This window comes from Amblyomma mixtum, chromosome 3, assembly GCF_055824585.1.
Source record: "Amblyomma mixtum isolate Tamu chromosome 3, ASM5582458v1, whole genome shotgun sequence".
NCBI lineage: Eukaryota > Metazoa > Arthropoda > Arachnida > Ixodida > Ixodidae > Amblyomma > Amblyomma mixtum.
The window spans coordinates 62,717,937-63,871,369 of NC_143014.1; the positions used below are offsets into that span (position 1 = coordinate 62,717,937).

General features: G+C 46.6%; 17 protein-coding genes, 6 long non-coding RNA genes and 4 pseudogenes across 49 annotated transcripts; 17 read left to right on the forward strand and 10 right to left on the reverse strand.

Annotated features, from left to right (window-relative positions):
- The first annotated feature begins 700 nt into the window (after positions 1–700).
- Positions 701–43,175, forward strand: LOC149350401 (uncharacterized). Its single transcript, XM_089575529.1, has 11 exons — positions 701–1,552; positions 2,297–2,439; positions 4,600–4,719; positions 6,168–6,354; positions 8,216–8,410; positions 8,740–8,951; positions 10,120–10,304; positions 11,736–11,843; positions 13,734–13,903; positions 31,351–31,830; positions 42,950–43,175. Exons 1-11 carry the CDS (start codon positions 765–767, stop codon positions 43,173–43,175), a joined length of 2,814 nt encoding a protein of 937 aa, XP_089431655.1. The 5' UTR covers positions 701–764.
- An 8,842-nt stretch (positions 43,176–52,017) lies between these two features.
- LOC149350402 (uncharacterized) lies at positions 52,018–54,766 on the forward strand. The gene is made up of 3 exons (XM_089575530.1): positions 52,018–54,166; positions 54,366–54,572; positions 54,634–54,766. Exons 1-3 carry the CDS (start codon positions 54,021–54,023, stop codon positions 54,764–54,766), a joined length of 486 nt encoding a protein of 161 aa, XP_089431656.1. The 5' UTR covers positions 52,018–54,020.
- A 6,857-nt stretch (positions 54,767–61,623) lies between these two features.
- Positions 61,624–68,252, reverse strand: LOC149350403 (uncharacterized). The gene is made up of 4 exons (XR_016290360.1): positions 67,505–68,252; positions 62,886–62,945; positions 62,486–62,651; positions 61,624–62,243 (listed from the first exon to the last, which is right to left on the reverse strand). It is a non-coding gene; the product is annotated as an uncharacterized LOC149350403 (long non-coding RNA).
- An 11,365-nt stretch (positions 68,253–79,617) lies between these two features.
- Positions 79,618–93,173, forward strand: LOC149350404 (uncharacterized). Its single transcript, XM_089575531.1, has 4 exons — positions 79,618–79,856; positions 91,071–91,142; positions 91,204–93,062; positions 93,116–93,173. The coding sequence occupies exons 1-4, from the start codon at positions 79,794–79,796 to the stop codon at positions 93,171–93,173; spliced, it is 2,052 nt and encodes a 683-aa protein (XP_089431657.1). The 5' UTR covers positions 79,618–79,793.
- Positions 93,174–93,360: 187 nt separating this feature from the next.
- LOC149350405 (uncharacterized) lies at positions 93,361–135,900 on the forward strand. The gene is made up of 11 exons (XM_089575532.1): positions 93,361–94,355; positions 95,100–95,242; positions 97,396–97,515; positions 98,964–99,150; positions 101,012–101,206; positions 101,534–101,745; positions 102,914–103,098; positions 104,535–104,642; positions 106,534–106,703; positions 124,149–124,730; positions 135,675–135,900. The coding sequence occupies exons 1-11, from the start codon at positions 93,400–93,402 to the stop codon at positions 135,898–135,900; spliced, it is 3,084 nt and encodes a 1,027-aa protein (XP_089431658.1). The 5' UTR covers positions 93,361–93,399.
- A 15,454-nt stretch (positions 135,901–151,354) lies between these two features.
- Positions 151,355–192,351, forward strand: LOC149350406 (alpha-scruin-like). Of its 4 annotated transcripts, none has more exons than XM_089579412.1 (18): positions 151,355–151,593; positions 165,016–165,087; positions 165,149–168,300; positions 169,045–169,187; positions 171,353–171,472; positions 172,700–172,886; positions 174,768–174,962; positions 175,288–175,499; positions 176,663–176,847; positions 178,278–178,385; positions 178,537–178,629; positions 180,233–180,402; positions 188,663–188,805; positions 188,867–188,983; positions 189,959–190,142; positions 190,324–190,515; positions 190,606–190,823; positions 190,886–192,351. In XM_089579412.1, exons 1-18 carry the CDS (start codon positions 151,531–151,533, stop codon positions 191,101–191,103), a joined length of 5,772 nt encoding a protein of 1,923 aa, XP_089435538.1. In that variant the 5' UTR covers positions 151,355–151,530; the 3' UTR covers positions 191,104–192,351. The 4 variants fall into 4 exon arrangements, with proteins under 4 accessions (XP_089435538.1, XP_089435540.1, XP_089435541.1 ...); XM_089579413.1 differs by lacking the exon at positions 151,355–151,593 and adding an exon at positions 152,368–152,500; XM_089579414.1 differs by lacking the exon at positions 171,353–171,472.
- On the reverse strand, positions 188,328–198,572 carry LOC149350407 (trafficking protein particle complex subunit 2-like protein). Of its 5 annotated transcripts, XM_089579424.1 has the most exons (5): positions 198,202–198,572; positions 193,965–194,225; positions 193,799–193,878; positions 192,916–192,969; positions 192,342–192,647 (listed from the first exon to the last, which is right to left on the reverse strand). In XM_089579424.1, the coding sequence occupies exons 1-4, from the start codon at positions 198,232–198,234 to the stop codon at positions 192,927–192,929; spliced, it is 417 nt and encodes a 138-aa protein (XP_089435550.1). In that variant the 5' UTR covers positions 198,235–198,572; the 3' UTR covers positions 192,342–192,647; positions 192,916–192,926. The 5 variants fall into 5 exon arrangements, with proteins under 5 accessions (XP_089435545.1, XP_089435550.1, XP_089435548.1 ...); XM_089579419.1 differs by lacking the exons at positions 192,342–192,647; positions 192,916–192,969 and adding an exon at positions 188,328–188,877; XM_089579422.1 differs by having other exon boundaries at positions 192,342–192,969.
- Positions 198,214–214,228, forward strand: LOC149350408 (ankyrin repeat and SAM domain-containing protein 6-like). 2 transcript variants are annotated; one of them, XM_089579416.1, is made up of 14 exons: positions 198,214–198,814; positions 198,888–199,115; positions 200,276–200,485; positions 201,809–201,994; positions 206,613–206,657; positions 208,342–208,549; positions 208,687–208,784; positions 208,863–208,947; positions 209,055–209,091; positions 209,589–209,771; positions 210,459–210,581; positions 210,644–210,716; positions 212,306–212,373; positions 212,432–214,228. In XM_089579416.1, the coding sequence occupies exons 1-14, from the start codon at positions 198,721–198,723 to the stop codon at positions 212,558–212,560; spliced, it is 1,767 nt and encodes a 588-aa protein (XP_089435542.1). In that variant the 5' UTR covers positions 198,214–198,720; the 3' UTR covers positions 212,561–214,228. The 2 variants fall into 2 exon arrangements, with proteins under 2 accessions (XP_089435542.1, XP_089435543.1); XM_089579417.1 differs by lacking the exon at positions 198,214–198,814 and having other exon boundaries at positions 198,980–199,115; positions 199,945–200,485.
- Positions 212,651–214,241, reverse strand: LOC149350409 (periodic tryptophan protein 1 homolog). The gene has a single exon (XM_089579418.1). The coding sequence runs from the start codon at positions 214,165–214,167 to the stop codon at positions 212,752–212,754; it is 1,416 nt and encodes a 471-aa protein (XP_089435544.1). The 5' UTR covers positions 214,168–214,241; the 3' UTR covers positions 212,651–212,751.
- A 205-nt stretch (positions 214,242–214,446) lies between these two features.
- LOC149350410 (AN1-type zinc finger protein 1-like) lies at positions 214,447–219,849 on the forward strand. 2 transcript variants are annotated; one of them, XM_089579440.1, is made up of 7 exons: positions 214,447–214,758; positions 215,088–215,130; positions 215,229–215,271; positions 215,356–215,581; positions 216,985–217,178; positions 217,241–217,321; positions 217,403–219,849. In XM_089579440.1, exons 1-7 carry the CDS (start codon positions 214,689–214,691, stop codon positions 217,568–217,570), a joined length of 825 nt encoding a protein of 274 aa, XP_089435566.1. In that variant the 5' UTR covers positions 214,447–214,688; the 3' UTR covers positions 217,571–219,849. The 2 variants fall into 2 exon arrangements, with proteins under 2 accessions (XP_089435566.1, XP_089435565.1); XM_089579439.1 differs by having other exon boundaries at positions 214,448–214,758; positions 215,226–215,271.
- mRpL38 (mitochondrial ribosomal protein L38) lies at positions 219,456–244,219 on the reverse strand. Of its 2 annotated transcripts, none has more exons than XM_089579437.1 (9): positions 243,932–244,219; positions 238,819–238,977; positions 238,528–238,736; positions 237,461–237,579; positions 234,847–235,005; positions 230,167–230,303; positions 227,300–227,387; positions 226,324–226,505; positions 219,456–219,700 (listed from the first exon to the last, which is right to left on the reverse strand). In XM_089579437.1, the coding sequence occupies exons 1-9, from the start codon at positions 244,053–244,055 to the stop codon at positions 219,561–219,563; spliced, it is 1,317 nt and encodes a 438-aa protein (XP_089435563.1). In that variant the 5' UTR covers positions 244,056–244,219; the 3' UTR covers positions 219,456–219,560. The 2 variants fall into 2 exon arrangements, with proteins under 2 accessions (XP_089435563.1, XP_089435564.1); XM_089579438.1 differs by lacking the exon at positions 243,932–244,219 and adding an exon at positions 239,425–240,599.
- Positions 244,220–247,345: 3,126 nt separating this feature from the next.
- Positions 247,346–305,436, reverse strand: RanBPM (Ran-binding protein M). 5 transcript variants are annotated; one of them, XM_089579433.1, is made up of 11 exons: positions 304,968–305,374; positions 303,893–303,928; positions 303,570–303,734; positions 300,349–300,539; positions 298,143–298,244; positions 297,980–298,062; positions 293,435–293,547; positions 286,480–286,920; positions 262,343–262,488; positions 260,404–260,515; positions 247,346–254,329 (listed from the first exon to the last, which is right to left on the reverse strand). In XM_089579433.1, exons 1-11 carry the CDS (start codon positions 305,158–305,160, stop codon positions 254,196–254,198), a joined length of 1,716 nt encoding a protein of 571 aa, XP_089435559.1. In that variant the 5' UTR covers positions 305,161–305,374; the 3' UTR covers positions 247,346–254,195. The 5 variants fall into 5 exon arrangements, with proteins under 5 accessions (XP_089435559.1, XP_089435560.1, XP_089435561.1 ...); XM_089579435.1 differs by lacking the exon at positions 247,346–254,329 and adding an exon at positions 261,184–261,278 and having other exon boundaries at positions 304,968–305,390; XM_089579431.1 differs by lacking the exons at positions 247,346–254,329; positions 260,404–260,515 and adding exons at positions 284,475–284,779; positions 285,175–285,377 and having other exon boundaries at positions 262,350–262,488; positions 304,968–305,436.
- LOC149350413 (uncharacterized) lies at positions 271,260–276,326 on the forward strand (annotated as a pseudogene).
- A 3,391-nt stretch (positions 305,437–308,827) lies between the features above and the next one.
- On the reverse strand, positions 308,828–359,907 carry LOC149350414 (uncharacterized). The gene is made up of 16 exons (XM_089579441.1): positions 359,531–359,907; positions 358,745–358,930; positions 348,516–348,665; positions 348,030–348,113; positions 345,631–345,762; positions 343,894–343,964; positions 337,662–337,746; positions 334,678–334,830; positions 327,605–327,678; positions 326,460–326,469; positions 321,013–321,441; positions 316,258–316,704; positions 313,661–313,741; positions 310,855–310,917; positions 310,526–310,693; positions 308,828–309,323 (listed from the first exon to the last, which is right to left on the reverse strand). The coding sequence occupies exons 1-16, from the start codon at positions 359,651–359,653 to the stop codon at positions 309,204–309,206; spliced, it is 2,376 nt and encodes a 791-aa protein (XP_089435567.1). The 5' UTR covers positions 359,654–359,907; the 3' UTR covers positions 308,828–309,203.
- Positions 359,908–359,917: 10 nt separating this feature from the next.
- LOC149350415 (ranBP-type and C3HC4-type zinc finger-containing protein 1-like) lies at positions 359,918–415,685 on the forward strand. 6 transcript variants are annotated; one of them, XM_089579425.1, is made up of 16 exons: positions 359,923–360,871; positions 368,767–368,948; positions 372,975–373,110; positions 375,859–375,941; positions 387,242–389,191; positions 391,372–391,434; positions 391,494–391,746; positions 392,295–392,499; positions 392,777–392,870; positions 393,766–394,075; positions 397,822–398,069; positions 401,094–401,287; positions 401,947–402,058; positions 407,092–407,370; positions 411,088–411,231; positions 413,984–415,685. In XM_089579425.1, the coding sequence occupies exons 2-16, from the start codon at positions 368,787–368,789 to the stop codon at positions 414,062–414,064; spliced, it is 4,314 nt and encodes a 1,437-aa protein (XP_089435551.1). In that variant the 5' UTR covers positions 359,923–360,871; positions 368,767–368,786; the 3' UTR covers positions 414,065–415,685. The 6 variants fall into 6 exon arrangements, with proteins under 6 accessions (XP_089435555.1, XP_089435551.1, XP_089435552.1 ...); XM_089579426.1 differs by lacking the exon at positions 391,372–391,434 and having other exon boundaries at positions 359,924–360,871; XM_089579430.1 differs by lacking the exon at positions 387,242–389,191 and having other exon boundaries at positions 360,136–360,871.
- Positions 415,686–421,582: 5,897 nt separating this feature from the next.
- On the reverse strand, positions 421,583–442,269 carry LOC149350416 (uncharacterized). 4 transcript variants are annotated; one of them, XM_089579447.1, is made up of 7 exons: positions 442,173–442,269; positions 439,283–439,442; positions 438,562–438,680; positions 426,430–426,495; positions 423,523–423,682; positions 422,801–422,920; positions 421,583–421,805 (listed from the first exon to the last, which is right to left on the reverse strand). In XM_089579447.1, the coding sequence occupies exons 2-7, from the start codon at positions 439,371–439,373 to the stop codon at positions 421,777–421,779; spliced, it is 585 nt and encodes a 194-aa protein (XP_089435573.1). In that variant the 5' UTR covers positions 439,374–439,442; positions 442,173–442,269; the 3' UTR covers positions 421,583–421,776. The 4 variants fall into 4 exon arrangements, with proteins under 4 accessions (XP_089435573.1, XP_089435572.1, XP_089435570.1 ...); XM_089579446.1 differs by lacking the exon at positions 442,173–442,269 and adding an exon at positions 440,109–440,627; XM_089579444.1 differs by lacking the exon at positions 442,173–442,269 and having other exon boundaries at positions 439,283–439,707.
- On the forward strand, positions 426,647–435,380 carry LOC149350417 (uncharacterized; annotated as a pseudogene). Its single transcript, XR_016291135.1, has 3 exons — positions 426,647–426,705; positions 433,765–433,993; positions 434,580–435,380. The product of XR_016291135.1 is annotated as an uncharacterized LOC149350417 (transcript).
- A 1,301-nt stretch (positions 442,270–443,570) lies between the features above and the next one.
- Positions 443,571–451,108, forward strand: LOC149350418 (uncharacterized). Its single transcript, XR_016290365.1, has 3 exons — positions 443,571–443,797; positions 449,494–449,722; positions 450,308–451,108. It is a non-coding gene; the product is annotated as an uncharacterized LOC149350418 (long non-coding RNA).
- A 5,750-nt stretch (positions 451,109–456,858) lies between these two features.
- Positions 456,859–461,068, reverse strand: LOC149350419 (uncharacterized). The gene is made up of 3 exons (XR_016290366.1): positions 460,127–461,068; positions 457,585–457,678; positions 456,859–456,978 (listed from the first exon to the last, which is right to left on the reverse strand). It is a non-coding gene; the product is annotated as an uncharacterized LOC149350419 (long non-coding RNA).
- A 4,070-nt stretch (positions 461,069–465,138) lies between these two features.
- LOC149350420 (uncharacterized) lies at positions 465,139–633,176 on the reverse strand. Its single transcript, XR_016290367.1, has 5 exons — positions 633,085–633,176; positions 625,693–625,775; positions 535,626–535,906; positions 468,275–468,361; positions 465,139–465,542 (listed from the first exon to the last, which is right to left on the reverse strand). It is a non-coding gene; the product is annotated as an uncharacterized LOC149350420 (long non-coding RNA).
- Positions 469,779–477,239, forward strand: LOC149350421 (uncharacterized). The gene is made up of 3 exons (XM_089579442.1): positions 469,779–469,915; positions 475,625–475,853; positions 476,439–477,239. The coding sequence occupies exons 2-3, from the start codon at positions 475,683–475,685 to the stop codon at positions 476,634–476,636; spliced, it is 369 nt and encodes a 122-aa protein (XP_089435568.1). The 5' UTR covers positions 469,779–469,915; positions 475,625–475,682; the 3' UTR covers positions 476,637–477,239.
- On the forward strand, positions 483,805–489,999 carry LOC149350422 (uncharacterized). Of its 4 annotated transcripts, XR_016290362.1 has the most exons (5): positions 483,805–486,480; positions 486,641–486,714; positions 487,063–487,158; positions 487,421–487,572; positions 488,044–489,999. It is a non-coding gene; the product is annotated as an uncharacterized LOC149350422 (long non-coding RNA). The 4 variants fall into 4 exon arrangements; XR_016290361.1 differs by having other exon boundaries at positions 487,421–489,999; XR_016290364.1 differs by lacking the exon at positions 487,063–487,158 and having other exon boundaries at positions 487,421–489,999.
- LOC149350423 (uncharacterized) lies at positions 541,040–542,567 on the reverse strand (annotated as a pseudogene).
- A 245-nt stretch (positions 633,177–633,421) lies between the features above and the next one.
- LOC149350424 (uncharacterized) lies at positions 633,422–649,808 on the forward strand. Its single transcript, XR_016290368.1, has 3 exons — positions 633,422–633,492; positions 646,162–646,294; positions 648,277–649,808. It is a non-coding gene; the product is annotated as an uncharacterized LOC149350424 (long non-coding RNA).
- Positions 633,428–637,748, forward strand: LOC149350425 (uncharacterized). The gene has a single exon (XM_089579443.1). The coding sequence runs from the start codon at positions 633,865–633,867 to the stop codon at positions 634,888–634,890; it is 1,026 nt and encodes a 341-aa protein (XP_089435569.1). The 5' UTR covers positions 633,428–633,864; the 3' UTR covers positions 634,891–637,748.
- Positions 649,809–725,494: 75,686 nt separating the features above from the next.
- On the forward strand, positions 725,495–732,921 carry LOC149350426 (uncharacterized; annotated as a pseudogene).
- A 201,705-nt stretch (positions 732,922–934,626) lies between these two features.
- LOC149350427 (transcriptional repressor scratch 1-like) lies at positions 934,627–980,383 on the forward strand. Its single transcript, XM_089579449.1, has 2 exons — positions 934,627–934,997; positions 969,709–980,383. The coding sequence occupies exons 1-2, from the start codon at positions 934,793–934,795 to the stop codon at positions 970,605–970,607; spliced, it is 1,104 nt and encodes a 367-aa protein (XP_089435575.1). The 5' UTR covers positions 934,627–934,792; the 3' UTR covers positions 970,608–980,383.
- Positions 980,384–1,153,433: the final 173,050 nt, after the last annotated feature.

Sequence of the window (1,153,433 nt, forward strand, 5' to 3'; positions counted from 1 at the left end):
TTGGCCCCGCCCAGTGTAGAGCCCCTGCTTTCGACCTTACTGAAAGCATGGACCGACGCATCAGCGAGAAGAAGGAATGGTGTGCAGAAGTGGACCGTGACGAGTCCATAGATCCTGGTCCCGACTTCGTGGAGAACATGGACCGTCATTTAAGCGAGAGCAGGCGGTGGCGTACACAGCTAGGCCGTGACCAGTGTAAAGACCCTACTTACGACTTTACAGAAACAATGGACCATCGCACAAGAGAAAACAGGGGACGGCGTGCAGCAGTGGCCCGTGACGAAAGCAGAGCTCCTCTAGCGGACTATGCAGAAGGGATGGATCATCACATGAGCGACAGAAGGGGGCGGCCAACAGAAGTATTCCGGAACGAGTGCAGAGCTCCGGGACATCACTTTGAGGTCATGGACCGTCGTGTCAGTGAGAACAGGCGGCGGCGTACAGAGTTTGTCGACAACCAGTGTAAAGCCCCTGCGTTTAACTTTCCGACAACGATGGACCGTCACTTTGGCGGGAACCGAGGGCGACGAACAGAAATCGAGCACGACGAGTGCACTGCACCAGTATCTGACATCGTAGAAACAGTGGGACGTCTAATGGTCGAGAAAAGGGGGCGGCGTGCGGAAGTGCTCGGTGACGAGCGCAGCTCTCCTAGACCAGACATCATGGATACAACGGATCGCCGTGTCATCGAGAACAAACAGCGGCTTATAGAAGCAGTCAGCGACCAGTATAGATCCCCTGTATCCTACTTTGAGGAAGTTATGGATCTTCACATCAGCCAGAACACCGGACGGCGCACAGAAGAGGGGCGCGACCAGTGCAGCGCTCCCGTAGCTGACAATGTTGAAACAATGGGCCATCGTATGGGCGAGGAAAGACAGCGGCGTTCAGAAGGGTGCCTTGACGAATGCAGAGTTCCTGGACCCTATTTTGCGAGGGCGATGGACCGTTGTATCAGCAGGAACACGGGTCAGCGTAGAGAGGTAGGCAGCGACCAATGCAGAGCACCCGCATACCGCTTTGCAGGAACGATGGACCGCAATATCAGCGCGAACATGGCGCGAGGTACAGAAGTTGGACAACACACACGACAGCGCTCACATACGGTGAACGCGTTTTACCCAGGACAGAAGAAAATCGCGTGGGACGATGCTTGTCCCAGACGTCAATCTTTCCCGCGAAACGAGGCACATGAGGCGGAGAGAGTGTTCACGAAAGGCTCGTGGCCTCTCGTGGGAGAACGCGATATGGGGAATATTCGTCCACAGCGAAAGAAATGGATTGCCAGCGCTCACGAAGGCAGTGGTGACCAAGGACCTACCTCAGCTGACCCTGGACATGTGCCGTCTGCAGCATCTGGGCTGCGAAACGCTTCGCGCCTAAACGCTACCCAGTTGGAAGACGCCGCTCGCGAGCAAAAAAAGACTGAGTTTCGCGCATGCCACACTTCGCTAAACTGCCTGGCTGCGAGTGAGCAAAACGACCCGTTCTACTGGAGTCCTCTGAGCAATATTTTGCCGCCGCTGACTACAAAGACAGCCGACGAGCGGTGAGTAAAATTTATTTCCAGGCCGTCCATTTGTGCGCCGTTTTAAGTTAACACACCATCGAAGTTTTGCCCGGTTTGGTGCGAAATATATGTAAGAAAGATGCAGAATGGCGAGCTAGGCTGCAAAGAGGTAAGGCATTTCTGCTTTGCGGACGCTGAGACAACCGTCCTGGTCGACAGCTTGACCCCCCTTCCCCCTTGGTCGGCATTGTGCTTTGCCCTGTGCGCCGTCTATCCGATGAGGGAAGCTCCACTTAGCGCTGTTTGAGTCGCGTCACCCCCCATAACACGTGCATACGCTGAAAATCACGATATCGATATCGCGTTAAACGATGCGTTCTGTATATGCATGTTACGCAGTTGCTCGGCCCTCGTTTCCCGGCTTGATCCCCCATCCAGCTGCGATGTGTCCCTCTGTGGCTTTCTAAAGGCGAGCGCACCAAGAGGTGTCGAGAACTCAAATAATATAATAGGCAGCTCGATTACAGCTGTCATGGTCCCTCAGAGTTGGATGACAGCAATAAACTGTTGTAGTAACACGCGGTATCCAAACGCGACGCAAAGCAAAAATGGGGTGCTTGTCGAACATCAAGCTCTCACAACGTAGTTTAGCAGCAAAGCTTATAACAATGCCTGCAAGTGTGTGTGTGTCGAAAACGGACGCACTGAGGGAAACAGCAGGTGGTGGCAATGAATTTAGGTGACAGTTTGTTTACTTTTTCTTCCCTTTTTTCTTGTGCCCAGGAACAAAATCCTGAGTTCCTTTTTCGCCGACCCGTTTTACGGCGACCTAATGACCCCAGTTCAGCTCACCTTCAACGGGCCTTGTCACAACCTGAAGTTCATCGGTGGCATATCGCCTACCCAGCCAACCGGTTACGCTGATGGTAAGCCGCCCTTGAATCAGAACACGCGGGCATAGAGTTGGCAAAAGTTTGCGTCGATATACACACGTGAGCTATTAAAGCAGCTCCGTTCGCTTGGCAGTCATGATTATGCGATAATTACGTTCGTTCCCACTGCAGTGCTGGCACAGTGAAACGCAGTGTTACAAACAACATCGAAATTGCTTTAAGCGTCTTTGAGAGTAAGCATGCAATAGAAAGCTTAATTAATGAGCTACTACACGAGATTAACGAAACGAAGACTTTCATTATCGGTGTGCAGTCAGTGGTGTGCGTTAAATATATATAACCTTGACTCCCTAGATGTATTACTCGTTTCCATTTTTCTCTCCGTTCCTTGCTTATATATACGCCCTGCATATTCGAAGTAGTAGCAATGCAGTAGTGGTACTAGTTATTACAAATAAAAAAAAAGGAAAAGTTGTTGCCGGCCGCGGTAACTGCTATCTAATATCTTAATTAAGCACTCGAGCTACGGCCCGTGGAAATGAAGAAACGGGATTGCATCATCATCAGCCTGACTACCCCCACTGCAGGGCAAATGCCTCTCCCATGTCTCTCCAATTAACACTGTCTTTTTTTGGCACCGCCGCGGTGGTTGAGTGGCGGCTGCTGGCCCGAAGGACGCGGGTTCGATCCCAGCCGCGGCGGCTGAATTTCGATGAAGGCGAAATTCCTGAGGTTCGTGTACTGTGTGATCTCAGCGCACATTAAATAGCCCCGGGTGGCCGAAATTTTCGGAGCCCTTCACTACGGCGTCCCTCGTAGCCTGAGTCGCTTTGGGACGTTAAACCCTAATAAAACCAAACCTAACCCTGTCCTTTGCCAGTTGCTGGCACCTTATCCCCGTAAGCTTCCTAATCTCATCCGCTCACCTAACTTTCCGCCACCCCCTTCTCTTGGAATCCATTCTGTTACATTTAAGGACCAGCGGTTATCTTGCCTTCGCATTGCATGCCCTGCCCAAGCCCATTTCTTCCTCCTGATTTCGACTAGGATGTCATTTACCCGCGTTTGTTCCCTCATCCACTCCGCCCGCTTTCGATCTCTTAACGTTGCACCTGTCGTTTTTCTTTCCATAGCTCGCTGCGTTGTTCTTAACTTAAGCTGAACCCTCCTTGTTAGTCTCATGCTTCTGCCCTATGAGTGAGTACCGGTAAGATAGAGCCGTTGTATACTCTTCTCTTGAGGGATATTGGTAAACTGCCATTCATGATCTAATCGAATCTGCCATATGCGCTCCACCCCATTCTTATTCTTCTAGTTATTTCCCTCCATGGAGGAAGGAAAATGTTTCCCTCCCATGATCCGGATCAGCCCACACTACCCACCCTAAATAGACATATTCCTCTTACTACTTGCAGCACCTCGCTGCCAATTGCGAGCTGCTGTTCCTTTGCTAGACTGTCGAACGTTACTTTGGTTTTCTGCATCCCAATATGTAGCCCCACCGTTCTGCTCTGCCTGTCTAACACGTTGATCATGCTTTGCAGCTCATGTCCTGAGTGACTTAGCAAGGCAATGTCATCAGCGAATCGTAGATTACTTAGGTATTCTCCATTAATTCTTTCCCCAACTGTCCCCATTTCAGGCCCCGGAATATCTCTTGTGAACAGGCCGTGAACAGCATTGGCGGGATCGTGTCTGGGTGCCTGACGCCTTTCGTTATTGGAATTTCATTGCTGACTTTATGGAGGATTATGCTAGCTGTACAATCGTTATAAATATCTTCCAATGTTTTCACATAACACTCTTCTACACCTCGACTCGGCAATGCCTGCATGACAGCTGAGGTTTCCACTGAGTCAAATGCTTTCTTGTAATCAATGAAGGCTATATATAGGGGGCCGATAGCGAGAAAGGGCAGGGGAAAGTTCACGCCCAAATTGGGCTTCATTTTGCACTCTCTAACTCTGCTCCACATTGTTTGGACGTATTATTCTTCGCCGTAGAAAAACACGCTGCCTAAATAACTGCTTAGAATGGTCCTCGCACATGCCTCCCACAATCACGGAGCGCGTTTTATCGCCTTCTTTCGCACGCTGCAATGAGGCCTTCAGGCAGAACATTTCAGTGTTAAGTGCTCGTAGAAAAGCGGGAGAGAAAAGGAAGCTTATTCCAGCGCACATGTGGTACGTGCAGGAGCCGCCGTGATGTGCTATGACCCGGGCGACAATAGCTGGAGGTCCATCGGGTTCATGCCCGAGCCGAGGTGCTACCACACGGCCGTCATCGTGGGCAACAACGACGTCTTGGTGGCAGGCGAGTACAGCGTAAAACGCCCGTTACAAAACCAACGTTAACGTCGGCTCTACGCGGCGCGCCGCCAAGTGTTACACACGGCTAAAAACGTCGTTAAAGGAATGGTTTTCAGCCATCTATTGATCCCCAAGCACGAGTGATACGCACACCTTCTTTAAGTCCTCTCCTCTGTACAAGTGATCCATATAGTACTCACCAAGCTCTCTGGAGTAGTCAAGTTTATTCGATCCTTGAATGCGAACAGAGTTATTTTTCTTTTAGCTTTACGTTTACCTTTACGCGACCCTTTCGAGCACCCGTGCTAGACTCGAAGAGATTCTAACGTGCACTTTAAGCACGCGTAACACAGAAGCTTCATACTCGCGAAACAAGATAAACCTCCATGTTTAAGCATGCGGTGGCGAGCTCAGAGCAAACCACACCCTATTTCCATGCAAACATCAAAAACCACGGAAGACATTTCGCGTAGTTTTACGTCCCTCACATTACCTTTAACAATACATCGATTTTAATAGAAAATGCAGTTGTATATGCTTCATGGGGTTTGGTGGTTCATAGAAGGAGGATAAATGAGTTGTGTCTTTGAAAACTTTCATAAACTGACATTTCTAAGCCTGACTTTGACGCTTGATAGCCTTGGCTGCTTATAAGCCGTAAAACCTAAAACCACATACACAAGTTACAAGAGCGGCCCGAGTGCCAGCATATGTGATGTTCGTCCCATGGATAGTCGTAGTATGCAGAGTCGGTCTTGTTCTCTAACCACAGATCATTTGATTTTATTATTATTATTACCCCCTGCGCAAAGAAATGCGCTTTGTTGTACCGCGCGTATCCACTTGGTACGGAGCAGCAAGTCTCGCCAGACGAATATTTTTCTGTGGACTCTCGGTCTAATTTGAAAAGTCGATTGCAAATGTTGTAATACAAACGTACTTAATTTCCTATTTTTTGTCGCAGTTTAGTTAAGATTACTCTATGCTTTTGTTTCGATGCCTTGGAAGCCTGATCTACGTTTATCACTCTTACTTCTTTCCCTTTCGTTGTTGGTTTTAAATATGTGCATGTATACTGCAATCACATCGTTTAGCTGACGATGCCGGGCCACGACACACAAGCCACCATTGGCTTAGATGGACCCGTTTTGCTATATGGATTTTCTTGGGTGCTTAATAAATATTATTTTTTTTACTACACACGTATATCGTCACTAACCGTCGGAGCAGCACGATGGACGCACACGACGGACCGTGATGCTAGAAACGAAACAGGCTTCCGGGATCTTTCTGCTTTTTGTTTCGTTGCGTCGTCCTTCGCATACGCAACAGTTTGGCGCGCATCGCAGGCAATGCGGCGGCTGCTTGCAATTGCGCGGCCTATGCTTCCGATGCTGTGACTCGTCATATATGCTGTGCGCATAGTTGAGTGTGACTGCGTCCTCTGTGCAGGCGGCCTTGACCCCCTGTGCGTGACGAGCAGTGGCCACATGCAGCCATCGAGCAAGGCCTTTCTATTCAGGAACAGAGGGAAGAGGTGGATCGTGCTAGCCTCATTGAATCAAGAACGCGCCTTCCACGCCGCCGTCGGCTTGCACGACCGCGTGATCGTCTTCGGCGGAGCCGATCGCACCGGCCGGTGAGCTCGCCACTGCAAATTCAGAGCGTGCGACAGCCTGCATTCGGCCGCGAGAGTAGCCTGTGGCGATTGCAAAGAAGAAGAGCCATGGAGCAGTTCTTCCAGCTGGCTTGCAATTTTTGAGCCAGCACGCGCTTGTCTTAAGCCTGGTCGCCATGGAGCGTTTTTTATTTTTTTACTTTTTTTGCACGTGGAACCGCGCCGCGTGTCAAACGGACGCCGCCGTACCGCCGAACTTGCACTGTCACGGGCGTTCATCGCGCCCGCTTCCTGCACACGTGATGGTGGCGGCACGTCCACTTGGTGCCGCGCGCAAAAAATGCTCCATGCCACCCAGGTTTCAGCCGTTTCATTCGCCGCTTCATTGAACGCACCATAAACAAACAAGACTGAACGGCACTCTGCAAAAAATCGCGACCCTTCCTGTCATCTGGAATCCTCGCTGCATTGTTGGCTTGAAAACAAACGCTGAGCGGTGAATCCGACGCTAGACGAAACGTTCTTTCAGGTACATATATGCATCGCTCAGATATCCAGATTATCAGCAATATTTCCTATTGTGGGCTGTTTTGCAAATAATGAAAGAGAAATAAAAATTCCGAGACATTTAAGCTACCTCTGAAAAGGTCCGTATCGAATTATTAATGGCGACCCTCTAATATTTGCACAGCAGCCAATCGCTTTACGGAACAAAAATAAAGCATGCGTCAACTTCGAGAAAAAAATTAAAATCCTTCGAGGCTGTGCTATTAATAAAGAAGGACATTTACATTGAAGAGCCCTCAATAATTCTTCTAGGTGGCAATGCTTCTCTCTGCGCCAGTCTCGTAGACTGTTCAGCGCACAAGTCATCGCTTGCTCCTTACAAGTGCGTTTTTCACGGCTCTAGAATTGTATTCCATTTACAGTAAATTATTTTCGATTATTCTACTTAGCGAGCACTACCGAGGGCAAAACGAATTTTTTTTTTTTAATATTTGATGGCCAGAACAAGACACTCTGTTTATGGTGTGAAACTTACGACAAACCGCCGCGGTGGCTAAGTGGTTATAGCCCTCCGTTACTGACCCGAAAGACGCCGGTTCGATTCCAGCCGCGGTAGTCGAATTTCGATGGAGGCGAAATTCTAGACGCCCGTGTGCTGTGCGATGTCAGTGCACGTTAAAGAACCCCATGTGGTCGAATTTTCCGGAGCCCTTCACTACGGCGTTCCTCATAGCCTGAGTTGCTTTGGGACGTTAAACCCCAACACACCAAACCAAACCAAAACTTACGACATTTGCATTGGAGTAAATTGTAGAAATGCAGACTACGAGAAAGCATTTGACTCCATGGAAACCTCAGCAGTCATGCTGGAATTAAGGAATCAGGATGTAGAAAGGCCTTATGTAAAAATACTTCAAGATTGTTATAATTGATGTATGAAACAATAGCGCAAAAAAAGACGAAAAGGCCGAGAAAGGCGCCGGACGAGAAATATGCCAAAGCTAAGACTATGAAAGTGGCATAGCGATCTGCGCGAAAAAAAATTTGAGGGATACGACTAATGTCTAAGCATTCCGAAATAAAAAATAAGAAGGCACGGTAAACTGATCATTAACGCGATCTGATCATTGCAAAACATTACGAGCTTTGAAGCGTTGGCAGCGAATAAGCGAATCCAGAGTCGTGGAGTGTAAACGGGAAAGCTCTCTGAAAGTACGCGGACGAATGTTTTGGCCTGGGAAGAGGAGTAAGCCGGAGTCTCCCTGATGTGCTGTGGTGCTGCTTGTGTGGGAGAGAGGGAGAGCTGTCGTGCGTGAGGCACGGTAGGCTGCTTACCTATCGACGTGGTCAGTTGAACACGACGGTCTTTCTGCAGGATGCTCAGCAGCGCAGAAGTTTACTCCCGCAATACGAACCAGTGGTCACTCGTCCACCCAATGCCGATGGCGCTCATAGGGATGGCTGCCGTCACCATCGACACGCGCGTCTACATCGTGGGCGGCATCACGTCTGGCCCCGACGGGGACGCCCTCCAGGACTCGGTCTACGTTTTCGAACCGAGCAGAGATTCGTGAGTGCCCACTGCACGCCATGGAGCGCAGCCTGACGGCGAATTTTCGCTTTTATATTTATTTTTCAATGTGTGTGTTTCGGGGGGGGGGGGGGGGGGGCGCGCATTTTACGCTGAATGCGTAAAATTCAGCGTAAAAAGCTCTCACATTGGCAGCAAAGGGCGCCTCACTCGGGTCTTTGAGCCCAAATTCAAAGGAAAGTTGGGGAGTGCACGACCGTTCCTTTCTTCTTTTTTTTATTTTGCCGCTATCGGAACCGCAGTAGAGAATCGGTGGCAGACAGGCGCTCTTCTGCGCTGAGTAAAGGCAAACATGCCGTGTTTTGCAGCTGGGCCGAGCTGCCAGCGATGCCGCAGAAGAGAGCCTTCTGCACGGCCCTGGCCCTACACCGTGACCTCTGGCTGGTAGGGGGCGTCGTGCAGCTGAAGCCCGAGGTCAGGTGCACCACGCGCATCGATGTGCTCCGGCTGGAGTCGTCCACCATTGAGCGCCGCTCTGACTTGCCATCACCCAGGCACTCTGTTCGCGTGGCGAGGACAGGTGAGTGGGCCAGTGGCAGCCGCCGACAAGCACATTCCGCCACCTGAGTTCCACAGATAACCCTGTCTTGTCGCATGACCCGAGCTGAAGCGCTCGAGCGGTTGCTTCGAAGCAACCGCCAGTGATTCACTAACTTGCTCTGTGCAGTAGTAATCACAACGCCCGCTTATAGCTCACCTGTGAGCACTGTATCCCGATCACACCCATCTCGACGAAAATGTGCAGCGAACGAAACGTAGACGGAGAGGAAACAATCATGACGGGCGCTTTTAGCTCGGTTTGGTGTGCTCTGTCGGTTCTATTTTTGATGCGATAGCATTAAAAACCGCTTTTTCGACGCGCTTTTCATAAACAGGTACAAAGCTGCAACCTGATGAATTTATATTACCAGATACCGAAATCTTAACTAAAAATGTTAACTGTTAACTAACATACCTAAATGTTGAGTAAAAATTACGCAATACAAAAAAAATTATACTTGCAGGCCACTCGCCGGTTACACTTAGCCGCATCAACCTCCTTTATTAGGTGGTGCACGCTTTACAGGATACAGCCCAAGCACAGAGCGTGCTGAAATGGAACTAGACAAGCCAGGGCATAAATAATTTTCATCGAGTACCTCCGCTAATTTGTGTTATTTGGAAAGAGGCGCACCAGCACGACGCCTTATGGAGGCGGCGTCATACTTAAAGAATTAAACTAGGCTTGATATCTGATAGTAGATATGGCACTTGCACTGTGAGCTATTGCACCGTGGGAAGTTGAAGGCGTTCTCTCACTAAGTCCGCGAGAGAAGCAACATTGTACTGCTAATTGCAATGCAATACTTGCTGTTACTAAATGCTGTTTGGCAGTCTTCCCGTGCCTATCGATTACCGAGTGGAACAGCTCCAAAGCAGCTGATGAACACCGCCTTCTGTGGCGTGTTTTCTCGCCGAACAGCAAACTACGCGCAACATCGTTACGGCTGTCGAAAGTAACACTGTCCCACTGGTAACAGCAATCGAAGCCCTCACATATACGTAGATACTCGGCATCAGGGCAGCCTGGTAGGTATACGCGACTTTTTTTTTTCTTCCTGTGTGTTCTTGTCGTTCTTATTCATCGTCGTGAGCCGCTTATATCAAAGGCTGCGAGCGTGAACGGAAACGCTGGCCACCACGCGCAGGATACGAAGTGTACCTGGTTGGGGGCCAAGACGAGAATAACCACCCAATCAGCGATGTGATCGTGTTCGACCGCGCCCGTCGCAGTTTCATGGAGTGTGCACCGCTGCCGAGGGGCTTGGCGGGCGCCGCCACCGCCTTGACGCCCGCGGATCGTTTGGACTGGTTACGCCTTCGTCGTATATGGGTGAGTACGGCAACGGAGCGCCACGACGGCGGCACGACTTGTTTCACGCTGCTTCCACTGCAACGGCCCATCGAAACAAGCGTTCCTGATTATCGGCGGTCACTCGCGCCTTCATCTTCGGACCTATAGTGGAACGTTGTTATCCCGTGTTGCATGCCCCCGACGACCGAGCTTCTTGCAGTTCCCATCAGCGGTTCAACTGACAACCGCCGACAGAGGACTGCGGTAGCCACGACTCATAACGGTATATTTAAAAAAAAAAGGTCAACAAAAGACGTGACGTACACATGTATTCAGAAAGTCTCAGAAAAGGTCAGTGCAACTGGAAAAAGAGGAAAACACTGTGAAGAAAAAAGCCTCGCATGTTGTCCGAGGATAAAATTGGAGCAGAGCTCTCGCAGGCTGTTCTGCTTCACCAGTGTTTTTCCTTGTAGTTTACCGAATAAATAATATCACATAATGAATGAAATGACCTGAAATAATCCGTGAGCCTGCGGAAGAATAAGCACACAATGGAGCACCTGGTCAGGTTAGGACAACTCAGCCACGTTACCTCGGCCACATCGATCACGTATGGAACCCGTAAATCTGGCTCATTTAGTTGGTTCCCAACAGCTACACTCATGGTAGTGCTTTTCTGTCTGCAAGGTGGGGTCATCCCACCCATGGATTGGCTTAGGCGGGCATTCGCAATGCGACCTCCTAATGTTTTCAGCAATGAACAATGTGTGGCCGAAAATCGCCTCACCGTTGTTGCTCGAGTATGCCCACGCACGGACTCTTCCGCCAAGGCCAGACTTGAAGGGAGCAACGCGCTCTTCCTCACAAGCGCGCGCGCAGCCACCTCCAATCACGGCCGCCGCTTTAGGCCACTTTGTCTACGGTTGTGCTGGGATGTCACGAAATCGTCTCAGATGGGCAAGCCGAAGGAAAAGCGAGGAGCGGTGCGTGTTGAAGTAAAGAACAGAAGCTAAGCTCAATGGCGGTAAGCGTTCGGTATGAGTTGCTCGGAATGGACCCTAACGACTCCAAGACGTTTCTCGTTAACAAGGACGAGACGTTTTGGAGGCTCTTAAATTCTCAAACAATTTAGACGACACACCTGATATTGTGAACTGCAAAAAAGTATTGCTATTGTGAAAGCTTTTGCCACGCTCTGCAGAGGGTGGGGAAGACGATCGGTATGCGTGAAATAGTGGGCCCTGGCGCTGTGTATGTTCAGCCTCATTGAACGCTGCCGTTCATTCCTCATCTTAGAGCTATCCAGTCCTGCCGCAAAAGTGGCAAGCACTATTTCCTAGCCTTCATAGTTTGCTTCGTTTTTTTAACATGAGCAGCTTCCGCAGCATCAGACTCTGCTTTCTGTCGCCATGTTTGCCTGCAACAAATCGGCCTTATTTTTCCTACTTGTCATTTTCACGTGCTTCGCAGCCGGGAAAAAAGGCGACGCCAGAGGTTCGTGAGAGGGCGGCGACCGCCATCCAAAGGGCGTACCGGAATTACCGCAGAGGGGAGAGGCTTCAGCCGCGCCCGAAAAATGCAAGTAACGTTTAGAACTGACAGTCGTCTCGCCACGCTACTGGTAGGAGCAGCCTTTTGCTAGCACACAATATCCTTGTGGCTTGTAAACAAAACGATTTTCTTTCGCAAGCGCCGGCGTGCGCATAACACCCACATGTACTGACCGCAGGTACGCCCTGCCAAGTCACTTCCCTCGATGCGACCTCTCCTGCGCGAAGACCAGCGCGTGCTGCCGATGTCGCTTGCGCCGGTCCATATTGAGGTGAGCACACGCACAAGGCAGAACGCCTGTACGTTCTCAAGCACCTTTTTTTTTTTTCATTTTTCAGACTGCCAATCGTTGATTCTGTCAGCATTTTTTAGCGCGCTAGCACTACAGTCAATTACAACTAAAGAAGGTAGCGGTGAATGCTCCTCAAAGAAGGCTCTCCAGCCAATGGCAGAGAGTGAGTTCGTTGTTCGGGCTAAGGGTGCAGAGGAGTTATGGGGTAAATTGAAAAGACGGTGTGGCGTCGCCAGGTCTGAGGACAAAAAGACCCCTGTCTCTTTCCTGCCTAGCATATGCTGCAGAACCAGATGTGGACGACGCCATTGGCTGGACGGGCCTCCTTTGAGGGGCATTCGCCGCTGCATTCTTGAGTTGTAACTGACTATGGATGTTACAACTCACTGAACCCTAAGTATGGCAGGCTGCCCACAACACTGTGGATAGGTTGCCTCACTAGATGCCTCGCTAGCGAAAAAGCCTTCCTGTCTGTGGTTTAAGCCTGAGGATGGCAGGCTGCCCACAACCCGGTGGACAGGTTGCCACGTTCCCACCATGGACAATAAGTGGAAAGGAAGAAAATGAGTTTCACGACAGCTGCGGTCAAGTGTCGCCTCGGCTGCTGCCAAGTGAAGAGGACGATACCGGTTGCGCCGCAGCTGCAAGCAAGTGTTGCGCCAGCTGCATCAATGCGGAAAGAGAAATCATGTCACACTAGTTGCTCTGCATGATAGCTACAGCTCAGTGGAAAGGACGAAATCTACGTCACGCTAAAAGGAAAGGAGAGCGTTTGCGTCACGAAAGTTCTGGTCACGTGTTCAGATTGCAGTAGACAGTGGAAAACCACATTATGCGTAGGATGTAGCTGGTGTAGTGTGCCAACGGAGGTGTGATTGTGCTAGCGCACCTTACTCCCATTTAGTTCAACTTAATAAGTCGTTCATCATTTTTTTTCTTCCTGTTGCGCCTTATACGCTCTAGATACACGACGCAAGGACACACAGAACGGTTTATTGCGTTTACAGCTCTCAATATGCCTGTTTTACGCGACAACAATTTTTTGTGTACAGTTCACAACCTCGATTTTGACTGACCAACGCAAAAGGCGTCGGTGTGCTTTATGATATGTCAGTGCACGTTAACGAATCCCAGGTGATCGAAATTAACAAGGAGCCCTCCACTACGGCGTCCCTCATAGCCCATGCGTCGACTCAGAACGTTAAACCCCACAATTCTCAATTCGTAATTAAATTCCCCCCTCCCCCCTCCCCTCCCCCCCGCCCCGAAAGATTTGCAAAATGAAAACCATGAAGGATCCCAATTTTCGACGAAAAATGTAAGAAAAACAGAGCTCAAACCACAGATCCGCCCGACCTTAAAACGGCAACTCAAAAGTAAAAAGCGCTCCTTATCTCAAAGGCTGTAGCAGCCGAGAGGCGCAGCCGTTTTTTCGAAGACGCTCTTCCCAATATAAGACACTGTTAATTAAAAGCAGGCGCCGCCGGCAACCTCAGGCATACGTTTGCACAGGGTTCGCCCCCTTCTGCCCACCGCACTGTGGCCCTGCTTACACCACGCCCGCCTGCTCTGAACGGGAAAGTCTTGACGCAAACACCGACTTCCCCTTTCCCACTGACACGCAGACCTGGCCTCCCCCTGCGCGCTCCACTGCGACGCTTGAAAGCTACTGCGATGCCGCCGGCGCTGAGGTCCCCGGAGCAGCGCAGGACCAGCGGCAGCTCGCACTCCCCGACAACGTGGACCCCAACCTGGGCATGGTGGGCCGCATGGATGGCTCCTTCCTCAAGACCAAGTGAGTAACATGCGAGGCTCAACAGCACCGCTCAAAAAAATGCTGCGCTGCAGATTTTCGTCCTGCCGAAGTGGAAAATTGACTTTCGGGCTTTTCTCTCAGCTTCGCTTGTCATCCTGTCTGATAGCCTGTATGTCTACTGAACACGAGCGATTGCACACGGGCCCCTGCCTCGATCATAGCCTGCACGAAATGAAAACGAGCGACGTAGCGACTTCAGGTTCGTTTGTTCAACAAAGTGAGCACATCGCATTTTCGTCACGCTTTTCATGAACACGTTCAAAGCTGCAACCTCACAATGAACGTTGACACAAAAAAACTACCAGGTCACCGCGGCCAGAAGGGCTCCGCCGCTCCAGTCTCCGTGTCGTGCTGGTCGCAAGCATATAGAGGGGGAGAAGGATACTCGCTCTTGCTGTTCAGCGCTGCTTGACAGTGGTATCTAAAAAAAGCTTATTTCCTTACAGGTGGTTGCTTCCTCGATTTCCGCCGCATGGGGCCGCTTGGCGCAAGGAAACGCTAGGCAGCTTGGATGCTCAGATTAACCATTTCGGGGGTCAACTGCGTCATTCCGTTCCACAGGCACAATTTTGCGACGCCGCAGTGTTATTCCGAGTGGCGACACTTTCGGCTGTCAGCCACGAGATTGTCCATTACAGCTGGCGTGCATATAAGTCTTGTCTTCAGGCAAACATTTCCCATCTTCTTGTCCATGAAATCTATGCAATTCTTAAGAGACAAAATGGCTTCCCACGACCGAACGGCGGTAGGCACCACTATAAACGGACGAGTTGGCATAGAAGCACCCTGGGAAACACACTCTGTACTGAGAAGGTAGTGACATTCCCCTTTTCCTCCTGGAGCCGCCTCCCGTTATTGCTTGCGAGCACTCCCAGTACGGATCAAAGCTTGTCGACGGATATCAAAAAACGCGAAGTTTTGCCGATGTTTTGTGCCTCGATTATGCCATAGTCAGGTTACCATTCCGCTCAGTCGGTAATGACTCATGTAATCCCTCATGCAACTGGTTACGACGCGGCCGTGTGCTGCCCATGCGCTGAGGAAAGCCGTGCATTGACTTTGTAACTGCAATTACGGCAACATCCCGCGTAGCTTTTAAGTTTAACCGCCGGTGTAAAGTAGAGTCATGTTTTTGCTTCGCTAACAGGTGTCGTGCGTGTACTGTGTGTTTTAGTGTGTTTCCTGCATATGCACTTGCAGGGAGCAGAGTTGCGCGAAGGTCCGCCATTATGTTCCAAGTTCTGCGGGAAAGCGGCCCCATTGTGTGGTAGGATTCATGATTTGGGCAAAGCCGGTGGTGTTCGGTACTTCGGTTGCTTTTTCTTAAGCCGATATTAGGTCGCGATGAATCAGAAGCAACACATTTTCTTGTGCTTCTTATATTCACAGCCAGTGGTTCAACAGTACAGCGTCCTTTCGAAACACAAGACTGAAAACTCGGTCGCCCCATAACTCGTCCGGAAACCTTCGGCGATTTTCGCGGCGTTTTGCTGCATCGTGGCATGAACAGGATCGCCATGAATTTAGTTAAGCTCAACACAGTACACGCTATGCTAAACAGATACTTTTAGCACGGCGTGTGCCGCCGCCGAGTATCGCTCACCGCCAGTGACAGCACCAGTAAGAGACCGCACGAGCAGATGGCACCAGGTGACTGCACATCTGCACCTGTAAAGTTGGCTGCGCCGCAACGATGTGGAACATTTGACACCAGCGCGAGCGGCGCGAGGAAAACAGTAGCGAAACTCTGCTCCCGTTTGAGAGTGACTGGAAAAAAAATTGTTTTTGCAAAGGCATATATGTATATTTCGACTCGGCGCAATTTGGCCCCAGGGCGGAAAAAGATGTATTCCTGATGCCTGCTGGGTGAACTGAATTTACTCGTTTCTAAAACGGCCCCTAGTTATTCAATTCCAATTATACACAAATTTAATTGGGCTTCGATGACAAAACTGTTATCAAGTGGAGTTTGACTGACAGCGTTCCCCCAAGCGGCTGGCTCGCGGTGTCAGCCTCAGTAACGCAGTGTTACAAATAGATGCGGAGGTTTACGAGCACAGTACAGTATAGTAATATCCACTTTTCAGGCTGGTGCCTTTCTCAACAAGAGGTTGTATTAGGTCGCGATGGATCAGAAGCAACACATTTTCTTGTGCTTTTTTATATTCACAGCCAGTGGTGCAACAGTACAGCGTCCTTTCGAATAAAAACACTACACTGAATCGGTCGCCCCATAACTCCTCCAGAAACCTTCGGCGACCACAGCTGGGACAAAATGACGGCAAATGCTATTTACTTCGTTTCAGAGTGGGGCCCCACAGGTTAAAGTGAGGCAGTTAAAAGTAAGCCTTTTAAAGCACTGCTACTCTGAAGCACAAGGGTTCATAACAAAGAAAAAAGCCTCAGCCACAGTTCTCGGAAGGAAAGTATTAGGGATCTACATCTTCAGCAACCGCAGCACAAAGATGCTGTAGGTGTACGTGCTCGACTATGCAAAAGCGGATCCGCATGAACTTGGTGATTCGAAGTTAGAAGCCAAGTTTTATTGTGCGTCAATGCATTAAGCCGTTGCACCAGTGAATTGGTCGTAAAAGTTTTTGGAGCATTTTTCAGCTCTATAACTGGATTGGAAAACTTATTATCAGCTTGAGTTACAAGTGGCTTTGTTTATTTTGCTAGGTGGCCATCAGTAGAGAATAGTGGCGACCTCTTGGGCTCTTGTCACGACCTGTATTCAGGTTTCCAGGTCGAAGCCGAGCAGCAAGGTTTCCCCCGGGACCGGATGCGCGAGCCTCTGAAGCAATATTGATGGCGTGTCTGTCGGACAGTCCCAGAAGATGTGGTCTACGGTGGCTTTGCCGCCGCAATTGCTGCATTCCAGCCTAAATCTATCCGAGTGCACATGGTTTAGGCCAGCGGTATCAGGGAGAGTTTCAGTTTGCAGTTGTCTCCACAGTACCTCTTCTTCGGTTAGGTTTTTAAGCTCTAATGATTTTTTTATAAGTCAAAGGACAGCAGTGCAAATATGCATCAATTATGAGTTTTCGTTGTGAAGGTAGTGGCACATATTTGTACCACTCCTTCTTCAAAAACCAGTTTTGAAATGACTCGAAATTAATATCGGTCAGTTGCTAGAGTCATTCCGTATTCAAATTTACCATTTGTATGCATGGCAAACCTCATAAACTGTCAGTCATGCTTCATAAAGGGTTAATTGGGAACGATGCTAACAAGGGTGACTACATTCACCTCTTCTCTGTGATGCAAGAAGTGCCACTGTCGGTAGACAAAACACGGATGGAGACTGGAACACTCGGTTTTATCAGGAGCAATATCCTTTTTCTCAATGGGCGACCTGACAAACTGTGATGACATAGCAAGAAAACATTTCTGTTGACTGCGATTTTGTCACATGAAACTGTAAGTAATCTCAGAAACAGTGTTGTCTTACTTTTAGAGTAGTTGTATCAAATCGACCCCGGTGCTACACACATGACAACGCTATCAAGAAGTCACAAGCAAAGGTTTAAGCTTCAGCAGTGCAACAAAAAGGCTGCAAAAGGCAGCTCAACTTGCGACTTCACTCAATACGCACTGCCTCATTTATCGATGTCAAGGAGATGGCCAACAGGACCCATTAGCTGATGACTAGTAACGTTTCGATCTTGGCTGCGGCGGCTAGGATTGAAAAGGTATACGCACAGCATTTGCGAACTTTGCTTTTTCTGCGCACCTTACAGTCCTTATGCCCCACACCTTTGTTCCCGAATAAGAACGTCCATAAAGCGAGCCGTCCGTAATAAATCACTAGTGGTCTAATCTGTGGAACCTTACTGCAGGAATGCTTGCGTGCTGTTCAGTGTTTTGATCTCATCCATACACACGGAAGGTTGCCAGTAAAGGAACCTTTATATGCTCTTTTCGTTACATCCCTTGTAAGGATCCACATGTCAGCAGCAATGGCGTAGGGTGCACGACGCACCTACTTAAAATCCTCGTTGTTCTCAGTGCAACCATTTGTTTTAATTTCATTTACATTCCAGTGATGCCACGCATTCCAGGTAAGGTCAGTCAGGTGGATGCGAGGAACGAGGATGCTAGCATTGGGACAAGCATAGTTAAGACATTTTTGCATGCTACGAGTCAACCACATACATAAGGTATCACATACGAAGAGAGCAAACACGGACACAAGCACGTGCGGGCACAGAAATGAGCACATGCGTGGGAGGCTACGAATGTGTGCTCGAACACAATAGAAAACGTATCACAAAGATAATCTGCGCGTTCGAAAAAGATAAAAAGCTGCAACATTTTCAAGGAGTCTCGCTTTGGTTATCTTGTGAGGATATTGTTCATTCATAGGTTGATAAAATTTCCTTTTCATGCGGTGTATTTTGCATCCATATTTCGTTTCCTCCTTTTCGCTGCGCACAAAATTAGCGTCAGTTTTTAGAAACCCTGTTGTTGATAGCGTCGCTCTAATTGCAAGCTGTTACATGAGCAATTAAGTGCCCTTTGCATAAGCTTCTAACACCAGTAGGCCAGATGACAGAAGATGACAGACAGGGGCAACTAGGGGTATCTATTGCTGCAGCAATCTCTTCGGCGGACATGGTTGTTCTGTCTGCACGCAGCGGTGATGGTGGTCCAGTGGGAGCCAGTAGCCAGGCTCCTGCACTTTCCTCCTCTTTGTACCTTCGATTTCGGCAGCAGCAGCGCCGTCTGCTTGCGTCAGCGCAAACGACTTTAGCGTCCACTACTTATACTGGCACCTAAAAGGCGTGGGTTCGGTTAATCCCACTCAAACGAACGGATGGACGAAGATCCAGAAAGGTGAAAATATAGTTGTTAAATGTATTCCTGCAATAAAAAACACTTCACAAATAAGGTCCCCATATACGTGTGGTTTGCAATTAAGGAAGTGGAAATTATACAAAATCTCGGTAGCTTCAAGAGAAATATTCTGGTCGCCATCATCTTTAATATAACGGCGTTCATGAGACAAGTCAAGCTGTCTCATAGTGTGTGCTACTAAAATTGTTCACAATGCAAGAAACCAGGTAGCACCTAAACATTAATGTTACGAGGGCAAGTCAAATGAAAGTGAGCCAATGCGAGCATGTGACAAGCGGGGTGCCTTATTTAAAAGTAGTCTCCATGAGCATTTATACATTTCTCCCATTGACTAACGAGTCGCGTGATACCCGTCTCATAAAACTGCTTAGGTCATCACCCTCATTGTGATACCGAATCAGGTGAGTCAAGGCAGCGCCAAACCTCTCCGTTTTCCGGCGGTCATTCCAAATCTTTGGCATCCATTGGGCACACAAGAGCCGATAACTGAGACGATCTGCCAGTTCCTCGATGCTTATCCTCTGTTCTTGTCTAATCAGCTCATCAACCACTGAAATTGTTTTGGGGCTGATTGAGCAGTAGCTCTGGCCCGGTCTTGGATCATCTTTTCAACTTTCACGTCCTTCTTTGAATTAACCGTTTGGTCCAACATTCCACAGAGCGCAATGAAATGCAATGTTCACCCTACACAGCAGCCATAGGGCGACTATTTTCTTGTTGGGAAACACCTTCAGTTGTCAAAAACCTCATGACACTACGTTGTTCAACTTTTACAGTGTCCATTACGTCAAGCAACCGTGTTCAACCCAGTGTATGTATGAGAGCATTCAAGAACGATTATCCTCACACCTGTGTGCCACTTTCGCAAATTGGAGATGCCTGTGTTCTACGCGCATGCCTCGCAGATAATGGACCGAACAATTATTGCGCAGGGTGGGTTGGCTCACTTTCATTTGACTAGCCCTCTTACATTTTGTTTAGGTCAAACGTTATTTCAATGTTTGTCCTGTCATTTTTTCTAACGTTTTTGTAATGTTACAAACATGCGTTCAATAACCCTCCCCTGACATGAAACAGTTTAACAACATGCATAAATGTAACATGAACGTTATGTTTATCTGGAACAATAAGGCAATGTTTATTATACAGTGTATAACATTATTTGGGAAGTTATGGCATTATAATAACATTTCAAAGTGAGCATTAGAATAATGTTTACTTAAAATCTTAAACCAACGTTTTTGACGTAACATAGAACGCTATTTATTAAATTATAACATTAATTTAAAGTTCGGATGCAGCACACTGCTAGCGCAACTTCATAATATTATTATAACATTACTCTAATGTTCGGTGCTACCTGGGAACCTCTAGCACATATCTGTACACAGTCAGCTGAAAGCTGCTGAATAGGGCTTTCACCAACGTTCTTAGACTGTCGCCTTTCAGCGAAGCGCAAGCGGCAAAGTTTTTTTTTTTTTTAAGTCATTCATGCAATGCGGCAAATGGTACCTGCCGCGGTGGCTCAGAGGTTAGGGTACTTGGCTACTGAGCCGGAAAACCCGGGTTCGAATCAGGCCGCGGCGGCCGCGTTTCGATGGAGGCGAAACTCAAAAGGCGCCCGTGTGCTGTGCGACGTCAGTGCACGTTAAAGATCCCCAGGTGGTCGAAATTATTCCGGAGCCCTCCACTACAGCACTTCCCTCTTTCTGTCATTCCTACCTTCCTCCCTTTCCTCACGGCACAGTTGCGGAGTCCTTACGAGAAGTGAGACAATTACCGCCCCGTTTCCTTTCCTCAAAAATCACTGTAACTGGTAAGGCTCGCCGACCGGAGACCTTGACACTTCCAAAGATTAAACTACAAATAAGGCAATCACACAGGCATCCGCACTTTCAAATCACCTTCCGCTGGTGCACATGTACTCGACTCAAAATAGAGGAAAGATCTCGTTGGGGCAGTCTTGGTTTGATCGTCGTGCAATTAACGTGACAAAAAAGACAATGATCCCAATTATAACTATGGCATTTTCACCCTATGCATTGTCCAGACAGCGAGTTTCCATATTAATGAGGCGTAAATACATTGAAAAAATTCGGTTTCCAAAAACTTTGTCAAAGCCAACGCCAATGAACACAATGAAAGCCGACAGCGTATTGCTTCAGTGCCGAGTTTCTGCCACAACGTTCTGAATGCCAGCGCGTGCAGCGCACATCTGTCACTACCGCCACGTAGCTTAAAGTGCGACTGAGTTGTCCACTGTCCCAGGAGGCCAGTTATGCGCCTTTCCTTTGCTTTTGAAGCTCACGCTCTTCATCGGTTTCAACTGCCCGTTTAGCGCGTTTACGCTCTCTACCGATTGCTAAATCCTTCGCACGGTTGGCAATGTCGACCGGATGATCAGACTCGGCCCGACATCTGCGAGTACCCATTCTCGAGGACGTCGGCTCCGGCTGACTTGCTTCGTCATCCATAGCGAGACACTGGATAGGCAGCACGCGGCGGCCGCGGTGACGGCGGAGCTGCTGCTAGTCACGTGGTACGTCACGTGATTACTTACGCAGCTCCGCCCCACCTGTTCAAGGTCATTCTTGCAGATACAGAGAAATCGGCGCCGCTAGGCTAGCAAAGCTCTCGCTTTAAAAATATAATGGAAAACATCATACGAAAGAGGCCCTCACGTGACGGGGCAGCGGGAGCTGTTAGTCGAGTTTCACTTTAGCTCGTTGCGCAGCGACACGCCTGCGCTTGAAATCTGAGATGTGCATCCGGCGCAGCACATGGAACCTGATATGCGCTTGATGCGTTGATACGAATTCCGCCAGAAACGCCGGACATGCGCTGCACCGGAGCACGCAAGTTCACTAAAACGCTCCATGAATCAAGCCATGGCATGCAGAATGGTAACCATGAAAGCCCTAATTTCCAAGATTCAGTGCGCTGGGGCCCCTCGGAGAAAGAAGGCAGCGTCGTGAGAGGAGGATGGCCTGCGGAGGCTGAGAGAGTCACGTCACGCTCTCTGACATTTTTTTTTTTTGGCTGCTTGCCTCACTTCCGCTGCGTGGGGCCACCTGGCGCAAGGAATGCCAGGGGCTTCGATGCTCAGGATCACAGTTTTGGGTGACGTCATCTGCGTCATTTTCATCCACGGGCGCAATTTGTTGGCGCCGTAGTGCACTAGTAGAAGTATGGTATTTTATTCGGGCACAAAACTCAGGCGCTTAGACGTCGATCGCCTGCTGCACGAGCAGACGCTTTTAGTCTTCTTCACCTTCAACTCCTAGCAAGTTCAGCCAGGTCCGGACAGTGTGGGAGAGGTCGGGAAAGAAAACCAATTGTAGAGCGTCCGAGCAGGAGAATAAATAGAGAGAAAGGTTGGCATAATGGGCACCTAAGTCATCGCAACCCTTGAGCATCTTGACCTCCCCCTCCTCTCTGCTCCTCTACCCCACATACGCAGGGTACAGAAACAGCGATCTCGACGTCCTTTTTTCAACTCCGCGATCTTGAGGCTGCACTGCTCTCTAACGCCACTCAATCTGCTCCCGTTGAGGATGGCATTACTTTATTCACTCTCCGCAACCTTCCTGACAAAGAAAAAGAGCTCATCCTCTCCCTCTCTACCGACTTCCGACACTTTCGACAGTCTGGGCCACTAGATTGCCCAACACAGCTTCCATCCAGGCATATAAGTCTCGTTTCAAGCATAAATTATCGCATCCATACCACACAGCTACGCAATCCTTGAGACACAAAATGGCCTCCCCAAACAGAGCGTTGGTAAGCAACCATAAACGGATGAGTTGGCAAAGAAGCTCCCTGAGAAACACCCCCTGATTGAGATGGCAGTGACATTCCTTCTGTCCTTCTCGAGCCGCTCTGCCCATTATTGCTTGCGAGCAGCTCCGGGAAAGGTCAAAGCTTGCCGCCATGCCACCATGGCTCCTTATTATAGCTGGCTGCTTGCCTTGTTTCCGCTGCCTGGAACCGCCTGGCACAAGGAAACGCTAAGAAGTTTCGATTCCCTGTTTCACAATTTTAGGTGACGTCAACTGCGTCATTTTCTTCCACGGGCACAATTTTTTGGCGCCTTGGTGTAGTGGTAGAAGTATGGTACTCTATTCGGGCACAAAACTTAGGTGCCTGAGACGTCGTTGGCCTGCTACGCGAGCAGACGCTGGGCGTCTTCACCTCACGCTCCAAGCCAGTCCAGCCAGGTCCCAGCAGTGTGGGAGGGGATGGGAAAGAAACCCGTTAGCAGAGCATCCGGCCAGGAGAAAAAAAAACAGTAGGAGAGGTTGGCATAAAGGGCACATAGATCATCGCAACCCTTGAGCATCTTTATCCCCCTTCCTCTCAGCCCCTCTTACCGTTTACGCAGGTTTCAAAAACAGCGACCTCGCATTCCTCTTCATCTGCACGAACTTGAGGTTTCACTTCTCTCTAACGCCACTCAATCTGCTCCCGTTGACGGTGGCATCACTTATTACACTCTCCGCAACCTTCCTGACAACAACGAGCATCTTTTCTCCCTCTATACCAAGTTGCGACGCTTTCGATAGTTTGGGCCACTAGCATCCCCAACCAAGCTTCCACGTATGCATATCAGTCTTGTCTCAGGCATAAATTATAGGGATTCACATCCATACCCCAGAGCTACGCCATCCTTGAGGCACAAATGGCGTCTCGCAACAGGACGATGGTAGGGAATCACAAAGGGACGAGTTGGCAAAGAAGCTCCCTGACAAACAACCTCTGACTGAGATGGTAATGACATTCCCTCTAACCTCCTCGAGCCGCTCTACTGCTTGCGAGCACCTCCGATAAGGGTCGAAACTTCTCTACGGATGTCAGTAACGCGAAGCATTGCTGGTGTTTTTTGCCCCGTTTACAGAATGATCAGTTTACAATGAGCTCCATTCCAGCCAGTCGTTAATGGCTCATGCAATCCTTCATGCGACTGGTTACGACGCGGCCATGTATTACACATGCGGTGAAATTTTTGCTCGTTTCCGACGCCAAATAAAAACCACTCCTATAGTCCGAGCGATGACTTCTTGGGGGCGGACTGAGCCTCTCGTAGATGCAGAAGACAGCGAAAGAAGAAAGTGCTAAAGCGAGAAGGGCAGCACCACCAAAGAGTAGCACTACCTCATACAGGAACCATAAGAAACACGACGAGTGTCTTCATTTATCCCTTTACACGAGACTGCGAAGGATTTTGAAAACGACGTCGTTTCGGCGTGCCGGCAGTGGACGAGGGTAAACGTCGACAATCCCCCCCCCCCCCCTTTTTTTTTTCACCCCCAAGTTTTCCATTTAGAGGTGGGAAGGAGACTCATTTGGAATTCAGGCTTAACGCAGTAGAAATTCGGATGGCTGAAAACCTTCAGCCTCGCAGCCAAACACGTAAGATTGCCCGACGAGTCCGACCATCCGGCGCCAGGTCTATGGGTATCACTTTCCGTTTAATCTACACGCCGCTGCTTCATTTGCTTCAAACCGGTCGGAAGGTGAAAAAACGAGACGCGCCCGAAAAGAAACCCGAACGTGATGCGAAGACTGGTGCGGCGCAGTGCTTGGTGCGCTGTTCAGAGAGTAGCATACCAATGCAACCTTTCAGCTGCTAGACCTGCTCCCTCCCACAAGTTATTACGTTCGACTCCTTTTCTTGAACTTTTCAGATTAATACTTCAGGCACTACTACGGCCGCTCGATAAGCAACGCACGCTTTGCATCAAGTGGCCATCGCATTACCAAGAACTCTGAAAAGATGGTTTGGTTTATGGGGTTTAACGTCCCAAAGCGACTCAGGCTATGAGAGACGCCGTAGTGAAGGGCTCCGGGAATTTCGACCACCTGGGGTTCTTTAGCGTGCCCAACCAGTGCGTGGTATTTGGAGACAGTTGTGCTGGTAGCTTTCCAACAGGTACGCTGAATTGATTTTTTCATTTTTGAAACAGCGCAACAAAGACGGGACGTGGAAACTGAGGGGTAAAGACAAATAGGCGCTGACTAACAACTGGGTTTATTGAAAAAAAACACACAAATATATAAACAGAGTTAGGAAAGATTAACCGCCACCATAGTCAACTCATGCCACATGTGACGCCAGATACCCAATCTCCCCTTCGGAAAGGGCGACCGATGGGCAACTAATGCGCGTTGCGCCTTTCTCACGTACAAGAAAAGCTTCAATAACTTCTCGCGTCATCTTATCACTATGGCGGAACACGATATTGGTGTTGTTATAGTCGGGGGTACATTTGCATTTCTTGCAACGGAATGCACATTTAGCGAGAGGGTCTCCTTCTGATTTTCTTTTTTCGTAATCTTTTTCATGTTTACATTTGCACTTTCTGCAGTGGACCGCCACGTGTGACAGGGGGTCTTTTTTTCTGGTGTTGTCATGTTCCATGAGTCGCTTGTTGATGCATCTTCCTGTTTGGCCAATATATGTGGCGCCACACGAGAAGGGAATTTGGTATACTACCCCTACCTCGCAAGGTACATAAGGGGAAACATGGCGCACCTGACAAGCCCTTTTGTTTCCCTCCTGCCTCTGCCTTACCTGTTTGCACATCCTGCCTAATTTCTTCGGGGCAGAAAACACGACGTCAACGCCATATCTGCCTGCCACTTTTTTGAGCCCATGGGACATGCTGTGCGCATATGGAACCACTGCCGGTCTTTTATTTTTATTTTCATTTCTTGCACTCGGCCGAGCCCCATACTTCACCTGCCTAAGCAATTTCTCCGCTGCCCTTGAAATGAGGTGAGCCGGATAGCCATTCGCGCGTAACCTGTTTGATTGGGCTGCAATGCTCTCCCCAATCATTTCATGGCAGGACTTCTTGAGTGAAGATTGCAGGCAAGACAAGATAATGCCTTCTTTTATAAGCTTGGAATGACCTGACCTGAAGTTTAACAAGGGCTTAGCCGATCTTGGCCGATAACACCAGCACACGTGATTGTCTCGGGAAAACAAAACCAAATCTAGAAACTGCAGTTCCTTGTTCGTGGCTACCTCTGTTGTAAACTTTACCCCACGTCCGTACTCATTAAACACCTTAAGAACATCGACTATCATTCTAGGCAGGCTGCTTGGCGGGGTAAACACCAAATAGTCGTCAACATAACGAAAAATACGCACCCCTAACTCCTTCGAAGCTTGCTCAATCGCCCTGTCCACAAAACTAAAAAAAATGTTAGCCAATACAGGTGGAATACGTACCAACTTGCCCAAATTTCTGCTTTACTCAACGCTGAATTGAGCATGCCCTCATGCTCGAGCACTGTCTGTTGATCCCTTTCTTTCGAAAGGCTGGAGGAGATGTGCCGCGAAACAAAACTGCGGCAAATATACTGCAGTGAAGGCGAAATTTTTGTTACAATTTTAAGCATTCATTTCAGTGTTTTGTGCACAAAAAAGGTCATTTTCTCAGTATTTCAGTCGTTTAAGTTCTTTCAAAATTACATAAAAAGTCGGCTTAAAGCTGCTAAATGCGGATTTTGACCCAGCACAAGCGGCAGAGGCAGTTTCTTCAATGTCATTCATGCAATACGGTACGTGGTAAGTCGCGTCGACCGGAAATTTCGGGGCACTGCCAAACATCGAACCACTAAAAGAGAAAGGCCATCACACATGCACTTTCGCACTACCTTCCTCTTATGTACTCTACTCAAAATACAGGAAACGAACGGTCTGGTGGGGACAGTCTAGGTTGCTTTCATTGCTGTGCAGTTAACGCGACAAAAAGACACTGGCCACAACAGGCGATGTGCATTTCAGCCTCTCCATTGTCTGGAGAGCGAGTTTACATATTTCCCAGGACTTAATATAGTGTAAAAATTAAAATTTGGTCTCCAACAAAACTCTCAAGTATTCGAGCAGCCCATATTAACGGCGGTTGTATTTAAAAAAAAAACTACTTTCGCTCAAAACTTGAGAGGCAACACCCACTATCCAGATATACCTCCGCCCGTAGACTAACCACCGCCGCTTGAGCGAGTGGCTGGGATTAATTATAGGCGCTGAGCGTTGGCCGGAAGGTCCACCATTTTAAAGTGGCAGCAGGCCACCGGCTTTCATCGGCCGCCGCAAACATCCGGCGGCCAGCGCTCAGCGACGCCAATGTCAGTCCAAGCCCCGCATTCGAGGGTTCGTGTCAAGACTGCGGTACAGGTGATGTCATCTACCAGCTCGCGTTTCAAACGGTACAGCCGTGCTTTGGTTATGGCCGTACTCTAATATGTCATCTCCTACACTCACAACCCTATATTGCAGTAAAATGGCAGTAAGCTCTCCTCTAGCGCACTCCGTGTTAGGGGCGGGGTATGCTGCCCAAAATATACGGAATGCTTACTATTGCCAACGCAGGTATATTCCCACCGGAAAGCAGAATAACTTGATGCACATAGCAATGGAAGAAAGCTTTTAAACACAGCACCGGAGGCCTTCAGATTAGCAAATCGAGGAATTGACGGTTAAAATCTTCTTAACTCCTGTAACTTCTCCTGTTTTGACATGGAAATAGGTTTCCGCTTCCAACCGTGTGTTTTCCGTAGTTTTAGTGATGGAAGTCTACCCCAGGAGTTGGGAATGTAAGAGGGGGTTGTGGCTCAGCAGAATCTAGGTCGCTTTTCAAAGGTTGCAAAGGTTCAGGCGGTCAAGCGTTCGGACTGCGAGCGAGCAGCTTCACACCTTTGGATCGTCGTCGTCTTTTTCATACACACAATTCACCGTAGTGAGCGAGCGTGGCTGTTACGCTACAATTACCTCCCGGAGAAAAAGGAGGCATCCTGCCGACTTGGGAGCACGCACGAGAGGCGGATCGTAGCACGGCTTGAGGGGGTCGACGTGCACGGTTTCATGGCCACGATGGCGTGCATCCGGGGGCGGCGAAAGTGGTTCAGTAATGTAGTTCACTGTAGGTTCCGGCAGATAACACGGTAAGAGTCTTGGTGCCTTGAAAGGAGTTCTGTGTAGAGACCGGTACGGGTTGACGGAACGCGAAGCAACACGAGCGAGTCTGGGGTATAGAACGGAAGAGGACTGGTAGGGGCGCGAAGGTGCTTCTGGCGATTTTGGTCCTGCATTGTAAGAGACGGGCCAGCTGGAGGCATTCCTCAGCATATGTCGCTGCTTGAGAAAGGACCAGAGATTCGGACACGTCAGGGCGGCTAATGCGGAAGCATGGTATCCACAGTAAAAGTAGGCTCACGGCCGTGAAGAAGAATAGAGGGTGAAAAGCCAGTTGTGCTCTGTGCGGCAGTATTGTAAGCATATGTTCCGATTTGAGTTAGCAGAGGCAACATATATGGTCATCATGTAGCTCGATGTGCGATTGAAAAGTTCAATCATGCCATTGGTTTGAGGGTGGTAGGCCGTTGTAGAGCGGTGAACGATGCGGCACTGGCGAAGTAGGACTTCGAAGCTCCGAGTGGCTTAAAACAATTACTATGTCAAATTATTCAGTTCAACTGAAGGGCGGTCGGATTCTGTTCGAAAAAAATTGAAATTTGTGTTAGACTGTGCCCCTCAACCAATTGCAAGCCTCCTAAGAGATGGCATCGAACTAAATAGAAAAGGTTTAGCTAATGCCTTTAATAATTTCTTTCCATCAGCTCCACACCGATAATCAACAATGGTCTAAGCTGTGATGTGGATGCCGTAAATCACAGTTTACTTTAATACAGTCTCCCATAATGAAGTGGTAGCTGCATTTATGCCCTCAAAAAATAGCCAATCTTGCGACGCATCTGGAATTCAGATCAAGCACGTCAACTATGTTCTAGATCTAATCGCCCCTTGCTTAGCTTATGTTTTCAGCATCTGCATCCCAGAGGTAACTTTTCCTCGGTGCATGAAATCCGCCAAAGTGACAGTATTACATAGGAAAGGTGACCGACACGACTTACCAAATTATCGTCCCATTTCAATTTTGCCAGTCTTTTCAACGGGTTTTGAGAAACTGATTCTCGAGTGTCTCACATCCTTCACCGACCGTTACAGTATCATAAGCCCGTCGCAATGTGGCTTTCGAAAAAGCAGATCAGCAGAAATGGCCATTCTTTCTCAAAAAGAATCCATATTGGATAACTTTGAAAGCAGACGTATAGTATTAGGTATTTTTCTTGACTTGAGAAGCTTTTGACCTCGTTAACCATCAAATATCACTCCAGAAACTTAACTACTATGGGATTCATGACTTTGCTTTATCATTATTAACATCGTATCTACAGCATCGCACACAGTTTGTTGATATAAATGGAAATTTATCAGACGTTAAAATGGTGACTACAGGCGTTCCCCAAGGTAGTATTCTTGGTCTGTTTCTTTTTATGTTGTATATTAACGAAATTGTACGCGTAGGTGAACGTGACAAATACATATTATATGCAGACGATATAGCAATGTTCTTTTCGGGAAGCAAAGGCTCAGACTTCAGTACTCGTGCGAATGGCACCCTTTCGCAAATTAAGAACTGGTCATATAACAACTATTTCAAGAAACACCAGTAACTCTAAAGTAGTTTTATTTGATACACGAAACACGAATATTAAAGAGCCTCCCCTCCAGATCAACAAAAATGTACTGGAAGTTGTACCCTGTTATAAAACTTTAGGAGTTTACTTCACTGTAAACATATCCTGGGATAGACACATTGAACATTTGTCCGGTAAATTATCTAGCACCATCGGTCTTATACGTCGCTACTCCCCGACTTACCCCACATCCGTTAACGCCTTCGTTTTTAAATCGCTCTTCATGTCTTTGATTAACCATGGCATCCTAGTGTGGGCAACTACAACTACTGAAAACATGCACAAGTTGGTCGTCTAGCAAAAACATGCCATAATAATTATAAGTAAAGTGCCTTACCAATATCGTACAGCTGACTTATTCAAAAAACTAAACGTTACTCGCGTGGACTCCTTGCCAGGCTTTAGGTTATGCGAATGTTACAGGTCGAACGTCATAAACCACATCCGAACCCTGCCTGAATTAGCCGAATTAAATAGAAACATTGTTTCATACACCACACGTCATCCTGGATTCTGGAAAGTTGCCAAATGTCGTACCAATTATGGAAAACAGATGCTAAAGTTCACTTTGCTAACTACCGTAAATCAGCTACTACAAAATGACATAGATGCTACGAGAATATCCATGGAAAAGTTGCGTGATATGTTTACTTAGATAACGCACGTGTTTTCCACTTGTACTGCTTCTTCTGTATATTTTTCCTTTTTTTCTCCAAATACAGAAGTAAGCGTTTTATATTTTGTTTCTTTTTGTTCATCTATGCATTGTGTATACGAATGGCTTATATATGCTGAGTAATCTTCCACTACCCTATTCGTTTGTATTTTATCGATATCTGTATTCATGTTGTGTAACGAAATATTGCCACCCCTGCTGTAAAAGGGGTGCACTGGCCTAGTCAAGCCTTTCTGGCTTTTTGCCTGTGCACCTAACATCACCTAATTTTGAATAGAGATCAAATCAAAAGCGGATGGATCCGTCCTTCCTCCTCACGAAAACAACGAGGGAAGCTCAGGGGCTGTGGAAAGGCTGGATGACTCCACGCTGAAGCATGTCATCCATTTCTTTGGTAATTACGTTGCGTTCAGGGGCCGACACGCGATACGGACTCTAGCGACACGGGACATGCGGGGCGGTGGGGATGCAGTGAGTGACGACGGATGTGCGGCCAAGCGAGGAGTGCAGGAAGTCGAAGGACGGACGGAAACGCTGGAGTAATGCGAGCTGCTGAGAGCGTTGGGCTGACTAAAGACAGCCATCGATCAATCGGAAATACGAAACATAAATGAAGTCTTTGTTTGGCGCAGCAGTACGCGAATCAATGGCATCTATCTGGAGTGTGGATGGATCTTCATAGATGGAGTATGTGAGAACGTGATCGACTGATTCGACTTGTCGCGGGCATTCGCCATGTAGAAGCGCTGATGGGCACGAAAAAGGTTCGTAGCATGAACTTCGCTGTGACCATCGCATGTAGTCAGAAGAGCGAACGGAAGGAGGAAACAGTGGCGACGGGCAGCAGCATCAGTAGAAATGAAGAGAACAGTCGAATCAGAACCGCAGGTGCACGAGAGGAGGACAAGGGCTGTAGAGAATGCAGGGATATCTGTACCTTCAGCGACCAACATTTTACCGGCTCGGGGAGAGGTGTAGAACGGCCGGGCAGCAGAGAACAGAGACAATTCAATGCTAGCATGGGCGAAGTCGATGTTCGCATGGTGAAGTGTGAGAAAGTAGCAGCCCAGAATGACATAGTGAGAGCAGTGGAACAGAACCTCAGCAAGTTTAATCCTGGATGCCGCACACAAGGCTGAGCGTTCTTTTTTAGACTGAGCTTAGCTCATGCTATAAAATGCAGCTTGAGTTCGAAGTACGGGATACAAGACTAAGGCAGAGATGACACTGCAGTACGACATCTCACGTCTCAGACTGTCAATGCATCTAGTCAAGCTATAAAGGAGGAAAAGTTTCTACATACATGCAGCACTGCTGTTTACATGTGTGCCATCCCTTTCCCTAGGAGTTCCTCTGCCCCGGCCGATGCAGAGCCCCCGGCCTTTCTGGCGCCTCGGGAGACCCCGGCGGACCCTGCTGCCCCAGAGGCCCCCCCTGCCGCCGCCCCGGAGGTCGCTGCGCCGGAGACCGCCGCGCCGGAGATCGCCGCCCCGGAGGCCATCTCCACCCGGGAGGCCATCTCCACCCGGGAGGCCATCGCCACCCGGGAGGCCATCGCCACTAGGGAGGCCATCGCCACCCCGGAGGCCATCGCCGCCCCGGAGGCAATCGCTGCCACGGAGGCAATCGCCGCCCCGGAGAACACCACCGCCATTGCTCCAGAGACCACCGCCACTGCTCCGGAGACCACCGCCGGCGCCGCCCCGCAGGCCACCGTCCCGGTGTCCTTCGCCGCCGCCGCCGCCCCGGAGGTCGTCACCCCTGCAGCACCGGCGCCCCCGCCGCGCAGAAGCCAGCGGACCAGAAGGCCGCCGGAGAGGCTCACGTATTATTAAAAAAGGCACTGTCGAGCGGCCCGAATGGATGTCGTGAAGTTGGCAGCTCATGGCGCTACCGCAGTCAGCAGTGCCAGTCGGATGGCTGGATGTTGCTTTAAACGTGTTGGTATCGCAGCTCCGTACGCTGTCTTTTCTTTGCGCTCTCGTCACAAACATCTAAAGAAGTCAAGCACATCGCACGCTTCAACGGGTGCGTTTCTGTTGTAGCCAGTTAGCGTAAACAGTTTTGTTCCACAAAATTGGGGAGTAGCCAGCCGAGTTCGTTATAAAGTGCTGAAAATTCACACCTTTACGAGAACGCTACCGGTCGCTATTGGGAACAAGGCCCCTTGTGATCATCCTGTGTCGTGGCGGCGCCACAGCAGAAGCGCCCTGGGCCTCGAAGCAACTTTAGTGGACAAAAGAAAGGCCCCAGGGGTAGACTCCTACTGGTTCAGGGTTTCTGTCCGGTGAGCTGAGCGGTCCACACACCAGCCAATCAGGTGGAATAAGTGGGATGGGGAGGGGGACAAAGGGGGATGCGTCAAATAAAAGAGCGTAGAATATAAAATCGTTCTCCTAAAAGCGCATTCTGTTTACGAAGTTCACTGCATCAGACCACCTGAACGTCACTGAATATTTTTTTATTTTCTAAACGTGTTTCGCTCGTTGGAAGGACAGATGTGATATTGCAACAAAATAAACAAGTTTAGTAGGCAAGCAAAGCCAATTTGATAAACTGGGTATTACAGCACAGCACTAAAGCGGGTACTGGCACACGAATATCTACGAAGTAAAGACCACAAACCCACGAAATACGACATATACATTTCCTCATCGTGTCTGCTCAGGTCACTCCGGTAACCTTTTCTTGGAGTGAGCTTTTCTTGGAGTCTTTATACTAAGTACTAGCACTGCAGCATATTATGTTGTCCCTAGCCCAATGCACTGTGAGTTCTGCGCGAGTCAAAGGTTGAAAATTTTCGCTGGGTTTCTCTGCGTGTGTTTATTCATAGCCACAGACTGATGCATTTCAATGCATGTCACTTGTTTTACTTCCCTGCTATTTACCTGAATCTCTTATAAAGTCGTGTACAAGCCTATATTCAGTCATGTAGCATTTGATTATGTATACTGTACCTACCTTGATGCCTTTTTTATCCTCTATATATTCTTTGCGCGCTCTTGTTTTCTAGGTTTACATAATGCCGTTTTTAATTTTGATTTTTAGGATGCCTGTTACTGACACTGCAATGCCACTGATGCTTAAAATCACTTTTTGAACATAGTTTGTCACTGCTGATGTTCTTTTAATAAACTGTTCTTTGTACAAAATCATTTGCGCTTTTCGTTCTCGAGCGAGCGCCCTAAGCAGCTGCTAAGCAGTCGCGCCGCTCGCAACCATGCACCATGCTACATCAACAGACACACCGAAATACAAAAGCGAGGGAGCAGTTTCCGTAAGTACTTAGGAAATCAAGCGTGAATGCAGCGCGGGAGAAGTTAACCACCAGTATTTACAAAGCTTGGATCGAGCTAGCGGCCGCCAGCACCAGGAACGCGCGCATGCGTATTGGACTTTGGATTGACTGCGTTTACCGCCTTTCCCAGGTGCCGCCACCATCGCCTTCGAAAAAAAACGTCCCCATTGGCTCTATGAGACTGTCACTTCCTTGCTTATACATTCCTTTTTTCTTTTTGGTGGGTTATCCTCCACGAACATTACATCCAATGCGAGGGCGCATTTACTCACCACGTAGTCAAAATTAAACCCCAGACGTCCGTTGTGTGCGCCTAGAACCTGAACAGCGCTCTAGAATCATCATCAGCAGCTTCATTGTAGCGCTACCTTTGATCACTTTTTACACATCGTATCATTCACGGCTCTTTTTTAGTGTAATATCAGTTTCCCCTCGCCCTAATTATATTCTACAGAGCGATATAGAATCGCTGCAGTTTCAGTAGCAGAAAAGAAATGGCTGTAGAAATACTCAGGCTGAATTTCATCACCTGCTGTGGGTTTTGTTGGTGCTGAAGCAAACAAGAATTCGGCACTTGGCGGCAGCGGGTCTCTCGCCGAACAATCCTGATTCGAATACCGCTTGGATGCAGGGACCACATTATCGTTGATTCCTCGACTTCATTACATCAGCGAACATATTTTCATTTATTTAAGCATCTTCGCCATCCATCATTACATAGCCTTTTCTGCCCTGAGGCAAGAAGCATCGCCTTAAAAAAAATATCGCTGCACGCGGCAGTATCCATGGGCAGCGAAGAGGAGGACGGTCACGCGATTCCGGAGGTCGCGCGCAGTCAGCGGGCAACGGCTCGGCCCCGCAGGTTTGAGGCTTGGGTCGTCCTGAACCTGAGCCATCCTGAACCTTGCCCCAGCTGCCTTCCTGCCTGCCAGCCAGAGGACATTGCCGCCTGCCTGCTCCCGCCCTGGTGACGCTAGGCATTTCTTTCCGGTAAGGCCATTTCAGGTTTCGGGGTTTTTGGCCAGATTTCGAGGTAGCTTTGCTGACTTGGGTGATGTAAGCTTGCCGTCGCGCTGTTTGTAGGCACGCCTTTCACCTCCCCGGGAGAGGGCTGGGCAGCTTGGTTCGCCAGCCTACCAGTCGAAAGCTTGCCTCCGATTTCATTTCGAAAGAATGGTGTCCATGCAATTCCGGTGGCGCTTGTGCCGATAGGCGATGGAATGCTGAAAATGAAGAATCCTAAAACGATCCAGCAACAACCCAAGAGCCTAACGAATCACTATGTAGACACCTCTGAAGTGCAACCTTTCGGTAGTGGTGGTATTGTTCGCAAATCAGCAAACATTGGGTGTGTGTCGGATCTGCTCCAGTGTAATACATTCATTTCTATTCCAGTTAAACCCTTCCTTCCAGAACAGCTTGCGTGCGCTAAAGGCGTTGTCCCCGGAGCGGCCCAACAATGCCGGAGCGGTTGTTACTTCTGTATACCGCTGCTCTCTCGAGGTGGCTGGCGTGCGTGTTGCTACGGGGTCAGTTCAAACAACTGTTACTGGTCGCACATGCCCCTTGGAGTTGAAAATCTGAAAAATTATCCATCACGTGGACTCACTGCATCTTCGTCCTCTGCAATTTGCCAACTGTAGGCGATTCTGACCCAGTAAAAAAGCCTCTAAGTCGGCGAATAGAAGCCGGATGTGTAGTGAAGGCTACTCTTCCGAAAGCTGCACCGCTGGGCAACCAAGCTGTTGCTCATGCAGTAACGTCGAAAGCGCCGATGATGCCATTTGCGGAAAACGGTCACAGGGGCCAGGTTTATTGGAATTAATTTAACAGAATCGCTGCTGCCGAGCAGACGCTCAAGCACTCCTTAACTGCAAAAAAAAAAAAAAACGCGCTTACGCAAGCCTGTGCGCTCCTCTGCTCCTGACCTCCAGGCCGCATTCTCTGCCTTAATCGTGTCAACCGTCGAAAAAGCGCTCTGCCCATTATTGCTTCCGAGCAGCTCCGGTAAAGGTCAAAGCTTGCCGATGGATATCAAAAACGCGAAGCATTGCTGGTGTTTTGTGCCTCGTTTATACCATAATCAGTCAACGATGAGCTCCATTCCGCCCAGTCATACATGACTGAAGGACTGCATGACTCATGCAAGGACTACAAGCACCATAAAGACGAAGCACCAAAAAGACGAACGCGAGGATGGGACCAATTGACACGACACAACCACTTCCTCTCGCTGCTGAAGTTTTGACCTCTTCGCTACCGAATATGAGCTGGGTTCACTCCCGCATGTTTGTACCGCGCTCTCCGAAGACCAGCTAGGCACGTCGTCGCTCGCGAAGGTCCGCACCTTGTATCGAAGAGAAATCTATCCTCGCTTCGGCGAGCGCGGCTTCGGCCGCTTATCTGTTTTTTGAGCAGCGTCCGCTCCGGCGGACGCAGTTGTTGCTGCGACGCGCGTCTTTTCCTTCCCTTTTCTCTTTCCTCTGCTCTTTTATCTCTCCTCTATCTGCACGTGGCAGCGGTGGTGGCTTGGCTCGAGCCAGTAGCAGGCCCGTGCAATTTCCTTTTCATCCTTCTCTCAGCCACAACAACAACAACAACAGCAGTTTTCCCAATGCCTCTAGTACACGCAGCCACTAACACAGGACGCAAAAAAATAAAAACTTGATGGTCCGGCAAATCCTGACGAAAATAATTTGGATGCTGGGTATGGTGGCCTGCAAAATGGAATGATTCTCGCGCGGACGAAACTGCACAGAATTAAGGCTCGAAAACGAAAATGTGTCGATTTGAGGTATGAAGGAGACCCATTTGGACTTCAGTCGCCGCGATGGCTCAGTGTTTATGGCGCTCGGCTCCTGACCCGAAAGACGCGGGTTCGGTCCCGGCCGCGGCGGTCGAATTTCAATGCAAGCGAAATTTCAGAAGGCCCGTGTACTGTGCGATGTCAGTGCACGTTAAAAAACTCCAGGTGGTCGAAATTTCCGGATCCCTTCACTACGGCATCCCTAACAGCCTGAGTCGCTTTGGGACGTTAAAATCCTGTAAACTATAAACTATTTGGACTTCAGGCTGAACGCAGTAGAGATTCGGATGGCTGAAAATCTTCAGCCACGCAAACAAAGAAGGAAGTGTGCGCGACCATCAGGCGCCAGGTCTATGGGTATCGCTCTCCGCGGTATCTACACGCCGCTGCTTCATTTGCTTCAAACCGGTCGGAGGGTGAAAAAACGAGAAGCGTGCGAAAAGAAACCCGAACGTGATGCGAAGACTGTGGTGTGCAGCAGTGCTTGGTGCGCTGTTTAGAGAGTAGCATACCAATGCAACCTTTCCGGTTCTAGACCTGCTCCCTCGCACCAGCTATTACTTTCAACTTTTGTAAACAACGGGTGAAAGTGAACTTTTCAGATGAACGCTTCAGGCCCTACCGCGGCCGGTTGATAAGCAACGCACGCTTTGCATCAAGCGGCCGTCGCATTACCAGGAACTCTAAAGAGAGATGTGCCGCGACACGAAACTGCGGCAAATATACTGCAGCGAAGGCGAAATTTTTTTGCATTTTTTAATCATTTTTTTAGTGTTTCGTGAACAAAAAAAGTTCAGTTTCTCACTGTTTCAGTCATTTATGCTCTTCCTAAACTCAGATCAAAAAACCAAACTGTAAAGCTCGGTATTTTGTATCTTTCTTGTTGCAGAACAGTTTGAGACGTAATGGGTTAAGTAGAAATTTCGCGAAAATATTGTTTGGCAAAGTTTGTGAAAAACACAGACACGCAGGTCACGTTTTATTCACGAAAGCAACTTATTTGCATCGCAGCTGCACGGACGGGAAGCTCACATGAGTCTCATCAGCCTCATTGATAAGGTAGGCTGCAGCTGTTCTCACGATACCTGAACGGTGCAGTGGCCTTTTAAAAAAACTTCACCAAAAGCTTCTCAGATGAGGTGGTGGTTTTCGGGGGTACCTGTTGCTGCAGCAGTCGCTTTGGTGGCCATGGCTGCTCTATCTGCAAGCGGCAGTGATAACGGTCCAGTGGAAGCCTGTGGTCAGGCCCGTACACTTTCCTCCTCCTCCTCGTTCCATATCAGTAGCAGCAGTCAGGTGCCAGCAGTGGCAGTACTGTCGGCTCGCGTCATGACAAAAGGCCTGTGCGTGCACTTACCATACTGGAACTTCACGGGCGTTGAGTCGAATCCCACCTAAACCTGCACCTTTCCGCGAGGATTTTATCTGCTCGAGTACTCTCGTTGTCTGGGCGGACAGACGGACAGGCGGACAAAAATATCCGGACAGAGACGTGAAAATGTAGCAGTTAATTGCATTCCTGCATTAAAAATACAGTCCACGAGTAAGGTCTTCATCTACGTGTGGTCTGGAAGCTAGTGAAAAATTTTCAAAATCTTTTGAGCATTAAGAGCGTTATTCTGGTCGCCATCATAACAATAACACGTTTCGTGAGACACGTGATGGCGCTTGTCCTCGGAGTGTTCGCAACGCAGTGACCGCTCGTACGTGCCTGTACACGGACTGCTGAAAGCGGCCTTCAACGTAGCACAAACGGCAGAGATTTTTTTCAAAGCCATTCATGCAATGCGGCAAATGGTAAGGCGAGTCCACCGGGAATATTAGGGCACTGCCAAAGATGAAACCACTGAAATAGAAAGGCCATCACACAGGCACTTTCACACTACATTCTGTTACATATCTGGTATGCGCATTGCTCGTGCCGTGTTTCCGTGGAACACAGATGGATGTCCAGGATTGGAATTCTTTATTCGTACACATCAGCCGGTTTGTACAGCATGATCGGTAAAGGTTCAGGAGCAGATCGAGAAAATGCGTGAGAGGCACCCAGATTGAGCGTTTGCCAAGTGATAAGGTGGGACGCCTGCAACATTTCTGTTCCCTTAATAATAAAGTCGCAGTATGCGCTCCTTTAGGCGCTTGGAACGTTGCAATTTCCGCGGCGTGCATGGTGGCTGCATAGATGAGTTTTCTGGCTCCTCCTGCTGCGGACAGTTCCTTTCTCCTTGCGCCGTTGACGAATTAGTCGGTGATGCAACCGCTGGCCGTGAGGTATCTGCTCGAGGGACCGCGCGCTTCACTCCTTTGTCGTGTGGTACCCGCGTTGGCATGTCTGCTTGCGCAGCTATCCCAGGAGAGGCTGATGGTCGGTAAGTGTGCACGCCCGAACTACGAGAAAATACCCGAACTTTGTTACGCCTAATACAAGGGCAAGGGCTTCGCGTTCAAGTTGCCAGTAATTCCGTTCAGCATTTGTTAAGATACGCGAAAGGAAGGCTGTGGACTTTTTCACCTTACCATACAATAGTACGGTGCCAATCCCGCGTTGGGACGTGTCCCCGTCCAACTTAAGGGCTACAGCCGGACTGGAATGGGTAAGTACCCCTCCGCGACGAAGGCCTTGTTTAGCTTGCAAAAAATTCTGCCTCCTGCTCGTGTTCACACACCAATCGTGTGTTCTTTTATAGCTTGTACAAAGGTGCAAGGACGGATGATAAGTTTGGATAAACTTTGCGTAAAATGTAATCATGCGCAGAAATGCGTGCAGCTCCTGCACATCAAAACTGGGAGCTTGCACGATTCCTTCGATATGCCACTCCGTCGGATGTAAACCCTCACGGTCGAATCGGTGACCTAAGTAGGAAACTTATGCCTGGCGAAATTTACATCTCTCCAATCTGAGCTTAACCCCGTGCTCTCGGAAACGCTGGCGCACAAGCCTTAATGTCCCTCCACGTTTTTGCGATACCACAATATCGTCGAGGTAGTCTGGACACCTGCTGAGCCCTGCAAGACAGTGTCGATTTTCCGCGGGAGAATAGCTGGTGCGGAAGCAATATAGAAAGGCAAACGATTGCAGCGGAACAATCCGCGGTGCGTATTGATTACGCACAGTTTCTTGGACTTGTCATCCAGAGGGATTTCATTACAGGTGTCACGCAGGTCAAGCGTGCTGAACTGCTCGCCACCATTCAAAGACGCAAAAATGTCATCAATAACAGGTATCAGGCATTGCTCCAACTCGCATGCAGAATTTAGGGTTACTCTGCAATCTGCGCAGATTCTAACAGTGACATCACGTTTCAGTATCAGCACAATCGGTGTCGCCTACTCTGCTTGTGTTAGGGGACAGCACTCCGATGGTTTCAAGCCTTTCAACCTCTTTGGATACCTTGTCGCATCAAGCAAATGTATGAAAACAAGCCTTACGGAATTTTGGTGCGGCTTCTTTAAGTTGAAGATGCACTGGCGGTCCGTCTATCAGGCACAATTTTTGCGCTGAAGACGCCTTCGAAGTCCGAGATCACATCATCCACGGCTGATGTGCAGTTCTTTCCTGGGCTCTCCTCCAGCTTCGCCACGACGTTGAGGACTGGCGACCTTCCGTTGCTGAGTTTTGATATAAAGTCGCATCCAAAGAAGCTTGGCCCTGAGCACTCGAGAACAATTACTGAGCCCTCGACGACAGTCCCGTTATAAGAAACGGGCATAATCCAATTGCCCCAATACTGGCAAAGTCCCTAGGTAACAGGAAAGTTTAATGTGCCATGGCGACAATGGTGGCCATTGTTTCTTCTTGTACAGTCGCGAGCAAAAAATCACTGGCGATTAGAATTCGTATATCTCACCACGCGGCGCTGCGGTACGCAGACCTGCCTAACGGGCCGCTTCCATGTTTGCAGCCTAGGGGGGGACGGCAGGAAGTAAGCTTTATCAAGCGTGCACCGCCCGAGCGTTGAAGTGCCGACCCTACGTGACTGTGCTTGCGGCATTTATTTTGGCTCGGTTATCATGAGCAATGATTGCTCCTTTTTATTACTGTTTTTTTATGTCCGCGATGGTTTGTCAAAAGGAACTCGCGGGAACAATAGATGATAGCGCTGCTTTTAGCCAGTAATTTTGCTGTCCGTGACAGTCCACTGAACCCCCCTAATACTGTAGAATGGGAACGGCCCGGCACTCTCGTTATCAGCCTCTTCGCCACCCGCAGCGCCACGCGTTGTCATCCCGGCACTCTGGTGTTCCGTCGTGTGTGCTAATCTTTTTTACCCGCGACTGTACTACTCAAAAAGTTGCCTAGGCACAACACACAGAGCCGAACCAGTATCGACGATCATCTGTATATCGCTGTCGCACCACGTGAAAGATCAGCGAAGCGGAGGTTCCAATTGAGATTTCCGAGATGCAACTAAAGTACAAACGCGCATCCTGTCGGCCGCGTCATCCAAGGTTTTCTTTCACATTCAAGGGTTGATCTGCTTCGAGCATGGGTTTTCTGGCGTTCCTTGCTTACGTCACTCTGACACTTTTTTTGTGCAAGGTAACCGTACAGATCTTTTATCAACGTAAAGACGTTTCCATTGTGTTTTGTGCTTCCGCACCGTCCACACTAATACCGGCTTCTCGAAAGTCGGTCGCCGCGTGCTTATCTTCATTACGGCATTCAACTCCGAAGAAATCGCGTTGGCACCCTTCTCTGCTGCCTCTCAGCTGAGCCCTATTCCTTCGGCCTCCTATAGGGTGAGGTCTGTCTTCGCCAACAGCTGCTTCTGCAAGACACTTGACCTGCCGCCGCAAACTATCTTGGCGCGAAGCGTCCTATGGAGCATGTTTACGAAGTGTCAGCTAACCACTATTTGGGCAATTTCAACAATACATTTATTTATTTATTTAATACTGCAGAGTCTCTCGACTCCAAGCAGGCATGAGCACGGGCATGAGCACAGATACAAATAAAAAAACAAGATCTGCACGAACTTACCTTCAAATTGGCGCCGTTTGAAAAAGCGGAAACTTTTCGTTAGTTGGAGGCGTTTCGGGTCAATACGCACTTAGGACTTCGATTACTTCTTCGTACTGCAGTGGATTTAACTACTTCGGTGCAACTTTTCCTGTACGTGTGCTCAATTCAGAACACCCTATTCTTCTCTGAATCGCCTGTTCCGGTTGCTTCGAAATAGGCTTCAACTTTCGTAAGATACGCCCTCCAGTTGTGACCGCGGTCGTCATACTCTGGAAGCTGGCGATGTGTCATGGCCGAAGCGGTTGTGTCCAGCGGCTCATTGTTGACCACCGTTCGACGTTGGCTCACGTCGGGGGTTCGCTCTGCGCTCATCGGCACAGTTACATAGCTGGTGCGCGCATTCCGCGTATCGTGCTTCCGTGCAAAACAGACGGGCGCTCGGGATAGGAATCGTTTATTCGTACCGATCAGCCGGCTTATCTAGCATGACCAGTAGAGGGTGAGGGGAAGAAGGATAGTAGGAATGCATGAAAGACATGCTTTGAGCGCTTGCCAAAGTGATAAAGTGGCAAGTTTAAAACACCTTCCTCATGTATGCTCCACGAAATTACAGGAAAGGAAAGGTCTGGTGGGGACAGCCGAGGTTGTTTTCATCGCTGTGCAGTTAACGCGACAAAAAGACATTGGCCACAACGGGCGGCGTGCATTTTCAGCCAGTCCAATGTCCGGAGAACGAGTTTCCAGATTAAAGAGTAAATACATTGCAATTCTGGCCTCCAGCAAAACTGTCCATTCTTCAAGTCGTCCGTATCAACGGTAGTTGTATGATTTAATAAAATAAACTTTCGCGCAAAACATTACGGGCACCGCCAACTATCCAGGTGTACCGCCGCCCGCTGACTAACCACCGCCGCTCGAGCGTGTGACTTGGATTAATTATAAGCGCTGAGCGTTTGCCGGTAATTCCACCATTATAAAGTGGCAGCAGGCCATCGGCATTCATCAGCCGCCGCAAACATCCAGCGCTCAGCGACGCATATGTCAGTCCAAGCCCCGCATTCGAGCGTTCGTGTCAAGTCTGCGGACGGTGGTACAGGCGATATTGTCACGTTGTAGTGACGGCAGTCCAGCAGTCAGGAAAACACCATGCTGCGATCCATGCTTTCATGGCTGCGATCAATCGAGATTAGACTGGTCGCTTCTCGCGTAACGAACAAAAATGATAACAGCCCTTTCCTGCAGCCTTGAGCGTGAACGAACAAACACTACAATGATAAGTGGCAATATCATCTATCAGCTTGCGTTTCAAACCGCCCAACGGTGCTTGGGTCACGGCAATGGGAGGAGGCCTTTAAACGCACCACCGGAGGTCTTCAGATTACCAAATAGAGGAGACTGACACGTCGGTTAAAATATTGTTAACTCCTGGAAGTTGACATGTTTTCAAGAGAGAATTCGTTTCCGTTTCCAACCATGTGTTTTCCGTAGTTTTATTCATGTAAATATTCGCCAGGAGCTGGGCATAACACCCTGCCCCTAAAAAGAAGCGCGCTAGAAGATAGCTTACTCTATTTTACACCCACAAAGGTTAGTTCGTTTTTCTAGTGTTCTGCCCCTGAAACACCAGCTCAGCAAGTTCAATCCTGGATGCCCACACGCAGGGCTATGCGCTCCTATGCAGACTCAGCTAAGTCTGAATAAAATCGGAATAAAATGCAGCTTGATCCGGAAGTACGCGATACAAAGTTCAAGCACCGATGACATTGCAGTGTACGACCTGTCAGACTGTAAATGCATCGGGTCATGGTTTAAGGGCGGCAGCAGTTTCTTCACACACGTAGAACTGCTATTAACATGTATCCCATCCCTTTCCATAGCCACATGACAACAGGTGGCGGCCTGCTATCCGAAGGCGCACCACCCCCAGCTGCTGTGGTCACTCCCTCTTCTCCTGGCCACACGGCGTCCCCAGGCCACCTGCCGCCCCCGGACCACCCAGCGGCTAAGCCGAGGCCCCCGGCGCGCACAAAGTCATCGCCAAAGCCGCCGCCGCGCCGAAGCACGCGGGTCCGTAAGCCGCCGGAGAGGCTGGTTTACAAATAAAGGGACACTCTACCGGCCAGAATGGATGTCTGGATGTCGTGACGATGGCATCGCACGGCGCAACTGCAGTTAGCACCTGCCAGTCGGATGGCCGGATGTTGTCGCCTGAAACGCATTGGTATGGTATGTGAGGTAGCGCCAAACGGGACAAGGGACGCAGAAAGACGCACACAACGCATAGCGCCTGTGTTGCGTGCGTCTTTCTGTGTCCCTTAATCCCTCGCCAAAGATTCTACCCTCGCATTGGTATCGCAGCTCCGTACGCTGTCTTTTCTTTGCGCGGCCGTCACAAGTACCTGAAGGCGTAAACCGCACTGCGCGCTTCCACTGGCGCGTTTGTGTGGCAGCCACTTAGCGTAAAGCAGCTTTGATTAGCGCAAAATTGGGAATCAGCCGACCAAGTGCGTTATAAAGTGCTGAAAACTGGCACTTTTACGAGAGCGCTAGCGGTCGCTGCTCGGAACAAGTCCTCTTGTGATCGTCCTGTGTCATGGTGGCGCCAGAGCAGAAGAGCCCTGGGCCTCGAAACAACTTTACTGGACAAAAGGAAGGCCCCGTGGGTGGTCTCCTTCTAGTCGAGGGTTTCTGTCCGTCGGGCTGAGTGGTCCGCAACCAACCTTTCAGGAGAAAAGTGGGAGGGGGGAGGGGGGTGGGGGGGTGGCGGGGTCGTGCCTGCGCTTGGTGCCCGAGTGTCAGTCGGCGGATCTGCGCAAGCTCGAGCAAACTCGGCAGCCTCATGACTTGCACTTTCCAGAAATCTGTCTTTGGGCGGACTGGACCCCAAAAGCCTGCTGAGTTAGGGCAACGGCCGTTCTGGTAAAGGGCGTCAACAGCGATGACGACAGTGTTCTCCGTCATCGCTGTTGACGCCCTTTACCAGAACGGCCTTTACCCTAACGATTGGTGTTATTTGGTGCTTGGCTGCTGACCCGAAAGTTGCGAGTTCGATCCCGGCCGCGGCACCCGCATTTCGATGTCGGTGAAAAAGTTTTTTTTTCCTCCATGCTTCGAAGCCAGACCCCTGGCTTCGGAGTAAATTCTCGTTGTTGCTGCCTTTTTCAGTGCGTTCACTGGCCATAAATGGGGCACCGGTCTTTCGTTACGTCTCACCTCACCTATAAGAAAACGTATAAGTGATAAAATTGCTTTTTTTTTTCATTAGAGTGACGATACTGCCGCTTCTAGGCTTAAGAGGAGAGTCGGTTCGTTTGCAGTAATGGTTCCCGTACTAACAACCAGATGGCGGCACTATAGGCCGAATTTATTTTTAAGGCGAAAGCCTTTAATGGCTCATATTCGCGGCCAAGGTCACGTCCGGTGTAACGCTGTCTTCCACGAATAACGCGGCAACTGATCAGGATAGGAGAAAACTAATGGTAGCATCAGATAGAGGGGACAAAATGTAACCCAAATGCCAATTTTGACGACTGTAGAGTGATTAGTTAATTACAGCCAATTATAGCCCAAAAAAAAAAGAAAACAACCAAATGCGTCGATATAGCGCAGACGTCGATATAGGGACGGGAGAGGGTAACCTCACACTCGAGGTCGGCCTGCGCGTGCGCCCCTCCCTTGTGTGAGACGCCTCGCAGCTGTCGACGCGTCGGTTGCGTGCAACCTCCCTCCTAGTGTGTCGCCGTACAAATGAAGTCTCGCGGTGCGGGTAAACGTAAGCATGCTGTTTCTCCTGCTACGCAGCGACGACGACTACCTGCGAAGCTAGAATCGCAGCCGGCAAGGCCAAAGGCTTTCGCCTTGCCGCACTTAAGATTGGCAAAGTGCTCCCATAATTTTTTGCGTCTCTGCTAGCATACGCTGAACTAAAAGTGTGAATGCGCCTGCGTTTAGCGTACCTAAGCATGCATACGCTTATGGAACGTAGACAGCGCAAATCTATGCCCTTTTCTCACTGTATCTGCGTAGGATTGAGCGACGAGGTGGTCTGCAAAAGCGAGAAACAGCACCGGCGCGGCTGTTCCGCCTCACCCGGGCGTCAACAGATGAAAACAGGTCCTAGTTTTTGAGGCCAGCGAATCCATTTCACTCACCGGGTTTTTGGGCAAGTGTGAACGCGCCCTTATAGCAGACATACAGACGCAAGCGCCAATGCACGCGTAGCGGCGGCGTCGGTGAGGCCCTTCTTTTTTTCAAAAAACACTTTTAAAAATATGATTAAGCAAAGTTAGACTACAAATATTCATGTGATTCACAGAAAAAGCGAGCGGTACGCCTTCTACAGTTTACTAGAACAAAACGTACGTTTCTGTGACATTGGGGCATACTAAGGGTACGTAGTATATTCACTTAAGCTTCTACAAAAAAACTCTGCCACCTGCTGCAACAAAAAGAACGGTTGGGGTCGCCGCCATGCATCTTTACGCGACTTTTAACGCCAAATTAAAATATAAATTCCTGTCTAAACCGGGAGCAGTTCCTTAATTATTGACGTTATAGGTTGCCAACTACCAGAATAGGCCATTATTTATGCACTCACCTCCGTGAGTTGACTGACCCCTTAACACAGGAGTTGCTTGAAGAACGCATTATAAGATTTCTAGATATCAAGCTGCAATTGCAAGTCCACCACACATGTTGGATCTATGAACCAAGTAATAAGAAACCGGTCGTTCCTTATCATTCAACTCGTTCCAAATCGGTGATGCGAGCCATTGCTAGTCTGTGTATTTCTAATGCGCTCAAAAAATCATGTCATGCTTTCAAGCTTTGAAAAACAGTGTAATAGACTATCAGAGGCATGCTACCCTGCCAACTTCTTTAATTTCCGTCTCCCAGAAGCTTCAAAAGCAGGTAAAAAAAAAGACAGTCACTGTGAAGAAGCTCGAGAGAATAAAGAAAGAAGCAAAGAGACGCACTCATTCCATACTGCCACACTCTGTCACATAACCCCAAAAAGACTTGGCCCGAATTCTAAAACGCTCCTTACCTTACTAAGGGCGCCTCAAACACCGTAAGGCGACCTTATGTCAATTCTGAAACGTCCCTTATTAAGGAGCCCTAAGTTAGGGGCTCCTTGGTGCTTCCCTACGCTAAGGTAGCCGGCATGCTACCTTCATGCTTCCTAACCCCGCTCCTCTAACTGAAGGCAAGCTTCTCTGCAAAACTCTGCACGCGGTACGCTCTTTTGCGCACGCCGTGCTGCTCGCCCGTGCGCAGCGCGGGCCGTATGAGCGAGCGCCGTCGGTTTTTTGTTTCTGATCGTTAATCTATCTGATAGTAATCTATCAGTGCGGCGTCTTTCGGGTCCACCCCTTCAGGGAGCAACATGAAGTATGCTACAACTGCAGGAGGGTAGGACACCGGGCCGACGTCTGCTACAAACCTACAACGAACCTTTGCCGCCGCTGCGGAGAAAATCACTCGCCTCCACCTGAGGGAGAACAGCCAACCTGCCAACCCGTCTGCATCGTCTGCAACGGGGGCCACAACACAGGCAGCCGGAACTGCAAATTCCGGCTGATCAACAGGAACAAACAAGGAACGCCCCATGGCAACCAGGCACCCAAGCAAGGGGACAACGACTCATCACTACACGGACACCAATCTAGGCCCAGAAAGAAGGAACAGGGTGCTACCGGAAAAGGAGGCAGCCACAGCCGGAACAACTCCAGCTCCTTCCCGCCCCTGGGGAACCCTGCAGGGAACGACAAGCGAAGCTCGAGCCGCGGACGCAGCGATAGCCGCTCCAACAAAAAGGTGAGCTGGCCAGCAGAGGCCTCCCAATCTATTGACGCTCGAGAGAAGGAGTTTCAGATAAAACTACAATCCCGAGACAGAGAAATTGCCAGCCTTAAAAAAGAGTTGGCTGACATTAAACGCCTGTTACAAGCGCATCAGGTACAGAATGCCACTGCGGCTAGAACGCCACCCACCGCGTCCCAGGCTTCGACCAATAGTGCGATGGAAACAGACGCCATTTGCCACACTCCCTCCACCGCGTCCCAGTCTTCGGCCCATAACGCGACGGACACAGACGCCAGAATAGCAACTAAAAGACCGCTTCCTACAAAAGAAGGCGAGGAATCCAAACGAAAGGCCGAGGCTTCGAAAGCCGACACCCCGCAGCCGTCGAAAGCGCCTACCAAACTCAGGGCAGACATCAATACTCTGTCAGAGAGAACTAGCGCTATATCAACAGAACAAGCAACCTTCCAAGGCCTCGTTACTACCAAATTTGCAGAGATAGATATTCGCTTTGCAACACGATCTGTCAAAGAGGTACAGACCATGAGGATACTGGGGTTGTATTTACAAACAAATGGAAAGAATACTGACACACTCACTAAGCTAAAACGCACGGTAGAAGCGACGGCGCGATTAATCCGCCGCATAGCTAACCGCAGACAAGGGGTGAGGGAAAGAGATTTATGCCGACTAGTGCAGGCCTTTGCGCTAAGCAGGATACTCTATGCCACCCCTTATCTCAAATTTTCGAAAGCAGAAAAGGACAAATTGGATAGTATGATACGGCAGGCCTATAAGGCTACGTTAGGACTCCCACTAAATGCCTCAACTGAAAGGCTTATGAGGTTAGGAATACATAACACCTACAATGAACTGAAAGAAGCCCATTTAATGGCTCAAACAGCGCGATTAGCCAATTCCAGAACTGGCAGGAGTATTCTTACCAGGCTCGGAATTAACTTTCAACCTACGAATAACGATGCTAAAGTAGATTTACCCCGCGACTATAGGACGGCCCTACTAATCAAACCACTCCCCAAAAACATGCACCCCCTACACCATGAGGGTAGAAAACAAGCAAGAGCCAAAGCCTTACATAACAAATACAGACAGTGCGCTGGAACACTTTATGTAGATGCGGCAGAATACAAAAATACCAATGCCTTTGCAATTGTGGTTGTGAACGAGAATGGTGACCACATCGTCTCGGCGACAATCAAAACGAAATCCTCTGAAACGGCAGAAGAGGCGGCTATAGCCCTCGCCCTAGCGCATACCCAAGGGAGCATCATCTTCAGCGATTCCAAAATGGGTATCAATAATTTCGCTAAAGGGCGAATTACAAACACCTCCCTTAGAATCCTTAACGCAACCAAATTCTCACCAAATTATTCCGAATTGATATGGGTCCCAGCCCATTCGGGGAATCCGGGGAACGAGGCAGCCCACAATAAAGCCCGAGGTTTCGTCGACCGGGCAGTGGATGAGTCTGGCTCCCTGAATTTCACGAAGGACTCCATGATCACATATCATGATCTCACCAATCATTTTAAACTAGAGAGGAGAATTTTCCCCCCTCCAGACAAAAGACTTACTAAAGAACAAGAGGTTACGTGGCGTCGTCTACAGACGAGATCGATACGCACCCCATCACTCCTCGCGCAAATTTATCCAGATCTTTACAACCCAAACTGCAAACACTGGGCCTCTTCGATTAACCGCGCTCGGGCAGCCCGCTGGCGGCCCGCAAGTTCGCCTCTGACAGGAAAACGCATCATGATCACGTGGGCTGGCGGCCACCGGAACCAGCCTTTCGGCAATCACGGCGGCAAGCAAGTCGCGGATCACGGAGGGCAGATGCTCTCTCTCTAGCTTCGCGTTCTGCGTCTCACGCGCGAAAGGTAGGAATCGGCTGCTTGGTATCGAAAACAACGACTCGCAGTTATTGAGGGCTGCGTGCCGCAGACTGTAGAACATGCAGCTGATCAAGCTCGCACTCGTATACATCGGCAACGACAACGCGAGCGTGTGCCTTCGGTGCACTGTGTAAGCTTCAAGCATAGGACGGAAAAACTGCCCGTGCGTTGTTTATCAAACGACAAGCCGTACTCTCGGATTATTGCGTGTTTGCTTACTACGCAGTAAGTATATATGACTGGTATGACCGCCGACGATCCACCCTGGTGGACTCTGCTGTGGTCGTTCTACGCTGGTAACTTGCTTCCTGTAAGCTGTAAGCAGAAAAGAATCGGGATACGTTCGTTCAACTGTAGTCTGTCGGCCGCCGGCTTTTGCTGCGGGCAAGGAACGCATAATCTCGGCAAAAGCGCATGCAGCTTGTTGAACGCCCCCCAGAACAAGCGGGTGCACTGTATAAATTTAGCTGCGTCGTTTCTATAATAATACAGCTTTATAGCAGAGAACTGGCACTGGAATGAAAGGCGCTACAATAAAGCCCTGCGTGTCGGCGCCTCACGTTCCGCGTGTGTTTGCATGACGATCAGCGCTAGAGCTCATATTTATTTCTTTTTTAAATGAGCCAAACGCGAGGAGGTGCATGCCTAGGGTAATTCTCAGATATTTTGAGCATATGTGGCAGAAGGCCCGAGCATGAAGCTGTACAACAGTTGGCGACGACAGAATCAGCACTTGGTCGACGCGACAATTATTGCCCGCAGAGATGTCTCGAGCAATGTGCTCGTGAGGGCTTTTAATATAGGACATGCTTCAGTCAAGCGTTTTTCAAAGCATATCCACTTTAGCACTGCGCCAAACGCAACGAAGACCATACGCTCCCGTATCGCGCTCAACCAACACTTCGTAAAACACGTTCAGCACATGCATATATGCGCGCGTCTGAACGCGTACTCGGAACTGGAATCCGGTTGCTCTCATGAAAGGCCTCGAACACCATCGCAATATCCGCCGGGCGCACGAAATTAACAGCCGAAATATTTTGTGAATCAGCTGGTATGCGATCGTAATATGAAGCGAGCAATTGTGCTTGCGAGGTGGTGAGACGATCGAAATATGATCGCGCATACGCACGCAAAACATATCAATAAACACCGAGAACTACCGCAAAAGGTGCCATTGCAGGCGACACAGTCGATATGCACCGTGGCCTAGTCGAAACAAGCGCCTGCATCGCGCAAAACATCGCATGAAGAACCGCGGTCCTTCTAGTCCTTATAAAAATGGCCGCGCGAGCTTCCCGCTACCGTACACCTCTCTGTCGTCTGCTAGCTGCCCGAGCGCTGCCAGCACAAAATCGTCCTGGCGAGTCTGGCCGCCGGCTGGCAGCCCGAAACCGCCCAGCCAGAGAAAAACGAACGCGTTCCGGGCAGCCACCGGAAGTGGGCGGAGCAACCCGAGAAAATCGAGCGCGCTCGGGCAGCCCGCAAGCAACCCGCGGGCTGCCAGAGGCGGATAATCGAAGAAGCCCGATGTGGCCACCGTGCTACCTACGATCACATCCTGTGGGACTGCAAAATAGAGCCACCTCCGGGTGATCTAGTTACAGCTCCTTCTCTCGAGCGGTGGGAGACCGTGCTGGCTAGCTCTGACCCCAGAACGCAAGTTTTGGCGGTGGAGTGGGCTGACAAAGTCGTCGAGGGCTATGTACTCTCGACCACTTAACGCGACCTCTTGCCAAGCTCTTCCCGGCGAATAAAATGTTTTACAATCAATCAATTCTGATCGTTGCCTGTGTGTGCGCGTTGGGACGCTGCTCTTCAGCTTTCCCGAACACGGTGTACCTGAGTTCGTCCAGGTGCTACATTCCTGTGCCGCTGGAAACAGGAAGTAATGCAGGCAATTCTGTTCATCACCCAGAACGGCAACTTTAAAGCTACGTCAGGTTTTTGCGCCGCGCACGTGAACTTTTGCGCTGCCGTGTGTACGAGCTGCCGCGGTTGCGCGACAACGGCGTCCGGCCGATGGGCTGTACCTACTCGAGCGCTACAACGACCAGGAATTCTTGGCCCGATATCGCTTTTCCGAACAAGCTGTGTGCTGGCTATTCTGCAAGAGCTGCAGATACATGCGAGTGCAGACAACAGAGGATCTCCGCTACCGGCCGCACTTGAAGCTCCTCATCCCGCACCGGTTCTACGGAAGTGGCGTGATGCAGACTGTGGTGGGAGATTTGGCGAATATTTCTCAGCCTGCTGTCAGCAGTAGCATTTGGGTAGGGACGTAAATGATCTGTGTGCGTCTCTTTCTGAAGTGCGTCCGCCTGCCGAGTGTTTCTGAAGCAAAGCCGACGATGACAAGATTTTACGGCATCGGAGGTTTCCCCGGCGTTACTGTGTGCATTGGCTGTATGCATATGCCCACAAAAAGCCCCAACAGAGACAACGCTAAAGTGTGCAAGAGCAGGAAAGGTTTCTTCTCGACAAATGTGCAGGTATGTAACATTTCCATCAATTAATCAATCAATCATTTTTATTTCTTCCAAAAAGTGACAGAGGAGCTGCAGAAAAAGCTGTCATAGACAGCTTGACTGAGCCGCAGCCCCCTTATACCGGGCAGCAGTGACAGTCGACGAAAAAAAAACAATTCACAGTAAAACGCTTTGTTAACACCAAGAACAATCTTATGTCTGGTTTGTACATATGTGCAATTTACATGGTCATCCAAACACCATTACATAATTATCTTGTAGCAGTACAACAAGCACTATGAAGAAACAATACAAATTAGAGAAAGCAAAAATGCCATTTAGAGCAGTTTAAAGGAAAAAAAAACATTTTGTAACACAGTCTACGTATAAGCAACACAATTCACGATAAGTGCACGTAAACAAGTTGAAATTGGCAAATTTGTATGCATTTAGAAGAGAAGGAAGTGTATATTGCAGGCGCTGTTTACCAGTATTTATGCGCAGTGTACGCACCAACCAGGTTTCAGGCTCTCTAAAAGGGTAAATCGCTTTTTCTTTCAGATTTGCCAGATGTTGAATATGACATGTTATTTTTGGTTTTTAGTTTAAAGCGAACACTTAGTCGATAAATCTTAGTATAAATCTTTGATTTATACCAAGATTGTTCTTCGACATTTCACATCTAGTATAATTTTTGTCGTTGGCAAGAAATGCGTTGGCAAAGTGCCTCTTGGTGTATGACGAGTTGCAGCAGTGTTCAACGGTACACATCCCTCAAGGATATGCATGTCGTGTTATCCGCGGTAGCGTGTCTTGCCATTCCGCAGCAGGCAGAAGTGCCAAACAGTATTCATATGGGAAGCGATGGAAAGGCGTTTAGCTGTCTGGCTTTGACAGCCTATTCCTTTTCACGCGAGAGATCACACACAGCATACAGATGCACGCAGAGAACATCATACACAAAAATGTTGTGAGCCTGGTGTAGGTGCACCTTTGCAGAGTAGTTTACAAGGCAAAAGGGCACACTACAGTTTCATGTATACCTGGCATTATCCACACATGCCCCAAGCCTTGCAATGCCCCCACTTCCCACAGCCCTTTACCGTCAACCTAGCGTGCATGGGGCTCGGGTTGGCAGAGCTGGCTGCCCATTTAGCCTTGGTACGACTGGCCGAGGAGCTGCTGAGTGCTTAATTTGTCACTAAGTAAAGTGTTTCTCTCTCACACATGCCACAGTGGTCTGAACTTCCTTTCCTTGTTTCCTTTACAGGTTGTCGCAGGCCCTGAACTTCAGTTCTACGATGTTGTGTCAAGTTGGCCCGGTAGTGTTCACGATAACCGCATCTTCTGTAACAGCCGAGTGATGGTGAGCTACCAACAAAAGGCAATACGTGGTGTCCTTCTTGGAGATCGAGAATACGCATGTTTGCCCTTTCTGATGGCGCCACTCAGGAACCCGCAAACTTGCGCACAGAAAAGGCCAGAGAAACAATTTTGCAGCACCAGTGTGTGATATGCTTGTGTTAATTATTTTTCATGCTCCCGGCAGGTACAACAGGAGCCATACCAAGACGTGGAACTCAGTAGAGCGAGCATTTGGAGTGTGGAAGAGGAGGTTCTTGTGCCTGGGAAAGAAGCTCGAAACAAAGACGGAGCGGTCAGCTGCCGTCATCACGGCATGTGCAGCACTGATAACATTGCGTGTTCCCTGAGGGACCCAGTTCCAAATGGCGATGAGCCCGAAGAGGTTGACGCAGGACCATGCCCCCCTGATACCCTTCTGGGCACCCAGCTGTGACCACAACTTATTCAGCGATGCTTCACAAACAACCAGAGTGGAGCTGGCAGTGAGACGGACTCTGATTAGAGGTAAAGTTGTGTGTTAAATGCTTTGCAATTGCAAGTGAATATCAACATGAACTGAGAATACTGCACGAATGCTAAATTGACCTAAAGAGTTGATAAAGGGTTGAAAGGCAGTGGCACAATACTCCTCCTCTCCTTCCATTCCCTCCTCGAAATTCTTCTCTCCCGCTCCTCGTCGAGTAGGCTCGGCAAGGCAAAATCACCCCTTCCTTCTCCGACGTAAGCCGGAGGCGTGGTGTCTGTGGAGTGCGTCACGGGGCTACGTCATTGCCCCGCCTTCAATAGAATTCTTTTGGTTTTTGCTGCTGGGGCTGTTCGAGGGGAGAGGGGGCGCTGCGGGTTTCCTAACACCCTCTCTGTTTTGCTCTTTGGGTCTCCTCGCGGTGTTTCGCCGCGTTTTTTTTATTTGTCCTTCCTCTCCCCAGTTGTTGTTTTTTTCCTGTTTGAAGCTTTTTTTGTCACTATCGCCACTCCATTCCCTGCCCTTCCTGGTTGGGGGTGCAACAAAACTACTCGACCCCTGTTACCGGCCTGTATTCGTCCCTCGCTTTTCCATGGTCACTGAGCCATGCTTGGCGCGCGTGCCTTTGCTTCCGTGTTGTCTGAGGCCGCTTGTCCTTGGCGAGGTTTTTTTTTTTTTCGCGGCAGGCCTTTGAGAAGTCAACACGTGCGTGGTTTCTCCCGCCGCTTTTGATGTTTTTTTAGCTATATTTTGCTGCTTCTAGCACCCTGTGCAGTCTTGCCCTTCGACGGGCTCTCTTTCTCCGCTCCTCGATCTGCGAAATAAATGTCCAACGGAAGACCAGCGCCGGCCATGTCTGTCACTGTGTCCTGTCTTTCCCGCGCTGTGGTTGTCGTTGGGTTCGAAAGTTCGCGATCGTCCTCGCACTGAAATGGACCCTGCCGTGCGTGCCCGGTTGGAAAGACTGGCCCAACAAATGGACCCGTACGGAGACACACCTTTGCGCAGAGAGGCAACAATGAGAGACGACGTCCCGGATCCTCCGCCTTCGCCTCATCGCGGCGCCAATATGGACTGGTGAGTAACGACGCTGTGACTAACTTCCTCTTTGTGCCTGTGTTTCCGCTGATAGTACTATGAATTTTGTGTTTTAGCATGCTCGATGCACTAATTTGCTGTTTCTGTACTTCCTTCATGCGTGGTAAAGTTTCTTCTTGCGTTGTCTCTTCTCTGTAATGCCTGCTGAGAGTGTTACGCACGATCTCTGGGACCGCAGGTGCTCGTGCGGATTGTGCGTGGCCAGCGCTAACGCTGAGGAGAATGTGTGCTGCAGAGAGGTACCGGAAGTTGTTACCAAGGGTAACGAGGACTGTATCACTCTGCACGCATATTTTCCCAGCATCTGCCTAAATCCCGGCGTCCTCGAGGCGGCGTACTATGTGTTGCAGGAGTACGGCGTCCGAATGGAAAGAGAACTGCACAGGTGACGCGCCTCCAGCACTGCTATTCATGTATCCCACTAATGGTGGTTTTGATGTTTACAGAAAGTACCGGTATGTGGCTTACCACCTCTTCACAAAGTGGATCTGCATGCCTGCATGCGTTGTTGAACGCATTTGGAAGCAGTTTCCGTCGGCGACCTACGTCGGCTTTCAGCATGCTTTGTTGAACGACTGAGGAGCCAGAAATGGTAAACGGCATTCCTTTTTTCTTCCTTTTTTTGTGACGTATATTCAAAGCATTCATGCACGATCTGCTATACTGTTGCGTCACTGAAACCAAACTACTAGGGGTGTGCAAATACGAATCGATAATATTTGTCATTTGGTCCATTTTGGTTGTTAAATACAAAAACGGAAGTAAAAAGATGTTGCTAGCCAGGGCATGTGCCATCCGTACCTGAAGCACCTGAGCTCCGGCTAGCGGAAAAAAGGGCTAGGGAGAGAGAATAAGGCTGAAAGAAAGGAAGGAGCTATAGTAAGAAAGAATAGGGATGGAGGGATATGTATGAAACTGTATACAAAAAATAGTGCCACGCCCACCGCGATAGTAGTGTGCTTAGTTACTCTAGTTTTATTTATTTCGGTTGCAAAGCCCATAAGCCGCCTTGAGAAAAATAGGGCAAAAATGCTTGCCTGTTTTCGTTTTCCTGAAATTTTTGTCACACTGGACAGATATTTGATTCGATACTCCAAGGCATTTTTTTCTTAATATCCATATTCGATTTGTGTTCGAAAATTTCGGTATTCATACACCCCTACAAAATGCTTCTGCTGTCTAGTGAACTCCAGCACTACATGATGGGTGCAAAAGTTCAGGAAACGTGTTTTTCTTCATTGACTGCCACACATAAACTTCTTTCATTTATTTATTCAGCATGACGAACCCTCTTCTCACCTAAGTGCATCTTGTTTGTGCACAGCATGACTAAGTGGCAGGGTGTAACCCGAGCAAGTGTGGAACTGGAGCCTAAAGCCTTTTCAAGTGCTCCCATCGCAAATAAGATATTTCAGTTGTATTTTGGGAGTATGTATTCATCTCGACTGTTTTGTCACTACACTTTTTGTTTATTCTAACGGGCCCTGCATCGTAGTCAGGAGTGCGGCTCCCTGCTTTCATCACAGTATAGAGTGCAGTTCATGAGTCTCATGGTTCATGAGGTTCATGAAGAACTCCTGATGATCGGAATCATTCGAAAGCTTCATACTATAGCAAGCCGCATAGTAGTAGTAGTAGTAGCAGCAGTTGTTTATTTACAAATAATAAAAGGAAGGAAAAGATTTGTGCTAGCCCCGGCATCTGCCATCGGTACGGTAAGCACCTGAGCTGGGGAAGCGGAAATAAAGGATAGCAGGCAGACTGCAGAAATGAAATGAAAGAGATGAGGGGACAGGCTGAAAGGATAGGGGGGAGAGAGGTACAATATACAAGTGGTCTATTTACACTATAACACATGTACAGGTAGGTACGCCTCACAGCCCACATTTTTTCTTTGGCATGCACCTTCGGTGCAGAGCGCAAAAACCCATGCACAAGAGCAGCGACCAAGCCAGTTCACGAACTTGTATCCCAGCCATTAGGTCATTGCTTAGGCCCATGCTCAGTCTTGTTTGTAGATTGATTGTTACATGCCAAAGAAAATTGTGGGGTGCACCTCATAGGCCACAATTTTCCTTTCGCAGCAATCTATGAAAGAAAACTGAGCATGGGCCTGAGCATTGACCTTATGCCTGGGATACAAGTTCGTTAACTGGCTTGGCCGCCGCTCTTCCTCAAAGTTTTTTTTCGCTCTTCACCGAAGCTGCACCACAGTTCAAGAAGAGTGAAGTCAGTTCTGTGAAAAATCCGCTGAAAATCTTGATCGATGTTCATGGATGAGGATTTCCATTGACGGTTGCTGGAAATCGTCGGTCATGTTCCGCTGTGGTTCTCGGGTGATGAGTCGAAGACTCTCCTTGTGTGAGGATTCCCTGCATCTTTCAATTACATCTCCCAGAAGCTGGCGAACGTAACCTGTGAAGGAGTAAAAGCAATTATCAAAATTTTTATTCAGTTTCAGTGCCGTAAGGAACAGTGGTGTTGATTTTGTCGCTCATGAATGGTTTTGGCAAGAGCAATGAGCGTTGACTTGCAATTTTAAAGAGCAAAACATCTGCTAACAAACCGTCAGCTGGAGCTATCCTTCTGTACAACTACCATTACACTTCACTGGAATATTGCACTGGCTGCAACAGCAAATTTTAGCAGTAATAGGACGTATAAGCAGAAGGTTAGTCTGGCTATCTCAACAACAGCAGTTGTAGAGGAAAGATCAGTCTTGACAAGCAGAAGAAACGTGTACATCGCCAAGGTTTTTTGGCATGATATGTGAAGGCAGCTATGGATAGTCTGTCGAACTGCAGTTTCTAAGCATCAAACAAGCACTGTGAAGGTATGGAGGAGTACTCTGCTATAAAGTTCATCTGTGACTGCTAATTTATTCAAGTCATTTCATTCCTCCGTAGCATGCAAGCAAAACAAAGTTTTTGCGTACCAAATGTTGGCTCTGTCGAGATTTTGCGAGCTGTAAAGTGGCCTGTCCGTATCCTACTCAGCCGGCTTTTCCAACGTTCTCTTCCACTTTTCGTTTGTGCTTGCTTCCGTGAGGCGTTTTCGTTAAAATGAAGCACGGCAAGCCGAGTCCTGAAAGAATTTCAAGAATCAGTGCATAGTCTTGTATATAAAATTACGAAAAAATTTATACCTCGTTTTCATGCCACGCGGTGAATATGCTGTGGACTTAGGTGCGAACCGAGTTAGCAAACTGTTGAATGCTTCCAACGAGAAAGTCTGCACTTTAGGGGAGATCTGACGCAGGTCACTTAGCAAGCGCGGGCATTCCAGAATGACTCGCATCTTGCTGAAGGCAGGGGAGTCTGTAGTGAATAAAAACATATCTCAGTAAAACTTGTGAGTTTACCTTCTCTAAAGGACTATCTTGCAATCTACTTTCAAGCCTCGCTGCTTCTGGAAAAAATATTCATCTTGCTGTACGCCATCCAAGGAAAGAGTTATTCTCTATAATACAAGCTCAAGGCAGCCACTGTGTATGCATAAAATTGAATTTCAAATTTGTCCTAGCCCAGCAAGTTTTCTTCAGTTATGAAGCTTGTGAGAAGCTGTATAAATTTCCTTTGCTGCTCTGTGGTTGTGCTGAGATGGATGCTAATGAGCAATTACTCCTTCATTGAAAGCAATGCACTATGATGTGCAGGTCACGCGGTCACATTTGCACTGGACATTTTCAAAATCAAAATATTTACCTCTCTGTAACCATGCTCTGTTCTCAAGTGGTCCATGAAAACAATTGCTGAAGGGTCCCTCGTGTCCATTGTGCTTATTGCAGATATGATTAAGTAAGCTGCGCCATATGCTAACAGTGAGGTCCGCATCACCATTTCCTGCTGCAGCAACATAATAAAGGTGTTTTATCACACTCTGAATCCAGCCGCTTATGGAGCCACAGTGCTGACTTCTCCCGGCAGTTTTGAGCTTTTTCCTGAGACCTGGGCAAAATACAGCCAGGTGAACTCAGTGGTAGTTATCTCACGGATTTTGTTGACACATACCTTTAGCAATGTGCCACACATCAAAAAAGTGCCTCAGCTTTGGCCACTTTTTACGCATATAGGCTCTTACACCAGGATGCCGATCTAAGGAACGAGAAACAAGAGAGTAAGGTAAAAGTAAGAAATCGAAAGGCCATATGTATGGTTGAATTTTGGTTTAGACGTGCCATCTACAAAATAATAACACTACAGGGAATGAATAAGTGCCCTACCCTACCTCATTTTAAATGTCATACGAAACAGTGACTTGCCAGTTCTCAATTGTGGCAGCTGACCACTGTCACTGGACCAGGCGAAAGCCTAATCAGCCATGTGCTGATTAGAATACATTTCTGTGCCGGTTGTATTTTTTGGTATGATGCTTAGTGAGTGTAGTTTTAAAAAAAACGCGTTTTAAAAACTACTGCACACAACACTTTCATGTTTACCTGTTTCGGAAATTTCTAGTCACACTGAACAGACATTGAACGTTCGATTAGATATTTTGATATGTTTTCTTTGTATATATATTATATTCGTAATGAAGTTTCAGTATTCTCACACGCCTCGTATTATGTACTAGACTGCGTCCCTTTCAAACTTGTATAACTTGTTTTCCTGTTTTTCTCCAGGGCAATCACTTTTTTGCAGTATGAAAATAAAAGACCAGATATGTGCAAAGAATAAAGCAGCACATTAAGCATCTAAAAGAAGTTCAGTAACTTTGTTTGTTACCTGAGGTGAAGGATCGGACTTTGGCACCACAGTTTTCGAGCTTAGTGAGGGTTCTTTTGAGACCTTCTTTTTCCATTGCGTTGCTGTTAGGCACAGCAGCTGACTGCATAGGAACACTCATGTTAAATTTGTGAAACTGACGTAATTCATTTTATCTATTTTTCATTTCCATACCTCTCGGACCTGCACTTGTTCACAGTGCAGGATGCGGTTGGTCATGGTGTCAAGCACAGAATATGTCATGTACTTGGCGCTATGGCCTGGAGAGTCGCAACGGCCATCTCCTGCCAGGTCCAGTTCCTCAGCAGCTGTTTGTGCCAAAAGGTGATCCTGCTGCTCGTGGTAAAGCTGGACACAGAGAAGCAAAACCATTACCTGTCAGCCTTGGTATCCTCAGCTAGCAGCCACTGATGATCACACTGCACTTCAGTGCACTCACCGCTGCATTGCCAATGTTGGTTTTGGATAATATTACTAGTTACAAATTTATTTGTTCAAGTGTTGGTTGACTGTCCATAAGTTTGTCTATTGCAGCAGAGGTTTGAGAATCTGGTTGGTATACCTTTGTCATGCCTGTCTGCAACTGTCAAGAGTAAATGGAAGGCGATTAGGAAAAAATAATTAATTTCTTTCAATCTAAAGCATAGCGGTCGGGGTTTATTGATGCACTGTGTAATTTACGCAATCACAATTTGGCTGAATATTTTTGTTCAATGATGTATAAAATGAGAGCAATGAAATTAAATTTTTCGCCTAAGATTGCTTTCCATTTACTTTTCACGGCACCTGTACAGCCGCATATAGAGCTTGTAACTCGCCACAGTAGATTTGCTGTTATAACCAGCCCACTGCATCTAATACCAGTCAAATCTGCACTTAGTTCACTTTCTTCTAGATTTTGAAAACTGCGCAAAAAATTTGCATGCAGAAGCTCACTTCAAAAGTAAGCTTGTGCAGTTTGGTGCGTTGTTCTCAGGGAGCGGGCGTTTTGGATTGAGCATGTTTCCACAATAATAAATGGATGGGCCAGTATGTTGACATGCTTCAAGCAGCAGAGAATAATGTGGCTGCTTGATATTTCCAGTTGTCTTTTTATTTCTGTATTAAACTATGTGGCGATTCTTATATGCCAAAAAAATTGTGGGGTACTTTCCCTCATGAAAACGTGTTCGCAATAGAAAAATATAATTACTGTCACGCTCAGTATCAGCTACAACCGCGCTAGTGCCTGCCCAGTCGCTCGCACAGTGTGCCTCATACTAAGCGTATTAATACATACAGGATTGCACATGCAACTCTTACCTTGTTTACTGCTGGCACCATGTAAAGATCCTGGTACAGGAAAAATCGCCTGTAGCTTATTGCCTGTACATTTATAGACTGTAGCCATCGAAGTGCTGCGACAACAGGGCACCCAGAGAACAGCAGGCCCGCTGCCAGCAGCACGTTCCCAGCTGGTTTCGCACCAATCAATGGCTGGCTTTGCCATGTTGCCACATTCTGACATCGGTGGCAGGCGCTCTTGGCTGTCACCAGTGAGCCCATCAGTGAAAGGCTTGTAGTCCACGGTGTATGACAGCTGGGGCAGAAAGATGGCAGCAGTTGCTGCAAGCAGCTTTCGAACACGATGAATTTTCTTTCATCTCGTGCTGCTGCTGGATTCGCACTAAAACTGCACGTGGATGGCATCGGTGGAGCAACTGCCTGCAGATGTGCGTTGCTAGTGGAACGCTCCAGGCAGTCGCTGTACACGGAAGGCATCAGGTGTGGTGTAAGAAAACCATAAACTTGCCTTAGCTATAGCATTTAAAATTTAAGCCTGACGTTATCGTGAAGGTGAAGTTGTTAGGTTAAAATGTTCAGCAGCTTGCTGGATGTCTGAAGTGCTGTTAAAAGTTCTATTAAAGTTCAATATTACAGCCTTGTATTATGCTGCTTGAACTGCTCCTGACATTATTGTGCTGTGTTTATATTGTTGTGACATTACATTTTTTCACATTTCATTTTGTGTCGTGGAGTTGTATGCATAATTTGTGCTTTCATTGTTTGATCTGGCCAATTTATTACTGCGGCTAAAAACTGCAGTAATGTCTAATTTGCATAGCTAGAGGGAGCAGCGCGAAAAGATGAGAATGAACACGGAAGCTAATAGGATTGTTGGTAGTTTGGCGCCTGTCCTCTCCTGTCTCCGTCATTTTGCGCTGCGCCCTCTAGCTAACTAATAAGACAAACAAGACCATTTTATTATTTACTTACTACTGAACCTTTGCATCGTTTAATTTGAAATCTGTTTTTCAATCACTTTGACTTCATATTTGTGCTGATCTGCTTGTTCTGATGGTCAGAGTATCTTTCTCATAATCACAAAAGACATATTTCACTGTGCCTGACATGGTGATGTGTTCTGTTTTGTCTGAAAGGTTTTACATGCTTCTACATTACGTTAGAGACTTTCATTCTTTGAACATAATTTGTATTGTTATTTGCACTTACACGAGAGGGCCTGTATGGCATTCTTAAATAACAAAAAAGGAACTGGACACTTCCCTGCCGCTCAAGGTATGGTTCGACACTCCTTACTTGCATGATTATAAAGTGGTATTCATTTTTTACTATATTTCTCTAACTGCTGAGTACCATAGCATGAGAAGTGAGCTCAGGAATGAGGTGATGCACATACAAACTGTCATGTGTAGTAGTAATGAAGCACTGATGCCACACGTTTGTATAGCCATCAAAATGTTAATGTAGAGCACAAGTGCATCTTTTTGGATCCAGGCCTACATTATGTTAGCAGAATGGAGCCCTGGGAAAAATTTTTACAGAGAGTTAAAAACAATACGTTTTTAATAGTAGTTACTGGTGGTTGTGTACTGTAAAGAAACTGTCGTGCACTGAAATATATACATTGCACTTATGTCCTAACCTTTCTGGCATCAACCTGAGGTCATGGTTATTTCTGTGCCACTGCAAGGCGAAAGAAGCTGTACTTATAACTTAGAACCGAGCATTTTGCATGTACACACAAAGTACACAGTTCAGCAAGACATACCCTACAAAAGTGCTGTTCAGTGATGTTTCTGAAGCTCTGTAGGTCCAGTCATGCTCAGCAGGAGCACTCTGATCAATATCCATTTCCTGTTCCGGCGCCTCATCGTTTGAAAATGGTGCCCATTGTACAGGCGTTGAAGAGCGTGCTTGGTGACCCCACTCCACCACTGAGGAATTGATGATGGACTCCGGTGCTGTTGTTGATGGCAGTTCTCCATGAAAACTGTCAGTTTGAGCAGCTGCTGACACCTGCACCTTAACGGCAAAGTGTGCCTGTGTGCCTGCATGAATTTTGTGTGTTAATGGGGTGTAATTATCCCTTTCAGTCAAATATACTCTTCCTCAAAAATATGAATGCACAGCAATAAACTTCTAGTTTTTGCCATTTTTAGCACTATCTTGCAGTATTACACCTGTTTTTCTTCTGAGCATAGAGGGGTAAGCAATGCAGCATTTATATGATACAAAATCTGAACCCACACAACTGGCACAGTATTGACTGCAGTAAAAAAAACATGCTTACCAGTGTCCACTCGTTGGGACAGATTCCAAGATGTCTGTGTTGCAACTTCATGTACCACTATAGGTGAGGTTTGTGTGCTTGCCTCTCTTGTCGCATGAAGGCGGCTGTCACTTGGTGTCCCAGTGATAACTCCATGCTTTGAACAAGCACATCTGCACACCGCAGCCTGTAAAGTGATGCCATTGGTTTGAACTTTACAGAGTTTCTGTTCTTTTCTGATATCACTTTATGTTCCGCAAATAATGGTGCATGGAATGCGATACATGCATACAGAGAAATGGCTAGGTGGGTCATTGAAAAAAAAAAAACTCTGGGAGCTCTCGTTTATGTCTGGGACTAGGAATGGATGGCCTATATTTTTTGCATCAACAAAGTTTAGGATTTAGCATCTGACACTTACGGAGGAAGATGCAACTGCCAGGGTTGCCTGGCTCTCAACTCCAGGTTGTCCATGTTGCTGCTGTAAAAATAAGGTCACATAGAACATGCACCCATTACAACGACAATTTAATAACTGGCAAAATTTTGTGCGCGTAGATTTTGTTTTTCTTTTACATATATACCGGGTGTTTCAGCAAACATCTTCAAAAATTCTTAGAAATATGATTTTGAAATAGAAACATAATCTTTTCAGAAACAGCCACAACAGATGTCAGTTACTATAACCTCCACACTAACCACTAGCTAATTGATTGAAATCCACTAATTAACGTTTTCATTAACGTCATCCTGTGTGATTAGGAGTCTAAAGCCATGTACAAAACGATGTCATGCCAGTTTCTGAAATGAAGAAATAATCATTATATAAAGCTCTGCTGGCGCTATTTTCTGCAAAAAAAAATAACAACAAAGTGAGCGCCGAGGCTCGTACGAAGTTACGTGCCAAATGCAGACTCCTCTGATGACGTGCTGCAGTGCCTACAGCATTCAATTCGAACTGCATGCGCTCTGATACCACGCCATAATCATGCTTCTGCGGCTCTGGGTGAAAGGAAATTGATAGCTGGGTGGTTTCACGTGAGATCGAACAAAGGGTAGCTGGTAGACTTCTTGAACTTATTTGAAACTTTTGTATATTAACGCCCCATGACTGGACAGAAGGCATCCGCAATTGGTTTTGTCCCAAATAATTTTTACGCACCACGCGAAATTATTAATGACGGAGAAGTGGAGTTCCGCGCTTGAGTGCTCTGCTGTTTTGGCCAACTTTGGTTATGAATTACGCAAAATATATTAAAGTTAGGTACCTGAAAATGCTGTGAGCAGATATAGGGATGTTTTTATTTGTGTTCCGTTATTTTTGTCTGTCTGCAAGCTATACATGTTATTATAAAAGTTGTCAAAATCAGCTCAAAGAGCGTTTTTGCATTTAGTTCGCAGGTCGTTCTATCAAAAACGGCTTGTAGCATATTGGCAGTAATTGTGCATTGTAATGAATGCAAACAGACCTATCAAACTGCTGAAGGTCATATTTATATGTCTTTTCTATAAAGAGAGATGATGGCGCTAACTTCAAGAGAACACAGAACAAAGAAAACCTCGGACGGCAATTAAAAAAACCCATTTTTTATATTTTTAAACTTTGTCCACATGTTCCCCTTTATATCAACATTTGGAATCACAAAAAACATGTCGCATAATTTTGTTTACGTAGTAGCTACGACCCTTCCAATGAGACCCTCGCGCAAGGTTGAGCAGACCATGAAGGTCTGAAGAGCCTATCTTCGTGAACGGGTTGTTAATTTTGGTAAGATGTCGTATATAGTAATTTTTGCCTCGATTCGTCAGATTAACTACGAGAGCCACTGTAGAGAAGGACGCGGGATTATTTTTCACCACCTGGTGTTCATTGATGCGCTGCGGCATCCCACAGCACACGGATGTTTTTGGCATTTCGCCTCCTCCAAAACACATTCAGGACTCGATGCGCAGCTTAGAATTCACACAAAGAGGTTAAAGTCAAATAAGAAAGTAGCATATTTCAAAGAATTTTTAGCGACATTAATAATTAGAAAACGTCATGGGAACCTGCTTTATTAAAAACAATTTGTTTCTGGGCTGCAGTCGTTTATTCGACTGATTCGACAACGCACAATGTCTTCACTCCTTTACACTTGGTTTCTTCCGTGCCAACTCGGCTGTGCGTGCCACAAATAATTCAGAGGATGCTTCTGTTGGTGACTTGGATAGCTGCCACGCATGCCATGATTAAATGCCATGGAAGGCGCGCACTGTCATTCACTCTTCCTTTTTAACTCGCGGAAGGCAAGGGCTTCTTTTACTTCTAAACGTATCAGATGCACACCTTTCAGTTTTTTCGATAACACACTTCCAATTAAGTCTCCGGGTGCCAGAATTGCGCTTTCAGGGTTTAATCTTAGGTTGGTGAGCATAGCTCAGGTTTTGACGAGTCCTCCACCACCGTCGCACGTGCTCTTCCCGTGTCTGGTTGGTGAGAATATCCATTGGGTACTGGGACGATCGCTCTTTACAAATTTTCATTTCCATATTTCATTGAACAGGTAGCGAAAGCACGGGCAGCACAAGTAGAACGTCTCATTGACATACACAGGTATTTCGGATAACAGCAGTTGCTTCAGAACGTTGATGTTTAGGTCGTTGACGCGGCGAAAATTTCGCTTCTTCGGAGTGAGCTTCTTGTGCTTGGAAAGGTTATCTACGCAAAACACTCGGTCAGAGCCATACTTTGTGACCATGAGACGCACGTGAGCAGGGCACGCAGTAAGAGGAAAGCGCAACCATGGCCTCTCGCTCATCTGCGATGGAAGTGAACATCCGAAAACCGACAGGGAGTGCTGTGCCCAAGGTCCTCTCTACCCTAAGTGGATTAGAACGCGTCCGGCTGCAGCAAATCTCCTCTGGAATCAGCCAGGACAGCTTAGCTGGTGCGCGCTCGTTTACTTTCTGAACATTGCTCCCAAGGTCTGCGGTAATGGACTGCCCGGAGAGGACCCGAGTGTCTATCGCTCCAATCATCCTGCCGGGTCGTGCAACAGTGCGGCCATCGTCAGACGAAAAGAACGTCGCGCGTACCTTTGAGCGCAAAACGCCTGTCTTCCGGTGTTACCTCGGCGTGCCAAGCAGCGCGGTGGCGGATGAGCGTGTATTATCCCCATCCGCCACGCCCATGTGTGGGGACAAAGGACCAGTTTCTGCCGGTTTCCTCTACCACAACTGCCTGCCTAAGGGCGCGAAAACGAATTCGCAAAGCGTCGTTTCGTAAAACCAGCGTAAAGGGTGCGCGGATGTATGCATAATAGCCCCGCAGTTACGGCCGCTACGGAGCCGAAATCGTCGCGATATTGACGCCCTCGGTGCCGCAGACACCCTTTCCTACTCCAGATCTTTTCTAAGAAATTGAGATCCAATCCTTCCTGCATGCTATACACATAGCAGGCAAGAAGTAAAATATACATGATTTGCAAATTATTGCTCAAGGGTCTCATTGGAAGGGTCGTAGCTACTACATAAACAAAATTATGCGACATCTTTTTAATGATTTTAAAATTTGATATAAAGGAGAACATATGGACAAAGTTTAAAAATATAAAAATTGAGATTTTTAATTGCCGCCCGAGGTTTTTATTGTTCTGTGTTTTCTTGAAGTTAGCCCCATCATATCTCTTTATAGAAAAGACATATAAATATGACCTTCAGCGGTTTGATAGGTTTGTTTGCATTCATAACAATGCACAATTACTGCCAATCTCCTAAAAGCCGTTTTTGGATATAATGACCTGCGCATTAGATGCAAAACCGTTCTTTGCGCAGGTTTTGACAACTTTTATAATTACATGTGTAGCTTGCAGATAGACAAAAATAGCGAAGCGCAAATAAAAACATCCCTATATTTGCTCACAGAATTTTCAGGCACCTAAGTTTAATATATTTTATGTAATTCATAACCAAAGTTGGCCAAAACAGCAGAGCACTCAAGCGCGGAACTCCACTTATCAGTCATGAATAATTTCGCGTGATTCGAAAAAATTTTGGGGTGGCAGAACCAATAGCGGATCGCTTCTTTCCAGTGATTAGGAAACAGCATGTAAAAAAATTGAAATAAATTTAAGAGGTCCACCAGTCACCCTTTGTTCGATCTTACGTGGAACCACCCAGCTATTGCTTTTTGCGTGGCCGTTATATCCTATGTCGAACTGCCCGCTCATTGTATGGCATGCACTTTCTTTTGCTTCGTCACTTTAAAAAATAACGAGCACGGCATGGGCTGTTACGGTCATTTTCATTTCGCCCAGTGCCGAAGCAATACGACTAATACGTGAAAACAATCACACTTGGTAGCTTAATAACGTGAATTCAGTAATTAACTGACATTACCGTATTCTTGCGGTTAGTGCCAACGAGGTGTTCGAGCCACGAACCGCACGATGCAGTGTCACCTTTTATAAAGAACGGAAAGGCGTTCTCTACAGGTGTGCAGCGCGAGAAAATCCAATACTTTTTCTCGCACAAAACTGCAACAGAGTGCATCAGGTGCGCGGGAAACCGGATGCAAGTGCAACGTCCACTGATGACGTGAATACGCACCACAGATGATCAGAGCTGTACTCATTGCGAACTACAGAATACAGATGACTACGGAACTGTACAGTCGTTGCAACTCTTCATCAATGGACACTGCGCTTGCATCCAACTTCCTGCACACCTTTTCGTTAGATTCGGTGTTGTGCTAGAAAACGCGCCGGATTTCCTCGCGCTGCAGAGCTGTATAGCAAACGCATTTTCCTTTGTTTTAAAGACTGATATGGAACAGCCCGACCCATGGCTTTGAACTCCTCGAAGGCACTGTGGACAATGCTGCGTTATTACAATGTTAATCAGTGAATTTAAATTAAGTAGCTGCCGGATAAGATTATTCTTACAGTATCTAACTGCTACCCGACAGCGGTGGTATCTTGTCGCGCTCATCAACAACAAAAAAGCTTGGTATAAGGCCACTGTATAAAATCACGAAGCAAAACTTGCGGAACGTCCACTTACCGGCCCATTCGGAACGAAAAGCGTCGGTAGCGTGCCTGACTTCAGCCGCGGCTGAAGGAGGCTGTTCATTGCCTGAAGTAGCCTTGGATCGTAGACGTAGTCGTCCGGAGCGAAGTGTCTTCCGCAAACCACCACATTCTTTACCGTTGTGTCCGGAAGGCCGATGCGTTGGAGCCAGACACGACTCAACTCATAATCTCTTGGCAATTTGTGCCAGATCGTGCTTCGACTCCAGTCGCTGCGTGCGCATCCAACGACGAAACAGCGTCGTCGCATTTTCTCCGCACACTGAACGATCGAGAGGCGCGATCGGCTCGACCACCTAGACTTGTTAGCGAGCGCACCCTTTCATACATCTGTTTGTCATTCCCAGTTAGCGAGCCACCTTTTCATTTTTTTTTTTAGGCCTCCCCACCGTTTCACGAGCGGATGGGCGGAAGTCGTTTCTGTTCGAAACACACGGCGAAGTGCGGACCCGGCAACCGCCCGTTTGCTTTTCTTCATGTGTGTTTGTGTTCTGTGTGTTTGTGTCTTTTCTCCGCTCCGAAGCCCATGTCGTTCATTGGAGTCAAGGCGTACGCAAGATGCATGGAGGATAAGCGGTGTCTGTGCGGAGCGCTCAAGTGGACGAGCGAGGGAAAGGCTCTGCTGCACTACTAATTAAAACCTTGTTTTGGGGGGCTCGCATAGAAGAAAAGAAACTGAGAAGGGAGCGCGCACGCAGAGCGTCTCGTGACGTGATCACGGCGGGGGGGAGGGGGGGGCGAACCAACTCCCTCAGTTTTACTATTTTTTACTTTTTATGGCAAGGGTTCAAGGCTGTCGCCGCACGCTCCCTCCGCAGTTTTTTTTTTTTTTTTGTTCCTTCATGCGGGTTTGGAGGCATGAGCCAGAACAGAAGGCGCTGCGGAAAGCCTTGTGCAGACGACGCGACGCCAAGGCTACGCCCAACCTTCTCCCGTCAGTCAGAACGATGCACCAATGGAGTGCCTTTAGCGAAAGTAGCCCCCCTTGACGTCAGCGGGGTGCAGAGTAGTGGGCGGGGCCCGTTTTTGAAGGAAGGAAAGAACGAACGGGCTTTGATTTGAATTTTCGCAGCTTTTCGGGGCGCGCATGGCTCTAGTATTTTGCAGAGGTTATCTTCGATGCCTCATCTATGCAGTGGGCTTGTTTTTCAAAAATGTCCAGACCCTGGTCCGTGGCCCTTTAAGCTTCAGCATTTTTTCTTTTTCTTGCAACACACGCATCTTCATCTAATGAATAGCATTTCTTTTGTGCCTTTCATCAGTGTTTTGCTGCTCTTTTAGCACATGCTCGTCTGCAATCATTTTCAGCCTTGATTGATGTTCAATGCGCCTTTGTGTCCGCTCATCCTCTGTAGCTTGAAGCTGTGCTTTCAGGTTCTGTCGACAGAGCTTCCTCCACTGCAGCAACCCGGCCACTTTGCCGACGGTGAACCACTGGCTCGGTTCCTGTGTCATCGCTGTGTGTAGGCCGGGGAGTTGCCTCTTCTTCTTCGGCTGCCAGCCTGGCATTGCGGACAGCAGGTGGTGGCGAGCTGTGGAGCACATCATCCACCGTTTGGCTGCCATTAGCTTGGCTGTCTTGTGTGTATTCTGCGAGAAATTGTGATAAAGCATTTCAATACGTTCTAGCTCAAATCAAGCAAATAAATGTCACTGAACAAAAGTAGCCCTCCTTCCTTGGTGTCTTAAGCACAAAGACTGACAACACATCACTGTGCACAGCAAATGTTTGCTGCTGTGATCTAATGTAAAGCTTCAGACAGAAAATAAGCCACAAAAAATATTACAACTACCTTTTCAGACACATGAGCTTTTTCAGCTGAGTGGCTGTGGGAGCTTGAATACTCTAACTTTACAAATGGGCTGAGGAATCTAGCACATGCAGATGCACATTCTAGAACAGCTGCCTGCATTCCAGGACAACAGAGCAGTAAGGCATTTGGAGTATCCGCAAATTACAGAAAGCGGCAAAACGATTTTTATTTAGCATCAATACGATGTACTGTCGCTCTCAGTATGACTCGCAACACGCTTCAGGAGGTACGAGCTCACGTCACGAATAGATGCTAGTCGGGTGCTGCTGTGAAGTTCTGTATATAGCTGTCGAGCAGCGTGCCCGCATGCTTGGTTCTGTATTTTCTATCGAACGCACACCCGAAGGTGGCCAACAGAGCGTTGCAGGTAATTATGATCGCGACTGTAGTACAGTGGTAAGCTTGTTCTTAATCATTTCAGCTTTTGCGTTCATTACACAGGTTCTACTACAAGCAAAATACGCGGTACGGTGATAGCAGCACTGAAAAATTGCACCAAACGCTCCCTGCTTTCAAAGTAGCTTCCAAAATATTCAAAGTATTTTGGTCTCGACTTCAAGCAGCGAGGTCGGCGCCGGCCACCGCAACATTGCAGAACGGAATGTTAAAGAAGAAACGGAAACTTACCTGTCGTGTCACTTCTTTTTTTCTGCCTCGCCTTCTCCTTTTTAAGCTTTCGTTTCAAACAGTCCCGCAACTTCTTCAGCTCTCCGACTTCTCGTGGGCGAACGTTGAGCCGCGCGCCGCCGCCGGAGCAGATCGCGGCGCCCACGGTTGAGCATACTGTTGTGGTCCGAGCGCAAGCGCTCCCGCGCTCTTGATTTCGCGTTGAGCGAGACGGCATCAGTCTTCTTGCATTCCACTGCATTTCTATATTTGCTTACAAGCTCGATAGAGGTCTTTCTCGTCTTCAGTGAAGTACGCTCGGCCGAGCACGGCACGACGACCTGCGACCGCACTCGGCGCACACAAGTACGTGTTGCCCTTGTTGCCAGAGGAGCCTGTTTCTCCGCCCCGTGCAACATTTTTCAAAACTTTCAGCGAGAACGTGAGCAATAGAATTCGCATTGTGCCCGGATATATCAATATAAATGTAGGTTCTTAAACGCAATTAGTTATTTTTGTCAAATGTTAGCATATTCTCCATATTTATAGCATATACCCTCGACAGCAGAAGGGTCCTGGGTGGCCCTTAGGGCTCCTTACGTGAGGGAGGGTGAAGTGGTGTGAAGGGAGCTTTCAGTATTCGGGGTGGCCCTCGAAGGGCGCCTTACGTTTAGGGGGCATGAAGGCCTCCTTTGGTAAGGTAAGGAAATGGTCTTAGGTAAGGAGCGTTTTAGAATTATGAATCGCGCAAAAGCAAAGTTGGTGTTTTCCGCGCCAGAAATGTTGGCAGACATCTGCGATCGTGTCAACCCTTTTCCCAAGACAGCAAGAACATGCAGGACCAATCACAAAAAAACCATTCGTCCCATTCGAGAAAGAAGTGATCTATTGGTTTCCTTTTCGCATGCGCTGACAAATACATCGGGCAGACAGGCAGGAGCATTAATGGCCGTTTGCGTGAACATAATAAAGATGTGCAAAGGGGTGAAAAAGGGGATATAGAGGCCCATGCGGAAAACTGTCACGCATGTCAACCAGAATTCGAACAATGCAAAGTCATAGGAGGCCGCGGAATTCAACTATCCAGAGAATAAACTCTTAAAGGAATAAAATTTCCCAAAGGGTTTGAAGAAGAAAAACGCAAGAGGCGTGAGGACAGGTCAGAGCGCGAACTTCCAAATGGAATCAATACCAAATGGAATCAATTATCAGAGGCATGACAGGCAAACCCATGCGCACTCAACCAGCAAAAAAACCAACTGCCAAGCAAGGAGAAACATGCCCAGGGAAGTGGTTGAAGCCTTTAACATAAAATCAAATATAGCTTTCCTTTGTAGCTTTCCTTTGCAGCCGTAAGGCTGCGCTCGGGTGGATGTCAATGAGTAATTACTCCCTTATTACAAATCTACTCCACCTTGGGGGATTCCCCTAAACATTTGACCAACACTGTTCCCACTTCGAGTTATTGATCAATTCGCTCTCACCCTACCATAAGCTTGCCGTCCCTGTTAGCTCAATTGGTAGAGCGACTGCTCCGGTGAAGCGGTGGTCCCTGGTTAGATCCCCGGAGCAGGACGAATTTTTCTTTAACTACGTAGTTTCTGAGAAAGCTGTATAGCTTTCCTTTGTAGCCGTAAGGCTGCGCTCGGGTGGATGTCAATGAGTAATTACTCCCTTATTAAAAATCAAATAAATACACCTGTGTCAGCACACCTTCTGTGCTTTTATCAGACAAAGAAATGACGTTCCTTTCTGCAAAAAGATCAAAAAGATGATACCTCGGTGACGAAAAGTGTTCGATTACCTCCTTCCCTTTTTTGTTTTACATGATATATATGTTTTCTTATTTTTTCGCTTATTGTACTGCGCACCTTATAAGAGGGCACATTTGTAAGTCAGAGCTCGTGTTGTAAGTTTCCTTCTTAGTCCGTGTCCTGTTCGCGCTATTTTAGAGTGAATGCAAGCGTAGCAGGAGGGAACAAGTTAGACGAGCGGATGAGATTAAGTTTGCAGGGATGCGGTGGCCGCAGCTGGCACAGGACAAGGTTAATTGGAGGGACATAAAAAAAAGGCCCTTGTCCTGCAGGGGGTGTAGTCAGGTTGGTGATGATGACGAAAGTTGCGGTTGCAAAAGGGGTGGGCGGAAGGTGGATCACTTCAGTCTCTCGAGTCCGAAACTGAAGTCGTTCTATTAATGCGGTAACTTTAACACCCGCTCGGAAGGTCTGCGTTTAAAGATGAGCCGGTCATTCTGTTTTTCTCATACGAAGACCGTATTGTGATATCCCGTTTTCATTGCTCTTAAATGTACCATGTATATGTCGCGCAAAAGTCACGCAAAATAGGATATCGTGTCCTGCTTTACCGTTTCCGACTATTGTGCAGCGGAAAAGACGGGATGACGGCTTCGTTGAGGTGCGAGCGGCATTACAGTCCAGCGCGCTTATAATGACCGCAGCTATAACAAACGCTCGCTTATTACGAACGAGGGTGGAACTACAGTCAAAATATGTATTAGGGCATTGGAACTGCGTGTCAGATAAAACGAACAAGCATGAGCGCACCACTAAGTTAGAGCGAACAAAGAGTCGCCGTAAACTCGACCCCGCTGTCAAAACAACGCGCGCTTCCCATCAGCATGGAGACCGAAGAGCGTCTTCCAGCTGCCGTGATCACTCCACCCAGTAAAGCGTCGACCCCCCAAAAAAGGCGTCACTGAAACTAAGCGCGCCCAGACAGGCTAAAAGGCACAATCGGTGCGTGCGCGTGCGCCGGCGTCTAAACTGAAAGCAGAAGCATCGAAAGCGAAGCAACTGCGCACAGCCGGTCATCAACCAATGGCAGCGATCTGAGACGTTTTTACACCAATCGAGACCGCCCTCCTGGCCCACCCGGGCACGAGGTGTGCGTCGCCTGCGCAACTGAAACTCTGCCTTCCGCGATGCCGCCGCGTGCAGGAAGCGCCCACAAGGCAGACGCACACGCGAAGCTGCAGCTTCGTGTCTACCTCCTTACAACTGTGTAGAGGAACGAAGACGAGCATGCCGACCTACCGTAACCAGCTGCTGCGAACGCTTCAGTCGCTTTCGTGCTCTGCTGGAGAGCTTAGAGAAGCGGCTTGATAGAGCCTGTCTTGGAGAAACAAACATGGTTCAACGGGACTTCATAAAGAAATAAACGCCATTTTTGTCCAAATGTGTGTTTTGTTTTTTTTTTGTTTTTGTTTTTTTTACAACGAATGCAGTCCGCGTGACCGTAAGATTCGTTATAAGTGCGTTCTACTGCAGTTCATTGCAAGAGAACCGCCTCGGTACCGATCTCAACCTCTGGCTCCAATGCGACAGGTAGCGTTGATAAGCACCCCTTCTAGGGAAAAGAGAGTCAGTAATAAATTATGATTCCATAAACGACTAGAAACAGACGACAGTAACTACAACAATCTTCATGAGACCTTCGTGTGACCGCGCATCTATAAGGCTCCAATTTCCTTGGTTTTCCAGTCCGTTTCGCATAAGTGAGCCAATTGGTCGAAGGAGCCGGCAAGAGCATTGTAAGGTTGGCGCCATTCGATCGCCTCTTTCCATTTTAACCGGCACCGTAATAACGACTGAAAATGCCGCTCTACGAGCGGCGCGGCGAAAGCATCGCGGTCGTTAGTCTGGACGGCGTTCGCTGTTTCACTGGAAGCTCGTTTCCGTGTTTTTTTTACCAAAGTAAACGAATGGTCTCCCCTATCAGTCGAAGGTCGCGTTTCCGCCGGGTCTTCCGTGGCCGAGTGCGGATCGCCCACAGGTCTGTTGTGGGGAGAGGGAAGGGCAGCACGCGCGCCTCGCGGCTTTCTTCAAAGGGTTAGGCTCGCGGAGGGCGCGCTTGCGGTTATCGGAGGCATCGGTGCCACACGGCGTGGCGCGGTATGGACAATGCCCGGTGGCTGCGCGCCCATTTGCTAGCCTCATCTGGGAACGGTTAGCGGCATCTTACCTGCCCCGAGGGGGGTGTCGCGGTCCCTGTTGCGGGAGGGCGTTCGTCGCCGCGTTTGCAAGCTGTGTATGGCGCCAAGGCCGGGGCTTTTAGGGAGAGAGCAAAAATACATGTAGTGACGAGGCTCCTCCTGCTCGCGGCTTAAGAATAATTCAACTTCTTGCTTTTTTTTTCTTTTCGCGTGGGGAGAGAGCGCGGGGGCGCGCGATGCTCTGCCGCCATCGCGACACAGAGATTTTGGTCTCGACCGGAGCCAGGCACGCAGACCGTGCTCTCGAGTAGCCGTGGAGTGGGTCCACGGGGCGGCTGGTCAGACATCATGCTGTCATGTACATACTCCTTGTAAATAGTCGTCTGTGTACATAAAACTTATACCAGTACTCGACGAGAGTCCCTGTCTTCCTACTGGCTCAGCACTTCGTTGGAAAAAAGAAGAACGGAGGAACAACCTCTCCGTACAAAGAAGAAGAGAAAAAGAACCACCCTTTACTAGCATACCGACCCATCCGCAGCAGCAGCAGAAAACTTTTATTTAGATCTTTTAAGAGATTCGCGGATTCGAACAATCCGAAGTGCTTTTAATAGCGAAGCACAGGATTTTATACATACGAACACTAGCGCCACGCAAGTAGTAGCCAAAACCGAGAGGGAGCAACACTTCGCGATATTCACAAAGCGTGAGACTGCATTCATTCATTACTAGCATTAAGACCAAGGTTATTGTGCATAGAAAACCTTCTAGGCACTATAGGCTCCCAAAGCATCGCCGGGTGGCGCTGCTGCGTTTGCTGTGCAGCGCCATTTATTGGAGAAAAGTAAAAACTGGGACGTTGATCGCTGCTTTCACCACGCTTCTTTGCACGCGCGCTTTGTTGCACATGCACGCGCTGTCACGATGTATCGCGTGCATGGCGGCTTCAAGAAGATCGTTCAGACTGACGTGCAGTTCCGCAGTGCAAACTTAAAAGGGGGGAAACTGATTATTTGCGTCTACTGAGTGGAGCAGAGAATCGGCGACGAGGAGGCCCATTTGACTGTAAAATGCGTTTTTCAAGTCAGTAATAACGTCGTAGTGTACGACGTGTAACTAGAGGTAAGTCCACTGTATAATTATATGCTCGAAGTATGCGAAGTACTATCAGCTCTGTGAAATAAACCGAGGCACTCATTGATCGTTGTTGTTGGTTGTTGCATGCGATGCACAGGGTGATCCACTTACTTGCGAGTCGAAAGGACATGCGATCAGGGAACAGCTCGACAACACCATTGTTCACACTTGCAAACGCGACCTGCGGATGGCCTATTCGTTCGAAGCGAAAACCCTCCGGAATAACGTCCCAAGCAACCACCGATATCCTTCGGACGGCCGACAGAGGTCTGTTTCGGATGTTCTGTACGTCCGCTGAACATCCGCAAACAGCCGGTAGACGTCCGTCGGCCGTCCGAAAGGTGGCCAAAGGTATACGGTTCGACCGACGACGGACGTCCAGTTGAGTACGTCCATTGGCGGATCTTTCTCGAATATTCGCATATATGGTGCATGCGTGCTTTATTCACTCCGCGCGATGCAATAAAACCAAAAACAATTTGATGCATAGCACGCATATTTTATTGTGGTTGATGATACATCAGCAGAGCAATAGGTTATATTCGGAACATTTCTTAAATGTGACTCTTCAAATGTGGCAAGCTTGGGACACACATCCGTAATCTTCCCAACCACAGGATTCCTGAAATAAAAAAGAACGCGGCAAACATCAGTCATGTGAAACAAATGGCACAATGCAGCAGCCCAAGTTAAAAACATTGGAACCAATAGAAGTGCTGCAAGTATAACAGACAATGCACTTTAACAAACACCTCAATAAGTATAAGGCAAACAGCTCTCACTTTTCCACACCACATTTGACAATGTATCTGCTCTTTATTTATTGTCATGGGCCTTAGCGCACTAACCTGCGCAGCAGTGTACGCGACTGCGCACAGAAAGCCGCAAAGCTTCCGTTGCGAACCACTGCGAACTACACGTGCTTCCTATGGTCTGCCTTTCGCGCGTTGTCACTCTTTATACAGGCACAGTGAAACTAGCGATGCCTTAAAAATTAACAAGATGCGATAATACTCCGTCCCGCAACTTTGAAGAGGAGTGGGAATTAGCCGCGCGAGTTGAAGGCTCCCGCAGCTGTGTGATGTAGGCTCCCGAAAGTGTGAGAACAGCACACACTTGTGGAAGCCATCTCCTCGCGCTTACTGCTCCCACTGTTCTGTGAACGAATGTTATATGAGCATGCTGCATTGTCCTAGAAGCAAGTTCCAAGAAGTGTACTGGATACATACCTTCGTAGGCAATCACATGTGCACTAAGCCTTCTTTAAACCAAGGTCGACGCAGTACGGGATTCCGGTGTTCCAGAAGACCTTCAGGCGCTCCTCGTATCTTTCGAATTGCTTAAGTTACATACTACTTTCGTCCACAGACCGAAAAAAGCCACACATTATAATAACAGAGCTATAAAGCTCTGCGCGACAACACTACGCGACAAATAAACAACAGAGCTACGGAGCCGTACTGATGGATTGGATTGGACTGACCGCAAACTGACATCCATGATAATGGTGATAGCAGAATGCACGGAATTTTGATTCTTACGAATGGTTTCAATGGCAAGTTTAGCTGTCTCACAACTCCACTAATTTGGAGAAGTTTTACAAATATAAAACTATTCATTGAGTTCTTGCAAAATTCTGCAACACCTCCTTCTCCTCTTAGATAAATTTAGCTCGTTGGCGGCTCTTGCACTGCAGATAGGAGTGGAATCGCACCAATTTACGAACATCTTCGCGTCAAACTCTCCAACTGATGCAAATAAAACTGTATACATACACGAAAGACGCGAATTTTCTGTGAAATAAAAAACGTCCATACTCGTGGCCTGGGAAAATACTCGGCCTTACATCCTTCGGACGTACACCTCGTCTGTCATGCGGATATACAAAAGTGGACACTGTCCGTACGTCCGGCGGATGTACGAATACGGATATCCGAAATCGCATTGTGTTCGTACGTCCGATGGACGTCCGATCTCGGCAAAGGACGTTCGGATCTAGCTCGTACGTCCGACGGATATCTGTGGTTGCTTGGGGTTGTTCGTGCGCTTTCGAGAATTTTGCCTGCTTTGACCGCGTCTCCTGCACTCGCGCTCGGTGCTATTCGCAATGCACTACGATGACTAAGAGGATGTCGTGACGGTTTTGATGTGCACCGTAGCCGTACAAGCGTCATGATGACAGCGGCGTCAGAAAAATGCGCTAATATTGTTTGTTCGCGTTCATACCAAGCCCTGGAGTAGAGGAATGACAAAAATGAATCATTTTTGAGGATCGTTGGCCAATACCGAGTTGCTGGTAGAAGTGATAACTGCGATACAAGCAAATTTCTTCCTGATGTCCAGTGCGGCTGTCCTGTCGTCTGCTAGCTCCGCTGTTGAAGGCGTCGCGGAAATCGATCATGTCTTTATTTTATTATGAAACGAGGAACACAGTAAAACGGTGACGCGAGTAGCACCTTTACTACAGCGCTGGCCAGTTCCGAAGCGCCTCAGCTGCGGCATCGATGTGAAACGGTTAGGCTTAGCGACGACTACGGCAGCCAGGGAGCAGCGCAGTTCGTCGCTCGGCGTGTCCGCGGGCGGCGTCGTTGCCGAAAGCTCGACAGCCTCGCTGATTGCTTCAGAGGCTTGCGACTCGCAGTCGCAAGGCTGAAAAATCTAGCAGCGAGCGACTTGCCTGCGCGCTGTCTGCCACTTCTTTCGTGCACGGTAGGGACAGACCAACGTTACTAGTCTAGTAACGTTGGGACAGACTGACTGGCGCTCCGAAGAGCGCTGCCGCATACTCGCGTGTTCACGGTAAGAGTGGATCACCCTGTACATACGCTTTAGTTTTGCTTTGAAGCGAAAAGCTTCACTAGGCTCGTCAACACCGCGCTTCGCGTGGGCCACCCCTGGGCGCCGCCGCGGCGCGCCCTTACTCCTCCTCGCCACCCCCTCCCTTCTGCTCCTCGCCAACAGTTTACCCCTTGCCGCTGCTGCGCGGTCTCCGCCGCCGTCTCAAGAGAAGGTTCTTTCACAAGGCGTTGCGAGAACGCGTGAGCGGCGGCGGCGGCCACAGAACAGGCGCAGACTTTCGCCACGGAATGAAGAAAAGAAGACCCAGAAGTGGTAGCGAGGGAGTTGGCTCAAAATCTACACCGCTATCGTGGTGCTCCCAGTGCATTGTGCGCGAACTGCGACAGCCATGACGTCAAACAAAGCATAACTGCAGCTTTTCTCTTGTATATCCAGGCTTAATCAGAGCTAAGCCACAGCCAATTTTGTTGCATTACGGTCCTCGTACTACCTCCTTTTTGCTTCGCCGAGACCGCGTCTATCAACGCGAAGATTGCGCCTCGCACAACTCCTGTCGCATGTGCACACAAAGCTAGCAGGGCGTCTGCTCCGGCGGCGCCCCTACTTTCCGCGGCTCGCCGCTGCGGCGCTGGCGTCGCGCTCCCAAACTTGGGCTTGGGTTCCCTACACCACGGTCTTCGTTTCTAGCATCACTTACGCTGCAGAGAACAGTTTTCACTTATGTCTGACATACTGTTCTTGCCAGACAATGCTCAGACTGCAGTCGTGTTCTCTCTCGCGTTCAGCTTCACCCCGCCGCAGTGGCCTTAAGATCCCTACTTTACAGTGGGTTTCCTGTGATCGTCGAGTGGCCTCTGGCCGACTCCACTCTAGGTAGGGTGCCTCGATGCGGCGCTGGCGTCGAGGCCATAGAGATGTATTTTAACTTTAGCTAGCAGGCAATGATACCTGGTGTACTTTCAGCGCACTAATTTAGCCGGTACATTGCCTCCGAGATTATCTGCGGCGCGTGCGGATAATCCCGCGGATAATCTCGGAGGCCATGGGCGCTAGCGTCCCGGCACCGCTTTCTTACGAAGCCTCTGTAAGGCCTTTCACCACGGCCGATCAAGCTTGATTGCTGTAGGTAATCGAAGCGCTTTACGTTTCGTGTGTGGGATTCCACCTTAGTCGCCACAAGTTGCCGAAAATGCGCCTCTGCTGGTTAAAAGGTGCGAGGGCGAGGCAAGGCACGACGGCACGAAGAGCCTAAATGCCCTTCACCTTTTTTTCTCGTCCTGAAGCCCCAGCGTAAATTTCAACACAAATTGAAACAGTTAGCAAAGTTGGTCTGCTGTCGTGCCGAATCGCGTGCTGTCCCTGTCTTTAATGCAGCGTGTTTTCTCGATACGGATTCCAGGAAGTCTTACAAGACGCGACCCCGTCAGCAGCGAGAGAAGAACTTCCGTTCCATTTTTTTTCTGGTACAGCCCGGCTTTTACAGATCACGCATCCTGCACGGAACCATACATTCAATGCTAGTGCGCATTTGCTCGCCATGTCGTGAGAATAAAACCCCAGGCATCCGTTGGGTGCGCCTGGAATCTTGTCAGGCAACTAAAATAATTATCATCATCAAGATTAAGCATCACCTATAATTAATTTTTTACACTTCGAATTGTTCACTGCTCTTTTTTTAATGTAATTTCAATTGTTTTCTTCCACTAATCATAGACTACAGAGCGATCGGGAACACTTGCAGTTTCAATAGCAGGGAAAAAAAAATCGCTGCACGTGGCAGCATCCACCGACACCGAGGAGGACGACGGCCACGCGATTCCGCAGGTCACGCGCATTCGCGAGCAGGTCGGAATCTCGCCGGCGCTGTGCAGGCTTCGCCTACGTGTCAGCTCACTTGCTGTGGCACGTTTCCAGCAGAATGCCATGGGTGCCGCGCCATCCGTGACGTGTCCTTTATGAGAAGGCGGCGGGTGAAAGAGTCTCGCTACAAGACCGTCACCTACCAGTACCCGGACCAGGTAAGCGACAAGACGCAGGAGAAATCCTGGTCGCGGCGGCCGCATTTCGATGGAGGCGAAATTCAAAAACGCCTGGTAGCTGTGCGACGTCGCTGCACATTCAAGAACCACAGGTGGTCGGAATTAAACCGGTGTCCGCCATCTCATAGCCCGTGTGCAGCTTCGGGATGTTAAACCCCACATAGCATATGCCGTACCAGCCATTCTGCGAGATTCGATACATGCTGTTGACAGACACGCGCAGGGACTGGTATTCAAAGTCTGATACGTGCGCTGACTTTGAAGAGGCACGTCGAGATATCAGCCCCTGCGAGTGACCTGTGTGAATGTTCGTCTACGTGAGTCAGTTGACGGTTGCAAGGCATTGGTTATTTTGCCGATATGTACAGGTATTCGGAGCAATACTCCTGGAATAAGTCGGGGCCGGCGGCCCAGCACTAGTGCGTCTGAAATAATAGAGAGATTTAGAATAGGGTGACCCTATTCGCATGCGCTTAGGGTTAGGGGAACGGATTCACGTCTTCTGTCTAAAGAATATGGTCGCGGATGGCCGCTTCGCGTTGCCTGAAGGCAGCGCCATTACGGCGGAAAAGAGAAGCTTTCAGAACAAATCAGTTAATATATGTGCTGCAGTTTTTAATTTTGTAAATAAAACGACACTTAAACTGTTATAGTTACTACTAAGGAAATGCGAAAAATTATGCAAATATTTTTTTTTATAATGCCGGCATGTTCAATCCGAACCAAGACTATCCGCACAGGAAGTTGCCGCCGCTAACAGCTGATTGCCTCGGTGGGGGTGTCTTGCTTTTTGTGCATAAGTTCTGCGCTCGCTTTGCCGCAAGCTGTACAAGAAATGTTTTTCATTTTTTTTTATTGTTTGCCACGTGCAGCGCTATCTCGGGCGGAACCGCCAATGGTAACTCTCGCAAATGTTATTATTTTCAGCTTTCTTTACGTCCGCGGAGGCGGGAGTAAAACATACTGCGTAAATAAGGAAAGCGTGTTTCCGGTATGGCAATTCTTTGTGACCCCTTTTTAATACCAAAATCTGAAAGCCTCTTTGTGATCAGTAGTTCGAACCCCCCGCGCTTTCTGACGTCAATCGACGCGTACCCGCTAAGCCTAGCACCTCTGTAAACACGGAAGCTATCTGAAAATTTGGCGTCTTCTATCGTTAAAATTTTGTGGTTCAGGCAACTTCAGCCAAAGCGAAAGCTTCGTGCGCCTTTAGTTGGCCGTGAGCCACAGAGTAGCGGCAACGACGAATCTGTGACGAAGCGAGAGGTCCCGCTGCGACGGGCACCACGATGTTGACCGAATGTAAAGCGGCGTTGGGGCGCACGCTATATCGCCGATTTACCGTTAGCGTCGCCCGCTCACCTAAACACTCAAGGGCCGTTCGCGTTCTGAGCATGCGCAGTAGCGTCCCGCTATTCCCCTATGCCCCAAAGCGATAGAGTGACCCTATACTAAAACTCTCTAATCTGTAGTAAACAGACGTCACACCATAGTTACCGTGGCGGGAAAACTGCCCCCGATCCTTTATTGATGCTTTATTGATTGGGCGCAGCATGTCATACAGTGCCACCCACACTACATCCCCCTTTCTCTAAGGAATCACTCCACAAGTCCAGTTTTCTAGGGAGAACTATTCTACGCCCGTACCGAATGCACGGAGGATCAGGACAGCGCAGGGTCTGAACAGTCATACAGGGCGATGCTGGTTCTGGTGCCTCTTGAATGTGCTTGGGTGTTTCCTGCTTCAGAATATCCATGGCAGTCTCTTCCCCTCCATGAGTCAATGACGCAGACGACCCATAAGGCACCAGATGATGCCTGTTTCGGACCAGGACCCCTCCTGTCGTCTCCACGACGTAGCTGCAATGCCACTGACCAGGGCTCAGCACCCTCGCAGCACACTGGACGTCTGTCACCTATACGTCCTGACCCGGTCGCAGATCCGGAAGGCTTCTGACTCCGTGATGGCGATTGAAGTCTGTTGTCTGTATCTGCCATGCAGCTGTATCACGTTCACGGACCACAGCTGTGTCAGGCCACTGTGGTTCCAACTTTGAGGCTTTGGCAGCGTGGTCGGGAGGCATCTCCCCATCACCAGCTGAGCCAGGCTAAAGCCAGTTGTTCCTGGTGTGTCTCGATAAACGAGCAAGGCCATGTAGTGGTCATCATTCTTACACCACAGCACAGTGCATTCGACTTCTCTACTTGACTGAGGAAATGCTGGTCTGCTGGTGTGTAGAGCAAATCGATATTCTCCTGCGAAGTCGGCAAACTCGCGACATGAAAACTGCAATCCGTTATCGCTACACAACACCTCCGGGATCCCAAAGCAAGCTAAGACTTCGTAACACAACAATGACTGCCTTACTTGAAAACCCTCGAAGTGTCAGCACTTCGGGAAAGCGAGAGTAATAGTCTACCAAAACCAAGAAGTCTTGACCCTCGTAATGGAAGAGGTCTGTGACGACCTGCTGCCATGGGAGTCCCGGTGTTGTTGGTGGCAACATAGGCTCAGCACGTTGCTGCCTCACCATAGCGCACTGCTTACAAGCTTCAACTTCCTTGATCCTGTGGGCGAGCCCGAGCCACGAAACAGATTCCTGGGCCCTTGTTTTCGAGCTGACCACACCTAGGTGTCCTTCACGAATCAACTGCAGGACATCATCTTGAAGTGCTGTCGGAACAGCAACTCTTCCTCCCTTTAACAGGAGAGCATCAGCAAGGGTGAACTCGCCCCGGTACTTTCAATATGGTGCGAGGTGCTCTGGTAGTTTTGACTTCGCTGGCCAACCATGGTCACAGAACCTGGCCAAAGCAGAACATATCCTGTCCATTGCTTGGTGCTTTCGGATGGTTTCCAGGTTCAGAGGCACAGATTCTTGTACTGCATCTACAAAGAAAGCAGTGTACTGCTCAACAGAGTTAGTCTGCAAATTCTCTTAATATAGAAGCCGAGCTCTTGACAGCGTGTGTTGGCTGTGACCAGTAGCCTGCCAGGAACATAGCTGATGCTATACTAATATCGCGTAAGTTTAAGCCGCAGACGCTGTACTCTGGGCGGCAAGAGGTGAACGTCCATTGTGCCCAAAAGAGCTGCAAGTTTCTTAGTTTTTTCAGCACTACAAAAACGAGGACACAGAAAGAAAGAAGTACACACGACGGGCGCTGACTCCAACTAACTTTTTAGACCTCAACATCAAGCTCAGACACAATTGTGTTTGCGGGTGTTCCTGCCCTAGAGCTGATTTCTTACCTTTTGATTCGGCAGTCAAAAAGGTCACGAGAGCTACTGCGACCCTTTCCCTGGAATCCACCCTCCTCACTCACATGATGCAGGCAAGCTTTCAGGGCGTGGTAACTGGACTGCGCAAAGCAGGGTTCCCTGACCACATATTGACAGCGGTGACCGAGACACTTGCAGAAAGTTAAAGGGAGACCAAAGAAAGCAAGGAGACAACATCATAGCAGCACCAAGCCAGTGGTTATCCCCTACATTCATAGGGTGTCCCAAAGCCTGAAAAGGGTTGGCAACAAGTACGGTGTGCCGCTGGTCTTTTCTAGGCTAATTTGGCCAAGATGTGCCCCAAGGCCAGCAGTTGCAGCCCTGACAGTTCCGGCTGCGGGACGAAGCGCACAAAGCCGTACATGCGCTGTGCCACGGGTGTGGTATATGAAATCCCCCTTAAATGTGGCAAAATATATGTCGGGCAGACTGGCCGCTGTGTGAACGAACGTGCCAGGGAACATGAACATTCACTTGGCGACGTTTCCGTCTCATTTGAAAATCTACCCGCCCACTGCCACTCCTGCAAAGATGAGAACGATCAAAACTGTGACGCACGACTTGAGCGTATCAAAATTCTAAGCAGAAGTAAAGACAGATTAGGAAGCGAATTGTCCAAAGCATTTTTTATCAAAGGCGGCGACACGTGTGTCAGCGCCACATCAGTCTCCCTGCAAGAGAGCCAATATCGATAATTGAATAGATGACAGCATGTAGTCTGTACTCTCTAACCTACCGGAAATTTCCCAACTGCATGCGCTCTGGTCCTTCATTGTGTATAAATGTTGAATGTGTCAGCTTCATTAAAGTTAGCTGGAGTCAGCGCCCGTCCTGTTTACTTCTTTCTTTCTATGTCCTCGTTTTTGTAGTGCTGAAAAAACTTCCAAGAAACCATGCTTCACCAACTAGCCCCACGTGTTTTGTTAAGTAGAGCTGTAAGTGGGTGATCAGTCTCTACTATAAACTGCAGGCTTCTTACGAACTCATCGAAACGTTGCATAGCCCATGTCACTACAAGGGCTTCCTTCTCTGTCTGGCTATACCTTTGTTCAGCTGCAGTCAGCGAACGAGATGCAAAGGCGACGGCGCGCCTTTCACCTGAGGGTTGGTCTTGCACGAGGCCTGCACCGAGTCCGTAGGCGCTTGAGTCGGCAGAAATCACTGTGTGGCACTCTGGATGATAGCAGGCCAATGCAGATGTCTGAGGAAAGCATGTTCTTCACCTTTTCAAAGGTGACTTGCTGAGGTACATCCAAAGACCAAGTGCACTTCTTGCACAACAGCTCCCGAATTGGGGTCACGATGTCAAACAGGTGAGGCAGGAACCTTGCAACGTAGTTTACCATGCCTAGAAACCTGCGGACACCCCCAACATCAATGGGTGGCTCCATTTTCTTAACAGCTTCAACTTTTGTCGGATCTGGCAAAATACCATTTGCTGACACTACTCCGAGAAAGTCAACGCTTGATACTCCGAACTTGCACTTTTCCTTTTTGAAAGTGAGTCCAGCTTCCCTAAGGCGGTCGAGCACTTCGGCCAGTGTTTTGTCATGCTCCTTGCGATCGCTGCAGAACACTAACAAGTCATAGATCATGTTGACAACTTCCTCTTGCCCTTCGAGAATATATGACATCTGTCTCTGAAAGCACTCAGGTGCAGAAGTTATTTCAAATGGGAGTCAACAAAAACAATAGTGCCCAAAAGGTGTTATAAAGGTTGTCAGTTCTTGGCTTTCTCCTTAGCATTTCCCAGCAAACCCAGAACCTCTTCAACAGTTCGGAGCACGTGCCGCTCTCAGAGAATGACTTTGTTGAGTTTCGTCAGGTCAACGCAAAGACGATAGCTACCAGAAGGTTTAGGCACCACCACTAGACCAGCACACCATAGCATAGGAGTTGTGACCTTGTGTATAACGCCCTGTGCTTCCATTCTGTCGTGTTCAGACTTAACTACCTGGTGGGGAGGGATCGGGATCCTCCTTGCAACGTTAAGTGAATATGGCACCGCATCTGGCTGTAGACGAATAGTATAAGGTTCACGAAGTTCACCCAGACCTCCGAACAATTGCTGTGCGTTGCTCGTAGAGACAGGACAGTCTCCGTTCCTCTTCTCTCTGTCGCTGACGCCATCCAACTGCTTGAATAGCGAGGAATCCTAGTAACGGTACAAGCTGAGAACGCACCACATACACTTTCTGCATGGATGACTTGCATTTCCACTTTAGAGTAGCTGTGAACGTCCCCAGGACAACAAGTGGTCGACCACCTGGGCCTGGCCCATGAGCTCACCTTCTTGCACTTCAAGACGCGACGGCAATCCGGCGAACGTACCGGGTACTATGGAGACTTCAGCACCACTGTCCATCTTTAGGCGCGCCATTCACCTGCACCTCGATGTACTTCGCGTTGGGGCGCTGTGCTGTCACAGCATGCAGTTCTACGGAGCTCGCGGAAGGTTTCTGTCGTTTTTCCCCGAAGAACGCTTCTTCTTAAGACAGACGCTTTCGAAGTGACCGTTTTTGGAGCAGAAATTGCAAACTGACCGACGAGCAGGGCAGTCGGTGCGCGGATGTGGACCACGGCCGCAGAAGGGGCACTTGCTTCTTCCGGGCTGCCTCCGATTTGTTTTTGCGAAAGCGAGCCGCGTCAACTGCAAGTGGCGACAACGAATCCCCACCGTCGCGAGCTTGTCGCTCGTTTTCAGCGTCTTCATACGTTCTGGCGTGTGTGAGAGCTTGCAGTGTCATCTGCGGGTTTCAACAGATTTGGTCGGAGCGCTTCCGAGCTTCCGATCGGTCAGCCCAACCACAAACCAGTCGCGTGCAAGTCTCGCTTCGACTTCCGCTGATGGATAGTTGGTTGCTACGTTTCACCAACGTTTTGAGAAAGTGAAAAACGGTCAATTTCCTCCCCCGCCTGCTGTGTGCGGCGATGAAAGCGAGCCGACTCGTACAATCCGTTGAGCGGGAGTGCGAAATGATCAGTGAAAGCTTTTTTTACGGCTGCGACGTTCTTGCAGTCGGCTTCCCCGAGCGTGGTCGACGCGAGAATCTCGCGCGCACTCGGTCCCATGCAGTAAAGCATCGAGCGTACCTGGACTTCGGGAAGTGCTGCGTAGAGTCCTGTAGCGAACGCGTAGTCCTCGAATTGCCAAAGCCACGCAGGCCAGGCACTTGGGTTGTGTGGGTTTTCAAAGTCACACGGCGACGGTGCATGACGCTGAACTAAGCCTTGGACTATCGGCGGAGCTGTCGTTGCGGCAGCCGCTGGTGCTGGGAGGTCGATTTTTGTGTCTTCGTTCATGACTGGCACTGAGCGGCAGTAGCCTAGACGTGCGGGGAACCACTTAATGGAATTGGAGTCTTCACAGAAACTTACGTTTCTGCCACTTCTGACACCAAGCAGCACACGACACACCATTTTTACCGTGGCTAGAGTAGCAGCACTGTACCGTGGCGGGAAAAGTGCCATCAGTGTTGCCACCTCTGTTTTCTTGCATTTCGTCAAAATGAGTTTCAAAATCTGCTAAATATTTTCGAAAGACACCAAAATAGATATGCACTTCGATGCCAAATGTAAAAATACTTGCACTGCGTCGTTTTTTGGTTTATAAATGCAAACAAATGTAGCGAAACAGTGTCAGAGCTACGATCACAACAAGTGGTTAAGCAAAAACGAAACCAGAATGCGCAGCCAGGCGCAGCGTCGTTTGAAGCGGCGTCTGCTTGTGTGCGTATCGTTACCAGTCATGAGCATGAGGTCAAGGAATAGGTGTCATATTTTATCCCGCATCGTTTTGCACTTGCTGCCTCATCAGCGAGCGTTCCTGGCAGTAATTATGTTTAAAGGCGTGAGTGAAGAAAAACAAACATAAGTTGGCTGTAAGGTAATTCGATTTTCCTCAAATGCACAGTCCGCAATAAACTGTATAAAAAGTCCTCCACAAGCTGCCATTCTTCATGGGTTTATTGTATATAAACATTAGGAGATAGCAACAAGGGTTACCGAGTACATCAATCACATTGCTTGAGTAATTACAAGGAAAAAACACGACTAGCCCAAAGCAATTCTGTGCGAGCATTGAAGCAAAGCCACGGAAAAACTGTGACGCGAAACATAAATGCATCAGCATCTTCAGCTTCGTTACCATCTGCAGGTGAAGTGGCTGATACGTAGCACTTCTGGAAGTTGATGGTTCACTCTGTCCACTGTAACTGGTATCATTTCCAATGAGTCGGGTGACTTTTTCTGGAAGTTGGTAGTGAAAACATCCTTTACCGTGCCTCTTCAGCCCCGCTCTGATCACCATAATGGCGTCGAATGTAGCTGGCGCGAGCCTGTTTCGCAATTTTGTCTTGAGCAAGTTCATCTGGCTGAACGATCTTTCAACTTCCGCGTTCGAGTAATGTAGGACCAGCATTGAGACACCAAACTCCGCTACTTCGCTGAAGAGGTTCACGCCAGAAGGGTCTATAATTTTTACTTCGCAGTTGAGGTATTCGTCCATGCGACAGTCGCACTGCTCTTCGATTGGCTGGAGGTACACCTACCGCTTCCATCAGTGGGACTGACAGGCTTCAGTACACACAAGGCTCTTTCTACTGGCAACGTTTTTTAACGTTTCAACGTTGTTAGGAAGCCTCTGCCGTATTTGCACGATGAGGGAAACCAGGAACTTTATGCATCTCTTTGTTAACATGTCTTCGTCGTCTGTACTAAAGCCCGCTTCATTCATTTCTTGTATGTGCTTTTCGAACAAGTAGCCCAAGTACGGTTTTGGGTCTACGCAGTCTTCTACTTTTGTCTTCACTGCGTCGACGTGTACAGTTGGAAGCAACATTTATTTTATTAGGTTAGACAAAAGTAACACGAGGTCTTCCAGCAGCTTTGTCTGGTCCACAGTATTCGCTTCAAAAGACTTGCGCACTCTTTGTATTTCCACGAGTATTGGCTTTAGAAATAGCAAATAAGCTCTGTTCGCGTCGGCACACTACATGGAGTGGAGCACATCCGCGCCATAGCATTTTTCCGTCAACCTAACTACTTGGAAGTGCGTCTTCAGCTCCTCCCACTGGTCCAGCACTCGTTCCACAGCTGTCGCGATAGTAAGCCATCTAGTCGAGCAAGCACCTTCAAAGGCGCTTCTCCGCTGTTCAGCTAGAGACCAAAAAGTTTCTTGTACGCTTGCTGCCGCTATGAGGACCTAGTGAACCAAATGTAAGTTTCGTTCACAAGGTAATCTAAGCTTCTTGGGAGTCTCGCACACCGGCTGATGTCGCCCGCTGGAACGAATGGCAGACGCAGCGAATCAAAACCAAATGGGGAGCATATGAACCTTGAACTGTTGACAGACGCCGGTATTTACGCCTGTCATAACGCTCGCGTTGTCAGTCCCGATACCAACAAGATTTTCCAATATCAGCCTGTGATCGTCCAGTGCACATTGTGCATGCTCTCAACAATGCTGCACACATCTCATGTTTTTAGCTCACACAGGGACAGGAATGTTTTTACAATTGACGAGACTGCTTCACAGTGGTAAATGACACATATTGACAAATACTTTGTTACTGAGAGGTCATTTTATTCGTCAACAATGATGCTGCATTTGCTGTTGATGGAAGCTCCTCTTTAACGTGCGGCTACAAAACGTTTTTAAGCACTGCAGCGCATTTTGTCCTCTTCATTAGGTAGCCTTTGGCAGCCGCACTGTCTGGGAATGATTTCTTGATAATGCTGCAGTGTTCAGATATGAACAACGCCGCCCTAACCTCTGCTGTACTCGCTGCATCGATCGCTTTCAGTTCTTTTCGGGAAGGTAATCTTCTTTTACGACGGGTCTAATATGCTAGCAGCATTCTGGTGCTTTTTTGTATCGTTGTGCGCCTTCAGGTCGTTGCATTTGGATCCAAGTTGGCACCGGCAGAATTTACGTTCGGCAACCTTACATCCATTGGGGGCTGTCTTGCAGAGAAGCCAGCTGCTCAGACCCGGGTCTTTAAGCGTCTCGAAACTTTTGAGCGTACTTCACTTTTGGCGTTCTTGGCATGACAATCTCCCATGCACGTACAGTCTTTGTCAAAAGTACCCAGGCTGCATGGTTTGCTTCTCGCTCGTACAGTAGAGCCCTACAGCTTCCCTGCAGCTGAAATCGTTAAAGGTAAGGACTGGGGGTCTTCTTACCTTCCAACGCCTTTTGGTCTCTAGGAAAGCCACAAGGGCTCCACTATACAAGCTAGAAGCAAACCATGCAGCCTGGTTACTTTTGACAAAGACGGTACGTACCGTCTGGGATATGTTATATTTTCTGGCGTAGCGCCGCAGACAATGCTGATATACCAAGCGGACTGATTTATTCTGCACGGAAGCAAGGGGAGGGAGGAAGCACTGCGAGAGGGCGTTCAAAGCGTAGAGAGACACTTTGAATGCTGGCGCCGAGCTAACCTGCGAGATAGGGTAGCAACAGTGATCGAGGCGCCCATGCGCCGGCGGCGTGTCTCGCCTCGCCTCGCCTCGCAGGGTCGATGCACGGGATCATGCGTGGCATCAGTTTACACCCTACAGCAGCCAGGTGCGATGAGGCGCAGGCTACGAATCTCTCCGTGGGCTTCTTCGAGGCACATGCCAACTGGCCAGCCAACGAGCAGGCTGCCGGCGCCGCTGCTAAATTCCCTGCCGCGCACATAACCCGCGGGCCACTTTTTTTTACTAAAGCCCAATGATAATTTCTCCACTTTTTTTTACTAAAGCCCAATGATAATTTCTCATTTTGTTCAGATCCACTACAAATGCGCTTAAATAGCCTGAAATCCGCTAAAACAATGAGACCCACCTATTAAAGATTCAAAATCCGCTAAAAATCTGCTAGCCGCTAGACATTTTCCCCCCAAGGGGTAACAAAAGTCGCTAAGTTTAGCGAAAAAACCGCTAAAATGGAAACACTGGCTGCTTTCGAGCTTTGAATCCAAAGAGTTAATATCTGATTCACGCTTGCTATATTGCTCCCCCTTAAGGAGGCATAATAAATAAACATGTAGGATGCGGTATGTCATACAGCGTCACCTACATTACATAATCCAAGCTACGAAATTATCAGGCCTGCGCTACGAATAGTGAGTTTTTCAGATTTTATTCGCAATGGTGTGATTATTATTTTTTCCCAATTTCTACCTGTTTATTGCATGCGCCTCATACCCGTCGCGAAGGCTCATTTTGTTTGCTACTGGCTTTCCGCTAAATGGGCTCTAGGTTTCGCGTATTCGAGCCGGACCACAACGGCCGCGTTTCGATGAAGACGAAATTTTTTTGTAGCGAGATTTCTCTGCACCACGGATGCGGACGGTATGCCAAAGATGACTGTGAAGCCGAGGCAGTCGAAATCCGGAGCTGCCCATCACAGCGTTGCTTGCATCCGCTCCGTCGGCTTTGGCATGGAAGGAGCCACTGTACTAAATTTTGCATGCATTTAAAGATAACACATGTTCAGCGTCACCTAGTTAACGCTATTCCGTGTTTCACGACACCTCATTGGAAAATGTTGAAGATACGCATACCTGGCATAATGAAGCGTATTACACCACCTAGGTCTAGCGCCAACTTTGATTTCCGTGGAGGAAACTACGGGACCCTGCCGACTTTTGAAGTGTCTACGCGCTACCAGCTGTCTCTAAAAAACAAAAGACGAGTGTTGAACTCGTCGATTCCGCGAGAACTGAGAACATGGAACATGCAAACTTTCTCTCACCCCATGTTTTTCTGAAAGGCTGATTTTCATTCCTTTCAACTTATAAAACAGTGACCGCTTTCTTTGGTGGCCAATGTCATTGATATCTGTATCCCCAATATAGTTCTAGCCTTGAAAGCAACCTCGTTGAAAGCAAGTGAAAATGCTGAAATCTCCTAAATCGCAGGATGCAGCGGCGACGCTGATACAGGCGGCCTACCGTGCCCACCTCGCGCGAAGGAAGGCAGATATGCTAAGGGTAAGGTTAACACAAAGTGTCTGCCGCCAAGCGCACGCCAATGGAGTCCCTTCTCTTCCAGCGGCTACAGCATCACCGCGGAACGCGCACCAGCCGCGTGGAGGCGCCCGGCAGGAGCGCTTCAGTCGCCGCTGGTGCCTTCAGACTGCTCGACTACGACGGCAGCCATCGCCACGCGGCGGTCTCAAGACCGCGAGGGCACAGGCGCTACGGGCGATTTGTAAACCACGATCGACGATGGAACCCTCCGAGCTCTAGCGGCAGCAGCAGCAGCTGCAGTCGGGATCAGTGGGCGGAAGAGACTTTCCGCCGCGGTCGTGCGAGAGGCACAAGTTACGATCCGCGACCGACGAATGAGAACAATTCTCCACATGCACGAGATGTGGTGAACTCTGAAGAGCATGCTCGCTCAGCAGGGAGCGACATTGGTGGTAACGTGAGAACTAGGGGCCGCAAAGCCGGGCAACCAAATCGGAGCAGCTCTTCAGAACCTTCCGGCAGTGAAGGCTATTTCCCTGGAGGTCGGGGGGCATTCAGGGTGCCACGCCCCCGTGGTTTTGAGCGTCCCTTAACTGATGAATCGCGAGCTCGTTACCTACGGACAGAAAGGTATGAAGGTGACCACTCGAACACGAACGCCTTTATTTCTCCGTTACAACTTCGTGGAGGCATACGCATGCGCAGAAGGGAGTTCACGAGGAGCGAAGAAGCATGCTGCCGCGCACACGGTGCACGGAATGTGCGCACGGCGTACGAAAGAAGCCAGAGTCACGAGTCTGCATACACAGAAGATCAAAGTTCAAACGAGTCCCTCCTTTCGGACAACACCCGGTCTAACACCCGGTCGTTCAACGAGAGAAATCGTCATTACCAGGAGAAACGAACAGAAAGGCACGTGCATGGAAAAGAGACACCCGACGAAGAGCCACGCGCATCTCACGCCAAAACTGACATGCGGGGATCCCTTGCAGAAGCTGTGTACCTGCCAGAAGACCCTTCGCTGACAGAAAGGTGGGTCCTGAGTCAAAACTTCCGTGCACCAGAAAATCAGCCTCTGCAGGCTGAAAGCGCGGCTGATCCCGTGTTCTTATTTGGGTACCCTGCTTCGCCACCCATGACATCAACCCCGAAAGCTGATACGAAAAAAACACCAAACAGAACTGTGGAGAATGTACAAGGAGCTTCCGTCGACGGCTCTTCCGAAGACACTTCACCACCGCTGGAGAGGAAGCACCTCCGGTTTGTGTCACATACTCATTCAGCCGAACACGGAGCCAGACGAAGTTACAAGGACATAGTCAGGGAAGAGGAAATGAAAAAATCTGCGACCGCCTTTAGATATGTATTTCGCAGATGCCGAGGAAGGTGTCCTCCTACGCCTAGAATTTTCTACGTTCCCTCCTCCGATGACGAAGACGACGAATGCGGACTTCCCGCAGCCTGCTTCGAGAAAACGATGTACCACCCTAACAGGGAGAGGAATACTCGGCGTCCAGAAGTCGTTCGTGGCGAGTGTGGAGCTCCGGGAGATTACATTAGGGAAAAGGTGAAGCATGGTGCCAGTGAGAACAGGGGCCTGCTTGAACAAGTGGGCCGCGACGAGTGTAGCGAGGAAACTAATGACCGCCGAATCAGAGAGAAAAGGGTGGTGATTACAGAAATTGGCCCCGCCCACTGTAGAGCCCCTGCTTTCGACCTTACTGAAAGCATGGACCGACGCATCAGCGAGAAGAAGGAATGGTGTGCAGAAGCGGACCGTCACGAGTCCATAGATCCTGGTCCCGACATCGTGGAGAACATGGACCGTCATTTAAGCGAGAGCAGGCGGTGGCGTGCACAGCTAGGCCGTGACCAGTGCAAAGACCCTACTTACGACTTTACAGAAACACTGGACCATCGCACAAGAGAAAACAGGGGACGGTGTGCAGCAGTGGCCCGTGACGAGCGCAGAGCTCCTCTTGCGGATTATGCAGAAGGGATGGATCATCACATGAGCGACAGAAGGGGGCGGCGTACAGAAATATTCCGTAACGAGTGTAGAGCTCCGGGACATGACTTTGAGGTCATGGACCGTCGTGTTAATGAGAACAGGTGGCGGCGTACAGAGTTTGTCGAGAACCAGTGTAAAGTCCCTGCGTTTAACTTTCCGACAACGATGGACCGTCACTTTGGCGGGAACCGAGGGCGACGAACAGAAATCGACCACGACGAGTGCACTGCTGCAGTATCTGACAACGTAGAAACAGTGGGACATCTAATGGTCGAGAAAAGGGGGCGGCGTGCGGAAGTGCTCGGTGACGAGTGCAGCTCTCCTAGACCAGACTTCATGGATACAACGGATCGCCGTGTCATCGAGAACAAACAGCGGCTTATAGAAGCAGTCAGCGACCAGTATAGATCCCCTGTATCCTACTTTGAGGAAGTTATGGATCTTCACATCAGCCAGAACACCGGACGGCGCACAGAAGAGGGGCGCGACCAGTGCAGCGCTCCCGTAGCTGACAATGTTGAAACAATGGGCCATCGTATGGGCGAGGAAAGACAGCGGCGTTCAGAAGGGGGCCTTGACGAATGCAGAGTTCCTGGACCCTATTTTGCGAGGGCGATGGACCGTTGTATCAGCAGGAACACGGGTCAGCGTAGAGAGGTAGGCCGCGACCAATGCAGAGCACCCGCATACCGCTTTGCAGGAACGATGGACCGCAATATCAGCGCGAACATGGCGCGAGGTACAGAAGTTGGACAACACACACGACAGCGCTCACATACGGTGAACGCGTTTTACCCAGGACAGAAGAAAATCGCGTGGGACGATGCTTGTCCCAGACGTGAATCTTTCCCGCGAAACGAGGCAGATGAGGCGGAGAGAGTGTTCACGAAAGGCTCGTGGCCTCTCGTGGGAGAACGCGATATGGGGAATATTCGTCCACAGCGAAAAAAATGGATTGCCAGCGCTCACGAAGGCAGTGGTGACCAAGGACCTACCTCAGCTGACCCTGGACATGTGCCGTCTGCAGCATCTGGGCTGCGAAACGCTTCGCGCCTAAACGCTACCCAGTTGGAAGACGCCGCTCGCGAGCAAAAAAAGACTGAGTTTCGCGCATGCCACACATCGCTAAACTGCCTGGCTGCGAGTGAGCAAAACGACCCGTTCTACTGGAGTCCTCTGAGCAATATTTTGCCGCCGCTGACTACAAAGACAGCCGACGAGCGGTGAGTAAAATTTATTTCCAGGCCGTCCATTTGTGCGCCGTTTTAAGTTAACACACCATCGAAGTTTTGCCCGGTTTGGTGCGAAATATATGTAAGAAAGATGCAGAATGGCGAGCTAGGCGTCTAAGAGGTAAGGCATTTCTGCTTTGCAGACGCTGAGACAACCGTCCTGGTCAACAGCTTGACCCCCCTTCCCCCTTGGTCGGCATTGTGCTTTGCCCTGTGCGCCGTCTATCCGATGAGGGAAGCTCCACTTAGCGCTGTTTGAGTCGCGTCACCCCCCATAACACGTGCATACGCTGAAAATCACGATATCGATATCGCGTTAAACGATGCGTTCTGTATATGCATGTTACGCAGTTGCTCGGCCCTCGTTTCCCGGCTTGATCCCCCATCCAGCTGCGATGTGTCCCTCTGTGGCTTTCCAACGGCGAGCGCACCAAGAGGTGTCGAGAACTCAACTAATATAATAGGCAGCTTGATTTCAGCTGTCATGGTCCCTCAGAGTTGGATGACAGCAATAAACTGTTGTAGTAACACGCGGCATCCAAACGCGACGCAAAGAAAAAATGGGCTGCTTGTCGAACATCAAGCTCTCACAACATAGTTTAGCGGCAAAGCTTATAACAACGCCTGCGAGTGTGTGGATGTCGAAAACGGACGCACTAAGGGAAACAGCAGGTGGTGGAAATTAATTTAGGTGACAGTTTGTTTACTTTTTCTTCCCTTTTTTCTTGTGCCCAGGAACGAAATCCTGAGTTCCTTTTTCGACGACCAGTTTTACGGCGACCTAATGACCCCAGTTCAGCTGACCTTCAACGGGCCTTGTCACAACCTGATGTTCATCGGTGGCACATCGCCTACCCAGCCAACCGGTTACGCTGATGGTAAGCCGCCCTTGAATGAGAACACGCGGGCTTAGAGTTGGCAAAAGTTTGCGTCGATATACACACGTGAGCTATTAAAGCAGCTCCGTTCGCTTGGCAGTCATGATTATGCGATAATTACGTTCGTTTTCAGTGCAGTGCTGGCACAGTGAAACGCAGTGTTACAAACAACATCGAAATTGCTTTAAACGTCTTTGAGAGTAAGCATGCAATGGAAAGCTTAATTAAAAAGATACTAAGCGAGATGAACGAAACGAAGACTTTCACTATCGGTGTGCAGTCAGTGGTGTGCGTTAAATATATATAACCTTGACTCCCTAGAGGTATTACTCGTTTCCATTTTTCTCTCCGTTCCTTGCTTATATATACGCCCTGCATATTCGAAGTAGTAGCAATGCAGTAGCGGTACTAGTTATTACAAAAGAAAAAAAAAGGAAAAGTTGTTGCCGCCCGCGGTAACTGCTATCTAATATCTTAAGCACTCGAGCTAGGGCCCGTGGAAATGAAGAAACGGGATTGCATCATCATCAGCCTGACTACCCCCACTGCAGGGCAAATGCCTCTCCCATGTCTCTCCAATTAACACTGTCCTTTTTTGGCACCGCCGCGGTGGCTGAGTGGCGGCTGCTGGCCCGAAGGACGCGGGTTCGATCCCAGCCGCGGCGGCTGAATTTCGATGAAGCCGAAATTCCTGAGGTCCGTGTACTGTGTGATCTCAGCGCAGATTAAATAGCCCCGGGTGGTCGAAATTTTCGGAGCCCTTCACTACGGCGTCCCTCGTAGACTGAGTCGCTTTGGGACGTTAAACCCTAATAAAACCAAACCTAACCCTGTCCTTTGCCAGTTGCTGGCACCTTATCCCCGTAAGCTTCCTAATCTCATCCGCTCACCTAACTTTCCGCCACCCCCTTCTCTTGGAATCCATTCTGTTACATTTAAGGACCAGCGGTTATCTTGCCTTCGCATTGCATGCCCTGCCGAAGCCCATTTCTTCCTCCTGATTTCGACTAGGATGTCATTTACCCGCGTTTGTTCCCTCATCCACTCCGCCCGCTTTCGATCTCTTAACGTTGCACCTATCGTTTTTCTTTCCATAGCTCGCTGCGTTGTTCTTAACTTAAGCTGAACCCTCCTTGTTAGTCTCATGCTTCTGCCCTATGAGTGAGTACCGGTAAGATAGAGCTGTTGTATACTCTTCTCTTGAGGGATATTGGTAAACTGCAATTCATGACCTGACAGAACCTGCCATATGCGCTCCACCCCATTCTTATTCTTCTAGTTATTTCCCTCCATGGAGGAAGGAAAATGTTTCCCTCCCATGATCCGGATCAGCGCACACTACCCACCCTAAATAGACATATTCCTCTTACTACTTGCAGCACCTCGCTGCCAATTGCGAGCTGCTGTTCCTTTGCTAGACTGTCGAACGTTACTTTGGTTTTCTGAATGTTAATATGTAGCCCCACCGTTCTGCTCTGCCTGTCTAACTCATTGATCGTGCTTTGCAGCTCATGTCCAGAGTGACTTAGCAAGGCAATGTCATCAGCGAATCGTAGATTACTTAGGTATCCTCCATTAACTCTTTCCCCAACTGTTCCCATTTCAGGCCCCGGAATATCTCCTGTAAACAGGCGGTGAATAGAATTGGCGGGATCGTGTCTCAGTGCCTGACACCCTTCGTTATTGGAATTTTATTGCTCACTTTATGGAGGACTATGGTAGCTGTGCAATCGTTATATCTTCCAATGTTTTCACATAACACTCTTCTACACCTCGACTCGGCAATGCCTGCATGACAGCTGAGGTTTCCACTGAGTCACATGCTTTCTTGTAATCAATGAAGGCTATATATAGGGGACCGATAGCGAGAAAGGGCAGGGGAAAGTTCACGCCCAAATTGGGCTTCATTTTGCACTCTCTAACTCTGCTCCACATTGTTTGGACGTATTATTCTTCGCCGTAGAAAAACACGCTGCCTAAATAACTGCTTAGAATGGTCCTCGCACATGCCTCCCACAATCACGGAGCGCGTTTTATCGCCTTCTTTCGCACGCTGCAATGAGGCCTTCAGGCAGAACATTTCAGTGTTAAGTGCTCGTAGAAAAGCGGGAGAGAAAAGGAAGCTTATTCCAGCGCACATGTGGTACGTGCAGGAGCCGCCGTGATGTGCTATGACCCGGGCGACAATAGCTGGAGGTCCATCGGGTTCATGCCCGAGCCGAGGTGCTACCACACGGCCGTCATCGTGGGCAACAACGACGTCTTGGTGGCAGGCGAGTACAGCGTAAAACGCCCGTTACAAAACCAACGTTAACGTCGGCTCTACGCGGCGCGCCGCCAAGTGTTACACACGGCTAAAAACGTCGTTAAAGGAATGGTTTTCAGCCATCTATTGATCCCCAAGCACGAGTGATACGCACACCTTCTTTAAGTCCTCTCCTCTGTACAAGTGATCCATATAGTACTCACCAAGCTCTCTGGAGTAGTCAAGTTTATTCGATCCTTGAATGCGAACAGAGTTATTTTTCTTTTAGCTTTACGTTTACCTTTACGCGACCCTTTCGAGCACCCGTGCTAGACTCGAAGAGATTCTAACGTGCACTTTAAGCACGCGTAACACAGAAGCTTCATACTCGCGAAACAAGATAAACCTCCATGTTTAAGCATGCGGTGGCGAGCTCAGAGCAAACCACACCCTATTTCCATGCAAACATCAAAAACCACGGAAGACATTTCGCGTAGTTTTACGTCCCTCACATTACCTTTAACAATACATCGATTTTAATAGAAAATGCAGTTGTATATGCTTCATGGGGTTTGGTGGTTCATAGAAGGAGGATAAATGAGTTGTGTCTTTGAAAACTTTCATAAACTGACATTTCTAAGCCTGACTTTGACGCTTGATAGCCTTGGCTGCTTATAAGCCGTAAAACCTAAAACCACATACACAAGTTACAAGAGCGGCCCGAGTGCCAGCATATGTGATGTTCGTCCCATGGATAGTCGTAGTATGCAGAGTCGGTCTTGTTCTCTAACCACAGATCATTTGATTTTATTATTATTATTACCCCCTGCGCAAAGAAATGCGCTTTGTTGTACCGCGCGTATCCATTTGGTACGGAGCAGCAAGTCTCGCCAGACGAATATTTTTCTGTGGACTCTCGGTCTAATTTGAAAAGTCGATTGCAAATGTTGTAATACAAACGTACTTAATTTCCTATTTTTTGTCGCAGTTTAGTTAAGATTACTCTATGCTTTTGTTTCGATGCCTTGGAAGCCTGATCTACGTTTATCACTCTTACTTCTTTCCCTTTCGTTGTTGGTTTTAAATATGTGCATGTATACTGCAATCACATCGTTTAGCTGACGATGCCGGGCCACGACACACAAGCCACCATTGGCTTAGATGGACCCGTTTTGCTATATGGATTTTCTTGGGTGCTTAATAAATATTATTTTTTTTACTACACACGTATATCGTCACTAACCGTCGGAGCAGCACGATGGACGCACACGACGGACCGTGATGCTAGAAACGAAACAGGCTTCCGGGATCTTTCTGCTTTTTGTTTCGTTGCGTCGTCCTTCGCATACGCAACAGTTTGGCGCGCATCGCAGGCAATGCGGCGGCTGCTTGCAATTGCGTGGCCTATGCTTCCGATGCTGTGACTCGTCATATATGCTGTGCGCATAGTTGAGTGTGACTGCGTCCTCTGTGCAGGCGGCCTTGACCCCCTGTGCGTGACGAGCAGTGGCCACATGCAGCCATCGAGCAAGGCCTTTCTATTCAGGAACAGAGGGAAGAGGTGGATCGTGCTAGCCTCATTGAATCAAGAACGCGCCTTCCACGCCGCCGTCGGCTTGCACGACCGCGTGATCGTCTTCGGCGGAGCCGATCGCACCGGCCGGTGAGCTCGCCACTGCAAATTCAGAGCGTGCGACAGCCTGCATTCGGCCGCGAGAGTAGCCTGTGGCGATTGCAAAGAAGAAGAGCCATGGAGCAGTTCTTCCAGCTGGCTTGCACTTTTTGAGCCAGCACGCGCTTGTCTTAAGCCTGGTCGCCATGGAGCGTTTTTTATTTTTTTACTTTTTTTGCACGTGGAACCGCGCCGCGTGTCAAACGGACGCCGCCGTACCGCCGAACTTGCACTGTCACGGGCGTTCATCGCGCCCGCTTCCTGCACACGTGATGGTGGCGGCACGTCCACTTGGTGCCGCGCGCAAAAAATGCTCCATGCCACCCAGGTTTCAGCCGTTTCATTCGCCGCTTCATTGAACGCACCATAAACAAACAAGACTGAACGGCACTCTGCAAAAAACCGCGACCCTTCCTGTCATCTGGAATCCTCGCTGCATTGTTGGCTTGAAAACAAACGCTGAGCGGTGAATCCGACGCTAGACGAAACGTTCTTTCAGGTACATATATGCATCGCTCAGATATCCAGATTATCAGCAATATTTCCTATTGTGTGCATTTTTGCAAATAATGAAAGAGAAATAAAAATTCCGAGACATTTAAGCTACCTCTGAAAAGGTCCGTATCGAATTATTAATGGCGACCCTCTAATATTTGCACAGCAGCCAATCGCTTTACGGAACAAAAATAAAGCATGCGTCAACTTCGAGAAAAAAATTAAAATCCTTCGAGGCTGTGCTATTAATAAAGAAGGACATTTACATTGAAGAGCCCTCAATAATTCTTCTAGGTGGCAATGCTTCTCTCTGCGCCAGTCTCGTAGACTGTTCAGCGCACAAGTCATCGCTTGCTCCTTACAAGTGCGTTTTTCACGGCTCTAGAATTGTATTCCATTTACAGTAAATTATTTTCGATTATTCTACTTAGCGAGCACTACCGAGGGCAAAACGAATTTTTTTTTTTTAATATTTGATGGCCAGAACAAGACACTCTGTTTATGGTGTGAAACTTACGACAAACCGCCGCGGTGGCTAAGTGGTTATAGCCCTCCGTTACTGACCCGAAAGACGCCGGTTCGATTCCAGCCGCGGTAGTCGAATTTCGATGGAGGCGAAATTCTAGACGCCCGTGTGCTGTGCGATGTCAGTGCACGTTAAAGAACCCCATGTGGTCGAATTTTCCGGAGCCCTTCACTACGGCGTTCCTCATAGCCTGAGTTGCTTTGGGACGTTAAACCCCAACACACCAAACCAAACCAAAACTTACGACATTTGCATTGGAGTAAATTGTAGAAATGCAGACTACGAGAAAGCATTTGACTCCATGGAAACCTCAGCAGTCATGCTGGAATTAAGGAATCAGGATGTAGAAAGGCCTTATGTAAAAATACTTCAAGATTGTTATAATTGATATATGAAACAATAGCGCAAAAAAAGACGAAAAGGCCGAGAAAGGCGCCGGACGAGAAATATGCCAAAGCTAAGACTATGAAAGTGGCATAGCGATCTGCGCGAAAAAAAATTTGAGGGATACGACTAATGTCTAAGCATTCCGAAATAAAAAATAAGAAGGCACGGTAAACTGATCATTAACGCGATCTGATCATTGCAAAACATTACGAGCTTTGAAGCGTTGGCAGCGAATAAGCGAATCCAGAGTCGTGGAGTGTAAACGGGAAAGCTCTCTGAAAGTACGCGGACGAATGTTTTGGCCTGGGAAGAGGAGTAAGCCGGAGTCTCCCTGCTGTGAAGTGGTGCTGCTTGTGTGGGAGAGAGGGAGAGCTGTCGTGCGTGAGGCACGGTAGGCTGCTTACCTATCGACGTGGTCAGTTGAACACGACGGTCTCTCTGCAGGATGCTCAGCAGCGCAGAAGTTTACTCCCGCAATACGAACCAGTGGTCACTCGTCCACCCAATGCCGATGGCGCTCATAGGGATGGCTGCCGTCACCATCGACACGCGCGTCTACATCGTGGGCGGCATCACGTCTGGCCCCGACGGGGACGCCCTCCAGGACTCGGTCTACGTTTTCGAACCGAGCAGAGATTCGTGAGTGCCCACTGCACGCCATGGAGCGCAGCCTGACGGCGAATTTTCGCTTTTATATTTATTTTTCAATGTGTGTGTTTCGGGGGGGGGGGGGGGGGGGCGCATTTTACGCTGAATGCGTAAAATTCAGCGTAAAAAGCTCTCACATTGGCAGCAAAGGGCGCCTCACTCGGGTCTTTGAGCCCAAATTCAAAGGAAAGTTGGGGAGTGCACGACCGTTCCTTTCTTCTTTTTTTTCTTTTGCCGCTATCGGAACCGCAGTAGAGAATCGGTGGCAGACAGGCGATCCTGTGCGCTGAGTAAAGGCAAACATGCCGTGTTTTGCAGCTGGGCCGAGCTGCCAGCGATGCCGCAGAAGAGAGCCTTCTGCACGGCCCTGGCCCTACACCGTGACCTCTGGCTGGTAGGGGGCGTCGTGCAGCTGAAGCCCGAGGTCAGGTGCACCACGCGCATCGATGTGCTCCGGCTGGAGTCGTCCACCATTGAGCGCCGCTCTGACTTGCCATCACCCAGGCACTCTGTTCGCGTGGCGAGGACAGGTGAGTGGGCCAGTGGCAGCCGCCGACAAGCACATTCCGCCACCTGAGTTCCACAGATAACCCTGTCTTGTCGCATGACCCGAGCTGAAGCGCTCGAGCGGTTGCTTCGAAGCAACCGCCAGTGATTCACTAACTTGCTCTGTGCAGTAGTAATCACAACGCCCGCTTATAGCTCACCTGTGAGCACTGTATCCCGATCACACCCATCTCGACGAAAATGTGCAGCGAACGAAACGTAGACGGAGAGGAAACAATCATGACGGGCGCTTTTAGCTCGGTTTGGTGTGCTCTGTCGGTTCTATTTTTGATGCGATAGCATTAAAAACCGCTTTTTCGACGCGCTTTTCATAAACAGGTACAAAGCTGCAACCTGATGAATTTATATTACCAGATACCGAAATCTTAACTAAAAATGTTAACTGTTAACTAACATACCTAAATGTTGAGTAAAAATTACGCAATACAAAAAAAATTATACTTGCAGGCCACTCGCCGGTTATACTTAGCCGCATCAACCTCCTTTATTAGGTGGTGCACGCTTTACAGGATACAGCCCAAGCACAGAGCGTGCTGAAATGGAACTAGAAAAGCCAGGGCATAAATAATTTTCATCGAGTACCTCCGCTAATTTGTGTTATTTGGAAAGAGGCGCACCAGCACGACGCCTTATGGAGGCGGCGTCATACTTAAAGAATTAAACTAGGCTTGATATCTGATAGTAGATATGGCGCTTGCACTGTGAGCTATTGCACCGTGGGAAGTTGAAGGCGTTCTCTCACTAAGTCCGCGAGAGAAGCAACATTGTACTGCTAATTGCAATGCAATACTTGCTGTTACTAAATGCTGTTTGGCAGTCTTCCCGTGCCTATCGATTACCGAGTGGAACAGCTCCAAAGCAGCTGATGAACACCGCCTTCTGTGGCGTGTTTTCTCGCCGAACAGCAAACTACGCGCAACATCGTTACGGCTGTCGAAAGTAACACTGTCCCACTGGTAACAGCAATCGAAGCCCTCACATATACGTAGATACTCGGCATCAGGGCAGCCTGGTAGGTATACGCGACTTTTTTTTTTCTTCCTGTGTGTTCTTGTCGTTCTTATTCATCGTCGTGAGCCGCTTACATCAAAGGCTGCGAGCGTGAACGGAAACGCTGGCCACCACGCGCAGGATACGAAGTGTACCTGGTTGGGGGCCAAGACGAGAATAACCACCCAATCAGCGATGTGATCGTGTTCGACCGCGCCCGTCGCAGTTTCATGGAGTGTGCACCGCTGCCGAGGGGCTTGGCGGGCGCCGCCACCGCCTTGACGCCCGCGGATCGTTTGGACTGGTTACGCCTTCGTCGTATATGGGTGAGTACGGCAACGGAGCGCCACGACGGCGGCACGACTTGTTTCACGCTGCTTCCACTGCAACGGCCCATCGAAACAAGCGTTCCTGATTATCGGCGGTCACTCGCGCCTTCATCTTCGGACCTATAGTGGAACGTTGTTATCCCGTGTTGCATGCCCCCGACGACCGAGCTTCTTGCAGTTCCCATCAGCGGTTCAACTGACAACCGCCGACAGAGGACTGCGGTAGCCACGACTCATAACGGTATATTTAAAAAAAAAACAGGTCAACAAAAGACGTGACGTACACATGTATTCAGGAAGTCTCAGAAAAGGTCAGTGCAACTGGAAAAAAAGAGGAAAACACTGTGAAGAAAAAAAGCCTCGCATGTTGTCCGAGGATAAAATTGGAGCAGAGCTCTCGCAGGCTGTTCTGCTTCACCAGTGTTTTTCCTTGTAGTTTACCGAATAATTAATATCACATAATGAATGAAATGACCTGAAATACTCCGTGAGCCTGCGGAAGAATAAGCACACAATGGAGCACCTGGTCAGGTTAGGACAACTCAGCCACGTTACATCGGCCACATCGATCACGTATGGAACGCGTAAATCTGGCTCATTTAGTTGGTTCCCAACAGCTACACTCATGGTAGTGCTTTTCTGTCTGCAAGGTGGGGTCATCCCACCCATGGATTGGCTTAGGCGGGCATTCGCAATGCGACCTCCTAATGTTTTCAGCAATGAACAATGTGTGGCCGAAAATCGCCTCACCGTTGTTGCTCGAGTATGCCCACGCACGGACTCTTCCGCCAAGGCCGGACTTGAAGGGAGCAACGCGCTCTTCCTCACAAGCGCGCGCGCAGCCACCTCCAATCACGGCCGCCGCTTTAGGCCACTTTGTCTACGGTTGTGCTGGGATGTCACGTAATCGTCTCAGATGGGCAAGCCGAAGGAAAAGAGAGGAGCGGTGCGTGTTGAAGTAAAGAACAGAAGCTAAGCTCAATGGCGGTAAGCGTTCGGTATGAGTTGCTCGGAATGGACCCTACCGACTCCAAGACGTTTCTCGTTAACAAGGACGAGACGTTTTGGAGGCTCTTAAATTCTCAAACAATTTAGACGACACACCTGATATTGTGAACTGCAAAAAAGTATTGCTATTGTGAAAGCTTTTGCCACGCTCTCCAGAGGGTGGGGAAGACGATCGGTTTGCGTGAAATAGTGGGCCCTGGCGCTGTGTATGTTCAGCCTCATTGAACGCTGCCGTTCATTCCTCATCTTAGAGCTATCCAGTCCTGCCGCAAAAGTGGCAAGCACAATTTCCTAGCCTTCATAGTTTGCTTCGTTTTTTTAACATGAGCAGCGTCCGCAGCATCAGACTCTGCTTTCTGTCGCCATGTTTGCCTGCAACAAATCGGCCTTATTTTTCCTACTTGTCATTTTCACGTGCTTCGCAGCCGGGAAAAAAGGCGACGCCAGAGGTTCGTGAGAGGGCGGCGACCGCCATCCAAAGGGCGTACCGGAATTACCGCAGAGGGGAGAGGCTTCAGCCGCGCCCGAAAAATGCAAGTAACGTTTAGAACTGACAGTCGTCTCGCCACGCTACTGGTAGGAGCAGCCTTTTGCTAGCACACAATATCCTTGTGGCTTGTAAACAAAACGATTTTCTTTCGCAAGCGCCGGCGTACGCATAACACCCACATGTACTGACCGCAGGTACGCCCTGCCAAGTCACTTCCCTCGATGCGACCTATTCTGCGCGAAGACCAGCGCGTGCTGCCGATGTCGCTTGCGCCGGTCCATATTGAGGTGAGCACACGCACAAGGCAGAACGCCTGTACGTTCTCAAGCACCTTTTTTTTTTTTCATTTTTCAGACTGCCAATCGTTGATTCTGTCAGCATTTTTTAGCGCGCTAGCACTACTAGTCAATTACAACTAAAGAAGGTAGCGGTGGATGCACCTCAAAGAAGGCTCTCCAGCCAATGGCAGAGAGTGAGTTCGTTGTTCGAGCTAGGGGTACAGAGGAGTTATGGGGTAAATTGAAAAGACGGTGTGGCGTCGCCAGGTCTGAGGACAAAAAGACCCCTGTCTCTTTCCTGCCTAGCATATCCTGCAGAACCAGATGTGGACGACGCCATTGGCTGGACGGGCCTCCTTTGAGGGGCATTCGCCGCTGCATTCTTGAGTTGTAACTGACTATGGATGTTACAACTCACTGAACTCTAAGTATGGCAGGCTGCCCACAACACTGTGGATAGGTTGCCTCGCTAGATGCCTCGCTAGCGAAAAAGCCTTCCTGTCTGTGGTTTAAGCCTGAGGATGGCAGGCTGCCCACAACCCGGTGGACAGGTTGCCACGTTCCCACCATGGACAATAAGTGGAAAGGAAGAAAATGAGTTTCACGACAGCTGCGGTCAAGTGTCGCCTCGGCTGCTGCCAAGTGAAGAGGACGATACCGGTTGCGCCGCAGCTGCAAGCAAGTGTTGCGCCAGCTGCATCAATGCGGAAAGAGAAATCATGTCACACTAGTTGCTCTGCATGATAGCTACAGCTCAGTGGAAAGGACGAAATCTACGTCACGCTAAAAGGAAGGGAGAGCGTTTGCGTCACGAAAGTTCTGGTCACGTGTTCAGATTGCAGTAGACAGTGGAAAACCACATTATGCGTAGGATGTAGCTGGTGTAGTGTGCCAACGGAGGTGTGATTGTGCTAGCGCACCTTACTCCCAATTAGTTCAACTTAATAAGTCGTTCATCATTTTTTTTCTTCCTGTTGCGCCTTATACGCTCTAGATACACGACGCAAGGACACACAGAACGGTTTATTGCGTTTACAGCTCTCAATATGCCTGTTTTACGCGACAACAATTTTTTGTGTACAGTTCACAACCTCGATTTTGACTGACCAACGCAAAAGGCGTCGGTGTGCTTTATGATATGTCAGTGCACGTTAACGAATCCCAGGTGATCGAAATTAACAAGGAGCCCTCCACTACGGCGTCCCTCATAGCCCATGCGTCGACTCAGAACGTTAAACCCCACAATTCTCAATTCGTAATTAAATTCCCCCCTCCCCCCTCCCCTCCCCCCCGCCCCGAAAGATTTGCAAAATGAAAACCATGAAGGATCCCAATTTTCGACGAAAAATGTAAGAAAAACAGAGCTCAAACCACAGATCCGCCCGACCTTAAAACGGCAACTCAAAAGTAAAAAGCGCTCCTTATCTCAAAGGCTGTAGCAGCCGAGAGGCGCAGCCGTTTTTTCGAAGACGCTCTTCCCAATATAAGACACTGTTAATTAAAAGCAGGCGCCGCCGGCAACCTCAGGCATACGTTTGCACAGGGTTCGCCCCCTTCTGCCCACCGCACTGTGGCCCTGCTTACACCACGCCCGCCTGCTCTGAACGGGAAAGTCTTGACGCAAACACCGACTTCCCCTTTCCCACTGACACGCAGACCTGGCCTCCCCCTGCGCGCTCCACTGCGACGCTTGAAAGCTACTGCGATGCCGCCGGCGCTGAGGTCCCCGGAGCAGCGCAGGACCAGCGGCAGCTCGCACTCCCCGACAACGTGGACCCCAACCTGGGCATGGTGGGCCGCATGGATGGCTCCTTCCTCAAGACCAAGTGAGTAACATGCGAGGCTCAACAGCACCGCTCAAAAAAATGCTGCGCTGCAGATTTTCGTCCTGCCGAAGTGGAAAATTGACTTTCGGGCTTTTCTCTCAGCTTCGCTTGTCATCCTGTCTGATAGCCTGTATGTCTACTGAACACGAGCGATTGCACACGGTCCCCTGCCTCGATCATAGCCTGCACGAAATGAAAACGAGCGACGTAGCGACTTCAGGTTCGTTTGTTCAACAAAGTGAGCACATCGCATTTTCGTCACGCTTTTCATGAACACGTTCAAAGCTGCAACCTCACAATGAACGTTGACACAAAAAAACTACCAGGTCACCGCGGCCAGAAGGGCTCCGCCGCTCCAGTCTCCGTGTCGTGCTGGTCGCAAGCATATAGAGGGGGAGAAGGAAACTCGCTCTTGCTGTTCAGCGCTGCTTGACAGTGGTATCTAAAAAAAGCTTAGTTCCTTACAGGTGGTTGCTTCCTCGATTTCCGCCGCATGGGGCCGCTTGGCGCAAGGAAACGCTAGGCAGCTTGGATGCTCAGATTAACCATTTCGGGGGTCAACTGCGTCATTCCGTTCCACAGGCACAATTTTGCGACGCCGCAGTGTTATTCCGAGTGGCGACACTTTCGGCTGTCAGCCACGAGATTGTCCATTACAGCTGGCGTGCATATAAGTCTTGTCTTCAGGCAAACATTTCCCATCTTCTTGTCCATGAAATCTATGCAATTCTTAAGAGACAAAATGGCTTCCCACGACCGAACGGCGGTAGGCACCACTATAAACGGACGAGTTGGCATAGAAGCACCCTGGGAAACACACTCTGTACTGAGAAGGTAGTGACATTCCCCTTTTCCTCCTGGAGCCGCCTCCCGTTATTGCTTGCGAGCACTCCCAGTACGGATCAAAGCTTGTCGACGGATATCAAAAAACGCGAAGTTTTGCCGATGTTTTGTGCCTCGATTATGCCATAGTCAGGTTACCATTCCGCTCAGTCGGTAATGACTCACGTAATCCCTCATGCAACTGGTTACGACGCGGCCGTGTGCTGCCCATGCGCTGAGGAAAGCCGTGCATTGACTTTGTAACTGCAATTACGGCAACATCCCGCGTAGCTTTTAAGTTTAACCGCCGGTGTAAAGTAGAGTCATGTTTTTGCTTCGCTAACAGGTGTCGTGCGTGTACTGTGTGTTTTAGTGTGTTTCCTGCATATGCACTTGCAGGGAGCAGAGTTGCGCGAAGGTCCGCCATTATGTTCCAAGTTCTGCGGGAAAGCGGCCCCATTGTGTGGTAGGATTCATGATTTGGGCAAAGCCGGTGGTGTTCGGTACTTCGGTTGCTTTTTCTTAAGCCGATATTAGGTCGCGATGAATCAGAAGCAACACATTTTCTTGTGCTTCTTATATTCACAGCCAGTGGTTCAACAGTACAGCGTCCTTTCGAAACACAAGACTGAAATCTCGGTCGCCCCATAACTCGTCCGGAAACCTTCGGCGATTTTCGCGGCGTTTTGCTGCATCGTGGCATGAACAGGATCGCCATGAATTTAGTTAAGCTCAACACAGTACACGCTATGCTAAACAGATACTTTTAGCACGGCGTGTGCCGCCGCCGAGTATCGCTCACCGCCAGTGACAGCACCAGTAAGAGACCGCACGAGCAGATGGCACCAGGTGACTGCACATCTGCACCTGTAAAGTTGGCTGCGCCGCAACGATGTGGAACATTTGACACCAGCGCGAGCGGCGCGAGGAAAACAGTAGCGAAACTCTGCTCCCGTTTGAGAGTGACTGGAAAAAAAATTGTTTTTGCAAAGGCATATATGTATATTTCGACTCGGCGCAATTTGGCCCCAGGGCGGAAAAAGATGTATTCCTGATGCCTGCTGGGTGAACTGAATTTACTCGTTTCTAAAACGGCCCCTAGTTATTCAATTCCAATTATACACAAATTTAATTGGGCTTCGATGACAAAACTGTTATCAAGTGGAGTTTGACTGACAGCGTTCCCCCAAGCGGCTGGCTCGCGGTGTCAGCCTCAGTAACGCAGTGTTACAAATAGATGCGGAGGTTTACGAGCACAGTACAGTATAGTAATATCCACTTTTCAGGCTGGTGCCTTTCTCAACAAGAGGTTGTATTAGGTCGCGATGGATCAGAAGCAACACATTTTCTTGTGCTTTTTATATTCACAGCCAGTGGTGCAACAGTACAGCGTCCTTTCGAATAAAAACACTACACTGAATCGGTCGCCCCATAACTCCTCCAGAAACCTTCGGCGACCACAGCTGGGACAAAATGACGGCAAATGCTATTTACTTCGTTTCAGAGTGGGGCCCCACAGGTTAAAGTGAGGCAGTTAAAAGTAAGCCTTTTAAAGCACTGCTACTCTGAAGCACAAGGGTTCATAACAAAGAAAAAAGCCTCAGCCACAGTTCTCGGAAGGAAAGTATTAGGGATCTACATCTTCAGCAACCGCAGCACAAAGATGCTGTAGGTGTACGTGCTCGACTATGCAAAAGCGGATCCGCATGAACTTGGTGATTCGAAGTTAGAAGCCAAGTTTTATTGTGCGTCAATGCATTAAGCCGTTGCACCAGTGAATTGGTCGTAAAAGTTTTTGGAGCATTTTTCAGCTCTATAACTGGATTGGAAAACTTATTATCAGCTTGAGTTACAAGTGGCTTTGTTTATTTTGCTAGGTGGCCATCAGTAGAGAATAGTGGCGACCTCTTGGGCTCTTGTCACGACCTGTATTCAGGTTTCCAGGTCGAAGCCGAGCAGCAAGGTTTCCCCCGGGACCGGATGCGCGAGCCTCTGAAGCAATATTGATGGCGTGTCTGTCGGACAGTCCCAGAAGATGTGGTCTACGGTGGCTTTGCCGCCGCAATTGCTGCATTCCAGCCTAAATCTATCCGAGTGCACATGGTTTAGGCCAGCGGTATCAGGGAGAGTTTCAGTTTGCAGTTGTCTCCACAGTACCTCTTCTTCGGTTAGGTTTTTAAGCTCTAATGATTTTTTTATAAGTCAAAGGACAGCAGTACAAATATGCATCAATTATGAGTTTTCGTTGTGAAGGTAGTGGCACATATTTGTACCACTCCTTCTTCAAAAACCAGTTTTGAAATGACTCGAAATTAATATCGGTCAGTTGCTAGAGTCATTCCGTATTCAAATTTACCATTTGTATGCATGGCAAACCTCATAAACTGTCAGTCATGCTTCATAAAGGGTTAATTGGGAACGATGCTAACAAGGGTGACTACATTCACCTCTTCTCTGTGATGCAAGAAGTGCCACTGTCGGTAGACAAAACACGGATGGAGACTGGAACACTCGGTTTTATCAGGAGCAATATCCTTTTTCTCAATGGGCGACCTGACAAACTGTGATGACATAGCAAGAAAACATTTCTGTTGACTGCGATTTTGTCACATGAAACTGTAAGTAATCTCAGAAACAGTGTTGTCTTACTTTTAGAGTAGTTGTATCAAATCGACCCCGGTGCTGCACACATGACAACGCTATCAAGAAGTCACAAGCAAAGGTTTAAGCTGCAGCAGTGCAACAAAAAGGCTGCAAAAGGCAGCTCAACTTGCGACTTCACTCAATACGCACTGCCTCATTTATCGATGTCAAGGAGATGGCCAACCGGACCCATTAGCTGATGACTAGTAACGTTTCGATCTTGGCTGCGGCGGCTAGGATTGAAAAGGTATACGCACAGCATTTGCGAACTTTGCTTTTTCTGCGCACCTTACAGTCCTTATGCCCCACACCTTTGTTCCCGAATAAGAACGTCCATAAAGCGAGCCGTCCGTAATAAATAACTAGTGGTCTAATCTGTGGAACCTTACTGCAGGAATGCTTGCGTGCTGTTCAGTGTTTTGATCTCGTCCATACACACGGAAGGTTGCCAGTAAAGGAACCTTTATATGCTCTTTTCGTTACATCCCTTGTAAGGATCCACATGTCAGCAGCAATGTCGTAGGGTGCACGACGCACCTACTTAAAATCCTCGTTGTTCTCAGTGCAACCATTTGTTTTAATTTCATTTACATTCCAATGATGTCACGCATTCCAGGTAAGGTCAGTCAGGTGGATGCGAGGAACGAGGATGCTAGCATTGGGACAAGCATAGTTAAGACATTTTTGCATGCTACGAGTCAACCACATACATAAGGTATCACATACGAAGAGAGCAAACACGGACACAAGCACGTGCGGGCACAGAAATGAGCACATGCGTGGGAGGCTACGAATGTGTGCTCGAACACAATAGAAAACGTATCACAAAGATAATCTGCGCGTTCGAAAAAGATAAAAAGCTGCAACATTTTCAAGGAGTCTCGCTTTGGTTATCTTGTGAGGATATTGTTCATTCATAGGTTGATAAAATTTCCTTTTCATGCGGTGTATTTTGCATCCATATTTCGTTTCCTCCTTTTCGCTGCGCACAAAATTAGCGTCAGTTTTTAGAAACCCTGTTGTTGATAGCGTCGCTCTAATTGCAAGCTGTTACATGAGCAATTAAGTGCCCTTTGCATAAGCTTCTAACACCAGTAGGCCAGATGACAGAAGATGACAGACAGGGGCAACTAGGGGTATCTATTGCTGCAGCAATCTCTTCGGCGGACATGGTTGTTCTGTCTGCACGCAGCGGTGATGGTGGTCCAGTGGGAGCCAGTAGCCAGGCTCCTGCACTTTCCTCCTCTTTGTACCTTCGATTTCGGCAGCAGCAGCGCCGTCTGCTTGCGTCAGCGCAAACGACTTTAGCGTCCACTACTTATACTGGCACCTAAAAGGCGTGGGTTCGGTTAATCCCACTCAAACGAACGGATGGACGAAGATCCAGAAAGGTGAAAATATAGTTGTTAAATGTATTCCTGCAATAAAAAACACTTCACAAATAAGGTCCCCATATACGTGTGGTTTGCAATTAAGGAAGCGTAAATTATACAAAATCTTGGTAGCTTCAAGAGAAATATTCTGGTCGCCATCATCTTTAATATAACGGCGTTCATGAGACAAGTCAAGCTGTCTCATAGTGTGTGCTACTAAAATTGTTCACAATGCAAGAAACCAGGTAGCACCTAAACATTAATGTTACGAGGGCAAGTCAAATGAAAGTGAGCCAATGCGAGCATGTGACAAGCGGGGTGCCTTATTTAAAAGTAGTCTCCATGAGCATTTATACATTTCTCCCATTGACTAACGAGTCGCGTGATACCCGTCTCATAAAACTGCTTAGGTCATCACCCTCATTGTGATACCGAATCAGGTGAGTCAAGGCAGCGCCAAACCTCTCCGTTTTCCGGCGGTCATTCCAAATCTTTGGCATCCATTGGGCACACAAGAGCCGATAACTGAGACGATCTGCCAGTTCCTCGATGCTTATCCTCTGTTCTTGTCTAATCAGCTCATCAACCACTGAAATTGTTTTGGGGCTGATTGAGCAGTGGCTCTGGCCCGGTCTTGGATCATCTTTTCAACTTTCACGTCCTTCTTTGAATTAACCGTTTGGTCCAACATTCCACAGAGCGCAATGAAATGCAATGTTCACCCTACACAGCAGCCATAGGGCGACTATTTTCTTGTTGGGAAACACCTTCAGTTGTCAAAAACCTCATGACACTACGTTGTTCAACTTTTACAGTGTCCATTACGTCACGCAACCGTGTTCAACCCAGTGTATGTATGAGAGCATTCAAGAACGATTATCCTCACACCTGTGTGCCACTTTCGCAAATTGGAGATGCCTGTGTTCTACGCGCATGCCTCGCAGATAATGGACCGAACAATTATTGCGCAGGGTGGGTTGGCTCACTTTCATTTGACTAGCCCTCTTACATTTTGTTTAGGTCAAACGTTATTTCAATGTTTGTCCTGTCATTTTTTCTAACGTTTTTGTAATGTTACAAACATGCGTTCAATAACCCTCCCCTGACATGAAACAGTTTAACAACATGCATAAATGTAACATGAACGTTATGTTTATCTGGAACAATAAGGCAATGTTTATTATACAGTGTATAACATTATTTGGGAAGTTATGGCATTATAATAACATTTCAAAGTGAGCATTAGAATAATGTTTACTTAAAATCTTAAACCAACGTTTTTAACGTAACATAGAACGCTATTTATTAAATTATAACATTAATTTAAAGTTCGGATGCAGCACACTGCTAGCGCAACTTCATAATATTATTATAACATTACTCTAATGTTCGGTGCTACCTGGGAACCTCTAGCACATATCTGTACACAGTCAGCTGAAAGCTGCTGAATAGGGCTTTCACCAACGTTCTTAGACTGTCGCCTTTCAGCGAAGCGCAAGCGGCAAAGTTTTTTTTTTTTTTTAAGTCATTCATGCAATGCGGCAAATGGTACCTGCCGCGGTGGCTCAGAGGTTAGGGTACTTGGCTACTGAGCCGGAAAACCCGGGTTCGAATCAGGCCGCGGCGGCCGCGTTTCGATGGAGGCGAAACTCAAAAGGCGCCCGTGTGCTGTGCGACGTCAGTGCACGTTAAAGATCCCCAGGTGGTCGAAATTATTCCGGAGCCCTCCACTACAGCACTTCCCTCTTTCTGTCATTCCTACCTTCCTCCCTTTCCTCACGGCACAGTTGCGGAGTCCTTACGAGAAGTGAGACAATTACCGCCCCGTTTCCTTTCCTCAAAAATCACTGTAACTGGTAAGGCTCGCCGACCGGGGACCTTGACACTTCCAAAGATTAAACTACAAATAAGGCAATCACACAGGCATCCGCACTTTCAAATCACCTTCCGCTGGTGCACATGTACTCGACTCAAAATAGAGGAAAGATCTCGTTGGGGCAGTCTTGGTTTGATCGTCGTGCAATTAACGTGACAAAAAAGACAATGATCCCAATTATAACTATGGCATTTTCACCCTATGCATTGTCCAGACAGCGAGTTTCCATATTAATGAGGCGTAAATACATTGAAAAAATTCGGTTTCCAAAAACTTTGTCAAAGCCAACGCCAATGAACACAATGAAAGCCGACAGCCTATTGCTTCAGTGCCGAGTTTCTGCCACAACGTTCTGAATGCCAGCGCGTGCAGCGCACATCTGTCACTACCGCCACGTAGCTTAAAGTGCGACTGAGTTGTCCACTGTCCCAGGATGCCAGTTATGCGCCTTTCCTTTGCTTTTGAAGCTCACGCTCTTCATCGGTTTCAACTGCCCGTTTAGCGCGTTTACGCTCTCTACCGATTGCTAAATCCTTCGCACGGTTGGCAATGTCGACCGGATGATCAGACTCGGCCCGACATCTGCGAGTACCCATTCTCGAGGACGTCGGCTCCGGCTGACTTGCTTCGTCATCCATAGCGAGACACTGGATAGGCAGCACGCGGCGGCCGCGGTGACGGCGGAGCTGCTGCTAGTCACGTGGTACGTCACGTGATTACTTACGCAGCTCCGCCCCACCTGTTCAAGGTCATTCTTGCAGATACAGAGAAATCGGCGCCGCTAGGCTAGCAAAGCTCTCGCTTTAAAAATATAATGGAAAACATCATACGAAAGAGGCCCTCACGTGACGGGGCAGCGGGAGCTGTTAGTCGAGTTTCACTTTAGCTCGTTGCGCAGCGACACGCCTGCGCTTGAAATCTGAGATGTGCATCCGGCGCAGCACATGGAACCTGATATGCGCTTGATGCGCTGATACGAATTCCGCCAGAAACGCCGGACATGCGCTGCACCGGAGCACGCAAGTTCACTAAAACGCTCCATGAATCAAGCCATGGCATGCAGAATGGTAACCATGAAAGCCCTAATTTCCAAGATTCAGTGCGCTGGGGCCCCTCGGAGAAAGAAGGCAGCGTCGTGAGAGGAGGATGGCCTGCGGAGGCTGAGAGAGTCACGTTACGCTCTCTGACATTTTTTTTTTTTGGCTGCTTGCCTCACTTCCGCTGCGTGGGGCCACCTGGCGCAAGGAATGCCAGGGGCTTCGATGCTCAGGATCACAGTTTTGGGTGACGTCATCTGCGTCATTTTCATCCACGGGCGCAATTTGTTGGCGCCGTAGTGCACTAGTAGAAGTATGGTATTTTATTCGGGCACAAAACTCAGGCGCTTAGACGTCGATCGCCTGCTGCACGAGCAGACGCTTTTAGTCTTCTTCACCTTCAACTCCTAGCAAGTTCAGCCAGGTCCGGACAGTGTGGGAGAGGTCGGGAAAGAAAACCAATTGTAGAGCGTCCGAGCAGGAGAATAAATAGAGAGAAAGGTTGGCATAATGGGCACCTAAGTCATCGCAACCCTTGAGCATCTTGACCTCCCCCTCCTCTCTGCTCCTCTACCCCACATACGCAGGGTACAGAAACAGCGATCTCGACGTCCTTTTTTCAACTCCGCGATCTTGAGGCTGCACTGCTCTCTAACGCCACTCAATCTGCTCCCGTTGAGGATGGCATTACTTTATTCACTCTCCGCAACCTTCCTGACAAAGAAAAAGAGCTCATCCTCTCCCTCTCTACCGACTTCCGACACTTTCGACAGTCTGGGCCACGAGATTGCCCAACACAGCTTCCATCCAGGCATATAAGTCTCGTTTCAAGCATAAATTATCGCATCCATACCACACAGCTACGCAATCCTTGAGACACAAAATGGCCTCCCCAAACAGAGCGTTGGTAAGCAACCATAAACGGATGAGTTGGCAAAGAAGCTCCCTGAGAAATACCCCCTGATTGAGATGGCAGTGACATTCCTTCTGTCCTTCTCGAGCCGCTCTGCCCATTATTGCTTGCGAGCAGCTCCGGGAAAGGTCAAAGCTTGCCGCCATGCCACCATGGCTCCTTATTATAGCTGGCTGCTTGCCTTGTTTCCGCTGCCTGGAACCGCCTGGCACAAGGAAACGCTAAGAAGTTTCGATTCCCTGTTTCACAATTTTAGGTGACGTCAACTGCGTCATTTTCTTCCACGGGCACAATTTTTTGGCGCCTTGGTGTAGTGGTAGAAGTATGGTACTCTATTCGGGCACAAAACTTAGGTGCCTGAGACGTCGTTGGCCTGCTACGCGAGCAGACGCTGGGCGTCTTCACCTCACGCTCCAAGCCAGTCCAGCCAGGTCCCAGCAGTGTGGGAGGGGATGGGAAAGAAACCCGTTAGCAGAGCATCCGGCCAGGAGAAAAAAAAACAGTAGGAGAGGTTGGCATAAAGGGCACATAGATCATCGCAACCCTTGAGCATCTTTACCCCCCTTCCTCTCAGCCCCTCTTACCGTTTACACAGGTTTCAAAAACAGCGACCTCGCATTCCTCTTCATCTGCACGAACTTGAGGTTTCACTTCTCTCTAACGCCACTCAATCTGCTCCCGTTGACGGTGGCATCACTTATTACACTCTCCGCAACCTTCCTGACAACAACGAGCATCTTTTCTCCCTCTATACCAAGTTGCGACGCTTTCGATAGTTTGGGCCACTAGCATCCCCAACCAAGCTTCCACGTATGCATATCAGTCTTGTCTCAGGCATAAATTATAGGGATTCACATCCATACCCCAGAGCTACGCCATCCTTGAGGCACAAATGGCGTCTCGCAACAGGACGATGGTAGGGAATCACAAAGGGACGAGTTGGCAAAGAAGCTCCCTGACAAACAACCTCTGACTGAGATGGTAATGACATTCCCTCTAACCTCCTCGAGCCGCTCTACTGCTTGCGAGCACCTCCGATAAGGGTCGAAACTTCTCTACGGATGTCAGTAACGCGAAGCATTGCTGGTGTTTTTTGCCCCGTTTACAGAATGATCAGTTTACAATGAGCTCCATTCCAGCCAGTCGTTAATGGCTCATGCAATCCTTCATGCGACTGGTTACGACGCGGCCATGTATTGCACATGCGGTGAAATTTTTGCTCGTTTCCGACGCCAAATAAAAACCACTCCTATAGTCCGAGCGATGACTTCTTGGGGGCGGACTGAGCCTCTCGTAGATGCAGAAGACAGCGAAAGAAGAAAGTGCTAAAGCGAGAAGGGCAGCACCACCAAAGAGTAGCACTACCTCATACAGGAACCATAAGAAACACGACGAGTGTCTTCATTTATCCCTTTACACGAGACTGCGAAGGATTTTGAAAACGACGTCGTTTCGGCGTGCCGGCAGTGGACGAGGGTAAACGTCGACAATCCCCCCCCCCCCCTTTTTTTTTCACCTCCAAGTTTTCCATTTAGAGGTGGGAAGGAGACTCATTTGGAATTCAGGCTTAACGCAGTAGAAATTCGGATGGCTGAAAACATTCAGCCTCGCAGCCAAACACGTAAGATTGCCCGACGAGTCCGACCATCCGGCGCCAGGTCTATGGGTATCACTTTCCGTTTAATCTACACGCCGCTGCTTCATTTGCTTCAAACCGGTCGGAAGGTGAAAAAACGAGACGCGCCCGAAAAGAAACCCGAACGTGATGCGAAGACTGGTGCGGCGCAGTGCTTGGTGCGCTGTTCAGAGAGTAGCATACCAATGCAACCTTTCAGCTGCTAGACCTGCTCCCTCCCACAAGTTATTACGTTCGACTCCTTTTCTTGAACTTTTCAGATTAATACTTCAGGCACTACTACGGCCGCTCGATAAGCAACGCACGCTTTGCATCAAGTGGCCATCGCATTACCAAGAACTCTGAAAAGATGGTTTGGTTTATGGGGTTTAACGTCCCAAAGCGACTCAGGCTATGAGAGACGCCGTAGTGAAGGGCTCCGGGAATTTCGACCACCTGGGGTTCTTTAGCGTGCCCAACCAGTGCGTGGTATTTGGAGACAGTTGTGCTGGTAGCTTTCCAACAGGTACGCTGAATTGATTTTTTCATTTTTGAAACAGCGCAACAAAGACGGGACGTGGAAACTGAGGGGTAAAGACAAATAGGCGCTGACTAACAACTGGGTTTATTGAAAAAAAACACACAAATATATAAACAGAGTTAGGAAAGATTAACCGCCACCATAGTCAACTCATGCCACATGTGACGCCAGATACCCAATCTCCCCTTCGGAAAGGGCGACCGATGGGCAACTAATGCGCGTTGCGCCTTTCTCACGTACAAGAAAAGCTTCAATAACTTCTCGCGTCATCTTATCACTATGGCGGAACACGATATTGGTGTTGTTATAGTCGGGGGTACATTTGCATTTCTTGCAACGGAATACACATTTAGCGAGAGGGTCTCCTTCTGATTTTCTTTTTTCGTAATCTTTTTCATGTTTACATTTGCACTTTCTGCAGTGGACCGCCACGTGTGACAGGGGGTCTTTTTTTCTGGTGTTGTCATGTTCCATGAGTCGCTTGTTGATGCATCTTCCTGTTTGGACAATATATGTGGCGCCACACGAGAAGGGAATTTGGTATACTACCCCTACCTCGCAAGGTACATAAGGGGAAACATGGCGCACCTGACAAGCCCTTTTGTTTCCCTCCTGCCTCTGCCTTACCTGTTTGCACATCCTGCCTAATTTCTTCGGGGCAGAAAACACGACGTCAACGCCATATCTGCCTGCCACTTTTTTGAGCCCATGGGACATGCTGTGCGCATATGGAACCACTGCCGGTCTTTTATTTTTATTTTCATTTCTTGCACTCGGCCGAGCCCCATACTTCACCTGCCTAAGCAATTTCTCCGCTGCCCTTGAAATGAGGTGAGCCGGATAGCCATTCGCGCGTAACCTGTTTGATTGGGCTGCAATGCTCTCCCCAATCATTTCATGGCAGGACTTCTTGAGTGAAGATTGCAGGCAAGACAAGATAATGCCTTCTTTTATAAGCTTGGAATGACCTGACCTGAAGTTTAACAAGGGCTTAGCCGATCTTGGCCGATAACACCAGCACACGTGATTGTCTCGGGAAAACAAAACCAAATCTAGAAACTGCAGTTCCTTGTTCGTGGGTACCTCTGTTGTAAACTTTAGCCCACGTCCGTACTCATTAAACACCTTAAGAACATCGACTATCATTCTAGGCAGGCTGCTTGGCGGGGTAAACACCAAATAGTCGTCAACATAACGAAAAATACGCACCCCTAACTCCTTCGAAGCTTGCTCAATCGCCCTGTCCACAAAACTAAAAAAAATGTTAGCCAATACAGGTGGAATACGTACCAACTTGCCCAAATTTCTGCTTTACTCAACGCTGAATTGAGCATGCCCTCATGCTCGAGCACTGTCTGTTGATCCCTTTCTTTCGAAAGGCTGGAGGAGATGTGCCGCGAAACAAAACTGCGGCAAATATACTGCAGTGAAGGCGAAATTTTTGTTACAATTTTAAGCATTCATTTCAGTGTTTTGTGCACAAAAAAGGTCATTTTCTCAGTATTTCAGTCGTTTAAGTTCTTTCAAAATTACATAAAAAGTCGGCTTAAAGCTGCTAAATGCGGATTTTGACCCAGCACAAGCGGCAGAGGCAGTTTCTTCAATGTCATTCATGCAATACGGTACGTGGTAAGTCGCGTCGACCGGAAATCTCGGGGCACTGCCAAACATCGAACCACTAAAAGAGAAAGGCCATCACACATGCACTTTCGCACTACCTTCCTCTTATGTACTCTACTCAAAATACAGGAAACGAACGGTCTGGTGGGGACAGTCTAGGTTGCTTTCATTGCTGTGCAGTTAACGCGACAAAAAGACACTGGCCACAACAGGCGATGTGCATTTCAGCCTCTCCATTGTCTGGAGAGCGAGTTTACATATTTCCCAGGACTTAATATAGTGTAAAAATTAAAATTTGGTCTCCAACAAAACTCTCAAGTATTCGAGCAGCCCATATTAACGGCGGTTGTATTTAAAAAAAAAACTACTTTCGCTCAAAACTTGAGAGGCAACACCCACTATCCAGATATACCTCCGCCCGTAGACTAACCACCGCCGCTTGAGCGAGTGGCTGGGATTAATTATAGGCGCTGAGCGTTGGCCGGAAGGTCCACCATTTTAAAGTGGCAGCAGGCCACCGGCTTTCATCGGCCGCCGCAAACATCCGGCGGCCAGCGCTCAGCGACGCCAATGTCAGTCCAAGCCCCGCATTCGAGGGTTCGTGTCAAGACTGCGGTACAGGCGATGTCATCTACCAGCTCGCGTTTCAAACGGTACAGCCGTGCTTTGGTTATGGCCGTACTCTAATATGTCATCTCCTACACTCACAACCCTATATTGCAGTAAAATGGCAGTAAGCTCTCCTCTAGCGCACTCCGTGTTAGGGGCGGGGTATGCTGCCCAAAATATACGGAATGCTTACTATTGCCAACGCAGGTATATTCCCACCGGAAAGCAGAATAACTTGATGCACATAGCAATGGAAGAAAGCTTTTAAACACAGCACCGGAGGCCTTCAGATTAGCAAATCGAGGAATTGACGGTTAAAATCTTCTTAACTCCTGTAACTTCTCCTGTTTTGACATGGAAATAGGTTTCCGCTTCCAACCGTGTGTTTTCCGTAGTTTTAGTGATGGAAGTCTACCCCAGGAGTTGGGAATGTAAGAGGGGGTTGTGGCTCAGCAGAATCTAGGTCGCTTTTCAAAGGTTGCAAAGGTTCAGGCGGTCAAGCGTTCGGACTGCGAGCGAGCAGCTTCACACCTTTGGATCGTCGTCGTCTTTTTCATACACACAATTCACCGTAGTGAGCGAGCGTGGCTGTTACGCTACAATTACCTCCCGGAGAAAAAGGAGGCATCCTGCCGACTTGGGAGCACGCACGAGAGGCGGATCGTAGCACGGCTTGAGGGGGTCGACGTGCACTGTTTCATGGCCACGATGGCGTGCATCCGGGGGCGGCGAAAGTGGTTCAGTAATGTAGTTCACTGTAGGTTCCGGCAGATAACACGGTAAGAGTCTTGGTGCCTTGAAAGGAGTTCTGTGTAGAGACCGGTACGGGTTGACGGAACGCGAAGCAACACGAGCGAGTCTGGGGTATAGAACGGAAGAGGACTGGTAGGGGCGCGAAGGTGCTTCTGGCGATTTTGGTCCTGCATTGTAAGAGACTGGCCAGCTGGAGGCATTCCTCAGCATATGTCGCTGCTTGAGAAAGGACCAGAGATTCGGACACGTCAGGGCGGCTAATGCGGAAGCATGGTATCCACAGTAAAAGTAGGCTCACGGCCGTGAAGAAGAAAAGAGGGTGAAAAGCCAGTTGTGCTCTGTGCGGCAGTATTGTAAGCATATGTTCCGATTTGAGTGAGCAGAGGCAACATATATGGTCATCATGTAGCTCGATGTGCGATTGAAAAGTTCAATCATGCCATTGGTTTGAGGGTGGTAGGCCGTTGTAGAGCGGTGAACGATGCGGCACTGGCGAAGTAGGACTTCGAAGCTCCGAGTGGCTTAAAACAATTACTATGTCAAATTATTCAGTTCAACTGAAGGGCGGTCGGATTCTGTTCGAAAAAAATTGAAATTTGTGTTAGACTGTGCCCCTCAACCAATTGCAAGCCTCCTAAGAGATGGCATCGAACTAAATAGAAAAGGTTTAGCTAATGCCTTTAATAATTTCTTTCCATCAGCTCCACACCGACAATCAACAATGGTCTAAGCTGTGATGTGGATGCCGTAAATCACAGTTTACTTTAATACAGTCTCCCATAATGAAGTGGTAGCTGCATTTATGCCCTCAAAAAATAGCCAATCTTGCGACGCATCTGGAATTCAGATCAAGCACGTCAACTATGTTCTAGATCTAATCGCCCCTTGCTTAGCTTATGTTTTCAGCATCTGCATCCCAGAGGTAACTTTTCCTCGGTGCATGAAATCCGCCAAAGTGACAGTATTACATAGGAAAGGTGACCGACACGACTTACCAAATTATCGTCCCATTTCAATTTTGCCAGTCTTTTCAACGGGTTTTGAGAAACTGATTCTCGAGTGTCTCACATCCTTCACCGACCGTTACAGTATCATAAGCCCGTCGCAATGTGGCTTTCGAAAAAGCAGATCAGCAGAAATGGCCATTCTTTCTCAAAAAGAATCCATATTGGATAACTTTGAAAGCAGACGTATAGTATTAGGTATTTTTCTTGACTTGAGAAGCTTTTGACCTCGTTAACCAGCAAATATCGCTCCAGAAAATTAACTACTATGGGATTCGTGACTTTGCTTTATCATTATTAACATCGTATCTACAGCATCGCACACAGTTTGTTGATATAAATGGAAATTTATCAGACGTTAAAATGGTGACTACAGGCGTTCCCCAAGGTAGTATTCTTGGTCTGTTTCTTTTTATGTTGTATATTAACGAAATTGTACGCGTAGGTGAACGTGACAAATACATATTATATGCAGACGATATAGCAATGTTCTTTTCGGGAAGCAAAGGCTCAGACTTCAGTACTCGTGCGAATGGCACCCTTTCGCAAATTAAGAACTGGTCATATAACAACTATTTCAAGAAACACCAGTAACTCTAAAGTAGTTTTATTTGATACACGAAACACGAATATTAAAGAGCCTCCCCTCCAGATCAACAAAAATGTACTGGAAGTTGTACCCTGTTATAAAACTTTAGGAGTTTACTTCACTGTAAACATATCCTGGGATAGACACATTGAACATTTGTCTGGTAAATTATCTAGCACCATCGGTCTTATACGTCGCTACTCCCCGACTTACCCCACATCCGTTAACGCCTTCGTTTTTAAATCGCTCTTCATGTCTTTGATTAACCATGGCATCCTAGTGTGGGCAACTACAACTACTGAAAACATGCACAAGTTGGTCGTCTAGCAAAAACATGCCATAATAATTATAAGTAAAGTGCCTTACCAATATCGTACAGCTGACTTATTCAAAAAACTAAACGTTACTCGCGTGGACTCCTTGCCAGGCTTTAGGTTATGCGAATGTTACAGGTCGAACGTCATAAACCACATCCGAACCCTGCCTGAATTAGCCGAATTAAATAGAAACATAGTTTCATACACCACACGTCATCCTGGATTCTGGAAAGTTGCCAAATGTCGTACCAATTATGGAAAACAGATGCTAAAGTTCACTTTGCTAACTACCGTAAATCAGCTACTACAAAATGACATAGATGCTACGAGAATATCCATGGAAAAGTTGCGTGATATGTTTACTTAGATAACGCACGTGTTTTCCACTTGTACTGCTTCTTCTGTATCTTTTTCCTTTTTTTCTCCAAATACAGAAGTAAGCGTTTTATATTTTGTTTCTTTTTGTTCATCTATGCATTGTGTATACGAATGGCTTATATATGCTGAGTAATCTTCCACTACCCTATTCGTTTGTATTTTATCGATATCTGTATTCATGTTGTGTAACGAAATATTGCCACCCCTGCTGTAAAAGGGGTGCACTGGCCTAGTCAAGCCTTTCTGGCTTTTTGCCTGTGCACCTAACATCACCTAATTTTGAATAGAGATCAAATCAAAAGCGGATGGATCCGTCCTTCCTCCTCACGAAAACAACGAGGGAAGCTCAGGGGCTGTGGAAAGGCTGGATGACTCCACGCTGAAGCATGTCATCCATTTCTTTGGTAATTACGTTGCGTTCAGGGGCCGACACGCGATACGGACTCTAGCGACACGGGACATGCGGGGCGGTGGGGATGCAGTGAGTGACGACGGATGTGCGGCCAAGCGAGGAGTGCAGGAAGTCGAAGGACGGACGGAAACGCTGGAGTAATGCGAGCTGCTGAGAGCGTTGGGCTGACTAAAGACAGCCATCGATCAATCGGAAATACGAAACATAAATGAAGTCTTTGTTTGGCGCAGCAGTACGCGAATCAATGGCATCTATCTGGAGTGTGGATGGATCTTCATAGATGGAGTATGTGAGAACGTGATCGACTGATTCGACTTGTCGCGGGCATTCGCCATGTAGAAGCGCTGATGGGCACGAAAAAGGTTCGTAGCATGAACTTCGCTGTGACCATCGCATGTAGTCAGAAGAGCGAACGGAAGGAGGAAACAGTGGCGACGGGCAGCAGCATCAGTAGAAATGAAGAGAACAGTCGAATCAGAACCGCAGGTGCACGAGAGGAGGACAAGGGCTGTAGAGAATGCAGGGATATCTGTACCTTCAGCGACCAACATTTTACCGGCTCGGGGAGAGGTGTAGAACGGCCGGGCAGCAGAGAACAGAGACAATTCAATGCTAGCATGGGCGAAGTCGATGTTCGCATGGTGAAGTGTGAGAAAGTAGCAGCCCAGAATGACATAGTGAGAGCAGTGGAACAGAACCTCAGCAAGTTTAATCCTGGATGCCGCACACAAGGCTGAGCGTTCTTTTTTAGACTGAGCTTAGCTCATGCTATAAAATGCAGCTTGAGTTCGAAGTACGGGATACAAGACTAAGGCAGAGATGACACTGCAGTACGACATCTCACGTCTCAGACTGTCAATGCATCTAGTCAAGCTATAAAGGAGGAAAAGTTTCTACATACATGCAGCACTGCTGTTTACATGTGTGCCATCCCTTTCCCTAGGAGTTCCTCTGCCCCGGCCGATGCAGAGCCCCCGGCCTTTCTGGCGCCTCGGGAGACCCCGGCGGACCCTGCTGCCCCAGAGGCCCCCCCTGCCGCCGCCCCGGAGGTCGCTGCGCCGGAGACCGCCGCGCCGGAGATCGCCGCCCCGGAGGCCATCTCCACCCGGGAGGCCATCTCCACCCGGGAGGCCATCGCCACCCCGGAGGCCATCGCCGCCCCGGAGGCAATCGCCGCCACGGAGGCAATCGCCGCCACGGAGGCAATCGCCGCCCCGGAGAACACCACCGCCATTGCTCCAGAGACCACCGCCACTACTCCGGAGACCACCGCCGGCGCCGCCCCGCAGGCCACCGTCCCGGTGTCCTTCGCCGCCGCCGCCACCGCCACCCCCGCCACCGCCACCCCCGCCGATGCCTCCACCGCCGCCGCCGCCGCCACGCCCGCCACCCCTGCCGACGCCGCCACCGCCACCGCCACCCCCGCCGCCGCCGCCGCCGCCGCCCCGGAGGTCGTCACCCCTGCAGCACCGGCGCCCCCGCCGCGCAGAAGCCAGCGGACCAGACGGCCGCCGGAGAGGCTCACGTATTATTAAAAAAGGCACTGTCGAGCGGCCCGAATGGATGTCGTGAAGTTGGCAGCTCATGGCGCTACCGCAGTCAGCAGTGCCAGTCGGATGGCTGGATGTTGCTTTAAACGTGTTGGTATCGCAGCTCCGTACGCTGTCTTTTCTTTGCGCTCTCGTCACAAACATCTAAAGAAGTCAAGCACATCGCACGCTTCAACGGGTGCGTTTCTGTTGTAGCCAGTTAGCGTAAACAGTTTTGTTCCACAAAATTGGGGAGTAGCCAGCCGAGTTCGTTATAAAGTGCTGAAAATTCACACCTTTACGAGAACGCTACCGGTCGCTATTGGGAACAAGGCCCCTTGTGATCATCCTGTGTCGTGGCGGCGCCACAGCAGAAGCGCCCTGGGCCTCGAAGCAACTTTAGTGGACAAAAGAAAGGCCCCAGGGGTAGACTCCTACTGGTTCAGGGTTTCTGTCCGGTGAGCTGAGCGGTCCACACACCAGCCAATCAGGAGGAATAAGTGGGATGGGGAGGGGGACAAAGGGGGATGCGTCAAATAAAAGAGCGTAGAATATAAAATCGTTCTCCTAAAAGCGCATTCTGTTTACGAAGTTCACTGCATCAGACCACCTGAACGTCACTGAATATTTTTTTAAGCTGTCATGTTCATTTTCTAAACGTGTTTCGCTCGTTGGAAGGACAGATGTGATATTGCAACAAAATAAACAAGTTTAGTAGGCAAGCAAAGCCAATTTGATAAACTGGGTATTACAGCACAGCACTAAAGCGGGTACTGGCACACGAATATCTACGAAGTAAAGACCACAAACCCACGAAATACGACATATACATTTCCTCATCGTGTCTGCTCAGGTCACTCCGGCAACCTTTTCTTGGAGTGAGCTTTTCTTGGAGTCTTTATACTAAGTACTAGCACTGCAGCATATTATGTTGTCCCTAGCCCAATGCACTGTGAGTTCTGCGCGAGTCAAAGGTTGAAAATTTTCGCTGGGTTTCTCTGCGTGTGTTTATTCATAGCCACAGACTGATGCATTTCAATGCATGTCACTTGTTTTACTTCCCTGCTATTTACCTGAATCTCTTATAAAGTCGTGTACAAGCCTATATTCAGTCATGTAGCATTTGATTATGTATACTGTACCTACCTTGATGCCTTTTTTATCCTCTATATATTCTTTGCGCGCTCTTGTTTTCTAGGTTTACATAATGCCGTTTTTAATTTTGATTTTTAGGATGCCTGTTACTGACACTGCAATGCCACTGATGCTTAAAATCACTTTTTGAACATAGTTTGTCACTGCTGATGTTCTTTTAATAAACTGTTCTTTGTACAAAATCATTTGGGCTTTTCGTTCTCGAGCGAGCGCCCTAAGCAGCTGCTAAGCAGTCGCGCCGCTCGCAACCATGCACCATGCTACATCAACAGACACACCGAAATACAAAAGCGAGGGAGCAGTTTCCGTAAGTACTTAGGAAATCAAGCGTGAATGCAGCGCGGGAGAAGTTAACCACCAGTATTTACAAAGCTTGGATCGAGCTAGCGACCGCCAGCACCAGGAACGCGCGCATGCGTATTGGACTTTGGATTGACTGCGTTTACCGCCTTTCCCAGGTGCCGCCACCATCGCCTTCGAAAAAAAACGTCCCCATTGGCTCTATGAGACTGTCACTTCCTTGCTTATACATTCCTTTTTTCTTTTTGTTGGGTTATCCTCCACGAACATTACATCCAATGCGAGGGCGCATTTACTCACCACGTAGTCAAAATTAAACCCCAGACGTCCGTTGTGTGCGCCTAGAACCTGAACAGCGCTCTAGAATCATCATCAGCAGCTTCATTGTAGCGCTACCTTTGATCACTTTTTACACATCGTATCATTCACGGTTCTTTTTTAGTGTAATATCAGTTTCCCCTCGCCCTAATTATATTCTACAGAGCGATATAGAATCGCTGCAGTTTCAGTAGCAGAAAAGAAATGGCTGTAGAAATACTCAGGCTGAATTTCATCACCTGCTGCGGGTTTTGTTGGTGCCGAAGCAAACAAGAATTCGGCACTTGGCGGCAGCGGGTCTCTCGCCGAACAATCCTGATTCGAATACCGCTTGGATGCAGGGACCACATTATCGTTGATTCCTCGACTTCATTACATCAGCGAACATATTTTCATTTATTTAAGCATCTTCGCCATCCATCATTACATAGCCTTTTCTGCCCTGAGGCAAGAAGCATCGCCTTAAAAAAAATATCGCTGCACGCGGCAGCATCCATGGGCAGCGAAGAGGAGGACGGTCACGCGATTCCGGAGGTCGCGCGCAGTCAGCGGGCAACGGCTCGGCCCCGCAGGTTTGAGGTTTGGGTCGTCCTGAACCTGAGCCATCCTGAACCTTGCCCCAGCTGCCTTCCTGCCTGCCAGCCAGAGGACATTGCCGCCTGCCTGCTCCCGCCCTGGTGACGCTAGGCATTTCTTTCCGGTAAGGCCATTTCAGGTTTCGGGGTTTTTGGCCAGATTTCGAGGTAGCTTTGCTGACTTGGGTGATGTAAGCTTGCCGTCGCGCTGTTTGTAGGCACGCCTTTCACCTCCCCGGGAGAGGGCTGGGCAGCTTGGTTCGCCAGCCTACCAGTCGAAAGCTTGCCTCCGATTTCATTTCGAAAGAATGGTGTCCATGCAATTCCGGTGGCGCTTGTGCCGATAGGCGATGGAATGCTGAAAATGAAGAATCCTAAAACGATCCAGCAACAACCCAAGAGCCTAACGAATCACTATGTAGACACCTCTGAAGTGCAACCTTTCGGTAGTGGTGGTATTGTTCGCAAATCAGCAAACATTGGGTGTGTGTCGGATCTGCTCCAGTGTAATACATTCATTTCTATTCCAGTTAAACCCTTCCTTCCAGAACAGCTTGCGTGCGCTAAAGGCGTTGTCCCCGGAGCGGCCCAACAATGCCGGAGCGGTTGTTACTTCTGTATACCGCTGCTCTCTCGAGGTGGCTGGCGTGCGTGTTGCTACGGGGTCAGTTCAAACAACTGTTACTGGTCGCACATGCCCCTTGGAGTTGAAAATCTGAAAAATTATCCATCACGTGGACTCACTGCATCTTCGTCCTCTGCAATTTGCCAACTGTAGGCGATTCGGACCCAGTAAAAAAGCCTCTAAGTCGGCGAATAGAAGCCGGATGTGTAGTGAAGGCTACTCTTCCGAAAGCTGCACCGCTGGGCAACCAAGCTGTTGCTCATGCAGTAACGTCGAAAGCGCCGATGATGCCACTTGCGGAAAACGGTCACAGGGGCCAGGTTTATTGGAATTAATTTAACAGAATCGCTGCTGCCGAGCAGACGCTCAAGCACTCCTTAACTGCAAAAAAAAAACGCGCTTACGCAAGCCTGTGCGCTCCTCTGCTCCTGACCTCCAGGCCGCATTCTCTGCCTTAATCGTGTCAACCGTCGAAAAAGCGCTCTGCCCATTATTGCTTCCGAGCAGCTCCGGTAAAGGTCAAAGCTTGCCGATGGATATCAAAAACGCGAAGCATTGCTGGTGTTTTGTGCCTCGTTTATACCATAATCAGTCAACGATGAGCTCCATTCCGCCCAGTCATACATGACTGAAGGACTGCATGACTCATGCAAGGACTACAAGCACCATAAAGACGAAGCACCAAAAAGACGAACGCGAGGATGGGACCAATTGACACGACACAACCACTTCCTCTCGCTGCTGAAGTTTTGACCTCTTCGCTACCGAATATGAGCTGGGTTCACTCCCGCATGTTTGTACCGCGCTCTCCGAAGACCAGCTAGGCACGTCGTCGCTCGCGAAGGTCCGCACCTTGTATCGAAGAGAAATCTATCCTCGCTTCGGCGAGCGCGGCTTCGGCCGCTTATCTGTTTTTTGAGCAGCGTCCGCTCCGGCGGACGCAGTTGTTGCTGCGACGCGCGTCTTTTCCTTCCCTTTTCTCTTTCCTCTGCTCTTTTATCTCTCCTCTATCTGCACGTGGCAGCGGTGGTGGCTTGGCTCGAGCCAGTAGCAGGCCCGTGCAATTTCCTTTTCATCCTTCTCTCAGCCACAACAACAACAACAACAGCAGTTTTCCCAATGCCTCTAGTACACGCAGCCACTAACACAGGACGCAAAAAAATAAAAACTTGATGGTCCGGCAAATCCTGACGAAAATAATTTGGATGCTGGGTATGGTGGCCTGCAAAATGGAATGATTCTCGCACGGACGAAACTGCACAGAATTAAGGCTCGAAAACGAAAATGTGTCGATTTGAGGTATGAAGGAGACCCATTTGGACTTCAGTCGCCGCGATGGCTCAGTGTTTATGGCGCTCGGCTCCTGACCCGAAAGACGCGGGTTCGGTCCCGTCCGCGGCGGTCGAATTTCAATGCAAGCGAAATTTCAGAAGGCCCGTGTACTGTGCGATGTCAGTGCACGTTAAAAAACTCCAGGTGGTCGAAATTTCCGGATCCCTTCACTACGGCATCCCTAACAGCCTGAGTCGCTTTGGGACGTTAAAATCCTGTAAACTATAAACTATTTGGACTTCAGGCTGAACGCAGTAGAGATTCGGATGGCTGAAAATCTTCAGCCACGCAAACAAAGAAGGAAGTGTGCGCGACCATCAGGCGCCAGGTCTATGGGTATCGCTCTCCGCGGTATCTACACGCCGCTGCTTCATTTGCTTCAAACCGGTCGGAGGGTGAAAAAACGAGAAGCGTGCGAAAAGAAACCCGAACGTGATGCGAAGACTGTGGTGTGCAGCAGTGCTTGGTGCGCTGTTTAGAGAGTAGCATACCAATGCAACCTTTCCGGTTCTAGACCTGCTCCCTCGCACCAGCTATTACTTTCAACTTTTGTAAACAACGGGTGAAAGTGAACTTTTCAGATGAACGCTTCAGGCCCTACCGCGGCCGGTTGATAAGCAACGCACGCTTTGCATCAAGCGGCCGTCGCATTACCAGGAACTCTAAAGAGAGATGTGCCGCGACACGAAACTGCGGCAAATATACTGCAGCGAAGGCGAAATTTTTTTGCATTTTTTAATCATTTTTTTAGTGTTTCGTGAACAAAAAAAGTTCAGTTTCTCACTGTTTCAGTCATTTATGCTCTTCCTAAACTCAGATCAAAAAACCAAACTGTAAAACTCGGTATTTTGTATCTTTCTTGTTGCAGAACAGTTTGAGACGTAATGGGTTAAGTAGAAATTTCGCGAAAATATGCAAAGTTTGTGAAAAACACAGACACGCAGGTCACGTGTTATTCACGAAAGCAACTTATTTGCATCGCAGCTGCACGGACGGGAAGCTCACATGAGTCTCATCAGCCTCATTGATAAGGTAGGCTGCAGCTGTTCTCACGATACCTGAACGGTGCAGTGGCCTTTTAAAAAAACTTCACCAAAAGCTTCTCAGATGAGGTGGTGGTTTTCGGGGGTACCTGTTGCTGCAGCAGTCGCTTTGGTGGCCATGGCTGCTCTATCTGCAAGCGGCAGTGATAACGGTCCAGTGGAAGCCTGTGGTCAGGCCCGTACACTTTCCTCCTCCTCCTCGTTCCATATCAGTAGCAGCAGTCAGGTGCCAGCAGTGGCAGTACTGTCGGCTCGCGTCGGCACAAAAGGCCTGTGCGTGCACTTACCATACTGGAACTTCACGGGCGTTGAGTCGAATCCCACCTAAACCTGCACCTTTCCGCGAGGATTTTATCTGCTCGAGTACTCTCGTTGTCTGGGCGGACAGACGGACAGGCGGACAAAAATATCCGGACAGAGACGTGAAAATGTAGCAGTTAATTGCATTCCTGCATTAAAAATACAGTCCACGAGTAAGGTCTTCATCTACGTGTGGTCTGGAAGCTAGTGAAATATTTTCAAAATCTTTTGAGCATTAAGAGCGTTATTCTGGTCGCCATCATAACAATAACACGTTTCGTGAGACACGTGATGGCGCTTGTCCTCGGAGTGTTCGCAACGCAGTGACCGCTCGTACGTGCCTGTACACGGACTGCTGAAAGCGGCCTTCAACGTAGCACAAACGGCAGAGATTTTTTTCAAAGCCATTCATGCAATGCGGCAAATGGTAAGGCGAGTCCACCGGGAATATTAGGGCACTGCCAAAGATGAAACCACAGAAATAGAAAGGCCATCACACAGGCACTTTCACACTACATTCTGTTACATATCTGGTATGCGCATTGCTCGTGCCGTGTTTCCGTGGAACACAGATGGATGTCCGGGATAGGAATTCTTTATTCGTACACATCAGCCGGTTTGTACAGCATGATCGGTAAAGGTTCAGGAGCAGATCGAGAAAATGCGTGAGAGGCACCCAGATTGAGCGTTTGCCAAGTGATAAGGTGGGACGCCTGCAACATTTCTGTTCCCTTAATAATAAAGTCGCAGTATGCGCTCCTTTAGGCGCTTGGAACGTTGCAATTTCCGCGGCGTGCATGGTGGCTGCATAGATGAGTTTTCTGGCTCCTCCTGCTGCGGACAGTTCCTTTCTCCTTGCGCCGTTGACGAATTAGTCGGTGATGCAACCGCTGGCCGTGAGGTATCTGCTCGAGGGACCGCGCGCTTCTCCTTTGTCGTGTGGTACCCGCGTTGGCATGTCTGCTTGCGCAGCTATCCCAGGAGAGGCTGATGGTCGGTAAGTGTGCACGCCCGAACTACGAGAAAATACCCGAACTTTGTTACGCCTAATACAAGGGCAAGGGCTTCGCGTTCAAGTTGCCAGTAATTCCGTTCAGCATTTGTTAAGATACGCGAAAGGAAGGCTGTGGACTTTTTCACCTTACCATACAATAGTACGGTGCCAATCCCGCGTTGGGACGTGTCCCCGTCCAACTTAAGGGCTACAGCCGGACTGGAATGGGTAAGTACCCCTCCACGACGAAGGCCTTGTTTAGCTTGCAAAAAATTCTGCCTCCTGCTCGTGTTCACACACCAATCGTGTGTTCTTTTATAGCTTGTACAAAGGTGCAAGGACGGATGATAAGTTTGGATAAACTTTGCGTAAAATGTAATCATGCGCAGAAATGCGTGCAGCTCCTGCACATCAAAACTGGGAGCTTGCACGATTCCTTCGATATGCCACTCCGTCGGATGTAAACCCTCACGGTCGAATCGGTGACCTAAGTAGGAAACTTATGCCTGGCGAAATTTACATCTGTCCAATCTGAGCTTAACCCCGTGCTCTCGGAAACGCTGGCGCACAAGCCTTAATGTCCCTCCACGTTTTTGCGATACCACAATATCGTCGAGGTAGTCTGGACACCTGCTGAGCCCTGCAAGACAGTGTCGATTTTCCGCGGGAGAATAGCTGGTGCGGAAGCAATATAGAAAGGCAAACGATTGCAGCGGAACAATCCGCGGTGCGTATTGATTACGCACAGTTTCTTGGACTTGTCATCCAGAGGGATTTCATTACAGGTGTCACGCAGGTCAAGCGTGCTGAACTGCTCGCCACCATTCAAAGACGCAAAAATGTCATCAATAACAGGTATCAGGCATTGCTCCAGCTCGCATGCAGAATTTAGGGTTACTCTGCAATCTGCGCAGATTCTAACAGTGACATCACGTTTCAGTATCAGCACAATCGGTGTCGCCTACTCTGCTTGTGTTAGGGGACAGCACTCCGACGGTTTCAAGCCTTTCAACCTCTTTGGATACCTTGTCGCATCAAGCAAATGTATGAAAACAAGCCTTACGGAATTTTGGTGCGGCTTCTTTAAGTTGGAGGTGCACTGGCGGTCCGTCTATCAGGCACAATTTTTGCGCTGAAGACGCCTTCGAAGTCCGAGATCACATCATCCACGGCTGATGTGCAGTTCTTTCCTGGGCTCTCCTCCAGCTTCGCCACGACGTTGAGGACTGGCGACCTTCCGTTGCTGAGTTTTGATATAAAGTCGCATCCAAAGAAGCTTGGCCCTGAGCACTCGAGAACAATTACTGAGCCCTCGACGACAGTCCCGTTATAAGAAACGGGCATAATCCAATTGCCCCAATACTGGCAAAGTCCCTAGGTAACAGGAAAGTTTAATGTGCCATGGCGACAATGGTGGCCATTGTTTCTTCTTGTACAGTCGCGAGCAAAAAATATTAGCACAGATCACTGGCGATTAGAATTCGTATATCTCACCACGCGGCGCTGCGGTACGCAGACCTGCCTAACGGGCCGCTTCCATGTTTGCAGCCTAGGGGGGGGACGGCAGGAAGTAAGCTTTATCAAGCGTGCACCGCCCGAGCGTTGAAGTGCCGACCCTACGTGACTGTGCTTGCGGCATTTATTTTGGCTCGGTTATCATGAGCAATGATTGCTCCTTTTTATTACTGTTTTTTTATGTCCGCGATGGTTTGTCAAAAGGAACTCGCGGGAACAATAGATGATAGCGCTGCTTTTAGCCAGTAATTTTGCTGTCCGTGACAGTCCACTGAACCCCCCTAATACTGTAGAATGGGAACGGCCCGGCACTCTCGTTATCAGCCTCTTCGCCACCCGCAGCGCCACGCGTTGTCATCCCGGCACTCTGGTGTTCCGTCGTGTGTGCTAATCTTTTTTACCCGCGACTGTACTACTCAAAAAGTTGCCTAGGCACAACACACAGAGCCGAACCAGTATCGACGATCATCTGTATATCGCTGTCGCACCACGTGAAAGATCGGCGAAGCGGAGGTTCCAATTGAGATTTCCGAGATGCAACTAAAGTACAAACGTGCATCCTGTCGGCCGCGTCATCCAAGGTTTTCTTTCACATTTAAGGGTTGATCTGCTTCGAGCATGGGTTTTCTGGCGTTCCTTGCTTACGTCACTCTGACACTTTTTTTGTGCAAGGTAACCGTACAGATCTTTCATCAACGTAAAGACGTTTCCATTGTGTTTTGTGCTTCCGCACCGTCCACACTAATACCGGCTTCTCGAAAGTCGGTCGCCGCGTGCTTATCTTCATTACGGCATTCAACTCCGAAGAAATCGCGTTGGCACCCTTCTCTGCTGCCTCTCAGCTGAGCCCTATTCCTTCGGCCTCCTATAGGGTGAGGTCTGTCTTCGCCAACAGCTGCTTCTGCAAGACACTTGACCTGCCGCCGCAAACTATCTTGTCGCGAAGCGTCCTATGGAGCATGTTTACGAAGTGTCAGCTAACCACTATTTGGGCAATTTCAACAATACATTTATTTATTTATTTAATACTGCAGAGTCTCTCGACTCCAAGCAGGCATGAGCACGGGCATGAGCACAGATACAAATAAAAAAACAAGATCTGCACGAACTTACCTTCAAATTGGCGCCGTTTGAAAAAGCGGAAACTTTTCGTTAGTTGGAGGCGTTTCGGGTCAATACGCACTTAGGACTTCGATTACTTCTTCGTACTGCAGCGGATTTAACTACTTCGGTGCAACTTTTCCTGTACGTGTGCTCAATTCAGAACACCCTATTCTTCTCTGAATCGCCTGTTCCGGTTGCTTCGAAATAGGCTTCAACTTTCGTAAGATACGCCCTCCAGTTGTGACCGCGGTCGTCATACTCTGGAAGCTGGCGATGTGTCATGGCCGAAGCGGTTGTGTCCAGCGGCTCATTGTTGACCACCGTTCGACGTTGGCTCACGTCGGGGGTTCGCTCTGCGCTCATCGGCACAGTTACATAGCTGGTGCGCGCATTCCGCGTATCGTGCTTCCGTGCAACACAGACGGGCGCTCGGGATAGGAATCGTTTATTCGTACCGATCAGCCGGCTTATCTAGCATGACCAGTAGAGGGTGAGGGGAAGAAGGATAGTAGGAATGCATGAAAGACATGCTTTGAGCGTTTGCCAAAGTGATAAAGTGGCAAGTTTAAAACACCTTCCTCATGTATGCTCCACGAAATTAAAGGAAAGGAAAGGTCTGGTGGGGACAGCCGAGGTTGTTTTCATCGCTGTGCAGTTAACGCGACAAAAAGACATTGGCCACAACGGGCGGCGTGCATTTTCAGCCAGTCCAATGTCCGGAGAACGAGTTTCCAGATTAAAGAGTAAATACATTGCAATTCTGGCCTCCAGCAAAACTGTCCCTTCTTCAAGTCGTCCATATCAACGGTAGTTGTATGATTTAAAAAAATAAACTTCCGCGCAAAACATTACGGGCACCGCCAACTATCCAGGTGTACCGCCGCCCGCTGACTAACCACCGCCGCTCGAGCGTGTGACTTGGATTAATTATAAGCGCTGAGCGTTTGCCGGTAATTCCACCATTATAAAGTGGCAGCAGGCCATCGGCATTCATCAGCCGCCGCAAACATTCAGCGCTCAGCGACGCATATGTCAGTCCAAGCCCCGCATTCGAGCGTTCGTGTCAAGTCTGCGGACGGTGGTACAGGCGATGTCAGCTTGCGTTTCAAACCGCCCAACGGTGCTTGGGTCACAGCAATGGGAGGAGGCCTTTAAACGCACCACCGGAGGTCTTCAGATTACCAAATAGAGGAGACTGACACGTCGGTTAAAATATTGTTAACTCCTGGAAGTTGACATGTTTTCAAGAGAGAATTCGTTTCCGTTTCCAACCATGTGTTTTCCGTAGTTTTATTCATGTAAATATTCGCCAGGAGCTGGGCATAACACCCTGCCCCTAAAAAGAAGCGCGCTAGAAGATAGCTTACTCTATTTTACACCCACAAAGGTTAGTTCGTTTTTCTAGTGTTCTGCCCCTGAAACACCAGCTCAGCAAGTTCAATCCTGGATGCCCACACGCAGGGCTATGCGCTCCTATGCAGACTCAGCTAAGTCTGAATAAAATCGGAATAAAATGCAGCTTGATCCGGAAGTACGCGATACAAAGTTCAAGCACCGATGACATTGCAGTGTACGACCTGTCAGACTGTAAATGCATCGGGTCATGGTTTAAGGGCGGCAGCAGTTTCTTCACACACGTAGAACTGCTATTAACATGTATCCCATCCCTCTCCATATAGCCACATGACAACAGGTGGCGGCCTGCTATCCGAAGGCGCACCACCCCCAGCTGCTGTGGTCACTCCCTCTGCTCCTGGCCACACGGCGTCCCCAGGCCACCTGCCGCCCCCGGACCACCCAGCGGCTAAGCCGAGGCCCCCGGCGCGCACAAAGTCATCGCCAAAGCCGCCGCCGCGCCGAAGCACGCGGGTCCGTAAGCCGCCGGAGAGGCTGGTTTACAAATAAAGGGACACTCTACCGGCCAGAATGGATGTCTGGATGTCGTGACGATGGCATCGCACGGCGCAACTGCAGTTAGCACCTGCCAGTCGGATGGCCGGATGTTGTCGCCTGAAACGCATTGGTATGGTATGTGAGGTAGCGCCAAACGGGACAAGGGACGCAGAAAGACGCACACAACGCATAGCGCCTGTGTTGCGTGCGTCTTTCTGTGTCCCTTCCCTCGCCAAAGATTCTACCCTCGCATTGGTAACACAGCTCCGTACGCTGTCTTTTCTTTGCGCGGCCGTCACAAGTACCTGAAGGCGTAAACCGCACTGCGCGCTTCCACTGGCGCGTTTGTGTGGCAGCCACTTAGCGTAAAGCAGCTTTGATTAGCGCAAAATTGGGAATCAGCCGACCAAGTGCGTTATAAAGTGCTGAAAACTGGCACTTTTACGAGAGCGCTAGCGGTCGCTGCTCGGAACAAGTCCTCTTGTGATCGTCCTGTGTCATGGTGGCGCCAGAGCAGAAGAGCCCTGGGCCTCGAAACAACTTTACTGGACAAAAGGAAGGCCCCGTGGGTGGTCTCCTTCTAGTCGAGGGTTTCTGTCCGTCGGGCTGAGTGGTCCGCAGCCAACCTTTCAGGAGAAAAGTGGGAGGGGGAGGGGGGTGGGGGGGTGGCGGGGTCGTGCCTGCGCTTGGTGCCCGAGTGTCAGTCGGCGGATCTGCGCAAGCTCGAGCAAACTCGGCAGCCTCATGACTTGCACTTTCCAGAAATCTGTCTTTGGGCGGACTGGACCCCAAAAGCCTGCTGAGTTAGGGCAACGGCCGTTCTGGTAAAGGGCGTCAACAGCGATGACGACAGTGTTCTCCGTCATCGCTGTTGACGCCCTTTACCAGAACGGCCTTTACCCTAACGATTGGTGTTATTTGGTGCTTGGCTGCTGACCCGAAAGTTGCGAGTTCGATCCCGGCCGCGGCGCCCGCATTTCGATGTAGGTGAAAAAGTTTTTTTTTCCTCCATGCTTCGAAGCCAGACCCCTGGCTTCGGAGTAAATTCTCGTTGTTGCTGCCTTTTTCAGTGCGTTCACTGGCCATAAATGGGGCACCGGTCTTTCGTTACGTCTCACCTCACCTATAAGAAAACGTATAAGTGATAAAATTGCTTTTTTTTTTCATTAGAGTGACGATACTGCCGCTTCTAGGCTTAAGAGGAGGGTCGGTTCGTTTGCAGTAATGGTTCCCGTACTAACAACCAGATGGCGGCACTATAGGCCGAATTTATTTTTAAGGCGAAAGCCTTTAATGGCTCATATTCGCGGCCAAGGTCACGTCCGGTGTAACGCTGTCTTCCACGAATAACGCGGCAACTGATCAGGATAGGAGAAAACTAATGGTAGCATCAGATAGAGGGGACAAAATGTAACCCAAATGCCAATTTTGACGACTGTAGAGTGATTAGTTAATTACAGCCAATTATAGCCCAAAAAAGGAAAACAACCAAATGCGTCGATATAGCGCAGACGTCGGTATAGGGACGGGAGAGGGTAACCTCACACTCGAGGTCGGCCTGCGCGTGCGCCCCTCCCTTGTGTGAGACGCCTCGCAGCTGTCGACGCGTCGGTTGCGTGCAACCTCCCTCCTAGTGTGTCGCCGTACAAATGAAGTCTCGCGGTGCGGGTAAACGTAAGCATGCTGTTTCTCCTGCTACGCAGCGACGACGACTACCTGCGAAGCTAGAATCGCAGCCGGCAAGGCCAAAGGCTTTCGCCTTGCCGCACTTAAGATTGGCAAAGTGCTCCCATAATTTTTTGCGTCTCTGCTAGCATACGCTGAACTAAAAGTGTGAATGCGCCTGCGTTTAGCGTACCTAAGCATGCATACGCTTATGGAACGTAGACAGCGCAAATCTATGCCCTTTTCTCACTGTATCTGCGTAGGATTGAGCGACGAGGTGGTCTGCAAAAGCGAGAAACAGCACCGGCGCGGCTGTTCCGCCTCACCCGGGCGTCAACAGATGAAAACAGGTCCTAGTTTTTGAGGCCAGCGAATCCATTTCACTCACCGGGTTTTTGGACAAGTGTGAACGCGCCCTTATAGCAGACATACAGACGCAAGCGCCAATGCACGCGTAGCGGCGGCGTCGGTGAGGCCCTTCTTTTTTTCAAAAAACACTTTTAAAAATATGATTAAGCAAAGTTAGACTACAAATATTCATGTGATTCACAGAAAAAGCGAGCGGTACGCCTTCTACAGTTTACTAGAACAAAACGTACGTTTCTGTGACATTGGGGCATACTAAGGGTACGTAGTATATTCACTTAAGCTTCTACAAAAAAACTCTGCCACCTGCTGCAACAAAAAGAACGTTTGTGGTCGCCGCCATGCATCTTTACGCGACTTTTAACGCCAAATTAAAATATAAATTCCTGTCTAAACCGGGAGCAGTTCCTTAATTATTGACGTTATAGGTTGCCAACTACCAGAATAGGCCATTATTTATGCACTCACCTCCGCGAGTTGACTGACCCCTTAACACAGGAGTTGCTTGAAGAACGCATAAGATTTCTAGATATCAAGCTGCAATTGCAAGTCCACCACACATGTTGGATCTATGAACCAAGTAATAAGAAACCGGTCGTTCCTTATCATTCAACTCGTTCCAAATCGGTGAAGCGAGCCATTGCTAGTCTGTGTATTTCTAATGCGCTCAAAAAATCATGTCATGCTTTCAAGCTTTGAAAAACAGTGTAATAGACTATCAGAGGCATGCTACCCTGCCAACTTCTTTAATTTCCGTCTCCCAGAAGCTTCAAAAGCAGGTAAAAAAAAAAAGACAGTCACTGTGAAGAAGCTCTAGAGAATAAAGAAAGAAACAAAGAGACGCACTCATTCCATACTGCCACACTCTGTCACATAACCACAAAAAGACTATGAATCGCGCAAAAGCAAAGTTGGTGTTTTCCGCGCCAGAAATGTTGGCAGACATCTGCGATCGTGTCAACCCTTTTCCCAAGACAGCAAGAACATGCAGGACCAATCACAAAAAAACCATTCGTCCCATTCGAGAAAGAAGTGATCTATTGGTTTCCTTTTCGCATGCGCTGACAAATACATCGGGCAGACAGGCAGGAGCATTAATGGCCGTTTGCGTGAACATAATAAAGATGTGCAAAGGGGTGAAAAAGGGGATATAGAGGCCCATGCGGAAAACTGTCACGCATGTCAACCAGAATTCGAACAATGCAAAGTCATAGGAGGCCGCGGAATTCAACTAACCAGAGAATAAACTCTTAAAGGAATAAAATTTCCCAAAGGGTTTGAAGAAGAAAAACGCAAGAGGCGTGAGGACAGGTCAGAGCGCGAACTTCCAAATGGAATCAATACCAAATGGAATCAATTATCAGAGGCATGACAGGCAAACCCATGCGCACTCAACCAGCAAAAAAACCAACTGCCAATCAAGGAGAAACATGCCCAGGGAAGTGGTTGAAGCCTTTAACATAAAATCAAATATAGCTTTCCTTTGTAGCTTTCCTTTGCAGCCGTAAAGGCCGTTGTACGATCGCTTTTGAGCGGATCCGCCAGGCAGGCGGACTGGCGGACCGAACGACCAGACAATAGGCATTCGCCCCGTTCGGCAGGCGAAAGGAAAGTTGGTGAACTTCAACTTTGGGGCGGACGAGCGAACCGCCCGGCGACCGAATTGCAGCGATTGGCTGCTTTTTACGTGACGTAGGCATCCGCTTCTGCCGGGGCAAGATGGCCGTCCGTCGACTGAACAGGGGAGCGAGGCATAGGTCGTGGCTGTAGTGGTGGCACCTATGCCGCGAGGCATACTATATTGGCCACATGTTGATATTACGAGTGTTCAGAGCGACTGCGAACTTCTCCGCGTGCAGCAGCGGCGAGCAGCGACAGTTTCCCGAGTTGAAATCGACGCTGATGTAGTTGACAGAGCGCCTCTTCAAACCGACGCAAGACCTACGCGTTGGCGGTGTCACGAAGTGTTTATATGGAGCTGTTTGTGGTTGCTGCAAGCGTTCCTAATTCCTGCGAGGATCATCACGCACAGCGGCGAACAACAGCTGCTCACGGTGAACTTTTGTGCGTGCATGAGCTGCGTAGCACAGTGACTAGTGTCCGCGTAGTGAAAGTGATTGCGATCGAAGCGAGTGCTTTTACGTCAAGGCAGTGAAATGTGCGCCTTCGAGAGCTCACTACGCACGCCGTGCTTTCCGAATGCTGAAATGAACGTGGCGTTGTGCAGCTAGTCGCATTCGTTGCGATGGTTGCAGTGATCGCGACCGAAGCGTGCACATGACGTTGTTGCTGGCTACGCATTCGTTACCATTTTGTTCGCGATTCGTGTTGGCACTGTGCTTGAGAATTGCCGTGTGTGCGACGTGACGCGACGCGAGCTTGGCTGCACGGCCGTAGGACTGTTTTGCGGCGACAACAGCGATGTCGCCGTCCTTCTGCGCTTTGGTGCCCCATTCAGTACGTTTTGTGATGATGGGTGCTCGGTTTACGACTCGCCGGAGAAACTGTGTAACCTGTGTGAAAACATCGGTGCAGTGCAAATGTATCTTCGGGAGCGTCATTTATTTTTATTTCCTGCCGGCTGTGCGCACATTTGCCTGCAATAAACATATCGGCGTGATGAATGGGGGACTGAACACTTCCGCTAGCCATTTCAGTTTAGGTTGTAACAACATGGTATTACGCGATTACAAACAAGAATCATTGCCGCTTTTGAATCACGACTGATTGACAGTGTACAAATCTCTAATATGTGCCAACTCATAAGTCTGTTTTTCATGAGCATTTCAACTGATGTAGTGCAGAAAAAAAATAAAAAGTGTGGCAGCAGCCTATGCAATCAAAACTGACCACAGAGCAAGTTGAGCATAACGAGTCTTGATGAAAAAGAAGAAAAAATATTGAGAAAACCTTTGCCATTGCTTTTTTTCTCTTTTTGCTTAGCAGTGTTAAGTCAATATTGACAAATGCTTGGCAGCATTCAGTTTAAGTTGGATGTTGGTTTCCACTGCAATCAGAAAAATACAGTTGTCTTGAAGCACCTCATAGGCAATGACAGTGTCTGTTGTTGATTTTGCTCATGGTCCTTTTCGATCCGGGGATCAGTGGTACGTAACTGGATGTGTTCGCAATGCTATTGTTGCAGAGCTGCTCGCAAAATCGGCCTTATTGGTGTTAAGCGGTTGTTCAGCGGCGCTTCCTGGGTCAGCCGCAGCACTTTGTTTAACAAGCCATTCTCGAAGCTTTGAGAAGATCTCGTCGATGCACTTGCATATGTCTGTCTGCTACCACCTTCATTTGCCTGTGACTGCTTGCTACAGACATGACTACTTGCAGACTGCAAAATAAGCCCTGTGGAGCTGGTAAAGCTATGCTAGGAACAAAGACGATGGTAACAACATCACTGCACAGGGTAGCAATTCTTGCTCTGTTGTCGTCCCTTAGCACAGTTTCGACATGCCAACTTGCCACCGGTGCACCCCACAGTACACTATGATCAAGTTCTGTGAAATTTACAGAAAGCAACAACGGGAGAGGAAGTAGGTTGTATAGGCATATCTAGTGCATGCTGTACAGATAGCTTCCTGCCTTATTATAGCCTGGCCCCTCTGTTTTTAATCCTTCATCACCCAGCACCTATGGCCCTATTTGTGTTATTGGCATGTGCTGCAAATCACCAAACACATTTCATACTCTTGACCCTGCTAGATTGTTTTGGCCCATTAAGTTGTTTGATTCAAATCGGCAAGCTTTTAGAAGACATTTCTGCAATAGCCACCTTTTTCTTGTTCTTCACGACATGCACCTTGACTGCAACATCCCCCTATGATGCTTTCGTTCTTTGCTTTGAAAAAGCATGCGATTCCCCTATTTATGTGAGGCTGGTTTTCTTGTGCTTTAACTTGCATCCAATAGCTCTAAACTGGATCCAGCTTAAGCAGCCAGCCTTCGGCAGATTTCCCTTGCCAATTCTTATGTATCTTGCCTTTTCCTGCAATCTCGGACGTCCGCCAAGGCACTGCTTTGGGCCTCAGCTTTTCATTACTTGCATTATTACCGTCCCTTCAGTGTTTTGTCATATGCCTTCACTGACAGCCATATGGGGTGTGCCATATTGCAATCAATACCAGCATTTCAGTTGATCAAAACAACAATTAGCATGCCCTGGATTGTCCTGTTTGCTAATGTTACTAAGAATGCAGTAATATTGTTTTTTTATTGTCAGCATTACATTTTGCCAACTTATAAGGACTTCCGATAAAGGTATATTCACTGTATACTGGTTCAAATACCTAATAATCCTCATACACCCACCCACAACCTAGGATATTTACACCATGACGTGTTGTTAGTATCACCGTCTTCCAAGTTACTTGCATTCAATACCCCTGTGTGTCAGCAACTTGGGTATTCTACTGGCACATGGCACAAATCTAATTTAACTAGAATCCTTGAATTAGTTCAGTCCTGAGCCGCTTGTTTTATTTTCTCAGGCCATTTTTGAAGGTCCAGTGTGACAGCACTAAAAGTGCATATTTGAATGTCTTCATCTTATGCAGGTTTTTTTTGCTCCTTACCAACACGTCCCCAACTAATCAGTCCCAACTTGTAGTCTCTCGTGCAAACACTCTTGTGCCTCATTTAGCTCATATGCCACTGAATTTCAAGATTCGTTTTTGCTCGTGCCACAGAAGGCTGTAACGGTCTTGCATCCCACAAGGCTGTGTATCTTACTGTCCTTCGAAGTGGTTACTACAGAAATCATGCTATAAATTGCGAACTCACTGAGCTCCTACCTGGCACACCATTTTAAAGCTCGCTACTAAACTAACGTCATTTAGGACCACTGAGGTGTGATAAATATGAAAACAAATAGATCTGATATAGCGCTCAGTCACTCGGTCACCTCGGCAAACCAGTACAATGCTCTCTTATGCATAACGTATTCATTGAGAACTTTGTTCATAATTTATTTCAAACTATATCGGGGCAGATTTACACAATAGTAGCATTTGGGCTAACTTTGCACAAGCTAGCTCTAGCTACCTACATTCGCTCACTGCAAAGCTAAACATGCATTAGTGCACCCACCTGTTGTTGACCAGGCTTCTCTTTGTGCTTGTCTGTTCTGCTCAGCTGAGCAACACACTGACTTCATGATGTGGCTCAGTGAGAATTCTACATGTGTATGCTTATGCATGTAACTTGTATATAGTCACATGTACTAAGGATAGTATTAACTGGGCAATTGGTTCTGCTTAAAAGCTCTCATCATCAGATTGCAGCACAGAGATAGCAATAAAAGACAAGAGTCATCACTGCCTTTCTGTTTTTCTTCGTCATCCTTCGGCCTGACTTCAACTTGGTTTTTTTCCAACTTCCTTATCACTACTGATGGCTCAGTTAATTCGTTTCCTTGCAACCCAGACTGGCAGTGGAATAAGGATATTTTGCTAAGAAATTGGTAATTAGCAACTAGTACAACATTATTCTATATATAACAAGTGGTGCAGATATCGATTAACAAATACAGATTCTCTCTTTTGCTTGCTGCTTTGGGAATCAGAGTTGCCCTTAAAATTTCTCATATTATTTTTTACTGATCAGAAAGGACGTACCTTCAAGATTGCTGTAGAGCTTTACTGGAGAACTTAAGCATCTATGGCCCACACATACTTCAATGGCTTATTTTTCAATTCATTCTGTCCTGAGACATCATAGCTCTTATTTCTGAAAATTAACTTTTTCGCATTCTGCTTCATATGATTGTGTTTGTTTGAGGTAAATGCAAAATATGAAGCAGTTCCCGTTCCCTTGACTATACAAAGCATTCTATCCTAGTCTCCGCCAATATTTGCTATGTAAACTGTCCAAATCGGTTCTTGCATTTCCTTAACCTCTAGGCCAGTGTACTTACTCCCTTATCTAATTATGTATGGATTAATGAGGATGGCACATGTATACTTTTCTGAAATACGGAGCAACCACTTTGTTTTAAATTCATGGGACAGTTAAGAATGCTTTGTGGTCATACGCACAATACGCCACCTTGTTTCTGTGCATGTCAACATTGATTGGCTCTCAACAGAACTTTTGCACACTTGTTTACTATGCTGCATACTGGTTTGCACAATGTTCACTGCAATGTCACCTCAGGAAGCACTGGTAAAAGGAAGCGGCCTGCCCACTGTCACTGCAGAACAAAAGCGTGCACTTTAGTACAGTGATGCGCACCATATCCGCTTTGAAGCCACTGAGTGGTATTTCTATTTCGATTTTCGTAATGGTGTGAAAAACATGACGAAAAAAAATCTGAAAAGAAATCAGTATTATTGCGTCGCCATTTTTCTGTGATATTGTAAACACCTGCAGTTAACACTGATCTTCCATATTAGTAAAGGTTGGGAACATTGTAATTTCCTCATGTATAGATGCATTCATATCTGATGGTAACATGCTAAAATATGCTGATTTTTTCATGCATGCATAATACACACATACACATACACCTTTTCTTTAATGAGAGACAGTGGCGTGTTTGATGTCATTTGACCACACATACTATGATGTGGATAGAGTTGAAGTGCGGCGGGGGTGAACAGGGACTCAAGAAGAATGATATACAGGTGATGCTGGATTTCCCACAGCTGAAGAACCAAGCTGGGCAAAAATGATCTGGTTTGGTTTGGTTTGGTTTATGGGGTTTAACGTCCCAAAGCGACTAAGGCTATGAGAGACGCCGTAGTGGAGGGCTCCGGAATCGACCACCTGGGGTTCTTTAACGTGCTATGACAGAGCATTGTTAAAGGCTGTGAACAAGCAGTCCACATCAGCAGCAGCAGATGCCCTCTCTACAGATGCAACAACCAATCTTGTCAAGGTCACCCTGACGTCAGAAGCAGTAGCATGGACTAAGCCTCGGTACTATTCCCTTTTATCTAAGAGCACACAGAGGCATCTGCTCTACGTCACCTCTTGTGTAGGATAGCTTTCCTTTGTAGCCGTAAGGCTGCGCTCGGGTGGATGTCAATGAGTAATTACTCCCTTATTAAAAATCAAATAAATACCCCTGTGTCAGCACACCTTCTGTGCTTTTATCAGACAAAGAAATGACGTTCCTTTCTGCAAAAAGATGATACCTCGGTGACGAAAAGTGTTCGATTACCTCCTTCCCTTTTTTGTTTTACATGATATATGTTTTCTTATTTTTTCGCTTATTGTACTGCGCACCTTATAAGAGGGCACATTTGTAAGTCAGAGCTCGTGTTGTAAGTTTCCTTCTTAGTCCGTGTCCTGTTCGCGCTATTTTAGAGTGAATGCAAGCGTAGCAGGAGGGAACAAGTTAGACGAGCGGATGAGATTAAGTTTGCAGGGATGCGGTGGCCGCAGCTGGCACAGGACAAGGTTAATTGGAGGGACATAAAAAAAAGGCCCTTGTCCTGCAGGGGGTGTAGTCAGGCTGGTGATGATGACGAAAGTTGCGGTTGCAAAAGGGGTGGGCGGAAGGTGGATCACTTCAGTCTCTCGAGTCCGAAACTGAAGTCGTTCTATTAATGCGGTAACTTTAACACCCGCTCGGAAGGTCTGCGTTTAAAGATGAGCCGGTCATTCTGTTTTTCTCATACGAAGACCGTATTGTGATATCCCGTTTTCATTGCTCTTAAATGTACCATGTATATGTCGCGCAAAAGTCACACAAAATAGGATATCGTGTCCTGCTTTACCGTTTCCGACTATTGTGCAGCGGAAAAGACGGGATGACGGCTTCGTTGCGGTGCGAGCGGCATTACAGACCAGCGAGCTTATAATGACCGCAGCTATAACAAACGCTCGCTTATTACGAACGAGGGTGGAACTACAGTCAAAATATGTATTAGGGCATTGGAACTGCGTGTCAGATAAAACGAACAAGCATGAGCGCACCACTAAGTTAGAGCGAACAAAGAGTCGCCGTAAACTCGACCCCGCTGTCAAAACAACGCGCGCTTCCCATCAGCATGGAGACCGAAGAGCGTCTTCCAGCTGCCGTGATCACTCCACCCAGTAAAGCGTCGACCCCCCAAAAAAGGCGTCACTGAAACTAAGCGCGCCCAGACAGGCTAAAAGGCACAATCGGTGCGTGCGCGTGCGCCGGCGTCTAAACTGAAAGCAGAAGCATCGAAAGCGAAGCAACTGCGCACAGCCGGTCATCAACCAATGGCAGCGATCTGAGACGTTTTTACACCAATCGAGACCGCCCTCCTGGCCCACCCGGGCACGAGGTGTGCGTCGCCTGCGCAACTGAAACTCTGCCTTCCGCGATGCCGCCGCGTGCAGGAAGCGCCCACAAGGCAGACGCACACGCGAAGCTGCAGCTTCGTGTCTACCTCCTTACAACTGTGTAGAGGAACGAAGACGAGCATCCCGACCTACCGTAACCAGCTGCTGCGAACGCTTCAGTCGCTTTCGTGCTCTGCTGGAGAGCTTAGAGAAGCGGCTTGATAGAGCCTGTCTTGGGGAAACAAACATGGTTCAACGGGACTTCATAAAGAAATAAACGCCATTTTTGTCCAAATGTGTTTTTTTTTGTTTTTTGTTTTTGTTTTTTTGACAACGAATGCAGTCCGCGTGACCGTAAGGTTCGTTATAAGTGCGTTCTACTGCAGTTCATTGCAAGAGAACCGCCTCGGTACCGATCTCAACCTCTGGCTCCAATGGCGACAGGTAGCGTTGATAAGCACCCCTTCTAGGGAAAAGAGAGTCAGTAATAAATTATGATTCCATAAACGACTAGAAACAGACGACAGTAACTACAACAATCTTCATGAGACCTTCGTGTGACCGCGCATCTATAAGGCTCCAATTTCCTTGGTTTTCCAGTCCGTTTCGCATAAGTGAGCCAATTGGTCGAAGGAGCCGGCAAGAGCATTGTAAGGTTGGAGCCATTCGATCGCCTCTTTCCATTTTAACCGGCGCCGTAATAACGACTGAAAAAGCCGCTCTACGAGCGGCGCGGCGAAAGCATCGCGGTCGTTAGTCTGGACGGCGTTCGCTGTTTCACTGGAAGCTCGTTTCCGTGTTTTTTTTACCAAAGTAAACGAATGGTCTCCCCTATCAGTCGAAGGTCGCGTTTCCGCCGGGTCTTCCGTGGCCGAGTGCGGATCGCCCACAGGTCTGTTGTGGGGAGAGGGAAGGGCAGCACGCGCGCCTCGCGGCTATCTTCAAAGGGTTAGGCTCGCGGAGGGCGCGCTTGCGGTTATCGGAGGCATCGGTGCCACACGGCGTGGCGCGGTACGGACAATGCCCGGTGGCTGCGCGCCCATTTGCTAGCCTCATCTGGGAACGGTTAGCGGCATCTTACCTGCCCCGAGGGGGGTGTCGCTGTCCCTGTTGCGGGAGGGCGTTCGTCGCCGCGTTTGCAAGCTGTGTATATGGCGCCAAGGCCGGGGCTTTTAGGGAGAGAGCAAAAACACATGTAGTGACGAGGCTCCTCCTGCTCGCGGCTTAAGAATAATTCAACTTCTTGCTTTTTTTTTCTTTTCGCGTGGGGAGAGAGCGCGGGGGCGCGCGATGCTCTGCCGCCATCGCGACACAGAGATTTTGGTCTCGACCGGAGCCAGGCACGCAGACCCAACGTTTATAGATACTAAAGTATCTATAAACGTTGCGCAGACCGTGCTCTCGAGTAGCCGTGGAGTGGGTCCACGGGGCGGCTGGTCAGACATCATGCTGTCATGTACATACTCCTTGTAAATAGTCGTCTGTGTACATAAAACTTATACCAGTACTCGACGAGAGTCCCTGTCTTCCTACTGGCTCAGCACTTCGTTGGAAAAAAGAAGAACAGAGGAACAACCTCTCCGTACAAAGAAGAAGAGAAAAAGAACCACCCTTTACTAGCATACCGACCCATCCGAAGTGCTTTTAATGTTGTTGTTGTTGTTGTGACTGAGAGAAGGATGAAAAGGAAATTGCACGGGCCTGCTACTGGCTCTAGCCAAGCCACCACCGCTGCCAACGTGCAGATAGAGGAGAGGTAAGAGATCAGAGGAAAGAGAAAAAGGCAAGAAAAGACGCGCGTCGCAGCAACAACCGCGTCCGCCGGAGCGGACGCTGCTGAAAAAATCAGATAAGCGGCCGAAGCCGCGCTCGCCCACAGTGCTTTTAATAGCGAAGCACAGGATTTTATACATACGAACACTAGCGCCACGCAAGTAGTAGCCGAAACCGAGAGGGAGCAACACTTCGCGATATTCACAAAGCGTGTGACTGCATTCATTCATTACTAGCATTAAGACCAAGGTTATTGTGCATAGAAAACCTTCTAGGCACTATAGGCTCCCAAAGCATCGCCGGGTGGCGCTGCTGCGTTTGCTGTGCAGCGCCATTTATTGGAGAAAAGTAAAAACTGGGACGTTGATCGCTGCTTTCACCACGCTTCTTTGCACGCGCGCTTTGTTGCACGTGCACGCGCCCGCGCTGTCACGATGTATCGCGTGCATTGCGGCTTCAAGAAGATCGTTCAGACTGACGTGCAGTTCCGCAGTGCAAACTTAAAAGGGGGGAAACTGATTATTTGCGTCTACTGAGTGGAGCAGAGAATCGACGACGAGGAGGCCCATTTGACTGTAAAATGCGTTTTTCAAGTCAGTAATAACGTCGTAGTGTACGACGTGTAACTAGAGGTGAGTCCACTGTATAATTATATGCTCGAAGTATGCGAAGTACTATCAGCTCTGTGAAATAAACCGAGGCACTCATTGATCGTTGTTGTCGGTTGTTGCATGCGATGCACAGGGTGATCCACTTACTTGCGAGTCGAAAGGACATGCGATCAGGGAACAGCTCGACAACACCATTGTTCACACTTGCAAACGCGACCTGCGGATGGCCTATTCGTTCGAAGCGAAAACTCTCCGGAATAACGTTGTTCGCGCGCTTTTGAGAATTTTGTCGGCTTTGACCGCGTCTCCTGCACTCGCGCTCGGTGCTATTCGCAATGCACTACGATGACTAAGAGGATGTCGTGACGGTTTTGATGTGCACCGTAGCCGTAGAAGCGTCATGATGACAGCGGCGTCAGAAAAATGCGCTAATATTGTTTGTTCGCGTTCATACCAAGCCGTGGAGTAGAGGAATGACAAAAATGAATCATTTTTGAGGATCGTTGGCCAATACCGAGTTGCTGGTAGAAGTGATAACTGCGATACAAGCAAATTTCTTCCTGATGTCCAGTGCGGCTGTCCTGTCGTCTGCTAGCTCCGCTGTTGAAGGCGTCGCGGAAATCGATCATGTCTTTATTTTATTATGAAACGAGGAACACAGTAAAACGGTGACGCGAGTAGCACCTTTACTACAGCGCTGGCCAGTTCCGAAGCGCCCCAGCTGCGGCATCGATGTGAAACGGTTAGGCTTAGCGACGACTACGGCAGCCAGGGAGCAGCGCAGTTCGTCGTTCGGCGTGTCCGCGGGCGGCGTCGTTGCCGAAAGCTCGACAGCCTCGCTGATTGCTTCAGAGGCTTGCGACTCGCAGTCGCAAGGCTGAAAAATCTAGCAGCGAGCGACTTGCCTGCGCGCTGTCTGCCACTTCTTTCGTGCACGGTAGGGACAGACCAACGTTACTAGTCTAGTAACGTTGGGACAGACTGACTGGCGCTCCGAAGAGCGCTGCCGCATACTCGCGTGTTCACGGTAGGAGTGGATCACCCTGTACATACGCTTTAGTTTTGCTTTGAAGCGAAAAGCTTCACTAGGCTCGTCAACACCGCGCTTCGCGTGGGCCACCCCTGGGCGCCGCCGCGGCGCGCCCTTACTCCTCCTCGCCACCCCCTCCCTTCTGCTCCTCGCCAAGTTTACCCCTTGCCGCTGCTGCGCGGTCTCCGCCGCCGTCTCAAGAGAAGGTTCTTTCACAAGGCGTTGCGAGAACGCGTGAGCGGCGGCGGCGGCCACAGAACAGGCGCAGACTTTCGCCACGGAATGAAGAAAAGAAGACCCAGAAGAGGTAGCGAGGGAGTTGGCTCAAAATCTACACCGCTATCGTGGTGCTCCCAGTGCATTGTGCGCGAACTGCGACAGCCATGACGTCAAACAAAGCATAACTGCAGCTTTTCTCTTGTATATCCAGGCTTAACCAGAGCTAAGCCACAGCCAATTTTTTTGCATTACGGTCCTCGTACTACCTCCTTTTTGCTTCGCCGAGACCGCGTCTGTCAACGCGAAGATTGCGCCTCGCACAACTCCTGTCGCATGTGCACACAAAGCTAGCAGGGCGTCTGCTCCGGCGGCGCCCCTACTTTCCGCGGCTCGCCGCTGCGGCGCTGGCGTCGCGCTCCCAAACTTGGGCTTGGGTTCCCTACACCACGGTCTTCGTTTCTAGCATCACTTACGCTGCAGAGAACAGTTTTCACTTATGTCTGACATACTGTTCTTGCCAGACAATGCTCAGACTGCAGTCGTGTTCTCTCTCGCGTTCAGCTTCACCCCGCCGCAGTGGCCTTAAGATCCCTACTTTACAGTGGGTTTCCTGTGATCGTCGAGTGGCCTCTGGCCGACTCCACTCTAGGTAGGGTGCCTCGATGCGGCGCTGGCGTCGAGGCCATAGAGATGTATTTTAACTTTAGCTAGCAGGCAATGATACCTGGTGTACTTTCAGCGCACTAATTTAGCCGGTACATTGCCTCCGAGATTATCTGAAGCGCGTGCGGATAATCTCGGAGGCCATGGGCGCTAGCGTCCCGGCATCGCTTTCTTACGAAGCCTCTGTAAGGCCTTTCACCACGGCCGATCAAGCTTGATTGCTGTAGGTAATCGAAGCGCTTTACGTTTCGTGTGTGGGATTCCACCTTAGTCGCCACAAGTTGCTGAAGATGCGCCTCTGCTGGTTAAAAGGTGCGAGGGCGAGGCAAGGCACGACGGCACGAAGAGCCTAAATGCCCTTCACCTTTTTTTTCTCGTCCTGAAGCCCCAGCGTAAATTTCAACACAAATTGAAACAGTTAGCAAAGTTGGTGTGCTGTCGTGCCGAATCGCGTGCTGTCCCTGTCTTTAATGCAGCGTGTTTTCTCGATACGGATTCCAGGAAGTCTTACAAGACGCGACCCCGTCAGCAGCGAGAGAAGAACTTCCGTTCCATTTTTTTCTGGTACAGCCCGGCTTTTACAGATCACGCATCCTGCACGGAACCATACATTCAATGCTAGTGCGCATTTGCTCGCCATGTCGTGAGAATAAAACCCCAGGCATCCGTTGGGTGCGCCTGGAATCTTGTCAGGCAACTAAAATAATTATCATCATTAAGATTAAGCATCACCTATAATTAATTTTTTACACTTCGAATTGTTCACTGCTCTTTTTTTAATGTAATTTCAATTGTTTTCTTCCACTAATCATAGACTACAGAGCGATCGGGAACACTTGCAGTTTCAATAGCAGGGAAAAAAAAATCGCTGCACGTGGCAGCATCCACCGACACCGAGGAGGACGACGGCCACGCGATTCCGCAGGTCACGCGCATTCGCGAGCAGGTCGGAATCTCGCCGGCGCTGTGCAGGCTTCGCCTACGTGTCAGCTCACTTGCTGTGGCACGTTTCCAGCAGAATGCCATGGGTGCCGCGCCATCCGTGACGTGTCCTTTATGAGAAGGCGGCGGGTGAAAGAGTCTCGCTACAAGACCGTCACCTACCAGTACCCGGACCAGGTAAGCGACAAGACGCAGGAGAAATCCTGGTCGCGGCGGCCGCATTTCGATGGAGGCGAAATTCAAAAACGCCTGGTAGCTGTGCGACGTCGCTGCACATTCAAGAACCACAGGTGGTCGGAATTAAACCGGTGTCCGCCATCTCATAGCCCGTGTGCAGCTTTGGGATGTTAAACCCCACATAGCATATGCCGTACCAGCCATTCTGCGAGATTCGATAAATGCTGTTGACAGACACGCGCAGGGACTGGTATTCAAAGTCTGATACGTGCGCTCACTTTGAAGAGGTACGTCGAGATATCAGCCCCTGCGAGTGACCTGTGTGAATGTTCGTCTACGTGAGTCAGTTGACGGTTGCAAGGCATTGGTTATTTTGCCGATATGTACAGGTATTCGGAGCAATACTCCTGGAATAAGTCGGGGCCGGCGGCCCAGCACTAGTGCTGCATGCGCTATTCGCATGCACCCTATTCGCATGCGCTTAGGGTTAGGGGAACGGATTCACGTCTTCTGTCTAAAGAATATGGTCGCGGATGGCCGCTTCGCGTTGCCTGAAGGCAGCGCCATGACGGCGGAAAAGAGAAGCTTTCAGAACAAATCAGTTAATATATGTGCTGCAGTTTTTAATTTTGTAAATAAAACGACACTTAAACTGTTATAGTTACTACTAAGGAAATGCGAAAAATTAGGCAAATATTTTTTTTATAATGCCGACATGTTCAATCCGAACCAAGACTATCCGCACAGGAAGTTGCCGCCGCTAACAGCTGATTGCCTCGGTGGGGGTGTCTTGCTTTTTGTGCATAAGTTCTGCGCTCGCTTTGCCGCAAGCTGTACAAGAAATGTTTTTCACATTTTTTTTTATTGTTTGCCACGTGCAGCGCTATCTCGGGCGGAACCGCCAATGGTAACTCTCGCAAATGTTATTATTTTCAGCTTTCTTTACGTCCGCGGAGGCGGGAGTAATACCTGTGCTACACGGGTACTTACGAATGACATCTGAGTCGAATGGCATTCGAGACTTGGAATGGCATTCGAACTCGACGGACTCCCGCGGTGCTACACGGCACTTTCCAAACGCATTCGAAATTCTCGGCTCGTTTTCAGTGCACGACGACGACGACGGTCACACTAGTCCGACAACGGCACTATCACGGTGAACAGCATCATGTGATTATAGTGAACTATCCAGTTCACTTTAATATTGTAGTGGGACAAGTTTTTTGGCTAAACGACACCGACGAATCCGATCGGCGGACGGTCAGCCTTCATATGCCCTCGGGAGTTCGGCGGCTGAGCGAAAACACGCTGATGAGGGGACAGTGCGAATACATGCGCGCTTACACATTATCCGTATTGGAAATAAGCGAAACGAATGGCTATATTTCACATGTGCACACTTGGACACTCGATAGCGATAACCACTTGCCAAATTAATTTCAGTCGACGACGACTCCGTTCCCTTCAGCGACGACTAGGCCTAGCGAGTCCGCAGGGTTGGATCGGTGATTGTGAAGAACGAATTCACAAGTTTTAGCGAATGCAAATGGTCAACGAGTGTAGTTTTGACAACAGTGACATGAAATCAACTATTGCTTACATCGCAGGACGCGCATACGATGAACGGGAAGCGGCGGTGTGACACGAGCTGCCGAGCAGTGCTTTACGGCCAGCAGCAGTCGTCGCCGTCGCTAGCTTGTAACTAACAAGTTAGGCCATTTCAGTTAACGCGAACGGTCACCAAACATACTTCTGGATAAAGTAGTTCAAAATAAAGTACTGGGCATGTTGGAGGAAGCCGGGAAAATTAGCGATAAGCGCCGATCATCCGATGTCAACAACCCGGCTGTCAAGTGTTTCTCAGGCGAGCGATCGTGTCGGCGCTTCCCACAGATTGTCGCACTGCGTAAACAAGCACGCGTACAACCGGTACAGAAGAGAAGAGATTATTTAATAGAACTAAAGCGCATATTTCGTTTTGTGTCTTGCAAACGAGCACAAGCTGTTCATACGAAGCGATGTAAACCAATGTAAACAGCAGTATGACTGCAGTCGTCCTCATCGGCGCACTCCTGGGGAAATTTCATGCACACGCGGTAAATGTTCATTGGTGTACTATTATCTGCAAGCACTCACCTAGACGGAACACGAACTATTTGCTAAACAAACAGCAGAAAAAAGCGAGTAGCGGGTATCGAAATGAACAGCCACAGAGCCGAAAGCAGTCGCGCGGCGGTGGGCGGGGCGAAGCGACGGCGGCGGCGACGGCTATTGGTTGGTTCGGGCTGTGTTCGCGTTTCGAAGGCATTCCAAAATCTGGAATGTCTCCGCGGAGCTCCTTCGACTCGAATGTCATCTGAACCGAATGCCGTTGAAAAACTTCGTGTAGCAGCGCTGGTTTGGCATTCGAGTCGGATGACATTCGGTTGGAAGGCATTCGAAACGCCCATGCAGCAGGGGTATAAAACATACTGCGTAAATAAGGAAAGCGTGTTTCCAGGATGGCAATTCTTTGTGACCCCTTTTTAATACCAAAATCTGAAAGCCTCTTTGTGATCAGTAGTTCGAACCCCCCGCGCTTTCTGACGTCAATCGACGCGTACCCGCTAAGCCTAGCACCTTTGTAAACACGGAAGCGGAAGGACGGGCACCACGATGTTGACCGAATGTAAAGCGGCGTTGGGGCGCACGCTATATCGCCGATTTACCGTTAGCGTCGCCCGCTCACCTAAACACTCAAGGGCCGTTCGCGTTCTGAGCATGCGCAGTAGCGTCCCGCTATTCCCCTAAGCCCCAAAGCGATAGAGTGACCCTATACTATAACTCTCTAATCTGTAGTAAACAGACGTCACACCATAGTTACCGTGGCGGGAAAACTGCCCCCGATCCTTTATTGATGCTTTATTGATTGGGCACAGCATGTCATACAGTGCCACCCACACTACATCCCCCTTTCTCTAAGGAATCACTCCACAAGTCCAGTTTTCTAGGGAGAACTATTCTACGCCCGTACCGAATGCATGGAGGATCAGGACAGCGCAGGGTCTAAACAGTCATACAGGGCGATGCTGGTTCTGGTGCCTCTTGAATGTGCTTGGGTGTTTCCTGCTTCAGAATATCCATGGCAGTCTCTTCCCCTCCATGAGTCAATGACGCAGACGACCCATAAGGCACCAGATGATGCCTGTTTCGGACCAGGACTCCTCCTGTCGTCTCCACGACGTAGCTGCAATGCCACTGACCAGGGCTCAGCACCCTCGCAGCACACTGGACGTCTGTCACCTATACGTCCTGACCCGGTCACGGATCCAGAAGGCTTCTGACTCCGTGATGGCGATTGAAGTCTGTTGTCTGTATCTGCCATGCAGCTGTATCACGTTCATGGACCACAGCTGTGTCAGGCCACTGTGGTTCCAACTTTGAGGCTTTGGCAGCGTGGTCGGGAGGCATCTCCCCATCACCAGCTGAGCCAGGCTAAAGCCAGTTGTTCCTGGTGTGTCTCGATAAACGAGCAAGGCCATGTAGTGGTCATCATTCTTACACCACAGCACAGTGCATTCGACTTCTCTACTTGACTGAGGAAATGCTGGTCTGCTGGTGTGTAGAGCAAATCGATATTCTCCTGCGAAGTCGGCAAACTCGCGACATGAAAACTGCAATCCGTTATCGCTACACAACACCTCCGGGATCCCAAAGCAAGCTAAGACTTCGTAACACAACAATGACTGCCTTACTTGAAAACCCTCGAAGTGTCAGCACTTCGGGAAAGCGAGAGTAATAGTCTACCACAACCAAGAAGTCTTGACCCTCGTAATGGAAGAGGTCTGCGACGACCTGCTGCCATGGGAGTCCCGGTGTTGTTGGTGGCAACATAGGCTCAGCACGTTGCTGCCTCACCATCGCGCACTGCTTACAAGCTTCAACAACTTCCTTGATCCTGTGGGCGAGCCCGAGCCACGAAACAGATTCCTGGGCCCTTGTTTTCGAGCTGACCACACCTAGGTGTCCTTCACGAATCAACTGCAGGACATCATCTTGAAGTGCTGTCGGAACAGCAACTCTTCCTCCCTTTAACAGGAGAGCATCAGCAAGGGTGAACTCGCCCCGGTACTTTCAATATGGTGCGAGGTGCTCTGGTAGTTTCGACTTCGCTGGCCAACCATGGTCACAGAACCTGGCCAAAGCAGAACATATCCTGTCCATTGCTTGGTGCTTTCGGATGGTTTCCAGGTTCAGAGGCACAGATTCTTGTACTGCATCTACAAAGAAAGCAGTGTACTGCTCAACAGAGTTAGTCTGCAAATTCTCTTAATATAGAAGCCGAGCTCTTGACAGCGTGTGTCGGCTGTGACCAGTAGCCTGCCAGGAACATAGCTGATGCTATACTAATATCGCGTAAGTTTAAGCCGCAGACGCTGTACTCTGGGCAGCAAAAGGTGAACGTCCATTGTGCCCAAAAGAGCTGCAAGTTTCTTAGTTTTTTCAGCACTACAAAAACGAGGACACAGAAAGAAAGAAGTACACACGACGGGCGCTGACTCCAACTAACTTTTTAGACCTCAACATCAAGCTCAGACACAATTGTGTTTGCGGGTGTTCCTGCCCTAGAGCTGATTTTTTACCTTTTGATTCGGCACAGTCAAAAAGGTCACGAGAGCTACTGCGACCCTTTCCCTGGAATCCACCCTCCTCAAGTCGTGCCCTCACATGATGCAGGCAAGCTTTCAGGGCGTGGTAACTGGACTGCGCAAAGCAGGGTTCCCTGACCACGTATTGACAGCGGTGACCGAGACACTTGCAGAAAGTTAAAGGGAGACCAAAGAAAGCAAGGAGACAACATCATAGCAGCACCAAGCCAGTGGTTATCCCCTACATTCATAGGGTGTCCCAAAGCCTGAAAAGGGTTGGCAACAAGTACGGTGTGCCGCTGGTCTTTTCTAGGCTAATTTGGCCAAGATGTGCCCCAAGGCCAGCAGTTGCAGCCCTGACAGTTCCGGCTGTGTGACGAAGCGCACAAAGCCGTACATGCGCTGTGCCACGGGTGTGGTATATGAAATCCCCCTTAAATGTGGCAAAATATATGTCGGGCAGACTGGCCGCTGTGTCACTAACACCAGCGATCCCGAAATATTGCAAGCAGACCTGGACTACATCGAATCTTGGTGCAACAAATGGCTCATGTCTTTAAACACTAATAAAACATCATTAATTACATTTCATCGCAGGCAGTCCTTTGTTTCACCAAATTACTATATCTCTGGCTCTGTAATTTCCGCTGTTGAATCTTATAAATACCTTGGTGTCACCATTTCTAATTCCCTGAACTGGGCTTCCCACATTTCTAACATTACTAAAGACGCCAACCGCGTGCTCGGTTTTCTACGTCGTAACCTGCGTCTAGCACCTCCTTCTATAAAACAGCTTACCTACATAACACTCGTCCGTCCCAAATTGGAGTACGCATGTGCAGTTTGGGACCCTCATCAGACAAATCTTTCTCTCGCCCTCGAATCCGTTCAAAATCGTGCAGCAAGATTCATTCATTCGAACTACTCCTATCATTCAAGTGTCACTAATATGAAGTTGCAATCTAATCTTCCATCCCTCGATTCGCGACGTAAAATAGCCAGACTATGCCTTTTTCACAAGTTTTACCACTCATCACTTGGAAGCTGTGTCATCGTCCCTGCACATCGAGCCTCTCACCGCCTTAACCACGGCAAAGCAGTCTACCCGCCATCAGCACATACCACTGCGCATCTGAACGCTTTTTTCGTTCAGACAGCAAAGGACTGGAATCACCTTCCTGCCGAAGCAGTTCGCCACATCCATCCAGACCGCTTCAAGTCATTCATCGAAAGAATAACATAACGCCTGTAATAAGCCCACCCCTCATGTAATACCCCAACTGGGGCATTTGAGGTATAATAAATAAATAAATAAATAAATAAACGAACGTGCCAGGGAACATGAACGTTCACTTGGCGACGTTTCCGTCTCATTTGAAAATCTACCCGCCCACTGCCACTCCTGCAAAGATGAGAACGATCAAAACTGTGACGCACGACTTGAGCGTATCAAAATTCTAAGCAGAAGTAAAGACAGATTAGGAAGCGAATTGTCCAAAGCATTTTTTATCAAACAAAGGCGGCGACACGTGTGTCAGCGCCACATCAGTCTCCCTGCAAGAGAGCCAATATCGATAATTGAATAGATGACAGCATGTAGTCTGTACTCTCTAACCTACCGGAAATTTCCCAACTGCATGCGCTCTGGTCCTTCATTGTGTATAAATGTTGAATGTGTCAGCTTCATTAAAGTTAGCTGGAGTAAGCGCCCGTCCTGTTTACTTCTTTCTTTCTATGTCCTCGTTTTTGTAGTGCTGAAAAAACTTCCAAGAAACCATACTTCACCAACTAGCCCCACGTGTTTTGTTAAGTAGAGCTGTAAGTGGGTGATCAGTCTCTACTATAAACTGCAGGCTTCTTACGAACTCATCGAAACGTTGCATAGCCCATGTCACTACAAGGGCTTCCTTCTCTGTCTGGCTATACCTTTGTTCAGCTGCAGTCAGCGAACGAGATGCAAAGGCGACGGCGCGCCTTTCACCTGAGGGTTGGTCTTGCACGAGGCCTGCACCGAGTCCGTAGGCGCTTGAGTCGGCAGAAATCACTGTGTGGCACTCTGGATGATAGCAGGCCAATGCAGATGTCTGAGGAAAGCATGTTCTTCACCTTTTCAAAGGTGACTTGCTGAGGTACATCCAAAGACCAAGTGCACTTCTTGCACAACAGCTCCCGAATTGGGGTCACGATGTCAAACAGGTGAGGCAGGAACCTTGCAACGTAGTTTACCATGCCTAGAAACCTGCGGGCACCCCCAACATCAATGGGTGGCTCCATTTTCTTAACAGCTTCAACTTTTGTCGGATCTGGCAAAATACCATTTGCTGACACTACTCCCACAAAGTCAACGCTTGATACTCCGAACTTGCACTTTTCCTTTTTGAAAGTGAGTCCAGCTTTCCTAAGGCGGTCGAGCACTTCGGCCATTTTTTTGTCATGCTCCTTGCGATTGCTGCAGAACACTTACAAGTCAATGATCATGTTGACAACTTCCTCTTGCCCTTCGAGAATATATGACATCTGTCTCTGAAAGCACTCAGGTGCAGAAGTTATTTCAAATGGGAGTCAACAAAAACAATAGTGCCCAAAAGGTGTTATAAAGGTTGTCAGTTCTTGGCTTTCTCCTTAGCATTTCCCAGCAAACCCAGAAACTCTTCAACCGTTCGGAGCACGTGCCGCTCTCAGAGAATGACTTTGTTGAGTTTCGTCAGGTCAACGCAAAGACGATAGCTACCAGAAGGTTTAGGCACCACCACTAGACCAGCACACCATAGCATAGGAGTTGTGACCTTGTGTATAACGCCCTGTGCTTCCATTCTGTCGTGTTCAGACTTAACTACCTGGTGGGGAGGGATCGGGATCCTCCTTGCAACGTTAAGTGAATATGGCACCGCATCTGGCTGTAGACGAATAGTATAAGGTTCACGAAGTTCACCCAGACCTCCGAACAATTGCTGTGCGTTGCTCGTAGAGACAGGACAGTCTCCGTTCCTCTTCTCTCTGTCGCTGACGCCATCCGACTGCTTGAATAGCGAGGAATCCTAGTAACGGTACAAGCTGAGAACGCACCACATGCACTTTCTGCATGGATGACTTGCATTTCCACTTTAGAGTAGCTGTGAACGTCCCCAGGACAACAAGTGGTCGACCACCTGGGCCTGGCCCATGAGCTCACCTTCTTGCACTTCAAGACGCGACGGCAATCCGGCGAACGTACCGGGTACTATGGAGACTTCAGCACCACTGTCCATCTTTAGGCGCGCCATTCACCTGCACCTCGATGTACTTCGCGTTGGGGCGCTGTGCTGTCACAGCATGCAGTTCTACGGAGCTCGCGGAAGGTTTCTGTCGTTTTTCCCCGAAGAACGCTTCTTCTTAAGACAGACGCTTTCGAAGTGACCGTTTTTGGAGCAGAAATTGCAAACTGACCGACGAGCAGGGCAGTCGGTGCGCGGATGTGGACCACGGCCGCAGAAGGGGCACTTGCTTCTTCCGGGCTGCCTCCGATTTGTTTTTGCGAAAGCGAGCCGCGTCAACTGCAAGTGGCGACAACGAATCCCCACCGTCGCGAGCTTGTCGCTCGTTTTCAGCGTCTTCATACGTTCTGGCGTGTGTGAGAGCTTGCAGTGTCATCTGCGGGTTTCAACAGATTTGGTCGGAGCGCTTCCGAGCTTCCGATCGGTCAGCCCAACCACAAACCAGTGGCGTACAAGTCTCGCTTCGACTTCCGCTGATGGATAGTTAGTTGCTACGTTTCACCAACGTTTTGAGAAAGTGAAAAACGGTCAATTTCCTCCCCCGCCTGCTGTGTGCGGCGATGAAAGCGAGCCGACTCGTACAATCCGTTGAGCGGGAGTGCGAAATGATCAGTGAAAGCTTTTTTTACGGCTGCGACGTTCTTGCAGTCGGCTTCCCCGAGCGTGGTCGACGCGAGAATCTCGCGCGCACTCGGTCCCATGCAGTAAAGCATCGAGCGTACCTGGACTTCGGGAAGTGCTGCGTAGAGTCCTGTAGCGAACGCGTAGTCCTCGAATTGCCAAAGCCACGCAGGCCAGGCACCTGGGTTGTGTGGGTTTTCAAAGTCACACGGCGACGGTGCATGACGCTGAACTAAGCCTTGGACTATCGGCGGAGCTGTCGTTGCGGCAGCCGCTGGTGCTGGGAGGTCGATTTTTGTGTCTTCGTTCTTGACTGGCACTGAGCGGCAGTAGCCTAGACGTGCGGGGAACCACTTAATGGAATTGGAGTCTTCACAGAAACTTACGTTTCTGCCACTTCTGACACCAAGCAGCACACGACACACCATGTTTACCGTGGCTAGAGTAGCAGCCATCCTTCCTCCATGGTAGCAGCACTGTACCGTGGCGGGAAAAGTGCCATCAGTGTTGCCACCTCTGTTTTCTTGCATTTCGTCAAAATGAGTTTCAAAATCTGCTAAATATTTTCGAAAGACACCAAAATAGATATGCACTTCGATGCCAAATGTAAAAATACTTCACTGCGTCTTTTCTTGGTTTGTAAATGCAAACAAATGTAGCCAAACAGTCTCAGAACTACGATCACAACAAGTGGTTAAGCAAAAACGAAACCAGAATGCGCAGCCAGGCGCAGCGTCGTTTGAAGCGGCGTCTGCTTGTGTGCGTATCGTTACCAGTCATGAGCATGAGGTCAAGGAATAGGTGTCATATTTTATCCCGCATCGTTTTGCACTTGCTGCCTCATCAGCGAGCGTTCCTGGCAGTAATTATGTTTAAAGGCGTGAGTTAAGAAAAACAAACATAAGTTGGCTGTAAGGTAATTCGATTTTCCTCAAATGCACAGTCCGCAATAAACTGTATAAAAAGTCCTCCACAAGCTGCCATTCTTCATGGGTTTATTGTATATAAACATTAGGAGATAGCAACAAGGGTTACCGAGTACATCAATCACATTGCTTGAGTAATTACAAGGAAAAAACACGACTAGCCCAAAGCAATTCTGTGCGAGCATTGAAGCAAAGCCACGGAAAAAAATGTGACGCGAAACATAAATGCATCAGCATCTTCAGCTTCGTTACCACCTGGAGGTGAAGTGGCTGATACGTAGCACTTCTGGAAGTTGATGGTTCACTCTGTCCACTGTAACTGGTATCATTTCCAATGAGTCGGGTGACTTTTTCTGGAAGTTGGTAGTGAAAACATCCTTTACCGTGCCTCTTCAGCCCCGCTCTGATCACCATAATGGCGTCGAATGTAGCTGGCGCGAGCCTGTTTCGCAATTTTGTCTTGAGCAAGTTCATCTGGCTGAACGATCTTTCAACTTCCGCGTTCGAGTAATGTAGGACCAGCACTGAGACACCAAACTCCGCTACTTCGCTGAAGAGGTTCACGCCAGAAGAGTCTATAATTTCTACTTCGCAGTTGAGGTATTCGTTCATGCGACAGTCGCAATGCTCTTCCATTGGCTGGAGGTACACCTACCGCTTCCATCAGAGGGACTTGAGAGGCTTCAGTACACACAAGGCTCTTTCTACTGGCAACGTTTTTTAACGTTTCAACGTTGTTAGGAAGCCTCTGCCGTATTTGCACGATGAGGGAAACCAGGAACTTTATGCATCTCTTTGTTAACATGTCTTCGTCGTCTGTACTAAAGCCCGCTTCATTCATTTCTTGTATGTGCTTTTCGAACAAGTAGCCCAAGTACGGTTTTGGGTCTACGCAGTCTTCTACTTTTGTCTTCACTGCGTCGACGTGTACAGTTGGAAGCAACATTTTTTTTATTAGGTTAGACAAAAGTAACACGAGGTCTTCCAGCAGCTTTGTCTGGTCCACAGTATTCGCTTCAAAAGACTTGTGCACTCTTTGTATTTCCACGAGTATTGGCTTTAGAAATAGCAAATAAGCTCTGTTCGCGTCGGCACACTACATGGAGTGAAGCACATCCGCGCCATAGCATTTTTCCGTCAACCTAACTACTTGGAAGTGCGTCTTCAGCTCCTCCCACTGGTCCAGCACTCGTTCCACAGCTGTCGCGATAGTAAGCCATCTAGTCGAGCAAGCACCTTCAAAGGCGCTTCTCCGCTGTTCAGCTAGAGACCAAAAAGTTTCTTGTACGCTTGCTGCCGCTATGAGGACCTAGTGAACCAAATGTAAGTTTCGTTCACAAGGTAATCTAAGCTTCTTGGGAGTCTCGCACACCGGCTGATGTCGCCCGCTGGAACGAATGGCAGACGCAGCGAATCAAAACCAAATGGGGAGCATATGAACCTTGAACTGTTGACAGACGCCGGTATTTACGCCTGTCATAACGCTCGCGTTGTCAGTCCCGATACCAACAAGATTTTCCAATATCAGCCTGTGATCGTCCAGTGCACATTGTGCATGCTCTCAACAATGCTGCACACATCTCATGTTTTTAGCTCACACAGGGACAGGAATGTTTTTACAATTGACGAGACTGCTTCACAGTGGTAAATGACACATATTGACAAATACTTTGTTACTGAGAGGTCATTTTATTCGTCAACAATGATGCTGCATTTGCTGTTGCCAATGTCAGATGGAAGCTCCTCTTTAACGTGCGGCTGCAAAACGTTTTTAAGCACTGCAGCGCATTTTGTCCTCTTCATTAGGTAGCCTTTGGCAGCCGCACTGTCTGGGAATGATTTCTTGATAATGCTGCAGTGTTCAGATATGAACAACGCCGCCCTAACCTCTGCTGTACTCGCTGCATCGATCGCTTTCAGTTCTTTTCGGGAAGGTAATCTTCTTTTACGACGGGTCTAATATGCTAGCAGCATTCTGGTGCTTTTTTGTATCGTTGTGCGCCTTCAGGTCGTTGCATTTGGATCCAAGTTGGCACCGGCAGAATTTACGTTCGGCAACCTTACATCCATTGGGGGCTGTCTTGCAGAGAAGCCAGCTGCTCAGACCCGGGTCTTTAAGCGTCTCGAAACTTTTGAGCGTACTTCACTTTTGGCGTTCTTGGCATGATAATCTCCCATGCACGTACAGTCTTTGTCAAAAGTACCCAGGCTGCATGGTTTTCTTCTCGCTCGTACAGTAGAGCCCTTACAGCTTCCCTGCAGCTGAAATCGTTAAAGGTAAGGACTGGGGGTCTTCTTACCTTCCAACGCCTTTTGGTCTCTAGGAAAGCCACAAGGGCTCCACTATGCAAGCTAGAAGCAAACCATGCAGCCTGGTTACTTTTGACAAAGACGGTACGTACCGTCTGGGATATGTTATATTTTCTGGCGTAGCGCCGCAGACAATGCTGATATACCAAGCGGACTGATTTATTCTGCACGGAAGCAAGGGGAGGGAGGAAGCACTGCGAGAGGGCGTTCAAAGCGTAGAGAGACACTTTGAATGCTGGCGCCGAGCTAACCTGCGAGATAGGGTAGCAACAGTGATCGAGGCGCCCATGCGCCGGCGGCGTGTCTCGCCTCGCCTCGCCTCGCAGGGTCGATGCACGGGATCATGCGTGGCATCAGTTTACACCCTACAGCAGCCAGGTGCGATGAGGCGCAGGCTACGAATCTCTCCGTGGGCTTCTTCGAGGCACATGCCAACTGGCCAGCCAACGAGCAGGCTGCCGGCGCCGCTGCTAAATTCCCTTCCGCGCACATAACCCGCGGGCCACTTTTTTTTACTAAAGCCCAATGATAATTTCTCATTTTGTTCAGATCCACTACAAATGCGCTTAAATAGCCTGAAATCCGCTAAAACAATGAGACCCACCTATTAAAGATTCAAAATCCGCTAAAAATCTGCTAGCCGCTAGACATTTTCCCCCCAAGAGGTAACAAAAGTCGCTAAGTTTAGCGAAAAAACCGCTAAAATGGAAACACTGGCTGCTTTCGAGCTTTGAATCCAAAGAGTTAATATCTGATTCACGCTTGCTATATTGCTCCCCCTTAAGGAGGCACAATAAATAAACATGTAGGATGCTGTATGTCATACAGCGTCACCTACATTACATAATCCAAGCTACGAAATTATCTGGCCTGCGCTACGAATAGTGAGTTTTTCAGATTTTATTCGCAATGGTGTGATTATTATTTTTTTCCCAATTTCTACCTGTTCATTGCATGCGCCTCATACCCGTCGCGACGGCTCATTTTGTTTGCTACTGGCTTTCCGCTAAATGGGCTCTAGGTTTCGCGTATTCGAGCCGGACCACAACGGCCGCGTTTCGATGAAGACGAAATTTTTTTGTAGCGAGATTTCTCTGCACCACGGATGCGGACGGTTTGCCAAAGATGACTGTGAAGCCGAGGCAGTCGAAATCCGGAGCTGCCCATCACAGCGTTGCTTGCATCCGCTCCGTCGGCTTTGGCATGGAAGGAGCCACTGTACTAAATTTTGCATGCATTTAAAGATAACACATGTTCAGCGTCACCTAGTTAACGCTATTCCGTGTTTCACGACACCTCATTGGAAAATGTTGAAGATACGCATACCTGGCATAATGAAACGTATTACACCACCTAGGTCTAGCGCCAACTTTGATTTCCGTGGAGGAAACTACGGGACCCTGCCGACTTTTGAAGTATCTACGCGCTACCAGCTGTCTCTAAAAAACAAAAGACGAGTGTTGAACTCGTCGATTCCGCGAGAACTGAGAACATGGAACATGCAAACTTTCTCTCACCCCATGTTTTTCTGAAAGGCTGATTTTCATTCCTTTCAACTTATAAAACAGTGACCGCTTTCTTTGGTGGCCAATGTCATTGATATCTGTATCCCCAATATAGTTCTAGCCTTGAAAGCAACCTCGTTGAAAGCAAGTGAAAATGCTGAAATCTCCTAAATCGCAGGATGCAGCGGCGACGCTGATACAGGCGGCCTACCGTGCCCACCTCGCGCGAAGGAAGGCAGATATGCTAAGGGTAAGGTTAACACAAAGTGTCTGCCGCCAAGCGCACGCCAATGGAGTCCCTTCTCTTCCAGCGGCTACAGCATCACCGCGGAACGCGCACCAGCCGCGTGGAGGCGCCCGGCAGGAGCGCTTCAGTCGCCGCTGGTGCCTTCAGACTGCTCGACTACGACGGCAGCCATCGCCACGCGGCGGTCTCAAGACCGCGAGGGCACAGGCGCTACGGGCGATTTGTAAACCACGATCGACGATGGAACCCTCCGAGCTCTAGCGGCAGCAGCAGCAGCTGCAGTCGGGATCAGTGGGCGGAAGAGACTTTCCGCCGCGGTCGTGCGAGAGGCACAAGTTACGATCCGCGACCGACGAATGAGAACAATTCTCCACATGCACGAGATGTGGTGAACTCTGAAGAGCATGCTCGCTCAGCAGGGAGCGACATTGGTGGTAACGTGAGAACTAGGGGCCGCAAAGCCGGGCAACCAAATCGGAGCAGCTCTTCAGAACCTTCCGGCAGTGAAGGCTATTTCCCTGGAGGTCGGGGGGCATTCAGGGTGCCACGCCCCCGTGGTTTTGAGCGTCCCTTAACTGATGAATCGCGAGCTCGTTACCTACGGACAGAAAGGTATGAAGGTGACCACTCGAACACGAACGCCTTTATTTCTCCGTTACAACTTCGTGGAGGCATACGCATGCGCAGAAGGGAGTTCACGAGGAGCGAAGAAGCATGCTGCCGCGCACACGGTGCACGGAATGTGCGCACGGCGTACGAAAGAAGCCAGAGTCACGAGTCTGCATACACAGAAGATCAAAGTTCAAACGAGTCCCTCCTTTCGGACAACACCCGGTCTAACACCCGGTCGTTCAACGAGAGAAATCGTCATTACCAGGAGAAACGAACAGAAAGGCACGTGCATGGAAAAGAGACACCCGACGAAGAGCCACGCGCATCTCACGCCAAAACTGACATGCGGGGATCCCTTGCAGAAGCTGTGTACCTGCCAGAAGACCCTTCGCTGACAGAAAGGTGGGTCCTGAGTCAAAACTTCCGTGCACCAGAAAATCAGCCTCTGCAGGCTGAAAGCGCGGCTGATCCCGTGTTCTTATTTGGGTACCCTGCTTCGCCACCCATGACATCAACCCCGAAAGCTGATACGAAAAAAACACCAAACAGAACTGTGGAGAATGTACAAGGAGCTTCCGTCGACGGCTCTTCCGAAGACACTTCACCACCGCTGGAGAGGAAGCACCTCCGGTTTGTGTCACATACTCATTCAGCCGAACACGGAGCCAGACGAAGTTACAAGGACATAGTCAGGGAAGAGGAAATGAAAAAATCTGCGACCGCCTTTAGATATGTATTTCGCAGATGCCGAGGAAGGTGTCCTCCTACGCCTAGAATTTTCTACGTTCCCTCCTCCGACGACGAAGACGACGAATGCGGACTTCCCGCAGCCTGCTTCGAGAAAACGATGTACCACCCTAACAGGGAGAGGAATACTCGGCGTCCAGAAGTCGTTCGTGGCGAGTGTGGAGCTCCGGGAGATTACATTAGGGAAAAGGTGAAGCATGGTGCCAGTGAGAACAGGGGCCTGCTTGAACAAGTGGGCCGCGACGAGTGTAGCGAGGAAACTAATGACCGCCGAATCAGAGAGAAAAGGGGGGTGATTACTGAAATTGGCCCCGCCCACTGTAGAGCCCCTGCTTTCGACCTTACTGAAAGCATGGACCGACGCATCAGCAAGAAGAAGGAATGGTGTGCAGAAGCGGACCGTCACGATTCCATAGATCCTGGTCCCGACATCGTGGAGAACATGGACCGTCATTTAAGCGAGAGCAGGCGGTGGCGTACACAGCTAGGCCGTGACCAGTGCAAAGACCCTACTTACGACTTTACAGAAACACTGGACCATCGCACAAGAGAAAACAGGGGACGGTGTGCAGCAGTGGCCCGTGACGAGCGCAGAGCTCCTCTTGCGGATTATGCAGAAGGGATGGATCATCACATGAGCGACAGAAGGGGGCGGCGTACAGAAATATTCCGTAACGAGTGTAGAGCTCCGGGACATGACTTTGAGGTCATGGACCGTCGTGTTAATGAGAACAGGTGGCGGCGTACAGAGTTTGTCGAGAACCAGTGTAAAGTCCCTGCGTTTAACTTTCCGACAACGATGGACCGTCACTTCGGCGGGAACCGAGGGCGACGAACAGAAATCGACCACGACGAGTGCACTGCTGCAGTATCTGACAACGTAGAAACAGTGGGACATCTAATGGTCGAGAAAAGGGGGCGGCGTGCGGAAGTGCTCGGTGACGAGTGCAGCTCTCCTAGACCAGACTTCATGGATACAACGGATCGCCGTGTCATCGAGAACAAACAGCGGCTTATAGAAGCAGTCAGCGACCAGTATAGATCCCCTGTATCCTACTTTGAGGAAGTTATGGATCTTCACATCAGCCAGAACACCGGACGGCGCACAGAAGAGGGGCGCGACCAGTGCAGCGCTCCCGTAGCTGACAATGTTGAAACAATGGGCCATCGTATGGGCGAGGAAAGACAGCGGCGTTCAGAAGGGGGCCTTGACGAATGCAGAGTTCCTGGACCCTATTTTGCGAGGGCGATGGACCGTTGTATCAGCAGGAACACGGGTCAGCGTAGAGAGGTAGGCCGCGACCAATGCAGAGCACCCGCATACCGCTTTGCAGGAACGATGGACCGCAATATCAGCGCGAACATGGCGCGAGGTACAGAAGTTGGACAACACACACGACAGCGCTCACATACGGTGAACGCGTTTTACCCAGGACAGAAGAAAATCGCGTGGGACGATGCTTGTCCCAGACGTCAATCTTTCCCGCGAAACGAGGCAGATGAGGCGGAGAGAGTGTTCACGAAAGGCTCGTGGCCTCTCGTGGGAGAACGCGATATGGGGAATATTCGTCCACAGCGAAAAAAATGGATTGCCAGCGCTCACGAAGGCAGTGGTGACCAAGGACCTACCTCAGCTGACCCTGGACATGTGCCGTCTGCAGCATCTGGGCTGCGAAACGCTTCGCGCCTAAACGCTACCCAGTTGGAAGACGCCGCTCGCGAGCAAAAAAAGACTGAGTTTCGCGCATGCCACACTTCGCTAAACTGCCTGGCTGCGAGTGAGCAAAACGACCCGTTCTACTGGAGTCCTCTGAGCAATATTTTGCCGCCGCTGACTACAAAGACAGCCGACGAGCGGTGAGTAAAATTTATTTCCAGGCCGTCCATTTGTGCGCCGTTTTAAGTTAACACACCATCGAAGTTTTGCCCGGTTTGGTGCGAAATATATGTAAGAAAGATGCAGAATGGCGAGCTAGGCGTCTAAGAGGTAAGGCATTTCTGCTTTGCAGACGCTGAGACAACCGTCCTGGTCGACAGCTTGACCCCCCTTCCCCCTTGGTCGGCATTGTGCTTTGCCCTGTGCGCCGTCTATCCGATGAGGGAAGCTCCACTTAGCGCTGTTTGAGTCGCGTCACCCCCCATAACACGTGCATACGCTGAAAATCACGATATCGATATCGCGTTAAACGATGCGTTCTGTATATGCATGTTACGCAGTTGCTCGGCCCTCGTTTCCCGGCTTGATCCCCCATCCAGCTGCGATGTGTCCCTCTGTGGCTTTCCAACGGCGAGCGCACCAAGAGGTGTCGAGAACTCAACTAATATAATAGGCAGCTTGATTTCAGCTGTCATGGTCCCTCAGAGTTGGATGACAGCAATAAACTGTTGTAGTAACACGCGGCATCCAAACGCGACGCAAAGAAAAAATGGGCTGCTTGTCGAACATCAAGCTCTCACAACGTAGTTTAGCGGCAAAGCTTATAACAACGCCTGCGAGTGTGTGGATGTCGAAAACGGACGCACTAAGGGAAACAGCAGGTGGTGGAAATTAATTTAGGTGACAGTTTGTTTACTTTTTCTTCTCTTTTTTCTTGTGCCCAGGAACGAAATCCTGAGTTCCTTTTTCGACGACCAGTTTTACGGCGACCTAATGACCCCAGTTCAGCTGACCTTCAACGGGCCTTGTCACAACCTGATGTTCATCGGTGGCATATCGCCTACCCAGCCAACCGGTTACGCTGATGGTAAGCCGCCCTTGAATGAGAACACGCGGGCATAGAGTTGGCAAAAGTTTGCGTCGATATACACACGTGAGCTATTAAAGCAGCTCCGTTCGCTTGGCAGTCATGATTATGCGATAATTACGTTCGTTTTCAGTGCAGTGCTGGCACAGTGAAACGCAGTGTTACAAACAACATCGAAATTGCTTTAAACGTCTTTGAGAGTAAGCATGCAATGGAAAGATTAATTAAAAAGATACTAAGCGAGATGAACGAAACGAAGACTTTCATTATCGGTGTGCAGTCAGTGGTGTGCGTTAAATATATATAATCTTGACTCCCTAGAGGTATTACTCGTTTCCATTTTTCTCTCCGTTCCTTGCTTATATATACGCCCTGCATATTCGAAGTAGTAGCAATGCAGTAGCGGTACTAGTTATTACAAAAGAAAAAAAAAGGAAAAGTTGTTGCCGCCCGCGGTAACTGCTATCTAATATCTTAAGCACTCGAGCTAGGGCCCGTGGAAATGAAGAAACGGGATTGCATCATCATCAGCCTGACTACCCCCACTGCAGGGCAAATGCCTCTCCCATGTCTCTCCAATTAACACTGTCCTTTTTTGGCACCGCCGCGGTGGCTGAGTGGTGGCTGCTGGCCCGAAGGACGCGGGTTCGATCCCAGCCGCGGCGGCTGAATTTCGATGAAGCCGAAATTCCTGAGGTCCGTGTACTGTGTGATCTCAGCGCACATTAAATAGCCCCGGGTGGTCGAAATTTTCGGAGCCCTTCACTACGGCGTCCCTCGTAGACTGAGTCGCTTTGGGACGTTAAACCCTAATAAAACCAAACCTAACCCTGTCCTTTGCCAGTTGCTGGCACCTTATCCCCGTAAGCTTCCTAATCTCATCCGCTCACCTAACTTTCTGCCACCCCCTGCTAAGCTGCCTTCTCTTGGAATCCATTCTGTTACATTTAAGGACCAGCGGTTATCTTGCCTTCGCATTGCATGCCCTGCCCAAGCCCATTTCTTCCTCCTGATTTCGACTAGGATGTCATTTACCCGCGTTTGTTCCCTCATCCACTCCGCCCGCTTTCGATCTCTTAACGTTGCACCTATCGTTTTTCTTTCCATAGCTCGCTGCGTTGTTCTTAACTTAAGCTGAACCCTCCTTGTTAGTCTCATGCTTCTGCCCTATGAGTGAGTACCGGTAAGATAGAGCTGTTGTATACTCTTCTCTTGAGGGATATTGGTAAACTGCAATTCATGACCTGACAGAACCTGCCATATGCGCTCCACCCCATTCTTATTCTTCTAGTTATTTCCCTCCATGGAGGAAGGAAAATGTTTCCCTCCCATGATCCGGATCAGCGCACACTACCCACCCTAAATAGACATATTCCTCTTACTACTTGCAGCACCTCGCTGCCAATTGCGAGCTGCTGTTCCTTTGCTAGACTGTCGAACGTTACTTTGGTTTTCTGCATCCCAATATGTAGCCCCACCGTTCTGCTCTGCCTGTCTAACTCATTGATCGTGCTTTGCAGCTCATGTCCAGAGTGACTTAGCAAGGCAATGTCATCAGCGAATCGTAGATTACTTAGGTATCCTCCATTAACTCTTTCCCCAACTGTTCCCATTTCAGGCCCCGGAATATCTCCTGTAAACAGGCGGTGAATAGAATTGGCGGGATCGTGTCTCAGTGCCTGACACCCTTCGTTATTGGAATTTTATTGCTCACTTTATGGAGGACTATGGTAGCTGTGCAATCGTTATATCTTCCAATGTTTTCACATAACACTCTTCTACACCTCGACTCGGCAATGCCTGCATGACAGCTGAGGTTTCCACTGAGTCACATGCTTTCTTGTAATCAATGAAGGCTATATATAGGGGACCGATAGCGAGAAAGGGCAGGGGAAAGTTCACGCCCAAATTGGGCTTCATTTTGCACTCTCTAACTCTGTTCCACATTGTTTGGACGTATTATTCTTCGCCGTAGAAAAACACGCTGCCTAAATAACTGCTTAGAATGGTCCTCGCACATGCCTCCCACAATCACGGAGCGCGTTTTATAGCCTTCTTTCGCACGCTGCAATGAGGCCTTCAGGCAGAACATTTCAGTGTTAAGTGCTCGTAGAAAAGCGGGAGAAAAAAGGAAGCTTATTCCAGCGCACATGTGGTACGTGCAGGAGCCGCCGTGATGTGCTATGACCCGGGCGACAATAGCTGGAGGTCCATCGGGTTCATGCCCGAGCCGAGGTGCTACCACACGGCCGTCATCGTGGGCAACAACGACGTCTTGGTGGCAGGTGGAGTACAGCGTAAAACGCCCGTTACAAAACCAACGTTAACGTCGGCTCTACGAGGCGCGCCGCCAAGCGTTACACACGGCTAAAAACGTCGTTAAAGGAATGGTTTTCAGCCATCTATTGATCCCCAAGCATGAGTGATACGCACACCTTCTTTAAGTCCTCTCCTCTGTACAAGTGATCCATATAGTACTCACCAAGCTCTCTCGAGTAGTCAAGTTGATTCGATCCTTGAATGCGAACAGTTACTTTTCTTTTAGCTTTACCTTTACCCTTACGTGACCCTTTCGAGCACCCGTGCTAGACTCGAAGAGATTCTAACGGAGGAGGATAGGAGGAGGATAAATAAATTATATCTCTGAAAACTTTCATAAACTCACATTCCTAAAACTAAAACTATTTTTGGCGCTTGATAGCCTTGGCTGCTTATAAGCCGTAAAACCTAAAACCACATACACAAGCTAGAAGAGCGACCCGAGTGCCAGCATCTGTGATATTCGTCCCATGGATAGTCGTATGCAGAGTCGGTCTTGTTCTCTAACCACAGATCATTTGATTTTATTATTATTATTACCCCCTGCGCAAAGAAATGCGCTTTGTTGTACCGCGCGTATCCACTCGGTACGGAGCAGCAAGTCTTGCCAGACGAATATTTTTCTGTGGACTCTCGGTCTAATAGGAAAAGTCGATTGCACATGTTGTAATACAAACGTACTTATATTCCTATTGTTTGTCGCAGTTTAGTTGCGATTACTCTATGCTTTTGTTTCAATGCCTTGGAAGCCTGATCTACGTTTATCACTCTTACTTCTTTCCCTTTCTTTGTTGGTTTTAAATATGTGCATGTATACTGCAATCACATCGTTTAGCTGACGATGCCAGGCCACGACACACAAGCCACCATTGGCTTAGATGGACCCGTTTTGCTGTATGGATTTTCTGTGGTGCTTAATAAATATTATTTTTTTTTTACTACACACGTATATCGTCACTTACCGTCGGAGCAGCACGATGGACGCACACGTCGAACCGTGATGCTAGAAACGAAACAAGCTTCCGGGATCTTTCTGCTTTGTTTCGTTGCGTCGGCCTTCGCATACGCAACAGTTTGGCGCGCATCGCAGGCAATGCGGCGGCTGCTAGCAATTGCGTGGCCTATGCTTCCGGTGCTGTGACTCGTCATATATGCTGTGCGCATAGCTGAATGTGACTGCGTCCTCTGTGCAGGCGGCCTTGACCCCCTGTGCGTGACGAGCAGTGGCCACATGCAGCCATCGAGCAAGGCCTTTCTATTCAGGAACAGAGGGAAGAGGTGGATCGTGCTACCCTCAATGAATCAAGAACGCGCCTTCCACGCCGCCGTCGGCTGGCACGACCGCGTGATCGTCTTCGGCGGAGCCGATCGCACCGGCCGGTGAGTTCACCACTGCAAATTCAGAGCGTGCGACAGCCTGCATTCGGCCGCGAGAGTAGCCTGCGACAACTGCAAAGAAGAAGAGCCATGAAGCAGTTCTTCCAGCTGGCTTGCACTTTTTGAGCCAGCACGCGCTTGTCTTAAGCCTGGTCCCCATGGAGCGTTTTTTATTTTTTTTTTTTTTACTTTTTTTGCACGGGGAACCGCGCCGCGTGTCAGACGCCCGCGGCCATCACGCCGAACTTTCCCTGTCACGGGCGTTCATCGCGCCCGCTTCCTGCACACGTGGTGGTGGCGGCACGTCCGCTTGGTGCCGCACGCGGTGCGTTGCCGCGCGTAAAAAAATGCTCCATGTATGCCAGGTTTCAGCCGTTTCATTCGCCGCTTCTTCGAACGCAGCATAAACAAACCAGACTGAACGGCACTCTGCAAAAAATCGCGACCCTTCCTGTCATCTGGAATCCTCGCTGCATTGTTGGCTTGAAAACAAACGCTGAGCGGTGAATCCGATGCTAGGCGAAACGTTCTTTCAGGTACAGATATGCATCGCTCAGATATCGAACTTCTCAGCAATCTTTCCTATTGTGGTCTCTTTTGCAAATATTGAAAGAGAAAAAAGAGAAATAAATATTCCGAGACATTTAAGCTACCCCTGAAAAGGTCCATTTGGAATTATTAATGACGATATGCTAATATTTACACACCAGAGAATCGCTCTACGAAAAAAAAAAATAAAGCATGCGTCAACTTCGAGCAAAAATTGAAATCTTTCGAGGCTGTGCTATTAATAAAGAAGGACATTTACAATGACGAGCTCTCAATAATTCTTTTAGGTGGCAATGCTTCTCTATGCGCCAGTCTCGTAGACTGTTCTGAAGTTCCGCGCACAAGTCATCGCTTGCGCCTTACAAGTGCGTTTTTCAGGGCTGTAGAATTGTATTGCGTTGACAGTAAATTATTTTAGATTATTCTACTTACCGAGCACTACCGAGGGCAACACGAATTATTTTTTTTTCAATATTTGATGGCCAGAAAAGGAAATTCTGTTTATGTTGTGAAAACTTACGACAAACCGCCGCGGTGGCTAAGTGGTTATTGCGCCCGGTTAGTGACCCGAAAGACGCGGGTTCGATTCCGGCCGCGGTGGTCGAATTTCGATGGAGGCGAAATTATAGACGCCCATGTGCTGTGCGATGTCAGTGCACGTCAAAGAACCCCAGGTGGTCGAAATTTCCGGAGCCCTTCACTACGGCGTCCCTCATAGCCTGAGTTGCTTTGGGACGTTAAACTCCAATAAACCAAACCAAACCAAAACTTACGACATTTGTATTGGAGTAAATTCTAGAAGCATTTGACTCCGTGGAAACCTCAGCAGTCATGCTGGCATTATGGAATCAGGATGTAGAAAGGCCTTATGTAAAAATACTTGAAGATTGTTATAATGGTTGTAATAAATAATAGCGCAAAAAAGACACACGAAAAGGCCGGGAAAGACGCAGGACGAGATATATGCCAAAGCTGAAAGTGGCAGAGCGACCTGCGCGTAAAGAAATTTGAGGGATATGACTAATGTCTAAGCATTCTGAGATAAAAATAAGGAGGCACGGTAAACTGATCATTAACGCGATATGATCATTCCAAAACATTACGAGCTTTGAAGTGTTGGCAGCGAATAAGCGAATCCAGAGTAGGGAAGTGCAAACGGGATAGCTCTCTGAAAGTACGCGGACGAATGTTTTGACCTGGAAAGAGGAGTAAGCCGGAGTCTCCCTGCTGTGAAGTGGTGCTGCTTGTGTGGGAGATAGGGAGCTGTCGTGCGTGAGGCACGGTAGGCTGCTTACCTATCGACGTGGTCAGTTGAACACGACGGTCTTTCTGCAGGATGCTCAGCAGCGCAGAAGTTTACTCCCGCAATACGAACCAGTGGTCACTCGTCCACCCAATGCCGATGGCGCTCATAGGGATGGCTGCCGCCACCATCGACACGCGCGTCTACATCGTGGGCGGCATCACGTCTGGCCCCGACGGGGACGCCCTCCAGGACTCGGTCTACGTTTTCGAACCGACCAGAGACTCGTGAGTGCCCACTGCACGCCATGGAGCGGCCTGACGGCGAATTTTTGTTTTTATATTTATTTTCCAATGTGTGTGTGTGTGGGGGGGGGGGGGGGGGAATAACCCGTCAAATAAAACTAAAATGCGTAAAATTCAGCGCAAAAAGCTCTCATGTTGGCAGCAAAGGGCGTCTCACTCGGGTCTTTGAGCCTCAATTCAAGGAAAATTTAGTACACGACCGTTCCTTTCTTTTTTTCTTTTGCCGCTATCAGAACTGCAGTAGAGAATCGGTGGCAGACAGGCGCTCCTGTGCGCTGAGTAAAGGCAAACACGCCGTGTTTTGCAGGTGGGCCGAGCTACCAGCGATGCCGCAGAAGAGAGCCTTCTGCACGGCCCTGGCCCTACACCGTGACCTCTGGCTGGTAGGGGGCGTCGTGCAGCTGAAGCCCGAGGTCAGGTGCACCACGCGCATCGATGTGCTCCGGCTGGACTCGTCCACCATTGAGCGACGCTCTGACTTGCCATCACCCAGGCACTCTGTTCGCGTGGCGAAGACAGGTGAGTGGGCCAGTGGCAGCCGCCGACAAGCACATTCCGCAACCAGAGTTCCACAGATAACCCTGTCTTGTCGCATGACCCGAGCTGAAGCGCTCGAGCGGTTGCTTCGAAGCAACCGGTAGTGACTTACTAACTTGCTCTGTGCAGTAGTAATCACAACGCGCGCTTATAGCTCATCTGTCAGTACGGTATCCCCATCACACCCATCTCGACGAAAATGTGCAGCGAACGAAACGTAGACTGAGAGGAAACAATCATGACGGGCGCTTTTAGCTCGGTTTGGTGTGCTCTGTAGGTTCTATTTTTGATGCGATAGCATTAAAAACCGCTTTTTCGACGCGCTTTTCATAAATAGTTACAAAGCTGCAACCTGATGAATTTATATTACCAGATACCTAAATCTTAACTAAAAATGTTAAATGTTAACCAACAAACCTAAATGTTGAGTAAAAATTATGCAAGACAAAAAAAAAAATACTTGCAGGCCACTCGCCGGTTACACTTAGCCGCATCAATCTCCTTTATTAGGTGGTGCACGCTTTACAGGATACAGCCCAAGCAGAGAGCGTGCTGAAATGGAACGAGAGAAGCCAGGGCATAAATAATCTTCATCGACTACCTCGGCTAATTTGTGTTGTTTGGAAAGAGGCGCACCAGCACGACGCCTTATGGACGCGGCGTCATACTTAGAGTTAAACTAAGCTTGATATCTGATAGCAGATATGGCCCTTGCACTGTGAGCTATTGCACCGTGAGAAGTTGAAGGCGTTCTCTCACTAAGTCCGCGAAAGAAGCAACATTGTACTGCTAATTTTAATGCAATACTTGCTGTTACTAAATGCCATATGGGAGTATTCCCACGGCTCTCGATTACCGAGCGGAGCAGCTCCAAAGCAGCTGATGAACACCGCCTTCTGTGGCGTGTTTTCTCGTCAAACAGTAAACTATGCGCAACATCGTTACGGCTGTCGAAAGTAGCACTGTCCCACTGGTAACAGCAATCGAAGCCCTCACATATACCCAGATACTCGCCATCAGGGCAGCCTGGTAGGTATACGCGACTTTTTTTTTTCTTCCTCTGTGTTCTTGTTCTTATTCATCGTCGTGAGCCGCTTATATCAAAGGCTGTGAGCGTGAACGGAAACGCTGGCCACCACGCGCAGGATACGAAGTGTACCTGATTGGGGGTCAAGACGAGAATAACCACCCATTCAGCGATGTGATCGTGTTCGACCGCGCCCGTCGCAGTTTCATGGAGTGTGCACCGCTGCCGAGGGGCTTGGCGGGCGCCGCCACCGCCTTGACGCCCGCGGATCGTTTGGACTGGTTACGCCTTCGTCGTATATGGGTGAGTACGACAACGGAGCGCCTCGACGGCGGCACGACTTGTTTCACGCTGCTTCCACTGCAACGGCCCATCGAAACAAGCGTTCCTGATTATCGGCGGTCACTCGCACCTTCATCTTCGGACCTATAGTGGAACGTTTTTATCCCATGTTGCATGCCCCCGACGACCGGGCTTCGTGCAGTTCACATCAGCGCCCATAACCGCCGTCAGAGGACTGCGGTAGCCAGGACTCATAACGGTATATTTAAAAAGAAGGTCAACAAAACACGTGACGTACACATGTATTCAGGAAGTCTCAGAAAAGGTAAGTGCAACTGGAAAAAAAAAAAAAAAAACACTGTGAAGAAAGAAAGCCTCGCATGTTGTCCGCGGATGAAATTGGAGTAGAGCTCTCGCAGGCTGTTCTGCTTCAGCAGTGTTTTTCCGTGTAGTTGACCGAATAATTAATATCACATAATGAGTGAAGTGACCTGAGCTACTCCATGAGCCTGCGGAAGAATAAGCACACAATGGAGCACCTGGTCGCGTTAGGACAACTCAGCCACGTTACATCGGCCACATTGATCACGTATGGAACGCGTAAATCTGGCTCATTTAGTTAGTTCCGAACAGCTGACTCATGGTAGTGCTTTTCTGTCTGCAAGGTGCGGTCATCCCACCCATGGATTGGCTTAGGCGGGCATTCGCAAGGCGACGTTCTGATGTTTTCAGCAATGAACAATGTGTGGCCGAAAATCGCCTCACCGTTGTTGCTCGAGCAATCCCACGCACGGACTCTTCCACCAAGGCCGGACTTGAAGGGAGCAACGCGCTCTTCCTCACAAGCGCGCGCGCAGCCACCTCCAATCACGGCCGCCGCTTTAGGCCACTTTGTCTACGGTTGTGCTGGGATGTCACGAAATTGTCTCAGATGGGCAAGCCGAAGGAAAAGCGAGGAGGTTGAAGTAAAGAACAGAAGCTAAGCTCAATGGCGGTAAGCGTTCGGGATGAGTTGCTCGGAATGGACCCTAACGATTCCAAGACGTTTCTCGTTAACAAAAAGAACGAGACGTTTTGGAGGCTCTTAAATTTAAATAAGGAAATTCTCAAACAATTTAGACGACACACCTGATATTGTGAACTGCAAAAAAGTATTGCTATTGTGAAAGCTTTTGCCACGCTCTGCAGAGGGTGGGGAAGACGATCGGTATGCGTGAAATAGTGGTCCCTGGCGCTGTGTATGTTCAGCCTCATTGAACGCTGCCGTTCATTCCTCATCTTAGAGCTATCCAGTCCTGCCGCAAAAGTGGCAAGCACAGTTTCCTAGCCTTCATAGTTTGCTTCGTTTTTTTAACATGAGCAGCTTCCGCAGCATCACAGTTCTGTCGCAGTGTTTGCCTGCAACAAATCGGCCTTATTTTTCCTACTTGTCATTTTCACGTGCTTCGCAGCCGGGAAAAAAGGCGACGCCAGAGGTTCGTGAGAGGGCGGCGACCGCCATCCAAAGGGCGTACCGGAATTACCGCAGAGGGGAGAGGCTTCAGCCGCGCCCGAAAAATGCAAGTAACGTTTAGAACTGACAGTCGTCTCGCCACGCTACTGGTAGGAGCAGCCTTTTGCTAGCACACAATATCCTTGTGGCTTGTAAACAAAATGATTTTCTTTGGGAAGCGCCGGCGTTCGCATAACACCCACATGTACTGACCGCAGGTACGTCCTGCCAAGTCACTGCACACGATGCGACCTATTCTGCGCGAAGACCAGCGCGTGCTGCCGATGTCGCTTGCGCCGGTCCATATTGAGGTGAGCACACGCACAAGTCAGAACGCCTGTACACGTTCTCAAGCACCTTTTTTTTTTTCATTTTTCAGACGGCCAATTGTTGATTCTGTCAGGATTTTTTAGCGCGCTAGCACTACAGTCAATTACAACTAAAGAAGGTAGCGGTGAATGCTCCTCAAAGAAGGCTCTCCAGCCAATGGCAGAGAGTGAGTTCGTTGTTCGGGCTAGGGGTGCAGAGGAGTTATGGGGTAAATTGACGGTGTGGCGTCGCCAGGTCTGAGGACAAAGGCCCCTGTCCCTTTCCTGCCTAGCCTCTGCTGAAGAGCCAGATGTGGACGACGCCATTGGCTGGACGGGCCTCCTTTGAGGGGCATTCGCCGCTGCATTCTTGAGTTGTAACTGACTGTGGATGCCTCGCCAGGGAAAGAGCCGTCCTGTCTGCGGTTTAAGCCTGAGGATGGCAGGCTCCCACAACCCGGCGGACAGGTTGCCACGTTCCCACCGTGGACAATAAGTGGAAAGGAAGAAAATGGGTTTCACGACAGCTGCGGTCAAGTGTCGCGTCAGCTGCTGCCTAGTCGAAAGGACGAAACCGGTTTCGCCGCAGCTGCAAGCAAGTGTCGCGCCAGCTGCATCAATGCGGAAAGGGAAATCATGTCACACTAGTTGCTCTGCATGATAGCTACAGCTCAGTGGAAAGGAGGAAATCTGCGTCACGCTAAGAGGAAAGGAGAGCGTTTGCGTCACGAAAGTTCTGGTCACGTGTTCAGATTGCAGTAGACAGTGGAAAACCACATTATGCGTGGGATGTAGCTGGTGTAGTGTGCCAACGGAAGTGTGATTGTGCTAGCGCACTCCCATTTAGTTCAACTTAATAAGTCGTTCATCATTTTTTGTCTTCCTGTTGCGCCTTATACGCTCTAGCTACACGACGCCAAGGACACACAGCACGGTTTATTGCGTTTACAGGTGTCAATATGCCTGTTTCACGCGACATTAATTTTTTGTTTACAGTTCACAACCTCGATTTCGACTGACCAGCGCAAAAGGCGGCGGTGTGCTTTATGATATGTCAATGCGCGTTAACGAATCCCAGGTGATCGAAATTAACAAGGAGCTCCTCCACCACGGCATCCCTCATATAGCCCATGCGTCGCTTCAGAACGTTAAACCGCACAATTCTCAGTTCGTACTTAAATTCTTTCAGTGCTAGAATATGACCAAAGATGGATTTACGAGGAGGGCGACTGACCCCCCCCCCCCCCCCCCTATTGATTTGCAAAATGAAAACCACGAAGGATTCCAATTTTCGACGAAAAAGGAAATACAGAGCTCAAACCACAGATCCGCCCGACCCTAACACGGCAACTCAAAAGTAACAAGCGTTCCTTATCTCAAAGGCTGTAGCAGCCGAGAGGCGCAGCCGTTTTTTCGAAGACGCTCTTCCCAATATAAGACACTGTTAATTAAAAGCAGGCGCCGCCGGCAACCTCAGGCATACGTTTGCACAGGGTTCGCCCCCTTCTGCCCACCGCACTGTGGCCCTGCTTATACCACGCCCCCCTGCTCTGAACGGGAAAGTCTTGACGCAAACACCGACTTCCCCTTTCCCACCGACACGCAGTCCTGGCCTCCCCCTGCGCGCTCCACTGCGACGCTTGAAAGCTACTGCGATGCCGCCGGCGCTGAGGTGACCGGAGCAGCGCAGTACCAGCGGCAGCTCGCACTCCCCGACAACATGGACCCAAACCTGGGCATGGTGGGCCGCATGGATGGCTCCTTCCTCAAGACCAAGTGAGTAACATGCGAGGCTCAACAGCACCGCTCAAAAAAATGCAGCGCGCCGCAGTGTCGCGTCATCACTTTGCGTCAGGCGCAGTGCCCTCTCTCTTTTCCATATTTTCGTGCTGCCGAAGTGGAAAATTGACGTTCGGGCTTTTCTCTCAGCTTCGCTTGTCATCCTGTCTGATAACCTGTATGCCTACTGAACACGAGCGATTGCACACGGGCACCTGCCTCGATCATAGCATGCACGAAATGAAAACGAGCGACTTAATAGCGACTTCAGGTGCGTTTGTTCAACGAGGTGAGCACAGCGCATTTTCGTCACGCTTTTCATGAACACGTTCAAAGCTGCAACCTCACAATGAACGTTGGCACACATTACAGTACTTGACCAAAAGCTAGGTCACCGCAGCCAGAAGGGCTGCGCCGCTCCAGTCTCCGTGTCGTGCTGGTCGCAAGCATATAGAGGGAGAGAAGGAAACTCGCTCTTGCTGCTCAGCGCTACTTGGCAGTGGTATCTGACAAAAACTTAGTTCCTTACAGGTGGTTGCTTGCTCGATTTCCGCCGCATGAGGCCGCTTGGCGCAAGGGAACGGTAGGCAGCTTGGATGCTCAGCTTCACCATTTCGGGGGTCAACTGCGTCATTCCGTTCCACTGCACAATTTTGCGACGCCGCAGTGTTATTCCGAGTGGCGACACTTTCGGCTGTCAGCCACGAGATTGTCCAATACAGCTGGCATGCATATAAGTCTTCAGGCAAACATTTCCCATCTTCTTGTCCATGAGATCTATGCAATTCTTAAGAGACAAAATGGCGTCTCACGACCGAACGGCGGTAGGCACCACTATAAACGGACGAGTTGGCATAGAAGCACCCTGGGAAACACACTCTGTACTGAGAAGGTAGTGACATTCCCCTTTTCCTCCTCGAGCCGCCTCCCATTATTGCTTGCGAGCACTCCTGGTACGGATCAAAGCTTGTCGACGGATATCAAAAACGCGAAGTTTTGCCGATGTTTTGTGCCTCGGTTATACCATAGTCAGGTTACCATGAAAAGCTCCATTCCGCTCAGTCGATAATGACTCATGCAATCCCTCGTGCAACTGGTTACGACGCGGCCATGCATGTGCTGCCCATGCGCTGAGGAAAGCCGTGAATTGACTTTGTGACTGCAATTACGGCAACATCCCGAGTGGCTTTCAAGTTTAACCGCCGGTGTCAAGTAGAGTCATGTTTTTGCTTCGCTAACAGGTGTCGTGCGTGTACTGTGTGTTTTAGTGTGTTTCCTGCATATGCACTTGCAGGGAGCAGAAGGTCCGCCATTATGTTCCAAGTTCTGCGGGAAAGCGGCCCCATTGTGTGGTAGGATTCATGATTTGGGCATCGCCGGTGGTGTTCGGTACTTTGCTTGCTTTTTCTTAGGCCGGAATTAGGTCGCGATGAATCAGAAGCAACACATTTTCTTGTGCTTTTTATATTCACAGCCAGTGGTGCAACAACGTACAGCGTCTTTTCGAAACACTACACTGAAAATTCGGTCGCCCCATAACTCGTCCGGAAACCTTCGGCGATTTTCCTGGCGTTTTGCTGCATCATGGCATGAACAGGATTGCCATGAATTTAGTAAAGCGCAACACAGTACACGCTATGCTAAACAGATACTTTTAGCACGGCGTGTGCCGCCACCGAGTACCGCTCACCGCCAGAGACAGCACCAGTAAGAGAGCGCACGAGCAGATGGCACCTGCACATCTGCACCTGTCAAGTTGGGTGCGCCGCAACGAATTGGAACATTTGACACCAGCGTGATCGTGTGATCGCCGCTCTGCAATTGCTGCTCTGCGATCGCCGCTCAGCTCAAATTTTAAGAGCGGCGCGAGGAAAACAGCGCAACTCAGCTCCCTGCGGGCATATACAGGAACACGTACCAGTGTGTTTGAGGGTCACTGGAAAAAAAAAATTGTTTTTGCAAAGGCATATATATGTATATTTCGACTCGGCGCAATTTGGCCCCAGGGCGGAAAAAGATGTATTCCTGATGCCTGCTGGGTGATCTAAATTTACTCGTTTCTAAAACGGCCCTTAGTTATTCAATTCCAATTATACACAAATTTAATTGGGCTTTGATGGCGAAGTGTTTTTGACAAAACTGTTATCAAGTTAAGTTTGCCTGATAGCGTTCCCCCAAGCAGCTGGCTCGCGGCGTCACCCTCAGTAACGCAGTGTTACAAATAGATGCGGAGGTTTTCGAGCGCAGCTAGTATAGTACAGTAATATGTACTTTGCAGGCTAGTGCCTTTCTCAACAAGAGGTTGTATATACCTCTTTTTGAATCACTTCACAACCCAGAGCTGGGAAAAAATGACGGCAAATGCTATACACTTCGTTTCAGAGTGGGGCCCCACAGGTTAAAGTGAGGCAGTTAAAAGTAAGCCTTGTTGTAGCACTGCTACTCTGAAGCACAAGGGTTCATAACAAAGAAAAAGCCTCAGCCATAATTCTCGGAAGGATAGTATTAGGGATCTACATCTTCAGCAATCCGCAACACAAAGATGCTGTAAGCGTACATGCTCGACTATGCAAAAGCGGATCCGCATGAACTTCTTGATTCGAAGTTAGAAGCCAAGTTTTATTGTGCGTCTAATGCATTAAGCCATTGCACCAGTGAACTGGTCATAAAAATTTTTGGAGCATTTTACAGCTCTATAACTGGATTGGAAAACTTATCAGCTTGAGTTACAAGTGGGTTAGTTTATCTTGCTAGGTGGCCGTCAGTAGAGAATAGTGGCGACCTCTTGGGCGTTTGCCATGGCCTGTACCCAGGTTTCCAGGTCGGAACCGAGCAGCAAGGTTTCCCACGGGACCGGATGCGCGAGCCTCTGAAGCAATATTGATGGGGTGTCTGAGATGTGGTCTACGGTGGCTTTGCCGCCGCATTTGCTGCATTCCAGCCTAAATCTATCCGAGTACACATGTCTTAGGACAGCAGTATCAGGGAGAGTTTCAGTTTGCAGTTGTCTCCACAGTACCTCTTCTTCGGTTAGGTTTTTAAGCTCTAATGATTTTTTTATAAGTCAAAGGACAGCAGTGCAAATATGCATCAATTATGAGTTTTCGTTGTGAAGGTAGTGGCACATATTTGTACCACTCCTTCTTCAAAACCAGATTTGAAACGACTCGAAATTAATATCGGTCAGTTGCTAGAGTCATTCCGTGTTCAAGTTTGCCATTTGTATGCATGTCAAACCTCATAAACTGTCAGTCATGCTTCATAAAGGGTTAATTGGGAACGATGCTAACAAGGGTGACTGCATTCAGCTCTTTTCTGTGATGCAAGAAGTGCCACTGTCAGTAGATAAAACACGGATGGAGACTGGAACACTCAATTTTATCAGGAGCAATATTCTTTTTTCTCAATGGGCGACCTGACAAACTGTGATGACATAGCAAGAAAACATTTCTGTTGACTGCGATTTTGTCACATGAAACTGTAAGTAATCTCAGAAACAGTGTTGTCTTACTTTTAGAGTAGTTGTACCAAATCGACCCCGGTGCTACACACATGACAACGCTATCAAGAAGTCACAAGCAAAGGTTTAAGCTGCAGCAGTGCAACAAAAAGGCTGCAAAACGCAGCTCAACTTGCGACTACACTCAATACGCACTTTTATCGATGTCAAGGAGATGGCCAACCGGACAAATTAGCTGATGACTAGTAACGTCTCGATCTTGGCTGCGGCGGCTAGGATTGAAAAGGTACAGTCAGGGACAAAAGTCTCCGGACCACGTGTTCCTCTAACGAGGCCGATAGCTCTGCTATTAGTCGGCGGCTGGAGACCACACTTGTGGAGGTAAAAGTTAAATTTTTGTTCTTTCATCTCCACAAGTGCGGTCTCCAGCCGCTGTCTGATAGTAGAGCTATAAGCTTCGTTTGAGGAACACGTGGTCCGGAGACTTTTGTCCCCGACTGTACACGCACAGCATTTGCGACCTTTGCTTTTTCTGAGCACCTTGCAGTCCTTGTGCCCCACACCTTTGTTCCCGAATAAGAACGTCCATAAAGCGAGCCGTCCGTAATAAATCACTAGTGGTCTAATCTGTGGAACCTTACTGCAGGAATGCTTGCGTGCTGTTCAGTGTTTTGATCTCATCCATACACACGGAAGGTTGCCAGTAAAGGAACCTTTATATGCTCTTTTCGTTACATCCCTTGTAAGGATCCACATGTCAGCAGCAATGGCGTAGGGTGTACGACACATCTACTTAAAATCCTCGTTGTTCTCAGTGCAACCATTTGTTTTAATTTCATTTACTTTCCAATGATGTCACGCATTCCAGGTAAGGTCAGTCAGGTGGATGCGAGGAATGAGGATGCTAGCATTGGGACAAGCATAGTTAAGACATTTTTGCATGCTACGAGTCAACCACATACATAAGGTATCACATACGAAGAGAGCAAACACGGACACAAGCACGTGCGGGCACAGAAATGAGCACATGCATGGGAGGATACGAATGTGTGCTCGAACACAATAGAAAACGTATCACAAAGATAATCTGCGCGTTCGAAAAAGATAAAAAGCTGCAACATTTTCAAGGAGTCTCGCTTTGGTTATCTTGTGAGGATATTGTTCATTCATAGGTTGATAAAATTTCCTTTTCATGCGGTGTATTTTGCATCCATATTTCGTTTCCTCCTTTTCGCTGCGCACAAAATTAGCGTCAGTTTTTAGAAACCCTGTTGTTGATAGCGTCGCTCTAATTGCAAGCTGTTACATGAGCAATTAAGTGCCCTTTGCATAAGCTTCTAACACCAGTACGCCAGATGACAGAAGATGACAGACAGGGGCAACTAGGGGTATCATTGCTGCAGCAATCTCTTTGGCGGACATGGTTGTTTTCTCTGCACGCAGCGGTGATGGCGGTCCAGTGGGAGCCAGTAGCCAGGCTCCTGCACTTTCCTCCTCTTTGTTCTTTCGATTTTGGCAGCAGTAGCGCCGTCGGCTTGCGTCAGCGCAAACGACTTTAGCGTCCACTACTTATACTGGCACCTAAAAGGCGTGGGTTCGGTTAATCCCACTCAAATAAACGGATGGACGAAGATCCAGAGAGGTGAAAATATAGTTGTTAAATGTATTCCTGCAATAAAAAACACTTCACAAATAAGGTCCCCATATACGTGTGGTTTGCAATTAAGGAAGTGGAAATTATACAAAATCTTGGTAGCTTTAAGAGCAATATTCTGGTCGCCATCATCTTTACAATAACGCGGTTCAAAAGACAAGTGATGGTGTCCGAGTGTGTCCCACTAAAATTGTTCACAATGCAAGAACCCAGGTAGCACCTACATTACAATAATGTTACGAGGGCAAGTCAAATGAAAGTGAGCCAATGTGAGCATGTGACAAGCGGGGTGCATTATTTAAAAGTAGTCTCCATGAGCATTTAGACATTTCTCCCACTGACTAACCAGTCGCGTGATTGCCATCTCATAAAACTGCTTAGGTCATCACCCTCATTGTGATACCGAATCAGGTGAGTGAAGGCAGCGCCAAACCTCTCCGTTTTCTGGCGGTCATTCCAAATCTTTGGCATCTATTGGGCACACAAGAGCCGATAACTGAGACGGTCTGCCAGTTCCTTGATGCTTATCCTCTGTTCTTGTCTAATCAGCTCATCAACCACTGTTGTTTCAGGGCTGATTGAGCAGTGGCTCTGGCCTGGTCTTGGATCATCTTTGCAACTTTCACGTCCTTCTTTGAATTAACCGTTTGGTCCAACATTTCACAGAGCGCAATGAAATGCAATGTGCACCCTACACAGCAGCCATACAGCGACTATTTTCTTGTTGGGAAACACCTTCAGCTGTCAAAAAGCTCATGACACTACGTTGTTCAACTTTTACAGTATCCATTACATCACGCAACCTTGTTGAACCCAGTGTATGAGAGCATTAAAGAACAATTATCCTCACACCTGTGTGTCACTTTCGCAAATTAGAGATGCCTGTGTTCTGCGCGCATGCCTCACAGATAATGTACCAAACATTTATTGCGCAGGGTGGGTTGGCTTACTTTCATTTGACTAGCCCTCTTACAATTTTTTTAAGTCAAATGTTATTTCAATGTTTGTCATGTCCTTTTTTCTAACATTTTTATAATGTTGCAAACATGCTTCAATAACCCTCCCCTGACATGAAACATTTAAACAACATGCATAAATGTAACATGAACGTTATGTTTATCTGGAACATTAACGCAATGTTTATTATACACTGTATAACATTATTTGGGAAGTTATGGCATTATAATAACATTTCAAAGTGAGCATTAGAATAATGTTTACTTAAAATCTTAAACCAACGTTTTTGACGTAACATAGAACGCTATTTATTAAATTCTAACATTAATTTAAAGTTCGGATGCAGCACACTGCTAGCGCAACTTCATATTATTATTATAACATTACTCTAATGTTCGGTGCTACCTGGGAACGTCTAGTACATATCTGTACACAGTCAGCTGAAAGCTGCTGAATGGGGCTTTCACCAACGTTCTTAGACTGTCGCCTTTCAGCGTAGCGCAAGCGGCAAAGAGTTTTTTTTTTTTTAAGTCATTCATGCAATGCGGCAATTGGTACCTGCCACGGTGGCTCAGAGGTTAGGGTACTTCGCTACTGAGCCGGAATACCCGGGTTCGAATCAGGCCGCGGCGGCCGCGTTTCGATGGAGGCGAAACTCAAAAGGCGCCCGTGTGCTGTGCGACGTCAGTACACGTTAAAGATCCCCAGGTGGTCTAAATTATTCCTCCGCAGCCCTCCACTACGGCACTTCCCTATTTCTGTCATTCCTACCTTCCTCCCTTTCCTCACGGCACAGTTGCGGAGTCCTTACGAGAAGTGAGACAATTACCGCGCCATTTCCTTTCCTCAAAAATACTGTAACTGGTAAGGCGCACCGACCGGGAACCTTACACTTCCAAAGATTAAGCTACAAATAAGGCAATCACACAGGCATCCGCACTTTCAAACCACCTTCGGCTGGTGCACATGTACTCTACTCAAAATAGAGGAAAGATCTCGTTGGGGCAGTCTTGGTTTGATCGTCGTGCAATTAACGTGACAAAAAGGACAGTGACCCCGTTTATAGCTATGGCACTTTCACCCTATCCATTGTCCAGACAGCGAGTTTCCACATTAATGAGGCGTAAATACATTGAAAAAATTCGGTCTCGAAAAACTGTATGATTCGTGTCGTCAATAATAACGGCGGTCATATTAACAGGGCATGACTGCATTCAGAAAACATTAGGTCACCGCCTGCTCTCCAGAAGTACAGGAGCACTCGTGAATGTCTTATGTGTCCTTTCTTTCTGTCCCTTGTCCGTTTTTTGCTCTAACTTCTTCATAAAATCTAAAAGTACAGCCGATAACATCATCCACCAGCTCGAGTTATAAATGGTAGAGCGGTGCTTAATTAGTCACATACCGTAATATGTAATCTCCTACTACCGGTGTGAACAGCTCAGTTTGTTTAATCCTGGACGCCCGCACATGAGGCTAAGTATTCTTATCTAGACTGAGCTGAGCTCACGGGAAGCAGCTTGAGTTTAAAGTATGGGCGACAAGGTTCGGCACAAGGAAACAGACCGGGAGATCCAAGTTGGTTAGATATGAAATGCAATATGACACGTCAGACTGACGATGTATCTGGACAAGTTCCAAAGGCGTGAACAGTTTCAGGCTACATACAGATAGCACTGCTGTTCACATATGTCCCATCAGGCACTGGTCCCATATCCCTCTTCCCAGGCCTTGAGGGAACGCGAAGAGGAGCCTATCATATACACGAGGCCCCGGTGGCCCTGGACTTGACACTGCAAAGCTGCCAGTGTGCATAAGCCACAGAGTCCGAAGGCGGCGCAAAGGCTGACCTATCATTATTAAACCAACAGTTTATCGGTCAGAGCAGATGTCATGATGTAGGTAGCGGCCGGCATGCAGTTAGAATGTGCGTCAGATGGTCGCATGTTGTCGCATTAAACACGTTGGTATTACAGCTCCATCAACCGTCTTTTCTTTGCGCGCTTTCACTGGTACGTTTCGTGGCAGCTAGATAGCGTAAAACAGTTTTGTTCAGTGAAAAATTAGAAGCAGCCGGCCGAGTATGTAAAAAGTGCCGAAAATTCACATTTTCGAGAGGCCGGTAATGGTCGGTGCTCAGAACAAGGCCTCTTCTGATGGTGTGCGTCGTGGCGGCGCTAATGCAGAAGCGCCTTGGGCCTGCGAACAGCGCCTGAGTGGCAGTCGGTGGGCCTGCGCGAGCTCCAGAGGACGAGGCAGCCGTGTGACCCGCACTTCCCGGTGATCTTGCTTCTGGGTGGAGTGGACCCCAGAAACCCGTTGGGTTCAGGTAAAGCCCGTTCAGGTAAAGGGCGTCAACAGTGATGACAAGTAGCCTTCTTGCACTTCAGGTTCAGCCGTCCTGAAATACCACCCGTTTAAGGATCACTGGATGCTGGCTGGTGCCATGCCTGAGCCTCGAAACTACCATGCAGCTGTATGCGTTAACGACACACTCTTTGTCACAGGTATGCTCTCACTTCTAGAAACATCACCACATGGCTGTGTACTGTAAACAGATCGGCGACCCGCTAGACTCTGCCGTGCAGGGTCATCGTGTCACAGGAATCGTGGGTGTTTCGAGATGGATCAAGGTGGTATGTGGAGAGAGCATTGCTTTCACAAACTAGGGCCATCAAAATGTTGAAACGAGACGACACAGATCCCTGCAATGAACGGGTTGAGAAAATTTGAGTCAACTACAAATTGCTCCGCCATGCTGGCCTGGGCATGTTTTGGGGGCAGAAATAGTGTTAAGGCATATATGGAGTCAGAACAATGCCACGCGTCTTTCCTGCAAAAGACTCACTGCATTTCACAGTTTGTGAATCAGGCTATTAACTCCCTGAACACCGTTTTTTGTTTCCATTGAAATTAAGCATTTTTTTGCCTAGTGGTTGATTTTTTGCAGGGATATGCAACATTTTGTACAAAGTGCCATAATTGACGAGAATAGCTACATTGAAATGCCGTGACTTATAAAGTAAACACTGGAAGGATCATAGAAATAATTTCTATTTTTAAGGTGCGCATTGCACTTGAAATTTAAAAAAAGAATTGTTATATGTTTGCAGAAAAATGAAGGACATGCTACTCGACTCACTGTTTCAAGAAATATTATTTACAACCTTGCGCTATATGACAGAAAAAAAGAACACCTTATTTGCAAGATGAAGGTAAAAAAATCCCCCGGACCAAAGAAATCACTGCTAGGTGCAGTCCACTCTCAGAAAAAGCTGCAAGTTCACTTGGTACACAACTGTGTACAAAGCAAGTCAAAGCATTAATACTGGCGCTGCATGCGCATTGTATGAACCAGTATTTATCATAGCAGAAATAACTACATAACAATACGCCCTCCCTGGTGGCTTTGTTCAGCTTCACTTACAAAGAGCAGTTTGCCAGTTTATGCTTAAACTAAAACTAAAAATTTCCTCTGGCAGGTGGCTACTCACCACTTATCAGGAAGCATGGTGAAATGGTGGCAACAAAAACAACATTCACCATGAATGTGGAAACAGGCACGTGGGAAAGACAACCAGACATGTTGGCTCAAAGGGCCTGCCATGCGTCAGTTGCTACAGATGGCAAAGTACTTGTTTTTGGTGGAAGAGGACATCTTGGAAGGTCAGAAAATAATTTTTTTTCTCCTACACTGTTTCAGGACCTTCTTTATCCGTATTCCTGAATTTTCTGCAGTGTATTCTGGACTTTTTTGGCCCTAGAACCTTTTGACCTGCATTTAAAACTCAGAAAGAGAGCATTTATGCACCCTGCCCATTTAAGTGACCAATGTTTCTTCCTACAGGTTGCTTGACTCTACAGAGGAGTTCAACACGGACAATAACAAGTGGCGCCAGTTGAGCCCAATGCCTGAACCTAGAATGGGCATGGCCATAGTCCTTAAGGAGGGATATATATGGCTGATGGGAGGAATGTCTGAAAGACCTGGAAGCCCTATTGTTCCTGATGTGCTCCTGTATTCCGTGAAGCATGACAGGCAATTTTTTTTTTATTTTGTACAACTTAATTTAGTGAAGACTACTCAGTTTATATTCCAGCATAGTAATTACTTTTTCCTCTGTCACAGATGGACACTAGGTGAACCTCTCAGACTACCTCGAGCTTTTGCTTCTGCGGCACTTATCAATGGTTGTATCTGGCTCTGTGGAGGCTGCAAGACTGCAAAGATTGGAGACAAGCACCCAGTCAGCATGAACTCTGTTGATGTCTGCTCAGAGTATTCAGAATGGAAAAAAGCCTGCAAGCTTGCAGTGGCCAGGCACAGTACTGCTGCAGCAAACATAGGTATGAAAGTGGCAGAATAAAAATGCAGACTAAAGAGAACCTGATCTTTTTTTTTTTTACAGGATCATGCATTTATATACTAGGCGGTATCAACAGTGAAGAATGGGGCGTACTTTCTAAAAACACACTGCTCGTCACTGATCAGAACGTCATATTATCGCCAAGCAAGATGCCTGAACCAATTGCTGGACACAGTGCTGTCACCGTGTTGCCCTCGACCAGCCGATACTCAAGTTCCAGCATCAAGTGGAGTGATGTCATTTTTGAGAGGCTGACTTAACGCTTGTCTTCAGACCGGTTTCCCTGCCTCTGCAGCAATACTGAGGTGGTTTCCTTTTTTTTTGACCGCCCACAATCTGTGACATTGCTGAAGTGTTTTTTTTTTTGACAGCCCACAGTCTGTGCCAGCAATACTGAGGTGGTTTCCTTTTTTTTTTTGACTGCCCACAGTCTATGGCAGCAATACTGAGGTGGTTTCCTTTTTTTTTTGACCGCCCGCAATCTGTGACATTACTGAAGTGTTTTTTTTTTTGACAGCCCACAGTCTGTGCCAGCAGTACTGAGGTGGTTTCCTTTTTTTTTGACCGCCCACAATCTGTGACATTGCTGAAGTGTTTTTTTTTTTGACAGCCCACAATCTGTGCCAGCAGTACTGAGGTGGTTTCCTTTTTTTTTTGACCGCCCACAATCTGTGCCATTGCTGAAGTGTTTTTTTTTTTTGACAGCCCACAGTCTGTGCCAGCAGTACTGAGGTGGTTTCCTTTTTTTTTGACCGCCCACAATCTGTGACATTGCTGAAGTGTTTTTTTTTTTGACAGCCCACAGTCTGTGCCAGCAGTACTGAGGTGGTTTCCTTTTTTTTTGACCGCCCACAATCTGTGACATTGCTGAAGTGTTTTTTTTTTTGACAGCCCAGTCTGTGCCAGCAGTACTGAGGTGGTTTCCTTTTTTTTTTGACCGCCCACAATCTGTGACATTGCTGAAGTGTTTTTTTTTTGACAGGCCACAGTCTGTGCCAGCAGTAATGAGGTGGTTTCCTTTTTTTTTGACCGCCCACAATCTGTGACATTGCTGAAGTGTTTTTTGTTTTTTGACAGCCCACAGTCTGTGCCAGCAGTACTGAGGTGGTTTCCTTTTTTTTTTGACCGCCCACAATCTGTGACATTGCTGAAGTGTTTTTTTTTTTGACAGCCCACAGTCTGTGCCAGCAGTACTGAGGTGGTTTCCTTTTTTTTTTGACCACCCACAATCTGTGACATTGCTGAAGTGTTTTTTTTTTGACAGCCCAGTCTGTGCCAGCAATACTGAGGTGGTTTCCTTTTTTTTTGACCACCCACAATCTGTGACTTTTTTTTTTTTTGACAGCCCACAGTCTGTGGCAGCAATACTGAGTGGTTTCCTTTTTTTTTTGACCGCCCACAGTCTGTGACATTACTGAAGTGTTTTTTTTTTGACCGCCCACAGTCTGTGGCTTCAAGATTCAGTGCAGCTTGCAGAACAAAATAAAGCAACTGTAAATGCCACATGACATTTTTATTGTCTCTTCATTTGCTGTGGTAGTTAACCTCTTGGCCAATCATTCTCCTGTCATTATCCCATTGACAGTGACATCAAATGATCTGAAATGCATAAGACAAATCAGCTAGTACACAAATACTCTCTCAGAACGTAGGTGCTGTGGTAGTTAACCTCTTGGCCAATCATTCTCCTGTCATTATCCCATTGACAGTGACATCAAATGATCTGAAATGCATAAGACAAATCAGCTATTTGTGTACTCTTCATGACATTTTTATTGTCTCTTCATTTGCTGCGGTAGTTAACCTCTTGGCCAATCATGGTTTCCTTTTTTTTTGACCACCCACAATCTGTGACTTTTTTTTTTGACAGCCCACAGTCTGTGGCAGCAATACTGAGTGGTTTCCTTTTTTTTTTGACCGCCCACAGTCTGTGACATTACTGAAGTGTTTTTTTTTTTTGACCGCCCACAGTCTGTGGCTTCAAGATTCAGTGCAGCTTGCAGAACAAAATAAAGCAACTGTAAATGCCACATGACATTTTTATTGTCTCTTCATTTGCTGTGGTAGTTAACCTCTTGGCCAATCATTCTCCTGTCATTATCCCATTGACAGTGACATCAAATGATCTGAAATGCATAAGACAAATCAGCTAGTACACAAATACTCTCTCAGAACGTAGGTGCTGTGGTAGTTAACCTCTTGGCCAATCATTCTCCTGTCATTATCCCATTGACAGTGACATCAAATGATCTGAAATGCATAAGACAAATCAGCTAGTACACAAATACTCTCTCAGAACGTAGGTGCTGTGGTAGTTAACCTCTTGGCCAATCATTCTCCTGTCATTATCCCATTGACAGTGACATCAAATGATCTGAAATGCATAAGACAAATCAGCTAGTACACAAATACTCTCTCAGAACGTAGGTGCTGTGGTAGTTAACCTCTTGGCCAATCATTCTCCTGTCATTATCCCATTGACAGTGACATCAAATGATCTGAAATGCATAAGACAAATCAGCTAGTACACAAATACTCTCTCAGAACGTAGGTGCTGTGGTAGTTAACCTCTTGGCCAATCATTCTCCTGTCATTATCCCATTGACAGTGACATCAAATGATCTGAAATGCATAAGACAAATCAGCTAGTACACAAATACTCTCTCAGAACGTAGGTGCTGTGGTAGTTAACCTCTTGGCCAATCATTCTCCTGTCATTATCCCATTGACAGTGACATCAAATGATCTGAAATGCATAAGACAAATCAGCTATTTGTGTACTCTTCATGACATTTTTATTGTCTCTTCATTTGCTGCGGTAGTTAACCTCTTGGCCAATCATTCTCCTGTCATTATCCCATTGACAGTGACATCAAATGATCTGAAATGCCATCAAAATGACATCAAATGATCTAGTACACAAATACTCTCTCAGAACGTAGGTTAACAACTTACTTTGACACAATCTGGTCACCAGGAACATGGAATGGATTGCAAACAACATCGCAGTATGAAGCATGAAGTTTGTGGAACATCTGCAACAAATTCACTTTAATCAGAAATAGACTTCAAATATGAAGGGCTTTTTTAAAAAGGTAGTGTGAACTAGCATCGTACCTACCTGCCGAATCTCGTTGTCACGGAGAGTGGTACGTGATGTTTCCACAATTACAATAAACTTAGTTTTCGTGTTGGTCACATAACCATACACTTTGTAGTCTTCTGTTGGGTACAGCAGGCCCAAATACAGCTCCCGAACATCTCCAGAGCTCTTATTCCCAGGCGATATCTTTTCCTCAACAACATCCAGAGACGTGTGTATGGTATACAAAAATTTGAGCTCATTGCATGGTGCCACAGTCTTCACAAACAGTGGAGAGTTCTGTAATAAAAATGTCAATGCAGTCTTAACCGTTCCTCTTAATAGAAAAAACCACTGTGGCCAGACTTCTGGCCTGCCCAAAGCTAATTTACATGATAAACCAGAGCTCTTATTCCCAGGCGATATCTTTTCCTCAACAACATCCAGAGACGTGTGTATGGCACACAAAAATTTGAGCTCATTGCATGGTGCCACAGTCTTCACAAACAGCGGAGAGTTCTGTAATAAAAATGTCAATCCAGTCTTAACCGTTTCTCTTAATAGAAAAAACCACTGTGGCCAGACTTCTGGCCTGCCCAAAGCTAATTTACATGATAAACCAGAGCTCTTATTCCCAGGCGATATCTTTTCCTCAACAACATCCAGAGACGTGTGTATGGCACACAAAAATTTGAGCTCATTGCATGGTGCCAGTCTTCACAAACAGCGGAGAGTTCTGTAATAAAAATGTCAATCCAATCTTAACCATCAGCACGTTATTAGTCCAGCTCTCCACAGGGCTGGAACACAAAAATGTACCATATCCAGGGGTTGGACACACCAAGTGAAAACACTGAAAATTGGTTTATCCCTTCGGTAAGGGAAGGGATAAAGGAGGGAGTGAAAGAAGAAAGGAAGAAAAAGGTGGTGGAGGTCTCAAAAACAATTTCAACCACCTGGGGATTTTTGGTCGAAAATACTCCACTACGGCACCTCTTTCAAAGTGGCTTTTTTATTTCATGCCTCTTGCCTGAACTACTTGCTTACCTATTACCACAATACAAAAATAGCAATGGAAATTATTACAAAGTATGCTAACAGCAGAAGTTTACACAGAAGAGCACCAGGCCATTGCAGAAAACCAAAATCATGGTTATTGTGCTTCAAATTTTTTTTCACTGCAGTGACATAAGTAAGCTCTCTGCGCAAACCTTCACAGTAATGTGAACATGCACAGCAAGGCTGCAGCCTGCGAAGTTAGAGGACAATGTTAATGAAAATAGGCTCTAAAAGGCACACATTCAAGTACTTACTATATTAACATTAATCTATACACCCCCCCTTTTTTTTCCAAATGCAAGGCCCTCTAACTAGAGGAGGGAGGGAGGGAGGGCCTGGAACCAAAGCCTGTTTTATTTCAGTACTTTTTTTTTCTCCTGAAGTAAGGCCATCAGAAATTAAGGGCTGCCCAAATTTGCATTGCTACACTATGTGAATGTTGCTTACCCCTCCTCAGTTTAAAGCAGCTTTTTAAGGGGAGACGCAGGTCTTAAAAATGAAAATGTTTATTTATTGTTATTGAGGTACATATAAGTATCATATCATATAAAAATGTTAAATTTTGTCGAATCACCATAATTATAAAATATAGGTGACATTGCTTACAAAATTTGATATGTTCGACTGAGCTACAATAAATAGCATAGCTCCATAGCTCAGTTCTTTCTGAATTCAGCAGTATAAGTTTAACTGAAATTGCATCACAAAGCCATAACGAAAACTTCCGCAAGGATAGTCATGTTGGCAAAAAACATGAAGTGGAAAAAATCAAATTTGAAGTGCGCATGCCAGCCATTCAGAGGTAAATGCAGAGGCCTCAGAAAATGGCGGAGAGAACTTCATGACAGTAATACCAGGATGTATGGAAGAGCACCAGTTTTAGAACAAGAACAAAATGGTGGCCATTGGAGACACGGTTGCGAGAAGCTACGGGTGCCAAGTTCTGTCGCATTTTGCTCCGGAATTGCCATTTCAGTACTTTGGAGGCATCAACTATATAATTTTTTTGGGTAGCGAAAGGTTGAATTAGACCTTGAAACTTGGTAGGTAGGTACCGAAATATGATTTTTTTTACCATTTCAAGACCCACGTCTCTCAAAAGTACAGTATAAAATGATCTCTGGGTTTCCAAATTTTTTTTCTTAATGAATTTCTAGGGAAATAAGCAGGAACTGCCACAGCTATGGTGTGCCCTCTGAGAGGGAATTACCATGCCCTTGCATTTCTGCAGAACCTCATCCTCCTTTTAAGGAAACAGTACAAAATCTGCTTGACACCTGCAGGAAACAATTGCATGAAAAACAGATGCACACAGAAGTCAAACAAATGGGATATGCCATTTTTAACATTGTTTTCAATGAATATCAGATTGTCCAGCCACAGCTCTACTAAACAATTACTCACCTGAAATGCAACTAAGTATATTACTTTCACTACATACATAGCATGGAATAGCGTGCAGCATGAAATTATTCATGTAAGTAAAAACTGATTGTCAGCAGACTACAAGCTGTTTGGTAACAATCCAGGTAGCACCGAAGCATTACAACTGTTGGTTTTTTATTTCCCTTATAACATCCTTATTTCCTACCGTTTTTGCAATGTTAGAGATAAATGTTAGGATAACCTTCCCCTCATGTTAATGAAACATTTAAACAACATAAATTTCACATTCTCGAAAATGGTGAAGCAGCCCTGCACAAGCTAGCAGGCCCACCAGTTGTGAGAACACACAACGTATAACGCTTTGCAAGAACCAACAGTGATGGCAAAAACTATAGTTTTCTGAGAAAATAATGGGGCTGTGTATGCAGTCTATGGTGAGTATTATCTATGAGATGTGGTCGCAAAGTACTGCTTGTTGAAAAACACCTTCACTGCAAGAACAGTGGGACAAATTCTGGGAACCAAAGCTTGAAATTATTTGTAATGTGTTACAGTTTTGACTCTCATGTTATAATAACGTTTAGAAGACTATATTAAAACAATGCTTATTTAGAATGCTCACCTAATGTTTTCTATATAATGTTACATGTTAATTTTTAATATTAATGCAACTTTACAATGCAACATATAACACTGCTGCAGCTTACATCACATTTTTATATTATTATTCTAATGTTCGGTGCTAAGTGGACAGCTGGAGAGTTGACTAATCCAAGCAGCACAATGAGAACATAACACAGGGCAGGCCATACATCCTGTTAAGTGCAAAAAAAGACGATGTACAAAAATGTAAAGGTTCTTGAATGACAGATTCATTAAAATATTTGTCCTCAAATTACTCATTTCATGGCCTTTACGTTTTTCATATCAGCACAATGCACTGCTTTGCGGGTTTCGGACTGATGTAGTTCTAGACTTCGTGTGAAATTTTCTTAATACGCAAAAAACATGGAAGCATTGGTATCAGTTGTCTGCCACGATTTTTAAGATCCAATATACTGTAGCGCAGCAAAAGACGAGGACACAAGAGACGAGAGACGAACACCACGAGCGCTCGTGGTGTTCGTCTCTCGTCTCTTGTGTCCTCGTCTTTTGCTGCGCTACAGTATATTGGAACTATGTACCAACAAGCCCAAAAAGCCACGCTACTGATTTTTAAGACATAGGAATACATTCGTTTATTTAAAAAAATACATATCTCACTTGTCTAGACAGTGCGTAGCGAAGCTTAAGCGTCATTAATTAGAAGTTAATTAGTATTCAGGCATTAATCAGTAATTAACCATTAATTAATGATTTGTCATCACTTAGTAATTAGTACTCAATTATATGTGACGCCACCAGTGCCACAGAAGCAGCGAAAGTTGTGCGGAAAACGCTTTCGCCTCTACGCACTTTAGACAGTCAAAGTGCCCCCTGAATTTTTCGATTAATTCTGACCGAATCAGGCAAATACACCACCTAAACGAAATGTAAAACAAAACTGACCGACAAATGCCACTTCTGTACGAAACTGGAGCCCGAACAATCAAGCGGTTAGGCCGAAATAATTTTTTTTCGATTTTCTCTGATCGATGCAACAGTCATTGCTCAGTGCTAATTTCGAACGTTTCTGCTGAACTTTGACCACTGCAAAGCTTAAGACTGCCTAGCTTGGTGAACACAGCACGCTGTTTAATTACACGATTAACAGCGCGAACATCTGTGCTTACTTCAGAATGAAAAGTGCGAGATGCCAGACAAAATGAGAAGGATTAAAATGGGCGTTTACCTCTTTGCCGATCACAGCGACGGCAACAGCCATTACACTTTTCCAAAGAATGAGTTCTCACTTTCGCTACTCCGGACACGCACCACTTTTTGGTTCCTCAAAGCGAGCCACGCTACCGCCGCTCACGCTGATCAGCTGTCGTAGTTCATCTCGTGCACGCCTAGCGCCCGCACCGCTGCAGCCGCAGCTACTGCAGCTTCCTGGCTACTCGGTCAGGCATTCTGTCGTGATCTCCACGCTTGCTGCTGAAAAGCTAAAACAGTAAACGAACGATAATCAAAACGCTATGCAGCAGCCAGACACGTCTGAAGTGCGTCCGAACAGACTAACGTAGCGAAAGCCTCAGAAACGAAGTGTAAAATTAGTGGAAAAAAGACAAGCCTGCCATGACGTAACAGCCAACTTGGTCCAATCCAAGCGCAGCCAAGCGAGCGCGGCACATTCGCTTTCCTACGAAACGAACTTCCAACGCGTAGGCTGAGTTAAATAAAACGCCAGTTTATTACCTTAATGTAAACAATGAACAACTGTGAATCAATGGAGAAAGTCGCGTCATTTTTATCTTTGTGTTTAGAAAACGATTTGTCAGCAGTACGTAGTTCGTTGACAAATGGTTAGTATTTTTTCTCCGTTACCGAAGTTGTGTCCCTTTCTTCGTTTAATATGGAACTGCTTCGCCATTCCAGGAACTGCCGTTGATGCCCAAGATGCAGAAGGTACAACGGGCTTGCAAATTGCAGCCACGAACGGGTACAAAATTCTGGCAGAGTACCTTATTGGGCAAAGCGCCGATGTTAACCTGTCGAACAACTGCGGTTGGACGCCGCTCATGCACGCCGCACAGCATGGTCAGGTATCTGTGGTGGCTCTTCTGTTACACCATGGTGCAACTCTGAATGCGACCAGCCGCTTAGGTTTGTGCAGTTGTAGCGTTTTACCCTTCGAATGCCTTTTTCTGTCCGCTATGAACTTTTCTTGCTCTCTCTTCGTTTTTTTTTTTTTTTTCATGCACAAAACTTATCAGGTTTAACCCAATATTTAAGAACTCTGCTCGGGGTGTAAGAACTGGGAGAAATCTTGCTTTATCCTAAAACAAAGGGCCCTAATTATGTCCCACAAAAGCAAAAGCCCATTACAAAAGTCCATTAAAGTAATTACTTTAACCTCTTTAGTTCCCAAATTATTGAGGAATCAAAGAAAGAGAACCATGCCTCCACATTACTTACACGCATTCAAAAGCCATTATCAGCTCCACCACGGTGGCTCTTGCTCGGCCGCTGACCCGAAAGACATGGGTTTGATCCAGGCCGCGGCAGTTGAACTTCGATGGAGGCGAAATTCTGGAGGCCCGTGTGCTGTGCAATGTCAGTGCGCAGGTGGTTAAAATTTTCGTAGCCTTTCACTACAGTGTCTTTCATAGCCTGAGTCGCTTTTGGATGTTAAACCCCCATAAACCAATCAAAAGCCATTATCAAAATGTATCACCACTGAAGTTTATCAAAACAGTATGTCACTAATTTGAAAGAATGGGCATTTGGTCCATTTTGTGCAGCTAGTCCGAATGGTGTGGAAGGTTAATTTGAAGGTCTCAAATCAACTCTAAGGCCCAGGGACAGTAGGCAATTTTTTATCCAACAAATGTTTTCCTATTTCTCCCGTGAAAGTTGTCAGAAAATAAGAGGCAGGGAGTTTTTGAACACTGCCTGGAAGTCAAATATTTGCACCCCCTTTTTCTTCACACAGCTTCCTCACAGTGGCTCCAAACATTTTGATCAAAAATTGCTGGCTACAGAAAACATCTCAGCACCAAATGTTGTATTCAAGCTCCATGTAGTAACCAATGTTTACACATCATTGAAACGGTATGTCGCGATTTCGTGGCACTGGGTGTTAAAGGGTAAAGCTTTAATAGCGCCCATTTGCTGGTATTTTGGTACACAGTGAAGGGCTGAAAACTAATGCAGCACGTATTTCAGCATTTGCTATGTCATGTAGCCACTTTGGAACATAAAGACTGGCCTGAACAAAATGAGTTGTTTTGCTGTCTCTGTATGTGCTGTCGCTTTCTGAACAGGCGTAGGTGCACTGACGTTGGCTGCTGGAGGAGGCCACCACTCTACTGTTTGCCTCCTTCTGGAAGCAGGAGCAGGCATTGCAGACAGCACTATGCATTGTGGCTCAGTGCTTACACCTTTAGGTGCTGCAGCTGTAAATGGCCATGTATCAGTCATCGGTGCCCTTCTTCAGCGAGGCAGCTCTGTTAACCAAGTGCTCCTAGCTACTGGTAAATGGCCTGAGTGTGGTCTTGAAGCTAATTTTTGTGTCTCCTCTGATGTGCTAACTGAAACAGGTTTCAATTCATTGCATCTAAAGTTCTGGGTACATCAAGGACCATGTTGCTGCGATGGGTAATATTAATGATAGCAGGGTGCATATATACGTACAAAAACCTTAGTAGCATCTGATGAACCAGCAAGTTACTGTTTTATTTAATCCATAGCCCCACACTGCTTGTGCCTTTTTAAAATAATCATGCTCATATGGTACAGCAGCTATCGATAAGCAGTTCAGCCACATACTGCTATTTTGCACAGTGTGCCGGGCTTATAAATAGAACACAATTCTCATGAGGGGCCACTTTTCATTCAAAGCATTTTCTGACTTCAGTAAACTCACTCCTGGTGCTGTTCCTGCATTATGGCATCATGAGCAAATAGCTGAGCACAGAAGACAAAAGACTATAGGTGGCCTGCAGGAGAGAGATGAAAAAAAAGACACAGGTGTCACGAAGGTGGAAACTGAAGAGAAAGAGCAACAACTTTATTGAATATCCTATGTCTCGGTTGTAACAGTAGTTTGTTGGTAGAAACAGCAGAATATGCAGAACTCTAACATGTCAGTAACAGATTGTGCCTGCAGAGCTTTGCTGAAAATTTGAGCAATAAAGGAAATTAGGAACAAAAACAGCTTGAGTTTGACTGCTTTAGCGTTGCTACTGGTGTATGTTCTCTGAAATGATTCAGGGTTTGAATTGTCGGGACTTCTTGAATAGTGCTTTGCCTTTTCTAAGCTAGTTTAGTGTGGCCTAAAGCCTGCATAAAGTGATGAGAAAAGAGAGAACAAATGTGGTGCTTCCTTATCCTCTTCTTTTCTGCATTATCTTTGCTTGCCCAGTTTCAAATCTCATGTTATGCCTACTAGCCAAAGCTTTCACACTGGTAACCTGTTTTTTAGGGCCCTTTCAATCTACTTTTTCAATAATAGGTCTGGGTGATAATTTACTGTTAGAAATAACAGAGCCACTGTTACTTTTCTTGCGGTTTGCACACTATAGATGCCCAGCTATCTGCTTGTATATATTTAAGCCTGGGTTACTTGCTTTTAAACATGCGTGTATGTCAAATGCCCCTGTTACTACCTGCAAGCCATTGAAAAAGGTGTACCCCTAAAGCTACAAAAGGGTATGCACAGTAACTTCCTTGACTGCCACAAATAAAAGAAAAATGATTTCACTTTCTCGTAGCTTGGCTATCATTGGGCAGGTGTAAAACAAGGCGGGAACTTGTAGCCCCATTCATAATACCGGGCACTGCATACATACTCGCAGGTGCCAGTCCTCTCATGCTGGCTGCCAGTGGAGGCCATCTGCGTGCTGCACAGGTGCTTATGGGTTACCGGGCAGACCCAAACCAGAACAACTTTTATGGCCAAACTGCACTGGATGTGGCCATAGCATGTTCAAAAATGGAGGTAGCCGAATATCTCCGAAGTATTGCACAGGTGGCACAGCAAGGTAAAGACATTTGCAAGCTGTTTGCATGTCTCGGCAGAGTGATCCCCAATGTCACTTATGTGATAAATGAGGAAAAACTGCTCGATTTCCATTTAAAGGACAGAGACTTGGTGCTGTTTGTAAGAATGCAGTAAACACTGTGTGCTATGCTATAATAGGCAGTACTGAAAGAGCTGTTGCACAAAAATTACTGCTTCATTGGTAGTCAGGTCTCGCATAAAAATTATATGTGTTTTACATTACACGGCATTTTATGATGGCACATGTGTGGTTGGGTCACAAAAACAATCAGCCAGTATCGTCCACGACATGCTTGGCCATCTAGATGGCCATCTCTTAACCCTTTCACCGCCACTCCCGAGATAACTCGGGCTACCACGTATGCACACCCCCTGCCTCTCCCGAGTTAACTCGTTTTGGCTTTTTAACTCACCCCCTGCCGCTCCCGATAATACGCGTGTAAAAAAAAAAACGATGCAAACATGTAGCGCCATCTATGGAGAGACGCTATAAACTCATAGATCTTGCAGGGTGAATTTTACACAACAGATAGCACGCATGTTTCCACATCCGAGTCGCTTCGTTTTGGTTTCCGCACAGCAGCCATGTGAGGCAATGTGCCACACTCGTCCGCGCTTTGACGGACGAAGAAATTCAAAACTGCTTGTGAATTCGGAGTCCAATGATAATGAGAACGAGGAAGGAGCCCACCTAAGTGCCTTGTCGAGAGATAACAGCGATGAAGTCCCCCTTCCACCGGAAAATCCGCGTAAGAAGAGGAAATCTGACAGGCATGATTGATGCTGCCTGTCAGATTCAGTACAACTAATATCTATAAGATTATCCTGAATAAATATGTCTACATGCCCTGCAGAGCATTTTAGTGCGTTACTAGCAAAAAATATCCAGGAAACTAACATGCAAAAAAAACCCGGCAAGGGTGTGTGCAGCTGTGAGTAAACAAACCTGGCAGTGAAAGGGTTAAAGAGCAACCCTGGGGGTTTTTTGAACATTTTGAGGTGATAGTCAAATCTCATTCATTAGAGTCTCTTCTCTCTGCCACAGCAAACTGTTTTTCAAATTACCAAGTGGAACCATTTTAAAACAGTGAGAGCAACATACCGAAACCAAAATGCAATCCATGGCTAGGGACAACGCTTTGTGTGACACAGAGATAACGTCGCAAACATTTCCAAAAAAACACTTGTGGCTCAAGGGAGGACGCATCTTTCAGCAAAAGTTTTTCTATTTCTTGATGTATTTTCATTAAATTTTTTTATCATATTAGAAATAATTTTGTGACTACTCTCACAAAATTTCACTGTTATATCTCCAGAAAACTGTTTTCGAATAAATATTTTTCCTCAGAATCTTGTGAAAAGGCTGTAGAGTTAAACTGTGGCGGAAGCTGGTTCAACATTCACTGCATTCCTACTGGCGTGCTACAGAGCAAGACATTCTTAGAAGTTTTTTTTTTTTTTTTTGTGCAAAGCACAAATTTTGGTTTCAAATTTTTTTGCAGTGCAGTGTCCATTGACATATACAGTGTGAGAAGAATATTTCGCACACAAAATTTAAAATTCACAAATTTGAAAAACAAAGACTGTGTTGATCTGCACTACGGTCCTAGGAGTGCAAGAAGGCAAACTGGGTTAAAATAGATGGAACAGTCTTGAAGAAATCTGCTCCACAAGCTGAGTATCTAGGCAGAAAACTGTAACGAAGAAAAACATCCATTGTTTGAGCGTTTCTCTGCGATGCACGGCACCTGCAGTTCACGAAACAATTTTCTAGAGCACCTCCCGGTTGATTTCAACATTGAAACTTTGGGAATGCATAAAACTTTTAAAAAAATTTTTAAAAAGTCAGTTTTTGAAGCGAAAAGCTTCACTACCCGCACCACAGCTGTGCTTCGTGCGAGCCGTTGGAGCCAAGATTTGCCACAGGTGCGCATGTGCGAAACCGAGTGACGTCACACGCGGCACAAATAAAAAAATAAGTAAAAGACAAACAGTGCTCCAGGAAACTCTCATATCTCGGTGGACACCCGAACCGTGCCGTAAGGGAAGGAAAATGAAAAGAAAATTGGTTTTAAGGAAAGGAAACGACGCCTGTCTCTCTCATGTCTCGGTGGATACCCAAACCGTGCCATTTGGGCCTTAAGGAAAATGAAATGAAAATTGGTTTTAAGGAAAGGAAATGCCTGCCTCTTATTTCTTGGTGTACAACCGAAAGGAATGGACACCACAGTACATGTCTCTAAAGCAACCTTCTAAGACAGCACCGTATTCACTACACGCGCGTCTCCTCCTCCGCCTCCGCACAGGCAGCGTGTGGACGGCCGAACGTCTCCACCGTTATCGTGGTGCTCCCAGTGCATTGTGCACCAACTGCAACAGCCATGACATCAAACCAAGCACAACTGCAGCTTTTCGCTTGTATATCCAGGCTTAACCAGAGCTAAGCCACTGCCTAATTTTTTGTTATTTCTTGGTATTTCAAAGTTATGTCCCTCCTTAAGGAGCAAGTGAAAATGATGAGTTCTTTCATAAAATGCCTGAAACAATCTAATACACGCCTAAATATTTTTTTAGTGAAGCAGGGAGTGGTCATTAATGTTCGTGGAATATTAGTGGCGTCGAGTGTTGCCCATAGCAACAAGGCACAGAACTGAGGCCAAACGGCAAACTTTAAAATTGATTTGCATCAGAATGAAATGTCGCATGGCTTCCAAACTTGGTGGAGGTAATCAGGAAGGAAAAGAAAACCTGGAGCATTAGTTTCATTAGGATATGGAAATTTCAAAAAGCCCCTGGAGTCATCCCTTAAGTGCCTCTTGCACTGTTGACCTGCTGCAGTGCCTCAGTGGCCATGGCATACAAGTACTGAACCCAGAGTGACAGGATCAAATCCTGGCCATGGTGGCCACATTTCTATGGAGGCAAAATGCAAAAACACCCTTGTGCTAAGTGATATCAGTGCATGCCAAAAAATCAGATTGTTAAAATTAATCCATAGTCATCCACTATGGTGCCCCTCATAGCCCATGTGCAGTTTTGGGACTTTAAGCCACATGTGTCGTCTTGAATTATGTTATGGCATCTTGCTATAAAAAACATTGGATTGTTTCTTTTGCAGCTCAGTACTCCCAAATTTGATACATGAGGGCGTAAACTTGTTCAGGCAAGATCATTTCTCAAGGTATTCCCGATAAATGTTAATTGATTAATACGCTATATTTTCATTATAATGCACTAATTACAGTGCATTCATCACAATGCATTTCAGCATTTCCAAGGTACCTACGTCGGACAATGAAGAAAACAGATGGTTTTAAACTGGCAACTTGAATGCATATTAATTTAGATGCAATAAAAAGAAGTACAATTAAGCAGCTCCCTGCAAGCATTTCTGCCAGATGCCAGCACACCCGAGAACGCTGCATTCATCACCACTATACTTGCATTCATTCGTTTTGATACGCTCGCCAACAGATGTGAGGCAGTGGGTGTGCAATGGAGTTACGAGGTGCCTTCTGTTGCAAAAGCTCCCAAACCAAGGCACCTGTGACTGCGGCGAGTCCAAGGCTATATGTGCCAGTGCACCAATTGTTGCCACTCACTAATCTTATTATTAGAGGCGTGAAGGAGGAATTCCACTGCCATTCACCAGCTTGTACGTGTGAACAAATGAATGGAGGTGTCTACGAACGCTTACACCCACACGCTGACCACAGCCGTGTTGGCTTGGAAGCTTTTGCAGCAGGTGGCACACACAGCTCGGGCAGTCTCATTGTGCTTATCTCACCTCTTCATTCATCTCCTGTTCCTACCATTTCATCCCTCTTGATTGACTTGAATGGGATGAAATTGTGATGGTGCTTGTTGGCAGGCAGCACTCAAATGTGAGGATTTTGTGGCCTCCCCGATCCCAAATGATGAGCATCTGATAATGTGCACTTTTGAAAAGACATGGTATAATGCTACAGCATGGCATTTGCAAAGTTATGTGCTTCAAAGTGAAAAGAGAGAAAGCAAAAAATCAGCCCCTCTGCACCTCCATCTAGTTCTTCAGGATCGTACTGGCTCGCACCTTATGCTATGTCAGTGCTCTTTCAATAATGCAGTCTAAAACACGTGCACTCAGGTCAGGACCTTGATAAACTTTTAAACAAAGTGGCCTTGCTCTAATGAAGGTCCACTGTATTTGCAGTTTGTTTTCTCTTTAACAGTGCTAACAAACCAGCTTACCTGTTTGGAATGCCTCCTGAATACAGCCTTTGTTCCAGAGGCGCTCAGAATAGCAGAAAGAGAGCTGTATGTTTTCGTTTGGTTTGGTTTATTGGGGTTTAACGTCCCAAAGCGACTCAGGCTATGAAAGGCGCCGTAGTGAAGGGCTCCGGAAATTTCGACCACCTGGGGTTGCCGCGGCCGGGATCGAACCCGCGTCTTTTGGGTCAGCAGCCGAGCACCATAACCACTGAGCCACCGCGGCAGCTGTATGTTTTCATTCTACCCTTTCTGCCGAGCCAATATTTTTTTTTCAATTTGCTAGAAGCCGGGTTCTAATGTTCTCGCTGTATATGTGGGCCTTTCACTTTGTTTTGTCTTTCCTACAGAGCACAACCCAAACGCCACTGACATATTTGATGCTATTGTAGCATGTAAGTCAATATTTCGTCTATATATGTAATTAGTACATGTTCTTGGCAGCCACACCACATAGACAGCAAGTTTAGCTCTGAAAAAGATTTTCATTATGCAAGGATGAAACTAATGTGGCATCACAGAACGTGTTCTATCCCTTATACTTGACTTAAGCGAGATGGAACCGTGGTGAAACTTCCCATTAAACACCTCTATGTAGATATTCTGAAGAGGAACCACTGTCACGAGTTTCTTCCATTGCACTAAAGTGCATAAAGCACTTGATGAGCTTAATTTTGGCCACCTGCACATTTTGTACAAATTGGGAAACACCATGGTAAAAGGCAGTAGTAGGTGCAGCGAAGCCAACAACTACGTCCTCAGACTAATGTCACAGGCTACAAATTTTTTGAAAATTCTGCTTTTCCTCTTTAGACCTCACAAGGAAGTTTTCAGAGCAGGTCATTTTCAGACATGGTCCATCAAGTGTGTCAGCATTTCATACCTTTCTAAATGAACTTCATCCTTTATTTTATTGTAACATTCACTTAGGAAAAAGGCAAGTAGGAGGGGGGGGGGGGTACGAGCTGCTGTAGCTGACTTGCTACAGCTAGTGCCTAACAGCTGCTGGTAGGAAAACGGGGAATGGTAGAAAAACACAAACAGTGTTAGCGAGGAAGGGGGGTGGTCAACACTCTTCTGTACATGCAGAACTGCTTTGAGCAGATCTATATCAATTTCATTGATATTGTGCAACTTTTTACATGTAAGTCACTTTGCACAGCTACTCCTTACATTTTTACTGATACTCTATACACTCCATTTCATAAATAGTAGGCAATGCAGCGAGGCTGCAAAAGTAGTGCACCCGTAAAACCATATTACACCACCAAGTGTCATTCGTTCCTCTCAAAGCCTTGGCGAGTGTTTCAGACGAAAACAGAGGGCAGTATAAAACAAAGAGCTAGCATTCAGAATCATCATCAAAGCTGTGTGGCTCTACGTTCGGGCCCTCTGGCTATAACTTTCACTGAGTATGCACCACTTTTTAGGCACGGGTGGAGTCAGAGCGATTAGCCCTACCAGCCGCATATCATACCACCACAAGTCATTCTCACTTCTTGAAGTCTCAATGAGTCACAGGATGAAAATGCGGCAAGAGATGAAACGAAGTGTTGGAGGTTGCCAGTCACGGTAGTTGATATATTTGTCAAACCAAATATATGCCTCCGTTCACTTTTGTTGTATAGCGAACTATCCTTCGGGCGCGGATTTAGCTTGCACAACGAACAGGTGCACTAGTTCTGGCTGCGTTGACTGCTATGTATGAAACAGAGTATATACAGATGATTACATTTTCCAGTGCCCACTTAGAGCGAAATTGCATCAACATATGTCATCAACAGACTATTTTGTAGTGTGCTCAACTACTCGAAGCCAAAGCACTCGCCGTTTTTGAAACCAGTACGAGTTGTGAAACTTTTCCTTCATTTGTTATTACAGCCTTAATTTTTGAAGCCTTACTTTTTTAAGATAGGAAGAATGCGAAGCAACAAACATGGCTTTTTAAACGTAACAGTTGTATTACCCAGTATAAATACACAGCCAGAACAACAGTGTGCCAGTGACCCAATTGCCATAATGCTGTAGTCTGAATTTTGTTGAGGTGATGTGTTATACCTGCACTCCTGATTTCTTTAGGTGATTTGAATGAAGTCAGAAGAATTTTGGAGGAACATCCACCATGTTGTAACTCGTGTCACCCACAAAAAGGCACCACTCCACTGATGCAAGCAGCCATATTGGGTTATATTGATGCTGTAGCACTTCTGGTAGAGAGCAATGCAGACCTGGAATTGCAAGACTGCTCAGCTGGCTGGACAGCTCTCATGCATGCTGTATATCATGGGTATTATGCAGTATTTGTAGCTATCTTTCTTCCTTTTTTTTGACCAAATTACACGACTGAATTTTCAAAACCTTTTTTTTTTTTTAATCTGATGTTCAGTGTCTGTCTTTTTAATCCTTTTTTCCTTCTTTTCTCAGGCAACTGCACATCGCTCGCTACCTCATTAGCTCAGGTGCTGATGTTTGTGCGGAAGCATTCAACAGTGCCACTGCCCTTGACATTGCTTGCTATCTTGGTCTGTAGAGCTTGAAAGGTTTGCATGTTATATGAATCAAGCATATGCCTAAGTCCTCATGCTCATTTTGTTTTTCAGAGAAAGGCAACACCAAGATGATCCAAATGCTGGCTGATGAAACAGTTGCTGGCTTGTCTTCACAATTAGCGGCTGAAACAGAGAGGTGCACTTAGTATCTCAGGGTTTTTCATTTGGTAGAAATGGGGGGGTAACTAATAGAAGTCACAGTGCAATTTGGCCAGCTTATCTAACTCGTGAATAACTTTTTAGAAAGACGAGTGACCCACAGCACCTGAAAGTGCTGAAGGTAAGTAAATCAAGATGGGTGCTTTTTATTAGCATGAGCCTGATAGAAATGCTAGTTTTCTGATGCAGGATAAAGCATACCATTTGCTATATTACGGAAGTGCATTTCCGTACCCTTATCAGTAACTGCACTTTTGAATTTCTTGATATATCTGAACTGTACAGAAAAGGCAGGAAAGAACTAGCCTCTCTTGTGTGCTAAAACAACAAAAATTGCAATAAAAAACATATCATTTGTATTAAAACTGCTCATCAGGTATATAGTATAAATGTGGCAGAAATGAATGCAGATCATGCTGTCCTTCAAAAGGGCCCACTGATACAACATGCAACTTTTGCAATGCTTCACCACGGCACAGCACTAGATGTAAATGAAACTAAATCGGGGGTATCTTTGACTCCAAACATAGTATATGGCTTGTGCTACATCATGCTAAAGTGGCTCATATTTTGGTGAATATGTAACATCGCTTTTTGTTTTTAAATGCTGTATTCTAGGACTGGATTGGTGGTGTAACACAGAAGCTGACAACATGGAGAGGCAGACAGCCAATGCTAACAAGCATTGGTTGGGCAGCCAGCTTACCCAGCTCTCTGGCTGTGGACCTGCAGTCATTGAGCACATCAAAAACACACGAGACAGTACCTGCTTTAGATATTTCCTTTACATCACTTGAAACAGTAAGTCATGAATAAAAATTCTCATCACTCAATAATATTTAATCGTGAACTCAAATAAGGTCAAGCAGAATTAAATATGAACTGACGTGATGACATCGCAAGCAGCATTTTTAATATAAGGGGCCTCCAAGATTATTTTTGCTCTAATAATGAGGCTGCTAATCACATTTATGTTTGATCTGTTTGATGAACACATCACGAGCTAGTTGGTGTTCCATCACAACGAAAACAGTGCAAACATCACCTGCACCACGCCAGCTGCAGTTGCACAGTTTTCACTCCATAGCAATTCAGTACGCTGTGACACTCATTGCAGAAAACTATAAACTTTTGACTGGCAGCTACGACGTGAATGACTTTCGACCACCACCAGCTCTCTTGCTTTGTGAAGGAAGCTCTAATCATGTATAACTTGGAAGTCATACCGAGCGCAACTGTACTATTGGTCCCCAGGACACACGAGCAGCAACCAAAGTACACAGCTTTGCTGTAGGCCAATAATTCAAAACTGCACTTTGACCTGGCTTCTCTTGGCACACATCACTGTTGGCACACATCACAGCTATACGTCTAGATCACCATTCGTACAGCCTGGAAACTTTTTGGCCCCGATAGTACATGTCATATGACAAAAAAAAAAAAAAAATGTGAATTATTTCTCAGTAGTGGTATTTTATCTCCCCTCAGATTTTCCCCGAAGTAGACTCTGTTTTCCGGGTAGCACCACCATCACTTACAAACTACAAGAAAATGTTGGAAGGCGTTCAAGCAGCCTTGCCAGATAGCTCTATCAGGATGCACTCACCAAAGGTATGTGTTTACCAAGAAATCTGCAGTCATTTTAAAATGAATCGTGTTCCATTTCCATGCAGCTCACAAAAAGGGCCACTGAGCCAAAATTTCATCACCTGAAAGAGTCTCCTTTAACCGAACCTGACAGGACTGGTAAGCAAATGCACTCTTTATTTATCAAGGACCTGTGATTCTGCTTGCATGTACTTGTATCAAGCTCAAATAAAAATAGAAAAAGTGCAGCGCAGCCCCAAATATAACTAGACAGCAAAACTTGATGGCAGAAAACAAGCTGAAGTGGCATAAGATGCTTATTTAGAAAATTAATGATTCTGTATCAATAAATGCACTCATTTTCCTTGTTCATTGTAGTACCACTTCAGATAGCACCTACAGACTAAGCAAGTCCATCTTGCTTCTTAAAATGCCTCTAGGTATGGTGATTGTCACAACAAATTGTTAAATTAAAGGCCTGTCAACCTTACAAACTTATTAATTGATAAAAATGAATTCCACCAGTCATGAACAACCAGCAAGATTAGCACAGATTATTAGTGATTATTTCAGTACCTTTAATGGACCACCGACACCCAGTTTTAGTTGCATGTTTTTCTGCTTTCAAATGATGCGCAAGAGTCGCCATGGTGGCTCAGTGGTTATGGTGCTCAGCTGCTGACCCGAAAGGCACGGGTTCGATCCCGGCCACGGCGGTCAAGTTTCAATGAAGATGAAATGCTAGAGGCCTGTGTACTGTGTGATGTCTGTGCACGCTAAAGAACCCCAGGTGGTCAAAATTATCCGGAGCCCTCCACTACAGCATCCCTCGTAGCCCGAGTCTCATTAGGACATTAAGCCCCATAAAACCGTAAAATCTACCAAATGGTGCCCAAGACATTAGTATTGACCACAAAATATTTGCTTACAGCCGCTAAATAATTTATAACTGAATTTATTCTTGGTGCTGTTTCGGTTTTGGTTTCATCAACCGAATGATGGCTGTGACACATTGAGAGTGTCAGGCCACACAGGGCATGAAAGAAACTGCAATATAACAACTGATACACTGTTTGTTGTCAATCCAGCTCTTGAAGCAGGCTGGCCTAAGAATTGTAGTGAATTAAATCTATGTATCAGCAATTCTATTGCAGTTTTTTCGTGGGTCACATTACCTACACCCCAACAGTCATCACTGGATTTATGAAACCAAAACAGCAGCAAAAAGAAATTAAGTTACAAATTTAGCATTTGTAGGTAAATACCATGTGGTGTATCATGTATTAAATGTTTAACGCATCATTTGAAAGAAGAAAACGTGCAACTAAAATGAGGTGTCTATGGCCCTTTCTCTCTTATGATGTTACCATCAGCACACAGAAAAGATTTTAGTATTAGTGCCCACAGTGGCAGTAAAAATTGCTGATGACTACTGATTAAGTCTGGAGACCAAGGCTTGCTTGCTAATTTATTAATCAGGTAGTAGATAAAAACTTCTGTTAATTCTAAACTGATTTTATGAACAGATAAGTCCCAGTAATAAATCACATCTAGAGTGCTCCATTGCATTGCAGGAATATAAATAAATGTAGAATTCTTATTCACCTATCCAACAGATTCACCTGTGGAGTGCAGCAAGTTGTGTTTTGTCAAAGAAAAGTCACAGTGGATATAAGGGCTGCCTTTGTTGTCTTGGTAATCAAAGTGTTAACCAGAATTGAATCCAGATCTTTGCTTACTTTTTTCAGGTGGAGTAATGAGCATTCTGCAAGCACTAGGTCTCAGCAAATATGCGAAAAGGTTCGAAGAAAATGAGGTGAGGCATTTTACACTGATATAACTGGAAAGAACCTCACTATGTTTCTTGTCTGTAGGTTGACTGGGAAGCATTTGTTAATTTGGATCCTGGGAGTATAGAAGCAATTGGAGTTCAAACAGGAATAAGCAGAGAAGTTCTGCAGGAAGCCATCTGTGAACTGCAGAAGATGCAGAGAGCCTGTTGAGAAGTCATAACGGGTTTCACAGATCAAGGCGGCAGTTCTGTGTGCATTCACACAAGAGGTGGTTGCAGTCACCAAAACACTAAAGCGTGCTTTAAAATTCCAGAAGTTTGCCTGTGCCTTTATTGCTGAGCAAAGTCCAGCTACAAGGCATCTTGAGCCAATAAACTGTGTGTTAGTAAGCAAGCAGAAATTCAAGTGTCAAGTGAAAGGCCACCAAGTGCCCCAGCAGGAACATCTGTCTCCATGTTGGCATCATCTGTCTGTGCTTCTGCTTTCAGCAGCTTCCGACCTTCAAAGCAGCTCAACCCAGCCCATTCTTTCAGGTCAACCACTGCAAACCCAAGTGTCTTATTGTCGCCTCCAACAGCCACCACAAAGGGCTCATCTGGGGAACTGGCTAGTGTAAGCACAGAGCCAACAGTCAGTGCTTCCTTTTCAAAGACAAATACAGGCTTGTGATCCACTACGTCCCATACCTTAAGCGATTTGTCTTCAGAGGCTGTGATGAGACAGCCCGGGCAGTAGGCACTCAACGCCATCCCAGTGATGCCCTTGCTGTGGGCTGACAGAGTGAACACAGCTTGATCTGTACGAGCATCAAAGCCATACACAAAACCGCTGTCCGTGGCGGCGTAAAAGTAAAAGGGATCAAAGTGGTTCCACAAGACTTTTTCTACTTCGCCGTCAACAGTCCAAGACTTGAAGCTAGCATCATTGCTTCTGCAATCCCAAAGTTTCACGGTGCTGTCACATGCTCCTGTCAGTAGCGTATGACTTTCAAACGGATGCCAAACGACGGACTGAACTTTTTCCTTGTGGGCTGCGAGACACCTAGCAGGGGCACCCGTATCCAAGTCCCAAATGAGGGCTTTGTGATCGGCCGATCCACTTGCAAGCAAATGTCTGACTTGCTTGTTCCATGATAGGCTCAGAACTGCGTCTTTGTGCATCATTGTAGCCTTCACTGCAGTCTTTTTCTTTTTAGCCTTTTTTCCTAGCTTGTAAGCAGGCTCCAAACTGTCAACCAAGTCCAAGTCCCAGACGCTGATCACGGGAGTCATGTCGCCAACTGCCAAGTAGTTACCTGGATTCGGATCTGTCGGATCGAAGTTCATCCATTCTAAGCACAGTGGATAGGCTGGCAGCATGATGTCATGATGAACGTAGAGGTGCTCTTCCTGGTGGTTGTTAACATAGACCTCAACAGTAGCGCACGTATCTTCATCAACACGTGCCACCGCAATCAAGTTGTCCGTGGGTCTTATGGTGAAGTCGTCAATTTCTTCCTCGCTATCTTCACCATGCTGTGGGTCCAAGTAAGGGTCGTCGGCGTTGTTTGCGTAGACAGCAAGAGAGCCAAGATTTCCCAGCTGCGGCGCTTCGCCGTCTTCATCGTCGTACGTGTCCAGGCCGTACTTGGCCGTAATGTCGTCTTCGGACGCCTCTGCTTTGCTGTCTTCCATTTCATCCATGCCGTCCACATTTTTGCTGTCGGGAGCACCCTTTTCTATAAGCTCTTTCAGCTGTTCACTGAGCAGTTTTACTTTTTGAGGGTTTGCCTTGGCTACTCCTCGAGGGATCCATGTGAGACAAGGAACAAAATTCATGGCAAAATTTTGATACGTGCACCGCGGAATCAGAACACGCGGACGACTGACGCCTGACGAACGTGCGCCCCTTGTGATGGATTGGATTGATTGTGTGCTGCACTAACGACATTTGTTCGAGAGTTCACAGAGCTTTTAAAATAAAATATGCAGATATTTCAAATGAATGTACCGCAGATACAATTTATTTGGTCTAAGATGTTCTTAATAACAACTTTTAAACTCAAACGCGGGCTAAGTGAAGTCGAAAGTAGTCGAAACCAGTGGTCTAGCTAGCCTAGTCTGGCCAGCTGTTCGCCGCATCGCTTCATCGCTGTCCAGTCAGCTGGGGCTCGGCTGACTGGGCCTCACTGACTCTTTTTTTGCATTGGCATCAATACGTGTCGACATAAAATCGCTCGCAATTTATGTTAAATCATGTGTTTAGCTGAAATCCGATTAATCCAGATGCAGTGGTTAAAGTAAGGCATCTGGGCAGGCTGTAGAACGATATCGTGGTACTCCTCATCGATCTCGGTTTTATGAGTCAAGTCATGGCAGAGCTGCCTCAGCTGGGTAAACATTGTCACGTGGAATCATGCAATCGCTTAGGTAAGTAGCTTATTTATATCGTATTCATCGCTCCTAAAAACTGGCCCATTATTCGCGATGTTTCACGTATGTGATCGTGTGGAAGGCGTGAAACTGGTCGATGTTGTAAATTGCGATATTCATTTGGAGGACCAGACGTAAAAGGGCGACGTTGTTTATCATGTTTCGTCTTTCTGCTCAATGCACATATTTGTGAGTAAATCAGTAAGGTAAAGTAAATCAGTAAATGAGGAATACTTATGCGCAAAGACTTAATTTGGTCATACGTGCAAGTCACGGTAGCCGTGCGCGCTCGTTTTATTTAATGTTTTCTTGACTGTCTTTTTCAGATTTTTTACCTTTTGAGTGCGTGCACTGCAAGAACACATTCTGGTAAGCATAATGCAGGCCCGTTGTTTCGAAAGCTCTATTCGTGTCATGACGCATGCGACTAATGCACCTTGTGTACCATCTCGCATTCTTAACAGCAGTGACCATCGAACCTCAGATGCGCATGTGTGTGATCGAGTCCAGGTATGCAGACAATTGAGTCTCTTTGACTATAAATTGTGTAGAAGTGTTGAGTCATGCATTGCTCGCTGAATATCTCTTGTCCAGACTCATGTGCTGACAGACAAGGAGGCCAGGTGCAGTCGTACTGGAACGCTCTTCTGCTGCAGTTTCAGTGACTGCTCACAAAAAGAGCTGACCCCAATAGCCTGTGGACTCTGTGCGGCTAATTTCTGTGTGCGGCACCGGCATGCTCAAGACCATAAATGCAAATGCCTGCCATCACAGTCGGATCACATGCCCCTTACGACAAAGGTAGTGCAGAAAATACTAGGTAAGGCAACTACTATGTCACAAAAAACACTTCATGGTGGTGTCGTTTGATGCTGAGAGCACCAGCCTGTGCTGAATTGGCATGAGAGCAGAAGCAGTTATTGCATTTGCATCTTGACCATTATGGCTACGCTTTTTTTAATGCCTCGTTAGCAAGGGTAACATTCAGTACTAAAGTAAATACTTCACAACACTGTTGGCTAGGTGCAGCAGGGAAAAGTTTGCCCATTGTATCGAATTTTACCTCTCTATTAGATCTACTGCGTGTTGCTTCAAATGAAAGGTTTCTGGTGAAATTGCACCAACGCAGCACCAAAATGCAATTCCAAATACCAGTGCTAGTCACAGCAAATACCACGTTGACGCCTACTTGTGTTGGTTGAGAAGGGTGGCATGCATGCAGCATTGAACTTGATGTTGAATGGACATGTCGCTGTCACATGCAGCTTCATGTTGTCTTGGGTCTAGCCATGATTTGTCCAGTGCACTTTCCTCCCCCAGGTTTTCTTTCCTTGATAGTTATTGGTTATTTATTTATTTTTTTGAGCATGCATGTTGAAAACAGTGCATGCAAAATTGTTGCTGCATATGTAAAGGCCATCACCTGTAAAAAGGTGGTGGTCTAGGCAGGATGTATGTTCAGGATTGCATAGAGGATGTCTCACAAGAACATGTGAAGCTCAGAAACCGCAGTGACTTGAAAGTGGCTAAGCAATATTGACTGGACCTGGAAAGATGCAATGACTATTGGCATCTGGAATTTTCTTTATCATATGCTTATTTTCACGACATTTTCTCTCCGTGCTTATAATTTTTGCATATTGTGTTCTGCATATTGTGTGCTATGAAGTATTAGCATTTCTTGCTTTGGATCAGGGGGCTTTTTTTTTGTTCATTAGAAGTAAAAATGCATGTTTTCATCGCAGTTCTCTACATCACATTCACACTGCAAAGCATGGAGAAGTTACTCAATATTGACTTTTTCTGGGCCACAAAGCATGTTCAATACACTTGTGGGCATTTCTAGCACTGTATCTGCTTAACAAGCACTGGTAGCTTTTCCACAAAATTTTCTACTTAGAATTACTGCGTGTCTTGTGTTCAAATCAGATGCTCTGTAGTACTGCCTAGAATGTAGCAGCAAACATACCTGTGTGCCTGATTTCAAACATAGTACCTGCTTGAGATAGGCTTGAGACATTTTGAGCCATATACGATGCCACCAGCAGGCCAAACTCAGTAATTAGTGCACTTTACAAACATTTGTGGTTTCTTCTTCATTCCTAAAAGTGTGAATGACTTTGCTATTAAGGTTGTAACTCTACCTTTCTAGTTTCCAAGAGCTAGTAATATGCCACTTCTTTCCTCTACATCACATCTTTATCTTATTTTTCTTCCCTTCAGAATCCAAGAAGCCAGCTGAGAAACCTATATCAAGCAAAGCAAGCTTATCTCCTACGGCACAGAAAGTGAAGCTCATGAAAATGAAGATGCACGCTGCAGGCGAGAAGACTGTCCCTCTTGCTGACAGGGTGTATTTTGAAGTTTACTTCCCAAAGGGTCACAAAGTCCGCTCAAAGCCTTATCATTTTTCTAAGGTAATGCTTTTTATTTTCATTATCGCTGTTATGTAGCAATCTACAGACATATCTGCCTGCAGTTGTGGACAGTGGGAAGAGCAATTGACAGCACTGCCATAATAGAGAAACTCCCAAACCAGAACAACAGGCTCACTGAGAAAGTAGGCAAGCCCTTCTAAACACTGTGCTGAAATCACATCCTTTTTTATAGACAGTAATGCTTTTTTTTTTTTTTCTTGCAGAGACTGCTCCTGTTCCATGCAAGCACCTTAAAGGCACTTGGCATGAGCGACAGCTTTGAGACACTGTTGAACTCCAAACTCCTGAATGAAGCAGAAACACTAGTTCTTGAATATGTACCTCCAAACTGTGATGCTCTAGCGGCCGACTATCGCTATGAAGAGAGTTGAACTTTCGCATTGTGCTAGTAAGGGCCACCATTTTGAAAAACAACAAAGGCTAGCATATGAACAGCATGTCTTGCAATGCTTTACTGTGCCACTGTGTTCTGTGCTCTCATGCAATGTAACCCACCGCTTAAATATATATGTTCACAAGTAGCTAAGTGCTTGTTGACCAGTTCCTCTCCCATACCATATGTCTAGGTACCCCCTTGTACTAGACAGAAAAGAAAAAAATTCATTACCACTCCGCATCTCCTGCTCAAAGAGAGAGAAATATGATAAGATTTTGAAGGTTATTTTTTTTATTACCTCCACCACTAACGGCTTCTGAGAGAGAACGGGAGTCAAACTAGCGGCCTTGTGTTTAGGAAGTGCCCCATTTTTCATGCCAGCAATGCAAGGAAAACCTGCAGCAAACAAGTCATCTGGAGTGATATCAGTCACTACTAACTTCTTACTGAACAGCCTTGACTCAAGGCATGTTACTGCACAGAACCACTGCTTTAAAGGGCAACCCCTGGAGCTTTTCAGGATCCACCTATTCTAATGAAACTTTTACTGTACTTTTTCTTATTTGTCCCGATGGCAAAGGTGCAAAATTTAGACTGCAAAACCTATATGTTTCAAGCATACATGCTGCAGATTTTGTCCAAAGTACTAGATGTCTGCAATTTTTTCTAATATGGTCGTCTGGGTCCATGCCGCATGCATAAAAAACTGAGTAGAGCAATTTCCATCTACTTCTGCAGCCTGTACAACATAGCATATTAGCTATATGCGGTGGTGACAGACAAGGCATCTTAATGTGCTGAACACAAGAAAAACGAATAGGAAGCTGTTGTAAAAGCATCCTCATCACCATGAAATCTAGGAGCCAGGTGCAATCTCCACAGTAGGTTTTAGGCCTTTAGGTGATGCAGCAATGCAATTCAGTTGATGCTCGTGTGCCCAGCATGCTTTAGGTATTATTATTTATTATTTATTTACAGAAGACTGCTGGCTTTATTGCAAAGCCTTAAGCAGGAGTGGGTGTAAAATACACTTTGACAAAAAGAAAACGTCCTTGAGGCACACGCAACTCAGCACACAATACCGAAAAAATGAACGACGAAAAGAAAACATTATACAATGTTAGACGACATCTCACGTCAAAATGGGCACTGGGGGAAAAAAAAAAAAGGAAATATTGAATGCTGCAAAATTGTTACAAATTCCTAAGCGACGCCGTAAACGACTCCACAGTAGAAGCCTCTACAATATTCGCTTTGAGGACATTCCATTCCCGCACAGTACGGGGGAAGAAAGAATTCTTGTATGTTTCAGTGTGGCATGAGTATTCCTTCACTTTTAAAGAATGGTAGGATCGTGTCAAACGACCCGGGACGAGCTCAATGTACTTGCTGCTGTTAATTCCTAATTTGTTGTGAACAATCATGAACATATATTTAAGCCTCTCGCGGTATCTCCTGAGCTGCAAAGACTCCAAATTTGCTTTCTCAAGTAGCATGGTAGGGGACGTCTGCCAGCTGTATGAATTATAAATAAATCGCACTGACTTTCTTTGAATATTTTTGAGTGTTTTAATGTTTTCTTTAGTATAAGGGTCCCACACAACAGAGGCGTATTCTAAAACAGGTCGGATAAAAGTTTTGTAAGCTAGTAACCTAATTTCCTGCATGGAGTACCGGAGAGATCTTCTTAAAAAGCCAAGTTTTTTCATAGCTTTATTTTTAATATTGTTCCACCGTAGGTCAGAGCTAATCGTTAATCCCAAGTACTTGTAGCTGTCCACGGTAGACAGGGGATGGCTATTAATAGTATAGGCAAAACTTAATGGCTGCTACTAGTACATGTTAGGAAGACAGACATGGTGGCAAAGCAACTCTTGTAATTCCTTGTCAAGTTCTTTATTTCTCAGTGCTCACATCATAGCAATTTTCATTTAAACAGCTATGCATGAATTAAAATGAAAACAACTACACACATAAAGACGCAATCATGATGATGGTGATTTGGCAGCTTTTTGCTCGGCCCACTTGCGCTCAAACTCTTTCTGCTCCCTCCATGCTTTTACTTTGGGGTCCTCGTACTCCTCCTCTGGGTAAATGGTGAAAGGCCTCAGGTCCTGGTACTTTCCTGCACGGGGAACACACTCAATTGCATGATCTCTTTCCAAGGCAGTGTGTGTACATTCCTGCCCACCACAGAAAAGTCTACAGAGAAAAAAAAACTGAAAAAACAGTTTTACAACGAAGGAACAAATAAAGACAAATTCCAGCCCTTGGCTTCTCTTTAGGGCTTCAGTGCTTTAAAAAACAATACACATACAACGAAGCCTAACAGCTTCCAAGCTCAAAACAACTTGTTACAACCACACGCAACTGTTACCCATAAACCTCGATACAGCAAAATTGACAAAAATATGTAATTTTTCATTATATGCAGTTTTTACATGAAGACTCGAAAGGATAATACAGAAACAAAACCAAAATAAATGCAGGCTAAATCACTTAGCAAATGTTAACCTCCCATCACTTGAAGTCATAAAAATCAAGAAACCTTTCACAATCGTGCTTAGAAAGGGGACTGTGGCAGCAGCCGTCACCATTTCCGCCATGGCTTGTACAATGGCGCTACGTGTTTTGGAGGCACCTGCCTCTCCCTCGTGTGTCCCTTTCTCAGCCTGCCCGGCCTGTCCCGGGACTGTCCTCGCATTGCCATGCTATCTGCCATCCTCGCTACTGGTGCGCATCAGCTGCTGGCGCTGGAATAACTTGATACGTTTTGTTTATTAGGGCTTAATGTCCTAAAGTGACTCGGGCAATGAGGGACACCGTAGTGAAGAGCTCCAGAAATTTCGGCCACCTGGGGTTCTTTAATGTGCACTGACATCGCACAGAACGCGGGCCTCTAGAATTTCGCCTCCATCGAAAATCGACTGCCATGGCTGGGATCGAACCCGTGTCTTTCGGGTCAGCAGCTGAGCACCATAACCACTGAGCCACCGCGGCGGCTTTGGAATAATTGTGAACTGTGTGGCACCAGTGGGCACACATGGCTTATCCCATATCCTCTTTGCTACGTCCGGTTGTTCAGCGCCAATTCTGAACACGAACTGTTGCAGAGACGCTTGGTGGAATGCTACAAAAGCGCAAGCCCCCGAAGCTGCTGTGGACACTGCTGCATTTATTGCGGTGAGGGGCGGATGGTGCTGGAGAGTGGTGCATTGTGTCAACTGTGTTCTCTCACTGCGATCTGGACATACCTGTGGTCACAATTTATGTTATATCGATAGAAAACTTTACCACGGTGCCGTCAAATTTTAAGTAACTCAGCACTAAATATTAAATAGTTGGCATAGTGTGTTCTTTATATCAAGGTGAACTGATGGGACATCTTCGTTAAATGGAGTTCACAAATACACTCACTTCAATGGGAGCAGCATCATGGAATTGAGAAACTTATTAATAATGAGTAATTCACTGCATGGAAGTTGGTTACATCCACATTTAACTGTAAACGCAACAGTGACATAGGGCAGACTGCTACAAAAGCTCGCTGAAGGTTCTGGGACATTTGGGTAGTATTAGAGGATACATGGGGCAATGTCTGGGGACACTCGTGCTCAAAATGCACCGATTTTCAACAACGAAGTTTGGGGGTTGCTTACAATGCAGACGAATCGGAAGTCGCTACCTGAAAACACCTCTGCATCACATTTTATATGCTCGGCATTGCGCAGCTGATTTTTGCAACATTTCTTGGTGTTCACCTAATTCAATGAATGCTATTGCCCTTTAATTTACCCTCTAATGCCTAGTGTCACAGATCTGTGACATACTGTTTGCACACCATGTACTCATTCATGCAGCTTGCACACAAAATTCGACGTCAACGTGTGCTCAGTAGCCAGCGCTTTCCAGACAAAATATCTGGCACCGCTATGTGAAGAAACGGGGGCATGAACGAGCGACTTTCGGGCAGTGTCCAACAATTCCTCGTCTCTCATTTTCTGATATTTGTTGTGGGAACAATAAGAAGTTTGTCGGATAAAAAACTGTTTACTACATTTGACTCTTCGAGTTGGTTCGAGGCCTTTGATTCGGCGTTTCATGCAACTCAAACTAGCACAAAATGGAACAAACAATGCTAATCGTTGCTAACTGGCAACACATCGATGTCTCAAATTTTAGCTGTGCTAACAAAGTTTTGAAATTGGCTTTTGAATGTGGGTACATTAGCCAGCACAGTGTGAAGGTAATGATTTTTTTTTGTTTCCTTCATAATTTGGCCATTAAACAGTTAAGATGAGATTGAAGAAGTGGTGGTCGGCAACTTTGTAGAATGTCCATAGATATGCAAAAAAAAAAAAAATCATTGACAATTAAGGCCCCTAATTTCCTGCGGTGGAAAATTTAAAATTCCGCGAATTTATTATTAAAAATCAAGTATTATATGCGAAACAATGCATATAACAAATATTTGAAACTTGCCTTGCACACTGCAAAAATGCCTTCATTAAAACTTTATGTTATGTAGCTGTTGCAATTCAACATTTGCCCTAACAGCTTCTTTTACACAATGCCCTCAGAAAATTAATAATGTCTCATAATGCCACGGTGCACAATCCTGCACATGTGGTCATACCTGCAAGCGGGACACAGCCCTAACAGTGTTTGGCCTCTGCCTTCCACTCACTTTCATTCCTGGACAGCTTGATACCGCAACAACAGGAAGTCCCAAAAATGAATGGCAAGTGTTATTCGAAACTAGAAACATCTTCGCCACTACAATTATTATTCCTTTTGAAAACCACCAGTGTTGTGACTGTTTTCATGGCACAGAGTGAACATGTCACTAGAACTGCCACGCTTGAAGTGCTAGCTCACTCGATCAAATTGGACAGTAAGCATGTCAAAGTATTAGCAGAACTTCTCTTGTTACCAGATTCCAGTTTTCAAGAGCATTCAGATGATGAAATTAATCTCATTCCCATCTTTTGACCACTTCTACTGCTCTCCACAACAACAACATAAAAAGAAAGAATGCGGCTGCTAACACACAATTCCACTGAAAATGCTTGTTTCCGCAGAACTGCGGGGAACTAGAGGCCTTATCTATAACTAGGGGTTGGACTATTCGGTTTTTATTTTTTAAAAATTCGGCGGACTTCTTTCAGTTGTTATTTCAGAACGCTACTTTCGTTTTTTGTTTTGATGAATGAAAAAACACTTTTTCTGGTGACATGACATAGCAGCCCTGTGTGGTCAAAAGGCACTTAAATGTCTGTCTCGGTGTATGGCTACCCTTAACAATTACCAGTAATTAACGTGCAAATGGTAGTACTTGGAGCTGTGCTTTTAGAAAAAATTGCTACACTCGCTAAAAGAGTAACTTAAGTTACATGAGCTAGCCAGCAGACAAAAACGGAAGTGGAAGTTTACTTCTAAGAACTAGGTTGACATCTTATCACTGGGTTGTTATGCTGCGCAGAGCGCGAGGGCAGGGCATCATGTGGTCTGTGTGTTGATGGCACTGATGGAACTGCCACTCAATCGTCGTGATAGCTAAAACATACTTTTTCGTGTCAATGTCCTAAATGCATTTGGTTAACCTAATTAACCAACTGACTGCTCGAAGCAAGTGATAGTGAAGAAACAGTGCTTATCTAGAAGACGGCGAAGAGATGATGCTGCCCAGTCTGCAGAGGCATGAAAGCTAGCAGAGCAATACCTCAAATTGCGCAACTGCGCTTCTTATCCTACAATACCACCGTTGCATCATGTCCCTGGCTTCCCTCCTTAGTTAATTTTCAACTTTAAGCGAGTGTCACTCACAATCAGCAGCCAGCTAGATATGCTTTGCCAGCCAAGTATACTGACCTTTTTCGACTAAAACCGAAGTACAGGTGAATTCAGCATCCTTTTCTATATATATATATTTTTTGGTTTAAACCGCAAAGTCCAACCCCTATCTATAACTGTGCTACAGTGCACTTCGATACACTGAATCAAGGGTCAGCAGTGGTTAAGGGGAACACAGGTTTTGAAAGTGAAAGTTTTTATTTTTTTGGCGTAGAACAATAAAATATGGCACACTTATTGGGAAGTGTACTAATTGAATAAATACTAATTCACTTATGTCATCAGTAGTTATGACAAATTTTTAAGTGCTTCATTGCTATACCAAACTTGGAGAAAGTTTGGCTTGACAACAAAACATAATAGGAGCCTGAAGTCGCTCGTAAATTTTAGCCAAAGCAATGGGTTCAAGCAGTAACATTCTCCAAAATTTTTATCAACCTAAGTTTTTTTTTTCTACAGAGAACATAATATCGATGCTTGCGTAATGCACTCAATACCATCATGTCAAATTAGTGACAGAGTGAAAAAATGAGAAAGTAATCAGAAATATAGGAGTGTCACTGCATGAAGAATTTATCAAGGAACACAATGCAAATAACCGCATGAAAATCCATTAAGCCATTGCCATGCTATGCTTTCTCCAAACAGGGCAGCCCAGTAAAAAATAATACATTTGAGCAAACTGGCACTTTCACGGAGATCTCAGCCAGTTTTATGCTACCTACTGTCACAAAAAACATTTTTAAAGTCCAGTGGTGGTCCAGCCATTTCAAGTTCTGGAGCAATTTTCGGAGCAGAAAAATATTCATTTTGGAGTATCCGAACGATAGTACTGGAACAACCCGGGAGCAGCACAAACGAATAAAGGAGTCACAAAGAAGTGTTTGTTCCTAACGAGATAAGGTGCAGCCTTGTGTAGTTAGAAAGAAAAAAAAAAGGAAGGTGTTCCCAAAAAACAGTGAAAAAACATTTTATTAATGCTGACACTGTCTTGCATGCAAGTTCAGCCAAGCGTGCTTGATAAAAGTCCGAAGAACACATTCACTAGGACCATTCTTTTTTTTCATATTGGCTCTACAGTTAAACCTGGTCATTACGAAATTTTAAAAAGTGAGATTTTTCGTTACATCTTGTTTTTCGTTAGATGGAGTTTTCGCAAAATGAGTCGAAAGGACACTGCAGAATGGAAACCAAAATACAAAATAAATGTAAGTGCAATCACCTCGAAAAAACATTTACAGAGAACTGCCTTATTTGAAAGTCATAAATGTGGAGAGACGTTTCGCGATTGTGCTGATAGCCACCACCTCCACCGCGGCTCGCGCAAGGCGGGGGCACCGTGGCCGAGCTAGAGGGGAACGCGCATGGCCGCGCCGCCACCGTAGAGCGACTGCGGAGATATGCTACATGGCTCTTCTTGCATGTTCCCTCACTTGGTCTCCCTCTCGCTGCTGACCCAGGAAACGGACTCCTCACCATGCGTCGCCGGCGCTCTCCGCCATCCCCGCTCCCAACATGCCAGAGCTATCGGTGCCGGAATCACGCGAGCAACCACGCGACAGCGATGGCCGTGCACTGCCCTTGTTGTTTCTTTTTTTGCTATGCCCTATTGTTTTTCGCTGCTTTCGAGCATCAGCTGTTGTAACACCACGTGGTATGACGTTCCAAAAGAGAAAGCGCCAGAGATGCACCGACGGCACTGGAGCATGGCGCATTGCGTCGACTTCAGCCGCTCGTTGCAATTGGCGTTCCTCTCATGTCAGTTCGTGCTTTATCGTCACGAAATTTTCATGTGGTTCTGCCAAATTTTGAGTAACTCAGCACTAACAGATAGATGGCGTAGCCAGTTAGTCACATCAAGGTCAACCGCCGCAGCACCTTCGCTATACGAAGAAGGTCTGAAATACATGCGCTTCAATGGAGGCAGCGCTGGGGAATTCACAAACTTCGTGATATCGAGAAATTCGCTATATATGGAGGTTCGTTACATCCAGGTTGAACTGTATCTCAACGCTTTGTGGAATTTTTTGCAAATTCATCAAGCTCGCGAAGTGAATCAGCAAGGCCGAAATTCCCTTGTTCCAACAAAGTTTAACCTTGCAGGACCTGCTCCTAGCTTCAGTCCAGAACCTAGCTTCTTCAGCCCTCTTCAGGGTTGATCGACATGATGCAACCGTTTGATACGACCAACATGATACGCGAACATGGAGGAAGGAAAACACTCGCTATCCAAGCTGCACGCCAAAAAGTATGCCAGAAGTCACGTGCTTTTGCAAGAACTACAGGGAGTCTTTGGCCGACAGAGTAGCCAATAGTAATGCTAGGCGCAGCCAATAGTAACACTAGGCGCAGCGTTGTCGTCTGCTGCAATGCCTGTGCGCACGCACACGCGCGCTGAGACGGCGGACAAGAAGGGAGCAGGGGAGAGGCGACTTCAAAAAATGTGACGTAACTGCCTCTCCTGAGTTCTTTCCTTCCTCCATGCTTCCTTCATATAAACTGGCTGCTGAAGTCTACCACAAGGCAGCCCACCAGCGCGGAAATGTTTCAGTTGGTTGCCAACTGAAAGCCTGAATCGTTCTAAAAATAGTGGTTCTCTCGTGATTGTGTCGTCTTTTTGGCGCAGCTAAGGCGCAATATTGATCAATTTGCCGCTTTTGGAAGTACCTAAATGTATCAGAATGCCGTAAATGGTACAGCTGGAGCACCACTGAAAGTCACTTCCGGGCTGTTTTCGGTGGAAATTTCAAGATATAATTAGAATGACCTTACAGTTATCAAATCTGATGTTTTCTAAAATTTGATTCAAGATTTTTACGATTTTAAAGCCGCGTCCCCCTTTGAATGATGCATCTGTACATGCAGACCTCTTGCAAGGACCTGTCGGGCACTTACCAATGCGAAAGCGTTCCTTCCTCATCTCATCCACCAGCCAGCTTGGTGTGCCTTCTGGAATCTTGTAAATATTTGGGTACTTTGGCATGGGTGGCTCATCTTCCAAAGGATTGAGAGATTTGAGGCGCTTAAGGTAAACTTCTTCACGGATGTCTCTTGGGTCCCGGTACATGTCAAGGTACCTGCACATCACACACCAAACAGAAGCATAAGAACACTTCTATTTCATTACACACCGTCCATCCTGGCTGTCTAAAGTGGATGTGCAGGCTGCATAAATAACAAACACTCCTTTCTTTAATGTGATAAAACGGTCTTTGGTAAGCGCAGCTCAAGGTAGCGTGAAAAATGTTAGTCCGATTCACAAACCAACCTTCCGCCATTTAAAGAGGGTCTTACAAAAGATGCTCTCATCCCAATAAGTATGTGCCATGGGAGTGAGGCTACCAAAACAATTCTCACTGCATTCTTTGGTTTATGACCGTAGAAGTTGACCTGTGGGATGGTATGCAATATATACGATGCAGTATGCTTCAGAGGGACTGCACAGAATGAAACTCTTAAACCGGCTCAGTTTAGCACCTTATAGCTTCTGTCTGGCCACATGCAGGAACCGCCGGGAACTGTCACCACTGACATCGCCTCATAAATGGCATCATCTTCGTGTGAAGCTTCAGCGTTTGGTTTCTTTTGCTTGTATTTTTCTGGATACGGCTAGTTCGCATGGATATTTCTATTAATAGTAGCTTGAAAGCCATTGCGATTTTAATGACCGATTACATCATCATTTCAAATGCTAGCCCAAAAATACTTCGCATGCTTTACCTGCAAGTTTCACACATTCGACCCTTTTAAGCTCGTCAATTTCTGAAACCTATGCAGTTGCCCTTTAAGACACACTTTCCAATAGTTTATCAAAAAGCAAAGATTTCAGCATTACTCTCAAGGTGAAGAAGAAACTTTGTGAACAGCTTACGTGTTAAAAGGCTTCCTGTGAGGGTACAGAACTTGCTTTGGGACATATTCCGGAGGGTGGACATACTCAAAAGTGGGGACCCGCATTTCTGGAAAGTAATAATTTTACAACATGTAATTCCCATACAAGCTCAATATGCAAACAATACACGTTCACTCATTCAAGTTAGCACACACAGTAGGAGTGAAGCAGTTGCTAGACAATTCTGTCACGGGTAGGGATGACAATCGGGCAGCCTGCAGGCGTGAGGAGACCTTGCCGATACATCACCTTGTGCGAAACTGCCCACGCCTGGAGAATAGCCATCAGCAGCATTGTCTGACCTGGATACTGACGTATGAAGACTGGATTCAGCTCGGCACATTGCGGCACTTCATATGCGAGGCAGCCATAGCTGGCCTCTATTAACACCCCACCCATAACCCTCTGTGGCCTCGAGCCATCCACATAATAAAGGTTGTCAATCAACTGCCAGAAAGACAGCAGAAGGCTTTCAAAGGAAACTGATTTGGCATACTTGGGCCCACAAACAGGACACAACCTGGCAGCAGTCAAGGCAGCAGGTGCGTAAGATGAACATAGGGTTAAGATGGTTTGTTTATGGGGGTTTAAGCGTCCCAAAGCGACTCAGGCTCTGAGGGACACCGTAGTGAAGGGCTCCGGAAATTTCGACCACTTGACGTTCTTCAATGTGCATTGAAATTGCACAGTACACGGGCCTCTAGAATTTCGCCTACATCGAAATTCAACCACTGCGGCTGGGGTCAAACCCACGTCTTTCAGGTCAGCAGCCGAGCGCCGCAACCACTGAGCCACTGTGGCGGCTATGGGGTTAAAGGGACCATGAAAAGAATTAAAAGCCGCTTGCAAATGTTAGAAGTGATGCTCAGAAGCATTGACACCAAGTATGAATCTTCGGAACTGAGCCGGCAATTTATTATGAATTTTTAAAAATCGTGTTTTTTAAAATTCGCGGGCCGCTTGGTGTCTTCGTAGGGAGCAATTCTGAAACCAAAATCGGGAAAACAGACGTCACTAGTCCCATGACGTCGGCAGGCCACCACACGCTGTCATTCGCTAGAGCCGCGGCAGCTTCGACGTCACGGGCACACTTCCGGTAGCGGTGAACATCGTCTGCTCGAGCGGCCGCGCGACCCCCTCGGGCAAGCGCGAGCGAGGGCATTGCCTTCGCGCATATGGTTTTAATTTACCTCTGCCGCCTCTTTCTGTCGCGAGTTCGGGAGCCAAGAAAGCGCAGAGACCGGAGAGACGCTGCCGACACACGCTGCTCCTCGGGAGTGGGACAACCGGAAGTCGTAAACCGAACGTCAGCGAATGACGTGTTCATGGGCGGAGCCCAGTCCCGGAGCTGTTTTCTTTATTTTTTTATGGTACCCCGCGCGTACGACTTGAGGGGGGAGAGGAGGAGCGTGATTTTTAATCGCCTATAACTTCGTTGTTATTGATGCTAGCTCAAAAATTCTTGCGCTGGAGTGACGAGTGATGGATTGCCTATCTTTACGTAATCTCAATAAATTTGTTTCATAGTCCCTTTAAGAATGGACATCGCGCCCAGTTGTGTTCAGTTTGAAGGTGACAAACTTTTGAGATAAGGTACCCAAAGCTCCGAGAAAAACCTTGAATATCATAGAAACTGTTGCACGCTAGTGGCAATCATTCCAGAGAAATCTTGTTGCATCTCATATGACAAACAGTGTGATAAGACTGCATGCCAGGAGTGTTTAACAAAGCACTTGGAAAGAAAAACAAAGTGTTGGACCAATATCATTAATGCAAGTGCTCTGGAGAACCATAGGCAAATTATATGGTCACTGCACTTTTTCCTTACTGAAGGTCAAATTTTTAGGTGCTCAAAGAAAGCATATTGGCGTAACATAACAGGTAACTTATGTATGAGAAACAAACTCATCCTTTTCAAAAATAGGTATTTCCCTGCAGTGTTTTTATTTTTTACAGCAAAATGCCTCTAAACAGCAAAAGTAAGAATGTTGTCAAACAGCTCCTCACCACCTATGTTTAAAACAAAAAAGTGCATAGAAGCATTGCAACTACCTCGCAATGTCTTCAAACATGGCATTCACATTACCACTTACCTAGTAAAGTGCTGTCATTCCCTAAATGCCATTTTAATGGGGACATTCTCTAAACAAAGCCACAATTACCTATCATGAGTTGTTTGGAAACACTATACTATTTCTTAAAAGAGCAACACTGCAGCATTTTTCAGTCTCGGTGTTTAATGTTTTTGTAAGTGTGCTTGTACAGGCATGACAAACAAACAAACCTTACAGCAATTTCTATAATCGCAAGTACAGCAGAACACCATTAAGGTGTACCAACATGCTGACTATAACAGAAGCCTAGATCCAGAAAATGAAGCCCACAGGCACTAAAAAACGTGCAGAAAATCGTGCACACACGAAAAACGATGAAAATGAAAATGTTTATGTGCAAGTGAGTTCTGGTAAAGTGAACAGGGCAGCCATGACTTTTGAAGTTGCCCTTCATTATTTATCCCTTTAAGGCGCTTTTTATACAATAGTGAAACATCGAACTCGCAGCTTTTTTCTTAGTTTGTGCTGCTCCTTGCAGTGATTTTTTTTGTTTAAGGTAAATTTAGCAGCCTTCACAGCACGAATAAGACTGTTTTTAAAGCCCGAAAACATTGGACCAAGATCTATTTCACATGCAACTACATTTTCCACTTGGTACAACAGCGAGTGTTTGTTGAGAAAGCACTGTCGTGGAAGCACTGTCGTGCTCACTGTCGTGAGCACCTTATGCAACTGTGTGCACTACTTTCACAAGGTGAATCACATACTTGCGCACTACTACAACATCCTTACTCAAGGTTTTGTGAAAGAAGTCCACCAGGCTGTCCTCCCAGGTGCACTGAAAGAATGCTAGGCCAGCAGGTGTGAGTACATTTTCGAATTCCTTGTAGAAGTCATACGTTTTAAATGTCCTCTCCTTCAGGCTGGTACTAGAGGAAAGCAAAGCAGAGTAAAGAAAAAAAAAAAATCAGAGTCCAAAAGAATTACTTTCCAATGCAGCGGACGATACTAGCATTCTTTTGTGAAATGAACAAAAGCATATTCACAGTCACATAAGAATCCAAGCAGCATTACACAAGAACAGCGTTTGTGCTTCACTACAATACTGCCAGGAAAAAAAGTGGCATATAATGCAGTTGCACGGCTTATTGCTCTTGTGGCACCTCTCAGCATTTATGCCACGCTGAAGCGCCACTCATTGAAAAGAACAGAATGAGTTTCAGAAGTACTTGCTGTTCGGCTAGCTGGTTCATAATAAATCTGAATGGCACAAGGGAACGAACACAGGAAGACAGAAAGAGCTCCTGTCATTAGAACGAAATGACATGCCTCTGGATGAAAATGGTCACCACTACATCTGTCTAGACAGTATGCGCTGCTGGATGGCTGCAGGAAAGTGGCACAGCAATCAAGTCTAAGCCAAGCGCTAGTTTTATATACAGCAAAAACTCGTTAATTCAGACGTCAAGGGGGATGGTTCAAGCCTCCAAATTATCCGAATGTCAAATTATTGAATGCCCCGCCCCCCTCCAATCGTCATTAAGGCAACCATCATCTCATTTTAAAATTAAAGCCGCTTGACAACACCAATTTTTTCGGGGTTAAGTGAAATGCTTTAAATCATGCATGCTATTTGGAGTGTCAGAAGCAGCTAGAACAGCTCCATAATGATAAGGGTCTGTGGCTTCTCTCAGTGTGTGATGCGGTAGCTCAGGAGCTCCTTCACATATGGCATCACACATACGGAGGCTTCACTGCACAAAAAGTAGGCAGCTTGCAATGAGCACGGAGTTTCGGTGCGCTGCAGAACGGAAATATCACAGAAACGATGGAAGAGCGCATCGGTGCAGGAGAGGCAAGACTCCATCAAAAAACATCAGCAACAAGACAGTCATTTTTCTAGATCGCATGCGGTCTAGACAGGCTCGGCTAGCTGATAGCCGCCGTCGCCGCTGTCTGGCGAAGAAGCTGAAGAAGCTCCAAAAACAAAACTATGTAGCTGGACTCTGCCTATCAACGGTTGCCTGCTGATCATCAATGCAGCTGCCATCGCACCCATGTCAGAGGGGCGTGGGAAACAAATGTAATATGCAGGTCAGGCCTGACGATGAATGTCGATATGACGCCACTTCAGGAAGCCCGTCCGAGCCAACCGATGCCAGCACCTGGACGTCCAAATAAACGAGCTTCTGACACAATAGTCTTACATGGGTATTTGGCGGGACTCCGGCGGCAGTCCAAATTATCCAAATTTCCCAAATTTCTGCTGTCAAATAACGAGGTTTTACTGTACCACTTTTGCTCCTGACAGTACATACACACGGTGGTGTGCTTTTTAGAGATAAACAAAACTGTTGTCATCAGAATCGTTAGGAAAAAGAAAATCTTTTTCCTCATCAATGGCCCAGAGCACTGCATACATTACTGTGACCAGCCTTCAATTAGCTAAGTTTGTACTACCACCTTCTGATGAGTGAAGAGCAATCACAGTCTCTGATGAGCCTGCATAATCAAAACCGTTCAATAGGCAAACTTTTAAACCGCACAAGCTGCAATTAACAATGTTTCAAGGATGGCTGGGAATGGGCAAGTTACACTCATCTAAAATGGTAAGGTGGTTAAAGCAATTACACACTATCACTTTTTCTTCCTCAAAATAAATAGCACAATAATGCATTCAAAGTATTTCTCACAAAATCCATCTAAGATTTCAACGCCTTTCAGGCAGAACCGTTGCATTTAATACATCTGCTTAGCCACAGGCTATTATCCACTGGAATGGTCTTCCAGAACACATTGTGAACATCTGTGATCCAGCTTCATTTAGGACCGAAGTAACGGCCATTTTCTCTAATTACTGATGTGTCTTGGTTTGGTTTGGTTTATGGGGTTTAACGTCCCAAAGCGACTAAGGCTATGAGAGACGCCGTAGTGGAGGGCTCCGGAAATTTCGACCACCTGGGGTTCTTTAACGTGCACTGACATCGCACAGTACACGGGCCTCGAATTTCTCCTCCAAAGAAATTCAGCCGCCGCGACCGGATCGAACCCGCGTCTTTCGGGCCAGCAGCCGAGCACCATAGCCACTGAGCCACCGCGGCGGCTCTGATGTGTCAATAACTACCGTATAATGATGCTCTTAACGCCCAGTGATCAGAGCTAACAGTCAATAAGCGCTGTTTAATCATGTCATTCATGCTCATGTCATTACCCTTATTTATGTATTCCCCCCCCTCACTCAATGCTAAAATGCTTGGAGCCTGTGAGGAGACAAATAAATAAATAAATTCCAAACTTTGAGCTAGTCCATAGCAGCGACATTTGTGAAATTTTCCCATTTGCAGCAGATTTCAAGAGTAAAATTTGGCGAAAAGGAAATTTGTGTAGTTTGCCCCTGTGGTTCTTCGAACAGATGGTCTTGATGTCCTGTCTGTTCTTCGTCAGATAGTTATTTATTGTTCAGCGACAGAACGCTCCACATGTGCTACCTAGGATCAATACAGCTGGGCGCACCAACACCGGCTGTTCTGTGCTATGTACCATGCGCGTGTGATTTATTTTCTGTGAGAGGACATGCTGAGCGCAGAGTTTGTACATATTCTGTGCCCGCGCCACCACTGGCTGCTTCGCAGTACACGTGTGTGTCACGCGCCTCACCCCGCTCCACGCTGCTTCAGCAGCTCTGCGTCTTCACATCGAAGAGGGAAAAGTAGAGACTCTCTGCGCTAGCGCAGTTGCCACCTTGGAAAGTTTGCGCAGGCGCTATGACACAAGTGGATGCCTGCCCGCAGTGTTTTGTTCTGCTTCACCTGGCCTTTCGTATTTACTAAGCATGATGCCGGGACTGTAGCAAATATTACTGATACACTTATTAGTCATTATCGTGATAAATCAAAGGAAGGGAATCTTCAAATTTGTGTCGTGTTATACCTGACTCTCCTCTATATGCATTCAGAACAAATAGTATGAATTTTTTTCCCCAAGTTTACGTTCCACTCTAGAATGCAAGCAACAAGAACAGCACAAACTTTTTGTCCCAGTGAACATTTACATTCATTCGCAGCACTCTGCACTGCTCTTTTACTACACTTGTGTAACCAGCTGAAAGAATGCGAAGCTATGAGGTCCAAACACCTCCAAAATTTGCATGATCCCAGGTTGTGCACAGTCCTCAAAAATGGAGTGCAAAGTAAGCTCTCGCTAGTTGCACACTGTCACTTTTTGATCCACTCATGCAGCCACACAGTTCCTGTCATGTTGTCAGTGCATGCGCTCTTATGCTGGTGAAAGCAGGGTACCATGAGCAGCAGTATAGATATGCAGTACTAGAGTTACTCCCCGAAGAAGCACAAGTGGAGAGAAAATGAAGCGGAGAATTTTGAAGCGTCAAGTTGAGCTAACTGCCTCACTGTTACGTGAAATGTTAGTGTAAGTGAATGGGGCACAAGAAAGGGGGACAGAGTGCTCATGTCCTCTTTCTTGCATCCCATTCACTTTCACTAATTTGTTACGCAATAGAGATCATGTGTTGAGGGAAACATAATTTCTTCGTTCTTGTAGCACATTTTGAAAGAATTCTTTCAGTGACGTAACATGTAAGATGGCCTGTTGATTGCAAGGTATTTTTTGTTATCAACAAAAAGGTGCTGCAGAGCCCCTTTAAAAGTGTAGACTGCATAAAGTTCACAATCTACGCACGTGCTTTTTGCATGCCGCCTTCTTCCTTATTTTTCTCACAAAAGCAATATGTTGCGTTAAAAAGCCTTTTTACCAGCCCCAATAGAGATAGGAGCAACTTCGTTCAGAATTGAGGTGAGAGGGTGTTGTGTTATGCTCCTCACTCCCTGTGCGACTGATGGTTATGGTTTATGGGGATTTAACATCCCAAAGCGACTCAGGCTATGAGGGACGCCGTAGTAAAGAGCTCCAGAAATGTCGACCACCTGGGGTTCTTTAACGTGCACTCACATCGCACAGTACATGGGCCTCTAGCATTTCGCCTCCATCGAAATTCGGCCGCCATGGCCGGGATCGAACCCGCATCTTTTGGGTCAGCAGCCAAGCGCCATAACCACTTAGCAACTGCAGCGACTTGTGTGGCTCATGCATACAACATAAACAACTAACCCTTCAAATTTATGTAAGACGATTAAATATGCACATTATCCTTTAGGCAGTCTGAATCTCATATTTAAAATGAGTGCATGTCTGTGTGCACTCCAATTTTAGCACTTGTGCCAAGGGTGTCAAGCTTATTTCCACATGTAACGCTTGTTTAGTTTGATTTACATGGGAATCTGATGCCCTGAGTATGGTTTCTGGATATGCTAGGCGACCCTGAGTGAATGTGTTGCACAATTTATTTTTTAACAAACAGACACAGGTCATCAACAAAGAGATCACACTTTTTTTTTTTAAGCTAATAGATAAAAAGTCAGCAGTCACTTCAATAAATCTGAACCATCTTCTCACCTGTTTGCAGACAATTTCTGATTAGAGTAGTCAATTACTCCTTCTTGTTTGTACAAAACAAACACAAACCGATGATAGCCAGCACCACGAGGAAGAAAAGGCTGCAGGTAGTCGCATACTACTTCACCACTTGGAACCTGATTTCCTTTTATGTTGCCACTGTAGATGACAAATTGAATAATTTATGAGTTGGTTGTTAAGTGAAACAGAGGGTGACTGTGAGTGAATGAACTGATGAACAAACAAATGAATTAATTATACAACATAGGTTGTTGAAAACAGCAGGTGATACACAAGTACACCAAGCACACACATCAATACATTAATATTGATACTTCAGCAGAACCAACAGCCAGCAAAATAATATGACCAGCAATGTGTTCAGCATAGATTCATCGTGTACTTGCCATGTCTATCTATGCAAGTAATCATGGCAGCCCAACAACACGGCATGGCAGTCAAACAGGCACGCAACTTGATATTTCAAAGAGAGCCACATTACACGCTGATTCTGAAGGCAGTCAGATCCACCAAGACTTTCTGATACTGGTTTTGAGTGAAGGCTTTATGGTGTGATGAGGGCCTTCTAGAACAGGGATCACATGTACACAGCTCACCGCAAGAGCCATTTGCCATTAAGTATTTCAGTGTGCACTCTGCAAATGCTTATTACTAGTCTCAAACACTTGTCTGGCTTCTGCTGTTTGTCAATGCCGACAATGCTGTTTCCCTTCACAGCTGCAACATGAATAAAAACTTCTAGCCAAAGTACAGCTTATATTTTCCCCTTGCCTGATTCTCAGCATTAATTTGTTGCACAGCATTGATTTTACTAAAACGTCCGGAAGTTAACCTTCAAATTTTCAACTGAGATACAGCATCATTCACGTGTCCATACAGGCAGCTACAAGCACTCAGTGGACAAAATAAGGATGGTAAAATCACTTGCAGAGCATTAAATTGTTTTCGTAACTTCACCCACTATATAATAAGGTGGAACTGGTAAGGCTACAAGCCCAGAACAGGTCACATTTGAAGGCTGACATCACAAAATGACCCTTTCATTGACATTCTGTTAAAATGCAGCTGCTCCAAAAAATTCAAGGTAGGCGCAAATCGCCTTTTCTATTCTCTAAATGAAATGTCTTTGTCTTTACGGTGATTATTTCTTTTCCTGCTTCCAGGACAGATATGCCCTGGAGTATGCAGCATGGTCTCCTTTGTAGTTTGCGCAGCGTAGAATAGCGTCACATCCCTCAGATAGGTGGTCCTTCAAAGCGAATTTTGTGCAAGGTTTCCAGCTACGACAGCTCTGTGAGCCATGGCCAAACCTCTGGCAGTTGAAACATCTGCGGCGGTTGGGAATGTATGGCCTTAAATTTACTTTCAAATAGCCTACTTCGATTGTTTCAGGCAATGTGCAAGTGTCAAATGTCAGCACCTGGTGCTTTGTGTCTATTTCCTAGTTATCTTTCCAGATCTTTATCCAGTGAACATTACAACTTTTTGGTCGGTGAGTCCTTCAACCATTTATTTTTTTGTGAGGTGTACAAAATCAACTTCAGAGCCTCGGACAGTGTTTAGAGATCAACGGGAAGTGACCGAGACAGGGCTGTCCCCTATAGGCATGATGTTTGCGAGTTTTGAGTACTGGATGTTGTCATGCAGTTCGAGAAGCAAGTCACTGCTGGTCATTTTGGATACCTTGCAGCCCAGGCCCAAGGCTTCTGCCAAGCACTTTGATACCAGGAAAGGGGACAGGATTCTTGCTTGTTTTTTATCTACTTTGCTGTGGATGACATGGAATTCATGGTATGTTACCTTTCATTTGTGAAAAAAATAAAAAGCTTGGTGCTTTATTCCACCCTCTTTTCAAAGATTTGGAAGGGGGGAACTCATAAAAAAAAAAGTTCTTCGGTTATGGTGCCAGCCATCTACCATGGAGCCCAACTAGGGGATGGGACAGGAACTTGCCAGTAAGTCTTGCCCACGCCAGCTGTATACCCTAACTATAACCACATATGGGCAACTAAGGGTAGTTACTCCACACCAGGTTAATCCTAGCTGCCAGGAAAAAAAAGGAAAACCCAAGACGGGAGGAGAAGACAGGAAAGTCGTGAGATAGAAGATAGGAAAATGAAAGATGGAGAGGAAGACAGGAAAAAGCTACTGCCGATTTCTCCAGGTCAGGTCAAGCCGGAGGTGCCGTCTACAGGACGCTGAGGCAAAAGTGATGTTTGCCTCTGCCGAGGGGCCTTTAAGGTTTGGCACTGGCTCAACCACCAGAATCCCCTTTTCCCCGGACATGACGCTACCACACACAGCCCAGTGTGGGTGCTCGCGGTCCATGGTGTCGCACTGGACACACAAACATCTGCTTTAACAAATGCCCACTGCGAGCATCGGCATGAAGTGGCAAGGGAGCAGTACCATACACAGACATTTGGACAGCTGGGAAGGTTTCTGGTTTTGTTTTCTTCAGTTAAGGAGCCTTACTATTTAAAATTTCTTTCTGTGTACACTGCACACAACAATTCTTTAACAAATACAGCCGACAAACTTCTGCTACTGGCCAATATGCAGTACGAAAGAAGTATTGCTATAATTTACTTACACAAACCAATGCAAATACTCTTTGTCATTTTCAAGCAGATGAGAATCCAAGCTTGTCAAGAGAAGTGTCCAAAGCATGTTAGGCTCGGAATCAAATGCAACTGTTGGTGCTTTTGCAGCCTGCAACAAGAAGGAAGCTTTGTTTACAGTGTTTACTTACATGAATATACTTGCCACTACAAGCTGCTAGGCATGCACTGGATTTTTAACCGATGAAACACCATAAGGTAAAGAAACAATTCACAGGGCAGACTATGTCCATCAACTGACATGCTCCGAGTGTTGAAAATTCTCAATGGCCAATTCCAAAATCGGCTGAAAGTTGCACTCTGTCCAGTGAAGCTCTTTCCTTCAACCTATGGTGCATCGTTATTTAAAAATGTAGTACATGCACAGCAGCACGCATCACAGCTCCACTACAACTATGCCTGCATTTGAGCTTCTGTACACTAGGCTTCAAGTTAAGTGCGACGTCAAAGGAATCTCCCTTTAGTTCACGTGCTAAAAAAGCACATAACCAGTGAATTTTCTCCAAGGGATGCGGTGTAAATTTGTATGTAGTGGAAATTTGAGAAGGCAACACAAGAAATTTTCTCCAAGGGATGCGGTGTAAATTTGTATGTAGTGGAAATTTGAGAAGGCAACACAAGAAGGAGGAGCAACACAGCCACCCTCATGTATTGGGCACTATGATAAAAGGAGTAGAAACATTCCATGGGAACAATGCACAAAGCAAGACATAGACAAGAAAGACACAGAGGCCAATGCTTCTCATATATGTACTGTTCTTCTCGCCTACTTACTGTCCGGCTGTATTGTTCCCACACTACAGTGCTTTGTACTGCCCCCCTTCCACCCCCTTCCAATTCCCCACTTCCTCTCCAGTAACTGAGGCACATCAAAAATTTAATCAGCAACGCTTGCTCTTAATCCCGTTATGCTTGTTTACTGCATCAAGCATGAGAACTTCACCAGTTACAGTGGAGTTTGGAAAGAAAATTCCATTTCTATTGAGCACAGCTAAATTCAAGCAACTAAGTTAGAAAAATGGAAACCAAGTAGACTTACCTCAGAAGGAAGAATTATGTTGCCATAATGAACAGGTGTGAAATACTCTGCATCATACTCATACAAAACATCCATGGGAACAACAGGGTGAAAGAATCCAAACTCATAAAGGTCTCTGAAGACACCGTAGTGGTCTGCCACTTCCTTCACGTGCATTGGTGCATAGATTTTTCTCCATTCTTGCCTTGCTTCTTCATACTGTATTTTCACTAAAGAAAATTGACAAAAAATGGATCAGACGGCAAATTCAAAGCAGTCTTGAGCTTTTATTTTGGAGCAAACAGTACTTACAGGTTCCATTACGCGACTTCTCAGCAAGGTCATAATTATCCTTGTTCTCCTGGATTATCTTTTGTTGTTTTTTCCATTCTTGTCTACTGACACTGTGAGGTGTGACCTTGAAACCAATGTTGACTCGTTCTTCAAACACTGGCTCCTTTGCTTTTAGAGCTGCATGTCAAATCAAACAGTGGTCAGTATATGGTTCGGTTTGGTTTGTGGGGTTTAACGTCCCAAAGTGACTCGGGCTATAAGAGACGCCATAGTGAAGGGCTCCGGAAATTTCGACCACCTGGGGTTCTTTAACGTGCACTGACATCGCACAGTACATGGGCCTCTAGAATTTCTCCTCCAAAGAAATTCTAGCCGCTGCGGCCGGGATCGAACCCGCGTCTTTCGGGTCAGCAGCCGAGCACCATGACCACTGAGCCACCGCAGCAGCCGGGTCAGTATATGAGTATAGAAAAAGCTATAAAAGTGCAGGTGACATGCTTACACCGTGTACCATTAGTACACGGTTCTTAATGCCTGATGATGACACACCTTTCCTTCAATATATTTACTAAAAACTCCATGATTTCGACCCATTGAAAAACAATATTTAAAGACGAACAGCACCTTTTTGTGGATGAATTAGCATTCCCTCATCATTCCTTGCTTTTCTTCAGAAATTCCATGTTTATCAACGCCTAATTTTTGATGTTTTTCAGGTATTTTGGCCATTGTGTTCATTTAGAATTTTCAAATAAAATTTCACTGCAATAAAGGCAGCAAGGAAGGTTATTTACCATCCTAACTTACAAAAATACATGCACAATTGCATAATTCTCGCCTGACGGGTTCAACACTCGATCATTTGCATCTGAGAAAACTGAACTCCACTCCATGCTGATATAATGATATTAGATAATGCAGGAAGTGAAAATTCCTTGCAAATCTAAGACACTGCCAGTCAGAGCAGTGCACTTTCCAACAATACATTACCTTAAGTTTATCAAGCTGTATACATAACATGCACAGCTTTGTAATTCTTTTTTGGGAGGAAGTAGGGACCTTTCTGGATTCTCAGCACGAAGAATGTCTTCCCAGTTAACCCAAGTGGCAGGGGCAAGCTTCCTCCACAACTACTCGACACTTCGCAAAGTTACTTATCACAGCCAAAGTTGCATTTACCATGTGTTGCTTGCTAACCAGTACCAGCCATCTATTTTGATTTTGAAAGCCACTTAGCCAGCACTTCGTGATATTTCAAGGGTCCCTTTTACTTTTTTTTCATTGGGGAGCTTGCCCTTTTCCTGCTGCTGACATATGAATGGTTTCCTGTAGTAAGAAGCTCACTACTAATCACTTATCCTTCTGCAATCTGTTCTCCGGCTAATTCTTACTGCCTAGTGGTTATGAGCACAACACTGCATCTGTTGCTGATATGCTGGTGCACTCTATACATTTAGTCAACGCAAAACCAATCTGTGCAGGCATGGCAAGGAACCCTATTTTTTTGTTACCTACAGCTGAATGCATAACTTTTCAGGACCACATGGTCTGCTTTGCATTGAGACTCAAGCCTCAGCCCCACATCGTGCATTGCAAGTCATACTAAACACAACAGTATACCTCTCCCTTGGTAAGCGAAAGCTAAAACTTAAATCTGTATTTGTAAGACCCATAGAATAGATGAGTACATCTGTACACTAAGTTAGCAGCACTTAGATATAGCTCCTTTCCCAAACTTGAAAGGATGGCTAAGTGACACAAACCACAACACGAAAAGAATGAATACAAGAAGGAACATACAAGACAAGGAGGGCGTGATGACTAGTAGGTATAAAAAATTATTTTTGCTTTCTGCTCTGTTTAGCTATGTAATGTTTCAGTAATGCAGACAAGTTCCTTTTTATTCAGTAATGTCCTGAATAAAAAATTTAGTTGGTAGTTACCACTTTTCTGTTCTACATTCACTGTGCCTGTGGTGCAGTTGTTCTCATGAACTATTATGAATGTTCCCAATTTACCATCCTTTACAGACATTGTTTAAGCAAACCACCTTTTTTAGAGAAATACTAGCCTGCATTGAAACCTTAGCTCTTAGTGAATGCACCTCATAACACATCGGGGACAAGTGGCCGTCTGCTACCAAACAGTGTCCCTTGCGGGCTGCAATCTGGTTTGTTTTGGTTTTATGCGGTTTAGCATCCTAAAGCGAATAAGGTTATGAGGGAAGCCATAGTGAAGGGCTCTGGAAATTTCGACCACCTGGGGTTCTTTAACGTGCACTGACATTGCACAGTACACGGACCTCTAGCATTTTACTTCCATTAAAATGCGAACACTACGGCATCGAACCCGCCTCTTCTGGGTCAGCAGCCGAGCACAGCAACCATCGAGCCACTGTGGCGGCTTATTGTTTACCAGTAGCAAGTCAACAATTGTCTAGCTTGTACAAGCATGCTCAGACAACCCATCCCACTGTCGGATAGCAACAATATGTTCATATTTACATTCCATACGTACCCTGGCATGCCAATTTGCACTGTGATAGAATTCAGTTACCGCAATGCCATGACAAGCCAGACAGCATTCATCTTGTTAATTCCTCTAACTGTATCCTCATAAACTTGTGCTGATTCTGTTGCAGTTATATCATACCAACAAGATCAAACCGCAACACTTCCATGCCTAGCTAGCGCAATCAGGAAACAAGAAAGCAACACCACAAAGTTTACCGCAGCTACCTTTATTTGATGGCTGCTTGAATCTAATTACAGCAACAGTGACAAGCTGGGTGAAAAAATTTATGACTGAGAGCAATGGAAAACAAATGACTGCAAAGTAGTTCAACTTGCTTTTGCCATGAACCTCAAGAAGCCTAAACAAGTTAGCAAACCATGGTTTCTTACTGTTTATGAACATCCATGTTTAAAGAAGAAAAACTACACACTAGCGAAAACAGTGCAATGATAGACACACAAAAAAGAGAAAGCAATCCAGTCCATTAAACATTCTGATTTTGATATGTATGTATAACTTTCACAGCCATAATGGCTAAATTTTTCGACAGAACTGCTCAAGTAAGGACAAAACAGGGGCCAGTTGGTTAACCATCTTTCAAAAATGGGCTACTGGGTACAACACGAGAAGATGAAAGGACGATGGACGACAAGCGCTTGTGTTGTATGTACATCGTCCTTTCATCTTCTGTTGTTGTACCCAGTAGCGTGTTTTTTCAAGAAGCTGCTCAACATGAGGACTGCAGTGGGGTAAGGATGGTGTTAAAGAGGGTCTCCAGGTTTTTTTTCGAGATTCATCTAGTCTAATGAAACTTTTACTAGAACTTTTCCTCCCCGTCTGTTCACTTACACCTAGTTGGGAAGCTGTGCAGTAACTCATTCCTGCGCAAATAGATTTTGAAGTTTGCCATTTACGTGGCCTCATTTCTGCCGATTTCTGCGGGCAACAGTGCGTTTGCGACGTCACAAACGTTAATCTTACTTTACTGCCCGCTCCCCGCGTGAGGTACAAATTTTGAGGCTAGAGGAGTTCTGGGCCACACGCGCGTTGAATGGCCATGAAGCCACTCGACGCGCGTACGCGTGTCTTTCTAGTAATGTATCTAACGCATTGCTGCTCCACTGCCAGCCACAAAGTTCTGGTTTCGTTTTGATACATGTTGTTTTAAGATAACTGTACTTGGTATTTTGAAAAAGTTTCTTGTGCCGGAGACAGGGGACTTCAAGGAATACGATGCGATAATTAACTTTAACTGTTGGAGAAAACCCCCGAGTTGCTCGCCCCGCAAATCTCCCACACTGTGTACTGAGGCACGGAATAAAAGGCATCGGGAATGTTACAGGTAGAAGCTCTTATTCAATCTAGCATTACGTTATACATAGGCAAGCGATTGTCCTCTTTGATTTTCTCTAAAGCTAAGGCTGAATGCACATGTTCGCCCTTTACAGAGCACCGAATCAGCCTCCGTGCGGCGTAACACTTTGAAGCTGGTGTCTAAAATGCGTGTGTGAGGTCTGCCAATTACAGCACGGCGTAAAGCAGGCCTTTACGTCAGACCAAGCACCAGATGGCAAATTTATTCTCGTTTCGCGCTTCACCTGGCGTTGCATAAGTCAATGCTCACGCGCGCTTCAACGAAACGTCTTGATACTGCTACTCGGGGTTCAACAGACCCCTGTGATGACAAAACGCCGGCTGTAAGCCGCCCTAGGCTAATATCGCATCTCCAGCGCTGCGTGCTACCACGGCGCCATCGCGGGCTTGCTGCCGCCGGCCGCCGGCCTGGCGTTGCATAAGTCAATGCTCACGCGCGCTTCAACGAAACGTCTTGATACTGCTACTCGGGGTTCAACAGACCCCTGCGATGACAAAACGCCGGCTGTAAGCCGCCCTAGGCTAATATCGCATCTCCAGCGCTGCGTGCTACCACGGCGCTCTCGCGGGCTTGCTGCCGCCGGCCTAGCGTTGCATAAGTCAATGATCACGCGCGCTTTTGAACCCTAGGGCGGCTTACAGCCGGCGTTTTGTCATCGCAGGGGTCTGTTGAACCCCGAGTAGCAGTATCAAGACGTTTCGTTGAAGCGCGCGTGAGCATTGACTTATGCAACGCCAGGCCGGCGGCAGCAAGCCCGCGAGAGCGCCGTGGTAGCACGCAGAGCTGGAGATGCGATGAGGCTCTGGAGGAGAGAGGGTGGTGGTAAGAGAAGGAAACCCTGTTCCCCTCCCCCCCCCCCGCCGCGCGCGTGAAAGAAGGAACGGAGAAGAGAAGAGGAGGAGGAGAGGCGGCGTTGGGCGAGGAGACATATGCAACGCCAGCCCGGGATCAGCCCAAACAAACTGCGTCGGCCAAAAGAAAACTACTGCAATTAGTTCAGCCCGTCACCTCGCAAGGAACCGACTGCAACGTACCAGGAAGGCTTATCAAAGACTTCCCAATTTAACCAAAATGTGTGCAGTTTACCAGTATAAGGTGTTATATTTAGTGGAGCAAAGTGTAAGCAGGGACCACCACTGTTATTAAAGCAATTTAGCACTGCTAAAATAAATAGCTGTAAATTAAAGTTCCAGATATTTCGTTTCAAACTGTGAGCTACAAATAAAACTCAATGACACTAACCTTGCATCTTTTCTTCCAAACTTTTCACGGTACTCAACGGTGGAAGCCGAACAGAACGAGCCATTGCAGGCTCAAGGCGCCCCAAAGACCGAAAGTTTTTCAAAAATGCGGCCAGTGTAGCCATTTCTAATATTTTAAAGAGTGGCGTCCAGGTATTTTACGAGCTCTGCAGCAAAGCAACACATTTATAAGACACAATCCTCCATCAGGTAGAAGAAACAGTAGCAAGCGCTAAACCACTGGTAAAACCATGCCATCCATGCCATGCGCAGCACTGGATCGAGTTGGACTGATTTACGGCTTGTATCTACATTACGATCCAATACAATCCAGATACATACCATAAAATAAAAATACACCTTACCGCCAATTAAAAAAAAATAAATTACGCGTGTTTGCCGGGTGCTCAGAGCAGTTTAGTGTGTCCGCCAAAAAAAGAGCTTTTGCTACTTTTGCTATGCAATGGCTTTTGCAGTGTTTGCCCGAAACCACTGAAATTTTAAAGCTCACAATCTTCTGAGCAGCGTAGCACTGTTAGCACGATTAGTTCTAATTCAAATAAAAATTATGCTCCATCAGGTTATGCAAAGATGCGCCCAGAGGCGTTTTTTATTATTACTATTGAAGGAAAGGGTACCAGCCTCACTTCTCGGTGGATACCTCAACTCAGCGCATTATAAAAACAAAAGATTGGTTATCAGGAAATGAAAGGTGCAACATCTGTCTCACTTTCTTGGTGGACACCTCAACCACGCCGCGAGAGATTGGAGGAAAGTGAGAATGAAGGAAGAAAGAAACAGCCAAAGTAGAAAGACAGATATGCGTAAAAAAAAATTTGGAATCACAGCCACCATTGTCACAGTGGTCATAGCAGGTCACAGTTTGGCGCAGACATGGAACTGTGCTGTTACGCTACCGAGCAAGTCTTCATGGGCGAGTTCTCATTTCAAGCTTCATTGTCTGCCCCAAGGCAGAATACCCCAAGTATTTAGCTTTTTGCGGGCATTAGAAGGCAGTTCAGTCGGATTGCTTGGAGATCGTCACCATGCTCATATGTATGTTGCCTTTGCAGTTTTCATTCATTTCAGCTTTAAGGGCAAGTAGATAAGCTTTCCTACACTTTACTGGCCAGCTCATTCGTGCAGCACGCCTTATGTCCGCACGCGGTAGAGAAATTTCAGTTATGAGGTTTTCATGCGCATATAAATTAAGCGTTTAAAAGAATCTCCAAAAAGCCACTACCTCAGTGCACCAAGTTATAGGGAGAAGTTAAGAAAAAAACGCTCCATATGTGCACTGCAAAGTACTTTGTCTCAAGTAATAATGCATAATTTTCATTTTAATGAAGCCTGTTCATGCTAACGCTGCTCAGAAGTTTAATTCTTTTTTGCAGCTTCAAAGTTTTGGACAGCTGCTGAGCGAGTATTTCTTTTTCACGCCGTCTACAATCGAAGTACTCAAGTATTGTTAGCGTAACGTGGGGACTTGGAGACACCCAGCAGCATAGCTTCTCCAAGGCTTCTCTTCCAGTTGATACTTCTTCTGCCAGTTATTCTGTTTTGCATGCTTTGGCTCGTAACCAGCAAATGCAAAAAAAACAATATTTTTCGTTGTTGGTACCTTAGACACACAGCAAGAACTAGAGCAGTGTACATATTGCCGCGAATCTTTGTAGCGTTCGTTTGTAGTGTTTGTTTGTTCATGCTTCAATTAAGGCTGCCGACGCGCCGCTTTATCGCTTCGTTTGTAAGACGCGCCTAGATTTATCTCGATTGATCACATCCGGACGGAGCCGATTCTAGTTTGCGCCAGAAGGTTCTAGTAACTTCCTAAGCTTTATCTCGAATGTTCGCTATCAGCTTTAAAAAGAGCACGGCCGACAGCGGCGGGCATTCTGTTCGACGACCGCCGAGCACGCTTGTTGCTACGCCAAGGCTACGCCGCCGCCGAGTGATTCAGTTCTTTGCGGGCGCAAGTCAGCCCAAATAAAGAGCTTAGCTAGTTTTCACGAGCATTTTCTTTTCATATAATGTACGCTAATAAATTGCTTCGCAGATGAGGCATAATAAACTAAAAAATGACTACACAAACAAGCCTGTTTCACATGCAAGCGAAAGTGCTAGCGAATCCTGTCGCCGCGGCGGAAAAACCTGTTTTGAGTCGTCGCTGCGACGAGCGGCAAGGTTTCAACAAGTTGGAAATTTTCGCTGCGACGCGCCGCTCAATCGCTCAGTCGCTTGCATGTGAACCGGCATTTACATAACCTTTGGGCCTTAAAGGGTAAACTTAAGAAATGAATGAATATCACAAATTAATGGTCACTGCCATCATGTGTGCATGTATTCATACACACACATACAAACACTTGCATCTTAAGTCCTTTACCTATTTATTCATGGGTCTGGTCCACAAAAAGATACCATGCCTGCCAGGATTCAAAGCAGAACTATTGATAACAAACCGAACCAGACCACCCTATGATGCAGCTGTGCTGCATACATGAGGTTAGCTGTAATGTGTGTGAGCTTTTCACAATGATGTCAAAGGCTGTCATCATGTTTGACGCTTTACCGTGGGAGGCACTTGCCAGCACCTGCTCATAAATTAGAGTTGATGTACAAAGCTCCTTCATGCCTTCCCCAGTTCAAATACCACCTGCCTTGAAGGTGATGTCTGGGAGCCAAGAACAAAAATGACCCAACATTAAGTGGAGCATTCATGATGGACAACCAGGGCATGAAAGAAGTATCATGGAATTTGTGAAGGCGGGCGAGAACCAAGAGCGCATTTTTTAGCGAACCTTACAGCGATTGTTTTACCTTATGTACACAAATCATCCCATGGTTTCAAAGAGGTAGGAGGGATGCGGCATCCACCCCCAATAACCTGAGCACTATTTGTGCCGAGGTGCAGAAATATGTCACAAGATCAAGTGGCGTGAATGGTGGTTGCCTGTCCGAGCAACAATCTTCGTTTATTCTGTGCAATGTTGGCACATTGTATAGGTGTGGGGCTATGTATGCTAGGACAAACTGGATGTTGTGTGAACATATGGCTCAAAGAACAGTTCAAATCATGCAAGTTATTCTTCGAATTCATCCCAAGATCTTGCCTTGCACTGTTGTTTGTGTCACCGCATTGTTTTTTTTTAAACATTGCACTTTTTTTCAGACGTAAAGACTGGGTGGCCTGAGAAATCACGAAAGCATTTCACATTCATACAAAAAGGATGATTGCACAAGTCGCCCTCAATTAACCTGCATTATCCTGAAATGAACAAATTTTTAGCCAGTTCTTAACATGGCTAATGGTGATAGAGGGGAGTTTAGAGGTGTGTGTGCTTGTTTCTGGTATTTCTGGTATTTCCAGTCATACCTTTTCTTCCTCTTTTTGTACACGTGCAAAGCATTGATAGCTGGGCGTTCTGATCACCGGTTTTTATTCCTTTTAGTGCGAAACCACTACTTGACGGGGTCAAACCTAACCAAGAATCTTGTGGCTTGCATGACCTTGAGGGTGCAGAAATAAAGTAAATATTGCAGTGACTGGGTTCCGAACCCGCGGCGGCGTGAACAGATCAGCTTCGTTGGCCACTTCAGGAGAGCACCATGATATCACCGCAGCCGATCACACCTCGTGTTAAACTGCAACACACTCTCGCGCCATGCATTGAACACCGCAGATCAGCTTAACCCCGATCAGAGTTTAACTAGAGTCTAATATCGTCGTCGTCAGACCTGCCGACGACCCAGCAAAGCAAAACCATGAGCCAACCAGGCTAAACACATGCTTTCATGCATCTACTCAATTTAACTATGCTGAAATCCTACCACTTTTTTTGGGTTCTTGTTTTTCACATGTACAGTCTTCCATGCATAAATTCTGCTTTTCTGTCGAGTCTATTTTAGGTCAGTGCTTGCAACATCTCATACCCGTGTCACACATGGGCAATCTCAATGCCCATTGAGTCAACGACCATTGAAATTTTCACAGGCCACCTAGATGCACCGGACTAATTTCAATGATCATTGAGTTAGTAGTGAGCATGCAATTCGAAAGATGGCACTAGGGGTAACAAAATTAAAAAAAAAAGTGAAGCTAAGTGACATTGAAACTTTTTCCGGAAAAATCGATCCAAACACTTCACAATTAGGCACAATCTAGAGAAAGCGATGGCAGAGCAATGTGGGCAGCGATGCGTGCTTTGTTTCAGAAGCATTCACTTTTCGCCGGCGAAGCAGCCACAGATCAGTGACCGTCTCTGCTGTATTCCTAGCCACTATCGTTGCATCATTTGTGGGGCGCTTATTTATCTCGGTTGTTGCAAAGTGCGCCAAGAGGCGAAAAAAAGAAACAAAGCTTAGCGCCGTTATGCCTCACAGCAAGAACAGCATCGATTTCTTTACAGCTGACCACCGGCCTTTCTGCACAGCTGTTATTTTGACTACCGAATATGAACTAGGTAACGCAGTTAAAAATTTTGCCATTAAAGGGACGGAACACTGAACTTTAAGGACCTAACTTTTTTTGGCACAACGGAAAGCTTGCTGTCTAAAATGCTGTATTACGCAATGGTTTTATTGAAAACTCTGTAAGAAACTTTTACCGAGAATTTTTAAATCGGTGCATGTGCCCATTTTTATGTATTCCGTTGCTGGAAACCATGATCAGCGAGCGCAATGGCAATGGTACATTGGCAAAAGCGCCGTACTAATATAGATATCATCCCCCAGACAGTGATAAGATATATTTAGTACATAGAATAGCGTCCATTTCAGTTTTCACACTCAAAAGCTGTTACAGCACAGTGATTTACACCTCACTGACGAAAGATTACGTAGACCGTGGTTGCTGCTCGATCCAAGAAATTCAAAACACTGTAGTGCCATCTAGTTACAAAAGCTAAAAGCGCATGGTTGATGATGTGAAGGGAGCGTTGCTTTTCATCAAAGGGCGCACTAGAGAGAGTGTAAACCATAATAAAACAATGAACAGACCTGAAAGAAAAAAAAAACAGAGCACTTAAAATAAATACGTGATATTTTACAGAGATGTGGTCACGTGCAGAGGCGTAGCCATAGGGGTGGCTTAAGGTGCTTCAGCACCCCCTGGCACCGGAAATCATTCTCGATTTTGTCTACAATGTCTTCTTTCACTCTCGAAAAAGACATTTTGGCGCGAACATTGTGAACTCAGGCTGGATTTCGTGGCAACATCCATGCACCTGCAGCCACATAATGCAAGGAGCCCCATCCTAGCACCAAGTTTCAAGGGCGTTTCAATGACGAGTAGGTTTGTCGCAGCATCTCATGGCAGCCGTGGAATCCACGGAGCGCATGGATTTCAATTCTGAAACTTTATGGATATAAATTTTTCACAAATTTTTTTTTTTTTTGGATAGTGAAGCAGCAAAAATTAATGCAAGTAAAACGGTCCGTTCCTTCAGGTCCACAAATTTATAATCAGGAAAACCTATGACTGTTCATTAGCTTTTAGAACCGCAGAAATTTTTGCCGTTTAACGTAACAGTCAGTATCATGATCAAAGTTATCATATGAATATTGACCAACCTTGCTCACTGAAAGCCAGGAACATGTGGCATTTCCTAACAAGCACACTTGGATATTGGGTGGTACAATATGGCACATCGCCTGTGGCTTTCGTTCATCCTTTTCAGCTACCTGCTTTTACTTCTTTTTTAAACCAACGCAATACCCTTCTTTAAATTTGGATGCAGAATAACTGTTGTCGCTGTGCAGGCAACTAAAACACATATTTTCATATTGAATTCTGCATTCTTCCTCTATTATTCTTCCCATATGGTACTGCTGAGATAGCAGCATGGCCCAAATATCGCGATTTCTGCGATCATAGTTTTGTTCATGCCTGGATTGTCTATCTTTCTATGCGTAAAGTTTACAGTGATTGAGCAACATGTTTTTAGCCTTGTTTGACGCATTATATACAGCAACTTTTGCTTAGATATGTAGGCTTCTTAGAGACCTGTACGTATATATTAAATTTCTTGTAGCAAAGGTTTAAGTATACATGCAGGGAATGCAGTGAACTTTGTCTCCAGCGACACTTTTTTGCCCTTTATCCAGCTGTATCTTCGCATCTGTGACATTCCATTTATTTTTGCATTTCTAATGTATATTATGCAGAATTCCTGCTTTTTATATGTGCTGTCTGCTGCAACTGTAATTTCGGTGCAACTACAATACTCGACCGGTGACAGCTGCGCCTGTGCAGTACACTGGAACGAAGGACAGCACCACTTAGATTTTTCCCTGGCTGTTGCATATGTACAAAATTGTAAACAAGGTTCTTGAATGACAAAGATTTGTTAAAATATTTGTCCTCAACTCGTTTATTTCATGGCCTTTATGTTTCTCATATCAGCGGCATGCAGTGCTTTGCTGGTTTCGAACTGATATCGTTCTAAAGTTTATGTGATATTTTCTTTACTTACTAATAGACAAAAACCATGGAAGCATTTATATCAGTTATTTCTACCACAATTTCGGGGTTCTGGGACATACAAATATATTCTTTTATGAAAAAATGCATATTTTACTGGTCTTGACAGTCGTAGCGTTTAAGAATTCATTTGCAGCATCTAATATACAACAGCATTGGCAATGCAGTTATTATAAATGTATTTGATCCCTTGACAAACAACATGAGCCCCCCCCCCCACAACAAAATTTCTGGCTACACCATTGGTCACGTGGTGGGCTACAGTGATAAAGGCAGGTTTGACTGCAAGATGGCTTTTTATCCCATTTTATATGCAAAATTAAAATTATAAATCCTTGTTTCTTTGCTATTAAAGTGCTCACAATATGAGGCACAATCTATTCATTTCCGTCATAATCTCACGACACGTTTTGGTCAGTGTTCGGTCCCTTAAAATGAAAAAGATGTTTTTGTTTATTTCAAGATTTTTTTTTTTTTCAACACATGGCAAGTGCGAGTCTCTTCTCAATGGCCCTTGAGTTTCCAATGGTCATTTGTGAAGCTCCATTGAGTCGATGCACATCAAGTTCAATGGCCATTAAAAACCGTCATGTGGCACTGGCCGATCCCTAATGAATTCGATGCCTGCCGACTCAATGGGCATTTAAACTGCCCGTGTGACAGGGGTATTATTCTTCCCTTCGAGTCAGTGTTCAACCATCGTGGTGTTATCCGTCACTAATCTCTACCAACCTGCCCAGGTTTCTTCGCTATGGAAGGAGACTTCACTGGCGTGAAGTGCACCACTAAACAAAACAAGCCATATGTGTGCTCACTACACAAGCACAAACAACCCAGGACGAAACTTCCATTACCATTTGTTGCGTAAACTTGCGTAGACTTCACTGTCGTGAAGTGCACCACTAAACAAAACAAGCCGTATGTGTGCTCACTACACAAGCACAAACAACCCAGGACGAAACTTCCATTACCATTTGTTGCGTAAAAAAATAAAAAAAGGAATGAAAAACTGCACTATGACTTTGAGACTTGCCTACATGAAAGTATGATTCTACACCAACTTCGTTGCAGAGCCTGCAGTAATAAATATAGAATAACACACGCCAAAGGAGCATGCAGCCTTGCCATCTGGCTGTCTTCTTACACTTGGTGCATGGATTTTGTTAACAAATACTACGGCGATATTGAACAGTTGCGACAGGGGTTGCTATATTCAACAGCCACGGGGGTGCTGTTACAAATCATAGCCCATACAGTTTGACTGCAGTGCCACCAGTGGCAGTTTTTACAACTACCCAGACTAAAGCCGTAACAAGTGCCAGTAGCTACTTGTGGCTACAAGGTACACTGGTTGTATGCCACAGCTGCTTAGAAATTCATTTACTGGCCATGCAACACTTCACAGGGAATATGAAAATTCACTGCGCGACACGAAACCTGGAGAGACCACACCTGCAACATACTGTGAGATGATTTTTGAAGTCACTAACAATCTGCTAAATAGTCTGGATGTCCTCATTTTGCCTCCTAGACCATTTCAAAAGCATGATGCAATATGCTGCATTATGCCCAGATAGGGTTGTGTAACCTGCTGACTGTTTCCATGGCTGCCATGCCTGTTGCAACAGGCATGATGTTTTGCTTTTGCTTGCCAAGCCTGCCTGCTTCTCATGTCACACCATATCGCAAGAATGCACAATGTTGGTTTTCTGACGTCACGAAATGCTCTGATGGAACTGCAGTGAGTAACATTTTTCGGGGAAACAAGAAGGAACAAATTCTCCACTGACTCTGCAATGCACTGAAAAGGACAGTATCATGTGGCCGAGATGTTCACCGCCACATCTACTGGATGTGTTCACTTACAACACTGAAAAGGCATCTCAGGGCCCTTATATAAAGGACTGGTTAAGGACAGCATGCTGGTGAAGTAACAAATGTGCACTGCATATGATGCAACAAAAAAAAAAAAAAGAGGAACTGAAGCTTTACATTTTCACACAGTACTATTAATGTGGCAGCATTCAAGTTTCCATATCTGCAGCAATAAAATGAGCAAAGTGGAAGCAAATTCTGACTAGCAAAAAAGCCGCTGTGATGTCACCATGTTGCTATGTTGCTACAGATGATGGCATGACATTATAAGCATGCTATTGGATGTATTTTGTGCACCACCTTGTTCTACTTACAGTGCACCATTGAGAATGAAAGCACAAAATAAAATTGTGAAAAGTAAAGGCCACGTTTCTTGTTAAATTTGTAAATACAAATATTTCAAAGCATAAGGACATGCCAACATTGCAACTTAAAAACAACAAAGCACAACCCAAAACTGATTTCTGCAGGGTTATAGCGTCGCCTTGCAAGGCGACGCAAATCTCAGCAAGCACAAACTGCTAACAAACTGCATTAGTACACCCCTCAGCCAATGTTACTAGGAAGATTAAAACTTCTTACACTATGCAGAAAGCAAAAAACAAGTAAAGACATCAGCACAAATATATGTCTTGAAAAATAACATACGCATGGTACTAAGCAACAAAAGTGGCATCGTTCTGTTAAAGTCACTGCTCATCACAGAAATCACTACTAATAACAGTAATTCATTAGCACGGCACCAATTTGGTGGATCTTTGGAAACAGCTGCTTTTAGACCTACACAGATGCCATAAAAATTCCAACTGTGTAATAAAAGCAGAATTTCATTCACATAGGCATTGCAAACGAAAACCAAGCAGTCTCTCCACACAAATCTTGATGAATAAAATGATCACATGATTTGTTAAGAGCTCATCCACAAACATTCATTCACCAAGCTTGCAACTTGAAGCACTGACCACACTCACCCAATAACAATTTATGCATGTCAATTGTGATGTGAAAACAACCTCTTAACATTTTTTTCAGCTCATATGAAAGTTTACAAATAAGGCAAGAACTACAAGTCGCTAAGCAAGCAAGGCAAGAACCCCAGGACAAGACTGGCATTCCTTAACCATTCCAAGCTCCTCGAAAAAGTCCTTTCGTATCATGCATTACTAGACAAACATCGGCTTTTTGCAGCTTATCCTAAGGAAAACTGGTCTGGTACCAGCATTTGGCACACAGCAGACCCCCACTGTGCATCAACTTATTTATTCAACCACACCAAAAGTTAACTACAGCAGCACTCAGCTCACAGTGACAAAACCCACAATAGGGTATTCACTTGTATGTAATGTGTATGCAATACTGGTTGTTACACAATTATCTGGAATTTAGGGAAGAGGATACATGCCTTGAAAGTTTTTCTCACATTCAAATCCTGTACAAAGGTAGCCTTCCATGGTTTATTTTCTTCAGCAACATGTATGACAATATTTTCCCGCTTATTACACAAGAAAAAAAAAAGTTTCATGTTAAATGCTGTGACTCACACAGCCAGTACCAACTTATTTTTTCCACTTCTGAGCCAGGCAGTTGTCAAACATGGCATTAAGAAAAATGCACGAGAAAGCCATCTTTTCCCAAGAGCTGTCAAAACAACTGTTGGTTGACAATTTTTCCAAAATTCCAAATAACTATGCAACACCCATCATGTAATAGTTGAACCGTACTGTACTGTGCTTGAGAAAGTCCTCTTGTCTTGATCATGCCTAAAGCACTTTTCTGCAGGTAGATGAGGCATCACCACTTCAGCATTTCATTTGAAAACAGGAGGGGGGGCGCACAGGTAGCCAGCAGTATGGCTTGTAAAAAAAAAGAGGCTTCCAGGTATAATTACATGGCGGGGGAACTGTCACAGTCACTGCTGCAAGAGTGAGTCAATGTTGGCAAAGGCGCACGATCCCAGACCTGCTTTGGACATCAACTTGAGCAGTTCCCGAGAATGGGCCACTATGAGCTCCAGTGGCGGGCGACGAGGCAACTTCTGAGATTCTGCAACGAGGAAGAGGGGGTCCGGCATTGCAACTTTCCTTATTGCACAGTCTGCAGAGTACTACAATATTCCAGAATAGCTGCAGACAGTAGGTGAAATGGCAGACCTACGTGGAACTCAAATGCATTAATTAGCATGCATACTGCTGATCACTGTGAAAAGATGAGTTGCAACTAGTATCTTGTGCAACCTGCCTTTGTGCTACTGAACCCCACCAGCTATATGTGTAGGTACTAGTGGCTACTTTGAATTAGAACATTTTGCCAGGCTGCTTACTGCCTCAGGCTCGAATCTTGCATCAAACTAATGTCACTTAAGTCACATAACCTGCTAAAGGTAAGGCCCCATTTTGTAATGGCACTCACACAATTTTAGCACAGACATCAAAAGCAAGCAAAACATGCTGCCTAAGAGTCCCATACAACATCCCAATTAGCACACACCATGTGCCACAGCTCTTGTAGTATAATGCAGTTGACATCCCTTAAAACTTCAAAAAATGCCAACAAGTAGATTACAGGTGCTAGCATTGTGTTAAAGGCACTAGCAGAGAAATTCTGTTGTGGTTTGTGGGGGTTTAACGTCCCAAAGCAACTCAGGATATGAGGGACGCCGTAGTGAATGGTTGTGGAAATTTTGACCACCTGGGGTTCTTTAATGTGCACTGACACCGCACAGCGTACGGCTACTATGGGATCTGCACCAACAAACACGACCTGTTTTAACTGGAAACATGCATGCTGTTGTTTCTGTGGCCAGCTAGGGCCTATAGAAACTAGCTAGTAAGTAGCAACACTACTGTATGCCAACTTTGGGGATGCGTCTTTGTACTACCGCTGGTGAGGCAAGCTGCCAGCCAAATAAATGCGCCTACAGTCCAGTGCATTCCAGAGTCTAACACCTAGTGCACACACAATTAAAAAGAAAGCGACACCAGAGAATTAACAAGGACTAAGGTGGACTGTGGAGGTCAAATACCGTATAAACGCATGTAAGGGCCACACACGTGTATGGGCCGCACCCCATTTTCCCCAAGGAAATGTTTAAAAAAAAACAAATCCGTGTAAGGGCTGCACCCAAACTTTTCCATGACCCAGGAGGGAATAGCCTTCTACATGCATGCGCCATGGCCTCCGTGATCAGCTCCGGCTGCGAGCAACGGTGTGCTTGATCGCGGAGGCCACGTGTGCACACAGGAGCTTCCAAGTGCCGTATGGATGGCACCCGGGGCCGCGTTATCATCATCATTGTCAACTTTTTTTTCTCCGCTGTGACCTCCCGCTAACCACATCTGCATCAGTATCGCCAGCTCCAGCCCTTTGTGGCATGTTAGCGCGTTCACTGTAGCAGTTGTGTAGCAGTTTTAGCACGATGGGCAAGCACCTTAATAGCTACACGGCTGGAAGTCAGCGCTCGAACACGGCAAGCGTGTGGCGGGCTGGAAATTTGACGTGGCCGAGAAGTGCGTCCGATGATGGTGCAACCAAAAGGATGCATTGAGAAACACAAGCTGTAAAAAGCGCGCTTTCCGAGGCAAGCCGTGCGAGTTTCCCGAACTGGAAGAAGAGCTCCTCTGCTATGTGATGGAAGTGCGGAACAAAGGCTGCGCGTTGACAGCGGACATGCTGTGCGGATTCTTTTGGGATGAGGGTGCACCACAGCACAGTACCAGCTCAGAGTCGAATACTCCGTGAGTGACGGCTGAACGTAGAATAAATGTCGCTCATTCCCTGATTGGTGTGTTTTTAATTAAATTTTTTTTTTTTAGCAAATTGCGTGTATGGGCTGCACCCCGAAAATTGGCCCTCGAATCTGGAAAAAAAGTGCGGCCCTTACAATCATTTATATGGTAGCAATATCCATACGCTCACCAAAACTGGGCTGTGTGTGGAAAGCTAAGACTCCAGCCAGCTAATCAATGACTTAATTGGCAAAGGGACGACTACAGTGCAGCAAGAAAGGAACCAAACAAAAAAGCCTACCTCAAATCTACCAGCAATACAGTTAAACCTCCTATAGCAAAGTCCTCAATATAATGATGTTTTTACTCCCCAACGCCACTCCTATTGATGCATGTGTATCTGAGACATCCATGTAACGAACGTGTAGTGGTGGTTGACCATGATATAACAAACATGCTAAGCCGACTAGCTGTTAGTTTGTGCTGAGTTACGAAATTTGGCAGAAAAATTTCACAACGATAAAGCACAAACTGACATGAGAGGAATGTCAACGATTGCAACGAGCAACCACAGTTGAGACAACACGTCGTGCTCCAGCGTCGTCGGCGCATCTCCGTTGCTTTCGCTTTTTAAACGCCATGCCGCATGGCACTACAACAGTCCATGCTCTAACGCAGCGAGAAACGATAGGGCATAGCAAAAATGAAACGACACAAACAGTGCGCGCCCATCGCCGCAGCACTGTTGCTTGTGTGATTCCGGCGTCAATAGCTCTCGCGCATCGGGACTGCACAGCAAGGACGGCAGAGAGTGCCAGCGACGCAAAACGAAGAGTCCGAGAGACCGAGAGAGGGAACATGCAGGAAGAAGCATGCGGCCCCGTGGCCGGTCTACGGTGGCGGCGCGACCATGTACGCTCTCCTCTAGCTCGGTCACAGTGTCCCTAGGTCCCCTGGCTCTCCCACTCTCGCCATCCCACCCACAGAGGCGTTGCGCGAGCCGCGGCTGCTCCGGCAGGCGTGCTATCAGTGCAATCGTAGAACATTGCTCCGTGTTTTTGACTTCGAGTAATAGGGATTTCTGTAAACATTTTCAAGGTGATTTCACCTACATTTAGTTCTTATTTTGGTTTCCATTCTGCATTGTCCTTTTGGGTCTTTGTGTGAAAACTGTATGTAAAGAAAGATCATGGACTTTTTTCAACTGCATTATATCCAGGTTTACCGTATTTACTCGCATAATAGGCGCACTTTTTTTCCAGAAAATCCGGCTCAAAGTTCGGGGTGCGCCTATTACGCGGGGTAAAATTTCCGGAAATTTTTCGACTCGCAAAATTGAACACACCGCGTAAACGCACTCGTGTACGGGCCGCACCCCGTTTTCGCGAAGAAAATGTTAAGAAAAAAAAAAAAGATCCGTGTAAGGGTTGCACCGAAACTTTCCACGACACACGCGGGAATAGCCTTAGGAATGCACGCGCCGCGCCGAGGCCTCCGCGATCGGCTCCGGCTGCGCGCAACGGGCGCTTGATCGCGGAGGCCACACACGCGCGCAGGAGCTTCCAGACGCCGCCCAGGAGGGCGCCCAAGGCCAAGCTTATCATCATCATCATCGCGTTCCTCCGCCGCGAGCTAAAGTCCCTTTATGAGCTTTTCTAAAAAAAGCTAAGTACCGAAAACGTTTGCGGCGCCGCCGACGCACACTATTGGACAGCGCCCACTTCCGGTTGGGAACTAGTTCCGTTCCGCCATGTTCTTCCTAAGTCGTCCGGCTGCATAGTTTGACGGCGCTTGCACGCTACGTTTCTTCGTGACGCGAGAAGCGCCCGGACTAACCTCCACTGATCGCAGTCGTGCAGAGCTGCATCTACGTTTTTCCAGATTACTGTAGATGATCCTGACCTGGTTGTCTCGAAGTTTCCTTGCCGGCTTTAAATTGAGCGATGCCGCGAGCGGCCGGCATTTCGTAGTTCGGCTACTGACGAGCACGTCTGTTGCTTACGGCGCCGCCGAGTGATTCAGTTGTTTTGCGGGCGCAAGTCAGCACAAATAAAGAGCTTCGTTTGCAAGTTTTGTTGCTGTCTTCCTGACCGCTGGACTGCCGTCACTACAACGTGACAGTATAGTTGTGCTGGCCACGGACATTCAGTGGAGGTGACTTTATATTTGTCGCTGTTTGCTGGAAGTCACTGTAGTTTATCGGGCTCTTTTTTTGTGTCCGCAGCAGCAGCCGAAATTCCGGGCTGTTGCACCTTCGGGTACTCAACCCAGTCAGGAAAAGGTCTGGCGTTGTTTTCAGTGCCGCTGGCGAAGAACGATATTGTGCGACAGAAAGCGTCGCTCCACAGGATTGGGAGAAAAAATTTCAAGCTGACGAATTCTAGCAAGTTATACGATGTAAGCTCAATTCCTGTTTTCCATCGTTGAGATTCGATGCTCTAGTAGCAAACTTTGGCTGGCGAGTCAGAATTGCTAAAGCTCCCAGCTCGCACTATGCTTGACGATTGTTTGATTACGCGCTGCTGTCCGCCTTTGTCATTTCGTAAACATGCATGTCAGTGCAAGTATGCGCGCGTATTTCAGCCTACGGCCCCACTCCGGCACCTACTGCAGCTGGTCCATTGAGATCAAGTAGCCAAAACCTTTTCGCTCAGTAATGCGCCCTGAAACCGTAACCTCTTGCGAAGTGTTCTGCGGTACGCCCTGCCAATTCTTTAATAGTACCGCGCGACCGTCGACCAGCCGGCTTGTCAGCGCCTGATGACAGCGCTGAGCGGCAAAACGAGCGAGAACCAGTGCATCTGAAACAAATGCGCTTATTCTCGCTTGATTCGCGCTCCGCGCCATGATAAGGCGTTGTCCAGTCGACGCTCGCGCGGTACTATTAAAGATTGGCGGTGTGTACATAACTCGCGCTCCAATTAGATGAATTTACATGTGTTCACACTCGCGCATAGCATGTCTGATTTATTGGAGTGTCTGCTGCACAAGTGCTCTACGTGCCAAAAGTTTGTGACGCGGGCGCAAAGGAATTTTATTGCTGTGCGAAACCAACGGTCAGTCTCAGCATCCAGTGCCCATAATATTCCTTTCATTCTATTCCCACCATACAAGTAATCCGCGAGGCAGCACCGTAATTATTTCGTGCATACCGGCACCCCGCAGACATCGGCTTCCGTCTGTCCTAGAAATTCATGAAGGGACTTCAGTGTGTTCACCTGCACAGCTAGGTTTTTGTATTTTTCATCTTCATATATATTCCTAATACAACTACCCTTCTTTAAAGCTCCATTTTACTGAAGATCAATTCGAGCCCATAATTCTGAGGAAGCTTAGCATAAAGAAACAAATGCACTGCTGTCCCGTCAATATTCTCTCACCGGCCAGCAAAACTGCCCCGCAAACCGCCACAAACCGCCGTTGGTAGTCTTTGCAATAATATGCTATATATAAAGTTGCACGCGTGTCCGTGTTCTCTCGCGAACTGGCCGCCGCACCACAACTGCAGTTTTGCCGCACTCGCTGTCTCCGACAAAACTGAACGCAAATCACATTCGGAGCGCATTACTGGCACGTTTCCCTTCTTCTCATACCAAGCTCATTTACTACATTTTTCACTGCCCCTTACAGCAAAGCCGCGACTCTGCAAGGTCCGCCGTTCCAGTGCATACAACCGCGCCATCGGAGCGCGTCAGGAAGAACATGGCGGACGACGCGAGCCGCAGGGGAAAGGGCGGTAGGAGAGGAGGGACTTGTCGCTACTTAGCAAAGCTGATTTAGGGACTTTACCGCGAGCTTTCGCTATCTATATCGCCATCAGCATCTCCAGCTCGTTTTTTTTTTTTGTTGCTTTCAAGTGCCGGGATTTGCGGTAGCGCGATAGTTATCGTGGTTTATGGCTTTGCCGCGGAGAGCGTTGATGTTTTAGCTCGACGGGCAAGCACCTTAACAGCTACATGGCTGGGAGTTTGCTCTCGAACGCGGAAAGCGTGGGGCAGGTCGGAAAATACGACGTGGCCGAGAAGTGCGGCAGTTCAGCAAAAACTTTGTTAAAATAAAGATTGGGAAGCGGGGGGGGTGGCGAGGCGTCGGCTTGCAATCGTGTAAATACAGTATTGATCACAGTGCCAAGTTCGGGGTGCGCCTATTATGCGCGGAAATAAAAAAATCTGATTTTTCGCGCCCTAACTAGGGGTGCGCCTATTATGCGAGTGCGCCTATTACGCGAGTAAATACGGTAATTGTACTGGTGTAGTTTTATAAACAAAACAGTCTAGTACATTTTTAGGTTTTGATACTTATGTGAAGCGTGTGCCTGAATATGTACTGTTATTAATACAATACATTAACCAGTACTCCCAAGCAGGAAAATTTTGTTTACTGCGTGCTCACCTAAAATCGCACTGTTGAGCGCCGCGCACACCGGTTCCCTTTGAACAGGATCAAGCTGGTATCCAACAGGACTGCTCCAGGGGTCTGCATAGGCTAGCAAGCTGAAGGCATCCTACACAGAGAAAAAATACAAGATCACCTTGACAACTTGATTTGCAAACAACATAGTTTAGAAGTGCCCTGAAACAAGTGGACGGCACTGCAGATAAATATGCTCATGGGTAAACACCACCAGTAGGTAAAGCCTGCGGTCCTGCACCTCTTGGCGAAGTGCTGCCCAATGCAATACACAGACTTACATACAAGCCAGGAAGCTAGGTTAGAAGCCTAAGATAATATATGTCTCATGCATACCTGCCAGGTTCACAGAGAAGGCATTTGGGAGGCCTGACCGGGGAGGTAAACGAACAAAAAAAAGGGGGGGGGGGAGTCATGGGATGGAACCTTTTACAGGCATTTTTGATGACTGACTTTTCTTAGTTACAATGAAGGAGGAATTCAACTGGTTTTGTGCCCAAACCAGTAACATACTATACATCAGTGGCCATTGTTACGAAATACTCAACAGGGCAAACATCACCCGTATCAGGAAGTCCTGGGAACACTGCCATGCATAACAATGTTCGCCCCTGCAACACTTCGCCAAAAGATCATGACCGAGGGTCGTGTCAGACATGGATGCTTGGAACTGGGAACAATTTTTTTTTTTTTTTTTGCAGTACTGAACTGCCTCTTACATCCAGCATTGCTGTGCGGTACAGAGAGGATTACAAGCATTACCTCCTTGATACGGCTAAATTTCAAAAGCCCATCTGTGTCTTCGAGCTGGGAGATGGCGCTCCACTGCCTGTCAGCCCGTTCGTCTGGCAGCACATCTGGAGGAATGACAAAAGCCTACAGATTCACAAATTCCATTTCCAGCTTATAATTTTGTTTCTTGTGATTAGTTTTTTGTGATTAGGTAAAAAGTTTTAACAACAGACTATATATATATTTTTTTTTGTTGTGGAGGAATTCGATGTGGCGGTCATGAATGTGGGTGGAGCTTCACTGCAGACTATCAGACTACAGACCATGCGCCAGAGCCTGAAGCCAACAAAGCACAGAAGAGAACTCCCGGATGACTGTGTGGAGGCGGCCTAGTGAGGCCCAGTGCTGCCTGGAGCAAAAACTGGCACAAGCGGAGAAAAACTACAGGCAGAATCAGACTCTAGCATCACACTTGCGGCACACCAGGCAGCCACGCAGACGAAGGTGGCGGCGGCGCTGTGCTCTCATAAAATTCAAAATAAAAGGTACTGGCAGGTTCAACTTTGCGCTCGGCCGACTACACATTTTACTCCTCACTGATTACGATGTCAATCGGTGTCACACGGTAGGACTGGATTAGATTTGCAGGCAGCTCCAGCGCTATGTGGCCAGACTAGAAGGATTTGGCCAAACATGGGAGCGTTTCCGGGAGACTGCATTTCGGCCATACAATAGTACAAAACCACAGAAATATGGGAGTCTCCCGGATAACTGGGGAGACCAGGCAGGTACGACGATGTAACAGAAAAGAGAAGCACAAAAATGACAACCAGAAAAAAAGCACCACACTGGTGTAGGGCAGTATGCTGATAATATTACTAGAGGCATAAGACAAACAGCAAGAGGGCAACATTCAGGTTTCTACATGTCTACTCATAACTAGAAGCTTTCAAAATATTCCTTCCGTGAAGAAAATGCCCAGAAAACAGCAATGACTGCAGAGCATGATGTATCATGATCATGCAACACTACCAGTTAATTGGTCAAATGTTTATCCCCAAGATGGAGTAGATGTGCAATAAGGGAGTAATTGCTCATTGGCATCCACCCAAGCGCAGCCATGTGGCTACAAAGGTTACGCTTCGGTGGATATGCATGCTCAAAAAGTCCACCACTAAAGTCGTCCTACCTGAATCATCTTTCGGTTGGCTTTGTTTGTTCCATACTGGTGCTTGAGCTGAACGCTCATCAGATGAAGCTCACGGCCAAACTGCAGCATCCGTTCCATAGCTGCTTGATTGCCCCCACAGAGCTGCCGTTTTGGTGGGTCAACCTCTGCAGAGGAACACACCGGTATTTTGAATGAAATGATCCCGTTTGCACCTTTTAAGAATGCCTTAGCTTCACGCAGCACATGCAGCTACAGGTTTTATGCATGGAATACTTCAATGGAAGTCAAGAACAAGGCGACAACACAAAGATTAACATTAGCTCAAAGCTTCACAAGGCAGGTCTGGTAAAACTACGGAATTTTGTTGTGCTTAAAGCATGCAAGTAAATATCAGCTGCTTTGTGGAACGAGCAGCAGTCGAACAGACAATTACCTTCTTGTAGCAGAGCAAAAATTTGCTCTTGGAGCACACATATACAGAGGCTGTTTCACATACTTTTAAAAACAATGCAACTCATTCAGATGCCACCACACCATTGAGGGGGACACTGAGGACAAACTGAAGTTGGACTGTATCGACAGGCTATGGCCTTCTAATGACAAAGAGACCATTCTCCCCAAAAAACGAGCTTTTGTAAGCTAGAAGAGACCAAGAAATGAAATAAAGGTGTCGCCATCAACGACCAATTTTGCAAGTAACCTGCTTGCACCAACACTGAATTTTTGATGTAGATCCCAGAGGCTACACTACATTGCTATTCACTTCAAAACAGCGGCAAACAATCCTCTGTATAGATGTCATGAGTTGGTACCAACTGGTGGGAAAATTTTTAAATTTAATTTTCTGAGCCATAAATGTGTCTTTTGCTGCCAGCGACATCAACATACCCAGAAAGAGCCAGTGAAATAATTTTTACTCAGAACAATAATTGGATAGAGTTGTCTGCAGCATCCTTTTAAAACACAAAGGTCAGAGAGGCTGTATTCAGCACCTGTACATGAAATTTTTAGTACATGATAAATGCTTTTACATTGATATCTGTTCAGGAAGACAAAAGTACATTCAGGGACATAAGTTTGCGGGATGCGAATTCACAGTAAAAAAAGTTCACAATTTCTGCACAGTCAGGCAAAGCAGGTCAACAAAAAGCAGAGATGCATGAAAAGACATGCATGCTTAATCCACTGGAACAAATGCCAGCTCAATGGCTAGCAAGACTAAGCACAATACATTTTTTTTCCCTGCGAACCCGCATCTCTCAAATTTTTGTCCGCGACTGTACAGCCTTTGTTAGTAGTTGAGAACCCACTGAGTTTTGCTTCTTGGCCATACTGTGTGACTCCTTTGCATTTCCTGCCTTCCAAATCTCTTGAAGGTAAGAGGAACACTGCTCACCCTCCAAAGGTTAGGACTCCCACGGATGTTACAAGGCTTAGATGCAAACCCTCTTGGGGTCGAAATTTTGACAAAGGTCTACATGTGCTGCATATTAAAAATAACCATCAGTATGAAGAACAGAAGGCTTTGGAAGAGTATGCAGCTTGTCGAGATATCTCGCTTGTGGTCACTGCTTTCTCTCCAAAAACATAAGGCAAACATAAGGCTTATACTAAAATGACATCACAGAAGCCCTTCACTAACCACAAGCAGTGATAACAGAGCAACATCATGGTCCCTGTTACCTGTAATAAGACCCATGAACAGAATACAATTTGATATGCCACCAAGTTACTCAATTACCAAGTACTGTAACAATTGTAACAGGAAGGCACTAAAAATGACTAAATAATATTAGCGATGAAAGTGATAAAAAGGAAATCAAATTAGGCTGTTAGTGAATTGGATGAACAGAGTACAGTGAATTGGATGAACCTTCACAAAGAGGTGATGTTATTAAGCATTCTTTTCTTCCAAAAACAACAATAGACTGGAATAACCTGCTTCCACAATTATTTAAAAACACTACTTCTACACAGCGTCTTGAGAAAAAGTTGGAAATGTAAGCTGTGCAAGTTATCCGCTCCTTAGTAATTTTCTGTTAATCTTCAGTTAGTTTATTCTATTGTATACCAGCCACCCTGTGTGCTGTGTGACTTGACAACTGCCCTTGTTTTTGTATTTGATAGCCGCCCTATAACAGCCCAGAGGGAATAAGAAAATAAATAAATTCAAAATGGTGGTGCAACTGAGGTTACACCCGGATGTGACAACCAGTGAATGATGTCGCTCAGTTCCAAAGCAATCAATTTGAAGCAGACTGGAGAAACATTACTGATATTTTTCACGATGGTGCAGCAACTCTGGCGTGGCACAGCATGGCATTACCGGCACAAGGGCGCTACTAATAATGCCCAACTGTAAATCACTCTTCAGTTACTGAAGTTCAGACAGTGGGAGGCCAGTCTACCAGCTGAAATGTCAGTAACTGAAGTAAAAAGCTGTGCAGAATTCTGTTCAACATATAAGTGGACTGAAGGGGGGCCACGTCAACTGAAGTCGCCCCATAGTTTCGTTTTCTGAGCATTGCTACCAGCCCGTGATGATTGCGGCTGCCAGCCGCACTTCAGCGAGCCAAGCCCAACTGCAAGTCTGTTTGGATGCTAATCAGCGTGTTGAGGGTCTTTTCTTTTAAAAGGAGTCTCGCCGTTCCAGCGCAAATGCATGTTTCTCTCGTGTACACCTGCATGGTCCTGGGTGTGATGACGCGTGCTCATCATGAGCTGCTCGCTGTGTGGTGAAGCCTCCTTACATCGACTCGGCCGCGTGTGAGGAGGTTCCATGGCTACTGTCACATCTATGAAGGAGGCCATGGAATACCTTGCTATTCTGGGGCAGTTCTGCTTGAATATTCACAACAGTGGGTATGCAATACACCATAACGGAATTCCGAAAAATCGTCACTACCGCGCAGTTTTCACTTCAATTTCAATTCAATTGTTTTATTTCCATACAATATATGAAGGAAGCCGAGGAAAAAAAAAGCTGCATAGGAGCAGCTTGAGCCCTCGACCCCCTTTACAAGCAACAGCACAGGAGCGATGCATGCACCATCGCTGCGGTGATGACGTCAATGTTTGTTTTTTTCTTATGACTGTGTTTAATGCAAGAACTTAGTGGTACGTTCTGTACATGATAAATTTTCAATAATGCACATGGCTTTCTTTTGCAGTATCAATATCTTATTGCGGTTTAACAGGGTTGTTGTGCCCCATACCAAATGACAATAATTAAAGTGGGAAGCGAACAGTGCTTTGTAAAGTAATAATTTTACTGCAGATGGAAAACTATAGCGATTTCTATTAATGAGTTCTACTGTATGAGTAATTTTTTCAAGAACAAAGTTTACATGGTCATCCCATTGAAGCATGTCAGAAATATAAACTCCGAGGTTCTTAAAGCTACTGACAATTTCAACAGGTGTAGAGTAATACCGCTGTCAGACTAGCAGATTTAATTTCATTCGAACCGTCGAATGTCATTCGGTCTCTTTCGGTGCTACACAGTAAAAAATGATGTCATTCGAAATCGATGGCAGTGGCGATCAGCGAAAAAAAAAAAAGAGTAATTGAGAGATGTCAGCATGCATGAAGATGTTTGAAATTGTTGTGTAGTGTTTGAAGAGCGGGTGAGAACATTTCTGTGCAATATTAAAAGCTTAAAATATAATTTCTGCATTCTGCAGCACTCTAGCCATCAGAAGCCAAGGACAAAGTCAGCCACATATTTGATAAATGTAAACAAACAAAATGGCTGACACGGCGGCGCGTGCAAGAGCGCGGAGCGTGAAAATGACTTCCAAAAGGTGAACTGCTCAGCTACATCTACTTTCGAGCAAAACGAACATGGAACGCCAACTGGCAAGAAACACAAAACTGAAAATGATCAACGGTCGCGGGAAAGGCCCTGCTTCACGCTCACCGCTTGCATTGGCTGCTGAAAGCTATCCAGAAGAGCCTCAAGTGTGAACAGGTTCACATCAAAATAAAAATTTTTTTAGCAGAACTTAATAAATACAATTTCTAACTTTGTCAGTGCGCTCATTATTTTTTCACGTCGCTTGTTTCTGCTGAATATCTAGTGTCCACAGTAAGCATTCAGTTCGAGATCAAACGCGAATGAGTTCCCCAAACTCACTCGATGGCGAATGACATTCGAACCTAATGACATTAAATGTTCCCGTGTAGCGGCCGATTAATGACATTAGGAGCCAATGTCATTCGACGAGAATGACATTAAATTTACAAGTCTGACGGGTATTACAAGTCAAACATAAATTTGAAGGTATTCGTGTACCTTTAGTGTGGAAAATGAGAGCTTTTGTTTTATTAGCATTAACTGTTAGACAATTTTCTTTTGACCAATTGCTCAACCTAATTAGGAAATCAATTGCCTTAAAATTAATTTGGTTGGCAAAGCAGATGGTACAAATATACTTATGTCATCAGCATACATAATGAATTTTACCTGTTCCTAAGTTAATAAAATATCATTAACGTAGAGGCTAAAAAGAAGTGGGCCAATAATGCTTCCTTGCAGAACACCTGAGGCTATTTTCATCACATTACCTGTGAACTCAAACCATTAATACAAACAAACGGGCATCTGTCTGCTTATGATTTAACTGTTAAATATGACTTAACAATTTCGTATGACAAATCCCTTATTCCAAACGGCTCAAATTTTTCGAGTAAAAGTCTGTGGTTTATGCGGTCAAAAACCTGCGAGAAATCAACACATATGTCGATTGTTGGAAGTTTCTGTACAAAATTATTTACAAGGTATTCTTTTTGATCAAGCAATGCTAACTCAGTAGATTAATTTTTTTGAAACCCATATTGAGCCTTCTGTATCAGCTCAAGTTTAGAGCAGAATGAGGACAATTGATTTTAAAGAACTTTTTCACGCCCTTCTGAAAATACGGGGAGAACAGAGATGGGAAGATAGTTTCTTATATCTAGCTTGTCTCCTTTTCTATACAGTGCCGTAACTCTCGCAGTTTTCATTTGATCTGAAAACTTACCGGATGAAATGCAGATTATAAATGTAGACTAAGACAGGAGAAATGTCGTGTATCATGTATTTTACTGGTCGGATCTGCGAGCTATCTGCACCACAACTACTGGAGTTTTTAAATCTTAAAAAACTTGAACACAGCTCTATGGTAGTGAACAGCTGTAAGAATGCCATGTTTTGATGTGGAGGAAAACACAAGGTCTGAGGCTCAGTTAACGATGACTCATGTTCTTTATGAACAAAGTAATGGTTAAATGTATCAAGCATGTCCCGCCCTTCCAAAAATAACCATCTAAGAAAATTTTCTTTACTGGCTCCAATTTTGCTTTTTCGCCAAAAATTTTGTTCACTCTATTCCAGAGTTTAGTAGTGTTCCCTGAGCATGACGAAAAAAGCTGTAAATAGTATGTTTCTCTTGCTTTCTTTAAAGCCTTGTTCAATTTATTTCGAACAAACCTTAAATGTTCTAGATCCGAAGGCTCGCGAATGCGTGAAGGCGTTTGCATTTCTTTATTTTGCATAAAAGGTCCCTAGTGAACCAAGGTTTCCGTATGTTTTTATGTGGATTTTGTTTCTTATCTATAAGCGCTTTTTATATATAGCTACAAATTTATCAGTAAGCCTAGGGTAAGCTTCTGCTGCATCAGTTTCACAAAGGATATCCTTCCAACACATCTTTTGTATTTCTGAACGAAATGCTTTCAGTTAAGTCTCAGTTATGCTTTGGAAGGTGGGTGGCACCTTAGGGCTATCCTGAGCATGATCTGTCTTTAGAAACATGCAAATAGACATACATGGTCACTCAGTGAACAACTCAAAACCCCACTGTTGATGCAAGATAGCTTGTAGTTTTTAACAAATAAATCAAGAATTGTACCTGATGTTCCAGTAATCCATGTTTCTGATTTGATAATATATTCACACATCCATTTGAAACGAAGACACTCTCAAATTCAATTTTTTTAAAGCTATCAGAATTCATGTCAACATTGAAATCACCTCGATAACAACCCTTTTGTTATTTTCATTACCAAAAATAGAAATTTATCTAAAAAGGAAAGGAAACCATGAACACAACCAAAAGGTGGGTGATATCAAACAGCAAAAATTGCATCTTGCACTTCCAATATAAAGCATCTCATAATCATTTGCGATACAACAAAATTCAGGCAGTAGATCACATTGTATTAAAGTTTTTATTAATAACGACACACCTCCACCACATTTTTCTATTTAGATAGATTGTCCTCTTTTTTGGCAAGTTAAAGATATCAATATCGCTGTCATATATCACACTGATCATTGATATCGGCAAAAAAAAAACTTTCAAGCAGTGCTATTTTGCTATTGACAGATTGCACATTAATATGCAAAAAGTTTAATCCTTTTTTTATAACTCTCAAGGGAGTAAACCACTCCTCCTTAGTTAAGCAACCTAAATGAGCAATATTAGCCATAATCAAAGAATGAAACAAATATATTAGAGAGATCAAAGGTCATCTGCGCACTTGATTACAACAGCCTTGTGATGTGGTGCCTTGCGTACCAATATCTTTCCATTTATGTGCCGAACAAACTGAAAGCCAGACTGTGCAACCACTCTTTAGCAACACAGGACAACTTTCTAGATCGAGCAGTCATGTTTTCACAGATGTAGAGCTTGTGTTTCTTCACTAACCAGGTGTTTCTTGTCCCCTGGTGCATAAACCGTACAATGATGCCAGGAATCTTTCCAATCTTCGCTGGCAATTTGTGGAGCACTGCAAACGTCTTGTTTACTCAGAACAGTTATCTCTAGTGTCTTGGCCACATAACCTTGGAAAGCAAGTCTTGCCAACATGAGTAGTTGCCAACATGGACACCGAGCGGAAGCGTCGTTTGGCCGCTTTGGCTGTCATTCTTGATGTTACGGAAGATGACGAAGAGACTGCTTGGTTTGCACATTCTAAGAGGTCATGCTGGGTCAAGCCGCGGCTGACGAGAAAATCGCTAGGCGTTCAGAACCAGCTCTATGAGGAGCTGCTGGCTACTGACCCAGACAAATACAAACGTCTGCTTCGGCTCAGCAGCGACCAGTTTTACCAGCTCTTGGCTCGTGTACAGCCAAGGATCAAGCGCCAGGATACAGTGATGCGGGGTGCAGTGCCAGTAAAGACGCGACTTCAAGTTACCCTGCGTTTCCTGGCATCAGGTGAGCGATATCGCCGGCCGTACGTGAGCAGACGATAGCCTCAGAAAGTTTCGGAATGCATTAGCGTATAGTTCCGGATTGTGCACAGGCGCTACGAGGCGCAAGCGATGAATCAGAAGGAAAGAATAGGCAGAAAATAATTCAGCATCAGATCAACCAAGACAGGGAATGATTACAGGAGCGGCCGTAGTATTTCTTATGCATGCAACCAACTGACATGCTTCTCACTAGTGAGTCAAATCACCGAGTTTCATGAAAGGTATGTCTATAAATTTACAATAATGCAAGACGTTTATAGCTCATTATTATTGGATATGCCTTTAAAAAGAAAGGTTGACTGTAGCAAGTATACCAGGTGTCCCAGCTAAATGTAACTAAACTTTTAAAAAAGGCGAAGTGTCCTAGTCCAGTGAAACCAACTGAGGGGTGTTCATAGTCGCGTGGCCTAGTCTTGAGTATTTTTTCGCTTTTCAAGGTTGATTAATTAGTTAAGTTTAATTAGCTAACTTTTTAATTATTGACTTCAGGAAGAAAGTATCAATGAAAAAAAGTTTTAAATCGCCTCGAAAAACCGCTAGTAGTGCTGTTTCCGTCAAGTTACGATTTACGTAGCTTCATTTATTGGCCTTAAAAGAAAGTTATCACGTGACCAGCTGCTTGCTCACTTCTCGGCCCCAATGTGATGTGCACCCAAAGTCTCATCGAGGAGAGGACTTCAGAAAAAACGGATTTTATTCTTTAAGGTGCGTCTTGGGATGTAGAAGTGGCACAGTTGTCATGTGGAAGCTTTTTCTTATTGTGCGGGCTATGGTTAAAGGCCGGTAAAAAAAACTACTTTACGTAAATATTACTTTGCTGCAAATGTCTCAGTAAGCTGTTTCTCAAAGCGATCTACGACTTTTCCATTGACACTTTGTTCCTCAAGTCAATAATTAAAAAGTTAATTAAGCTTAACTAATTAGTCAACCTTGAACGAAAAAAATACTGCAGACTAGGTCACGCGACTCTAAACAACCCTCATTTGGTTTCAGACGGCTAGGACATCCCGTGTTTTTTAAAAGCTTGGTTACATTTAGCTGGGACACCTGGTATATTGTTAATTGAATTAAAAGGGGGATGGGAGAGGTGAAAGACAAGAGTTGAATTGCGACCGCTGGTAGTGTTGAGTACAGGCACACTTTTTCTTGATAGCGTAAAATTCTGTTCTTTTGCCATCTCAACAGCTGAGCTGTTTTTTTTTTGTTTTTTCACTTTAGCTTGTGATGGTATTGCACTGGTGTCGTGGGTTTTTGCTGACATTACATGTGACTTATTCAATGCTTTCTTTGCTTTTCAGGGGAGTCTCAGTTTTCCCTTAGCCACCAGTTCCGGCTAGGCCATTCCACAGCAAATGGAATTTTACTTGAAACCTGTTTCGCCATATACCAGGAGTTAAAAGATGACTACCTGAATTCACCAAAAACTGAAGAGCAGTGGAAGAGGGTCATTGATGAGTTCAGTGAAAAATGGCAGTTTCCAAATTGTCGTTGTGCCATGGACGGAAAGCACGTCTGCATCATAAAGCCCGAAAAATCTGGATCTGTTTATTTTAATTACAAAAAATCATTAAGCATCATTCTATTCACTTTTGTGGACGCAAACTATAAATTCGTTTACTTAGATGTGAGTGCTGCAGTCTCACAAAGGGATGGGGGGATGTGGCAAACAACCCCCTTGCGAAAAGCAATTGAGAAGAAAACAGCGGGACTGCCACCTTCAGTAGAAATGGGGCACTCCCCCGTACTGAACATGCCTTCAGTCTTCATTGGAGACGACGCTTTCCCGCTTTCGGAGCATGTAATGAAGCCATACGCCGGGCACACCTTGCCGTTGGAGAAGAGAATCTTCAACTACAGGTAATCAAAATCAGCCTGTTGTATATTGAATTAATCTGCATACCCCTTTGTGCCTCGGCTCTGCATTTTAGAGCTTGTTTTCACTTCTATTGAGATATATTTTGTAGAGGTCACCACTATTCATTTGTGAAGCCACTAGTTGGTGGCTCCCTCTCGGTGGTGTTTCATGTATATATACGCCTACAGAATAAAGAGGGGCATCTTGTTTTGTTCGAGTGTCAGCTGCGTGCCTGTTGCCTCTTCAACGGCTCCCGAGCTTCTCCTTGGGTCGCGGGCCGTTACTCGGCCACACAACATTGTGTCAGCAGTGCCTCCTCCCCAAAGCCTCGGTACAGTCGCCGACCGAGACCAACATCGCTGATGGCAGCGCAATGGCTAGCGAGCAGCCTAGCGAGCAGCCTAGCGTCAAATGGTTCGGCTTCAACTTGCAGCCGCCCGCACCGTTTGACTTCGCAAATCCAGGATGCTGGCAGATGTGGAGAACCCGCTACGAGGACTACGCTACAGTTTCCGGACTCGGCCAAGCGTCAGAGGACATACGGGTACGCTCCCTTCTGTACTGTATGGGCCCAGAAGCTCGCCCGCTTCTCGAGACGTTCTTACTCGATGCTCCGTCACTCGCTTCTTACGATGCAGTCATCACTCGCTTTGCCGCCCACTTTGTTCAATCCGCGAACGAGTTGTACGAATCATTGTGCTTTCACAAGCGGATTCAGTTGCCCGAGGAAAGCATTGACAGTTATTACGCCGAGCTCTGCCGGCTTGTCAAGCGTTGTAACTACCCCTCAGCCGAAGTGGAAGAGCGCCTAGTGCGTGACCGGTTCGTCGTTGGCCTGCGCGACGGTTGACTCTCGGACACGCTGTGTCGGAACGCAAAACTGATCCTCAAGGATGCATGGACGCAGGCGCGTCAATCTGAAGACGCAGATAAAGAACGAAGGTTGTCGCAACTCGGCAGCGAACAGTCCCGTGAGCTTCATCTCGATGCCGCGAAAACCAGTAAGTCATCATTCCGTCACCGCTTCGACGCGAAGTACCGTGCGCCGCAACCAAAAGCTGAGCGCTCAGGCGAGCCGCCTCCGTGTGATTTTTGCGGCCGCGCCCCCCATTCGCATCCCGACTGTCCAGCTCGAAGCTCCGTCTGCAACTTCTGCAGGAAAAAAGGGCACTTTGCCGAAGTCTGCGGCTCACGGAAGACCAAACAGGCCAAGCTCAGCTGCGTTCAACTTCTTGCTGTTGGGACACCCGCCAAGGCAAAATTCATTGATGTAACAGTTGATAACTATACTGCGCCGTTCAAGGTCGACTCGGGAGCGGAGGTGTCCGCGGTTCCAAGCGACTTTCCCTCGTTGCCAGCACAACTCGACAAAGTGGAAACTTCGCTTACAGGCCCCGGAGGCCAACCACTATATGCGCTTGGCTCATATTCAGTGCATCTTCAGTGGCAAGGAAAAACTAGCATTCAGCGCCTGTATGTAGTCCAGTCCCTCACCGTACCTCTTCTAGGCCTGCCGGCATTAGAAGCACTTGAAGTTGTTAGGTTTCCCGGTGAAATCGAAGCCCCTGCAACAACGCTGCACGCTGAACTCTTCTGTGGACTCTGCACATTAAAGGACGAGTACACCATACGCCTCAGACCAGACGCCGTGCCCTTCTCGTTAAGTGTGCCCCGTAGGATTCCCATACCACTGTGCGGAATCATACGAAGTGAACTGGACAAACTGGAGAAGGCAGGCGTCATACGCCTATTAGACAAACCAACAGCCTGGTGCTCTGGGCTCGACATTGTCCGAAAAAGTGACGGGTCCTATCGGCTTTGTGTCGACTTGACTCAGTTGAACAGAGTGGTCCTGAGAGAACGTCATATTCTTCCAACTGTCGAGCAAGTCCTTGGATTCCTGGGTGATGCTAAAGTCTTCTCGAAGCTAGATGCGACTGCAAGCTTCCATCAGGTAAAGCTCTCCCTTGAGTCCCAGGAGATGACTACCTTCATCACCCCATTTGGCCAATACTGCTTTTGCCGGCTGCCGTTTGGCATCACCTCTGCTCCAGATACTTCCAAAAGCAAATGGCAAGAATTCTGGAAGGACAAGAAGGGGTGGTGCACATGATTGACGATGTCTTAGTCTTTGGCCACACCCGCCAGGAACATGACTCCAGACTGGACCAAGTGTTGTCCAGACTAAAAAAAGCTGGCATTACACTCAACCAAGAAAAGTGCCGTTTTGGTGTCTCTGAGGTACCCTTCCTTGGGGTCATAGTCTCTGCGGAAGGCATCAGGCCCGATCCAGGCAGGGTCGAGGCGGTCAGAGCTATGGAAGCTCCCAAGGACATTGCCGGGGTCAGAAGACTGCTGGGAATGGTGAGCCACCTGGCCAGATTCTTGCCACACATCTCAGATGCCACAGCACCCATCCGGGCCCTCATGAACAAGTCCGCCTGTTGGACCTGGCAGCAAGATCGAGAGGCAGCATTCGCTGGAGTTAAGGAACTCTTGACATCGGATCGCTGTATGGCCAAGTACCACCCTGCATATGCCACAACCGTTTCAGCAGACGCAAGTTCTTTCAGACTTGGTGCAGTCTTATTGCAGACACAGCCTTCAGGAGAGCGTCGCCCAGTTGCTTTTGCTTCAAGGTCAATGACTGAGACTGAGCAGCGTTACAGCCAGACGGAAAAGGAAGCTTTGGCTGGCGGTTTGACGAGTTTGTTGGGGGAATAACATTTGATGTCGAAACCGACCATCTGCCTCTGGTTTCCCTCTTCGGCAAAATGCAGCTGGATGTGTTGCCCCCTCGAATACAGAGGCTGAGACTAAAGACAATACAATACCAGTTCAAGATGTTACATGTGCCTGGAAAGCTCCTAGCCACAGCAGATACCCTGTCTCGCATCTCTCAAGCATCTCCTGGACACTGTAGAACTATTTGCAATGCAAGCAGTGTCTTGCTCATCGGAGGTCCTACCTCTAAACCTAAAAGAAGTACGTCATGCACAAGACTTGGATGGCGAGTGCAAAGCTCTCATCACTTTCTGTCAGCAAGGGTGGCCAAAGAAGTCCAAGATGCCTTTGAATATCATGAAGCATGCCTCGGTGGAAAACAAACTTTCTGTCTGCGACGGTCTTCGGCTGAAAGGTACTTGTATAGTCATCCCGTCTGCACTTCGGCCAGCAGTACTAAGGCTGCTGCATGAAGGACACCAAGGTATCAACAGGAGCAAGGCTCTAGCTCTTGAGTCAGTTTGGTGGCCTGGCATATCGGTTGACATCACCTCTCTGGTCACCAATTGTGAAAAATGTGCTTCCACTCGAGTCAACCGGGCAGAACCTTTGATTCCCACAAGTCCGCCTCGAGGTCCCTGGGAACTGCTTGGCATGGACTTGTTCCACTTTAAGGGTCAAACATTTATCCTTGTGGTTGACTACTACTCGAGGTTCCCAGAGATAGTTGGGTTGAGGAGTACATCATCTCAATCAGTCATAGATGTCCTCAAGAGCATCTTTGCAAGGCACGGGATCCCTCAAGAGGTCAGGTCAGACAATGGCCCACCATTTTCTTCGCGGGAGTTTGCCACATTTGCAGTGGCATATGGCTTTGTCCATGTGACCAGCAGCCCACACTATGCACAGTCAAACGGCGAGGCCGAGAGAATGATTCGGACCGTGAAGGACCTGTTCCGTAAAGCAGAGGATCCTCACTTAGCCCTACTGAGCTACCGTGATACCCCAGGCATCAATGGCTTCAGCCCAGCTCAGCTCTTGATGGGACGGCAACTAAGGACCAGACTCCCCAAGACGGAAAGCAGTTACGCCCAAAGTGGCCATCAAGAGAACAGGTTTCACACAAGGAAGCAGCATACAAGCAGAAGCAGTCCAGTGACTTAAATAGGCGCCACCAAGCTGCAAACCTGCCGCCTCTACAGACAGGCCAATGTGTGTGGGTTCGACCTGACCAAGTGCAAGCTAGAGTCCCGAGTCCTGCTCAAAGACCCAGATGCTACGTGGTGGAGACAGAGCGAGGCGGCGTCCTGCAGCGTAATCGGCGTCACCTCGTACCCTTTGTCCCGGGAAAGGAAGAGCAGCAGAGTATCCTCCGCAGTGTCCAGTTGCTGTCCAGGAACCACCGCCTACTTGTGCAACAGAGTCTCGAGTCGCTCGAGGACCATCTCCAGTGGACGGTGACCAAGTTGTACGAACACGTAGTGGTAGGCGTGTTGTTCCTCCGGACCGCCTAAATTTGTGAATTGTTTTCTGGCGGCTTCTTCTCTCCTCGCTCGGTCTTTAAGGGGGGAGATGTAGAGGTCGCCGCTATTCATTTGTGAAGCCACTAGTTGGTGGCTCCCTCTCGATGGTGTTTCATGTATATATACGCATACGGAATAAAGAGGGGCGTCTTGTTTTGTTCGAGTGTCAGCTGCGTGCCTGTCGTCTCTTCAACGGCTCCCGAGTGTCTTCTCGGGTCGCGGGCCGTTACTCGGCCACACAACATATTTGAAACTGTGAGCTGTATGCACTACTTTACAACTAAGCTATGATGACTTTCTTGTGCAGGCTATCAAGAGCACGCCGGGTGGCAGAGAATGCCTTTGGGATTCTCGCAAACCGGTTCAGGTTCCTTCACACAACCATAGAAGCCAAACCTGAACGCGTCAGCACGTATGTTTGTGCCGCATGTGCCCTGCACAATTTCTTGGGCACAGACGTGCTGTGCAGTGCAGAATCCGGTGGACCACAGGAAACATTTTTCCCTGTGCAGCTTGCTCAAGGTAGCCGCCACCCAAGAGCAGCTGCTTATGCAGTGCACGATGCTGTGTGGATACTTCAGTGCGCACGGTGCAGTGCCATGGCAGGATGACATGGTGCATGCAGACGTCAGCAGGCACAGGCATCCTCCAAAGTGACTTTGCAGAGGAGCACTTTAGCTCTTGCTCTGTGCCCTCTGTCAGCACAATTGCTGTTATCACCCTCAACTCAAATTATATCAATGTTATAATTTCTGAAGAGGGTGTTTTAGATCTATTGCTAAAACTGGATGTTAAGAAATCACCTCAACCAAATGATATTCCGAATGCCTTTCATAAACAGTATGCAGAGTGGTGTTCCAAGTATTTGCGCATCCTATTCACTCGATCTTTGAAAGAAGGTGTTTTACCGCGTGATTGGAAAACCTCTATAATTAAACCTTTGTATAAAAGTGGAGAGAGGACATGTATTGAAAATTATCGCCCTATTTCATTAACTTCGACAACATGCAAATTATTAGAACATATCATTCATAAGCATCTAACTAATTTCCTCGGCGAGCATAATGTACTGGCAGATGCTGAACGTGGGTTCAGACGAGGGTATTCAACATGCACTCAGCTGGTCGAGACGATCCATGGTATTGCAACAGCAATCAACGAAGGAAAACAAACAGATGTTATCTTCATGGACTTTCGAAAAGCTTTCAATAAGGTTTTGCACAAAAAACTACTTCATAAACTCAGTTTTGTTATAAATAATAAACAGCTATTAACATGGATACGATCGTAACTATCTGATCGCGATCAGTTTGTCGAACAACATAAAACCTGCTCCAGTCACGTTCCTGTCGATACTGGCGTTCCCCAGGGATCTGTCCTCGGCCCCCTACTGTTTTTAATATTTTTTAATGATATTGTTAATGACCTGTCAGTAGGTATTAAGTTATATGCGGACGACTGTGTGCTGTATGAGAAAATAAGTTCAACTGATGATCAAATTAGGCTGAATAATGATTTTGAAAAAATAGTTTCTTGGTGTGAGATAAGGCAAATGTCAATTAATTTTGAAAAAACGTTATTCATGACAATAAAACTTAAAAAGAACCCTCTTCTATATCACTACACTGCTAATAATAATTTTCTTCATGAAGTTACAGAATAAAAGTATCGAGGCCTATGGATTTCTGATAACCTCTTTTGCTGTTGCTTTTGCTGTTTGTTTGTTTGCATGCTATGTAACTCATTAAAACACAAATTATCTCAATAATACAGAATATTTATTGATTTCAAAAAATTGCACATTGCGAGCACATCACTCATTTAAAAACTGTTAGATGAGCATTAAAACTCATACTACACTCGTGCAATAAATATGAGTACAAAGTGAATATTAAAATAATATACATTGAGCATTACAAGTACAATGTAAATAGTATCACAGTTCTTGAGTATTAAAAAATAGTTTCATACCAATGGGCACCTTGCCTTAGCATGAGCACTATCACAAACTTTCCATGCAGTAGCACTGATCACAAACAGCATCTCTAGCGCTTGTTATGTAACAAAATAAAAGTCAGACTAAAAATGAAGTTAATTTGTACGCCCTACGCTAACTTGCGACTGCAGAATTAAGGCATTGCTTATGTACACTTGACAAAGCTACCTGTTCCCAATGGCACATTAGAACCCTCGGTAATTTGAATGCAAGGGGACGAACAGTATCTCTTAAAAATGTGGAGTTAGCCACAGTTTTCTTACTACGTATTCTCTTAGTGTGTTTGGGTTATATGAAGTAAAGACTTCTCTAATTACATAGACAAATGTACAGTGAAATGTCATTTTCCATCACGGCGAGTCGCTTTGGTGTGTTAAACATCATAAAATGTAACAATGTGGAGTTAGCGCGAGCTTTTCTAAAAAAATTCGTTTGACATTTCGTGAGTTCAAACTACGTGAGTTAATTCGGTTGGTTGGTTTATGGGGTTTAACGTCCCAAAGCGACTAAGGCTATGAGAGACGCCGTAGTGGAGGGCTCCGGAAATTTCGACCACCTGGGGTTCTTTAACGTGCACTGACATCGCACAGTACACGGGCCTCTAGAATTTCTCCTCCAAAGAAATTCCAGCCGCCGCGGCCGGGATCGAACCCGCGTCTTTTGGGTCAGCAGCCGAGCACCATAGCCACTGAGCCACCGCGGCGGCATTGTGAGTTAATTCAATCAGCGTGAAAACTGGACATTGTGACAATTATTTGATCATGGCACTTTGGTTCCCTGGAGGGTCACATTAAAGCAAAGTAAAAAAAAGACCACTTAAAACTGGCCAATACACAACTGCTGTCAGCACTTCATCAGGCACGGCACTTTAGTTCCTCTGGTATCACATTAAAGCAAAATGAAAAAAGATTACTCAGAAATGAACAAAACCCTATTGCCGTCAGCACTACATCAGGTATGACACTTTGGTTCCTCTAGTATCACAGTAAAACAAAGTGAAAAAAGATTACTTAGAACTGGCTAAAACACAATTGCCACCAACACTTCATTAGGTATGGCTCTTTGGTTCCTCTAGTATCACAGTAAAGCCCAGTCAGAAAAGGGGGATTCAGCGTTCGGAGGCCGTGTGAGCGGACGCGCTTCACATGCGCTCCGCAAACTTTATCCTTTACGACCGGGTTAACTCATCTCAGCCGTCTGAAACTAGTATCATCAGCCTCCACTTCTCGTCAGGAACCTGCCGATACCAACTTTTCCCGGTTTGGACTACCACATCAAGAGACAAGTCCATATCTTTTCCTCACAGCGGTGCGCTAAGAGGTTAAGCCTCGCGACGCAGCAGCCACCGATACCGAACGCCACTAGAGACGCAGCTTCGTGCTCGGATCACCGGCGCGTCGGTGCCTCGAAGGCGGCATGGAACCCATTGTAGTAGAGACAGAAGACATATCACCCTTGGAACTGACCTCTACCAACGGCTGGCAATCAATGCACGACAAGCGATGCTCAAGTCGCAACTCTCCTCCCACCATTACTCCGAATCTGCCTCAAGCCTCGGCCGGACGCCTGCCCCGGCCGCCCCAACTGTCTTCGCTACGCCACCCCAAGCTACCCATCGACGATCATAAGATCATCCTTCGTCCCCGTGGCGGCCTCAACCTTCAGACCGTGAATGGCGATGCCATTCTGCAAGCAGCCCGCCTCGAACCTCAAGAGGCCAAGCCTGACACAGTCATCATCAATACCCTCCAACACCTCATCCTCATCAACACTCCTGACCAACAGCGCCGACTCCGCTACCTCGCCATCAAGTCCGTGCTCATCAAAGGAACATCCTACGACATATACTCCTACCAAGCAGCCCCAGAGGACTGCGCCCGCGGCGTGGTCCATGGGATCCCTCTCAATCATTCATAAGAAGATATCAAGGACAGTCTCAGCCACGAGCGGAACCCTCCAATCCTCAACTTCAGACGGATGGGCTCGACAGAGTCCATCATTATTCTCTTCGAAAAAGACTGGGTGCCCAAGCACATCTATTACTCTTCCGTCCTCTACAGATGCTACCCGTTTAAAAAGAAGATTGAGCACTGCCTCAATTGCGGCGCACTCGGCCACCGCGCGGATGTGTGCCCGGCTCCCAAACAATGCCGCTGCCCCGGCTGCGACCAAATAGAACCCTCCGAGGACCACTCCTGCAAGCCGCAATGCAAGATCTGCGGCAAAGAACACCCGACGGCAGACAGAACGTGCAAGGCGCACTTCCGCACTCCATACCTTGTCAAAAAGAGGTATTAGGATGCCAAGCGAGCCGCCAAGGCAAACGCCAGCCAGGCTTCCACCAGTAAGGCTCCATCCCAACACCGCAGCCGTTCCACGACCCGCAAGCCCCAGGCCCCGTGGCTCACCCCGGAGTCCTTCCCGGTGCTGCAGCCTGCCGCACCAAAACAGCCGCCTAGCACTAGCAAGCCCAAGGCCCGGTCCCGCTCCTGGACCGGAACCAGGCCACCACCACCTCCAGTCCTCCCGAGGCCACCTGCCCAAGCACCTGGCCGCTGCACCACCAATCAGGTGAGCTGGGCAGGCGTAGTCTCCCAGAACTCTGCCAACCCCCCTTCTATGAAGAGCTGTTGCGTGTATGCGCGCAGCTCGCCTCCCTTTAAACCACCTACCTCCACCTCCAGGCCCAGCTGCGTGCTCATTAGCAGGCCCAAACCCCTACCCCGGGCACAGCGGGCCCGGCCGCTCCTAGCCCAACTCTTCCAATGCCACCTCTCCCTACTCTTCCACCGCCACCTCTCCCTACTCTTTCACTACCACCCCTCCCTACTCGCGAACCACCAGCCAAGAAGCAGGCTGCAACTCCCCCTACCTCCTTGACCACAGCAACCCCGGCCGAGATAACCCCAGTCCTACCTCCCAAATTCGAAGAACTCATGGAAGCCAGAATTCAGGCCGCGGTGCAGACGGCCATCCAGGCCTTCGCCAATGAATTCTCCAGGCTCACTACCCGTCTAGACGAACTCGCTCGCCAAATTGACAAAAGATTTAAGGAGCAAGAGGCTCGCTACGCGACAGCTTGTGCCGCCGCGCAGCCTAAAAAGCAGGCCCAGCTCCACACCCTCTCTAACTCCTGCATGGCGAACGACACCATCAGTGATGGCGAGGCCACGCACTAGCCTCACCATCTGGCAGTGGAACTATCGCGGCTTTGGTTCCAAGCGGGGACTGGTTCACCAGTTCCTAGCTCGGGCAGACGGCCCCGACGTGATCGTGCTGAAAGAGCCCTCCAATCCCCTTACCCTACCCAGCTACCTTCCCATCGTCCCCATTTCTCCTACACCCCCTCGGGTTGCATTCCTTGTACGTCGTGCGCTCACTACCATCTCCCACACCTTAGACATCCCTGAAATAGATCATCTCCTCATCGTGGTGCCGCAGCACACTCGGGATAGCAGTCTCTTCATCCTCAACGTATACAGCCACCCGAAGTGCCTGTGGCATGACTTCGACCGACTATTCACACTTGCCAAGCGCGTCGCACACAAATGCCCCCTCCTAATTGTAGGGGACTTCAACGCCCCACATATGGCCTGGGGCTACACAACCGACACCCCAAAGGGACGCAGGGTATGGCTCGCAGCTCAACAGGCCGGCTTCTCCCTTATCACAGACCCCACCACCCCTACTCGCATCGGGAACAGCGTCTGCGCAGACACTACTCCCGACCTTACCTTCACCCACCGCCTCCCCCACGCTGCGTGGTGTAACACCCAGGAGAATCTGGGTAGTGATCACTACATTATCGAAATTCTCCTACAATCAGGCCAAACATGCAGACCCCCTCGTGGTGCTACCATCACGAAATGGGACTCATTCCGCACCTCCCGAGCAGCTCGTACTCTAAACACCCTATCAGACATAGCTACTTGGACTGACCAACTCCACTGTGACGTCCGCGCCGTGACTCGCCCCCTCCCAGAGGACTGCCCTGCAGACACAATGGATTCCCATCTCATGCACCTATGGGAGGCCAAGGCGGGTCTTGAGCGGAGGTGACGGCGTCAGCGCTGGAATCGAACACTCAGACGCCGGCTGGCCTGGCTCAACAAGGAGATTGAGACACATGCCGCGACCCTATCTCGCCAAAATTGGGAATCCCTCTGTAACAGGTTGGACGGCAACATGAGCCTGCCTCAGACCTGGAACCTATTCCGCCATCTCATAGATTCTACTCACTCCAAAACACACTAGCAACACAACCTCATAAAGCTCATACACACATTCGAGGCCTCCCCGCAGGAACTCCTCGAGGAGCTTCGTGATCTCTACTTCCCCACATATCCCTCCGCAGACCACCCTGACTACACAGGCTCACCTAACAGCCTCCTCGACCAACCGCTCACCGAGGCGGAAGTCAGGGCAGAACTTCAGCGCCTCAACACGTCCTCAACTACTGGCCCCGACGGAGTGCACAACAAGGCACTCCGCAACCTCGGTTCCCCCTTCGTCAAAGCCCTAACAGACCACTTCAATGAATGCTGGATGCACGGCGCCCTCCCACCTCTGTGGAAAGACGCCAAAGTAGTCTTTATTCCCAAATCCGACAAACCCCTTCTCCCCGTTAACCTTCGTCCCATCTCCCTTACTTCGTGTGTGGGTAAGCTCATGGAGCATGTTCTCCACACCCGGCTCAGCCGATATCTGGAGAATAACAGCCTCATGCCTTCGTGCATGTTTGATTTCCGCCCAGGCTTATCCACCCAGGACATCTTTCTACAACTCAAACACATCATCCTTGACTCCCCCACGGGCGACACCAAGGCTACCCTCAGTGTCGACCTTACAAAAGCTTTCGACGTTACCCCCGCAGCCGTCCTAGAAGGCTTTCACGCCCTAGGCGTAGGTCCGCGGATGTACAATTACATCCGTGACTTCCTCTCCAAACGCACAGCCACACTCACATTGGGCGATCACCAGCTACCCGGTGTCTCACTGGGAGCATGGGGAACACCTCAGGGTGCTGTGCTGTCTCCTATTCTCTTCAACATAGCCCTTCTCCAACTCCCTCACCAACTCGCCCAAGTTCCTGACATACATTTCAGCTTCTATGCTGACGACATCACTGTCTGGGCCAATCGAGGCAGTGATGGCGACATGGAACACAACCTACAATTGGCCCTCAACATCATCGACTCGTAAATTCGCGCGCGCGGCCTAGCCTGCTCCCCTTCCACATCGGATCTCTTCCTTTACCGCCCCAGGCCGCACGACCCCGCCAACCCTCCCATACCACTTAAACTAGGGAATCATCCCATTCCCCTCGTCTCAAAGATTCGCATCCTGGGCCTTGTCCTTCACTCCCACGGCGCGCAGGTCTGCGAGAGCGGAACACTCTACACCTCACCCAAGCCTACATCACGAGCCGCACGGCGTACTCATTTCCCTACCTCCCCCTAAAGCAGAAGGAGCAAGATCGCATCAACGCGCTCCTCAGGAGCTGCACAAAGGTCACCCTCCACCTACCCCCCAGCACCTCTACTGCCCGGCTCCTCAACCTCAGTACCCACAACACGTTTGAGGAGCTGGCAGAAGCCACTCTAAGAGCACAGCTGACTTGCCTGTCGGGTACCGCGGCAGGCTGCACTCTGCTCTGTCAGCTAGGCATCGCCCCGGTCATCCATCCACTGAGGAGGCCCCCCTACCACCAGACCTACGCTCCCATCTCATCATCCATCCCATCTCTAAGAACATGCACCCGGAGCATGACAGAGAATGCAGGGCAGCCCGCGCCAAAGCCCTGTGCAAGCTTTACGGCGACAGTTCCGAGGTAGCCTATGTGGACGTGGCAGCATACTTGTCGGGCTCTCGCATGGTCCTCGCCGTCGCTAACAATCAGGCCCAATTACTCGCATCAGGCTCCATCACCACTGACTCATCAGGAATTGCAGAGGAAGCAGCCATTGCGCTCGCTCTCATCTCCACCTCTGCCACCAAAATTCTCTCCGACTCAAAATCCGCCCTGTCCAATTTCGCTAAAGGCTTGATATCCCGCACCGCGGCTCGGCTTCTATGCTTCTAGCACCCCACCTGCCTTGTAACCCTTATCTGGACCCCCGCACACGCAGGCCTCCCGGGTAACGAGGAGGTCCACTCCCTTGCCCGAGGTCTCACTTTCCGGGCTGGAGTTGGACCCCCTCCGTCATCCCAGGAGCGTCTGCTTACCTTCAGAGATATCCTTACCCACTACTGAGATACCCAGCGCGTTTACGCACCACTGGCTCCCTCCCTAACCCTAACCCAGGCCTCCCACTGGCGCCGACTCCAGACCCGTACTGCTCCCTACCCTAGTCTTCTTCATGCCCGCTACCCCGATCAGTTCCTTTCCACCTGTAAGCTCTGCGGGAAACCGGGAGACTTTATTCATATCCTTCTCACATGCCCCACCTTCCCACACCCTCCATCCCCAACCACGGCGGAGTCATACTGGGAGACTCTCCTGGCCAGCTCCGCTACTGCTGACCAGCACCGGATAATTACTGACGCCTTGAAGCGGATAGCCCTCCAAGGGGGGGCAAGGTTGCCTCATACCACGTAAGGGGATAAGGGGAGGCAGGGTTTGGCCCCTCTGCATTGCTTGGCAATAAATGTTTCAACCACCACCACCACCAGTCAGAAAAGGCCACTGGAGCCAGTGGGGTCCTTTGTACCAAGACAGTTTGTCTTTTTTTTGACTGGGTCCTAAGCAGAGAATGCCTCCTGGCCAGTAAAAAAAAAAAAAAGACAATCAGCCATTACTTGCAACATACTTTTCTAGAACTGCGAGTAGGTCTCTCTGGCACCTGATGAGGTCAGCAGGAAACAAAGAGCGCATCAGTGCTGCTGTGCCCTTTGCAAAGTGTGCAGCAGCATCGTCTTGTTCCTGAAAGGCAGCTGCGATTTTCTCAATGGCTGCAGTTCTTTTCAGCATCGTGTCAGCCTGCAACGGCTCACGATTTGCCGGCCTTGAGGTACTGCTACGTGCAAATACGGGACGGTCAGGCTCTCCATTGCTGGCACCAGGAGGTGGCTTGGAAGCTCTCTCGATGTCAGGGGATGTACCTCCATCGTCGGGCTGATATGAAAAACACCAGATTACTTTCAGTAGCTTGCCACGACCACACCTAAATTTGTAATATGCTAATGCTGCAATATTTTTGTAGGCTGAGCGCCATGAAAAAAAAAAATGGGAGCATGTTCTTAACGCAGTGTAAGTATGCTGTATCTATTTTGCAGTACTTAAACACAAGACACGAAGCTAGCCCCACAAAGATTGATAAGCAGCTGTACACATTGGCGGAAGACAACCAACTTTTCTAGCTTATTTAATACACTATATGGGCTGGGTAAATGAAACAGGCAGTTGTCACTCTGGAAGACATTTGGCAGAAAATGGCATACTTGTTAATGCAAAACACGGCCTGATATGTTCTGATATGTGGATAGTGCATGAGGCAGCTGTAATCTTACCGCTTCAGATTCCTTGCCGAAAGCTTCGGTATATGTTCTGGATGATGCAGTTGGTTGTGTGGCGTCCAGAAACGCCACAGAATTGAAGAACTTCCACTTCCCAGCGTAGACTTCGCTTGCAGACTGACCACTTTTCGTGGTTCGTATTTTCTTTTTCTCGGCCCTATATGTCCTCTTGTTATTGAAGAAGGTGCGCAGGAGATCTGCAACAATGCGCAACATTTTGATTTATAACCGCTTTCAAGACAGCGCACATTCGAAGCAATATATACTTGCTTGCAGCTGCCGTACGTGCGCAAATACACCAGGCTATAAAGCACAAATGTGAACAGGCTAGCAGGATCTTCGAGCGATGTTCTGTGGAGCGCAGCAAGCGAAATTTTATAGATCATGTGGTTTCGGCGACTAACGCTTGCGCTTAGGCGTTGCCGCCACGCCGCGCGCACGAGAAAGGAACAAGCACCGGGCTTGCAACAAAGCACCTGCGCTGAAATTTTTTTCGTTTGTCACGCAGCACACTGCCATAGCGAAGAAGACAGGCCTGCTACCGTCTCTGCGAATGTCAGTAACGGCGAACGTACTCCCAGGACAACGCACATGAAAAACTGAACAAATTACAACGTGACGGAGCACTAGAGGAAATAGCTAACTCGGGTTTTTTAAGACATACCTGGAGTGTATGGGCCGCATTCCGGGTACTTCAGCTGCATTTCATCTCCGATGTTGAGCCACAGCGCGGCACGAAGCGCATTGTCAGTGTAGTCATCTCGGTGTGTATCCCACAGTGCGGGAAAACTTTCCATAAGCGCAATAAAAAAAAAGGTTGCATCATCTGTAAATCTAGAGCCGTATGAACAAGACTCGCTTTGGCCGTTAGAAAGTTCGGCAAGTGGATCCATCTTCACAGGTGTTCGCAGCTGTCAACAGAACTATGCAGTTTTTCGCGCTCATGTACTTTGGTTTGACCAGAGGCTTGTATTGGATTTTGTAAATTTGCTCGTTGCCAGACTAAACAGTTTAACCGCTACTGCTTTGAGTGTCACGGCCACGGACCTCAAGCAATCCGAAGTGTGAAAAGGTCTCTCGGCCATATCACGAGTCACTGCTCGCGAGTGAAGCAGAGCAGCGGGAATCAGTGACGTAGGGTCACGTCGTGCCCATCTGCGAGGGCACTTCGCGATTTGGTCCGTCGTGTGAATCCAGCTTTAAGAACATAATAAAGCAGGCATCCCAACTGCTTAAGCTCACATGGCCTCGAGTGCCATAATGAAAGTGAGAAAAAGGCCCAACCAGTTGGCCACTCACCCATATCTGTGTCTCCGAGGTCTAGCCGGCTGAAGTGTCCGTTATGCTGCCGGCTGTCCGGGTCCAGTCCGTTGGTTACCATTGTCCGTCCCTCACTGCCCTCCACGACCATGTCTGTCCCACAGTCATCATCGTTGTGGTCCCCGTTCAGTGTTGTGTCACCATTTGCAGCGCTTCCATCTGAGGCTGCCACCCCATTGGATGCCACGTCACTACCTGTTGACTTAGGTGATGAACTCAGCAGCAGCAATCGTGGACTGGAGCCTGGTGAGCGCCGGGCTGGTCGCACTTCACTGTCTGTACCATTGACCATCTCGACAAACTGCCGGCAGCGCAGCAGAAAAAGCAAGTTGGGATTGTTTTCCAGCAGACCAGGATACAGCCTCTGCGTCGTCTCAATGGCTTCCCCCACACGTCCTGCCAGCACCAACTTCTGGATCCCTGATGTGTTAAGAGAACCGTGTGAATTTCAATGTGTGCACATAGCCAGTCATAAAGTTGTTACTGCACACTGGCTTAAGTGCCAGCAGATAATTTCAAAACAAATTAATTAATCAGACATTATTTAATGTGCACATAAACAACCAAGTAGCTAGATTCAAGGTAGAAGCAAACCAGCACATTCAAGACATAAGTCGGAGGTACGCACACTAGCTCTGATGTGCATTTCTCTCACCTGCCCTCTGCCTCGAATGCCCTAGTTTGTTTCCACCATGGATTTAAACCAACTAGCCCAACTAGCGATTTCAGTATAAGTCGTCCAAGCAACACAGCTAAGAGAAAAAAAAAGGAAGGAAGTTATAATTTATAAACTGTAAAAACACAAAAACAAGCTGTAGCATACGTCAGTATGCGACAGTCTGTTGCATGCTGGTAGCAAAAGTTTGTTGCATGCAGGCTACGAGAGACGCCATATAAGAGGGTTCCGAATTAATTTAGACTACCTAGATTTCATTAAGACGCACTGACATAGCACAGCACAACGTAGTTTTTGTCAAGTTACAACTGCGCAAAAGAAGCCCGAAAAAGGTGAAAAGGCAAGAAAATATGGCATTGTAGTGCCATTTTGTAATTATGTTAAGTACGAAACAACTTGCCCAACTTTCCATCTTTCGGGAGTTTTTGTATTCCGCCTTCACCAAAATGAGACACCCACGTTAACCCCATGAACTTGAACTCAGCAGCCAAATGTTTAATGTCATGGCCACTGGGCCATTGTGGCGGGCAAAAGTCTCTGTAATGTGGGGAGAAAAATTTTGGAAATGCTAGTATTAAAACCCTTAAAGAAGGTCCAGTAACCTCAGTGGCAATCCTTGGCTGGGCAAGGATCCGAGGCTCCCAACCAATCAAGTAAAAACTTCAGCATTCTTCTCAGGAATGAGAAGGCGGCTGAGGTGTATAAAAAGTAGAGCAAAGCTGTGGATCGGAATTTATAGTCTCTCGAGAAAACCTGCTTCTCTTAAAAAGCTAAAAACACAAGATAAGTCAACAATTGCATTGTCGCTTAAGACAAGTGTAGGGTGAAAAGGAATGTGTTCATTGTAAAATTGAGTGAAGTACTTTTTCCTTATTTTTTCAAGTTTCGAGCATGAAGCTGTGTGTAATGTGTGCGTGTCCAATGCGCAGACGACATAAAATTACTTCCATAAAACGTTTCCGGTGCCCGCAGGTCTTCCATTCACCAAGGACAGGCTTTACTAAATGTAGCTTGCTAACTTCATTGTCCCATGAAGCCTGCCATTTTCCTCCAAGTTTATTTTTTACAAGTTTCATGCAGTCTTTATGAGGTATATCTACTTGTTTCACTTGTACAGTATGGGCACGTGCAGCACTTGCGTCAGCGCTCTCGTTCCCCGATTCCCATGTGACTAGGGACCCCACAAAACTTTATTATGTCTTTTTGTTTCAGCTTTCATTATGTTATATTATGTCTCCTATTATGGGTTGATCTGCATTTCTGAAGTTTAGTGCTGCAATTACGCTGAGGGAGTCGGTGTAGATGACAGATTTTTGTATATTTTTCTTGATTATTTCTTGAACTGCGACAGCAATGGTGTAACTTTCTGCTGTGAAAACTGATGCGCACTCTGGTAGTCTGACTATTTTTTTTCTTTCTCTTGTATTACTGCACTCCCAACGTAGTGTGCGGTTTTTGAGCTATCTGTGTAAAATTCTGTGCAATTATTGTACTTTTCCTTCACTGCCAAAAACTCCTGCAGTATATATTCTTGTGGAGTTTGCTTTTTATGGACCTGCACCAACCTAAAATCGCATACTGAGGGAAAGCTGTACCAAGGTGTCAGAGGGTGGGGTCTCAGGGCAATATTGGGCAGTGTATTCAGTATTCCTAATTCTTCACATTTTTCTTCAAAGCCAAGGAGGAGTGGTCTCATTGCTTGGGGTTTGTTGTTAAACAGTTGTTTGGATTGGCATTTTGTAACTACGGGGTAGCAGAGATGTTCTGGTAGTGAACGGGTTTTTAGGACGTATGCGGATGTCAGTATGGTTCTTCTCTCTGCAAGGGAGGGTGCCTTGGTTTCGACATAGAGGCTGTTTATGGGGGATGTTCTGTAAGCACCAGTTGAGAGACGTAAACCAAGGTTATGCACAGGGTCCAGACGTTTCAGGTATGATGGCCTCACAGACCCATACATGAATACACAATGCACCTGTAATCGAGGCAGGATCGTACTAGAGCATGATAAATGTGTAAAAGGCATGTCCTATCGGACCCCCACCGTTTGCGTGAAAGCATCTTTAGGACATTTAAGGATCGGGAAGCTTTCTTTTTCACGTTGTTTATGTGTGGAAGGAATGTGAGCATTTTATCAAAAATTATACCTAGAAATTTGTGTTGGTCTTTTATTGGTAATTCTGTTTCCCTTAGGTGGAGGGTGGGATTGTTCCGTAGGCCTCATTTGAGAGAAAACATGACGGCCACTGTTTTCTGAGGAGAGAACTGGAATCCGTTTTTGTCTCCCCATGTCGCAAGTTTATTTATTGTCAACTGTACTTGTCTCTTGCATGTTGATATGTTGGTTGATGTGCAGGCGATCTGGAGATCGTCGACATAAACTGAGTACATAATTGATTTTGGGATTATTTGGGCTAATGAATTCATTTTCACGACAAAGAGAGTAGTGCTTAAAACACACCCCTGTGGTACTCCATTCTCCTGAACAAACTTCCTTGAGATGGTTGAACCCAGGCATACGTGAAAGGAACGGTTGGACAGGAAGTCTTTTATACAGTTCAATATCCTTCCTCGGATACTGAGCTCTGCTATATTGCGGAGTATCCCGAACCTCCAAGTTGCGTCGTATGCTTTTTCGAGGTCGAAGAAGACAGCAAGACAGTGTTGTCGATGTATGAAAGCCTCTCGGACAGTATTTTCTAGGCGAACTAAATGGTCTGTTGTCCAACATGCCTTTTTAAACCCACACTGATGAATGTCAAGGAGTTCATCAGTTTCAAGCACGAAGGTTAGCCGGATATTCAATTCGCTTTCAAAAGACTTGGCGAGGCAGCTCGTAAGAGCAATTGGTCTATAACTGCCAGGGGATGTTGGCTGCTTACCAGGTTTCAGGAATGGCACTATAATGGCTTTTTCCAAGCTTCTGGAATTTTTCCTAGTGTCCAAATTTTGTTAAAAAATTACAAAAGTGCTTCTACAGAAGGCTGCGAAAGATGTGCTAGCATTTCATAGTGTATTTCATCGCAGCATAGGGCAGTCTGTTTGCCGGCAGATAAAAATCTATTTCCTGGATTGTGATTAATCTATTGAAAGGTTCAGTTGTGCAACCAGTTGTTGGAAGTCTATTTTTCTCAGCTGTGTTTTAGTACCTTAAAAATGATTCTGTGTAGTGTGTGGAACTGGAAACACTCGAGAAATGTTCACCCAGGACGTCTTGCTTGCTTGTGTATCGGGATGTAAGAAAAGGAATTGTAACAGGGGAGAAGTTGCCATTTAATTTACGAACTTGCTCCCACATTTTTTTGGATGTGATTGAACTGTTTATGGCTGATATGTAAATTTTCCAGGAAGCTTTCTCCACACTATGATGGATATGCCGAGCATTAGCTCTCACCTTTTTAATGTTTATAAGGTTCTCGTGTGTGGGGTATCTTCGAAAAATTCCCCAGGCTTTATTTTGGACCTATTTCGCTTTTTTACATTCTTTGCCGTACCACATCTTGTGGTTGTGTCGAACCACCCCAGAGGACTGAGGGATAGCCAGGCGTGCCGCAGTAATTATGCAGGATGTGATCATTTCATTTAGTTTATCTACATGTAGGTGATCCGCAAATATTTTTTCCAGAGAGGCCTTTTCCCAAAACAGCTCCCAGTCAGCTATGTGAAGTTTCTAACGACGCGGTTTGTTAGGGATGATTGATAGTGATGAAGACAAGCTGATTACTGCAGGCAGATGATCGCTTCCATAGGGGTTTTCAAGAACATCCCATTTGAAATCCATAAAAACAGACGGTGAACTAAAAGACAAGTGTATACAGATCATTTTTCCCGAGCTTGGAGAACAGTATGTTTTTACTTGTACTGAAAAGGCAGACATTATTTGACAGAATAAAATCTTCTAAAATACGACCCCTAGTATCTGTTTGTGTGCTTGCCCAAAAACCGGAGTGAGCATTAAAATCACCGACTACCAGATATGGCTCTGGTAGCTGTTCTAAGTCATGCAGTGTTCCTGATAGATGTGGCTGTAGATATACCAAGCATATGGTGATTGTTTTATAATGGAGAATGATGACTGCAACAGCTTCATATTTGGTTTTAATCTTGATTTCATGGGTTGCAACACCACTCTACACAATAATAGCAACACCTCCTGAGAGCCTATTTGCTTGCTCTCAGTCGCACCAAAATACTTGATACTTCTTTAGGATATTTTGCTGTTTGGGACCTAAGTCTGTCTCCTGTAGGCATAAAGCCACAGTGGAAAGTGTTTTTAGAAGTTCTTTTATGTCAGAATAATTATTTAATACTCCATGGCAGTTCCAATGTATAAGGACCGTCATGTTGGATGATTTTTGGGAGTGTAGTAAAGAAGTTATGATAGAGGATTTGGGGGTGCCATTACTGGGCTCTTGTCTTTTCTTTTTTGCTCAAGAGAGCTGCGCCACCGCTGAAGCGGGGCCAAGTTTTGCGTTGTGTCCATCGCCTCACTAGAGGCTCCGCAGGCCCGCAGAGAACCCACGGGTGTGCGGTTTGCAGGCCTCTCCCGACTGGGGGGCCGGCGGGCCCTTTTTGAGAGGTGGCAGGGCAGCCTTGGCTGCGCCTGCCGGGGATGGGAGAGACCCTGCCTCAGGCTTAGCCTGGGTATTATTGGCCGGAGACCGGTGTGGTGTGCCGCCCCTGCGCACCACATCAGCAAAATTTGTTCCTGCAGTGAAAGAGAATGTATGTCGATTTACGAGTTTCTTTGAATGAAATGTTTTCCTTTGTTTTCAGAGTGATTATTTCTTTTTCAGTTTTCCATCTTGAGCAGGACCTTGAGTAGGCGGGGTGATCTCCTTCACAGTTTGCGCAGCACAGCATTGCAGCTTCACAGTTTTCAGAAACATGTTCATGTGATGTGCATTTTGCGCAGGTTTGACGACTTTGGCAACTCAGCGACCCATGGCCATATCGCTGGCAGCTGAAACATCTTCTCAGATTTGGGATGTAGTGTCGGACTTTGACCTTCAGGTAACCTACTTCAATGTACTTGGGGAGTGTGCTGGAGTTGAAAGTGAGGACGAGATGTTTGGTTGGTATTTCTTTGTTTTCTTTCCTAATTTTGATGTGAAAGACATCTGTGACATTTTGGTCTTTGAGACCCTCAAGCATTTCATCTTCAGTGAGGTCGAGAAAGTCAAAATCGGCTATCACTCCACGGACAGTGTTTAAGGATCGGTGTGCAGTTATTGTAACAGGGATGTCCCCTATTGAAACTATGCTGGACAGTTTGGAGTGCTGGTTGCTGTCTTTAATTTCTAGAAGCAGGTCACCGCTAGGCATTTTTGTCAACTTGTAGCCCGTGCTCAAGGCATCGGTCAGACATTTGGACACAATGAATGGGGGCAATTTTCTGGCAGTTTTTTCAGTTTCGCTGTGGATGACATGGTATTTGGGGAATGTTTGATTCGTTTTTCGGAAGCACTGGGCTGTGAAGTCTTCGGTCCGCACTCTTTTCGGAGTGCGATCATTATTTGAAGTAAGGGAAGCCATAAAATGTGTGTGTTTCGACCACGGTGCCAGCCACCCACCATGGAGCCCAAAGAGGGGACGGGGCAGGACTTGCAAGTATGCCCTGCTCACGCCAGCTATACACCCAAACTATAACCAAATATAACACAACTCTGGGTGGTCGGCCACACAAGGTTAACACTAGCCGCCTATGAAAAGTGAAAAACTGAGAAAAAAGGAGGAGACAGGAGAGTTGTGAGAAAGAAATAGGAAAGTGAAAGATGGAGGGGAGGATAGGAAAAGGCGACTGCCGATTTCCCCCGGTCGGGTCAGGCCGGAGGGGCCGTCTACAGGAAGCTGGGGCCAAAGTGGTGTGTTGCCTCCGCCGAGAGGCCTGAAAGGTCCAAATACTCGGCATTGGCTCAACCACCAGGATCCCCTTTTCCCTGGACACAGCGATGCTACGCACGGCTAAGTGCGGGTGCGCGGGTCCGTGGTGACGCACTGCTCACCATCATCCCCCTGCGGGGATGTCCCTGCGGATGCTCAGGAACCCGTGGTGTCGCAACTCACCAACGTCTGCATGAATCAGACGCCCCTGCGGGGAGCTAGCCACTTAAAAGTCTCTGGAGTTAGGACTACTGACATTACGCAGCATCAATAAACTGACACTCATAACAGCTAGCTCTGCACCTTTTTAAAAAAGACAGGTGTATTATGACATCCACAGGTTGCTTTCACCAGGTGCAAATATTCATGAAAACATACTCTGCCGGTTCTTGATGGAAGAAAGGTCTTCATCAAACGACTGGCCAGTACTGCGAGCAAAGGCTTCCGCTGTTGCACAGTAGCCATGGTGAACCAGGTACGTCTGAACGACTCTGAAAATCAGTAAGGGCAGTCATAAGTAACAAGCTGAAGCAAGACAATCACAACGCCAGCTCCCACTCAATAGAGAACATGGAAAATTAGAATGAATTATCCAAAGTTTGAATTAAAGAATTTGTTGGAAATTATAATGAAATTTCATACTTTACTCATTTGAAAAAATCTTGTGGGGGTGGGTGGTACTGGTGCAAGAAAGGCTGTACAAGCAATCTCTCAATGCTAACAAGCACAGTCAACATTACAGTAGAACCCTGCTATAGTAACCTCAGATGTACTCCGATACATAGTAAAAACTTTGATATAGTGATGTGAAACTGCGGTCCCATTTCGCCTTCCATAGACGACTGTACATTTCTTTTTTTTTCATTTATAGGAAAGATTTTTTTTTAGAAGAAATGGCTATAGTAAAAAGCATCTGGTCATGGTGCCACACTTCCCGCAGAATGACGACACTGCAGCACGCGCAAAGTCGAGGATTGCGAGGCCAAAATTTGGAGGCAAATGGATACTGAAGACAATAAAACGGCACTTTTGAGATGGCTTCACTGCCAAGCTCAAAAGCACGAGAAGCCAACTTTTCGAAGGCCTTGGGGCCATGAGGCAAAGCGCGCGGCACGCACCAAAAAAAAAAAAAATGTAAAGCTGGCTATAAACTTAGAAAGAAGGCTGCACGGTTCGAAAGTGCAGCGATAAGTAGAGATGGGAAGAAAAGGGTTAACATTCACAGCACGGCAACAGTTTTGCCGCGCTCGACTGTGTCGCGCGTTTCTTAACTACTGCCTCTTAAATGACGCTGGGACTGGGACGACTGTGTGTTCATGCAAAGCTTTGGTTTTTACATGGAATCAAAGTGGCGCTGTATTCATAGCCGCGTTGTATTTATGCAAATGCAGCACTTCCACAAGATGTAAATGAAATGAAAACGTGACAAAAAAATGTGATAACTGAAAATAAATAATTATCACATAGAGGGTCAGTAACAACAGGATCGAAGGTATTTCTGAGTGTTTCTCTTATAATACAACACTTTGTATTCAGTAAGTAGCCAAAGAGCATCCCGAGTCATGCCATCACCAACAACTGGTATAGTAAAGACCCTGGTATAGTAAAGATTTTTGCTGTCCGAGTGACTTTACTATACTATAGAGGGGTTCTACTGTACTTGAGTGCACAGAGAACTAGTCTGTGAAGAAAAATATTTGCACACAACAGCTGTGGTCAATTCATGTTCCTGGACGCCTCTGTAGAGGAACCACATGAACAAACTGTATATATTTGTCCAGTAGTCCATGAGTATGGCTGACATGTCTGAAGTGCAGTTAATTCAAATGCACTGCATTCATCTCTAAAAGCCAAGTAACTTTGCAGAAAATTTCTCAGTTACCACCGTTAGCATGACCAGTGGCACTTCCCATCTATCTTATTGCAAATCCCTTAAGTCTGAGTGTCCCTCATAGCCTGAGTCGCTTTGGGACGTTAAACCCCAAGAAACTAAACCAAACCTTAAGTCTTACAAACTATTTCAAAACACAAGTTCAAATAAAGAGCTCAAAATTTTATGTTAAAGGGACATCATGAACGTTATCCAACTTGCCCAACTTTCCGCTTTACATCATGGACACTGAGGACAACTCCATCCAATTTTTGCTCTCATCAAAAATTGATTCTCGGGCTCTTTCTGCCTATGCTGACGTTTTTCCAATCATACAAGATGCATTTATCCGCGAGAAAAGTGAATTTATTCTTCCCACCAGTTGATTAAAACTCTTGACGACCTGACCAGAAAGGGCAGATTACCACCGTTTCGAATTGAATCGCAGTGTAGCGTAACCTCTGGAACCCGTGCACTAAAATCAATGTCGACGCATGTATTTTACATGTGAAGTTGGCCAGTGAGGGCGGAACCTGTATTTCGTTTCCAGCATTTCCAGCAGTCCCCTCATAAGAAGGCTCCTTTGTGCCTTCTAGTACAGCGAAGGAACAAAGATTGGTGCCATCAAAAATAAAAATGTAACAACTGAATGATTATGCCTAGGTCTTTCCTTGCAAAGAGCAAGCACAACAGTGTTACTTATGCTAGCACCTTTTTGGAAATAGGTATTCACGTCCAATGGGTAGCTAACAAAGATGAAGCCACTGTCCATTATCTAGACAAGCCTGACAGGCTAGCTCACGTTCTTGCCCTTTCTGCTTTTTGCTCCCCCCCCTACCCTCTTTGACCCAGAATTTTTGGCTAAGCTGCAACCTACAATGCTGCTATACCAACATATACCGCTATGCCTGCATGTGAAAAAACAATGCATTTTAACAATTTGTAGCAATTACCTTCGTGCCTAGTGTTCACAAAAAATATTTCTTGTACATGCATTAAGTAACCATTTTAAAGCATTTCAAGACATCCTTATAGACCCTTGAATACCTTGAATATATATGGCCAATTTGTTTGCGCAGACATTTCACCCAACATAAACCAACAATACATAAAACATAAAAAATAGCATAAAAATATACTGGTTCAATTCGTGACTATAAGAGTGAGATGCTATTTTTTGTGACCATCTAGTGCTTCCAGTATTTTTAATTTGTTTCTTTATTACCTTATTTAACTAAGATTAACCAATTAACGTTTGGAATGCTAGATACGTGAAGCCCCGCCGCAGTGGCTCAGTGGTTATGGCGCTCGGCTGCTGACCCGAAAGACGCGGGTTCAATCCCGGCCGCGGCAGCCGAATTTTGATGAAGGCGAAATTCTAGAGGCCCGTGTGCTGTGCGATGTCAGTGCACGTTAAAGAACCCCAGGTGGTCGAAATTTCCGGAGCCCTTCACTACGGCGTCTCTCATAGCCTTAGTCGCTTTTGGACGTTAAACCCCAATAAACCAAACCTAGATAAGTGAAATATTGTCAGGAAGTTTCAAAGCAGGGGTTCTCAACTCCTATGGCTTTCAAAAGGTGCTGAGGAATCCCACATGTCTTGGCTTCAGTCCCTTTCTTCCTAACACGCATGCACAACAAAAAAAGAAAGAAAACTACAGACAACCATACAAACTGATGTGGCAAAGCTGCAATCGCAGGGGGCTTTTGCCTTTCGCTTTACATTGGTCGCCTTCCCACTGTGTCTTTGAATTTGATTTCACTGTCACTTTTTCGTCCCATTTCTGCATGGACTTCTGGAAGGTGGAGACTTCACTTCTTTGAGCTCACACGCCGAGAGAAGCATCACTCCTCTGCTGTCACATGGTTTTGCAGAATGGCACAACTACTGCGGTCGCAATAAAAAAAAACATGCAGACTTACAGCCTCTCAAAAAATCCTTGAATTCAATTACTAGTGAATGGCTGTATACTGAAATGGTCCATTATAAGCAATTACAGTACGGTCAGTGCCAAAATAAAGCAGGTAAAGAAAAGGTGGGGCTGAAGCATGCATGTATATACTAAGTGCTCAGGGAACCCAAATAGCACTTCAAGGAACGCAAGGGTTCTGTGGAGCCCAGTTTGAGAGCCCCTGTTGCAAAGCACCCAGAAGAAACATCAAATAGCTCAAATTACAAAAGACAGCTTTTGTCTAGCCATTTCATACGCATTGAACCAAGTGTACAAAACCCATGCATTGACATGATTTCAGCTGTGCCTACTCTCATATACAACGGTGGTCGTCAGTCAGTATTCTGCCCATTACCAGGCGCAGAATATTTAACCACCTAGCATTTGATGCTAGGTGGTTAAAAGCAGACTGTCATTTCTGGCTCATGACAAGTCTAGCTTGTCATGTGTTTTCTGGCACTCCATGTTTGACTTAAGGAAAGTAAGACTCGACCAAAGCATTTCTTTTTAGTTTGCTGACAAATGGCAGCAAGGGTACTCGACTATTGCTGTGCCATGTTAATAATAAAAAAAAAATTTCTGTTAGGGGGTTAAAGCATGCAGCAGACATTCGGTTTTTGCACACATTGTTGAGAACACTTTCTTCATGGTCTGAAAGAGCTCCTTTTGTAAAAAAAACAAAGCTGGCATGTCCTTGTGGCACTTCACAACTTTCCTGCTAAAAATGTTCATCCACTTACAACGGTGAAAGTTATTTACTCTTAAACAACCACCCATGCAATAAGGAATAAATTATTCCTCGAAGTGCACCAGGCGCCAGGAAACAATGTTGCTGCAGTTCTGATTTTTCAAACTGTACCAACCGCCCTTTCTAGAATTACAGGTTCACGTTATACATGAAACAGGGGGGGGGGGGGGAGAGAGAGGGCATGTATGTGTGTGTGCATGTGCACTCAGATGGGGAAAGACAAAGGTGGGCTAACTTCCATCACAGATCATTTTTGTTCTTAAACATCAAAACTTGACCATTCAATTTATTCGAGATGAGTGGTTACGAATCTTTGGAACAAAATGAGAAAAGAGAAGCACAGTGAACAGTACCTGTGTAATGTAGTCTGCCATTCACCTTGCTTGTCGTTGACTGGAAACCTCTCTATTGTAGTCCTTGTCCGCAGCATCAGCTCCTTTCAAATTTGCCCAATAACATAGAGGTATCAGTTCAATTGTGCTCATACACAAGCACAATTATGTACTCTAAACTTACCTTCATCATGTCTTCAATGTCAAAGACAAAAGGAGACTGTCCAAAATTTGCATCCACCACCTCACCTGGTGTTTGCAAACCCACAGTGGGGTACAAATTGGGCTGTAGAAGAAGAAAAATGCACAACAAACCATCAAACAGATACGAAATAATTTTATGCTCTTATATGTCCTTCTAATTACTAAAAACGAAGTCTCAACTAGTACTGGTAATCCCACTCTCCTTCAATACACCATGCTCATGAGCACACCTTGCACGATCTCTTCAGCAATGAACACTAACACACAGGATGTCGAGCCAGTCTGAACATTACACAATAAAATATGGCGTGCTCACAATGTTTGCCAATGAAACATGTCGTTACAGTTCAGGTAGCATGAACATGACAGCAGGCATTAAAGGCACTGTATCAGACAGAGGAACTTCCCGAAGACACTACCGTTGATATAAACTTTCAAAGCAGGTAAGAGCACCACCACTCTATGCAGTTCTACCTTATGTATGTTCTTGCGCATGTGATGCACACTATAAAAAAAGGTATGAAGGATAATCTCTCGAGTTCTTGCTATGTACCAAAGTATGCAATAATAAGAATAACGGTCTGGGGGGCGAGTTGGTGCACGATGAAATGAACGCTAGCGCAACAAGGACACTAACAAGAAAGGGACATGTGCGCATGTGGTGTCCCTTTCTTGTTAGTGTCCTTGTTGCGCTAGCGTTCATTTTTTTATGCAATAATAAGTACAGTGATTACGCTCAGCTAAATGCACACAGTTTGTTTGGTATGAATGTTCCAAAGTATGTCAGCAGTACACACAGTGTGGAAATCGTTGTAGAGCTGCAAAAGCTAGAAAGACAATTTTAGCAGAAGTGCACGTGGCCATGCAAGGGATGCCAGCAAGGGATGGCAGCATATACTTACGTGGGTATTAATGCTACCACATCTGACAATGAAGGTTTAACTGTGGCTCTGGGTTATGAAACAGAAAAACGGTGGTGCTCTTGAATTGAAATCAAAATAGCATATCTTGTTTCCCATTTTTTTTGCCTTTCCCACCCAATCTCAAAACGAGGTTTTTCAGTTTTTTGAAACTGTCCTTTCTAGCATTCACATTGTCATAATAGCACTAGAATTACTGTGCTTCAGACAACTCGCCAGTGTCACTCAGAGGCTTTGGTGTTCAGCTACCGATCCCAAGGTTGCGGGTTTGATCTCGACCTTACTACCATTCATGATGTACTACGTCCGCCGCTATGGACAAAGGTGCCACTGGTGAGCACTCTCAAGGTTAGGTTACATGCAACATAAATATCCCCTAAAGCAGATGACTGTATAGCCACCGCCATAGCTTAGTTAGCACAGCACCGTACATGAAATTTGGAGGTCATGGGTTCGGATCCCACCAGCAGCATGTGTGTGCTTTTTCTTTTATTTTCTAATCTATGATCTTCAAATCCATAAAATAATTACACTGTAAGTTCCCATTTACACCACAAATTAAAAAAAAAGAAACATTCCCTTATACTTTTCTTAGTTTCAGTGACTGTTGGCTTCATTCATAAAAATGTCATAACGAGTCCCTCATTTCTCTACCTTTGTCTGCTCTAATCATGCAGTCAGAGCACTGAAAACCCAAACGATTTTTTTCTTCATGATTATAGAGAGAATAAGAGTGCAGGAGTTGTAAGAATGCCATCGCAACCTATAACAGCCTACAAATGTTTTAGTTTAGTTTAGTTTATGTTGGTTTCACGTCCCAAAGCGACTCAGGCTATGAGAGACGCCGTAGTGAATGGCTCTGGTAATATCGACCGCCTGGAGTTCTTTAACGTGCACTGACATCACACAGTACACGGGCCTTTAGAATTTCGCCTTCATCAAAATTCGATCGCTTCGGCCGGGATCAAACCCGTGTCTTTCGGGTCAGCAGCCGAGTGCCATAACCACTGAACCACCACTTCGGCTACAAATGTTTTAATAAGGCCAATTTACAACATGAATGAAACATGGAAATGCAACAATAAATATGTTAGCAAATGTATAACTGTAAGACTTCACAGGTTACCAAGTTTAGCGATTCAACAATAGGCAGTTGTGGCAGATCTCCTGCAATTTATTGTAAAAAGTTATGAAACAGTAACTATGATAACTTAGTTGTTCAGACTAGTAAACATTACAGCTATGGCTGCGGACACAGGTTCTCACCGGTAAGTCTGTAAAGGCAACACCAAGATTGTGGCCGTTCTTTGTGTAGAAGCACAAATTGTCAATTAGGTTGACGCCACAACCAATCACGTCACCAGTTGTGAATGTTGGACCATAAGGCTGACCAGTTCCACTAGAACAAAAACTATGGCCATCATCACCATGGTACCCATAAGAATGTTTGTCCCAGCCTGCAAAAACATCCATCAAAAAAGTGAAAATCATTTTGTTGTGCAACAAGTTTGAATATGCTGACTAGCAGCAAACAGGGTTTACATGCATTGCAAAGACGCCGAAATCAAGGAAAGTGGTCAAAGCCCAAACCCCATATATTTCATAGATGTTAATAAGCCATATAAATTTACATTTGAGAGAACAATATACCTTCAGATAGGGCAGTACGGTTCATGCATATCAAGGCAGGCCATATCAGTTCCCTTGGCAGCACTTGGCACAGTGATGCTAATAAAAAAGGCAACCTGCATTTGTGTTCTGCCCCTTGCTTCTAAAATTTTCTTTTTGAACTTATCCCCTGATTAAGCAATGCCATGGACGACAAGCACTAAAAGTTAATTAAAAGCATTAACAATGAACTGAAAAACTCCATTGGAAAATAAGTACAAGACATCCACTTTCTGTTCAGTGCCTTCAGCTTCGCTCATCAGTATTACTAAAAGGTGCATTGTAGAAATCAGATTTTTCTTTTAACCCTATTTATAAGAAATCTGCTCGGTGATCAAGAATTGGCTGTAACCATATTCTACTTGGACAATAAGAGCTTTGGGTACATTCAAGGGCAACACAAAATGCTGCATACGTGTGCACATGGAAAGTTCAAAGTTCTTACAGCATTTTTCATAATTAGAAGGTCATTGCTCAAGACTTCTGCAGCCTTGCATTATGCCATTTTCCTCCAGCTGATCACTAATCGCTTTAGATCCATCAGCATAGCACTCAGCTGGGGCTGCCAAATGAGAAACCCTTACTACGCTTTCCTTCTTTTCACGGTACACATTATTTGCAGCGCAGAATCTTTTCGACTGCGTTAACTCTGATACGCTGCCTTCCCTGTGCAGAAGAGTCAAGAGCACACTGAAGAGTGTGTTACCGCTGGGTCAGAGTGCTCAGACTCGGGCGAGGACGTAACTAAGGAACTGTGAAAATGATGGCTCCCATATTGTCTTGTGGCAATAAACAAAGTGCAGAGCGCAAAATGCTAGTGCAAGGAAAGCGGCCAACCATGCTAAGGAATGAACCCAAACCGGAGTGCCTTCGATCTAACCAGCATGAGCTAAATTATAGAACACTGTAAGAGCTGCGCAGAAAATAAATTGAACAGATACATAAAAAAGTAAATCTGCCACTATTATTCTAAATGTGCACCCCTATGCACTACATAACCCTTTACCCTAAATGTATATCAGGAAATATACATAATACATAAATTTTTTTTTCATATTGTGCTAAAGAAGTAAAGTAAAAGGTGTTCCAAAAGTCAGCTTTCCCAAAATACCAAGAAAGGCAACGACTACCTATTTGAACACATGCATTGAAACAAAATTATCACAGACACCAGTGAGCTGGAGGAACCTGGTTTTCGGCGTTTACGTGCATCTGCACACAAGTTCTTTTTAGTGTCGTCTTCATTGCTACAAGCATTGTGGAAGTCTGTACAGTATATGAAACTAACACCAATTGCTTCTGCAAACGAATTCGACATGTTCATGATGACATTGGTGTGAGCTGTTGCTAGAAAAATTCTTTTCCCAGCTGTACCACACAGCAACTGACATTTTTCATGCACGCCACTTTTTTATCTTCATCACTAAGTGAAATGCCTACCAAATAACACACCTTTTCTCAACTTCTCCAATCCTCTGGCTTCAAATAGACCAAACCATAACCAGCTAATCAACCTTGCTCACCTCTTGCACACGAAGCAAAGGAACACAGGGCTGGATGAGTAGAGGCAATATTCAGACTTCTACAACCCATATTAGTGATCCCATAAGCCCGCTAAGTTGGCTGAAGCAGTGGAAGCAGACAAGCTGGTTCAGTTTTCATGAAAAGTGCCATCACACCATCGATGCTTATTTTCCCATGCAACAGAAAGCTTGGAGAAAGCTAGGGTTGTAAAAACAGTCTACTAACTGTTGTGAACTTGATGCCCAATATGCTCAATTATTATGTGATTTACCCTGACAACATATGCCTGGAAATATATTGCCCACGTAACAGAAAGAAACAGCTTTGAGGCCACTAGTTCTGGATGCAGCTCTCAAAATACTATGGTGATACGTTGTGTCAACCACATATTTAACGCATTTAAATGAACGAACAATTATTCCAAAAGTGGCATGCCACTGAGATAGCCAGTGCCTAACCATGAAAGCAAAAAATGCAGCAGTCACGTCGAACACATCTTGGCAGAAAAGAAAATGCCACTTTCTTGACGGCCAGTCCAGTGAAGCTTTGTGCACAACTTACAGTCACAACCACTTTCACTTTCTCAACCAACAGGTGCATGTGGCACAGAATCAAACCCCAAAGGGGTCAAAGTGAGAATCAAGATCTCACTAGCAAAATGAGAATCAAGATCTCAATCACTGGCAAAAAAAAAAGTAGTACAACTACATAATATACCACTCCTTTCTATGATCCCTTTGGGTCCTGAAAGTATTTATGATAAACTGCCCATGACGATTACAGCTCAGACTTAAATGCTAAAAGGTTAAATAATTTTCTAGGAACACTATAAAGATATCAGGAAGTTCAAGGTCTTGAAAACAAAACTACCAAATTGGACAGCATTTAAAGGTTGTGAGGGTCTGAGAAAATCCTGATAAATGTAGCATGAGCCAAAAATACATGTCTTTAAAACCAGGTTTGTATATTTGGTTGAGTAGTTAAAGCTATGAACTTCCAGATGCAAGACAGCTGGTTAAATGGCACAGGTGCAAGGCTGCAGCTGCACTGGAGCAGTAAAGGGTTACAAACCTTTCTGTCGCAGCACTCAAATGCGTACATAAAACAGTTTTCCCAAGCATCCAAAAGGGGAGGCAAGGGACAGACACCATGCAAATAAGAAGAATTAGAATAGTTGTCCTAAAAGAACATGCCAGATTTACAAAGGTCTACACTTGGTTTCATCTCATGAAATCACGCAATAAAAGGATAAATGCATACAGAATACGACCAAGGGGCTAAATCTAGAAACTGACCAGGAAGTCTGTTCATGTTGACGCCCTGAGCAGAGAGGCCCACACCCATGTAGCCATCCCTGCCCTTGCTGATAATCTTGACCTCAAAGTAATAAAGGCCACACGCTGCAGGAATTGGATGTGTAGCCCGAACACTAGCAGCATCTTTGTGGTTCTTTCCGATACCTGAAGAAAAACACACATGCTTAATGCAAACTCAACCAATTACACAAATATAAGTCATCTGAGCTATCAGATAAGAAGAGCAAATTTTCGCAAGGTTCAACCCTACAATAATAATATTAATTGCTGCACTTTGGAGAAGACAAATGGCAAATACTTACGAGCAGAGGAAAACATGGCTGCGCTATATGCATTTCCTAGCAGGAATGCAAACAGCACATTCATATGTCAGCATGCATGAAAGCACAACTTTCACAAGTTACGCGTTATCGTCACGTTTCCATCACCCTAAATTAGAAGACACTACGTTATGCTAGTCAGAAGTTTTGAACAATACTCATTAGCACTACCTTGTTTTTCTCCCTATACTAGTGCGCCACGACCACGACAGTATATCCTCAGTTTACATCAAGATCCCAACAAAAGAATACAGCGATATAACCTCGCCAGTTTATGAAACGAACGCCACAAGCAATGATGACTAATTTGCGTAATGATGAGTGGTGTCTCCATCGAAGAAAGCTAGTGCCGTGAGCGTATACACAGCTCTACTGAGGCAAAAAATCTTCCGTGGAACATTGGCAACAAAAATCAGCTTTTCCTTGATGAACAAATTTTACTGCAAGGTCAGGCATCAAACCTGCCAGTAGGCCTAGAGCAGTAAGTGTAGCCAGTGTAGCTTACAAAAAGTAAACAAACAAATGTATTGACCCTCAGCTAAGGCAAGACCACTGGCTTCGGGTAGTGAATGATAAACAATGACCAGCACATGACGCAGGCATTCACAAGGGAGTGTAGCAAAGCACAGAGAAGCATAGTTACCATCGTAAATCGTAAAGGAACGCGAAATTAAAGTGTACGTAAAAGCTTAGTAACAATAGCGTTTATTTTTAGTTCCCAACGTACTACTGAATTCTGGTACAAAGGAGGCCAACGGCAATGGTAACCACGAGCATCCTGACATGACCTATTTGAGAAAAATTCGAGCAAGAGTTTGCTTCCGAACAGTATCTGTCAGCAGCTTGCTAGCCCGTGAACAGCTGAGACGCTGCTTTCATGCGCGTCATGACGGCATAGCTACAAAATCGCGGACGCAATGCACACGGCCAAAGTTATTTTTAATGCAGCGATAGCACTCTATTCCAGCATGGCCTATTCTAAAAAAGTTGCAAATGGTAACACAATACGAAAGAATTATAAGCAAATCACTCGGGATGAGCCTTTAGTACCACTAACCTTTATAGTGAACTCGAAGATTGTTTTGTGACAAGCCTATGTAGGTGAATTTGTCCTTCGGGCTCCAAGATCGAGGAAGGGGAGTTTCTTCTTCATTAACTGAGGGATACAACAACTTCAAACGATCAGTTGGTTGCTGCGAATACGATGTTGCAGATTCAGAAACCCCAAAAGCCTGATTCATTGTCGCCATTGTAGTACGAAGTTACCCGGATGCGTTTACGTAAAATACGTCACTTCGTGTTTCCTCGACTCCAAACCCCCTAGCGACAAGGCGAATCAGCTGAAGGGAGAAAGCAAGGGGGAGGACGCAAAACCGCGCAACAGAGGTGTGTGGGCGAGGAAACAACGGTAGTAACGGTGCGGATGTTTTCGTTGGTGCCGTAGTTCATAGTTACATGTGCACAGCATCCTCCGAGGCTGTAACTGCCGTCATTGGGCCCAGGTAGTTCACTTGTGCAGCTTCGACCTACACACTCACATTAAGCTGCGCAACTGTTGTACGACAGTTCACACTGGTGTGCCTTTTGTCTGCGTATCTGTCCAATCATTAGCCTGTGATAACATTTTGAAAAGACCAGCAGCTATCTGGGCTGCGGAAGTCGAGCTCATTCGGAGCTGTTCTGCAGCATAAAGGAAGGCACGAGCACAGTCGCTTTCGCACCCAGAACGTTGTCAGAAACGGAGATTCTGAGATAGATCCGGAGTGTGAAGTAGCTGCATTGAGGGGGAGGGGGCGGCTGCTGTAAACGGTGGCGCGTACTTGGTACTGTGCGTTTGCATGTGGTTGGGTCGTACCATGGGTCGTACGATCGTCCGTTCACCCAATGAATGGATGGATAACTGAATCAATAGAATCAAACGTTTTTATTCATTCCGCAAGAAAAGGAATATGAAGAACCGAAAAAATTCACCGGATGTAAATATTGGTCTTGTGGTTACGCGAATTCACAGCATGGTGCAAAATGCTGATGCTGGTTGGAGTGTTTAGCAACTTTGGTTAGAGGGGCAGAATGTCATGTTTATGCCGCAGCGCTATCGCTAGCGCCACGGGAGAGCGCTAGAGGAGGCGATGCTCTAGTGCCTTTTGCCGAGAGAGTAGCCGGGTGCAGTTACCAGTCCTGGGAGTGGGGTAGTGGTGAGGTGTCTAAGCGTGCACGCTTACCCAACACCCCTACCCCAAGCCATGTAAGGCGGGTGCCTGGCGTGACGCGCAGCGAGGCGAAACGAGCGCGGGGAGGGCTGCGGACGACGGTGACGCTGCGTGCCATGTACAGCTCTCGCTGTAAAAAGTGGACGTGTCCACTTAAGCTTCCAGCACCTACTGAGAACCTACTATCAAGCATAGTTTCATTACTGTACACTTGGGCAACCGTATGTCAACCGCTTAAAGTTGTTAGGCTTTTAGCAGAGCAGCTTATTTCAGCATACAGCAGTTGGATGCTGCACTAAACTCCTCTGCTATAACTTTACTCAGGGAACGGCCAAGGGACATTAGATGATTCAATAAGTTCGCAAGCAAGCTAAAGAGCCAGGCCACTTCCAGTACACTGGGTCATCTACAAATGTCAAGGATTACTATATGAATATATAAATACATCTTCACTGAAAAGTACTTAATTCTGACATGACAGGACTCACCATGATCCCTACCGAGAAAAGAGGGAGGAAGGGGGGAGGGGGCTAACTTTCTGCATTCAAAGATCAGAGGAATACCACAGATTTTTCACCTTAAATAATGCACAGCTGGACAAGAGCAAAATAGCTGCAGTGCATGCAATCTCTACACATACCAGTCTTTACATAGCTTGGCAGTGCAACATTTTGTTCCACAGATGGGGGTGAAAACTTTATTTGGAACAGGGCAGTTTGGGACACATAGGTCCTTGGGCCCCCGCACAGCCCCACTGCACTCGAACATTCATGTCCCAGAAACTCATGACGCTGGCAGCCCGGCCTGCGGCAATGACTTGCTTGGCCAGGTCCTCGGAGCGCAGTAGGGCCTCCCAAGCCTCCCAAGTGGTAAGGTGCTTCAGGCCCCGCGGGGGAGGATCCGCCGGGCAGAGGAAAAGGAAGTGGTCGAGAGCAGCTTTGGGGTGGTGGCAGAGGGTACAGGAGGGGTTTGTGTGGACTTAGTGATAGTGCTAGCGTATATAAGGGGAGGGTAAAGTGCTTGTTTGGAGCCGTTGTTTGGAGTGTCTGATGATAATTGTTGAGGGAGGGATGGGGTGGGGGGTAGAGCCGATGCTCGGCTTTGCAGGCCTGCGTCATTTCACTGAATGAGTGCATGCGCTCCCGCGAGAACCCCAGATCGGAGGCCGCCAGTGCCAGGTTGAGAGAACCTCGGGCTAAAGTGTGAAAGAGAATTTTCATTTACACTTTACACGTCCAATATGCACCACACTGGTCAGCTTTCATTCTAGGCACATTGGGCATGCATTGCGAGTGTGTGCTCATCTCTGCAGGAGTGAATGAAGCACTACTTAGGAGAGACACAAATGGACAGAAGGATGCACATCACAAGTGCGAACTTGCAACTAGTTAATACTCTTTGATGACACAATTTTTACATACAGGATGTCACGATCACAAGCAATGTCGTATACAGTCGAGAAGTTTCATATCATGTGGGAGGCAATATATTGGACAGTCTGGCAGATGTGTCAACACCAGGCTACAAGAACATTAGAATGACAGCAGTAAAATTACCCATCCCAGAAATATAGTGTCGTACTGTAACCGCTGCATAGGAAAATGTGACCGCTGTTTAGAAAAAACAATGATAGTAAGCCGTAAAAAAGAACGAGTCGAAAGAGAAATTGTGGAAGCGCTTTGGATTGAAACTGCAGTTGAAGGAATACATGTAAGTGATCCATCAACTGCACTCATGAAAGGCGAGGCCGAAATGATGGCATTAGAGCGGTGAAGAAATGGGCAAACCGAAACTCCTCGATTGCATATATGACACAGCTTGCGATAATGATATCCTCTGTGTGAAAGTATGTCATCAAAGAGTACTAAACAGTTGCAAGTTTGTGCTTGTGTGCCTCCTTTTGTTCATTTAGACCCATCACGACACACCAATTAAACAAGTTTTGAGTGCTAGAAGTTGTTAAAAGTTTAGCTGCTAGAAAAAAACATTCATCTCTGCCATATGTTCATGGTCACTATTAGCGTGTGCAAGTAGGTGCCACGACATATGTCCGTGATTCATGCATATGCAGGGTGGTTCACTCTTATGGTGAAAATGCGTGTGGCCGCCCTCTTTGAAGCAGCAGTGCATCCATCGGAGCCGTACATCAAAGCGGAGTGTCAGATGACAGAAAACACTCTCCTCCTGTGCCACTTTGCTGTGATGCGAGACTACGACGGGCACATTGAGGCCCTGAAAAGCACTTCCACACACTTTCATATTCACCCTAGAAGTATGTCACCCTGTACATTTTATAACCTGAGAAAGCCATCAGGGTAGCGTTACCTTTTTAGGCCTATTTTGAGCCTAGATCACTTTCTATTGAATTTCACACATTGCCACTGAAGGTTTAATTACTCCGGCTCAATTTGTTAACCAGTGAATGAACGTATATGTACAGGTACAGTCGCGGTCCAAATGACCTGCAACGCTCTGGCGGACACCTCCTTCTGGTTTGTGTTTGATAGAAAATGAATACGCTATACTGCACATTACCAGGCACACGGGCACGCTGCTTGGCAGTCATATATATCACTGCTGTCTGCATTTTCATGGCTAGCTAAGGTAAGGAAAATGAATTTTCAGTAAACTTTACAACCCTTACTACCTGAACAATTTTCCAGTGCTCGCCACAACCAAGTAGAAAATATGCACGCAAACACAGACACATTTTCAAGGATTATGTTTATTAACATAAAAATATGCATCTCTTAAGCTTTAATGATATTGCACTCTTAAAACAAGAACACTTGTTTCAACCTAATCCTGGCACTTATCACAAGGCAAGCAGCGTTATCACCCATACAAGCATGCCTGCAGGCAATTTTTTTAATGCTGTTGTCAGCATGTGAAGGTAAGGACCAAATATACAAAAAGTATCACCTAAGTACAACCAGTGTCCAAAGTATTTTTTGTATGTAGTCGAGTGTCATGGAATGTTCCTTTTTCTTGACCCTAAGTTTCATATGGCATTAACATACCCATATGATGATATTTACAACAGCTGACATAGTCCTTGAGGGAATGCACTTTGGGTACCACACTCAGACATCATGGACTTTAGGCGTGCCTGAGGATGATTCTCTTGGAGATGGACCACCATTCTTCTTGAGGTTGACAAGTGCAGCTTGCAGGTGCTGCACTGTTAGAGCCAAGTTCTGCATCTGTGTCATCAGAATCATTATTGCAATATATTTAGAATATTACTTACACTGAAGGTATATTGCTTTCAGTGGCAATACGTGTGAATAGAGAAGTGCTGAAATTGTCGCAGCAATCATGCTTTCCCTTACTGTGCCAACTACGCAGTTAAGCAGCCATTCAATATCATCATCACAGCTACAAAAAAAAAAAAGAAAGCTCATTTTGTGGCCCTAAGACATGCTGCACACAGCATGTTTCGCAGTATGCCACTGAAATGTAAATACTTTTGACCAATCAAATTTATTAAAAAAAAATAAACTGGCAGTAAAATGCCCAAGGCAAGAAAACACATCACATTGCTTAAAGGACTAACCATGTACTACAACAACCAGATCCTTATTAAAACTGCAAAACAACAAGGTTTGGCTCTGCGTATCAACGCATCTTGTGGTTGGTCATTTATTGTACACAGCATGACTATGTGATACCATGCACAGGCCATGCACCTTTCTGGAAGGATACCGTATACGTTCGTGTAAGGGCCACTTTTTTTTTTTACATTTGGACAGGGTGAGGCTCTCACACGAAAGTGGCACTTTCCACTCAATTTTTGTGACTACAGTAAAAACCATATTAAATGCACCCTATTCGTGCAATTACCTGTCTTTTAGGACTATTTAGCATGGGCCTGGAGTATCCTTTATGGTCATAATGCATTGAAATTCAGGGCGATACGACAACCGGCAGGAACCACTTGCAACAAACTAAGTTGGCAGATCACTCTACTGCCAAATGTGACATCACCCAAAGTTGTTTCAAATAAGAATTAAGGTGGAGATCAGCGTGCATAGCTATGGGATCTGGCACTCGACTGTAATGACGGTTCACCTAATCGATCGAAATGGCACTTTGTACATGAGACCCGTAGTTAGTGCGAGGTGGCTACCACCTCGCCTGCTTTTCTACTCACTTCATTGTCAAAAATGTACCTTCATAGTACTATCCCGTTAGGTTATTGCGCTCTTGGTAGCACCCCGTGGAACATGTCGCATGAGGAAAATGTGAAACGCAATTGCTGTTTGCAGGTTTTTAAAAAAAAATTTTTGAGTGCTAAGTTGGGGAGGGGGGAGTGGCCCTTACATGAGCACAACCTTACTTGACAAATACTGTAAATCATCAAATGCCTGCAAGTTATTTTAAAGCCATCTATAACAGTAAGTACCTCAGCCTTGGACTGTGCATTAGCCATGCGCTCCACTTCTGCAGCCTTTTCAGCAAGCTCCAGTTTGTCTTGTGTAGAAACGACTTGCTTTTTGAGGGTTTTACATTCTTCCCTTGAGAGCTGTAGTTTTTTTTCAACATTTTGAAGTGCCTGAGCACTCATCTCGACCTGCAATAATAAAGTCACATTGGTTTCATGTCGTGGTCATCAATGCACTTCTCTCGGCAAGCACAGGAGATGATGAGAATGCGCAGGACATGAATGCCAGCGTTTCTGCACTACCCTAGCTCTTATGGGTTATGATGACAGTTAGCCATGATGATTCTTACCTGTTTTAGTGAAGAATCCAAGTGAGTCTGAAGCTGTGTTGCAAGCATGTTTTTTGACTGAACCTGAAAAGAATTGCAATGGGAACCTTTGAAGTTAGAAAATCTCACAGTGCCTCAACAAGTATCCACCAACATGTGACTTACCATCCTGAATTTTGTCCTTAAATTTTAAAACAGTGTTAAAACAGTGTGCGACAATACTTCTTCCCATGTTAAGCACACTACAATTAATTCTTAGCGTTCCAAGTACTAAGCCTGAAGTTCTCAATCTTTTTAGCCCCAGGGAACCACAACAGCTTTCAAAAGATGCTAAGCAACCCCACGTCTTGGCTTCTGCTCCTTTCTGCCTAACATGCATGCAGGAAAGAACATGCATGGCACCTGGAAAAGTGCCTAAATTCAATCGATAGGACTGACGGCAGAGAGAAGCAGTCTTCTATGAGTAATTACAGTACAATAAGTCCAAAAATAATAAAGTGGGTAAACAAACGGTAAGACAGTCATGAATTTAGGTGCAGGCAGAACCCAAAAATCCCTTCAAGGACTCTCATGACACCCAGTATGAGAGCCCCTGCACTATAAATATATCTTGTTTTACTGGAACTTTGATTTCAATGAGAATGCACCAGTCACCTCGGCAACATTACTGTGACGGAACAGGTTTTACAATAAAAGCACTCTACAGTAGGGGTTCTCATTATTTTTGGCCTTGAGGAAACCCAATAATTTTCGAACGGTGCTGAGGAACCGCATGCGTCTTCACTTCTACCCCATCCTGCCTAACTTGCATGCAAACGAACATGTACAGGCCCATCAAAAATAGCGAAATTCAATCTAAACAATAGTCGGGAATAGCCTGCTATAAGCAATTACAGTACAATTAGTCCAAAATAATGTGGGTAAAGGAAGGGTGGGGTTTGAGGTATGCATGGATTTAGGTGCTGAGGAAGCTCTAAAAGCACTTCCAAGGAGCCCAAGGGATCTATGGAATCCAGTTTGAGAACCCCGTGCTCTAATGCATATTTGAGAAGTGAGCATAGTTAACTTCAATGCCAATTTATATTTTATGTGTGTGTGTCGCATAACTGCTTAAATAAATAATTACATTAGCTGAACTATGCAAGACATTTAGTAACGGGGAAAAAATTGTCAAATGTGCACCATATGCAGTAAAAATAAGGATATCTTTTTATTGAAGTGCACCAAGAATTCGTAGCATAAGCACTACTCCTAATGCAAACTAGCCAGTGTGCCTGGGATTCAAGCTTAAGGTGTAAAAACTTCAGGATAGGTTTTTTTAGAACAGATTTCCGAAAGAATGTCTGTCCCATCACAAAGTTTAATGCATTGCACCTAAGCATACCACAAAATAGTTGGTGTGTTGTGCTTTGTGTGACTAATAATGTCGAAAGAATAGAAAGAAATGTGTCGGATAAAAAATGTTTACACGAGCTGTTGAATAAAAATCCTTGTGGACAGCAAAACTGGAATCTTTCAATTTGTGCCCATTTTAAAGTAGGCTCTATTTGCTTTTAAAATGGGTCATCTTGGCAATGATTGATCTGTGTCTATCAGATATGAATTTGCCTAGTCTATGAACCCTTTCAAATTGGGAAGCAGTCATAAATCTAGGTGCTCTGAACAAAACGCAATGATTTTTTCTCCAGAATCTGCCCAACTTTCGTTTTGTACACTGTCAACACCAAAGAAAAGCAAGTTATTTTGACGCAGTCTACTTTCAGCATCATCACATCTTGAGTAAAGGTCAGAAAGCTGAGAAAAAATGTCTCTCATGGCATTGTCAGCTACAAAAGGATCAGGCCTATCAAGTGAAGCTTTCGTTTCAAGGGTCACTCTCAATGTCAGCTGTTTGACTTCTTTATCAGTAGCATCCTGCCTTTCTTTACACCTTTATTCATTAGGGATTGTAGCCTGGCAAGCTTCAATTCTTTGGACAGTCAGCAAGTGGGCTTCCAATATTTCCCTTTCAGTTGCATTCATAGGCCCAGGATTGCTTTCAACGTCACCTGAGAGTGAGAGTAACATACCATAAAAAAATAAGTAAAGGCAAGATGGCAAAGACAATATACGCTTCAGTGCATCAATATACTTTCCAGGGCACGACACTGCAAATGAGCAATAATAGCTGCTCTTCACACACTTAGCGCTTTCTAAATAACAAACCTGCAAAACTCCCTCCACAAGGATGACCTCAATTCCCTGGACAACAACAAATCCTTTTGTTGGAACCTTGGCCAGACACAAGAGGCTTTCACCCTCCCCCACCCTCTGTTCAAGTCAGTGTTTGAAGGAACATCCTCAATCTCTTCTATTGTGAAGCTGCCTTACATGTGACCCCTACAGTAATGACTCAGACTGCATGTGTGCTTTCGGCAATCAGTCATTGAATACGGTTAGCAGCAATAAGAAGAAAAAAGCAAACTCGCTGCAAAGGCAAGATGAATTTTCACTGTTACATGTGCAATCTGTATTCGTGTCTAAGCAAGAACAGCTGCCTGTACGACATTCATTATAATAACAGGCCTTCGAGTTGGGTCTTTTACCCAACTAGGACTAGTTTCCGAACACGTACCATATGCCTATTGCTGCAGATTTGACACAAAACTGATTTCCAATATTTTAGAGGGAACTAGCAAATTGTAGCACTCAGTTTTTTTTTACAATTTTTCTCTTTGATTCCTTCATAATTTGGGTGAAATGGTTAAAGATCTCTCCTGAAGCCAAACACTCATTATGCATTGAAAACTAATTTGTCAGAGAGTACACCAACAAAACATAAACATACCTCCTCAGCGGCTAAGTTCAACCGGTCTTTCAATGAACGCAGCTCACGATCTCGCTCCTGGTGTCCAGTTGAGGGAAAATTCTGCAATTTACAGAACGACTTTACATCCAACAACAGGAGCCTCAAATAGGTCGCTCCTAGAGTTTCACAACTAGCCCTTTTGGCCTGCCTGGTTTCCTTGGCATATTTCAACACACCGTTCTTCTTGCACTATGCAGTGACTCCCCAACTAGCAATTGGACATATTACAACAATAAAAATATCCCACCTTTTTCTAATTACCTTTGTTTTTAATTTCCTGGCTTAACTGACTAAGGAAATATGAGTGCTATATTTTCAAGCTTCAAGGCTTTGTACACTCATGCAAGAACTGGACATGTGTAATGCTAGACGAGCAAGTCACTGCTAATATGTTTTGCACAAGCACCTTTAGAAACACCTAGTTGGCGTGTTTGAAATGTTCTGCTTGACTTTACAACTACTGTCTCTAGAACAACGCTTGAATCAGCAAAGCCCCCTAAATATTCTTGATAGCACCTGGTATTCTGCCGACTACAGTTTGATGGAAGCTATACTTGGGGACAGCTTTCTGTGATTTCAAAAAGGAACTGCGCGACTTTTGATAGGGACGAAAGGAAAGACACACGAGGACAGGTGCCTGTCCTTATAAGACACCGGCTTCCACAAGCGCTTTGTTTTCATGCACTCACGAGCCAGAGACGTAGGCCTTTAAGCTGGCTACGCATGCTCATAGCTTCCACTGCCTAGCCACAGAAAGCTGTCCCCGAGTATAGTAAAGAATATGATTTAAGAGAGTTATTAAGCTAGTGGGGGAAATTTTGAAATACTTAGCCAAAATCAAATTTTTTACAACCAAGGCAGCTAGCTACTTTAGCATCCTTTACAAGCTACAAATGGTAGCAATATGAAACAAAATGCCACAGACATCCTTTGACCAATATGAGCTGGAAAAAAATACATTCCTGCATTTAAAAAATGCTAAGTGCAATACAGGCTTCCTTTTAATGACTCACAAGTGCAATGCTTTAAAAAATGCCTCTAGCCCTCAGGGAGCAAAATTTACTTCAAGCATCATATGTGAAAAGTGAGTTCAAGACACTTGGTTACGGAGATACATTAAATGAGTGCATACCATACAAAAAGCTCTACTTGACTAAAATTAATCCACTTGTGCTACTTGCACTTTGGCTAACCATGGGCTATACAGGGCAGCAGAGATATTTGTATTCAAGTAAATGCCAGATTTGGAATGCAAAAATTACTTATACTATAGGAACATAAAGTGGTAAACCACCACATTTCTAACTCAAGCATAGCAAGCATAACAGCCTCAAACCACCCGAGTGAAAGAGAAGTACGTTGCGCCCTATCAATTGTGCCTCAAAATTTGCACACAAAACAAAAATTCATGTCTTAAAATTCTCCTTTCCCTTTTCCTAATCTTAATTACATTTAATTTTTAATTACTAATTACTGAATGCAAACCACAAGTTACAATGGTAGTTTTGTGGAGGGTCGCTTTGAGAGGCTACTGCAATTTGTAGAGTATTAAAGCCATCTGTTGTTAAGGTTGCCCTTCGCTCCAGTTTGAAAACTAGGCCCACAAAGAGAACCTGAAGTGCTGCCAAATGATGCTTTCAATGGTAAAGCTTTTCCTGCAATGCCCTTTCACGAGCAACATGCTCACTGCCAGCTTCAGTGAACACAAGACATTTTGAGCTGATATATGTGAGGAGCACACACAAGGCACCAGTGCAGGGAAAAAAAGTTAATATTTTCTTCTGCTGTGTAATATACTGTTCATACAATATTTGAAACAAGTTTCGCTCTCAGATATGACTTTATGTTGCTTTCAGGATAAATGAACCTTCCCTGAGCTTCTTTTCTTTTCCATCAGCTGTGCACATCATGGTGACTAATTCGTGCATCTGCAACGTGTGGAAGGGTTGGTTGTTCAGAACATCATGTTTGTTTGTTTGTTTATTTATGATTACATTTGATAAAAAGAAGCAAGCAAGAGCAAAATAATTAATGACAATAGTGTTGCCACCAAACACTCCTCCCACAAACAGCAGACAAGGTGGTCGTACTAGTTAACCTGATGTGCGGCATCAGTCACCACATTGAGTGGGGCTGATGAAAGCAACCTCATAGCCAGCGTGTGAGGTTAGCTCATTCTGACAGCATCACGAAACTCACATCACACACTAAGCACATCTCTGCACATACTGAGAGCATGTTTCACTCAGCCAAGCAGCATCATCCACCCCACTGACTATGCCATGATTTCTTTCAAAAAGATGTGGAAAGAGATAGTCTAGCCTTGCAACATTACATTACCACAGGATGAAACATATTTCAAAAGCAGGCTCCTCATCTCTCGTGTATGGGTGCCTGGATCATGACTCATAGAGCAGATGTTGTAAATGGTCAGCACTGAAGCTGGAGAGCTGATGCTAGTTCCATTAAATAACACTTGGCGTTACAGCTTAAAGTGCCACAGAAATTTCCGCGTGCACCTTATTTTTCTTGCCTTCATTTCTTGACCAGTCACAAGACACCGAGTGCCAACTTACCTCCCATTCCACGTCTGTCTGGGTTCCAGTAACTCCGAAGGTCTTATCATAAGCTTCAGTTTGGGCAATCACATCTTTCAACTCTGGTGGATGACAATGAGCACTTTCACAGCAAGCCGCAATGGTTGCATCTGTCTGTACGCTCACACTGACAAGAGTGCTCTCCTCAACATCTCTTCCAACAAGGGCACGTTCAGTGTTCACCATGGAGTTTACTTGCTGAGCGTTCTGGTGAAGCTCTGGTGCTTTTGGTTCCCTCCTTGAGTTGAAAAGCAAGCGCTTCTTTTGTTCATTCCTTCCCCTTCTTCTCCACGAAGAAAACAAGCCTGAACTTTCTTCTGATGTACTTCGTGATAAAAAGGCAATTCCACTACAAAGCTCTGATGTATTTTCTATATCTAGTACCGAGATGGAGGCTGGGATGCTTGTGCTTAGGTCATCTTGCTCCTAGCAGAAAAAATAAAATAACAAACAGTGAGGTCAGAGAAAACACAAATGGATGCAAATTCTACAAGGCAACCCCCTCAGACACCATTAAAGAAAGCCCCGAGTCAAACCATGCAACCATAATGCACTAGTAATCAGCATTTTACATGCACGCAATTTAGACTGCACAGGCAGTACAATAGAATCAGAAAGAAAACATTTTTCTATTTCAAAAATGGGGTTAAAATGGAAGGCGGAAAGAAAAGGCTGCTTAAAAATAGCCTAAAAAAGCTCCATCCCATTGAGGCAACCTACAGCTTGCATACTTCAGGTACAAAAACACAGTGAAGAAAGGAATACTACCTTCGTTCCCTAACAATAGAGGCATAAATTAATTTGTAGAGGTGTGAAAATATCCAAAATTTTCAAATGGTGAATAAAATACAGTAAAAGCTAGTTAATTCAAACTTCAAGGGACCGGCAAAAATGTTTGAATTATTGAATGACCGAAAAAAAAACTGTCAAGAACTACTTGCATCACAGTAAAATTATGTGGTGAAAGACTGGACAACAGCAGCATAATTCAAAGATGAGAACAGCGCGGCACTGACTACTTTTCACGTTTCTATCAATTCATTATTTTGTGCATACTGTTGGGAGCATCAAAGCAGAACTGCTCCAAAATCGTAAGGGCCTCCTGCATTCTTCATGGTGCGATGCTGTGGAACTCTACCGCTACCGTGTCACAAGCGCCACTGTTGCGTGTGAGGAGGCTTCACCACACAAAAAATGAGCGGCACTTGGTGGGCACGCTGTTTAGGCACGCTGGAAAAATGAATCCACGCGGATGGAAGCAAAAGGAACGGCTCAGCGGCGCTAAAGCAGCGAGGAAACTAGGAGGGGAAAGAAAACACCAGCGACGCGCCAATCAGACTCCGACACGGTGCTCAGCTAGGTCAGGTTAGATGGCTGATGCTGTCTGGTCAAACCACTGTCATTGTGGTCAGGTGCGAAGCTCAGCAAAGCTAAACCAAAACTAAGCAATCGGACTTTTTTGGAGACAGGGGCTGCTCATGTGTCGTCGCGTCTGCCGTCTCATGCAAGTGACTCTGCAGCATGGAACTCAGGTTTTTGGTAGGGCGACATTTAAACCATCTCTTGCTGCGCTAGTCACACCTGGACACGGCCTCCTTTCAGGAGCCTGCTCGAATTAACTGGTGCGATACCTGCAGCATTCCGAATTAGCGAGCGTCCGATGCCATAGATTAACATGGCCATTGGCTGGGATCAAGCCGGTAGTTCAAATTATCTGAATTTCCGAATGAACCGGGGCTTAATTAACGAGCCTCTTACTTGATTCACTGAACAAATTAAACAATGAATGGTAAGACTAATTTGAAACGAATCGAATATGTTCTCAAATTTTCAAATAGTTTTCGAATAACTGGCACAATTTTCAAATACAGAGCGCTACAGCTTTCTCTGATGACTGTTCCAAAAACGGAATCTACTCCGATGCTAGACAGCATGCTGTTGCAGTCAGTGTGCGTGGGATGGAGAGTTCATGGCTCATATGTAGCTCCTGCCTGTCTCCTCTACTGAGATGTGTTGACATTTGTATAACAGAAGTTAATATGCATGACAAGACAATGATAGAGTCATAGTCTGACTTCATGTTGCGTACCCCTAGTGAAGATCAGTATTGCGTCTTCTGACAACTATAGCCCCTAAGTTATAGCGTCGTACTGTAGCGCTGCTGGCAGCATTAAACTGTTTTGGACAATTACTCGTTATGTATGAATATTGGCACAAGTAGTGAATATTCATAAAAACACTCAATTCGTATCCGACTTTGAAGAAGTGCTATTTACACACCCTTCCATATCTGCACATTTATTACATATACATTACTATTTATACATTATAAATTTTCTACACACAAATATGACATATCTGCAATTTCAAAATGCACATCATAAACGAAAACATACAAAATATGGGTATAAATATAACAAAACAAAAACATGCACCTGTACACAACACCATTGTAAGAATGCACAATAAGCACAAAACACGTCAGTGCACTATTCCTGAGCCTTGAAGATGAGATCCAAAGCTCCACCCCTGCTACCCACTCTGCGCGTATGACCGCAGCACTAACAGTGCAGCCAGTCAATAAACTTGGCTTATCATGACTCAGACATTTTAAATGCATATGCTTTAGTTGAATGTTTTTATCATTTCACTAGGAAAAAAAAACTATCCCCCACAAGTATGGGACCAAGCTGCATTTAAAGAGTGCATATCAGGTAAGCAGTACACTGCACCAATAATGGTCATTTGTACAGTAATGAGTAGCTTGCTGCTTTAAATGCTGACGTCTTAACTACTGACGAACAACAGACCCAAATGGCTATATAGAGGTTCATGTAAATTCATACAACGAAAAGAAGTAAAAAGTATGCACTGGCTTCCTGTAAACCAATAAACAAAGTTGCACTAATGAAATGTGTTACTAACAAAACAAGAAACACTAAAGCATTTAACCTTGTTATGCCCTGTGCACCATGCATGATATAAACGGTACAACATTTATTTTCTTTCTAGTATGTAGAGTGCAATGATGTTTTACATTCTGCCTTTGCTGTGGCTACAATTTGACGACAAGACAGAGGGCTGAGCAGTGCAAACTTCAACAGGCATACTGCTAAAACAACATATGTCACTGATTTATCAATATCAATGGTTTATCAAGCAATGATTTTTTTTTATAAACTACTGGCAAAATGAAAATGGCTGAAGATTAATGCAACAAAAACGATTATCTTTCAAGCTGAGAAAAAGAAAAAACTATAACCTAACAAGAACTAATGGATATTCAGGCTGTTGATGAGCACCAAATACTGGTGTTAAAGATACATTTTCTCAGCACTTCAGTTGGCATCACCATGTCAGCAATGTTTGCAGCAATTTATCAGCAGCAACAAGGGCACTAACCCGATGTCGTTATTTGTGATCAATAAAAACTAATCTAGAGATCTACAACCTCATCACCTATTATGGGCAACTAGAATAAAAGTCAACACCACCCAGCTAATCCTTGCAAAAAAAAAAAAAAAAAAATCCAGCAAGTTACAAACACTAATTGCTTATCCTTAATGCAAACAGCATTTAAAAAACGTAATAAAATTCAATTTCGGTGCTGCTGTCACTTTTTGAATAATGCATTTTCTATTCCTCTTCTGATGTAATCTTTTCGAATATTACGCTTTCTATTCCTCTTCTGATGTCAATAAAATAAGGCTCGTAAATGACAGTACTGCCTATACTCAAAGCACTGAAAAATGGTTCATTCCAATGTTCCACAGTAATTATAAACCACAGACATGACAGTATAACTTGCCGCATAACCCTTAAAAGGTATATGACAAAAATTTACTTAAAGACGTCTGATTGCCTACTATTGTACGTTACTGCAAATATTCCTCAGCTACCCTCGGGTGTGCTAAAACGAGATGTTCCGAATAGTCCACCCAATGTTTCTATTTACATTATGCATCATTCACTTTTGCTACATTTTACAGAACTATTTTGTTTTACAAGTGTATTTCTTGGTTATTTTTTTTTACAAATATATTGTTACCTTTCCTTCGATTCGATACTAATGTTGGGCACCTTACCTATGTTGCCAGGCAATGTTGTTAATTTTTTGCATTGTTATACATTTTAGTCGGTTTACTGCTACCTGCCAAGTGATCCGGTCAGCTTTTAACTAAAGGAACCATTCCAGGATATTTTCGAAAACTTGAGCAGGTGCATGGGTGAGTGAGTGAATGTTCAAGACAAGTGAACAAATGAGCCAACAAACAAATGATTAATGAATGAATGAGTTTTACTATTTTGCATACTGTTTTGCGTGTATGCCAGAGTATTGGAATTCAGTTGTGATGTCTTCAGACATTAAAAATAAGATGAATTAGTTTTTACCCTGTAACTTTCTCATAATCTGAATTAAAATAAGTTCCACACACTAAAATCCATGAACAACCAAATGCTAGCAGTTCAGAAGTTTCACTCGGTGTGTTTTCAGCTCAGGTATTTTAAGGTTAACTAAGTATTTTATTTTTAAACTCTGTGCCTAGCACAGAACAGCATAACTTCATTGACACGTTCACAGCCACATACCTCACCAAGAGGGAGTGTTTAATTGCTATGTTCAAGAGGCTGTTCAGGACACTTCTGAAAGTGCATTTTCAGTGTTTTCAGTGTTCTTGTGATACTGGGCCCATGCTCGGGCCCAGTATCACAAGGCAGTGAGTGGCTGCTTACCTCATACTCTGCATCAGTCTGAGTGCCCATCACTCTGAAGGTTCTTCCAGCAGTTTCAGTTTGGATGACGTCTTGGAGCCCTTGAGGATAACAATGCACATCTGCACAGGAGGCTATGAGAGTTGCACCTGCTTGTATGCCCACAGTGACATGCGTGCAGTTTTCACTGTCTGTGGCAACTAATGTGTTCACAGAGTTCATCATCCCTACATTCTGAGACCTTAGGGACTTGTGCTTGGGTGCAGCTGTTTCTTGTCCTGGCGAGTTGAATATGAGGCATCTCCGTATTTTGTTATGCCTTCTCTTCACAGATAAAAGCATGCTCTCTAGAGACTGGCCCTTCCGCTCAGAGGCATCTTCATTAAACAGCTCTGGACATTCTTGTGTTGCAAGAGGCAGTGCTGGTAAACTCTCGCTTTTTTCGCTGCTCTGAAATTGACAAAAAGAAAATAAGAACATAAAGAGAAACGTGAGTACAGAACAAGGAAATAAAAAAAGGCACTATGCAAAAAATATGCTCGGCCATTCAGAAAATGCAGGATGTCAAAATACTGAAACAAAAAGAACCGGTTTATGGTTTATTACGGTTTAACGTCCCAAAGCGACTCAGGCTATGAGGGACGCCGTAGTGAAGGGCTCCGGAAATTTCAACCACTTGGGGTTCTTTAATGTGCACTGATATCGCACAGGACATGGGCCTCTTAGAATTTCACCTCTATTGAAATTCGGCCGCCGCGGCCGGGATCAAACCCGCGTCTTTTGAGTCAGCAGCCAAGCGCCGTAACCACTGAGCCATCACGGCAGGTGAAACAAAGAAACAAACAAAACAAAACTGGTGATCAGCATTTTCACATACAACTTAACCTGCAAAACCGGAACAATGATGCAGACTTTACTAACAGCCAAAAAGAAAAACACACATGACAGCACACGAAATATACTTCACAAAAACCGAGTGAGCATACGCAGTAAGCACAGACATACGAGCGTACTTTTGACATGCTTTGCTAATGATCACGACTATAGCCAAGAAATTGCCACCAGGGTTGTGCTTGGTCAGTTGATAAACTTGGTAAATGACAACTCACGCATTTTAGGCATATATGGTTTGCAAGAGATCTGTACCCAAAGGCACAACCAGTGTTTCATGCCAAAGTTCCCTAATGCAACTCTTTAATCCTTGTTTTTGTTTGTTGTGATAGCTATGCAAGATCAACTATGACTAATCAACACTATTAAAGATGATGAAAAATATCCTTAACTAGTTGAACTATAGAGTTTGTAAGCAATGCTTCATTCTAGCTTGAAAAAAACAGCAAGCAGCACACTAGTCATTGTGAATAAAAATGAATATTTTTACACTTGGTGTGGCATTCACTGCATTATACTGAAAGAGGTAAATCGTGGGTAGTAATTCCTGATGGGCCACATTCACAAGGCACTATTACATAAAAAAACAAATGCACAGATACATGCCCAGCACTCAAGAACCAAACTTAAGCAGCGTGATCACTAGTTTGCCACACACTACCGATTCAGCACCTTAGTCTAATGAATTCTTTCTTGCCTTCAGTGTATACAGCCCCACAAGACAATGCTGAGATTAACTTGACTCCAAACAAGGTATGTTAAAGCTCATACCCTGAACTATTAAGGCGAAAGCATTTTAATGCCTCATCGTTGTCGACAGAAGGTTGTCAGCTGAGATGTCACGCTTTTCGGCTGGTCAAAATGGTGATGATGTCAGAGTGCGTGGATTCACAGCAATTCGGTCACCCACGGAAGTAAAAAAAAAAGAGAATTTAAAGCAATAAAAATAAAATAAATAAAAGACTAAAAATGAAAACAAATAAAAATTTAAAGACAACAAAAAAATAAAGAAAAAGAAAGTAAAAAGGTTAAAAGAAGAAATACAAATCAAAATAAATAAAAAGTAAAAGAAAAATAATAAAGAAAAAAATAACTCGGTGCCAAACAGTGCGCCAGGAGAGACTTTCGCCTTGCAGCACTTTACAGAGCCAAAGTGCCCCCTGAATTTTTCATATTTTGCACATCGGTCACAGTGCTCATTAACAAGCACAAGCATAAAACGTTGCTAACAATGGGTTTCGGAAATGCTTCATAGACTGTGCACTTTGATATGGGTGCAGTGTACACAATCTATGTATACTTAATTCATATTTAGATGGAATCTAAGAATGAATTTTAGTTCCGCGTAATAGTTAATAACAAGGGGTGTGTTAGCACTTTCCAACACTATGCATCATCTCCAGCAACAGCAGAGTTCAAAGCATGCAAATTAAATAAAAATGAATAGCAAATGAAATTACATAATAAATTTCAATCACTCATGTCAATATACGTGATAAAATGAACCACACTATGCTAGCCTAAATTCTAAATTCTAGCTAACATATAGAAGATCTCATCCATAAACACAGAAATGAGCGCTTATTTAGGAAAAAATTGACAGAAATGCTTTTAGTAGAACCCTCATAAATGTACACTAGTGAAAATGTTCCTAATCAATGATGTAAATGACTACTTATTTTATCTAATTTCTTGACGTGCCTATGATAATTTTGCCATTGCAATTCGTTTGTGCTAATTTATGTTACATCACTCTTAAACATGTTACGCTGTGTTGCAGTGTCAGGTGCACCATGGGGGACGGGCCTCGTCAGGCTTACTATGCCTTTTGCCCTCCGCCTCAAGTATGAACACATGCTTGGAATAAAAACCTTCCTTCCTTCCTTCCTAGTGCACATCAGCTTATTTCTCAGGTAAAGCAACACACCTTGCTTTCTTTCTTTTCTTTTTTTTTTATACAGTAGAGCTCTATATATGAAATCTCTGGTGGTTGTCGACGCATAGCTGAGCCCACGCAAAGCCCCACTCCACAATCACATGACCACCCCACCAGAGTGCTCTGCTCTCGTTCCACAGGGGTGAGGGAAAGAGGCTAAGGGTGGGAGCTACGAGGGGGAGGAGAACTCACAGCGCCAGAACGCCTGGCTCTCCTAGCAGGGCGCCCATGACGGGAAAGCACAACGGAAACTGGGAGGGGAGGCTGAAGCTGTGTAGCTGTGATTCCAGCAGAGATGGTATTCACAGATGTCACACAAAGCCACAAGAATATGGCAAGAGCAATAGATGGCATGAGCTAATCTTGGCCACGTAATGTAGACGCAAGGCAAATACCAGCCATAATACTGCGAAATCCATATCGCATCTTTGGTGACAAAAAAAATTGGTAAACTGGCAACAGCCATTAAATAATGCTTCCCGGTGAAAAAAATCACCGGGAAGAATGTAGCAACTAGCATTTGAAAAAAAATCACCTAAAGGCACAAAAAATTCCATGACACAAAGGTCATTTTCAAGAGTGTCCCTGGTCCCTGCCATGCTTGCCAAGAAAAGTTGTGCACCATGCTCTTCAATCCCACACAAAAATTCATTATTTTGCAGCTAGGTTACTAACTACTTAAAACTGAAAGTTGACTTCTTATAATATATAACTGATGGCGTAACGAGTTGAAAAGTGCATTGGTAGCTTTGAAACAGTGCACAATAGCTATGGATCACAGATGACCCATGCTCAATGGGCACAGTAAGAAGCCACAGAGAATGCACATCTGCGCAGCAGTTACAAATAGTTTTAAGGAAATGTGCGGTAGCGGTCTTACAGTGGGTGGCCACCTGAACCACACCATGAAGGAAGGGGAGGGGCGGAAAGGGGCAGAGTTGTAAAAATAATGATTACTATGCTACCTCTAGCTGAATTTCCCAATTTACACCTGCATAAACATTACAATCTTTTTTTGTTACATAAATGACCACAATTCTTTCAAATATTTCCTTGCAGCAAAAGAAAATTTTCTTGAAAGGTAGTGTTAATTGCACCTGTTCATTTTGACAAAAAGCATGAAAATATACATAACAAATGTAGTCATGTACTATTGACAGAAATCCAACTGAAGTTTTAAGATGCCTCTTGCAATGTTCTCTAGTGAATGTGAACATGAAGCAATGCAATAGTAAAGACCTGTTAGAATAACTAAAGCAGACAAAATGCATCGCTTTCAAACACACTGATGAGCTCCATCCTTTCAAAAGCTTAGAACTTTCAGTAACAAGACAGAGCTTTCACTAAAGGTTAGCCTTTAAGATGGTAGTTCTATCCGATAAAACTGCTCAAACAAATATACCGTAGCTTTCTGTTATCTGATTCAGCTGAGAATATACGTAGCTGCAAAGCTGGCATTCCAAGGCTTTCAAATTTTCAAGAAGAATTAGCTGCTCCACTCAAAATTCAACAGTAACCAGTCTGAGCAGCAAAACTGATTTTGCCTGATGCAGTGCCTCCAAAAACAAAGAACACTATTTATGCATTTATGTGCTCCCATGTACTATCAGGGAGAAAAGTACCCAGGACACCCGAGTGGAAAGCAAACCCGATAGCTCTGTTAAAATTTCTCAGCAGCTCAAGACGAGATTTCTGAAAGTGAAAGTTGGCTTCGGCTGCAATAGTGTAACTGTAAAGTTTGTAAAGTAAGGTGATCGTAGAAAAACATTGTGCCTGTGCGTACGAATTGCTTTCTGCTTGCCCTCCAGACTTCTGTCCCAAACAAGACAAATATAAGAAAGCTAAAGTGCAACAGGAGGGTAAAACTTCCAGTTAAGCTTTTCAAGTACTAATGACAAAGCCCAAGACAAATCAAAATTACCATGCCAAATCTCAATTCCAAAAAAACTCAAACGTATCATGCTAACACTTCTGAGCAAAAGGACAACATGAAATATTCCAAGGTTCCACACACCAAACAGCCAAAAAGAAGAGTGCCTGTCTAAGTACTTCTGGCGACACTAAATGGCCCTCGGGATGCAAATCATTACTTGCTCACTTTGTGACAAGGTTCTTCAACTCTCGGATACAATTTGAACATTTGCAGTTCAGTCGTGACCACCCTTGCTCATCTTCCATCTCTGCCCATCTTCTGGAATAGGACGGCTGGCTCGCCATCCCTACTTGCCATGCCTACTGACAGCATTCGCACAGTACACAGTGTGCTGATCCCTTACCTCTACTTCTAGACCATGCAGCTTCTGAAATAAAGTTTTTGCTCTCTCCTGCAAGTCAGCACCCATGCCAAAGCTTCTAGGCAGATTCATTCATGTGGTACCACTCCATCCATCACTTCAGGAATTCTTTCAATTAATCACTCCAATAAGTCCCCACTTCACATCTGTAATCATAATTTACTGCACCTGGCTGTCAATTTTCTCCAAACCCAGTAGCCAGGCCATGGTACATCTTATACACATCCTATGAACTATACGGCCAAAATTTTGCTAACAACACTACACAACAATGTCATGACAGCGCGCTTTAGAGGACACATCTGACACAGTTTTCCTTTGATAACCAAATACAAAAATGACCTCACCTGGGTTTCTCTGCACACCCATGGGACAACAGGAAAGGAAGAGAAGTACATGCAAAAAGGCAGAATGAAGTGCTTTAGAAACAATATAAAAGATAACCTTCGCACTATGCATCACACATGTGAAAACTTCTGCGAAAGGAGGAGAGAAAATGTTACTAAGATGGCAAGCGATGCAGCAGAACCTTGTGTTCTACAGTCATGAACAAAAGTTTGTGGGACGTGGATTTGCAGAAAAATTTCTGCATTGCATCACTAGCCAGCCAATTGGTATCTGTTACAACAGATGGAACCTACTTTGTCTGGCCACTCAGAAATAAATATTTTGCTCCAAATTCCAAATTCGCATCCCGCAAACTTTTGTCCATGACTGTACTTGCGCCACTACATGCTATATTAGTAAGAACAAGTTTTGGTTTGGTTTGGTTTAAGGGGGTTTAATGTTCCGAAGCGACTCAGGTTATGAGGGATGCCGTAGTGAAGGGCTCCGGAAATTTCGACCACCTGGGGTTCTTTAATGTGCACTGACATCGCACAGTACATGGGTCTATAGAATTTCGCCTCCATCTAAATTCAACCGCCATGGCTGGGATCGAACCCACATCTTTCGGGTCAGCAGCCAAGCGCCGTAACCACTGAGCCACTGTAGCTTGCAATGGGCTTTCCCATAATGACATCCTACTAATTTTAACGAGTAATGATCCTTACAGATGCACTCTTCTAGCTATGAAAAAACAAAACAGTGCTTTGATATATCCAGACTGCAGTAAGAACTCCAGCAGGAGCATTTGCCTCATACATGCACCCCTATATATATGCATATATGTATGCTACACCACAGTGACAGCCTAGTTAATGAATACAGTGACAGCCTAGTTAATGAATAACTTAAGGAAGGCCGAGTTCAAAAACTAAAAACTGAACCTCAGAAAATGCAGCAAGAAATACAGATTTACCCCCTTTACTACTGCACTGGGTGAATCTTGTGGCTATCTTATTTATTTTCTATATGAGCTCTAATATATTACAGAATTAAAGCATAAGGGGGAAGGACAAATAATTTCAATATATTATAGTACAAGGGAAGACTGCTACAACTCTGAACAGTTCTTCGCTTTGCATACACTAGACCATTTCAAGCACCTTACTTCGCATGAAGTCGGCTCACACATATGGCGTCCTCAGGCCTGTCTTCAATTGGTGCATTTACCATATGTGTCACCTAGAAAAATGCCGAAAAAACAAATGTAAAAGGGTTATTAACCCAAATCTTTCATAATGACTCCAACTTATCAAAGGAATATTTCACTTGTTCAAATAGGGGCAGAAGTAAGCCCACAGGGAAATGGTTAATGGCACCAAACTAACAAAAGGTAGTCCTACATGCAAAAGCAACATCCCTGCCTGAATGATGTTGTACAGGAAAGCGCCAGGTAATTGGTTTGGTTTGGTTTATGGGGTTTAACGTCCCAAAGCGACTAAGGCTATGAGAGACGCCGTAGTGGAGGGCTCCGGAAATTTCTACCACCTGGGGTTCTTTAACGTGCACTGACATCGCACAGTACACGGGCCTCTAGAATTTCTCCTCCAAAGAAATTCCAGCCGCCGCGGCCGGGATCGAACTCGCGTCTTTCGTGTCAGCAGCCGAGCACCATAGCCGCTGAGCCACCGCGGCGGCCGCCAGGTAATTTCAGGCCTTTCTAGTTCTTCAGTGAGCAATAAAACTTAGTGCTTGGGTTTTCTTGCACTTCACACCTATCACAAAAGTATTGCATTCTGATCCACATAGGCAGAAGTTCTATGTGTGATTTCATGTTTCACAGAAGCATAGCTGAGGCAGGGATCCACTACACTTTTAATTGGCACAAATGTTCTCTAACCAAAGAAAGCTTCTTCTTTGAAAACCCACTTAGTAAGCAACTTGATGGTTTTCAATGCACCTGATCAGAGGCTGCAACAGTGCATGCAGCAGTACGCACGTGCCATATATCAGCTGTCAATTTATTCACAGACAGTCCTGCATTACTCCACATGCTTAAACACGAACAACATCACAGTGCTTGAAACTGAACTTCCAGGTGAGTAAAAAAACCCTTTTCCATGTTAAATATGTGGCGAAAACTGTGCCTGAAACTACACGCTCAAGCTCAGCATGAAAAGCATTCAATAAGTATGTAAGACAGGCGTTTTGCAATAGACTATTAATCCACACAACTGACCTAGCGAATTAAAGAGAAGTTGAAGTGCTTCTAAAACAGTGAGTTAAAACTGTCGTTTGACGTTTTTTGAGCTTGGACATGAACGTCATGCATAAACTGACAAAACTAAGTGCAAAAAACTTCTATTTACTGAACAATGCACAGCCGCAGCACTGGCCCACAAAGCTTTGCTACAGATCATGAACTGCACAGCACCAATACTGATGTCTGTGTCATTACTGCTGGAACTAACAGGTGAAAGCCACTTTGGTTTGTTGCAGGTGTGGTCTAAAGGCAAAATTTTGTGACTGTGCCTGCAATGCCTGCAGGCACACAGTGTTTCCATGTATGAATCTAAGCCTCCGGTTCTACAAGGCGCTGCAACAGACACAGGCCACAGCAGTGACACAATGCACACTGAAAGCAAATGCATCACACTTTCGTGCATCAGCAGTCAAGTGGCAGATATGAATGCTTTACAGAGCTTCTTTTGTGCAAAATTTGGGGACACAGATAAGCATGCACTGGAAAGTAGCCATACAATAACCTCACTATGGGAATGGGTATCCCTAGGTCAGAGTATGTTTCAACGTTTACATCATCAGATATATGCAGGAAGGAAAAGATGCTAGTCGTGTTCTGGTTGCTTTTGAATTATTTTTGTGTCCCAGCTGTACAAAGCTATCGCGTGAAAATACACATACAAATCAAAGAGGTCATCATGTCTGCAGCCATCTTTTACTGGCCATTATCTGCTTGATTTTGACAGACATGATGTACCTTTCATTCAAGCTGCATAATCCTTGGAGATGCTGTGTACACAGTTGTGTACAAAGCTAACTCACAGCTTTTTCTGAGTGTGCTGCACCTAGCAGCGATTTCTTAGTCTGAGGTGAATTTTGGATCCCCCATGTCGCAAATAGGTTGTTTTTGATGCCTTGTAGTAAAAGCACTAAATAATATTTCGGGAAACAGTGAGCAGGGTAGCACATTGTCCGCCCTTTTTATGCACACATATTTTGCCACCAGTAATAAATTTTTTCTTCACAATTTAAGGTGGAACACTGGTCTCTGAGACCAAAAAATGACCATAAAATCAATTTTCAGAAAAGGACATTTGTGGAATCTACAGCGAGTGTTTTCCAACTGTACCAATTTTTTCCTTCAAGAAATTAGCATTTTGACCATGATATTAAATTGAGGTCATCGTGTGGGCTGAATTTATGCAGTAGCAGACAATTTAATGGCATGAAAAATTTTGGACATCCGGCTGCCTTAGTATGTCGATATCTCAACATCTAGGACAGATAGAGATGTCATACTGCTTGCTAAGGGAAGCTGAAGGCACAGTGTGTGCAATAATCGAAGCAGATCTGTTCACTCGCACTTCAAAAATTTATAATTCTGCAAAGTTTACAGATACATTACATTCACACCTTTTATATTAATATTCCAAGTACTGTAAAATTGCTAATGAAGGCAAAAATGGAAAAATGGCTTTGATTATTGCACTCTTTACTCAACATACTATGTAGCCATGGATTAAAAATGATTTTTTATTGAGCAGTTTTTTTTGCACCAAGGTACTAATGAACGACTAATTAAAATTGATTATCTTGGGAACCGACTAATTTATGAGGAAGGTAATTTCATTGCTGGAATCGGTATAAAAAAGTGAGCAAGGTGATGCAGTTTCATTAGGATCGGACCAAAAATAAGGAAAATAGGTCTAAGACCAGTGTCCTTCCTTAAAGCGTAATGTGCAAGTTCGAAATAGAAATTGATTCCATGATCCTCCGGGAGTTTACTTGATAAGTCATGGTATATTTCAATGTTGCTATTTCAATCAATTATGACACTGTACGAAATTTTGCACATCTCTACAAAAAATGAACCGCTGGCATTCTGCGCTGGAAAACTACCTAATTTTCCTTCTTGAGGCCTGAATTACTATTTGGGCAGAAAAATATTTAAACAAGAAACTGCAATAAACAAGCGTTCGCTGAGAAGGTGCATTCATGGTATTTCTAATAAATAAATTATTGCTTTTTTTTCTTTCTTTTTTTTTCTGGACTATTGTTCTGTTATGTATCCTCACCCCCCCCCCCCCCCCCCCCCTGCAATAATGCCTACGGGCGCTGCAGGTATTTCTAATAAATAAATTATTCGGACACACTCGCTTCTGCCCGTGGGTTCCCTCTCTTGGTCTTCGTAACCATCACTGCCCCAGGAAATGGACTGTGTTCTTGCTTCACGCGGCGCGTGCATTTGTTTGTGGCATGACCTGCGGCTGTGTTGCATTGTCTGGTATCATGATTTGAGATGTTGACATGACGAAAGCATAACTTGACTCGGACACAGTCTAGTATTATTGCTTGCAAACGGAACATGGGGAGTGGTGAAATTCATGAATTTTAAAGCCAGTTTTTCATAGAAAAGCGACCACATTGACGTTCAATGATTTTCTGGGCTGTTCCATTATTCAGACCATTTTCCAGGTCCTGTGAAGTCCCAAATATCGGTCGGTGTCTGTAATGCTGTTTTCAGATTCTCATTCATTAGTTCTTCTACAGCCTGTATTACCAGCCTGCATTTAGAAGCTGCTACCTAGCATTGTATCAAGTTATTCTATTTGAAAAGGAGCTTAGGTAGAGTTATTTTCAGAATAAGAGAGGTGAGGTGCAAACCACTATCCTTGGTAAGCACCACATGTCATCATAATCAGCCTGACTGCACCCACTGCAAGGCAAAGGGCTCTCCCATGTCTCTCCAATTAACCCTGTCCTTTGCCAGTTGTGGCCCCCGCAGACTTCTTAATCGCATCCGCCCACCTAACTTCCTGCCGCACCCTGCTACGCTTGCCTTCTCTTGGAATCCACTCCAGGACTGGCGGTTATCTTGCCTCCGCATTACATGCCTTGCCCAAGCACATTTCTTGCTCTTGATTTCGACTCGGATGTCATTAACCCGCGTTTGTTCCCTCACCCACTCTGCCCACTTCCGGGCAAATGATGTTATAAAAGCTGCCTGTACTTTGCTTCTGTTTTCCACCCCTCAGCATTACCAAGTCTGAAAGCCTACTGACATGCTTTTGTTTGCCACTGCCCCTCATTCACCTGATAAAACCTGTGCAGCACTTTCCTTACTGCAGCAGTGGCCTAGTGGTTTGAGCACCCACCTCGCATGCAGGAGTTGTGGGGTCTGATACCGGCAACCACCGATTTTCCAATGGCTATAAGCTTTCCCCTGGCCTGGTGCTCAGCTTCTTTAAAGTTAAATGTTTTGAAAAACGGGTGCATGGCCGCATCTCAAGCACACAAAACTTGTTAGCCATGGCATTCTTTCACAAAGCTGCCCTTGCACCATTAAAGTCAAATCACCACTGCCAGTCTCTCTCCTAAACTACCACTAGTGTACAAGCTCGCTGACAGCTCATCTATTCATAGGTCTGAATTTATTAAACACTGTATAACACTGTATGCCCTCCACATTATTTATTCAAATTCGAACATGCTATGATGGTCCCTTTGAAACTGAGCAAGGTGGACAGGCTTGCTCGTTCATTGGGTGGCCAAACAAAGCACACATTTTAAATGCTCATATGGTCACAACCATCCGTTTGCGTGAAATCTATTTATTTCAATATACTGCAGGCCAGATCTATGCCCAGACAGGAGGGACTTGAAACAAAAACATAACACGTAATAATAATGATAAATAGACTGTATGTCACACAACAAAAGCAACACAGATAGCATAACAAAAAGTAAAAATGCACGCAAGTTTTGAGTGCAAACCTTCTGGCATGTTTAATTTAGAAAATAATCATGAAGTTCTTCATCGACATTAGTAGAATAAAAAACAGACCCAGGAAGTGCACTGCAGACAGAAATGGTTTCTGAGAAGAAATTTTGTTTGTATGTGTTTGTTTTAGCAAAAAGTGTATGTAAAGAGTGTTTCTTGGTGCGGCGGCTCATTCAAGTGTCGACGACCAAAAATTCGGACTCCTGATTTTCCGGACATGCTAGATTATTCGGACTTTTTCACGGCACCGTGACATAGCCCATAGAGCCAATGTATAAGAGCGCCTGAAATTTCAGACACGCTGCAACTGACTGCTCGATTTTTCGCACTCGCCGCCAATACCCAAGCCACCATATAATGTGTACAGCGGAACTTCACAAATTCAAACTGCAGGAGAGATCAAAAACTTGTCACACAAAATGAAATTCAAGCTTAAAGAGAGCTTCTTAGATTTCAAGGCTGAAATTCTATGCGAGTCAGCAGATTATGCCCGTGTGGTTTCGAATTAGTACTGTTGTTAAATGCTGTCCGCCGCACAAACTTTAACAGTAGCCATGGTTTGCGGAACTCATCTATGCCTAGTTTTTTGTCTCAAATATGGAAAGGGATAGTAGCGGAGCACGTGGGAGATGTGCGGCTTCACGGAGGCTGTGAGTACTTAACAAAATAGTGGTGCATCTCAAAGCGAGGTCAGCGTACCCGCGGAAAAACGCACCATAACCTTGACTTTTCTATCGTAAAACTGTAAACAACTGGTGTTTTGATGCCAGATAAGATGCCCCTCAAGCCACAACAGAATACATATAGCCGGATAAGATGCTGATTTTGACTCTAGTCGCTAGGCCTAATTACAAACGCTAACGTCGACAGAGCGCTTGTTTCGGCTGTTTGTTGGTTCTTATCATTTCGCCATCTTCACAATCTCGCTCCGGGCCCTCTGCACTCCAGGCGCCACACAGTTCCCGCAGCGGCGTGTTCGCTTTTGCATCTAGACTCTGTCCCACCCATGTGTTCGTCGTCGACATGCCGAGGGCAGCACAGCCAGGCCAAGCTCTTGAAAGTGGTCGCTGCCTGTCATTTGTGCACATGACGCGCGGCAAAATTTAGTCATGAGGAGCTTCACAATGTGCACAAAACAAGAGACCCCTTCCTGCGGCTTACTGACAACAAGTTAGTGATTTTTTTCGGTGAAATTTGATTTTTCGGACGTTTTCGCTGTCCCCAGAGAGTCCAAAAAATCTGGTGTAGACTACTGGATTGCCCGAGGAATGAAGGAGAGATAACTCTGAGTTTACCTGTCAATATTTTATGAACAAGGAAAATACGGCCGATTTTTCTGTGCACACAACGTAGTGGAATTTTATTATCTTCCATAAGTTCTGTTAGAGAGTCAGGCATTCTGTATTTAATGAAAATAAAGCAGACTGCTTTGAATGAGCTCTAGTTGATAAACATCTTTTTTAGCATGCGGATTCCATTTAGCAGAAGCATACTCAAGTTTTGACCTCATGAAATTATTTTGTGCAAACAGCTTTATATTGCTACGAGTATGCTTTAATTCAAGTATTAAAAAGCAAAGCTTCATGAAAGCAGCAGAGCAAAGTTCCAAAATATGAGCACTCAAAGTTAGTTGGTTTGTAAAAGTGACTCCTAGGTACTTATAATGAGAAACCTCATGAATATTATTGTTCTGAAGGTGATACGGGTAAGAGCTAACATTTTTCTTCCGAGCAATCCGCAAAAGCACAGTCTTATCAATATTTAGGTCCATATTCCATTTTTCACACTAGTGACAAATTTTTAGCAAGGATTCTTGGAGCATCTGATGACCTGCAACTGACGAAATTATTCTAAAAACCACACGCTCATTTGTGAACAATTTATTGATACTGAAGGGGAAATTACATCTATTAGATCATTTATGTATATTTAAAAAAAAAGTTATAAGACCTAACAGCCTTCCCTGAGGGACACTGGAAGTAACAGCAAGTGCTTTAGAACAGGCAATGTTCACCTCGACAAATTGAGTTCTATTTCAGATAAGCTTTAATCCACTCAACAAAGAGGCAAGGGAAGTCCAATCAGCTGCAATTTAAAAACTAGTTTGGAATGCGGCACTCTGTTGAAGGTAATTAACATTATTCTAACTTTTCCTAGTTAATTATCACGTTCAACTGCATCTCTTTCCACGAAAACATATAAGAATTACAGTGCCTCACCTGCTTGCCATTCCTGTGAGAAAATGGAGTAGAAATGTGTGGCGGAGAGTCTGAACCATTACTACTTTGTCCACATGACAGTGAGTCTTCGTTAGTGATTACAGGCCCTTGATGTGACACATTTGATTCACGACAAATTTCAGCGAAGTCAGCCTGGAAATAGAATAACGGTATAAGCAACGCAAGATAAACTGAAAGACCTGCTTATTTCAGAGGCAAAAGTATTTGTTCTTTGTCTGAAGTAGATAATTCAATATCTGAAACTACACATGACATGCACGCTGTGTAAAATATTAAAAGGTTTTGCACATTTCTCAACCTTTCTTGACAAAAGAATGGGAGTCAATGTTGGTTTCCCCCAAAAAATTCCTTAATTAAGGGAGATCATCTCCCCTCCTCCTTCCCCATAAATAATAATAATAATAATAATAATAATAATAATAATAATAATAATAATAATAATAATAATAATAATAATCAGCAGCAGCAGCCTGACTACAACCACTGTAGGGCAGAGACCCCTCCCATATCTCTGCAATTGACCCTGCCCTGTGCCAGCTGCGGCCACACTATCCCCATAATCTTCTTAATCTTATCCGCCAACCTATTTTTCTGCCATCTCTTGCTACGCTTCCCCTTTCTTGGAATCCAGTCTGCTACCCTTAACTAAGACCTTCGGTTATCTTGCCTTCACATTACGTGCCCTGCCCAAGCCCATTTCTTCCTCCTGATTTCGACTAGGATGCCATTAACCATTGTCTGATCCCTGATATCCCTGTTGGTCCCTTGTTTATTCCAATGATATGTCGTTTTCCTCATTTATGACACTGCATATGCAGGACAATTTTATTCCAGGTCTTATTACAGCAGTCGCTGATAAGGCCGCATTTCCCAGTGGTGCGGCATTGCAGTTGTTGGCATTGTAACACAGAGGAGTGTGACGAGGAGAGGAGAGACAGACAACAGGTGTGGTGCACCATTCTGACTGGTTGGCACACACTTGCCACTAGCGATGCCTTTGGAAGAGACAACAGGTGTAGCACACCTCGCTAAATAGTTCTTTGCCTCACCTATTTTCCTCAATGCACCTGTCCCGCTTTATGTGGATGGATGAGCGAGAATGCATGACAATGTGAGACACATGGTCGCATGCAGATGCATGGTCAAGCGTGATGCGGAACTTACCCCTATGCACCTGCCCCTCACCTATACCCTCAATCAGAATCATCAAACACTCCAAGTGACTGCACGTTTTCCCACTACCCCAGCTATCGCTGAAACTCACATTACCACAAAGGTAAATTACCGGGAGCCATTTTTTTTAAAACTCATGTACAAATCAGGGTATTCAAGGAAAAATTCCATAATTAGGGTTTTTAGTGGATTATTTTTTCCAACAAAACCAACCGACTACAAGCACTCGTCTATGTACGGGAAGTAATATGCTTTATTATTTCCATAAAGGATCTAGGAATGCCAAGCTGTACCAAGCAACTCTGCATTGGTTCCAGACCTGCCAGACTACTTCTGTACACTGTAAAATATTCAACATCACAGCAGACATTTCAGGTACACAGCAGTCCAGGAGGACAATGTTAGCGTTGGCAGTGGTTGACAGAATGACATCAATATGATGTCTGGCTAGTACCTGTGTTCTGACCTCTCACTTCTAAAAACAATGTCTTAAAACTATCTTCAGGTTAAGCCACACCATGAATATAGAGGTTAAAAAGGTTTGAAATCAAAAGAAATCAACTGAAACCACCACAGTAAATAAAGAACAAGACATTTGCTAGTTTCCATGCAATGCCTTTAGCTTCATACACTGGCTAATCACATTTCCTTGAAAGCGCAGTTATCAGGTTTAACCTGAAAACTAAGGACCCTATCCATATGATTGATTTGATTGACTGATTTAAGGAGTTTAACGTCCTAAAGTGATTCAGGCTATGAGGGACACCGTAGTGAAGGGCTCCGGAAATTTTTGACACACTGGGGTTCTTTAATGTGCACTGATATCACACAGTACACAGGCCTCTAGCATTTCGCCTTTATTGAAATGTGACTGCCGTGGCTGGTATCGAACCCATGTCTTTCGGGTCAGCAGCCGAGTACCATAACCACTGAGCCACCACGGTGGCTCCGGATCAGTTAGATGACGCTTAGATGACGCTAAAATTCAATACATGAAAAAAGCGTGGCACTTTGCTTTGATACATTTTAAGTTTCTGAATGCTTTCACGATGCAGCTGTATAATATTCTGCTCAATATGAGGCAAAATTGAACACCCAAGAACGATATATTAGGCTTAACAGGCGGTACAGTGATACACTGGTGGCATGGTTATCAAGGTAAGGTGGTTGGTTTGTACACAGGCTATGAGACAACCCATTAAAATGTGGTCGCTCCAGCTGGGATTCCATCCTACAACCTTGTTCTCCTCAGCGACCCCACTCCACCGATGCCTTAGCCACCCCATCCTGCAGCGGGCTGTTGGGCTTAACCGTAAGCCATACAGGTATTTCATTTGTAGAAATGGACATTCATACAGACAAAAACACGCACAAAAATGAAGAGAATAAAGCTTTCTTAACTTCAGTGTGTGAAGACATAAGCACAAATACTCCTGTTTGCTGCCACAAGAAAAGAGCTATGCCCAACAAGTTGGTCTTAACTGCTATGAGCCATGTAGACAATGCTTATGTACACCTGTCACAAATGAGAAAGTACATAAGGGGTAGAGAATGACTGGAAGAAAATGTTTCGAAAAGTAAGCACACTCAACTCTCATCATTTTGCAAATACATAGCGCTTTTTCACAAAATAAGTTTTTAAACTACGTTTTTTTTTATGAACATTGTGAAAGTTTGAATACTTTCACGGTGAGTACCCGTAAAGAGGACATCATGCTCGTGATCTCAAAGCATTAGTAAAATCATAAGAGTTCACTAACCTAGTATTATTTATTCAAGGAGCCACTCACCTTTGGTACTTCTAGTCCTGGGTTTTCCAGATGAACGTCAGAATCGTCATCAATGACAGCATCTGGTACTACCCTGTCAACCTGCCTTTAAAGAGAGGGCGAGAGAAAAATATGAAAGATGAAAAAAGCTTCAAATAATCTGCAGCAGAAGAATGGAAAGTTCAGCTAGTTGACACATGATTCTTTAGCAAAAATGGCACAGGAACAAAGGATGGAGCAATAGCACGTAGACGGGACCAGCCTTGACTATCAACTTAAGGTTTATTGGAAAAAATAAAAAATACACCTCTTCAAACCGAGAGTACATGTGCTAAAAGGTATCATGCACTGATACTTTAATCAAGTGCATCAAGATACATCATCTCAGTCATGCACGACAACAAAAGGGGTGCCGACGCACGTGTCTCGGCTTTTGTGAATGTGAAACGCTTCAAGGGGTAGAGACACCAAAATTTTCGTAGAGTACTTTAGCTTTCAAATGGTGCGCAAGGCATTAGTAAACATGAATCACCACGTGAAATTTGCCTATACTCTGTACCTAGCTTATTGTTTGATTTGTTCTTTTATGCAGTTTTGGTTTCAGCTTCGGTTTCAGCAGTTAAAAGATGGCTGCAACATCACAAGTGAGCACCAGCTCATGCGGGCATACAAAAACTGCAATACATAGTTTGCACGAACGCCATAGCAGCCGCCATCTCTGGGTCCAGGAAGCGCAATGAAAGTCTGGCCATTTCCTTTGCCAACCGGTTCCCACGTCACTGTGGAGGCTAGCCTGTACACCTAAAAATGGCGCCCATGACGTAATGTGAAAACTATCTATATAATAACTCTTTGTTCACTTGCTGCCCTTCTGGCTTCTGAAGCAGTTTAGCTTAAGAGTCTGAAAGAATTAAAACAAAAAAGTGGAGATTATATTGCTGTTTTTGCATGCGTCCCGTAATCTTACACTCAGCTATGACGTTGCAACCACCGACAGGCAACTGAAACTGAAACTACACAGGAGAGAAAATTCAATTACAAATTATTTATTCAGCGCTGATGAATTCCATGCGGTGACCCATGTATACTAATGTCATGTGCATCATTCCAGTGCAAAATCACACTCTGAAAAATCTGGTGTCTCCACTCCTTCCAGTGATTTATTTCTCCTGTTAATTTGTCATCATGTATGTACAGGACTTTAGCTTCGATGAGAATAGGAATGCAAGGGGTGCTTGGGGGAGTATGACGATATTCCCTGTAATGTAAGGCTAAGTTCAAGGACAGAGCACCTTTTAAAGAAGTGCTGTGCTCACGCAGGCAGGTATTCAGGCACCTTCCAGTTTGCCCTATACAGAGCAGGAAGAAAAACATTGTCTCTGAAAATGGCAGAGGAGGATCAGCATGCTTAATGCCCCTAGTTTCCCACGATTCCACGAAAAATAAAAAATTTAGCAATTTTTTGCAGAATTTTGGGCTGGCAGCCAAATTTCCATTTTTTGACACAGTTGGTGTCATGGACGTCAGAAGGAACGACAGAATGATGAGAAAATGACTAATTTACCTTACTTGCACAAATACAACACGAGGGGGAGTTCGAGACCTTGGGAAAATTTTAAAAGAATATTCTTATGATTGTAAAAAAAAAAAACCCTAAATCATTCAGACCAACCACAGTCAAAGCAGGATACGCTGTAGGCCAGGTTTCTACCAGAAAAAAGCTGCCTGAACTTAGTCAAGGATTGCCTGTCCTAGCTGTTGTGCAGCAAGAGTAACTGAAAAACAGTGACAGAGACTTCGTGCAGTTTATAAGCAAGACAAACAAGGTGAATATTTCAATGTCCTGTTATTCTTCACTGGAAAGGAAGTGACCCCAACACTCTACCATCGATTTCAAATATTTGTCTATCACAATAAATTCTGTCGATGCAGAAGGATCATTCAGTCATGATGCAGATTTAGTATGAAACAAGCACCAATCTTTAAGTGAAGATAACACGAAAACATTACTCAATGCAGAGTTACAACAGCCACCTTCAATTTTAGAAGAGGGACCTCTACAGCATGCAAGGCTTGCACTCAAAAAATAAACTTGCATGTTTCTTTCTTTATTATGTAAACAATGTATAGCAAATACTCAAAAATTGTTTGGACCCATAGCCAGAGGCTAGTGTTGTGTCCAACACACTATGTTACAAGAGTAAGCAGACAAACAGCAACGGTTCATAAAAGGCTATAGATAACACGAAACGAAACAGCAACAATTCACACAGGTTTTCTACTGGCCAAGGAGGAATGTCTTAAATGAGGGTACAAAATTAGTTTTCATTTTTAAATCATTAGGAATTCCATTCCAGATTCATGCATCTAATTTTTCTTGCAGAATTTTGCGGATTCTTTACTCTGCATTTGCAAATTCAGAATTTTACACTGCAGAAAGTTAAGGGCCTTAAGCATGCTGAGTTAAGCTCACAGTAATGTCAGGCTCACTAGGCCTATCAACTGTCCACAATAGGAAAGTTCAACCAAGCTCAAAGGAACACCAGGCTTCCCTGGCATATGATGTAGCGCAGACTCAGGGCAGACTTAAAAGGGGAAGTTGGAAGATGGTCTTACTGCATTTTTTGGACTTCCATTGCAGAAAAAAGAGAAAATTTTCAATGCTTTTTCCCTCCTCTAAGTTTGCCCCATTGCAGGCCCAGTATGTCAGTTTAAGCTGCAAATTATAAACTGTGAGGTTTAACATCCTGGAGCGACATATGGGCTATGAGATGCGCCACAGTGGAGGACTCGGGATTAATTTGGACCATCTGGGGTTCTCTAACGTGAGCTGACATCAGATGGCACAAGGGCGTCTTCCACGTTTCGCCCCTATTGAAATACAGCCACCGCGGCCAGGATTGAATTGGCCGCAGTCATGGGTAAACATGAACTCTGAACTTGACCAATGTGCTTAAGTTCAGAGGAATACTTGTTTACCCATGACTGTGATAGGTCGACTGAGCAGGCTCAGCAAGCTGAAAGTATTACATGTACTACCTCCCTTGGCATCCCCCAAAAAATGTACAAAAAAAGCTCGGTAATTCAAAATTCCAAGGCTAAGCAAGGGACTGCACAATACAACCATGTACGTGAAGGACACAAGGACAGGTTGGACAATGTACACGACTTGCCTAACAATGTACACTCTTGGACGCAAGGAACCGGGAAATATGTTTGAATTATCCGAAAGTTCGAATTATTGAATGACTCCAAAAAAAAGTTTGAATTATCCGAAAGTTTGAATTATTGAATGACTCTAAAAAAAACAAGAACTGCTTACATCACGGTAAATTTATTTGGTGAATGACTAGACAATGGTTGGCTGATTTTAAGACGAAAACAGTGCAGCTATGACTGTTTTTCATGCTTTCAACAATGCTCTACTGCGTGCATACTGTTGGGAGCGTCACAGCAGAACTTCTCCAAAATCGTGTACGGGGCCTCGCGCATCTTTCATGGTACGTGGTGGAGCTCCATAGCTACTGAGTCACACCCATCATAAGCGGCACTGTCACATGTAAGGAGGCTCTACCGCATGAACAGCGAATGGCATGTGACCAGTGCGCAGTTTTGGTGCACTGGAAGAACGCAACCACGCGGACACAAGCAACGGAAACAGCGCCGAAGCGGCTAGAAGAAAAAATGGGGGCGGGGAAGAGACCACCAATCAGCGTCCAAAACAGTACTCATCTTCTGGGTTAGGCTGACTGGTTATGCTGACTGGTCGAGCTGTCATCACTGCGGGCTGACGCGAAGCTCAGAAAAGCAAACCGAAACTATAGGATTGGACTGCTCCCGGAGATGGGGCCACCTGTTTTTGTCACGCCTGCCGTCGCGCTCATGTCAGAGGTGCGCGAGCAACTCTGCAGCATGGAATTCAAGTTTTGAGTAGGGTGATTTCACCAATCTCTTGCCACGCTGGTCATACCTGGACATAGCCTCCCTCCGAGGGCCCGTTTCAATTAACTGGTGTTCGTAGCATCCCAATTAGCGAGCGTCCTATGCCACAGACGTTGACAAGGTCTGAGCCAGCGGTTCGAATTTTCCGGATTTTTATTTATTTATTTCATAACACTGCAGGCCAGAATTGGCTCAAGCAGAAGGGGCATCAAAAACACAAATCAGAACATCACATGAAAAAAAAAAAAAAACATACATTGCATGTGACAACAAAATGAAATGAAACATGTCGTAGCAAAGATGAATATCAATAGACACTAAAAAATCAGTACAGGAAAGTCACTTCCTTTCTAGTAAAGCTACAAAATGAAAAATTGATTCAGGACGCGCATTCTGATCTGCTACTGTTTGAGGAAAAAAACTATGGTTAAAGCAAAACTTGTTGTTGGGCTAGTTGGTAAGCCATGCTTTCAGAGGAACCAGCGCAAAAAAAGGACAATGGACAAGGAAGAAGGATGACACGGACAGAGGCTCCATCAGTGTCGTCCTTCTTCCTTGTCTGTTGTCCTTTTTTGCGCTGGTTCCTCTGACAGTGTGGTTAAAGGCATTTTGTTTTGGCAAAAAGAGGCTCGAAAGAGTGCTAACCACTATGATGGGTCCTTCGAGCAGTGCAGTGCTTGAAGAATGAAGGGGGAGAAATGCTAAGTTTACCGGCCAAAATTTTACGAAAGAAAGAAATACGGTTTCGTTTTCTTCACGTATGAAGATGTTATTGTTTTTCATGAGCTATGTTAGGGAGTCAGACCTTTTGTATTTATGAAAAATTATATTTCGAGTTAACGTGCTTTTACTAATGTATAAAAAAAAGAAATGCCAGTTATCTAGGAATAAATCTAGAAATTTTTTCAATATACACATGCACTAAACTCCAACACACATGAACTTGCCCAATAATAACAATATATATACCAAACCTTAAAAAGAAAGACACAAAAGCGCCTCAAAATTGTTGTTAAAAACCTCAAGGAGTGACAAATAAATGAACAGTAAAAACAGTACACTGCACTTGGTAAAAATATATGCTTTGCAACTGGCGTATGTGCAAGAGACATAGTCACAGCTAACGTGCACTGCTTCAGTCAACACAGAGTAAAAGAACCTTCAGCATCCTCGCTGACAAGAGCCACCGTAGTGGCTCAGTGGTTATGGCGCTCGGTTGCTGACCCGAAAGACACTGGTTCGATCCTGGCCGTGGCAGTCGAATTTCGATGGAGGCGAAATTCTAGAGGCCCATGTACTGTGCGATGTCAGCGCATGTTAAAGAACACCAGGTGGTCGAAATTTCTGGAGCCCTTCACTCCGGCATCCCTCATAGCCTGAGTCGCTTTGGGACATTAAACCCTCATAAACCACAAGCCAAACATCACTCACATAAAAAACAAAAACACTGCTACATGGCATGCTGTCGTCTCATATTTTTCATGCATTACATCAAAACGAAAACAATTTGCACTTTTTTTGATGTAATGTGTTCATGCATTTCTTATTGCATCACAAACATACACTTCTAAAAACTAAAAAACTGCATAATCATCACATGTATACATTCCTCACCATCCCCGCCATGACGTTTAGAAGCATTAAATCTGAACAAATGACGGCAATTCCCAGAATAATAGCATTAACTAGTTTAAAGCATTATTTAAATGTACTTATGCACATGCGGCAGTGTGGCATGGCTTAACAAGTGCATCAACTGAACATAATCTCTCGACAGGGGCAGATTTATGGGAGCAAGAAATATGATATAGGAAAACCATGCTAAACCTCATTTTTTGGGGGGCGAAAGAAGTACAAGAAATATACATGGTTTAAATGGGACTGCCCACCCCCACCGCTCCCTCAAAAAGTAGCCCATAAATCCACCCCTGCCTCCAGGTTTCCGGGGCAATGCTTGTTTGCAATTGCAACAGTGCAGACATACTAGTCTCCACACATCATCATCATATCACACATTATACCAACTGTCTGATTCACCTCCTCCTCACTTTAATTGCTGCAATTAACAAACGAACGAATGGATGGACAGATGAATGAACGAACGAATCACACCTCAACATCCTGCAGCTATTGCAAGATTTTTTTTTTTTTTTCCCTCTGGAAAGCATTCAAGAATGTCAGACAAGCCAGGTAGCCTCTGCAATCGCATGCGTTTTGAAATTGTCATGACACTATTACCATGAACAGAGCACATGCAAAATGCTGGAAAGTTGATCCACCACAGAACATTTTTTGACAAAATGTGACTTACTGTGCAGATAAATTGCATACTGGGCCGTAGACTTCTTCCGGAGAGATCTCACAAAATGTGACACAGTCCATCTGGAAAGAAAAAAAAAAGTCTATAGTGCAAGAGAAAAGTTTCAGATGATAGTGAGGAACATGGGCGTCCGGAAGGGGGCGCAAGAAGAGGGGGGGGGTTGCCTCCCCCCCCCCTGGAATTACGGATATTACTTATGCACTAGTTCCTTTTTGGTGCTAACCTACCCCTACCGCCGCCCCCATCCCCGGACATCGGGTGCCCCCCCCATGGAAAAAATTCTGCGGACGTCCTTGGCGAGGAAGCCGTTGCAAGACAACAACCATTTTCTCAGTTTTTATGAGACCAAGTCACTCATGCCCAGAGTGTAAAGAAAGTTGTCTTACTTCATCTACGTCTCTGGACCACAAAGAAATATATGGTCTGAAGTTAGAAGAACTATTTCCATCGCGGGATACTTCTCTGTAGTATATACCAGTAAACAGCTAACAAGGTAAATATTGTGCAATGCTGATGCCGTGATTTATGCACCATTACAAATATTTTCACCTAGAAATAAGTTTCACCAAAATGAAGTTAAACCTACTATCAACTCTCATTTCAAGAAGCTGTAGCAGGAACAGCGTTGGTCAAAAATCTTCAGGCAACATGGTTTCCTTTCAGCTCTGCAGTGACGAGCTTACGACACACCTTGAGCTCTGAATCCCTGTAAAGTGAGGAAAACTCTCGCTCTCGTTTGTAAAGAGCCTTTGGTCTTTATCGAGGCGGATTAAAGGCTCCACTGTACAGCTCAAAACAACCATGTGACCTGAATATTTTTGATCAAAGCTGTGCATGCAGATCAAGACAGTCAGGTATTGTCAAAATGCCAACAGCAGTGTATTCCGTGGCGGCTCACTGGGCTGAAAAAACCACCAGCCTCTTCTCAAAATGTGGCCAACTGCATACAAAACAAGCAGCTTCCTCTCACACAACCTTCTTCCCAGGAGCCATACATAAGTCAAAAAGCAACCCCCTAAAAAAAGAAAAGAAAAATTTGATTACAGCACCAATCACTGATGACTACTCCGAGCAGTTCTGAGCAAAATGCGTAGAAACTTTGTGAGAGCCTGAACTGTAATGTTCATAACAAGAATAAAAGCTGACGGTGCAACAAGCAATTCAGAGTTATCAGCTAGAGGAGTAATTTTTCATTAGCATCCGGCTAACTGCAGCCAAATGGCAGCAAAGAAAAGCTATACAGCTCTCTCAGAAACTTCTAAGTTGGATAAAAACTTATCCTAGATAGGGGCTTGGAACTGACGACCACCAATTATACAGGGCAGTCACACAACCAACTAAGCTAACCAGGATGACCAGTAGATGGCACGGAGACACCACACTGATCGACAACTCAAAGTACAGACAGTGCAAGTCCAACGTTTAACATTGAACTTGTACTATTCCCATTTCATTCGCCTCCTTACCTTCTGGTCTGCACTGATATGTCCTGACTGCTATTTCAAATCCACATCCATACAACATTTTAATGAGTGCAGTCAATCCCAATAACCTTTTCCAAGAGACTTTGAGTGTCTGCAGGCAGTGTTGCAGTCATTCAGCCTTTCCCAAGTTTAAAACTGTTCTGTTGACCATAACACAGCCTTTGAAAATTGCATTCAGTTGAAGAAAAATATGCACGTGACCATTTCATCATAACAGAAGCAAGCCAAGCAGAGAGGTTCTCACCACCCAATTGCCCGTAGCACGAGCCTCATTCATGATGGTTAGCAATGACTGAATGTCATGATACAGGTTGGCGCTGTGCAGTCTAAGCTGCTGGTTCTCCTTCTGCAGCGTATCCACCATGTGCCTCATGTCCTGCACATGCACGGAACATACAACACCTTTTTAAGCACTGTCCTCCTCTTTCAACAAATTATTGAGAATTAACATATATTACCCGGACAAAATCCAGTCGACCATACAAACTCAGCGGTCTTATTTTTGCCTGCATGTTTAGCACAATGCTGCACAAGATTATCAACACCTCACCGCCATGCTTCGCACCATTAATTGATTCACAAAATGCAGGAAAAGAAGGACCCCATGGCGACTGTATTGGCCAGCATGTGAACATACTTATGTCTCATATTAGATTTTGGCCATGTTGGACTGGTCATGCTGGCAATGGTTGGCTGACCAAACAATGATGCTGCCAGTTCGACACCATGACCATACAAAGCCAAGCACATGGCTTTGGCATGCTCCAGCGGAAGCAGCAACATCACAATCAGTGTTGGTATAATTATGTCACAAAGTGCACCGCCACTTGCCCTGGGCACATAGAAAGTCTACCTCATTCAAAGCACTTTTCTCATGAAGAAATATGTATCTGAATGCACATATGGAGTAGTAAAGCTGGTCTGGTACCTCTGAACAATAGTTACAGGAAGGAGATGGACAATGTACAGTATTGTGCATATTTATCGTGAAGACATAAAAATTTTCTCACCTTAACCTCTGGCTCGTTTATGCTGAAACTGGGCACAGAACTTGGGTATTGCGGTAACTTTTGTTTCATAGTAAGTTTGTCAGCAGTACTTACCTGGTTCAGCCGCGAATCATGCAAACTCATAATCATCTGCCCCGAAACAGATGAACTGAAAGTCGTCAACTCTGCGTTTTCGCGAAAGGGCGTTTGTGGCGTCATCTGTTGTTTGCATAGCAAAGTGCCACGACGCGAAGGGTGCCAAGGTCAGCATTACTAGCTGCGCAGGTCCTTTGATGGTGCTACTAGCGCCCTTTGCAGCAATCTGGCGCTGGCGGCTTTTAGTTCGTCAATCTCAGCGCAGACGATTACAGAGTTACATCATTTGTAGCTGAATCAAGTAAGTATCGCTGTAAAACTTACTACGAGACAAAAGTTACCACAGTACGCAAGCTCTGTGCTCAGTTTTACTGCAAACGAGCCAGCGGTTGAGGCGAGAAAATTTTTGAAGTCTTCACGATAAAGATGCACAATACTGCATAAAACTGTCTGTAGTGTCTTTTTCATATGCTAAAAAAAAACAAATCAAAGAGAGGCTTTTCTTTTTGTCATTGATGTAATTGCGACACAGCTAAAATGTGGCAAAACTAATCCACCTACAGGAATTACCATAAACACACTGTACTAGCGTATAGAAGAAATACCTAGAGCAAAAAGAAAAAAGAAAGCACAATAACACCCATTAGGCACTTGCTAAGGAAAACAAAAACCATGCTGGCCATGTTGGACTGGTCATTCCTGTTTCATTGATAACGTCAGTATGATGAGGACATGATTAGGTAGTCCACATAGCACTCATGACCGAAATGTTTATGCGCATTATATACTGTAAGATCAAGTACATTCAAGTGTTACATGCACTAAGCTTTTTTTTAACAAATTGCAGAAAAGAGCCATTCAAGGTAAAGCTAAAGTGGCCATGAATCCTCCCTCTTGGCTCTTTCCTACAGACAAAGGAAACTTTATTGTCCTTTCCTTGCAAAACCAGCCTGTTTGCAGAGTGCACCAACTACAGCAATGCAATTTTACTTTCAACAATGCAAAATGCAGTGCCTGGGGCATGCACAGCAGTGCCCATTTCCAACAAGCTCTCTACACAGCAGGCGAATTATCACGTACTCCCCACGGGGCACCACATCTTGTGAAAAAGGCTGACTGGTCACGCTGTTCTGGCTTTAAGCTACTCAGGTAATAACAACATTGCTGATAATTCATTAATTTAAAGAACAAACATATCAAAAGTTATTTTTTAATCTTTGTGCACATGCAGTTCAACATACTACACAAAGAAAAGCAACACAAAAAAAAACGAAAATCTGTAGTTTGAGTATATTTATGCTTTCATAAATATTGTTTCATCACACAATAAAATCCACCACCATAAACAGATTTCCTCATATGGGTGTAAGGGGGAGAGCATTCCGTTTGCCACAATAGAAATGCCCCGAGGAGGGAGAAATGCTGCAGAAAAAGAAACAACAACCTCCAACCCAAGAATTTTAGGGGCCCTTTAAATTAGCCATCAATATATCTAAGGCTTGAACATTTCCTGGTTTTACCCAAGCAAAGTTTATGTAACATGCAATGTAACACATACATGAGCAGCCTCTTCTGCGTAGCATTTCCTTGCCACAAGGCGCTGAATTTCTTCTCCCCATTCACTCAGTGTGTAGACTGTGCTCTAAAGAAGAGTTGCACTGTTAGTAAACAGATTTTGGTTATGGCCTGCAGACGTGTCTACACTACACGCTGGAGAGGAGTGGAATTCTCTCTTCTGTGAATACCCCATTAAAGAGATCCATCAACAAAAATTGGCCACAACACTTATGCTCACGACATGCCAGAGAGACAGGTTTCCTACTCTCCGATAGGAAAACACAAGCACCAATAAGCTTTCCCTACATATTCTGATAAAAATTTTATTCATCAACTTACCAATAGACGGTTGCACACATATCTAGTGATAAAGAACACTATAGGCTGCAATGCATTCTCCACTTGTATGTGTTCCATATAGTCAACAGCAACTATCAATAAGCAAGCAAATATGAAACAGTACTACTGCAATAAATTATTACATTACCCGTGTGATCTCTGCACTTGAACGTAGACGTCTCTGCATTTGGTCAGTACGATTTTCCGCCTCTCTTCTTACTTCATCAAGACAGGTAACGAGAACTTCGACATGTTCGAGCAGCGTATTTACCAACCTCCTCAAAATAGAATTTGACTCCTAGAAAAGAACACACGCAGAGTACTTGGTGATGCGAGATATTACACTGTACAATATTGGCTACACATAGCACAACAAAAGTTACTAATAATAGCCAACTTGGCCAGAGTGAGCACACACAGTAAGCACGCATGCAATTTAGTAATTTACATGCTGTAACACTGATATGCTGACTGATGTACCACTATTATGACATAGATAAATGACAGAAATACAGAAATAAGCAGTGAAAAATCTCTGGCAATCCATCCCATTACTTCCTAGAAATAAGTCATAAGTAAACTTGATTTCCTCCAAACACCTTGAAAGCAATATGAAAATGGCAAGCACATTCTAGTGCCTACACAATGCTATCCTCCTAAGCAGACAACAGCTAACTAAATGCTTGCGGTCTTAGATGTACAGTTTCCACTTTTTTTTTTTCTGGTGATATTTTTCTGAAGCACTTGCTAATAAGAATTATTAGGCTCTACCCAAGTAGGGAAGAATTCAGACTACTCTGCAAAACATTTCCATAACAAGTTTCGAATAGACCAGCAAGATGCTCAATTACTACACCTCTTCTACATGAGAGTGACAAGCAGCCCCAGTCAGAAGTGACAATTACTTTTGCAAATTTTACAGCCATCCTACTCAAGGAATGGAATGGAATGGAAGAAATGGAAGTAGTCTTCGTTCAGGGCAATTGAAAATGGTCAATTTTTGTTTGCTTCCAGAAGAAGGCTACAGTTTGATAGTCTTGTAACCGGCTTGACAGTGTGAATTACACTAGATGGCTAAACATGGCAGTCAGTCATGGGCCAAAAAACATTTCTTCATTTACAGTTAAGCCTTACTGACAGCGGGAAATTTGAGTCAGCATGCACTCTTATCAAGTCAGAGTTTAACGAAAACATCTTCGACGGAGGTCCGTCTGGTTGGGTTTTTGAGACAGTTGAGAGAAAAAAAACTGACGCCAACCAATATTTTAATTTTGCCCAACGTTTCAGGACCAACTCGGTCCCTTCTTCAGGGGTGACTAAAGTGTGCCAGCAGCAGCGGGGTGTTGCCTTCGCTCTCCCTATGTTAGCACGTGGAGGAGTCCAATAACGTACGCAGAGGGGAGCGTTCCTGGAGTTCTATTCATCGCCGCCTGTCATGTGCTATGCGCATGACAAGTGCATAGCAATATTACTGAAACAGAAAGCAAAAGTGACTGCCAATTAAAGTAAACAGAGACTGCTCCTCCCTTCTTGCCTTAGAACCTTGCTATTAGTTTGCAATATTTTCTTTTTATTTTGAGCTCTAGCATGACAACATATTGTTTCGAAACTATCTACAGATGCAGCTTTTTGTTTGCAGTATGTAAATGGCTGCCTTCCTGCCCACTGTTTCTCCTAGATTTTTGTTTACAGAAAATAAAAACTAAAAATACTTTTCTTTGATTACATGCTTGAAGAGAAGAGCCCTCATAGCTACTCTGAATGTAAAAGTAGAAAAACAAACAAAAAAAAGTAGGGGGCCCTATCTGCACAGTCTGGAGGAAGGACTGACACTGTACACTCAAGGTCTTTCTTAAGCATGGCTGGCTAACAAAATAGCGGGTAATTAACACAGTGCTGAGAACCATGATAATACATGTTGTGCTTGTAACATATTTAGAAATGAAAGCCTTTTGTTTTTTAGCTGATCTGTGGTACAATGACCCCAGAAGTCTTATTTTGGGCAGGGATGAGCAGGAGGCAAAGCCCTGAGGTCCACTTCCAATGCTAGCACTTGACAGCAATCAAAATTTGAACCCCTCCTCTTTCCTGCTCTCCTCGTTGCAGGGTCCCCACACTGGAGTGCAAAACAGAAGTTTTCGATTCCTTCTTAGTGCAGCCATCAATAAACGTTTTGCTGGTTTTTCAGAAAAGTAGATGACTGCAAAACAACAAAACCAGTACTAAAAAGTATAGACACAAACACAATGCTGACTAGCAAGTAAATTTTATTACTGCTACAATGCAGTATATATACAAACAGCATTGGAGTAAATTCTAGACAAATTCTAGACAGAACAGAGCAAAAGTAGAACTGGAGTGATGTTATTATATTCAAGAACAACTTTACGTGCCTAACAGTAGAAGCTACAAGCATGAGGCAATGGCTTTCAGGTCTCCATGGCTGCCTCTTCAGTGCATGAGAAAAGTGTCTTACTTTCTACTGCAGAGCCACAAAAGGCTGTCCTCAAGCACATAAGTGCTATTGTGCATTTCCAGCACTTGCAATCAAAATGGTCTGTTTTGCTCCCAAGATAAAAGAAATAAATAGCTACCTCAACATCTTGCTTAACTTTCATTAATTCAGACTCCGCAGACAGTAATGCCAACGCAAAAACTAAAAATGCATTCTGAGTAGCCACTGCTTTGTGCAAGAGATGCATCTCAAAAGTTAATAAAATTCATATCCGTATCAGTGCCCCACATGAGCAGTTACAGCTATGTTTGCATAGCTCAGTATTCTGAACTTTACAGTGCATCCAACATGTCCCTCAAATGATAGACATCAAATAAGCAGTTTGTTTCATGTAAACAATGTATTAAATCCGCTATTTCTCACTGTATGCAATACATTATAATCTAAATTTGTGCTTTTGTACAAGCTTAATTTTGGGGGGATATTAAACCTCTGCGTTCTCGGACATTGGGTCCTAACCAACATCAATATCACAGAATAGCAGTTTTCTAACTCCCAATCCTTTCTAGCTTTTCTTCCTGTACGATAGCACCACCTCTAGGGGAATTTTCCAACATATTTACTGCAGTTTTAACTCTTTGTAAACAGAAAGAACCATGAGTAAACCAGCAGACTCTGGCACTGCAGACAATCTGGTGAAATTTTCAGTACACACATTGCACGACCATCAACTTGCACCAATTCAGTGACAGTGAAGACAATTTTTGTGAAAAAAAAAAAAACAGCTAAGTTCCTCTGTCAGCAGATACAGACAATTCACACAGTTGTTTGTTGACTACAATGAAGCTGAAAAAGAAAAAAAAAGTATAGCAACAGGACATGTAGCTAAGATTCCAGCCTCAATCGAGGAGAACAATTTCACTGCTTCCATACAAAGCCAAATTATCAGTGAAGGTCCAATAGCTGGTGTGGAAACAAATTACGCATTTGTACACATGGTGAGTGTTTTTGAAATGTCTGAAAATCACAATTCCTGGGTAAAAACAGCTGCAAAGTTGACAAAACTTTAGGCTTGTTAACACCAACTTGCACAACTTCACAACTACATGTGAAATTACACCTGTCTTGGTCTCCCCACTTCTGCAGCCCATGATGAAGTTTTCATTGATTTTTTCACCATGACTGTGTTAGTAAACATGAAGAATGCCCACCTAAAGCTTGCTTGTTTATCCAAGAAAATTAAACTTTATGCATGGGGGACAGAAAACTGATACATCAAAGGGTTTCTGCAACATAGGTTTACAATTACTTGCTTCATGAAGCTTGAGAAAACAGGGCAGCAGTTCTATACATGCAATATACGAGGGGGTACCCAAAAGAAACCGGACTAAATTTTTTGGTCGGCAAAGCTTCTGTGTTACCGCGTTTTGCCACTAGGAGCGCATAGAACGAACATTCCAGAGTCAGTAAGCAGAGTGCCGTCGTTGAAGGAGGTCAGACTAGTATAGGCATAGTTTTAGAGTGACGGCTGTTTTGTGTGAATGTCGTTTTTGCAATGGCTGATTTTTGTGAACAGCGTACGCCGGTGAAATTCTGATTTTTGCTCGGAAAAAGTTGAATGGAAACTCTTGAAATATTAAGAAAGACGTACAAGGACGATGCTATGGGGACAACTCAAGTGTTCCTGAATCGAATCCTGAATCAAAGCAACAATCATGCCAATGGAAAACTTCAAATTCACCTCGCCTCAAGAAAGCTCGTCAGGTGAAACCAAACCTCAAAGCAATGCTGATTTGTTTTTTCGACGTGGGAGGAGTCGTCCATTGAGAATTTGTTCCGCAGGGTCAGACAGTTAGCCAGGCTTTCTACTTGGATGTTTTGAAAAGATTGGGCAACAGTGTGCGGTGGAAGCGGCCAGATTTGTGGCGGTCGGGTGACTGGTTTTTGCATCATGGCAACGCCCCTGCTCACACAGCCCTGTCTCTACGACAATTTTGGACCAAACATGCATGACCCCTATTCCTCAACCCTCATACTCTCCCGACCTTGCCCCGTGCTACTTTCTTTGTTTCCTAGAATGAAAAAATAGGTGAATGGAAAGCGTTTCGCTGATGTTGCTGAGGTGAAGAAAAAAACGACGGAGGCACTGTCAAGCATCACAAAAGATGAATTTAAACAATGTTTTGAAAAATGGAATGAAAGATTCGACTAGCGTATCATTGCAAGTGGGGAATACTTTGAAGGAGATTGAAGGTCTGTGCTTAAAATGTGAACAAATAAGTTCAAACAAAAATAAGTCCGGTTTCTTTTGGGTACCCCCTCGTATACACCGCATCAATATTGCAGCTAGAAAATGTTATTTCTAGAAAGCACTCTTCGCCAGCATCGTGTGAACCTTTTTTTAATGCGAAAGCATTTCTTGTCTCATGAGTGGTGTGCACAGGACCTGTTGGCAGAGCATGTCCACACGAACTGTCAATCATCCATTACAGCAGTAATTATTACAATAGTTGAATAAATAATTATGTAATGGTTTGGTTTATGGGGTTTAACGTCCCAAAGCGACTAAGGCAATGAGAGACGCCGTAGTGGAGGGCTCCGGCAATTTCGACCACCTGGGGTTCTTTAACGTGCACTGACATCGCACAGTACACGGGCCTCGAATTTCTCCTCCAAAGAAATTCAACCGCCGCGGCCGGGATCGAACCCGCGTCTTTCGGGACAGCAGCCGAGCACCATAGCCACTGAGCCACCGTGGCGGCCTAATTATGTAATCATCAAACATTAATTGAATATGTATTTAATTGAATGAAGTAACCAATTAGTGGAATTAGTCCTTATATTGTAAATTAAATGCCAATTTAACCAAACTGCTGAATTAATTCATTACATTCAATTAGGTCAGTAAAACAACTGATTGAGTATTTAGTTTATTGAGTGAACTAATCAGTCCAATCAGTGAACTATTTCACACATTTCTTGGCAATTTAATCAAATTTATGGATTACTTAATTACTTAATTAAATTAATTTGTACCTTGGTGTGCTTACTAGACGCTCTAGCAATGGGACCCACATCTTCGGATGTGGTAGAAACGAAGTTAGAGTGAAAACACAACTTCGAAACAGCAAAGGCATAAAGGAACGCACACAGCAATATAATCGACAGCAGTGTGAGAAATGCTTTCGTATTACTGCACCTAAGCAGACTGAAGTGCACCCCAGGAATTTTTTTCTTTTTGTACTGTACCATTCATGTCTTGCTCCCGCTTGATGTCTCCATTAACTGATTTATGATCTGGTGCATCATTTCAAAACATCTACACAGTATTTTTTAATTTATTTATAGATGCTGCAATCCCACAATTTATGACTTTAGCAGGGTGGGAGAAAAATAAAATATCAAAGACGCAATACAATGGCAAAGCACAAATAAACAGTGGCAGGTTGAAGCCAAACAATTAACTAAACAAAAACAACCGTATCAAACAACATTACTAAAGGAGGGAAGTGAATGATCTCAATGATGACTGCAAAACTTCAATGTCGCTAAGGTTATTCCAGTCAGGTGCCAATCTTGGAAGAAAGGAAAACTTAACAGTTACTTCATGGTTGGAAATGAAGTTATTGTTAAAGCATGCGTTTGTCTAGCGGCACATCCGACTTAGGAGGAGGAGAAAGGAAGATCAGTTTTGTAGTACCCTTTAATTAAATGAAATAAGAACTGAAAGGTGCACTAAAGAGGATTGAGTGCCTTTTTATTACGGGAACTAAACCTGTACGCCCCAAGCATTCTTAGAAACTTCGAATTACTATCCTGTGTGGCCGATTTCCGTATTAAATCGCGTTAAACGTCCCAGCTCCCGCCTTTTTTTTTTTTTAACTCACTGTGGAGAGTAGGAGGAGTCAACTAACTTGGCTGCCATGGCAAAAAACATACAAGAAGTGCCTTTTGGCCGATCACGTGGCAGCTTGCCGCTCTTTCATTGGCGAAGTAATACGCAGAGTTATCTTAGAAAATATGCGGTTTGCTGGTCGGACTATGTTCAGCCAGAACAGACGCAGACGGTGGGGCACATCACACCAGTGGCAGCAGGCGAAGAGAAAACATAGTCTACTTGCTTAGGGTTTGTTACTGCTATGATATGTTCTCTGAACCAAAAATATGTAGCAGTTTAATGAAACTATTACTTACGCCATGACCAAAAAGAGTAATAAAAATGACTTTGGGTGTCTTCACAGATTATAGTATTTTCACTGGCCATTGCGGAGTGATGAGGTCGAGTCCAGTGAAAGCAAATGGTCCACACGTAGTTCTGTTTCCGCAGGCTTAATTAGCAACTACGCTGTCTGCGACTGAAACTAGTTCACGGAAACTCAAGAAAAAAAAATAAAAGCGACAGCAAACCAAACAAATTTTTCCAAAATGCCCTTTAGCGCAAATTTAAGTTAGCCGAGATAATTTCTTTTGACTTGATGATGGCAAGTTAGCTCTTGTTAATAAGCCAGTGACTGAGGCTTGCTTCCAACTTATAAATAAACCTTAGATAATGGAAGCATAATCTAGAGTAGAAAGAACAAATGATTTGTAGGCAAGAAGGCCAACTGAAGGAGCAAAAAGTTTGCAGTGCGCCTCAGAAAGAAAAGAAAAGCTCGAAGTTTGCAGCAACAATTACACAGTATGTGTTTAGTCCAGATGAGGTGACTGGTAGCCCACAGTCAAAGGTATCTATAGTAGGGTAGTAGTTGTAGGGTGTAGGTCTCCAGGGTAGGGTGCAGGTCTATAGTAGGTTGTAGGTCTCATCAAGCCTCCAGAAGGCTTTTTTGCCTGCACCCGCAGCATTGCAATGTATGTCGTGATGTTAAAATAAATGTGATTTGAACTGATCTGATAAGTATTCACTTCAAAGAGGTTCATACCGTTAGCAGTGTAAACAAATTTCTTTTGTGTGATTGTCACAGAAACGATTTTTTCAAAGTTAATTGACATTTGCCAAGATTCACACCAAGCAGTAATATTTTGAACAGCCTTGTTTAGCATACACTGATCAGTTATGCTCATTTCAGAATATATCACACAATCACCAGCATAAAGTTGATTTTAACAGGAACATTATGAATAATGTCATTTATATATAGCAAAAGAAGAGGACCAAGTACTGAGCCTAGGGGAACACCAGAATCCACAGTTAAAATGTCAGAACAGTGTTAGCTAAATATTACTTAGTTTTCTATAGATAAGGTATGCTGAAATTCATTTTACTAATTTTACATTTTTATACATTTTGTCTAATATGTAAATTAACTTGAGTGAAACCTTATTGAAGGCTTTTAAGAAATCCATGAATATTGCATCCATCTGTCTTCTTTTATTTACTCAAGTGGCAAAGTCATACACTGTTTTAACAAGTTGAGTGCATGTTGAGAATTTTCTGAAACAAGGTTCGTATTTTGTGAAAAAATTCTTTTTCAAGAAATTCAGATATGTGACTACAAATTACATTTTCTAGAAGTTTGTAAGTTATCAAAGTTAATGATACTGGACGGATGTTTTGAACATAATCTTTCTTTGCACTTTTATGAAGGGGTTTAACCTTAGCGATTCCCCAGTCGCTCGAAATCTGGCCCTCACTCGGTGATCATAGCAATAAAACATTGCTAAAGGTTGCTAAACCCACTCCGCATATCTTTTCAGAAAAACATTACGAATGCTATCTGGTCTACATAATTTCTTCACAAGTTTCAAAAGCGTGCTCAAAATACTTTGTTCATGAACCGTTTCTGGTCATCTGTCGGGCATTGCCCGACAGTGGAAAAGTGCGTGTCTGGTGAGTTGTCCGGTGTGGCCCGACACAGCATTTGGCCTCTCATTTCTGTAGCAAAAATTGTGCCCACTCTGGTTAGAATTACTGTAGCCTGCAAATTGGCTATTTAGCTTTCCTGCTGAGGATGGTAGCACCATACTGAAAAAATATTTTTTGATCACATGGTTTTGAGGGCAATTTGGATGGGCACCAAAAAGACGCAGCATGATTTCCATTCCAGCACATGTGTTGTAGGAAAGTTATCTAGCGACTTTGTAGAAATCGAAGATAACTTTAACGATGAAGACAACTATGTGCCTCCTTTAACAAGGATTGTGCACTGTCTGCAGTGATACAAAGCTAAAGGCAGCAGAAGGGAGATTGTATTTTTTGCAAGACATGCGAGAGGAAGCCTGGCCTCCGCCCAAGAGAGTGCTTCGAGTGAGTGCACTATAAAGAAGTTCTGAAGTTCTGATAGTAAAACTGAAAAAAAATGGTTTTAATAAGCGTTTATAACAAAATCATGACGTGGCACTCCCTTTCTTTTCGAGGGGCTAGAAGGCTTAAAAGAATGCTGACCGGTGCAGTAGTCACTGGGGAAAGTACACCTGACTGGAAAGGGTTATTAACATCAGGAATATTTCATTTCATTTATTGGTTTTGTTTGGCCAGTACAGAGACTGCAAACAAGGGAGAGCAAGCTAAAGGCGCCTAGTAGCGCCTGACAGAGGCCTGCCCTCCCCATGTAGGAGGTAAAGGCACAGTGAAACATGGAAGACTATCACTGCCTAGTGTGAAAATATATTTAAAGTGTTCATTTAAAACATCTGAGATACTTTTTCCGCAATCAATTTGAGCACCGTCATGTTCAAAAACTACACAAATTCTCATAGTCGGGAAAATTAACTGCCAAAATTTCTCAGGCAATGTTGAAATAAAGTTAGGCAAACACCAAGTAATAATGCTTCTTGTCCTTAATTACCTTGCTTTTCACCTCAGCATTCAGAGTACAAGAAACAGTAATGTGTTTTGTCACGTTGACACCACACCCCTTACTGGCTCCAGCTGTCACACCACACAAGAGTACTCGAAAAGTTTACATCAAAATACCCACTCGCTCAGTCCCTGTATGTTTAGTGTAAAAACCATGTATGAAGTGCAGCACGCTGCATAATGGTGGAAGCGAAATGGTACAGACCTTTACTCTCTCTATATTGAAGTTTAATTGGTGTATTCATATAGGAAGTTTACGGGGATAAGGAGGCCGCAGCTGACACAGGACAGGGATTTTTGGAGGAATATGGGAGAGGTCTTTGCTGTGTAACGGACGTAGTTAGGCAGATAATCATGATATTAAAGGACTTGTGCATGCTCGAAGATGTGTGACAATGTCAATTTGTACATGGTGTGGATCGGGGCACATGATAACAGATGTGGATAACTATCGGCCACAACTTAAGATGACATGATCAGCTGTTTTTTTTTTTTACCAACGAACCACATCTTCCTGATGCATACATTAGCCTATAAGTCTCCTGAAGTGCACAGTTACTTCACCACCACATGGTCAAGAGTGCAACAGCTATGTTAACTAAGCATATGGTCATGCTGGGCAATATGAGCGTACCAGCACTCAAAAATAAGTTCACTCAGTTGTCTGTACTCAGGAATGCTGACGCTAACACCACAACGGCTTGTTCGATTCTCGGTCCATGCCTTTTTTTTTTTTTACATTAACTCGATTGTTCACCATCCCAAGCTCCATCCAAGATGCATTTCATTTATAAACAAGAGCCAGCCCCTGCACCATGCTCCACCTTCATGTGCTAGCACCGCAAAACAATGTAGCATCTCCAACTCTTCATTAGCCTTCTATGTAGCAGCTTTGCTCCATGAGCTGAACACTGCACACACCAGTGCAGTTTAGCCGCATGGTGAAAATTCATAACCGAGAAGTACTGCAGCCTGGAGTGGCAGCACAGTGATCATAATGATTCCAGTTCAATGCCCTGCGATAGTGGACGTCTATTCCAGAGTCTTCAGCCATATCATCAGCAAAAACTATATGAAAAGCATGAGCCACTACTAGAACACAACAGAAAACAAGCATGAACAGTACCTCTAGATTTTGTGAATGGGTGGCAACCTCCAAGTCCTTCCGCACGTCGTGGTGAATGAGCATACTCATAATATCTAGTTGTGATGGAGAACCAAATGCTGATTGGCTATCACCACCTTCAGCGAGGCCTGCAGCTGCAAAACAACCTGCTTGTTCCAGTATCCTCTCTGCATGGTTCCTTTCAAGCTGAAACAAACAGTGCGCGCCTATAATTTTGCTGCAGAGAGCTCACAGAAGTCAGAGATGCAATGATAGGTTCAAAACACATGCCACAAACACATCGCTTGTACTGTATGCACGTCATATACGCCAATTCTAGTCCCCACTTTAGAATTAGCAGCCGCGGTGGCTCAGTGGTTAGAGTGCCCGGCTGCTGACCCGAAAGACGCAGGTTCGATCCCAGCCGCGGCGGTCGCATTTCGATGGAAGCTAAATGATAGAGGCCCAAGTACTGTGCGATGTCAGTGCACGTTAGAGAACCCCAGGTGGTCGAAATTATCCGGAGCCCTCCACACGGCGCCCCTCATAGCCTGAGTCGCTCTGGGACGCGTTAAAACCCCATAAACCAAACCAAATCAAACCAACCACTTTAAGAATCTCCTGCACAGCCTCCTGCGTGCACAATGCCCACACTGCGAAAAAACGCATATATGTACTACACTTTCGATGTCGAACAACGTTACCAAGATGATTTCAAGCATACTTCAAGCCACGACCTACTGCTTCAAGCATTCCTGTATGGTAGCATTCTGACATATGAGCCCAGTGATTAACGCTTGCGCTCACCGTTACGTGACGGATTCCAAGAGATTCGGGAGATTCAGAACCTTCGTCCCCGCCGGACCTACTTGAATTATCGAGGCCATTAGATTGTAATTCACTCATTGGTTGAGTATTCCAATCATCCATTCATTCACAGGGGGCTATTGTTCACCACACGCTGCCGAAGCTCAGATCCCCTGGTCTCTCTCACGCGAGAGCCAGGCGCGTGCGAATCTTCGTTGTCATTCGTTCCGGCCACCGGCTCTGGACCACCGAGCTTCCTCCACATCAGCGCATCAGCTGCTGCTGGCTTGTCAGGCGCTGGCTAGCCACACGCGACATAGCCACGCAGCCGACGCGCTGACGCAGCGCCCGCTCTCGGTTGCGGTCAGGTAGGCCGGTCGGGTGTCTTCACGTGCAGCAAAAGTTTAAAAGCGATGCATGTTTTCTGCCTTCTTTCCAGTCAAACTGCCGCCGCGGCGGGCAGCTAGCAGCATCACGCTGCGTTTCCCATTGCCTGAAACGCTGTTCTGGTGAAAACTCTTTCAGCGCATTAAACAAACCGAAACTAGCAGTATGACTAGATTTAAAAAAAAAAAAAAATTACCAACGACCGTCTACCCATAATGGGCATGGACAAGCAATTCTTGTTGTGTAAAAGGGCGCTCAGTTGCAACTCAGCACAAGCGCATCTTTATCGCTGAAGGAGCTCACCGTGGTACAAACCGAACTCTACGGTACCATCGCCATGCGTTCATCCTCCGCAGTCAGGCGGAGATTAGTTCCGTGCTTTCGCAACAATATGCTATGCGGAAGTGCGTTGTCAGCCTTGCTTTAATTTCAGTGATGCACATCGTGTCAGTTAGAGTGAATGATAGCTCCCGCGTTCATAACACGCACGGTATTAGTTCAGGCAGTGCTTTCTGCATACTTCTCAATTCATGCACCGCCCAAAACCAGGTAACCGAAGAGCTTTCGAGGCCGTTGAGACCTCGTTGGGGCAGCCGTTAGTTCCGAAACAAAAGCACGAGCGCTTGACGTCACATGGGTAAAAATACTCCGTAGTCGGAGGAAGCGGAGGAAGAGCGTTCCGAACGACGACTGAACCATCGCCGCTCGCAGCTCGGTAGTCAGTCTAACGACAGGCTAAAAAAACTGCTGCAAGCAATGAGAGAGAAACGGTATGAGGCGAGGCGAACGACCTAACTTCACACCCTCCACTGCATATCGGCTAGGGTGAAGCAAGGTGAAGCAGTGAAGTACCAGGAAGACGGTGGACGCGGAAGGCGCTACTGCGGCTGGTCCGAGAGCCCAATTTGTTGTGCACATATCAGGGCATCGAAAACGTCGACGTGCAGGCTAACAGTAAGTTCTTTTTTCGTCCCAACGAATTCTCCAGGGCGGCTGTGCCGCAAGTATCGTTGTAGAAACAAAATCATATTACATAATACACAATCATAATTCTGGCATTAGTTTGGGCTAGCTGGCGGCGCCCGCGCAAAGGTCGATAAGGGTGAACGTGAAGCTGGTCAAGCTCAGCTACTGCAAGCGCACACAAAAGGGAAACGAGGCGTGTCTGGTTTCTTGCTTGGCCTTGTCTCATGAACTTCCGGTTGAAACAGAAGCGACGGAAGCGTATGCGCGGTTGGCGCGGTCGCGTTTGAATGCGGGAAGCCCGTATCGTGTACTGCGAATTCAGGCATACGTGTACAGATCATAGTTAAAAAGACATCTGTGGCATCCAGAAACGACTGCACACAGTACAAGTTGTGCTTTTGGAAATTCGAAGCGGATATTCTTGACCGGGCTATTCAACGGCGTCTGTAACATCACATACGATTAGAGCGCATTGCAACTTTTCAGGCTAAACGTGTCGCGACGGGAGTCGGGAGACTTGTTGACGTAAACTGGGCGAATGCGGGTCGCGTCATGCGTTAGGCCAAGCATGCTGCGTTTGTGAACAAATTCGATACTTGATAGCAACTTAAAGTCGAGCCAAAATCGGTACAGTTGCTACTAACTCCAGCTAACCTGGCTCTCTGAATACAGCTGTGACGATCAGCAGGCAAGAAAAAATTGTGCAATCCCATCAGTGTAGCTGCTCATGCTCACTTCCAGCCCATTTTAAATCAGGTGTTCGCTAGATGTGTGTGCAGTCCGGAACGCATTCTGGCTCAGGCGTTCTAGACAAGTGTTTTGCACTCTGTACTCCCTGTACTGCGGGCTTCATAATCGACTCAAGTTGTATGTATTACATGTGCTCACTGACTGCAAGGGGTGTGTGCAGTGAAGCCATATTTGGTATAATTTAACCTCTCTTCAATGGAGCCATTTTGGTTACTTCTGCTGAATGTGATTATGCTTCTGTATTGTAGTATTGAGCATACAGTTATGTGTAAGACTAATACGAATGCTTTTTCTGAATGGTAAAATTGGGGGGTCACTTCTGCTTAATATACCACACTTGGTTACAGTGTGCGCCTGCTTTGCACCCCAAATTTAAATGCACTGACTGTAATAGCTCAGTAGATGTGGCGTTCGGATTGTGGGTTCGTTCCTGGATGCAGTAGCAGCACTTCAATAGCGGTGAAATACAAGAATACCCCTGTGCCAAGATTTCAGTGCGTATTGAAGAAACCCAAGTATTCAGAACTGATCAGGTCTTCACTGCAGTGTGCCTTGACCAGTGTAATGGTTTTGAATGTAAAAATCCATCAGTTAACCAGTTTCGCCATGCAAATGGCAGTGGTGTTCGTTAGTGGGAGGCGAAACTCTTACCAAAATGTAAAGCCAAGCTGGTCTTTAGGGAAGGCATTACCCCAATGGGGTAGATTACCCCATTCTAATGACAAAGATGCTACTTTCAATAAAATTGGAGCTTTTATAAGATAGTAAAGGCCAAAAAATTAAACACACATGTCCCCACCACGAGCCAATTTTGCAAGTAAACGGCAGTGCGTTGACATAGTTTTTTTTTTTTGTACGGATCCCAGAGGCTAGGCTGCACCCCACTGATTCAAAACGGTCATCATGGTCATCATGGAGCCCTTCTCGGTATAGATGTCATGAGTTTGAATCGAGTGGTGGGAAAATTTGTAAATTATATTTTTCAACAATAAATACGTCTTTTGCTATTGGACAAACATCTGCATATCCAGGAAAAGCCATAGAATTGATTTTTACTAAGAACAAAAATGCGATGGAGTTTTTTTCAGTTTTCTTTTAATGCTGCTAAATTTGGCTTTGTTGAAACTGCTGCGTTAGAGGGCAAACTTTAACCTATTTCGGGCTAAGCAGAAAAACCCCAGCTAGTTGTAATTTCAAATGATGCCATCCACAATAAGGCACCTTTGTGCAAAATATGAGCAAATTAGCCTTACATTCAACCAGGAGATACACTTGTATACACTTGTAGGAGATACACTTGTCTCATGTATTGTTTCAACTTAAAGTGGTCTCTCATGGAACGGCTTCCTCATAGAAATTGTCCCAAGTGGTAACTGTTAAGAATATCGCATATATATGATGCCAAATAATTCAAGCTGGAATCAACCAATGCCCGTTTGGTCCTTGACTGGTCCAGCCTGAGAATGGACACAGTGCAGTTTGTCCTCAACCGGTTTCATCTTTTTGGCCCTGCAAGTTTCCTACTGACAAATGCATACATGCTCATTGACCTTTGACTGGCCTCAGGTAGAAGTGTTTAACTTGTGTGTTGAGCTGGAAATACCATTCCCTTTTGTAATTGAGTTCAGGCTGCACTTAACTTGCATCTGAGCCAGCTTCTTTTCGTTTACCAATGTTTACCCTGTTACCAACTGCTGACCACATGGTACTAACTAGGAATACAGTCAATTCTGGTGCTCGGCTGCTGACCCGAAAGACGCGGGTTCGATCCCGGCCGTGGCGGCCGAATTTCTTTGGAGGAGAAATTCTAGAGGCTCGTGTACTGTGCGATGTCAGTGCACGTTAAAGAACCCCAGGTGGTCGAAATTTCCGGAGCCCTGCACTACGGCGTCTCTCATGGCCTTAGTCGCTTTGGGACGTTAAACCCCATAAACCAAACCAGTCAATTCTGGATAATTCGAAATCGTGGGGGAGCAAAAATTCGTTTGAATTAAGCGGGATCTTTTTAATACACATGGTATTAAGAGGGCCAAAGAATCAGTTCGAATAAACTGGCAGTCCAAATTAACGCGACTACACTGTAGTAAGTCTTCATCTGAAACCTGTAGATCACTCTTTGGAACCAGATGTTCTTTGGTGATAGCAAGTGAAACCAGTTGTATTCCCAGTTGACATTCACCTTGGTCCACCCTTTGGCTGTGTCTAGTTTTTATATTTCCCCTAAATATCTTTGGAAAACACAGAGACTTTAAATTTAACATTTCAGTGCACCACACTATAATTGAGCTATACAACAGTCGGATAAAACTCAAGAACAAAGTAGCAGATGGCCCCGCAAAGGAGGCCCTCCAACCAATGGCGTTGACGGATTCTCATGAGACATTGTGGTTAATCCCCTTGGGCCTGCTAGCATGACAGTAAGGGGTGGCAGATGAAAGGTGATTAGCCATGGCTTAATCGCACTAACAGCGGCATCATGGAAATGATCATCATCATCATCAGCCTGACTACGCCCACTGCAGGACAAAGGCCTCTTTCATATCTCTCCAGTTAACCCTGTTCTGTGCCAGCTGCAGCCACCTTATCCCCTCAAACTGCTTAATCTCATCCTCCCATTTAACTTTTTGTCCCCTCTTGGAGTCCAGTCCATTGCCCTTAGCAATCATCGGTCATCTTGCCTTCGCATTACATACCCTGCCCAAGCCCATTTCTTCCTCTTGATTTCAACTAGGATGTCATTAACCCACGTTGGTTCCCTGACCCACTCTGCTCTCTTCCTGTCTCTTAACATTGCACCAATCATTTTCCTTTCCTTAGCTCGCTGTGTTGTCCTCAGTTTAAGTTGAACCTTTATCGTTAGCCTCCAGGTTTTTGCCCTGCAGGTGAGTACCAGTAGGATACAGGTTTTATATACTTTTCTCTTGCGGGATATTGGCAAACTGTCATTCATGACCTGAGAGTAGCTGCCCAATGTGCTACACCCCATTCTTATTCTTCTATTGTATTTCACTCGTGATCCAGACCTCTTACCACTTCCAGCACCTCGCTACCAATTGTAAACTGCTGTTCCCTTCTGGGACTGCTAAACATTACTTTGGTTTTTTGAATACTATTTTTAGGCCAACCGTTCTGCTCTGCCTGTCTAACTCATTGATCATGCTTTGTATTTCACCCCCTTAGTGACCTTGCAAGGCAATGTTATCAGCAAATCGCAGTTCACTGAGGTATTAGAATTTTATTGCTGGCTTTATGGAGGACTGTGGTGGCTGTGCAGATGTTCCAATATTTTTGCAATATCTTCCAGTATTGTTACATAAGGCTCATCTGCACCCTGATTCTGTAATACCTGCATGACTGTTGAGGTTTTGACTGAGCCAAATGCTAGCTCGTAATCTAAGAAGGCTATGAAAATCAGTTGACGCCATTGGCTGCCCCTCCTTTGAGGGGCATCTGCCCCTTTGTTCTTGAGTTGTATCCAACTATAGCATCTTGAGCTACTAGAATCTTCTCTGCTTCTGATGCAGAGAAAGGGCATGGGGACATGCAAGCAGAGGTAACTGCAGTGCAGCTGTGGGAATAATCATTCCCATGCTTAGCGATGTGTGTAAATAGCATGTATCATTGTGCTTGTTAGCAACATGTGGCAGACCTGCAGGTCAGGGCTGATGTCCTGTATTTTGACTACTGATGTTGTGAAAGTGGTGTAATTGCCACTATGAAATGACGAAGGGACTTTACTGCTGAAATGTGCTAATTGGGCGAATTGTTTTTTAAATTAGCAACACATCCATTGCTATTTGACGGCACTCTTTGTAGGCTTATTGCTCTGTCCGCCTTGCCGGCTTTTAATTGTGCCAAAAGTTACTATATATATCCTCCTGAGACCAGGAGTGTAAATTCTCTCACCAGTTTTGTTCAAACATTCGAGATATAATTCGAGCCTGGAAATGTGTCTGAAACATTTGTTGCCATGTTTCGTAGCTTTGGCTGTGTGTTGGACAATCGTGTGATGCGTAGGAAATTATCAAGCTTCCAAAGCACACTGGAAAGTTAGAGCCATTGTCACTCAAATGGGTGTTTCTGCACTATCATGAGCAGACATGGGTGCTCTCATGAGGGTGTCCTCACTCTCATCTCATGAGCGCTTCACTCGGTGAAGTGAAGGTGACAGATGGAGATTATTCAATGTTTTAAAATGGAAAATAAAGTTGCATAGCGCATGCTATTGTCTCTGTCGAGGTCACCTAGGATTGGTGCAGAAAAATTTATGAGGGCGAGGGAAGGCAAAGGTGGCGAGGGTGAGGGAGGGAAATATGCACGAGTCGAAGGTGCATCACAAAGTTCGTGCCTGCCATTAAGTTCTTTCTTAGGCATAAGTAGATTAGTTAGGCATTACATGGGGCCCCCCGTGGTACTCCCCTGCAACTGCTAAATAATTTATAATTGAATTTCTTCTTGCTGTTGTTTCAGTTTCATCACTTGAACAATGGTTCTGCCATGCAAGAAGTATTTAGGTATAGTGCTCTAGGTTAGGTCATGTGAGGCATGAAACAACTGCAATATTAATGCTAATACGTAGTTTTATTTCACTACAATACTTAAGCCATACTGCTTCAAGACCTGGCATAACAACAGATGACATAAGAGCTAGCAGTTATATGGCTGGTTATATTGACCTTTTTCCTAAGCATTTCACCTCAGAAGAGCCGAGCACCAGGGTGGGGGAAATCTTAAACCTATTAGAAAACCAGTGGGTACCTGGCAGCACTGGGTATATAACTCAGCACCTCCCAAATGCAAGGTGGATGCTCTACTGTAAAGCCACTGCTTTGGTCCCTCTGTTATTTGTTGCGGCCATTCTTGACTACTGGCAACATCGGAGCGATAAGCGTAAGATATCCACGTGGCTCGACACATCTGAAAGCGGATGCAATGAATAATAGTTTGTGCGTAGGATGACTCAGTAACATTGGCATATCGGCAGTAAAGAAAAATAATTTGAATGTTCGAACTGCTGAATGTCAGGGGGGACTGATGAAATAAGGATGAGGGAAGGCCAAGAACCCAAAGGTGAAGTTGAGGGTGAAAAAAACAAAAATGAGGTAATTTGCCCCTCTCTGATCGTAAGTGCTGAGCTTAAATGTGCTTTACTATATGTGTACTATATGTGTACTATATGTGTACTATATGTTTATTGTATGTGTAATCCGTTCATGTTTTTTCGACTGCTGTTGTAAAACACTGACTCGCCTTTTTGAGAGCTGCTCAAGAGCAGGGCTACTTTGCTACTTTGACAGTACTCACTAGATAACAGCTTATGGGTTCTTAAAGCAGCTGAGAAACAGCTTTCTACAGACCTAGACCTCCTTTCATGGTTGCCACTATGATTTCGTTGTCTAATATATCGGACAAATTATTGCCGGTTGTCAGAACAGTGTAGCTAGTATTATTTGGATCTGATCAGTAGTAGTTGCTTTGTTACTTTCTAACTTTCTCACATACGTTCTTGTCAGACCTGAGCAGAAGTTCAGTTGGTCAGTGTTAATCAAAATCTATTTCTCAAGTCTTGGTGTTCCCATATGAACACAAATATTCTGCAGCCAAGGTCAAGCAGTTTTATTTCTCTTGACTTTTCTCCATGCTGTATGCTAGCGGCGTGTGAACATTCTAAATTTCGAATACAAATTGAATATGTTAGTTGTTCGGTTCATATTCAATTTGAGAAATTGATATTTGAGAATTTCTTAATATATATTCGCACCGACTTCATAAATCTGACTGTGCAAAACCAGAATATCTGGGCGAACGACACAAAGATCTAGTCTAAGGTGTCAGAAGGTCAGATACAAAGGCTTGTAGCTCTTAACTTTCTTCTCCATTGTTTATTATATGGACAGGCCACATTCGGATGCTGCTAGGCAGGACTTCATGCGAAATTCTGCAAGTGGGCTTTCGCACATATAAATCATGATGTGAACAGAATGGCCGACCACCTGCTCCAAACAATCACAATGTTTTATCCTACCATAATGTTATTTGCTTAACGCTCACACCCATGGCATTTGCTCTGTCGCCTGCACACAACTCTTTTAGCATGAGCTCCGCCATGTCGTTTTTGGCCATCTATACGATTGCGGGAGAGCCGACTTGCGGTATTTCATATGGGGTTTCCGAAGTATAAGGCGGGGCCGTGTCAAGGTGTCACTGGAAGGGCAAACGATCCTGTTAAAATTCTGTCTCTTGCATGGTGCATTGTTACCTGCGCACCTCAGATGTGCACGTAGCAGAAGGCATGACGATGATAGGTGGGCCCACCCCTATCACTAGGTCGAACAAAAGCCAGGAAGCGTAGTTTCAGTTTCTAAGTTTCACTGCCAGCCTGCGGCGACGGCGGATATCAGCCGCGCATTCACCAGCTGTTCGAACTTAGCTGTGCCACCATCGGATGCTGACTGGCACGCTTTGTTTTAGCTTGAACTTTGAATAATTCAGGCATTTCTTGTTGCTTCTTGAAGTCAGAATTAATGACCACATTGCAGGTTGCATACTGTTAAGCAGTCTAATCAAGCAGTGTACATCTCTGTGCACATCGTGTTTTTTTTTATGGTGTTGAGTCAGACTAGTTTTGTTTATTTTGGCGGCAGAGACCATAAACAGTTTAGAAAAAATAAGGACAATAATGCCTGTGCATTTATCTTTTCTGAAATTTTTTTTCGTACTGAACAGGTATTCAATATTCGAAGACATTTTTTTCTTCATATTCATATTAGATTCGTATCTGAAAATTTTGATATTGGTGCACCCCCAGTAAATACGTATAAGCCAGAATAAATATTTAAATCAAAATTACCAATAATTTAATGGTTAAGAATGAGGAATTGGTAGTTATTTGACGGCAGGGAGCAGAAAGTTGATTTAGGCAAAATAACAAACTTAAATGGCTGCTCAGAGCACTCCTGTTGCTGCATAATTCTTAAAAAGGGGACTACATGGGAGCGCTAGGATTTAGAAATGCTATGGAAGACATATGTGCATAGTAGTGTACAAGTGGTCTTACAAGCATGTAGCAGCATCATTTAGAGCTAAGAGCATTGTGAGTTGCTTGAAATACAAGTGTACAAAAATTATTGCAGGAACAGCATCCTTTGAAGTCATGTCTCTCAGGCGGCCTTTTAGCGAAGATGATACTGGACCATTGCTGACTTTGGGGGACCGGGTGGTGTGGCTCTTTGAGCATGGACCTGAACATGGCTGGGTTCGTTGGATAGGCAGGATCCCTGTTGTTTCTCCTAGCTGGACCATTGGTGTGGAATTTGTAAGTATTTGTATGTGTGCATGTCCTTATTCTAAGAAGCAAGTTTCCTTACAAACTTGTTCTTTTGTTGGTTTATTTGAATAAATATGAACAGAGTTGAGCTGAAAAATAATCCAAGTGTTTCTCCGCTCCTATGTACAGAGCTCCTAAGTGTTAATAGAAATGCAGGAGAATGTTTCCAGCGATCCTTGCAGCACAGTCTTGTGATAACCCCTGGCATTATCAGCAAGATTACATGCATGGGCAACACAATCTGGGAAGTGGCAATGAGCTCAGTACATGACCATTTTATTGTATAAGTACAATATAGCCCTGTTTTAGTAAATAAGTCAAAACCAAGCAAAATTTTTACATTGCAGAGTAAATTATTAGTGAAGATACTCCACATTATTAGTTCAGCCAGCAAGGTTGCTTGAAGACTTAAAGAGAGGCTGATTAATCCACTGTATGAACATGAAAATACTATCGCATAACACTGAAAAAGCTGGTTATATCATTTTAATATTGCAGGTTCCTTGCATTCCTCCATAGAGTTCTTGACTCGTGTCATTCAAATGTTGCCATTTTCTGGCATCTGCAGGAATTTGCACTTCCATCACAGTGCCAAAAATCAATGCAAGATTATATATGGTGGAGGTGGCTTGAGGTACTGCTACTTGTTGAGTCCACCTGTAACAAACCTTATTCATGCAAGGTGTGTTTGGCTGCTGCGGTGGCTCAGTGGTTATGGCGCTCGGCTACTGACCCAAAAGACGCGGGTTTGATCCCAGCCTTGGCGGTCGAATTTCAATGGATGCAAAATTCTACAGAGGCTCGTCTACTCTGCGATGTCAATGCACGTTAAAGAACCCCAGGTGGTTGAAATTTCCGGAGCCCTTCACTATGGCGTCTCTCATAGCCTGAGTCACTTTGGGATGTTAAACCCCTATAAACGATAAATGAAATGTTAGGTGTGTTTGTTATATCTGATTAGAATCAAGTGAAAAATGCATCAAAATTTAATTTTGTGACCTGCGTGACCTGTGACCTACGTGACCTGCCATGGTGGCTCCGTGGTTCTGGTACTCTGCTGCTGATCCCAAGGTTGTGTAATTAAAGCCGAACTTTGGAGGCCACATTTCAGCGGAGATGAAGTGCCAAAACATCTTTGGGATTGCTGTGTCAGTGTGTGTTAAAGAACCCCAAATGGTCGAAATTAATCCAGAGCCCTCCACTACAGCATCTCCCATAGTCTGTGTGCAGCTTTGCGACATTAAAAATAATGTGTGCGAAAGTGACGATACAACAAAAAAACTTGCATTGCGTAAGTTATTCCAACTGTCTTAAAAAATATGTACGTTAAAGAAATGTTGAAAACTTTTTTATATGATTATGAGACAAATGCATCAGATGTCCTTTGTTGAGGCTATTGGGGGAAAAGGGGAAAAAATAGAATTTACAATAGCTGCTTAGCTGGTCTCCGTATAACATGTCACATGTTACAAAGGAACCAAAATTGTATTTTGCTCTAAACGATGAGCCAGTGGGTCCTCCTTTTTCGCTTGTCGGAACACTGCAGGCTGAGTGGCGGCATAAGAAACATTTGTGCAGAGGAGGATAACACTGTTGCATAAGCAAGATAGCGATACTGCATTCACAGCATAGATCATTGGTCAGTGTAGCACCAAGGTATTGCTTACAGGGAACTAGCAAGAGCTAAAAGCCTTGCATGACTTCTCTTGGTGACTACCCCTTGCAACACTTTCCATTGCTTCATTGTTCTTCCACAGCTTTAGGCAGTGCATAGCATGGAAATGGAAGTTTCGATCCTGTAACCTAGGTGTAGCATGGTATGGAAGTGAATGGTTATGCTGGTGATTTGGCACACTGTACTGTCAAACTTACATCTGAAAAAACATCAGTTGGTAGTGCAAAAGAGTGCATGATGTACCTCTGGACAGCGCATTATTGTTCAAAAGAGTGCTGGTCGGACAGTATATGCTAGATACTGCGCCATTTTACTAATAGAATTTTCCTGGTGTTTTGCTGTGCCCCTCAAGCTGTTCTATCAAGAAAATCCCTGATATCACTAAAATTTGGATTTGAGGGCAGTTTTAATATTTCTGCATATTATATTGCTTTTCATATGAGCCTCAAATGTAGAATACCTTGATATAATAAATTCATTATTTCATGAAAATTTCTTGATCTCTATTTTACTCCTGTTGAGCACACAATATTTTATTCTCTTGATTCAGCAAATTAATTTGTGCACAAATTATTTAACCGTCTCATTGACCACATATATATGTCAGCAACTTTCTTGAGAAATAAAACAGCTTGAATGAGATGAATTTCTTTGTTCATTTGAGCACAAAAGTGCATGAATGCTTATAATGCAATGGTGAGCAAATAAAATATACTGCAGCAGTATTAGTTTGGTTTAGTTTTGTTTATGGGGTTTAACGTCCCAAAGCGACTCAGGCTATGAGAGACGCCGTAGTGAAGGGCTCCGGAAATTTTGACCACCTGGGGTTCTTTAACGTGCACTGACATCGCACAGTACACGGGCCTCTAGAATTTCGCCTTCATCGAAATTCGACCGCTGCGGCCGGGATCGAACCCACGTCTTTCGAGTCAGCAGCTGAGAACCATAACCACTGAGCCACTGCGGCGGCTCACTGCAGCCGTATTAGCTGACCCTTTATGCTGTTTAATCTTGTGCTGGGTATGTTGCTGTCACACTGCATGAAATGCGGAGGAGTGTGTCTACTGGTACAAATTATAGAGCATCTGAACTGATGGCAGCCAAGTGTCTAGTCTGAACAACTTTTATGGCCAATGTACTGGTGCTTGCAGCCTAGTGTTAACATATTGGTGAAAGGTGGCTTGCAAATATGATGAACACCATTGCAGTATGTATTATAATTATCCACCCTGAATTCTCTGCATGGCTACACACTTTATGTTGGAAGTTTAGCAAGGCTGGGTACATACCCTCTCTCACAGTTTGTTGGCACTGAAGTGGAAGTTACTGCTGCCACTACCTGGTGAGGAGCACAATCTTGTCTATGCACCTCATACCCATGCAGTATCAGCAGGGTGTTTCAGGCATGCTAACCAGCCAGCTAGGTTAATAACAGGTAGTGTTTGTTTGAATGATTGCATGAGGATTGAAATTCATAGGAATATAAGCGAGTTCCTGATCAACGCTATTTTTTCTCATATGCAATCTTGACTGCCCAAATAGACCATGTAGCTTCCTCTCCAGCACCAACAAAAACAGTGAGACAGAGCATATGTTTAGTGACTAGATTGCCCGTTGTGAATAACATCATGTTATTCTTGTTAGAGGTGAGTAAAGGTAGTGTAAAGGGAGTAAAAGACTTAGAGGTCTTGCTTATCTGTTACATCAGAGTAGAGTTTGGCTGAACAGTGTGTTGAGCTGCTTCACACTGATTGTGTTTTGTTTGTGCACTGATTGTTGTATTTTTCATCATCTAGCTTTTGCTGTGTGAAAACCCTGCAAAGCAAAAGAAGAGACCAAAATAGGATGTAAAAGAAATGCTGTTGGATGAATTCTCATAAAAACAAAAAAAAAGGGAGCTGGGATGGCAGGAAAGAGTTTCAAATAGGGTATGATGTCTGCCAAAACAGAATGCCTGTTGACCATAATAGCAAATTAGCGGGCATATGCAGCAGATCTGAGGTCCACCGCAATTTAAAATCTCACATGTTCACAGTTATCTTGTTATTTTGCTTTTTGGGCAAACTTCATGTCCTTATTTGTTTTTCGGCAATTTTCTGATAGCTCTTCAAAGTTACAGCTAGAGCGCTTTAGTAGCACTGCTATCACGTGAATTTTTGTGGGAGTTTCGTGTACAAAAGCTTTTCTAAAATGTGTCAAGAACATGGAGAAGCATATGTATGCTATCAAAAATTCAACAAGATGAAGTCCACAATTCTGGATTGAAGTGTGAATCATTATGCTAAGGTTTAGTTTTAGACCACGTCGTAATTCGGTTTCATGCTGCTGTAATTTTTCAGGATAATCCGATTGGTGCTGGTGATGGAAAATTTGGTGGAAAACGTTACTTCTATGCCAGAAATGATCATGCATACTTTTTGCCGAACTCAAGTTTACTTCGTGCTTCTGACTACAACAGTTGCTTCCGGAAACAAAGTAAGTTTTTTTTGTCCTTCACTGATACCATAGTAGAAACGTTGCATTCATCTACGGCATTTTCTTGGTTCACCTGGCTACAACACTTCCTGCACATCAGTTTGTAAAATTTTATGTTCCTTTTAATATTTTAACATGTTTGCCTTCAAATGCTGTTTAAACACATGCATGCATACACTTGCCTATGAATTCACTAACTTGGTTCACTCACTAACAACATTTGCCTAGGCAGTGTGTGTATCACGTGTGAAGAATGTTTCAAATCGTATGGACTAAAGGCTATGATTAAAAATGATGTTTTACATCAAAAAATGTATTGAAATACAAAAGAAAATTTCCACTGGCCAAAGCTGTTGTGCCACTGGTCAAAAGAGATGTCAAAAGACATGCACAGACATGCAACATGCCTAGAGGAGCAGTAAAATGCCTTCTGGATGTTAACCTGAAAATATCAAGACCAGAAAACAAGCTGGCTTCACACCATTAGAGATGCATTTGCAAGTTTCACAATGCCCTTGTAAATGATCAAGGTATTGAATTCGGCATCTCTGCACTTGTGATCTGTTTTTTTTTATGGGCCATTGGTTTTAGCTCAAGGTCACTTGCTCAAGATGAGCATCTGATCTTTCTAGTTTTAGTTTTCAGCATGGACACTTTATTGGGGGCTAATATCACACTGTACCATAAGGTCTTTATTCCTAGGCACACTTAGCGCTTCCTCGAAGCAGACCTAACTTTTTGCGCTGCGTACATTTCACAAGTTGATGTTATCAGTCACTTGGATAGCCACCACATGTGCCAAGACTGAATTACATGAAAGGTGTGCTGTTGTCATCTAGTCTTTGTTTCTTAATTTGAGGGATGCGACAGTTTCAGTTTTGTTCAACCTTCCTTTCTTGAATTCATTGAATAAAACAGTTGCCATATGTTTGGCTGCTATAATTGCATCTTCGGGGATTTGTCTCAGGTTGTGAAGCACTGCTTGATGCTTTACGAGCCCTTCAACCCCATTGCATGCATTCTTTTATGTCCAGTTGCACAGAATAGCCCCTAGGTATTTGGGAAATTGCTCTTTACAAACCTGTAAAGCTGGTAACCATGTTTTCTTTTGTTTTAACGTTTCCTTAAAGTGTGCATGACAATATTTCATCATCCATAATACATACCTGCTTGCGATTTCATTTCATGTTAGATATGTTTGAGTTGAATGTGTCATAAAATTTTGGCAGTTTCATTTCTTTTCTGGGATGAAGACTTGTAGAGTCAACAAAAGAAAGACTGTTCTATTGGCATAGTTTGAAAAATTTTAGAAAATAAATTGAATTTTACCAATTGACAAAACTAATCAAACACACTTGCAAGCAGCCATAGTTTTTCTAAAAATTTTGACACTCATGTTAACAATATGTGAATCTAAAATTTGTTCATAACTTAAGTTGGTCAAAACATTAATGCAGTTAAGAGCTTCTATAGTTTTTCTAAAAATGTTTTAGACACCTTTTGATGATGTACATATCTAAAATTTATTAATAACTTGAGCACATCTAAGTGATCAATGGTTTTTGTAATTTGAGATTTTTCTTCAACAAAATTAACTGAAGATTTCTTTACCCTAGTTTTTAGGCATTCACTTACAAAATACCGAGAGAATTGAAGGTGTCCACCCTCCACCCTTTGTCCGGTCCTATCTGAAGTCACCCATGTGTATGATACGTGTCCACCCAGAATTTCTGAAACTCTTCATGTTTGGAGGATTGAAGACTGCAGAGTGACGAACAGTAGACAGTCCTGTTGTTAATTCGCTGATGTTCAATTGCATGATGGTTCAGGCATTTATTTATGCTTGTCCTATGGCATTGGCTTGGGGCAATCACTGGCAACCACTGTCCGCTGTCTCCCTGTCTCTTCTGTGTATGCGAAATTATTTGTGCTGAGGTGGTTTTCTTCCAAGTTTCAAGACCCTGGCATGAGTTGCAGTGAGATTGACAATGACCCATGAAAGAGCAACAATGACAGAAAATAGAAGTAGAGTTAAACCAAATGCTGATGTGTTAGTAGTGCAAGTGGTGAAAAAGTTTTATTCGCAACATTGTGTTTTGTGTATAGAACCCTGCACACCATAGTATTACAGCATAGAGTGGTTGAGGGTTTTTCCTGTGCTTGTGCTATCTAAAAAACAAACTGTTGATGTAAATGCGAGTTTACTAACAAATTTCTTGTGCCCTTGGTATTTTTCCACTCATTCTTTTAGAATTTCACTAAAACAAAAATGATAGAATTTTCACTGCTACCTCTTATGACCACATTGAAGGGAGCAATGAAAACTTGTCTCATCTTTCAATAGACCCTTTGCAAAACTTCGTTAGCCAGCTTTCCTGCATAGTAAAAACCCAATTTCCATGGTGGCACACCCCGTCCTATGGGCCAAAGTTGGGCGCAGCACTGAAGACTACTTGGCACAGCTGCGTTTCACCTGTCCCTTACGATGCACCCTTCCACCTGCAAAGCAATGGCTTGGCAGAGCTGCGCTTAATCCTTTTATCGTGACAGCAACTAGTGCATGGCAGAAGCATGCGAGAAAGGCATGCAGCATTATTCTGACAGTAGAGTTCTCCAGCGCTGTACTGTATTTCTGTCCCAAAAACAGGTTTTGCCACCATGGTGAAGGGGTTTTTGCTGTGCAGAGGAACTGACTTCCAGAGTTTTGCAAAGGGCCCATTACCATGCTGTTTGCTCCTTTTCTTGCAGACACAATGGGAGGACCTATGCCTAGTCCTCAATCAAAGATGTATACCTTCCCACATCAGTTCAGCGCAGCCAAGTGCCCCTTTGTAAGTGCACTGCTTTTTAGCACCATGGTTGCATAGGTAAATTGTTTATCAAGCATGTGCATGTCTTTACTGGCATATATTTCATAGCTCCTAATGCTTTTGTATTATGCTAAGTAGTGGCATTTCTCTGCACTTCCTTTTGTATATTTTTTAAATTCTGAGCAGAAGAACATCCACTGTTTATGGATATATATTTCCTTTGGAATTACTGCATGAAATATCTTGAGGCCGACTATTTCATGCACTGCTGTTTTTGCTGCATATGAGCTAAACGTAATAATTTTTGAAGATTCATTTTTGGTGCCTTCGAGGAAAACTGCCATACATTTTGCCCGGGATACCCCGTGGCAAAGAAGCAGAAGTAATAGATATCACGCTGCTCCCTCCTCCTTCTAAATGTGCTTGCTTCTGGGTGCGCCTGGATAACAGGACAAAAGGCAGCATATTCTCAACTGCCCGCACTCCTGGCCTATGTGTGCCTTATGGATCAGCCCACCTGGATAGTAGTCTCTTTTGTTAAAGAGAAGAGAAAGGGGAGAGTTTTTGATTACAATGTTCTATAGCAAGTCTGATGCCATTTTCTGTGAAGAACGTCCCTAGTACAGCAATCACTGTAAAGCGGAAGTAACGTTTCGTGCAACTCTTATGCACCCCACTCATAGGCGTGCTTAGGGAAGCAAGAATGGCAGTGGCCCTTCTCATAGACATGGCGAAGGGGGGTGCAAATTTTGTATCATGTTACCTGCTACCCAGAAGACATGAACGGGTGCTACCATGATCTTGGCCCCCCCCCCCACTTATGAAGAGATGTGAGCATGCCTATGACCCCACTTCGTAGAACTTCTGCAGTGAAGGAGAAGTACTTTGGACAGTATACTGATAATGCATTTACTTGCTGGTGAATATCACTATTGGTCATGCTGACATCATTTCTTGTCACTACCAGAGCGTAACAGCCTTCAACATATTACTCTGCTTGAAAAATTTGGGATAGTGTTTTGCACATTACAGTTGAAAGCAATTGTGACTACACTTTGAACTTGAGCTAATGCGTGTCCAAGCATCTTGCAGATTTAGAATTTAAGCCAGGATGGTGGAAACAAAGATATTCATGCATGTAACTGGAAAAGACAGAGCTTAGTAACAATATGTATCTCTTTTTGTAAATTTCTTTTTTTTTCCTAGTTGTATGTTTAGAGATAAATGTTATGTCCATAAACTATTCATTTAACTGCTTTGGAAATTGTTGGAGGAAGAGTGCAAACTTTTGGTGCAGTTTTCAAGAGAATAGGAATTCACTTCCAAAAATACCCTGAAGTACTCAGTTTTTGCATATTAGAAGCAAATTATGACACACCACTCTATAAACAGGACACATGAGACACCGAGAACAGGTCCTCTTTGTAGCCAAATGTGGTACCACATTCCCTACATGAGATGCAGCCATGAGAAGCAAGTTATTCAGTAAAGATTATTGCATACCTGTGGGGACAAATTCATGCATAAGACAGTTTATAAATGCCTAAACGCTGCATATTTTGATGGCAAGTGGCGTAACATTTTATTGCTGTGTTTGTAGAATGAGTGGGAAAGGCCATACACTTATCCACGCTCTAATAATGTACCCAGTATGGGTTTGTTCAGAAAGGCTTTAGCTTCTTGAGTGAAGCCACATTTGTTTATTACTGTAGCACAGGCCCACCAGAGATGGCTTGGATTTGAAGAGAATTGTAAATAGTGGTATAAACTATATATGTTTGTTGTGTGGGTAACATAAAGCACTGTCTTTATGAGTGAAGTTATGTGCTGAGTATGTCACCCTGTCAGCTTCCAAAGTACTGGTGTGTAATGGCATATGTTTGAATGCTATGAGTTTTTTTTTTTTCATAAAGGGCCTTTCTTGAGTACCTTGATTCTATACTAAAGGTATGGGGTAGCTTTGCTTCTGAACAGATAGCTAAGGGCTTTGTGGGAACTACTAAGCAACAGCACTGATTGATTCAGGCCACTTACAAATGCAGTTCAGTTCCTGATCAGAGAATGTTCACCAAGCTTCACGTAAAAAAACTATTTAATCCTCAAGGGGGTATGCAGCTTTGAAATCCCAGAAGGTGGCCAAAAAATGGATCTTTTTAAAATTTTTGTATCTGCTTGTATGCCTTGTTTTTTGTGCTGTCTCGAAGTTTCATTACTGAAGTTAACCAAGAAGCGCTTTAAAAAAATTGTTTTGTGAACAGTGGCGGCTGTGCATTGTGGCGAAACGCTCAAACAATGGGTGTTTTTTTCTGTTATGGTTTCTGCCTTGATGCTCACCTTGTGGGGAAGATTTCTTCACAACTGTTTTGTCTATTTTGACCCTGTTTGTTTTTTGCACCCCTAGGACAATACTGCAGGTCAAGACATCCTTTGTGTTTCAAATTTGTGAATTTAAAATTTATTGTATTAAATTTTTCTCATTCTAAATATGTCAGTGAACATTGCATCACGAAAATTTGAGACCAAAATTTGTGCTTTGCAAAAAAAAAAATTCTAAGAATGTCTTGACCTGTAGCATGCCAGTATAGGAACGCAGTGAATGTTGAACCAGCCTTCAGCTACATTCTCTTAACTCTACAGCCTTTTCACAAAATTCAGAGGAAAAATATATATTAGATAACAATTTTCTGGATATATAGCAGTGAAGTTTTTGTGAGAGTTGTCGTAAAATTATTTCTAATATGCTAAAAAAAATTTCGTGCAAGTACATGAAGAAATGAAAAAATGTTTGCTGGAAGCTGTGTCCCCCCTTAAATTGCATGTAAAATTTAAACCATTCAATTCCATCATTATGAACAGTCAGTGAGATTCTCTTCTGTTTACAATAATGGTAAGGTAAGTGTCTTTTTAAAACCTTACTGATAACCACTTGTAACTTACAGATAGTATATGCCAAGTATGTTACATATGTTGCAAATTTATATAGCTTGTCAGTGGTTTATGGTTTATGGGGTTTAATGCCCCAAATCAACTCGGGCTATGAGGGATGTCGTAGTGAAGGGCTCCACAGATTTCAACCACCTGGAGTTCTTTAACGTGCACTGACATCGAACAGTACACGGGCCTCTAGAATTGTGCCTCCATCGAAATTCCACTGTCGTGGCCGGGATCTAAACCGTGTTTTTCGGGTCAGCAGCCGAGCACCATAACCATTGAGCCACTGTGGCTGCAATGTATGGGGTCAGAGTTTAACTATGTTGCAAAATATGACCTAGTTGCATGTTTTGCCTGTGTTTTACAATGTGTATTTTGTATGTATCACCTCATTTATTAATGCAGTGCTTTCAGGATGTTTCCCTTCCCCTTGCTAATTGCTGCTGGCTGAAATGGTGTTTGAAATAACTCCTAACTGCAAGGTAACTACAAGGAATTGCATTTTGTATGTATGCCAATTAACGTTATAAATGAATCTTGTATGTTTCAGCTTTTACAACCCAGTCAAGAAAGAAAAATTGTAACTTTAAAAAACAACTGTAAATGGCTAAAGCATGGTTGGCCTAGTAGGTCCTGTGTTTGCAGTGCTCTGTATCTTTTCTTTCACTGTGTCTCGTCTTATTTTGGTACTTTTCTGTATAAAATACAACTGGAAATAATATGAAACCAATTGGGAACCCATTGAAACAAAATGGACTCAGTAGGTTCCATTCCGGTTTTTGGAAGTTCGGATTGCTCTTTCTTGACTGGAAAGAGTTGTGACTGCTTTTTTATAGTTTACTGACATTAATTTGAAATATTTAGTATTGTAAAGATTTAATAAATTATAATTTGAATAGTTGTATGAAAAAAGTGAGATAATGTGTTTATGTTGGTGAGTGAGGCTTCTTGAGTGAAATAAATGATTAAGTGTATATGGGTAGTCAAAACTGAGGCATCAAGTGGAATATGCTTCTTCTAGCTTCGTGCATATTATGTGGTAGCATGCTGTGAAAACAAAGCTTGAAGAGTGAACAGAATAGAAGGTCTTTGCTGAAGTCTTTGCTTTGGATGGTAATTATTTCTAGAAATTTCTATAATACTCACGAATGTCTGAAAACATTTTATTCATAAACTGGTAATGCTTCACATTGCGTGGACTTGTATTCAAATTAAGGTGTCTTACATCAGTAGTAGAGCTTTAAAACTTTATTTCACCTTCTGTGTTGCCATTTTACTGCAAAGGGCCCTTCATTTTCGGGTTAATTTTTTTCCGTAATTTGGGAGTGGGGGGGGAAACAGATGATACTTTTTTAGTCCAAATTTGGCTAGAAATCTGGTCATTCTGCAAAAATTTTCATTAGTTCGGTTTTTTAATCCTTTTCTTTTTTTTTTTTGCAGCAAGAACGAATGAACTATAAGCGCTTGTTTTTATGTGGGGCACAAAATGGCTTATTTTTTGCTCAATATTTCACAAACAAAATGGAACTGACAGGTTGTGCTGAAAAAAAACTTCATCAAATTAGATTTTTTTCTCATCTATTACAATTATTTCGTTGCATAAATTGTCAGTCTTGTTTGCTGTACTTCACGTGCATGCAAGACCTACCTGCCTTGTACACTGTGAAAACAGCCATAACATCACAGAGGCTATATTTAACGGGCAAGAGCCCTGGAGAACGACGTCGTTAGTGTGGAGAGCTCTTGGTACAGTCGCCATCAAAAGTAACTGGAAGGCGACTTTGTCAAAAAAAATTTAATTTCTTTAAATCTAAAGCATAATGGTCCATGTTTTTTGGTGCACAGTGCAACTCGCGCAATCACAATTAGTCTGCACATATGTATTCAAGGATGCATGAATTGAGCGGGCAATGATTAAATTTTCTCGTTAATATTGCCTTCCATTTACTTTTGACGGCACCTGTACATGATGCAGAATAAGTGCTTAGTCAGTACCCATGTTCTCACGAGTCACTTCTGAAAGGTCTTGAACATATCTACAAATTAAGCCACGTCATGAATAACCAGCGTTGAAAGAGGTTTAAGATCACCAGTTGAATGAACACTCCTTTGGAGTAAGCATAGTATATCTGTTAATTTTCGTGTGACATCTTCAGCTTTGTTCAGAAAACGTATGTTCTCTATGCACTTCCATATGTATGTATATCCTAACGAGCAACTCATTCCCTCAGGGAATGAAACTCGGGGAAAAAAATTGGGTTTAACTCGATTTTTAAGAAATGTGTTTGCGGTGCAAGAATCAGTCAAAATCGTGTTTTACCCGAAAACGAAGGGCTTTAAATATTTTGACAGAATTTTAGCAAGGGCATTGAGGACAAATTGTAGTTGTACTATGCCAATAGACTGCAGCATTCTAAGGACAAAGACGCTACTCTTACTAAAAATGGAGCTTCTATAGACCAACACCATGTTTACAGACGTAGGGGGCATTCACGGATGCCAGAGCTGGCCTGAAGTAAAAGCTGGGGCTATGGCCCATAAGATTGCATGTAAACAAAAGTTTTCAAAGTGGTTTTCTTATTTCACAGTGCACCTACGAGGTTGTCTTTCTGTGAAGATAACCCGAGTGCGTCTCAGAACTGAATCTGAAAGTGTGAAACATCACTTCAAAGCTGATGTATTTTTCACACATTATGATACGTGTGCATGGGAGTCACCCTTCACTGCGGGTACTGAGTGTACGCTCAACCCATAGAAACACATGTAAACAAAATTTTCCAGAATATTTTTATTGTTTCGCGGAGTATTCATGGAGACGGTTGTTCGTTGACATTTGGCGAGTACTTTGAAGAAGAGTGGGACAAATGTGCTATGTCATTTCGATGCAGTCTTTTTAAGAGCCACAATAAACGTCTGTTGTGAAGCTGGACATACCCCCAAAGGGCACTTTGTCACCTGGTATGTGGTTCTCGGAATCGTGCAAGCTTTTTAGGGAGTCCGACACTCTGCCGCACGTGCTACTTTTGCTCACTAATACAATTGTTAAAACTAGACAGCCTAGACAGCATTGCATGAAAAAACAGTTCTCAGGCAACACAGTAAACGAACATCGCACAGTAGCGCACAGGGTAAACTGGCCGCCTCCAGCTCTGTCATCTGCCAGCGCCACCTGTGTTTGTAAACATGGTGCTAGTCTAGCAGCGCTGTAATTTGCTAATGTGGCGGTTCATTTATTGTGCTGCTTAAGAACTGCTTTTTCATGTAATGCTGTCTAGGCTGTTCAGTTTGAACGGCAGTATTCGCGAGGAAATGTGGCGCGCACTGCAGCATGTCGGACTACACAAGAAGATTGTGTGATTCAGAGAAACACCCAGCTGATAGAGCACCTCTTGGGGGTATGACCTGTATCGTAATAACCATTTATTGTGACGTTTTAAAAAGATATCAGCTTCAAAATGTTGTTGCACACTTTTCGCACTCTTCTTCAAACTACTTGCCAACTGTTGACAAGCGGCCGCCTCCATGGGTATCCTGTGAAACCAGAAAAGTATTTTGGAAGGTTTTGTTTACATGTGTTTTTATGGGTTGCACTCCCACCCCATACCATTATCCAGAGATGACTTCCATGTGCACGTATCGCGGTTTTTTTCAAATACATCACCTTACATACTTACATAAATACTTACATAATCTGTCCTAGGGTATACTCGGCTTTTGTTCATAAAAGAACGATCTTGTAGGTTCACTATGAAATCAGAAAAATATTCCAAAAACCTTTCTTTACATGTATTTCCTATAGGGCGTAACGCCAGTTTTTAGCTCCAGTCAGCCCAGCCGGCAACAGCAGTGCCACGGCATCTTGCTTACGTCACAGATTGGTGTTGGTCTGTTAACTAGAAAAGGCCAAAAAATGAAGTGCAAGGGTTGCTGTCAGCGGCCAATTTTGGATGTAAACTATCAGGTTCTTTTTTGCTCAGATCCCAGGCACTAGGCTGAGCTGCCATTCACTTCAAAACGGGGATCATGCAGTAGTTCTTGGTGTTGACATCATGAGTTTGAATTGAGTGGCAGGAAAATTTTTAAATGCAATTTTCTCGGCAATAAGTGCGTCTTTTGCTACTGGGCAAACAGTAGCATATAAAGAAAAAGGCATAGGATCAATTTTCATTAAGAATGAAAATTGAATGAAGTGGTCCTCATTGTCCCTTTAATTCATTCAGTCAAAAACAGACAAACAATGGCTTCCAATTAGGCTTTCAAAGTGGAAAAGCTCTTTCCTGTTAGTGTGTACTTGGAATAGATCCCAAAGGTTAATTCAATGACAACATCCACCGGAACAACTTGAGTGTGACTCATTTGAAGGTGCTGTCATATCGGCACCATTTGTAGCAGCACCAAGTGGGAAGTAGCTCCACCTGATGCCCGTGCACCTCTGATGGGAAAGCTTCTGTAGTTGCTACTAATGAAACTGCGTTTCAGTTGATGCAGTTAGCACTGCTCTCTAATTGATTAAGTACATTGGTTAGTATTCTTTGGTAGCACTTCTGCATATGGAAAAAAGCTGTGCAGCTCTTAGGATAATTACATATTGATTATTCAAAAAGTTCGATGATTGAGGCATAGAAGGTTTAGGTATTCAAGCGCAAGTAGCTCAATAATGAGTTTTTCTTTTTCTCTAATGTTATGGCTAGATGGAAACTGCTTAATAAGAGTTTCTACTATGAGTTGTTTACCACTTGTATTATATTTGTTCATGTGGCTTGTGACTTTTGCAAGTGGAAGAAAGCCTGAATATTGCATGTTTAGCTTCCCAGGTGAAAATAATCAACTGAGAATCCATTTGGCTTCAGGGGGTATTAACTAAGATCGGTTGATGTGTTTTGGAATTCTACTCATCCAAGTCAGAAGCTAGCTGGTCCCATTTGAATGCCAAATAAGCTGCGCTGGTTTTAGTTACATGGCATATTATGAAGCAGCAGGTCTCAGCTGGGAACCAGCTGGAATGTGAAGCTAGCTGTGTTGGAAGTAATTGGTTACGGTACTTCCCATTGGCGATTAACTAGGAGCTAAAGATTTTAGCTTGGCAAAGTTGGAGGTCGTCTGACCACTGTTAGTTTCTAGCTGGCAGCGGTAGGGAGCCCTTTTGGGCTCTGTATGATTCCATGTGAAACCCATTTGCTGTAAAGTTGCGCTATGTGCATTCCAGACTATGACTATTCAAGGGCTAGTCGGCAATGTGTGGTTTCAGCTACAACAAGTTGGTGTCAAATGATACTATTTCCAGCTGAAACCAGTCTAGAACCTAGACTTTTACAACCTATGGTTCCAGTTTCCACGTAACTATTTGTTGTTTGATGCTGTATTTTCATCTGAGGACACTTCTGTTTCTGCTGACACTCATTCGGATCTCACTGGGACACATTCTGATACCAGCTTGACTGTAATCATTCTAACTGGTGATAAGCCTCTTTAAAGGGACACTGAGAACATCTTCATCCAATTATTGTTCTCAACAAAAACTTATTCACTGGCTCTTTTCAGCCATGTTGATGTTTGTCCGGCAGGAAATAGGCACATTTATCGTCGAGAAAATTGAACGTAAAGATCTTCCCACCAGTGAGTTCAAGTGGTGACGTCCTTACTGAAAAGGACAGGTTGGCACTGTTTGGAAGTGAATGGCAATGCACAGTAGCCTTTGGGATGTGCACCGAAAATCAGTGTTGACTCACACTCTGTAGTTGCAAAACTGTCTGGAGTGGTGACTTGTATTTTGTTTTTTGTTTTTTTGGTATTTGCTAGCTTATGAAAGTTCCATTTTCGGTGAGAGTGGTCTCTCTGTGATTAGAATGCAGTGCCTTATTGGTGCAGGTCAACTTCTGTTTGTCGTCAATGCCCCTTTAACTGAAGCCACTGGTGCAGCTTAAAGGGCAACTCCGGCATTTTTTCTACCTCCTCTGATTTTACTGAAAATTCCATCTTACGTTCTTCATAGTTTTATGGTCCTTTGTGCCATATTCTGCATCAGGGCAGTGTTTTGTTGCTGCGTAAACGAATTTGTAAGTTTCCCATTTTGTGGTGCCAGTTGGAGAGGTTTCTATTTAAGTTTCCCATTTTGTGGCGCCAATTGGCGAGATTTTTATGGGTAGACTTGCGTGCAGGACATCACTGGATGCATGGTTGTCAATATTTGCTCTTTGTTTGCTGAAATTTAGAGCTGTCTTTTGGTCATTTCAGACAAATAATGCCCCAAGCTCCGACTTACAGTCACCAGTTTGGCCAATCAACGCGTACATGATAGGTTTTTTGACAGTACCTGTGGTGTCATAGGATGGTCTGTCGTAACATTATCATTTGGTCAAAACCCAGTTTCGATTTCGGTTTCCTGGTTTCCGCTCTTTTTAAATACTTCTGCTTAGTATTTTGAGAAAAAAGTTCTTTGTACTCGAGTGAGGTTAGTCAAAGGCATGTGATGTGATTATCAACTCAGAATGTTAAAAAAAAAAAAAAACCCTGGAATGGTAGAACCCCGATGCTACCATTTTCATTAGACAATAATAATAAAAAAAGCTATTAAAAGTGCAAAACTGCCACCATGAATGAAAGCAGTGCAGTTTGAACTTGAAAAATGTGTAGTCCATTAAACTTGCCATGATTGTACTAAGTTATATTAACTAAATTTCTATGGTCTTCTTCATTAGCTGTTTTTTTCTCTTGGTTGTTACCACGCATTTATCAAAAAGCTTGTGGTAACCATGATCTTTGTAGCGAATTCTGAGGTGGCCAGTCATGACGTTCTTGGTATTATATTGTTCTTTCATAGCAGGCCATTGCAGCATTGCCAGTTTTGCCCAGTGTAAATTCACTCATCAGACTGTGAAATGAGTAAACAATGTTGATTTTTATGTAGTCGCCAACTTTCCCTTGCCTCACACCATGTTGTTGGAAGGCTTGTGCATAAGCAAGTGAGGTCTGTTTGTCTGTCATATGCAGCATTTTTCTGCAGCGAAGTGCATACTAACTCTGCTCTGCTAAATTTACATTGCCATCTCATCCAAAATGCAATGCAAGATGCAGGAACATTGCAAAATGGCAACCTATCATGTGGGAACTACAGTATGTGTGATTCTATGGGCTTCTCACTGAGACCACACAAACATAAACATGCATTGGCAAGGAAAAGCTAAAGGCCGGGAACATATCAATGAGCTGCAGAAGGACAAACAAGTCATAGATATTTTAGTTAGTGAAAATTGCAACTTAACCTGTTGATTTGCAGGCACCTTTTGTTGTTCTGAAAGTTGCAACTTTAGGTGACAAAAAAATTATGAATTTTGTGCGGAGCACTAGATTCAATTCGCAGTCCAGTTTTGAGACTGTAAAGAAGTGAGCCAATCTATGTCTACATTGAGTGTACCAGCCAAGGAGAAAATACTGCGTAAACTAGTGTTGGATGATAATGCCAAAATGTCATGGCTAAGATGTGCTATGTTCTGGAGACACAACAGCCAGAAATTATCAGCAGCTGAAATCGATCCTGGGACTAGCTCTTATTGGTGCCCGTTCTCATTGGGTCCAAACTAAACAGGACCATTCTAACTGGCACTTAGTCTTAACTTAGACTATGCATCCATTCTATCTGGAACCATCTGATTTGGGAACATTCTAACTCTAACCCGTTATGTTTGGAACAAGCTCGCTTGGAAGCTATATTAAATAGAGAAAGTGCAATGAGTGGTACTTTAAATAGTGTCAGTTTGATTTGATTTTCACCTGGATTTTGTGCTTTTAAATGATTGGGCTATAGCATTTAAACCAATTTCTCATCATAGATACCAAGTCTTTAGCCACATGAAAGTTTGTTATAATTTTAGCTTGCTGCATCAGCAAAGCAGAGTGCTTGCTTTTGTTTTGGGCTTTGTGTTCATGTATGTATTGACACACAGCATTTTTTAAAAGACAAATTTCGAGGTAGAATTGTTGTGAGCTGCAATGTGTTCTTATTTATTAAGACAGGCACTCACTAGAATGAAGCAATGTTGATATGTTGATATAACAACCAAGTGTTGCACAGAAAAATATTTTGTTTGTTGTGAGTCCGCTGAAGTTGCTTACAAGATTTTTTATTGGCTGCATTTAGAGAGTAGTTGTTTCTATAACACAATAAGAACTACAACAACTACAGCAAGAATTGTGCAATATTGGCTTTGTAAGTTTGAAGGGTACAGTGGTATTAATAAGCCCAAGGAAGTTTAAAAAAAAGTGCCTTTGTGGAAAACATTTGCCAAATCAATAGCTGGTGTGAATGAGCTGAGGCAACAAAGTAAATGTTATTTGAAATTTCTGAACCACTTGCTTGACTGTGAACAGTGGTGCATTTTTCTCCATGACAGCCTGGCTCTGCAAATGCTGTGGAGGCCACCCACTTAACTTCAGCTCACCTCATCAGTTCTGGAAGCAACAGCAAGGAGCGGGGCATTTGCAGTGCTGGCAAGCTTCTCCGGTCCCAGTCTACTTGTGCACAGGATGGGCACAATCTGTCTGACTATGACAACTGGCTAGGTGGTCGAGATCCTTGCAATGTGCATGTGAAGTCCTGGAAGAGCAGTAGTACCCACTCAGTGGTGAGCTGTCCACCTGTGCTGCTCCCCAAGATGCTTGTGGCACGTGAGCCAACCTCAAGCTCAGACAGCGAGATGAATTTTGGAAGCCTACGCTCCCTTATGTCCTGCTTCACACTAGGCTCCCACCGGAAGAAGAAGCGCAGGAAGAAAAAGAAAAAGAGCCACAGACTGGTGATTGTGACTGGTCCTGGAAACAGCAACTACTGCTATTCTGGCGGGAATGTAGCGTCTGCGCAAGCAAAAACAACTGCACATTTGTGTGATGGGGAACACAGTATTCAGCATGCTGCTAAAGAGCTTGATGCCAAGGAGCTGTCTTGTGTTCCCAGTAGGTCCAAAGCTATCTGGAGATACTCTCTGCAAGAGCAGGACATGCAGAGAAGTGAGGCTTCTTCCAAGGAACCGGTTGCTTCTCACAATGCAGAGCAAAGAATGCCTCCAAAACTCCCACCAAAGACTTCCACCAAAAAGAAGCGCCTAGCACCGCAGCCTCCTGATGGCACTGTCACCCCAGTAGGCACACTGCCAAGAAATTCACCAGTGGCTGTTCCTAGTGGCTCTTCGGCACATGGCACCGATAGCCTGAGCCTCACTCGACGAAGGTCTCACAAAAAGCCAGCACCACAACCACCTGGATATGATACGTGGCATTCGACACCAAGGTTGGGGACTCTGCCAAGTGGCATTCAAAAGGGAGTATATGCTAATGAAAACACAGAGGAGAACAAGGAAATGGCTACCCTGAAAGCAAAGCCACTGCCAAAGGATGATGTTGGAATGTCTGGCAGCTCTCTTCTTCAGCCTTATTCTCTTAAATGTCAGCTTAATATCCAGGAAAATGTCTTAAATGCACAGGAAAAGCAAGATTTTGGTAAAAATTTAGTCAGCCTGGTAATTAAGCCTGATCTTCCTGTTAAAACAATTCCGAGCTCCAAGCTTAATATGGGCAGTGACAAGGTTGCAACTACTGGAGCCAGCAGCTCTATCCAAAATAAGGACCTTAACGACCACCAAGGTGCCAAGGCATTTGATGAGGTGGGGAAACCAACACCTGCTAAGACAGTGGTTACAGATAATGAAAAAAGAGACGCCTATAAGCATCAAGCCTTTGATCGTGAAATAAGGTCATCCACTTTGCCCTCTACAAGACAGTGTTCTCCTATTTTGGAAGAAGAAGAACCATATGCCACTACTGCTGTATGTGGAGAATTCAACAACTTAGAATCTGTTTTGAAGCGCAACTCAAATGTTTTTGAACTTTTGGATGCTTTTAGCAAACTTGAATTAAATTCTGATGAAACACCAAAGGATAGTGAACCCGAATCACCCAAGCACCAAAAGAAGCAAGTGAAATCGCTGAAATCACTTTTTCAAAAACATCCAGCAGATGCTAGCAAAGTTGTTTCTACAAAGTGGATGTATACACCGATGGAAGCCAAAAAAGAAAATCTTTTTGCAGCCACAAAACCTACATTTCCCATTGCTACAAGGCCTGGAGATTATGGAAACACTTATTCTAAGGTGGAAAACACTGATGGTCCAAGTTCATTGGGTTCTGAGACACAGAGCACGAAAAAATCACCATCACAATTGCCCTTGAATACACCATTGGCATCTTGTCGAATGAACCTCAAGCCTGTTAGTCACTCACCTGACTTTGGCAATGTGTTTTGCAAGCTTCGTTCACAAGCAAGTGGCTCTTCTGGAAGTCCGCCTTGGGTATGTTACCTGTTTTGAAGCACAGTATGCCTAAAAAATTGTGAGCCTAACAGAATGTCGATTTCCTTGAATGGTTTTTTCATATCCTGTGGTGTGCGACGTTTGTGAAGGAGGTTTAGTGGTGCTGGCCAAAGATTGGTCAGGAATTACATGTCAAACCAAGCATGTATGAAAATATGCTCGTGCTGTTTTTCTTTCATTTGTTTTCACTGTTTCATTTATCTAGTGTTTAGATTCTCAAGTACTCTTGTTGCGGCTGTGAACAGCTTTAAAGGACAACTCCGGAGGATTTTCGAACATTAAGTTGATTATTGAAATTTATTTCTTTGACTTTTTTTGTCTTAGTTCTAATGATTACTTCTTTAAAATAACAATGAAAACAATTACAAAACGGCAAAAATCAGGAAATTAAAATGAAAATTCGACCAAACTATGATGCCACAATAAACCATAGGTTGATGTCACGAATGCTGCTGAAAACTTTTTGTGCTTGCTTTGATTAGCTAAACTGGTGACTGCAAGTGACAGCTTCAACCATCACTAGCCTTAAATGACCGAAAAGAAGCTCGAAATTTTTTTCGTCAGTGATTGCGGACTGATTATTGATGGGCATGCAGCTCATGACTTCACGTACGCTAGGTTGCCCATAGAAATCGCCCGATTGAGGCTACAAAATGCCCCTTAGCTGTAAAATATGGCACGAAGGGTCAGAGAAGATGTAAAAGCACTGGCCGTGAAAGTTCCAGCAAACTATGTGGTGGTCAAAAAACTCCTGGAGTTGTGCTTTAAGGATGGCAAGCTACACATCTTTTGTTGTGCTGTTGTAGTTTTGTGTATTATTTTCAAGGGATTTGATGGTTTTTCTGTTTTCTTCTTGCAATCCAACTCCTGGACTTTGCTTCATCATTGAAAGCTACCTGAATACTAAATAAATGACTGCAAAGCAATATTTATGTCACTAGTCATTACTGATGTTATGACGTGCGAGAGGGTTTTGAAAATATTCAAATTTTTAAGTATGAATTTAGAATGTTTATTGTTATTTTATTTGTGAAGCTGGTGTTCAATATCTTTGAATATTAGTTCCTGGCTAAATGTTTAGGCATAATATTAGTGTGGTGCCCTCACTTGTATCCTTTTGCTGTTTTTCATGCCTGTGGAACCAGTGTGGAGTGTGTTTTATAAAGCCATATTTAGTTTCTTTTAAATTAATCTGCATTAATGCTTCTGCAATACATGATCGCCCAGACTTTTTGTATGCATCCAGGGTGGCACTGCTTTTGTCATGTTATCGTTGTCATCATAATGCAAAATTTCCCTTGTTGCTCACTGTCCAGGTGAGCACACTTTTATTTTCTTCCATTCGTCAATGGGCATTGCATGTTTCGAAGACTACAAATCACATTCGGTTATGCTTCTACCCTTCCCATCGTTTTGCCTTAATTTTAAAAAACAGGACCTGTTCAGTGATTTATTTGATATTGGCCAGTTTGTGGATACTTTTATTCAGTTTGAAAAATTTACCATTCTCTCACCTTAGTTAAAAACTAAAAGGAATTGACACCATTATGATTTACGCGTACAGGATGATGCTCCTAAATGCTACATCTATTGAACTTTTGAGTTGAGTGGTTAAAATTTATTTACAGCCTTGAGCACTATTTTATGCTTGTTGCAGTCAACAGCCTGGATGTAAACGGTGCCACTGTGGCTGTTTGGTAGGCTGGGGTCGTTTTGTAGACCTGCTGCCCTGATGAACTTTCAAATGTTTAAATGCATATTGGTCCGTGAAGTTTGCATGTTTCTCTGGACCTTCGTTTTTTTCTTAGATGGCTTTTACTGAATGATGCCCTTAATAACAAAAACTGGAAAAGAATTATAGTTCAGGTGAAAATTAATGATTGCTCTTGTTCAAAGTACAGAAGCAAGCTTAAAAGCTCTCTGGTGTCTAAAACTGTATGCTTAAATGAACTACCAAAGTTATAAATGATGTTTTCCAGATGGATTTTTAAGGTAGTTGCTGTACTTCTTTCAACTTTCATGATTATCTGTGCATGCAGTTCATGCATATACACATATTATAGAGGTATAATACATGTATAATATGCATGAGATGCTGGTACTTGAAAAATAGCCAACTCACAGTGTTTTATATAAGCTTTGCTTCTGCTTCTCTGCAGCTATTGAAAAATAATTCTGATTGTCCGATTGGTACTGTGCAAGACATGCTGCACGCACTGAAGGTGGGAAAAAAAAATGGTATATGCACGGCATCGTCCAGAAATCTGCTTCTTGTGTGCAGAAGAATCAGCTGCAAGCTCTGAAAGCGACGCCAGACGAGCCAAGACCAAGCACCTCGGAGCTGCCAGTTGTGGAGGCTAAAAATAAACCTCCCGGAGGGAGGAAAGAAGGCTGGGGAAGCCTTGTTGGTGAAAGTGCCTCGTGCTCTGTGGTGGCTGCCACAGCTGGATCCCCACTCGAAGTGATGGCAGGCAAGGCCTCGCCTGTGTCTTCGCCAGTGCCCTCAACTCTTTTGAGTGCTCACACAAGCCCAGGTGAGCTTCCTGTCCCTTTGTTTTACTTGTATGCCTGGCATTTGTCTGGAGCTCTGCATGGGGTGAAGATTAAATATCTAATGGGTTGCTTTTCTTGGAATTGAAGTCTGTTGCGTGGGTGGTTACCTGTCTTGGCGCAATGAGTCCTGTGTGATTCATTGCTGATTTTACTGCACTCGTTGGAAATGATATCGATAATCACTTACATAAGAGAGAGTACATTATCATGTAGTGACAGGGGAAAATAAAATACAGGATTTATATAGGTTGATAACGTCATAGTGCTACTCAGGTGTTTATTTGTTGGTAAAGGAATGGGGTCTTCTGTAGCAAGCCATACAGAAATGCTGCTTATGTCCGACCTGTTCTCTATGAAACATTAGAACTTTCTTTTTACATGGTCTGTTGTAATTCCGAAAACTTTTGCTACTGAGGCATTACCAGCATCTTTTCTTTGTTCTTGAAACTTGGAAAATTTTAGTATAATATACACTCAGTCAACTCAAGTGAAGTTATTAAGAGTGATGTGTGGTATTTTCTTTTTGTAGGAAGGCAACGGCCGCCTGCACATCCAAATTCCCCAACTGCTCTCATGCAAGCAAAATTGCCAGCTCTGTTCCGGCAGCTTGAAGAAGCAATTAGCAAAGGGGAACATGACCGAGCAGCTATTTTGGCAAGGGAGTTGGCAATGTACAAGGTGTCATGCTCTTTGAGACGGGTCCGCAAAGTAGCACCGGATCCTAAGCAGTTCACGTGAGTGCAGTGTTGCATGGTTTTTCTGAAAGAATTCTTTCAAAAGGTATGATGTCTGTGTCTTGTGTCAACAGATAAGCAGAATAATAGTGAAACTGCAAAAGAAGCTGAGTGTAAGCGAGGCTAATACATTCGGTACTTTTTTTTTTGTCTCTAAAGCACAACTGAAAAGAAAATTTAGTAACCTTTGTACAGTGTAAGGGCAGTCAGCTGTGTAAACATTGTTGCTGGGTAAGTTCTGTCATTATTGTACATACTGCTTCTTTTGCATTTTCAGATTGAAAATGTATGTGGAAGACAGGAAGTCTCATGTTGGTCCAATTTCACTGCCAGTTTACCCAGAGATGACTCTCAGCAATCTAAAAAAAAAGGTTGGTGCATTTTTTTTAAATTTTTCACTGGTATTGGTGACAACCATATTCGTTTATAGTTTGAATAACACAACCTGACTGGTCTAGACGCTTAGCAACTTAAATTATTCTTTTTCCTGTCAGCTTATGCTGAAATGTATGTCATATATGGGATGCTTACTAATGTTTGATTCTCCTACTAATTCTAAATGTGCTCATTTCTTAAATTTAGGAATAATTTTATACTGATCTTAAGGCATGCGTGAAAAATGCTTGCCATTTGTGTTTTTTGACATTTCTAGGTCTGAAAAGTTAGTCCTTAGTCTACTAGAGACAGTTAACTTTGGAAGAGCAATAGCTAGCTTTACACGTGAACATGCATTTTAATCTCGTAATATGTGATTTTGTATTTCTCTTCCATTAAGATACTGTGGTGGTGGTGGTGGTAGAGGATTGAACTTGTTATCCTATACAGTTTTAGGTGTTGTGGTGTAGAGCCCCAACCCTTGCTGAGTTATATGATTCTGCTAGTGCCAGGTTAATGTTGGTTTTTCTAATTCGCCACACTAGCATGGCCGTTCTTTTTTCCAATGGCTATGTTTAATGTTCGTATTATTTTTATCTCTATTTAATAAAGCACAAGACCGGCATAAGACCAGTTTTTTATTTCACACCTTTGTGATGGTGGCTTGTCATTATGGTGTGTTCGGCCTTGGCCACAGAGGCCACATTTCAGTGAAGATGAATGATGCTTGTGTCCCAAAATTTTGGTGTGCATTTGAAAATAGCAAGTGGTCAAAATTGATACAGTTTACTTCACTGCGAAGTGTCTCACAGCCCACAGTTTAGATTTGGCACATAATGTTTTTAATTTTAGAAATCTAGACTGGTATTATCAGTTCTGCGTGTTTTGCAGGTTGAGGCTGAGTACAACATTCCTGTGAGGGTTCAGCGTTGGATCCTGGGCAAGAATTTGGCTACTGATGATGAGGCCACGCTGGAGCAGTTTGGTGTGAGCCACAGTGCTTGCCCTGTCTTTCTTTACCTTATGAGCCCTGCCGAGGAGCTGAAGGGTGAGGAGGTCCTCCGAAACAGCTCCTGGAAGCCGCCAGATAGTGTCGCTAGTAGCACTGATGAAGTGGATGAGCTGGCACCAACAGCACTCAGGCCGGCACCCTCTGATGCATCAAGCACACTGGATGCCCTTCTCAATGACCAGGCAGCAGGTGAGAGCTGCACTCTGTGACGTGATAACCTTGTTGCGTGCACAATGCTTTACACCCAGCTGGGTTTGGCCCGGGATTTACTGGAGTATCATACTTCATGCTAATCTCAAGTTCTTGGGTGTAGTGAGGCTGACTTTAAAAGTGTGCACGATAATGTCTTCCTTTCTGATGCTGATTGACAAACCAATTCAGAAGCATTTTGATGTCTTGCTGTATGAGCTGTGCTGTTGTAATTGTGCATAAATATAACAGTTTGTTGTCAATAACTTAATGGTTTTGCTTGGTTTGGACTGTCGAGTTAACCCAGCTAGGTAATGTCAAAAAGAATCTTTGTACGTTTCCACACTCATCCTTATCCCGGCTCTGCATTGTACAAGGGACACTGCATGGGAGTCATTAACTCATTAGCAAGGCTCAAGCTCACTGCAGGTTTTGAGTCAACAAAATTATATTTTTTTCTGGCTATTTAGGTTTCAATGTGTTGTTGCGATCTGTGGTTTGGACTGTAGGCAAAGCTGGTTAATTGAGACTTGCCTTGCCAAATTGAGTGTGACACCAAGGTCCCAGGGTTTGACTCAGTTGTAGGTAGTTAGAGAAGAGAGTCGGGCACAAAGGACACACCATGCACTGGCCTACAACGGAAATGTAGGGTCTGTTTCCAGCCTGGTGGAGTAAATGCCATCAGGGGGGCCATTGCAGCTGCCTCCTGCATCACTACTTGTATGTTGGCTGCAGCAATGAGGTACAGTGCTTCATGTGTTGGGATTGAACTTGTTTTGGCTTTCATTACCTAATTTACTCGGCGAACTTTTCTCAATGTGTGCTTGTTGCAGAATGAAATTTTGTTTTCTTTTTCTTTTATGGAAGAATGATCATATCAGTTTTTTTCGGTGCTATATATAGTATTCCTGCACAGTCAAAAGTTGCATAGAGTTTGTCTTGGCTCTCTTGTTAGCATGAGCAGTTGATGTACTAGTAATGAATGCATAAATGGTTGTTTTTAGAGCTTTGCTTTCAGGGTGAAGTGCTATTGCCATGAAAAGTAATAGTGTGACAGATGAGTGATTGGGCCATGAGACAAAAATGCAAATGTAAATTAATTTCTCAGAGTTTGGTCGCACAAAAAGTAATAAATGAAAAACAGATGTGAAAGCAACTGGTGAGCTACATGTACTTACACTCGCTACACTTAGGCAAGTGGAACTATGCCTGCCTAACTAGCTCTTTCATGCCAGAATCAAATTACCTGGTTGCAGGAAATGAATATGTATATCTTGAAGTTTTTTACATTGTCTGACCTGTTGATTTTTGTTGATGAGCCTCACCTTTAAGAGCATCCCTTTAATGTTCATGCTGGAAACTGGCAGGCTTAGCAGTTGGGTGCTGCTGGACCTAAGACCAGCCACTTAAACAAGCATAAGGGAGCAATTGGTGCCACTTTCCCAAGGAATATTTAGCTTTTGTTGTGGCCATATTTCGACTTGAGTACCTGGACATCCTTGTTGCCTTGGCCTCAAATTTCGAAGTCTCTCAGAGCACACAGTCATGCTTCTTAATCTAGTGGTGCCATTGTCTTACCATGCTCTTGGCTTCCACACTTTTCTCTGGTGACTAAGTGCAACTTGTATTAGTAGCCAGCTAGCTATGGTGTGCATTTCAGGTATACTAACCTCTTTCAGTTGAAACCAAATTTCAGAAAATGAATCTGTCGTGCTTTTACCTGTTTTTTTTTTATTTAAACCAAAAAATCCAAACCTCTATTCATATGGTGCATGGGCAAAGGCTGAGGGGTGTCCCAGGATGAATGAGTTGGGTGAGCACTGGAGACCGAGGCATTGCTACCTCTATGACAGGCTAAAAGGGCCTTGTTAGGCAGCTCTAAAACTGCAGGGACTGAAATATTGGTAAAGCCTCTATATTCAATATCCACCTAAACAATAATTTAGCTTTAGATGCAGTTGTTTGAATTTGCATATAACCAGCACAAGCAACAAGGTCATGGATTTAAATATCTGGCTGAGCTTGTAGCATCATGTTAACTTGGGTTGCTTGTTATACGTAACTTAAAGCATCAATAAAGGAAATCGCCAGTGCGCTTTTAGTAACAGCAGTTCAGTTTTGAGACCATGCTCGCTACTTTTTATGCACATTTAAATGCATCATCTTTACAATGATAATGTCACTATACAGTTGTTTGTACTTCCAGTCCTCTGATGCAACTTATGCTATGTCATCTGGAACATTAAACCCTGATGGCCAAGTTCTGTTTGCCATTTGTCATTGTAGAAGTTGCCTGCTTAGCTTTTTGCCTTGGCTGCTGGCATAAAAGATATGTCAAGTGCATATGGCAATCTTAGTATTGGCAGGGACATTTCTATTTCTACATTTTATAAGCAAATGAGAGCTGTAGAGCACAGCTAGAAGTTTAATTTTTGCCTTATACACCTTAAAGTATGATAGACACCCAATTTTAGTTACATTTTTTCTTTTTTGAAATGAATCATTAGGCATTAGAATGCATGATCACCGCATGGTATTTGCCTACGACTGCTAAATAGCTTATAATTGAATTTCTTCTTGATGCTGTTTCGGTTTCTGTGTTATCAAATGAATGATGCCAGTGATGTTCATTTGATGTTTAGGTCACAGGAGGCACAAAAAAAAAACTGCAATGTATTCGCTGTTACAAAGTTTTAATTCACTATAAAACTTAAGAGCTGGAATGACAACTAACGATGTGTCAGCAGTTAAATTGCCATGTTTGCATTCCTCATGTGACCTAAATACCAACTACACATCGCAGCCATCGCCGAGTTGAAGAAACCGAAACTGAAACAGCATCAAGAAGAAATTCAGTTATAAATTATTTAGCAGTCGTAGGCGAGTACCTTGAGATGATCCATGTATGCTAATGTCTAACGTGTCATTTGAAAGAAGAAAACATGCAAACAAAAATTTGGTGTCTATACTTTTCTACAGGTTCCTGTAATTGAACTTCTGTTTAGCACCTCTTTAAGGCAGGAGAAAGCAGCATGAAAGGGGGATACAAGTGAGACGCACTGTTTTTATTTCCCAAAATATTTTTTGAAATGTACTACAGTCGATCCCATATATATCGCACCATGATATATAGAATTATTGTTTATATCAAACAGTCAGAATTTTAATAAGGTGCTATTATATGTGCAGTGTACTGTTAACAGGATTAGACCTCTTATCATAGGCAGTGGCTAGTTCCAAACACCGTCCACTGCAGTTTCGGTGCGAGCTGGCTTGGCCTAGCGACACATTGCGAGCGGTGCGCTGCCAGCACGCCGGCAGGCATGTTTCTACATGGAGTGCGTCACTAGTGTTGGTGCATCATATTCGTGCTTCTATGTTATAGGTAGTCTTATCTATGTTAGGATACAACTTAAAAAAAAGAAACAGCAATTGGTAGCACCAGGCCACGGTCCACAACCAATCACAACAGTAAACAAAATCAGCTTTTTAATGTTTGACTATAATAAACAAGTCAGGTATAAAAATTCTAGAGCTTATAATTTTTTTTCTTGTAATTAGCTTCTTTTTTTTTAGGTAACAGGAAAGTGCCATGTTTTATATATCGAAATGTCTATATATCAAACTATTTCATGATCCCCTTCAATTCAAAATATTCGTCATGCATGGGCAGCTGTGTGTAGTGAAAACTTTATCTCTGAAAGTTATTTGTTGTAGTTTCCTAAATAGGGTTTTTTTTTCTGCAGGGTGGACCTGCCAGCTATGTGGCATCAATAATACTGAGCCAGACACGTGCGCAATGTGTGGTGTCATGGCAGTTGCCAATGCCATTGATCACTCCACTGTAGACGCAAGCCATCGAACTGTAGACACTGATCCTGACACCGAACCCATTCATCGTCATGATATTGAGCCCATTGAGATCCACGCCAGTGAAGATAACCAACTAAGAGGCGACAATGATCCTGTTGAAGTTGACTACCCACAGGGCCAGGTAGCTCTGATTCCTTGTGCCTTTTGCATTTCATGAATTATAACATTTGTTTAGTGATTGCGTCTCAGCAGTCATGATATGTTTTTAAACTTTCTTTATGATGTGCTGATGATAACAATCTTTAAACATTTCTCTAATAGTAGTGTTATTTATATAGCGGCTTCTGGGACTGTGGAAAACATTTTATGATAACAAATTGATGCCTTCAGGATATTTGAATTGTGTTAAAAGAAAGATCTGCCTACAGTTAAAGTTTAGAACTGTAGAATATTGGGCTATTTGGTGACAAATGAAAACAGCTTAGTGCAGACACACAGGGTGGACAGAGAAATACACGCCATGAGCTCTGAAGGAATATCAAAGGAAAAAGAATAGTTAACCCTTTATAAGGCACAAGCTTTGTGCTTGTCTCACATGTGTACAAATGGTAAAATTTCACTGAAGGTGTCTGAGAATTTAATGACATCACTTTCAAGCCATTTTGACCACTATAGTTTTGTAGTAAAAAGAGGTATATGACTGCATCAGTGACTTAGTAAAAAAATACTTCAAATTTGGTACGCATCTTGCCTCAGTCTTTTGGATGTATAAGACAAATTGCATTGGAATTGAGATTTGCTTCAAGAAGTATTATGAGGCAGTTGATTGGTGAGAAAAGCTCAAAAGCCTGACTGTTTTTCAAAATGCTATTTTTCCTCCCAAGGTAGGTCTCGTTGAACTGTGCACCCTTGCTTGTAAAAACATACAGAACACTATGGAGGCTTACCTGCAAAAGTTGAAAGCACACTGAATGGTTTGTTTGATAGTTTGGTAGTATGTAAAAACATTGTATACGTAGATGCGCTGTCTTCCGTTTGCCAACACTTGAAGTGAGTGGGACACATGTGGCCTGCTGTCATGTAAAGGGTTAAAGGAATGCAAAAAATGCAGGTTTATCATTTCCTCCTCACTCTATGAATTTTCCCCTGTAGTGTCTGCTGTTGAGACGAAACATGTAGATGCTATGCCAAGAAGGCAAAAAGAAGATGCCTATCTCTAGTGTTAACCCTTAAAAAAGTGTCAGAATCACTCCAAGCTCAGGTTTGCTTCAGTTTTTTAGTTTGTTTATTTCTGGTTTTTGTTCATTTTGCATGGTATTCAGTAGAGAATTAAAACATGGTGTGATTTTGGCTAGCTGTTACCTCTGTTAATGAAAGTACCTCCGGTAATTGACAATGTTAAAGCTGTTAGTGCCAGCACTTTTTTGTTAGACTCCCCATTCGTAAACTATCTATTATTTTACCACTGTTAGAGATCTCGTGTTTAGCTTCGAATCTCTTGTGTACAGCTATTTCCACGAAGACTGCTAACAAGTATTAAAATTCTTGGTTCTCTAAGGAGTGACTCATTTTTCTAGTGTGCTTGTGTGTGCATGTGCTTAAGCAGATGGGAAGGCAGGTAGGCACATGTGCACCCGGTAGACACAGGCTAATGAAAGCACTGTTCATAAGCTGTGTGGCTGCAGCTGAATGAAAGAATTTGCTAGCAAATGTTCCTGGATTTCTGTGAATTAATTCTTCAAACTTTGATAGCTGTAGATGCATTTCAGGCGAACTTGCATGAATGAGCAGCTTTTGGTCAGCTTTCACGTAATTAGAGGAACAGGCTTTCAGCAGTACTTACTAAGGGCCGTTTGACATTTTCGTAGCAATTTGTCAGTAAAAGCTTAAGGATCTTTAACCATTTATGAAGTTTCAAGAGTGCATGTTTTTTTGTATGGAGTAAGGCTTAGTGAAATAATGTTGAACTACTTTTTCACTATTTGTACTATTCAAGGTGCCATTGTTGATGCTGTTTCACTATTGCAAAGTGCTTATTAGCTCAGAAGTGTTTAGGTTGTGCAGTTTTGACAATAATTCTATGGGGTACTGTGTGGCTCATGATAGAAACAGGGGGCATTCCTTTCATTTATTTTTGTTGTATTTTTTAAAGATTTTTTTTGCTTTGTTTATTTCGGTTTATGAGTTACAAAAACTGAGGATGAACAAACTAAAGGCTGGGGCCTGTCTTTCTGCAAGAAGGCACTTGAAAGCAGCATCATTTCTACATTTCTTTGCAGAAGCCATAGGCTTGAACACTATTGGGCAGCAGCGAAAAGAAAAAACTACGGGGCACTAGGATAAACAAGGAAACTCATTTACGCACAACTTACAGACTGTTCCACAATTAAATGCACGCCGTAGGATGCTTCCTTCAGCTAAACTGGTGAATTGTTCGAGTTTAAGTTCTGCACAGAAATGGCATTTGGCTGGCAGAATTGTTTTATGCTACATTTGATTGGGATACTTGCCTGAATCGATCAAAAAAAGTTGGATATTCACATCGTATGCGGCAACAGCGAAACAAAACAAGCCCTTATCTCAGTGATTGCACTGGTGGCGCTGTCTTGTATGTTGGCTATGGAGATCGGCAAAGGATGGGGTGGGGGTGTCTTGTGGGAGGTTGCCTTGCCAAATCCCTTTTGCCAAATCTCCATGGCTGACAAACGAGATGGCGCCACCGGTGCAATTGCTGAGATAACGGCTTATTTTGTTTCATCGTCGCCGCGGACGATGCGAATATCTGACTTTTTTTGATCGATTCAGGCAAGTACCTCAAGCAAATGTAGCATAAAACAATTCTGCCGACCTAATGCCATTTCTGTGCGAAATTTGAGCTCGAACAATCCACCAGTTTAGCTGAGAGAACCATTCTATGGCATGCATTTAATTGCGGCACGTGCTGTATGTGTGAAAAAATGTTGAGTTGGGGCTCTGTGTAGTAAATCTAGTGAGCTAGCATTGCATGAGCTTGGCTTTTAAAATTATTTGGTGTGTTCTTTTCGAGCACTAAAATCAGAGTGCAAGTGCTACATGGACAGTTCTGGCTGTTTGTATGTGAATCTGATATAATTGTGTGCAAAAGTATTCGTGCATCGTGATATTTGTTAGTCTTTTTTATAACTGCACATTAACCCTTGTTTTTGTTTTGTCCTTTTGACCAAAGGAGGATGGAAGTAATGCCGAAGTACCGAAACAACCACCACAGCCATTACTGCCACAAGACTACATGCGACTAGTGGAACTTGATGGACAGGATTTGGTGCCAAGCATGGAAGCTTTTGAGTGCTCAGTTTGCTTTTTAGGTGTGGAGCCTGGGCAGGGGGTCTTGCTAAGAGACTGCTTGCACATGTTCTGCAGGTACCATTTGCTTTATTTATGAAGCCATAGTTACCTATAGCGTATCAAACTTGAAGAAAAAAAAAAGGCAACTGCACTGCATAGGCAATGGCCCCAGTTTCAATTCCCAGACCAGAACGCTTTTTTTTTTTCAGCTGCAAAGCTTCTGTGGAAGCTTTTTAGCTTCCTTTGTAGTAGTATGGCGGTGCTTGGGTGGATGTTAATGAATAATTACTCCTTTATCGCAAATCCACTCCACCTTGGGGGGTTCTCCTAAACTTTGAACTAACAGCATTTCCGCTATGAGTTGTTCATAAATTTGGCCTCGCCCTGCCATCTACAAGCCTTCCTGAATAGCTCAGTTGGTGAAGCAACTGCCTCGGATAGACGCTGGTCCCGGGTTTGATTCCTGGACCAGGATGAATTTTTCTTCAACTGCGAAGTTTATGCAAAAGCTGTATAGCTTTCCTTTGTAGCTATGTGGCTACACTTGGACAGATGGTAATGAGTAAATATTCCTTTATTATAGATACAGGTAAACATGAAGAGAAGCTCTGAATGTGCAGATCGAATTTATTGCTTCACACTGAAAACTGCCTTTTATTTTAGGCTGCCTGCTTGGCTTACACGGCTTGTAACACCAAGGCTTACCTAAGTGCCTTTTTTTTTTACTCTTTCAGAGATTGTCTATCAAACTCTGTTCGTTATGCTGAAGAGGCCATGGTAAAGTGCCCCTTTAGGAATGATGAGTACTCATGCAGTAGTCATTTGCAGGAACGAGAAATCAGGGCGGTGAGTGCACCATGGCTTTACTTTACTGGCTTTACTGGCCGCTGGTGGCTAACATTCATCCATAAATATCTGTTTCCTCTGACTGTTTGTTAGTGAAAATGGTATGTGGATTGCAGCATTCCAGCAAAGATCAGTGGGACAGTCAGTGTATATAGTTCATGAATTTGGCATTTCAGTTCGTATGGTTCGCAGTATCATTTATGTTGTTTTGATGATGTCAATGGTCAGTTCTGGAAGGTGCCACGAAAATTGATGCCTGAGCAAAAAACATGTCACCAGTTATTTACAAGAGAATTTAAACATGCTTCGAGAGCATCCAGGATGCTTCTATTTCCAAGTTATTATAGGTGATGAAATGCAGGCCCTGTCATGATCCCGAGACCAAACAAGGGTCCATGCAACGGAAGCAGAAAGCATCGCCAGCTCCAAAGGAGTTTCCTAGGCAGCAGTCAGCTGGAAAGATTATGGGAACAGTTGTTCGGAATGCAGAAAATGTTTTCTTACCAGTGTTCATGCCACACAAGGCAGCATTTACTAGAGACATCATTGCTTCAGTAAGAAAGAAATTACATGAGGCAGTCAAAGAGAAATGCCATGGGGAGCTGTTGGTAGGTGTGTTGCTACTTCATGATAATGTTCCAGCTCACAAGTCTCAGAAGTCGTTAGCTGCTGTCAAGAAATGTGGCTTCATGGGGTTTAATCACTGGGAGGCTTGGCTCCCAGTGATTATCTCTTTCGTAACACAAAGAAATTTCTCTATGGGCAACAATTTCCTGGTGACATTGCATTCAAAAATGTGGCAACAGGGTTCCTGCAGCAGCGAGAATTCTGCTATTCCCATCAGGCCCTACGTCCACACATGTATTCGCAACCTAATATTAACAAATTCCGCATATACTAGATACAATGTCCTCTAATGTGCATGCAGTAAAATGTACTGAGGCCTGAAAAATCATGTTGAAACACACAAAGCCAGGCGGGCAAAATGAATGCGGAAAATCGTTTTGAAAATGGATGCCTTCATGTTTTGCGGTATCTCTGATAAGGCTGCAGTTAAGTGTGCGTTTTTATTTGCTTATTTTGCAAACATGAGTGGTTTAAGGTGCTTAAAATGTGCTGATTTGTTTACATAATGACTTCATATGATAGGAACCAATCAAAAGAATTATAATTGACGCCTTAAAAGCAGTTTTGAGTTTGCAAAATGGATATGTGAGGACTTCGCTGAAATTTCATAAATAATCACTTGAGAAGGTCGGAATTTTTTCTGTGGCTTCTCGACATGTTCCTCGCAGAAATTTAAAAATGTGAAATATACCTACCCACTGGATAATAATTAGATTCTGAAGGAGCTATTCTGAGGGAATCTGATTACTTCAGGCAAAGAACATGGAATAAGTGTCGAAGTCAATGAGAGGGTTTGCTCACTTTTCTGTTTGATTTTGCATCTCTGCTTCAGGTATGCTAAGAACTTTTTCAGCTCATGTTTTCTTCAGTTTATGACTGACTCACCTCTATGTTTTGCTTTTTGAATGTTTACTGCTTTTATTCAAATCACTCGGAGGCCACCTCACTTTTACAACTGCAGGGACTGGCAGCGTCCGTAAAAGTTCAGCTTAACAAAAATGTGCTTGCTAAATGGCCCACGATAAGCAAAGTTTAATAACTTGTGGAAAGCTAGCTATTTGGCACTGAATTATGCTGTGTAATGGGGCTTGCTGAGTTTAATGTGAATGATAAATGCAAGCATACTTTGTAGACAAAAAGGCTTTCAGATATCTAATGTTTAGTGCCTTATGATAACCATAAAAATTGTAAAAGGTGAGAGAGACTAAAACCTCTTTCTTGAATGACTGGAATGAGTTCAGCATGTGATCATTACAATCTTGGCCAAATAATAAGGCTTTATGCATTTCAGGGTAACTGCTAACTAAAACTAAGATTTCATGTGGCTTTCATTTGTGGCATAGCCTTTTTCGCTTGCAGCTAGTGGCTTCAGAGGCAGTGCTTGTATGTCATACTTGAGAGGCACTTCCACTGGTCACAAGAAACTGTTGGAGTGGGTAATGCTGCTGTACGTATAGTACATAAAACTTGAGTAGAGACTTTTCTCACAGAAAAAAAAAAACATAAGGGAAAAATTTTCACTGTGAGGCTTGACTGATGAGCAGGGAGCAATGTTTGATATTTCAGATGCATGTAAATTGGTTACTAGTTCACCTTTTTGAAGATTTTCGTGAGGGAGTGCTCCTTGGTGTACTGTCTTAACAGTTCAATCACAAAGCCTTGGCGAAATGTTCTTTGTAGACACTTTAAAACCTGTTACACTCTTTATAAAGAAAAATAGTTACAAATACTAGGGCGTATGTAAATTTTGCAAGAGTCGGGCAGTCATTGCAGGATGTGCCATTAACATGAAAGGAGCTAGTGGCTGCTTTAGAAGAGAAGGGATTTCTGGAAATTTATAAAACTTGTTGTACTTGATGAAAATCTGGAAGTGGCTGAAATGCACAAAAACGAAATGTATTATCTTGGTTTGGTTTGGTTTATGGGGTTTAACGTCCCAAAGCGACTGAGGCTATGAGAGACGCCGTGGTGGAGGGCTCCGGAAATTTCGACCACCTGGGGTTCTTTAACGTGCACTGACATCGCACAGTATTATCTTTTCAGCTGTCAGTAAACCAGTAAGTGTAAATAGCTCACTCTCGATCCAGTCTTGTTCCTTAGAGCGCCTTTTGATGCATAAATATTTGTGTTTTATTCGAAGAAAATATATTGCTGGACACACCATGTAGACCTCATAACAAGCAAAACTTCCCAGTACGTCAGTATTCTATATAAATTTCATTCCCTTCTACCAGCGCACTTGAGAAAGAAATTATATTTTACTGCTGTCCAATCACATGTGCAGTACTGTCTGCTGGTGTGGGGCATGGGTTCCAAAACAAGCTTGACAAAAGATTTATCTTGTACAAAAGAAAGACCTTCGTTTCATTTTTAATGTTTCGAGATATAATCCTGTCTCAGGATACTTTAGACAATGCCAAATACTAAATATTACAGCCTTCTGCAACCAGCGACTATCTAAAATTATGTGCTGGCAATACAAAACGGACTTTGCAACATTTTGAAATACATACATTAGCACAGATCTGCACTATGCCTTCAGAAACATTAACTTCATAAAACTTCGAATGAGAACTGTGTATGGATTGCAATTAGTTCAATGGCAAATTCCCCATTTTTTGAACAGTTACCCCGATATAATTGATATAATAGATCAGTCATCCTCTTGTTCACCTTCAGGAAAAAAGCTAAGCAGTTCTTTGAAGTGCATATGTAAATATTTCTGTTCTATTCCTGCTGTGTTATTGCATATACTGTACCACAAATTGTTCTCTTATGTTATGCAAATGATCGCTTTCATGTGTTGCTGCTTCTGAGTATTATTAAATGTTTATGTATCATGTCCGTGATCTGTAACTACCCTTTTTTTTTTTTGCTGCATGCCCGATGCCTTGTTATACTGCGCATATCTTATCTGGTGCCAAAGGCCCAGTCAGGTGACTTGTATGTCGCGTTTTGCCTCGGTTGCAGGGCAAATAACTGTACAGTATTGTGCATCTTCGTGAAGACTTTTCGAAATTTTCTCGCCAGAACCGCTGGCTCATTTGCGGTGAAACTGTGCGCAGAGCTTGTGTGTTCTGGTAACTTTTGTCTCGTAGCAAGTTTAGCAACGGTACTTACGTGGTTCAACTGCGCAAGATGCAAACCCATAATCATCTGCACCGAGATCGAGGAACTGAAAGCCACCAACACTGAGTTTCCGCCAAGAGGCAGTGGTGGCGCCATCTCTTGTCTGCAAAGTAAAGCGCCACAACGCGAAAAACGCCAAGGCGAGTGTTGCTAGGTGCATGGGTCCTTTGATGGCGCCACAGCCATCCGTTGTGGAAACCCGGTGTTGGCGTCTGTCAGTTCCTCAATCTCTGTGCAGACGATTAAGGATTTGCATCATGGGAGGCTGAACCATGTAAGTACTACTGTCAAACTTACTACGAGACAAAAGTTACTGCAATGCGCAACCTCTGTTCACAGTTTCATCGCAAACAAGCCAGCAGACGAGACAGGAAAATTTTTACAAGTCTTCACGATAAAGATGTACAATACTGTATTTGATGAAATTTCAAATAAACAAACAAAACATGGCATTTTGATTCTTCGTGTTGAAAGCTGTGCATTGTGCATGCACATGTTTTCTTGTGTTGTCTATCCTACTCGCTTGCTCACTTTAATGTCAGGCATGAGTGCTCTTCATAAGCTCTGCAAGGTGCCTCATTTGAAAACTGCTGCTGCGCTTTTCCCTGAGCATGCGAAAGTGGCATAAAATGTGTGCTAGTTGATACAGGGCACTCTTTTCATGCATTCTGATGAAACACTACTTTGAGAACCCATGCACCTTTTTGCATTACTGGTGGTGTTCAAAAAGGGGAAGCAAAATTATTGGAATTTAATTCTACCCCTTACAAAAGGTCTGTTGTGTCAGATTCTGTGCCTCCTGCTCCACCCCATGCTCTGCTTTCTCACATATTTTTAGCACTGGTGTTACATTTTCATGCTTCTTTGTCTGCCATAAAGCACTCATCATTTCTTTTGCTTTCTTAAGAATAACACTGCTGTTCACGTGCTTATATATTTGGCTGGAAAGTGCAGCCCTGAATTCCGCTAGCATTAATTGACGATTGGTTGACAAGTGACTATTTATTTTGGTTTTAACAGAACAATATTGCACCTTTCGATTCTTAACTGTCTGCCATCATCTGAAATGCCATCTTTGTGTAAGGCATGCATCCATGGCATCAGCGTAAGCATGTAATTCTGCAGTACAGGCAGCATGGAGAGTTGATGCATTTAGCCAGTGAAATAGGAGAACAGCTTTCTGTAGGCAGATCCCGTTTCCCTAGTAATGGTATGCATGTCTCAGTAATACAAGCTCCAGCAGAAGTGGAGAGTTCAAATGGTGTTTCCTCTTGCAGCTGGTGAGCCCTGAGGTGTATGAGCATCACCTGTCACGTAGTGTGAAAACAGCAGAGAGCCAGGCGCCCAACAGCTTCCATTGCAAGACTGCAGACTGTCCCGGATGGTGCATGCTCGAGGACAATGTTAATGTCTTCCTGTGCCCCGTGTGTGGCCACTCCAACTGCCTCACCTGCCGAGCCATCCATGAGGGAAAAAACTGCCTGCAGTACCAGGATGAGTTGGATTTTAATGCCCCTAATGGCCAAGAGGCAAAGCAAACCAAAGAATATCTTGATGTGAGCACCATATTCCTCACTTTACAAATGAAAGAGAAAAAATACTGCATAAATTTTGAAAGGGCAGCAGTTTTACTTTGAAATCTTGGTGTAAATATTTCAGGTGTCACTCATATGCAGAGAAAAAAAGAATATTTATTTGCATTGAAAAATTTGTGCTCTTCCAGGCTTGTGTGGTGGTCCAAAACACCTTTATTTCAGCTCCAGTTAATCCCTTGGTTATCACTGATGGCTGCATCTTTGTAGCTCTTGTCTGGCTGCAATGTGCTTGTATACATTGTACACAAAGCACGGCTGTATATTACAGACTGTATGTGTGCATGGGTGTAGCTAGGCTCTGTATTTTAAAACAGAGCTTGGAACAATCCTTATGTGAGCCAAACTATAGGTATGATGGTGTCCCTTCTTTTTTTGTTTGTGTGTTTGAAAAGCAAAGGAGCTAAGCGTATAGTTCACCTTTTATTGATGTAAATGGGTAACTTTACTCTCTAATGGACGTTAAAAATGCACTGAAGAACCCAATCAGTTGTACAGCTTTGATAACATCGGTTGATTAAACAGTTTGGAGAGATACAGGTTTTTAGAGTAAGCACTATGGAGAAAGGGAAGAAAACTTAGAAAGACCTTGACGTCACTTTTCTGTGAAGCTGAAAGAGAGCACTGCACCATCTTTCCAGGCAACCTTTCCCTGATCTTTTACACCCCCTTTTTGCTTACTTGTCGCTGCTACTCCACATGCTGCTGGTCTGCACAACTGGGTCTGTTTTTCACTGAGGCATAACTAAGGCCCCTAGTTTCCCTCGGTCCCGCGAAAAATTGTGGCTTTAGGCATTTTTCATGCAGTTGTGTTAGCAGCCACATTTTCTGTTTTTATTCTATTGTTGTTACATACGAACATCAATAGGAACTACAGGAAAACAGTGTAATTTACATTTGCACGAGCATAATGCAAACGGGGGTTTGGAACATCAAGCAAATTTTAAAAGCAATATTGTGATTATAACGCAATCTCAAGCTGTTCAGGCAATGGATATGTTGGTGTTATTTAAGAGGCAGTGCTTCAGATGTAATGCTTCTGAAGTAATGCCTCCAATACACTAATGCACGCAGCCTCCAGTGGGAAAGGAGTAGCTGTCACCGCCGTGCTGCCGCCACTTAGTTTTTCGAGCTACCCAGTCCAGCGCCCATTTATTTTTCTTTCCTCTTTTTACTCCGCTCAACTCTTTCAATGCCCTCTCATTCTCAACGAGCTGTACCGCCTTTTTTTTTTTTCAATCCATATCACCTTCTCCTTTGTACTTGCATGCATGTGGCTGCTTTGCCTCAAGGTTATTGAAAACCTGGCTTTTTATAGCGGCTCAGAATCCTGGTTGTGAAGGTTGGTTAAGCTACCTCCTAGAGCTTTGAGAAAAAAAAAAATTTCCTACTATATTTACGTCGTGGGTCTGAATATAACGTTTGGTGCATCCTGAAGCATTATTTGATGCCCCCTGAGGAATTTTACAGATTCTTCATTCTCAGCTCGGGGAACTTAAAATTTTGTGCCGCAGAAAGTTAAGAGCCTAGGCACAGCTAACGGAACTGCTGAGAGTGTTCCAATTTAGCAAAGTTCAGGCTTAAAAGTGCTCTGAAGACAATTTTGTGCGTGGTCAGTTTTCTTTAGGAGTTGGGATACAGGGTCGCTAGAAAACATTCACTGTATTTTATACATGCTTGGGTGCATTCCATTTTATGAGAAAAGTGCACACAGTTAGGCCACTTTAATTTCCCTGCACTGTCAGTGTGTCGGGTAACATCATCTGTGATATTATTACAGGAACCACGATGGCTAAGTTTTGGCTGCTATTCATTGCGGCAGAACTAGTTGGACTCAAATTCACTCTGGGTAAACAGCACATGAAGGCAAAACATAAAGAACAGGAACAAACAGAAACAGCACTGACTATCATCAGGACACTTAATCAGCTAGAGGAACATACATGCATGTGAGGTCGAAAACAGTTGATTCATGCCATCCAAGTACGGAACTTCCTTATTAGACTGTGTGTTTTTTGGCTGGCTTACACACTTTGACAAAGCCTTAATGGTGTGCTAGGTTTCAGCGATCTGGCATGTGCACTGGTTATGGTGGCTAAAAAGGGCAGTCGTGTTTTTAATCTGTGCCATGCAGCCATATTTGTGCACATGTAAAGGCAGGTGCAGCAGGAGGAAGACAGAAGAACCACTTTTCTCTGCATAATCATGCTCTTTGAGGCATGTTTAATAACAGCCTGTCTGGCCACTGGCCATGATTATGTGTAGGAGAGTCGTTCTTGTACTTGCCAGCCTTCCCATGTGTGCAAATGTGACTGTGTGGCGTAGTTCAAGAGTGCAAGTTTTGTTTTAGGCCACTCGATTGGTGCACGTGTGAGAATGTCGAGACGTACCACATCATTAAGCCTTTAATTATTCTAAATTCTGCATGGATGCTAAGTGCTGTGGACCAGAAGTCACACAAATGGCTTGACAGGATACACAGCCTCATATACTTAGCATAGGCTGAAACAAAATCATGTAATACATCTATAGAGTCATACAGACTGCGTATATTTGTGCAGTAGAGAAGCCGGGTGTGTGAAAGCACAAAAATAATGAAAAATTTTAAAACATGTACAAAGAAAATTATTTTGCTCAGTACTGTTTAGATAGTAAGGAAGAAGAAAGCATGACATTTGTTCCCATTCATGTCATACGTAGGTACTACATACCTTCTGCCTTGGTGTCAGAAGAGAAAGTGTGGTGAAATAGCCATTGTCAGCGTTAATGGCTATCTTGTGGTGCTTAGGAAGCATAGTTTGTAGAACTCAAGTACTGGGAATACCTGGGGTACTAGTATCATACATAATGATAAACTTCTTGAAAAGTTCATAAGCCATTTTGCATCTTTAACAAAGGAAGCACCTGACCTAACAATGTGCAGCAGCTCATTACAAAATGTTATCTAGTTTATTCCGTTTCTGTTTGATTTTTCTGGAGTTATATTGTGCATTATGTGGTCATTTGGTCCTGGTGGCTGGTTCCTGCAGCTTAGTCATGTTGGGTGTGATGTGAAGTAGGGAGGAGCTGCTCCATTCTTTGCTCAGGCGATAACAATTTGCATGCATGATCTCGGTTATGCAGTCAGTGTGGTCAGCAGTCAGCAGTGATGAAACTGGAGCTCTTGAGGTACACCACTTTCATGCTTCTGCCTCCGCCAAGAGCCGCCTGTTTCATCAGTGTGTAGGCCACAGTCGCTCTGTTCAGAAAAGAAGTTTAGCTGATTAAAACCTGCTGTTGATAGTCAATGCTCATTCTGTGTGTTCCCATTCTTCATGTTTCATCTTGTTGAACTGTTTGGCTCAACTGGTCACTTTGCTAATGGCATGAGCCATTGGCTAATGCAAACACTTAAGCCAACATGAATAACATGGCTGTTATCTCATTACTGTGACATGAAAGCAGTCTGTGTCAGTGTCTGCAGTGTCATGGTTTAATATGTGTATTTGTTTAATGATTATGAAAGCTTGCCATTATGGCTGAATGAGCTGATAAGGTTTCATACATATTATTCTGCAACATAAAACCATAATCCATATTCACTTTAGTGTCTCTTCAAGGAATGTCAATTTGTATAACATACTGGACTAAAACCAGAACTTGCACATGGAAAAGTTACGCTTCTGATATATTTTCTTTCAGAATATGGTGAAAGAGGGCCAAGCAATGCACTGCCCACAGTGCCGAGTAATTGTCATGAAGAAATGGGGTTGTGATTGGCTCAAGTGTTCTGTGTGCCAGACAGAAATCTGCTGGGTTACCAAGGGCCCTCGTTGGGGACCTCAGGTTTGTGCGCTTTTTTCCCTCCTTTATGATGTGTCTAATGTTACTAGTCCGTGCTTTGGTTTATGTTGTCCAGCATCTATGGTGTACCTAACATCTGTCCTGAAGAGTACTATGTTTGCCAGCTAGACAGGCAGCTGCAGTAACCAACTAATGTTGTTCGAAGGAGCTATCGCAAGTTTGTACCAAAAAACAATGCTCTTAGGTCATTGCAGTGTGCTATGCTGCAGTTTCAGTGTGCCGGTGTGCACCAAAAGTTTGGTCATGCTGCAAATGATAAACTAGACGCTATTCATTTCACTGATGTCCTTATTCCTCCATCTTCAATATCGTTTTGTGTGATAAGTACTCATCTCATAATATTTTAGCTTCAAGTATAAGTAACGAACTAGACCAAGGCAATAAGTGAATCGCTGAAAGTCAATGGTGCTAAACCTAGCTTACAACTTGATATGGCCCAACTGTCACATTTTTCTCTTATTATTTTAAATTCTTTTTTCCTGGCCAAGATAGCCTTGTTAGTTTGGCAGCTTTTGGGAAAAAGTCTACCAAATAGATGACTCTATTTTGGCACTTAAATATTTTCCGCGATTTGAAATGTGGGTTAGCAAAGGTGTAAATTATGGTTGTTTGTTATTTTGATGATTCATTGTTAGTAGATGCCCATAAAAACCTGATTCCTACAAATCATAGGTTGGTGGACTCACTCATGAGTAGACTCACTCAGGCCCACATTCAGACCATGGTCTGAGTCGAAAGTGAGTTCGGACTCGCATTAAAAACATGATCTTAGCCGTTAGTGTGTCCGGTCTTGCATTCAGATCATGATCTGAGTGGTGAGGAAAGATTTACTGCCGCAGCTAAGGACGCTTGAGGGTGAGGCGACTTGGCTGCGTCTGTGGAAGATCAAAGAATGCAATTCCACGAAAGCAAAGAAGACCAGCATTTTGTTTCTTCCTCTTTGCTAGTTTACACGGGTGCAGGTGTTGTAATGAGCCACGTGGAGATGTTTTGGAAGCTTTGACCGAGTTCCATTATGTCACTGCGCAGGGGGGGCAAGGGTCCTTGTACAGGTGTGGTAATGAGCTGCGTGGAGGTGTGTTGGAAGCTTTGACCGAGTTCCACTATGTCACTGCACAGGGGGGCAAGGGTCCCTTGTTGCGTGTCTTGGTGGGCTCAACCAAGAGGCATGCCACTTGGGCACTTCGGCAGCCCATGTGTGTCTTAAGTCGAAACAAGTGTGTGAGCCCAAATGAGTTGTGAACTGAGATGGGTGAGTGGGCCTAAATGAGCCATGAGTCGAAATGAGTGAGTCCATATGCAGGGACGGTACCAGGATATTCATAGAGGGGTGGTGAGAAGAAGGTGGGGGGAGGGGGGAATCGAATTCCGGTAGGGACGCTTTGTTTATGGCATTGCCTCCTCATAGAAACAAAACAAAGAATTCAGATAGCATCCTGCTTGTGCGGAGTTGAAGGAAACAGCAAATTTTCTTGGTGCTTTGGAAAATTTTGTTGTGTGAGTGTTACCCCTCACCTCCCCTTGGCATGAGTCGAAATGAGTGAGTGAGCCCAAATGAGTTATGAGGTGTAACGAGTAGCTCATCCCTGATGAGTCATGGGCTGGAGTGAGTCCAAATGAGTTGTGAGCCTAAGTGAGTTTGAATTCAGGAGTTCGAGTGAGCCCAGACCTATGTGAGTCTGAGTAAGCACCTAGGTTGACCAAACTTTTGTGAGTGAGCCTGAGTGAGCATTCTTGATTTTGCTAAGGTATGCTACAAATGCGAAGGATGGAGATTCATAAATTTGCGACTGCCAATCAGCTGTTGCAATTTCAACAGCTGATTGGTACTTCATTGCTCTGTCACAACTCTGCTGGGTACCATTCATCAGATGGTCATCTTATACAGCTATTGAAATGTCAAAAAATGTTAGTGCCACAAAAACTATGTTAAAAGGGCTGCTGTAGGCATAGGTGCTTAGGGGCTTATGGGATTTAATGTCCCAAAGTGGCCCAGGCTATGAGGGACGCCGTAGTGGAGGCTTCGGAAATTTCGACCACATGGAGTTCTTTAATGTGCATTGACATCACGCAGCATGTGAGCCTCTAGCATTTTGCCTCCTTTGAAATGTGACTGCTGCAGGCGAAATCGAACTTGTGCCCTTCGGATCAGCAGCTGAGCACCATAACCACTGAGTCACTGCGGTGGCTTAGGCATAGGGTGTCATTGGAAACCTTAAGGTTGAAAATGTGTGGCAGTCAAGCCGGTTAGTAATTTCTCATTTCTGGAGTTGCTTTCCAGGAAACAAATTTCAGTTCAGGAAAGTCATATTTGAGACATGCAGTAAGAATGAGATGAGGCTGTTAATTTCAGTGGTTACAGTGACTGGAGTGGGCCAAGGTGTGGGCATAGGCACTAATGTCCAGTAATATCTATGGCAGGAGCTGCAGTGGTCCTCCATACATAACTTAGAAAGTGCAACTCTGTACAAGAGTTGCATTACATGTGGTGGCATTGCTTTGATCAACTTTATGATCATATTAATTGCCATGACTATTATATCCTCTTAGTTATCAATTATACTGTTAAAAAAAAAAAAGAAACATTGTTGTGACGTGCGTTCATTCTTCTGGAGCTTGAAGGAGTGTTACTGTAGGCTATAAAACCACTACAAAATGGACATGTACTAACTAATCAGTCATTAAAGATTGTGTTTGTGCTTCCTTGGAGACTATTTATTCCTGTTTTTCCCAGGGCAAAGGAGACACTTCTGCTGGCTGCAAGTGTGGAGTGAATGGAGTGAAGTGCCATCCCAAGTGCAATTATTGCCATTAGTTAGCGTCCAAGCAGTGAAGTTCATGATATTTGTGCAGCAAGTGAGATGAAGGGGAAATGTTTAGTGTGTATCAGTGAATGATAGGAAAACATATCTTTGGCTTACTAAATTTTTCCAGAAAAGTATTTCAAGTCAAAGCCAGTATGCTATGCTTGATGAGAGAGCGAATCTGCGTGAAGCATACAAAATGGAAGCCAGTGCCACAAGACTGCTGTCAATGTACATAAACTGAGAGGCACCAGAGGTTGTCAGTGCTATTTGGCCTACAAAGGGTTCTTAACAGTTCAATCATTTTCAGGCATGGATTTTGCTCTGTTCTAATGACGGAAAGATGTGGAAACTACAGAGGTTTTAGATGCAGTTACTTACCAGTGCCACAATGTGGCTCATGCCAGCATGGCCAGCTGTTTAGGCACAACTGCCTTGTTATTTTCAAGACTGAGAAAAGTGCATCTTAAAAGCGCTTGGCTAGGGCATGCTACAGTGCTTGTCTTTGGATTCAAAAGTTAGTAATCCAGTTTATTTTAATTACTAAAATTCTTGTCTACATGACACCTCCCAGGAAAAAAAAAAAAAGAAGAAAATTTAGTGTGTCAGTAAACTTGCAAGAAAACAACTAGCATTCCACACTAATGTTTGTCCGCTTCTGGGTTAAACATTTAGTGTCAGCACTGGTAACCAGGAGCTTTGCCACAGATGCAAAGTCAGAGTGTTGACACTGGGAGGTTGACACTGCATGCAGTCTTAGAAGGAATGTGATGTGTGTTCACTCAATTGTTTTGGAGAGTTGAGAAGCTGCAGTCTAAAATGTCAGTTTACAGTATTTTTTTTTTGTGAGTGCAAGTCTATTGATAGTTGTCGACTAAAATGACAGAGAGTGCTCACTACTGAGAGTCATCTCTTGCAGTGGCATGTCAACATTGACCTGGATGCAGCAACACCCACTGCTCAGTGTAGTTTTGCTGCCTTGGTCCTAGACACACTAGAGCTGAAGCACACAGGCTCTGTCTTCTTTCTTTTTTTGGCGCCATGAATGCTTCTAATTATATTTATGGACCTTGCCATTTCACACTGAGCTAAGCTGGCGCTAAGCTGCTGCCAAGGTCTGCAGCTGGGCGAGTTGGCTCATATGCATAGTAGAACCGCGCAGACAGAAGGAGGGAGACACTAACACTTGTTTGTGTGTTGCACTGTTCCACTATGCTAAGCTGGTACTCCATCTGTTCGACCTCTCCACTTTGTTTTTGTTGACTTAGCCTGAAGTGACTTGGCTTCCAAGTGTTGTGTGTACAACACTGAAGCTTCCATTAGACTGCTGCCCAGTTTCACTTTCCAGCCTTCTGTGTGTGAAAGTGTGTGCAAAACTGAGTGCATTCAACGACACTATTTCTGCCAAGTTGCTGAGATGCACCGTTAAATGTAGTAACTGTAGAGTGGTTTTGTTTAAAATCTTATCTTAACCTATTCATGTATGTGTGTGTGCCTTGCGTGCTCTATTTAATCTTTGCTTGTTGAAATGTATGAATGGCAAAGGATCTTTGAGGAGTGCTCTAGTCAATAAAATCAATTTCAATTTATGGTGTACCATGTTTTTGAAGACAATAAAGTATTAAATGTTGACTCATAACGTGTTAACTGTTGCACATAGTGTTTTCATAAGAAATGCACAAAGAATTTTCTGCCTTAAAAATTCATGCTCACAAGTAATGCTACGGTGCTGTCCACGTGATACTGTCATATAATCGCAAATCATGCATCATACAAAACAAATAGTTCTGTTGTTATTTCTGCTTTAAAGTTGAATATGTCTTATAGTTATAATGCATCCAGAAGAAAACAATTTTGGTAACAGGAAGGATCATGCTTGTCACTCATATAGATTAATCCCTGGCTGACTGCGCATGCAGTGTTTCCTATTATATATTGGAGTTGCGTGTACACACTCACGTAATAAACGCATGCGCTATTATGGCCGTCAGAATGTGTTATATTTTGTGCTCTTGCGTAATAAAAGCACCCATGTTTTCGTCATGCGATAATTCGTACCGAAACCGCCCTCCTTTTAAGTTCGCACTTGAGCATTCAGCATCAGGAGCGAGCGCTGCCAAAGTTTTGTGGTGCTCACACTCTATCCATCCGCGCTGCACCGTCACAGATGTGACCACGGTTTGACTGCATATCTATCAAGATTAGGAATGGCGAAGAGGCAAACGATCCTCCTCCTCGCATCCCTATTGGCTAGCGGCTGACAACCGCTTTTTCTGCCAGCAGAAATAGACCTTAATCACGCTTGCTCTTGCAACACTTCTACCCCCTCTTATCACTTGTAACACTGTGGAAGCTTTAGACCTCTTAAACCAATCATGAGAACATGCAGATCTTAAAGTACTTTAGACATCTGAATTTAGTTGCGTTTTTTTTTAATGATGCATTTATATTAGAATACATGGATCACAGCGTGATAGTATTTGTCTACGACCACTAAATATTTTATAAATTAAATTTCTTCTCTCATGCTGTTTCGGTTTCGTCAACAAAACGTTGGCTGTGACACGTAGTTGCCCTTAGGTCATGTGAGCCACACAAAAACATGCAACAATAAATGCTGATGTGTAATTTTAATTTACTAGAACACTTAAACCAGCCTGCTTCAAGAGCTGGAATGACAGTAACCCGGTCAATAAAAGCCATTGGGTTCCAATTGGAAATTATAAACTGGAACCAGTTGGATATTTCAAATGTGTTTTTTTGACACCATTTAAGAATACCAGTTGGTAAACTGGCCAACAACAAATGGTCAACTCCAGTGGGCAAGCACCAACTGCTCCACTCACAAATGTCTGATCCAATAACCTCTCCTGCTCAGTGTCATCTGCACACGGGTTAGGGTTTAAAACTAACGAGTCAATTGGTTTCACATCCAACTGGTCTCAACTGATTCCAACAGTGTCGAGAACAACTGGTTCCAGTTGTAATGAATTGGGTTTTCTCTCAGGACTGCCTGCAGGAATCTGTGCATTTAGTGCCAACATTTTTACACGGAAATGAGACTATGAGAATTTCATGCTTTTAGGGAAGTGATGTCTAACAATCTTGCACCACATAGAAAGAACGAACACACACGCGCACGCACGCATGCACGCACGCAATTGGATTGCTACTTATTCCTATTGAGTCCAAATGGTGGCCCATATGCATTCCATTTGGATGCGATTGGAATTCCCAATTAGTCGCTATGGTCTTTTTTTTTTAATGGGAAAAGACTTATCAGCAGTTATACTGCGACCGCGCGGAGGGCACGCGCAGGTCGTTTTCCCGTTCCGTCGGCCAAACGGTCACTGCGGCGAGCCGTGCAACGCGGCGTGTGTACAGTAGCCTGAGGAGGATAGTGCACTGCGCGCAATATCGTCTGTCTTGGCCTAGCGTCAGAAAAGGTTCACCGCACCTGTGCGCCGGTCTGTGGTTAGGTGCCTGTTTGCGGGGAGGGATGTGTAGGAGTGCTGCGGCGTGCGGCACAGCACTCCCCGCAAAGGCGCGTTTTTTTTTTTATATACCTTCTTTTACGAAGCGCTTGAACAACGTAGCGTCGGCGGGGTCTCTGTTCGTCGTACGCTTCTGATGCTGGCATCGGATCACAACGGCGCATTTCATCCTAGCTGATCTTTTGCAGCCAATTTGTGCGTTGAGATTTTACACTACTGACGTGTGTCACATCTGATTAAGTAAAGAGTAACCAATTGCGTCTTTTGCAATGTCGGTATGCTGTTGGTGCGGAAGCTTTGGTTGACAAGCATAAATTTGCTCCCAAGTGCAGATACGAAAACAATTAGTAAGCAACTCATGCACGTGCTAAACATATACACCTTTAAAATGTGCGCAAAGTAGTACAGCTACACTGCAACAATTTCTTTTCATATGTGTGTCTTCTGCAGCACATTTAAAACAAGACCATAATAAAAATCTCACTCGAGGACTTTCCAGCTCATCAAGTGAATTTGTTTGCATAAATCTCTGAGCATTATGTGCACGTGCAACCACTGCAGAACACAGCATTATTCGAAGCCTTGTGTAACAAGGGACGTCTTGGGATAGTGCTGCTGAGTGCACATATGGGCTATTTGATTCATGCGTCTTCATCATATGCAGTGCACATCCAATGTAGCTTATTTTTCCCTTAGTTCCTAGCATGGTCACCTATTTTCTGCTGGCTATAGTCTAACAAGTGTGGCCGACATTTATTAATGCTCTCTCGACCAACATATAAGGAGCCACTGAACACATATGGAGTGTAGTGCTACAATATCAGTATGTCACTGTAAACACTGGTACCCCACACTGAAAGTAGAACAATTTTTTCGGGTAAAATATGCAAGTATGAATGTTAATTGTTGACTGTACGTCATCTGCAGATATTCTGTTCCAGCAGCAAAGTGTTCATAAGAGTGACCTCCAGACATTTCATAATTTGAAGGACAAAACTTGCAACTATCTGCAAACACAGGATGCCCTTCTGCTAATGCAGTTTAAAAATCTAGACCTTGTATGTTTGATGCAGAGGGGCCATAAATAAGCACTAAAGCTAAATATGCAGTACAGTCATCCGACTAAACCAAATGATAGTGCAGAGTGAAAATATGTATAGAAAAAAAAATATCAAAAGGCATGTACATGAATGCATTACTCTACATGAAAATAGGGGGTGGGGGTACGTCCTCGATGTTGACAGAATAAATCTTGCTGCCACCTGCAAACACAGGATGCCTTGCTACAAATGCAAGAGACAGGAACCAAGCCCATGTATACACAGAGAAGGAACGAATTAGCACTGTGATAAAATATGTGAAAAGTTTTCAGACATGAGCAAAGCAATAAAGTGCACGTGCCTGGTTATATTCACCTTAATTGCTCGAAATGCTGCACAAGACTGTTAAAGAAAGCCAAATGCTTCTTCACTGGCTGTGGTGATGCAGAGGCTACAGCATTCAGCTGCTTAGCATGAGTTGCAAGTGTTATCTCAGCTGTAGCATTCACATTTCATTGGTGACAAAAAGCAAAAATGTCCATGTGCTGAGCAACAGTGTTAAAGACCCCAGATGGGTGACATCAATTGGTGACAGGTGTTCAGTGTGGCATCTTTTATAGCTACAGCACAGCTTCAGGACATGAACTCCACAAAAAAACGACTATTTATAAATTATATCAGCTTACACAGCTGCACATAGATCAAATGTGTTTCTTGAAAACACAAAGTGAACAAGGGAGGCTGTAGCTTCTGGGTTCTAGCCAGCATTTAGACAAGAGGGCTTGTCTTCACCCACACGAAGACAAGAGCTCTTGTCGAAACACTGGCATTCCAAGAACCCTAAGGCTCTTTCCTGCCTTGTTCACTTTGTGATGATCACTGTCATGCCATGCTAGCTGAAAAGAATGTACCAGTGTTCTTCAAGCATTCTCCAGCACAACACGCAAAGCACACATGCAAGCATATGAAGAAAGCAGTATATCTGTAATGTAATACCAACATGTGCAAATTACATAAGACACCCATCTTCATGTTTCAATGAAGAACCTGAATAATTTGAAGACAGACAGATGAATTTATTTGAAAAAAACTTACTATGGAGTCAAACCTGGAGATTTATGCAAAATACAAGTATACAATTCCTTAACTGAGTAAGCTTCACGAAAATTTTCGATAAGCAATTGCTATCCAGTTTTTTAGAGGTGTGCGAATATCAAATTTTTCGAATACGAATCGAATACGAATACTTAGTTCCGAATATCGAATCGAATATCGAATAATCAAGGACAGATGCATTTAATCACTACAAAACATTTATTTGGGCACCCAATGACATCACAGTTCAACTATCGATGATTAAATGAACACAAAAGGTGTGTGTGGCTGCACAAAAAGTATCAAAGTCTCGAACATTATTCTTAGAAGAGTGGAAATATCAGAGAAGATGGCTAGTACTCAGCATTGATTAAGGCTAGCTTGCCATCAGCACAAAAGCGCGTTGCTGGCATGACGTAAAAGGTTGTCGTGAAGGAAAACCAGCTGCACCACATGGTCAGGCAGAAGTAGTTCCCTTCGTACTGAAACAACTCCTCCAGCCACAGAAAATGCCCTCTCACTTGACCTGGCACGTATTGCGATGCGAGGTACTTCGTGCACAGAAAATGCCCTCTCACTTGGCACTGACCTGGCACGTATTGCGAGGTACTTCGTGCACAGCTCTGACTATACCAGCTTCGCAGGTATAGCCACAAAAAAGCTCACCAGCGCAGTCAGCTACGGCATGGCCCTTGGAGTAAGAAAGAATTTTCCTTCCGTGTAGGCGCCGCCATGTTGTTATGTATCTGTCGATGGGGCTTGCGGATCGAAATGAACGCCGGTGCTCACAATGAATATTCGGCTAGATAAGAATATTCGCGTCGGGTCGAATATTCGAAACAACACGAATACTTGGATTTCGAATCGAATTCGAATACTAAAAATATAATATTCGAAATATATTCGAAAATTTCGAATATTCGCACACCCCTACAGTTTTTACTATATGGTGCATGTACTCCTCGAGCTACCCCTATCAACCACTGCTCAATCAATATCTAGTGCTAGCAAAGCAGGACATTATACGAGGTATGATGCACGTATTTGCATTGCGATGTTCCGTACTGCACTCTCAGCACACAGATTTCTTACTAATAGCATTCTAAATTCTGTGCTTAATGACACGTACACTCGGTAGATGCATGATGCACTTCAGTTCGATGTCATGCTTGTCTCTCACCAACAGCATAAGTATTGCACCACTCGTAAGTCGGACTAGATGCGACGACGCCAAGTGTGCACGGTGTCAGCCCACTTCCTTCGACGAGGCTTACTTTTCAACAAAGTGCGCAAGTGAACGCTGCGCAGCATGTTTCACTTGGCGTAAGCAGATGATTTGATTAAACGCTCACTTCAGAAACTGAAACGTCGTGCACGCGACTTGCAGCGTGAGACACCAAACCTGACTTATGGCACTCCACTGCCCAGCCAAGGCCGTCTCAAAAACACTCTGAAGACGCAGTGAACGCAACTACGCACAACAGAATCAGAGAGCGGCTTGCAGTCGTGTAAATACAGTATTGATCACAGTGCCAAGTTTGGGGTGTGCCTATTATGCGCGGAAATAAGAAAGTGATTTTTTGCGACCAAACTAGGGGTGCACCTATTAAGCGAGTAAATACGGTACTACATCAGGGTTTGCGTCGAGCTTTTTTTTTTCACAGCAGGGCTGTATTTGAAGCTAATGCAAGCGAAGCTAACCAGAATAAGCAAAAAGAAGAGGCACGGCACAGGTTTACCAAACCCAGGACCACAGCAAATGGTTTGGTCTTCACCGTTCGGACACTGCTAAACTGCAACGGCAGCACCAGTCATGGTATTGCCCCGCAGGATAAAATTACTCTGGGCAGGAAGTGAACACAAAGTGTGCATAGCATGCACTAATGTGTGCAAAAGAGACTGAACAGAAAAATGTTTTATTTTAGGAACTTTGAAATGTATAACATGAAGCTGCTTTCATGAAATGCCTCAAGAACACAAGCGGCATATATCTTTATATGAGGACAGTCCAGAACAAAACTGAAAAAGCTTGTTCATGCCACGGTGCGGCTCAAAAAATTTCACATAACTTCCAAAAAGCACCAACTTCCATCCTTAGTCAGTGCTGCCATCGGTGGAAGGCACTAGAAAGAGGAATGCAGTGCCCAATAAGGAACTCTTAAGTTACACCATTAGAAAGACCCCTGAAATTAACATGTTTCTGGTAAACAACCTATTAATGACATGTGCTTTAACAGTACATAGGTCACCTGAACAGATTCTGAGGACAAACTGATGTCGGCCCGTGTCGACATATTACCGTGCTTTGATGAAAGGCACTACTGTCATTGAAAACCGATTTTATGAGCTATGAAAAATGGAATACAGGTGCTCTTGCTGCTGACCATTTTCACAAGCATACCACAATGCAGTTTTCTGGGTGTGGAAGCCAGGGCCTGTCTGACAGGCTACACTGTCACTTAATTTCCAATGGTGATGTTAATAGGTCAGCTGGACTCATTTACGACAGGCCCTCATCCTGTAGCAAACATAGGCTGATGATCACTATGGCCATAGAGTCCTTTTCGCTCGTGATGTCATGCATTTAATTGAGTACCAGGAAAACAAAGTGTTCTGTTTAATAGAACCAATTTTCTTCGCAGTAAATGTAATCCTTGCTGCTGAACAAAAATTAGCATAGGAGGAAATTACTGTACAGTCACTAGTTACCCTCAATGTCCCTCAAAAGTGAAAATTTTTGCCCATGTATACCACCTATTTAATGTCAAGGAAAAATGCAAAATGTGCACAGTTCTTCAGAAGGGGCTTTGCAACTATAAACAAATATCATTGACTGTCAACTGTCAAGACATGGCAAATTATGAAAGCTAAATGATGAATGGAACATATTGCTGTGTGATATTTGTCAACATTTTGATTTGAAGCAAAATTTGTTTCCGCTAGCGAGAACTTAAGTCATTTTGTCTGGTAGCTGCCACATGAATGACAGTAATGAACATCATCTTTCCAAGTGCTCCACATTGCCAAATGACAACTATGGTACCAAAAAGCTTCTCTTAGCATAGAATTTCATACTAAATGCAAACAAATCAGCTGTGAAACATAGTGATGCACTCACCCGATATTTCAGGCAGCTGTCGCCGTTTGTGAAGCTTTTCAGTAGCATACTGGAGCCAAGTTTTTTTCACATCTTCAACTTCCTTTTTTGTTGCCACCATTATCATCTGTCTAACAGTTTCTGCAATTGTGCAAAAAATCATTTCAAGAAGCATGAGGTATCAACAGTTAACTCTGGCTAGCATGAAGTACAAGTGGCCACTCAAAACAAATGCTGATGTCCCTTAACAATGCTTCAGACGGTATTACATTCAATTCATAGCATAGCTCTTCATTTCAATGCCACAAAGTACAGTGCATCTCTGAGTGTGTCTCTCCAGTGTAATCAGGTTCATGAGGTACAGTTGGCAGTGCAGAATAACTTGATGCTTGACTGTTCAGGTTTTGTGTGTCAATGCATCATTTGGGTTAGGGTTCATGCCTCAGCAAAGAGTTTCAGAAAACTTTCTACAATCTGGGCACTAATGTGAATCTTAATTAACTCTGAATAGCGCAAGCCCTCCCAACGCTTTGTCAAGAATCAAACGTCCAGCCTTGAGCTTGCGGTGAAATCTCTTGGTCACTAAGCTACTGTGGCAACTAGCTGCTGCAATGTACAGAGGCCATCTCAACTGCCAGCTGTTTCGTAAGTCCACTGGGGAAATGCTAAGAAGCTGAGACATCAAAAAAAGCTTAGTGTAAAAACTTGTGCAATGCCACAGTTGGGAAAGCTAGGTCACTCACCGTAGATCAGGTCACACACAGTGAGTTCATCAAACTTTTTTTTCCCTTTTTGGCCAAGCCAGCTGTACTGCACCGCCAATTCAGGTGCCATTAGTGCCTCTAATATGCGCCGGGGGACTGTGCGCAAGGTTGTTCCACCAAGCCTCGAAAGCTCCTGCAACTGTAAAAGAAAAAAACTTACACATGAAAAAAAAAATGTGCAGATTCATTGAGACTGCTATAATATTAAGGATAAAAGTGCATCCTTGATTTGCTAAGGCCCAAAGAATGTCAACAAAGCCTTAAGTTCTACACTGAGCTCAAACAACTAAAGTGCACCTAAATTTCAGATGTGTTTTCCTCAAGTTTGCTATAAACTGAGTTTTTGCATGTTTTGGAATTTTCAATTATGTGGCAAGTTTTGTTCAGTGATTGAATAGAGGGTATATAACATGTAGCCAGCAGTGACAAAACAACATGAATGTAAACTTTGGTATACTAACTGTACAATATCCCAGGATTAAACCTCAGTGGTTAAAACTTTTCAATGTCACATTCTCTGCATTTTTTTACAAATGTCTTAAACTGTCCCTCCTTTGTCAACGGTTGTAGCCCAGAATGCCTATGTCAGCAATGGAGAATAAACTTTTGACAAATCTGGTACCTATAAAATAGCGAACTGTAATTAAAGGTACACTAAAGGAAAATATCAAACTAAGCATGACTGACTGGTTACGCCTCAAGAACATTACCAACGTTTTTTCTGCGCAGGAAGGTGATTGCATTGCTGAGAAAATTGCAAATGAAGAACATTTCCTCATCAAAATCGGCCACTAAATACGCACATTGTTATGTCAGTTCAAAGCTCTCCAACCAATCAAAGGGGCACTTGAGCTGCTCTTGCAGGTGGCATTGCGTCCGCTGTTGTGGCAGGTCTATTTTTGGTAGGCCATTTTGGCAGACCCATAGCATTCCTGTAGAAAGCACGCTGAAAGAATCATGGCCGGCGAAGTGATATACCACTAGCGCTCAGCTGCAGAAACCTGCAGGCACTGTCACTACAGGTACTTTGCTTTCAGGAAATTTTCTGGATTATATTTTTTTATCTATTTACTCAATACTCTTTAGGTCTGCATGAGGACTCAAAAAATATAATTTACCGAAATCAATACAAAAGCAGGCAGTACTTAGCCACACAAGCACAACAAATAATATTAAAGAATATACTAAGTAGAATATCTAAAATACTAGGTGTTCACCTCAGATGTTCCACAATACTTAAAAATCAGCTTTTTGTAATAGAAGAGTGCTTTTTTTTGCACAGCATTTTCAAGGGTGTAGTGGTGTGGTTCAGTGGTGTACAGCTAAGATGAGCTAACTAGTAGGCTGGTTAAATAATACTGAGTAGTTAACTTTTTGTCTCCTCTAATATTAAATATTATCCATATCGATTTTCAGAGCTTCGAAAATGTGGTTACCCTTGGCGCTGTGACGAAACAAATTTTGGCTACATAGTGCCAAAATATGTGCGCTTTCAAGAAGCTTGCAATCAAAGGAACCTCTCCAGTGCATGTAACTTTAGTTGAAATAGCCAAACTTTGTTAGCCCACAGCACTGAGGGTAACAGCCTTTTCAAAATTATAAAAACTGATATGGATATCACACACTGTGCTACATGCCTCTCAATAAATAAAGAGCCTAACAGTAATAGTTAGGCTAGGTAATAGTTAGGTAATAGTTAGTTCCCTATTCAATATTATATAGCCAGCCTACTAGTTGCACATCTTAGCTGCACTCTGATTCACTTCACCACTGACAATCCTGTACTGAAAAAAGCACTCTTTCCACTCGTAAGCCCGCCCTATGTTAAAGAACTGCAGATAACCTTAGGTCAACCCAGAATATCATAAAGTGCCTTATCAAAATCAATAGCCAATATCACTTTCACAGGTGGGGGGAAAAAGGTCCTCAAAAGCATTACTTCACTTTAAGTATGGTGGTAAGGTATGATTGCAGTGAAGTTCTATGTGTTTCTAGAGCTAAAGGTTTGTTTACAGTAAAAATTACATATTTGCTATCACGTGATGCTAGCCTATTGGTGTAGCCAGATGTAGTATTCCCTTTTAGTGTCCCTTTAACACTCACAAACTACAATCTACAGCTATATGTTTTGCAGGCAGTACGCTAAAAAAACTCGTGTCGGCACACAACTAAAAAATGCAATAATTTTTCGCACATTCACAAGCTGCACAATTCAAGCTAATTCTCAGAGTTTTTGTGTTCACTTCACTGAGTACCTCAATAATGTTTTCATGCAACCTCTGAAGACTGCTAATAGTTCAAGACATTTTTATGACGTGGCCTTCACAAGAAATCATACTTCTGATTGCACACAATCACTAAATATAGCTCTCATTATACAGTCTCCCTGAGAAAAGTATGCTTAAAAGAGTATAGCCACCTAATTTTGGTGGCACATTTTCTTCTTTGCAGCGATGCGTAAGACATTACTCTACAAGGATCATCATGTAGCATTTGCCAACGACTGCTCAATAGTCAATAATCAAATTTTTCTCTCATACTGCTTCGGCCTCGGTTTCAACACCTTTGTACTGTAAAAGTTGCGTTTAGGTCATGTGAGGCATGCAAAAACTGCAATATAATCACTGCTTCTTCATGTTTTGTCATTGCAGCTATTGAGCCAGGCTGGCATTAGCACTGTATTGAATTAAAACGATGAAAAGGCGATTATATCACAATTTTTTTCATTCCTCGCGTGCCCTATGTGCGGCTTTGGTGTCATAGCCATCGTTCAGCTGTGCAAACCTCTGTGGAAGGCCTTTAGAAAACAAAGGAAACACATTATATATGCAATCCATTACTCCAACCTAAGCTGGTTTTGCTTACGTGTTTTTTTCAAGTGCTTACTGCGAGCATCTGAAGAATGATGGTCCCCATCAACCAGCAATGGAACAGCACCAGATCGTGGGCATGCTGAAAAACAAACAAGCCTTGTAACCAGGCTGCAACTATCACACTTTCCAGTCTTACATATAGTCTTACATTTTTTACATATAGCACTGCACTACATATTAGCGCATATATTTGTGGTTTTAAAAATGAATTAGCGAGTTTTTAGCGGATTATGACAGCAGTTCCAGCTGAATGCTTGGCTGCGAGGCGGGAGTCCCGCCTTGCTGTTCGGTAAAAGCGGATGTTATGCCAACTCCAGGACTCTCAAACACACTAAACCTTCAACACCTCACCTTCAGATGTCACTGGTCAGGGGGATCGACAGGAAACCATGAAAACCCTTCCGCAAAAGCAAACGCATATACTGCTTCATAAGAATACCCCCTTCCTGTCCCTCTCGGTTTTCGAGAGATTCCTGTATTTGCAGCTCTACAAGCTCTCCCCAACTGATTTGGCTAAACAAAGTTACATTGTGGGGGCCCATCTTCTCATTCTGGCTTTCTCGCTTCATGCGTGTCGCTCGAAGTTCCATTGCCTGTGGTTCCGTATACTAAGTAGATTGAATTCTTGGGCCCCTTCTCCTGCTGGCGGAAATCAGGCCGTGGACTGCAGCCCCCTTAGCCCCAACCCCCCCCTAAATCCAGCGCTGCATATTAAGAGCGAACTTAAGCTTGGCAATTCTGCATTTCAAGCAAAGTGCCGTACACGCACCGAACGACCCTGAAGTCGGAGTACCCAGCATGCCTTGTGGCTCATTCTCATTGGACACCACCTATTAAGAAATTCTTGGAAGTGCTCACACAAAAATCCGGTGTGTAATTATGCGCAACTGTCACTGCAACTACTGCAAGATCGGCAAACATCCACTCCAGAAAAAACAGTGTGCAGATGGAGACAAAAATATAAAGAAAAATGAAAACAAGACGTCCACAAAAGATTATTATAGGTTCTCTGTTTTTATTTATTTTTTATTCAGCGTAAGGATTTTCATGCTTTACTACTGTTGTCCCCGATCAGGCGCATTTTGGTCAGTCTCAATTTTATTTAGGGTTCTGTTTATGTAAGCGACAGTACCTGCTTTACGGATTGGAAAACTCTGAGGGGTCCCCGAGATCAATTGCACCATGGGCTGGCCAACATTCTGTCGCATCCAGTTTGTTAGAATAGGTGTAGAATGATTACTTGTAGAAAGATGCTTGGAGTCATGGACGAAGGAAATAACTCAGGAGAGGCAGTTACATCACATTCTTTGACGCTGCTCCCCCCCCCCCCCCCCCCCCCCCCCGGACTCCCCCCTCCACCCCGCCTACACGGCTTCAGTTTCAGCGCTCTTGCGCATGCGCAGCGGACATTGTAGCCAACGATTGTAGCAGACGACGCCGCTGCGTTCGGCGATTACCACTGGCTGCGCCGTCGGCGAAAGATTCCCAGCAGTCCTTGCGAATGCGCGTGACTTCCGCCACCTTTTCGGCGTGCTGATCCTGCTTGGAGTGGATGAAGAGGCCAAGGAAGAAGGCCCTACGCGATCCGGCCATCATTTGTTTTTTGCACTAAAGATCGAGTGCAGGAACGTGTGGTAAGTACTTTGGCTATTATAGACGTTATCATCAGAGCGTCATTTTCTTAGCAATGAGTTGCGGGGCCGTATGCACGCGGCAGCTCCTCCTTTCGTCTTTAGGCTTAGCTTCGCTCCCAATTGTACACTGCTATAGCACACTATTACATCGAAAGAGCTTTGCACGAGCCATTTAGTAAAAGCAGTTTAAGGGGTTCAACGGGAGCCGTGTGACGCGTTACGCTTAGCACGTTACGTGGACATCACCGCCACATATGTACATCACAGCGCGATTGAGGTGTCCACTGAAGCAATTATGCGCATTTCCTTTCCCCCGGAGGTCAAAGAAGGCTCGTTTCACATTCATGCGATTTTCGCCTGCGAAGCTGCGAATTCTGTCGGTGTGCAACTAGAGAGGGCCGTCGGTCTAGCGACATACGGCTTGCGGTCGGGTTCCAGCCGGTTGGAATTCAGTCGCAGCGTCCGTGCGTTCGCTCTGCGACTGACCAATGGGGATCGCCGAGATGGCGTGCGGCGTAGGCTCACAAAGCTGCCGTTGTTCCGGCGGGAGCAAAATTGTTTATTCCAATTAGAACATACAAAACACTGCCTTGCATCTAAAAGTACGCTAGCTGCTCAAAACATCGAGTATACGCTGAGCGCAATGTGAATGCTAAGCTTGTAAAAAATTCTAAATATTTCGCATCGTTTGGTCAGCATGTCAGAATGGTTTACAATTTCAAATGAAAATCGTACCAGAAATCTGTATGGGTCTGATATAAGGCAGTATTGGCAGCATGTGCTGTGCGAGTTTATAAGACTACTATTCCGCTTGTATCAGACAAGTTGTGTTACCATACGACATTTAAGGTTAGCCAAATTTCGTTACATCCCAATGATAAGGGGAGGGCATACAGCAAGTGCAAGCAGTGAAGGAAAAAAACATTACTTACAGAGCATGAAGCAGAAGGGTGAAATAAAAGTGTCAAATGCAACCACCTATGGTAAACATCCATGATAGTTCATTAACACACATAGCACGTTTCCCTACCAGACGACACGTCGTGCAGTCGTGTAAATACGGTATTGATCACAGTGCCAAGTTTGGGGTGTGCCTATTGTGCGCGGAAATAAGAAAATCTGATTTTTTGCGAGCAAACTAGGGGTGCACGTATTATGCGAGTGCGCCTAGTATGAGAGTAAATATGGTAATACTTCTGGGTTTGTGTCGAGCTTTTTTTTTTCACAGGAGTGCTGTATTTGAAGCTAATGCAAGAGAAGCTAACCAGAATAAGCAAAAAGAAGAGGCATGGCACAGGTTTACCAAGCCCAGGACCATAGCAACTGGTTTGGTCTTCACCGTTCGGACACTGCTAAACTGCAATGGCAGCACCAGTCATGGTATATTGCCCCGCAGGATAAAATTACTCTGGGCAGGAAGTGAACACAAAATGTGCATAGCATGGACTAATGTGTGCAAAAGAGACCGAACAGAAAAATGTTTTATTTTAGGAACTTACTTCTTTGAAACATTCCTAGTTTATGCAAGACTTCCATTCTTATAAAACTGTCTTTACCAAGTATAGTTTATTTACTTTGTTGTTCCAAAGCAGGCTGTCATTGTTTTCTTAATTTATGGTGTACTAAGTTCATGCAGTCCTTAAAGGGCATATTTGCATTTCTTTTAACCCGGTTGCCACGAGCTTGACCCGCACACAAGTGTGCTTTTTCGTTGCTTTGTATCCCAACTTGACTCGGGACCCAACACGGCTATATGTTTTGCCCTTGAGCTGCGGCTGGTATGTTGTATATGGCGTCACCAAGCTGCACAGTGATTGCATTTCTAGAGTGAAGAGCTGTAACCATCCTTAGTGAGTCTGTTTAAATAATACTGTTCATGAGGTTTCTGCTTACTATTTTTTCCCATGGCTACAGATTGTGTAACATGCAGTAGTGAAGGCAAATGCACACTACGGAGGTCCTACTGTTTTCTTCTAGTACCACTGTGCTTCCAACATAAACATCCGTTTTTGAACGATCATTATAAAAATCCATGAAGCCACCATATTTTTCTTGGAGGAAAAGAAATTTTTGCACTACATGATGCCATGGAGTCTGTTCCTTTCAGGGCTGTATAAGAGTGAAATTGCAGACTCCAAACAAAAGTGTACCATAGAAGTAGTGGATCTCGTCTTCGTGCAATGCCCAATAATGTGTCTAGTGGTCCGAGATTCTGGAGCATCTCTTCAAACTGGAAGAGCAGTGGCCTGGTAGCTTCAGGATTGTTGTGGCATATTATTCTAGAAGGACACTTCGTTACTACAGGGTAGCGACCTCACTTTAAGGATATATGCACACTGAGAATAGTTCTCATTTCAAGCTGGGGTTCATTTGTTTCTAGATAGAGGCTGACTATGGGAAATGTTCTGTATGTGCCACATGAAAAGCTGCAGGCCTGAGTTCTTCTCGTTTCTCCACGTTTCGCCTCATGTGATTGGCCGCTTCGCCACGTGAACTCAGGCTGGCTGACGTTACGTGGCCAACTGTTCCGTGGATATACCTCCAGTTCCCAAAGTAGCAAGCAAAAGAAGCAAACTGAGCATTGCTAACCGTTAACAGACGTTTGTACCACTGAATATACGTAGGATCTTGGAGTTGTTATTAATCAACATCTTCAGCAAAATATATCTATTTCATGGCCAGTCTGATTTAAAAAAAAATTAAGTGAGGCATCAATAGGCATCAGAAACTTGGAGAAGGCCAAGTTGAAGTCAGGCCGAAGATAGGTGAAGAAAAACAGAAACGGAACAGACTTGTGCCAGATGTGTCTTGTTCTGGCATCGCTTCACTACAAATTGAAGTTAACGGCTTCTCGGTTTAAAATAATTAGTAGCCCATTTAACAGTATCATGAATAATGAAAAGTCCCATGCGTAAGCACACATGTATTATTCTTACAGAGCCATGTTATGAAGTCTATTCGTTGCTTAGCTAAAGAGACATGCACAAAGGAAAGACAGACGCAGATAGGCATAATAATGCATGTTTAGCTTTGCAATGCACAAATTCAGCTAGCTAGACCTAGCTTGTGGTCAGTGTGGAAGTTAGCCTAAATGCAACTATTGTGCAAATACGCCCTGCTATTACTTGAAATAGGTTATGAGGAAAGTTCTCGATCAACACATTTTGCATAAGTGACCATTGTGAGCATAAGTCAGCATAAGTGAGCAAGGAAAATCAGCATTATATAAATGAGGGTTTTAATCGCATGATTTTCAAAGCCAAGAAAAAAAAGCGTCGAGAGGAATGTTGCCGTAAAGGTGCAAGTGTATGATGTTGTGAAGAGCGAGAGCAAGTTAGCTATCGCAGGAATGCTTTCTAAAGCCTCGCCAATTTGGATGAAACAACTTAATGGGCCAAAACATTATAGCAGCGCAAGAGTACAAAATGTTCCACAATTTCGCGCACATGCCAACGGCACAAATAGGGTCATAGGGGCTGGGTGATGACTGCAAAGCACATACAGGGGCTAAGCTATGATGAGGCGGGAAGCTATCATAATGGCATGCATGAGATACGGACACACTGTATCTTGTCCTGTTATTGCCTTCTGCATGTTTCACAGAGCTTGAACAGAGTGTGCTGCTGTGCGAATTGCTGGCAAGACGGCATGTTGGTGCTGTGCTAAGGGATGAGAACAACAGAAGAAAAATGGCTACTTTTTGCGGTATTGTTGTTGTTCTTTCCCGTTGTCCCTTTCCTAGCTTAGTTTTAGCAGCTCCACTTTTCCTACCCAGAAGTGGTGTCATTTAAAGCCAATTGTTATTCTTCAACCACCAAACTGCTTTACCATACTACACAATCTTCTAATCAGCTTTCATAATTTGCAATTGCAAACTTACTTCTTAGGTCACCTAGTTAAAAAACGCAGCTTAATTACTTGTGTCAGCACGAGAACTAAAAAATAACCATAATTACATGTACAAGGTCGTGCCTCAGTAGTGTAGGCCCCATTATTATGGGCTCAAATTATGGACAGTATTTCTCGGGACAAAACATTTTCAATGCACTTACTCCTTGTTAACATGTAAATTTTCTCATGACACAGTGGACAGAGCGAAACTGCACAGAGCTCAATGTCGCATAAATATGCAGAGTACAAATACCGTTAAAACTTGTTTGACTAGAGCAGATAAGTCAAACACTGTCTGAATCATATATCTTGTTACACTCCGGAATTGCCATCATACCGCTTGTCGCACTGCGTGTACAGAGTTTTGTGTTAACCAATGAACTGCCAGGCACACTGACTTCTCCTGCTAACACACATTCTGGCAGCCAAAGCACTCTTTTTCTTAAGTCAAAATCATTGTCAGCTCTCGGCGACTAACATCCTGGTGCATACTACTCATTGCACAAAATTAACTCAGCTGCTTAAAAATAAAAGAATAGAGCTGCTTGATTAGAGTATAACCTCTATAACCTCACAGATGCCTTTCCGCAGCCCGCCCGTTGAGCAATTGCTTTAGACACCATGGAGATACCGTACTCTGGACGGACTAGATTTGCGTCAAGCACGAGACTCTGCGAGGATGTACCTCATCATACAATCGAGGGTGGAAGGAAGAGGGCCTGCATGTCAGTGTTATCTGGCCGTGGATACCGCCAACAAGGAGCATCGTGCTGGGGACGCTACACGTCAGCGGCATTACAGAGCCCATAGATATGTGCGGGTTAGATAGACTATTTACCCACAAAATGCGAGCCATGAATGGACTGCGGAGCAATAATGTGAACATCCCGTGGTCATGCCCTATTCGCCGGAGACATAATGGGAAAACGACTCAGTTGCGAACCTGCAGCGCTATCGCCAAAGGTATGGCTGAAATTCGCGTTGCAGCTGGTAATCGTCCAGTTATTTTTGTGCAAATATCTATGTGTTCCGTTTCGAATTTAATAGATAACATCTCTTATACAACAGGGTGTTGACAGTCCCTGGTGTTATTGCGATAGCCTTGAGCCGATAATGCTAATTCCCGAGTAGACGACAAGCGTGCTCATGGTGATGGTACCCGTCACTTTCGCAATTCGCCGCTGTCTGATGCAACGTCAAAAGCTCTAGGCCCGTATACTGTTGCTTCCAGAAATTTTTTGAGACACTTGACATTCTCCGTTAGCGCAAGCATGCATTTGCCAGTTGCGGTTGTCCATCATCTCTGAAGACTCCGATGTTTCATGAACACGTGGCTTCATGGTAAAGCTAGTTTCTCTCGGGTAAATGTCAACAGCGCAGTAGACTCCGAAGAACGAAAAATGAGTGTTCCCAACTGCCTGCCTATATGGACTGCCGAGCGCTAATCACGGTGTATCTAAGCATCTGTGTGCAGCAGCATCTGTTTAACAACTGTGAATTTCCATGTATTGCGGCATCAGTGAAAGCTCTTGTCGGTAGATAGACTGCGTGAGCAGATCGCGGAAGTTTTAATGGCCTCCCTGGACGGGCACACCTGCTCTGTACAAGGGGCATAACCGCTGCCTTAAAAGCGGTCGTGATTCGGCACACGTGCTATGAGGTTTCGTAGATTCTATTCGTGCGACGCAATGTTATGATATAATGCGGCTTCTTGCCGTTCTTCTGGTTGCGTCCACCTGGATCTCTTGCGATAGTAGTTCACAAAGGTAGCTAAATACCTTAAGGAGTGACTGTGGCTATATTTTATGCTCCTTATGTTCCAGCAACCCCCTGCCGTGGTGACTTGCAGAGCGGACCATTTCATCCTTGTGGATACCTGGCATGACGCCAATACCACAGTCTGCTACCCAGATGGGACTCCTCGTCGAACGCCTTTGGGTTGGAGACGTGATGAAGCTATGGGTTAGGAGAACCGAGACAAGATTATCCGCCGGTTATGAACGCACTGCCACCGCCTTCAGATACCCAGTGGAGCACCGGTCATCTCGCAAGGTCTGTTGCTGGAGCCATCTGCAATTTTGCGCCAAGTTTCTGGCAAATATATGTAGGGGCAAGGAAAACGGGAACATGTTAGAATTAGCTGACACTGGTTCCCTGACAGACCTAATAAATGCGGCTTTCGAATCTTTTACTGGGGAGGTGAATTACGAAAATAACCAGATAGCCTCGAGACCTGCCACTTTTCGTTCATATATAAACTGCCTTGCTCGTTACAAAACGAAGCATATGACTAGGTATAAATTTCAACCCCCGTTTTTACCAGTAGAAGCTTTGATAACCAAAGTCTGTTAACTGGCACGGCATCAATGCGAAAGCCTGGCATGCATACATCCTCCGAGAAGAATAGCCCATGATGGCTGCCAACTGAAGCATTAACTAAAATACGTACTCCACAATACATGATTATTGAATTTTTAATCAAGAAATGTTTAACTACTTACACTGAAAGAGACAGTCTACAGTACATGCATAGAGGACATAGGGTAGAAATAAAACTGTCCACGACCGGTATTTCGGCATCATATGTTATTAACGCCTTCATGGCAACGTAGTAATTTTTTCGTCTTTATATTTTCAGCATCTTGGGGACGCTTTCCTCGCCACCATCATCAGCTTGTCGATGAGATCGCTGTGCGATACACTTGCAAGGATCAGCCGACCGTCTCCTGGCAAGCTCGGATTCTACCTGAACATGATCTGCGACGAAGGAGGCTGGTCCGCTGTACCGGTTGTGGGCTGCCGCGGTGGCTCAGTGGTTATGGCGCTCGGCTACTGATCCGAACGACGCGGGTTCAATCCTGTCCGCGGCGGTCGAATTCCGATGGAGGCGGAATTCCAGAGGCCCGTGTACTGTGCGATGTCAGTGCACGTTAAAGAACCCCAGGTGGTCGAAATTTCCGTAGCCCTTCACTACGGCGTCCCTCACAGCCTGAGTTGTTCTGGGACGTTAAACCTCCAAAGACCAATTTAATCTACCGGTTCCCTGGCAGTGACAGGCTTCTGAGGCAGAGGTTCGAAGTGGGTGCAACCGACAAGCTCCCATCAGCTGGTTCCTTCAGCTGAGATCGGCTGCTAGCCAGTATTCGCTGAAAGCCTTTGCACAGTCCTGTCACTGAGCAGCCACCTGTTTGCGACGGCCCACGATATAGTCGTCGTCGGAAACACGGTGTAATTAGAAGGCCACCCTGTCACCGACGACTCCTGCAGGAGTAAAATGATCGGTTGGCCTTCCTGTTCATTAGCACGAGTGCCTGCTGTAATTGGCATGGTTCGTGCATAATCTTAGTGTTTTTTATGTACTTAATTATTTGATATCATGCCATGTGGTACCACATGTATTTCTGTGATAATTGCGTTTAGTAAAAGTTTTATCAATGTGTGTGTGTTGTAATCATTAATGTGCTGATGTATGGCGTCTTACCGTACTCCTGCGGCCTGAAGGGTGCGGCTTTTTATGGCATAGCGTTAGGATTGCACCGATTTAAACAGGACACCCGGCTGAAGCACAACACCTTTCGATTCTTCCACCATGAAATCGCACCAGTTAGGCCTGCTTGAAGCTTTACTTGTCTTTAAGACACCCGGAGGTAACGTCTCTTTTGACTTCGTTTCTTTGTGCGGATCATGGTTAGGAATTTGTGATTTGAAACCCCAAAGCTGCTCGTGGGCAGTGAGAGGCACCATAGTGGATGACTCAAGACCAATTTCAACCCGCAGAAACTCATTAATGTGCACTTAAATCACACAAGTCTTCAGAACTCTTACAACGGAGTAGCTGCCGGCGCGACATCTCTGTGCATGGGGCGACTAAAAACTCGGAGTGCCACATTATATCATGCTGCCGGGCTTCGCCAGCAAAAGATCTCGGAGTGGTTCCATTTGGGAAATGTAATGCAGGCCCAACTTTCCCATATATTTTATGGGATCGATCAGTTTTCGCTAGATAAACTGAGGCTATCCGAGGTTCGGGCACTGTCCAAGGACTGGCAATGGCGAATGGGACACGCTGAACAGAACAGGCCAATTGACTCTGCGATAGGAGAATGAAAACGAATGCGGAGCCTGATTATAACACTTTAGGATGAACCAGCAGTGCCTTACAACTGTGAGAACGAAAGTTGGGCTAGTGGCGCTTGGTTAACACCTGTGACATGGTTGCTAGCATGAAACAGTGCAAGAGACAGCAAAAAAGTTTACAGGACTCCTCAAACTTGTATTACAATGGTCCCAAAGCTGGCCTTGTAACTGCCGATATAGCATTCGCAGCATGTTTAGGGTGTTCGTTCTATAGAAACTTTTTTGGCTTGTTTTGTTGCAAAATTGATCAAATAAGAAATATGTGATGCCGGCGCTTTAACACAGGGAGCCAGGGAAGGAGGCATGGGGTTGCGGTTGATATTTTTTTTTTTGAAATTTTTGTTCTGAATGCTGGCTTATCCTGCTTTTTCTCTTTAGTAATTGGAGTTTAGGTATAAAGCGTGCAGCAGCGGTCTCACTCAAACTGTACATCTCAAGCAGTGCCGCGTGAAAATGGATGGAGGAGGGAAGGAAAGTGCTGAGAAAGCTGATTTGGAAGACAGCAAATCAATTTTGACTGGTCCTTTACGCGTAACCTGGTGACAAATAAAACACGGGCTCATTTCGAAGTTCCCCGCCGTCGAAATGTGCCAGTGAGGCCGGGATTCAAACGTGCGCCCTTATACTGAAGAGATAACGCCATAACCAGTGTTAGATGTAATCATAAGTAACACCGTAATCCAGGTGTCATTTTCAATTTTGCCGCTAGCGCTCTATCGTTGTTGCCCCGTCACATTCGCGGCATCTTCTGTACAGTGGGCTTGAGTCGCACAGTCGGAAAACTGATGTGTTTGTTTAGTAAATGATGAATAATTTTATTTATTTACCTTCTGTTCTCGCAGGGCTGAAGGCATTAAACAAAAGAATAGATACAACAGATCCAAAAACGAACACACCAAGTTTGGGGTGTGCCTATTATGCGCGGAAATAAGAAAGTGATTTTTTGCGACCAAACTAGGGGTGCACCTATTATGCGAGTAAATACGGTACTACTTCAGGGTTTGCGTCGAGCTTTTTTTTTTTCACAGGAGGGCTGCATTTGAAGCTAATGCAAGAGAAGCTAACCAGAATAAGCAAAAAGAAGAGGCACGGCACAGGTTTACCAAACCCAGGACCACAGCAAATGGTTTGGTCTTCACCGTTCGGACACTGCTAAACTGCAACGGCAGCACCAGTCATGGTATTGCCCCGCAGGATAAAATTACTCTGGGCAGGAAGTGAACACAAAGTGTGCATATCATGCACTAATGTGTGCAAAAGAGACCGAACAGAAAAATGTTTTATTTTAGGAACTTTGAAATGTATAACATGAAGCTGCTTTCATGAAATGCCTCAAGAACACAAGCGGCATATATCTTTATATGAGGGCAGTCCAGAACAAAACTGAAAAAGCTTTCTCGTGCCACGGTGCGGCTCAAAAAATTTTACATAACTGCCAAAAAGCACCAACTTCCATCCTTAGTCAGTGCTGCCATCGGTGGAGGGCACAGGAAGAGGAATGCAGTGCCCAATAAGGAACTCTTAAGTTACAACATTAGAAAGACCCCTGAAATTAACATGTTTCTGGTAAACAACCTATTAATGACATGTGCTTTAACAGTACATAGGTCACCTGAACGGATTCTGAGGACAAACTGATGTCGGCCCGTGTCGGCATATTACCGTGCTTTGATGAATGACACTACTGTCATTGAAAACCGATTTTATGAGCTACGAAAAATGTAATACAGGTGCTCTTGCTGCTGACCATTTTCACAAGCATACCACAATGCAGTTTTCTGGGTGTGGAAGCCAGGGCCTGTCTGACAGGCTACACTGTCACTTAATTTCCAATGGTGATGTTAATAGGTCAGCTGGACTCATTTACGACAGGCCCTCATCCTGTAGCAAACATAGGCTGATGATCACTATGGCCATAGAGTCCTTTTCGCTCGTGATGTCATGCATTTAATTGAGTACCAGGAAAACAAAGTGTTCTGTTTAATAGAACCAATTTTCTTCGCAGTAAATGTAATCCTTGCTGCTGAACAAAAATTAGCATAGGAGGAAATTACTGTACAGTCACTAGTTATCCTCAATGCCCCTCAAAAGTGAAAATTTGTGCCCATGTATACCACCTATTTAATGTCAAGGAAAAATGCAAAATGTGCACAGTTCTTCAGAAGGGACTTTGCAACTATAAACAAATATCATTGACTGTCAACTGTCAAGACATGGCAAATTATGAAAGCTAAATGATGAATGGAACTTATTGCTGTGTGATATTTGTCAACATTTTGATTTGAAGCAAAATTTGTTTCCGCTAGCGAGAACTTAAGTCATTTTGTCTGGTAGCTGCCACATGAATGACAGTAATGAACAGCACGTCTTTCCAAGTGCTCCACATTGCCAAATGACAACTATGGTACCAAAAAGCTTCTCTTAGCGTAGAATTTCATACTAAATGCAAACAAATCAGCTGTGAAACATAGTGATGCACTCACCCGATATTTCAGGCAGCTGTCGCCATTTGTGAAGCTTTTCAGTAGCGTACTGGAGCCAAGTTTTTTCACATCTTCAACATCCTTTTTCGTTGCCACCATTATCATCTGTCTAACATTTTCTGCAATTGTGCAAAAAATCATTTCAAGAAGCATGAGGTATCAACAGTTAACTCTGGCTAGCATGAAGTACAAGTGGCCACTCGAAACAAATGCTGATGTCCCTTAACAATGCTTCAGACGGTATTACATTCAATTCATAGCATAGCTCTTCATTTCAATGCCACAAAGTACAGTGCAGCTCTGAGTGTGTCTCTCCAGTGTAATCAGGTTCATGAGGTACAGTTGGCAGTGCAGAATAACTTGATGCTTGACTGTTCAGGTTTTGTGTGTCAATGCATCATTTGGGTTAGGGTTCATGCCTCAGCAAAGAGTTTCAGAAAACTTTCAACAATCTGGGCACTAATGTGAATCTGAATTAACTCTGAATAGTGCAAGCCCTCCCATCGCTTTATCAAGAATCAAACGTCCAGCCTTGAGCTTGCGGTGAAATCTCTTGGTCACTGAGCTACTGCGGCAACTAGCTGCTGCAATGTACAGAGGCCATCTCAACTGCCAGCTGTTTCGTAAGTCCACTGGGGAAATGCTAAGAAGCTGAGGCATCAAAAAAAGCTTAGTGTAAAAACTTATGCAATGCCACAGTTGGGAAAGCTAGGTCACTCACCGTAGATCAGGTCACACACAGTGAGTTCATCAAACTTTTTTTTCCCTTTTTGGCCAAGCCAGCTGTACTGCACCGCCAATTCAGGTGCCATTAGTGCCTCTAATATGCGCCGGGGGACTGTGCGCAAGGTTGTTCCACCAAGCCTCGAAAGCTCCTGCAACTGTAAAAGAAAAAAACTTACACATGAAAAAAAAAAAATGTGCAGATTCATTGAGACTGCTATAATATTAAGGATAAAAGTGCATCCTTGATTTGCTAAGGCCCAAAGAATGTCAACAAAGCCTTAAGTTCTACACTGAGCTCGAACAACTAAAGTGCACCTAAATTTCAGATGTGTTTTCCTCAAGTTTGCTGTAGACTGAGTTTTTGCATGTTTTGGAATTTTCAATTATGTGGCAAGTTTTGTTCAGTGATTGAATAGAGGGTATATAACATGTAGCCAGCAGTGACAAAACAACATGAATGCAAACTTTGGTATACTAACTGTACAATATCCCAGGATTAAACCTCAGTGGTTAAAAATTTTCAATGTCACATTCTCTACATTTTTTTACAAATGTCTTAAACTGTGCCTCCTTTGTCAACGGTTGTAGCCCAGAATGCCTATGTCAGCAATGGAGAATAAACTTTTGACAAATCTGGTTCCTATAAAATAGCGAACTATAATTAAAGGTACACTAAAGGAAAATATCAAACTAAGCATGACTGACTGGTTACGCCTCAAGAACATTACCAACGTTTTTTCTGCGCAGGAAGGTGATTGCATTGCTGAGAAAATTGCAAATGAAGAACATTTCCTCATCAAAATCGGCCACTAAATACGCACATTGTTATGTCAGTTCAAAGCTCTCCAACCAATCAAAGGGGCACTTGAGCTGCTCTTGCAGGTGGCATTGCGTCCGCTGTTGTGGCAGGTCTATTTTTGGTAGGCCATTTTGGCAGACCCATAGCATTCCTGTAGAAAGCACGCTGAAAGAATCGTGGCCGGCGAAGTGATATACCACTAGCGCTCAGCTGCAGAAACCTGCAGGCACTGTCACTACAGGTACTTTGCTTTCAGGAAATTTTCTGGATTATATTTTTTTATCTATTTACTCAATACTCTTTAGGTCTGCATGAGGACACAAAAAATATAATTTACCGAAATCAATACAAAAGCAGGCAGTACTTAGCCACACAAGCACAACAAATAATATTAAAGAATATACCAAGTAGAATAACTAAAATACTACGTGTTCACCTCAGATGTTCCACAATATTTAAAAATCAGCTTTTTGTAATAGAAGAGTGCTTTTTTTTTGCACAGCATTTTCAAGGGTGTAGTGGTGTGGTTCAGTGGTGTACAGCTAAGATGAGCTAACTAGTAGGCTGGTTAAATAATACTGAGTAGTTAACTTTTTATCTGCTCTAATATTAAATATTATCCATATCGATTTTCAGAGCTTCGAAAATGCGGTTACCCTTGGCGCTGTGACGAAACAAATTTTGGCTACATAGTGCCAAAATATATGCGCTTTCAAGAAGCTTGCAATCAAAGGAACCTCTCCAGTGCATGTTACTTTAGTTGAAATAGCCAAAGTTTGTTAGCCCACAGCACTGAGGGTAACAGCCTTTTCAAAATTATAAAAACTGATATGGATATCACACACTGTGCTACATGCCTCTCAATAAATAAAGAGCCTAACAGTAATAGTTAGGCTAGGTAATAGTTAGGTAATAGTTCCCTATTCAATATTATATAGCCAGCCTACTAGTTGCACATCTTAGCTGCACTCTGATTCACTTCACCACTGACAATCCTGTACTGAAAAAAGCACTCTTTCCACTCGTAAGCCCGCCCTATGTTAAAGAACTGCAGATAACCTTAGGTCAACCCAGAATATCATGAAGTGCCTTATCAAAATCAATAGCCAATATCACTTTCACAGGTGGGGGGAAAAAGGTCCTCAAAAGCATTACTTCACTTTAAGTATGGTGGTAAGGTATGATTGCAGTGATGACAAGTTCTATGTGTTTCTAGAGCTAAAGGTTTGTTTACAGTAAAAATTACATATTTGCTATCACATGACGCTAGCCTATTGGTGTAGCCAGATGTAGTATTCCCTTTTAGTGTCCCTTTAACACTCACAAACTACAATCTACAGCTATATGTATTGCAGGCAGTACGCTAAAAAAACTCGTGTCGGCACACAGGTAAAAAATGCAATAATTTTTCGCACATTCACAAGCTGCACAATTCAAGCTAATTCTCAGAGTTTTTGTGTTCACTTGACTGAGTACCTCAATAATGTTTTCATGCAACCTCTGAAGACTGCTAATAGTTTAAGACATTTTTATGAAGTGGCCTTCACAAGAAATCATACTTCTGATTGCACACAATCACTGAATATAGCTCTCATTATACAGTCTCCCTGAGAAAAGTATGCTTAAAAGAGTATAGCCACCTAATTTTGGTGGCACATTTTCTTCTTTGCAGCGATGCGTAAGACATTACTCTACAAGGATCACCATGTAGCATTTGCCAACGACTGCTCAATAGTCAATAATCAAATTTTTCTCTCATACTGCTTCGGCCTCGGTTTCAACACCTTTGTACTGTAAAAGTTGCATTTAGGTCATGTGAGGCATGCAAAAACTGCAATATAATCACTGCTTCTTCATGTTTTGTCATTGCAGCTATTGAGCCAGGCTGGCATTAGCACTGTATTGAATTAAAACGATGAAAAGGCGATTATATCATAATTTTTTTCATTCCTCGCGTGCCCTATGTGCGGCTTTGGTGTCATAGCCATCGTTCAGCTGTGCAAACCTCTGTGGAAGGCCTTTTGAAAACAAAGGAAACACATTATATATACAATCCATTACTCCAACCTAAGCTGGTTTTGCTTACGTGTTTTTTTCAAGTGCTTACTGCGAGCATCTGAAGAATGATGGTCCCCATCAACCAGCAATGGAACAGGACCAGATCGTGGGCATGCTGAAAAACAAACAAGCCTTGTAACCAGGCTGCAACTATCACACTTTCCAGTCTTACATATAGTCTTACATTTTTTACATATAGCACTGCACTACATATTAGCGCATATATTTGTGGTTTTAAAAATGAATTAGCGAGTTTTTAGTGGATTATGACAGCAGTTCCAGCTGAATGCTTGGCTGCGAGGCGGGAGTCCCGCCTTGCTGTTCGGTAAAAGCGGATGTTATGCCAACTCCAGGACTCTCAAACACACTAAACCTTCAACACCTCACCTTCAGATGTCACTGGTCAGGGGGATCGACAGGAAACCATGAAAACCCTTCCGCAAAAGCAAACGCATATACTGCTTCATAAGAATACCCCCTTCCTGTCCCTCTCGGGGTGGCGAGAGATTCCTGTATTTGCAGCTCTACAAGCTCTCCCCAACTGATTTGGCTAAACAAAGTTACATTGTGGGGGCCCATCTCCTCAGTCTGGCTTTCTCGCTTCATGCATGTCGCTCGAAGTTCCATTGCCTGTGGTTCCGTATACTAAGTAGGTTGAATTAATGGGCCCCTTCTCCTGCTGGCGGAGATCAGGCCGTGGACTGCAGCCCCCTTAGCCCCCACCCCCCCCCCTAAATCCAGCGCTGCATATTAAGAGCGAACTTAAGCTTGGCAATTCTGCATTTCAAGCAAAGTGCCGTACACGCACCGAACGACCCTGAAGTCGGAGTACCCAGCATGCCTTGTGGCTCATTCTCATTGGATACCACCTATTAAGAAATTCTTGGAAGTGATCACACAAAAATCCGGTGTGTAATTATGCGCAACTGTCACTGGAACTACTGCAAGATCAGCAAACATCCGCCCCAGAAAAAACAGTGTGCAGATGGAGACAAAGATATAAAGAAAAATGAAAACAAGACGTCCACAAAAGATTGTGAGTTATAGGTTCTGTTTTTATTTATTTATTATTCAGCGTAAGGATTTTCATGCTTTACTACTGTTGTCCCCGATCAGGCACATTTTGGCCAGTCTCAATTTTATTTAGTGTTCTATTTATGTAAGCTACAGTACCTGCTTTACGGATTGGAAAACTCTGAGGGGTCCCCGAGATCAATTGCACCATGGGCTGGCCAACATTATATCGCATCCAGTTTGTTAGAATAGGTGTAAAATGATTACTTGTAGAAAGATGCTTGGAGTCATGGACGAAGGAAATAGAGAGGCAGTTACGTCACATTCTTTGACGCTGCTCCCCCCCCCCCCCCCCCCCCCGGACTCCCCCCCTCCACCCCGCCTACACGGCTTCAGTTTCAGCGCTCTTGCGCATGCGCAGCAGACATTGTAGCAGACGATGCCGCTCCGTTCGGCGATTACCACTGGCTGCGCCGTCGGCGAAAGATTCCCAGCAGTCCTTGCGAATGCGCGTGACTTCCGCCATCTTTGTGGCGTGCTGATCCTGCTTGGAGTGGATGAAGAGGCCGAGGAAGGAGGCCCTACGCGATCCGGCAGCCATTTGTTTTTTGCACCGAAGATCGAGTGCAGGAACGTGTGGTAAGTACTTTGGCTATTATAGACGTTGTCATCAGAGCGTCATTTTCTTAGCAATGAGTTGCGGGGCCGTACGCACGCGGCAGCTCCTCCTTTCGTCTTTAGGCTTAGCTTCGCTCCCTTGTACACTGCTATAGCACACTATTACATCGAAAGAGCTTTGCACGAGCCATTTAGTAGAAGCAGTTTAAGGGGTTCAACGGGAGCCGTGTGACGCGTTACGCTTAGCACGTTACGTGGACATCACCGCCACATATGTACATATATCACAGCGCGATTGTGTCCACTGAAGCAATTATGCGCATTTCCTTTCCCCCGGAGGTCAAAGACGGCTCGTTGGCACCAACAGAAGCTGCGAATTTTGATGGTGTGCAACTGGAGAGGGCCGTCGGTCTAGCGACATACGGCTTGCGGTCGGGCTCCAGCCGGTTGGAATTCAGTCGCAGCGTCTGTGTGTTCGCTCTGCGACTGACCAATGGGGATCGCCGAGATGGCGTGCGGCGTAGGCTCACAAAGCTGCCGTTGTTGCGGCGGGAGCAAAATTGTTTATTCCAATTAGAACATACAAAACACTGCCTTGCATTAAAAAGTACTCTGCTCATAACATCGAGTATACGCTGAGCGCAATGTGAATGCTAAGCTTGTAAAAAATTCTAAATATTTCGCATCGTTTGGTCAGCATGTCAGAATGGTTTACAATTTCATATGAAAATCGTACCAGAAATCTGTATGGGTCTGATATAAGGCAGTATTGGCAGCATGTGCTGTGCGAGTTTATAAGACTACTATCCCGCTTGTATCAGACAAGTTGTGTTACCGTACGACATTTAAGGTTAGCCAAATTTCGTTACATCCCAATGATAAGGGGAGGGCATACAGCAAGTGCAAGCAGTAAAGGAAAAAAACCTTACTTACAGAGCATGAAGCAGAAGGGTGAAATAAAAGTGTCAAATGCAACCACCTATGGTAAACATCCATGATAGTTCATTAACACACATAGCACGTTTCCCTACCAGACGACACGTCGTGCAGTCGTGTAAATACAGTATTGATCACAGTGCCAAGTTTGGGGTGTGCCTTTTGTGCGCGGAAATAAGAAAATCTGATTTTTTGCGAGCAAACTAGGGGCGCACCTATTATGCGAGTGCGCCTAGTATGAGAGTAAATATGGTAATACTTCAGGGTCTGTGTCGAGCTTTCTTTTTTCACAGGAGTGCTGTATTTGAAGCTAATGCAAGAGAAGCTAACCAGAATAAGCAAAAAGAAGAGGCACGGCACAGGTTTACCAAGCCCAGGACCATAGCAAATGGTTTGGTCTTCACCGTTCGGACACTGCTAAACTGCAACGGCAGCACCAGTCATGGTATTGCCCCGCAGGATAAAATTACTCTGAGCAGGAAGTGAACACAAAGTGTGCATAGCATGCACTAATGTGTGCAAAAGAGACCGAACAGAAAAAAGTTTTATTTTAGGAACTTACTTCTTTGAAACATTCCTAGTTTATGCAAGACTTCCATTCTTCTAAAACTGTCTTTACCAAGTATAGTTTATTTACTTTGTTGTTCCAAAGCAGGCTGTCATTGTTTTCTTAATTTATGGTGTACTAAGTTCATGCAGTCCTTAAAGGGCATATTTGCATTTCTTTTAACCCGGTTACCACGAGCTTGACCCGCACACAAGTGTGCTTTTTCGTTGCTTTGTATTCCAACTTGACTCGGGACCCAGCACGGCTATATGTTTTGCCCTTGAGCTGCAGCCGGTATGTTGTATATGGCGTCACCAAGCTGCGGAGAGATAGCATTTCTAGAGTGAAGAGCTGTAACCATCCTTAGTGAGTCTGTTTAAATAATACTGTTCATGAGGTTTCTGCTTACTATTTTTTCCCATGGCTACAGATTGTGTAACATGCAGCAGTGAAGGCAAATGCACACTACGGAGGTCCTACTGTTTTCTTCTAGTACCACTGTGCTTCCAACATAAACATCCGTTTTTGAACGATCATTATAAATATCCATGCAGCCACCATATTTTTCTTGGAGGAAAAGAAATTTTTGCACTACATGATGCCATGGAGTCTGTTCCTTTCAGGACTGTGTAAGAGTGAAATTGCAGACTGCTAACAAAAATGTACCATTGAAGTAGTGGATCTCGTCTTCGTGCAATGCCCAATAATGTGTCTAGTGGTCCAAGATTCTGGAGCATCTCTTCAAACAGGAAGAGCAGTGGCCTGGTAGCTTCAGGATTGTTGTGGCATATTATTCTAGAAGGACACTTCATTACTACAAGGTAGCGACCTCACTTTAAGGATATATGCACACTGAGAATAGTTCTTCTCATTTCAAGCTGGGGTTCATTTGTTTCAAGATAGAGGCTGACTATGGGAAATGTTCTGTATGTGCCACATGAAAAGCCGCAGGCCTGAGTTCTTCTCGTTTCCCCACGTTTCGCCTCATGTGATTGGCCGCTTCGCCACGTGAACTCAGGCTGGCTGATGTTACGTGGCCAACTGTTCCGTGGATATACCTCCAGTTCCCAAAGTAGCAAGCAAAAGAAGCAAACTGAGCATTGCTAATCGTTAACAGACGTTTGTACCACTGAATATACGTAGGATCTTGGAGTTGTTATTAATCAACATCTTCAGCAAAATATATTATTTCGTGGCCAGTCTGATATTTAAAAATAAAATGAAGTGAGGCATCAATAGGCATCAGAAACTTGGAAAAGGCCAAGTTGAAGTCATGCTGAAGATCGGTGAAGAAAAACAGAAACGGAACAGACTTGTGCCAGATGTGTCTTGTTCTGGCATTGCTTCACTACAAATTGAAGTTAACGGCTTCTCGGTTAAAAATGAATTAGTAGCCCATTTAACAGTATCATGAATAATGAAAAGTCCCATGTGTAAGCACACATGTATTATTCTTACAGAGCCAAGTTATGAAGTCTATTCATTGCTTAGCTAAAGAGACATGCACAAAGGAAAGACAGACGCAGATAGGCATAATAATGCATGTTTAGCTTTGAAATGCACAAATTCAGCTAGCTAGACCTAGCTTGTGGTCAGTGTGGAAGTTAGCCTAAATGCAACTATTGTGCAAATACGCCCTGCTATTACTTGAAATAGGTTATGAGGAAAGTTCTCGATCAACACATTTTGCATAAGTGACCATTGTGAGCATAAGTCAGCATAAGTGAGCAAGGAAAATCAGCATTATATAAATGAGGGTTTTAATCGCATGATTTTCAAAGCCAAGAAAAAAAGCGTCGAGAGGAATGTTGCCGTTAAGGTGCAAGTGTATGTTGTGAAGAGCGAGAGCAAGTTAGCTATCGCAGGAATGCTTTCTAAAGCCTGCCAATTTGGATGAAACAACTTAATGGGCCAAAACATTATAGCAGCGCAAGAGTACAAAATGTTCCACAATTTCGCGCACATGCCAACGGCACAAATAGGGTCATAGGGGCTGGGTGATGACTGGCAATGCACATACAGGGGCCAAGCTATGATGAGGCGGGAAGCTATCATAATGGCATGCACGAAATACGGACACACTGTATCTTGTCCTGTTATTGCCTTCTGCATGTTTCACAGAGCTTGAGCAGAGTGTGCTGCTGTGCGAATTGCTGGCAAGACGGCATGTTGGTGCTGTGCTAAGTGATGAGAACAACAGAAGAAAAATGGCTACTTTTTGTGGTATTGTTGTTGTTCTTTCCCGTTGTCCCTTTCCTAGCTTAGTTTTAGCAGCTCCACAGGGCTAATTTTCCTACCCAGAAGTGGTGTCATTTAAAGCCAATCGTTATTCTTCAACCACCAAACTGCTGTACCATACTACACAATCTTCTAATCAGCTTTCACAATTTGCAATAGCAAACTTACTTCTTAGGTCACCTAGTTAAAAAACGCAGCTTAATTACTTGTGTCAGCACGAGAACTAAAAAATAACCATAATTACATGTACAAGGTCGTGCCTCGTTAGTGTAGGCCCCATTATTATGGGCTCAAGTTATGGCCAGTATTTCTCGGGACAAAACATTTTCAATGCACTTACTCCTTGTTAACATGGAAATTTTCTCATGACACAGTGGACAGAGCGAAACTGCACAGAGCTCAATGTCGCATAAATATGCAGAGTACAAATACCGTTAAAACTTCTTTGACTAGAGCAGATAAGTCAAACACTGTCTGAATCATATATCTTGTTACACTCCGGAATTGCCATCATACCGCTTGTCGCACTGCGTGTACAGAGTTTTGTGTTAACCAATGAACTGCCAGGCACACTGACTTCTCCTGCTAACACGCATCCTGGCAGCCAAAGCACTCTTTTTCTTATGTCAAAATCATTGTCAGCTCTCGGCGACTAACTTCCTGGTGCATACTACTCATTGCACAAAATTAACTCAGCTGCTTAAAAATAAAAGAATAGAGCTGCTTGATTAGAGTATAACCTCTATAACCTCACAGATGCCTTTCCGCAGCCCACCCATTGAGCAATTGCTTTAGACACCATGGAGATACCGTACTCTGGACGGACTAGATTTGCGTCAGGCACGAGACTCTGCGAGGATGTACCTCATCATACAATCGAGGGTGGAAGGAAGAGGGCCTGCATGTCAGTGTTATCTGGCCGTGCATACCGCCGACAAGGAGCATCGTGCTGGGGACGCTACACGTCAGCGCATTACAGAGCCCATAGATATGCGCGGTTTAGATAGACTATTCACCCACAAAATGCGAGCCATGAATGCACTGCGGAGCAATAATGTGAACATCCCGTGGTCATGCCCTATTCGCCAGAGACATAATGGGAAAACGACTCAGTTGCGAACCTGCAGCGCTATCGCCAAAGGTATGGCTGAAATTCGCGTTGCAGCTGGCAATGGTCCAGTTATTTTTGTGCAAATATTTATGTGTTCCGTTTCGAATTTAATAGATAACATCTCTTATACAACAGGGTGTTGACAGTCCCTGGTGTTATTGCCATAGCTTTGAGCCGATAATGCTAATTCCCGAGTGGACGACAAACGGGCTCATGGTGACGGTACCCGTCACTTTCGCAATTCGCCGCTGTCTGATGCAACGTCAAAAGCTCTAGGCCCGTATACTGTTGCTTCCAGAAATTTTTTGAGACTCTTGACATTCTCCGTTAGCGCAAGCATGCATTTGCCAGTTGCGGTTGTCCGTCATCTCTGAAGACTCCAATGTTTCATGAACACGTGGCTTCATGGTAAAGCTAGTTTCTCTTGGGTAAATGTCAACAGCGCAGTAGACTCCGAAGAATGAAAAATGAGCGTTCCTGACTGCCTGCCTATATGGACTGCCGAGCGCTAATCACGGTGTATCTAAGCATCTGTGTGCAGCAGCATCTGTTTAACAACTGTGAATTTCCATGTACTACGGCATCAGTGGAAGCTCTTGTCGGTAGATAGACTGCTTGAGCAGATCGCGGAAGTTTTAATGGCCTCCCTGGACGGGCACACCTGCTCTGTACAAGGGGCATAACCGCTGCCTTAAAAGCGGTCGTGATTCGGCACACGTGCTATGAGGTTTCATAGATTCTATTCGTGCGACGCAATGTTATAACGCGGCTTCTTGCACTTCTTCTGGTTGCGTCCACCTGGATCTCTTGCGATAGTAGTTCACAAAGGTAGCTAAATACCTTAAGGAGTGACTGTGGCTATATTTTATGCTCCTTATGTTCCAGCAACCCCCTGCCGTGGTGACTTGCAGAGCGGACCATTTCATCCTTGTGGATACCTGGCATGACGCCAATACCACAGTCTGCTACCCAGATGGGACTCCACGTCGAACGCCTTTGGGTTGGAGACGTGATGAAGCTATGGGTTAGGAGAACCGAGACAAGATTATCCGCCGGTTATGAATGCACTGCCACCGCCTTCAGATACCCAGTGGAGCACCGGTCATCTCGCAAGGTCTGTTGCTGGAGCCATCTGCAATTTTGCGCCAAGTTTCTGGCAAATATATCTAGGGCCAAGGAAAACGGGAACATGTTAGAATTAGCTGACACTGGTTCCCTGACAGACCTAATAAATGCGGCTTTCGAATGTTTTACTGGGGAGGTGAATTACGAAAATAACCAGATAGCTTGAGACCTGCCACTTTTCGTTCATATATAAACTGCCTTGCTCGTTACAAAACGAAGCATATGACTAGGTATAAATTTCAACCCCCGTTTTTACGAGTAGAAGCTTTGATAACCAAAGTCTGTTAACTGGCACGGCATCAATGCGAAAGGCTGGCATGCATACATCCTCCGAGAAGAATAGCCCATGATGGCTGCCAACTGAAGCATTAACTAAAATACGTACTCCACAATACATGATTATTGAATTTTTAATCAAGAAACGTTTAACTACTTACACTGAAAGAGACAGTCTACAGTACATGCATAGAGGACATAGGGTAGAAATAAAACTGTCCACGACCGGTATTTCGGCATCATATGTTATTAACGCCTTCATGGCAATGTAGTAATTTTTTCGTCTTTATATTTTCAGCATCTTGGGGACGCTTTCCTCGCCACCATCATCAGCTTGTCGATGAGATCGCTGTGCGATACACTTGCAAGAATCAGCCGACCGTCTCCTGGCAAGCTCGGATTCTACCTGAACATGATCTGCGACGAAGGAGGCTGGTCCGCTGTACCGGTTGTGGGCTGCCGCGGTGGCTCAGTGGTTATGGCGCTCGGCTACTGATCCGAACGACGCGGGTTCAATCCTGTCCGCGGCGGTCGAATTCCGATGGAGGCGGAATTCCAGAGGCCCGTGTACTGTGTGATGTCAGTGCACGTTAAAGAACCCCAGGTGGTCGAAATTTCCGTAGCCCTTCACTACGGCGTCCCTCACAGCCTGAGTTGTTCTGGGACGTTAAACCTCCAAAGACCAATTTAATCTACCGGTTCCCTGGCAGTGACAGGCTTCTGAGGCAGAGGTTCGAAGTGGGTGCAACCGACAAGCTCCCATCAGCTGGTTCCTTCAGCTGAGATCGGCTGCTAGCCAGTATTCGCTGAAAGCCTTTGCACAGTCCTGTCACTGAGCAGCCACCTGTTTGCGACGGCCCACGATATAGTCGTCGTCGGAAACACGGTGTAATTAGAAGGCCACCCTGTCACCGACGACTCCTGCAGGAGTAAAATGATCGGTTGGCCTTCATGTTCATTAGCACGAGTGCCTGCTGTAATTGGCATGGTTCGTGCATAATCTTAGTGTTTTTTATGTACTTAATTATTTGATATCATGCCATGTGGTACCACATGTATTTCTGTGATAATTGCGTTTAGTAAAAGTTTTATCAATGTGTGTGTGTTGTAATCATTAATGTGCTGGTGTATGGCGTCTTACCGTACTCCTGCGGCCTGAAGGGTGCGGCTTTTTATGGCATAGCGTTAGGATTGTACCGATTTAAACTGGACACCCGGCTTAAGCACAACACCTTTCGATTCTTCCACCATGAAATCGCACCAGTTAGGCCTGCTTGAAGCTTTACTTGTCTTTTAAGACACCCGGAGGTAACGTCTCTTTTGACTTCGTTTCTTTGTGCGGATCATGGTTAGGAATTTGGGATTTGAAACCCCAAAGCTGCTCGTGGGCAGTGAGAGGCACCATAGTGGATGACTCAAGACCAATTTCAACCCGCAGAAACTCATTAATGTGCACTTAAATCACACAAGTCTTCAGAACTCTTACAACGGAGTAGCTGCCAGCGCGACGTCTCTGTGTATGGGGCGACTAAAAACTCGGAGTGCCACATTATATCATGCTGCCGGGCTTCGCCAGCAAAAGATCTCGGAGTGGTTCCATTTGGGAAATGTAATGCAGGCCCAACTTTCCCATATATTTTATGGGATCGATCAGTTTTCGCTAGATAAACTGAGGCTATCCGAGGTTCGGGCACTGTCCAAGGACTGGCAATGGCGAATGGGACACGCTGAACAGAACAGGCCAATTGACTCTGCGATAGGAGAATGAAAACGAATGCGGGGCCTGATAACACTTTAGGAGGAACCAGCAGTGCCTTACAACTGTGAGAACGAAAGTTGGGCTAGTGGCGCTTGGTTAACACCTATGACATGGTTGCTAGCATGAAACAGTGCAAGAGACAGCAAAAAAGTTTACAGGACTCCTCAAACTTGTATTACAATGGTCCCAAAGCTGGCCTTGTAACTGCCGATATAGCATTCGCAGCATGTTTAGGGTGTTCGTTCTATAGAAACTTTTTTGGCTTGTTTTGTTGCAAAATTGATCAAATAAGAAAAATGTGATGCCGGCGCTTTAACACAGGGTGCCAGGGAAGGAGGCATGGGGTTGCGGTTGATATTTTTTTTTTGAAATTTTTGTTCTGAATGCTGGCTTATCCTGCTTTTTTCTCTTTAGTAATTGGAGTTTAGGTATAAAGCGTGCAGCAGCGGTCTCACTCAAACTGTACATCTCAAGCAGTGCCGCGTGAAAATGGATGGAGGAGGGAAGGAAAGTGCTGAGAAAGCTGATTTGGAAGACAGCAAATCAATTTTGACTGTTCCTTTACGCGTAACCTGGTGACAAATAAAACACGGGCTCATTTCGAAGTTCCCCGCCGTCGAAATGTGCCAATGAGGCCGGGATTCAAACGTGCGCCCTTATACTGAAGAGATAACGCCATAAGCAGTGTTAGATGTAATCATAAGTAACACCGTAATCCAGGTGCCATTTTCAATTTTGCCGCTAGCGCTCTATCATTGTTGTTGCCCCGTCACATTCGCAGCATCTTCTGTACAGTGGGCTTGAGTCGCACTGTCGGAAAACTGATGTGTTTGTTTACTAAATGATGAATAATTTTATTTATTTACCTTCTGTTCTCGCAGGGCTGAAGGCATTAAACAAAAGAATAGTTACAACAGATCCAAAAACGAACACACCAAGTTTGGGGTGTGCCTATTATGCGCGGAAATAAGAAAGTGATTTTTTGCGACCAAACTAGGGGTGCACCTATTATGCGAGTAAATACGGTACTACTTCAGGGTTTGCGTCGAGCTTTTTTTTTTCACAGGAGGGCTGGATTTGAAGCTAATGCAAGAGAAGCTAACCAGAATAAGCAAAAAGAAGAGGCACGGCACAGGTTTACCAAACCCAGGACCACAGCAAATGGTTTGGTCTTCACCGTTCGGACACTGCTAAACTGCAACGGCAGCACCAGTCATGGTATTGCACCGCAGGATAAAATTACTCTGGGCAGGAAGTGAACACAAAGTGTGCATAGCATGCACTAATGTGTGCAAAAGAGACTGAACAGAAAAATGTTTTATTTTAGGAACTTTGAAATGTATAACATGAAGCTGCTTTCATGAAATGCCTCAAGAACACAAGCGGCATATATCTTTATATGAGGGCAGTCCAGAACAAAACTGAAAAAGCTTTTTCGTGCCACGGTGCGGCTCAAAAAATTTCACATAACTGCCAAAAAGCACCAACTTCCATCCTTAGTCAGTGCTGCCATCGGTGGAGGGCACAGGAAGAGGAGTGCAGTGCCCAATAAGGAACTCTTAAGTTACAACATTAGAAAGACCCCTGAAATTAACATGTTTCTGGTAAACAACCTATTAATGACATGTGCTTTAACAGTTGATATATTTTGCCGTGCTAGTAGCGTGTCCCACCAGGCATCGGGTCCAGGAGTACCGCCGCAGTGCCGAAGGAGGAAGGAAGGTGGGCCGGAGACGGGGAGTAGGGGAAGTGAAGGAAAAACTGTATTCACATATTTACATTATTTACATAGAGCGGGACTGAGAATGGCTCTCAGTGGAAGGGGAACGTCTTCGTCAACGGTAGTCGACTGGAGCTAGCAGGCTTCTTTCGGCCACACTCACGGCCGAGTTAAATATCGTTCGGTTTTCCCAGATCCCTGGCTGGGGAATAATGGTCGACGAGCACTGTCCAATCGGATGGACCGAAGGGGACGTTCTTGTTACCACCCACGGCTGGGCAGGTGCGAGCTTTTCCACTCCCTCGCAGCTGGGTCGATGAGAGGAGGAGATGCCGACTCATCCAGCCCTGCGGGAAAGGAATCTCCCGAAGTCCTCCAGCAGGGGAATGAACTTGCTTCCCCGCCGAATGCCCAGAACGCGAGTCGGGGCCACAGAATTCTTCAATTATCCGCCAGCGTGACCGGCGCCGGCACGTAGCCTCCTCTGTGGTCGCTCGGACAATACCTCCGTCATTCCTGCTACACTAATCCGCTCAAGGAATTTCGCTGGAGTTACTGCTGACAATGGCCCTTGAAATTCCTGCTACACTAATCCGCTGAGGCTCGGAGGGGCATTCCAAGCATCCCACTTCCCACCGCCGTCGCGGGGTTGTCAGCCTCGATGAATGTTCACGGTAGCTGCTTGATCGGGCCCACGTGGTCCGAAGTACAGTCACAACAGCACGTCCGCCGCCCGAAGAGGTCTCGTGGTTGCAGCCAACGCTGCTGCGCGCAGAGACCTGGAGTTGTGTCTGTTTGGCTTTTGGTCACAGCTGGGCCCAAAGGTTCTTCTTGCTTCGTTGACAACTGTAACGGTCTCAACCAGCAAGGTACACAGCCCAACAAGCAGAAAGCGCCAAACTGACTTCAAGAACTGCCAAGCTGTTTTCGGTCGACAAAGTCTGTTTAGAGAAAATGAGCTGTCGCGTGAAATTTACGTCCTCCTCCGAAAGTTTCCAAGTTTGACCAAACCAGAATACACAGAGCTTGTTTAGCCAAAAGGGAAAAATTTCCTAAAATTTTTGGGGGGGTGCCGCAGCACGGTTTTTGTCACAGAAAGCCACCTCCCGTGAGAGCACAAAGGGAAGGTGGAGCTGCTGAACACATACAAAACAGACAAAAATGATTCCCGCTAAAGCAAAAAACAAAATACAAATTTGCATAGCGGATTATCGTCCGGGGAGTCAGGAAAGGGCATTACACGGGAAAGCTTCGGCTGAGGCCATCAGCGTTGCCATTACTCGCACTTTTCGGCAACGCATGTGAACTGAGTCCCGCAATGCCAAGCTCTGAAATTTCGCTCTCATTTCGCATAGGAGAGTGATGAACAAAAGAAAAAAAAACAAGCATTAAACTCAATATGAGATTATGCGTCATATCCGCCCCTTGCGCGGCCGTGGTCCGACAGCTGCTTTAGCATATGAGACATTACATAATGCTAGGAATTTCAGCTTGCATTTCTGTACAGGAGAGTTAAATGAACAAAAGAAACAAGCAATAAACTGAATAGGATTATTCCTCGAAACCGTCCAGAAACAACGTTACGATTAGAGGAATTTACTGGTTCCTATGTATTTTTCAGCCGCCCCCTGCGCGGCCGCGGTCCGATAGCTACTCTAGCAGGTGCAAAATTACACAAGGCTAGGAACTTCCGCTTGGGACCCTGCACTGTTCTTCGTCCAAGTCTCGCGGTTCTGAAGTTTAGCTGACGCTCAGAAAGCAGAATGCGAGAAGGGAGCGAACGAGTGCGAATGCCATGCCAGCGAATCTGCCTCTCTCGGATTGGGTTCGCGCGTTGCGTCCCCTTAGCTTGTGTTCCCTTCAAGCGGCGCGTGCGAACTCTTGAGCGCTGAGGTGCCAAATTGGGGCGGGTAACCGGTTGTCCGGTTTTCTGTGCAGCAGTCAACATGAGACGCACTTTCTCCTTCATTAACATTCCCCGTTTGGCCACCTCTATACGCTGCCGCTCTGTGGAAACCCTCGCTGTTGGTTTGCGGGGCGCGTCACTAGCAATCGCTGAACCGTCACAGGTAAAGTCGCTGGCGTTCGCCTCATCATCAGTTTGTAGAATTGCCTGTTCTAGCTCACCACCGTGAGAATTTATAAGGTTTACAGGGCCACGTTTGCCCTCTTCACCCGCGTGCTCTGCTGGCGCTGCGAATTCTGGAGCCTTCGAACTGGTGAGGACCTGCGCAGCGTTATTTCCAAAACTAAGGCCCTTTTCTTTGGGCAGCATATCCAAGCGATTTGATAAAATCGAGGGATACTGCATAGGCAGGTTTTGGGAGACGGCTGCCTTGGTCAGACGCAGCTCGAGCGGGCTCTCGTTCGCGACGCGGGCAGTAAGTTGGTCGTGTTGGATACCTTTCCTATCCTTATACTGGCGGTACAGCAGGCCAGAACGGAGCTGGAAAGGTATGTTCTTCCGTGACACACCTATGTCACTTTGGTGACTCAAGTTGCGTAGAGATTGGTCTTTCTCTTGCTCAGCGGTGAACGTTTCTCTGTCCACACGAAGGAGCTCGAGAAAGCCATCCGAGTGGGGCAACACAAGATCGGTATTCAATTCCTCACCTAGCCCCAGCTCATCACTCGTGCCTGATTCGGAAGACTCACTATAGCTTGCACTACTATCGGTGCTCTTTACCCCTGTGCTAGAAGTGAGTAAGTCCTGGGCTGGCTCGTCATTAGGTAGCGCGGAGCCGTCACAGCTTAAGTCGCCGGCGTTCGTCTCAACGTCTGTGTGTAACAAAGCCTGCTCTAGCTCATCACCGTGAGAATTTACAGGCTTCGGGCTTACAGGTTGAGGTTTGCCCTCTTCAACCACGTGCTCTGCTGGCGCCGCGACCTCACGAGCCTTCGAAATGGTAAGGACCTGCGCAGCGTTATCTCCAAAACAAAGGCCTTTTTCTTTGGGCAGCATATCCAAGCGATTTGAGAAAATCGAGGGATGCTGCTTAGGCAGGTTTTGGGAGACGGCTGCCTCGGTCTGGTAGCACAAAATGTTGCAGCAACATTGCAGCAATGTTTCACTGCAACGTTGCTACAACGTGGATAATGTCCTCTTGAAATCACATTCAGGCAACGTTAGCATGCAACATCACAACAACGTTGCTGCCACGTTTCAACAATGTTGCTGCATCATTGCTGAAACGTTTAAGCAACGTTATGTAATGTTTCAGGAAACATAAAACAACATTCCAGTAACATAGAATATACGCACGCATGCTACATGCACACCTTGGAGATTGTGCTCCTGCCGTTCATAGCTTGACCAGCCAGCAGCTTGTAAGAACGGCAGTGCTTAAACAGAACAAACAAATGTGCAGAGTGACTAGTAAGACTTTTTATTGCTCTCCGAAGCTTGACCTTGGAACTAATGGGGATATTTCTGGTCTGTAATCGGCAATGCTGCATCCTGCACGAGTCCCTGCTGAGTGTAGCCCAAGTTCTGCAAAGTAAAAAAAAAGTTGCACTTATAACTAGGAAATCTGGTGGAGAATACCTGCAAGAACAAAATGTTCTACTAGCTTTTGTATGCAATCACTTATACCACAGACATGTTTTGACAGAAACATGCCATGAAGAATGCGAAACATGGAACTTAGATGTTCTTTGCAGTGCAGTGCTATGACTGCAGAGAAGTCATGGTAAAATGAATTTGTGTCCGCAACCAAAGCACGGTATAGCTGAGAGTCGGCAGTGCAGATGGTTCATATGGACACCTTGTTCAGTTTGTTTTTGAACCTTCTGTTGTCCCAGGAGCGTATCTGTAAATAATACTGTGCATAAAAAGAGACAAACATGAGCAGGGAGAGATATTCTATAGAATTACTAGTTCACAATACCACCATACAGCCGCTGTCATAACTGTTCCACAGGTGCTGTCCAGACTAAGGTCTGCTGTCGGCCAAGTTGAATGTCACAGTATGTGCTGACAGTTGTGCTCATAAAGCACAATACACTCAAAAGGCATCTTGCACTTGCAGCAGCTGCATCTCTCCACATATTTGACAAAGCGCTGAGGTGAACGACTTATGCAGAAACAGTTTCTCACCTTTGCTTAATCCTTGATGGGGCATAGCATAGTCAATCAGCTCCATATGAGTGCACCTTCTCTGTGACTCTCGCAAACTTTTTCTTCGCTTCCACTGAAAAGTTCAAAACCAAGAATGCAGAAGGTTGTGTGATCAGCCATTGCAGCAAATGATATACAAAACCTATTCTACAATTAGAGAGAATTGCGAGCCATGACAAATTTTGAAGAATTCAGTAGAAAGTTAGAAAAGGACAAGTAATTAAATAACTAATTACTGGAATCCATGGTAGAGAGAGGGTGCGGTAGATGGTCCTTGGCGATCACAAAATGAACAAGGGAGGGGAAAACCTCAGGTTGCTAGAGCCAACGTTTCGACAAGGGGACTTGTCTTCGTCTGGGCAAAGCGTTCATCATCGGCAGGGATTAAATAGGGCCTTCGCTCCGAGGAGGAAGGCCCCGGGGGTGGGGAAGGAAAGTGGTGTGGGAGGGGATGCGTGTCAGGAAGGGGAGGGAGGTGAATCATGATTCGTTAGGCTGCAATAGTGGAACAACTTATATCCGGGGGGGGGGGGGGGGGGGGGGGGGTAATGAACAAAAGGCTTTGAAGGGGCTGCGACGGGGGGGGAGGCGCTGGGTGAACCTGCAAAACTCAGATAAAAGGATTAGTCAGCGTGGTACAGGGAAATGAGAACAAGAAAAAAAATAGGCTGGCACTGGAAGGAGAAAGGAAGGGGGGGCATTTCCAAGGAAGGACAAGGCAGGGGGGGGGGGGGGGGGGGGGGGAATGGCTCGTGTTCAGACAAAGCCAAAAAGTGGGGGCAGAGGGGGTAACAGGAGTGTCATGGTTTCAGAGAACTGGTAGCAGGGGATTAGGAGAAAAAGAAGAAGAAGAAAAAAAAAGAGGTGAACAAAGGGAGAGGGTGACAAGGCCGGAAATGTGGTGGAAGATATGACGTGGGAAGGGTGCAAAGAGCGACAATATACTTATGTGAGGTTCTAGGAAATGGTCTGACCACGTGCAAGACATTTGCTAATTTAAAATTATGCTAACCCTGGAATGTACCTGAGAGATTCCAGGTTTCCTCTGGACATGTTAATCCCTGTTGGTTGCAGTGTTTTAAATTTGTGGATTAGGAATGCTTCTCTGTATTTTCTGTCCCTAGTCGATTTGAAGCCTGACTGAAGAATGAACAATTTGAGTTCGTCGAATTTGTGATGGCGTTGATTAAAATGGGTCGACACTGCCTTCTGTTCATTCCGTGTTGTGTCAGCCCGGTGCCCGTTTAATCTGGCACTCATTGTTTGTCCGGTTTCTCCGATATATTGTTTCTGGCAGTAGGAGCACTGGAGCATGTAGATAATATTGGACGATGTGCAGACCCATTACTGGAATGTAATGGGTCTAAGGGCATTACACTTCTTCTTTACTCTAAATTATTTTGATCTTTTTATTGCCATTTGTGAACATTCTTTGCCTGCATATGGAAAAGCAGACTAGTTTATAAAACTTAATTTGAGCCTTGAATTTAAGTCTCTAGGACCTATTCATATGCAAACAAAAATTCAGCACAGCAGTGGCTTTCAAGAAATGCAAACCGAGGCTTTCAGCTACTAGTGATGCTCTGAAAGTGACATGGCTAGATCAAAATGACCTCCGATACTGTTGATGCAAGGTTGTTGTGATCCACATGTGACAGATATGTGTGGTCTCACTCAAGTATTTCAATATCTGTACTGAGTTTCTGCTGTTGTGCCAAGTGTCAGGGCCCATCACTTCGTCTTCTCGAGAGAAAAACACTTTTACAGTGTCTATTTCCCCAGCGACGAGGAGAAATTTGTCCTAAAAATTTCAAAGCACTTGCCTCTGATTGGCTAGATAAAACCATGTGACAGTTTACCAAAATTGATCTTGATATTCTCACGGCCGTCTTTCAAGAGAGAGAGAACGCTCAAGATCTACCTTCCATGCTAACGCAAATAGCAATTTTCATCAACAGAAACTTGACGGCTCATTGGGTTGCAAGTGCTGCGAATAGGGAACAGAGCAATAGGAATTTAAGGCATCCTTTCGAGATAGTCCATGTGAGCCAAACCAGCAATCGTGGCGTGGAATGACAAAGATAATAAAGCCCAAAAAGAAAGAAACGAAGATGGGAAGGAAAACACATTATTAGGAGGTTGTTTGCGAGCTCGAGACTTGAGCCAGCGCGCGACAAGAAGACCGCAACGGCACTTCAAAGCACTTTTTGTCGCACTAGAACAATTTATTAGTAATTGCTTCCGCTTCCAGCTCTCTCCAGCTACACTGATATTTTAAGCTTTACACCTCGAACTTCTCAGTAGCGAATAAGGGCCGTCAAAAAATAGGGGAGTACTCTTAATTTGGATCTGTTCATTGGTTAAAGCCATCTCAGTCCGGTACATCACATGTCAGCGGCGAAAATGAACTAACAAGTAACCAGTCAAGAAATTCTCCGGGCTGCATGTGGAATGGACACCGCCAGAATGCTTCAACCACAGTCTAAAAAATACTACGGGGTTTAGACTAAGCATCTTTCACCTCAGGCCTTTCCAAGGCATCTGTCTGACGTTTCCGCTGTGTTGTCGGCTACGGTGCTGACCACGCTTGTGCGCAGCAGGCACACTCGCGTCGCGGTCGGCGCTCTTGAAGATTTCGGACACACCACATTCAACTTTCCAAGACGTTCACCCTTGTAGCATAGTGCCCTTCCGGATACGAGACGGCACTGAGGCAAGGATTATCTTTTTCTTTATCTCAAGGTCGGCGTTTCCAAAGTAACAGTGCCGAGGGAGCCATCTGACTCACGCATGGAGCCATCTGAGCCATGCGTAAAACGCGTAAGGGGACTTACTGTGTTTTTCGCCGATCTTGTGATGAGGCGCTTTCTTGCGTGCATCCGCCGTAGTGTTGCATCCTACAAAAATGATCTCGAGTCCCTCAGTCCCTCAGCCCACTTGGACCAGTCGTGACCGGTACAGCTGAGGTGTTGCTCGCAGACCGGCACGTTCGCGCTTCGTTGTTTCCGCTTGATGTCGGCGAGGATTGGCGCGATGCACTAGTCGCTTGCTTTCCACTTACACAAGTTAGACGAGCACTTTGACACCATTGCAATGTTTGATTAGGCCCGATTGAGACCGATTGACACCGACTTGCCGCTTCAAGCCGCCATATTCTTTGTTGTTTCACTGTTGCCAACAGGATGTTCGTACTTGGGTATACACAGACACCACTTCGCATCTCTTGCGCTGTTTTATTTCATATCTTCGGGCTACACGACTGGACAGAATATATATTTTATTTTTATATTTATCGTCTTCACCGCGGCTACGAAAGCGCAATTCCTTCAAGACACCAATCAGCAATTTTAGCTGATTAGCGCGCTTTCCAAAACTAAAGAGGTCCTCCGCGGCTGAAAGCTTTTTAATAAAAAAAAATTGCTTTCTTTATCAACCGCCACACTTTTCGAATTTTTGAAAAGCTCACTGAAACACTTTAGGGACGCCCCATAAATTTTTGTGCTTATTTCGTGCTATAAACAAAAAAAAATTCAGGGTGCACTCTGACGATCCATAGTGCGCGAGGCGAAAGCCTTTCCCCACAGCTTGCCGTAGGCACACAGAAGGCGGCTATGGGGCGACTTGGTCATTATCCAATTAGTCATGGGTCATGCTTTGCCATGACTAATTAGTTGACGACTCATTAATGACTAACTAATCATGACTGGTTAATGACCAACTAGTCATGACTAATTAGTTGACGACTCATCAATGACTAGTTAGCCATTACTAATTAGTTCTCTAGTTAATGACTAGTTAGTCATGACTTCTGAGTAGTAATGACAAGGTATGACTTACTTCAGATGTATATGGACACGGACAGGGTCATGGCTGCGAGTATGAGCCATTAGTTTTTCGCCTTAATATATTTTCACAGAAACATAAAACAACATTTTACAACGTTACGCTAACATATGGCAGTGTAACGTTGGTGCTGAGTTGCGTGTGTAATGTTTTAGCAATGTTGTTGTCTAATATTGCAGCAACATCCCATCAGTAATGTTTAAACAACATTGCTATAAGTGTGCTAATGTTGCGCAACATTTTGCAACGTTGTGCTAACATTGTAACAAGTTGTTGAACGTTGTGCAACAAAGTACAACGTAGGTAACATTGCTGCAATGTTGTGGCAACATCATGTGCTACCAGGACGCACCCCGAGCGGGCTCTCGATCGCGACGCGGGCAATAGGCAAAGACACACTGGTTTCATTGGAGCATAACTCAATTTCGGGTGTTTGGTCGCGAGCGGCTGTCGTTCCCTGATCGTTGAACTGATCATTGTTTCGAGGCAGCGCTGAGGCGCATTCCTCGCTTACAATAGAACTTTCATCTGTCGCGTTCAGCGCGCGACTGCTTTCTGGAGGACGACATTTTTGCGCTGCGCCTAAGTCTTTCTGGGTTGAAAGGGAAATCTGCGCGGCATCGCGCTGTTCAGCTAACGCCGCGCTCTGGCTTGGAGCTCCACAGTCGCTATCAGGTTTGCCCTCTTCAACTACGTGCTCTGCTGGCGCTGCGAATTCACGAGTCTTCGAAGTGGTAAGGACCTGCGCAGCGTTATCTCCAAAACAAAGGCCTTTTTCTTTGGGCAGCATATCCAAGCGATTTGAGCAAATCGAGGGTTGCTGCTTAGGCAGGTTTTGGGAGATGGCTGCCTCGGTCAGACGCACCCCGAGCGGGCTCTCGATCGTGACGCGGGCAATGAGCAAAGACACGCAGTTTTCATTGCCGACTTTAATTTCTTCTCGCGCCGAAATCTCCTGATTTAATGTCGAATTTCTCTCGGCGCGCTTTGCCTCTAAAATTTGTTGCAACTCCAAACGCTTTAGAGCAATTTCTTTATCCAACCTGTCAGCCTCCTTTTTAGCGGCTTCCTTGCGGTAAAGGCGTTCTCTTTCAACCCTGACGGCCTTCTCCTTGCGTTCCTTTTCAGCCCTGTCGGCCTCCTCCTTAGCGTTCCTGATTCCCTCCTGAATGACTTCCCAGGTCTCCAAAATTTTGTCTCCCTCCTCCTTAGCACCACATTCCTTAATAGCCTCAATCAGCTGCGGCTTTCTGTGACTTTTCCTGGCCTCAATACCCAGCTTTTCACACAGCAACATCAACTCTGGCTTCTTTAGCTTGCTCAAATCCATGGCAACTTCCGAACGAGGACTTTCATAAAATAAGCTGCTACGTGAAATGCTTAAGCGAGCACGTGCAGAAAAACAATCTACAGGTAGTGATAAATTTCCAGAGTTATCAAGCCTGGCAGATTCTTAAAGAAAGTCAAGCGCTCACCACTGCTGAAGCCAGGACCAAGCGTGGAAGATCCCACCGCTGCCAACCAGTTGATATATTTTGCCGTGCTAGTAGCGTGTCCCACCAGGCATCGGGTCCAGGAGTACCGCCGCAGTGCCGAAGGAGGAAGGAACGTGGGCCGGAGACGGGGAGTAGGGGAAGTGAAGGAAAAACTGTATTCACATATTTACATTATTTACATAGAGCGGGACTGAGAATGGCTCTCAGTGGAAGGGGAACGTCTTCGTCAACCGTAGTCGACTGGAGCTAGCAGGCTTCTTTCGGCCACACTCACGGCCGAGTTAAATATCGTTCGGTTTCCCCAGATCCCTGGCTGGGGAATAATGGTCGACGAGCACTGTCCAATCGGATGGACCGAAGGGGACGTTCTTGTTACCACCCACGGCTGGGCAGGTGCGAGCTTTTCCACTCCCTCGCAGCTGGGTCGATGAGAGGAGGAGATGCCGACTCATCCAGCCCTGCGGGAAAGGAATCTCCCGAAGTCCTCCAGCAGGGGAATGAACTTGCTTCCCCGCCAAAAGCCCAGAACGCGAGTCGGGGCCACAGAATTCTTCAATTATCCGCCAGCGTGACCGGCGCCGGCACGTAGCCTCCTCTGTGGTCGCTCGGACAATACCTCCGGCATTCCTGCTACACTAATCCGCTCAAGGAATTTCGCTGGCGTTACTGCTGACAATGGCCCTTGAAATTCCTGCTACACTAATCCGCTGAGGCTCGGAGGGGCATTCCAAGCATCCCACTTCCCACCGCCGTCGCGGGCTTGTCGGCCTCGATGAATGTTCACGGTAGCTGCTTGATCGGGCCCGCGTGGTCCGAAGTACAGTCACAACACAGTACATAGGTCACCTGAACAGATTCTGAGGACAAACTGATGTCGGCCCGTGTCGGCATATTACCGTGCTTTGATGAAAGACACTACTGTCATTGAAAACCGATTTTATGAGCTACGAAAAATGGAATACAGGTGCTCTTGCTGCTGAACATTTTCACAAGAACACCACAATGCAGTTTTGTGGGTGTGGAAGCCAGGGCCTGTCTGACAGGCTACACTGTCACTTAATTTCCAATGGTGATGTTAATAGGTCAGCTGGACTCATTTACGACAGGCCCTCATCCTGTAGCAAACATAGGCTGATGATCACTATGGCCATAGAGTCCTTTTCGCTCGTGATGTCATGCATTTAATTGAGTACCAGGAAAACAAAGTGTTCTGTTTAATAGAACCAATTTTCTTCGCAGTAAATGTAATCCTTGCTGCTGAACAAAAATTAGCATAGGAGGAAATTACTGTACAGTCACTAGTTATCCTCAATGCCCCTCAAAAGTGAAAATTTGTGCCCATGTATACCACCTATTTAATGTCAAGGAAAAATGCAAAATGTGCACAGTTCTTCAGAAGGGGCTTTGCAACTATAAACAAATATCATTGACTGTCAACTGTCAAGACATGGCAAATTATGAAAGCTAAATGATGAATGGAACTTATTGCTGTGTGATATTTGTCAACATTTTGATTTGAAGCAAAATTTGTTTCCGCTAGCGAGAACTTAAGTCATTTTGTCTGGTAGCTGCCACATGAATGACAGTAATGAACAGCACGTCTTTCCAAGTGCTCCACATTGCCAAATGACAACTATGGTACCAAAAAGCTTCTCTTAGCGTAGAATTTCATACTAAATGCAAACAAATCAGCTGTGAAACATAGTGATGCACTCACCCGATATTTCAGGCAGCTGTCGCCATTTGTGAAGCTTTTCAGTAGCGTACTGGAGCCAAGTTTTTTCACATCTTCAACTTCCTTTTTCGTTGCCACCATTATCATCTGTCTAACATTTTCTGCAATTGTGCAAAAAATCATTTCAAGAAGCATGAGGTATCAACAGTTAACTCTGGCTAGCATGAAGTACAAGTGGCCACTCAAAACAAATGCTGATGTCCCTTAACAATGCTTCAGACGGTATTACATTCAATTCATAGCATAGCTCTTCATTTCAATGCTACAAAGTACAGTGCATCTCAGAGTGTGTCTCTCCAGTGTAATCAGGTTCATGAGGTACAGTTGGCAGTGCAGAATAACTTGATGCTTGACTGTTCAGGTTTTGTGTGTCAATGCATCATTTGGGTTAGGGTTCATGCCTCAGCAAACAGTTTCAGAAAACTTTCTACAATCTGGGCACTAATGTGAATCTGAATTAACTCTGAATAGCGCAAGCCCTCCCATCGCTTTGTCAAGAATCAAACGTCCAGCCTTGAGCTTGCGGTGAAATCTCTTGGTCACTGAGCTACTGCGGCAACTAGCTGCTGCAGTGTACAGAGGCCATCTCAACTGCCAGCTGTTTCGTAAGTCCACTGGGGAAATGCTAAGAAGCTGAGACATCAAAAAAAGCTTAGTGTAAAAACTTATGCAATGCCACAGTTGGGAAAGCTAGGTCACTCACCGTAGATCAGGTCACACACAGTGAGTTCATCAAACTTTTTTTTCCCTTTTTGGCCAAGCCAGCTGTACTGCATCGCCAATTCAGGTGCCATTAGTGCCTCTAATATGCGCCAGGGGACTGTGCGCAAGGTTGTTCCACCAAGCCTCGAAAGCTCCTGCAACTGTAAAAGAAAAAAACTTACACATGAAAAAAAAAATGTGCAGATTCATTCAGACTGCTATAATATTAAGGATAAAAGTGCATCCTTGATTTGCTAAGGCCCAAAGAATGTCAACAAAGCCTTAAGTTCTACACTGAGCTCAAACAACTAAAGTGCACCTAAATTTCAGATGTGTTTTCCTCAAGTTTGCTATAGACTGAGTTTTTGCATGTTTTGGAATTTTCAATTATGTGGCAAGTTTTGTTCAGTGATTGAATAGAGGGTATATAACATGTAGCCAGCAGTGACAAAACAACATGAATGCAAACTTTGGTATACTAACTGTACAATATCCCAGGATTAAACCTCAGTGGTTAAAAATTTTCAATGTCACATTCTCTACATTTTTTTACAAATGTCTTAAACTGTGCCTCCTTTGTCAACGGTTGTAGCCCAGAATGCCTATGTCAGCAATGGAGAATAAACTTTTGACAAATTTGGTACCTATAAAATAGCGAACTGTAATTAAAGGTACACTAAAGGAAAATATCAAACTAAGCATGACTGACTGGTTATGCCTCAAGAACATTACCAACGTTTTTTCTGCGCAGGAAGGTGATTGCATTGCTGAGAAAATTGCAAATGAAGAACATTTCCTCATCAAAATCGGCCACTAAATACGCACATTGTTATGTCAGTTCAAAGCTCTCCAACCAATCAAAGGGGCACTTGAGCTGCTCTTGCAGGTGGCATTGCGTCTGCTGTTGTGGCAGGTCTATTTTTGGTAGGCCATTTTGGCAGACCCATAGCATTCCTGTAGAAAGCACGCTGAAAGAATCGTGGCCGGCGAAGTGATATACCACTAGCGCTCAGCTGCAGAAACCTGCAGGCACTGTCACTACAGGTACTTTGCTTTCAGGAAATTTTCTGGATTATATTTTTTTATCTATTTACTCAATACTCTTTAGGTCTGCATGAGGACTCAAAAAATATAATTTACCGAAATCAATACAAAAGCAGGCAGTACTTAGCCACACAAGCACAACAAATAATATTAAAGAATATACCAAGTAGAATATCTAAAATACTAGGTGTTCACCTCAGATGTTCCACAATACTTAAAAATCAGCTTTTTGTAATAGAAGAGTGCTTTTTTTTTGCATAGCATTGTCAAGGGTGTAGTGGTGTGGTTCAGTGGTGTACAGCTAAGATGAGCTAACTAGTAGGCTGGTTAAATAATACTGAGTAGTTAACTTTTTGTCTCCTCTAATATTAAATATTATCCATATCGATTTTCAGAGCTTCGAAAATGCGGTTACCCTTGGCGCTGTGACGAAACAAATTTTGGCTACATAGTGCCAAAATATATGCGCTTTCAAGAAGCTTGCAATCAAAGGAACCTCTCCAGTGCATGTAACTTTAGTTGAAATAGCCAAACTTTGTTAGCCCACAGCACTGAGGGTAACAGCCTTTTCAAAATTATAAAAACTGATATGGATATCACACACTGTGCTACATGCCTCTCAATAAATAAAGAGCCTAACAGTAATAGTTAGGCTAGGTAATAGTTAGGTAATAGTTAGTTCCCTATTCAATATTATATAGCCAGCCTACTAGTTGCACATCTTAGCTGCACTCTGATTCACTTCACCACTGACAATCCTGTACTGAAAAAAGCACTCTTTCCACTCGTAAGCCCGCCCTATGTTAAAGAACTGCAGATAACCTTAGGTCAACCCAGAATATCATGAAGTGCCTTATCAAAATCAATAGCCAATATCACTTTCACAGGTGGGGGGAAAAAGGTCCTCAAAAGCATTACTTCACTTTAAGTATGGTGGTAAGGTATGATTGCAGTGATGACAAGTTCTATGTGTTTCTAGAGCTAAAGGTTTGTTTACAGTAAAAATTACATATTTGCTATCACGTGATGCTAGCCTATTGGTGTAGCCAGATGTAGTATTCCCTTTTAGTGTCCCTTTAACACTCACAAACTACAATCTACAGCTATATGTTTTGCAGGCAGTACGCTAAAAAAACTCGTGTCGGCACAGAACTAAAAAATGCAATAATTTTTCGCACATTCACAAGCTGCACAATTCAAGCTAATTCTCAGAGTTTTTGTGTTCACTTCACTGAGTACCTCAATAATGTTTTCATGCAACCTCTGAAGACTGCTAATAGTTCAAGACATTTTTATGAAGTGGCCTTCACAAGAAATCATACTTCTGATTGCACACAATCACTAAATATAGCTCTCATTATACAGTCTCCCTGAGAAAAGTATGCTTAAAAGAGTATAGCCACCTAATTTTGGTGGCACATTTTCTTCTTTGCAGCGATGCGTAAGACATTACTCTACAAGGATCACCATGTAGCATTTGCCAACGACTGCTCAATAGTCAATAATCAGATTTTTCTCTCATACTGCTTCGGCCTCGGTTTCAACACCTTTGTACTGTAAAAGTTGCGTTTAGGTCATGTGAGGCATGCAAAAACTGCAATATAATCACTGCTTCTTCATGTTTTGTCATTGCAGCTATTGAGCCAGGCTGGCATTAGCACTGTATTGAATTAAAACAATGAAGAGGCAATTATATCACAATTTTTTTCATTCCTCGCGTGGCCTATGTGCAGCTTTGGTGTCATAGCCATCGTTCAGCTGTGCAAACCTCTGTGGAAGGCCTTTAGAAAACAAAGGAAACACATTACATATACAATCCATTACTCCAACCTAAGCTGGTTTTGCTTACGTGTTTTTTTCAAGTGCTTACTGCGAGCATCTGAAGAATGATGGTCCCCATCAACCAGCAATGGAACAGCATCAGATCGTGGGCGTGCTGAAAAACAAACAAGCCTTGTAACCAGGCTGCAACCATCGCACTTTCCAGTCTTACATATAGTCTTACATTTTTTACATATAGCACTGCACTGCATATTAGCGCATATATTTGTGGTTTTAAAAATGAATTAGCGAGTTTTTAGCGAATTATGAAAGCAGTTCCAGCTGAATGCTTGGCTGCGAGGCGGGAGTCCCGCCTTGCTGCTCGGTAAAAGCGGATGTTATGCCAACTCCAGGACTCTCAAACACACTAAACCTTCAACACCTCACCTTCAGATGTCACTGGTCAGGGGGATCGACAGGAAACCATGAAAACCCTTCCGCAAAAGCAAATGCATATACTGCTTCATAAGAATACCCCCTTCCTGTCCCTCTCGGGGTGGCGAGAGATTCCTGTATTTGCAGCTCTACAAGCTCTCCCCAACTGATTTGGCTAAACAAAGTTACATTGTGGGGGCCCATCTTCTCATTCTGGCTTTCTCGCTTCATGCGTGTCGCTCGAAGTTCTATTGCCTGTGGTTCCGTATACTAAGTAGATTGAATTCTTGGGCCCCTTCTCCTGCTGGCGGAAATCAGGCCGTGGACTGCAGCCCCCTTAGCCCCAACCCCCCCCTAAATCCAGCGCTGCATATTAAGAGCGAACTTAAGCTTGGCAATTCTGCATTTCAAGCAAAGTGCCGTACACGCACCGAACGACCCTGAAGTCGGAGTACCCAGCATGCCTTGTGGCTCATTCTCATTGGACACCACCTATTAAGAAATTCTTGGAAGTGCTCACACAAAAATCCGGTGTGTAATTATGCGCAACTGTCACTGCAACTACTGCAAGATCAGCAAACATCCACCCCAGAAAAAACAGTGTGTAGATGGAGACAAAAATATAAAGAAAAATGAAAACAAGACGTCCACAAAAGATTATTATAGGTTCTTTGTTTTTATTTATTTTTTATTCAGCGTAAGGATTTTCATGCTTTACTACTGTTGTCCCCGATCAGGCGCATTTTGGTCAGTCTCAATTTTATTTAGGGTTCTGTTTATGTAAGCGACAGTACCTGCTTTATGGATTGGAAAACTCTGAGGGGTCCCCGAGATCAATTGCACCATGGGCTGGCCAACATTCTGTCGCATCCAGTTTGTTAGAATAGGTGTAGAATGATTACTTGTAGAAAGATGCTTGGAGTCATGGACGAAGGAAATAACTCAGGAGAGGCAGTTGCGTCACATTCTTCGACGCTGCTCCCCCCCCCCCCCCCCCCCCCCCGGACTCCCCCCTCCACCCCGCCTACACGGCTTCAGTTTCAGCGCTCTTGCGCATGCGCAGCGGACATTGTAGCCAACGATTGTAGCAGACGACGCCGCTGTGTTCGGCGATTACCACTGGCCGCGCCGTCGGCGAAAGATTCCCAGCAGTCCTTGCGAATGCGCGTGACTTCCGCCACCTTTTCGGCGTGCTGATCATGCTTGGAGTGGATGAAGAGGCCAAGGAAGAAGGCCCTACGCGATCCGGCCATCATTTGTTTTTTGCACTAAAGATCGAGTGCAGGAACGTGTGGTAAGTACTTTGGCTATTATAGACGTTATCATCAGAGCGTCATTTTCTTAGCAATGAGTTGCGGGGCCGTATGCACGCGGCAGCTCCTCCTTTCGTCTTTAGGCTTAGCTTCGCTCCCAATTGTACACTGCTATAGCACACTATTACATCGAAAGAGCTTTTGCACGAGCCATTTAGTAGAAGCAGTTTAAGGGGTTCAACGGGAGCCGTGTGACGCGTTACGCTTAGCACGTTACGTGGACCTCACCGCCACATATGTACATCACAGCGCGATTGAGGTGTCCACTGAAGCAACTATGCGCATTTCCTTTCCCCCGGAGGTCAAAGAAGGCTCGTTTCACATTCATGCGATTTTCGCCTGCGAAGCTGCGAATTCTGTCGGTGTGCAACTAGAGAGGGCCGTCGGTCTAGCGACATACGGCTTGCGGTCGGGTTCCAGCCGGTTGGAATTCAGTCGCAGCGTCCGTGCGTTCGCTCTGCGACTGACCAATGGGGATCGCCGAGATGGCGTGCGGCGTAGGCCCACAAAGCTGCCATTGTTGCGGCGGGAGCAAAATTGTTTATTCCAATTAGAACATACAAAACACTGCCTTGCATCTAAAAGTACGCTAGCTGCTCATAACATTGAGTATACGCTGAGCGCAATGTGAATGCTAAGCTTGTAAAAAATTCTAAATATTTCGCATCGTTTGGTCAGCATGTCAGAATGGTTTACAATTTCATATGAAAATCGTACCAGAAATCTGTATGGGTCTGATATAAGGCAGTATTGGCAGCATGTGCTGTGCGAGTTTATAAGACTACTATTCCGCTTGTATCAGACAAGTTGTGTTACCGTACGACATTTAAGGTTAGCCAAATTTCGTTACATCCCAATGATAAGGGGAGGGCATACAGCAAGTGCAAGCAGTGAAGGAAAAAAACATTACTTACAGAGCATGAAGCAGAAGGGTGAAATAAAAGTGTCAAATGCAACCACCTATGGTAAACATCCATAATAGTTCATTAACACACATAGCACGTTTCCCTACCAGACGACACGTCGTGCAGTCGTGTAAATACGGTATTGATCACAGTGCCAAGTTTGGGGTGTGCCTATTGTGCGCGGAAATAAGAAAATCTGATTTTTTGCGAGCAAACTAGGGGTGCACCTATTATGCGAGTGCGCCTAGTATGAGAGTAAATATGGTAATACTTCAGGGTTTGTGTCGAGCTTTTTTTTTTCACAGGAGTGCTGTATTTGAAGCTAATGCAAGAGAAGCTAACCAGAATAAGCAAAAAGAAGAGGCATGGCACAGGTTTACCAAGCCCAGGACCATAGCAAATGGTTTGGTCTTCACCGTTTGGACACTGCTAAACTGCAACGGCAGCACCAGTCATGGTATATTGCCCCGCAGGATAAAATTACTCTGGGCAGGAAGTGAACACAAAGTGTGCATAGCATGCACTAATGTGTGCAAAAGAGACCGAACAGAAAAATGTTTTATTTTAGGAACTTACTTCTTTGAAACATTCCTAGTTTATGCAAGACTTCCATTCTTCTAAAACTGTCTTTACCAAGTATAGTTTATTTACTTTGTTGTTCCAAAGCAGGCTGTCATTGTTTTCTTAATTTATGGTGTACTAAGTTCATGCAGTCCTTAAAGGGCATATTTGCATTTCTTTTAACCCGGTTGCCTCGAGCTTGACCCGCACACAAGTGTGCTTTTTCGTTGCTTTGTATTCCAACTTGACTCGGGACCCAGCACGGCTATATGTTTTGCCCTTGAGCTGCGGCTGGTATGTTGTATATGGCGTCACCAAGCTGCGCAGTGATAGCATTTCTAGAGTGAAGAGCTGTAACCATCCTTAGTGAGTCTGTTTAAATAATACTGTTCATGAGGTTTCTGCTTACTATTTTTTCCCATGGCTACAGATTGTGTAACATGCAGCAGTGAAGGCAAATGCACACTACGGAGGTCCTACTGTTTTCTTCTAGTACCACTGTGCTTCCAACATAAACATCCGTTTTTGAACGATCATTATAAAAATCCATGAAGCCACCATATTTTTCTTGGAGGAAAAGAAATTTTTGCACTACATGATGCCATGGAGTCTGTTCCTTTCAGGACTGTGTAAGAGTGAAATTGCAGACTGCAAAGAAAAATGTACCATAGAAGTAGTGGATCTCGTCTTCGTGCAATGCCCAATAATGTGTCTAGTGGTCCGAGATTCTGGAGCATCTCTTCAAACTGGAAGAGCAGTGGCCTGGTAGCTTCAGGATTGTTGTGGCATATTATTCTAGAAGGACACTTCGTTACTACAGGGTAGCGACCTCACTTTAAGGATATATGCACACTGAGAATAGTTCTCATTTCAAGCTGGGGTTCATTTGTTTCTAGATAGAGGCTGACTATGGGAAATGTTCTGTATGTGCCACATGAAAAGCTGCAGGCCTGAGTTCTTCTCGTTTCTCCACGTTTCGCCTCATGTGATTGGCCGCTTCGCCACGTGAACTCAGGCTGGCTGACGTTACGTGGCCAACTGTTCCGTGGATATACCTCCAGTTCCCAAAGTAGCAAGCAAAAGAAGCAAACTGAGCATTGCTAACCGTTAACAGACGTTTGTACCACTGAATATACGTAGGATCTTGGAGTTGTTATTAATCAACATCTTCAGCAAAATATATCTATTTCATGGCCAGTCTGATTTAAAAAAAAATTAAGTGAGGCATCAATAGGCATCAGAAACTTGGAGAAGGCCAAGTTGAAGTCAGGCCGAAGATAGGTGAAGAAAAACAGAAACGGAACAGACTTGTGCCAGATGTGTCTTGTTCTGGCATCGCTTCACTACAAATTGAAGTTAACGGCTTCTCGGTTTAAAATAATTAGTAGCCCATTTAACAGTATCATGAATAATGAAAAGTCCCATGCGTAAGCACACATGTATTATTCTTACAGAGCCATGTTATGAAGTCTATTCGTTGCTTAGCTAAAGAGACATGCACAAAGGAAAGACAGACGCAGATAGGCATAATAATGCATGTTTAGCTTTGCAATGCACAAATTCAGCTAGCTAGACCTAGCTTGTGGTCAGTGTGGAAGTTAGCCTAAATGCAACTATTGTGCAAATACGCCCTGCTATTACTTGAAATAGGTTATGAGGAAAGTTCTCGATCAACACATTTTGCATAAGTGACCATTGTGAGCATAAGTCAGCATAAGTGAGCAAGGAAAATCAGCATTATATAAATGAGGGTTTTAATCGCATGATTTTCAAAGCCAAGAAAAAAAAGCGTCGAGAGGAATGTTGCCGTAAAGGTGCAAGTGTATGATGTTGTGAAGAGCGAGAGCAAGTTAGCTATCGCAGGAATGCTTTCTAAAGCCTCGCCAATTTGGATGAAACAACTTAATGGGCCAAAACATTATAGCAGCGCAAGAGTACAAAATGTTCCACAATTTCGCGCACATGCCAACGGCACAAATAGGGTCATAGGGGCTGGGTGATGACTGCAAAGCACATACAGGGGCTAAGCTATGATGAGGCGGGAAGCTATCATAATGGCATGCATGAGATACGGACACACTGTATCTTGTCCTGTTATTGCCTTCTGCATGTTTCACAGAGCTTGAACAGAGTGTGCTGCTGTGCGAATTGCTGGCAAGACGGCATGTTGGTGCTGTGCTAAGGGATGAGAACAACAGAAGAAAAATGGCTACTTTTTGCGGTATTGTTGTTGTTCTTTCCCGTTGTCCCTTTCCTAGCTTAGTTTTAGCAGCTCCACTTTTCCTACCCAGAAGTGGTGTCATTTAAAGCCAATTGTTATTCTTCAACCACCAAACTGCTTTACCATACTACACAATCTTCTAATCAGCTTTCATAATTTGCAATTGCAAACTTACTTCTTAGGTCACCTAGTTAAAAAACGCAACTTAATTACTTGTGTCAGCACGAGAACTAAAAAATAACCATAATTACATGTACAAGGTCGTGCCTCGTTAGTGTAGGCCCCATTATTATGGGCTCAAATTATGGACAGTATTTCTCGGGACAAAACATTTTCAATGCACTTACTCCTTGTTAACATGTAAATTTTTTCATGACACAGTGAACAGAGCGAAACTGCACAGAGCTCAATGTCGCATAAATATGCAGAGTACAAATACCGTTAAAACTTCTTTGACTAGAGCAGATAAGTCAAACACTGTCTGAATCATATATCTTGTTACACTCCGGAATTGCCATCATACCGCTTGTCGCACTGCGTGTACAGAGTTTTTGTTAACCAATGAACTGCCAGGCACACTGACTTCTCCTGCTAACACACATTCTGGCAGCCAAAGCACTCTTTTTCTTAAGTCAAAATCATTGTCAGCTCTCGGCGACTAACATCCTGGTGCATACTACTCATTGCACAAAATTAACTCAGCTGCTTAAAAATAAAAGAATAGAGCTGCTTGATTAGAGTATAACCTCTATAACCTCACAGATGCCTTTCCGCAGACCGCCCGTTGAGCAATTGCTTTAGACACCATGGAGATACCGTACTCTGGACGGACTAGATTTGCGTCAAGCACGAGACTCTGCGAGGATGTACCTCATCATACAATCGAGGGTGGAAGGAAGAGGGCCTGCATGTCAGTGTTATCTGGCCGTGGATACCGCCAACAAGGAGCATCGTGCTGGGGACGCTACACGTCAGCGGCATTACAGAGCCCATAGATATGTGCGGGTTAGATAGACTATTTACCCACAAAATGCGAGCCATGAATGGACTGCGGAGCAATAATGTGAACATCCCGTGGTCATGCCCTATTTGCCGGAGACGTAATGGGAAAACGACTCAGTTGCGAACCTGCAGCGCTATCGCCAAAGGTATGGCTGAAATTCGCGTTGCAGCTGGTAATCGTCCAGTTATTTTTGTGCAAATATCTATGTGTTCCGTTTCGAATTTAATAGATAACATCTCTTATACAACAGGGTGTTGACAGTCCCTGGTGTTATTGCCATAGCCTTGAGCCGATAATGCTAATTCCCGAGTAGACGACAAGCGTGCTCATGGTGATGGTACCCGTCACTTTCGCAATTCGCCGCTGTCTGATGCAACGTCAAAAGCTCTAGGCCCGTATACTGTTGCTTCCAGAAATTTTTTGAGACACTTGACATTCTCCGTTAGCGCAAGCATGCATTTGCCAGTTGCGGTTGTCCATCATCTCTGAAGACTCCGATGTTTCATGAACACGTGGCTTCATGGTAAAGCTAGTTTCTCTCGGGTAAATGTCAACAGCGCAGTAGACTCCGAAGAACGAAAAATGAGTGTTCCCGACTGCCTGCCTATATGGACTGCCGAGCGCTAATCACGGTGTATCTAAGCATCTGTGTGCAGCAGCATCTGTTTAACAACTGTGAATTTCCATGTATTGCGGCATCAGTGAAAGCTCTTGTCGGTAGATAGACTGCGTGAGCAGATCGCGGAAGTTTTAATGGCCTCCCTGGACGGGCACACCTGCTCTGTACAAGGGGCATAACCGCTGCCTTAAAAGCGGTCGTGATTCGGCACACGTGCTATGAGGTTTCATAGATTCTATTCGTGCGACGCAATGTTATAACGCGGCTTCTTGCACTTCTTCTGGTTGCGTCCACCTGGATCTCTTGCGATAGTAGTTCACAAAGGTAGCTAAATACCTTAAGGAGTGACTGTGGCTATATTTTATGCTCCTTATGTTCCAGCAACCCCCTGCCGTGGTGACTTGCAGAGCGGACCATTTCATCCTTGTGGATACCTGGCATGACGCCAATACCACAGTCTGCTACCCAGATGGGACTCCACGTCGAACGCCTTTGGGTTGGAGACGTGATGAAGCTATGGGTTAGGAGAACCGAGACAAGATTATCCGCCGGTTATGAATGCACTGCCACCGCCTTCAGATACCCAGTGGAGCACCGGTCATCTCGCAAGGTCTGTTGCTGGAGCCATCTGCAATTTTGCGCCAAGTTTCTGGCAAATATATCTAGGGCCAAGGAAAACGGGAACATGTTAGAATTAGCTGACACTGGTTCCCTGACAGACCTAATAAATGCGGCTTTCGAATGTTTTACTGGGGAGGTGAATTACGAAAATAACCAGATAGCTTGAGACCTGCCACTTTTCGTTCATATATAAACTGCCTTGCTCGTTACAAAACGAAGCATATGACTAGGTATAAATTTCAACCCCCGTTTTTACGAGTAGAAGCTTTGATAACCAAAGTCTGTTAACTGGCACGGCATCAATGCGAAAGGCTGGCATGCATACATCCTCCGAGAAGAATAGCCCATGATGGCTGCCAACTGAAGCATTAACTAAAATACGTACTCCACAATACATGATTATTGAATTTTTAATCAAGAAACGTTTAACTACTTACACTGAAAGAGACAGTCTACAGTACATGCATAGAGGACATAGGGTAGAAATAAAACTGTCCACGACCGGTATTTCGGCATCATATGTTATTAACGCCTTCATGGCAATGTAGTAATTTTTTCGTCTTTATATTTTCAGCATCTTGGGGACGCTTTCCTCGCCACCATCATCAGCTTGTCGATGAGATCGCTGTGCGATACACTTGCAAGAATCAGCCGACCGTCTCCTGGCAAGCTCGGATTCTACCTGAACATGATCTGCGACGAAGGAGGCTGGTCCGCTGTACCGGTTGTGGGCTGCCGCGGTGGCTCAGTGGTTATGGCGCTCGGCTACTGATCCGAACGACGCGGGTTCAATCCTGTCCGCGGCGGTCGAATTCCGATGGAGGCGGAATTCCAGAGGCCCGTGTACTGTGTGATGTCAGTGCACGTTAAAGAACCCCAGGTGGTCGAAATTTCCGTAGCCCTTCACTACGGCGTCCCTCACAGCCTGAGTTGTTCTGGGACGTTAAACCTCCAAAGACCAATTTAATCTACCGGTTCCCTGGCAGTGACAGGCTTCTGAGGCAGAGGTTCGAAGTGGGTGCAACCGACAAGCTCCCATCAGCTGGTTCCTTCAGCTGAGATCGGCTGCTAGCCAGTATTCGCTGAAAGCCTTTGCACAGTCCTGTCACTGAGCAGCCACCTGTTTGCGACGGCCCACGATATAGTCGTCGTCGGAAACACGGTGTAATTAGAAGGCCACCCTGTCACCGACGACTCCTGCAGGAGTAAAATGATCGGTTGGCCTTCATGTTCATTAGCACGAGTGCCTGCTGTAATTGGCATGGTTCGTGCATAATCTTAGTGTTTTTTATGTACTTAATTATTTGATATCATGCCATGTGGTACCACATGTATTTCTGTGATAATTGCGTTTAGTAAAAGTTTTATCAATGTGTGTGTGTTGTAATCATTAATGTGCTGGTGTATGGCGTCTTACCGTACTCCTGCGGCCTGAAGGGTGCGGCTTTTTATGGCATAGCGTTAGGATTGCACCGATTTAAACAGGACACCCGGCTGAAGCACAACACCTTTCGATTCTTCCACCATGAAATCGCACCAGTTAGGCCTGCTTGAAGCTTTACTTGTCTTTTAAGACACCCGGAGGTAACGTCTCTTTTGACTTCGTTTCTTTGTGCGGATCATGGTTAGGAATTTGGGATTTGAAACCCCAAAGCTGCTCGTGGGCAGTGAGAGGCACCATAGTGGATGACTCAAGACCAATTTCAACCCGCAGAAACTCATTAATGTGCACTTAAATCACACAAGTCTTCAGAACTCTTACAACGGAGTAGCTGCCAGCGCGACGTCTCTGTGCATGGGGCGACTAAAAACTCGGAGTGCCACATTATATCATGCTGCCGGGCTTCGCCAGCAAAAGATCTCGGAGTGGTTCCATTTGGGAAATGTAATGCAGGCCCAACTTTCCCATATATTTTATGGGATCGATCAGTTTTCGCTAGATAAACTGAGGCTATCCGAGGTTCGGGCACTGTCCAAGGACTGGCAATGGCGAATGGGACACGCTGAACAGAACAGGCCAATTGACTCTGCGATAGGAGAATGAAAACGAATACGGAGCCTGATTATAACACTTTAGGAGGAACCAGCAGTGCCTTACAACTGTGAGAACGAAAGTTGGGCTAGTGGCGCTTGGTTAACACCTGTGACATGGTTGCTAGCATGAAACAGTGCAAGCGACAGCAAAAAAGTTTACAGGACTCCTCAAACTTGTATTACAATGGTCCCAAAGCTGGCCTTGTAACTGCCGATATAGCATTCGCAGCATGTTTAGGGTGTTCGTTCTATAGAAACTTTTTTGGCTTGTTTTGTTGCAAATTTGATCAAATAAGAAAAATGTGATGCCGGCGCTTTAACACAGGGAGCCAGGGAAGGAGGCATGGGGTTGCGGTTGATATTTTTTTTTGAAATTTTTGTTCTGAATGCTGGCTTATCCTGCTTTTTTCTCTTTAGTAATTGGAGTTTAGGTATAAAGCGTGCAGCAGCGGTCTCACTCAAACTGTACATCTCAAGCAGTGCCGCGTGAAAATGGATGGAGGAGGGAAGGAAAGTGCTGAGAAAGCTGATTTGGAAGACGGCAAATCAATTTTGACTGGTCCTTTACGCGTAACCTGGTGACAAATAAAACACGGGCTCATTTCGAAGTTCCCCGCCGTCGAAATGTGCCAGTGAGGCCGGGATTCAAACGTGCGCCCTTATACTGAAGAGATAACGCCATAACCAGTGTTAGATGTAATCATAAGTAACACCGTAATCCAGGTGTCATTTTCAATTTTGCCGCTAGCGCTCTATCGTTGTTGCCCCGTCACATTCGCGGCATCATCTGTACAGTGGGCTTGAGTCGCACAGTCGGAAAACTGACGTGTTTGTTTACTAAATGATGAATAATTTTATTTATTTACCTTCTGTTCTCGCAGGGCTGAAGGCATTAAACAAAAGAATAGTTACAACAGATCCAAAAACGAAAACCGCTGTCACTTAACCCTATGTACTGCTAGTCATCAGCGCTATCTGGCTCGCGAAACCATCAAAGAAATGAAGACGCAGTGCATAACGAGTTTGGTGAAGGTTGTTTTAGTGGAGGGTCCGTGCTTAAAGGGCAACTGCACCAGTTTTTGAAATTTACGCACTATTCAAGAATTCAAATCTATATAGGCTGCAGGTATAGCATGTCTAGTGCTTTTGCACTATCATTGATATTGTGACCTAATCGACGTATTAGTATTGGCCTTTCCTCACAGCACCGTAGGTGTTCGGAGAAGCTCGGTGTAACATCGTGGTATGTAATATTTCAAATTTCTGCAGCCGTCAGCCACACCTTGCCGTGCCTAGTTGAATGCTGTCACAGAACGCTCGGAAGCCTTTGCCTTAGGTGGCATTGTTTTTTTTTCCCTGAACGCCAGCATTTATGTGTTGGAAATGTACTGCTACCTTTGATGATGTAACTGACAGCGCAAAGACGTTCTGAAAATGCCCTGAGGATGTCCGTGTCGGGATGTACAGATGTCCTCAGGATGTTGCTAACTGTTCCGCAAGCAGTCCTACTGGGATCCAACCAAATGTCCGTCCGTTGAGCATACTCGGGATGCCCTGGGAGTCATGCTTGGGGACGCTTGCAATACCGTATTTACTGGCATATTAGGCGCACTTTTTTTTTTCAGAAAATCTGGCTCAAAGTTCAGGGTGCGCCTATTACGCGGTGTAAAATTTCTGGAAATTTTTCTACCCGCAAAATTCAACGTACCCCATAAACGCGCCCGTGTATGTGCCGCACCCTGTATAGATGGTGTCCAATCTGAATGAACCGCAAGGCATGCTGGGTACTCTGACTTCCGGGTCGTTCAGCGAGATGCGCGTGTATGGCGCTCTGCTTGAAATGCGGAATTGCCAAGCTTAGATTCGCTCTTAATATGTTAATACGTGCGAATGAAGCTTTAAAAAAGGTCAGCATGCTCTATGTGCATTATGCCCACGCTCGACGTTCCGTATTGGAATTAAGGGCGGAAAAGCGTTGTAAGTGCGATTGTATCGGCATGCGTCGTCTGTTCGTGCTGAAGTTTAGGACGCTTCATTCACTCGCTAAAAAGTCCGCCTTTTGTTACGGTTATCATGTGGCTGCTACACAGTTCTCTAATATATTGTTACGTGCTTAGCACGCACGGGGGGTTATTCGACCAGATCCAAAGAAAATTGAAGCTGTCAAAAGTTTTACGGTGCCTCAATCAGTGAAAGAGCTGCAGAGTTTTTTAGGACTCTGCTCGTACTTTCGACGCTTTATAGCTAGGTTTGCGGACATCGCTTACCCACTGACGTGTTTGCTGCATAAAGATGCACCGTTCAATTGGACCAGCGAGTGTGACGCAGCTTTCCGACATCTGAAATTTCTTTTGACCTCGGGCCCCATCCTACGCCACTTCTGCCCATCTGCACCAATTGAAGTGCACACTGATGCAAGTGGTATCGGTATCGGCGCTGTACTTATACAACGCCATGGTCACGATCAGCACGTGGTAGCATATGCCAGCCGGTCATTGAGTAAGAGCGAAAGAAATTACACGGTTACTGAGCAAGAATGTCTCGCCGTTGTTTTCGCTGTACAGCGCTTCCGCTCCTATCTGTACGGGAATGCTTTCACCGTCGTGACCGACCACCACTCGCTTTGCTGGCTAGTGAGTCTTCGTGACCCCTGTGGCCGGCTTGCTCGATGGGCTTTGCGCCTACAAGAATTTAATTTCACTGTGGTGCATAAAAGCGGCCGTAAACACTCAGATGCCGATTGTCTTTCCCGTTTGCCGCTTCAAACGACTGATGACGACGCAGACAACTTTGATGAATACTTGGCGTCACTTTCACAAGCCTTCCCCGATCTTCAAGTTTTCCGAACTGAGCAACGCAAAGACCAAACATTAACCTCTTTGTTTGATGCCGCTCAAGATTCTGTAAAGAATACTTTTTGCATTCGCGACGGTTTGCTTTATAAGAAGAATTTCGCTTCTGGAGGAGCACGCATGCTCCTTGTCGTACCCGAAAACCTACGCATCACAGTTCTTGAAATGATGCACGATGACGCCACGTCTGGGCACTTGGGAGTGACACGCACACTCCACCGCACACAGCAACGATTTTACTGGCCTAACATGCGTTCAACCATCCAGCACTATGTAGCCAGCTGTGTGCAATGCCAGCGCTTTAAGCTGCCGACTTCAAGTCCACCTGGCAAACTGCGGCCAATCACACCTCCAACAGCCCCGTTTGAGCAAGTTGGCATTGACCTCCTTGGACCTTTCCCACGGTCCTCGAAAGGAAATCGATGGATTCTTGTGTGCGTAGACCACTTAACCCGTTATTGTGAGACAGCCGCGATACCAGCTGCTACTGCGTCTGAAGTATCTAACTTCTTACTTCGTTTCGTCATTCTTCGGCACGGCCCTCCTGCAGTTCTCATTAGCGACCGTGGACGCCAATTTACAGCGGACGTTGTTGAAGAACTTCTCCGCCTCAGCAGCTGCAGTTTTCGCCACTCCACGCCATATCATCCCCAAACGAACGGTGTGGTAGAACGCACTAATCGGACGCTCACCACCATGCTTGCTATGTACGTCGCTGCAGATCATAAAGACTGGGATGGCGTCCTCCCGTTCGTTACTCATGCATACAACACAGCGCAACATGAGACAACTGGCTACAGCCCCTTTTACCTGCTCTATGCTCGCTCGCCTCGCTGTGGCCTTGACACCATTCTACCATTTTTCATCCACGACGAACCTTCTCTTGCGACCACACTCTGCAGAGCTGAAGAAGCTCGCCAGCTTGCCCGCGTTCGAATTTTATCTTCGCAAGAGCGTTCCAAGAACCGCTATGACGTCCAACACCAAGAAGTTTCTTATGTTCCTGGTGACATTGTGTGGTTGTGGACCCCTCTACGCAAGCGTGGTCTGTGTCAGAAACTGCTATCCCACTACACTGGACCGTTTGTTGTGTTGGAGTGCATTAGTGACGTTAATTACGTTATATCGCGACTAACTGCTAGTGGTCGACGGTCACGCCAGTCTCAGGTGGTGCATGTAGCCCGCCTCAAGCGATTCCATCCCAGGCGGTCTGTTTAACTCGCCCGACGGGCTTCGTCTGCGAGGAGGGAAATGTAACGTGCTTCCATAGAACCTCGACGGAAGAAGCAGAAGATGAAGGACCACCAGAGAGAAAGGAAGAGAAAGAGCTGAAGGACGCTGGTAGGCTTCCTGCTTCCATCCTGCTCCGACCGATCCCCTCTGTGAATAACCCCCCGTGCGTGCTAAGCACGTAACAATATATTAAAGTACATATTTCCTAGAGGTTTCGCACTTCCAGACACTGAATTATGGACTACCAGCAAGCGCAGCCTAGCATTACGTACAGGCGCACTGGTGCGCACATTGTAGCAGAGTGGCTACGACGGCAAAGAGCTTGAACTGCTCGAACCGCGCAAATACTCAGAAGACTTTCGGTACTTTTCCTAAACATGTCGTGGTGGCCTAGTGATTAGGGTGCTCGGCTACTAAGTCGGAGGACTCGATCCGGGAAGCGGCGGCCGCGTTTCGATGGAGGCGAAGCGCGAAAGGCGTCCGTGTGCTGCTTGATGTCAGCGCATGTTAAAGAATTCCCGGTGGTCTCAATTAATATGGAGGTCTCTACTATGGCGTCCCTCATTGCTCACGTGTCACTCCTCCTCTCAAAAGTTTGTGTACTTATCAATGTTTTCCAACCTCAGCAAGGGGTACAATCTGTTTTATTGTCAGTTCCTGTACTTGTGAGCTTAATTGCTTTTGTTGAATATTTGCTATGTTTTATGGAATAATTACTGCAGAAGCTGGCGTGCTTAACAACTCTGTCAAGTGATTTGATTTTAGTTCAACTGTAATGCAAAAATGCAACTGCATTACAAATGTGTTGAAATTTCAGCACTACTATAGTCTTTCTGCATGATCGAATTATGTCCTGACAAGCATGCAGTGAGACTTTGTGGCTGAAAACCTCTATGTGCGTCAAGAGCCTGGATGGGCAAGTGGCATGACAACTATTCCAGCAGTGAGAGGCATCCACTTACTGCGGCTCATAAACAAAATTAACTATGCATATTTATGCACTGCAACTGCAGTGTAATGTATTTCACATCCTGCATGGTGGTGCGGGACATTACATGTGATTTACATATAACTTGCAGCTCTAAATGTTAAGAATTTCTGTACTCGATTTCCCAATGCTGGTTGCTGCATTATGTAAATGAAAAAAAATGTACAAAAATAGGTGCTTTGTTTCATGTCATCTCTTGAACGTTCACTAGGTTCATATGATGTAAAATCAATGTCTCTTCCCATCAAGGCAGAGGAGAGCCTGTAGTCATTTTGCTGTCGTGTACTTTGTGTTCTGAGCCTAGTTGAAGTAGAACCACCAACCTGTGTAGAGACAGATGTCACCAGTGGTTGGCACCTCAGCTGTTGATGCCTAGCTATGTATAGAAATGTGGAAATGCATAACTTAAGCACTGTATGCACCGTGTTCAAGGTAAGGTAGGTAACAACACTAGCAGCTAGGCAAAAGATAAGCTTGCCTTGTGTTTTTCCTAATGAAGACCTAAAGCCAAAGCAAGGCACCAAAGCCTGCTGCAGAGCTTCGCTACAGGCACCACAGCGTAAACAAAGTCAGGCACAAAGACAAAACCGTAAGCAAACAGCAGCCAAGGGCAGAACAAGCTCTTGACATTGGCAGCTTTACTGCTGAACTGCAAGTTTCTCAGCTATTAATGGGAAACTCTTCTTGTCCTGTTGGTAATAACATCATATCTTTGTCTTGCAAAAACTTTTGCAACACATTTTCTACAGCATGTAATAAATGACTTTAATACAGGAGATCTGAGTGACAGATAGTAAATTATAATAATTAGTATGGTCGCGCACAAAAAAAATATGCTTCGGCTTTTACAGCACACACAGAAACTTAATACGAGCTGTTTTCAGCATTTTCTGCAAGTTCCTGTTACAAAGTCTTGTGCAATGTTGAACAAAAGGGATTCGTATCCAGTTTTAGCTTTGGCGTTAACAATGCGGCACAGCTTGCACGTCAAATGACTTTGATAAACCATCCCTAAGACACTAGTGATACCAAAAATTCTGGAATGTCTGTGAACAATAAGTGTTCCTTGGCTTTTTAAATCTAGTAATTCTATACCATGATTATTACTCTTGGTCGTTATGGACCCAACGACCACTAGACCAGCTAGCCTCTGCCTTCCTTGTAGCATCTTGCACTTCTTGAAATCACCAATGTCCCTCTCAATTAGTCAGTCATTAAGTGCAACCCCAGACAACACCAAAGATCCGTAGGACGTCCCAAAAATGTACGCACGTCCCACATCCCTAACAGGACGTCCCTGGGACATCCGTATGAAGTCCGCACTGGGATTATCCCGGGAACAGTCGCGGCTCGAACGTTATACGGACATGACGTCCGTATAAAAGCCGCGGTGGGATCATCCCGAAAACAGTCGCAGATCGGTTGTTATAAGGAAGTGTTTATATTCAGAGGGTCTGAATCGTGCAGATGGCCATACAATTCTCATGAGCGCTCGAGTGGCACGCTCCACTGTCCTTTTCCGACGTCTTTGGCAAGCGGGCTTGATACAGCTGTTTAGAACAAGTAAACAATAATCCATGCGATGTATAAGCGCAAGATGTCACAAAGTAATACACAACCCAGTACTTATTTTTTGAAAGAGCCAAAAAACCGTTAAAAGCAGGACGAAAATAAGCAATTCCAAAAGGGCCATTAGCTGAATACAGAAACCCTAAACTTTAAAACTTCGAAATTAGGGAAGGGCGACCTAATTACTCTAACTGAACCTGGCTCAAATAGTCTAATTCCCGTTTTGTTATAGCTATCGAGGGTGAGCTTACACTCTTCTCCTCCAAGCTCACAACATAACCACCTTGACGCAAAATTGTATTCCCGCCTTCCGACCATAACAGCCACTGACGATGACAGTGACACCACAGCAACAACAACTGGCAACTTTTTCGTGCTCTTAGAGCAGTGATCATGAAAATTAATAACACACATCCTTTTTTAGGGTTTGTTTATTTTTGGGGTTTGTTTATTTTTTGGGTTTTGTTTATTTAAGATCACAGTTTTATTTTTGTCTTAGGTGCATGTTGCTTAAAAATGATCTTTGCTCATTAGCTCAATGACACCACCATCGTCATCGCACTACTGAAGGTTTGAGGCATGGAGGAAAATGGTTTGAGGCGTGTATTAGCCAGTTTTCCGTTTTTTGGACCAAAATTTCAGGTAATTATTGACGCTCCTACTGCATGTTGGTTGCGTAACGAGTGTAATTTTTTTTACGTGTTCAGCAAGGTTCCAGCAGCGGGAAACACGGATGGCACATGCGGCAAGTGAAAGTATAAGTGGCAGTCGGTAGTCCTCGCCTGGTGTGTGAGCCGTGTAGCGTGATTTCTAGCTTTTGAAGTAATTTTAGCGGCGGTATTAAAGTTCAGTGACTGATGCTGGCTCAACATGAGCAGAAGCTTACTGGGGGCCAGTATATTAATCTGGTGACAGCATAATGGCTACGGTGCCGAGGAGTACTGCTTACAGGCGTACACGCCGAGAGGCACGTCGTGATGCTAATAGCGTCGGCTGCTGGCGATGGTGTTGCATACGACCCTTCCTGATCCGTGTGCTGCTGCAAAGTCGCAAGAGCAACTAGATCCTAGCTCGTCGCATGTTCCGTGCCTTCAACATTCGACTGAATATGCGCCTAAAGTTCCTGTTCTAATTTTGATTTGGTTTATTGATTTGTTTGGGTTGAACGTCCCAAAGCAACTCGGGCTCAGAGGGACACCGTAGTGAAGGGCTCCGGAAATTTCTACCACCTGGGGTTCTTTAACGGGCACTGACATCGCACAGTACACGAGCCTCTAGAATTTCACCTCCAACGAAATTCGGCCGCCGCGGCGTGGATCAAACCCGCACCTTTCGGGACAGCAGCCGAGCGCAGTAACCACTGAGCCGGGCCGGGGCTGTTTTAATTTTGTATTCTGTTTATAACTGTTGCATGCGCATAGATTTTCTTTTATTGGTTTGTAACCTCGATATATATAGTATTGAAGACAACTATTGCAATTTCATTTGAACTATATGTGTTGTTTGGGCCTTTTGCATCCAAAAAATGAGGTCATGCATGTTTTTACATATGAATTTTTTGCTGGCGAGGGCCAAATCTGCCCCTGTGTCATATGGACGGCTCATAATGGAGGGTATATGCATGTTTAATTGTACTGCCTAGGGATACCTGACAACAGCATGCCAGCTGCCTTCAATATGATTAAAACTGACTATAGCAATAGAGTTTCCCACTGTTAACTTTAGAAATCCTGATTTTATTTTCTTGGTCTGATTTCGAACCTAATTCTGTTTTGATCTAGAGAAATCACATGACTGTGCAAGATGGAGACACTGCAAGAGAAAAGACATCTCACATTCTGCGAAGTATTCTAACATCTGAACTGGCTTCTAGCTACAGCTGGTATGGTGCCAAGGGAAGAACAGGCTCTGTGAGCTGAATATATGCAAAATCATGTGCAGTAAGTATTATTTGGAGGAAGCTATTTCAAATCTTAAAGGAGCACAGGTGTAAAATTTTAAACTCAAATAAGTGATCCGATCTGTGTCGTGGGCACAAAGGGTTTTACTATTCCAAATTCTCTGATTTCGCTGATTCCACATGCCAAAAATCATTTGCAGAGGAGCTGTTAGCCAATGCTGACATCTATCATCTATATATGGACTGGTTGGCAGAGCCACTAGCAACACGTGGGGTAAGTCCTAACCATCACATGATGCCATAATGGACTCCAGCACTGGCATTGACCTGACAGAGACCAAAAGTACTCATATAAAACAGTTTAACTGTTCACACTGTGGACTAGATATTTAAGCTCATTTCCATGATTAAAAGGCTTTTACGTCTCATTAAAAGCAGAAAAATGAACACCTCAAAACACTGTGTCTGTATCCCTTTAAGACTTCGAATATAAATAAGATCACAGAATCAATATCTACATTAAGTGCATATAATTGAATTTGTAGCTCTTGGTAGGATTGCGTCAAGACCAGTGATATTTGCTTCGAAAAAAAAATGCCAAATTTTCATTGTTTATTTTTAGATCTGCACATTCACGCAGTTCACAACTACCCACATGGATTTTTGTTGTCATCTGGTTCATTGGCTCATGGCTGCAGTGCCATGAATGTTACCACAGGTTAGAACAAGCTAGAATTACAGCTTTCATAGTGTGCATTTGGGACTGTTTTCATACTGCCTGCACAGAAGGCATGGTCGAGCAATGGAATTGGTAATAAGATGTGTAGAAATATGCCATCCTTTGTTACTCAAGCCCATGCCCTTTGCCTGCTGGTTCAAAATTAAAGAAATGCAGTAAAGTTTGGGTAAAAAAATTTTTAGAGGTGAGATATATTTTTCTATAAAAAATACATAACATATACCCTCTCATTTGTATATAGGTTGCCTAACCGACCAGCAGACCTCAACTCAGGCACAGCAAACTACGCTGAAAGAAATCGAAAAGGCAGCCATGTCATGGTTTCGGCATGCAACTGAACGGGTAATGCGCAAGAAAACTGGGGAACAAAGCTGTGCTCCTGAGAAAACAATGGTGAGTGTGTTGGTAGTGTGCTACATTTTTTATTGATTTTTTATCTTGGGTTGAGGATTTTTCATTCCAAACTGTTGATATTTTTCCTGTGACACTGTGCTGAGAGATGATTGATTTTGAGAGAGCACAGAATTCAGTAGATTATTTCAATAGATACCGTGAAAACTTCTGCATATCAGCCTGTGTAGTTAGGTAGAATCATGGAATGTAGAATCATGGAAGTCTTCACGCACCTCTCTTTACTTGGCCGTCTGTTTGTGGTGGTTTTACTCCTGGAAGTATGTACATTTACTTGTGCAAGGATTAATTCCTTGCCGCAAGTACCATTTGGTGCCAACACCATGTGAAGGTGCTGCCATTTGTATATTGTGCTGCAAGTTTTTTTTTTTTTTCAAATGCAGTCAGTGATTAAAAAAAGGTGAACTGAAAGAAGTGTCTATATGTATTGGGTTTTTTTTGTCTTCCTTCCAGCAAGGCAGCCTATTTCAGCATTGGCCCAGGTGGCAGGATTTCTGCTTTACATGTATACATGACTCTTCTTTTCGGTGAAACTATAGCAGAACCGAAAAGAAGACTGCCTAGAATGAGAAGCCGAGCAATATCTTGAACGTGTCACTTTATTGATACCTAGCAGTTGTAGTATGCTTAAGTGTCTAGAAATGCGATGCTTTGCGCATGAACAATTTCTTTTTCTCTGACCAAGCTGGGGATTTTGTTGCCCATTTGAAATTTGCTTGTATCGAGCTATACTTGCTGTTATGGTCTCTAGTCCCACTACGCTTGTGTACATTTGTTCCTGACTGCTACTACTAGAGTTAATTTTCACCCCCGTAGTGCGTTTGTATTGCTGTTCCAGCAAAAAAAAAGAGGATATGTGGATTTTAATGACTTTTATTGTCTATGTAAGAGACGACCATAGTTCCTGTGGCTTGTAGCAGTCTTATAACTTGTTAATGTTAATGTCATACTATATGCAGCGTGTTTTAGATTTTTTTCTTCTGGCCGTGCTAGTTGCCTTAAAGCCCATCTACTCCTTATGCACACTTAAACGTGCTTTTTATTTCTAGTCCTGTGCTTGCTGAAATGTGATTCTGAATGGTTGTGCTTGTGTCAATATTTCAACCTTTGATCTGTGTGCATGTATTGCTGTTATAGCGAAAAAAAGGCTCATTTGTGATTTAATAATCTTTATTGTTTTGAATGAGACAAGTACGGTTCCTGTACCTTGTAGCAGTCAGACAACCTGTCATTCCACATGCAGCTTGACTGAAATGTTTATCTTCTGACCATGCTAATTGCCGTGAAGGCCACCTACTACTTATGCACAGCTATATGCCTGCTTTTATCTCTAGTTGCATGCTTGCTGAAATTTGATCCTTACAGATAGTGCTTATGTTATTATTTTAATTTGTAATCTGTGTAGTTGGGTTGTATTGCTGTTATAGCAAGAAAGGGTCATTTGTGTTTTAAGAACATTGATTATTCTAAATAAGACAATAGTTGCCTTATTGCAGTCACATAATTTTCTTCATTTTAGCTATGCTACGTGCAGTGTGATAGAGATTTTTTCACCTCTGCTGCGTATGCTTGTATTGTTGTTTCAGTAAAAAAAAGTTGCATTTGTGTTTTTAGTTTGGTTTTTGGCGTTTTACATCCCAAAGCGACCCAGGCTATAAGGTATGCCATAGTGGAGGGCTCCAGATAATTTCGACTACCTGGAGTCCTCTAGCATGCACTGACATCGCACAGTACACTGGCCTCTCAACTTCTCACCTCCTTCGAAATGGGACTGCAATGGCTGGGATCAAACCCGCGTCTTTTGGGTCAGCAGCCGAGCACCATCTGACCAATGAGGCACTGAGTGGCATATTTGTGTTTTGTTGCGTTCATTATTTATGAGACAGTCATATAATATTCATGCCTTACAGTATGCCGCTACTGTTTGTTTTAATGTCATGCCCTTTGCAGTGCAATTAATATTTTTTGTTCTGACCAAGATAATCATCCCGAAGCCTGTTTAGACCTTACATGACTTATATGACTGCTGTTTTAGCCGTATAGTTATTTTGCATCTCTCTATTTTGCAACTCTGCATCTGGGGTTGGCTTGGCTACCTATTGTATCGGAATCCTACTGCTTCAAGTTTGAAAATGTGATAATGTTGGCTCATACTAACCTGACAAGCTAAACATAATTAATGAAGCCTATTACACACATTGCGAAGCAAGGTCTATGTGCACACCATCCATGAACTTGCTCTTAATAACGAGAAATGGCTGAGAGGAGCTGTTAAAGCTGTGTTAGTGCTTCCTTTATGTGAGTTCTGTTTCATGTTCTGTTATTAAAAAATAAAATTCAGCTGTGAATCAGCATTCGGCCTGATCATCAGCATGCCCCATATATTTGAATAAAACTATTTTAGCCAAAGCTTTGTGTTTTAAATCACTCTGCAGCATAATCCAGGCCTGTGTTCTAACTTTGTGTCGTTTTTACTATAGCATCGCTCTCGGCCATAGGCAGTTGGCCGAAATGCCAGAAGCGGAAGCTGGTTCTGTTGCGGCTATGAGGCACTGCTTCTGCTTTTGGTATTTTGGTCAGTCATGCGTGACCAGTAGCGACACTTTTGAAAAGGACACGAGGTTATATTGGGTCCTGGCCAAGGAAAAAATTAAAATAGTAACGTCCTGTTGCAGTCCTGCGAAGGTCCCAAAAATGTACTTGTCAGACATCCGAAGGACTTCTTTCGGCGTTTCACTTCGGATGTTTTCAGGATTTTTTCGGGACATCCGCGGGATGTGCGTAAAGTCCTGCCGCGGACTTCCCAAGGACGTCCTTAGGATGTAGGTGTGTTGTCTGGGACATTACTACATGCAAGCATGCAGTGCATCCCATATGTAAGCTATAGACGTGGACATTTATTTACTTCACATAGCACCTAAACAGTTTGCAAATGATGCTTTGCTGCACAGTGACAGTTAAAAAATTTGTTTCAGATGTCAATTGCCCCAAGTTCTGTATAATGAAAGGTGAAAAACAGCTAGACTATGTTGGCTGCTATTTTTTTTTAACCATGTTATCCTGAAGTGAGGCTTTTCCCAACTTAGTGACTCATAGTATGAAAAGAAAGGCGGTTAATAATTCTTATCACTTTCTAATCCGATCACCTTGTCTGTCAGCCTTCCTCTCCGCAGACAGGAAACGAAGAAACATTACTGCAACATGCGGGTCCACACAAACAGGGAACTTAAGTGTAACAGCTTGCTTAATCATAATTTTCCACACTTGCTCCGTGCTCGTGTCGACTGGTGTTCAGATGAAAACGTGTTTCAGTTTGAGCATGAAATTAGCGCAAATGGCCTCATAGAACAATTTATAACTCAACGAGACGCCGCCGTACGTGGCCGCGGTATTGCCGCTTCGAGAGCTGACGGCAGTGACCACATACGCCTTAAGTATTATCTATGGATTCGAGCTACTCGCGTAATAGTCTTGAGGAATAAATCGTCCTGTCCTTTAACATCTTCAGTTGTCACGCTGTACTGACGGAGTTGCAAACATATCCCGCGCGGTGCTGCGGCCGTCATGCGAGAACGGTTGTGGCACATAGCCGAAGTTGTCCGAGCGAGAAATTGGTGCTCCTCAAGGAGAGAAACAACCAACTCAACCGAATTCCTCATCTTCCACGACGCTCTCAAACTCTGCCGCCAACAAAATGCTCGAAGCATAGCCTAGGGTTGACCGTCGCAGGTAGTCTGCCAGCGGATCGCAACGGCGCACTGTTTTTGCCGTTCCTACACTTGATGGCACTCGGAACATGTTGCATACCGATGCTGTGAAGTGTCTGCCGGTTGAAGCAGCGCACAACATGCTTTTTCCAGTCCGAAACCGCACGTCTGCAAGCCATATCCACACAAACCGCACCACAGTGAATAATTTATTATAGCATTTTTAGGTAAACGATTTTCGGTTTCGGTTTCGGAACGCCGAGTTGTACAGTGACGTCACAGAGGGGGAAGATCAACTGCTTCGCTTGGTCACGTGGGCCCACGAAAGTTGTGACGCACTTACTGCTGCATCGTCTGCTTTCCCACACACGTGCTGACCAGCGCATGAAAACAAACTGCACGTCTAGTCCCAGCAGCTCGGATTCTGATAGATCTGATTCCAATGAGTGAGGCTATCGACTTTTTTTTTGTTCGCACGCTAATATCGCCTTCGCGGGTTCGCGTGAGGATGCGAAACACTTTGCAAAATGCCAGTAAGCATCGCTGCGCCGCTCTACCGAAGCTGCGCCCACAACCGGTGTCACACTTCGCTGCTGTGCAGCAGTACCTGAGCGCTGCTTGGGATGGTGTACAAATATCACAAGAAAAGACAAGATCGCCTTGTTATCAGAACTGCCAGCTATACTCGAGCAGCGAAAAAGTATGTCTGCTTATTTTGGGAGCTTTCGGCAACGGCACCGCTCGCGGGCGCTCCGGGCGACGAGCTCTGCTGCTGCCTGGCTGCCGTGGTCGTCGCTAGGCCTATAGCCTGTTTAGCAAGCGGCCGGCGCTTCGGAAGTCACCTGCGCTATAATAAAAGGCCTACTTTTCACAAATAGCTGTAGTGTTAACAGAATCATCTCACAATAAAATAATAGTATGGTCAATCTCCTCGACGCCTTCGGCAGCGGAGCTAGCGGGCGCCAGGCGAGCCGGACCCCAACGTCGCGCCAGCGGCAGCTGCTAGGCGCGGTTGTGAGAAATTTGCTCATATCACAGTTGTTACCTCTACTAGCAGCTCAGTATTGGTCAGCGATTCTCAAAAATGACACTTTTTTCACATTTCTTGTCCCATGAGCTCGCTTTTATGACGTCGGCAGACGGTATCCAGGCTGACCTACCGGCCGGCAGACTCGGCGTACTTCACATCCGCACAAGAAAATACAAAACAGCCATACTACCAGAAAGGATGCTTTCTAGATTCGAGATACGACAGCATGACTGTGCTAAAAGTGGATCTTTCGGCAGCGACACTGCCTGCGGCAACGCCGGCCGACGACCTGCGCGCTGGTCCCAGACTGCCCTAGTCGTCGCTAGGCCTAGCTGCTTTCGCATATCGACTCCGCAGCTGAGGGCGCTTCGGGACTGGCCAGCGCTCAGAAACGTGCTCCGCTCGGCACCCCTTTACTGTGAACTCGTCCCATAATAAAAGATATGTTCGATTTCCACGACGCCTTCAGCAACAGAGCTAGCAGACGGCAGGCGAACCGCACCAGGTAGCAGCAGCACAAAACCGGCTGATGAAATTTGCTTGCATCGCAGTCATCACTTCTACCAGGAACTCGGTATTAACCAACGATCGTCAGAAACGATGCATTTTTGATATTCATATATCCCAGGGTTTGCTGTGAACGTGAACAAACAATACCATCGCGTTCTTCAGATGCCGGCGTTCGGCACGAAGACTGGCGCAGACCGCCCGGCTCCAAGGAGTGCGCCCTATGTCATCACGACGCTGCCGCTTCCCGTCGTTGTTGCCGCGAGCGGCCCACCGTTGACATCTAGCAGGCCGGACGCAGGCAACGAGCTGCAATCGGACGTTGCGACGCTGTTCGCAACGGCGCGCCGCAAACCGAGCGCGTACGCGTGGCGGTTAGCAGCAAACGCGGCTCGCTGGTGCGTCGACTGCGCTCACGCGGCTGTGCCCCGCTCATCGTACGTCACTGTATTTTGGTATGACGTCACTAAAACTATAATTTTTCTACACCCCTTGTGACGTCATGGTTGATGGCGCTAGCGATGGGTCTAGATGGTGAGAGTGAGCATTTAGGTAATCTTTGGAACCGAATTAAAATATTTTTTAGACGTTTGTTGCGTCCAACACCTGTCTGTGAGTGCCCTTGCATACATAGGAATCCCATAGCAGGCTTTTTATAGCTTCAAAATTTGGTGTCTCCACCCCTTTAAAGGGACACTGAGGAGAGCACTATTAATATTTTTTTTATAGTAAAATCCGATAGTTCGGCATGTCATGGCTTTGTTGCCACTTGGCCGGCAGCGAAAGATGCATTTATTTCTAAGAAATTTGGATTCGAAGTTGAAAAAGTTTTTCCCGCCGCTCTGATTCAAACTTGGGATTCGTCTATGACGACAGAGGACTAAGAGACGTGAAACATGACGTGCGCATGACGTAACGCAGACTCCGTGATTTCTGGTTGCCAGCAGTGCGGCCTAGCAGTGCGGCCTAGCAGCAGCCGAAAAGAAAGCTACCGCCGGCCGCACGTTGAAGGCATCTATCGGCTATTGCGGCCGTCGCTACAGTCGCTTCGATTACGTTTGCACTGGCGTTTTGCCAGCGTTACGATGGATCTCGTTCTCGAAGTCGTCAACGAAGTTCTCGCAAATAGACACCTTTAGCATACCGTGTACCTTGTTACCGCTAGCGGAATACCGGGAGCCCGCCTACCGCCGGAAAACAGGCGCTGATTTGTCCCGATGCTTCAGGAGCGCGCGTAGCAGCCGGGCACGTGGCGCCATCTGGCGACGTCAAGGAGATTTGCGCATGCATTGGCTGCGCCTCAGTGATGCATGGTTTCTCGGTTCCTGGTGTTGCTAGAACCATTCGTTCTAGCAACACTGTTTTGTTCTATGATCTCATCACGCTTGTACTTGCGAGTTTGGCCTGTGGCGGCGATACCTGTATTTTGGTTCTTGCTCTTTTCTACGTTACAAGAGCTTTGTTGTCAGTATGAGTGGCGTTTTTGTAATCAGGAGCTGGTATTCTGTCGATACAAGCCAACTTCAATTTCTCCTCAGTGTCCCTTTAAAAAAAAAAAAATATCCGTGTAAGGGCCGCACCCAAACTAGGTCAGCTGTACCCAAACTTTCCACGACCCACGCGGGAATAGCCTTCGAAATGCACGCCACGTCACAACACTACAACACTACACTACACGTCACAACACTACAAACCACCGAAGAAATCCCCGCAGTGGACACCCACCTCCTGCATTTGTGGGAGGCGCGCCGGAGCTTAACTAAGCGGTGGAAAAAGCAGAAAACTAATCGCAAATTACGCGACCGCATAGCCAAACTCACAGAGCAGGCTGCAGCGTATGCTGCCGAACTCTCAGATTCAAATTGAATTGGATAGCACGCTGCCACGCCGCAGCCCATCAGATGAGCTCGAAGGGGACGTGCGTCTCTTTCGCAGTCTAATCGACCCCTCCCAAATGAGAGGGGAGACGCAAAAGCAGCTCCGGCGGGCTCTGCAAGGGTATCAAGGTACGACGGCGCAACTTGCGGACACTCGATCTGTGCGATAGATATCTCTGTCGTACGGAGGAGGAGGATAAACTTTATTTCCGTCGACAAATGTAACTGACGGTGTGGGGTTACAGCCCCATCAAGTGGAGCCCGTGGCGTTCGGCGACTTCTAGGGCTCTTGTCACAACCCGGATCTGTGTGTCCGAGTCGGAACTGAGCAATGCGTAGGACCCGCCTGGGCCTGAGTACATGTACTCTGGTAGGCCTAATGAAACACTTGATGTCCCTTTTGAGTTGCACGACCTTAAGGCGGCCTTAGCAAAATGCGCCGGGGTACGGCTCCGGGACGGGATCACATAACAGTGAACCTGTTGGCGAACCTACCGGACTCAGCCTACCTCCAGGCTCCATTTATTATAGAATACATCAACCAGATCTGGGGCGGGCGTCCACTCCCTCCCGAGTGGAAAACGTCACTTGTGACGTTTATCCCTAAAACAGGTAAGGCCGTGAATACGGAAAACCTGAGGCCCATATCACTGACCTCATGTGCGGGCAAGCTTATGGAGACGATGGTACGGGATTGCCTCTCTCCATACCTGAAGAGTAAGGGGCGCATGTAGGCCCCCTCTCCTTTCCCCTTTACTGCCACCCCTTCCCGCAGCTACACTACTGGAATATATCCCATGCGTCATTGTAACTGCACCTAATTAAAAAGAACGAAGTGCGATCAATGGTAAAGCATTAGCATTAGTTTTACAGTGCACAGAACACAACGCGACTCTTGGAACGTGCGACACGTGTCCATCCGCCCCGCCACGGTGGCTCAGTGGTACGGCGCTCGGCTGCTGACCCGAAAGACACGGGTTCGATCCCGGCCGTGGTGGCCGAATTTCGATGAAGGCAAAATTCTAGAGGCCCGTGTACTGTGCGATGTCAGTGCACGATGAAGAACCCCAGGGGGTCGAAATTTCCGCAGCCCTTCACTACGGCGTCCCTCATAGCCTGAGTTGCTTTGGGACGTTACACCGCATAAAGCAAACCATAAAATTATTTCGATTACACGATGAACTTTTACTGCTACCCTCGAACATTTGAATAGCAGAATATGTCATGGTTCAGTGGTTAGCGTGCTCGGCGCTGAGCTGAGTGCCCGAGTTCAAACCCAGCCACTTGGCGGCCACGTTTGGTGGAGGCGAAATGCAAAAAGGCGCGTGTGTGCTGCGCGATTTCAGAGTACGTTAAAGATCCCCAGGCGGTCGAAATTATTCCTGAGCACTCCACAACGGCACCTCTTTCTCTCCTTTCATTCGCACCTTCCTCCCTCCCCTCAAGACATGGTTGAGGTGTCCACCTAGAAGTGAGCTAGGCAGTTACTGCGCCTTTTATTTCCTCAAAAATTAAAATTTTTCGCCTGGCTATACAAAATCAGTCCCAAGAAAAAAGAACGAACAAAATAAATTGCCCCGGCTCCGGCGGTCGCATTTCGCTGGAATGCTAGAGGCCCGTGCACTACGCGATATTAGTGCACTTTAAAGAACCTGAGGTGGTCGAAATTATTGGGAGCCTTCCACTACGGCAACCCGCATAGCCGGACTTGATTTGTTAATGAACATAAACCCATAAACCAGTGTTTCACTTTCCTAGCGGCCGCCAGAACACAAAGTGAAACTGCAGGACATTCAAGAAGCTAACACAGCCTGATTTGTTTTTCAATTTGGTAAAGCGAAAGAAGAAAACCTCGCGTTGTATTAAATAATTCTGACAACCAAATGTTATATCTGCGAAATTCGAACTCTAGCAATCCACCCTTGTAGCTGATAGAAGCATTCTACTGCGCGCGTTTATTGAAGCGAGAGCTACACTACGACAGCTCTTCGGGCCTTCAACGTGGCCCCCCTTGAGCCCCGTGGGTTGGTCAAGCGGTGCGGAGCAGCTGCTGCTGCCAGCGAAACCGAGCTGCAACAGCTGTGCGCATGCACCGTGTCGAGTGGGGGTGAGTGGAGAGGGGGAGAGGTGTCGCAGCTGTATAAGTAGGCGGCTCGGCTGAGCTCTCGTGTCACTCTGGGTTTAGCCAGAGCTAAACAACAGCCAATTTTGTTCCTCCACAGTCTGCATATGATACTCGCACAAGTAGACGCCACTTCAAACGCCGGTGCATATTCTGGTTTCGTTTTTGCCTGCCCTGCTCTAATCATACTTGTGGCACTAATGCGTTGCATTTCCCTACATTTGTAAGCAATGCATAGGGTGCAAAGCAAGTAGATCTAGCACTGCATGGCGTATCAGTGGATATATTTGTGGTTTTAAAAATTAATTATTGTTTTTTAGCGGATTATGAAAGCTGTTCCAGCGGAATGCTTGACGGCGAGGCGGGAGTCCCGCCTGTAAAAGTGGATGGTATGCCGACGCCAGGATTTTCAAACACACTACACCTTCATTCACCACTGTACAAGCGGCATTGACAGAAAACCATAAAAACCCTTCCGCAATCCGTAAGCAAATGCATATATCGCTTCGTAAGAAAGGGGCCCTGCTGGGGTGGCGGAGGATTCCTGTTTTTGCAGCTCGACAAGCTCTCCTCAGCTGATTCGGCTAAATGAAGTTACATAAGGTGGGGGCCCACCTCCTCGTTCTGGTTTTCTCGCTTCATACGTGTGGCTCAAAGTTCCATTGCCCGCGGTTCCATATACTAAGCAGGTTAGAATAAATGAGCCCCTTCTCCTGCTGTCGAAGGGGGCCCTGGACTGCAGCCCCCCCCCCCCCCCCCCCCCCCCCCCCCTAATCCAGCGCTGCTTCTTTGCAGTCACCATGTTCGGGTTTCGCCCCCACATGTCTGCACAGGACGTCCTTCTCCAGCTGCACAGGGATGTAATACGACCCACAACTATGCAACGCAATGACAAAGCCATCCTCGCCCTTGATCTGAAAGGAGCTTTCGACAATGTTAAACACGGAAGCATCCTGGCCAACTTGAGCTCTACCGATTGTGGGGCTAGGGCCTACGCGTATGTAAGAGATTTCTTGACTAATCACCTGGCCTTTCTTCGGATTGAGGGCGAGGAATACGGCCCTTACACGATGGGAACACGGGGTACCCCTCAGGGAGTGGTGCACGGACCCGCGGATATTATCCTTCGATCATTCCGGACGATACGCCGCGTTGTTGTGCGAGGCGGCCGCATGTACAGTACTGTGCCTTTTTACTAAGTGTCTAAAGATACCTCCGAGGGACTCTTGTCATTAAAGGTACGGTACGGCGGGTGCCACTGTAAAGTCATGTCCAACGTATGCGCGTCATGCTGTCAGCTTGTCAGTGCACAAGTGCTGCTTGCTACGCGATCTCTGCGAAGCGTTTGCATTGCAAGGCGCATGCTACATTCGCTATTTTCAAGGAGCTGAAAAGAGAAGTTCGCCTATTCTTATATCTCCGGCTGTCGCTCAATCGATGCGGCGACGACGAATATCACATCTAGACCGCTCGTCGCGAAACCATCTGACATGCACGAAGGATCCGCGATCATAAATGCATGCGCTCGTTGTTCAAGCAAGTTATTGTCAGCATTTGTGCCGGCGGCAATTGTGCATCGACCTGTGAAGCGCAGATGCATGCTTGCTAGGGAGGCACAGCACGCATATCTCACCCGCAGAGCGTGTTGTGATACACAGTAAATATCATTCTAGCTCATTTACTGCCAAAATATTATTTTTTAAAATTCCGTCTCGCAACCATGGTAAAAGAAATAGTATGTTGTATTTATTTTAGTTCTACGGTTACTAACGGCGATGATCATGCCAACGCGCCTGCAGAGTTGAGTACATACTCCACCACAATACACGGAGACGCTGAGGAGGAGCAACCGCAAAGCCGGAAACGTAAGAGTCACTTCCGGGCAAACATCAACATTTTTGAGAGGAAGACGAGGAAAGTGAGCAGCTCGCAGCTTGGTCTTTCGCACGGAAGTTCATGCACGTCTAGTTTAAAACGCCCGCTGGTTCGAGTTTAGCGCGAGCCGAACGGCCCGTTCATCCATCGCCACACTAGTTGGAGCACGGGCGTGCCCTCAACTTCGACTAGAGGACAGCTGCTCGCCGCAACGAAACAAGCCTTAAGTTTGCGAAGCGGGCTTCGGCACACGACAGAAAAGCACATGAGCCCCATATAAGTTGGCTTGCAATCCAGGAGTCATTTTGTAGTTCTCACGCCGGCCGCAACCAAACGACGTGCGTCGATTGAACGTGCAACCGGAGGACACTACCGGAGGAGGTAGTGTTTGTCATGCGTGTAGCAGAACAAGCATGGCGCTCTGGAAGTATGCACACCGAACGCCAGTCGACCTACTCCGAGCATTAGTAAACATTCTTGAAACATGGGTGTAACTATTCTCGTAGGTGGTAATAGAATTCAAGGAGCGCAACGAGAACAAACCGAGCAGACCGCCGAGCGAGATAATCAAATGACCGGAAATTTGAACAATACTGACCAGATCATCCATCCGACGAATGCGGGAAAAGAATGTTCCAGGTCCGTTAGACGAACCTCTAGCCACAGTCTTGAGAAACATTTGTCGGATACGTCCGACGATCTCGGAGAAGAAACGTACCGAATCCGTCCGACGTACGTACCTCTCGCCATAGCCGCCTTTTTATTGCGAATACTTTTTTTTTTTACTTTCTCAACCGCTGGCCTTCGGTTCCTCAATCTCGGTGCAGACGATTAATGGGCGGCTGAACAAGGCAAGTACCGTTGTAAGACTTACTACGAGGCAAAACTTACCACAATACTCAAGCTCTCTGTACAGTTTTACCGCAAGCTAGCGGCTGAGACGGGAAAATTTTAAAGACTTCAGAATAAAGACGCACAGTTCACTGTATACAGAGGAGTATATAGTTAGTCTGGCACCCGAGACCCGTAGGTACGCCTTCCACCCGTAACAACAGAGCCTCGTGGGTAGCAGGTGAGATTTGTGGGCTTGGGAGCAGCAGTGCCGGCAGGATGGTTTCCTGTCCGTTCTTCTTTGTGCATCTTCTCGGCTGCCTGGCTGTACCGGCTGCGTGCTGTGCTGCTCTGCCTCGTTACAACGTTCCTTTGTGGCCACCTGGCGACAGTCTACATGGTCGGCACGTGCATCGCATGGACAGAACTGTGTGCCTGGACTACCCTATCACCTTGTGTGATAGCTTTGGCTTGTTCGACGGTGCGCCTGTCATCCCACTGCGCGCTTCTGACCACCATACACCTGACTACTCCAATGCTTCATCGGATCAACGAATCAATGATTGCGCCTGCTCTGAGTCGTCATCTACTAAGGAGAGAAAAGCGCTGTTCCCGGAGCTCTTCTTCAGTGGGCTTGAGAGCAGCAGTACCGGCAGGATGCTTACCTGTCCATTCTTCTTTGTGCAGGTATGTTACCGCAAATGTGCTCGCTGTATTAAATCAGATGATCGGTTTTTACTGTTGTTTTTGTGCCCACATATTGCTGTTTCTTGTTCATCGCGCTTGACGTATTGCTTAAGTCGGCTTCTTCTGAGTGGTGACGAGGAACTGAACACCAGCCCGCCCAAGAAAGTTCCTGCACATACGCTATCGTTCAAAGCTCAACAGAGCCCGGGTTGTCTGTCGTTATGCACTCGGACGCGCTCCGAAACAAGCACTCTTGCAGCAGATACTCCCGAGAGCGGTAGAATTGCTCAAATGTTCTCGGAACTACTAGAAGGTCAGAAATTGTTAGCGCGTGATGTTGCAGACATAAAAAAATTTCAGAAATCTGTAGATGATCGTTCTGAAGGTATTGAATCTCGTGTGGCTGCGCTTGAGTTCGCACCGGCCGAACTGTGCGACAACCTACGTTCTGAGATTGATTCTTTAAATGATACCGTGGCATGGCTAAATAAAGAACGATGGTCTAGAAAACCGATCTCGGCGAAATAACATCATCCTGCATGGCCTCCCTGAAGAATCAGATGAAGACAGCGAGGGCCTTTTGAGCAAAGTTATAAATCTGATTTGCGAGAAGTTGAAGATTGTATGCTCGAGAATTGAGCGGTGTCATAGGATCGGTAGGCCACGCGATGACCGTGCGCGCCCTGTCATCCTGAAAATCTTGGATTACTCCGAGAAAATCACTATACTAAAAAATGCTTATCATTTTAAAAACCCTGATTCTCATGTAACCGAAGATTACTCTCTTAATGTTCGCTTACTTCGCAAAAAACTTTGGGAGGCGTCAAACCTATTTCGTGATGGCGGCTCTGTGGTGAAGCTGCGCTTCGATCACGTTTTCATCGACAAAGTTTGTTACGTTTGGAACAATTCTTCGGGTACCCTTGAAAAGGCCCGTCTCCACCATACCTACTGGCTCACCGTCTTCCGCCTGACCACCGTCATCGTCGGCTGCTGCCCCTTGACTGCCCAAATGCGCACATGAAAAGTTATGTTTTGAACCTTAACGCTAGAAGTATAACAAACAAATATGCAGGTTTTCTGTCTCTTACCCTTTCTTATTCCCTTCATGTTGTGGGCATCACGGAAATGTGGCTGCACGATGGCATTCATGATTCCGAATTTGCTCCTTCTGGCTACCTGGCGGTTCGGGCGGACAGACAGTATGGCAAAAGGGGTGGTGTTGCGCTTCTCTTTCCCTCTGATCTCAAGTTCAGTCTTATCGGCCCCTCCAGATGTTGAATCCATTTGGTGCAAACTATTTCTTAGCAAGCAGACCATTGTAGTCGGTATTATTTACCGTCCTCCTGGTTATTCTGTCCAAATATTGCACAGCCTAAACGATTATTTAAACACTCAGAAGTTCAACTTGTCCAATATAATTTTGATGGGCGATTTCAACTCTTCAGGCATCCATTGGCCCACACTTTCTTTTTCTTCTCGGGAAGCCAGTATCTGCCGTGAGTTGATAAACCTTTCCTTGCTCTTCGGCCTTAAACAAATAGTTGACGAAGCTACAACGGATGATTCGCTTCTTGACTTCATTTTTGTAGGATCCAATTTTTGTCGAACTGGTTGTGAATGCGATGTCATTGAGGGCATTTCAGACCATAGGGCGGTAGTTTCTTCGTTGAACTGTTCCGTTTCTGTACCACGTTACACTTTCACTACACTTCCTGACTTCAATCGTGCAGACGACGTTGCTATCACTGACAGTCTTGCTGATGCCTCCGAACCGTTTCTCACGCTTCAACAAACAGCTTCTGTCTAATTACAGACCAGTCTCATTAACATCGTATTCGTGTAAAATATTGGAACACATAATCCACAGACATAATAGAAATTCTGGAATCTAACAATGTGCTCTCAAATTTTCAGCATGGATTTAGACAAGGTTTCAGCACCGTAACACAACTAATTGAATTTGTGCATGACCTTTCCTGCACTCTCTATATTGGAGCCCAGGTGGACGCCATATTTATACATTTCTCTGAAGCTTTCGACACTGTACTGCATTCTAATCTCCTGTGCAAACTAAACGCCATTCTAAAAAATCCTTGCTTGGTTAATTGGATTGCAAGTTTTCTTTCCCATATCTCAGAGTTTGTTTCCTATAATTCTACTAATTCCTGCCCTGTCGATGTACTATCTGGCGTTCCTCAAGGGTCAGTGCTTGGCCCTTTATTATTCCTAATATACATCAACGACTTACCTCGCCGTATCACAACACAAATACGCCTCTATACGGATGGCTGTGTATTATATCAAGTAATTAATACACCAGATGATCGCTTGCAACTAAACGCCTCATTTACTAGATTTTGCATGCACCTGGTGTAATACATGGCAAATGAAGATAAATTTTGTTAAAACTGCAATTATGTCTTTCACTAACTGCATGTCCCCTCCTTAACCCTTTGTGGGTTCACCTATAATTTCCGTAACACAGAGAAAAACACTACACATTTTTCGGGTGTAGGCATCTTCAGAAATGATATGGAAGAAATTTCAGAACAATAGCAGCAATAGTTTAATCAAAAAAAGTGGGACGCATGTGTCCCATTGGCACATGCTGTCCTTTTGAAAAAGTGGGACAACACTGTCCCATTGACTCACGCGAGTACCAAGCTGTGGTTAGTTCTGTCATTGTTGGTGGAAGGGGCCGAATCAGATTGTACACAGGGGTACATTACACACACCACACACAAACTTCGTGCGCGTTTCACTCCCGGAGGTGGCACACCACCTACATCTTCGCCTGTTTGGCACTTTCCGTGGGTTGTGCCCATTACCTGCAAACCTTACTTCGTCCGCAATTCCGACCATTTTTTGTAATAAGAGGGCGCACTTTGGTCAGACGGTCATATCCCTCTTCTCCTCTCTTTTTTCTTTCGTTGTGTCATTCACATGAAGCGAGTTCATAATTTGCTGAAATCGTTTCAAGGACATCAGCTTTGAAATTTCTTCACAATGAAAGAGAGGGTCACGGCTCCAATACTGATACAGGTGGTGCCTTAGGCACACGCTCATCAACAGCAGTGCACCAGAATATGCTCGTAACTCTTCTTTTGTCAGAACTTGCCATTTCCTTCGGTACTTCTTTGCACCGAAGAGGTTCGTCTGCTCAACTATGAATTCAATCATCTCATCATCAAAATAGAGCGCGAATGCATCAACTGCGCGTGCCGGCGCCTTTGGGGAGGTTTGAGAATCCCATCTCTTTGGGCTTTGAACTGTATTTAGCGGTTCATTTGTAGTCCATGCACTGCCGACCTCCTCCTCTTCTGGCTCACTCTCTCCACCTTGATCCAGCAGGAGCGCATTCCGTTTCCTCCTGAAACTTTTCTTCGAAGGAGTAGACCGCAGTTGGCGCTTGCTCATTGATGGACAAGCTTGGATTTTGTCGACTTCAAAGCTCGAATCCGACGGCGCTAGCTCAGGGACAAAGTCGTCCTCGCTGCTTTGGGCCTCGTCTTCGCTAGTCTCAGACTCGTCAGGCAAACTGAAGTAGAGCGCCAGCGCTTCATCCCGCGTAAGCGAGCCCCCTGCGAATTCGTAAACGATACGAAACTTAGAATTATCAACATCGACAGCTTACTTCGTTAGTCGTAGCATACTTCAGCATTCTGTGTGCAAAAATTATGCCCCTGGAGCGCGCCCTTCACGTTCGCTTAGTGTTTTCGATCCCGTCAATCCGGCTCTTTTTCGGGCACTCTGCGATTCTGACTACCTAATAAATCATTTAGGGCATGCACCAAGTATTTCCCTTGAAGGACAGAAAAGGAAAAACTTACCATTTATCTCAAAATCTTTTTTGGGCGCGAACAAGCCGGAGCAATTTTTCCGGCATGAATCTTCACAAGGGAAAAAGTTCAGCTTTGAATGCTGGTGGTGCCATCTACAGGAAAACCTAAAACTCAGTGGCACAAGCGTTGTCAAAGACTCAAGATAGACGGCGCGACGAGACTGTTGCCCAGAAATTCACCCGCTGCCGCGTACGGAGGTTTTTCGTGAGAGTAAAAAGCGGGACCCATCTGTCCCGTTATCCCATAAAGGGTTAACTCTTTAATTATGACTTCAATAATTCACCATTGCATGGGACTTTCGAATATAAGTATCTCGGCGTTATATTCACCACTAACATGTCCTGGGCGAAACATATTAATTTCATTTGTACAAAAGCACTCAAAATACTTTGGTATTTGAGGAGAACATTAACTAATGCACCAAAAGAAACTAAGCTATTAATGTAAAAATCCTTAATTCGTCCCGTAATTGAATACGCGTCTCCCGTCTGGAAATTGATCAAATCGAGACCATCCAACGGAAAGCCATCAGGTTCATACATCGTCGATATGATCGCTATTTTTCACCTTCTTGTGCTTTGTCCGCTTTGAATCTAACCCCCTTGTTCGTGCGCCGTCAGGTGGATTCACTGAAGTTCTTGAACTGCATCGTCAATTCACGTTATCATATGTCGCACCTAATGTCTATCTTACCCCTGATATTCCTCGGTCAACCTGGAGTCACCACGGCCTTAATGTTAAGCCATACTTCGCCCGTGCTAACAATTTCAAACACAGCTTTTTTCCTCGTACTATCGAACATTGGAACTCAATTCCTGGCATAACGCGGTCTCTTACATTACTCATTTTTAACACCTATTGGTGCCACATGATGTTTTCTTTGTGTTGTTCATTGTGCATTGTTTCAATTTATTAGTTACTGTCAATCACATTGTTCGCGCTATGTATTCAATCATGTTAGATGTAATCTCTTTGTATGTGTGTGTTGTACATTGCCATTTTTACAAATTGTTAACCCCACTCCTGCAAGAGCCCCAATAGGGGCTGCAGTATGTAAAAATAAATAAATAAATAAATTTCATGCAGATACCGAAGGGAGGATACAAGATCATATTACGACCGATGAGCCACAACCTCAGAGGGGGAGATTTCAAGCCTAGCAACTTCATACAAGCCCTTGGGAAGGAATGCAACCATGCTCGTCGTGGTGAAAGTCATTTAAAACTAAATTATAGTCCGTACGCCAGGTGGCGCGAAAGCGGAAGCACTGCAAAAGGCGAGGAAGCTGTGCCTGGGACACAAACAATTCGAGTTCAATGCCTGCTGCTCGACGTCCGAAGGAACTGTCAGGGGAGTGGTGCACGGAGTCATGGCCGGCACCACGCAAGAATTCCAAATGAACCGCACGCTGGGAATTCGTGCGGTCTACGCAAGAATGCTCGGGAAGTTGGAGTCAGCGCTCATCGCGTTCGACGGACCGAGGTTACCCAAGACAGTCGCGGTGATGGGAGGACTGTACAGAGTGTACCTAATTACCGGCCAATGAAGCAGGTGCGTTTTATAGGCGCCACCAGCAGGGACAACGGTCAGACGTCTGCCCGAAACCACAACCCGTTCCGCAGTGCTTTGCGTGCAAACGTCGAGAGCCACAAGTGCGGCGAGCCCACTTGCGAGTGGTGCGGTGAAGCTTATGCCATGGGCGAAATGGGATGCAAGAGAGATATCAAGAGGACAGGTCAGCAAAAACAACAAGGCAAGAAAAGAAACCAAAACAACAATAACAGACAAGACAGCTATTACTGAGGGGGCCACCGGCCGCGGTAGTTCCACAGTGAGGAAGTCGAAACAAGAGGAAGAGGATAACCAAAGTATCGGAAAAGGGGGAAAAAGGAGTACAAGCCGAACGCCGTTATTCAAGGAGACATATTTTCCGGGTCTACCGGGCGCGAGCTACGCCGGCCATGGTGGGAGCAATGCAAGGCACCGCGGGGACGCTCCTGACCAGGGTTGCCGTTGGTGGCTGCTTTGCGCCAAATTGGCTACTTTTCGACCCCGTCTGGCGGTGAAAATTTCACGTTGGCTCCTTGGCTACTTTCTGGCTACTTTGAACTTCTATTTTGGCGCATTTACTAGTCATTTTTTTTTGCAATTGCATATACAATAGTAAGCAAGAACAAAGAAGAACAATTATTTCCAAGCTTTGCTGTCCTCATGGCTGTCCCGGTCGCCTTGATGCGCGCGCGCGTCCTCGACGCGTATATTCTCTCCGCCGGCGGTGCGCACATAGAGCTATTATACCAACTCGCAGACGCGGGTGCGCAGACGCGGGGACTCTGGGTGATGGGCGCAGGTCGAAGCAAAGCCGGCGAGGACGTTGCGCGCCATCTGGAGAAAATAACGCTAATCTAGAATACTTTCTACGTTAGGGTCATGCATCCGAAACCATGCGTTTAGGTGCAGCCGTGTGAACGGCATGACACCAGGAGAGGAACGAGCAGTACGGTACCGGTGAAATAACACTTGTGTACCGCAAGGCGACAAAGCTTCTGTTTTTGTGCCTTCGGCTTGCCCTACATGGGATAAGACGCAAGAGCAAAGCGCACGTTTCGAGAAGAATGGAAAAAGGCCGAGCAAGAGGCCCAAAATTCCGTGTTATTTATTTACTCTGTGTTTTGGTGTTGATTCAAAATGATATTATTTATTGTTCATTAATAAAAGTGGCTTATAATAATGGTTCTTTTCTACTTGGCTACAAATTTGGAGCCAAGATCAGGTGGCGTGGCTACTTTTGGCTACTTTTAGCTTCAGTTCTGGCTCTTTTTGAAAAATTCCCAACGGCAACCCTGCTCCTGACGCTTCCGCGACTAAAGAGAAGAGGAATAGGTCGTACAGTGTTATCTATCATCCACTGTCATGAATCATGAATACCGCAGGTATTTACAGAAGCAAGGTATTCCTATTGGTTCGTGTGTGTCTCATGTATACTCGGCCACGTATTTTTATCCAGTTTTGACAATCTGCTGCATGGCACGCTTACTGACACCCTGGTTGTAAAGGTTTTTTTAAGTACTCGTAGATTTTTTTTAATCCCTTAAAAACTAACTTCTCGTGACAGTGTCAACTCGGCCGCATATGACATTTTATCCGCATTGAAAGAAACTTCTACAGACTTGAGCTTCACTTATGAGTTGCCACTTGACAACATGCATCAGGTTTTAGAGCGATAGCTCTACTCCTATCATGACCCCTCTCCGGCGAGTTTTAGCGTACGACCTTTCGCCGCGCGTGCCAGCTGCTGTGGAGAGGAGGAGTCGAGAGGGTAGTCCGAACGCCGCGCGCCGCAGAGAGAAAGGGGACGGAGGGGTAGCGGCATCCCAGCAAATGCGCGCGCCGCCGCGGAGAGGAGGAAGAGGGTAGTTGCCGTACTGTAGCAGCGCTAAAAACGTTGGCAGCGCTGGCATCGAAGCACCCTACCGTACTGTGCATGCGCGCGCCGCCGCGGAGAGCTCCGGCAGATGTGCCCACCGTCGCCGCGTTGCGAAGAGGAGGGAGGAGGGAAGGAGGCATCCAAGGTGTGCTGCGTACTACCTCCGTGACGTCACACACCTTGACTGAGTGGAGCTGGAAAGCGTCTGCCGGCATCGCATACGCAGGGCATTCATAGACCACAGGTGCACTGTGATGCGTTCAACGGAACGCTGGTTGTGTTCGATGCAACGCCCGGTCGCCTACAGCCAAAGCTCCCGGCCGGGCAAGGTGATAACAAAGCACTGAAACCAGCGTTGTGTCTTTATGAACGTGGCTATCGCTCGACATTCGGATCAGCGGCGTTGAACCCTTTGTTTTTTTTTTTAGACTTGCTTGTGACATTTTCTGATGATAGCCACGTTTGCCGGAGTTACGCCCGTCGCACTAAGAAAAGCCTGTTGCCCTACACCCCGTCACATTCTAAACGTGTGAAAATGGGTATAGCCAACCACTGTCTATAGGTGATGCCTGGTGGAAAGCCTGCCCTTACGTTCTTCAGGATAGTTTTCTAGAACAGATTTGCCGCATGCGGTCAGCGGATTGCCCTGAACAGGTTCTGGTTTCTGTTGCCGAGACTTTACCTAGCAAGCTTGCCTCACAACGAAGATGCGCCGTGCAAGAAGTGAGACCTGCTGTATTGCCATACATGCACTAAGTCTCGCATAATGTTAAAACGTTTTCCTCGAGATAGTGTTAAAGTTGTCTTTTCTGCGCCCACAAGTGTCGTCAGTATGCCCGTAGCTCTGAAAATAAGAGCGCAAGGTAGAAAGTCAACGTCAAGCACCACAGCATGTTTACTATATGTACAACCGATGTTGTATACTGCAACCACTGTTGTATGTTGCAACCACTGTAGACTGTACACCCTCTTCAAGAATGGGGAAAGCAGAGATGAGAAATCCTAGAAGCATCGAAGTTTGGTACTGAATGCGCAGCGACAGCTCGGTCAAGTTTACTGCGAGAGAATACAATTTCATGAACGGTACATAGTTTGTCATGTGCAAGATATCAGCACCTGCACTGTCAAATCTTTTTTTTTTCTTTTTGTCGGCGTTGTTGTTGCTTACGCGCATGTGCAGCCGGCTCTGTTGCTGCAATTTTCACAGAGTGAAATTCAGTTGTTTCCAGCGTCACCCTGTCTACTCCTTCTTGTCAACACGTCCTTTCATGCTGCTTTTTTCCGTAGCCATGCACCAAATGGCCCAGCAATTACGCTTCTTCAGTACTACGTCACTCTAGACACCGTTGACCGAGGGTTCATGAACCGGTGGGCGGGTTTTCCGGTCGAACCCTTCAGCCCGCCAGAATCTTACGGGGAGGAAATGAAGGCGTTGTTAGGAGCGCGTGAAAAGTACTTGGCTCCGGCGGGCAACCTCAGCAGAGAGCAAGCCACCACGCTCAGACGGTTGCACCCACACATATCCAAGCAGAGTCATGTATCACAAAATGTAGCCGACAAGATGCATGAAAGAGTGAGTGTGGTGTGGGGGCTAGGCCAGGACGTACCACGTCACTTCACTATAGACGCGTCATTGTGAAAAAATATGCATAACAATTAACAAAAAAGTTTTAATGAATTAGCGATTTAAGAGGTAATACTGCATTTGAAACTTTGAAGTCCGACAGTCATGTGTTGTAACCCAACAAGAAATTAAAAAAAAAAACCGTTGTAGCTGCTACGGCATGCGGCATCTCGGCTCTGTGGCAACCCTTAACCGAGCAACTCTTAAGTCAAAATCAGTGGGGCACTGCGTTGCTCAGCTCGGATCCGGAGATGCAACTCCGGATAATGAGCTGGGCGGCTGGGCCCGAGAGGTCGCCCGGAAGCACGAACGTCCCGCCACCTGACGTAGTTGTGAGGGCGCACTCAAGATATCTCAAGATGGCCCATAACGCCTCACCCTCTTTTCTTTCTGACAAAGTTTTGCCACCACCACCAACGAATAATAAATAGCGCTTCAGTGGTGCTCATCACCTCGCCCCATTAGAAAACGTCACCTGCTGCGCGGGCGCGAATGCCATGCCAATTTTGAGTTCTCTCTATTCTGACCCATAATGACTCTTTATTTGCTGCTGTTGACAACCGTTAATAGCGCAGCCACAAGGCTGAGAACTGAATACAGCACGCTTCGCGTCGATTCCTGGCGTCACCATGCAAAAAAGAGGAGCGACGAAGCCAGTGACAAGGAAGCACGACAGGAAACAAGAACGGCGCGGAAAGAAAAAAAAACAAGCAAAAACAGCGCGCATATGCCCATAACGTTGCCATAATTTTGAACGCTTTCCTCTCCCCAATCGGGGATGTTGGAGGCGCGAGGGGGTGCCCAATATCCCCTTCTTGGAATGCGCCTGCTTTCAGCGTGACGCCCTTCGCCCCTCACAAGCTTCCTTGATGGAATGAGGATGGGCAGGCCGCGCAATGCGAAGGGAAGATAACCGATGGTCCTTTAGGTTATGGTTTTCTATAGAGAAGGCTGAATCAATGGACAGCAGAAGGACATGGGTGGATGACATTAGAAAGTTTGTGTGGATAACGCAGTCGCAGTTAGAGAAGGACAGGGTTAATTTAGATCAGTAGGAGAGGCATTTGTTGATGATGATAAACATCGACCCAGTGACACGAACGCGCCGTCAAGTAGCGGCCGGGGTAGATGTTGAAGATGTGCAGCTTAAGTGGTTCATTGTCGTCCAGTTTCGCGACCTCTGGGTCCAGGAACGACGAAGGGCGCTGTCGAACCTCCAAATGATCAGGCGCATGTGAACTTGTGACAAAGCGTCGTTGCTGCACAGGTGACCGGTTGTGATATCGCCTTGAGCGAACGGATGATGACGGCAACATCGTAGAGAAATTCATTGACGCAGCCATTGTACGCGAAGTACGTGCGAGCACTCCCCAAGTGCCAGGAATCGAGTGAAGGCGATGACGAGGAGGACGACCGACCACCAGTTGGTGTGAGCGCTTCAAGCGCGATTCGTTAGATCGCGTCTCTAAAATGCAGCTGGTCTTCAAGAAGGGTCTCGGCGAGGGACACATGATCGCGTTGTAGAGCTTGGGAAGCGCCGTATAGCCAGACACTTATAACGAACTTAAAAAGAAAATAATAAATAAACGGCACTTTTCACTGACATTGTATTTTTTGGCAGAAATATGGGAAGTTCACTTACTACGAACTTCGAATACAACAAGCACAATCCCCGCGACCAGAAGGTTCTTTACAAGTGGGCTCGACTTATTTTTCTGAAGAAAGTGGAGCAAATGGCCATTGTCGCGTAATCCCTACAAACCAGAAATCAACACATTATTCGCCAAAAAGTAGCGTATCAAGTGGTTTCGATAGAGGCAATCTTTAAGGGCCCAGCGAGTGCAGACAATTCTTTTATGCAACAAATTTCTTCCTATGCTTCCCGCAACAGTTCTAAAAAAAATGAGACATGAGGAATCATTGAACTTTGGCTGGCAGCCGCACTTTCGCGTCCCCTGTTCGTCCGCACAGCTTCCTGGCAGTGGAGCTAAACATTTTCATCAGAAAGCGCTGGTTACTGGAAACATATTAACCCCGAAATTTTTATGCACGCTCCATGTAGAAAGGACTACATGGCGGGCAATCGGTACGTCGCGAATTCGCGACAGTGAAGTTCAAGGGTTAATGTGACTGACAACTCCGCAAAAAAAAAAAAAAAAAACAAGAGAGAGGGAAAAAACAGGATTGCTTGCGATACCTCACTGAATAAAAAGAAACCGTTAGGTGCCCCATGAAAACTCCGAAGTGTTCAGAGTCTCACACAACGGCTTCACGAATGCATGTCAAAAGCTTCGTGCTAAGAGAGTCGAAAAACGCTGACTCGTTCCACATACTGGGGTGGGAGTTCGAACCACTTTTAATCCAGGACACAACGCGGTTAATATAAATCATATAGTGTGTTATCCCAGCGATGGTGTGCGGATGCACAGGTGACTGGTCCGCTTCTCTAGTTTTGTTTTAGCTGCGACAGACGGTGTCACTTTTGCATGCGCCCCATGGACATTATCTAACGTCCCTACAGTGTACGTATGCATTGTCCATGCGGATACTTTCAAAGTGCTCTGCCTGACAAGCAGCGCATTCCGCCGTGAATAGCGGACAACGCAATCGACAGCGGCGGCACAACGATACGCAATGGCAGGGAGCGGTGAAACGAGGTTTCCGCCAACTTGGAAGCAGCCTTGTTGCTACCGGTAACCGGGAACTTGACCGCAAAAACATGCCACGGCGCTGCAAGTGGGGTGACGGTGGGCCGGGACGGGCGATAATAGAGCGCGATAAGAATGTTTTCCGGTGCAGCTTTGATGCGGCCGCCCGATCGCCTCCTCGTTGCACCACGTGCAGTCAAGGTGCCGGGGCCGTTAGCCGATAAGCGCCCATGACCGCCGCGAAAGGGAATGTGGCCGCCGGGGCGTTGTGTTTACAGCGACCGCCAAAAAGGTGGTTGCACCTGCCGCGTCGGCACTTTTGCCGGCGCGAAACAGGAGTGCCCACTTCACGCTGAGAGGCTCGTTAGACGCCGACACTCCGGGCCACCGCCGTTCCTTGTTAGGGGTCGTCGAGAGAAAACCAGAGACCGACGTCGCCGCCTTCCGGCGGCTGCGAGCCGAGCTGCAAGCGCGATAAACGAAGTACGGTTGGTTGCGGCGTCGATAACAGCCAGTAGCAGCACCGCCTATGTTTATCATAAGCCCAATCAAGATTAGCGCCTGGAACTACGTGTAGCCAATCACTGCGTGCCTGCGAAGTATTTGTCTCGTTGGCTTCAAGTTTCCCCGTTACGCAGGTGAAGACGCACCGCCCAAATTTCTAATTTATTCAGCTTGTAGTTCGGCAAGTTTTTCGGCAGTGTCCGGGTGGTTGGAGCTGATGCGCAGCTTTTCCTGGCATATAACAACCTATATGAAATTGGTCGATATAGAGCTGCCGTTAAGTTTTATGATGTAAGGTTTTACGTACCGAATTTGTTGGAAACGAATCAGCAAAGGAAGCTTTTACGATTTTGCAGCTTGAAGTGCAACAGTCCAAGGTCTACGTGCATGTCATAAAAAAAAAAAAAAAGATATGAGTATTGGCTCGCCGTTTCCTATAAGTACAGTAACAATGTCTGATAGCGACCTGATGATCAATGAATCAAAAGGCTTATATTCATTGTTTGCTCGACTAGGGCGTTTTCATGACCCAACGAATGACATCACGCGTCATGCCCTTTATTGTTTATTCATTCCAGATATACAGGGTATGCCACCTAAGACTTTACGCGGGTTATGTCGTCTTGGGCATGCGGCGTTTAACGCCACGAAGCTGTCTGTGTACTATGATGAGGGACGCAGCGGTGCAGGGCTCCTGGTTGACGTCGACCACCCGGGGTTCTTTAACGGGCACTGACGTTGCACAACGCACGGCCGTCTTTTTGAATTTCGGCTTCAACAATACCGCTTTCTAACTGAGTCGGAAAGGCAAACGCAAAGAAGGTGCAGCCTCTCTCCCAAGCCAGGTCGAATATAGGGTCAGTTTCAGTAGTTTACTGAAGATGAAAGCTTGGTTCTACAGTCGATGTTGACATTCACGCGAACCTCTATTTGATAAATGGGCTGGCTGATTGCAGGTGCCGCGCTTGGGCATCTGTTTTTTGCATTTAAAAACATTCCGTTACATAAAAAAGTGGCAGCCTGCCTCCTTTCCTCAGCTGCTGCAAGATGTTTGCACATTTTTCACTGGAGGGCTTCGGACATTTCGCAACGGGTTTATGGAGCTGGCTCCCCTCATAAAAGACGCACATGTTGCATCTTTCTTGAACCGAGGGATGTTCAAAAAGATGCCGCATGCCGAAAGCGGCGGACAACGTAATTCACTTACTCTTTTATGTTGTGGGTGGTGAGTGAGAGGAAATAAAATATGTGAAAAGGGGACCTTAAACTAATGAATAAATTCGGATGAATACAGTGTGCCCTTTTCGGCCCTCTCCTCTGGCAGAGGGAGACAAAAGATTTTGTTGCTGCGCAGTTGCTGAAATGGCACGACTATTTGTGCGCATACCGTCATTCGATTGTTACTATACTTGCATTTCACATTTATTGCGAAATAACTTAAGCCCTTCTAACTTCCGCATCTCTACAGAAAAAAAAGAGAAAATAATATAAATCGAACTTGTCAACTAAACGATCTTTATATTCAAGCACACGGATTAGAAACTGCGAAAACGAGCATGAGCCTTTTAGGAGTGACGAAATGACGTTGTCTCTTTGCAAAAGGTCGGCGCGCACTGCGCAGACCAAGCGTATATCCTCGTGTAACCCCGCGTTAAAACTGACTGTCAGCCACATCCGAGCAAAGCCTCGGTGGGGTCGCCGCGTGCATCTACGACCATTCGTGAAAAGAGCCGCAGTTTCTCACGGTACACCGCGTGGCTCATGCGCTCGGCGATGACGCGAAAGCTGGACGTCTTGAGGGAGAGACAAGCACGAAGGTTACTGGGTCTGCGTGCATCTCTCTCTCTCCCCCCCACCCCCCCCCCCCTCCACATTCCCTCCCCTTCTCTCCTTATTATGGCTGCTGGCGCCCAAACACAAAGGGATCGACGGAGAGGAGAGCAGCGGGGCAGGCAGCCACCGGAAATTACGGGGCCTTCTGTTTTTGGACCCGAGGCTCGGGTCCCCGCCCTCGGCGTCCCTTAATTGTATTATGCCAGGCGAATCAGAGCAATTTGTGGGCAGGCCAGGTAATTGATCGAATTGAGCCCCATATTTCGCGCTTGGCCGAGCCCTTTCTGGCCCAAATACGAGGCCCACGCGGTCGCAGCCGCACCGGCGGGGCGCGGGATCGCGTCGCGTGCCGCAGCGGGCGCGCACGGGGGAAGCCGCCGACCGACGCTCGTGAGCAACGCCACGCGACGGCGGCCTGCGTTCGGCGACGTCACCCGGCGAGATCAGCAGCTGCGTTGTGAATGGTGATGCTTTATGCGGCACTGACGCGCTCTGCCCTTCCGTCGAGTGGCCCAGTTAAGAGGAAACGGGCACACTTGTTCGCTACGAAGGGCAGTTTATTGGTGGCAGTACGGGGTAGAGTGTATACAGCCGACTATAGTCGGATACAAGTCAAGAGAAAAGCAGCTTTTCCCCGGCAAAGGAACCACTTTCAGCCAATGGCGTCGGCCGATTCTCATGAATCAGGTAACGTGTGAGTAGCGCGACAATGCAGGGAGTGGCGTGATAATGCAGGAAGGGAACTATCCTTTCATCGATCCCCTTTCATCTGCCACTCCCTGCATTGTCACGCTAACACCTTCATTAGAAACGGCCGACGTCATTGGCTAGAGAGGGGTTCTTTGATTGGGAAAAGCCGCTTTTTTCTTGACTTGTATCCGACTATAGTTTCGCTTCTGAGCTAAGGCAGCTTATTCCGTAATAAGGTGAAGTAAAAGCCCTCATGTAAAGCCCTCACCCAAGGGCCCTTGAGGTATCTGTAATAAATAAATAAATAAATAAATAAATAAACAAATAAATAAATAAATAAATAAATAAATAAACGTTGTTTTTTCATGCGCTGAAGCTCTCGCTTTGGTATGCTACGATCATAAAATTTCCCAATTTGATGTTAATTTTAACGCAACTTATGGACTACACGAAGGATGCCTCAGCGAAGGGCGATAGCAGAATGGAACCCTGTAGCTCTTGGACGGCGCGCTAAGAATTTTGTCTCAAGGCTGAACTGAACGGGAACAGAACTGCTGATGTTCCCCAGTATGCCTCATTCGACACTGCACGTTTCTTGTCTGCAGCTTTACGGGTGAATGGCTTCACTTAACCCCTGAGGTCTAGATGCATGTGTTGGTCAACCTTGAGCACCGCTGACGAGCTCTAAGAGCTCTGTCAGGGGCTAGAAGGTGGTCGGGAGCGGTACCCTGGCTTAAAAACCACGCTGTCTCACATGCAGCCAGACAAATATCGCCGGGACGTTCCACGAGCTTTCTTATACGAAGCTGTGGAAAGGGTCCACACTCCCAGATGACTTGGACAGTGGTCGCACATCTGTGCCAGCGACAGGACATCTCTTAATCGGGGTTGTTTTCGATGAAAAAGTTTCTTGTCAGTGCCAGGGTTAGGGCAGGGTGTGTAGCGAGGCGCAATAGCAACTAATTTGGTTTGTTTTTAATACGTGTTTCAGATGAATTACAGTGCCGATAGGAGGCATGGTACTTTTTTCGGCTGGTTTCCACTTTACGTTGTACTTCATTCCAGTCATGTATAGTGCGGTAGCGTATCAGCGTCTCTTTCCCCTTAGGCAGCTCGCGCGGCATCGGCAAATGGGGCGCGAAAGCTTCTTATGGCGCTTTTTTTTTTGTTGACCACGGAGGCGCAAAACTTCCTTTCGCCTTCTATACACTGTATACCCTAAATCTGTAATACGGCCGAAGGGTGCTCTTTCTGCGGTGTCAATAAGTCGCACACCTGTGCCCATTCGAAATAGCATTCATTGATAATAAAACGCCCTCAAAACGAATATTTTCGTTACACTCACACCATTCTTGAACATGAAGGTTACAATGAGTGCAAAATGGTTTCTTGCCATTCTTGTGATTCATGTACTCCTGAGGAAAACTTTTGACAAAGGCTGTACCTATACAACCTACGGCCGTCCGCCCGAATAGAAATGTCAGCAGAATATGTCATTTCAAGACACAATGCAAAGAACCTGGTAAAGGCACGATGAAAAATTGGCTTACAGAGTGCTTGACGCGGCCGAACTGAACGTATAAACAAAGGTATAGGCGACACCAACTAAGCAACACGAACAGTCATACAGGAAACGAGCATGGAACAGCAACATGCACTCACAGCCAGTGGCGTAGCCAGAAATCTTGTACGGGGAGGGGAGGGGGGATTATGTTGCAGCGCGGCCTCCTCATAGAATTTGTGGAGGGATCAAACGCAAGAATAATAACTGCATTGTCATTGACAATGCCACTGTGTATTAGATAACGCTACGCACTGTCTAGACAAAAGTTAGATATGTATTTTTTTTCAATAAAACAATGTATTCATATGTCTCAAAAATCGTTGCAAACATAACTGATACCAATGTTTCTATGTTCTTACGTATTTAATAAGTAAAGAAAATATCACACGAAGTCTAGAACGATATCAGTCTGAAACCAGCAGCGCAGTGCATGGCGATGATATGAAAAACGCAAAGGCCATGAAATGAGCAAGTAGAGGACAAATATTTGAATGAATCTTTGTCGTTCAAGAAGCTTTGCATTTTTGCACATATGCAACGGCCAGGGAAAAATGTCAATGACGCTGTCCTTCGTTCCAGTGTACTGCGTAGCAGCAGCTGTCACCGGTCATGCATTGCGAGTAATTGCACCGAAATTTTAGTTGCAACAGTGAGCACATGTATAAAGGAGGAGGTCTGCATAATATACATTAGAAGTGCGAAAATAAAATGGAGTATTAAAAATGCGAAGATACAACTTGATACAGGACAAAAAAGTGTCACTGGAACAAAGTCACTGTGTGTATACACAAAACCTCGCAACAAGATATTTAAATACACGTATGTCTCCATTAAATGTACGTATCTGAGCAAAAGTCACTCTATATAATGCGTCGAACAAGGCAAATAAACATCTTGCGCAATCACAGATAGTAAACTTTACACACGGAAAGACAGACGATCCAGGCAAGAATAATACTATTTTAGCAGAAGTCGCAATATGTACTTGGGCCGGCCGGCGCGGTGACTCAGTGGTTATGGTGCTCGGCTGCTGACCCAAAAGACTCGGGTTCGATCCCGGCCGCGGCGGCAGAATTTCTTTGGAGGAGAAATTCTAGAGGCCCGTGTACTGTGCGATGTCAGTGCACGTTAAAGAATCCCAGGTGGTCGAAATTTCCGGAGCCCTCCACTACGGCGTCTCTCATAGCCTTAGTCGCTTTGGGACGTTAAACCCCATAAAACCAAACCAAACCTGTACTTGGGCCATGCTGCGGTAGATGACAGTTCGAAAAAATTTCGTGGGGGGGGGGGGGGGGGGGGGAGGGAAGAGCTGAATCCCCATAAGCCCCCACACCCCCCTGGCTACGCCCTTGCTCACAGCATGTTCACATGCCGAGTTCATTCCCCGAGCTTACAGGCGGAGCAGGAGGAGGATGAGGAGGAATAAGATTAAAGGCAGGGAGGTTATAGTGTGCCATGCCACCAAGGCAACAACAACAACAACAACAACATATATACCCCATATAGACAGTGTCGCTTCGCCTTTGAACAGGAATCGTTTGCTTAATTTTGAACCAGTGAAAGCACGAATGGTATAAGCGTGTTCGCCCTTCGGGCCGCAAATATCTTTATCAGAAGGAATGTAACAGTTCACATAATATTAAACTTACGCTTCACAAACATGCTGTTGACGTGAGGTTGAAAGCTGCCCTTGCACCCGCACTGTCATAGGGGTGGATTTTGCGAAGTTCTTAGAGTACAGGAATTGATGCTTTGATAGTAAAAAACTAACGCCCAACACTGAACCTAAATTATACGGTGTGGTTATTGAACTTAGCATGCAGAGACGAAGAACGAGCACAGTACGAAGGCTGGGCCGCAGCCTGAGTCCTGTGCTCGTTGCTGTGTGCTGTGCTCGTCCCTGAGAGCCATCGGGTTGGCTGCAGGCGGCCGACGCTGCCCAACTCGGTGGGCCTCTGCAGTCGGCGCAGGTGTTATCCTGCACGCTTCTGCTCGTGCCTATAGGTCTTGGCGCACTCGTTGCCTCCAAAGCCACGCGCATGTGGGAATGCAGAAAACCCTTGCGGGGAAGTCATGCTTCAATCGAAGGTGTTGGGGCGTGGCGGGCGAGTCATCGACTAATCTCGTGTATGGTTAGCTAGGCTCCTGCTGGACTGTGTGCCCCTTTAGCATGCTCGGGACGGATCCGCGAATAGAAGTCTGTGTTTAGTGCCCTTCAGAAGGAAGGTTGGAGTGGCCATTGGGATGCTCAGAGAAGAGATTAGACATATTCGGGAGGGCCCAGGGGTGTTGCAAATACGGCGGGCGATCTGGAGTGCCGATCGACGTCAGTACTATACGCGAGACGCGGCCTATAATGCAGTGGCCCGAGCCATACTTGCGCTGAGCATTCTTTTTCTATGCTATCATATTATGTCCTCTTTTCATTCAAATTCTACAGCCCTGAATAATTATTATTATCTACGGATCTATAAGAGTGTCAGTGATGCACACACACGAAGCAGATATCCATGGTTCGTGCTTCAATTACATTCATTACACTATATCGTTCCCACCATTTTTGACAAACATCACGACAGTGAGCTTTTAGCAATTAAACAGTTACGACGTTATTCTGTGCCCGTTTAACATATTGTATCTCTGTGTTATTTTTGCCTGTTGTTTCTCTTTGCTATTGAATTGTTTACTACGATGTTAATTTATTGTGTTTTTCTAAGAACTTTTGATGGTGCTATATATTTTTATCTAAGCACTATGCATTATGAATGGCATTGTGAAATTCGCTTTGTTCTTATTATTATATGATGCTCAGTATCATGTTTGTCTTTAAATTTGTTGGGTGCATTGAAACCCCGTCCTCTAACTCCATTGTTCTCTGATGCAAGGTAACTTAAGATGCACCCTACTCCTGTGTTTTTTTTTATTGTAAGTTGTATGTTCACTGCTTTGCCGTTTCCCTAAATCCAAGAGAGGGTTTCAGAGGCCACGTCAAGCTGCCTAGACCTGCTTTTAGGCCTGAAACCCCTCCAGCTTGCTCTGGAAGATAAGAATAGATTGATTGATTGATTGATTGATAATCCATTCATTCATTCATTCATTCATTCATTCATTCATTCATTCATTCATTCATTCATTCATTCATTCATTCATTCATTCATTCATTCATTCATTCATTCATTCATTCATTCAAGTGGCTTGCCGCGACAGTATGCAGCATACGGGGAAAGTTGCCTCTTCAGCCTGGAAGCATGGAAGGTGACTGCTTTTTTTCGTCGCAGTCGAGCGGGCGATGACGCACTCTCGGCCGATTCTGAATCAAACACGCAAGGCCCGCTCGGGTCCACGCATGCGCATGACGTAGCTGCACATGCTGCTTCGCACACATGAGCCGCCCTGGTGAGCTTTTTGTACAACTACTGCTACAGTTCGGCACGCATCTGCAGTGCAATAACACGATGGGAGCGCTGTGCCCCTGTCCTCTCGACCTCTTTTTTCGAATTTAAAATTAGAGGCTGTCCCGCGGCGAAAAATAAATCGCCGACAGCCTCAACGTGACCTTTACCTGGTGTGCGTGGTTTTAAAACAGTCTTAGCATTGCTCCCATGACCAGATGACAAGCTAGAGACTATTTTCTCTAGAGCAGCTATTATCTACTATTAAACTGTAAGTATTTTCCTATTCGTTAAAGCCTGCACAGTGACGTGCAGCGGTCTGCAATTCTTTTTAAAAACTCGCGTGCCAACAGTAGGCATCCAACCAGTGACACAAGGCGGTGGATTAGTCAGATTTTATTTTGTGCATTTGTTTGTTTACCGCGCGGAACTGTCACACTACTATTATGTAAAATAATTTTCCTGGAAACAGGGTTCATTGAGAACGTAATAATTCATCAGATCGAACTGAAGTAGCGACAGTTATTGTTCACACTCTGCAGGAATTGTGAACAAGATTAGCGTCATTGATAAAGCTCGATTTGTGCACAGCTACTCGTATTGAACGGAAAAAGAATTCGAGGGTGACGCCTTTCACGCACTCTTGTACCTGCTGCGGCAATAGCAGAAACGTGCCCACTTGAAACTTGTGAATCGCCGAAACAGGTGCTCGCTCTTCGCAAACGCTCGGGGAGGTTTACACGCGGACATAGAAGAAAAGAACAAAAGGTGACAAAGGCGACGGAAGAAGCTGTTCATGATGAGCGTTGAAAAATTTACCGGTGTCAACAAAGGTGGCGAAATCGGATATTGTTCCGAGATATATACAGAAAAGGCAGCTCAAGAATGCGTCGGCCTGGCACGCGTGGTGGTACATTGGAGCCAACTTTCACCAGAGGTTGGCTGGGCTTGAGTTATGTGGGACACGCCGCCGAGCTGGCGTGCAGGCGCCGGTCTGTCCTCGCGCAGGTGCGCGCTTGGAACAGGAGCCCGCGAGGGCGACCGGCCGTCCCGGCAAGCAGATCGCCCGTTTTGGTCATTAATCACGTGCCCTTCCGGATTAAGACGGATTAGCGGCCGCGGGTGCCAAAAGAGGTGCACGACCTTTTAGCGCCCCGTTCGCCTTCCTCGGGGGTGTCGCGGCTGCTTCTTTGCCTGGTTGTTTCCTGGCCGCGAAGAAGTCTGCCGCCAGCGGCCTCCATTATACACGAGACTGATTAATGACTGCGCCGCAGTCCCCAAGAAAACAGCCGCGGCTGTTTGCAGCGGCCGGCTCTTCCGGCCCCAGTTGCGAGAGTTCGGCGCGCGAGCCGCGGGTCGCACGTGTTTGCGAGCGCCCGCCGCCGCAACTGTAGGAGGCGCGCGCGTCGCTTGCAGCCCCCTGGCGTTGCACTGCACTTAAGGTCACTGCGCCTGTAAATATTAATAAGTACGGCACACACACACACACAAACTCTCAAGTGAACCCGGCTGTTCATTCGCGTGCTTGGCTCGTTTGCCTTGCCACTGCGCATGTGCCAGGTGTTTCGACGCAGTCACGCAGAACTCCTGGAAGCATGTTCGGGCTAGATCTCTGCTTTCTGCTTATGTGGATACGGCTGATAATACAAGAAAATTGGCGGACATGAGAAGGCGGTCACCGAGGAGTGTTCATTTACTGTGAATAATGTATTTCTGGTGCCACATTAATTAGGAAGGTTCGGCTTCAGAAGTCTAAAAATAGCGGATGCCGTGAGAAAGTTAAATGTTCTCCCGCCATTGGCACCCAGTCTGGATTCGGCAGGTGCGCCACTTTTTTCACGTATAGAAGTGCATGATACATCGAGAAGTTTCACAAGACGTCAAGAAACTTCGCATTTTTCACGACTCCCGAGTTTCCGGTTAAGTTTTGCTGGCGCTGAACATCGCGGACAGGTCGCTTTGTCCGGCTTCGATAATGAAGCTTAGTTGCCTGATGCGTGCCGGTCTCGACACAGACGCCAAATGTATACCGTTTCGGTGCACAAAGCAGACACGCCACGAGTCCTTAACAGTCTGCAAATGATCCGAATTCTCAGCTGGCCCGCAGAAACGGATGGGTTAATGGACACTTTTCTCGCCAAACAGACAGATTCATCCTCGCATGTGTATACGAGAACTAAATGGGAAATAGAGTGGTACAAAATAAGTTTTCTTTAAAAAAATATAAAGGAAAAATCGCTTAATTAACAGTAGTTTTCGGCTCCCGTGAGTGAATTCTAGGTTGTTAACTGCGTGAACACTAATGTTTCTATATAGACTAACAATGACTATTAATTTTATTCCAACTTCTTAGAAAAAACAGTGTCGTGTGCCCAGAAGAGAAACAAACGGATAGCCAGCCTCTTTCTTGACAGCAGCTTGAAAGAGGATTGTGAAAATGGACTGGTTGTTTTGCTGCATCGCTGAGGGGAAAGAACGGCCTAAGCGCGCTGTTGAAAGCAAAAACAAAAGCAACGTAGCTGCTTGCTTATGTGGCCGTGTGAGGAAAAAAAAAATGCCAAGGACAATGTCAGTAACAGGAAGCTTGATGAAGGCAACCTAAAGCGCCCTAGCACTGCAGCCGATCATGGTAGCAAACGATTCAAATGCCAAGACACCTGTCAGTCAAGGGCTGTTCCTATGCGTGCGTATACATTTTCCTGAATTAGTGCCCTGGTTAGTCAACGCCAGCCCTGGATTTCATGACGTTGCATAGCTTCAGTGAAACTGCGTATAGCTAGGTTTCGCACGCAGTTGCGATAGTTAAGAAGCTCAAGACGCTGTTGAATACTCGAAGTCTTTTTCTCTCTCTTCTCCGAAGCATGCTCATCGGACAAACGACTGCAGCTTCCCTTCATGCCATGACGAAATCTGTCTGCCTTCATCGAATCAAGGTAGGGTTCAAGTCAATAGCACAAGTGGTGTGTTTCCGTTCCTGTATCGGAGCTTTCGAGCTCAAGGGCTGGGTTTGGCCCTCGTCATGTAGTGAAAAAGAGTAAAAGTAACAATGCAGTGGCGTGTCTGTCACGCCAGGAGCAATGGATGCGTCTCTTTAGTCCCCCTCAGGCACTTGACAGAAGAGTGTGCATTTAGCTAGAAGCCAGCGCTTGGAGTGCTGGTGAATTCGCACGTGTAGCACTCGTACTAACATGCCTGTTATCGGTCACCACAGGCAAATAAACTCTCATCGAAAACAAACACTTCAAGGAAGCTGCAGTTCGAGAAAGACATACGATAAGGAAAATATAAACAAACTGCAGCCTTCCTGCGACAGATGCGCACTTGCCCGCACGGTTCCTTGTGATCTGATAATGTCAGGCGCCTCCTGCAGAGATAAGCTATACTAAAAAAAAAGTTTCGGGCCCGTGTTCTCTCCACATCTCTTGTGCAAAAGTGCCGCGTGATTGGCCATTGTAAGATCGCTATTGAGATGGGATAGCCGACGAGAAAGACGCTGTCCAATCATAGACTGCACTTACATGAGATAGATTTCGTTCATCTCTGCCTTGGGGACAGGAGCTTGACTGTCAAATTTATGCGCGCGTCTTTGTGCGTAACTGGTAAGTATGCGATTGGCTGCTGACGGCGTGGTGGAGCAAACATTACACAGGAAAATGCAGTACACATCTGCAGAACACATATTCACAAAGCCGTTCGTACTTCTTTGTGCAAAAGGTCGGCAAGTGACTGCCAGGCAGCCACCCACTGCTTCAACACACTATCACGGGATCGCTAATGCGGGTGTCGTGATTGGCCTGTGCGCTGGCTTGTCAGCGACAGACAACTAGACCATGTCAGCCGGGTGATCAATAACCAGTGATGTTCCAATGAAGATGCTGCAGGGAAAAAGGGTCTGCAATAGGGATTTTTGGGTCTCATTTAGGAAATTTCCGGTTCCGGCACGGAACATCACTGTAAAGAACTCATCAACGAACAAGGACCTAAGAACAGCTTTGTGAACCTGAGCGCTGATTTCCCGTCTAGCGCTTATAATTTTTGTGCTAAAGAGACATAGACAGATGAAGAAAAGTAAACTCGCTGGTCGTTCTGATGCACAGGAAGGTCGTAAATCACGACAAAGCTTGACAAAAATTCTGACAGCTCACTTAATTTCATATATTCATTTATAGCTCTCTGTAAAGAAAATTAAATGATGGGGGAAAAGGCGCAGAAAGCGCCTGACCAGCTGCAATCCGCTTAACTTTCTGTGGACAAGCAGCAGACATCCCATCTCCAGCAAACACAAGCTTCTTAGAGGGCACTGAAGAGAAATCGAAGTTGGCCAGTATCGATATATTGTCGCATTCTAACAAAAAAGACGCTACTTTCCCCGAAAACCGAGTTTCTAATTGTAGAAAAGGCCGAAAAATGAAATATAGGTGTCAGCACCTCCGGCTGATTTCGTAAATGAACTTCAGTGCGCCGACATAGATTTTTTTTCTGTGAGGATGCCTGAGGCTAGGCTACACCACCAGTCACTTCAAAACGGTCATCACGGAGTACTTTGGTAACCCGAGTGAGAAAATGTTTAAATGCGATTTTCTCAGCAATAAATTCGTCTTTTGCTGCCGGACACGCATTTACATAACCCGAAATAGCCATAAAATAGATTTCTACCACGCACAAAAATTTTATGCCGTTGTCATTAGTGCCCCTTTTAGCGAGCGCTGACAAAGGCATTGATAACTCCCACTTAGCAAACGCAAAATGGAAAGACCGGTACAAGGAGAATTAACACGAAGATATTGCTTATAGTCGCTGTTGCATAAGAAAAAAAAAAAGAGGAATTTGCAGGGTGAAAGCGGTCGGTTTGGTTTATGAGGTTTAACGGCTCAAAGCGGTTCAGGCTATGAGTGACGCAGTAGTGGAGGGCTCCGGATAATTTCAACCACCTGGGGTTCTTTAACGTGCGCTAACATCGCACAGTACAGGGGGCTCTAGCATTGTGCCTCCACCGAAATTCGACCCCCGCGGCCGGGATCGAACCCGCGTCTTTCGGATCAGCAGCCGAGTGCCATAACCACTGAGCCACCGCGGCGGCTGCAAGGAGAAAGTGAGTACATGTGAATAAAGCAACAAGAAATCTAGTTACTTGAGAAGCATGAACGCTGTAAATTTTTTCCTGAAAGAGGCAACTAAGGCTACAGCTTACAGCTCCGGTTTGTCCGAAGATAGGTGGGCAAATAATCTATAAGGCCAGTAATTTCTCCAACACAAAATAAATTCCAGAATAGCACGTTGATCAAGGTCGCACATTTTGCAAGGCATGCAAGAATCTCGAATTCTTATTCTCAAGCGACAAATTGCTGCAGATGCAGTCTCACTAAAACTCTGCTGCACTGTGGAAGCCGCAGCGGGCTTCAGCGAATCAGGGGCCAAATTCTGAAAGAGTTTCGCATGCATGATCAGTTCGCGAGTGCCACGGGCCAATGAACCCGGCAATCGTGATAGCCCTGCCTACTGTAACCTAGGCGCCGACCAGTCAAGGACCGTTTTGAAGTGCAAACAGTTAGCGTAGGCGTAGCCAACGGGGCACTCGACTTCTCAACAGCCTGCCATTCCTTTCTTGCTCAAACGCTGAAATCCAAGTCCAACGCGAGCGATAACCAAGGCAGCGTGGTTACTTTATACGGACCTGCGGAAGAACGTGTGTGTGGTCGGGCGTCTACTATCAGCACCGGTGTCAGTTACCCCATGAGAGCGCTGCACAGTATGCAGAACCCAGGCACCTGAGATAGCAGCTACTTCCCTGTGGGAGACAGGCCTTTGTGAGACAGAGTATAGCCGCTTTTAGGGCCCTTAATTAAAATGAAGTAGTGAGGCAGAATAAAGTTTCCGCTAGTTGTTTCGACTACATTTTATCGCGATGACACCGCTCACCGTTGTGAAAGTTTGGGCTGGCGCTACAGAAGTCGGCGATATATGGGCCAACCTTGGCTCTAGTATCGCTGGCTATCGTGACTGGTTAACGCACAGGCGCCCGTGATTTAAGAGCCATCCTTATGGGCTGACAGCTTACCGAATGAGCGTGTTGAATAGCCGACGCCAGTACTAGCTCCTAGATCTCACGGTGCTGAGCAGATTTCGCACAACGAAGTGTACACGCGCGAATCATAAAAATAAACTTGAAAAAGACGTAAACTAGAAATGGTACAGAGAAAGGCAGTTCGTTTCATATTTAATTCATACTGCAGATTAGATTCCCCATCGTCTCTAATGAGTGCTAACAACATTTTGACCTTAGAAAGCAGAAGAAAGATTTCCAGGCTGCGGTTTCTGCATCGGCTCTGCAATCACCAACTTGGTATCAACGCGCGATTGTTCATTCATCCACGTGAGAGTCGTCAAACTCGGCACTCCCATCTTTACAACCTGGAACCAATCTTTGCGCGTACTAACAGGTTTAAGAACTCATTTTTTCCACGCACTGTCTCCCAATGGAATGCACTGCCAATAGAAGTTTTTTCCGCGCATGATGTAAAGGTATTCGAAGAACGTGTACGAAAAGCTCTGGGTTGATGTTACTCTTCGCTTTTGCTGATTCATTTCTTTTCCTTCTTTTTCTGTGTTTGCACTGCATGCTGCGCGTTTTATATCCTGTGATTGCTTATGATTGCTTGTGTTGGTTTTTTGTGAATGCTTGCCAATGGTGGCGCTGAATTGCGTTTACTTGTGACTTGTATTGCCCTCCTGCTTGGTCTTCAATGACTGCAGTATGTTTTAAATAAAAAATAAATAAATAAATAAAAATAAGGGCTTGAGGAAGACGGGAAGCTGGCGCAAAGAACGCGGCTCACCAACCGCAACTCTCGCAAACTAATTACATAAAAATATACAAACAACATTACTGCAAGTACACTGACCGGTGTGTTAGTCGAAAGGTGGTGGTTTGGTTTAGTTTATGGGGTTTAACGTCCCAAAGCAACTAAGGCTATGAGAGACGCCGTAGTGGAGGGCTCCGGAAATTTCGACCACCTGGGGTTCTTTAACGTGCACTGACATCGCACAGTACACGGGCCTCTAGAATTTCTCCTCCAAAGAAATCCAACCGCCGCGGCCGGGATCGAACCCACGTCTTTCGGGTCAGCAGCCGAGCACCATAACCGCTGAGCCACCGCGGCGGCTGTCGAAAGGTGAAAGATATGAAATGCTACTCGTAACACCCGATCTGCAAATTTGCACTGGCTATAAGGAGGCTAGTGTTCAACGGTAAGTTCAGCTTCATACGACTGTGGCGTAATCGTATGCATAATAAGCGAAGAGTATTCTCAAGCTTGCAGCCTTTCTTTTTGGTTAAACTAACTCGTAAGAATTTACTCAATCCTTATAGAACAGAGCAATCAGCACTAAGGTTTGAATATCTATCCCTCTCACACGCATCCTGCACGCCGTCCTCGAAGAAAAGTGTTCGTTTCGTTCCAAATAATTCCCAAGTAATTGTTGCCCGCTTCTTAACTTAATTCACACTACAATTCTCAGAATGCATCCACAACATTGGTTCGTATACTTCATGAAGAAAAAAAAACTGCAGTCTCGTTCGCTCCCACTGAACCTGTTTGCTGCAGAATGCACTACGTTCCGGCGAATTCTCCTACAAACTCGCAAGTAATGCACCTAATTCACGAGGTATGCCCGTAGCGCAGCTTAAGCGGTCGCTCTGCGAACAACTGAGTGAGAGAGGCGCAGAGGACAGAATAGGAAGAGGAGAAGGGAAGCGCGCTGCGACGCAGTGGATGTGGCTCATGTTACGCGGCGCCGAAGCAGCGTTCAAAGCGAGCCGCCAGAAATAATGCTGCTGCTGATCATTAATGACCATTGTGGATAGTCTATGATGATTGTGATTTTGTTGATGGCTTAGCGGATTATGATACATGATCGTTGCCCATAGGGGCTCGGAACGTATATTTCTGACATTATCCTCGCCTTAATTAGCCAGTCAAAAAGATGTATGGGTAATTAGCGAATTAATAATTAAACATTTAGATTGCGATAAATTCGAACTTTCTAGAGATAGTAATTACGACCTTATAAGTGCATTCCTTCTATTTAATATGATGATCCAAAGTTTGGACACATTTTGCGGTTTGTATTACAATTTATTTTATTAATACGTCAAAGCTATCCAGCCGCAATTAGTGACTTGCAAATTACATCTTCAGATAGTGATAAATTTTCACTCGTTAGAAATTTTCATTAGGACTGCTAAGTTTTTTTTAGCTCACTGGGAGGGCTAAAAGTGCGGAAGCGTTCTGAGATTTTTCAGATTTTAGTTCACCGCGTGATGACAAGAAACCTTGGAGAGCAGCACTTAAACGCATTCTGCATCAACACATGCCCGACTCTAGTTCATCATCTCTTCGAATGACTCAGCAGGTGACATCAACCTTTACTCTAATAAGCATACGGCCTGCGTAGAAAAGGTATTTTGCACTCCTACTGTGTTGTTTCAATGTAAAAATACATTATGGTCCTTGATTTGTGTTGTGTTGCATTTGAAAAAGAAATCAAATTAGAAAAGGAAACCTAGAACGTGGTTGGGACATTCTGTTCCTCTCCTTTACATAGCGTCGGAAATTTGCTCTTGCTCCTCTGGCGACCCCGAAGAAAACGGAGAGGTTCTCGAATCGTTCCAGTTTACCGTGCTTCACTCACTTTTTGTGCCCTCATTGATGTATCCTTAAATGATTCCCTATGAAATGCGTGGCACTGAAGTCGGTTATTCTTGTCCCGTGCGGGATATTCGTTGACCTGTGGTTAAAGTTTTATGTTTTATTTTCCCTTAGATGGCAAAGAAGAAAAGAGGTAAATAGCGGAGAAAACCTTACGCTGGTTAACTTCCACACGCATCCTAAAAAAGCTTAAGCATTTCACGGCAGGATGGCTCATAAATAGAACGGCCAACGGCGGCGCTATACCCTGCAGGTGGTGTACTGCATTTTACACCATGACGAAAACGCGAAGTGTAGAATCATGGCTTTAATTACAATTACATGATTTTGGGCATCAAAATCATGACGAATGACCTTACTAGGATAGATTTTTCACTATGTGTAGCACTGTGCCTGATAAACTGTTTACCTGTGCAACTGTCACAGCGATAAACCGAATCAAAGAACGCGTTTTGTTTCAGATCTCGTTGAAAACAGTCAACCTGAAGAAACAGCTGCTCTCCGGAACACCGGTCTGGACTGCTCGTATGTCCTGTTTGTGATACCACGCAGCACAAACAAGTTTGGAAGCGACATGCGCACGGCTCTGGTTCTAAATACTTCCAGCTGTCCACTAACGTAATCGGTAACGGCCTGCAAAAGTCAGAAGCTACTACTTGGAAAGGTCTAAATAGTTTAGTGACGATTCACCAAGCAGCAAGCTTTGAGAAGTTTGGTGAGTCAAATATAAAATGTTGTTTAGATGCAAGAACACTTGAATATAATACGCTTAAGACAACATAAAAATAGACACCAATGAGATGCATTTGAAGACAAGTGTCAGTGTAATGAAAAGTGTCACCTTAAACATTGCCTTTGCGAGCCTTAGGCCGGCATCAAGAAACGTTGGCAAGACAGTATAGTCATGGCTAATTGGATTTCAAAAATCGTAAAAAAAGATACTTCAAGCGGTGTCTGACACTCAAGGCACATATTGAGGAGAAAATTGTGGATCCTGTCAGTAATCTTGGCCCCTTTAATCAATAATTTTGTTTTGCTTTCTTTCCTTCTTTTCTGTGGACTCTGGAATAAGAATACTGAGCTGCGGCGCCTGTGCTTGTCATTGAAGACAGGAACTGTGTAGTTTTTTTTAGGTGGTGAACACTGTTACATTTCACACAGCACCACGAAGAAATAAGTTTGACGATTGTCTGTACAAGTGGGCGGTCTTTTTCTCTTTCTAACTTATAGGAGGTATTCACTGAGGCCGCGCTACCAGACGGCGCGAGCGTCGCCGCGGCAAACGCGCCATGTTTGCGGTCGTTTCACGCCAGCTCGCGCATTGATCACGGTACGCCGTGAGATGCCCGGCCTGAACTGTTAGTGATCCGTAACATATTTGCACGTTGTTAAATGCATCAGCGACCGCGTACGCTTACTGTGCATGAAGTTTGCAGCAGAATTCCTCTGTGCCGTGATAAAACAGAGCTACCTCAACTCGGCAGCAAAACTGGCTGGCTGCACTGCACGTAAAAATGTACACGACTTGCAGCTTTTAATATCAGTTGATAACTATCAGCTAGTCATTCAAGGCACATCGTGGATAAACAGCACGATTAACTACCGAAATTCCAAAACTGGCGCCGCAGAAACTGATAATTCCAGCGGCAGAACGGTCAAACAAATGCTCGCAACACGAACGTCAGACCCAGCGAGAATATTTTGCAGTTTTGATTGTAGCTACGTAGCGCTGCTTCGAGACGTAGCAACACATCACTTTCAGCAGATAGAGGTGACAAGTTAAGCTACAGCTAAGCGAACAGACCCTTCGAATTACTCACCTCTCCAAAAACGCCACTTCGGCTTTCGGCACCTCGGCCTTCGGCACCCTAAGCACGGCTCTTGGACTCACCCGCTTGTCAAGTAATTGCACCCTCTCATAGGCTTGTATGCTTTAATTACTTGGCCTGTCAGAAAACTTAAGCCGTGCACAAGGTGGGCCTCGATACCGGTGAATTCAACGCGCGGCAGCAGTCCTGTACATCGCACACCCTCCGCATTCCTACGGGGGGTCGACCTCTCACAAAGAAGAACCTTCTGAGCATGCCCACTCTTTTCTGCTTCGCACAGTTCACGGAATATTCACTCAGTCACGCAGCGGTACGGGTCGGACAGAAATTATCTGCGGCGAGACGCGAAATACGCTCACATTTCACCCATCACCAGCTATTTAAACGCTGCGGCTGGCTGCGGCGGACGCGCGCGCGACCACCAACATGGCGAATGCCGCGCCGGCCGCTAGCGCCCCTTGCGGATGACGTCATGTGAATACCTCCTATACTGCACTTTCCTGCATCGTAGTGACATTTCAGCAGAACAAGTGGGAACAAATTGAATCATTTCTCTCCCCATAATAGCCTCATATCTGTTTCAAGCAATACGTGGCTCATATTACTGGCTTTTAATAAATTTCAGCACAAAAAAAAAAGAAAAAAAGTATATCTGCAATGTAAGTGTCCGGTCGTCACTCCCAGAAAGGCGCGCCTACCACGTTGCACATACATGACTGCGCGGAGTCGCTTACACCGCGTGCGGAACGAAGTCGGTTTGGTGCACGGAGCCGGCTCCTGCGGAGTCAAATCGTCTCGACCGCGCCGGGAGTCTCTTCTTTTTTGCAGGCGCGGTGAACTAGCCAGTCGTGTAATAAGGCGTCGCATCATTGGGGGGAGCGGCGGGGCAGATTGATGGAGCAGCGTGGCTCGCTGTTGGCGGTGGTCCGTCCGCCGGTGATGGATGGCCACTGCGCGGCAACCAAACGTCCCCCCCCCCCCCCCCCTTATCCTCCTCCGGCCCTCTTGGGAGGCGTCGCGCGGGCCGCTAGCGCCGCGGCGCTGGGGCGGCCGTTTAGGGCGACCACAGGCCTCCGCTTGGGGCCGTGCGCCGGTGACTCTCCGAACGGCGGATCGGACCGCCTCGATCGCTCTCCGGGGATGGAGTAATGCCAAAAAAACGGTTTGCGTGTTTATTAATACTCCAGTACTGCAACCTTAGCACGTTTGTGCAAAGCCAGTGGATACACGGGCCGTACTAGATAGCAGTTTGGCCACAGGCTAAATAACCACAGGCTAAATATATAAACTTTATAAATAACAAAATAATTTAACACTCAAGGCCTCACGAGAAAATGTTAATGTGGATGATACGTTGCTATTAGAGTTGCCTCACTCGACTGCTGTCTGTGGGAGGAAAGAATAGTAGGAAAAATTAGGAGGACGCTTAAGCTTCACCTTAAGAGTATGCGCGATAGCGCCTTTTTTTCTCTTTTCATTCCTTTTCTTTCTCATTTCTCACCAATTACCAATGCACAGTGACATTACCGATCATGTTCATCGATTACAACCACAATTACCGATCACTTTACCGATTACCAATTACCAATCACTGTCTAGATTACACTGAACGACGTACTACGCCACCACATATTCATACACATGCACACCATTTGTTTCAGTACAATGAAGCACCATAACATCACCTTTTCATTCCGCGCAATTTCTGACGTCTAATTAGCATATTTATATCAGGTTTAATTTTTTTAATTACTATACCATAGTACACATCCCCAACACACTTTACTGTACGCACCACAACGCGTGTAAACGCGCATGCTGGACCGCAACGCTGAACCTCTTGTTTCTGACAGAAGCCATTTTGTCGAATGTTGCTCGAGCTCAGGGACATTTATGATGAAAGAGACTTTATACCGGATTGGTTTCCACTGTTGATACGGTGTCTATCTTTACCACCATTTTAGCTGTGTTGTTTTCGGTCAAGCTAGTGCAGTGCAGTCACTATCTGCGTGCTTTGTAAATAATCTCTATATAGCCCCTTTCTGTGCATACATAACCTAGTATAGTTTATAAATACCATGTTGAAAAAAATAAACGCCCTTCGTTGCGTGCCCTCCTGACGCACAGGGGGCCTGTGTTCGAACCTCAAAGAATTTATTTTTGGTTTATGGTTTATGGTTTATGGGGTTTAACGTCCCAAAGCGACTGAGGCTATGAGAGACGCCGTAGTGAAGGGCTCCGGAAATTTCGACTACCTGGGGTTCTTTAACGTGCACTGACATCGCACAGTACACGGGCCTGTAGAATTTCTCCTCCAAAGAAATTCCAGCCGCCGCGGCCGGGATCGAACCCGCGTCTTTCGGGTCAGCAGCCGAGCACCATAACCGCTGAGCCACCGCGGCGGCGAATTTAATTCTTCGTTTGAACTTCTGGGAATATTTCCGTCACGTTTCTGAGCCCTTCCTGTCAATCCTAGGTCACGGCGACCGCTTTTAGACCGAACGAAGCTGTATACGCTATCGAGTAAAGCTTGCTACGTGTGCAGGAAGGGCTGTGAGCGCAATCCTCGGCCTTGCAAAGGAATTGGAAACAAAGTAAAATGTCTGGTATGTCAGCCATCTTACTCCTCTTGCATAGTTCTTTATAGTTTGCATAGTTCATAGAAAAAAGAAGGCCGCACAGCGAGAATACAGATTTGTGATGCATTCTTTTCCCTAACGATGCAAGCTTAAGTGATCGCACGCGAAGCTGCGAGGCGTATATAGTTATGCAATCTAGACACAGTGGCAGACAATGATGCTAAGTTGTAGAATGAAAGAAAATCAATGGAGAGTTAAAGACGGGCAGCAGAGAGTCTGGGACTGCATTAAATACATTTTTGAATGTGTTGGGGGAATTATATTCTTTCGGTTTCAGCAAGTGTGTGCTTTCTGAAGAAAAGTAAATAAATTAGGTAGACGTTAACGTTTTGTGCGAGCGGTTGTCGTGCCGTTTATGCGAAAGCTGTGCTTTGACGCTGCGACCACGAATTCTTACGCTACTTTTGAACAGCGAGCTTACTGCGCGTCCATTTCTGGTGCCAGAAAGGGCTAACTGTGAAGGGTCACCCTACCGAAACGCAGAGGCAGAACTATAAGTAGTAGTATTAACAAACTTCAAGGTGCATAAACTAGTGTAGCGAGGGAGCAATTACTCATCAACATCCGCCCAAGCGCAGCCATATGACTATAAAGGAAAGCTGTACAGCTTTCTCAGAAGCTTCGTAGTTGAAGAAAGATTAGTCCTTGTTCGGGGTTCGGACCTGGGACCCGGCGGCAGGGATGGCAAGGCGAGGACGCCTCGTCCTACCATCTGCATGCTGACCGGCCTGGTTAGCTCAGCTGGTAGAGCGACTGCCCTGAATAGGCGGCGGTGCCGGGTTCGAAACCTGGATAAAGATCATTTTTTCTTTAGCTGCGAAGCTTCTGTGAAAGCTGTATAACATTCCTTTGTGGCCATCTGCACTTGGGTGGGTGCTGATGAGTAATTGCACTCTTATTACAAAGTCACTCCACCTAATGGTATTTCTCTGAACACGTTGGACTAAAACTGATGGGTAGCTGAGCCACCAGGTGGAGATGCTTGTCCGGGCACCATTAACTAGCGGCCAATGTCCAGGCATGGGCTGTCAGCCATTTTATTCACTTTCTTTTATTGCTGGCCAGTGTTGGTATTTGTTGCCTGTAGTAGTCCGGGCGCTCTAATATTCAATGCAAATTGCGACTCTTTGCGGACGATTGTGTCATCTATAATGCAATAAATAGCCCAACCGATAACCTCACTTTGCAACAGGACCTTGACGTTATTGCATCATGGTGTGAAAAGTTGCAGATGCCTTTAAATCTTACTAAGTGCAAATCGTTGTCCTTCACTCACAAACACACCTTGACGAATAACACTTACAGCATTTCATCAGTCCCTATAACCGTTGCAAAATCTTACAAATATCTAGGTGTACATCTCACATCAACACTTTCTTGGGTCACCCACATTAGAACCATTTGCTCCGACACTTCACGCACACTTGGCTACCTGAGAAGGAATCTGAAATCTGCATCCCCTAACATAAAACAACTCGCGTATGAAACATTTGTGCGGCCAAAATTAGAGTATGCATCATCCATCTGGCACCCATGGCAATCGTATCTCACCATCGAATTGGAATCAATCCAAAATCGTGCAGCTCGGTTTATCACTTCATGTTACTCAAGAGAAGCCAGTGTCACCGCCCTCAAGCAGTCCCTCCGTCTCTCAACACTGGAATCACGCCGCGTCGTTTCCCGCCTATGCTTACTTCATACATTTTATCATAACACAAGATCACGGCACGCTCTATTAACCGCCCCACTACGAGCGTCCTCCCGGCTTAGTCACGGTAACCCGATAGCACGCATCAGTGGCCACACGTCAGCTTACAACTCATTTTTCCCCAACGCAATAGCACTATGGAATTCACTGCCTAACGACATCGCTGCATGCACTGATCACAAAACATTCCGCGAGAAAATAAAAATTCACCTCACATAAATCTTGATCACTTCTGCGCTCTTTGTAGCGAGTATTGCTTGACATATCTTTATTAAATGATGTATCACCTGCTGGGAAACCCTGATATGACTGCAACCCCTTTTATGTTTGTTTGTATGTTTGTTCTTTTTATTGTTATGCATGTTCCCATCATCGCCGTTGGAAACCAATATGCCCCCCCCCCCCCCCCCCCCCCCCCTTATGTAATGCCTTCGGGCCTTTAAGGGATCAATAAATGAAATGAAATGAAATGAAACTTGTCAGGTGCCAGAAAAAAATTATTTACATCGCCTGTTTACTTCATATGCTTAGTCTGTAAGCCCTCGATACAACGTTGTGCGTGCCATGGACTATGATAGGCACTCATTAAAGGTGCCTTTTCACGGTAGGCCAAGCATTTCATCATAACATCACGTTGTTTGCTTTGAGCGTTGTGACCCAGCTTGTAAAATATTAGGATACCAGTCACTGTTAATATACAACCTACGTTTCAATGAGTTATCTTTCAGCTTCTTTTTGAGGGCTACAGTAGCGACGCCATCTGGACGGCAGATGCTCAAGGTATTTCAGCGTCCCGTATATTAAAGATCGTCTTCTTTGCCTTCTGCAAACGCTGTCAGTTGCTTTCTCATTTAAGCATCGCCGCAGACTAGGTTGCTGGGCAGAGGAATTAAGCAACCGCGAGAGAATTTACTGGCAGTGGGCAGAGCAGCAAGACCAGATAACGGTCATCATTTCGACAGCAATTATGGGCCATATATTCACTTACCTCTTGCGCTAAGTAGCTGTAGGGGTAGGAAAAAATGTCTTTATTGTCACACCAGACCCGCAGTCCGTGTCGCTGGGCGTAGTGATGCCAACTGCCGAGGAAGGGCCCCAGTAGTCGTTTGTAACAGCCGTATCATTCAAAAATGAAGAATGTCCGTGATGTCGTCATGAGTGCTCGTGCGGTGACAAAGGACATGACAAGACCTGCAGCCCGTGTGCACACGTGCAGCTCGAGATTGCGCCACACGATGTAAGCTGGTTGTCGAGCGCGGCTGTCACAACCTGCAGCAGATACACAAGAAAACGCTTTTTCAGCATGTCGCCACTTGCTGCTCCAGTGACCGTTCAACTGCAAGAGACAATAGGAACGAGTTCTATTAACTGATGGGCAAAAAAGATCGTTTTGCTGGTTAATCGGATAAAGCTCAAGGCAGCTTTTAACGCTCGTTTTGAGCAACTTTGTCAATGAAGCTCGATTTCGAGCAACTTGGGGATTGATTGTCTCGGATTTCCGAAGGGCCCCTGACCTCCTGTTTTCGCGAAAAAAGATAATTCTCACGTTATCTCCCTCCTCGGCGTTGGTCCCCTACCCTCTTCCTTACAGTATTTGCTCGATCTTTTCACCTAGGTGACCCTTTCATTTAAGTGTCCACGGTATTGGCGTGGGCTTCGTGCCAACAGGGCTTTCGGCTCGTATTGCTGAGATAACTGCGCAGGCTAGATGGTGACACTGTCCAGGCACTGCCCTCCAAGCGGAGCCGGCCTCGCAGAGAAGAAAGTCGCAGCGCACCTCGGTGTTATGCAAATCGCCCTTGACCTGGCGCTATTCAAGGGTAGTCCTCATCTGATGTCGGCGCCTGGCACTTGGGAGAGAGATAACATCGGAGACCCTTTTAGCCGGTATGCAAATGGGGTGTGCACGGCGTGACCGATTGCCCTCAGCGTGAGCCCCAGAGTGGAGTGTTTGTGCTATCTTTATGTCGCGCCCCGTTGAAAGAGGACTTTCTAAAACGTAAAAAAAAACAAGGTGCCCTTTGTACTGGTAGAGCTTGGCGTGAGTACTTTGGCCGATAAAACACGGGTTCAGACAAAGCCTAGGCGAGTTTTTAGCTCCCCATTTTGCGACATTATAGCAGACAAAGCGCCGTGCGCAACAGCTACACCACACCTGACAGAAATTTCGCGCCGATCGACTACATCTCACATGCTTATATTTACGCAGACTGAGTTGGAAATTTGGAGGCAGAACTATCGCAGCACGGACGCAGTACGAAGATTCTCCGAAATGGATAACTTGAGGGTACGACCGCCTCTTAGATTTCGAAACAAACATGCTTGCTAAATGTAGCGATGAAGAAGTGCATTAATACATTTTAGTTAAATAGGACATTTGCGGCTTCATTTTAGTATCATTCTGTGCCCGTCAGGTCTCATAACACAGATGCAAAAGGGTTTTCGTCCACTATTATATCATTTGTTTTAGAAAAATGCGAAAGCTATAATTTTGGACACCGCATGTATACGCAGGAATCAATATATTTCTAGGATTTTATTTTCAGATATTGTAAATCTCAATGAAATTTTTACAGGATGAGAATATGAAATGACCACACAGATAGTGTTAAATGACCTTCCATACTCTCTAGTAGAGTGCTGGTTACAATGAAATGCATAAGTAATACAGAAAAAAGCAAGCAAGAACAACCCACATAGCGCATCTGGTAGAAAAGAAGGTGTACTTATGCGTGTTAAATAAAGTACTTATAGAAATGCTGTCTTATACAGTGACGTGACTACTCTGTTATATCTGGCTAAGCATGATTTAACTGTTGTGTAACAATTCTTCTACCAGGGCTACAAATTTCAGCAGGGGTCCAATTCCTTATTACAAGCAGAAAAAATGAATAATGAAAACGTTGAGTGCGGAATGAATATTTCTTTAGTGTTAATGGATGCTTATGTAGGGAAGGTTTTGGTACCGCTAAAGAGACACTCAACGAAGTATCTGTGTTTAGTATGTTGAGTACCAACTGGAACAGCAGTTTTAGCCATGAAAGTTTCATGAGTTTTTATAAAGTAAGTATACGGGCATGCACTGGCGAATAAATTGTCCTGTATTTGCTAAAGATTAACAAAATTGTCATTCGCTGTACTCCTCTAGGTTTGTTAATGGGTTGTTTTGTTAAAGGAAACGAAAATGTGTTGCCGTATTCTCCGGTAGCGCTTCTCGAAGGCGTCTTCAAAAGAACGACCATCTTAGAGGAACGCTAAATGGAAATATCGAACCAAGCAAGAAGGATAGATTATTCCTCAGGAGTATTACCAACGTTTCGACTGCGCGGAAAGGCACAGTTGCGTCATTTATATGACTTTTTCGAAGGGGTTCTCCGACCAATCCCAGGCGCCACTTCCAAAGGAAGGAAAAGCGGCCGGAAACCGGAATTAGCCCGCCGGCCGAGTCAGCTGTCACGGCGGCAAGATGCAAGGCGTGTATCCACCTCAGTCTTTGTTTTCTGTAAAAGCTTTGTTTTTGATAAAAATGGCATATTTGCTATCACAGGACGCTAACCTATCAGTCCAGCCTGACTTAGTATTCAAATTTAGTGTTGCTTTAAAGCAAATGATGTGATACGCTTAATACGCTATTCCCATTTAGAGCACGAGAAATTATTAAGCCAAAGTATTTATGTTCCTGAACTCGTGTGAGAGGTGGGTTATTGATGTTATTCACAAAGTCTGACCACTGTTCTTTTTTTTTTTCAGGCTATAGAAAAAAAAAGTTTTTTTTTAAATATTGAGCTCCAGGTGTCCTTTTTTACCCCACAGGATAAGATCATGAAATGCGTTGTTTAATTAAATCGTCGTGGTCATTCATGGCGTCAATTTGGTTGTAAAGAATGCAGTCATCGTCAAAACACCTAATTTTAACCTGGCTGCCGGTGGGCAAATCATTAATGAAGATAAGGAATAAAATTGAAGCAAGGACGCACCCCGATGTAGCCGATGTACACCCGATGTAACCAGCGCAGCATATTGAGATCGGTTAGCTCAGTAATCTTCGATCCCATTGACAACGGAGCCGTCGTCTAATGCATGTTTATAGCTTTAAAGTAAACATTTTCAGCAGAAATCTTCGGTCTCTTCTTCAAGTGGGGCTGCAGAGGCATGGAACGGCTACTATTAAGAGAGGCGGTGCGCTAGCAGCAGGTGCAGACAGTTTCCAGGGCGCATAATAAGCTGTTGATGTCTTTGTCTTGTCTGAAAACTCCCCGGTGCCCGAGCGTTTAGAAATATTAAGCAATATATTTTCTTTGGTATAAAATGTGGGCGAGAATTAACCTTCCGCAGCGTTGTGGCTATGATCAGATGTTAATTGAGATATCAAAGGGCTCAAGCCGTAAAAATGGAGGCCCGTTCATCTGTTCCTGCAAGGCGCTCGGCGGAACGCACTCAAGATTCATTATGTTGACGGCGTGGCCGCTGCACTATCAACGGCATCGAGAGACAAGGCTTCCTTGGCCATCTTCCTGAACAAAGCGTCCGCCGGCCAAGCCATGGACGACAACCACCGCTTGCTCAGCCCACTGCTCGCCTCATGGCTGAGGCTCGAGACTATGAAGACCTTCGTCTTTCCTGCGCTCAGCCTTGCAGTGCGGTGTGCAGTGCTATGAGGAAAGCAAAGCGGGCGCGACTTGAAACTCCCTTCGGCCCCTAACTGAGGTTCATCTTCCGGAGAGCGCGGCAAACGTGTACTAACGCGATTTGAAAATGATCACTTCAGCTTAACTTTATCGTATTACACTGCTCCAACACCGTTTATTTTAGCGAGAAGGCCACAATGAATACACGAACATAGCTAGTGGAAGGATTCCTCTTGTTCGCGCCGCCATGTCTGTCCCGAAATACCGAATACTCAGAGAAGAAAAAAAAAGCGTTTTCTTCCCTTGTCCCGCGTCATGCGCTTACCAAGTTCATCACTGAGTGTAAAAAATTCCTTCTATGGTAACACAAAAGGCAATCCCACAGTGATTGAGAACCTTGGAGCATTCCATCGATGCAGTGTTAGAGGGAAGACAGTACAGTGCATTCCAAACGAAGACTGCGAAGCTGAGAAGACGCCAAAGATTCGACAAATTGAGCACAAATACAGAATACGTGGATCTGAACACCTATTACAAACGAATACTACATTGCGAGACGCAAAAGTTCAAAGGAGTTTAGAAACAACAGTCTGAGCGCTTCTTGCTCGTTTTTTTTTGGTAGCGTAATTAAGAAACCTGTCACTCTATGATATATCAATATATTTTTCGCGTTTAAAAAATAAGGTATAAAATATATGTTCATCACGAAATGGTTGCTCGAAAATCCCGTTTTGTCCTCGAAATAACGGCTAACAGCGCCAGATCTTCATCTCAGGATCAAAATTTATTTTCAACTCAAGAAAGGACGGTGTTGACAACAAATGCAAAAGTGAGCCTAATTTGAACACGTGCGCACTTGACGACCATCACGTCGTACTTGGCATAAACATAGTTGCGCACACAGTCTTCACAATGCATCTGTTTGTGAAAAAAATTGGCAGTGGTTTAGCTCTGGTTGAACCTGGAGGATTGCGAGAACAACATCTGCATGGCTACTCCTGTTGTTGAACTCGACCAGGCAAGAAGAACGTGAAGCGTTGGCGAAAATCGAATAGCTTAGCCGCTCGGAGAGTGGAAATTTACCAAGACGTTCTTCACGTTGCTCTGGCGTCACCGCTAAACGTTTGGCTTTCTTCTTGTCACGCTCCCCTTGATCAAACGCCTTCTGCCAGGCAACTACTTCGGGGTCTGAAGAGTTACGCTTTTCAGCTCTCCTACGCCGTTGAGCAGCCGCTCGACTATTTTGTTCCATGGCTGACTAGCTGCTGTGCGCCGCTAGCCATATAAACCTGGAGGATTGCGAAAGCAACGAGGAGAGAGAGAGAGAGGCGATGGAGAGCACGCGGCAGCGGTGGCGGCCCCGGCACGCTAGCTGTGCGCCGCTACTGCGCATGCGCAACTGGCGAGCGTGGCGGCGGCACCTCTGAGCATAGCCTCCTCTATTTTTTTCATGCCCGCTCAATCGCGGGAAACGCCGTTGTTAGGCGCCGTTCGTGCTAGTACGCGAAGCTGCCGACGAGTGGCGCGCGCAGCCCAGGATGGAGCAGACGACGCGGCAGGAGTTGCACGCAGCGTAAAAGATGGCGCGCAATTCTGCTACTGTGTATACTACTCTCCGTTTAGTAAGATTGATGTGCGGACACGATCGTTAAAGTGCTAAATTGTTTTTGTTAAGCCATGTGCACATGTACTTTAGTAAAAGCTGCTCATCAAGGAAAATATGAAATCGGCGGCGGCATACATATCGAACGTTGCTCCAGTACCGACAAGTTTACAGCTATATCGACGGTAATTGTTACTGTGCCTCTTTGTACAAAACACGTATTCTTAGCATAGGTCATATCTGACCCAATATATAAGCAGAAACATTAAGGAAGCATTTTTGTGAGCGATGAGTGAATGGAAAAAATTTTACTGTCGTATATAGAATAAAACATACATGCAAAAATGTTTTCACAACTTCAAAATCTTTCTAGATAGAGGCTTTGATGTCAGCGGTTTCACTACATCGTTCCTGTCCGTCACCGATAAGGCATAGTTCGCAAAAACAGGGCGGAAAAACTTTCCGCAGATGAGTTTCAGAAGCTGGCTGTGGTGGTCATTGGACGCAAGCTCACATTTCAGTGCTCCATGTTCTGCAAGAGCCTCAACTGCATTGTTGACTGCAGCTTGCAGGGATTTTGATAAGAACTGTCTTTTGTTGAGCAACATCTCGACGTAGCTCTTGAGGGCGTACAGAACATACAAAAACTGCGTTGAAGGATAAAGGAGGCCTCCTCTGTCCTGAAGATGGATCAAACTGTCACTGGGCGCAGATGAGGCTGGTCACGTGAGAAAAGCATTGCAGCTGCTGCAATCAATTTTTTCTTGAACGACGCGAGCCAAATAACCTCCTAACATCGCAAGTGCTGCAGTGTCTGGCGCTGGCAGCAACGTTTTCTGTGTCCTGAGAAGGTCTTCAAGGAGACTTTTCGCCTCCGGTGGAAAGTCGTCCGCGCGCTGGGTGACTGCAAGTTTCTGTGCACTGTTCAGTGCTCCAAGTGCTTGCCTTTCCGTTTCTATTACGTTGCTGTGTTGGGAAGCAGACACTAACTCAGTTTTTAAGGCCTTAATTCTCTACGCCAGCGAGTACCGCTCTAGCATCTGTCTGATCATTGCTTCCTGCAGACCGCCTTAACCAGCCAAAAAACGACTCTATGGGGTCCGAAGAAAACTTTCTGGTCAGAACAAACTTGAACCCCTCTTTAGCAATGAGGTATTTGACGCATTCAACGTTTGATTTTGTCGTCATCACAAGCGCTTGTGCTGTTTTTCTTCGGCGCCTTGTGCAGGCCGTCTGCTTCTGTCGCCGGCCGGGCTTCATTCAGCTAATTCGAAATCTGTTTTTAGCGCCGCTTTATTCCGGGTTGCTGCGCATTTCAGTGCACGAGGATTAGGCGCGTTTTTGCTAACTTGTTCCGGCTCTGAGTGTGCTGGTTTCGTCGATCTTGATTGTGTGTCTTAGGAATGTTCGGTTAGAGGACTGCGCGTTTTCTTGCATAGTTGCGGACGTCGTTTTTGTGTTGCCGAATGTTTGCTTTTATATACTTTTGGTAATGGCTTAGGACGAGTTGGTCGTTTGTGGAGTAGGCAAAGGCCACATTTATTCCGCGGCCGCCGAAGCCCCTGCAGCCGGCCGCAACTACGCGCACGCCCATCCATCCTGGGCTGGCAGCGCCGCCCCGCGGAGAAACACGGCGGAGTCAGACGGCGCTTCAGCAGCCTTTGACCAGGCACAGAAAAAATAGAGGAGGCTATGCTCTGAGTCACCCGCGCAGCGACGGCGGCGGCGCGCCAGCTGTGCGCAGTCCTCGCGCATGCGCAGTATGGCCTTGCGTCAGCTCCGCGCAATGGCTCGGCGACACGCGTAGTGTTGCTTTCGCAACAAAACCAGTGTCTGAACCCTGCGGTTGCTAAGGGTAAGTATGAGGGCCAGTTCTACGCTGTAAATATGGTGCTCAAAAGAGGTGAACGATTGAGTTTGCTTTTACTAACTGGTTTGCACGCTGAACAGTGGAGTGTAGCGAAAACGATTTAAAAAAAATGAGATTTAAGCGCGCTATTAGCTACAGTCTGAGTACTGAAATTAAGTAGAACGTACATTTAACCCTGTTTCTTCTCAGCTCGTTCTAATCCTTACATCGTATGAAGTAAATTGCGTGCGGCGAATGACGTCAGTGGAATGCAAGCCAAAGCTAGAAATAGCGTGATGAGTTTCAAAACGCTTCAGCTTAACCGTGAAAAATTGTTAATATATTGGACTGGCATATTTTTAAGCATGAAATTTTTTAGCTCCCATTCTCAGGAAATTGAGACGAACATCGTCGTGAACCAGCGGGCTCTACCACCAAATTTGCCATTCCAATTTTAAGAACAAGAAATAAAAACTTGAAATAAAAAGTTCGTGCGGGATTCGAACCGACGCCGCAGCCTAGCAAGCAGTTTCGGTTACTGACTCGATAGACCACTCAGCCACCGCCAAAAAGAAAAAAATGTTGTAATAGGCATTTTCATGTCATTACTCACTGAACTAGTTCCCAAATAAACACATTGCCCGACTAAAGTGGAGGAAACGATGTAATTAAAACAGTGTTTTAGGTTTAATCGGAAATACATAAGCGTCTAGATATACACAAAGGGGCCACATTTTCTTAGCAAATACGCCGGAGAGGTGACGCTGCCCACCAGATCAGTAGAGGAAGAAAAAAAATATTGAACCATCATTGGACCTACATGCCGTTCATGGCGACTGGCAGCATTGATTTCGTCGACGACTTGTGCAATGGAATCGTTGGCATACTTCGCTACTTCGAGGAGGACATCGACACTGATCCCGCCGATTCAGGCAGTGTGCGCACAGCTTCAAGGGCTTGTGGTTCGAGTTCCCCGCCGCCGGCATCGGCGCCATGCGACGCTTCAAACGCATCCCAGTTGCGGCGACAAACGAAGTCCTAAAGCGCCACAGATCGGTGCTCGCGAGCACCGCCTATCGAGACCAATTTCTTGCTCACTACTACTCTCGACGATGATAGTGACTGCAAATGTTTTATCTCACATCCACGCTATACTCCTTGCAACACATTTTCTTAGCCTGACATGCATCTGCGGTGTCTTCCACACAGAAGCGGTTAGAACTGGACCTTCTCGCAAGTCGCAGAGGTCTGCACCTACATAGACTTCATCACACATCAGAAAAAGCAAACCTTAGCTGTCCAGATTAATCCGCACCGGCTCGCTAGTCGCAGGAACTGGTGGTCGTAGGAATCCAGTATAGTCGCGCGTCTGAGGCTCTTTGTGCTCGCACAGGCTGTGTCCGTGACGGGGCTTACCTAGCAGGACAGAGCCACAGGCGCTCCAGCAGAGAAACTGCAGCGGGAGCTCGTTGGCACCGCGCTGGCAGCGGACGCGAGAAGAGCGGCAGCACGACGAGGCAGCTGTCTCTTGCTGCCGGATAGGTTCGCGCGTTCATTGGGGAGCTTGCGGTGTGCTTGCTGGACACATTTTTTACTGCGCTTAGGACTCGATGCGGCTTGTTCCGAGAAGAAGCTTATCGCAAACGCGTAGTAGGCCCGTTTTGCGCATAGACAGTGTGCTCCTTATCGTTAGTTCGTGCAAAATGAGCCGCACATCCGTTCCTGCAGCATAAGGTCTTGCGCAATTTCGCTCTCCATCCGGAAATTCACTGAAATCGGAGTGTAATGACTGCCCTGGCCGGTCATAACGCCCCATCAGCATTGCAATAGTGAATCTAGTTCGCTTTGACACAAAAGCGTTAGATGTAGCGAAGCTTGGTCGTTTACCGCCCGGCCTGTCCCGCTGTGAAGCAGCGTTCCTGCATCGTACATAGACGGAAGCGGCCTTTGCGAACTATTCTTATCTGAGTCTCTAGCGTGCGACCATGTCAGGTGCGAGGAAACAATCTAACGCCTACTTTGCCACCGTCACACCTGTGACACCCAGCGAGCATCTTGCAAGGCAGCCCTACGCCGATTGGACTCTCATCCCTTCATGGAGGCCAATACTTCCGGATCATGGCCCCAACTTTCATCGGTGCGCAATGCTCACAAAACACTACTTCGAAATTTAAAAGCCACAGACGTGTACCACCGCCCACGAACGAGCAAAGGGCGTTTTTTTACTTCAGTGCCCACGACGGATCAATGTCCTGGGGACATGACGCGCTAATTCGCGCGCTTTTCTCCTCTCGCTTTTCCTTTTCTTTGTCCGTTTCCCCACGTGCAGGGTAGCCAAGCGTGTATCATGCCTGGCTAACTTCGCTGCCTCTTCTTTCTTCGCACGCCCCTCTTTCCTTTTGTTCCCCTAGACGACGTCTGTTTTACGTGCACGTAATGTCCCACTCTGCACGTACACCGCCCCGCGGAGATATGACGTGAAATAGCCGTGCCGCTAAGAAGAAAAGCCTGTTTGTGTGACAGTGCTGCTTATCTAAATTAAAATAAGAGACACGTCGTATGCAGGGTTCACGGCCACGGTAACGTACAACTGCTTTATTGATGGCAGCGAATACCCTTCAGAGGTGTACGTGTGCAACGCTTCAGAGATAATGCCAGATGCAGTTCTACCCCCCTGATGGAATCAGCTAAAAAATTACAATGCTGGACCAATTCCTACAAACATGAAGATGAATAGCCCGTGCTAAACGTAGCTTGTTGTTTGTTGCTGCCTTTTTCTACCGCCCAACTTGTATCTGAAAATATACTAGTACGAATGCACTAACCCGGAGGTTCAGAGCCTAGCAAAATCGTCTAGCGTATGCCCGAGAAGCTGGCCTAGTGCGTCCCCCCGGCACTGCCCGCTCTTCGTCGTCTTCCGCGTGGCACAAATCCGCGCTTTTGCCCTGATTCGAATGTAGTAAAAAAAGCATTTTCTGCAGAATTTTTGTTTCGCTATCTATAACGCTTGATAATTAGCTAGGAGTTTGTAATATCCGAGGTTTGTAGCAAGTGGAATTCCCATGTTACAGCGAAAAATACAGTCGGACAGTGGAAGTCTGCTATGTGCGTCTGCTTATTCCAACAGACCTTTCCACAAATTGCAGCGCCGCGCCATCCCCTAGCGGATCCGCGCAAAGCATGATGGGAGAAAGGAGCGATCGCCTCCCGCGTCGGCTGCTGTCAAGCGTGTTGCTGTGTTGTGCCGCCGTGTTCAGGCGTTGTGCGTCTTCTCGTGCGCTTTGTTGGTTGCCTCTTAGAAAAATGTTGCAGCGCACTGCTGTGGTGGTTATCTGTTAGTCTGTCTAAGGGAGTGCTTGAAGATAATATTACAGCAATGAACATCTACCGCGTCAGCATGAAATTTCTCAGGAGTGCGCCGATGAGCACGAGTGCACTCATACTGTTGTTTACATCGCTGCGTACGAACAGCTAGTGCTCGTTTTCACGACATAAAACGCAACCGGCGCTTTAGTTCTATTAAACAACCTGTTTTCGTTTTTACCGACAGTAGCCGTGCTTGTTTACGCAGTGCGATAATGTGTGGGAAGCGATGATGCGATCGCACGCCTGAGAAACACTTGACAGCGGGCTGTTGACATCGCGCAAAACTGGCGCTTCTCGCTTCTTGCCCCGGCTTCCTCCGACGTGACCAGTACTTTATTTTAAACTACTTTATCCAGAAGTATGTTTGGCGACCGTTCGCTTTAACTGAAACGGCCTAACTTGTTATCCACAAGCTAGCGACGGCGACGACTGCTGCTGGCCGTAAAGCACGGCTCGGCAGTTTGGGTCACACCGGCGTTTCCCGTTCATCATATGCGTGCCCTGCGATGTAAGCAATAGTTGATTTCAGGTCACTGTTGCCAAAACTACACTCGGTGACCATTTTCATTCGCTAAAGCTTATGATTCGCTCTTAACAACCGCCGCAATCACAGATCCAACCCTGCGGACTCTCTAGGCCTAGTCGTCGCGGAAGGGAAGGGAGTCGCCGTCGACGAAAATTAATTTGGCAAGCGCTTATCGCTGGGGATTGTTCAGGTGTGGATATATGAAATATAGCCGTTCGTTTCGCTCATTTAGAAGCGCGAACATATTCACATCGCCGCCTCATCACTGTGCTTTCGCTCAGCCGCCGACAAGGCTGACCGTCCGCCGATCGGATTCGTCGGTGTCGTTGGCCTGAAAAACTTGTCCCACTGCAATCATATAGTAAACTAGATATTTCACTATAATAACATGCTGCTGTTGAGCGTGACATATAAAGTGTCGTTGTCGGACTAGTGTGACCGTCGTCGTCGTTGTACACTGAAAACGAGCTGAGGCTTTGAATGCGTTTGGAAAGTGTCGTATAGCACTGCGCGCGTCCGTCGAGTCCGAATGTCATTCCAATTCTCGAATGTAATTCTGCTCAGATGTCGTTCGAGCGTTCCCGTGTAGCACAGGTATAAGAAACAGCGATGGCGACGAGATGGCAGAGAATGGCTTTCCGGTGATGAGGCACAGTCGGAGAGACGGACGAAAAGACGTGAGCGCGGCGCCGCGGCGCCTTTCCCAGAGTGCTTTGCGCGGCCGCTTGGTGGCGCTGCAGAATTTGTGAAAAGGTCTACTGGACCCTATTACGGCGCTTTTCAAGCTCTCCAGCGCAGCCACATGCTCCTCGCCGATAGCGTTGTTGCCCACATTCTTCTATACAGATGCGATAAAACTAATCGCGATGGAAGCGCCTACAGCAGCTAGTGGTATATGTAGGCTTCCTCGTCATCGTCTATCAGATTCCTGGGAATTAGATTGCTTGTATCTCGTGCACTAATATCTTCATCAGTACATGGCTCTCCGATGTCGGCGTCATCATCCGCACCAACGAAGCCATCCTAGGCGACATCAGGTCGCGCCAGCAGCTCATAGACGGCGCGTTGCCACAAATTCACATACTTCCCATAACATGGGTTTTCGACAGTGTCCTCCAATGTTAGTGGGTACACCTCCCTACGGAAGAAATTTTTTATCAAGGCGCAGCCAGTTCCATCCGCGCGTTTTTATTCCGCGGCGGGGAACACAGACATCCGAACTGGGACGGCGGCACCTGGCTGGTAAATTGCTGCGAGCATGCGCTGGACACGCGCCGCTGGCAGGACGTCTTGAGCACGCGTGAATTATGCCGATGTCAAGGCACTAGTCTGACTGGTCGCGTTCGATGGCAGAAGTGTGTGGCTACCGCTGTCAGGAAAGGCAGCACGGGGTGTGCCGCAGGGTTGTCGAGTACGAACAGGACCTTCCTATTTTTTTTTAAGCCGCTGGTTAAAAAAGTCCCCTGTCACACCCATACACCTTCTAAATGCATGCTATGGCGCACTCGTCGAACAAATAAAAAAAAAAAAAGGCGCGTCTCATCCAAGCTTCCGTGCCGTGCCTGTAGAGTACGAGAACGTAGTTTCAAAAGCAATATGCCTTTAGACTTTTCCGGATAACAACCGGCGGCAGCCGTTCGCTGCCATCCATGCTCGCGCACAGAAGGATGGCAACGCGAAGCTCGCTGCACTTTCCATCAGCGCTGGGCGTCGCCTTTCAAGGCATACGTTTTTAATGACCTCGACTGGAAAATTTCGTCGGCATTCCATACGTGCCAATTTTTTTTTATTTTGCGTTTTTGGATGGTCGCGTTCTTTCCCCAGAAAGAGGTGAGGAGGTGAACAGAGACTTGCAGGCGCTTGTCGCTCTCAGCTTCTGCAAGAAATGGGGGTTTTCGACTGTGGGACAGTTTACAGCGCCTCCTTGTTCGCTGTAAATGAGTTCTGCGCATACAGTCGTTCGTTATATCTGAGATGCATACCATTGCCTTAACACATATTTGACGGTTTCGTCACCCTCTTTCGTAATAAGCAGGTGTTCGCTATACCTGCGGCTATTATGATAGGGCTCAACTGTAAGTCAGTATTTAAGCTGTCACTTGCGACAATTTGTTCAGCGATCTGCAGGTCCCGCTTACAGATTTAAAATTGGTGCAGAGAAAGCTTAAAATGAGCGGCAACTTGCTTCATTGCAAGTAAGCATAAGTCAGGATGTACGTTTTCTTTTTTTTTTCTGTCAGGAGAAACCAAACGTCGCAAGGATGAAAGCATTGAACGTGACATATAAAGTTACCGCTCGTGCGCCACTTTCACCTGTGCTTGTGTCACTACAAGCTAAAGCTGAAGTGTATCCTTGACTGTGTATGGAAAGTACCGTGTGTGGCTGTTGTTGTCGCCGTTTTGGGCGACTCTGAATGTCTCCTCGTCTCGCTACTGCTAGTTCCTTTACTTCGACACATTTTTTCTTGTCAGCGCTTGCAACAGATATTTTGAGTGTACAGTCTTTGTCAAAAGCATACAGCCCAAGGGGTTTCCTTCCAAGCCATGTAGCGGGGCTCTTTAGCACATCTGACAGTCCTAAGCTTGGGAGGGTTGAGGACTTAAATTCCCCCGGCCTTCGTGAGATTAGGGTCCCTGAGTATGCAAGAGGAGCCGCACTGCAGGGCTCAGAAGCAGACCCCTTGGGCTGTATACTTTTGACGAAGACTGTACATGGTGGCACTAGTGAAATTGTTCATCATTTGGTCAGGTATGATTGCTAGGCCATTCCAATGCTGCTTTTGCCGGTAGCCTGTAATTGTAATCAACAAATAAAGTTGTCCTCTGCCCCAAAAGCTAACGGGGCACTTTTCTTTAAGAACAACGGCTGCTGCTCATAATTTTGTTACAAACCATGCATCTTGGATAAATCACGCCCTTCTACCTCCCAAAGCAACACCGTTGGCGACAAGGAGCGCCGCAATGAAAGTCTCCGCATCAATTCTGACCACCTGGAGTTCTTTACCGAGAAGAGTCTCAGTACACGTGCCTTTTTGCCTTTCGCCCCTGTAGAAGTAAGTGCAGTATCTTGAAAGATAGGGAGTCGCGCGCTCTGTCCGCCAAAACAGTATACAGCATTTCTCATTATAGCTATGAGTCGGTGTCAGTCGGAGGCAATAACAATAAAAAAAGGACGGTCTCGTTTTTCTCCCATTAGAGATAGCGCGTTTCGAATATCCGACTGAAACAGTCAAGAGGAAACAAAAATAACTGCGAGTAGGGAAAGTCGTAAACAGAAACGGCACACCGTCCCGCTCGGGCGTTTGCGTGCGCCGTCAGCAGTGGTCGCTGAGGAACTCGTACTGCGAGGCCCATTCAGCGCGTCCGGTTGCCTCGCGTATCTGGGGCCGCCGCCTTGTTGATTGAACGTGGCCGCACAGTTCGAGATACCGGCAGCGCGCGCCTCGGCACTTTCGCGTCACGCCACGAGACATTCAAAACTGTCTTTCGGCTCTGAAATCAGATGCCGGGTCTTGTTGGGAGGGACGGGCGTGTTTGTTTTGCGAAAGCACTGCGCCCCTTCTGCACTACCAGTCGGGAAAGTGAAAACGGGAATGCTAGGGAAAGGGCTGATGGCCCTCCCTTCTCCCTCTGCTTGTGTTTCGGGTGCCCGTGCTTCATTCACCATCCTGCACTTAAGAAAGCAGTCGCCTTTGTATCAACTAAAGCCAGCCGAAGACTTCCTTCTGGACACAGACGCGTTGGCAGAGTGCTGTTTATGTTCCCAAAAATGCTGCTAGCCGCAGGGATTGTTATTTCACAGATTTTCTTTTGAGGCCTCTGGTCTCGTACAGACGGTTTTATTCTCTTTTTACTACCATGATTAAATAGTTCACCTTGGATATTGTTGCGCTCTTGGAATAAAGAAGCATATATTAAAATCAGAAGCCGGATTCGCTGAGCTTCCTGTACGTAAGAGTGGCTGGAGCTGCCAGCACCCAAGATCTGGACGGACCTAAGGCCAGCACGTTAGGTTGACACGGCTTCTCACGAGGCAGTCCAGCTGTGTACGAGAGTCGACCAGCCACGAATGGAACATGAAAACGTTCGAACACATCCAGCGTTTCCACTTAATAAGGCGTGTCTCGGGTACGGGTCTTCCTGTCGTTAAAATGCAGCGAAGTGAAGTCGGTAACAAATTACATTAAAAGTTATTTCTGTGCTGACTATTGCCTGTGAACCTCTGAGCAAAAGAGTCGAGAGGATAACAGTCGGTGTGGATGAAAAAGGAAACAGAAGGCGAAAGAGCAAAGAACCAAAAGCTCCACCCCTATGATACAGAGATAACCGAGGCGTTCATCGCTTCCAGCAACAAGTACTTCACCTTAGCGGCCGACCTTCGTGACGCGCATGTAGTCACGTTTGCGAGGACACACTGCATGGGCGAACAGAAATAATTTCACTGGGAATCACGGACAAGAAATCATGCTTAAGGCAATGAATACGGATGGCTGTGTAAAGTACTTTATTTTTTACCTGGTGGACAAGTTTTAGCTTACCGGCATGAAAAATCTTTCAGGAGAGTCGGCTAGGAGGAGGGACGAGGGAGCATTTAATTGTGAGCTTCTAGGGTAGGAAAATTATTCCAGATAAATCTCTGTCCCAGTTTACGCACGGGTCTATAAGCCTGCGGTTTCTGCTCCGATTTGGCGTGTCTCTCAAAAGTGCGAAATGATACAGTAGCCGCAGCTTCGGCCAATCCCTTACCGCTGTTACGAGCAAACTTCGCAACTTGAGTCCCTGGAATGTATTAATTGATGAATTTCTACGCACCAAAGCAACACTGTTTGAAAAAAAGGAGTACAGTGGTGAGCAGCCTTGTCTAGAGCGCTCGGGCGGTGCACTTCCTTGCAAACAAATCCAGATTTTGTGGCAGCCTCTAGGGTCCAGCTGCAACGCTTGCACGGAAGTAGCGCCAGATAGCCTCGTAAACAAAGCAGGCACGAAAACTTTGCCCTGTAATGAGGGGCTGCTCTCTAATTTCGGTTTTTGTTACCAAGTGCGCACTGCTCAAGCGCTCTAGACAAGGCTGCTCACCACTGTACAGAAGGGCTCCTGTGCATTGAGAGCACACGTTAGAGCACACGTTCTCTGGAAACCTCAGTGGTGTGAGAACGAAGTTTCTATTGGTCGATGACGATGAGACGTCACATGAACCAGCGAGAGTGATTCAAACACCCTACAACGATCACAAAGTACCACAGTGATGACGTCAGTACGCAATTTCTCACTGGTCTGCAGGGTCGTGGCGTCCTTCCACCACCATTACGTAGTCACTCTAAAGAAAGAAAAACAATTGCTCTGAAAAGTAAAATGGTCCAGCCGGGACGCGAATTCCTGCCCCTTGGGTTGAGAGTCGGGCGCGCTCGCCATCGACCACGGAGGAACTTGTGCTGTGTGCGATAAAAGGAGGCGTTGTGTGAGCGCCTCGCATCGCAGAGTACGCTACAGTGGACGAAACAACGTCTAGTTAACTAAGATGACAAATTATCCTCAGCAATTTTTGCACCAATTAACAAGCCTATGCGTACGAGCAACCCGAATCCGCTTGACATGTTGTAGTGGCGCCGGCATGCGGCGGCCGCGGGAACTACAAGCGCGGCAGAGCACATCGCAGTGTCAAGGGATGGCGCGTGAGATCCCCGTACGCTTTGATTTCCGCAATTTGAAAGATTGGTTAGAGAATATGAAGAAAAAGAATACGAAGCACGTTAGCACCTGCCACCACCCCATTTAAAAAGGGAGGATCCATCCATCCATCCATCCATCCATCCATCCATCCATCCATCCATCCATCCATCCATCCATCCATCCATCCATCCATCCATCCATCCATCCATCCATCCATCCATCCATCCATCCATCCATCCATCCATCCATCCATCCATCCATCCATCCATCCATCCATCCATCCATCCATCCATCCATCCGTCCGTCCGTCCGTCCGTCCGTCCGTCCGTCCGTCCGTCCGTCCGTCCGTCCGTCCATCCATCCGTCCGTCCGTCCATCCATCTATCCGTCCGTCCGTCCATCCATCCATCCATCCATCCATCCGTCCGTCCGTCCGTCCGTCCGTCCGTCCGTCCGTCCGTCCGTCCGTCCGTCCGTCCGTCCGTCCGTCCGTCCGTCCGTCCGTCCGTCCGTCCGTCCGTCCATCCATCCATCCATCCATCCATCCATCCATCCATCCATCCATCCATCCATCCATCCATCCATCCATCCATCCATCCATCCATCCATCCATCCATCCATCCATCCATCCATCCATCCATCCATCCATCCATCCATCCATCCAACCGCATTCAGCTCTTACTGACGTTAACAGTGCTTTCTCAAAAATTTTCTACCAACCGTTATTCTCCTATAATAGCGCGGGCGTGTCTCGCATGAGGTCATATATAGAAGTGAAAAAATCTGGTTGAAATAGAATTGGAATACAACTGCTATATAACCCCGTCCTCGGACTATTTCAACGAGCTTCGAAATCCTATTGCAGTTTTGCATCTTTACTCCAGCGATAGGCGGTCGTCGTGGCTGGGAACCTTCATGTTCAGTAACCAAATTCCATAAGAACGGAGACACTGTTGCGGGTGGAACCTAGAACAGGAAAGTTCGGAAGAACCCTAAGTATTGGCCCTGCACATCCTTACGGCTCCCGGAAGTTGGGCTCTGCCGTCGGAGCGACACAAAGCGGGTGCCGTGCGGCGGCCGCCGAGGGAAACCCTATCGGCTCTTCCCAACGGTTGCTGGGACCAGGGGCGCTTTCGCTGACTGGACACTGCGCAGGACTCAGGCACTCGTGTCGAGTGTCACTGGGCGCTCTTATCGGTCGTCAACATGGCGTTCAGTGTCAAAGCTCTCGAGAGGTCAACCACAACGATTTTCAATACAGGCTGTAGGCGTTGGCAGAGCCCTTTGTTTCGCATTGTTTCATACGAAATGAGAACATGAAGAAGATATGCAGGACCGACCAGGAAGTCCCAATAATAGTTAAAGAAGAGTGCTTAGTCTTGCTTGGTGGCTCGCAATCTTTGTAAAAAGTGAAACTGTGTACAAAAATAGGACAGAGCCTAGAGCACAGAGCTACAGAGCCAGAGCACAGAGCTGTTCTTTGTCCCCTTGTATGTGCCATTATGTGTTGGTTCCTTTTTTATGGATATCTTCATTCAGTGGAGCGCCCTTGTACAGCTCACTTCGGGAGAATCTCTGCGGGTTGTGGGTCGCATGCGTGGGTCCAGATTCGCAGGCATTTAAGATCAGTTAGTGGCTGGCCGACGTCCGTGCGCACTTGGTCTGCCTCGTGCAGAGCGGTGCGGATTTAAGGTGCTGGCTAGCCTTGAAAATGTACTCTTTTGCATGTAGGCGCATTTCGGGGCTGGCCAGAGCACAGGCGAAGGCAGCCAAGTAAACGATCGCCATGGTGCCAGCCAGTCCTGAGCTGATTTACGCAAAATAAGCTTCGCGAACATGGTCTTTGGACCACAAAGTTCACTTGTGCAACAATAGCGGTCTTAGAGACGATGCGTTTGCATGGGTGTGTGCTTCTGTGTGTACAGAGGGCAAAACACATGCCTAGAACAACCAAACTGTGTTTTCCATCGCTCCCAAAGCCGCTGCGACCAAGAAGGCAAAAATTGACGATTAAATTCTATAAGTTTAACTGCATATGTTTAGATCCAGACCATTTTTAACCAAATCTTATCGCTAGTTATCGCGTGATCAGCCCGAAACACGCTCAGAACGTGTTCTAGACATGAGTTTTGCCCTCTGTACATTCGTGCACACTTAGCAGTGGGAGGAGAGGGCGTGATGACCTACATTTCACTCGTAGTACTTTCCGACTGCATATCTAGAATGTAGTCTAGGTTTAAGACGTTAGGCGCCTAAGTTCGACTATGCGTGACTGTCAAAGCGTGCCAATAAAATATGCAGACTAAGATGAGCCGGCTCTAGAGCCCACCGGTTCTTTGGCGGGTTTCTGTATTACAGCTTTTTACCAACGCCTAAAAATGCGCCCCTGGCAAAGAAGGAAAAAGGCAGATATTGGAAGTGGAAAAAAAAAAAAAACGTGCAGGCTGCTAGCAAAAGCCATATGGGCAGAAAACTCTGGTTTACATGTTTTCTAGAGGAACCGTTATCGGCCGGTGTATCTTTTCTGGCTATTCAAGCCGTCACTAAAGGTATCTAGGCCTAATACTGCGGTTTTGGATGAAAGAAGCGACAGATCAGGTGCTTGTAAACGCGTACAAAATGTCGGAAATCGATACGAACAGTTGAATGGCTTCTAGAAAGCAAAGCTGAAACTTAAACAATGTCGCCGAATTTAGCTCAGGGAGCGTCACATTGACTACCGTACATAACTCTCGAATTACTTTTCATGCATGTTCAACGAAGAATCTCAAATTTTCTAACGAGTATATCGGGAACGACGTCATTTGGGCGATGAAGCTGAGTTTCGCATAAAACACAACGGAGTCCTACATGGAGGTGCTACATTTCGCCGCACGACTACGCCATGTAGCACTGTCACAACGCCTGAAAATCATTAGCAAGTGCCGCCACTCGATACACAGAGACGTTGTACTAGTTAGACGAGCCCCGCCAGTCGTGTAGCAAGGCACGGTGCGGAGAAGATCGCATCTGAACGCAACGCTTTGTCCACGTGTTTCTGCGACTCCGGGATGACGTCTGTAGCGAGCCCGCGCAGCGCCTCCTGATATCGGGGCGGCGGCGGCGGCGAAAGCCGTTCACCGCTTGGCCGCCTTCTAATTGCAGTTCGTTTGTGCGGGCGGCGGCGAAAGATAGCTGCCGGCGGCCGCACTGATGGCAGATGCGGCCATGCGCCCCCGACACCGCGCGCGTCTCCGCCACCCGAGCGGCGCTGCCGCGAGCGGGGCAACATTTTCAGCTCGTAAACTACGCCCTAATGACTCGCCCTCGCGGCGTTTATCTGATCGGCCCTGGAAATAGAAAGCGGCGTTCGGGAACCGCGGACAAAGGCGCCCCGGGCCGCACAAGAGCCCTAGCGCCGCTCTCAAGACGAATGCGAACGCGTCGCGCTAGAAACAAAGATGGCAATCCACGCGAGCGCCGCCGGAATGACGGAGAGGCATTTGCGTTCTGTGACGAATCCCGATTGCGAAAGTGCCTCCGCGGCTATGTATAGAGGATCGCGAGGCTGCAACGAGGCTGCTGGGCCTCCGCCCAGATTAATGGCCTGCCCCGATCGCGCCCAGGGGGCGGAGGTTGCGACCTCGGCGAGGACGAGTGCCTCCCGTCGCCCTCCGAGGCCCGTCTTCTGTGCGCGCGGCCACAATCTCCGGACCGAGCCACCTGGCGAAGCGTGCCCGTACACGAACGCCGCTTGCTCCGCGTGCTCCATTTCAGTCCGTGTATGTGCGTGCTTCGAGACAGGTCGGAATACGGAGCCCATCGCTCGTGCCGTCCGCCGCACGACGAACCTCTGAAGATGTAACGGCAGATGCAGTTCGACTTCTGGAGCACAAAATGAGACTAATTCTTTGAGCACCGCCTGCAGGAAAAAGATGGAGTCTCTACTCAATTTTTTTTACAGTATATTGATTCTTCAAAGGTTTCTGTCAGTCGTAATTACTGTGGATTTCTAGTCAATGTCAAGGGCCTGCCTGGCTCCCGTTTTATTTATTGTATGGTTCTGTAAGCCTATTCAATAAAAGGCAAAGCCAGTAAGACACTCGATATTACGTCTTAGGAAGAGGGATTTGAATACGCTTACCAGATTTATTTAATAATTTGGCCCCCACGCTAGGTCTGGCAGAAAAGCACGCAAGGCGAGGCAAAAGCACGCGTGCAAACGCGCGACTGTTCCAAATAACATATACGCCGTCCAATAAATTTCCTTGCGGGGAAACGTCACTCGACTGAAAACGTAGCTCAGACCCTTTTATGGCCCCTTTCGCTTTGCTCGAGGCTTAGCGCCTCCCCGTCAACCGGAGGTCAGCCCGCACTCGCCAGCTTCAGCAGCCAGTGCAGCGGCGAAGATTGCGCGCTCTTGTCGGCCTTTCATATGCAACTGCGCGAACCCCGACGAACGGGCGTCGAGTGGGGCACCACGCGCGAAAGCGGCAGAGTTCGGCAGCGCGACGTTTACCGCCGCGGGGAGCGCCCGACGCGCACCCTGAAGGACAAGGACATCGGTTGTGCAAACAGAGAGGGGAAGAAGAGCGAAATTGTACTTCTAGGAATGCCGCATTTTGTGTCCTTTATTTTCTTCGAATGCTGTCGCCTTTTGGCTCTCTTAATTTCAATGCCTCTCTCCCGCCGCATTTTTAACGAGGCTGAACGTAATGAAAGAGGTCAGAGAAACGCCAGATTCTTCCAGGGGTGTGACACATCCAAACGGAAGAGGGTCGACGACTACCACCTCGAAGACAACTTCAGGAGCGTAAATATCGATCTCAAATCCATCCATATCAGAGAGCTAAAAGGAAAAGGAAAAAGTCAGAGTTGATCCAAAGATACAGCGGAAAAGAAACGAATCTTTAGGGGGCATGTGTCGCCTTGTCGGTGGCCAGAAAAACTGACGTAGATATCGAACGTCACATGCTCCTCTTTCTGATACCTATATGAACCGTCTTCGCCAAAAGTTTCCAGACTGCCCTGATCGCTTCCCATGTTCTCAGAAGGCTTAATATTGCAACAAATAATACGAATTCAGACGAAGTGTCTTGGTGGCACGCAAGTTCTGGGCTTTTGTGCTTCGGGCTCTGTGTCCCGTGCGGGTTCTGTGTTCTCGGTCTGTGAGCTGTGGCGGGGTCGTTATTGCATTGTCCTCGCCCTAGGCCACCTAATATCATTTTGAGGGGGATAGAGATGGCGCAGGTTCATGTCACGCAGATTATCCTATAGCAGCAGACAACTGCTGGCGAGCGCAGCGCCACCACTCCACTGGCAGCCCACATTTTGTGCAGTCACAGCCGCGTGGTTACTTTTTGCAAAGGTGGTACATGCGCATTAAAACAAGAAAATGGTAATTTCTCATGCAAAAAGAAGGTCAAGATCACGATTTTCACGACCCAATTTTCAGCGAAAGCCATATGTGTAAGGGGGTAAGGATTCAGTAAATGGGTGGGTCATGTGACAGATTACATTCGCCAGATTACATTGAGTCATGTGACAGATACATGACTTTGCTGCGTAATGACGTCATTTCTTGCAGACGACTACCATGAGATCTCGGAGTGGGGTCGGGCTACAACAGCTGACACTGCAAAATAATGACCTTAATTCCGCTGTTCGAAGCAGGTGGGACACAGTGTTTCACACAGTTTATGAAGGTTTAATGTCCCAAAGCGTCTCAGGCTATGAGGGACGCCATAGAGAAGGGTTACGGAAATTTCGACCACCTGGGGTTCTTCAACGTGCACTGACATCGCACAGTACATGGGCCTCTAGAATTTCGCCTCCACAGAAATTCTACCCCTGCGGCCGGGATCGAACCCGCGTCTTTACGGTCAGCAGCAGAGCGCTATAGCCATTGAGTCAACGCGGCGGCGCGGTCTTCTAGCTTCACTGGGAATAACTAGAGGGTCCCTAAAACTATAATCTCATGCAACTTCTTCTCGGGTGAGTTGATTCGCTTTTTCTCAAAATACTTAGCGCAGCAAACGACAAGCACCAAACAGCCTTTCGTGTGTCTATACTCTGTTGTTCGTATGCCCTTAATTAAAGCCCTTAATTAATAAGCCGCATATTCGTTGAACGTTAGGGGTTGCATATATGTTATATTGGTTAGGAGGAAGACTATGCAGTTGCTGCAGTTTAGTGCTATTCCTCAGACATATACCTATAGCGTAACAATTAATTGCAAGATTCACTGATGGCGACATTTCCAAGCTGAAGTTATAAGCGTTCTTGGTGTTAGCTTGCGTTTTCTTTGAAATTTTGTCGGACGCTATGCTCAGGGGAGCAATACGTGAAAGTTCCGGAGGCGAGGAATCCGAGCTCGACTGTGGTGCAGCAGAAGTCTGTAATTCTGGTGTATGGGCGTGGGCGTAGAAGCAGCACGGACCAAGATTGGATTGTTCCGAGGACTGTCCACGGATCGGCAAAGATGGCTCACTGATTGGGTATGAACTTCTCTCTCAAGCATGACTGCCACAGCCGAAGCTACGGCACCTTGTTGAGCTTCAGCGTAAAACAACGCCACTGAGCCCCTTATCCGCTCTCGATAAACTGCCCGAGCAGGAACGGTAAGCTGTAGTAATGCTGAAGTATCTCTTGGAATGCCATTCATACGATTGTGAATAAGCTGCATAAACAGTGAGCCCAGTTCTCAGGGCAAGTGCTGGACGCCTTAAGTCCCGTGCTTGCAAACCTCCAGTAAAATCACGGCTGTTGCATCAACGCTGTTTTGATAGCAAAGTCAGAAGCGCGTTCATTTTTTTTTAGCGAAACGTCTGGGGACTCAATCCCTGCATGTCAAGTTTCCACCAGTTTGTTTTTGCAAACCGTTTCTCTGCTCTGGTCACATGCGAACCAAACTTACCAAATGTCTTAAAACTTGCTGGTTACGTGTTCATGGCAGAGAGAGGGTAGACAGATGGTTCTTCTTCACCCGCGAAACATACCATGAGGCGCTTGTTTTTATACGCACGAACTTTAGATGTGTTCAACCATATGTGCGAATGCAATACGATTGTCTGCACCAGCCCCCCCCCCCCCCCCCCAAAAAAAAAAAAAAAATATATGGGCATTCGCCTCGTGAAACCATCTCCTATGGCCTATTCTCAACGAAAGCTAGTGAAGCAATTTTACCTTGGTGAAAGTGCGACCTCCCCACCTGTTTACAAATGAATTAGTTTCAAATAATTTTTAGGCTTGGCAATAAAGTGCTCATTATGTCTTAGACAATCAGTCCGGGCAAAAATGGTGTACTGATATACGTGCCACGCGATAAGCCTGCTGAAACCTTGGGTTGTTTACTACGATCGGTCTGGCTGGTTGCGCAAGGTGACCCTGTACGGAGGGCCTGCATCGCACTTGACAGCGGTTTGTTAAGTAATTGCTCCCCACCTACGCATAAGGTAAACAGGCCGGCCTATCAAAACACCACCGCGACACCCGAAGTCACGAGCAGGCACCCCGAACCGCGGAACAACACGGTGTTCTGCGCTAGAGCAAACAGGACCTTAGCGGCGAGCCTATCTTGCGCGAGCCGTGATAGCCGCCCGAGTAACACCGAGACCCTGAAATGGCTACTTTGCATAAACAAGGGGTCTACGACCCCGAGATAAATACGCCTCTTGTGCTCGCTGCGGGGCCGAAGAAAACACGTGCCTCGAAGAAAACAGGGCGTCACACTATATCGTCGTCGGCCACCGAAGACCGCGGGCAATGGTATACAAGCTCTGCGCTTTCTACCTTCCCTCCGGGAGCAAGTGTTGACCCTAAACTTTCTCGGCCAGGGGCAAGAAATAGTGAACTGATGCCCAAGAGCTGAATTTGGCGCATCAAAATTGCTCGCTCCCCCGCCCGCCATGTTTTTATTTACAAACGCTACCAACCAGCCTCCTTCCTCTGTATACTGACACGCCGTGGCTGGCGCTCATGAAAGGGGCTTCTTTCGTGGCCAGGAACGTGCTCGAGACCACAAGGCTGGCTCACTACCTGATGCGCGAACAGCGCTCCTGCCGACGTGTGGAGAACGTCCCATGGCCGCTGCGGAGTGCAACTTGGACCATTTTTCACTGCTGCCGTTATTCAGCAATACACGTGCAGGAAACTTTCTCACTGCTGAAAAGTGCCGCAGTCGCCGCCTGATGTCGCAACCGAAGACTGGCGTTCGCCGGCCGGTGCCTTGCGCCCTTGTCTCGTAATTGGTGTTGCTGTTTTCGTCTATCAAACGCACACTTATTTCAAATGTCACTGAGTTTGATTAGAAGGGGGGGGGGGGGGGGGGGGGGTAGGGGGGGGGAGGGGTTAGTGCGCGCTGTCGTCGGAGATGTGGCGTAGCTGTTATGGCGGAAAACGTCTCTCTCGGCGTTGCAAGCGTACTGAAAATGAGCACCCTGCGCACAAGAGGCTCGCCCTTCCCTTTCGAACCGCATTCATGTGGAGCCCGACAAAGGCGTTATTGATCTTTGCGGCTCACAATGTTATCTAGGATGTGAATGAAAACACCGAACGACAAAGACTGTCAACAACCACGTCATCTGGACTGCTAGCGCGGTGTTCGGAATGCGAAGAGGAATCTGTTACTTTTGTTCACGGGTGTGAACAAAAGGCGAAGTACGAGCACCTGCACGAAGTCCTCGGACAATCATGTGTGTCGCCGTACTTCGTCCCTTTTCACTCTTCTTTTTTTTATGCGAAGCATATTACTAGAGCTACACTACAGCCCGTCGAGCGCGGCGGTGGAGCTACCATTGACCTTTAGCGTGACCATGTTACACCACCTGACAACATGACGTCACAGCAGAGGAGAGATGGGCTGCCGGCTCTCGCGGTCGGCCGCGGCGGTGGAGGCTCCACATCAGAGGCGTGGCGGCTGACCACGTGACAACATTACGTCACAGCAGAGGAGAGATGGGCTGCCGGCTCGCGCGGTCGGCCGCGGCGGTGGAGGCTCCACATCAGAGGCGCTGCAGTTGGCCACGTGACGCTACAGCAGCGGTATAAAGCTGAGCTTGCCTCGCTCTCCGGGCACTTACGAGGCGGCCAGGTGTTGGGATGCCGCCTAGAAGCAGGGCTGATTTGAACGAGAAGCGAAAGCTTCAGCGTGCCACAGAGACCGATGAAGAGCGGGATGAACGTCTGGCTAAGCGGCGTGCTCAATATGCGGCTCGGCGACAACGTTCTACAACAACTGAAGAACAAAGCGAGGAACTTTACCAAGCCTAGCCATCAATATGCTTCGCATCTGACTAGGCTTAACCTTAGCTAAGCCTCAGCCATTTTTTTTTTTATTTTGCGGTGAACGCGCGAACATGCTGTGTTTTCGAATCGCGCTAGAAAAGCATTCGTTTAATTTCAGTGACGTGTAGAAAATACGATCTATAGATGGTGAGAACGAGGGGGAAACAGGGTAGCGTCAGAGGGTTGGCTGGTAACAACTTTTTTAGACCCACTTCAGTGGATAAGGCGATGGTGAATGAGAGGAGAGGGGAATGAGCAGGACGGCGACGGGCCCCCTCATTCAGAAAGAATTATAGTGTCTAGTTGCAGTGAAAACCGCTTCTTTTTAGCAACCGGTCATAATTCAAGTTTTTTTTTCTGGTTTCCATACATCCACGAGGTAAACCTGTGCGAATATACGAAAACTATGCATTGCTGGACTTGTTATTGTTTGGTCATGTTTGTTAGTGTGTGTGAAGCTGCGAGGATAACTTACAGATATTTGAATATATGGTGCCTTCCCATAGAGCACATTGTTGGCAACAGCTTATGGCACGTTAGGCAACTTCGGTAGCCTGTTAACTAGTTATTATAAGGGTCAAAAGTGTCACCTGCAATTTTGTTTTTCGTTCCTCAGAGCCCCTTTTACTGTACTTTCTTTCCATCAAGCCGTTTATTCTATTCGCGTTTGAGAAAGTTTCGTCAATGTACCAACGATATTTTCATTTTTGTCCCCTTATTACCACTCACGCATTCCTGCGGCCCTGCTAAGCAGCCCTTCGGCAGTGGCACCTGCGTGAAGCAACTTCTCCTGGATTCATGGTACCTTTCGCCTTCCGTTATCGGCTGAGTACGTCGTAACGGAGAATTGAAGCTTTCAAAAGCTGGTTAACGCGAGAGTGATATCCATGGTCATGCGCCAAGTGCGCTGAAGAGTTGTAACCCCTTGAGAAAAAAAAAGAAGAAACTGCGCGAAAGACGAAGACAGAGCAAGAACGGACAGGATCCCACTCATAGGGGTGGGGGGTACGGATGTCATGGTCACTCGTCTGTCGGGATGACGAGGCGGAGTGCGGGAAATATGGTAGTTTTAGATTATCTGGGCCATAGCCGCAAAAGCTTTGCCTGAGTATTTCGTGTCTCCTTAGCTAGACACGCTTGGGCCATTTGTTCACTTGCATCAGGGTCCCCAAACTCATCTCATCACGCAGGCCGCGTTGAGAACTTTAACAGTCGAGCCCTCTTATAACTAACATGACCGTGCGGGTTGCGTTCGCTGTGTCCGAGGCTTGTAGTAAGTGGGCTTCCCATGTTACGGCCAAAAATACAAAGCCGGGTGGGGTAAGTCCCTTATGCGCGTCTGCTTACTCAAACCAGACCCTCTTACGGCACTTTCCAAGCTCTCCAGCGCAGTAACATGCTCCTCGCCGGAGCCCTTGCTACCAACAGGCTGGTTTATGGATGCGATATAACTAATCGCGGTGGAAGCGCCCACGGTACCATGTGGTATAGATAGGCCTCCTCGTCGTCGTCCTCATCAGGTTCCTGGCAGTTCGACAGTTGTAGTATTTCGTGCACTATTATTTTCGCCAGTGCAGGCCTTTCCGAGGTCGGCGTCTTCATCGGCACCAACGAGGTCATCCCAGGCGACATCAGGTGAGGCTAGCTGCACATCGACGATGTGTTGCCACAAATCGACATGCGTTCGATAACGCGGTGATCGACAGCGTCCATCATCGTTTCAGGGGCCCTAAACGATGCCTTACGGAAGCTATTCTTGATGCACTGTGCAGTCAGTTCCATCCGTGGGACCATATTCCACGGCGGCGAGCAAATAATTTATAACTGGGACGTCGCGGGACCTGGTTGGTCAGTTGATATGCTGGTGACGCGCCGCCGGCGGAGCGTCTTGAGCTCGTGAATTGTGTCCACACCAAGTGGCTGGTCTTTCTCGTCGCGTTCGGTGGCGGAAGAGCGTGGCCACAGCAGCGAGGAAAGACAGCACGTGGTTCACTACGTGATTGTCGAGTACGAAAAAGAATATATACAGGGTCTGTCCTGAAAGTAATGAATCAAGTCGCGGCGTGACGCGCGCATGCACTAGATTGGGAAAGCGCTTTTGGGGGAAGGAGGGGCAGCCCTCAGCCTCACAATGCGACGAGCTTAGTTGGCTGCGAGCAGGCGAAGCGAGTGAGCGTCTTCGAGCGTGTACCCATGTTTCGTCGCTGCGTCGAGAAAACCATGGAGCGAACGTTGGCTACGCTGTGAAGCTTTGCAATAAACTAAGCCACCTACCGAGTCAGTGGACGTGATCAAGACAGCATGTGGGAACGATGCGATGTCCAGGTCGCGCGTTCTAATGTCACAAAACATTTACAAACGGCCGTGAAGACGTTCGCCACGGCCAACGGTCCGGACGCTTGTCGATGAAGGTTACGGACGGTAATGTTGACTGCGTGATCCTGAACGTATTCAGGGCCATTTGTAAATGCTTTTTGCCATTAGAACCCTTGCGATCTGGACATTGCATCATTCCCAGATGCTGTCAAATGTCTCGGTAGGTGATTTACTCAGGTTATTGCAGAGCTTCACTGCGTAGCGCTGTTCCAACGTTCGCTGCATGGTGTCCTCGACGCAGCGACGAAACAGGGGTACACAGGGGTATATATGCGAAATTGAGAAACGCTTCATTTAGGTAAACATTTATTGTGAGTCGACATTTCGGACAGAGTCTGTCCCAGGCTGGGTTCAAAACGTCGACTCGCAATAAATGTTTACCTAAATGAAGCGTTTCTAAATTTCGCTTTTTACCTCTAGCAACCAAGTACGTTTATCTTTTTGTGCTACATCCCTTCGATGGCTGCTAGCAACGCTTCTAAAACAGTTTTTTTGGAAATATCCCCTTCATCCGCCAACATGGGCAGTAATTGGAGACTCCCAGACAAAACACCTCTTCAACCATTTCGACCCCTCGAATCGATGCTCCCCGACCTTCATTACTCAGCCTGGTGCGAAGATCAACGACATTCGGAACCTGCTTGACTTTGTGCCTCCATCGGCGAGCGGATTTATACTACATTTGGGGACGAATGACCTGAACAGCGACGGCATCCAGACTGCGATTGAGCGGTACTCCGAAGCCTTTAACGCCATCCGCAAGGAGCGGCCTGGAGTGCAAGTTATCTATGAAACGTTGGTTCTACCACGTACGCCAAACCGCCCGCGACGCTCTAATAACTGGCGGTCAGGGAAGAGATTTAATCGCCGGGCGGAGAAATTCGATATATATATATATATATATATTAAGCAAACAAGGGAAGGGGATTGAGGGGCTCGTTATATATGTGAGAGAAGCCAACAGCCACAGAAACCAAGGGGCACAGGGGATTTTAAATTTATTTATTTTATTTTGTGCTGTTGTTTGGTTTAGAATATTACTGAATATGTTATTGCTTAAAGCTAATTGATTAGAAAAGCAGAAGAAAAAACAACCACATGCCGCCGGTGTTATCCGAACCCACGACCTCCGAATTACGCGTCCGGTGCTCTACCGCTGAGCTACGGCGACGGCTGTCAATTCTTCTGCTGTCGGCGACGGCTGTCAATTCAGCAGAAGAATTGACAGCCGTCGCCGACAGCAGAAGAATTGACAGCCGTTGCCGTAGCTCAGCGGTAGAGCACCGGACGCGTAATTCGGAGGTCGTGGGTTCGGATAACACCGGCGGCATGTGGTTGTTTTTTCTTCTGCTTTTCTAATCAATTAGCTTTAAGCGATAACATATTCAGTAATATTCTAAACCAAACAACAGCACAAAATAAAATAAATAAATTTAAAATCCCCTGTGCCCCTTGGCTTCCGTGGCTGTTGGCTTCTCTCTCTCTCTCTCTCTCACACACACACACACACACACACACACACACACACACACACACACACACACACACACACACACACACACACACACACACACACACACACACACACACACACACACACACACACACACACACACACACACACACACACACACACACACACACACACACACACACACACACACACACACACACACACACACACACACACACACACACACACACACACACACACACACACACACACACACACACACACACACACACACACACACACACACACACACACACACACACACACACACACACACACACACACACACACACACACACACACACACACACACACACACACACACACACACACACACACACACACACACACACACACACACACACACACACACACACACACACACACACACACACACACACACACACACACACACACACACACACACACACACACACACACACACACACACACACACACACACACACACACACACACACACACACACACACACACACACACACACACACACACACACACACACACACACACACACACACACACACACACACACACACACACACACACACACACACACACACACACACACACACACACACACACACACACACACACACACACACACACACACACACACACACACACACACACACACACACACACACACACACACACACACACACACACACACACACACACACACACACACACACACACACACACACACACACATATATATACGTCATGGTCAACTTCAACATCCAGTCGGTGAACAAGTCGCCTGTAATCCCCATGTCCCTTCTAAGCTTATACCTAGTGGCACACTCGTCGGATCTTGAATAACACCATGGACGTAGCGTACGAGAACGTAGCTTCCAAAGCACTGCGCCTCGCGAATCTTCCCGATGAAAAAAGGTGTTGTTCATGCTCGCCCACAGACTGCCGCTAACGCGAAGTTTACTGCACCAGCGCTAGGCGTCGCCTTTCAAGGTATGCGTTTCTGACGACCGCTACCGGTAAAAACTTTTGGCTGCATTCTTACGTCCCGTGTTTCTTATTTGCATACTTTTATTGTTTTTTTTTTGGGGGGGGGGGGGGGAGGGGAGGGGGGGGGGGGTTACGGTGTTATTTCCGCAGAAGGGGGAAGGGGTGAAATGGAGGCAATGAAAGACACTCGTCGCTCCCCGCTCTTGCAAGTAGCAGTGTTTTTCGACTGGGGGAGCGAGTTTACAGCTCCTCCTCATTCGCTGTAGCCGAGTTATGCAACTACAGGTGTTCGTTGTATCTGAGACGCAATGCCATGCCCTAATGCATATTCTGACGGTAGCACTGCTATCGTTCGTAATAAGCGAGCGTTCGTTACAACTGCGGCCGTTATAAGTGGGCTCGACTTAGAAAAAACCGTATTCAAGAAAAAAGAATACGAAAGCGAATAAGTGAACCAAAACTCGTCAAGCAAGCCTTCCTTTTTTTTTTAAGTTGCTTTTATTTTAGCTGTTGTACTCAAAATTTCTGAGCCGCCGTGGTGGCTCAGCGATTATGGTGCTCGGCTGCTGACCCGAAAGACGCGGGTTCGATCCCGGCCGCGGCGGCTGAATTTCGATGAAGGCGGAATTCTAGAGGTCCGTGTACTGTGTGATGTCAGTGCACGTTAAAGAATCCCAGGTGGTCGAAATTTCCGGAGCCCTTCACTACGGCGTCTCTCATAGCCTGAGTCGCTTTGGGGCGTTAAAACCCCATAAACCAAACCAAACCATCAAAATATCTAGGCTTTTATAACTCTTATCACTTAAGCTAACTGTTGACGTAGGTAGAGACGAGTGGACGTCGAGTAATTATTTGCGGTTGTAGAATCAGAAGGCCAGAAAAGGGGAACGAGTAAGGTTCATCCGGAACAATGGCTGACTGTATCGCGAGCACCTGTTTGTTAAAGTATACCTATGTTCTGTATTTGTTTGATAATCTCACTGCCTCGAGCGATTGTTGGAGATTTTTTTCTCTCACGCATGTTAAGAGTGATTATCTTTCCATAGGTTTGTTTTTGGGCCATCCTTTGGTAGCTGTCATGTTACGTACAGATGTGTAGAACGCTCCTCTTTTTTACTTTATATTTGTGCGTCATACTTACTGAGTTATTTGTCCCAATATATAAAACTTGTTTTGATGTATTACTTGCCCCTATTCTGTGCTGCTTAAGTTGTGATTACGTAATTATTCGCAAAACCCGCTGTTGTTTATAGGAGGCGAGGTCAAGTCAACCTGCGAAATGCGCCCTTTTACCTCGTCACCACCATGTCGCATGAAAATAAATTCAGTTCATTTCAAATTCTATGGGCCAGTGGGCAACAGGGCTAGGCCCGGCGGGCCGTGTGTTTTAGAACACTGGGTTGTGTGTATGTGTGCATACACATAATCATAACCACATACTGAGATATATACGTTCATGCATGCATGTATAGATCTCGGAGGAGAGAGGCAGAGTGGGCGTGAAACCCAGGTTATTAAGGAGCGTCGTGCGACAGTGCGCTTCAACTGCTTTGCATTCGGCTCGCGCCGGAGGGGGCTCCCCCCCACTGACGGTAGCGCTCTTAATCGCCCTCTTCGGGTCCATTAAACCGGCCTCGGCAGCAGGGCGCCGCGTAGCTCTCTCCACCGGGGGCGCTCGCGAGGGGGCGCCCGAAGAAAGGGGAGCGCCGGCATCGTTCTTCCTGGTCGTGTAGACACGGGCCGGGTGCCCGTCGTGTCTTGTAAACACTGGCAGCACTGCCGGGAGTTTTCACCGCGCTTAATCTTCCCGGCGGAAGCAAGAGGACAGCATGTTGGCAAGATCAACGCGGCGCGAGACACGCTCGAGCACGCAAACAGCAGCAGCAGCGAGGGCGGAGGAAAAGGGGGGCGCGGAAAGAAGCGCGCCCGCAGCCGCGGCGGCCACGTACGTCACCTGTCAGAGCCGCGGGGCTAATACCCGGTCGGACAGCGCAGTCACTGAGTCAGTCAGTCAGTCGGCGGCGAGAGCGTGCGGCGAACTTGTAGCCCGGTGTCAGCGCCGCGCGACCTCGCGTAGCCAATATTTGCACCGGTGATGGATGAGCGCGCGAGCGGAGCAGCGCGCACCCGAAATAGAGGTCCGTCATGTGTGGGACCGCTGCGGCGAGGAAGAAGAAGCGACCCCGGCCGCCTCGGCGCCGCGACGTGCGAGCGGCTGGGAGAAGGACATTGTTCCGGGCCCTCAAGGAGAGCGTCGGCCACGGTGAAGCGGTAGCGCACCCGAGGAGCAGTCGCCATTTGGGACGGGTTCGACTGAGTGTCTATGCTAAGTTTCTTGGAACTGTGGTCGAACCCGGACGGTGTCGCGGCAACGACGTGGAGACCGTATGGGGTCGCTAGTGGGAGGCAAGGTGGAAAATTCGGAAACAAAGTTTTAAACGTTGTTTTAAACGTTTTTTAACAGCCTGTTTTAAAGGACAGTGCGTAGTATCAAAAGCATATTCAGGTGTCGGAAATACAAAACAAAAATTAGTCATGTTGGTGAATGCTCTTCTCTCGTTCTCGCAACGGAGTGGTTCGCGAGACAGTTGCTCCGTCATTTTTTCTGCTCATTGCGTCCTCCTCCTACAGCAAGGCTACACGCGACCAAGTCTAGTGGACAAGTGCTACCGCGTCTTTCCATTCCTCATTACCCTTGTGGGTGTAGCAGTTAAATGCATTTCCGCATGTATAAAGAAGAGTGTGTTTGCATTGGAGGAAGGGCTCGCGCTGAATACCTTTTATTATATAAGGCTATCTGCATGCACTTCTCACGAGAGCTCCCATTGAAGCAATTGTACTTTAGCAAGGGTATCTTCTGCTCCTACGTGTACAACTTCTTCATGGTCTTCTTCATCAAAGCCCACCGGCATAACGTTGTATGCCTTCTTTTTGGAGGCCCAGCCGGGTGCGGAACGGAACGTTTTTGTGCTCGGACGCAAAAACTGCGAACGTGAGAAACGCCAGGGTCAGCGGGTGTAGACGTTAAACGAATTCTTCAATTAAGAAAATAAAAAGCTCGCTCCTGCGGCACTAAGCACTCTGGATAAATCCGAGAATACCGCCAGCAATGTGTAAGATTACCAGTCATCCGGCAGGTCACGCGAGAAGACCAAAAGCGAATATGACTACCACCACCGAAGTGCTTATGCTGTCGATGTAAGCAGCATTTTAGTTGTTGCCTAAAATACCTTGTCACCCTCGAAACTGTATTAAACGGCGTCAGAAATTTGTATATTACTGTACGTATACAGTATAGAGGGCGTTATGTAAGACTGTTAGCAATTTTTAAAAATAGGCGTTTGAGTTAGACGAGTGACGTCTTCGGTGTAGCATTGTCAGTGGTGGTGCGCAGCAGAATACAGCTTAGAGATGTTAACTAGCAGACTGGTTAATATTGAATAGCACGTGACACACGCACCGGTGTGTGACGCACGCTCGCAGGCATGGCTAGCACTCTCTCCGACCGCACGGTTTCGGCCCTCTGCGCCTCCCCATAAAAAAACAAAACAAAAAAATGGCTGAGGCTTAACTTGGTTAAGCCTGGAGAATGCGAAGCATCATCGTGTCGCGTAATTTGGAGGCGCACAACCACAGCGCGGCGCGAGGTGGGCCCCCGTTTCTCCACTGTCGTGACGTCATAGTGTCACGTGGTGTGACGTCATGTATCACGTGATTTGGAGGCGCACAACCACAGCGACGGCGCGAGGTGGGCCCCCGTTTCTCCACTGTCGTGACGTCATCGTGTCACGTGGTGTGACGTCATGTATCACGTGATTTGGAGGCGCACAACCACAGCGACGGCGCGAGGTAGGCCCCCGTTTCTCCACTGCCGTGACGTCATCGTGCCACGTGGTGTGGCATCATCGTGTCACGTGATTTGGAGGCGCACAACCACAGCGACGGCGCGAGGTGGGCCCCCGTTTCTCCACTGTCGTGGCGTCATCGTGTCACGTGGTGTGACGTCATGTATCACGTGATTTGGAGGCGCATAACCACGTGAAGGGCTGAAGTGGTTGCTAAAGTAGTATGCTTCGCATAAAAATCTGTGCCTCTCCCGTAACCGAGAGTAGAGTAAGCATGAAATGTTTACGGGCCTAATGTCATCTCGGTGGACACCCGAACCGCACCGTACAGGAAGGGAGGAACGCCACCACCCGTTCAGCGCGATGCCTTGCCATTTGAACGCAAGGTTTTTTGAGGAAAGGAAATGTCGCAGTAATTCTCTGCCATCTCGGTGGACACCCGAACCGCACCGTAATGGAAGGGAGGAACGCCACCCCCCGTTCGGCGCGATGCCTTGCCCTTTGAACGCAGCGCTTCTCCCCCGGGCCCCTGTGCGCCTGCGCGGCTTTGCTTCGATGCGCGAAGCCCCTAAGAGATCACGTATGACAACGAAGTGTATCGTGGCATTTATGTGTTTTTTGCACGCGTTATTAGAAATCGGAAATTATAATTCCGTGCATTATCAAACGCACAGCGACTGATATCTTGATAAACATTGAGAAGGCACTGGCAGCAGTTATTTTTTGTGACTCCTTTCGAGACCAACCGGCGCTTGCATGCCGGTCGCGTAGGAGGGCTTAGAGAGTCTCGTTAAATCTCGTTAAGTCTCGTACGGTGCCCGGATGCTCTCGTTTCAGAGCCCGGATGACTGGAATTCAGTGCCCGGATGAGTGGATTTCAGTGCCCGGATGAATGGATTTCAGTGCCCGGATGATGGCTCTCGGTCTCGGCGTGACGTCACCACACTGCCGACAACGGGGGCTAAAAGCATTTCATGCTTAAAAAACAAGACGATGCAAAGGACCTTTTCGAAAATATTAACGCTGATAAGGATATTCCATGCCGCGGGCTACAAACCTCTCAATAAATGAGTTTAACAGTAATAGTTAAGAGCTAGCAATTCAATATTAGTTACCCAGCCTGCTAATTAACACGTCTTAGCTGCATTCTGATGCACATGCACCACTGCTGACAAAGCTATTCTGAAGAAAGCGCTCTTCTAACTCAAAAAGGTTGTTTTTAAAAACTACGAACGGTCTTAGGTGAAACACCCTATATACAGTAAATAAAGCATGTTTTGCGAAGTATTAATCCATTCACGGCAAGTGCGATACATTTTCCATTAAAAGAGGGAGAATTTCCATATCAAAAATTGTGCTTTGGCCACCTATGCAAATAATGTCTGAAAAAGCAAGATTAACAGCTCAGTGCTAACTACAGAGCGTACAGTGTTCAGTACAGTATAGTACAGCACAATGTTCAGTACAGTACAGTACATTACATTATGGTACAATAAGTACAATATACAACAATGTTTAAGCTGCTCAAATAATTTAATGGAATGCCTTAATGACTTTTTATCTTAAGAAAAAATTCAGGGCTGTGTGAGCGTTCATTCTGCGGCCATCTTGCTTTACAGGTTCTTGCTCGTGGATCACCAAATAAAATTGCTTCTGCACGCAGAAGGCTCGAAACATGCCCAAAGCTAGAAAACAATGACTGCGTTCTTCCATCACGTGACCAGCACTACGCCAGCTGACTTCGGCGTTTTCTACAAAGCACGGAAATTCCATAAAAATGCAGCCAGATTCATAAACCTGCACGCTCACATTCTTACTTGCATCTTTTGGCTTAAACCTCACTCACTGCCTCACTGTGTGCCGTGATCATTCAGCACACGAACGCAGGCACATGCCCGATCCGACCCGCAGTACGGACACACGGACATGCTTGTAAATCCGGATCCTGATTATCAAACAACTGCGAGTACTTCAAAAGCAGCCAACATAGGTTCTCTTGAGAGCGCGGATGTCGCATGTTTTTCAGGAAAAGCAGCGCAAAAAAGACGTGGACAAAGACGAGACGACAAGGAGGGGGGCTGACGACGGCTTGCCTTTGTCCACATCTTTTTTTGCGCTGCTTTTCCTGAAAAATATGTACCAACACGCCCAACTCGCCGCATTAACCAAGTCACATGTTCATTTCTCTTGGACGTACAAGCCTCCGGAATCGCAGCGCTCTCGCAGTGCCCGCAATGTGAGAGCGCCGTGGTGGACCTGAGGGAACTCGCATCTGAGAAACTTTAGTTTTGGTATTGCGGTTCAGTTCGCAAAGTTTTCCGATAAGCCTTCATGCTGGCTTTCAAGGCACTGACAGCGTGGTGGGCAGCCTGCCCCATTGCCTGGAAGCGTGCCGCGGTGCACCTCTGTGGCGTCCACGAGAGCAGCCGAACGGGAACTGTTGCTGCGCGTGGAGCGGGAGGTCGTGGGGCAAAGCCGTGGCAGGTATTCGGAAGTGACGTGGTCCCGTACACGGGCTCTGAGCAGCGTGACTCGCAACGACTACACGGGTCGGGCTCGGTTCAAAAGCGCGGCGCATCTAAAAATAGGCGCCGCTGGAACCGAATCCTTCTACCCCGTTCCGCAGTCCGCGAACCCTATGCCGGCTCGGGGCGCGTGCTTCGCGAGCGCAGGATACCCGGGCGCGCGCGCTCGCGTGCGCGCGACGTGTTTATGGAGGGATGCGTGCTCTGCCGGCCGGTCAGGGCGCTCCGCGTGCTTTCCTCGGAGCACGAAGGCGTAGAGTTGAGGCTGGTAGTGCCAGTGGCGCCCATTACCCCAGCCCAGGAGGAACACTGGGACCACGCGGTGTTAAGCCCTAGAATGCGCTAGTTCTTTCTAGACGAAATTGGGGCAATACCGAAAAGAATGAAAAAAAGTCAGACTTGAGCTATCCGAAAATATTTGCTCTTTACTGCTAACGCTTCCCTGGTTTTATTCGCACGAAGCCACAGGTGCTGCCACTGATTCTGCTCTACTGTAGTGCTGTAAACGAAAGGATGTGTCACCCTTTCCGATGGTGGCGGCATCTTCCAAACTTTCTTGTCCAGCGCATGTTCATCCTTAGCATCTAACACGAGTTCCATAATAAAGTTTTTCACCATAAAAAAGTTTTTCACCATAAAAAAGTTTTTCTCTCTCTCTCTCTCTAACACGAGTTGTTGCATCTTAGCTTTTTCGATGAAAACAACTGCGCAAGGCTGGCGTAGAGATGAGGGTCAAAGTTGACGTCTCTCGTAGGGTTCTTAACACATCACCTGATCCAAGTCAGTCAAATTTAACAAGTATGAATTTAACAAAGCTTGACGAGTTATGTGGGCTAGATCATATGGCATGTGGCTCTTAGAAGGCAAGCGCAGCAGAGGGCGGCTGGAAGTCTGGTGAGCAAATGAGATCAGGAAGTTTACGGGGACAAGGTGGCGGTACCTGGCAGAGGACAGGGTTAAACGGAGAGATATGGGAGAGGCATTGGTGCTGCAGTTGGCATAGTTAGGCTGATGGCGATGAGCTTTTATAATCGGAGTCACCAAGTTCTTAGTCAAGCTCTTGCCCGACCGCGGCAGCTGCATTTTGATAGAGGCGAAATGTAAAAACGCCCATGTTCTGTGCGAGGTCAGCGCACGTCAGAGATCCCCAGGTGGTCTTATTCCGAAACCCTAACAACAACATTCCTCATAGCCTATATGGGCCGCTTCGGGGCGTTAAACCCCACAATTTACAATTTCTAGCTATCGCACAGTCTTGCCCAAAACGTTCGCCAGTCACAGGAAAGGAAATTATGTCCTGCTGGCTGAACTTGGAAGCGAACCGTCGTCCTCGTGGTTCCGAGATTTTGGACGCTCTGATGAGAAAGCAGTAAGTCCACCAGCGCCATCGTGTGGTAAGTGCTGTCGGCAGGCAGAACGGAGCAAGTCACAGGACGAAAAAAAACGCTTCAACTTCGCAGCGCAGAATGAATGCCGGCAACCGTTGTGGTTTCGATCACTTCCATGCATAGTTCTACTTCAACCTCACTATTCTTCCTCTTTGCCGACTGGGACAAGAGTTTGCAACAGCCTGTGACATCTACGCGGGTTTCGGCCTGGCCGTCGCTTGTAACGCCAGGCAAAATGTTTATGCAGAATGCAACTGCTAACTGGCGGCAAGACCGATTCAGAAAACTATACTTAATTGACGCGCGCCACCAGCATCCCGAATCGTAGCAGGTGGTAACACAAGCGAGTTATTTTGCACTATCGACGAAGCAATCCTGCGCAAAATAGCCACATCACGTAAACAGTTAGGTGCGCGACTAAGTGCAATTCGCTAAGTTGACTTATCTGAAATTTACAAAGCCGCGTTTTAAATGTAACTAAATCCAGGAAATCTGGACAAACACTTCTGGTCTCCATGGCTGCCTCCGCGTGGTGAGTGGCGCTGAATACTCGAAATCACCGCGGGAATTTTTAATATTCGGTACAACCCGTTTATTTTCTATGGCCGTCGGAAATAGTTGATGTGAGCGCAGGGAGCATTTAATAGGTCAGATTTTGCAGCGAGGAGGAAAGCTTGGCCATTATAGCCACCATGTTCGCGCAGAATCTTTCCGGACTGTCTAGCTTTTATCGCACGTTACGAGTTTAAAATATACCCATTGAGTTGCTGGGTGTTCGCTACTGGTGGGAAACAGATGGCGCTAGTTGCTGATGTCAAGGAAAGCTGGGCATGCTAGCGCAGCAGGCGACCCCTTATGCTATTTAAAATCAGATGTCTTTATACAAGCACCGCCAACCACAGGTGCGGAGCTCACTCCGTAAAACGCCGACTGGAAGATTTTTGTGCCTGTCCTGAAGGGGCTTCAAAAATAGGCTGCCGTGCACAATCTGCATGTCGAACGCTTGGCATACAACGGTTACCGGCGTCAATAAGATGCGAAGGTGTCACGCGGATGATGCAATTTTAAGCAAGCGATCTGTAAAATGTCGAGGTCCAGAAGCGTGTGAAAATAGGAAATATAATGGTCAAAAGCAAACAACTCAGCAAAGATGTGATACTCAAACGTAGCAGCACAAATGTCAAAGAAGTTAAATAACTCAGGAAAACGCCGATTAACTTTGCGAGTATTCTTCAGGAACTGCAACTTTAAGTTATCTCCCTCCACAATAACACAAAAGACGTATTTGAAACAAAGGCTGATGTTGTTCATCAGGTACTCGAGGCGATCTGTTTGGTGATATTTACCCGGTCAATATTTTTTCGTTTCTCTTTCATATTGATCTCTACAACAACTTTTGTTAGAATGTGACAGCAGCCTTCCGGTCAGGCAGATGTGTGCAGGGAAAATTTTAGAGATCAAATAGTAAAAAAAAAAATAAAAAATGTTACTACTGTTTGGTGAAACGGCGCTTTATAAGCACTTTCGAAAGAAAGTTACACGTCTGGCTACATACAGTTAACGTGAAACTGTCTTGTGCTCTAAAAATACCGCTGCTAACGATATACAAGAGACGAAATAAGTCCCAAACGATCCTCTTCGCTGTCGATTTCTTTTAGAGGTGTAGTTCGAACTTTCACCGAACATGGTAGCGAACGAGTTGAAGTTCGGCCTTCCGAGTTCCACTGTCCGCACAGAAAACGAAACACAATGAATAAACCCTCCTTTTAATGGGAGTCGCTGCCTGCGCGTTAGCGGGCAGAACTCTCGGAACCCATCAGACAACTAACCAATGCGAGATGCAAGGAAAAAAAAAATCAGCGGAACAAGAAGGTCGTAATTAAGTAAGAAAAAGAGCGGGCACCAAAAAGGAAGCCGCGCCGCTAGGTGCTGAGCGGCAACTCTTCGTCTGCGCCGACCCGCCCCTCTATTCTTCAGCCTCAGACGCTGCTCTAATTGGGGACACCTGTTCACACCTCGCCGGAGCCCGCTGATCTACTGCTGGTGCGCGAGTAGCTTATTAAAAACGTAACCGCACCCCCGTCCTCAACTTGTGCGCTTGATACTTTTTCGAGCAACGACTCTCTCGGCGAAGGCAAAACAAAAGGGCGGAACGCGGAGGGAGCCCGATGAAACTTTATTAGCTCGTCCGTCGTTGTGTTGTTCTTTACCGGCCCGGCTCTCTAACGGAGCAGGCGGTGTGCGTGCGTGCGTGCGTGCGCGGCGCTCTGAGAGCTCGCGCATCCCCGTCCCTCCCCTCACCCTCCCCCATCCCGTACCTTTTATCTTTCTCGGTTTTACCATTGTCGATGACTTTGTTCGCTTTTATACGGATCCGCAACAACCGCGTCGCCGCGCATCGCTCTCCCTCGCCGCCGCTGCGCCCTCATCCGGAGCTCCTCCGGCTCGAAGAAAGTGGGAAGGGTCTCCATTTGCAAAGGTGCTGATGCGGCCCTTTTCGCCTCTTTCTCGGGTTCAACTCACGTTCACCAGAGGGAGACCTGCGCCTTTCTCCCGTCCCTTCTTCGCCGAGGAGGTCGCTGCCATGCACGTTTGGCTCCTTCCCTTCTCCACTCCTTTCTTTTTTTTCCTCTCGCCGTCCGCGCCGACTCCGCTCGCCCTCGTGCTTCTCGGCCGATGGGTGCCGCGGTCGCGTGAGTACGCACTGCCGGCAGGCGCCGCTGCCGTCTTCGCATACATTGCACACGCGCAGACGGGAGCCGCACTTTGAGTTCGACACTCGCAGAGCCCGCTTAACGAACGGAGCACCAAGGTGGCGCGCGTAAGGAAGAAAGAGGGAGAGGGAGAGAAAAAGGAACGCGCTCTTTGCTCTGAATATTCTCCCCAAGTTGTTTTCAACAGGATGAGCAACGAAGATTCATTACGCTCGTAGCTTTATATCTGCTATGCGTCTGCGGTGCAGGCAGTGTTATAAATTCTTTTTGCAATGACAGCTGATTAGACAGCTTTCATCGTCATAGGATGTCGCAACCGAAAAAACTCCCTCGTTTGCCTTTTGACCTATGAGGACGCTGTTAAGCTGGGCGAGTAGCGGGCGTTGTTGAGAATGTGCTTTCTGTGGTCATGTGATCTGTGTAAGCCCGGCACACGTGAGCCTTTGAGCGTACATTCTCACGGGGTGAAGGGGTGGCTGGAGAGAGAAACAGTGATGCAGCTACCGCTGTCAGCTCTTAAAGCCCCTGCGAAAGGCGATAGGTCTGAGTGTTTATTTTTTTTTTAATATCTCATATGACATCTTGCACTTTACCTTACATCCCTTGGCATAGAATGTGTGAAAAGTTATCTTGAGGCAATAGAATACTGCTGAGTGTCTTAATACCAAGGCATGTTCAGTTCGAGTCATTCCGTACAATCTGGTGCATGCCGGCGTGTCTGGAAGCGTGTATGCAGGAGTCGGCGCTCTGCGCGCCTCAGAACAATTTAGCGCGGCATTGGTGAGCTCGCAGCACGCGGAGACTGCGCGTTTCCCGTAAAGGAGGTAGGGACAGGCACTAGCAGGAAGGACATCTGCAACGGAGATAAAATAAATAAACAAAAACGGGACAGGAAAAGTTTGAATGGAGCGACGCGCGTAAACACTGGCCAGGCTGTGTTCCGGCCGAAGAAACGGCCACGTTCCGAGCGTGCTCCGTTAATGCTGAGCACGGCGACTGCTGGCTGGGGAACTCGCTCCTTTTGGCCAAGCGACTCGCACAGACGTAGCCGCAGACCGGTCGCTCGGAGGCCCCCGAGGAAGACTCCGCCACCTCAGCAGATTAGAGACCACCAACCAGTTCGAGCGAGAAGGCGCCTACACGCCCACGGTCCTTTCGCCGCGGCAAAAGTTCAGAATTCCTGGCAAATTCTTCCCGCTACTTGGCGCCGGCTGTACACTTAGGCGTAAAAAGAAAGGCAAACATCGAGGGGGTTGCTCGCTGCCACAATAAAAAAAAAACGTATGTGAGATGCCCTGGCCGCGAGTTTGTGCGTGCTCTCCGTGTGGGATGCCATTCTATCGACAGTGCTCTAAAAATATGCAGTGTAATAACGATGAATTAATACTACTGGTTATGTCTGGTTATGGTAAGTGCTTTGCGCTGATGTCTAAAGGAAAGGAAACGAAATACCGGCAGGCCTTCAAGAACCGGCCGGCAAATGCTAGTTGCACAGGCGTGCCTGTTGCGTGCCATTCACGTTCACTGGTGCCGACCCGAGAGGAAAGCGGTGATTTATACAGCTGACAGTTTCACTTCAGTGAGTGGCAACATTGTGAAGTTCAGATCCGCGACAACAGAAAATAACAAATCGCAGACTGGAACCATAATTCTAATGTGACTTGTGGAACTGCTTATTTAGTACATGAGCCGTCGCGATGGCTTAGTGGTTATGGTGCTGCGGGTTCGATTTCGGCAGCGGGGGTCGCATTTCGATGGAGGCGAAATGCTATAGACCCTTGTACTGCGCGATATCAATACACGTTAAAAAACCTCAGGTGGTCGAAATTACACGAAGCCCTCCACTGTGGCGTCCCACATAGCCTTAGTCACTTTGGGACGTTAAATCTCACAAGACAAACTATTTAGTACATATTTCCAAGTTCTCGGTGAGGCACTGGTGTTTTTTAGCGAAGTGCCAGCGGATTCACTAAATTAGCGTTGTGCTGAAAACTGCGTCAACTTTGCGGCATACCTGTTTGCAAATGAGCCTTCGACCCTAAATGTCTGCATTAAGTCAGACTAAATTAGTATATTACCCTTCTGAAGAACACTTAGCGTTCCTTCTGTGGGAGAAGAGGACTTCGCAGCAATAGAATTCGTCCTAGGTGAAGGGCCAGACTTGCCTCTCATTTGAGAGAGAGAAAGAGAGAAAGGAATTTTAATGAGAGGAAAAGGAGGAGAGAAACTCTTCCACACCACAATGTGGCGTGTAGCGGAGTCACTCTCGCAACGTATTGGCTTGCGCCGATCTGGGAATTTACGGTACCTGTAGCGCATGAATTAAACGCACATTTAAGGCGAATACACTAGAAAATAGAAGGTGAGAAAGCCACCGACGAAGCTCAGTTGGTAAGGCGCTGCATGCCACATGCGAGGCCGTGCGTTCGGATCCCACCGGAGGCGTGGTTGTCTTGTTTTTTCCATGAGATTATCTTCTATATAAATGATTACGCAACAAATATCCTAATATAATCAACTCCACACTAAAAAAAAATACATTGTTCTAAGCTTCTAAGCTTTTTTTGGTCGCAATTGCTTCTTTCCTATGTTTAGTAATTTCATTCGTGGCCGCCGATGGCATGCGCGTACAGCTGCCGAGGGAGTTCGTTCCTGGCTTTCTCCAGAATGTCCTTACCCACCGTCTATATTTAGGTTCGTTTCGGCTTACCAAGCACATGTCTTCAACAAATAAAATATTTATTTCACAGCACTAGTGTATCAATTTAACACCACTACGGTCTGCCTTTACATTTTCTTTGCATCTGGCTGTTTGGCGAAGTGATTGCTTGTTTTTTCGCTAGTTTATTATCCCATTGGACTAGCTGATGTGCGTGAATTTGGGTACCTTTGCAGGTACGCACATGGGCAGCATCTTTATAGACGAAGACGCAAATAGCCCACGTGCATGTGCCATTTTGGTTGATTAAAAACGAACATATCTTTTCACATGCTTGCGACAAGAAATAATTTAAGGCACATTCAATAAAAAACCGCTAGATACTTTTTATAAGTGAGAAAAAAAAACGAAAAAAAGAAAGACGCTTCGTTAACGAAGTTGTCTTACCTGAGTGGAGTACGGGATGCAGCTACCAAATGCACACCCGCCATGCAGCAAAGCAAACTTCGACGAACACGACCAAGTGATTTGCGTTTCATTTTCGGTTCTCGGCTGTCGGGATACACGTTATAGTACTCGAGAAAGCATGTGTTGTCTGTTTTATAGCAGCAGAAAAAGGCTGTGCCATTATCATTCCGAAAAATACAGACACGAGTTTGTTCCTACTTATATGATGGGTGCAGAGTTCGTTTGCAGCTCGTAACGTAGTAAAGCCCGGCGTCATTACTGTGCCAACACAAACGTCTCTTCGTAATTCGAAGCTTGGAAGATTCGATACTCTTGAGATGCCAACTTTGGACAGCAAAACATACATGCAGGTAAAAAAAAAAATAAAACAAAAGAAACAACGCATTTGCCTTGTTAGGCGCGAGACCTTTCTGGAAATATGAGACTTGAGTCGCGGAGACCTAAGGGCCTCGAAGGCGTTCAAAACGAACAAGCAAGCGATGCTCTCGCCTTTTTCATGATGTGCTTCTTTTTGTGGAAACAAAAGGAAGAACAGCAATACAAAGAGGCAAGAGCACTGGCGCACCGAGTCCGTTCGTTAAAAGGTTTTACAGAATACTGATCACAGTCGGGAAAGACGCAACGGGCGTGTGAGGGTCGCCGTGTGTCAACACGGGCATCCCCTCCTTATCTTTATTTTTTTTCCGTCCTCCGCCGTAACTAAAGCGCATCGCAGTAGAAGGTGCGAAGGGTTGCTGGCAAATACAACGGGAAAAGAAGGAGGAAAAGCAATTGAAGGACAAAGTTGAAATAGGAACGCGAAGCCGGTTTAACGCTTGGTAAAAAGGCCCGAGAGGAGCACTTGCAGGAGCGAGTCGGCGGAGCCCCCCCCCCCCCCCCCCCCCCCCCGCCCAACCCCTAAAAAAAAGGAAAAGAGAAGGAGAGAGAAAAAGAGTGATGAGAAAAAAAAGTGGCAGGAGGTGACAAGTGGCGAGAACGCAAAAAAAAAAAATGCTGGCACAAGGGCTCGACCGGCGACAATAAAAAAGGTAGTGAGTGAAAAGAAAGGTAAAAAGCCGGTCGTAAAACAAAAGCGCGTGAAGGGAAACTGAAAGGTCGGAAAAGCCGAACGCGCTCCCCTTTGGCGGGGGCCATGTGAGCCGGAAGTAAAACGAAGAATTATGTATAAGGAGACCGGAAGTGGGAGAAGCCAACTAACCAACTGTCGTCTGATTCGGAGCGCGGCGCCTGCCGGCCGGCCTGTTTGCCTTCCGCCCGCCGCGCCCCTGGCGGCGGCCGCTGGAAAACGCACTGCCGGGAATGCGCCCGTCGCCGTGTGCGCGCGTATTGACAGATGCTCTCTCGCCGGCAGTGTGTTTCGCTCCTGCGACTTTGTTCCGCAAACAGTACCCTGGAAACCAAAAATGGAAGGTGCCAAGGGCCTCTCATCGGCTTGGCCCCGAAAACAAACAGCGAGCACTCGCTGCCACCGCTTCGCTGCTAGCGTCCTTACTTTTTGTGTACACAACGCTCTTCTCGGTCTTGACATTTTTCGTGCCACCTTTCCTTCTTCCTTTTTTTTTTCAGCGAAGTTCCCCAGGTGCTTAGACATGGTGCGTCTGGAACACTAACCCTGAAGATTCATCGATGCTGTTTTTACGAAGGTAACGAGAAACTAAATGACTTTTTTTGCAAGCTTCGTTGAGTCATCAAAACGAAACACTGCTTCCTGATTTTGCGGGAGCTTTCAGTAGAGCGAGTGGGTAGATCATCGAAAGAAAAGGGCGATATCGAGGGCAGTGACATACTCTGAAGATAACAAACCACCTGTATTTTTTCTCTCATAACGTGTATGATCTATTCCGATGTTGTTTCACCACTCGCCTTCGAAAGCTGACACACAAAATTTCGACGTGTTGACTCCTCCGGACGGCTCGTCACCTTGGGAGAACGAAACCGGCCTAGAGCTGCAGAGGTAATTAAGGTTATAAAGCAATGCAAACAAACAACTTTTCTGCCCAAGTGTCCGCATTTCGACTGAGGCGAAATTTAAGAAACACCAGAGTGCTACGCGATATGCCAGTGCATGTTTAAGAACCCCAGGTGGTAGCGCTAATCCCGAGCCCTCGACTGGAGCGACTCTTTCTCTTTCTGTCCTTTCACACCGACCGTCATGTCTTCCCTCACTGCACGGTTCAGGTGTCGGTCGAGAACGTGACCGTGACATTAACAGCGCATTTCTTAATTTACAGCATACGTAGCATTGGTGCAGCACTGGCAGGAAACGAACAGCATAGCCTGAATAGGTGAGCTGAACTGAAAGCCGGGGACTTATTTTCGTGAAAGCCGCCCAAAGGACCCCTTTCCTTACCACATTAATAGTCAAGCACGCAGAAAGTCGCTCCGGCGAAGCAGAGGTCAAAAAATTTTGCTGCCAAACTCGATTTTTGAATTCCCAACCACAGCGGGAAAAGAAAATTGAAGGAAACACTTCAGCTACGCATTAAGGTTATGACGCATTAAGGTTTGCCTTCTCATCGGGGTCTCACGTGTAAAACGCTTTATGGTACTAATTTTTATTCGTTTGTTGCGTAGTTTTATTGTAGGGCACATTGTTCTTTTGTGGCGTAGTTAAGTTGATGAATGAAGTCCGTGTATTCCATTACAATATTCACTTGCATTTTAACTATTGTACTCAGTAAGTAGGACAATGTATGTATTCTGTTGCACATTTCATTTGTATTTGAATTATTGAAGTGTATATGAAATCGCTGCTGCCAAAATGGTTCCCTGACCTAGTCAAGCTGTCCTCACAGCTTTTTGTCACGGAAGCCATCAACATTGTATCAATGTTGAAAATAAATTTTTGATTTGATTTTGATTTGATTTTGACGCGATAGTGTTAAGGGATTAGTGCCCGTACATGCGAAATTAGTCATTCTCGACTTTCATAGATCCCTGAGTGGTGCAGCAGGTTAAGCGATGCACTACTGCCCTGCGATGGCAGGTGCTGCCGCCAGTGGGGCCTGTGCTACCCAGGTTGCTATTCCCTAGCAACCTCTCGCGACTAGTCATTAACTGCCACGTGCCATGGCAGTTTGCTCACGATCCGGTGGGCAGGTAGTGATGACGTCACAAGGTCACGTGATCGAGGTGACCCACCTAAGTTGCTTCTCGGGGGATTTTTCGCTCACAACACCGACGACGACGATGATGCAACATTTTCTGAAGAACGGGAGCTTTAACGCTATCGTTAAAACCTTGGTCGGCTTAAATTTCAAAGCGCTGGCCTCAATCATTCCCACCCAACGGGGCTATGGAGCAAGGCCGGAGCGGGTAGAAGTTCAAAGTTGTTTCAGAGTTCGTTCTTCCATATTGGATTATTCGGCGTAGTGTGGCGTCAGAGAGCCAATCAGTGCGACGGTTCCTAAAAAAGCACGCTGTGCACTCATAACGCTGGCTGAATGCTTCACACGGGTGACGCGTCTCAGACTCCAGCAATGCCAAACCTTGGCAAATGCCAGTAATTGGAGAAACAATAAAACGCGACCTTCGTGTGAAGGACTGTTGATTAAGCTGCTCGTGCAGGACTGTCAGAGCATGGGAGTCCCTGAGCCTACCTGCGTAGCACCGCCGGTCGGCTCCGGGGATTGCAAGCTGAAGTGTCACTCACCGCCCGCGTCTCTGCTTTCAGGCGCTAATCGCTCCACCTTACGCCACTTGAACAGGCAGTACCGAGATGGAACGGTATTCAAGCATGGTGCGAAACGTCGAAACTAGCCAAAGCAACAGCGTTGAAAAGGTTAGTTTGCTGTCGCCAGCATAATCACTCACTAACAAGCGCCGCGTTCCTTTCTTCTTTTTTTTTTTTTGCTCAAAAGGTTACGAATTAGAAAAAAAAAAACAAGAAAGAACCGACAGCTTCATTCAGCGGCCGCGTGTGTATACACGCTGATCGGCGTCAATTACTGCCTGCTCCCGTCTCGCGGCGAGCGGCGACAGAGCCGTCGGCAGCTGGCAGTCCGCGGCCGCGCCTTGGCCAGGGAGCGGAGTCGTGATGGATCTGCGAGGCCGACAGACGAGTTAATTGGTTGGTTCTTGCCAAATATCTCTCGCCCCCCGCGGCCCTTCCTCCGCCGCTGGGGCGAGCACCGGGGACGAGGAGTGGGCCCTCCGCGGGCGCCACACACGCGGCTGAACGTGGTTTTTTGCCGCCGCTTACGTGTAGATATTTATACGGCGGCTCCACGCTCCTGGCGTCTTTACGGCCTATTTTCCGCTCTGTACACCTCTCCCACCGAGACTTGAATAGATTCGGCGCCTTTTTGCTTCCCTTGGGGGTTCTCGCGTGTTTTTTTTTTCCCCTCCCGGTTCTTATCTTTTCTTCCCCCAGGTTTCGTGATTCGGCGAAAGATTGAGAGCGAATTTCTCTGGGAAACAACAAACAGCGCAGGCATTGGCAGCAGGCGGGTACGAAGAGTTGCGGGAGGCGCTGCGCCGCCGGCCGCGGAGCCGGCGATCCGGAGCGGCGCTGTTTCGTCGGTCAGACGACGCAGCCCCTCTCTTCCGCTTCACCTGACGTTTATCCTTGTTGTCGAGTTCATCACCATCACTCTTCCTCGCCACGCCGCGGGCATTAGGTTCGCCCCCTTCCCCCGGTAAGCGAGAAAACGACCAAGCAAACGGAGGGTCGCAAGAAAATAAGCCGAACAGCCGGGGGTCGAGTGAAGTGCAATGGACGCGCTCCTCAAGTGTGCACCGGAAACTTTTTTTGACGCCGCCGTCGCTGCTCGCTTTCTTTATGGCGCCCCCCGATCTGCACGCTCTGCGGACTCTCCTGTGGCGTGTATTTGCCTTTTTCTCTTCCCTTGTCCCCTCGCTCAAACGCCGCAGCGACTCGGGCGTCACTTAGTAGGATAATTTTTCCTCCCTGCACCTTTGACTTGGCCCATAGGCGCGCTGTACCTTCAAACATAGTACCTTGCAACTGTCTGATAGTGTTCCACAGCACGCGTTAGAGTCACGCTTTCAGGAGGCTCTTTTTCCGTTGGCCATATCTTTCCATGCAAAACGGTATATAAACCTACACCGTGCAATATTTCGAAATACTACTGAACACGTAAAGCAAGCATTTTTCCTCTTTTTGTTACGTAACGATTGCGAGTTTACTATTTCGCAGTCAGTACTCTCAATTTTGTTCTAAACAACCGTCCGTAAGGCTGCTTGAATTCTTGAGGGTTCGATTTTATCCAGGGGGCTTAGAAGCCAGATACACGTTATGTGAGCCTACACGATTTTAACAGGTGCTGCACTGTGTATGGGAGACAATCTTGGTGAAAGTAAGTTGCTCATAAGGAAGCGAATAAATAAATGGCAGCGTAACCATTTTTTTACCCGCTGAAATGTTAACAGATACTGGCAGACTGCGAAAAAGCATTGCGCACTGGCAGACTTTGACAACAGGTAAATAATAATCATCTGCAGTCATTGAGAACAGTTAAAATGAAATCAACATTTTAAATCTAAGGTAATTGTTTCTTTACTCATTAAATTACTAGCATTTCAGTGGTGTTCTTATTATTGGTTATCGAAATGTTGCAGACACACTGCTATGACTTTTGTCTCTTGTCTTGCTCCAATGTGATCCGCCAGTCTATGGGCTCTGGCCAGTCACGGACCGACGTTACGCGTGAGTACGTAGGAACAACTTAGCGAATCTGGGGCAATTTTCTTGTTTCTGTGTCAGTTATTTTCGTCCATGACTATTTATTCAAGCCGTGCGACTGAAAAAAAAAAGTTCGACGGCCAGCAGTAAGAAGGAAATCCTCATGAAAATACTTACTCAGCAGCTCAAGCCTCCCATAAGAACCCCGCCTCCCGTTTTACGGAGTGCAGTGTAGGAGACACCAAATACTTCTTGTAGTAGCTCGCAGAAATAAACAGACACGTATAACTGTCAGTCATGGACTTTCCCAGCCTAAAAACTCACATAGTCGCACCGACAGCCACTTTGTGACTCTTTATCAATTCTTTTCCGTCCTTGCAAGTGCTTCGATTTATTCCAGAATGGAATGATTCTGGGTGAATATCACCACTCCAGCAAAAAAAAAAAAAGTATGCATGGTTACGTCTGCAAAGCCTCAGGCATGAAAAAGAAAGGCCGCGCTCAGCTGCAAAAGCAGAAAAAAAAAACATGCGGTAAATGGAAGAGATAATACAGGGAGAACGTTTAGTGCTTTTTCCTTTCCTTGCGGACTGTTTTTGTGGCGTTAATGTTTTCTCTCGTGTTAGCACATTATTATATATTTTTGTTGTACTTGATTATCAGTTATCTTTCAGGCAAAACGCGGTTACGCTAATAGTTTCCCATTGATCAACAGACCGCAAATTAACACACACGCACGCACACACACACACACACACACACACACACACACACACACACACACACACACACACACACACACACACACACACACGCGCGCGCGCGCGCGCACACACACACGCACACACACACGCACACACACACGCACACACACACGCACACACACACGCGCACACGCGCACACACGCACGCACGCACGCACGCACACACACACACACACACACACACACACACACACACACACACAGACGCACACACGCACACACACACGCGCGCACACGCGCACACACACACACATCCTCTCGTAACGTAAATGGTATACTGCGCAGTAGAACTGCGTCGTCATCATGAGCTTATGTAAGCGGTATATAAAATAGATCTACTGACGGCAACTGCTTACAATCACTTGTAGGTTCTCACTCTCCCCAACATTCCTTTTATTCGTACTATACTCTTCTATGATACTGTATCGGGCACTTTTCCGTACGCTTCTACGTACTAAGATAGCGCATTTACTGCGTGCGTTAAGTTGCATACTTCATTCATTTTGCGCCGAGCCTGCTAAGTAGCGTATACGCTGTCACATGTCAGTTTTATTTTTGACGCGATAGCGCGAAGGGCCCCGTGTCGCCGAAAAGCCGGAGTCGTCGTCGGCGCTGGCAGTGAGCGAAAAATTCACGAAAAATGCCCAGAGAAGCAACCTAGGAAGAAGGTGGGCCACGCAAGTCACGTGACCTTGCGACGTCATCACAACCTGTCCACCGGACTGTGAGCTAACTGCCCGCCGTGGCAGGTGGGAGTTAAATTAATCATTGGTCGCGAGACGTTGTTGAGGAAGAGAAACCTGGGTCGGACAAGTCCCACCGCTGGCAGCAGCTGCCGTCGCATGCAGGGCAGTGGCGCATCGCTCAACCGCTGCACCACTGCGCCAGGATTGGTATGAGGACTCCCAGAGATGTAGGAATGTAAAGTAGAGGATGACCAATCCCTCATATATGGGCATTAACTTATTAACTCTGTCGCAGCATACCCATAATGCGCAGCTGATGCGTCCCCTCCAGTTTCTCGCCGTTCCGCGAGTTTCTTCTTCAACATTGAATGAAGTCTCGGATTAAGCACCGCAGCATGCACAAATGCTGCCGACGTCCTTATGAAACATTTCTGAACGATCATAGCGCGTACCTCCCATGCGTCGGATAAAGCTGATTTTTTTTTTAAACCATGACATTTAATGAAGACCAAGTCAGGCCGGGGTATTCCTCGTGTCTTTCATTGAAACCGCTGCGAGATGCTCTCACTGAAAGGAAATGTACGGGATTAAGGCGCGAGGGGAAGTATTGCGCTTTACATTTGCCCTCATCCTCATCGCGGGCCATTTTTTTTTCCTACCCCGGTTCTTATTATACGGCCAGCCTGGCTGTTGACTTTGTTTGCCAGTGGCCCCCTCCCCACTCCGTCTCTTGAGCGAACGGCGAAAGCGAGTAGCACAAGAATCTCATTTGCATTCCGATGCTGAGTCAGATTTCCAATATAACCGTTTTTACCTTTATTGTTCGTGTTTACACTCCACTCCGCAAGGCTTCATCGTTGCCGTTCCATCGTTCCTTTCATTTGCCTTTTTTTTTCTGTCTTCTTGCATGGCCTTTGATTTTTGAGAACGCATGTCAAAGAGACGTGATATTCTTTCTGAGCAACAGTTTGGCAGCCTTCTACCTCGTCTTCTTTCTGCTCTTAAAAGACCAAAAGTCAAGGAGCCTCAGCGAAAGCTTGGTTCTTTATGCAAGAAAAGACGAGGAGCATTACTCTTTGTCGGCATAAAGGGCAGATATTATAAACGCTTTATCGGCTGCTGCTGCCGCTGCCACCGATGAGGATGATAAGACCGTCAAAGCAAAGAGCGAGCCGCACTGTCGCACTCGACGTCTGCGCGAGTGAGTTCGCTAGGGTGGTGTTCTCTACGAGGGAGCGGCTGTTTTAAATCTCATATTTCCTTTTTCGATTTAAAAACGACGCGTATATCAGCAGAGTGATGCTCCTTTGACATAGACGCTGGAGTTAAAAGCAACGTTTCCTGCGCTAAAGACATTTGGCTGGCTGCCTCCGAAGACACAGCAGTAGCACTGAGGTGAAAACAAGAGCTGCCGTGTGTCTCTGAACGTGCACTACATGTCGTATTTCCACCCCCTAATTCTCCAATCCAGTTTCTGTTTTTTTTTTCCTCCAGTGAAATGCCGGCTAAAGTAGCCCTATCATCCCTCTTCCACCAACTTCCATACTTCTTTTTTTTTTTTTTTTTGGTGCGTGGCAGCAAAATGTTGCTTGCGAATCACATCGACCAAGCAGCATAGCGAGTATGTTTATCGTGCCATACCCTGTCTCCAGTACCATCCAGTCTCCAGTACAGTGCCATACCCTGTCGCCGTCTCAGCGCGGTAACAGTGTTGTGGAAACTGCAGCCGGCGTCAGATAATCACAGGCCGAGTTTTTAAGAGCTGTGCCCACGGGAGAACGGTGTGTTACTAACTTATGCCAGGTCCATCGCCAGTCATGGTAGGCAAGAGGACGGCAGGCAGGGTTCTGGCCAATCGCACGGTGCTCTCCAGGACGAAAATCTTGGCCAGCAGTCCTTGGCCAGTGATTGTGTGATGCCAGCAGCAGCTTAAACAACACTGCCACTCTCTATATGTAAGCTAGATTTGGTTTTGGTTTGGTTTGGTTTATGGAGCTTTAATGTCCCAAAGCGACTCAGGCTATGAGGGACGCCGTAGTGAAGGGCTCCGGATAATTTCGACCACCTGGGGTTCTTTAACGTGCACTGACATCGCACAGTACACGGGCCTCTAGAGTTTCGCCTCCATCGAAATTCGACCGCCGGCGGCCGAGATCAATAAGCTAGATTTTGATAGGTTGCGCTGGCCGCCTGTATGACTACCCACGTGAGCAAGGTCCAGTATATCGAGTCGTTTTTCCGGCCTTCTGCCTCACTGCGCTTTTTACTGCCAACTGAGGGCCGCATCGATCGTAGGGACTGTAACTGGACAAACCAGACGGGGCTGTTCTCTTGCGAGTGAACAGCTACCCAGCGTCAAACATTATAACTGAGCCTGAAATGAAAGGGCACAAGAAGTACAGGGTTTTGAAACAGAAAGCAGAGAAATAGATTTGGTCATTTTCGACATTTTGGACATTCAAAAGGACAGCTCTCGCACACACGCACGCGGGAGCGATATAAAAAAACTGCGTGCGTGCGTGCGTGCGTGCGTGTGCACGCAATTCATATCGCCCCTGCTGTTTTTTTTTTTTTTCATTGTATAGTCGTCGTACTTTTACCATGCAGCCCCCTATTTCTCTGCCAGCAACCTTGCGCCAGTGGAGAGGAGACAAGAGGGAAGGGTGACTGTCTAAACCAAAGGAGCAAACACAAGGCACACGAAAGGCGAATGCCAGGGCGCGAGAAGGGCGTCCGAGGCGTACCAAATGTGGTGTTGGGTGCGAACCGCCGCACTTCCAGCGGAGAAGACAGCAGGAACGGCCCCCGCAAGCGGCGCGAGCGCCGCGGCTGATTTATGCGGGCTGGGCTGCCTGTCCCCTCCCGAGACTCTCTTCGTGCACGGCCCATTTGCTAAACAACGCTTCGAATCGACACGGTGGCCCCAACGAAAAAAGCAGCGTGCGTCTGGCCCTGAGAAGAAGCGGCGATGTCCGGGCGAAGCCCTCCCCCGGCGCTTACTTACTGCATGCTCCTGAGCTATTCGAAGAAGCGCGTAAAGACACAAGAAACACAACTTACGTTTGCATGTCTTGCGCCAAAGCCTGCTTGCTGACTTTTGTTTTTTAATCGGCTTTTTTCTTCTAGTAGGCTAAACCGTGCTGGTAATGTTTATTATGCGTGCGCTTAGCATTTTACGCACACGACTGGAGTAATGCGTCCTCGAAAGTTCCACAGCTCTCCAAAACTTCTCCATCTCAAACGAACCGAACTTTCTGAAAAACACCAGCGTGAGATGAAACGAAGGAACCACGCACGAACTTTTCTCTCCAAAATTACGTCTCATGGAGCAGGAGAGTGACTACCTCGATATAAATTTTTGATGCTAATACCGCAGGCATGAAAAACAAGAAACTTTACGTGGTAAGGCAAGATATGTCTTGAGGGTAGTACATGAGCGGCGCCATTGAACAATATTTTGACCAAATTTTTCCACCTGCAAAAATTAACTCTAATTAGACTTTTTAGCACATTTTTCTCCTATGCGTAATTTTACGTAATAGTATAAAAAATGTCTGGAACACGAACCAATAAATGAAGACTGACTGACGAGCATACGAACTGATGCGGCAAAGCTGCGACAGCATGTGGCCTTCACCTTACACCTTACATTGGTCGCCTTCCCACTGCGTCCTTAAATTTGTTTTAGTCGTACATTTTAATGCGGTAGCATTAGAACCCCGCGTTGAAAAAATCTGTCGTCCAGTTCTCCGCCTGAAGCCTCAGTTTACAGGAGCAAAGTGGAGAGAGCAAATACTCCTTTCCACTCTTAGAGGAAAAGGGAGAGGGAAAGTTGGGAGGGAAGGCGAAGAGAGAGTGGCTGGCGATGGGTGGTGGGTGGAGGGTAGAGTGGAAAAGGGGTACGGCGTGTCACACGGTGACTGACGGACTGGATCACAACATCCGCTCTCAAGGTCTGAACCCGTCAGCAGCAGCGACTGCTTCGTCAGGGGGGTGGAGACTAATGTTAACGAATATTATGCCGCATTGATCACCTATATTTTTTCCCTTCCACTGTTGCGAGCTTCTGGGGGGTGAAGGCGTCAGCCGCCACCCGCACCTTGGCTTAATCAACAATAGGTGATGTGAAGGTGGGTAAGTTGGTAATTGGCGGCGATTCTGGAGAGTGAAGGCTTCCCTCCTTTGCTGTCACATGCCGACGCCGGCATTTGCGTAATGACCCTATTAAGGCTATCGCAGTAAAATGAATTTTCCAGTCAGCTTAAACTGGCTTCAGTAACACTTAACCAGCACCAATTTCTGCAGCCGTCTACTTCGTTTGACGCATTCCTACGCATCCTACACGATTCCAGCAAACGCAAAACCTAGTTCTAAAAATTATTTTTGTGAAAGAGCATATGCCTCGCTTAACATCTGGATAGAGTATTTTAGAAGTCGGAAAACTTCATTAACAGGTTGGGAACTCAACAGTTACATCAAGGCAGAAAGCTTTGTTAGTTGGTTGTTCATGATTTTTGTTGTTCAACAGTTACTTAAAGTAAGAATACACCATTATGCCTTACACATTGTTTCGTAGAAGTTTGTCATTAATAAACTCGAAAATCATACATAGGGAAGAGTTCCCGTTCATTAAAACCAAGCTACAATTTATAGAGACAAAGACCCCATAGTACGTGAATGTTAAAGATTTCACAGAAATAGACCACGTGCTTTTCTAACCGTTTGAAAACCGGATTAAAGAAAGAAAAGAAATTTGAAGCGAAATTAGTGTATTAGATGAATCCACAGTAAATCAGCGTAGCGTGAATAAATGCTTACCCCTATACAGCTATTATTAGGCCGCGATTAACTTCAAAATTTTTATAATGTCAATTTAAGTTATAGTCTGCTGCTCATGACTAATATCCGAGAGCTATGCCTTCAACTTCGTAATGCGAGTGACAACTTCGGCGCACGATATGATATAGGTAGATTGTTGCTGAATTTAATTGAATGCATGAGATTGTTATTGAGCCAGATTCAATATAATTGAATCGAATACACTTTTAGGCCATTGAATTGAATTCTCGTCCAATTAAAGTAGAACTTTAACTCGTTCTTCTTACACAGAAACAAGTGCACAAAATTCCGTGAACCAAAAAGGCATTGATACAGTCGGCAAAAGAATAGTTGCGTTAACAAGTACTGAAAGTGTTACAAGTGATTGGCACAGGGTAAGTTGTTACAAAGATCCCAGTGACTAAAGTCGCCCCCCCCCCCCCCCCCCCCCCCCCCCCCCCCCCCGCCTTTGCCTTTTCACAGCCTACCAGCGTAAATGCTCTGAAATGTCACACAAAAAAACTTGTTCCCAGAAAAAAAATAAGAAAAACGGTAGAAAGAAGCAGTAAATGTAGGCCGCGAGAACTCGGCTTTATTTAGAGAGGTTCTTTTTTTTCTCTCTCTGCATTAAAAGAGGAGAGAAAACGGCCAATCAAGATGGCAACCAAAAAGGCGGGAGCGGCAGCTCAGGAAGGGGGAATGGCAGCAATCTTTCCGAAATCCGATTACAACGGGGTGGTTTCGAGCGATCGTCGTAAGTTGGCGGGTCTTTAGAGGCCGAAGCGCGTTCGAACCTTGATACCGCAAAATGGAGGGACGAAGGAGAAAGAGGGACGGAGAGAAAGAAAGAAAGGCCAGAGGATAGGCGGAAGCCCAACGCGAGACTGGGCCAGGAGCGCGAAAAGGCGAGGGAGAAAGAGAAATATTGAACGTGACACGCGGGCTAGTTATTGCAGCGTAAAAAAGAAGGATGAGAATTCTTCCCCTTGGTTGATAAAGGAAATGAAAAATTGGCCCTCCATTTTCCTTGATTAGTTCAGCGTTCAGAAATGACTTCGGGCGTGGGTCTCGCCGCAAAAAAAAAAAAAAAAAGAGAAAGTAGGAAAATCACAAACGTGGTTGGAAAGCAATAAGCGAGTTACAGCGCTCTCGGTTTCGCTGCCGCAGAACTGTCCTGTTTAGCCGCACCGCAGCAGCGCCTGCCACGCGCTTCTGGGAGCAAAGCGCGGGTGCGAGGGCAAGGTGCACAAAGTTCAAGAAAGGACAGTGGAAGCATTCGTGCCTTGTTAAGTGCAATCATTTTCACTTACCCGTAAAGCAGGCATACTATCACAGGTGGACGAGCCTCAGTAGCCGAGATCCATCATATTCGCTGCTTGATCTCCTAAAACGTCGTCAATTCCATCAGCCAAAGTACCCACAGCAAGGGTGAATATGCCGCCTAGCTCCGAACAAAGAGAACCGGACAACGCAACGTAATATAAGTGCCTAATTACAAATCTACATTGTCTTCGGCAGTGAGAAGACAAGACTATACGAGACCGCATAAAAATGAAGAAAGCAAATGGTGCGCACGCTACTGAGGACCTAATAGCGAAAAGCGCCAAATTACATGTGGCCAATATAAGTCACTGTGTTCTTCACAACAGGTATCATTCGTAAAGGAGTCGGCAAGGTAATTCACTGTTCTCCTCACCGCACCGAAATTCATGCACCGCGCGCTGGGCTGCCTTCTTCCGAGTACAGCGAGGAGAAAGAAAAATTGGGCAGTCTGGTTCGTCGTCCAGAGTATGGGCGTAAGCATGAAATGCATTTCCGTCTTTGGCTGCTGGACGTGCTACCGCCTTCGCTAATTGCTTGAAATACGCGAAATATACATGTTACGCTGATTATTCATATCTAAAGAAGTCCCACAGCAGCAATAAGCTGGAATAGGATCTTTTACAATATAATAGATCAACTGTGGCACTTGTTAGCAACATTAAGCGCTAAAGTATTGAATTTAGGCATAGGAATAAAATGTTATGACATATTTGATTAAAAATACATACTGAAACATAAAAGAGATGCAATCTTTAGAGAAAAGACATTGAAACAAGCAAAAAAAAAACGTAGCATACTAGCAGTTAGAGATGAACATATGAAGTTGACGTATAAGTTACAATAGAGATGGGGCTATTTTAATAATATAGGGTAATGAATTCCAAGCTTTGATGAATGAAAGTGCAACTCATTGGATTTGTTCTGATCTATATACCAATTAGTGATATATACCAACTAGAGCACATAACCCGAGGCGCGGCGATGATGGCCGAGTCGTATGAGGTATCAGAAAACGAAGCTGATCTCTTTGCGGCTTTGGTTCGAATTCTTTCGGGGTTATAGCATAGGAACGCTCTTCCTACTGGGTACAGGTTGGAATGGAAAGCTTCTGAACGTTTTGGAGAGGTTCGGCCTGGGCTTTAGGTTCGGGACGTCGTTCGCCTATGTCTGCCGACAGTGGGAGTATAAACATTTTATCCACAAAACACGATGAGGAAGGACCATCGCTTTTCTGACATAAAGCGGAACGGCGCGATATGGTGCGGTGCACTTCCCTGAAGCGTCATTCTCAGCGCCAGAATGTGTTCTATTTGGTAGAGAGTGAGGACATTTTAGTTAACCCACTAATTGGGAGCTCAATGTTTTTACCACTGCCCTGCCAGCACACTATGCATGTGCTAGATTAGCAGTGGCACTAAGAAGCCTTCGAAGTGGTTTGCTAGGTGGTAGAGCCAGCTCTGCCAAGAAATATGTGTTGTAAATTTTGAGGAAGGTTGTATAAAGTACTGGTTATTAGTGGTTTAATATGGGGGATAAAAATATTTAAAGAAAGAAAGGAAGAAAGAAAGAAAGAAAGAAAGAAAGGAAGAAAGAAAGAAAGGAAGAAGAAAAGGAAGAAAGAAAGAAAGAAGGGAATAAAAGAAGGAATAATAAACAAGTAAAAATATTCTCTTCGTATTCGAAGCTTTCTCACTGGCCGTTACTGATGTGAATAATTACGCGTTTAGGATTGTGCGTTAGTGTAAATAAAGCAAACAAAACAATAAGGAACTCGGAACCTTCACGTAGTTTTATTACAACGAAGAAAAGAACGTATATAATATGGTCTTCCCTTTAGTTGCTACAAGAGTATATATGGAAAGGTTGCGCATTGACGACGGCAGTATAACAATGTCCACGATACTTAGAACGCAGTCACAAAGCAAGTCCTTCAAGAATAAAGAAAATGAAAGAGCGCAAAAAAAAAAAAAGGTGGAGGTGGGGAAAATGGGCACGGAAGCACGTGAAAAGGGTTGCAGGCTGGCGAGCTCTTTAGGGAGCGCTCGAAAAATTAGTGGCGAACAAAGTGAGTACCATAGTCTTGTTTTTGTTTCCCCGCACTTCTTCTCTCTCCCCTTCCCCTCTGGCCGGATGGGGCGCGTTGGTGGCGGCGGCCGCAGCCGCCTGCAATAACCGCATCCAGATCAAGAACACTGGAAATGAAGATGCGGAAGGGAACGGAGCGAGGACAACAGGAGAATCAAACAGGATAACAACCAGCGACGGCGGGGCTTCTTTCCCCCGCAGGAATAATCCGGGTGGCTTACGCGGACAACTTAATAACCCACCAAGTCCCCGGGATTACGCGACGCTTAAGAACCGCGCCGCCTTCTTCCTGTGGCCGACCTCCCTCTTCTGCCTCCTCGGCTTCTTCCGCTGCGCCCTCGTCGCCGGCGCGCCTTGTTTCCGAGGGAGAGGCGGCGGCCGCTTCCACTGCCCTGGATTCCCGCTTCTGCCCTTTGCGGGGAGGGGGAGAGCGCGGCGTATTATTTATCCCGGGGACGCCGATTGATTATCTCCCCCTCCGACCCCACCTGGCCGCCGAAGCCAGAAAGGCGCTCGCCCCATGAACGGCGGTGCATCCCGCTTGCCGCAAACACGATGCAGTGCGCGGTCCGCGCCAGTATCGAATGACGGCCTGCTGTTCCCCGCCGGAAGCTGCGTGGAAGCGTTGGCTTTCATGACGCGCGTTCAGAGAAACAACTCCGCAGCACTTGTTAAAATATGGAAGAATGCACAAAACTGACGAGGGGCGACTGTCTTGTCTTGCGATTGTCACTTCTCTTTTTTCTCTTTGGTACTCTATCAGAGGTGCTCGATTTATGTCCGTTCACCGATTCATAAATTGAACGTAGGCTGTTCACAATACACTTGGTGCTTTTGTACTCGCAGTATCGTCCCCACCTCCAGTCGATAACTAATGCCCTGAACGGGCGATGAGTGAACAGTCGTCAACAAGCGATACGCGATAATGACAGCGCGTGACTGCAGGTGCAGTGAGCGCCGGGACAAAGTGTACATGCTGCGGCACACGTGCTCTCACACATTTCATTCGAAACCCTGCCTGATTGGGATCAGCTCCCGAGCTTCTAATACATTAAAGGCCGCGCGCTTAGATTACAGCGCTTAGCTCGCCGTCGGTTGTATACGGTCATAGATAAAAGTTCACTGGATTTGGGCTCGTGGGAAAAAAAATTCTCAGGTGCGCTCAGCCCAACCACTTCGGTGAAAACTTTAGAAGAATGAGAGGACATGGACGCTTCATTAGCTGGAATGAATTCCAGCTCATCGGGTAGCGAGGCATTTCCAGCAACTTTTGTTCGTGACCGCAAATAAAAGACAATTCAGTGCTTTCATCAATATTTTCACCTAAATGAGTATTCAAGGTATAGCTTTGGAAAAAAAAAACAGTGTCAAGTTCATGACCGGCGTTTTCAAGGAAGCTATAGACAGCACAGCACCTGATCTAACGGTACACATGTGCTTACTTAGAAGCTAATTCTATTCAGCGGTTGACATTTTCGCTGGACTTATGACTCCAGTTGTAGCCGCGCGCTTCTCAGGAGGCAACCTAGACGCCGAGACACCTGTAAAGTGGTTGCGGTTTCAACTCCAGCTTGCTTTTGAAGGCGCCTGAGACGAAATAACTGATGTCCCGTCGAAATGAAAAATAATTGCTCTAAGCCGCGAAGCAGCTTGAAGTAATAATGTGTGACTCCGCGTGTTTTAGTTTTATTTTTCTTTTTTTTTCTAGCAAGGATGACATGTGTTGCAAAAATACAACCCCGTTTTTACTGGCCAAGGAGTCTTAGCGCAGTCAGGTCGGTTTACGAATCTAAGGATCACAAACTAACGACCACGTTTCGGTTCGTTACGTGGTTCGCTTGGAGCAAGAGTTTCTCAGCGTCGCGTAACCTTCTACTCGAGCCCTGATGAGGCTAATAATAGCGCGGCAACTTTCACGCGCCGAGAATGGACGCGCAGGAACACCGTGCGTGGGGTGGGGAGGGTTCGGACGGAATGTCATCGCGAGTAGCGACTTCTCGTTTTCGCGTTTTGTTCCGTCACCCTGCTCGCTCACCCGCCCTCGCGTCACTCCGTCTTTTCACATCTCTCTCGCTCTGAAGTTTTCCCGCCTTGAGAAACATCTCTGTTTTGTTTTTTCTTTCTTTCTGCTCTCCACTCTACAGACCCTATGTTGACTCTCAGCGGCTGACTTTTTTCTTTCCCTTGGGTTTCGTTCTTGGTATTCTTTTGTCCTTCTTTATTCAACACAGTGTCGCCATCTCGAGTGGCTCCTCGCCGGCGAGAGTACCGCGTTCTGTCAGGCCTTGCGTTGCCTCTCTTCAGCTCGTCACATGTCGCAGGTCCCGTAGTCGCGAGCGGCGCGGTTACATGTGTTCCTGCTAAGCTGCCGGTGTTTTCATGCTGTTGTTAGTATTGTTACTCCAGCTACTCTCGAAACAAGAAAACAGGCTGTTCTGCTCTATTTTTACAACGGCTTCCACGCACTGAACAAAGCGCTCGGGCTAATGATTCATGTGGCCTTGCGAGTGAAGCCTGAAGGTACCGGCTCAATGCGCTTTTCTTTGTTTGCTCGTGGAGGTCGTAAGCGAAATGTCTGCATTTTTATTGCGATATCGATTATGTGGCAAATGGCTGCCAGCAGAGAGGCAGAGAGAAAACGTCCTCAATGCAGCATCAAGTGTAATAAGACGGCTACAAAGGAAAGCTGGTAGAGCGACTGCCCCGGACAGGTGGTGGCTCCGGGTTCGAATCCCGGAACAGGACAAATTTTTCTTCAGTTTCGAATGTTCTGAAAAAGCTGTACTGTTTTCCTTTGTAGCAGTACGGCTGCGCTTGGGAGTTGCTAATGAGCAATTACTTCCTTATTACAAATCTATTTTACCTTGGGAGGTTGCCGTAAACATTGAACAAGCACCAACTCTGTTGTTTAGAACCCAAGATGGCTCTAGCATGCATGATTATAGCTCCCTAGTATATGCGTAGAAATTGGTGTGGTGTAGTGAGTCAATATAGGTGTCGTTGAAATACTGGCAGAAGAATAAAGTCGGGTGCAATTGCAGGAATTCTGGTAATGTCATTTAATTCTGGTCTCATCTGAACTCTAATCTTACCAAAATGCGATGTGCGCAGCTTCTTAAAGCAGCCCGTTTTGCGCTCCTAACTCGTGATGCGGTAACATCAAGTTTGGTAACACGGATCAATTTTAACGGCCGTTTGATGACGAAACAATTCTTTAAATCGATGCTTCAAGACCTTCAATCAATTTGATTAGCAAAATAACTTTAAATGCCCCTGAAAGTTCGCATTTGTCACGCACATCTTCGCCATGGCCCTACGTGTCAAGCATTTGTTGATAGTACAAGACCATCTTGTGTTGACCGTTGTGTCTGCGTCCCTTCTGCTAATTTTATTCTGTGTGGCCATGCACACCTACTGGCCCAGCTCCCGAGCATTTGTCTTTGATGGCATGCTTGACACGTAGCATGCAGCTCTTCGTTGATGACTGCAGCGCCCTCAGGATGTATGAATCTCCTGCTGCTTAGCTACTCCCACCCCGACGTGGTGCGCTCCACAGACAGGGATGCCATCTCCCCAGCTTCGAGCACGCGGCCCTTCCGACACAACGCGCGTTGACTGACTCGAGGGGAAACACTTCGCGTTTCATTGTTTCCCCTCACCTTGGGGCACTCACAGTTCGTTCGGAGGCGACGGCGGCTGCAGGTGTCGCGCCGTATGACACGTCTCATTTGTTTGAGAGACGATACCATTGTTCTGGAAACGCGGCGGCGGTTCGGAATGCCGGCAACTGTTCGGGACGAAGAGGCGCCTACGGTTCCCATAGAGCCTGCACTGTTTCTTGGCCGCAGCGACAGCGCCCGAGGCAGCGGAACGTGGAGCCTGCGTTTGGAAGCTGGAGCGTTCGAAGAGCTGAGTGAAAGCAATTTCTACGTTGCATCAGCATTTTGCATATTGCCGTTACAGGGCGTTGTGGTAGGGCACAGAATACTGTGTTGAAATCGAAGTGGTGGGGGGGGGGGGGGGGGGGGGCAATAATAAAAGTCGGTATTCTGCATGTTGTGCGCTGTTAAAGGTGAGTGAGCGGTGTAGCTCGCAACCGTGTTGTTCACGTTTCGGAGGTGGGCGCCGGTAGTTCTGCCGTAGGCGCACCTTCTGTAGTGCTTAACTCGTCATAGGCCCTGGCCACAGAGATTACGTCACTTGGGATGGTACAGATTAGCAGTGCTAGATAGTTCACAAATGCTAGAGCAACTGAACGTGTTTTTGTCTAAGGACCGCTCATAAACAAACAAAAAATAGCTGCGGCAAACAGATACGATTGTAAGTGCGTGGCAAGTTTTTGGACGTGGGGATCAAAAAAAAAAAAAAAAGGAGAAGACGGTAGTAACACTAGCTCTATCGTGTTTATGTACTTTTCTGAACTATGTAAAACCTAACCAGGCGATTTTCAGAAGAATCCAAAGGGGGGCCAAACAAAACGAAAACATTCTACCTGAAGCCAGTGTAAACGTTGGTTGCCTAGAAATATACGGCGCATGGACTGTACACATACTAACGTTACGTGTTCACAGCAGTCTTCATAGAATTCAGAGGGCCGAAGAAGGCGTGGATATTTTAGCAGCCAGATTAGAAAATTTTCAAATTAGAGGTGACATTCAAAAACACATCTGATTGTGCGCAGCACGAACAGGCACAAGATAAAGAGCTTGTTTACGCCAGTAAGCATGCCATGAGTTTCAGCGCAATGTTAGAAGCAGCAGTAAGAGAAACATCCAGCATCACCTGGGTTGCGGGAACAGCAGGCTTGATTCAAGCAGCCTGTCGCAGAGCCCGTCTGCATATTTTGGATACCGCATAGACCACACAGTGGCACGCAGGCTGTCTCCTTTTCGCTCAATGACCACGACTTTAATTGTACTATGACCGCAAACACAAAGTTGAGTTAGGAAAAAATAGAAAAAAAATGCAGTGATTCAATGAAAAAATGCAGCGATTGAATTAATCGGTACCATTTATTTATAATCGACTGATACTTAGTACTCATGATTCCTTCAAAATTCGGTGTTTATTGGCTTCTTTGTTATGATAGAGTTATTTCTGCTCTTTCCTGGCTTTTTCTGCTGTTTCTTAGCAATGCTGTGCCAGTGAATTCTCAGCATTAAGCCCATATTACCGTAATTATACAACACTGCAAAGGTAGACAGGTTGAATAACCAAAGTTCGAACTCGTCGGAATCGATCCCAGAATATGTTTTCATGTTGTCGTCTGAGGGCTGCCAGCGCGCCGATGTACTGAACATTTGCACTTATGAGAATAAGGCTACGCTCCATGTCGATGCGTTGGATAGAAGCAAGAATACTTTAAGAGTCAAATACGAGAGGTAGAGGTGGTAAGACTATTGGGTTTTCTGGCAACTGAAATGTTCGTCTATCTTGAGCAGTAGGTATAGGCACCTACGCATACTTTCCAAGTTTCTTCTCTATTGTCTATCCACTTGCTCATTCGTTCCGCGTAATAAAGAAAGGTCTTCGCTTATTCGTCCACTTTGTGCTTTCTGACTTGCTCTGGTCGGCTTGGGGCCTAACGCGTGTGATCCTGCGACTGAGGTCAATGCGCGACCGCTCGCCTCCCAAAGCACTGACCAGTTGTGAAATGGTACGAAATGCGGCATTTGTGAAAAAAAAAAAATATCCAGAGTTTCCGACATTGTAATACTTGTTGGGGGGGCTAGTTGGTGCATGTTTCCAGAAAAGGGTCCCGTCTACCTTTCTGTGTGTTGTCTGTTTCGGCGCTGTAATCCTTTTCTGGTTTCCGACATTGAAACTGACAGTTTTTTTTTTCGGTATTTGTTGGTAACTACAGAAAATTATCCCTCCTACTCAAACGACATTCGACTGGCACTTCACCTGCAAACTATATTGGAACCTGTTGCGCAATGATAGCTGTAAAATGCTTTTGGGCTTAGCGTAGCGTACATTGGTAATGATTTTACGATTGCTTACGCTTTCAGTCGAGAGTGTTTAAATTCTGGAACGAGCTTTCCTCATTGTATAGTCATCTCCCTTTCAGGAACCGAACTCGCAAGCGGCGTAGTGTCGGGAAGGGACAGAGAACTGGTATGGTTAGTGGCTTGCCGCCAACTGAGGAGCAGACGTGTGACAGGGGCACGAATGCCAGCTCGCGTCGGTGTTCGGAGGCAGGGTGGCAGGCAGCGTGCGAACGGCCAGAGACCGGGCGGCTGCCGTCCCAAAAGAACCAGCGGCACGAACGGACAGCCTCGGAGAGGAGCGGGTTTGCGGCCCTCAAATACTAGAGGCCGAGCGTCTGGGCGCCGCTGCCAAAGGCTGGCCGGGGCGAAGGAAGAAGGGCCTGCTGCGCCAAGGTTGAGCTCCACCGCCCCCACCGCTGTAGCCGAAACGAGCAACGCTGTGTATTTGCATAAGCGTTGCGAAAACCGTCTGACGGGGTCGTACTCCCGGGTCAGCAGACGCGACCCCGGCGCGCCCTTCGGCGGCGCACACTGCGCCGCTTTCTACGCGGGACTCCGGTGGCCGGACAGGGGATGCCGCCCAGCGAGGGGTTGAACGCCTCCTCGCGCCCCGATCGTCGACAGCGTTTCCTCGAGCGCGCCTTGCCGCTGCCGTGAATCGAGGCACGGGGCGGGCGGCGCGAACGGTGGCCGCGACTTTGCCAGTAGGCGCCGCGGCTTAACGGGGACACTGCAACCAGCGCCGCGGACCACTTAGCTGCGCTGTTTGCGCTGGAGGGTTAATTTGGGCCGCCCTTTCCGGACTACGAAACCTTTGCACGAAGTAAGGAGAACTACGGTGCGCGTCGCACGCGACTGACACATGTTTCGTGACCGTGGGAGGCTAAACGCATCAAGCGGCACCTGTCGCCTCGGCGCAGCGTTTGCGCAAGGTAGAGAAGCCAAGTCATCTGTCGCGATGAGCTCCCCCCGTGTGTACCCCCCCCCCCTCCCCCCCACACACCTTTTCTCTTAACCCTCACGTAATGACGGTAGCTTTATTATTATTCTAGAAAGGGGCGCCCCGAAGACTAGTAAAGGAACAAGTTCGCCGCGAAGTTTCCTGTGGTTAACTACCGGGGGGTCGCCAGTTTGTTGGGCATAATTTTTTTTAACCGGCACTGAAATATACTTCCGAAACTAAAGATATTTTTTTCAAAGGCGCGTGCATTACACCATCGCAGGCACAGTTGCAATAGATGCTGAAGTATAGCGCTTTATTTAGGCAAGGTTTCAGGTTTATCGCCAAGCCTGCTTTTAGCAGTGACCCTTTTTTCCCCATTTTTTTTTTGTTACTTTCATGGCATTTTCGTTCCACTTCAGCTGATTGGAAATAACGCTGAATCCCTCTCCTTCATCGACCCCTCCCCCACTCTCGCCCCTTGGTCGCACGGCTCTGCATACTGCCAGAGGTCCTTGACAACGTGCTTCGTGGTACAGCGGTTACAACTTAACGTGTCAAAACAGCGCCCGCGTTGCTCATCGGAATTTCCGAGAAAGCGCTCTTCCAAGAGTGAGGCATCGCAAACACCCTTCGGAAAACACGCAGCGCCCCCAGGGAGGATAAACCAACACCGCACTGAAACCTTATTTATGAGTCTTACTCCTTTTCGTATTTCAGTCGCCGACTCGGGTTTAGCACGGCACGTGTTTCATTTGCATGATAAAGACAGGCCAGAGCAGAGCGACCACAGCGATCGAGGCGGGTCGAAGGGTCGCCGCCGCACATGCGCCGCGCGAGAACAAGACCCTGGCGTGGTTCCGTCTTCTCCGCAGTGGGGAGAAGGTCAGACATGCAGCTCCCTTAGCGCAACTAAAATTTATTGATTACAACGGCATCGCCTGCTGGTTCACGCCGGTTACGCATGCTCTCGCTCTCTGCGGTTATGCAAGCTTTCTTCTTGTTCGCTCCGATTAAGCTTTGATGGCCTGCACATCCGGGCGGGTTGTGTTTGAAGAACCGTGAACGAACGCAGATGCCTACGATGTGCCTGCTGCTGAGTGTGCACGTTAAGGCAAGGATATAAGGCGCACTCAAAGTTGAATAACGCGAAGGAAGCTGATGCGTTAGCGATATACTGATAGCACACGCAGGGCTCTAGCGCGCGCGCACGCCATATATATATATATATATATATATATATATATATATATATATATATATATATATATATATATATATATATATATATATATATATATATATATATATATATATATATAGCACAATAAGATAAACGTACTTGGTTGCTAGTTTAAATAAGATGCGAAATTGAGAAACGCTTCTTTTAAGTAAAAATTTATTGGGAGTCGACGTTTCTTGAAATAGGACAGGCTCTGTCCGAAACGTCGACTCCCAATAAAATTTTTACCTAAAAGAAGCATTTCTCAGTTTCGCATCTTATATACGAGGTCTGTTAGAAAAGTATCCGACTTTATTTTTTTTTTCGAACACCTGATGGATATGAAACAAGCGCGCTTACAGCAGCCGACCTTGAACCCTCGTGCGCATGCACGAATTTTTTCCCGCCTGCCGATAGCGTCAGTCGCTAGGAAGCAGCGTTTGAGTGAGGCAGTGCGCAGTGCTCTCGTCGGTTTTTTGTTGCAAGGAAAATGGCGGCGCGAGAGGAGCAGCGCTACTACCTCAAATTTGGCCAGAAACTTGGCGATAGCCAAGTGGAAACCATTCGAAATGTTCAGACGGCTTTCGGTGATGATGCTATGAGCAGCACACAGATTAAGCAGCGGTGCAACTGGTTTAAAGACGGCCGCACATCCGTGGAGAGAGAGCCCCGCTCCGGTCGGCCATCAACATGCCGAAATGACCAGGTAATTGCCGAAGTGAACGCTGTGGTGATGCGGGACTGTTGTGTGACTATCCGAGAAATTGCGGAAGAGGTGGACATGAGCAATTTTTCTGCACATTCCATTATCACCGAAGATTTGGCCATGGAGAGAGTTGCGGCGAAGTTCGTGCCGAAGCTGCTGACGGTGGAGAAAAAGCAGCTTCGTGTTGAAGTCTCACAGGAGATGCTGGATTCCACAAACAGTTACCTTGACTTTACCGACGCCGTAATCACTAGTGACGAGTCTTGGGTGTACGGGTACGACCCGGAAACCAAATCCCAGTCGTCACAGAGGACGCATTCCACGTCACCAAGACCAAAGAAGGCCCGCCAAGTGCGCAGCAATGTCAAAGCGATGCTGACTGCTTTTTGACTCCCTCTGTGTGGCACAACACGAGTACGCACCCCACAGGGTCAAAGAATGACTAAAGACTACAGGAATGTCCTCCATCGCCTACGTGGTGCTGTGCGGCGCAAGAGACCGGAATTGAGGTCAACAAAAAATTGGCGCATCCCTCGCGGCACTGCTCCTGCACATTCCTCGCATTTGATTCAGACTTTTATGACGAAAAACCTGACTCCTGTAGTTCAACAGGCTCCTTACTCTCCTGATATGTCCCCCTACGACTTCTGGCTGTTTCCTAAAATCAATATGCCGTTGAAAGGAGCGCGATTTCAGAAAAGAATGGACATTATGGCTGCAACGACAGCAGAGCTAAATTCCATTCCGAAAAGGGCCTTTTCGGAATACTTCCAACAATGGCAGCACCGCTGGGAGATGTATATGGAGCCCCAAGGAGACTACTTTGAAGGTTATTAGGTTTTTAACGCTCCAGTTATGCCAGTTTTTTTTTCTTCGGGCAAATGTCGGATACTTTTCTAACAGGCCTCGTATATATATATATAAGATGCGAAACTGAGAAACGCTTTTTTTAAGTAAAAATTGTATTGGGAGTCGACGTATATATATATATATATATATATATATATATATATATATATATATATATATATATATATATATATATATATATATATATATATATATATATAATACACGATGTTCTTAAGTTCTGAAAAAAATAGGATTTCTGAACTATAAAGCACTTTTTCGATATGGAATTGCCAGCAGTGTAGCGCGTCAGATTACAGCTAAGACATGCTATCTACTAGGCTAGTGACCTAATACTAAACAGTTAACTTTTTAACTATTACTGTTAGCCTCTTTGTTCATTGAGAGGCGTGTAGCCCACGGAAAGTAATATCCATACCAGTTTTTAGTATTTAGGAAACACAGCTATCCTAGGCCCTGTAGCTCAAGTTTTGGCTATTTCGACGAGTTACGTGCACTGGAGGCGGGGGGGGGGGGGGGGGGGGGATTTTCTTGCAAGCTTTTTGAAAGCGCGGCCCAGAGAAACGCATATAAACAAAACTTGCCACTGTAAAGAGCTGGAGAGTACTTTGAAGAAGAGTGTAACAGAGTCATTTTGAAGCTTCATTTTTAAAACACCATGAGAATTGTGGGTTGTGATACCGGACAGAATATGACAGGCACAGCTATCCAAGCTAATGAATAAGCGAGAGGTAACCGGCATAAATAAGTATAATATGGAGAGAATCGAGCATGCTCTAAAGAACGGAGGTAGCCTGAAAGCGGTCAAGAGAAAACTAGGCATAGGCAAAAATCAGATGTACGCGCTAAGAGACCAAACGGGCAATGCGAATTGCAGTATAGATACGATAGTTAACGTAGTGGAAGAGTTCTACACAGATCTATAGCCACAGATCAGTAGGCAATGCAATCAGGACGTTAATGAGAGAGACAGTAACGCACAGAGTTGGACATCCCACCAGTAACGAAAAGGAAGTAAAGAAAGCCTTAGAAGCAAGGCAAAGGGGTAAATCAGCTAGTGAGGAACAGGTAACAGCAGATCTGTTGAAGGACGGTAGGGAGACTGTGCTAGACAAACTAGACATTCTGTGTACTTAATGCCTTAGGACGTCGACCATACCGGAATCTTAGGAGAACGCTAACATCATCTTAATCCTTTAGAAAGGGGACGTCAAGGACTTGAAAAATTACAGACCGATCAGCTAACTGTCCGTTGCCTACAAGGTATTTACTAAGGCAATCGCTAATAGAATCAAGACTACCTTAGACTACAATCAACCAAATGAGAAGGCAGGCTTTCCTAAAAGCCAACCGGACAATAAAGCGTACACTGTCAGTCAGGTGATAGAGAAATGCGCAGAATATAACCAACTGTTACATATAGCATTCATAGATCAAGAGAAAGCATTCAACTGAGTAGAATCTTCAGCAGTGATGCAGGCATTACGGAAATAGATGCAGAAGAGCCTTATGTAAAAATATTGGAACATATCTATAACGGCTGAACAGCCATCATAGCCTCCCATAAAGTCAGCAATAAAATTCCAATAAGGAATTTAGACACCACTCCACTCCAGAATTACAATAAGGAATTAGACACGACCTCACCAGTGCTATGCATCGCCTGTTAACAGAAGGTATTCAAAGGCCTGGATTGGGAACAGTTGGGGATAAGGGCTAATGGAGAGTACCTTAGTAATCTGTGATTCGCTGACGCCGTTGCCTTTCTAAGTCACTCTGGAGATGAAATGCAAAGCATGGTCAATGACTTAGACAGGCAAAGCAGAACGGTGGGTCTAAAAATTGATATGCAGAAAACTAAAATAATGTTACAGTGTCGAAAGGGAACAGCAGTTTACGGTTGCTAGCGAGGCGCCGAAGTGGCAAGGGAATACGTCTACTTAGGGCAGGTGGTAACAGCAGATACCGACCATAATAGTGAAATGGCTAGAAGAATAAGAATGGTGTGGAGCGCATTTGGCACGTGCTCTCTTTAATCATGAATGGCAGTTTGCCAATATCCTTCAAGAGTAAAGTATATATAATAGCTGTTGTAGCCTTCCGGTACACACCTATGGTGTAGAAACGTGGAGGCAAACTAAAAGGGTTCAACTTAAATTGACGAAAAAGGTTCAACTTAAACTGACGACAACGTAGCGAGCTATGGAAAGGAAAATGATAGGTGTCACGTTAAGAGAGAGGAAGAAGAGTAGAGTTGTTCAGGGAACAAATGCGACTTAATGACATCCTAAATGAAATTAAGAGGAAGAAATGGGCTTGGGCAAGACATGCAATGGGAAGGCAAGATAACCGATGATCGTTAAGGGTAACGGAGTGGATTTCTAGAGGAGGCAAGCGCAGCAGGGGGCGGCAGAAATTTAGGTGAGCCGACGAGATTACGAAGTTTTGGGGTTATATGGTGGCCGCGGCTGGTACAGGACAGGGTTATCTGGAGAGATGTGGCAGAGGTCTTTGTCCTGCAGTGGGCGTGGTCAGGCTGATGGTGATGATGGCACACGTTCAAACTACACAACCTAGAGAGCTCCACATGAAGAACAGTTGTCAAACGGCATGGTAAGCGAACGGAAGAGAAGCGCGCACTGGAGTAGACGGCGCCGAAGAGAATACCCCCGCCGCTTCTGGCGTCTGCAAGCGGTGTTGGCCTGTTGGGATACGCAGGAACAATGTAAGCGAAGGGATGGGACAATGAAAGCAGTAAACGTGGCGTCCTCGGGCGTTTAAGCCTACGGGCAGAAGGGAGCTCTTGCGGTTATTTTAGTGGTCGCATACACCACCTTAATCGGACCTAAAATTGAATACGCATGTGCAATCTGGGACCCGAGCCAGGATTGCATCATACGGAACATTGAATCCCTGCAAAGCCGCGCTGTTCGCTTCATTTTTCCGGACTATTCCCCGTAAACCAGTCTTACATCTTTAAAGGGAAACTGCATAGGTTTTAGAAATCATCGAGCATAAGAGGGTCGAATGTGGGAAACTTGCAGGTAAGGCATGCGAAGTCTTTTTGGGCTAGCACTTGAAATAGCGAAGTAATCGCCGATTAGATTCCGGATGCCCTTTAAGCTTCTCCGCAGCGCACAACGCCAAGCGTGGGGGTGGGGGGCGCATGATGACGTCATCGAAGGTATCGGTACATTTCCAACGCACAAACGCCTGCTTTGAACGAAAAAACCAACGCCACCGAAGGCAAACCCTGCCGAGAGTTGTTTGGCAGCGTCTAACGAATCAGGGCGGGGTGTGGATGACGACAGCGGTAATTTGGAATAATACTTTCCGTGACGTCACGCTGAATTTCTCTGCACTCCTCCGGTGTATTGAGGAGAAGCGCAAAATTCAATCGTTGAATACGTCACTGTTGAAATGCTAGTGCAAAAACACTTGGCATGCTTTATCTACAGCCTATGTAGATTTGAATCCGGGAATATCCCGAAATTTTCAAAAAAGTACTGCGGTTGCCCTTTAAAAAATCGTGTTAAATTAGATCCCCTATCGCTACGTCTAAAACACGCTCACCTATCTCTGTTTCACAAGCTTTATCACCCCGACGTTTTGCATGACGACTTCTTTCAGCCACATAGCCTCATTTTCTCTCGCCGTGATCATCCCTTAAAAGTCAATCGCCCAGCGTGTCAGTCATCTCTTTACGCGCAATCATTCATACCGAGAACCATAAGTGACTGGAATAACCTACCATCAGATATTGCTACCGAAGTTCACCCGGACAAATTTCACAAAATGCTGTATACTTACATCACGAAGTGACGTTCCTGTGCACCACTGAATTTTTATAGAGTAAATAATCCTTCTTTTTTTTTTTGCTCCCTCGAATACCACTACTTTCTTTCAGTTTTTTTTTTCTGCGCTCTAAATGCTTTTTTTTTTGTCTGCGTTGTTTTTGCATTCTTAATCTCAGTTGTTTGGATTTTTACGCTTTTCTATTTGCGCTGTAATGTTTTTTTTTTTTTACTGTACTTCAAAAAATGGAGTCTGTATTTTTTGATTCTCTCTTTTCTGCACCTTTGATTTTGAACAGAGTGCCATCAAAGTGCTTCGTGTTTCCCCCTTATGTAATAGCCTTCCCGGAGGGCCTTTAGGGTATTCGAATAAATAAATAAATAAATAAATAAATAAATAAATAAATAAATAAATAAATAAATAAATAAATAAATAAATAAATAAATAAATAAATAAATAAATAAATAAATAAATAAATAAATAAATAAATAAATAAATAAATAAATAAAATAAATAAGGAATCAATGTTTCGTATCGGCAGCTGTAGTTGGAAGTTTAAAATCATAACTACCTAGCCGTAACGCTGGCATATGGAGTCAATGACCAAAGCACGCACGAGTCTAGATTGCGTAGTGAGGGATGCTCTGGTCTGAAACGTTTTCGGATATTTATGTAATACCGAAGGAGATTAATCTCGTATAGCTTTCCCCTGTAAAACTGCCGTTCCGTAAGTTTTAACGGTCACACAGCCCCACCCATCACTATCCGGCCCTAAAAACAACGCATGGGCTTTCCGTCTTGGTCGTGCGTGCGCTGGTATGGTGCTCATAAAATTTTCGATCTGCTTCGAGTTGTGAGACATCTCTCACTGCGTTGCAAGGAGAGCACGCCAGTAAGCACGGACCTCCTACAGCATCGCGAATTTAACCAGCCCATTAGCTGGTCGTTCTTGTTTTCACATTCGAAAACGTGGTACGGCAACGACAGTCCTATCAACGAGAAGCTGGGCGGGCTAGATTAGCCCGCGTTTCTGGCTCGTCGTCTTCGCACATTAAATTTAATCAGTTGTCACTGAGCTCAGATTAAAAATTCCCGAATCCATACAAGTGAAGTACCTCGAAGCGAAGGAGACCAGCGTGTTAAATATACGCTGGGACCGACAAGGAATACATTAGAGAGGATGACCATACACTCCAAACACCAATACACCTACATGGGAGTTAAAAGGGAACAAGCTGGGCCCTAGCGCACTCTCTTTTATACAATAGAATGCGGTAGAGGACAGCTTACACTCTTTTTTACTCATTTCTGCTCAGAGCGACCCACGTTTGTGTTCCTCGACCTTTCTCGACGCACCTACCACTGGCACGCAGTAGAACGTCTACCAAAGGCATATTTACTAATCAGATATGCTCGTCGTGCTCATGATGACCACTAATAATAAAGGAAAAATTTATATCTGAGAGGAATTCATTGTTGGGGAGCACTGTTGCGTGTAGAACAATTTTAGCCACGGCCTTTGGGCCCACCGTGACCTAATCGTACGAGCAATACTCACTTGGCAAGAAAAATAAAAAGGCACCGCAGCTAGCCTCGCCCATTAAGCTTATCGCCGGTGAAGTGAGTAACAGCGCGTTTGTCGAAAACCTGAGACATGGCTAGCCTTGTTTTGCGCACGTAAGCGCTATTGGTGATTAGGTGCACGCCAGGTATCGTCTTTATCTGCCTGTCGGGATTCGCGTGTGCGGAACGTTAATCGACGAAGAAATGACCTTACACGCATACACTTTCGTAGATAAAGCCTTTGGCCCATGCGCTAAGCGCAAAAGTTACGTGTTCTGTTATTTTCTTTTTTTATTTTTTCGTTTCACTCGCAAATTACTCCGCTAAGTTCACACATGGCATCCATGGAGGCTTGCCTTGTTTGAGCACACATGCATAAATTCTGCAGTAATATGCGCTTTGGTGCTCTCTAATTCGTGCTCACTGCAGAAATATCTGAAGACAGCGGAAGGAGTCTAATGGAATGATGCGCAACATAAAGGAGACTGACGCGTGCTGCAGGGCTTGTTGTCGCTACAGCATTAATCGGAAGAAAAAAACAGAGAAAATTCGGTTTTTAACATGGTCGCCCGCTCAGTGAGTAAAGCGCGGCTACACGCACGCACGAACGATTAAAATACTATCAAGTCCTGGCTTAGCATACGTTGAAGATCCACTTGCGCATTGAGGTGATAAGTCAGTGGATACGTCTTCAGTTTATACGGAAGTGAGTGAACAAAAGCAAGAAAGGATAACCGCAAAACCTTCCAGCATCCTGATTGCTCTGCGGAGGAAACGTGCCCGCCCACAGGCCAATCGGCGCTCGTCCCAGAAGCGACGTTGCTCTTTTGCGCCTACTCCTTTTCTTTCCCGCTGACGACGAGCCCCACGCAGTTGCGGCAGCAGCAGCGTGCCTGCTGTGGCGGCTGGCTGGCGCCGGACGCCCCGCTCCCCATGGCGCGCTCGACGCGCTCTTTTCCAATCTATCCCCGAGATGGGAGCCGCCGCTAAAAAAGCCAAAGCCGCCGCCGCGCGATTGGGAGCGAGGTGAGCGCGTTCGCGAGCGCAAAGGGCAAAAACACGGCAGTCTGCGGCGGTCGCATCCCATTGGTATTCGAAAACAAATCCCTTGTTAGAGACGGATCAAAAAGACGCTTCTCACGGAGTCAGCATCTTGGCGCGAAGCCGCTGGTCGCAACCCTTTTTCCCGCTCCTCGGTTCCCCCTTTGACGCCTCGCGCGCGCCCGCTCGCTGCCGCCGCCGCGGTCGCGCGTAGCGCCCCTGATTAGAAAAAGAGCGCCAGCGCCGCGAGCGTGACGCCCAGCCGCGTCGGGTGCGCCCGCGGAGCCTAATCTGTTCGCGCTGAAAGAAAGCGACGCCGCGCCGGTGAGAAACGAATCGCTCCGGAGAGGAGACGGACGCGGCACAGCCCGGGACTGAATGCCTCGAGTACGTCGGCGAAACGCGTCGCTGTAATAATCATATAAGGAGACCGAACGGGGTTTCTTTCTTCCAACCAAAAAAGGCTCAGACACTGAATTGGTTTTGGACGCCTGCGACACGGACGCCGTCCTTGTGTGCGTGTGGAATCTTTTAAGCACCTGCAAGAGGCTCTTGGCGTGTCAAGGCGATGAAGTGAAACGTAGAGACTATTCTCAAATCTCCGCGGCTGTTAGGCATCCTTGTCCGGAAAGTGTCATATTTGATGCGAGCTTTGCTTAGTGTTTGTTTAATGCACCGGAGGAAATGCGGGAGCACTTAATGCTTTCCCTGAATTATGTGCCCAAGCTTAGACTATCTGGATAGCCATGAAAGATGGAACTTACAATTTTATACATCGAAAGAACACCTGCGCAGGGTATGCGGAACATCGGTTTTGGAAAATCAACCAAACAGCAACTGACAGAGAAAGGAATGAGCACACATAAGTGATAATGCTTACGTTTCTACCGCCTCTCGGGTTTAACTGCCATATGACATCGGGGCCTCACATTAATTCTTGTACGTTCATTCAAGGATTGAATATCTAGGGCAGGATCCCGGCGGAGAGCGATTCGTCTGATTAAAAAAAAAAATAAACAGGAAGGTAGCGACCTGAAGCTGTTAGGCTGCTAGCGCCTGGCCGCTTTACTGAAGATACTATAACGAAAACGGCTGCTGATTCGGTAGTTTGGAAGAAAATACACCACAAGCCGGTGTTGTCACAGGGTTATGCAAGCAGCTAGTTTGTACATCCCATGCATTCGTATGCTCAAAGCTCCCTCAGGCAGTCCTACGGTAGGGACAAATATTTATTGCACATTAAATTTGACAACGCTACCTTCGGTTCGTTTGGTGCAAGTAGACGTTGTATTGCAGACAATTTGTACTGTGCACGATTGATCTGTTCTGTGAGGCTTCATGCACCCTGATTTCAAAAATGAAGGCAAACAAATCTCGTGTGGTCATAACAAGGAGTCATAATATTTTGCTTATGGTGATTAATTTTGCTTTACACAGTCAGCTTCGTCAAGTGAACAAACAAACAAATACACATATCCAGCAAATCTGAACAAACGCGCATTTTAAACAGGAAATAGTTTAAGAGAGCAATTTTTTTTAATATATTGCAAGATTTCACTGTAATAATCCATATTCGCTGACCTCCTGTCGGCAAGCTTACATTTTTTTCTATATTAGCATTTTTGCTGTCATCAAAGAGGTTTGCCATTGGCTTTATATGGCAGTCTTATCTACTCGATGCGAGCGATGGAAAAGCTTTAAAAGAAAGATGTTGCTACGCATCTGAAGAATGGACCATTACCTTGAATCTTTCCATAACAGTACCTTACAACATTCCAATATTCAAATTTTTTTTTGTCCAAAAATGCTGTATATGACAACAGCTGACGGTGCTCGGATATTGAACCACAGGTTAATTTACCTCGTACAGACCGTATCGTTAGCAACATATGCTGATATGTAACGCAGCACACGCAACCAAAAAGAATTTAGAGGATAATAAAATGCCGTTCTCTTCAGCCGCACGCATGAAATAGTGTCCACGTCCAACGTTCTTTGACAAAAATTGTGAATATTGGACAACTATGAAGTACAGGTAAAGAAATATTTAAGGTAATGGTCCATTCTTCCGATGTATAGCAAAATCTTGCTTTTATAGCGTTTCCATCGCTCACATCTAGCAGTTAAGGCTGCCATAGAAAACGAACAGGGAATGCTTTTGACGATAGCAAAAACGTTAATAGTAAAAAAAAAAAAAAATTCAAGCCTGCTGACCAGAGATCTGCAGATATATTAATTCTGATAGTGCATTCTTACAATACATAAAAAAATTGCCCTCATAAACTCTTTTCAGGTTCAAAAATGCTGTCGTCCGGAAATTGTTGGGCATAGATTTCATGGTTGTCTTTTCATATTTAAGGCAGGCTTCCTCAAGTGGTTGAAAATTAACGATGACCTGAGAGCCGTTCCTTTTTAGGTCTGTCGCTGTATCCCGAACGCCTAAAGCGGTACGGTTTCACCTTCCTTTTCAGGTTGCAGGAGCTAACCAGCTTTAAATAGTCGCTGCGTCCACGGGTACGCGACAACGACCGCATTTTATGGCACAGAGGCACGGTGCTGAGACGAAGTGAGCGTAACTCGTCTGTCCGCCTTTTCACTCGCGTGCCGTCCGACTCACGGAGTGCCGCCGAGGCGCGCTCTCTGGCTCGCGTGTGCTCGCTCAACTGGTTGCGAAGCGCTTTATGCTCGGGCGAGGGACGGCCGCCCTAAACGGCGCGGCGTTTAGTCTCAAAAGCGTGGGGTGGGGGGCGCCGCAGGGATGGAGACCCCAGCTCAAGCGCGGCACCTGATACTATTGCCCGTGGCGTGCGTGGCCGCTTTTGGAGTTTTTGAGCCACCGCAGAAATGGCAAGAGTCGCGGCGGAGCGCCCTCTCTCCCAGCTCATCGGCCGGGCTTCGGCTAGACGGCGGGGAAGAAGGGAGAGGAGTGCGTCGGAGCAGAGAGAGCGGCCCGCTCCCGTCTTTCCGGCTATCGATCGGGCGAGGGGGAGCCAAAGAGATGACTCAGGAGAAAATCGGGACGCCGGCCCTTGTTCCCCCGCCAGGATCTGTTCGCCGGTGGGCTCTCTCGCCCTCGGACAAAGCTCTCCAACATAACGTGAGACAAGGCTGCGAGGGAGCAAAGCAGATAGAAAGAGGAAGCAAAAGAAAGGAAAACGGTAAAAAAATGCGCAGATAAAATCGACGAAGAAATGACCCAGCGAACGGTCGGGGAAGAGGGGCAGCCAGCCGTTGAGACCAAAACAAAACGTTCCCTGGGCTCAGACAAAACAGACGATGCGAGTAAAGAGCCGAGCGGGAAGACGTGCACGGGATGAATCTCGCTCCCGTACAATCTGGCTTTCGGCATCCCCAAGTTACATCTTGGTCGTGGACTTCTTCGCCCTAACCAGTCCTCAATACCCGACGGCGGTCCGTGTGTTGTGGCGGCGCCTTTTTTCAAATGTCGCGCGGTAAACCGCGTGATGTTGCCCCCTTTTAAACTTTAACGCACAATTCGCCGCAGTAGTTTTTGGAACTTTAGATGTCGTAAATTTCCCTGGAGCCAATGCGTGCAGTTATGAACCGAAAAGCGCAGTGTGTAGCCGTGATGCCAACACATCACCGCGACACTCCTTTTCTAACCACGATTGAAACTCGCGGGGAATCCGACTTTTTCGTAGATTGCGCTTTCGGACAACTTATGTTACCGGGTGCATTGCTTCGCAGAATTGTCTAGGACACGCATATAGGGAACACCGCCGATGGCGTTGGAGTCATTTTGAGGGTCCTAAAGATTTAAAGAATATCCTAATCAGCGTGCGTTTTGGCATGGATCGTGCAGGATTACTCCCCATGCTTCAAAGCCATATTGTTGTTGTTGTTGCTGTTTACGCTACAAGGTACACCGCAGCACGCAGCCTGAGAGCTCAATAGACAAGTGTGTCGAGCACACCGCTAGGAATGTGAAAGGGGTCACATATTTTCACTTCAGAAGAACATTTATTTTCTCCTCTGCAAAAAATTTTGAAAAGGCATAAAAAAAGTCGATCTATGTGTCTAAAGAAAAACCAATTAGAAACAACGAAAACAAAGCGCACACACAAAGTACGCTTCATAGCAATAATCGAAGAGCAATCGTTGATCGCATGCATTTACGTAAACAGTTCAAGTTCTTATTGCTTCGACCCAGGCACCGAGACTCGTATCCAAGGCTCCCCTTCGCTCACACCATCGGCATAAGAATTTTCTTCGGGCTCAGAAAGAAAAGGAAGCGTGGGGTGACAATATCTAGAGAGTCGCAGAAAAATTAGGAGACACTTTGGCGACTAAACTGGTGCAAGGCGAAAGCCTGAGTACAGCATTCTGCCACGAATGTGGTTGTGAATGATGATTCAAGTGCTGCCAGCGAATGACGCGTCCATTGGCTGTCTGCTTGTGTCACTGATGTGTGGTTAAGATGTTAAGCTTCGCCTGTAAGAGTGGAACGCGACAGCGTCTTGCGACGCTGCCAGGGAGTCCACAGAACGCCATCGCCCATTCGGTTCTACGCCTTGCTGGAGCGTAAATTTATTTTTGAGGAAAGGAAATGTACCTCTCTCTCACATATCTGGGTGGACACCTGAACCTCGCCGTAAGGGAAGGGGGGAAGATGGGAGTGAACGAAGACGCCGTTAGCTAGACGCGCCTTTGTTCATTCCAAACCGTTCAGCTGGCATGGCGGAGTGGCTAGCGTGCTCGTGTCGCACTCCGGAGGCCCTGGTTCGATTCCCCAACTCTACCAATTTCGTATTCGGTTTTATTGATTTATGTGGTCTGACTAGAAAGGTTAATTAGGTTATTTGATATTTGTACTATTGTAATTCTATCCATCGCGTTCTGTCATTCACCTGTGAAATATTGGAACTGTCTAGGATGTTCGACACAATGTATATGAAGAAACTGGGTGGTGAAGTGGGTGGTGGTGGAGCGAACGAGGCTTCGGCCGGTTATCTGTTTTTCAGCAGCGTCTGTCTCCGCGGACGCGGTTGTTACTGCTACGCGCCTCTTTCTTCTGACCTCTTTATTCTCCTCTATCTTAGTAGGCTAATTGATTAATTAAGCAATTAACTAAACTCAGTCCCACTTAGGTGGAGCATCACTATATGATCCCTTTAATTGGTTTCATGGTTACTAGCCAAAGTACAATTGGCCCCATTTGAAATTCGGGCCCTGTGACGTCACGAGCATTTCGACCAACTGAAAAGCGTGACATTTCTGTCGACAACTCCTGCTTACAACGATGAGGCATTAAAGGCTTCCGCCTTAAAAAGACTTCGATTGTTTTATCACGACCATTTTTCTTTATTTTTGTTCATAGAATGTATTTTTGAACGCCCTGCATTACGTTTTCATTGCATGTAATTCTTTTACTTCCACAACGCCCACTTATTTTTAATCTTTCCCGTCGTCACATATTTGTTTTATTTTGTTCAAAACCTGTGCCCACCCTCTCTCTAACACCTCATATGCACTGAGGATAAATAAATAAACAAATAATCAAGCTGTAGAATTTTCCATCTGTGTTCAGATCTGGTGTTCGTGCCGCTGTAATTGTTCATACTCAGTCTGCTAGGATGCTGTTTTTTGTTCAGCTCTTCAAGGCGAAGGAACTCAAAAGCTTTATAGCTTGCTATGTTTCTCAGCGCTACGCTGAATAAACGCAGCAAGTTAACTGACATACATCCTTGCCAAAATGGCTCAGTAGTAGATGTGCCGTATCACCGTAGCGTGCACCCAAGTCTTGGATTTTATTACAGCGAATATTGCCCTCCTGGGCATTTGTTGAAAAAAAATATCATTAAAGTGCTTAGCGGGGCATACGGCGAAATCCCTATTTAGAGGGAGGTTTTTATTGCAGAGAAATGCCCGGCGCATCAAAAGTGCATGTTAAGGGCTGCCGTGAGTACGTAGTGACCTCGAAGGCCTTTAACTCTCCTCGTGTTATAAGACACATGCAAAAATTCAAGGGTGTCATACTGGAACTTTCTACGTTTCTCTCAATTATTACTTTTCTATTTTTGACAGTAGTTAGCACTACACAATGGGGAGAAAGTAAGAGATATGGGAAAGATACACGCTCTTGCGTCTTGTCCATTTCTCTTCCTTTGCAGCCCGAGTATTTTCAAGAAAGGATGAAGCACCAACTAGGCCAGCCATACCCAGACATTCTGGACGAGCGCATTCTTTTCAATGGGAAGTTGGTTATGAATGCATTTTTTTCCGTATCGTAAGATTGTACCATAAAAATCAATACATCCGCAAATTCCTCCTCGGGACGCTTGTCGCTTTCTGCTATTTGTTGTCAAAAATGCGCCCCATTGGTTTTCCATGGCAATCTGAACTACTCCGTGCGAGCGCAGGATAGATTTAAAAGCAAGATTTTGCTGCACATCCGAAGGTTAAACCATTGCCATAAGTATGTTTAGAACAGTATCTTACAATGTTCCACGAGGAAAGCTGGACTTTGTACAGTTTCTTAATAGCGCTGGCTGTGGCTGGTCATACACGAGGGGGTACCCAAAAGAAACCGGACTAAATTTTTTGGTCGGCAAAGCTTCTATGGTACCGCGTTTTGCCACTAGGGGCGCATAGAACGAACATTCCAGAGTCAGTAAGCCGAGTGCCGTCGTTGAAGGAAGTCAGACTAGTTTATGCAGAGTTTTAGAGTGACGACTGTTTTGTGTGAATGTCGTTTTTGCAATGGCTGAGTTTCGTGAACAGCGCGCGCCGGTGAAATTCTGATTTTTGCTCGGAAAAAGTTGAATGGAAACTCTTGAAATATTAAGAAAGACGTACAAGGACGATGCTATGGGGACAACTGAAGTGTTCCTGAATCGAATCCTGAATCAAAGCAACAATCATGCCAATGGAAAACTTCAAATTCTCCTCGCCTCAAGAAAGCTCGTCAGGTGAAACCAAACCTCAAAACAATGCTGATTTGTTTTTTCGACGTGAGAGGAGTCGTCCATTGAGAATTTGTTCCGCAGGGTCAGACAGTTAGCCAGGCTTTCGACTTGGATGTTTTGAAAAGATTGGGCAAGAGTGTGCGGTGGAAGCGGCCAGATTTGTGTCGGTCGGGTGACTGGTTTTTCCATCATGGCAATGCCCCTGCTCACACAGCCCTGTCTCTACAACAATTTTGGACCAAAAATGGCATGACCCCTATTCCTCAACCCTCATACTCTCTTGACCTTGCCCCGTGCTACTTTCTTTGTTTCCTAGAATGAAAATATAGGTGAATGGAAAGCGTTTCGCTGATGTTGCTGAGGTGAAGAAAAAAACGACGGAGGCACTGTCAAGCATCACAAAAGATGAATTTAAACAATGTTTTGAAAAATGGAATGAAATATTCGACAAGCGTATCATTGCAAGTGGGGAATACTTTGAAGGAGACTGAAGGTGTGTGCTTAAAATGTGAACAAATAAGTTCAAACAAAAATAAGTCCGGTTTCTTTTGGGTACCCCCTCGTATACCACGCGCAAACGATACGGCTGCTGCAGTGCATTCTCGGAAAGAGCATGTTTCGGGAAATGCAACTTGCCAGCTGCGACTGAGCCTTTCTTTGAGACATCTGCACCAATGAAAAACGTAAAACTGTTAATATTTCATTTCATTTATTCTACCCTCAAGGCCCGAGGGCATTGAAGATGGGAGTGGTTGTATACAGTGGTTGAGTACAGGGCGTTTCATTTCTAATTATACAATGGTAGCTAAGGCGGAACAAAAACGCTGATGGTCGATGATGGAGGCTGTACTTCCGGGAAGGTGCTTCCAGTCCTTTGCTGTTCGTGGAAGGAAAGACTCAGCTGCGCATTTTGTTTTAAAGAAAGGAATGCCGATTTTATGCGCATTATCAACTCGTGATGAAACATATGACAGAGGAAGTATAAGATCGCGGTGCAGTCTGGGGTTATGATACATTATTTTATGAATTAAGCAAAGGCGAGTGTGCTTTCGACGGCTAGCAAGAGATGGTAACTGTAATGTATTCTTCATAGAGGTTGCGCTAGCGGTACGGTTATAGTTCTGAAGGATGAAACGTGCCGAGTTATTCTGAATTATTTCGAGGGAACTGATCAGGTTTTCCATGAAGGGTAGGGATCGTTTTGGTATGGATCGTCAAGAGGCACGAACATCAGGTGCGGATAAACGGACGCAGGATGCGGTTACCAGTGTTTGTTGTTATTCTGGGAAGTGCAGCGGAAATGTGCAAAATAATAGTTTAGTTTTTCAACAGTACTTGAGCCATATACACCCTATGTCAAAACTTTAGAGCCAAGGGGGTTTGCTTCTGAGCCATACCGTGTGGCTTGTAGTGGATCCTTGGTGATCAAAATCTCCTGACGGTAGGCAGATTGTTGGGCCTGCCCCCTCCACTGGGTAGGACTCCTACGAATGGTACTGGAGCCCCTCTACACGGCTTAGAAGCAAACCCCCTGGGCTCTAAACTTCTGACAAAGGCTGTACGTTTTCCTGAGGTTTTACAGTGCAGTAGTAGTGGAACACCAGTCGCAACCGAAAATTCAATGACCTCACCGCTTCGGTATCACGTGGGTACCCTCTCAGCAATAACGGTAGACCATTACAATAATCCCTTATGCTGGCCACTGAGAATGTGCTATCTGTGGCCACGTGATTCAGGCCTGGCCAAGCAGTGGCCGCTTTAGGGACGGGTTAGGGGGCGCTAGAACTATTGCTACCATATATTTGCCTCATTAAAGAGACCAACGGTCACAAGAGATCAAACGAGTGAGAGAGAGAGGATGTCTCCTGATTGCTTTCATTCTTTCTTAGCTCTACATATGGGCAGTTCAGGAAATTGTAGCTTAAATAGGACAACCTTTACACAGTAAATTAGTACTGTGTCGCTTGGCACATAAGAGTTCGCCCGAATCAGATGCTGTTGTTTCTCGGCGATGCCACGTTATATTCTCAGGCTTGAGGGTCAGCATTTTTGCGGGCACACCAAGCACGACTTAGGTTCTCTGCGAGTATTCTCTCTCTGGTTCTCTGCTCCGCGCACTGCAAGCGCGCTCCAATGTCAACGCTCACTCAGCAAAACTTTAGTGACCGCTGCAAAGAACGTCTACTGGGTCCGAACAGGCCGCGTGTCGAGCAACTGTTCATTGCATCAGTCAGCAAACCCCCAAAAGATGGGGTTGCATTTGGCGTTCTAAAGTGGTCCTGCTACGTATGGTAATAGGCCTACCTTATTGAAATCACGAGAAACTGGTTGCAGAGATCAGACATTTACAACATCGTGCACTTGAAAGAGGTCATGACATGACTTGCTAGTAGCTGCCAGGACACAGTGGCTTAGGTCAGGGACGACATAGCTGACAATGCTGCTCAATAGGCCCGCGGGAAAGCGCAAAATGTCCGCACACCGGTGACAAGAGCCGACGCTGCGAGGCGGTTTCGCGTGTTTGCCCGCAGCGTAATACTAACTTCGCGGAATGCTTCAGGAAGCGCAGGGAGCCACCTGCACAACGTCGACTCGTTATTGAAGCTCAAGCCTCGACTTCGCCTGCCTCGCTAGGATGCAACTCTTTTGCGTCGCCTGTGGCTGAGAGTGACCTTCGCAAATGCTTATCCCCATCTAACTGCAATGGCTGGCTCTCCAGCGAGTGAGCACTGTATGTGCGAAGAGACAGTTCAACACCTACTCGGTCACTACCCCACTTTGACAGTCAACGAACATCTCTCGAGGTAGCATTTCGCCCCTTGGATTCAGGTCCCCTAACGGAGGCCATAATTCTAGGACAGTGGCCTCAATCTTCTGCGCAGGAAGTCACCAAGACACTTCTGAAATGTTTAAGAGACAGACTTGAACGCGGCGCTGTATACTCATTGCGGGCGCCCTGTGTTGTTATGGACTAAAGGACAACGTGGCCACGAGCCATACTGAGAGCTGAACACAACTTTTATTCCACTTCTCATTCTCTCTGGGCTCCCTTTATCCCTTCTCTTTCCCAATTGTAGGGTACGGCTAACCGGGCATTGTCTGGTTAACCTGCTGGGTCTTGCTTTCTTCTCTCTCTTTCTCTCAGTAACCACCGGAATTAAAAAAAAAAACGATTCAGACACGGCTCTTGGAAACGCTACCTCAAATCTAATATGCGCCTGCAGCGCGACATTACACAGCTACTGACGAGAATGCGAATGACGAAAGGGCCACTATCGGCGCCACCGCTAACACGCGCAGCTTTACGTCTCGAAGATGCGGTGATGAAGGGCGCTTGAGTGGAAAACTCTGGATTCATTTAGGGACCAGCTGCGGTCCTTAAATGTGTCTCCGAAACTTCCACGACCGCTTTTGCATTTCGTCCCCACCACCGACATCTGGCTGCCGCGTCCGGGAATAGCGCTTGCGACCGACCTCGAGCTCATTAGCAGGGCGGCTTAGTCACCGCACCAAGTGCGGTTGCTGACTCCCAACATGCGATGGCAATAACAACTGCTTATGCCGACTGTGTTGCGGCAGTGTTGTCACCAATAGACCATGAGCAGGACACGTACGGCACTGCGAAACAATGCGGGCCATTTACGCGCATCTCGTCTCTCGACAAGTATAAGTGGGGGCGAAAAGGGCCTGAGGTCGCCGATGCCTCCCGCTAGCCCTGTTTGAAAGTTCCTTAGTTTCAGGCATTAAGCGGCGTTTAGGCTGCAGAAGTGCGCTTGTAATTAAAAGACGTTTGAATGAGTAGGTGGCTGGAGAGAATTGAATTAATCCATTGAGTCCAGAACGTATTTTGGTTGCAAGAAATAACGCGCAAAAAAGAAATGTCACGATACTTCTTTTCAGCCCTAGCTCGTTGAAAGGAAGTGACTACGACCGGGCAGACGAAACGCTGTGGAAAAAAAAAATTAAGTAAAAAAAAAGTGTAGCGTACAACTTCGACTTGAAGGTATATGAAAACGTTAAATCCGAAAACACATGTGTACTGAGATTACGGCGCACGACAAAGCACACCAAGCAATCGAAATTATTCCGCTGCCCTCCAGTACAATGTGTGCCTCATGCACACGCGAGAGAGAGAGAGAGAGAAAGTGAGAGAGAGATAAGCTCTTTAATGAAAGGCAGATGATGTAACCGGCGTAAAAACAGTGCTGACATGCTACTCTGTGTGTCAGCAGAGTAGGATGTCGGCATGTGATAGCCGCGTCCTCAACTTTGGCCCATAACAATTCATTGATCATTTTAGGGTAGCGTGTATCGCGAACGGAGAACATTGGTTACTCTATGCTTGAAAGGTTTTTCAGTGATTTTACAACGCTCTGGGCGCTGATGGTAACCTGCTAAATCTGTATCTGCAAATGGTATTTCGTCGTTGTGTCTCTTCCTTTTGTTCTTGCGGGTGAAACTTCGCTTTGCTGTACGTCCACTGCAGTTATTTTCAACAAAACCGTGCGGAGAAATTAGAGCAGTTTTCATATTGTTCCGCCGCACATCCCAATAGCGTTAGCTCGTAATCACTTCCTTGCGGAGAATGGGAAACATTGTGAATACAATTTTCGCATTTTTGAGCCAGTTTCTACGCGTTAACGAGAACGCCCCTGCAAGCTCACCGCTAGTCAGCACCTTGCTTTTGTCTCACGGAGTGAAGGGTTTGCGCAAGAGATAACTTTTGTGTTTTCCTCTGGCTTCTGAGCCAAGCTGCGCTCCTCGGACGTCAGAAAAACGATTTCGCATTCAACCTCGCACGTGCTCGCGAGCCAAACTAGCAGGGAGACTAAAAAGTATAACGTCAAAAATAAGTTTCCAGACCACAAGGTAACCGCGCACGTTATCCCCTGTCGGGACGTGTTTATTCAAGGAAAATACGGCGCAACCGCTGCCGGCGCCGAAGCGTATCGAAGGGTTAACTGGCGTGACACCCGCGCGGCGCGGGCGGCCGGCGGCGACGATGCTTTTGCGCGGTCTCTACCCCGACGTCCTTTGGGGCCCGGGCAGCGTTGGGAAAGCCGATGTTTGCTGAGCTGCCAGCCCCCGGCGCCCCCTCCTCTGCGTTCGCGCGGCGCGCTACTGTTCAGCCAATCACACATGCCGCCGGCCGCCCAGAACCAGTCATGACGCCAGGACTCTTCTTCCCGGGAGAGGAGACAAAGTTTGCGCCGCTGCCACGCGGCCTGATATATGTTTCCTCTTGTTTCGTCGTGGCGGCCTTGCCCGTGCCGCGCGAGGACCCGGCGGGGGCCGATTTAAATGAGACGGACATTATTACCGCGCGGCGGGAAAGAGAAGCGAGACGCCCGCTAACGGAGCCCTGTCTGAATCAATACGCAGAAGCGTTTGGGACGGAAACGACGGCGCACCCGCGACCGCGCGCCTTCTGCGCCGCGCCAGCGTCCGGACGGTGGCACCCCGCTCCAGTTCCCAGTACCACTTATCGCCACACCTAACAGTCGCGGGGAGGAGGCAGCCAGACGAAGCAGCCCGGACCTATCGAGGGCCTCGCGCCCAGAGGGTGTCTCAAAAAGCAGGCGGACGTGCTTCGAAAGCCTCGCACGCATAGTTGTGACCATTCAGGTTAGAGCTACCCAAGCCCTTGCCGTCTGAAGAGGTTTTGGGAGTGTCATGAAAATTTTTTTTGAGCTACTGGAGCACAGAATGAACAAAATGCCAGACAAGGCGGCACGTGCTGCGTGAAAGTTAGCTATGCAGGTGTGAAAAAAAAAAAACAAAAAAAAAAAACGAGAGGTCCGGTTCACTCACCAGAATTGAACAAGACGAAGGAAAGAAGAAAGATGTACAATTAGGCCCCGCCGCGATGGCTCAGTGAATACGGCGCTCGGCTGCTGACCCGAAAGGCGCGGGTTCGATCCCGGCCGCGGCGGCCGAATTTCGATGAAGGAGAAATTCTAGAGGCCCGTGTACTGTGCGATGTCAGTGCACGTTAAAGAATCCCAGGTGATCGAAATTTCCGGAGCCCTTCACTGCGGCGTCACTCATAGCCTGAGTTGCCTTGGGACGTTAAACCCCAATAAACCAAAAACCAGATGTACAATTAGCTCAAAGAACTATATTTACACAGTGTTTCAGCACAACTCCAACAAGTTGTTATTTTCAGAATTCTCTTTCACACAGCAGAAAAGTCTGGAACATACCCAACATCTGACAACCCGCTTTCAGGCCTTTATTTTTCGAAAGGTTGCGTTAGCGGTGGAGAGAAATGCGTTGCCTAACCAATGAGTAACTGCAGGAGAAAGGTTTTGTTACTGATACCAGGAAGATTAACACTGGAAGGTGGCCTGAGACCGGGGGTCGGGGAGGAATCAGGTACTGTTGGAGCGGCCAGTGCACCGGCAGAGAACACTCGGTTATGTGCGCGAGCGCACTGAGCCTTGTGCGTTAGGCGCACTGTACCGACGCCGGATTTCATAGTCGCCTGCAACCCCGATGCCACCGACTATCCGTTGTGGTCACTCAGTAGTTTGAAACAAGGATTCACGATCCGTCAGCGCAGCCACAAAGTTGCGCAATGTTACAGCAACAAGGAAACTGCGTGAGTGTTGGTAACCAGCCCTTCGAGGCACCGTAGTCACCTGGTTTTGATGAGATCTCAAAGTGCACTCCAGGCAGGTGGATACCTTCTGGAAAGATGGGCGTCCGCGAATGGGTCGGACAAGAGTCGCGCGACCTTATGATCCTGTCTTGTAGATCTGCAGCTGTGACGAGTCTTCACACGCCCACCCAAATCACGGCCAACCAACTGGCCAGTACGCGAAGCTCGTAGGGGTCACACAAACTGCGCCGCGCTCCCGTGAGTGTTTGGGTCTGTGTTCCGGGAACTAACGCGCTTCCCTTTCGCGTCAGGAAAGAAAAAAAAAAGAAAAGAGGAAAAGGTCCGACAGGAGCAGACAACACATCGTCCAGCTCTTCGTGCGCCTCTAACTTGTTCGCATCCACTGCCTACCAGCCGAGGGCAGGTATAAATAGAAGGCGCGGCAGAGCGATGCCGACCCGCCAGCGGTCGCCTCAAATGCACCGCCGCCAGGAGCCGCGGCGGCCGCGACAAACGCCGAAAATGCCGCGGATGTCGACGGCCGCATCCGCGAGGAGACCCTGTAGCCGCCATCCACGGCGCTTCACTCCCCCCCCCCCCCCCCCCCCATTTAACCGTTACCCGAAGCACTGGCCGTTGACGCAAACCGAATTCACGCGGACGTCACTGGGAACGGATCCGAAGGGGAAACATGTCTTACATGGTGCTGATCCGCATACACACAGGTGCATCGTGACAAGCCAAGCCACTCAGCGTCCTCCTCGTGGTTTGAGTCTTGGAGCCCTGGGCAGATAGGATAAAGTAATAGAAAAAAGCTTAAAAAAAAAACAGAAAGCATATGCTAACAAAATATCTAATATCTAAAGAGGCCGCTGACGAGAAATTGCCAGAATTGCTAGAAATTCTTCATTTGCTTTCTATTTTAGTAAAACATTTATTGTTTTATGCTGGCAAAATAAAGGGTTGAATTGCTTCGGCTTTACGCTTCCGTTCCCCCAATAAAACTGTTTGCCTGAATTATCACATGATTAATTTGGCCTCGCGCTGCTAACTGCTGGCATCCTGGTTAGCTCAGCTGTTAGGCCCGCTGTCCTAGTCCGACCGTGATCCCCGGGTTCATCCCCCAGAGCACAACAAATTTTTCCCTCGTGATGTACGAAAGCTAAACTAGTAATTCGTTTTTTTTTAGCCATTGGACTACGGCCAGAAAGAAGCTAATGATATTCTTCGTTCGTCTCAGTTATGCATCTGTCAAACTAGTTGATTCGGCTACTGGCCACCCCTAAGTGCAATTGTTAGCCAATAACTTTTCAACTTATAATTGGGTTACTCTCTGTGCTCCAGGTGCTTTTCCGCCAACGTTTAGCGTTTGCGCCAGTGAGTGCGCAGTGTACGGCGCAGCAGAATACTCGGCTTAAAACATGGCCTCAAACGAACCGAGCTGTGGGCATGATTAAAGACTCGTGATTCGCTGCAGCCCCGCGCTGCCCTTGTGAACAAGAACCCTGCTCTGTACAAAACGAACCGCCCGTGGTAAACCATGCATCCAAACTTTTATACGTGTACAGAACCTGACGGCTGGCAAGCGGCCTTGGCTACGCGATGTAAGGTCTAGTTGCCCCCCCGCTCCATGCTCGTCACCTTCGGTTGCCACTCCAGGCCACAGAGTCTACGCTACACAAACCAATGAAAGTAATGTAATGTTACCATGAAAAGGTAATGTTTGCACAAATGCAATATTGGAATATCGGGTAGATGTGTCGGATTTGGCACATGCAATTTCACCATGCATTTGCAACTTCGAGATCACCTCTTTACAGTGATCAAAAAAATAATTTATTGAATAAATGACGGTGGTTAACTAGGAGATATTTTAGTCGATGTACAGATTTGATTTAGTACTTTAGGTAAGATATTAAGCTTCACCGCTTTACGTGATTACACAAACTCGCGCTGCACTCATTTATTGGCAGAAGTTCTACATGACGGCTTTATAAGCGGAAAATTTCAAATTTCAAAATTTCAAGTGTGCTAGAAGGTATGATGTGAAAGCGAAATGGTGTACGCTCTTTACTGTGCAGGTCCATTGGTTTTCCAGAATTCTTTACTAATGTGCATAAATTTCCGAACAAGACGCTATTTCACGTTTATTTCACATCATGCAGCGGGTGACGACGTCGAGTCACATTTCTTTATTTTTTGCACCTAACTGAAACAGTCGTGTTCTTTCACACGAAATTATTTGCACAACCGAAAGCAAGAAACTGGAAGCCTACTAGGAAGGGAGACTTTACCCTTTGAGTGACGGCCAATACTAGGAGCCGAAGGCTGCTCATATTTACGGAAGAAAATAGCCTCCACGGCATTCTATAGTATATATTGACAGCCACATCTTAGGCCACAAGGCTAGATCTAGAAATAAGAATAATAAAACAATAAAGCTTCGAGAATGCACTGTGGTCAAACAGACGCACAGTTGTATAAAAACACTTCTCGAACGAATGGATGCCTTCTCTCCTTCAATAATTGAGCAACCAATGCAACTGGTTATGAGTACCCTGTCGTTCATTTTTCTCGGCTAACCGTGAACTCACTGACCACCTACTATGAGACGCTCAGGCCTCGGGCCTCCTGCCTACAGCTTTTGCGCAGGAGCTTCGTGACGCGAGCCGCTGTTGTGAATTTGGGACCAGATTCGCACATGAGCTCGCACGTAGTATGAATTCAGCACAGCCGACGAGACAACAACCAAAGCATCGGCAACTGACGAGCTGGCGGCACGCAGGAGATGCACCCTAATTGATTGCTGGCTCGGGAATAATTTGGAGAGGAAAAAAAAGAAAAGAAACAGCTGGTATTCTTCAACAAGCGAAACAGTCGTCTTTGTTGCCTTCTTTTATATACTTTAGCGACGTAGCCTGCGCACCCGCCAACTTAGTTTTCATCCGACGTTTTAGAATCCGCGTATCAAAGCTTACTTGTGAATTTTTTTTCATTGTTCTGCGTTTTCCTCTTTCCTACGGATAAAGCAAGCTGGCAGCTCGGTTGATATTGATAGACTACACGAAACTCTCTTTTTAGAGCCGCCGCGGTGGCTCAGCGGTTATGGTGCTCGGCTGCTGACCCAAAAGACGCGGGTTCGATCCCGGCCGCGGCGGCTAGAATTTCTTTGGAGGAGAAATTCTAGAGGCCCGTGTACTGTGCGATGTCAGTGCACGTTAAAGAACCCCAGGTGGTCGAAATTTCCGGAGCCCTCCACTACGGCGTCTCTCATAGCCTTAGTCGCTTTGGGACGTTAAACCCTATAAACCATAAACCATAAACCTCTTTTTAGTCCTTTTGGCTCCCCTGAATGCAATCAACAACCGTGCGTAGCGTTCTCATTGTACCGCAGTGCAGTGCCTGTTAGGCAGAGCTCATGTTACGCGCCTTAGTTTCTCTTTGGCCAAAGCTTTACGTGGCTGTATGGGTAACGAAAAATAAAATGCGCTGTTTAGCAACTGACACGAACATTATGTTTGAAACTGCGAAGACGTTCAAGTACCTTCTGTAATCGCGCAGCAGTCAAGAGAGACTCCTTCACCCCTTCGCTCTAGGAAGTTTTCGGCTTACTGTAATACCCAATTTCCTGGTAGTCGATAAAGAAAGCGATTATGCGTCAGGACCGGCGTTCTCTGCGACTTTCGGTAGCTTTCTGGACTCTCACTTGTAAGTCAGCGCTGTGTCTCAGTTGTAAGTCAGCCTCATTATGCCGTATCAACTCTTCTTCCCTAGTCCCTGTGCAAGTGCGCTGTTACCGACTTGCCCATCAGTGTGCGTTGTTTCTAGACCCTGCTCGGTTCCTACCGTACACACGCAAGCGTGAACTGCTTTTGAAAAGACAGGCCTTGTTGTTTAGACTGCGCTCACAGAGTTTTAACCATCTCCAAAGTACGGCACAATAACTCCAACTGGAAGGATTCAGAACGATGTTTAAACGTAAGTTCTGGTCCTGATCGGCTCCAACCCGTGCTCTGGTTACGCCGAAGTACCAACTGCGGCAATGGCCAAGACCCGACAGAGATCACTCAAAAACTAATCTTAAGTGCGAGAAGCTTCGTGAACCGGAATTCTCGCTCTTTCGTACGCCTGCACTTTCACTCTCTCGAGGCTGACTCAGCCCATTCTGTTGCCTCACTAGAATATGAACCCCGTGTCAAAACTGTATCGCTCTCATGTCAAGCTTGTAACGAGCTAACATTTTCTCTACTAACGTTACACTTTTACAGCCCTTTATTTTCGTAGCATCTGCAAATTTCATGCAGTACTTGTGGTAGCATATGTACCGGTTACATTCTGCGATTCTGCAAGTGTAGGTTGGTATTGGGAGATATCAACGCAGCTTTTTCTTTTTTTTTTTTTAATAAGAGCGGTTCGTCATCGGCAGCCTCTTTTTTTTTTCGGCTGTCATGGCTGATCAGCTCCCCTGAATTGCACAATCACATACGCTCTTGTGCTAGAGAAGCTTTTTGAATACAGACCTATACTGTTTCTCAAAATTATCTAGCACTAAAGTGGAATCTAAAGATGGCGCCAGGAAAACAAGGCCCGAATTCTCAAACCTTCGTGCGCTGAAATCCAGTGCCTGACTGGTTTGCATTTCGCCTATTGTATGCTATGCTATCCCGGTCGATTAATTTAGCGACTTTTGCTTGTGGGGGTCAGAAATCGTTCTCACGTGCAGATCGCTATGAGGATTTGACCCCTGATTTGGTCTCGGAATCTGTAGGTTCCTATTAAATGTCTGTGGATTCTATGACAGTGTTCCAGAGCCGTATTGTGTAGCCATTTTTTTTCATTATTCATTCTTTTTCTCCTTGACCTCCAGTAGCGGCTGCCAGTGAACCACGACGGATAGCTGGAATACCATGTCATTCATTGGCTCCGGTATCAAAGGCTGCTGTAATCAATGACTATGGCGTACAAAAATTAACCGGAAAAATATCACAAAGTAGTAGTTCACCACAACTAACCCCAGGTGAACAAAATAATCCGGAGCCCTCCACTATGGCGTCCCTCATAGCCTGTGTGTCACTTCGGGATGTTAAGCCACCGCGGTGACTCAGTGGTTGTGGTGCTCGCCTGCTGACTCGAAAGATGCAGGTTCGTTCCCGGCCGCGGCGGTCGCATTTCGATGGAGGCGAGGTGCTAGAGGCCCGCATACTGTGCGTTTTCAGAACACGTTAAAAAATTCTAGGTGGTCGAAATTATCCCGAGCCCTCCACTGCGGTGTCCCTCATAGACTGAGTAGCTTTAGGACGTTAACCCCCTATGAACCAAACCAAAACCAAACCTAACTTCTGGACGTTAAACACCACAATTTGCAATTTACATGATTCTTAGTCAAATGTGTGCACAATGAAGCGGTTTGACGACACTGAAGGCTTCAGAATAATCACTGTACCTTCGTAAATTCTTTAAAAATTGTACAATGAACGCAAGAGAGGTACAAGAAAATCGTGAGAGTACTTGTTTCATTCAAATAGCAACTATCTGATGCTTGTGTTGGGCCTTTCATGGTAAGGTAATGTGACTTAATGGTGTAGTAGGCAGTCGCTCTTGAGCTGGGCTCAACGTAGGCCGAGAACAGGGTGAGACGATTGAACGTGGAAATATGACGCAACAATAACAGTTCACTTATGTGATCCGTACCTATACACTGCCCATCAATGGCGCCTGCAGTGTCAGCGACAGTATTGCTAAGTTGGAAGGTTTTGCTTCAATAAGACATGGGGAGTAGCCCCGAAATGATTTCAAGTGTTGATTAGTATAGTAACAAAAATAAGCTTCAATAAACTGCCGCCGCTGCGATGGTCACTAGCTAACTATAATGCCACTGTAAAACAGTTTTTTTTTCGCCACATAAATGAAGGAATGTTTCAGGTTTCAAGAAAACAGATAATGCGGCCTTAAAACACTGATGTAACTGCCTGATGAAAATTTCCAAGTAAGTAACCACCAAGAGAGGACAGAGGATTAAACTGTAGCATCACTAAGATGCAGCAAGATGCTTGTTCGTGGCCATTTACACGACATTTTCATCACACTTGCGTTGTCGTAAAATTTATCCTGCGAGGACGTTTTTGCAGGCTAGTTAGCGCATTACTGAAATTGGTCTTAAGCGCAGAAAAACAGCACAGGAAGGAGCGAAGTTGACGGGACAGAGCGCTATATCCCGTCAACTCCGTTCCTTCCTGTGCTGTTCTTGTGCGCTTAAGACAATTTATCCCAATCGGGTAAAGTACTTTTTAGAAGACCGCTAAACACTGAAGAACGCAGGTTGTGGGTGAGTGCTTGGAAATTCTACAAGCTTATGTGAACTGATAATTCTTGTAAATGTGCATATGATGGGACTATAACCCTGACATGCAAGGTTTACCCCTTAACTAATCAACTATGTGGGGTTATTCTGGTTCACACCTAATGGCAACGTCCAAGCACTAGAAAGAGTAGGCATGTACGTGATGGTAAATTATTTTTGAACATAAGGTAAGGGCAGAGTAGCCTTGCAAGTAGTGCGTCACAGATGTTATACTGGAAAAGTTGTAAAAAGAAACCTTGGAACGCGACCGAGAAAAACAATGGGAACAGCCGCCTCATTCCGAAAACGTGACAGTGTGTTTTTGTGAAACAACTGCAGAAAGTCGCTGACCTTGTCTGCGCTACAGAAGACTTCCAATCCGATCACAAGACTTCAAATGGTTGTCGAATAATCTGCACAAAGTTCGAATAGGGCATAGCATTGTTTTTTTTTTCGAGGACTACTTCTAAACAGGGCCCACAACACCACACAGCATGCCCCCGCGATTGGCCGGTGAAGGGAGGGGGGCTCAGTGCCGGGACGCTGATCATTAATGGTGCATAATAATTGTACATATTGCCTTCAAGGTAGGGCGACGTGACAGGGTTCAGGCAGAAGTAGCAAACCGTGCATTCATGCCCGATATCGAAAGCTATGGCTCGAACTCTTGTCCCTCTCACCAACCGGAATTTGGCGCTAACTTGTTCTCTGTCGTCATGATTATGCATGTGACACGACGGTCATTGAGCTAAATTACTGACTCCCTGCTGCGTGACCCCTAATAAAATCAATATTGCGTCTTTCGAGAGCTACGCTATAATTCCATGGCTTCCAGTGCCTCTGCTGGCGTTTTGTTCTCTCGCATGGGTAGTCGTTTTGTACGAATAATCCCACAAGCAGCGAATAATCACACAAGTATTCGATTCGTATTCGAATCGCTTTTTAATTTTCCCAGACAGCAGATTCATCAAAGAAAATATTAAGCTGAGAAAATGAATCGTAACCAAAATACGACTTTTGGTCTCTAGTTCGAAACTAAGATTCGAAACTAAGCGTAGAAGTCGCTCCGGCAACTTTATCCGCAACGTGCGAGCACTCACGAACATTAATGTTTCATTGCTGTGCAAGTATTTGTTCTGGCACTCAGAAACATTCTTAGAAGAACAGGCGACAATTTGACCTCTTCGTATCTGGAGAAGCAATACCCTGGCTCCAACAGTTGAGTCGCTATCGAACACACTTGGAACGTACTTCTTTTATATCAGCAAGAACGCAAAAAAAAAATTGCATAACATGACCTTGCTGCGTCCCAGTAGATTCTACAAGAGTGGGTTACGGGTTGAAAAAAATGCACAGAAAAAGCTTAGTAAAGATCTTAGTAACAAAAAACAGTCGCTCTTGATGTGGGAGCGAATTCTTGCGAAACTGTTTTTCGGGGCCTAAATCACAAATAACGCCAGTGTTCACCGTTCACCACGTAAGAAATTTCAGCATCAGACGGGGCGTTTTTTCGAAGTCAGAGTATTTCCATGCCAGAAGAATTTTGCCTGCTGTTAAGCCTTTATCTCAGACATAAAACGAACAGTGAAATTTGCACTATATACCAAGCTGCAATGCTTCGCAAACAAGGCACCGGCAAATAAGAGCCCACAACCATGCAAAACACCTTTGCAGTCTTCAAGTTTAACGTATCATGCCTACACAGATAATTGCCATGACTAAAGCAATCTACCATGGATGTGCAACACTTACTCGACTCCCCAGCGCCATATGCGCGGCTCGAGAAGGAGCACGTAATCAGCCGAGTGGAAAAGACCTGCCGTTGGAAGCGCTTCAGGGACACGGCGACAGAAGAGCCCGACGCTCGGCGACGAGCCCAAGTACGCCGGTCGCGGTGGCGTCATATTTGCATACGTCCTTTTGATATCGCGTCCTGTTCTGATAACGCTGGCTTTTTGCAAGAACTCCGCTATATCGAGTTATATATGCAAATACGATACGCCTCTGCAACACAAGACGGCAACAATTTTGCCAGGGTGTGATAAGATAGAAGCGGGACGTTATAGTGCCCCACTTGATTCGTGGCAGAGTCCAGAAGCGAGCACCAGAACAGAGAGGAACAGGGAGCAGCTCGCGCAACGCAAGCACCGGGAAACCGAGGTAAGTTGCGATTCGCAAAAAGAAAGCGGCGAAACACACTGCTTCCACCCTATTCATCATGCCTTGGCAGAGGACGAGCGGAGAGAGGGGGAGGGGGCTGCCTAAAGACGACGCCGCCGGGCGCTTTATTTGCCCGAAGACCGCGGCATGCAGGCAGAGCCGTGCTTCGGGAGGAAGGGCACCTGTGCGCCGAGCGGGCGCAAACAGCGCCGCACGTGCGAGCGACTCACCGGGGCTGCGGGACCGTGGCGAGAACTTAAGACTCGGGACGGGGCGAGAGGGGGCCGTGGCCTAGCGGCTGGCGCGCGCTGACGTCACGCGCGCCGCGCTCGTCGATTGGCGCAAAGTGCAGCGGCGCTGGCGCTCATAAATATGTGGGGCAAGCCGGCGGGGGCCGAGCTCTTTGGAGCGCAAGTCGTGTGTGGAGCGCGCCGCGAGCGGAGTCTTGTGAGCCCGAGCCGAGCGCGCGGCGCAAGTGTGGCCCTGTACGCGGGTGAAGCGGGCGAGGCCGCGGTGGCAGCGTGGCTCGGCGGCGCGCCCCCGGACCCTGCCTGCCTGTATTTCCAGGGTGGTGCGGCGGCGGCCACGCCGTCGCCGTCGGGCTCGTCGTTGAGCTCGTCGCTCGATGAAGACGCCATGGCTGCCGACGAGTACAGCTTCGACCTGGAGAACCTCGAGGAGGTCGTCAAGCAGGAGATGGGCGCCAAGTACGCGGCGCTCCAGCCCGAGCTGCAGCAGCTTGAGCACCTGCGCCGGCCGCTGGTCGGCAGCACGCCGGGCACTCCGCCGGACACGCCGCCCGGCTCGACCGCCTGCCCGGCGTCGCCCGAGTTCGGCGCCTGCATGCCGGACGACAGCATGATGTGGCTGTCTCAACCGCCGCCGCCGCCGGCGCCGCACCAGGCGCACGTGCGCTTCGGACACCAGGAGCCGCTGGACCTGCGGCCGCAGGGGGATCTCGAGTGGCTGCAACTTCGCCGCGACCTGGAGGGCCCGCGGCCCCCGATGCCCCCGCCGATGCCCATGCGGGACATCTTGGACGACGAACAGCTGATCTCGCTGTCTGTGCGCGAACTCAACAAGCGACTCCACGGGTTCCCCCGCGAAGAAGTGGTTCGCCTCAAGCAGAAGCGTCGGACGCTCAAGAACCGCGGCTACGCGCAGAACTGCCGGACCAAGCGCCTGGCGCAGAGGCACGAGCTGGAAAGCAGGAACCGCATCCTTCAGGCCGAGGCCAACCGTTTGCGTCAGGAGCTGGAACGCGCCTGCCAGGAGCGTGACTTCTACAAGCAGCAGCTGGGCGCCGCCGCGCGCGCCCGCGCCCAGCAGCCGCAGCCGCCGCCACAGCAGCTGCCGCCCCACGGACTCGGGCCCGGCTCGCCGGGCTTCCTCATGTGACTCGCCCGTCGCACAACCTGAGACTGTACGAAAGGCGCAATGCCGCGCCGACGACCACTGAGTGCCGTCGCCTGGCCTGATGCCCCAGCCGACGCGCACCCCCAACTGGACTGTACGAAAGGCGGCCCCGCCCGCTGACGACTCCCCCGCTTGCGCTTGCTTTGCTTGTCCCATGTCTTGCCCGCCGCCGCCGCTCAAGGCTCGCGTTCTAGAGGCGCCACGGGCCTCCAGGTGGACGCCGGCGAGTTTGCTATCAACAGGTACGAAAGGCCCCGCATGGCCGCATTTGCCCCTTGACCACCGAGCCGAACGCGTGCCAACTCGCGGGCAGGAGACGCCGCACCGGCGCTGGGTCGAGGCCGGAGTCGCTGCGGTGTCTCGTCCCCGCTGTCATGTCGTTGCTCCGCGGATTCGCTCCGTGCGTCCCCGCTGTCACTCGGGCCTTCTGCCGCTTGTGTTCCCAAGCATGCGCTCTCTCGCGGCCCTCCATTTATTTTCCCTTCTCGCTGGCGGCGGTTAGAGTAAATGCTAGTCGTGGTCAAAAATTTGTGATCGTGTCGCTGTCGTCGTGAGTGATTTTGTTACCAGTCTGGGTCGCCCGTGTTTCTTGAGGTACGCCAGTCATGTGAGTGCGATGCAGGCATTTGCTGATGCTGAAATAGCAGAGCTAGTGCAGTTCTATCGAGTATCATGCGCACTTCCTGCCTTTGCCTGCAGTGTCCAATACGAGAGGAAAGAAGGAGAAACATTCGTGTTTTCTAGTCTGTTGTTTGCGTACTTCATTGATATTCGAAGGAAAGGTTGTACTCTGAGTGCTCACCTAAAAGCCATGACAGTATATCTCGTCTCCAGTGCATGTGTACGATCCAGGGCCCCAGATTTCGCTTTGTAGCAAGTATATGGCTGCCATTCCTAATCTATATAGTTGCTAAAATTGTATGAATAACTCTGTCCTAACCTGTCATCAAAGAACACTCACGCGTACCATGTCTCGTCAATTCTCTTGACCACAAGATGGGAACACCGTAAATGGTATTACTTTTTTTACAAGTAACATTCTTTGCCGATACACCTCTCAAATGACCGTATGGGAACAAGGCGGACTGACAGCAGCTCTAAGCCGTGCTTGTGAGCGTAGAATGCCCGAAAAAGAACCTCGGTAGCGTGTCCGCATGGCATGACATTGTAAAATGCATAATGATCTCCTGTGTGATGTTTTGAGCATAGAAATGATAAATTTTAAAGATTACGGAAAGAGGCTATGCCGCAACAAATGTCCCTGCCTCGGCTCTAGTGACTTCGGCCTTTCTAGCGCAGCTTGGCCGCCATTGTGTCATGGCGCTGTAAGGTGAAGTCACGATAAGATTGAAGAACCTGTTGTTGCTGAGTGCGTTTTATGCACTAACGTTATGGAAGTCAGTGAAATCCTTTCCTTGAGCTTTTGTGCTGTCTGCAGAAATATTATTTCATGACTGTACTCGGAGACAAATAATCAATTGTGCGCCAGTTTGCTGGTTACGTGACCCCTGTTGCGGCTTTCGACTACAAGTTGTGTGCCCTCCTGGCGTGCATTGTTTGATTCAGGTCGTGCAAGCACGACGACATAGTTCCTTGAATCAGTGTGGACACTGCCTTAGTCAATGAAGCCGTGTTGAAGGCGTTCAGGTTCGTGCAATACTGTTATGACAAACAGTAATAACAGTGGGAGGCTGTCTGTGTACAGATCCAGCTAAACCTGCCCCCCCCCCCCCCCCCTTTGTTTCCGAAAGGAAGTACACAAACCCCACCGCTATATCACAGTGCAGTGTTCGCAAAGATGAGTTCACTAGTCTTGGTACAGACGCGACAGTCGAAGACCTTGATTCACGCATGTGGCCCCTAGGAGCTCCACTATTCACTCGGGAGATCGCCCCATCATGTTATGACGGGGCTTTCTCGCAGAGCCACTGGCCCCGCATGCGAATCAAACAAACAAAAAAGAAAGGCAGATGTGCGCAGACAGTTGTTCGAGTCAAGGAGTAGAAAAGAGCGATGTGCAATGTTTTGAAAAATACACATGATATTTCTTTTCTACGTTTATTTCTAAAGCAAATCAAAGAACTTGTTTTGGGGCGTAATTCCTAGTTTAAGGCCATCAGTTGTTTTCATGCGACAAGAAAAAAAAAGCACGCTGTTTTCTACTGTGATAAGTGAGACTGTATATTAATATGTGTGTGCAAAGAAAAAAGCGCATTATTTGTTTTTATTTCAAGTTGTGTTACGTCCAACAAATTTCAACGCTGTTACACGAACATGTGCATGTATGTAATTGTATAAAAATCCCACTCGCATAAATAAGCTCGTGTAAATATTCCCAAATGTACGCGCAACCACTGTGTCTCACCGGGGAAGCAGGAGTACGTGATGCGTCCGCCACCTGTCGTGGCGGCGCTGTCGTCGCACGGAACGATAGCCGCATCGCCAGCGCACGGTCCACTGCGTCCCTGCTTCACCGGTGCGGGCACACCCCAAGTTCCACCCCTTCTATCATAGGAGAGCGTGTAATATTATTCTTACTATTCTGCTGTCTTCTGCTCCTGCGAGATTCAGGTCAGCTTAATCGAGGCAAATTGTGCGTATTTTCAGTTCGCTTTTAAGCGCTTGTACATACCTGCTTCCTGGGTGGTGCGTTTTAACCGAGCGGAAAGCAATTTTAAACCTTGTCAGCTTTTCGTGGAAGGTGTGCGTGTGCGCTGTAATAAGAACATTTACGTTGCCGACACCATTTTCCAGGAGACGATTGTCACGGTGTAAAAATATAAAATCAAGCAATAAAAGGAAACATGAATGCCAACAAAAAGTGATTCCCCCTTTTTTTCCGCCATTTTGGCGGGCACTATGTGCGGCGGAGAAGGTAAATCGATTGCGACGCGACAAGCTCTTCTTCCCAGCACCTCGTTGAAGACAACCTCTCTCTCAGTACCATTTCTTGCACTTGAACAGGTGAAACTTTCCGGGATCGTGTTGTGTAGTAATTCCCACCCTCCTCTCAATTCATTGTCACTCTTTTTTTACCACTGGTCAGCCGTGCCTTCGTTGCCAGCACCGAGGAAAGACTTGCTATCCAGATATCAGCCTTAACGTCATAGGTGGCGCCTATAAATAATAACGAAGCAAAGGAATGGACCAGAAAAAAATCTTTTTCGAAATGTGCATCACCGGCCGCATTTGCGACGGTTTCTTATTGGATTAATTTTCCCCATTTAGGCACTGGAGCCAGCAAATGGCATTTATTTCCAGCAGTCGGCTCCGACGCCACAGGCAGCAACTGCCAATCATAGATGAGCAAAATAATTAATAAGGAAAAGAATCGTTGCAGAATACGCAGCCATACTTTCTTCAAGAGTGCTAACATATATATAAATCAATATATGCACTTATGAAAGGCGCAGATCACAAATGCGCTTTTTTTTTCGGATAGTGCCTCTGGGAGCTTTAGCAGGTGGCAGTGTCGCCTTCGATATGCTTGAAAATATTGTAGCTTTTTTTTATTTGAAAAGCTGAACTTCTAAATACTATGGGAGTGTTCGTTTCATAGATCACCGTGTTAAGTGTTAAAGTAATCTAGATGTTATCCACGCAGAAGACGTTAGTTTCCTCGTTGGCTTAATGCCTGGGAAACGTGAACACGACACGACCAGCTCTGCAGAGGGCATGTGGAGTTTGCCAACCTGCCCTCAGAGAAAAATTCTTTGTGAACCGGAAAAGGAACGCATTATGCTTACTGTGTAGAGGAAGAACTAGCAAAGTCATCTTTTAGTGCATGCTGTTATAAACTTGGGAAGCAGCGACAGAGGCGGAGTGGGTGAAGAAACAGGTATAACTAAGCACAGGTTAGTAATGTTGTACATTACTTATATAGTGACATAAAATTTCCGGCATGGTTGTAATTACAGTGCACAGATCGAAATTATTTCCCCAGTATCTCAGCTTATAAACTGAAATGCTTTTTTTTCGATAATGATTGACTCACACGCAGAATTGATCATAAAGCAAATGTGCGCCACTAATCTTGCCTTCGACAACACTTCTCTAGAACACAAATCTGAGGTGGTCTTTTTTTTATACATCACCGAAAATCTAGCTGGCAGTGTTGCCCCTGAGGCATACATCTTCACTTTTCGATGGGCAAGGCGTCCATCGCAGTAAGTGACCTTTCTTCCCTCTGTGAATGTCCAGCTTCATTTGTTCGCAGGCGCCTGCGTCGAGAAGAAAGTGTATAATCTTAACCCTAACCTTACATTATCTTGGCTTTAACCCCACTCCGTGCTTAAATACATAATTAGTGCAATGATGTTAATATCTCCACATTGAGAGATGCCCAGGATGGCAGTAAGGTTTCATCGACAAAAATCAGCATTCATTTTAAGGGAGACATACGTCTTCTAAAGTAACTCGTACAACTTTGTCCTGCAGCTCTCTGTCCTATTTTAACCGCACTTTTTATTTTGCTTGTTAGAAAGTTGCGGAAGAAACAGCCATTGGCGCGGCGAATGCAAATACCCAAGGAATGGCGTCATACGTGTAAATGCTGATGAAGAATTTTCCTGCCAGCCCTTGCTTTACTCATGGCGCGTTTGACAGATGAGAAGCTCCATGGCGCCTACACAGATCGTAGACAAAAACGAAAGAAAACTTATCAATGGATGCAAGCAAATATTAGCTCGTCATTCATAGAAATAACACATTTACACGAAACTTATTGGCTGAAAATACCACTGTTTAACCAATGCAATAGCTTTACACTCGAAACGAACCCCAAAGTTTGCTTGCGTTTTTATTGCTGAGAAAAACAGCTACATAGACTGATGAGATGCAATCCTCGTCGCTATTCGAAACGACTCTGTTTCGTAATTTGATCCTAACGAACGCTTTCAACGACAGTGTTGTGCAGAGTAGTTCCCCTAAACCCCCCCTTCCCCCCCCCCCCCCCCCACACGCACCCAAATACGTACAAAAAAGAACATTATATTGAATTAAGACTGCAGCAATATTTCGAGCTGCGCAAGCTGCAGAAACCGGTTTCACTGGAAAACAACACCTCTTATTTTATGCATAGCCAAGTCAATGACATGAACACCACTGATGAAAACTGCTATCTGAGAAGTCTGCTTACGGCAGTGATAGAGCAAGCGCGTGTAAGTTAAAATAGTGAGAGCTGTTGCCTAAAGGGGAAATAGTTCTGCTGCCTTGCCAACAAGTGAATGTTACAATGTCACCCATCCAGCTGCGGCAGCAAACGTTATAGACATGTTCGGTGGATTACTGTGATAAGCACAACTGGTGAAATAGGCGGTATAGGGTTGATACTGTGAGCTATACTGAAAAACTATTGTTAGCCATAGGAAAACGGTAGTTATTAAGCTAAACCGCTTGAAAAAAAAGTTTTTTGCCCACTGATCAAATAGCTGTAATAGTTTTACAAAGTAGTCGTCCCTGTTCTAGTGAACGAGTCCGCGCACAAGGTAAGCGGCGAGATCGACGAAAGAACAAGCGTTCACGGCTCTTTCAGTGATGTGATGTCAATTTACTTTGGAGATCAGTGCTGCCAGAGATGGTAGAATCAGAGGCCGTGATATAAGGTTCTTTTCGACAGTGCTAAAATAAATGTGGCATATCAGCTCATTCGGTTAAAACTTTAGGGACTCTAGCAGGTAATCGTATTTCGACAAATGATTTTTAACGCTTGCATGTCCACAAAGCAACCGACCGTAAACATATGATCACGCTGCCGTATACTTGACTTACGGCCTGTGTATAAAGTATTTTCTGCCGATCATATCAGGATACTGCGTCTGCAGCTAGATAACATTGATATTTAAAAGAAACGGAAAGATGACAGGGCTCTGTGGCAGAATTAAAAACATTGATAAAAAGAAGTGCCTGATGTAGTCCGAATTGAGGAAGTAGTACAAGATGGATCGCAAACTACTTGCAGAGCTACAGGTTTTTACTGTTGCGGGCGCAGTTACATAGAGAGAGATAAACAGAAAAATAAACGAACTAAAGGAAGAGACTCTCACGCAAATTGATAGCGAAAATTGCAGCATATTCCTTTTCACTGTCGTCAAATTGGTCGTAATGCAGCCTGTTCAAAAATACCCCCCCCCCCCCCCCTTCCGCCCGTATTTTTTAAAACTAAAAATTTCTATTTCATTTTTAGAACTGATGTTTTGATAAAGAATGTTGAATGCCAGTTTTTTGTGGTGTTGGACAGGGTGTCTTCGGTGAAGACCATAGCACACCATCTTACGAAATGGACAGAGTGGTTTTTCAGACACAGAGTACCGATCATTATGGGAGGCTCCTTGTGAGCACGACACGCATTTTACGGTTTACACACGTCCGAAAACTGAGCCATACCCGCCCTAAGGATCACTTTTTCAAGGCACCTCTTAATTTGCGCACAAACCGTAATTGCTCGCTAAGTAAGAACCAAGTGTCTAAATATAGCTATGGCGGAGTAAAAAATTACGACATAATCTTAGTTCTAATCTTTATCACAAGCAAACATTTGTACACAGAGAGTTCGTGGAAACAAGATATATTTACTATTTAAAACGTGGAGGAGCTTCAGTCACTCGCACTCATGCAGTGCAGTAAGTGAACTTGCCAGAAGTAGTGTGTAATAAAAAGGGAAACACTAAATTTGGGGACTAAACAAGCCATATTCATGCATTTCCGTATTCATTAGAAGGAAATTATACAGAACAATACACCTGACAATTACTGTTGCCAAAAAAATCGCGGGGAATTTCTAGACAATAAAAATGCAGTTACTTCAAGCGATTGAAACGCTGTCAGCCTCCTGCGAAAGACGGCTAGGTAAATGTGCACATATACAATCTAATGGGCTAAAAAATCGCGCAATTGAAATGATTGGTAAAGTGGACTGTAAACTTTTGCAACAGATGCTACATCCTTAAAGGAAGTGTAATAAATATAATTCTATTTTAGTAAGTGTTTGCGACACTCTTCCCTGCTATTCAGTCATACTTGTTCCACTACATGGCTGCGATTAAGTAAGAAGTAGTCACCAACTCAGTTCGAGTCTAAAAAATTTAGGATATGTCTTTTGCTGTGAAGGATTGCCCTAGCACATTTCCCGTTACAACCTTTAGTTTTTACTGGCTCAAGAGAATTTGTGCCAGCTTTACGTGCACGAATGTAAGGCGATGTTCTAAAAAAAGTGTAATTTTATCAAATTTTTATTATAGACCCCTTTAATAAAAATTGAGTTCTCTGTCGCTTCAGCTTGTTTTTGTTGTAGCTGCATCATTTCCTAAAAACAACAACATCAGATTCGTCCGCTAGAAGCGCGCTCATCAGGGTGGACCTTTCCACTTATTTTGTCGACAGTCTGTAGCGAGTACTTGAAAAAAAAAAAAGTATGTGCAGTACCTGCGCATAGCGGTTCATTTCAGCGTTTTCGAGACGCGAGAAGGCTCTCTGACGAAGTAAAGTGTGTCAGGTGTGTCGTTCCCAAAGCGTAGGCAATGAGAAAGCGTATCTGCATGGCAACGGCGCCTTGCGAATGTCCAGATGTACGGTAGTCAAAAGTGTCGTATTGATTTCATATCTGCGCTTCAGTGAAATCGAGTAACACAGAAAAACTGGAGCCTGCAGAACTATTTACTAATAGATGTCGGTCCCAACAAGGTGATTTTCAAGCCACCCAGTGGAAGAATAAACCGAGAAAAGCACTTTGTCCTGAAACCTATCTCGATGGGATTTATGAGAAAAAAAAAAAAAAACTCTTCGTCTGCATACCTGCGAAAGTATTCTGTGGCTCTCTACTATCTTTTGTCTTCCGTTTCAGCAAATGAATACGAACAGATAAATAAAATTAGATAAACAAATGAACAAGCAAAATTTAGGTTTCTGAATACTAGTTCCCATGGGCTTAATTTGGAGATATACACAAACTGAACCCGTTTCTCTGACGCCGAGTTTCCGCAATCGAGTCGAAAAATTACTGAAAGCCGGATGCCGCTCTATTTACTGGCGACACGCCATGGCATCGAATCATATTTATGTTGATATGTACGCACAGAGAGTCGAAATAATCACATGATGTTTCATCGATGCTACGAGTTTGGCCGGTTCCCGTTGTGAAAAGTTGTCCTCAGGGCTCAGCACATGAAGTAAGACTGCACTGCAAGTAATCTTCCCTACGTTCACTGTGAGTAACGCAGCCTAAAACGAGCTTCCATCCCATTAGGTACTTTGTTTGTACTGCGAGCTTTGGAAACTCCTTATGACCCAACATACCTCGTTCGAATTCGCTTGTGTTCCCAGACCAGAACATGCACGTAGCCTTCCAGTGCAGTGGACGCTCTAATAATGACACCATCCGAGCGTAAGCCTACCACTGCGCACGTCTATACTCCTCTACGATTAATTTCTTTTCAGAACTCTGAATCTATACAGACCGAAAGCAAACGTCAGACGCTATAATCAATCTCTTTTTTACCGAACTTTCTGCCTTTCTTCCCATCATTAACTGCTGCGCCTCTTCTCATAGATAGATTGCAATGGAAATTGCTGTTTCGTTGCTGTCCAAGCCGCGCGGCAATTCTTCGAAACGCTCTTGCGCTTAGATCGGTAACCCTTGTATCCTGCATCCGTGTCTGTAAAAGACGCACACCTTAAGACTCATTCCATCAACAAAGTAGAGGGCGTTCCTCTTCCATCAACTTTCCTCGAACAACTTGCACAGCCCACGTGCGTGCACTGTCACAAGAAGGCTGGTAATATTCCATACACTCTTCGACTTCACTGGTGCACCGATAATGCGAAGTACTCTCACCATAAACACCCAACCCTTGCAGTATTTGAAATAACTGTGCCACATGCGGTATTTTGTTGCACTTTCTTTATCGTTTTATTACAAAGAAAAGAAAGTTTTTGAACTTTTCAAACGCTATAGTTACCGTTCAATGCACTGGGACTGCAATTTGGTATATGCGTCGCAAGCAGCTCTTGCCTTTAACCGCGGTTTGCATGAAGAAAAGGCAGCGTTATTGTTCACCGCCAGTCGAATGACGGCATTCCACGTTGGAAAGCACTGACAAGGGATTCTCAGACACATAGAGAAAAAGTGGGGCTGAAGGAAGCGGGCATTCCAAAGTGGCCCGAATTTACTTGCACCGCGGCTACATGTTAGCCGCTAAGATAGTCTTGAATACGCTGGATGTTCAACGCATCTGATACGAATGAAAGAGTTTTTTTGTTTTAAAAAAAAACCTTTAACTCTCCCCCCAGTCTAAATTTAAGGCTATAGGCTTCTCGGTCCATCGATTTTTCAAGTTCTTCTTCCAGCTAAAAAAAAAAAGAAATATTGTCAGCGACAGCGAAATGCACATTTACGGCGGCGCTGACGTCCTTGTTAGGCGGAAATTTTCTCCCTCCATACCAGATTTTCTAATTGGCAAAAAAAAAAAAAAGAACGCAGTCAGACGAACCCAAACCCGAAGAACAGAGGGTGGAGTGGAAAGGGGGAGGGGGAGCTATTTCGTGCTTGTGACAGTCGATTTGCGGGACGTGCATTGTATCAGTGAACAAGCACTTTCTTGTGCGCCAGTTCAGCTCATCTTTTCTTTAAATAATTATTTCATATAGTCTCAGTACATTCTATAGTGTGCTGCTATTATTTATTGCCTACTGTTATTGCTGTTATTTATTATTATTTATTGTCAAAGTAGTCGGGATCGTTATTTGGCTGTCCCCAAAAAACAGGTACCGTCACATTTACAGCGCAGAAAATTGTCTCTGCCTTTTGAGCGTTTTAAGCAACTGCTGTTGTGATTCCGAGGCGTAGGTAATCTGTCGTTTCGTCCACGGTCACGAATAAAGTGAGGAAGTCCTACATGACCGAAGCAATTAATAGTCAACGAAACAAAGGAGCACAGGGGAAGTTTCTGTTTTCCTTTTAATTTGTTCTGTTGATAAATGAGAAATTAATGGGGTAATTATTTAAAGATAATTGATTATAGAGCAGAAGAAAAAACAACATGTCGCACGTGGGATCCGAACCCACGACCTCCGAATTTCGCTTCCGGTGCTTTAGAGGTTTTCGAATAAGCATCAAGAAACAGTGCATGACACTGTCTTTTCATGTGCACTTTTGTTCGACATTTAACAGTTACTGCACTCATCATGCCCACCACTTTTTCGTGCGCAGGATTCTGGCCATTCTTTCGTTTTATGTGCCTATTAGTGAGCATTTGATGCACAGTTGTACTCGTCTTATGTACCATATAGGCTTAACTTCGAGCAGGATGGAAAATTAAAAAAAGAAAGGCGGGTGATACAATCACTGTACGGCTGTTATCTACAACAGGAGGCCAAATGGACACTTGGCCAGTATATGCGAGCTCAAAGACAAATGATAAGGAAAAGAATCGTGGTTGGAGTTATCTGTGCTTCTTTGAAAGTCTCCTGCCACAGGGACCTCTTTTGTACTTTCATGGCTCAGCACTCGCAGTTATATCTTGCCAAGTAGTGCATTACTTCGTTCTTAAAAAGTCACAATTAAGGATTCATACAGGCGGCAATATTCAACTTCATTCTTTTGCAGGTCACTGCTCGCATGTTTACTGCCCTAGAATGGCTTAGTAGTCTGGCTGAAATATACGCGTTATAAAAGCGCATGTAAGTCTTCATGCTGAATTTTCGCCATTTTATTGTCAGGCGCCTATTTGCAGGCGCTGTGGACACTCACCCTTTGTCAAAAGTTTCTAGCCCAGGGGGTTTCCTGCTTAGTCGCACCATGTGGCTTGTAATACATCCTTAGTAATGAAAATCCCCGGAATGTAAGATTTTTCTAATTCTACAGAAGCCCCACAACAGGGCTTAGATGCTAACCCCCTGGGCTCGTAAACATTTGAGAAAGGCTAACATGTACACGTAATCTGGAAGCTTATATTATGATGTATCCGAATCGCACACACACACAAAAAATGAGCAGGTTTTGGGCACTGAAAGGCGACAGCAAAGGAGAGAGCAAGTGAGTTATGACCTGCATTGCGTCGACAAATATTAATAACATTCGAAGACTGCTAAGACCTAAATCGGCGCAGAAGAAAATAAAGCTGTTCTGATTATACTTATGCAATATACCTGAGCATTGCTCGAAAAAAGAGTACTCTTAGATAAAATTGCTAATCGCGTGCACCATTTTTTAGACCGTGATATAGTCTGTAGGCCTCTGAACTTAAACTTACATTGCAGCAAACCTTTCATCTACGGGAAGCTTGCTAATTTCGTCAACGATTTGCCGCACTTTCATACAAATTGGGATGTGACCGTTATACGCAAGGCCTCCACGAAGGCACGAAGGATCAAAAGGAAGGAAGGAACAAATGTAAGTAACCTATATTTGCGCAAAGCTGTTTGTCTCAGTTACTGTGCACTATGCACGGGAAACCTTAAAAACAAAAACAAACAAAATTTAGAACGCAAAAATCCTAGTCAATGCATCAACAAGGTGTTTTGCTATAATTAAGGGAGAAACATACACACAAAAGCATCTTTAATTTATACTTTAGAACTCAAACTCCCATTGAGTAAATTAAAAGCGCACAACATACAGTAAAGATTCCCAGTTACAATTAGTAAGCGGTCGGATTGGTACGAACAACAGATGAAGTGGTCGTGTAAAGTGAGCTGGAAGCATGTAACTTATTGCTTTCCTATGCAACTAATGCATATACGCGAAAACTCCACGTTCCTCGAGTCAGTTCACGGTATCACACTGACTCAATTTCGGTAGAGATGACCTTCAGCAGCACGGTACGATTAGTGGAAGCGAACCTGGTTGTAGAGTTCAGATGCACGTTAAGAGTTACGACTGTCAAAACTTACTCGACGTGGCGTCCAGGCAGTGTGCTCCAGCGACCTGAGCGACACGGCTGCGACTCATCATACGGCGGGCCACTCACTCTCCAATGACAACTGCTCTGCACACTGTAGCAACATTAGACCCGTGTTTCTCAGAATGCTGCCGAGAGCTGCTCATTTAGCTTTGCCGTCTGGATAGTTTCACGGAAACATTACCGATGTTACGCAATAGATAGCCATTTTAGGAAAACGCTTCTTGCCACGGGCAGTGGCCCTGCGCCGTCGATCGATTGCTCTTTCGCCTCTTTCGCGACCGACGAAAGGTTTTGATGCCGCTGCGCGTTCCTGGAGAACGCTATAGAGGACTCCTTTCTGACCCCACCGCAGCACCTTATATATCCAATATACACAGGCAGATTTTAGAGTTGGTAGTTCTTAAAATCATTTACTTGCCGGCTTGTGTGTCTCCCTGCCTGCTGGGAAATTATCTGCTGACTTACCTGGCCGAGAATAGCCTCTACAGAATGTAACTTTTGCATTTCAACTGCATTACTATGTGCTTGAAGAAATGAGAAATGATCGAGATACCAAAAAATTCGTTTAGCAGTTTGATCGACAGTCTTACCTTCTGAGCTTCTGAACATTTGCCACATGTATGAAAGGAATTTAACTTTAGCTGTCTCTGGCCTACGAGAGTGCTGTTTTCAAACTCGATATTCTGGCCTTTTAGGGAACAAGTTGAACATTAACGAGATGCTATCTTTAGGTAGAGGAATATTATTAAGAAAACAAGTACGTGATTCGATCTCTTGCCGTGTAAGTTTTAAAAAATCGCTGCAAAGTAAACAATAAAAACACGCACCAAGCACGTGCACGTGCGCATAACTTGCACTGCCATGACTCACAAGCAAGCGAGACACCAATATGGGCTCAAAGAGCCAACTTTGACTGGCTTGCGGTTCCAACAATGGTTCGTAGTATGAGAAGGATCCGCACGGTGCATTGATAAAAATTAACAGGATCAGACTCTACCATACATGTTAACGCAAGGATTTACCAACCAGCGGCCTACTCATCCCTTCCTTAAATGCAATTTTAACTCGACTATTTTTATGTTTGTTGCGTTGTAGAGGATGCAAGCTTCTATATAAGGAGCTTAGTCTTGCGGGGAATTTCTGGGGCAGTTTTTGTATTCCTTGTCAGTGACTCGTACCAGTTTGAATATATTACGGGCCCAATCAAGTAAATTCTGTTTTAGTTCATTGAAGTAAGTAGCTTTAAATGACACAGCTCTACAACTGTATAAGAGAGCGCTGTGATGGTTTGGCGCACGAATGCTTCGAAATTGCGATAACCAAAAAGAAAGACGCCAGCGAATCACGAATCCTACCTTTCTAGACGAAGTTTGCTGAGCTCGGCTTCGGTTTCCGCACGTCCTGGGCTACTGGCGCTGATTACAGCGTACTGAAAGTAGGACAGGAACTTAGACTTCACTTCCTTTTATAGTTCCTTTATTACACCAAATGAAAGGCCTCCGGTCCTTCAAGCATCAGGGGCTTGTGTGAATGCCCAACAAGGGCCCTTAAGTGGCAGAAGTCTTCATAGGACTTCCCCTCGGAGGCGGCTGCCTAATCCGTCTTGATCGTCCACCAACTATGTGTGCCTGACATCACAATGCGGTTGTGAAGAGGCTCAAATTTCATCGGACAACAAAATCGGCGCCGCACGAAGCGGAAGCGCTCCAGTGGCTACAGCACAGGTAAGGAACACCTTGCACATTATCAGCGAGCAATTTTGTGCACACGGCGAATACAACGATGATGAACAGGTCGCGATGGAACCTGCAATGCAATGCAAGAACTTCACACCAGAAATAAGTCTCTGTCATCCATGCTGACCAGGTTATGGTAAAGAAGCATGTGTTGCACACATTCTGGTAAAGTATGCTATGGTATGTGGGGTGTATAGCCCCGAAGCTGCCCATGGACAGAGGCACCGCAGTGCAGTGCTGCGGATGAATTTAGACCACCTGCGGTACTTTAACCTGCACTGGCATGGCACAGCACACGGGCATGCTTGCATTTCGCCGCCATTAACATGTGGTCGCCGCAGCCGGGTTTCGAACTAGCGTGTTTGGGCTCAGCGGCAGAGCGCGCTAATCACTGAGCCAACGCGGCGGGTAATAGCAAACAGCCGTTGTTGTTCGCCTCTGTAGAAATGGGACAAACCCAGGGCGGGTATGTGTGTGTCGTCCCTCTCTTGTCCCATTTCTACCCGCTGTTTTCTTTCCTGTTGACGATTCACCAACTAATCCAAACCCAGATTGTTATTAGGCACGTGCTAGTTATAAAGAGACCAACAACGATAACGCTACCGGTTATGAAACAATGTTGAATCCGGAACAAGCTTTTTCAGTCCTGAACGGTGAAGTCGGACCAGCAGCATGGGACATCTTTCTCTTCTCTTTGGCGTAGAATACTACCGGCTCGGCGGTGGCTTGCGGCGCACAGTTTTTGCCAAAAATAACCAAGCTGGCCTTATCACTTGTCATGCCGTCCGACTTTTTATAATTCAGAGGAGGATAGCGATGGTGCTGGCCACGTCAAGCAGGTTTTCCTCGCAGCGGATGAGTGGTGCAGACAGCAAAGTGACTCCACCGCCAGCGCGCATTTCCTGCGGTCATGACAGCCTGGTTCCTTATGGCAAAAATGGTACGGATTTCTTGTTCTCTTCACACTTGCTTCTAAAGCAATTAATTTCCCCAATTTATTGGTTTCACAGCAGCGAAGTTAAAATGAAATGAAAACACTATCGCGCACATCGTTAGCTTCAGCTGCGGCAGGATACACCTGCGCATACGAAATGAATGCATGAAAATACATCTTTCAGGCATGGACAATAAAGCCGCGTATGCGCAGACATGAAAGCATAAAAAGGGAGGAAGCAATGCACGGATGTGCTGAGTGAAACAGATAATTAAATGACCAAAAGTTTTAGCCTCTAAGAAATGATAGAGTGAAAATTTAACTTGCTCTCCGCATTTTTCTTTAAATGGAACGATTTTCTTCATATCTGTTACTAAACGGTGTATTCTTCCCTATGGTGTTTGCTCTGAACATACAGCAACCATGCCTGTGAGTTGCTTTACCGGTTCGTTCTTCTGTCGACAAAGAGAAAATTAATATAGAAATTCACTCGAATTAAGGCCTAATAAAGGCATAGATGAACTAATTCTGGACATGTATTTTGTAGCGATTATTTTCCCGATGAATTTTTTTTGTGTCTACTTGCCATTAGGCTTTGATACGATTAACGGCACCATACATTCCTTGCAAGCTATTGGCCTTGACTACACACGTGAAGCGGTCATTCGGGCAGGGCAAAAGAAGAGAATTCTGAAAAGAACCGTGGCCGTACAGAGCTCCAGGTGCTTCAGTTCACTGTAGCCTCTCTCCTACTGCAGCAGACGGAGGCTCCGCTTATTTCTTTTATTTTTCGTGAATAGATTTGTTTAGTACAGATACCCCCTTTCTTCTGGTCTTACCACGTGAGGTTTTCAACAACTGTATTTCAGTGCAGACCGTCCAGTGTGCAGAAGTCCTGGTGTTCCGTGGCAGAGCCATTCCTGCAGAAAGGTAAGAAGGTGCGCATTGAACCATACTGCTTTCTTTCGTTTTTTTTTTTTTTATTCAGCGCTGAAATGAACCCAGCGTACCTTGTACTTCAAGCCATACAAGGCAGTATGATATCTTGCACCTCTCTGATCTTCAAGAGAATTCATGCTTTCTTTCGCGCTCGGAACTTATCAGAAACAAGTTTAACAAATTTTGCACAGAAGCACAAAAGCTTGATAACCTGTACTCCAATAATTACAGTCATAGGCTGCATTGTCGGTACAGCGCTTGTTACCGTCGACGCCGGGTGCCGCCTTCGTGGCAGGCAAAACGATTTTGAGTGAGCAGTCTTTGAGGGCGCGTATGAGAGAAGAAAAGGTATGGTTTCGTTTTATGGGGGTTTAACGTCCCAAAGGGACTCGGGCTATGGGAGACGCCGTAGTGAAGGGCTCCGGAGATTTTCGACCACTTGGGGTTCTTTAACGTGCACTCACATCGCCAGAACACGAGCCTCTCGCATTTTGCCTCCATCGAAACGCGGCTGCCGCGGCCGCGATCGAACCCGCGTCTTTGGGGTCAGCAGCCGAGCACCATAACCACTGAGCCACTGGGGTGGCTTAAGAAGAATACTAGGCTGGAGGTAGCATATCTTTGGGAACTACTCATTTTTGTAATACACAGACAAATGGTGGCTGGAAATGAAGTTTTATAGGAACCGACAACACATTTTGAAGGACTCAACTATTTTCGCCTCAACGGAAATAGGACTCAACCTTTTTTGGCGCAATGGAAATGCTAATATCCAAAGCGCCTGATTCCACAAGAAGGTTGCTTGAGAAGAAATTTCGGTTTGGCATACACACTTGTGCTCATGTATCCCGGTGTTGGAAGCAATGATAACTGAACGCAATAGCGATAGAACTCTGGGAGAATTGAACCAGCGGAAACACATGCGGCCGTCAAGGAAATAACCATATTGTAGTCTTGGCCTACACATTTAGGACTGCTGGCTTACTTCTATGCTAATTATGCACGCTTGTGCGCTCTTTTTTGTATGCTTGGATACAAGAGCGCTTCTTTCTACAAGAGCGAACTTTCTGCTTTAGAAGACACTCCGAAGACAGCGTAAACGAAAATAAAATTCAAGGAAACACTTTTTTTAGAGGCAAACGACGATAATTTAACAACAGATAGCTTATATACACCTACATGAGGTCGTTTTGCGGGACACGCCGAAAGTGTCAAAGTTTGACCGCACAACATCGCTGCATATCGATTCACGCAACTGTCAGGGTCATTTTAAAATTAAAATTTTTCTTTTGAATCTTTCATGCTACTGCAGATTTTATCAATATAGACTATGCGACCGGACCGGACTTTGCGACAGTGTCAGTGCAGCGCATACGACGAGGACGAGAATAGACACAGACACAACGCTGTATGCGGTGCACCGGTAATGTCTAACCAACATGCCCAAACGTCTGTCTACCTTGTTTGCGTCACTGAAATTGTTATTTGTCTATCAACACAAGGTATGGCTTTTTCACTTTAACCGTGATCGCTGAACACACTTTTGTCAGTTGCCGGTTCCTTTAACAGGATGAAAAGGATGAATAGTGTTCTATTAAAAAAATTACGGCCTGTCTTTCTCTGCCTTTCGAAAGTTAGAAGCTATGGCGCATTACGGATGTTCGAGCATGCTTTGTCACCTCGCACTTGCTGCGTAACATAAACCTCTTTCATTTCAGAAACGGGCGGAGGTATGGGGCTGCAAACGATAGTTTGTTTCAAGAGCAGTTTCTGAAACAAAGTTTCTGCTCAACTACAGAACCAAAGAATTTTTTTTAAGGGGGGGGGGGGGGCAATTTATGACTTTTACCACTCGACTACACGCGCGGCCTATTGTGCTTCATAGGTCAATACGTTGCTAGAATAAAAAAGGGTGAACGAACGCGCATACACACACCCTATATTTCCCATAGTGGACGGCAATACGTGGCTTCAGAGTGTATTGCAAAGCTTTGCGTGCAGTGATCTCGCACCTTATGAAAGTTCCGAGCGCTCTGCTGAGAAGCGCCATTCTCCATAGTTTTGACAGCTAACGACAGTCCAACCAAAATTAGCGCAGCCCCGAGACCGTGCCGTGCTGCCGCTCGCGTCGGGGGTCTTTGATGAGGCACTCCGGAGGCAGCAAATGTGCGTTGAGCAATGATCATCAGAGCCACGCGCGGTGCTCCCAATTATTGCACCCGCCTCAAATTCCAGCCATCTGGTCGAGTAACGAGGCTCAGTGAAATATCCACAGCGGGCGTCCGGGGACTGTTTCTTTTTCTCGGAAGAAAAAGGTTTCCGAAAGGCCGCCGATAAGGGCACGAGTGTTGATGCCCGTTTCTGCTACTCAGGTTGCCGCCGCCGGCGGCGGAAAGAGGGGGAGAGGGGGGGAGGTGGACTGCCGCCGCGTCACAGCCTGTGCCCTCCGCTTCTCCTCGTGTGCCCCCGTCCGGCTGGAAAGGCGTCTTCGTGGCGGCGGCGGAGCATCGCCTCCGACGAAGGCGGCGCCGCGGCATTGGACGATGACGGCCGCGGATCCAACAACAAGGCGCTTCGGCGCTGAATCTCCGGAATGTGAATCGATCGGCAGCGGAGGTGGAGCCTGGGCCCCGGACTGGCCCGGGCCCCGCTACACCGGGCAACCCTTTCGGGGCGCCCATTGGCAGAGACGGGCTAGGCCCCGCCTTCCGCCTCGACACTGCCGCGGAGTACGTGCGCCGTACCTTGGACAGACGGCTTTGTTTGATCTGTGCTTGTTCTGCTCTGTCGCATCCCCCCCTCCCTCGTTCCTTCCATCCTCCTCATTCTGCAACCCTGCCACCCTCCCTTCCTTCTCCGACAGTTTCTGCCTGCCCCCACCCGCAAGAGCGCCATTCATTCCGTGTTTCTCTTCCTTCACCTTTTCTTCCTTCCTCCGGGACACTTTTTCATCTTTTATTACAGCATTCGGTTTTGTTTTCAGCGTTAATCAAAGCCCCCTTCTCTGCCCCTTGGCGCGGAAAAGAGGAGAATGCAAAGTGGGAGGGGGAGGTAGTGGTAGTGTCGTCCAAGGACGTCTCTGGTCGATTCCAAGATGGCGGGGCTCGGACGTTACTTTTCAGAAGAGGATTTACTCTGTCATGCGAAACCTATGAAGTTGGGAACGACTTACTTAAAGAGAGAAGTAGCTTCGCTCTTTAAGCCTCGCTCTAAAAAGAAAATATCGATATATCAGACGAGTGAAAAAAATGAAAGCCCCCTATCCTGTTGTCACCCAGGCTCGTAGGACAAAGTTGTGGCAAGCGTCTGCACATAAGGCGACGGTTGATAGATTGACTGATATTTGTTCTCCTGACGTACATTTTGCAGGATGGCTAGTCTCATCTCAGAAGGTATATATGTGTCTCTAATGCACATACCCTTTGAAGCGAACAGATTTCATGCAAGAAAGTGCGTGTTTGGCGCTTAAAACATTACGTTTATGGTTGATCAAACTAGCACGAAGAAAACGGGCTTATAAGACGCGTGTAAAACTACCACTGAGACCCCATGGACTGCGGAGGTATAATTACAGTAAACAATTTCGTGGACAATAAAAATGCATCCAGAGGTTCAGGAGGCTTTATAATGTTATCCCAAGATGTTGTTTTTGCACTCTTGCGTCCGAAACATCAATGCCACAACATGTGACGGTCTAACTATTCGTCTGAGGCACGTTCCTTGCCAAAGCGGCCGAGCACGAAATTTTCGCATGAAACAAAGAAATATTAATTTTTGTATGGGCCAGAAGATAAGAAAACTAAAAAGCAGAAGAAGAAAATAACGAGGAAATATTGCTACCAAATAAAGTGAATATAACAGATTATTTCAAACGTATTCTGTCGCGCAGAACGGTAGCTTTCTTCCGCACCTCTTGAGCGCCCACTGAAAGTCCCCAGTTGTTTTTCGCGCCGGCTCAGGCTGAAAAAACGCAAGCAGCCACGAGAAGCTGAAGCACACACAAGTCTAGCGGAGGAAGTCCTTTGGGTGGCTTTTGTGAAAGCTGACCAGGATGGTGTGCAGTTCACGCATTTCACAGTAGACACCGGAAGATGCAGTCAGCTCGGACTCCGCACCCACACCGGTGGCCACGGGCTTGAGGAGCGCCAAGTGGGCCACAATTTCTCCTGCGTCTTTCTACAACGTGAGCGATATTGCCGGAAGTGTGTGGCGTAATTGAACTGTTAATTGCGACAAAACGTAATCTATATCTTCCTTGCTTTTTGCTTGGCGTGAGTGGATGACCCAACGCTAGACCGACCGTTACGCTGCCCTCAGCCTGCCCGCTGAAACGACACCATAGGTTGACCATCGCATGGGTTCTATCGTCTTCTGATCGGCCGACAGCAATGTGCCTGTCAGTTCTTAGACGATTACACATATGAAAAGCTTTTTAAAACCGGTGTCTTAAAGTTTACAACTTAGCACTACTCAGCAGGCATTTTCTTCAATTTGTCAACTAATTCTCTGCTATAGGTGTTCGTGGGGCTAGCAGCGATCGGAAGGAACAGGATATCTAATGTAGCTTGTACTCAGAGCTTTATAAACTGGTAGCATTTGGCGGGAAAAACTACGAAAGTAAGCATGTTTGATCAAGTAGGTGTTTCATCATTAAGCATGATTTTGGCGCTAAAGAGGACTAATGGCTTCCAATGCGAGGATTCACGAACAAGCATTAAATAGTGCTCGATGTAGAGGTGAGGTTAAGTATGGAGCACATTTGGGCAAGTTGGTATCTTTTTATTACGACTGACAGATTAATCATAATATACTAACTTATCCAAACACGCTCACCAATCAACTTTATTGCTTGTTGTACGTAGGGATCTCTATAGTGCTTTTCTGTGTATCTTACCTGCGGTTTTGACCTGTTTGCTGTCACGCTGCAGTCAGCCTCACCATAAAATACCAGCTTATCAAACGTGCTCAATAGCTTACTTTATCTCTTGTGCATCAGGCTCCGTTAAGCGCGGTGATCTGTGACGCTTAGTCTGTGACCTTTTCTTTCGTTGCTCTGCAATCAGCCTTAAATTGAAGCAGTGCCACAGGCGGCCGACGACAGCTAACAGCCAGGCATCTGTACATTGCGTTAAAGCAATGAATCAGTTAATAGTTAACTACTGGAACACTGGAAATAAGTAAACACTTTCAGTTAAAAAGCTTGGGCGAAAAGAAATGGCAAATGGGGTGATCTTTAGAGATGCTATGTTTTTCTTTAATACTTCTTTTTTGACTTTCCTGCGATCGGGAGCGCACGAAGCACCAGAGGAGAGCAAGATTGGGGTTGCTATAGCGCACTTTACAACTGCGGCTGCGTGACTTAAGCAACGCCGTCACAATGGACAGCAGGGAACGCTACCAAAAGCGGGACGTTTAAAACGCACAGGTGCCGCCAACATTCAAGATTTTTCGCCGAGCGCAGAAAAAAATCTTCGCAACAAATCTACCACGATGATAATGACGGCGTTCGTGTTTCATTTGAGGCTGTACACTTGTCTCGTTAAAGCTTTTCTGAAAGTGGTTTAAGTGCTTCAGAAGTTAGCACATTTCCGATTCTTTCGCCCATTACCAGCGCTTCACTCCTTCTAATCTCAAGGCATTTTGCAATAATATTTCATTTGTATTCAACATTGTGTGAGGTTTTTGTTTTTCGTTTTTGTGATGATAAAAAAAGGATGTTGGAAAGAAAGAAAAAAGAAACAGGGATAAAAGTGTTCCCATGAAATGTTTTCTTTAATTGCAATTTTATTTGCAGTAATATGTTTATATGAGACTGTCAATGTCTGTACTGTAATTTTCTTCTTTTTTTCTTTCAATTTTTAGAAATGGCATCTTTTTCTATATTTTGCTGCATTTGTTGTTTTGTTTCTAGATTTTGTTTCCTTGTACGCTTTTTGGCATTTCTAAGCTTTGATTTTATAGAAATAATTTAGATTATTGAGTAAATGGTCTCCGTCCTCTTCGGGTGGTGTCGTCAGTCCAGGTCTCCGGCGGCTCTCACTATCCGGTGCGCCTGCTCGACCAGTCGTTGCTGGTTTCGCAGGTCTGATCTAAGCAGAGCAGCCACTCAAGGAGAGAAGGTGGGGTTGGGGATGGCACAGCAAACACGCGTTTGTAGGGAACTTTCTTAGACTTAATAGCTTAGCTCCGTAATAAATGTGCAAGACTTTAAGTACGAGGGCTGTTCTGCGAAGGCGCCTAAAAGAGACTGCTTTGCGAAGATGTCTTCTGATGAATTGTGCATTCGACACTGAAATAACGACTGTGGCTTTTTATCCTGTTATTCTTTGCTGTCCGCTCGTTCGTTATTCTTGCGATGCAGGCTTGACATGGACGCTGAAGAAAACTGTTAATTTCCTTTCACCGTGGAAGCACAGGCACGCAGAGGCTACGCCATTTCTGTGGAATAGCATCGTTTAATGCTAAGAAGGGCTGTAACCATAGTCAAGTTCCTTAATTTTCCTGCGCGGAAACGTGTATTTGATTATCGTGTCTATAGGCGGCACCATCCGTGCTCTGATACGGAAGCACAGAGCTCGCAAGACATTCCCCGTGCATGAACGAGAAGACCTAAGAGCGGTCCGCCTACCGAAGCAGATTGGCCACAATCGATGCTCGCTCCACGACCGGAATGCGTGCGGGAAACTGTGTTTGCGCACAGTGCCTGTATACAACGCATCCGTTCTTGAGGATGCAACCGAGATTCGATTACGACGCGCGCGTGCCGAGAAACAGGAGGCGCTGCTCGCATTCATGGCTCGGCCATCTTTTGTTCGAGGAGGAAATTACTTCATACCACCGTCGCGACGCCTAAGTCTTATCTTTGGCGGGGAGGAGGCGAGCATGGGCCGGGCTGCTTGGTGGGTGATGGCCGTGCCACGTGATCGCTTCGCGCTCCCCGGCGCTGGTGTGGAACAACTGCGCCGCTTATCGCCCGGAAAGCGGGAAGTTTCGTCTACGCCAAGTGCGGGTATTTAGTGCGGGGAAACTAACGAGGGCTGGACGCTGAGGAGGCACCCTCGTGCAGCCGAGAGGCGCGTTCGAAGAGTAACAGGTAGCGCCGATCCACACCTACGAATCGTAACCATTGTAACTGTAATTAGGCAGTAACATACCTTCATTGAATCCTTAAGGAAAGTGATGTTCAGGGAAATGACCAATTCAAATGAATATACAACGCGGCAAGTGGTGTCGTAAATAAACGTTTTTCTAGTTGCCGGGTTAAGCTTGGATAATAAAATGAAGTCGAATTGACTAAGTGTCCTGCTAAACAAAATAAATGACACAAGATTTTCAATGCCTCTCAGCGTGTAGAAGCGATAGTGGTAGTTGTAGGACCCTACCCCTATAATGTAGGTGGTGTATACGGACCCCGGTATCGCTTGTTGGTTGGTTGGTTGGTTGGCCTCAAGTAGAATGGCACATACCCACTACGGGCGAGTGGCCAAGACACAGGCGGTGAACCTTTTGCCCGCGGTCTTTCGATTGGTACAAGCGCGCCTTGGCCGAACGTTCTGAAGAGCGGAATGCTTGAGAAACTAACAGACGGTTTGACAGACCAAAGTGCAACAAAAACGTATTGAAAGAAAATGAAAAAATGCTGCAAGAAAGGGGTCACCGGCTGTGAAAGCAATGCCAACGTATCCTCAACTAACATTGAAATTAGAAAAAAGGAACCAACAACAAGAGCAACACGAAGAAGGGGAATAGAAAATATTTTCAAGCATACAGTGTCCAACGCACAGAATACGCTTAAAGAAACGGGAAAGGGCGAATACGTCGCGCTGAAAGCTGAGTGTGCACTAAATACCTTGTGCACTGTCTTATGACCCCATTGCTTATTTATTTATTTATTTATTTATTTATTTATTTATTTATTTATTTATTTATTTATTTATTTATTTATTTATTTATTTATTTATTTATTTATTTATTTATTTATTTATTTATTTATTTATTTATTTCAAAATACTGCAGGCCAATAGATTGGCCCATGCAGGAGGGGCTATACAAGGCATTGAAAATGACAAATACCAAAGGAAATACATGGGGTTACAAAAAATAAGCAGAATAACGAAATACAACGCTCATTCACTCAAGAAAATGCTTCTCAAGAGCTTTACTAAGCTCTTGAGGAAGGAAGTACACAGTACACTGCCACGTCACTGTTGTTAGTAAAGTGTAAACACTACATGGTGATTATTTGCGGGACTGATTTTAATTGATAGAGACATGACAGAACACTGTATCACGCGCAAAATCTTAAGGCTGATTCTGTTTCTTACATAAATGCACGTATCCTAGGACATAAAGCCTGTTCTTTGCGAACGCCAGAAGGCGTGTGCAATGCAAGTGCATTTAATTAATCAGAACACGCATTAATGACTTCCTGCCTAGATTTTTAGGACTTTCTGCACACACTTGCACCCTTTCCTGCAGCTAGCGCCACACTTTACTGACTTAAAGTACAAAATGGGGGGGGGGGGGGGGGGGTTGAAGAAGCCGGTTTGCAAAGTTTAATATCCTCCACTGAGATAAAAAAAATGCGAACTAGTTTTGATATCCAGCTGTCTTGATGTGATCCAGCACAGAGGGGTTTGTTGATCGGTTTAAATATAACATAGTTTGTATTATTGACGTTTAGTTGGAACCTATTTATGTGTATCCAATCAGAGAGATGGTTTACGCAATCCTCGTCGACTTCTTTAAAAAACGGTAGTGATGCAACTGAAAAAAATATTCGTACCATCTGCATACATAACTATTTGCGGTTAAGCACGGGCAGTGGGAAGAAAATAGTAAAAAGATTATATATAATAAAGGTCCCAGCAGTGATTCTTGTGGAACACCGTTTAAAATTTTCGATAGCGGCGAGGAATATTAATTGAAAAACACATGCTGGTGCCGATTAGTCAGGTAATTTTATAAGAGATAATGTGCATTCCACAGCCACTAAGTTTACGCAAAAGAACTTGATGATTAACGCAGTGAAAAGCATTTCTCGGATCTAGGAACAAACCTATTGCAGGCAAGCACATTGAATGTTCTGTAATATTTCAGGTTTTATATTAAAAAGTGCTTTCTCAGACAGCTACTTTTTTGTAATCTATACTGAGAAGCACTCATTATGCTAGTTTTTTCTGTAAAACTTATTAATCGTTCTTTTGTGAAAATTTGGAAAATCTGTGATATAAAATTTTAAGAACAGGCATGATTCTGTATTTTTTTTAACTGAATTATCATTTACTCCTTTTTGAACAGGACGTACTCTGGCTATTTTGAGACTGCCAGAAAATATTACTTATTAAAGAATATGAACGATAATGAGGGATTGGTGAAATAACATCAGATACACGTGTTACAGGTGTTGCCTTAATGTCATATTATTAGGAGACGGAATTATTTATGAGTTTATGTACTATTACTTTTACTTCATATGGCAAGATAGGAGAAAAATTATGTTTTGGTGACGGTTGTATTCCGTAAGACAATCATAGGTTCACCTTGATAATGACTATAGCATTAGCAATGGATTAAATGCTTACTTAGCGCAATAACTGATTCTTTGATCTCGAGACTGTAGTCATTTGTTGTAAATTTCGTTTTTTCCGCTAAGTTTTCAACGTCGTAGCGATTTTTTCTGGGATCGTTAAAAACCTCCACAAATAGCTACATAAAGTTTCATCTTTTTTATTTCTGTGTTACCTTTCTTGCGATATTTTTGTGTCTAACAAGTTCGTTTACATCGCGATTTTTGATAAATGAATGGTACATTTTATTGCTGTATGGTATTCTCTTGTAGAGCATAAACTTATCCAAGGCTCCCTTATTCGTTTGTTAAGCTGACTGTCTTTCGCCTTCATACGGAAAGCTCTCTAATAGTAAACAATAAAGTAACAAAAATAAAATGTACGTGTCATTTGAGTTAGGCTTGTTTAGTACCAATTTCCAGTCGCCATCTTTACAAGGGAGCGAAAATTTACTAACGAATTCAAGTTTATATGTTGATAATAGTCAGCATTTATTTTATGTTTTCAGGAAGCGGTAAGAACCAGAAATTTGGCATATGATCGCTTATGCCCACTGACATAACACCGGCTGACGATTTAGGAGGGTGCATTATATTAGTGATACAAAAGTTTATTAGCATCGAACTTTCTTAATGTTTAAGCATGCATAAACGTGTACTATGTCATTAAATTCTCTTCAATACGCATCATCAGCAAGCATATTTATATTCATGCCGCCTAATATCGCGAAGATTTTGCACAGAAATTTAGGTACATTAGCAGGTTGGTCTATCAAGTACAGCTGCTAAGCCGACATACAGCGAATTAAAAGGCATCATACATGTTGATTTATAAATGAGTTCAGAGATAACTTCATGATTTATACTCTCCTTTACATATGACGCCAAGCAAACTACCGTGGCGTTTATTGTCATTGAGCCATACGCCCGTTTCGCATACATAGTCATTGAGCTCATGCACCCATTTCGCGCGCGCACGCACGCACGCACACACGCACGCACGCACGCACGCACGCGCGCACGCACGCACGCACGCACGCACGCGCGCACGCACGCGCGCACACGCACACGCGCACACGCACACACACACGCGCACGCACACACGCGCACACACGCACACACACACGCACACACACACGCGCGCACACACACACACACACACACACACACACACACACACACACACACACACACACACACACACACACACACACACACACACAAAAAAAAACGTTCAATCCTGTATGCTTAACTTTGAAATCCGCCTGTCCTCCTGTTGCTGCTCGTTTAGGAACTGTGCATTGACAATCCTTTTCGTCGGATTTTCTGGTCTCAGCAAGGCCTCATTTCACAACGCCAAGAAGGTGTGTGCGGCTTCGCCTCGTCGTAGACGTCCCAGTGTGGAAGCCGAGGCTTCATGTGCACCCTCTTACCACACGTACCGGCGCCAGTTCACGTTGGTTGCGTCCGGTCACGCCGGAAAGGCGAACCTCTCAAGGTGCGACACCGCGAGCCTCGCTACTGCGCTTATTCGCGGTTTATCACGATATCACTATCTCCCTACGGGATGGAGCATGTTATCGACTTCACCTGCCTACAAAATGGCATCAGGCCAGTCCTTTGTCAATGCTTGGAGCTGGCCTGCTACGTGACAACCGCAGCAGACACGTTGATTTCTTTTGCCTAGATTTCACAGTTCGTTGTGTGGAGTCGGGAAATAGCGTAGGCGTGTACAGATCAGCTCCCGAGAACTGACCACATATCAAAATCGGCCACGTCCTCATGCGCAGATACCGAAGAGATGCACTCAATATTTCTTGAGGTTCCGCAATGTGGCCGCCGCTCTGCTTTAGTCGACACTCGTGGAATTTATTAGTGAAGACCCGAATAAAATGCTATACGGACGAGGAGGACGATAAAAACAATACGCGCCTTGTCCACCGCGACCCTAATAGAACCATACGCCCGCACTGATGCCGCAAGCAACGGTGCATTCTGGGAGGAAACCAATAATTAATGTCCTTTTTTTTAGTAAAGAAAACTTTAGTTCAATAAGGAACATTTCATTTCACTTAAGATCAATTGAATTTTTACATATCCAGTGTGATAATATAAAGCAAATTAAACACAACGAGTACCATAAAATACGGCACATTCACCTGCACATCTTGCATAAAATGTGGCGTACAAGTTCGTGGTTAAGCTTTCCCTTATGAATGACAGTTGTAAATGTGCCCGCTAGACTTTTGCGGAAGCATTAAAAAAAAATGATGCTTTCTGTTCAGTGCATATTGAATTTTGTGTGAAGTTTATTTTGATCTAATTAAAGTCCACGGTAGAGAGTGGTTGGTCCGATGGTTCTTGATAATCAAAAAGTGAACAAGTTGGCAAGCACCCTGAGGTTTCTTTGCCCAAGAAGTACTTTGATTTGGGCTAGTTGGTTCATATCTTGAAAGTAGTTCGGACGCCCGTCCTGTTGTGTTCGTGTCTCCTTTGTCTTTGTTGTTTTCGCGCCGTCCGAACTACTTTCAAGTTTCTTTGCCCCTCCCTTGTTCACATGCGATTGCTCTAATTCAGTATTATAAGCCTTTTGGCAGCCATCTGTTGCGTGTGTACGCTAGTGCACGCACTAACTGAATGCTGCTGGACATATACCTGCAAGAAGTACCTAGAAGGGACAAAGAAAAAACCGCAGGTTGCGAACTTGTTTCTGCGACATGTTGCTTTTCATCCACTACACGAAATACCCGCTTGAAGCCAGCGGTATCTTTTACACTGCGTAAGCGTTCTTCAACAAAAGATGTATGCATTTGAGGGATACATCCGAAAATGATAAGCAAAGAATCGTCGGAGGTGTAAAGAAGAACGAGGAAGTTTATTTCGCTCGCGCTCGTTGATTGCCCTACAATCTGCCCTACAATCGACTTGCACGAAACGAATGAAATCGGCGCGCTCAGGATGCTGTGTTTAGGCATCGTACACACTGACGACTGAGGCAGGTCTCGGAGCGGCAAAGTATGCGTACGGCGTCGAAAGCGTCATCCTACCTCTCGTAATGAGCAGGCAATGTCTACCACTGCCGCGCACGTATGCATCGGGCAGGCTGCCCGCCAGAGGCTGCGCAGCAACGCCACGTAGGCCGCGAAGCGCGGCGCTATCAGGGGGACGCCTCGGATAAGGACCAATTCCCCTTGACACTGGCACGTCCTCGAGCTCGTGCATCGACCTCTATGCAAATCGTGGATGGGACGCGAGGGCGACCGACACAGATAACGCGGTCCTCTCAGCAGTGGCTCCAGCCACTTGTGCTTAGCGCTCGTCGGACTTCTGTTGCACCGTGCCAAGGGATGTGATGAAGAAAAAAAAAAAAAGAAGGGTTAGACGTAACTTAAACGGGAAACCCAGCGCAAGAGTGCTTACAGCCGAGTTGGAAAGGTTGAAGAGTGAGCGAGTTTGGCGAAATATATAGGTCGGTTCCGGTGGCGTCCATTTCCTACCACTAATGCTTTGCTGTTGAGATCAGTATCTTTCCAGACACATGCTGGCCTGTCGAAGCTGCTTCTACGGTTCCTACGGCAATAAGTCACATTGTCTAAATAACGCTAAACGAGAATATAGGGGTGGAAATAGGGACTTTTCCTCTGCTGGGCTTTTGCATTTGTTTCTGTCGACTGCGGTTTAATAGGTAGTTTATTCCTAAACCTCACGAATGCAGGTCAGGTGAAAAGTACACCTGATAATCGTTCAGGACGCGACTTCAGGTGATTGCGACGTTATTTTTTAGACAACAACAACAACAAAAAAAAAGGCTCACTAAGTTGGCATTTTAATCCTGCTTTAAACTTTTGTGAAAAAATGTACAAACTACCGTAAGTGCGTGTTTCTGTCGTGTGTTCTAAGCCTGAGGTCAAGGCATACCGATCATATTTCGTAGCGTTTGAAAGGCCTAACTACTCAAGGATGAGGACTGCCATGCCGACGACATTCAATCCTCTTTGATAAGGTTTATTCCTTCCTTCCTTCACTCCTCTTACCACACTTAGCTCAGACGGCGCTGGAGGTGAAGGACTACTCTGTGAGCAACCAGAATAATAACAAAACAACACGTTCTGACAAGGACATACGCAGGAATTGTCATTACCAGGGAATGCCACGAGAAAAAGCGCAGCGGTTGACACTGGCCTTTCGGGGAAGATGGCGAGGAGGGAAGCAATATACACGCCAAGTGCCGTGAGCAGACTAGTGTAGCGGAGGCGAACAACGTGGAAGATTGTAGCACGAGCTCACGTCATATGCTTTGGCCGCCCGTGACATCGCTGCACTGATAACGCGCAGGACAAATTTGCATAGTGATAAGAAGGAAACAGGTTACAAAGTGCACCGAATTGTTGTCGCGCCTCCCCGTGACAACGAGGACGGCCGGAAGGTCTGTTGCAGAGCAAAGTTTGTCGAAGGGGTCATTTTCCGACTTTGGCTGGCATTTAGGGAATCCCCCCTTGTTTACGTCAGGCTCACTGGGACGGAAAGCCGTGCTTTCCGTGCGATTAGCGGGTCGGCCAGTTATTGGTCGTAGCAAGTTTGTTTAGCACGTTTACTGCATGGGTTCTTCAACTGTCTGCCTGCCTCCGCTGAGCGTCCTCTTTCCTCGAGCAAGGCGAAATAGCTTACCGAATATGAACTGTACCGACAGAAACTAAGAGCCTTTCGTAATGAGCGTAATGCGGTAAACGCTTTACCAGATCATTTCCTGCTCTACCAGCTGCGATAAAAAAAATCGCGATAAGTGTCGCGACAAGAAAAAGGGAAAAAATCATGACACAGCTAAAACGAACCTTTACACATATGACATTGGCGCTCAGTTCACTGCTGAAACACACTTCTATTCATGCTGAGAAAAGCAATAGCAAAGATAAACCTTGTTCTACATTCGGCAAAAATATTTCTCTAATATTTTTTTTCTTGCCTCTTTCTGGCCGCATCACAGCCTTGTCTGTGATCGCGGTGGTCGCTTTTAAATACATCGCAGGGAAAAGACATCGATGTATCGAGACTTTGGTGCAATTTAAAGGGAAGCTGTAATGGTTTTTGAGAATTCGAGCTGATTCAATGGTTGCAATGTATGAAGCTTCTAGTCGAAGCATTCCAAGTAGTGTTACGCTACCATTTGAAATGGAGACGTAATCGGCGATTAAAACAACGACGACGATGTTGAGGCTTTTTCTTACTGCATCGGAGCGATGCGCAGAAACTCATGATGACGTCACTGTTGCTGAAATTTAAAATTCCTGCTGCCTTCGCCCACATGCTGCCGTGCGTCGTCCGACGCCGCCAAACAGTGTTTCGTGGGCGCTACCTTCGGTGGCATTGACCTTCGTCCTTCAAGCAACGTAAACGTTGCGGCACCTGCCCGATGCTGTGCACTGCGAAGAAGTCTGAACGCCTACATGGTTCCATTGGTGATAACGTCACTATTTCAAATGCTAGCGCATTGCGCATTCTTTACCTACAAAATGCGCATTATTTACCTGCAAATTTCACGCATTAGACTCCTTTTAAGAATTGTAAAACCTCTTCATTTGCCCGTTTTAAGGAATAACACACGCCCACAGTATTGAACCTAGAGTCTATCGACAAGCTGTGGTTGTCATAGCCACTGCTTGCTTTTAGTCAGCACGCCCTCCTAAGTTCTTCTTGTGGATCTTTTTGTTGCCCTTGCCACCTAGTTTTATTTTGTTTATATTGATACTTTCTTTCCGGCACAGTTCGGTCTTGGATAACAGTAAAAAAAGAAAGAGCACATACACTCTGCCTGACGAGGGCCCTGTCACCCAAACAATGCTGAACAGCTTCAAGTAAAAGCATATACGCATCATTGTAAAAATTGTAATCTAAGAACAGACTTCAAAACACCCACTACACCATGTGAGCCAAAGTTTTCGAGCATGCATGGCAGTTTTGCATGAAACACAAAATAGAAAATGCTCTTTGTATTCAATGTGGCAGCGAGTAACTTTCGAAGATATTTTTTAAAAGCTACCAGGTTATCTACACTGCTGAGAGATTTCAAGAATAGATGGGTAGGTGTTCAGAAAGTTATAGATTAAACACATCAACATTTGGGTAACATAATTTATTCTTACGGCAGGTTCTTTGAAGACGTTATGTCTCATGTTATAACGCAACCGCAAGTCAGACAATATAGATGCATCTTGTGCAGTTTCATTCCTTATATAGGCAACAAGTGCTAACTCGTATAACTGGTTTAGTTTAATAAAAGTATGTCTTAGAAATAATTGGCAATGTATTCCAGCCGCTTAGTGTCTTCAATGCAGCGCCTGGTTTGCTTTTGGAGAACAACTAATCTGTCAAACTTCGAAAGGAACGCTAGATTAGTAAGCAGCAGTTTAGGCGAGACTGAACAAAATAGGGTGTAGTATAACTGGTGTTTTAACGAAACAGGGGTTAGATACCTTATTTTATGCAGCATGCCAACAGATCTAGACATACTCGAGTCTATCTAATTTACTTCAGGTGTGTATACCTCAAAACTTGTTCGAAGCGAACCTGCATATACTTTAAAATATAAACCCTCTTCATTATAGCGTCATTAAATACAATACTGCTATTTATATCTTGAAGTTTACTTCGTGGTTTATGATGGCGTATTTTTGAAACGTTTAATTATAGTTGATTTACCCTCTGCCAAGTCAATAATTCATTCAGCCATGTAAAAATTAGCCTGGCAAGCAAGATCGTCCAGTATTTTGCCAGAAGAAAACAAACTAGTATTATCAGCTTAGAGAATAGCGTCAGGTGTATGTTTTATATGCATAATAATGTTCGTAATAAAAAACAAGGGCACCAAAACAGAGTCCTACGGAACGTCATGTGTTATCTATTTTAATTGGGAACGGAAACCATCGAGGCATGTGTGTTGCAATCTTCGAGATAAATAGGTGCGAATGAACCCGAGCGCTTCGACTCCCATAGGAGAGTTCCTGGAGCAGAATATTATGCTAAAGATCTTTGGACATCATTTATTCGCAAATGTAGTGCCGTAAATAAGACCCAACCGCTTTCAGCTAGTTTTCCTTTCCTTTTCTTTTAGCAGTGCTCAACATTCCAAACTGCGTTAATCCATATATGGTCAACCATGCGTTTTTAGTGCGCCGGCACTAAAACCTCCAACCTCTGATTTCGCCGATATTTCTGGCCGAATCCTCTCTCCGTGACCTTGAAGTTGCTCGCGAAGAGCAACCTTCTTCTCTGAAGCCAGCCATCCCTCATGTAAACCCCCTACCCAGGGGCATTTCAGATATGAATGAATGAATTCAGTGCGTACTGCTGCCGCATTTGAACCCATCACTGTCTCCATCAACACACACCACTGTTTCGATGGCACTCAGCCTCGAAATATCTGCTGATTGGCGGCTCTGCGTGTCTCTTTCGGGTATATCCCTAAGCAGCTGCTTGGAGCATCGGTGCCTGTCACCGACTGACGGGCAGGCACTGCAATGCGCTTGGTTAGAGGCGCGCCGGAGCAGCTCGTAATCGATCGCAGTTGTCACCATAGGAAGGTTTTTGGACTGCACCCGAATGTTTTGTTGCAGGGGCTGCCAGACTAGTGCGGCATGCTGCACTGAAGTCGCAATATGTCATGCCCATCCCATTTTCAGTAAAAGACAGGAGAGGACGTCCGCTTTTATGGTGCGATCCGGAGCGGCGATACGATCACCACCACAGTTTAGACCTGAATTGATATTCCCATATGTACCTTACTGATAGAAACGTGCGAGTGCGCTTGCCCTCATCGCATTCCTCGATATATAGCATTTACTGACTACATTTTATGCAAAATTTAACAATACAAGAGCCTGATCTGTTCAGCATGTAGTACTCTGCGTGGGACATGAAACATACAGCGACATATAGCCATTTTACGCCTTAACTTAGGAGTCTCAAGACTGCGCTAAGGCCAGGTCATGAACCTTGCCCGAAGTAGGCTAGTGATATTAGGTCTTGGCGGAGCGCCACTTCTGCGGCTTCTCGCAAAGACATAAATCTGCTTCACCCTATGGAAAACCTCATTGTGCGTGTGCGCTAGCGTGTGTGAATGTGGATCACGTCATGTTTTATCATCTGGAGGAGGTGGCCAGCCGTATAACTTGTAAAGTCTTTCAAATCTGCCTTGAAGAGTACCTCCTCATGCACAGACCTCTACGACCCAATCACTTTAATTTATATCTTGTGTACACCATGATGGATAACCGTGCTGAAGCATAAGCTCCGTGCAGAAATAAATACAATTTTTTTCTCCATAAATCACACAGACGGGCTTCGATAATATGATCGAAGGGCTGCTGCTAACCGGCGTCTTGCAGCAGTATTTAGAAGTTGAGCTTGACCTCTGTTCAAGTATTTTGCCCACCGTGATCATGTTGACAGCTGTGAAGTGCATGTGGCGATCAAGTCGAAAGGCCAGTATGATACGCGCTGCCGTTCTCCTGCTACTCAATCTTGCCCTTTTGAATTTGGAAGAAGACATCAACCACTTGCAAACCATATCCACTTCGCGACAACATGTGCTTTTTCTTGGCTTTCTTTTTTGTTGACTCGCATGGCTTTTATTTTCTCACATCCCACCCAAGCGGCGAGAATTTCCACTGTCTTCTCCCTCTTTTCCTAACATTATGCAACCTCCTCTGGCAACTTAGCTGTACTATAATTAAAACATTGCTGAATTTGTCTTATAGAAACTATACGAGATTCTACCTTAATTCACTAACTGATGTTTCCTGCAAATAACACCCGTGGTGCCGATGTCTTTACTGCTACAAATTGGACTTCGCGTTTGAGATGCTTCGGCTCCGCTGTAATGCCTCTTCTTCAGCGTTGCCGTTCGACGCTTGTTTTTGAACTCTTCGGCAATGGCAGTTCTTTCAACTCCCTACTGCATGACTGTTTGCAGAACTAGGACCAGATATCGCGATAACTCTGTTCTTATCTTTGTCGATTTTTTTTTCTTTGATAAATTGGCCCGATTCAGCTGTCGCGCTGTAAAAAAACAACAACACTGAGAGTGAATTTTGCAGCTCTGGCCTTATCTAGGTACTACATGAACTTGTTAGAGAGCCTGCAAGAGTAACCAACCACTTATCAAGTATACTAGACCTCACTGAATAAAGCACGCCGATATCTTTTCTCCACTCTCCTTCTTTCTTTCTCTAAGTGATCACGGAGGTATATGTGGCTTTATCTGGTGCAGGATGTTCAACAGGAATCTAACTCCCTGGTAAAAAAATGAATGGCGCGACACTACAGCCCTCAGCAATATAATTAAATGTCTAGGCATCCATGTCCCCCGAGACCTTGGTCGCGAGGCATTACCCAAATGCAGAGTTGTTCAGCAAGGTGAAATGTAGCAACCGCGGGATCGTGACATACATGATTATCTGACGACTTAAAAGGGGAGGAAACCGTTATGCAGAAGCAGGCAAACACCAGCCGTGAGAGTAAATGTGCTGCAGTTAACGCCTGCACTGCTCAAGAGCAGACATTCTGCTTTGACCGTGGACAATGGCTATGACGTTCAGTAGCTGATCTAAAGGCCGTGGGGTTAAGTCACGTCCGCCGAGGCCGCATTTTGATTGAGGTTAAATGCAAAAACAGGCTGGTTCTGTCCGATGCCAGCACACGTAAACATAGCCACAGGACTAAACTAATCTGAAGCTCTCTGTTACGATATCTCTCAGAGCTCCTGTTTCGTTCAGAGCATTACCCTCCCGCCCATAATCATCATCAGCGTAACTACGTAAACTGCAGGACCTCTTCTATATCCATCATTTAACATTCTACCGTGCCAGCTGAGGCCACTTTATTTCCGCAAACGTACCAATCTCGTCCGCCCACCTGACTCCCTAATGCCTCCTTCTAGGTTTGCCCTCTGTTGGAATCCACTCTGTTGTCTTAAAAGAATCCTGAGGACAAATTTAAGTTGGCCTATATAAATAGGATACGTTCTAGTCACTGAGATACCATTCTCATCGAAAAAAGACCTTTTTGTCAGCTATAGAAGACTAAAAAGCGAAATGCAGGCGTTTCCACCACCTGCCGATATGGCAAGTAAAATACATCCATAGGCAACGTTTTTTTATTGCCCGTATCGCAGAGGCTACGATACGCTGCCATTCACTTGAAAACGGTGACAACCTTTCCTTTTAAGTGTGGGCATCGCGAGTTTGAATCGACTGGCGGGAAGATTTTTAAATCCTATTTTCTAGCGATAAATGCGTCTTTTGTTACCGATCTAGAAAACGCAGTCAGGAAAAGTCAGAGAATCAATTTTTGCTGAGAACTTAATTTCGGTGGAGTGGTCCTCACTGTCCTTTTCAGGAAGCAGCTGTTATCGTGCCTTCGCACTGCATACTTTGCTCAAGCCTTTTTATTCGCCTTAATTTCTACTAGGATATCACTAACTCGCGTTTCTTTTCTCTACCATTTTGATGTCTATTCGTTTCTTAACGTTACACCTATTATTTTTGTTTACATAGCTGGCAGCACTGCACTCAAATTGAGCTCAAGCGTTTTCTGTAGCCTCCAAGTTTCTGCGCCTTACATTATTGACTATAAGATACTGCTGCTATATACCTTCCTCTGGGGGGATATTAGTAAACTGCTATTCATCCCCTGAGAGGGGCTGCCAAGTGCACTCCACCGTACTTTTGTTCGCGTAGTTATTTCATTGTCGTGGTCCGGATCTGGGGTCAGCACCTACCCTAAGTAGATGCATTCCTTTACCACTTCCAATACTTCGCTGCGTGACATAAACTGGTGCTCTCTTCCGAGACTGTCCGACATCACTTTATATTTCTTCAGATTATGTTTTATACCCACCGTTCTCAATTTCCTGTATAGGTTCTCGTTCCTGCTTTGCAATTCGGCCACTGAGTTACCTAGCAAGGAGATGTAATAACCAAACTCGAGATTGCTAAGATATTCTTCATTAGCTTTTAGCTCCGACTATTCCAAATTCATTTCTCTGAATACCTCCTTTAAACACGAGTTGAACAGCATTGAATAGACCGTGTCTCCTCGCCTGACATCGTTCCTGATCACTCTTTTAACAGTTTGCCTGTACAGGACTATGGTCGCTGTGCAGCCTCTGATGATATTTTGCAGCACCTTTACATTCGCCTCTTCTACACCTGATTTATGCAATGCCTGCATGACTGCTAAGGTTTCGGCTGAGTCAAATGCTTTCTCGTAATCTATGAACGCTATATAGAGAGGTTGGTTTCATTCAGCGCATTTCTATATCACCTGACTGGTGATGTAATTATGGGCTATTGTCCAATGACCTCTCCGAATGCAAACCTGGTTCTTTGGTCAAAGGAAGCCTAAGGCTGCTCTTATTTGATTAGCGATTACCATTCTAAAAAACTTGTAAACAACGCACAGTAAGCTGACTGGTCTGTAATTTTTCAAGTATTTGACGTTCCCCTTCTTATGAATTACGATGATGTTATCATCCGTCTAAGGTTATGGTACGCTCGGTGTCATGAGGTACTGCGCATACTGGGTGGCAAGTTTCCCTAGACCGTAAACTACGATCAGAGCGCTAAGACGATGAAGTTATGTGTTACTACAGTAATAGCAGAGTGTTATTGGAGTATGATGCAAGTACTCAGTAGGCTGGCAAGCGAAGAAAGTACTGAGAAAGATCATAGCATAAAATGTTTTAGCCCAAGGATAAAGTCGAACAAGCAGAACTGTAGAAATAAGTAAAGGAAAGGTAAGCAATGTTCAGAAGTATCAGCTGAACATTGAAAAAGCTTAGAAACACATGGCAGAAAATTATGCATTGCGAAAAGCCAGAAGAGGGTAACAAGAGACAAAGCAGGGAGTGTCATTAGCAGATCAGATACATAGTCGACGTAGCGGAGAAAGTCTATACCGATGTGTACAATGGCCAAACTAGCAATGGCGCTGAGTCTGGTAATAGTGTCGCCGATAAGACGGCAATTTCAGTTGCAACGAAAGAAGTAAAGAATGTTTTGTAAGCGATGAGGAGAGAAAAACTGCTTGTAAATATCAAATGACTCCATATCTGCTGAAAGACGGAGCAGATATTGTGTTCCGGGAGTTCGTAATCTCGATATATATTTCCTCATGACCGGATATGAAAGAGGAGTAACTTATTACTAATTCACCCGAATGGTTGTGTGAAGAGTTGGGGAAATAAAAATATTCTTGGGGATAAAGTTCACTGCTTCTTACCAGCAAACCATTTATTAAAGTAACTGCTAACTCATGCATAACAGCGCTAGACTTCATTCAAGCAAGTAAACAGGCTGGTTTTCGGAAAGGCCATTCTACTAGAGAACACATTTATTCCGTTAATCAGGTTGGAGAGAAATGAGCAGAATATATCACATTGCCACGTGTAGCCTTCTTAGATTACGAAAAACTATTTCAGTGAATTCAAAGATCAGCAGTAGGACAGGCACTCGCGCACACTGGGCAGTCTACAAGCACTGCACAACGGCCGTTGGTCTCCACAGGAGGAGGGAGAAAAAACTGGCAAGAAGAGATGCCAGGTATAGGGATACAACCTCTCCGCTATTATTTACGAAATCCTTACAAGAGATATTCAGAGGACTGCATTACGATTAGACAAAGGAATCAATCGGCAACATTTTGGTAACCTCCAATTTGCTGATGACATTGCTCGGCTGAGCAATTCAAGGGATACTTGAATACTTGAGGACCTAAACGTACAATGTGGCGCCCTAGGCCAAACATTAATATATAAATAACTAAAGTTTTTTTTCAACAATCCAGGACGGGAACAGCAGTTTATAGTAGATAGTAATGCACTGGAAGCGGTAAGAGCAGACGTGTAGCCAGGATTTTTTGTAGCCAGGCAGACGTGTAGCCAGGGGGGGGGTGAGGGCCCCAAGATAGATACGTGCATGTATAGAGTAATACATTTAACTCAGGGTGGCATAATTTCTCTTTACTGCCATTTCTCTGTGTTATTCTTTGCAAAGACGCCATGCAAGCGTTGAGCTCGGAAGAATTGGTACATAAAAATGAAATGGAAATACATAAGGAGCCTCCGATTTGCTTTTAGCTTTGGTCTGCATCTTTCACATTTAATAATGTAACGCTTAAGTGAACAACGTAGCACATTGGGTTTAATAGTTGTAATGAAAAAATAAACATTCTTTAGCCTAGTGCAGGAAGCAGATGTAGTACGTTAGGTAGTGAGGTTCCGAAAGGAGTCACGGAATACACTGGCAGTTTAGGCATCGCCGTTTCGGCATATCCTGATCGCGAGGATAAACAAAAAATCACGGGAAGATCAGGCATCTGACGCGACAATTCTGCGAAAGCAGTTGGGTTTACCCTCGATGATTTTTTGATGCTTTCACTGTAATGTACGCTTTTACTCTGAGCCGAGGCTTCACACTCGAGAGAGAATTTTTTTCTGGAGGATGACGATGGGGAGAGTTGGGTCGAAAGTGGCATTGGTGGGTAACAGGTCCCTAGCTGGGATGGTGGCTGGTGGGGAGGTGGCTGGTGAGTGGGGCTTCTAGAGGGCAGCTGGCTTTCTCGCTGCGTCTTTGAATTCGATTTCGCCGCCCCTTTTTCGTTCCGCTGCTGCGTGGGCCTCTAGTGGGTGGATGCCTTGTGCAGGGTGGGGTAGGTGGGTTCTTGGGAGTGCCGCTTTTAGAGGGTAGCTTTGGGTAGGCGGGAGGTGCATGAGGCTTCTGGAGGGTGAAAGTGAGCGGGAGTGAGATGGTCGATCGATGATAGTGGTGGATGGGTGGTGCTAATGAGAGGGTGGAAGCTCTTGGCTCAGGGCCGGAGGCTTCACTTCAACAGACACCAGATTTACAGCAAGGGGGGTGTTACACAGCACTGCTTTCGCAGTAAAACAGCCACAGAAAGAGAAAGAAAAAGAATTGCCTGGGGTGTATCTGGCCGACTCCTCAAGTTCTCAAATGATACCCCGGCCGGTATCCACAAAGAGGTAAGTCCAAAAACGACTCTGTCCTGTCAGTAATATTCACCTATATAAATGTTTTCAGGCTGACGAAAAATCTCAGAATGAGGCTAAGTACCGCGCAGAAATGAACGGAGACAGAACTAAGAGAGTAACGTGGAGTGGAGAACAAATGTGGGTCGATGATATCAGGTCTGAAATGAAGAGGAGGAAATGAACTTGGGCGGGAAATACAATACGTAGATTGCATAATGAGCAGACACCAAGGAACTGTTGTTGCAATCCTTTTTGCATGTCTGAGCTCTGTATGGGTGACAGGGCCCTCGTCAGGCAGAGAGCATCTGCCTTTAGCCCTGTTATCCTAACCGTTTGTGTCTGAAAGAATGGACGAAATAAAAAAAAAACTGGAAGCATAAGCTAGGGCGACATGCAATAGTCAGGTTGAGCGATACGAATCTTGCCGAGATAGGCTGATCGCCACGCATGGATTGAGGATCGCTGGGACCTGCAATGAACTTTACATGAAAGATGATAATGAATGAAGTTATGTTAATCGCCGCAAGATTATCGCCGCAAGTCTGTGGAAGGAGCATCTAACCGGTATTTCAACACATGGACCCAGTACGCGTGATCGTCGGCCGCAGTAGTGCTGAAACTGGTTGACGGCGTTTGTGATTCAAGAACCAGAAAGCGTCAACTGAATCTTGAGTGCGGCCCGGCTTTTACAGCGGAACAGAGAAGAGCTAGATTTCGGTAATAGCAGCATTCTGCGGTCACACGCGATCGCAAAATGGGAGCCCGAACGTGTCTCTAGTAAGCGTGATGAAGGAAAGAGAGTGAACATCACCATAAACACTTAACACAGACATATTAAAAGAGTGTAGATGACAGCATCTATATGAGCTGCCTATATAGTTAGAAGAACACCATATGAATGGTGCTTCAGAGGAGTTCCCACAGCAATCGCTGTAGTGAGCCGTAAGCATCAAGTAGAGGGCCGCCAGTAATTTTAAGAATGTCTATTTCCTCATCCATTGTGAGTTGATTGTCTCTGTGAGTTGACTGTGCGGTGATAGTTCGAATGTTAACGTCATTTGACCATTAAGGCCTTTTTCTTGTTGATAGCTTAGCAACAAAAAATGGACTAATAGCGTTGCTTTTACTACACTTGAACCTCGTAATAACAAAGTTGAAGGGCGCAGCGATTACTTCATTATAGCTGTAGATTCGCTATAGCCCGTGTTGACCGAGCTTCCAAGGGGAATCGTCATTCCTTCGTTATATTCATTATTTCTTTATAAACCGTTTCGTTATAACGAGGTTCTACTAGATCTGGAAGAACTCTGGGCAAGTAATTAGTTTGTTTCGTCCCCATATGCCGCAAATCACTCCAGTTCGTCAGACTTTCTATAAAAATGAGAGCGAATCAGGTATGAGAGTGAACGGTTAGGTGCACATGAATCCAGCACACATAAACCTTGTGGGATATTACGATGCGATGTGCTTCATCGCAGTGCAGCTAAGTGAAAACACTCCTCGGGTCTATACGAACCATTTAATTGCCCTTACATGCTGCAGACATCAAGCTTGGGCTGCCTAGAAACCATAAGGTTCTGAACTACGAGAAATCCAACGTTATTTCGATGATCATTACTAAAAGCGAGCTCCTATGGGGTTACTCAATGGCCTCCAGTGACCATCACCGGATGGCGATGGTGGGAGTAAGTACAGATATTCCACGTGAGGTTGTGCGCACGTGGTCTCAACAGTGTGGACTGGTGGCAGAAAAATACGTTTGTAAAGTAGTTTTTCTCACAGAACTTTTTTTTTTTCAAACGCACAACATTCTGTCAGCCCTGTTCCATCATCCTCGTCCTCACTAACGCTGTCTGGAAGACGTTTTCTGCGCATAACGCCGATGCTTAACATGAAGGGCCTTTGTAGTGGCATCCACAATTGACAAGCACTCGGAAGCCTCTTTTCAGACCATATGTGGCTGGTTTCTGGACTGTATCTCATTGAATGTTGCACGATTCTCATTTAGTCTCCCGCAGTTCCCGCTGAGCATCGAACGAAAACGGACGTGAGCCGTCACCGACTGTTCAGAAAACCGTGTACCCCTGACCAAGCTTGGAAAAAAACCTCCGTCCTCTCTGTCCAAGCTACTGTGTCGAAGGGACTAATAATAAGCGTTTACAAACAACAACAGCTGTCGACTTTCCTTGAGTCCATGCGCAGCATGGCGAAGGAGGCAGAAAAGGCGGGGAATTTGCGGTGGGAAAAGGGACTGTGATGGCGATGAGTACATAATTTATTGTTCAATAGATTTATAAAATTTCAACGCGCCAGAACAATGCTACGGGCTGTAGCAAACGGCACAGTTGAGGGCTAGGGACCGCCTGGGGTGCTTTAACGTCCACCACGATATCAGCATTTAACTTCCATCAAAATACTGCGGCCGTGATTCTCCTTGGTGGTTGAGAGTTATCGTTCATGCTCTTCAGGCTACGTCATGGTTATTTCTGTTCACGGCTTCAGGACATACGCTCGCAATCTTCACAACGAACCACGAGGTTCCCTGATAAGCTGTTCAAGACCGGAGTATTCTCCTCACAGCCGGCTGTTTTGCTCAGATGGTTTAACGCCGCGGCGTTTTGGTTACACTGCGTTGTTTGGCACTGTTTGTTGCGCGATGCCAGACGTCCAGGACCCCTGCCGTTGCAGCCGAGGGGCGAATCGGTGAACATTGGACGGCCATTCATTAGCACGCTTCGCCGTCGCGCCGCCCGCCGGTGGCAGGCACGTACCGTGGGTGATGTTTACGACCCCCCTATCCTTACGCGAACAGGTGAAACGCGGGCTTTCCGCAGTAACACGTGCGCCTCTGCCCGAGTGGTCACACATGACGGGGCCGGCAACACTCCTGTTTACCTTTCCTCTGACGTCGGGGGCGGAGCTCTGATATCAAGCTGAAGAGAAAAAAAAAGAAGAAAAGAAGAGAAAGGATAGAAGGATCGCTGCAAGGAAAGATGAGCAATGGGGGTGGTGGGATCTAGGCGGCAGCACGCGCGCTTCGTACATTATTCTTTTTACGCGAACGCTGTTTAAGTTTCGTACATTTATTTCTTCAAGTTACGTCTCTACGGCACTCCAACCACTTGGCTCGACAGAGCTACTGCGTTTAGCAAAAGCTCTCCACCCCTCTTTCCTGTGAAATTATTTTCTTTCACTTCGTCTTTCCTGCCATGTAGATGATGCGAGCAACAATGCATGCGGATCCTGGAAAGACTAAATATTTAACAACAGGTCTCAGGATGTTGCGTTAGGAGTGGACGTGCGCTCTCGACGTGGCGTTCCAAGACGGTGAGACGCTCTCCAGATACGCTGTTTTTAGTACTTCCCGGCTCTAACTCAACACTCTGGCAGAAGATAGTCGGTTCAGTTTCAGGGTCTCTCAAATTCGTGATGACAACGCGGCAGACGAAAGGAGAAGGTGGATTCACACGAAGAAACAGGTGTTCTGAGGGGCGAAAAAAAGTCGACCAGAGACAGACATGAGATGCTCGCGGCGTGTTAAAAATGAGCAAAATCAATATTATGCACTACTTACTCCATTATCATAAGTTTGAGGCCAAGGTGAGAAGAATAAAAACTACCTTGTGGTAAAATGCAGTAGCTGAGATGATTACGGATACTGGGATATCAATAGGATAGAAGTGTATGGGCATCAAGAAAGTGTCTGTGTACGCTGCAAGGTTTTCATGCGGAATGGAATGTTACTCAAGTGTTATGGTTTGTGGCATTTAAACATTGCATGAAAATGAACTGGCACACGCACACACGCGCGCACGCGCGGTAAGTGCAACGTGATTCCGTGCGGAGTGACAGGTAATCTATGGACCAACACTATCTGTGACGCTAGCAAGATGCAGTGACGCTGCTGTTGCCGCCTAGAACGACTGGGGTAAAACTTGTGGGGGTGAATAGTAGGCTTAGCACCCATAGGAATACATGCAAGCAAAAGTTTTCAAAGCAGTTTTCTGATTTCACAGTGCAACTACGATGCCGTTCCCTCGTGAAGAATATTCACGTTCATATTAGAGCAGATTCTAAAAGTGTGAATCGTTATTTTGAGAGCGATGTATTTTTAGAACACCTACGCATGGGAGTGACTCCTGGCTGGGGGAACGGAACAGGCACGCTACCTGTTGAAACTCAAGTAAGCAAAACTTTCTGAAATATTTTTCTCTTATCACAGAGGACACATGGAGTACGGTGTTTGTAATAGTTGGAGAGCGCTTTGAAGAAGTAGAGTGTGAGAAAGTATGCTACGTCATTTCGAAGCTATCTTTTTAAAACGCCACGTTAAATGTGTGTTGTGAAGCCGGACATACCCCCAAAAGGTGCTTTATCCGCTCGGTATTTAATCGAATTGCACAAACTTGTAGTATAGCCCGACATGCTGCTGTGTGGGCTGCATTTGCTCACTAATACAGTTGCTCAAACTAGACAGCATAGACAGCATTACCTGGAAAAGCAGTTTCCAAACGTCATGGAAAGCGCACAAAAGAGAACCACGCACTGCAGCAGACTGCGCCGCAAACGGCACACCGGCCACCTCCGGCTCCGGTATAGGATGCCTGAATGTGCGTACTAGGCTCCGGCGTCCGCAAGCGCCTCCAATGTGTGTAATCATGTGTTAGTCGTCTGCTACAGTGCGCAGTTCGTTTATCATGATCTTAGAGGTTTGGTTTGGTTTATTGGAGTTTAACGTTCCGAAGCAACTCAGGCTATGAGGGACGCCGTAGTGAAGGGCTCCGGAAATTTCGACCACCTGGGGTTCTTTAACGTGCACTGACATCGCACAGTACACGGGCGTCTAGAATTTCGCCTTCATCGAAATTCGGCCGCCGCGGCCGGGATCGAACCCGCGTCTTTCGGGTCAGCAGCCGAGCGCCGTAACCACTGAGCCACCGCGACGGGTGTCCTTAGAGGCCTGTCTACAATGTAAACCTTGCTATCATTTGAACGACAGTATTTGCGAGATAATGAAGCGTGCGCGGAGAAATGTCAGACCACGAGAGAAGCTTCCACGATTCGAGGAAGCACCCAGCCGGTAAAACGCCTTTTGGGCATTTACCATGGCGTTTCACAAAGATAGCTTCTAAATAACATACTTTGTCACACTCTTCTACAAAACACTTGCCAACTATTAGCGAACGGCTGCCTCCATCACTACTCTATGAAACGAGAAGAATAGTTCCGAGAGCTTTACTTGCATGTGTTCCTATGGGCTGCGTTCCCGTCTTGTACCCTCCAGCAGGGGCACCCCCACGAACACGTAACGCAGTGTTTAAAAAATACATCCCTTCGAAATGACGCTTCATACTTTCAGAATTCAGAAGATGAATATGGTTCTTTTTTCAGGAGGAAACGACATCATATAGGTGCACTGGAAAATCACAAAACTGCTTTCACAACTTTTGCCTCCATGTAATCTTATGGGCCTACTTTTCACCCCCAGTTCGATCCGCCTGCCGCGAACCCCCCGCTTTGTTCGTAAACATGGTGTTGATCTATAATGTGCCTTGCAGGCAATAAACAGACAATAAAGTGAGTTTTGGACATATTAACGGATAGCATGTGACGCCCCTAACAGTTTATTGTCTATTTTTACATCACTATACGGTTGAATTTCTTTGGAGGAGAAATTCTAGAGGCCCGTGTGCTGTGCGATGTCAGTGCACGTTAAAGAACCCCAGGTGGTCGGAATTTCCGGAGTCCTCCACTACGGCGTCTCTCATAGCCTTAGTCGCTTTGGGACGTTAAACCCCATAAACTAAACTAAACTAACTTTCAGGGTTCCGAGGGCATTATGGAAGAATGCGTTGAAAGCGCCGAATAAAACAGTTCATAAAAAAAACTCGCTTACATTTCGGCCCCCGTTACTCCAACGCGTGCCAAGTATATAAGAAGCAGCTTGATGAAAATAGAATGGACGAAAAACAAGTATGCTTGCTGGTTTAAAATGCGTTTTGGTTGACTTTCTACTAACCCAATGGAAAAAGTTAGCTGCCTACATACTAAATCGTGACATATACTAGCCAATAGCGTGCCTATAGGTTCACTCTGGCTTTACAAATGATAAGAGATAAGGCAGTGGCACCCTGCGGGCCGTCTGCGTACTTCTGGTTGCTACATGATGAAAGCTATCTCTCAGATGCAGTTGCCGCACCTTTAGGCCCGTTAACGCGAGCCACCGAACGCACTCCTATTTATTGAGGCACTTAATACTTATCTGTAGCCGTCTGCAATGATATCGGGCAGCTTTCCAAAACCTTTTATTGGGCACATGTGTCGCGTGATCGGGCTACGCATTTGTTGTTGCCTGTAACGAAGGGTCTTTCGCTTCGTTGGCAGGTGTGATTTCCCAGCGCTTGTGCGTTTGCCACTCACGTCACGATCTCTTGCAAAGCCTGGTCCATACTGAGTGATTTTTCCACGCGAAAATGCGCCGCATGCGTTGTGCACACGCGACGTTCTGTCGCCTGCCAGAAATGCTTCATGTGGGTCAGGCTTAAGAGACAGATGAATGCAGGTCCTGTGCTCTCTTACATATGGGAATGCACTAGCATAGGCTGCTCGTGGGTAAAGATAACGCTGTGCCACTGGTTCGCCCTTGATAGCTTCGGCAAAGTGGCGTTGCACGAATGATTAAAGCATCTATGGCGACATTCGACGGAGCAGTCGTCCCTGCGCGCGTTCAAAGATATCGCTTGCACGCCGCGCTCCGCGCATGTATCGTCGCTGCCAAGTGGGGGAACACGGTTGCTTCGTCGCTAGTACTCGGTACACTTCAAACAGCGCCGTCGGCCGCTCGGGGTCGACACGGGGCCGCGCCCTGGGACGCGGCTGTCGGTGCAAACAGGGCCGCTATCAAGCGGCTCGCATCGCAGGAGTATCGCGTTTGAGCGGCCGCGCGGCAGAGGCGCGCCGGCGGAGAGCGACGCTACGCGCATGATGCCACGTTCCGCCCCCTCGTCCATCTTCCACCTGTGGACGCGCCGGGAGGACCGTTTAAAAATAAAGGCGGGCCTCCCGACGGAACAACAAACGGCCGGACCCAGCCATCTGGGCGGCTCGCTGCAGTGACGGCCCGCCGCGCCGCCGAGGAAACGGCGGACGGGCTGGCGCGCTTCCTGCCTCCGCTGTTAGTGACCGAGGGATCCGTTTTGCGCGAAAACCACGAACTTTGTATCTGCAGCCGCACGCGCTCTGCCCGCACGCACTGCCGCCGCGCCTTCGATGCTCGCGCGCGCTCTTCGCGCCGGAGTGAATAAACTTTCCGGCGGACGGGCGTGCGCGCCGCTGCGCTGCTGCAATCGGCGCGTGTTTACTGCGGCTTTGTTTCTTCCCGTGCGCGCCGCCGAGACGTGCGTCCGCACCGGAGATTATGGGAAAAACAAGGTCTTTTTTGGCGCGCGAGCCTCGGTTGCGTCACGCGCGACGAGTCGATTACAGTTCGCGTGCCCACACAGCAGCACGTCTTCCGTAGCGTGACCGACCGCCTCGTTCTCTTGAGCCGCCAAACAAGGGCCCCTCTACGTGGTAAAGTAACTTTTAGCCCGCTCATATAAATGTATGCATATAATTTTTTGCTGTGATGCACTGACATGGGAGATGAGCTTTCTACCGGTCCATGCCAAATGGAGTACTTCAGCAATGTGATGAACGACTGGAGGCGCACTTAAATTCCGTTCTCTGAGGACGTTACTAAAGCGTGGCATGCGTATACATCCGCGGTACAACTCCGAATTCTTTTAGCTTTTGCTTTTTTTTACATTAGGATAATTCAAGTCATACCCAGCTCGAAAAAAAAAACCTATATATCAGTACCATTATAAGGTTAGGTGAATGTAACTTTATTAATGTTAACACATCTAAAGCTAAGTTCACACATCAACACATCTAAGTTCATATACTTTCCTAACCTTCTATAAAGAAGCGAGGTGAGGAATAAACGTTTCTACACCCCAACTCCATTAATCAGAAGCATTTATTCCCTAGTTGTCGCTGCTTGAAGGGTACAACGGTGCTCTCCCCGTCTTGGGCAAGTCGGCGCTGTCTCGTGTCCACGGGCAGTCGATTCAGACCCTTCACGTCACGAGAGCTGCAAGCCGGAGAGATGACGTCGTCTTCATCGTTGAAGCGAGGGCGGGTTCTGCATATCGGGGCCCGGAAGAAGCCCAAGGCCCTCGGTCTTTGCAGGTAGAGACATTCGACGGCTGCCTGAACAGAACATCGGCCCTAACGACCCCCTCGAGCCACCTCGCTAACCTTAAGGTTTAAGTCTTCGGTAGGCCTGACTATCGTTATACTGCTGTTATCTTGACATGAATAGATGCTTTATTGTTACTGAGCATAACAATCCAAATACGGCTTCATCAGCATCCTGCGTGACCAAGAAATTCACAGAGTTGGGCGTGTATCTTGCAAGTATCTGCTCATACGTCCAAAGATCAGCACATCTGATTCCTGCTTCAACAGGTCGGTCGGTCGCCTTAAGTCAACACGACCTGGCTACACAGGAAGCATCATGCGATATAAGCTTTCTAGGCCCACTTTCATTTTTATTTTTTAAGTATATGCGTTTAATTTTTGTTCATTCAAATTCTGAACCGCCTAGATCGCGACAAGATGTTGTCTAGAACGGAAAGCAACAAGAACTCCCTGTAATCACTGCTTGATAAGTCACTTGGTAATGTGAGAAGTGATGCTTGTTGGGCGAACTGGTGATTCATGATAGTAAAACAGCGCTTGTTACACGAAGTTTTACCATCATCAGCACATGGTAATGTGAATGAGCTCGTGAAGGCTGTCGTCAAGCTGACACTGAAACTTCAGAAAGTCTATAACCGACTTAGAGCTGAAATGGCGTTTCGCCGCTGTCAACTACTCGTAGGTATCATAGAGTGAGCTAAAATTGGGAGTTCAATGACACTCAACAATCTCACGTTTGGAGTGTATCAGGAAGATATACGATATGCTCTGCAGGATCTGTCAGAGGTCAAGAAGTTGCAAACAGGACACAATAAAGGACCGCAACTCTGTAAAGAACTCCGCGATATACGTTACAAAGTAGTTCACTTAAAACAGCATGCTGTGACACCACCATCACCACGTGCTTTAAAAAAATCTCTTGAGGGTACCGACGTGATTCATTGCGTTCTCTTAAATAACACAATCTCTTGTCAGGCAAACACTGCCTTTAAAATTTTTCCGCGGAGTTTTGGGACTTCTTAGTGAAATAAGTTACAATGCAGATGCCTTTTACCTCGGCCTTGAATATGCAGAGGAGACCAATTCTTAAGTATGAAACGCTTTTATATAGCATTATAGACAAATTCCGGCGAACATCGTCCGGAAAATCCAGCGAGCCTGAGGCCGAACATTTCCGGACCAATCCGAAATTTTCCATTTGAACGTTATCCAGGAGAAAAATACTTCTTGCCTGGGCAGGATTCGAGTCAGCGCAGGCGAAAACAGGGTATCACCGCTTCCCGATGCCTTGGATCACTCAGCCATCGCCGGAACTTCTTTTTTATTGGTTTATATTGGTAATCTCTCACGTTACTGTTGTGAATTGTCTTCTTCATCCATTAGTTCTGAACTTCGAAATTCGGTGGCACTAGTGCTGTCGCCGTGTCCAGACAATGGAGCCGGTTGCGTCAAGAGATAGAAAGGCTCGACTATGTCGCCAATGGCAGCTTTAGTAGTCGCACACGAGGTGAGAAGGCGGCTGAACACTTCGCTAAGCCTTAATAGGAGCGAGCGAGCGCTGTGACGCGTAAAGCAACGAAAGCAGCGAGCGACCGTTAGCGCGCTGCCTAGGGCGAAAAAAGCGGCTGAACGCGGAAGCACGCAATGCACCAAAAGCGGTGAGAGACGCTGACTGCACTGTTCAACTGGAAATGTAACGGCTCATGGTGCGCGGCTGCTTTTGATACCCGCGAGTGCCGCTAGGCAGCGCATGCGCGCAGCCCACGTCGGAGAATAGAAGCGGACAAAGTCAGAGGCCTGTCCAGGAGCCGGCGGACCTCGTCAACATCCGAGTGCGGCTATCGCCGCCTATGTGACGTCCTAGAATGTGTCACGCCTTTCCTGCAATATATTTCATGCTTACATCTACTGTCGACGTCGAAATAGACTACAGGGTTTGTGAGCGAAAACTTACGGCCAGAAACAGACTATTGCTTGGCTAAGGAGTAGAGAAGATAACACAAGTACAGGTCTACCTGGTGGTCAGCAGGAAAAAATCTTTTTCGGAAACCGAGAACTCAAGTGAACTCTGTATGATCTGCGAGGAGAACCTAGACAAATTTTTCCAGGCTCATTTTAATCCTATAGTTTTTAATGCGAAATCATTATATGGAACGAAATGCGGTGTTGTTGTCGAGATGGAAAGGTCGGAAAACTCCAATGGCGTCATCAGCACAGCTCCCACAGCAGCCATAAGAGTCATAAGAGGAACCAATGTATACATAGACACCCAATGGCCTTTAGGTCAAAGGACTACCCAATGAAGAACTTTAGGTCAAGGTTGTTTACCCTAAAGGTCTTTGGGCCTTTTAAGGACTTTAGGTCAAAAGTCTTTAGGGGAAGGCCTTTAGGGTAAACGCCTTGGACATAAAGGCATTCGACCTAAAGACTATTTCTGTAAATGTCTTCAGCCTAAAGGCCTTCACTCTAGAGGTATTTGACTTAAAGGCCTTGGAGACATTAGTACTAGTTACTCACTAGTACTGACTATAGTAAACAAATATAGCTAACTAGTACCGACGATGAGACACAAATGCTTTTTCATTCACAGGAGTAAGTACTAAGTGCCCTCGGAAGTTTTTGAGTTGGCCACTGCCTAATTTCTGGTTGCTTCCTCAGCTAATTAGGCAAATTATATTATAAATGCACGTTTCTTCAGATAATCGCTGCAATATGCGTACTGTGATAATCACTGCAACATTCGTACTGTTAGAGAAATCTTTACCTGCCATTGACATTCATGAACACACATGACTACACGTTGATATCATAGCTTTATCAGAAATGGGATTCAAAGGACAAGACCAATCTTTTCTGGCTACACATCTGCATCTCCTGTAGCTATTCATCTAACATAAAATAATTTGTCATTTACTTTGTTTGAAATCGCAGCAAAAAGTAGGATCGGCTGAGAATCCTCACTCAGAGACCACTTTTGTGTCATACACCATTTTCTCTTCAGCTAAACGGCTATCTGTTGTCTTTTGCACACTGTGTATCTGTAATATACGCCCATTATTCACATGCAGAATAAAGTGAAAGAAATTTTAATTGTGATAAAAAACAACTTGTTGAACATCACGACGCATTTTAAAGTTAACGAGCCGTTTGCATCTTCTTTAGATCTAGATACAAGTATCTCAGCCCTGTTTCTTTACATGTTTGACTCGATAATAATTTGATTCTGCCAGTGGACTCCATAATATCTCAGTGCGACGCTGAATAGCAACCTCTACTCGAAAGTGCATGTCACCAATTTGTGTTCGAAACTTGCTCAAACATTGTGCATGCTAATAACGAACACAGGGTTATTGTCTATATCTGTACAGGGCACATTTTTTTGTAATTTGACTTACTTGTGTCAGTCAATGGGGCACCACGTGTATAGCGTCGCGTAACTTCTCAATAAAAGAGGACACTGTCCGCAGTAATGCTAACAAACGCAAAAGCGCACAATCATTCGAAAAGTGGCAGATATTGTTTTTTTTTTGTGTTGTCGGAAATGAAACTTGCGACTGTAGAAAATAACATAATTTGAAATAATTTCTCGCTTTCAGTTCAATTTTTTGAAATGCCAGCAGTGCTCTAGAAGAGCGAAAAACATAAATATAATTTCGTCAATTCCTCGTAACGCCCATGAGCAACGCTTAATTCAGCTAACCGGAGTGAAGGTATACCGCTTGAAGATAAAACGGCTACAATGTTCTTTTCTGTATAGAAAGGTCCTACTTTGCGCAGCATGTGTGATGCTTTCGTAGTATCTACCCGCACGGCGTCTTCATTTTAAGCACTAGGTTTACATGATCGGTGCAGCCCATACAATTAGGATAACACTTAATTGCATATTCTCTCTTTGTTTTTAGCTTTCTTACTTGAAAAATGTCTGGAGTCATCTGCAATGGCTCATCATGGATTATCTTCAGAAATTTTGCTCTGCCTATCTCTTTGCACATATGTTGTGCTTTAGCATTGACTAACATTTTTTTTTGTGGCTGCAATAAGAATAGTCAACAAGGAGATTTAAACTGGACTCTGCTAGTGGCATGGCAGTGTCCTGTCAAAGTCGCTGCATGCACTTCGCGAAATAATGAGAAATAAAAGAAAACCTGAGAATAGTTTTCATGACCAAACTGAGCTGTTTCACACATGGCTTGAAAAGTGTGGCGGTTTCTTGCAGCTGTTCGGCCTGCAGCCTGGCTGAGATAATATTGATACAAGACCAGTGCTTTTTATCTTGGATTATTTTCTTATATCTACGAGAAATACACCATCCTCTGAGAGAAAACGGTGCACAAAGAACCAAGCAGGGTTATAACATCAGATAGTGCCTGGGCGACAAACTTGTGAGACTTTCTCACAGGAAGGTCGACAGACATTCGAAGGTCTAGAGGGTCACCAACCGCTGAGACTCAAGGCACAGCTCGGCGCAGCCGCAACAAACGGACTGTTGTGCATGCCTGCGATGCAGCAACTTCCATCGCCCGCAAAGCCCGGCCGCCGACGTGACAGGGCTCACTTGCCTGTGGCGCCACGGAGGGAAGCGCAAGAGAAAACCGGCGGAGAGTGCGCCGACAGCACGAGCGAAAATAACGAGGGATGTTTTCATCACCTCCAGAGCTCACGCGCCTTTTGTCCCACTCGTTTCTTTCCGGAGCGTGGCGCTTTCAATTAGGGGCGGCCGCCGACTTAGGAGCATCTGGCCGCAGACCGCCGCGCGCGGGACAAAAAAGGTGCGCGCGCGAGAACTGCGCAAAACAAAGTCGGGCTGCGCGGGCGAAAACACCAGGGCGAAGCGTTCCGCGGGCGCAGGCGGAGGACCGTTCGCCTCGCAAGGAGCGCCGCGTCGCTACTGGCGTAAGGTGGCGGCGGCCGCCTTCGGAATCGAGTTTTCCCGCCCGCCGGGTGCTTCTTCCATTTAAATAAACAAACCGCGCCGCACAACAAACCGGCGAGAGCCGAAACCGCCGAAATGAGCGCCCCGCGTCGGTGCGCAAAAGTTGCGGCCATTCTGCAGAGGTCGGCAGGCGGCGGAAAGGCAGCAGCCGCCTCCTCCTTTTGCTGCTCGCGCGCACCTGGACCGGGGGCCTCTTCACCGTCTCCGAGCGCGCGCAGCCGAGGCTCAGCCGCGATCGTTATTAAATGTGCGCAATACCGCATAATTAAGGAAGGCGCTCGAAAAGAACCGCACCGCCGCCGACCGGCAGCACCTGCAGAGGGGCGCAAAAAGCAAGAGGCTCTCTCCTTCGCGCGTGTTAATATGAGGTCCATCCCCGGCAGCGCGCAAGCCGCCCGTTTCCCAACAATTGAAGCCGGCGAACGCAATTTGTTGGCCGCCGTTGGCTTCGCCGCCGAGCCTCCCCGCGCCACCGCAACTTTTAATCGCCGCGAAGGACGCCAAACTGGGAGAGCCTCTGGCCTTTTCTCTTTGGTCGGGAAGCGTCTCTCCTGCAAGCAGACACATCACCGCGCGGTGCAGGCGACGGCTGGAGCGCTCCGACGCCCCAAGATAGTGCGCGGAGGAAACGCCACGTGCAGATAAGGAAATTGCGCGGGGATCGTATTAGCAAAGACGCGCGCGGGTGACTGCCAGCTCCATGCAGGCCACGCTGTCTCGTCTACGGCCCGCAACATGTTTCGAATCGCGTTGCACGTCTGCCGGGGCGCGCCAGGGCTCGGCTCGTGTTGCTCGGTCCAGCTTGCGTGCGGTTTGGTTCCGCCTCGACACATGTGTTTCTGCCTGGTAAACCGCCGTGTGGCAGTCTGACAGCCGAAAATTTAGTGCAGTTAGAGCGATTAGTTGTAATTAGGACGGAACGCTCAGAAACTCAAATAGAATGTAAAGTTTTCCAGAGTTGATTAATCAGTAAAGATGGGCGAAAGGATATGGAGTCTGAAGGAGGTATCTATGTTCATAAGATGCACTTTACCACGGTTTGTGCTTCTGTGTTGCGGTGATTCCAGGAACACAAGCCTTCTGTGAAGAACATAGGGGCGTTATCGCTACCTGCAGTATAAATGAACTAAGAAAAGCTGCAACCCCTGAGTAAGAAATACAAAGACCATTTAAGAATGGTACTATCTCACGACAGCACTAACACATATAATAAAATGTCGTGCTATGCACTGCACTGCTCACAGTATGTCGAGAAAAAAATGAGTTTATTTGTGCAATATAATTGCTGCTCATTGGCATCCACCCAAGCGTAGCCATACGGATACAAAGGAAAGCCATACAGCATCCAGAGTTGCGCTTGGCTGCGATTGGGTGGATGCCAATGAGTAATTCGCTCCTTTATTACAAATTTACTCCACCTTGGGGGATTCCCCTAAACATTTTACCAACAGTGTTCCCACTTCGAGTTATTGATCAATAGCTCTCGCCCTACCATTGCTGGCCGTCCCGGTTAGCTCAATTAGTGGAGCGACTGCTCCTGTGAAGCGGTGGTCCCGGGTCCGAACCCCGGAGCAGGACGAATTTTTCTTTAACTGGGAAGTTTCCGTGGGAGCTGTATAGCTTTCCTTTGTAGCCGTATGGCTGCGCTTGGGTGGATGCCATTGAGTAATTTGCCCCCTTATTACAATACCTGCACATCCGTGGCTAGGAGCTCCTGCAGCCGTTTATGATACTTCCCTTCTGAATGAAGGTAAGTTTTCATACATGGGAAAATATGCATTCATGGTCTGCGTTCCTATCGAGGTGCAACATGATTACGATATTGGCTCACTTGCAGCTGGATATTTGCGACGATACACTCATTGTCCAAACGTGTACCACGACAATGACCTTATCAAAATATTTCTATCATACATCAATTATGAAACTTTTTTTTTGTGTCTAGAGGTAGTTTTCTTCTCCACATGATGACTCATAAAGCTTCCAGTGATCGATGTTTAAAATGGCGCTTATATGGGGAAAACGAAATGACACGTTGTGGTGAATTCGATTGCTCAGGTTTTGCGTTCTCCACATGTTGCGGCAATTCATTGACGCCAGTACCATCTATTAAGTGATTTTCATCCGCCAGCCATGAGGTGAACAGATATCAGACTTGATCAGTCCACGGTATATTTTGGCCCCGACAAAAATTTTGACGCGCAAAAAAAAAAAAACCGCAACTGAGCTGGACATTTTAGTAATGCTCGCCTCTGGTGATCTATTGGGTTTGCTCTGGAAAACAAAAAAAAAAAAGCAGAAGAAAGCGAAAAATACCAACCTTCCTGCCCCACGAGCCTATTTTTTTTTTTTTTAAAGCGAGAAATGACTTAGTTTCGCTCTTGTTTATTTAGTGTGGATAAATTAAAAAAACGTTTTGCCGACGTTAAGATATCGCTCACGAAACACCAAGAAGGAATGCATCGGCTCTCAACGAAAAATTTGGTCAGGGCAGGCCTACCATGCATAATAAGGTCGCGTTCTTTTGAAGGGGCACTTCTTTGTCGTCACGCAGTGCTGTTTTTCAAAGGCACAATGTGACAGCTGAGAGTATTGGGAAGTGCAAATAAACCACACGGTAGTTCAATCTGAATGATGGTTCTCGATGCAAACGTGTGCAGCAAGCCAGAAGGAATATCCGCCAGCGGAGAACGTCCCAGTGAGAGCGTGCGTCAAAATCCAATTTTGCTCTTCCAAATGTTTCGCCGAACCGTCTCTTCTTTCCTGCCGAGTACGAAGCTGAGGGGGAAAGAGAGCCTGGCTGTTGTGAAATTGCCAGCTTCTTTCAACTTGCGCCGAGATGCCGCCATACGAGGCGGCATTTCGCAAAAATACGTTCTTATGGATGCATAAATAGAAGGCCACAAAGGGCTTTCGGAGCTTCCAATAGTACGAAAAAAAAATATCGAAAGCTTAAAGATGTTTTCTGAGGAAAAACGAAATAAAGGAGAGAAGAAAGGGGTGAACTTTAACCAGAGCAATATCGTTACTTCCGAGCTTTCATTTTTCACCCTTTCGCAATTCGTGTTTCTTGGGAAGCAGCTTTTCGACAGCCCGCCCTCATCTCGGTGCCTTGACTTTTTCTTTTTTTTTTCCTCCGTGTCATCTCGTTCTTTCTTTTTCTTTGTCTTTCGGTTCGATTTCGCCGGCGCGCAACAAGCGTCCCACACTCTTACACGCTTGTTGTCGTTGACCCGGACGCCGGCGTCGGGAGGGGGTCCGAAATTTACATTTTAATCCGGCGCCCTCCACGTGCAGGTTGAATGCGTGATGCAATAATAAGAAGGCAAAGTAAAACCGCAGCCCCTTCTCTCTCCTCACCCGCTAGTCCTTTGAGCCGCGAGGCAGGGGAAAGTAAAAAGAAACGCGAAAAAAAGAAAAAGGGAAGCGGTGGCGAGAAGTGGGCCCGAGCAGCGGTGAAATCTCGGACAAGGCAGCAGGCAGGAAAAGCGGCCCCTAAAGCCGCAGTAAAAACGGATCAGCGCCCCCCGACAGGCTCAACAAGTTCGAGGGAAGCAAAATCGAAAGGGTGATGACATGACGTGGCTTTCAATAAATGGTCCCGCTCTTCACAGATGCTCTTGTTGGGCTCGCAGGCTTCCGGAGAAGAAGAGACAGAAAGAAAGAAAGATGAAAAACGAAAGAAGAAAAAGATGGAATGAAGCAGTCTGGCTTTCACGCCGCCATCTTCGACAACTCTCTTTCTCTCTTGGCGCTTTTTTTTTTTTGTCGCATGTTCGACTGAGCAGATAGCTTTCATCGCTTCATTTTTTTTTTTCAGTGCTCTTTGCGCGCGTATTGAAGTTTCTCGGCAACCAACTTTTGACTAGGATTTTAAATTCGAACTCGAAAGAGTATGCAAATAAGCGAGGCAATACGAGTCTTCGCATCGTCATCTTTGGCGCGGGAACATATCTTCCTCGGAGCCACATCACCGCAGAGCCAAAACGAGGGGACTTTTTCTCCCACTCTTTTTCTCCCCTCTTCTACTCCTCCTCGTTGATCCCGAAAGAAAAGCGCCACCGACATCCGTACTCGCGTATTCGGAACATACGAAAGAGCCGCGGCTTGCAGTGAGTGGTGGGAGCGGCAATGGAAACAGCAAAGATGAAAAACAAAAGGCTGCAGCCACGCTGTAAAATACTAATCATTTTTGTTTTGCTAAAAACAAACAAACAAAACCTTCAAGAAGAGCACTTAAGTCACCTTACGTGCAGCAAGGCGAAAGCCTTTGTGCCATCCTGCTAAGCTCTCTGGAACGCTTCTCATTATAACCGATTTCGAGTAACCACATGCTAAACCATCGTTATATCTGGTGTGTTCGTTACAACAAATTCTGACTTACGGCATACTACACCACTGTGCAGTGAATTCATTAGTCATCTTCGCTATATCCAGTTCAAACTTTTCGCTATATCCGGATATCTACTTTTTATGCCAACATATACAGCACAAGAAGACAAATCGTTGGGCACCACTTCGAATGTTCTACGTCAGCTAATTTGGCCGTAATGAAATGAACGTTTGAAGTCTCAAGAAGTCATGGTTTTGGGAACCGAAGGTCGTAGGTGTGAACCCCTATGAAGCGCTACGCTTTGATTCGAGTAGTAACCTATGCTGCGTAACGCGCTGAATCGCTTGATACCACACCAAACATTCTACGCTAATTACATAGTCCACATTCTGTGTACCAGTGGTACCACCCACTGGTCCCACTTTAACTCCTCAAACACTGGAGTATATATTGGGGAACGAAGATATACTGCCATATGCAGGGTGCCGCGCTATTGACAGCTCGCGTGACTTGGCACGACGTAGACTTGTGACGTCACATGTTTGACAAGTTCACAGAGTCATGAGCCTATAAGGGCTTTCGCCTTAAAAAAGGAAGGAACGTGAAGTTACAAATTATAGAGACCGGGTTCGAACATCATTCCCGCATAACCTTTACTTTACTTGCTTTACTTTCTTCTGCCCTGAAAGTGGCGACATAAACGGGGCGCTGTTGCAACTCGTGTTGCATTTAAGCGGTCTCGCCACGTCATTGCCATTCATAAAAGGGTTAAAAGCGAATGAACTCGTGCTTAAAGACACACAGACGACGCTTAAATATTAGAGTCGCTATACTGCGTGAGCCCATGCGACTTAGGCCGCACGATTTCGGGGGAACTGCATCTTAAAGTGTAATAAAAGTCGCCATAAAGAAGCCATAAAGAAACTATCATTTTAAGCCATAAGGTTGGGAAGGAGCCGAGGGAAAAGCTGCCGGAACAGCAATCTTGCAAGTAAAGAAAGAAATCAGTCTATTGTGGGCGCTCATCTCGGCTTTTATGTAGTATAAGAGAAACAAAATGAAAGAGACGAAACGCAGAGCACCAACCACAATATTTTCGCCTGAATTGGCGGTCAGGATGAAGCTGTCCTGCGTTTACACTGCACGTGGGGCGAGAGGCAGTACAGCTGGGAGGCTAGCTTTTCAGGGGGCGCATCTCGAGTTTGTAATTAATCGCTTCCCTGTGGCGCATGCGCGGCTATAGGAGGTGTGCATTCCTTTGGCCCCAACCTTTGGCCATTTCGCCTCCTTGTAAGGCGCTCACCATTCCACCGAACTATTGTGTGTCTGAGTACGTGAAAGCGTTGGGCTTATATACGGGAGTGTTGTATTTTTGCGTTAGATTTCATTACTTCTCGCGTTCAACTCACTAATCAGGCCTAAGCTCGAATATGCATGCGTGGTGTGGGATCCTTATACTAATACTAATATTAAGAAAATTGAAAGAATCCAAAGAAAAGCCATCAGATTTATTTATTCTAAATTTTCACCTTTTGATTCTCCGTCTGAGCTAATGAAATCTAACCGTATCCAACCTCTTGAGGTAAGAAGAAAAAATATTCGACGAGAATTTCTTTCCTTGCTCATAAATAACAAACTGGCTCTTGATCCTGCACCCTATTTATCGTTTTTAGCTACACGCATCACACGTCACCATCATCCCGGTTCACTTACCCCGTACTTTGCTAGAACTGACACTTTTAAATTTTCCTTTTTCCCGCGTACCATCAGTGAGTGGAATTCTCTGACATGATAAAATGTAAGCGCATAGTCATCCTGCATGCCTTTTTTTATTTTTATTTTTAGTTTTTCTTTCTATTTTACTTGTTATTTCTTTTTATTTTACTTGTTACCCGTGTATCTGTGTTATCTTCTTCTGCTTGGATATGTAAGATGATCTGCAGTATGAAATAAAATAAAAAAAAATAAATAAATTATTTAATTACCCCAGGCGGTCCGGTCTTTTCAAGAGTGAAACTGTTTTCTCACAATTCCCTGAATCACGTGGTGCGTTTTCAGCGGAACACTTGGGGGTAGTTTGTGATTTTCAACCAGTCCAAGGATATAAAAAAAGCAAACAAACAAAACAAGCAAACAAACAAAAAAAACGCCAGACCAACAACATCAGAGAACCTCCCAGAAAAGCCCCTATATGGCTCAACAGTCAGAAAATCCGCGGTTCCGTCCACGAGAAACAGACCCAAAACCCAATTGACCTCATGGCATCATCGGCAATGCCTACATCATCAGGGAAGATAGAACAATAAAATTTCTGGCATAAAATTTCTTCCGAAGTGGGTTTTGAACCAAGGCCAGCGCGAACAGACCAGCTTCACTGGCCACTTCATTAGAGCACTACGGCAGCACCGCGTTTGTTTTTTTTCTTTACTTCCTGTATTTCGCAAAACAACATACAAAATGGACGAACCGAAAAGGTGATCCTGTTTACAGACACATGTTCTCAATATAAATGATTCAAGTTTATCACATTCTGCAGTGGACTTATCCACTCAGAAACACATGGCTGAGTTTTCAAAACTTCTATGGTTTCACGAATAGATTCACCAAAATACTGAAGAATATTTCTGACATGAACATCGGCACGTTGAACAGCCATTCGGCGTTCCACATGCTATGTAAACCCAATAGCATTAGCATATCATACGGCACACGATCATCATTCTCGACTGCCAAAAACCGGATTCTATTGTGGTCTAGAGGGGAATCTTTCATGCAGAACATCCTAAAAGGAAACCCCATCCTAGCAATCTATTGATACATGCTTGACAGTCTCTGGCTTTCTCCACAAAAAAGTCGACCCTCCGTGGTACAAAAATTCCTTTTTTCCCGCCATCCACGTCTTTACGGGGAGAATCCTGACATGCAGTTTAAAGGAGAAAGTTTTCACAGCAGACTGTGCAGGCATTCGATTGACACGCTTCAATGCTTGTTACAAGAGTTGATGTGCAGGCTAGTTGATGTACCATGCTTATACACACAGCAAGAGACGGGGACGAGAAAGAATAAGTTGGTTGGTTGGTTGGTCTCAAGTAGAATGGCACATACCCACTACGGGGGAGTGGCCAAGACACAGGCGGTGAACTGTTGGAATGATTAGGAGCTTTAGAGGAAAAGGAGAATTAATAGGGTATAGGCTGACAGATTGGACGACGCAACGAAAGGGGTCCTGTTAGCTGGGAGATCGAAGATGGGACGACGGCTTTATGTGCAAATTTGAATGCATCATATGGAATGGTTCAATTTTGTATTGACTGAAAGAGAGACAGAAAAAAATGAAATAAAATAAAATAAAAATAAAAATATAATAATAATAATAATAATAATAATAATAATAATACTAATAATAATAATAATAATAATAATAATAATAATAATAATAATAAATGAACTGTTTGATAATCAGAAAAATGAAAACAAATAGAAAAATAAATAAATAAAATTTACATTAGCATGGGAGTCGCTGTGTTTCTAGAAGAAATTTTTGAACTGCACAGCGCGCACTCCTGTTGCTCCGTCCAAGCGAAGTAGCGCCAAAGGAAAGAACAACCTCAGTGGTCACAGGCAGACCCAGCTGGTGAAACGGAATTTCTAATAGGCGCCTCCTCAAAGAAGAGAATCGGCGGCAGAACAGCAGGTAGTGATCCACTGTCTGAGGCTCGGCACAAAATGGGCACAGTGGAGAAACCGCCAGACCAGATCTGTGAAGGTAGAAATTTAGCAGAGGAACTCGGCATCGCAAACGCGTTAAAGAGACCTCCAGTCTGCGCGAACTCCAGTCTTTGCTGCTCCAAGGGTGCAGAAGGTGCTTATATTCGGGAGATGAAGTAAGCGCCGAGGCTGAAAATTCCTGAAATATTGTGTAACTGCGAAACCTCACCGCAGCTGTATATGCGCAGGTTGGCAGGACAGCAATTATTGGGCCACAGAGAGAGGCCCTTGCTAATGAATCAGCAACCTCATTTAACTGAATGCCCACATGACCCGGTACCCAAAGCAACCTCACTGAATTTAGATGGAGCGGGATCAGCTGCTTAAAGAGGCGTAATGCCCGAGACTCAGAGGGTGATGATAATGAAAAGCAAATAGATAGAGAGTCCGTCATAACCATGACTTGGGAAACGGCAGGATCTAATTTACGTAAGGCTAGAATGACAGCTAATAATTCGGCCAGATAAATTGGAGTGAAGTCAGGGAGACGGAGAGAAAAGGACCATCCCAATGCAGGTGAAAAAATGCCCACACCTGCCTTTTCACGATCCTGCGAGGCATCGGTAGCAATGAGAATATGAAAAGTAAAGGACCTTAGGTGGTCCTGTAACAAACCGTGAAGGAGAGGAAAGGGCTGGAGCTTGGCATGCGATGGGAAAATGTTATCAAATGCAATCTCGACTGAAGGTGAGATGTTATGCAGTGGATGGATATCTGTGAGCTTAATGTTTAAGGGATCGAGGAGAGACTGCACGAAACATATCTGCGGAGTATGCAAACGAGACCAGGTGGCATTTAAAAAGACTGCGGGTTGACTAAGAAATATTACATTGGATGTGTGGAGAGGAGAGTCGCACAATTTTAAAAAGGTTTGGACTGTTAAAAGGCGAAATCTGGCTAATAAAGATGGAATTCGCGCCTCAAGGTGCAGGACAACATTAGCTACATACTTTGGAAGTCCCAAGCAGAGGCGGAACGCCTCACGCTCCAAGAGCACAAGCGGTCGAAGTTTATAGGCAGGAGCTCCTGAGAACAAAACACATCCGAACTCCAAAATTGGGCGGACATACATTTTATAGATCAGCAGAAGAGTGTGCTTTCTCATCCCTGACCTAGCGCTGCAAAGCCGACGCAGTATGCCAATGGCCCGAACTCCTTTTACAGAAACTTGCTCAATGTGAGCCCGCCATGGAAAGAGTAGAGTCATATATCACTCCAAGATACTTCACCGTTTGAACCTGAGGAATTATATGATTTTTATAAGCAACGCAGATATGTACAGGATGAGAAACCGGGAAAACCAACAAGGCGCATTTGTTCACATTGAGGGACAGATGAATACTTCCTAACCAGTTGTCAAGAATATTGAGGTAATCCTGCAAGATCTGATACAGAGAGTGAATATCTTTTGCAGAAGCAAAAAATGCGATGTCGTCAGCGTACACGTAAGTTGTCACATTATGGATGCATGGAATGGAGCTTAGAAAAATCTTAAAAAGAACAGGGGAAAGAACTGAGCCTTGCGGTACACCTCTTGTCTGTCGAAATTTCCTTGAAGAAACACCATTTCGGCAGCAATAAAATTCTCTGTTTTCCAGGAAAGCAAAGATCCAGGCTACGAAATAGTTTGGGAAATTAAGGACCTATAATCTGTGTAACAGCATCGAGTACCCGACGCTGTCGTAGGCTTTACTGATATCCAGAGTGACAAGCGCGGCAAACTGTTTAGTGCTGCGAGCTAATTTAATACGGCTTTCAAGGTCAGTATGAGCACACCAAATCGAACAGCCCGGCCTGAAACCAATTTGACAAGGATTCAAGATATCATTTGCAGAAATGAAATACATGATACGACGAAGCAGGACCCGTTCCGCCAATTTCACTAAATTCGATGTTAATGAAATCGGGCGTATGTTGTCAGAAGTGAAACCCTCCCCTTGTTTTTTAAGTAGTAGAACTATTTCCGCAAGACGCCACTCATGGGGTATCCATGGACCTTTAAGGGAATGGTTAACCAGAGCCAATAGATCTTCAGGAGATTCGGTAAACAAAATTTTAATCATAGATGTAGTGACCTTATCGGGTCCAGGAGCCGCTGGTGATAAGCGCACAACGATTTGCGAAAGCTCAGGCATAGTGACCTCAATGAAATCACTTGAAATGTATGAGAATGTAGGTGGAGAATGAAGTGCAGATGTGAATCGACGTTCTAGGCCACCCGCAATTCCCTCTAAGGCCGTAGCGATGTCAGCAGGGGATTGAACGAGGGATTCAATATTGACAGCCGGTGGAATCACTTTCCTTCTCCTCATAAAATTAAACAAGGCCCGTTTGTTCCCTGACTGAGATAGAAAATCATAATGACTTGTAATATACTCCTCCTTCGCGCGGGAGATAGTGCGCTTAAATGTTGCTGCGACATACTTATAATCTAACCAATTTTTTGGGCTGTGCATAAACATAATACCCCAGTACAAAAGAGTACAAAGACCAATACGTAGGGACAGACAAGGCTGCTTCAACAAGATCTCTGTAAAGCTGTTTTTTTGGCAACACTAGATAAATGTTCCATTGAGAACCGCGGGCATGAAAAACGGGTTGTTTGGACGATTTCACGGAAATAACAATGCGTTCCACAAGTGATATGACAGACAGTTGATATAACAAACATCGGTGAAGCTCTTGCCAAGAGAACCTGACAAACAGGGCGTAGAAAGGAATCCTCCACATCTCGCAAGAAGATGAACCGGTTAACAACTTGACACAAGAATAAGTGCGACAAAGAAAGGCTACCAGAGCATACGGGGCGGAAAAGACTTGTTCGACTTCTCTTCTCATAAGATGAAGACTAGAAAAACACTGCAAAGATCCACCGCAGCACAACAGCCCCCTCGCTGAACTGCCAGTCTCTCACGTGTGGTTTGGGTATCGTCGTCTTCATCAACTTCTATTCGGGCGGCGCGAACAGATGAGCTTCGCTGGTCACATCATTAGAGTAGCACGCCATCGCCGCTGCCGAACACCCTGCGTGCATGCTTCCGCATTCACCGCACGTAAGTCGTCTTAAGTGCACTCCGTAATATTATTTTGGTGCTTAGCGGCTATGTGCTTTGCATGCCCGCGTGGTTTAGTTTTTGACGCGCCTCGATTAACAAGTTCGAAGGAGCATAGGAGCTCCACATAACGCGGCATGCAGCTGAGACGAGGAAAACACCTATGGCTAGCTTATGTTGCACGAGCCTCCACGCTAGCAAACGCACCTCTCAGCGTGTTCGCTTCGACAACGTAACAAGACCCTGGGCTGCATAACCAGAGCTACGAGGACTATTCTTACAGAATTTAAACATGTCCGTACGTACCAGTCTCTACTCATCAGTCTTCACGGTGGCTCGGCGGTGACGACTGCCGCACCAGTATCTTGGCTTGCTGCCGACGCTGCCGACTCCTCGGCGTTCAGACTATCCTGCCAGACCCGCCGCATCAGCCCTCAAAAGCATAGCACGGTGTGTGGGGTTGATGTAGTTGAAGTAAAGGCCGCAGTTCTTTCAGAAAACTTCGTTGTCGGAATCAGGAACGGGATCCGTCGTAACGCTGGTGCAAACGTCCTGCAACGCCCGGCCGGCGGTAGTTTTCATGTCGGCTGCTGCTAGGCTGCACCGCTCACCGCCAGCAATCACGAAGTCCCCGTTTGCGTCAATCTGTGTCACTTTTCGCTTATTTCGTCATCAGGGAGTCCCTAGTTTGAATCAGCGCGGCAGGAAAAAGATCGTCAATTTCGAATAAAATCTTTTAGCAATAAACACATCTTTCACCGCCGGAGAAGCGACAACAAAGCCACGCAGTCGAGATATCTGATTTTGCTAACAAAAAAAGAAGAAATTCATAGTTGTCCTCAGTGTCCCTGTAAAGCTGGGCACGACTTTACCAGACGTATAGCTGTACGCGTTAAGAGACAAAGAGGGCAATGTCATTAGCCGTATGGATGAGATAGTTAAAGTAGCCGAAGAGTTCTGCACAAATCTATACAGTAGTCAATGTAATCAGAACGTTAATGAGAGAGGCTGTAGCGCATAGCAATGGGACATCCCGCTAGCAATCAAAGAAGAAGTAAAGAAAGCCTTAGGAGTAATGCAAAGGGCGAGAGCAGCTGGTGAGGATCAGGTAACAGCAGATCTGTTAAAGGACAGAGGGGACAGTGTACTAGAAAAACTAGCCACCCTGTATACGCAATGCCTTACGACCTCGAGAGTATATTGGAAGTACGCTAACATTATCTTAATTCACAAGAAAGGAGATGTCAAGGACTTGAAAAATTACATACCGATCAGCTTACTGTCCGTTACCTACAAGGTATTGATTCATAAAGGTAATTGCTAATAGAGTCAGGACGACCTTAGACCTTAATCAACCAAATGACCAGGCAGGATTTCGTAAAGGGTACTCGACAATAGACCATATTCACACTATGAATCATGCGACAAAGAAATGTGCGGAGTATAACCAGTCCCTATATATCGCTTGCATAGATTACGTGAAAGCATTTGACTCAGTCGAAGGTTGAAAAGGTTTTACCTATTTATAAAGGCGGTGAGCGATCTGATCCGCGAAATTACAGACCAATATCCGTATTAAATGCAATTAATACAGTTTTTCAAAAGGTGCTTTGTAAACATATACAAAATTTTCTAAATAAATATAACATTATATGTCATAATCAGCACGGCTTCAGGCCCCAAGGTCACCGTCACCCGCAGTTCTTGTTCTTACACAACTGATAAATACTGCACTGCATAATAACAAACTGGCCGTAGTAGTATATTTAGACATATCAAAAGCTCTCGATACGGTTGATCACACAATACTACAACAGAAATTGAAAGCCTACGGTTTAAGAGGGAAAATTTGTGATCTAATTAAGAGTTACTTTTTAGGACGGAAACAATATGTTGTCGTGAACAATTTAACCTGACCACCGCAAAGCATTAATCTAGGTGTGCCGCAGGGTTCCGTGCTTGGGCCGCTATTCTTTTCCCTGTATATTAATGACCTTCCATCAACGCTGAAATATTCAAAAGCTGTAATATATGCCGATGACACTGCATTACTTTTTACAGGGGAAAATTTAGAGGTACTTAAATGTATAATTAATGAAGAGCTTAGTGAAGTTTCACAGTGGTTTAAAAGTAATCGGCTAACCCTTAATACTGAGAAAATAAAGTACACTGTGTTTCACTCGCGCAGAAAGAACATGAACTACGAACACATATCTCTAACTATGGACAACACGAATCTGCTGAGGGTGCCCCAATACAAGTATCTTGGTGTCCTGTTCGCGTCTGATACGCACTAGAAAGAACAAATTAATAATATTTGCTCCAAATTAGCCTATGGTTGTCATGTTTTACTAAAGGCCAGGGACTGCTTTGGTCTTTCAATTTTACGCATTCTGTATTTCGCCTTTGTGCACAGTCAATTATCCTATTGCCTGTAAGCATGGGGTGGTACATATAAAACATACCTAGATCCTGTTTCTCGCCTTCAAAAACGAGCTATCCGTATGATAACTTATTCAAACAGTACATACCCCAGTAGGCCACTCAGCAGCTTCGTATCTTACCCCTGTCAATGATATATAAACTGAAGATAGCTGAAATAGTAAACAATGTAATAAAACCTAACAACCCCCTGGCCCTTAGTTTATTTAGATTACCAATGAAACAAACAAGAGCTGCAACTAACAACCTATTTAATTTACCACCTTGTTACAATATGTACGGCCGGAGACTCCTAGAATACAGCGGAGCCCATGTGTGGAACGAAATCCCAAATGAAGTTAAAGAAAAAAATAACCTTTCGGCATCTTTAAAACACTATCTAATTTCCATGGAAATGAAGGAATGAATTGAATTGTGTGTGTTAATCTTGAAGTTTTTTTATTTACACGGTCTGCAGTAATATTGTGCTTGTTTTGTATTTGGACCCCTCACTAGCCGTAAAGGCTGTGAGTCCAACCAACTGTTTGTGTACTGCTTCTTAGAATAAATATAAAAAAAAAAAATTCAAAAAAAGTTCAGCAGTCCTGCAGGCATTGCGGAATCAGGGTGTAGAAGAGCCTGATTTAAAAATACTGGAAGATATCTAAAGCGGTTGCACAGCTACCATAGTTCTCCATAAAGTCAACAATCAAATTCAAATAATAATGGGTGTCAGGCAGAGAGACATGATCTCGCCAAAATGTTTCAGCGCCTGTTTGCAGGAGGTATTTAGAGGCCTGGATTGGAAACAGTTATGGATAAGAGTTAATGGAGATTACCTATGTAATCCGTGATTCGCTCATGACATTGCCATGCTAAGTCACTCATGAGAGATGAACTGCAAAGCATGACCAGTGAGGTAGACAGGCAGATCATACGGGGTCTAGAAATTAACATGCAGAAAACCAAAGTGATGTTCAACAGCCTCGCAAGGGAAGAGCAGTTCCCAATTGATAGCCAGGTGCTCGATGTGGTAAAGGAATACGTCTACTTAGGGCAGGTAGTGATCGCTGATGTGGATCATGAGAGGGAAATAACTGGAAGAATAAGAATGAGTGGGGCGCATATAGATCAAGAATGGCAGTTTACCAATATTCCTCAAGAGAAAAGTATATACTAGCTGTATCGTACCGGTACTTACCTATGGGTCAGAAACGTGGAGGCTAACGAAGAGGGTTAAGCTAAAGTTAAGGACAAGGCAACGAGCTATGGAAAGAAAAATGATAGGTGTAACGTTAAGAGACCGAAAGTGAGCAGAGTTGGAGCGGGAAGAAACTCGGGTTAATGACATCCTAGTCGAAATCAAGACGAAGAAATATGATTGGGCAGGACATGGCAAGATAACCGCTGGTCCTTAAGGGTAACGGAGCGGGTTCCAAAAGAAGGCAAGCGTAGTAGGGGGCTGCAGAAAGCGATGTGGGCGGATGAGATTAAGAAGTTTGCGCGGATACGGTGGTCGCAGCTGGCAAAGGACAGGGTTAATTGAAGAGACATAGGAGAGGCCTTTGCTCTGCAGTGGGCGTATTTAGGCTGATGACGATGATGATGGTGGTTGTTCTGGGAAGCTGAATGGCGTCGGACATGGATGGCTTGAATGCCAAGGGCTGCACAAAATGTTTTATGAAGCCAGCTGTCTATGCTAACGGACTAAAGCCCAACGACCAAACAGACTCACGGACGTTGGTTTGACCAGAACAGGAAGTTGCTTGACAGAAAAAAGAACGAAAAAAAAAAAGGCGAGAAATACTGCCAGCAGCAAGAAGCGTAAGTTAAAAGCACACTCTCCGCACCAGCCTCATTCGTGGAGTGAATCGCGCGGCTCTTTACAATGGGACTAGGCTTTTTGAGACCGCAGTTACTTCTCAGGTCTCGCTAATGAGATGACATCATGAGACTCTGTCGGATTAGTAATAGGAAGGACGGTGGAAACAGCGGGGCAACTCAAGAACTGGTCTCCGCACAAAGGCCAAGAAAGAAATGAGAGGAAGGAGAGCACCAACACCCTTTCAGGGGAAGCTGCTTCTCACAATGACCCTTTGACAGAATGCCCACGGTCAGAAACAAAAAGGACAAAAAAGGATGAATGAGGAGCAAAGATCAAGGTGAGAAGAAAAAAAAATAGGAAGGAATGCCTGAAAGACTGCCGGGCCTTGGGTGAAAGCTAACCGCGAAAGCGGCCCTTTGAGAAAGAGCCCCGCGTGCTGGGCACCGGGGAGAGAGGTGCCAGCGGACCACCAGCGCGGCGCGCGCGGCCAGTGGCGGCGTCGGCGGCTTCGAGCAGCGGGTGCGCGCGGAGCGACGTGAGAAGTGCAGACAATGGGGAGTGCGGCCGCACTCCCCAGCTCGGCGCAGGGCGCGCTAATTAGCGGCCCGCCAAGAAAAACAAGAACGCGACCGGCGGGCAGCGGTTGCTGCTGCTGCTGCGGCGGCGTGGGACCGCGGAGCGCCTCAGAGGTGAGGGGTGCCCGCGCAGAGGACGCTACATAATCGCGAAATGAAGTGAAGCAGGCTGTGTATAAAGGCCCTCGGTGGCAACGGGCCACCGTGACAGCCGAGAAGAGAAGCAAGAGAGCAGCGCCAGGGGGCGCGCCCCTCCAGCACGCTCGCTCCGGGCGGCACACACACACGTGGGAGATGCACTCTCCTCGCCCCCGCCTACCCCCTAATGAATTGGAAACCGCACTAATTGTGTTCCCATTAAGTACCGGCTCAATGGCGGGGCTAACGGCTGCACCTCATCGGGATCGCTTGCAAATGCGGCCGTTGTGATTGGGTCGCACGCGAGCCCACGCGCCTCTGCGACTGTGTTCGGCTCAGTTCGCATAATGGCGACACGCTCGGTTGGTCACAATGGCAGCGAGAAGCTCAAGCTGCTTTTCTTTCTTTTGCCGCGCCACTCTCATCTCCTCTGTTCTCGGCAGCTCGCCGCGCTGTATCACACCTTCGTCCCCCAAAAAAGCGCTCGGCACTAATCTTCGGAGAGGGGGTCCGCCTGCGCGGTAACGAGACGCAGTCTTCGTAACGCGGCGTGGTGCCGGCCAGCCGTTAAACACCGGGTCACGCCGGCGAGCGTACACAGTGGTGATATGCATAATGCCGGCTATCGCCATAGCGAGCGCTTTGGGTTAACTTAACACAATGACCATCTCTGGCACCCCATCGTGCGCTTGGTAGCTTGGTTCTGAACGAAGATCAGCGGACATCGTTACGCAGTAATGAGATATGACCTCATGCACTACAGTGAAATCAATTCACAACAACGCAACTACACCACGGCAAAGCGGCAGTGATCAGGAAGGAACACGTTAAGTTCTGGGAGGTGTGATGATAGTCAGGAGATGTGATGCTTCGAGAATAAACTGATATGCTTGCTTAACCTTCGGCTGAGCGTTTATTCCTTTTTTTTTATTTTTAACGCGATAGAGTTGAGGCTCCCGTTGTGCAGAAAATCCGGCGTCGTCGTTGGCGTTGTGAGCGAAAAATCCCCGGACAAGCAACCTAGGTTGGCCACCTAGGTCACGTGACCTTGTGGCGTCATCACAACTCGCCCATCGGATTGTGAGCAAATTGGATTGTGGCAGGTGGTAGTTAAACTAATGACTTCTAGCGAGAGGTTGCTCGGGTAGAGCAACCTGGGTAACCCAATCTCCACCGGTGGCAGCACCTGACATCGCAGGGCAGTAGCGAATTTCTTAAGCGCTGCACCACTGCGCCAGGAGTGGTCTGAGCACTCCCAGGTATCTGTGATTGTAAATTCGAGATTAACTAGTTCCACGTATTAACCCATTTACTCTGTCGCGTCGTACCCTTAAGACGTAGCTTATGCGTCCCCTCCAACTGAAAAATGCACACATGCTTTCGCACGACTACTCTGTTTAACTACGTTAAACCCCTACCAATTTTTTATTCCTTCTCTTTCTTCGAGCACGGTGGACAACCTGTATTCCTAATTATTTGATTTTCAGACCTTATTCGTTCCTCCGTTTCTGCAGCTTTATCTTGGAAGAGCTTCACACTAGCGACACAACTGGCATTTCGCACGTACAAGTCTGACTGAACTTATAATTTTTCTCAGCATATACAGGGTCGTCCACTTCTAGCTCGAAGACTCGAGCGGCCAGAGCGACACTGTGTGTCCGTTGCATGTGTGCATCAAAGCGAAGTAGCACACGATGAGAAGCGCCAGCTCAAGGTCCCCCTACGCCTGCGCCATTTTGCTTCGATGCCCGGCCGCGTCGGACGCAGTGGCGGTCCATGAGCGCAGCCACACCTCGCGCTTTCAGGCTAGCAGTGGACGACCCTGTACCTACCAGACTTGCTCAGAATAGCATAGGGAAGCCGAGCCAGTGCATTGAAATGGTGCGAGCTTAAAGGGGGGGGGGGGGAGGGGGGGGGGGGGGGGGCAGCTGCTCTGTAACGTTAAGAAAGAGCACAGAGAGCAGCGCGAGTCATTGACCAGGCCTGTCAACTCCGTCCAACAGCGCAAGCTTCTGTGTCGTCTCGTCCGGACGCCTGGCCGCGACCAGCTATCGGATGTTGGCTAACTCTTCGCGGTATAGCGACTCATCCCCGCGAGCCCAGCTTGCGGCCTGTCCACATCTGTGTTTTCGCTGCTGGCTCGCGGCAGCGCGTCTCGCCGCAGGCGCGCCGGCGAAGTGGTCTAAATCAGGCCCGCGTTCTGCGCCGACTCCCACGCTGCTTGGCTTCGGTTTGGTTAGGGGGCCGCCGTTACAATGGCGCGGGGAGGCGGAGGGCGGGGGCAAATGCAGCCACGCGACGCCCATTTCTGCCTCGTTGTCGCCCGTTTCTGTCAACAAACAGGCCCGGACGCGCTGAGCAGAAGTGACGCGCGCGCCGGGGCGCGGAGGAGCGTCCGCGCGCGCAGGTCCCTTGAGACACTCTGTAGCAGAACTGACCCAAAAGTTGCAAAGCTCGCGCGCCTGCCGCGCCGTCGCTTGTCGGCCTGAGTGAGCGACCCCCGCGTCATTGGCGATTCCCGAGAAGCGGCCCGCGGCTTGCGGCACCGCCGGCCGCGCAGCGAAAGGAGAAAAACAGGGGGCGCGGCCGCCGACGCCTTATTTATGCGTCTAGACGAGGTTTCTAAAATAGTCGGCTTCCGGTTTTCTGCGACCTACTGGGCTTTGATCTCAGTCGCGACTAACGGGGCCCCGTTTCTGACGCGTTCTCTGGAGCGATATGGGGGCGATAAATTCATTCCGAGCCATGCAAAACATGCCCATCGCGTGCTCTCTCCCGCGCCGCCGGGGGGCAGCGGCCCCCGCAGGGATCGGGCGTCCGCGGGCCCGCGCGCGAGCGCCAAAAACAACCGGCGCCTGTTTACGCTCGCGCGGGCCCTCGAAAACAATCCCGCTGCTTAGCCGGCCGGCACACAGAAGCACGCATTGATTTGCCTGAGGTCTTCAGGTCTTTCCGCTCGGCACCTTTACGATATACTACAGTTCTGGCCTTCAGGGAAGAGGGAAGAAAAGCTGCAAACAAACAATAATAAAACTTTGTATAATTTGTAGAGAAAAAATTAAGCGCTGCGCGACCGTATAAGAAGTTCACCGACTTTCCCATTTGACACGCTCCATAACCTGCAACCTTGAGTGGTGATTCATTGTTTTTCTCGCTTGAAGGGCCGCATATCCGGATTGGTGTATCGACCAAGAATAGGGTGGCAGTGGTAGGTACAGTGTTTGTCAAAAGTAACCAGACAACAGTCTTTATTTCTTAACCTTGTCGTGGAGCCCTGAAGGCACCTCTAAAGACTAAAACGCCTCGAAAGGAGAAGAGAAGGGTTCTTCTTGCCTTTCACAGGTTTAGAGTTTACGGGGAGCCATAAGTGCTCCATTACAGAGCTAAGAGACAAAGCCCGTTGCTTGATTGCTTTTGGCAAATACGGTAAATATTTCATTGCGGTTTTTCATGCAGGATGGGGTATCCCAATTCGTTTCCATCGCCTCAAAACTGACATGTCGTACCTGCTTGTCACAGAGCGAAGATGAAGAGTGTAAAAAAAAAAAGAAAAAGATTTACCGGGCCACCATCAAAGACGATGCGTGTATCATCCAATAGCTGGTCGCTTAACCCCGCCTTCCTCTTCCGCAACTAACGAATGAATCAATGAAGCGTGCAGCTGCCATTGAAAGTCGCAGCGTATCTTTGAGACTGTTGCTGATCGAACGTGCAGCGCCAAACAGGCTGTCGTTATACTCACGCTTAATGACATGGACGAGTAGCACCACTGTCTTGTTCCGCCTGTATCTTGCATCCGGCAGCCTCGACTTGGAGGGTGCGCACTTCCTGATCCATGGCGCCGTTGTCTCACCTTACTGTAGGCACTTGTGCATATTCTCAAAGTGAAAAACCGCCCCGACTAAAAGGGAAATGTAATAAACAAGTTATTTTCAACCACAAACTCAAACTTGTGTGATGATCGATAAAACATGCGCATAAGCATTTCATGCTTATAAGGTGCGAAACACACTAGCTTTCTTCTGCGTTTACTTCAATCACTTGACATCATTTGCATCTTCTCTTTCTGCAGGATTATTTTTGTTCTGTCAGCGAAAATATACGACCCCCCGGTCAACGGTTGACATGTACAATTGTAATACGCGCACATTCACTATTTCACGTCAAAAATAAAAATAAGGAGACTACAGAAAAAAAAAAAAAAAAAAGCTACAGAGGATGTTTACTACATTCGAATCGGAGCGAAAGCACGGATTTGTGCTACGTAGAAGACGACGGTGAGCAGGCAGTGCCGCGGGACGGAGCAGATGGAAGTTGATGAAGACGACGCTCTCCAATGCACAACCTTGTGGTCTCGTTGAGCGGCCCTTAAATGGTGTCTGTTCGCGCAGCCGCGGGTTCGACTCCCAGTCATGGATATTGATTCAATTTCTTTTTCTCTCTTTCATGGTTTGACCCCTTAACTCAGCTGAAGGTCAAGTATACATGGTCCGTGATTGAAGCCCGAGGTCCCGTAGTGAAGCTTTCGCTTCAATACACAACAGACATATTCTTCCCAGGTCACGACTTTGTGCGCTGCCTGTTTTTCAACGGCCCTGCCCCCTGCAGTATTCTTCAGCGAACTGGCAGCGCCAAAACAGAGAAAGTCTATCAACGAGGCATGCCTTGGAGCCCCTTAGCATAACTCACACTTTGCACATGGGGTGCTAGGCTCTGTGTGGCAGCCGTCGCTGGGATAATATTAGCAGTTCTGCAAAAATGTCGCGAGGCACATCTGATCCTGGCCTGCCGATATTGAGACTACGCAAAACGCTGTTAGGTATGGTTCGAGGAGAGCTCAACACGACCAAAAGCACTAACCGAGGGCACATGACAACCGCTCGAGACCATTACGATATCATTGTTTATTTTGAGGTGCTGATGTACGACATTGTAATCCTTATAGTGTAAATGACATTTACAGTTCTTCCCTACAGAACAGCGGAAATTATTGTTACGCACTTTATAGAGCGCCACAGTGCGATGCACAGAACCATACTGGCATGGTATGCATCTACTGTCCTTAAGAAAATAGGCAGCAAAAGGACCTGCCAGAAGAAAAAAAAATTGAACAGGAAAGACAGAGATTAAAACGCAAGATATGACTTTTTGCACCAGTGTACAACAACTTCAAGCTATGTAACGTTGTACTAACAAAAACATGTGTAGCTTAGGAAGAAGACTATTATGCAGGCTCTTGAAGAGTAACGCATAACTTAAATAACGAAGTTCGCTGACATACACTCACAAGAATTGCATTTAAAATATCGCCAAACAGAGCTAAAACTTCACTTATGCCCATGATAATCACAGGAATTAGCCCGACAGCGCGGAAGATAATAGTTTGAGAGAACCATCACAGAGGAAGTAGGCGAAACTTCCCGGCCGATGGGATGAGCGCCCCGCACAGCCGTGGCGAAGGGAGAGTGCGTAGGCGGCGCTGGCGGCAGTGAGCCAAGCCGAGTCGGATGCGGGCATCCCGGCTGAATCTTCCGATTGGAACGCTTCCGGCCCGAGCAGTGGAAGCAAATTTAATTCACCGCACGGGAGGTCTCCGGACTGGGAACAAGAGCGCTCCTTGAGACGGCGACGGCGACATTCCGCCGCCATTAATCACGGGGGACACGCTTGTTACCTCCCGCGGTGGATGCGCGCACGTCGCCTGTTGTGGGCGCGCGAAACACCACGTGACTGGCGCTAAGCGGAGCCGCCAAGCGAGGCCGGAGGGAGCGAGAAGACGGAAGCCGCCGCAGTTGTCACACCGCTGGGCTGAGACCGGCCGCCCGCTGCGCCGAGTCGGCCCAGTGCGCGGGGCTGGGCCGGAAGACGGGCACCCTGCACGCGTACACGGGGGGCACCGTCGCCATTACCTGGCTGTACGCTAGCCGGCACCAGCATCTCCGCGCAAGTGTTGAGGAATGGTGGAAGGGGATTAGGACATCGTATGACCGCACTCGCACGTAAATTTTGCCTCTATAGGTGGCGTTGCATGTTTGTCGCAACGGCTGCCATGAGTGCGAGAAATCAAGGTTTTGCGGCTTCTGCTGTCCATGGATAAGAAGCAGCGGATAAAACTGGAAGTTTTATCCCGTAAGAAACAGGAAGGCCGCGCATAGCGGTTGTGAATCTCGTCACATGTCCAACAGGCACCTGTCGATCGTTGAAGAGCGACGAGGGCACCTGAGGCGAACAATACCAAAATCAAGCAACAGCGGCGGCAATTGAGATGATGTGCTATCCCAGAAAGCTGCTACGAGTGATTTGGAGCCCCCAATGCACAGAGATTTAGTAGAGAACAGAAATTAGAGACCAAGGGATTAACCAGAAAAGAATTCTTGTTAGCTAGCTACCCTGTATCAAGGAAAATGAGAAAAATAGTTAATTGTGGAAAGAAAACGCGCAGTGACTGCCTCACTACTGGCTGGATACCTCAACCGCGCCGAGGGGAAGGGATGAAGGAGGGAGGAAAAGAAGAAAAAGAGAAAGAGGCATCGTTGGGGAGGCCTCCGGAATAATTTCGACCAACTGGGGATCTTTAACGAGCGCTGACACTGCACAGCACACGGGCGCCTTTTAGCATTTCGCCTCCCTCAAAACGCAGCCGCCGCGGCAGGGATGGAGGCGAAACGCAAAAGCCGGACGTGTGATGTGCGCGAATATGGGACAAAGTGAGTAGGAGAGAAAGGAGTAAGAACGATACGCCTCCAGATTGCCATGTAAGGATCAGAACAAAGCTGCCAACTATGCTGCATTTTTTTCATTGACAAAGCTTTCCAAAAGATGGAGAGATATTTTGCAGTTTATAAATTATACACCACTTGCGGGAAAAGGGTCTTAAAAATTATCAAGTAAAGTAACTAGTCTTACCGAGCTGGTACAAACTATGGTGATACATGCATATTTGTTATTCAGTTTCGACTATGCCATAGGCGGAATCAGGCTTTCGTAATAACCTACCTTCAACTGCACACAGGGATATCGCTAAAACCCTCTTAAGCGGAAGTAAATATTATGGTCACCGTGGCTCACGCTATAAAGATGCCTTCTTTGAATTTTATCTTAGCAAAATCAAATGAGATGAACCCTTTTCACACGACAGAGACTATGGATAACAGATATTCTTGGCTACTTAATATCCACAGATAGAAAATAACACTGAGATATGAGCATCACAAAGGGCGGAACATGTCGTGTGATGTAGTGTCGAAAAGGGCTCGATACGTGCTGTGACACAACGCACAGGTGATGTCAGAACGAGGCTGTCATCTTACTGCAGTTCCAATAACTTTTGTGAAAGGAAGCCCATAAGGGTTCGGATAATTGTTTAGAAAATTCTTTAAAAAAATGCTGGTTCCGGAAGACTCTTGCTTCACCAGCATTTCATCCTCGAGGACGGATGAATGTTCTTTGCCCGTGGTGAATTATGAATTCAGAGCAATTGCGGCGACTGAGAATGTTCATTGCGATGGAGCACGGAGATTGTTCGCTTATGGCCGTCAGAGCTGAGCAAAGTGGGCGACCGAAAACGAGATCACGTGGACAGCTCTCGGCAGCTCTCGGAGATCCAGAATGGCAGCGCTCCGTAGAGTGACACTTGGAAGCAACAAGCGGAACGCGAGGAGCTCGTGATTGGCGGGCCGTGTACAGAAGTGTTCTGAAAGCACGCTTTGTGGAGGGCGCAAGGTTAATGGGTAAATTTAGAGCGTGATGCATTTACAGACAGGTGGGCTGTTCACAAGCGCCCCGACTTTCTCCTCGCTGTCAGTTATTAATAAGGGGGCGCTGCTTGCCTTTTGGACACAGAACATTAACCTCGGACTCCTCAACCGAGATCCTTCCCACTGATAACTGTCGCGGCGAAGCCAGGCTGAAAAAGGGGGGCGGGGGAACTCCGGGGCAAATACGAAGAGAGCCAAGAGGGAGGGGAAGGCCCCGCTCGCGTCGTTGTACCATCACAACCGCTTGAAGAGAACCCCTGAGTGATGGAAGGACTCGAGGGCGAAGCCAGACAAGAAAAGACCGCGAACAGCGGAAACAGAAGCGGGGCCGGAAAAGAGAGACTATTCCGTGATGAGCGTCCTTAGACGCAAGAGCGAGCAAGTACAGACGCACACTTCGAAACCTCGGAGGCCGGTACGCGCGAGGCGGACCTATTTTTATGGGCTTGTTAAGGGCCAGCAATTTCGAGATGTGCGGCGTTGGCTTACGTATGAATATTTCACCCGCAGCCCTTTTCTCCAATGTCGCTGCGCTCGGAGCGCGACGAGTCTCATTTCGAGCAGCCGCAGGCGGTCGGACGCGAGCGACAGTCCGTTTGGATTCCACCTCGTTAAGGAGCGTACCGCTGTGACGCCAGAGGGGGCTCGACCCGTGAGCGAGAGTGGCCCAGCGTGGCTAATAAAGGGGACGGCGAGCACGGCTTGCCCTTCGCCGACCCAGTAGCGCTTCCGGGGCTCGAAGCGAGCAAACGTTCGGCACGAAACGCAATTGCGATCGGGCTGCCGCTGGTGCTGTGGCCGTCGTGTCATTTTAAAGCCGCACGCGCACATTTCTATACAATCGAGATCAAAGTGTATAAGTCCTGCTGCGTGCGGTACCAAATTTGGGCTAACCAAATAATTAGATAACGGTTGCAGATTATTCGTTCATTCAGCGCTTTTGCTCCCGTCGTCCAGAGAGAATCGTTAACCGGCTGGCAGCGTCTCCAACAGCAAACGAATACGACGGCTTCTGCCTATGACAGATCGCTCTTGTATAGGCAGTGAAGCGAAGCATTTCTAGTTTCTTTTGTTTTGGCCGGCTGAAGTAAAGTGTAGGAAGCGTCTCCACTGTTGCAGTCATGATCCGCGGCCCAGGCAGCTCGACCGTGAGTCGTCGCCAGCCGGTCACAGTTGCGCCATCCAGCCGCGGCTATCAGCCGCGCTCGGGATGCGTGCATCGTAAAAGGGCAGGCTGTGATTGAAAACCAGACCGACACGTCAATCAGATGCGCTGTCCGGGTGGATCCTCTATTAGCTGAGAGTGGCGTAGACGTAACGCCAGTACCGCCGAAGCCAGCGCTGCGCGGTCCTGGGGGCAAGCCGCACTTTTACGACCAGGAGACGCGAGCCGAGACCCCGCGCTGAACCCTCTTCAGAAAAGTTGCCCTCCATCGTCGGGACAGGCAAGGCAGAACCAGACGACTGGACCAGAGACGTACAAGCGGAGGCCGGAACGAATAAAGCCGGGTTAGACGGTCCACCGCAACGTGGAATGACCGGGCTCACAAACCTGGACACAAGCAATTGGACACTGCCTTTACGGCGCACGGTTACAATTCCGCAGTGAAAGCTCGCTCCAGTGCTCAGCGCTTGCGTGGAAGCTTCAGAGCAGTACGGTGACTAAGAAACGCTCCCAGATTTAGAACAGCCAAGACGGGAAAGTGCCGTAGATCTGCGCGGGTGAACTAGGGTCAATAAGTTAACGAAAGTACGTCTGAATGAAGTAGCAGTAACTAATGCGAGCACGAAAAGAGCTGACGGATTAAACCCTTGCGTAATATTCTGTATGGAGCCTAGTTAGGAGATATATCTTGTTATGGATGTATTGCACAGAGCAGACGCCACTTAAAAAGTGTGTCATGTGTTCAGTGGTGGAATGAATCAGGTTTATTTCTGAAAGTCATTAAACTCTCGTATGGCTTGCCAGATATGAGAAATTCCGCGGGAGCTTAGTATAGCTTCTCAGTAGCCACACACTTGCTTGGTTAGTTATACAATCCGGGCAATAATAAAAATAACAACTTTTTCTTAACGCTCTACTGGACTTCTCATTAAACTTCGAAGCACGTAGCACCATTAAAAGGCTATGGAAGCTTTGAAACATTCGAAGACTTGGGTTGTTTTACTGCATAAACATGTAACGAAGCAGCTAACATGCACCAAACATCTTTATATTTCTACAAGTAATGAGCGCGTTCGTGACAAAGCTCAAGGCGATATTTTTTAAAGAGATTAAAAACTATTGTGCGCAAACGATGAAGTTCCCCTGCATCGCTGTTACAGGCTAGTTTAGAACCACGGCGTAGTAAAAATGCTGATGATGCTACTTGGTTGATAACTTCAGTGGGAGAGCAGTGGCTTATTTTTAATAAGTGGAACTCATAAATATGCTCAATACTAATTGTTTCAAATATCTTATAAGCATCCTTTTTAGAGATGGCTGCTTCCATGTTTTCAATGTGTCGAATAATCCGCTTTTGTATAATCCAAATTCTTTAAATTTCGTTTCGTGTTTGTACACTGCACCAAGGTACAATAAGTTAGATTAGAATTAAACCATGATGTAATTTGAAATTAGTTTTGAAGAAAGTATTTTGCGGCAGTGTGACTGGACTCCTTTAAGTTAAGACAATTTTCTGCACAGAAAACTAATACAGTCGATATTGAAAAAGTGTTTCTGCGCGGCAGACAAGGAACGGAACAAGGGGAAAAAAAAAAAAAAAACACGCTGCAGAGCACCGCTTACAACTGCATGCAACTGCGTGCAACTGCTTCGCTGACCCACTTTTTCACGGCCGTGCCGAACCGCTCTTTCAATATGGATCACCAATGGGCCTAGAACCCATTCTTGCTAAGATAATACAGTCGAACCGGGTTATATCGAACCCGAAGGGAATCACTAACTAGTTAGATATGTCGATAATTCGATGTACAAAAATGGCTTTAGATAAGCTAGCTCATCTGTAAATGAGAAGGGAGAATACAATGCACTCACGCTAATGACGCACTTCTTGCACCGACGTGCCGCCCCTTCTCGTGCTGGCACCGCGCCGCTCGCTCGGAATTGCTAGGCCTAACCTGCTTCGCGTCGAAGTCGCAGCGAACGGTGCTTTGGAACTAGCCATTGCCTTTAATCAGACGTCTAATCCTGTCACCAGCACACGGTAAATAGGATAACTTTATTAAAATTAAAGTACAGTTGATTTCCGCAGCGCCTTCGGCAGCGCAACATGCCAGGCAAGAACCACTGCTAGGCGTTAGTTACGTTGGTTTCACCACATGGAAGCTATGTGACATGGAAAATAAGCACAACAGACCAATGGCCACCCTCATGCGCACCCCACGCTCACCTCGTCACGTGGTTTCACAGCGCTAGCGTTACTAGCAGGTGGCCAAGGACGCGCAGCTGACCTGTCTTCGCGCACAAAAAGAAATCGAAGAGGCCGTTAGGAGAAACTCTACTTACAGGGAACCGACACACTGTTAGATATTTCGAATGTTCCGCTGAAGGCGAGTTCGATAAACGCGATTAGTGATATACTTCCGCACGAGAGTTCCAACAGGATGCTCTAATTGTTCCATATAAACAATAATTCGATATATCCTGTTCTGAAATATCCGGATTCGGCTGCATGTACGCCCTAGCCCAAGCTGGAAGAAAGGCACACACCAAAAAGTTTATGGTCGTCAAGAACCTGTATTTCGAGCGTTCACAGTTCATGATGTGCTTAGTAATAACTTCCTATTTTATAACAAATTAATCATAGCTTTTCTTTTGCTAGTAAAATTCTTAATATGAACTTACTTCTGACCACATGGACAGCTGTGCAAAAACTAGGTTGCACTTCAGTAATGAATTATGCTTATTTAAACCCGAAATAAGGTTTGGTTTATTGGGGTTTAACGTCCCAAAGCAACTCAGGCTATGAGGGACGCCGTAGTCAAGAGCTCCGGAAATTTCGACCACCTGGGGTTGTTTAACGTGCACTGACATCGCACAGTACACGGGCCTCTAGAATTTCGCCTTCATCGAAATTCAGCCGCCGCGGCCGGGATCGAACCAGCGTCTTTTGGGTCAGCAGCCGAGCGCCGTAACCACTGAGCCACCGTGGCGGGGCCCGAAATAAGGGGAGTGCTGTTCTATCCATCCATCAGTACCAGCATTACTACACCCACTATATCTTCTATCTCTCTAATTAACCCCGTCCTGTGCCAGTTGCGGACACCGTATCCCCGCAAACTTCTTAATATCATCGACCCGCCTAACTTTCTGGTGCCCCCTGCTGCGCTTGCCTTCTTTTGAAATCCACTGTTACCCTTAAAGACCAGCGGTTATCTTGCTTTCGCATTACATGCCCTGCCCAAGCCCATTTCTTTCCTCTTGATCTCGACTACGATGTCATTAACCCGTGTTTGATTATTGGCATATAAATAAATTGTATTGGCTATATCTGGGTTATTGTTCATGTATAGAATTAATAGAGAGCTTAGCACGCTATCTTGCAGGATACGGTATTTAACTGGCAAAAGTTTCGAATTTCGGGCGTGGTAGGGCAGGAACTCAACTACACCTTTTCGTGGGATTTGAATTATTCTACGCATTGCACACGATTGCAAAAAGATCGCAGCTTGTTCGCTAGAATTATCCTGCACAGACAGTAAAATGCTTTAATGCAGTGAATAAAAGAGCTGCTGTGAAAATATTCTTCGCTATAGTTAAGATAATGCTCTTCCTTAAAGCCAGCACAGCTTTTACTGTCAACGTATTTTTGATGAGAGAGCTTTATGAGGGCCATAAATAATAAAACTGTTCGGCGTCAGCGGCTCTACGAAACCTCAACCTGCCAACCGCGGCATGTGGCAGGTGGCCTTCATGGGGGAGTCTCCCCTCTCCACCTACTACCAGGTGGAGAGAAGGCTAGAACGAAACAGTGGCTATAACGTAACACCCGCTATAGGAAGCACTGGCAAAAAAGAATTACCGGCTCTAGCGATACCGATAGCAACTTGGTAAGGACACTTCAGTGACAGGTGATAGTGAGGGGGTTCTAGCGATGATGGTGGCTTAGTGAAGTGACAAGCAGTGCTATTTGTCGTAGTGGTAAAGTCCGTGCTCCAGGCGGCGGACCGATAGCACAAAGGAGGAGAAAGTAGCGAAGAATGCTGCCGCATTTCCTCCGCGTCAAACCAATTGATCGCCCCTCAGTTCAATTCAAATTTCGCGTAATTTCTAGGATTAGTTTATCAAGAAACCTCGGAACTCTTAAATATTGTAATATTATTTTCCAATGCGTTGGCAAAAGGGAGGAGAGCAAAGATTAAACAATGGTTGTTACGTCGTCGACGTTCTCTCTCTCTCTTTTTTTTTTTTGTGGAAAGTAGAGGTTCTAGCTACTTTCGCTGCATTTTTGAAAATCAAAGATTTCGCTTCTATGTCAGATATTTAAACAGGTATATGCGTAATTCTGTTAAATAAGTACTTTCATTTGGGCGAGTTGGTTCATTGTGTTTTAAATCGACTATACCTGCCCGAAAAAGAGGGAAGATAAGAGACGTGACTACGAGGCAGAGCCCAAACGACGAGTGTGTTTTGAAGCATCAGTGCATTCCTTTGTATGAATTTGTAGCCAGTCTTCCAGCAGGCGAACTTTGATGCCAGTATTCAGATTTCAGGATTTTCAGTATTTGTCTTACATGACTCCATGATAGAATCGCATACCCGAATAAGCGTCAAACCTCCTGCGGAGCATGCTTCCTTTTGAGGCAAAACGTGATGTATCTAGCTTGGCAGGCGATGTTGGAGATGAGATTGACGCAAGTGATTGCGGTGTCGGTAGTCTTTTCAGCTTCTGATTATGCTAAAACGTACCCCTTCTGCCAAAGTAACCGAGCAACGGGGTTTACTTCTCAGCCGTATTGTGCAGCCCTTACGACACTTCCACTGATCAGAAGAGCTTGAAAGGTGAGGGGCCTTAGCTTACGCAGATTTATAATTTAAGGGGTGTCATAAGCGTCCCGCTACACTGCTAAGAAGCAAAAGCCGCTCATCGGTTACTTCCGGCAAAGACGGCAAGCATTTGATGGGCCTATACACAACAGTTCCTATACAACAACAATACACAACAAAATAAACAGTTCGTTTCTCTGCTACCGCATTATAGAACTCATTACCTGTTACCATTAAGCAATAACCAAATATCTGTGCCCTTATATCCGCTCTTCGCCAGTTTTTACAATCCGCCTAATAGTATTTCTCATGGTAAAGCGTGCTAGTTTTGTCATTTATATCATTCTATGATTTCGGTTTTGTGTTGTTCGGCACACTTTTAGGTGTGTAATCGTTTTTCATTTAAATAATCGTTTGCATTCTTTCTCCTATCTCACTCCCTGCTCTTTACTGATGCCAACAACTTTATGATATTTGCATCTGCTGTCTGTATATTCGTTTTTTTTTAATTGTTCTTGCAGGAGGTCCCGTCCACAGTCTCTGACTTTGGGACCTCCTTCTGTATTCCATTTTTTTTTTAATCTTGTGCCCTAAATATGCAATAAACGATCCTTGAACCAACGTTTTTAGATCCCTAAAGGGATCTAAAAACGTTGCCTTGAACCTTGAAAAAATAAAAAGCATTTTTGAGCGGGAAACCGTTTACGAACGCAATTTTTTTATATATAATGTAAGATTTCCCTATAACCATCAATATATTTGATATATCCGCAGATCACCCGAAGGCAGTAGCATTTTTTTTTCTATTAACGTCGTCAAAGCGTCCCCATTGCTTTTCTATGGCAGTCTTCACTTGTACGCGATAGATTGAAACACTTTAAAAGAAAGATTTTGCTACTTATCAGGAGAACGGACCATCCCCTTCAATATTTTCATAACAGCATCAAACAATTTTTCTATTTCCAAATTTTTTTTCCGAGATTGTTGGACATATAAAAAAAGTATTGAAGTTTGAAGTTTTGCTAATCGGCAAAGTCATAAAGAGGGAATCCCAAATGTATTGTAAACTTCAGAGTCAGTGGTCGGATGAAGGAATATGCTCTCTATATTATGCTATTTCTGTTTATTATTTTCACGGTGGGGTCACATCTGGCAATGTAGGCAGCAACATCCACAAAGTATTTGATTAAAATTGCCTGCAAATTTTTGCCTTCTAGTTCACGACTATTTATTAATAAAGCACCCGGGATGACATTTTCGTTTCTACGACCTAAAACATTATTTATTACTTTCTTTGTAACATTTGTACGCTGTCACATAACATATGCAAATATCTGTTCATAATATGTCAGCTTGGCGCGTCCGAAATTGATTTCGGAGTATTTTGAAGCTTTTCGAATTTTTCCCTGTGTTGCTTCATATGGTGCACGTATCAAGAGTGATAAAAGATAACCTGTACGAAAAAAAAAACGTTATTACTTTTTACCATTTAAATCATACTGGGCTACCCACACTTCCCTTGGCTTTTGAGAATGATGAAGCGTGTCTTTATAGCGTTAACTGGAAATTATTTAGCCTGGGTAAGAAACGAAGCGCTTAATATGCTCATTGTAACCATTGCCCACGTTACTCTTTGAATTGAATGAAGACCAGTTCTGGGACAAGATTTCTTGTTTGCGCGGTTGCCACCTTATGATCGAATCTCTGCAATGTTTGAGCATCGGACATTGATCGCTTAAGTCGGAAGAAACTGTGCATGCACTGTTTAGAGTAGTACACACGTTGGTTATCATACTGTTACGTGGCGGCAAGAAAGAGGACGAGACGCAATGACATGATTTAATGGCTGCTGGTCAAACGCGATCGCTCCACCCGCGCCGCTGCCCACTTCGTCGTCTTCCTGGTCGGAACAATATGATCAAGTGCCGAAGATGCGGAAAATCTAATGCGAGTTGGTGTTACAATTTCGCTCCAAATACTAAATGGAAGCACCTGCGGGTTATACTCACATATATGTACAGATCTACCCCGCTGATCAGTTTGAGATTACCGTTTGAAACAAAGTTAAAGAAGGGTTTACAGAAATCTATGAAGCACATATTTCCATGCAATGTGTGGCAGAGCGCACACATTACTTCGTTTCTCTTTACTCTTTTTTTCACATTTTATCACCATCTTTGCGACCTTTCGGGCATGACACCTGGAACATTCAGGATCTTTCCGTCTTGCCAGCGGTGAAGGCCTTTTACAGCCTCTAAATGAGAGATCCGGGGACCACCGTTCAACTGGAATACTGCTTCATGAGCATTAGGAGTTTAGTTTTAACGCTCCGTTTTGCATCTTTTGTCCATTACTGCTGAGCAGATGACAATGGATGAGGGCAACACGCGAAAACATTGCGAGAAAACGTACTGCAACAGTATCTGCTCTGGTCGCCTGTGGTAACACGGTTGGGGCTGATTGCTATGTCATTTTAAGAACTTGCGATTTTCATCCAACTTCTTCAGCGTCACATTTGATACTTTCCTAAAACCACCTATTGTTTTCTTCTCTGTATAATGCTTCTATTCACAAATGCAGTGAATGGAGGGGCTTTTTACGACTTGCATATAGGGGAAGGCAAAATCGCTGAAACCAAGGAAGGCATATGGGAGTGTTGTTTTGTGGTGTTGATCAATGAGAGAATATTAGTGTAGTCATTGCTCACCTGAAAGATAATTGATCAGAAAGCAGAAGAAAAGTCGAACACATGTCACCCGCGGAATTCGAACCCAAGACCTCCACATGTCACACACAGCACTATACAGTGACGGTCCCAGAGCGTGGTTTTAGGGGGGGGGGGGGGGGCGGAGGGGGGGGAAGGGGGGGGGGGCAGATTTCTGTATATCAAAAAAGAAAAAGAAATAGAAACAATGATTTTTTATTTATTTTATTTACACAAAAAATTTTGTGCGCTTTGTTGTTCAAAAATAAATAGCGAACGGTATAGATGTCATACCATTACTCAATCTTAGGATGTTAACGTTTACGCGAGCAATATTAATTTAGATACCAGGGGAAACAAGCCGACGGCTGAGATATCCCGCCATGGCATGTCCACGAAGGTCAAAGCACCTGCCCGGAAATTTCACCAGTGGGATTAGTGGCCTTCATTACTCAGTTCTGGGAAGTGGCTTTGTTCCGCCCTCAGTACCCTCCTTCAAGGCGGCTGGTCGGCGCTCCTTGTCAAGCCAAAAAGGGATGATCCCCTCTGGCGTCGCTGTGTCCCATGGTGGGATAAAGACATGAATGGGTGGCTCTTTGCCGCCCCGACGAGGTTGCTGGCCACCGCAACCGCAGGTGAATGGCACCGCCGTCGTCGCCGCGCCAGCGGCATGGCAAGACAACGGTGGGGGCACGGCAGGACCACGATACCTCGACAATCACTACGAATTATGCTCGTATAACTACCAACGTGTAGAACGTGGAATTGTGTGAAATAAGAGAGCCGCTAACGCGGCGAACGTACAAAGTAGGGGGCTACTTGACGCATCACAGACGAAAAAGCTTTCCAGTTCTTCGTCAAAAATTACATCTCGGCCTGTGAGAGGCTGAAAACGGACGTTCGGGAAAATGTGCAAAGGCTTTTTTTTGGGGGGGGGGGGGGGGGCGCCTCCCCCCCCCCCCCCCCCCTTTAGGACCGCCGCTGGCACTATACCAGCTAAGCTTAATAGCTTAAAGAGGACGTCGGTTCTGGCAGTCTCGATGCCATAGGTAGCATAAGAGGGCTCCCGCACAGCCGCCGCCCTGAACGTTCGATCCACGTGACACTCGCGGTAATACAGGGCGTTCAACGTCCGGTGCCATGGTCGAGGATGGCATTGGTGATCTATCTAAAGTTTATGCTACGCACAACATGAATACACTTGAAAGTAAAAGGCTGGACAGCCGCCGTCGTTCCTCAGTTGGTTTAGCACCGTACGCGACATGCGGAGATCGTCGGTTCGAATCCCACCGGCGGCACACATGGTTGTCTTTACTTTTTCTTTCCAGTCAATTATCTTTGAGATCAGAAATTATTGAACCACTAATTTGCAATTGATCAACGCCACACACAAAAAATAAAAACATCACCATACATATATCTTTGGTTCAGTGACTGCTTGCTTTCTTGATATGTCTGAATAATATTTTTATTTATAGAACAGTTGACGAGTCAAACTGTTTGCCACGGCAGTGACATAAACAGCGTTGCAGAACGGCTTATAATCATTTAATTTTTTTTTAATTTACGCTTTTTTCCTTCAAACGGAGATATCTTTTGTGAAGATCTCTATATCTTACACACCGAAAAGGCAATCTGTCACACTGCCCTAGTTTAAGTTTTTTTTTTTTTTCATTCAGTCTTCTCAAGACAATGCTCATAAGCATGCGTTCGATCAGGCATAAACCACCTGCGAATAACGAGCACTGGAGCGTGATTAGCTGAAACAAATAGAGGCAAATTTTACGCTCAGAGTTCATAACTTCGCCCTGACGTTCTATATGTATAATAAACACTCATGTGTGACGTGTGACCGAGCATTTACTACAGATTCAGCTAAAAAAACTATATCGATAAAAAATTCAGCCGAGAAAAGCCAGTTTAAGCTTTCTCATTTGCAGAGGAATAACACTTGACTGGGGATGTGCTCACAGTAGTATATTGGTGCTACACTTATGTGTGCTTATCGTTGGCGTATTTTCATAACATTTTAATCCTATTGTTTGGCACTCGCAAAAATTTTGGTGTCATCATACATCGATGTTCTTTCGAGTTCTCAGGCGGCTCGGTGTCAGTGACAGAAAATTAATATCACCAGTTCAGTCATTGCTGCATAAAGGAGATATCGAAGCATAAAGATGAAAATGATAATTTTGAAACAACATGTGAGTATAAGAACTATACAGACGTCCAGTTAGAAAGGCAGCCTATCTGCAAGGCCCTGAGTCAAGTACGCACTGGGCATCAAGAGTTTAACGTTGCTTTGTTTGTAAAACTTCGAGGCATCCAGCATACTAGAGGTGTGAAGCATAAAAATGTTTTCCGATTTTGAAAGTTTCCATATTTTCGGCCGCACTATGTGCGTTATGGCTTGCAACACATTGTCTAGGATTTAATCACGGACGCAATGACACCTGGAGTACGCTACAGTTGTGTTGTTGAGGTATCTCTAAAGGAAAAATGAGAACCTACATAAAAAAAAACTGAACTGAGTCATGCAAGACCGAGTAAACGCGGACTCGCGCAGAAAAATGAGCGAACAAACGTACTTTAACGGCTGACGTCTCGTTTCTCTTGTTTACTGCTGTTTCTCACGGAGCTCTGATATTGCTATGACGACTTTAGGAGCTCTCAATATTTTCTTCCTTTCTCAGAAATCACTCCGTTTATAATGTCCACATAAAACACGGTTTATATAATTTGGATATCGGCGTACATTTGGAAGCACATGTCGAAGACGTAAAGCCTACCATAAGCCGTAAAAATGATGCGACTCGAGCCCGCGTTACGATGGAGACACTGCCCAGTTTATGTTCACACAAAGCACAGCGTGAAGCAGCGCAAAAATGCAGGCACTTCGGCGCACAATGAAATCGACGGGGCGCGGAGAATTGCTTCCAGACATCACGCTGTATCAGCTAGATTTGCTGGGCGCTCGCACTGAAATGGGCCGTTTGATGGTGTCAAAGCTCTCTTTTTATCGGAGACAGACACATAACGGAAAGGCGTCGTTTATGGCTACTTTGCTCTTCATTTCGAGCTTTTTGTGTTGCATTTACACCAGGCCAGACGCGTGGTGGACCGACCAACGTGTCAGTGGGTGATATTTCACGTACAGGGTTGACCAAAAGTTCCCAGACCACAGGGTATGCTTTTAAGCAGTATAGTCTTGAAGTTCCGACACCATCCAAGCTGGAAATCTTTGTAGATGGTGGGAGAAGCACATGATCACCTCTGAGAACCTTGATAGCTTTAATGGCATCGTAAGTGACAAGATATAACGGTGAAAAGCAGACCCTGAGGCCTGGGAACTTTTGACCGACCCTGTACATACATGGACGCACATTGGCTCACAGTTCAGTTGTCCGCAGTTCCTGCACCGGCACAGCTTAAGTATACAGCCATGTGATTAACTATTCAATATGCCTCAATAATAGGATGGAGTAATTTACTGCAGCTTAGAAGTGCGTTATATTCCAGGAAAAAAATAATTACGACTTCTTACAGTGGCTAAAGTGTATGAACGGAATGCGCTTTTTCAGGCGATGAAAAATGATAAAAGACGAATGAAAGACGTACTTTCATTGTCTAAGTACAACGCTCTATACAGAAGTGCGAACGCCCGTGTTTATTATGACGGTTAAGAAATCAGGGCTCTCCAAACGACCCCCGCCTTTGCAGGATAGCCCAGAAAGGAAGGTCAAGAAGAAACGAAGGATATTGAAGGACGGAGAGTCTCCATGGTGTGCGGCAACTTGAATGACATGAGAACCACGTTGTGAAACCGCGGGAATGCTGTCCACGATGATTTCTTTTGCTCAGCCGCTCAGAGGAGTTGTTCGAGCACACCCCAAGCGTTGTGCTCCGGCCGATCATATTAGGCGGCCCTGGGCTGCGCGCGCGCCCACTGGCCACTGCGCCGACTGTAGCGAAGCGCGACGGCCGGACACACAGTGGACAGCGCTGGGGCCGCGACCCCAAGTCTGGACGAGGCGACGCGATAAATAACTCTTCATGCACCCGCGGGGGCCGAAATATGAGGCTGCCCATCGTCACATCACCATCAATCTTGCTTAAGGGCGCCGATCTAAAGGACCAGGGTGACGATGCAGGCGCCACACGTTTCCTAATCAAGTTAAGCATCCTCCTCTTCCTAATAATGACCGCACACGCGCCGACGAAAGAAAGGAGGGGCAAAAAAAAATAAGAGGCAGCGGGCTCTCGGTTTGATTGTTAGCTCGGAAACAATGTCCACGTGGAGCTCTAGTGGCGAGGACAGGGAAGAGAAACGAGCTGCGCGAGGGCCAAAAAAAAAATAAAAATATAGGGACGATGGACAGGGCTGCCGTCCTAACGCGAGCTAATGCATCCACTTCGGGCGGTGCTTACGCGCCCCCCGACTCGCAGCTCCGGAGAGGAACGCGAGCGAAGAATCATACGTGTCGATTGAGGTCACTGCGATCAATCCTGCGCCGACAGCTCGGAATCGGCATCGAGACAGGGTCGTGCGGGTCACTATCTGCTCGTGCTGACTAGGGCCACTGGAAAATCTTCCCCTCTGGCTGCAGCGTAAGGAAGACCTTGAAGCACGGATAATAAACTTTCAGCTGAGGGTGAGCGGTTTCGCGACACGCCACAAATTCGAGACGATAAAGGAACTCTTGCGAACTGAATGTTTGATGTCATAACTGCGTGGCCTGAGAGTTTCGAGTTCACTCACGGTTTCTGCCTCCTTGTAAGGAAAAGGTCCAGTGGGTTTGGAATTTGCTAGCTTTCCTCGCAAAGCTACTACTCATACTGAAAGCTTCCAAATGTTTGATTAACAACTGCTCGGTCAAAAACCTCGTTAATGAAGGCTTTGTTAAAAGCGTCCGCTTGATAGAGCTATATACTTGTCCTAGTTGCATAAAAAAAATGGCTGTGGCTTAGCTTGGTTAAGCCCGGTAATTGCGAAAGCAATATCCGTAGCTACGCCATGGTTCAGCAGGTAGTGTAGCTGGTGGTGGTGCTTGTGGTTAAACTTGTGGTGATGCATCGGTTATACAGTGATGCAATCGGGATACGGCATGGTGTTTTAATTAAAGGTGTTACCTCGGTCTCCGTAGCTCGCTGTTGCTTCCTCTGCATTCTGCCGAGCGGCTTTTGCGGCAGATGGCATGACGTCAGACCGCTAAGCCCGCCGCGCGCGGCAGGAGCGGGAGTTAGGCCGCGCTTGGTAGCTGCGGCCTCGCTACGCGACGGCGCAAGCTGAAGCCCCGCTCTTGCAGCTGTGACGTCAGACCGCTAAGCGCGCCGCGCGTGGCAGGAGCAGGAGTTAGGCCGCGCTTGGTAGCTGCGGCCTCGCTACGCGACGGCGCGAGTTGGGCCCCTGGTTTTTGGGGCAGATGGCATGACGTGACAGCAGGGGGTCATGCTAAAGGTCATTGGTAGCTACCGGCCTCGCTACGCGACGGGCTGAAAGTGCAACTAGTATTGCTTTCGCAATAAAATTATCCTGTGAGCAGATCGCCGAGGAGAAAGTTTTTTTGTGTGTGCAGCTTGACCATAGCTGTGCCGGTTTCTCGCTAAGCGCATCTTGAAGTTCAACTTTCCGCTTGACCACAGCAGCCAGTTTCGAAGGGACATTGATTAACCACTTGTGTGCTTGACAGCTACAGAGAATGATAAAAAAGAGCAAGCATCTATGTATCTTTAATCAATCGCTTACATGACCGAACAGGACTGCAGGGAAATAAGAGAGTAAGCAATTATGTTATGTATTTTCCTGCTGTGTGCAGGACTTTATGGCAGAAGGGATGGAAGGAAGATGGCTTTCACGAAGCGGAAACTTCAAAGAGGCGAAGGACGGAACGTAAGTACGGATGTGGGTTAGCTGGTAATCCATGACATTCCTACGGCGTGAAAAGCACACATCATGCAACGGGTTATAGCTTGTACTTCGGGCCCCTTAAGGTGTTTTGCTTTGGATAGAAAGATCCTGTTTTTATGTTGCCTGAGCAGTGCGCCGTTCGCGTGGTCGTGTCTGTTTTTTAGGCGGCAGAAACATGAAGGAAGCCAGCCTTAGACCGTTGACCACAGCGAACGAAAGACCAGCGGCTCGAGGCGTCCGTCCATCTCCTTGTTCAAGTTTGCTTTTCTACGATCATTATGTAATCAATTAACCCTTCCGGCCCTGTGAGTTGAATAGGGATAAAATAACTTTTATTGCATTATATTTATGAAAATCCCCGAGATCATAACTAAATTGACACAGAAAGGCCCCTTTAATAAGCTATCTCCACCGATCAAGCTTTCCTAATTTTCTTTGTGCTTGAAGACGACGAGGAAGACGATGTACGATAAAAATTAAGGGTGCCGCTAGGGATATGCCTATTCTGTAACTTTTATTTCTTAACTACATGCTTGGGTGTGCGGATAAATTCTTACTTTTTTTCAGCTTTACAGGAGACGACAGCTCAACTTGAATCTTCTTGTCCCGACAATAGCAATAAATGTGGTGTGCCATTCAATACATGTCCTCATATGGGGATATCAGAGCTTGGTGGTTAGCGTCAGGGTCGGGGTAGTTAGCGTGTCGAGCAAATGAAGCTCGGAAACCCTTGTTCATAAATTTGGTTTAGCTTTTTGTATAAAATCAAGGAATTTTCCTTTATATATATATATTTTTTTTTTGCATGAGGAAACGTCTTGGTGTGGGTTTCCTGAAGTAGACGTTGCGGAACAGGCAGAGTTAGTAGATGCTGTAGAGACAGATAAAGAAGCAGGATTAAAGAAAGACAAAGATTGTTTGTTTGTTTGTTTTTGTGGGGTTTAACGTCCCAAAGCGACTAAGGCTATGAGAGACGCCGTAGTGAAGGGCTCCGGAAATTTCGACCACCTGGGGTTCTTTAACGTGCACTGACATCGCACAGTACACGGGCCTCTAGAATTTCTCCTCCAAAGAAATTCTAGCCGCCGCGGCCGGGATCGAACCCGCGTCTTTTGGGTCAGCAGCCGAGCACCATAGCCACTGAGCCACCGCGGCGGCACAAAGACAAAGATTCACTGGTACAAGTAGTAGGATAAGGAGAAGTTGAAAACTGGGCTTGGTCGCACTAAACGCGAATGTAGTAGGCGCACTGACAACAACTAGCAGTATCTGCCAACAGGGAAGTAGCAGAAGGCGACAATATTTATCACCACACTCACCAGAAAGGACCAAGGCTTACCGGGTGGTCAATAGCCAGGGACGTTTGGTATGAGCGAATCAGTCATTGGCGAGAATTTTAAGGTTGTACCGGGACATTCCGGATTGATCCGGAATATACTATAGCGGATGTATCGCGGATGTAAGGATGTACTATTGCGAACAAAAAGTTTACGGGACGCGAGTGTGCGTTGATTTGTGCTGAGCAAATAAAAAAAAGCGATCTAGTCCGCGCATCGCCTAGACTACCCCACTGCAGGCATGCATGCGTACACCTTCCGATTTTTTTTATATATTAACACATGTTCCATCGCTAAATGCAACGTGTAAAATTCTTCTCTCGACTATGCCGCTTGCTTATTGGAGCTGCGATTTAACGTATGCTGTGGCATTTAATGATCCCATTTCTACAATAACATGAATCAGTCAGCAATAGTTGAAAATCGGCATCGTCTGCTCCGACAAAAAGCCAGACGAGCCGCATACACTGCAATGATCTATGCGGCGCATCTACTCTAAAAGGGGTTGCCTCCACTTCCACTTCAGAGTGCTCGTTTACCCAGAGGAAGCGAGATGGATCAGAACCACTGCTGCGTATGCTGCTTGATTTGGCTCTTTGTCCGTACATAAGATGCAGATCTTTAGTTAATTCTGACGGATTCAAGCAAGTACTGTATTGTAACACGTTATTAGAGAATAGGGAACATTAACTACCACGTCATGCGTTGAAATGCTTCATGAAAAAGCAAGCTGGGCAGCCGAGAGAAGCATTTTACACGTTTCATTTAGAGATGCAACACGGGTTATCGTTACAAATTTGGCAGGGTGTACATAGTACGCCGTGTTTTGTTCCCATGGTTAAACACCGCGCTTTTGCTTGTAAAGAAACCTTTACGCGCCGGTTTCGCTGCGCTTGTCTCTGGCGCCGTCGGCCAGGACGGCGACCAAGTGTTCTCCAGATTTCGGCGCTGTATAGTGCGGCTACGCCTCACGACCTGCAGGCCCCGCCACGCGTCCTATCCAGACGGCCATGCTACTACGCCTTTCACTCGGCGCTCCCTGGAACGCCGGGCCACGCTGGAAGCGTTTAAAAGACACGTATCGCCCTCGCTTTCTGCCCGAAGACAACGAAGGGCACACCCCTCGAGACCCGGAGCGCGTGCACGGGGTGGCGCTCGAGGCTTTTCGGTCCACGTTGCAGATGCGGATCTCGCTGTGCAAAAGATGTTAAGGTTTCAAGGAGTCTTCCTTTGGCCATTTCGTGATGATACAGATAAAATTCATACCTCGTGTGGTGCCTTTTATCTTTATAAATATTTGCTTTCCCCTTGTACTTCACTGCGCTCAAAATTTGAACCAGTTTCTAGCAACGCTGTTGCTGGTCTTGTCGCACTGGTAGCAAGCTAGCTATTACACGAGCGTACTGTCCCCGCACTCGGCGGCGCGGGCTGGGCACTTTTATTTTTCTTCCTTTTTCTTGCCCATTCTAACAAATGTACCCATACTGTCCCCCTAAAAGGCGTGGGTTTGAGTGCCACACAGTGGGCGATGCGTAAGTCCAACTAAAAGTGTTCTTGTGGTGTGGACGGACAAAAATATGAGGAAAAAGAGATGTGCAAATTTTGTCGCTAAATGCTTTCATGCTTTCAAATCTGCTTCACGGCTTCTTATGCGCTTTCAATGCTGCTTATAGCTTTATCTATGCTCAGGATAACCAAGACTTCGTTTTTGTCGCACGAAAATATTTGTGCACCGGGGGGCATGGGTAAAAGGTCATGAGTGGAGTTCATGTTTGTTCCAACAACTGGGCCATGGCGCTCATCACATAAGGACACGATCCCACGCTTATGCGCGCGAAATCGTTATACTTTGACGGTTACAAGGCTAGCGAAAAAGCTAATCATGGGAAAAAAGCTTCTAGGATTGTACAAAGATCTTAAGGTTAAGCTATAGTTGATCTTTACGCTTCAAAGTTACACCCTAGCCTAGACCATGAGGCAGCACGCACTGGAGATCTGCAAAAAAAAAAAAAAAACAATTGCCGCATGCAGTTAAACTGCAGCGATATTTCATTACAGGGGTTAGTTTTCATTCCTCCTCGGTTGAAAAGCAGCTCCAAATGTTTGTGCACTATAATCTCACCATGTGAGGTAATAAAAAATATACTGTGAGAATTTATAGAGACGAGGGAGTGGAAAACTAGGCCAGCCAAACGCCCCCGCAGCGATCGAAAATTGAACATCTGACCTGCATATATAGCAAGCTGGGCTGAACAGGTAGCGACATAAAGGTGAGAAAATGACAAAAAGCCAGTTTCTATTCGCTTTTTCTGCGCAGCAGTTTGTCAATAATAATAATAATAACGCAATACGCTATCAACTAAATCTTTCCAGGCACAAACATATCTTCGTCCATAATATCGACTTCTTGCTGCTATTGCATTTGTCTGCTACATCGTCATGTACCGGAATGAAATTTAAAAATAAATGCCGGCCACCGCTTGGCCATTTCCTTTCCTCCCTGTGCAGTCGGCCCATGTTCTGGGGCAGCCCAACTGAAGGTGGCTAGAGCCTAGTAGGAACCAGGAACAAAGGCAAGGAGGGCATGTCGCTCCGAGGTCAACGACAGACAGAGCTTGGGGAGATCGAGACACAAACAGTGGACACCCCGTGTTGATTCTGTCAGTAGGGGAGCTAAAACAACCAGCGTTTGTTTTCGCGACAGGCGACAGCTCCTTCCTAATGTTTTGCCATAGGGCTCGCCGGCACCGAGCGACAGACTAAATTTATCTCCGTGGCCAACAGTTAGTAATAAGAGCGAACAGTGATTTCTTTAGTGGCCAAATGTCCTTAGGCCAACTGTACCCGGATAGTAAGGTCATGGTTTTATCTTATACTTTTTACAGATGGCCTGTTCGCGCATGTCATGTGTTAGCAGTTGACAGTAACTACAGGAACGGTCTTAGCGGATGGGCATTTCTGACCAATATGGGCTCAGTTTCGTCGGGCAAAAACAAAACTCATTGTTTATTTTTATTTTTTTTTTTGCATGCATACTGGAGTGCACGAGAGCTATTCACTGCAGCAACACCAGGACTCTCGACCTGGCGGCCACAGACGTGGCATGGGTGATCTCTGGCAGCCCCACGGGAGAAGCGACATGGAGTGTCACGTGGCGAAGCCATCCTGCACGGTGCGACAACAGCAGATGTCTCGGAATTGCCCGGCGCCACGCGGCACAGTGCGTAGCGTCGCACGGGGGTGGCCGTGCTTTATATTTACACTTCGGCTTCTCGTTTTCCCCTTATATTTATTTCCCTTCGGTCTGATCAAGCCTGGCCGCGCGGCCATTCCAGGGCTTATTTATTGCTATGGTAGGCACGCGCACAGCGCGCCTTAAAAGGTTTATGAGCAACGGCGTGGCGATAACGTCGACGCCAGGCCTGTCATGTCACTCGCATCACTGACGCAACGGGCACCAGTAAACAGCGACCGACTCACTGCCTCGGTGGCACCGTGCCGCCATTGAGACGGTTTGAAAAACTGCTGCTTTTGACGCCTCGCCGCGTCCGTCGCTGTATAACGGGCAGATACGGACTCGCCCCGTTCCATGGCTGGTCGAGCCCCGCTTGTCCTGGATAGCGGCGTTGAACTCTTTGTGCAGTTTCACTTGGAGTTAAAACAGGAACCTGTGAATAACGTGCCGATGGCTTCTGCCTCCTAGATGGTAACTGGACCTAACGACGGAGAAGTCTAAAATAACCTCGTGTTGTCGCCTTCTCTTCAATGATATTTTTTTTTTTTTTCATTTCAATGAAGTAGGCTACTCTCAACAAATAATGACATGCATGAAGTCTGCTCTGCGGGGTAATCAGTGCCATTTTGCCAGCTTGAACCTAATTGAAGATCATATGCTGCACGCTAAAAACAATTCATTAGTGGCAAAGTATCGTGGGCAGCAATAAATGCTTGTAGATGACATCAAAACTCCCTATATAGTCTTCTAGACCCACCGCCTGCAGATTACGTCCGAAGCGCTCATTATAAATGACAACGAGTTACTGGTACACCCGCACGGGCTAAGATTCGTTTCCGGAATTTCGGTGCGCTTGGAATTGTGCTTTGGGAAGTGTCGGATATCTGCATCATTGTAATCAGTGGAAAAGGAGTGCAACGTGTTTATCTGTCACTTTGCAAACTCATACACTGCTGCGAAGCTCAAGCGCAATACGCGCACTCGTGTAGTTCACAGAGGTATAGGTCTCTTCGGGGAATTATTATAGTGTCATCAAATCTCGCTTGAATTAGACGATGCTTTTTTTTTCTTTTTTTTCCCCAGGCCGGCCACCAATGCAGCTACAAGAATAGCTCGAGGTGCTACCACAGGGTGGTGCCAAGCGAGTTGCCAGCGACGGCCGGGAGGCTTCGACTACGCTGGGGCGACCCCGCGCTCCTCACGCGCGCCACACGCATCAGCGAAGGGGAAAAACGAGCGTCGTTCCCCAGGGAATAATAGGAGCGAGCGCCCTCTGCCTGCTCCAAGCACTGTCGCCGTCGTCGCCTGCTTGTTGCCGACGGGCCCGACTGGCAACTAATGAAATTTCTTAGCGGGCATTTGTTCGTCCTCCTCTTAATGTGGTTGCCAACTGTTTGATACGCGTTGTCGAAAGCTGCTCTGCCTGCTGGCCCTCCTCCGTGCTCTCAAGCTCCTTCTCGCGTTCCTCTCCTTCCTCGGCCGACCCTCCTTGGCGTCCCTTCCGCCGCTCTTCTCGTTGTTCTCGGCAAACAGGGTAAGGATGAAATCTAATTGCCAAGGAGAAAATTTCCTCGCAAATGGCATTACAACAAAGAACGGACGACGGAGGCCGGGGGAGCACGCGACAGGCCTCCGCCGCCGAGCCACGGTGACGGGAGCGCGGTCAGGGAAGCGTTAACAAGTGGGCCGGTCCCCTTTCTTTCCTCTTTATTAAGCTAACCACATGCACGCAGAGGCACTAGATCACGAGTGGACAAGCCAAGCTACACGGCAGCAAGGTGTGTCAACCTTCTTTCTGTAGCGACGGTTTGACACGAAATTAATAGAAATTTATCTAAATCGAGACGCTATAAGCCGCTGCCAGCATGACCCGAACTGTGATCGAGCCAAGCAGCTCAGTCTTCTCACAGCTACAAGGAGCCCTATACCAAGCTACACCGAACGGTCTGACAACAGCTTTGGTCATAACGTAGTGGCTTATAAATTTCTGGCGCCGGCATTACGACGCAGGTAACTAATGTAGCAGGGACGGTAAATGTGGTGGGTGCCAAAATTTCGGCACTTCATATCTGCAGGTTTTGTTTGTGGAAACAATTGGCAGAATTTTCCGTATATCAATTTATTCCTATTATATCTGAGGTTTACGTTAATTCATTCGTGTAAGTACTCTTTTACTTCACAATAAGTTTAACCCGCAAGAAGTTCATTATCGGAAAAAAAGAAATAAGAACTACAAGAACGAGGAAGCGAGGTGACACCACTAAACCTTCGTTTTCTTGCCGTCGAATTGTTTCTGCTGGTTATCGCCGCCACACACTGTCAACTTACACAAGGTTCCACTGTATGGCATATGTTTAGCACCTTTTAATGGACTTGCAATTCCACCTTCTTGTACAGAGCTCCAATAACTACCTGCTCTATCTCACTGAAAGCAGAACGGGCCCGCAGCATCAGTGGACAAATGTCCCTCCGCCGTTGTTTGCAGCGCAGAGAAGAGAGGTGTGCTAGAGAAGTAGCCTTCGAATAAAAACGTGCTAGAAACAATGCTGACGATATAAGCGTGCATTAACACTGATTTTTGGCCAAACTCAGCGGGATAGTTGAAATTATTAAATTCTGCATGCTTTTCACAAAGCATTTTTCAAAAAGCAGTAAACGACTTTCTCTTCGCGAAATTTCCGATATTTATTCACGCATCAGTCACATGCTTGACACTAAAAGGCGGAACAACGCTGCTTTCCTGCATGCTGAGTGTTAGCAGAAAGGAGAGCGGAATGGTTGGCTCGGGCAGAGTTAAGACTTACCGCGAACTTTTCACCGAAGTTATGCTTCCCTGTAAGGCATGCAACAGAGTGTACTTGAACGCCTTCGCAGTCACATGCGCGCAGCTTTCAAAGAACCTCGTGTCCTCTCTGGGTGGCTAAAACAAGTCTCTCGGCCATCGCAAGGCGCCTCTGTCTCGCGTCGTGATGTATGCACGACGTGCAGGCGGTCGCAGCACGAGTTAAAGACCCCGCTTACAGAAAGCTCGCGAATCGGCCCCATAAATCAGGCAGCGACACACCGCCGGTGCGTCACGCGACTGCGGCTCTGGGTCTCCTGCACCGGCGATCTAATTATAGCCGGCCATGGGAACTTCGAACGATCGACTTGTCGCCCAGAAGCCGAAACACGCGTAGAAAAAAAGAGCAGCCCCTTCTTGGTCCACTTGCGGGTGCTACTTAAACGGCACGGCTTCGAGTGCGGCGTGTTTGTCTTCATAGACGCGCCTCATGGAGAAAGGAAAACACATTACATTCACGTGTAAGACTCCCGCTGATTGATACACGTCGTTACCCTTCGTGGCTTGACACAGTGTGCGTTTGTTATTGATTTCTTCTCGGGTGACGAACATACGAAAAGCCACGCGGAAAATACAGGCGTGGTAATTGCGGGAAATAAAAGCGCGCTCTTCATCCGCGTTGTTTACATCGTGTGCGCATTGTGTGAGAGGCCACAGATCATGGAGCGAAAGGTATTTACATGCCGAAACATGCACAATACGTATATAGGGAAATAGGGAGCGGAGGCAACAGCGTTTGTGACGGTTATCATCTGCGCACGCCGAAGCGCCACTGTAGTGATGGCAAACCCTTTTCATACCCTTATCGCGATCAAGCTGTCGCTATATTTATGTGATGTTTAGTGGTTGTAAATAATGGTTTCATTGTTACTTTTCCTCACGTGATTCACAGAGCTATCGTTTAAGTGCATCGGTATTAGTATAGAATACCCTTCAGGTCCCTTTTAGATTTAAGCCTTTGGGTAAGGACTATTTAACGCCGCCGAAATATACACAATATGCGAAAAGAAATGCCAGTAATAAAGTTGCAGCCTGAAAGTTTCTCAAAACGCGGCTGTCTGCGCCAAGATAGGTAAAGCTCCGAGCAATACGAAATAGAACCCTTCATTAGCACAATGGCAACAATTACTACCCGATTAAGAAAGGGAAGCCTACTTTTTTTTTTAGAAGTAATTTTGGAAGACGCGCGAGCCCTGCAATTGTTTTTCAAGCTTGAAGCAGAAGTAAACATAAACTTTCTTCCGAGCACGAACGAAATGCTCCTTTTTATATGGCTTGCACCTGCAGACGATTTGAAGGGCTTTAAGGTTGTCGTAGTGCACAATCTACGAGCATCTTTGACATTTCATGCAACGAACCGATAACAGAATTTGTGCGTCGGATTCACTACTGAAGAGTGAGCGGCCCTCAGCCTTGGTTGCTGTTGCTTTTGTAGAACTTGGACCTGTTGGCATATCCTTCTCTAACCAACGGTTAAACACCATGCACATTATTATAACGAGAGTATGGTATTATTCGTGGGTTGCCGAAATTCATCTAGCAAAATCGAACGCCTCAAGAGCATTATTCCAATTTGTTAAACAAGTGTGATTTCTTAGTGATTCTAAATGAGCATGATCCGAAAATGGAGCATGCTTACTCAGCCCTGATGGAGCAGAATAGAAAAAGGCGGGGTGCGAAACCGGCGTGGCGCGGAGAATTAAGGAAAAATAGCGGAAGTTTTTGCACGCAGTGGCGAAGTCAGTGGAGTGCCTATTTGTACCTTTTACCTCTACCATGCTTGTCATTCCGGTCATTGCAAAATATGGGACAAGCACTCGACACGCAGTAGACGACTGCGAGGCCCGGGGAAACTTTCGTGCTGGTCTAGACGCGCCAGCATAGGCGAATATTTATAGTGGGTTCTGAGGACTTTGGCTTGAGTTCCGCTGAGGCCCACTGAAGCCCAGCGTCAGCAACACTCGGCTCGACCACTGAGGCTGTGGCCTGCGCTGTTGGGCGTGGATGCTGCACTCATTAATCATACCTGCTGCGAACACCTCAGGGCGGCCGTCGTTGCGCCCAGCGTTTTGGTTTTGAGCGGCAGACCCGTTAACGATGTTGCTCTGTTGACCAGAATAATTATTCACCACGTGGAGAATTCGGCTGTCCGACATGTTGGTGTTAAAAGAGAGAGCTGCGGAAAAGCGCGGGAGTCATGCACGCGCCTGAGCGAAGGCTGGCTAGAAATGAATGAAAAAGAAACTCAGTAAGTTACGAACTCTTGTACCTTGAGGATAAGGCGGCCGATGAAAGAAAAAAAGATATCGAAGTTAATTCGCATGCCGATTTATTTCACATTGGTGGCATCTGGCTGAGTGGCAGCCCTACGTACGATATGTAACGTCCAGTAGCACAATGGCGCGAAAGCGCCTCCTACAAACGCCGAATCTTGTTCTGTGGACTAATTGAATTCGACCAGTGATAAGCATGCCTTCCGTTATATGGAAGTGAAATTTTTGCACCCTGCTTGAGAATAATTTGTTTTTTATTAAATACTCTAAAATGGAAAAGAAAACCACTGGCACCCCTGTAGCGAAAAGAAACAAAAGAAGCCCCGAAAACGAATGTCCGTTCATGTAGGACAAGGCGGTGTGAAGTGTCCATGACGCTTTTGCGATGCAGAATCCCCCACCTCAACTTGTACTTATGCAGATGCGGGTTCGCTACGACAAACCTTTGTAGCACATGCAGAGAAGTTGAAACAATTGACCATTATCTCCTCTCTTGCCGGCGGTTCGCATTTCAGAGAAAACAGTATTTGGAAATCCCTCTTTCGAGGTTAGGTCTCCCTTTGTCTCTACCCGTTCTGCTCTCGTTTGGTGCGAGCGCCACGGGTTTCTCGTTAAGCTCTATTTGCGGCTACCTTCATGATTACATCATTGCAACTGGTCGTTCACCCTGCTAAATCCATATAAAATTCCACCGAATGTCCAAAAAGCGTATTTTATTTGATTCCTGGAATATCTAATTTGTTTATTAATTAATTTTTAACAATTCATACATATTTTCTAATTTCAAACATTCACTATTTTACTTCGCTTTTTTCCCACTTTTTTTTTCCCCCCCTTGGCATTCACCACCGTACCTTGGCCAATCCCCCCGCGTGGGTATGTGCCATTTTTATATGGTGAAGAAAAAGAAGAAGAAGAAACCCAGGAGGCAGGGAAATGGCGTATGCAGGAACGGCGCTTCTGGTAATGAAGCATGCAAGCCTTGAGTACACAGCGACATCCTGCACTGAAGATGAATATTATACAGCGCTAGGTTGCAAAAGAAGATTGCGATCCCTGTGGATCGCAATTATATAACAGAGCATTAGGGTTAGGTACAAGAACATGAAATAAATATGAAAACCCTATAAAATAAAAGTAAATGTCCCCTAGCAACCCTGTATAGCCCGAAAATGTCAGTGCAATCCTTATGCTGATGAACAGCAAGCCACAGTATAACGTTTTCTGACCGTTGTCTTAAAAATTATGAATATGTGCTGCAGGTAATGTATACTGAACTCAAAAGGGACGTTAAAGCGCTAGCGCACCTGGCTTTTGAAGCGTAAATCGAAAAATCGCTCTTGGACACGGTCGAACGCGACCATGTACAGAGGGAAAAACGCTTGCCTAGAAAACGTTCTGGGCGTGTTTTGAAATGAACACGCGATATCTAGCGATAACATTTGGTTAAAAATAGTCTGGATGTAAGCATGTGCAGTAAAACTCATAGGATTTCATCGTTATTTATTTCCTTCCTTGTCGCAGCGGGTTTAGGAACTGCGGAAAACTGAGTTCGGTCGTTCTAGACATGTGTTTTGCCCTCTGTACTTAATCCTGGTCTGTACATCAATCCCTACACGCAGAAAAAAAAAAGAATAAAGCTGTATTTAAAAAAAAAAACGAAAGCGAAGACTACGTGTTTGTCCAAGATGCATTCCGTGAACGACGTGCGTTTTCAGGGCAACTTTTGACGCCATTTTCTTTGTATTTGCCACCCTGAGCGGAAACCACGCCGTAAACGTTGAGCACGTACGCGGGCAAACAAAATCCCAGCGCGAATACTGGGACTGGCTTCCGCTCGCTGCCGCGACCTCCATCGGACAAGCGCGGAAGGGGGGGGGGGGGGGGGGGCGAAAAAAAAAAGTGGACAAAGTAACCGGGTCCCGGAGCAGGCTACCGACGAGCAACGAGCGAAAGCGGACACGAACAGGCTCGGTTGAGCGGAGCAGGAATCTGGGCGAGGCGTATAAATCATTGTCCAACGTGGTTTTCGGGACACTCGGCGGGGGTGGCGGGCCGATCAGCGAATGCGCGGGCCCAGCCGGCGCAATCGGGCACGAGCACGGGCTCCGGGCACCTGGCTGCCGATCCGGCGCTGAAGCGCGCGTGAAAAATGGACTGGCGGCAGCGGCCTCCTCCGGCAAGGCACGTCTCCGAGGGCGGCGCGGCAGAGGAGCCAGTCACTCGTCGCTACAACACCTCCCCCCTCCACGGCCGAGGGGAAATTTTATGGCGGCCGCGTTTCTCGTTCCAGTGAATCACAACGGCGGACGCAATATTTATGAGCCCGGCACCGCGACCAGCAGAGCGCCGAGGCCGCGCGACTTTCCGGTGCCACAGCCGCCGCGCGGACGCCCGCGCGGGAAGCGCGCGCCGACGGCTTCGGCCGCTGGCTCGCGCGGATAAGTGGCTGGATTAGTCGGCCGCCAGTGCGCTGCCGGGAGGAGATCTTGTTTCCCCGAGCACACAACGCTGTGGAAGCGGAGAGTGGGCGCCGGCGAAGCGCCGGAAACCCCTTGAGCCAACCTGTACGCTTCGCTTGGCAGGCGTTGCTATAGCTTGGGAAGGAATTCGGTCTTCACGACGTAGGCTTTTAGCGGTATCATTGAACGAAGTCGTTCATTAGTATTGAGAACTTAACCGAAATAGGGACGTTGTTACTGCTACAATTACGTTTTTGCCGGAAGCAAACTGTTAGCAGCGCCCGTTGCCAAGTTTTACCAGAATGAAATGCGGCTTTAGTGAGGAGAAGATAGAAGAAGTAGGTAGATGTAAGTTAAGGGGAAGCCTGGCAGAGCGAAGAAACAACACGGAACGACTGTTTGTGTTCTCCATAATGGCTAACGAGGGGCATTCTGTCGAGCACCCCATAACCAACATGAGCGGAGATCGACAGTGTGCCTCTTTAAAAATCAGACTTTTCGAACACATGCCTGAATATATTTATCGCGCTGTACACTAAAACCTTCCTCTTTTATGAGTAGTTTAAGCCATTGGAACTGCCTGAGCTTTAAAGCTATTTCCCCTCAAAGAAATAGAAGTGACCATAGCGAGTCGCACACTTCGTAGTCTTGAATTCCTATTCATCCACGCGCAAAAGGCTAGTTGCAGCAGTAGCGGTAGTCAAACCAAGTGCCGCAGTGAGCCAAGTACCCGGACTCAACTCATGCTGTCAGAAACACACACACCTTCCGTACCAAGAAAAACATGCAAATTAGCTGCAAGTCCGGTTTACTTCGGAGAGAATAGGCGATGGAACGGTCTTCAGAAATATATGATAAACACCCGGACCGGTTCATGTTGAAAAGAACTAAACGATACCAAGACGACGCAGTGTGAGTTTACCAGCGTGATGCTAACGTCGTGCAATAAATTATCGACGGAATTTTTTAATTTTCTGCAAAATTTGCGCCCCTGCAATAAAGATTAATAGGTGAAATGTGTTACGCATGTGTACATGCACCGCGGGTACTGAAGCAGCTTTAGCACGCAAAAGTATAGGAATCTTCTACCTCATTAAGTCATGCTTGTGCTTTCTTGGAGACGACGGGTTAAAATTAATTTAGAAATTGACGTAACTACAGTGATAGCCAATAGCCGTTAGAATTGGGCAACATCTTATAACTCGTGCATTTTCTCAATCGAGAATTAGCCATCTGCGCGTACCGAAAATTTCATATATGTATTTCTTCTGTAGCCGATAATTGTGCCGTGTCAGCAGTAAACGCAGCATTTTCTTCAAGGCTCTTTAATAAAAGCTCTACGAGGAATAAAAAAGGCTGAATCAAGCATTCATTGCTACCAATCTGGCCCACGATCGGTAGTTTTTATTTTCGCATTTTTTTTTCTGCTGCACACCATACCCGTAGGGCGACTTTGACCCTCCAGGCAGGAATGATCTACGCAACCTCTAAACTTTAAACAAGCATTACGTGCTAGTTGTGCCTGAAACTCGCTACGCCGTATTTGCTACCCACGCGTCAAAAGGCGTCTGGAAACTTGTACACGAACAGTGATAGCCCCTTAAGCGTCGTCAACTCTTCTGCTACATGCTGCAGACGCTCTCGGGAGAGAAAAAAGAAAGAGTAAAACGGGTAGAAAGACAGTCTTCTTGACGCTTTGATTCCAGCCAGGCGGCGCGCCACATTATACAGATCACGTTGTCAAAGTGTCGCGTCAAGACGATCAGACACAGCACTTCTGCAAGGCATCCTGAACTGGCGAGGAAGGAGGAAATGACAACTCGTTTCCGACACCGCTTTACAGCTCGTTCGTCCTCCGGCGAGCTTGAATCCCCCGTCGTAATTCCCCGGCCGCTGGACAGGGGTCACAATCCCGGGGAGACCCGGCGTGCAGCAGACCCAGAAGGCGCAGCGTCGTGGGAAGAGCGCCCCCCCTCCCGTACCCGCCCTCTTAGCGCCAAAGCTGCGGGGACAGCCAGAAACGGCAGAACGTGGCGCGGTTACCCGATGATGCGACCGACCAAATGCGTTTTAAATTCTCGAGAACTGATTTAAACTCCACTTTAGCAGAGCAGGTTGGGAAAGAAGGAGCGCGAGAGAGGGGTGGGGGGCAAGAGAGAGAACGGGCGGCAAGGGCTGAAGGGAGCTCGCGATCGCGGTGGTTCGGGCGCTCCATCGTGTCGAATTCGGTTTTAAAAGTTATCTTCTCCGGTCCGCGACGCCCCTCCACCACGTCCTCATCCTTCTCATCCTCCTCATTCCCCTCGCCGCCACCGCCGCCTGTGCGCGCGCGAGCTCGCCTCTGGGGGATTCCCTCGCAACGATGTTGAGATTCGCGTTGCGGCCGCGGCTCGATCGCTCAATTCCCCGGCGCAGTTGCTCTCGGGGCCCCGACTGATACGGAGGATCCTCCGCTCTCCTTTTGTTGGAGCTTTTATATCGACGCGCGGGCTCCCCTCCGCGCCCCGGGCTCCCTTACTTTTCTCTGCTTTAAGGATTTCGTTCCAGTTCGAGGTCGTGTCACGCGATACGCCTGCATGAGAGCTCCGGCTTCCTTCCGTCGGATCTTTCGACCGGAAAGCACGCGGCCCACAAGATTCTTTGGGGAACAAACGACCGACCAAGAACAAAAGCTTGGCCAGGGCGAGGGCCCTTGCTGGTTCACACTGAGGTCATGAATCATTTGATCTTTTCTTCTGGGAGGCTTTTACAGTGATGCTCCACCTTGAGGTCGTGGAAGGTCTTCTTTGGTTTTATGGATGCGAAATGAATCGATGCGGCCTTCCTTCTAGTAAACTGTCTTGGTCCTCCCACCTTCCAGCTAAACTTTTCAAGGCTGCGCAGCCTGCGTTCCTTCGTACTGAGCTTGTATGGCTTTCTAAAGTACTCATGGAACAGACTAAAACGCAACGATCAGTAAGCAATACCGGACATCTCGCCGAGGTCAGGTTACGATAGCAAAAGGAAAAGAAAAAGCGTATTGAAACGTTGTTAAAGATGACACGAATGCTGCCCGCGATACTGACTGGCCGTTCGCCAACTGCATCGGGCACAGTTCGCGCATTCAAGACGATATAACACTCTTTGAGAGGGTTTCTCTAATTCTCACTAATAGTAACTGGACAAGAATGAGCGGAATAATTGATAACAACATATTGACAGCAATCGAGGTACTTCAGCGGCGGGTATGCCCTGGCCATACGCGCTACCATGTCCAAAACTGAAGGAAGATGTAATTCCCGGGAGTAAATTTACGCGTCCTTATTTCGCTGGTATATACGACGCAGTTGGCGGTACCCTCCCAACAAGACCCACTGAACTGGGAAACAATACGTACTAGTGCTACACTGCACGGCGGGTTTTTCTCCCGATGTCTTGCGGAGATTTTCTGGAGTTTGAAGCCAAGTCATCGTGGTCGTCGCAGTAGCCCCGTAGAATAGTCTGCCTGCCGTACGAAAAAAAATAATCAATGACGTAGCTGCTAAGGATCACGCGATCACCTATTAAGAGTGGAGCATTCCCTTGTCCACGCGTTGGTCAGTGAGAGCATGTGTCATCAGTGGTCACGTGGTTTATGGCCACGTGGGCCACGAGCACCAGGAAATGGGAATGAGGGGGGGTCAATGGAGCTACTACTGCCATTTCATTGCCCCTGAGGAGGAAGAGAGTCTTATATTTTTTTTGTCTTCTTAACTAATCCATTAATGAAGATATGCAGGGGATCTTACGTGGCACTGATCAAACCTACAATTAGGTATTCATTTCACACAATGACTGAAACAAATAGTGATAGGTTAAAGTTTTTTTTGGTATGGATGTTGCGGATTCTACCCCTATTAATAAACGCGACAAATACAAGTGAAAATACTTATTTTAAATTCACTTCAAGAACTTCATAAAGAATAAACCCTAAACCAAAGTTATTTACTTGAAAGAGTAAAAATAAACGACAAATGTTAATTGGGCAGAAAATAAAGATTTGACTCGCAGTTTCATTTTCACGCCTTGTATAATCTGTTGTATCAAGAAAACATTTACGTAACTATCCTTAAAGCTGTATACGCTAATTTCTCTCGCAGATGCCGCGGAAATTGGCCGCCGGACGGGTTTAATTTCCTCGACTAAACGAGAGGTAATTAAGGCGGAGGGATCCTATCTTTCTTCAAAATCTCGAAGTCGCTGATTACTCTAACCATCTAGACGTCGCTAATGCATGGGCGATCAGGTAATGACACTGCCTATTAAGACGCAACGGGGATTTAGAGGCTAGGCCTCAAGGCGAACAAATAGAAAAAGCTTCCATCAGATATTTTAATGAAACTTGTTCCTTTTCTAAATATAAGCTAATTTATGGATCAGGTGGCGTTGAATGTCCAAAATTTATGGTCGTTTAACTTGGTGATTTATCGGGCTGCGCGGAAAGCGCCTTGGTAACGCTTGAGGCACTTCGCGCACATTACGCAGGTTGGTTCGCAAGCACAGCCAGGATGCTGCACAATGCCCAGCCACGCGTAGGACGTTCTCAGCTCCATCGGAAACACATAAATTCGCTTACAAATTCCAATCCAGTCATAACATTACTGGAAACAGCGCTTTACCCCAAACGGCATGCAAAAAAAAAAAAAATCTGCGTCCTAATAGCTTTATAATGCAGTGGGTAAATTTAACCTGACGTTAGGGTCATAGAAGAAGCGCGAGCGTTACTGTAAATAACCCTGAGCGCCTTTTACTGAGACACCACAAGATGGGCAGAGTGTACTGTTCCGAGGAGAAAGAAAAGTGTGGGCATCAATGCTCCTGAATGCGACGCTTTTCGATTGCCTTCTCCGTGTCGACACTGCCATCTGCAATCCACTGACCTATGAGGCCATCCACTCGAATACGCACAAGGCCCCGTCCTCTAGCTTTCTGTACACCTCTTTTTCAGCGCCTCCTCCTACCTCCCAAGTGGGGCAACCCGTCTTGGGAGCCTCGCTTTTAAGCTGCGGTCTACCGAGTGATGCATGTGAGGTGAATACTCGAGACAGGCACATCGTTCTGGAGTATTGTTTAGGAGAAGCAATGCATCAGTTTCGGCAAATCGGCATCAGTTTCGACCACAAAAAATCTCAGAAGGCTTTATCAGCTGGTGCAACTCGACGATCCCTACGGAGAGATACGTATATCAGCATCTATTACTGATATAAAAGGTGACACCGGAGCACGCATCACTAAGACTGCGAAATGGATCAGAATCACGGCACTGTCCATCAAACATCGCGAGACATCAGGCTCCGTTCGTATTCATGATGAAGTGGCGCTAACTTCATCATGAATAAGGTTCAACTCGCCCAACTTTTCACCTTACTCCGTTCGTATGGACGAACTATACTGCGAAACTTTATGTTATGCGCGCTCTCATCTTGAACATTGCTTGAAGTTCGTTGCCAGGAGTCATTGGCAAACTTACAGGCACAACTCTTCTAATTTCAATACCGAACATATACGAACACGATATAACTATGAGCAGAGATTTGCTTGTCAAAGATCATAAGAAGGTATATCTACGAAGGAGGGCGTGCCTGTTCGTGCGCAATACCCCGCTTCCGAACATTCGCCGACGAAACCTCGGTCAGTTCGTCACGGGCCGCCCCATGTACTTTCGCCGAGCGGAGAGCGCGCGCGCCCGCAGCCGCGAGGGGTACCGCTCGGCTGACGGAGGTGCACGGCGGGAAAGATTCGTGGCTCGCCGAGCAGATCGCGCCGCCACGCCTGAGTCATTGAGCCCCGACAAGAGGGCCGGGACATTCATCGACCGGCGCAGAGCATGCCGGAGCCGCGTCCAAGGAAGCAACGCGATTTGATCGCATCCAATTTGACACAAAGATGGCAGTCGACGAGTCCGACCCCTGCTTTCCGCGCGAGACCACTTACGACTCGTGATCCAATCAGAGGGGGTTCACCGTCGCGTGCTTCCATAATTCCGCCGAGCGTGTCCTACTTGGCGGGGGCTCCGGCGGGGCTTCGCGGCGGCGGCAGCCGCGGGGCGAAACCGAGACGGGTCGCGCACGTCGCATAAGCGGCCACCATTGTCTCTCGGGCAGAGATCGGTTACAGCGTCGCCGAGAGTGGCCGCTAATGTACGCTTCCGAAATAGCAGCGGCTCCCTTCGGCGGCGATAGCGAAGACAGCCCGGTCCCACCCGGAGACGCTGCCCCGGCCTGTCTGCAGCGCTGGTCGGCGCCGCCGCGATCGCCCCCGCGCCGGTTCGTTGGCTCGGGATGGAGCGCGTCGCGCAACCGCCGCGTGGCCCTGCATCGCAAGTAGGCGGCCGAGCGGCCCGGATGACACAGAAAACCACGTGTTACATCGACACTAACAAGGAGAAATGGCACCTCTCTCGGCGCAGACTAACAGCCCTGCCTGCGCTGCATACAAAGGGACGGTGCGGCAGCTGCAGCGGCAGCAGCGCGTCTCTTGGAAGGAATGGGGCTCCGGTTTCCGAAGCTGTGGCTCAGTAAAGGCTGGAGATGGCACGGCGACGCGTACTATGACACAAACTCAGGCGCATACACGCGCACAAAAAGAGTAAGCGAACTCGATGTAGAGTCACCAAGAAGGGATCTGAAGATCGACATCTCGCCGCAACTAGCGCTTCTAACGCAGCGCGGCCGTGCTAGCAAAGCATTTTCCCAGTAAATTTTTCCTCGCCTATCATCTCCGCGAAGGCCAGCATACGCAAATGCCAGACCCTGCTGCTGCGGAGGCGGGGGGAGCCAAGCCGGGCCAGTGTCGCAGCGGCACCGGAAGGATCGGGCATCCCGGGCCGTGTGTACGCGGGTCTCCTCTCTTCCGAAACTAGGGGACGTCGCAAGTGCAGCCGCTTCGACAGGGAGCTTGTTTGCTCCAGTGAGAGACGGGCAGAAAGCCTTGATTCCGGGAAACATTGTCGGGCGCATTGCGTCTATTTTGAGCGCGCGGCCACATCCGTGCAGCCACAGGAAGGACTCGGCCGCCGTCGGGTTGCTGCTTTTACCTCGCGCGTCTCCCGCACTAGGCGGCGCTGCTCTATGGTGAGTCGGCCGACGCCTGCTGCGACGACTGCGGGCTCGGACCGCGACTCCGTCCTCTTTTGTTTGTCCGAGGGGGAGCGCAGTCAGGCGCCTCTCCTCAGGATAGCCAGTCGTTTGTGCACGAACTGCGGGCGCACTTCAAGTCGCGGATATCGAGGAGCGCAATTGTTGCGAGGAGTTGGCAGTGAGGAACACTCGAGCGAAATAAACTGCGGCTCGCTTTACGATCGAACCTTGCACTCTATCCCAAATAGAAGCTCCTAAGTGTGTCTATATGGTATTTTTGTGTGGCCGTTGCTCCTGTTTGCCTAAGTTATATAATTTATACACGGTTCTCTTCGCTGCATTGAGCTTTGCAAGTTTAGATGAACAGCACATTGCGGAGGTCATGACGAGCATTTGCTGAAAATGCTGGAATAGAACTGCCGCCAGTAGGCCGAGGAGGAAACGTCAGTAGTTGACAAACAGTCGGACGCCGGCAGGCCACGCAGAAAAGGACGCGCAGCCTTCGCGAAGAGCTTTACAGCCCCTCACCGAGGCCCGCCGGAGGCTACGAGGAGCCGCTCTGGCCCGCGGTAGGCCAGACATGCGCAGGGAGAGCTTAAGTAAATGAGCTGCGGTCGTTTGCCTGTTTGTCCTTTCGTTAGTGCGACTTTCGGGGCTCGCCTTATTCAATGAGAAGGGTTGCTTAACCGCCCCTGTCAACAGGGCGCGCGAGGAGGAACAGTCCGGCAGGGACGACACCGGACAGGAGGAGTCCGCTGAGTTGGGCCCACTGTTGCCTCTCGCTTGAGGCGCTAGAACAAGGCTTAGTCGGGACCAGCGAGGCCCCGGGGCAAGAGAGGCGCTCGTTGACTCGCATGCACGTCCAGCAAGACTCCGCCTTTGCCGGCAGTCCCAGGACAGAAAGCAGAAAAGCAAAGCACCGGTCGATACGTCCTGAACGCTTTCCATTTGCTGTCCCGCTCGACGGCGTAGCGTTGCATCGGGTAAACACCCAGTATCGTACCTTAGGCGAACAAACAAGAGCTTTCGGCTGTCCAGAAGGCTTTCAGGCAAGTCTCAGGGAGTGAGTAACGCGATAGAATTTGCGGAAACTCAAGAAGAAACGCGAAAATGCGCGCAGTGTATCTCTGCCTCCCCGCCCCTCGTTTTCCTTGCCGAAGAGCGCGGGCTTAGCTGAAGGACATTTATGCGCCTGCGATCCATGTCAGTTTTCGCGTATTTTCACCTGTGTGCTAACCACCAATATCGTTTTGAGGCGTCCGTAGCCAGAATTACTGTGTATGAGGAGGGCAATTTAGGAAAAAAAAAAGAGGAGGGGGAAAAAAACTGGCGATCCCGAACATGATATGCAATATAGGGATAGAATGTGAACTTCTTTTATGACCCACTCTTCGGTTGACGCATGTCGCACATTCTATGACGAGACATATAGATGCTGCCAGCCACACACTCGGAACCGGTCTAGCGCAGATGTTTAGGGAGGCGCTCGTCCGCCTTTCTTCTTCAACCTCAAAAAAAAAAAAAAAAGATCGTGAGCGGCCATACAGTGCAGCTTTTGCCAAGGCAGTGGAGCGGTTCTCGGCTTCGGCGTCAAACCCGCGTCGCATTCCAGTTTACGATGAAGCTTGCTGGCTCTTGAACCGCCCAATCCCGCCACTACATGCAGCACTACTGCCGGCGAACTCGTGGACGCGGTTCGTGTATAAATAGTTAGCGGTCTAATTCACGCTGCGCCTAGATTACGCCACTGCAGGAATGCATGCGTGCTGTTCAATATTTTCATCTCATGCATACGCATGGAACAACACAAGGAAGGTTTTCACCAAAAGAAAACTTTATGCATTTTGTTTCGTTGTGTCATTTGTAAGCACCTAGAGACTACGTAGCATGTACGGCATGTCTACTAAGAATCATCGCCTGTTATCGGCGTCTCGGCGCAAACATTTGTTTCAATTACATTTGTTTTCCAGCTGTGTCACGCGACCCACGTGAGGTCGGTCTGGCGGAGGCAAGTAACAAGGACGCTAGCGTGTATAGGTATTTTATCTACACGACGAGCCAACCAGACACACAAAAACTATCCCAGTCGAAGGTGGGAACGCGGGCACAACAATCCCGCATGTGAGCACAGACATGAGCACGTGCGAGGGAGGCGATGAATGCGTCCTCGAATCACAAGGAAACACTCTGCGCGTTCAAAAAGCATAAAAACATGCAACGTTTTCAAGGAGTCCCTATTTGGTCATTTCGTAAGGGCATTGTGTCTTCGTAAGCGTTTGAAAATTGTCTTGCGTACGATGTTTTATAAGTCTTTGCTTCCCTCCTTGTGCTTCGCTGCGAACGAACTTACAATCAACGCTGTTGTTGTTGTCGCAGTAGTAACTGGTATACGAGCAAGCGCCCCTTTGCACAAGTTTCTTTGGCCTGCATGTGAGATAACAGGAAGGTATTGAGGATATCTGTCGCTGCTGAAGCTGCCGCATGGGCGGACGTGGTTTCTGCGACAGGCCTATTATTTCACCCTTTATTTTTTATTAACTCTAACAACCGCCTTCTGGCTGCTGCTGGCCCAAAAGACACGGGTTCGATGCCGTCCGCTGCGGTCGAATTTCGATGGAAGCGAAATCCTAAAGGCCCGTGTACTGTCCGATGTCAGTGCACGTTAAAGAATTCCAGGTGGTCGAAATTTCCGGAGCCCTTTATTACGGCGTCCCTCATAGCGTGAGTCGCTTTGGGACGTTAAAAACCCCCATAAACCATAAATCTTCTGGCCACACGCGGCAGTGATAGTGGTGCAATTGGAGTTAGCCATTTTCTCATGCTATAGGCAGAGGGGCGGACAACGGACGGAGGGACGTACGGACTCACGAACGGACAAAATTTGCTGACAAAGAGAGGTAAAAATGATACCCTTAAATACTTTCCTGAAAAAAAAAATACCACACACATCGCTCGCAGGATTCTGCTCAAGTTACAGCAGTCTGATGCAAAATGGCCGCCATGTATGAAAACCCTAATGTCACTAATATTTAATGCCTTCTACCGTAGGTTGATTGAAGCTTTGTGTCCAAGTGTTATTTTGTCTGGCATTTTTTTTTGTCGTCGTGCTGATTTGGCAATAAATTAAAAAAAAAAACGGGCTAACAGCCGAAAATTGTACGCGCAAATTTCGACCATGCCCACTCGAGCATTGTTCCTGCTCTCATGAGCAGCTTGCCTTGCTTCCAATCGACCTTCAAAAGGCCTTTGAGCGAGTCCGTCATTAATTTCTGTCTTCTCATCTAGAGCGTGTCATTTTTGGGTCTACTGTACTTAGAGAGATGAAACTTCGATACAGCAATCGTTCAACTCGCTTGATTGTCAATGGTCATCCCTCACAGCCCATGCCAATTCGGCAATCCGTGAAATAATGCTGTACAACGTCACCGCTACTCTTCGTCCTTTATCTGGACCCGATTTATCTCAGTGTCCTGCAGAACACTAACATTCATTGTTTTGCTATCTTGGGCAATGAAATCAAAGCGCTTGCCTGCGCTGATGACTTGGCTTTCTTCTGCATTGATAAGCCCAGCGTTGACAAAACTATAACCACGCAAGAACACTTTGGTATCGTCTCTGGCGCTCAGATAAATTCGTATAAACGTTCAGGTGTGTGGTTTTGTTCCTTGGCCTCAAAACCACCTCGTTAGGCGGGAATAGAATGGCCTTGTGGGCCCCTTAAATATCTGGGCGTCCCTCCTAACGCATTCAGTTTAAGTGCGCATTACTATTGCAAAAGAGTACTTTCTTCGGCAAGTCGGTACATGTTCATCAGGTAACGGCATAGCGCGACTGAGACGGTTTCCGGACGTTCAGCATTATGCTCAGACCTTGGTTCCGTATCGCGTTTCCATTTCTGGTCCAGCTCAAGCCTGAAACATGTTTTTGGCAACAAAAATACATTATGTTCTGCAGGTCCTTCACTGCGTTGGGCAGTACATCCAGCGTTTTCATCAAACATTTCCGACAATTATATGGTCAGGTCTCTTGTTCCCCTTTTTTTTTTTTGCGATAGTTCTCATCCCATTATCAAAAAATTTTTGCAGGTTAGCTTTATGAACCTGTTTTCCAGATTAGTCGCGTCTTCGAGATTTGCTGAACGTCCCTCTTTAATGGGATTTATGCAGGATGTTCGTGCTTTTGGTACGTTTTAGGACAGTCCAGTTTTCTATACTGCACTTATACTCTGTATCCCGCAAAAATCTCGACAAGGAATTGATTTGAGCTAGTTGGTACATGTTTCTTGTTGTACTCTTTTTCGTTGTCCTTTCGTTTAGCGCTGTTTTTTCCAAGAAAGGAATTGATACCGATGCTGTTTCCGCCTCTGCTGTGTCATTCTCTGTGCCTTTGTATGATGGGTTAACGTGATTGAGCGAAATACTGATTTCTCCTTCAACTAAAACCTTTTTCTTCAAACTACTCATCGAAGCATCCCCTGTTAAAACGTGTGTTAACTACCATCTGTGTGATGCGCCAGAAACCACAGAGCACTGCTTTATCTGCTGTAAAGATGTCGTTTTATTTTGGGACGCGCTCGAAAGGAAACTAAACAAGTACTTTGGTTTAAATCCATAAAGTCTAAGGTGCCTTACTGCCATTCCACATTATCACTGGTCATACGATATGATACTTTTGCTTGGCCTGCGTAGCTTGTGGAAAGCGCGTACGTTGGACCGGAGTGCTGACGCTGTTGTTTGGCCTAAAACACATTTCACTCAGATGATGCTCTAGCTCAAGAACATATCTGACGAAAGTAACTTTCAACAAGATTAGTATGCAATGTTGGTTTGCTGTGTTTGTTTTCCTCTCTTTTAGATGTTAATTCAGGTGGAAATGTGTTTATTTGCTTTGTGTTACGTCAGGGCAGCGTAGCCACTTGATGGCTGCTTTGCAAATATCCTCTTTACGTACCCTGTTCTTGTACATAAACGCCAGCTATAAATACCATGCTTAAAAAAAAAAAAAGTAGTGACGGCCGAATAACCTAAGGCGGCAGCGAACCACGCTACTGCCTCCACAGCGGCGTGGGTTCGAACCCTGCTTGGAACTCAAAGAGAGTATTTTTTTTTTCGGTGTAGTCAGCGACGTCGTTTCCTTTCATGTTAGGCGAAAGCACGCAGCCTCACCTCCGCAGTGTTTCGCGCCGCAGCCACTGTGAAGCGCTTTATCTTTACGTTCAGGCGGTCGACACACGTGCCCGGGAGTCTAGGTTCCAAAGCTACAGATGTTAAATGAAGACGCAAATATGATAGGACCTTGCATATAAGCCTAACCTGTGATCTACCATTAACCGGTGCGACTAACCGAAAACGCTACGAGTGGAAGTGCCGTTTTTGCGTGTATTTTTACTTCGCCCTATATATACGAAGAATGCCGCTGGGAGAGAGAGATAGAGACAATATTTTCTTCTTGCTGCCTGTGGACGCTGTTATGCCGGAGGTTTAATTTAATTTACAGCATGGTGTGTCCTTGGTTACAAAGGCACCGTTAATTTCTTTTTTTTTTCTATGAGTAATCACGACACGCGGCTGTAGTTATTAAAAATGCATACTGCAAGGGGAAATACGCCAAAACGATCGCCCCATTCTTTAATCGATAATTTTTGCTTAGAAGTTTAACACGCGCAAAAACGGATGACCCTCGTCTGGTAGTTAATTTCACTTTGCGTTTATCCGCCGTTAGAGAGTTTAGAGCTTAGGGAAAAAAAGAAGAGAAAAACTGCGCCGAAACTCCGGGTGGGCCATTTATTGTCTTTTCATCTATAAGCCGCGTTTTGAATTTAAGAGTGCAGTTATAATCAACACAAAGGGGCCGCTTGTCTCTACTTTACGGGCGTTGTTTAGGGCTGCGTGCGCATTAGATATTCTCCGCCGGTCGAGCAGTGTGACAGCGAAACCGTTGCTTTGCGTTATGGTTGCGTTACAAGGATGGTTACCCCTTGGAAATAAGGATTAAACGAAGAAATAACTCCGTCTCATTGAAAATGACAGTGCCCCTATTAAGGGGTAATAATTTAAACATAATTGTCGAGTTTGATAACGGAAATAGGTTTTAAATGTGAACTAAAAATTTATTAAAGGCCAGGTCAAAAAAGGCGTTCTTATTGAATTTTTCTTCCATCTGGCGAATCAGTTCTGGGAAAAGCCATTGTTCTCATCGTAGCTGCACTTTATAAGCTACCTGGTTCTAAACGCCATGACTTTAAAGAGGAATAGGAGTCAGAGAGGGAAAAAGAGGGGAGGGACTGAAACGGCCGTCGAAATCTTCGCCTCCTGAGCAGCCAACATACATATAAAAAGAAAACCAACCAGCGAGTCAAAATTTTTGCACTCACGGAACCACTGTGATTGGTGATAAGTGTTGCATAAAAATTCAATGGCAAGTCAAGTCTCTCTTAGTCGGGGCAAAGAAAGCAACTTAAAGGAATAAAGTCACAACCCACAGGAATGAAAGGCGAAGAAAAAAAATAAAAGAAGTAAAAAGCAGGGTGTGCAGAAGCCATATATTACGAGGTTACAACAACACAAAGCTGCATTACCTGAGAGAAACAAAAAGTCAGAAGTGAGGCAGCAAGTAGAGCCAGACGGGAAAGGGAGGAGTGGGGACAACTAATCGTGTTACACTCCTCAGCGATCGCACGGCGCGCGGTCGGAATTTCAGCCCCGCATGGCCCCGCCGTTACTCTTGTTCTTTTCGAGACGTCGTTTTTCACAGCTGCGTGCCTGCTTTTGTTCTACATTTTTCAACTCTGCACTTTACGCTCAAACTCCGGCGCGTGGGAGCATGCGGTAAAGCGAAGTACAACAAGGAAGCGCAAAATGACTGGGTCAAGCTATTAAAATGAGATGAACAGGTGCATGCGTGGCACGTGGCCAACGGTACTCGAGGTACCAACAAATTTCTAGTTGCTTCAGGTTCATTCTCGTTATCAACTTGGTTATGACTACGAGTTTGGTGTGACACTGCCGGAGCCACTCTAGACTAAAAAGAGGAATTTGCGGCCACAGGCCACGAGAAGCGCGACGCAGCAGGCTTTCAGGTGCCGCGCGATGTTGAATAAGGTTCCTCGTCCGTCTAAACCACCACATTATATACCTCTTACTTTAAACTGCAAAAAAATAAAAAAAATCATAGCCTCATTCGGCAACCACTATGTAATTTTGAAATCATGATCGGGCACTCACAGGCAAATACAAGGACCAAGAACAATAAAGCATAGCCCAATATTACTGCAACTATAGCGCTTACTATTTACAAAACCTACGCATGCTTGGACGTTTGTGAAACATTTTGGCACCAGAATCTTAGATCGCATAGCAAAATATTCGGAAGTATTATGCGATAGGAACGCAGCTTCGTTACGATAGAAATGGGCGCTGGAGGAAACGGAGTATACAGTGTATTCGCGATCACGCTCAACCGAATTACTTTAAGAAACCTCAAACGCCAACAAGAATGAATTTATGGCCCGTTATAAAAGAAAAACAACGCGTACAAACGGGACAGAAGCAGAAGTTATAAAAGCACAGCTCATAGCTAGCGATTCAACCTTAGTCGCTTTGGGACGTTAAACTCCATAAACCAACCAACCAATCAAGTGTGTTGATGTAATAATAAAGAATATACAGGCGGGAACAGAGCATCCCAAGTGCAGTTCGTCAGGCTGTGCTGCTCAGATAATCAGTGCTTATCGATAAATGGAACTCTTTTTCGTGAAAGAACAGGATAGGTTGTCACCACGTTTATCAATGTGAAACGACCCGGCAAGCTCACCTGTTACCTGATCTCCGTGCTTAAAAAAATCAATTTGCGCTAACGTGCGGCTAGGTAACTGAATGGGCGCTTAGTAAGGGACCAGAAACCGCCTTGCACATTGATCGGGTGTATTGAATATTTTATGAGTTACGCTACATTACCGTTCAGACATTAAAATCAACGGTGATAGGCACTGCTCTTGGCTCCTTTAATTGTTTCCATAAATAAACTTTTTTAATATTTTATTCCGGAGACATTTGTTATTTAAAACTTGAAGCCAGATATTATGCATGGTAGCGTGTCGTTTAAATTTGTCAAAACGAGCACATATGTTCGACCAAGATATCTGCTAAAAAACTATCCTCGACCTAAGCCTAACTGCACACCTTGAAGCCTGAAGCTTTGCACATATCTCTGCACAGACATCAATGAGTGTCTCAAGCCAGTTAATTAATAAGATTTCAAACAAATAAGATAAAATATCAAATATAGTAACGCTTACTGCCTGAGTTAATGTTTCAACGACCTTTAAATAAAGCTTTTCAGCTTTATTGAAGACATTAGCAAAGGTGTAGCAAATGTTTTGAAAATAATTCTGTCATTCTAATCGTTGACCGTATGTTACTTATTCTTGAACACATGAGGTACCAAAAGAGTGACGCTGTGAGAATTTAAATAAAAAGTTCATTTAAGCGCATTAAGCAGCCAGTTGTATTAAGCGAATAAGTGGCGGATGTTAATTTTAATTCCTGATATTCTGCTAGAAAACTTGACTTATATGATTTTGGCGCATGGTGTAACTCTTACCCTGATTAAAATTTAGGGCGACTGAAACGTGCAGCCTTTGTCAAAAGTATAAAGTGCAAGGTTGTTTCCTACTGAGTCATGCTGTGCGGCTCTTTAAGCATCGCCAGCGCGACAAATTCGTTGAAGGCGCGGAAATCTTTTCTTCGCCATTCCGAAAGTCAGGATTTCTACGGATACTACATGAGCCCCACTACACGGTTCAGAAGCACTTCGACAAAAGGTTGTACGTGCAGGAACAGACCGCAGAAATTATGACTGCTCACGCAAGAAGAGGCAGTAGTTTGGAAATGCCAGGAGTCAGGAAAGAAAGTATGCGTGAGGTTGCTTTGCTTCGGCAAAGTACTTGTTTTCAGTACTTTGCCTACACTTTTTTCTGCTATTTTTTTTTTGTTTTCTATTGCTCCGAATGCTCTGTTAGTATACACGCAAAGCTCTTGAGTGAACAACAATGATGATTTTGAAGCATCGTATGCATGGCTAGAGGACAGAAACAGCTCCTGAATTGCTTCTCAGGGTTAGAGGTAATGTTAAATACGCAGCATGCGAGGGTAACTGGCCATAGAAGACGACATTGCCGCGTGCTATGAGCCTCCATTGATGAACCAATTCGTCGTGAGAGGCTTCCGTGATTCAGATTGACGACAAAACTACAACACTTAGGACGGCTTCGGCTCCAGATTTAACTTCCAGAGAGAGAGAGAAGAATTAAAGGAAGGGAAGATAATATGGTGATGTTGTGGTGTACACACATCACTAGGAAGTGTACACCCCAACACAAAGTGCACACATGATGAGGAAGATAGGCTACTTTGTGATATTTGAGGGAAAGTTAAAAAGGCAGAAGGCTGAGGCCAGAAAGTCAACGAAGCCAAGTCGCTAGCGCTCAGACATGCCAGGTGTTTCAGGGAATCACGGCACTAATTTTTAAAAATAGGGTTTTTGATGTACAGAGAAGTTTTTTTGGACAGAGTTGCCGGATGTCAAAAAAAAAAAATCAGGCGAACCATGATAATCAGTGAAGGGTTTAACTAAATTTTTGCTAAAACTATTACCGATAGGCGCCAGGACTGCAATTAAAGATTTTTAGCTGACCGTTAGTAACAGCCATATATATATTTTTTTGAATTTCGAAACAGCGATAACCCTCGCCGCTGTAGCTCGACTAATTAGGGCCATTGCTTGGGCAATTCGAAAACCGCGCGCCTGCGGGGAGCGCGAAGCGACGTCAATCAAAATCGCGTCACTCCGCGATGTACGCACCAGGAAACAATCTCTGCCCCGCCCATGCTGCGGTGCTCCCCGCTCCTCTCCACGTAGCTACTCCAGCGGGGGCGAGGCAGAGACTGTCCCCTGGTGCGTACATCGCGGAGTGACGCGATTTTGATTGACGTCGCTTTGCGCTCCCCGCAGGCGCGCGGTTTTCGAATTGCACAAGAAATGGCCCTAATTAGTCGAGCTACAGCGGCGTGGGTAATCAAACTAATATGGCTATTACTGATGGCTGGCTACAAATCTCTATCGCAATAGGGCGCCTCTCTCTAATAGTTAAAAATGAACTGATATAATTTAACTAATCACTTTACTAGTCAACATGATTCGCCTGATTTCTGACGTCCGCTAACTCTGGTATTACTATGCCGCAGAAAGAAGTTGAAGAAGTTGAAGTTGAAGTTTATTTCCTTTGTTACGAAGGAGGAGCCGGGACTAAAAGCTGTGGTGACAGCTTTACAAAGGGTCCCGGCTCCTTTACATTCCCGACAGTACAGGAGGAAGACGAAGGCTATACTCATACATACGTACATACATACATAAAAAATATATCAGCAAGATGAATACATCACTCACTGCTGAAAAAATAGATAAATCAGCATTTTACAGACCACTTATGCACATCATGCACTAACGAACACACAAAAAAAGATAATGTCATAAATCATCACAAAAGAACACCGCAAATAAAATTAAATAAAAATAATAAACGGCACCTGAAATTCAAGGAAAACAGTTTGTCCGGCAATATTCCAGAATTTCAAGTTTTGATTTGTTGGTTATATCAAAATTTTCTTGGATTAATTTGTTCAGCAGAGTTGGAAGGTTATAACATACGGATTCATTCACATAGTGGGCTCTTGGTGTTGGGGCAAACCAGGTTTCTCTATGTCTCGTGTCACGGCAGCTGGTGTTTTCTCTGAGTTGTGCAAGCAAAATGATGAGATTATGGGGGTGTTTTAATTGAGATTTATAATTTAATAGTAGTCTGTAAGTATAAAATGCGAATATGGGAAGAATTTCATACTTTGCAAAAAGGCTAGTGGTAGAAGAAAATAATGGTACATTGGCAATACATCGCACTGCTTTTTTCTGAAGCAGATGTATCTTTCGAAGATTAGTTATGCCTGTTGTGCCCCAAACTATGTTACAATATTGAAGATGAGAAAGTACTAACGCATTGTAAAGCATGATTTTTACCTTTGTTGGAAAGATGTGTCTAAAACGCGCAAGTATACCCAGGGCTGAGGCAACTTTACCTCATCTCTTTACCTCAAAAACCTTACGGTAAAAAAATTACTGGCATGTTTCCCTGCAACACCTGGTATCTGAACGCAAAAGGCTTTATAATTTAAGTATGTGTGACCGTGTGAAATTTGCACATATGCTTCAAATTATAGACAAACATCAGTTAAAGTGGTCGAGTAGGGTTTTACCAGGGAACTGAAAGTAGCAGCCATGAAAATATCCTGCCAGCTGCAGCTTAAAAAAAAAAAAATCTTCTTTCTCTTTCTGAGATTAAGAAAATTATTTTCTAAGCAGGGACTGGGGTTAGCGGTTTCAGATCTTTGTTCAAGAGTAACGTCATTTAGAACCTTACTCTCGAACAAAAAAAAAAGCGTTCGCATCTGTAGTGTTCAGTGTTTGAGCGATTGCAAAAGTGCAAGTTTTAGAAAAATATGCTTGGATAGTTGTATTTAGGTGTAAGAAGTGAATTAACTTGAAAATATAGTTTAACTAATTATTACATAAAAGTGGAAAGGAACGAACGCGAAATGACATTCCATGCATAAAGGGATATCACACGCGGCGTTTTTTTCTCTTCTGATCCTTTAGGACCACTGCAATCTCACATTAAGTCAGGCTTTCACACAAGTCAAATTAAGAGTTATCTATCAATTGCCGTCATGACATGAATTTAATATGACCTAAGAATAGCACCAGGGCTCACTATCAAGGCTTTCATTGTCTCAGTACGCGAGGTCAAAAGGAATGTACGCCCTTCTGTTCTAAACAACAGTAAAAAGTGCTTATAATTTAACACGCTTGTGTAACGCGCAAAGCACATTACAAGCCGGCGTTAGTATGAAAACGGGTAATAAATGAAAAAGTTCCGCGCGAGGCGCAGCGAACGCCAGTATAAGGCACTCAAAAGTGCAGAACAGCCGTGCAGTCGTTTCCTTTCACTTCCATCGCCACTCCGTGCGCACGGCACTGGGAGAGGATCAGCGTCAGAGTACTGCAGCTGGGGGCGTAAAAGCGGCAGGGGCAATGTTCATTTCGGCCGGCACTTTCGCTACACCCGGAAAAGAAAATGATTCCGAGCCCCGAGGTCCACTTTTCAATTAACCCGGCTCCTTGGTGGCGACTCGCGGCCGCTTCCGAGGCCCGGCGGCCCGCTCCACCCGCAGCCGAGGCGGCCGTAGGCGCCACTCCGCTCACCCCCCCCCCCCCCCCCCCCCCCCACCTCAGCGGCGTAGCACCCTGCGGGCAAGGGCGCGCGCCAGATGCAAAACAAGTGCGCCAGCGCGCCCGACCAAGGTGGCAGCGAACGAGAGGACGCCGGGCGTTATTTATGTGAAATTAATTAACAAACAAATTAATGGACGGGCAAGGGAAAGCCGTTTACAGCCGCCGGGAGCTTCGCGGCTAGCACCGCGGGGCTCCCCCGGTTATTTGCCGCGCGCCGCTCGCGGGGATGCTTTTGTTGCCGGCTCGGCGCCACCGCGGGGAAGCCGGGCTTATTATGCCAGCCGGGAATACAGCGGTAGGGAGCCGGTGCTTTGCGGGAAAGAAGTCGGTTGGTTTTCCCCCGCCGAATTTATTAAATTCCATCGTTAACAGGCTCTAATTACACGCAGGGAACAAAGTGGGGTCGACTTTTGCTCAGGGAAACTGCTGACCACCTGAGGTCCCCCCCCCCCCCTCGCACCTCCTCCCCCTTTCCCCCTACTTTCCCTGCACCCTGTCTCTTGGGCGCTGCTGGCCCTTAATTTGCCTCGCCACGGACGACGACGGCTGAGTGGTTTCTTGTTGCGACGCTCGGGCATCTGTTCTTGCAGCAGCACGAGCCGACGACGGCGGCCAGTCCGAGTCGCGTTATTAAAAAAGCCCCACAGAAGCCGTTGTGCTGGCGGCCTTGGGCCCTTATGAACAATCACGCGGCCACACGCCGGCCAACCGCATCACGCACCACTTGCTCCTGAATTCCCGTGCGCAGCTTGCATTCCAGGGGCCAGCTGCAGTGACCGGCGGGAAGTTCGCCCACGCCGAGACCCCTAGCGGAACGCAGCTCGCCAGCTTTGGTTGAGGCGAATTCCGCATCCCGAATCCTTGCCGAATTCCCCGCATTGTGCTAAGGATGCACAGGCTAAACTCGTAGGCCAAGAAGAAAAGAGAGCGCAACAAACTTTGCATGCCTGAAAAAAAAAAAAAAATGCTTCCTCGGCAAGCGCTCACACAAAACCTTGGCTGCTGGCACGCAAAGCCACATTATTATGACCGATGCCTGAAGGGTTCGGAAGAAAGGGGCAAAAAAGGTACTGGAATGCAATACTAGTGTTAATTTTATCAAAGCTGCACTTTGGGACACTTAAAATTCGTGGGAAGAAAAGATAACGAAAAGTAAGTGAGAAAGAGAGGGACTCGCTGTCGACAGAGCTTCGACATCCCGCCCTGCGTGAGCTATTCACGCTTCAGGAGAGAGGGGAAAAAAACGCGCGAAACTGAACTGCACTTACGGTGAAGGTGAAAGAAAAGGAAGGATGGAGGCGGTATCAAATCTAATTTTACAAATTATCTCGGCCGGCTTGCCCTTCGTTTGTTCAAGGGCTCTTCTAATTACAATGACGTCAACTGAACTCGCCCGCGGCATACGTTCTGGCAATGATACGGCTGCTAATGCGAGCCTTAATAATGGTAATTGTATTCCAATCTACAGCCACGGCTGACGCCGAACGATGGTAGGGATCGCGTGGAACAATGCGACGAATCCCCCTCCCTCATTGCCGAGTCATTATGTCGCCGACACGCGCTGTCCGATCGGCCTCCTCCGAGGAATCCGGGCGCCCCGCTTCCCGCTCTGATTGCGCCGCGTCAAGCAAATGAACTCTTTCGCACCGCTCATTTCCTCCCTGACCGCGCGGTGCCCCGACTGTCGCCGCGCTGGAGCGGCCGCCGATCGCTGTCGCTCTGGGACCGAACTCATGGCGCGAGTAATGACGGCCGCCGACAAGAGAAACTGCTGGGCTGGCACTCGCGAGGCTCCGAAACTGGAGAAGGACCGAGGCGTTCCGTCGCTGCAGCGTACCTAGTATTGCCCCTGGTCCTGCGACCGAGGAAGTAAATGGTCACCCCTCGTCACTGACTGAAATTCAAGGAAATGAAGGTGTTTGTGGGCACCCAAAACACCCTGATACGACACCGAATGGCACACGTTAGAATTGCCGAAGACCCCCTGCATAAATTTCACTGGTGTGTCACGACTTGAATGTTAGGGGTGATAACTGTAACGTACGAAAATGTATATTAAGATGAGCTGGAAATGCTTCACAACGCTTTGACACGCCTAGGTCAATAATAAAATCCAGTCTTTCAACGCCTAAGCAAGGAATTTGAGTTAAGACTTTTCCACAAAAGATTGAAGAATATTACAGGAAGTTAGAGGTTTGCGTTGACAGAGCGTGTCCAGAACGTGTGAAGATTGACCGGGTGACCTCCTCAGCGCGTGTTCCTCAATAGTCTCGGGAGGATAACTTTGATGCCGTAGGTAGTGGCGGTTTGAGAAATATTTAACCGAGCGTCAGACTTGCAGCTTCTAAATAGCGGAAGAAAATTTTCGAATTTGTGAGGGGTATGAGGGGAGGGAGGAAGGGGGAGGGAGCAGAATATGACATGTTGGCAGCGCAGATGTCTGAGCATGACCCTTTGTGCCTCCTGTCAAGTTCTAGCGCTGGCTGTGTCCATAAAAGGTAACTCCGCTTGCTATTGGCAGCTAAACTTGCTAAAGTGGACAGTATGTCTACGAGAGAAAGCGGGTAGATAAGAGCTGTGAAAAGCTTGAGCTGTCCTCCTGTAAATGTGAAAGCCAGTTGCGGGTCAGCGTTCTAGTAGGTAAAGAAGAGGCGTTCAATAAGCACAAAAAGCCTGCCATAAAACTATTTTTTCAGCGTATGTGCGGCCTATCTATGCAGTCAAGAGAGAGAAAAAGGGATGCTCTTTGATGAATAGCTGTGAATTTAGCCGGCGTGGGAACAGCGCTGACACGCTGCTCTGCGTTTTGGAGGGGTGGAGAGAAAAGCAAAAAAAAATGGCGTTATAGTTATAGTTAGTTAATATAAGTTAATCAGCCTGCTAGTTAGCACGTCGTAGCTGTATTCTGATGCACTTCACCGCTGGCAATGCCATGCCGAAAAAAGCGATTTTCTAAATCAAAAAGCCTATTTTTAAAAATCGTGTAAAGTCTTAGGTGACACATCCTGTATATAAGTATATATTTGCGGCTAAGGGCCGCACTCGTGTATGGGCCACCCCCTCCAACTTGGGAGCCAATAATCTGATAAAAGCAAAGTATTGTCGGCTGAAATCAACTGCTCTACATGCGCACTCGCGTTCCTCGAGGAGCTTCCAGATGATGAAAGTTGCCCGTTTCTATCATCATTTTCGAGCATGCACCGCTGTGTTGGTGAGTGCTGTCTGTGAGGGACATCATTTTCATTTGTGCTGCATCTTGAGCCGTCCGTTTTGCCAGTCTTCCACAGGGGACAGTTTTCATAAAGAACTAGACGCTTAGCCGCGTGCGATGCAGCTTTCAAGCTTCGAGTTGTCTCATACGCCGAACTACACGGAAAGCGAGCAGCCACTACAACTTCGGCGTCAGCGTCAAGTACATGCAGCGGTAGCCTGACCAAACGAAACACCTCGCTGAAAGGAACAAAAGCAAGAAGGCGTTCAGCGGAATGAAGCACAAGGCGCTAGGTACAGTTAGAACTATGCGGTGGACATAGTGCCAAACTGTAATGGACAATAAAGCAGTTTTCCTAGAACACAGCTTGAAAACTGAACTGAAAAATGCCGTTTTGGGGTGAGAGCTGCACCCTGCTAAAATTTCGAAAAAAAAACTGTGGGCCTTACCGCACGTATACGTTATACACCTGGGCAAATTGCCACCGGGCTGCTCTGGAAGCCTCAGAACACATCACGGGTTTTCGATGAGTGTAGGCTTAAGTGCTAGAGTTCTAAAAGTTCAGTGCATAGCGAATACACATCAAGGGACATTCAAAAAGGTTCCAAAGTGCAGCCAAGAGCTCTCCTGAGAAGAATGAGCTAGACTAGGAAATAACTCACCGTATCGGGAAAATGTTTCTACTTCATATCTTGTCACAACGAAATTTCAGTTTGCTCATGCCTGAAACATAAGAGACCAGCGCAAAAAAGACGCCGACAGAGGAACACTGAAGACACGACGGGCGCTGACTACCATAAGTTTAATGTCAAGGAACGCACCACAATATAAGCCTACAACAACGGACCTGAAATGAAACTCATCAGGAGGTGGTAGCGTTTAAATCGAAACCGAATAACCACAACCTCTGCACTGTAACACGTGAGAAAAGATACCAAACGGAGGCTTAAATTATGATCGTCTCCAGAAATCGAGACCTAACGGTATCAAAACATCAAACAAACAATGGGGAGAAGGAGACCTCGTGGCCTCGGTGTTGTAGGCTTTTATTTTGTGCTGGGTTCAGGAACAACACAGAGTCGTCAGAGCGCATCCTGTTTTCAATGTTCCTTTGTGCGCGTCTTTTTGGCGCTGGCCTCCTATTTCCTTGTAAAAAAATGCCGTATTGTCTCAAAAGTCTCAAAATAACAACGAATAGTTACCGGAGTCTTGTACATGCATGCAGGATACATATCTGCGAAGGCACTTGTTCAACAGATTGCGGTGACTTCCTCCACTTTAGCTAAGATTCAAGATCATGCAGTCAAGGAAGCTTGCAGTTACTCTGAGAGGTGAACTCTGTTCTAGGTATATTTAATTTTTTTTTCAAACCTAATCATCGCTATCAGTAATGCGCAGAAGTGAAGCAGCGTTGAAGCTGAAGATGCCATGAAGTGAGTGAAAAAGTTTTTACCACATCTGAGTTTACCACATGAATCATCGCTTGTATGCCTGTAGTCTTATGCATTGCCCCTCCTGCTTGGGCCAAACTGATGGCCTGCAGTATGACTTGAAAAAACAGAAAATGCGAAACGCACAGTAACGCTATTACTCCATAAGCGAACTTGATGAAGCGGCTTTGCCGATGCCTTTTAGGAGCCGTTCAACCTCCGCGGTCGACCTCAGCCTTCTGGTGAAACGTCCATGCATTACGCCGAGCGGAGCCAGGCGGCAGAAAAAGCTGTCCCGCCGTCGCAGCGGCGTCGCGGAGAACAAAGCCGTGCGGCGCACACGCGCGCTTCCGAGGCGTTTTTGTCGGTCGCGCGCCGAGCAAGCGGGGCGACAAACAATTCCTGGGGGGGAACCGCTCGCGATTCATTCATCTTGAGCGCGTGCCCCCATCTGTCTCGGCCTCTCTCCTGCGGCGCCCTGCAAGTGCATCCCGACCCAGCAGCGGCATCAGACGGCACGGGGCGCTCTAATCGCGCGCCTGTTTCCAGTGGCGGACGCTGACCAATTTGTTGGGCCCATCCGTTGGGGAAGGCGTATTAGTGTCAGGGGAACACCCGCTGCACCCGAGATTAATGAGAAACCGATAGGCCGGCCACCGCTGGTCCACTGCGCAATCGATGCGTCCGGCCGACGCGCCAACCAGGCACTGCCCCAAGAACTTCCCACGGACACCACCGGCACCTAGGGCTTCTCCTGAGACCCTTAGGCGGAAAGATTCGAGTCGCAGGGCGCCTCTTGTTCCGAGAAGGTGGCGCAGGCCCCGATGAGCCACGGCCGCGACGCCTACGCGCCCTCTGCACGTTCTGCCGTTGTGGAGTGGCGACGTTCAGCGACAGCCGAGCTGCTACCGTGCGAACTGCAGTTACACCGGCCAATCAGCATCACACCGTGCGCAGAAAATCAGTTTTGATGATGATGATGATGATGTCCTCAGAAGTTTTTAAGTTGCAATAGCTTCTTTTTCGTCTTCTCTGCGCATGCAGTGCCTGTTTTATTTTGTTTTCCTTTGCGGCTAAATAGCAACCTTTCTGGACGGAAAAGTTCTGGCAGTTATTTTTCACGTTAACGGTAAAAACGATCAGAGTCGCTTTTATTTTACGAGCGTCTGGTTTACTACGTTCAAGCAGTTTCTTGAAAAATTAAGCCAGAACTCTCCATTTAGCCTACGTATCTTCTGGTAACCTTTGCCCGCATGGAACGTTTGCATCACCTTCTTTTTTCTTCCCTCTTTTCTTCACTGACGAGATGAGAAACAGTAAAGAACCTTTTGACACTCTCTGATTCGGCCCTCAGGACGCCCTGTTCGTGTTTGAGAGGTAAATCACTGCGGAGGTTTAGTGAGCCATAAATCTTTGTGACACAAAGCCAGGCCCTTAAATTTTCTTCAACAGTGACTCGTTGTTGCTCGCTGTCTTCCGCAGAAATAGGAGGGCGGAGTTGGCACGTTGCACGCGAAGAAGGAAAGAAGAAAACATTAAGCAACAAAAACCAAAAACGAGTACCATGACTCGGAGAACGGGCCAACGTTGGCTGTGACATCGGGTGCCGTAGTGAAGAAAGAAGAGCACACGCCTACGAGATTGCTCAGCGCGTTACAAGAGACGGCGCACTCTTTAAGTCATTACGACACTGCTTCCCATTGGTGGGAGGGTTGCTGGAACAAACTGGGCAGTCTAACACCCGGAACAGATGCGAACTACATTTATCTGGCCTCGCGTACACCCAGAACTGAAGAATGCGCTGACGCGACCGAGCCTGCGACATTCCATTGCGAACAAAAATCAGGTCCTTGAGTTTACCGGCTAGAATCGCGCTTATGGCTGCTCGCAGAGCTACTGCTAGCCCGAGCATTGTTTTGTAGACTTTGCTCACATAAACCTGAGTAGAAAAGTTGGAGACGTGGTGGATTTGGAACGTTGACAGCATGTATAATGTGTGGGCAGCAATTCTTTTGGAAAGAAAACAAAGCAGAGTGGGAAATGAAGGGAATTTAAAGGCATCATGTGTCCTCACTAGGAATGTGCGAATTATTAAAATTTTCTAGTGGCAGATCGAATACCCTACTATTCTATTAGGTGAAGGAATCAAATAGTGAACGTCCAAAATTATTCGAAACAAGTCGAATCCGGTTGGAAGTTTCCGAATAGTTTTCAAATAATTGGCACGAAATTCGAAGAGAACACTTTGTTGTTTTCTTCGACGGCTGTTTCAAAAACAGGGCGCACTCCAACACCGCAAAGCATGATGTCGCGATTGGCCTCGACGTTGGGAGCCGCAATGTGGTCAATATTTGTGTAGTAGCGCTCATGATGCCTGTACAGCCTTTGTCAAAAGTTTGGAGCCCAGGGGGTTTGCTTCTGAGCCACACTGTGTGGTTCGTAATGCATCTCCAGCGCTCCAAATTTCCTGAAGGTAAGATGATTTTTGGTACTGCCTCCTCCAATGGGTAGGGCTGCCACGAATGCTTCAGGAGTTCCACTACAAGGCTTAGAAGCAAACCCCCTGGGCTCTAAGCTTTTGACAAAGACTGCACAGGTGCCCAAAAAAGTTCTCGGAACAAGCAAATTACAACAAAACTTATTTCCTGAACTGTTTCAACATGCATCCACGAGCTGACGGATGAACTCCGTACTTTCCTTCGCGAACAACACGATGCGCTTCTTAATGCCAGGTTTTGCCTCTACGTAGCGAGAAAATTGAGTCTTTTTGTGATTTCCGCGTTCCGAAAACTTTTGTGGCCACCCGCACATATGGCCTTCTAGAATGGGTGGCGCGGCAGTGCTCAGTCCGTATGAGCAAATTCCATAGTCATGCCCGATATTGGAAGTTATGGCTCATAACTCTCGTCCCTCTCATCCACTGAGATCTACCGCTAGTTCGTTTGCTGTCGTCTCCAGTAGCAAAAGGTAACTTTCCTACGCGTATGACCTGAAGGTCATAAAGTTAATATACCGACTCCGTGTTGCGTGCCCTCTAGTACGATCGATTTTACGACTTTCGACTGCTTTAACTTTAACTGCATGAGTTACAGCGCCACCGCTAGCGCTTAGCTGTTTCGTATGAATATCCGTTCTCTACTAATACTCGAACATGTACCGAATAATGATACATATATTCGATCAATATTCGATTCGTGTTAGGTCTCGTTTTTAACTACACTATTCGTAATCGATTTAGCACCCAAGCTAGAGTAAGAATTGCAAGCTGGACTAGTTGTTCTGATATTGCTTTGGGTGACGAACAGCGCGAAAAACACAAGGGCAAAGGTAGACAACATACGACAAGCGCTGCGTGTTGTCACTAGTTAGACCATTCGTAATCAATTCGATTTCGAAAAAAGTACTAACCGCCCACCCCTGATCCCCATATTAAGCGCGAAGAAAATTTTCGTATTTACTTTACATCCCTCGGTAAAGATAGACAGGTCCTCTCTCATCTTTAAATTTTTATACGGCCTAAATGAAGCCATTGATAATGATTTCTATTTTTGGTTCGATGATTGACGTTCTGGTTTATATCATGCAAATCTCTTCCAAAACAATTCCAGACAGCCAAAAAGTAACAGAGTTAGAACGGAAGGAGCATTATATTTCGTTTTCAGATGTCGTAAGTGTTAAAAACTTCAGCCTGATCATGCTTTGCGAATGCAAATAATCAGTTAAAGTAAATAATGAACATAAACATCTGTTTTTATCTTACTACACCCATGCGCTTATGTACTTCCGTGGACACATTTACTGGCATTGTGTGATCTGAGAAAAAAGGTTCCACTATTCTAAGGGCAACTAAAGTACAGCAAGGAAATGGCAGGGAAAAAAGAAAAGAAACGTCGATACGAACGCTCAAGCCTGCCTAGAAGTTAGCGCCCCCCCCCCCCCCCCCCCCCCCCCCCGGTTTCTTTAAACCCAGTGGCAAAGTTTGTTTTCTCCGCCACCTCAAGACCCTGACCCCAGCTCCTCGCGCGTAAATTTAGGATAAACATAAAAAACGAAAACAAATAAATACACAGGAAGCAAAAGACCAGCAAGCAAACTTAAACGATCTGCGGAGCTATGTATCTTCTCCTCTCAATTTCTCCCCGGGGTTTCTTTCGCTCGGGCATTGGAAATATTTGTTCTTTTTCACCGGGTCATCTATTTTGAATGCAAAAGAAGACAAACAAAGCATGCGCCATCGGAACAGACGGAGCGGACGAAATTAAGAGCTGTGGAGGCAGCGTGGATAGTGTCGGAAGACAAGGAGTCGTGTTGGAGATGGGGAAGAGGGGGGGGGGGGGGGGGGCTGCCAGCTTTTGAGCCCCGAGCAGACTAGTCTTTTGAGATATACTTTTTGTTTGTTTGTTGGTTTCCTCGTCGCATGGCCGTTGTTGCCGCCAGGGAGCGAGAGTACAGCCGACGGAGGGAGGAGGGAAGGGGGGGTGGGGGGGGGATTGCAACTGGCGGCCACCCAGCTCCGCTCTACTTGAAACAAGTCAAACGCGTCGTCCCTTAAGTTTTCCTCGGCTACTCGGTTGCTGCGAGATCGCTTTACACTTGGTGAGAATTCCGAAGTCACGGCAAGCGCGAAGAAGCAAAGAGAAGAAATCGCAAGGGCCCGAGTGAAGGAGGACGAAAAGAATATGGCGCAGGGAAGGAAGGGGGGGGGGGGCTTCAAGAAGGGCAGGACAGGGGCGGCACTGAGAGGGCGAGTTGAGAAACGGGCGAAAGGGAGTGTGCCAGCGAAGAAATACGTGAAAGTATTTAGACGCGCGAGGCGAGAGAAATTTATACTTCTCGTAAAAATCAGGGAGACGTGACCAGAGTTTGTTGAACGGAAGCGTGGTGGCAGCGCGGCGTCGGTCTAGAAGCGGGGCGCGCACCGGGGCCTCCTCCGGCTGCCGCCCCGAGTCGGGCCCCGCGGCACCGGGACCACGGCTGAGCGGCTCGAGCGTGAAAGGCACGGGAGCCGAAAATGGCTTTGATTGAATTATACGAAAGGAAAGGCACTGCATGCCACCACCCGTACGGTTGGAGCAACCAAGGGCGGCAAGAGCCGGCGAGATGTGACGGCAGCGAGGACAAAAAAAAAAAAAAAAAAAGAATAGGTCACGACAAAAGGGGGCCGTAAGTTTGCAAGGCTGTTCATTGCGCCGAGTCTGGTCCGCCAGAGGAAGTGAGTGACTGTCGTCCTAAACTCATTGAGAAGTCCATTCAGGGCGAAAGCGCTTATAGTCTAAAACGCACCGCAGTGTCTTCAAAAAGAGTTAACTGTAGAGCTAGTTGGTAGTCTGACATCATATTCATCCCATTTAGCGCAGACGCCAAGACAACAGAAATAAGACAAACAGGCGCCCCTGTTCGTCTTCTTTCTGTTGTTTCGGCGTCTGCGCTAAATGGGATGACAATGACAATGTCGCGCCGTTGAACATGCTTCTCGAGGAGCAGATTGGTACAAGGGACAAGGTGGCAGAATAAAGCGGTCTGGCCGTTGTTGCAACAGTGATCTTCTTGGGTGTTTCTTTGTATACCATCTAGGAACGCGCGCGATCCGAAAATACACACTTTTGGGGTCATTCACTCGGCCCGTGATTGACGCTTGGTTCGCGAGCGAGACCTTGAAGACAGGCTTCACGATATTTTGCTTAGATGTATATGAACGCGCATACTGGCGTCCTCCGGCGACGCTGCGTACTCTTTCTGCCCTAGCCTTCATAGAAACAACGCTGAAGTGACAGGTGTGACGCTGAATGGGAAGATTGATGAGACAGTGGCGAAATTCCTACTTACTTTACACGCCGAACTGACAAAAGTTCATTTTCTACGCAAGGAAAACGTATACCCCGCGTAGAGTGCACGCAGAGTTCGTGTGCCATTATCACGCAGCACGTGACAGTGTCCGTCGGGCTGTCACTCCAAGATGAAACATGTCCCAAAACCGAATCCTTCTACTTCTCTGAAATTTTCAAAAAGTCTTTAACGTCCTCGTTACTTGCTTTTTGTTGCGCGCGCATAATCCATTATTGTCACTGCTCATGGCGGAAATATCCTTGAGCTAAACATCTGTATCGGGCAGTTAGTTTTTATCGACGTTTCGTGACCTTGCAGCACTGAGGAAAAAAAAAGAAGAGTATCATCCCCCCTCCCCCCCCCCCCCCATCCTCTACATTGTGCGTGGAAAACACCATAATCGAGCACTGCTGAGGCGTAGTCTGTGCTCTCTCGTTTTCACACTCCATCTGGCCATGACCGGAGTAATAAACCGGCATTTCGTGGAATAAAAAAAAATGCTCAGCTTGCGCCACTGGTCTGAAAACGACCCTCAACATCTGCACTTGACCCTTGCAAACTGGGGGGGGAGGGGGGGGGAATTACAGGAAAAATTAATTGCTGAAAAATTAATTACAGGAAAATTAATAGAAAAAAATTAATTGCACAGTTATCACTTCTTTCCTTACAAGGCATAAACAACACTGTCGCAAGGTGTAAGGAATGCCAAAGTGACTTGAGATTCGTCGAAATATAATTTGATGTTGCAGACGTTCTCGGGCTTCATGCATGTACTATTCATTACCTCTCACGAATGATGGTCGTTGTCCAGGTGTAGCTGTTTGCACCGTGAAATGACGCCCACTGACTGCTAAGGAGTACCCTCCAGAAAGGAGAAAGGGAGAGGGGGGGGGGTTGAATTCTCCACTGCTATTGATGACGTCACGTAAGTTAGCTAGAGAGTCCTACATTCGACTTAGGACACATCACACTGATTTCGAATCGACGCACAGATTCGCGCTTACCATACTGATAACAAAACGTCCCCGAAGATCTTAACACTGTTATATTTTTTACTTGAATTTCACGCAGGACTGCCTAATAGGCAGGAATAAAGAAAGTTCAACAGGCAAAGCTAAAATTTTCTATCGCTAAACAATGCTTAAAAAAAGAAAGCTACTGCATTTGCGTGTACTGGAAGAGAGTAGGGCTGTATGAAACAAAACACGACTGAAAAGGGAATTTTATACAAGGAAAGTGATAGAACGGGTTAATAACAAGAGAATCATGCCCTGTTCTTGCTAGAATTAGGAATGATTCATTAGGAAAATATTTAACATCCTTAAGCAAAGTGATACAAAGCAAACAGACGTGAACGCACACGCGCGGTCTCCCGTCGTATAATATCAGCCGCATCGAAGTTGCTCAAATGTTCCTCTGTAATTACTGAATAGTTGATTAATTTAGAGGAATAAATACGCCCGCTGAAGCCAACGTCAAGTACCAGTGATATGACGTTAACCCGCATTCGCGAAGGATTATGTGCATAGACATGATGCAAGTGCTAAAAAGATCCTCAGATGAAACACGCCGTTTCAGTCACTGTTGATTGCTTGGTTATTTTTTTTTTCCATTTTTACGCTCCTAAGCAACCCAATAGGCTGAGGCACGTCGCAGTGGAGCGCTCCGGATTATTTCCGACCACCTGCGGTTTCTTAACGTGTACCAAAGTCTCAGCACGTGGTTGCTTTGCATTTAGACTCCATCAAACTGCAGCCGCCTCGACCGCGTCCAAATATGTGGCTATGAAACCATACCCCACTGCCACACTGAAGCACCTCGGCGTATGCATGTTGCTTTGGTAAACTGACTATCCTCGAAACCGAGAGAAGACAGTTTTACGCCGTTTCGCAGGGTCGACTCCGTTAGTTTTTCCGCAGACAACGGCAAGAAATAGCTTCAAGGATTTGTGGCATTGAGAGTGAAGAAAGCGCTACATAGCGCGTGACAAGTTTGGTTCCTCGCCCTCGCACAGAAGCTTCAGGGGTGATCCTCGCGCTTTTGGATTGGATACAACGGGGACAGCGTAGAAAACGGAACCTTATGTTTGATGCAAAATTTTGCACGGGCGCTCTGAGCAGCGGCAGCAACGTTGGCTGTCGAGGCGACAGATTCCGTCCTTTCCCACTGAAAAGTGTGAGCTTAGTTTCAAGCGAGGCGTTTTGCTTTCGACAGGCTGGTTGCGGGTGCCTGAAACAAATAAAGGGAAATAAGAAGGATGAATATCTTAGACAAAAGATTATTTTTCTTACGTAACCAGGCCTTGAAACAGCCCCGAATATGCGTGAGGCTGTTTCCCAAAGGTGAAAAAAAAGAAGCGGATGACAGTAATGCGTTTAACACTATGCGGGTCTTGGTTTAAGCTTTAAATTCACCGTAATACAACGGCCTATATTATTATCCTGACTAATTATCAGATTCAAGCTACTTCGCAGTCTTGAAGCAGCAGTCAGTACCATAGCGGAGCACTGAGTGCCCAACTGCACCTGGAAACAATCTTCTCCTATTTGAATTGATGGAACGGACAAAGCATAATAGCATTTCAAGATTCGAGTTGAACTGATGAGGCACATAACTACCGACACCGAGTAAGGATCAAACCAACGGCTATCTAAATGAGAGGTGCTGGACTTGAGTGTGAGCAGCCTGCGCTCTTACCATGCAGGATAAGAACCCATGTAGGCTATCTGTGCGCACGGATGCCAATTGGACCGCACAAATTTTACTGAGAGACCGGTGCGTTTTTGCCTGCCGAAAAAATACTTTTGGCTCTGGCGCACACCATAGCGGAGAGCTCCGTGTTATGTTCGACCGCATCGGCTTCTGTAATGTGAATAAATTTTAGATTACACGAGCGCTTTTGCGTTTTGCCTCCACTGAAACGCAATCGTGTCACCGTGAACGATGTCTTTGGGGGAGAGCAGGAGGAGCGTGGAGTGGTAGTTTGTAGCTAAGATGAAACCTATGAAAGAATTGTCAATGAAAACCAAGAACATAATCTCGAGACACGCTAAAAGTGCAAAAAAAGAAAAGTTGCTGGTGAAATAAATCTCAACTGCCCACCGAGCTTACAAATCAAACAAACAAAAAATAAAGAGATAAGAGCAGCCAACAAAGCTCAGGACTACACTGGATAACGGAAAATGCAGAAAGTAGCTCGCCGCCATAGATCAGCGGCAGCTGCGTGAAGCAAACAGCCGCAAGACTGAGCGGCGGCGGGGAGCGCTCGAGAGCGAAGGGGCTGCCGCGGCGACAGAGGTCGGAGGAGTGCACCGGCGGCGACGGCGGCTGCAGCGTGACGCACGGCCGTCGCGGGCGTCCTTCCGGATGGCCGTCGTATTTAAAGCCCCCCTCCCGGCGATTCCAGATTCAATTGAGCTGAAACAAGGCTGGGGTTCCCGGGCCGAAAACCGGCCGCACGCGGGGACGCGCCAATTCGAAGCGACGCGCGCCGCGGAAGGGGGGAGAGCGCGCCCAGGTCTCGAGACAAAAGGGGAGCGCGCCTCAACCTGGCCGCCCGGCCTTCATTGAGTGCCGCGCAACGGCTCGGGTAAGGGTCCGGCCGGTAGTAACTAGCGCCGCCTGCGCTATAAAATCTACATGAGCCAGGGAAACGCCTTCTCTTTTTTTATTTCCTCAACAGGAAGTCGCTCGGGGCCGCGGCGACTTGCCCCGTGAAATAGCGCCGGAGCTGAAACTCCGCTGGGTGGAAAATTCACGGCGCTCGGAAATGTGCCGCACGGAGTGCGCCCGCACCCGTGCGTGGCGCCGGAGTGCGCATAACAAAGAGCAGGGACGAGAGCGGGCGGCGGTGCGAAGAAAAGAAACGCTTGTCTCGATCTGCAGCCATACGGGCTTGCCAACGATGCGCGGCGTTCGGCCACACGAATGCCCGTAAAGAACCGGCTCCGGGAAAGTTTCCTTGCCCAAAAGCGAGCTCATGCTGCTGTGAGAAAAATTCACAAAATTAGACTTGGTAGCAACCGCAATGCCGCCGCTCGAACAGAATAGTCTGTACGTCAGTGGCATAATTGTTGTCACCGACGTTGGAGAGCAATGATGGCTATTTGATTAAGCAAAATTACTGTAAGAAGAGAACAAACTCACAGTTTTTCACATAATATAAGAGTAATAGAAATTAATCGAGCGAAAACAGTTGGCCTCCAGTCTGGCGCCCCGCATGTGCCCTCGAAACACTGCTTTCATTCCCCTCCCACCTCACCCCCCTTTCTTTTCTCGTTAGCCGTGCCAAACGGCAGGAAGTTTCTCCGCCGACGTTCCTTTTATACTCGTGTCCCTCGCGCGACGGTCGGCGATCGCCGGTGGCCCGAGAGTGATCGGGATTAGCGCCCCGCTCGCTGCATCGCAACGAAGCGCGGCCAAATGGGCGCCCTCCGTGCGATGGATACGGCTGCAAAGTGTCCGGAGCATTCTTTCACGCCCCGCGTGACAGCGACGAGCCGCCTGCCCCGACGAATCTTAATGCTGCTCCTCGGCGGCTGCAATGAACGAGCGACGCGACACCTCCCCTCGCGACGGCCGCATCATCCCGCGCGAGGAGAAGAATGGCGCCCCTGAAGTAAGGAGACAAGCCAACACAGCGGCCGAGGTGAAGGAGCCGCTTGACGAGCCGACGACGTTTCGCGCCTCTAGGTCTCCTCGGCGGACCCGCCGATGCGTTATGACGCGCCCTACGGGGGACGACGCTTGGACGGGCGTTCCCGGCAGGCGTCGCGCGCTGCCGGAACTGAAGCGCCTGATCGGCGGCCCGCGCAGGGGAACGTCGCGGCGGGGGACGGCACGGGGGGCTACCGGGGACAGACGTTGTACGGCTGCGATGCGTCTCGTCCGAGGCGGGACATTTGCTGGAGTTGAGTTCTCTGCTCAGAAGCGCTACTGCAGTCGAGGAGCACCGTTCAAGGCAGTTCCTGGCATTCATTTCCCGCAGGCAGTCTGTGAAGTCGGATATTTGCAGTGAACTAGCTATAGGTGCGCCCTTTTATCATTAAGAGGACCGGCCAAAGCCGTAACTGAAGAAGCTGTTAGACAGGAAGGTTTCTAACAAAAAGAATAAAAAGCTCTCGAAATTGTGGTATTGAACCTTCAATTCCTGAGGACTCATTCAGTTTATAAGCGTACAGTAAATGTTCCTGCCGTGACTGATTACGTCACGCATCGAACAAAACTTTACGGATCTTCTCATCACTATGCCGGTAGCCTTGAATAACGAAGAGATTTTTTTATAACGGATGATAAAGGGGCTCTGAATTTCAGAAGCACCTTCTGAGGAAACTAAACTCGCTCGATCACTACATAGTATCGTCATGAACATCCGAGCCAAATAATGGAGTTTACGCGCAGCATAGAACCCACAATCGTGAGCCCTTTCCGGCAACTTTTTCATGCCCTTCTTCGTCTCATGCTCCTGCATGCTTATTAACTCTTTCCTTACCATGGGGAAAATGACCGTTTTTTGCATGTGTCAGCGGCTTTTTTTTTCTGCAAAGAAATTGCCTTAAACATTTAATGCAGTACATGAAAACAAAGCTAAATAACGGCGCTTTTTAGGCACATAAGATTAAAAAACAAATTGCGAGTTGCAAAAGATAATTTCATTTCCAAAAAACTGGAAAAATTGAACAAAACTTGTAAAGATACACTTGTTTCTAGAAATAAAAAGTTATGAACTTTTTGTAATACACAAAATGTACGGTATTCTTGTGACCACTATCTCTGACAGAAATCAATCTTCTTTCTTGCATAATATTCTCGCTAGAAAATAATAACTCGAAATCTCATAGTTGGGCACCAAAGCGCGGCCGCCTTTCTTGCAGGCTGGTTTCCATCTTCGATGTCAGAACCGAATGCCGACTAGAAGACATCATCTTCATACTCGCTGCTGCTTGGGTCGTCGATAAAATCAATCGCAGACAAAGCGGAGTCCTGAGATTTGCGATGTTTTACAGCACGCGTCGCACATGCGCAGGCTTCCAAAGGAGGCTGCCAGATGACCCAGAGTACCTGTAAGCAACGCGGAGGTCCCCGAAGTCGAGCGGCGAAGTCACCGTCGCGAAGCCAGTCGCGCAGCGTGCCCGTAAGCAATGCGGAAGGTTCTGAAATTGTTGCGCGAAGTCATCGTTAGCGGGCTGACGATGCTCAATGGGCGCGATAAGGAAAGTGTTCTGAGATGGTTATTAGTTGGACTCTTACAGGTGTCACGCAGCTACCACGGCCGTGGCCAGTCAGCCGCGATGAGGAAGCTCCGCCCCACGGGGAATTCCAGCACGCGTCGGCAGCCGGCGGTGGGGTCGAGTGCGCGGGGCCGGAGGAGAGGGAAAGGCGACTTTGGGCTCTAGTGCTCGCGCATTAAATTCCTCAGAGAAGAAACCTAGGTGGCAGGTGGACCAGCTGGGTCACGTGACCTTGTGACGTCGTCACAACCTGCCGACCAGACAAGGGCTAAGCGGCTAAGTGGGCCCTCTAGTGCTTAGCGCATTAAAACACGAAACACGTGACTGAATTTACGGAAAACTGGCGCAGGTAATGGTAGCTACTGTCTGCAGCAGAAGCGAATTGGCATAATAATTAACCGCAGGCAAAATAAAAATCTTTATACGAGCTACGAACCATCAAAGGAAAACTTATAAAAGCGTCGCTCATGCCTCAGCCTCCCGCTCCTGGAGGAAGAACATGGCTCCAAGTGACGGGAAAGTAGGGGGCCGCAGCGTCGTTCCCACCGTTCATCACGCTGCGGGGGCGCCGCACCGAAGACAGCCTCCTCCTCCGTGAGGACAAATGCCGCGATCGGGGCTAACCTGGCTCGTGGAGACCGAGCGGACGACGAAAACAGCGCTCCCGGAGCCCCGCACCCGCATCGGCAACCCTTTGACGGAGGGCGCGCACAATCGTCGGCGAGACCTGAGGCGGCGCCGACAAGTGCGGCGGGAAATGAAGTTATTCGTAGCCCCTGTTCCTCATTTGTCACGGGATGCGGCGGCGAGACACGCGCCGCGTGGCACTATTAATACCGCCTCGCTCCCCGCTCAACTTATCCGCAAATCCTGGCATGAAAGGACCGCTCTCATTTTGACAGTTGTCACGAGAGGAGGCCCGCCGCACAAGCTCGTGGGCTCTTTGGCTGCGCGCATGGCGCCGAGGTCAAAAGCCCGGACCGCCGAGCCGGCTCCGGCCTCTTTCTAGAGTTTTCATCTCCTTGCGCCTGTGTTTCTTTTTCACCTCTCGTTTTCTCTCCGCGACGTGACGGGAACGGGCCAGGCAATTATAGCAAGTTAAAAATTAAAAAAGAAACACGCATTCCTCAGATTTCTCGTGCTATTTCGCGTAAACAAGGTTGGATATGCTGTCGCGGAGACGCATCTTCACCTGCTTGAATGGCACCCCCTTGGGCACGTTCTGGAATCAGGACGCGCGTCAGACGCAAAGCACGAAGGCCAGGCTTCGAGCCAAAATTTCCCCGCCTAAACGCGTGGGATAGATCTAGCCCCAATTTCTGCGGCTCGCCGCCATCACGAGCTTGACAGCTTTAAAGGGTTCAGTTATTGTATACAGAGAGCTCCAGAATTAAAGTTCCTGTTGGAACCGCCCCATTCATGTTGCATTTCCGCACCATACTGGTGACATGAGATGCTGCGGTAAACGGTATCTGGCAGCAAACAAGGGAAGGTCCGTACAGAACTCACGGTAGAGCTGCTTGCCTATCTCTACTTAGAACAAGGGAATCAATAAAGTGGCTGGTAAAGAAACAGGTAAAGGAAGAACTGAGTTGATATTACTGTGTAGGATGTTTTGCTTCAATGTTATGAATATAAATGGAGATGCATGTGCCGGTGCGACCTCTATCGTACCAAGTCCACTCCAGCGTCAAGGAGACAGCCACCAAATCCGGCAGGAACTGCTGGCCATTAGTGTGATACATTCAAGCATACAGCTGCAATAAATCAGAATTTTAACGATACTGAACTGAAGCGAATTTATCTGGTCTAAGAACACCTTGGTCAGCCTCCGCGAGTCATGCACTTTCGTTCAAATAGTGGCTGCGTGAACGTACCGGTTGAGTAAATTTAAGACAATACATTAAAAGATACATGTTATTGTGGTCAGCTCGTTCAGCCATTTACTTCAGCCAACTATATTGGTGGAGTATGCGGTTATAAAAGCGGAATATCGATATATTTTTGCAGTTTAATTTCCGACCACTGCGTAAAATATACCGGTGCATTATATTTAAGGCGGGGAGGTTACCACTGTCTTTCCGCCTTTTTTTGAGCTCGTCGAGCTCCGTATAGCGCTAAGTGGAGCATGAGCGTAGTCGCTCGAGAGGTGAGTCCGTGCGTCTCATTCAAGTTTGTGCGCGGTAGAAGGAGCGTAGGAGAAATTTTTCCACAGAGTTGGGCGAGCAAAGTTGTGTTTGGATACCGGGGGCGTGAGATCAGGTGAGGAACACTTGGTTGCATACGGAGAGGATGGGTGGAAGGCTCAGAAGAGGGCAATCAACCCATCTGGAGCTACGATTGCTACAAAATAGATTCAAAGCGCTTGCGTTGCTCCGATAAAACTCAAGAGAGAACTGCCTGCTTTTAAAATTGTGTTAATGATTTCTACCATTTTCTAATTAAGCTTTTGTTTGGAAACTGCTCCAAATGAACTGCTCTGTCACTGCCGCATGTGCTCTGACCCGCTGCTCAGCGTTATTATCTAACGCCACGCTCACCTCGGCGGCAGTCACGAACTCCCGTCTTCCTCCTCCACCTCTTTAGTTGGCTATAAATTACTAAGCGTCGTTCTTTTGCCTCGGCCACTTGCCTCTGTTGTGTCTGGCCGGGCTTTGACACCAACATGTTTGTATAATGATCCGATAGTTATGATTAGTTTCGAATGCGCAGGGCCAGTGCATTACGCAATAACGATAAGAGCGGCAAAAGAAGCCTTATGATGTATTCGAAACGGCGATTCAAAACGTCGACTTGAATCCGCGAAGGAGTGCAATGTCGTGTTCCCATTAGAACTGTTGATCTCAATCCTAATTGTCCACTGAAACAGCGCGCTTCAGTTTCAGGGAACAAGTAAACTTGCTCCAGATCGCCGTTAGTAATGTGCCGTTAGACAAGGCACCGGCCAGAAATGAACGCATCTTGCGAACTAGAACCTTTGAAGTTTAGGCACTGTTCTTCGACAGCTGACGAGTATTGCGCCCTCAGCTGAAAGAGGCCGCAATTCTCGGAGCGCTGTGGGAAGGAATATTGATTCTGGCTGGTTTCGCACGTTCAGCTGCAATTAGTTGTCGTTGCAAACCAACGTCTCTCTGTTGATGATAATTAAATTTCATTGCGCAAGGGCATCACTGGCCAAATAGCGCCTTGGCACAAGGTCTTTTCTTTTACAAGGTGGGGTCAAAGACCCATTTCCAAGAATTTCTCTCCGAAGAAGCCGAGCACCAGGCCAGGGGAAGGCTTGTACCCATCTTATAATGGGTGGATACCACGCGGCACTGTGTATCGAACTCCGCACCTCCCACATACGAAACGGAGGCTCGAACCACAAGGCCACCGCTGTGTTAATACCTCTCTATTCATACATTGTCTTCCTCTGGCACATTAAACAGATTGCACAGATGCACGGAGCAGCCACGAAGCGCACAAAAGTAAGGTATTCATCCGTCTACTACAGTGTATTCTACAGCACTGTTGTTCTCCTGCATACAGATACTGAGGCAGTCACGATGTTTCACTACGCCATTTCTGCTAACTGCTGATAATAAAGCTCCGCGTGGGATCCGTTTCTGACTGTTTATTCCCGACAGCCCATCATGAAAATATAGACAGAAAAAAAGTACGGCGGGGGAGGTAGGAGCTTTTTAGCTAGATGGAGCGAGAACAAGTTTTTTTGGTACGAAATTCTTAATTCACTATCAAAGCTGTAAAACCCGAGGTATGTGTGAAGCCCCAAGCGCCAGCGGCGGAGGCCTTTAGCAGCTGCTGCGTCAACGAGCAAAACCAACACCCCCCCCCCCCCCCCCGCCCTGGCGATAAGATCTTGCATGTGTTTGCCTCAAGTGCTTTCGCACGTCCTACTCAGTTTAACTGCGCTAAAACCCTAACACACACACACACACACACACACACACACACACACACACACACACACACACACACACACACACACACACACACACACACACACACACACACACACACACACACACACACACACACACACACACACACACACACACACACACACACATGTCTTGAAAAAACGACAGGCTTTGTCCGAAAAGTCGACTCGCAATTAATGTTTACCTAAATGAAGAGTTTCTCAATTTCGGGTGTATATATATATATATATATATATATATATATATATACAGCGAAGTATACGCTTCGTTAAAGGAAACATATTTATTGGACTCGACATTTAGATCTGAAGACCGAAGATCGGTCTTGCGATCGAAACGTCGAGTCCAATAAATGTTTTCTTTACCGAAGCGTATACTTCGCTATATACTCCTGTAAGCTGTCAAGTACTTTATGCTCTCGCAATATATATATGTATAGTTTTTTTTCTGCGCAGACCACGGCTGCATGCGTGTATGCAGTATTCCCGTGTATCTCTTCGTACTGATCTCCCCCTATCTCTTCACTTATTTCGTGGTGGCAACCCAAGAATGCATGTTGAAGATTTAACTGCGCAACCTCACAGAACCTATTAACCAGCCAGGTGCTTTCGCGCGCTTCGCGCGTTGTTTGAAATTATGACAGCTGCAGCCACATGGAGTGCAGGAGCCGCGCGCCATCTGCGCGCTACAGGCGAGAACAGCGGATTAGAGCACTGAAGTGGCTGCGCACGGAGAGATGGCGCGGCGGTAGTTTGTGCGGACGTATCGGGCTTGGCGCGCGAAACTCAAAGCAGGCACGCCATCCTCACTATTGTGTTCGCCGCGCATTCAAGAGCTGGTAGCGGGTAAGCAACAGTTGCAAACAGCTTCAATTTGGTTTCCGACAATTATGCCGTGCTGCTTTTGTAGTCTTTTTTTCTTTTCAACTTGATGGTTAGCCAGGTAGCACCGAAACGTTGCGAAAATGTTACTTGTCGGTTTTGGTAGATCGTTAGCATATAGTTCTTAATGAATTTATTTTTCACGCTTTTTAAACGATATAAATATACATTTGTGTAATTTTGCCCTAAGCTTAATTAAACATTTAAACAACACGAATTCACAGGAACATGAGAACAGAATGCACGCCTGCCAATTTTTGAGGTACACACCTTAACGTTTTGCAAGGACCAACAGGGAGTGCGACATGATTTCTACAATGCACCACCACCGATACATACGACTCACCCACATTCGAACAAATGGAGACAAGCATATTCAGCCATTATTGAATGGTGTCCCATAAGTGAGAGTGATGATTGGATAATAAGCAATGTTTTTTAGCAAAATAATGAGGCTGCTCATGCGATCTATGGCAGGCATAATCTAAGAGATTTACTGCAAAGTACTCTTAGTAGAAGTATAATTTTGCAGTAAGAATAGTGCGAAAATATCTGACACACAATTCTTGAAAAAATTACGAGGAACTTTAGCGGCTAAAGTGGTGAAAGGCGAAAGCCTGAGTGCTGCATTCTGCTACGCGATTGTTCACTGCCCATTTTGTTGGTGCATTAATTAACTGCCAATTAATGACGCTTAAGCTTCGCCTTTAGGAGTGAAACGCGACAGCGTGTTGTAGCGCTGCCACAGAGTCCAAGGAACACCACCACCCGTTCGGCGCGATGCGTTGCCCTTTGAACGCAACGCTTTTTGAGGAAAGAAAATGGGGCTGCAATTCTCTGTCAACTCGGTGGACACCTGAGCCGCACCGTACAGGAAGGGAGGAAGTGTGAGTGAAAGAAGAAAGAGGGGCCGTAATGAAGGAAATGAAAATTGTATTTGAGGGAAGGAAATTATGCAGTAACTGTCTCACATATCTCAGTGGACACCCGTCAAAATTCGCGGCGGTGACGTCACGACAATTTGGACCAATCTGAAACGCGGACAAATACGCCTCGCTCGTCGGTAAATTGGTTTTTGAGGAAAGGAAATGTATGTGTCTCTCATATCTCGGCGGACACCTAAACCTTGCCGTAACGGGAAGGGAGGAAGATGGGAGTGAACGAAGACACCGTATTCACTAGACGCACCTTTGTTCATTCCAAACCACCGAGCTGGCATGGCGGAGTTCTAAAACACTCCGCCATGCCAGCTCGATGGTTTGGAATGAACAAAGATAGCGAATCCCTGCAGGTAGCCATGCTGCAGATCGATCTCGCTAAGGCATTTGACAGGGTGCCACATGACATCCTCTTTGATTTGTTGGACTATGTTGGTGTTGGCAAAGTTATACGCGATGGTGTAAAAATGGCGTACAGAAACTGCACCACAAATCTTGTCATAAATGGTGAACTGTCGCGCCGTATAGATGTACGCTCATCTGTACGCAAAGGTTGTCCATTGTCGCCGCTGTTGTTCTCACTGTTCCTTGAACCACTCTGCCAGAAAATTTTGCATAATGAAGAAATACGCAGTTTTGGCTTCCACACGTGTGAAGTTCGTGTGCTTGCTTACGCGGATGACGTTGCCTTTTTTGCATCGGACAGGGAAAGCATTACGGCTGTACTGAAAATAACACAGGATTTTTGTGCCCAGAGTGGGAGCATGTTAAACATAGATAAGTGCATTGTTTTGTGGCATGGCGCATATGACATGACTCCAGATGTATTTGAAAATGTTCACTGGTCCACTACACCGAGCACATATCTTGGGGTGCCTCTTGATTGCTATCGTGAAAGCGATTCGGTCTGGAGCAAGAAGGCCGGTGAAATGAGAGAGATGACATCTAAATAGTGTGGGCGCGACCTTTCAGTGTTCGCGCGTGCCACGGTATGCAATGTTTTTCTAGCAGCAAAGATAATGTACATCTTGCAGGTGTTGTACTGTACACGAGTGAATATACAGAAATTCCATCGCATCTTTGCGACATTTATATGGCAGTCCAGTTGGGAGAGAACCTCCCGAACGAATCTTTTTCGCCGAGTCGCCGAGGGGGGTCTGTCCCTCTCTCACTTGTTTTTAAGCCAAGTGGTCATGCGCTTCATGTTTCTCCGCGAAAGAAGAAACCATTTCCTCCAGTGTTTTGTTCAGTTTATGTTGCCAAATGCACTCCCAGACTTTGTAATCTCCTCTGCCGGAGGTGGTCGCTACAGTGTGTCCCGTTACCTCCGTGAGGTTGTCGCATCTTATCGATTCCTTGTCACCCGTTTTTCCAGAGAATATTTGGCAACTGTGAAGAAAAGGCAACTTAAGAAAGACTTATTGCACGTCCTTTTTCCCGCTCCCTTGTATCGGTCGGCCTTTGGGGCCTCACCGGGACAAAATGTGTTAAAGAGGGTAAAAAGAATGTGGGTAACGCCTTCAGCAAAAACTTTCTTCTTTCAGCTGCACACAGGTACCTTACTTGTTAAAAGCTGGTTACATGAAAGAGACATATACGTCCCGTGGGGCACCCATTGCCTTCTGTGTAGGAAGGAGGAAACAATTGACCATGTTTTTGTCGACTGTAATAATGCAATCTTCTTTTGGGACGTGTTGCAGCGAACCATAAAGAAAGATTTGCCGCTCACTCCGCACGGTATTAGGTTTCTGCCTGTCGAAGACGATGGAGCTCCATATGACACCATTTTTCTGCTTGGCTTGCATGCAATGTGGCGTAGTGCCATGGCATATCGCCATTGCGATCCTGCAGCCAGATCTGTGCATCAATATTTTGTTGAGAGTGTCCTGAAAATTTACGATGTGTTAAAAGACCGAGGTTTGTGTTAAAAGACCGAGGTAGAAATTGTATCCCTTTTCCAGAATATATCCCAACTGAAGAAGTTGGAATGGTCGCTGGAAGCGAGGAGTGCTGTAGCCATGTAAATAGCCATGTAAATAGTCACATATGTTGTAATGCACTGTATTCCCACGCCTTTGAAGGCAATAAAGAAAAAAAGCTGGCATGGCGGAGTGGTAGCGTGCTCGACTCGCACTCAGGAGACCGGGGCTCGATTCCCAAGCTCGGCCGATTTCCTACTCGGGTTTATTTATTTATCTGGTCTGACTAGAAAGGTTAATTAGACTAATTGGTTAAGTAAACAATTACCTAAACTCAGTCAAACTTTTTTGGAGCATCACTATGCGATCCCTTTAATTGGTTGCATGGTTAGTAGCCAAAGTACAATTGGCCCAGTTTGAAATTCGCGAACTGTGACGTCACGACCGTTTCGACCAACTGAAAAGCGTGACATTTCTGTCGACAGCTCCTGCTTACAACGATGAGGCATTAAAGGCTTCCGTCTTAATAAATTTTAAATGTTATTTCTTATAACTGCGCGCACAAGACGAGGACGCAGAAAGATGCACACACAAAGACGGTGTTGTTTTATAATAATCATTGAGACATTATAATAACATCTGGCGCACAGTACTACACCACTGCTTAGTCTGAACGCTATACTAACGCTTTAGTGGAACGTGTTTGCGCGCTCATGTCGAGGAAAGTTAAGACTGTGCGAATTGGACGAGCACAAGAGGCGAAGAAGCGAATACAACACCACGGGCGCAGACTTCGAACTAAGAAAAGGTCCTTTCAAACTACCTTTTCGAGGTCTAACCGTTAGTATTTCACAACTGTCTATTGCTAATTTTATTTTTGTGAAACGATGGCTCTCAGTGGGCGGTCAGGTTTATGGGTCTTTCGAGTGAAAGAAATTTCCACGTAACAGATCGCATTCGTTGAACTCGTTTCTTTGCTTCTTCTACGTGTCCTATTTGCAGAGTCTTAACGTTCCTAGTTATACTAATTTTTACAGAGACATACAACAACATCTGTTAATTTTTAATGTTATAATAGGTTTATAACAAAGCATTAACACTGATGTTTACATGAACTGTTAAACTAATCCATATGACAAAACATATAGCGTTATTTATTAACTTTTGGCACTAAAATAATGTTGCAGTGTAATATATGCAACGTTCTGCAAATTACATAATAATATTGTAGCATTCATATTCAGCACTACATGACTTGTTTGGGAACTCGACTTCGCGTGCTGCTAACCCTAACTAGTAGAACTGCTACCAGCACACCGCATGTTTTAGAAGAGCAAGATATCCTCTATCAAACGGTATCATGGAATTGTAAAAGAGAAATCGACTGCGAGTTTCCGCATACTTCGCATTTACGAAAGTCCAGAAGAGTTATCTCTCAATTACCGCAGAAAACAGAAAAGAGCAACGCTTCGTCATGAGGTGAATGGGATTAGGTCACTTAGGCTCAGGTGAGTACAACTGCCTAGCACCTTGGTACTTTAAACATAATAAGTGAGAGAAGGGGAAAGCGAGATGCCAGGGTATAGCCAATAACACGCGAGTACATTATTCGACGATAAAACAGTTCAAATAAAACTTTTTATTTTTACAATAATACAGTAATTTCAGTATCTACCAAAGCAGAGCCAAATGGCTACAAAACGTTGTAGCCAACAAAATTCATGGCTAAAACTTTGCATGGCTACAAAACTTCAGACTACATTTTAATATTTCATTTCTCTAGAAGTTACGTCGGGAAGCATAATTACAAAAAAAAAAATCACACAAAAGTGCACAAGAAATGCACGACTCTTAGCTGCGGTAAAATAATTGGAGTATTGCTTATGAAATTCTTCTATCTAGGCGCGTAGAAATCGCATGAAGTAGAAATTACGACAAGCCTCTCAATAATTACATGTGGCACAGCCCGCACAGAATTGTTTTCCGCTCTCGACAATCCAGCCCGCATCATGGCACTAAATTCGCCTCCTGGCATAACTCTGATACACTGCCTCACACTGCAGAACGAGAAATAACATCAACCGTAACGCTCTCAGGAGCGCCGACTCCCATTTAAGCACAGCCAGATTTCATGCTCTTAAGGGGCTCTGAAACACCTTCTGAGGAGAGCCCATCGACGCCCTTAACCATTGTATTGTGTTGTCATGAACACCTGAGCCAAATAGTACACTTATACACGCAGCAGAGAACCAGGGCTGAGCAAGATACTTCAAAATAGTATCTTCGTTACTATACTCGATACCTTTGAAAATTGTATCTCCGATACCGATACAAGATACAGAACCGAAATCGATTTTCGATACCGATACTCGATACTGTATCGTCGATACTTCGATACATCACTAAAATATTTATTTATTTATTCAAAATACCTTACAGGGCCCAGAAAGGCATTGAGTAAGGGGGGCAAAAACAATAGATTAAGCAAATAGGAAGAATAAATTAAAAACAACGCGTGATACAAGGCAAAAATTAAACACATTAAAATATCAAATGTAATAAGGTTATATTACGACTAACGAAGTTTACATAATAGAAATCACTGTCTAATAATGCCGGTAATATAGCTGGCGAACTTAGGAAAGTACCCGTGGTTTCTGTAACCTTTAGTGTATTTCTATTGAGCACTTTTCCTGAAAGGACTTATAAACGAATCCGACTGCATGGATCTGTTGAAGCTCCGCTGTCTGCGCAGTTGGCCTTGTTAGAACTTTAATTTGGACTAAAGCCATATATATGTTGAAGCGATCGCTTCCGTTAGCAGCCTAGCGAAAAATCATTTAACCCAAAGTTCCTCATACGAACCAATCTGTGAGCCCTTGGCTATATGAATAAACCTGAAACGTTTTGTTTTCGATTCGATACTATAGAGTACTTACCCGATGGCCTGTGCCTTTGATCAAACTAAATGATGCAAGCTCTGTGCGTTTGGGAACCGAACAGTTAGTTTGCCAGTACTGCGATAACAAACTTCTGAAGCGAAAACTATTCTTGAAAAGCTAGAATGAAAACAACAAGTAAAATCTCTGAACGTTTTTATTAGGCAAAAAGTATTGGTTACGTTTACTTGAAGATCTTAAGTAACAACGTTTGGTCGAACCGCCAGTCCGAAAGAGCCCCGCGATGTGGGCGCGCTTTAAGGGTTAATTTAATTTAAGGGGTAAGTTAATTTGGAACTTTGATCCCCCGCCACGCTTGTTTACGTGATAGTCAGCTTTGACTCAAGTGCAACCCGTGTTTAACTGCGAGCAAGTTGTATCTGCATGAACAGAATAGCAACCTCATCAGGCTAAAACAAAATTTCAAACAACGTAATTTGATGTAATTTTATGGTTTCTTTTTTCGCTTAGCCGAAATGTCCAGCGCCTAGTTTCATCCCGTAAGTGACAGTTAAAATCTCAAATATTGAGGCGTTAAAAACAGTAAAGCCATGAAAGTGTACGTACCTTAAGGTGAAGCTTGAAATTCGAAGTCGAGGAGTAGGCACCGCTGATTGTTGTTTTACAAAATGAGCACATGGCCTTGACTTTGTCCTCATCAGGTGACGTGACAATGAAATATTTTCTGTCCAAGATGGCACACCGAAGTTCGCTAGCCATAGCTGCTGCTTATCCGCGCGTAACGCGGCGAGGGCTACTGGCGTATACCGCAAACTAGGAACACGTGCGAGCAGTCGCACTGAAATGGGACGGCTAACTGAGTGACATCATGCATGGTGCAGGTGGCCGCCGGACGGCGCAGAAACGCCGATCCAGAAGTGGTAGCTTGGGAGTTGGCTAAAAAGCAGCGAAGATGCTGCCGCCTGTCTTGTACTACCGCCTGAGCGAGGGATTTTACAGCTTTTTTTTTGTATCGAGTATCGTAAAATACACGATACACTAAAAATGTATTTTCGATATCGATACTCCGATACTCTAGTTTTCGGCACGCGATACCTAATACCGATACACAAAATGTATCGAAAGATAGTATCGAAGATACATGTATCTTCGATACTGCCCATGACTGCAGAGAACCCACAGTCACGTGCGAAAGTTGGCGAGCCCTTTTCGGCGACTTTTTCATGCTCGCACCCGCTTCCGCGTATACCAGTTCAGAGATGGCTATTGGTTAGGTACTTTCAGACGTCAAGCAGCTACGATGGCCGCGGCCAATAAGCGGTGTAGCTCCGGTCGAGAGGAGAGGGAAAGGTGCGAAGAGGCTGAAATTCCAATTTTGACTACAGATAACTCAGGTTCTACAAGGCCCATCAAGAAAATTCTTGCTGGAGGGTATTCGTGAAGCTGCGTCCTTTAACATCACAGGTACACCACAACATTATTTGAGCCCCTTTCAGAGCTCTTTTTTTAAAGAGTGCCCTCTACCCACAGCTCACGGCTGTTACGGTCCAGGCTTATCTGAAGGACATTGCCATAACTGGGTAGGTGAGCGCAGTAGTCCTCGGTTACGACACCATAGTCTCCTACTCCAAAGGCAGTCGCGTGTACAACTGTAGAATACACTAGTGCCGCAGTTGCGAATTGGCCCACGCCAAGTGGCGTTTGTCACAGATTTTTTTAACAGCGAGCCGTATTCCCCCCTCCGCTTTGTTGGAATTAGTGACAGGTTGGGAAACTAGATAAGCGTTTATGAACTTTTTTTTTAAATTTGCCCTTCTAGGAGCAGCCACATTGTCCCAGGGTTGTGGCAGCAGGGTTCCGACTAGCGCATTTCACACAGGCAGCTTACTGAGCATACGCGGAACAGGGCAAACTACATGTCGCTCAGTCAAGTTACAAAGAGGGCAAATGTCTCTAGATGCGCATCTCTTCATACATTTGGCGTGTTTACATATATATGGTGAACTCAGCTTATGAACAGAGTCGTATGAGCGATGAGTCGAAGCTTTATGTAGCTACGAATGCTTTCCGAGCACTGATAAGCACCGATATTAAAGCACGTTACGTACACATGATCCAAAGTGCGCTTGGCATCGAATGGCGCTCAGCTCTCGCTCCTTCCTGCCAGTGGTCTTCCTGACACTTGACGATAAACATATAGACGCTTACTTTGAGCGAACAGAAGTTGTTGGCATCGCCATGCTAACATTTTGAAGTTCTCGGATGCTACACGTAGTTACGGTCATTCGGTAATGCTGATCTAAGAAGAGAGAGGTTATTTCATCTATTCTTTGTGTCCCCATCGCTCTTTGATCGCACGAGGAGGTTTCAAAATATTGCGCGCTGCTGGGAGAGTAACTCTATGTAGTTTCCACAGATGGCGCCATCAGCACAACCAACGTATATCCAAGGTGCTGCGTAGCTGAGTACGTGCTCGCTGCACGAAAAATTCCATTCATGAAGACAGGTCGGAAATTATTGTGGAGAAAAAGAAATGCCTTTGTTCTTCAGCACTCTTTATTCCCTTCTTTACAGCGGGCGCTTCGAGTAAAGCTTTGAAGCATTTGAGATTACGCAAAGAAATGTGGAATAAACAGCATCCAAGCAGTTGTCTGACGGAACCCCGTTCGCTCCTTCGTTCCTTGGCCTATAAATTCGCTCGGACGCTTGCTAGCTGATTCACTCGATACTTTGTTTCGTTTGTTTCGCTAGTCGTGCTTGTTTCGTTCGTTTCGTTAATTACTCTCTGTTTCGATCCATTTCATTTGAGTCGCTCGTTTCAGTTCCTTCCCTTCGTTTGGGTCTTTTCACTTCATTTCACATGGTTCGGTAATTTAACTCCTATAGCATCGTTTCGGTCGCGTCGCTCATTTCGTTTCTTTCGGTCGTTTCCTTCCTTCATGTACTTTCGCTCATTTCGTTCATAGCCCTTCGCCTAGTAGGTTTAAATCGTATCGCTTCGTTTGAGACGTTGCGGTCGTGTGGTTTTTTTTCGTTCGTTTCGATCATATCGCTTGGTTTGGCCGCTTTGCTCCTTTCGCTTCTTAGAAGTAATTTAGTTCGCTCCAGTTGTTTTTTTCCCTTCGCGCCTTTTCGATAGCGTTGGTAGTTTCGTCGTTTGCCCTGTACTGTTGCTGTCGTCTGCGTCGTTAATTCCCTTCGTTTTGCTTCGCTTCTCTCGGGTCAGTTGCGTTAGTTTCGCCTTTTTCAGTTTGTTTCAGTCACTATACTTCGTTTCGTTTCCTTCCTTCATTTTCCCAAAGACTCAAAATAAGTCTCACTCTAGAAACAAAAATAAAAGGGATTTGCACTATCTTATCTGTCTGTGCACGGCGATCTTTATACATAACATTAATTGGGGATGAGAATAAGGAGAAAAAATTTATTGTTGGAATAGAACAAAAGGTCCTCAATCGGGATCCTAGTTGTCCAAGAGTCTACGTGCCTGGCCCTCACGGAGAGCTCTGTTCACGTTTGGCCAGCTAGTTGGGCAGCTCGCAGAGCGGCCTCCCATGAGCCGGGGGATGGGTTAGGGGTTGGGGAAACCGCCATGGGTTGGGGGTATTCCAACAGGTAGTGTATGAGGGTGGCCTTGGCCGCTCCACATGTTCAGCATAGTGGGCGGGTTAAGGAAGGATGGTAGCGATGAAGGAGGTAAGGTGAGATAAATTGGGGAACTCACCACTGAGTTCAATTAGAGGAGCGTTTCGAGACTCATGTATCACATGAAAGTTACAAAATGGCACTTATTTTAATAACGACATTTTTCCTAGCCACAAGTAACACACCCGCCGCGGTGGCTCAGTGGCTTTAGAGTTCGGCTGTTGATCTCAAGGCCGTATGTTCGATCCAGAGGCAAAATTCCAAACCCCCGTGTGCTGTGCGATCTCAGCGAACGTTAAGCAACTCCAGGCTGTATAAATTATTCGGGATTCCTCCACTACGGCGTCCCCCGTAGACCATGTGCTGCATCGAGATGTTAAACCCCACATTTTACGCATGTGCAAAGTTCTTCATTTTAACAATTTTAACTTCCTTTAAAATTGATCGATAAAAGCAACACTTCGCAGACATTTGTTTGGTAGGCAACAGCGAGATGGACAACAGATATCTGAAGGGAACAAAGACCGTGCAAGCGGGACAAGTCCGTGTTCTCCGCAGTGGTATTGTTGACCATGAATATGTACCACCTTGCCCAGCTTTCTTCGCTAATAAATTTGTATGGTTCAAAGTTTCATTTGTTTCTCCGCGCACCTTATTTAGGGGCCTTGAAACTTCTGTTTCTGCTCTTGTCTTTTTTTCAGTCATTTACTATTTCGTCTGATTTAATTTTATTCCGTCCCAGCATATAAAACTCCGCCAGTGGCCGACATCTAAAACAAGACAGGAGGAAAGGGAGTTGAAGGGCCTCTCATTTAATCTCATTCATTTACTCTACGGATCGATTGGCGTTACGGAGAGGAATGGGTTAAAAGTAAAGTATATGAAAAAAAAGTATTGGGCAGATAAATGAAGATAATCAGACAAATCCTACCTGAAGGCGACGGGTGCGCGGTGAGTGACACGACGGAGGCGAGAAGGTGATTCGAGTCCGGCTAGCCTTTGGGACAAGAGATTCCAAATAAAAATTAGCCTTGCAGCTTGGCACCCCAACTTTGAATCGATAGCCTATGCAGGATGACTCATAAGTAGGGATATTAAAAAGCGATTGTTGTAGGCTTCCTTTGGTTAAATAGATTTTATGAAAAAGACATAAACGAGATGTACGACGGATTAAGGAAAGCTCAAGAAGAATTAATGTTTTTATCAAAAGCGTTACACTTTCTCAATGTGAATTATTGGAAACAATGAGGCGAGCAGAGCGATTTTGTATGGATTTGAGGGCTTGTTTCAGCGATTTAGGGTGAGGATCCCGACCGGAGGGAGGTGTACCCTAGTTTCGGGGACTCAAGAGACTTAAACAGAAGTAGTGTTGGAGGACAGTTATTAAGGGGATAGATGCATGACGAAGACTGGTTAGGTGTACATATGTGTTACTCTGATTTACACCGACCTACATTAAGTTTCATAGAATAAAGGGGCACCAATTGGGGATGTTATCAAAATAAGATTGAATAGTGACTGCCTCAGAAGGGTTAGATAATTGTCTGTACAAGACACAATCATCAGCGAAAAGCCTTACTGATGAGAATGCAATCCGAAGGTAATTAATGTAAATTAAGAAAAACAGGAGACCCAGTACGGAATCATCGGAAACTCCAGATGTTACAAGAACAGGTGAGTCACAGTCATTAGTTGCGACGTACTCGGTACGACCCTGCAAAAAAACACTCAATCCATTTCATGACATTACCCCAAGGTTCAGTTTACCAAGCTTGAGAAGTAGTAGTTGATGTGATACAGTGACAGACGCTTTAGCTAAATCGATAAAAAAAGCGATACACAAAAGACAAAGACAACGGAAAATAAATCGTTAATAAAAGCAAGAAGCAAGGAGTTGTGTTTCACGGGAATGATGTTTGGTTAGGTGTGAAGAAACTGCTGGCTACAAGATGATAATATAGGCTAATATAAATTATGTGTGCAAGAAACCTGCATGTAACTGACGTTAAGGAAATAGGTCTGCAGATGTGTAGGCAATGAACAAGAACAGTTTACTGCAGCCGCGCCACCTTTACCACCTTCTACACTGTAAACAAAAATATACCCAAAAGGGAGTAAAAATGGTGGCGGCCACCCTTTTTACTCCATTTGTGAAAACATTTACTCCATGAGTGGGGAGTAAAAAGGTGGACTGTCCTCCATTTTACTCCCATGAGGGAATAAGGGAGTTAAAATGAGGATTTACCACCATTTACACCAGTCTAGAAAGGGAGTAAAAAAAACACCATTTTGTGCAATCCGCCCCGCCGCCTAGCGTCTCGTCTGCTTCTGGTCAGTCGTCTGATAACGGCGGTGAGTGAAGGCCGCTTGGTTACCATCATCGCCGGATCTCTGCTCACTTCTGCTCCTTCACGGGCGCCTGCCGCGGTACATAATTGAATTGCTCCTGTGAAGCCTCCAGTGCTATAACCATACCTAACTTTCCTTTGTTTGTGTCGCCACCACGTCACAGCCCCTGCTTAGGTCTAATTCTCACAGGCTTTTTTCAGCGTGGTCCTCGCAATGTATCGCACCAGATTATGTGTTTCATGAACGTGGAACTGTGATAGAACATAGTGTCAACCCTGAGCTCTTCATTAAGCTGATGAGGCTACACTTTTCCTCAGTCATATTGAAAAGCCAAGCCTTAATGAAGTGATTATGGAAGCAAACACTGCCATTCCAAACTACCTTCAGGGGTGTTTTAACTTTTCTGCTCTGGTTTTTAGTCAAACATAGCGTGGTGCATGACCGTGAAAACTACCCAGTGACTCCTTCTCAGTTTTGAACTATTGATTATAATGTTACATCCCTTTATCTACAAACACGGCCAACCAAACGAGCTCGTACAGCAAAGGGAGACGACAAGCAGACGACTCCTGCCGCCTACGCCGCCGCTGGGCTTGCAGACGGCGAATAGAATGCGGGACGCGGAGTCACATTAGGGCAGCGCAGTTTCCCAAGTTGCGTTGCTGGCGGCCCGCAGAGCTACTGCCCGTTTTCACCTCTGTCACTGTAAGAATGAGCCTGAATAAGGATAAATAAACTATTAACATCACGCAATTTTCAGGCTCCATCTCTATAAGGGAGTAAAAAATTTACTCCCTTTTCACTCCTTAATGACTCCCTTATATAAGGGAGTAAATAAAAACACCATACATATGGAGTAAAAAAAACCTCCTTTTGGGCATGCGGTAGACTGTTAGCAAAAACACACCCAAAAGGGAGTAAATGGCTTGTCCTCTAACGCACACCCAAAAGGAGGTTTTTTTTTACTCCTTATGTATGGTGTTTTTTATTTACTCCCTTATATACGGGAGTTATTTTGGAATGAAAAGGGAGTCAATTTTTTACTACCCTCAGAGATGGAGCCCAAATATGGCGTCATGTTTATTTATTCTCATTCAGGATCATCCTTACAGCAGTGACAGCGGCGGAAACGGGCAGTACCTCTGCGGGCCGCCGGCAACCCAACTTGGGAAACTGCGCTGCCCAATGTGACCCCGCGTCACGCATTCTTTCCGCCGTCTGCTAGCCCAGCGGCGGCGTACGCAGCAGGAGTCGTCTGCTTGTTGTGTCCTTTTGCTGTACGAGCTCGTTTCGTTGGCCATGTTCGTAGATAAAGGGATGTAACATTATAATCAGTAGCTCAAAACTGAAAAGGAGGCGCTGGGTAGTTTTCACGGTCATGCAAACGCTATATTTGACCCAAAACCAGAGCAGAAAAGATGAAAATACACCTGATGGTAGTTTAGAATGGCAGTGTTTGCTTTCATATTCACTTCATTAAGGCTTGGATTTTAAACATGGCTGAGGAAAAATGTGGCCTCATGAGCTCAATCAAGAGCTCAGCGTTGACACTATGTTTTATCACAGTTCCATGTTCATGCAACACATAATCTGCCGCAACACATTGCGAGAACAACACCGAAAAAAGCGTGTGAGAATTAGGCCTAAGCGGGGGCTTTAACGGGGTGACGACACAAACAAAGGAAAGTCAGGTATCGTTAGAGCACTGGAGGCTTCACAGGAGAAATTCAATTATGTAACGTTCTGTAGCGGAAAACGGCGACAAGTCGATATCTTGTACCGCGGCAGGCGCCCGTGAAGGAGCAGAAGTCAGCCGAGATCCAGCGACAATGGTAACTAAGCGGTCGTCACTCACAGCCATTATCCGACAACTGACCAGAAGCAGATGTTAGCACTCCCATAACTTACACGCTGTCACGCGTGGAAACCCCTTCCGATTCCAATTCTGCACGCCGCTAACTTCTCCTCCTAGTTGACAATCCACGATGCTGCGCCTTACGACAGCGGAGTCCTAGGAGAAGTATCTTCAACCAACACGTTTGGACTTGTCACAAGAGGCCAGACAGCGAGGCGCCGTTTCCTCCTCCCCCGGACACAAGCGCGCGCGGCAAGATTTGAAGCGGTTGGCCGCGCGGTCGCTGGTTGGTCCTTTCGGAGTGCCGCCTTTGGATTGGCCAGTTCGGAGGGGCCACCGTTCCTCAGGCTATAAAAGCCCCACCGCTGCAGCTTGGGAGGAGAGATGACCGAGAGGCGCCGACGATAAGAGACGCGTCGGCGAGGCCCTCCCAACTCTGCAGATCCGCCGAACCCCCTACGTATCAGTTATCTCATTCTTGTATCCTTAAGTTTTAAAATAAACCTGTTTTCATAATTCGAAAAGAATCCGGCCACTTCTTGCTAACATGGCGCAGCCGACAGGATTTGCAGAGGAACCTCCCGTGCACGAAGAAAGAGTGGACATCGAGGAGCGCAGCAGTACGCCGTCGGTGAGCTCTGATTCCACATTCATCTGGTCTCCGGCGAAATCGACTGACCGCCACGTTCTCAATGCCTTGAAGAAGCAGCGACTGGCAGATGAGTTGAGAACCCGTGGGCTTCCGTGCACCGGCCGAAAGGACGATCTCGTGACTCGTCTCCTGGACGACAACGCTCGCCTCCAGGCTCCGTCGACCACATCCGACTCGACGACCAGCCAGGGCGAAACAGATGACGATGACCACGGAGAAGCGGACTCGAAAGCGCCGGCTGCGGTCGATATGCTGCGGGCCGAGATTGACGAAATACGACGGCTTCTAGCCCAACAACGACACGAGCTGCCGACACGAACTGGGCACGAAACGGCCTCCCAACGTCACGAGGGAGTCCGCGCCCCTACCGCGGCAGCAAACCAACGGCCGGCAGAAACCGATCGCGGCACACCTTCCCAGTCCTCTCCGGAAAACGATGCCGCTACAGCTCCCGAGGGTACGCCAAGCCTGAACGAAGTCGTGGCTATGTTCGCTCGTGCACAGCTACAGATGACGGAGGCATTGACGAGAATGTCAGCGCCAGCTTCACCCGTGCTGATCCAGTCTACGAACGATACGGCGTCCGCCATCCCCGAGTACGACGGTAGTGCTCAACGAAACGCAAAGACTTGGATCTCGCAAGTGGAGCGCGTTGCTGCGTTGGCCCACTGGTCCCCATCGCTGACGCTCGCGACGGCAGCAACTCGGCTGCAAAGAGCTGCGAAGGACTGGCACAGCTCTTACGGTATGACTTACGAAACGTGGGACTCCTGGAAGCATGCCTTCACCACGCGTTTCGACCGGAGGCTCACAATGCAAGAGTTTCTGGACCTGCAGGCTGCTCGAAGACTGCGCAGTTCGGAGACCCTCGTCGAGTACATGTACTCCAAAAACGCTCTTCTGGACAAGTCCCCCTATCCGCTCGCGAATGAAAAAAGAATTTCGCTGATTCTCAGCGGAATCAACGAGGACACCTGGGCTAATCCTCTTGCTGCACAGCCTTGCAGCAGCGTCATCGAACTGATCGACCGCGCAGCGCTGCTCGACACCCGGCGGCGTAAGGCAGTAACGGCGCAAGCGGCGCAATTCCGTCAATCTGTACTGGGGCAGCGGAACCAGGGGAGGAGCAACGACGAAGCCAGAGCGGCGGCGGACGACGGACGCAGTGATCCAGGCGAACAGTCAAGGCGGCGGGACCAACGAGAACCAGGTAGAGCCATGCGAGCACGAACCTGTTTCAACTGCGGCAACATTGGACACCTGTCAAGGGATTGCACAAAACCGAAAACCGAAGCCACGATCCGTGCAGAACGACGCCGAGGAACCAGAACTAACGAAGCGCTCAATATTGGGCCAACAAACAGGCAAGCGAACTGTTTCCTGCAATCGACGGGCGGCACATTACCCATCGTGAAGGGCTTCGTCGAAAACCGACCGGTGAGAGTCTGCATAGACAGCGGTTCGAACGTGTCCGTCCTCAACGAGAGCTCCGTTGGACCCGACGTTCGACCCCGACCCTGGACATCTCCCGAAAAGATAGAAGTGCTTGACCGATGCATCAGTCCAGCGCGCGTGGCAACCTTGGAAGTGACTGTCGGATCATCGACCGTGCGTCTCGATGAGGTCGTGATCGCTCCCTTGCCAAGTGCCATGGACCTGATTCTGGGTTCGGATTGGCGCCGTGCCGCGAACGTCGACATCACGTTCCACCCCTCGAACGACGTCACCCTGGTCCCCGTACAGCCATCGGTGAGTGAGTCACCATTTCATGCTCCAGGCGCACACGACACGAGCCGTGTTGGAGAGACGTTAATAACAGCCTTCAACAATCGCAAGATCCTAGACGAAGCTGCAGCAAGCGACATCGGATTCGTAAGGATGAACTCGAAAGACCCCGGTCCTGACAAAGATTTCGCTTATCTGGTTGAAGAGGCTGTATCCAAAATGACCCGCGACGCAGACGCCGACGAAAAGGATGAGCTCCGCACAATTTTGAAGCGCCATCATAAAGCATTCACTACAAAGACAGATGCTCTGGGGCTCTGTGAACACGTTGAGCACAGTATTGAACTCAGGGACGACATTCCCGTCGCGTCAAGACCGTACAGATCTTGCCCTGCGGACCGCCACTTTATGAAGGAACAAGTCAACGACTACCTAGCCAAGGGGATCATCCGACCCAGCCAAAGCCAGTACAGCGCTCCTACCATTGTGGTGGATCAGCCTCACCATCCGACCACGCCTCGACGGATGGTCCACGACTACAGAAAACTGAACGAGAAGACCATCAATCCGCCGTATCCGATGCCAATTATGGAAGATGTCATCGATGACATCATGAGAGACGGCTCAAAGTACTTCACTGTCTTGGACGTGAAGTCGGCCTTTCTTACAGTGCGAGTAAAGCCTGACGATATCCACAAGACCGCCTTTGTCACTCCGGACGGAAAATATGAGTACCTACGAATGGCGTTTGGGTTTTGCAAGGCACCGCAGACGATGCAAAGAGTCATGCGTGACACGTTTGATGGCTTGAAGAGAACATCCACGTACATGGACGACGTCGGCCAGGGAGCAGCTGCGGTTCCGGATGCATTGTCACTGCTCGACGAGGCACTACGAAGAGTCGTCATCAATGGCCTGAAGATGGACATCAAGAAATGCCAATTTGTGCGAGACAACATCTCATTCCTTGGCTACGTCATCTCCGCTGAAGGGCGAACCCTGGATGAAGCGAGAGTCACTGCCGTCGACAAGTTTGAGCCCGAGAAAAGCGCGAAGACGTTGTACTCGTTTCTGCAATTCGCAAACCACTACCGCAAATTCATCCCCGAGTTTTCGAAACTCACATACCCACTGCGTCAACTCGTCTCCAAGGAAGCGCCATTCGTCTGGACGAGCGCGCACCAAGAAATCGTGGACAAAACCAAGAGCGCACTTAAGAATCCCCCGCTATTGGCAAACTTCCGTTCGGACTGCCCAACGCAAGTGCACGTCGACGCATCTCAGACAGGGCTCGGAGCGATACTGAGTCAAACGCAAGACGGAAAAGAAAGGGTGATCGAATACGCAAGCCGATCGCTGAATAAGCATGACAGAGGCCTGCACTCGAACATGCTGGAATGTATGGCGCTGCACTGGGCCATCACGGAGAAGTTTTCTATCTACCTGCGGGGAGGCCCGCAATTCACAGTGTACACAGACAACTTCAGTCTATCCTACCTAGTGAAGAAAGGAGCGACGAACCGCCGGTTCGCACGTTGGACTCTGGATCTCGCGGAATACCGCTTCGACGTCAAGCACCGGCCTGGTCGACAGAATGCTGCTGCTGATGCTCTCTCGAGACAAACGCTGGAAGCTGAACCAAGCGAAAACGAAGTGACCAGCGACGATCTCACCTGCCTCGCCGTAATCGTCAGCAAGCATAGCCGCATACGCGAACTTCAAGAGCGTGACCCCGAATGCCAAAAGTTCCGCGCCGAAGCTGGAACGAACAGCTCCAGCTACGAAGTCGCAGACGGCGTTGTGTTGAAAAGGTCTATCGAAAGAGGACGCGTTTGCAGAAGAGTTGTGGTTCCCGCGGCACTCCGAAGCAGTGTCATGGCGGTGTTTCATGACGACAACGGACACCTTGGAAGCGAGAAAACAAAGACCTTGGTGCAAAGAAAGTATTGGTGGCCATCTATAGCGAAGGACATCCGCAGTTACATCGAGTCATGCCACACGTGCCAAGTCGTAAACTCACGAACGACGCGAGCCGAAGGGTGCCTGAACCCCAGAGAAATTCCGAGCGAGCCCAATGTGGTCATTTCTCTCGATCATATGGGCCCCCTGGATAAAAACGAAGGATATGCACTTGTATGCATCGATCACGCAACAAGGTACATGGACGCGGTGGCAGTGCCAAGCACCTCCTCGAAGCACTATTTGGATTTCCTTACTAACCGCTGGATTCCCCGATTCGGCGTGCCCAGCATCGTCATCACGGATCAAGCAAAAGGCTTCGTGAACAAACGAACAGCTCAAGTTCACCACAGACTTGGAATTCAGCACGTGAATTCTCCTCCGTACTGGCCGCAGTCAAACGGACTGATTGAAAGAATGGTGGGAACACTGAAACAAGTACTAAGGAAGGTCATCAGCAACTCCGAATCATGGAAAAAGGAACTACCTAAGGCGACGTTCGGTATCAATGTCACAAAGCACCGCCTCAGCAACGAAAGTCCATTTTACCTCATGCACGGTTACGACCCGAAAGTGCCCGGAGAACTGAACATTGGAACCACCTTTGAAGAAATAGACGCCGCAGAAAGACTCCACGAGATGGCCAAGGGGCGCCAGGACATGAAAAACTCTCTTGAGAGGAGCCAGGAGGAAACAACGAGACGCTACAACGAAAGACGTCAGACGCCGTATTTCCAGTGTGGAGATCTCGTTCTTCTAGAAATCGGCGCAAGATCTACATTAGATCCCAGATATGAAGGGCCGTTCGAAATAACAGCATTGACCGGACCCAACATGGCTATCATAAGCAGGATCCCTCACATTCCTGGAAAGTTAAACGAGAAAACCGTGAACATCGAACAGCTGAGAAGGTACAAGGAACGCGCCCTGGACACCGAGGAATTAGTATCCACAACGTGCGCCTGAGGACAGGCGCAATTTTTGGAAGGGCTGTGTTAGCACTCCCATAACTTACACGCTGTCACGCGTGGAAACCCCTTCCGATTCCAATTCTGCACGCCGCTAACTTCTCCTCCTAGCGTCCCTTGACAATCCACGATGCTGCGCCTTACGACAGCGGAGTCCTAGGAGAAGTATCTTCAACCAACACGTTTGGACTTGTCACAAGAGGCCAGACAGCGAGGCGCCGTTTCCTCCTCCCCCGGACGCCAGCGCGCGCGGCAAGATTTGAAGCGGTTGGCCGCGCGGTCGCTGGTTGGTCCTTTCGGAGTGCCGCCTTTGGATTGGCCAGTTCGGAGGGGCCACCGTTCCTCAGGCTATAAAAGCCCCACCGCTGCAGCTTGGGAGGAGAGATGACCGAGAGGCGCCGACGATAAGAGACGCGTCGGCGAGGCCCTCCCAACTCTGCAGATCCGCCGAACCTCCTACGTATCAGTTATCTCATTCTTGTATCCTTAAGTTTTAAAATAAACCTGTTTTCATAATTCGAAAAGAATCCGGCCACTTCTTGCTAACACAGACGAGACGCTAGGCGGCGGGGCGGATTGCACAAAATGGTGTTTTTTTTACTCCATTTCGGCACTGGTGGAGTATTTGGCACAATTAACTCCATTTCTAGACTGGAGTAAATGCTGGTAAATCCTCATTTTTACTCCATTATTCCCTCATGGGAGTAAAATGGAGGACAGTCCACCTTTTTACTCCCCACTCACGGAGTAAATGTTTTCACAAATGGAGTAAAAAGGGTGGCCGCCACCATTTTTACTCCCTTTTGGGTATATTTTTGTTTACCGTGTAGAGGACAAGCCATTTACTCCCTTTGGGGTGTTTTTTGCTAACTGTGTAGTAGTCTGGCAGCGTGGTACTCTGTTACAGAGACAAGACATCAAGAAAAGACATACAGCAATATCGTCACGGTCGTAGGCATGGGCAACCATTGGAAGGAAATGTAGAGCTAACGCGTGAAACACGAAGAGGACGAAGTGCGTTTTCGGGCTGGGCATCGCTTGCCCCTAAGCTGCCCGGCTCTGCCGGTGCCAGCTTTTCTACTGCAAACACATCCACTGTTTGTGTGCACATTTTTTCGTTACAATCTTATAGATGAATACTTTTACTTTTCAGAAACTTGTAATTAATACTGGTACCATCGATGCTAGAGGAGAACGAAATTTCGACAACCTGAATGAGCTTGGGCTCCATCTGTATAAAGTTAGGTGAAGAAGTGTTAGGAAAGGTTCTTGGTGCAGTGTGAGAAAGGGATGAAGAAAAGGTGTTATTAAGCACGGTGTAGCACTGGTAATACCTCGGACAAAACTCCCTTAAACTTGTACGTTTTTGACGATAAAAAAGGAGGAAGGGTAGTGTGAAAATATTTGTGCCAAAAATAGAAATTATAAAAAAAATGAATGATTTCACACGCTACACTGTTGGCAAAAAAACACCCAAAAGGAAGTAAATGGCTTGTCCTCTAACGCACACCCAAAAGGAGGTTTTTTTTTACCCCATATGTATGGTGTTTTTTATTTACTCCCTTATATAAGGGAGTTATTTTGGAGTATAAGGGGAGTTATTTTGGAGTGAAAAGGGAGTAAATTTTTTACTACCCACAGAGATGGAGCCCGAAAATGGCGTCATGTTTATTTATCCTCATTCAAGCTCACTCTTAGAGCAGTGACAGCGGCGGAAACGGGCAGTAGCTCTGCGGGCCGCCGGTAACCCAACTTGGGAAACTGCGCTGCCCTAGACCCCGCGTAACGCATTCTTTCCGCCGTCTGCTAGCCCAGCGGCGGCGTACGCGGCAGGAGTCGTCTGCTTGTCGTCTCCTTTTGCTTTACGAGCTCGTTACGTTGGTCATGTTCGTAGATAAAGGGATGTAACCTTATAATCAATAGTTCAGAACTGAAAAGGAGCCGCGGGGTAGTTTTCACGGTCATGCACCACGCTATATTTGACCCAAAACCGGAGCAGAAAAGATGAAAATACACCTGATGGTAGTTTGGAATGGCAGTGTTTGCTTTCATTGTCACTTCATTAAGGCTTGGATTTTAAACATGGCTGAGGAAAAATGTGGCCTCATGAGCTCAATCAAGAGCTCAGCGTTGACACTATGTTCTATCACAGTTTCCTGTTCATGCAACACATAATCTGCTGCAATATATTTTGAGGACCACACTGAAAAAAGCCTGTGAGAATTAGGCCTAAGCGGGGCTGTAACGGGGTGGCGACACAAACAAAGGAAAGTTAGGTATGGTTAGAGCACTGGAGGCTTCACAGGAGCAATTCAATTATGTACCGTACTGTAGCGGAAAACGGCGACAAGCCGATATCTTGTACCGCGGCTGGCGCCCGTGAAGGAGCAGAAGTCAGCAGAGATCCGGCGACGATGGTAACCAAGCGATCTTCAGTCACCGCCGTTATCAGACGACTGACCAGAAGCAGACGAGACGCTAGGTGGCGGGGCGGATTGCACAAAATGCTGTTTTTTTTACTTCATTTCGGCACTGGGGAGTATTTGAGACAATTAACTCTCTTTCTAGACGGGAGTAAATGCTGGTAAATCCTCATTTTTACTCCCTTATTCCCTCATGGTAGTAAAATGGAGGACAGTCCACCTTTTCACTCCCCACTCATGGAGTAAATGTTCTCACAAATGGAGTAAAAAGGGTGGCCGCCACCCTTTTTACTCCCTTTTGGGTATTTTTTGTTTACAGTGTACTGGCTAAGCACTGGAATCGTAGCAGGGCCAGCTACGAATTGACACGGGCACAGTCTCCGTCCTTGGTGTACCTTCTAGCACGCTACAAATGCCTAGAGGAATGGGAAGGCGTTAAAGAACGAAAAAGTGGCGGCGTTAGCAAGAAGTATTCCGCGGCCCCTTTGAAGGGCTATGAAAACGCATTTCTCAGACTTACAGTGTCTTCGTCTCTGGGACTTTCTCTCTTCCTGCAAGATAAAAAGCATGTGCTAGAAAGTGCAGGGGCCGACACGCACAAATCTCTCCGGCCCGATGTATTACATGAAGGCCTCACGACACTCGGCCAGTCAATAATATGTAACCGCAGCGGTGGATAAGGGGTTTGAGCACCCGCCTAGCATGTCGAAGGTGTGGGTTTCGATCCCCGATGCCGACTGGTACCCACGGTTAGTACAATGAGTACAATGTTTTCCGTGGCACCATGTTCGGCTTCCTTGAGTAAAATGCTTAGAAAATGGAATTTTGACCCCACCCTGTGTAGACGAAAAACGCCTCGTGAAAGACGCTCCTTGGCCAAAGGTGCCGCTGGGACAAGAAATTCATCATCATTATCAGGCAGCCATAGGTTACCACAACCCTCCTTTTAACACAATGGCGTTAAGGGCCTTCTTCAGCAGAATACGCGGAGTCGTCGTCGTCCGTGGCGTGAACGAAAAATTACCAAAGAAGCAACCTAGGTTGTCCACTTTGGTCACGTTATTTTGCGGCGCCATCACAGCCTTCCACCGGATTGTGAGCGGACTGCCCACCATGGCAGGTGGCAGTTAATTAATGACTGGTTCCGAGAGGTTGCTTGGGAAGAGGAACCTGGGTCTCACAAGTCCCACCGGTGGCAGCACCTGCCATCGCAGGGCAGTGGCGCATCGCTTATCAGCTGCACCACTGCACCAGGAGTGGTATGATGACTCCCAGGGATCTATGAAAGTAAAGTAGAGAAGGACCAATTCTGCATATTGGGGCATTAACCGATTAACGCTATGAAGTGATACCCTTAAGGCGGAGATCAAATGTCTCCTCCAGTTTTAGTGCGAAAGCATTACTTAACGCGGTCCCAACCAATAATCTTGTGTGAAGCTCGGAGTAACTCGGGTAAGCTCGGGTTACTTCGGGGCAGCGTCGCGCATGATGCAGCCAATGGGAGGAAGCTCGGGTAGCTTCGTAGGAGCGTCGCACCAGCTTTCAATGGGTTGGGGGGGGGGGGGGGGGGCGTTAGCTGCCGCCGAGTGGAGAGAGAGTATGAAGATTAAGAGCGAGAAACATGGTTGCGCGCACATGCAGATGCCGGAAAGAAGAGCCGAAGAATGAACATATGCTTTCGCACGTATACTCGGTTTAACTACTTCGTTGGAACCCTACCACTTTTTTTTTTCATACCATTTCTTCGCAGTGCTCTCACGAGCGCGTACCATTGCCGACGGTTATTTTGGAAACGGGCCGACAGTAAGATTTTATATTTTGCAACTAAATGATGGGCACCCTGATGCAACATATACACGACTGGCAGAAATTAAATTCAGGAAGCACAGGTGGTTCGAGAGCATTTGAGGGCCCCTGTAAGGGCTACGCATTCTTCTTAAAGCGTCTGATAAACTCGTCCTATCAAGCCCAAAAGCGCATTCGTCAGTTTTTCGATGAAGAAAGTTAAAAAAAGACACGCATGGTGCAGAGAGGACTGCCACCCCCTCTATGAATTACCCGTGAATCGGGCCCTGTTCAAGCTACATGTAGAGCCAATTTTAAAGACAAATAAATGATTGAACATTATGATACTGCATAAAAGTGTAACATTACAACATGAGTATTTAGCACCGAAATTTTGTTCTTCTGGGGCAAAAGAACAAAAAAATTAGCTGACGATTACGCTTCTCTGTGATGTGATTTTTTAGCGCAACTGGTGCGGTACTGAAACGTAGGCGACCGCCTACGGAACGCGCAGTGCCGAAGGAGGGTGGCTCTGGGTTTCAACTTGGTCAGTGAGCACAGCGTACCGCCGCCGATGAGCCTAGCCTCGAGTGAACGGCCAGCATTCTTACAGAGCGCGTTTGTGTGGCGCTATCTCTGCGGAGCGATGCATACCTTACCGACGTCATCGGCGAGCAGACGGAGGTGCGCGCTACTTTTATCTACGCTTCACGCTGCACCCACTTCCTCCTCCTCCGCTGCGCTGCGCGCTTCGTTACGCCGAGGCCGCGGCACGCCTCTCAACGCAGGAACGGGCGCCTGTGAGGTGCATTTTAAAGCATATTTGCTAGTGAACAAGACACCATTCTCGGAACCAGCCAGGCACTTCTTTGCTGTTCATATCACTAAGCCGATAGCCGCGTCGTCGGTTTTTCTCAAGTACAAGCTCCCGTGAGCGTGCTCGAGTATGGGACGGCGCTTTGGACTTCTTTGGTTTGGCTGCATGTTTGTCAAGATCACGATATGGCGGGAAAAGGATACACCGAGCGTTTTTCATAGTTGCCGAAGTCTATTCGCCCGCTAGCTCGCTCCAGTAGCTTTGATAGCAGTAATATGGACAGTTAAGACAATTTTTTTTTGTCGTTCTTAATTTCCGGGCTAGACATTATTAACCTTCGTTCCAGACGACACGTAATCGAGTACATCAAAACAGTGAGCCACTATTTGCGTGATTTGCAATCTCTCTCTTCTTCATTTTTTTTAACGTAATAGAAAAACGAAGAAACTAACATCTCTTTCACGTACCACTACAAACATCTCTTTCACGTACCACTACAAGCGAACTGGATATCATGAGTCGACTCCAGTACTTACAAACTGCTGATGGACGAAAACTTCCAAACCAAGTTAGGAAAGAGAGGAACCGAGAAAAAAGAATAAAAAAGCTGTAATTCTCAAGTATGACGGTGGAATCTTGCCATTTTAGCGTAGTGACAGCCCTGGAAAGGCCCCCCCGGCTCTTCCGCGCACATTTTGTTCTGGGCCTTTTTGAATTACAGGAGAAAGCACGAGCCATACAACAAGTTAACTCAATTTCCCTCGCTGGAAAGTAAAACGGCCCTGGACCGGCGACAGAGTGCTCTTGTGTATAGAGCACTTCTAAGAACGAGAGAATAATAGCGTGTTAAAATGTGCCCTTCCTCGGCATTTCCTCCATCGCATCAGCCATGTAGTGTTGTCTGAACACCCAAGCGGAAGAAAGAAATATACAAGAAAATCTTCTATAGGTTGAATATATATATATATATATATATATATATATATATATATATATATATATATATATATATATATATATATATATATATATATATATATATATAAGAAAACTGCATAGACTAAGAGGTTTGCCTTTCTGCTGTTTCTCATAGATTCTGAAGAAACATATGTACATAAAACCAGCGCATTAAGATACTTCCCTTACAACGTCAATACACTTTTTCAATCGTAGTCTACGAATATCCTGGAGCAACAGACGTTGCAATATTAGCCACTTCCAATCACTCTACGGCGATCGTATTTTATTTTTGTGAAACACAGCAATGATGAACCCGACTTATGGCATTCCAACTCACGCTGCAGCTACGAAGACCCATATCTTTGTTCGATTTTGTCTTTCTGTGGTCTATATTGCCGCTTTTTCTTTCAAGCCAGTTAGATGTTCGGCTTTTACACTCGACTTCTAATATTATGCTAGGAAAACTTACCTGTAAGAGAAGATGCCTTGGTTGATATAGGGCCAATAAAAGGCAACGGAAAAGAACATAGATGGAAAAAGAAAAATAAATGACGGGCGAGTGCTTTTGTCTCGTCAGGTGACATGTTTTTCTCTCTTCGTCGGTGTTGCTTCGCATGGTTTCTTAGCATCAGGAATCGATTAGCTCAAACCAAGGTCCCATCGATGTAGATCTTTACGGAAAAAAATTATTCGCTTGCTCATGCTTCTGACATTTGTCTAAATTTTCACAATGCTATACCGCTTAAATGTATAGAGCAACGTAAGATCACCTTACTTGTAAACTCAAGCAGGAAACACTTCTCTCTTGAAATCATGAAGCCTTGCCGACAATGGCACGATGAAGTTAGCGTTGCTGCCCTTTCTGTCTGGAAAGAAATCATCCCTTTCTCGAGGCGATCATTGATCGCGGAGCCTTCTGTCGTGAAGGCTTCATATATCGTACATGAAAAAAAGACCAGCCGGGGTTTTCCACATTCTCTCCAAGACAGATACATAACTATTGGCATTCCCTTTGTGTCGGGGTAGCGATGAGTGCCGCCCTCTCTAGTAAATTTAAGGGATCAATTGTTTTATCTCATTTGAACTGAAACCCCCCTCTCATTTTTCTTTGAATCCTATTCTGTTTACTACTTGTTTTTCCGTACAAGGATGTTTTACGTTTTCTAAGCCATATTCGATTTCTGTGACGTTTCGTGCAGTTTCTACACTCTGCTTTTACGCCACTAGCATTCTACTCTTATCTTGCTCTTCTCGACAGCTGATGTGTTATATCTGCTTTCACTACCCTTAAAACCCACAGCTACTGGATGGCTCACTACGCCCTCTTTGATATCTATATGGATAGCATTACATCCCAACAGAACATGTTTAATGTTTTCTACACTGCTTCCTCATGCTACACAAATAGCTCCCTGGTCATACTTGCTTCTTCATTGTCACGTTCGAAGGCAAGCTGATCTAGTATCGGATAGAAGGGTACAGCCTCTGGAATTATCATACAGCGTTTCCTTTCTGATTCCGCTCTTACCAACGGTGTATTCACACATTGATTCTTTTGTTTCCATTTTTTGCCTCCACTCAGCCATTTTGATTTCCCGGATTTTCTTTTTGATGTTCGTGATAACTTCGTTTTCCCTGTTGGTGCATGCATGGCCTCTCGTAAGCTTTCTATTCCCTTTTCTCCATCGCGTGTCCGCATTTTTACTGTGCACATAAATAAAGGCTTCGGCTGCCTATTTCTTCGGATCCATTTGTCGCAGTCTGTATTTTGCTTAGTGCTTCCTGTGCTTCAAAGGACGACCAACGCATATCCCCCGTAGAGTTTCACTTGTTGTCGTCCCTAGAACTAATCTTCCCACTGTCCTTTGCTTAATCTCTAGCCTTTGTACCCTGTCTGGTATTAAACACAGTAAGACGTTCGCAAAAGACAGTCCCAGAACCATTACCTCATTCCAGAGTCCTCGTATTACTTCATATATATTTTTAGATCGTGGAAGCGCACAAAAAGTCAAGGACACGTTTTCTTTTCGAGCGTTTTCAAGATCTAAACATGGTATAAGAGAACGTTCTTGCGGGCTAGTTGGTTCATGATCGAAGAAAGGAAAAAATTGCGGAAAATAACGAGAACGAAAGGCAAAGGAACGAATAAAAGAGCGCTAAGGAGCGCCCGTGGTGTTGTACTCGTTCCTCTGCCATTCGTTCTCGTCATTTGCGCAATTTTGTTGCCCAAGTTCAGTTCTCGGAGGCAACCACAATGCTGCACAATGCAAGGAGTTGTCGATCGTCGCCCGCTGACGGAGATAAATATTATCGAGCTGTGACTACAGCTGCTGACAGCTCTGAAGGCATGTTGTTCATTGTTCCACCTGCTGATGGCATCGGGCTTGCGCAAAAGGTCGCGAATTCGCCGTGCCACACGTCCTTAATTGGCATTCTTTTTCTATCTTCCTTCATTCCTCTCGTTTTCTTCCATACCCTCTTTTCCCCACGTCCCCCTCCCTCACGTGCATTGTAGTAAACCAGAACCCTCTTCTGGTTTGCCAACCAGCTTTTTCTTTTCCTCTCAGGCTCTCTCACTGCCTGATCATGATATTAATTGATTTTGGTCGAATAGTTTTGTGCCATTCCGTTACCTTTCTGTGAAAGTAGCAGGCGCCTAATTAGCCCAAATAACAAGGCTCCGCTTGAATGCGTGGCGGAGGCTGAGAATGAAGCTGAAGTCGTTCTCCTCTGTACTTACATAGTGCAGTTTGTGACACGCGCAGGCGCTAACAGAATGAAAACGAAAGCGTTTTCTACGTATTCTATCTTACATTCCCAATATGTATGTTACGTAGAAAATCGAGTTACTACGTGCGAGTGGCAACCGTGAAAGAAACAGAGCGAACTAATGAAGCTTGCGGTCCGTAATATGCTCGCGGTGCTTGCAAGAACGTGCTGCAGGACTGTTCATAGCAAAGAGATGCTAAAAAAATCATTTGCGGCTGCGTAACGGCAGGGGTGCTATGAATAGGGGCATTCAAAAAAATTATTTGCATGTTTAAAGAGCACCTTTTAGATAAGGAACGAAACAAGTAATAACAAGATTTTACAATGTGTAAGATAACTCGAATCACGCAATAAGAGGTAAAGAACAAAATTTCTAAATGATTGCACTTTATGCGTTGAGTAGTTGAAAGTTTTAGACCAGTGCTGCCCAAAAAGCTCCCTCGGATGGGGTATGATTGATGAGCGAAACATTTAGCGTGCACGTATACTGTGGCAGCCCTATGACTTGCAGAATGAAGATCTTTTTTCTGTTATCTGTGTCCTTCGATCAACTGTACATTACGATGTGGAAGTTTATGAGGGTTCTTCTGCTCACAGCAGATACTAATTTCGATTACGTAATTCCGTTCTATTCGACACTGACTCCTTCGATTTCTTCTACGCCAAGAATATTATGAAACGCGGTATGTAGGCCTAATAACGTTCGGAAGCGACACACGGGCTATAATAAACGCTGTAGCGGAGGGCACCGGTTTAATTGGGACAATTCGAGGTTCCTTTCCGTGATCCGACGTGACACAACATACGGGTGCTTGTGCATTTCATCTCCATCGAGATGCGGCCGGTAAGGCCTGGATTTGATATTGCTACCTGAGGATCAGCAGATGAAAGTCAAAGCTACAGAGCCTCCGCGACAGGTCGAATATTATCATAGCGAAATAAACTGCATAAAATTATGTCTAAAAATGAGCTTCATAACTGTTCGAGAGTACGATATTTTTTGGTCGCATGTTTCAAGGTTTCAAGGTTTTTTTATTGCATGTTTATGGTACAAGAAGAATAAAAAACACTGGAATACAGAAGGAGGTCCCAAAGTCAGAGACTGTGGACGGGACCTCCTGTGAGAACAACTGTAAGAATAAGTATTGGGCAGCAGATGCAAAAATTATAAAGATGTTGGCATCAGTAAAGAGCAGAAAGTGAGGTACAGGAAATAATGCAAAAACTTATTTGAATGAAAAATAATTACACACCTAAAAGCGCACAGAACAACACAAAACAAAAATCGTAGAGTGATATAAATTACAAAACAGTACCATTTACCATGAGAAATACTATTAGAGGTATTGTAAAAACTGACAAAGAGCGGATTTAAAGGCACAGATATTTGATGATTGCTTAATGGTAACAGGTAATGAGTTCCATAAAGTGGTAGCGGAGAAACGAACTGTTTGTTTACCATAATTAGTGTTAGGTTTAGGGAGTAAGAAGTTATTGTGATCAGCAAAACGTGTGTCGTTGCGACGCGGAATTTGTTCACCGGTAGTTAGCGAAACAGGAAGTAGCTCTTTAACAGATTTGTACATAATGGTGCATAATTTTATTCGATGATTTTGCGCAGAGACAAAATATTGTGGGATAGGAGCAGACGAAGCGCACTTACAGAGTAGTGACTGTAAGTTAAAATGCGAATGGCTTGGTTTTGAATAGTTTGCAGAGGTGATAAATGCGAAGGATATGTGTTTCCCCAAGATGAAATGCAATACTGAATATGGGAGTGGATGAACGAATAATAGAGGTAAATGAGAATGGGCACATGGAAATATGGGCGAACTTTAATTAGTACTCTAATACCATACGCCATCTTTCTTGAAATGAATGTAATGTGGGTCTAAAATTTAAGATGTTTGTCAAGTACTACACCTAGAAAGGATGCGTGATCAGCTGAAAAGATCGAGTTTGAGCCTATGCTAACAGATGGGTTTTCGCAAATAATTTTTTGGGGGGACCTAAAAACTATAAAGCTAGATTTGGATGCATTGATGGACAGCAAATTATTTCTGCACCAATCGAATACATTCTGTGCATCAATGTTAAATTTGTCAACCACTTTAGTTATATGTGAATCCGAGGTTAAGATTGTTGTGTCGTCCGCATAAAGAAAACAGTTGGAATTATTGAAGACACCTAGGGAGGTCATTGATATATAATAAAAACAGAAGAGGGCCAAGAAGAGAACCTTGCGGAACTCCAACGTTAGTAGTCCTGAATTTTGAGTATGTTCCTGAGATGAACACGGCTTGTTTTCTATTGAATAAATAGCTTCTGATTAGCGAAAGCGCCGGCCCATTTATGCCAATAGCGTCAAGCTTCTTGAATAACATAGCATGGTTGAGGGAATCAAAAGCTTTGGAAAGGTCAATAAATAATGCACCAGCAAAGTTACCTGCGTCGATGTATGATTTAATTTTATCAGTGAGAGCGATCACAGCTAATTCGGTGGAGAACCCCATTCTGAAACCGAACTGGTTAGGTGAGAGAATGTCAAATTTTGTTAAGTAGTTGTTTATTCGAATAACAATGGCTTTTGCAATAATTTTGCTGAAAAATGATAAAATGGCGATTGGGCGATAATTAGAAATGATTTGTTTATCACCCTTTTTGAAGACTGGAATTAGCTTTGCCTTTTTCAACGCAGTAGGGAAAGTGCCTGACTTCAAGACCAAGTTGACAATATGGGCGAACACATCGCAAATGAGATGCACAATTAACTTAATATGAGATGATTGTATATTATCGAGACCTGGACTGGCGTCTTTCAGATTGCTGATTATTGTGCCAATTTCTTCAGGAGAAACAGGAAAAAGGAAAATGCTATGGGGAGGTCGTTGTAATGTTTGATTAGCGGGAGTACTTAAAACTCCTGAGGCTAGAGCAAATGAATCACTAAAGGCTTCAGCAATGTCTGAGGGATTGTTATATGTTTCTTTACCGGAAGTAATTGTTGATATGGGAGCTTTCGAGTTGTTTCTGTTTAGGAAGGAATTAATAACTTTCCATTGCTTATGAACGTATGGAAGCAAATGCGAGAACTAGGCACTACGCAAGTTTAATTCACATTATTTTTGCTACAGCTATTCGCATTCCAAAGCTCTTGGATGCACATCTGATTTTTTTTTTTTTCCACAGAGGTTTGACCAAAGAGTGGATAGCACCTCTTCTAAGCGCCTGACCCCCGGAGTAAATTGAGCGCCTGGGTGGGGAAGCTTGTACCCACGAGGAAAAGTAGAGAGTTTCCGATGTCAACACGATTCGGATCCAGTAAATTCCATAAAGAAAGTAGATGCTCTGCAACTACGCTGTTGCTGGCCCTCTGCGCATCGAATCACTTTCGAAACTACACAAGCGTGTAATCAGTATCTTTCTACTATTCCCTGAAGCTTTTCGCTAAGCACACACTTGGAAATTTTGTGCAGCTTTATTGGGAAAGGCGCGTTCCGGAACTACAAGGGGCTCTACTCGGACCTTCCAGACACCCTTGCAAAACAATAGGGGATCGCAAACGGAGAAGATCAGTCGAAGTGAGTCGTTTCGTAAACACTCTTCGAAGAAGCGATTTGCGGTTAACTAAGAGCTAGTTGTAGTTGTGGGCCTCGTTGAAGGTGCCGACGCCTTCTTGATTTTTCACGCGGCGCTCTTTCCGCTTTCATCGTCAGAGCGAAACGCTGGGCGGCTCCCAGTGCGGACACTGTGCTGAGGCTTGTTTGCTGCCGGCGCGTCGCGAGCGTTTTCTCTCGGCATCATCGCTGATTTTCGGCAGACCACCGCGAGCACGCTATTTTCTCTTTAGGACCGTGAAGCGATATCGAGTGCGCACATCGCATACCGTTTCCTGTTTATGAAATCTCGTTAAGTCGCCACCCCCTGCATTGCTACTTGTGAAGAGACTGAACGGCGTAATCGAGGAACGTGATGCGAACCTGGGTAACCTGGGGAAAAGAGTGCAAAGAGAACGAGAGGCGCAGGAAAGAGAGGAAACTCCCAGTGGAGGCGTGCTGTCGACGACTTCGGGCAGACGCCTTTAATTTTTGAGGCGCAGCGAGTTGGGTGAATGCTAACACATCTATAGAAGAAACAATCACTAATGTTTTGTTCAATTCCGCCTGACTTCACTCATTCAGAGTTTCAAGTGAATTTGTGCTGTATGGATGATCGTCTTCTTCTCACGAATATGTTCTTATGCTTTCACAAAAAAAACAACATAAATTAACATTTTAATGCAAGTGCAGTGCGCTTCAACCGCAGTGCAGTTGTAAAAAAAAAAAAACTATCTGGAACGAATACCGCCCGTACGTTGCAAACATGCTGGAACAGCAACGATGAACAACAAATTTTCTAAATGCCAGTGCTTCTACGCAATCGTCCATCAAAAGCAGGGTTCCATTGCGTTGTGCCGAATTTACAACTAAGCTGCACTAAAAGGTGGTACCAAGGAGACGCTTGACATTGTTCTGGGTGGCGAGCAAGCACGATTACCTCCTTCGCTCATCCTTTCCAGATCCCAGAAGTGAAGAGCAGCGCTGCCTGCACATTTACTGTTGGCTCGGATATTCTTCTGAGCTTTCAACCCCTTATCTTAGTAACCTATCTGATGGCTATTGACTTTAGCCGCACATAATATACAGGAAAGGCCATTAGATATTCAGTTTTCTCAGGTTCAGAACAGGGCCTGCGGAGTTCAGGCAGGATTGGCGACACTTTAAACGGGAGAAAAATTTTACTTTTAAAGTTCAAGATAAGCAGCATGCGCGAAGTCAAGCAAGCGCAGAAACGCGCTGTAAACAAACAAGCTTGTGAGCGCTGTTTAATCATGAGGGCAAGCGACTCTATCTTGATGTAAGGTAAGCGGGAGCGCGAATCCTTTTTGCGCATTTACGTGATTTCTCCCTTAATCTTTGCGAACAGTCGAAGTCTGCGAAGAGGCAGAGGGTAAGCTCAACTTGCAATGATCAAAATTTAATTGGAATTCTGAAAATAAGATAACTGCAGAGAATTTATTAAATGGTGAACAGACAATTTTTTTTAGCTCAAGCTTCAATTATACCCGGATGCTCGAAAAAGGGGTCTACTTGAGTTTCATTCAATAAACCTGGCGACAGTGACCACTAGCGTCCTTATAGTAAGAGCTCAAGTACAGAGGGCAAAAAACATGTCTAGAACAACAGAACTGTGTGATCCGCAGCTCCCAAAACCGCTGCGACCAGGAAGGCAAGAAATGACAATGAAATTTTACGAGGCTAACTGCACATGCTTACATGCATACCATTTTTAACCAAACGCTATCGCTAGATATCGCGTGCTCAGCCCGAAACACGCCCAGAATGTGTTCTAGGCAAGCGCTTTGCCCTCTGTACGTCAAAATCTTCTACGACATTGTTGAAATCAGAGCCCTCAGGATCTCAAATGGAAACTTTCCTGACACCGTACAAAGCACAAGTATATTCCGAAGTGCATAAAGTAAAGATTCAGCCGTTGATAGCGTGAGGTGCTTCGTATACTTACTTGTCCCGCACTACTGGTCGCTGGAAAAAATCGCTCAACCCTCTCCTAAATATTGGCGAAGGTTTTAAACTTTCAGCCAGTTGTTGAACTTGCCGGCCCGCATGCAATCGCAAAGAATAGTGCTGTAACGTTACAGGTTTTGCTTTCGTACCGTACTTCATACCACAAATAACATGCGATGGCAGCTCCAAAGAGCTGCACTTCTCATGAATGATGGCTCATTTTTAGCGAATTCAGTGAACCAATAAAACTACGGAGAACGTGTTCGGCAAGCCAGAAGGCATAAATATAATTCCTTCTGGTAAGTGCACCGAGAGTTGCATTCGTCGGGAAGGAAAAGCGGCCGTAGCTTAAGAGGCAAAGGCTCTCGAAGTGGGATTTCGTTGAAACGCTACATAAGGGGCCACGTCGGGCACACCAAGAACACTGAGCAGCCGCCGAGTCTTTTGTCGGCAATTCAAGTAACATCGTTTCGGAAGTGCGTGATCGCTTCTTTTCCCAATTTTGCAGGTCAAACAGTTAATCCTCTTTAGCAGAAAGCATGCCAGGACAAGATTCATGCTCCCCATCCTAACACGCTTCCCACTTCACGCCCTCCTCTCCCGCGCGCCCGCCTTCCTCCACGGTGTGAAGGCCCTATTTAAACCACGCCAATGATGAACGCTTTGCCCAGACGAAGAAAAGACCTCTTGTCGAACCTTTGGCAAGGTCCCAGAAGCTTCCCCCTTCCTTGTTCACTTTGTGTATAGAAGAAACCCATCTACCCGCCCTCTCCCTGCCATCGCTTGTGGAATGGGTGAAACAAGTCAGCAATTCTATGAGCGACGTTTGAGGGCCTTCACATCTCCGTCGCAAAGATGTTAAGTTATGGCGACAACGCTTACGGCTCCTCAACTTTATGATTATCATGGTGATAGATTTTTATGCCGCAGAGGTAGCTGTGGCCGAACAGTCACAAGAACTTTTGCTTCACGACTTTCTTAGCTAGATATAGAAGCTCTAAAAGGTTTCTCTTCCTTGCAGCAGAGGATAAACTGTCGATTTCTCTTAGGTATACTCCTTTCATCAAACACATGCCCAGTCTTCATGAAAATGATCAGCTAGCGCCATCTGTTGGCCACCTGTGGCGAACATTGCGTCGCTTAATGAAATTATTTTTATTTGTAGTTTAGAGAAAGCTAAAGGATACGGTGAGATGGGGCGCGAAGGTGTTGATATTGATGGTTTACTCGTCTATACGATCCAGAACATGACTTATAAAAAAGATTCCTGTGCTCAAAAGATTAGTCGTGATAACCGCCGATTAGTTTTGGGTCGCTGCGATAACTCAGGGGTTACCGCGTTCGGCTGCTGACCCGAAAAACGCGGGTTGGGTCCTGGCAGCGCCAGTAGCATTTCGATGGAGGTGAAATGCTGGAGGCCCGTGTACTGTGCAATGTTGGTGCAGGTTAAAGAATCCCAGGTGGTTGAATTTTTCGGAGCTCTTCACTACAACGTCCCTCCTAGCCTGAGTCGCTTTGGGACGTTAAACCCGCATAAACCAGTTCTGACGGCCATATGTTAATATAGGGCCGTTCCAAAGTTTCATAATTCCCGCGGTAATTTCTACCCTTCGGCTTCCGGCAACACATAATGGCACCCACTCAATCTAGAACGATTTGTCCAGGTTTCTTGCCCTTGAACTATCTCAATTACATGTGGGGATAGGGGTAACTTGAAACTCTTATGGGCATTTTGTTGGGAAAGGGGAGGCCTTTCCTCTAGCACTGACTACTAATCATCCCCATGTGTCCCTCAGTTAATCGCCCGTCGGGTACGTGTGCCGCAGTAAAAATGAAAAATAATGAAAAAAAGTTCTAAAAAGGGAAAGATAGCAGTGCATTGCACCACCCACAATGTCTGCGTCGCCATTCAGAGCTTTCTGCTTGCCGAGTCCGAAAGCTACCATATAAATTTTCTTCCTTCTTCGCTTTTGTTGAATGTGTACACCTTATATGCTTTCTTTTTGTGAGGACCAGCGTAACCCTGCTGCACCAGGTAACATTTTTTTTTCTCAGGCTTTTCACATTATTTAGTCAAGTGTCCGCCACTTTCCTGCTAATTTCCCGCGAATTGCCCGCTGGTAGTATGCGCCATGGAGTATGGCGTTACGAAAAATCAGTCGTACTTAGCGATGCATGGTGTACTTTGTGTCAATTCGGAAGAAGCTGAGCTAGTAAGGCCAAATGTTTTACCGCCAGACGAAAGATGCATGAAAGATATCCATCACATACCTACTCGAACTATATTATGAGCCGGTATTATCAATCCGAAGCTCGTACCATGCGTCTAAATACCGGCGGGACAAATAAATACCGCAAGTGCTTTCCAATCCGTACCAGCCATAATTGCAGGAAGCCCTGTCAATTGAACTCTAGGCGGCGTTCCCTACAATTATCGTTCGTTTAGCTATTTCCTTTTCGGAGGTCCATGCGCAACAGCTTGTAATTTTTGTGTATAACGCGGTGCATTCATTGTGGATGTGCACTTCGGGCTCTCGTTTGAATCATGCGAGTGGTCCTGGGCCCGCTTGGCGGCAGTATTCCAGAAAATTCATGGTAGTGCCACGGAAGACAGAAGGCACGCCTCCCTGGACAGGCATGTCTTGCTGGCTGCCCACTCGGTCTGGACGCGGGTGGCACAATGGCTTCAACGAAAAGCCGGAAACCTGGCGGCGAGCGGCACAATGCGCTAATGCGAGCCTGTTGTAATTCCAAATGTGCTACACCGAGAACTCCGGGTTTCGTCAATTTCGAAGCGGCTGGACTGCGGGGACGTAATGGAAAAAGAAGCAGCCGCTGGATGGTACAAGTGGGCTCCGCTCCGCTTTTCCAGAATGGTCCGTGTCCGGGCACGCGTGGTGTCACGTTACTCTTTGTATGATAAACGGCGCACGTCGGAACGCTCTTTACGCAAGACTGCTGATGACCGAGCTAAGGTTTACGACTGCGCTTGGCCGTGTTTTCTGCGCGCGCAAAAGAAAACGAAAATACCGGAGGCCGAAGTCAACCTATGACGGAGAGAGCGGAATGGTTCCGAAGGGTGAATTCCTCAAATCACCATCACCGTCTTTGATTACTGTCAAAATGCGTTACCGCCAGTCCGGAGCGTTAGTTTTTCCCGACAAAGGTAAACATTCTCAAGACCGCAAACGAGCCGAGGCAAAATTTTTGAATGCAATTAAGAGAGTATGGACCAATTGGATGCGTAAAACGTGGGTAATACACCATTTTCGCACATACGATTCTTTGTAAGCAGAATTTTCGAACACATTTTGCGTACAGAATGCTAGGTAAATAATGTAGAAGAAGCTGCCGGTGCACTCTGACTAGCGCTACACCCTTCTGCCTGGTCTCACCCACTATACAATCTGGGAGTGATTACGTGGAAAGCAAGAAAATGTTTTCTCGCCGCTTTTTCGCTGCACTGATAACACCTTCCGGCCCCGCTTCTGTCACAACAAAGACATTTGAAATGCTAACCAGAAAGGAAGAAAGTTGTGTATAGTGGAACATTTTTTGACTACCTGGATGAGCTGTGCGTTCCTGGCACAAAATATTTGCCGACGATACGTGCACGGCAAGGGTCAATTAGAACTTGACGCTTGACCAGGCGACTCTCGTTTTGTATCGAAACTTCGACCACCGGCTTCCAGAAGGAAACGCTACAATTTATAGATTTGGGACGTGACACATTGCTTTATTCGTTGTCGATACTGGAGAAGTCCAGTGACTTCAGGAGAATGAAACGCAGAAAAATGTCGCAAGAAGGCCAAATACTCAAACAGAAATAAAGCGCGAAATGCCCCAAAAATTGGAAGGTAGGAAAGACGTAAATTAAAAAATAAACAATATTCCCACCTATGAGGCGGCTTTCCTGCGAGGATATTGCGCCATTATACTAAGAAGAACCGTGCGGCAGGGTAGCTCATATTAACCTTTGGTATCGTTTTGGTTCTTGTAAATATTAGTCAAATTCTGCGCCTGTGTTTGTCCTCAAAGAAAATGGAAGACGTGGATGAAATTTAGGTACGAGCAAAGGATGAATTACAGTGACACAGCGAATGAGAGAAACAAAGACGCGCGGCAGCTTGCTATAACTGTCAAGATCTTTTCTGTGCTCATTCGTTAATACGTGGGTGCCATATAATTGATGCATATTCAAGTAAGGTATCAGTCAAATCAATGTTTGCTTCTATTCACATGTTAGGTTTAAGAAAGCAGTGCCTGAAGATATAAAAAAATTTGGAGCCGTTGCTACCAATGTGCCCAATATGTGCGTCCCACGCTGCATTCGCAATGACGAAAATCGTCTAAGTCGATTAATCGTTCGAATAATTGAGTCTTTCAAGCACTTTCGAACCTAAATTTAGGCTGCTTATCGAGAAGCAGGTTTAGGTTTAGTTGACCGATGACATACAGAAATTATATAGGGCTCAATAAATTTTTAGCAAGCCGCCGCGGTGGCTCAGTGGTTATCGTGTTCGGCTGCTGACCCTAAAGACGCGACTGCTGCGATCGCATTTCGATGGAGGCGAAACGCTAGAGGCCCGCGTACTGTGCGATATCAGTGCACGTCAAAGAACCCCATGTGGTCGAAATTATCCGCAGCTCTCCACTACGCAGTCCCTCATAGTCTTAGTCACTTTCTTGACGTTAAATCCCATGAGCCATACATCATAAGCCAATAAATTTTTAACAAATGTGAGTGAAATCGGGCAATAAGTTGTACGGTGAGAGTAATCACCAAACGTTAATGCCGGAACAGCATGCGCACGTTCTAATCGTCAGCAATACGTCCAGAATAAAGTTATTGAAAAATGAAATCAAGATATTGTAAAATATAACAGTGTAGAAGAGATGACAAATCGTAAGTGAAATTTAGTAGCTGGAAACTCACGCCATATGGGCCTGTAGTATAAATCAATTATTCACAAGCGCTTTCCCGTTTGTTGTAATTGTGGTGGCCGAGCAGCGTGACGAATTGTTTGGAGGAAAACGCTTCAATAGTCATCGATCAATCACTCGTCTGTAAACACGAGGCAGGAACATTCGTTGAAGTAATCGGTGCTAACTACCACGCAACGGTATCCATTTACACAGCACTCTATTCTTTTAGGTTAGCGAGACGAAAAAAAAAACTTTTTATGACCTCTTTTTAGATGGTCGAGAAGGGTACAAACGAATAAAGGTCATTAGTTTGCTGTATCATTCGAGAAGATTTTAGCGCCATTTCTTTAAAATCACAAGCTGCACTACTAATCTGAGCGTTTCTGTAGGATGCTTTATTTTAAACATTCCTTCACTTCTTTGTTAGACCAAATAACCTCTTCTACTGATTGAAAATTAAATTTGAAGTGTTCAATTTCCTTGAGCTGGTTACGAAAATACACTCGGTTTTCAATAGTGGCCCGATAAGAGAGTTTGACTCGAATTGCGGATGCAAAGTCTCGCCAAGTGTTTAAAGTTTCATTTTCTTTTTTCAGAGTCTGCCTTTGTGTATTTAGTTAGGTGTGTACTTTATTTCATTGATTTTAATAGAAATAGAGAGAGGCAGTGTCCAGTGTATCCATCTATTATCACTTATTTTGCTGAACACTGGGACTTTGACGCTAAAATGGTCTTAATTCGAAGCCAGTCTCAAACAAGCACGCCTCGAGTTGGCTTATTCACCAATTGGCTCATGGGAAATTGCCTCAACAATTTAGGGAAACAAGAACACCCAGTTTAGCAGGAACAGGCATTTGACGCATATTTCAGTCATTTATTACAGAACAGGCCTTTTCCATCTCCTTCCAGCCCTCCTTAACCTGCACCGAGAGAGACAAATCATCCGCCTGTCCAGTTCACCAGCTGGGCCGTAGATACTATCACAGGAGTATGGGGTAGACTATATTACCGATGGATGGATGGAAGGTTGTTAGGAGCGTTACTGTTAAAACGTGGTGGTGGGGGGTGCCACCGCTATTAGTGTTTCTTTTTCTTTAAATTTCTCTAGCTAATTTGTCAAATTTAACGGCGTTATCGATAAATTTGCATTTCCTTCACATATAATTTATATTCATTTTACGTTTGACCATTTTACGTCCCCGCCCTGCATTAGAGCCAATCGCTTTTTCTTAACGCCGACGCAGATTCATTCCCATTGCATTTGTTATCTCTGAATCCCAAGGCCTCAGGAAGTGTGACTGTAGCTGTATCGACATTTGGATGAGTACTGCCACATTGTAGTAAACTATATTCCATTTTCGGCAATATATTTCAATATTTCAGATTTACCACATACTGAACATATGTGTTCTTGGTTAAATGTCTTTTTGTAGCTATGGGTTCTAAGACACATTCATCTCGGTTAAAATATAAGGGCGCTGCCTCCTGAGTTGTCACAGATTGTTTACGTAATGATTCGCCTTTTCTACTTCCTATGCAGGTCTAGAGTCTGCTTGCCGTCCAGTTCTTGCCTTCTGCGTTTTTGATCTGTTGTTTAAAGCTCTTTATTTTTCCATCCTGGTTTCCCGCACACTTACTAGTTAGTTTTCTAGACCTATTCTACCACTTGCGAGTCAACGCTCTTTCTGTACAAGGATTTAAATACCTTAGCTTCCCGTGTTTCGAACAATGCGCAACCCATACCCCCTGTACCGCCTCATTTGCTGTTCTGCCGTAGGCACCTAATCCTAACCTGTTAATTGCTCTCTGATTTATTTGTAGTCCCACTGAACGTCTGCCCTTGGGTACAAAACCATGTTCCCAAAAATAAGCCCTGGTACCATTATTCGTATACAAGCACCAATCAGTATTTGATACCTGTTTTATCCCCACAATGCTCTATGCTTCATTATTGCGGCATCGCTTCACCCTTTCGCCCAAGTAGTTTTTTCGCGATTTTTTCCTTAGTTTATTTATTCACCTAGATATCTGTATTCTGCTATTCCGGGTATCTCATGTTCTTGTACTGTTAGCACGTGATCTGTGGAATTGTTCAATGTCATATCATCAAACCTGACTTAATGGCACTAAAGGTGACGACTGGAGCATCTTCTCCTTCTCCACTAGTATTAGCCAGTGTCTGTAAATCTTCCTTTTTTGCTGACTAACAGTAGAATGTCGTGCGGATGCAATAAACTCGAGAGCCTTTGTTCTACGTCCACTCCGCCTAACTTGTACGAGAGATCATAACCTATATTACTTCCTTGTTACCTTCTTTGAACACTCATTATATAAACCATGAAGAGCAGCGTCACAACGGACAACCCTACCTTAGTCCTTTGTGTGTCTCGACTGTTGCCGCTCTTCAAATCCCTTCCAATGCAATTTCAACTTTGGTTTGGTTTATGGTTTATGGGGGTTTAACGTCCCAAAGCGACCCAGGCTATGAGAGACGCTGTAGTGAAGGGTTCCGGAAATTTCGACCGCCTGGGGTTCTTCAGCGTGCACTGACATCGCACAGCACACGGGCCTCTAGAATTTCGCGTCCATCGAAATTCGACCGCCGCGGACGGGCTCGAGCCTGTGTCTTTCAGGTCAGCAGCCGGGTGCCATAACCAATGAGCCACCGCGGTGGCCTGCAAGTTCAACTTTATTATCTCAGCATATTTTCGTTAGTAGTTCTATTCTCTCATGAGCGACACCTTCACGTTTTAGTATGCTCTAAAAGAGCTCCCTATTTACGTTGTAGTGCGCATCGGTTATGTCCTGGAAGGCTGAATACAGAGTCCTATTTTCCACCTTAGCTATTTGCATACATTGGGTAAGCATAAATAGGCTGTCATTTAAACGCCTATTGCTTATGAACCAGTTCTGAAGTTATTCGAGCATCTTATTACGTTGCAATCATGTCAGTGTTTTTTTGTTTCTATGCCTGTAGTTCCAGTTTGTATGTAACCGAAGTTATCATAATCGATCTCAATTTTTTTTACGTTGGTCCTACCTCCTTTCCATTTAGAGATAAAATTCATTATACTCTGTTGCCAGTTGTCCGCAGTTTACTTCTTTGATATGACTTTTTTCAACGGTTTTAGCGAAGCTTCCTTGCTACACGGACCAAGTTCATTAAATAGCTTGATTCGAATTTCGTCTAACCCGGCGGATAGACGCAAGCCTGTGGCGGCGCCGCAAACTAGTCCAAGAAAGGATCGGCGCGCGCGGGGGAACGCAATTTGCTCTGATCCGTGAGTGGCCCACCAGCACATTCAAAAGGTGTTCTCAATTCATCTGCAAAAATATTATCTTAGGAGAGCGCTAGATGGATCCTTACATGCTAGCGATATAAAAGAGCCATTAAGTGTCACTGCGTGAGCTTTGTGGGGCCAGCAATACAGGGAGATCGTGGGAAAAGGAAGTTTCCACTCGGTAGTGGAACGCTTGCAGGATTATGACTGCACAGTTCTTATCAGGTACCGAGCCTCTATTTCTAGAAAGATGGTTCGCCTGGACTAGAAGGACCTATGTAAATATGAGGCGCTGTTTGTGAACAAACGTCGCTAAGCACACATGACTAGCGGGCACATTTCATGCGCGAACAATTTTGTGCATGAGTGAATCTGCAATTGCAAGCCTTATTACATCATGCGTGTTAGTGATATGGTGCACTCCATGCCAAGAGGGGGGGGGGGGGGGGGTGAAAGAACGATGGCATTCAAGTACGTTTTCATTCTTATTCTTTCTGCACTTCCCTAATGCCCCTTCCGCTCTCACTGTGATAGAAATGAAGCAAACAGACAAGAAGATGGCAATGATCGTATAGAACTGCACGGAAAGAATTGTATTACAGCAGCCTGACATTAACTACATGCGTGTTATCCACTCTGTTCGAAGAAACTAAGAGCAGAAGGCAGGCTTAAATTATTCAGAAAAAATAATGCGCGGAATAATTAATATTGCGCAACCTCACGTGTCTCGATTTCCACCTGCAGGTGTTTAAATGTACACACATTTTGAAATGTTTATTCATATTTAAGCTAGCACATGGCATGAAAAACAAAAAAAAATGCTGCAGTTCGATCAGTTAATACTCAGGCGACTGAGTCTAGGATAATATTTTAGCTTTTCTGCGAAGCAGCTTGAGAATCGCTGTGTCGTGCTTACCTGTAGTGCAAAATGCTAAAAATTGCGCTTCTGCTTTTGTCATTCATCTATTGCACTAGTTTTTTCACCGTCGATGTTACCGATTTTCAATTGTCTCCAAAGGCCCCGCCGCGGTGGCTCAGTGGTTACGGCGCTCGGCTGCTGGCCCGAAAGACGCGGGTTCGATCCCGGCCGCGGCGGCCGAATTTCAATGAAGGCGAAATTCTAGAGAGCTGTGTGCTGTGCGATCTCAGTTCACGCTAAAGAACCTCAGGTAGTCGAAATTTCCTGAACCCTTCACTACGGCGTCCCTCATAGCCTGAGTTGCTTTGGGACGTTAAATCCCAATAAACCAAACCAATTGTCTCCAAAGCCTGCGCTGGCTTTCTACCATTCCGCTTTCAAGGCGGCACTTTTCGAACGCCAGACCGCGAATTTTTCCTTTTCTCTCCTTCAGTTTTTTTCACTATCCAGAAAAAAAAAAAGACTGGCTCACACGAGGTTCGCACCATCGACAGGCAGGCGTGAATTTATCGCGAAATTTTGAGAACAAGTGCGATTCCGCCTTGGCTCACCGCTGAAGCAGTCAGTAACACCGCCGTACCGAATGAATTGAGGCGCTCTCTCTAGGTCACGAAAAACGATTGTAACACACGCAAATAACCTGTGACAACAGGGAATAGTATCTTGACGACAAGCAGTGGAAGTCATGCGGTGACTTCAAAAACAGATGGCAGAGAGCAATTATGTTCCGCGCCTAAGGCACCTGTTTCCTTCGATAAAGATTTATCTTTTTTGACAAGAAGGTAATTTTCGAATTTTGGTCAAGTGAACTGAGAGTTCGTGCAGTCTGTCACAGGCCGCCTGCTTACTTGACGTCATCCACTGTTCTGCCCGTTCTGCTCATCGATTTTGACAACGCGTGCAGTCGCTAGGTCACAATGATCTAGGTTATCTTGCACATCTGCAGTTGACGTGGCGATCTCTATATTCTTTTGCATTTCGCGAAGAGCACGTATTTCTCATTAGAGAAAATTTCGCGACTAAAAGCGTGAAAAACGTAGCAGAACTCTAACATAGGGCTATGTCGACAGCGAGTCCCACAATTGGAGCGTACATTTAGCACCGCTGACAAAACTGTGTCCTTTAACGAGAAAAAACATAAATGCGTCCCTATTAAAGCTGGTTCGCAGCCGCAGTAAAAGTAGGGCCTTCTCAAAACCTACATATTTGTGGCTGATAAGATTTTTTTTGATAGGCTGCCAGAGTTGCTACAGAAATACATAGCTACCTCTGGAACGTTCTATGCGCAATTAGTAAAGTACAAAATTGTTGCCAATACGATATTACCTTCAGCAACATAGCTTAGTGAATGGGTTGGCAATGCATAGCCAAACAACAAACAGCGCGAAAAACGAATGGCAAAACAAAGAAAGAGAGACGAGCGCTTAACTTACAACTGGCGCTTTTTATACGCAAATGCTGACTTAAATAATATTCCACTGTGGAACGTGCTCGTTTCATGTTTAACAAAGATATGAAATGAGGATAACGGGAAAGAAGCAGTGTGATGCTGAAACAGGCGTGCATATTTCCACAAGAGCCCTGTCTAGCCTTTAGATAATGCCACATCAACGCTGATGGAAGCCTGGCTCACCCACATGTCTGCCTCATGGTACATGTGATAGGACTCTTCTTGCATCCCCATGCTTTGGTATACTACGCTGTTTTTACCATTATGAAGTAATTTGTTTCAGTAATACATAAGTCTTCAATATAGTTGTGCACCTCTCAGTCAGTTCAAAGTTTAGTTTATCGGGGTTTAACGTCCCAAAGCGACTCGGGCTATGAGAGACGCCGTAGTGAAGGGCTTCGGAAATTTCAACCACCTGGGGTTCTTTAACGTGCACTGAAGTCGCACAGTACAAGGGCATCTAGAATTTTGCCTCCATCGAAATTCGGCCGCCGCGGCCGGGACCGAACCCGCGTCTTTCGGGTCAGCAGCCGAGCACCTTAACCACTGAGCCACCGCGGCGCCAGTCACCTTAAAGGGACACTGAGGACAACAATATCCGATTTTTTTTAGTAAAATTCGATAGTTCATCATTTTGTGGCTTTTTTGCTGCTTATCCCGCACCGAAAGGTGCATTTATTGCTAAGAGATTTAAGAATGGAGGATGGAAAACTTTTTTCCCGCCGCTACGATTCAAACTTGGAACTCTGTGGTGACGAAATAGGAGAAGAGTGATGTAAAGGTTTAGTTTAGTTTATTGGGATTTAACGTCCCAAAGCAAGTGAGGCTATGAGGGACGCCGTAGTGGAGGGCTCCGGAAATTTCGACCACCTGGGGTTCTTTAACGTGCACTGACATCGCACAGTACACGGGCCTCTAGAATTTCGCCTCCATCGAAATTCGGCCGCCGCGGCCGGGATCGAACCCGCGTCTTTCGGGTCAGCAGCAGAGCTCCGTGACCACTGAGCCACTGCTGCGGGGCTGATGTAAAGGGGCGGAAACAGAAATGAGGACTCCGCGATTGCTGGCGGCAAGCGCTGCGCTGCCTCCTGGAAGCAGGTGCGTTGAACATTGGCTATACACAGCTCTATTTCTTTGTCAGAGTTGCGTGCCATTGCACGAACTTCTTCAGAGGAGCACTTCGAGAGGCACTTGGAGATCATCTGCTGCTCCGCCCTTGTAAATTGAGACGCATAACGAAACAATGCGGGCACGCAGAACGCATAGCCGCGAAGCACCCCAAAACATGCCGAAACTCAGCTGGCCGCCTGTTGTGCCGCCAGTTGCAGGCTTTCTTTGACTTCCAACACTCAGGTTGTCTTTGTTCAGTCTTCCTCGTGTGATAAAAGTGCACAAGTTGTTTCAAAACAAACCTTATATACTTCAATATCGATCAAACACGTAACCTTCATGCACCTTTAACAACCTCAGATATCTCTTATTTCATCATCACGCTTGTACTTGCGAGATTGGCCTGTGGCCGCGATAGACGTATTTTAGTTCTTTCTCTTTTGGCCGAGCTGCCCTTGAGAAAACTTTCCATGAGAAAAACTTGAAATGACCTGCAGTCAAATCTCGCTTGCAGGAGCGATGATCAGTTTGTGCTAAATTTAATGACTCAATGAGGTTTTTTGATATTTAGCGGAATTCTGCGGCCGAGCGCTGCCATGAGGCTCAATAACGCCGAAGCTGAGCAAGCCGCATGTTTTTTGCCGAGTCACATACTGCAGTTTGTTTAGGGTATCCCAAAACAATTAGCTTAATATAAAAAGGAGGATAACAAACGTAAGCAGAACGCCCGTCGGCACAACCCGCTGGCAAAAAATTCCATACCACTGCCCTGTTTGCGTCCTCGAAGCTGCGCCTATGACGTTTCCACGCCAAAGACTGAACGCCTACTTCAGAATGCCTCTCACCACAGGGTCCGCCGTTCAAAGAAGGAGGGCTACAGAAACTCATTGAGTGTTGCAATTAATGCGTTAAAGCCCAGAAGACGCTGCGGAAGTGTGGTTTTATCGTTTGGGAAGTAAATAGAAAAATAATTTTTTTTATTTGACAATATTACGTCGAACTTATTTCTTGGGCACTCCTTGCAACACAATGTAATGTCACTACACCGAACTGGCACTATATTACAGGGCATGGTGACAACCTTCTAACGCAACTAATTCTTAGGAGTTATTACGCAATCAGTCTGCACGTTTATTGGCTCTGAAAAGCAGTTTCACCGCACATGACCAGGGGCAACCACAGACACCGCTTGTCTGCCTAATGACCTTGCTTGGAGGCCATTTAAAGTAACCAAATGCGAAAAGAGAGATAGGCGTGTGCCTTCCCATGGATTCACATCGCATGTCAAGTTCAGTCAGGATGCTCGCAGCAGTGATTATGGGTAGGATGGTGGCTTTTTCGTCAGTTTCACGATGATATGTTGACCGTAGCCCTCCTGCCCCTCAAAACTTGAGCAGGCGTGTTTTTTGTCTAGTTTGCGCCTTTTCAAAATTTTTTTTTGTTAGTATTGTGCGCGAGACCAGGCAGAGGGCTTAAGAAGAAAAGAAACCGTAGTGAGAGCCACTTGACGAAAGGAGTCAAAGTGTGGCGTAGAAAGGGCGGAGTTTTGTCAAAGCCCCGGATGAAAGCAGCGCAGTATATCAAATACGCGCAGAAAAAAAAAAAAGTCAGATGACGGAGTTCGTAGCTTTCCCGTGCCCGTTAGTTATTATAGCGGTCCGCAAGCGGATGGCTTCAATTTTTCCCATTAACAAAAGAAAATACCGCAGTGGGCCCCACCTTGGCGAGCACCCGGCGCGCACTTCGCCATTCAGTGCCATCTTTCTTATTCTCTTTTATTGCTGGCCTCTCTGCGTTGGCATTGTGAAAGTTTTGGAGCCCTTTCTGGGCATGGGCCGCCAAACGTCCGCACCATCTGATGGCCGCACAAAGCCACCGGGTGGCGCGCTCAATCGAAGAAGCGAGTGGGTTCCCCCGAGAAGGCGTGCCCGGCCGGCACGCGTGGCCCTCGCGGTGGGAAGGGGGGCAGCAAGAGAGAGAAAAGGCCGCTCTTGTGAAATGTGCCCGCCCCGCCGCGGCCCCTCTTCATTTCGACGGGGCGCAGACTTGTTGGCAGTCTCCATCGGCGGGGCCCGATCATCCTCTTCCAAATAAACGGCGATTTGTCACGGCGCGGGGCCATGAAGCCCGCTGCCTGGGGCACCGTGTCACAAACGGTGCAACACCTGACGCAAATGGATCAAAGCGCCGGCGCCGGGTCGCCCGCTTGGCGGCTCGAATCGGCAGCCGCGGTGTCGGGCCCTAATGGGCAGCCGGCCCCATTGTACCCGCCGGCCGAACACCGGAGGGGCGGGCGCCGAGGCCCGGCTGCCGGTGATTTTAATTATGGCAAATGGATGGAAAGGCTCCCCCCGCTGCTCCCTGGCGCGGACGTCTTGCGAGCCACAAGTCTCGAGTAGACGCACGCCGTGAGCGATGTGCGCTTTCCAGCTCGCTCATTGTTTGGCCAGGCTGCGCCACCAACAGGCCGGGCACGTGCGGGGGCCTCCGTGGGTGCGCATCAGGCGGCCCATTTATTGGACCCCAAGATGGCACGTCCTGCCTGCCGGAAGGACCCCCGAGAGTGATCGACGGAAAGGCCCGGGGAGAGCGACTAATCAAACGCTTCGAAAGAGGTGGCAGTGGTACCTTGGCGGCAGCGTCACCTTGCCGGTGTCACTTCCATTGCCCGCTAAACGAAGGGGACCATTAGTTGGAAGAGAGGAACGGGTGGCAAAATTGGCTCCGCAAGAGGAACCGCTGGCCGCCTCACCGACAGTGAGAGACAGACATGGCGGTGAATACGGGGAATTAGCACTAGGAGTAAGACGGCTCGAGCATGTCGAGTGTGTAAAAAAATTTTCTCAGTGTTCTGTTTTAGAAAAAATAAAAGGACGAGCAGGCTCGGGCACCATAGCACTCATTAGGAAAAGAGGTTAGCTACAGTAGGTGCCTGGATTCGAACGAAATATACCTGACACATACGAAACACACGTGTAGGTTGCCGTTGCGTTCAGTGGAGGAGAAAGAGTAATAGACGACCGTAAAACGGAGAGGGCATAAACTTGTCTGAGACACCCCTGTTGTCCTCCTGCGCGTCAGAATTATCTACAGCGTTCCAGCGTTCTACTGTACAGTAAAGTACGTTTGGCCACTCAAGCACCGATGCCGGTAAAGAGAACCGGATGCAGACTCTTATACGGCTGAACACGCGGCTTAGTAAGGAACGAGATGGCCTCGGGAGGATCATGCAGGTTCGATCCAGCACCTGTTGTAGTTCATCCCGGAATAGAGTGCAGTTCAGAAGGGCAATAGTGTGCCCTGTTTAAAACGCCTAGAATTTGCTTACTTCACACTACTAACGAACCACAAGATACCAGGTTAGTGACCAAGCAGTCTCTTTAAAAACATGAGAAATTTGAATAATAATGTCGGAGGCTAGGTCTCAATCTGCTCCTCCGTGACTAACTTTTTAATAGTTGTTTTTTTCCTGGCAATGAAAAAAAAAAGGGGGGAGGGGAAGGACCTTGAACAACGGTGCTAACAAGTGTGCCGAACGCTTTCTCTGTTATACCCTGTCGCATAACAACATCCTCAACCATAAGGTGTTCTTTTTTCGCCGCGACCTCTACGTGGGCAGACGCAACGACAGGGGCAGATAATGGCGCTCTCCTCAAGGCCAAAGAATGGGAATGAAGTTTCTTTGTGTGCCTGTGTGCTTCGTCGCCGGAGCGTTCGGAGTCTAGGCGCAGCACACCCGGAAGGTCTCTCGAATCGCACGGCGGCGTCCGAAAGCGCTTCTTGGGCCCGTGGCGCATGCATAAAGGACAGGTCGGGGCAGGGAGCGCACAGCGCGCCCCGCAGCGGCGTCGAAAGGCGATTCTCGAGGAATCCCATTTCGGCGACATCGAGCCACCGCCGTCGCCGCAGCGGCCGCTGCAAGGCGTCGGGGGCGCGGGAGGGCGGCGGGGTGGCTCACTTGATGCTCGAGCGGCGACGCCGGTGGCAGCCCAAAGAGAAGCGGCCGTCGTCAGCAGCAGCAGCAACACCTCCCCGCGTGCAGACACCAGCAAGGAAGGAAGCGCCGCGTTGTTTTCCGATTCCCTCTCGGCGCGCCAACTTCCACTTCTTCCGGCTCCGCGGGCTGCACCCGGACCCGCTCCGCGGGAACTTATTTCCGGCACCAGCGTTACCTCGCAGGGTAAACACACTTTCTGTGAGCCGACAGGGGATCGCATTATTGTGTCGTGTTTACTTAGGCGGGACAAAAAGTTTCGGGTCTTTGTCAAACTGCCATCCGATATTCGATGAGTCTAACAGAAAGCGCGATCTAAAAACTTCCCCCTGCTTTGTTACCCATTTACATGGCCTTTTCACTCTGTCTTATTTGTCCTTTTCGTATTTTAGGGGCGCTCACCGAAAGCACGCCGTTGAACTGGAATGGAGAGTAAAAAATAAGTAAATTTACGTACAGGCAACAGAGAGCGTGCAGAAAGAAAAGACAGTGAACTGACAAAAGGGAGCCCAGCTGCATGGAGATAAAAGAAATCAAGCTTTTCCATGAATGGCCACTTTAACACGCCTGTAAGGGGAACAGAAGAAAGTTGGAACAAAGAGAGGAGTTTCGGCGGGAATTTCGCCTCCTGACGCAGCAAATGTCACTGTCAGTGCCCTCTTCGCGAAGCGGCACGGACTCAATGCCTCTGCCCGAAGACGGGTCCCCGCGGGCAACCGGTCGAGTCAAGACTGCCTACAGGGAACACACAAAGGGGATGCTATCTGTTGCGCATTCACTGTCCGTGTGATGCCTTACATGTGTTCTTACATTTTCGAAGTCGTGAAAACAGAGAAAATGCAGAAAAAATAGAGAGAAAAGCGTGCGAAATCCGCTGTGTGGGTTGTTTTTGTCCATGTCTGGAACGTGCTTACGCGAGGTACAATCAGTAGACGCTTCACGGGTTCAGAGAGTATAAACTTTGTTTTTTTGTTCCAGAACACACGGCTTCTTGTTATTTCAAACTGGCTTTTCAGGTAAAAATTGGCTTTTAAGGTCTAGAACAGAAAATATGTCCAATTTTCTGCAGCGTAACAACAATAAATGGGGCCAACAGACAAAGTGCAGATCAGGGCTGTTTTAAAATCAGTGTCAGAGGCCTTTGCCCTCCATCGGCGTGTGGTCCCGAAGCTGCCCACGGGCAATGAGGTGAGTTGAGGTGCAAGACTCGGGATTAATTTTGACTACTGGGGGTTCTTTAGCCTGCACTTACAACGCACTGCTTGCGAGTCTTTTGCACTTCGCCTCCATCGAAATGCAAGCCGGAATTCAGTCAAGTGTCCTATTGCCAAAGCCACTGAGGCATCGTGGCGGGTCTGCAGTGGGCGTATAACGAGGCTGATTATGTTGATGTGACGATGATTATATAACAGGGGGGTGGGGGGGGGGGGGGAGTTGTAGATGGTTACGGTTATGACTTACTTTAAAGGGTGAACGATAATTTGTTAGCAGCCGTGGTGGCCCCTAGTGGTTATGGTACTCGGCTGCTGATCTGAAAGACACGGGTTCGATCCCCACCATGGCGATTGCATTTCGATGGAAGCGAAGTGCTGCTGGCCCATGTGCTGTGCGATATCAGTACGCGTTAAAGAACCCAAGGCGGTCGAAATTCCCGGAGTCCTTCACTACGGCGTCCCACACAGCCTAAGTCATTTTGGGTCGTTAAACCCCACAAAACCAAAACCAATAACTTTAGTTGTCGGCGTTGGCAACAAAAGTGGCAACATTGTTTAATAGCTGAATGCAAATTTCGCACAAAAAGACCTATTATTACTTCCGATCCTCGTCATCAAGCAAGTTCATTCCTGTGCAAGACAGAGGCCCATTATCGCCCCCCGTGATCCCGGTCATCCATGCCTTGCGCTAACATCGGTTACGTTGTCCCGTCAGCAGTACAGGATATTGGGCGAGTCGGCATTTACGATAGAAAGTGGGGTTGCGCAAATGGAATGTTCACAAGAGGAGACAAGACGGGACAGGCGCAAGCTAACCTAACAAGGCATGCTTACTGGAGGATCAGGCAGACATGTCCTTGCCAGCACACGCGTATACCAGAGTGTCGAAACCAAAAGCAGAAAAAAAAGAAATAAAAAGAAATGGTTCACGTCATGGTGCCTTCCAGGAAATGTACTTCACCGTTATAAAGTCTTATTAACGTGTCACTGATGCATTCTTTTAGTTTATTCTTCATTAAAAACGTTTGGAGAAGTTTTCGTGCTTTTCCGTTATTGCATATGCGTGGAATCTTGACTTGCTCTTGCAAAGGCTCGCATCTGTGTGTCTCTAAAAACTTAGAGGACACTGGCCTTATGGGTCAGCGATAGGGACGCAATCTCTTGCATTAGTGGCTCAGGTGGAGGAATTGCCGACAGGCCTCTGTAAGGCTAATCCCGCCTCTATATTTGTATCCCCACCACCACCATCAGTAAGTCACGCTCTTACTGGTTTTCAGTTCACCTCTCATGCTCAGACTTTGTCACATATCTCCACAGTCTGATTTACTACATCAACGTTTCAGTCAACTTAGGGGTGCTTGTGCTTCACGCCGCAGCCATGTTGCTTCTTTTTTGCGGTACGTCTTCCATTGCGGACATACAGGTGACTCATCTTACAGTGCGCCGGGAAAACCAGAGAGACACAGCGCTTTTTTTTGAAGTTTCAGGATATGTCCAGACCTGTGGACCTAAGTAATTACTTCTGGCCTGTAAGTTCTGTCAGCCATACAGTGTTTACTTTAGAGGCACCTTCTTTGCCACCGTTTCAACCACTACCAGCCCAACCAAATCAGGAAAACCAGCCTCTTTCAAACTTGAAATCTGAAACGTGACTAATAAGTGTGCGCAATCAATTTTCTTAAACCCTGTAATAGAATCTGAGGTTCAAACAGTAATTTTGAAACTAAAAAACACTACTTCTCTTGATGTTTTTGATATCCAAGTTCCACCAGTGAAATTTGTCGCGGACATTATTGCCAGACCTTTAACTTATATCTTTAATTTTTGTTTTAATGCTGGCATTTTTCCTCGTGAGTTACAGATTTCTAGAGTCAATATCCTTTATAAGAAAGGTGATAAGAACAACCTAGACAACTACCGGCCTATTTCAATATTGCTTATTTTCTCAAAGGTTTTAGAGAGTCTTCTTCTTTCTCGCTTTGCGTCATTTACAGACAAACACAGTTTATTATCCGACTAGCAATTTGGATTTAGAAAACATCGCTCAACTGAACTTGCCCTATTAAATCAAAAAGAATACATTCTAGAAAATTTTGAACAAAATAACTTTGTGTTAGGAATATTTGTGAATAACTTTGTGTTAGGAATATTTGTCATTGGGCGCGGCGGCACTGCAAGCATGCGGTACGATAATCCGCTCGTCTACTTTTTGCAGATAGCTGTCACCTTGCTGCTGGTGCCAGCAACCTACGGACCGCAAGACTATGCGACACAATCATCGTTAACTCGACTCTTCGATGAATGTGAACACCACGTGCCGACGGCTTTACCAAAGCTGGATTGCCGCGGCATCAACCATGACTACCCATCTCCTGGAACACAGAGCGCAGACTCAGAATTCGGCGCACCCCTGGCGGCAAACCGGACGCGTATAAAAGAACACCACAGGCATTACGGCACCATTGGGCGCGGCGGCACTGCAAGCATGCGGTACGATAATCCGCTCGTCTACTTTTTGCAGGTGAGCAAAAAATTTGGCAAATGTATTCGTTCAGACGATCCATTCTTGGTAGTGCTGCCGTGCCCAAGGCTGCTGTGTCCTTTGCTGTATGATTTGGCATCTTATGTACGAAAACAACTTCTGTTGGCTGGAGACATCGAGTCAAACCCTGGCCCCGACATGGCCCAAGTGATGAAACAACTTCAAGAAATAGCGACGGACCTCAAAGAAATCAAGGAGAAACGTCTAACTTCCATAGACGAAAAATTAGAAAATCTTGCTATCCTCGATAACAAGATCTCGCGCTGTTTGAACGAGGTGGCCAGCCTGCAGGGGGTGATTTCAGACCTTGAACTGAAACTTGACGATTTAGAAAATCGCTCTAGAAGGAACAATTTGATAGTTTACGGTCTCCCGGAGGATTCTGAAGAGAGCGACGACTCTCTTGACAAATTAGTCAACCAAAAAATCTTTAATAAGCTCCTCAAAATTAAACCTGTAACAATCGAAAGGATACATAGGCTAGGAAAGCCGGGAAAGAAAAAGAGCAGACCAATAATAATGAAACTCCTGAACTTCCGGGATAAAGCCCGAGTGCTGAAAAATTGCCACAAACTAAAAGAGAGTGACTTTTCAATTGGCGAAGACCCCTCGGTACGGGTACGCGATATCAGGAGGAAACTATGGCAGTGTGCAAAACCAAATAAGGATAGCGGAGACAAAGTAAATTTGGTATACGATAAAATACGCATAAACGGAAAACTTTACCGTTGGGATGACACAACAAACGATAAGGTACTCATTGAAACAGATTCTCAGGTTCCACAGGAGCCTGATTCACCCCCCAATGAAAAAAACGAACAGGCAGATGCACCGGCGTCGCGCACCCGTCGCCAAGCGAACCGTCCCAAATAAGCTTCCTAAACATAAATGCCCGCAGTATTATAAACAAGACAGACTCACTGGAATCCTTGCTACTGTGCCTGGAACCTGATTTTGTTGCCGTAACCGAAACGTGGCTATCATGCGATGTCCGCGACGCTGAGATTACGCCACCTACGTATTCTGTCATACGAAAAGATAGAACACGTGGCGGCGGAGTGGCTATCTTCATCAAAAATGAAATACCGTACACAGTCTTGCCGGACGTCGAAAACGTCGAGGCGTTATTTTGCAAACTAATCTTTGGCTTACGTAGCATTACCGTTGGATGTGTTTACCGCAGCCCTACAGCCGATCGTGACTGTATGTTGTCTCTATATAATTACATGCGTCGCTATGCTTTTGGGTCCAGATTAATACTACTCGGCGATTTCAATCTCCCTGACATCAACTGGCAGACGTTCGAGTTTAATTCTCCTTCCTCCGAAATAATCATTGATTTCATGCTCAACTTTAACCTATCACAAGTAGTAAATCAACCCACACGATCACAGGGACTCGCATCGAACATCCTTGTCTTAATATTTCTCAGCGATCATTTTCCTACTGACAAAGCTCAAAATGAAACCCTAGACGGAATATCTGATCACAAATTGGTTTTATGCAATGTTCCCGTTCATGACACCGTAATCTCGTCTCAAACGCAAATTTTATACCCTGATTTTTGTAACGCAGACGACACCAGTATTCTAGATCACCTGAATTTTGAATTCTCACGTTTCGAGGTTTTATCTTCCAACGCTTCAACAGACATTGAAATGTTATGGCTTAGGTTCAAAACAATTGTATTGCACTGCGTTCAATGTTTTCTTCCAACTAAAACAAAGAAAACAAAGAAACAAAATCCATGGATTACGCGGGACATCATTCACGCCAAGAGGAAGGTGAAAAGACTGCGAAAGCATTTGAAGTCAAATCTACAAGCCAAAATCAACTTACAATAGCCATCCAAACAATGAAATCAAAAATCAAAGCAGCCAGAACTAACTACTTCGCAAAAACCCTACCTAAGCTTTTGGAACGCGCGCCCCGGAAATTCTGGGATTATATAAACCCTAAAAAGAGTGAACCTGAAAGCTCAAGAGAAGTACACCATATTACTGCCACATCCCTAAACAACTACTTTCAATAGATTTTTACTAAAGATAACGGTTTTGCTCCACACCTAAACTACAGCAACGAAAAGCAGCTAGAACCACTCACTGTGACCGAGTCAGGAATACTAAATTTATTACTTGCTTTAGACACAAAGAAAGGACTAGGCCCAGACAACCTGCCGAACTCATTTCTTAAGAGGTATGCCGAATGGACAGCCAAATATCTATGCATAATCTTTAACAAATCATTGTCATCCTGTGCTCTTCCGAATGAGTGGAAAATTGCAAAAATCATACCGATACACAAATCCGGAAACAAGGATGATGTCGCAAACTACAGGCCCATCTCACTCACTTCCACGACTTGTAAACTCCTGGAACACATCATCCTAAAACATATAACGACATACCTGGAACGGGAACACATCTTATCACCATTACAGCACGGATTTCGAAAGGGGTTGTCCACAACTACGCAGCTAATTGAATTAGTGCATGATTTATCCTCCAGTATCGATAATCAAAGACAAATAGACCTATTACTATTAGATTTTTCGAAAGCATTTGACCGCGTATCCCATTGTAAACTAATAATGAAGCTGGAATCTGCATTAGGTAATAGCCCCATAGTTACTTGGATCAAAGACTATCTAACAAACAGATCACAATACGTCTCACTTAGCCTGGAAAACTCGAACTTAGTGCCTGTAACATCCGGAGTGCCACAAGGTTGCGTATTAGCCCCTGTCTTGTTCATCATCTTTATTAATGACTTACCATCAAATATTAGTTCTAACATTAGGCTCTTTGCCGATGATTGCATTATTTACCGCGAGATCAGTTCAGCCGCAGACAATGTAGCTCTGAACGACGACCTTGAAGCAGTAAGTAAATGGTGTAACGATTGGCAAATGAACCTAAACGTAAAAAAATCCGCCGCGTTATCTATAACCAGGAAAATACAAAAATCAGCATCTCAGTATGTCATTAACAATATCCTACTCCCCCAAGTTGTGGAACACAAATACCTCGGTGTAATCATATCCCATGACCTTAGATGGAGCTCCCATATAACTCACATTACATCAAAGGCTCTAAAAAGACTCTTCTTCCTGAGAAGGCGCCTGAAACTAGCACCATCAGAGACAAAACTATTAGCCTATAATACCCTTGTAAGGCCAATACTTGAATACTCTAATACTGTCTGGTTTCCCTCTACTAAACAACATGTAAGTAAACTAGAACAAGTACAAAGGAAGGCAATCAGATTCATTTTTAATAAATATAGCCAAACTGACTCACCAACTGACCTACTCCATAAAGCTGGTATGCTTACCTTGCAGAAGAGAGCCAAACTAGCACGTCTTAGATTCATGCACCAGTTGCTCAATAATCAGCTGCATATTGACACTTCCAAATATTTATCCTTTACAGATACCAGGCCCACACGCCATAAGCACTCTCATACTTTAAACGAGTACACTTTCCGGACCGACTGCTTTAAACACTCATTCTTCCCACTAACCATACGCGAATGGAATACCCTTGACCCAACCATCACAAGCTGCTCATCATTAAATACCTTTGTAGCCCTCGTCGAACACCAACTGGGTTCGGAATAAATGCTTGACGTACTTTTCATATGTACCCGCCTTCCAGTCAGGCACAAATCGTGTTCATTGTGTGTGCTTTCCTATATGTTCTTCCGTTGCATTACCTTCCATTTTTGCCTATTATTTTTAAAATATTGATTCATTGGCTTCCAGTGTCTGTTCTGTTCCATGATTACTGTTTTCTGTTCCGTCCATTTGAAAGTTTATACCCCTTTACTTCTATTCTTGAGTTTCTTGTTAAACATCTTACCCCCACAACGCTGTGTTTACCTTTGTATTATGCTTGCTTGCCTTATTGTGCTTTAGACTGTTCAACTTATGCCCTTCCTGTTATAATCCCATATGGGATTGACAGTATGTACCAATAAATAAATAAATTTGTGGATTTCAGTAAGGCCTTTGATTCCTTAAATCGCAACTTACTTTTGAAGAAGTTAGAATTGTATGGTGTACGTGGTGTCGCACTTAATATGATGGAGTCTTACTTTGAGAACCGTAAACAATACGTATCTCTAAATAACTGGGTTTCATCGACTAAAACAACATCATTCGGTGTACCACAAGGCAGTATTTTGGGGCCTTTTCTTTTTAACATTTTCATAAATGATATCACACAAATTGATCAGTCTGTAAGGTATATAATCTACGCTGATGATACCAGCTTATTTATTGCAGATAGTGATATTGACTCTCTTTTCCACTGTGGCAACCAAGTTTTATCTAAGTTAACTGATTGGTCTTTTAGTAATGGACTAACCATTAATATTAAGAAAACAAAAGCTGTAGTTTTCAGATCAAAAGGTAAGAAACTGGAACAAGGCCGTTATCTCTCCTTAAATGGAAAACCCATAGATATCGTGAGTAACTTCAAAACTCTAGGAATTATATTTTCCGAGCACATGCTGTGGGACTTACAATTCGACTTCATAACAACTAAACTAGCTCGCACCACAGGTTTGCTTTATCGCCATCGCGACGTACTTCCATTTAACGTCAGACTTTTGCTATACCACACACTTTTTATGTCCACTGTACGTTACTCTTTTCTCGTGTGGAGAAATAGTACATGTAAAAATATTGCTAAACTTGGTCGCGTTCAAAAGAAAATTGTAAGAATTATTACAAACTCACCTCCAATATGTTCATCTACTGCACTTCTTAAAGAACTTAACTTAGTAAACATGGAACACTATTATGATTTCTGTTTATGCAAGGCCCTAGTGAAAGATAAAAGACAAAGTAACTTCCTCTTGCAGTTAGCAAACATAGGTCACAACATTCACCCATATCACACACGACACACAGAACTCTGGGAAGTTCCCTCATCACGAACGAACTATGGAATGCAAATGTTGTGTAATGTAATTCCAAGACTGTTAAATAATCTTAATAAAGGCCATACAATGCATGAACATATTAGAAACCTTGACGTCTTGTAGAGTTGATTTTATTGTATATGAATTCTGATGAATGCAGTTGATGTGTATATGTGTGTGTGTGTGAAAGTGGTGTGTATTATGTCGACATTTTTTTACACGGCAATGAAAAATTGCCACTCTCTGGTTTGTCAAATTTGCATGTTATTGCAGTATTTATAGAGTTGTCATGTGTTTTGATAATAATTGCTATCTAATTACTCTAATGGCTTTACAAAATATGTAATTTTCTAATGTTTCGCGCATGTACTGTGGCTGCCCTTGTCCATATGTAACAGGGGGTGCGAGCTTGTCAAGCTGCCCGTAAAGCAGCTTTTTTCTCTCGCCCCCTCATGTCCTTTCAGTACGTGAAATAAATGAAATGAAATCAAAGCTGGCGTCCATTGCATTTGTACACAATTTTTTTAGAGCATTCTCGATAATGCGTTTAGAAATTGCCCTTTTGGCGCTTTTAGAATGAGCGGAATCGTAGGGTAACAGTTGCTTTCTTGTAAAGGTCCGAAAACACCAACATGCATGTCCGTGACACGACTTTCGCTTAAAGAGTTGCAGTTTCAGCAAAGGCTAAACCTAAGACGTTACTCTCAATGCAATTTAAAATTTCATCAGCATGGCACTCTCGTACTTAGAATCGCTCCATTTCTTCAACAGTGGTGTTCATCAACGTATCTCATAAGCGCCGACTGCGGGGGGCCAGAGGGCTCGAGCATACCGCGCTCCCTTCTCCCCCCCCTTCCCCACCCCAAGATATTGAGCGATGGTGTCAGCGAGCAGCATGTCTTGTTTTGTACGTTTTTGGACAAATCGACTAAAGGACTACAGTTGTCTAAAAGTAGGAAGAACAGCACAGTCATAACCACATCCTTAAACTGCCGCGGGTACATAGATTTGTCTCCCACCAACAAAGGAGAGGGATGGCAATACTAAGACTTCATATTCAGTTGGGGTCCCACTTGCAATGGGAGCTTTTCGAACGCCTCCTGTTTCAAGGCTCTATGCGGAATCAAATGATCGACGATTTGATAAGCGCGGGTTTTTCTTTGGTGCTCAGTCTGTTCTACCACTTCGAGCCGCACCCGAATATAAAATCATGTCTCGACCTGAAACCTTAACTATGAATGTACCCTTCAAAATAAGCAGTCTGTAACTCCGCCTTTTTTTGCTTTTCGCATGGAGAGCGCCTCACAACACTAGTTTTGCGGTTTTTTCCTCCGTTCTTGAACCTCAGCGAAGGCTTTCCCCCGGGGACGAGGCAACGATACCATGCAACCTGAAATTGAATATAACAAGAAGGTTGGCGCTGCAAATGTTATCCAAAAGGAATTCATGGGCCTCACGGAACTATATAAGGATTACAATAGTTTATTTACGGATCATGTTGGCTGTGCTGGCATATGAGAGACCTTGCGATTGATCAGACGAATAAACCCGAATGCACCTATTATCTCAGCTGAAATTTTTTGGTTGCTAACGACTGTAAACCATATATATCCCAACTTAAATAAAGTCAGCTGCATTTACTGAGTCGCTCAGTTATGTGTTGGTTCTGAACTCCATCACTTCTTGGAAGCATCCACTTGTTACCTTGCTATGTAGAAATGTCATTCACGCCCAGAAAAGTAAGTAATCATAGTATTTTATTGGAATAGCCGGGAATGAGGAAGCCAACCAAGCCGCTAGTACTTGTGTGAATAGAGTAGTCGGCCTCAGCATTACGGCCAGAGACTACACATATTCCTTGCGAAAACGAATAAAATAGAGAAATAGGTCTGTGAGCTTCATGACAAACTCCACACATTAAGGCCATATTGAACGAATGGAAGAGTGCCAGACATAGGGAACAGTTCTACGAGGTGGTCTTTTGCCATCTGTGAATTGGTCATACAGACTTAACTCACAACCACCTCTTTACGAAAGGGGGGCCCACCGGTATGTGAAGAGTGCTCGGAGAGCTTAACATTGGCGTAGTCTTTGCCAAAAGTAACCGGGCACAGGTGGTTTGCTTCTTAGCCGAGTAGCGAAGCACTTATGACAGCCCTTAAGCTTTGAATCTGTGTAGAGTAAGGTGAGCCCTGGTCCTCACGTTTTGGAACCTTACGGTCTTGAGGGATGCCATAAAGGCTCCGTTATACGGTTGAGAAGCAAAAACCTGTCTCGGTTACTTTTGACAAAGACTACATATTTTATTGTTTGTCGAAGGTTTCATGAGCGGCGTCGCTCTTGCTTCACCATATATGTCGATGAACACATACCATTCCACACGGCGCTTCTACTTGGTGATAGGCGTCTTGTTTCCTACACACAGGTCTTAAATTTCTTGAAAAGTATACATGTCTTGAGCCGCATTTAAACACTAGTTTTTACCGAAGTGACATTTGTCTGTATGCTCTTAATCTATCATCTTTAGCCTCAATCACCTGCTCTGGGCACAGTACGGCCTTTGTTGCTGATATGCCACAAAGCTCCAAATTCATTCTATAGACAACCTGCAACGGGCAGGCCATTAATGACCAGGTCACAGCCAATGAGCTCAATTTACCCTTCCCATAAAATCGGCACACAATTCTCTGTGTTGTTGCTTCGTCAGTACAACCTTTTCTCTTTGACTCCTGTTTCTGTTATTTTTTTGCATCAAGTTTGGTAGTTCCTTTACATTTTTCAAAGATGCAGAGTTTATATTCCGTGTTTAAATTTTTCAACCATTGGATTATGGTGGAAATGTTCGTACTGCGCAGCGTTTCTTAGACACAAAGAGGGTAAAATCTATACTTAATTTTTGGACTATTAGCTTATTTAGAAATGTTTTATTGCCCAGTGGTTTTTACAGACGAAGAGTTTGTAATATTTGTATCGTTAGCTTGTTGTGGAAATATCTGTGCTTTCCAGTGCCTTTTATGACTTCGAATAAGGGCGTTATGAATGTCTACCAATAGATGATGCATTTTTCAGTTTGTTTAGCTCATTAGTTTTTCCATGTTAAGAACTCTGTGATAATTCTTTTTAGTATATTCACTCGACTAGAGATAAGTGAATCTCATTTTTCTATATTAGCCTCTCCGCCTGTGTATATCTCTTGACAAGGAGCATGCGCAAGGGGGAGGGGGGGGGGGGGGCTAATTGGCCTCTCTTATTGGCGGACTGAAAATTCGGCGTCTATGACGTATCTAAGAACATGGACTACATCGTCGCTGTCTAGTACACCAAACAACGCGCGGTCTGTGATGCATAAAAATATGTTGTATAAAGCTGGCGCTGCGCACAATCCAGTGCTCGCTCCCTGACCAGAAATACAGCCGACAAATAAATACCACACAGGAAGAAAGGACGTACACGAGGCTGACTAACAACGTGTACATGTATGTGACGTGCACGTGACGAGTGCATATGACGTGTACGTGGCGTGAACAACGTGTCGTGTACGTCCTTTCTTCCAGTGTGGTGTTTATTCGTCGGCTGTATTTCTGGTCATGTTCCATCTACTAGCTCAGAAACGAATTCTTCTACAGAATTATTCTAACACCCTGTGTCTGCAGAAAAGTGTGGTTATCAAAAGTGATAAAGGTAACGTTCAAGCAATATACTAACAGCGAAAAAAAAAAACTCTACCGAGACGCCGGTTGTGTTTTGAAAACTTACTGCACCGCTGGTTTCAATGCAGCTACGCACAGATTCAAAAAGTGCCTGAGGTGGTATGACGTAAATTAAATCTGCCACATCAACAGAGAACGCAAATCATATTGAGTATATTGTCTGCAGAAGCGATATGACGTGCTTAGAAATTTTTGTGGCAAGAAGACCTTCAGTTTACTGCATGTTCAAGTGCTTCTGTAGAAAGAGAACCTTTTCGTACTGCGAGGTGCCTTTCTCTCTAACTATGGGTCTGAAAGGCACATCATTCTTGTGTGTCTTAGTGGCTATTATTCTCGAAGTTTGAAAGCACTAGATTTAGCGTATGCCTCCATCAGTATTCCGCTGTGTGCGCTATCTGTCGCCTCATGTCTTGCCATTTGATGGCAGCCAACCATTGCGGATCGCTGTAGAAGCAGAGGACTCGAAGCGAGTCCTGGAAAATCTGTACCTGACGCCGTAGTTCTGATCACAGTATCTTGCACGTGTATTTGGCATGATAAACTGACGGTGTGATGTGGCCAAGCAGGGCACTGATTTTGTCCCAGATGAAGCCTACATATGGCAGACAGGCCGCAGTGTGAATGTTCACATTCGCGAGCATAAGAGGTTCATTGATAACCAGAAGGTGCGTCACGTACCGGCACATTGTCTAGCACACAAATGTTAGCCTAAGTTAGAACAAGTTAAGATTCTGCGCAAATGTAATAACGAAAAGGCGCGAGAGCTTCTCAAAGCGTATCTTACCAAGAATAAAGCAAAATATAGTACAAGTGACAAGTTAATCCTCCTTTATAGCAGTGAAGTACGTTTCCTGGAAGGCGCCTTGACGTGAACCCTTTCTTTTCATTTCCTTTTTTTTTCTGCCTCTGGTTTTGACACAATTCAGCGCGCCTTTGCTGGCAAGCACATTTCTGCCTGTTCCTCTAATAAGGCTGAGTTTTAGCTTGCCTTTGCCTTGCGGTGGGCGTAGTCAGGCTGATGATAATGATGGTGTTAGCTTGCGCCTTTCCCGTCTTGTCTCTTCTAGTGATCACTGGCTGCGACATGTTAACTAGCGCGAATAAAACAGCGGACAAAGACAGAGAAGCAGACGGGACACACGCTCTGCTTCTGCTTCTCTCCAGAAGAACGGTCTGCTTCTCTGTCTCTGTCCGCTGTTTTATTCGCGCTAGTTAACATGTTGCAGCCAGTGTCCTAGCACCAACTAGCCCCCCCCCCCCCCCCCCCCCCCCCCCCACACACACACACACTTTTTTGTTTATTCTGTAGTGAACATTCCATTTGACAGCCCATCGTTCTATCGCTATCCCGCGACAGCCCTTGAGATCGTACCTCCATCTTATTCTCGCCCGTGCACAAATGCGTGTTTCCTCTTTTAGTATGAACTTTGATAATTAAACGGACCACTAGTTATCGGTTACACGCAATGAATTTCCCTTTCAATTACCATTTACTTGCTTTTTCGGTCAATGTATCCACTCGCGTCTGTTCTCTAAACCACTCCGTCCTCTTTCTGTGTCTTGCGTTGCACCTATAGTATTCCTTTCCGTCGGAAAAAGCGCTTTTTGAGCCTCACTATAAGCCACTCTACGCCTGCGTGTTTCGCCTCCGTAGGTCAGTAATGGCAGAGCACGTCAGTTTCATGCTTTCTTTGCAAAGGCACCATTAAGCTACTGTTCATAGCATTAGTGTAGAAACAAAGAGTACTCCAGCCAATCCTCAGCCTCCTATTGACCCCTCTGTCAGGATCTGGATCTGCCGTTCCTCTTTTTGGCCAAGATGTTTCCAATGTTTTAATATGTACCCTAAACTGTTGCTCATTGACGAACTGTTGAACATGCCGTTGGTTTACTTTTTAAGCATGTATCGATTAAATAGCCTAATTAATAACAGGCCTAAACGCTTTCGCAATGAAGAAACGCTGGTTCAAAAGAGGACAGAAATAGAAAAGTCCCAGAACATTCACAGAAACGTGCAACGATATGGCCAGAGAGCATGATAAAAGAAAATTGGGCCGAAGAATTCCCTGAAACGCTGCTGTAACGCTCTCGCTCAACAAAAATTAGAATTTTAAGAAAGAAGCAAGCAGAAAAAAACGTGTTTTGGGGGGGGGGGGGGGGGGGGGTTGCACAGAAACCACGCGCCCGCCGCACAAGCGGCAGTAAAGAATAGTGGCACTTTCATCTTGATATGGGCGAGACAGAAATTGCGTGCTCGCAGGAAGCCGTTCTTCTCGCGCGCCGGCGACGACGAGGACGGCGGCACTCTTTCGAGCGTTAATTTCGCCTCGTCAACGCAATGAACGGCGGGGGAAAGACTTGGCTTTCTTCTCGCTCTCCCTCTTCGCTCGCGCAAGACGCGCGCCGCCGGGAGTGATGCAGGGTCCCCCGCCCGCCTCGCCTGGTTGGGCGGCCGCTCTCCAGGCGCACCGTGAAGCCGAAAAGAGGAGCGCGCTGTCTCGAGCGCGGCAGTGCTCGCGCGCGGCAGAGCAGCAACGACGGCCGCCGGCACTCCTTGGCGCCCCGGGGCTGGACCCAGCGGGCCAGATGAGCGGGCCCTTGACAGCGCACCCCCCGTCCCCTCCCCCCTCCCACCCTCGGGAGGAAGACGGCCGCCTGCTGACGTCGGCAGTGCCGCCTTGCATCGGCGTGAGCCTGCATCCTCGCCCCTCTGCGCTTATACCTCCGGGCGCTGGTCTTTGAGCTCCTTTCGAGCACAAAACGGAAGGATTTTCGAGTGCTCTCTCATGCGCTTCAAGGTCTTCAGCTACTTTTAAATGCATTTTCAAATCCCGCTGTCTTCTGAACCGCAGTCAATTCATCCAGTGGAGCCGGCAGGAAAGAAAAGGCTGAAATAAAGGCAAGAATAAATCGAACGGCTTTACCCTGCTCAAGGCCCACTGGTGCGCTCACTTCCTGGATTTCTCTCTCGCCCTCTGTCTTTTCGCGTTCGTCGTCGGCTTTGTCTTTGCCCCGCAGAGGGGGCGCCCGCCTCCATTGGCCCTGCATTATGCGACTGGAGCGGCCAGTAGCCGTACAAAATGCAACCTTCGGCGGATGCCAGCTGGGCTGAACTGTTGCCCCAAATGGATTTTGGTTCGCATATCTCTCGACGATGTCTTCAAGAGCAGGCTTAGGGAGGCCGCCGAGGTCACTTGCAAGCTCAAAGTGTCGCCGAACTGTGCTCTTCATATTTTTGTTCTAGCATTTTTCTTATGAGCCATAATTCCAGGGCGTTCGTTGTAAAGCGAAACATTGTTGTCATAAAAAGTCTAGTGTGAAGAAAATATATGCGTCAGAAACAAGGCGGAATTGTTCAGTAGCCAGTCATGCACTGTGTAAATTTGTTTCTCCGTTTAAAAAGAAAGGAAATGAATAACAAAAGCAGTATTTGAAAACGCATGCATTATTAAGCGTCGCAAATAAGTATAATTTTTGTGTTTAAATGTTGTTCAAATCATATTTTAGGACGACCGCCTCAGCAAAACTGCGTTTACGAAGAAGAGATATAACCTGCAATTCGTAGGGCCACGGTACCGTACATTAAATTGGAAGTTACAATGCAGTATTTTTTCATGAGTAATATTTGTAACATTACCTTTCCGGAGCTTCATGGTCGCGTTAATTTTAATTACAAAGTCTTACCGCACCACAAATTCACCACAAGTTTGAACATATTTTCATAAATTTAAATGGGCGGCGCTTGACTACCACCTATCAATTTTCTCACTAACAGCCAACTTGTGTTACATGCTCGCATGAATTCAAAACTTTTTGTGTGTTCATTACTATCTATTGCACTTCTTTTTCTTCTTCTGTATCTGCTTCCAGGGTAGAGTACAGAGCTGGTGTACCAACCTCTCTGCATTCTGTTTAACGAAGTTTCCTCTCTTATTGTATTATATACACGTGCTCACTTTCGTTGCGCTTGCAATGCTTGTCTCCCTAAAAGCATTGGCGGATTTCTTTTTTCCTGCCTGCATCTTGCGTAGTTGTATATTAAAAAAGAGCAGGGATCAACGTTCATTGCGTCGGTAGACTAAACACGGTTAGTTTACACCGGCTCGGTTTGTTACAGAGAAATGCTTGGACGACCAGCCTAGTCCGTCGGTATATCAGAACCCTTGAAAAGAGTACAAGAGAAGGCAGAAGCGTTCCCCCTTCGCCTCCGAGCACGCTGCCGTCGCGGAGCACCGTGACAGAATCGCTCCCCACCGCGCAGTGGAGGCAGGGCCACTCGAACGGGGCCGGGGGGCGGCGGCCTCGCGCACGCATTTCACGCAGCAGTCAGTGCCAGCGGCCGTCTCTTGTTGTCAGCACGCCGGCGGCGCGGCGCAAACTCGGCGACGCCGCTGACATCCTCGGCGGCCGACATGGCGCGCGTGTTCTTTTCAAATCAGCGCGGGGCGCTCCTCCAGAGCGTCTCCATTAATTAGAGAAGCCTCCTGAGCAGGCCACAAGACCCCGTCCTCGCGCTCGGCGGGGGCACGCGTGCAGCCGCGCGAAAGGCACGAGGGGCGGAGAACGGGGCCCGAATAAAAAGGGCGCCAAAGAAAAACTGCGGCGCCATCTGCCCGCGACTTTCAACGACAGCCCTCGGGCGCGCCACTTGTCGCTCCCGCGCCTTCCGCTTCTTGGCCCCCGCTCTGGCCGGGTCCTGTTGATCGTGTCTTTTATTACACGCCTCGGATAAATAATTAGCGTCGGAAGAGCGGCCTAACCTAATTTGCGTCGTGGGCGGCGGCTGCCGCCGGAGTTTGCTCTGACTGGGTTCGGGTTGGCCCGGCCACTGTTAGTCGCACTCTCAAATTAATGAGTCGTTGCGTCACTCGGAGCCAAATTGTGATGAGACTGCGGCGTGACTCTTCCCACTCTTTGGGGCATCGAGGGGGATGCGGTCTCTCGTCTGGTGCACGGCCGCGCAGCAGCAGCAGCAGCGGTGGCGGCAGGAGAGGTCTCTTCCCCACAACAAACACAACGGCCGAGCGGGAGTGCGCGCGGCCGCTCTCGAGCTGGAGGCTTGTCAAAAGGAGGGTCGCTGCGAAATTTTCGCTCCGACAGCCCAAAATGACTAAGCATGCGAGCAGTCACGCGATGCGGATGTTTTCTTTTTTCTTTGTTTTCCGAGGTCACACATTGGTCGTGTATGCGGAAATCTTCAAAGGGACAACCACACACAAAGCTTATTATGTGAATGCAAATATTGTATCTTACTCTTGTTTAACCGCAGTGCTCACGGGCGTTTAAGAGAGGGCAAAAGAGTGGGAATTACACTTTTATAAATAAACCATACTACAATAGCGCAAACCTGACTAAACATTTGAAAACAGGGTGAAGGCTGACAATGTTGATAACGTTATCAGCCTACATTGATAGCATTGCCACCTTAAGCTGTGAACCTGGCCGATAGCCGGAGATGAGCCAGATGCCAGCCTTAGTTATTATTTGCGATGTAAGAGCCTACCTGTAGCGGAATCTCAATACACGGATTGCAGCTGCTCTGACCGACTCATGTAGCGAAGAGCTCTTCTTGCTTCTTCAGTATACATTGGGTGTTATTGGGTACAGAAGCCTCCAGGACATGAGAAAAGCGATCTGGGCGTATATGGGCCACGTCTGGAAAACGATGTCCCCATTTGACTACCACAGGTTAGAAGACACGGGCTCGACCTTCACCCTCAGAAGCGTGATCTCGAGCCACTCGCTAAAAACACAGCTAACGGCTTCGATTACAGCTCACGCGCACTGGGGACTCTTGTTTCCGATAGCACGTACGCTGAGGATTCTGGATGCCATTGTTTCAGCGGATATATTCGATGCATCATTCTTTGTGGCAACTGAAGCTGTAAAATACTTGTGTGGGACACGAAAGGTTGATAATAAAATTGCATTCTAAAGCTTCCTTACGACGGGGCAGACCTCACAGCGGATAAACCTGTGTTGGCTCGGCTGCCTTGTTGGCTCACAGCTTCTGCTGCCGCTGTCATGCATTGTCCCATCAAAACGACGCCGTGATTTGGCCGAAGAACTTAGGCAGAAAATATAAGAATTGAATGACTATACAATCCATGAGTTCATCGGATTTGTTTGAAATGTGTGCATCAATGTTAGCTTCAATGCCCATAGTGTCCACGTCATGAACAGGGCCTCATGCTTCTGCACAAGTCAATGTCGGAAGCCTCAACCCCAGTTTCTAATGTTCTCCGTCAGTAGGAGGCACACACAGCAGTAAATAGAGCTGCACACATTTTGCGTTTTTTTTCGCTTGAAGCTCTTTTTTCTGGCATCTCATAAATCTTATAATGAATGAATTCACTAGCGTACTTACGTATAAGGGAAGTTCTGGGTCTTTTTCTTTAATTATCGACGCTCGTAATGTTTCTTGTTATTTTAATTATCTTTATGGGTGGTCTTCAGCGAGTGAAAGGTGACTTCTAGCTGCCATACTGTCAAACTAATTTTGCAGTTTGAGCTTACTTTTGCCACTAGACAGCACTGCCTTACAGTAAGTGCACCCTTTACAGGTGAGGCGGCAGAAATTCGGCAGGCATGTCAGAGCTATCCTGACTTCTCAACACTTGTATTAACGTTAGATATTGCTCGCGTGCCTCTTGCGAGCGTTGATGCACTAATGACACCAGTGTGCGCCAACATGGGCGCAACCTACTGAAGATAGGAAATGGGTTGAGCGAGTGAGAGGCTTCGAGAGAGCTATTGCCTTATTTAGCTGCCTCCCCTGAAGGTACTTTGAATGACAGTACAGTAAAACCTCGTAATCTCGGCCCCCGTTAACTAGGCCAACTAGATAATTCAGACACCCCGTCCAGTCCCATCAAACGTATGTGCTGTTTTAAGACCTGAAACTTTTGTAATTAGGAGGAATCTGCGCTTTGGTCGATGGTGTGATGATGGTGGTCACTGAGCGAGTCAGAAGTCTCGCCACTATAGCACGAGCGTCGTGGCTGTTTAACCGAAATACTAATACGCCGTACTGATCACTGTGATTATCAGTCGTGAAGGTATGATATGATGCTTTTCTGCTTTGTGCTGTGCTCCGCTGTTTTATTAATTGTTTTCATTGCTTGCGATTAAAATTTGTAATCTTTTGACATGACGACATGTGGGTGTACGCCAGGCACACTTTTCTTTTTCTCGAGGATGAGCGTTTGCAGTGTGTGTGGGGAGGCTGTTGATGTTTTTACTGTCATAGAGCCCGATGCCTTGTGCGCATTATACCATCTTGCAGAGCTGCGCAATACGGTTATTGGTACGCAAATTCCTCGTTCGATGAATAATTAGACACCTGTTCAAAGAATAAAGGCATGTTTATGTGGGATACTATGCTATGGCTTTTTTTTCTTGGACTCCCCGTTTACTTGACTACAGATTAATGTGGATTTTTCCGAATCAATGGGGTTTTTTGCACTAAGTACTGCTGGATTGAGATATCATGGTTCCAAGATTGGAAACGTATTATTTCTTCAAAGAACAGAGCTTGGATGAGCCCAAAAATCACTTTAAAATGGCTGAATGGAGCGACAATCCTCCGAAATTCTGGTAACTGCGCATGGACAAGTGAGTTCTTCGCCAGCCACGACTGTCTCATCTTCATTACGTGCGACACAAGAACCACCAAAATAGGAAAGCATTCTGGCGAGTTCTGTTGTGACACGAAAACGCGAAGCTTCACTCCATTCGCATGTCGGCAGGCCTGCGTCGTGTGCAGCAACTTCAGAAGCGCAAGCTCTCAAGGCTTTTCGTGCTCGTTCTGAACGGTCATGTCTCCATTCTCATGAAGACTGAGAAGCTAATCTACGTGGCAAGTATTACTGCCGGGCTCTCAGGCCGCAAATAATGCAAGAAATGCCAGGGATTCCCCGTTTTGCGAATTATCGCAAACACGTGTGTTTATACAGTTCTCGGCCATCATCGAAGGCGCGCACATGTTACCAGAATGTTTTGCGTCCGGGTGAATGGAACGCGGCCAACAACCATTGCCCTCCTTCTGATGCCGACGACTGCCTCATGTGAGTGTCGCTGTCACCATCGTGAACTTTGTTTCTGTGTTTGCAGGCCACAACTGGGTCCAACCAACCCTATTACTTCAATGCGAAATCATTTTATGATTCACGAGACAGAAAAGCAGTCGCCGGAAGTTGCCCGCAGACCGTGGTACCAAAAGACGTGTGACCTAATATTAGAAAGAATAAATGCGGTAATGAGATATAAAGTGAATGAGGGTGTAGTATGTAGTAACGAGAGCTGAAAAAAAGCGGATATAACAAAGTGTCGTCGTATGTCCCAGCTAAGAACAGGAATATAACGAACAGGCCGGTTATAGCGAAGTAAGAACAGTGTAGTATGTCTTAAAAGAGCTAAAACCGGATATAAAGAGGTGTAGTAGTATGTCGCGACCGGAAATTGTTGAAAGTGGTGTAGTATGCCGTAACCGTTAATGGCGAAGTGGAGTAGTACATCGTAACCGAAGATCGTCGCAGAAAAGAAGCAGATGGTTGCAAAAGAGCACCAAGTAGTCGCACTAGAAGCAACCAGTCAAACGCAGCAGCAGCAACAAACGCAATGCCTTCGATTTCTCCACGGAAGCATACTTAAGTACACTCATAATTTTGTAATTCTTGGCTTGTAGGTTCGCTTTTTCGTCGCCACAACGCGTGACAATATGCAGCTTGACACCATGCTGACTATTCCTCTTGCCAGACATTTATTTCATGCCTAGCATGCTATCGTTTAACAATTAAAATGCGCGCTCCCTTATATCGTTCTCATCACAGTTTTTGCCATGCGCATCAATTTTTGAAGAATGCCGTTTGAAAGTGCCATACAGCACCAAATTCTGCATTAATTTAGTCGTTTCTTAATTAAAACCTTGTTCAGCCAAGTATTTTCGCCCCTTTGTAGTTCTGACTGACTGCCTTCGTTTCAAGCTTTGCCAATAATTATTATTCTAGATGCTCTATTCTTTCCTGGTTGGTAGCAGTGCCTGCGTTGTTAACTTACAGAAGCAATGAGAATGTTGCGCAAAGAGACTGTAGTGTGACTATGCAGTGTGGTCTGAGTGCGTATGCGATCCAAGAGGGCTTGGCTCCTATGGGCGTTGGGCAGGGTCTTCTGAAAGGCTGAGTGGGATAAGACACGGCACAGCTATCGCTGTCACGTCCGGCGATAGATGAACAAGGCGCAGTGTTTCTGGGTCCTCCACACACAGCTCACGCGCTCCAGACAAACCGGAGTGGGTCCGTGTTCTTATTTTGTTATTTCACTCTGCACGTCGCTTAAGTGCACTGTGTACTAAGCAATTAAATTCTTTAAGTGGTCTACAAGCGACACCCACGTGTCAGCTTGGCCAATTTTGGCTTGGCCTTAACGCGAATGCGCTAAGGGCTTCGTGTCGCAGAAAAGAGGCGTCGTCATCAGCGTCGGCGTCGTTGTCGGTATCAGCGTCATTGGCCGTCAGCGCTAAACCCACAAAAATCCTCAGAGGAGCAACCTAGGCGGCAGCTGGCCTACCAAGGTCACGTGATCTTGTTATGCCATGAAATCCTGCCCACTGGATTGTTAGCAGACTGCCCACCGTGGTAGGTGGCGTTAAATTAAAGGGGTGGAGACACCAAATTTTGAAGCTATAAAAAGCCTGCTATGGGATTCCTATGTATGCAAGGGCACTCAAGGCCAGGTGTTGGACGCAACAAACGTTTAAAAAATATTTTAATTCGGTTCCAAAGATTACCTAAATGCTCACTCTCACAATCTAGACCCATCGCTAGCGCCATCAACCATGACGTCACAAGGGGTGCAGAAAAATTAAAGTTTTAGTGACGTCATACCAAAATACAGTGACGTACGATGAGCGGGGCACAGCCGCGTGAGCGCAGTCGACGCACCAGCTAGCCGCGTTTGCTGCTAACCGCCACTCGCTCGGTTTGCGGCGCGCCGTTGCGAACAGCGTCGCAACGTCCGATTGCAGCTCGTTGCCTGCGTCCGGCCTGCTAGATGTCAACGGCGGGCCGCTCGCGGCAACAACGACGGGAAGCGGCAGCGTCATGATGACATAGGGCGCACTCCTTGGAGCCGGGCGGTCTGCGCCAGTTTTCGTGCCGAACGCCGGCATCTGAAGAACGCGATAGTATTGTTTGTTCACGTTCATAGCAAACCCTGGGATATATGAATATCAAAAATGCATCGTTTCTGATGATCGTTGGCAAATACCGAGTTCCTGGTAGAAGTGATGACTGCGATGCAAGCAAATTTCATCAGCCGGTTTTGTGCTGCTGCGACCTGGTGCGGATCGCCTGCCGTGTGCTAGCTCTGTTGCTGAAGACGTCGTGGAAATCGAACATATCTTTTATTATGGGACGAGTTCACAGTAAAGGGGTGCCGAGCGGAGCAAGTTTCTGAGCGCTGGCCAGTCCCGAAGCGCCCTCAGCTGCGGAGTCGATATGCGAAAGCAGCTAGGCATAGCGACGACTAGGGCAGTCTGGGACCAGCGCGCAGGTCGTCGGCCGGCGTTGCCGCAGGCAGTGTCGTTGCCGAAAGATCCACTTTTAGCACAGTCATGCTGTCGTATCTCGAATCTAGAAAGCATCCTTTCTGGTAGCATGGCTGTTTTGTATTTTCTTGTGCGGATGTGAAGTACGCCGAGTCTGCCGGCCGGTAGGTCAGCCTGGATACCGTCTGCCGACGTCATAAAAGCGAGCTAAAGAGTGTTCTTGACGTAAATAATAAACCATGGGACAAGAAATGTGAAAAAAGTGTCATTTTTGAGGATCGCTGACCAATACTGAGCTGCTGGTAGAGGTAACAACTGTGATATGAGCAATTTTCTCACAACCGCGCCTAGCAGCTGCCGCTGGCGCGACGTTGGAGTCCGGCTCGCCTGGCGCCCGCTAGCTCCGCTGCCGAAGGCGTCGAGGAGATTGACCATACTATTATTTTATTGTGAGATGATTCTGTTAACACTACAGCTATTTGTGAAAAGTAGGCCTTTTATTATAGCGCAGACGACTTCCGAAGCGCCGGCCGCTTGCTAAACAGGCTATAGGCCTAGCGACGACCACGGCAGCCAGGCAGCAGCAGAGCTCGTCGCCCGGAGCGCCCGCGAGCGGTGCCGTTGCCGAAAGCTCCCAACATAAGCAGACATGCTTTGTCGTTGCTCGAGTATAGCTGGCAGTTCTGATAACAAGGCGATCTCGTCTTTTATTGTGATATTTGTACACCATCCCAAGCAGCGCTCAGGTACTGCTGCACGGCAGCGAAGTGTGACACCGGTTGTGGGCGCAGCTTCGGTAGAGCGGCGCAGCGATGCTTACTGGAATTTTGCAAAGTGTTTCGCATCCTCACGCGAATCCGCGAAGGCGATATTAGCGTGCGAACAAAAAAAAAGTCGATGTCCTCACTCATTGGAATCAGATCTGTCAGAATCCGAGCTGCTGGGACTAGACGTGCAGTAGTTTGTTTTCATGCGCTGGTCAGCACATGTGTGGGAAAGCAGACGATGCAGCAGTAGGTGCGTCACAACTTTTGTGGGCCCACGTGACCAAGCGAAGCAGTTGATCTTCCCCCTCTGTGACGTCACTGTACAACTCGGCGTTCCGAAACCGAAACCGAAAATCGTTCACCTAAAAATGCTATAATAAATTATTCACTGTGAATATATGAATCTTTGGGTGTGTATCATGCTTCCTGGAGCCATAAGAAACGTTTGAAACTAAGAACGCGCGAACGACAAATTTGGTGTCTCCACCCCTTTAATGAGCGGTCGCGAGAGGTTGCTCAGGAAGAGCAACTTCGGTCTCACAAGTCATACCGGTGGTAGCACCTGCCATCGCAGGGCAGTGGCGCATCGCTTAACCGCTCTCCGTGCACTGCGCCAGGAAGGGTATGAGGACTCCCAGGGATCTATGAATGCAAAGTAGGCAATGACCAATTCCGCATATATCGTCATTGACCCGTTAATGCTATCTCGTCATACCCTTAAGGCGGAGCCCAAGTGTCCCCTCCAGAGTTTTTGCGTTTTTTTTTTTGTAATGTATGTATTGTTTCCTTTGAACAGTACCATCAAAATATTTTCGATTAAGCCAGATTTTACTTTTTTTTCGTTGTGGCTGGCACATCAGCTCCATGACGTGTCAAAAATTCAGTCATGCTCGAGAAGTCAACTTCCCCGGGTTCTTTCATATCAATTAAGGGGGAAAAAAGCCGCTCAAATGAGAAGAAAAGAACAAGGTCGGCGAAAGCGGCTGCCCAGGGTAAAAAACAACAAAAAATACACGTGGAGGAAAAAAAGGGAAAAGGGGGGGTCTCAAGAAAGAAAGCAGAAACAGAAAAGAGAAATGCAGAAGCCCGATGGTGCCTCCCAGGGCTGCAAAGATCGGCTCCTGCTTGGCTGAGTGGAAGAATCACGGCCTTAATCAAATGCGCATGAGGGGACGCAAACAATTTTAACTTGCCCGCAATTGCATTTTGAAAACGCATGGGCTTAAGCGCATTTAATTTTCATTTCCCTTCTTTTTTTTACGTCTTCATTTTTTGTGCTTTCTCGGTAAAGAGCTAAGCAATCTGGGAGAAAAATTTTAGGTATTGAACAGAAGCGTAAGTGAAGAAACGTCATTAGCGCGCGCAAAAAGAGCAAGAGAGCAGTCTAAACTAAATAATCAAAAGCTTTGGAGCTAAAAGAAAAATAAAAAAAAACAGTAAGGCTATGAGCCAGATAAGGAAAATTATAAAATGCAAAGCAATAACTTTTAACGCAGCATAAGTTCTCCATGCAGCTGTCTGAGTGCTCTTTATGTAGTGTTGGCGCTTTATGAAGCACACGTATTGTAGGGACACAGAAGAAAGAAATGTCATGTCATCTATAATAGTATATCATTATACGCTACGTTAGTGCTGCTGTACTGGCCTTCAATAGTTTATTAATGGTGTATGCGGGGTTTAGCGTTCATAAGGAGGTGATCGACTACGAGGGCAGCCGTTGTGTAGGGATCCGGATTAATTTCTACCACATGCGGTTGTTCAATGTTCACTGACGTCTCACAACAGACGAGCTTTTTGCATTTTGCCTCTATTGGAATGCTCCCCCCCCCCCCCCCCCCCCTGTGTCCAGTATTCCGTCCCGCAACCTAAAGCTTAGCAGCCTAGCGCAAAAGTCACTCAGCCAAGCAGGCCGGCGGGTACTTCACAGTTTGAGTACAGATTTTGGTGTCAGTAAGCAATTCAGGGGGTCACAGCATGATGACACTGAAGTGAAACTAAACGAACTGCAAGGCCTCTGAAAAGATAGGTTGCTCGCATAGTTAACAATGTATTAATTAAAGTGGTTGGTTGGGTGATCAATCTATCGATCGACTAAATAATTTTTCAGTTTGTCTGAGAACACATAGAGTAGATATGTTGCATGCAAAGAAAAATTTCCGTGAATTCTGCTTAATGCACCGGACATAACAACGATAGGCCGGAATTTTTAAAAATTTTAACTGAAGTACAAGGTTCTGCTGGTTGTGTGATAATACTGGTATGACCCAGCAGTCCTACTAAAAACTTCACAATGGCAATGGTAAAGCAGAATGGTAAGGGCAGCGTCGAATTGCAAGACCACGTGACCTGATGCTTCATGGGTTGTTCAATGTACTGATGATAATTAGCGGCATCATGGTGTAGGGCGCCGCAAGTAGAAGGTCTAACTTCGGCTGGTTGATTATGTATGGCATCTGCAGGAGCTGCACCTTCACCGTTGCGTTGAACATCGTTCGGCTGCCGTAGACAAAGGTGTTCTTCCATAAATATTTTTCATTTACTTTTGATTAAAAAACTAATACCTATGCTACACGAGCGTTTCAGATGCTCCCGAGCCAAATTTCGTTGGACTCAACTGCCAGTCTTCTTCTGCTAGACCGCAGTGGTGGCGAAGTGGTTGAGCATCAGCCTCGCATGCAGGATGTGCAGGTTTAGATCACCAGTGCCACCGGGTACCCACCGGTGATACAATGGGTACAAGCTTCCCGTGGCCTGGTGCTCGGCTTAATCAGAGAGAAATGTTTGGGAAAGGGGTCTTTGACATTCCACCTTAAGCAACCTTGCGTCATGGCGCTCTTTGGCCGCAGGTGTCCTTGCGCGATAAAAGTTCACTGTCACCACTATCATCATCTTCTGCTAGAGAAGATATTTAACGGCGAACGGTTTAAATACCATTTCAGGCGACGAAGTACCAAAAATAAATGAGAGACTTTTAAATGCCTTTTCAATGTGAGCGCCTGTACCGTCGTGTTCTGCAATGAAATAAGCGGCTTTAATGGACCATAATGTGAGAAGAAAAGTGGTCAGAATAGTGCACACAAATAAAATAGATAAAGAGAAAAGAACGGCGCAAGTAAAGCGTGTAAATGGTGGCCGAAACCTTCTACAGCCCTGTGACTTCAGGTACGGCAGCAGCAGTCGACTGACTTGCGACTCCAATCGGGTGCGGGTGCCAACAAGCGTTCATAAACACAACCCACAACCACAGGTGGCGCAGCGAGGATGCACTGCAGCCAAAGGGGTCGGTTGGCAAGCGAGGTTCCGAACAGGGTTCACAAAGAGGAAGCGACTAATCGACATGAGCGCGGCTAGAGAGAGCAACTTTGTTTGCACCTGATCGCTCTGGCGCCGATGACGATGTCTTTTCTCTGCCTTGCCAGAGCTTGCTGGTCCTCCGGACGGTCGGAGGACAGACTGCGCGGCGAATTCCACTAGGCGAAAGATTAAGTGGAATTAACTGAGGTAACTAGTTCTCACCATCGGTACCGCGTGGAGCCGGCAGCAAGTCATAATTAATGGGCTTTCATTGCTGAAAGCACGTTGGCGTATTTGTGAAATTTCGTCTACCTGATGCCCTTTACTCTCGCGAAAAATAAATGGCATGAGACTTCAAAATGCTCGTCTAATTTAGTCACGGAACACAGCCGATTTGCACAATGTTTCCTTCAACTCCTAACACTCAGCCTCTCTTCAGCAACTAATTCAGCACGGAGAGAGAACTTTTGCACTTCTAGATGTCTTAAGGGGGGAAACTAAATGAAATTGTGAGCAGTCTTGCCTACTAAGCGATGGCTCAAGCGTAGCTAGTGAAATAAACAAAGCCATCCTTGCAATGATTAAACAAGTGTTAGTGCCTATCCGTAAAAATGACGTCACCGTCTGCTTCAAAACAAGTGGTAACAGACCTCTCTTCTTCACAATATACGGCATAGAGAAAAATAAAAATTGCGGCTGAAGGCACTCCAAAGGAGCCGATGGTCTCGTCAAGCGGGTAAAGTTCAGCGCGGTGACAATTATCCGCAAAAAATGTTGCGTGAGGTCTCTGTGCACACGAGGAAGCAATGTGACCAAGCCAAGAAACATGCCAAACATAAACTCTCAGTGACTGAACATCGATGTATGTCGGTTAGATGTGAGCTCTGCCGTTGCTTACCGTAGGATAAGTTGAAAGCGCCGAGGAAGTTCCGAACTGGTAAAATGAGTCTGGCTTTGTGAGTTTTAGACATCAAGGAGGTTGGTTTGCCTCACAGTGGACATCACAAGAACTTGAACCTTGAATATTTCATAGACGAATGCTCTGTACCAGTGAAGCATAGACTTTACCTATGTACCCCATGTTTTGCCACTGCGTATGCCTGAGCAAATGTGGTGCAGAAGTGAGCCACTTTTTTAACTGCGCAGAGCAGAAATTCCACGAAAGGCGTCGTTGACGTACACGGTTATAAGGAGATTTTTTTACTGTGGAAACTATCGTGGCCTTCGATCAAGGCAGTGCACGGTGACGTCGGCTTGTGCATAAGCGGCACTAAAGAGCGCCTGTCGGTAAGCCTGGTTATAACGTTCACGCAGGAAGGAAGACGTCATAGTGCAGCCTCGCACGCAACTGAGGGCGCGTAACAAAAGAAGTGGAAATGCAGATATAATCAGCTTAGATCAAAACGTAAGTCTGCATCTGATTGTGCATACATAAACGCCGCCACTGTCTCTGCAAGTGGGTATCCAGAGCACCGAAGTCGAAATTATAATATTGCTACTATGAATTGTCGGAGTGTTTTGCAGCTGCTCTAGATCGATGGTGGTCCGGTGCCATCGAATTCACCGGCCACACAACTCAGAAACGCGCTCTGGTTAGACATATGCTATAACAGCAGCTGTAGCGAAATTTTCGTATGCACCTAACTAAAAATAAATAAATAAAAGGAAACCTCGGCGTCCACAGTCTAAAAGAAGCATTTAGCGTTAGCTGGGTTTCATCTAGACAACATGTTCTCATCAAGAGCTATAACATACCAACCTGTTGAGCCGATATGCAGAAGATGTGTGTGTAAATTGTATCCTTGCTGCCGTGCTGACGCCAGCGTGCCTGTAAATTCTTGCCCCGACAGCTGGTGGTCAATAATACGAGTCATCCCAGACAGTTGCTATGTTCGAGAGGACCTAGCGACATTTATGTCGAATCAACCTATGTTTGATGGCTACATTCATTACACAGCGTGTTCCTCAGCACATCACGTGCGGCTGTATAAAGTCATGGGCTACAATAGCGGCAAGTCCCGCGAAGAGCTCAGATGAGGCAGCGCTTTTTTTATTTTTTAGTGTTAAAAAAGAAAATTCTCAGTTCTTGTGTTGACGGGGTGAAGCCCCAAAATGTGCTTTGCGAATATCCGAGAAACTTTCCTCGCAAATTTTGGTTAGTTAGAATAGCCTAAAGAAAAATTAGGATATGGCATGTGGAACAACGTATCTGGCATTTCGTCAAAAGCGCGAAGAGGCATTTGTTTGATCACATTATTGCGAATTCATTGATAAGAGCGAAATAGAAGGAAACCTTTGAAAATAAATAACCAGTTGCGGCAGTTAAAGCAAAGAAGGAGGCTGGCTAAGTGTGCACTTAACCTGGATTTAAAGATATGACTTCGTAACTTTGCGCACGACAGCTATTTGCCGTACAGATTTATGCATAGTTCTTTATTTGCCCTTTATTGTTTAGGTGAAATGGTCCGACATGACCAAGCTCTCGTAGTGTTGTTTTTTTTTTTCACCGCAAATTAGACAACAACAGAACCCTTTTCAGCCGGGGAGGCCGAAAGATATACAAATGCGCTAACAGGCCAAAAAGCGTATTTCTTGTTTAGTGCGATGGTACATGTATAAGCTGCATACCTCTCGAAAGTTTGTGGTGCTGACGAGACCGAATATCCGAAACGTCGAATTCACAGAAACCATTAACATTGTAGCTTGAGAGCATTTCAGTGACAGGCAGTGCTTTCGCCAACTGAAATGAAAAAAAAAATGGTGTAAAACTGGGTGAGCGTGCAGTTGCAAAAGGGACGTGAACGTTTCGCTTGCTCATTGGAAACTCATACCTGCCACAACATTCACTGACTATTCCGCACGGACGTGACCGCGGCGAGACGAGTCCTTGACTTCTTTAAATTTTAGCATCACTTTCGTTTTTCAAGCAACATGCAGTTAAATTTTACGGCTCTTGTCCGGACGCACAAATGCTCGCTCCACGGAGGATAAGATGGCTGGCACAAGCTTTTTCATTTGCGATTAAGAGTTTTGTGCCACTATAAATGAGTGGTAAGGCCGACTATATATACACAACTCGACATCAATGTATATACTACCGAGTATTTTCGTTCAGATGTTTTCGTTCAAACGTCAATATCTCTTCGATTACCCTCAAACAAAAGAATGAGTTAGTGCTGCTAATACTGCTTTCACTACACCGGGCGCTAAGTGCCTCACGAAACGACAGCAGTGCAATCATTTGTCACTGGTCGCGAGGGCTGAGACATCAAAAGAACCTTCAAGACAAAAATCTGCGGTATTTGTAGGGCATTCAAGCCATATTTCCAAACAAATATTCACCCAATCTATCCTTTCTTGTCGTTGTCGCTGGACGGTATTCCACGAATATTGCAAGGGCAAAAGAATTAGCCGTATACAAAATACTGCATGTATTTTCTTGTGTTTTGCATCCCAGAATTCCCTTTTGACTTGAATGCCTCTAGGTGTCCTAAGAAATCCCAATGACTGGTTCGCCATTTGACCGTACTATCAGTTTTCAGCAGCTGCGTTAGCCGGCGGTGCTTATTTCGGGACAGTGTATCAGATAATTAACCTGGCTACACAATAATACAATACTGAAACGACCGCTTTTTCGAGAACCAAAAAAAAAAAACAGCTCTAAGCAAACTCGTCGCCAACACAAAGAAGGAGATGCTTCTTTTCGGTTTGTGTTTTATTTTAACAACTTGCAGTCATCGGGTAGGATCAAAGAATCTTTTGAACCGAATCGGGTGAACCTCTATAAAGACGGGGAAATAAATAAATAAATAAATAAAAAAGACAGGGGATATCGGAGACAGGGTTCCTGTTTTCTTGGAATCGTCCGAAATCTCCCGTCATCCGCGCGGGATCTAGCGCCTGTAATTGAGTATACACGCAACAGATCCTGCGAGCCTTGGCGCGCGGTGTTTCCTATTGACGCAGTGTCATGATAGGCGCATAAGCAAACGAATGCGAGCGCCCGGTCGCCGCCCGGAGCCCACGCAAAGCTCCCAATATGGGCGCCAAAAGCTGCTTCGATAAGAGTAATGGGAGGGAGTGCTCTATCGGGAGTCGACTGACGCGCGCGCGCGCGCGCGCTTATCCGCCTTTGGCGCGCCCGGGGCTTCCTTTGGCGCGGGAGCCAATCCTTCCCGAAAACATTATAAGCGCGGCGCGCTTCTGATATTTCCTCTACGGGATGGGCGCCGGCCGGATTATCGGCGGATTGGGACGCGGATCCGTTTTGTTCACAAGGTTATGAGAGGCCGGAAAGGACAGGTCACCGGCGCTCACTTGTGGATGGAGAGGCGCGCTTGCAAAAGCGCTGATGAGGTGCGCCCGGGGCCAGAATCCACTAAGCTCGGGCGCGCGCACGGAGCCCGGTGTGCCAGGCCCGGCGGCGACAAGAAAAGTTTGCTCGGCAGTCGGCTTAATTGGACGACTGCCGAGTCGGACCTGCGGGGGCCATGCGACGCACAAAAACGCAGCCGGAAGTGGTTAAGTGCCGGCTGCGCGGACAGTTCGGCCGCCCGGAGAGTAATTATTTTTCGGTCGTGGCGAACTCACCTTTCCTACTTCATCGAGGAGCAACATTGCAGCTTTGAAAAGCGCTCTCTTCGCGGGTGTTCGCTGGCTGCTAGCGGGTAGCGCATCTACGCGCGGTGGCCCAGCGAGGCCGTCTTGCCGAACTGAAGGACTGCAAACGAGAAGGAATACATGTGTCGCGACTAAGTGTGCGAGGGGGCCTTGAAACAGGCGAAAAAAAAAACATATCTAATGCATCTGCTTCACAACTACTCTCTATTTAAGAAAAATAAAAGAACCGCTTTTATTCGCTCTTATTGGCTGTGTCCGTTTACCCAAAATATAACGAGCTGCAGGAGCGAGAAATCTTCGTCTCAGTTTCGTCACTGATTTCCAAAGGGCAACAGGCCACAAAGGTTTTCACGGAGCAGAGATTTGTTACTGTTATCGCCGCGTGCGCGGCCACAGGGCATTGTTCTTCAGTTACATGACGTCATCTAGCCTCGCTACTCGGGCCAGCGCGTCCATCCTTCGCATCATACGAGTTGAACCGGCGGCGCCGAGCAAGCGGCGTGGAAGAAGGCACCGCCGGACGGCTTTGTGCGCGAGCGCGTGCTGCACACCTCTTTCATTAGTGGCGCCCCTGATCGCTCTATTCAGCGCGCCGACGCACCCAGCGTGGCCACCGGAGCGTCGAGGACAAAGGCTTTGCTGGCGGGGGAGGGGGCCCTTTCTCCCCGAGGCCCGGGATTGCAGCCGCACGGCGGTCCAGAGACGTCGCCAAGGTTATCTTTGCCAGGCATACGGCGCCCTGACGTGAGCAGGCGCGCGCCACGCGGGATGACTGATGTCGAGCGAGGTGTTTCCGTTTTTATCGGCCGTGGATCCAGGGCCCCCATACATCTTGGCGGCGCGCCCCGGCGTTATGCCATTGTTTGTTGCTCAGATCGGCAGGCCCGATAGCCGGTCAACAAATGATCGTGGCACGTCAACTGATTGGCCCCGATAGCATTGAGACAGCAACGCCGTCGGGGAAGCCCTCCCTGGTACAGGGGTGGCCCCTCTGTCGACGGGTCCGGGACGCAGGGGAGGGGGTCGCACACTGGTGGCGCTGTTGCGTCCGCGACAGCCCCTCCCGGCTGCCAGGCTATGCCGCTCCTCGTCAACGCCACGGCCAGAAATGAAGTGCCAGGGTGGTGCACCCCAATGCTCCGAGGTGCGTGCCTAAGAGAAAACACTGCTCATACAACACTCCTGCCGCCGCGGTTTGCCCTTGCTCTCTGCTTGAAAAAGGTGTAGGTAAAAACTTCTCTCGAGGCCCCATCGCGTGGCGCGCCTCATTTCAATCATTTTCGCCAGTTAAGCTATAAATGTGGAAACATCGAATAAAATAATGGAGGTTCACATTGGGGCTGCTGGCGCGGAGCTTTCTGTTTCCTTCAAGCGGTCAAATCGCAGAAGTTGTAATTGTTTTTGCATGCGGTTCTTAATTTACTTTTTGTAACCACTGGCTCAAGTAGTAGCGAGGTGGACAACCTTTTTGCCTTGAAATTTTATTTATACGCGGCGACGGTTTGCAGCAGAAATGCGATGAACACCTGTTATTCTTTGAGAGAGAGCTTCCTTCAAGTGATACAAGTGTCTCCACGCTCACCTGCGTTCAATTTTCTGTAGAAAAACGAAAGAAACGGAGACTGCATTCAAAACTAAGCAACAAAAACATCGAAAAAAAGACCGCGTATTCTGCTACAGGCTTGCGCAAAAATAAAAGCGGCCTCGTTTTCCGGAACAGCTACAGGAGCGTGTCATTAATCTTATTTCTTTTTGCCTTTCTCCACAGTCGACACAGAACTAATGCCGGAGAATATGGAAACGAAATTGTATTACGTATACAACTGTTACTGCGGGCTACACCGGGCATGCTCGGTTTTACGAAATCGGATTCCACTAAATCAACGGGAACAGCTGGTACTGCGCTTCTCCTTTCGCTGTAAGCTATAGCAAAATTTGTAATGGTGCCTTCATCATTAAATCCGCCCATTATCAGAGACAAGCGTCAGAGAAAGAAAGAAGAAACGGAAGCCGAAGTCGAAGCTCAAGCCCAAGGGTTGATCGATGAGCCCTGGACAAGTTTTCCTCTTCTCGGAATTCCCGAGCCGATCTAGATTTCGCTGGCTGGCACGCGTTCTGTTCAGCCCCAAATCGAGCTTGCTTGCTTAGGCAGTGCGCCGGGCATATAATTAGGGAGCACCTCGCTCTCCAATTGGTCTTGGTGCGCCCCGCTTAGAGTTGCGCTTTTCTCTCTCTCTCTCTCAGACTGCTCCTTTTTCTACATCTCTGGACCCTGGCTTGTTTTCTTGGGAGAATAGGAGGAAGCGGAGGAGGGAGAAGGTCTCTCGTGAAATTGTGATTAGGCTGCTCTGGTGCTATTTCGAGGGCAGAAGGCACGTGCTACTCGCCGGGAATAAGGGAGCACTGGGGAAAGCAATATATACTCCCTCAAAGGGTGAGGGCGAAGCAATCCGGCGACTTCTTTTCTAATTAACGTTACCGAAATTGAAGAAATTCATTAATAATCCCCGTACGCCGGAGCGAAATGGAGAAAAACTCGAGCACTACATGCGTATTTTCTTCTCCGGCACTACTATTTCCGACGATCGCCGTCTCAGCTGACGCGACACGCATTTGCTCGAGAGAAATTGCTTGCTTTCGCTATCCTCGTTCCAGCTTCGCGTGCTTCCCCTTCCCCCCCTTCCCCTCATCCGTTCTTCCCGCCACTCTACCCAATGTTCCGGAAAACCAGAAGGAGGCACGTCTCGCTCATGCCGGCCAGGTCGGAGCTCGCTAATTGAACTTGTAGATTTACTGCCTCTGAGTTGTTCGGCTTCTGGCTGATTTCGAGACGGACGCGAAACAAAGCAATTTAGCGCGCCGCCTTATATGGACGGCCGGCCGCGAGGACCGACGGTTCCTCTCGCCGCTCTGCTTTCTTCTTCCATGCCTCATCGTTCGGCGGTGCCCAGTGGCTCCTTATTCCGTCGAATTACGCTCCCAGAATGAGCGCCATCCCTAAGCACGGATATTCGCGCAGGCGTTAAACTGCGCTCCAAGGCGCTCCTTGAACCTCGGAGAAGTTAATGCGAGATCCATGACGATTTTAAAGCGGCCTTTTTCTTTCCTCTCGCTCGGTCCGGTCGTGCATTGGAGACGACACTTGTTAGGGGCTAGCTGTGGTAAAGAGAAGGAAGAGCCGGCTTTCGCATGAAGCCACTGCTGCCTCTTCAGTATAGGGTCATTAAAATTGCTCCAAACCTTCATCAAATTCTGTAGAACCCTGAACATCGAAGATGGTCGAACTGTGAGACACCGCTCCTTTCAGAACATCTTTATGCATGGACCTAACGGTGAATATAATTCGAAGCTGGTGTGAAGGTCTCAGATCGGTCAGCACTGATTAAAACGCAGTAGAACAATGCGAAGACAGGGACGAAAATATTTTCATCTTTGCCTTAATTAGGAGAAGGCATTCGGCGATGCAGGTTCACTCTTCCGAATAGCGCAGTCGTGAATTTGCTGGGATCTCTGCAAGTGAAGTTTCGATGTGCCGCTTCAAACTCCGAGCTGACGTGTTGACATGATGAGCGATTGTAATGGTAAAGGCTCGCGATAACCTTGACAAAACGCCTTATTTGGCAATTGTGCCAAGAGGAACTGCTGAGCCCGCGATGATGTACTAAACGCTGGGACAACGACGTGCTGAATCCGCGTTCGCGTTCGTGCGGTCAGCGGCGGCGAACGCTGCGACACCGACGAAAATTCTTAACGAAATGAAACAATAAACGATTTAATGAGAGTGTTTAGCTGTTATGTATGCCTAAAGAGCTACGTCAGACTACGTCATTCTCAGCAGGTTTCCTTCTCCCGTTAAGCAACGAATAAATGCCTTCTCAAAGTACGCGCAAGCACACGTCGACCGGCATGCCATGCGGCAAACGGTACATTCTTTTTGCAATAATACGCGCTTTATTCCGAGCTAAAAATGGTAATTCTGGTGCTCGTGGTTGCATAAATGTTTTCGATATTGAAAAATATCTCTTTGACAGGGAAGCGAGGTGCCCTGGCAGCTCTCCAGCATTACTTTGACACCAACGTGGCTCAACAAGGGCTATTCGCAGAAGGTGACTACTGTTGTAAAAACAGCTGAGCGGCCTGCATTGTGGAATGTGATGCTCCGAGGCTCGTTTTATAACATTCGAATACGGCGCTACAACATGCATGGTGCCATTCGGAGGCACTCGGTTTACGTGTGCTTTTTAGTGGATCTGAGTAGCGGGATAAAATAAACAAAATGTAAAAGAAGGAACAAATCAGAGGAAGGAGGAGAGAAAGAAATAATGAGCAGAAGGTCTCTTGCCTTGTTTAGATACGCTGGGCTCTCGGGCCAGCATTCCATGTGCAGTAATACGACACATCACGTCCCCAGGTGCGAATTCTTGTTATCAATTTTGGCATTGCACCGAAAATTTAGGCGCACCCAGTAATTAATCGGGCTCCCTGTCTTTCTACAAAGGAATTTAACATGTTTTACGATAGAAGTGACGTTCTCGGCTTGGAAATTCTAAATAAAATTTTAATGTGAGTTTCATTTGATTCGTCCATGAAAGGATTCTTCCATCGGCCGCCACTATGTATGACGGTCATGAAACAATGATACTGCTATCTTCCTCTAATTAATGTAATAAATAGTGGCAGCCATGGATAATTCATTCCGAACGTTATATGATCTCAAACTGCGCATTTGTACCCGAAAACCTATTCCTCCTCAAAATTTACGCATATTCCTTATGTTGAAGTCTGACAGAAAAAAAAAAACAAAAAAAACTTAGGTGGCGCTTCAGTTTACCTTAAGATTGTTACACAACAGCGTTTCTTGGTGGCGTAGAGGTCGGTAGATGGATTCCATGCAGCACTTGACCAGATAATTTTTCTACTGAGAGATTTTTGCCTTGCTCTCACATCACGACCCTCTCGACCAATCAGGACTTTACTGTCAAGAACTCCGACAAACGCCGGGTTTTCCAAGGACCAGGGCCTTAACGCTGTAGGGTTAAACATTTATGAGAAAAGCGTCGCAAAAATAGTGCAGCCTTTGTTCCTTGTCCAGATCGTTCTTAAGAGAGGACGGATATTCGTTATCGTCTAGAAAAAATTATTTTGTTTTGAAACGTAGCTATATATGAGGGCCAGAACCTAATTCACATCTCTTCCCTTATGTCAGGGTTCAACGCTGAAGCATAATTGTATCATATGGTCGTGCAAAACGGGATAGACGCCCCCAGAAAACGTTCCTTTCTTGCCGTTGTTTTCTAAGTACAGTATGCTCAGTAAGTATTTTTAAGCTCTGTAAGGTTTTCAGGCTATTTAATACGCCAGGAAGATAATTTCTCCAAGCAGTGCGAGAAATTTGTTACTCGGTGGCGTTGAAAAGCGCCCCGCAAGGACACGTTAATGCCTATTCCGGCAAAGAAACGAAAGGGGGGCGGGGAGCAAAATTTTGTTTCAAAACTTTGAAGCATATGAGATGCTATACCTTTTTTTTTTTGGTGAAGGTGAAAACTTGACCTAAAGTTTAACCTAGTTATTTACTATATTCCCGTTTGAAGCCTTTGAATTCCAACGTGACACCTCGCAGTATATAGAGAGCGCATATTAATGACACCTGAAGGTTTGTGACCACAAAGTAGAAAACATAATTCAATAAAAGTTTCATACATTTACAGAAACATTTTGAAAGCTCTTGCCGAAAAAGCAAACACTTTCTCAATGCTCCATATAGAAATTAAATTATGCAGACAAAAATTTTGAAGAACCAGCTATATTTTGGAAAGAGCAGCTCTACAATTTTCAGTCAGAGCGTGTGCCGTATATTGCAGCGATTTTTCACAGAGCAGAAAAATTCAAGCAACATGGACTGAACTTACGAGACAAGTGACTCCAAAATGTGGTTGGAAGAAAAAAAAAATTAAAGGAAAAAGCTAGGACATAAACTACAACCTCAGAAAAACATCTCTGCTTCACGCTGCGGTTCTCACTTCCGCGGCATACGTTTTTCCCACCTCTGGTCGTTCTTTTTGGACTACGCTCGGGACCGGCGCTGCTCGTGGAGATGTGCTCGCAAAAGTGAGATTTAAGAGCATTACAATGGCGGTGTTTTGCTCCAGTTGAAGACAGCCCGTCAGTTCAAAAGATGCCACACAACCACAATGAACGGCAGCCGAAGATGCTACATCATGCGTTTAGCAAACTCGCAACAAAGGGAGTGTATCCCGGGGAGAAAAAAAAAGGGCGTCGACGAACAGTCTGGAAGAGAGAGTGCCGGAGAAATATAGAAAAAAGGAAGGAGAAAACAGGGATGGAATGAAGCGATGGCGCTCCCACGCGATACACGCAAAGAAACAAAAAAGATGTTCGGGTGGCGACGACGCTGCGGATGATGACTTTTAAACTTAAAGGCGTCGCCTCCAGCTCGGTGCCGCAGTTGGTCTGGAGCAAAAGTCGCAGCATATATGTAAGTAGAAGGGTGCCGTAGCGCGCCACGTGAATCTTTTTTCTTTCTTTTTTCCCGCCACTCTATGTTTCCCGGCTGTCAGCTTTCGAAAGAAGCAGCGGCGAGGCGAGGGAGGCAGGCAGAAAAGCGAAAGGAGGCGAGACCACAGGGAGGGAGAAGGAAGAAACTTGGAGGCTACGAACAACGATGTGTTTCAGCTTCAAGGCACTCCGAATTGTCGTTCCTTTACTTGGCCCGCTCCCTTTCGCGAGGCACATCTGAGGTGCTGCTCCTTTCCTTGTGATTCATCCACTGAGGCGTCCTCCGCGTGTCAGAGCGGTGGTGCACGCCTACACGACCAAAGATGCGACAACACATACGCTCCTGGTAACTAAAACAAACAATAATATAATAAGCCGTATCAGGAGAAAAAGAAAGGAAAGAAAGACGGCGAGGGCGCGCGAGGGAAGACAGTGTTGCACCATTTGCGGCAGAAGTCATCTTTTCTGTCGTTGGCGTTGCAGCCAGGGCCGCGCTCTACTAGTCGCGGAGAGCGCAGTCTGCTTCTTCTGCCGCTTTCTTTCTTTTTTTTTTTTAACGCTGGCGCGCGCCTCTTTCTTCTATCTCGGCCTTTTCTCGTTTCTTGCGTGTGTACACTCCGCGCGAAAGGTCTGCGCGCTGCGAGTGCGGCCAAAGGCACTGCGAGTGACAAAAGCAGGATGGGGCAGAACAAAGACAGAAAAAAGCCTGGGACATGAATTCAAATAAGAAAAGTATAAATAATGAACGGTGTTGTCTCGCGCGACACTTGAAGCAAGAGAAAAAGAAAGAAACGCGGGGCGAGGGGGTTGAGGAGAAAAGCGAGGAGAGGGGGGAGGGGGAGGGGGGGGGCAGCGCCTTCTCGGTACTGTCTTCCTCTGTCACAGGGACGGCCTTTATTTTCTCTTGGAGCGCGCACGGCACCCCCGCCCGTGTTTTCACTTTCCGAGCTGCGACGGAGCGTTTTCATTCTCGGTGTTATTGCCATTGTCGCGACCTTTTGTATCCCGGAAAGATTTGTACGTGCGCCCCGCAGCCACGAGAGGGAGGGAGAGAAAAAAATAAAGCACGGTTGGCTTGCGAGCTCCACGTGAAAAAAGAGTATCATAAAACGGGTTGAAAAATTTTTCAGCATAAGCCATTAACACAAGGCGCTCTTCGAGAATAGAGCTTCCGTGCACCAGAAGAACGCGGAGTCATCACAATCTAAAAGTACTATCGTGATCATCGACGCGTGGAACTGATAGCGCCGTCATTGCGGTCGTCGTCGCCGGCGGCTTGAAAAGAATTAGAGCACCGCAGTCGCGAGCTTCTGCTGGCCTCCTCGCGGAGATATATCTGCGGCGATCTAGCAGGTCATTTGGAATAGATTTATCCGTGCGCGCAAGCTAGGACGCGTAGCGTGGGTTTGCGTCGTGGATTTTTTTTTTTATTTCGGTGCGTGTGAGAGTGAACGGGACATTCTTGGCATTTCAGTGACGCTTCATTACCCTCCCATATGTACTCCTATATGGACATCTTTATTTACAAAAAGACACGAAGATTTCCAGAGGCTCTTATTAACTCGCCTAGTGCTTAGCCTGTTCTCTAATGCTCCCATGGTGAGGATCATCAGATACAGAAGAGCATCAGGATTTCACGGTGTGCGAGAAGGCTGAATTTCGTAATCATAAAAGTTCGGAGTTACCAAACTTTGCACTACTGGTGCTTTGGCTTCTGTCTCTGGGGATGATGCAAAGCCAAAAAAATTAGTGCAGTCTTAAGCCCACAAATTTGTGCCCTCGTCTCGAAGCAGGGCACTCCTCTCCAAAGTTCAAAGGCTGATTAAATGTGTCTTGCGCCCTTTGTACGAGCAAAATTCTGGATTAGCAACTCAGGAATGTTAAAAAATTTGCCGACGATCACTATACTCCCTAATGCGAAATTTGAGCTCAGCTTGTTTTTGCGCTTTATTAAGAGAGACAATAAGGACAACTCTTAAGATGCCCTTAAAAGTACAAAGCGAAGCATTGGCGCTTCGTCGCACAAGGCCTCTAAACTATCGCACTGAACGCTGCTCAGTGGTGTAGAGCGGCGCGGTGCAACTTTTGCTCGGTGTCGGCGTCCTTTCCTGAGCTTGCTGCTCTCTGCAAGAACGTGTTACAATGTGCTCGTCTCATTGCTTCATGGAGGAACGTTGACGCCGCAAAGGACACGTCATCGTTTGGAGCGGGCCACGAGGCGCGTTGCCCTCGCAGTCAGAGTAGCGCGTGCCCGTTGCGTGTGTATTCCCCATAGACGCCCATGTATGTGCTGGTTGACGGTTCTGCTGCCGATTGATGGCTGACTCAATTTGCGACTGTCAGCTTTGTGGTAGATCTTACGCTGATTCGAAAATAATGAGCCACACACCTCTGCCGCAGTCACATTTAGTGCGCAAGGAATTACCTCACTTGGGCAAGGTAGTGCGTCGTTTTTCACAAACCCTCCAGTGAGTGCCACCAGAAATGGAGGAGTTGCGAGGGGGTTATTTGCCTAGTACGGTCTCCACCACAGTCGATTATTCGCGCGTGGTTGAGGTGCACGTTGTAAGCAGGGCGGCTATGTGTAAACGTTTTTAGGAGGTCATTGCGCAACAGCTGGCACAAACTGAGCGCTACCCCTCATCCAGTCCCCGCCGCACTATCCTCATCCACTTTCCATCTTGCACTTCTACCTTTCTGTCTTTTACCACTGCCCCTCCTCCACCGTTTCAATCTCTCCCTCCCTTCATTATCGCTTAATTCTCATCCTTCACCGTGCTCAATCGCTTTGCGATAGCTCTGCCGGTTACGCCGAATTTACGACGACTATATAACCCTGGTCCACAGACTCAAAGTCCTTCGACTCATCACCAACCGCTTGACTTATCACCTTCCTTATCACTTCCTTACCAAAACGCAACAAGACAAAGCTGAGGTGCTTATTAGAAAAGAGACCACCTCCGCGCTCCACTTACCACAACCCGTTAGCACAAATCCCTTATTCGCAATGGGCACCGACAATAATATATCGGAACTACTCGAAGCCCAATGAAGCAACTAGATACTTCGACTCAAGCTTCACTTGTCGAATAATGGTCACGTTAATCAAGAAGGTCCGTGGCCACGTGTAAAAGTTTTTCTCTTTTCGTTTATGTTATTACAGCTTTTTCAGTCAGTGAGAAAAATGAATACTTCCAAGCTTGGAGGGGGGGGGGGGGGGGGGCGGGGGGTTGCACTGAATTGTTTCTGAAGTTCCTTCATTCCTCATCATAGTAGCGGGGTATAGATGGAACACAATCACGTGGCTCGGCACGAGCACTTGGTTGACTGAACTGAATCAGTCAGCGGTGAAAACGGGCTGTCATTCCGGCGTGCACATTTCGACGTAGTTGATACACGAGTAGAAGCGCAAACGCATTCTGGGAAAAGCACTCGTCTGACTGTTACACTACCAAAGAGCAAAAATAAAGACGAGAAGCCACATTCACAAAACACCGCATACCTAAAAGCGCTGCCTAGCTGGCCGGCGCGCGAGCGCTGGCCAACTTCGATAGACAGCCGGACGACGACCTGTCGTCCCAGCCCCCAAGAAAGACGCCAGCCAACCACGAACCGCGCCTTCATTATCATCACCGACAGCTCCTACACAATCATCGTCGTAGGTTCTTTGCAATGCAATGGCCTCTGCCAACGATCTCCAATTGCTCCTCTCTTGCGCACCAGGACTATGCAGCATGTTTTCCAAGCGCGTCATTCCATCTGACACTCCGCTGCTCCTGAGTCCCAACTACGTATTACATCTCTGTTTATCCATTCTGCCCTTCAGTAGACAGCAGCCACTTGTCATCCTGCGCATGACATGCAATGATCTTGACCGCTTTCTCTGCTCAGTTTGAGTTAAAATAATCTTAAGTAGAGTTTGTTGGATAATCCACGCGACTCTCATCTTGTCTTTTTTACGTCACCTTACCATAGCTGGCTTGGCTATTTTTAGTCTTATTACTTGCACTCGCATAGCACAAGTTTCGTGAACCTTCGACCAGTTCTAGCCGAAAGATTACAACAAGGCACGTCACTTCAGTATGTACTGTCTGCCTTTACTTATCTCCCTACTTTACGGTTGCTCTTTCTTTTCTCTGAAGGTCCTAAAAGCATTAAAATATGTAAATGTATGGCAGTGGTGTTTCCTGCTTTCAGTGCTGAGCGTGCTGAACAATGTCAGGAAGCACCGATATGTTTTTGTTCCGGGTTTATCCACAAAGGCTACATGCGGTTTTCCGTTTCTCAACAATGGCTGCGGTCGTCAAAGAAAGCCGAGGCGTCTAGGGACACACGGTTATACTTAACGGAGCAGCCCTGTTGTCGGGCGCCTGAGCGTCACACGCAGCCGCCTGGACCCCCCGCCGGAGGCATTCAGGGTGTGATTCATTGTAAGCGCGGGGTCTGGCTTCGTCGATTCTTAGGGAGCCCGAAGCTCTGGGTAAAAAAAAAATTACGTGTTGCCAGAAATGACGATCCACCTTCACGCTGCGCATAAAAAACAGAATGTCACGTACACGGTAATGACGTGTCATGTCTCTACCGCCGAAATATACATAATAAAACATGCAGACAGGTTTCCATTAACCGACAACACAAGCATGCCCCGTAAGAGCAACTCACTTTCGGGAGGGGGGGGGGGGGGGGGGGGGTTGAACTGAAAGGGCGGTCACTTAATCACATCACTTTGAAGGCTTAGAGAACAAGAAAAAAAAACTCCTCTGACGGAAGTTAATGCATGAATATTTCTTTACTTATAAGAACACGTAAGGGGAGGTTGGTGCCTTACAATGGCACCAGCCAACGGCTACTTGTTTTTTGCAGAGCGAAACGAAATCTCACAACTGCCAATATAATACACAATGTAGCATGTTCCGCGCAATGAGAAATCATAACCAGATTCATGGTACTATAGTGGTTATGAGACAGTGTCGTAGGGTGAATAGCTGTTGAATGTGAAAACTAGCAAGGAAATAATGAAAAGCAAAAAATGCATTCGTTTAATATTACTTCAGGATGCGCAAATGAAGTGACCCTAGTAGTTGGCAGTGATTTTGCTTGCATCAAGAAATTCTTGAAGCCCCGTAATTACGTGTCTTAGAAGTTCACGTGTCGTTCATGGACTTAACAGCTTTATTATACTGCAGACCTTTTGTCAAGGCCACTTAAATCGCTCCCCAGTCTTGTTCAAAAAATATACCTTTTTTTGGGCCTACTAGTCACAGGTGATAAACATCACCATCATGGCCGCCCCAACATTGTGGTTTGTCTACGCAGCCAATATTCTAAGTAGAAAGTACTTTGAGTTGGCGTTTCTCAATCGCGAATGGCGAACGACTATTTTAATTTATCCGGGATGTGAGGCAGTATGGGCTCAAATTAGACTTTTAAATGGTAAATTACTATCAGTTTGCTCGTTTTACAGGCCACCTGGAAATCAACTTGAACCCATCAGCGACCTAACTGATATGATTGAAACTGTTAAAACTGACTGTTTAGTTGTTGGAGGTGACTTTAACATTCCTGAATTAGACTGGAGCTCAGGATGTCTTCCGTCTAGAGCCAATTCCGCAGTAGGCAAAGAATTGTTAAATCTGTGCAATTCATTCAGTTTATCCCAATTAGTGCTGCAGCCAACCCGTGGCAACAATGTTTTGGATTTATTATTCACTAACCAACCATCGGCAGCTTGTTCTACCCTTGTAGTGCCCGGTATCAGTGATCACAGTTGTGTTTTAGCGGAAATGAACTTTCCGTATGTTAAACTTGAAGACTGTGGCAATCGGCGCATTTACAGTTACCGAAAGGCAAATTTCCCAGAGATAGCCTGGGCACTTGAATCCTATGTCGATGTGTACGAAACATTGTCTGATTCACTCAGCGTTGATGAGCTGTGGCGCACACTGACAGCCAAACTTTTTGATTTGCGTGAGCAGCATGTGCCGTCATGGGTGATGACGAAACGTCGCAGCAAAAGCAAGCCATGGTTCACAAAAGCGCTGCGCAGAGTCGTTGAAAAGAGGCAACAACTATATGCGCGCTTCAAAAGAAATCCGTCGGAAGATAACATGGATCAGTTAAAAAAGATTACAAAGGATATGAATGCTTCGGTCAAAGAGGCTAAATTTACCTACTTTCAGTCTTTCGACATGCGTATCCAGGATCGCCCTAAAGAATTTTGGCAGTACATAAAAAAAAACAGAAAGGATGAATTGTCTATCCCGCCACTCGATCACAACGGAAGTATCGTTCATGATAATCTGGAGAAAGCCAAGTGCTTTAACACGTTTTTCAGCTCAGTTTTTTCTTCTGAGGACAGCAATAGCCCTGCCGATTTTCGCCTTGCCTTGAACTGTACGGAACCCATGGAGAACATTGAATTTGATCAGCGAGGAATTGTGTCGCTCTTAGAACGCTTAAAAGATAACAGTGCCACCGGTCCGGACGGCTTACCCACGATCCTGCTCTCTTCTTGCGCTTTTGCGTTGTCAAGGTACCTTCAAATTCTTTTCACAAAGTCATTACAGGAAGGCACCTTGCCTGATGAATGGAGGCTTGCTAATGTTGTACCTATACATAAATCGGGACCTAGGAATGTTGTTTCAAATTATCGACCAGTGTCCTTGACCAGTGTATTATGCAAAGTTTTAGAGCATGTGTTTTATACTAGTATTATGAATCATCTTAGTATACATTCATTATTAAATACTAATCAACATGGCTTTCGCAGTGGTTACTCGTGCGTCACCCAGCTTACCGAATTTGTACACGACCTGTCAAGTGCTTTAGATAAGGGATATTCTGTTGACTGTATTTTTCTAGATTTTAAGAAGGCCTTTGACGTTGTATCACTTCCTTATTAATACAAAAATTATACTGGTACAACATAAATGAGAACGTTATTAGGTGGATAAAGGAATATTTGAGCGTTAGGCGTCAATGTGTTGTTGTCAACGGGAAACAATCGCATGAGGTGGCTGTAACATCAGGGGTGCCTCAGGGATCCGTCTTGGGCCCATTGCTGTTCATAATTTACATGAATGACATCTTTTCAGGTATTTATTCATACATGCGTCTTTTTGCGGACGATTGTGTATTGTATAGAATTATTAACGATCAAAGTGACTGCGATGCATTACAACAGGATTTGTGTAAAGTGGCCCAGTGGTGTGAGAACTGGAGAATGCATATTAACTTACAAAAATCTGTACATATGTGTTTCACTAAAAAGAAGGTTCCCCATATTTTCACTTATAACATAAATAATAGCAGACTGCTTTCAGTGTTGGAATTTAAATATCTTGGTGTATATTTAACAAGTTCAATGTCTTGGCATCGTCACGTGCATTTCGTTACTGCCAAAGCCTGTCGTGTTTTAGGTTTCCTGCGACGTTAACGCTAAACTTTTCCCTTTAAAGACTAAAGAACTGCTGTATAATACAAACGTTAGAAGCATACTTGAGTATGCTTGCACAGTCTGGGATCCGAAAACCTTGCTTGACGTTCAAAAGCTAGAAAGAGTTCAGAATTTGGCCGTTCGTTTTGTTTTCAATAACTATGGGCGATATTTTAGTGTAACGAGCGCGAAAAAATCTTTGGGTTGGGACTCACTTCAAAAACGTAGGAAAGTACTGCGTTTAAAATTATTTCATAATATATTTCATTCTAGAACTGGAATAGACAGAACCAAATATATAGCCAACCCTGATTACGTGTCTTTACGTAGAGATCATTCACTTAAAGTTAAAGAATACAGGTGCCGGACTGACCTTTTTAAAATGTCTTTTTTCCCCAAAACGGTTTCGGAATGGAACAAGCTGCCTGAGGAAGTAGTGTCCATATTATCAAATGATTCATTTTCTTCCATGCTGTGACATTTTTTTGTGTATAATAATTCCGTGTTCTTTCTATCTCATTGTTATCTTTTTTTTTGTAACCACCTGCACGCGGTGGCATTTGTGTACTTTTTCTTCTACCCCCCCACTGTAATGCCAGCCAATGGCGCTGTGGGTATGATGATAAATAAATAAATAAATAAATAATTGGTTGCTGTTCAGAGATAACGAAAGAGTAAACCAAACTATGATCCATTGTAATATAAATCGGAACTTCTAGAATTGTTCCTAAGCCACATTCTTTCCATCATACAAGCATACATATGTTTTAGACGACATCGTGTTTCACATCACCAGAATCGTAAGGCCAGACGTGTTTTGATGAGCTCACCTTGACACCGCTTGAACCTCGCAGTTTCCTGGAATAAGATGTTGTCTGACTATCCCTGGGAAAACAACACTACAAGTCTTTTTGGTCGCCTTGAGAAGTTCTTTGAATATCTAAACACAATAACACGCATAAACACTATAAAAACCGCTTTCGAGAGTTCATTTTGTCGTGGGACTCTGATGCGGCTTCCGAACAGATGTCATGGAGCGTAGTTCCAACAAAGCAGAGTAAACTTGACCATAAATAATGTCACTGTGTGTACTAGTTTATACGCCTGTTGCTCATTCAAGTCTGGAATGGCAAGTGCGAGTGTCGAGACCACAGTCACCTGTATATTCATGACTATCCGGGACACCACATGCATGTTTGCTATAGTAATAACTGTGAGCGATAAGTTCAACCATATCTCGCTTTCTATTTATTCGCTGAATGTAAAACTGAATGTAAATTATTAGGGGTACGCGGTAAATCCTTCTAAAACTCATGTTTTAGCAGAAGAGGGCAGTGCTCTTGAAATACTGAATATATCTTTCTTCTATCTCGTTCCTGTAGCGTAGAAACTTACAGGAGCCCGTGATGCTGGGACACAATACGGAAAATGTGAGGGTAAGTTTCTGGCTTAGGCAAAACTGTAAATAGAGTCTGACGAACCTCTACAATGACCAGAGAGCTGAAAATCGCTTGGCCAACACCCAGAGACACGTAAAGACCTCAGGTATAAACGGCTGCAAGCGGTCTTCGGAGGTAACCGAGCGGTCATGATGCATTATTGCAGAATACACGATTTTTGATGAAAGGGGGCATTGTCGACTTCGAGCAGTGATGACGCCGGAACCACCACAAACACGAGAGGGGCTATATTGACTATGGCTTGTACTGCTCAAGTTTTGTACCGGTTATATTCTTATAATTTGTGTAATTTGCATAATTTGCATAATTTGTATAACTTGTACGATTTGTATATTTGTATATTTATATCTTGTATATTTTACCACCCCTATAGTATACAACGGCCGTAAGCAGACGTACTCCTTATTTATCGCTTCATTTTTACTGTAAGTGTGACATTGCGCATGTTTGCCCTAGGAGTGTATATGAACACTTCCACCCACTGCATTTTATCGGCTTACGTACTGAAGCTCTCCGTATCTGCGTGTTAAGTGTTCGAGTGCCATACCATGGCAAGCACATATAACAACTAGAAGAAACTAGCAATACTATCGATCCATTATTAATTGCCCTAAAGCCTGTCTTTTTGAGTCTAAGTTTCGCCAATGTTGGGAGGAATGAAGGCTAGAAAAATCCCCACTACACGCAAGCAGGGCACAAGTAATATTTTGAGTGCACTTATTGCTCCGGCGAATGTTTTTTAATTGCCTTCTTTTCAGCGTTAGTGGCTCCTATACAGCAGCTACTCGCAGGGAAATCAGCTCCTCGTTCTGCTTCCCTTAAGCTTGCGAGGTCTCATTTTTGCTGGCCCTCGTGCCCCATTCAAAGCAGCAGATTTTTTTGCCTTTGTTTGTTCGCGTTACCGGTGGTACACCTGATCCTTCTGAAACTATATCACAATTTTTTTATAAACACATTTTAGCGGCTGTCATCTTCAATCTCATTTTCTTCGTGTGATCTCTCAGTGACGAGAATGATGCCTTAACGTATTCTTAATCAAAGCGAACATGCCAAGATGCTATATACTTTCAACTATTTCAACCATGCGCAGACTCTCTTCAACATAAAACACAGGAACAAAATCGTGAACTAAAGTTCGTTTTAGTCATAGCGGCCATGTAGTCAGAAAAGAATTCTATTTTTTAATATGTCGCTTGAGCCAAGCAACATGCTCTTGAGCTACTTTCTTTTTCACTTATTACGACATTTCTATTTATAGCTGCACGTCAGACAAGGCAGTTCGCGCATTTCGCCACAAGAAAAATCACGCGCCCTCGGGCTTGAAAGCGTTTTCAATTTCATGATCTTCCCAAGAAAACGCGCGGACCTCTGCTGTGCGTCTGTGCCGCACTAGGCATCGTGCAATATTAAACCGCCGTCGCCGCTGACACCGGCGCCAGTGAAGTCGCGAGACCGGACGCGGGCGAACCTCGGCCAGTCATTTCTGATCTCTGAGAACCCATCAGTCACGCGTGCGTCGAGCCAAGCAGACAGACCGAGGAAGGGAGCCAGCGGAATGGGCAGAGGGGGGGGCACTGCCGAACGGCGATATTTCATGTGTGCGCGCCAAAACCAAGGGGGAAAAAACAAGAAAAAAACGCATCAAGCGGGCGCAGCGACCACCGGCAAAGCCACAAGATCTAGCCGTATCAAAAGTATACATTTGCCGACTCTTGCACTCAAGGCGAGACAAAAGCGCCAACCGCAGCGCCTAAAAACATCTCCGAGAGCCGCAGGCTGATTTAGGCAGAGGTTCGCGCGGGTAAGGCCCAGGGGTGGGCGCTGCGGAGCTCATCCATAATGAATGAATATTTCTCGTCTCTGCATACTTATTCAAACGCCACTCTCCTGTTCCCCCTCTGATAGATTGAAACCTTCTGGACAGCGAGCAACTCTTTTGCGTGCTTCGTGCCGACTGGGCACGCGACCACATCCCAGGTCCGCTCCTGCCGCCTGGGCGCTCGCCTTCAGGGCCCAACCGACGGAAGTGGAGCGCAGCGGGACAGCTATAATGCGGTGAACGCGTATTACGCATTCATGTAGCGCTGACTCGGGAGAGAGAGAGAGAGAGAGAGAGAGAGAGAGAGAGAGAGTCCAACCGCGGTCCGCGGACAGTTTCCACCAAACGGAAAAATAATTTCTGATAATGGGGTGACGAAATTTATTGCCGCAGACATGAGCGAGTTACCCGCTCTTGAAAAGAAACGCGATTGACTAGGGATGAGCGAGAAGGAGAGCGAAAAAAAGAGAAAAAAGAGCCAGCTGTAGTTTTGGTGCCTCACCCAGCCTGTCAAGAGAAGCAGCGCTTAAGGTCTGCGCATTCAATATGCGCTCCATAGTTTAATGCGGTCCCGGCGCTACACTGCGGTTTGAAGGCAGCCTTCGCCGTGATTGCGAAGATAGCGCCGAGCGGTGTCAATGGAGAAGAGCACGCAATAGGCCTTCGGCGCCTTGACCGGCTGTAGTGCGTGCAGCCGCGATGCAAATACGAGCGAAGGGAGCGGGGGGCGGTGCTGTCCCTTGTATAGGCGGGCCCCACCGAAGGCCCCTCGCGCTTCCGGCACAGAGCCGCACCTACAGAGCGGCGTTGGGCACCGCACGGAGCCCACGTCCGAGTAAGCGCGGCCTCTTTTTTAAATTGCATGCGCCGCAAAGTCTTTGGCGGATTCCACTTTCGGCGCATTAAAATTGTCCCCACGAAGCTCAAGAGAGCGCATCCCGTGACAAGCCGCCGGAAGTTGGGCACGGGAGGCCCACAAGGAACGGATCCCGCGCTTCCACCGGAAGAGGGCTCGAGGGTTGCTTGGAACTGAAAAACTGTGCTCCCTTCTGAACCCTCCATCACTCCCTCCCTTTGTGGGCCCTTCTTCTTTGCCTAAATACTGCTGCTGTGTTTTTTTTTCCTTCATCCCAGATTAGGGATGGAAGCGTGATAATCTAGACAAAAGCTCCACTTGTATCCCGCCTACAGAAAGCGCGTTAGCTTCAGTGAACAGAAGAAATTAAAGTGCAGCGTTGCGCTACTTATGAGTCATTCAAGCTTGCTTCGCTGAAAAATATCTGCCAGATAAACGGCCCAGATTACCATTTTGGACACTTGGTGCGCAGGCAGCCTTTTTATAGCGTCGAGTGAACGGAATCGTAAACAACCCTACCGAGATGTTATACTTCCTACGATGGGAGGGATGTGCACACGTTAAACTTTGTCAACCTCATTCTATTTTTCTTCCCTGAGTCATCGACGTGAATGTCATTAGGCTCTTTGTATGCGACCGTCTTCAGTGCCTTTTATGCCTTAATTTCCTTCTCTGCTCCAAAGTTCCGAAGTTAAACGAGAAATTAGGGCACGAGAGCCACTTATGTCGGGATACTTCGTGTCAATGGGGATTCCTCTTCTTCCCCAATCACAGCTGCGATTACCTTCGAAGGAATTTGCAACACTCATCCTAGCAGCTTCCGCTTCCTTTTCTTCGAGGTTGTCCCTCTTCTCCACCAATAATTACTAAACTTCTGAAAGGTGCAGACTCGGCACAGCAAGTACACCTCGTGTGATCCTCCGCCAATGAGGTTGTCGGTGTTATCCACGTACTAGGAGGTACTCAGGCAGCGGCTACGGAGGACGGGGAACACACATAACCTTATACCAAACTAGCGTAATTGTGCTGTTTTTTTTTTATTTCATTCTTTGAAGACGCCGCCGGCAGCATGCTATGTCCCCCTTTCGCAAATGTGAGCCGGCCAATTAACGGTTGCACTTTATTTTTAGTCAAAGGCTATGCTGACGAAGCACGAACATGAAAGTCAGTGAGGTACTGAGAGGAACACTAGGTTGGTGTTCTGTGTACACACTGCTTTTCATTTCTGACTCATTGGGATTTTTTTAATCCTTCGTGAAAGACTAAATTGACTCCAAGCCCCTGCTATCTCCGGGACCTACCACTCGTGACAGCGAACGATAGGATTTGAATATAATCTAATAAAGAGAATTGCTGTATTCGTCCACTCTGATTATATTCTTATATTTTGTTAAGGGCACACTGGTATCACCACCGAGAAAGTGTTACTTTCTTACGACGACAACATCAGGCAGGAACGCTGGTTAGTTACACAGTGAAAATTCCTAAATCGACAAGCAATTCCGACCCAACATGCCCAGGCACAAGCATGACGTATACTATCACCGATGCAGGCAGTGTATTCGAGAATACAACGAACTTTTTGAACGGCGCCGTGAACCTATGACCTGAAATAACAAATTGAGTCCGACAAGTGGCGCAGGATCACAGCAATCTCTTAACCAGAACGACGGGGGCCGATAACTGAATAAAACGGGCACCAGAAGAAAACAAGCAGTTCTGCAAAACGATCGCGATGTGCTCATCCCCAAACCGAACTCATCAGTCTTTCAAGTGAAGCTGCTGCTGATTTGCGTAACTATACCTGCTTTCTGAGGAATAACCGAGGGGAAAAGCTGGTAGCTAGCTGCGACCGAATGCGATAAAAAAAGGAGTCCACGAGTAGAGAAAAATATAATCAGGATATATATATATATATATATATATATATATATATATAAAAGAAGCAGTGGGTCCAACCTATTCACTCAGAAGAGACGACCTCTCAGGATGCGAACGAGCAGACAGGGAGGAAAAAGAAAAAAAGGGGAAGCTAAGCGTTCCCCTAGAAATCCGCTTCAAGAAACACGTCCCCACCCGTGTCCGAAAAGGATTACAATTGCTGCGCTCTGGCTTTCGCCCTGCCCCAGAGTCTCGGAGACAAAGGAGACGAGCAAAACAGGGCCAGAAGAGGCCAGCTGGCTTTGCCGAGGCAAATCTTCCTCGACGTTGCGAAATCTGGATGTGCACATTTTCCGGTCGACTTATTATGCAGGGAGCGAGGGGGAACCCGGCGCGCTCATCTCCGCAACCATCGCCTTAAGTGATCTCCCCGAAGGGGTTTACGGGAAGCGCGGGCAAGGAGGCTTTTAAAGTCCATTCACCAGCGGCGGCTCAATAGGAGCCGCCCAGCGAAGGCGGCGGCTGCATGGGAGCCAGCGCGGCCCCGGAGCCCCCAGCGCGTACACAAAGCTCTCTGGCGGAGGAGGGAAAAATGCTGCGCCGCGAAACGCCTCCGCTGCCGCGCTCATCTTTTGCTTTATGCGCCCGAAAGAAAGAAATAAGGAACACGGCAACAAGTTGCTGGATCAACAAGAAGTTTTTGGGGATTTTCGAAGGAATCGACAGGGCTGGTTTCGATGGAAGGAAAAACTGAAAGCGCCGCCCGAGCTCCTTGGCGCTGGCTCTTTTCTTCCAGCAGGAACCTCCCCACGCGGTGGTTGGCAAATGCGAAAAGCGCCGGCTGACATGGCTGAAGTGGCTTAAGCGGGCTGAACGCAGTGCTTCGGTGGCACGTTATTGGAAAACAGAGCAAGGAGCGCCCTCCAAGATAATCGCTGACTTCCAGCATTAGTGCCGGAAGAATGACACCCAAAGCGAAAAATCATTTCACTCTTGGACGATGGTGTACATTACTGGCGCTCGCTGCCGGGGTGGTTTTTTTTTTCTTTCTGTATTTTTTTTTGTTAAACCAGAAGACGGAAGATCCACTTCCTTACGAAACTGCCTTGTACCTATGTGTACCTTTCCTGCACACACGGCCATCCGAACTGCAAACAGCATTTTCATTGCTCAGAGAAAGAGTTTTGATGGATCGACAAGGATTTGATCTAAACATACATATTTATGTTTTCAGTACTACTATTAGCTGGAGGAGTTGTTGAAAGCACCCAGAGAGCCGTTACATGATGTAAACGCGAAATGTTGGGTAGCGCACAATACAGTTCTGCTTTCAATGGTACTGTGGGTATATATTTAGCCTAAATACTTATCTTTTCAAATGTTTAAGCAACATACGTGGCATCCTTGAGATAGTCATGACCACTCAAAAGAAATATAAAAGGAAGTTGTGGCGCGTACTATTGTGAACTTTGCTTCTTTGCGTTCAGATATTTTAATTCGCTGAGGTCACTTATGCGACCTTTCACGAGCTCCCTTTATAAGGCGTAACTGTGCTGTGCGTTTCTTTTGGGATCGTAAATCTGGCATACCAGCTATTCTCAACAGGAATTTAAATTGACTATGAACTCTATTATAAAGCGAGCTTACATCCATAGACACATTGCAAGAATGTTGAATATGTAAATTTCAGAAAATTAAGAGCTGGATTAGTAGAAAAAATAGCGTGAAGATTAAGTGCCGGTGCTTACGCACCATACGCTTTTCTGCGTGTCGTGAGATTGTTTATTGACGCTATAGTGTCTTGGCTGCGCCTCATGAGTTCTGTCTGAGAAATAAAGGCGCGATAAGAAAAAAGATAATTTGTGCCTTGAAGCCGCTTTTTATTTTTTTGCAGTGCTGATGAACAATATATTGCGTGAAGCACAAAAATAAGCGAAATAACAATCAAACAGGACGCATTGGTGTCCCACAGCAAATCAGAACGCGTGTTTAGCTCTGTCACGCAAAGTGCTATGAGTTCAAGCGTTCTGGCACGGAATAAGGATTCGCTTGTTCAACTGCAGGTATCTAGGTTTAAACAAAATGATTGCCCGCGCTGAAGCGAATTGCCCGGTAGTCCAGTTTAATGTTCTTTTATGCCAATCGGGAAATTGTAACGCTTCTGAATTTTTTACCCCTTGATAAATTGCGGAGATGAATTTACAACCTAACAAATAAACTGCAAGGGCGCATAAAATAAAATATTGTCCTTTAAGCGTACGGGGTAGCCAGCCACTCATGATTCTCTCATATAATGGTGCTACAGTACCCTTACTTAGGAGAACATAGTGGCGATTTGCTTTATAGGTCATAACCAGTGAGGGGCACTCTTTTTCCAGGTCTCCAGTGAAACAGTTTTGTTTCAGGAAACTTATGCTCTCTCTGTGTAAACATCGCGAAGCTTTGCTAAGCATAGCCGGTCCGCGAAACGCTAAATGAATTATATAGGTAAGCAGACTTCCATCACCTTCAGTCTGCGTCACTCACTACGCAGCTCAGACAACAGCGCGTATTGATGTAGGCAAAACGAAGAGAAACGCGTCCAGTGGGGTCAAGCAATGCAAGGGTCGCAGTCGCTGAGGCGCTCCTGACGGGAAAGAGCTTAAAAAGGCCCCTCTGTCAACTTGTGCTACAATGCAAGTTTGGTCAAATGTTTAGGGGAATCCCCCAAGGCGTCTGATCCCCCGAAGGCGCCTTAGAGGAAGACCGAATTAAAATCCCGCTGAGGACAAAGGCAATTCCAACGTAAAAAAGGTGGGAGACTTTCAGAGTTGATGGCATGTTACAAACCAACGCAACAGTGTGGGTTATGCGGCATGCCATGGTGCAGCGCCTCGGATTCATTTCACCAAAATGTCATTAGGCTGGTGTCTTTGCATTAGGCGTCTATCAAAATCGCAGAACTGCGGCCGGGTTAATCCCGCGAACGCATGCCCTTTACTCGAACGCCATTAACCATTGGAACACCACTGAAGATAACGAGTCAGAATTTCAAACTCTGAAGAAAGCTGACATCCGTCCTGTAGTATAGCGCGCTGCAGCCAAAGTTTCTAATAAAATCTTCGCTTAGTAACCAAAACACACCGAGACATCGCGGAAGTCCGTTTTGTTCACGTTCCTAGGCGTCATACGCGAAACGTGGACGGCTCTGCGCATGCGTCGCATATTCTACCCAAAACTGAACAGTGATGCTGTTTACCGATTCATTTCAGGACAACCATGGCGTTGAAGCGAGCGGATGGTTCCCACGTCTTAGTGCGGAGCCCACGCCGCAGGGTTGCTGCCCGTCTCGCCGCTCGCCCTGCGCGGCCAGCCCGCCGCAGCCTCCCCGTCTTCCCGGCGGCGGGGTCGCGTGGCGATTGTGCCGCGGCTCTGACAGATATTAAACCGCCGCGCAGCTAGGAAGACATTAGAAGCTGCAGCCCGGCGCGGCGGTGCTGGAATGCTCGCCATGCATTGTCAGCGCGGCGAGCTTTTGCTCACGTCATTCTGTCAACGAGCGGCGGGGGCCACCCTCCCAAAACATTGGCTGCTCTTGTCTAACCGGAGGCTTGTCCTGACATCCACGACGCCATACTGTGTTCTCCCCCACATGCATTCCATTCGCCAGAGAGCGGTGATGTTTTGTGGGGCAAAGAATTGAGATCTCGGACAGCGCCGCTGCTATCGTTAGTGAAAAAGGAGGAGAAACAAACACGCAGTTAACTTGGGGGGGTAGGCGCGCGTGAAAGGTATTGCGTAGACTACATGCATCTGCATGCCTCAACAAAGCTCTAGTGTTATATCTGAGTCCTCACGCTGAAGCTTTTTTTTCTAAAACTTAGTGTATAGCAGCTAAAGGAAGCTGTTTTTGAGTTATATTTTTTCTTCTTCTTTAGTTGCACCTGGCTTCTTCGATTACTCTATGATGCTTTGAATAAACGACTGTAGACACTCTTCCAAAACAGCCTCTTCTTGGGCTGGTCGCTCCGACGAAGCACGGATACAAAAATTTAGCCAAAAAGAACAAGAAAAAACCGACGACGCTACAGCGGCGGCTTTCTGTTAACTTTTGACCCTAAAAAATTAAGCCGATATAATTGCAATTCGAGTTTCTATCCGAGTAATTTTAATCCCAGTCACTGGCTCAGGCACAACCGAGCCTGCGTCATCACCTTTATTATTCCGCTTGCTGAATGAATGAATGAATGAATGAATGAATGAATGAATGAATGAATGAATGAATGAATGAATGAATGAATGAATGAATGAATGAATGAAAACAATACTGCATAGTACCAATCTTGAAGCTATAGAGTCGCACAGCAGTTGGCTGTAAGTTCCAACCTGATTGGTAAGCCCCTTTGCGCTGGGCAGTAACGGTAGCCAAAAAGACGACAACAAAGGCGTCCAACAATAACTGACTGATCTTCCGCAAGAACGGCTTCTTTCTGTTTCTGTGGAGTACTTTCTGTTCATTTGTTGCAAGAGGTGTGCTAATGGTGCGATCTTAAGAGTAACCATGCAAAAAAAAAAAAAAATCATGGTTAAAAGTATTATTTAGGCAACTTACGTAGTCGTATAGGTGGCTAATACGTGTGTGCAACATGACGGAGAGCGAGTTATGCGGATGCGCGAGGTATTTGAGAACACTATTTCATATCGCCATAGACACTAGCAGTCTCACTGCATCTATAGGAAGCCGCCCCGGTGGTTCAGTGGTTATGGTGCACGGCTGCTGACGCCAAGGACGCGAGTTCGATCCCAGGCGTGGTGGTCGCATTTTGGCGGAGGAGAAATGCTAGATGCCCGTGCAGTGTGTGGTATCAGTGCATGTTAAAGAACCCAGGTGGCCGAAATTTACGGAGCCCTCCACTACGGCGTCCATCATTGCCTGAGTGGCATTGGGACTTTAAACCCCGTTAACCACATCTGTCTAGGCACGCAGCGTCTTATCTTCGTACTGCGCAGTTTGTTCCAAGATGGAAGCGTACAGGCTGACGCAAAAAATTAAAGGCCATGAAGTCCTCATCGCGCTGGCCGCACACCACAGCGACTTGGAAATTGACACCTTTCTGAACGTAGCGAAGTTTGATGTGCTGATGCGGTCTGACGGTGACATGATATTCGTGTCGAAAATGAAAAAGCGCACTCTGTTAGATGTCGCCAGAACGCGTGATTTTCTCCAACGGCTTCAAGTCATCATGAGTAATCACCGAGAAAAGTCGAAAAGAGCCACTGCAAAGGAACTCGAAGTCGCAGAATCGACTGTCAGGCTTGCTGCGCACCAGGACTGAAGTTCCAATCCCAAGTCATGAGGAGGAGGCAGTTCATATCCGATAAGACCCGGAAGAATCATGGAAACCTCAGGAGCATGGAATTACCTTTTCTTTTTTTTTTCAGATGAAAAGAACTTCGACCGAGGCCAAAAAACTAACCACCATAACGACAGGTGGCTTTGCGGCAGTGCTGATGCAGTACCTACAGTGATGCACTCAATATTTTCCTCGTCTGCGATGGTGTTAGCCGTCGTCAGCAACGAGGGTGACGTCATTCCACCTTATTAAGCATGAAATGCTTTTAGCCCCCGTTGTCGGCAGTGTGGTGACGTCACGCCGAGACCGAGAGCCATCATCCGGGCACTGAAATCCACTCATCCGGGCATTGAAATCCACTCATCCGGGCATTGAAATCCACTCATCCGGGCATTGAATTCCAGTCATCCGGGCACTGAATTCCAGTCATCCGGGCTCTGAAACGAGAACATCCGGGCACCGTACGAGACTTAACGAGATTTAACGGGACTCTGTAAGCCCTCCTACGCGACCGGCATGCAAGCGCCGGCTGGTCTCCAAAGGAGTCACAAAAAATAACTGCTGCCAGTGCCTTCTCAACGTTTATCAAGATATTAGTCGCTGTGCGTTTGATAATGCACGGAATTATAATTTCCGATTTCTAATAACGCGTGCAAAAAGCACATAAATGCCACGATACACTTCGTTGTCATACGTGATCTCTTAGAGGCTTCGCGCATCGAAGCAAAGCCGCGCAGGCGCACAGGGGCCCGGGGGAGAAGCGCTGCGTTCAAAGGGCAAGGCATCGCGCCGAACTGGTGGTGGCGTTCCTCCCTTCCATTACGGTGCGGTTCTGGTGTCCACCGAGATGGCAGAGAATTACTGCGCCATTTCCTTTCCTCAAAACACCTTGCGTTCAAATGGCAAGGCATCGCGCTGAACGGGTGGTGGCGTTCCTCCCTTCCTGTACGGTGTGGTTCGGGTGTCCACCGAGATGACATTAGGCCCGTAAACATTTCATGCTTACTCTACTCTCGGTTACGGGAGAGGCAGATTTTTTTTTGTTTTGTTTTCAGAAGGACTCTGCGTAAATGCTGCTGCTTACGTGTAGGTGCCAGGCACCGTTGTAAAACTCTGGATAGAGATTCTTTCAAAAGCAAGACCTTATGTCTTTCGACAAGATTCGGCCCCCGCCCACACCACCTTCATTACCCAGGAGGGACTGGCCGATAACTGCCCCGGCCATGTCACTCCCAACATGTGGCCTCTCAGTTCTCCAGATTTAAATCCACTGGACTGCTATGTGTGGAGCGTCGTTGAGAGAGTGGGCAAAAACAGCCACATAACACGAAAGACTCGCTGAAGGCCGCCATTGCTGACCCAATAGGCCACCTGATTCGAATATGCAGTCATTTCTGAAGCCGAATTTAATGGTTATTAATGTGTATGGGGGGTTAACTGAGTAATTCTGACAAAAAAAAGTAACAGAAGCAATTCCCAAATTTTGGGCGAAATATGCCTATTTTTGCTGGAGATAGTATGGTCCTGTGCATGAAGTCAACGTTGTGTTCTCAAATGCCTGGCGCGCGCATAAAGTCGGGAGTGTTTCATTTCAAATCTTTCTCCGACTGTACTTGCAGCTATTGGAATAGTTCTCACTTTGAAGGTGGTTACACGCGAATATGTGGGTTAGATTAGCTTTATTCCTGATAACAAGTCTGCTATTGGTTTTTTTTTTTAAGTACGTAGTGTGAAAACCAGCACAACGTTCAACAGTGAGTTCTGCCCCTTCATAACTGTCAACAAACTTCGAAAATACTGCAGAAATAATTGTTCTCCGGCATTTTCACGCTTTCAAACCACACGCCAGCCCTTAACTGACCTTAAAATGCGTTTTGTATCGCTGGAACTGCATTGAAAAGGACAGGCTTCAAAGATTGTTCCCTAAACCACGGCGGAATTTCATTGATGTAGCGGCGGAATTCCGAACCGTGGTATGGAAGGACACACGCCGGGCTCACTCGCCTGCACACACGTACGCATGCATTACACACCGGGCTCATTCGCCTGCCGGCGCACTTGTCATGCACGTCCATTGTGTGCACCTATGTAATTACGTGATCACGAAGCGCCGCTGGCACATGCCAGGCACCCGCGGGCACCCCGCACGCGCCCGCATATTCTGCTCGATGACAGAGGAGGCGAGGACCCCCGGGCGGGCTAAGAACCCCGCGAGACAAGCGTTGACGCTGCGCAGCCCGGGCCGTAAGCACGGGCCATTTGAGCCGAGCAGTTGGGCAGAGGCCATTCGATCAACGCCGCTAGCCCTCGCTTACCACCAAAGAAAAGCGAAGCAGAGCGTCGGCCACGGAGGGAGGGAATCGAAGTCGAGCGCGTTTTGCTGACGCTCGTTATGGGTGTTGCGAGGGGGAGGATGGCCGCCAGGCGAAGGTATTTGCGTCACGTCGCCACGGCGGACGTGTCGCGACAAAACTGGGCAAGTGCCCCATGTCGATAATCCGCTCGTTTCGATCCCGCGGCGGATTCGTTATGGCTCCGAGCACGCGCCCGTCCAGCTCCGACGAGCAATGAAAGGCTCGACAAGGGAAGCTGGCAAAAACTAAAGCGCCAATTCGGGAAGGGGGGGGGGGGGGGGGGGGGGTGCTCGGCAAAGAGATCGAAACGGAGGCAAAAGAAATAAACGAAAGAAACGGGACCTCGCCTTCAAATTTGAAAAGTGGAGCGGGGCGTTCGCGGGGAAATTGTCCATGGACAGCAAAGGAAGACGGGATGAAGGAACTAAACGCACAAATAAGCGCAAAGAAAGCGAAGCAAAGACAGAAAGGCAAGCCCGACTTGCAGTACAACAAGCCCGTCCTTCGCCTCTACTGTCAATCAATGAGAAACTGGCACAGAGAGTTTCCTGTTTCCCGTCCTTCCAAATAGCGATATGTCCGCTCAGTGAACTACATTAATAAAGGGTGAAGGCACGAAAAGATCTAATTCCACGCTGTGACACTTTCTTCGCCGGAAATGCTGCCGCCTAAACCCTTCGCCTCCTACCGTCCTCGCTCCTTTTGTGCTGAGGAAAATTGAGTGTATATTGCGCGAATAAGGAAAAGTGCGCAGGAAAGTTGGCATTGCTGTAGTCAGCCTATTGTGCATTACGCCCTCGTGGAAGAAGTAGAAAAATGGAAAGAAGCAATAAAAGGAAAGAAATGCTGATACGTTTAGATGCGTTACTCTTCAGAGTAAAACTATTCTGATTGTTGCTAAAGTAACACTGTTCAGTTTTTCGTAATGAACTAGCTTGCTGTTTGAAATATTTCATCGGTGAAAGAAAGGAAAGTAATGAAGGAAACGAGGGTTTTTTTTCCGTGCTGAAGATTTAGGCACCAAAATGTCTCTACGCTAACGTTCCCTTCTACTGTGTCACCTTGCGTTCTGGTTGTGCCCGGCAGTCCATGTGTTAATGGTACGGGTGTTGTCCATACTGCCTTTCCGTTTCCTGTTCATTACGACCTTTGTCGTTATTACTTATTTCACTGTAATTATTGCATTCACTACGTCGCCTTTCTATACCCGACTTCGTGGTTTTTGTACTCCGTACTATGGTGCTTATTACGGTATTTGCTCCGAAATACCCACGTTCTGTTTACTGTTTATTGCTCCTCCTACTCCCGTCTATCAAGTCAGGAAAACGCTGTTACTGGTCGTTTTACATTCCGAATTACGCACTTTATTTGTCGTGCGTTTTACTTGCATCCTCGTATAACCGTTTCGCTGCTGCACTCACCCCTATTGGGGTTTTGTGCTGAGTCCTTGGAATTTGCGTTACTTTTCCAGCCTATTTGTGGATGTTTCTTTCGTGTACGTGCTTCGGGTTTGCGTTTCATCCAGCCTCCGCATTTGTTTTTGCTTTCGTTTCTTATACGAAAGCAAGTGCTTCTGTTTTTTTACGGTGTATTCCTCATATAGGTCACTGTTTCGTATGGCGCCCTTCTGACTGTAATGTGGCTCATTGTTCTGTCTCAGCCTTTATGATGAAGCGAAAAGGTGAATCGCAGTTTTTCACCTCGGCCTACGGTGCCAGCATTGCACCGAACGATGGTGTGTCCTGCGGACAATCGCTGAACGCACACGCGGGCTCAGGTTAGGTTTCTGGTTCGCGGGGATTTAACGTTCCAAAGCGACTCAGGCTATGAAGGACGGAGTAGTGAAGGGCTATGGAAATTTCGACCACCTGGGGTTCTTTAACGTGCACTGACATCGCACAGTACAGGGGCCTCTAGAATTCCGCGTCCATAGAAATTCGACCGCCGCGGCCGGGATCAAATCCGCGTTTATCGGGTCAGCAGCCGAGCGCCATAGCCAATGAGCCACCGCTGCGGCTTAGCGTGCTCAGGTAGTAGTGCACTTTTCGCAGAATAAAACTGTATTGTGTTGCGATTAAAATGCTGCGAGTGACTGCAGAGATAGTTAGCTCTGATATGACAGTAATATACAGACGAAATTCCAGCAAAATTTTATTGATAAAAAGAACCATCTATGCTGCCGAGCAGTGATTATTGAACATTCTTTTAGCATAACTTAAAACTCCGGAGACTGCATATTCTCAGCAAAATAAAGGGAATGGTTTTCATCCGGAGTGGGTTACCTCTAGTTAGGGCGTACAGGTATCTTGGTATGTGGATAAATGATGACAGAGTACATACGAGGGCGAAGGGAGGAAATTATAAAGAAATGAAAAAGAAACGCAGCTGTCATAAAGAAACGCGCGCTCCGGGGATATAACAAATATGAAGTTATTCGGGTAATCTGGAAAGGCGCAACGGTACTTTATGGGCTTCACGTTTGCAAAAGCTGTGGTGTGCTTGGGGCCTGGCACAAATATGGCAGTCGAAAAAAAATAGAGGACATTTTTTCAAGAAATGCTTCGGCGCGGCAGACAAGGACAAAACGTAGAAAACACACCCCAGAGCGCCCATGGCGCTCACCATGGCGCTCTGTGGTGTGTTTTCTACGTTTTGTCCTTGTCTTCCGCGTCAAAGCATTTCTTGAAATATGTATGACTAACTGGCCTACAAAACAACCCTTCTGAAATAGAGGACAGTCGGTTGGCTTGCATTCTGGCAACATAGAAACACTATTAATAAAGCATTTCAAGGGGATATGGGCTGGTCAACATTCGAAGCGCGTGAGGCAAATGGTAAAGTGCAGTATGAAAAACGGTTGAGGCATATGAACGAGAACTGATGAGTGGCAAACATTTTATGGTGCACATACCGATGGAGTATTGATACAACAAAAAGGCTAAGAACTATATGGCTTGCTAATAAATAGAAATGTCAGAGGGAAAAAGCGGGTGGTAGGGGAACCTTGAAACAGAAAGTACGTACCTCAGAAAATACTGGCAAAAGAAAATGCTGGATAAGCCGTCGCTGGAGCTCTAGAGGACGGCTGAATCAAAAATTAAAAAGGAAGAGGTTTCGACAATTCTAAAGGGAGTGGTGTACTTTCCGAGGCCAGGGGTGAGTGCTTGAGGACGAAGTGTTACAGGCAGAAATTTTACACCAGGGATGACGATTGACGTTGCAGCATGCAAGACCGGGAATCGATAGAACACGATCTTATCCAGTGTAAGGCTCTCCAACCCTCAGTGCACGATGTCATGGCAAGAATCCGCGAAGCACTAGGGTTTCGGAATAGCCAGGACATGCTCAATTTTCAAAACCTATAAGCAAGCGGTGACTAGAGTATTCGTGGAGAAGGTCAAGAGAGTAGCTTAGAAATGCGAAGAAAATTGAAAGTTAATCCGAAGCTGTTGAGCACGTTAGGAATTAATGGCTAGGTGACACTTCTAACTATCCCAATACAAAGGGGAGGCAAATAATTATCTACCTGTCCTGCAGTGCCGTGTGACTTGATTCATGCTCGTCAGATGGCGCTTCCTTGCCCCCTTCTTTTTGTGCCGAAGTGTCCGCATGGATTTGCGCTTGGATTTACGGATGAATGTTGACGAAGACGGCGGTATGCAAAGCACAGAGTGACAGGCTAGCAGTATAACCCCTGGGTTGAAGACTGCGCCGATGGCCAACGGTGGTTTAAAGCAGCGGCCAATGAAGCTGATCTGCTTGCTCCGCCGTGCGTTCGAATCCCGATACGAGGCCGTAATTATGGCAAGTTTTGTTTTTCTGCTTTCTCGGAGGCTGGTAACCAACGGACGGCCAGCGCCGGGTTTTCGTTCGCATAAGCGTTCTAACGCCTGCACATTAAAAAAAAGAAAGCGTACCCCTTAAAAGCCGGCTTCCGAAATCGTCTTTTGTACTAGCAGCATAAAATAAAGCTGAAAATTTAAATTCAGCACATAAGGACTTCGAGCACACACATACGTATACACAAAGGATCTGCATGCCCAACAAATTAAAAACGTATTGCTCCGATTACTATTAAAGGAACAGCTCTGCCTTACTCAGGTCCTCAGCCACTCATTGACCCCGCGCTCTTCTATACTCTATCAACTTTCTCACCCGCGTTATTCGAGGCCCGACACGCACATTCTCAACTGAAGCCCTGCCTTCTCTCGGAAACTAAGCACAGGAACAATGCGCATTAGAGCGCATAACTATACATAGCGCCGAGGTTTTGTCCGAAACATTCCTATAATAAAGCAGCAAGCTACTCTGCTGCCGCTATAGTCAGTGCCCCCTGACCTTTCTTGAGAAATCAAAAAATTTCGCGGCTCCACGCAATGCACCAGTTGAGTTTCCCCTTTACGTGGTGACGTGAGGAAACACTTGTTGATGATGAAATCGGGTTTCTTGATGGATTGATGGTTCGGACTCGCACACATTCACATTACTCGACGGCAGGAAAAGAAGGTTAACCATTTATTTACACATAAATAAACAAGAAGAAACGAGCAAGGAGAAAACTATTTACAACATGACTGAACCGTTGATTAGACGAAATCAACCCCCGCTTAACCGAGAGCGATTAGATTTAAGCCCTCTGTCTCTGCCCTTGGCGGGGACAGCAAGCAATAATAAATCAGGCGACACTTCTCACCAATCAATAGTGAGGGAAAGGAAAATAAGGTTTCCGTCAGCTAATCAAAGAGTGGGGAAAGGATATCAGCTAACCCGATACTTGGGAAAGGAGTGGTTCCGAGCACGCATACAAACAGCACTGAACTCACTGTATTCCGAACCTCTGCCTTCCTCTACGTTTCCCTTTCCGCGCACGCACATACGGAACACACGTATGCCTCGGGAACAGTCACTCCAGGTTCTTTATAAAAAAAAAAAAGAAGAAAGGTATCGCTGAGCGGTCAAGCGCCCAGTGGCGACGACAGCTCTTCTGAGTACTAGAAGCTCATAGACCCATTGACGCCGCATCGCGTACCGATAGGCCAGCGTACACCTGCGTCCTCACAGTAAGCTATGTACATGAGCAGAACGAATGAGTGACACTCAGGAAAGAGAGAAGGTTAAAAAAAAAAACATCCAGTGGCCACAATTAGTTATGTGCATATATAACCAATTTTGAATTGTATTCCCCCCTATGTAATGCCCGAAAGGGCCCTTAGGGTAAATGAATGAAATGAAACACGACGACTGCAGGCATTCAAACACTGAACACTGCAGAAAGCTGCGCGCTAGAAAGTATCTATAGTAGGGAGGCAAGACGGAGACAGAACGAGCGCTCTGGCGACGGTGCCGCCGGCAACAATATAGTAGCCACTGAGCCTTTGTCGTGCGTTCGCGGTTCCACGAATTTGGTAACCTTTCGACCAGGGACAGGTGCACATGTCAAAGTCTCGCTCCGTACACTCTGTGCTGGAGACTGGATGGCGCATCGGAAAGTTCGGCGAACTTCACAGCACCTCTCAATTTTAGCGAAAACACGTTAAGTGTTGTGTCATTAGAAAGAGCACAACCGGTGTGCCTTAAGCAACTACGTGGATTATTTTTTTAAGGTTTACAAATTTTTAGTTCAAAAACTGGGAGAGATATGTCAGTGTGGGTTTTGCAGATGAGTGGTACAGCAAGGCGGAGGGCGTTCAATAATTAGACAATTAATCAATTAAAATTAGCTAATAAACTTTTTTATTCTTCCCGTTAGGGTCAAGATTACGTTGCAAAATTGAAGGCTGTCAACATCGAAGGTGAGCCCAGTTTTTATTTTTTTTTTCCGGAATGTGGTTCGACACATCGAGCGTCAAAATTGCGCGTATCAAACCTCGTTGAGTGGGCTTTCCACGTTGCAGATTTAAAAAATAATAACGATGTGCGTAGTATCTTCGCCGAAATGAAGTTAACTTCTTTTACATCATCAACTACACAAGCGGCGCCCGTATTTGATGCACAAGAAATGCGAGCGGCACCATTTTACAAATACGTCATGTCAGAAAGCCATAACAGCAGGCTTTCAGACGGCCATTTTTGACGTTGTGTTTTGAAAACACAAATCACAGAAAACTCGGCTACTAACTCAGGAAAGGGTAAAAGAGTACTGCTGCGGGTTAGTTAGTTCGACATGATAGGAACAGCGCAAACACTGGACGAAGAAGTTGAACGACACAGGCACTAACTAACAACTGCATTTCATTCGCAGGTGCACACACAATATGTAGGTAGGAAGGGAAGGGGAACGATGCTAATGACACAACTCCGGGAAGTCGAGCGTTCTGGCCGCCTTAGAGACTTGACGACCCGAAGAAAGCCCCGCAAAATACGAGGGGGTACCCAAAAGAAACCGGACTTATTTTTGTGTGGACTTATTTGTTCACATTTTAAGCACATACCTTCAATCTCCTTCAAAGCATTCCCCACTTGCAATGATACGCTTGTCTAATCTTTTATTCCATTTTTCAAAACATTTTTTAAATTCATCTTTTGTGATGCTTGACAGTGCCTCCGTCGTTTTTTTCTTCACCTCAGCAACATCAGCGAAACGCTTTCCATTCACCTATTTTTTCATTCTAGGAAACAAAGAAAGTAGCACGGGGCAAGGTCGGGAGAGTATGAGGGTTGAGGAATAGGGGTCATGCCATTTTTGGTCCAAAATTGTCGTAGAGACAGGGCTGTGTGAGCTGGGGCATTGCCATGATGGAAAAACCAGTCACTCGACCGCCACAAATCTGGCCGCTTCTACCGCACACTGTTGCCCAATCTTTTCAAAACATCCAAGTAGAAAGCCTGGCTAACTGTCTGACCCTGCGGAAGAAATTCTCAATGGACGACTCCTCTCACGTCGAAAAAACAAATCAGCATTGTTTTGAGGTTTGGTTTCACCTGACGAGCTTTCTTGAGGAGAGGTGAATTTGAAGTTTTCCATTGGCATGATTGTTGCTTTGATTCAGGATTCGATTCAGGAACACTTGAGTTGTCCCCATAGCATCGTCCTTGTACGTCTTTCTTAATATTTCAAGAGTTTCCATTCAACTTTTTCCGAGCAAAAATCAGAATTTCACCGGCGCACGCTGTTCACGAAAATCAGCCATTGCAAAAACGACATTCACACAAAACAGAAGTCACTCTAAAAGTCTGCCTAAACTAGTCTGACCTCCTTCAACGACGGCACTCGGCTTACTGACTCTGGAATGTTCGTTCTATGCGCTCCTAGTGGCAAAACGCGGTACCACAGAAGCTTTGCGGACCAAAAAATTTAGTTCGGTTTTTTTTTGGGTACCCCCTCGTATTCCGAGATATGGCCGATACGAAGATAACGGAGCCCAACCGCTACATCCCTGCGTCGATCGTGCACTTTGAGAGCAATCGTCATATAAGCGAAGCTTCTCTCAGACGTTCAACCACCCGACGAGCCATGTCTCCCGAATGTGGGTGATCATTTTACTCAGCATTTGGACGACAGGCCATCCCACACCAGGAAGAGCAAAAAACCTGAGCGACAAGATACGAAGTCGATGCAGCCAAAAAGTACCTCAGATCGTGTGGAAACCAACGGCAGCGCTTTTCTTGGAGAGAGCTCGGCACGGCGTCAGAGTTTACTGAGCTGCTTTAGTCACCCCAACTTGGGGTGCGCTGTGCAAGTCGCTTTAAATGTAGGTTACGGCTCTGATGTTCTGCTAATAGAGATTTCAACTTTTTTTTCTTCTTTTCTGCTTCTCAAAGTTAGGAGGTTGACCTATACGATGTATAGACGAGCATGCAAGTAAATACAGTAAATCAATAATTTTTTCAAGCAAGATATGATTGATTGAGTGTTGATAAGAATTATCCCAGAAGTCTGATTGATTACTAGCGAGAATAAATGCAGGAAGCATATTTTTTAATGAGGGTGCAAATTATTTTGTAACTTGTGTGCAATCTGGCTTTGGATAGCAAAAAAGAAAAAAAAAATCGTCAGGTGAGGACAACAAGTGCTAGCCGGCATAGGCGCGCAAATCTCTTCCTGCCTATGTTGAGTTCTACACGCACTTGAAGAAAGTATGAGATGAATGCACATGAAGCACTTCTCTGGGATGTTCATTTTTTCTACCCCCATTTTTTCAGGCCCGTATTTCAGTCGTTAACTTTACTGCTCTCTGGCTCTGTGCATTCCATCGAGAACTGTTGAATAACGCTTTCGATGATCTTGCAGGGGAGCCTAAACCCAGTTGTTAGCTTCCCACTCCATCCCGTGGAGGCCACCACTAAAATATAGAAGCGCCAGTATAAGAGGTCCTCCCACGAGTAAACCGGAAAGTCCCAGCGTACTTTATGAGCAGCCGCCGAGCTCCACGCTGTTTTTTTTTTCTCTGGCTCTCATTTTGCTTTTCGAAAGCGGGAGTAACTGCGCAGAGCAAGTCACGCGCGCCGTGACAGCGCCTTCATTCGCGCAAGAAATGATTGGCGCGCCTGCCGCCGTGCATGGCCCCTGGGCGGCCGACGCAGCAGCAGGAGCCATCGGAGCGCGCGGCCCTTTCGACCATGGATTTCCGATGCGCGCCCGAAGCCAGCGTGGCCCAATCGATGCGGGGCCCGAACCCCTTCAGCCGGCTCTCCACCAGCGCGCTCCCCTCGCTCCGCTATCGCACTTCCTGTTGCTTCGAAAAATTGTTGCGCGTGCCCGCGAAATAATTCGGCCGCCTGCAGAGTCAATGAAACGCCGGGTTCTTTGGCTGCGCTGGGAACCTCGTCGGCGCCTCGTCCGTGCCGTTAGTAATTGCGCCCGCACGGCGGCGAGTCGATGCCGGGCGGCCGCAGGCGGCCTCTATCTGGCGTCCCACTCGCGCCTCCTCTTGGACCTCCCTCTCCACGCTCGCTGGCGTCGTGTACACAGCACCGGCTCTCTCTTAATCAGCGTCGCCGGGTGTCTCTCCCAGCCGCGCTCGGCTTTCGGGGAGACGGCCACTCACGTGCCGCCGCCGGCGAGAAAGGGGGGAACGCCGCGATGGACGCCACGTGGAGCAGTAGGCCCACCGGACGGAAGGCCAGCAGCAACGCTCGCTTGGCGCTCGAATTCGTTCCTACACGCCGGTAATGATTCTTGAATTGCATCGTGCAGGTGCGGAACAGCATTTATGGCTTGGCGAAAGGAGCGTTTACCGGAGGTTTTAAACATACTTCCTGCCTGACACACAAGCTGACGGGCCGTTCTGTGTGCTCAGCAGATGGCCCACACCATTCCGGGGTTTTCTGTGTGTCCACTTTTTCGCTAGTCTCCAGTCTGTATGTGTTTATTTGGAACGACTGTGCCGCTCTCAAAAGGGTAGTGCCAGTGTATACGGATGTTCCTTCCCTTGCCGTTTCCTGGGAGTGCAGACGTCTTTAAGGACACCTATTCAACTTACATTTACATTTTAGTCAATTTCTCTCGAATTTGCTCCTTGTGGGAAGAAAATTCTAATGCTCTTTTTTGTGTCTGCGTGCGTGTGTGCTTATTTCATGCCGGTTCCCTGCCTTGACACCTTAGAAGCACGCAGAAGTGTCACATGTCACGTAACCTCAAGGAAAATTGACTCTTTCCTCTTGTCTTCTCCTTCTCACCTTCCTTTCGTCTCAGCACGCACAGCTTTAGCCTTAATCGTCAACATGCCTACACCATGACAACTATGAGAAAGAGAGCAGACGCCACGAATGATTTTTTCCTCCAGACACGCTGGCACCTCAGAATTTCACTAGGAAAAAATTATTTTATTTCTATGCTCTAACGGTGTCTCCCCTCATCGGTGTTGCGTTGGCACCCACAACGGAGCCTACACCTGATAACGCCTGCCCATGCAAAGCGTGCGTACGCTCCGGACTGGCCCAGTAAGGACGAAAATTCAATATTATAGCGTTGATTAAAGAAATTCAATGCTTCGCGCGACCGCACCGGCTTCCATGACGCACGCCGCGCGGCCTGCGTGCGCCCTAAACAATCGAGGCCGGGCGCACGTGCCTAGCCTCCCGTGCACCCCCTTCGCTTTCCCCCAACACGCACACTATAGCCGACGGCTTATCGCGGATTTGGATAATGCGGGCGTCGCAGCGTCGCCCTGCTCGCCGTCTCGCGTTCCGCGCAAACTGCGTCATCTGCCTGCCTGCACCGAGGCCCCGAATCCGTCGCCCTCGCTGGCTCTTTCGCTCCTAGTTAGGCCTAATGAAATCTTTCACAGCAAGCCGACTATTTCCGCGCTCGCGTGCAACAAATGGCTGTCGGGCGGAAGCAGCCGCCGGGCCCCCGGCAGCCCGGGGATGAGGCTGACCCGCCATTCCCCAGGCGGCTACTATCTCTCGCGCGGCTCGCCCTCCTCGCTAATCGCCGTCGGCTGCCTAATGAGTCCGATAGCCGGAAGGACGCTGCCGTGAACGCCTTATGGGCCTGCCACACTGCACCCTCTTCTTCTTTTTTTTTTTGTTTTCATTTCTCTGCCTCCACCTTCCCCCACTTCAATGGCGAGTTGCATTACGCTCCTCTCCAGGCGCGTGTGCGGCGCGCACTGCGCGGCCGAGTCTTGATTGCGGCCCATTGTAGCGTTCCCGTCCGTCCGCAAGCGCCGCCACCGGCGGTCAATGGAACGGAACACGAAGCAACCGCCTCGTTTTCTTGACAGCGCGGATGAGGAGTGGTTTCCGACGTCCGTCCTGACTGGCGGCGGCCCAACTCGGACGCGAAACATCGTCGCGTCGCCTCGAAGCCGTCGGGCGGGGCCGATAGATTAGAGACCGGGGAGATGTGTTGCGCCGCTGCGCAGACACGCATCGCCGACGCGCCGGGGCTCGACAACACGAGAGGAGGAGGCTGTCTCGCTGGTGCGGCTGTGAGTGATACGACGCTCGATGGGCGCCCAGCTACGCCTCCGGCGAAACGCGGAGACGCGCCTGGCGAAAGCGAAGTTCGCCGGCCCGGAACAGCCACTGTCGGCCGTCCTCTGCTCTCTTTCACTGCGGACCTCTGCGAGCAACGACTGAGCAAAGCGCTGTTTCAAGGAAGAAGGTCAAGCTGCGCTGCTTGAGGGGGATAACAGGGCAGGCTTCCTAAAGATGGGCTTGGTAAAGGTGCTGAACGCTATACACTGTCCGAAATGTGCTCTCGAAGCTCACATTTCTCTCCTAAACAAGTACACGCTTTGACCCCAGACGCTCCTCGTGGCTTCGCCGAATTTACTACCGCAAAGAAACGCCTGCACTGTTCTGTAGGAGGCCCACCGTGGCACAGTGTATTGCGGGTTTGTGCATTCTAGAGGCTGAGCTCCATGTACGCGAAAACTCATGCGAAGGCCGCAGCGGCAAGCGAGGAGCTGCGCCGTCGCACGAAGCGTTTTGCCCGCATCGCTTGTCTCGTTGCTCCGTTCTACATCCCCGAAAAATTTCGCTCGTCACCCGGAAGTCCCGCCACGATTACCGAATCAGATCCCCGCTGGCCGTTTCCGGTTTGTCTCACAGCTGCGCCCGCTACTCCCCTGAGATCTATATTCACCTTAACAAGCGCGTCGTCTTGGTCATCGCTGCTGTTGCTGATGCAGCACAGCCACCACAGAGAAAGTATTTCTTTTGCTGCAGCTGTGAAGCCGACCCACAACATTTAAACAAAAAGAACAATCTGTTTGGCGGTAGCGGTGTGCTAACAACAGGGCGACTTGCGCGTTGAGCCGCGGGTAAGGGCGCTCGAATGTGCCGCTGCGCCTCAGCTGTAATCGCGGCACATAGTCTCACTTGCATAGTCTGCTCACATACAGTCAGATCGAGGTGACAGTTTACAAGAGTGTTTAGAAAGAAGAAGTGCGCAGGCACCGAACGAAAGCACACCTCCCCGCCGTGAATCCGTGGTATGGCTTCGCCGCCTCAGGTGCGCCGGTTTTATCATCACTACGCGGCCACTGCAGAGATTTTTTTTTTGTCCTGGCTATGAGGCACATGCGCAAAATTTTAAAAGAGAGAACCGATTACGGAGTGTTTACTAAGTCAGAGTGCACACGCACCGTTAACCGTTGTTCATATCGCTAGTGAGCGCTGGCCGGCTTCGCTTGCTTGGAGGTTGCCCACTAAGCGACAGAGCGAATGACGGTGGTCGTCGCCATGCCATCTCGTCGCGTCGCTCTCTTTTTCGCGCACATGAAGCTGTGCCTTAAGCGTGCGCCGGGGGGCAGAGGAAAGGTCAAGAGAAGCGTAATTAACCGTAGTTTGTCTCCGCATGTCTGCACAAGACTATGTCTTTTATTATGAACAAGGCAGAGATGGTATATCCATTATATCCTGATTCTGTTTCTTTTCACAGCGACCACTTTTAGTGACTCCGCAAGATCTCGGCCTCGCCGATGCCCACCCCATGGACGGGTGTGAGAGGAAGCACGCACAAGAGATGGTCAGCGCACGCCCGCCTTTCGCAGGCAGGGCACATGCAGTTTCGCGCTGGCTGTATCCTTCCGATTTGGCCTCACCATCGCTACCATCTCACAGTAGTGACGTGTGCGCATGAGAGGGGAGGTCATGCTTTGGATTTCTCTGTGTTCTAGCGGAGATGAGCAAGCGCGGTGTGTAGCGAGCGGGGCGCCCATGTGAAAGCCGGGAGCGGAGCGCGTGTCGCCACAAGCGTGTTGTGAAGGTAAAGGATGCGCAATCAAAGGACGAACCACGAAGAAAGACACAGGGACACACACAAGCGCACAACATTACCTTCACAACATCATGTACCAACTAGGCCCTACCCAAGTTTTGTTGAAGCCACAAGCGTGGTATGTGGCGAGAGGGGTAACTAATGCGGAAGCAAACTGCGTTTGGTATTTAAGAGTGGGGATCGGTCGCTGCCCGCATCGCACAATGCGATGGTAGTAACGCCAATACTGCGGTATGAACTGGCTGCGGTATATTCCCAATCAACAATAACAGACCCTGCTGCTGCACAAGCGTGACGCCTGCAGCCGTCGCTGAATTTAAAGTCACAATGCCGTAACGTGGCGTCAATCTTTATTCTTAACGTCCTTAGCGATCGGCTCAAGATATGGCATGTTCCTGAGCCGAATAGTAAACTGAATCGTCAGAATCATTACATTACACCGGTACTGCTGTCGTCTTGCTCAACATGTAGCTGCAACCAGCGCTACAGCTGCGTTAGTACGCAGTACTAAGGATTCGAATTTGCAGATGACAGCGCCGTGCTTATTTGCACGCACCTCTATCTTTTTCGAACCGTCAAGGTTCGCTCCTGAGAACTTTCACGCCACGAGAGGAGTGATTTCTGTGCTGCCTGCGGTCATCTTTTCAAAACACGGTTGGGGCTGCTCTTGGTTGTTATTTGCTCCTTGGCCCTGGGTTGCGGCAGCAAGACACTACTCCGCCCGAAAGCCGTGGAGCAGGCGCGAGGACTAGCCGATGAGGGAGAGCAGGAAAGGAGGGCAGGAAAGGGCCTCGGTCAGTCTGGCCAGCCACAGGCACAAAAAAAAAAAAAGAATAGAGGAGGCGCTTCTTTTTTCTTGATTTGTTACGTTATCAACAGCTCACGCGCTACTGTGTCCCGGCTTCTGCTTGGAATCCATATTCGTTACAGCCGTGGCTTGCTCATGCACGCACTACAGTGAGCGGGAAAGGGTTCTCTTCTCTTCCTCCAGCCTCCAGGCTCGTCCTCCAGCCGAAACGTCGTGAATTAAATCCTGTTATGTTTTTCAATTTCTGGTGACTTTATCATATACCAGGTGTCCCAGCTAAATGTAACCAAGCTTTTAAAAAACACGGGGTGCCCTAGCCGTCTGAAACCAAATGAGGGTTGTTTAGAGTCGCGTGACCTAGTCTGCAGTATTTTTTTAGTTCTTCAAGGTTGACTAATCAGTTAAGCTTAATTAACTAACTTTTTAATTATTGACTTGAGGAACAAAGTGTCAATGGAAAAGTTGTAGATCGCTTTGAGAAACAGCTTATTGAGACATTTGCAGCAAAGTAATATTTACGTAAAGTAGTTATTTTACCGGCCTTTAACCATAACCTGCACAATAAGAAAAAGCTTCCACATGACAACTGTGCCACTTCAACGTCCCAAGACGCGCCTTAAAGAATAAAATCCATTTTTTCTGAAGTCCTCTCCTCGATGAGACTTTGGGTGCTCATTGGGGAAGAGAAGTGAGCGAGCAGCTGGTCATGTGACAACTTTCTTTTAAAGCCAATAAATGAAGCTACGTAAATCGTAACTTGACAGAAACAGCACTACTAGCGGTTTCTCAAGGTGATCTAAAACTTTTGTATTGACACTTTCTTCCTGAAGTTAATAATTAAAAAGTTAGCTAATTAAACTTAACTAATCAATTAACTTTGAAGAGAGAAAAAATACTCAAGACTAGGCCACGCGACTATGAACAACCCTGAGTTGGTTTCACTGAACTAGGACACTTCGCCTTTTTTTAAAGTTTGGTTACATTTAGCTGGGACACCTGGTATATATATATATATATATTCGTCTGTATACCCTGATGAAGGACGGTATACAGGGTGTTTCACCTAAGACTTTCTGCAATTTTTAAAAATAAGCTATTTGAATTAGATGCGCGCTTTTTCTGGCATAGCATTGTCAGTGGTGTAGTACATCATAATGCAGCTAAGATGTGCTAACTAGCAGGCTTGTTAACCAATATTTAATAGTTAACTTTTAAACTATTACCGTCGGGCTCCTTAATTATTGAGAGGCATGTAGCCCACCGTAAGTAATGGCCATATCCGTTTATAGAATTTCGAGAACGCGATTATCTTCGGCGCTGTGGCCCAGAAAATATTGGCTATTTCGACGAGTTAGGTTCACTGGAGAGGTTGCTTTGCCTGCAAGCTTCTCAAACCGCATGTATTTTGGCGCGATGTAGGCGAAATTTGTTGGGCCACAGCGCCGAGGATAATCGCGCTCTCGAAATTCTAAAAACGGATATGGACATTACTTACGGTGGGCTGCATGCCTCTAAATAATAAAGGAGCCCAACGGTAATAGTTTAAAACTTAACTATTAAATATTGGTTAACAAGCCTGCTAGTTAGCACGTCTTAGCTGCATTATGATGTACTAGACCACTGACAATGCTATGCCAGAAAAAGCGCGCATCAAATTCAAATAGCTTATTTTTAAAAATTGCAGAAAGTCTTAGGTGAAACACCCTGTATATATGTATTGTTACGAAGACGAAGAAAAGGGCAGTGGCGCGGTACGGAGAGCTCGCGCTAGGCCCGCAGCCATTAACTAATATTATCATCTATCATCATGTCGTCCTGTTTCTAGACTTGCCATCTCGTATCAATCAATCAATCAATCAATCAATCAATATATATATATATATATATATATATATATATATATATATATATATATATATATATATATATATATATATATATATATATATATATATATATATATATATATATATATATATATATATATGGTTTGGTTTGGTTTATGGGGTTTAACGTCCCAAAGCGACTAAGGCTATGAGAGACGCCGTAGTGGAGGGCTCCGGAAATTTCGACCACCTGGGGTTCTTTAACGTGCACTGACATCGCGCAGTACACGGGCCTCGAATTTCTCCTCCAAAGAAATTCAGCCGCCGCGGCCGGGATCGAACCCGCGTCTTTCGGGCCAGCAGCCGAGCACCATAGCCACTGAGCCACCGCGGCGGCTCAATATATATATATATATATATATTGTGAGCTTTCATATAATACGGAACAATGTATGTTTCTGCGTGCGCAAGAGAAGCCGCTACCAGGACCCATTAATGCTATGTCGTCATACCCTTAAAGGCGGAGCTTAACTGTCCCTTGAATTTTTTTTCGCATCCAATTGCTTTGGCTCTATCACCTGAGATTTTCTGCCTACAGCTCTGCGAGCGGCCGTGGCGCTGAAAAAGCCATTATCACTTCGTGCCTATTTACCACATTTTTGATACCGTGGGCGACTTTGTGTACGTATAATATCACTGTAAGGTTGGTCGTACTGAGCCCGCGCTCATTCCTCTCCGACAAGTTCCTGCTGTTTAACTTCTTAGGAAACATCTCAACCATCGCTGTGAGCACCGGGCTATGGGAGCCGCCTGAGCACCCCGTTTGTACCTCACTCTGGAAGCTTTTATGTATTGCATGGTGACTTGACGAGCAGTGGGTTGCCTGTAATAACAGAAAAAAAGTGGCCGCTCTTGTGGAGCGTCAGTGGTCGCGAACAATGTGCAGCAGTGGCCTTAGCTGAAACCCATACTGTCGAAATCACAGCTGCGAACTTCAACCACTCTAGCAGAGAACGAACGGCTCCAGGATATTCGAATGGGGCGGCCTGAACAATTAGCAGGCAGAAGGGAAGGGAGGAGGGGGAGTAAGATTTTGGGCATGTATGACGCCTTTCTGCTATTTTTTCTCACAAGGACAAAATAAATGAAATGAACACAGCGCAACGGCGAATGCTTCACATAATCGCCTATCGGCAAGGACGCGCTTAATGGGGCTGCATTATCTGCAAACATACTCGTCGCCAGAGCCTGCGCCTAGGAAATTTTGGCCATGGCCCTGCCGATGGTCGTGGGGGGCACAAAGAACCAGTTTCAGATTGATAGTTAAGGAAGTCTGATATACACAAGATCGCGGCTTAAATTTATTTGCCGAGGTGGCGCTGGCAACTGCCCCATTTCACAGAGGATGCCAGTAAAATCCATCCCTACATCCATCCACGACGTATGAATGAAGCGGCATCCCGACGCGCGAGCATGTCAGCCATTGATTAATCAAAATATGAAGGACGTCCACAGGCAGATCGCGCTAGGAAGCATCACTCAACTACTACCGGTCTCACTTGGAAGCGTTGTGACGACTGCAGTTGGCGCTAAAAACCCAAAGTTCGAAACTGTTGGCACGCTTATAGCACTTTGTTAAAAGGCAGTGGTTAGGTTGTCGTACGCTGAGCCATTACAACCCCCAAGATCAGCGGATGGGAACAACTTATGAGCCGTTCACACAAGCGAAATGGCCAGCCAGATGAGCCCTTGACGCCAGTTGCGGCTTCCACAACGCTGTCAATTTTTAATGGGTCGTGATATACCTATAATCTGTTCTGCTGGCTAACTCTGGTTTCTTTGAAGCGTGCAGACCTCGCGAAACAGAAATGACTAACAACGCAGATAATGATTGGTGCACAAAAATAATACTATAAAGTGAGAACGTTTCGTCACACAAGAGGCCATGGTAGACAGTCATGTGAAGAAACTGAGTTACAATGCGTACAGGCCAGCAGTTCCGGCTAATTGGTGAATATGCACATATTTACTTGTGAGCAGTGAGATAGGGAACACGGATGTGAACAAGAAACAGCGCTTGCCTTGTGTTTCCAGTCCATATAGTCGTCTCTGTGCCGCGAAAAGAGAAAACACGCTCTCTTCGCCTCACCGACAAAAACGTACGAAGTGGCGAGTACAACTAGCAAACAGAAGAAGAGAACAGACTGAAGGAAAGTAGACCGAATGTCAAGGTATGAAGGGGACGCGGAGATCAGAGAATGCAGGAGAGTGACGCAACCGAAGAACTTTACCACTCGCGGCGGACATGCACGTGCAACCACGAGACGGGTGCCGGGACGGCGGCCCCTGAATAACGCGCTGGGAGAGGGGCCTCCCGATTGAAACGGCCAAATGAAGCGTCGTCCATCGCGCCGAGGCGCGGGGGATCCCGGCGCCCCTCTTTGTCGTACGGCGGCCTCCCTCGTTCGGGGCCCGCTCTTGTTCTTATCGGAGTAATGAGCCGATTCTTTTTCTCCGCGCTCCGCGCCCTAGCGCTGCGTAGCGCAGTGCCCTGGATCCGCGGACTGCCATTTAAGTCGCACCTAATGGACGGGAGCCAGGAATGCTTCCATTACGCCTCGTGACCGTAAATGTTATCATAATTCTTAAAAGCGGCTCCGAGGAGTCAGCGCGCGGCACCTTGGCGCTGAAGCGTGTTGCTCGCCGCCGCGGTTTTGCTCCCCCCTCCCCTCGGTCCAGAGCGGCGGGCGCTGAAGGCTGTGCTGCGCAGAGCCCGCTGAATACCTGACAAAATTAATCAGGCGCCAGGAATTAATTAATACGGATAATTAATGTGGATTCCCCAGCGCGGAAAATGTACTCCAGCCGCAGGAGTCGCGAAGCGGTGGGCGCCGCCGCCGCCCGGCGATGCGGCGTCAGCGAGCAACTGCGGAGTGAGCGGAGGCGCCCCCGCCATCCAAGGAGGCTCGTGAGCCGTTAGTCGTTTAACTCGCTTCGGTGTAATTAAAACGGGCGGCCTTCGGCACGCCTTTCATCTTCAACACTCTCGCTCCCTCCCGGAGAAAGGTCCCAGCAGCGACGCAGCTGTCGGGATTCAAACGAGGGACGCGCAAAGGAAAATCTAATCAAAGAGCTTCAGTTTAAACGGCGATGAAGAGCTCCCCCTGCCGTACTCGACGGCGTGGAATACACGTGTTCCAACAATAATAAGCGGCTCATTTGGCGCAGCATTTGGCTGAAATTAAGAAAAGCGGAGCCCTTCCGCTTCATGAAGAGCACCTGTAAGAATGCACCGGGGCCGCAGGTGTCTGCCGAGGTTCAAGGCAAAAGCGTACGGGGCCGGTTAAGGAGAGCAAGGGGAGCGCTGGTAAGAATTTGTTACTGAGTTCTCCTAATACACACACACTGAAAATGGAAGCTAAATATTTCGTATTTCTATTGATGAAGGGTGTCATGTGGCATTTAACCTAACTTTTTTTTAATGCTCACATTGTAATGATTAATTATTATAAGCTTGCAATTTCCCCGGGAACTGTCTAGATTGATGCCACGGGACGCATGAGTAAAAAAAGAAAGACAAATGAATCTATCTAAATTCGCGGGATGTCAGTGGAGTGCAAAATACCTACCGGGAAGTCCCACTTAGCGCAGTTGTTTAACATGCGTCTACATAAGAAAATGCAATAGTTGTACTTCCGGGTAAGCCAGTCCTTCGGCGAACCGCCCCAGTGTTGCCGCTGTTAGCTCCGTTAACCGACTCACTGTGAGACCGATGATTTGTCTGCAGTAGTGGAGTGAGGTAGTTGCGGCCCACGACAACAGGTGGGTGCTATGGGGGCGATAGGAGGTAGTAATTCCCTCGAAGCAGATGGTAACAGACACATCGACTCTAGTGGTAACATTATAATTGTACCCGCTCACACATGACACAGGGCCATGAAGTTAGCCACGCCGTCAGAAATTCAGTTCCTCTCCTTACGAAGTAAAACAAGGTGGTAAAAGATAAGTGGATGAAGAATTAGGAAAAGGGCAAGAAACGATTCTGGACAATTATATGAGAAGACTGCAGCATGAAGTGCTCCGCGAGGAGCATTAGCAGTAAACCATACCGCTGTTCTTGCCACATCAGTGACCTCCACGATATCCAATTAAGTCCTATTCTATCCAATACTATCCTGTTCTATCGTTTCCAATTATATTGTCACGTTGTGGTGACGGCAGTCCAGCGGTCAGGAAGACACCAGAAATACTTGCAAACGAAGCTCTTTATTTGGGCTGACTTGCGCCCTCAAAAGAACTGAATCACTCGGCGGCGGCGTAAGCAACAGGCGTGCTCGGCGGTCGACGAACTACGAATGTCCGCCGCTCGCGACATCGCTCAATTTGAAGGCGGCAAGGAAACTTCCAGATAACAGGACAAGATCATCTACAGTAATCTAGAAAAACCTAGATGCAGCCCTTCATGGCTGCGATCAATCGAGATTAGTCTGGTCGCTTCTCGCGCCACGAACAAAAGTGATAACAACCCTTTCCTGCAGCCTTGAGCGTGAACGAACAAACACTACAATGATACGTGGCATTACCCCCCTTCCAAAGAAGCATCGTCTCGATGCTTTAAAATGAAAATAAACACGGAGAATGAAACTTCGAGTCCTTCAGCGTTCATAATATGGCTTCAGGCGTACGACATGTACGACTTCCGGGCGTGGGCGGCGTCGCTGAGATGCTGTCGTGCCGTCGGGGATGACTTCATAGTCGAGGTCACCGATGCGACGGAGAACCCTGTACGGGCCAAAGTAGCGTCGCAGCAACTTTTCGCTCAATCCGCGGCGGCGAACTGGCGTCCATATCCAAACCCGATCACCTGGCTTGTAATGCGTGTCTCGTCGGCGCAGATTGTAGCGTCGGGCGTCGGTGTGCTGCTGGTCTTGAATGCGAAGCCGTGCAAGTCTTCGGGCTTCCTCGGCGCGATGAAGGTAGGCGGCGACGTCGAGGTTGTCTTCGTCGGAAACGTGCGGGAGCATTGCGTCGAGTGTTGTTGTGGGCTTCCTGCCGTATACCAGCTGGAATGGAGTAAACCTGGTTGTCTCCTGGGTGGCAGTATTATAGGCGAAGATCACGTAGGGCAGAATAGAGTCCCACGTCTTGTGTTCGGCGTCGATGAACATGGAGAGCATGTCTGCGATGGTCTTGTTCAGACGCTCTGTGAGTCCGTTGGTTTGCGGATGATAGGCAGTTGTCCTCCGATGACTTGTCTGGCTGTACTTTAAAATGGCTTGCGTCAGTTCCGCTGTAAATGCTGTTCCTCTGTCTGTGATGAGTACTTCGGGTGCGCCGTGTCGGAGGAGAATTTGTTCGACAAAAAATTTTGCAACTTCTGTTGCGGTACCACTAGGCAACGCTTTTGCTTCGGCGTAGCGGGTCATGTAGTCGGTGGCCACGATGATCCACTTGTTACCTGATGATGAAGTAGGAAAGGGGCCGAGTAGGTCCATCCCGATTTGCTGAAAGGGCTTAGTTGGCGGTGGTATGGGGTTCAGGAGTCCGGCTGGTCTAGTCGGAGGCGTTTTGCGTCGTTGACACTCACGGCACGTTTTCACGTAATGCGAAACGTCGGTAGCTAGCCGCGGCCAATAGTACTTCTCCTGGATGCGGTGCAACGTGCGAGCAATCCCGAGATGCCCTGCAGTCGGCTCATCATGACATGCCTGCATAATTTCTTGCCTGAGATTTTTGGGCACGACAAGAAGATGCACTGTCCTGTTGGGCGCGAAGTTCTTCTTCAGAAGGACATTATTGTGAAGGACGAAGGACGACAGTTGGCGCTTGAACCCTCGGGGAGGCGATGCGGTCTTGCCTTGCAGATAATCAACCAGGCTTTGCAACTCAGGATCCGAGCGCTGCTGCTGCGCGAAACTGCTCGCGCTTACCGGTCCTAAGAAAGCGTCGTCGTCTTCCTCTTCCGGTGCTGCGTCGACGGGGGCTCGCGACAAGCAGTCTGCGTCGGAGTGCTTGCGGCCAGATTTGTAGACTACAGTTATGTCGAATTCTTGAAGGCGCAGGCTCCAACGAGCAAGGCGGCCGGAGGGATCTTTCAGATTGGCTAGCCAGCACAGAGCATGGTGATCGCTCACAACCTTGAATGGTCGTCCGTACAGGTAGGGGCGAAATTTCGACGTGGCCCAAATAATGGCGAGACATTCTTTCTCGGTGGTCGAGTAGTTGGCCTCGGCTTTCGACAGTGAACGGCTAGCGTACGCGATAACCTTCTCCTGTCTGCCATTTTTCTGAACGAGGACCGCTCCTAAGCCCACACTGCTTGCATCGGTATGAACTTCGGTTTCGGCGTTTTCATCAAAGTGCCCGAGCACAGGAGGGGACTGTAAGCGGCGCTTCAGTTCGTTGAAAGCTTCCTCTTGTGGCCTTTCCCATTTAAAAGGCACGTCAGCCTTCGTAAGTTGGGTCAAAGGTTCAGCGATGCGCGAAAAGTTCTTGACGAATCGCCGGTAATAAGCGCATAATCCAAGGAATCTGCGTATAGCCTTCTTGTCATTAGGCTGTGGAAACTCTGCGATCGCAGCCGTCTTCTTGGGGTCTGGGCGAACTCCATCCTTGCTTACGACGTGACCAAGGAACAGCAGCTCCTCGTAAGCGAAGTGGCACTTCTCTCGTTTCAGTGTCAGGCCTGAAGACTTGATCGTTTCCAGCACTATCCGAAGCCTTCTGAGGTGGTCTTCAAAGCTTGAGGAGAAGACAACAACGTCATCTAAGTAGACTAGGCAAATCTGCCATTTCAAGCCTGCGAGCACCGTATCCATTACTCGCTGGAACGTCGCTGGGGCAGAGCAGAGGCCGAATGGCATCACCTTGAACTCGAAGAGTCCGTCTGGCGTGATGAACGCAGTCTTCTCGCGATCTCTTTCGTCGACTTCAATTTGCCAGTAGCCGCTCTTCAGGTCCATCGATGAGAAGTACTTAGCGTTGCACAGCCGGTCTAATGTATCGTCGATGCGGGGGAGGGGGTAGACATCCTTCTTCGTAATGTTGTTCAGGCGGCGGTAATCGACGCAAAAGCGAAGGGTGCCGTCTTTCTTTTTCACTAGGACGACCGGTGCTGCCCAGGGGCTCCTCGATGGCTGGATGACGTCGTCACGAAGCATTTCCTCAACTTGCTTGCGGATAGCTTGGCGTTCTAACGGCGATACGCGGTAGGGGCTCTGTCGCAGTGGTCGTGCGTGTTTGTCTGTGACAATGCGGTGCTTGGCAAGCCGGGTTCGTCGCACATTCGATGCTGATGAGAAGCAATCGGTGTACCTTTGAAGAAGACTGCGTATTTGGTCTTGTCTGCTCCGGGGTAATGCTGGGTTGATGTCGAACGTGGGTTGATGGCCTTGTTCAGATAGTTCTGCAGGTTGGTCGGGTAGGGCAAATACGTCTCTGATGTCTGCCAGCTCGTCGAGGAAAGCGATCGTCGTACCTTTGTTTAGATGCCGGTATTCTTCGGTGAAGTTGGTTAGCAACACCTGGGCTCGGCCATTTCGGATTTCGGCGACTCCCCTCGCGACGCCCAATCCTCGATCCAGGAGTAACTGGGTGTTCCCCTCGATAACACCTTCGGCATTTTCGATGTCTCCAGTACCTATGCCGACGAGAACACTTGATCGGGGCGGCACGCTCAATGCTTCATCGAGGACGTTTAAGGCAACGTGATGAGTCGCGCTCGTCGCAACAGGTATGGCTTTTTCCGTGGAAAGCTTGATCGACTTAGATCGAAGGTCGATGATCGCCCGATGTTCGTTCAGGAAGTCCATTCCCAAAATCACGTCTCTCGAGCATTGCTGTAGGATCAGGAAGGTTGTCGCATAGGTTCTCCCATTTACAGTAACTCTCGCGGTGCAGCGTCCTGACGGCGTAATCAGGTTGCCACCTGCGGTGCGGATCAAAGGGCCATCCCAGGTTGTTGTTACCTTCCTGAGTCGGACAGCGAGTGGGCCACTCATGACAGAGTAGTCAGCTCCCGTGTCCACCAAGGCAGTAACCGCGTGACCGTCGACCGTAACTTCAAGGTCACTTGTTCGCGTTCTGGTATTGTACGTTGTCTTCGGTGTCCGATCTCGGCTTCGTCGAGTAGTGAGGCTGCGGTGGGCGTACTGCGACGTTACTTCACTGGGCAGCGGTAAAAGCTTCAAGTCTTGCCGCGTCGTCGTCGGTGTCGTCGTCGTCGGTGTCGTCGTCGTCGGCGTTGTCGTCGTCGGTGTTGTCGTCGTCGGTGTTGTCGTCGTCGGTGTTGTCGCCGTAGTTGAGGCATGGTCTTGAGTACTCGTCGATGGAGGATCTTTGTCATTGCGCTTACAAGCAACCTCACCTCCAGAGGCTGCTTTATTTAGTTTAACCTTCGTGGGCTGGGGGAGCGTCCACGCACGGCGTAACCTCGGCTAGGAGAAACAAAGCGCGGGGACGATGGCGACGGGGAACGTGATAGGCGGCTCGGCGATGAGTATTCTTCCCGACGTAAAAACTCCTCGATTTCGGCTGGTCGCTGGCCGGGTCGGGGTCGTGGAGCGTCGTAAGAGAACCCTCGGATGCCCAGTCTTCTGTATGGGCAGTGCCGGAGGACGTGACCGGCTTCGCCACAGTGGAAGCATAGTGGGCGGCGCTGGTCGGGAGTTCTCCACTCGTCGCATTTCCTCGGCTGCGCGCGTCGCTCGTAGGACGGGCGGGTTGGGGCGAGTGGGCGGCGGTCCAACGCAGCTGGCTGAGGGCGATAGGGGCTTGGGTCCCGTCGTCGAGGTGCAGGACGGCGCACAGCTGCGGCGTAAGTCATGGCTGGGGGCTGCACAGGCTGCGTGGGTGTCGGCGTCACACCCAAGGCCTGTTGAACCTCGTCCCGGATGACGTCAGTGAGCGATGAAAGTTGCGGCTGCGTTCCCGTTGGCAGCAACCGTCGGAGCTCCTCTCGCACAACTTCACGTATAACCTCCCGCAGGTTATCATTGTTAGCGGTGTCCATGCAGCTTGCTGACAAAAAGCGCTGCTGGCGGTCATACTGGCGGGCTCGGGCGTCGAGAGTTTTCTCCATTGTGGATGCCTCTTCTACGAATTCAGCGACGGTTTTCGGTGGGTTGCGAACGAGGTCGGCAAATAGTTGCTCTTTAACTCCTCGCATAAGCAACTTCACCTTCTCTTCTTCCCTCATGTTCATGTCGGCACGCCGGAAGAGACGCTTCATCTCCTCAGTATACACTGCAACGGTCTCGTTTGGGTGTTGTATGCGAGACTGTAGCAGCTGCTGGGCTCTCTCCTTTCGCACGACGTTTGTGAAGGTCTTCAGAAGCTGTTCCTTGAAGGTTTCCCAGTTGGCAAGGCTGGCTTCCTCATTCTCGAACCACACTCTTGCTGGTCCCTCCAGGGCGAAGAAGACGTACCTAAATTTCATGGCGTCGTCCCAGTTGTTGAAGACAGCCACACGGTCGAACTGCTCCAGCCATTCCTCGGGGTCGGCGCCAGGCGAAGCGTCGAAGGTTGGTGGCACCCGGGGCTGCTGCAGAATGATTGGAGTGGTCGTCTGGGGCAAGGTCATGATGGACGTTGGTACTTGCTTTCGCTTCCGGGTAGGGTCCGGCAGGGTCCCGAACTCAGGTGCGTCCCCTTGCAGGCGTCGGCTTGCGCGGTGGACTGGACTCAGGTCCTGCGGTAGATGACTCAAAGGGCTGGCGTCTCGACTTGTAGGGGGTGTCCGGAACATGGGAGGCTACCCAGCACCTCCACCAGATGTCACGTTGTGGTGACGGCAGTCCAGCGGTCAGGAAGACACCAGAAATACTTGCAAACGAAGCTCTTTATTTGGGCTGACTTGCGCCCTCAAAAGAACTGAATCACTCGGCGGCGGCGTAAGCAACAGGCGTGCTCGGCGGTCGACGAACTACGAATGTCCGCCGCTCGCGACATCGCTCAATTTGAAGGCGGCAAGGAAACTTCCAGATAACAGGACAAGATCATCTACAGTAATCTAGAAAAACCTAGATGCAGCCCTTCATGGCTGCGATCAATCGAGATTAGTCTGGTCGCTTCTCGCGCCACGAACAAAAGTGATAACAACCCTTTCCTGCAGCCTTGAGCGTGAACGAACAAACACTACAATGATACGTGGCAATATCCTATCCTATCCTATCCTATCCTATCCTATCCTATCCTATCCTATCCTATCCTATCCTATCCTATCCTATCCTATCCTATCCTATCCTATGCTATAGTTTCGAATTATGTGCTAGTCTATACTATCCTATGCTATATCCCATCCTATCCTACACTATGCTATCCTATACTCTGCTATCCAACCCTGTCCTATGCTATATTATCTTATCCTATCCAATTCCATGCAACTCTATCCTATGCTATCCTATCTTATTTATTCTATGCAATCATAGCATATCCTATGCTCTCCAGTTCTATCGTATCCTATACTATGCTATTCTGTCCGATGTTATCCCATCCTGTCCTGTACTATTATATGCTAATCTATCCTAGCATATGCTTTCCCATCCTATCCTACATTATGCATGCTATCTACCCTACCCTGTCTTATGCTGTATTATTCGATCTTATCCACTTCATGCTTTTCTATCCTATGTATCATATCCTATCATATTTATCCTATTCAATCGTATCCTATCCTAACCCATCCATTGCAGTTCTACGCTATTAAATTCTGTGTTATCCTATGATATCCTATCCTATTTATCGTATGCAATCTGATCTTATTCTAACTTATCCTATCCTGTGCTATGCCATGCTATTCTATGTAATGCCATGCTGCGCTGCGCTGTGTTAACCTATCCTATCCTGTCTTGTCCTAAGCTACCCTAAACAATTGACCGGGACGGAGCGCGGTGGCTCAGTGAGGTTTGGCATTCGGCTGCTGATTCCAAGGTGGCGGGTTCGATCCCAGCTGCGCCAGGTTCATTCTGATTGAGGCGAAATACAAAAACACCTGCATGCTGTGCGATGTCATTACACGTTGAAGTACCCCAGGTGGTCTAAAATAATCCGAAGCCCTTCAGTACAGCATCCCTTGTAGACCATGTGTCTCTTTCGAGGTGTTAAACTCCACAATTAACAATTTACTTGATTCAAGAGCTGAGGGGCGCAGCGCTCTGTCCCTGCGCTTTTCTCTGCATCTTGTGTTGTTGTGCTGCAACAACACAACAAAACGCAAAAGTAACAAGCCGAAACGTGCGCACATGTGTAAAGGTCCCTGCTGCTGTATTTGCAGCGCATGGAGAAGGAAACACGGTGATCCGATTTAAAGAGTGGGGAGACGCAATGAGTGATCGCACCGGCAAGGAGATGATGTGCAATAAAGTGAGATCGAACGAACGAGGAGGGATGTGGGTGGATGGTGATGAAGTAAATAAATATGCATTCCATAGGGCTAGTTCTGAATACTCTACAGAAAGTTATTTCTACGAGGTGTATTGACCATTCGGCCAATGACCTCCATTCAGAGTCTACTCAGAATGGAAGGACACCATACAGTCAGTCATGCATGCCAACCTTGCATTAACACATATCTCGAAGGGTAGTCCCCTAAAGACAGTGATTCGACAGAAAAGCGTCGTTTCTTCACGACATTTACTGCATCGTACGTTTTGTTGATTAAGCGTGGTTAATAATATGGTACACGTGCTCATACGCAAGTAATAAAGTCAACTGGACTGCTCAAAAGCTGACTTTTGATCATCCCTTTCTGTCCGGAGGTTGGGGGGAGGGGGGGGGGAGTGCCTTCAGATATACACAACGCAAAAACAAATTGAATTGTTTAAATACTTGAGGTAATATAAAGTTTAAGGTAAACATAAAAGTTATATCAGTGGTTAGAATATTGTTGACGAAAACGCTGATGGTAAGAGATGATTTCAGCAGGATACGCAGGGCCGCGGACGGTCAGCAATCTTGGCCTTTCAGTGCAGCAAACGGGGCTGGCGATTTAATTTGAGCGAGGTCGTCCGGGCACCTCGGCCCCGAAACAGTGTAGCGCCGGGCTGACTTCGCGCGCACGGGGAGGGCGCGGGCTGCTAACGCTTTTAGCGGACGTCGCCGCGAATGGAGGGCCGACTGACGGCCGCGACTCGGGTGGCACTCTGGCGGCCCCTTCTCGCTGGGAGCCTGTCGGCGGGCCGGCAGCTGTTGCTGCGGCAGCGGCCACCGGAGGCGGCCGACGGCAAACAAAAGGCGATCGCTAAACAAACTCGAGGCCCCGCTCCAATCGATCCACTCGTCGGCTTTGCTGCTGCCAAGTTACGCTCCTAACCGACTAAAACAATACCATTAAGACGGTCACCTCATCCCCTTTTCTGCTGGGTCCGCCGGCGCTGCCTGCGGGCCGGCCGGCTGGAAGGAGCCAGATAGAGCGAAGAGCCTGTCCAATTTCCGTTTTACCTAGAGACTTCCGCTGGCCACTCGCATTGTTCGCGCCGAGATAACTGCCGATACGGGCGGCAGCCGACGCCCCCCACCCTCTCCTCCCTCCATCCCGGCCTGCTCGGGAAGCGCGGAAAATAAGAGCTCCCGGCCAACAACGGCCGCCGCCGCCGGCTGCAGCGCAACAGCGCCCCAGCCGCACGGGCCTCGCTCGGTTCCCCTCGGTCAGATGGCCGGCCAGCGGGTAAGACGCAACGCACGCTGACAACCCACAATCTGCAAGGCCTAACCTTATAGAGACAGATTGAAATCGGCCTGTATCGATAGGCTGCCGCGTTCTGATCGCGAAGAGACCACTTTCACCCAAAATGTAGCCTTTTTAAGCCAGAAAAAAAAATACTAGTGTAGCCCTCACCCGCGAATTTCGTAAGTAAATTGTGTGCGTCGGCACCAATTTTCGGGCGTTTATCCCAGAGGCAACGCTACAGCGCCATTCACTTCAAAACGGAGGCGACGCGTCCTTTTCGCTAATGAAGTCGCGAGTTCGAATCGACTCGCGGGAAGACTTTGAAAGCCAAGTTTCTCGCCGATGAATGCGCTTTCTGCTACCGGACAGACGTCAACGCTGCCAGAGTGTTCGTGCGCATCGGTTTCTGCTGAGAAAAATAGTTGGATAGATTTCTCCTCAGAGTCCCTTTAGTCAGTAGAAACGCCTCATGACAAGGAGCACTGCTGCACTACTGAATGAGAATCTTGACTGTACATCTTCGAAATGCAGCTGATATCACATACGAAGCACGGGGGTCGGCCAGCCTTATTCCCACTGCACTGATTGATTCATTGAATGAAGGTTCTGTTCCGCTTTAAATCCCATGTATTGAAGACATGCATGTACTGAAGACATTGAGCTGGTGCGTACATCGGTTGCCCCATTTTCTTAAACTGTGCAGCGGAACTGAACAGAACAGGAACTCAACCTGGAGTCGCATGCCCAGAATACATTTGCTTGTTTCGTACTACGGTCTGCCTTAAACCAGGCACCAGCTACTTTTGAGTAAACCAAGAGCTAACCATTTTGTTTAATGTGTCAATATTGCCGAATTAAAATTAAAAAAAAATGCTTAAAAAATTTATGGGCAGGATCAGCGCAAAAGTACGTGGCAGCATGCATGATCAGCTGAGAAGCGTGGGCATCACAGTGCAAAGGTATTTACATTTCACTTGTAAATTTCACATTTCAAAATGTCATTTTAAAAGGACCTTTTTCATATCGCAGTCTTGGTATGCAGCCCTGCTTCATTACTACTCAACGTGGCTAGTCTGTTTTATTGGGGGTGTTTGCAGATATTTTTTATTGCCGTGATTTTTTTATCTTTTTATGCTCTCGACTATGGGATTATGGGCTCGTATGTTTTGTTGCTTGTACTTTTCCGGAAACTATTAATCCTTTCTTATTGGCATTTATGGATTATCTGAATATTTCTGATTAAACAACAAATCATTCTCACCACTCTATTACAGGTGTTTATCCTCTCCATAGCTTAGTAGCGGTCTGGCCGTTAGTTATTGCAGTCATGTACCCACTCTCTAATATTAACAAATTATTAAGAGTTCATGCTAATTTCTGATGATATTAAGCAATTGTATTTGTGTCGTGTCCGGTCGCTGTGTTGAATGCAGCGAAAGACGCACACGGTACTTTAAGACTTCGTTTATTTAAAGCCGATGAGGGTGCGACCAGCGTCGACCGAGGCAGGAGCCGAACTGGCCGCCCGAAGAAAGGAGGGAGTGGAGAAGCGTCCACGGCAGGGAGTGGCTTCCCAGAACAGGAGGAGGGTGCGGGGGCGCACCGTGGGGGGGCATCCGGCGACAGCGTGCGACGAGGGGCAAGCGGTCGTTAGGAGGAGGATGCGGGTGGTCGTTAGGAGGAGGATGCGAACTGTCGTTAGGAGGAGGACGCGGGGGCGCACACACACAAAAGCAATAAGGGGACACAACACTTCCTTCCCCCTTAGAAAGTTGCCTGGTATCGTGCAGGGGGTCGGCGCTCACGCGTGGAGGCGCGCTGGCTTTGTGCGCTCGGGGGAGAAACACTTGTAGGCTGGCTGTTGTTCGCTGTGTCTCCTGGGTCTGTCCCGGGCGAAGTCTCTTCTTCCGGGAAGAGGTGCCAGGCTATGTGGGAAAATGGTGCACGTGTTCTCTCCGCTGGCGGACAGCTCTCAGACGGCGTCGTAAATCTACGCAGCTGGTTGAGATGTCGGCGTGCTACTGTGCCATGTATGTTGACGAGCCAAGAGCGCAGGCCTATGCGTCTGACAATTGTAGCTTCCTCCCAGCGTGGCTTTTTCAGAAACTGTCGGGCGAGGACGCGCTGCCCCTCATTAAGCGTGCCGCAGCGCGGAATTGCTTTTTCTTCCCGGAACGTCTCTGCCTTTGGCTCGGGGAGGATGGCTGTGAGCTGGGTTCGCATTTCACGCTCGTACATCATTTTCGAGGGGGTCTCGCCTGTTGTGCTCTGAACCGTCGTGTGCTGCTTGAAGAGAAAGCGCGCAAGGCGGCGCTGCAGCGAGCCTGTCTGATCTCTTTCAAGGGCGCGTTTTAGCTCGGCTACGTAGCGCTCGGCTTGTCCGTTTGTCGCTGGGTGGTAGGGGGCCGATGTAACTGATGAGATCCCGTTGTCGCGATAAAACTTGAGGATCTCCGCAGACACAAACGGTGTTCCGTTGTCCGACACTACCTTGCGCGGCAGGCCGAACGTTGCAAATAGTGATCGGAGGTTGTCAATGACTGCTGCCGAAGTCGTCTGTCCCATTTGCCTTATCTCAAGCCACTTTGTGTAGGCATCTACGACCACAAGGAAAGTGCAGCCCTCAATTGGTCCTGCAAAATCAATGTGCAGTGTGTGCCATGGTGTGTCTGGCTTTTCCCATTCTGGGACAGGAGCTTTCGGCGGGGCGCTCCGGCTGCTCTGGCAAGGCTTGCATTCTCGCACCACTGTTTCGATGTCGTTGTCAATGCCAGGCCACCACATGTAGCTTCTGGCACACTTTTTCATTGCAACGATGCCCCGATGTCCGGCGTGGATGAGAGACATAGCTTGTGCGCGTAGTTCTCTCGGCATCACAACTCGGGACCCAAATATGATGCAGCCGCGATGGGTGCTCAACTCTGTAGCTCGCCTGCGGTAAGCGTCGAAGTTGTCCCCTTTGAGTTTATGCACGTTGCCTTGTTGAACAGCTGTGTAAACTAGCCGGAGAGCTGCGCACTTCTGCGTAGATGCTGCAACTGTGCCTGCTGTAAGCGGAGGTTCTGGCAGTGCTTCGAACATCAGAACGTCTCCTGGTGGAAATGGTTCGTCAACAGTTGCGTCTAGTGGCAGACGGCTTAGCGCATCGGCATTTTGATGTTTGCCGCATATCATCACGCCTAGTGGAGAAAACCAATTTCTCCCTAGAAGGCTTGATCCTGTGCCCTTCACAACAAGCAGAGGTAGCGTATGGGTCTGGCCGTTGTAGTTAACCTGCACGTTGGCAGAGCCCAATAGTGGCAGATTCTGTCCTGACCACGTTCGCAGGTGCGTGTCGTCTTGTTGCAGGGCGGGTGCGTCAGATGGCCATGAAGTTCGGAACGTGTCCTCACTGATCAGAGTACAGGCTGCGCCGGAGTCCACCTCGAACTTAATCAGCTGGTGATGTACGCTTACTTCTGTAAAAATCTTCGGTCGCGTGCCGAGATTCATGGTGTTCAGGTCGTACAACACAGATGGTGTTGCTGATGTTGTTCCATGGAGATCAGATAGCGGCGTATTCTCTGAGGCGTTGACGCTGTGATTAGGCTGGGAAGGTGACTTTATCTTGGCAAGTCTCCGTTTCGTAATGCATGCTCTTTCGATATGCCCTCGCTTGTGGCAAAAATTACACGTGGCTGACTGGAATCGACATCCCTGGGGGTTGTGTTGGTCGTCACACCGCCAGCAGCGTTGTGCCTTTTTGACCGATTTTACAACAACAGAAGGCTTGCGCACCTGGTTGCTTGTCTGGTGTACCGGCTCGGTGTTCCGGCGAATCCCTCTCTGCTGGTGACCGGCGCTCTCCGCTCGAACGGCGATGTCGTAAGCTTTGCTGAATGTGAGGTCCTTCTCAGCGAACAGGCGCTGCTGCAGTGACTCGTCACTCAGTCCGCACACAAATCTGTCGCGTAACATCACGTCCAAGGGAAGCATGGTGGTGTTAGCAGAAGAAGCTGCGTCTCCCTCCTGCCCGGTAGCTGTTGTCGACAGCGTTCCAAAATTGCAGTCGGCAGCGAGCTTCTTGAGCGCGGCTACGTAGGCGCTCACAGTTTCTCCTCCCAGTTGATCTCGTCGTTGGAAGCGAGCCCGGCTGTAGACCTCGGATGGCCTTGGGTCGTAGTGCTTTTGCAGCGCTTTTACGATGTCGTCGTAAGACACTGCCGCTGGTGTGCTTGGCTGAATAAGGGCGCAGACGGTATCGTAGGTCTGCTCCCCGCACAGCGTCAGCAGGTTGGCCCTCTTCAAGGCTGGGTCTGTGATGTTGTTAGCTTCAAAGTAGAACTGAAGGCGTCCAACCCACGATGACCACGATGAGCCGTTGAACTCTGGTATCTGATTGGGAAACCCTCGCGTAGCCATGGCTTGTCAATAGCGTTGCGTAGCGCGGGTCGAATCCACTTTCTCGTCGCCACTGTCGTGTCCGGTCGCTGTGTTGAATGCAGCGAAAGACACACACGGTACTTTAAGACTTCGTTTATTTAAAGCCGATGAGGGTGCGACCAGCGTCGACCGAGGCAGGAGCCGAACTGGCCGCCCGAAGAAAGGAGGGAGTGGAGAAGCGTCCACGGCAGGGAGTGGCTTCCCAGAACAGGAGGAGGGTGCGGGGGCGCACCGTGGGGGGGCATCCGGCGACAGCGTGCGACGAGGGGCAAGCGGTCGTTAGGAGGAGGATGCGGGTGGTCGTTAGGAGGAGGATGCGAACTGTCGTTAGGAGGAGGACGCGGGGGCGCACACACACAAAAGCAATAAGGGGACACAACAATTTGTAAGCACATTTTACTAAGCAACACTCAATTCCAGGGTCTCCTCACCAGATCGTTTCGTATTGCTTCGAGACACAAAAAAGATAAGCATATGCTAAAAAAATAAAAGAGCACTGAAGCGCAAACAGCACCCCCTTTTTTATATTCATCTACGCCTTACTAATTCCAGCATTCCGGCCTTTTGTTTTTTAAACTATGTGGTTACCTCCCATAGCAGAGTTAGTACTCTGATGCCACATGCCTTGAAAGAGGAGAAAGGATACTTACTGAATTTAGTTTCCAGGTAAATTTTTCAATCATGCTCTACCCCTTCGAATGTAGACAAAACATGAATTCGTAAAGTGGAGTCAGCATACTGCTGCCCTGATGGCAAGTTTGGCGCCGTGGATCTGACGACGAGAGAGACAGCGACAGAAAACTAAGATGCTGTGTGGGCTAAGATCGGCTATGCGTAATGGCATGCTGCCCTGAAGGGTGAACCCCCCCCTCCCCCCCCCCCCCTCAACACACACACACAACGTTGTTGACGAGGTGTAGAAAAGCCCTGCATCCGCGAGAAAAGTCAGCGATGCCAACGTCGCACGCAACGTAAAGACAGCTTTCCCTAGAAGTCCCATAGCCGTTAAGATATGCAGGGAATTTTTATACAACGCGGACTGCTCATGCAATATAAACTGTGGCCACGGCTCTGTAAGGGGCGATATCTAGCCAGGGAGATATCCTGTTGAAGTGTTTTTGCACATAACCTAAAATGATCTAGCTGGCTCTTTTGAATTCCTCTTTTTCAATAAATTATGTATTGAATAAAATGAAACATCCGATATTTCCAATAACGATCCGCGAAATTCCTAAGCATAGTACAATATCCATGATGTAAAAATAGCGCAAAAAGAACCCGAAGGACGGAGGCACTTGTCTGCGTCATTGAATTTCCGTAAATCGTGTTTTTTCCGCGCTATTTTTACATCATGAACGTTATCAAACTTGCCCAACTTTCTGATTTGCGTAGTACAATATAACTTTGTGCTCTGTACAGCGTCACAGTTTTAACAACACAGGGGCTGCGAAACTAACCCGAAATACTAACTGCATATTATGATTCTCAAGCCGAAATCTCTGAAATCTGCCGTTTGGTTCATATTTTCGTATTTCAGCTACGCAGGTGCCGTCCGGTGCCCATGCTGAGTTTAACGTCGTGGACTCAAGGTGTCGTTGCAACGATTATTCTTCCTTTTTCCCTGACCGGGGCACCAACATCTTCATCGCGCCGCTCGCCTCCGTCACTCCCACATGAGAGGGCATCAACATGAAGAGGCCATAAACAGATGTGTTTTCCCAGTCTTCCTTTCTCGCATTCCTGGACTATCGAGCACTGATTCTCAGCTGGTCTACCCTTCGACCATCTCGGCAAACACTTAACCGACAAGGCAGCACATTATATTATGACACATGTGACCACATTATATGTATGACACAAACCGAACAACGAACGCACACTGCCGAAATGTCCATAATTGTCTCTAAAAGGCACCAAATAAGCTTCTCATTGGACATTATGAGTTGGCTCACTCTTCTGCCTCAAGTCACACATTAATACTCTCCAACAGAGATCCAGCGTATCAAAACTTTCATTGTGGCAAGGACGTTGAGGATGCCTTGGCTCTCTTTGCAATAGCCCAAAAGAACTGATGAATGGCGATTGGAGTCTCAGATCTTCAGAATGTATTTAGTTCTTCCTCTACTCGAAACAGTGCCGGTTTTCTGGTATGTCTCGACCAGCAAGTTCAAGAGCGTTCCTTAATGCAAGGAACTAAATAATGCTCAAAATTACGACAGAAAATTCAGATCACAAAAGGGCTCTTTGTTTTATGCGAGCCGTATGAGGGAGCATATTCTGTACACCTTCCAGTGCAATGTTGCTGAACTGTAGGCAAATATTTTATTTGCAGACTGTCGATCATAAATCATATTGGAAGGCGATTGAAAAATGCATTTCATTAAACTAAAATGTAACCACGTTTCTGACGGCATAACGGTGTGCGCTAAATTATTCCCCCGAAACTAATAATCATTTGCTTAGCACTCATTTATTCAGGACTACGCTCACGTTGATGACTCTGGGTACATCTAAGATCATTTGCAATAGAAATATTTGTATGTGCCAAATCGCTCGGCGTAATTCGGTTGTGATGTAAAGAAATAATCAAACGCTTGCCCTTGCCACCGCTGTTTATATCAATTGTAGTTTTCGCTCTCCTTCACCATTATGACATATGCGTATCTTCCATGTGTTAAACTATGGTGTTCTGCTAACTTCTTGAATTTCTTTTCGAATTTCTGCTTGTGGCTTTGCTGCGGTGTCTATTGGTTCGAGGTTTCTCCACGAAAGAGAAACAAGGAGCAGATATATGAACAGCAAGGAGGTTAACAAGACTAAAGTAAAGTTGGCTACTTCACGCTGGTAAAGCGAGGTGAGAGGGCGAAAAGGCTGAAACCAGAGAGAAAAGAACACGGGCAAAGCATACACCCAAAAGGGTGCGCAAAAAATAAATTTATAGCGCTCTTCCCAAAAGGGGGCTTTTGGCGGACCAGAAATTCTGAAGGAACCACTAAATAGCCGACGACTGTTTGTGGCTGACACGCCCGCATCTGCCTAAACTAAAGTCGACCCGCGCTAATATGCCATAATCTAAGGAAAGCGAAGACAAAACCGAAGAAGAGGAAGACGCCAAACGAGCGATGCGCTTCACTGAGGAAGACCAGCGTACAGGCATGAGAAGAAACGTCATTCGATGTCAATGGCACATGATTCCGCTCTCTTTTTCACACTGAATGGGGCGCCGGCCGCCAAGTAAACACGGAAAGCTCCCCACGGTGGTCTCGGGGCAGAGTCGCAGCTTGGCTGCATCATTACGTGCCTCTCTTTCGCTTTGTTCCATGGGACAGCTCGAGCCGCGACAAGACACATGCCTGGAATCCTCCCCGAGAACGGTGTATCCCGGCAAGAGTAAAAGAAGAAAATGAAGAGGATGCAAAAAAAAGAAGAAAAAATAAGGCAAACGCTGACTAGCAGAGTAGAAAGGAGTGGATGGCGGCGGAGAACCGAAGTGGCCAGCCAGCCAAAAGCATCCACTGGGACAAGGAGGCCCTGAAAGCATCCTGCCGGCGCCTTGTTCTCATTGGCCGAGCCCGCAAACGCGCCCTTCTCGTCTGCAAATGAGCCTGTTTGCATACAGCGCTGGCGACGGCAGCCACCGATGGCAAGGAGGAGTCGGCACGGTAGATGCAAGTGTCGGTATACACGAGAGCGCGAGCGATATGTTGGCAGAAAAGAAATGAATTAATGGCCGTGTTTCCTTCTAGGCTCGGTTAAGGCAACATCGCTGCCCTAAACAAAAGAGTCGGTACGCGGCGGACAGAAACAAGAGAGACTTAAGTACGCGATAAAGCTCACTCCAGCGGAACGAAAGGATTAGTTTGTTGACAACTGGCATTCTCCTTTCCTTTCGAAAATGACCGAGGCTTGTAAGAATGAAAATACAGGAAACAGCTCAAAGGCGGTTCGACATTATTCAAGTTTTAAGTTGCACATTATCTAGATGGCCTTTTGTTCTTTTTTATTAGAGTAGGAACGGGGGGGGGGGGGGGGGGGGGGGGGGGGGGGGGGGGGGTTTAATGACCATGCAGGAAAAAACAAAAGGCACGCAGCGCGAATCAGTAGCTGCACAGGCGAACCGCTTGGCGCTAGGAGGGCGCGTTACGAGGAAATAATGAATTAAACCCGGACGTCTCGGGGACCGCATAGAAGCACGGAGCTTTTCGGTTCCTCCTCATCAGATTAAATGACACTTTGCGCAAAAAAAATAAAGAGGAGGGAGGAAGATACTCGCACAAATGCTCTCAGCTGCTCGCGCACAGAGCGAAAACAGACCTTCCTCTGCCTTTTTATTTCCCATGCTTTCCTCTCTCATCCCCGAAGACTTTCCCGTAGAAATAAGGAAGACGAAAACAAAATGAGAAAGCGCCGCCAGGAGGCAAGTAACTAAACGAAAAATCGAGCATCAAAGCGAGTGCATAGGAGCGGCAGTGAAGACGAACGGGCACGTTCTTCCGTGAAAGATTAAAAGCGAAACGCGCTGGGGCAAAAAGGAAACACCAAAGAGAGGTGCAAGAAACAGTGTTGGACAAGTGAAGGGAGGGCGAAAGAAGAACCAGATAAAAGTGGAGGCGGGTTGAAGCTCCAAGCTGCGCAGAATCTAGCCACCGAACAGAGTGATGACTTCAGGGCAGGCGAGGGCGCTGCGTGTGTGTCGTCCGCGGGGAGAGAGAGGGGCGAGCACATCCCTTCTCACCCCTCGCACCGCGCGAGACGTCCCGCAGCCGTGTGTTCCTCTCCTCGGACCAAGAATTGCCCAAACAAACAGGCGCGCCTCCATGCTCTTCCGCCGCCACCGCCAGCCTGCCAAGACAATGTTGGCAGAAAAAGCGCGGTGATTTGTAAAATAATAGCGGCCCGGCTCTTTGTTGCCGCAGAGTACCACCCACTGCCCTTCGCCTTACTGAGGGGCTGGGCGAACGCGCCTGTTCAAACTTGTTTTAATTGCTTGCTTAGGCCTCACTTTGGCTCTTTTAAGCCGAGCTTATAGGTACCGCACGAGAATGGAAGCGGAAGAAAAGAAGCAAGGAAGTAATTGACACTGACAAGTGCATAATAGAGCGCTAATGACCCGGCAAGAAGATTGCAATAAGGCTTTACATACTAGAAACAATGAAAGAAGCACCAAAAACAAGCAGACACTTAGAGTGTGGAAAAAAACAAAAAGAAAAACAAAGGCGGAAGAGTTACCAGCGCACGCCGACCTGGAACTGCAACGTGGAAGAGACAGCGCAGCTTCCCAGGCACGTGTAGAGTGGGGAGGAGAAACCATTTCTTAGCCAGGCCGAAAAAATGAGTGAAGTCAGGAAGCGTGCTTTGTCTCTGATCACATAAAGCCCAGGGCATTAATGGGCACAGACAGTTGTTACAGTTGTTGATGTTTGCTTTATGTCATCCTCCGTTCAAAATAACTTTTGTATTAAACGCATCGTTTTTACAGCGGCGACGAAGGCGTGCGAACTATTCCGCAGATAATGTAGCTGTGCAGTGGAAGTCAGGCCGATCGGGTGGTGATCAAGACCAGGGAGGAAAACGATCCCTAAAAGGTGCAGTAGAAGCTAGAAAATGAATTTTATATGAAGTAAAGGGACTAAGACTTTAGCGATGTCGGCTGTTTCGTGTTGCGCCCATGAGTAGGGGAGTACCGGAGGACAGCCGAACTTCTCCCTCGCCCAGAGTACAATAACCGTTTCCAAGTAGCGTCAGCAGTAAAGCAGACCAAGGGAAACTGCAGCGACGATACGCTCCGCAGCAGGTTGATAGTATCCGAAGAAGTGATGTTAAGGCGAGCCTACGAGGAAAGCGCCAGTGTAACGCACGCACTCTCAGTGCACGTAGCTGTGATAAGGCGCCGACTAAAACTCCTTCGCGCAGTGTTCGCGGCACTGCAGCGCTGCTTGCTCGTGTGTGACCAAACGCAAACGCAGTACGGTCGCAGAACTTGCTGGCAACGTCTAACGCGTGAAAAGGGGCGCCTTTGTGCGCTGCACGATGGTACTCAGTTTGTGCAAGTGTCAAGCTTCGCCGTCTGAGGGCTGGGGGATGGCGGTAACTTCGCGCTTTAGCGCTCTTTCATTCCGATATTGCTAAAGGACATCCGATATTTTACTCGTCCCGCTTCTTGCAGAGTCAAAGCAAAGCTTCGCCAGATGCGAATATTAAAACAAGGATAATTTCTGTAGTTGTGTCATTTAACGGTTTGATTTTCCTGAAGAGTAGTCCGAGCAAGGTCCGCGCAAGAGACTCATGCACTTTAGAATGCTGTAATAAATATGTTACATTTTAGCCTATTATACAGTTAATTAAATCATAGTGACCTGAAATGTCAGCAATGTTTGCTGTTTTGGGGCTGTGGTGATAACGTTGTAAATTTTAAATTTTAAATTGTGGAGTGCAACGTTCCAACGTGACACATGGGCTATGGGAGATACCGTAGCGGGAGCTCCGGAGTAAATTTAGACCACTTGGAGTTCTTTAACGTGCGCTGACGCCGCACAGGATGCGGGTATCATTCTATCAGCATTCTATCATTCGGATCAGCGGCCAAACTCCGATGCAGTTGAGCCACCACAGCGGGTTGGTGATGATTTTCAGATGTAGGCTGTAATCATGTGGGCAATGACTTCATCTGTTCTTAGCACAGCGAAAATGAATCGTGTTTTCTACTTTTGCTCAAGAAGTTCGGTGTCCATATTTAAAGTGGAAACAGAAATAAAACAACAAATGCGAGTGGCGCACTCGATCTTCTAGGGTTGCATTCGGTTTTCGTGTAGATTAAGTGCAAGTCATTATTAGCAACGTTATGCTCGCGCTTGTTGAATATCTCATGATAGAGGAGCAGATGTTAAAAATTACGTGCGCTACTAGGCAACACTACTGTTAAACATACTCGTACCTGGACCATTTCGAATGAGTTAATTTGAAACTTCACCATATATCTAAGCGGAGCACTTGAGCGTAATGACAGTCAGGCAGACGGCAAAATATAAGAGCGGTTGCCTTCGTGCCAGGCCAGGTCCCTCAAGGACTGGATGTGCATTTTCGACTGCCGCAGTAGTCCATTGGCTGTGGAGTTCCACTACTGGGAAAAGATGGCTGGTTCAATTATGTCTGTGGCCGCTGTACTTTGATAGACGTGAAATGTAAAAAATCTTGCATGGTGAGATTTTAGTGCATGTTTTATAATCCCTGGTGGTGTAAATGAAAGCGGCACCATCGTATATGAAATAAGTCTTTGCACTGTGGAGACACAAACACCAGTGTTGCAATGCCACGCAAAAAAGGAAAAACCTGAGCCGAATGTGAGCGCGTTTTTGATAAAACCAATAGAGTTTCAACAACGATTTTACTACAGTCGCCTGTGCTTTTTGATCGAGCAATTTTCATACACTTGTTCATCGCGTAGGGAAATAAAAAAAAATTTAGATATGTGCGCAGTAGTGGTTCCTCAATATGGTTAACTTCATTTCGATTAGAGGGTTTTTGTCCTTGACAGTTTCTTTAAACTAATCGTTCAACGTAGCGTAAACTCATTCGAGCTGCTCGGCATTGAGACCACGGAGAGTGAAAAGCTCAAGATTAACTGCTATGGTCAGTTCACTAACAGGCTCAAGCTTTCGCATGGTTTTGCGTTTCGCAATTTGAGCAACACGTTTGGTTTCATAGTTAAGGGCCACGACTGAACAGTGCTGATATATTTAAAACAAAGTTTTAGAAGATATTGCCCCCAAGGAAAAAATTGAAATATCTGCCCTGATGCTTGCACTTGCGTTTCCCTTGACGCATAAGGCAAACGCGGGTAGCACGCGATGAGGCCTGCCCTTCAAAATGAGCAAAACTGAAAGACGTTTCATCAACAGTCGCATTTTTATTGCGAAATCCGCCCGAGATCCTATTTCTTCGTGCGTGGCGTTTCCTGGCAGGCAATGAACGCAGCTGGCTCGTACATTTCTGAAAAAGCAATAGAAAAAAAAAAAACGCTAGTTTTTCACTCGCAACATAGCTTCTTAAGCACAGGTGGACAGAATGCTGCTCTTTCTCTGACTGTCTCGTCACTGCGAACGCAGCCGCAAGAACGCCTTGTTCGCCGTCTTCGACCGCCTGCTTAAAGGCCTACTTGACCGAAACTTTACTTCGGCTAATTTTGCGCTCGATATAGTGTGCATGTTATTAAATATATTTATATTTAATATTAGGGCTGTGAAGCGTCTAGAATTTTAGTTAGAAGCGTTCAAAAACCTCTGTAGCAGACGACGCAGAACCCTAGCGGTGTGCTGAACAACTAACAAACCTGACCGGAAATGACGCACATTTGAGACACCGGCATCGCCGGCTCGCCAGTTTCAGGCGTTCTGAAGTGAGTGCGCGCCCCTTGTAAGCTCTTCTTCTGGCGCGTTTCTGGCTGTTTTCACCGCGAAGCTCGATGGTATCCGAGAAAAATAAACTGCTGGCATCATGCAGACGAAGTGCATGGCCGCGGAAGGGAATACGAGGAATGCGGAAAGCACCATGTATATCTCTCGACCACTGCCCTTCACCCCCGATCTCGAAAGCTGGTGTCAGTTGTCTGGAGCTCAGGTTTTAACGTCAATTCCCCTCTCTTCTTCAAAAAAGATAATGGTGGGTGACTGACGCTTCTGCCTCGCGCTAACCCCTTTTGTGGGTTGGGCTTTGTCAATAGACCTGTCCCGGTCTACATCATGCATCAGAGCACCTGCGTCTTTCTTGCCCGATCGGCAAAGCATGCCACGAACCGAAGGCTTCGAGGCGTCTCTAATCGGGAGAATAAAGAGGAGGGGGGAACCGCTTGTCACAAGCTAGCTAAGCCGGTCCAGAAGTTAAAGTGGACGGCTTTGCTCATCGAGCAACGCCCTTTTGACGGCACGTTATTTACACCAGGCAGAAGTCTAGGAGGGGTCTGCTTCGTCTGAAAAGGAATCAACATATGCACACCCGTTTATTGCAGGTACAGCTGTGCCCAATGCGCAATAATGCCGTCGTGCGCCGAGTGTATCTGCTGCCTCGAAGATTTGCAGGCCGGGCTGAGAATCCTGGAAGGCCACACAAGCGTTACCGAAAACGTCGACTTTCTTACTGCCTCACGCCATTCACACTTGAGGTCGATTACAGGAAGCTTCAGCGTTGCCATTCGAGACGCGTCTCCAAGACCCCAGACAACTGCACGCATGTTATTTGAATGATAATCTTTTCAAAGAATTTCGATTTTATTCAGTAGGGTAAGGGTGCGGGCTAGTTGGTGATCCATAACATATAAATACCATAACATATAAATATCAAATTTATATGTTTGGTTAGAGACACCTACGGTAATTTGCGCGGTGGGCGTATACGGTCGACTGGGGTTCGGCAACCACGTCGTTCTGCCCAGCTGTGTGGTTTGAAAAGATTAGAAAAACCTTTCCGTCCCTGCAGTACTCGGGCTTTAAGTGGTTCTAGGTAAATACTGCGATGAACGCAACGCATAAGTTTTTGTTCATTTGAATCGACATGTATTTCGCAACGCGCAGTGGCTTGCCCGACCGAGGCGCGCAATGATGAACCAGCCCACCATCGACACCGCCCTGATGCCACGGTCCTCGAAGAGAAATATATATGTTTATTTTGCAACACAAATTTTGCTTCTGGCATATTCTTTCGCTTAACGCAGCACTTAATTCTCTTCAGCTCTCTTTCTACACATCCATCTTTTTTTATTGATTTAACTGGCGTTCACAGCACCTGTTCCAAATTTCTGTGCACAGGCAGGAATACCTTTCGACGGGGGAGAAAAATGAGAAGGAAAAAGAGAAGGCAGGTCATTTTTTTTTTTTATCAAGACAGCAACCATATTGCACGCACAGCAGAGCGCACATGTGCTGTTGGCACGCGCGTGCCCGCTCAAAAATGCCGACTTTATAATACAAACACTTCTACTTGGCCTCCATTTGAATATCCTTCCTTCCTCCGCTATATCCGAACTTTGCACAAGCTGTAATCGAATACTGCCAGGCAAACAGCGCTCACAAGCATTGCGGCGCGATCATCTTCACTGAGGTTGAGCCAGGACTTTTCTAGTCTACTACAGCAAATAAAACACGTTTAAAACTTTTCCTAGGGCGTTTCATCCGTTTCAAGATGTGTGTTTTCACATATAACCAGTATTTATCGCACAAAGTGCTGCACGCGCTACCGCTACCAGCGCTTTGCTCGAGCCGCAACGAGCAGACGCTCCGAACCCGTGCGTAGTAGTCTCAAACATGCGTCACTTCCGGCGGGCGGCAATGGCACCCGTTTTTCCAGTTTCGGTATTGAAAACTTCGATTTTTGTGTGCCTTTTTCACCGTAACTGCTTGAAACTGGAGCGTAATGTTTTGTGGGTAGCATAATACGGGGGTGTACTATGAAAAAACAACCTTTTTACGGTTTGAAAAATTTCGGTCAAGTAGGCCTTTAAAGCTCTGTCAGTCACGCCATTCACAAAAAACAAGAAACTCGTTAATATGACGCATGAATTTTCAGGAAACTGAAACCAAACTGAAACCAAACTGAGACATGCGAAATCATAGAAACAATGTATTTTTTTTTAATTATTACACTTTATTATTAGGGGTGTGCGAATATTCGAAATTTTCGAATATATTTCGAATATTATATTTTTAGTATTCGAATTCGATTCGAAATCCAAGTATTCGTGTTGTTTCGAATATTCGACCCGACGCGAATATTCGTATCTAGCCGAATATTCATTGTGAGCACCGGCGTGCATTTCGGTCCGCAAGCTCTATCGACAGATATATAACAACATGGCAGCGCCTACACGGAATGAAAATTCTTCCTTCCTCCAATGGCCATGCCGTAGCTGACTGCGCTGGTGAGCTTTTTTGTGGCTATACCTGCGAAGCTGGTATAGTCAGAGCTGTGCACGAAGTACCTCGCAATACGTGCCAGGTCAGTGCCAAGTGAGAGGGCATTTTCTGTGGCTGGTGGAGTCGTTTCAGTTAGACGGGAACTACTTCTGTCTGACCATGTGGTGCAGCTGGTTTTCCTTCACGACAACCTTTTACGTCATCCCAGCAACGCGCTTTTGTGCTGATGGCAAGCTAGCCTTCATCAATGCTATGTACTAGCCATCTTCGCTGATATTTCCACTCTTCTAAGAATAATGTTCGAGACTTTGATACTTTTTGTGCAGCCACACACACCTTTTGTGTTCATTTAATCATCGATAGTTGAACCGTGATGTTCTTGGGTGCCCAAATAAATGTTTTGTAGTGATTAAATGCGTCTGTCCTTGATTATTCGATATTCGATTCGATATTCGGAACTAAGTATTCGTATTCGATTCGTATTCGAAAAATTTGATATTCGCACACCCCTATTTATTATACTTCAAAGTGAGAAAAAATGTTCGCGAGTATGCGAGAAGCAATCCCTACGAAATCTTGTTGCTTCAATCTGAAAAAAATTCCAGGATGCTGTCATCCGAAAATTTTTGATCACGTGAAATTACTTCTTGTTGCGACCACGTCCTGTTCTGTATGGGTACTTTGCAGGCCCCGTGATGTGCCGCAATTTTTATGTTTTATTTTGTTTTCGAGGCGGTAGGTAGAGCCTTCGTGGCAACTTCTGCAAGTATTTTGTTAATACAGAGGAAGCAGGTACTTTAGAAATAGCTGGGCATTTACATATTTGCTGCTTTGCTCGGGTCACAAGCATATACTACCATGCGACGTTCTCTTGCCGAAATTTGCTGGTTAGGCTGAAAATAAACTTATTATTTTAACACTGGCGTGTAACAAAAAGGGTATTCGGGAAAACAGGAAGACCCTAATGAAGGATGGCGGCGACCGCACAAAGCTGGTAACTTTTTCTTTTATAAAAAAAAGTGTTCTCGGTATAAGCTCACTCAAACTATGACATCTGCGGTGTTCATTAGAGGGTGTCCTCTTCACACTCCAAACATGAGGAAGGAACAAGAAGGATCAGACATGCAGACGAACAAAAAGTGAAGAAACTCTGACGTTCAGCACTACATGCTTGTTTTCGTATTTATGACTTCGCAAAAAAGGGAGTGTTTTCACAGCAAGTATTGCTGCACCCCAAAACTGAAGATATTTAATGCTTGACTCAATGGCCACGATAATCCTCTTATGTTGGGAGCTTATACAGCAAGATGAATCATTTTTGTTGACCTAGCCCGGCCTAGCTCGATTACTACGAAGTCGGCAAGAGTGGAAATTTACCTCGGCGATAACTTCTTTATGACGAACGGAGGGGACAGTGCCGCATTTCAGTGCGATGTCGCTTCGCAAAATGTGTTTGACAAATTCATTGCAAAAGGCGTGCTTTACTTTCACAAGCAGCACATTTTCCTTCCTCACCACTATCTGGGAATTGCTGTTGCGTAACAACTTCCGGAGTAAGAGTGCTATAGCAGCCAGCAGCAGCACATTACCGCGACATTGAGCAACGACGCCACCAAGCTACTAAGTAGCCATGGATCGTCAATGAAATCTTGTTTTCAGTCTTCATCCTCTGTTATCCAAATGAGCGAAGCAGATAAATTCTCTGGAAGCTTGGTTGGGTGACAGGCAACCTTCCGGAGATTGGGGCGTTTTAAAAAAGAAAATAAGTTTATTGGCCTGCAAGAAACGGCATCACAACCATAACATTATCAAAGACGCGCGTTTAGGAAGCCTTCCAAGTAATCGGTTTGGTTTAGGCTTGGTTTATGGGGTTGAAAATTTTAAAGTGACTGGCTACGACGTGTTAGCTAGCGCGAATAAAACAGCGGACAGAGATAGAGAAACAGACAGGACACACGCTAGACATCAGCTCATCAAGTTTTATTCGCTCAAGTTTCATTCCGCTGTTTTATCCGCGCCAGCTAGCATGTCGCAGCCAGTCAGGCTAGGAGGAACGCCGTAGTGGAGGGCTCCGGAAATTTCGACCACCTGGGGTTCTTTAAAGTGTCCTGACATCGCACAGTACACGGGTCCCTAGCACGTCGCCTCCATCAAAATGCGACCGCCGCGGCCAGGACCGAAATCGCGTCTTTCTGTTTAACAGCCGAGCACCATAACCACTGAGCTAGCGCGGCGGCCGTATGAATCGCTAGAAACGATCGCGATGAGCAGGCCGATGCGTCGAGATCGGACGCTATGAGTAGATAGTTGTGCACAATGACAGTTAAAATCACCACTGAGCAGACGGTTGCCTACTTGTCACATTTACAAAATCAACGCATATGTTTATTCTATATAAACCCGGCTATCCTTACCTGTTACTCCGAGGAAGCATGGGCACTGGCACTGAGGAAAGAACGCCACTGAATTTTTCATGGCTTGAGGTCAGTTCAGGCAGCAAACGCTTCCTTGTACGTATTATTCGTTGTTCGAGTGAATGAGGATGCAGAGGATTGACATCGTTTCGCACTTCAACCTTGCCGCTCTTGGGCGCAGCTGCGAATTTCCGCATTTTTTGGCGGCTGCTTAGATATAACTGAGTATGCGCAGACACGAAAACACTCTCGTTTATTCGCCCTGTTGAGTGGTCGAGAATTGTCGTTTCATATCTGCGCTCGCGACAAGAGTTCATCAAAACGACCAGATTTTTTACTCCTCCATTTAGATTAAACTTAGGACAAAATATCTAATAAATAATTCATTTACCTATCGCATTCCTGTCTTAAAGCGCAACATATCTGTAAGTTATTGTCACTTAGGCCATTAAACTTGGGCCAAACTGCATTTAAGATAACTAGAAGCATAAACTGAAAATTGGCTCGTTATAACGGCTTGGCGAGTTTCAAGAACATCGCCGTAAGAGGTTCAAATTATGTCATATTGCTGCTTATTCGACAAATTTTTATAAGTGCATCGTCATGAAGATACCAAGCGCCTGCGTCATTTGGGACGAAAGTACACATTATGCAATTTTTGCGCCTCTGCGAGTTTGATTCATAAGTAGCTTTCTTTCTTGCTTCCAAAATGAGGCTAGGAAAAATTCACAGATATGTAACGCTTTTGATTGACATCGACCGAAGAGTTTGACCCAGAGAAAGAGTACCATGTGCAGACGCGTTTTAAAATCAAAGCCAAACTAAGGAAAGCTAATACTCGACAACGCAATCTACCAAAAGTAGTCACACCGCGAATAAAAATTTCCCGTTTGAAATATCTCTTGAACTTCCTAAACCTTTAAACCTTGACGATACCTAACTCCTGAAGAGTAATACACGACTGAAGGCAATTCATAGTACGGGCACTACTGCAATGGACGCAGGAATGCGATGCGTCTTTTAGTGTGCGTGGGCCTATAAGCCCGCACAAATGGAAATCAAGAAAATTAGAAGGAATCCTTTGTGTTGTGTTATTGAGTTTATTCTTTAGGAAGGTCCCAGTGACAAATAATGAACAGTGCGCATAGACTAATATGTCCGGTTGGCTTGTTACCTACCAATTGCAGGTACGGACTGGAAACGCAGAGCGATGTTTATTTAGAGCCCCCGCAGACAAAGCAGAACAAACAATGAATTGTGTGCCGCAGTAGTAGGAAATGACAGATGGCAAACTCAGTTTTTACATTGCGAATGAGTTTATTGCTGTCTCCCACCCACTTCTTTGTCATTAATTGAAGCCAACTTTCAGCTTATCTCTTGGGTCTTATTAAGTATCGCCGGCCGAACGTCCTGCGTCTACAGGTGACCTGAGAGAGCTGATTCGTCGTATTACGAATTTACCTCTGTATAGCACAGAATATTTCGAACATTTCCAAATTAATTTTCGATTCCGCAGGCAGAATTGCCCTTCACTACTGAAGTTTATCCGGGATTCCGGTTCTTACGCGGGATGATCTGGTGTTTTACCTCATAATCAAGGAAGGCGCTGACGCTGGTCCTCGGCGCGACTGCGACTGCGGCGGGTAAGTGAGCGCGGGGCCCCTGTCGCGAAGACAGCCGCGCGGACAGCGGCGCGCGGGAAGGGCTGCGCTTCCATCTTCTCCCGAGGAGTCCTCCTCCCCCTGCGGGATGTTGCCGGGAGAGGGCGGCGCCTCCCGCTTCCGCGAGGGAAGGAAAGGCAGTGGGGAGGCCGAGGGGCGCTCTGCGCATGCGCCCTCCCGATGTCGATGGAGAGGAGGTCGCCCGGTGGAGGAGGAGGCGGCGAGGGCCCGCTATAAAACAAAGCCCGAGGTGTAAACTCAGGTTTTCCAGTTTGACAAAACCGAGCGCACCGTTTGTTTGGTCGTTTTTTTCCCCGTTTTCCACACACTCCGACGGAGGCCCACGGCAACCCCCCCAGACGCGAGCGGAGCGGCAGCGCTGGCGGACGCTGCTCGGCCCGCGGCATGCACAGGACCCGCAGCTGAGCCAGGCCGCGCGCCGCCCCGGGGCCGGCACCATGCCGCGCTGCTACCTCGTCAAGAAGGCGGCCACCAAGCACCCCGCGGGGCCGGCCTCGTCGGGACGCTGGCCGTACCGCGAGCCCCTCAGCCCCAGCGAGGCCGAGACGGCGCCCTGCGCTCCTCTCTTCGGCGACCAGGCCGCCGACGAGCGGCCCGCAGTCGTCACCTCGGCCGCTTTCGGGCGCACCAGTCCCACTGCCGGTGAGTGGACCGCGTGCCACGCCGCCGGCCACGCGCGCACACGCGCCGCCCTCGTGGGACGCTTCCGCGTCAAGGGCCTCCCTTGACGCCGAAGGGCCCCGCAACAACGTCACCACGTGTGGCCGGCACGACGGCGAAAGCGCGCTGCGTGACAACGACTCGTCGCGATCGGCACCCAGTTCGGGCTCGCAACGGGGACAGACAAATCCAGTCAGATGCGCGACGCGACCATTCACTCATGCGTCCGCACGCGGTAAGAACAACGCTGTCAGTGACACCGGAGCTGTCAGTGCACCAAAGTACATGGAAGGAAGTCGTTTTAGAGTGGTCGCGCGCAAGGGGAGTATTAGCGAATGTTGTTTTCCGTTGCGCGTCATATGAGTAGAAATGCTTGTCGTCACGAGCATGACGCGACCTCTTAGAAGCTTGAAAGCTTTAAGGTGGTTTATTGTAAGGTTGTCGTTTGGGATGCATGTAAATAATGTCAACAGTTCAAACCAAAGATGACAGCCCGAGAAAAAGAGCTCAAGCTTCTTTTACTAAAAAGCCGCATTCAACATAATTTCACTTCAAATGTGACCCCGCAAGTTGCGTGCTTTAAAGCACTCCTTATAAAGTTAAGTAACTCTCCGCATCCGCAGACAAAACTGTATGCTTGAATGTGATCGCCTTGTGAGCATGACGGTATCCGTTTTTCATCGTCAAAAGGGTAGCAGTTCTACTGAAGATTTCATACCTTCGTGCAATTTTTCGCTTAAAATATAGGTAGTTGTAAATAGCACCTCACAGGTCCCTTGAAAGATGCTAATGTTTAATGAAATGGTCTATTCATACAATACAACTTTGAGAAATGCCGACAACAAGGTAACAGATTTTATTGATAACGTCTAAATAGACCTGCGAGGAGTGTTAAATTGTGGGGATTGGTGACGAACCGCCTTTCTTGTTTGTGAAACTAGAGAGGGGAGAGTCAGAAGTCTTGCGGAGTCACCTGTCACTCACTGCGAAAAGAATGGCAAATGAATGAATCAAAATGTGGTCCTCGCTTTGGCGCGGAGTACTAAGAATTGAAATTTTTAGTCTATGAACGTGATTCTTAGGATGTCGAAGCATTTTTACTAAAAAATAAAGACGCCCTGCGCAAACCTGTCCGACCGAACAGTTTTTAATCTCAAAGCTGGTAAAAATACACCACATGAACATTTTCAGGGTGCACACAAATTTTATATCACTAAGATTATAGGTGCTGCAGTCGGTACAGTTTTGTTTCCAGAATTAATCGCCAAGTTTATTCTCTGAAATCGCATTATAACGTAACAAAGGGAATAATTGGTCATTTTACTTCTACAGAATCTGTGCGGTCAAGAAAATATATTCGTGCTATAAGAAATAGGTTAGAACAAACTTGTATTAAGCAACTTATGTGGTGTTTTATTGAAGGACTCGATTAGGGCATATGTACTCTTTTTACGTAAGGTAAGAAAAAAAAGAGAATAAGTGACCGTTAGCGCATGTTTAAAACGTTCAGACGGAACAACGGTAACAGAACGCATTAGAAAAAAAAACTGCCTCAATGCATTTCTGCATATTGCGCTTTTCACGTACTAGGAGAACCTCCAACTAATCTTGAACCCGCAGTGTTGTTACGGCCGACCAGTAATTTTTGCTGCCGAGCACGAGGCCACGCTATCATTTGCCGGCCGTGGCAGCCGCATTTCGATGCGAGTAGTGAAAGCACTCGATGTCTCAGTTGACGTTACAGAAGCTCAGCTAAATGAATTCAATCTGGAGGACTCTGCAACGGCGTCTTTCACACACCTCATACTTCTTCGGGACCTTACACCCTACATATCATTCTGCTATTCTTGAAAATGGCCAGACCTACGCTATATGTAAGAACTGCCTAAATATTTCCAGAATTTTTTAGGCTTTTATTACGGGCGGCTAGCCAAAAAGGAAGCTTGCTTTTTGAATAGCAACCACTTGTACCGAAACAAAAGAAAAACGCGTCCGTACAGCTGCGCCCCTTTCGAGAGGCACATGCGGTCGTGCTCTTCATCGAAGAAAACTATATCCTAGCTATATAAGCATGCAACGAACGACCTCTTTAGGAATCGGGACAGTGTTTTCTTTAAAACACTTGGTAATATATAATACAAGCTGTAATGAACGGTAAGCACTGCACGAGGCTTGCCACCTCCGAGCGAAGCTGTACACGCACCTGTTCGTACCTGTATTTGCATTGATAAACTGTTATTGATGATCACCGCTCAGCTTATAAACAGGCATGAGTATTACCATTGTAACTAAGTGTGCAAATTATCGCGTTACTTAGTAATCTGCTAAAGAATGCTGACGGCAAGAAATGTTCCGGTGCTCTTCGCGCTTGAGAAAGCGGCTTTGCCACTATAAGACTCTCTCTGCAAAAAAGCTTTCTTTACAGGAAAAACAGCTCGACTGTTTTGATTGCAGCTGCTAGGATCAAAGCATGTGGTAATGATGGGATGAGCCGTGTTGCCCACTTATCCTTTTATCTAGCAATTAGTTGAGACTTTTAAGAAATTACTCTGTTTGTGTGCACTTATACAATTAGACAATAATAAAAACATATTCCTTTTTGCAGTTGGCATTTCGTACAAGGATTAATGACGCCCAACATGATGCTGTTCTCTGCGGGGATTCATAGCTCGATAGAGAACAGAAGAAAGACTATACGGCTTTCACTGTTACACCGTGCCAGAATGAAAACTTTAAATATTATCTTTTTACAGTCAGCAACAATGATAGATGCTTCGAAATTAAATCTGCCCAATAGTTTCTCTAGGACACAAGTGCGTTGCCTGTTGAAAACACATGAATTAGTCAAGAAAGTAATACGTCAAATTAGTGCCGCTCTTCTGCAGGCTCACTATTGCCAGAAGCACATTTATTTGCTAAAATATACGCAACATTGTTTCTACAATATTATTTTCTGTGTGGTTGAAATCGTCGCGCTTCTACCTTCCAAAGTAACGATATGAATTAACTTTATGACTATGAGCAAGCATTGATATGCGTTGATAATTAAAAAGCTCAAATCACAAAAACAATTGTAGGAGAGTGGCTAAAGGGGGATCCATAGGTCGCTTCACTTCAGTGGCTCCTGTAGCTGAAATGTCCACTCCTGCTAATAAAGAGTTGTCTAAGCACTCGCAGAAAAAGCAACGGATAATTTTGGGCCAGAAATCAACAATGTAGGGCACCGATAAATATGAAGTGTAGCTTCAGGTCCGTCAGTGCAGCGCACTAGTGCAGTGAGATGCTATTCTAGCCAATGGGTGCCCAGCAACACTAACACCCATATCGCAAAAAAAGAAGAGAAAAGCAAGACCTCAATGAATAGCGCCACTCCTACAAAACATTGTACACTTTATCATAATACACAGCGTCTCAGAAACTTTTCGCTTATTATGGTCCCAACCTTCATATTCATTTGTCCTCTCGCGTTGAAGTTGTTTTCATCTTTGCGGCATGTTAAAGGACAGGCATTCATAAGCACACAAATAAGGGTTATGACAATACGAAGTGAGCACTACCTTTCTAGTTTGACCTGGACCAGATGTTCCTTCCAGCCGTCTGTTGAAACCTAGCATGTGAATCGTGAGTCAAAGCACCTCACTATTAGATGCGATTTAGGAAATTACACTTAGGCAGCACTATTTAAGCAAGAATTGACGACATAAAAATGGCCGCATTGTTTTTTTCACTAGCTATTTTTTAAAATGCTCACCCGTGTTTGGCCACAACGATGATAATTTCTTGGAGTTTCTTAACCCCTTGCCGCCTTTAGATTAAAGAAAGGCCAGGGACGTATTTTGCAACACTTCATCCCTCGATTCATTTTTTCTCTGTTACTTCCGTCACGAGCCGCCAGTAACTTCATTGTTTACAAACTGTAAGGTACATATTTTAAAGTCTCTGGTATCGAAGGTGTGGCTTCCAGTGGCAAGCGGGTAAAAGAATGAAAAAGAAAAAAAAACGTTTCACCAATTACGGCTCCTGGAAAATAGAGGAACAAGTGAGTTATTCCAAATGAGCCGCCGGCAAGCATTGCTGTAAATTTTACAAAAACCTTGCATATTAAAGTTCTACGCGCTAAATAGGTACGTGTCATGGACACAGAATGAAGCGCGATTATTTTAGGACATGGCCGTTCTCTATTCTCTGCGCCATGGTGAACCCAGCATAATCTGGAAATGTGCAGAAACGTCGCTGGCGCTAGAAACACCTTACTACTTCCATGTGAAATCTTATCGTTTTATTTGTGTGCCAAAAAGCCCTCAGCAGCTAGTCGCGCGGCATCACATAAGTGTAAAGTAGCGTGCTCGAGTCATTGTCGATGGTACGCCAGGTGTCATAAGGAAACAGAACATGATTCCGATATCAATACACTTTGTGGTGTTTGGCAGCAATATTCTGCCCACGTACGAGCGCTTAGATGTCATGTTTACGCAAAAAACAACTACCCTCCTGATTTCACAACACTCTGTAGGTCACAGTCATTACATTAGGTAACGCGAACAAGTTTTGTTTACTTCGCACATCTGAATGGTATGAAAACAATTGTGGCGAATTAGAGGAAAAGTGATTATAATCATAGTGTGCCACGCGGCTAATGCACATTAATGTTAATAAAACCAAGATAATGTCATTCACTACACATCGCTCTAACTTACCCTTTCCTGATAACATCAAACATACTCCTATTGAGCGGCTACAGAACTTAAAATACCTCGTTGTTATCATCTCAACTAAATTAAAATGAAATCACTACAGAGAATACATCGTCATCAAGGGGAGTAAAACACTGGGACTACCTCGAAAAATATTTTTCTGTGGCTGACGCTGAGCTTCAGGTGTATAAAACTCTATACATACCAGCAACTGATATCTGCCTCTATCATATACAATCCGTGTCAGACTTAATTAACACTGTCACTGGAAGCATTGCAGAATCATGCTATTCGTTTCATGCTAATCAGCTACACGACGACAGTGTTACAGAGTTTTGAAAATCCCTGATAATTCACGTACTTCACAATGCAGACACATTTCTATACTCCATACTCATGCAAACTTGAGCATATTCGATATTTTTCACATCTCTTTCAGCGCTCTGATCACCCATTGGAAGTATATCTGTACTTTTGCAAGACGAGCCTGTTCAAACACTCTGCCCTGCTTTTTGGCATTAGATTTTGGAATGAGCTGCCAAGTAACATGGCGTCTATAAATGATTTTGACGCATTTCGTGCCACTTTATCTTCACTATAGCCCTGCCGCTTCATGTTTGGTGCTCTCTGCGAGTGTAATGCCCCGGAGTGGGGAATTAAGGTTGCTGTAAATAAATAGGCTAAATATTCCTATTGCAGAGAGTTCTACCTATATACACGGCTCTTAGCGAATAATTAACCGAACCTATGAATCAGACATCCATAAAATGCTCTTAACTTAACTGTACAGCACAATACACAAAGCCTGTACGAAAATGTTTTGATACCCTTATTCTGCTTGGGTGTCATTTTAGCCACTAGAGCTCTAAAAGCTGCCATATGGACTTGTATTTCTGGTAGAGATGTTGGATCGCTAGAGACAAGACACCATTAGAATTGAGCTGTTAACACTGTAGAAAACAAATATCTTGTTGACAGCGGGTGACTTAAGAGCGAAACAACAAACATAAAAAAACCCACTCTTGTGAGACAAGCGTCCAGTCAAACGTCGTTATAACCACAGTGACACAAAAATGAAAGGACAAAATCAACTTTAGCGCTTTTAAGTGTCCTAATGAGAGCGATGGAACACGGGTGGCAGAGAGTAGACACAGAAAAAAGAAACGCACTAGAGAGAGAGAGGGGAAGTCATCGACGCTCGACCGCCTCTCTTTTCCTCTCCCCCCCCCCCCCCCCCCCCACCCGCCCCTCCCGGTACGTGGCAGAGTTTTACGTGGATAATTCAAGAGCTCCAACAAGGTAGCGTTCTCCGCAATACCGCTCGTAAGCCGATTACCTACAGCCGACCGCAGAAGAGGAAAAGGACCTGAGCCGTGGATCCAAAGCGTCTCCGCTGCGTGGAATCAGAGCCCGTGCTCCGTGCACTTGCCGCATCATTGCCTTCAAATTGCAGCAAGCAAAGGAAACATACAAAGACAGCTTTGCAGAGCAAGTAAAGAGGATGCAGAAGGGAAGAGGAGGGAAAGGAAGGAGGGGGTTCATTTCTAGGGCATTGAGGGGGCCGACCTCTCGGCTCTTGAAGCGGTCTGCCTGGGCCCCGTTCACAGCGCGTGCACCTAATAGGACGGCTTTGTGGCGTTCTCTCCTGCTTTAATGATGAAGGTAGCCCGCTCGTGGGAGGAACGGCGATTCACCGGCTGAACCTGGGTAACGAGAGCAGCCCGCGGAGTCAGTGTTAAAAGCGCCGATAGGTCTTCTTTTCAGGGACCCCGGGGGGCCGCCGCCGTGATAAACGCGAGCAGGTGGAGACAAAACGCCGCGCGTCCACAAAGGATCTCGAGACGCAGTTCACGAACTGCATTCTTCAACCAGGCTCTCTGAGCTTCGGACGAACATTTCAGTGCCCTGCGGATGCATTAACGCTACCGGCTTTCTGGCGCTTCTTTTCCTCCCCATATTAGTCCCCAATTTTCCTCCCCATATTAGCCGCCGCAGTTCGTTTCGTCGTCTCATTTGGTATTGAAAAGTAAATTTTACAGGTGATAGAAAGAAGAGTCTAACCACAAAGAAGTTTGTATATATGTTGCAGCAAGCAACGAAGCTCTAAAGGATGCGGATGATAACAACATACGAAGAAACGACACCACGAGCGAAATTTCACCTTCTTCGACATGGACCAACTAAGCCCCAAGGGCGTTTTCTGGTGCGCATATGCCATGTTTCCTCGGTTAACGATAAATTAAAAATTTACTTTTCAACCTTCTGGCTTCACAATTGTATCGACAAACCTGGGTGTAATTATATCTTGTACTGATGACCGCAAGCTGTCAACCAGATATAGGAACGCAAATGAATTTCCATTTGCCCTTCACAGCTGCCTTTTTTCTTCAGACGCAGTGGCAGATATAGAACAGGTCTGTCACAAGTAATTAATGGCAGCGTTCGTTAGTTCGGTTGAAGAGTTTTAGTTAACAAAATCTGCGCATTTCAACGTCGAATTAATCAGTGAAGTTGCCGTGATGCTGCATGATACAACGGTGAATAATTTCTCTAGTGCGGACCATACTAAGCAGTAAAGTCGCGGCATATTTGATTTGACTAAAAACATTGCTTTTAATTCACTGCAATAAAGAAGGAAGCGTGAAAGTATGTGTTCTCCTTGACGCTTCACATGCGTTCATGGATGATTATTATACCTCCGCCAAGAATGACTGAGGCGTCAATCGAAATTCATCCAGACATCCACACTCAATGAAGAGGGCCCAAATCTAGGCATCCCTGCGAGTAACTTCCGTTCGACTGTTTTATTATGCACAACCCCTATCCGTTCGTGGGAACAGACTCTTGCAAGAATTATTTCGCTGGTATTCTGCGACATTTCAGCCAGCTGTCAGTTTCTTCTCAACACATTACGGGGCATTAGCGACAGCGCGTCACTCTCGCGTCAGTCGCACGGAACATGCTCATTATTCCTTAATCCCCCCCCCCCCCTCCCAATTCCCTAGATCGGAAACTATGAAAAGAATGGAATCACAAATGCCAATTTATTCGGCACATTTCACGGGGAGGTTCAGAATGTTTGCGCTTGTGAAGGACACTTCGGACTCGGTGAAGGTGCTCGTTAGCGGCATACTTCGAATACGGCGCGATGGAATGAGCGGCACGAGTTGCCACTCGGCAAGTGCGCCCACCCTCCTCTCGCCCATTATCGCTCTCTGCTTCCTTCGTCGGGCGTGCGCGCTGTCTCCATCAGAGTGGCACAATACCTAGCGCCATCCACCCGCGCGGTTATCACATTAAAGACCGCGCGAACCGCAGAACGAGGTGGAATGTGATAAGCGCGCTTCACGCGCCGTTTGCGTCATATGCTTGTGGCGAGCTGGAAACCAAGCTGTTTCTTCTTTTTCTTATCTTCACACTGCCATCGCCTCGCTCTTAATGTCTGTGACCGCGCAGTTTTTTGTGGTTTTAAAGAATGTTGCGTAATATGTTACCTAACAACGCGTGACTAAGTCTAAGGCGACCGAGCAGAAGCGGTCAGAGTGCACTAAGGAAGGTGCTGAATTTAGGGGTGGGCGCAAGCTTTGAATTAAAACTCACGGCTCGCAGCGCCATTGCCAACGCAGTGCGCAAAGGTCCGCGTCGTGCGACCATTCGCAGCTTCAAAATACAAATGCCTAGGATCTTCTGACTGCATCTCAAGCGCTATCAGGCGAGTGGTTCGTTGCATTGTTTGGTGCTTGAGCTCAAGGGGTAGCTTACGCTCAAAGTTCAAATGTAATGCGTTGACAACGTGCGCAGTGAACGACTATGCGAAAACTGGTGCCAAACACTATACTGAAGGCGACGGAACTAGTGCAAACCGGAGTTCAGCGCGTAAGAAGAAGTGTGGGTAAGATATAGCGATGAAGACTGCTCGCTCCACCCGTCTTCATGGCTGCCATCTTAAGGACAGTTTTCAGAGCACCATTTCACATCCTGACAGGGTCGATACTTTTCCCGATGCTAAGTGCGCGGTGGGTTGTTCCTCATAAATGGCGCCATGTCAGAGACATAAAAAGCGATCCCACTCAACAGCGCCATGCTGTGGTTTTTCGAAGGTATTTCTCTGTTGATTAGGAACCAGAGAGAGAATTTTCTATGGAGAAATTCGCAGTCAACGAACTTCTGTCTCGCCTTACAGAGTTTTTACATTGAACGTTGTTTACAAGGGCAAACTAGCACTGACACCGGTTTAACGCCACGAATTAAAGCTGCAATTACCCCAACATGTTAGTTCCTAAGCTGTTTCGCGGAAATCCTCTGTTTTCAGAATTTACAACACCAACATTCTACCACTTCCGTAAACCCAAAAGTTCAGTGCCATTAAGTGGATGGTTGAAAGCGCGCTTGGCGCCCTTCTCCACAGGCGCTAAGACCCTGGCAGAAAGTACACGTTCTTGTCTTCTGCGACTATCAAGTGGCCAACCACGAAGAGCTTCGTTAAGTCCGAATAGGATGCAGGCTGGTGTTTTCGCGCTACTCCCCTTTCACCCTTTGTTTCCGTAACCCTCTTGCCCATGCTTTGTATTGTATACACCTACACAAACGTTGCTGTCCTTGTCCTGTAGAAAGACTGAAACATTGCAGACGCAGTTGGAGCTGCTCCATCTTGGCTACCTTGCGCAAAACACGCCAGCGACTTCTAAATTCTCGCAGTTTAACGTGCTTGCCACGCTACAGGAACATTTGGCTCTCTCAGGAACAGAGATCTTTGTAGACATTGTTTTGAAAGCTGTGCTTTTCACTGCACGTCGCTACTACACTTAAGGTGCTGTTATTTTATTTTTAAATCAATACCTTACTCGCTTCAGCGTGTATCCTTGCCTACGGGACGTGCACACTATAGCGTGCTATGACCGGTAGCGATCTATGACCTTTATTACGTCGCTTCCTCTTAGTCTACACTAAGTTCACTTCGATGCCACTTCGTGGCGTTTCTTTAAGCAGGCATTTTTTTTCTCCTAATAGGCTTGCAGCTTTCGCTTTAGTAGAAACGTAGTGCCACGTTTGTTTAGAAAAATTGCCCAGAGCAGCGAAAACAGCGCCCCACATTAATTACGGAAGAAATGGCAACGACGCTCATGCTTCCAAAACGGTTCGTGCTTAAAAAGAGCTCAAAAATTGAAAGAGTTCATATTTTGTCACATACAGAACGCCGCTTTTTTCTTCCCATGGGAGATGATAGGATAGGTGCCAGCGAGGAGAACACGAATAGGGGTTGGCTCCGACACGAGTTGCGCCAGCCTGTTTATGCATGCTCTTGCTGTAGAATAAGGCATGATCTCAACAGCAAGAAAACACCTAAGTACAGGTGATTCATTGCAAAAAAAAAAAAAAAAGCGAACCTCTAAGCTTAAAAATCCGGTCTGTTACTCTCTGAAACAGTGCAAGTACTATTACAGAAACAACTATCAAATAAACATCGGCCTCGCCTGGGGATTCTTCAGTCCAGGTGGAAACATCATTAAAGAGGCGTTCACGCCAAGCACCTTCATGCAAACACTACCCACGCAGACTGCCGTTCAGTTCAGAACGATCCATCGCCTTCTTCAAGTTAAGATAAAATGTCAGTTGAGCTAAATACCGTGCCTTGGGGATCGATTCACTTGTCAGCGTTACGTAGAAGCGGCATAACCTGAGAATCCTACCCATCTTTTCTGAAAGTGCCGGGTGAGCAGGTTTCTTCCATTTTTAGGGCTCACAGACGATCATGTGTAGCCGCGCTGCTAAAAAAAAAAAAACAGCTCGTTGCACACCAAACGATCCCACTCGGCCCCATGATTGTCGTCCTTGCGAGTTAAACTGCCCGCGCCCAGTAAACGCACTGTCGTCGCAAGGAGACACTTGTTGCATTTCAATAGAAACTGCCTGACAAACACTCGTAAAACTTCCCGAGCGGCGCCGCAGTATTTCGGAACGCTGTTTGGGGCGGCTGAGTCTCGCGTCTCCACTCGACCGACTTTCCTGGCAGTGACATCACCAGCAAACCAAATTGCAGCGCTGGTTTTCGTTGGAACTGCTACAGGACATCGACGAATCGAGCACCGGTCATTAGGCACGGCCAGATTAGCACACGCACGGAGATACGATTTTACCGGAGCGAAGCGGAAGGCGCTAAAAGCAAGGACGGACGCTGCAACAAAAAGAAACAAGAAAAGTAAGAAACAGATGTACGCTTGTATGCGGCGCACCACTCTTCTAATGCGGCAAAAATCTGGCGTGCTGCGTGGCCGCGGTCCTAAATCTTTGTCCCGTTGGAAGAAAAGTGCACGCATATCGTGGGGAGCAGGGGGGAAATTAATTGGCCTACTCATGGCAGTAAAAAGAAAAGTTGCGCGCAGAACAATTTCGGTAATCGCATGTTCCGGCCTATGTTGGCACCCTTGTAATTGAACGCGCGCAAAAAAGGCCAGCGCTCAATTTTATTACAGTCCTAAACTCATTGAATATTCATTAACGGCTGCTAAAGCATCGCGCGCGCGTCGCCCGAGCATCGGGCTTGCGAGCGAGGCGATCAGAAGTAGGGGAGGGAGGTTAGGAGGGGGCGGCGCCTAGATGCGCAACACTGGCCACGTCGCTGTCCATTCTGTTGTATTCGCCGCCGATGTCCGGATACGTGATCCCAATTTATATTCAAACTCTAAAAACTTGAACGCGCTTCAGTGGCTCCGTGCGCAGCTGCACGCCGACGAGGGGCACAGCCTTTTTGCTCTAATGAGTCCCCCCCCCCCCCCCCCCCTTCACCCCACTTGGCCGGCGTGGCATTTGGCCGCCCATCGTGCAGTAACGACGGCCTGCATACACCGTGGTCAAAAATGATAACGACTGAGCATTCATCCATAAAGTGCACGCGTACCCCCGGCGCGCAGCGAGGTCAAAGAGAAGGGGGCGGAATCGTCAAGGGCCGCGCCTCTGGTGATCAACGTAATCGATCTCCGCGGCTACCACCACGCGGCCTCAAACGCGTTTTCCCTTAAAAAGCGCCGCTGCTCGCCGGGCGAACATTCCGAGCATGTGCGGCGCCAGTCCTCCCCCCCCCCCCCCCCCCCCCCCCCACGCTACGCTCGCGGCCGCCGCGGTGTGCAACGCCAAGCGGATTACGTTCAGGTAACAGGTGATGAATAATTCACGATTAAAATCTCGACACAGATAAAATTATAACGACAAGCATTCAGCCCCCGCTTCGCCGTTTCCTCCCGAGTTTTGCTTTTACGCTGGCTTCGAAGCAGGCGCAAGAGATGAGAAGCTTAGAGCGTAGCTGTGTTATTTCTACCTCGGTAATTTCACGTACGCTCTTAAACGAAGGGAGTTCTCTGGCAGAGAAAATATAGCTTAAAAAAGCTACCAAAATACGCCTCTTTCATTTTCACGTCGTATTCTGCTTCTTCTTGCCATAAGCTTCCGCTGTTGTTGCTGCTTCTGGGGCATCGCGCAAGGAGATAAATTTGATTTTAGGGCTGCTCAATGGAGCTTTCTAATTCAGCGAACTGAAAACTTAATGCCCCGCTCTCTAGAAGTACTGATTGTCGCGTAATTAGATCGCGAGTTTCTATAAATCACTGCAAGGTAAGCCTGCTTTCTTGTTTCGTTCGTCACTTCTGCACGTGCGCATAAATTGCACCCTTGTGTTTACGTTCAACATCCACAGCTCCAGGCGACACCCGGAGCAATGTTTCTGACCCATTACGCGTATAACTTCTGTCGACTGGACGCGACGAGGCCAAGAAAAAGAAAGGAAAAATTGGAAGGACACTTAAGTTCCGCCTTAGGACCATTCTCTATTTTGCATTCATAGATACCTGGAAGTCCTCATACCCTTCCTGGCGCAGTGGTGCAGTGGTTAAGGAATGCGCCACTGCCCTGCGATGGCAGGTGCTCCCAGTGGTGGGCCTTGTGTGACCCACGTTGCTCTTCGTGAGCGACCTATCATTACTTTAACTGCCACCTGCCACGGTGGGCAGTTTGCTTACTATTTGGTTGGCAGGTTGTGATGACGCCCCAAGGTCACGTGACCTAGGTAGGCCACCTGCCTCCTAGGTTGCTCTCTGGGGACCACCTGCCAGAGCCATGCTGGGGATTTTTCGCTGACATGCCGGCGCCGACGGCGCCGACACCGGATTTGCTGGTGAACTCGGCCCTTCACGCTATCGCGTCAAAAGCACACAATAAGCTCCCAGTGAATTAGCGAATTTTATAGCAGAAAGTGTTATAGCATTGGTTTAGGCGTGTAGCCTTGCATTCTGCCGTGCAATATGCAGCGTCAGTCGTACGACCTTAATTAGTGAATTTCATGTAACTCAATTAACGCAATTTCATTTATTTAAGTAAATTTAATTCAATTCAACTACCACCTGTCATAGTTGGCAGGTGGTGGTTGGCAGGTATCTCTACGTTGAGGGGGATGGAGGGAGAAGGTGAGCGCAATAGAGAAGAAAGAGCGAGGGTGGGAGGTGATGAGTGGCCAGATCAGATTTCAGTGATTCGCATGAACACGGCTCGCCTTTCTCTTACGGGTGATCTCGGGCTAAATGGCTAAACCAAATGGTTTTCGCTGATTAGTGTGTTCAGCCGGTAGGCTTTGGCTAAAAAAGGTTTCATTGAGCATACAGAGCTATTTCTGTAACCTCCTTTAGATGATGGTGGCGGGGTGAAATCACTGGTAGCCTACTTTGGGGGACGTTGTCTTTCCCCGTTAGATGTAAATTGGGCAAAAAATAAGAAATGGGTGGGATGAGCGAGCATAGTGCCTTGCTTCCTTCGTTCCCTGGAGAAATGCAAAAAGCAAAGAGCAACAACCTCGCATATTGAATCATTACTGGGACAGTAATATAAGGAGAAATATAAAACACTCAGTAATAACTTTTTTGAACCAGTGTACACTTTTCGACCTGCTTTTGCTCTCTTTGCCTGATCAACCCTGCTTATTAATTTTTGACCCAGAGGAAATCTTTAGTGTTACTTCCCGGAGGCTGAGTTGGCCAGGAGTTCCAACTTGCCCCGAAAGCTTATTTGCATTCATTTTAAGCTCTTCTGTTCGAAAAGTTTTCAGACGCAATCGATCACTCAATCACTATCGCCTGGTTTCTAGCTCAATTCGTTGCATTCTACTGCATGGGCACCCCTGCGAGTAAGCGTGTTTCCTTGCGAAGGTAGGCCAGAACGGTACAAGTTTAGGGCTTAGCGTTTGAAAATGATACAAATCAAATCAGTGTTTCCAGGTTGCTGTGACGCAAAGGTAAGCTATTTATAGTCGATGACACCTGATACTTCCAACTTACAGGATTTCTGATCTATCTGGGGTAATGTATGAGTTCGAGAATATAGTATACGTATACGAGCATACGTTCGAGAAGACAAGGCTTAACAAGGCTCTCCTTTAATTTCGTCCTTTTTCGCTTTCTGTACGTACGCGTGGGATCATGATTACACTTGCGGCCGTTCAATTTTGTTCTCTTTTGTTGTATTGAGTGGAGGTTTGTAAAATGTTTAGGCTCCGAGCCGGCGTGTAGTATTCACTTGGCAGGCGTATTTTATTACAGTCCACCGCTTAGCATACGATGAGGAAGCAAGGAGGAAGCACTGACCTGAGAGCGTAAAGCAGCAAAGTTCAGACCGAGCCGCTTATTAAGGCCAAGGGCTCTTCGCAACCACAAAGTACGCGTGTGCGGCACGCCTGAAGCAAGCTCTCGGGACTGTTGCATCTGGGTGAAAGCTCAGCTGTGTTTTCGCGGTGCAGAAAGCCGACACTGCAGAGTGGCCAACGCCGACTGCGCCAGCCGTGTGCGTACAAGCAGATTAGCCGAGGCCAGGTTCCCCCCTGCGCCGAGACAGGGCCGTTCAGCGGAGAGCAGCGCTCAGCCGTCGGTCCGCACCGCTACCCGGGGGAAAGAAGACGGGGAGATGCCGCGAGCCTCTCTTCCTCCCCTTGGGTAGGTTCCCCCGGGCTCGGAAAGTGAGACGGCGAAAGTCGCTGGAATCTGGTTATACACGATTTCTGCAGAGCCAGCCGCCCGCGCATCCTTCCTCCTGACGAGACGCATTTGCCTGCAGACGATCCCGGCGAATCGCCGGCAGGCTAAATTTGATTTTCACAAGCGCTGAAATGTCAACTCGCCTGCCTTCTCCCCTCTTTTCTTTTTCTCCTTCCTGCTTCACCCCTCCCCCCCCCCCCCGCCCTTTCCCTCCAATCTTTCTTTTCCTCTCCCACCCTCTCAAGCGAAGCATCACTTGCTTTTGCTTCATAGGGGGAGATGCAAGCGACAAACCCCCGCAGAAGGATGCCTGCCACCCAGCCGACATGTATGACACCAACCACCGCGCGTGTGCCCAGTCAGTCACATCGCGCAGCATTCGGCGCGTGCTAAAAATCCTGCCGGCTCCCCGTCCCCATCCTCCTCGCGCAGTGCCTTTCCCTTTTCGTCCCTTGCTTTCTTCTTCTACAACGTTTCTCGTCTTCTGCGGCACTAGCTATATAATTTATGAAAATGCACATAAATCATCGCGCGATATGGTCTTGTTTTATATATTGTAAAGCCATTTTCTTCTCCCTACCTCCAGATATACGCTCAGCGAAAATCGATTTTTAACGACGCGCGTGATTCTTCTTTCTATTTTTTTGGTGTTGTTGTTGTTTTTCATTCGGTCGCAGCACTGCACCCCACGGAAACGCGTAAGCGTTGCATGGCGCCACTTCGAAATGACGGCTGAGCCTGAGGGGCGGCTGCTTTTTGGGTCCGCGTGGCGCCGCCAAAAAGTAAAAGAGGACAAAAGAAACGGCAGAAATTACACCCAATGTCACAACTTAAATTGATGATGCGCACTCACAACGTAATAGAATGTCGAACCGCTTTTTCAAGGCCCCCGTTTTGCTCGGATTTACTTCTGATGCTCAAGAAGCGCTGAAGCTGCAGGCAGACGGCTGCCATATCCACGCGACGCACTTCAATGACCAAGCCTGAAAGGGCCTTTCTTTTATACTCTCTCTCTCTCTCATTAGTGCAAAGAAGACTTGGACAGGGAGCTCGCCACTTGCAGTTATAATTGTTGCTAGAGTTTTTCCTGCCTTGTTTATAAGCCTCCAACTCAGTGAGCAAATTTGTGTACAAAATACATTTTAAAAGAACCCAAACTAACGTATTTATACCCTCTGTACGAATATATAGGCTGAGTGGTTGCACTGTTGACACATTATTACGCCCTAAAGTTGACGACGGTTGCCAGACGCGTCACTGACTATTACTCTCGACTTGTTCATGACGCTTTAGCTAAAAGGACACGCAATAGGGGCAATAAAAATTTTAGAGGTTTACGCGCCACGTGAAGCAAGAATAAGTAATATTTTCAATGGTATTAAAGCGTTTATTTATCACCTTATGCCAAAATGATATGACTGTATTGCAGCTTTATCGACAGTGAAACAAAATAAAAATAAAAAAGGAGGCTAAACCTTGGTGTTTCCAGTTTTCCTTACGGCTTTGATTTGTAAAGTGCATGCATAGCCATGTGTCTTAAATTCAAGGCCCTATTGAGGTCTCTTCCGTGCGTGCTTCCGCCGCTCTAGCCAATCTAAGCTTCAAATCGCGGCTTACACAGAAGCTTCGCCTCGACGCCTGACTTCCCTTCGTCCATGTATCCCTACCTCTTACTGCAAATGCTGTTGCACAGCCACACCACACACTCCATGTAACGCTCCTATACTCGCCACAACACAGAGGTAACCGACGCTCTGTGTCACGCTCTCCTTCAATATGGACGGCTTGCCGTAAAACGCTGCGTCTCAAACTTCTGTGTTCTCGCTTCCAACGCTTTTCTCCAGTTAGAGCATGCAGTGCTGGTATTCGTTTTATTCTACTCGTCATTAAAATCGCACACACTGCGCACTCTGCTTTCAGTGCTTGTAAGCGTCTAAGCCAAAACGAACATGTCCGTACTGTGACTGCAAAAGTGCAATTTCAACAAAGGCTGGAGTGTTTTTCGCATAAACCTAATGACCCTGAATGATTGTGGTATGTAAGACTCCTTCCGCAACCAACACCTTGCGCAGTTACATAGGCGAAGCCCGTAGCTGCTGAAGCATTTCAACGATCGCGACCTAAACGACACGGCAACGACGCGACGCAGGACAAGGCATGTAGTGCATTGCTCAAAATGTACTTCGTGGCTACAGTAGTGATTTAAGATAGTTGGCGAGCAAACATAGTAAGCGATACGTGGTGCAGGAAGAGCGAGACACAGACACCTGCGTGGTGGTGTAAGATGTTACCAGACCAAGGTCTTCGGTGCGTTGCCCAGGGCATCATACGTCGTTTTCGTGATATATGGGCCCCACTGGCGATGGGACTTCGCGAGTTACCTTGAGAATCGTTATCACCTTCACAGCATGGCGAGACCAAGACCTAGGAAATGAGCGCGCTGCGGCTCGCCAAGAATCACTACCCTGTACATGTGAATAGCGGGGGCGGCCTCCCACTGCCTACGCTGTTTTTGAGGCACCGTAAGGAAATGCGAAACACGTAGGCCTGCGCGTCAACGAATATGCTCATTTATCACGTACGCGAAGTCACACGTGGTACCTTGTTTGATGCACACCATGAGTTACCTGAACGCTGGCCGCTGCCGAGTGCAATCACGTGCTCGTGGTAGCATTGGTGACGAAACAGTGCCGACTCGGATTCGGCCCTGCCTAGCGACCTTTCTGTCACAGCCCGACGTGGCGTCATGAGTGCGACAACGCTGAGGGGGAAGCTGACACAAGCTGTCGCGGGTCAAGAAGGACTGCAGTGCGGGGTCACGCGTATAAAAGTGACTTAGTCTTTAAAAACCATTGACACTTAGCTGCAGTACTCACCTGACGTACATAACCCTGGTAACTTAAAAATTTTCCACTTCTACGGCAACTGCCAATACTAATCAGAAAAAAAAAACGAATTCGAAGTGATGTAAACAAACTGATAAAAGTGATCGTAATATCACACACTCTACTTCTAAGAAAGGAAAGCTCTCATGATCTCGGGCGAATAAAGCGAGAGTGTATGTAAATACTGCACGAGGAAACACTAGGAAGAAACCTTAAATACTCAAGAATGTGACAACACTAGAGAGAGGATTAAGGAGTGTGCGCTAGCGCGCTCGGCACCCTTCAACACATACTCGCAATGCACCCTCATAAAGAACACGTCCATCTGCATATCGCAGAGCTGACCGGGTTGCTCGGATGGGCGATAAGGGGCCGCATTCAGATCAAAAGTACAATTCACGGGGGAGAGAGGCAAGCGGAGATGGCGAAGGGGCGGAGCAGGCCGGGAAATAAACAGCGGCATTATCAAGTTGGAAAAGCGCGGCGCTGAAACAGGAGCGATGCCGGCGCGCGAGCACACTCGTTCCCGCGCGCGCGAGGAAGTCTTCCAGGGAGAAGAAAAGAAGATGCGAAAAGAAAGAGCGGCCGGCAACGCCGGCTGAAAGCGCCCGAAAAGCGGGCCAGTTTATACGACACCGTATTTTCATCCGTCCTTTTCGACCTGCCACGGGAAGCGCTACACACGGGAAGGCTGCTAAAAATCTTCGGGGAGGCCCCCGCGCACGCACAGACAACGGGAAGCGCCGCTGGGGCGCGCCAAAGAATACCGCAACGGGTGCGCGCGCACAGGAGCCGAGCCTTCCTTAGATATTCGGCGCGCGTCTACGTGTTGCAAACAAAAAGCCGCGGGAACAAAGCGCGGTTTCAGCTAAACAGATCACGTTTCCGGAATAAATCTTTCAGAAACCCAGCCGTCGGATTCGCGAGCAGGATTCTTGGCGGCGCCGGAGGCCCCGCCGTCCGGCAGCGACGGCACGCGATCCGCACAGCCCCGCGTCTTGCCCCCTTGGCGGGCTCGTTCGAATTAGTCACCGGTCGTATCGTATTCCGACCGCGCGACATTTCTGTTCGCCCAAATGTCGCCTCTGAAAGGATGCGTCGCAATTTGCGCTCGCTTTGATCTTCCGTGCTGGAAGACGTGTGGCAGAAGACCGCGCGGGGCGTTTCGAACCCACATAACGTGCCAACGGCGGAGACTGTGATGAACTGCGGTGCAAGTGGCTACGGCTTCGCCGAAGTAGCCACGTGCTTGGCCGCGTGCCACAGTTGGAGAGGGCGCAGGCAAATGTAATTGCGACCTTTGGCTGGGAAGCAGCGATGTTGAATATTTTATGCCCTAAATGTAAAAGGCAGTGTCGAAAGGGCTGGCATGCTTCGCGAAAGGAAGCACAGGGACTGCGTGTAACCGTAATGTCCTTTCAGTTTCAGCAGAAATGTGCCTTTGAGATGGCAGGGCCCGACGCCTACCATCTGCTTTCGTTTTGTATTTCATTACTGGCTTTAGGCGCATGACTTGCCGAGGCTTGCATGCCGACAATATTTTCTACTGCTCTGGTCACTGCACTGCTAGTGCATTTTACTGCTTGAGAAATAGCTCGCTGTGCTAGCCTCCGGCGTACAGTACTGCCAGGCTTTGAACATGCAACAAATAACCAGAAATTAAGAAAGTTATGATTACGTCCATGTAAACGATTGGTTAGGATGGTTTGTTCGGGTTTGACAAAAAAAAAAAGAGCTAAAGTTGCATTTATTTTCTTCGTCAACTAGCGGACTCAAGGGTAAGCCATCTTCCCATAAGTTCTTAAAAAAGACCGCTCGTAAGTTGCCGAAGTTAACAGTGCACAACGAACGTTTGAAAATGATGACTGTGCAAATAAAAATTCATAGACAAATACTTCAGTATGTCTCTGTTTTGTATAGCTTTCATAAACCACACCGCCGCGGTGGCTGAGTGGTTATGGCACTCGGCTGCTGACCCGAAAGACGCGGCATCAATCCCTGCCGCGGAGGTCGAATTTCGATGGCGGCGAAATTCTAGAGGCACGTGTACTGTGCGATATCAGTGCACGTTAAAGAACCCCAGGTGGTAGAAATTTTCGGAGCCCTTCACTACTGCGTCCCTCAGAGCCTGAGTCGCTTTGGGACGTTAAGCCCCCACAAACCAAAGCAAGCTTCCATAAACCAGTGACACTATCCGGTACACTCTTAGAAAAAAAGGTAGTGAAAACGTAGTAACGGCTGCTGTTACAACCTTTTTTTAACCCCTACTACCTATGTACTATGTTGCTACGACCTTGTTACTACTCGAAAGAAAATTAAGTAGTAACAAGGTAGTAACTTCTGCTGTTACTACGTTTTTTTGGCAGTTACTACACTTGTACTACCTCATTATAACCCTGGTAGTATCCATTACTACCTTGATCTGGAAATGGATGATCGGAATATGCACATGTACGTATACTAACATTTCCGGTGACATTGCTACTCAATGCACCATGTTTTTATATAATGAAAAGGGTTTCCTAATTGGCAGCAAATCTAACAAAATTGCCAGTGCTGTTTTTTGTTTTCAATACAATATACGCAGCGCGTATGTGTTCCACTCTTTAGTTTGATTTCTTAATTGCACTTTTTCACCAACCCCAAGCTATTGTGCCTGACTTGTGCTCATTTTTCCTTCTGGTTTACTACAAGATGCACAAAAATGGGCGTTGAGTTTCTGATGTCATGTTCATGCACTCCTTGTGACACATTAGAAAGTCACCACGAAGTCAGGTATTCATGTCTTTCGACAATAAAAACTCAGCAGAGACTCTTTTTCGTTAACACAGAAGATTTCCTTATGTCATTGGCCATCAGCCACTGAAAGGTCCTTCTCAACAACATTGTTGTCCCGTGCGAGAATGTAGATGCTGCTGCTACATTTACACGCAATGAAAAGAACAAGAAACAACTGCGGCTGCACATATCACGGCACATAAGTTAACAAGTTAATGTCTGGTGGCGTGGCTTAGTGGTTAGCGTGGTAGGATAGGAAGTACAGAAACTGGATAGAAACAACTTCAGCATAGAAAGTCAAAGGTCCGCGGTTCGAATCCTCCTGAAAGCAGGGCTTTTTTTTTTTCTTTTTTGTTTTTGCTCTAGTTTTTTTTGCTCTTATTTTGCTCTATTGCTATCTTATATGCATACGATTCTAATGTCAAAAGTCATTAGATTATTTCTTAAGGTGTTTTCTCTAGAGAGGTAGTAAATGTTACTACCTCGCAGTTACTACGTACAGTTACTGAGAGGTAGTAAACGTTACTACCTTGCAGTTACTACGTACAGTTACTACCTAGGTAGTCATATATGTGACAGTCGTTACTACCCTAAAATGTAGTAACCTCAACTACCTTTTTTTTTAGAGTGTAGCCTTTGCTGAGACATGCGCTCAAGTCATTTCGGACCTCTTCTTATTGGGCAAAACGCAATGTAAGAATACTGCTCTTCCAAACGTTTTCATTGCATTACTTTGATCTCGATAGAAATAGAGAATATTTCACCGATGATCTTTTTTTTTTTTTTACGGTTTGCAGATTTTTATTTTGAAACACTGTGACAGATGCGTCGGTGCGGTCTACGCTGGTGGGTTGTGCAGCAAGGTGGACGTTAGGTACATGATAGATCTCAATAATTAGACGAATAATTAATTAAAGTTAAGTGATAATACTTTTATTCGAAGGTCGTCAACGTAGTCGAAGGTCGTCAACGTAGTCAAAGGTCGTCAAAGTCGAAGATTAGCGCAGATTCCAAATTTTCTTTATTGGGAATAGGGTTAAAAATATCGAATATAAAAAATTTTCCTTTTAAAAGCTCACTGAGTTGGCTTCTTCGCTTTGCACATTATTAAAATGGTGTCACTTGCATTCCTAATGCAGCAGACGTCATTTGCTTATTTTAAGACGTAGAAGCAGTTAATGTGATTTTGGCGATGATACTACGCGCTGCGACAGAATTTTATAAATATCCAAAGCGGGAAAACAAACTCAACAAGCTTTTAAATCCTTAATTTTCACGTTCGATATATCGAGTCTCACTGCCCATAAAGAAAATGCAGACTGGGCTCACCTTCGATGCTGACGGCCTTAATTTCCTCAATATGATCTTGCGCCCTAAAATTGCAGATGATAAACTTTATTGGTTATTTAAATTAATTCATCGCATAATGACTGAGATCTATCATGAGTATAATTTTCACCTTGTTGTAAAATTCATCTGCCGAAACCGCACCGACTTACCTCTCACACTGTTTGCAATAAAAACCTGTAAATGTAAAAAAAAAAATCACCCGGCATATTATATCATATATTATATTTAGACCCTCCATTGCTGACAGATATTGTTGCGCTTCAGATTTCGTACTGATTCAAATTTTGGATTTCAGGTTCCTACTGTAGGTTCTTTTAGATGTATGGGGGGGTTTCTAATCCAAGTGGCATCACGCAGGTTTCTCCCTTATAACATGACGCCATCTTTCATTCAGACATCAAGTAGGTGTCTGTAGCTGCATCCCGTCCCCTGTGCACACGGCGTGTAGGGCGTTTCAACTAAGACTGTTAGCAAATTAAAAAAAAAGGGGTTCCTGGAGTTAAGTTAGCACTTTGTTCGGTATGGTATTGTCAGCGGTTGTGTGCGTCGAAATAGAGGTAAGACGTGCTAATCAGCCAGTTTGGTTAATTAATATCTAACAGTTGGCTTCTGAACATCTTCAGTTGGGCGCCTGATTTAATAAGGTGTCTTCAGTTAATAGTTGCTACTATCCGTATCTGTTTTTAGATTTCCGAAAATACGATTCTAGTCGCCGCTACAGTGCAAGGAATTTCGGGCTCGCACAAGGCCTAGACCGCGTGGCCGGGGAAGGTACCGTGTCACATGCTTGCTCCCTGCTCGCCGCTCCAACCCAAGTGCTCCGAAAGGAACATGTGACATCAGTTCCGCAGTGCGACGCGCTCTTTGGTGCGGCGCGGTTTTGGTTTCGCCCTTGTGCGGGCACGAAATTCCTTGTGCGGCAGCGGAGAGCAAAATCGCATTTTCGGAAATCTAGAAGTTGGTATGGATATTAGTAACGATTAGCTAAAATCCCCTAAATAAATCAGGCGCCCAGCGACAGCAGTTAAAAAGTCAACAATCGAATATTAATTAACCAAACCTGCCGATTAACACATTTTGCCAGCATTTTTAATGCGCACAACCACTTGCAAAATCGCCCCGAACAATGCGCTCTTTTACCTCAAAAAGCCTATGTTTCAATGTTGCTAAGGTCATACGAGAGACACTCTGCATGGGCTACTCGGCTTATTTGCGCATTACTGCAGCATTGTATTTTTCACGGATTTAATGTGCTAACACAGATTTTGTGCTTACACAAATGCCACGACTGTGGGGGAAAAAAAAAGACGATGTGACATGACTTCATGTCGCCTTTTCTTTTTTTGTTAGCGTCGGTAACTTGCACCTCATCAGATAGACAAGCACTGGTGTGATCTTCATTATCGGCACATGTCGTAAATCACATTTTCTGACAAATTGGGGACGTGGTTTTATGCTGAAGTTAAACTAAATAAGGTGCCGCAGTCCCCACCACGTGCAGCGCTTTCTAGGAGTTTCAAGAACCGCGCGCACTTTCTTCTGTGCTAGTTAGCCGTAAAACTTCAATGTTCGAGTAGGCTTTTAGAGGGTGGCAAACATGCGACATTGTGAGTGGCAAAAAGCATGGACGACACGTGTAAAAAAACGTTAAAATGCGGCTGCTTAAATACTTAAATATTTGCAGTATTTGTAACAGTCCTTCCTCTAGCGCTTTAAAAATGGAGCGTCTATCGGCGCGCACGTGTTGCACACGGGCACCGGTGAATGATACGCCTGCCTGAGAAATGAAAAGACTCAGAGGCGTGCAGTCAGAGAAACAAAGCTTGTCCTCCGATTGCCGACCAAGCTGCGCAACGCGGCCACCATGGCGCCGGTGCGCGATAATTCTCGCGATGGAGTTGCCGAGAGGTAATCTTGCGCCGGAGTTTCCCCTCCCCGAGAGCAGCGCTGCGACGTGTCATCTCGGGCGGCGGGCAGCGCGGAACAATAACTACTGCTGCGTCGGGGCCGCCTTGTTTCCAGGGGGCGCGCAGAAGCAGGTTTCCCTGTCGGGCGACGGCAGCAAATCTCGTCATGAGGAGCCTAGAGCGGCCCCGACACCGCGCCTGGGGCGAAAGCCTTTCCTTATCCCCAAATTGGCACCCAGGATATTCGGCGAGCAGCTAACGCCCCGAGCGGGGACCGAGAGACGCCCGAACCTGGGGAAAAAGCTCTTAGGCCCCAGTTGGAAAACCAAGAATGCCACGCGGCGGCGAGGAGCGAGCAAATAACAATCTCGCTTTTAGTTTGCTTGCCTTCCGTTTGGCTGTTGTTGGCAGATTTCGCTTATTAGCTGCGGGTCACCTTGTTAGCGGCGAACGGAGCGCCGGGACGCGCCGAACGTGTCGATTCGTTGCGCGCCGCTGGCTCGGCGGAAGACTTAGCGGGTCGCGCTGAGTGGGTTCCCGATGTCGTCCCGATGTGCTCTCGACTCGCGGCTCTCCTGCGGAGATGGGGCGCTCTTCTCCTCTCGAGGGCTGCGTCGCGCCGCTGTATCGCGTCCCACTCAGCGCCCGCACCTTCGGCACTCTTCTGCCCTGGGCGGGGTTTCGACATCGGTTCGCTGGGCGCCGGAATTTTCAGCAGCGCTGGGTGCGTGCCGCGGTGACTTTCTTCCTTGCGGATTTTGCGCTGCCAGTTCAACGCGCATGCGCAACAAAGAGGCACCGTGCACGTATACCTGCGGCTCCAGGTTTCGACAAACAAGAAATAGGTTTTTTGTTGTTTTCAGATTCTTCTGCTGTCGCCTCGCCGAAATGCTATTAGATCTGCTCCAAAGGCGGGAAGGCAATCCTGTTCTACTTTGAAAATGTCGATCTTATTCACGTGTCCTGGCTTCCAATGACGTTATGCCTTCTTTATTTTGCATTTGCTCTAATAGTCAGGCAACTGAAATGCCTTTGGTCGTTCATGTTTACGGAAAAGTTCGCACCACATGAACGTCCATCCCCGTATTTGCACGTACTGATGCTGCACAAACGTGCACAAATAAATATATATATAAACAGGCTTAAGAAATCCGCATTATTTAAAAGAAAGATGTACTTCTGGGGACTCTGTGTCCCTGGCATTCCGCTTGAAACTTCAAGCCCAATGTGAAAGTGAAGTGGGTTTCCCAAAAAGCAAACCCCGAAGACAGCAAGAACATTATGGAAGTAATAATGCTTAATGGAAACAGCTCACAACTATGAGACAAATATTTTTTTTTCTCTGTTTCTGCTCTTTTATCTTTAATGCAGCGAGCAACTGACATCTGTGGTAGCCGCAACATCCTCATTCTTCACCTTATTACAAGGGCGGGAAGAACAAGATCGGAAAGAAAATAAAAAAAATAACCGTAGCATTATCCTGGCGCGGAGGTTCAGACACCAAGGAACAGCAGCACTAAAGCACACAGAATGCACCATCCCATAACGGCCAGAGTCAACACGCTGGTCGGAGCGCGTCATTTATTTCTGGCACCTAATCCATAGATGGCACCGCGCATGAGCTGACGCATGAACTGCGCCCAGCATTGCATTTTCTGATGTTTTTTTTTGTGTGCGTGCGCGCAATGTTTTCATCAAATTTTCGTTTGGAAGAAAATCCGACGCCTCTCTTCCCAATAAATGAGAGCGAGCCTCATATGTGACGCCACCGGAGTGGCGCGTTTGTGACGCGGGAGGTTAAAATAATCCGTCAGATTTAACGAAAAATGCAAGCAAGGCCCGCCGAAGTGCCGCTCAGTGAAGCGCGTGGAGGAAGGAAAGAACTCAGGAGAGGTGGTTATGTCACATTTTTTTGAAGCCGGCTCCCCTAATTGGAACCGACAACACATGGCGATAGCAGCCTGGCATGTGTGTTTTTCGCGGGCTCTTTGAAAAATCCTAGCTGTCCCAAGGGTCATGCGCCACTCAGTATTCGTGCCTCACACGATAAATACACGACGTGATCCACAGGTGACCCACGACGCAATGAACATGTTAAAAACAGAAGGCACTGGTGCTGCACAGTGGTTGCCGCGCCATTTACATTTCGTTAGCTCGGCTTTAGTCGTTAAGATTGCATTTACCCACGTGCTCAAGAGCGGCCGTGAAAAAATGGCTGCTCAGCTCGGCTGAGTCGGGTTATACGGAGCGAAAGGAAACCGAACCAGTGGCCGATGTCGACGCGGAGACGTTGGCAGCATCCGCCGCCCTTTTCCGCTTGAGATCCTCTGCCATACTGACGCCTCAACTGTGGCTGCGGCGCATGCGAGCTCTCCTTCTGAATCCTCCGACACGTTATCAGGCATGCGACACAGCTGGCGAAGTGAGCGGAGGCGAGCACAACGACGAGGCAAGCGGCGTGACGTCATACCAAACGGCGGCGGCGGCTCCGCGGTGAGGCGCGCGGTGTGACGTCATGCCAGATAGCGCGGCGAGCGCGTAGCGTCCGCCAGCTGCGGCGGTTGCTAGGCAACGGCTCAAGGTCGGTCTCTGTGCCTCCTCGGAGCACCGCCACAGCGAAATCGCAAGTTCGTGGCCAATGTAGCTATCGCTATAAAAAACCAACAGTGCACTGAACAAGCAAAGTGGGAACCCTTGTAGAGCTTGCATCGAAATAAAGCAGCGAAATGTGACGCTCTTAACTGGACCATTTCCGGCTGTTGCATGTAGCAAAGTCGATATGAGCTTTGGAGTACTCGCAAGAAAAGTGATACACGCATTGATTCTGTCACGAAGCAATATCTTGACACGCGTCATGCCCACAACATCCGGCAGATCTGCGCACTTGCAATTTGCACGTAGTTTGTGTCGTAGTCAGAACGAAAAATAACTGTCTCACATATTTATGTTTTAAAGTTGCTTCGAATCGTTTAAGCAGATCCCACTTAATGTAAATGTCCATACGTAGTTAGAAACATAAAAACGCTATGCATCCTAAACAAAAAGACGCTATACGCGTGGCCACTTGGTCGAAGTTTTATTTTACTGGCGACTATAGAGAGATGAGCCGTACTGTTTAAATAGTCTGATATTTTTGCCTTTCTGAATGGCTTTTGCATGTCTGGACGACCCATACAATATCACTGACTCAATAATTGTAGGTCGTGCTGTCTAAGCAAACGATAAAAGTCTATTTCAAGCTATTTGGAGTTACGAACTGCAGGCTAAAGAAGAAAGAAAATGACATTACGATTTGTTGAATTTGCACTTGCATACATCGCGTACTCCGCTTAAGACGTGAATATGGCCAGAATGCTACAGTAAAAAATCAGCGTGAACCCTGATGCAGCACAAGTCCCGTTGCATTCAGCTATCCCTGCTGTGTTCTCCTTGTCGGCCCATGTGCATAGCCGTATTTACCCTATTATAATAGAGTAAACTGCTGGGCTAGTTGGTTCATAATGCACACATGGCGGAACCAGCCACACTGACGCAGGACAAGACACATAAGCTCACAGTCAACACCGTTAGACTTAGAACTGATTTATTCGTCGGAATAAATTAGTTGCAAGTCCAGCCGTGTTGTGTGTGTGCCTTTGTCTTGTCTTGCGTCAGTTTCGCTGGCTCTGCCATCTTTACCCGATTCTAATGCGTTTTTTTTTTTATACAGCGAGAGCTGTCGAGCGCCCATTCCTGGGTTTCGCGTCGGTGTACAGCAGTCGTAGTAGCAGTAGTCGGCGTAACCAGTGGATGCGTTGCAAGGGGAACCACTGGGAGGGTGGTTACCGCGGAAGGAGGGAGGATATGGCGAGAGATGGGGAATGTAGCACGGTCATCCGCGGCGGCTTTTGAGAAACGGGCCACCCGATGAGAGGTACTCCTTTAACGGCGGACTGGAGAGAGCGCTAATCGAAGAATGAGTATTTGTGTGAAACTAGAAGGAGTGTTCTAAAACTACTCACGTATAAATGTCGCTCTCAAATTTCTTGCCTCAAGGTGTCGTGAAATAAAAATGCCGCATGAGCTGTCGCTGAATCCCGTGTTGCAAAGTGGTAGCCGTCCTAATAGTTCTTTTTTCTTTCATGTAAATCGAACCTCGAAAAGGCATGTGCTCTGCAATCGGATACAAAGCCAAAACCGCGCAACTAACGGGTTCGCATTAGAAATGAGGTGCGCGCTGGACTTCAAGACGTCTTAGAATTGGGTAATTGTGGTTTTTTTTTTTTTGTTTTCAAGCCTAGGAAGCCAGCTTTAAAATCAGGGACAACAAAGATCGACTCACCCCTCTTCAGTTTGCTGCAGAACTACAACTGGAATCCTCTTAAAGGTTCCGGATTCCTATTTATAACCGACAATGCTCCGAATGTTGCTGTAATGACATCACTTTCCATACAGGCAGCAAAGCGCGGCGCACTGCCTTGAGCATGCAATCTCGGAGCTGCCCTTGAAGGGTCTCCTAGTTCCAGCTGATTTCTCTTTTTTAGTTTGCAGTCTCGGTTAGATTCGTACGCACCAGAAATCGCGCGTCTTGCTATTCCCCACGGACCCGCGGGTGACTGGCCGCTTTTTGTCAGTGTCAGGGATGCTCGCTCCGTCCCGACATGTGCGCGGCTGGGGGCAAACAACGACTGACGAGAAGAGGCAGACCGATACCAGCGCCGCGCCCTAAAGCTGCTGGGGGCACCCGCCACAAGCGAGCCATTTAGGATGCCTGCCTTGGCGACCTCTGAGCCGCCGCACAGGCTGCTTCAATCCAATTTCGCGACCTGAAAGCCTCAACTTCGCCTTCGCCCGAGCTTCGGGAGCGTGCCAAGGACAAAAGAGCGCGCCTGCAACGGGCCAGCGCCGATGGGGCTGCCATTCTCCGGCGTTTGGGCCTCTTCCTCCTTTATCTCGTGCCTAGGGCGCCCCGCCGAAGCTGCAACAACGGAAAAACGCGCGACGCGCTCATCCCCCGCAGCGCCCCCAGCCTCCTGTAGCAACAATCGATACCGTCAAAGCGGCGCATTCTTCTCCAGTTGATAACAAGTAGAATTGAACCGCGCCTCCGGAGCCCTTTTAATCCGGCACCGCATCAAAGGCGTCCGTCCCTCAGCCTCCCCCTAGTCAGCGTTTCATCTCGATGCGAAAGCAGGGGACGCCTCCGTCGTTATTTCTCCCCGCTTTTAACGAACGCGGATCTTCTCAAAGAGAACAACTGGGGGCATTTTTAGGGTCTCAGCTGGGTAGCGCTACAGGTGCCCACTGTGCGTATGTAGGAAGATTGGGGAGAGGATAATACAACAATGCTGTTGTAATTCTATTTCGTTTATACTCCTGTCGCCACTCATCAGTGGAGCAATTGGTGCCATCTCCTCGCTACCGCCTATTGAGGGTAGGTGCAGTAGACATTAGAAATGAAACACATAGAAAAAGAAAACGAATTTTATATACTGCCCCTGCAAAGCAATAGCAATGAAATAAAAAAGTAAATTATCAATTCAATATAAAAAAATCAAACCTATATTACAGTGAAATGTAAGTTTTGTTAAAATTAAAGACACCTGGTTTGTAGCACTGAGCAGTGAAGAGTAGGGAATGTAGGTGCTTACCTTTACATTAGGAAAGCCAGCAGTCACAGAAACCGAGGCAAGCATAAGGGATTCTTTTCTTTTTTATTTGTGATTCTGCTCAATGGTAAATTAGTACTGTGATCATTTTATGCCTGAAATATATGAAATATGGTTGATCAGACTGCAGAAGGAAAACAACCACATGCCGCCAGTATAGGGTCTGAGCCCACGACCTCCGTATGTCGCGTATGTTGCTCTACCAACTGGCCTATGGCGGCTGCACACCTATACTTTCGGGAGTATTTATGTGCGTGCACCCTAACCTGAAGAACGGTACGTCATCCTCAAATACGCTTTAAGAACAGAACGCGGCCGGTCAGCATTTTAACCAAGTCAGCAGGCTCAGAATGAGAACCTTCCTCGCTTTGTGCGCAACAAAACGCTCATGGCATGCACTCATGCCGCTAGAAATGCTTTAAAGGTGCACTGAACAGCGTTCTGGAAAAATTCACGTTCGCTTTTTTTTTTTTTTGGGGGGGGGGTTCGGGTATTGGTGATTGAATAGTTTCAGTCGCAGACAACACAGCCGGCAATTAAGCCCACAGAAATAAAAATACGCGTGGACTATTCGCTTGCGCGAGATTCAACTTCATCACTCTGCGATGGCCAATGAAAATACTATAAGCCGAGAGACACAAAGTAATTTTTATTACACTTTTGTGCACGACGTAAGTGATAGTTTCATAAAACCGCTACATATTTGCGGTTCAGCAGGCGTATAACCGGGATAACAAGCTCTAAGCGAGCAGAGAATATATGTTTCCTCGTCGTCTGCTACCGCAGGGGTGATGCGGCCGACCGTCTGCTCCGGTTGAACATAGTACGACCAGCAAAGCGCACATTTTAGAAGATTCCTGCGGCAAGCCGCCACGCGATTGGCTGAAAGGCACTCCGCGGTGTTTTTCGCCATGGCAAGCATGTCGGTTGACTCCTCCGAGTTCAAAACAAAAAGGCGAGATCCGGGGCATTTAATACGATAATTGGGAAAACGGCCACACAGGATAATAATTCGACGTTTCTAAGAACGTTGGAAGCGTGTAGATCGAGTTCCCGCGATAAATAGACGAACTCAAAATTGACTTTAGCGCACTTTCAACACATCCATGACAACTAGGCGGACATTCAAAAACTAATGTTTCAGAAAAATGACAAATCCCTCGGTTTCTCGAAGGAAAGGAAATGGCTTGTCTTTTTTTGCATCCTTTAGAAAATGCAGAAGCGTGCCTCACCGCGAATGGCCGCTCCAACACCTCCTGCCGGATCTAATAAATGTGTATTCTTTCCGTCCTTTACGCAATTGAAGCATTATAAGTAAGATGACTCTGTTAGAATATCACTAAATATGGAAAGCCATATTGAAACAAAGGCTGTTTTAGAGCGAGCTTTAGGCTTGGAGAAGCGGGATGCGAAAGAATGATTGAGAAATAGTGATTTTCAAGCTCTTTTCAAAATTTAGTCGCATCCACGTGTGCTACGAACCCATTTTGCTAGTTTGCTGTTGAAGAAGTAATGGAGGCCTCACATAATCTCGAGTAGATTTCGCCAACTTCTCCCAATCTGCCAATCTGCAAGCACCGCCGTACGCTAAAGGGTACGGCGGTGCTTGGTGCTGCATCGCTTCCCAACGCACAAGTCTTAAAGATGGAAAGACAAAAATCGGCAGGACGGTTACCACTGGTTAACGCGAGATTCAGGAGCAGCTGTTGAGGCATTTATGCTTTACGATATGCAGCAGTAGAGAATATGGAAGCGACCTCGCATGTGAATAGTTCTAGGGCGTTCTTTTTAGTTTTCTACATATAGTCGTTTCTCGTCTCGGTCTGCTCTCCAGTCCGCCGCTCTAGAAGCGCAGCGCCGTCGATGACCCTCTCCTCGGGCGGCGCGTTTCGCAACCGCTGCCGCAGTTGGACCGTGCAAGACACCCTTCCTCCCCCTTCCACGTTAACGACGTTCTGGATGGTTACTGTGGTTCGCCTTCCTACACTGTCGCCACAGCCTCCTTCTACGGCAACCCTCCTTTTCCATCTAGGGTAACGACCCTCCGGTTGGTTACCATGGCAACCACGTGCCGGTTGCACGTTCTCACGCTCTCGCCCTACCCTCCTCCTTACACGGTAATCATCCTCCGGTCGCGCATTTCTCCACTCACGCCACACCCTCCTCCTCCTGCCACGGTGACCACCTTCTGGACGGCTACCATTGCAGCCATCTTCTAGTTACGCCTTCCTACGCTCTCGCCATAAAGCCTCTTTCCATGGTAACCCTCCTCGTTCTTCCAGGGTAACTGCCCTCCGGGTGCTTTCGGTGGCGAGCGCCGACCGGTTGCGCCTCCTCACGCTCTCGCCATACCCTCCTCCTTTCAGGGTAACCATCCTCTTGTTAGGGGAATCCTCCACTATCCCAATATCCTCCTTGCACAGTAACCACCCTCCCCTGCAACGGTCGCTTAATAGCTGTCGCTGTAAAATGTCGCAACGCCTTTAATCAGCTGTGAGTATGGCGCATGTCGAAATAACCCCAGAAAGAAGGGAGGGGAGCCACAAGTTCGCGCAGGCTCCTCGCTCGTTCATCAAAGGCCATATATATATATATATATATATAAACGCCGAGGAAGAGTGTTCCTAGCTGTAGGTAAGGTAGCTTCGGATCTTTGGGTACACTGATCGCACTCGGAGCCACACCCGGAAAACAGTAAAAGCACCGGAATGCGTTATATTACCCTGCCCCGGTCGAACGTCGGAGCTAAACAGCAAGATAGGAACTGTTACTGTGCAGTGTTGGATTAATTAACAAGCGGGAGACCGAATAAAAGAAAAAAACTTGGGGGCCTTTTTAACCACATTCATAAAGAAGAAAACACGATAGCGTTTAGGTTGCCTGCTTTGGTGTTTACAGTGAGTCTCTAACCTTTTTAACCACATTCATAAAGAAGAAAACACGATAGCGTTTAGGTTGCCTGCTTTGGTGTTTACAGTGAGTCTCTAACGTTTTGCTTGCTATTTTCCCGCCAAAATTCGACCGGTTCCATTGCTTTATATGGCATGCGTGAGTCATCACCTTGTAGAATGTTAGTGTGCCTTCCGTTTGATTATCACATTATACTAATCCAACTAACTAATCTAGCTCTATCCACCCACTAATCCCCACCAATCCGCCTCAATCCATTTTCGGGAGTGGGCCTACTTCTATAATTTTGGAGGGTTTTATAGATTTCTGGCGGGTGGTACAAGTTCTAAATTTTGGGGGTTCCTCAAATTTTCAAATTTGGCGGCTCCCTATGATTGGTTCACTTCCCGTCATGTGATATTGATGACATTACGACCATCTTGACCAATCAATGAATTCTGTGACAAAGAAGGCGGAATTTTTTTGTGAGACGACCATGTAAATGCTAATGCATTAAAGTGGCAAGCAGCCATTGGCAGACCACAAGAACAGGCAGCACTCTGCAGCACTCAGCTGTCCAGTGATGAGCCAGTCTGTGGCGAACAAAAAATGCAACATGTATGTACAGGGTCAATCACACTTAGCGGAAACACGGCTCCGCGTGGCTGCGCGCATGCGGAGCGCGATTACGGCCAAGCCTGTAGCAAACACGTGCAAAGTGGTAAATGACACGAAGCACCACGTCAAGGTCTCTCATCTCATGTGCCACTCTGCATTGATTCATGACCACGTTAGAAGCAGTGGCATTCCGCGCGTACGTGGCCACGCTGAGCCGTGTTCCCGCTAAGTGTGATTGACCCTGTACATGTAAAATAAACACTGTACTTGTTTACACTGGCCGCCCTAAAGAATAAAAAGGTTTCATCATCATCATCAGCCTGACTACGCCCACTACAGGACAAAGGCCTCTATGTATATCTCTCCAATTAACCCTGTCCTGTGCCAGTTGAATTTATGGGGACATTAGTTTAACAGAAAATACGGCCAGCTGGCCAACCAGTCTCGGCTATTTGACGGTGCAGTGCCTCCTGCCTGGGCACCTCACTAGTAAAAACTGTGGACATGCCGACCATCCCCTCTTGTCTTCACTTTCAAGATACGGCCGAATCCCAGTATTTTTTCCGTGCGCTTATAACAAGCGCCAATACTACCAGCGATGAGATGCGCCGCGAGTCTCATACGCCACGGGGGAATAAGTGTCAGCTGATCACGCTGCTATTGAGGGGAAATCAATTACGAGTGCGCGTGACTAGCATAGTTATGCTAGTTATAATTCGAAAGCTACGGTATGTGCAAAGTGTTGCCCTGTTTCATGTTTTTGAAGCTCTCTTCATTTCTGGGCGTGAAATCTAACCAGATTCTGATCGTCCAGCTTTCTCTTGGGCACAAAAGGGCAATTTTCTGGTGGACGCGTCCTCGCGTAGAGAACCATGAAAAGAGAAAAGGAAATAAAAACACAAAACAAAATGAACAACGCAGTGCAAAGGGCCTTAGTCATCTAGGCAACCAATAGCACCCTCTTTCCCAGGCCCTTGTTCATTTTGTTCTGTGTTGTCAAGAATCATATCATCCTGCCCTTTCTCTACCAGAAATTAGCTAAAAGCGCGAAAATATCGCGGGCCGTTGCACTACCTGTGTAGACTCAAATGTTCCACGCTTATACGTATAAAAATTTGATGACAGATGTCGGAAGGCGACGATGGCGAAATGCCACAGGAAGGGACAGTGACTACAGCAGTGCCCATTGTGGTGGCATACATCGTGGGTTCGATTCCCTGTCGTGCAATGTACATTTTGTTACAAACGCCAAGCAGATATACATGGTCACTGCTGATTTCAGGTGCGCCAAACAAACATCAGGGAACACGAAGGGAGACGGCGGGCTCCGTCCTGTTTGTTTGGCGCCTTTAAAAACAACAGTGAGCCAAAACCAACAACCCTATCAGCAGCTTCTATTTAAAAATACTCGCGTGAGATTTTAGTGCACGTAAACCAACCACTTGGAGGTCGAAATTAATCTGTAGCCCGCGATTATCCTAACGCCTCATGACCCAGGTATCCCTTTACTAGAAATCATTGCAATAAGTTAGAGGAGTGGAGAGAGAATGGTACACACTTAGTTCAGTGGTAATGAGAAAACGAGAATCACGATAGCAACCGTGACTCAGAATGAGCGGAAGCGAGAAAAATGCGATTAACGCAGTGTCCACATTAAGCATATTAAGCGAATGTGGACTGGGAGCAAAACGCTACCGTCGGACATGCACCAAAGCATTTTATGCGTAGCTCGGAATGACGATAGACCGTAAGTTCTCCGTAGGCCAGTGTCCCATCCCCTTCCTTGTCTCCGTTCGATGTGTTGCGCGTTTTGTCCAATAACAAGGGTGACCGCAAAATGTCGCTCTCGCAAACGGAAGCGCGGTTGGCGGCGCAGAGCAATGAAGCGAGCGGTGCCCTTGTTGTGCGCAGGTTTCATCCACGACTACTCGACGGGCCAGCTGGCCCTGGGTGCGGAGAGCCTGGTGGCGCCCGAGCGGGCCGCGGCGTACAGCCCACTGCGCGATGAGCCGCGGGTGCTGGACCTGAGCGGGCCCGAGTTCTACTCGCGGGCCCCGCTGGCGCCGCTGGTGCAGGCGGCCGCCGAGCCGCGCTGCCCGTCGAGCGAGGGCGCGCGCAGCAGCAGCCCGGCCTCGTCCTGCTCGTCGTTCGGCGCCCGCAGCACGGGGGCCGTCACCGTGAGCTACACGTACGACGCCTTCTTTATCAGCGACGGCAGGTCCCGGCGCCGCACGGCCGTCTCGGCGCTCTCGGGCCCCGCGCGGCGCCCGGCCACCGAGGATCGGCCGCGCTACACGTGCGGGGAGTGCGGCAAGCACTACGCGACCTCGTCGAACCTGTCGCGCCACAAGCAGACGCACCGCAGCCCGGACTCGCAGCTGGCCAAGAAGTGCCCCACGTGCGCCAAGGTGTACGTGTCCATGCCGGCGCTGGCCATGCACGTGCTGACGCACAACCTGAGCCACAAGTGCCCCGTGTGCGGCAAGGCGTTCTCGCGGCCCTGGCTGCTGCAGGGCCACATGCGCTCGCACACCGGCGAGAAGCCCTTCGGCTGCGCCCACTGCGGCAAGGCGTTCGCCGACCGCTCCAACCTGCGCGCCCACATGCAGACGCACTCGGGCCTCAAGCACTTCCGCTGCGCGCGCTGCCACAAGTCGTTCGCGCTCAAGTCCTACCTCAACAAGCACCTCGAGTCGGCCTGCTTCAAGGATGGCGCGACGCCCTCGCCGCCTTCGCCGGCGCTGCCGCTGCCGCCGGCCGAACACCAGCTGGGACCCGCCATGGCCGCCGTGCTGGGCCTCGCCACCTAGACTCCCCCTTGGTTCGCCCGTCCTCCGCCGCGGGGCGCCCTCAGTTTTTCCGCCGCCGATCGCGCAACAGTTATCCATACAGGCAGATACGCGAAACATGCAAAGAAAGTAGTTGCCCTGTCGGCACTGACAGCCGCTTATCTCGTAAGTTAACTTCCAGGCGTTCAAAGAAAACCGGCTCCCTTGTTTTCTGAGTTCGGATTTCCAATAGATTGTTTTCGCCGAGGGAATGCTGAAGAATAAGCACTGGCTTTTAAAACGCGTCTTAAGTGCATTGCGAAGCCCCGCGAACTCTTTCTGAGTTAAACTTGTGCAATTGTTTCACGATCAGCGTCTCTGACGACGGTCGTGTGTACATCTCTAGACCCAAAACGACACTGCATGTTTGCGAATTAGACGTGTCTTTGTGGCTCAGCTCTAATTGTTCACTGAACAACGACAAATACCTGGCGTTTCTCCTACAATGTGGTTAGACGTGCTCAGGCATTTCATTCACTTTTGCTGCTATGCAAACGTGTACACAGTCAATCCCTCATTTGCTACGTAGAGAAATTACTGTGGCCGTAAGGAAATTTATATCTTGCGCGAGCTGCGGTAGGTTTCGTAGTACTTAGGACTTCCCGGCTATATAAAGCCTTCGTTTCTAGCGCGGTCTCAAGACTACATGCATTAGCGTAGGCGCAAGATCTAAGAAAAAAAAACAAACAAACAGAAAGGCATATTTTATTTACACGCTGGCACGAATACAGAACTCGCAGTGCTAACGCAGAAATGAAGGCTAAAACTGCCCGAGAGCACCGCGTAACGCAATAGCACATACTGAAAGCCAACGCAGGGTCTCGGAATGATAGTTTTTGCTCTTGCTAGCTCTTCAATACGGTCTTCAATTCCCGACTGCGGGGAACGGCAGCCAAATTTTACATAGAGTTAGCTTACCAAACGGCTAACCTTAAGGCGTTAGCTCTCTTCTCTCATTCTCGTTTCCTGCTTTCTTCCTTCGCTGTCGCATCCTTATGGCTTTGGCACATCGGTTACTGGTTCACACAAAAACCTTGAGGCTCGTACTCATATTTTCTGCGCCCAGCTATCTGCAGTGCTTTGCTTGGCAACCGCAGGCGTTTTCCTCTCTGGGCAAGCAAAACGCGCAAGTCTATTCACGTGTTTCCGCGCAGGTGTTCAGCGACAATCGATGAAGGCAGCATGGCGTAGCTTTTCGAACGCACTATCCGTCCGTACAACAATAGCCCGCTACGCTGTAGAGCGGACAACTTGATTTCTTTGCGTTAGTTGGGTGTCGTTCTCCCCCTCGCTGTAGACCCCGTTTTCCAGCGCCTCCCAGTCTCCTACCACAGAACCTAGCCCGCATGCCTTCCTTAGAGCAAGAAAAAGAAAATAAGATATTGCTAGTAATAGTCTTCCCTTCGTAAAGTTTAGGACGTCATTTTTTATCCCAGCCTGGCGGTTTCCGCAGAAATTACGACAGTTAGCAACACGATGTCCACGCGTTTCACTGTTTCAACAACCACCTACGTCACGTAGCTTGCGCAACAGTAGGGATTGTCCTTGATTTTCTAAAAGCAAACGTTAGCAATAGATGACTTTCCGAATATCACGCATGCATAGCCGCTGCTTTGTTTCCCTCACTCTAAGACATTGGCCTATGCGTAGTCGCTCCCTCTTTGATACGCTACATAAGTTCGAGGCGCGACAATTATCCTCGGGTATATTTTGAATACGCAAAACAAAGGGAATGCAGCTGAGGAGCTTCGTCCGTTCTTCCGCTTCGACTTCCACGTCGTGTCTCGAGGGCATGGAAAAAAAAAATAGCTGTTTGTACATAACACGAGAAGGTAGAGAGAGCCGCGTCCTACGCTAAATGCGGACCACTTTTAAACGCCACTCAGTGAAACATTTTGCATGTCGAAAAGTGTTTCGCTTAATTCAAGCAAGCCATTCGCGACCACTACTCTGACTAGAAAATATGGAGTCTCCTTTTAAGCGTTTAGCTTATTCGAAGGTTCGTTAAGTCTGTGGGCTAAAGACACAGCGCTGAGACAGTGGAAACAGTCTGAAGTCACTTAACGCAGCGCTCAATTTTTATCAACGAGAATTTTTTCTTCTAACTTGATGGCAACTCTCAGCTGGTACGAAAACGCCTAATTCTGCAATTATCGAGCCAGGATTTCACCCAAAGTATTCCTTCGGCCATAAACGGCACTAAAATACGCAACGCTACTGTAAATGAGTAGATGGTGCGTTTAGCGACGTTTAGTAAAAATTAATATATCCGGTGGATCAGAGAGTGATTTCCTAAAGCGACATGTTCAGCGCGTTGCAGCACACTCGGGGATAACAGCTTTTTTCTTCCTTTCGGGCAGCACCGCGGTTGACGCCCAATTTTAGAACCGTGAACTCGAGCCGGAAGGAATTAAACTGAAACAACCGGCACGTGGTAACTAAGCAGGTACGTGACAACTAGTCGTGGTTGAACACATCTGACCGCTGCTCCTGAACAAAGAAGAGACAGAAACATATATACATATACTTACGCTCTGTCAGGTGTCGCAGTCGTGTACATAACTCTGTACATAGAAATGTAGTTAGAAAACCCGTAGAAGTAGGAAGCCAGTGAGATCTATCATGAGTAACATTCAAAAAGGTGCACGCGTACATACAAGAAGCACTTTGCTTCGCTTCACTTGTTTCATTGCGGACATTTTCGCCCGTGTAGAAATAAACTTCCTTTACAGTAAGCAGTGACAGTGTGACGCAGCCGGCAACCCACGTCTCCCCGAAGCCGCCCCGTGGTGGATTGCGCAAAAAAAAAAAAAAAAAAACTGGTGCTAATCGCGAATGAAAACCACAAGAGGGACATTAAATCGCAATAATAAAGTGCGCTCACGAGACAGTGCCATCAAGCGTAGCTCCAACTTAGCGCGATCTTTCGATTGCAGCACTTTTTTCCGCGCCAATGCGCCTTCATTGGGAAATAAACGTCAGAGGGCACACAATCAGAAAAGTTCTGTCGGCGCGAAGTAACAAAGCGGATTCGAAAAGTTCAAAAAGTTAGCGTGAGAGACAGTGTCTACTGGCTGCCGCGTTGCTGTCCACAGCGAAATGCTCCATTGGGGCTGACGAAACATCGCTCCGAGTACTGAGTACCTAAAACTCGTTCCTTTGGCTCCGTGGGGCGTTTGCACGTGGTGCTGTCAAATCTCTAAAGCCGCTATTAGCGGCACTTAGTTTTTTGATCTGGCGTGAACGTCGATGAGTGCAGGAAGAAATTTTATCTGTGCGTCAAACGGCATTGTCCTCCGAGAATGTCATTCGCTGCCCCCACTTTTCGACCATGTTGTGCTCCCTTGTACCGTCCATACTGTAGCAGTGCTCGCGTTTCCTTTTTTTCTTTAACACTTTCTTCCAGAGAAAGAAAGCATTGCTTGACTTCTCGTTCTATCGATAGCTCAGCTATTTAGGACATCGCATGCGTCATTTTCGTGAGTAGTAGGTTGTTCTGTGGCAAAGGTACTATTTAATTCACTGTTCTCCGAAAAAAAAAAAACACATTGCCGCTTTGAAGCAATAAATATACAAAATTTGTTTAAATCTTGCAATATACACCAGTTCATGCCAGTATTTTAATGGCAGTAGGTCGGAATATTTACTAGAGCTCGTCATCTTAAACTCTGGCAACATCATATTGAAAAACTATTGTATACCTATGCGTCTTAACCAACTAAGGCGAAACCTGAGATACTAAACGGGGATGTGCTCAGGGCTGTGAACAGGCCACAAGGAATACTGTGTCAGCATACACTTGAATACGTCGTGAGTCGGGACAATTGTTTCAGTGTTATTATCGCGCTCAATAGGCCTCGGTCGTAGACCATGGCTCCACGTTTCAAACGAACTACATCGCGTCAGCTGTCGACGTCTCGGTATGTGGTGGAACGCAATCTGTGTGGTGTACTGTAGAGTATCAGTGTTGAGGTTGACAAAGGTGTGCGAATGACTGAGTTGCAGGTCTAATAAGATGGGGCAGTAACATAAATATAACAGGACGTCTTTTAAATGTAATCTAAATATAAAATATTAAATCTAAGTGCGTCCATGTATAAGAAAAAAGCTCCTCTTCTAGGCCATGAATTATTCTGGCTGCTGCAAGTCGCCTGCAGAAAGCGTTAGCTCGCTGTAATCTCACCCTCGGCGGCTCATCGAAGCATAACGCTTAAATAGATTTTCTGAAAGCTGAAAATGGAGCCAAGCATAGTTAACACCCTGTTCGTTCCAGTGCTCTGTGCTTGCGCGGACATTGACGAAATAGTAACGCGTACCATTGCGCCAATCTACAAGAATGCCTGCCATGCAGAAGATGACGCAGCATCAGGCCGGAACGAAAGCCTATTTAAAAAAATGAAAACGTATCAAGGATAGAGCAGATAGAGACATCCTTTACGCCAAACATGGCTTCTAAACTTAAGCTAACACTGCGGACTGACTGCAAAGAAGTTTGCAGCGTAGTAACGTAATTGTTAGAGAAAAATACATGCCCAACAAAATTATGTGGGCGGACAGACAGTTTTCACTTGAGTACAATGTGATACTTGCCTTTAAACTCGAAGCTAGACTACATTCAGGCGTTACCGCGCTTTAGTCGTAGTCGAAGGCGCCCCATGGAGAGGAGCGTCGAGCCTCAGACAAGGCGGTAATAAATGGCATAATCCTCAACTGCGCGCTCCAATACGAGCTTACTAACGGTCCACCTTTCGTCCCGTTAGCGGCGGACCAGCATTCGCACACCTTTCCAGGCCTACTGTACCAGGTGTAGTCTAGTTGGCTTAGCAATAACGCGACTAAAATGTGCAATCTTCGAGAGCGAAGTGCATTAACGACGCGCTACATAGACATCACGTAGTCTCCTATGCAACGCTGGAAGAGAGACGAGCTGTTGAACACGCTAGCATGTCCTCGCCCCCGGTGGCTCGGCCGTACACACGGGTGCCCCGTGTTCTTGTTCAAATCTGCAACGACCGCTGTCTAGTTTTGAGTGTTACTGATGCTGCATCTGACTCTCTAGAAGAGGCCCTCCTGATGTTCCGCGTCGGAATCCTTGTCTCCGCGGTCCCGTAGTCAGTGTCAAGCGTGCTCCGACGTAGAGAAGCTAGGCCGTAGTGCTAGGCGTGCCTCGTCGTTCTGCAGTAGAGAGTCGCTGGAGAGGAATTTTCTTTCGACCCGCCGTCGGAGCTAATCCCTCCGGCTCTAGACAGCTTCCCAACTACAGTCGTCTTGCCAGAAAGCAATCGACATATTCGAACAGCAATAATACAATGTACAGCTGCCCGCGCAACATGACGCGTTGCATCTCTAGTAGGCCGTAGGCGTAGCAGGGCGCTCGAGGCTTGAGCCTCCCGCGCGGTTGTGTATAGCCCTCGACGCGTACGCGCCACATTCCCAGCAACGATGTATACAGCTGAGACAGCAAGCGGAGTGATAGGAAACGCTTTGCTTTCTTCGCCACTGTACAGATGGTTATACAGACGCTACTTTATACTTCAAAGTAGAGACAATCGAAATAGTATTGTGTCCGGTGCAGACAGGAATGTATCATGCGGTTTCTGCTTTGTACAAACGCATCGTAAAACGTGTGACTTTTTTTTTTTTTTTTGTAAATACGTGCAAGAATGCGTGTGTTTCTCCCTTCGTGCTTGTGCCAGCGCGCTTTCGTGCTTTGGCTTATCTACTCGCCAATACCGTTCGCCGAAGTCAGCTGTTATATACGTAGCTCACTGGAGTGGTGATCTGAAGTGCATTCACAATCTCGTATACTTGACGGGCTGTGCTCTTGCGTCCTGCTACTACTTCGCCATTCACAACTCCTCCGCTAGTAATTGGTCTGAAGAGCTACTGGAAGTTATCTACTGCAACGCCCACGTCGAAAACTCGAGCCTGAATTGCTAAACTGTTTCCAGTTTTTGTATACGTGCCTTGCTGATACATACAGGAATGGCAGCCGGGACAAAAAAGAAAGCAAAATGCATCGAGAAACGTAAAGGCCATGCGCCTCAGCCGTCTAATTTTACGGAGAGCATTTTTCGGACTATATCTGAGACTTCCTCATTTCGCATTGGTACCAGGCTTCGTATCAAGGATAAATTTTGGGATAACAAAAAAATTGTAGCGTAATATTCCCGAAGGCTTCCGTACGCCCTGGAACGGAAGATTGGTTTGTGACTGGCCAGCTTTTTTTGCAGGGGCCATTCATGACTGCAAACGTAACGGCAGCTAGCGAATTGGCGAATTTCGAACTGTATACATGCGAAGCCGCAGGAACAACCTCATGTAATCTGGTCCTTTTATGCCAAATTGACGGTACTTGAGCACACCAGTTTCCCAGTGCGCAGCGAAAACAACGCACGCACTTTCGACTGAATATTCAAACAATGCCGCAATAAGCACAGCTTAAACGAGTCTGCTCAGCTTGACCCGTTCGACCACATACGCTAAGGAAAGAAACTGGAAGGGTTCATTGCGTGACAAAACAAACGATACAAGAACAATATTTGAGCTGCACTAAGTACAATACTACCCGATCTTTGGAGGAAGGATATCAACATTGACGACGACGCAATTTCTAGGACGCTGAATAACAGCTGTAAACGGGGTGTTTCCGAGCGGAGCCTTATACACCAGCGTCAAAAGAGCGGTTGTATATGTAGTTGTTCCGCTCTGCCGGCGTTGGGTTAACGAACGATGTAGCAAGGATGCGGTACAGGCCTAGTCAAGTGATTCTGCGCGCTTAAACGTGAACTGATTATACAGAGCGCTCTGCCGCTATGACGCTAACATCGTTCTTACTGTTATAGATTTGACGAGTGTATATGGCTTAATAGTAGTTACAGAGTGTGCGAGTGTTACATAGGGCATGTCCATGTATTTTTTTGTTCGCGCAATTGTTGAAGTCAAGCGACAACGCATTGAGGGTCTGAAGCTTGATAATATCTTGAATGCTAGCATCTTATGAGCAGCCTGAAAGTCCGTACAGAGGGCGCAGTACTGCGAACTCATTAGACATTCTTTGGAAACATAATCATGTGAGTGCGATTATTTTAACAAGAGCACATCTTCAACTGGAATGTTTTACAGCGTTGCATACCAGTTCAAAAAGAAAGGTGTTTTCATCATTTATATTGTTCAGCGCCAGTTGTACATTTCTGGGAGGATTCTAAATCAACAGGACAAATGAAGCTCAATGAACAACATGTACGCTGCAGCTAATAAATTATATTAGCTTGAGCTGTTGAAGACTTATCGGTATGAATAAGTGCCGTCTCAATGAATAAAAAAATTAGGTGAGGAGACTAAAAAAGATCACATGCAGTCTGTTTATACGTACAACACGTCATCTTCGTATGAAGAATACTCAGGCTAAATAATGGAAGTCACAGAGATACAGTGTTAAGCTTTCATGCTTTAAAGCAGCGGCAAATACATTCAGGGCGCAAAACATGGCTGGGATATTAAGCGCTGCCGGCTTCTCCTGTATCGAACAGAAAGACAACATGGTTGCAGCACAAACGCAGTTCTTACGTGCAGGCAAATACAAAGTTATTTTTATATGCTTGCCTTACAAAAAGATTTCGCTTAATGCGGGTAAGACGAAATGAGGAAAGTAGGCGGCAGAAAACAAGCGAATATGAGGGTTCTTCAGGACCACAAACACATTTCAATAGCTTGGAATGCGGCAGGTGAGAGGAATATAGTGCTCTTGGCTCTGTACATATTGCTTTCATAGATCACCTGTCTATTTAAAGCAGTCATTGCTTAATCGTTGTTCTTGATATTATTTGGGCAGTTGTAAAAGCAAAATACAGAACTGCTTGCAATCGCTTTGGGCCTTGGATATTTCGGGAGGCTTGCATTGAACCGGCTATGTACAAATTCTAGTCAATACGCTGTACATGAACGCGCAAGCAATACGCACATAGCGGTAAAATAAATTAGCCCGCATTCGCGCGCGACGCTTCATCCGTGCACCAGCAATAATCCTTCACTGTGTTCACATGCTCTCTTCTGTTCCACGAAAGCATCTTGCATTCATGATGCCTGCAGCATGTCTTTCGAGCAGCACACAAATCTTGCTGTGGTGGTGAGCTCGAAGTGCTGCTGTTCATAAAAATAAATGCCGACTTTTTTCAGCAATAACTACTGATGTATTTCCAAAACATCTACCTGTTGAGAGCAATAACTGCTGCTTCTAGAGCTTCGAATCCGCACAATCTGATGCGTTTCTTTTTTTAAAGGCTCAACGCTGGCTATGCATCGACGAGGATGTGCTAATAGGCATACAATCGTTATTTTGTCGTTGCCCCCGCAAAATGTAGGCGCTGCAAAATAAGACTAAGCAATAAGGCAGCTTAAAACCTGCCAAATCAGCGAATTCTTCATCACAAACGTTCCTCTTCTTGTAGTGTACTTCTCTCTTCAACGCTGCATGATATTCAATTGTACTTCTGCTGTAAAAGATTATATTGCATGTGTAGCAGTGCACTGTATAAAAACTAAATTCGTCTAGTTTTTATTGTAGGTGCATGTCTATTAACGAAATGTAACGACCAGGTCGCATTGTTTCCGACCTTCGCTTCAGGTTTGACATCAACGAAAACCCTTCACGTGGAGTTTTGATGCATGCTGTCGGCTGAAGTTCGTCTTCAGACTTCGGCTCTATTGTGTCCATGTCCACGCCAGTATTGACGGAAGTGCTAATAAAAAAAGTTGGTGTTAGCGTGTTGAGAGTTGTTTTCAAGAGAGTTCAAAAACAGGCTTGACGTGTACGCGGTTACTAACAGTTCTGTCAATACTGAGCATCTCAAGCAGACAAATGTATATTTATTGTAAAGGGATCTACACAAGTTCATCTGTGGTTTAAGCTGCATTGGGTTTTGAAAAAGTGTGGTCAAAGCTGTTCTATAAAACAGAGGCTTAGCCATAACTGTTAATCGGAAGGTTTTTACATACCTATGATTCATGAAAGAGAAAACGACGCGTTATACAACCATTAGACAGTCCCCAAGTAAAATAGAAAATTGAAAAGAAAAATAGAAGAGAAAAACAAGAAATAATTGCTTATCAATTTTAGAGCAAAAATTAGGTCTTCCACGCTTCCTCCTAACTGGCTACCCACTGCTTGTAGAATTTCCCAAGAGATCGACGCCGATAATCTCTGAATTTGATGAATATTTCTTAACGTGATAATTTTCTTCTAAAATTAACGATAAAAGATAAATTAGGTACGCAATAAAATTTCAAAAATAGCAATCCTCCACATTTTCTTCGCTTCAAAATATATACTTGTTCGCATGCCTAGATAACGATGGCACAAGGGAACACATTCTGCATCCAGTCGGGAAGCCTAAACAATTCTTTTAACCTTGAAATGGCCTCCCGCATTAAGTATCTTGTCATGTGAACAACTGCTTATTTATTTCAAGATGGAAGCCCATGTTTTCATGTATCACTGCAGACACTTACACGAGCAGACAAATCAAGTGATTATTTTCATGATTCTCTCCATGTACTTCAGTTAATAAAAGCAATAAGTTTTTTGGGTTGCACACATGTTCTCCCAATTATAGTGCATGTGCATTGGAAGAACAAAAAATGTTCACATGTAAAATCATTTCTTTTCAGAAATTGTGCTACAGGAATTGTTCCGAGTATTGTTTTGTCACCGACTCTTTATTGCAAACAAAAGCGAAATAAACAGCGTTTGAACATACCATCGGTGTTGCACTTTTCTTATGGCCATTGGCCCCACCGTGGTGGATCAGTGGTTACGGCGCTCGGCTGCTGACCCGAAAGACGCGGGTTCGATCCCGGCCGCGGGGGCCGAATTTCGATGAAGGCGAAATTCTAGAGGCTCGTGTACTGTGCGATGTCAATGCACGTTAAAGAACCTCAGGTAGTCGAAATTTCCGGAGCCCTTCACTACGGCGTCCGTCATAGCCTGAGTTGCTTTTGGACGTTAAACCCCAATAAACCAATCTTATGGCCATTGCATTGATTGCACAAAACAACGAAGCGTAGGCGCAGAGACGTTGTGGTTACATATTAAATCGAAATGCGACAAATTTTAAAGAGGCTAGAAAAAACTTCGAACATATTGTAGGCATTGCACTCCGTATTTCTTTACCTTTTCGCCAAGGTGAAGGTCAGATGAAAATACTGCCCGTCCGCACACACCCGGTGACTGAACACTGCACTTTCATGTAAGCTCTCCGGCAATAGCAAGCAGCCAGGAAAAATATTTAGGGCCTTAAGCAGGGCAAAATGCATATGGAATACGTATAAGAAAAGAGGTTGCCTGTGTCTGATATAATTTAACCGTGGTACCTACGTAACTGACGCACGAGTAAAGAGGAGGCCGGTCGCTACAGAACAAAATGGACACGCTGGGGCAGGGGGAGGCGAAAAACAGGTAGTCTGGGGTGGTAGGTGACAATAATAATATTCATAGAAGGTGCGAAATTCCCTAATCAGACGAAACTGATGTGCACTGAAGCCCCTTGCTTGTGGGCGAATGTTGGTAATGGTTTGTGTGTTTACATCCTTAAGTCAGTGTGAAATCTTTTTTTCTACGCCTTCCTTAGACTACAAGAAAGGTTCCGTTGTCGCTGACCGGTAGCATGAGAAAAAAATTCTTTCCAGAATTATTGCGATACGAACCTAAAGCCTGCCTATACTCCTCGGAAAAAAAAAAAAAACAAGAAGCCGAGTGGAGACCCAACAAGGTTTCTGCGGAAGATTCCAAATAGTGTACCTCGATGTTGGAAATTTATGAGATCTGGAATTCTAGTATTGATTAATATAGTGCAACAAGTTTTAGGTGATAAACCTTCGCATTACAAAGTAAAGAAGCGCTTGTGAATTGTTCGGCACTGATTTAGGCGACATGCGGACGCAGTGCAATTTAAGTTCAAAACCACCTCTAAGCAGCGTATGCGCTTGGGCTAGTTGGTGGAACATGATAGTGCAATAAGTGCAAGCGCAACCACGAGTGCGAAAAGAACACGGAACTACGCTACCAACGGTCGCCCCGACCTTCAGTCGTTACTCTGTGTTGGTATTCGAGCTTCCACGATTTCCACACGAGAGGCGGCCTTTTAGTCCATCCTTACCTAAGAATCAACTGCAGCATCCTTTGAACATGACGTGGAGGTCGGCAATGAAAAGAATCCAGCCATTTATACAAATAGACTGTTCGGGGCAATGCCCCGAGAATCGGGAACAGAACATTGAAGGCATATGGATTAGTACGGCTCCAGTAACAGGAGTACCAACCTGTGATGCTCTCGTTATCAACAGGAGTCTCCACAGATGAAATAAGGAGTAGGCCTCATTAGTGCACTCGTTCGAAGACACTTTATTTAGTGGTAATTATTGTAAATGTACAACTCAGTCGATGCGAGTGCATTACTGCTACGTTGCCCAGAAGTGCTGGCTAGCTTGTTATACTTTCGGGATTTTTATTCATTTATTAACGCGATAGTTTTAAGGAGCTCGTGTAGCAGAAAAACTGGCGTCGTCAGCATCGGTGACGGGAGCGAAAAATCCCCAATGAAGCAACCTAGGAGGCAAATGGCCAACCTATGTCACATCACCTGGTGACGTCATCACAACCTTCCCACCGGATTGTGAGAAAACTGCCCACCGCTGCCCGGAAATAACAACCTTGGTCGCACAAGCTCCACCGGTGGCTGCCCCTGCCATCGCAGGGCAGTGGCGCATTGCTCAACAACTGCACCATTGCAACACAAGTTGTACGGGGGCTCGCAGGGATCTATGAATGTTAAGTCGACAATGACCAACTCTGCATATATGGGCATTGACCCATTAAAGCTATCGTGTCACAGCCTTAAGGTGGAGCTTAAGTCTTCCCCTCCAAATTTTTTTATTATACCTTTATGGCCGGAAGCACAAGAAAAGGAAAATGGTTAGATGCATAACAAGTTTAGTGACATACAGTAGTACAACATACAACAGCAGGTTGTCGTTATATAAAGTCGACTAACGCTTCGCGACGAAAAATGCTACACTTAATAGTTAACCCCGCCGCGGTGGCTCAGTGTTTACGGCGCTCGGCTGCCGGACCGAAAGACGCGGGTGCGATACCGGCCGCGGCGGCGGAATTTCGATGGAGGCGAAATTATAGAGGCCCATATACTTTGCGATGTCAGTGCACGTTAAAGAACCCCAGGTGGTCGAAATTTCCGGAGCCCTTCACTACGGCGTCCCTCATAACCTGAGTCGCTTTTGGATGTTAAACGCTAATAAACTAATAAACTCAATAGTTACAGATTCCGCTGAAAAAGGTTGAAATCAATGGACGTGCGAACAAAGATTATTGACTTCTGGGTCCTAATTCAATTTAACCTTTTAAAAGTGATTAACTGGTCGTGGTGGTTAGTAAAAAGAGGTTAGTAATGGTGAATTTTAAGGAAACAGAGTAAAAAAAAATTCTCATCATAAGCAAATGTCGGAGCCAAGGTAAGTTATCATGCACGATGTGCCGATAGCTTTCCACAACAGTTGTAGAAAAACAGTGCTAGTTTATTTAAATGAACATGCAGGTTCATACACAATGGTCATAAATGTCTGAATCCTGAATTTTGAGAACAGAGAAAAATTAAATTACGGTGTAATTTTTGCACATCACTGTGCTCTGATTGATTACGCAGCTTTGATCGGCTATGGGGTCCTTACAGATTATGTACATTCATGCGTATATATATATATATATATATATATATATATATATATATATATATATATATATATATATATATATATATATATATATAAGAGAAGCCAAAAGCCGCAAAAACCAAGGAACAACAAGGGAATTTTATTTATATTTATTTATTTTGTGGTTTTCATCAAAGGAAAATATTGCTGAATATGTGGTCGCTTAAAGATAATTGATTACAAAAGCAGAAGAATAAAACAACCACATTCCACCGGTGTGAACCGAACCCACGACCTCCGAATCACGCGTCCGGTGCTTTACCAACTGAGCTACGGCGACGGGTGTATGTGTGTGTGTGTGTGTGCGCGCGTGTGTGTGTGGGGAGGGGGGGGGGGTGTACATGATGAAATCCAGCAGTCACAGAAACCAAGCAGCGTATGGGATGTTTTTTTTCTGTTCAATGGGATATGAATCGGATAATTATTATTGTAGGATAACTGATTAGAAAGCAGAAGAAAAAACAACAGAATGCCGCCCGTCGGATCCAAAAACACGAACTCCGAATTTCGCGTCTCGTGCTCTTTGTGTGCGTGCGTGTGTGCGTGTGTGCGTGCGTGTCCGCGCGTGTGTGTTTGCGTGTGTGCGTGTGTGTGTGTGCGTGTGCGTGTGCGTGCGTGTGTGTGCGTGCGTGCGTGTGTGTGCGTGCGTGCGTGTGTGTGTGTGTGCGTGTGTGCGTGCGCGTGTGTGTGTGTGTGCGCGCGTGCGTGGGTGTGCGTGTGTGTGTGTGTGTGCGTGCGTGCGTGTGTGTGTGCGAGCGCTTGCGCGTGCGCGAGCGTATGTGTGTGTGCTGTTTCTTTTCTTAATTTGTGGTGTTGATCAATGGCAAATTAGTAGTGTTTGTTTTCCCTTGACGCACTTTTGATACTGCCTGGAATTTACGGGCGTTTTATCGTGAGCTCAACCTTGTTAACATTTTTGGCCTTCTGCCTTTTTTTGATACCAGTGCTACAGAAATCTGGGAGTCATGTTTAAACGACCTGAAAGCGAACTTCGAAAAAACTGACTTCCATAGAAATGCCTCGTCAGAAATGATATGTGATACCTGTCGCCCTCGTCTGTTTCTGCCGCTCCATTCTTCAATGCACATGTGTTTACCAACTCGACCAAACCTCCACGTTTCTTAGAAATCCTTTCGGTAGAATTGGTATACGGTAACGAAATGAATGGCGCGCAATGCTAGCCTGTGCATACAATGAAATTGGAGCAGCAGCAGCATCCCAGGGTATAAAGTAGGGCGCGAACATTTTCCAGGGAGTAGTGCTTGAATGGGCTATATACGAACTGAAAAGAATTATTTGCATGCAATTTTGAATAACCGGAAGCTATTGGCGTTGACTTTTGCTATGGTGTTCTAAAAACTTCCATAATATATAAAAATCATATATAAAAACTGCCCTAATAAATTAGTGCTTACCGGTGTTCACCAATGGGGCAGAAACGGGGAGGCTAACAAAGAGGGTTCAGCTTAAGTTAAAGACAACGCAGCGAGCTATGGAAAGAAAAATGATAGGCGCAACGTTAAGAGATCAGAAGCGGGCGGTGTGGGTGAGGGAACAAACGCAGGTTAATGACATCCTAGTTGAAATCAAGAGAAAGAAATGGTCTTGGGCAGAGCATGAATGCGAAGGCAAGCAGTAGGGGACGGCAGAAAGTCAGGTGGGCGGATAAGATTAAGAAGCTTGCGGGAATAGGGTGGCCGCAACTGGCGAGTGACAGGGTTAATTGGAGAGACATGGGAGGGGCACTTTCCCTGCAGTGGGCGTAGCTAGGCTGATGATGATGATGATGACATATTATGCTCATATACCACGACACTAAAATATTTCTTACCTGCGTGTGGCGTTGCACCCACACAAATACACATGCGCAAGTAAATTGTATTTCTGTTGCTTGTAGTAATCGCAATGAAATTAATTGAATTCCTTATTCTTGTCTGCAATAAGCTTAACGAAAACCTCGCTGCTGGCAGTCTTGATGCCAAAGGAAGCGTAAGGGGATTGTCAAACTGCTGGCTCCCTCACCGTTCGATGACGTTCAACGTGACATTTGCGGTATAACAGGGCCTTCCGACGTCCGCCGCTGTGGTCGAGGGTGGCGCTGGTGAACAGTCTCGTCGTTAGGTTACATGCGCCATAAATACCTTCGAAAGTAGAAGATTGGACAGCCGCCGTCGTAGCTCAGCTGGTGGAGCACCGCACGCGACATCCGGAGGTCGTTGGTTCCGATGCTCCCCGTTGCAATGTGGTTGTTTTTCTATTTTCTAACCAATTATCCTTCAGGTAAATATGGATGCACTACTGATTGCCCATTTGTCGATGCCACTAAGAAAATATACATTGACGCATTTCTCCATGCTTTCTTGCTTTCAGTGGCTGTTGCCTTTCTTGGTATCAAAAGGCTAAAGAAAAAATATTAAACAAAGAAGGCGACACCGAAGCGCTTCTTCGTCGTCTTTGCTTTATGTTGCCTTGCATTTTAGATCTCATTTCAAAAAAAAAAAAAAAACACCTACTCGCTCAGTAGGCTGTGCTTTCTAACAAAAATATGCGCTTTAAATTCGGCTATTTGGGCCCTTCATGCAGTCTGCAGATCACATATTAGGCAGAACGGCCGTACCAGTGAAAATATCGTGGCAGTGCTGGAGTAATGTAGAGGTAGCTACAATGTAAACAGGAATAGCCAGCATGCACAAAAGAATTAATTCAGTTAGTTCTGCGCTGAAGTTGAAAATGTCTTGTTATGGGTATCATCCGTCCAGAGAAAAACTACCTTATACTGATGAAGTAATATTTTCCGTTGAATCGCGATACTATGCTTCTTTTCATATTGAAGCTGCGTCTACGCGGGAGTTACAAGACACGGTGTGGTGAAATATGCTGCAACCAAAAAACAACAACAAAGAAATGCCGGCACGGCATAAAAAAAATAAAATGAAACCATAAATAATGAACAACTTGTACCTGTTTTTTCCTAAAAAATCCTCTCTTATTCTTTAATGCAATGTGAATATTAAGTGACGTCTTCATATAATTCTCACAACAATACGACAACCTGCTCAAAAACCACGTGGGTTTAATAAACTACTCCTATGCTCTCTTCCCCTCTTTGTAGGCACGTGTGCACACTGCCTATAAAGCGGCACTGAATCGAATAAACACCAGTTGATAGTTTGCGCTCTTTCAGTCTCCCTCGTGTTTCTTCCTTTGTGTGTCTTTTGTGCGCAGTTCGTACCTACAACATTAATAAACTACACCTGCCTATATGAACCGAAGATCAGATCACAACTGGCGGACAGCCGCGTGCCGCCGGCCAGTTTATCGTCATCGAAGATATCCAATAGCTTCCAGGCGCTTATCCGAGCTAAATGCTCGAGCAGCAACTTGTGCGCACATAAAGACAGAATGAAGTAATTGGTGCCAAAAGTGGACGTCTTCAACAAGTCCCCCAGCCCATTCAGCATTCATCCGACGAAAGCAATTGATATCGATATCAGGAGCAGTGAGAACGAACCCTTCGCTTCGTGCCTCGCTCCTGGCACATCCTCCCAGGTGACTGGGCCTTCGGCTACGAAGCGGGTGCGCTGGCCCAGCACGAGACGACGTCGGTGAGTACCTCGCGGCCCGGAGGCGTCCGCGGGATCCGCTCCCTGTTGCGTGTGACTCTTCGACACGCCGCCGGCCCGAGGAACAAACGTGAGCGGCTATTAGAAGCAGGAGGAAAAGTGGCGTAAGAAAAAAAAAAAAGAAATTACGGGCACTGAAAGCAAAGAAGCCCGCACGTAGGAAACGCAATCTGTTGCCATGTCCTCCGCACTCGGCCTGAATTGGATATAAAATCGATAAATCGCCTCAGGTATTAATTACAGGTTTTGACGCCCAACAGCGGCGCACTGCCTTTGGCCCGTCCGCCCGCTCCCTATTCAGCGGCTGGAAGTGAGCGTGCGCCTGTTTCCCAGGGACCCCCGCAGCGCGCCTGCACTTTGGCGCAAAATTAAATCGGAGAAAGCTCGCTTTTCATAATTTCCTTGCCTCGGTGGCTCGGAGCATGCTGAGCGTACGGGAGAGAAAAGGAAAAGACAGCGTGCAGTGAGGACTCCAGAAATCAATGGCCACTTTTTTTGCCTCGGGCGCTAATTAAAACAAGCTTGTAACTGCCGAGCGTTCATATACACATTCGCCTGCATGAGTACTCAAGGTGCAAAGGCTGAAAGAATCCAAGTTTCGAGAAGTTTCTCCTTACAGTTTTTTCCTCAAGGAGAAACGCGGCCTAACCTTAAGGTGGCCGCACCCTGAGAGTGAGCGGCGTCTAACAGCGCCGCCCAGGAAGTGCATTCCGTTTGATCTGCTTCACCGCAACCTGCTACAGCGTGTTTGCCCGATCCAGCTGCTTTCAACAGGAAATGAGTGCATACTACTGGAGGCTTATTCATTTTTCGCAGCCGCACAGAGTTGGAATGATAAGCCTGACTCACCGATAATTCTCAGCAGCATACGTTCCCACAGCTCTACTGCTTAGTGCAGAAGGCATGCGCAGTTCATCTCCCACACAATGAGTCTTTATTCTTTCCAGAGCGAAAGCTTCTCGACGAAAGCTGCAAAACTCGAGCCATTGCAGAAGCCTTCACCTTGACCTTTACCTTGATAAATAAATAAATATTGCCGTGACTAAGATTCGAACCCGCGGCGCTGCGAACCGATCAGCTTCGCTGGCCACTGCACGAGAGCTCCATGCTATCGCCGCTGCCGATTATGCCTCGTGATAAAGTGCAGCGCACTCTCGCGCTGTGCACTGCACATCGCAATCTTCATCAACTTCCATTTCCGACCCGAACAGATCAAATCAGCTTAACCTTGATCAGAGCTTAACCTGAGTGTAATATCGTCGCCATACGTGCCGACGGTCCAGCAAAGCAAACCCATGAGCCTATCAGGCTAAACACAAGCTTACGCACATCTATTCGGTTTAGCTGCGGTAAAACCCTACTACCTTTATTATTTTTTTTTTTGCCTAAAACGGTGGACAGCTTCACTCGCTATACAGCGTGCAATGTTCGCGCGCGTCCTGGTTCCTTACGATTACGGACTCAGAAATCTATTTTATATTGCTCAGTGTAGTACTTTGTATGAGTCGGTTAAAAAGGCACATCGATGGCCTCTGTTGGCAAGCGCTGAACAGAAAACAATCGCGCAACATTCACGAGTGGCCGTAGTTTGCAAGTATTTTTTTTCTGGGTTCATTCTTTCGTTTCTTTATCAAAGGTATCTGTCAGTCATGACGTAATGGCTGATAGCTAGCGAGCATTAGCAATCACGGGCTGTGATAACGAATGCTGCACTGTTCAATGGTGAGAAACTAAAGTCTGAACTGGTAAGAGATTTATACAAGGTACTGCCTCAAGTTAAATCATCCTGTTTTTATTCTGTAGCTACACTAAAGTGCCGCGAGGAAGTGGAGCTCCTTTATTATCTATCTCAAAATTCCACCTTGAGAACGGTGCAGTGAAGAAGGCACAAAAATGTCCTCTTGCACAGAATCTCCCGCCTCACTTTCCTATCCCCGCTTTGCTCATTCCTGGTGAAACCAAGATAAAAAAAAACTGCTTGGCTTCTTTGAGCCTGGCTCAAAAAGAGAGCATCTTTTATGAGGAATCGGCGGGTAACTTGCAGATTATACGCTCCTCCCTACCCTCGTTAAGAACACGGAGTATCTAGCGCTGTGAGTAGAGATACTGGGCTTAAGTTGAGCCTTTCTTGGTAAACAAATGGATGATGCCGAGTACCTCTTTTGTATGGCGAGTTTAAAACCATTACAATCATCGCCATAACATCATCGTCATCTCTACCGTCTTTAGCTTTTGCGACAGAGGCCTCGCTCGTTCTTCTCAAACCAACTTTGTACTGCGGCGGCAGTGGCCACCTCATCCCTGCTAACTTCCTTGCCTCTTCAGCCCTTCTGGCTGTCCGTCGCCATCCGCCGCGCTCATGGTCCCCTCTGCTGAGCTCAGGACCATTGGTTATCTCTTCTCGACAATACATGTTTTGTTATGACGATTTCATTTCTTTGATTCCTCCTAGAATATCATTAACTGGGATCTATTCCCCAACCCGTATTGTTCTCTTCCTGTCTTGCAACGTTAGCGTTACTCCTGCCATACTTCTTTCGACAGCTCTCTTCATCGTCGGATATTAATTTCGAGCGTTTTCTTGATTTTCCAAGTTTCTGCTCCCAGGTGATCACCACGAAAAAAACAAAACAAATATTATATATTTTAGGGAAGTATACAATCGCCGTTATTCCTGATCTGAAATTACCCGACGAATGTACTCCATACTCAATTCTTATTCTCCAAGCTATGCCGCTCTAATTATCTGGATCTGCGCTCACTACATGCTCCAGATAGATGTATTTCCTCACTACTTTCAATAATTCGCTGTCTATCATAATCTATTGTTGAAATCTTCCGTTGTTAAATTATGCATTTTTGGTTTGGTTTGGTTTGGTTTATGGGGTTTAACGTCCCAAAGCAACTAAGGCAATGAGAGACGCCGTAGTTGAGGGTGCCGGAAATTTCGACCACCTGGGGTTCTTTAATGTGCACTGACATCGCACAGTACACGGGCCTCTAGAATTTCTCCTCCAACGAAATTCAACCGTCGCGGCCGGGATCGAACCCGCGTCTTTCGGGTCAGCAGCCGAGCACCATAACCGCTGAGCCACCACGGCGGCTTATGCATTTTTCTTTCATAACGTTTAGTCCCAACGTCCTCACAGAATCACGGGGATGCAAGAACAGAACGTTTTTTTTTTTCAATGCTCCTTGCCGCATGTACGTAATGCTGCCCCGTATTAGTGTAAATCAGGAACTACCGTGATAGCATTAGCTGTGTTAAGAAGCGAAGAGGGAGAACGAGCTTACGGAGTTGTTAATATGCGAACAGAAGGTATGATGGCAAGCAGGTGGGAAGCTATTGGTCAAGCGGCCAGGTATATTTCTGTTGACTGTTATAGGAGGACTGCATCTGAATTTTGAACTCAAATGCTGCCTAGTATATTTCCTTATGTTCATTGCCATCTATATACTTTGTTATTTTGACTCCCCTTTTACCCAATGCCCCTCGAGCCCTGTAAGGTTAACTAAATAAAAAATAGCAAAATTGTATGTCAGACAATGATATTGCAAAATAACAGTGTTAAGAAGGATGACTGATCCTTTATGCGAAGTTAAGTAGAGGCAAAGATGATACGAAAATGCCTACAATATCTGTACAAGCAAGAACGTTATCAAAACTAATAAAATGCTCCTAGTAGGCCATAAACACTTCCTGTTCACTTAAGTCGCTTCCTTCGTACACTTAAAAGTATGGGATACACTGGACCTCATAAGAGCGCCATCTCTAGCACAAGGCCGAAAAACCTTGCCCAGCTGTCTGTTCATCCATGGCAGTCAACCTAATGACTCTGGGGCTGCCCAGCGTAACCAAAGCTTTACCGCGATGGAAAGTAGGCTCTGTTGCTGATCAGCAGCGGACACGGCTCGTCCTTCACGCTTCGCCGCAGCAATCCATCGCTGTCAGTGTTTACAGCAGGAGCCTCTCGACAGCGTGCCGAGCTTGGTAACTTGGCCCATTACCTGCATCCATGAGACTACGCAGCTCATCAAATTAGAAAACGCGACTGCGGGCGCTGACTGTGGCTGGGCAAATGTTTTGGCTAATCAAGAATGGTACCCGTTGACGTCTGCGCCCACACATTCTTGTGATTTCATAGTGTAAAATTAACGTAAAGTTGGCTAGATTTTCCTTCCCTCTGGGCTGATTCCTAGTGTTTTTGTGTCAGTGTAATTCCTTAGGTAGCTTTTCTGTATTGTGACATCGCAGTTCCGTAGCATAATCATCATCACTCTTGTCACTACCGGTAACGTGTACAGACGCACAAAAAACTGTACACCTTTCCCTCTATGTTTTTCTCGTTAAACTCAAGTTTTAGCATGGATTTGCGCGGCGCTGTAGATATCTGCGAGACGGGCGGAGTTGTGGACAGTTGTTCTTTCGCGGCAGGCGGCGAAGTTCAATAAATGGGACGAGTGACGTCGGATTCTTCTGCTTGTGAGCTTAGCCGCTCTCTTTGGGAGGTGTCCGGTCACTTCGGTTGTCAGAAATCTCCTCTGTGTCGGCTGCTTTGCTTTCAGAGTCTCGGGTGACACAGGTGTCCGGAAACGAATTCGTTCGAAACGGTGCTTAGTTCGACCTTCTTGATTATTCATAAGGACCGTACGGGAGCTATATCAGTGGCATGATACCTCGGTGCCGCCGTCTATATTGGGCGCAGTTCCGCGCCTTCACAGAATCTTCGGATTAGATGCTGGAAGGCGGAGAAGTAGCCAAGGGCGTAGGGGCAGTTGATAGGGCAGCGACTTGCAGCACTGTGAAGGGGTGTGTCCTAGGCCTAGCAGCATTTGCAGTCGTTTCGGCTCGACGTTGCTGACTGCGGAGAATTTCGTGAACTGCTGGCCTGAGAAATGAGGCCCGGCATCTTGAACAAATTTGCTGCAAGCCACAGCTCATGAACTATTCAGGAAGCCGAAAAATAGCGATTTGGGTGGCCGACAACCGTACAGGGAGTCAGTCCCTCGACCCACTTTGTGTGCTAGCTGAGGATTGTCAGTAAAGCGTCCGTCAACGGAACGGCGTAGTCGATGTGCAACCGAGATCATCCAGTTTCTATTGCCAGCCAACTGATAGGAGCCCCGCAGAGAGGGACTGCGGCGCTTTTATGCACGAAGTGCAAGAAAGTGCGAGGTTATAAATCTCGCCATCGAAACTTGATCTGCGTCGATTTAAGATGCACTACATAACATGCACTACTGGGGCAGCAGAGAGGGCTTGAGGCCCCTGGATATGCACGGTACTGCGGTCCAACGGGGAGCAGGCCGCCGGCAATTCGGAGCTCAAATCTGACAAGATTGAAGGTGTTCGCGCCATGGCAGGTGTTTACGCCATTTATTCTGCACGAAGTTTCTGACGCCTATGTCTGCGTCTGTTGGTGCGAAAGTACGGGCAAGTTGCTAGATTGGCTTGAAGAAAATGCGTTCTTTGGCAAGAGGTCAGAGTCCAAAGAATCTGTAGAATGTGTGGGAAGCAGCTAAGCGAGTCCGCCTTCGTGCTTTACTGGCCGGCCCTGTGTTTGCTGCCGCTCAAATGCTGGCTCGGGAGGCGACCCCAGTTCTCTGAATTTTCCAACGCAATTGCAGGCACAAGGGCCTTTTTTCGGAGGATCCCGACTAGCGTCCGCGGTCTGTCACTGTCAAGAACTCCTAACATAACAGGTAATCCCGAAGCTGTGTTACCGCGGATGCCGCAGCACCAGGGTTTCTTTACCAAATTTAGTTTACTGCTGTTAGGCTAACGTCGGAGTGTGCAAGCGGAAAACAGTGGGTCTGTCTATGTTTCCACGCGGTAAAAAATTACAGCACCTCAGCTCGATGGTAATGCATCGCCCTCTGGTCGCGCTTCTTAATCTAAGTCGAGATATGTGAACACTGAGGTGGCCTTGATTATCTCACTCTTAATTAAGTTTTCCTGCTCCATGCCCCACTTCTATCTTTGCTCCTTCTTCAAACAAACGCCACAGCGGAGCCAACACAGTGGACTCATGCGGCCGAAACCGATGATAGTATCGCAGCTAGCTCAAAAACGAACGCCGTTCGCTGACATTCATGGGCTGAGGTGAATCGCGTAAAGCAGTCAGGTTCTTTTCAGATTGGCTGCAATTTGTCATTGCAGATACAAAGGCCCAAGTAGACGACTGATTTCTGTGCGAAAATTGCACTTCTCTGCGTTTAGCTCCACGCCGTTGTCTTTGATTCTTCATAGAGATTTTCGAATCATCGTATTTTTCTTCGAGATGTTCACCTACAAAGGGCGGCTGCCGAGCGGTGCTGAAAAAATGCCGAGGCTGAGGCCAATCAGAAATGGATCCCTTTGTATGTAAATAAACCCATTTTAATATTGGTCACGGCAAATTTCTTGGCTTTTTCCCACAAAGTCAGTTTTGCGCATCGTGAAATTTCTTCTCAGTGTAGACCGAGTCCATGCATAGTGACAGATGCACGCGCTGCTGAGCAGCTGGTGGTGCTTGTTTTCCCAAACAGCACTTATTTTAATTTTACGGTAAAATCAGCGCACATGCGAATAGACGCGTGCTTCTTCATTATTGGTACAGCAGGAGATCCCTGCTCAGAGCTCACTATCGGCGACAGTATGCCTTCCTCGTCTAAAAGGTTTAATTCACCTTCAGTCATAGTCACGATTACTGTCTGGCTTTTGAAGAGCTTGGGCTGCTCGCTTTCCTTTAGATGCGAGTTCTCATACGTCCCCTGGATAAATTCAAACCCTAGTTGAAAAAGGAACGAAAGTCTGTCCACGAGGATGCCCATGGCTGTTTCAGGTGCCATTTCTACCACTGAGAGAAATGCAGGTGGTCAGCCTGGCTGGAGCAGCCTTCCACCCAGATGTCGCTATGGAGAATAGTTGGCCGAGAACGGGCAACTTTTGCAGGCAGTCCCAAAGCTTGAGCTTGCACGTTACCAGACGTGGCCACCTCAGGTGATGCCTGGTGCACACCTCATGTGTTATTATGCACCACAGTGATCATGTGTCAGTGACCATGTTCAGTGGGGCGCCTGTTCAATCTTGACGGTTCCTGTATTTTCTTCACCTCAGCAATGTCAGTTTCTGTTTCTGCGAAATCCTGGCCGCCTGATCCGTGGAAGCTTCGCTTGGTTATTAAGGACGCATCAGTAAAATGACCAACAGCTGGTTTGGGAGCAGAAATCCTGATACGATGTGAAAGGAGGAGAATGAAGGGTTTTATGGTTTATGAGGGTTTAACGTCCCAAAGCAACTAAGGCTATGAGGGACGCCGTAGTGAAGGGCTCCTGAAATTTGGACCACCTGGGGTTCTTTAACGTGCACTGACATCACACAGCACACGGGATTCTAGAATTTCGCCTCCATCGAAATTCAGCCGCCGCGGCCGGGATCGAACCCTCGTCTTTCGGGCCAGCAGCCGAGCGCTGTAACCACTGAGCCACCGCGGCGGGGCTGAAAATGAAAGGTCACTGATACTGACGACGAAGTTCAGGGAAAGGACGCATATATTCCTAAGACGATATGGAAACCCAATGCCTCCGGTGATTTTGGTTTCGCCAATTTGAGTGGGGTGGAAACACGAAATTCCTCTCCGCACTACACGCTTGCAGCATAGCGTGAGCACCGACACCTGTCCGCTGGCAAGGCCCGCACTAAACAAAAAGCAGCAAGTGAGGACAGGAAACGCACGCAGAGGAACAGGTGAGCCGGGGCGGAGATGGATCCAGCCGAGAAGGCTGGCGTGAGCTGCTTCTAGGGACAGCGCTCGCAGTCGCACGCTGCAGCAGCGGTCGCGATCACGCGAGCTCACGTCGTCGCGACACCCACGTGTACGACTGCGGACAGGGCGAGTGCGTCGTCTCCCGACTCGATGTTCTGCCGCCGCGTCGCTCAATACCGACGTTGGCTGCGTGCCGCGTATTCGCCATCTCGCCCCCGCAGGCCGACACCCGTCGACGGCTAGAATTCCACGTTATTCCTCCCACCTGAACGTAGACTTCGCGCGTGACAACAAAACGCGTGGGCGGCGTCGGCTTACCCTGTGAACATCGCAGCTTTTTGCTTGTTTGTTCAGGTGAAAAGTAGGAAATGAAATGAAGCAAAGGAAGAGACTGACAGCGAAGGCTGTGAAATCAGTCCTTCACAAGCCTATCCCGACCCTGAAAGCACCCAGAAAAGTTTCTTCTTTCTTTATTTCGAAACACAACCATCCATGGAAGTTTGCAAGGCACAACAGCAAGCCAGAAATGGAAGAAGGCATCGGATTCGCCCGAGTCATTCGATTTGCCTTGGAAACGTGCTGATTACAGTGCAATCAATTCGCAAGCAACTGAAAAAAATTATTAATTAGTCTCGGAAAAAGATGACTAAATGCCTGATAGATTATTACGATTCTGGTCGAACAAAGCTGCCTTAAGAAATATAATGCACTGTCCTTTAGATGTTAATCTTTGTGAACATAAAAATATTGCATGGCCACATCTAACGCGCTTAGTATTCGCTGCGTACTCTCCAAGGTTAACTCCTGCAAAGGCTCACTCAGTGAATAGCCGCAACGAACTCCACTTAATACCCGGAAAAACGCCTGCGGCAGATGGTCCGAATTCTGTGGAACTCATGTGCGAGTGAAATTTCCCGGCATTTTTTTCTCTTCTCTTTCTCGAAATTCGTATTTTGAAAATCAGCATGGCAGTAGCAGCTCGAGCAGCTGAATGCGCAGAGGACCCCTGTTGCGCCTCTCAGTCAGCTTTTATACTGTCTCTGTGCGCCAGTCGTACCTCGGTTTTCCTTTTTAACGTTCTCCACATTGCAACCAGAACGCCCCAGCGAACATGTTATTTCTTGTGCCTTTCACAATCGAAGAAGCGAACCCCAAGCATTTTTTTTTTCAATTCTCGTGCCTAAAACGCGTTAATCTGGAGGCCATCAAATTTGAGAAACAGGGTTTAGGGTTTTTTGCTTCTACATAAAGAGCACGTTGTAGGGCAAGTCGGTCTGCGCCTAGCCTGTTCCGTTCTCAGCCATGTTTATTAGGCGCAGTTCATTTCTTAATAATTTGGTGCGTCTTCCTGTGGCGTTAAATGATGCTGTAATGCAACCCCCCCCCCCCCCCCCCCCCCCCGTTTCTTTTTTATCTGAGCAGAAGCAAGGCAACGAACGAAGAATTAGAAGCGACGGGAAAGGAAAACGGCATGGCGGTACCTTGATCGGGCCCCCAACGAGGCACTTTCTTGCAGAAAGCTCACCTGTTCTGCAGTACCAATTAAGTGGCCGCAGTGTCGTCAACCTTACAATGTCGTTAAGTGAAAACAGCGCAGTCAGCTAATTTTCGGTTTCTCAAGATTGAAATTGAAATTTAAGGAAGATTGTGGATAGCCACCTTCATGAAGAAAAAAATATTTTTTTAACTGAACGCAGGCCTTTCTTCTGTCGTCGAACAAAACAAAAAACGGCAGCCATTTATCCGAAGGGTACCACGAGGGATCTCAGCTAGCTGGTTCACGAAGGAATTAACATTATAAAGACGCTACACATGACGACACAACGATGCTGTTTATGTCTCGTGCAGTTTACAATGAGCGCTTTATGGTGTGGGGGGGTGCGTGGACAGCGCAGCGACTTTCTATGCAGCGTCTACAGAGCGTTCATCTCTTTGCGACCGGACACACGTTCGCGGCTCTAGCCTCCCGTAAACGCGCAGCGTTCCGGGTACGACTCTCCGCGTTGGACTTACCACAACGCGACTGACGTGCCACGTCGCCGCTATCGGCTTTATCGGCGCTGTTGCCGCCATAACTGCACAGGCGAGCGTGCACAGCTGCTAATCACACGAGGCGTCATTGAATAAGGATGGACTTGGGGATCTTCAGGAACCCCTCTTGAGGGGCCCTTCGAGGGCATTTGGCGGCATCTTATTGCGACCGCGCTCTGCCTGATGATTATGAGGGCATCAGGAAGCGTGAAGCACATAGTGCGTGCACGGGCTGGTCACGTGATCATGTGCTACCGCGATCCACCCGACGATGACCAAGGTAGCGCAAGGCATGAGGCCAACGGGACGACACCGATGACGACTTCGCGCAACCGGGGAACGAAGCTAACATAGCTAGCGCTGTAAAACGATGGCGGTGTGAGATTCACTACATTTATTGTTAAAGAAGCGGCTGCTCCCGCAGCAAATGTGCGGCAACAAGCCGGAGTAGCTGCTACAAAATCCGCGTTACAGCTAGGCTCACGGTCGGCTGTCTGGCACAAGCGTTTAAGCTTGCATTCTCAGATAGGCCTCGAGCGGATTTGGAGCATTATACAACTCTGACGAACACCTGTCGCCAAGGGTATAACTGAGCTTGCTGCGAGGATCACATCGTGAGGGACACTGTTAGCAAATTTGGACATTGCTACTCCTTCATGGTAAGGGCAAACAGGGCAGCATGGGACCTTAAGCACTTAAGTATATAAAATAGGTTCGACCTCCTGAACTAGCGTTTTTCTAAAAGTATTCAATATCATTTGCTAGTGGTTGTTAAAGTTCCATACCTTCACCAAAAAAGAAATTACAAATGCCATTGTCAGCTAATGAATCAAACTAGCGCTCTCGCATATGGCCTCGAGGAATAAGCGGTAAGTACAGACGCTGCGCAGGAACTTCTCCGTCTCGAAAGTCAAACAGAAACTACTCAGTCGCCCACCATTGCCAAGAAGTCATACCTGTAACGTAGTAGCTATGTCGTCAAAAAAGCTTAGTAATTGTTTTTTTTTTCTTTCTTTTTTTACCTCTTTTACTTCCGTTAGATTAGGACGTCTTGCGCCCCATATTGTAACCGTTAGATATCGCGCCAGTGCCCGACAAAAACTTGCTTGAAGACATAAACGTACATCGAGTCGACGTCTATGGTTGATCAGAGGTTGGCTTTAATTGCGTCGATTTTGCTAAATCGATTTTAATTAAAGCAGCAACGCATGGCAGCGTGCTAGAGAGAGCGAGAGCGAGCCCTGATGGAGCACCGGCAAAGGACGCCCGCGCGCGCATGCGGCGACGGCGGCGGTCGGGCCAAGGAGTGGAAACAAAAAGGGCCCGAGGAAAGCGCCGAAGGCAGCCAGTAGCAGTTCAGGTCGTTCTTATTAAACGGCCCGCTGGTCGGGCTCCGCTGCTCGAGCCGCGCCACTATTTCCAATTCCGGCGCGCACCAGGAATTACGGCCTCGCTTTGGTAAAGCGCCGCGCGTTCCCCGTTTTAATGGCCGTTCCGACTTCATAGCTGCTCGCCTTTCCTCTGTCCTCCTTCGGCCCGGACTCTGTTTCTCTTTCTACCGTTCCTTTGCTTTCTTTCTTTCGGGGAGGGGGGGTGGCAGTTGTCGGCGCATACGTGGGCGGCAGGCACGATGTGGCAAAAGTATTAACGTTTTCCTTTCCAGCCTTTCGCTTGTCGTCAGTGCGCAGCGAATGGCGGCTCCGAGCACGCGGCAGTTTGTGCATTTTCGGCAGCGGCTTTAATTTGATGCGCTTCCCCGCGCTCCGCTTACTCATAAAACGCTTTATGTGCGCATTGCAGCGCTGTAAATGCGTTTTAATGCACTTATTGCGTGTTTGTGCTCTCGGAACGCCTTTAGTGTCACGTGCATTCGTCTGTGCCGAGATCATTTTTTATGCATGGCAGCCTTCCCCTCTTCTTTATTCAATTGCCTTTATCTTTCTCACAGTCCTGGGCTCTGACTTGGGCCAAGAAGGCTGCTACTCTTCCGAACTATGCATGCAACAACTTTCGGTGTTCCCAAATCGCTGTTAAAGAGAATAAAGCTGAAGGGGTGGGGAGGCCCCTGCTTTGAAATTGAAGTTCACAAGAGTTACTTTCCTAGCTTCATTTTATCTGTGGCTTAGAAATATCAGTATGCATTGTTAACTTAGCCTGGACACGCACACTGCTAACAAGCGTTGCGTGGAATTAACCAATATTTTTGTGCCCGCGTGAATTCAGTGCGTGATTCAGCGACCCTCTGGCCGACGTCTCCTTCGCTATTGTGATGAGCCGGCACGGACACTCCACGCTGGCTGATCGCAAGCTGGTCTTGCTTTATAAAGGCAGCGGGAATACGACTGCAGACCCTTGAAGATGTTTTTGCGTGTTCTACCTCGGCTTGTTCAGCTGACGATTGGCCTGCGCTTGCAAAGTCAGTAAAAAATTCTGACATGAACGCCTGGCTCTACGGCGAAAGAGTAGCTACAGCAAAGAGCTTTCTTGCTGCTGCAATTTCTCTTACTGGCCTGCAAAAGACACATCACTCTCGTTTATAGTGCACAGTGGTATCAGTGATTCCAGGATGGTTTTAGGCGTATGGTTTTTTTTTGTTTTATTTTGGTTGGCTGCGTCTGGTACTACTTGATGTAGGTGGACCGATGCGAAGAAACAACACAGCTCCAAAGCTTCGGAAGACGATATCAGCGACTATTTAAAAGTCGTGTCGTAATTGCGTGACAAATATGCGCATAACGGCTACTCGCTGTTGTGTTAAATATGAAACTGGGAGCACTGTATGTTGCCGACAAAGAAAATAACGGCATCAGCAGAAGACAAATAAGCTACCGGCGAGATCGCCTGCAAAGGCGTTGGTATTGACAAGACCAGGAGCTACAGTGCGATAATGGAGGTGGTGATCACAGCAATGACTGAAGTAAGATTGTTGTTAAATGATCGACACAGAAGAGTGTAAGATGTTTAATAAACGGTTAAAGCATGCACTTTTCTGCCATCGTTAGGCTATGGCGTGATCTAATGCCGATGCATGTGCCGACATAAACAACTCAACATTTCAATGTGCCGGCAATCGCACTTCATAATTGAGCATTTCGTACTGACCGCTACTAGTGAAATCGAATTGACTGCGTTTTTTTTTTGCTTTTGTTATTGTCAGAAAAAATGTCGCGGCGACTATTTGTTCAATCATGGAGGTGAAAATTGAAATTAAATCGGTTAAGAGAAACGCTATCAGAAACTATGAAAATCCATTCACCATACACGCTCCTGATATTTTTTTTTCTTTCACTTACTCTCTCACGTTCCGGTACTCCGCTGCTTGCATCTGTAGCATGTTAGATTGAGAACGTATTACTTTTGTGTTATCCCATTCTACATTGTCTAAGGTGAACTTAGTTTTACTGTCTCTTAGAAATAACTGAGTCCGACCGCTAACTGCTCGGAAAAAACTCTGTTATAATTGCGCAGTCTCTCTTAGCAGCTTGAGACGTGTTGCTTGCGTGTCTCCGTATATGCTGGCGCAGTGGCTTCTGTGCCCAGCTCGCACTCTTTCACGCAGGCGCGCAACAGTTTCCGATCTCAATTTCTCCTCGGCGCTGATGACCCCGTGCTCGATAGCTGACCCCGCGCCTTTCAGGAGAGGGGAAAGGGGCGGTGAGAGTTGGTGGGAGGGATCAGAAAATAACCCTGCCAAGTAGAGCCAGTCGATCAATCTAAGGAGAAACCAACAGCACACGCTACCCTTCTGATAGGGCGCCAAAAGCGCTGAGCCAACGCACAGCCGAAGGTCGTTTCCACGCCCAATGAGTTGTCCTTTCTTCCTTATTCTTCAGAGTGCGCATGTGCCTCCTCTTTCTTTAGACGCGACGGGTCTACTCAACAAGGCTTACAAAGCACCCACCAGTTCTCTTCACAAGTGTCGACTGAGTGCCTCTTATTGGTAACGATGTTTTTCTTCTCGATTATCCCTCTTTCCGTTACTTCCCATCCTGTGTTATTTTCTGTGTATACCTCTCTACTCACTGCGTTAGAAAGAGTGGGGTGCTTTCGGTGCAACAAATACAAAGGAGTCGCGAAGAATTAAAAGCGGCACCTGTGTTTTCTTTTCGGGATCTTGCGCTGAGCTCCCCGTCGAAGACATGAAAACAAAGCTTACTTTATAGAGCTGTATTTCAAAGCGCTGCCTGTTGTTTCTGCGGCCGATGTACGCGCCCTTGAGAAATCCGCTATAACCATTTCTCTTTATGCGCGGCAATTTATGTGCTTTAAAAGAGAACACGGCCCTCTTTTTGTCGTTCGTATCATTGTTGCGCCTTGTCCTATACGTGCGCAACAGCAGCACTGGCGGACGTAGAAAAGAAGGGCTCCGTGTGCGGTTCCTCTTTGTTGTCTCTGCTTTTCTTCAGTGCACATAAACTGCGAGCAATTTTAGGGAACTTGAAACTGTTGTGCCACGACGCTCTTGTGGATTGTGACCAGGACGACTGGAAAGCAATAAGAAGCCTAAACTTCGAAGTAAAAAAAAATGAAAACGTTGCAATAAACGCGAAAAAAAAAACCGTAGAAATAAGAAAACAGGCCTCTCCAGGTTCGGATCGAGCTTCGGTTTCCAAACGGAGGCTTCCCGGATTTAGAGCGCCAGATCTGTGCGTTGCCTTCGAGACGCGCTCTCTTCTGTCGCCTTGGTCCGTTTGCCAGCCCGTCTCCGCGCTGTAGTCGTTCGGTTTTAGAGCGCGATGCTGTTATTGGCACGCGCGAGCCCCCTGATTCGATCCGTCAAAGGCAGTAAATTGGCGTAACGCCTGCAGGACCGGCTTGGAGTTCCTAGTCTCCCGGGCATTCTCCCGTGCGACTCCAAACTCCTCTTCTCCTTTTTAATGTCGTTTTTTTTCCCCCTCAAGCTTCCCCCGGTCTCTGCTTGATCGTACTTTCCGGTTCCTTTTTCATTCCTTCTTCTTCACTCGTTCGGCAGCGCGCGTAGCGACTGCTCTGGTCCTGCATACTTTGAAAATTCGCCGCAGAAATCGCAGGGGAGGGCCCGCACCCGTGGGAGCCCGCGTGGCCATGTATGAACGTACCAGCGCGGAAGGAGAAGAAGCCGGCAGGGCTAAATCGAGTTGCAGGCTTCGGAATGCTTGTTCCGGTATTCATGCGTTAAGATGATTCTCTTGTGGCCGAGCACTGCGCGTCTCGGAATGAGCTTCGCTGGCCGCGCGTCCCAGGCATACGGGATGACCCGCAGCGGCGCCGCCGTCATCTCGGCCCGCATGATTGCGGCTGCCTCCTTCCCCGAGGCCTGCGCGACGCTGGCACGAAGAATAGAAGCGGAGAAGGGGCCCCCCGCTGCTGCCCTTCTTGTGTCTCGGAGGACGGGTGGTTTTTAAGTTCGATGCGATGGATGTACAAGCTCCGCTTGGATGTGGAGGCAAAATGAATGGGGGACAGAGGGCGAAAAATTTAGACACAATACGGGGGCGCACACTCGATCGACACTTGTTTCGTGCCTACCTTTGTTCTAGGTCAAATTTTACCCCGTGTTTTACACTAGGGGAAGTAATGGGTAACGATTTCAACCCTCGTTCTTTTCGGGCGTATCCGCGCTGTTTCTCATCGTGGTTACCCCATTGGAGTGTTTTTTAAATAATTTATTCCCAACGGAAGTCGATGAATAAGCTCACGTTATTGCCAATACTCTCGGCATAATTCTCCAGAATCTCCCCTAAAACTCAAAATTTTCCAGTGATTTATTTATCAGTGAAGTATTATTGAAGTTTTTTTTCCTCTCCTGCTAATAACGTACGAGTTCACTGCAATGAAAAAAATGGCACTAATTTTGCCTGCATTCGTCGAATTATCCTTATTGTTACTATCCACGCACACTAATAAACTAACCTTCATAGGTACACGTAATTTAGAGAAGCATTATTGGTTTTTAACTACGCTGGTGGTGCCACTTCATTTCCAAATAAAGCCACGTGCGCACGTACTGACGTTACCACCCAACAGTGCTCGCAGGCGACATTTGACATCATTTCTTACTGTTTTTTAGCGGCTTTCGTTTTCCAGTACCAACGTCCAACACATGGGCCACGAGCCGGCCGATCACAGTGCACATCATTACGCGACCACATATAGCAGCCATGGCAGGCGCCGCAGAAGAGGGCACGCGTTTAGTGCGCAACAGCGACCGCAGCCGAAGCCATCTCGCGTCGGTCTAGTCGGGTGCGGGATCTTGAGCGAAGGCGGGGTGGTCCGCCCGCTGTGGAATCGACGGAAGGGGAGAAACGGGCGCAGCGCTCCCCAGCGGCCCCTCCGGTGCCGTGCTCGGGTAGTCGTGCAATCTGCATAGCCCCGCTGCCGGCGCCGCCGTATACAGACGCTCCGGACAGACGGATGCAGGCAGATACCGAGGCCCGGGCAATTACTCTCTCGGGGGAAGCTGCTGCTTGGTCTCCTTCCTCCGACAAATAGCCGCGCATTCAATTTCACAGAGGCCGGGCTACCTTCGCCGGATCAGGCCCGCGCGGGGCGTAGTTTGCAGAAGGGAATGAAGGGATAAACAAAAGCGACGGCATCCACCTGGCACTTTCAGGGGCCGGCGCGGGACCGGCCCGGGCTCGGCGGGAGCATTTCTCAGGCGGCCCGCTCTCCTCGCCTTCCGGGCCGGCCGTGTGTCTCGGCCGCCGTAGAACAAAGGTGGGGCGGTGCGCGCGGCCTCGACGGCTGAGCTGCCAATCTCCATATTCGCTGTCCCGCCGCTGCTGAATCAGCCGGAATAAGAAGGACGACTCTCACGTTTGAGAAAATTGCTTCGTTTGCATCCCTTTTGTTGGCGCCGTTCTTCTCTTCGGCGCGTATCGCGCGTGCCACGCTATCAGCTCCCCCTCTTCTTGAACTCGGCCATCTTTCTCCCCGCCACTGCGGCAGCGGGCCACCCTTCCCCTTTTTCTCGCGCCTGTCGACCACCGCCTCGGCTCCTGCTTCAAATGCTTTGGGTCAAAACGCTCTCTGCAAGCCTGTTTCACTAACCTTAGCTCCAGCGCGAATGGGAGCGCGAATGTAGAAGTACAGTATTCAGTCGGAAGAGGTGCGAAAACAAGAAAAGTGACGGCTGATGGTCTTGCTTTCTTCTGCTACCGTAAAGAATCAAGCTGCTTTTCTGAGAGAACCTCCAGTCGGGAGTAACTTATTCAGCTAAGCAAAAAACTGCCTGCAGCTGAGATAATTTCTTTTACTATTGATTTTTCACGAGTAGCACGTTATGTGTAGGTGTAGCCGGTTTTTTCTTCGGCTTGTAACTTTTGTTGTAAACCGAATACTTTGAATTGGAAATTGCAATAAATTTATTTAAGTATTGCTACCAGGAGTTAGAACGAAACTTAGGCTATTTAAAATAGCAGTCTGATGCTCGCGCATTTAACCCGCTAATATGTGCACGACAAAACCAGCAACAAAAGTAAGCAGTGCTCTAGCGAATGCACGAAGTGGGCACTAGTGGGCCTAGCTTCCTGAGATATGGCAGCTAGATCATGCGCAGCGCTCGGGGCAAAGCAAAGAAGCGCGACTCTCCTCTCAATGACTGCTAGTTTTGGTGGAAAACAATACGATTACCACGTCGCTTGCGGACGATGCGGTTTAGCGCTAAGGTTACTAAGAAAAAGCGCGAAACTGGTCGCAACCGAAAGTGATACCACCGCTAAATCACATCTTTAATAACTGCACGTACATCAAACTTCCCGAGAAACAAAAGTAAAACGTGCATTATCACGAAACGCGCAATGAACAGACAGGCCATCGGGAAAAGAGAAATCACAACACGTTCATCTCTTCTTAGAAATAATAAAGATGCGGAAAATATTTAGTAATGAATTTATAATCGCGGTGACAACTCGAGTTATTGGAAAGGCGATTCGTTTTGTATTACAATAGCTGGCATAAGGAAAGGGGCAATCACTAATCTTTCTGCAATTTATTCAGTCCAGCCGCATGGCAAAGTACCGCGATTGATAACAAGAACACGAGCGGTTCTCAACAATACGAGTATTCCTGAAAATAAAATATAAAAGCAGTTATCTTGTGCCAAGATTCTTTAAAGGTTAGTGGTTAAAAAGTTTCAAGCATCGAGCAAGAATAGAAGCCCCGCGACTAAGGAATGACAGGGTTTTCTCTCCATAACAACTTGTCAACTTCAAGCTGTTTACAAGCTATACATATGCCACTTTGTGCTTTCTGTTTTTCTTTTCTTTTCAACAATACAGTATATATAGAGAATAAGCATTTGTGTTTTCTTGAAGCATCTTGGTAAAAATGAAAGACGGAGAAAGGAGGAGACGCGAACAAGTTCCGTAATGAAGTTTTTTGACACGTGTTGCTCCACGCACACGAATCCACGAAACACAACTCGCGAGAGCGGCGCCTCGCGGTATGTAGTGGCTGCGAGAGCGTGCGGCGAAGAAAAAAGGGCAGGGCATCATGCTCTTCATTTCCTTTCTTGCTTCTAGTTCCAGCCGCTAATTGACATCTAGAGGGGTAGCAAGACTTTGTGTAATCCGGGAAAAATTACTTGTCAGGCCCCAGCGCACGTGCCGGAAGACGTGAGCTGCGCGAAAAGCTTCTTTAGCGTCCGACGCTTTGACGCGTTATGACACTCCGCCGTTTCACTTCACTTAAGCTCGGGACTTAAATAATGTTGCGGAAAAACGGAGAAAGAGACATGTTTCGGTGTAGCGCTAGCTTCTTTTAGCGGTCCCGTCGCGACTACGACGCAAAGGCGCGAAAACACTGGAGCTACGAGAAGAAGAAAACGAAACTATAGTTGCATCGACGCTAGTGGGGCGTTGAGAAAGCTCGACAACAAATGTTTGGCATCGCTGACTTGCTGCTGCTTAAACGTTAGTGTTATAGAACGAAAATATGGGAAGAAAAAATAATAAACTGAAAAACTGGACCACACATGATGACAAGAAATCTATGTGCACCTGTCGAAACATTCGTTCGTGCCTTAAGAGCACTTAAATTCATTCGATAAACTCAATGTACGTGTATCCATTTTATCCATTTTAAGCACAATCGATTTCTTTCTTGATTTTTGAGAACTTAATTTTTAATAAAGCTGATTGTAAACCTTAGGGCAGAATTTCTTGGCACAAAAACCCGCAAAAAAAGCTACTAAATACATTACAATGCTGCAATAAATTGACGAAGGACTGGCCATTAAATGTCAGAATTTATAGTAGCGTTTACTGAATTTAATCGTGGGGAGGATTATGAATAGTGCGAATCAATATATGAATAGAGTCTTTATTGCAAGAGAGGGATCGAACTCGGCCTCTAATAGTGCGAATAAAAACACTAACATTGGTTCAGTGATGCATGGACAATAGGGTTAAACGCGAGCATTTATTTTGGGAAGGGTTGTTGTCACGAAGAGTTCAGAGAGTGGTGGAACAAATGTTGATTGAGGCGCAACGATGGAGCTATGTGGGTTGTGGCGAAGCTTGAAACAGCAAGTATACCGGAGGTTTCAAAGCAGGGTGAGACACCTGTCGAAACGAGGATCTGTGAAACGACGGGCTTTCGTTAAGGCAGTGAAAAAATTTGCCAGAGATGAATTTATATTTTAACTGGGGGGCACAGTCGGTAAGATGTAAATTTCTTTTTCAGAAGTGAGCGCACGGTCTACTCACTAGCAAAGAAGAGACGGATCTTGTCTGGCAGCGTATGCGGCCTTTCAGTGTTCAGGCAGCAAACATTCGCACACATCCGACGATTCTCGCAGAAAGTTGTCCATCTGTCGATAGAAAACATGTTCGAAAGGGGCTGACAACGAATAATAAACGAGTAAGATTAACACAGCAGGCCGAGCGAACGAGCCCTTTTTTAACTCTCAGGACGGACTCAACGAACTGAGTTGTGCGTTGCGTGCTCACAAGTGAGTGCAGCATGCAGCACGTGTAGTCTGACGAAGGTGATGGAGCACAGCTCGCAGGCAGTGTTAACGATTATATTAAAAAGGAAAATTTTGAGTAGACTCAGAAGAAATACAGGAAAATGTGGTCTCATGACGACGCTTCGTGCAATCACCACGCGGCACCCTGTGTACACATACGCACATCACACTCGCCCTCTCCGCCCAAAGGTTTCTATACCTCGTCTCTTTAGACAATTTTTTTCCCCTCAACTGGGTATGCTGTCAACAACCAGCCCTCAAAAGGTCGCAGAGCAGACTAAGTGTCTCCGACGCACGAGGAAACTGGGCGGTGCTGGAGTATGTTGCTTCCAGCAGCAATACTAAGCTCGGTGCCTGCATTTTGTTTTGTTAGGCACGAAGTCGAAGCAGCCTGTCAACTTTTCGTTACCGCTGACTGCAAACAATGAAAAACTAAGCAAAGCACAATTCTCAATGCTTGCACTCAATAGGGCGAAACGTTCACCTACCCGTTGCTGCAATTAGGGTTGCATAGGGTGATTAGAATAGCCACAAAAAAAAAAAAAACCTTCGTCTAGCCATGAGCATTACACAGCGTCAAGCGACAAGACGGTCGGGTCCCTTTTTCTTCGGCTTAGAACGCCATGTCACTAATGGTGCTTGTGTTGTGAAGCTTAGCACATCACGCACAAACGCAAGACTTAAAAATCAGGATACTTTATCCTAAATCGCAGAATATTTTATAAAATTGCAGCCTGCGTGCCTTATCAAGAGCAACATACTCGCTTTGTAGATAGGCTGTGGCTAGAGTTCCGTCCAGACGGAACTACAACTCGCGTTAGAGTTCCGTCCAGACGGAACTGCATGTAGCGATGGGGTTCCGTCCAGACGGAACTGTATCTGACACCATACAGTTCCGTCCAGCTTTATCTGCCGCAAGAGTTATGTCAAGACGGAATTAAAGCGGGCGTTAGGGATTGGGAAACCAGTTTGCTTGCAGACTTTTGCATGTCCATTTAAAAAAGTGGCAATCCTGTTCCGCCAAATGTGTGACAGGATATTCTGCTGCATCATTTTATTTTCCAAGCAGTCAGTGAGAAATGGCAATAGAACGAGCTTTGGCTTGGGTTTGTTGGTGCGTTTGCATAATGCTTGCTGACCGTTTGTGTACGTCCTAGTCTTTTTCGCGCAACGTCATCTTGCAGCACAAACAGCGACAGGGCTTCACATCACTTCGCGAAGAGTTTCTGCACTTTGCTTCTAACAGTGTCACTTTCCCGATCGTGCATGCATGCACGGAAGTTATACCTTCGAGGATGTAACTAAACGCAGTACGCGGACAGATATTTTGGTGTCGTATACATGCGTACAGAGAACACTGGATACAGCTTTGTCAAATGGTTATTCCAGAGGCAAAGAAATGCTTTATGTGGGTAGAAATCACCCATTTTGTATAGTATGGACAGTACGGACATTAGACAGCTTTAGTTTTACGTACGTAGAACATTCACGCACGTAAACGTGAGCAGTCTACGTAGCATACGCTCGTGTCGCTTCGTACAGTTTTAGCTACATGTACGGGACGCAAACTGTGTAGATCTGCCGTAGAACCTAAAAAATGCGCTAGCATGTTGTGCCGCGCCATCTAGTACAGATAAAGAAAACTAACTTTGTTTAGTAACCACCGCGCGTTCGATTCAGGTGGCCGTGGTTTAGTCGAGCTGCTTGGAGCGGAGCCGGGCAAGCCACAGTGCGGGCGATAAATACTTTCCCCCTTTCTTCTGACAAACGTTGAGCGATTTCATTCCACCGAACTGTATATTGCACGTTATCTTCAAAGGAATTGCATTCCTTCACGTCCCGCAGCTCATCTAAATCATCGTTTTTCGAGAAGCGAAGGCGCGCTGGTGTCCCACTCATGTTGGCGACGTGTGCGTATGGAGCCAAAACGTGCACCGTTTTGCTTTTCCCGCTGATTGTGCCGCGGGTCTCGCGATATCCCGCGTGGTTTTGAGCTTCGCGTTGTCTCGTGAGACCATCGGCACACTCGTTGCTATGACGACCACGAACGCTTCTCCGTCAGGCTTAGGAGCTGCTGAAACGCATTTCTATCTGGAAAACAAAAGCTAGTTCTCACCTAAAACTTCATGCGAGAGCAAGAATGGACCAACTGAAGGCAAATACAGCAGTTTACAGCACGGTACCACGTCGAGGGATTAGCGACGAAGCTGTTATCGTCGTGAAGCGGGCGGGCAGGGCGCCGCCATCTTGCCAACGCCACGTATGCAAGCAACGTGAAGACCGCAACGCGAAGATCCGAATCTCACGTCGTCCGTGCGACTCCCGCAGACACTTCACGTTCTGCGCATGCACACTGGTGACCCGTAAGCGCTCTACGAACGTGAAGCTTCAACGTACGTGAAGCTTCAACGTACGTGAAACTAAAACTGTCTATTGTATGGACGGAACTGTAGCTGCAGTAAATATTCCGTCTGGACGGAACTGCAGAAGCAGCAAATGTTCCGTCTGGACGGAACGCTAGACACTCCGTTGTAGATAATGCTTTCCTCTCTCCCTTCAGTACGTTTAGCTTGGTGGTGCAATAAGGATCGGGTGCTCGAGTTGCTTTACGGACAAGTTTACGGACAAAGAATGCAACTCCTGAAGAAGGACTTTATAGGGGACGAACTGTTAAAGTCACTGCACTTTGGAGGAAAAAGTACGAATGGCAGAGGCATGCTACTAACCACTGAATAACTAAAGCAGTTCTTGCCCAAAACCACCACCATCTAAGGCACCCATTACGAACATCACCATATTTTTTTTATATAGGTGCTTTTCTGTATACTCCATCACTCGCCGGAGTTTTTCTAAAACTAATTGCAAAGTGCATACGAAATGCACAGAAAAAAAAAAGCTTCTACCTCCTTCTCTGCACGCAGCAGCAGAGATCAGGCCTTGTTATAGAGCTTCGAGCAGTTGTATGCGACTCACAGACGAACGAATGACTTGATGCCGCGTGTTCATAACATAGTGGGAAAAAGCAACAAAACTTTTACTCTGCTAATATCGCATACATATACTCGTGCACATTCTGTCCTCTCAAATAACGAGGCTTTGTCGTATAACATTTAAGGTCTGTCACATACTTTCAAATCATTGTTTTTATTAGCCCCACAGGCATAACCACCGCTTCCAACACACGTTTTGTCTCTTTGCGTTTGTTCGCATAGCAAGCAAGTTCTTCATTGCTTAGCGCCAATGCGGTGACTTCTTTTCGAACTGAATGAAGAAAACCGACATAATGAAACATCTAACGTCATCGGGCGGACTTATTAAGCCTCGATGAAAACGTGATCTGCTTAGGCGAAAACCTGTCCGAGAGCAACAAATAACACGGTCGCCAAGAGCTGAGCGAACAAGAGAAAAAAAGAATTAAGAAAGTTCTCTCCCGCACTCGAGCAGGTAGAAGAGAATAAATTGTGTTCATTTTCTTTGTTTTTTATTTTAACGAACTATAGTGTGGCAAGAAAAAGCTGCGCTTTTACTTTTTCCCTCCGTCTAATCTCTAATTTCTCCAGAAGCTCAGTCGGACGCTTGCAGTAATCAGGAGCCTTAAAACGTAATTGACTTAAATCCAACTTTTGATTCATTTGCACAATGCGATTATTCCCTGTAATCCAGCTCGCTATGAAGTTCAGATCTCGTTACGGTTTGGCAGTCGTGCGTACGACGTTGACGGCGTGAAACTCGACTCGCGTAATGGGATGGGCGCTCCACTCATCCGCACTGCTCTTCATAGTGAAAGGAGGAGACGATTCAGTCTGCTTATCGCAATGAACTCGCCGAAGGGAAGCAGGCTGTCTTGTTTTAGCCGCGATAGTCGCTTGAAGAGCGTAATACGGCCGCACGTGCATGTCCTAAAGTGAAGGTTTCCTCGTGCTTATTTTTTATTAAGTGTAACTTGAAGCTGTTAGCATGTACCTCGTTAGCACGGCTCGCATTTAGCACGCCATGCGGTCCACCTATTTTCACTGGCAGTGGTGACCAAATCTGACTACAGTGAGGTGCCAAGTCTGCTTGTGAGTGGGCAAGCAGCTAACAATGACGCCTGGTCGTCCGTGCGCCCATGTGCAATCCACGTCTAAGAATTCACAGTTATTCGCAGCCTGAAAGCTAGCGCATAAGTTTGAGTTAGTATCCCCCACAAGAGCTTAAGCGAAAGGTGGCAACCGACACACAGTTGCCTACGTAGCGGCTTCTCAGAGTGTAACCGGACAGCGCTGTTAGAACATAAACACAGCACATTGTAATCAACCGCCGCCAATAAGCACACACAACGCTGGAGAGCACGGTTATGCAGCGCAGCTGGTGACGAGCAGACAAGAAAAGTTTTTAGAGGAGTTCAGCTTTGCGGGTTCGGCTGCAGCTCTAGCTTTCCTTATGCAGCAGTTTTAGCCAGAAACAGCTGATGTAATATTGAAGAAGCGCAGCTTGATGGGCTGGTTGGTGCAAAATCACGGAAAACAAGCAGTTGAAAAGGATGCGTTCACAAGAAGAAGTCGACAGAAGTGGCTGTGTTCCCGTCTACTGCTTCTTATGAACGCATCCTTTTGTGCAGTTTTTTTTTTCCGAGAGCAACCTATATAAGTCATATCGGTCATTTTTCTTGGTAGTGTTGAAGCTCATTAGAGGAGTATGCCGATAACGCCCATGATCAGTGAATTGCTAATAGCTACGCCACATTAGAGATCAAAGCAAGCTGCGCCAGTGGGCTCGTTTTTTCACAGTTGGTAGATGGCACAAACCGGACAAACAAGCTGGATAGGCCTGAAGCGTTTCTATGAAAGCACAGATACAAAGGTCGAGAAAGAAAATAAAACTTCATTTCTGTGCAGAAAATTAAGCTGCTTATTCGAGCACACCGTACGAAATGACTTTTGAAATGCGACCCTATTTTAAGTTGGCTCATATGTGAAATTACATATAACACGTGGCATAAAATATCGCAGAAAGTAGCTAATTAGTATGAGCTATTTGCGGCAGGCTACCAGCACAGTTCGGCAGCTTTTACGACAGCGATATTTTTTACATACATCTACTCGGCGGTGCAGAGAGGAGCAGGTGCAGTAAGCAGGTTGTTTTAGAATACCCTCGCTGTATGCCGTTACTCTTGCCACTGCCTTCGGACACTAGGTGCTTACGCGCACAGCGCGCATGCGTAGCGCATAGCAGCAGCACTGCTATAACGGTATAGCTGTAACGCGGTAACAGCAAGTTGCAGCTTCATGTGTTTCCCTCCTTACATATCGCAGGCTGTTTTCCCCCTTGAGCAATACAGCGTGAAAGAGGGGGATAATAACGCAACCTTTTTATTGGTACCGAGTGCACAGCTCTTATCACAAGCAGGAAAAAACGAGAAATCTGTAGCAATAGCCGGCGCAATACTGAAGCCGACGGTGAAAGCCGTTGATACGGAAACTGCGTATTGCGAACCAGGGGAGTGAGACCGGGAACGCAGGGCCCGAGTCGCTTTTAAAAAAAAAAGATGGATTGATTTCTTCGCTAAAGAAGCAACCATGCCGATTATGGACGTGGGCGTGTCTGAAAGGGAACCACGTCAGGGAAATGTGCATACTTGGCTAGCCCGCTGCTGGCAGATTTAAGGTGCTGCAGAATTTGTCGAAGCGATGTAGCAAATAGGAAAACAAATGCTGTATGAGAAAGCACAAACAGTGCATCCCGAATTTGCTGGAAGGGGCAGTGACCTTGAGTGGAAGAATGGCGACGCTCCGTACACATCCGAGCAGCAAGCGTATCTCGCCTTTAGAAGGTAAAGCATGACGGAGATCAGAACAACATCAAAAAAACAGAGTCGGATCCGGGTAGAAAAGTAACAACATGACTCAACTATATACAGTGCCAAGATGTAGAATGTAATTGGGGATGCTGGTTGTTAATGTATGACTGATTGGCATCATACTCCTGTCACTACGAGGCGTACAGGGCGTATCCTAAATTTATGCTTTACTAGAGAGGAAAAATGTGTGGTTAGATTTTGGGTACGCTTTGAGAGACAAGCTCTCTATAGGAATGCAGCTTTCACTGCTGTTTTGGCAACCGCTCTGGTTTTTTTTTTTTTTTTTTTCAGAACAGCTTGTTGACGGCACTTCAAGGCCACGCCAGATGCGGACGGTCCCCACAATACAGAGAATCACGCCGCCAAAAAGCGCATCAGCACCTCTCACGCAATTAGGGTTCGCGATAAAGCTGTCACCTTTCTTAACGGCTACGACAATTGCGCTATTGCTTCATCCGCTGTGACGACTGGCCAGAGCTCGCGCACCGGCTATCGTTGCGAATGCGGCCCCTGCTCTGGTATGGTGAATTTTCGCAGCTTTCTTTTTCCTGCCGATTTGCGGTGGGACCATCGTTATTATTGGGCCCTCCTCAATTTCTTTCTCTCACTTTTTTTTAGCTGTGCCTGCCTCTCTCAATGTAATATTTTCTGCACTCAACCGTAGCAAATAGTAACTAGCTGAAGTATTCGATCTTTGTTCTTCATTTATGAGTCTCGAGACATGCACATTTTCACCTAAAGAAGCGAACTGCCGGCTTCAAAAAGCGTTGACTTCTTTCATGTATTCCCTAACTAGTCCCTAATTTTCTTTAATCTAGCCCTTCTTCAAAAAGAGAAACATACACGTTACAAGGCTACATGTGGAAGGCATGCGAAATAAACAATTATAGAATGGTCTCGCGCACAAGGAGCGTGCATAAATAAAATTCTAGGCTTCCGAAAGGAACGCTGAGCTCGAAATCATATTAATTTTATTTCTCCTCGGGGCGATTCTGCCTCACAGACTTCGCATAAACAGACAGAGCACCTACAAATTGCACTGAACATGCATTAAGCACTCTTGCTTGCTACGCCCAGCTATCTTCGTTCGCATGCACTCTCCTCTCAGGCCATAACAGTAATAATGTATGTTAATATGCATGGCCTACTTGCGGCATTAGCTTTGTTTGTTTTTTGCCCCCTAAGAGTGCGTGCCCCGAGCTTTTCACTGAATAACAGAGCGGGCTTCGAAGCTTTTCTCTATTCCTGTTTTAGGTGTACAAAGCTAGGAACCAAATTAATCAGCTTTTCAAAAGAAAGCTGTGCAAAGAACGCAGCAAAATACGTAAAACCAACAAGAGTAACAATATCAGAGCACGGCCGTTCAGCCGCCCAGCGGAAAATAGGCCGCCCGCGAAGCACATTTCAAAAGAATGCGAAAAATTCAAAACTGTGTCCCCTCGTGTTAAAGGAGCAATGAAGCCGCCTTGTTCCCACCTACGTCTTCATAACTAAAATATGTATCCTGTCAACCCCTCAGAGACATATAGTTCAACGCAATTACTGAGACACCCTCCTACTTTTTTTTCTCTCTCGTTTTCTCGGTGTGTGGCCCGCGCCTTTTCGTGCCATCTCGCGAAGTGGCAAGAAGAAGAAAAAAAAAGAAACAGGAAAGAAGGAAATGCGCGTCAGCCTTGCTCGGGTATGCAAATGAAAGCAAGGCTCGGCGGTGCGTCGCGGCGTGTTCAGCTCGAACAGCGCGCCGGGCCGGCGGCAGAGGCAGTGCGAGGCGGGCGCCGCCACAGGGGCCATCGGCAGAATTATAGTTCACTATTGTTCGCCCCGAGTCCTTGCGCTCCGTCCTCGAGAGGAAACTCCCGCAGAGACCGCAATTTCGACTAACGAAGCTGTTGCTTCGCTCCCGCCGCCTTTCGCATCCCTCTCTGCCCGTATTAAATTCTCTCGAGGCGCATTCCAAAAAGCATGCCGCCCCCCTCCCCTCATTCGGAGCAACAAGTTCAAGTGGGCGGCTTTCCCTCTCTCGAGCCGAGGGAAGCGTGCGAGGATGAAGGAATGGTGACGGAGGCGGAGGAAGGAGTCACAAAAAAAAAAAAAAATAACAAAAGCCAGCACGACGGCACCAGCAGCCCCCCCCTTTGCGCACGGAGTCGATGCAGGGGGCTTTGCTTTGGAGAACGAGTTGCAGGCTGGCTTTCTCTGTATCTCTACGCACACATTCGCCGAGCCGAGTTATATCACACGGGGGCGATTCTTGGGCGGCGGCGCCGGCAATGCCGGAGGGGAAGAGCTCTGAGGAGAAGGCAAACACAAGAGAAAACGCGCCGCCGAAAGCTAGGTTACTTTTTATGCGCGTTCCAGCCTTTCGCCCTTTTCTTCATTCTTGGGATTTTCGCCTGTTTTTTTAGTTTGGCCTTCTATTTTTTTTTTCCTTTTTTTTTCACCCGCTTCTTCATCACCTCTTTTCTTTTGTTCTTATTCAGCAAACGCACGCTCGTCTTGCCGGACAATATATCTTGCCTTTCGTCGGGTATTCAGCCTTAATCATAACAAAAGCCTTAACCTTCTCGCCTTTTCTCGTTTTTCTTTATCTGGCTTCATTACTCCGTCACCGCAGCAGACCGGAGGGAGGAGGAGGAAAAGAAGAAGACAAACAAAAGGGGCCTCCCTTCGCGCGGCGGCTTCTCGGACTCCCTCCTCGGCGGCCGCGTGTGTCTCTTCTCCCCCCCCCGCCCCCCCCCCCCCCCCCCCCCCCCCCCCCGCGCCCGCCTTATCCCGTTCGTCTGAGCGCTTGTCGCGTTATTGTTGCCGCCTCGCAGGTTTCGCTGCGTCCTTCGGCGCGTTTTTACTGCTTCCAGTTGGCGGTTGCCGTTTCACCCCGCCTCCTTCTTTATGGGCCCCCTTGCGAAGTGTACTCTATCACGACTCATATGGGGAGAGTAAAGCCACGCTCTTTATCTCACCGCGTTCTTGCGCGTGGGCGCGAGCGTGCACCGGCTGTTCCCGCGTGCGTTTCTTTTTCTCTCTTTCGAAAGCCAGAGGGTCAGGGCTACAAACGGGCAAACGAGGGCGCCACAGTGAGAAGACAGAGCGCGCTGAATGAGAGAAGGCCGCGTTTCGTAAGAGGACGCCCTTGATCGGGGAGTAACTCGCCAAGAACCAAAAAGAGGGAGATGTTGAGGGACCCGCAGTTTGGGAAAAAGGGATGTGAGTAAAAGAGAAAGGCATGATAACGGGTTGAAATATATTATTCCCTTTTAGGTCTTGTTCGCAGTGGTTGAATGCAAACCATGGTTCAGACACGCTACAGCTGGCAGTATATAGTGCCCCTGTTAGTATTGTTGAGTAATTAGTCCATGCGACGCATAATAAAAAGGAACCCAATATGCCGGCGTAACGTGCCTCACTGCAAACGTTGACCTCTTGGAGAAGCAACAAGTTCTGTAAATGATTACGCAAACTCTGGATGTTGTTCACGCACGTAAAAAGAAAAAAAGAACGAAACCCCCTTCTCATGAGGCAGGCACACCCTCTGTCGCCAAAGTCACGACAGGAAGCGAACAAGGGGGCCGATTTAATAATAACTGATTGGCTCTCGAGGGGCTCAATTGAACACGACAAAGCGTGCAAACCAAAGATACGTAAGAAAAATTCAAAGAATGAAACAAATGAGTGACTAAAGCTAAGGAGGGCTACTCAACCCGCTGCAACAAAGTGTTTAGTGGATTGCAGACTCTGCTAAATTGCGTACTAAATGCTAGACTTTTGTTTGAAGAGTAGGAACAATACCGAATTAGCCCAGGTGCTCTTCTCACGGCTCCTCCGCAGTTATTCCTGGGGCCATGCACCATTTTTTGCCCGTTGCTCAGTTTCTTTGAATCCCTGGTCGTCCTTCATTACTCGTGCTATGTCACGGAAAATTCTGTGGCGCCCCCTCCCCCCCCCCCCCCCCCACACACACACACACAAAAAGAAAAACTATGATTCGCTATGATTCGCTAGTTTCATAGTATGGGATGAGCGGAAAACCTTTTTTGGGCATATTTACTAAGAGGAGGATCGAAAACATACACGTTGTACGCCAAACGTTGCCTGCGTCGCCAGCGCTGCGCTGAGCCTGCGCCTACAGCTTCCATTAGGCCCGCTGTACCGAAAGGAAGAGGGAAAAGCCTCAGAGGCGAAATTTGGAGGGGACACTTCTGATTTGCCTTAAGGGTATGACGCGATAGCGCTAATTGGCTAATGACCACACATAAGGAATTTGTCATTCCCGACTTTACTCTCACAGATCCAGCTGGGAGTCCTCATACCACTCCTGACGCAGTGCTGCAGCTGTTATGCGATGCGCCACTGCCCTGCGATGGCAGATGCTGCCATCAGTGGGGCTTGTGAGACCCAGGTTGCTCGTCCCAAGGGACCCCTCGTGTCCAATCATTAACTGAACTGCCACCTGCTATAATGGACAGTTTTCTCAGAATCCAGTGGGAAGGTTGCGATGACGTCACAAGGCCACGTAAACTAGGTGGCCTGCCTGCCACCTTGGTGGGCTACCCACCTAGGTTGCTTCTCTCTGAATTTTTCGTGGATTTTTATCTCATGGTCAAGGACGCTGATGACGACGCAGATTTTTATGCCACACGGGCTCCTCAACGTGACAAGTCACAACGAAGTCGCCGTCACAAATGTAGAGACTTAATAACGGAGTCCAGAAACGCCCTATGATTGACGGTGTAATTTTCTCTTCTCTCTAGGCTTCCCCTGACATCTGTTTCATCATCCTCATCATCAATCTAACTACGTACAGAGCAGGACAAAGGCCTTTCTCATATTTCTTATCACCGCTAAACTTCTTAATCTTACCGGCCCACCTGACTTTCTGCCGCCCAATGCTCCACTTTCCTTCTCTTGGAATCGATTCTGTTACCCTTATACGCGCCACCGGTTATTTTTCCTTCACATTACATGCCCTGCCCATTCCCGTTTTTTCTTGATTTCAGTTAGGATATCATTAACTCGGGTTTGTTCCCTCACCCACTCTGCTCTTGTCCTGTCTCTTAGTTTTACACCTACCATTTTCCTTTCCATAGCTCTCTGCGCTGTCCTCAATTTGAGTTCAACCCTTTTCATTAGCCTCCGGGTTTTTTCTCCATAGGTAAGTACCGGTAAGATACAGCTGTGATATACAATTCCCTTGAAGAATTTTGGCGGCCTCCTTTTGATCACGTGAGAGTTCCCCCAAATAGTCTTGACCCCGCTATTATTATCGTAATTATTTCACTCTCGTGGTGCAGTTCTGCGGTCACTAACTGCACTGACCTACTCCCTACCTGACGTCTCGGTAGTGCTACCTAGTGTCTCGGAGGTGGTTTCCAACTGCCTACTGCACTCTCCTAAATAAGCTGCTCACCTCAAGACCAAACTTGGCTAATAGACAGAAGGCTGCGGACCCCGCACAAACGTTGTGTGTATGCCACTGCCGCTATATGCCAAGCCGCACTCGAGTGTGGTGATACCTGGAACGTAGCCTTATCATGCATAGCAAAAATGCCAAACGTCTGTGTATGTAGTGCGTGGAGACAAGAGTCGTCCAGGACAGTGCATAAACTTCGCTGTATTCTTCTCGGTGTGTGATTTATACGTGGTCTGGTCTCATGCCTCGAGATATTTTCGTTTCAGTGACCTCCTTTCCAATCAAAGAGCGAACAACTGGATTAAAAAATGGTGCAACGTTGTTGCCATTCTTTTCTCAGTTCTCTCTCTCTGTTTCTATCTCTTGGGAGCATCGCCGACTTTTAAACAACAGGAAGGTGCTACATGGACTTTAGTAACATTTTAAGAGACCTCGGACATATGGGGAGACAGTTAGACCGTCGGACATAGTTCAACCTCGGTTACCGCCTTTGCATCACTTAATGTACAGGCGTGTTACACGCGTGTGGTTCTAGGCTTTTCGAGTAACTTGTTGTCGTGGGAGAACAACTGAAAAAAATACGGTACAGCGTCTAGGCACAGCACCTTTTTTCCACTAAGATAAATTTACCTGGCTGTATTTGCTCTTCAACTACATAGGTATCACAGTCACCTTCATCACAGCCACCTTCAGCGTGACTTCCGATACGCGCAGAGGGGAAAGTAGAAGGGCCGCGCATGCGCTTCGCGCAAACATGTTCTGTAACATATTTCATTTAAAAAGTAGAAATACAGAAAACAGCCACAGAGAGCGCTATGCTGTTCCCGTTGAAAAAATAGAAGTTCAAGCATCAATATATTCGTCAGTGATCTGACTACCACGTGCCTTCTCCTCACGTCAGTAAGAGCAGCGCACACTTCCTCACAAGTGCACAGAATGCAGCAGTGGTACACAGCACAAAACCTACATCTTCCGGGTTGGTCGAGAGAAAGAAAACAAATGTCGCTATCCTGACCAAGGCGTTCTTCATGGTCCTGAGTAATTATGGTAAATTTCATTGCTGTATAGTTTATTAAAAGGGCGACGAATATTCACCTGCAGTGTGCTGACAAAATCTCTTCGGCTCAAAGAAGTAGCAGTTCGTATATCAACCGAGGGGTGGTTGCTACGCTTTATGGAGCCTCATCGCACATAACTTCGTAGGATGTTAAAATATATAGAAAGTTATTTGCTATGAAACTGCCAGCTGCTGTTCATGAAATGCTCAACTTAATCTTTGGTTAAAGCTGTTGGGCAGAAGGACAAAATAGCGAAAAAGTAAAGGCATAAGCAGTCGCACGAAACCACAGCGTCCGGGCATTTCACGCAACACAGACTAACATGCATGTTGAATAAAATGTATTCAATGCGAAACTGGTGCAACAGAATTCGAGTACGCATTGCATGACCAGTCATGAGAAACTGCTGTAAAAGAGGAGAACTTAACTGGCGCTGCGACCGAGTGCGGCAGTAAGCGTTTTGTTATTCCTTCCAGCAACGTGTTACCATTGCGCCAGAAGATTGGTAAAGAGAAAAATAAAAAATAAACGAGGTCATTTCCGCAAAGCGCAAAGTGTAATCACAACGGCAGCTGTCATGCGCCATTGTGATTTATCTATCGCATGCTTTCTCTCCGCAATGCATCTATGCCTACATACACGTTGCGGTTTCTGCGAATGGTAGAATATTTTCCTCAGTGAAATGAACGGGCTCAATAACCATTATCGATCACGTTCTAATTCATCAGAGGGTCTCTGGTCCACCGCTAGCAACCGATAGGTGTGCCTTTAATTTCATGATACTGTCATGAGGTAAACTGACGCGCGAAGCTCCAGTTATATACACCACCGATTGCTATCAGGAGTCCGTAGTAGTCATAGGACCGTAACGTCTAGCGATTACATCAGCAACCACGCGACATTACCGCAAATTACATATGAAGAACCACCAAAAGATGCTGCTGCTAAAGAAAAATACTGCTGTAGTATTACATATTTACGGCGTTCATACCTTGAAAAAGAAAACGAACTTAGCACGGATGACCGGCTTGTTAATGCTGCACCGAAAGATAGCCAAAGCTCTCAGCATATACTGACTGACTTTAACACAACGTGAGCGCAGCAGACTGGACCGAACGGTTCTTCATGCTATGCTCTTAAAGAGGCAAGTAATTCATTCCACTCTCTCACCCAGAGGTGTCGTCGATGTAAAAGGTTTTTACATGCAGCAGAGAGCCTTATCCAAGCGGCCGCGCAGCCTTGCGGCGTTCTACACAATAAGGGCGTCGCGTATTCTGATAAGTGTACTCAGGGTCCAGTGAGCAGTCCAAAAAGAGCACACAATTCATCTACTTGGCTTTGAGCGTTTTAAGACAAAAGTTGTAGCGCTACAAATGAGAGCGCTACCGCTTGTAATATTTTCTACGCTCGCGCTGCGATTTGTAGCGCTAAAAAGTAATGTCTTCAAATACCATGCGCACGACTGGAGCTCAACCCTACGGCCCGCTGACATTCGTCGGCTTGCATTCGTCGGTAAAATTTAGAAACCGATGTATAACGGCGAGGCAGGCTACAAAAAAAATACTGCGAGAACAATGTGTAATAGCCCACGACTGCATCGGAGTAAATTGCCTTTCGCTGAATGAACTGTGGACGCAAGGGCTACCGGGGTAGTTCAGAAGAGCGAAACCTCAACAAGAATCAGTGAGCAAGTGGGGATACCTTGTTTCGGCCATCGACTGTGTTATAAGGATATCAGTCGCAGTATTTTAATTTGATGTCAGTTCAGGTAAACCAAGCTGAACAACTCAAACAGGGCCAAAAAGGTTAGGCGCTTAGTATCGCACGTAACTTTGTGTGACGTGCTTGATTCCATCGCAGCACTGCGCTCATCTTACACCTGCGCGTGTATTCACATCCTCTGAACCCCTCCACTTTCAAAGACAGCGCTGGGATGTTATGTGCGATCAGTTGTCTACGTTTCTGCCCTGAGTGGGAAAAATAAATCTCTAAACCACCGAAGCGTGTACAGCATATTGTTATGTAGCAGAGTCGGAAACGTCAAACAATTGCAAGCTTATTCTAAGCGTATTCGAACACTTTTTCCTTTTCCTTTGGCCGGAGCGCTACTCTGCCTCTCTCATGGCCGACATCGGCAAATCGACGACGAGAATGTTATAGATGGAATAGAATGGAATGATAAGAACATTGTAGGCCGGCGTGGAGCAAAGCAAAAAAAAAAATAGAAAAGCCTTTGAAGTACAAATGAAACAAAAGCTTCAAGAAAAGCTGCGAAACTGCGTTGTGGAAGTAGCAGTCATTAACTTGCTCATGCGCCGTAGCTTTCAGCAAACCGACGCTGCAGCCTCGATCCCTTCCCTTTCGCCCACCTCTTTTCCACCATTGTGAAGCGGCCCAGCAAAAGCAAAGCCGCAGCCAGCGCCCTGCCGCGAATGCACGGTTGTTTACTGCTCAGGCTCGCTTTCAATCTGCTCTGCAGCCGAAACGTCAGCGGCAGCCCATCGCCGCCGCCACCGAGCGACTGGCGGACTCGAGCCGGCGTGCGTGCGTGTGTGCGGGGTCGGCGCATTCACCTGCGCATCGGCCGGGGGGCTTCCGTAATAAAAGGACACTTCTGGGGCCATCCGTCCGGCGGGATCTGCGCTGGACAAACATCGCCTGGGCGGCGCCATAAATTCCGGCCCGGCTGCCGGCAGCGCGAGTCGGGCAAGGAACGGCCCAGCACAAGTATCCCCATAAATTCTCGTTTTCTTTGGGGCCTTCTCTTTGTGTTTGCAGTTCAGGGACGACAACGGTATGGCCGCAATTTATCCGCGCCTCTAAGCCGGCTCCTGAGGCTACCCAGCCGTTTGTCGGCTCGCCCTCCTGTGTTGATCGTTGTTGCCAATTTGGCATTCCGTGCTCCTCACTCGGCCGGGCATAAAAACGCTGCGCGGCCGGGCGGCCAAAGCGGCCGCGTTAAAAGTCAAGCACGCCCGAGCAGACGGTGCAGGGCCCGTGTTCGCCGGCTCGGCAGTCGAGTGCTCTGCTGGAAGGAGCACACCTTTTATGATTATTCCATAGGGCCGCACGAAACAAAAAGCGAGGACTGCTAACGCCGAACGTGCTAAAGCTGCTCTTTGCGCCGCATACGTTTCATCCGCTTATGGAGCAGCACGGGGGCATAGGGGACAGGGTTGAACAGTCAGTCGGCGATGGGCTCAGAAGGCACGAGCAAAGGTTAGCTTCAGTTTTCATAAATGATTCCATACGTTTGCAGGTATGTGAGGCGCAAAAAAAAAAACAACAGCATAAACATCATAATGTTTTCCAAATAATGAAAAACATCCTTCTGTCTAGTGACATAAACCAGCCTGTATACGTTCTGCAAATCGTCATACTTACCTAATGAGTACCAGCCATCTTCGTGCAATGCTGCTACCGCAGGCGTAACGTGCACCAGTTAACGCAACTCCCAAGGTATGGAATTCGTGATTAGTTCTTATGAAACCCAGCGTGCTTGTAGTCATCACCATACAAAGGGTGCCCTTTGTGATATTACAAAAGTTTTTAAAGTAATTTTCAGCGTGCTACTCAGGTGAAAATTTGGTAGTATTATTGGCGTTTGCTAAATGCAAATAGGCATACCTTTTAAATAATGCTAGTGTAGTGAACAAAATAAACTAACATTATAGAGGCTGTACAGATGCTGGGAATGTAAAAGGTGAAAAGTTTCTGACCACGAAAAGAAATTACGGACGAGAATTTTTGTAACGACTTGGTTCACTGGGAAGTGTCTGCGGCGCTTTAACCAAAATTCACGAAATTCGACATATTTGTGGCTCCCCGCGACCAATGACGCTTTTCTACTGTCCCTGGCGCCCCTAAATCTGGTCAACCTCCGCAGACAAGAAAATATTGTTCTTGTACGGGGCCTCCCGCGCTTCCTTCGTGGTACGAAAGAAACAAGGAAAAGCATTTTGTTCCTTATACGTAAAGTGCCCCACTTATGTTTTCTTTCTTACAATACACAAGTTTATAACCGATAATTTACGTGTATGTCTAACAATTTAATAGATTCTGAACTGTAGCGAAAACCTTTAATGGTTAGTGACAAAAGTCAAAAGAAAACAGTTGACTCGGGTTCCCTATACAGCCCTTGTTCTCAATTAGGTACTCTGGGCAAAGTCAACTTATACAACCTTGAGAATTAGTCGCGGCAGTCTAGCGTAGATCTTCGTAATTGAGATTTCCGCAATTTCGATTCCGCCATTGAACAACTTGACCGATATAATTATTTTAGTGTCAAGTAAAACTAAGTGTACCGTTTGCTGCGCTGCACGAAATCTGCGGCAGGTGTGCCTCTTACTGTGTAATGTACGCAACTATGTTTACGCAGGCACGTTATATGCATAACAAGACTGTACGAATATTTGTAATTTCGAATATCAATTGAATATTACACCCGCAATGATCGTGCAGGATTCGAAAGCTCAATAAATTTCAAAGGTTCGGAAGGAAACGAATATCAGTAAGAAATGAAATACCCGGGAGTGCATTCGCAATAATTACTTTCCTTGTTCATAGACAAAGCTTGATGAGATTTACCGTCAGAGATACTGGAGTACATGACGGCTCCATCTATGGTCCAGTCTGCCATGCGGGATAGTTTCATCGTATTTCGCTTTGAGCATCATGTGACTGTGCCTCCCATTTCCTAGTACTTCGAGCAGACGTGTCATGGTGGACAAAGACAATTTCGCTGAACCGTTCACGAAGTGCAGAATTAAAGCAAAGACGTACGGCTTCAAAGCTAAAAATAAAAACGCGATCAGGATATTTGGAAATACCTTGCAAGGGGAGCGGCTTCACTGGCGCAGTGTAATAGGTGCACCTTACTTTCCGGAGCTCCTATGAGAAGAGAGGGAATCCAAAGCTAAATAAGATGGTTGCGTCGGTTGTGGCCCTTGATTTGAAACCTTACAGTTTCGTTGAATACAGCGATTTTACGAAGCTTGTCATAGATGCTCTTGCTCACAATTTTGCATTGAACTATACATTCGCGCGTGTATTTACACCAAGCAAGTGTGACGACTAGCAAAAAGAAAAAAAGAAAAAAGGTGAAGGTATAGGACCAGATGTACAGCGCTTTTATTACCTGAAGAAATTGCCAGTACCTGAACAGGACGCATCTCATGTTGAAGTGTTAATCTTTCAGATGGCACCGCGTGATGTTTTCCGAGCCTTTCTTGCTTGTCGAACAAGTGAAAATTCCTTATTATTGCGAATAAAATAAAGGTGCGCGTTTTTTTTTCTGTACAGCATTAAGGTTTTATGTTACAGTCACTTTATTCTAGTGCGCAGGACTCAATATTTCAACCCCAAACCTTACAGACTAGAACAAACAATATTAGCTTTTAGCGTTTTAGTCTTTAGTGGTATGTTTACCTGACCCATTCTCGACCAAAGTTAAATAACCCTTGAAAAATAACCAAACCGAAAAAAAAATGGAGAGACGCACCCCGAGACTGAACCGTCTACGTAATCGCCTTTATAGCCCAGTTCCGCATCAACCATGTAACAACTGGCGCACATCTCGATTCTTCTGTAATTTCTAAATATGCCAGCAGGGGAGGACAAAATCTCTTTTGTTACAACATATAGCTGTTTTTCATTGTTTAAGATTCGAGGCCAGCTGTTTGTACTCGAGCGGAATAAAAAAATGATATTCGAGCCTCCATAATCATAATGATAATCGGTGCTATCTTTGTAGTTTATGTTCTTGCGTTATGCTGGTAATAGCATAACGCTGGTAATAACTGGTAATAGTGAACATCAGAAAGGAATGTATTTCATGAGAGTAAACGACATTCAACCGCATTCCATTCTTGAAAAATTTGTTCTCCGGAGCCGGAGCCTACGGCAAGTGTACCACAAAAGGTTGTTCAAGAGAAGGATCGCACTTGCAGAGATTGCAGATTTTTTGCGCCGCCGCGTTGGAACCCTGGAAAGCAGTGAGTAGAGGGCGGCTATAGACAAACGGTGTCCTTGACACACCTACGTTGCCACTCAGAATGCCTCGCACAATAACTCGCAGCCGAGCGCGAGTGACACTAGAAACCTTTATGGCAACCAATGAGCTTTCATGTTCAAGGCGTAGCAAATGAAGAAAAACAAACGCACTTTCACCACGTCTTAATACTTGTTATTAGCTTGACATGTCTTTAACATACGTTGTACAAAAAATGCGCCAAAACTTTCACAGATATCTGAGTGGTTCATGCTGCAGTGCGAGAGAAACAAACAAAAAAAGTCATACAAGATCGAGTGCTGTCGTGCTGGAGCAAGCCACAAGAAAACAAAGAAAGCAAAACACAAGGCGCTCCCTGTCGCACGCCTTTGGTGTTAATCTTTCACCCCTCCCGGCTCCTTCTCCCCTCAGACAGTGTGCACTTCGGCCGAGCCCGGCGAAAATGTAGTGCGGAAAAGAAATTGCTCCGTGCCGCACGCTCACACGTTACAAATAAGCAAGCGACGGCGAACGAGGATCAGCCATCATGTTCCGGCCCCTAATTACCTACATCCGGTCGCTTTACGCGGCAAGCAGCTCGGAATAACCCATTCGCGAGGGTGCATCATATCAATTAAAAGAAGATACAATCCATTTAGGCGGAGTTAAGTGCAGCGCGTAACTTGGCGACACTTTGGCTCGGAAGTCTCGCCAGCCGAGCTGGCGACGTTCCAAGCGCCGAGCGCAGGAGGCGGCGAGGAGGGGAAACAAAAGCGCCAAACAGCCGAGCCGCGCGCCTAATTATATTTCATTTCTCGCGCGCGATTCTTGAGAACGATTGCTGATCCTCGTCAACTTTCTTGAAGTTGCTGACGCCCAGCGCACGGCTCTTGTTTCGTTCATTTCCTGCCCACTTTGCGCTTGGTTTGTTGCGCACGTCTGCGAAGCCCTGCCCGTGTACAGTAATTGCGTGGAGGAGGAGAAAGAAGACGCGTTTGCCGGCACTCTGACGCGAGGCGGACATTTCACAAATTGCCACTTTGCGGATATTCAGATGCATCCGGACTAGCGTCGCGTTCGGCCCAGCCCGGCTCGAAGCAGCAAGAAGCGGCTCTCTGCGCTGGCACGCGACGCTCTTAGGGCAGAGAATGATGAGGACGAAACCGTCACAAATCTTGAAGTAGCACTCATCCAAGGCGGAGCAGGAACGTGTGGCAGAAAAAAAAAAAAAAACGCCGAGTGCCCTAGACGAGCCAAATTTGCCTTTCCAAAAAGCCCAAGTTGCCCCGGAGGTGTTTTTACTGTGTTTATTCGCGTTTCAGATGACGTTACCATCGCTTGTAAGTACTCTCAATCACGATGCGAAACTTCGCTGCTACGTCTAATTTAAGGGAAGCGAGAAAAAGGCACGATATTTGTTGCAAATCGCGTTCAGTCGTCGCTCTGACTTTACAGACAAGATAATATTTGCCAGCTTGTGATCTGTAGGAAAAAGTACAAACTAGTGTTGCGTAATAGATTTCAAGACGGCATTCACCCACAACAAGAGCACAATAGCATGCAGTCTAGTACGGTGGCATGATCGGTAGTGGTGAGGTTAGATTCGCACTAACCCAGATAAGTATGCAAGAATATGTGACCCCAACCACCACGTGGACAAGCAGTCATGAAAAAGAAATGCTTTAATTTGAATACTATGCACATAAAAAAAGTTTAAAGGGAAACTACCTAAGAACAAAATTTTTTGATGGAACAAAAGCGCCAAGGACCAAAAGGTGAATGAGTTGTGCCCTTCGATTATTGCTGCGTTTTGCTGGATGTCCACGACGGGCCGTCACCGATCGCTGGAGTTTAAGTCAAGAACCTGAAAAGGGAACAACTATACCCCCTTGAGTAACCTGTTCTGTCGGAAACAGTATAAGCTAGAAAAGTACCCCTGTGGCAATAAAACAACGAGTGCCTTGATAGTGAGTGTCGCCTCATGTTGGATCTTGCGACGAAATCCAAGGATGAATGAATAAAACAGAATAAACTACAACTTCGACAGCTAGGCGGGTTGGTACTAGTTGGGCGAGTGGCGGATCCATTTCATTGCTGTGTCACCAAAAAATAATAATTGCGCAACAAAAACAGCGTATAAAATCAGGCACCGGAGAGGGCATTCGGGAACATGTCGGTAAATAATAAAGGTTTGTGACTAACCAGTTTCTTCGAGCCAGCCAGTCAGCATATTTTTCATAATATGTTAAGAACCAAATAATGCCACATAAAACTTGTTTCTTTTTCATTCTGACATACATCTGTCTGTCTGTTTGCCTGTCTGAAAATTTCTACAACGCGGTTCGCCGCTGCGGCTCAGCAAACTTGGGCCATGAAATCTGCGCGTCTGCGGGGAGCGCAAAGAGACGTCAGTGAAATCGCGACACTCCGTGACGCACGTGCCATGTGACATTCTCTGCAACGCCCAGGCTGGAGAAGCGAAGTTGCGAGGAGCACCGCAGCGCTGGCGGGGCGGAGAATGTCTCACGTGACATGCGCGTCACGAAGTGCCGCGATTTCACTGACGTCGCCTTGCACTCCCCGCGAGCACACGGTTTTCGAATGGCGCGATAGATGGCCCAAGTTTGCTGAGCCGCAGCGGCGAGAATAGCCATGTTTTAGAAATTTTTGAAGTCAATATCCTAATAATAACGACCGGCTCAAAGTCACTAATTGCAACCAGGCACCTATCGACCCGTTATAGTTAAATATTAGTGTTATATTTTAGCCAATCGCTTTACTATATAACATAATTTGCCTGTTTTTTTTCTTTTACACCCACAACGAATGGTATTACTATGCCGTAGAAAGAGTCTTTATTGTAGAAAAAGACTTTTTTTCAATTAATGGCGGTTTCCTGAAACACCTAGCATATACATACTACTAGCATATGCAAGAAATTGTCGTAAGTTGAAGGGTTCTAATTACTCGATAGGCGAGGACTTCTCGGTACGTGTGAGGGAAGTAAGAAAAAAGTTGTGGAACTGGGCAAAAGAGAATAAGGAAGAGGGAGACAAGGTGTCATTAACGTATGACAAACTACGCCTGAATGGGCAATTATATCGCTGGGATAACACAAAAGGTTGTCCAGTACACATGGAACCTGTAACTGACAATACTGACAGCCGAAAAAACATGCTAGACGACCAAGGCCAACTTGAAACTGACATCATTGAAAGCCAAAAAAAATGCAAGAAAAACAAGGCGAGGGACCCGCATTACGCCCACGACGGCCGCAACATCCTCGCAGATAAGTTTTGCAAACGTTAACGCCCGCAGCATCCTGAACAAATCTGACTCACTCGAAGCGTTACTTCTTGGTATCGAGCCAGACTTTGTGGCTATAACAGAAACTTGGTTAACGGCTGATATCCTGGACACCGAGATTACACCTCCGAATTACGTAATTATTCGCAAGGACAGGCCAACACGTGGCGGAGGAGCGGCTATTCTAATAAAAAATCACATTCCCTTTTCTATTCTGCCAGAAGTTCAGGATGCAGAGGCAATCTTTTGCAAGATGAAGCTTGGCTCGCACTTTATCACAGTGGGGTGTGTTTATCGTAGCCCTTCATTTGACCATTCCGCTATGACTTCATTGTATAACTATATGCAGCGTCACACGCTAGGCTCAAGACTTATCTTACTAGGAGACTTTAATCTTCCAGATATAGAATGGCAAACTTTGCAGTTTAATTCCCCTAGCTCTGAAGTCGTTTTAGATATTATGCTCCAGTTCAATCTTTACCAAATAGTAAGCGAACCTACACGTGTACAGGGAACAACGTCTAATATACTTGACCTTATATTTTTAAGTGATCACTTCTCAGCACACACAGCAGAACTCGAAATCACTGATGGTATATCAGACCACAAGCTAGTTCTATGCGCTATCCCTACATGTAACAATGATGGTTTGGTTTGGTTTATGGGGTTTAACGTCCCAAAGCGACTAAGGCTATGAGAGACGCCGTAGTGGAGGGCTCCGGAAATTTCGACCACCTGGGGTTCTTTAACGTGCACTGACATCGCACAGTACACGGGCCTCCAGAATTTCTCCTCCAAAGAAATTCTAGCCGCCGCGGCCGGGATCGAACCCGCGTCTTTCGGGTCAGCAGCCGAGCACCATAACCGCTGAGCCACCGCGGCGGCGTAACAATGATGCTCCTCCAAGTTCGAAAATTACATACCTCGACTACAATAATGCTCAAGATTCTGACATAATCGATCACCTCACTGATGAATTCTCGGCATTTGAAGAAAACTATGAGAAGCCCTCCACACATATTGAATATTCATGGTCCATGTTCAAAGATACCGTATTCTTCTGCATCCGTAACTACGTACCAACTAAAACAAAAAGAACTAGGAAACATAACCCTTGGATAACACGCGATGTGGTCCATGCCAAACGCAAAGTAAAACGGCTGAGAAAATCGTTGAAGACAAAAAGCAAACCTCGAAACAGTGGTCGCCTTGCCAAGGCTATTAGTGATTTAAAATCAAAGATTAAGTCAGCAAAAACCACTTATTTCTCGAAAACACTGCCCAATTTTCTAAAAAGCTCTCCCTTAAAATTTTGGAATTTTCTAAAGCCTAATAAAGGACGTAAGAACCCTAATTCCCTAGAACAAGATATAAATTATGCTAATTCTATGAATAATTACTTCAAATCCGTTTTTACTGTTGATGATGGTGTTATCCCCCCTTTAAGTACTGTATATAGAACACCTTTGACACCGACAAGTATAAGCGAAAGAGGTGTGTTAAATCTTTTACTTAACTTAGACACAAAAAAAGCGCCTGGCCCTGACAACATACCTAACATATTCCTCAAACGATATGCCGAATGGATCGCTAAGTACTTATACTTACTATTTAACAAATCATTATCGACTTGCACTCTACCGAAAGAATGGAAAATCGCCAAGGTTATCCCTGTTCACAAATCTGGAAACAAGAACGAACCCTGTAACTTCAGACCCATATCGTTAACCTGCACAATATGTAAACTTCTTGAGCACATCATTACTAAGCATATAACCACATTCCTTGAACAAGAACGCATTCTATCCCCCTTCCAGCATGGTTTTAGAAGTGGCTTATCAACAGTGACTCAGCTCCTGGAACTCGTACATCATCTGTCTTTGAGCATTGACAACCAAAAACAGGTAGATATGATTTTTTTCGACTTTTCGAAAGCATTCGACCGCGTTTCACACAAAAAATTAATCAAAAAATTGGAATGCACACTTGGTAACAGCCCCATTGTTAACTGGATTGGGGACTACCTCTCTGGTCGCTCCCAATACGTTGTGATTAACCACCAGCCTTCCTCATTAGAACGTGTAACATCAGGAGTACCTCAGGGTTGCGTCTTAGCTCCAGTTTTATTCTTAATCTTTATCAACGATCTGCCCTCATATGTTGTCAATGTTAATATTAAACTCTTTGCTGATGACTGTATAATTTACCGCGAAATTAACACACCAGATGACCACATGGCCCTAAACCTCGCTGCAGAAGCCGTATCTAGGTGGTGTAAAGACTGGCAGATGGCCCTTAACATTAATAAGTCCGCTCTCCTCACAATAACCAGAAAAAAACATCAGTCGTTCTACACTTACGTTGTCAACAACGCCCCCCTCACTCGAGTTAACAGCTATAAATACCTCGGTATAATAATATCCCATGATCTCAGATGGGATTCACATATCACCTATGCCACATCAGCCGCCGTTAAAAGACTCCTGTTCCTCAAAAGGCATCTTCAACAAGCTCCTCCTCCAACAAAACTAATTGCATACAACGCTTTCGTACGATCGGTACTCGAATATGCGAACGTTGCATGGTTTCCGCATACTAAATATCTCATAGGAAAATTAGAAGCAATCCAAAGAAAGGCAGTAAGATTTATGTTTAATAAATACAGGCCTACTGACTCACCCACCGAACTACTCAAGACAGCCGGCATTCTCACTCTGGAAAATAGAGCTAAACTTGCACGACTAAAAATACTTTACCAGTTACTCCATAATCAGCTTAACCTTGATAAAACTAGGTACCTTATGGCCCCAGAGACAAGACCTACACGTCACAGACACTCAGAAACATTAAAAGAGCACACATTTCGTACGGACTGCCTGAAATACTCCTTTTTTCCACTCACAATAAGAGAATGGAACACCCTTGACCACTCTATTACACGCAGCACATCACTAGATATCTTCACTCAGTCAGTAGAAAATTATCTTCACTCGTAAACACACTTGAATTCTGAACCTTTGTTTACAACTTCCTTTTTTGCCTTGCTATTTTTCTTACCAGTGCTTGTTCGTTTCTAATGTCATATATATCCCATGTATTGATTATGTTATCTTGTCTTGAACTAACTGTACAATCCGACGATCCTATTGCTGTACCCGTGACTTTTATGTATTGAACCTTAATTAAGTGCGACACTGTAGTCGTTTATATTGCCCTTCAATCCTTCTTCTTGTTCACTCTTTGTGTCCATTATTCATGACGTTGTTGTAGTTTTTACTTTGATGTGCCTTGTTCCAGCGCCCTTCCTGTTAAAATCCCCAGTGGATTGACAGTATCTTTAAATAAATAAATAAATAAGATGCTGTTTTTAGCTCTGTATACCTTAGTTTTCGCTAAAGCTTTGTATTTCGAATTGATCTGTCATTCGTCTGGTATTTCTCCTTCTCTCTTTCTATCCCTCATTATGCTCTGTATTGTGTTGAAGGGATGAAAATGATTATTTTTATACCAACCTCTGACGTACCTCCCTCTCAATCCTCGAAGTGCTGAAGATAAATACAGCCGAACCGAAATATATCGAACTGAAAAGGGATCGCGAAGAGGTTTGATATATCAATAATTCGATATAAAAAAATGGCATGGATAACCACCCCTGTAATATAAAACCAAGAATACATTACACGTACACTAGCGACGTAATTCCTGCAGCGACGTGCCGCCTACTGGCGTTTGGGAGCGTATCGCTCGCTAGACACTGCTAGGCCTAACCTGCTTCCATCGAATCGGCAACGGATAATGCTTTCGAACTAGCCACTGTCTGTCATAAGATGTCTAATCTTATTACGAGAACACTCGAAATAGAACAATCAATCATTAAAGTTGCGGTACAGCTGGTTTCAGCAACGCCTTCGGTAGCTAAACACGCCAGGCTAGGGCCGCCATTGTGCTTTAATTAGCACGGAAAACGAATACAAGAGACCGGAGGCCACCCTCAAGCGCACCCAACACTCACCTCGTCACCTGGTTTTACAGTGCTAGCACTGCAAGCAGGTAGCCATGAACGCGCAGCCAACCCGTCTACGCGCGCGAAAAGTAATCGAAGGACGCCTTTAGGAAAACGTCATTCGCAGGGGCGCGGCGCGCAGTTCGATATATCGACTGACCAGCGAAAATGGAGTTCAATATAAAGCGCAACTTTCTTATGCTTTTACACAGGATTTTCAAGGCGAGAATTTGTATTTTCGATATATCCAAGAATTCGAAATATCCGGGTTCGATATATCTGGGCTCGAATGTAATATTATTGCGCAGCCGGCTATTCGGTTGTTAAGCAAGACGATAACCTAGCCACCAGGCCGTCACAATTTGGTATTTAGTGCGAACTGTTGCGTGAATATGAGCAGAGGTTCGCAGAGAGCTTCGCACGCGAAAAGACTTCCTGATTTTACCTGCGCCCGTGAGCTGGCTATTCGTCGAAAAAAACAAAAATCTTCTCGCCCCAAAATTACGCCTGAGTAATGTAGCGCACCATGGTGCAAGGTTGCGGTAGATGTTAAATACCTGGGCTTTTTACTCTGAACAAAAATCTCCGTATGCGGAAAGTCTTGCGACCTATCATCGTTGCGACTCCCGTAGTAGGATTAGCCCTAGCACTCGGAACAAAAAATGACTCCGCCTCCAGTCACTACAATCGAGTGTGAGCCGCTTAAGATCGTTCCTCTACCACTTTCCAAAGCTGCCTAATAGAGAATAGCTCTGCCTTCAGCCACCATCGTCGAATGTGTGCCATTTTAGATGGTTACTCTACCACTTGGCACTTCTGCCCTACAGGCAAAGCACGCTTTACAGAAGAAGCAACTTCAGATGGCTCTTCGAATATTTGCAAAATTTGCCTTACAGACACAGAACTCTTCGCAGGTTCTAATTAGAATACCTACGACAATCGCCGTTCAGCGTGTGCTATCTCAGATGGCTGGTTCAGTACTTGGCAATACAGAGCACGCTTTCCAGGCTCGTATCAGAAGCTCTGAACCTACTATTGAGACAAGATTTCACTATGGGCGGTTAGGATGCTTCGCCGTGGCCATTTATACCAATGTACAAGCTGTTTCAGTGAAGGCTGCAGACTTTTTAAAATTAGATTTTGAAGCTACAGACTATAAATTGTGATTCAAAGAGGCACTGGAATACTGCTGTTAGCGAATATCAGAGAACAGGTGAACCATGTTAACTTGTAAGGTCCTGAACTGATTTTTATTAGTTAGTTTTATTCCAGCAAACTCCTGTCGTTAGGCGCGTGGTTTTCAATGAACATGTTTAGCGAGCCTTACATTTTTTGTAATTTCGGAAATGCGACTGGCTTCGGCGGTATGGCACAACACATTTTCACCGTCACGCACCCGTTTAGAAAACTGCGCGTCTTTGGCGCACAGGAAGGGACGTCCATCATGGCAAGTAATGATTTCTATATCCTTGTGCATTCAGAAAAAAAAAAATCATTTCTGTACGATACTGCTACAAAAGCTCTTTGCTGTTCTCATGATGTTTCCGAAGATCGAAAAATTGGTTCTACATAGATGATAAACTCAACTCCGGAAATTCCACTGGTTAACGCACTCGAATGCTAACGCGCCACGCAATATCTTTATTTTGTTCTCATTCCATTGCTGTTTCCTTAATCAAGGAATTCGTAGTAGGATACACTAATTTTTGTATCATGCCACAGCAATAAAATTTTTGTTGCCAATCATGAAAACACAAACTCCTGCAGCATAACGTGGACAGCCACGCGTGGCAAAACCAATGCTGGTTACTTTTTCTCTTCCACGCTTTGAGTTCGAGTTCGCGCTCGTCTAAGATTGCATCTTCTTGCCACTTTGATGTAATATCATCAGCCATATATATTGCACTGCTAGCCCATTCGAACTTTTTTCTTACGAAGTCCGGTCCTGCGGCCAAAACGTAGATTAAAATGCATCTTCTCACGTCTGAACCATTGTTGTTGCGTGTGTGAGTGCATGTTTATATATATATATAAACGCTGTTTCTCACATTCGCCTCTTTATTTTTAAAAATTTATTTTACAGGAGAATACAGATTTTATTTTGAAGACTTACCTGAATTTATTTTTTTTAATGAAGCAAAAAGACAGGGCCTTATCTAGAATCATTGCGAAGTAGCCTCCTGTGCTATCTCTCATTAGCGTCTCTAACGTTTTTTTTTTTCTAGCAAAAGAAGTATCCAAGAACAAAACGAGCACGCATCATGCTTTAAACCAAGTGGAATGAAACCTAAGATGACAAACTCGCTCCCGGAAAGATAGCATAAAGGAGAGTGAAAGCTGATCGCGCAAATTATAGTGCAAATACAACTCAGCCTTTAAAGAAAGCTTGTGCGCTGAGCGGTGATTAGATGCGGGCATAGCCTTCTGCATGTCCTTGAGAATACTGCATGTGTGGTACACTGGCATGATAGATGGCTGAATTAGAAAAAAAAAATTAATGTCGTCTGCATCGGGTCGTATCTGATGAAGACACGCTTGGTCGCACTTGCCGAGGTCGCACGCCATATTAGTCAATTTTGGAGTTATTACTCCAACCGAGTGGTGGTACTGCTTTGCGTATATCAGATGAAAAGCTGCGGACTCATTTCACTTGCAGCACCTGCGTGAAAAATGGCTATAGAAACGACTTATGGGAGTGAGTGATTTTTGTCATATACAGGGTGTTTCACCTAAGATTTTAAAAAATTTTTAAAAATAGGATTTTTGAGTTCGAAGAGCGTTTTTTTTTTCGGCATAACATTGCCAGTGTTGTAGTACATAGGAATACATCTGACTCACTAACTAGCAGTCCAGTTAACTAATATTGAATAGTTAACTTTTAACTATCACTGTTAGGTTCTTTACTCATTGAGAAGCTTGTAGCCCATCGTAAATAATATTCATATCAGTTTCTAGAATTTCGAAAACGCGCTTACCCTCGGCCCAACAAATTTCGGCCACATCGCGCCAAAATACATGCGCTTTCGACAAGGCTGCGAGCAAAGCAACCTCTTCAGTGCACGTAACTCGTCGAAATAACCAAAATTTTCGGGCCACCGCACCGAGGGCAACCGCGTTTTTGAAATTCGGGATTCTGATATGGCGAGCTACACGCCTCTCAATAATTAACGATCCGAGCAGTAATAGTTGAAAAGGTAAAACTATTCAATATTAGTTAGCCAGCCTGCTAGTTAGCATGTCTTAGCTGTATTCTGATGTACTACACAGCCGGCAATGCTATGCCGAAGAAATCGCTCTATTAAAACTAAAAAAGGCTAATTTTAAAAACTGTGTAATGTCTTAAGTGAAACACCCTGAATAAATGAATAGCTAATACAAGTAAGTTTTCTCTCGGTTTGTGTACTTAAAACGCTTTCACTATTTCACTATATATTTCAATATAAATTCTTATCTATCAAAACCAAACTTACTTGTCCTCGGTGCCTGATCCCGATTGTCTATTTAATATATACCTTTGCCTCCAAAAGACGCTCATTCTTGAAATTACGAACACTGCAACAACGTCTGCTGGTCTATTTATCAAGGGAACATTGTGCACCATTACACTGAATTCGATAAACAATCGTAAGGCAGATTAGTTCAGTCGAGTTGTCGGAATCAAAAGCAACCCCGATTATCACAATCTCGACGCGACCGCAAAAAGTACAGTGCACAGTGTACAGGTAAATATATTTACATAGCTGTTCGCTCCACTGGCGTGCTGCACGCAGTCTACATCGCGCTGAATACCATGAACTCAACACACAGAAACGTAAAATAATTGTTAGGAAAACGTAAAGGACTCGATGCGACTAGGAATAAGATGTGAGCGTTGAGCAGTGAATATGCGGAAAAGCTTCCGATGACACTAGCACTTCTTTGTTTTCTGCACTTCTTCGCTGTTCACGATTAATTTTATAATCAGGAATCAGCATCACTAGTTGCTAAAGAGTCAACCAGCATTTTAAATGCGGCGTGCAGTATCATTCTCAGTCGCATTTGAAACAAGCCATCAAGTATCTTCAACAAATGGTTTCTCCGCGGACGAGTGAACTCATGGAGCTTTGGTTTAGTTCATTTCAGATGTAGTCTACAATTTGTTGTGCTCAAAAAAAAAAGGAAGATCTGAAGTTTTTTGCAAAATGTACCAAGACAACAGCAATAAACCAATGCAAAAGAGCCTGCTGCAGAAGAAGAAGCTCTCTGCGAAAAAGCCATAAAACTCGCGGTTCATTAGGCCAGAGCGTCAGTTCCGCGCATTGCCCCAAAAATGGCAGCACGCGAGGCACCGCTGGCGCAAACAAGTCCAAGCGAGCATGGAGATGTCCCAATCACAGTGTGGCCGCGTAGACAACGACAACAATAATCATGCAAGAGAGGGCCGAAAAGTCAGCCTACCGAAACGAAGGCCATTTCCAAAATCACGGCCGCAGCGGACGAGGATGTTTCAAGCGTGCGAAGAGAAGCACGACGTGTATCCAGGAGAAGCAGGCAAACAAAAAAATAAACAGCAAAGCAAAGGAACAGAAAGGAGGCGAAGCGGTACGCGGGGGAAAAAGGGCGCACACAGCGCGATGCGGGCTGGCCGCGATGGCGCGGCGGTCGTTGGGCCTGCCACCGGAAACTGCAAATCTGGCGGCAATCGTGGCGCCTGCAAACGGCGCTGTGCCTAAATAAAAGGCACCTACACCGACCGCAGGGTTCGGTGAGGCGAGCACTGAGCGAAGGAGATCGCAGGAAAAGGCGGCCAAATAGCGCGGGCGCAAAAGAACGCTCGGAGGCGCCACCGCCGCGATGGCGGAGTGGGCGGCGCCTCAAAGCGGCGCTGTAGGAACTGTTGAACGCCGTGAGCACGCTTCCGTTTTGGAAGCCATCCAAAAGTCGTGGCGGCCATGAGCATCCGCTACTTTGTCTTTCGGCTTTCCCCCGAAAGCACTATGAGCCGTGCGAAAAGTTGCAGGAACAATACTGATCTCTCTCAGCACGTAACTATAGGCAAGTGATTCCCCTCCACGCATCCTCGGTCGTTTCGTTTTTTCCTTTTTCCCTCATGCACTTACGGTTGCTATGCCTTGCAAGCAGAAATCTCTCAGTTAAGGAAAAAGTTAAATGGCAGAGCACAAAAAAGACTACATTGTTTAGTTTTTCTGGTACATCTGTCTTCATCGCAATGTCTATTAGGCACAACTTCTTTGCTTTTGCGGTACGCATTAATATATGCGGTTACGTACATGGGTTATGTGGCCACACTCCTTGACATCTTATAAATAAGCAGACACAATGTATAAATATATCATTACATCCGCATAGAAACATGCTACCCCGATACCCTCACAATTGTAGCATTTCCTTTGTCGGCTTTTATTAACTAGGGCTTAGAGGTATCCTCAATCTGCACGACCGAAGTATCCTCCTCTCCATGTTTTCTGGCGCCGTAATCCACCGATCAAAAGACAATATTATACAAAAGAAAAAGAAAAAAATGGATAAAAGGTTAAACTAAAAGATCGGAGCCGTGGTTGAGGGGTTCTCTGCCGAGAAAATCTCTTGATGCGCCTGGCATGTCTGTTGGCATGGTGAGTCGATGCTGCGCAGTACGACGAATTTTTTTGAACCACCCCATAGGAAGCAGTTTTTACTGTTAAAACACTTCAGTTGAATTCTTTACACACCTGGCTCTAACGATAATGATCAAAGATTGTATATTTTTACGAATAGTAAACTTCTCAAAACCCCTCTGCGGTGCCTGACTGACTAGGCTGTTGGCCAGTTCGGCACAGGTTTGCATGTTCGATCCTAGTGGTTTTAGTACAATTGTCAAAGAAGCGAACTATGCACTGGGATTATCGTGTACATTACAGGAACCCAGGGGTTCAAGTTTAATGTGGAGTCCTCAAATATGGTGCGTTCCACAACCCGCGCATAGTGTCGGCGAGCAAAAATTCCTTCCGACATCTAAAAAAAAAGGAAAGCGGGGGGGGGGGGGGGGAGGCTTACATGGAGCAGGAATGAGAAGAACTGCCATTATTAGGCGGTGCGACAAAACAAAAAAGCTGCGGAAAGAGAGGGAGAGGGGTGCTTTGCTAGGCCGCAACTAAGTTCACATGCTGCAAATGTGAGAACAAAGGCCATTGTTCTGGAGGGATAAACGGCGTCGTGCTTTCGGAACTTGAAAACAATCGCAGCATGGAAAGATCTGCCGGATTAATTCAACGGTAATTCGAAGAGCTTATTCATGCACGGCGCATCTGCTCCTCGTTAATAGCGTGCCTCATCTTTCTGTGTTAGAAATTTATAGAGATACTGGGGTTGTCAAAATTTCTCAGGCCACCGGGTGTGCTTTTAACATGATAGCGTTACGGCTTCCGTTCGGAAAAAATCCGTGGGTAGCGTGTCATCGTCGGCGTTGTGGGCCAAAAAGCAGGTAGCCCACCTGTCACCTAGGTCCAGTGAACTCGTGACGGCATTGCAACCTGCCCACCGTGACAGGTGGCAGATAGATTAATGACTGGTCGTGAGAAGTTGATCGGGAAGATCACCCTGGGTCTCACAAGCTCCACCTGTGGCTGCATGTGCAATGTGAGAAGGAGTCTCACTGCCACCCTTGAATACCTTGGTGGCGTCTTAGGCACCGTGTGCTCCGGACTGCACCGTTCTAAAGCAGAACCGGTGGTCTGGGAGCTTTTGACCAACCCTGTGCATTTTTCGGACTGAGGTTCGCGGTTGATAGTGCATGTGGATAGATAAGAAGCGGTAGGTTACTGTAAATGCTAATATGTTAAAAAATACTCGGAGCTACTTTTATGTATACAATTAAAATACAAGTATTCTAACCTTCTTTTGTTTTGCATTCACAAATTGTTTCACAGAATACCATGCCATCGAAGGCAACTAAATACAATCACCGCATTTTCGACAATGCTTCCATAAAATCTGTCCGCTTATCTTACCACACGGTGTATGTGTTTCCCGGAGCAGTCCGGAATGAAGAGAAGAAAACAATAATGAAATTATATTGAAAACGGGAACTGTGAAACCTCTCACGCCAAAAAGTAGATTTCCGAAAAGGGCAGTTGCGCTCTTTCCTCAGCACTGGGTTTTCTGGGTAGCAAAAGGCTCATCTGATAGCCCGACAAATTTCAGCAGAAATTAGTGTCAACGCCTACATAATAGTCCAGTTGCCTGCGAAAATGTCTGAATTCTTCTTTTGCTCACTCCGATGGTGTGCCGCGGTTTCGATAAAAGAGCCAGTCCTGAGGCACAGAAGGCACTCATAACTTCTGAAAAGGAAGTCCGGACAGCTCTGCTTTTCTATTCTTCGTCCATCATGATACCGGAACAAAGGTTTATCCATATAATTAGTTCTTGCTGCATTCACCATTGCCGACAGCTTCTTTCTGCGCGTTTCACAGCGAGACCGTCCTGGAAGAAAAGTTAACGTGTACAGAACCTCCCCGTGTCACTAAATATGCCACATCACTCACTTTTGAACACGCTTTCGCAGAAGTACGCTGAAGAATGAATAGAACGGCTGCTACGCTGGCACGCGCGAGGCGCGTTTCTGCCAGTGCGCATCAGTTCCCATGCATCCTTTCGCATCCCGAGAGCTAAGGTGGCCGCCGACAGGAATGGCGCCGCGCGTGGTGCGAGGGTGCCGCCCTCTCCCAGAGCCCACTTCGGCGGAGCTTTAATCCTCGCCCAGAGAAGAATAAGAGCTGGTGTCGCACAGGGAAGAAAAGACGCGGGGCCCGGAAGGGTGTCTTGGTCGGCTGCGCCACGTCGCCGTCTCGGATGGCGGCGGCAGCTGGGCAGCCGACCGTCGGGGAGCGCCGTTCGTCGCTGCGGCGGCCTCCGATCGAACGCCATGGGGGCGAAGATGGGGAGACAAAGCAGCCGACAAGGGAGGTCCCACCAGCGGAGCGGGGCCCCAAGATGAATAGAAGGCGGACGTTTTCGGGAGAGCAGAAAGTGATTGGAGACAAACGGTCTGTCACGCTGGGACCCTCCTCTTCCGAGTCCCCGCTGCGATTTCCTCTCCCTGCGGCGGTTGCCGAATATTAATGTCCCCCGTTCTCCTTCCAGCCCCCGAGCGCCGGACGACGTCCTAGAGTTTCGGCCTTGTTCGGGGGGAGGAGAGGGGCCGGCCGGAAGCGAAGAATCGAAAGTTGACTCCACCACTCGCGCGCAGAGAAGCAAAAGATTCAAACGCGTCCTCACTCGCGACGCGCGGCTCAACGGGTGAGACGACTTCCGAGCCCACTCGAGCGCACTCAACAAGGAGTGACACAGTGCGCGCGTGCTCCGGAGCACCCGCAAGCTGCCGACGACGACGCCGCGGCGCGAGATACGCGCGCACACGGCGGCTGAAGGGGCACCATATTTCTTCCCCGGCCCAAGGCTGCTGCCACCAAGTCACCTGCTCAGCGCGCATGCGCCGAGAACTGCGCCTTTGCACAGCAGCATCGGCAGGCGCCGACGAGCTGCAGCGTAAATTTGCTTCAGCTGCACTAGACTTCAGGAAGGTAAGAAGAGAAGAAAAAGTACTCGAACAATCCTCCCGACCCTTCCCCCTCATCCTCAAGGCTGTTTTGTTCCTTTTTCATTCGACGAGCCATGTTTCTAGAATACCGCTACTTTCTTTTCAAGGCAGCTGGAACGATCAATGCGCCGTATGCGCCCGTGACCTGGGTGATGGCGAATGCACTTCAAGAGCAATAACTGTAACAAATGACGCTCAACTGGCGCAAATATAACGCCTGCTGCGTTGCTACTAAACACATCACACACTCGCTATAAACCTTCACGTAACTTAGCCACAACTACTCTTAGACACAAGTTTGGTTTCTCTTTCAGAGGCTCATTAATAATTATGTTGATTTAACTTTCATTACTTGCTTCCTGGTGCAACCTTTCATGAAAAGCACGTAACATGCACAATTTATTTGGACGCATAACCAAACGATGAATATTTTCTCCCTGCAGTGCCAGCCCTTGAGCACACATCTTCTTAAGTGACTCTGACACGTTACTCAAACTTTTTTTTTTTCTGACGTATCCACAAATCTGCAATACTTACCTGTTTAACTACAGCTTGACTAGGCACATGCCCTTTACGTACAGCGCCAGTTTTGACGTCCCGTTCGGAAGAAAGAAAAAGACAGTGTCAGTAATCTAACAGTACGAATATCTTCAAAGGCGTGGCGATAAACGCATCTGTTGTAAGCGGCCATCTTGGTGACAATACATCGTGAACACTGAACATGCACTTCCCTACAGGAATAGCGCGGGGCGAATTTGATATCGCGATACGCGGGAGCCTCGCATTCATCTCGCTACCTACACTCCCAACACAAATACACCTATATGGGAGTAAAAATAGAGCAAGCTGTCCTCGAGCACCCACTCTTTTTTAAAGGGTGTGCGCCAGAGGCCAACTTTACTCCCTTATTACCCCTTTCTGTTGAGAGTGTGTGAATACCTCCGCCTCATCCGCTAGCCATTAGTGCTCTTGAGAGGAATAGAAACCACTGCCGAAAGCAGTGCAACAAAGCAAGAAAAAGCTAAAAATTAAAGCGAGAGTCTCCATACATTCTGTGCATCCATCACATACTCCTCGTGATATTCGTCCTCTTTCTCATTCTACGGTACAGGTGTTTCCATCATCCTTGCGTTGAACAAATACAAAATGGAGCCAATACGCTCAAGGCACGATGCACTGTGCATCAAGTGGCCATTAAAAGGTTAACGGTTTAATTGACGGCTGTACCTGAAGTTCCTTGCTTTATTACAGACTAAGAGCAGAGTCGATGGTTACAGGCTCAGACGCCTACGCCGCGATGGCTGAGTGGTTAATGATGTATACGAGTTCGCGGATTGAACTCAGCCTCGGCGGCCATGTTGCAGTGAAGGCGCAATGAAAAACCCCTGACTTACACAGATTTCGGTACACAGTGAAGAGCCGCAGGTAGTCGAGACACCTTAAGCCCTCCGCTACGGTGTGCCTCATCACGTTACTTTGGAGCATAGCCTATAAACCATCAACCATAACCGTCGGAACTGTTGCGTTTGAGCAAAGTCACTTGCGACGTCAGCTGGGTGCGGAGTTGCTCGAACGTGAACACTGCTTGCGCTTGATTTCCGATCTGCCGTACCTAGTGATCTCTTACGTGCCATATTTGGGTCGGCATCTGCGAAAGCATGGCTGCAGCGTCGTACACGCTACCTATGAACATGTCATGATTTCAAGACAAAATAACAAAAATGAACGGGTGAGAGGATTTCGAATAGCCAAAAGGTTAGCAGCCACCACACAACCTCTGGGGGTGCCCTGTCTGCGCGTCTCGTGAGACTACCGTTGAAGGGCTATGCATGACAGCAGTGTCCCCGCTTTTGCGCCTACGTCGGTCGTCCCTGCTCCCTGCTTGTACGAGAACTGTAGCTGTGAACAGTGCAAACTTCTCGTTGTTGAAGACCATCATTCATAAAAACACCTCGGTCGGTCTTTATGTTTTTGAGCGTGCTGTGGTCCTCCCCGTCTGGATTCAAGGACCAATATTCGCCAAACAGCGCGCTACAGCAAGGATGAAAACAAACGCTGTAGCTTCTTCGCCCAACCATGGGTTAGCAAAAACAGAAAATAAGCGATCCTTTGAAACTCGCACCTCCAACCCTAGTTCTTCCTTACAGCATTAACTAGAAGAAAAACACGACGACTAAAGATCGACATGCTTCAATGCTTCAAACAAATGAAGCTAGAGGTACTTGCGCTGATCCCTTTAACACATTTGTTTCAAGTTTTCGCAGTGATTTGAACATCCAAAGAGCCCAGACGAAGATGCTGTATCAGGTTTCTTTATTCACAAGAATGATGCAGTGTCCCAAATTCTGTGGTGGCCATTAAAATCCACGTGTTCAGCTAGGGCGCTAGAGCGCACATAGCGTTTGATGATACCATTACAACTGTCCTTCAATCTTCCAAAATTGTCGCTTCCTGTGACATCCATCCGGTGCCTTTGATGACCTACATGCCTCCTGTGAGCCTTTGGTTCGACGTAAAGTGCTTTAGGAACGCGCAACGTGTGCACGGAATTCGCTATATGCTTCCGACAACATTCGCATACGTTGATTAAACCTTCTTTCTGTCTTCCTCAGATTTCATACTCTTTTCTAGACAACCTCCGACTACAATAAAGACTTAAAGGACACCTCACTACCGTTAGCTGTGATAAAGTGGGAGCATAACAACCTTGTTGTGAGCGTGCCAACTCCACTCAGGTAACGCACTCCTCCGCCCGCATCAGAGCCTCCTTCTTCCGCAGCCGCTCCTTGCCGCACCAGCCACATCCCGGTCTATGCCTCCTCTCCCCAAAAAGAGAGAGGGATTTCCCTCACTCCACTTTGCCACCTGCCAACCGTGACAGGTGGTAGGTCGCAGCTGGCTCTTCCGTGTACCACCCCTCGAAGGTAGTACGTTTGTTCGCACACTCCACTTACATCCCCCTTCAGGTCATGTGACCTGTAGAACCCTCCTGCACCCGTCCAATGCCACCCTGAAGGACACGTGGTGTTCCCTCGCGAACGTTTTCTCTCATCTCGGTGCCACCCCTACACGCACGATCAGAGCGACGGTCTTTAAGCCAGGTACCTAATTTCATTTCATGAACGCAAAAACAACCACTACAAGGTTGCAGCTCGGAGGCGCCACAAGCAAGCAAGCCGGTTTTTCTCAGTGTAGCAAGGGTGCATGGAAGAGCTAAAGAAGGGCCCAGATTACACCGCCTTTGTTGTTTCACAATACCTGCCCTCGTTCTTTGTTCATTCTTTTCTTTCTCCAGCCATCGCAGTCGGGCCATTCCCCTGCGGATCTCACTCACTGGCCGCCCCTTTATAGACGGTGCAGTGCGCGTTAAAAAAAAAAAAAGAAAACAACAAGTGCAACAGGCGCTTGGACAGCGCCAAGCAGCGTTTGCGAGTCGACGTTACACATTTCCCTCACTGATCTTTATATTTGCCTTATCTGCACGCCGAGGAGAGTACTGCTCCTTCGCGATTGTCAGCTGCGTTGTTTTTCCTTACACGCGGGGCGGCGGTTCGCGGCCCCTGCGCGCCGGCGACGCTGCACTTGGAAGAAAAGGCGGCAGGTGGTATGGGGCCGGACCGATAGGGGCGCCAACAATGACGCTGGCTTCGCCGCTGGGGCTGCCATTTTGCCACCGATAGAGTATTAAATTTTTAAACAGGTCTCGTAATAGCACGTATGGCGGCCGCGCTTCAGATCTCGGCCCAGATTCTAATAGTGGAAATCATTTATTTACGCATTTATTTGATTATTTTTTTTACCTAGGTTTTATAGTCTCCCGACATCGGCAGCGCCGGTTTTACGATCGCACGCGCGCCCGACCCCTCGCGGCGAAAACGAACCAAGCTGCAGGCAGCCGCCGCAGCGAGACGGGGGGATGTGGAAAGGGGGTCGGACCCCGTAGCTGCAGCGGTTTCCCCCCGCACCGTTTCGGTTTTGCTTCGGTTCGCGCGCTCGCAGGCTGCCTCTCTCTTGCGCGCGCGCACTTGTTCTCCCGCCGTGAGCACTTTCTTCCCCTCCCCCGTCTCTCCTTGCACCACGCATTCGTTCTTGGCAGCTCGAGCCGTTACGCTGTTCGAGGCTCTTTGCGGCGCTCCTGCGCCTGTGCGCGCGGAGGCGATTGCATCGGTGCGCTTTTCGCGCGCGTGCGCGTGCCTTGTCTACAGGCGGAGAAAGGGTCGACGTGGGCCCGAGATAGGGAGGAGAGCCCGAGGAAATGCACGGGGGCCAGGCCACGTTAAGTGGCCTGAAACGACGCCCATATCCAGCGCTTTTAATGGCCGCCGAGAATGAAATTTGTCATGTGCGTCTGTTGCTTTCACTCGCGGAACAACGCAGGCGATCGAGGGGCGGCCGCGCCAGACCAAGGCGGCGAGCCAAGCAATGGCATCACCGGCGGCGCAGAAACGTTCGGCGAAAACGTGCGACACAGTTTTCGCTTTTCGGACACGTAAAGGTGTCCGTATCAATGGAAGAAGAAAATGAGAAACGAGAGAGTACACCATTTCGTTCCTTGGGAAACTGCCCGATAAAGCGAGAGACGCCAGAAAAGTGAAACTTTGATCGCGGCGCAATATTTCTGCCCAAATCGCAAGCAGAACTCACGCATGATTGCCGGCAACAAATATGCCTTCGGCCAGAACGAGCAAGCAGTGAGCATTTCCGAGGATCGCATTATCTATGTAAAAGCGATGCGCGCCTTCTAGTGTGCCATAGCAGAAGAAAGCAAGAGGAATAGACGCAATGCACGCAAATGCACTTTGAAGTTGTGCGGGAACATAAACGTAAATTGTTTAGAAACTGCTAAGGTAGTTCAGTTTTGAATTCTTACCAAAACTGCCTTTTCGAGAGGAGGGGATGATTGCATCTCGTGCCACGAATGTAATGAACCTTCCGAGCCGACTCCGGCTCCGGTGTGAGCTTCGGATCCTAGGTTGTTGCTTAGTGCCGAGGGGTCTCTAGTAAAGAAGAAATACGTCTTCAGAATCATCAAAACAGATATAATATTCAGCAATAATGGCACGTTAATTATGCGAACTGTCTTTTTGCTTTTGTGTGATTGAGCACGCTCCGGACAGCTATCTTGCACAAAGCGCATCTTACATTGCCATGTAATGATGGCGGCAGTCCGGCGGCCAGGAATACAGCGCAAAGGGCTTCCGAAAGAAACTGTTTATTGGTCTGTCTCGCACCCGCAAAGAACTGAATTATTCGGCGGCGGCGATAGCAACAAGTGCGCTCGGCGGTCGTCGAACAGAAATACTGCCGCTCTCGTTCGTACTCAATTTAAAGCTGACAACGAACTTTCGAAATGCAGCTTGCAAAGCGACAACAAGCCTGCAACAAAGCAGAATTGCTTCCGCCTGGCTGCGACCTTTCGAGATAAATCTGGCCGCGTCTTTCATCACACATAAAGCGTCAAAGCCGCCGTGCCGGCCGCATTAAGCACGAACAAATAAACATTACAAAGCTTTGCGGCATTAGCCCTCTCTTAAAGGAGCATCGACCCGACGCTTTACAATGAAGGAAAATGTGGGGAAAAATAAACATTGAGATTCCTAAAAACAGTCACGGAGAATCCAAATACGGAGTCCTTTAGCGTTGTTAATAAGGGGTTAGGCGCCCAACATGTACAACTTTCGGGCGTGTGCGGCGCCGCTGTGGTGCTGTTGATCCGTGGGAGCCACTTCGTAGTCAAGTTCTTCAATTCGACGAATGAGCTTGCTCGGGCCGAAGTTACAGCGCAGAAGCTTTTCACTCGGTCAGCGGCGGCTAATTGGAGTTCACACCCATACACGGTCACCCGGCTTGTACTCCGCGTGGCGTCGACGTAGGTTGTAGCGATGCGTGTCTTTGCGCTGATGTTCTTTAATGCACTACGAGACCAGATGTCGTGCTTCTTCCACGCGCTGTATTTAGGCGGCGACATCGAGGTTATCTTCTTCGGTAACGTTGGGCAGCACGGCGTCGAGCATGGCCGTTGCTTCCCTACCTAGGACGAGCCTAAAGGTGTCATATGTATTTTCTCCTGCACTGCGGTGTTCTAGGCGAAAACAACGTAAGGCAGGATGACGTCCCAAGTTTAGTGTTCGGCGTCGACATACATGGCAAACATGTCTGCTATGGTCTTGTTCAAGTGCTCCGTAAGACCATTGGTCTGCGGATGGTACAGCCTTCCTCCGGTGGGCTCTTTGACTGTACCGCAGGGTGGCTTTCATCAGATCTGTCGTGAAAGGTGTTCCTCTGTTCGTGATGAGCACTTCGGGGTGCCGTGTCGCATAACAATGCATTCCACGAAAAATTTGGCAACTTCTGCTGCTATTACGTCCTGCAGGGCTTTTGCCTTGGCGTAGCGCGTGAAGTAATCAGTTGCTACGATGATTCACTTGTTTCCAGATGCTGAATTCGGGAAATTGCCCAGCAGATCCATGCCGATCAGCTGGAAGGGTCTTAACGGAGGTTCGGTGGAGTTCAGGAATCCTGCGGGTCGAATGGGAGGAGTCTTTCGTCTCTGGCAATCTCGGCAAGTTTTCACATAACGTGCGACATCCGCAGATAGTCGGGGCCAGTAATACCTGTCTGGAGTGCGGCGGGGGGTGCGAGAAGACGTCGTGCGAAGCCCGTAGAACTTCTTCGCGAAGATTTGCAGGTAGAACCAGGAGGTAAGTGGTTTTGTTCGGTGCAAAGTTCTTCAGAAGACATCATTCTGCACGCGGAACGAAGACAATCTCTGCTTGAACGAGGCGGGGGGTGAAGAAGCCTTGCCTTCCGTGTTCTCGATGAAGTGCTGGAGGTCGGGGTCCGAGCGTTGCAGTTGTGCTGGAGCTGATAGGTCCCAGGAAGGCGTCGTTATCGCCGTCCTGCGGAGGTGTGTCTGCAGGGGCTCGTGGCAGGCAATAGGCGTTAGAGTGCTTGCGTCCGGACTTGTAAACGACGGTGACGTCAAACTCTTGGAATCGTAAGCTCCATCCGGCGAGGAGGCCACACGGGTCTTTCAAGCTGACGAGCCAGCACAGCGCGTGATGGTCAGTCTTTTGGAAGGCCTGCCGTGCTAGTACGGGGGAAGTTTCGACGTGGCCCACACTTCCGCAAGGCACTCCTTCTCTGTCGTGGAATAGTTAGCCTCTGCCTTTGATAAAGAGCGGCTGGCGTACACTATTACTCCCTTGCAGTCTTGCCGCTTCTGGGTGAGAACGGCGCCTAGCGCCGCGCTGCTTGCGTCTGTATGAATTTAGGTTTCGGTGTTTTTATCGAAATGTCCAAGCACGGCGGTGACTGCTAGCAACGCTTAAGTTCCTGGAATTCTTCATGTTGCGGAGCTTCCCACTTGAATTGCACATCCGACTTCTTCAGCTGCGTCAAAGGCCTGGCAATGCGTTAAAAGTTCTTTACAAATTGTCGGTAATAAGTGCACAGCCCCAGGAATCGGTGCATAGCTTTCTTGTTGATCGGCTGTGGTAAGTGTGCGATAGCGGTAGGTTTCTATGGGTTTGATTGTATGCCATCGTTGCTTACGATGGGGCTAGAAACAGCACCTTCTCATAAGCGAAATGACACGTCTCTGGCTTCAGGGTGAGCCTTGGTGACTTAATTGCCTCTGGCACGGTTCGGAGACTTTTTAGATCATCGTCAAAGGTCTAAGAGAGGAGGACGACGTTATCAAAGCACACGACACAAATGACCACCCGTGCTGTTAGAAAGGATTATTCCGGAGCATTCGTTTTCACCTCTCGTTGCAGTAAAAGGTGTTATGCTTCCTCCAGACAACAGGCCCTTAGCGACGGACCACACTCCCCTCTCCTCCGCACGTTTTTTGTGTGCATGCATGCTTGATTTGTACTTACGCTCCCCTCATCTTTCTGTCCCCCCCCCCCCCCCCCTCTTTTCTCTGCCTAATGCAGGGTAGCAAAACGAAGGAAAGGGTTTAGCTGAGTCCTGGTATTCACTGTTTATTATTATTCTTTTGGTTGAATATTCAGTAACCTTTGTAAAATATATGCAAAGCTGCCCCTAACATGCATTTGTGTAGGGACAAAGCACTTTGTTTTAGGACCTAGTTGCGCCACAGATAAATAAGATTAAATACCTGTTACAAGATCACCTTCAACGGCGACTACGTCAGGCTTAGCGCGCTTTGCTCACCAACTTTTCTTCCTAATTCTTTGTACGAATAAAGACAGCGAGCGACAAACTTAACGAAATGCCAGTTAGAAAGATAGGGCGATGCACTGGGCGATCTCACAAAGATCAGAGAGTAGTACTATTACTGCGCAAGAGTGAGATTGCGAGGAAAGAAACGATTTGATGCGAGAATAGCAGTGCAGAGTCCTAACGCTCATTCACTGTTTTCAGTGGTGCCATCAGTCTCATCAGGTACACGTTTGCGATTTTGTTACAGAAAACTTTTCACCATGTCGGCAGACAAGTTTCCCTATGCTACTCTTCTTCACCATCACCATCAGCCTGACTATGGGCGCGCCGCGGTGGCTCAGCGGTTATAGTGCTCGGCTGCTGACCCGAAAGACGCTGTTTCGGCGGCCGAATTTCGATGGAGGTGAAATTCTAGAGGCCCGTGTACTGTGCGATGTGGATGCACGTTAAAGAACCCCAGGTGGTCGAAATTTCCTGAGCCCTTCACTACGGCGTCCCTCATAGCCTGAGTCGCTTTGGGATGTTAAACCCCATAAACCAAACCAAACCAGCCTGACTATGCCCATTGCAGGGCAAAGACATTTCCCATGTCTCTCCAATTAACCCGGTCATTTGCCAGCTGCAGCCACCATATCCCAGCCAACGTCTTAATCTCATCTGCCCACCTAACGTTCTGCCGCCCCCTGCTGCGCTTGCCTTCTCTTGGAATCCACTACGGTACCCTTAGGGACCAGCGGTTGCATTGCCTTCGCATTATATGCCCTGCCCAAGCCCATTTCTTCCTCGTGATTTCGACTAGGATGTCATTAACGCGCGTATGTTTCTCTCAGAAGACCGAAAGTGAATTAAGCAGTCCGAAGGCCACTGCTGAGTTCCACAATGAACTGCGGAAGACATCCGCAGGTGGAAACGAAGTGGCATGAGACACTCAGCTGTGGAAAGCGCCTGCCACCGTCGAAATACAGCGACCAATCTGCATAATTTTCAAGCAGCGAAGATGTCTACATAACCTGCAGTCCGGAGCAAAAGGCTAATTTGTAACTGAGGCCTTCACAATGACTTGAGCAGCTGATGTTAAAGATGGATTCAGTCATCAGAGGTAATCACAGGGGCTTCGATCCCGGCTACTGCGGTCACATTTCAATGGAGGCGAAATGCTAGAGACCCGTCTAGCGTGCGATATCAGTGCACGGTAAGGAACCCTGGGTGGTCGAAATTATCAGGAACCCTCCACTAAGGCGTCCCGCGCAGCCTCCGTCGCTTTGGGACGTTAAAATTCATTAACTAAAAAAATTTTAGGGGTCTTCACACGTTAAGACTGCTAGCATAACATCTGAATACAGACATACATCCACTAATTTAACACCTTGTGCGGGGCAACTCCTTGTGAGGATAGCGACATAAACGGTCCCCTTTCATTTGGTAGTACAGTTTACGAAGTTGCCATGCGCCTGAAAAAGTTTTTTCTACTTATAGATGCTCGCGCGTCCTCTAAGACATTGAAAGTGAAACGATTAAATGCAAGATATGTTTCTTTAGACTTTGGTATGTAGGGCCATCATAACCCTACAACACTATATACGCAAGAGACGAGAGCAAATTGGGCTAATTCGCGCTGCCAGTGTCCCGTGTAAAGAAAGTCCATGGAGTAACTGAACCCGCTGCGCCTTGCTCCTGAGCTTAAATTAACCGTCCAGTTAGAAGATTCTTATATAATGAAAGCACTAATATTTACATTTTAAAAGGTTGCCCATCTCAAAATGGACAAAGAAAATTTCTATTGGCAATCGAAGGTGGTACAAAATTTATTAAAATGTAATAAATAAATATAATGTCTTAAAAATGCTCATGATAGCTAAAGAAAACAATAAAATTAGAACATTGAAGTTAGGAAGGACAGAATATTTGTCTTTTGTGGCATAAGCGAGACCTGGAGAGATTACGATAAATAGAGGACTTATATTAACGTTGAACTTGATTAAACTGGGCTGACAAGCAAAACAATTTTAACGAGGTATTTTCTGAAAATATTCCATTGTGCTAACTAAAACGCAATCACAAGCGGCGAGTTCGAAGTCGAATTAATGACCGTTGCTCTTTTTATTGCACGTATGCAATAATGGTAGCTGAACGAAATATGGTCTGTGTTAGGCCTTTCATTTTATATTGTAAAACAATGTAATACAACACTTTTTTCTTGAGCTAGGATTACTAGGTACTGAAGGTGTTCCAGGAGAATTTTAAATAAAATCAGATAGAGCGCTTTTTTTTTAACATCCTTCAATGTTTGCCTTTTTTAGAATTTTTAGAATTCTAGATGATTTCAACACCTAATTACAGATCATTTACGCGTTCTAGATGTACAAATTTTGTCCGAAAATAGTAAAAAGAAACGATTAACGATTAATACTGAGAAAGAATTTCAGCCTCAGGTTCTTACCATTTTTTACCCCATTATTCTCCTATAAATTGCCCTTACTAGGATGCCTTACTTTTTCAGGAATTTTTGCGATTTTTTTCTGCAAAATTATAGGAGCCAAAAATTATTTTTGTATTGCTTCCAACAGAAAGATTTGGATATAATTACTGAAAAGATAATCAGGTTCCACAAAATTTTATTTTGCTTTCTGCAACGGTCCAAAATAGGGATTTTGCGAAATAGTAACATCAATGTTTTCCATCTAGCGTGACATACGATTTCTTGCTAAAAAATTTACAGCTTTTTTTACAGAACCAAATATGATTCCGGTGTGTCCATAGCTTTGCCCATCACATATATAAATTTTATTGAAAACAAAAATGGTCATGGTACCTCGATTGCCGTTCTTATCTGAACACACCCATATACCAGGTGCTTCAGGGAAGGTGATTATTAATTTTTAAAAATAGGATTTTTGAGTTAAAGAGAAGCTTTTTATGGCATAGTAATATCAGTGCTGGCGGACGTAAAATAAAATCGCTAATCATGTTAACTAGCAAAATTAATAACTAAATTCTAATAGTTAACTTTTTAACTAATACCTATGGGCACATGATCGAAATCAGAGATCTGTAGCCGGCCGTTAGTAATAGCCCTATCAGTTTATATAATTTCCAAAACGCGGTTACCCTCGTCGCTGTGGCTCGACAAAATATGGCTACATCGTGTGAAAATACATGCGCTTTCCAAAAGCATGCAGGAAAAGCAACACCTCCAGTGCACGTAACTAGTCGAAAAAGCCAAATTTTGTCGAGCCACAGCGCCAATGGTAATTGCATTTTGAAAATTCTAAAAACTGACATGGCTATTATTAACGGCCGACTACAATTCTCTGATTGAAAACAGACGCCTATCGGTTATAGTAAACAGTTAAGTATAAGAATTTAGTTAATTACTTTACTAGTTAAAATGATTCGCCTGTTTTTTGACGTCCGCCAACACTGGTATTAGTGTACCGGAAAAAGCTTCTATTCACATCATAAACCCTATATTTAAGAATTAGTGATCACCTTCCCTGAAACACCTGGCACATTCATTCATTCATTCATTCATTCATTCATTCACACACACACGGTACATACATACATACATACATACATACATACATACATACATACATACATACATACATACATACATACATACATACATACATACATACATACATACATACATACATACATACATACATACATACATACATACATACATACATACATACATACATACATACATACATACATACATACATACATACATACATACATACATACATACATACATACATAGGGTGTTTCACCTAAGACTGCAGAATTTTAAAAAATGGCTTTTTGTGTTAGAAGAGCGCTTTTTTCTGCATAGCATTGTAAGTGGTGTAGTACATCAAAATGGGGCTCAACTAATATTGAATAGTTAACTTTTTAAATATGACTGTCAGACTCCTTAATTATTGACAGGCGTGTAGACCACAGCAAGTAATATCCATATCAGTTTTTAGAATTTCGAAAATGCGATTATCCTCGGCGCTGTCGATCGACAAAATCTGGCTACATCGTGCCAAAATACATGCGCTTTCGAGAAGCTTGCAGGCAAAGCAACCTCTCCAGTGCACGCAACTCCTTCGAAATATCCAAAATTTGTAGGACCACAGCGCCGAGGTTAACTGCGTTTCTGAAATTCTAACAACTGATATGGATATTACTATGCTTGGCTACACGCCACTCAGGAATTAAGGAACATAACAGTAACAGTTAAAAATTTAACTATTCATTACTATTCATTACAACCTGCTGCCAGCACGTATTTGCTTTATTCTGACGTACTGTACCGTTGAAAATGCTATGCCAGAAAAAGCGCTGTTCTAACTCAAAAAGCGTATTTTTAGAAACTGTGTAAAGTCTTAGGTGAAACACCCTGTATACTCTCCACCGTGGCAAGTGGCAGTTCAGTTAATGACTGGTCGCGAGGGGTAGCTCGGGAAGAGAAACCTGGGTCACACCGATGGCAGCACCTGCCATCGTACGGCAGTGGCGCACCGCTTAACCGCGGCACCACTGAGCCAGAATGGAACGGGGATACTCAGGGATATATGGATCTAAAGTAGAGAATGACCAATTCCCCATATATGGGCATTAGCCCGTTATCGCTATTCGAGCAACCTCCATCCGTGATCAATGGATCCGAACACCTGAAGGGAAGTGAAAACCGAAGTGCTTGCGCACCTTATTCGCATTTGGCGTAACTATAGAAATCGACTGTCCGACTGTCAGTTTTTCCTTTATAGTCATTTTTTTGTGCAGTCTTGACGTTCCCTGCCATGAATTTCTTTCTGTGTGGCAGCACATTCAGCATCCAGATTACATACATTATTACGTATCTTATATAGGTCAGTCTAAGCTGGGGCAATTCAACAGCACGAAGTGGCAGTACAGCCTATTGAACCTTTTTATAGGGGCAACAGCGATGACCAGCCGTCCATATCCTCACTTCTTGACACTATTTCAGGGGGCGCTTTACTGGCACGGAGAACAAGGTTTCTATGGAGCATCACGAGCACGAGAAACGCGCCGGGAGCAATGGATTGCTGCACAATGTGAATACTTTGGTGAAGGCAGTTGCCAGACTCGGGTAAAGAAAGTTCACCACACGCGCTCTTGCAGCCGCGAAGCAAATATGATCTCACAAAAGCCGCTTGTTATCGGCGGGCTCTCAACTATGGTATTGTACACAGATGTGAATTGAAACTGACAGGCCTAACGAGAGAGCGACAGCGTTTGCTGAAGTCTAAAACCAAGTTATCTTCTTGCCGTTGGCCGTTACCGGTTTGTTCTTAGCAAAGCTGGTGCATTTCGTCACAATGCGCCGTGTTCTATGCGTCTTTCAGAACCCCTCAAGTTATCCAGGCAGAAAGTGTGAAAAAAAAATCAGACTAGTTAGGTCAATATCAGTCGTCAAGATGAACAGTCGGCAGAACATTTGCTAAGTTGGTCCATTATCAGACGCAAAGCGTGCCAGAGGCATGACGGTTGGTAACTTAAGCAACGAATAGAGGAGCTTCTAGAACGGCACCACCTCGCAGCCATCGAAACAGATGATTACCCAATAAAGTCATAAGGCCCGTAGAGTTGGCGCACGAGGGGCTGCACGCGCGGCGTGTTATCCGGCGTAATGCGGAGCGCGCGGCACAGCAGCGCCAGACGCGGGAGCTGCGGCTAAGCCAAAGGGCAAAGAGGTGAGGAAGGGTGCCGGGGAAGCAACAGACGTCCAACCGGTCCAAATCAGCGTAATGAGCTCGCCGACTCTCGCCCTGGGACCAGGCCCGGCAGCTATGCGGCGACGGCGGTCGAGAGAAGCGAGCCTCGTAAAAGCTCCTGCATCCGAAGCCGGTTCGTACTCGTTATTCAGGGGCTAATCGCCGTGCAATTCATTTGCTGCGGCGGCGGAGGCCTTAAAATATCATTAGGCGGGCAACGGCGTCATCTTAAGCCTGCTGCCGGCGCCCTACACGAAGGATTAGGCCCCATTAGGACGCCGTGGTAAGCTGTCTCCCGCCAGCATCACAATTAGCCTCACGGTCAATATTTGCAGACAGATTTTTGAAACGCGTGACAGGGACCGATAAAATGAGGCGCACAGCCTGCACAGCGCGCATCACGTGTCGCAGGTGCGACATAAACGCGTGCGCGGGTGGAAAACTGAGATGCACACAGATAAACGCGGGATCGCCGATGTCCTATCAACTGTCTGGCGGTTAGAAACTGCCGGCCCATCGGACATGCCTCGCAGCCCGGCCAGAAAGTGATTTTGGAAAGCAAACTTCGCTTTTTAGTAGACATAGGCCTGCACCGAATGAAAAAAAAAAGGATAAAAACTCACATTTCAAACAGTGCCTTTCAAAACACGAGAACGTACTCAGTGCTCGCTAAAACACAAATACGAGCTCGTTAGAAATTCGGATCTTATTTTAAGAAAGTATACGAGAGCACGGTAGAGCAAGAACAGTGGCAGCTCGACAACTAATTACAATGGCCGCTCGCTTGCGGTCTAAGGTTACTGAAAGTCAGCGCTGGTACCATCTCTTGTCTATGCTTTTGTGAAGCACACTACGCTCGGTGCTTCCATTAAGAGTATCGTAGTTTTCACGGTCATGTGAAAATGAGGGCTTCTCGTGCTTAGTTGGATTACTGCGGAGGCACACGGGGAAAAGTCTCCGTGGTGCACTCAAGCAAATAACGCAACTCTGGGATTTTGTTCTGTCGTTACAGCCGAAGGCATTCAAAAGCGGGCACTGCAGAATCTGTGCGCGTGCACTTAGGAGATTAGATGCTGACAACACTTGAGATGACGCCTTAGAATTGATAATTTGGGCATTTTTGAGGTGTGTAGCCCCAAGCAGCATTCGCGAGGAAAAATTATATGCGCGCCACTATGAGGGCCGCCCCCCTCGGGCGCCTTCAAAAACAAAGCCTCGAGAACGAAGGCTCATGATGAGAATGGCTAAAAGGGCGCCTCCTCAGCGCCGACGCGGCCGCGCAAATGGAAGAAAATGTTTTCCGGCTGCCAGTTTGGCGTTTCTGTTGCCACGGCGGCGGCGCTCATCTGTGTTGCTTTTTGGCCTTGTTGAGCATTTAAAAGCATTTTAGTCTAGGCAAATCTCTTTCGCATCATCGATGTCAACAAGAGCACCAGAACTGAGCGCATTTCTTCGAGAGCAGCTAAGGACAAACGGCGCACATCCAGCGGCCAAAATGGCCGCACGCATCAGCGCTGGCAAACAGCGGCCAGGGAGAAAAAAGCGAAGAAAGAAAAAAGGCTCGGGGGCAAACATTCCCTACGCAGTGAACGATTTCCTTCAGGGAGAGCCATCTCGGCGCCACCACCCCGCTGAGGAGGACGGGAGGAGGAGAGGCGAAGAGCAAAATAAAAAGCCAACCGGGCCCCGGCGTCAGAGAAAAGCAAACATCTCAGGCGCAGCGTTTGCATAAATGCACGGTCGGGTTCACCATGAATCGGGAAGCAAACTGCTTTTCTCGAGGCGCGAGCAAGGCTTCCCCGGCCGGTGTAACAGCGGGGGCGGCTTAGCTCAAGAGCGGGAGCAACATGGACCTCACGTGTTGAAAGTTTTTCCAGCCCGCGAGGATTCAGAAGCCATCATCTCGTCATTTTCATAAATTTACGTGCCCGGGGGTCACAAGGTTGCCGCGCCGCAGTCGATGATTCGCGTGCGCCTTGGCGCTCGTCTCGCGCCAGCCGCCGCGGGGGGTGCCGTGATGGCCGGGAGCGATGAGCCGAATGCGCCCAGAATGCGTCCAGAATGTGACGCTTGAATTGGGCCGCAGCAGGAAATGGCCTGCTGCCGGCTAATGACGCCAACGGTAGCCATTCCGAGACAAAGCCGATCGTTACGGTCCCCGGCTGAGTCGGTTCGGCTGCCGCCGCGCTGCGCGGCCGTGCGCTGATGCGACGCTGCACCGCCCGTCGGAGCTGCGGTGCCTCCCACCCCCGCCAGCATGCGTCACTTCTCGTGGCATCTTAAGCGGCTGATCTGTAACAGCGGAAACCGTTCAGAAGAGACAGGAATTCTTTATATCTGGTCAGTACCAGACACTGCGCGCTTGGGACCTTGAGTGACCAGTATGGCGTTTTATTTCTCATAAAAACAGCGCAGCACACAAATAACGGCATACAAGCAGACGCGTTGTCTTATTTTTCTACAGTATATAACAGACATTCATACACCGACCGCATAGAGCACTTAAGTTCTTTTGTTGGCAAGATTCAGAAAAGTCTCTTAACTCCTGTCTTTTGACAAGGGGGGTGGATGCACTATGTATTCAAGCCTCATGAGCCTGATAGAAAGTGACAGCTAGGTCTAGGTGTAAAATAGTCGCTGCGTCTAGAGAGCTTTACGTGAGAAGAATGGCACGTTTTGCACAGGTGCACAACCTTAAACTCAAGCATGCTCCTATTAGCTGCGGAAGATGCTTAAACCCACCACCGCCAAAAGCACAAATGACGGATGAAAATCATCTGGAAAGGCAAAAGCTAATACAGTCAAAGATTATCTTGCCTAATAAAGTATGAATATAGTGAGCATGGCGGCATTGGTAGGTAGGTTTTTCATGCTTCGCGACATTTTAGATATATTTCCGGTGTCTAAAAAAAAATATTTGTTCTACTGAAAAAAGAAAAAGTGTGGTGACAGAGCTCGAACAAAAAGAAATCGCGTATTTGATTTCTCTAGTTCCTTAGGGGAAAAAAACTAATTCAAAGAAATCCTTACACGCGTTTATTAGATCATGGCGTTCTGTAAAGGAAAACTCTGGAGAACCAGCAGGAAAACAAGAAAGTATAGACTCCCGGCGGAGCCACGGTTGTAGCGACATTCTCGCCTAACAACCACGTGAGACGCGTTTCGCAAACTTCTCCGCGTTCATTTTTCCGGGCCGAACAGCGCGTCCTGCTTCCCCCGCCATCGGAACCAGCGCCGCGCGCGCATTGCCGCGGAAACCGCGCCTAACGTAGTTAGCCCTTCATCTCGGCCGCCGAGGAGCTCCCGGCGCAGCAGCGGCGGCGAGATGAGCCCGCTCCGATGTCGTCGTAATGCGCGCCGACCATTCGGCCGGGAGGAGTGACGCGCCAGTCGCTTTGCTTCTCTTGGGGGGGCCGTTACCTGGAGGGCGGCAACACCCGTCTCCTGTTTACACCGGAGCCTCCCTACTCCGGCTGCGAGGCGCGCAAAAGATGGGCGCGCGCGCGCGCACGTGGCCCGTAATGCGCCCCGAGTTCGCCGAGGGCCGCAAATGCGAGCGAGCCGCAAATATTCGGCCCTCGCTGCGGACACTCGGGAGAGGCAGCTCGAAGGTCTAATAGGCGCTCTTCATCAGCCTAACGCAAAAATAGCCGCGTGCAGCAGAATGCCTCCCGCGGGCCAGCGATCGGCCTGCTTTTAGCGGACGCCGGCACGCGGAATGCATGCGTCGTCTCTGCTTCATCCCTGCCTCCCTTCTAATGGCCCTCAATTTTGGATTTCCCCACTTCTGTCAGGAGGCCCGGTCCCGATGTGATTGCTGCCCTCTCTCCGGCGCGGCGGCTGCTTCTTCTGCTGCTGCGCCGACCGCCTTCCTCGTTACCCGCACAAGCAACTTTGCACTCGTTAAACAGCGCCAGCTGATACACAAGTTTTGCCCGGGGAGAAAGTTGGCCATCAGAACGCGAGGCAGTGGTATCGGAGACGAGCAGGCCGTGGCGGGCGGGTGCCGTCTCTCGCCCTACTCGCCGAGCGCCGCGAAACAACAGAGCTTATGGATGGAGGGCTCTCTTTGCCACGGACTACAAAGGACTAGCGCCGCATTTAGGCTCAGTCGTCTGCGAACTTCAAGCAATGCGGCAACGTTCCGGCACCGAAGGGGTAATAATAGGCGGCGCTCCTTCCACGCAGCAGGGAGCTGCGTTTGCACGCGGGATTTGTTTATCAGCTGCACAATTGCGAATCATCGATGTCTTTGCCCTCTCAAAAGTGCATGCTCAATAGACTTTATCGTTTGTGTTTGTTGTGAGCAGTGTTTCTCTTAGGTGTATGAATTCTTAGTTGAGGCCAAGGCAGGTATTTGCACTGACTTGCCTTCAGGGTATACAGACACTGTAATGGATAATGGGCAACGCAGACTCTGTAACAGGCAAGGCGCTTTATCATTTTAGTTTGTTGCGAGCTGTGTTTCTCTTAAGTGCTTGAATTCTTATTTGGGGCCAATGCAGGTAATGGCACTGTCTTGTCTTCGGCGTATACAGACACTGTAAATGTAGTCGGGCTTGTTTGGCCAGCTCCACCCAGACACTGTGGTTGCGGAAATTCTGACAATTCGCTGTACTGAACAATGATCTGTGCACTAACGCTCTTTAGTTTCGTTTTCTTGCTGGTTCATTTCCAGCTGCATCGATATGACAATGGCCTTTTTTGCGTTCAACATCAGTTATCGGAAAAACTAGTGAGTGCGAAAATTGCAGTCTTCATTTGTTACCGTCTCTCTGTTTTATTTTTTTTTCACCACGATTGGTTGAGTTTTACGCGATACGTAGGGCGACTACGGAATTTTCCGCCAGTTTCTAACGCGCATGCTATTTAACCACCTGCCTGTGGCTGGCCTCGCGCGGATAGCTCGCGGTCGTGGGGACCGCCGTCTCTTCCCGCTGAGTGCAGCGCTGACGTTGCCGCGTCGGGGCGGAAAGAGATAGGCCCTGTTTTATTTCCTTCAATAAATCAGGCGCGCTCAACTTATGCATGCCAAAGCCGGCCGTGGTCGGGGCATCCATCACGGGCGATTGCAGCGCCATGAACTTCCGCCCGGATCAGTGCAGATCCATTCCGTTTTGAGGCCCGGGCGCGTATCAATGCAGGCGACATTTTTGCTCTGCTCTCTAGCGTTCGCGGTCGTTTTTTCTGTTTGTTTGTCTTTTTTCAGCCCTCTTTCGATCTCCGGGTCCACGCGCGCCTCCGGGTCACTCCCCTCCCCGCAAGATCGCGTCTCTTCGCGGCCTGAGACAAATTCGGCGCCTGCGGTATAATAATGACCGGGGCTGTGGCGGCGGGATCGAATATTAGTAGCGCAGCGCGGGGTGTTTAGCCGGAGGCCAGTCACGACGCTGCGCATACATAACGGCACGGGGCCCCCCCGAGAGGCTGCGCGGGCGGCACGCCACCGCCGCGGGCTCCGGACAGCCCATCTCCCGCCGGAGGTGGCGGCGGCCCAACTTCTTCGTAACAGGTAGACGGCCATCTGTCATCGTCTTACACAGCCAAGTTGACAACCTTGATTACCATGTCACACGCTCCGATGGAAACGCATCCCCTTGAAAGTGGAAGCGAGGCCACGGAGGGACACTGCGCCCCTCTCCCCACAATCGCCGCCCCCGATTCCGCCGGCTCGGCGCTGTGCGTCGCGAGGTCCATCGCTGGGCAGTGCCGCTCAGAAAAGGCTTTTGTCTCTGCGTGTGGCACGCGTGTCGTTGGCCTGTTTGTTTTTGTTCGGTAGAGTCGTCTCAAGGAGGCATTGATATGCCCGCGCTGTTCTCCCTTCAAATGCCCGTCTTGCCGAACGGAGATGACGGCGGGCCGAGCGAAGACGTCGACAACGAACGGATGCGGCCTGCCGCAAAACGCGCAGACAAATGCGCGCCGCGGTGTAGCCGGCTGCGGTCTTCGCCCGCCGAAGCTGACAGTGGCCCTGCGAAGGACGTCCATGGCATTGTAATCTCTATGGCACCAACGCGGTCCTTTATGCCTGGTTGCTTTGCAATTTTGCGCTAGCTTTCTTCTTTGGTACCCTAAAACCAGATGCAGAAACAAAATAAAGAGCGGCTAGTTTCACTAACTGCAGCTTTCCCCTGTATAAGATTTATATAAGAACGAAATGAGTCGGCACCATCTCCGGCGTAAAGAAGGCGTTTAACAAAGGATGTTACATATTGAGAAAACCGCTATTATGCTCCACATTAAGCTGTTGTTCAAATCATCAAGCGGAAGCACTATATAGAAACAAGTAATGAAAAAGACAAGCTGCAGTGGTGACCTGCGCAGCAACGCAAATATCGTTAGAGCGAATCGCTATCTAGAGGTTGGCACGCATTTGCAATAAATCTGTGCTCTATTTTAAATACAGGAAAATGCACGAACATAACGTAGCTGATACGGTCTACTACGCACAAAGAACTCGCTCTGCGCACATAAACAATGAAAAACACCCGGTTCCACCAACAACAAGGAAAGTGAGTGCATAATCTGAAGAATGATAATTGCTGCATATACCAAGCACGCCATAAAGATGTGTAAGTGGTCAAGTGGTTTGTCTGCTTTTATGGCCCGCGTATAGCTAAGTGGTAATGAAAATGCGCGACTGCTAACGTTATCGGTATCTTAATGAAGAGATTTTTCCTCAAATCCAAAGACAATTCTTGCTCGGACGTGTGTTCCCTCAGCTCTAAATATATAGTCACCGTAGAACAGGTAAGTGCCTTGTGCACCAAAGAAACACCATAAATTATATTCAAGAATTGTCATCAGCACCTGAACTCGCCGCACTACTTACGAACCATGCCATCACTCACCGCATCCACCCAGAAGGAAGTTCATTCTTTGCATACATAGGCGCCTTATTCTGGGGCGCATATGCCCCTTATTCAGATTGGTGATCTTACTGCTAGCAAGTAAATGTCCTTTCTCTTTCTCCCGCACTATCTGCACATTGCAAACAAACCAAGGTTTGTTTCAAGGGTTGTAGCGACCGTAATATCCGGCGCGGGGTCTCTTTTATTGAATTAGAGTGGGTTCCCCATTGTTTCTCAGTCGAAACCATGATGCTAACATGCTTAACCTCAAGCAGTCGGCGTTTTCGTGAAATTATATTATTCGGTTCGAGCTCAGCAAAGCGCTCAGAGACGCTGTCGGCGTAAGCTTGAAGTAACTTTCCTCGTGTCGATTTCTGAAGTCACCCTTTAATAGCATTCTTTTTTCCTACAGCGGAAGTATACGCTTTGTGCCTTCAGTTAAGCAGAAGAAACGCCTTTTTTTTTTTTTTTACAAAAGTATATCTGAAAATAGCAGGGAAAACACGAAATCAAGTTTACTTAAAGGAGGGATATTTTCGCGCCGAAAGGCCAGTAACATTTACCGGCACAAAAAGAAATTATAACCGCTGCTGCGTTAAAAGCCCCGGTGTGGAGCTTTCGCAGCATTCTTGCGTGTACTTGCCCGGATACGTTGAGCACAGGCACGCTGACACCTCTTAGAAGAGGCGCCGTCGACTGCGCAGTTCTACTTCGCGCAGTGCGGCTTCGCGCGGAGACAATGGCTCGGCCGGAACAAATTTCCTGCTTCCTGCAATAAGATGCAAAGAGAGCCGGCGTGTTCTTTGTCGCCGATAACTTTTCAGTCGCTCCGGCTTCCGCCGCGGAGAGCTGCTGCTCGTCGCCGGGCGCTCTTGGCGTCCATTAATTGCGGCCCGGGGAACGCGGCGACGCCGGCGCGAAGAACAGGAAGTGGCGGGCCCGTCAGCCGCCGGAAGGCCGCGCTCACGCCTGGCACGCTGGGCCCGCCGCAATCACGCGAATGGAAGCCCAACGGCTCCTCCAAGGAGGCGAGCCCCGGAGTGGCGTCGGCCGCTGTTGCTTTTGGCGGGGACATTTCCAATTCAAAGCGAACCGTAGAAAAGCCCGAGCACGCGCGCACCGCCCCCGGAATGCCGGCGATCAGAGCCGGCGGAGGGCGGCTTGGCATTCCGGACCTGATGCGGCATTGCTCACTCGGCCGCCAGTCGTTCGCCGCCGGCGCCGAAAGCCGCGCTTCGACGTGCACCGCCGGAGCAAAAGCGCGGCTCTTCTTGGCTGTCTCCCGCGGCTCCAACCTCGGCCAGCGGGAACCTGAACCGAATCGATTTCAAGGAGTTTTCCTTGTCAACCGGCTTCCAAATCGCGATGGATGCGACGGTCGCGTGTGAAGACCTTCCTCTCGTATCACTTAGAAGCCGCCGGTTCTGTCCACCACTGGGCACACACGCTGGGCCCATGTCAGCAGCGTTCTCCCCTTAGCCGTTTCTTTCTGTTGTGGCTTCTTCTGCTTCTGCTGCTGTTGGCGTTGCTGTTCCTGTTGCTCTCCGCTGCTGCTGCAGAATTTGCACTGCGCAGCTTTCTACGTAGCTCTCCAACTCAATCAACTGATCGAAGAAGGTTTTTTAAAAGCAAAGAAAACATGAAAGAAGAAATCTAAACAAAAAAATTTACCCTCAAGCATGCGTTTAACTTCTGGTTGCAACAGTGTAACAGTAGTTTTCAGCGAATGGATTTTATTTTTACTGTTTTTTACAGTGATGTGGTGTGGTGACGGATACATATTGTGGGGTTTACGGTTTTATAAGTTGAGCGTGACGTCGATGGGAAACTCTATATCGGTGACCCACCAGACTGGTTCTTACCCAGGTCTGCGGTTTGGTCCACCCGTGAACTGAAAAGATGGGTAGGTGTGGTTCAACTGCCCCTGCCAATTTTTACGTCCTAAGAAAGAGCGAAAAAGTGTGGTGTTTTTTTTTTTTGTTTTCTGAGCTGCTCCCTGAAACTGGAGGTACTTGTTCAGGCTCAGTAAATATTTCAACTTGGCTTCATCTCGAGCACTGCCACGAAATTTCATTGCTGCCCTAATGCAAACAGGCTCCTTCAATCTGCCTACTAATGATTTATACTTACACGAGTTTTTAAACTGCATAATTCATGTGTCCCTAAAACCCGGTAAAAAGAAACCTACATGCGCCAAATCTTAGTTTATATGGGGATCAGTACTGAATAGCAGTAATTCGCTGAGCGCCTCTAGATAAAACGACTTTGCCCGGGGGTTGATCACTGTATTACAAAGCATATTTCTACCATTTTGCCAGCCTAGCAAATGCATTAAACTCGTTGCATAGCTGTAGGAACGTACAGGCTCATAGGAAATCAACGAACTAGAGGCTGATTAGAAGTTTGGAATATTCTCCCAACAAGTATTTCACCACGAGGTATCAGCTACCATTTTAAACAACTTACAAAAAGAAGCCATCAGAACAGAAGGGCATTGCTTTTCCAGCATCCCACTTTGCTTGCCTTATCTTTCAGTAGCATGAACACCTCGTAGAAATCCATGTGAAGAAGACGATCTGCCCCGCTAACGTAAGCTATCTCAACAAAGAAAATATGAGTCTGAAAGGAAGCACTGGAGTGAATTAGACATAGGAAAAAAGGTTCTCAGACGGGCCCATTCAATGTTTCCACCGCGCAGCCAAGGCTTAAGAGTTGGTAAGTGCCCGTTGCGGAGCCCGCCCAATTCACCCGATGCTTGTTCACTTACACACAGTCACGCTGCTTTTCCTCTTGCATATCATTTTAAACGATGGGCCCGTGATCGATCTCTCATCTGCTCTCGCCGAAGAAAAGTAGGCAATGAGGGCATTTAGTATTCGGTTACGAGTCAAGTCTTATCCGGATTACAGGTGCACAAAGTATGAAGACTGCAGAAATGCCGACAGAAGCTTAGAGTAGTCTTAATTGCTATTGAAAGCTTGAAAGCAGAAACCACAAAAGCAGAATAGTGGAATGCGAGATGAGCCGTTGGCTCGGACTGCAGGTTGGTCCAGACAATTAAACATGACTACCTCGAGGTGCATAGTGGCATGTTATCAATGCAGTTCATTAAGAAAGGTTTAAAAAAATACTGGAAGATGCTCGAATATGTGAGGCGTGATTCGCCCGAGCAGAATGGGGCGCTTACGGTTTCTTTGGCTGCTATGAAAGAGATCGTTTGTATATGAGGTAAAATAGGATACAGTAAAACAACGCGAAGCCCTTCGTTTAAAAGGGCCAGGAAATTAGCTTAGGAAGTACAGAAGGGTGGTTCCCCACTAAATTTGTGATTTCACCAAATTTATGAACTCATGAGCGTGGGAAACATTTAGATTTTGGGGGAGTTCAAAATTTCTGGTGTCCGCGTCAATGCCTTCTGCTCGACGGCCTCCCTGGAGCTCCGCCTTAAAAGTTTTTTAAACAGAACGGGTCGTCGAGAGGGTTTATTTTTGTCGCTCACCTTCTTGCCTCTCACTACGGGGCGCGCGGCTGCTTAAGGAAATGCATATTTCGTCCTCTTTTATTTCCTTACTAACCATATATCCATGGTAGCGCTGCAATGATGTAAGTTAATTTAAAAAAAAACGGCATCTTGCGGCTCCCCTACGGACGCTAAATTTGCTTGGCTGCTGCCTTTCTCCTGTTAAATGCAATTAAAGTTCATACTGAAAACTATACTGCAGCATGACTTCACAGACGAACGCATACACGCACGTACGCACACATAAAGACAAATACAATCGGCGGTGCAACCATCGTTAGAGTACCACCGAGGAGGAGTCCCTTGGAATACGTCGGACGCGCAAACATTCCCCTGCGGACAGAGTTAACACACGCGAAAAAACTCAAGTCGCAGCCACGTAACACTGCACAGAGAACTACGTACGGAACTGAAAGCAAATAGGAATACGAGCGATACAAATGAGGCAAACAAAATAAAGAAGGAATAGAAGGAAGAAGCAGCCGGCTCTGTTCCCTCGAATAGCTACCTCATGAAACAAGAGAACGTTCGCTTTCCGTTGCTGTTGCAATTATCGGGGTGAGTCTTTAAAACCGAACACTGCTACGACGCCTCGCGTACTTTGTTTGCTCAGAAAAGAACCGTGGCTCGCATTTGCGGACCCCTCCCTTGCTGCCCATCTCGCGGGCCAGCGCTCATTTGGATGGTAATCATAGGAGCCGGTCTCGGGCCCTTTGAGCGAAAGCGCTACTTCCCGCGGGAGGAGGAGATGGAAAGAAAGGGAGAGGTGAGGTGTCCAGAGGCACTGCGCGGCTCCTTTGCGAAACCTTCTCTTACCACCCTCAGAGACAAGGGCACGGCGGCAAGAGAAGCACTCAAAAAACAGCGTAAGAAGTGCGGAAAAAAAGAAGAATAGAAAAAAGAAAGGAGAAAGACTTAATGTCAGGAACGTACAAGTTTAGAGCTCCAGCAAAAAAAAAAAGAGAAATGAATAAGAGAGAAAGAGAGATTAAGAGAAAAGGTTTTGCATAACAAGGAAACTTTTTTTCAACTCCTATCGGATATATCTTTATTAGTCCACTGCAAAAAAAAAGAAAGCGACACGGCGTAACAACGTTTACTCTCATTCTTTCTTGCTTTCTTTTGTCCCTTCTAGTCCCTGGCGTCAAGTAAGAGGCACTAGGGCCAAAGTACGGGTGGAGCTGCAGCGGAGACAAGGCTCGCCTTTCGCGATTACTAATTACGCGCCTGGGAATGGTTAAAAGCGGCTTCGTTTGCTTTATGCCTTCGACGTTGGGATTTCGCGCCCTTTCCAGACACGCAGCGTCGAAAGCGCGAAAGATGTCGATCTTTCTTAGAGCCTGCTCCTGTGTCACAGTTGTGTCATGCGTTACTTATTTTCTTTTGTCTGTGTGTGTTAGCAGAGATGTTCAATAATCCGGACAAACATTAGTTCAAGGCTTCGCGAATGACTCGAAGTAACTATTTCGAAACCGTCGAGGCTATGTGAGGGCGCAAAATAGATACGATAAAATTCTTTGTCCTCTGCAAAATTTTGTGACGTAGATAATCCAAACGCCTGGCAAAAAAAAAAGAAAACTATTACTTTTAATGCATTGCGCAAACACTGTGTCCTGCCCCATTTTCTTGTTATAATCTTTTGCCGGTGATGTAGCGAGAAGCAGCGAAAAAATCCTAAATAATTCAAAAGCAAGAATTTTTATTCGGCTTTGATACTGATCGAGAGTTTTTTAACTTGTGACTGGGGAACTGGCCGTCCTAAGTATCAGCACCGTAAGAACTTCGGCAAACAGATGCTTCGCTTCAAGCTCCCTACATTACTAAACCAATATTTATCCAATAACAGTAAAGATTTTACACCTGTTTTCTTTTAAAGAAATCCGTGAAATGTTTCTATGAAAGTTTGTGCATGTCTCCATCAGATTTTCTGTGCCGGATTTATGCTCTCCCACTTCTCCAAGCATATACTACTAAATACACAATTCCACAAGAAAAATACAACTTTCTCGCACTTATGAAGATGTATTTTTAGCTACTGCACTGTCGATGAAAGTTATTTTCTCTGATTAATACAAGCCCCCCCCCCCCCCCCCCCCCCCGCGTGTTTCTTTACATTGATGTCATGTAGTTTGCCTGTTGTATTTCACTGTTTTTTTTCGTGCTTTGACTTAAATTCATTTCATTATTTAGTCATGTATAAAAACGTTTCAGTTGTGCGACTTATCTTGTGCTGCCAAATGCTTACAAATACCGGGGCAGTCGACCCATCAAGCTGCACTTCGAAGCAGATTTTTCGCAGCTGCTCCTTTCTTTGTGCCCAAGGAGAATAAAATAAAAGAAATAATTACAATATATGAGCGGGAGCAAATTTTTCGCGAAATTATGTAAGTTCTGTTTATCTCTCTATTAAATTTGAGAATGACATTTTTATTATTATACGCCACATGAAAAACTAATTAGAAAAAAAAACACAATTCTAGAGTAATAAATAAATGATTGCTCAGACTTTGTTTCTAATCATATTGCTCAAGACTGTACATGCTGCCAATCTATAAACTCTCATAAGTTGCAGTAGGACTAACACAACTGGGTTGCACCTGCGTATGCAATGCTTGTGCTGACAGTTTTTCGGGTAACATTATCATCAACAACAACAGCGTACCACGTCCACTGCAAGGCAAAGGCCTTGGCCACTCTCTTTCAGTTAATCCAGTACTTTGCCAGCTGCGGCCACCTTTTCCCCACAAACTTCCTACTCCCATCCGCACACCTGACTTTCGGCCGGGCGGCTACTTTTTCCACCTCTTCGAATAAATTCCGTTACCTTAAGAGATCATCGGCCATTTTGCCTTCGCATTGCGTGTCCTGCTCATATTTGCTTCTGATGCCTGGTTTCAGCTAGGATATCATCAAATCGCGTTTGTTCACTTACTTCTTCAGCTGTCTTCTTATCTCCAAATGTTCCCGTATTATTTTCGTTTCTATAGCTCGCTGCGATGTCCTCAATTAAAGTTCCAGACTTTTCGTTCCTCCAAGTTTTTGCCCCGTGTAACTATTAAGTACTACTTGCCTCTTGAAAGAACAGGGAGCCTTGTATTCATCACATGCGAATACCTGCCAAATTTACTCCACTCCATTCTTATTCTCTCGGATTTTTCGCTTTCGTGGTATGAATCTGCGGTTACTACCTGCGAAATATGAATGCACTTCCTCACAACTAGGAATGCTTCGCTGCCTATCACAAACTCTTGTTCTCTATTAGTATTTAGGCCCACCGTTCTGCATTGCCTGTCTAGACCCTCAATCATGCTGTGCATTTCGGCCCAAGAGTTACTTAGCAAGACAATGTCATCAGTGAATCAGAGATCACTAGGGCACTCTATTAATTTTCACCCGCGACCCCTCCCTATTCAATTCTTTGCCCACTTCCTGTATATGAAAAGCCCTAGAGAGCCCCTGTCTCCCTGCCTTAAACCTTTTCTGATTGGGATTTCAGCACAATAGCGTTAAAGGCCCCGTTACGCAGAAAATCCGGTGTCGGTGTTGTGAGCGATAAATAAGGTGGCGTAGGGTGGCCATGCCAGCCACCCCCGGAAAAGCAACCTAGGCGGCTACCTGGGTCACATGACCTTCTGGTGACAGCACAGCCTACCCACCGGATTGTGAGCAAACTAGCCACCCTGGCAGGTGGCAGTTAAATCAATGGCTGATGGGGCGAGGTTGCTCGGGAGGAGCAGCTTGGTTTTTGTTGTGTTGGGTTTTATGGCACATAGGCAGCTAAGGCCATCATTCGCCAAACAGAAAATATAGAAAAGTTTTCTGCAGAATAATGATCGGTGGTGTAGAGGGCCTAAAATATTAGGTTTACTACCTCGTGATGCCAAAGGAACGATATTTTAAAAATGGTCACTAGTAGAAGCTTTAAAGAAAGTCGGGTAAACTGCGCAACGATTCTTGGCTGGGCAAGGATGTCGAGGCTCCCAATCAATCGAATAAAGACCTCAGCCTTCTTCTCAGGAATGAGGAAGTAGCTGAGGTGTGTTTTAAAAAATCTGCTTGTTGTAATCTTGTTGCCTGTTTTGTTCATTATAAAAAAAAACTGTAAAACGCTTGTTCCTCAGTGTTTTGAGTTTTCCGCATGAAATAAAACATGGTTTACTGTTAGCTGCTGCCAGCATAATTCACACTGGGGCTTTTCTTGTTCTGTCAGTAGGGAAATTGTGTGTGAGGTGCGTGTGTCCTATACGGAGATGCCAGATAATCACTTCCTTGTTCCTGGTGGAAGCAGGACTTTCATTCACCAAAAACTGGTTTTACAACGTGTAGTTTGTTAGTTGCTTCGTTGTTCCATGCTGACTGCCATTCCTGTATTATGTTAAGATGAACTGAGTTATTGCAATCATTAAAAGGTATATTTACTATCTTGATTTGCTTGTCACAAGCTTGTGCAGCGCACAAATGTGCTCTCTCGTTACCTTTTATTCCGACATGACTCGGGACCCAGCACAGCTTTATATTTTGTCCCCTTGAGCTGTGGCAGTTGCCATGTTGTGTATGATGTCGCCAAGCAGCGGAGTGATTGTATTTCTAGAGTGAAGGGCTGTAAGCACACTTAGCGAGTCTGTGTAGATAGTACTGCTTGCGAGGCTCTCATTTAACATTTTTTCTACGACTACACAGATGGCGTAACATTCGGCAACGAAGATGGATGCACACTGTAGAAGTCTTACTATTTTATTCCAATTACTTCGTACCACTGCGCTTCCAACGCGAACATATGTTTTGTCAGTATCTGTTTAAAAATCTCTGAAAGTACTGTATTTTTCCTGGAGTGTTAGAAATTATTCTATTATATCTTGTTGGAGAATTTGTTTTTTTTTACGGAACTGTGTAAGAGTGAAATCACAGCTTCCAGAGAAATTGTACCATGGAAGTAGTGGATCCGTCTTCGAGCAATGGCAGGTAATGTGTCTAGTAAGCCGAGGTTTTCCCACATCTCTAAATTGCAAGACCAGTAGCCGGGTAGCTCGCGGTTTGTTTTAAAGAGCTTTGCAGACGGCCACTTTCTAACGACGGGGTAACATAGATGCTTGGGTCGCACTTGGGTCGCACCAGGTCCACCGGTTGCAGCATCTGCCATCGCAGGGCAGTGGCGCACCGCTTAACCTGCTGCACCACTGCGCCAGGAGAGGTATGAAGGCATTCGGGGGCACATGAATGGAAAGTAGAGAATGATAAATTTCTCGTTTATGGCCATTAACTCATTCACGCTTTCGCGTCATATCCTTCAGGCGGAACTTATTTGTTCCCTCGAATTTTCATCATTCTCCCTGTTCAGGGCTAAGGTCGCTGTGTAGTCCCAGTAGATATTTTCCAGCCTCTTTACATGCGCATTTTCTGCGCCTTGGTTACGTAATGCCTGTATGAATGCTGATTGTGTGACTGAATCAAGCGTTTTCTCATAATCTATGAAGGCCATATTTAGGGGGTGGTTGCATTCTGCGCATTTCTCTGTTACCTCATTGATAGTTTGACTATGGTCTGTTCTGGAGTATTCTCTCCGAAAGCCTGCCTGGTCCTTCGTTTTACATAGAGGCAGCGATGGCGCAGACATCGAGCATCCGCCTCGCGTTCATGAGGCCCATGGTTCCAATTCTGGTGCCGCCGCTAGTCTTCACTGGGTAAAAAAAAACAAATCCCAGTGTTTTGAGAATTTAGTAACCGGTCTTGAGCGCATCCTGATCCCATCTACAGAAGGACAGCGCATCATCTCACCCAAACAGCATTTGGGGACCCTGGTGACTTGGCCGCCATGTCCTATATTAATGCACCAATTATCGGCTTACGAATAGGTCAGATCGAACCCATAGTAGGCTGCGTCTAAGCTTGAAGTATAGCTTAAAGTGCTCTAAAAAGGCATAGTCTGCGGCATTGGCCACATATGTGGAAGCATTTGTCGCAAAAAAATATTCATGCTGTTTTGTCCTTGTCATGAAACGCGCCGCTCGTCTCGTTTAACCCTTTCGGACGCTATGCACACAACCGCGTGCACAGTGAAATGACAGCTTTTCCTTTTTTCTTCAACTAGCGAGTGGACTAAATAATGTTTCTCACAAAGGGATCTGAGCGGCACGTCCATCGCCATATGGTAGAAGCATCTTAAATCTGCCGCGCAGCTCCGCCCATATCCGCGACCACCATAAATTGTTCTTCTGTGATGCGAAAATAGTCACATATTAATGATTTATCTGAACACAAGGCTAATCACAAGATTAACTTACAAATGCACAGGTATAGGCGCCTTCGTATGTTTATTGGAGCATAAAATTGAAATATTAATTTGTTTATAGCTTGAATTGGCTAGCAGTGTAATACAGGACGATGGGGGCTACGAAATGTTGCCCAACTGATTTAAAACTTCAACGGTATTCTATTCTATACGTTCAATGGACAAATTTTTTCACCAGTAATATTAATTTATCCTGCCTTTCTACTGCCAGGTGAACCTTCTAAAGAAAGATATGTGATACCACGGTGCAAATACTGGCGGTTGGATGTTGGAATTCTCAACATTATTAAGATTTGTGCGATATTCTGTACATGCCTATAAAGAAAAATGAAAAGTTGTGTTCTGCGTTGTCAAATGAATTATCTGTCTTGCAGCCTTTGCAGCTTATTTAGGAAAAAAAAAAGAAAGATTTCCTTGAACAGAAAAAGGCTAGCCCATCCTAAGGACTAAATATATCACAATTTTTTCATGAGGGATCATTTGGTCACCAAGGCATCACAGGACGAATAGACAACTCACCCGGTTTAGACTGTTACTCACAAGGAGCTTCAAAGGGAAACTTAGGACCATATTCCGCGCACAAGTGTAGGACAATGCAGAAACTATATAAGGGCAGCCCAGTGTTCCTCTGCCTGTTCGGCAGACCGCGCACAACACACACAAAATAAGCTAAACTTGGAAAAATGGTGCTTCGGATTGTAATTTTCCTTTTTGTGGGGAGATTTCAGTAACGACACCACTAACCGAATACACAGAATTAGTTCCCATGAATACGCCCTGATGTCATATAACTAGCATTAAGGAATATTTGCAGCCTAAAGGAAGCCCTTTCATTCGTTTCCTTGTGTTTTCAGAAAGAAAACAAGGCACTCATTAAAGACCAGCGCCTTATTTACCCGGCGGCTAGTTGCAGGTCGTCAAGTTCGAATCGGAGCAAGGAAGAGTTAGTGTTGGTCCCTCGCCATAAGCCACCTGCCGGTAAGTAACTCCTGTGCAGCGTTTTTAATTTTTTTAGTGACAGCCATCCCTTTTTACTCAACTAATCGAAACATACAACAGGAAAAGCATGAAAAATATTCTGCAGGTAAACTTAGTTATTATTCAGAGTGCAGTTATTATGCAGTTGCAGCGGCAAGGCTTCAAAAATAAGAGTGCCGTGAGGGTTCTTGCTTTTCGCTTCATTTCCCCCCAAAAGCAAAAACCATGCTTGACATTACATGAGACCGCGAGCATCCGTACACTGTAGCCATAGAAGCTTGATTTTTATAACTTTTCAAGCATCATCCGTCCCACATTGAGCGCCAATATGAATGCTATACATTTTTATGTCTTCTTTAGTCATCACACAAGAGTGCAATATTTAAATACTTTAGGACCAGTTAGAAGTTTCTGTTGAAGTTCTCCTCGGCACTGAAGTAAGAAAGTCTCACTTTCTGAAGCCCATTCATACAGCTCGAAACACGGGGCGTCACAGGCCACAAGGGACGGCTGGACCATCCGCGCAGAGCGAGCGAAATTGACGCAAGGCAGTCATATTGCGAACCTGGTCGACAGAGCAGCACCTTTCATCAGACCTGTTTCCAATCAAACAAAAAGCACCGGGCTTCATTATGCCACCTCTTTTTTCCTTCCGGCGCTGCTATTTTATATTTATTCTTTTTTGGTGCGTCACCGCGGATGATCCGAGCGGACTATCAACGCCTCCCTGCTCAGGCAAGCATGAAGGAGCCTCGGTGTTGCCGAGTAATGCTCACACGCGTAATGTTTATCGTTGGACCCGCATGAACATCGGCACGAAACATCATCATTATCGGCAAACGTGACCTGTATGAGGCCCGACGACCAAAGTGCGGTTGCCTCAACTGAGCCGCCGCAGCACCGCGACGGCTCATGTGTCATACCAATCGCGTCCTTGGTCATGTTATACGCTACAGTGTCGCAGACACAACGACAAAGGCGCGGTTCAACGGGCCCTGCCCAGAAAGGGGGTCCTACCCTCACCCCTCGCGCTGGCTCTTTTCTTGTTAACAGGACCCTGGTAATCAGCAAAGCGCACTACAAGTACGATCGACAGCACCCACCTGCGGTGCTTTTGGGGCCCCCCTACCACCGCTTCTCAGCAGAGGTGCACGTTCATTTGCATTAAAGCAGTCTCTCGGGGCCCTAATTGACAATAGATGTCAATACCGGGTTAAATAAAAAAAATGTCTGAGGGAAATATTAAAACACTGTCGTCGCATGCACTGCGATCATAAAAGTTTTCGACGGAAACTTGTATTAGTTTCACATGTGTCAGTTTTGAGACGCTCGTCAACATTCCTTTCAAAATGAAGCAGACAGCACGCTTGAGACTCTTTTTATTAAACCGAAAAATTAACGCCAAAGAAAGCAATAAGACCAAAACTGTCGCGTCAGTCACCTGGCCAGAACAGAGGCTGTTCAGGAGGCCAGACGTAGTGGAGTGCTTCTTCCCAAGAATAATATTATTTCATCTTGTCAGAGAGAAAGTTTGTACTGCACACGAGTTTTTGCTGCGTGGAGGTGCCATGAAAACCATCTTCGTCACCAGGCTCATTGTGTTGCGTATGTAACAGCATTGATTTGGGAACAAATAACCGGAAATTAGCAAACAGGCTGCGCATGTTGGCCACAACTTCACTCGTCAACGCTAGGGCTGATAAACCCCACCATTGACTGAGAATTGGCAAGTTCTCGGTCTGTCAACACGTGGATCACTTCTTTTCCTTCAAGAGGGCGGAACGCTGCTCTTGCAGCGCAGGCGAAGCACGAACGCCAACTGAAACGTGGAGGGGCACAAACGAGGCCTCTTTCACGCTTACGGCAAACAGTACCGCAAAAAGAACGCAACACAAAATTTTTCTGCCGCTTAAAATGTATGCCACGAGATTCAAACTCAAACGCCTCCGTAATTTTTTTTCTTCTACCGAGGCTTACAGCTAAGGCTAACAAATAACAAACAACTCTGGCAAGTAACAAAGCCTCATAGCAAGAACACGAAACTCCTGCATTTGTAACTATTTTTGTAGCGTGCAAATGTGTGAAAAAAGAACGAGAGAGAGAGAGAAGACTTAGCGGGAGGGGAAGTGGCCGCTGCAGGCACGAGGTTTAAGCAAGTGGAAAGACAAGAAGCACGCTGCTTGTTGCGCCCAGTTTGCTTGGCCATTCCGAAGTTGTGTGTGCGGCTTGTCTCTTTTTATTTTTCCTTCCCAGGCGCCTTGCGCAGGGCGTGCCCTGGGTACGTAATGGCCGCTTATATCCCAGGAGAAGCGTGCCGGAGCAGAGCGGCAAGTTTAAAAATAGGCCGCCCGCAAGAGGGCAACAAAGGGAGCGGGCGGAGTGCGCGAGGAATATACAAAGGCCGGCAGTGGCCAGCGTCGAGAACGGAGCGGCCGGAAGCCACGCAAGCAGCCGGCGGGAGAGGAGGGCGGAGGGGCCCGCCGTCGGACGGGCCGCGAAAGATCGCGTTATGGGAATGTTGATTTATGTGCATCTGTAAGCATGCGCTCGCACACGCGCGCGCACAGCGGCATCGAGAGAGCGCATTCATATACGCCTCAAGGTAGAGTTGGTCGAGGGGTCGCATTCGAGATGCGACACCCGCACTGACGGTGACGTAGATAATGCGCCGCCGAGGGAGTCGCGGGTCAGCGATACCTCACTTGCCGACACCAGAGCCATGCGTCAAGAGTGACCCCGGGCCACCGGGAGCAACCTTCGGCTCCGAGCACGCGAGGGCCACTTGGCAACAGGACGCGCCTGCGCAGCCATCGGGTCACGGTCACGAGATGGCGCTGCGGCCGCGGCCGGCGCAGGGGGCTCTCCTTTCGAGCGCCGCTTTTTGTAGCTAAACGGGCTCAACTCAAAGTTACCCGTGCACACAACTTATCGGCGATGCGACTTCTCAAGTTCTCTTGAGCTGTTTGGCAATTACATGAAATGTACTGTTTTGCGCTGTATACTCAGGTACGAGTCAACAGTGCATAACACAAGACAGTCACTCAATCCGGCGAATTCGGTGCTGACCTAAAGTTTTTGCGTTTCAGGGGAGGGGGTTGCTGCGACGCAGGCAGTACGAGCCTCACAGCTCCCATGGAGACAAAAAAAAGTTACGGGAACTCTCAGTTCTTTAGTTATCTCCTGTTGGAATACGCATCTTGTACGAGTTAATATTAGCACCATAATATGCAGTGATCATCATCGTCAAGCGAAATCAATTGCCATTGAGATTAGGACGGTGCAAGCCATCAGGAGATGACGACGAGTGCTCACTGAGCCTCGCGTGTGTCACGCAGAGTAACCGGGCCTCATCTGGCCGTCGTTTGCATGACGGGTTGTGCGCTCCGGACAGCAGCAATGCCGCATTGCCCAAAGAGGTGGGATAAAAGGGCGGGCGGCCGATGTCGGCACCGCGACTCGGGCCACCGCCTCGGTGGGCGCAACCTGTTGTGTACTCGGCTGGCGGTGCAACAGCGCCCGGCCTTGCGCCACGCCAAAAGGAACAGGTATACGGCGTCGCGACAGAGTTGGCGCACGCCGACAGGGAGCGCGCAGCGCCGGGGAGAGGAGGGGAGCGCGTTTTATGACCCTGATTCGTTTCAAGTCCATCAGCTTAATGGAAGCAATTTCATGCGTGAGCGAATTTCTCTCGCCCAAACAGGTTTTCTCTCACCTTTGCCGCGCGACCCTCCCCCTTCCCGCCGCGGGCGCCGCATTCGGGCTTCCGGCGGCTCCGCGGCATTTCTAATCGTCGTTAGGGGCTACGCTCGCGCCGCCGTTGCAGCTGGGGCGTCCATTTTTGCGGAGGCGACGCGCCGCTCATTAATCTCCGCGTGTTCACTGGGACCGCGCAGTTGGCTGCCGCCAGCAGCCGTAGGAATCCTGCGCCGCAAAGGCAGCCCCGACCGCTGTTTGTCCTGCGCCGTAGCGAAGTTTTCGCTTCACTGGCGGCGCTCCCGGCTCGCTCGTTTCGCTGCGCCCGTGCGTTTCCCTGCGTGGCCCTGAACTTTTACGGCCAAAACTAATCGACAGAGAAACGAAAACAACAGAGCTCGCTCACCCGTGATCAAGAAGACGCACTAAACGTATCTTGTGCGCACCGCCTCGAGGAAACGTGTCACTATTATCGAAGATGCCTGGAGACTTTTTCTTAATGTACTTCTGACTGTTGTTTTCTCTTTTCCACCGGCGTTTCTCTCCTGCGTAATCCAAGGCTCAAAATGGCGATCTCACTAAAGAGCAGCCAGAAAATAATACTTTGTCGACTGAACAAATAACAGTTTGAATGTTTGACTAAGAGCACTTGCTGCTGGGCTAGTTGGTTTTGGTTCATATTTCAATAGGTTTTTGGCGCAAAAAACAGACGAGACACATAAGAGACACATATGGCGCTTCGTCCTGTTACCTTCCTATGTGTCTCGTCTGTTTTTTGCGCCTAAAACCTATTGAATGTTTGAGTAGGGGAGGAAGAGGGGGGGGGGGTGGGGGGGGGATTTGGACCATAATATTTATGAATTTTTCGATGGGAGCTATCTTCATAAAATCTTATGAAATGTAACAGACGATTGCATGCAGGTGGGCACCTTACCATGCAAGTAAGAAGCATAATCTACTCCTAATCTACTCATTTGATTTCAGACTGATTTCTTTTTACTAACGCTTGGTGAGCATAATTTTCGCTCGGTATTAGGGGCAAAAGTAGATTCTTTATGCCTGCACGCGTGGTTGAATGTGCGTTTATCTCCTGCATTTATTATTTTTTTACTTTTGCCTCGATATCAATGGAGGGCTTTAATCTCGCTCTAAACAAGCAACACACACTAACGCTGCTGCCTGGAGTACCGATGGCGAATGAATTTTTTCTTGCGAGCTTGCGTTGGTTGCGTTTGTTCGTCAACTTTTCTTCAACCTCAAGCACATTCGTTGCAGCTATTGCATACAGTTTTTGGTCTGTATAATAGTCTTGCATTTGTTTCATCTTACAGGTCGCTTTTCCTAGTGTTCCTCAGTTGTTTTCCTCAGTACATGTTTCTTTTCATGTTGTTCGAAATAAGGGGCTTGCTGTGTATAAATTATAAATAATATTGAAACTCCAGGCACAAGTAATCGCTATCTTATTCGTAATTAAATGTTGCCCTAGAATAACCAAATATTGCCAGGAATTCATCCATAGATGAAAATGCCAGGTGTTTGAGGGAAGACTAAGTGATCGTCAAAAATATGATTTTTGAGGTAAAAATGTGGATTTTGTGGGAAGGCATTTCCAGGGTTGGCGGTCACAGAAAAATCGGTGAATCACCTTAACTAGTAAGCTGGTTTAATAATTTAAAACAATAAACTTTTTAACTATAAAAGTTAGGTACCCGGTCGCAATTAGGTATTTGTAGACGGTCGTTAGTAACAGCCATACCAGCTGTTATAATTTCATAAAAACGATTACCCTCGGCGCTGTGGCTCGACAAAGTTTGGCTGACTAGTTGCTGCACTGGAGTGGTTGCTTTGCCTGCATACTCTCCGAATGCACTTGTATTTTGGCACGATGTGCCCAAGTTTTGTCGGACCACAGCGCCGACAGTAATCGCGTTTTCAACATTCTAAAAACAGGTATGACGATTACTAACGACCGGCTACAAATCTTAATTGCAACCAGGCGCCTAACTATAATAGTTAAAAAGTTAATTATTCGAAATTAGTTAACCAGGCTACTAGTTGAGTTGATTCACCAGTGTTTCATTGACCGCCAGCCCTGGCAATACTATGCGTCAAAGCCACATTTTTACCTCAAAAATACTTTTTTTGAAAATTACTTTAAGTCTTTTCTGATAACCAGCATTTTCGTTCTGCACTAGCTAACATTGTATAACAGGAATATAATCTTGGTTTTGTATCATGCATTGCATCTGTTTATGTATCTTCATGTTTTGTAACCACTCCCCTCTTTAATGCCTTTGGCCTTGAGGGTTCCATAAATGGTTTGGTTTGGTTTGGTTTATTGGGGTTAATGAATGAAATGAAACACCTGGTATACGAACAATGAGATGTGCGAAAGTGCAATTGGCACCGATAAAAACAACAAAAAATAATAAAATGAAGAAAGTTACTTAACGTTGATGGCGCTCATCAATGACACACACACAGACGCGCAGATACATTGTCTTCTCTTTGTGAACTGCTATTTCCGAGATTCATTTCAAAGTGCTTCTCCACATCAACACCCTTTTTGCAGAAAAGCAGCCTTGCAGTTGGCTCACTGTGGAGATGGCATTAGCTCGATTTCAGCATAGGAGGTACTAGCGTACAAGCATGCTGGTGCATCCGGTTCCTAGCTGCGTGATCGCACTGGCAGGTGCGCGTTTTCATCTGGTCACTGAGCGCGAGCTGGCAGCACGACGTCGGTCCGGTATACTTCAAGGGTAGTACTTCTCCGTTCAGTGAAGACCTATTAGCTAAAATGTAAACACGGTTTTCGAGACTTGTATTTAAACTCTGCAGCTCGACGCTTCAAACAATTTGAACTTCTTTTTTTATTTTCAAATAAACAAAATGAAAGCAAACATCCATGTGCGATAACGCGCCAAAATTTGTATCTTCATATTGGCGGAACTGTTGAAACTAATCCATATCTCCTAGTGCCCATCTTGCTGTGTTGCATTCACACACGCAGGTCTTCCACACCACATAAGCTAAAGGCTAAAAGTAAAACAAAGACACGGGCTCCCATTATGCGAATAGAAGCGAGACAATATTTCTGGATGGAGGCCAGAGAGGAAAAACCACTTTTTTTACTACGCAACAATAAACTTGCTATCTTAAATATTCATTTATTAAAAAATATTGCTACACACGAAGTATCAAAAAGAAAGTTGCAGAGTAAAAACAAAACAACAACTATCATGATTTCGACACGTTTTCAGAACAGTGTCGTAGAAACGGCCATACAGCGGACTGTGGCGAAGCGATTCGGCAAAACAGTCGAAAACGGGCACATGCGAGTGAATGTCGTGCCGTTTTTATGCTGTTTTTATGCGTTTTTATGCCCTTTCTTTCAACACGCTGTACGGCCGTGTACATGGCAATTTTGTGATCCCGTTAAAGAACTGGCCGTGTTCAGGGTTCGTCTGAATGTTTCTCGCTTTTTTTTTCTTGCTCACGCTTTTTAAGAACTGTGCAAAAACCTGAAAGGAGCAACACACTTCAACCACTCGTCCCCACTCATAGAGGCTATGGCAACGTAGGTCGTGTACTACCTGGACCCAGACGCTGTCATGCGCAGGGTGTTCAAATGACGGCCACATGGACCGACCGAACATTTTACACGTCGCGTGGTTTGTTGAGAGCGTCACAGGGACTTCGAAAGTGAAGCTTCCATTACGCAGTCCGGAACTTCTTCAGAACACAATTGCTGTTTACAATGCATAATTTTTTGCGAACAAGAAGCGCTGCAAACGAAAATAATCTTTGCATTCAGAATATTTTCTGCAGCCATCTATGTACCTACTGACAGCACTAATGTGTAGGATGGCGTGTTTAATTAGGAGCGAGCTGTGTGCAGCATTTGTTCGACCAACTATTGCCCGCCGTGCGTGTTGATTTTTCGTCGACGCTTATTTTCCCTGGCGTGAAAAACTTTCGGTTTAAAAAGACGTCATTTTCGAAAGCGCTGCCGTCAAGACGGACAGATAAAGAGACAGACAAGAACGAGCGCTACTTCCGACTGTTTATTTGGTGAAAACCTAATGCGCTCTGTGTGCATCCTCAAGCACTGAAATGACAGCAGCGGCAACATGGCAGTTCTTGAGGATGCGCATTTGGTTTTCACTGAAGAAATCGGTTGGAAGTAGCGTTCGTAATTGTCTCTCTCTCTCTGTCAATGCTGACTGCAGCGCTTCCGAAAATTACATGTATGCATCAACTAGCCCAATCCGTTACCCTTCCAAAAGAGTGCACACTAAATGTTCGCGGTCTACTTTCCTGCCCACCGCCAAAGTTACTTAGGAGTGAAAAAAAAAAAAAATTAGATTTGATGAGAGCCGGTAAAGACAACTCTCGATCTTTGAAAATAACTTTGAAATGATTACGCGTGCAAGTTTTGCGGGAAAAAAAAGAAACAAAAAACAACGAGCTTGATATTCCGAGTGTTGAAGCCTGCAGCGCAAATTATTCAACGAACCGCAATTCGCTTCCGTCAACAAAGGCTATGCCCACCAGACGTGCTACGCGCAGGCCCCAGCTAAGCAGCTGTCTTAGAACGAACGAACGATCCGATCATAATAGCGCGCCAAACAAGCGCACAACCACAAAAGAAAGAAAAAGAAGCGATGGGCGGGCAGTCCGGTGGCAATAACAAAAGGCTCCTAAGAGGGAGTGGCAACAACTCGATCGGAGCACACCTTCGGGCTCGGTTCTATAGCGGGGACCCCACCGTTCGACGTGTCCGGTGCATGCTAAAAGATGGCCTTGATTACATCAGAGCGCGAATTCGGATCACGAATGACCACCTCGAGCCCCCCCACAGCCGTTCCACGGTGCCTCCGCCGCACACGAGGAAAAAAAAGAGAGAAAGTGAGAGGCAGGAAGCAAGAGAGGGAAGGGGGATCCAGAAATAAAGGGCAAAAAGAGCAGGGGAGGGCCCGAGGCTGAACCGGCGCGTAGATATTTAGCAGCGATGGCAGGACCGTGTATAGAAAGCGCTAAGTCCAAGCAAGTGCTGCCGCAAACGACTGAAAGAGACGTATTGTGGCGCGGTTCGGTCGCTGTGCTTGTCCTCATTACATTTTCCCCCGCGCCGTTGTTGGAAGGGGGAGGGGGAATCGGCGGACGCCGGCGTTTCGCCGCCATCGTGCTGTACGTAATGGCGTGTCACGTAGGCGGCCGCCGTCCTCCGTTGGTCGGCGCGTTGTCCTCCACCGCAGCCACTAAAGACGAGAAACGGCGCCCGCCGAACGGGATCCGCGCTTGGTTGAATATTTGATCGCAACGCGTACGACCTCGAGGCGCATGCCAATGCTAGACAGATCCGTGACCGGATTCGGATGGTGCTGATTTTCCCTTTTGATTCTCCCCCCGCTCCGGACACGCGGCGCTCATTGGGCTCCGCTGTGGCAGCCGCGACGGGAACTGTCTCTGGGCCCAGCACGTGCCGACACACACAGAGCGGCTTCGGCGTCCGGCCCATTTGAATTCAGAGCACCGACAGAGCAACACGTTAAGCTGTAGATGGGAGAAGGCAACAAGTTATTCATAACTGGCGCAGAAGGAAAACTACTGTGTATCCTCAAAGACGTTTACCGCCGACTACGACTAGAAGAAGCAAAGCGTGCATCAAATAGAGAGGAATGCCGCAATTCAGTGAAATGTTCACGCAGCAAAACTGTTCACTTAATCCCATGTACACTGCGGAGTGTCTTACAGATGTTTATAAATAGTCGGTTTGACATTTCCTTTCAGCCAGCTACAGAAAGAGCAGCGCTTTTCTGAAGCCCTGGGCTGTATTAAATAAGAATAGGTTAATTTATGTCACAATTTAACGCAGTCTGCGCTAAGATCTTTGTCGAATCCATTGCCATTTTATAGTGTCACATGTTCATTAGTGCCGCAAAGTTTGTGCTAGTTGATACAGAAAAACACGCCGGGGAAAAAAATGGAAGTCACAGAAAGTGCCAAATTGTTTACAAATACAACGAAACTCAAATGACGAAAATAAATGCCACATTTCGATAAGATCAGGATCGGTATGATGGGCCTGTTGAGAACTGCAGAAATGATATCAAAATTGCGTTATTGTTATCAAATGCTCGTGATGCACCTGTTTGCAAAATGCTCAGAGTAGCACGCGTAGTCAAAAACGTATATTTTTGATAGTTTAACTGCAGTTTTCTCATTAGCGCATACACGCTCAAGCTTTCCACCAACTTGTGACATCGCCTGATGTCTCAGCATTACATCTTCCGGCAAGCGCTTGCTGAATACGAAATTTAACGACTTAGAAAGAGGAGTGCTTTAGTAGACTAAAGCCCTCGCAGGATTTGTGGGGTCTGCAACTCGATCTTGATGAAGAGCGACTAAAGCCATTCCGCCTCTGCAGTCGCAGTAGGAGAACTGTGCTGGCTGTTTCCACTCGCGAACTTCTTTCTAGCCGCGTGTCGGGCAGACATTCCCGATAAGAAGAGGAAAATAAATCGGCGAAAAAAAAAAAGCACTCTTCGCGGGTTGTTCGCTGGAAATCAGCTTATTCGTCTCCTGTTGTTCGAACCACCAAGATGTCTGCGAGCCCCTCCCACGAAATTACGTTCAGGACGGAGCAAAGAACGAGGCCAAAATGAGGAACTGAAGCAGAGCGAGGCCGCCTGCGCGCAATCCCAGCCGCGTACAAGGAAAGGAAAGCCTGCAACAAATTGCCGCGTTTATTGATTGGCTCTCGTTCGTTACCAGCCTCCTGTAACAAAGTTCTCGCCGCACATAGGGCACCATCGCTTCAGCAAACGCGCCAGTCGGGGAAAATTTACCCCTTGATCCCGTTAGCAAGCTACCAACAGCCCATGTCATCCGCCAAGAAATTCGCTCGGCTTCCCACTCCTCCCGAACGTGGCGCGTATATTTATGACCGCCATTTTCGGCCAGCAAAAAGACCGCCGGAGGTTCTCCGTCACAGCGCGCTCGGCCGCACATTGGATTCTGTTGTTCGTATCGTGAGCTAAATAAGCTTGGCAGCGGAGCTGTGTTGGTAGAAAAAAAAAAGATTAAGACGTGCGATGGCAACTTCCTCAATAAGAACGCGCAGTTGCAGACGTTCTCAAGACCCGTTGGAAAATGAGCGGAGCTTATAACGTCCTGCACGACACCGAAATGAAAGCGACATCTCTTTCAACACTGGTGCCTTCCATGCTCACGGAGCAGTCGTGATCCTTTGAAAAGAACGTTATAGTTTAGTGAGACGTAGAATACGCGCGACAAATACTAACTTGCCTTAGTTTGCGCCACTCGTTGTAAGACTGGTGATTGATGCCAATGAACGTATTTGTATTCATTAATAAATAATGTAAGGAGTGCCCCAAAAAGATGTTTATATTATTTAACTAGTTCGGTGCGCATAAGACCAAAATTTCCAGTGTTATAAATGAATTATAAACACTGTTGGTCCAAAACGTTTGAACCGGCTGAAAAAATAAAAAAAGGTATTTTACTGACCTGAAAACAAACAGAAATATGGCATCCGGAGTCCACGAAGGAATGAAATATCGTCACCAAGGTCCCCTTAACTGGTTTGCCTGTGCCTCTTCAAAGAGAAGCCGAACAGATATACATCACAAAAGGCTTAGCATAAGTGCTCGCATATAGGAAGAGGAGGAAGCGATTATCCGCGGTAGTATCAACTGAAGCTGAATACTGATTCTTGAAAACAGCGCGAAGGACAGGACAAAAGAAAGACGGGCAACACGAGCGCTTCTGAATACTGAGAGCCAATATTTTTGCTCCACCATCTCGACGTTGCCGCGCTTTATTCAAATACATGCAGCGACCGCAGTAGGCGCTCACGTCGCCGAAACGCCTGAAAGAGCAGCGACAGCTCAGCCTTCGCGCGTCTCTCCAGCCGATGCTGGCGAGGCGGCGCTCCCTCCGCCTCCCTCCCCGCCAGTGTCGCGGTATCTGAACGCGCTGTGGGATCCGGCCGGATCGGCCAGCGCCATTGTCCGACACAAGAGACTCAATTTGCAAGACAAAGCCGCCTTCTTTCTGGCCGAAAGTTTGCGATACATCCACAGAGAGCTTTCTCGGCCGCTTGTCAAAGCAAGTGGTGGCCACAATATATCTAGATATCTCGCGCTCACTTTCTGCTCACTTTGGCCACCGCAGAGCTCTGCCTTTCGTCGTGCGAGCGCCGGCCGCATCGCTGGCGCTGACGCACCAGATAAGGGTGCGCTCGTCTCAGGTGCCCATTCTTCCTGGTCAGGCGACGGGCGCTTCTTTAACGCACTGGTTCGCTCAGGGAAATATGTTACGTCGAGTTAATGTTGAAATACAATGCAAAAATTCTTGTCCCTCGCACTGGCCTCTCTTTGAAGCCTGAGAAAGAGTTAGACACCGTAAGAGATACCACTTCAAGAATCAGCTTCCTTGGAAAAGTAAGTGGACGGCGACATATTGTTAATCACTTTAGTCAAAGATATTTATTTTACGGTCGTTTTTCTTTGTTTCTTCTTTCTTTTGTGTTCTGTTGAACAAGAAACGCAAACGACTCCTTTGAGAAGGTCTCTACTCTGTGTGAGATTAACAGTTTAAGAAGGAGAAACATAAAAAACAAGAGGGCATAAAATTTCGCTACTTTGCACCTGACTTCATAGGGGCGCGTATCCGGCGTGGTGGAGTTATCGAAGTCTGACCAATTTAGAAGCAAAAAATGAGGTGCGGACTGGGCGTAACAGATAGAAACATGGAGCAAAATGAAACAAAAAAGTGGCGATGATTTAGGAGGTATATACACACTTCCTGCGCTTCAGTTACGAAAGTACTGTTTGTGTTATTATCTTCAGACAAATGCTTTCTCTTCCCAGTTGTGCACTAACCAAAGCAATAGACCTTATGCGAAATGCACTGCCATCTAGCGGTCGCCGCGCGCGATCCGCCATGTTGGAGGATAGCCGCCGCATTCACGGCAGACACCGGTACACGCTCGTCGCGCGCGCTCGCGTTTCACCGTCCTCAATATGCCCACATACTGTTCAGTGTTTTGCTGTACGGGTCACAAAGACGTCCAGGGAAAAAAAAGCGCTTGATTTGAGCGCATTTCTATTCTTGGACAGCGATCCCCGACATCCGCAGCAAAAATGTTGCAGAACCGTCGCTACATGTCGAGGCATCGCACAACGCATTTCGTTATCTCCATGCAGCTAATGAAATAAGAAATTGTAGGCACGAAGAAAATATCACACAAAAGCTGTTTTTCTCCTGCGATTTTCCATGAAGTGCTGCGATTATCGGCCTCGCAAGAGAGTAATCGTGATCAGCTGTTCAGTGGTACGGGTCGCGCTTTGTGTGATCCGTCGCTCCTAGCGTTATCCGCCGCAGCGATTACATGCGTTAGTTTTAGCGCGAATATTTGTTTTGACGGAAGCACTAGCAAGGATTCACTTCATTTATCATGCAGCACACCACTCCGAGGCTCTTCGCTAGGCTGCTCACCACTGGTACGAACTGGCCGCTCGCCGCACGAAGCAACTTTAAGCGCTAGGGCAAACAAACCAACGCTGCATGAAGTTTTCAAGTAAAATGAAAGCCGTTGCATGTTGAGAGGCCACTTTTTTCGACACTACCAACATGAGCGTGAGGTTCGCTATCGTTTGCTTTCGGCGCCGACGCACCGCACAGAAAACGCTACCACAACAACAGCAATTCAAGCGGCACGCCCATTCGCAAAAAGTATCGAACGAAATAAAAACTGACTCAAACTAGACCGAAATGCGCACATTTTTAGCCGTAAACGAAAACTGTAATTGTCTTGTACGTTTGTTGGTCTTCGGCGTCGGCAGACTGACGTAGGACTCCGTGAAAAACGTTCGGAAAGTGTTTTGGGCGCGTAATAAGTGTTTGCGAAGTCACTTGGAAACTTGGGCAGCAGAGACAGGTCGACTGACCATTCAGTCATGTTTACAGGCTCAAGTGAAAGGAAATAAGACTTCCGAGCCAGCACAGCCGTAAGGAAGCTATCGCGGGGCGCGTATAAATCCAGAGAGCAGAGGCGAAACGAGCTTCAGTCATCCTCCAACATGGCCGATTTCCACTGGTTCTTCTTTTCTCCGATAGATGGCAGCAATTTTGCATAAGGTCTATAAAATTTAGCAAAATTATTCATTCATCATCATCATCAGCAGCAGCAGCAGCAGCCTGACTACACCCACTGCAGGGCAAAGGCCTCTCCCATGTCTCTCCAATTAACCCTGTCCTTTGTCAGTTGCCGCCACTGTACCCCCGCAAATTTCTTAATCTCATCCGCCCACCTAACTTTCTGCCGTCCCCTGCTACGTTTGCTTTCTCTTGGAATCCACTCACACAATGCACAGCTACTATAGTTCTCCATAAAGTCAGGAATAAAATTCCAATACGGAAAGGTGTCAGGCAGGGAGACACGATCTCGCCAATGCTCTTCACTGCCTGCTTAGAGGAGGTATTCCGGGGACTGGAATGGGAACAGTTGGGGATAAGAGTTAATGGAGAATACCTGAGTAATTTGCGATTCGCTGATGACATTGCCTTGCTAAGCCACTCAGGACAAGAACTGCAAAGCATGATCAATCAGTTAGACAGGCAGAGCAGAACGGTGGGGCTAAGAATTAACATGCAGAAAACAAAAGTAATCTTCAACAGCCTAGCAAGGGAACAACAGTTCGCAATTGGTAGCGAGGTGCTGGAAGTAGTAAGAGAATATGTCTACTTAGGGCAGGTAGTGACCGCCGATCCGGATCATGAGAGGGATGATATTTAGAAGAATAAGAATGGGGTGGAGCGCATATGACAGGTTCTCTCAGATCATGAATGGTAGCTTACCAATATCCCTGAAGAGAAAAGTATACAACAGCTGTATCCTACCGGTACTCACCTATGGGGCAGAAACGTGGAGGCTAACAAAGAGGGTTCAGCTTAAGTTAAGAACAACGCATCGAGCTATGGAAAGGAAAATGATAGGTGTAACGTTAAGAGATCGGAAGAGGGCAGAGTGGGTGAGGGAACAAACGCGGGTTAATGACATCTTAGTTGAAATCAAGAGGAAGAAATGGGCTTGGGCAGGGCATGTAATGCGAAGGCAAGATAACCGCTGGTCCTTAATGGTAACGGAATGTATTCCAAGAGAATTATTCATTAGTGAAACTTATAATAATCACTGGTTTCAGCAGGAAAAAAGATACAAAGAAAATGAACCTGACTGCGTCTGCAGGAAATTTTTTGAAAACGTCATGGAAACCAAGTCTAGTTCAAAAGCGAAAAGCTGCGTGTTTTTTTTTTAACTAGCTGCAATTTCAAAAAAATGTGGAATCAGAAGAAAGCTGTATTTCTTCGGAGGGATACCTTGTGTACCTTGCTGGAATAAAGTGCGGAGTGAACAGTCGCATAGGTCGAACATTATCATGATTCAAATACGAGGTTGAAGAGATTGTCATGAGGCAAGCAATCATGATAGTCAAATTTCCCACCCCATATTCGCCATGGTCTAGCGGACAACCATGCTAAAAACATTGACAACCACGTTAGAGTACCTGGCGTGAAATGGATTATCCAAAACTCCATTCCGGCCGTCAGTTTTAAAAGCCCTGTAGGAACTGTAGAGGACTTATCCTTTCATTTAGAAAGAAAAAACCTGAAAACTGCTTACGGATCAAAACGCAGCTTGAAGGGCTACGCTTGACTTCACCAATACATCGTACACCCTAAGCTGCGCGGTGCCCGAACAAGAAACAGAAAGAAAAAAAGTCGGCATTGTTTCGCCATAGACCATTCCAGTCGGCCCTGAAACGTTCCACTGAGCGAGTCAGCCCACTAATGTCTCGGGCACCGAAGCCATGTTTCTTTCCCGTCCTCGACCCTGCTCGCTGCTGGCATCGAATTCGGCCCATTTGCTTGGGTCCTGTGGTTTTCCGCAACAAGCACTACGCCGTAGATGCGGTCGAGACGAAATGCAGGAGCGGCCTTTCGTCTGAGGAGAACTGTCTGCCATGTTGATGCCGCACTTGTAGCCCTTTTCTTGAAAAGAGTCGAGCATAAAAAAAATGCCTCTCCAGGAAACACCGCTTCCATATAGCGGGAGCTCAGCGTAAACGTCTAACGGTGGTTAGGCGCACCACCAAACGGAAGCGGGAGCTATAATGCTATGCGAGTAAATAAGGAGAAAAAAAAAAGGTAGGAGTGGTGCGGCTCGGAGTCGGAACGAGGGCTCGTTTAATCTAAAAGAAGAAGATAACAGGGCCAAGCACTCAAGTCAGAGAGACGAGTGGAAGGGAGGGAAAAAGAAAAAAGAGAGAAAGTCAAGGAGGAGCGATCAGAGCTTGAGGGCGAACAACCGGCGGGGGTGAAGTCATCTTCTTCCTTCGGGGCCGACCTGAATGGCAGCCGCATGCGGCGCTCGTCCTCTCCCGGCTTGCACTTCCTTTGTCGCGCGGGGAAGAAAGGAAGCCGGGCCAGGGCTTCTTTCTCAACGCAAGAGTTGCATTCATCAGGTTGGCATGGAAGCGACAGGCGGTCCCAAAGACTTGCAAATGGCCGCCAGTCGCACAAAGGGAGCAGCGGAGGGAACCGCTCGCGAGATGGGCCGAGCGGGTGCGATAGGAGCCGGCGGTTAGCCTCATCTATTCGGCCGGCTAGCGCGGACAGCGCGCCTCGGAGGCTGCGTCGCCACGGCGTGGCCTAAACGCCCGCGTAAAGGACGCGGCGCCCGGAATGCGCAGATATGGGCACTCCTCAGCGGCCGCTGGCCACTTTCACGGACGCCGACGAGCCGAGTCGTTCAAGGCGACCTGGAAAGCAGCCTGGGATCACCTAGCACCAGCTGACGCCCCTCGCCTGTTAAGAACTTTACCCCGCTGGCTTCAAATTTTAGCCCTTTTTTTTTCATGCTGATAGCAAACATTCCTTTCCCCTCTCTGTGCCAGATTTTTCCATTTTATTTTTATGCTCAGTCAGTTCCGAAACAGCTGCAATTTCAGAATGACGTTTCTTCAGCCAACATTCAGTCGCCATTCCTTTCTTCCAAGCGATGTCAAGGACAAATATGGTCAATGCGAGCACTGCAGCCTTTGAATATCTGTAATCGAAATGTTTTCCAAGCTTCTAAGCCTTCATTCTACTGTTCTGCGCTGGGACTTTTCAACGTTGAAGTGAGTCCGTCATTTTTTTTTTCTATTGACGCACATGACATTAGTACGTTGCGTTCTCCTAGCTGGAAAGCCATGAAACCGAAAAAAAAAAAACAATTTTAGGAGGCACACTGAAAAATCCCATATTTGGTTTGGGTTAGTTGGTTTATGGGGGTTTAACGTCCCAAATTGACTCAGGCTATGTGGGACGCCGTAGTCAAGGGCTCAGAAAATTTCGACCACCAGGGGTTCTTTAACGCGCACTGACATCGCACAGAGCACGGGCCTCTAGAATTTCGCCTCTGTCGAAATTCGACCGCCGCGGTCAGGATCGAACCCACGTCTTTTAGGCCAACAGCCGAGCGCCACAACCACTGAGCCACCACGGGGGCCAATCTCATCTTTGATGGAAGCAATAGTTTCGCGGAGATGATTTTAAGCGCAGCACAACATTCATCCCAGGTGGTCGAAATTTCCAGAGCACTTCACTACGGCGTCCCTCATAGCTTGAGTAGCTTTGGGACGTTAAACCCCAATAAACCAAACCAGTGTGATGGAAACAGTCGCCTGCGCTACATCTTCCCGGCTGCACTCGTCTTCTCACAGCAGTCGCAACGGCCCATTCCTATTTTGCTTGAAGAACTTAGCAGCTTGGCACGACGAAAAAACGCAATCAGAGCGGAGCGAGTCGTTATACAGCCAGTTGTTTTTGTTTTGTCGATTCTTTTCCCTGTTGCGCAAAATACTTTGGAGAATTTTGTTGCATGTTCGCCGCCATCACTTCACTTTGCGATAGCGCGTGAGGCAAGCAGAATGATCCCTGACGCACGCGGCAGTACAGGTCTAACCCAAAGCGAGATGGCAGCTAAAGCCGTTAAGGATATGTGTACCTCCTTCAAGAATTACCGTAAAATATTCATTATTTTCGAAGCTAACTTGCATAAACTGACCTGCGCACATCGCGCAACTTGCAGCAGGCTGGCCTGCGGCCGCTAGACTTCTACTGCTATGCCACAAGATGCTGGAGTACCCCAAGGAACACGCCCCATATTTTGTGCAAAACTGCATTTGGCTAAGGTTTGAGAAACAACCCTACGTTAGCTGTATGTCAAAATTGCCCTCCCCAGACAGCGTCTGCGATCGCCCGCGACTGTGCCTTATATTCTCGACGGGTGCTGTCGACCGCACTCGACTGTGTTCCGTGCGTCCAGCGCGCTGTCCGCACCGACAGTGTCGTCCGAGTTCGCCACCACCCGCTCTCCCGTTCAGCCAGAAATAAAGGAGAACGTGTGCGAATCGAGAAAGAAACGAGGCTGCGTTGCCAAGAGGCGCGAGGCTGGCCCCGTGTGTGCCGACGTCACGTCGGGGGGAGACAACTCCGATTGTCCGCAAGAACGGGCCTGCAAGACGGGTTGAGTGGCAGGGCGTCGGCAGCGGTGCTGTAGCGGCGGGTCCTCCGAACAGCAGCCGCACCGGGGCGTTCCAGTGGCTCCAGCTTTCAGACGCCGAGCACACAGCCACGGGGCAGAAAGGAAAGAAAAAGCGCCGCCCCGCAGTCTGCGGGGGAGGGGGGAGGGCAACCCAGCGGCTGAAGGATACTTGCCGCACAATGTCGACAAGCCAGGCGCAGGAGCCGTCCGAGCGAAAGGCCAACGACGCCGCTCGCATACCGAGCAGCTCGTTGCCCAGCCCCGGCGGCGCACGCAAATATGCTGTGCGGTTCCCCGCCGCCAGGCTGTGCACAGGGACCCCCCGCCCGCTCGTGTGTGTGCGTTTTTGGCGGCACTAATGATTTGTATAAACAAAGTAGGCGCAGCAGCTAACGAAGAATATATGGCTTCTTGGAATCCGGACGCGGTCAACTGCGCCAAGCGAGACCCCCCGTGCTTTCTCGGCGGCGCGTGAGCTGCCTGCCCGAAGCGGGATCAATCGAGATTTCAAAATTTGCCGCCCGGCAGCGCCCGCGGCGTTGTCGTACGCAACCTGCGATGCGCCCAGGGTTATGCCCCGCCGACTTGGACAAACACGGGGAGAACTTTTAACGGCGCCTCCGCCGACCCGGAGCGGAAGAGCAGAAACAAGCGGGGTGCACTATCAGTGTCCCTCTTCAAACGCGCAGATAAGCAGCGCTCGAAAACGCATTTCTTGCCAACAGGCAGTTAATACAAAGTAGAGAAAACTACCTCGTCAATACTCTTTTAGAACGCCGCCGGAATAAAAATATTAATGGGATTTCACGTAATTTGAATTACTATTGACGAGGCTTCCGGTAGTAAACATGCCTGCCTAATCAAATTATTCCCACATGAATGTCGCACAGAGCGCAGAAACACACACAGAAAAAGAAAATTACAGGGAAAGTTTCAGCCCAATAAGCGCCGGTTAAAAGGCCAGAAACAAAAATGCGAACAACACAACTATCTTTGTTGCAAGAAATCACCTTCTCTTGTATATCTTTCCATGGTGCGAGCGTGATTTTTTTGTTTCTAGCATTCATTTCGAACAAGCAGGGACGGCAGTTTCGTCACAGGCGACTTTGCAAAACCTAAGTGCGACAAAACAGCCCCGTTCAAGGCACCTGAAGTGTTCAAAAGAAACACACCACGGAAAGGGAGAGTCAAGCTGTAATCAAGTATAGATAGGAGCCCTGCAAATTTAGCTTATAGATAAGAGGGCGACAAGGGCCGAAGAAGAAGTAGAACAACTGCAGCGCTTGTAGCATGCAGCTGCAATGAGATTAACTTTTGATTTGTCCTGAGCCGGCCTCAAGGAAATATAACTCCATGTTATTTTCGCGTACTTTTAGGCCTAAAAGCGTACCAGTGGCGTATGAATTATTGGAGTAATATCATCTTAGCATGAATACCGGGCCGAAAAGCATGTACTGCACCCAGGTAAAGAGAATCGAAAAAGAAAACAAAATGGAAAATGTATTGAAATTTTTTGATGATTTGTTGAAGGTATTATTTACAGTTACTTGAGTGCTGGTCATAGCTTTAGCAATAATTAAGCACTCGACAGGAGGGAAAGAGAGGGCTGAGGGAATACGCTTATTTATGCGGCAACGAATAAAAGCCTCTGCCGTCCAATTCAAATTTGAAAACAACACTGAGCATTTCATTTATTCAATGTTTTTCGGTTATTTTTCTCACATTATCGTGATACCTTCAAGTTTTATATTAGGGAGGGTATTAATTTTGTCCCCCCCCCCCCCCCCTTTTAGTCACTTCCGTTCGCCAGGTGCTCTGAACTGCGTTCCACATCCTGTCACTAAGCCGCCGCGGTGGCTCAGCGGTTATGGTGCTCGGCTGCTGACCGAAAAGACGCGGGTTCGATCCCGGCCGCGGCGGCTAGAATTTCTTTGGAGGAGAAATTCTAGAGGCCCGTGTACTGTGCGATGTCAGTGCACGTTAAAGAACCCCAGGTGGTCGAAATTTCCGGAGCCCTCCACTACGGCGTCTCTCATAGCCTTAGTCGCTTTGGGACGTTAAACCCCATAAACCATAAACCACATCTTGTCACTAAGTGAATACCTTCCATTAGCATTATGTGCGCTGGGGTAAACGATCGCTTAAACGCATGAACCGATATCTTTAACATGCAATGTCAAAACCCATTTTGCATGCACGTCTTAATGAGCGTCGATTTATCTTTTTCAGCCTTAAGTTGTCTCACCAAAATTTTCTGACAAGGGAAGTGAAGAATAACTGTGCTTGCTACACCTAATCATAGGCACATATAAGATATACCGTTCAATACGTTTCCCAAACTCCATACTAAGAATTTATTATCGACAGCTGCAAGCCAGGTGTACTCACCTACAGATATTAACCATATAAGGGGGTTTGCTGCTGCGTAAATTGCTCTATTCTTCATCACTGTGAGCTTCCCAACAAAAAGAGCACTTTCCACTTTTCTTGTCTTGGCACTAACGTGATGAAAGGGGGGGGGGGGGGGGGGGGGGGATTCCGGATACTTAGAAGACGACCAAGCCTTGAAGAGTCATGCGAATCAACTGCCCCGTCTGGACGACGTTCATTTGGAGTGCACGGGAGAGAGCAAGCTTCATTTCAACACACTGCTTAATTACGTCCTGTGCAACAAATCTGAGTCTTGCCAGTAGGGCCTTTAAGTGCGAGCGTTTCTTGCCAGCACTGTTATTTTATTCACAGGTTTCACTTGGCATGCACAAACATGTGAATACACAAGAGAGACGAAGGGGAGGAGCGGATGGCTAGTCAAGCTTGCGTGTGATCAAAGCTTTTACTACCTCTCTGGCAAGGCTTCTTTTTTTACTTGTAGCTTGCTTCGCTCAACAGCCACTATTACAACTCACTAGCGCGCCGTCCCTCTTGGTGCGCGATACTGGGGGGCTATTTTTCCGACTAACTCTTTCGTGACTAAGAACTGTTCATCACAATGGCGCCTAGAACGCCATAGGGCTTAAATGGAAGAATGGAAGGTTAACGCATCGTATGTAGAGAGCCCTCATGCTCATCTTCATTTTTAAGCAGGACTGCGTTAAATAACTGATAGACGTACGTACAGCTCGTCTAGAACGACAAACAAAAAGTTCTTTTTTTCTCTCTCTCTCTTCTTCGTTTTCTTCAGGGCACAAATTTAGCCCCGAGGGCCACTATTCGCGCTCAGAGTGGAGGTGGGGAAGACAGCACAGGTGCGACAGCGTCACTCCGTGCTTTCGACTTTATTGCGCAGGCAACACATCCCCAGGCGGTCGCAGGAGCTCATCAAATCTTTAGGCGGTTGGGCACACCCACCGCGCACGTTGGGGGCCTCAATTTTGACGGTGCAGCCCGCGACCGCGGCCCACTTTAGAATTTTGCGCGAATCCGTGCGGCCGCGTACGAGAACCTTAGCCCGTCCCTGTCCGGCGAGCTGCCCCAGCTGCCTCCTCGCTGCGCCGTGAACGGCACGCAGTTCGCCTACCAGCGCGGCGCACTGCACAGGCGCGCTGGGTGCTGGTGCAACAGAGCCGTCGATCGGAAACCCGGGGTCATTTTGACGTTGCTACCGCTTAAAGTTTGATGCGAACGGCCCGAACTAGCCGCCCCGAAAGCCACCTGCGCCGGGCCACACACTTGGCGGGGATGAAGTGGGTAGTTTCGTTTCTTTCTTTTTCTATGCCTTACTTTGCACAGGATTTTTATTGCGGAAAAAGTACGAAAATTTCTCATAGAATTATCAAAAGGGTCCCCTTATAGACTTCTAGAGATTTAGGTTCATCTTGGCACCGGGGGGTTTTCGGCTGGATGGCCATTACTCGGAGACGCCCTCTTTCGAAAAAAAAAATAAAATAAAAACAAGAAAGAAATGAAGCCGACGGCAGCAACAAGGCTTATAGCTCGCAGTTTGGCTAACGGCACACGGGGGCCGGGTGAAAACCGTAATGACAACAGTGGGAGAAAAAATAATGTAGATTTGCTTTTATCGACATTCCTTCTACCAACTATGTGTCTTCTAGGGGGGTGGCGATTATAGTGGGTTCACTTAGTTGCTTCCCTCGGCGTACCGAATCTCTTCTTTAGCCTCAAATAATCTCATTTTTCCAACGCTTCCAACAGCCTAATTTCAGGAAGCTCCTTTCAAGTGCAATTTTATACGCTTCTGCTAAAGAGCAATTCAATATCACAGAACATTCAGCAAATAATTCAACAGCCTGCAGCAGTGGCAGGAAGCGCAGAACTTAGATTTAGGGGACTAAAGTTTTTAGGGGATACTGCCGTGTCACTGCAGGAGCCCTCCATAACGGCGCTGCCGCATCGTGTATCGTCGACGGCAGCTTTCTGCGGCCAACAAAGAAAAAGGAAAACAAAACAACGAAAGAAAGCGTTTCACACGCGCCGAAGTCGACAGTAACTTACTATATTGTAAACGCCACCTTTTGCGTTGCGGACCGAGGCAATTACGCGAGCGAGCTGGTGAACGGCACGCATAAGGCAGTGACGTCGGAGCGAAGCCTGTTCGAGGCTGTATACACGGGACACTTTCAATCAGTCACAAGAGGGCAAGCGCATTCAATTTCCACGGCAATATCCCGAACAGAGCTCGAGATTCCGGGCTCCGGCGCACTTTTCCGAAGGGGCCTACGTCGGGAGCGAAGCAAAAAGGGGAGAAAACAAAAAAAAAGGCAGCGAGGGAGAAAAAAAACGACGGCAGAAGAAAAAGCTCATCTCCCTGATGAACCTCGCTGCGTTCATTCAAGGCGGGCAGAAAGAAAGTATCGGCGGTGAGAAAACGGCTGACACCGAGAGAACGGGCCGAGGAAGGGCGAGGCCTCGTGAACAGCGATCACACTTCACCGACCCCTCGCCTTCCTCTCGCGATTCTTTATCTCTTTGCCTTGGCGTTTCACTCGCGAGACTTGCTCAGAGTGCAACTGGGTCTGCTCGTTTTCGCCTCTTTCTGTACTTATCTTTCGAGAGCGCGGGTCCCTGTCTCCCTGGGAGAACGCGAGAAGAAAAAAAAGAAACGCAGGCTGGCAGCAATATGCAAAAGCGGAGGCGTGCGCGCGCGCGCGAACAAATTAGAATTGGCCGTCAGAGAACAAATTGGTTTATTCCGACGACTCACGGCGGATTACAGTCTGCCGTTATCTTTCACCTCGGCGGCAATTTCAGCGATGAACCTGGGCGAGCTGACGCCGCCACGACAACAAGGCGAGCTCCGGGAGCTGCTCCTGCTGGGAGCGGGTGACGCCGCCTGCGACAGTGCGTCAATTAGTCACGGCTCACGAGAAACATCTTGACGTCCCGAATTCAACACTACCGGTTCGACATCAGAAGCAACGAGCCGGCTCGATGGAACGGATGCTACACGGGAGACAGCGAGAATTGGTATGACTGGCATGCGATATTATCAAGAGTGTAACAACAAATAAGAGCTAAATGTTACCCCGACACTAGCGTTCAAGGTGAGGGCTTAGTCGGGCTGGCTGGTACATGTTGATGGAAATCTCCCGTCTGTTAGCACTGTTCAGCCGTTTCAACACTAGCGGATATTGTACATTTTTAGATTTATTGTATTCCTGTGTGTGTCGATTTTTTATTTCTCTTTTCGTTTTCAACCACGTGTTTTTTGTTTGTTTGTTTTTTGTTTTTTTGCTAGCTGCTATGATTAACACCGTGTATACACACGTTCAAAAATAGAGTAAGAAAATACTTCACGGTGAGGATGCCAAAGCATAAGGTCCACGAATTCTGGCTTCTCGTACCGCTGTAGAGCAGTGCTTTATCCTTGCGTGTGTGAGACTTTCGACAAGTCCAGGTTTGACAGCACAGTTGTGTGGTTTGATGCAGCTGCGAATATTTCTGGGAAAGGATAAAGCTTCGACCGCTATTCTTTCGGAAGCAGTGGAAGTTCCTCGCGCATAGTTTCACCACGAAAGAAAAAGCATTCTTGGTTGAAGTAATCGACTTCGACAACCAAAAATTCTTATATGCGTCTAAATGCAGAAGACATAAAAGAGAGCAAAAATACTCTTATTGGTTAGAATGGAGATATATTTAATTTCTGAGTAGCATTCCAAATCTTTACTTTTTCGTAAAGTCCAGGCATGAGCAGGTTGTTCACCTTGGGTGGGACACTAGCGTTGCCTAGCACAACCACTTCTTGTCGGGGCGCAGCTGAAAGATATCTTTGGCGAGGGAGCCAGCGAACAATCTGGCGCCACAGAACTACTTTCGCTTGTTCGGACAGCTGTAAAAAGAGAGTCTATATACGCACGAGGCCACCCGGTGCACCAAAGAAGGCGCCTAGTCCCTACCCCAAGAGGTGAAGAAAGGAAGAATATGCGGCGCCTCACTGCCGCCGTTGGAGCCCTCAGGGATCCAGGCGTCAAGCTGCTCCAGTCCGGCAAGGAGCGTGGCTTCGTCGTGGTGCCAAATGACATCTATTAAGCGAAGGCTTAATTAAGCAGCTACCCATGTCAACTTCCTAGAAGTCAAGGCGTAAAACTAGCCGGCCTAGCGAAGCTACCCACTTGCGTCATGGCATCCAAGGGAACGAACCTATCAGTGTTCTTCAGTGTCAAGACACACAAAAATGAGTGCCTCTTCCGCGTGACCGAGTCCGAACACGGCACGCGGCAGCGTGAAGGCGCAGCGTTTCCGCAGAAGCGCCTTTCGCAGCTGGAAGTGGATGTCCCATTCCTCATTAGCAGGCCCAAGGCTGTATCGGACTTCCTTCAAAATGAATGCCCACCTTATGTCAGCGCCTTTTCTGTTGACCTGAGAACCTATCTTATCCCTTGCCCCAGAGTTCCGTGGCCGTGGAAATAAGTGAATGCACTGATCGCTTTCCAGAACACATGTGAAATGAACGCTAGTAGGTTTCTAGAAATGGTGAATTTTTATTTACAGTCGACCTTCGTCACTCTGGACAACAAATGGTTTATCCAAAAACAAGAAATTTGTATCGGGTCTTGCCTAGCTCCGATTTTAAGAGACTTACTTCTGGTTTGTTATGACAGCCGTCTTCGAACCAAGCTTGACGACGCAACCATTGTTAAAGTCATGCATCACTTTTTAATATTTTACCGCACTGACAGCACTCAGAAAACTGGTGGCCAGATTTCTGGCGTGTTCTGTACTGAACTAAATGTCTTACAGTTGACTACACAGAATACCACTAACAATAGGCTTAGGTTTTTACGTCTAGAACTTATAATTTCTAACGACAATGTGGGTTGGGTGTACTCGCCGTGGTCCGGCTTTTTGTCATTTCAGTCGGCTCACTCGAAGATAGTAAAGCGTGGAATCGCCAAAGACCTTGCTTGAAAGCCGCATTGCACAGGTCATGCATTCATCAAACTAAAACCAGCTGCCACACAGAGGTGGATAGGCTAACCACTGCAGGATACGCCATGAAGATTTTCTGAAGCATTGCGGAATCCTTGCTTGCCGAGTCCAGATTCCGAAGGAACAAGCGCACCAATGCTGACGGGATGTTCATGAAGAAAAGAGCCTGTATCCCGCTATACATTACGTGCACAAAGTTTTGAACAACCTCAAAAAAAAAATTGTGAGCGCAGCGGGCGTTAAGTTGTTCTTTTCCGCCCGGAATGAACTAAGAGGCATGTGGAGAAAAGTGAACGAAGAAGAAAAAAAGAAAAAAGGCTGTCAGAAAAAGCGCCAGAACAAGTTTGTTGAATGCAGCATTGGAGTAGCGCACAAGATTCCAGCATCATGTGGCCCTTTCTGTATCGATGAGACGGGACGCTGCATCAACGACCGCCTACCTGAGCTCTCCAAAGATATCGAGAACAAGTCGCTAAGAAATCATCTTCCCATATAGTGAGCACAGTTCGACAAGTGCGAAGCGTTTTTTTTTTAACCGTACCACCAATTCCCTAGATATAAACACAAGAACTCGAGGCTCATTTTCGAGCCCTACAATATACAAAATGTAAATGATGCATGCATCAGTAGCCCGTCAATAGTCTTGTTTCCATAGGAACTTGCTCATCTTAATCAGTGACTATGAATAATTATTGCAGTGTGCGTGGCGTGTGGACCCCTTTTTCCGTTTTTCTTCTTATTGCTCTTGTTATCTTGCGCGCCAGGTGCTTCGATTTTCACAATAAATCATTCTGGTTGCTAGTCAGCGCAGGTGTCTGTCTCGTTCTCTGTTCCGTCTTCAAATAGCGCTGTTATTGCTTTTCCTTCAAATATCATAATACACGCTGTCTGAACTAAACTTAAAAAGAAGGCGTTATGGGAGTAAAACAGGCGGTGCTACATTTAAGAACAATGCTGGAAATAAAACTCACAACGCACACTTGATTCCAAATTTTGTAACAAGAAAAAATAGTCCTCTCAAGCTGTTCTTAATCGTCGCTTCCTTGTTTTGAGAGAGAAGACAGCGAACGGAATTTGTTAAAGACCTGCCTAAGTGCTACTTAGCAGGGGTGAGACTTAATTTGTTTGCAACTTACACGACATTTCCTTCTTATTTTTTTCGCCTTTCGCTTTCTTAAATTCGCAACGCACACACCGCGCGCCGCCGCAAAAGTGCGGAGGTCTGCGCGCGCCTCTCGGTCGAGCCCTCAAGCTCACTCGCGATCGCACACTTGAACGCAAGGTGCGTTCATTAAAACGTCGGCGGCGACGCGTCCTGCTTCCGCCACCCCCCCGGCTCCTCGCTCGCATCAGGTACACGTATAGCTCAAGGCATAATGCGCGTCGTCGTAGTCGTCGCCTCCCCCCTCCTGTCGCCAATAGAGTGCGCAAATATTTGAGCGCCTCACCAAGCAGGCACGCGCGCACGGCGAACGGGAAAAGCGGTGCGCGTGCCATCGCAAATACCTGCGAGCGCGCCGAGCCCCCGAGCAGCTGCGGTTGACGCAACTTGGCGGAGAGCGCGCGCGCGCACCGCAGCCGCACGCGCGTTATATTGACGCAGATGCTTTGACGGGGCCCGCGGCGGCGCAAGCCTGCTCGCAAAGACAAACTGTTAGCCCGCCCGCGACTCGCACAACTTTTCGAAGCAGTCGGCGTCGTCGCGAGTGGCGCGCCAGCGTATTTGTTCCAACGGCGGATCTGCAGCTGCAAGTCGACGGCAGTGATGGGTTCGCGCGCGCGAGAAGCGGACAAACACGCAGGCCTCGGCAGCTCCTTTATGACGCATGCAAATTAAGCACGGCAATGCGTAGGTGTCGCTTTGTCTGCCTGCTCCCAGGTGCGTGGCGTCCTACGTTGTCTCGCCGGGTTGGAATTGGTCTTTTTTTCTCTTTAAGTTCCTTTCTTAATCAGCGCATTTGTGCCATTGATGAGTGCCTTTGTTTTTGTAGCTTGCGTATACAATTTTTTCCTTGTGACATCTGCACGCAGATGACCAGCGATTCCAGCACAGCATGGTTATGTTGTATATTAGGCTCCACGTCAAAAAAAAAGAAAAAACTTCCGCCTGCATGTGCAGCTCAAAGTGGCCGAAGATGCATCCGTAAAAGTACACAGGAGTTCAGTTACACTGAAGTAGGCAAAACAGAATGTATGATTTTGGGAAGAAAAAAAAAGGGTGAACTGACGTCCGTCGCGTGGCTGCATCAGCAAAGCTGTGTTCAAAGGGATGATGGGGCGAGAAAAACAATTTGTAAAACTGCGGCAAGCAAAGCTCTAGTTTTAACGCGATAGTGTTAAAGCCTTCGTTCTGCAGAAAACCAAAAGTCGATGCTGTCGGCGTTGTGAGCGAAAAAGCGGGTGCCTCACCTGCTACCTAGACCACGTGATCTAGATCACGTAAACGAGCCCACGTGGCAGTTGACAATTGAATGATTCGCTGCGAGAGGTTGCTCGGGAAGAGTAACCTGGGTCTCAAAAGCGTGGCCGCACCTGCCACCGCTGCAGCACTGCTCCAGGAGGGGTACGTACGAGGACTCTGGGACTCTCAGGGATCTATGAATATGAAGTAGGGAATGATCAATTCCGCATATATAGGCACTTACCCATTAACATGATCGCGTCATACCCTTAAGGCGGTGCTTGAGTGTGCCGTTTAGTTTTTTTTGTTTTTTCTGTTTTTTTGCCTTATATAGACACCCTGATTTCGCAGGTGCACTATCATCCACAAATGTTGCTTTTCTCTCTGACCTTCTGGTTGGCGGTGGTGGTAGGGGGCCCGAATAGTTTTATCTCTTTCATGGAAAAAGCCCGATAAGAGAGTACTGCTCGCTCTTTACCAAATTACTTTGTACCCCGAACTTTCGCGCTTTATTACAGTCGAGCTTCCTCACTTTATTACATGTGACAGTCACAGATAGCTTCCGGAATGAACACACTGTTAAGTCGATATCGGTGTACACTCTCAATATGCTGCGCGGATCGCAAATATGGAAACTGTGATGTTCTGTGCTTTCTGCCAGCTTTTTCTTCCACTCAGTGCTGAAATGCTCTTCGACAGACAATTAGCAATCTGACATGACGTCACATGATGTCAATGACGTCACAAGGTCACGTGACCTAGGCGGTTCCCCTGCCAGCTAGTGCTAGGGCGCTAAAAAAATAACATTCACCCACGCAACGAGTGCTGAAGTTCGGCGCAGGCGAGTGACCAACTCACGGGAGGCTATTCCCATTTTGGCTGAGTCCAACCTAGAGAGGCACCGGCTAAAGAAAACGGCATCCATTGCAGAAAATTCTATAGTGAATGTATGCGAAAAGAAGCAAAAGATATCGGTACAATCAAAACACTGTTGTTTAAACCGAAAATCTGAAAACACAAAGAAGGAAAATTTGCCCTCAACTTGCTCTTTCGAGGCTCTAATTTTCTTCACTTCACCTTCCCGCTACAAAAGTGAACATGGGCCTGTGGCAACCTGCGTCGTATGCGCACAAACTCAATTCTCAATGCGTGGTGTGGTTAATGGTTTTCGGTCTGTCTCCACCATTTTGGAACATTTTAGTTGCTTCGCACAACGGCTGGGGTCGTAATAAAGTAACAAACATGTGGACTATGCTACAATGTAGAGGCCCTCTGCAGACACGATGCAGATGTCTCCGAGAAAGAAGACAACGGAGCATGGGGAGAACTTGCGATGGATGTTCCCCCTCTTCCTCAGCAGCGACTCGAAACACGAACGCAAGAATGCAGCGAACCGCGAGCGCTCGGCTACTGCTTGGTCTTTTTGCCTGCCTACTTTGTCCGAAGGGATCAATCTCCCTGTCCGTCAAGAAACCTTCCGCCTTAATCCTCTCCAACGTGTAGAGTGGGGTTCGACTGGAGAAACATGTACGGGGCTCCCATTTCTTCGAAGAAAAAAGGTTACTTGAAAGAGAACACCGCGGAATGGTAGTCTGGCTTTTTTAACTGCGGTACATTTATAAAATAAACATCGTTAACTAACTGCAAAAGAACGCCCGAGACAAGCACCACTCGCTTATTTAGTAACATATTATTGCACTTTACGCTTACCTGCAGGTGTCCTGAAATAAAAAGCTGTAAAGCATAACGATGTTGCTTGCACGAAATGCGTGCGTCAGTAAGCGAGCGCAAACTACGCGCTTGATTTTTATCCGACCATAAGAGGCACAGTCCCATTTCACCTTCCGCATCCGCAGCGTGGGAGACTTCTAGCGCAGACGTAAAGATTTGGCGAGTAGAATAAAATAATGAACATGCTAACTGAGCGCCCAAACGGGCATACTATACAAAGCAATGCACGAATGGAATTGCACGCTGAACGATTATACCGATTATTGTAATAATTATTCTGTAAACGGTATTCCTCATTGAAATGTACGTATTGCTTCGCGATTTTCTGGGCATATGAACAACTTTGGTTATATGGTGAGGTCTGCTGTATAAAGGATGCGTGTCTTTTTAACTGCACCGACCTTTTCATGCTTTGATGACAGTTACAAAATATCAATAAAATGATTTCCTTTTCGACAACCATTCCTTGCCCCTTAGTAGCTTGTAACACACTGTGTTGGAATTAAATGGAACCAATTGAGAACTTAACTTTCGCTAGATTGTGCACGTTAATAACAAAGCTGCTGGCAGGAAAAGTGCTAGTATAGCTGAGTGTTGACAAAACCAAAAACGGCCTGAAGAGAGTGATACTGAAGTGCTCTTGGCACTGTTTTTCTAAATATTTCGTGCTTTGTTTCCAAACGGATTGAATCTACAGTGGAACAGTTTCCTAAAGCATAACGCAAGGCTAGTCTCCTCAGTAGCTAGCAGAAACCTCACACCTGCTGGCAGAAGTTTCTCGTGCGGTCTAACTACTTCGGCAATCCAGGATTGTCTTTCTGTTGACATTCCAACCTCGCCCAGATATTCATTTTCAGAATTAAATGGCAAAGTGTTCTAACACGTTGACCAACAGAAGTACACTGGTCCCAAAGAAGTAAGGACATCAACCTTGCAGGACACTGTTCTTATAGGACAGTGGTAGGGGGACATTTCTTTTATTACATGGCCCAGACGCTGACAGAGCGACTGTAAGGCTAATTCCACATGCACATAAGCACAACCACCTACGCCACACGGCGATCACATTAACATACGAGGAGAAAGTGTTTTTTTTTTTTTACTCTTCGGCAGTGGTTTCTTTTACTTCGGTTTTTCCTTCTACTGTGCAATCTGCTAAGGGCTCGTCTGCCAGTTCTACGGCATTGATGATAGCGTTGGCGCTGTCAGCGTAAGACCTCGACACACTAATTTGAACAATCAGTGTTGCCGCAGCGGGCCGTGCTGAATAGCCGGCTTGCGGAGACGGCAAGGATTACGTCACTAAAACGCCCATGGCCAAACACAACGCTGAGTGGCCCTAACACAGTGACTTCCCTAGTGATAGCAAGTGACGTCACGTCCACTCGCAGAGATAATACAACTGATAACGAATAAAGGACATATTTCCCGCCCGCCTAAAACAGCTGTCGCTACACACCACACACCACACCGTCGTACACACCACAATGTGTTCACTTCGTGCCCCTCTAATATGCTTGAACCAACAAAAGGCACTTCCTATTTCTACCGGACTGGTATCCCCTGTTGAAGCGGTGTCTACCTTTGCCGCCCTTTTAGCTGTGTTGTTTTATGCCAAGCTAGTGCAATGTCATCACTAGCTACGTGCTTTGTAATAATCTGTATATATCCCCTTTCTGTACATACATAACCTCGTGTAGCAAATACCATGTTTGAAAAAAAAAAGCCATTCCTGGCGTATGCGTTGCGTGCCAGCCCAGCACACAGGGCCCGGTTTTGAACCGCAATGTCGGCGATTTTTTTTTTTTTTTTCGAATGGTAATTTTCGAGCGGATACGCTCTGCCGACACGCTCTGCCGACAGGTTCTCTACACGCCACTCATGAGACAAGAAATCCCTTCGCATTAAAATCTTAATTACGTTTTCTGTGGCGCCAGTAAAGCTAGCGATGCACGTGCCCGAACAGGAAAACCTTTGGTGCAACCCAACAAACCGTGCCTAACAGTTCCATGACTACAGCGCAACGAACGGGACAAGAAGAAGGACACAGGCAGAGACACAACACAGCGCTTGCACGAACTGAAGTAGATCAAAGTCACATGCAAAAGAGTCCCTTGTACGAGCAATGAAATTTGACAAGGTAAGTTGCTGGGCGAGTTGGTTCCGATATTCCATGACTACAGCGCAACGAACGGGACAAGAAGAAGGACACCGGCAGAGACACAACACAGCGCTGCCTGTGTCCTTCTTTTTGTCCCGTTCGTTGCGCTGTAGTCATGGAATATCGGAACCAACTCGCCCAGCAACTTACCGTGCCTAACAGCAAACCTGACATTCCGAATGTCTCCTCGACCACCTCGGTGCAGCTTTTGTAACAAATAAAGATCATGCCAGTTTGGCCTCCTGAAATGTGTGTTTCGCGTTACGTATGTAATCGGGGTATATGCACTTGTACATTTCCCCACTCTCTCACCTCGCCGTCAACGCCTTTGGGCGCAAGTCTGCGCCCTGAAACAATCGGGCTGGACGAGTGAAGCGTATCGCGCGACGTCTTGCCCGTGTCGACCCCGTCAGCCGGAAGCCAGATCGCAGCAGCGGGGTGCCCGGCGGCGCCGTCCACGCCGTGGCTGCATGCACCTGTGGCGGCCCCCTCCGCCAGGTTCGCTACGGGCCTTGTAGATGAAGATGGATGGCTGCTGCGATAGTGCCACACGGCTCATTGAGCACCGATCAATGGCCAACCTGGCTTCGAGACGCCTTTGACGAGGAGAAAAAAACAAAGTTCGACAGAACGCTTCTGCCAACTTTCTGCACCTCTTTCTTTCCGTTTTCTTCTCTTTATTTATATTGGTCTTTTTTTTTTTCGCCGCTTCGGTTTAAGCGTTGAAGCCATTATCAAATCTTCTACGAGGCGAGACAGCGAGAATGCGCTTTCTCGAGCTGCTGAAGAAAAGATACTGCGTATTACGTGGAACTGGTGAGGGTCACTTAACTCCCCGTGGCAGGTTTATGCAGCGCAGTAAGACATAGCATTTATGCATGGGGATGATCAGAGAGTACCAGCCGCATTGTCCTTTCTGGTGGGTATTTCTCTTTGGTAATCTTTTTTGAAAGTCGGCTATCCTGCTGACAAAAGAAAAAGAAAATGCCGTAACCCGAAAGACGAGACAAAGCCGCATAAAAACGTTTGTTAGTGAAATGCATTCTATATATATTTTTAGATGACCCCAGTATAACTGAATGTTAAAGAAGCGCGACAGCCATGAATCAAACGACGCTAAATGTTTGCCTCACCTCCTGTTTTTTTATGTTAATTAACCAGCATATTTCTGCGCCACAAACCACACTTCGAGGCAATTAAAGCAACTACCTAGGCACAGTAAAAGACACCGCCTCGGAGATAGAAAATAAATATTGCGTGTTTGAACAACAACGGCGAGGCGAGAAAACAGCGGGCTGGAATAAAAAAAAATAAAAACGAAATTGCTTGCTCCAGGCTAACAATAAGGAAATGTGACGGAAGGTCAAATACTGTCGTATTGTTGTGTGCCCCCTCTGTCGGCGTCTTGTTTGTTCCGCAAGGTTGTTTGTACTGCCCCTGGGCAACAGCCACGCAGAAAAAAAAAAAGCCCGGGGTAAAAAATTAACGTCCATTATTTACAGGTACTTTGAACAATAACGAGAGAAGAATATAGACGCTTACACTGAAAACAATGAAAACAGGAAACACTAATAGTTCCAAAAGAAGTAAAAAAATTACAGAAATTGCTTTCTGGAAACTTGCAAGAATGCTTCTTGGCTCGGCTACCAATTTTAGGAGAATACAAATAAAAGTAACAAAGTGACATTCAACATTTTGTTCTAGATTAGTGAATAAGTTCGTGTTTGCGTACTATCCAAAAGGCAATAACCATATATCTTTTTTTATAATATATACAACACAGAGTTTGGAAATTGGTTAAAATGGAAGCACTACTTGTGCCGTTATGAATTCCAGGGCTGAATATTCTGGGCATTTTTTATTTCAGAAAAAAAATAAACGTTTTATGCTTTGCGCCCTTTTCTTCAAGTTTTGCATGCCTGTTGTTTTTCTTTTTTCACATATTGACCAGTTGATGAGGGAAGAAAGTTGGGCGAGTTGGTACTTAACAACAGCGAACGAAACACGGACAAAAGGGTGCGAATCGACAACACAAGCGCTGACTTCAACTGAAATTGATTACAGGAAGGGAAGAGCACATAACATCTTAGAAAAATTGCTGAGGCTCAGCTTGGCTAAGCCTGGGGAATGCGAAGCATATTAGTGGCTAGGCTTGGTAATACATGGCTTTCCTTGGTTGAATGCTTGGTCATTTTAATACAACCACTAGAAGCCTTCGTCGTGGGGGAAGACAACGGCATGGCTACAGCGGAACGCCGACTAACCCCGAGACGCGCGTTGGGTGAGCGCCTGGATTGCCACGGAAGCCGCGTCTGCCTGCCCGGTGGAGCGAGAGTTTCACCTACACCGAGTGTGAACGCGCGTTCGAAATGCGCGGGAATGCGCGGGTGTGACGGCTAGGGGTCCCACGGCGACGGCGCGAGGTGGATGCCGGCTCTCTCATCCGATGTCACGTGGTGTGACGTCACGGTGTCACGTGGCGTGACGGCTAGGGGTCCCACGGCGACGGCGCGAGGTGGAGGCCGGCTCTCTCATCCGATGTCACGTGGTGTGACGTCACGGTGTCACGTGGGGGTCCCACGGCGACGGCGTGAGTGGTAGCTCTAGCAATATGCTTCGCATAAAAACAAACAAACATAAACGTAACCGCCATACAAGGCGTGAGCTAATACGGTTGCACCCCGGCATTTTCTGCCACAACCATTCTTTTTAGACATAAAGACCAATTTTCTAGAGAAGTAATGGAAGGCTATCACATGCATAATTCTGGAAATTTCAGTTGAAGTCAGCGCTTGTGTTGTCGATTCTCCCCCTTTGTTCGTGTTTCGTGCGCTGTTGTGAATAATGAATTGAGCAGTTGTCCAACTTTCTTTCCGAAAAGTTTGCTTACAGCTGACTCAAAACCATATCCAATAGTTATTACAGATCGCTGTAACAGACTTCAAATCCTCACACCTAACAGAAAGTCGCAAATATTCTCTCTAGCGCATTAAATGAACTTCTCTGTCACAATTATCAAAATCGGCCATGAAGAAAATCATCAGTGCTGCAAAGGCGACTATTACAAGGGTGCTAGCGCGAAATATTTACCGTCAGCGCTTGCTGTCTGTCCTTTAACAGAGCTAAATTTTGCAAATTTACACCTTATCAATATTTGTCATCGTAACTAGATATGCACAGCAGAAAAAATATACAGCTCTTAGAAAAAATTACCGCAACGCAAGGCTTGTGAAACCGAAAAAAAAAAAAAAAAGCACCCTGCTCTACTTTCTCGGTGGCGGCTCATTATAACTGTGCACGTTTTGACGCAATAATTGCGGAACAATTTGACAACCTCGCGAATTAGCATACTAGGTAAAGTGAATAAACAAAAAATAGAAAAGCAACGCATGGTGCAGTTGGTGCAGAAATGGAAGTTCTAACAGAGGCAAGAAGGTCTGCTAACTCCGCATTAGCGTAGACGGAACGTCTCAACTTTGCCCCAAACGAGAGTGTAAGCCAGAAAGGAAACGAGAACGTTTACACTTGTACAAGAGCAATCGTTGTTTGTCTGTTTGTGATTTCAGAATGGCATTTCCCAAATGACGTCTTTTTATTTCAAATGCTCCTCATACGAATAGCAAAATGTGTTTGCCTCTAGGTGTACTTATTACAACCTGAACTAAAAGGAAAAAAAAAAACAGCCAAACTAAGCTTATCAGTTTAGACTTATTGCCGTTTAGCCAACTACACAGCGCAGGTTTTTGAGAGTTGGCACCTTATTATTGCACTCTAGTCATTTGCGCGTTGTTTTGAAAAAGAAAGCAGAGTGCTTAGGAAGGATGGTCATCCTCACTCTTCAGTGTCTCCATTGCTTCTGTCCCCACCTGCTTTCTTCTTTTTTTGCATGCAGGTGGCACCGTACATGGTACGATTTTCAAGCAAAAGCTCTAAGGGTATTGAAAATGCGCGAAAACAGGTAGTACTGCATTGATTTCTTTTATAAACGAAGTGCACACGGTACCGCGAGATGACGAGGCGATGCTAGCTTCCCTCAGCAAACAGGCAATGATCATCTTTCGTAAAATTCTTCTAGACAACCCACAAATGCTCCATTTGACAGTCTGGCATTCATTTGGCCACAAAGCACAAGAACAGAGCTGTGAAATGGTGATGTATGCGCCCGCACCTTTTCTCTCTACCTTCTGTTTTCAACCTATCTATCGTCAGCTGACGGTGTACTGCAGGCGTCCAACCAGACTGAGGCGCCACGTCTTCTCTTCCTTAGTAGCTAGCTGAATCCAATAAAGCCCTAGCATTCTCCCATGAATAACAAAATATTCAATAATTACCGAAAACAGACTGCCTAAAGAATATCATGATGCCTCCAGAAAGATGCTGGAATTCAGTGCGTGTAAATTATCGTGTTCGATATGCACTTGGATGTTCTGCCTTAACAGTTCTAAGGAAAGTACCCCATATACTTGTGTAGGGGTCGCACTTTATTTCGAGGTTTGGTGGAGTGCGTTCCTTACAAGAAAGTTGCATTGCTCCGCTCTGTTTTTCTGATTATATTGACACCCAGATCGTGCGTCCCGCTATGCGCTGAAGTGCATGTGGCGTTATTAGCAAGACGACCGGGCGAAAGGACGACACAGCAAAGAAGAACGCTACATCACTTTCAAAGAAAAAGTCATCAACTTGCCCAGTACCAAATCTACTCTCTGTGACGACCCGTATTTTGCGACAAATCATCTCGGGCAGATGAACTCTTCATAAGCATAGCGCACTAAAATGTCTGCGTGATTCGACAATCGGCGGGAACTAAGCGGAATAGAACAGGATGGCCACATCCGCTATTCCGAATACTAATTAAATACTGAGCAGACCTCCATGCAACTTTTCGCCCCAGTAAAAACTCAATTCAGTCGTTATTTCGGACTGCGTTAATATTTGTCCGACAGGAATACTGGCATTTATTGGCGAAAAATTGGATTTAAACGTTTTTTCGCCACTCAATTCAAACTCGTGATTTCTAGACTACATTACGATCATCGTCATCATTAGCCTGACTACGCACACTGCAGGACAAAGGCCTCTCCCATATCTCTCCATTTAACCCTGTCCTGTGTCAGCCGTGGCCACTTTATCCCCGCAAACTTTTTAACCACAGCCAACCAACTACCTTTCTGCCACCCCCTGCTATGCTTCCTGTCTCTTGGAATCCAGTCCATTACCCTTAAGGACCAACGATTATCTTGCCTTTGATTTGCATGCCTCGCCCCAGCCAGCACCACTGTAATCCGCAAAAAACGTTTGGAAGTGAATGGAGGTGTAGCCTAGTCTCAAGGATCTGCTCCAGAGAAACTGTGTTGACGCTATTGTAGATTGCTTGCATAAACGGCTGATGGGGGCAAGACCCGTATTTCATTTTTTTATCTCTTCTAGCTTAATGATATACAGATGCTTGAAATTAGGCGTTTGATTTCACTCCTCTGTTTATTTTACAAATGTGTTTGTCTCTGGAATCGCTCTCCGCTCTTCACAGCGCTTACATAATCCACTCAGCTTCAACCGGATATAGAGCAAAACCCAGTCATTTAATTCCTCTGCATTACCTAGAGCAATTAACCTTTTGAAGGATCTTCCTCACAACATAATCTCTTTCACTGATCGGGGAGAGTTTAAAAAGCACCTATGTATACATTTATCGCATTAGTATTGTTCTAAATGTTGTACTACTGTTTCAGTTGCCCTTGACGATGTTTTCAGATGTACCACTGTTTCTGGTGCACCTCGTTACCTCTTATTCGCGTATTCATAATTCTTTTTTGTTTTTTATTTTCTTTTTTCATGTTTAACGTTTTTTAACTCCGTTTTTTGCCGACTTTGTGTTCCTTTCGTGCATTTGCCTTGTGTCACTTTCGTTGTACCGTTATTCCGGGTTATTTTTCTGTATATTTGTTTTTTTTCATGCCCTTTTCCCCCAATGATCTTTGGGCCTGTGAGGTACAAATAAATAAATAAAAAAATAACAGCGCCGCTTTCAGCTTTCAGCTAGAGTAGCCCCGTTGTGATTAGAACGCGGTTATATATCGACATAAGCCACCTTTAATTTAGCCTCAGCGTCCCTTTAAGGCGGAGACATGTGCCTATAAAAATGCAAACTGGTGTGCCACTAAGTGTAATGGCGGTTCGGCCGACCGTTCTGAATAGTTCTCAGCGTGGGCCAACGGCGGCCGTCGGTAATGAGCGAATGTCGCCTGACCGGCTTTTCCACTCACTTCCATGCCAAAGGCATTGAGGATGTGGTGATAGTACACTAGTAATATTTGAGCTAGCTAGCGCCAAAGAACCTTCCGCTGTAGTTTCGATGCTGAGTACGCTAGGCGTAACGACACCTAATGAGCAGCGCGCTACTAGTTAGCCGTCGCCCGGCGCACCGGCGGGTTGTGATAAAGTTTTTGTCCTTTCTGGTGTGAACGCCTGGCGCATAAAACGTGTTCAACAGCTCTGAGACATAGCTGCACTGTGGCGAAGCCACCGTGTGATTGCGATTTTAACCGGAATCTGAACGAAACTGCGCGTCTTCGGCATCATCATATCTTAGATAGCAGGCAGTTATCACCATCCGGTAGTTTCCCTCGAAACGTGCCGCACAAAAAAAAATGCAGTTTCCCTTTGCCGACTGTCTTCCCCAATTTTTAGCTGCAGTTTGGGGGGAGCTGCCCTTAGGGGTGTATGCGGTGTATGATAACATTTCGAGCTTAACCTTTAACCTCGGCGCCCAACTTCCCTTGGGTTCACGTTCCCTGGTCGTCGTTGTGGTCCCAAAGGCGGGTGTTCTCCAACCTCTGCGAATATTTGCGGACCACGCGTAGCCAATCCACAAACATCACGCGCTTTCGTTTTGCTCTTACTAACTGCCGCGCTCTGTAGTAATTCTAACAAGTTCACACCAAAGAATTTGCGCCGAAATCGTTTCTTTCGTGCGGCCTTACCTTTTGTGGTCCCTAGCATATGACATTAGTGAAATCTGACGTAGCATGATTTGTACAATGGCGAATACTGCGCAGGCATTTTGTTTTTCTCCCGAATGTTGACTTTGCCGCTCTCTCTGAGCATGAACGGCGCGTTCCAGACTCCCTATACGCGTCACAGTTGTTTCATTTGACCTAAGCGACGCTGAACTAACAAACTGGGATAGTGGTGACGCGATGGAATTGTGTGAAAACGCGAGGATTGGCCAGAGAACGTCATGGTTGGATGCGAATCGCGCCATGGCCATGATGCCCACCGTTGGTTCACGGATATCTTATTTGATGAGGGTATGATATGTAGAATCAATTGTGACGCGACTGGAACCAACGCTATGAGTCTATTGAAGAGGCTTGAAAATTTGTGCAGAAGAACAGCAAGCATATAGCTCGACTCATACTGAACCTACACGGTTTGATATGGCGCCATCACTTTAAAGCATTTCTTGTTTCTAGCTTCACTTAGGAAAGTTGTACAGTGTTGTAACTTTTTATCGGTACCGCTAATGTGTATTGTACTTGCGTCTTGAATAAGCGTCGTCGGATAAAACTGTGAGGGCAATAGTTTTCAATGTCCCAGGTTAAAATTGCGTGTGTCGTCATTTTGCCCAAACACCTTTAGCAGCCATAACCACTATCACTGGAATACCCACAACCATGATAAATGAAGATTAGTGTTGAGAAGCAACTTGAAACTAGAGGACATGCGAGAGGTTTGCATAGTGCTGAGCTGCCCGTGTCATACGGGTCCTATTGATGCGACCTTGTAACCATTCGAGCGACTTCATGTCACAGAATATGAGCTCTTGGCACTAACACCGTCTTTTCCAACAGGCTACGCCTAGCCCAGCTTCCAAAATCGTACGTTAGAATCGCGTGGACTAGGTGTACTCTCATGTGACGCCATGCAACCATCGCAACAAAAACCTGAAAGCTTGCTTTTTCGCACAAAGGGTGTGATTGTGGAGAAGCATCCTAAATCAAACCCGTATTTTCGGGGTTTTGTGAACTCATGAATACCGCGCGCTCATTGTTTATGAGACTTCGCGAGAGGTAAGCATTCCTTATTGTTGCATGTTGCAGTAGCATCCCGTTTAAATACGAGTCATGTGATGAAAATGAGATAGACGAGGCTAGTTGTGATAGCGGTACAGCGCGCTGTTACAAAAATTTCTAGCAAATGAAGGTGTGAAGTGAATGTAGTATGGGGGCGCAACTCATGGCTACAGTATCAGTATTGCCGCGTGAAAACAATATAAACCTGCATGTACACCACTGCCGTGGTGCTTAACAGTCCAGCACGGTCATCAATTAAAGCATTCGGGGTCTATACTCGTGCCGTTTGAAAATGATCAAATAACGTGTTGCAAGCTTGATCAAGAGGCGCAGGGAACGCAAATCTAAACGGAAGTTTATTATTTATCCTGACCTGCAGACACGTAATAAGTTGACATTCAGGGTAACAACACAAACTTCGGCATTCGACAGGCATACATGCATGCAAATCTGCAACGACGTAAAGGCACGTTTTTCTCGGCTACCGGTTTTATCCCGATGGGATGATCACTAATAGCTAAACCTGGTCCTCGACCTTGGACTGTTTCTGCCCTCTAAAGCGTTTCTTGTCAAACCTGTGAAGGTGTATCATCTTTTCGAGTTGATTTTGGGAGCAGCTGCTTATGGGCACTATGTTCGGGGCTAGTGTGACGCCATCAGTGTGCACATGCTGCCACTGCGCGCATAGTCATCACAAATGTTCAGTACTGCCTGCTTCTCGATGAGGCACCTAGGACTCTGAGAAAGAAATGAGAATACGCAAGTTTTGATTAATGGGGCTGTTTTGTTTCTACACAGCAGTGCATGCTTGGTTGCTGCTCACAACACTATTTTTAAACCAAATAAACTCGACTATAATTTGCTGTAGCACTTTCTTTACCTTTCCGACCTTTTGTCGAGCAAAGTTTGCTTGTTGTCTTATCTGAAAGTATTTACAGGATGTTATTCCGGCAGCTTAGAGTAAGAGGAACATGGACAGCCACGATAACTGTAGACACTGAACAATCTTTTCCAGAGACAGCTGCGTGAGGAACGCTCTGCGCTCGCTATAGCGCTGACCAGCCTAAAACATTGACCAGCGGCGCTGAACTGAGCCTATGCCTAGACGGAGACTGAAACTTGGCATTCAGGCGCACTCACCCCAATTCAAAAATGGCTGTGGCTAGAGTTCCGTCCAGACGGAACTACAATTCGCGTTAGAGTTTCGTCCAGACGGTACTGCATGTAGCGATGGGGTTCCGTCCAGACGGAACTGTATCTGACACCATACAGTTCCGTCCAGCTTTATCTGCCGCAAGAGTTATGTCAAGACGGAATTAAAGCTGGCGTTAGGGATTGGGAAACCAGTTTGCTTGCAGACTTTTGCATGTCCATTTAAAAAAGTGGCAATCCTGTTCCGCCAAATGTGTGACAGGATATTCTGCTGCATCATTTTATTTTCCAAGCAGTCAGTGAGAAATGGCAATAGAACGAGCTTTGGCTTGGGTTTGTTGGTGCGTTTGCATAATGCTTGCTGACCGTTTGTGTACGTCCTAGTCTTTTTCGCGCAACGTCATCTTGCAGCACAAACAGCGACAGGGCTTCACATCACTTCGCGAAGAGTTTCTGCACTTTGCTTCTAACAGTGTCACTTTCCCGATCGTGCATGCATGCACGGAAGTTATACCTTCGAGGATGTAACTAAACGCAGTACGCGGACAGATATTTTGGTGCCGTATACATGCGTACAGAGAACACTGGATACAGCTTTGTCAAATGGTTATTCCAGAGGCAAAGAAATGCTTTATGTGGGTAGAAATCACCCATTTTGTATAGTATGGACAGTACGGACATTAGACAGTTTTAGTTTTACGTACGTAGAACATTCACGCACGTAAACGTGAGCAGTCTACGTAGCATACGCTCGTGTCGCTTCGTACAGTTTTAGCTACATGTACGGGACGCAAACTGTGTAGATCTGCCGTAGAACCTAAAAAATGCGCTAGCATGTTGTGCCGCGCCATCTAGTACAGATAAAGAAAACTAATTTTGTTTAGTAACCACCGCGCGCTCGATTCAGGTGGCCGTGGTTTAGTCGAGCTGCTTGGAGCGGAGCCGGGCAAGCCACAGTGCGGGCGATAAATACTTTCCCCCTTTCTTCTGACAAACGTTGAGCGATTTCATTCCACCGAACTGTATATTACATGTTATCTTCAAAGGGATTGCATTCCTTCACGTCCCGCAGCTCATCTAAATCATCGTTTTTCGAGAAGCGAAGGCGCGCTGGTGTCCCACTCATGTTGGCGACGTGTGCGTATGGAGCCAAAACGTGCACCGTTTTGCTTTTCCCGCTGATTGTGCCGCGGGTCTCGCGATATCCCGCGTGGTTTTGAGCTTCGCGTGGTCTCGTGAGACCATCGGCACACTCGTTGCTATGACGACCACGAACGCTTCTCCGCCAGGCTTAGGAGCTGCTGAAACGGCTTTCTATGTGGAAAACAAAAGCTAGTTCTCACCTAAAACTTCATGCGAGAGCAAGAATGGACCAACTGAAGGCAAATACAGCAGTTTACAGCACGATACCACGTCGAGGGATTAGCGACGAAGCTGTTATCGTCGTGAAGCGGGCGGGCAGGGCGCCGCCATCTTGCCAACGCCACGTATGCAAGCAACGTGAAGACCGCAACGCGAAGATCCGAATCTCACGTCGTCCGTGCGACTCACGCAGACACTTCACGTTCTGCGCATGCACACTGGTGACCCGTAAGCGCTCTACGTACGTGAAGCTTCAACGTACGTGAAGCTTCTACGTACGTGAAACTAAAACTGTCTATTGTATGGACGGAACTCTAGCTGCAGTAAATATTCCGTCTGGACGGAACTGCAGAAGCAGCAAATGTTCCGTCTGGACGGAACGCTAGACACTCCGTTCAAAAATTCCAAGCGGATGTTTTTTCAGCATAGTATTTATTTAAGTGACCAAGTGGAAGTTGTGCTAGGACTACATAAAGAAACAAATAATTAACAATTATACCAACACTCCAAAGTCATGCATTAAAAAGCTATAGCCATAATTTAGCGCATGTGATAGGGCAGGGGTGGCCATACAGGCATATGCAAAGAGCCATAAAAAATATAATATTTTCAGTGAAGAGCTGCAATATAAAGGGGGGAGTACCTATTTTTTATTTCTTGCAACGAAGCTGACGGTAACAGTGTATTCCACACATGCAGCGATTGCTCAGTGTGCCTCTGCATTGCGATGCCTCATCCGTGAAGCAAGTACCGTGAAGTCCGCCTCGAATGTCGTGGTTGCAGTATAGAGCAGCTCAGTTAGATTTTCGTCCTTAAGGGGTAAAGGTCGCACGCTGTTTTGATTTCACCGCTTCCACTCTTTTCACTCTAGAACATAAGAGAAGCTCTCTTTAGAGACAGAAATGGGAGTGGGGAGAAGAGGGGAGGGGGGGGGGGCTATAAATTCCAGAGAGTTGCGAGCTGCACTGGGACCCACGAGCAGCCACAGTTTGGCATCCCCTCTGACAGGGCTTAGTTGCACTCTACTGTTGCCGTCATTCCAGTTATTACGATGTGTTGACCTATGTGCCTATTATAACGAATGAATCACTTTAGGCAGTTAGGTTAATTAATTAGTATCGCTGTTTATGCTTTGAAATGTATGTCTTTCTTTTACGCTTGACCCAAGAACTAACTGTTGGCTAATAAGTACGACAGTGTTGTGCGTACAGTCCGCGTCACCCTTGTGCAGAGAGCTCGAAAAGTGTGCAATATGCATTAAAAATTGAAATTATAAAGATTCCCACGGTTTCCGGGAAATGTTCTCATGTCCATGTTACATGCAGGCCTATGTGGCTCTACTTCTCCGCAAGCGTTGCCTCTTTAAAGAAGAAGCGGCCGCCAGATGTCGATTTTTATGCAGACAATGCACTCGAGCGCTCTACACAAGGGTGACGTGGATTGTATATTTTGCGTCAAGCGTGGGCGCAAAATAAAAGCTTCAAACATCGATCTCCAATTCAAAGTACAGGATTTATTTAGCCGGTGTCGAAGGAGGCACTAAATCAAGCGATGCGCAGTGAAGTCTGAGAAATTCTTGTTGATTAATTGGGCGAGAATCCAAACTAATCCAGTCGCTCAAAGCACTCTGTAGAGCGTCCTAGAACTGCATCTGCATGTTAACTCGTGATACAAGTGCGTTTTTTATATGCCACTCATTATAAGGTGCCGCAGGTTGCCCTTGAGCAAAAGTTCTAATTATTTTAAAAGACAGACGCTGGCATTCCACGACGAGTTTACCTGCACCCGCAGAGTTATTGGATGAAGGATAAGTTTTCTCCGCGCGTGCATCCACTGGAGGCGTCTGTGCGTGCACGTGCGAGCCCCAGTCGCGCAATCTCGGCAACATCGGTACGCTGTTGCGTCCCGAGCCTGATATGTCGAGCCTTGCGTCTTCCTCGCCCCCTCCGGTCCGGGTGGCGGGAGGAAGAAGACATCTGGCGCGCGCGGACAGCCGCCTAATTGGCGGGTGCGTGCTGGCACCTGCGAAGTGAGCGCCCGGCTCTTCTCCAGAGCGCGGTGACTCACGGCGCCGCGCCCGCGATCTGCGGCGGCAGGCATTAGCGCGCGCGTGCACGCGCCTCCCCGCGCGTTACAGGTTCGGCGGCGGTGCGCTCGGTAGGGCGTGTTGCTTCTTCCGGCGTGCGTGTCGACGCAGAGCCAGCCCCGAGGCACGCCATGCCTGTCGCTGCCTGACGAGCGCTGCCACATCCAGGGGCGTGCCGGGCTCTGGCGAGCGATGAGAAACAACACGCGGCTCCTCCCGCCACTGAATTCGGGGCATTAGCGGCCGGGGAGGAGAGCCCCGCATGCAGGCCTGCGCCTCACGTCGCTTCCCAGGCGACGAAAACGACTGCGCCACGCACGGACATCAGGCCTCCGCCTATCGCGTATTCCTCGCGCAGTGGGCTCAGGTGCAGCACCCCACCCGTCAGCAAAGCAGCTGCTCTCCGTGCTTTTCAGGCACCTACGAGAGTTTCGCGCTTCGAGACTACAAACTGAACGGAATCAAACGAGTCGTTTGCAACTGGTAGACATGAACTGGTATAAAAAAAAGTCCTTGATTCCGAAGTTGCTACAGCGGTTATGCTCAGAATGCGTGATGCACGAATTGCTAAATTTCTCAGTCCTAAAACACAGCGGTCCGTTCAGAAGAGGTGTAAGGACGTCGACTTCATATACTCTCTACAACCTCGTGCGCAGTCTGAGAAAAGCTCAACTGGATCAAATAATACGCTCGGAATATAGGCTGCAGGTAGGCCCCAACCACTTCCCACTACGCTCGGGCCGAAGAAGGGTGAGAGATTGCGGCTTCCGCGCATGCCGCGCTGATTCCACTGCGCCGTCGCAATGCAGCAAGAGCACAACCAACCATAAGCCACGAATGCAGTCTAAGGCGGTTGCAGGTGCCGCATGCGGTTCATGCTCGAGCGTAAATGCGAGGCTTTCGCCAGCAGCCTTCGCCGGCTGACGCGTCGGCCCCTTCTGTTTTGATCCCCTTGTGCATGTACAACGTTCGCTGTCTCTCCAAGCGACGGCCGCCTGCTTCCGCTTGGATTATTTGAGCGCGATTCGGTGCAGTCGGCGTTCCTCTGTAGCTCTCCGACTTTCATGAGCAATAAGTTTTGAAAGAAGCATCTTCATTTTGCTTCATATTTTGAGTACGAAACCAAGCAGACGGCATTTTCTCTTCGTGAACTGCTCATCAGCACCCAGCATTACACACGACAGGCCGTCATGACTTTGTTAAATGACCTGAGGCCAGGTGAAGTTCCTTTTATGACTGAACAAAGCCCCTGCGCAGGGCAATGACAACACCTCCCGACGCAAAGGTGAAAGGCGAATCACGAACTGGTTGCACGCAAAAAAAAAAGAAGAAAGCTTAGTGGGCCCAGGCGCAATGGTTACCCTCGAATGAAATTTTTAAAAAAGGCATGTTGAGGTTACTAATCGGTTTCAGAAAGCCAGTCGCCCAGAAGTGCGTTTTACAGAAATTTAGCATTCCATGTCACATCAGATGCAACATGCTCAGAACTGAAATTTCCAACGGACACTCCTGCCGAGAGAATTTTCTTTAGGTGACAGGAAGTAAACACACTGCGTTGACCAAGAATGACAGAAATCTATATCCCTCAATCCTTTCACACTTGATACACGTCCCCAGCCCACTCCCGCCTACCTTCACCCTATAAAGGCGCCCTCTAACCTCCTACGACACAACTCTACCTTCGAGAAGCACCACCCATCACCCAACCATCCACCTCCCCTCTCCACAAGGCTTTCACCCTCTAGAAGACCACGCATCAGCGGAACGAAAAAACTGAGGAGAGATCAATTGGATTGATGCGGAGGAAATGCGACAGCATACATTTCTCTCTTCACTTCCTTTGTGATATCGTTCTGCAGACTAGAGCACGAACTATGCCACTATTACTGCTACTTCCAACTTCACCAAGCCACCATCATCGCTAGAACCCAATCACTATCACTTGCAACTGAAGCGTCCTTACCAAGTTGCTATCGCCGACGTTGCATTATAGCCGGCATGACATTATAGCCTGTGTTTAATTCTAGCTGGTGTTATACCAGGTCACATGTGGAGTGGTTGCAGGTGTAGAGCAGGAACTCCCACTAAACGCACCCTGCCACATTAGGCATGTGGAGGCTTCACACATACGCCGAAGCCGATGCCGGACAGTTTACACCGTCATGGCTGATCTGAAGCCCTCGCATTAAAAGCGAAAAAGACATCGAATTCAAAGCCATGGTGGGGTAGCCAGCTTCCCTCCAGAAGCACCAGCCACCTCTCCACCCCACTCCTAGGTGGGGGCTGCCCACCCACCCAACTCATGCTCGACCCACATTCGCCCACCTTCAGCCTCCGGAAGTATTGTGTCCGGTGTGTGACGCCTCGCTTGGAGTAAAAGCATTAATTGCAGTAAAATCATCAAGTAATCATCGAGGGCAATCAAATCTGGCTACTTACGAAGAATTGCCCCACCAAATGTCTGATCACACGGTAATTTTTGTATTATATATTCCTCCCACTTCATTAGGCTTAATAATGCCTTCCTGACTGTTTTCTCTCATCCTCGATTCTACTTCGGCTTTTATGGAGGACCGAACACTGTCAGTCGCAGTCCTCCACTCCGACCAACGGTCCCAACTGTACCGTATAATACGCTGAATGCTGAACAAAGTGCACTGTACTGCCCTGCCCTGCCCTGCACTGCACTTCACAGCACTGCACTGCACTGCACTGCACTGTACTGTACTGTACTGTACAGTACTTTACTGTACTGCTCTGCACTACACTGCACTGCACTGCACTGTACTGTACTGTACTGCACTGCACTGCACTGTACTGTACTGTACTGTACTGTACTGTACTGTACTGTACTGTACTGTACTGTACTGCACTGCACTGCACTGCACTGCACTGTACTGTACTGTACTGTACTGTACTGTACTGTACTGTATTGTACTGTACTGTACTGTACTGTACTGCACTGCACTGCACTGCACTGTACTGTACTGTACTGTACTGTACTGTACTGTACTGCACTGCACTGCACTGCACTGCACTGCACTGTACTGTACTGTACTGTACAGTACTGTACTGTACTGTACTGTACTGCACTGCACTGCACTGTACTGTACTGTACTGTACTGTACTGTACTGCACTGCACTGCACTGCACTGCACTGCACTGCGCTGCGCTGTACTGTACTGTACTGCACTGCACTGCACTGCACTGCACTGCACTGTACTGTACTGTACTGTACTGTACTGTACTGTACTGTACTGTACTGTACTGCACTGCACTGCACTGCACTGTACTGCACTGCACTGCACTGTACTGCACTGCACTGCACTGCACTGTGCTGTGCTGTGCTGTGCTGTACTGTACTGTACTGCACTATACTGCACTGCACTGCACTGTAATGTACTGTACTGCACTGCACTGCACAGCACTGCACTATACTGTAATGCACTGCACTGTATTAACATTCCACGCTTAAGTATAATGTTGTCCTGTACTCAACTAATAAGCAGGAAATTCCTGAATCCACTGTGTGGGAAACTTTGGTTCCACGCGGGTGTTTAATAAGGTAAACATTTAGGAGTTAGCGAGTCGTCAGTTTACAAATTCCGGAGGGAAAAGTGCGACAACGTCAACGTGGCACTTAGCCGAACTTTCCGAACATCAGCCTTGTTTCATACCTTCCTGGTCGCAGTAACGGGCGAACTGGGTGGTGATTCGGTTAATCTAAACATGTGTCGTCACCTCTGTACGTCCGATGCGAAGGCGACATAAGCGATGAAGCGCCTCTTGATGCCTACATGGCTTCCATTCCTCTAGGATTAGCTTAACCAGTTGCCGTTTCTTGTTCACTTCATTATCCCATACATCCTGCCGTTTAGCTCTGTTTACTGCACACAGACTTCAACCAATCTTAATGGGATAAGTTTATTTCTTCTTCTTAAGCGTTACGAGCTCGCGAGGAACATGCACCAACTCTCTCCTTGCTGCTGATTCCAAAGTAACTTATTACAAAACCTTATTATATGTCCTTGCTTTTCAGCTGTTATTACATTGTGTAGGATGTCTCCTAGCAAAGGTTGAGTTGCCTTTTCGGAGTGGAGTACTGTGGCTAGACTGAAAGAGTTGGTCTAGATAGTAATGATGTCAGTAATCTCATTTATATATTGTCACGACCAGAGGAGCCGTGAAGGTAGACGTCGGGAAGAACTTAAGGCCGGGAGCCTTCTTTTAATTATGGAGCCAGCTTCCACGACACAGAACAGAACAGCGCGCCACGAGAGCCCACCGCCGCTGCGTCGTCGTCTTCGACTCAGCGCGGAGGCCGCGCAGCGCGTTAGGCGCGTGGCATTATTCCCCCCCCCCCCCCGCGAAAGCAAACATCGTCTCGATGTGGAATGGGGTATGTACAGTGAGGGGAGGAGGAACGAAAAAAAAAAAGACTGGGGGTGAGGTGAACTATACAGTGCACGCTAGATGAACATGCAGGGAGAGTCAAGTTCACACGTGGGGTAAGGGGAAAAGGTACGAAACAGCGTGAACACAGCGCTCAGTCACAGCGGAGCTAGTTTTCCCGACGAGGGCTCGAGGAACCACGTTGTCCTGAGGCGAAACGGGACCCAGAGGGCGAAGACCGGCGTGGAGAGGGCGATCGCGACTCGCGGCGCGGAGGAGATGGTGAACTACGCTGGCGGGTGACATACTCGGCGATGTCTTGAGGGCGCTCTCCAGGGCGTGGACGGGGGCTGTCGACAGAAAAACCGCGTAGTCCCATTTCGCGATAGGGGCACCGCCGGTAGAGATGGCCGGCCTCACCACAGTGGTAGCAGAGCGGGCGTTGATCCGGAGTGCGCCAGAGGTCAGTCTTCCGCGGTGCCTGGCGCCGATCCGCCCAGTAAGGAGTCGGCTGGGCAGAGTGCACCGCGACCAATGGTGCGGTGTAAGGCGAAGGGCCAGGAGATGGGGCCGCGCGGCGCACGACGTCCGCGTACGTGACTGGCTGGACAGGAGTCGGGTACGGCGCGGGATCGTATGGGGTCGGTTGCGGCGCCGGCACAGCTGCAGCGTCTTGTGCCCTGAGTGCCTGTCGGACTTCCTCGCGGATGACGCTGGTGACGGAATCGACGCGAGGGGCAAAGGTGGCTTGAAGGTGCTGCAGCTCCTCGCGGACCACGGAACGGATGAGTTCGCGAAGGGAGTCCGGATTCGTCCTGGGATCATGGTCGAACCGGTCCAACGTTGATAGAGTCGACGTTTGGCGCAGTTGCCGGTCGTACTGATGGGATCTTTGCTGCAGCAATTTCTGCATGTGTACGGCGTCGGCCAGGAACTCCGCGACGGTGTTGGGCGGGTTCCGCACGAGGCCGGAAAAGAGCTGTTCTTTTACGCCGCGCATCAGGTGCCGCAGCTTTTTTTCTTCAGGCATGGCCGGATCGGCGCGATGGCAAAGACGCTTCACATCCTCGACGTACATGGCAACACCCTCATTGGGAAGCTGAATTCGAGAGGACAGTGCACGTTCTGCGCTCTCCCGGCGGTCGCTGTTGGCGTACGTACTCAGGAGCTGACGTCGAAAGTCCGGCCACGTAGAGAAAGTAGTCTCATGGTTTTCGAACCACGTTCGTGCAGAGTCTTCAAGGCTGAAGTAAACGTTACGCAGCTTTGTAGCGTCGTCCCAGCAGTTAAAGGTCGCGACCCGTTCGTAGTGAGCCAACCAGTCTTCGGCATCTTCAAACAGGTCGCCGTGAAAGGGCTTAGGCGTGCGTGGAGTCTGAAGGGTGAGATAGGTGGGGCTGGCTGCAGGGACAGTTGTAGGCAGGGCGGGCAGTGGCGTCGCCATGAGTGGAGTGGTAGTTGAAGGCGCGCTGACAATAGGAAGGGCCTCGGGGGGCAGGCCGCGGATCCTCCGGCTGGCACGATGGACAGGGGTGGTCACAAGAGGCGGACGCGTCGAGTCGTCCTCAGGAGTAGGGAGCATCGGCCGCACATCCACCAGTGTCACGACCAGAGGAGCCGTGAAGGTAGACGTCGGGAAGAACCCAAGACCGGGAGCCTTCTTTTAATTATGGAGCCAGCTTCCACGACACAGAACAGAACAGCGCGCCACGAGAGCCCACCGCCGCTTCGTCGTCGTCTTCGACTCAGCGCGGAGGCCGCGCGGCGCGTTAGGCGCGTGGCAATAACTTTTTCTACAGCCACAGAAGGACCATAACATTCAGCAGTGAAAATCGATGCGTACTGAAGTATCCTTACTTTTTTCTCCCATGTATATTGTACTACTACCACTCTTCTAACTCAAAAAGTACGTAACGCTCAGTTAGGTTTATTTTCAAGTACTTACACTTGCAGCGAGTTTTTCATGAATCAATCATTTTATGGATACCAAGGAAAATCTAATATATAATTATTCGTGCGTGAAATGGCCTTTTCAGTCGTTGTTGTTGAGCACTAAAAGCTAGGAGCTGTGAGTTGGTTTTAATTTTGTAACCTATCATCACGAATGCGATTCTACCTGATAGTAAACGAAGCAGTGGCCGCCTTCAGTTAACGCTTGCATTTTTTATCTACACATGGTTTCTTGCAAACATAATCTCAGAGCGCACACGTTCATTTAGCGAGACCCAAAACGCGAAGTTCGAAGAATAAGAGGCCAAACTGGACCAAACTAAAGCAGGAACTGAATGCAGTCTTTTATTGTAGGTGATGAAGAGCATGTTTTCAGCAATGCCAGTAATTTCAGCTAAATATTTTCTTTATTTGCAAATACAAAGTGATCAGCCAGTCAAACCATTGCACGCAAGCCGAATGTATAGTCTCAGGGTAAAGAGACATTGTTTCTCTAATGAGAAGAAATAAAATCTAGATATTCGAAAAAGAGTGACAACTTTCCGAATATGGAGTGATAAAAGCTGTATTAGAAAGAGCGATACATCTTCGAGCAGTGGGCTAGAATAAAAAAAAAATTGGAGCAGATTCGTTAAAGCAGGAAGAAAAGAAAACTCGAAACTAGGTTTAATTTTATGAAAGCTCAGTCATATTAAAAGTTCGTTTCAATTCAGTTTTTTCATGTGTTGCCACTTGGGTGAGTTATTATCGCTGATTACAACCTCAAATACCAGCAAGATGTCTTCACAATTAAGGCAGAACAAAGGCCAGGGGTAGATCCGTAATAAGCCTTCCCTGTCTGCAGACATGAATTCAGAACACTATATCATTGGCAAATTAAATTTTATGTTGTTTATGAAGAGCACGTTATTCACAGAAAATATAAATGTAAGATAAATTTTCTGTCTTTACTTTAGAGCGGCCTAAGATTTGTCGCTAATTCCCTTTTTGTTTGCGACAAAATAGAGAAAATCAACTGAATGAAACGTAATGATTACAAAGCTTCGGCACCGTAGTCATCTCGCTGCAGTGGAATGTCAAAAAATAGCGAGTAGGGCAATGCTAAAAAGCGAGGGTAAACAGAAAAACAACCAATAGGTCGGGCGCAGGAACCACAATTTTAATTCGTCGCTAAAAGCTGTTTCACTACAAGAATTAGGACATCAATCAAAATATTTTCGGACAAAAACGAAAAAAAGAAAGTGCGCCACGCATGAACCCATTTCCGAGAGCACGTTCCAGACAAAAAAAACAACAAAAAAACTGAGTTCCCGCCACATAGCTTGTTGCGCCGACAGCCCAGGAGAAATACGTACTTCCGAACGGGCATGAAGAGTGCGCGCGCAGCGCACTGCGGTGGTGCCGCCCTTTGCGGGGAGTTTAATAGCCTATCAAGACGCCCGCTGAAGCGCGTTCCACCTTCTACGCGCAGATTTCGCCTCGGCAGCCGACACTCAACAGAATGAAGCACTTGCTTCAGAAAGAGAAACTGCCGCCGGGGCTGTTAACTTTTTTTTTTCTTTTGGAGGACGCAAGACACACACACAACAAAAAACAAATGCCCAAGACACAATAACAACGCGAAATACTTCGTACAAGACGAAAAGGAAAATGAAGCGAGAGAGAAGCGCGCTAATGCGTCCCCCATATTGGCCTCAGCGTAGATCTCACAACGCCGTAAAGTGGAGGCGAGGCCCAAGGCGACGACTTTGACGTCGCCGTCGTTCGGCCCGCGCTTCTGCTTTGTGCGCTTTCTTTGCTTTTTAATTACACGCTTCAATTGAAGGGTGCGGCGCCACTGCACACTGCTCGAGGGAGGGGGACGTGACCTTGTCTCGTGCTGCCGGCCCGGCCGCAGCTCCTGGTCCTAGGAACCTCCCCCACTCTTTTCGTGCGTTTTGTTTCCGGGCGCGAGTCGGTCGGAACGCGCACCGGTGACGTCATAATGACAATAATCAGGCCCGAGCGAGAAAGTCGTTATTTCGAGTGCGTCGCGGCACGTTCGTCCCCGTTGCTGTTTCTCCCCAGTTAGCGGCGGAGCTGGCCCTCTCGGTTCCATCATTCTCTTCCTTTTTTTCTCCCTTTTTGTTGCTGCCAGTGTGCTTTATTTCTTGCTTCTTTTGTCTTCCATTTGCCTCCTAGCTAGGACCGTCTTACTGCGGCCGCAAAAGAGGCGCCATCTAACGTGAACTAAAATCACCTCTCCCTCCTCCCGCCGCGCGGGGTTTCGATCTGCGAGCACGGCTCTGGACCCTCCTGTGCTTCGGGACCAGTCCTGGCGGCGGCCACCGAAGGAAGAAAGCAAAAGCAGCGGCCCCCGAAGGCGGAGGGATTTATTTCACCGCCACTGTATATGCTGGGGATTGGAAAAAATGGCAAAGGAGAGTGTTCTCCCTCGGTTTTTCCGCAATAGCCTATCATTTTCGGGCCGAAAAGATGTGGGGCGGCGAGATGCGGAACGCCGAGCCGCCGCCGCCGGCTGAGCGCGTGGAACAGAGACACACGAAAGAGAGGAGGGCAAAGGGAGGGCGAGGAGGGTGAAGCACCGGTGCATGGGAGGCCGAGAACGGCCAGAGACAAAATCTTGTCGGAGCCCCGGAGCCGCCGTGGGGTTATCACCGGCTTGCGGACCTGTTGTACAAAGAAAGTTCGACAAGGAGATCCCCTCTAAGACCTCCGAGGTAGGATTGCGCTCGCTCCCCGTAGGCGAGCCGCCGGAGATGAACCGCACGAGAACGCAAAGGGCGCGAAATGAAAGCTTCGCTCGGATGAGTGGCCAAGGGATGATTCCTTCCCCCCAACTCCTCGCGCCCTTCTGCCGTGCGAAGCAGATGTAATTACGATAGTAGCTCGGAGTGAACGAGGAGATCTCTAAAAGGGCAAAGTAAGGGAGAACAGGGGTGATTACAAAAGATGACAAGATGATGAAAGAGAAGTCGGGACGTCATTTCGAAGCACAGATGAGCCGAACGACGTTGGAGTCTTGCGGCTCGAAACAAAGATGCAACATAGCGACCACTTTGACAAAGAGGTATTGGCGAAGTTCTCTTACTTCGACTTAATAGCGACAAGTAGTACACGACTGTGTGCGGCTCAACCCATAGCATTCGTAACTTACCCAAAGCTAGGAAGTATTGACACATTGTCGGCCTCATTTAGCGAGGCGTGCTCGGTAACTACATGGTTAGGAAACGAGCAGCGAAAAAGTACCAGCGCAATGCCGAAAATGACACGCAGCGTATACGATGGAGCATGGATTTCCATTCGCCTTATTCGCAGGCGATGCCAGCTACATGCCCTCTTGTTCATGTGCACCGTTTTATGCAACGGCATATGCCAGTCAGACTTCAGTTATAAATTACAGCTTTTTAACAATACCTCTTTCTTTGCCAAGTAAGTTTCAACCGAAGCAAATGTCCGTCTTAATCATCATCATCACCCTGACTACGCCCATTGCAGGGCAAAAGCATCTCCCATATCTCTCCAATTAACTCTGTCCTGTACCAGCTGCGGCCATCCTATCACCGCATATTTCTTGATCTCATCTGCCTACCCAACTTCCTGCCGCCCCTGCTATGCTTGCCTTTTCTTGGAATCCATTCCGTTACTCTTAAAGACCATCTGTTATCTTTCCTTCGCATCACATGCCCTGCAGACACCCACTTCTTCCTCTTTATTTCGACTAGGATGTCGTTAACTCTAGTTTCTTCCCTCACTAACTCTGCCGTCTTTCTGTCTCTTAACGTTACACCTATTATTTCCCTTTCAACAGCGCGCTGAGTGGTCTTCAATTTCAGTTGAACCGTTTTTGTTAGCCTCCACGTTTCAGCCCCTTAGGTGATACTGCGGTTGTGTACTTTTCTCTTGAGGAGTATTAGTAAACTGCCGTTTATCATCTGAGAGAACCTGCCAAATACGCTCCATCTCATTCTTATTCTTCTAGTAATTTCACTTTCGGGATTCGGATCTACGGTCACTATCTTTCCTAAGTAGACGTATTTCATTACCACTTAAAGCACTTTCATTTTTTTTATCCCCTCACCCCTTTCTCCCCCGTGTAGGGCAGCAGAACGATTATTCAGCAGGCTAACCTCCCTGCCTTTCCTCTTCTTCCACCTCCCCGTCCTCCTTTCAGCACCTCGCTACTAATTGCAAACTGCTGATCTCTTCCAAGACTGTTGAATGTTACTTAGGTTTTCTGCATACAAATTTTTCGACCCATCGTTCTCATCTGCCTTTCTGACTCATTGATCACTCTTTGCAATTAATCTCCTGAGTGACTTTGCAAAGCAACGTCATCACCTAATCGAAGATAACTAAGGTATTCTCTATTAACTCTATCCCCAACCGTTCCCAATCCAGGCCTGTAAATACCTCCTGTAAACAAGCGGTGAATAGCATTGGCGGGATCGTGTCTCTCCCTGCCTGACATCCTTCCTCATTGAAATTTTATGCTGATTTTATGGAGTACTATGGTAGCTATGTAGCCGTTATAGATATTTTCCAGTATTTTCGCACAACACTCTTCTACACTTTGATTCCGCAACGCCTGCATGACTTATGAGGTTTCGACCGAGTCAAATGCTTTCTCGTAATCTATGAAGGCTATATACAGGGGTTGGTTATAGTCTGCACATTTGTCTATCACCTGACTGATAGTGGGACTATGGTATAATTTCGAGTATCCTTTACGAAAGCCTGCCTGATCATTTGAATGATTAAGGTTGTCCTTACTCTATTAGCGATTACCTTAGTAAATACCTTGTAGACAACAGACAGCAAGCTGATCGGTCTGTAATTTTTCAAGCCCTTGACATCTGCTCTCTTACGGATTAAGATTACGTTAACGTTCTTCCGAGCTTCTAGTACGCTCGAGGTCATAAGGCATTGCATATGCAGGGTGCCTAGATTTTCTAGCACAATCTGCCCCTCCATCCTTCAACAGGTCTGCTGTTACCTGATTTTTAACAGCTGCTTTCCCCCTTTGCATTGTTCCTAATGCTTTCTTTACTTCCTTTTTCGTTGCTGGTGGGATGTCCCGTTGCTGTGTGATACTGCGTATCTCATCTACATCCTCATTACATAATCTGCTGTATAGATTTGAGTAGAACTCTTCGGCTACGATAACTATCTTATCCATGTTGATAACCGTACAAGAAAAACTTCCAGCATGCGCAGGCACTTGTACGATCCAACAGAAGCATAAAAATGTAGCTGTGTTCGCCCAGCAACTCACAGGTGCCCTCACTGCGGCGCTGCACCGGACATTTGTGATGTGCGGCACCTGTTGTGGACTTTCCCAGCGACGGCCCCTATTAGAAAACGGCTGCTCAGGGAGGTCGGCCTGTGGTGGAACCGCGACGGGGACTATGTGAAGTGGACTATGGACAATCACTTCACCAGCAGCCTATGCGAGTACCTCGCCGAAACTGGTCTACACTCCTTCTTTTAACTTTCTGTAACCTACATTCCACTCCCCCTTTTATCAACTTATGCCTCATGGCAGACTTCTCGAATAAAAAAAAAATGTATGAAGAAGGCAAGCAAGGACGGGGCCAGTATAAAAGGTGTCAAAGTATACCGACCTTTACAATAGTAATGATGTGCGTGGACAGCCTAGTGGACAAGTCACCTAGTCCGTCCGAGCTACTCAGCTAGCCAGTCCATGAATTATCTCCTCATCTCGCCTACACCACATAATCCTGGCAGGCCGTCATGTGAGACTCACTGTGTGTTCCTGTAGCCACTACTGCCACGAGCAAGTTACCACTGTCTGTTTCAACAGTGTGCGTTTGGTGTTTGCCTTCCTTTTCAAGCGTAATAGCTTTTCAAGAATTCTCTACGAAGCAAATCTTTCCAGAAATCACTCTTCTGTACAGATGCTTCCGATTCGTTTCGGTATCATGACTTACTAGCAAACGTTCACCGTGTCAGCTTTTGCAGAACGTCGAGGGCCTTTTTCGCGCATCAGTCAGCGCCTGGAGATGAGGCGGCTATTTAGCGCCGCGAAAAAGTGTCAGCAGCAAGCTCTAGTTGCATGTATTCTCTTAGGCGGAACGACAGCGGTGGTATCAAACACTCAAGCCGTAGCGACAACATCGCTGTTAAGCACTTGGGGTCAATAACAAATAGTGTCTACCATGCCGTTCTGCTAAACGCTTAGGTTTCTGCAGTAGGTTCACGCTCCAAAGGGGGTGCTTTTTGCTTAATAGCTACTCTTTAACGGCGGAAAGCAGCAATGTTAGAACAGAATCGGCATCGGCATACCCGTAATTTTCGACAAACTCATGGTCATTTGTTAAGCTAAAGCAGATGAGACATTGGAGTTTTCCGAATTGAAAATATATTGCCATAACAAACTTTCATTGATTGAATTAGGCTACAGGAATGAACAGGCCATTCCTACAGATGCCGTACATAGAGAAGCACCGACATTGATTGGCAATCACCTTTCGAAGATTCTCGCGTTATTTTCACCGCAGGCTTTGAGATGAGGTCTACTTCCAAAACAGAATCGACATTACGGCCCTTATATTCGAAGTCTCTGCTTCGAAGAACATTACAAATCCTCATTGCATTTTTTTTAGCGAAGCCACCAAAACCGTCGGAGAGTACATTTTTTATTTCTAACTTATTTTTCACGCGCTGTTTGTTACTCGGGTAGAGTCGTCAGCCCGCCCTGTCTAGAGCGCTGGAGCGGTGTGCTGCGGAACAAACAAACTGACGTCGGGCGGCGTTCGAACGCTCTAGACAGGCGTGCTGACGACTGCAAAGCATCACCATCGTTCAGTTCGTTCCTGCTGCTGATAGAAGTTCTCGGGCCTCTAGAAGCAGCTGGAGCCAGCATGATGAAGTAAGTGACGTTGCTAAATCTACGCCATCCTTCATTGCTTCCACGGCCGCTGCTATTTCGGCGCAGTCGCGTTGTTATTGGCGCTGTCGGCCTATCAACAAGAGAGACTTCCGAATACCTGAAATCCCTCGCACCACGGCGAAAGGTCGTTTTCAACTGCGCTTAGAAAGACTCGTGCTCCTGCACGAAACGGGCCGTAGCGCGACGGCCATCCTTTTAACACCGTTTTTCCTTTTATCCGACGGTCAGCCGTCGGGGCTTTTGCCGGACGGCGACAAAAGTGGTCGCCTGAAAACACGGGGCCACCAGCGCAGGATCGATGGGCGCTCTGGCATTCCGTGGTGCCCATGGCGTCCCCGTGCAAAGCCAACGTAACCCGACATGGGAGAACAGCCGGCTCGCAATCGAACCGGATCGCGGATCGAAAAGCTCTTTTCGGAAGGAAGAGCCAGCCCGCTCGCCTCTCCAGCTCTTGTCTTTTTCGATCCTCCGTTTGTGTGTGTGTGTCTTTTTTACACACTGAGAGAGAGAGAGAGCGTTTGTTGCACCCTGTTTCCCCTCTGTGTTTGCTTTCTTCGCCTTCGACAAAGCGAAGCCCAGAGAGACATGCTGGCCTGCGCTTCCGTCTCTGGCATCAGTTTTTCCGCTCCACGGCGTGAACGGAATTGCTCGTGTGGCAACGAAAACGTCTGCTGTTGACGTCGCGTCGCTTGCCCAACTTTTGGGCCACTTGGCTCGTTGACTGCTCTTCCTTTCGGGCCAGCTTCACCCGCAGCCACGCAAAGAGAGAGAGAGAGAACAAAAAAGACGAATGCAAGACCAAAAGCGAAAGCTAAAAACAGCAACAGCTGCCGCGATTTTCCTTTTCTTTCTTGTTTTGAACCCAGCAAAAAGCTGTACGGCGCTGCTTCTGCGTGCGAAAGGAAAATGTTATTCGCCTATCTCTGCATACTCTACACGGGTCCGCTTGACAGGAACGTCGACGCTGGCAGCGTCGCATAGACGGCCGAGCCTACACCTTAGGTGCCAAAGCGAGGGTCCTGTCTGGTGAGACGTGATTTCTTTTGTCGTGCACAGCACACGAGCCGACGTGTGCGTCCCCCAGATGGATGTGGAACGAGTTCAAAACTGCTGAATGGATTGCTTTCTAAGGCCACTAATGCACGTTTGTCGGAAGGCCGCTTGATCGCATCTCGAAGGATGTTGAGTGGTAGCCGCTTCCAATCCCCACACTGAAACTATTTTATTCGAATGTCAAATTTGGCACGAAACGAATGCACCTTTCGTCCAAGTGGACTTGAGTAGAGGAAGCTGCGTTCATGCAGCATTACTTCTAGCTCATGTCTTCATTTTTTTTTTTACATGTCCTACGTCAGACGGCGCTAAAACAAAGTACTTGTGGTACGGGCTGCATACCCCAGAAAGTGGTGGGTATTTTTTGTTGTGTCATCAGAAACAGTTTATTTATTTGTTCAGCATTTTGCAAGTTATCCTCCGGGCGCATCAATTCTAAGCCTTTTTTTTTTTTTGCAATATGAAGAATGTTCCCGACATCTCCTTGGAGCCAGAGGTCATATTTTTCAATAAAATATGCGCCTCTTCATTACCCTCAGCACTCAACATGCTCCTCGAACAGGGTCAACCACGCCATGAGATTCAGGGCTCATGCGGATTTATGCAACCACGCTTGAGCAGCTGCGTTTCTGCAAAGGAGGGAACATGCGCTCCCATAGGTTATTTCGAAAAACAAAGAAAAAAGAAAACAAAAAGGTTCGTTACGCCACAGCATGCCTCTTCTACGAGCGAAATATCATATTGTCTCAGGATGAACCAGGGAGACAGTGACTGGCGCGAGATAAAAAACAAGGATCATTCCAAGACGTTTCCGAGCGATCGTATCTCGAAAGAAATAGCGCGTGCCATCCGCTCGGGGTGCGCGAGTGACAGTGACCACCCGCAACGACGGAGGAGCGACGGAAGCCGCATGACGCCGCGGTCGCGCACGATTTGCGTCCACCCCCGTCGCGAAGCGGCGCAATCGCGCGACGCTGACAGGCGGAGCCCGCTGGCGCAACTCCCGCGTGCCCGCGGATCGGGTGCATTCAAGCGGTGCGCGCAAAAAAATGGCCGCGCACACCGAGAGCCGCGTCCTCGATACTCCGGAGCCGCTTCGAGACAAGCCGCAATGCGTGCACAATTCACTCAGGGTGCCCATTAATCCACATTAAGAGAGCATAGCCGGCCGCCGTCTCCCGCAGGCACCGATGCGGCGGCCTACGTACTACATATGCACGCGGGCCTTTCTTCGGAAGGGGCGAGGCTTAAATCGAATTAGATAACCCTTCCAGTGAAGTTATATGCGCGCGCGAGCGCCTGTGTAGAAATAAAGTCATTATCACACAATTAAAAGAAGAAAGAAAGGAAAGAATAGCTGCAGAGCTCGCCGCGTACACTCGCAACCAGGCAAGAGAGACGGAAGCTTCCGAACGCGGGAAAATAAAAACAAAACATAAAGAGGAAAAAGAAGGAAATGAAAAGCGGCCCGGGACCGCTTTGGTCGGCTGACTTTCCGAGAGCGGCGCGCGGAACTTTTTCTGCGTTTGGGTGCGCGCGCATTTGTTGAAGAAGCGCCGGGAAGCGCTTTGTTGTTATTTACCCGCAGTTAACGCAGCGTAAACAGGCATTTGTCTTAATACCGTCCCCCACGCTCTCTCTCGCTCTCCAGCCAGCAAAAAGTCGGCGCAAAGCGAGCATGAGCCCAGCGCTCGCGCGCGCGCACAAGACACGCGTCCCTGCAAGGAGGCCGCTCCGCACAGTCTTCTAAGCAACGGCTGACGGGGCTCCGACCACCACTTTCTCCGGCGCTACCCCTTCGCCCAGTCTAGTGGCGCACAAAGGACGGCGGCCGAATAAAGTGGCGAGGCGAGGTTTTTCATATCTCGAGCGCGCGTGCGCCGAGGAGAAAGTAAAAGGAAATCTTTCATGACGGCTTCGCTGAGGGATACCTGAAGAGAAATGAAGCAAAAAGAAACCACTTCATTTCCTTTATTTTTTTTTTCTCTCGGAAAATGGAGAGCCCGCACAGGCGTATAGGAGCGGCTAGCCTACGTGGAGCCAACCGCGCCGTCCTTGAAGCATAACGAGGCGAGGGCCAGAAAACGACCGCAGGGGGAGGCGCAACGGTCAGGGCAGCGTCGATCGTTGCTGATCGAGTCGAGGAAACTCAAAGTAAACACGGCCGGCGGATAGGGACTTCCCAACAGGAACTATATAAGTACAGAACGTGGGCAGCGGACACCAATGCTGGATCAATAAATACATCCCTGAAACTGTCAGCATTTTGCACCAACTCTCGAAAAAGCCTGGATGGGATTCGTACGTTAGTGCAAGCATTCCTTCCTCTCCTCTCCACCTCTTTTTTACTGCCGTGTTTCTTCGGGAGCACATCGGGCTTGGCTTCGCTCCTAATCGAGTTATGAAAAAGTACCGTGTCCCCTCATAAACAAAAAAGCAACAAAATTTTCGAAAATGTTTTCAGGTGACCGCAAGATAATCTTTTCATCAGACAAGTTTAAAGCACTCGAAAAACGTCATCTTGGAAACTAATAATTTTTTTTTTTTCAAGATTACGTTTAGGTGTAGGAAATACCTTCGTATTGGCGTCATGGTCTTAGTGCTATAAAAAAAAAAAAAACGAACTTTTAGGTCACGCTCAAGCTCATATCTTTAACCGCAATCCTCCAGCCACACATGACTGCACCACTGCGCACAATACACAGTCCTGTGATCTCCGTAAAATTGATTGAATTTTTCCATACTCAATACGCTGCCGTTTGTTCTCAACGTGTCCTGTCGTTCATATTTTGCAGTCACATCACGTGTTACGGAGCACGCAGATTTGTCTCGCTTTAAAAAGTCAGCGCGTGCTTCCGTTAGCAGCTGTTAAAAAGTTATTGGAGTTTGCTTTCGCAACGCACGTATTTTGAGTTAAAGCTGTGCAACCTAGGAGGAAACTTAACGAGCATCTTGCTTGTCAGATGCGGAAGGAACACCAGTAAGCACCCAAAGCGTTGACTCTCAATAACTCGCGAGCAGAGGCAATAAATCACGCGTCTACTTTAATTACGTCTCGTCCAGCGTCGAACTCAACGAGCAGTGCCTGGAAACAAGGAGGCTCTCCCTCCTCGGGGTCCCAGCCTGCCGCGAACGGCGAGACGTCTTCCTCCCTCGAGTAGTACAGGGAGGGCGTCTTTCGCTTGTTTTCGGGCAGTCCAAGCACCGCTGCGGTCGAGTTGAGCGGCCCCGGTACGCGCAGTGAACTGCGCGCTCTTTTCCTCCCTATCCTGCGCTTCGTGCAGCGGAGTCGGCGGCAGCCAGCACCGGCCGCAGGCCCCGAATCGCTCTGCCTCGCTGCCCACGTCGCGAAGGGCGAGCGGGAAGCAGCGCTGAGGCGGCCAGACCGCACACACCGGTGCGGGCCTGGCCCTAAGCAAGGCGCTCTGCTGCGCAACAGCCTGGCAACCAACCTGCAATTCATTAAAACTCCCGTAATTAATAGGCCGCCGCATTCGCGTTCGACGATCCGAGGAGCCTGCTGTGGCAGTCGCCTGATATAGGGGCTACATTCATACACTAATTAAAGCACCCCCGCCAGCAAAGGTGCGAGCCACGTCAGCTCTGGGCGAAGATCCGCACGCGTACATAATGGGTTCCCTTCTATCGCGCCGCTCGGAGCCGGAGCCCTCGATAACGGCCCGGGCTGCTGCCTCGCGGCGAGCGGCCCCGCCGCGAGAGGGCCGATCACTCTGAGGAGAGAAAAAGAGCGGCGCAGTCTTTATCCCGTTTTCTCCCGATTGGCGCGACTGCGTGTGTATGCTTTGAATGTGTCCGCGTAAGCACTTGTATCACCGTGGTCTTGCCACATCGCTGGCGACATCGGTTATTTTACAAGTCTTCCACTGTAGTTATTAAACAGCAACCTGATGGAATTGAATTCAGAGGTTCCCACCCCCCTCCAGTTTCTTCTCCATTTTAAGAGAAACTCAACAGGAGTAGCTCACAAGGGAGTGGAATTGTGTCCGTAGCGATCTGTACACAGCGGTTTCATCATTTCACTCTGCAGAAACGCAATAGAAGAGACCGTGTTATAGAAAGATTGGCAAAACGCTTCATGTGCAGTGCTCCGGAGCTCGGCAGATTGAGCTTGAACGTAGCTTGAGCATAAGACTCAGCGTTGGCTGTCTGTGCGCGCTATACAGCTATAACAGAGAGGAGTGCCGTCTGCAGAGTGGATTCCTTGCCTGTTTCAGCTCATTGACGCCTTGATTCCGGGAACCACTTCTGAGCAATAGCGCTCAAAGGAGCCTGGAAACACACTTGTCACTTACTACAGCGTTCTTCTGAGTGTCTCGACTGCTTTTTCGTCTCTTTCGCTTCTGGATGGCTTATATGTGCGTCCATTGGAAATGAAATACGATCACTGGCTGCTTTCACTGCATGAAAAAAGAGGGCAGCACGTTCACGCATAGGTAATGAAAAAACAATTACAAGAGACTCGTGATGCGTGGTGCCGGCTCCTATATCTTCCAGATGGATATAGTGATGCCGACATTAGAGAGAGCTTTGGACACAGAGCAGTGGCTACTTGAGCGAATGTTCGTACAAGGATCCTGAAAAGGTTACATTCAGCTAGCGCCTTAATAATCTCTGTGAGACGTTATGCCGTTAATGGCGACTCTATCTTTCTTTCTGATGACCGATGGACATGTCCTTATTATATAAGAAAAAACGTCACGGGACATAATTACGCTGAGCTCAAGTCAATTTTTTTCTCTTACAAAGTGCAATATTAACTTGAACTGAGTGAAAATGCAAGATTTACGCGCACTTCTGTCAGAACGCTAAAGCGCATATCGACATGACGTAAAGCGTATGTGCAGCTAACGTCGGCTCATAAGCGTGCTTATTAAGAGAGTGAGACTGTTTAAACAATGTCGAATTCTGCATAAATTTGAAAAAGGCAGAACCCCCCAGTTTTGTTTCGGTGGAATGTGCACGAGAAGAGACTGTGAGAAGCGAGAACGCTCACGAAGCTTTAAATGGTGAACTCTGCATCGCCTTGACGGTGAGAGACACTTTTTCTCCCTGCGTGCATTCTGAGAGTGACGGAGAAGGGAACAGGCTAAATCGCTAGAAGTGCAGTTGTCCGATTTGGTACTGTGCAGAAACTGTATCCATTTCTGCTTAAAGGGAGACTGAAGCACTTTTTTTGAAAATCAGGCTGGCAGTGGCGTCCTATAGTTTTTCATGCTGTATACTGGAATATCGCAACCAAATAAGGCAAAAACAAGCGGGAATTGCCTTTTTTAGCAGAAATATGCGGCCTGTGCCGCGGGGCACATTGGGCGGCGCGCCGCCGCCCGTGATTGGTCAAGAGAGGTCGTGACGACACTTTGAGGACTGGAGAAGCTGCCGATGCGGATCCGGCGCTGCGTTGAGAGCAGATCGCAGCTTTCCGTGGTGTTGTAAAAGTGAATATGGCGATTATTTTTTTACTGACCTCCAAAGAAAAGTATACTACAGTTTGTTCATTCCACGTATCACCTGAAACCAAAAAAGACACAGGCAAAAAATTCTACGCCTAGCACAAACATACGCCAGCGTGAAGGACGCGTATAAAGACCATACGTAAAAGGTGCCAGTACAACTTCGGCTCGTATTCTCGGAAAGGAAGTGGGTACGAACAATACTCAAGTCAATTACCACCACCGGACGCTTCCTGGCTCGCCTGAAAGAGCGTCATCCTAAAGAAAAGGCCCAAAGCGCTGTGTAGAAAAAATCCTGTACTCAGTACCCGGCGTAGTAGGTTGGGGCAAGAAAGTATTTCAAGGAAACGATGAAGCAGCACAAAGTTGATGTCAAAATGAGCGAAGCGCAGTGGCCAAGCACTGCGAGGCATGTGACCACAGGATAGTGACGCTATCATTGTGCGCTCGAAACCAAGCCAAATACGCGCACAAGGTTGCTGCTTCACTCGTGGCGCGTTCAGCAGATGCCAGAAAATATTAATCGCTTCCTCGGAAACGGTCGCCCTTCCTAGATTTGCAGTTTAGGTCCAGTGAAATGGTGGCCAACTATATGCGTGTTTAAATGCCAAGCTAGCTGCAACTCGCCCGCTGCCACAACTTGATGAAGATACCGAATAAGGTTGCGAAACATGGTGTTTTTTTTTCGCAAAAACTTAACTGGCATTCATTTCTCTTTGAAATTTGCATCCGAAATCAGAACGTCGAACGCTTTCATTTTAATCGCTGAGCTACGATTAAACAAGAGAGCCGTATATGAAAAGCATCGATGCTTGCTTGCTTTGCTTTATTGTGCTTTGCTTTGCTTGCTTGCTTGCTTGCTTGGACACGTCGAGCCGAGTATGAAATCACTAACCGAACCTTGCTGAGCACGCTTCAGGAGGTCTGGCCATCACCTAAGCTGAGAAGAGCGACATATGCTTGAGCCTCTATAAGGTTTCTGCAGGGGCTAAGTGAGCATGTTTCTACTTATAGAAGAGGCGATTCTTCGGAATGGTGGCACTCCTCTCATGCGCGAGAAAATCGAAAGAACTGTGTCATGGTTTAGCCGCGCCTTTTTGACGGAAATCTCCATGGAGATCACATTAGGTACAGGCCCTGCATGTAGCCGCACTTACGAAAGTGCTTCGAGCAGAGTACGTTTGCTTTGGTTGGCTTGAATTCTTAGTCACAGCAGCGAGCGCTTGCGCTGCGAGCTTATGGCGGAAAACAGTGGAAGACGACACAGTCGCGGCCGTTGTTGTTCGTGGACACGAACGCAGAGTAATACCTCGTGTTGAACATGATTTTAAAGGTCGACTGACACGCTTTGTACGTCACAACGCACGTAGTGCGAGGAACAACGCATGCAGCACGAGAAACAACGCGTGCTGAAAGCTCGCTCGGGTGCGCCGAAGTATCCCAGACTCCTCAACGTGACGTCACGTTGGCCGACATGGAAGAGGTTTCCCTCTCCGCTTTTCTCCTCTCCTGGGCTCGCGCGGGGCGCGGGAGATTTAAACATCGCGCTTTCAATTGGTGATTGCGGCACTGTTCTAGCCAAAATCTAAAAAATAATTTCACAGGCGTGATCAGTAATGACACTACTTCAAAACCCTAAAAAATTGGCTGATTCGAAAACCGCCTCAGTATACCCTTTAATGCAGGCCCCTGGTACCTTTCGTGGACACATGGCGCTGTAGTCATGCTGGAGTAATTCTAGAAAAGCCATTAGCATGACTTTTTCTGTAGGCGTTGCAAAATAGATCGAGGTTCCAAGCTTCTTCCAAAACGTCACTTGTAACGATAGTCGTGTTGCTCCACACATAGCTGACTTTGCGATTTGGCAAAAAAAAAAAAAAAAAGGACTAACACTTGGGGGTGTCAGCATCTTGTATGAAAAGCACAAGCAGCGGAGCTTGCAACTGCATGCAATGCTCAATCCATTCACGAAAGCTTATGGGCGAGAGGAAGACAGGTCAGGAGCTGCGCTTTCATGCTCCTTTTGTCAAAGGCGTTTTCTCCTTTCTTGAAAACTAACGCTACTCGTAGCTGCCGGAGTAAAATTGTGCGCATAAAGGGAACTTCATAATTCCTCATACGCGGCACAATTACGATTTGTCGCGAGTCGAGTCGATAGTGAACATGTTCATTGGATTCGTTCTTATGTCCAGTCCTCAGCATAGGTCGCAACAAACTTTTTCGCAGTTGACACTGAATCACGTAGGCAATGGGTTTCATAAGTAAATAAAACAAGAACATTTTTAAGCCTATGCGAGAAAGTGAAGACTTCATAGACGTCCCGCAGAGGTAGCTAGGGCTACCAAAGTAAACCAAGAATTTGTGATACATTCTCAATTTAATTGACTGCGTCTAATTTGTCCCCGAAAGCATCATCGTGACATAAAATTTCTGCACCGTACACAGCGTCCGCAGTGAACATGCAAATCGACTTTCTCCTAACAGGTGCGAGTAGCGTGATGTAAAAACTTTTTCTTTCGAACATGTACTCATACTACAGTTAATAAGCTTGAATGTCTCGCCTGATCTTTTCGTGTCAGTAATCATGCCACAACGCTTGAAGAGTAAGAGCCTGCTCTGCATCGACGAAGTTTCGGGTCTGTGATAAACGTGTGTTCTCCAAACTGGAAAGAAACGACTGGTAAGCAAACAAAAAGCAGTGTTGCCGACTAGCACCCTCGAAAAGCATCTTCGCCCACCATGAAGCTTTCAGGTACTATCTAGTTATTTTTCTCCCTTTCGTCTCCTTGTTCTTCCTTTTTAATTTTCTTTCCAGTCATGGCTGTTTTCCTTCGTGCTTTTCAACTGGTGGCATGTCTCTTATTCATTGGCCAGGCTCCATGTGGACATATCTGCATGGCTCATAGATTCTCCGTCATATGTGTACTCGTTTTTTGGCCACAATTATACTAGGTTAAAAAAAATTTGCCAACTTAACCTCTCAATCGCTTAGCTTACTGGAGGTCACCTAAAATAAATATCCTGCATCTATGGCATCCCCTTAGCTTTAATGCTCGTTACTTCGCCTACATTTCTCTCTGTTATTATCGCCAACCACTTAATGTTTCGTTTGCTTTTTAAACAGCCGGGAATTTGTTGATATTACCACCTAGTCAACCCGGCAGAATTCTAGCACTGTGTAGCCTATAAAAAGAGTTAAAGCAACAAAAAAGACTGCGAATATCTGTTACGCCTTGTTTAAGTTTTTACAGGAGGAACAAGAAAAATTGTCCTGGAAATGAATGTTTGAGTCTTACTTCAAAAGCAGTTCTATTCACGGGCTTTGAGCATTCGACACAACTTTTCTCGTTGATCAGCCGCCGTATGCTGCTAACTGCAATGAAATCTGTGCTGCTGCGACGAAAAAAAAAGAAAGATACAAAAAAAAAACAAGCACCCATGCAAACAACACATTGCGCGTTCTCCACCAGAGACATCGCACATCTGTTTCGCGCCGCTGATTCCTGTTCCCACTCCTCTCCGCAATCTGCCACCGCGCGAAAAAGTGTGAAAACAGCAGCTCGCGCGATCATGTAGTGCGGACTACGCTAGAGCGCCAAAGCTCACGCACCCGAGCCGCGCTTTCACGCTTTCAAAACCCATAACGAGTGCGCGGTCTGGAATGCCGGCGCCGGGGAGCGAAGAGCCATCGGCACGCACTGGCGGCCTTGTGCATCTTTCGCCCAGCGCGGCAGACACGCGAGCGAAGGGAGCCCGGCCGAACACGCAGCAGCCCGCACGCGAAGACGCCTTCCGTGCGAGAGATGGCCGCGTTCCGCGCAATCCTATCCGCTCGAACAGAACGGGCCGCGGGCATTGCACATTCAGATGAGCGCGCTTCAACAGGAAGCCTCCTCGAGCGGGGGGCAAGCGCGGCGGGGATTAGCGGCAAGCCACCCCCTGCCGGCGAGAGCGAGCAGGCAACCCCTTTTGCTTCCGCTGAACGCTCTATCCGTCTCGCGCAGAGCGATACATTGCAGCGCGCTGCCCTCCGGTGATCTATGTGAGCGGGCCGCTCCAGAAAGGATTGCTCGGAGGAATCTTGAGCCCCGAGGGGAGAGTGGGTGCGCGGTGAGCGAACCAAACGTGCAGAGAGGCGAGGAAGAAAAAAAAGGAAGCACGCAGCCGAAAAGGGACAGCAAGAAGGCGGGGAGAGAGTGAGATAAGTCGAGCCGCTGCGGCGCGGGAGCCGTTGAAAAATGGCGTGCTCCGGGCGACACGAATTTTCACGCTCCAAGGGTGCGAACGGCGGCGGCGGCGGCGCACGCTCGAGCCGGTCAGCTGCGCCAGAGCAGCGCCGGTGGCTGACGCCGCGACACGCTCGCCGGCGCAGAGCCCGGACCGCTCAGCCGGCGCCCAACAAGCCCCGAGAGAAATTGTCAACCTATGCGTCATCAACAAGCTCCCGTCGCGCTCGCCGCTTCCGCTTCCGCTTCCGCAATCGCGGCCCGCTTTCACTTTAACAACGCCAACTTCTCCGCGCCTAGGCGTCTCCGCGGAACCGGTCGAGAAGCTGGCAAAGTCAGTGTTCAACTTCCCCCTAATTTTGATTCAGGACTGGGCGTGGAGCAACGGGTTGCTGAATTATTTAGCGCAATCGAATTAATGAAAATTTTCATTACTTTGAATGAGTTCGCATTGAGTTGTCAGGCGATCAAAACCGGAGAGATAGCGAGCTTCCGTAAGAGAGTTTAGCTGACTGCTGTAGTTTTTGCTCAGATGCGTAACTTGACATTAGGTGTAAAGCGCGTCCTCAGCTTTCCACGACGTGCACCGCAGGCATCCTAGAGGTTTCGCATGGAGGTCGTAAGCGTTGAATGTCACGAGTGCCTCGCACTGAAAAGGAAAGGAGAACAACAACAAAAAAAAAGTCCAGACTTGAATCTGGTTTGAATCGGTCTCTTGTAGTTCACTGCGGCAGGTGACGGGACGAAGCATCACACAACTCGACCACTCGGGAACGACTCGCTTCGAGTGGCCAGTGACACATTCATGCTTGTCAAGAAACGTATGAAACTACTGTCATCCTCCAGGAAACGCGATTTTAATGATAAAATTTAAGACAGATTTTGAGACAGGTGTTTGCCACCCCAATCCCAGTTAAGCCAAGCACCTGCACTTCCTCCCAATTTCGTAAGATACAAATACCTCTTTTTTTTTTTTTGCACAGAGCGCTCTCATTCTCAAGAACGAAGTGCAATTTCTACAGAGTCCGTAGACCGTGGGTGTTGACCTTCTTACGTGGCGTAAGGGCAAACGTTGAGCTACATGCAAGAGCGCTACTGCATAGGTGATGTGTTGCGCGACTTCCGTAGTAACTTGTCTTTTCGGAACAACTGCGTGATTCAGCCGCAATAATTCGTTAAGGAGCGCAGCTGGAAAGAATGAAAACAGCGCCCCAGCTTCGTGCCTTCGGCGCTACATGTGCTAAGCGACAAGAGTCATGAGTCAATCATAAATCAATTTATGATTCATTGGGGCTTCTTGAGAAGGCGTGTTCAAGTGTCAGTACTACCTGAAAAGAAAGAAGACGAAATGCTGAAGAAACGGATCACAGGGACTACTCTGAGGTCAGCACCCGTCTTCAGACGACCGGCGTACTCAGCCCGACTAATATTTTGCCTTTCATCTTAAACGGCACCATCTTCGGTTGCAATTTCTTACTGATAGCATATCGATATAATGTGAATCGACTAAGTGTGAATGAGCAAAAAGGACAAGTTGCCGTCATTAGGCAACTCTGAAACTTTGGTGTTTTCATAACTTCTCGGATGCTGCGATAGACGCAGAACTATGCAGTAAAATTCAAGCTTTATGCATTGCGTATTTTATAAATCCTGCAATGCTGCTAGAATTGAGTCATGCTGTTCTTTACTAGGTGCAATAAAAAAAAAAAGCGACGAGGAAGACACATAAGTCACCCTTTAATGTTGTTAGTCATTATACCAGGTGTCCCAGCTAAATGTAACCAAGCTTTTAAAAAACACGGAGTGTCCTAGCCGTCTGAAACTAAATTAGGTTTGTTTAGAGTCGCGTGACCTAGTCTGCAGTATTTTTTTTGTTCTTCAAGGTTGACTAATTAGTTAAGCTTAATGAACTAACTTTTTAATTATTGACTTGAGGAACAAAGTGTCAATGGAAAAGTTGTAGACCGCTTTGAGAAACAGCTTACTGAGACATTTGCAGCAAAGTAATAGTTACTTAAAGTAGTTTTTTTACCGGCCTTTAACCATAACCCGCACAATAAGAAAAAGCTTCCACATGACAACTGTGCCACTTCAGCGTCCCAAGACGCGCCTTAAAGAATACAATCCATTTTTTCTGAAGTCCTCTCCTCGATGAGACTTTGGATGCTCATTGGGACAGAGAAGTGAGCGAGCAGCTGGTCACGTGACAACTTTCTTTTAATGCCAATAAATGAAGCTACGTAAATCGTAACTTGACGGAAATAGCACTACTATCGGTTTTTCGAGGTGATCTATAACTTTTGCATTGACACGTTCTTCCTGAAGTCAATAATTAAAAAGTTAGCTAATTAAACTTAACTAATTAATTAACTTTGAAGAGCGAAAAAAATACTCAAGACTAGGCCACGCGACTATGAACAACCCTGAGTTGGTTTCACTGGACTAGGGCACTTCGCCTTTTTAAAAGTTTGGCTACATTTAGCTGGGACACCCGGTATATGAGTCCAAGCCTCTACTGTTTTAAAGATAAGCGAAACTGGGACACAACAGCACATGTATAGTTTTCATCACCGCCAGTAGTCACTCAATTCAGTCATCAACACTCTGAAAATTATAGCTAACTTGCCGCTTTAAAGCTCTGTAAACAAAGCTTCAAGCATCAATATATTGTTTTACCGCTCGTTGGAGTTGTGAGCTCTTTACCACGGGAACCTTAAGTTCTACCCAATTTTTTTTTTATTTATCTCCATCTCCTCCCAAATAAATTCCGAAGGCTTTCATTCATGTGACTCGATTGTTCATTTGTTGTAGACACCGCTCAGGGGTCTAATGAGATGAAAGTCCACAGTAGACCATAGTCTATAGTGAAAGGGTATTTTGAACGAAAATTCAAGCTTCAGATAGGTAGCTTGCGGTAGTGATTAGCTCCCCCCTTGTTGTTTTTGCTCCATAACCGCCACGTTCATTGGGCTACACGCAGTGGGACGATATTTACAAGCAGCAGCCGCTAGCCTGACAAAGTTTTTTTTTTTTTAATTGTGAAGCTTATTATTTGAGATAGAGCCGCAATCACGAACTGATGAGCGGAAGTTCGTGTACAACTCGAGCAGCAAGAAAATAAAAATAAAGGTATTAGGGCAACCTCTTCCTGCAAGACATCTTCGGAAGGACCCTTATCATTGCACTTCTATGTGCATGCCAAACAGTAAAGGCGCGGCCTGAAGAAACCTATTCTTGAGCATTTCCGAGAAGTTCCCCCAAAGAAGTCGCGCCGTATATACACGCACATCATAAGAGGGGAAATTTGGGGGGACCGCAGCATCGCTCGTTTTGTCTGTGGTTGCATGGAGAGCGGGGGCGCTGAGCGATTTCCGATTCCACTGTCGAAGTCATTCCTGGGGGAAATAAAAGAGAGAGACAGAGGGAAAAAGGGAGGGCTGGATGGAGACAAAAAATAATATTAGTTGAGCAACAGCGATCTTTCCTGATGACAGGCTCTGCCCATTGAAGCGGCGGCCAGCGCGGGGGGAGACGGCGAGCCTCACCCCAATCAGGAATGGCAAAATTGACTGGCAGCGAAACGAAAGCAGCGGCTCGTTTCGAGCCCCCGCCCTGCAGGCCCATGACGGCCCCGAGTATCATACGATAAGCCGGCCCGCTATTCCCGGCGCTATTCTTGTTCCCCGCGTGATTTACGTCCCAACATTCAGTTGTCAGCGCCAACCTCAGCACTATTTATTGCGCATTTATTCGTTAAACAACTCGCCCGTACTGGCGAGCTCTTTAGCGAGGAGAAAATAGAAATAAGGTCCAAGAAGGAAAGATTAAGAGAGCTCGAAGCCGTGACTGTTTGCAGTTTTATGCCAATGAAAGAAGTGGAGTTTTCTTTTTGCGAGCTCAGCGCGTAAATAGCGGGAATTTTAGTTTTCGCTGCCTTCAGACTCAATTCCGGAGCTCCACTTTCGTTAATAGCAAGATCGTTTCAGTCCCTGATATGTAAGAGCTGATTTCCGAACACAAAAGCCGGTTACAAGCTTCACAGCATTGTGCTTTCTAATGTATGCTTGATACAAGTAATACTCGGTCATGCATAGAACTATTTATGTCCGTATTTAAATATGCACGCCAATTTTCCCGGCGACCTGCGGTGGCTCAACAGGCGCCCCTTCCTCTTCCGCAACCTATGGCCGCGCCGCCATCGCAATCCCGCAGCGCAACGCGACAGGCCAGAGATTCTGTTGTCATGCTACCCCACGGTCCCACCGTTCTTGTGTTCACGTCTCTCCCTCCAGATTTTATTTATTTTTTCTGAAATCTCAACTTTTTGTTCTACTGCTTCTCGCACGCCTTCCTTGTCCACCGTTTGTCATTGGCGATGTTCGCGGGACTGCGTAGGACAGGGCAACAAGTCGGCGGAAGCTTTGGAGAGCCGGGGTGATCCCTCTCGCAGGCTCTGAGGGACACCCGGCGGAATCGCGCGACTCGGCAGTTGCTGGAGGGAGAGAACGGTTCGTTCCCGCAGCCCAGCGCCGGATAGATCGGCCCGCTCAATGGCCGCCGACAAGCACCGAGCGCACGGCGGGTCGCGAGCATTAAGCGACCAACGACAAAAGGCCGGTGTCCGATTTACAAGTGCCGTGGCGCCTAACGACGCGGGGATCTCCATTCCGTCGCAGGAGGAGACTTTGAGCAGCTGTTGCGCCTCCGCCTCCCGCCGTCGCGTCGTTTGGCGAGCGACTCATAAAAATGCAACCCTTCTCCGCCGCGCAGCCACCCTCGCCCCCCCGCACGGCAGGATCCTCAAGTCTCTTGGCTGCTTGCGTAATGAAAGCATGCTTCATTGTTCCGCTCGGCGCGCGCACATCACCCTTCTGCCTTCGCCCGATGCCCGTTGCCTAATGACGTCAGGGAGGGAGGAGAAGGCGGCCCCAAGTGACGGCGACTGGCATCGTCATCTGCGTTGTGATGTGCCCCTAAACGGGGTGCCCGCTTTTTGATGATACAGGCCCTTTAAGGACGGCCACCTCCCGCAAAAACTGCCATTTGCAGCCTGCCCGCGGCGCGCCAGATAAGGCCCCCAGCGTTGGAGAATAGCCCGGCGAGGGGTGCCTTCTGCCCGCATGCGGCGCGAAGCGCCGCTGCTCGGGCTACGGCAGAGTCACGTGTTGCGCCTGCGCGGCGCCGCTCTGCGGTGAGCGCATCTATAGTCGGATACAACTTACGACTGCAGTGAAGCTCCGCCCACAATCAGCCTCCGCGCACAGAATTCCTCCACGACGAAAAAATAGTGCACTGCTTAAGAGTTTCTTGTTACGTAAACAAGAAGCTTAGCACAATAAAAAAAGTTAGAGCACTAGAATTTTGTTACGTGCAGTGTTTGATATAGTCAAACATTAAAAAACTGGTTTCGTTTAATTTCTCGATTGGCCAGCGGAGTAATACAGAACGCCGCGGACCGCGGCCCAAAGTTAGCAACTGCTGTTTTTTTAAGTTGTATCCTACTATAACAGCCGTCACTCCCGGCGTCCGTAGTTTTCACAGTAAAACGGTATTAACCGACAGGTGCTCTGCGTAGAGCAAGAACCACCCAGACCAAACAGTGAAGCAATATTCTTTAGTCAATGTTTAATTTCAAAAGCATTGCATTTGTTCCTGGATGATGATATTTTAGCAGTCTACTAATGAACTTATTTTACAGTTTAGCAATGCAATTAACTACAGAGTACTATGATGGATGAAAAAAGGACTAAAGATTCAGCGTAAATAAGATGGCGAAAACGATTTTTGTTTTATTTATGAGGGATAATTAACGCGATCACTTACAGCCTATAACACACGATGACTATATTATTAACCAAGTCGCCACAGCATGCCTACAGCGGTGATGCGCAGAGGTCGAGTGTAAATTCTCGGCTTGAATAAAGCGCCGCCCCCTTAATAAGTCAGGTGTGGCTTCCTTCCGTGAGCAGTGCTTATGCGGAAGAGCCAGCTTGCCATTGCGAGTATGTAGCACAGGAATGAGCTGTGGAATGCGGAGATACATTAATTATTTCTCAGTTGTTCCTTTCACTCTGACTGGTGTTATTTATGCATTTTTATTAGCGTAATTTCAAGATGTAATCCACACAGTGACGTTACGCAGCTGTTGAGGCACCTGCCACAAGAGAAAAGAAACCACAGAAGTTACCATAAAACTTCCGAGATTGAATCAATGCAATAGGCCTAGTACCACAAATCTTGTAGCATCCCTTCCAGCCCTGAAGAACTTCGTTTAAGGAAAACATAATTACAGGCGAAAGAACGCGTACTACTGGACCACTTCATTTTTTTTCTCGTCTTTCTCAAGCTCGGCAGTGCCGTACTGAAAAACCAAAGGATGAGCGTAAATAATGCTGTCTCACAGAAGGACTGACTTCTTCCACCGTATAAAATTTTGCGCTGTGTAGAAGTAAAAATGGCTTTAAAAGTTAATAATTTGTCAATTTGCTTCTTTTGTGAGTAGAGTATGTACGGAATGCCGCTCTCTATCAGTTTTGACTTCGGCGGGCACCCAGAAAAGTAACTTGTATTTCGGGGAGCAAATAGCAAACACCACTTTGGATCTCGATATTATTTCTCGCTTTTACCGGTGCAATGTTATACAACATATGCAGCAAGACTTCACACATGAACAGCCGTCAAACAGAGCACTATCTGTCATGAGCACAACTCGTACCGGAGACAAAAATAAGGCACATGCCTCAGTCACCAGTACGAGCAATTCAGTTCCTGTTTTTTTCACCCGGACCCACTTTATTTCTTTCAGCTCAAGTTGTTATGCGACAGATTTTTGTCAAACTGATTTGATTCGCTATCACTTGAAGGAGTACGAGCGTGTTTCGTAACTACTAAAACATGAATTCAAGGTGGTGGCTTAGAACCCCTCGAAAACAACCAAAACGAACGCAGTCGAACTGCGCACAAGTAGATGACTCGGTGCTCGCAGATGTCCTCGTATTGGGGGAACGTTAAATGAGTCCGGCTGGTCCGTCTACACCATCGTAAGCAAATACTCGCTCACATGGTGCTCCGGAGTACTCAGGTAACTGTTCCGCTTGTCTCACATCATTTCATTCGCACTTACTTTTATGGCAGGCACTGGCAACGTTCCCCAGAGCACGCGGCTCCAGTGTTCACACAAGGCTGTCGCAGAGGGACGTCATGCACTCTTGGCTGAGCCAACTCAATGCGCGGCCTCAATGCTTGTATTCCTAAAGCCAGACAATGCAAGAAAGCAAGTGACTAACTGAAGGCATGGGCTTCACTTCCGTAAAAAAAAAAAAAAAAACTGGCACCTAGCGATTCACATTACAATGATAAATGTGATCTTCGCAGCTTTGAATTTTTTGCTTTCCAGTTCGATATTTGTAGCTTTCACTGAAATAGCTTTTCCCCCAAGCTCTAAGTCTTCCAAAAGGTGCAGCACACCAACTGTTTCAACGCGTAAGTTAATAGCGACAAAAAGAATATTTAACCATAGTGAAAATAATGGGCTGTCTTTGTTGTTATCCAAGAGTGCCATTTTGTCAGAGCAGACGTGGAAAGCAAGAACACCACCGTCAACTTCCTTTATTTTTTTTTCTGATTTAAAAGTGCCGCCTCTTCACTCGGATTTATCTCTAACGATAGATTAATGGCAAGCGATTGAGGCCGGCCCTTCACCGAAAGAAAGCGCCCCGCACAAAACTCGAAGAGAGCCGGCGAGGATGACCGTCAAGAAGGCTGCCAGTTGAAGGGGGGCCTTTTTGATCCTGCATCGCCATTTGTTTTCATTTGATTTAGTGAAAACAAAATGTTCAAAAGCTTTCAGTTTTGTTGCCGCTCCACGGGTCACTTTAGGTGGGCAGGGAGGAGCCGCGTTGTAGTGCAGAGGTCAGACCACTTTGGAGGCGTTTTCATTCTTGTTGGCGCCGAGAAAGAGCCCCCCGAGAGAAGCTTGTTGTGCGCAGGCCTTAAGATACAAATTGCAGCCCCAAAAGATAGAAAATTAATGAAGAAATAGTCGCGAACAAAGGAAGCAAAACTCACGCCAAAAGGGCAGCTCGGGCTAGCCACTACAGTCTCGAGAAACAGATGGTGCAAAATCTCAGATTTGCGTACGAACTGAAGAAAAATACTTTCAGCCTATTGGTTTGCTTTCGTTTTCTTGGCTATTTCCAAGAACGCGAGAACTACTTCAGGTTTTTTTTTTTTTTTGCGAGATTACGTGCACATTCGCGGCCTCTGTGCACAACTGCCATCGATCAAAATTGAACGCACAGTTTCCAAATATAGCAAATGCTGAAGGCCGGCCAAACCCGAGTAACTTGTGAAGTGTTCAGTTTCATGCTCTAACGAACCTGTACGTGAAACGAAGAGATCATTTACAAAAATAAATGTATTGTCATGTACAGTTTTCAATTACAGTGATTGTGTTCGAATAGTATACTAATATTCTGGACGACAAATTTAGTGAAACCTATATATTGAACAAGTGATTACCACTCTGAACAAGGCAGGCGAAAGCCTCAGAGCGTTTGCGAACGTTTCTACAAACGTTGCCGAAACGTTGGCAAGCAGCCTTATTCATTCACCTCCCTTGTTTACTTTGTGATTGTCAAGAAACCACCTACCTTCCCCCTCGCTACCAGGAACTGCGTAATTCCGTTCAACTTCATAACAAGTCCTACTTTTCTTTCTAGCGACAAACCTGGGCTCTGTACTGCATTGACATGATGCCAAATCTACGCATAAAACCTTTCCAGTTGTAGAAATGCAGTGATATTCTGTCATGTGTGAACGATATGTGTTTGCGTAATTAAGGAGATCATGGTTTCGTTTACTGGAAATAGCTAATAAACAACCAGGTTACAATAATGTGTATATCTCACTCATATCGCGGGATCACGCACTTACAAAAGTAGACTAGTATCCTCCAACAACGCATATTGAGCCAAATCGTTCTCTTTAAATTTATTTTTTCTCCCTTCCATCATTATGATTATTCATAGGAGAAATGAGAGTGCCATGCGGCTTAGCCGGCATGATCTGATTCAACTATTTCCTGGACCACTCTATCCAATCTTTTTCCTGAAAGAAATTCGGTTGTTTCTTTGCGGCTATACTGATGTTTTTTTTTTTTCTGCAACAAAAGACAAATTTATTGATGAGCCAATTGGGTTTTAAAATTAAAACACTTTTTTTCCACCATTTGATCTAAACTCAGGACGCCAGGCCATCGTGATCATTGATTCGAAGTGATGGGTAATGTGGCCTAGCGTCCGAGATCTCCAAAGAAAAAAAAAATGTTGGCCTCATCGGAGTTACTTGTGTAAATAGCCTGTGGTGGTGATACCTGTATTTTATTTTTACGCCCTTATCTGGCCAATAAAACTCAATTTTTAGTGAAAATGGCATCTTTAGCATTAAAAAGAGGTACTAAATCGGTCAAGGCCAATTTTGTTTCAATCTGCTCTCAATGTCCCTTTAGCAATGCAATGCCCAGGCAGTGAAAGCGTCTCACAAAGTTATCAGCTTCAAGAGTTTCGTTATTACTGATTCCAACATTGCAGAGATAGTTGAAAGCAAACTGGTAAATTTCTTCAGAGATATAATTATCGCGTAATTAAACGCACCAAGTAACGATAAGTTCCACGCATCGAAAACGCGCTAAAACCGCGACCAAGTAGTCAGGCGCATAGAGTTTCAAAGTTCAAAATTATTATATCACCTGGCAACGAAGAAATACGCCCGCTGAAATTTTAGGTTTAACTGCCGTTAGGGGAGGCGAGGTGGGGTAGATTTTATCAATGAGTGACCTTTCAGCTGGCTTCCATGCTGTTTGCAGAATAGTGCGAGAAATTAATGTACAGTCGCGAGCAATACTAGAGGGAACAAGGTTTCAGCTTTCATTTATTGATTACTTCATAATTGTGTATGACAAGGACTGTTGTTAACGCGAAAGCATTAAGGCGCCCGTTTCGCAGAAAATCCGGTGTCGTCGGCGCTGTGATCGAAAGATCTCCGGAGAAGCAACCTATAGTGGGCCACCTATAGGTCACGAGACCTTGTGACGTCATCACAACCTGCTGACCCGATTGGGTGAGCAAACTGAGCACACTGGCAGCTGGCAGAGAAATTAATGACTGGTCGCTCGGGAAAAACAACCTGGGTCGCACAAGCTTCACCGGTGGCAGTAGCTACCATCGCAGGGCAGTGGCGCATTGCTTAACAACTGCACCACGGCGCCAGGAGTGGTATGAGGACTTCCAGGAATCTATGAATGTAAAGTTGAGAATGACTAATTCCGCATATATGGTAATAATTAAACCATTACTCTATCGCGTAATACCCTTCAGGGAGGGTAAAGTTTCGCCTGCAATTTTTTTCTGTTTTATAACCAGTTTTCCTCTTGCAGTATAATATCCGAAAGTCATTTTCTAATACAGAAATATAACCAGGAAATTCGTAATTTCGAGCAAAACGTTTGCTCCCTCCCATATTCCTCAGGATTGTAGTTTTGAGGGAATCAACGAAAACAATTCAGATTGTTTAGTCTTTATTGAGCATCAATAGTCGACCATTATGCAATTAAAGAGGGAAATATTTGCAGGCAATCGCTAACAAAAGCTGCTGCAGCTCAAAGCCAGCGTTTTTGCAATGAAAAAAATTAAGAAACCCTAGAAAACCAACTCTTATCGCCGTTTAACGTTGCATGATGCTGGCCAGCCAGTGCAAAGGCACAGATTATTCGCGTTGCGGGTGTTAAACAAAAAAAATGTTTCCGCATTTAGCAACCGCTAATACAAATCAAATCAAATCAAATCACATCATTTATTTGTCATTCTTTAAAAGGGGGGGCGAAGCCGAAAAAGCCTGCTGTTAAATCACCTTGACGGGGCGGCATCCCCTGTTTGGTTACCGCTCAGAAAAACCTATGTATTTCAAAGTATTGAAGAATTTGACAGTTGGTAAACACCAAAATTTTGTCATTACTGCGACTCAAAGTACTGTCATGGGATAATAGCACGTCGATAATAAGAGCACCTCAAAGATTGAACAAAAGAACAATGTTAGCGGAGACCTGCGTAAGCACGTTGCGTTCATCGGGGAAATATGTGAAGCGCTAGCCTACTCAGCTGGGCCGTTCGCTCTGACAGAAAAGATCTGCGCAAGAACGTGGAGATTTTGGGCAAGGAAATGTACGAAGCAAAATGGTATATTACGTCAAACCAAACAGGAGACCGTTCGCATCACTCACCAACATAACCGAAGAGCAACGTTGCGACAAATTACAGGAGGTTCATGCAGACCGCGCCTAGAGTACGCTATTTGGAAGGCACAGCATCTCGCACAAAACTGTATCAAAAACGCAATCACCGCGATGCCAGCTACGCTGCTCATGCATATATCTTTCCTCGTGGTTTTACGGACGCCGTGGCGGCGGCCACTCGACAACAAAGCGAAAGTAACGGTTTGACGGCTTAATTGGATTTCGCTGGCGTCGCTAACAAACCCACGGAAAGCCCTGACCGGAGCCGAAGGCCTATTCCCAAGAGCAGCAAAGCAAAGGTCCATGAAACAGCAGCAGACCCCCCTTTCCCCTCAAGCGGGGCGGCCAGCGGCCCCTAAAAGCGCGCTCATCTCCTCGCTGCCTTAGGATGGGGGCCAGCCCAAGTGTTCGCTTCAAAATTGACTTCGCTTCTGCCCAGGAGGAACCGTAGATTCGATCGGGCGGCGCAAAGTGTTTCCCTCGCAGGGCCGCTCCATTTTACGTCGGCATGCACGTGCTCGTGCCGACGTGCGCCTCCAGCGTATACGGCCAGTTCGACTGCCGCTCGACCGTGGCTCTCTGCAAACTCGGCGGGATCTGCGCGGAAAACAGCGGTCCCAAAAGCCGCTCTCTTCAGTGGTGCCGGCTGGGCACGAAAAGAGCGTGGCGGCGCTGGCCGCTGCTCTCTTCTTTTCTTGCTTTATTTGTTTCTTTCGTTCCCTCCTGCTCTCTTTCTCCCACGATTGGCTTGCACGGTTTACACGCACACTCCGGAACACGTCGAATTGTCGCTTTCTTGGGGGAACTTGTTCACTAAAAAATTGCACGTTTCCTTTGGGTATGTTAGAAAGTTCGCGAGTCGCAGCAGTGACTGGTGTCGAACAATATTCTCTCTCCTTGCAAAGTGCGGCCACAAAACATGGATTTTACTTCTGCGAGAGTTTCCAAGTTTTCCACAGCTTGAAAAGAACTGACCAT

Excerpts from the sequence above, each read along its gene's own strand:
- LOC149350401 (XM_089575529.1), top strand. The coding sequence starts at position 765 with ATGGATCTTCACATCAGCCAGAACACCGGACGGCGCACAGAAGAGGGG. Across the intron at positions 2,440-4,599 it reads GCCAACCGGTTACGCTGATG|GAGCCGCCGTGATGTGCTAT; the intron begins GTAAGCCGCCCT and ends TGGTACGTGCAG. Across the intron at positions 10,305-11,735 it reads TACGCCTTCGTCGTATATGG|CCGGGAAAAAAGGCGACGCC; the intron begins GTGAGTACGGCA and ends CGTGCTTCGCAG.
- LOC149350402 (XM_089575530.1), top strand. The coding sequence starts at position 54,021 with ATGGACCCTGCCGTGCGTGCCCGGTTGGAAAGACTGGCCCAACAAATG. Across the intron at positions 54,167-54,365 it reads CGCGGCGCCAATATGGACTG|GTGCTCGTGCGGATTGTGCG; the intron begins GTGAGTAACGAC and ends CTGGGACCGCAG. Across the intron at positions 54,573-54,633 it reads ATGGAAAGAGAACTGCACAG|AAAGTACCGGTATGTGGCTT; the intron begins GTGACGCGCCTC and ends TGATGTTTACAG.
- LOC149350404 (XM_089575531.1), top strand. The coding sequence starts at position 79,794 with ATGAGAAGGCGGCGGGTGAAAGAGTCTCGCTACAAGACCGTCACCTAC. Across the intron at positions 79,857-91,070 it reads CCTACCAGTACCCGGACCAG|GATGCAGCGGCGACGCTGAT; the intron begins GTAAGCGACAAG and ends CCTAAATCGCAG. Across the intron at positions 93,063-93,115 it reads ACAAGAGAAAACAGGGGACG|AAGGGATGGATCATCACATG; the intron begins GTGTGCAGCAGT and ends CGGATTATGCAG.
- LOC149350405 (XM_089575532.1), top strand. The coding sequence starts at position 93,400 with ATGGTCGAGAAAAGGGGGCGGCGTGCGGAAGTGCTCGGTGACGAGTGC. Across the intron at positions 101,746-102,913 it reads TGTTCGCGTGGCGAGGACAG|GATACGAAGTGTACCTGGTT; the intron begins GTGAGTGGGCCA and ends CACCACGCGCAG. Across the intron at positions 104,643-106,533 it reads TTCAGCCGCGCCCGAAAAAT|ACCTGGCCTCCCCCTGCGCG; the intron begins GCAAGTAACGTT and ends ACTGACACGCAG.
- LOC149350406 (XM_089579412.1), top strand. The coding sequence starts at position 151,531 with ATGAGAAGGCGGCGGGTGAAAGAGTCTCGCTACAAGACCGTCACCTAC. Across the intron at positions 169,188-171,352 it reads GCCAACCGGTTACGCTGATG|GAGCCGCCGTGATGTGCTAT; the intron begins GTAAGCCGCCCT and ends TGGTACGTGCAG. Across the intron at positions 190,516-190,605 it reads TATTCCGTGAAGCATGACAG|ATGGACACTAGGTGAACCTC; the intron begins GCAATTTTTTTT and ends CCTCTGTCACAG.
- LOC149350407 (XM_089579419.1), bottom strand. The coding sequence starts at position 198,234 with ATGGCTGTTGCCGTCGCTGTGATCGGCAAAGAG. Across the intron at positions 194,226-198,201 it reads TCGCTGTGATCGGCAAAGAG|AACTCTCCACTGTTTGTGAA; the intron begins GTAAACGCCCAT and ends TTTTTATTACAG. Across the intron at positions 188,878-193,798 it reads GGTGACCAGATTGTGTCAAA|GACGGCTGAACCTGAAGTGC; the intron begins GTAAGTTGTTAA and ends GTGGTATTTCAG.
- LOC149350408 (XM_089579416.1), top strand. The coding sequence starts at position 198,721 with ATGAACAACTGTGAATCAATGGAGAAAGTCGCGTCATTTTTATCTTTG. Across the intron at positions 199,116-200,275 it reads GAATGCGACCAGCCGCTTAG|GCGTAGGTGCACTGACGTTG; the intron begins GTTTGTGCAGTT and ends CTTTCTGAACAG. Across the intron at positions 209,772-210,458 it reads CCTTTACATCACTTGAAACA|ATTTTCCCCGAAGTAGACTC; the intron begins GTAAGTCATGAA and ends ATCTCCCCTCAG.
- LOC149350409 (XM_089579418.1), bottom strand. The coding sequence starts at position 214,167 with ATGAATTTTGTTCCTTGTCTCACATGGATCCCTCGAGGAGTAGCCAAG.
- LOC149350410 (XM_089579439.1), top strand. The coding sequence starts at position 214,689 with ATGAGTCAAGTCATGGCAGAGCTGCCTCAGCTGGGTAAACATTGTCAC. Across the intron at positions 215,131-215,225 it reads CACTGCAAGAACACATTCTG|CAGTGACCATCGAACCTCAG; the intron begins GTAAGCATAATG and ends CATTCTTAACAG. Across the intron at positions 217,179-217,240 it reads AGCCTTATCATTTTTCTAAG|TTGTGGACAGTGGGAAGAGC; the intron begins GTAATGCTTTTT and ends ATCTGCCTGCAG.
- mRpL38 (XM_089579437.1), bottom strand. The coding sequence starts at position 244,055 with ATGGCTACACTGGCCGCATTTTTGAAAAACTTTCGGTCTTTGGGGCGC. Across the intron at positions 235,006-237,460 it reads GAGTATTTGCATTGGTTTGT|TGGCAACATAAAAGGAAATC; the intron begins GTAAGTAAATTA and ends TGTCATCTACAG. Across the intron at positions 227,388-230,166 it reads CTTCTTTCACAAAACCTTGA|AAATGCGGGTCCCCACTTTT; the intron begins GTAAGGATGTTG and ends ATTACTTTCCAG.
- RanBPM (XM_089579431.1), bottom strand. The coding sequence starts at position 305,160 with ATGGCGACAATGAATCAGGCTTTTGGGGTTTCTGAATCTGCAACATCG. Across the intron at positions 298,063-298,142 it reads ACATTGAAGACATGATGAAG|GAGCTGATGCTGCGGACAAG; the intron begins GTAAGTTTAGAG and ends CAAATTTGAAAG. Across the intron at positions 284,780-285,174 it reads TCGGCAAGGAATCTGAAGCG|CCCGACGATGGAGGTACATC; the intron begins GTAAGATTACAG and ends TTTTCATATCAG.
- LOC149350414 (XM_089579441.1), bottom strand. The coding sequence starts at position 359,653 with ATGGATGATTGGAATACTCAACCAATGAGTGAATTACAATCTAATGGC. Across the intron at positions 358,931-359,530 it reads TTGGAATCCGTCACGTAACG|CTTGAAAGGAACCATGCAGA; the intron begins GTGAGCGCAAGC and ends TGTTTGTTTCAG. Across the intron at positions 310,918-313,660 it reads TGAACTTAGCCGCTGAGGAG|GTTCAGTCAAAAAACATGCT; the intron begins GTATGTTTATGT and ends AATTCTTTTCAG.
- LOC149350415 (XM_089579425.1), top strand. The coding sequence starts at position 368,787 with ATGTCTCTCAGGCGGCCTTTTAGCGAAGATGATACTGGACCATTGCTG. Across the intron at positions 392,500-392,776 it reads CCGGATCCTAAGCAGTTCAC|ATTGAAAATGTATGTGGAAG; the intron begins GTGAGTGCAGTG and ends TTGCATTTTCAG. Across the intron at positions 407,371-411,087 it reads AAACCAAAGAATATCTTGAT|AATATGGTGAAAGAGGGCCA; the intron begins GTGAGCACCATA and ends ATTTTCTTTCAG.
- LOC149350416 (XM_089579444.1), bottom strand. The coding sequence starts at position 439,493 with ATGAATCTGCACATTTTTTTTTTTTCATGTGTAAGTTTTTTTCTTTTA. Across the intron at positions 438,681-439,282 it reads TGTGTGTGACCTGATCTACG|AAAATGTTAGACAGATGATA; the intron begins GTGAGTGACCTA and ends GCACAATTGCAG. Across the intron at positions 423,683-426,429 it reads TCATTCTTCAGATGCTCGCA|TTGCAGGAGCTTTCGAGGCT; the intron begins GTAAGCACTTGA and ends TTTCTTTTACAG.
- LOC149350421 (XM_089579442.1), top strand. The coding sequence starts at position 475,683 with ATGACGCCAATACCACAGTCTGCTACCCAGATGGGACTCCACGTCGAA. Across the intron at positions 475,854-476,438 it reads AGCACCGGTCATCTCGCAAG|CATCTTGGGGACGCTTTCCT; the intron begins GTCTGTTGCTGG and ends TTATATTTTCAG.
- LOC149350425 (XM_089579443.1), top strand. The coding sequence starts at position 633,865 with ATGTGGGGCAAGCCGGCGGGGGCCGAGCTCTTTGGAGCGCAAGTCGTG.
- LOC149350427 (XM_089579449.1), top strand. The coding sequence starts at position 934,793 with ATGCCGCGCTGCTACCTCGTCAAGAAGGCGGCCACCAAGCACCCCGCG. Across the intron at positions 934,998-969,708 it reads GCGCACCAGTCCCACTGCCG|GTTTCATCCACGACTACTCG; the intron begins GTGAGTGGACCG and ends TGTTGTGCGCAG.